The sequence below is a fragment of the Lissotriton helveticus genome, chromosome 9 (assembly GCF_964261635.1).
Source record: "Lissotriton helveticus chromosome 9, aLisHel1.1, whole genome shotgun sequence".
NCBI lineage: Eukaryota > Metazoa > Chordata > Amphibia > Caudata > Salamandridae > Lissotriton > Lissotriton helveticus.
In genome coordinates this window covers 123,505,393-124,658,825 of record NC_136070.1, presented here as the reverse complement: position 1 = coordinate 124,658,825, position 1,153,433 = coordinate 123,505,393, and the positions used below count along the sequence as shown (strand labels likewise).

The window sequence follows — 1,153,433 nt, the reverse complement described above, 5'->3', positions numbered from 1 at the left end:
GATGGGTCTGGGGTTTTCTGTCTCCCTATAGGGGAGGTGGTTTCAGTTTGTCACTGTATGTTTGTTAAGTACTCTTCTCTTGATTGCGACACTGTACTGAGCTTCCTGCCTCGCCTTGCTTCAAGTCACAGGTTACCCTCTATCTGTGATCGTGTTGCGCCTCTGGTCCCTCCCCCCCTGGCTTGTTGCACTCCCTGGGGCTGGTGCATGGGGTGTCACCCCTGTTCACCGGCGCGCTCTGCGCTTCAGTGCCACATATGCTAGTCCGCTGCCTGCGCGCTCTCCCCATGTTGCCCTGTTATTGGACGTCCCTGTTGTGCTGCTTACACCTGTCTGCGGAGCCCCCCACTTGTGCTGCATATCGCTGCACTTAGGACCACCTTCTCATGACTGCTGCGTCTGCTTGTGGCGCTCCCCACCTGCGTTGTGTGGCGTTACACTCTGGACCACCTCCCCATGAATGACGTCTGCTGGGCCTGGAATGTCTGTGGTCTGAATGACCACCGTAAGGCCAGACTGATCCACTCAAATTTACAGCAACACAGGATATATATACGCCTCTTACAGGAGATGCATCTGATGTCCGGATACCTCTCCAGACTCCAAGCGCGCTACTGAGGGGAATCCCACTCTTCTACCTACTCTGCTTATGCTAGGAGGGTTTCCATTATGATACTCAGGGGTCTCCCTTGGCACACCGCCCAGGCAATTATTGATCCAGAGGGCAGGTATGTTACCCTCCACGGCACTCTCTTGGCCCAGCCCGTGACAATCGCCATGGTCTATGGTCCCAACTCAGACGATCCAGACTTTTTCACTCACATTTGGCACCCCATTTATGCTTGTGGCCCTGCGGCTGTGGTCTGGGAAGGGGACTTTAATGTCACCCTATCGGCGACCCTGGATCAGTCTGGCTCCTATACGTCTCACCCAGGTGCCACCGCGGCCCTCACGTCCATCTTAACTGATAACTCTCTTTACGATGCTTGGCGCCACCTTCGGCCTGATGCCCGTGAGGGTACCTGTGTTACCGGTGCGAGGGGCTGTTGGTCGCGCATAGATTATTGTCTGACTTCCCCGGACGCCTTGACCTGGCTCACAGACGCTGCACACATGGCACGCACCTTTTCCGACCATGCGCCGGTCCAGATCCGCCTCCGTCGTCCCCACTCCCCGCAACGTGCATTCACCTGGCGTCTTCCCCCAAACGCCCTCTGGGACACAGTCTTTTGTGCGGCAATTCAAACAGCTATAACTAATTATTTTGAATTAAACACGGGATCCGTGGACTCGGCTTCGGTACTGTGGGAAGGGTTTAAGACCGTAATTTGGGGTGAATGTATTTCTAAACAGGCCGGTGTTCTCCGTTCCATCCGCACTACTCTGGCTAATCTCGAGGCGAAAATCAAGGATCTGGATGCCGCCCAGGCTGCAAGCCCCGGTCCTGAGACGTTGGCATTAATACGTCAAAAACACACTGAACTCTCACAAGAAGCTGACCGCAAACTATCCTTCTTGGGCAGGGAGGGTCGGGCTCGTCGTTTCGGTGAGGGCGACCGCCCGGGACGCACTCTTGCCAATCTCCTCCGCCCACCATGAGCTGCTTCCTATATAATGGCCCTTAGTGACAGTGGTTCGTGTAGGACTACCTCCCCGGAGGAAATTAAGTCCCGCTTCCTGGACTTCTATACACAGCTATATTCTGCCGGAACTTCTCCGCCACGGGAGGCCTCTGATCAAAATTTTGAGCCTATTGCGCTGATCTGGCTAGAGGACTATCACCGGAAATTTCTAGATGAACCATTCTCTAAGGAGGAAATACTCGCCGCCATTAGCAGCTTACCCGGGGATAAGGATCCAGGCCTGGATGGCCTGCCGGCCTCATTCTACAAAATGTATGCTGTTCTCCTAGAACCACACTTGGAGGCTATGTATAATGAGTCCTTCAACAATGGCATCTTTCCACAGTCGCTCCGTGAGGCAATGATAACTTTGCTCCTCAAACCCGACATACCTGCTTGCCTCTGCGATTCCTACCGCCCCCTTTCCCTAATTAACATTGATAACATTGATAACATTTGCTAAACTGATCGCCTCCTGTCTTCTGTTACTTATGCCCCTCATCGCTCTTCCTGACCAATCTGGTTTTATTTCCAGCAGGGCCACCTCGCACAACCTCTGTACAATTTTCTCGGTTTTACACCAAATCAATCCTAATCTTCCGGCGGTGGCTGCTCTGCTGGACGCTACAAAGGCGTTCGATACGCTCGAGTGGCCCTTTTTGTTTTACATCCTGCCTCGCATGGGCTTCAGCGAGATGTTCATCCGTTAGATCAAGCTCCTCTACACTAATCCCTCGGCACGTCTCCGTATCAATGGCCAGGTTTGCGACCCCATTAATATTGCTTGTGGCAACTGGCAGGGGTGCCTTTTATCGCCCAAGCTCTTCACCATTGCTATGGAGCCTTTGGCCGCCAGGCTCCGGCAGCACCACACCCACAGAGGAATAGGTGTTTTGGCCCAATCCCTTCTCGTCTCCATGTACACGGACGATGTAACTCTATACGTCCGTCATCCTCAGGAAAACCTCAGCCCACTGGTTCGGGAAATCATACGCTTTGGCGGACTTTCCGCCATTCAAGTGAATTGGAGCAAGTCAGTGTTGTTTTGCATTGACTGATGCCACCACGCCGTTCATGCCGGACTTCCCGTTTGTGTGGGCCACGGGCCCATACGCTATTTAGGCATCTGATTGAGTAGGGACCTGGACGAACTGTGGAGATCTAATTTTGGTTGTGCAGTTGATTGGCTGGATTCCATCTTGGAACCGGCTTCCGCTATTCCTGGCTGGCCGGATCGCAATCGCTAAGGTGGTGGTTTTGCCTAAATTTCTCTACCTGTTTTTGAATGTCCCCATCCCTCTCACCTCTCATTTCTTTCGCAAATTACGCTCCCTAATTATTTCACTCGTCTGGGCGGGTAAACAGCCAGGAGTCGCATACGACATCATCACTCTCCCCATGTCTGTCGGAGGTATGGGTGCTCCAGATTTCAAGATCTATGCCCTGTGCGCCCAGGCCAGCTTCCTGTACTTTTGGATTCACCCTACACCTTATCAACCTCACGTTTCTGTAGAGACGGATATGGCATCCCCTTGGCCCCTGTCCATGGCCTTGTTCACGCCGGCGGTGCACCCGCAGGCGGAGGTCGATACGGTCAAGACATTGCGCTGGGCCTGGTCTGGCCTACGCCGGCTCTCCAATCTCTCCTTGCTTTCAGCTAATGCTGTGCCAATAGTGAAGCACCAGCATTTTCCCCCATTTCAGCCTTCTGGCATATCTAGGCATGCAACACGTTTGGGCCTGTGGACGGTGGCGGACCTTTACCCTGGGAGCACTTTCTATTCTCCTCCTGACTCCTATGGGCTCGCTGGACACACTATTATTCTACCAGCTTCGTGCTATATGCCGGAAACTACATTCTACATTCCCTCAGCACTCGCCCACCATGCCGGCTCTGGACTTCATGGATGCATCCCTGTCCCCGCACAAATTAGTTACTAAATTATACCATCTCACTCTGTCGTTTGCCTCTATCTCTTCAGATCGGGCATGGGAGGCTTGGGGCGCTGATTTAGGTATGGACATTGCGTAGGCTGACTGGCTATATTGTTGTAACAAGACGAAGAAGCTGTCACCCAATTACCGGCTCCATCTGATACATTTTAAGTATTTACATAGGTTGTACCACACTCCTGTTCACCTCCACAGGCTCTGGCTCATTCCAAGGGATACTTGTATGCGCTGCGCTGCTCCTGCCGCGGACTTCGCACATTTAGCGTGGTCATGCCCTAAGGTCTCTAATTTCGGGCGGGAGGTGTGTTCAGCTATTTCTGACATTACTAATGCCACAGTGCATCCTGACCCTCCCATGTGCCTCCTTGGTTTCGTATAATTCTGTCCTGGTGCTTCCCGGCTCCTGATTGCGATGCTGCTGGTCCTGTCTAGGAGTAGGGTGGCCATGTGTAGGGGTCGTAGACCTGCCCCTGGAGCTGCGAGTGGCTGGAGGACGCCTCGCGGTGTCAGACTCTGTTATCGGAGTTCTGGGATTTACTGCCCGCCAAGTCTCGTCCTGTTGACATTTGGGGTCCTTTGGTGACTTATCTCCATTCCCGTTCCCACCCTAGTGGTGCTGCCTCCCCCGCGCTCCCCACCGGCCTTGCGCCCGCGGCTGCCACCTATGCTGTTCAGTGACTGCCTCCTCCCTCCCTATTGGCCGCCGCCTTTTGGCACTCCCCACTGATGTTTTTTCCGTATGTGTGTCCCCCAATGAGGGGAGGGACCCCTGGCAGTGATGCTAAGATTTCAACCTTAACGTATTCCTGTGTGTTGCAAGGTGTAATCTACTTATTTCCGACTGCATGACTTGATTTTTCCTGTGTCAATCTGAGCTGCTATGTTGCACAGTGTAATGTGTCTGACTTGAATTTCCTCAATAAAGGTTTTGAAAAAAAAAAAAGGTCATGACCACAATTCATGAAGAAATGTGCTGCAGAGGGGCTCAAACCTCCCAACAGGAAAGTGTTTCATGCTTCCATCTGCGACAGTTTCCACAATTCATTGTATGCTTCATAAACAAATTGTTTTCTTCTAGGTGATCTTGGAACCAAAATAAAATCAGCCAAATTGATGTCACCCAATAAAAGGGACAGGTGTTGTTTTACAGACGACAGTGTAGAGTGTCCCAACCATTATTGGCACAACTCACCCACCGTATGTGGTGACTGAATGGAAATGCGGGAAGCGTGGATCAGATCTGCTTAGTCTAAACCCGTTAGTCGTATTTAAAAAACGTGGTTGACATGCATTGGACCATGTCGGCCATCCCATGGGGTCAAAGTCAGAAGAATTTATGGATCCATTTTGGAACATGGCAACAAAGTCATCAATCGTGTAATTGGTGTGTTTACGCCATATAGCGTACTCAGCCAATGAGGGAATGGAGGGAATATGTAGATGTTTGGCTGCGGCTAACCCAAAGCAAGTAGTTTTCTGCACAGTGTCATTTAAGAACATAATTTGAGACAGTATAAGACATACACGATGCAAAGCTTCAGTGCCCTGCACCTGCCAGTTATGTGAAAAAAAATGTGGCCATATTGTTAATAACAGAATAAGTCTGCATAATTTACTGAATTCAAATACAAATCTTCAGTGTCAAAAGCAGCATAGTATTTTAGATCACAAAACAATGAATGAACAGCCTGCACATCCCAGTCATCTGAGTGTATGTCTGTTGAAACTACATCTCCTAATAAATACGGAATACGGAATACATATGGAATGTTCGGGAGCTCACTTGGGGTATGGATATCGTAAGCTACTTTATCCCAAATAATGCCATCAGCAACAGGGAAAGCCGAAATGTTCACATGGGCTTGATCTATTTTCATTATATGTGATGATGTATGGGGAGCTAGAACTCTGTCAACCAAGTTCACAGCAGAGCGTTCAGGCAAGTAGTGACCATTGATGAGCAGAAAAAACACAGTCACAAACCCAATCCCATGAAGAAGAATATGAGTGTAAATACCATCCAGACGTATGTCCAGGGTGGAACCAGGTATGTCTTATTGAACCAGGAGATGAAAAGACTGGTGCGTGTAGGGGGTGTTGCCACAGATGCAGATGAAGAAGAAGAGTCTGAAGAAAAGCTGTCACGGTCCATATAATGACCACTCGCCCCCAGCTGAAACAGCGGGGGCTGTGCAGCATCAGATAGTTCTTGTATGGTACTCTCAGGAATGTCAACTATAATATCAACCGGAGGAGATGCATACTCCATGTCTGCATTGGTAGAAGTAGAAGGCAAAACAGGCAAGAAATCAATTGAAGTTTCCGTTTCCCCTTCCATTACACGGGGAGTAGTCGAGGAAGCTGAAGCCATTGGGTTCAGTGAAAGGTCTCGGCCTGGAATACTTGGAGGCATACTATTCAGTATCGGCCATATGGTGTAGCTTGACATGTTCAATTGAAATGTATTGATTTTCCTTATGACCAGGCAAGGGATGCAGGATCACAGTACGGGTGCCTTTCAAGCCAAGGACTCTGACTGGTGCATGGTATGAAGGATCAAATTATTTTTTGTTCTCCACTTTTTCACGGACCAGATCTCTAACTTTTGGCAGCAAGCCATAAACAGGAATCATTACCGCTGGATCCGTGGAAGGAGGCAAATGCACCTTTGCGCTTGAATCACAAACTGTTTGTAGATCCTGTGACACAGCACAATGGTTATCTACGTCAAAGGTTGCTGCAGTCACCACAACGTCTAGACCATCAAGGTCTGGCACAAACATTGTAATGCCAAAGAGCATTTTGTATAGGGTTCGCCCAACCAGAGATCTTCTTGGGAGAATATTTAGTGCATGTTGTACTCCATAGAGATGAGTTAGCCAACCCCTGCCAGTACCTAAGACTCTCGCTGTCAAAGATTGCTTCAAGTCATGGTTCATTCCCTCCACAACTCAGGCCGGTATGGAGATGAATATTGCACCTGCACCCCCAGTGACTGCATCGCATCCCTGTAAGCCATAGAGGCAAACGCAGGAACTTGGTCAGAATGGAAGGTGCCACAGGCAAACGTCCCAACAAAGACATGCAAATCTTTAATGACCGTTCGAGCGTCAGCACTACGTTGCGGCCAAACCCAAAGGAATCTAGTGCACAAATTCACGGCAACCAAGATATGTTCAAAAGCAGTGTCAGAAGTCAAAGGACCGCAGTGATCAAGACAGATAAAACCAAACGGTTGATTTGAAATTAAAAAGTTGAGTATGCGGTGGACGGGCAACAGTAGAAAGCTTAATCTGTTGACAAATTTCACAGGAAAAATATATTTACGTGTCTGCTAATATAAACCATGCCACTAGAAACGTTGCTGTAAAAGAGACACTGTTGCTATCACTCGGGCGTGTGCAGAAGCTACGCCTTTATGAGCGGCAATGATCAAAGAAAGTCTTCGGTCCTCGTTGGGAATCAGCCGATCCCCAACGGACAGAAAAGTTGCAAATGGGGCTTGATCAGAAGAGGTGATATACATAACATGAAGGAAAACCTTGGGGAAGTTCTGTTCCCTCCTTCGTTGCAGCGATAGCCGCCAGAATATCATCCTCAATTTTTGTCATGGACCTAGTGGCTGCTGCTACTGAACATGTGGCTACTGCAGATTTGGCTGCCTCATCAGCCAGCGAATTACCAACAGTGTGTGCTCCCACGCATTGAAGGCCCAAAGTATGGATAACATGTGTATGTGTCAGATGTTCCTTAAGAGCGGCCCCTCAAACCCAAAGCGTTTTATGCTTAATTGCGCTACCTTTAGAATCACGGAAATCATTCTGCTTCCAGAAAAACAAGTTGTCATTAAAGGACTGTACACAGTAAAATAAATCACATACTATAGGCGTAGGAACCTCTAGGTCAGCAAATTCAAGAGCCAGAAGCAAAGCACGTAGGTCCGCCAATTGAGTGGTGCAATCTCAAAGTGACTGTGTGTGCACTAAAGAGGATTTAAAATCTCCATCAACAATCTGTCCTGCCACAATAGCGCAGGCCGCAGAATAAGCATGGTTAGAACCTACTGCCAGTTGTGCAGAACAGTCATTGTAAACAATACATTTGTATTGATCCAGAGGAAGTAAAGATAAAGGAGGAGGGTGTGTATGTTTATACTGCAAAATCTCCTGTGTCTGTAAAGAAGGATCAAAGATAAAATTGACATCAGCCAATGACAAAGAACTAGCCCACTGTATCCAACGGGGATGCAAGGCTTTGGAGTTTGAAACACTAGCCTTCATAACCGCTTCTAAAGCAGGTACAGGAAAGACCATAAAATGCGTTTACCTTGAGACAGAGCGCATTCCTTAAGAAACGCCATCTGCACAGCCATCAAAGTTTTTTCCGTAGAAGAGAAATGCATCTCAGTCGAAGTGTACAAATGCGATTTGTAAGTAATAGGGACCATGTCCCCCTCATTGAACGTCAAGTAGGTGAAACCTAACGTGCCTGGTACATTTCCTATTACTAAATTTGTCGAATGTCACATGTCAACAAGAAGTTGGTTGCAAGCAGATCAGACTGCAGAGATCGAAGAATTGCGGTGTGTTCCGGAAACTAACAGGAAGCTGAGTAAGTAGGTTGTACAAAGAGTAAAGAGGTTTTATACACTGGCGATAATCAGGAATATATGTCCTACCAAAATTTTAAAAACCCAGCAATGATAGCAATTTTTTGAGAGTGGATGGAGGCTGCAATTGTGCAGATTTCTCTAGTAAGTGGGAGGCAAGCCCCGACCTTCATTGTTAAGCTCATATACGAGGAAAAGGACTGCCAAAAAGGCAATGTGCGACTTGGCAAAGTTAAATTTATAACCCAAGGTAGCAAAAGACATTATGAGGTGGTCCACACGCACAAGATGCGGTATCAATTCATCATCCGTCAAATAGATATCATCGACGTATGAGAAGGCATCAAGGTCAATTTCATGCAAAATGGACACTATGCGTGCTGCAAAAGTGCTTGGATTATTCTTATATCCCATAGGTAAGCATGCATACATTTTATGATTGTCAAAGGCGCTGAACGCTGTCCAGTCACGGCTCTCAGGGCCCAAATTGTGACTGAAAAAAACATTAGATACATCAAGAGTTGTTTTATATTTTTTACGAACAAGGTTATCAACCAACGCAGAGCTGTGGATGTTCTGTACAGCAAAGGTACGAATATGACTGTTTAAATTACGGTAAACCAAAACTATGTGATACAACCCCTCCGGTTTTAATATCGGAAAAAGAGGATTATTCATGGACGAGGCACATGGTTGGATAACACCCTGGTACTCCAACTGGGTAAGAACATCACTTTTGGAAGCTTTAGCTTCACGTTTAATCAGGTATTGTGCTTGGGGCAGCAGCATAGAGCGTAATGGAATTTCATGTTCAGGGGAATCCTTATCTCAACCCACCTGAGCAAGCGCTAATGCCCACTCCGACGCGTATTCAGGTTTAGCCTCATCGAAACATAACAGAAAAAACTCGGGAGAATAACATCCTCCCCTTTAGAAGAAGCCAGTACAAATGGCGGAGGCGAGTCAACCTCCGCAACCAAAATATCATAAAAAGAAGTAAGGTTGTCCCAAAGACCGCCTTAACTGTACATTAAATATCACCTTCAATTTGAAGCCCTATCTCATATAGCCTATTGGGGGGTGCAACTTGTTTCCACTGTAATGAAAATGTCGGTTGCTTTCACCCCAGACATTGGCGGAGTGCCTCCCACACTATGGTAACCTCTGCCATGCTGTTGAGGAGTGTCACTGCCCATCTCCAGTTGAGAAGTATGGTTCTCACCGTCTGAGCCATACTTTGCAGTCAAAGCGGCTACTTTTTTCATCTGAAATGGGGCACGAAATTGAGGTGGTCCCTCTTGCTTTGGGTGTACTTCAAACTAGTGCTGTGGGTCACGTCTTGCTTGTGCAGACTCGCCTTCTCTGCGATCCTGACGTCCTCCCCCACTGAACTGTTGTTCTGACGATTCCTGAAAAGAAAGAGAAGAACAAGGATCAGGAACCTGGAACCTCCCTGGTGTTTTAATCTTAGAGCGGTCACGCAAATCATTTCTAGGTTCAGAAGCGCCTGGTGGTGGCAAACCGGCATGAGAAGTTTTTGGCTTCTGTTGTTGCTGCCGCTGATTTTTATTTCAAGCCTTCTTAGGGAAGACTGGATGACCCTCCTTGTCAGGAGGGCTCTTATTATGAACCTGAGTAAAAGGTCGTACTCCCAAACTATTGCATCCTAAAGATGTGTAGACATCCGCAATAATGATCGGCAACTGTCGCTGGTTGTCAACGTCCGCCACAGCCGATAGGCGTTGACACACTTGCAAGCTAACTGCCTCAACTTTGGCATTGGCCAGAATCATGTCAGACACAATAGGGAACATGTCACCTAATCTCATTCCCAACTCCAGGGCGGAACCAGCCCTGTGTTCATCTTGAAACTTTTTGAGAACGCTTGGTAGAACACTCATCGAAGGGGTGACAAAACACAGTGTGTACACTGCAGCAAACACCCTCCCCCAGGTGGTACAATCAGCTAAAGCGGGAATAATACCACTAGGTAAACTCATTGTAAGTATCAAGTGTTTTTCCACAGGAGTAGTATGTGGGAAACAGCTTCGAGTTGCTCACATTTTTCTGCTAACCAAAATGGAAAATCATCTCTATTTTGAGGATGTTTGCCCATCACTAAATTGATCATGATGGGACTCATAACAAGACCACCACCATGTGCAGGTGGCTGTTGAGCAGCTCCAGCCGGAGCCACTTGGATATTACGGGACATAAACTGTATGGCACTTCTGTGTATATGAATAAAAGACATATGTAATTGAAGTAACTCTGCGAGTGTAACATTAAGATAATTAGGATGTTGTGTAAAACTAGCCAACAAGGGCCAAGTGGCCCCATCGACCGATAAGGGTTCTAAACTGTTGGACTTGGCCTTTTCCCCCCAAAATTTTTCGCTTTTGACCCCCTCATCTAGATTGTCTCCCCCATGGGATTAAACCTGTATAGGCCATGAGTGGTGTGAGACCCCTTTTGAAAAATGTAATTACCTGACATAATGTGAGCACTTGTAAAATCCCCCATTTTAAAACTGCACCCCCATTTTAAAACTGCACCTGACTGAAATGTATTGCTTTTAAAATGGATGCCATGGCCATGGGTTTTGCCACTGGACTGACATAGGTCAGCAGTCTAGATAATATTACCCAGCTACCCCTAGCTTTTGGAGGGAAAGCCTGGCACCCAGGGTGCTCACCCCCTCCCCTAGAACCAGTTTAGGCTAGATGTGCCAACATTCTAGAAGGTCCTGGCACTGCCTGGGAGGAGGGTATAAATAGGGTGAAGTGTCACCAGAGAGTCAGTCAGCGCAGGGACAAAGAAGAGAGGGGACCTGCTGTGAGGTGCTACCGCCACATGGGCCTGTGAGCTGGGCCCTGCACCCCTATAAACCCCCCGCTGCTGTCCCCATGGGCCCCTGACAAGGGAGGGCCCCTACCCAGGTCCCTGACACTGTGGGAACCGGGAGTTACGCCAGCGCTGAAGGAAAGAGGTGCCCACATGAGGAGGAATGCTGTGGGCTTGAACCCCCCAGGAGGTGAGGAGTGTGCCCCTGGGGCTGGCTGTGGAACTATTCGCCCCCTCCGTGAGGTGCGCCTGTCAGACGCTGTTTGGGGAGGTTGGTGCCCCCAGGAAGCTGTGGCCCCCTTTGGAAGTGCTGGACTGGGAGGAGCGGCCCGGGGAGGATTGTGCCCCCGAGGAACTGTGCCTCACTAATCTGCCTCAGTCAACCTGCCCCTGGACTGCTGAACAAGCAGTGCGCTGTGAATAGCGCCATAGTGCTGAGAAGATTGTGAGGAGAAATAGCGCTGTGGGAAGAAAAACGCGTTGTTCTGAGGGCCTGCTGTGTTCCCCCTAGGAAGCGCTATAATCTGGAAGCGCTAATCTGCCCCAGAACTGCCGTGTGGGCGCAAGGAGCAGTGCGCTGTAAATAGCGCTATTCTCCTGAGGAGAATCATACTGGGAGGAGCCTACCCTCGCGTCATCCCGCTGTCTGCTATATAAATAATTAATTGAAAAAGGGAGCCTACCCCTTGTGCCACCGGAATCACCGCCGCAACCCGGCATCGTGAGGAGACCGTCCCCCGCTGGGCAGCGCATCGTTGCAGCGACCCCCGGTGTCAGGAGGGGGCCGCCGAGGTGGAAAGAGGGCCGCGCTAGGCCCTGAGGCCGCTGTGTCCTGCATCACGTGACGGGGGCCTGACCGCGTCATCGGCCCGCCCCCGCCATCACTGCGAGCGGATTGGCCTGCGCGGCCGTGACCTGAAGGCCGCGCAGGGATTGGTTGCCGTCCGGCAGCCCGAGAGGAGAAGCGTCCTGTAGCCCTGGGTCCCCGTGAGGAAGGGGGGAACCCAGGTGAAGCACCGGTTGTCGGGGAGAGGAGGGGGCATCGAGGCACATTGTCGGTGCCTGCCCCCTCCGCTGTGGAGATCCGCGCTTGCCCGGGTGAACAGCAGGGAGGCCCCCGAGAAGAGCGCCAGAGCTGCGCAGGCCTCCCCTGACCGGCCCCCTCTCAGACGAGGGGCCGGCATTGAAGTAAGGAAGACCCCGGGAGACTGGAGCAACGTCGCGGCTGAGGGCGAGCGGAGGGCGGGAGCCACCCTGCCTCCGCCAGTGCCAGGAGTGCGCAAGTGTTGCGACTGGCTGCCAGAGCACGGAGGGGGCCCCGAGGCACATTGCCGGTGCCTGCCCCCTCCCCTTCGAAATCTGGGGGACGCCTGCAGGACTGCAAGAGGCCGGTGAGTGGGGCCTCTATTGAACTGTTTAGGGGGGTGAATAGGGCAACGCGGCACAAGGTCGGTGCTCGGCGCCCCCCCCTGTTGGAAACTGGGATTGGGCCCTGTTGGCCCCAGATACCTCGGTGGTGGCCCGGACTGATCCCGTGTGGAACATCTGTAATGGGACTGCAAAGGCACTAGGTGAATGTGGCCTGACTTCTGAAAGGGGTCTGCTCCTGGACAAGGGAAGAGTAATTCCCTCTTAATGCTGCGGCTACTGAAAGGTGTTCCATGTGGAAAAGTGGCTGCATTTAAGGAAATTGTTTTCCATGGAAAGGAATGTTATGCCCTCATCTAATGTCCAAGGAAATGTTCTTCCTGATTAGGGAAATGAGTACCCTAGCATAAAGAAAGGTTATCTGACCCCAGGGAAATGTTGATACGCATAGCCAGGTGATATGCCTAATGAAATGCACATTTTCTTGCTTGTTGCCTAATTTTCCCTGAAGTGTTTTAGGCCTGACCTCCCACTTCTATAAGTATGCCCCGAGGAGGGTTGCCCTAGGTTGATGGTAGAGGGAGCCTACCCGTTTCTGTACAGGTGTTCCTTATCTATGAGGAGGGCCCTTACCTGATGTTAATGCTAGGCGATGTATGTTCCGCCTGATGTTTGATACACCTAGCCCGGTGACATGCCTGATGAAATGCCATAGTTACCTGTTGCCAGATGGTCCCTGAGGTTAGGCCTGGCTCTTAGGTTATTGGTTATACGTTTATAGTGAGGCCACTTTCCTATCTAATGGTTAATTGCATGTTTTTGTGCCACCGTGCAGGTGATTGTACCTTTTATTACAGGTGCTCCTATTTAAGAGGTACTATGATGCCCTGATGTTTTCTTTTACAGGGGTGGGTTGGCGTGATTGTGCATGATATATATACCTATGCTAATGTGGTATTTTGCATTTACAACCCCCTAAGGATGAGAGCCTGAGTTGGCCCCGCCAGATTGGCCCCAGGTCTAATGTTTTATTAACCATCCTTTTTCCTTATAGCTATGGACTATGGACTCAATCCCTTTTTGGTCCCATGTAAATAAACACCCTCTGAAATACTTGGCTCTGGTGCCAGTTGGCGCCGTGTTATGATGACACTGTTAATGCATTTTTGCCTTGCAGGTTGGAAACCCTACTAAACGACGTATCTTTTTCCAAATCAAATTGGTGTCCTGCCTCTTTTGTAGTGTGCCTGGTGTGTTGACTGAGGGTACTGCGTGAGTGCTTCACATGTCCTCCAAGTTTGGCCTGCCCGCTTGATGCCATGCTACCCCCTTTGAGACTTGGGCAACCCCCATTTCCAACATTTGGTGGCAGAGCGGTGGGATAGGACTTGTGTTTGCGCAGTACCACAGCGGCCACGGGTTACACTGCAAATAGAGCTTTGGATGTAATCCGAGCCTTGTTGTGGGGATTATTGTTGCTTCCTCCTGGAGAGTGTTCTGAACTGTCCCCTTGGTCCACTGAGGGTGTGTCCCGGGTGTATCTCGCCACGATGGGGTTGATTTACCAGGAAGTGGAACTGATGGAGTACACCGAACAGGAGGTGATAGACTTCCTTCTGGAGAGAGGGATACCCCCAGTAGGAAACATCAGGAGAAATTTGTTTCTCTATGAGGCCCTCAAGAGGGGAGAGCCCTTAGAGATTGATGGGGACTTGTCTGACTACCCCCCCGAAGTTTTGAAGGGTCAGTGGGTTAGAGACCAGAGAGAGTGCTCCCCATCCAGAACCCTGGGAGGTAATTGCTCCGATGAGGAGGAGGAAGAGTCTAGCAGGGCAGAGACGCCAGTAGCTGTGGAGGACACCGAAGATAGGGAGTCTCGCACTGGGTCCAGTCCCGGGGGCACTGCCCCATCCCTTTCCCTGTCCCCAGAAGAATGGGTAGATAGGAGAGAAGTAAGGGAGTATCAGCTGGCGCTGGCAAAGCTCAGGCATGCCGAGGGCTCAGCGCAGCTGAGGGTAGAAGAGCAGCGACTAGAGACTGAAAAAGTCCTAGCCCAGGAGAGGATGGCGGAGGCGGAGAGGGCCTTCGCCAGAGAGAGATCAGCTCAGGTGGGTAGGTTGTCCCCTGAGAGTGGTTTTAGGAGTCTGGATTCACCGAAGAGGGTGGGATTCAGTGGTGGCAGCAAGTGTAGGTCCAGTGCAAGGAGTCCCACTCCCGAAGCCCAGGAGACTGTGCCTAACTCCCCGGAAGAGGAGGACGGGTTAGTGTTTAGGGGCAGGGGAAAGCTGTTCCATCAGTCCTGGGGAGAGTTTGAGGAGGAGTGTTGGACTGTACTGGAGGATTGGGTGGTGAGGAGAGCAGTGGAGGATTGGGAAGGGCTGTGCCATGCCGTTATCCGGGAGCACATGCTGAGGAGTTGTTTCCCAAGACTGCGTCACCATCTGGTGCGGTGTGGGTTCTCAGACCCCAGGGAACTTGCACGGGAGGCAGACCTCTGGGTAAGTGCCAGAGCGTCTGGGAAGGCTGAGGGAAGTGATCCTGAAGGGAGTGAGACGGGGAGGTGTCCCGAGATGCCCCAGCTGTGGTCACCGGGCCTGGAGTGTTCTTTAAGAGAACCCCAGGTTGGGAGTCTAGGCTGTCCCGATGTGTCATCCAGAGGAAGGGATCCCCTCATGTCAGGAGGACCCGGAGCATCATTAATTGGAGCTCCAGTGGTTCGGGGGTCTGACCAGTCACAGGGTTTAGATCCTGGGTTGGGTGGCCAGGGACAGGGTTTGCCTGCCCTGGTGGGAGGGACCTCTGTAACCAGAGTCCCCCCGGAAGTGACTCCCAGGGGTACTACTCCAGTTAGGAGGGTGCGGGACTCTGGGAGGGGGTGCAGGGAGAGGGAGGACTCGCCCCTGTCACCAGTTCAGCCTGTGGGTTTTGACCCCAGGTTGGGGAGAGAGTTGTGTGAGGGTGTCCCCAGGCGTAGGAGATGGAGGAACCCTTGGAGGAGAAGTAGGGGGAGGAGAGCCTCGCCCCTAAGGGCTGGTCAGTCTGAGGGTGTAGACCCCAGATGGGTGGACCAGTGGCAATTTGGAGAGAGAAGAGTGGTCCAAGAGAATTACAAGCCTGAGGCTAGAGCCTCCCACTCTAGGAAGGAGAAACATCCCACTAGGGAACGCCAGTGGGGTGGTTTTGTAGGTGAAGGGAGGGTTGCGAAAGAGAACCATTGGGTTCCAGAGTGGAGGAGAGACTGCAGGTGCTCCTGTAGTTGCAGGCCTGCGTCCACCTTTTTCCGCCCCAAGCAGGGAAGCCCATCAAGGCATTGATATGTCTACCCTGGCTTTTGGCTGGGGGGGAGTCGTGTTGGACTTGGCCTTTTCCCCCAAAAAATTTTCGCTTTTGACCCCCTCATCTAGATTGTCTCCCCCATGGGATTAAACCTGTATAGGCCATGAGTGGTGTGAGACCCCTTTTGAAAAATGTAATTACCTGACATAATGTGAGCACTTGTAAAATCCCCCATTTTAAAACTGCACCCCCATTTTAAAACTGCACCTGACTGAAATGTATTGCTTTTAAAATGGATGCCATGGCCATGGGTTTTGCCACTGGACTGACATAGGTCAGCAGTCTAGATAATATTACCCAGCTACCCCTAGCTTTTGGAGGGAAAGCCTGGCACCCAGGGTGCTCACCCCCTCCCCTAGAACCAGTTTAGGCTAGATGTGCCAACATTCTAGAAGGTCCGGGCACTGCCTGGGAGGAGGGTATAAATAGGGTAAAGTGTCACCAGAGAGTCAGTCAGCGCAGGGACAAAGAAGAGAGGGGACCTGCTGTGAGGTGCTACCGCCACATGGGCCTGTGAGCTGGGCCCTGCACCCCTATAAACCCCCCGCTGCTGTCCCCATGGGCCCCTGACAAGGGAGGGCCCCTACCCAGGTCCCTGACACTGTGGGAACCGGGAGTTACGCCAGCGCTGAAGGAAAGAGGTGCCCACATGAGGAGGAATGCTGTGGGCTTGAACCCCCCAGGAGGTGAGGAGTGTGCCCCTGGGGCTGGCTGTGGAACTATTCGCCCCCTCCGTGAGGTGCGCCTGTCAGACGCTGTTTGGGGAGGTTGGTGCCCCCAGGAAGCTGTGGCCCCCTTTGGAAGTGCTGGACTGGGAGGAGCGGCCCGGGGAGGATTGTGCCCCCGAGGAACTGTGCCTCACTAATCTGCCTCAGTCAACCTGCCCCTGGACTGCTGAACAAGCAGTGCGCTGTGAATAGCGCCATAGTGCTGAGAAGATTGTGAGGAGAAATAGCACTGTGGGAAGAAAAACGCGTTGTTCTGAGGGCCTGCTGTGTTCCCCCTAGGAAGCGCTATAATCTGGAAGCGCTAATCTGCCCCAGAACTGCCGTGTGGGCGCAAGGAGCAGTGCGCTGTAAATAGCGCTATTCTCCTGAGGAGAATCATACTGGGAGGAGCCTACCCTTGCGTCATCGCGCTGTCTGCTATATAAATAATTAATTGAAAAAGGGAGCCTACCCCTTGTGCCACCGGAATCACCGCCGCAACCCGGCATCGTGAGGAGACCGTCCCCCGCTGGGCAGCGCATCGTTGCAGCGACCCCCGGTGTCAGGAGGGGGCCGCCGAGGTGGAAAGAGGGCCGCGCTAGGCCCTGAGGCCGCTGTGTCCTGCATCACGTGACGGGGGCCTGACCGCGTCACCGGCCCGCCCCCGCCATCACTGCGAGCGGATTGGCCTGCGCGGCCGTGACCTGAAGGCCGCGCAGGGATTGGTTGCCGTCCGGCAGCCCGAGAGGAGAAGCGTCCTGTAGCCCTGGGTCCCCGTGAGGAAGGGGGGAACCCAGGTGAAGCACCGGTTGTCGGGGAGAGGAGGGGGCATCGAGGCACATTGTCGGTGCCTGCCCCCTCCGCTGTGGAGATCCGCGCTTGCCCGGGTGAACAGCAGGGAGGCCCCCGAGAAGAGCGCCAGAGCTGCGCAGGCCTCCCCTGACCGGCCCCCTCTCAGACGAGGGGCCCGCATTGAAGTAAGGAAGACCCCGGGAGACTGGAGCAACGTCGCGGCTGAGGGCGAGCGGAGGGCGGGAGCCACCCTGCCTCCGCCAGTGCCAGGAGTGCGCAAGTGTTGCGACTGGCTGCCAGAGCACGGAGGGGGCCCCGAGGCACATTGCCGGTGCCTGCCCCCTCCCCTTCGAAATCTGGGGGACGCCTGCAGGACTGCAAGAGGCCGGTGAGTGGGGCCTCTATTGAACTGTGTAGGGGGGTGAATAGGGCAACGCGGCACAAGGTCGGTGCTCGGCGCCCCCCCCTGTTGGAAACTGGGATTGGGCCCTGTTGGCCCCAGATACCTCGGTGGTGGCCCGGACTGATCCCGTGTGGAACATCTGTAATGGGACTGCAAAGGCACTAGGTGAATGTGGCCTGACTTCTGAAAGGGGTCTGCTCCTGGACAAGGGAAGAGTAATTCCCTCTTAATGCTGCGGCTACTGAAAGGTGTTCCATGTGGAAAAGTGGCTGCATTTAAGGAAATTGTTTTCCATGGAAAGGAATGTTATGCCCTCATCTAATGTCCAAGGAAATGTTCTTCCTGATTAGGGAAATGAGTACCCTAGCATAAAGAAAGGTTATCTGACCCCAGGGAAATGTTGATACGCATAGCCAGGTGATATGCCTAATGAAATGCACATTTTCTTGCTTGTTGCCTAATTTTCCCTGAAGTGTTTTAGGCCTGACCTCCCACTTCTATAAGTATGCCCCGAGGAGGGTTGCCCTAGGTTGATGGTAGAGGGAGCCTACCCGTTTCTGTACAGGTGTTCCTTATCTATGAGGAGGGCCCTTACCTGATGTTAATGCTAGGCGATGTATGTTCCGCCTGATGTTTGATACACCTAGCCCGGTGACATGCCTGATGAAATGCCATAGTTACCTGTTGCCAGATGGTCCCTGAGGTTAGGCCTGGCTCTTAGGTTATTGGTTATACGTTTATAGTGAGGCCACTTTCCTATCTAATGGTTAATTGCATGTTTTTGTGCCACCGTGCAGGTGATTGTACCTTTTATTACAGGTGCTCCTATTTAAGAGGTACTATGATGCCCTGATGTTTTCTTTTACAGGGGTGGGTTGGCGTGATTGTGCATGATATATATACCTATGCTAATGTGGTATTTTGCATTTACAACCCCCTAAGGATGAGAGCCTGAGTTGGCCCCGCCAGATTGGCCCCAGGTCTAATGTTTTATTAACCATCCTTTTTCCTTATAGCTATGGACTATGGACTCAATCCCTTTTTGGTCCCATGTAAATAAACCCCCTCTGAAATACTTGGCTCTGGTGCCAGTTGGCGCCGTGTTATGATGACACTGTTAATGCATTTTTGCCTTGCAGGTTGGAAACCCTACTAAACGACGTATCTTTTTCCAACTCAAATTGGTGTCCTGCCTCTTTTGTAGTGTGCCTGGTGTGTTGACTGAGGGTACTGCGTGAGTGCTTCACATGTCCTCCAAGTTTGGCCTGCCCGCTTGATGCCATGCTACCCCCTTTGAGACTTGGGCAACCCCCATTTCCAACATAAACGGACTGCATTAAACCATATGGTATGCTCCCGAGCTGTCAACGGAACTTCGAGTAACCGATAAGGGCGATAATTATGTGGAACATTCGCTGGTGTATATTCATGAAAGAGATTACCATTCCCGTCTACTGCTGGAAATGTAACCCATGAGTAAAAGACCTCAAAGCGGTAAGTCGCATCTGCTTCGATTACAAAAATTAAGTCAGCCCCCGCATTAGGGACTCCATGTGCAGTCAGATACGCTGTAACCGCCGGGCGGTTAGGAGCCTCAATAGTGACCGGTTGTGCCATAGTAGAAAGGGGACAAAGAAATAGTGTGGATGGTAGCACAAAACCAGGTCTAACAGAGAAACAAAAACCTTTTTCAAATTCAAGCTTGAAAAACCTATAAACATATAAATATAGGAGGCTAAGCCCCCCCACCATGCACATCTCCGGAAACGGTGAGCGGGTATTGTGGCCAAGCACAAACGCTGCTCAGGAGTCTCAGGAATAAGTACCAAACCAAACGTTGGTGGCGCCATGTTGCAGCGATTCTGCACAAAAACAGAACAATGCGTAGGATTATAGGACCATAGTGTATGGGGATGAGTCCTCCCACCACCATAGTACCCATGAGCCCAGGACCAACTAGCTATAGTGTCTCACTTGCTCTCCTACTCACTCACAGAGAAGCAAATGATTAGACACCCCAGAACACAACCCTCCCAGATCTCTCAGGAATTGCAGTAGCAAGACACACGCTTTTGCTTGCACTCTTGTACTCGCCCCAATTAGATCTGACAGAGTCACAAAATAGTTCAAAATATTTATTTTAACTAACGTGCTCCAACATGCAGTATACATGCCACAACAAGCATGAAAATGCATTATACAAATGTAGTCAGAATAGCAGCTAGTCAGTCCATAAATCAGGATGGGAGATGTCATCAAAAAAAGACTGTGGAGCCTATCTTCCCTCCCCTTACTACAATCAGTATTATTATATATTAGAAGATCTCTGGGCTTTATCAGCAGACCCTATACCTCAGCCTATAGATGGTAGATCTAAATCACAGGTGCTGTTTCGCTCTTATCCCTGGAAAGGTCCCTTTCCAAGTGTCTGTTTCCTAATTCGAGTACCCCACTAAGAAGCAAAGTACGTTCTCCAAACGACAGCTGCATCGGTATGTTTTGTCCAAGGGCTAAGGCCCACATGCATCAAGCTAATTTGCGACGGGAAACATTGCAAATCGGTAAAAAATGCCGTTTCCAATCGCAAAATAGCTATTTCTGATGCATTAAGCAAATTCGCAAAAATTTGTGTTTTTCGCAATTTTAGCACTTCAAAAAATACAGAATCGGTAATACCAATTCTGTATTTTATGAAGCGCAATTAAGAATTCGCTAAATGGGATGCATCACGTCTTCGCAAATACAGAACTAGCCAAAAATCGGTATTTGCATTCCTTAAACTAGAAGAATTCAAATCAGGTGGTAAAAATTACACATAAGCAAAAACAGGTGAAAATCATCAGCAAACTACTTAAACAGTCCCAGAATGCATCACAATGACCCACAATGGCAGTGCGCTACGTCGTGGCGAGGAGGATGAGGCTGAGAGCAGCAGCACACAGGAGAAGGAGGATCCAGGAGAAAATATTTAGAGTGCGTGTCACATTGCTAGGGCGGACGGAGGACGAGATCTATGATAAATATAGGCTGAATGCTGCAGCTATCCTAGATCTAATTTCTGAGTTAGACCTTATACTGCAGCAGCAGACACGCAGGACACATGCCATACCAACCCAAGTGCAGGTCCTGTGTTCCCTGTATCTCCTAGCTTCAGGGACCTTCCAGGTAGTAATTGCAGCAGCTGGAGGGGTCTCCCAAAGTGCCCTATGGCATTTTTTTAACAGTTTCCTAAATGCCATGTTGCCGAGGATACACCACCACATCAGGTTCCCCACGACACCACAGGAATTGATGCAAACCAAATTAGATTTTTATCAGGTTGCACAGTTCCCACATGTGATTGGTTGTATTGATGGGACGCATGTACCCATATGTCCCCCTGCAGTGAACGAGTTTATCTGCTGCAACCGGAAATCTTACCATTCACTCAACATATAGGTAACATACAACTCCAAAATACTCATCTCTGACATAGTGGCAAGTTAGGCTGGCAGTGCACATGACGCCTACATCTTCCGGCACAGTGGTATACACAGACGTCTACTTGCGGGGGAGTTTGAAGAAGGATATCTTCTAGGTAAATATATGTAATGCTGTAGTTCAAACCGTTCACCATGGTGACACATAGCAGTGACTAATGTATGTTTATCTCTCACATCCTGTAGGTGATAGCGCATACCCTGTGAGGTCTCTCATACTCACCCCATACCTGAATCCTGCCACACAAAGGGAGCAATGTTACAATTATGCGCACATAGCGACGCGCAATGTGATAGAAAGGACATTTGGGGTACTAAAATCACGATTCCGCATCTTACACAAGACCGGGGGTGCACTACAGTATGGTCCGGAGAAATGCTGTAAGATTGTGGCAACGTGTGCTATGTTGCACAACATAGACACTAATAGAGGCATACCCTTGGTGGACTCTGATAGTGAGCCAGAACAGGACATACAGCCGACACAACCACCCCATACAGCAGGCGGCCCAAATGCAGCAGAGGGCAGACAAAGAAGAGCAGAAATCACGCAACATTACTTCTGAGGTGAGTAAGCACATGACAACACAATATTTGCTTGAAGGTTTAATGTGACAGTTGTGTGGTTGTGTTAATGCACACATACCATGTACAGACAATTACTTTTCATTGCCGTGGGACTGCAACTACAGTGTGAATACGCAACGCATATCTGGTTGCCTCACCAGTTTGTTTGAATGTCCAAATGTCTAACTCCTCCTGTGACGCCCTCCTGTGGCCCTTGTAGTAGGCCCAGCTACATCTGACATGGTGCCTTCTGTGCCTGCCTCACTTCTGCTACTGCGCCTCCTGCTATGTGCCACAGGCTCAAGTAGGCTGCTAAGGCTGGAGGCCTTCTCACTGTCCCCCCTCCATGCATGAGGTTCCCACTGGCTGCTGCTGTCTGTAGCCCTTCCACACCAGTGGTGACCTGGATTAGGCCCCTGGCCACATCCCCACAGTAGTGGGTCATCTCAACGTGCATGCCGACTGCACGCTTGTAAAGCTGAGATGTTGTAGTACTCAGCCTGAGGATGGTCCTGGTGTATCCGCGCATGCGCCCCATAGAATGTTGATGCCTCCTGGCATTAGAGACATGCTCAGCCTGGATGACCCTGCACATCTGTTCAATGGCTGTTGCTACACGGTCAAGTTTCTCACCCTGTGCCCTGAGCCCCTCAACAACTGCAGTTGTCTGCTCCTTCATGCAGTCACGTATACCACCCATGTGTGTGACCATTGTTCCCAGTTGCTCCTGCATAAAACGCATGTTCTTTTGTTGCAGGCGTTGGACCCTCAGCATCTTGGACTCCAGCACACTACAGGCAGCTTCACCATTGTCCCCAGCAGACCTCAGAAATGCACTTGGCCTTCGCCTGCGGAACGGACTGTGACTTTGTGGGGTTGTTCCCTCTGGTGTTGGGGGTGGTGGTGTATGGGCAGTGCCCTGTGGGTGCGCTCCTGTCTGGGTGTCCTGATCACTATCCACATCCGGCAGTGGTTGGACTCTTCTCCTTCGATGAGTGGGAACAGGTAGGGGCGAGGATGCTTGCATCTCTAGTTCCTCATTTGGTTGTTCTGTAGGTCCCTCAGAATCGTGGAAGTCTGGCATGTCACTCTCCTGTGCTGCTTCTGTGAGGGGAACAGTGCAAGATAATTTTTTTTAGAAAAATGAAAATAGTTTTTTTGCACATGTTTGTGACATTGCGCTTACAGGGGTCTAATAAATTTACTTCTGTGATATAGAAAGTCTACTGTTGTCAATGGCTTGATATACTCTGATGCAGTTGAGCTGTGCTACTCCCTCCATGCTTTGCCATTACATTTGTATGCATACAACTCCCACAATGCATTAGGGGGTTGCAAGAAAGACATGGACTGGACTCATGTCTGCTACACTACGCAGGGTCTGCATTTGTGGCAGTTTGGGTTCCATTTCTATGAAAATATGCTTGGTTGTGCTTTTACCTTGGGAGGTCCCGGCATGTCCTGAAGTGTCAATCTGCATGATCCCGACAACTGCCTCTGGCTGCAGAACGGATTCCACCAGGTCGTCCAGTGGGGTGTTGGCAGACTGAGTGGATGTTCCCCCTCCTGTTATACTTGCAGAGGCCAGCCTTTGAGCCACTCTCTTTTTTGCCCGGCTGTGAAGGTCATACCATCTCTTCTGTAGGTTGGTGATGTCACGGTGTGTTACCCCCACAGAATTGACCCTGGCTTGTATCCCAAGCCAGATCTTCCTCTTAACTAACTCTGTAACATGCAGGGATAGTTTACCAAACATCTGGTCATGTTTTTGCACAACTTCCTCAGTCAGTATTTCCAATTCCCTCTCGCTGAATTTAATCTTCCTCTTCCTGCCTTCTCCTTTTTACTGGTTTTTTGCTGTGTCCATGGTGTTTGTTTGTCTCAGCTGCAGAGAGAAGTGTTTTCCAGGCTGAGCACCAAAAGTCTTCCTCCTCCTCAGTCTCTCCCTGTGCACAGGTGTGTGGAATCTGGGAATCACTTCCTGCTTGTGATGTCATCTACATGAGACGATTGGCGCTTTCGCATTTACCGATTCTGTAATTGCGAATTCTCAAATACAGATTCGGTAAATAAGTAATCGGAAAAAACGTAGGCGATTTTTAAGGAATCGCAAATATTTACCGATTTTTTTCGTGCATTCGGTTTAACGATTCTTTAATTGCGATTCCTTATTTCTCGCTATTTCAGAATCGCTAAATCTTTTTTTGATGCAGGTGGGCCAAAGGCCGGGCAGAACAAAATAACAAGGGGGATTGTTGTTCGACCTTGCACGTCTTTGAAGAGACAAGTGGGTACTGTAGTGTCGTCCAGTTTCTTTCAACTCAAAAAAATAAGGAAAATAGCTCACTTTCTTACGCAGGCCGCTCTCACCCAGGTCATAATTGCCCTTGTCCTATCCCGACTGGATTTTTCTAACAGTCTCTACTTGGGGCTCCCAGCGGGAGAGTTAAAACGACTTCAGTTGGCCCAGAATCAGGCTGCCAGGCTTATTCTTGGACTTACAAAGTGGCAATCTATTAGACCTGGTTTGAAACAACTACACTGGTTACCTGTTGCGCAGCGAATTGCATTTAAAACCGGGTGTATTATTTTTAAAACCTTACAAAACTCAGCCCCGGAGTTTATAAAAGATTTGGTCTCTAGATACAATCCATCTTTAAATCTTCGCTCTGCTCAAAAATCTTTATTGATCGTTCCATCTTTCAAAAGGAAGCGTCTTGGTGGCAGCTGCTTTGACCATCTTGCAGCCACCTTCTGGAATTCGCTTCCCTTACAACTGAAATTGAGTGGAGACCTTCTTAGCTTCAGACATTCTCTTAAAACCTGGCTGTTCATGCAGGCCTATTGCTGAGTTGTATTTCACTTTTAATTGTTGTGTTGTGTTCCCTTCCTATAGCGCCATGAAGCCCCCTGGCGTACGTGCGCTTAACAAATATATATTAACATAACATAACATAACATAACATATTGACTCAGCCAAATCTCTTGGAATCAACCTGGTCAAGCATCTGAACATGAAGAAACATATGAGCAATGTTTGTAAGGGTGCTAATCACTTGATGAGGATACTCAGAAATATCAAACCATTCCTTCCTCAAACTGATTTCAAACAGGTGGTTCAAGCGCTTGTGTTGTTGAGACTTGACTATGGCAGCGATACGTTCTGTGGCCTCCCAAACTATAATGAAACAAAATGAACCACCTTAAAGGGGATTATTGTCTGCCTAGAGATGCAAGGCATACATAATGTTTGTTAAAATACCCCTCACACACCAAAAGGGCCCTTGGTGTCATGCTTCATCATCGGGGTCTTCCCGCCCCGCTACGGGACGGGACGGTGCGTGCTGCGACTGGCGACTACGCTGGAGCACTGATATTGTAAGTGCTATGTGAGGTGTATTCGTTGTGTTGAGAGTGAAAAAAGGATCAGGGTTGGATGAAAAAAGTGATGCTAAAAAATACCTGGCCTTATGGATTCAAAAAACGTTATTCGGTCCTAGGCTGGTATTGTTAAAAAGTGTGGTTGGAGAGATCACACTAGTAATGTGCGTATTCTCCTTTGGGTGTCAACATGTTTCGAAGCCGAGAATGCTTCTTCGTCAGGACAGAGTATGATCCCTCAGTCACTCACTATGTTGCTATCAATATGTGAAAAATATATATACAAGTGATGTTTAAAAAATACAATACCCAATTGGTACACGTATACATTTTTCTAGAGCTTTATCAGTATTTCTGAGTATAAGTTAGAAACATAGGGAGTCAGTGCTCCATGAACTTCTGGGTCGAGAGAAGACTGCTTGCTCTCACGCCAACCCGAAGTTCCATACCACAGAACTTCGGGTTGGAGAGAGAGCAAGCAGTGACTTCACAACGGTATATGATACTTTCATCGGGGTCTTCCCGCAGCGGGACGGGAAGACCCCGATGATGAAGCATGACACCAAGGGCCCTTTTGGTGTGTGAGGGGTATTTTAACAAATATTATGTATGCCTTGCATCTCTAGGCAGACAATAATCCCCTTTAAGGTGGTTCCTTTTGTTTCATTAAATTTCGTTTGGAGGATGCATCCACCACAGTACTCTTAGGAGCACTACCTCTGTACTCCCCAATCTTTGATTGTGGTTTGCCTCCCGAAATATACCTTGGCTCCACTAAGGGCATCATTGAATGCTGCAGCTAGACTGGTTAAAGGTACCAAAACAAATGTGCACATATCCCCAGTCCTAAAATCCCTTAAATGGTAGACCCTCAAAAAGTGCAAACTCTTTCCTCTTGAAACCACACATCTTTAGCAAAAAGAGAACCTGCCACCAAGCCTTCTCCGGCGCTGCCCTGAAGATCTGGAACTCTCTTCCACCGGAAGTACGCTGAATCTCCTCCATGGTTGCTTTCAAATTGGAAGCCAAAAGATTCCTAATTAACAAGTTCTTACCTTAAATGGGTTAGGATCACCTGCTCTAAGTCATGGCTCCTACAACCATTTGACCTTCATTGGATGCTACTCATCGTTTGCCCCCCTCATAGCCCACCATGTATCAGTTATTGTATTATTCTCCTGTGACCTCGTTGTCCTGTAATTATTAATGTTTGTTATTCTTTTTTGATGTCGATATTGCATTATCGCCTTCCTTCCATCGTTTTGTAAAGCGCTGTGATATCCTTCGGGATCTTGTTCGCGCTATATGAAATTTTTATAAATAACTAAAATAAATAAATAATGTTCAGTCAAAATCCCAGGATCATAATTACTGTCTCTTGTGAATATGTTGGGTTGGGTAGACAAGTGGAGGATCAGGCATACCTTTGACAAGGGCTGCACGTATCATTCAGCTGTACACAACACATCTTCTCAACTAGATTATCTACTCATACCCGGGAATCATATTTAGAGAATAATTGAAGCCACAATCCTGCCCGCGGCCTATCCAATCACTCTCCAATTACATTAACACTAGCGACCGGGCTACATAGATTCCCTTTCCGGTGGCGGCTCTCCCCATGGTACTTACAAAATCAAAATAATATGGACCATATAAATAAAGCAGTAGTGGAGTATTTCTCCCTTAACGAGAATACTGTGTCATTATCCAAGATACTTTGGAAGGCCCTGAAGCCCACTATACGTGGGGTGGAAATAAGCTACACTGCAGCGGAGCAGGAGCTCCTACAATTAGAAATGCAAATCACAACACTAAAAAGTCACTGCCACTAGCGAGAATCTTCCATAGCGTGCAGGAATCTACGGCTGGCCAAACAATAATACCAAAGTACATTAATGGAAGAAGCAAAACAAGCTTGGCTGGCAATCCAAAGCCGAATATATAAATGGGGTGATAAGTCCAGCAAGTTATTATACCGGGTATGTAAACAGACAATGACATCCACCCACCTTCCTCCTATTCAGGATGTACAGGGTATGATCATCATGGATCCAACCGACATCGCCAGTTGCTTCGAGCAATTCTACAGTGAATTATATCGACCTAGAGAGGTGATACATGTTTCATTGATTGAGAAATTCCTTGATGATATCCCACTATGCATCATCCCGGGGGATGCGCAAGACTCCCTGGATGCACCCATTGCACTGAAGGAGGTCACAGCTGCCATGTCCAAGCTACGGATGGGTAAAGCCCCCGGTCCTAATGGCAATCCTAGCAAGTTCTACAGAGCATTTATATCTCACCTGAGCCCTCATCTTGTTAATACCACCCAAGAATTAGTAGAGAAGACACAGCTCCCAGCTGACTGGCGCATGCTGAGATAGTGGTTTTCCCCAAACCAGGCAGACCTCCCGAGCAACACTCCTCATACCGCCCAACATCTCTCCTAAACACCAAAGCAAAAATTCTAGCGAATAGGCTGCTACTGTATATGCCCGATATTGTCCACCTGGACCAAGCCGGCTTTATGTCCCACCGCTCTACCCGACATAACATTCAGAGAGCACATAATGCGATCGCAGCCGAAGACCGGTTAAATAGACCTGCAGCATTACTGCTAGCGGATATTGATAAAGCCTTTGACTCCATTAGTTGGACATACTTTTTTACACTCTTGCCGCGCTACAACTTTGGCCCACAGTTTATAAAATATATCAAACTTCTATACACCGATCTGATTCCAACAATCTGAGTTGCCAATTGTACCTCGACCCCCTTTCTGGTGGAACGGGGAGCCCGGAAGGGGTACCCTCTATCCCCTCTCCTATTTGCGCTGGTCATCGAGCCGCTCGCCATATGGGTCCGGAAAGACGCACTAATTTGGGGATTTGAATGGACAATAGACATATCTGATTGCATAGCATTATATGCGGATGATATACTTTTCTTCCTCACAGATCCAAATAAAACCGGGCCCAGAATATTGCAGATTATGCGGATCTTTGGCTAATACCTGAACCCCCAAAAGTCCACAATATGGACACTACGGGGTGCACTGAGACAAGGCGGATGGGCTGAAAACCTCTGATTGGCAAAGAACGGAAAACTATATCTGGGTGTGTTCCTGTCGGAGTCTCTCCTGTTCTCGTGGGATAGGAACCTGAGTGCTGTCACCGAAAAAGTGCGATCCAACATCAAACTCTGGACGGGGATGCCACTATCCTTATATGGGAGAGCTGCTATTTTCAAAATGATATCCCTGACACAGTTGCTTTATCATCTACAGAACCACCCATTTCCAATCCAGCCCTCCTGGTTAGGCAGATTAATGCCATGTTGGGGTAGTTCCTGTGTGAGCGATGTGTATCCCTAGTGGCACACCGTTCATGTTTTCAATCTATGTACGGTTGTGGTATCGCAGCTGCAGATATGCTAGCCTATCACACACCTTCACATCTCCAGGGGATTAATGACTGGCGTTATGGACCTAGTGATGATCCAGCTTATGCAACAGAATGATGGATATTAGATGACCCAACTCGTATTTCCCATCTAAACAGCAATTCAAAACACCTCCTGTTATTACCCGCCACCAAGGTAGTTATTCTTTCTTGGCGACAATCCCTGCGACAAATGGGGTGGTGGGGTCGCATCACCCGTGAAACACCTCTATGGCATAACCAGTTATTATCCCATCCGATAGGGCTCCAGGGGTCTGCGAATGGGACTACATAGGCATTTCGACCAGTGGCAATGTCGTTCAAGGTACTGTTCTCAAATCATTCCAGGCTCTTAAAGACGAAGTCTCCCTGCATAATTTCCAGTTCTATAAATATCTGCAGTTTCGTCACAGTATTACACCCCACATTGATAAAGTCGAATCATTTCCAGAATTCAACCCATTGGAGGCTAAACTCCTAATGGGAGATTTGGGTGACCATAGATATCCAAAATATTTCAATCTCTCATTACCCAGAGCACCACTACTCTTGAGAAACTTAAAGAGGCTTGACAAACAAACATCTGCCTTCTAGATTCAGACGATTGGACCGAAGCCCTCGAGTCCCCTCGTGGAGCAGCCATATCTTTTCGATTACGACGTATTCAATTCAAATACCTACACATGGCTTACTATACACCCTATAGAATATGGAGAACAGGCCTAATAGAATCTTCAGCGTGCTTGCACTGTCGCAGTGATGAAGGATCCTTCATACTAATGGTGTGGGCATGCACAGCGTTAGATAGGTTCTGGACAGGGGTGCTGGCATGCCTATCCAAGGTACTTGGATGGTAACTATCTAGATCCCCTAGGTTGGCACTGCTACATTTCTCAGACACAATAGGTGGTAATAAATATGAGCGGCATCTCCTCTGGTTAGGCCTTACAGGATCTTGCCAGAACGTGGAAACTAGACACACCTCCTACTATTAGGGCATGGAGGAATGGAATGGACTTCTGCATGGGTTTAGAGATTCCGGTCTTCCCACAGAAACATTCATAAATTTGGCAGAGATGGGCAGATTACCGCGGACTGGTCCTACCGGCACTGGGAACTGCGACAGATATTATAGACTCTGAAATCAGGTCTTATGAAGCACAGGAAAAGCAAAAGCCTTGAATGTAGAATGAATATGTTTATAATATATATCTATCTGCTATATTTACAACTGACTTATATGATTGCATTGGATTTCTTTTGTTGGAAAGTTATGTTTGTAATACGCATTAGAAGTGAAAACGTATGTATGCATTCCCAAAATAATGATGTAAACATGATAAAAACTTTAGTGATGGAAGGCATGCAAATAAAATTTGTTATTAAAAAAAATCCCAAGAACATGCAGAATGTGAACAGAGCAATGAGTTCCCATGTGAAAGCAGGCATTTAAATGTTGCAAAAATAAAGATGTATAGTAACGTGCGCAAAAGCAGCTGGCAAGCTGCAGCGTGCTCATGCTAAGTTATTGAAAACGACAATGTCCCCACGAGCCATGTGACAACACAGAGGAATAAACATGTTCAATTCCATGTTCTAGAAGGAATTCTTTTATACGCTGAGATACAAATTGGACCCCATTGTCCGACACCATAATTTCCGGCAACCCTTCTCTCATGAACAACACTTTTAGAAATAAAATCACTACTTCTGAATTAATTTCTTCTGTAAACTTCACCTCAGGTCATCTTGAAAAGTAATCAATTACTACTATGGCATATTTGGGGAAACTTCCCAATACCCTAGCGTGTGGACTAGGGTTCGGATGTTTGTCTAAATACATATATCTAGAGGGTTAGAAATAAGAATAACGACGATCCCTGACAACATGGTTAATTAGAGAGGGAAGTTCTGGTCTTCGTGACGGATGTACGTCGTTACAACGCATGCTTTTACAACGCATGCCTTTACGACGCAACTTTTACAACGCAAGTCGTTACAACGACTTGCGTTGGGGGGCGCTGGATAGTGAATAGTTTAATTTACTATTCCAACTCCATTCCCCGTGGATAGTAGGAAAGGTGTTGGATAGTAAATTAAAACTATTCCCTATCCTAGAGCGCCCCCCAGCGCAAGTCGTTGTAATGACTTGTGTTGTAATGGTTGCGTCGTAAAGGTACTGCGTTGTTAAAGTTGCGTTGTAAACGCTGTTCCCCCTTCGTGACATGTTCACAAATATCCCCAAATCATCAATATTAATTTCGAATGTTTTTTAGGAATTGTTCATGAACAAAACCGTATTAACAACCAAGAAGGATCTACTAGACCCCTACAATGTAGAAATAGAAAATGAATCGCAACCTTAACAATATTAAAAGAAGTTTGCGAACGAATGTTTACGAGCACAATGAGAGATCTTATTTGGGAATCCAGATATCATAGTAGAATGCTCATAAACAGTAAAAATCGAAGTTCCGTCATCGGAACTCCATCTCTTCCGATTCCGAAACTCCATTTGCCAACATTCAATGGGAAAACACAGATGCGGCCGAATTACGCATTAATGAGCAGCGCGACAGCGCTTTAAGGACAGACCCACACAGCCAAACCCATCACTCGGCGGCGGTCTGAGCTGAACCACCGAGGTAATCCTGCGGTGCCTAAATCTTTGACAAAGTAAGTAATGGCATGAGTATGTATGGGGGGACATGTTGGTTGTTCTGGTACACTGCCGGTCCCCAGTGTAAGGGTGAAAAGCCTGTATGTCACTGGACCAGCAGCCCATATATTTGCCTTAGAGTGGGAAGAGCGATATTTATCCCTGATTTTTATCCGCATCGAAGCACGATGATAAAGGGTAACATCAAGTGGGGAGACTTGCCGTAATGTTATCATTTGAGAACTCCGCCAGGAGCTGATTTACTAATAAAAGAGACACTACGCTACCAATGAGAAACAAATAAAATAGGATTTAAACAATAAACTTCGAGCACAACAAAACAACATGTATGCATACCATCGGGTGAAAAAACCCACCACATTTTAACACCCCTGTTCTCTCTCTTGAAGTGTATGACTACAAGACGGCACCACCTGCCTGAACCGCATGCCCTTTGAAAAGTAATACCAGTGGGTAAGTCTTAGTGTGGCTAAGTATGATTGACACAACATGGAGGTGGTTCAGAGAGGAATGCATATAACATCAACATCAGAAACAAACCCATAAGAATGAATCTGGACCTATCATATAGTTTACTATAAATTAGAACACAAAGGTGCATAGAATTATATCACAAACCACATTAGCGAAAAATGTAATGGGATCACAAAATTACACCGATTTTAAAGAAAAACTCACAGGGAAGATTGCTGCCAGATAGCCAATCACTAATCTAAGGTATGTGTAAAACTCTACAAAATGGTCCGACATTAAGAATGTATGAGATGTAAGTAAAAAGTCAAGATGGGTGAGAGAAGTTATATTGGTTTCTCTGTCTCTCTCCTGTCATAGAAAATTCACTGAAGAAAAAACCAAGACAGGTGAGAGCATTAGGCCTCAGGAATGTGCATGGTGTGAGTGCACAATAATAAAGCAGGAATACACTAAATATAGCCCTGACGAAGGCCCCAGACCCACTTGGGCTCCCTGAGAGGGCCGAAACATGTTGGCACAGTAACAGGGGTACAACTGAATGGTTGAATTCAGTAAAACCAGCAAATTCACATTTTTTATCCATACCCCAGGTACCCTCAGAATAGCCTTTGGGTATACCTTGAGATATTTTTAAAATATCAAGCATCTGGATCCCTGCTTATCCAGTTTTGCTTTATCTAGGAACTCCCATTCGACTTATGGTTGAGTCCACCCAGGTAGTATCATCTTACCCGGGTGTGGATAGGCGCCAATAATGAAGCATGTCACGAGAAGTGAGTGAGGCGTCTACTTCAATATCTTTGGAGACCCCCCTCTTGCAGGATAGAGCAGAGGTAAAAATAATCAACAGGAGAGAAAGGGTCAATAGGCCACTCTTATACCCCTTTTGAAATACTGAATCCAAATCAAAAGAAGAGTGACTAAAAACGAAAAAACACACATAAAAAGGGAGGAGGTAAAGACATTCAATTACTGCCACCAAAGCATGAGTTCGAGAAAAAGAAGAGGAAAGAACAATAAGGTAGGTTTTGCAGACGCAGTGCAGAAAAAGAACCCTCAGGCACCAACTGAAAGTCGGTTGCCAGTTGTCTTCATTGGGTTCTTGTTTTGAATACGTGAAGTAGTATCCAACAGTGGTGAAAAGTGAGTTAAAAGGACTATGGACTACTCCCCAAAATAGAATGATTCATTTAATAAAGGGGTAGTTCCAACTCCATTAAAAACATAAGTGAAAAGCGGACATAAAAATGGTTGTATTAATTTGAACCAAAAAGTCCTATACATAAAAATACAAAGGTCGACATGTTTCTGCTATGGTGAGCCAATAGTCAGCTCAGCATTCTTCAGGACCATACAAATCCTCGCCTCGTGGGTAGCGCACGCTAAGGCGCCAAATCCACCTGGGGCGGGAAGGACATAAAGATTACAAACTTGTATGTAACCGGTGCACAGGAACTTCCTCGTGCAACCCCTCTAGTGCGTAAGGGATGAAGAATTCAAAAGTATCAGGAGCAGTTCCCTATGGGCTCGTGGCAGGGGGAAATCTTCATGCCCGGAACATTTCATTCCCAGCGACTGCCCTCCGAGGAACCTAATCTGTTCACATCCACGGCCCGTTATTATCATTTTAGTTTTCCTTTTGAGCAGTGGGGCGACGCTCCTCCACCTTAGCGCTGGAGCTGCCACTGCCAGCATGTATGTTTATTCATCCGACTAGGAGAGAGACAGGCGGTCAACTGCCAAGATGAAAGTGTTCCAGAACCAGGCTGCAGCCAAGCTCCCAAACACCATACCGGCATTCTATTAGGCCTAAATCATAGCAAGAATATAACAATAGTTTTAGATTATTTTTACTTATGTTAAGATTATTTATTTATTTATTTATTTAACTTATAAAGCGCACTACCACCAAAAAAGGCATCCTGGCGCTGTTGAGTCAACACAAAGAGGGACATGAAAATGAAGACACAGGAGACCGGACGACCGACTATGTTTTAGGAAACAGCCAAGTTTTAAGTCTTCTTCTAAAGGAACACAAGTCATTAAGTTGTCTTAGTTCCAAGGGGAGTTGATTCCAAAGCTTAGCAGCAGCGTACCCAAAGGTTCGCTCACCTGACCTGACTTTCCTAACCTCCGGCGTTACCACCAGTCTAGCCGCCGAGGAGCGGAGACATCTCGCAGGCACAAACCACTTGAACTTACGCTGCATAGACACAGGACCCACCCTGTGTAAGGCTTTAAACACTATACAGAGAGACTTTAACTGGACTCTCTGTGCAAGAGGGAGCCAGTGTAGTTCCCCCATCGCCACTGAGGAGGCAGATCTTCTAGGCCACCCCAGGGCCAGTTTGGCAGCTGTCGACTGGATCCTCTGCAGCCTTTCAAGCAGAAACTTAGGTGACTCAAGAAACAGGGCGTTACAATAATCGAGCCTGCTAAGAATGGTTCTACGGACTATCAACGCCCGAGCGTAAGATGGAAGGAGATGGAGGATCTTCCGCAGGGACCTAATGGTCACGGTTTTCCTGACCTGTGATTCAAGAGTACGTTTAGAATCGAACAAGATGCCAAGATTACGCACCAACTTTACCGGTTGAACCATGGTCGTGGTACTTGCTGGCCAAAAGTTACAAGGTAGGACACAGGGTAAGGCAGAGGGAATTCTGTCCCTCGGACAGTAAAGCACCTCTGTCTTATCTGCATTAAATTGCAGCGAGTTCTCCTTCAGCCAAGAGGTCGTATCACGCAGGCAGCCATGAAACACTTCTGTTAATATTGATTGATCTCCCTCAAGAGAGAAGATCAACTGCGTGTCATCGGCATAATTAATAATGTTAATGTTATGCTTTTTGATGACAGCAATCAGAGGTTTCATGTAGATGTTAAATAGATTAGGCATGAAGGGCCAGATGTAGGTAATCCCAGATTACCGATTCTTAAATACCGAATCATACCGATTTGGTATTTAAGAACTGGCAATCGGGATTTAGGTAATTTTACCGAATTCATTACAGAATCGGTAAAATTCGGTAATTACCGAATCGGTATTTACCAATTCGGTAATTGCCATTCCTTCCTATGGGCCTGTAGGCCCATAGGAATGAATGGCAATTACCGAATCGGTAAATACCGATTCGGTAATTGGGGGAAACATTGAAGGGTGGCAGGGTGTCACTTTGACACCCTGTTGCACCCCTCAATTGTGCATGGGTGCACATGTTGCAGACATTCAGGCATGTATGTCTGCAACATGGCACTGTTTAATAAGCAAAACAAAATGCTTTTTAAAGGGTTTTCATTATTTACCACCAACTTCTAGTTGGTGGTAAATAACGAATTCTGAAACCCTTGTAGCACTGAAAACAGTGCTACCTACATCTAAAATTACAGAATCGGTAATTTTACCAATTCGGTATTTTACCGAATCGGTAAAATTACAGAATCGGTAAAATTACCGATTCTGTAATTTTACATGCCCCTACATCTCAATATCCACATACCGGTCGGAAACGGCCGAAAATCGGTATTTTTGGCCGTTTCCGACCGGTATTTGCCTACCTACATCGGGCCCCTGACCTTTAAATATCTTTAAAAAATACTGATCCGATAAAGGAAATAAGACCGGAATGTGCGGTCTCTGCTGTGAGAATTGAGAATATTCTGATTATGTCCATCTTCAGATTTGCAAAAGAGATTCGATTTCACTGGTACTCTTCTAGTTGCATACTGTTTTGTTTTTACTGAATCCACTTTGTGTGGCTCTGACTACAAAACCGCAAAGGATGCTGGGGTTTGAAATGTGATAACGTCCTGCTTTGCTACTGAGATAGCAGTGTAGAGACAATGCAGAGAAACTTATAGTTTTGGCATAAAATCCATTTTGTCGGAATTCTCCAATCAATCAATCAATCAAGACATTTATAGAGCGCGCTACTCACCCATGAGGGTCTCAAGGCGCTGGGAGGGGGGTGCTGCTACTGCTCGAAGAGCCAGGTCTTGAGGTGTTTCCTGAAGGTGAGGTGGTCCTCGGTAAGTCGTAGGTGTTTGGGGAGGGAGTTCCAAGTCTTGGCTGCCAGGTAGGAGAACGATCTTCCTCCGGTGGTGGTTCTGCGAATTCGTGGGATGGTGGAGAGGGCGAGGCTGGTGGAGCGGAGCTGGCCGGTGGGGGTGTAGAATGAGAGTCGGTTGTTGAGGTATTCGGGGCCCATGTTGTGGAGCCCCTTGTGTGCGTGGGTGAGTAGCGTGAACGTGATCCTTTTGTTGACAGGGAGCCAGTGGAGGTTTCTCACGTGGGCGGATATGTGGCTGTGGCGAGGGATGTCGAGGATGAGTCGTGCGGAGGCAATCTGTATGCGCTGGAGGCGATTCTGAAGTTTGGCAGTAGTTCCTGCGTAAACAGCGTTCCCGTAGTCCAGTCGGCTGGTGACGAGGGCCTGGGTGACTGTTCTTCTGGTTTCGGTGGGGATCCATCGGAAGATCTTCCGGAGCAAGCGCAGGGTGTTGAAGCATGAGGATGAGACGGCGTTGACTTGCTTGGTCATCGTGAGGGAGGAGTCCAGGATGAATCCCAGGTTGCGTGCGTGGTCCGTGGTGGTCGGTGCGGTGCCCAGCGCCGTGGGCCACCAGGAGTCGTCCCATGCTGAGGGGGATTGTCTGAGGATGAGGACCTCCGTCTTGTCCGAGTTGAGCTTCAGACGGCTGTGCTTCATCGATTGCGCTACATCTTTCATGCCTTCCTGAAGGTTGGTTTTGGCGAAGGCTGGGTCTTTGGTGAGGGACAGTATCAGTTGTGTGTCGTCGGCGTAGGAGATGATGTTGATGTTGTCTTTGCGTTCGATGGTGGCGAGGGGGCTCAGGTAGACATTGAAGAGGGTTGGGCTGAGTGAGGATCCTTGGGGTACGCCGCAGATGATCTCGGTGGCCGCGGAGCGGAAGGGGGGAAGGCGGACTCTCTGGGTTCTGCCGGAGAGGAACGCGGTGATCCATTCCAGGGCCTTTCCTTGGATTCTGGTGTTGTCGAGGCGGTTTATTAGGGTGCGGTGGCAGACAATATCGAAGGCTGCTGAAAGGCCTAGGAGGATGAGAGTGGCTGTTTCTCCGTTGTCCATCAGGGTTCTGATGTCGTCTGTGGCAGCGATGAGGGCGGTCTCGGTGCTGTGGTTGGCTCGAAATCCGGACTGGGAGGGGTCGAGCGAGTTGGTTGCCTCGAGGAATGTGGTCAGCTGTTTGCTCCAGTAAAAGTAGTCAACAGGTGTACTGCACAATTTGATTAGGAGCCTCTAACCCACCTGCTATGCCTGCCACTTGATGGCTATAAACATGCCTTTAGGAAGCAGGAACCCTCAAGGGCAGGACACCCCCCTTCACCTTATGCCCTAAAGAGGCCGACCTTCAGTCCCTGATCTTGTCATTTATGTACTTTCTCATAAAGCTTTGGCATTCCGTGTTACAGGAAAGTAAGTGGGAAAAGCTAAATATCTTTGATACCATGTGTATGGCTGTTCCCACATGGCTTGTCAAAAATTGAGTATGCTTGTGGCATTTGTCTCTGCTGCTCAGAGTGTTGACAAAAGTTCAGAGTCCACAAGTAGAAGTACTTTTTGACCAAGATAGAAATGCTATAAGTTATTGGCAGTATTGTAAAGCAGTTGTAGTGTTTTCATGAAAACTATGCGCATGAATGCGACTGGCATTTTCTAAGAAGCTGTCTGCTTTCTGGGGAAGTTGTGAGCAGTTTGAGTGTGTGAAATATTAATAATTCGCCATACTTAGCAGAAAGGCTCCCCGCCCCAGTGAATGTACTGACATGGCAGATCTCATTTGGAAACCAGAGCGAAGGCAAGCACAAAACAATTTGGGGGAATTCAAGTCCATGCTTTTATGAGTTTGGAAAAAGAAATGGACAACTAGTTCAGTGAAGGGGAGAGAAAAACAGGCCAGGCCAAACCACACGTTGAAACACAGCGCTCAAAATGTACAAACTCGGCGATGCGGCTCGTCTGGCCGGGAACGAGGAATAAAGTTGAGGTCCTCATGTAAATTTATTGACCACGAACATCTTTAGTGGGGAGGAAGACTACGTTCATGCAGTGGCTTTCCAGTTTGCAAGGGCAGTGGAGGGTATGCAGAGGTCTGTTATCAGGACATGCAGAAGTCTCCAAGTACAAAATCAATACCCACCGAAGGGTGTGAGGCGCACTCAATTTAAACACTATTAATTGACTCAACCTATCTTAAACACAAGGGTGCTACACTATAATTATGTGTTGGCTCCACATGAAAGTAGTATTCAAAACATGAACAAGAATAACCTGCTCTAGTGTGCACTGTACCTATAGAACAACCCGTTCACCAATTTTAACAATGTTAATTGTTCTCAGCCACAATCATAATCCAAATCAATTGGTATGTTGCATCATATTTACTTGTTTCATCATTTCACAAATATGTTTCTTGATCATTTACAAATTCATAAATCATTTATATGTTGTTTCGTCACATATAATCATTGTCTAATGTTTATACAAATGCTATCTTAATTCTGTACATAAACGTTGTCACTTTTCTACTTTATCAGTTTTGTACAATAAATCCATGATTACTGTTGAACCATATTTAGTCTCTGGCCCAATGCATTTCGGAACGTGAGTTCCTTCCTCAGGGGCAATGTTCGCCGATACAACCAACCGGAAAATCCTCCGTGCGGGTCTATGTAAACAGGTTGATCAGGTCGCTGAATGTATGCGCTCTGCAACCGTAGTGAATGTAAACAATGGCACTTCCTATAGCTGCTCCCATCAATGTACTTCAATCCCAAGGAAGTTATGTGTGTAGTCCACTGTTCCAAGTTCCCCGTCCCTCGTCACAATACGGATGTTCTGGTCTGACTGATGGATATATTCACCTTGTAGTCCAACTACAATGCCGCTTTCAAAAGAATGGCGCTTCTGCTCTCAGCGTGTGCTGTTGTTAACGTAGACTGCTGCCTGTGCTCCGCTCTAACGAGAATACACTCCAAACGCCAATGCCTCCATAACGGCCGTTGGCATTGGCGTTTGGAGTGTATTCTCGTTAGAGCGGAGCGCAGGCAGCAGTCTACGTTAACAACAGCACACGCTGAGAACAGAAGCGCCATTCTTTTGAAAGCGGCATTGTAGTTGGACTACAAGGTGAATATATCCATCAGTCAGACCAGAACATCCGTATTGTGACGAGGGACGGGGAACTTGGAACAGTGGACTACACACATAACTTCCTTGGGATTGAAGTACATTGATGGGAGCAGCTATAGGAAGTGCCATTGTTTACATTCACTACGGTTGCAGAGCGCATACATTCAGCGACCTGATCAACCTGTTTACATAGACCCACACGGAGGATTTTCCGGTTGATTGTAGCGGCAAACATTGCCCCTGAGGAAGGAACTCACGTTCCGAAATGCATTGGGCCAGAGACTAAATATGGTTCAACAGTAATCATGGATTTATTGTACAAAACTGATAAAGTAGAAAAGTGACAACGTTTATGTACAGAATTAAGATAGCATTTGTATAAACATTAGACAATGATTATATGTGACGAAACAACATATAAATGATTTATGAATTTGTAAATGATCAAGAAACATATTTGTGAAATGATGAAACAAGTAAATATGATGCAACATACCAATTGATTTGGATTATGATTGTGGCTGAGAACAATTAACATTGTTAAAATTGGTGAATGGGTTGTTCTATAGGTACAGTGCACACTAGAGCAGGTTATTCTTGTTCATGGTTTGAAGTCTCCAAGTACCCATAGTTTACCTTTCCCTACAACCGCGTGCTCTTCACCCTTTCTCTGCCAGTGGCTGCCTGACCCCCCTACCCCACCAAGAGATAGGTGCTGTAGGAAGGCTGAATTGCGTGGGCTGCGACAGGTGTGGGGTACAGCAAGAAGACGGCAGGCTGCCCGCTCGCCACCCATGCCCACCCCATATGCCCTGTTCCTGCTCATGCTCAGCGCAGCTCAGAAGCCACGTGCGGGACACAGCAGAGGAGAAAAGAAATGCAGGGGCGTACAGGAGTGAAAAGTACTCCCACAAAGAGACACACTTTTACGGAGTCATGCACCTTAAATGTTACCCCTGCTCCAAAAACTGCACTTTAGTCCCGCCCGACTGCAAAGATCCCAGAAAACCAGCCCAGGGTGGAACACCTTGTGACTGGAGAAGTCATAGCTAGCTGCACGTGCTGCCCTATGGAAGCTGTCCCGCCAGTCACCACACCAGCTGTAGCTCAGCGGGCAAACGGGCGGGTTGGGTTGTTTGGGAGTGGGGGGGGACTGGGGACCTCACGACTCTGAACTGGCCAAAAAAGTACCAGGTCAACCCGGCCTCCCCTTCCCTGCAACAAGAGAGAGGCAGCAGCGACACCTCTCGTCCATGACTAGGCTTTGCTAACGCCGGCTCCGATATCCCGCCTGATGCACGGCCCGCCCCAGGTCTCCCCAGAGGTAAATTGCCATGTGGACATCATGGGGCGCAGGGCAGGGGCATTGCGCACCTGAACCCTGTTGCCCTACGCTCACTCCTAAGACACGATCCGCAGGCCTCTACATCCCCGATGTCCACCTCTTCACGCCAATCGTGACCAGACTGAGTGTCTGGCAGCAAAGAGGCTTGGCCTCACTTCTCCGTGTCACGGAAAAAAAGAACCCACAGCGATGATGACGCGCATACAGCTGCACCGTGGGGACCCGCCAGGTCTGCCTCTCAGAGCGGCTGCCACGCTAAAACAAGGGTGTGGACTTAGGAAACCTCCTCAGAGATGAGAAACAACAAGCATTGCAACAGTTAGTACTTTTAACTTGTCTATGGATGTTTTAAGCTATAACGCAGGAGCGCTGCTGTTCTGTTTCCCGATTTATCCCCGCCCACAACCAAGCAACTGTGCGCATGCTCACGATGTAAAGCATCGGTGCGCACTACTTTAAAAAGAAGCATTTGTAATGCAATAGAACCCACATTTATGCAAGTCCTATTACATTTTAAAAGGGAGTAGGGGCAGGCAAAAAGGCACAATCTGGAGTGGGGGGGTCGGTGGTGATGTCCTGAAAATCATGGACTGCGGGAGGGGACGGAGGGGAGCCAGGGGAACAAAGTAGTGTTTACAGTAAAGGGGCCAACAGCCATGGAAGGACACAAATGACAACATGGCCATCAGGAGGATGGACTAACAAGCCTAAAACCAATGAGAAGGCTGCATTTAGGACATAAGACAATACAAAACTTGGGCGGAGAGTGGGCAGAGCATAAACAAAGCTTCCACACTAAAGTATATACTGTATGTCTCAAGGAGACAGCACAAGCACTGCCTAGCCGAGACCTAAAAACCGCTATAGCATTTACCAAGGCAACACTAGTATTGGCTATTTATTTATTTTATTTTATTTCTTTTTTATTTAGTGCATTTTTATAAAGTGCAGACATTACCCGAAGGTGTCAGAGCGCTGTACAATAGAGCCAGTTACGTTACAAGAGAAAAGTGTTACATAATAGAATTACAAAGATAAACAGGAGACTTAAAATGAAGGGTACACAAACACAAAATCCAACACAGCACGCACGGGTGAGGAATGTACAGGAAAAAGTACAAATTTACAATGAGGCCTGAGATCGAAAGTATTAGTTCTGAAAGTGTCTTTGGAAGAGAAGAGATTTGAGGTCAACTTTGAAGATCCCGGTTATGCAAATGAATGTCATTTTTAGGTCTCGGCCTGCGTAGGCTGCGCTTGCGCAGTCTCGCCGGCGAGATCTTATGTTTTTCAGAGTGGGGCTTGAACCTGCCCCTCTTCTCCATTGGCTGGCCTCCTAAATGCCGGCCAGCCATTGGAGAAGACGGGCGTCTTTCCATTTAAGCCCCGTCTTTTGGGGATTTAGGGGTGTGTTTTTTAGGTTCTTTCTTTCCTCTTCCCATTGGCTGGAATTTTACATTCCAGCCAATGGGAAGAGGAGAGAAAGAAAAACACGCCCCGAATCCAAAAATGACGGGGCGTTTCTCCGAGGCATTTCTGCTTGACCTCGGAGAAACATGGTGGTGTGGAGTGCTCCTCTCTTGCTGTTTTTACTGTTATATATAGCGCGAACTCAACTCGAAAGTATTGGAGCTCGTTACAAGAGCCCCGTTACACAACACAATTTTGTAGGTAGGTAGATTAGGTGAATTGCTCAGAATCACAGGCTTTTGAGCCGATGAAGAAACTCGGACCCGATTCCTCAGTTCCAAAGTCTGCAACGTCAACGAGCAGCTCAGACCGGGCTGCCTCCCGGATCATCCGGGTACTGTGACAGGGGCAGGGCACGCACACAAGCACTGCGGTGCCCACAAGGCATATAGGCCGGCGCAGGGAAATGCTGCGGGGAGCAGGAAGTAAGATTCCCCTGGGACGGTGCGATCTAAACTGGACCCTGAATCGCACATCACACACAGTCTAACTCCTGTCAGCAATCATCGCGCAGAGGCAGCAGTGGGGGTTATCAGCGGGAGGTGCAATATCGGCCCCGCAGGCAATACGGATGGTGGGGCGGCCAGGAGTGGCAGAGCGCAAACAACATAGTCCCGCATCGGCAGAGACCCCGGATTGGGAGTGCCAAGCTGCATACGTTGTGAGGTACCCAGGCGAGAAGATATAGGCGGTTGGCACAAACGGGACCCTACATAATTGTAGCAATGAGCTGAGTGAGCTGAGGGCTGGACGGCCGGAGTGAGGCCTACAAAGAACATATAGATGATCGCAGGGACAGACTGTAGGAGCCGCACTGCCCACGGACCCATAACAGAGACACATAGTAAACGCCATTAACTCACGTGTGCTGGAACTGGTACTCTGGCAACAGATCACGCTACGGGCTCCTGTCCCATCGCTGGTGCCTTCCTCCACAAGGTCGCACACACTGCATCAGAGAACAACAACATGCTAGGAGGTACCACTGCAAATGAACGCCATACTGCTTCTCCCCTCTCGCCAGGTCTCTCGCTGTAGCCTACGACAGGTGTACGCTTCGCAATGGTTTTTACTGTTATATATAGCGCAAACTCAACTCGAAAGAATTGGAGCTCGTTACAAGAGCCCCGTTACACAACACAATTTTGTAGGTAGGTAATTTAGGTGAATTGCCCAGAATCACAGGCTTTTGAGCCGACGAAGAAACTTGGACCCGATTCCTCAGTTCCAAAGTCTGCAACTTAGGCCGCTACGCCACAATATCTCCCGCTCTTACATTTTCCTTTAAATAATATGCTTCGTAATTGTGTGAGCACGCACATGGCTTGATTAAGTCATCTCTGAACAGGTTATTATTTCACAAAATCCAACATACTCCCATTCAAAGATGGCCGCCGTAAAAAAAAACCTTCTGCCGTATTCAGCACGCTCATGCTTTTGTATGTTTACCAATGCGGCAAACCGAGGGCTGTTCTGACTGCCTCCAGGTTTCCGAATGGTGGCGGCTACTCGGTCACGTGAGCGCCTCGTCACGCAGGGCCCAGCCGCTGCCGCGGTCCCTGCGCTTCCGTCTGAAGCTTGGAAGGAGGAAGCACAGCCTGGACAAGATGGAGTCTGAGTCTGTGATCGAGGACAAGACTATCGAGCTGATGGTGAGTCAGTGGCTCAGACAACAGCCACCACTCAGGTCCTATGATCGCAGTTGGATGCGTCTGTCTGGAGCTGGACGTTAGTGACGCACGCTTTTGCCTAGTAGGAGGCGGGGGGCTTACAGACAAATGGCGAGCGCTCCAGCGCTTTTTAGGTTTTGCCTAGCGAAAGCTGCGCTCTGCGCAGCTTTTTCGCGCAGGCGAAATCCTGTTGAGAACTGTAGGGTGCTTTGGGTCGGCCCTCGTCATTGATTGGCTGGCTCCGTAAACGGAGCCTTGCCATTGGACGAGGGGCCTGTCCGTCAATGCCGGACCAGACACGGGGGCGTTCCTGACATTCTTTGCCTTTTGCCGACGTCACGCGACGCCGGGAACGCCCCCGAGTCTGGTCCGGCATTGCCGGCACTTCTGCGTCTCTCCTGCCCCGTGACTGGCCGGCCGGCCAATCCTAGCGCGGCCGGCCGGAAGTGCCCGCCCCCCGCAGCCCGGGGAAGAAGGAGAGGAAGACGGCAAGCACTATGGCGGCGCCCGCGGGGAGACCGGAGAAGTGCCTCTCCAACCTGCCGCTCTAGCTGATTCACAGCATCCCTCCAGCTCTCAGGCCGTGCAATCAGGCTCTCGACGCTGCCTGCCGCAGGTCACACCGCCCTCCCGACAGCCCAGCCCGCCTCAGATCGGAGTGAAGTGCAAATCAATATGGTAATTACATTCCCATGCTGAACCGCAGCCAGGCTGGTGTGGCGGGAGCTCCGAGCCTCAAGTCTTCGCTTCCAGGCGCTGCATTGCGGTTACACCTTTTCTGATCCATTCTCGGCAGGCAGCGCTTGGGGACATCTCAGAGTCCCCGGTCTCGCTTCAAGGCGCTGCATTGCATACATCCTCTCCTTACATAAGTATCTTTCGTTCCCTTTTTGTAGGGGAGGAGGTGCGAAGCCTCTCGAGGCGCTATGTTCCCGTCCTCCTGCGCTCTGAAAGTTGGTGATCTTCGCCCAGCCGAGCCCGTTTCGAGGCGCTGTATTGCCTTTTCTCCTTGCCCCCTCTTCTCATGGGCGGGTTGCGGCCGCTTCTCGAGGCACTGTGTCCCTGTCATTCTGTGCTCCGAGGGATAGTGATGTAGACACAACTGAGCCGGTTTCAAGGCGCTATGTCCCTGTCCTCCGCCTGTACTCTGAGGGTTGGTGATCTGCGCCCAGCTGAGCCGGCTTCAAGGCGCTGTGGCACCTCCGCCTCTTCTCTCGCCTCTCCCCCGTCCGCTCCACCCTCTCGGGGGTACCTCGGGGGTGGGGGGCGGGTACCCCCGAGGCCCGGAGCCCTCCCAGAGCCCTCCCGGAGCCCGCGGGGCTGGCCCGGCTCCAGGCACACCAGCGCCTCACAATCGCGGCTTGTAGCGAAGTGCCTCTCCAACCTGCCGCTCTAGCTGATTCACAGCATCCCTCCAGCTCTCAGGCCGTGCAATCAGGCTCTCGACGCTGCCTGCCGCAGGTCACACCGCCCTCCCGACAGCCCAGCCCGCCTCAGATCGGAGTGAAGTGCAAATCAATATGGTAATTACATTCCCATGCTGAACCGCAGCCAGGCTGGTGTGTAATAGGCTTCAACACATTGACAAAGCCAACAGCTCTTACATAGGCGGGACCTGGCTTTGCCAATGCTTGCTATATATTTTCAGTTTTATATAGGCTATCTCGACCGAAGGTATTGGAGCGCTTTATATGAGCAGCGGTGACATCACACGCGGTCACATCCTATTTCAGGCACAGGAGATATAGTGGTGTGCCGAGGATCACAGGATGTTGAGACGATGCGAGACTCGAACTTGTTTCTTCAGTGCCACAGTCAGCCGCTCTGGTCCTTAGGCCACGTCCTCGCGGTGTTGCCTTCCCATCCGATATTACTCTTGTGGATTGTGGGGTACGCTTCAAAGCGCTGCACGTACCCCTCCCCCCCCCCCCCCCCCCTCCTCCATGTCGTCCTGTGGATGTGGGCGACTCTGAAGCCCATGGTCCGCTTCAAGGCGCTGCACCAGGGTCTACAGACATGTCCAAGGTCAGAGTCAAGGTGACCCCGTTGAACCCGGCTCCCTGGCCGTCCTCCGCCGAAGCCTTAACCCCAGCCCTCTCCCCCCGCCCCCACCGCGTTGACAGGCCAGAGTCTGTCTTCAAGGCGCTGCATTAAGTGTATACCAACTTTGGCACTTTCTATGCAGAGGGTGGGTGTGGCGGGAGCTCCGAGCCTCAAGTCTTCGCTTCCAGGCGCTGCATTGCGGTTACACCTTTTCTGATCCATTCTCGGCAGGCAGCGCTTGGGGACATCTCAGAGTCCCCGGTCTCGCTTCAAGGCGCTGCATTGCATACATCCTCTCCTTACATAAGTATCTTTCGTTCCCTTTTTGTAGGGGAGGAGGTGCGAAGCCTCTCGAGGCGCTATGAAGATTAATAAATGTTTTATATTTTTTTACTTTCTATGTCTGTCTGTTACATGGTTACAAGACGGGGGATCTTAAATGATTTTATATCTATGTATTTTATGGTGCCTGTCCTCTCCCAGCCTGTCCTCTCCCAGCCTGTCCACTTCCAGCCTGTCCTTTCCCAGCCTGTCCTTTCCCAGCCTTTAAACTTCCAGCCTGTCCACTTCCAGCCTGCCCTCTCCCAACCTGCCCTCTCCCAACCTGCCCTCTCCCAGCCTGCCCTCTCCCAGACTGTCCCCTCCCTGCCCTCTCCCAGCCTGTCCCCTCCCTGCTCTCTCCTAGCCTGTCCTCTCCCTGCCTGTTGTCGTGTCCCGGCGGCAGCAGGCAGCAGCGTGCACTGCGTCCCCGAAGTAACAGCCCTAAAGCAAGCAAGAAGTACGCCCCCCTCCCACCAATCCCTGTTAGGTAGTGGAAACTGTCCAAACTGGGGTGCAGACAGCCCCTCTCACCTTTCGGCCTGGTACCACTGCACCAGCCGCACTACTTCCCGAACTGACCGTTCTCCACTTCAGCCCCGTCTAAATTACAATTCATGCTTGTGACCCTTTTGCCTGCTTGTGCTTGTTTTCATGACCCTGTTGCCTGCTTGTGCCTCCGTGTGCCCCTGTTGCCTGCTTGTGCCTCCGTGTGCCCCTGTTGCCTGCTTGTGCCTCAGTGTGCCCCTGTTGCCTGCTTGTGCCTCCGTGTGCCCCTGTCGCCTGCTTGTGCCTCAGTTTTCGTGCCCCTGTTGCCTGCTTGTGCCCCTGTTGCATGCTTGTGCCTCCGTGTGCCCCTGTTGCCTGCTTGTGCCTCCGTGTGCCCCTGTTGCCTGCTTGTGCCTCTGTGTGCCCCTGTTGCCTGCTTGTGCCTCTGTGTGCCCCTGTTGCCTGCTTGTGCCTCCGTGTGCCCCTGTTGCCTGCTTGTGCCTCCGTTTTCGTGCCCCTGTTGCCTGCTTGTGCCTCCGTGTGCCCCTGTTGCCTGCTTGTGCCTCCGTGTGCGCCTGTTGCCTGCTTGTGCCTCCGTGTGCCCCTATTGCCTGCTTGAACCTCCGTGTGCCCCTATTGCCTGCTTGTGCCTCCGTGTGCCCCCGTTGCCTGCTTGTGCCTCCGTGTGCCCCTGTTGCCTGCTTGTGCCTCCGTGTGCCCTTGTTGCCTGCTTGTGCCTCCGTGTGCCCCTGTTGCCTGCTTGTGCCTCCGTGTGCCCCTGTTGCCTGCTTGTGCCTCCGTGTGCCCCTGTTGCCTGCTTGTGCCTCCATGTGCCCCTGTTGCCTGCTTGTGCTGTGTGGGTGTGTGTGGAGGGCTCTGTGTGGCTGTGTGTGTGGGGGGCTCTGTGTGGCTGTGTGTGTGGGGGGCTCTGTGTGGCTGTGTGTGTGGGGGGATCTGTGTGGGTGTGTGTGTGGGGGGGGCTCTGTGTGTGTTTGTGTGTGTCATTTGCGAGAGATAAAGCTAGTGGCATTGTAAATGACAATGCCATTATTTATGTTAAAAAAACATAAATAAAAATAATGTCAAGAGCAATGCCAATAGCTCTAACTTTAACAAAGGCAAAACCATTGCATTGTAAATGCTTGTTAGGTGTATGTATCTGTGCTGTTTTTCGCACAATTATCTGCTTAGAGAATTAATGTGTATATTTCTCTACTCAAACAAAGTGCTTGAGAAATATGAAAAAAACAACTAGTCGGTCTGGAAAGTTTGCAATAACAGTCACACCCTAAAAGCAATTACTGGTGCCAGTGTGTCCTTCCCTCAAACTTGCCATGGCGGGCGGTCTCCAGCCATTCTGGCTCCATCAATCATGCTGGTGGACGTAAAGTTTGAGTAAGAGATCTAAATAATCTCCTTAGTTGAAGTCAGCCAATTCTACTATTTAAGCCCTCCCTCCTTCAAGAGCAAATCTTGGGGTGGTGAAAAACGCAGTACAAAGGCTCCCATTCCTAGGTGATCGTTTTTTGTGTGTGTGTGGGGCTCTGTGTGTGTGGGGGGGGGCTGTGTGTGTGGGGCTGTGTGTGTGTGTGTGTGTGTGAGGGGGGCTCTCTGTGTGTGGGGGGGGCTCTGTGTGTGTGGGGGGGGCTCTGTGTGTGTGTGGGGGGGGCTGTGTGTGTGTGGGGGGGGCTCTGTGTGTGGGGGGGGCTCTGTGTGTGTGTGGCTCTCTGTGTGTGTGGCTCTGTGTGTGTGTGTGGCTCTGTGTGTGTGTGTGTGTGTGTGGCTCTCTGTGTGTGTGTTGGGCTGTGTGTGTGCGTGCGTGTTGGGCTATGTGTGTGTGGGGGGGCTCTGTGTGTGTGTGTGGGGCTGTGTGTGTGTGTGTGTGTGTGTGTGGCTCTGTGTGTGTGGGGGGGCTGTGTGTGTGTGTGGGGGGGCTCTGTGTGTGAGTGTGTGGCGCTCTGTGTGTGTGTGTGGCGCTCTGTGTGTGTGGCACTCTGTGTGTGTGGAGCTCTATGTGTGTGTGGCACGCTGTGTGTGTGTGGCTCTGTCTGTGTGCTATAGATGTGGCCATTGATGAATCAGTCTGGGTGGCACATTTCTCAAAGATCTTTGAGAAAGGTCTAGTCAACATGGGTGGGCAAGTCGATATAACCCTTGTACCGCATGCGCCCTTTCATCCTATTGAAACCCTGGGGTGACCGTGCGCTTTATAAGTAAATGTTAAGATAAGATAAGATAAGAAATTACTATAGATGAGGTACTTTTGGCCGTAAATGCCAGTAAAACGGCAAGACCCCTGGCCCAGACGGGGTTCCAGTAGATCTTTTTAAATCAAATCTAGATCTCTTGGCCCCAATTTTGACTAGGGTCCTAAGGGCAGCCTGTGAGGTGGGCTTACTGGACTCATGGAGTAAATCAATTATGGTCCCCATTTTTAAAAAGGGGGACCGTCAGGAGGTATCATGTTATTATCCGATTTCACTGTTGGACTCCGTGGGTAAAGTGGCAGGCAGAGTTATTCTCGAACGGCTACAACGGTGGGCGGACGATGCCGGGATCCTCTCGGACCTCCAATTCGGTTTCGTGAAGGCCTAGGGACAGTCGAACAGGCCCTAAACCTGGCAATGATACTAGGCAAGTATGTAAGTGCGAAGGGGGGTAGGATGTATATGGTATACGTTGACCTGTCTGCAGCATTCGACTGCGTCTGTCACGCTAAACTTTGGTCCGTGCTATTGGATATGGGGGTAGATCTACCATTAGTAAACTTCCTGCGCGAACTGTATTCGAACGCCTCAGCTAGGGTAAGGTTTGGGGTAAAGAGCGAACTATCCGCACCGTTTGGAGTGGAGCGGGGAGTCAGACAATGTTGTGTTCTGGCTCCCTTTCTTTTCACGATTTACACTAACGGTCTGGAGAGGGCCATGTTGGAGGGGAGCCAGGACCTTCCGATAATAAAAAAAGTCTGATTCCCGCTCTACTGTACGCGGATGATGCGGTGATATTGGCCCGCACACCCTTAGAACTCCAGAGGGCCCTAAATAGATACTCCCAATTTATGGGGAAGCTGGATCTACGTATAAATATTTAAAAAAACATTTGTCATGGTAGCAGGTTCAGGGGAAAGGCCAAAGGATATATACCTAGGTACGGAAAAACTTGCTATTACAGCACAATATCCATACTTGGGAATAATTATTGACCAGAAACTTAACAGGAAATCAGCAATAGAGTCCAGAAAAGTCCACCTCATGAGAGCCACTATGGCCTTCGTAAATTTTTCTAAAAAATTAGGAAAGAGGCCCTCGGTAGAGCTGCTGAAGATGTACAGAGCTAAATGTCAATCAGTAGCGCTATATGGAGCGGGAGTGTGGGGGTATGCAGATACAAATAATCTTCAAGTAGCTGAGAATGTTTTCTTAAGATTTCTGTTAGCGGTACCAAAGAGCGTATCTACCCTTGCATGTCATATGGAACTGGGGATCCCTTACCTATCAGATCTAGCTAAAATATAACCACTCCTCCTCTGGCACCGAATTTGGCTGGTAGACAAAAATGAATTTACACAGCAAATCATTTTAGATTGCATGGCCTTGGACTACTCACGTAAAATAGGCTGGTTGTCATATATAGAAAGATTCTTCTATGACCTAGGATTGGAAAAATATTATCTAGAACCAATATCAATTCGGTCACTATCAAGGAAGGCACTACAGGCATTGTCCCTTACACACTTAGAAGAACTACGGATAACCAAAGAAGCGGTTAAACCTTCTGTCCAACACTGTATGGCTGTTCAAACAACATTCCTAATTCAGCCTTATCTAACCTTTGATTTTACTATGTTTGAGAGATTTCTCCTTACTAGGTTCAGGTTAAATGTTTTACATCGCCTGGTTGCCTTCCCAATAAGAAACAACAGGGACCCGGAATTATCTCTCTGTCCGTGTGATGGGATTTCTACCCAGACAACAATTCACACTCTCTTTTTTTGTAAATATTACAGTGGGTACAGAAAGATTTGGCTAAATCCGCTATTAAAAATTATGGGTATTAGAAGATGCCGTCCGGCCCTGCTATCTCTACAGTTCCTGGGTGAGGAGTGGAAAGCAAAGCATATCGCCAAGTTTCTGAAATGTATTTTTCGACATCGAATTAACCTGTAAATAGTATTGTATAGTTACATCTATTGATATAGACAATCATGTAGGTAATGAGTAAGAGGATTGCCCATTATAAGGTTCCATATATATTTTTATGACTCTGTTTTTAAATTGTATATACATCAGAATTTGTATAAGTTTTTTTTATAATGACATTGTTTTAGCGGTAACACTGTGTTTTAATGTTAAAAAGTGAAAATGAATTTATGTGCTATATTGCTTTTATGGTTTTTAAATAACAAAAACCGAATAAAGATATACTACTACTACTACTACTGTGTGTGTGTGTGGCTCTGTCTGTGTGTGTGGCTCTTTGTGTGTGTGTGTGGCGCTCCGTGTGTGTGGCGCTGTGTGTGTGTGTGTGTGTGTGTGTGTGTGTGCGTGTGTGGTGCTCTGTGTGTGTGTGTGGCGCTCTGTGTGTGTGTGTTGCGCTGTGTGTGTGTGTGTGTGTGTGTGGCTCTGTCTGTGTGTGTGGCTCTGTCTGTGTGTGGCTCTGTCTGTGTGTGTGGCTCTGTGTGTGTGTGTGTGTGGCTCTGTGTGTGGGTGCCAATGCAATAGGTCTCGCATTTGCGAGAGATTAAGCTATTGGCATTGTAAATGACAATGCCATTTATTTATGTTTTAAAAACAAAAATAATGTCATGAGCAATGCCAATAGCTCTAACTTTAACAAAGAAGAGACCATTGCATTGTAAATGCTTGTTTGAAAACTTGAGCTTGGTAAGTCGTATAGTACTCTCCGGGTTAGGTTTAAAAATGCTTAATTTCTAAGATTAACCATTTTCGTTATGCGGCTGTGCTAAACTAAAATATCACTCGTAAGAAATGGAAACGACACATGGAAGAACACTGTAAATGTCACAATTAGAGGACAGGTAAAACTTGGTAACGACGCAACGCACAAAATAACAATCCACGTATATCCTACATAATTTCTTTCCTTCTGTTCTATCTTAATATAAATAATTCTCTAAAACAGATAGCTCCTCTAAAGACGGGTATACTCATTACAGCAAGCCCTTCCGTTCCAAGATGGCCGCTACCTGGATGCACATGTACAGTAGGCTCTGTGCTCCGAATGCGCACATCGCGTGAGACTCTGTTGCATGGCGGAAGCCACGTCACGCCCAGTCCTCCATTTTCTGCGGCTGTTGAGTATTAACTGCGTCATTGAGGAAATAGGTCGCTTGCAAACCCACGTCGGGTTTCGGGGGGAAAAACGTTAGTTTCAGCTAACGCACACAGGTAAGCTAACTTAGCTCCTATTTCTTTTTTATTTAAATGTGGGTAAGGGAGCAGCGATTGCTGGCGTGAAAAGGTTTGAAACAGTACGGCGCGTTCACAAACGCGGAAAGCCGTTGGGTTGTGGCTGCTCTTATCGTTTGACGGGCGGGGTCTTGGGAAGGCAGTGCTGAGTTCGTTGTTATGATTGCGAAACAACCCTGTGAATATTAGCATTTATTTTAAGGTGAGTCTTTATGACGATGGCGCCCTAGGATACCGCGCGGCCACAATACAACCTACGGTCGGCGCCAGGAGCATGGTGCGTTGGTGAACTGATTTTTTAACTGCAAGGTCCGTTATCATGTGCGGATGTGTGTGCATGGAGGGTTCCGATATTTTCTTTATTTCGATCGGTAGGGTTGGTAGGCGATGTACCGTACTCGAGCGGGGTGCCTACTTACGATCGCTTACTGGCCTTTGATTTAATTATTTTCCCGCTTTATATTCCGATTTATGACAATTGGCTTTGAGATGGAGGTAGGGTATGGCTGCTTGTAGGTCATGCGGCGTCTTCTGTTTTTGCCCATAGAGCGCCTCTGGTCGCCATTTTGTGCCGCATACTTTCTCTAAACGTCGATGGTTGCAAGTTTAACTGAATCGAATCCCCGCTTACTTTGAGGCATCCTCGGTATTAGAATAACCGGATTATATAGAAGAATCTCCTATTTCATTTTGAATGCACCACGCTGCATTGGTTGATCTGCACAGCTCCAAGTTAAGGATTGTGGCTTCCCTGTGGTGGTCAGCACATGTACAGCGGGTACACTCCTAGCTTTACAAAGGCCATAGAGACTGCAGGTGGGTTATTAGCGCGACCGTCTAAGGCAAGGGCGCTTTTTATTTTTCGTCTATTGTGGTCTGGAATTGTGGCGTCAGACTCCAAGTTAAGGATTGTGGCTTCCCTGTGGTGGTCAGCACATGTACAGTGGTTACACTCCTAGCTTTACAAAGGCCATAGAGACTGCAGGTGGGTTATTAGCGCGACCGTCTAAGGCAAGGGCGCTTTTTATTTTTCGTCTATTGTGGTCTGGAATTGTGGCGTCAGAGAACCTCTCGGTTATCGCCTATCCGTGCTAAACGTAGTAGAACGCCGTGATGCCATAATTAAGTCGCAAGTTGCTTGACTACATCTGCACTTTGGATTTCCACAGGACCCGTATTGTCATGAGTGGATGTCGAGTTTTCATCGGTAGGCTGAATCCAGCTGCCAGAGAAAAGGACGTCGAACGCTTTTTCAAAGGCTATGGGCGAATAAGGGACATCGATTTGAAACGAGGCTTTGGTTTTGTGGTAAGTATACGAATACTAAAGGGCACCTTGCTGTTTCATTCACTGTATCGCATGTATAAATGGGTCTAGCCAGCGCTATATAAAACCTTTCAAATAAATCACAGATAACCACTATCCTTGAAGGTGAGAGGGGAGTCCATTAGGCTATTGATGCCTAGGTTGGTTGACTTGGTCGGAAAAGTATTGGTTGAGGAGCTGGAGTTTCAGGTCCTTTTTGAAGCAAGCAATCGAGGGAGTGCCTTCATATCCTGGGAACATGTGCTGAGCCTAATGCGTAACTGAGGCTCGAAACTAGCTGTTCAGCTGCCCGGCACAGTTTTAGGTTTTGCCTAATCTTTTCTATTAACTATTTTTTTATGGGGGGGGAGGGGTGCTTAACCCCTTCGACGCTCATGACGAGCTGAGCTCGTCATGAGTTACGCCTTACACATTTCCTGTAGCAGAAGTACTATTTCCATCAGATTTGGGGCACTTTTTAGGTCTTCCCTGCACGGCGCTTGCGGTGTGCTTTTTTTACCTACTCTCCATACACATCTTATTTACATAATCCTTTTCCCCCTGGCTGCATGTCTGCTCAGCGGTACAAAAGGGGGTGGTGATGGACGGAGCATCTGAACCAATCAAACACTCTCACCCAGTCAAAAGATCTGGGTTTGATCCATCGCCGTTCTTTAGCCCACTCTGCCACCCCAGTTCAGACATGGCTATATGCAAATCAGTCTGACCCTGTGCCTCATGGGAACAGTCCAGCCCGAACTGCCAAGCCATGCCTTCCTGGAGCGGAAACAAGCTTCCGAGGACCGGTTTCTGGCATTCCAGCCGTCTCAGCCCGGCTTGCTTGAATCCAGTGAGCAAGGGACTCACGTCTGAGCATACCCTGCCACACTTATGGCGGCCAAAGCAGTACAAAAGGGGGTGGTGATGGACGGAGCATCTGAACCAATCACACTCGCACCCAGTCAAAAGATCTGGGTTTGATCCATCACCGTTCTTTAGCCCACTGCCAGTCTGTTTCATTTATTACACGAGGCTTGGGACGCATTGTGCACCTCGCTTTCAGCCCTGAGCAAATACCTCCTTCCCGACCACTTTAACAGGCGAAGCAGGTTGACTGACCTCTCCTACAGATTCTTATCGACTTGAACCCAACACGAGACGCGCTGAGTCTCAAAAGTTTTCAGTGTTTGTTCCCCACCCACAATCCCTTTGCGCCTCCACTGTGCCCCACAGTTAGTTTAAATCGTCGAAGATGGCTTTGACCGGCATTGAGACGGCCAGTGTTTGTGTTAGGAAGGGGATTGGGGGTTGACTCGTTCTGCTCTACTGGAATATCGGAGCTAAGTTTGAATCCCTTCCTGCGCCAGCTAATCAGACATTCTCCCTCGCCAGAAAATTAAATAGTGAAATGGTTTTAACCTATGCTTGCTGAAATATTAACATTAAATATACACACCTATTTGATAACAACTGAGGGGCATATTAACAAGGGCTTTGTCTCCGCTTTTTTGGTTTTAAAAGCCAAAGAAGCGGAGATAAAAATATCGCCCTATCAGCAACAGGGTGCTAACATGCAAACTCGCATGTTGGCACCCTTTTTCACTACGCTTCCCTTCGCATCTCTAATGAGATGCGAAGTGGGTGTTCCAGAGCAAAATAGGACAAATGTCGCTAAGCGACATTTCTTCTATCAAGCTTCACGCTATCCCTGTTGGAGCCAAAAAAAAGCAGCGCTAACCAGGGTAAACGCTGCTTTTTTACGTCTGCTAATTTTCAGATTTAGCATTGTAATCCAATGGGGGGTGGATTACATGGCTAAGTTCACCATGGGTTTTCAACAAGGATATCCCTATCCTTGTAGTTTTATCGCTGCATTACCAGCGATGGCGGCATTTTGGGAGGTTATCTCTGGATATTTTTTTTGTCGCCTATGAGGTTTGCGTTGTTAACGCGATAACCAGGCGCGATTATTCAGCGATAGCAGGTGTTAAAAAACTTACCGCTAAGCTCCCGTAGCGTTAATTTTCCCTGTTCCTTGTAAATATGCCCCTGAGTTATTTATCAGTCTGTTTTATTTCCGCTTGTCGCTCGAAAATGGCACAATTCTTCTTCTGTTTATTTACAATGCATAATTTTAAAATTTTTAGAGTAGCCAGTTTTAAAAGCTTCCTCAAAACTTTACTCAGTCTCATTTGAACACTAACAGCAGCGTTTGTAGTCTGGAGCAGAATAATTTGTTTCATTTGGCTGTTCCTTCAAGTGATTGGTTTCACTAATTTAACAATCTACTCTTAAAATACAGGACTGCTGCAAAGCCAATATAGAATTTATCTGCGAGGAGCAAAGAAAATATTATTCTAGAATTCATGCCTCGGTTTATTTCCCCACCATCTTCCAGTAAACAGTAATGGCAGTTTAGTCAAGAATTAGATAAGTGACCAGGTCAGCCACTGTCTGGCAGGGTCGCCAATTGAGTGTAATTTTTCACCTATTGGATCCATACATTATATAAATGCCAATCTGTCACACCTGTTTACCGTGTAGCCCTTTATCTATGTATGGGTTTTATTTAATGTATTAGTGCTGTTAGTCAGACTAGACATTCTAAAAATCATTCACAAGTTAGGTGCACTTTTTCTCTGCCTATCGGACGTTTCTCTGCTGATCAGACGTATCTCATTAGAGAAACAAGGTGATGGATAGAATGCTTGAATTAATCTGTCACTAGCAATCACTGTGCCACCTGAATTTGAACTTTGCCATATGCCGCTTAACGCAGAATTGTGTTAAATCCTGTTTCCTTTGTATGTTCTGCAGAATTCAGAGCATATAAATAGAGGAAAGAATGAGAATTAAAACGCATTTCTTGTTACGCTTACTGTAAACTCTGCAGCTCTCAACACAGCCTAAGTGCCACCCTTAAAATGTTGACAACCCTAATCGCCACGCTTTACCACCAGTTACTTGCACAATGTATTGCCTTACTCAATAAACAAGTCATACCACATTTACGAAGTTTCAGTAACTTGAATGCACAACTGCTCACCAGGCTAAAACTTACAAAAGCTTATTAATCACATAGGCAAAAACTAATAAGTTTACCAATGCTTGTTTATATCATCTACCTCATCAGATACCGTGAATCAATTACATAAAAAGTAACCATTGGCAAAGCTAGGCTTCCTTTGGCATACGTGTGAACTTTGTGGTGTAGTCTCTTAGAAACCCACAAACGCAACACATTTTCATACAATGCTACTCAGAATCCACCCCTAAAACCCGGATCGATCGTGGTCTACATGTACTTAATTCTCTTAAGTACCCATTTCTTCAAACTTAACTAATTGGAATGCAATACTCTGGCTCAAATGCAGGTGCCTTGCTTTCTCTTGTAGATTATTCACCCATGCCCTGCTACCATTTGCAGAAACCAATCTTTTGAACTGGGTGGCTGTCAGTCTCCTTTTTCATCATCATCTTTTGGTCCTGCTTTAACTTGAAACCTTTCTTTCCCACCTTTTCGGTGCTTGTCGGTCTCTTCAACTTCACTTTTCCCTTGAGTGACATTCATGTTCTGTGATCAAATATATGGTACCTCATTTTGAATCGGAGACAGTTATTTAACACGCATTCTCTTTACTTGGCACGTAACATAAATGCGAGTTAAATTAAGACTGAGAACTCTTTGGTTGGTGTTTGACGCATGTTGATACTGATTTGGCTGTCTATTTCTGTTAGACCGTTGCACCGTGAAAAATTACTCGGGCGTATGTTCTTCTCATACTGCACGAATAACACGTTCTAGTTTTATGGTACACACACTGATTTCGGGTTCTCTCTAGATTGGTCACACAGCCGAGTGCACTTGTCCCATCCTCATTGTTCACACAGCTTGGTTTGTAAATCTCGTGTACTGTTGCAGTCTTGGAAAAACTAATTTCAAAACACGTGTCTACTGCCTGTGATTTGAGATAGTTCTCGGTCAAGCTTTATGGAATTCGATAAATGAAAAGGAATACAAAAAAGACTTGAGCCTTATGACACAGGTCTATTGAGCTTGTTCTACTTTAAACTTCTGAGTAAATGGTTGCTTGGGTATCGGTACTGAAAACAACACGTGCCCAACAAAAAAAGTTGGCTCCTTAGTCCTTACAGGGAATCCTGTGAGTGGAGGAAATCATAGACTTTTATACCGCAGCTGTCAGAACTCCGAAGAATATGCAGATTAAACTCCCTGCCGAGTTTGAGCAATGTAGTGCCTAGAGCTTCCAAAAGAGGTATGTTCCCAAATCTGTATCCTGACATCTTGTGCATTTCTTTTCGTCCGCATGGCCATCGGTGATTGTATCTTGTAAGATGTTTTGTTGTTCAGTACGAGCTTGGTGTTAATTTATTGTGCATGTTCACTCTTTATTGCCTTTTGGTTTGTTAGGAATTTGATGATCCTAGAGATGCAGATGATGCCGTCTATGAACTGGATGGAAAAGAACTCTGCAGTGAGAGGTAAGTGAAGTTCGATATACGGCTTACCCGTTCCGTATTTCAATGTGTTGAAAACTTAATCTGCAGGTCACCGTATAGATATGAATGCTCTTGGTGCACTCATGCCAAAATCTTTTGGAGCTTTATACAAGGACGTCTGCTAATATGCATTTTCGGCTTTGTGATTGGAGCACCAAGAAGTCGATCTGTCCAGCTGTGCTTTGTGGAGTTTAGTTCTTGCACCACTATAGCGCAGAAACTGGTTTTAGTTCAGGATTTTCATTTGACAATTACACTCGTGCATTCGGAGTCTGTTTGCTTCTCCCAATATCAAGCATTTGTAAATTTGATGGCTTGGTAACTCTGTAGTTCAGTCTACATGGCGATTGTATGGCAGCCCATGTCTTGTAGTGGAAAGATGAGGGCACTAAATTGTGCTGCCTCGCTGTATTATACCAAATAGGCTCTTTTTTGAATGCCCGTTGTAGCATGCACATTAAGGGTAGTTAAAGGCAACCAGGATGGGTTGTTGGAGTGAAGTATTTGCCTAATCTATGGATTCTCATGGTGGTCAATTTCGAAGGCTGTGGTACTCTCCTCCCACACATAACCTAAACTTTGTTTTAATTCTACTTGAATGTAGACAGTGTTCATCCACCCTTCTACCTGTGTCCGTAGGTAGTGTGCGCTCTTTGCACCCCTAGCCTTAAATGCATACTTCTCAACTGCAGATCGGCCCAAAGACATTCCACGGAGGTCGCCGACCTCATCATGTCCCTGGAACTGGACCTAGCCATTCTGACTGAAACGTGGCTGTCTGATTCCTCTACACCTATACTGGATATCCTAGTCCCTCCCAACTACTGTATCATTAGACTTGACAGGGCCATAAAGACAGGCGGTGGAATTGCCTGCATCTACAGAAGCAACCTCTCAGTCTCCAAAGTGGCCGTACCCTCTCTTACTTCCTGTGAATACCTCTGCCTCGATATCATCAGCGAAAGCAAACCGGTATGCTCACTACACATTATATACCACCCACCTGGGGACAATCTCTCCTTCGTCCAACAACTCATGGATACAATATCAGCCAACTCAGGACGGCAGCACACCCAAATTTTCCTTGGCGACTACAATCTCCACTGGAATGACAGCAGTGACACAGTGGTAAACAGCCTCAAAAGCTTTCTCAACGCACTTGATCTCAACCAAATATGCAATAACCCGACCCATAAGAGAGGTTCAACCCTTGACCTTATCATCTCCAAAGAGGGCGCTATCCAACTGGAGTCAATCCAACCTTGTGACTGGTCAGATCACTACATTGTCTCCTTCCTCATCAAGGAAAAAATCAGACTTAACTCAGTTCAACCCCCTAAGCACAAAGTGTGGAAAAGAGACTTGAAGAAACTCAATCCAAACTCCCTACCGCCTAACAGCTGCAATCGCCTACTTCCCCCTCCCGGCGTTTCAGACGTTCAACTTCTGACTGACTACTATCTCAATACTATGTCCACAATAATCAATGAGGCGGCGCCCATGCAACTGAAAAGAGTCTCGTCCAAGAAGACTTCCAACCCATGGTATGACGGTAGCCTCAATGAGGATAGACGGGCCATGCGAATGGCAGAGCGCACCTGGAGATCAGCCCCTTCTGCAGTGCACCTAAAGTCTAAAGATACAGAGAAACGCCTACTTCAGGAAAATAAAACGCTCAAAAAGAAACTTCTTCAGCCTCCAACTCGCCCAAGCTAAAAACCGTCCAAAAAAACTGTTTGAGTTAGTCAGAACACAATCCAAAGAGCAACCCCAGACACCCAGCTCCATGGGCGATACTCCTTCCTGCGAAGACTTCTCTGCCTTCTTTATCCAAAAAACTGAGAGAATAAGAAGCGATCTCCTCAATGACGCTATCCTGTACTCCAACCCCCGACACACAGCAGTGCCTCAACCAAAGAACAATGCTACTTGGTCAGCCTTTGACACCTACTCCGAAGAAGAAATTGGCAGACTGCTCAACACCTTGAAACCTTCCAATCACCTCTCTGACCCCCTTCCTGCTAACGCTGTAAAAGACTTTTCCCCTTGGCTTCTCCCACTCTGGTCAAAGATTATCAATAGCTCTCTTCAACAAGGATCCATCCCCAACGCCCTCAAAGTAGGGCAAGTCACTCCGCTACTGAAAAAACCAACAGCAGACCCACTGATCTAAACAATTACCACCCTATTACAAACATTCCCACTCTCGCTAAACTGTTGGAAAAATGCGTACAACTACAACTGACTAAACACAGATAAGTTTGATCTCCTAAACGCTCATCAGTCAGGCTTCCGAGCAGGGCACAGTACCGAAACTGCCATGACTCACATAGTGGACGATGCCCTCCAAATCCTAGACCAAAACGATACCTGCCTCCTCATCCTTCTGGATCTCTCCTCAGCATTCGATACAGTTAAACATGAGAACTTACTCGAACTGTTAAACACAAGAATGGGCATATCTGGGACTGTTCTAAAGTGGTTCACCTCATTTCTACACAACCGGACACAAAGAATCAAAAGCAACAACCTGCTGTCCTCTCCGGTACCTGTATCGCTAGGCGTCCCTCAAGGATCCTCCCTCTCCCCAACACTGTTCAACCTAGTTATGGAACCTCTCACTACGTTGCTACAAGCATCTAATGTGCACTTTCACATGTATGCCGACGACACCCAACTTTATCTCAAAATACAATCTCCCAAGGACATCATGCTTCTGAACACCACGATCAGAAACCCCCAATCCTGGCTTGCTGAGAATCACCTCAAACTCAATGCTCTGAAGACCGAGTTCCTCCTGATCTCACCTCCCGCTAAAATATCCACGGCTCAAACATGGCTTAAGCAATTAACGGCTCTAAATGTACAGCCCATCGTAGTAGACTCAGCAAAATCTTTAGGCATAACACTGGACACCAATCTCAACATGCAGCAGCACATCAGCAAGGCAACCAAAGGAGCGAACTTCCAAATCAATACCCTGAGAAAACTTAAACCCTTCCTTCCTGCCAAAGACTTCCAAACTGCAGTACAATCTATAGTCATCCCGCACATAGATTACGGTAGCACCGCCCTCTGCGAGCTCCCCCTAACTACAACGGCACCCCTAAGAGCGTCCCTTAACGCCGCAGCGAGACTCGTCACTGGCTCAAAAAAACACTCGCATATCTCCCCGGACTTTAAATCACTGAAATGGCTACCTTTTGAAGCCAGAATACAACTGAAAATCGCATGCATGACACACAAGGCTGTGCACCTGAATTCACCCGCCTATCTCACTCAAAAGCTGACAATTTCGGGTGGCTCCCGAACTACTAGAAGCACAAACAATCTTTTGCTGAAACCTCGAAGATTTCGGAAGGAAAAAACTTATAAACGCTCCTTTTCAGGAATGGCACCCAGGATCTGGAACTCACTCCCTCCGGAAACAAGGCTCATCTCCTCCGAAACAATCTTTAAGAGGGAAGTTAAAGCGATCCTCATGGCAAAATACACATGATCTATTGCTCCGTATCACTCATGAATCTGCCCTGTAAATCCTGCCCGACCCTGTTCTACTGTACCACCCGTGTTATCGAATTACTTAACTGTATACGCTCACTCTTTGTATTTTGTTATAATGTTTGATGCACCTGGTTGATTATGTATATTGTTATAATATTGACGCACCTGGTTGACTTTGCACACTTTACCCTCTCCATCTCAACGTTCCTTACTCCCCTAATACTCTCGCACCTGTGGGACTATACACCCTGCTCACACCTACCTCAACTGTGCCCACCTTTAAACTCTAAATATTCTAAACACGCTTAAGCAAGTATATGCTCCTTATTATTGCACTTTATACTATTGACGCAATTGTTTGTCTATACACTGTGTACCGACACTACCTCACCTGTGACCTACCTCATGTCCTTTGTCCCACCTATGTAACTAGCACCTTGTACCTAACTACCTCAGATATTACTCTGTATATACGCTTTATTACTTTGTATTTTTTATCCCCATGCCCTTGTAAAGCGCTCTGATATCTGCAAAGATCTTGTTCGCGCTATATAAAACTTTCAAAATAAAATAAATAAATCGGTGTGTGGGTACCCGGCATTTATGTGCTCTTGCCTTGTGCATATTGGTTTCTCTGGCTGTTTGCACCGGGAGAAGTGCTTTATTCAATTTCCTGTGCTAAGTAGCTAATGGTAATCTTCATGTTCCCAGCACAGATTATGAAACCTTTCTGTGTGTTGTCGTAGATGTTGACTAACTAGGCTCGATTACCTGTTTTCAGGTCGAGCCTAGAGTCTGCTCATGCGCTGCGAGCCATGCTGTATTGGAGTATGTACTTAAAAGCCCGGCCATATTGGTCATTGGCTTGTCATTGTCCTTCGTAAATGCTAGCTTCTGATTGGTTAATCGGCCTGTTAGCCCCTCATTAGTACAGTCTTGTCTTCATTTGTAACCTCATTTGTAGGTCTCATTAAAAATGTTAGAGGCTTTACCCACCTGTTATCGAAATCTCAGTTTGTCTTACCTTATGTGCGTATGGGCATGCGTCGCTCGTAAGGTGGTGAAATTATTTAAACAAAACCGGTTTAGCCACAATCCGAAACTCCTGGCCCACTTACCAAAGCCTTGAAGTGAAATGACATAATTAGGAGTAGACGATTGAGTTGATTTGTTTAGGCTGAGCATTGCTGAGTCCGTTATCGAAATTTTGGGACCAGTAATTAATATCGTCCTTCACCACCTAGCTACAGAAGGTGAAACTAACAAAATGATGGCTATACATACCTCCCTGCAGCAGCGAGACGCTTTACATGTGACTTTCGAATGTAGCAGCAGCTGCTCACTGGGTACCTCTTGGAGCAGCTTGCAGTACTGCATCTAGACATGCAGTGCTGGTGCCTTGCTCACTAGGGACCTCTCGGAGCAGCTTGTGGTACTGCACCGAGAAATACAATGCTGGTTCCTGGCTCACACAAGCATTTGAAATTCACTAGGTCTCACACTACTGAAATTATGAGCTATTGACGTTGCAAACTACCCGTAATCCGTAATGCAAGACCTATTGCAAATGCTTGTTTGCTTGTAGTTATCAGGGCTTTGGCATTTGTACCGACAACAGGGGTTTTGCCATTCAAAACTATTTCCGGTATTTTTTAATGTAAAAGTGAAGTATGTTTTCATAGTGGTAATTATCTGATCTGAAATGCCACCATTCTTATGTAATCACACCACCCCGTTAGAATCAGCAAATCCATTTAATTTTATTGGTTGTGTTTGGCAAAAGTAGAATTCCTAATTCTGATAGTATGTGTGCTTCTGTGACACGTGCACTCGTGTGAAGTTGTAGGAGGAAATGCCTCCCAAAAATTTTTCGGGAATGGGGGGGGGGGCATATTTACAAGCCCCTATAGGCACCAGAGCACCACTTTTCAGTGATGTCGATAGGGGCCTCTCCTTATTTACAAGGTGTTAAGCCACGTAACATGGCTTAACGCTTGTGAATAAGGCTCCCTTTCACACTGTTAAGCATGGAAGGGGAGAGCAATGGGTGTTGTGGTGGACGTTCCACAGCTACACCCATTGATTTTGACGCTGCCTCCTAGTTACAAAGGCATCGTAAATGGGAGGCAGTGCTAAAATTAAGACCAGGGAAAACTTGGTCTTTAGCAGGCGAAACGAGGAGAAATTGGTTATTTCTACTTGTTTTTGCGGTTTCCATGTGTCTGCCCTGTGCAGCACCCATAGAAACAGCATATTGCCTATGTGTGTGCACATAACACACTTAAAGAAAATGCAATTTTGCAACTTGTGTGCTGCATAAAGCAGCACACATAGAAGTTACAGAAGGGCATTTAAAGATCTTCCCCTCAACGCACACCCTAAAGTGCAAGGCTGCCTGTGTTGGCGATAGGCTGCTAAATTTAGCACCAACGCAGGGCTGCACCGTATTCTTGTAAATATGGTGCAGCTCTGCATTCGGAAGTGGCGTTCAGCCAAGGAGGCTGACGACACGCTCCGCCACTTCATTGTAATAAGCCCACCATTTTTATGGGGTTGCTTGTGGTCTTATTTGCAAATATAGCAAGATTTGTTCTTTGCACCTATAGCAAGGTGATCAAGAGTAGCGTCTATCATTGCTGGACTTACCTCTTGAAAGGCCTGCGGGAATTGGCACTCAGTCGTCACATTTTCTGAAAAACTGATGATTTGTAGAAACCAAACCCCCTTGAAGCTAGTAACTCAGGCCGGTTGCAAAGTAATCTTTAAATATATTGCTTTTCGTAAGTACATTTGGGTAAATATTGTGCCTTGGTTTTTGTAGCATATAAGGCTGGCACCTTCAAGGCTCTTGGTGCCGGGGCTGATTTTGTTGCATAGCATTCAAGTGACTCAGTGGAGGATATAGCAGAGAGGGTCACGTAACTTTAGTCCCAGAACCAGTGTAGTACACTCTGAAAATATAATGCATTACCTCTTGGGCCCACTTTAAAAAAAGTTGTAATGGTTGAGTTGGTAGCATCTCGCTTTGCGAAGTAGTAGTTTACTCCACCGGGGTCCTGTGCCATTTGAAGTCCTTCAAGCCGAGTGAAACCTTGTTTACCCTTTATTGCAGAGTTACAATTGAACATGCCAGAGCTCGCTCCAGGGGCGGTGGCGGCGGTGGCATGAGAGGTGGACGAGGAGGTGGAGGAGGAGGCGGCGGCGGCGGAAGATACAATGACCGTTTTAGCAGTAGCAGTCGTCGTCCGCGTGGTGGTGATAGGAGGTGAGTGTTGTAGCCGACTTTGACCAGGTTTATTCCACATATGGACCCGACGCCTATACTGCCTCGAGTTTTTTCCCCTGTGCATTTGCTGTTATTTAATTGTGCCTCCTCAGCGCTTCTCCTCTTCCACGTGCTACCATCCAAGTAACAGGTTATTTTCAAATGTTGATTACATGGTTTCTATCCTTTAGATCTGCTCCACCTGTAAGGACTGAAAATCGCCTTATAGTAGAAAACCTATCTTCAAGAGTGAGCTGGCAGGTTTGTTTAAGCTTGTTTATTTTAAGCTTCTTGTAAATGTAAATCCGTTAACTACAAAGATAAAATAACTTGAATTAAAATTTTAGTTTGATAACTGTCACTTAGTTTTAAATGATGGGTGGCGATTTTGAAATTTAAAAAAACGAATGTATAAAATGTTTGGGAAGGGATTTTTTTTCTGATTGTTTATTATCAATTTTAACCAAATATTAAACCCTTTATTTGCCAGCCTTTCTGTGTGTCGTTGGCCTCGTGACGAGGACTGCCTGTGGGTTATCCTAATCGCTCTGTCTTGGTCACTATTGGTTGGCCCTGTTGAATTTGCCAGTCAGCTCCTACCGTGTTATTTGGCCACTCCTAGATCGTTGATGGTCTTGACAATATCGGAGCACTTGTGAAGTGCCAGGTTGCAGCGGCCCCCTGAGAGTTGATAAAGAGGTCTGAATCTTAAGTTGAAAGCTGTTCCTTCTGTAAAGCTTCTGAATACATGTCGAAAGATACGAAATTGGGTGGTCGTTGGAATCCTGATCGCAGTAAAGTGGCCCTTGGTAACTTCTGAAGTAGAAAATGTTCGCCATCATCCGTAGTCCTCAAAAGGGGAGGGTCGTGTGAATAAAGGCCATCTTTGGGTAGTGATCAACACTTGGGTGGCGAAGAGCCAGTCGGGCATGTATCGAAACTATCTCCAAGTGCTTAATGCAGTTTGCTGCTTGACTAGCCTAGGGAAATATAAATAAGGTAAAGTAAAACATATTTTAATCTGTGAGGCACAAACTAATTAGTATTTTAGAGTCTTATTGCTTTACTTTTTAAGTTCAGTTGTGCAAAACAGTTAAATATAGATTTTTTTTTTTGTAACCGTAATTACTAAATATTAACATTTTACAAGTAGATGTTGTGCCTCAGTTTAGTTATATATCATTTATTCTATTATTGACTTAAGTAAAGCAAAAAGGGGTCTAGCCTGATAAACTTGAGTATCCTTCGTTCCTCGTATTTATTTCCAGTACCTAATTACATTTTCCTGTGCTTGCTACAATTCTTGTTAGGATCTGAAGGATTTCATGAGGCAAGCTGGTGAAGTTACCTTTGCTGATGCACACAGACCCAAGTTAAATGAAGGGTAAGCTTGCTGTTTTCACTAGCTTGTTAAATGCCTGCAATGGATCTACCACATCTGTTTTACTTGATTTGTTTTTCACACACTGTGGGATATCTCCGTACACTTGTTTCTATTGTCTAGTATTACTGTTTTGCCTTTTTATATACACAGTTCTGCCTTTAATGTCTACAGAGTTAGTTATTGATCTGTCTTTACACTCGTGGCAGAATAGCAGGAGGAAATCCATGCAAGGCATTTGAGCTGTGCCCTGTTAAGAGTTCCGTGCCTTTATTTTATACTCTGGGAATCAGTTTGACATTTGATTGCACCTTATATCGTAAACTCAAATGTTTACCAGACTAAATGAGCTCTGAACTCCTGCAGTGCCTTCATTTCGAGGTCCTCACCATTACTCTATCAACTTCTTTTTGAGCAACGTTTTTGACAATATCCCTGATAAGTGGAGGATTGTTAAAGCCTCGCCCCATCCGGCTGATCAGCAGGAGCAGTTATTATTGTCTACTATGTACACCATTTCTTGTATCGTTTAGTTAATTCTTCTCCTGGCCATACTCTTCTACCCTGAAAGTATTCATGTTCGTACTCTGTCGTACTTATTACTTAAACCAATCGTCAATTGTGTTTGTGTAAGACCTGGTCATTCATTGTTAACATGTAAAGTGCAACTGCACCTTTTGTTACTATGCGATATAGAAATCTGCTAAGTAAATAAAAATTGTTCGCATTTACCCCCAGGAAGGCTAGACCCAGAGCCCACAAGATTTCCTCTGCGTTCAGCCCCACTCTATGGGCTCTCAAATTAAGAAGCAGTGTGTTCTCTATATATAAATAGCGACAGTGTTCCACTATGTACAACTCTATTTGAAGATGTAAAGCGCTCTGATTGCTTAGGGTCTAGCCAGCGATATTTAAAACATTAATTAATCCTGTTCCCATTCAGTACTATTTCTCTGTCTACTTCCCTAGCTCTTATCCCCTCTCCCCTGAATCTCTCCCCATGCCTGCTACTCTGCCTAGCCCCCTGTCATTAGTGCCCTTTGACTAAGCAGTCCTTCTCCCCTTGTTGGGGAAAGATCCAATATTTATACTCTGGAGTCTCAGCGAACCCGCTGAGTCCACTGTGCCAAGGGAGCCACTCACAGCTGAGGTATTGCCAAAGCACTCCCTCTCTTGGGGTAGGATCCAGTATGTAGGCCTTGGAGTCTGAGACCCCTCTGAGAGAGTCCACTGCGTAAAGGGAGCCTCTCTCAACAGATAGGGAAGTGATCCACTTCCCCTGGGATCATAGCTTACTGGACTTTGGACGTTGCTTTGACTCTCCCGATTTGTGTCCCCATTGCCCTTCCCCTCCTCTTTCCATGCTGTCTCAACTTCCCCTCCTCTTTCTACCTTCCTTATCTGTCTACTTCCCCTGCTCCTACCCCCCTCCCCTGAATGTCTCTCCTTGCTTGCTTCTCCCCTTACGTATTTGTGCTATGTTGACCTTTTATTTATTTTAAAGGTTTTATATAGCGTTGGCTAGACTCTGAGGTAGCGGAGCGCTTTACAAGATTATCAGGTCATAGTTATAGGTTACATCGTTACAAAGGTTACACAGTTATTAGAGCATGGCAACACAGTTACTTGTAAGGTCGAGAAACAATAAGCACAAAATACGTAAGGGGAGTAGCAAGCAAGGTCACTAAACATACTGATATTTATTAAAAACTTCATTGACCAAATCATTGCCATTGGATGATATGACGTGGTCTATAATCTTGTTCCCATAAAGGTATGCATATTTTCGTCCCCTTCTGAAGTTATTGGTTCTAAAATTATTAAATCCTATTTATGTATACATTATTGATGGCTTCCCCATATCTATCGTGTTTAAAATGTGGGATCTTGTCACCAGAATAGTCACAGTACACACATGGCTCGCCAGCTTCAATATCACATGTAACACAATTAAAATCCCCATCCAAATTAAAACATAAGACCCTACAATTCCCTTCACAAAACGATAGAAGTCCTTTTCTAATCCGGCTGGCAAGATGGCTGCCTGGCAGGAGCTCCCGTGAAGAACTCCTGGTGCTGGGGATCCCATACTGGGCTTTATCCCTGTTAGCACACACCAGATCGCCGGAACGTGAAGCAGAAAAGTAACTGGAGCAAAAGTAATTGGATTGGCAAGTAACTTTATTGCCCATGGGGTCCTCTCACGGAGGTTGGAGCCAGAAGCTGTGGGAGCCGGCCGAGCCGCCACTGGATTCAAGCCCTCGCGCACCCACCGAGACAGTCTGACCTGATGAAGGTGGCCAGACCCTGAGGAACTGGGAGCCTGTTGAGACTGCACTCCCCATCGGGGATTGACGACTGCGGAGCCCCCGCAACCTGCCACGGGACCCGTGCCTCCAGACACCCCATCGCAGCGCAGCTGAAGCCCCGAGGAGCCTGCTGAGTCGGCTCTGAGGATTGTCCCCGCTCGCACCACGCAGCAGAGGACTCCAGACACCCCGGCTGAGGTCTCCAGACACCCCCTTCGCAGCGCAGTGGAAGCTCTGGGACCAGTAATCAACAGATCACCCCAGCAGCTCCGGGACCAAAGCGGATCGAGCACCGGACCCCCCCCCCCCCATCAAATGCAGATGCTGCCCGCTACTCGGGAACAACGGTCAACACTCGCAGCAGCGGAGCACCGCGGGATAGCTGGCACCAGGACAAACACCGGACCCCGCCTCCACACACGAGGTGAAGCAGCGACCCCCCCCCCCACCCAGAAGACGCCGGTCGCACACAGGGACGAGGCCACGACATCTCACGCCCGCTCCGCAGTAAAGGAACCCCAGCGGACTAGAGGGCTGAGAGGAGCTGGGGACGCCGGCTTGGTAATCAGATGCAGACACTGGAGAGGCACATTAGCGTGCAGCGGTCCCAGCGGACACAGACTCTAATAACAAAAGGTATTTATGTGCATTTTCCCGGTTCTCATCCCTAAAACTGTATTGCACAAAATGGCGGGGGTCTGAAAAACAAAAAAACTAAGGCTATAAATCACCTACTGTGCCCATGAGGTTCCCTTGGGATGAGAGTCTCCCTCACAGTGTGAAAACGAAACTGCTCTCCCTGCTCACAAAGCATGAAAATAAAAAGAGGACTAAGGTCTCTTTTCCCCCTATGTGGCGGCCATTTTGGTACAGTCTCTCTCTCGGATCACCATCTTGGACTAGTCATTGTTGCTGGGCTATCAATTTATTTCACTATCTGGGGTGCATCAAGAACTCACCTTTTAGGCTAAGCCCAACTACTACCACTACTGTACTCTGAACTACGGATCTGTGATCTATTGTACTCTGATGCACACCTATCTGTCATGTAACAGACCGCCTGCATCTGCATTCTGCTTTACAAGTATTATACTCATTATATATTATTTATAGGTTTACCTGTAAACATAACTATTCCCCAATTGGACTCTGCACAATCTCCCCTGTTATGCTACCGCATGTATTTTAGGTCTATAGTTTTCAGAACTATTCCTCCAATTGTACTCTGCACTACCACTTTACACAATTCTGCAACCCGCACTGCATTACCTGTATTCACTTACCTCTCTTTCATGTAATGCATCGACTGCTACCTCACATATGCTTGTCGTTTCACTAGTGTATTTTCTGCCCGCTAGTGCCATCTCTGATCCAGATAACCTGTTGTGTTTGCATGGGCATCTTGCTCCGGCATATCACTAGTGTTCACCCACCCCTGCGCTATACTGCCACCATACCAACATGGAGCTCAGCGGCAAACACACATATAAAATAAACTACCCTCCCGTGCTCACCAAAAAAGCTACTAAACGCTTTAAACACGACTTCCTTAGGTCCCACCCAGAAACACCCTTTGCCGACACCTACTTCTCATCGGTCAATGGACCCTTGAACACCGACATCATTTTCCACACCACACGCAGAGCGCAATGGAAAAAAGTGTTCCTCACCCTATTCACCGTCTCCACCACCAGGAAATCCGCACATGGCCTAACACTCTCCATCACATCGTCCCAACTCCTCCCAGGCAGAACCACCATCACTATATACAACAACGGGATTGTCTTAATTCAAGCGACAGACAGGAACCTGGAACTACTTGACAACATGTTCCCCTCTCTCAAAGAGCACCTTTCCAATCCTCGGACTTACACGCATATCACCCCCTGTCCTACCTCCCCTAACGTCACAGCTCCCACCCTTAACTCTCCTAACCCAGTTCAGCAGCAAGAAGACACGCACCTCACCTTCACACCCTGCTCCACAGTCAATCACCTGCCCGTCTCAGCTACCCCTCCCCGCCCCTCATACATAGACATAGACCTGGTCCCTCCACACACCACTTGCTTTCCCAGCCCCCCTACTAACCTTCCTACCTCCGCTCATCCTCCTGTCTCCCCCTCCACACTTTGCACTCCCGTACCTTCCCCCGCACATTTTTTCTCAGAGCACCCCTCCTCCCCCAATGGCACCCCACACAACATGACTCTCCGACTTCCGCCCCCCCCCCCCCCACACTTAGCACTCCCGCCACGCCTAGCCTGCATCCCTCCTTCAACCTCCCACCCCCCTCGCTCACTCCTCAATATCCCACCTCCTCCCCCACAACAGCCAGCCTTCACATCGCCCCCTTATTCCCTTCCCCCCCCTAGCACGGATGCGCTTCCCAATAACACCTATCCTCTCGCTAACGCCCCAACACCCTCATCAGCTCCGCCTCTCCACCCGGACTGCCCCCTGTCAACGTATTCGCCGGTTCAGCGCCAGTACCCCCCCCCCCCCCCCAACACCGCGCCCATCATCACCTTGGACATTATGTCCACCCTCCTCCAATTGAAAGAAGAATTACACTCCATTAAAGAGTTGCTCTTCACACACCCCATCAGACACCCCCCACCCCCCCATCACCACCCTTACCACACCTAACACCACGTCCCCCTCACCTCCTACTCGCCCTACCACACAACACTCCACACACCGGACCTCCATCCCCTCTCGCAATACCAACAATCGCAATAACAATTGCAATCTCATTACTACCAAGCGCAATACTCCTCCCTCTTCTACACCTAACAACACTTCCTCCACACCTCCTACTCGCCTCATCACACATCTTTCCTCACATTGGACTTCTACCCCCTCTTGCAATCGCCCCAGACGCACTACCAACACAATCTCTGACCATGACGTACACCCCCTTCTCCACTCTTACGACCCGGCTCCCCAAAAGCCACTAGCTACCAACATGTCCATCCCAACGATTATATCTAACCACCTCAGGCACCAAAAGGATAACAGAGGCGCTGTCCCCAACAACCTCACTAATGTACCCCTCGTTACGGAATCATCCTCCACCCTTTGCACCCCTAGCCTTAAATGCATACTTTTCAACTGCAGATCGGCCCAAAGACATTCCACGGAGGTCGCCGACCTCATCATGTCCCTGGAACTGGACCTAGCCATTCTGACTGAAACATGGCTGTCTGATTCCTCTACACCTATACTGGATATCCTAGTCCCTTCCAACTACTGTATCATTAGACTTGACAGGGACAAAAAGATAGGCGGTGGAATTGCCTGCATCTACAGAAGCAACCTCTCAGTCTCCAAAGTGGCCGTCTCCTCTCTTACTTCCTGTGAATACCTCTGCCTTGATATCATCAGCGAAAGCAAACCGGTATGCTCACTACACATTATATACCACCCACCTGGGGACAATCTCTCCTTCGTCCAACAACTCATGGATACAATTACAGCCAACTCAGGACGGCAGCACACCCAAATTTTCCTTGGCGACTACAATCTCCACTGGAATGACAGCAGTGACACAGTGGTAAACAGCCTCAAAAGCTTTCTCAACGCACTTGATCTCAACCAAATATGCAATAGCCCGACCCATAAGAGAGGTTCTACCCTTGACCTTATCATCTCCAAAGAGGGCGCTATTCAACTGGAGTCAATCCAACCTTGTGACTGGTCAGATCACCATATTGTCTCCTTCCTCATCAAGGAAAAAACCAGACTTAACTCAGTTCAACCCCCTAAGCACAAAGTGTGGAAAAGAGACTTGAAGAAACTCAACCCAAACTCCCTACCACCCAACAGCTGCAATCGTCTACTTCCCCCTCCCGGCGATACAGACGTTCAACTTCTGACTGACTACTATCTCAATACTATGTCCACAATAATCGATGAGGTGGCGCCCATGCAACTGAAAAGAGTCTCGTCCAAGAAGACTTCCAACCCTTGGTATGACGGAAGCCTCAATGAGGATAGACTGGCGATGCGAATGGCAGAGCGCACCTGGAGGTCAGCCCCTTCTGCAGTGCACCTAAAAAGTCTAAAGAAACAGAGAAACGCCTACTTCAGGAAAATAAAACGCTCAAAAAGACTTCTTCAGCCTCCAGCTCGCCCAAGCTAAAAACCGTCCAAGAAAACTGTTTGTTAGTCAGAACACAATCCAAAGAGCAACCCCAGACAATCAGCTCCATGGACGTTACTCCTTCCTGCGAAGACTTCTCTGCCTTCTTTATCCAAAAAACTGAGAGAATAAGAAGCGATCTCCTCAATGACGCTATCCTGTACTCCAACCCCCGACACACAGCAGTGCCTCAACCAAAGAACAATGCTACTTGGTCATCCTTTGACACTTACTCCGTAGAAGAAATTGGCAGACTGCTCAGCGCCTTGAAACCTTCCAATCACCTCTCTGACCCCCTTCCTGCTAACGCTGTAAAAGACTTTTCCCCTTGGCTTCTCCCACTCTGGTCTAAGATTATCAATAGCTCTCTTCAACAAGGATCCATCCCCAACGCCCTCAAAGTAGGGCAAGTCACACCGCTACAAAAAAAAACCAACAGCAGACCCCACTGATCTAAACAATTACCGCCCTATTACAAACATTCCCACTCTCGCTAAACTGTTGGAAAAATGCGTACAACTACAACTGACTAAACACATAGATAAGTTTGATCTCCTAAACGCTCATCAGTCAGGCTTCCGAGCAGGGCACAGTACCGAAACTGCCATGACTCACATAGTGGACGATGCCCTCCAAATCCTAGACCAAAACGATACCTGCCTCCTCATCCTTCTGGATCTCTCCTCAGCATTCGATAGTTAAACATGAGAACTTACTCGAACTGTTAAACACAAGAATGGGCATATCTGGGACTGTTCTAAAGTGGTTCACCTCATTTCTACACAACCGGACACAAAGAATCAAAAGCAACAACCTGCTGTCCTCTCCGGTACCTGTATCGCTAGGCGTCCCTCAAGGATCCTCCCTCTCCCCAACACTGTTCAACCTAGTTATGGAACCTCTCACTACGTTGCTACAGGCATCTAATGTGCACTTTCACATGTATGCCGACGACACCCAACTTTATCTCAAAATACAATCTCCCAAGGACATCATGCTGCTGAACACCATGATCAGAAACACCCAATCCTGGCTTGCTGAGAATCACCTCAAACTCAATGCTCTGAAGACCGAGTTACGGCTCAAACATGGCTTAAGCAATTAACGGCTCTAAATGTACAGCCCATCGTAGTAGACTCAGCAAAATCTTTAGGCATAACACTTGACACCAATCTCAACATGCAGCAGCACATCAGCAAGGCAACCAAAGGAGCGAACTTCCAAATCAATACCCTGAGAACTAAAACCCTTCCTTCCTGCCAAAGACTTCCAAACTGCAGTACAATCTATAGTCATCCCGCACATAGAATACGGTAGCACCGCCCTCTGCGGGCTCCCCCCAACTACAACGGCACCCCTAAGAGCGTCCCTTAACGCCGCAGCGAGACTCGTCACAGGCTCAAAAAAACACTCGCATATCTCCCCGGACTTTAAATCACTGAACTGGCTACCTTTTGAAGCCAGAATTCAACTGAAAATCGCATGCATGACACACAAGGCTGTGCACCTGAATTCACCCGCCTACCTCACTCAAAAGCTGACAATTTCGGGTGGCTCCTGAACTACTAGAAGCACAAACAATCTTTTGCTGAAACCTCGAAGATTTCGGAAGGAAAAAACTTATAAACGCTCCTTTTCAGGAATGGCACCCAGGATCTGGAACTCACTCCCTCCTGAAACCAGGCTCATCTCCTCCAACACAATCTTTAAGAAAGAAGTTAAAGCGATCCTCATGGCAAAATACACATGACCTATTATTCCGTATCACTCATGAATCTGCTCTGTAAGTCCTGCCCGACCTTGGCCTATTGTACCACCCGTATTATCGAATTACTTAATTGTATATGCTCACTCTTTGTATTTTGTTATAATGTTTGATGCACCTGGTTGATTTATGTAGATTGTTATATTGTTGACGCACCTGGCTGACTTTGCACACTTTACCCTCTCCACCTCAACGATCCTTACTTCCCTTCTACTGTCGCACCTGTGGGACTATACATCCTGCACACACCCACCTCAACTTTGCCCACCTTTAAACTCTAAATATTCTAAACACGCTTAAGCAAGTATATGCTCCTTGTTATTGCACTTTATACTATTGACGCAATTGTTTGTCTATACAGTGTACCGACACTACCACACCTGTGACCTACCTCATGTCCTTTGACCTACCTATGTAACTAGCACCTTGTACCTAACTACCTCATATATTACTTTGTATATACGCTTTATTACTTTGTATTTTTACTTTGTATTTTTACTTGTAAAGCGCTCTGATATCTGCAAAGATCTTGTTCGCGCTGTATAAAACTTTCAAAATAAAATAAATAAAATTTCGGTGCTCCTTGAATTGTCAAATAATATAAAAGTTTATGATAAAGATCTGATTTTCCTAAAAAATTAATTATAAAAACTCTTAATGTTTTGATTCAGTAAAGGTTTTCCCTACGATCAGGGGGGGGGGGCAACTGGAATTAATGTAGCCTGTTTTAGGATTCCCATTTTTAATGTTAGTGCTTATAGTACAATGGTAATCAATTCCCTCCACGATAGGGGGTTACACAACTTTCGGCCTCCCCTGATGTTCACGGGGGGGGGGGGGTTAGACAATCCTGATTTTGCTGTGTATTTGGCTGATATTTATCTCACTGTATTGGATCATTTCCCAATATATTACTAGGGTCTTCTTTGGATCCCACAATTTGAAACCCCTGTGAGCAATCTCAGTAAAGGCTGAAAGGGATGGGGTCCCTCTACTCTGTATTGGATTTAATGGTACTACCAGTACACTGTCTCCGATGGATGAGACTATTGGAGGTTTGCTCATGCTTTTATGAGGTTAACCCGGTTGTACTGGCTGTAATCAATCACATGCTTCTAAATCAAAGAGGGGCACATCTATTTTCACAGCTTAGATTATATACCATGGGTGAACCTCTTGGGGCCGCCCAGGTCTGTCTCCCAGACATCAAGCATGATTGAGTGGTCCCTGATAATTTTAGTGGGAATGGCCTGTATAAAAAGCCTAAAGGTAGCACTATGATCTTGTTGGGATTTGTATCCAGGTCAGTACCCAGAATATCCAATATTTTTTTTTTTACAGTTAAACCATTGTTAAAATTAGGACCATGCAGTCTTTCCCCCCCGGCTCCCCCTTTTCCTTCCTTGTGGGCCCTATCCAAGTAACTCCTGGCCATAATCAGATGACTTTATATAGCCCTGTCCCAAGCTCCCGCCCCCCCTTCTCAGCTTTTGGTCCACCCAATGCATAGATGAAGTCATTAATTGGGCTGTAGTTTCTGCCTGGCCCTCCCTCAGTAATGGCACTTTTCCCAGTACCACCACCACAGGGGCGGCTGCCAGTAGAAGATGCAGGATCTGGATGCCAGTCCTTTTTATGCCTCAGTCAGATTTTTCCTATTGGCGCCTGCGCTTCCTTGTCTTAACAGCATTTTTCCCTGCCCAGTAGTGGTAAAGACCTATTTTTAATTAGTAAAGCCTCTGTAATACGGAAATTTGATTTAGATTCTGATTCGAAACCATTTAACTTGTCTTCAATGTGGGCCAGTCTCAAAATAATTGGATTTAGCATGGTAAACATCAGGGTTTTCCAGCCTCTGCCATGAGGCTTCATCTTGGGGTAGGCAAGCTGTTTGGGGGGGGGGGGGGTGTATCGATATTTGAGAAATCCACAGGATTTAAGGCTTTTAGTTGTAACATCTCCCACCCACCACTTTTTTTTTTTTTTTGACTGCTTAGCAAGTTTTGCAGGTTTAAGTCTCTGCAGGCTCTCCACCCTCTTCTCTTCACGACTGGGTCAGGAATTATTTCCGGGCTTGAAGTTTTAGTCAGTCTTGATGCCCTGATGGATGGTCTTTGGGTAGTACAGATTGACTCTAACTCTGGTGCAGGGTATTGAGCCAGTGGTTATACCGGGGACTGGATCATGGGCTATTTCACTCGCTAGGTTGATGCTGGGTCCACAATCCTCAAATCTTATGGCGGCCGTATCCCCCTAGTGAAGATCTTTTATTAACTAAAGGTTCCAGTGATACACCGTTCCACCCTCACAATCTCATGTTCAAGTACAGAGGTGGCTCTAATCAAGAGTTGAATGAGAGTCCCCGTGATAGTCCCGGCTGGCTGCACACCTTTCCCCTTCCGTTTGCTCATCTTTGTATTTTATCACTGAACAGATATATATTAAACTGGGGCTCTCTGCCGTTTACAAGATTGTTCAAAAGATAATGTATAATAAGGAACCGGCCACAGTACCTTCCTTTGATGTAGACCTCGGGGGGGCAGCACAGTCTTTGACGGGCGCAGACTGGTCCGCCCTTGGCCCGGGCACGCCCGCGCAGTGTGAGCCCAGCGGCCCATTTGAGCGCCTCCTGGTGCTTGGAATCGATGTGGGTGGGGTGCCCACTGCTGGGACTTGTGGTCCCCCGGCCGGCTACCCACTCGTGACCAGGATTACCCCAGAAATGACTCGCGGGGGGGGGGGTGATTTGCAGGCACCTGTGGCAGACAGCAATTGCAGGTAAATTGAGCACCCGCGCAGCCCTTTTGAGTGCCTCCTGGTGCTTGTAATCGACGTGGGCGGCGTGCGCGCCGCTAGGACTGCTGGGACTTGTGTTCCCCCTTGCGGTGGCGGCGATTTGCAGGCACCTGTGGCAGACAATAATTACAGGTAAATGGAGCTCCCCTCAACAGTCAATCAGCCACTATTACTGCTAGAACAAGCAATAACAGGATCATGTATCACGTCAATAAAACCCAAGCAGCTCCAGGGTAGAATCTCTGCTGAGGGGGCCAAGAAAAGTGGCCCAACCCTGCCTCCTTCAGTCACTAACTGGCATGGGAGCCCGCAGCCAATTTTAAAGCGCCCCGATGATACTGGTGTCCGGGCGCACTAAAGTGCAGGGCAGGCTGGGTAATGTAGTCCCCACGTATCCGGTGGCAGGCAACAGGTAGTACAAGGCAAAGCAGGACAGTTTCTGTTGCGAATAGCCTCAGGCTTTAGGCGGAGGCTTCAAAGGGGGTGGGGGAGCGCCCGCGGTGCTCAGCCCAGAGTGAAGTGCTCCCCCCCCCCCCCCCCCCCGAAACCAGCAGAGGCTGCGTGCACCTGTACTTGCACGAGCCGACTAACTGTAGTTTGCCTGTGGCCTGCGCTGGATAAATCAGTTCAATGGCTCAACGGTTGTGTCTAACCCTGGGCGTAGTTCACGAAGTAGCGCTACGTGAAGTACACTACGTGAGCGACGCATAGCACTACATGAACTGCGTAGTACCCTGTTGGCACTGTGCAAGATACCGTTTTCAATGATTGCACAGTGCCGGATGCTTGTCCGCACTGCAATCATTGAAAACTGCATCTTGCATAGTGCGAGCTGTAGTTTTCTGCCGCTCGAGTAGATTTTTCCTCGAGCAGCAGCTTTCTCAAAGTGGACTAATAGTTTCTCATCGCGAGTGGTCGCAAGCATACTTGACCACTCGCAATGAGAAATCTGACCTCCCCGCGTTGAGAATCTCGACAGGAGGTTTATTTTCCACGCTCTCGATCGGCCACTTGATGTTGCTGATCGCGAACGCTACACGTGTTTGCGCTGTGCAATTGGCCAAGTATCACAAACTACGCGAGCGCAGCGCTTTGCCCAGGGTAGTTGTGTCTCCAAAGTAAATGGGCAAAACCAGGCAAAGCTGAGCCGCAGCCGGGTTTGGTGGCTCAGTGGACTAATGCATCTACTGCAGGGGCCTGTGTTCGACCTCATGGTCGCAGGTTCAAATCCCGGCAGATCCACTCAGCCTTTCATCCATCTGAGGTCGATAAAATGAGAACCATTGAGTTGGGTAACAACAAACCTCTGTTCAGCGCCAAGATGCCCGGAACGTGTGCTTTACAAATACACGTTATATTATGTTGGTCCCCTAACAAGGGGCTCGTTGATAAGCTGTGCTGGCCGTTAACGGAGCTGGGGCAGGCACAGTTAATTTAGATGCAGTGGTTTTTTCGGGCGTCTCTTGCTCGCTCGTTGCAGTCGGCGAGAAACAAAACGTGGAATCAGGAATACTCACTCCAACTTTACTCAATGTTTTCATTTGGACACCACAAGGGGAAAATTGCAATGTTAGTCTTTCAATGGAAGCGCGGAACTTCTGTTTACAAAAATTAATGTTCTCATATAGTGCAACTGGGGTTTATGTAAAGCGCTCCGATACCCGTTTTCGGGTCCAATTCGCGATCTATAAAGCTTTGGGGAAAAAGAAAAGGTAAATCAACATCTCGGTGAAGCAGCCGCATTTCTCTGTGTTTCTAGGATCACCTCTTACATTAATGTGTGGTTTGACGACCGGTCCCCTATCTAGCCAGACCTTAAAAAATGGTGGGCTACAACTAGTCTGCCCTGGTCAGCTCATCCTGCTTAATTAAAGATCCTAATTTACATCAGTCTGTCTACACCAGGGTCATGGAGACCGAACTCGCTGCCACTGTTGGAATGGTGATGAGGGGTAATCTCTGGATGGCTTTAACTTACTCATTCATAATATTGTTGTAGAAGGTGGTAATCGGGTAGTCAGCTGTATGTTGCATGTATGTAAGTTATGCCATTTTTTGCTTGTAAAGATAATTTGAAACTTTTATTTCTAGGGTTGTTGAGTTTGCATCTTACAGTGACTTGAAAAATGCAATTGAGAAGCTGTCTGGGAAAGAAATAAATGGAAGAAAGATCAAATTGATTGAAGGAAACAAAAGGAACAGGTGCGTTCGCTAATTGATGATTTTGTTTTACCATAGTTGAATAATTACAATGATCAAGAAGTCCATCCAGATGTTCCTTAAGCCAGCACTTTATGGAATTATATACAGTTGTATGGCCAATTGTCATTCACATCAGCACAAACATTCCAACAGTGATCTTGCTGGTGTTACATCACTGGATGATTCGAAAATATTCTGCACAGCTGCATGCAACTCGTTTTGTAGGCAGGTCAGTGCATAGAGGTTCTGGTCTTGCTCCTGATTGAGGTACTCCCTTATCACTTTCCTTGATTTTACATAGTATTGCTGTCAAATGTTCAGTGCTCGAGTTGTGGAATTGGTTTTAACTAAAATATATAAGTATTGCCTCCAGCTTGCAAAATTATTTTGAAAGCTTAAAAGTGCTTCAGCTACGATTTCAGGGGAAACACCCATGATTTATTATGATTAAGGCTCCCGGTTTAATTGGATATCCACATAGCTTTTGTCCTGGCAGTCATGTCTGACAGTATATAGAATCATTCAAAAAGCAACCCAATATCCTTTCTATCCACTTTGAAACTAAATGTTTTCTGTCTGTATTTATCTGCACAATTTGAGTAAAAACCGCTTTAATTATGATTACAAGCCAATGCCCAGTGCCGAACGTGTGCCGCTCCGGTAGCCTTTACCCAGTTAGGAGTTTTGTATTTAGTTGTGAAAAATTGTTCGGCTATTATAGGTTTGTAAAATTTTCCGATAAATGTGTGGTTGGAGGAGAATGGCACTCCTAGGTTATCAAGTGTCATACATGTAGTGTGAGGTTTGTGTACCTGGATGCACAAAAGTATGATTTTGGTATAGAAACACGCCATTCATTCTTAAGGGCGATTTTAAATGTGTTAGTTATGTAAGTTTGTGTATGTGTGACCTAAAAAAGAATGTCCTCAACTCTGCAATTTTAATCTGCTCCTAAATGTATGTACTTCATAGATCTGTTTTACTGACTAATTTTAGGGGCTATCCTAGTCGGGCGTTTACAGGGAAAGTTACTGCTTCCTCTGTAACGGACTACTTGTTGCTTTCATCTGGGTTTTTAGGAAAAACTAATTTGGAGCACCTTAACACTGTAGGCTGTGGCCTGAAACCTTTGTGGTGTTCCCAATTCAGCAGTGGCTTGAATGCTGTGTTGAATAAAAAATTGGCCATATGTTCTCTCTGCATAATCGCAAACATATCCACAAATACGTTCCAACCTGGGTACCCATAAAGGGGGCTGACGGTAATATGTCCTGATCTTATGTTTTCACAGCAAGTTTAGAATCCAGCATTCATGCAAGCTACTCTGTGGTTCTTATGTTGCTTTAGGCCTAGATGAAATGGAGTAGACTAGACGAAGACTAAAGTTGTTAAAGATCAAAGGATGCGCCTGAGATGCTAGGCGCCGCAGCAGCGCTCTGTTTTGCATTTTAAAAATTGTTGACGTACTGAATTGTCTCTGTTTTTAAAACTAAAACTTCGTTATTTTCAATTTGTGCAAAGCCTACCTGTGTGAAACCTTTCTCGCTCTCTATCAGGTCGCCGCCCCGGTCCACCACGGCTTGTGCCGCTTGCGTGGAGGGCGTCCTCGACCTTTGGCCCGGCCCCCGAGGGCGTAACACTTCCGCCAGAGGCGGGACCGGTGCCTTTTTAGGCAGACCCACAATCTCCCGCGGGTAGCGGGTCGCCAAAGGCGAGCCCGTCTGCGCCCGTCCGTCGCTAGTCGCCCAGATCCCTGGCCCTAGGTTTCCGAATGGCCCCATATGCCCGTGAGGAGCTGATTCCCATTGGGAGACAAGCCGTTTGCACGGCTCGTCGGTGGCACCCGGCCTCTCCCTGTGCACCATGTAATCAATGCGGCCTTAAGACCACAGAATACAGTCTGCTACCAGTGTTAGCTGCCTCAGGGTCCCAGACCTCTACAAATTTAAATGTAGTGAGTCTAAACTATAGATCACTAGTAAAGCACCATGAAGATATTTGGGAGTTCATCTCGGATCATTCCCTCGACCTTCTATTTTTGACTGAAACCTGGCTAAATGATGACACTCTGGCCATCTCTGCCCTGGCTCTCCCCCCAGGTTATCTGTTATGCTCACAGAATAGACCCGAGGGTAGAGGGGGTGGCATAGCAGTGATTTTTAGAAGTGATTACTCTTGTACCCTTAGTGCTATAAGCATTACTAGTTGTGAAAGTGCGATATTTAGGATTCGGATCTCCGACACTTTTACCCTCACGGGGCTTCTGATATATCGCCCCCCAGGGTCAGCTGGCGCTTTTCAGGAGTCACTGATTTCGACCATTTCTGTACTGGCCCTACAATCGGCAAACTTCAGTATATTGGCCGACCTTAACCTTCATCTTGAGTGCTGCGATTCTCCGACCATACTGAAGTTTTTAGGAGATTTGGAGGCCTGCCAGCTTAATCAGCTAGTCATCGGGCCGTCGCATCAGGCTGGCCACTTATTAGATCCGGTGTTCTCAAACATCCAGGAAATCTGTTTCCCTCCCTAGTCCTCTCAGTTGGACGGATCACTTTCCAGTTCATATCTCAATTAAGATTCCTATTGGTTCTAGGGAAAAGCCTCCCCCCCAGGTTATGGAAGCGCCCCTGGAATAAACTGGACAACATCAAGTTTGAAGACAGACTTAAAACCACCCGTCCTATTTGGTCTACCAACGTGGAGGAGGCCGATATAGCTTACAGGAAGTGGTTAAAAGACTCACTTGATCACTTAATCCCGATGATCTGGTCAAGGCCTAAACGTGTGCCGTGCCATCGTGGTACTCCGAGGTGCTAGCAATGAAAAAAACGCAATGCAAGCTCCTGGAGCGCCTCTGGAGGCGATCTTATGACCACCTGGCAAAAATTAATTTTAGAACAGCTACAAAAGCTTATCATAAACTTATAAAAACCTCTAAAGCCAAATACTATACTGATCTTATTAATTCCAGCACTAATCGCCCCAAAACCATTTTCTCTTTAGTAAAAGACCTGACTAAGGCCCGAGAAGGTTCTAGCAACTTGATGGTGTCTGATCCACACTGTGAAGAGCTAGCATGTTTCTTTAATAACCAAGTCAAAGGAATCTACAACTCCTTGAACCGGAATGAATCTAATGTGAACTCTAGTTGCATCACATGTCCTAACGATCCCATCTACTCACTGCAATTCTTTCCATCTATTGAGCAGAGAGAGATGGAACTCCTGACGAAAAAGGTGAAGTCTGGTTCCCCGGAAGATCCCGTTAAACCTGAACTGTTCAGAACTTTTCAGGATACCATCTTGCGGGAGGGGCAAGCTTTAATTAATAACTCGCTTCAGTCAGCCGTCATTCCTATATCTTGGAAACATGCTGAAGTTGTTCCTCTTCTAAAAAAAAAACCTCTGGATCCTGCCAGATCAGATAGCTTTAGGCCTATCTCCCTGCTCCCTTATCTTACTAAGGTGATGGAGGCCCATGTGAACTCTATCTTGAACTCCTATTTGGAGTCAAATGGTATCCTGGATGAGTCAAAACGGATTCCGTGCTAACCATAGCACGGAGTCTGCTCTACTGGCCTTTACGGAACATCTGAGGGAGGTGCAAGACCAGGGTGAAACATCCGCCCTGGTCTTGCGGGATCAGAGTGCGGCCTTTGACACGGTCTCCCACAGGATCCTGCTCGAGAGACTGTGGGAGATCGGAGTCAGGGAGCGTGCCCTGGACTGGTTTGCGTCATTTCTATCAGATCGCTCATTCCAGGTACACGCCCCGCCGTACTCATCCAGCAGGCACCCCCTGGAATGTGGGGTCCCGCAGGGCTCTGCGCTCAGCGCCACATTGTTCAATGTGTACGTCCGCCCCCTGGCCAGTTTTGCCCGGGAACGCAAAATTAAACTAATATCATATGCGGACGATACACAACTCCTCTTTACCTTTTCTAAAAACACTGTGGCTGACCAGACTAAATTCCAGGAAGATATTACTGCTATCGCAAACTGGTTATCGCAAAACCATCTTCAGTTAAATTCTTCTAAACCTGAGATACTCCTCTTAGACAAGGAATCACAGAAATGGGATAAACACTGGTGGCCCCCAACACTAGGACCTACCCCCACCCCTAAGGAGACTGTTAAAAACTTGTGCGTGATGCGGGACAACACACTCTCGATGGAAACTCTGGCCAAGAGTGGCTGGTACCTGTTTTGGCCGCTTACGCTCTCTTAAGCCCATTCTGTGTTTCTTTGAGCCACATACTCGGCAGATCATAATCCAGGCTCTAGTCTTATCCCACCTAGACTACTGTAACGCTCTTTTTCTTGGGTCTAATCTGACAGTGATTAATAGGTTACAGAGAACCCAGAATGCTGCTGCTTGCATTCTGTGTGCACTTCCAAAAACCTGTCATACCTCCCATTTCCGTCGTCTTCACTGGTTGCCGATCAAGCAACGCATCCAGTTTAAAACCCTATGTTTAACACACAAAATCATGCACGGTGTAGGCCCCCAGATTTTGCAGGAACTATGTTCCCTCTACGTCCCTACGCGCGCCCTCCGTTCAGCGGACCTGTTTCTTGCCCGTACAATCAAGTTTCGAAGGATAAGAGCTGGTGGCCGTTCCATTAGGTGTCTGACTCTGGAACTCTATCCCGTTAGGAGTCCGGTCTACCTCTAGCCATTTGCTATTTCGCAAACAGATTAAAACTTGGTTGTTTTCTTTGATCTAACTTTTCTTTGCTGCTGTGCTGTAGTGCTCTCTGGTATGTTCACAAGCGCTGGGACGCCCCGTCGCTGGGGTAGCCATGCGCTATAGAAGCAGATTTAACATAACATAACTTGCCAAGATATTACTACTAGCACTTGTATTTGATTTGCTAGATATATGCTGCTGTGGTACGCTGTTTGACCCTGTTTTTAGTTATAACCTCTGTAACAGCTGGTAAAATGTCGTCTTAAATGCAGTGATTTAACTTTTTTTTTGTTTTTGTTTTTTTAGCAGGTCCCGGAGCAGATCTCGTTCACGCAGCAGAACCTCATCCAGATCTCGAAGCAGGTCTCGCTCCAGGAGCCGTAAATCTTACTCCAGGTCACGAAGCAGAAGCCGAAGCAACCGCAGTAATCGTAGTAACCACAGCAACCGGAGTAATCGAAGCAAATCTCGTTCTGCAAGCAGGTCTCCTGCACAAGATGCACTGCCAACAAGATCTATGAGTAGGTCCAAGTCCCCTGCATCAGAAGGTCGTCCACCATCCCGATCCCCTTCTGTTGAACGCCAGAGATCTAGATCAAGATCTGTTGAGAGTGGAAAATGAACTATGATTTTTTTTTTTTAAGTAACATACTTCAATGTAAAAGTGTGTATTGGGAGGGTGGGGGGGATTTGGGGTTTGGCTGGCTGTTTTAGATGTCGTCCTCCAATCATTATGTATTAAATGTTTTTGATAAGCATTTTCTGGTAATTTTTGCGTTTGCACCTCTGCTAAATGTAGTCGCTGTTCACCTGTTCAATGTAGAAAAACAGCATTGAACTTAACATGAAACCTTTTCTGATCCATGCTTCTACAGTCAGTTTCGGCATTAAATGTGCAACAGCACAATTTGTCCTTGACATAACCTCTTTAAGGCTTGGAGAATTTTTGTCTATCAAGATACTGGATTTTGGAATCTACATGCAAGTGTTTTAAGTTGGTCCGTGTAAATTCTTTCTCAGTTTACGGAAAATGTTTTATTGCTGACTCTAGCTATGCTTTACAGCAGTCTGTCGTGAAGCTGTTTTTAAATGATGTTCCGATGGAGCAGTACCTCTTAAGAGTTGATCTTCAACCATACTGATTACTCAAGTATGTTTTTATTGAAAGTGTTTTGTCTATTTAGCTTGAGTGGGGGGGGCTATAGTGTCGTAAGAAAAACCAGCGCTGTGGTGGGCTTGTCTTAAGTTTGTTGAATGTAGTTATTGTCTGGGCTTGACCATGAGATGTGTACCATGGTCTTGTCTTCTTAACAAGCTTCAACTCGAGTGCTTAGCATAGAATTTTGAACTTGGTTCTCACAAAAAGCATGGTTTTAGAAAGACACACAGATGCCGCAAAAGAAATTTGAAGGTGCATTTGAAAGTACATAAAGTAAAAGGATTTCTCCGTCCACCAGAGTAAGTCCTCCCCGGGTATGTACGTCTACATCTGTCTCCTCTGCCACTGTATCAATATTGCAGGCCAGCAAGAGGCAATCAGCTGCGGGAAAGTTATTGACTAGAGACTAACTCTGATACCTACTTCACTGCACAGGTAAGTGTTCAATTCTGCACAACACTGCTAGGTGCCTTGTAGTTCATGTTATTGCTGTAAATCCCTCCAGTCAAATCCCACATTTCTGGACTAAGTCCTGCTTTAAAAAAAAAAAGGGTAATTTATGATTTGAAACTAAGGCCCAGCCGGACTCATTCTCAATTGAATATTGGCCCTCTACCAAATTATCTCCGTCGGTAGAGGGGATTGTGGGCCGTTATCTTGAAGGTGCATAGTAATTTCATATTGTGATTATGCAAATATCAACATTTTTCACGTTACCAATTCAATGTGTCCGCGCCTGTTCTCAAGTCTGCAATGTCTGCTTAACCAAGTGGTAAGATAACATTTGTTGGGTTCGTTCACATCATTGCTTTCAAAAAGTTAATTCACGCGAAGTTTACTTGCACAGTTCAAGGTCTCTTATGACCAAAATGTGGCAGATATCAGCTGCGCTCTATAGCCTCCTTTGAGCAGAATGTGGCCTCAGCTTGTGGAGTCCGTAACTGCACAACTGGTACACCTTAACTTTAAGCGCTTTGACAAGTCTTCATTTGTTGGTGCCAAGAAAGTAATCGTTTGCAGGGAGTCTTTATTATATTGTCTCCAAACTTTGGTAGCAACACTTCTTACTCCTCCCCTTCTCCCCAAAAAACCTTCAAATCTTTTCTAGATATACATCGGATGTAATGAGCTTGTGAAAGGGATTGTGGTTTGAGGATTAATTGCATGAGGGTTAGGATAGCTTTAAGATGTATAGGGGTGTGACAGTGCTCTGATGTAGATGGGTTAATAAGTAGAACAGCACTACACGGATCTTGGGTAGGGGTGTCCAGTTTAGGGAATAAGCTATGACAGTTGGAAATGTGTTCAGTGCAACCATTCTTTTTGGCCTATGGATATGTATATAGAAAAGGTATTCACATTAACACTAGTTGGTTTCGGTGAAAGGCTTCAGTTCTGCTCCCCGCCAAAATCTGGTTCAAGCATGTGTGCCTCATCATTTCACCCACAGTGTTTTTTGTTTGGTCTGTTCTAAAGGCAGCGTTGGCAGTCTGTTTTCCCAAAAAGTATGCAGAAATTCATACATAGGGGTTGTCGTGACTTTGTCAGGTTCAGATACATCAATCTTCGCCTTCCACAAATACCCATTTTTAGGTCTTGCCTGCACATGCGCGCTGCATAGGAGGGGACCTCTTGTAATCCACTGGCTTTTTGGGCCAAAAACGTGCACGCATTGCTTCCAATGCCAACGCGTGCACATTTGGCGATTCCCTTTTTTTGTTTCCTGAAGCAGGCTGCAGAGTGAGTCACGGACAGTTCTTGCAAGTGTGCACCAGGCTCCCTCAAAGCTTCCTCCCCCTCACTCAGCCTGTGCTCCAACACTTGCATTACTAATTTACCCCTGGTGTGAGCATAAGGAGCGGGTTTGCGTTAATTCCGGGGGGATTTGAATTTTATTTTTGTTTTGGCAGTAGATGGCACAATCCCCTTGAAGTGCCCAACTCCCCTCCCCCCCCCCCCCCCCCCTTAAACACTTCGCACTTAACAAGGCAACACCAGCCTCACCTAAAATTACAGGAACAGGTCTGTTTCTGGCCAGTCCCGGTTTCTCTGGCCGCTTGGAAACCCCCTCTTTACCGCGTTCTCACCGCACTCCCAGTTCAGCACATCTAACTCTCCCTTAGTCCACAGAGCAGCCGGTTTGAATGGGGCGCTGCTTTTTCACAGAATATGCGTGCACTTTGCCCCGGAATACGACTTGACGGCAAGAGTGTAAAAAACAAAAAACTCCATAGGCAGTGTGAACGCAAAATAAAACAAGCCTGTAAAACTGGTCTTTGTTACTTTCCAGCACTTGTTCATTGGGCTGCAAGCACTTCTCTAAAACATGAGCCTAAACGTCTGGCTGTTGCATGTGGGCACTGACCAGGCTGATAAGTGATGGCAATAAAGAAGGCCTGTGCGCATTCCTCAGCCTTCACTGATTGTAAAAGGATAAGCAAATGATATGCTTGCTCTCCCCATTACTTTTGAAAAATGTTCCATGTGTTAAGATGTCTGAAATGACTGCAAAGGAGCTCTAAAATCTGTTTTCCAGAGTAGCACTAATGTTATTTGTTAACAAAATAAATACATACACATTTGTGCAACACCAAATCCGATTTCTAAGAAAGTAGCGTTCCGAAATCCAGACAAGAGCCCCATTATTCTCTTGAACCCTCTTTCTGACACATCTGAAACACCATCCATAGCACATTGGGCCACACAGTCACTGCACCTCATTCTGAATCCTACACCTGCATACGTAATATGCATATGCAAGTCATTCATACACTAGTTCTATTAAGCAGCGTCAGAAGTCTATTAAAAATATGGGTTGAGTCACGGGTGCCCCTGCTTGGTAGTGTCTCTGGGCGGGCAACTGCTGACCGCTTTCATGCTTCCAACATGCCCGTGTTCATATCTCAATTCTACAGACGTGTAGCCAGAAGTTGCGCCAGAGAACACCGGCATCTTGCAAGGTATTGCTTTGTTTGTTTTGGCTTGTACATAGTAGTGTTTTAATTCAGTAACTCCTCGGTCCCTGATTCACTTTCCTGAACTTTTGTGATCCGCTACTTCAGAACCGCTGTTTATCCAGTGGCTGCAATCAATACTGTCTTTTCCAAGGCAAGGTGAGGGGCCGCAGAACCATCTATGCCACTAATACTAATCCCAGAATGCATCAGGATAACTAAAAGCCCAGTAATAGACCAACATATTCCCTCTGCATGTAGCAGCTGGTTGCTCAACGGCATGTCATTTGTGCCCCCTCACCTATAGGCTTTGGTGTCGAAGTGTCCCCATCTTAAATGACAAACGGGAAACAAATGATTTCTTATGAGGTTGAACCTGAAATGATGCCCATGGGTGAATGGGTTAGGTTGTACTACAGTGGAATAACGAAGGGGCATCTTGGTGTACAGTAGCTGGAGGTTTGGCTGAACTGTTGTAGTATGGCACAGAATAGTTAGTTTTAATAGCTGGTGCTGTTTATTATAGCCTCTTTGTGGCACAGCAGCATCTTAGATTAAAGCTCCTACGGTTGGGCCACTGGGATTGTGCGACTGCTGATTTTTTTGCATAATTGATTTGCCAGGCAATCCGTCATCTGCATAATCTACAGTTTTTAACAAAAAAAGTTTCTAGCTCAAACGGGTCAAAAAATGCAGCGACACGTGTTGCTGTGCAGTGGAAGGCCCTTTGCAAAGCTGGACTTCTCACCTTTCTGTTGCTTATTTCTACATCTGGGTGATAAACTGTTACTAATGAGGTGCAACCAATGCCCAGACAGTGTTACTTGTACTGGGTGGAGAGATTTGGGGGCGATAGTACTAAAATTAGTAGATTTAGATACTGTACCAGTAAGTCACCAAATAGACTAATTCTTTTTTTTTATACTAGCGCAATTTGTGGAGAAACTATTGGATCCGTTCACATCACCATATACTTCTTGTCTCTGGCTATTTTTTGTTGTAGTAGAAGGCCCTATTGGTCCCAGTGTGCTATGTGTTGTTGGAGTGGATGATCATGTGCGTGGCGATAATGGCAAACACATGGTCCCAAAGGTGAGACCTATTGGCTATGCCAATGCTTGTTTCATAAGTAGTTGATGGTAAAGTAGACTTGTGCACAAGCTATCCCATTTACCTGTTAATGTCATGCTATTCAGATACGTTACATTTCTTCAGTTTACATTTACTACACTTGACTTCATCTGTACCCTCCTTTCCTCTGTTGCTATCCTGTTCCTGGGTTGAAGAGAAACAGCCCTAGGAGTTAGTTGTCCCCTTTGGGTTTTCCAGTGTCTCTGCTCTTGTCTAATCCGTTCAGTGCCTTGTAGTCACAGACTGGATTATCTTCTGTCTTGCCAGGCTTTGTCTCCTTCCCTACTACCAGGCAGTTTCTGGAGAAAATAGAAAAACTTGAAAGCAGCACAGGAGCGTCCTGGGCAGGGGGTTTAAATTTGTATGTCCCTGGGAACAGACCATACTTAACAGTTGTAGGTGATCTATGCTGTTGGTATGCAGGTGTTAGGATCTGCTGTAGGCACGGAACTGGAGTGTAAATTTATCCACAGAAGAGGTGGTATTGTAATTGCATTTTTATAGCGCTTACTACCCCAGACGAGGCGTCTAAGTGCTTTTTCAGCAGGTAGCACGCTACTCCGGGACCCATAGAGGATTAGTGTTAAATTAGAATAGTGAAACATGCAAGCACATTTTAAGTGGTGGATAGGTTAGTCAGTTATTTAAATTTGGAAGGATAGAGGAGGAGAAAAAAAGTTTGTATTTATCTAGTATTATGGGTATCTTTCATAGATTCACATGCCTGAATCATTCCCAGTCGTCGGGGTGGGAGTCCCTGGTATATAAAAAGAGTAATGACATAAAGACACATACATAGCAATAGGCCGGAGGCCTCATTAGTAACATATCCATGTCCTTTCATAAAAAGAGCCAAGAGCCAATCTGATATCACCACCCTCTAGAACCTTCCTGGAAGGAGCCCTAGTCCCTCAGATTTTCTACAGCACGTCGTGCTGATGGAGTCTCCTCTGAGCTCTGCTCAGTTTCTTTGTATTTCTGGATTTTTTCCACATTTGTTTCAGAATTATCATTCTGTGAAGGATCTTCCATTTAGCCATGGCTGATACTCCAAAAATGGGACTCTTCAGACCTTTTGCCAAAAAGAGGCTTCATGTGGATGACAGGCATGAGGGCTGCCTTTACTGTCTATACCCTGACCATTCAGCAAAGGATTGTAAAGTCTGCCGCACTTTTTCAGCCAAAACTCTCAAGGATAGAGAGGGCTGCCTGCTGATATGGCTTCAGAGACTCAAGGACAAGGATCAAGCAGTCTTTTCAGGTGAGAGTGAGTGTTCCATTAGGAGTATACACTCTTCTCCCAAAAGGCCTAGAACGTCATCCCCAGGACCATCTTTGCAACCACCTCAAAAGAAGACGCCCAAGTCTTCAGAGGTTCGTTCTAAGGCTGTTGCTGTGAAGGTTTCGCCACAAGATCCTGCCTTCAAGAAACCTTTGGTGACATCTTCAGCTCTGCCTGTGACAATGTCGACAGCCACTATCTCCACATCGATGGCGTCATCTTTAACATCAACGTCGACGACTACTACATTCTCGTCGACGGGTAGGTCTGTTCCATCTCTAATTGTTATTAAAAAGTCGTCGACGGCGCCACCGTCAAGTGCCTCATCGTCGACTAAGTCTAAACCGTCTTCGTCGACATACACGCCATTGACAACGAAAGCCAAATTGTCGACGAAATCGTCATCGGCGATAAAGGCCCCATCGTCGACGACAAGTTATTCGTTAAGAGACCGGCGACACCTGCGTCCGGAGTTGACCTCTCTGAGCAGGGTCCAGCCATTTCTCCCCCCCTGCTCATCTTCTGGATAATGAGGACTCTGATGGCTCTATGTTCCAACAAGCCCATCTGACCTACGCGTAAAACTTCACGAAAGCTCAGATTATGAGGAACAAGGACAGGATGATTTGGAGTACCAGGAGGAATTCCAACCTCCTCCGCTTCCTCTACAGCCTATGGTGTGTCTCCCAGCATCCATAGTGACCGATCTGCAGTTTCTCATTGCGGACTACAAACCGAGGTTTCCGTCCACTGCTCCGCCTCTGCCAGTGGTGACACTGCCAGTAGTGACACCGCCACCTAGGCCTACTCCTTTAGTCCTTCAACCAGATCCGGCTCCCTCGCGTCCTCTGCCATCCTCTGAGGAAGACTAAGAAGAGGAGCAACAACGAGAGGAAGGGGAGCTCCAGGACACACAAGACGAATGGGATGACTGTGATTTCAGGTCCAGCATCCCCTGTACAGGCACAAGCGGATTCACCCCCGGAAGACATTGGGGGATTCCACAACATCCTAGAGAGAGCAGTGTTGCGCTTCAAACTCAAAGTAACGGCAACACCACAGGATTGCTTCCTTTATGATTTTAAGGAACCATTCCAAAAGGCTGTATGGTCCATTCCCATCATTGATAACATCTGGGAACAAGGGGAGAAAATAATGCAAAACCCTTCATCTCTGGTTCCAGTGCTGCCCAGACTGGACAAAAAATATAAAGCTCCTGACACAGCCCCAGCTTGCCTTATTGGCCATCCAAAGCCACACTCTGTGATTACCCAGGCAGCACAGCGCAGGTCAAAAAATCCATCGGCTGCATTGGCTGCGCCGCCAGATAAGGAGGGTCGAAAGCTAGACAACATAGGGAAGAGGTTTTCGTCCATGTCGGCTTTAACGGTGCGTGCAGCAAACTCTTAAGCACTGTTGGGTCGGTACAACCGTCAAATGTGGGCAGATACCGCTCCATACTTGTATTCGCTTCCAGACGAGCAGAAAGAAGAGAGAAGAAGATTCTCCTTGAAGGCGAGCTTTCCGCTTCAGAGATGATTGATGTGGCGATGGATATTGCATCCACGGGGTTCCGGCAGCTGGCAGGTGCTGCAGTCCTGAGGCGCCAAGGTTGGCTTAAGGCAACATCTTTCCGGCCTGAGGTTCAGACCAAGGTATTGGACATGCCGTATGATGGTCAGCTTCTTTTTGGACAACACATTGATGAGATGCTACAGGGTATCAAAAAGATACTGATACTGCAAAAGCTCTAGGTACTCCAATATAAAAATCCTTCCTTTCGGGGCTCCAGATGAAGAGGTCAGTCTTCTAGAGGCGCCTATCAGGGGTACAAATCCACGTACGGCTCAAATCAGCAATGCAAACCCCAGTACCAGCAGAGACCGCAGCAAAACCAGTCGTCCTACAACCAGTCTTCCTTTCGCGGACGAGGGGGAAAGGACGCAGGCAGAAGGCAATGACTTCTCTCTGCCACAGGTCTCCAGTTTCTCTCCACCTTGCAAAGTTGGCGGGAGAATTTCGTCCTTCACAATTGGCAACAAATTACAACGGATCGGTGGGTCCTCCAACTTGTTCAATTCGGACACTCTCTGGTGTTTGTGGAAACTCCCCCTCAAAAGTCGCCAATCCTGCACAAAAATCTGCAACTGGAACTCTCCCTCGTGCTCAAAAAAGGAGCGATAGAAAGTGTCCCCCGAAATCAGAAAGGCAAGGGATTCTACTCCTGTTTCTTTCTAATTCGAAAGAAGGAGAAAAAATGGAGACCTATATTGGACTTGAGACCTCAACCAATACCTCAAAAAACAGTCATTCCCTATGGTGTCCATCCAGGAGGTGCTGCAACTCAATGCAAACGACTCTATGGTGTCTTTAGACCTTCAAGACGCATATTTTCATATACCAATCCACAGGAACCACAAACAATTTCTCAGGTTCGAGGTGACGGGCAAGCACTACCAGTTTCGGGTATTGCCTTTTGGCCTAAAGTTGGCACCACGCATTTTTACCAAATGTCTATCTCCAGTAGCAGCGTACCTCTGCCAACATCACCAGGTCTTCCCGTACTTAGACGACTGGCTCTTCAAGGCACCTACTTTCGCAGGCGTGACCAAGTCCTCCAACGCCTGTCTTCAACGGTCTGGGACTTACTCTCAACAAAGAGAAAGCCGTCCCAGTGTCTCACTTTCCCCGGAGCTGTCCTAGATCCTACTCTGAGAAAGGCTTTCCCTTCACAAGAATGTCAAGTGAAACTAAGGACCTTGGCCCCCCGGATTCAATCCAAAAAGTCCATCACGGTGCGCCTGTACAAGTCCTTGTTAGGGATGATGTCCTCGGACATCCTGTTGGTTCCACACTGCCGCCTTCGCATGCCTCCACTTCAGGAGGTGCTATCGGCTCAGTGGATTCAATGCAGGTGATCCTTCGACGTCATCCGGATAACTCCTACCATTGTCCAGGCTCTGAACTGGTGGCTTCATCCACAAAATCTACGGCAGGGCCTTTCGTTCATACTTCCAGTCGCACTATCTAAACAAACAAGGGGGAACTCGCTCTCTGTCGTTGTCTCAAGAATCTCAAAGAATTTGGAAATTGCTTCTTCAGCACAACATTTCCCTTTGGGTGGAGTACGTCCCAGGGACGGACAATGTCCTGGCGGACTCTCTGAGCAGGCAATGTTCTGTGTGCCACGAGTGGGAGCTGGATCATCAACTTCTCAGCTCTGTGTTCACCCGATGGGGCAGGCCTCACCTGGATCTGTTTGCGACACAGCACAACGCAAAATGCCAACATTACGCAAGCTGGCATCCCCAGAAGGGATCACTGGGGAATGCATTTTCGATCGGATGGTGCAACATCTTTGTGTACGCATTTCCCCTGATTCCCAGGGTCCTCCGGAAACTGAAAGCGGAGCATTGCACCCTGATCTTAATAACACCAGCGTGGCCATGCCAACACTGGTTTACAGAGCTTCATCTCCTGTCGCTGGAACCGCCAATTCTATTCAAGCCTTGCCCGACTCTCCTTACAATGAAACAGGGGCAAGTCCAGCATCCGGATCCAGCATCTCTCAGATTGTCGGCTTGGCTCCTGAGTTCAGAGAGATTCAAAACCTAGAAATTCCTCAAAATGCAGGGCAGTCTTAGCCCGGGCTCGGGCTGACCGTACCAACAAGACATCTTCTCTAAAGTGGAAAAGGTTCTGTGTATGGTGTAAAGCAAACAAGATACCCCCTTTTTCATCAACACCTGCACAAATTCTACCTTACCTGCTCCATTTGGCGCACTCAGGATTGGCCCATGCTTCTATTAAAGTCCACCTGGCGCCCCTATCTCGCTTCAGGCGTTCGTCATTTGGTACTTCCATCTGGTCCGATAGACTGGTTAAGCAATTTTTAAAGGGCCTGTTCAGAACATTCCCTCCGGTGAGAGCTTTACCACCCACCTGGCAACTAAACATTGTACTTGCTCAATTGATTAAGCATCCCTTTGAGCCAATACACAGCCGACATCAAATACCTGTCTTGGAAAACCGCTCTCTTGCTAGCGCTCACATCAGCAAGGCGTGTAAGTGAGCTGCAAGCCTTCTCTATTCAGGATCCTTTCTTGCAATTCAAACAGGACAGAGTTATCCTACGGACCAACCCTAAATTCATCCCAAAGGTTCCGTCTAATTTTCACCTGAATGAACCTATAGTCTTGCGGACTTTCTTCCCAAATCCACTTTCCGCAGCAGAGAGGTCTCTCCACTCTTTAGACCTCAAACGTTGTCTGAAGTTCTACATTCACAGAACAGTTTCGGAAATCCAATCAGCTTTTTGTCGCCTTCAGCAGGCCCAGAAAGGGTCTTCCTTTGACTAAGCAGAGCATTTCTCGTTTCTCTGCAGCCTTTCTGACATCAACAGGCCGGTCATCCTCTGCATTCTAAAGTTAGAGCTCATTCAACCAGAGCTGTCTCCACTTCAATGGTGCTCTTTGCAGGAGTGCTCATTATCGACATATGCAGAGCGGCGACATGGAAGACACCACACACGTTCACCAGGCACTACTGCTTGGATTCTGAACTTATGAAAGATGCAGCAGTGGGACAAGCTGTGCTCCGTCATCTATTTCACTAGAGGTGAGCCTTCTTTCTTCATCCCACCTTCCTACGGTCTACTTGCACATTTCTCTATTATATTGGTTTTGGTTCATCGTTATATTTCACAAATGGTATTCTTATATTGTGCGATTTTACATGTTGTACCATACGAAATGTGCTGGTGATTGCTTGCTACTCTGATTGAGGCATGTGTATCTATGAAAGATACCCATAATACTGGATAAGAAATGCGTTACTTACCTGTAACTGCAGTTATCCAGTATTGGTATCTTTCATAGATTCACATGCAACCCACCCACCTCCCCTGGAAGGGCTCACCTTGGTTCTCTCAGTAAGTACTACTTAGCACGGTGCTTATGAAAATCTGAGGGACTAGGGCTCCTTCCAGGAAGGTTTTAGAGGGTGGTGATATCTGATTGGCTCTTGGCCAAAGTTTGGTCCTTTTTACAAAAGGACATGGATATGTTACTAATGAGAGGCCTCTGGCCTATTGCTATGTATATGTCTTTGACATTACTCTTTTTATATACCGGGGACTCCCACCCCGACGACGGGGGAATGATTCAGGCATGTGGATCTATGGAAGATACCAATGCTGGATAACTGCAGTTACAGGTAACGCATTTCTTATATAGCGCTTGTTACCCCCTGATGGTGTGTTGAAACATGCTATTCAGGAAGCCCATAAAGCAGTGGTTCCCAAACTGTGCACCCCGGTGCGCCGTAATGAGGTGCCAGGGGTGCCGCGGCACGATGTGTGAAATCTCAGCCGCAGTGTGGGTGGAGTTAGTAATGCCACCTTAATCATCCTGCAACATGTTTGGCCCAAAAGTGAGGTGCGTACGTTCGCGCTTATGTGCTTTCAGAGGCTTAATCTCTGCCATTCCTTGAGAGGCTGGGGCCAGTGTGTGTGTGTCAGTCATCTGGGGAGGGTAGTGACATGCGTGTGTGAAAGGAGGGGATGTGTGTGAGACTGTAGCTACAGGCTGATGGACCCAAGTGTGTATGCACGTGAGTGTGAGGAGGGAGGTCTTTCTCTTGTGTGTTCGTGTGTATGGCAGCATGAGTGTTAAAAGGGAAAAGGTGGTGACAGGGCCAGCTCTAGGGCGGTGCGATCGGTGCCATAGCACCGGGCGCTGACTTGGGGTGGGTGCATTATTTTTACAAGTATCTTATCATTTTGAAAGCACCTGCTTCAGCCTTCTTGGCCTTGAGCATCAATTAAAATGTCAAGTTAAAGCTGGTGTTTAATGTCTTCCTGGAAGAAGACCGGAGGTGTGTCTAATGGAAGTTTTTAACTCCTCCTAAGGAAGCGCAGAGCGTTAAAATGCCTGCTGCTAAAAACGTGTACTATGCAGATAAAAAACTGCATATAATGTAAAGAGGTCAGGGGGGTTACTGCTTCAAATAAACACAAAAGAGAGTAAGGGAGTCTGTTCACAGAATGTGTGAACGGGGAGTACTCCTAGTCCCCAAAACTAACTATCATTAAACATAAGAGGAGTATCACCTGGAAAAGCTCGAGGAGCGATCTGGGTGGGACGATGGGATGAGAAGCAAGTCCTTCCTGGATTATAATAAACCCCTCACTCACCAACCTGGTGGGTTACTGCTTCTGCAAGAGAGCTCCTTTTGTTACTTGTCATTTATAAAGCAGCCGCTGCAGCTCCTGCGTTCTGGCACACGTACACTAGCATCCAGGTGAGGCATGCACACACGATCAAAGAGCGTGTGTACACACTTAAGCGCTGAATGGCGGTGCGTGCACACAGGAAAGTGCACACACTTCAGAGCGAATCTTGAAAGTGTGCACAAAGGCAGGCACTTCTGAGCAGAGAGCGTCCACCCGCGAGCAAAGAGCATGCAAACATAGGTAACGTGCACACCCTTGAGATTGCGTACACACACAGGATACACACCTTCCAAAGAGAGAGCATGTGAAGTGTGCACATACCGCTGTTAGCATGCCTAGACAGGCGAGGCGAATGCATGCAGGTGCTCATTGACTGTGTACACCAGTAAATAAATGGTGGGGAGCCACGGCCAACTGCCGATTAGGTCATGGGAGCCACAGGTCAAAAAAGTTTGGGAACCACTGCCATAAAGGATTAGTGGTGAATTAATATGGTGAAATATGAAAGTAATTTCAGTGGTGGATATTAGTCAGTTATTTGGAGTAAGAAGGATAGCGGAGGGATAAAAAGGGGAAGAAAGGTTTGCATTCATATAGCACTTGTTACCCCTTATAGATGTTGAAGTGCTTTTCTGGCGAATAGCACGCCACTCCGGAACTCATAAAGAATTAGTGTTGAAAATTAGTATGGTAAAATATGAAGTAAATTTGAGTAGTGGATATGTTATTCGGGTAGAGAAGGGTAGGTGGCGGGATAGTGAAGGGAAAGAGGTTTGTATTTGTATAGCGCTTGCTACCCCTGATGGGGTTGTGAAGCGCAAGTAGCATGCTACTCTGGAACCCATCAGGATTAGTGTTGAATTAGTATGGTAAAACATGAAAGTAATTTTAGTGGTGGATATGTTAGTTATTTGAATTGAGAAGGTTTGGGGAGGGGTAGATAAGAGGGAAGAGTTTAGAAAAGTTTGTATTGGGGGATCAGTATAGTAAAATAGGTGTAAGATGATGCAAGGAGGGGTAGAGTAGGAGAGTGTCTATAAAGGGTTATTTTGGGGATCATAGTAGTGGTATGGGGTTTAATGAGAGTGGATGTAGAGGATATATTTTCAGCAAACTTGGCTGAGAAATAGGGAAGTGCATTGGAAATGCTAAATTAGAAGAAAGTGATAAATATATAGATCCATAAGTACATTGAAAGTATATTTTATTTTATATTTAGGACGTTTTATATAGCGCTAGCCTGACCGTAAGGTATCGGAGCGCTTCACAGCAAGTACAGAGCAGTGCATAAGAAGGACATAGAGCAGTAAGCAATATACTCGGGGTACAAATTGTAAGAGAGGATAGTGACGAGTTAAAAATATAGAGTCTTGATAACCACCTCAACGAGAGCAGCAGTGACGTTTAGAACTCCGAGCTACTCCTATCTGTTTGATAGGGAGCGGTCGAGGAAAAGGATTTTGAGCTGGCTTTTGAATTTGGGAAAGGAAGGAATAGTTCTAATGTTGGGGGGGGGGGGGGGGGTGGAGTTCCAAATTTGGGCACATTACCGGCAAAGGATCTGGCCGCAGTTTTTTGTTTTCGTGCTTTTAGCCGGATAAGGAGTATTAGAGCTTCTGAGAGTCCTGTTCTGTCCCGCTTTTCTGAGTTTGGACGCCAGATATTCAGGTTTGCCTGTGTGAAGGGCTTTGTGAGTGAGGCAAGCTGTTCTAAAGTTCGCCCTTATCTCAATTGGTAGCCAATTGAGTTCTTTTAGTGCCGCAGAGATGTGATCAAATTTCTTTATTCCAGTGACCATTCTGGCGGCCGCGTTGAGGGTTGTTTTCAGAGGAGCAAGGTGAGTTTTGGCTATTCCCGAGAGGATAGCATTTCCATAGTCCAATCGGGATAGCACCAATTCTTGGGTGGCTTGTTTGAGGTCTTTGGGTGGAATGTACGGTTTAATTTTGTTTAGTAGTTTCAAGTTAAGGAAAGCACTCTTTGCCGAGATCTTAATGTGTTTGTTCAGGTCGAGTTTTTGTTCAGGTCGAGTTTGGTATCTAGTGTGATGCCTAGTGATTTAACAGTCAGCCAAGGTGAGGTTTCCATTGAGCGCATCGATATCTTTTAACCATTCAGCCATTTGTGGATTCTCTTCTTTGTTCGAGATGAGGAGTAGTTCTGTTTTGTCCGGGTTCAGCTTTAAATGGTTGCTTGATAGCCAACGTTGCACTTCCTTTAGTGTTTCATTGAGTATATAGATGCATAAAGAAGATATGTATATTTGGCAGCATTTCTGGTGCTGGCCAGTCTCGAACATGCTTAAACAGTCAACTGCCTTTGTCCTCTCTGCCCTTAACCGGCTCAAACAGGCAACTGGCCTTGTCCTCTCCACCCTGAACAGGCTCAAAAAGGCAACTGCCCTTGTTCTCTCTGCCCTTAGCATCGATACATGGGCTGAGACGCCCTAAGCCTGGCCTTTTATAGCCCTAGTAATCAGGTGTTCCTGTCAGCCAATGGGAGCCCTAACACTATCCAATCACAACACTAGCCCTAAAAAGCTAGAACCAATAGGAGACAGGACCTTGCAGCCAATCTTAGCCCTAGTCCAAGCACCCAATCAGTTCAAAAACCCTCATCTCTATTTACAATAGAGGACCTAGCCCTACCAGTAGTCCGACCCCAAGTCCAAGCAACCAATGGCACAGGAAGCCCTTGTCCCTACTTCCAATAGAAACCCTAACTCTACTCTTAGCCCCACAACCAGTCCACTAACCAACACACCAGAAGCCCTCGTTGCTACTTCCAATTAAAAGTCTAACCCTAGCCCCACCCTAGTCTCAACAACCAATAACACTGGAAACCTTAGTCCCTACTTACAATGGAAATCCTAACCCTACATTGACTGAATCACAGACCCAGAAACCAATCAGAACACTCAAATACCCAACCAATGAGGACACTAACCCAATAGAAACATCAGATACAATCATCAATTAGTGTACACCTGTACCAAACAATATCAGACCATATAAGGTCCCACGACCTCAGACAAGGTTTGCTGGCCAGGGAGTTGGAAGCTGCTTTTCCTGTTCAGAATCTCCTAGGAGACAGACAGGCTCAATCCACACTTTGGACTTCTGCTGGTAAAGGCCTCACTAACTTGAAATCGAACAATGCTGTTTGAATAAAACTTTACTCCCTCTACTGGCCAAAAAACGATGTGCACAGTCCCTAGTAAACACAGTTTAAACAGCTCACAGAAGCACCCTCTGATGTAGAATATCCCTGTTGCTGGGTGGAGGCAGGGGGGGAATTGTTTCACTGGCTTGTGAACACAAAATGGTGGCGCCCTGTTTTAACATACAGGTCTTAGCACAGAGCAAAGGAGAAATTTGGAGGGAAAACAAAGTAATCCGCAATGAGGGGAAAAACTACAGAGTTTGGACTGCAAATCCCACAATTCATCACATTAAATGGAAGCAATCGTGGGCAGGAAAAAACACAAGTTTAAAACAAAACGGGTGCTAAAATATCCAATCACAGGCAGGTTAAAACTACAATTTTTAAACTGGAACAACCACAAATCACGGAAAGGGAAACTCGTTTTTTTTTAAACTTTTGTTTTGGGGAAGAGACTGCACTAGTCTGGCTCCTTACCACTTCCTGGACTCTGCTCACTGCAATCTGGGGCACAAGGAGGCTGCAACAAGATGGAGAAGAGATATGTCAGTCTTAGTTGCGCGGGAAAAGCTCAGCAAATTGTGAGCAAGTGGCACAGTCATAGTACTGTCATATATATATGGAGTATATAAGATGCGTGCAGCGAGCAGGCCAGATCCACCTACTCCCACAGTCTGGCTAGAGGGGGCCGAGATGGGTGCAGCCTGCTGTGCTTTGACAGCTGTTTTCAACCTCTTCAACTTGGAGGCCACAGATCTTCTACCCCCAGGGCCAGATTGCATCAACAATGCCTGTCAGAACAATAAAGCTTTCTAACGGCTGACGACCATTCATAATTAAGATTTTTTTAAATTTGTTGTTTGATCCTGGACATACCTAGCTCCTTCAAGTTGTGGAGAGAGTTTATGGGGATCTCTGCATTACAACAGGTGATGTTTGCTCACTATTAACTTCTACAGCCCCGTCAGTACAGGAGTCACTTCACAATCCGGCAGAAAGCATTAAAATATGGCTAGAATCTGCTAGTGATAGTATAGCTCCTTTTAAAAAATCCTTGATCATGAGCCCCATGATGCCCAGCGTTGGTTCTCCGACAACTTAAAATCAAAGAAACTTGCTCTAAGGTAAGCAGACGCCACGATTCCTCAGATAAGATTATATTTAAAAAGAATATAAATACGCTATTCTTCAAACTAAGGCGATTACTTCTCCATGAAAATCTTAAATTCGGCAAATAAGTCCAAGGATATTTTCACTATAGTAGACAAGCTTGCCAAACCAGATAGAGTCATGGCAAAACCTGTCTTCTCATAATCATTATGTGACTCTCTCAACTCCTATTTCATTGAGAAAATTGCCACTATTAAGGCAAGCATCCCTACCCATACCTCTTCCACATTTTTTCCGCTTATATGCAAAAACCCACTTCTACTTGATCAAATTCCTCTGATCTCAAGGGAGGTATTTGTAGGTGAGTAGGGTCTGCTTTCCTATGGTCACCCCACTTTTTGCTTCACTGGTTTTCGACTGAGATGTGGCTGTGGGCCTACTAATCAGACCCACAGCCCTGCTGTTCTCTCTCTAAATTCACACCATGTACTTTAGGTACATCACCAACTGGGAATTGGGTCACTCTTATGAGTCCCTGTACAGTGTACCATAGGTACCCAGGGCATAGGTGCACCCAAGGCCTACAGCATATCTTTTGCCCCCCCCCTGGCTGGCCATCCAAACTGACAAAACTTGTTGATCACTCAGCTGGGGCAAGGTCGTGTAATCACCCCTTGCTTAGATATAGTATACCTATGTCTAAACTTATATCTAGAGACATATGCACCTATGTCACTCCTATGGCAGGCCTTAACAATCCTGGAGGCAGAGTGCTTGGTTTTATGTGAGATGGTGCTCTAGCATGAGCTGAGCCTGTCTGCAGCTTTCGGAACCATGTCCTTATAGCTTTTCTAGGATATTGCCATACCATATACTCTTAAGTGCATTATGAACCTCGCGGTTAAATGCTAACTCTGGTTTGGCTTTATCCAAACATGTCGTGTAAGGTGTCATACGCTTTGGAATACTACTACAGTTCTGGCGACGGGGGTAGCATTCCACCCTTCTAGAGGGAGAAGACATGTTACTTCCATTAATCCCGGTTAAAGTTAACCAGAGCCTCAGCATCACAAGATGGATGCTGCTGCCACAGACACAAGTCTTACCTCCTGCTGCTGGGAGTCCTTCCAGCGAGGGAGGCTTGGACAATAGGTTTCCTGTCACAGGGAGGTGCTAGCACCACCCCAGACAGGCTATAGTGTATTGGGGCAGGGAGGGCTGAATGAAATGAGACACTGCCTGGGGCACACAAGGTGTCCCATGCTTAGTTCAGTTCAAACCGGTGCTGGGGCACTCCAGCCCCAGCGTGAAACTGGACAAAGGGAAAGGGGTGTAACCACCCCCTTCCTGGGTCCCACCCATAGGAGGGACCTAGCAGGTAATCCAGCCCCTAAGTTTGGTATATAGGTAGGAGCTGAGTCCCAAGACTTTAGATTTATCCTGACTGAAACTCTGATATGAAACTCTGGACCTTCGACATCCTACTCGATGTAGAAGACTGAAGAATCTCCCTTGTGGTCAAGGAGTGACCACCCTGCACAAGCAGGCACCATCAAGCGATCAACGGTTTGCTTTGTCGATGCTCCTGCCGGAGCCCGAGCACAGAGCCTGACAAGACCCGGACTTCCAGACATCCAACAGCCCGATCCACAGCCACAGCAAAGCTGAGACCCGTGGAGGCGACGAGAGACGTAGGACCGGTCATCTTGGAAAGCCAGCGAATTGCTTTCCGTGCAACTTCTGAGGCACCCTCGAAGTTGTGCATTGGGGATTGAGAAGCCCCAGGTCCGAGCACCAACTGCACCGAAGATCAGCACTCCACAAGTTCTGCGTGGGGCCCTTCTGCATTTTCCTGCTCGACGCATCTGTCCGGTCACTTGCCCGTTGGCCTCTGTGACGACCAACCTTTGAATTTCCAACGCTGGTCTGGTTGCTCCAGACTGGCCCTTGCTCCCCTGAAAAGGAACAGCCCATCAGACCTTGCTGGTCTGATTAAGAAGCCATCTTCCTTTTCTGCGTGGGTTGCCTTTGCCAAGGCTTGTTGATTCCAATCCGGAAGCCGACAGCGAGATCCTTCGTGGGACAGTCCATATCCAGCTCCTGGTCATCGTCGACACCTCCTGGTCCACGTGGCTGCAGAGACCAGCTTCACGACATCACCTGATCGCATCCCGACATCGCCTGGTTCCTTCCTAGTTCCATCCTGGTCACTGGCTAGTGACCCAGACTCTGTCCCCTCTGCTTTCAGGTACTCTTCATCCTCCATCCGCCCTTGGATCCACCCGGACACTTCTCTCCTGGTCGCCTGCAGCATCTTTCTCCAAGGCTCCATAGGAATCAGCGACGAAACCCGACACACTTTGACACCTATGCACCCGCTTCCTGTGGGTGAGGTAACGCGAGTATTTCGGTACTCCTGTGGGTATTGACTATCCTAGTAGCTTTTCCCTAGTCCATCCGGAAGTGTCCTAAAAGAACTAGTTTCCATTTCTTTCGTTCCCATTCTAACTCTATGGTAACTTGTGTGCGTGTAAAGACACTGCACGCGCATCCCGTGGGCCTCCTGCTCTCTATCCATTGGTAGGACAGAGTAGCCCCAGCGATTCTCCAGGCCCTAGGCCTTTCCTTTGTTTGTGACGTGGTTCTTATACCACTATTTTAGTATATGGTTTGAAGTGCCCCTAGGGCATTACTGTATTTTGTGCAACTTCAGAGGATTGTGTTAGAAATAAATACATATATATTTTGATATACAACCTGTGTGGTGTCCTTTCAGTTGGTATTATGGGGATTGCATATGGTAAAACAGCTGGCTTCACATGCCCTCTTGAGTTTAGCCTAAGACTGCTTTGTCCATGCTACCACTAGGATAGCTGGTCTATAAGGTTGACTTTACAACCATCACCATAAGGGTTGTTTGGTCTGATACAAGGTGCCCACTAGAATAGTGGACATCACATATCAGGCCAACTTCTCACAGTATTCTTTGATTTGCTTAAAAAGGTTGGTTTTGGTTCCCCTACTGACAGCTGTGCCCCTCATATATTACGGGAAGCATTTCTAACTTGTCCGGACCCCCTTTTTCACTCCGGAACAATTCTCTCAAGTTGGGTATAGTCTCTAATACATTTAAAAGTGCGGAAATTGTTCCAATCAATAAAGAAACCTAGCTCTGACCCTCTGGTCCTCAGCAACTATTGTCCCATCTCCTTGCTGCCCTACTTAGGTAAAATCTTAGAGGCTCATGTGGCAAACTGCCTCAGCTCCTTCGTCGAACATCTCACTTTCTTGACTCTCATCAGGCAGGTTTTAGACCTGCACAGACAGGGCTTGTACCTGATTCATCTTGCGTACATGAAGGCTCTCACCGATAGACCTTGAATGCCATCCATTAAAACAATGGGGTTGACCCAATGAGTCAAAGGACCTGGGTAGCAGTTTATATAAAAACAAAGTGGTCCCTGACACAACTACCAATTCTCACTTAATGTAAATCTTATTTTTTGGGGTAAACAGATACAAAACTGTAAAAAGGAGATGTATTATTTACAGAAAACAATATTAATGAAACAAGCCCAACACAAACAATAAAAAAGGCCAATTATACTTGATCTGTCTTTGTATAATAACCAAGTTATTTACATGTTAATAAAATAGAAGAAAGGAAAAACTGCAGGCTGCAGTGAAAAAAGGGGGGTGCTCAAGTGAATTGAAAAGAGAAATAGCTCAAGAGACAAAGTTAAGATAATTATGTACAACTAAACAAACAATTTTTCAGTTGGACAACCAAAAGAAGCCTACCCATACATTAATATACAATTAGTTCAATCAAATGAAGGGGAGGGGACAGGGACAATGACAAAATAATGGTGTAGGCCTCAGAATGATGGGGGCGTAATAGTCGACGTTTCGACCCTGGCGCAAAAAAGGGGGGAGTTCACAACCTCTGCTGCGGGTCTTCTTCAGGACTGGGGTCACGGGAAAGGGGGGCGGGGGACCTAAAAAGGAATTGGATTGAGTTAGATTGACCAATCATATGAAGGGATTCCTAATTAATTAAATAAGATTTGTGTTGGGTACATTACCACTGGTAACGTGTAGGGGTCACGTCAATGCAACTGGACGGGCCACCTGAAAAAGACAGAAAAACGAACTAAGTGCCCATCTCCAAAAGGCACAGTAATCAGGTGTCTGTCTAGCCTAATAACAATTAATTGATTAGACCGAGACTCACCTATCGATGATTTATAGGTGAAATTCCAAAGTTAAATGGATAATAAGAAGTACAATTATGTAAGAATTCCAAATGTCCAGATATGTCGTTCTATATGAGAAAAACAGAGAAAACAAAGGGGGTGCCACGGACCACAAATTATTATCTTGGCACACATCCAAAGTTCACTCAGCCAGGTAAACGGGGTAAAAGCCAAAAGAGAAACTCACCCCCGTTTTCATCCACGGGTGACTTAGTAAAGAGTCACTCACTCACGGGTAGTTATAAAAAGTCCAATATCCGACCAGAGAGGGGCCCAATGTGTAAAAGGGTTCCTGTATCGGAAAAAAGAGGCCGGAGTCAAAGATACTGTAGTCAGGAATTCTAATTGTACTTAAGGCGAGAGAAACGTCAGGAGACATTCTACGCCTGTAATTACCTGGATTTAATTATTCCTTCGGGTGATAATTCAAAAGGCCACCAAAATGAATGGGATTCAGAGGACGGCAGATCCGAACAGCGTCTTGTCGAGGTTTCAAATCTAGGGGGCGTGTCCGAAGGTACACGCAACGTGAAGGTCACATGGGATGGTGCCCTTCCCACAACATATGAATAGAGAACTACCGGGTAAAAACAAAGGGAGGACTAGTAGCTTGGTGTTACCCAGAGGATACTGATACATTCAAGATGAATTCCAAAGGCTTTTATTATTCGTCTTAGTATTGTTGAATCGGGATAAAAAAGGGAACTTATTCGCTTAGTATTCCCAGATGAAAAATAAGGATAACAGATGCTTGTACATTCAAATTAAATTCTATAATTGTTTGTCAGAATATTATAAATTAAAAACAATTTGAGAAAAGGAAACAATTATTCACACATCTGTTGTTGGCGAGGGGGAAGAAACAACGAGGGCCTCTACCGACAAGAAATCTACCATAATTAATTTGTCATCTGAGTGGATTTGCTTGTGCATATACCACATGATTAATTTGTTCCTATTACAAATTTTTTGTGAACATATAATGGTAAGGTTGTACTGTACAAACCCTTATCTTGACAAACTACATAACACACATTATTTACACAATATGTCACTACATGCCTAAGTGTCTGTATCTATGTCCAGGATACAGAACATAACAGATACTCGATTAGACTAATACAATTATACAAACATATATATCCTAAAGTCACAGACAATACCAATAATACATGAAAAAACAAACCAAAAATGGAGAAATATATAACGTCATAGCTCTATCAACTGTGAGTACATCATCGTTATATCAATTGTAAACAACCAGTATGCCTGACTGATACCCTATAGAGACAAACAGTAAGCCTGACTAATACTATATAGAGACAAAGCTTCATCCATTGGGGATTGAGGCCATTTGTCTCATGACTTCCTCCTGCTCGTTCAGGCCCCTATTCACGGTATCAAAGAGGTGCCTCCACCTGCATTCTCGAGTACTGATGACATTAGCAAAATTACCTCCCCGGGGATTCTGTACTACTTTTTCAATTATCCGCCATGTAAGACTCTCAGGGTGGTGGTTAAATTTAACAAAATGATCCACCAAGGGTGCTCCTTGTACCTTACATCGTAACCTGCTACAATGCTGCAGAATACGACATTTCGCCTTCTGTGTTGTTCGGTCCTTCTTGGGCCGAACAACAACCCTTATTGACTCAACGCTAAATGAGAAAGTCAATAAACTAGAGAGACTAGAAAAAAAGTTGATCAGAACCAGATTGCATGGACACGCACCCACCCAATATCTACAAGCAAATGTCATCCCAGTAGGTTTGCAGGTTCTTAATGAACCTGCAATCTTTGTAGATAACCCCAAATTTAAGGGCAAATTCAGCTTCATCTCCAATAACTGTTCAAGACATCGGATAGTGCTTGGGGTGGAGACTGCTTTGGAGGAGGTAGAACGCTTGATTAAAGAAATAGGCGAACTGAGGAAGGAGGTTACTGAAGACTCAGCTTTGCATAATGCAAAGGAAGCTCTAGAGAGACTGGAGAGGACTTTGAAGGAATTTGATATCTTTACCCAATCTACAAAATTGGACAAGTTGTCTAAGGATATTAAATTCTTTGATAAAAAAACTGTCTATCCCTATCTAACAGAGGGTTACTATAACCAAGAATCACAGGGAAGATATACAACCAGGGGGAGGGAAGGATACAGGAGGGATAATACCTTCTCAAACTCCTCTGTAAGTAGTGGTTCTCAATCTGAACAACCAACTACCAGTGCGGCTGCCCAGCAGGATTGCCAATCCGATTTTTTAGAGCAAGACCCATGGTTTGAACAGCGTGGCAGGGGCCGTCCCTGGGGACGACCCCGGGGACGAGGGACAAATTACTTGGAATCAGGGCAGAGGCCGATCGAATTGGAACCAAGGGAGGGACCGATCAGGGAAACAAGTCCAGTTCCAGCAGGAGTCGCATGGTGAAATTCGAACTCGCAAACAACATTACAGGTGGTAGAACCTCCCAGTATAGGTAATGTAGTCAGTCCTTTGATTAATCTCTCTAATTATGTTTTGACTGTAGATGAACAAAAGATTCTGGAGAAGGGACTATCTTTTTTCCCTACAAATTTGCCTAATAGTTTCAACTTAAAATTGGAACTTCACCAATTTTTTCGGAAGGTGCGTTTGAAACATTATTTTACCAAAATACCAGATCAACCTGTATTTACCAATACTGGTTTAAGACCACCCTCCACTTTCACACCCCCTTCCCAATTGATGTCACATAAAGTGCTGGCTTTTGAGCAAATTGTGATGGGGGACATCAATAAACTACTCACAGACAGGAAATATGTAAAATATAATGTCTCCAGACAAGAACGCACAGCCCTAGAAAATCTGAAGATGAATCAGGACATAGCGATTAAGCCTGCCGATAAAGGCGGGGCTATTGTGATTCAGAACAGGGATGCCTATAAAAAAGAAATTCTTAACCAATGGTCAGTTGAGGGAAACTATAGGAAATTACCCTCTGATCCCACTAAGGATATTGCACTCACTATTAGAACTGTGACGGATAATGCCTTCCGAGAGGGCGTTATAACAAAACATGAATGCGAGTACTTAAATAACATCTACCCCCGTCTGCCGACCATTTATACTTTACCTAAAGTACACAAAAGGCTGAAAGATCCACCGGGGAGATCAATTATTTCGGGATGTGGTTCGATTCTCGAACCACTCTGCAAGTTTGTTGACATCTTTATTAAGCCCATAGCAGAGAACACCGCGTGCTACCTCAGAGACACCATGCAGGTGATAAAATTGGTGGATGAGAAAATGTTTGATCCCACACAGGAATTATTGGTGAAGATGGATATTACGTCATTGTACAGTGTACACTAACATTCCGCAACATGCTGCAATTGAGGTGATAAGAAAGGTACTGGATGAGAGAGCCAGACCACAGAGTCCCCACAAACTTTATAATTGACCTTTTGGAAATTGCGATGACACGCAATTTCTTTATTTTTGAAGGAGAATATTTTGAACAGACACATGGCGTAGCCATGGGGGCGAGCTTTGCCCCAAATTTGGCAATTATTTATATGGACCGGTATGAACATGATTTGGTCCTTTGTGAGAACAATCCATACAGAGATAGTATTACCTTATGGCGTCGCTACATTGACGACGTGCTTCTCATATGGAAAGGTCCAAATGAAGATCTGATGGCCTTCCACATGTGACTGAATGGGAGAGATAAGAACATCCAATTCACCATGGAACATAGTAATCAATCCATACACTTTCTGGACATCACTATTAAGGAAGAGAAAGGCAGCTTGCATACCAGCATGTTTAGAAAATCTACAGAGAAGAATACCCTCTTGAGCTATTCAAGTCATCATCCGCGCAACCTCAGGGACAATCTCCCATATGGTCAGTTCCTGAGGTTGCCTAGGAATTGTAGTCGCAAGATAGACTACTTTTCTGAATCCTCTATCCTAATGACAAGATTGATGGAAAGGGGTTACCCTAGGAGTTTGGTAAGGAAGGCACAAAAAAGAGCATGGTTCTGCCATAGGGAGGTGCTTTTAGAACCCAAGATAAGGAATTAGAATGAGGAGAGAAGGTTAACATGTGTAACAACCTTCAACACAAAAAGTACCGAAATTAAGAAAATCCTCAATAATCATTGGTACCTGGTGGCAGAGGATACTGGACTGCCGGACCCTCCAATGCATGTCTTCCGTAAGGGTAGGAGTGTGAGAGATTATGTGGTACACTCCTTGTTGAAAAAGGAAAATGTGGAAACACAGACAGTGCTATGGAACATCCTGCCGCTGGTGGGCCACTATAAATGCGGATCCTGTAAGGCATGCTCTATGGCCGTAGAGACTAAGGAATGTACATACAATAATTACACCCACACGATGCAAACCCATACCAACTGTAACACCATGGGGGTCATATATGCCATCCTTTGCCCCTGTGGGTTCATGTATATAGAACAAACAACACAGAAGGTGAAATGTCGTATTCTGCAGCATTGTAGCAGGTTACGATGTAAGGTACAAGGAGCACCCTTGGTGGATCATTTTGTTAAATTTAACCACCACCCTGAGAGTCTTAAATGGTGGATAATTGAAAAAGTAGTACAGAATCCCTGGGGAGGTAATTTTGCTAATGTCATCAGTACTCGAGAATGCCGGTGGATGCACCTCTTTGATAATTTTTTTTTTTAAATTTGTTTTTATTGCAGGTAATAAAGTTGGCACATTAGTGGCACCTGATACGTAGGAAAAACCAGGAGGACGTCAATAGAATCAGCTCTATACACGGCCATTCAGCCCACAACCCGGGGGTCGGGCGGCGTGTGCCAGCAGTCCACAGGGGAGCAATTCTCCATTCCAGTAAAGTGCAACAGGTGAAATGAGTATATCTCGTCCGCTTTTCTAAACAACCCAACAAAACAAAACATCCCCTCCCCAGTCCCCAATCAGATTCATCCCCCCAGAGGAGGTAATTGCTAGATGCAGTCGTACAGTAGTCTAATGCCTTCGGAAACCGAGAGCGCTCCCACTCCTCTTTCCCCCTCCCCCCACCCCCTCGTCATCAGCAGCGTATCGTGTGGTCAACCAGTTCGTGAGAAGAGACTCAGTTCTCTCTCGGGGGACCAACCCACCCATGATCTGTTATTGAGGCCCGGGTCCCTCTCCAACTGTATCATCAGAGTCAGTATGTGTGTCATGGTCGCGCAGGGCCTGCACCAACGCCTCCCATGCCTGCGCCGCTTCTAGAGCCCTCTCATCCCTTCGCCGCTGCACCTGTTGGTATCTCAACGTACTTTCACTTCCCGCCCACTTGAGAAGTTCATTACGCCATTTATCACCTGTAGGACCAACTCGCGCCTTCCAGTGTCTGGTGATTTCCCGTTTGGCAAGGAGCAACCCTAAATCTATAAACTTATTTGTAATCTTGTGTTTAGGGGTATGCGGAAACCAGTGTAGGATCCCCACAGCTGCATCTATCTGTATCGACCGACCTGTCACTTCAGTCAGTGTCTCTCCCACAAACGACCAGTAAGCAGTCAGCATAGGGCAGGACCACAGCATGTGTATGAGGTCCGCTCCGTCCGCCCTGCATCTAGGGCATGCCGCGGTCTCTAGGTTGAAGTATTTCTGCAACTTCTCCGGTGTCAGATAGGCTCGATGTAAAATGTAGAAGTGGACCAGTTGGAACCGGGCATTACGCGTGCCCCTCCAGGCCTGTCGCAACAGCTGGGCCCACGCGGTCTCCGGGATGTCTTTTCCTATGTCCAATTCCCACCGGGCCCTAAGATCCGACAAGGGGGTCAGTCTGTCCTCTATCATTCTAGAATATAAGCAGGAAACAGCTTTAACCGTTCCTGCAGACATCATGACGTATTGGCACGCCTCCGACACCTGCGGTTCCCCCTGACCCATCCTCCAATGCGCCTGGAGCGCCCTCGTGACCGCCGCATGGAGCAAAAAATTGCCTCTAGGGACATCATAGCTGTCCAGTAGCTCCTGGAAGGGCAACAACGTCCCGTCCTCGTAGAGGTCACCTACGGTCTGTAGACCTAGCTCCTCCCATTCACCTAATCGTGACCAGTCGCCACCATGGGGTAACGCCGTGAGCATTCCCATCGGGATCTCCGGGGCATAAGGTCTCAGTTTTCCCAGTCTACGATGCGTCCTGTTCCAACACGAGCGTATGGTGCGTTCCTCCTGAGTGAGGTCTCGCAGATCAATCCTCTGCTGGAGTGCAATATACGATAGGACATGTCTGGGCATGCCAGTGCCCCGCACCTCTTCCGGTCCCCGAAACTCACGCGCCACCTCCTGGGTATAGACCTGCAACTGAGCAGCTAAGTAGTACGTCTCAAAGTCGGGCGCCGCCAATCCCCCCTCCCCCCTAGGTCTCTGCAAGGTTCTTAGTGCCACTCATCGGCGGCCTGAGCCCCATAAGAACGCTACTATCATGGACTCCAGACCCTGGAAGCTAGCCCTCGGGATCCGGATTGGCAGCGTTCTGAAATAGTATAGCAGGCGAGGGAGTGCCACCATCTTCAGTAGCGCAATTCTTCCCGCCACCGACAAGGGCAGGGTGGACCAAAAGGCCGTGCTACCTCGAAGCGCTCGGATGCCTCTGGATATGTTGCCCTCAAGTATGTCAGCAGGACGATGGTAAACGCGCACCCCCAGGTATTGAAAGCAAACCGGCTCCCATCTGATCTCTCTATGAATGTCCGGTTCGGGACTATCGCTGCGGACCGGGAACAGGCAGGTCTTAGCCCAATTTACTCGAAGCCCCGACACCGATCCAAAAGTCGTGAGCACTGGATCAGCGCCAGCCAGGGCCGCCCCAGCATCTTCTAGGAAAAGCAACAAGTCATCCGCGTAGAGGGATATGTACTGGTGGCCCGTCGGAGACTGTAATCCCCTGTAGTGGGCCCCAGTGCGGATCGATATAGCCAGCGGCTCAACCGCCAGGGCAAATAGTAATGGGGAGAGCGAGCAGCCCTGTCTCGTGCCCCGCTCAACGGGGTAACGCCGATAAATCAGTGGGCCCGCCTTCACCCTAGCCACCGCTGACGAGTATAACACCGCAGTCCACCTTAGGAACCCCTCACCTAGACCAAACCTCTCCAGCACTCTGTGGAGGTAAACTCATTCCAAGCTGTCGAAGGCTTTCTCCAAATCGATCGAGAGAATCATAGGATCAGGAGCATAGGCATGATCCCCCTCCAACAGTCGGAACAAACGTCGAATGTTCATCGAAGTATTACGTCCGGGGATGAAGCCCGCCTGGTCCGCATGCACTAGTGAGCGCATGTGGTCCATCAGTCGTGTGGCCAATACGCTGCTCAAGATCTTATAGTCGACCGTGAGCATGGAGAGCGGCCTATAAGACGCCAGCTCTACGCCCTCACGGTCAGGCTTGAGTAGAGGTATCACCAGGGCCTCTCGCATCGAGCCCGGCAATCGCCCCAAAGTCTTCGCCTCCTTATATACCTGTAGGAGTTTGGGGGCCAGGAGCTCAACGTATACCGCATAAAACTCCACTGGGATCCCATCCAGGCCCGGTGTTTTGTTTCGCGCCATGTTTTTTATGGCGTGTTTGATCTCTCCAATCTCCACGTCTCGTCCCAGGGTCTCCGCCCGTTCCGGATCCAGAGCGGGGATCGGCAGATCGCTAAGGAAGGTGTCCGTCTGGGTAGTGTCCGGGGTTAAGCGACTACGATAGAGCTGCTCATAGTAATTCCAGAAGCAGTGAAGGATTTCGGGTTGAGTATAGACCTTATTGCCTTCCGCAGTGCGCATGGCCACAATCGGCGATGTTCGTCTCGTCGGGTTGGCAAGCCAAGCTAGTAGCTTACTCGATTTGTCGCCTTCAGCCAGTGATCTAGTCAGGTAAGTTTTATGGTCATAGCTCCGTAGTCGTTCAACTTCTACGGCCACAGCCTCCTTAGCCGCTAGGGTCTGTTGTTGGAGCTCCGGGCGGCCCGGGCGGGCCAGTTCCAGGTCGTGGAGGACTCGACTCGCTTTTGCCAGGTCCTCCAGAATTATGCGGCGCACTCCAACCTTCTGCGTTATACAATAACCTCGAACGACCACTTTAAAGGCGTCCCACTCTGTGGCTCTCTCAGCGGTCGTGCCCTCATTCGTCTCAAAGTATCCCGCAATCTTGTCCTCCAGGTCACTACGGAACACCTGGTCGTCCAGCAATTCTGGGCGTAACTTCCAGGTCGGCACACAGGAGGCGCCACGAAGCCACCGGAGATCGACCAGTAATGGATTATGGTCGGATATGGTCCTCGTCAGGTACTCAGAGCGTATGACCGAAGAAGCCACCTCCCCCGACCCCAATAGGCCATCTAGTCGCACATGAAGCTCATGCATGCCGGAGAAGTGGGAGTAGTCTCGGACAAGCGGGTGCTGCGCTCGCCAGACATCCGTCTGTCCCCATTTAGTCTGCCAGTCCATCCTGCCTCTGGCCACCCTGTGCGTCGGGGAGTCCGGGAGGGGAGGGTGGGACCTATCCAGATGAACGTCAAACACCGAGTTGAAATCGCCCCCTAATAGGACGGGCCCTGAAAGGTAGCGGGCTAAGGAACCCGACAACTCTGTCATAAAGGCGAGCTGGTCCGTGTTAGGCGCATAAATGCAGCAAATGCTCACATCTCGACCCCCCAGTCTCCCCGCTATAGCTACAAATCTTCCCCCTGGATCTATAGTATGAGTATGGACCTGAAAGGGCACCCCCGCCTTTATCCATATCAGCGCACCCCTCGCATAAGCCGAGTACGTGGTGTTGTAGACCTGGCCGCGCCATCTACGCTGTAGCGCTAGCCCCTCTGATTTAGTGAGATGTGTCTCCTGCAGCAGCGCAATCTGTATTCCTCTACGCACTAGATAAGCGTGAACCTTATGTCTCCTGGCCATGGTGTGCAGACCCCGCACATTCCAAGTGATGCATTTTAGAGTTGAGAGATCAGCCATTATCCCAAGTCGTGCGCTTCAGTCCCTCTAGGTACATTACAGGCACGGGCAAATACCCAGCCAACTGCTTACCAATGACGATTCCCCCATCCAACAACAATAAATCAACTTTTAAACAAACAACCCTCAGCCTCCCCCCCAGAACAGGTTCCAAATAGTACCATCCAGTTCCCATCCAAACTGTACCACCAAATAATCTCTCCCCAACTAACCTGGCGGTAGCCACCGCAGGTGTGCCTTAAGGGCAATGCGGGGGACCGAGTGACAGTGTGGGGCCACCTCACTGCAAGCCACCTTGCAGTCGAGTCAGAAGCCACCAGAGGCTATATAGGGAAACCCCACTACCCTCCCCACAGGCGATAAATTAGCAGGTCTCCATACAAGTCATGTCTCCCTCATGTAGGCATTCGCCCATCCACCCAGCCCCCACAATCAGAACCGGCTCACCCAATTGTGTCATTGTTCATCAAGGAGGTCCCCCGCAGTTTCCGGAGTGACCACTGGGAGCTTCACGCTATCAGTCTCCGAGCCCTCCGAGTCCGAGCGGCCTCCGCTTTCTCCAGGCTCCGACTGAGCCGTCTCGTGATCCTCCTGAGGGCCCGACATGGAAGAGACCATTTCCAGTGCTCCACGCCTCTCCGCCGCTGTCTCCACCGTAGAGGGCCGAGCAGTTCCACCTCTGCGGTGTCTAAATCTCTTAGGCCTCCGCCGCAGGACGCCCTCCAGTGTTGGTTGAGAAGTGGTCCCAAACCCGTCCCCGCCAGCTCTATACAGTTCAAGCCAACTGCACACCTCGTCCGGGGTGTCAAAGAACTTGGTGGAATCGTCTATTATAACGCGGAGTCGGGCCGGAAAGAGCAGAGAATACTGGATACCCTCAGCACGCAGTTCTCTTTTTACCGCCAAGAAGGTGGACCGTCGTCTCTGCGTCTCATAAGTGTAATCCGGGAAAATGTTCACACGGCTATTTTCAACCTGATAGGGTCCTCCCCTCCTAGCCGCCTGCAGCAGTAAGTCTCTGTCGCGGAAATGGAGCAACCGCGCCACCACCGGCCGAGGGGGACGACCTTGCAACGGCGGTTTGGCCGGCACTCTGTGTGCTCGTTCCAAGGTGTAAAAGGGCGACAGCCCCTCCGGGGTCACCGTCGTCCGCAGCCAATCTTCTAAGAACGCCACCATGTCCTCTCCCTCAATTTTCTCCGGAAGGCCCACTATCCGAATGTTATTTCTCCTGTTGCGTCCTTCCGCCTCCTCCGCACGTTTCTCTAGGGCTTCTATCCTGGACAGGGCATCTTTCATCGTGGCGTCTAATGTTTTCTGCGCCGGCTCCAGTCGCCGCACTGAACCCTCTACGTCCTTCACTCTTTCCGAGAGTTTGCCGTGGTCGGCCCTGAGCAGGCCCAAGCCTGTCGCAACTTGAGCTATATCTTCACGGAGGGCTGATCTGGTCTCAGTGATTGCCTGCAGTATCCTGTCCAGTTGCTCCTGAATCGGTGGGTTACCTGTTCCCTCCAGGTGCTGGCGCTCTTCGTTTTCCGGCGGCTCTACATCAGAAGCGGTCTGGGCACCCCCCTTAGCACCCCTCGTCTTCCCCATGTTGTTCGGAGTCCACTGGAGGATCGCCGCAGAGACGGGGGGTAGGCAATCCGGCCCAGTTCCGCTGCCAGGAACCTCAAAGCGTCCTTCCGCGGCTAACAGCCGGCTCCCAGGTGCGTAGGCCGCTAGGCGGCGGTCAAGGCTGGCGTCCGGGGTAAAAGGGCAGTGCGCAATAGGGACCCTCAAGTTCTTCCCACAACGCCAACCCTCAGAGCGGCTGTTCGCCCCCCAGCCGTGACGGTAATGAGGACAAGGGAGGCTCCTCACTGACGTCGATAGATCTCAAGGAGCCACTCGATCAATAGCCACTCCAGTGCTCCAGTCCACAAAACGGCCGCTCGAGCAGCAGGCACAGCGTCACGTCGGGTGTGGCGGCGGCAGCAGCTCTGCGCCAGTGTCCAGTCCCGCGGCGCGGGGTAAAAGTGAGGATGAAAGGCTGCCCCGGTCCCCTCCGTGGTGTGCTGAGCGAGCCCCCCCCTCCGCCTCTATTCATGGCCGCTCCATGGCGCCTTCAATACCCAGAGCAGGGATCCAGAATCTGGGGCCGCTCCCCTCACGGCCGCGCACCAGGTCTCCCGGCCAGTCAAAGCACCACAGTGCAGTGCCCCGGCTCCCCGGTCAACGCACGCACTGCGGGAGGCAGCAAGGGCGGTCTTCAGCTCCCTCCGCTCCACCGGATCCGTCCGCCGCGAGGGTCGGCCCGGGTGATAGAACCCGCACCTCAGGACTCCGCCGCCGCTCCTTGCATGGGCGCGGGTGGGCCGATCCGCCCCTCCCCCCACTCAGCTCCTCCGCGGCGTCGCACGGCAGCGCCGCAGGGCTCACCGCGTCTGTCGCCGGGTCTCCGCAATCTCCACCAGGGGCAAAGCACAGAATGTCCCCGTGGTACGGGAGGATCAGCTGTGTCTCCGGGGCTGCAGAACCCCCGACTCCTCCGGGTCTCCGTCCGTCCTCAATGGAAGCAGAGCCGAGCAGGCGCCATCTTAGCCTACACCGCTCGGTCCCTCTCCTCCGACGTATCGCCTCCCCAGAAGCCGCCGCCGACCGCAACCACGTCCGGGAGGCTCACTGGACACGGGGGAGTCCTGTGTGGGGTCGGGGTTCCCCAAAATGCCCTCAGTTGCAGGATAAATGCTGACTCGACTGCGGAGCCGAGCTTCTAGGCGACCTCCGCCATCAGCGCCCAAGCCACGCCCCCCGTGGATGCACCTCTTTGATACCGTGAATAGGGGCCTGAACGAGCAGGAGGAAGTCATGAGACAAATGGCCTCAATCCCCTTTGTCTCTATATAGTATTAGTCAAGCTTACTGTTTGTCTCTATAGGGTATCAGTCAGGCATACTTGTTTACAATTGATATAACGATGATGTACTCACAGTTGATAGAGCTATGACGTTATATATATCTTAATTTTTGGTTTGTTTTTTCATGTATTATTTGTATTGTCTGTGAATTTAGGATATATATGTTTGTATAATTGTATTAGTCTAATCGAGTATCTGTTATGATCTGTATCCTGGACATAGGTACAGACACTTAGGCATGTAGTGACATATTGTGTAAATAATGTGTTTATGTAGTTCGTCAAGATAAGGGTTTGTACAGTACAACCGTACCATTATATGTTCACAAAAATTTTGTAATATGAACCAATTAATCATGTGGTATATGCACAAGCAAATCCACTCAGATAACAAATTAATTATGGTAGATTTCTTGTCGGTAGAGGCCCTAGTTGTTTCTTCCCCCTCGCCAACAACAGATGTGTGAATAATTGTTTCCTTTTCTCAAATTGTTTTTAATTTATAATATTCAGACAAACAATTATAGAATTTAATTTGAATGTACAAGCATCTGTTATCCTTATTTTTCATCTGGGAATACTAAGCGAATAAGTTCCCTTTTTTATCCCGATTCAACAATACTAAGACAAATAATAAAAGCCTTTGGAATTCATCTTGAATGTATCAGTATCCTCTGGGTAACACCAAGCTACTAGTCCTCCCTTTGTTTTTACCCGGTAGTTCTCTATTCATATGTTGTGGGAAGGGCACCATCCCATGTGACCTTCACGTTGCGTGTACCTTCGGACACGCCCCCTAGTTTTGAAACCTCGACAAGACGCTGTTCGGATCTGCCGTCCTCTGAATCCCATTCATTTTGGTGGCCTTTTGAATTATCACCCGAAGGAATAATTAAATCCAGGTAATTACAGGCGTAGAATGTCTCCTGACGTTTCTCTCCCCTTAAGTACAATTAGAATTCCTGACTACAGTATCTTTGACTCCGGCCTCTTTTTTCCGATACAGGACCCCTTTTACACATTGGGCCCCTCTCTGGTCGGATATTGGACTTTTTATAACTACCCGTGAGTGAGTGACTCTTCACTAAGTCACCCGTGGATGAAAACGGGGGTGAGTTTCTCTTTTGGCTTTTACCCCGTTTACCTGGCTGAGTGAAATTTGGATGTGTGCCAAGATAATAATTTGTTGTCCGTGGCACCCCCTTTGTTTTCTCTCTTTTTTTCTCATATAGAACAACATATCTGGACATTTGGAATTCTTACATAATTGTACTTCCTATTATCCATTTAACTTTGGAATTTCACCTATAAATCATCGATAGGTGAGTCTCGGTCTAATTAATTAATTGTCATTAGGCTAGACAGACACCTGATTACTGTGCCTTTTGGAGATGGGCACTTAGTTAGTTTTTCTGTCTTTTTCAGGTGGCCCATCCAGTTGCATTGACGTGACCCCTACACGTTACCAGTGGTAATGTATCCAACACAAATCTTATTTAATTAATTAGGAATCCCTTCACATGATTGGTCAATCTAACTCAATCCAATTAGTTTTTAGGTCCCCTGCCCCCCCTTTCCCGTGACCCCAGTCCTGAAGAAGACCCGCAGCAGAGGTTGTGAACTCCCCCCTTTTTTGCGCCAGGGTCGAAACGCCGACTATTACGCCCCCATCATTCTGAGGCCATCACCATTATTTTGTCATTGTCCCTGTCTCCTCCCCTTCATATGATTGAACTAATTGTATATTAATGTATGGGTAGGCTTCTTTTGGTTGTCCAACTGAAAAATTGTTTGTTTAGTTGTACATAACTATCTTAACTTTGTCTCTTGAGCTATTTCTCTTTTCAATTCACTTGAGCACCCCCCTTTTTTCACTGCAGCCTGCAGTTTTTCCTTTCTTCTATTTTATTAACATGTAAATAAATTGGTTATTATACAAAGAGAGATCAAGTATAATTGGCCTTTTGTATTGTTTGTGTTGGGCTTGTTTCATTAATATTGTTTTCTGTAAATAATACATCTCCTTTTTACAGTTTTGTATCTGTTTACCCCAAAAAATAAGATTTACATTAAGTGAGAATTGGAAGTTGTGTCAGGGACCACTTTGTTTTTATATAGAATGCCATCCAGGCAAAGTCCTTGTGGTTGGTCGGGTGTGTGGAGGCAGCGTTCTCCCACATGTGGTCTGGTGTGGCAGAAGGGAGGTGCCAATCAGTTTGATTAGGCCCCTTGCGTAGGGTGATCTATGGAGTCTACCGGTTCTGGGGTCGGCCATTAGACTAAACCCCATTACTAACATTTCCATTTCTTTATAGAGCTATGGGTTATCCCAGTTGTAGGGGATGGCACTCACCCACTCTGCCCATCTGAGGCGCCTCCTGGTGTGGCGCTAGCTACGCTTAAACTTGAATTATTTTAATGGTACTGTTGTGTTGATTTTTAAACTGCTGCATTAACCCTGACTTACCGGGTATCTCTTGCTGCACTTCATACTTGCTCTATTTCCCCGCCATCTAATTTCGGTCGCAGCCCCGGTCCACCATGGCTTGTGCCGGTTGAATGGAGGGCATAATTCGACCAATTACTTGACCCCCATCCGCAGGTGACGTACTTCCTCAAATCTCTATTTCTTCAGCATGCCGGCTCAGACGCACAGCGGGTACGCCGAAGGCGCATCTAAGGCAAGATTCTGTGCCTGTACGTCACCAGGAACCCTGGCCCCTACAGATACACACCTATTCTAGGGAGCGCCTGCTTGCCTTATTAGGCAAATTGCTCTGTGGTAACCACAATCTGCACCCAGACACCCCACAAATTCAGTGCAATAAGTGCGGGTTCAGAGCTAAGGTGGTTTCCGAGTCCCCCCTTGGGGCCCCCAGCTCCACACATATTAATATCTTTAGTTTGAACTGCAGGTCTCTAGTAAAACATCATATAGAAATATTCGATCTCCAGGACTCCACACTGGATATAATCTTCCTAATGGCTAACCAATGACTCCGTGGCAATTCCTGCTCTGGCCCTCCCCTCAGGTTACTCTTTGCTTGCACACAATTGGATCCTGTGGCAGGGGAGGAGGCCTAGCAATGATATTTAAATTGGTCTTTTCCTGCACTTTCTCATCCCAAGACATCCCTGACTGTGAATGTGCACTGTTTAAAATCTGTCTATCACATAATTTTACTTTCACTGGGCTGCTTATTTACTGTCCTCCAGGGCCTTTCAGGAAGCCCTAGCTCTCCTCACGTCTACCTTGGCCCTAGAGGCAGCCAATTTTAGTGTCATGGATGACCTTAATTTACATCTGGAATGCCTGGACTCCCAGGAGATTACTAACATTTTCAACATAACATCAGAAAGCTGGCATGGTTTTCTTTGGTCCTCTGGGTGCTCTTCACGCAGTAGCACACTAAGATACCCCTCAGGATGGTGGCGATGTCTGGCACTCCCTTGTAGGGTGTGAACATAACGTCCCTCTTCACGGTGTACATCTTGGAGTTCCGAATGAAGTAGATCATTCTTGTGGGGGCGTTTGCCATTCAAAGCGGCACTGGTCACATTTTAGCGACATAATGGAGCACTAGTAGGGTCTTGTTCCGTAGGGCCAAAGACTTCATTTTGACCGTCTGCTTCCAGAGGCTTCTGAGTCCCAACTTCTGCTTGGTCTTTCTTCCTTATGCCAGTGTCTCATACCATGTCTTCTCTGCCGGACAATACTCAAAGTATCTTCAGAAAGTCCAGCTTGATGGGGAATGGCAGTGGAACTCTACACAAGTGCTCATCCACGCAGAAGACAGACGTCCATGTAGAGGGAGCATGTCACTTCCCCCATATTGGTACTGACACACTTCTGATGTTCCTGTTCTGTCTGATGTGTTCAGTGAGGGGCTCGATGACATAAATGAACAGAAGAGGTGAGAGTGAATAGCCCTGCCTAACACCCGATAGGATTAAAAAGAAGTTCTCAGTCAGTCATAAGCTTTTATTCGATATGCAAGATATCTTATAAACACATTACAATACAATCAATACAATGTACAAAAAATCATTGCCGCAAGAAGTCAGTATAAAAGTATTAAAAGAGATAAGAGGATGTGAAAGACCATTAATAAATTAACTAAAAAGAGAATTAAACAGCTACTGACAATCTCTTACATCGAATAAGCCAAAACTGTTTTAAAAATTTAGCTATTCCGCACACAATAGGAGGGGAAGTGTCCGTGCTTAGGATACGCAAGGCTACTAAATGACTGCGTGTGCCCATATTCCGGCAGAGTGGTTTCAGCCAGAAACTCCTAGGCCTTGCGTAATCCGGGCATTCAAACAAAACATGCACAATGGACTCAACCTTACTCGGGCAAGATGCACAGTTGGGAGAAGTACGGGCCACAAGAGACCATTTCGATACCAAAGCACCTAGCGGGAGGGAACCAACTCTGAATTTAAAATAAAGTGCTCGGTCAAAGGGGAGAGTAATCAAGTCCAGGTAGGGTTCAAAGGCCACAGTGTCTTTAATTTGTAGAAAGGCGGCAGTGGACCTGCAGTGGTTAGAGGTTGTAATTAGACGCTCCGCAGTCCATTTCCAATAAAGCGCCTTAACAACTTCTTTTGGAGGGGCTGAACGAGATGACCAGCAATCTCCTAGGCCGATGTTCTCCAAAAGCTTTTTGGTGTCACTTAACCATCTTATCTTAGCCCAACCCTCCTGGCTCATTATATCTCCCAGGGCATCAGCATAGGGTTTTAATTCTTCGCTACTCCAAATCCTTGTCCACAACAGGAGCGGGCGAAGCTGGGCCTGGTCTTTGATGTTTTTACATCCCATGTCCATCCTCACTGGTATTGATGGTGTGCTCAATGGAACAGAGATGAAAGATTTTAGAAGCTTGCTCTCTGCTGTCACTAGGGCATCCAGTCGGCAGTGGCCCCACAATTCTGCCCCATACAAGGCTGATGTCGCTACTTTGGCCTTGTAGATGTCGAGTACTGGGGTAAGTGATCTCCTGGTTGAGGCCCTGTATTCCCTCATGAGAGCTCCTCCTACTCTCCTACGATTTAGGACCATTTTATCAAAAGAAGTTGGTTTTCCATCCCTTAACCAACGCCATGCTTGAGATAGCTCTATACGTTGTGGTCACCATGTCGTAGAAGTTTCCCAGTCTCAGTGATTTGAGTGTCTGGCCCATGAGCTCATGGGATATGTGGTAGAATGCCTTTTCCAGGCTTACCAAAACAGTCTGAAAATGTCATCTCTTGTTGTACTCTATTGTGTCCCGGACAAGGGCAAAACTGTCTGCAACTTGCTGACCCGTTATTCCACAGGATTGGTCAAAGTGAACGGTCTCTGCCATCACCTTCTTTATTCACTTGACTATTACCTTCACTAGGATTTTGTAGTCCACATTTTTGGAGCGAGATTTGCCTCCAGCTCTGGAAGTCCTCTTTTTCTCCCTTCTGCTTGTACCAAAGCGCAAACATGCCTTCACGCAGGGAATGCGGTCTACTGCCTTTGCTAACCATTTCTTTGTAGAGGTCCAGCAAGTCTGTCCAGATCATGTCCCACAGTTCAACATAAAGTTCCACTGGAAAACCATAATTTCCAGGTGTCTTGTCTCTTGGAGGTCTTGGCAGCCAAGTGCAGCTCTTCCAGGGTGAAGGTTTCGTTCAGGCCACCTCTCTTCTGTACCCAGTATCTTTGAGATGCCCTCCAGGAAACTAACTGGGATCTGTGTCTGTTGAATAAAGCTCGCCTTAAACGTCAGTCACGATTCTCATGACCTGCTCTTGCAGTGTTGTTCCTATAGTACCCTTCATGCAGGACCTGCGCTGTTTTTGGATAACCTATACTGTGGGTATGGTGGCAGACTGACTCTGTACACCCCCGCTGAGTATGTTAGCCTATTTTTGCATTAGCTAGCTCACAGTGCCACTAGAATCTCCTTTTATCAGAGAGATTCGTTTTTGGCAACCTCGGAACGCAAAAAAACCCTGATTCCTTTAACTTGTGGAAACTATATACTACTTTTTACCCAGTCACTTGTGTGTGCTCGTTTTCTCTCAGAGATACACGGAAGAAACAGTTGAGTGTGTTTACAATAAGAATTTATTGTACCATTGTTCTTCTAGTGTAAAATATATGCGCTGCTACAACTGTTACACAGTAGCCGAGATATAAGATCAGCAGTACAGTGAATAAAAAGGAATAGTATAGTTCTACCATTTTGCAATAGTCATGAACAGATACATGAATATAAAAATCTTTTAGAAAAGATAGTGCGTACTCCTACGATGCCTGTCTAGATGTACCTAAGTGTACCTAGCATGTGAGTAGGTGCGAAAGAGCCAAGAATCCAGCTAGGATTTAGTCTAACCCCATTACCTGAAATAGAGTGTGGGACTTATTCCTGGACTCGAATTGGACACCCCGCAAGGGATAGTCGGACCACTGTCAGCTGGAGCGATTGCATGTCGGAGTCGCAGCGTCTCTGGTCAGTGTGTCGGCATGAAGTCTCGCTCCCTCCTCCTTACTGATAGCAAGAGGTGCTGTATTTATACAGTCCATGTGCGTATGTTAGCTATTGTTTAGTGTTGCAAAGTCATCCTGTGCCCTGGGCACCCCCCAACTTTTTACTGACTTGAACTGGTGGTAATTGACTCTGACTGACCCTGGGCTATGTTTAACCAGGCCCATTGCCAGTGCCAAGCTAAAAGGAACACATTAGAATACAGTTAAGACACCCAACATACACTAGGGTACACTCTGGTATGGTGGGGTACCCCTGAAATTGGCATGACCTACCCCATAAGCCCCTAGTATGTAATAGGGCAGGGGATTGAAACTACCTAGAAGTCTCCAGTATCCTGGGGCATGGCAGTTTAGAGGCCAGCAGATTTTCTGCACTAGCATGTGTGCATTGCTGAAGCCTGAGGTCAGTTTAAAAGCATCCCTGGTGGCCAGGACAGCTTTTAAACCTTAAATTGTACCCAAACTCGACTTTGGGGGTAGGGGCCCCTAAATATGAAAAACCTATCATGTTTTTGCATATTAGGGACCACCAGGGTCACCTCTAGGTATCCCAGGGGTGGGGGTCAGTTATCTATAAGGAGCGCCTTTATGAGTTTGTATATGCCTGGGTAAAGTGAAATTTTACATTTCACTCCCCACATTGTGTTAAAGAGCTGCTCAAATTCGACTTTGATGCTAGAAGAATTGGGTAAGGATAATCTGCATGATTTCTGCAGATTCAGAAACCCTGTAGTCTCCCCTAGGTGCGCAGGGGGTGGGGGTCCTGTAGAAATTGGGGAAATACTTATAAAATATGGTTTTATAAGCCCTGGTGCTACAAAAGTGGCCCCAGTCATTTTCCCCATTGCAAACCCCATGGCCCATTGGTTAATATGGAAGGAAGTTATTGATTAATAAATATTGATAGGAGAGGATAGCCGGACCATTCAAAGACTTCCCAGAATGGTAGTAGTAAATCCAACAATATTATATTGTTGAATTTCTCCTAAAGTGTACATACAAGAAGTTATAAGACTTTCTTGTTTGTAAGTCCAAATTCAGCCTTCCAGTGGACTATGCTCTTCAAAGGTAGAGGGGAGGCCTGGGTTTCAGTCCACTCGGACAGTCTTGACCCAGAGTCAGGGCTAGGCTTAAGGAAGGTATGTGCAGATGGTAGCGGGAGAGTCCATGGAAATAAGCAAACCCAGGGGGTGTGTTTAGTCAGTTCATACCTCCTTGCTGGAAAATCAGCCATTATGGATTTGGAAGAATGATGCACTCTGGGACAAACTAATGTCACACTCTACAGGATGTGGTCATAACTATGAGGACTTGCCCTGCTCTCATTGATCAGCAGTGACCTGGTGCTAGACCCAGATCATTTTGAATAAGTATCTGAGAGGGGCAGAGCCCTCCAGATCTGCTGCTTGAAACTGAATGAAGCAAGAAGTGCCCTGCTGGAAAGTTTTGCTGTGCAAGGAACTCTAAGACCTGACCTATGAAGACTGCACCATCTGAAACTACAGCCCTGTGGATTACCTTGCTGCCAAAGGACTAAGAGTGGACTCCCTGCAAGCTACAGGTTAACAGAGCTCACCTGGACAGCCCCACAAAGAATTCAAAGCCTGGAGTACCAGTGGATATGTAAGGGTTTTGTTCAAGTGGATTGCTGAATTGAAGTTTCACACTTTCAAGGACCCTCTTGGAGTTTCCAGAACCTTGGATTGTGTGTTGGATACTATGGGACCCGCAAGCAGAATGCCAGGAAGGTGTTCTAACTGGAAGAAGGCGGCCCACTACAGTGGTGAGAATTCTTCAGAACAATTTATAAAGGTGTGTCCCTGACAGAGAAAATGAAATGACTTAAAGGAGCGCTGTTGGTTTCTAAGCACTAGAAAGTGACTGATCTTTAAAAATTCATATCTCTAGTTCCCTACAGTGGATTATTTTTGTTTTGGTGTCATTTAAAAGATAAAAATATTACCTATGATTAAAAATTGGTGTTGGATTTTTATTTTGTGTTGTGTCTTGATTATTTACTGAAACTGTGTTTTTGAATGCTTTACATACCTGTCTTTGAAGTTAAGCCTGTCTGCTCGCAGCCACGTTACCAAGGGTTGAGCAAAGGAATAATTTTCTAAGACCTATGCTGAGTCCTATCATGTGTTGGTGGCCTTATTTCCAGTGGCAGACCTACATTTGCCCCTACCAATAACCCACTTTCCAACATTTAGTATGAGGATGACGTTGGGGATTAAACCTTGTGTGTGGATAGGAGAGGTGAAGTATACCCCCGGGTATCGTTCTCATAAATTTTTCATATGCACTAAGGGTGACGTCTTAGCAATATCGATTGAGAAGAACCCTCCCTCAGTATGGAAGTAGGTGAAAGGTTTAGTCCATAAAAGGCGTCCGTCCTTATAAGGTGTTCATTCCCTATAAGGCCGTACCTCCTTATTAGGAGTTATGACCTTATAAGGCTTGTTCATATGAAATGAAGGGGAGATGATGTAGGGAAGGTGTACAATGTTCCCTGGACCTATATTAGGGTACCAAAATGAAATATAACCCCCACTCCACGTAATACTCCACAAAAATAATACACAATTTGAGAAACACATTCTATCAATGAGTCGTTTACAATGCTTCTAAAAACTTAAAATCATTTAAAAAGTTTTAAAAAATTAAACAAAAAATGTTCTCTTGAAATGTTTTTTGTTGTTTTAAGTTCCACAAATCACAGTTCTAAATGATTTCACAAGCGTACTTAGATGGCCATGCTTTCTGAAAGTGTCAATTTGAAAAAAGTTATTTTTATGAAATAGGGGAAAGATAAAGTTCTGAATTCGTTCCCAGCACACGGTGAGCCAGATTTAGATCAAATGTCCTGGCTGGGAGACATTACATTATCGCTGCCTGCTGCCACAGGGGACAAACACTGCAGGACCTCGCGTAGCACGTCAAGGGTGCATAGATGAAACTCCTCGCTGCCAACAGCTGGTGTGGAGGCAGCTGGTGCTGAATTCGATACCTTGGTGCCAATGCTGGAGCTGAAATTCAATTCAGTTGAAAAGGGTACCTGCGGACCCACAAGGAATGCATTTGTCAAGATGGGAATATGCTGAGGACAGTCAAGCATGAGACTGCAGTGGTTCCAGCCTGGAGTCTAAGTCTGCTTTGCATCTCCATTAGTGGTGTCAGACAGATGTCCAACTCTCATTCTCCTCCGCAGAACAGGCATCGAAAGACCGGTACGATACAATCCTCAAAGTCTTGTCTGAAGGATAAGAACCAAGAAGCACTTAGTCCTCGTAGGCGAGGTGCTCCCAGATGCTGTATCCTGCGCTTGCGGTAAAATCTCTCCAGGAGAACCTTTGCAATCTCGCTGGCTGATGGTCCGTCCGGTGCACAGACATAATATCGACTCCAAAATATCGTTTGGACAGAATATCGAGTTTTAAATATCGTTTGGAGAAAATATCGACAGGACAGAATATCGACAGCCAAAATATCGTTTTTAAGGTAAGTGAAGTAATATCGACTGTAAATAATATCGAAAGTAAAAAATATCGTTTTTTATATAATATGTAATTATTTATAGTGTTTTTATGTTATAATATGTGTGAAAAGTGTCATTTTATGTTATAATTATTTTTAATTAATGATTTTTTTAAAATTATTCTGTAATTTTATTCTGTAGCGGGTTGTGGGTTTATAGGGGAATAGGGTGGGAAGTAATTTAATTATAATTAATTAAATATGTAAATTTATTAATTGGTAGTAATAATTAATTAATTGGTAATTAAATATTATATGTTAATTATTTAAAATTGAATTGGTAATTAATTTAATTAAATTTATTAATTGCTAATTATGTAAATTAAAATAATGTATTTCCTGTAGCGGGTTGTGTGTTTATAGGGGAATAGGGTGGGAAGTAATTTAATTATTATTTATTAAATATGTAAATGTATTAATTGGTAGTAATATTTAATTAATTGGTAATTAAATAATATTTGTTAATTAATTGAAATGTAATTGGTAATTAATTTAATTTAATTGATTAATTGCTAATTATGTTAAATTAAAGGGGTATTTTTAGGGTTCAGGGTCAGTTTTTAGTTTTTGGGTAAAGGGGTATTTTTAGGGTTCAGGGTCAGTTTTTAGTTTTTGGGTAAAGGGGTATTTTTAGGGTTCAGGGTCAGTTTTTAGTTTTTGGGTAAAGGGGTATTTTTAGGGTTCAGGTTCAGTTTTTAGTTTTTGGGTAAAGGGGTATTTTTAGGGTTCAGGGTCAGTTTTTAGTTTTTGGGTAAAGGGGTATTTTTAGGGTTCAGGGTCAGTTTTTAGTTTTTGGGTAAAGGGGTATTTTTAGGGTTCAGGGTCAGTTTTGGGTTTTTGGGTAAAGGGGTATTTTTAGGGTTCAGGGTCAGTTTTTAGTTTTTGGGTAAAGGGGTATTTTTAGGGTTCAGGGTCAGTTTTGGGTTTTTGGGTAAAGGGTTTTTTTAGGGTTCAGGGTCAGTTTTGGGGTACAGGGGTACAGTGTAAAAATAAAGTAAAATTAAATTTACATTAATTTAATTTAATGAAATTAAATTAAATTATATTTAAATAATTTTAAATAATTTAAATTAAAAAAAATTATTATATACTTACCAATACTTACGTTGTAATGGTAGTGCGTTGTAAAAGTTGCGTTGTAACGTCATATATCCACTGTTGCACTCTTTGCAGTGGGAATAGTAATTTTTACTCTTTTGTATTTGTACGTTAATAATATTGGCTATTATTTAATTAAATTTTGTTACTATATATATATATATGTTTTAAGAAATATGATAAAAAAAATATTATTTTTTACTTTCATTAATTATTTAATTATTAAAAGTTATTTTAAGTATTGTTAATTATATTTTAGTAATTATTTTTTTTATATTAATGTAATTAAACATTGTTTTTATTAAAGTCGATATTTTTTACAACTATATTTTTGTTAACGATATTTTGTACTCGATATTTTTGTACTTACCTGTTTGTACATACAAACTCGATATTTTGGTTGTAGATATTTTTTCGTCGATATTTTGGGTAGTCGATATTTTGGTAGTCGATATTATTTCAGTGATCCGGTCCGTCCATTACACAGCAGGTAGACGATAATCAGAATTCCCGCTACAGCAAGCAGGATCAGAGGTAGACCCCCGAAAATGCTTCCAAATATGGAGTGTATAAAGTTAGGAATTACTCCGAGGATTGGTTGAAAGGTGCTAAGGAATCCTGACCCTAGGGTCTTAAATAGTTGTATAATGCCACTCGTATCTGACATATTAATGATACGACCCACCGTTCTATGAAATGTCAGGGGCAGTTAGTACGTATTAGCGCCTGTATCTCTGTTGAAATCCTTGCAACTTGAAGTTCAAAGGTTTCTCGAGCTGATATTCACTGCACAGTCTGCTGTAAAAGCATGGCTTTCATTCTGCTCAAAACATCTGTATAAAAGAAACATTCAGTGAAGTCCATAGCAGCGCCTCCCTGACTGTATTTGTCAGAGGAAACAATACTGCATACAGCAAGTAACCCTGGTATTCAGGGTAACCAGATATGCAATGTCCGGGAGCATCCCACAACAACCTTGATCGTTCAGCAGCAAGTAACTCTCATTCAAACGTAACTCAAACGCTGGCGTGCTCACGGTAGCTGGAGTTCCTTTCATGTTGCAAAACAGATTCGCAATTGAAACATTCGAGGCTCCGTACAAAACGATATCTTGGCACATGAGAGAACCTCTTAAAGCATTCTTGCAGTTTGTACCACTAAGAAACACTTCTCGATCCCCATTCCGGCATCAAAATTCTATATGGTAAATTTTCAGTGCTGATGTTGGTGCAACCATATAATAAAATGAGGCTGGATCTGTTGTGTTAAACCCTGAAAAGTATGCAAACTTCTGTGCAAACGCTTGTGAACTAATTATTGGTGGTGTTGCGCAATGTTCCCACTGATGGCACTCAAACCCATTCCTAGCTGAAATGGATTTGTGCAGGAAATGATGACCATAATGTTGGTAACAGTACAATTTGTCATAGTCTGATGAACCCTCTAACATTTCTTTATTAGAAAATGCAGCAGTTTTCTCTAAATCAGACATGTTATTTACTGTTTCAGTGTCCCAATCATCAGAAGAGGTAATGCAATCACTTAATGAGATTTTTTTTTTTTTTTTTTTTTTTTGGTTAAAAAACTTTTATTGAGCAATCAGATAAAAAGTACAAAGATGGGCCTACAACCACACGGGCTGGCCGCTAAGTCGCAAAGCACGACACATGAGGTAAACAGTCATTTCCGTGGCCAGGACGAAATCATAGAGTAAACATTGCTCCAGACATAGGACAGGACATAATAATTTTCTATATTAAACATTAAAATAACGAACACTAAACAAGGCGAATGCAGCAATCAAGTCAGCCCGGATGTCAGAGGGGAGGGCCACTAATCAGGAAAACATAGGTGAATCAATGAGATTCGGCAAGGCCGGGGGAGGGGGGAAGCAGGGAGGACAGGAAAATCCTAAAACAGAATGAGAAATTTCGGGAACGTCAGCCTAGGGAGACAGGGTAATATCGGAGGTGGCAACCAAGGGAGGGGTACAAATTTCTCCACGATATGCATTCCATTGACCCCAAATTTTCGTCCACGCCCTGGGTCTGCCCCTAGCCACATAGACGGTCTTCTCACGGAACATGGACCAGTCCATGTTATCCTCCCACACCGAAACGTCTGGAGGTCGGGATGCGCCCCAAAGTTGCGCAATGTCACGCTTCGCGACCATGTAACCCAAGGTCGCCCATCTAGTCTGGGCCACAGAGCAATCGGAGGGTTCCCACACGTTCAGCAGGCATCGTCGGGCCTCAGGCCGCAGGGCAACACCGGTCACAACAGTCATTATCGCAAGGACATCCACCCAGTAGGCTGCCACCACAGGGCACTCCCATAGTATATGCATAAAGGTAGCGCTCATCCCACACCCACGCTTACATAAGCCATCCGGGGAAAAACCCATTGCAACCAGACGCAGACCAGTCACATACACCCGGTGGAGGATCTTAAGCTGCACCAAACGAAGACGGGCGGGAATGGCGACTTCTTTCGGAGAGGAGAGTGCCGACTGCCAATCCTCGTCATCTAATTCCAATCCGTCACCGACCCACATCTCTCTGAGCCGGACCAACAAATCAGCGCGAGTATGAATCAATTTTTTGTAAATAAGGGAGATAGTGCTGTCGGGCAGGTGTCCATCTAGTATACGATCTTCAAGGGGGGAGGACTCGGGCAGGGCCACATCAGGAGTCAGAACTGAGGACAGGGCATGCCGGATCTGCAGATACCGGAAAAACTCTCTATCACTCAAGTCGTATTCTGCCTGAAGGGCCTGGAACGACTTCACGCAACCATTCACACAAACATCACCCACTTTACAAATCCCAATCATATCCCAGCGGTCAAAGCCCTTAGTAGACCAGAGACACCCCAAACGTTCAGAAGCATAAAGCGGAGTCGCCAGCGTCAGTCGATTCTCCCATCCCAAACTCACACTCGCGGCGCGCCACACGTTGACTGCGGTCCTGGACGGGCCCGTAAGATGGCGCCCGGCCGATCTAGAATAAAGCGCTCTATTAAAGTCCCCTCCCGGCAGCTGGAACCTATCCATCTCAAAGGCCGGGTCGCGACCCGGCGAATACATCGTGTGGTTAATGGCAGATAGCTGGGCAGCCCAGTAATATCTCTTGATATCGGGGAGCGCCATGCCCCCGTCGTACCAAGGGATGGAAAGTTTCGCAAGGGCTATACGTGGACGCCCGTCCCAAATCAGTTGTCTTTGCAGACTCTCGATCTCTCGGAAATAGGTAGTGGGAATGTCGTCATAAGAATTTTGAAGTGCGTAGAGGAACCGCGGCAAGGACATCATTTTAAAAAGGGCTGCCCTACCCAAAGGAGATAGGGGCAGCTTACGCCAACGGGCCACATTCAGTCGCAGTCTAAGAAGCGGGGGAGGAGGTTACGCTCAAACCGGAGTGAGGGGTCCAGGGTAATAAAAATCCCCAAATACTTGAAGCCAGACTGAACCACCTGGATAGGAAATCTGTCCGGCAAAGGGGGCAAAATACCCGAGAGAACATACACACAGGACTTAGCCCAATTAATAACAAGGCCCGAGTTGGCACCGAACGAAGTAAGAACATCAAACAAGACATTTAAAGATTTACGCGGAGAGGTAAGATATAGAAGAATATCGTCCGCGTAAAGAGAGACACGGTCCTCAAAGTCCGGTGACCAACGGATCCCTTTGCGTCAAGGCTCCCATCGAAGCCACGCAGCCAACGGTTCCAAGGCAAGCGCGAAAAGCAATGGAGACAAGGGGCAGCCCTGACGGGTCCCCCTACCAAGGCAGAAGGGGACAGAAACTTTACCGTTCACCACTACTTGTGCTAAGGGTTCAACGTACAACAACTTCACCCAACCAATAAACTCAGGTCCAAAACCAAATTTTTCGAGAGCAGCCCAAAGATAGGGCCACTCTACAGTGTCAAAGGCCATCGAGGCGTCCAACGAGGCCAAAATGGGCGGCTCCGTCAGAAGCCCCGCCCTCGCAACAGCACCGTGGAGACGACGTAAGTTGAGAGCCGTGTTACGATGTGGGATAAATCCGGACTGATCCGGATGAACCAAGCCACTAATGACCGTCAGTAGGCGGGTCGCCAGGAGCTTAGCCAGGACCTTAGGCTCAACATTTAACAGGGAAATGGGCCTATAAGACGAACAAAGGTCCCGCGGTTTCCCGTCCTTGGGAATTACGACTATTGTAGCCAGACGCTGGTCATATGGGAGAATACCCCGTTCCCGGGACTCCAAAAACATAGCACGAAGATAGGGCGCTACCCTGTCAGGGCGTAGCTTGTACAGCTCAATCGGTAACCCGTTCGGGCCTAAAGCCTTGCCCGAACGGAGCGAGCGAATGGCAGTCGCTATCTCATCCGTAGTAAAAGGGGACTCCAACGAGACACGGTCAAGATCGGAAACACTGGGCAAAGCTATATCGCGCAACAAAAGGCGAGAGTCAGCCACATCCCTTCCAGACACAGGGGTATAAACCACACGAAAATACTCCGCAAAACATTCAACAATTCCAACCGGGTCCGTCACTGCCACACCACTCGACGACTGAATCACAGGCACTACACGATTCGCCCTTTCTTTCTTATCCAACCACGCCAACAATTTACCCGCTTTATCCCCCACATCATACAGACGACCCTGCTGTTCGCGGAACATCAGTTTAGCCGCATCCGTGACCAAGGACTTATAAGCAAATTGTTTCAGACCCAAGGCGTGGAGTTTATCCGAGGTGACATCCGACTCCAAGTCGGCCTCCCTTTCCGCAATCTCTCTCTCAAGGTCCACCACCTCCCGATTCCCAGCCTTCTTGGATTCAGCAATAAGGAAAGGGCCTGCCCACGAATCACTGTCTTAAAGGCCTCCCACAGGGATACCGCAGAGGAAACGGACCCTTCGTTGTCTAAGAAATAGGCATCCAAAGACTTAGTCAAAAGGTTGCGGGTCTCAGGGGAGGTAAGGTACCAAGGGTTAATAGGAGCCACTCGGCCCGCCGCCTCCACCCCAATCTCAAAACAAAGCCAGAGCGGAGAATGATCGGAGATGCCCCGGGGGAGGTGTCTAATTTCACGCACCGCTGGCGTTTGCGCCGCGGGTATCAGGAAATAATCCAGTCTAGACAGACTCCCATGGGCCCCCGAATGGAAAGTGTATTGAAGCTGGGTAGGATGCAGAAGCCTCCAGCAATCCACCAAGCCAAACGTGTCCAAAAACCCACCCAGCCACTGATGGGCCGAAGGAGTATCCCTAGGGGGGTAACGATCGTGGTGACCGGAGATCACAGAATTAAAGTCACCTGCAATAAAAAGAGTACTATCAGGGAGGTTCAACAACACACGGCCCAAATCGGAAAAGGTAGAAGTCTGTAGGCCGGGGGGCACAGAAACAGTAAACAAGGAGAGGGTACGACCCTCATAACGACCCACCAGGACAGCATAACGCCCCCGATCATCAAGGATCACGTCATCAATAGCTAGGGGGAGGGAAGCCCGAACAAGGATACCCACCCCCCTGGAACCCGTGGTAAACCCCGAATGTGCGACAAGACGATATCCCCACCTATTCATCGCACGACAAGTATTGCCCACTAAATGAGTCTCTTGTAGAAAAACAATATCTGGAGATAAACGGCGTAGACATTTTAGCACCACACTCCGCTTAATACGATCTCCCAGACCATTAACATTCCACGAAACAAACCTCAACCCGCTACCCCCCATCCCACACAGCAACGCCGAAACCCCTCCGCAATGAGCATGACATAAAAAACATCAGAAACAAGATAGAGTCGCCTTGAGAACATAACACACAAACATTGAACGTCTCAACCACCCACCCCCCAACAATCAAACTAACACCCCCCACCCTGCACCCCTGCAAAACGCTAAAAAGCCACCCCAACATGCAGTGTGCCTGTCGCCCAAGAACCCCTATTCTACAAAAAGACCCCGGAGGAGGAAAGGCTCCGGCCCACCCGCCACCCCGAGCAAGACAGGTAATGAGGAGAACACATAAACAGTAGAGGTACTGAGGCATAGAATCCCTGAAAAGTTTACTCTATACGAGGGCCCTGGTGTAGACAAATTGTTCAGCTCTCCACACCACCCGGTGGGCGTTGGACTCAGTCGCAGGAGGTCGGTCAGGCAGAGAGTCCTGCCAGTCATTCACAGAATCAGGCCGATCAAAGAAGAAGGTTCGGTCATTGTACTCGACACGCAGCCTGGTCGGAAAAAGCATAGCGTAGCGTAACCCCATGTCTCGGAGACGTTTCTTGACACCACGGAAGCCCATACGCTGTTTCTGGACCTGTTGAGAAAAGTCCGGATAAAAGTTCACCGTGGCGTTCTCAAAGGCCACCGGGCCCTTCACACGTGATGCTTGCAGGATAGCGTCCCGATCCCTATAATGGAAGAGTTTCGCAACAATAGGCCTCGGCGGGGCACCTGGCTTACCCTGGCCCCCCGGAACACGATGGGCACGCTCCACTGCGAAAAATTTACTCAGACCAGACGGAGAGAGGTGGTTCTGGATCAAATCCTCAACAAGGAGATCAACAGAGTGAGGTTCTGGATTCTCCGGAACTCCGGCCACGCGCACATTACAGCGACGTGCCCTGTTCTCAAAGTCCTCCAAGCGCCGGGTCATGAAATCGTTCACCCTACGGAGGTTGCCAATCTCCGTCTGTATCTCCGAGACGTCTGCCGTGAGGCTGGATGACTTAAGATCCAATGACTTCACCTTCTCATTGGTTTTCGACAGGTCGGCTCGAATCAAGTTCACATCAATGGCCACGGTGTCGATTTTGTGGTCCAAAGCTTCATATTGTCGGCCTATCGTCTCCTTCATGGCAGAAATGGCGCCCATGATGTCTTGCAAGGACGGCTCAGTTGACGCGTCCACAATGTGGTCAGCAGTACTCGATCCGGGCAGGGCGGCTCCGGGGGACCCCTTCGAATGGGTGTAGCGGTCCATAACGTTAGACTGGACCGGGCCCCCGCGCAGGGGCGTCTTGGTCTTCCGAGTCTCTCGGTCCCCTCTGCCTGCCATGCCAGAACTGCGTCACCAGGAGATTCACCAGGCTCGATGGAATAGCCACAGGAAAGTAGGGCTACGGGATCAAAGAGCCGCTACTAGGGTACCACTAGTATAGGGCCAGCAGACAGGAGAATCTACCAGCCAAAGGCCAGACCGCCGTCTCGTGTCCTGGATCCAGCCCAGGCCAGGCTCCCCTGCCAGACGTCTCAGTCTGAGGCAGAAATGAAACCGAAACTTAAGAGGGGGACCCTCAAGTCGAATCCCCCTGCCGTTGTTGTTCAACTCCAAGACGGCCACAGAGCCTCACCCAGTCCCGGGCGCACCTCGAGGGCGGAGCCCGAAAGTTCGAATCACCGTAACTTCGGCACCCCGGGTCCAAATCAAATTCCAAAAGTTCCAGGGCAATCAGCTCAGCGTCCTCTACACGAATCCTTGTAAAGAGTCAGGATATGTTCAGGATATCATGCCGGGAGTGGCGGGGGTCCGGGGAGCGCTGTGCTCACGTGGCCATCACGGATGCCCGCCAAGCTCCTCATCTCTTAATGAGATTTTAAATACATAGTTAATTTTTAAAAGTACGGTCAGGACGAATGTGTTAAAATCAACCTTGTCCCATACTATACCATCCGGTATAGGAACTGCTGTAATGTTCACTGATGACAAGTCTCTTTGTTCAGGATGTGATGATGTATGTAGCTTCTGTAGTAGGGGATCTCTGTGTATAGTCATAATCTAGTGAATAGTCCCGCCCATGTGCGAGGACCCCGACAATCAAAAATAATCTCTTAAATTGTCAGAAAATTGCAGAACTGCAAAGACACTTAAGAGAAAATTTAAAGACAAATAATGCAGCCTATATTCACAGGCTACACTGCCCAGTACTTCAACTAGAAAATTCCACCAAAAATCCACAAACAGCAAAGCCTGTCTAGATTTCCCTTGCTTTAACAGCAAACTCCCTCAGAAATGATAGAGAGGAAGGCATGGACAGACAAGCCCCATAGGCTGCCATTATGTGGCTTAAATAGGATACTGTGCCTTTAAGAGAACTTTCCAGAACTTCTCCCAGTATCCCAGAATGCATAGCAGGTCCCTCTCACTTTCAGTTCTTTTTTCCGGCTCCTGCTTACAGGACCCTGTGCATTGAGCTCTCCCTTTTTCAAGGGTTTCTTGGAATTTTTTGCACTTTTTGGATTTAAAAGTGTTCTCATTTGATTCTTGGTGTTTCCTTTTCACTTCTGTGTGTTTGTTCAGGCTTTTAGGGATCTAAAATGCCTGCTTTATTCGACAATTGCCCAGCATGTGGAAGGAAGAAGGCCAAGACTGATCCACACGACGTCTGCATTCTTTGCCTCCCTGATGAACATGTCCCTGAGGATTGTGACATCTGCCAGACCTTTTCTACAAGGACCCTGAGGGAAAGGCAGAAGATTAGGCTCCAAGGCCTGGAAGAGAGGCGACTGCAGGCTGCAGGTGGGTCTGGACAGGCTGGGAAGGCTCCCTCTGCCCCTGCTGAGGCCTCTGGGGGGCTCCCCAGAGGCAGGAAGACCAGCAAAAGGTCCCGGTCTCCGTCGACGTCGATAGCTTCGACGACAACGTCGAGAGGGATGACGACGGTGTGTTCCCCTTCTCCCCGGGGCTCCGGGTCGAGACGGCGTGGAAGATCGACGTCGAGAGGCCTGGCTAGGCCGCCGTCGATGTCACCGTCGTCGTCGAAGTCGAGGCATTGCCGTCGACGAAGGCACCGGCGCTCGCCATCGAAGCGACACCGCCGGTCGCCGTCGACCAGTTCGACGTCGAGGGGATCCTCGGCGTCGAGGACCGTGAGGAAACGGTCATCGAGGAGAAAGAGTCGACGCTCGCCGTCGAGGTCTGACCGCTCGTCGTCGAGGGGGCGGCGATCGGCGTCGAGGAAGAAACACTCGACGTCGAGGAGGCGGCGTTCGACGCCTGAGTCGAGGGATCGCCGTTCCACGCCTGAAAAACGTCGCTCGACGTCGAGCAGGAAGAGATCAGCGTCACCGAGGATCTCAACCTCCTCTAAGAGGCGCAGGAGGGATTCTGGCGCCAACAGTCACGCTGGATCTGGTGAAGGACGTCGGAGACGTCGCTCACGCTCTGGAGGGTCTGGATCACAGGCCCCTCCCTCGAAGAAGTCGTCGGGCACGGTATACTCGGTGGTATATACACCGCCAAGGCCTATGACCCCTCCTCCTCTACCGAAGGAGGCTCCTCCGGCTAATCCGCCGCTCCCCTCCCTGCCTCCGCCGCCTCCTGCGGGGCAGCCTCCACCGCCGGTCCCTCCTCATAGGCCACCGAGGTCGGTGTCGCTGCCTCTGCTTCCGACACCTCCTAAGGGTACGCCTACCCCAAAGCCCCAGGATAGGCCACGGAAGACGCCTCCACGGAAACCGGTGGAGCGCCCATGTGCTGGGAGGTCGCGCTCCCGCTCCAGGAGAAGGGAACGTTCGCGTCACAGGTCTTCCACACGATCTAGACGGCACCACAGGAGACACAGGTCTCGTTCACGGACCCGGTCGTCTGGGACCAGGGACTACTCCCCGACCTTGTCAGATTCGCCGGACACGAGGGTTTCACCGGTCGACGATCTGGTGTCCTTCCAGGACGTGCTGTTACGGGGTGCGGCGAAATTGGGCATTACCTTGACGGTGCCGCTCCAAAGACTTCGGTCATCTTCGAGACGCTCCATCAGAAGCATTTGTCTCGGCCGTTACTACCACTGGTGCCGGGCCTGGAAGAACCGGCCCTTGATCTTTTCCTCACTCCAGCGGTGACTAAGGCGGCACCTTCTAGACTGCAGAAGAAGTACCGGGCTCCGGACTCGGACCCGGCCTTTCTAAGGCTGGAGCCCCCTCCAGACTCGGTGATTGTGACGGCGGTGCGCAAACAGCATGCCACCACGCCTTCCTCCACAGTTCCGCCAGATAAGGAATCTAGGTGGTTGGATTCATCTGGGAGAAGAGTTTGTGGGACCTCGGCGACCTCAATGAAGGCAGCTAGTGCCACTGCCTTGTTGGGTCGGTATGACAGAGCCCTCTGGGAATCCCTTCAACAATTCGTGGAGCTCCTTCCGCGGGACAAGCGGGAAGACTTCCAAGAGGTGCTTATCGAAGGAATGTTGGTGGCGAATCAAGTCATCAGCGCCGCAGCCGACTCTTCTCTTCTGGCGGCGCATGGTTTCTGCCACGGAATAACCCAGCGACGACATGCATGGCTCCGCCTTACGTCTCTGAAACCGGACGTTCAGCAGAGGGTTGCCAATCTACCATTCTCTGGCGAAACCCTGTTCGGGAAGCACGCTGATGATGAAATGGCCCGCATGAAGGCGGAAGCTGAAACGCTCACAGCGGTGGGTTTGGAGAAGCCCAAGGAGACCAAGAAGACGTACCGTCCGTTCCAACGCCGGTTCGGTGGTCAAGGCAGAGGGCATGGCCAGTCTTCTGGACAGCAGCAGCAACAACAACAGCAGCAGTTCAGAAGACCATTCCAGAAACGCCAGAGGGGCAGAGGCGGCCATCAGTCGGCACCAACGACTAAGGGCCAGGCCGGGTCTAGGCCCTGAGCGCTTACTTCCCCGACAACTGTTACCCGCTCCGGTGGGGGGAAGCATTCAATCTTTTCTGGCAGAGTGGAGAAAAATTACTCAGGACAAGTGGGTGCTGAATATTGTTTGCAATGGATACAGTCTTCGGTTCACCAGCCCTCCTCCATCGATTCCTCCGGTCGGCTCGCAGTATCAGCTGCGCGAGCTCCAGGCGGAGGCCGATATCCTGTTAAGGAAAAGGGCGATCAAAGTCGTACCTCTGTCTCAAAGGGGAAGAGGTCTGTACTCCCGGTTCTTTCTGGTTCGAAAAAAGGACAAGAACGAGTTCAGGCCCATTCTGGATTTGCGACAAGCAAACAAGTGGATTCGCAGAGAAAAGTTTTGCATGCTGTCGTTGCATCAGATTTATCCTCAGCTGCAACGGGGAGACTGGCTGTGTGCCATAGACCTCCAGGATGCTTACTTCCATGTGCCCATTGCACACAAATACAGGAAGTTCCTGCGGTTCCAAGTCGGCGCCAATCACTATCAATACACAGTACTGCCATTCGGACTGAAGTCTGCGCCGAGAACATTCTCAAAGTGCATGGCGGTGGTAGCAGCACACCTAAGGAAGAACAAGGTGTTTGTCTACCCGTACCTGGACGACTGGTTGATCAAGGCCTCCTCCTTCACGGAAGCGCAAGCACACTTCCAGAAGACGTGCGTTCTCTTGAACAAGCTGGGGTTGCACATCAACATGTCCAAGTCGGTTCCGACTCCAGTCCAGTGCATTCAGTACTTGGGAGCCTCCATCGATACGCTGTCAGCAAGCGTGTCTCCTTCGGAGGAGAGATGATTATCACTGCTTCGGAAGGCTCGGGCTCTCATGGCCGCTCCATCCACGACGGTGAGGACGGTGTCTTCTCTACTGGGATCGATGGCCTCCTGTATCTTCCTGACGCCACATGCACGGCTGCACATGAGACCGTTGCAAGAGTGCTTGGAGGATCAGTGGGATCAGAGGAGCGGATCTTGGGACGACAAGATACGTCTATCTGTGCATGCGCTTCAGTCTCTGAAGTGGTGGTGTTCAGCGGAGAATCTCCTCAGAGGGGTTCCATTCCACAAGGACATTCCCACTCAGGTTATCGTGACGGATGCTTCTCTCCAGGGCTGGGGAGCGCATTCCGGAGACCTACAGATTCAAGGGACGTGGTCCCCGACGGAGTCCACGTACCACATCAATTTCCTGGAACTCAGAGCTGTTCACTTGGCACTGAAGGCCTTTCACCCGTCCTTCCAGACCGACTCTCTACTTGTGCAAATGGACAATACGACCACAATGTATTACCTCAACAAGCAGGGAGGATCGAGGTCACGCACCCTGTCGCAGGAGGCGCAGGCGATCTGGCGCTGGCTTCTGGCTCGAGGACTGACGATAACGGCTACCCATCTGCCAGGTGTGCAGAATGTTCAGGCAGACGCACTGAGCAGACTGATTCAGGAAAACCACGAATGGGTCATAAACGACGAAGTACTAGGAGAAGTCTTCGCAAGGTGGGGGACTCCAGACGTAGATCTGTTCGCCACCGCCGAAAACAGCAAATGCCGAGGCTTCGCCTCCAGGTACTACCAGCCGGGGACGCTGGGGAACGCGTTATGGATCGACTGGTCGAACAGCTTTCTGTACGCTTTTCCACCCATTCCCCTGATTCCGACGGTTCTCATCAAGCTGTCCCAGTCCAGGGCGCGGATGATACTGATTGCCCCGGAATGGCCCAGACAGTGGTGGTTCACGGACCTGCTTCACCGGTCTCTCCTTCCTCACATTTGGCTGCCGTGCAGGCCGGACCTTCTCACGAAGTTCGGGGGGCTGATGTTGCACCCCAACCTCTCGTCTTTGAGTTTGGCAGCATGGCTCCTGAGTTAGTGCAATATGGTCATCTGAATCTCCCTGCAGATTGTATGGACATACTGAAGGAGTCTAAGAGACCTTCCAATAGGACTTCATATGCTTACAAGTGGAAGAGATTTTGTATCTGGTGCAGGTCTAAGAACTATGATCCGACGACTTGTAAGGAAGATGTCATCCTTCCTTATCTTCTACAGTTGGCGCAGTCAGGCCTTAATGTCCATTCTATTAAGGTTCATCTTGCTGCTTTGACTGCCTACAGGAAATGCCCTTCGCAGACTTCCTTCTTCCAGATCCCTGTGATCAAAGATTTTTTGGAAGGCTTGAAGAAAGTGTTCCCTCCTGTCAGGCTTCCTTCGCCTTCATGGGAATTGAATGTGGTGCTGTCCAGGTTGATGAAGGAGCCTTTTGAACCTATTCATAAGGCTTCGTTGCAGCACCTGTCCTGGAAGGCGGCGTTCCTCGTGGCCATTACATCGGCCCGCAGGGTGAGTGAAATTCAGGCGTTGTGTTGCCAAGAACCTTATACTGTTTTTCATGCTGCTAAGGTTGTTATGCGTACTCACCCTAAATTTCTTCCCAAGGTTATTTCTGATTTTCATGTCAACCAGACCATAACTTTGCCTACGTTTTTTCAGAATCCTTCATCTCCAGCGGAAAGGTCGTTACATTCCCTGGATGTTAGGAGGGTGTTGAAATTTTATCTGGATAAAACCAAAGATATTCGTAGGTCTGACCAATTGTTTATCAAATATGGATCTGTCAGGACGGGTCTTGCGACCTCTAAGCAGTCTATCTCTAGGTGGATTGTGTCCTGCATACAGTTATGTTACCAGAAGGCTAATAAGACCTTAGGTGGTAAACCTATGGCTCATTCCACCAGGGGCAAAGCTGCCACGACAGCTTTGCTCCGTAATGTTCCGATTGCAGAAATCTGCAAGGCGGCCACTTGGAAGTCGGTTCATACCTTTGCTAAGCATTACTGCCTGGACACTGATGCCAGGGCAGACGCTCAGGTTGGGCAGGTTTCGCTGCGAAATCTGTTCGCACAATAGTGGCATTAATTCTCTTTTCTCCACCGCCGCTTTGGTGTGGGGATGGGCTTGCAATTCTATTCACTAGATTATGACTATACACAGAGATCCCCTACTACAGAAGGAGTAGTTTCTGTCCTGTAACTCCAGTTCTGTAGTAGGGGTATCTCTGTTATAGTCATAAGCGCCCTCCCGCCTCCCCGGTGGAGAGAGATGTTCAGTTGAGGAATGCGACAGGTCTGGCGTGTTACGCCTTCAAAAAGAACTGAAAGTGAGAGGGACCTGCTATGCATTCTGGGATACTGGGAGAAGTTCTGGAAAGTTCTCTTAAAGGCATAGTATCCTATTTAAGCCACATAATGGCAGCCTATGGGGCTTGTCTGTCCATGCCTTCCTCTCTATCATTTCTGAGGGTGTTTGCTGTTAAAGCAAGGGAAATCTGGACAGGCTTTGCTGTTTTGGGATTTTTGGTGGAATTTTCTAGTTGAAGTACTGGACAGTGTAGCCTGTGAATATAGGCTGCATTATTTGTCTTTAAATTTTCTCTTAAGTGTCTTTGCAGTTCTGCAATTTTCTGACAACTTAAGAGATTATTTTTGATTGCCGGGGTCCTCGCACATGGGCGGGACTATTCACTAGATTATGACTATAACAGAGATACCCCTACTACAGAACTGGAGTTACAGGACAGAAACTACTCCTTCTGTAGGATGTTGATGTTGACCTTTTGGGCTGTGGAACTTTGTTGAAGATAGTGTCCATTGATAAGCATATTAAAAGTCAATTCTAAGCCTAGCCAGAAAAGAAAAAACAATATCCCAGAAATTACCCAGAGTTCAATCCAAGGTGATACCAGGTATGTCTTTTGAAGATAGAGAAGAAAGTTCTTTGCTTGTTGCTTGAATGGTGTTTTGGCTGACGTCGTTTCTGGCTCGCTTGGATCCAGAGAAAACGTATCAAAGTTAATGAAGTAGCTAGAAGCAGTTCGATCAATTGCTGGAATTTCATCAGGATTAGTTGTAATGTTATTTTCCTCTCCACAAGGCATGTTGATGTAGATATCTGTATAAGGTCTAATTGCAACTTGTGAATTATTCAGATTTTCATTTTGAATTTGAATGTCTGGTTCAAGTGGAACAAGTTCCATAGCATTGTTGCTTAGTCCTTCATTCCTTATAGGTGGCTCTTCAAATGTGATTAGTCTTTCTGTTTGAACTTCTTGGATTGTAGCTAGAGATGGGCGTCTGCTACAGCGGAGTCCACTAGGCCTACTGTTTAGTATTGGCCACATAGTGTGGTTTCATTAAGTCGATTGAGACAAATCTTTTCTCCATTTTTCTGGCGAGAGCAGTACAGTTTTTGTTCCTTGTACTGCAAGGACTGGTATAGGTTTTCTGTATGAAGGTCCAAATTCCTTTTTGTCTGCAATTTTCTCTCTGACCAGATCCCTGACTTTTGGGATCCAGACAGGTCTTTCCATGACTACCTTGACTTTCTCAGTGGTGGTCTGCATTAGATGGACATTGCTTTGTTTTGTCCTGGATTCATTTAGATCCTGTAAAACAGCCAAACGATCATGGATATGAAATGGTTTTTCATCCGCCACTGCGCCTTCACAATCAAGTTCAGATACCCACATTTGTGTCCCAAAGAAGACCTCATATGGTGTGACACCCCCTAGAGAGTTTCTTGGCTGATTGTTTAACGTCCGCTGTATCCCATAAAGGTGTGTGACCCAACTACTGCCCTTGCCTAATACCATAGCTGTTAAAGATCGCTTTAAGTCCCATATTTTTCTCTCCACAACCGAATTTCCCTTGGGGTGGAACAGAGTTGAGAACTGCAATACGATGCCCAGGCCTTCCATGGCCTCTTTGTCAGCCAGAAAGCTGAACGCAGGGCCGCGGTCAGAATGTAACATGTTAACTGCGTATGTGCCAATAAAGACTCGCAGATCTTTTATAACAGTTCGAGCGTCCGCCGATTGCTGAGGCCATACCCATAGGAATCTTGAGAATTAACCCACTGCAACCATGATATATTTGTAAGCCCGTCCGTTTGTAAGGTCTAAGTACATACATTCGAGAGGTTTGTCTGATTTTAATAATGGCGTCTGTGTCAGGTGTGCAATGGTGGAGCCTTTCATCTGCTGGCAGATGTTGCATTTCAAGACACAGTCTTTAGTTTACTTAGTTAACCCTGGCCGGCTGTCAGTATTTTTTCTTTTAAAATGAAATGCATTTCTGCATTTGTGTACATGTGTGATTTGTAAGCGATTGGTACAGTTTCTCCTTCATTGAAGGTCAAATAAGTGTACCCGCAATTATTCGGATCACCAAGTGGCGTACGTTTTCGTATGTTTATAAGTGTTTGGTAGCAATCATGTCTTCCTGGAGTAAACAAAGAATATTAGTGTGTTCTTGTGTCCAATTTCTGGCTGAAAAGTCAGGTTTTATTAAGTCATAGAAAAGCTTTACCCTTTGTGCCTAATCTAAAATGTATGTCCTGCCGAAATGTAGGAATCCAAGTATTGATTGCAATAATTTTAATGATTTTGGAGGCTGGAGCAGCGCACTCATTTCTAAAAAGTTAGCTGCCAGACTTTTGCCTTCACTTGACAGCTCATATCCGAAAAATAAGATATTGAGGTGGGCTATTTTTGAAAGTTGAATTTGTAGCCCTCTGTGGCAAATCCCATAATAATGGTGCTTACCCTGGTCAAGTGCCTCTCTAAGTCGTCGTCCGTTAGATAAATATCATCCACTTAGGACTACGCTTCTTCATCAAATTTTTTGAAGTTACTTGCTGTAAATACGGATAGTCAGCTGATGTATGCAATTTCGTTGTTTTTATACAGACTCGAAGAGGAAGATTGATTTCCCCTCTTTGAAAGCTCACTAACTGTAAGTAACTAAACTGATTGGTGTTAGGGTTCTATGTATAAATGAGGGACATATGAATATGAGTATATATACCTACGCAATTCCATCTTGTGTTTAGGGTCAATTATATAAAGAGGCAGAAGGTAAGATAAAGTTTATTTAAGTCGTATAATGACTAAACAGTAAATGAGACATGAGCAATAGTAATGGATGGCTCATTCATTTTTTGTCCCATGTAGGAATTGATAAGTCACACTGTTGTAAGTATCTTGTTGTATGTGTTGCACATTGTCACTGGAGGTGTGGGTGCATGTCATTTTGGGGCATGACCACACGGGGTACATGTAAATATAGGTGTAAATGTAGTTTTTTAATTCTTTGGCACAATAATTGAGACACCAGTTAATTAATCATTTTGGTGTGGGCAGACGATCCAAATTATGTTCTCGAGAGTATGTATATACTGAATTCTGATTGGATGTATATTGTTTCATGATAGGTTCATGGTGCAACACGTGTCCTGATGATGGTCTCGATGAATTGTATTATATGAGACCGAAACATCGACGATACGACACTTCTTTGTATATAAAATCACTGAATTTGAATTTGTATATAGTTGTTGAATGATGTATATATGGTAGATATGTAAATACTATCCATATTCTGTACAAAAAGTGTCATTAAGTACTGTACATTGCAAAGAACTGAGTAACAGTACATCTTTTGTGTTGCCGTATATGGAATGACATATGATTTACACGTATGCAAACGAAATAGAATATGACATAATACAATAAAATAACTAATGAATTGTATATATGTCCCTCGAGTACTTTAAAATTGATGTTCACTGCTGTGACAAAAAATTTGAAAAATTGTATAAATATTATTGAATGACTCCTTCAGGAACATTTTTCCATTGTGTTATTGATTATACCCAGTTCCTTGGGAATATTGGGTTACCCTATTAATTTTTGAATTTATGCGCAGACGCTGTCTGCAAGGGCCCTTATCTAAAAAGTGGTTTGTGTAATTTATGTTGGTTGATCAGTCCGCCATTGTATAAATCTGTAAATTTGTAGATAGGTGCAATTTTTCACTGGGTGTGGTTATATATAACTGTAGTTTATCTTACCAAATGTCTGAACTTGAAACATTAACGTATACTGATGATTACATTGCAAGAATAGCTGCAGGCCCCTCATTACTGGGACAACAATCAGGAAGTACAGGGCTAAGTACCCAACAGACCACATTAAGAAACAACTTAGAAAGACTACATAAGAAGCTTATTAGAACTGAACTGCACGCAAAGTTTCTCACAGACTGCTTCATTAACAACATTATCCCTGTAGGACTACAGGTACGGAATATCCCAGTGATTTTTGTAGAGGACGATGATTTCAAAATAGGCTTTAGTTTTGTTTCCAATAAATGCTCTAGGAGTTGGATGGTCCTGAGTATTGAGACCGCCCAAAAACACATAGATAGATTGAAAAGAGAAATCGCTGAATTAGAAAAACAGGTACTTGAAGATAGTACTGCCACTGATAATCAGGAGTTTTTGAAAAAACTAGAAACCACAATTGCAGATTTTCAAAGGACCAACATAATAAAAAAGACAGAGAAGTTACAGAAGGATATAAAGAACTATGCCAGAGATCGGACATATCCATATCTAAAGAAAGATTTTTTCGCTCCCAATCAAACTAATTGGGCACCAAAACAAATTAACTTCTCTGACACAGGGTCTTCCAGTTCCGATGAGAATACTGACAGAGGGAATGCCTCTAACTATAGATCCGGTAGAGGCCAGAATCCCTCAACTTTTTTAGGGAGAGGCCGGACCCCACAGAGAGGTCGGGGACCGAACACCCGGAGGGGATGGTACAGGAATCAATATACCCCTGGCTTCCGCCAGACCAGGAACAGCTATTACGAGTGGTAGATAACTCTGCTGTGGTTACCTTACCTACATTGACCAATGATTTTGTGCCAACAAATATTAACAACACCAATTTAGAAGTGGTACCCATTTTCAATTTATCGACCCACATATTGAGCAAAAAAGAGATAGATGTGTTGAGCCATAGTTTGTCATTTGTTCCAACCAGTAGAAACGACCGGTTCAATACACAAGTTGAAATGTTTAAACTATTTAGAACAATAAGATTAAAACATTTTTTTAACAACACTCCTCCACAAACACAAACTGTTACTGGATTATGTTGTCCTTGGACGTTTTATCCGGCAACTAATTTGATGCCTAAAGAACTGATCACTTTTGAAAACGTAGTCCTAACTGAACTAGATCAAATGTTTGACAAAAGGAAATATGTCAAATATAATTTCACAAAGGAAGAACATGAGACCCTTAAGAACCTTGCAGCCGGGATGAAATCATTATAAAACCGGCTGACAAGGGTGGCAGTATTATTGTGCAGGACAAAACTGACTATGACGCAGAAGCATTAAGACAGTTACAAAATCCTTTACACTATAAAAAAACTATTACGGGACCCCACAGATAACATCAGAACACGTATCCTGGGTTTCACAAGGGAAGGTCTAGATGGAGGGTGGCTAAGCCAAAAAGAATATGATTACCTCAATAAAAAAGATTACTCCATTCCAGCCTTTTACACTTTACCTAAAGTGCATAAAGATGACAAGAAACCACCCGGAAGACCTATTGTGGCTGGGTGCCAATCTATATTACAACCATTGGCTGAATATGTTGATCACTTCATAAAATCAGAAGTACCACTAACTAAATCCTATACTAGGGACAGCACAAGTGTTATTAATCGTCTTGAAGGCCAAACATATAACAACCAAACACATTTCATAGTCACTATGGACATTGAAAGTCTATATTCAAATATACCGCAAGAAGAGGCCTTGAATGTCATCAAAAGTGTGTTGGAGGATAGATCACGTCCACACCAAGTTCCGACAGACTTTATAATCGAATGCACCAAGATTGCACTTAATGAAAATTATTTCATTTTCAATGGTGATTTCTTTGGTCAAATTAAGGGCGTGTCAATGGGGGCAATTTTTGCCCCGGATGTAGCTAATCTGTATGTAGCCGCATTTGAAGATGAAGTCATTTATAAAAACAATCCCTTTGAACATCACATCAAGGAATACTTAAGATATATCGACGATGTATGTTTAATTTGGGAAGGGCCATTACAAAGGTTAAAGGACTTTTATGAGTGGTTAAATGGACAAAATACCAATCTACAATTTACCATCGAATATGATAGGGAATGCATACATTTCCTAGACCTCAAAATATGGAAGGATGAAGGTAAACTTTCAACCAGTCTTTTCACTAAACCCACAGCACGCAATACGCTTCTAAAATACACAAGCCACCACCCACGTAATTTGCGTGATAACCTCCCCTTTGGGCAGTTTTTACGGATTAAACGAAACTGCACAAGACGGGAAGATTATTTCAAAGAGGCAAAGGTATTACAAACCAAACTATCCATGAGAGGCTACCCATTCAGACTAGTGAAACGCTCGATGAAGCGAGCGTGGTACTATGACAGGAAAGCTTTGTTGGAACCTAGGGTAAAACAAAATCCTATGGATGACCCAATCACATGTATCACTACATTTGGATCAGAATCTAATCTGATCAAAAAAATAGTGACAAAAAACTGGCACTTAATCCAAAAAGTTGAACCTCATCTCTCGCTACCGAGATTTGTTTTTAAAAGAGGACGCAATCTGAGGGACCACCTTGTAAAGGCGTACAAAGAACCAACTACAAGCACAATTCAAAGCATTTGGGGCCTAGCGTCCATAGTGGGGCATTACCCCTGTGGATCTTGTGTAGCATGTGAAACTACGTGTATAACAAAGTTTTGTTGTATAAATGGAAGAAATTGGACTATGAAGCATCATACGAACTGCTTAACCAAGAATGTTATATATTGTATTAAATGCCCATGCTCCTTGTACTATATAGGAAAAACTACCCAAGAGGTTCAGAAACGGATTATGCAACACCAATCAAGAATAAGATGCAAGATTGAAACAGCACCTTTGGTGGAACATTATCTGAAAAAACAACATTCCCCCTGTCAGATGCAATGGTTTGTCCTAGAAGCTGTAAAACAATCGAAAAGAAGACGTGATGTGGACCGTCTGCTCACAGAAAAGGAAAATAGGTGGATTTGGTCTGCCAATACTGTTGCCAAGGGATTATGGGCCCGATGTAGGTAATTCATATTTACCGACTCTTAAATACCGAATTTTACCGATTCGGTATTTAAGAGTCGGTAAATATGAAGGGGGGAGATGTAGGTATTACAGATTCTGTAAATACCGAATCATTAAGATTCGGTATTTACCGATTCTGTAATTACAGATTCGGTATTTCCCATTGATTCCTATGGGCTTTGAAGCCCATAGGAATCATTTTGGGGCATGACCACACGGGGTACATGTAAATATAGGTGTAAATATAGGTTTTTAATTCTTTGGCACAATAATTGAGACACCAGTTAATTAATCATTTTGGTGTGGGCAGACAATCCAAATTATGTTCTCGAGAGTATGTATATACTGAATTCTGATTGGATGTATATTGTTTCATGATAGGTTCATGGTGCAACACGTGTCCTGATGATGGTCTCGATGAATTGTATTATATGAGACAGAAACGTCGACGATACGACACTTCTTTGTATATAAAATCACTGAATTTGAATTTGTATATAGTTGTTGAATGATGTATATATGGTAGATATGTAAATACTATCCATATTCTGTACAAAAAGTGTCATTAAGTACTGTACATTGCAAAGACCTGAGTAACAGTACATCTTTTGTGTTGCCGTATATGGAATGACATATGATTTACACGTATGCAAACGAAATAGAATATGACATAATACAATAAAATAACTAATGAATTGTATATATGTCCCTCGAGTACTTTAAAATTGATGTTCACTGCTGTGACAAAAAATTTGAAAAATTTTATAAATATTATTGAATGACTCCTTCAGGAAAATTTTTCCATTGTGTTATTGTAAATACACCAGGGCTATTCGTATACCCTTGGGCTAGTCGACAAAATTGTTGTTGGGACCCTAACACACTGAATGCGGTCAGATACCTGCTAAAGTTTGGCAGAAAAATCCATTTGCAATATATTGTGTGGTTTTGTATTTTTTGCGCATAATGTTATACATTAATGCGGCACTATGTGCATTTTGGACAGCAAATGTCTTTGTGGTTGAGTTTAAATGTCTGTAATCTAAAACTAGACGATATGTATTGTTGGGTTTAGAGACGGGAAACAAAAGATTGCTCATTGGAGAGGTACATTTTTCAATGATCTACTGGCATTCAAGTTGATCTAAGATTTCCCTGACCTGTTTTTTAGCTTCTTGCTTTATTCGATAATGCCTCTGAGCACTAGGTGAGACTTTTAACAGGATCACATGGTAGGTTGAGTTCTCATCCTACCCAGCGTGATTTTTATACAATGCTGGAGCTTGAGCTACTCCCCACTCCTGTGCAGATGTATGTTGAAGGTGAACGGGAACGCAGTTGGAAAATGCAGGAAAAATTATACTTTCTCCCCTGGGGCACTCCATTATGAATGCAGGCGGCCAATCTTGTGCTGCTAACAGGATGTCATAACCAGATGATAAGTTCTTCCAAAAAAGACCTTATACTTTCCTGGGCTTCTCCCTCTCCAACCGGAGTGTTATTTCATATAACTTATGTGGGACGCTCACCCTGGTGTGTCTGGTGTTTCCACCGTGATGTAATCATTCAAGTACGCTGTCTCCAGAAATTCCTTCAGGTTCTGGTGAGCTATTGTTACTTCTGCCGCACTGTCTAGCATCGTCAAAGCCCATTCCCCGTTCAGAAGTTGAGCACTCAGAATTCTGGGCATGTCTGATTTTCAGACCAGCAACTTTCTTTTTCTTAAATTGAGGTTTTGAGTTTTGCTTATCTTTTTTTTTTTAGAAGTAAATATGAGCGAGCTGCTTGTCTCTGGACTGTGTGCTCTCCTCTCTATTTTCTGACTGTCCTTCTCTTTTGGAGCTTTTCTTCGAGCCCTGAAAGGATCGAGAGGAACGTGTATCAGTATCCTGATACCTGTCAGGTTTCCTAATATTATCCTTATTCCTAAGGTTGTACTTCTTTTCAGAGTGCTCCTGTTGAGGAGACCTACCTCGGGACTGAGATCTCTTGTCTTTAGAGTTTTCTTTTTTATTATCCCACTTCCTTTTAGAAGAAGTAGGTGTCTGCTTAGAATTTTCCTTTTCGGGACTGCCCTGTAGTTGAGGTTTTAAAGCTCTTCCCCCTAAACTATCCCTGCCTAATTCTGCATACGCAGTTTCAATCATTTTGGGTAGTTCATTCTCCTGAATTAATGGAGAGAACTCCCTTAGGCGTTGTGGATTGCCACTGATGCTGCTTCCCCTTTAATGTTAGCTAGTATTATGGCTGATACCTGATTGTAGTTACTTAATAACTTCATCCCTACGTTTAGGGCAGGTTCTGCTCCGTACTCATTTTGTATTTGTCTTAATACATCTGGTATCACCGCTAATGAAGGAATATCATGTGTTCTTGTATATATGGCAGCAAAGACTGTACCCCAAGAGGTGCAATCCTCTAACTGTGGTGTAATCCCCATGGGCAAGCAGATTGTTAACATTCTGTGTTTTTCAATTGGTGTTGTATTTGGGAATACTGCTTCTAACTGGGTTATTTTGTGAGCTACCCAGAAAGGAATTTGTTCACGTTTTGTGGGCACTTTGCCCATTACTGCATGTAAGGTTTGTGGAGTCATTTTAGTACCTGTGCTCTGTGTAGGAGTTGCAATAGGTGTAATTACTATAGGTTGGACCGCTAGTGTCCTCAAGACGAAGTGTGTCATGCTTCTGTACCGTTTTATCAACTCTTTGAGTTGAACAAGCAGTTCATCACGTGGCATTGTTTCAATGTCAGGATGTGGTGCATAGGTCGCTAATATCGGCCATGTTGCTCCTGGTCTTCCTAAAGGACCATGCCTTGCTCTTGTTGTAACATGGGGTAGGGCGTCATTAAACCAGAAAACATTTTCCTGATAGGTAAGAGGAATCTCAATCTCCGCAAACGGAGTGTAGACCGCTGGAACATCTTCACGTGTGTAATAATGAAACGTGTCTGTTACGGCATTCGATGCTGGGAATATAACCCTTGAGTAGAATACCTCTGTTTGGAAATCTTCATGTGCCTCTATCACAAATATCACTACACCTCCTCTGGGTGGTAACCCATTTTTGAGTAGTTTAACTATCAGAGTATGTCTTACATTAGATGCAATCTGTATTGCATTGACATCGTATTCTTCAGACTGATTAAGTGCCTGGTTTATTGGGTTTAAGGCTCTTCCTTCATTAGACATCGTGTTTAAGACACGGAATAACTGTCCAAGAAATTTTAAGATAAGGTTTTATGCACAATTTGGGAAAAGTCATTTAAGCTTGATTAACCAACAGCCAATAAATAGGATATCTCGCCTACTCACCTGTGGCGGAGTTTTGTGCCCACCCACTCCAGACGTCTCTGGTTTTTGTAAGTAGGGGTCTTTGAGAATAAGCATGACTGAGCTACTCAGATTCTACTGTTAATTAAGTACCAAATGTTGGTGGCGCCATGTAGTGTAGTTCCTATAGTACCCTTCATGCAGGACCTGCGCTGTGTTTGGATAACATATACTGTGGGTCTGGTGGCAGACTGACTCTGCACACCCCGCTGAGTATGTTAGCCTATTTTTACTTTAGCTAGCTCACAGTGCCACTAGAATCTCCTTTTATCAGAGAGATTAGTTTTTGGCAACCTCAGAACACAACAAACCCTGATTCCTCTGACTCGTTGAAACAATATACTACTTTTCAGCCTGTCACTCATGCGGGCTCATTTTCTCTCAGAGAGATACACGGAAGACACAGTCGAGCGTGTTTACAATAAGAATTTATTGTACCGTTGTTCTTCTAGTTAAAATATATGCGCTGCTACAACTGTTACACAGTAGCAGAGATATAAGATCAGCAGTACAGTGAATAAAAAGGAATAGAATGACTGACTGACTGACGAGGGTACTTGTAAAGCGCACTTATGCCGAGGCGTCTTGGCGCTGGGTAGAGAAATCTGAGAGTGCACTGACTTTAGCATTGTATAAAGAGCCTGGTCTTGATAGCTTTCCTAAAAATGGTACGTGAGGGCTGTAGTCGAAGCGAGATGGGGAGAGCATTCCATAACTTAGCTGCCAAAAAAGAGAAGCATTCCCCACTCCCCAAGTAACCCGCTTCGTCTGGAGAGGAAGAACCAACCCAGTGTCCAGAGATCTTAGGCAGCGCAATGGAATATATCGGGGGAATAATCGCTGTATATCTTCCACCGGCCTCCATAGAGTGGTTTGTGCACTAGGCAAAGGGCTTTAAAATCCACCCGTCGCCTCACTGGAAGCCAGTGTAGTTGTTTAATGCTGGCCGAGGTGGAGTGATGCTTAGGTAGACCATACAAAACTCTAGCTGCCGCATTTTGAAGTGACGGAAGTTTATTCAGCTGTTTCACTCCAGCACCCAAATAAAGGGCATTACAATAGTCTATCCTTGATAGAATAAGGGTGCCGACCACCGTTTTCCTAAGGGAAAATAGGATAAAAGGAAGTATTTTACACAATATCTTAAGTGTAAAAAAACAGGCAGAGACCACTTGGTTAATCTGGGGAGCACAAGTAAGATCTTAATCAATGAGAAAACCGAGGTTTCTGGCTTTACCTACCGGCGATGGATAAATGCCGGCTTCAGGGGGCCACCAGCAGTGGCTCCAGAAAGAAGGTTTTTTTGCCAAATTCCAGGATCTCGTTTTTTTCGGTGTTTAGTTTTAAGAAACGTACATTCGTCCAAGACATCACAGAGGAAAGACAATCACGGAATCTTTCGGCTGACATACTGTCATTTTGAGTGACTGACACTATCAGTTGTGTGTCGTCAGCGTAGGACACAAGCGACAGACTGTGACTTTTAATTAATCTTGCCAATGGTGTTACATTGATGTTGAACAGGGTGGGTGAAAGTGCCGAGCCCTGAGGGACTCCACCCGGAAGGATGAACTGTTCTGATCTCAATTCACCCCAGTATATTATTTGTTCTCCGGAGTCGAGGAAGGAAGAGAGAAGGGCCTTACCGCTGACTCCCACGGACTGCAGCCTATTAATTAACACTGTATGGTTTACAGTGTCAAACACTACCGTGAGGTCTAGCAGTATTAGGGCCGTCCTACCACCCTCATCCAGTACCCTTCTGATCGCCTCTGTTGCCATGATCAGAGCGGATTCAGTAGAATGCCGAGCTCTGAAACCATGCTGGGTGGAATCAAGTATGTCATTTTCTTCAAGATAGGCAGTCAGTATCATGTTGATGACTTTCTCTAGAACCTTAGGGGGTAGTGGTAAACAGGAGATGGGATGGTAGTTTTTAGCCTCCAAAGGTTCAAGTGAAGGCTCTTTTTAAATGGGCCTTATGCAGGCCATTTTCCATACTGCTGGAAAAATACCTGTTCTAATAACTAGATTAAGTAGAGGGGTCAGCGATGCGCCAACCTCATCTGTGGCTAGATGTAAAATGTGTGGGGGGCAGGGGTCGAGTAGGGATCCTGACTTGGTTAGAGAGAGTATATCAACCACTTGCTTCTCGTCCAGACTAGTGAATTGAGTTAGACTACCATGGCCGCGATGTGTTTCCCATATCTGTGATAGATTCATACTATTAGCCTCCACAGAGTTCAAAAGCTCCTCATAGACTATTGTGACCTTTGTCTGGAAAATAAACGCAAGGTTATCGACGAAAGCTTTGTCAGTGGTGAAGACAGTGGGGCATATTATCAAGGACGGGCGATACATTATCGCCGTTTTTATCGGCAGGAAACTGCCGATAAAACGGCGATAATGGGCTTGATAATATGCTCTATAGAATTCCTATCGAATCCCATGTTAGATGTCTTCACATCTAACATGGGCTTCGATAGGAATTCTATAGAGCATATTATCAAGCCCATCATCGCCGTTTTATCGGCAGTTTCCTGCCGATAAAAGCGGCGATAATGTATCGCCCGTCCTTGATAATATGCCCCAGTGTCTTTTGGACTGCGAGACAGAGCTGTAACTGTTTTAAACAGTTCTTTGAGGGAGTTTGTGGCCTCTAGAATTTTAGATGTAAAATAGACTGTTTTAGCTGAAATTATGGCTTACTTGTATTCTTTTAGTGCAGAGGCGAATTCGGTCTTATGTTCTGAACTATATGAGGATCGCCAAATGCGTTCCTTAAGCCGGCATTTTATTTTTATAGTTTTTAACTCTGCTGAGTACCAAGGAGTGGATACCAGTCTTTTCTTTGCCGTCTTAGTAACCTCCGGAGCCAGTGGCTGGATTGCCTGGGTTATCCAGTTATTTAATCCTTAGCGGCCTGATTAGGGTCGGCCCTGCAGGTTAGATTCACTTTCAGGGCCGAAATTAGCTCTTGTTGAGAAACTTTCTTCCAGGCACGCACTTTGCTCAGAGGGGGTCGAATCCTACGACCCACTTTATTGTTGGAAATGTTAATGATAACATTAACAGTGTAGTGATCTGACCAAAGTAGGGACAACGCACTGATCACTTTAATATGGGTACTATTAGTAATGCCATCCAAAGTATGGCCTGCCTGATGTGTAGGTTCTAGCACAATTTGCTGCATTCTAAAACTGACCATGGTAAATATTAAATTCGAGGTATCCAAATTATTCGTAACCTCAAGATGAAAATTTAAATCCCCAGTAACGTGAAGGAGTCCTTATTAAAACAAGACTCCATGTGGGTTTGTAAGGTGGTAATAAAAGATGACCTTGGACCAGGAGGTCTGTAAACTAGGATTCCTTGGAAGCATTCTACATTGTTTAATTTTATACTTAAAAATATGGCCTCTGCATCCAATAGTGGCTCTGGTGACATTCTCACCTTATAACAGGCTTGATAAATTAGGGCGATCCCTCCCCCCTTTTTTCCTGTCCTGTCCATATTAGTAACAAAGTAATCAGGGGGCACAACACAGTTCCAGTCGGGATTGCCCGTGTCATTTGCCCACGTTTCCGTCAAGAAAATCAGATCTGGGTTCAGTTCTACCATTTTGCAATAGTCATGAACAGATACATGAATATAAAATGCATTTATAAAAGATAGTGTGTACTCCTACATTGCCTGTCTAGATGTACCTAAGTGTACCTAGCATGTGAGTAGGTGCAAAAGAGCCTAAGCCTAAGAGCCAGGAATCCCGCCAGGATTTAGCTGAACCCCATTGCCTGAAATAGTGAGAGTGTGGGACTTTGTACTGGACTCGAATTGGACCCCCCCGCAAGGGATAGTCAGACCACTGTCAGCTGGAGCTATTGCATGTCAGAGCCGCAGCGTCTCTGGTCAGTGTGTCGGCGTGAAGTCTTGGTCCCTTCTCCTTAATGATAGCAAGAGGTGCTGTATTTTTACAGTCCATGTGCGTGTGTTATCTATTGTTTAGTATGAGGATGACGTTGGGGATTAAACCTTGTGCGTGGATAGGAGAGGTGAAGTATACCCCCGGGTATCGTTTTCATAAATTTTTCATATGCGCTAAAGATGACGTCTTAGCAATATCGATTGGGAAGAACCCTCCCTCAGCATGGAAGTAGGTAAAAGGTTTAGTCCATAAAAGGCATCAGTGCTTATAAGGTGTTCTGTCCCCATAAGGCAGTATGACCTTATTAGGAGGTATGACCTTATAAGGCTCGTTCATATGAAATGAAGGAGAGATGATGTAGGGAAGGTGTATGATGTTCCCTGGACCTATATTAGGGTACCGATATGAAATATAACACTCTTCACCACTTTAAAGGTTGCCCTGTGAGTCCTGGCGCTCTACCAGCAGTGTGTGGGCTGAGTGAAGTTTTATGAAGGTAGAACATTTGAAATGCTTGCATTTCCTAAGGACTGAACGCCTATGTATAATAGGGTTTCATCATCTATTTCCAAAACGTATTGTAAATTACAATGCTGTTTCCTCACTATGAGCCAACTTTGGTATATTTATCTTACAGAAAATTAGCACAAGTCATCAGGGTAGAGAGAATATGCATGCATATTTCTAGGTTTAAGCCACACATGCCTCAGGTTTGTGACTGCCATTTCAACCAGTTGTATCTGGCTTGAGAGACTTAGGAGATGTGTTTTGATTCTCGGGTCAGCTTAACATCCTGTGATTCTGGGCAAATAAATTAATCTCCCCATGCATACCCAATTTTCTTTTTTTATAATAAATCATGTAATGCGCTCCAATACTTTTGGGTTGAGTTTGCACTATAAAAAACGTGCTGTATTTCTTTTCTAAATGTGGGGCTGATGGTTTGCCTTTTGAAAGAATTTATGTAAAATGCAGACCATGACGGTCACTGTGATTAATGTCAATTCTTTCAAAAGGCCCACAATAAGCCCTGCAGCCTTGCTGCATTAAGAAAATAAATGGAGCAAGTCCAGCACTGCCAAGTACCATGCATCAGATGTTAGACTAACGTATTTTAGTGTGGTGTTCCGTATCACTGCACTGAAATGCAAAGTCACACATTATATTGCAGCCTCTGCTATCAAGCCGAGCGCTGTTATAATGTACTACAGTGAGTGAAAGCCGTGGAAGCGCTCCACTCCTGGCCGCCTAAGATGCTCTGAGCTTTAGAAGTTACTCTGCTACAATGTAGCTATGCACAGAATTGCATGGTAAAGCCATGCACTGCTTGTCGCAGTACACTGTGGCGTGTTACGCTCTGAAATCTAGTATATTTTAACCTGCATGGGGAGAGGTTGTGTAGTGAGAGCTACTTCTGGTCCGTGAAAATTGTCGTGAGCTACTAAACCCAAAGCAACTCGCGCATTTGTCCGAGAGACCCCCCACGCCAAATCTAATAGCTAAAAAGTGGGCAACATTTGCAAATTAGGTTTTAAACTGTAATGCAAAGACATTTTGAATAGTAGGAGGTGTTTTTCAAGGTATGAAGACTAGTCTATTTGTGCTTGCAGCACGCAATGTTTGGCAATATCAGAAAAATTAACAATAAAAACCAGCCCACCAGCCAATTAAATCAGTCCACAAATAGCCAAAAAACCACAGACAAGCATTGGCACAGCCCACCCGCCAAAAAGATCGGCCCACAAACAGCCCAAAAAACAACCAAATAGGGGGAGGTGTACAGGCATCTAAAAATGTGTAATTTTTTTTCTTACCAGTACCAACCACCAGTGCCGGCGGGGCCAGCGGCAATGCTGCCATTCCAGAGGGGGCAGGAGATGCAGCACCTGCAGGAGCCCCAAGGGGGGAGCTAGCAGCAGTGGTAGGCGGTGGTAAGTTATATTCATTACTTATTGGCATTACTACTAGATGGAAGGGAAACACTTCACTCACTGTACTGTGAGACTTATTAATTAAGTATGAACTTGAAGTTGTACTGAACAATATACAATGGTTGAAGAAGACACCCTTTACTTAGCATTACCAATGCATTAGCAATAGCATTACCAGCGTGAGTTGAGTAACCAATGGCCTCTTCTATCTGACTCCAACTCAGCTGTGAAAGTTTTATGGAGAAAACTAAAAGTCAGATCAGATGACCTTGATGGATGTGTTGACCAAAAAGTGAAAGAAGGGTGGAAGGAGGTAGGACGGGCGAGATGTAATACGACTAGCAGAGAAGGATACTTTGGAAGCAGCATGCAGGTGGCTGATAGGAATCAGATGCGTGGGTTGTTGAAGGATGGTTGGAAGGTGAAAGAAGATGCTTGTCTGGGTGGGCGACACAGTATGGGTGGATACTGGATAGCAAGAATCATCAGCTGTGTGTGTGTCAAACTCAAAGCCAAGGCAAGGAAGGAAGGAGTGGACGCATGGGTGGTTGTTGGTGAAACCACTTAAGGTTTGTTAAGCGATATATAAAAAAAGAATGATAGACATTTACTTTTAATGGATGAATGCCTGGATATATTCATCATAGACAGCATAGGTGGAGACTGTCACTGGATGCAGAGTCTTACTTTGAAGAGAATGTAAAAGAAACTGTGCCAGAGTAGCAAAGCAGAGGGTAATATATAAAAGTAGTATTTTCAGAATACAGTTGACTCAGTAGTTTGCAAGCACATCATATATATATTATCAAGCGTCTTCCTCTGACTCCGAGGATCACTTCCTACTTATGTTAATTTATTTTCGATTGTGTCAGCCAGCCTGCAAAGGGTAGCTTATCTGTTGGTTACACAATCAATGAACGAAGTACCTCATGCAGTAGCGACAGGCGTGCTGGCGGGCGGTGATGTGGGGTGGGGAAGGGGCAGGGTGGGGGTAATAAACTATGGATTATGAATGCAGTGCGCGCAACACAATTTGTTTTATTTATTTATACGTTTACTTACCAGTAATTGGCCGCAATCCATAGTTTGCTACCCCCCACCCTGCACCTCCCCACGTCACCACCCGCAAGCACTCCCACCACTGACCGCTACTGGACTGATATGTCGTCGTTCCATATTTAAGCAATGATCATTGGATCAGATATATAATATTAATCTGCCTTTTTGTAGTAAACAGGGCACAGTGAAAGTGAAATTGAGCAATTGCCCTTCATGTAACAGGGAGAGTATGGCCAGTGCCATCCATAATCGAAAAATACGAGCTTCTCCACCTGCAGACAGTAGTAAATAAAAGTAATGGGAGTCTGCGTATTGACTTGTATGTTGGTCTTGGACGCAAGCTTAGCTGACTGAGCTGGCATGCCGGCTACAACAAGGTTATACAATTTAGCTAAACTAGAGATAAGAAAAAGACCGGGGTTCTGTGTACTGGAGTCCATAGTACTAGGGTAGGCTGTCCGGAATTTGTTTTAAAGCGACTGTACCCGAGAAAGCCCTACCGGATGAAAATCAGCTGACCTGGTATAAACCGAGTGTCACTGATTTTCATAGTTGTTGCGCCTTTTGGCCACTTGGTGGAGCCAAAGCATTCCATTGGCCTGCCTGTGGTGGCCTGGCGCCGAGGTGTCTGGGGAAAACACTGCGTCTGCACATGGGGAGCCGAGGTGTGAATGGCCCAAGGGCCAGATCAACACCAGGCCCCCTGCCTGCCTCAAGTGGGAGGGAGAGGAGCTGTTGTGCTCTGCAGTCTGTCTTACTGCGGCCGCAACTGAGCACTTCACAGCACTTTAAAAAGACCATTACTTAACGAGTAGATACATTGTTTTCTTTCTAAAGCTAATAAAATGTGCAGGGAATGATGACGTGCCCAGCCGGGTCATGGTTGAAGGACTTTTCATTTGCAGAAGACACTACTATCCAGCCCGTCAGCCGAAGTACCGTCATACCCGGCCGAACCCATAAACAGAAGAAATCATGACATGCAAACACAAAATGGTGAGCAGAACCAAAACTTAGCAAAAGCGATGAGTAAATGGCTGATGTTAAATCCTCCACTGGCTCCAGCTCGAGATACTGCAATTTAAAGAAGTAAGTGAGAGAGCGGTGCTGCAATGCAGCCACCCACCGTGTGCTTGTGATTAATTAATTCCATGAGACAGCACGCGATCGGCAGCTGCCACAGTCAGTGGGTGCCGGTCGTGTACAAAACTCACTGTAACTCAGAAGTTTTGTAGTGTCCTGGCATGGCTGCATGTTCCACTGTTGCTAATTTATTTAGCATATATTTACCATGTTTGAAACTATGCTTTTGTCTGCCTAATTGGGATGAAAGGTGAAGTGGGCCTTTTTCAATTACAAACGTAGGAGTGAAAAAAGAAATGCGTTGATGGTATGGCAATGATGTTGAAAACCTTCACTATGTAAATAAGCTTAATTTTACTCTCTGCCACTGTGAATTTACACACAGTAGCGCAACTAGAGCCAAATTTCGGGGTCGGGGGGCAGGCTTTGAGGGGGCTAAGAATTTTTTTCGGGTGGGGGGTGAGGAGGGGGACGGCTGATTCTTCCAGAAATAGGCAGAGTGGAGTTGCAGGGGCTCTAAGAAGGGGTGAGAAACAACAATGCCTTATTAAGAAGCAAATGGTCTTTTAAAGACCTGTGAAGTACTGTGTGTGTGCCAGGGAAGCTGTCTCACCCTGGCTGCCACACACGACTGTAAGACTTTCCCTAATCACTAGGTTTCCCATGCCCAGGGGTAGCTCAGTGAGAAGACCTGTACCTTCCGACCCATCCCCGAGCACCCTTCCTGTGTTCCACGCCCCTGCAGTTCTGCTTCGCAGGCGCAGAACAGATCAGGCTGCACTCAGGTCTCTGGGTTGCCTGTCACAGGTCTAGAATTGCCAGCAGCTGCACTGGAAGCCTCCTGGCCGTTTGCCTTCTGCTAAAAAATATAATAACTGGAGAAGCAGAGAGGGTTGAGTCTGAGGGTATGTGTCTGCCGAGGAGTGCCAACTGATGTCTGCACAATGCTCACCTGTCATCCTGCTACTGCCTCCTGCAACCCCCACAGGGCTATGAAAGTTTAATTTTTTATTTTAATGCATGCAGCATGCTTTTCAAAAGAATCGGTATTCTGTGATCTGGTGACCTTGGATTTGTCTCTCAGAATCTGGGAAAGAGCTCAGTGTGAGGGCAATTTCCACCGGCTCGAAGGAGAAGAGTCTGAAACTCAGAATGCCTACTGCTTTTTTAAATGTAGAGCAGAAAGCAAACATATAAAGGATTACTTGTCACATCTGAACCATTACTGCTCACCATTCCCTGGCAACCTCAATGTGCAGAAGCATTTAGTTTATCCTAGCATGCGTGTACTAGTTTAGCAAGCACAGTGGAACCTGTGGGGCACATAAAGACGGGGACCCTCAGCAATGATGGAGCATGTCTTGACTCACATTTGGGGGCCCACTGACACTACTTATCACTGTACTCAGAAGGTGCAGGGAGCTCGCCAGCTTCCAGGGAACAGTACAGTAATTCACAGCAGAGCACATCAGTGTTCCATTTCTTAACTAAGATCTTCTCTCTAATTCAACTGAGCTGTCTAGCGCATGTCTGGCTATATTTACTTGCTGCAATAGCCAAGTCAAGTGCCTCACATTTTCATTTCCCCTTCCATTTCTGCTTTTGGCCATCTCTCTCTCTCCTCCAATCTCACTGATACCCCTTCTTTTTGATCTATTTCACTCTCTCCTCCTTTTGTTTACCTACTCCCCTCTCTCCCCTCTCCCTACTCCCGTTGTCTCCCTCCTTCTCTGTCTCTCCTCCTTCAGTCTTTTTCTCTTCTTCCTTCTCTTTTTCCTTCTCATCCCTTTACCCCCTTGATGATACAATGCAATAAAATACTCTCTGAGCAGGAGAGGGATAGCGACTCTGGAACACAGACTGTAACTTCCAACTTGCTGAGTGACCAATTAAAGCTTTCATTTAATACAAGCATTTGTAATGCAATAGGTCTCGCATTTACGTGAGTTTAAGCTATTGACATTGCAACTAACAATTCCTTGTATTTTTGTGTTCGTTTTTAAAACATAAATAAAAGGCTTTGTCATTTACAACACAAATAGCTTAAACTTGCATAAATGCGAGACCTATTGCATTGCAAATGCTGTTTAAATCTGAGCTGGGGCTCAAAGGACAATGTAAAGTATTTCATGACTGTATTAAGCTTCTGAAATGTAGAGCAGTATTCAATTTCCGAAGAAAAATGGAAAAAGCAATAAAAGCAAAGTGTTCCATAAACACCGGTAAAACACTATTTCAGTTATTTTTTTGGGCGCGAAAATGAGTAAACACTGAAAAGCACTGTTTTTTTTTGAGGTATTGAAATCACTGGAAAACACTGAAAAAACACCCCCAGAATTTCCCAAGAATAGAAACTGAAAACAGGAAAGCCTATACTAGGGCAAGTATAATGCCTGAAAAAAACTCCAACAAATGTTAGAGGTCGAGGAAGCAGGAGGATAGATACTTACCACAAATATTATGTACTGTGCTTGCTAGTGCTACTGTGCCACTATGTGTTGAATTCATTTTGTGTTACTGTTTTGCTAAGAGTATTGGTTACAATTCTGTTTCTTTCTTTATAGATCCTCCTTCCCATGAAAAACCAATGCGGAAGGGCATGGCGCGGAAACTGGAGGCCATCTGCGAAGAATACCACCGGCTGGTGGCTCAGGTAGAGAAGGAGGAGGCGGCAGCAGCTGCAGCCTCTTCCAATGCCCCGGGCCCCAGCCAGTCCACGCCTCCAGTGGTACGGCGCCGCAGTCAGGCAGCCGCCCACCGCCCCACATTTTCAACGACTGCTGCCCCCCACCATGGATGTAAATGCAAGTGCAGGGCATTTCGTCGCCAAATTCTCCTCCGGGTGGCACAGCTTGAGGAGCAGTTAGAGGAGCGAGTGAAGATCATGGTGGACTAACACCTGAAAGCCTGCCCAATGTAGAAGGACCCCGTTAAATTACCTCTTTTTTATTACTTTTGTTGGTGGGTGAGAATTGGGTGTTGGGTTTTCTGAGTTTCTGGACATTGTTTGGACTTTTTTTGAGTTGGGGTTAGAGAGAGGGGTTGGTCAGGTGTGGGATAGTTTATTTTTGTTAGGGAAATACATTTTATTTATTTATACTTACACATACAATGTTAATGTTTTGTGGGAGGGTTACTGTTTTATGAATGTATTTACGTCACATGGTTTCCTTGCTGCTGCAGGGCAGCAGCCAGTGTTGGATTTAAATAGTCTGCCAATTTTGTAACACGCAAACAGATAGATGCAATACCCCTCACTGAGTTATATTTGTCCTACTAGTGCTGTCAGTCGCTCCTCCTAGTCCATTATACCTCCCAGCAAACTTATCTTACCTGTGATTGATGATGATTAAGTTCGGCACAGCAATGGCTGCATGGTTTCCCAAGAGAATGGAGAAAATGCCATGGTTGTGGTGGTAGTAGTAGACACTGGCACTAGCATTTGCAAAAAAAAAAAAAAGAGACAGTCACTTGCCTGAGAGACACTGTGGGAGTAGTAGAACGAAGTAAAGTACTGTACAGAAGAAGACTGCCAAACAAACAATATTGCAACTGCTAAAGTAAAATAAAACATAATGGTGGCGGGGACAGCCTAGTATAAGAAGTTAAGAAGTTAAACTGTAGTTGTGTCGAACGAGTGACTTAACACAATCGTAATTCGTAAACTTTACTGCTGTGTGGTAGGATATTGAATTTGATAATGAATCCAATCAATGCCAGCAATTCATTATGATGTATTAGGTGGGTCCCTTTGGAAAAATTGGCTTGTACATAGACTGAGCATGGGTGGGCAAGCAGAAGAAGATCCTCGCCCTGCCTTGAAATTGAATTAGTGTTGCTTTCACCACATCTTCCCCAGCAAGCGTGTGATCAATTGTTGGTGTACATTTAATGTAGTCACATCACACCTCAATATAAATCACACAGCACGGGGGAAGAGGGTTAGGGTTTGATGAATGGATGGGAAGGGGCGTTTGGGGAAAGGTTTGACAAAGAAAAACAGTACGCATGGACACAACAAAAGTAAAACACAATCTTTGAAGACGACGATGATCCACTATCCAATAAATCTATAAAGGGAGAAAAAGGAAATGCATGCATGATGAAGATAACTTGATGGTTAATGAGTAGTACTTACTAACTAACTACTACTACACAATTAGACAGTACAGGGCAGCAGTATTATATGAAATTTGCCTTGCCTGTATGCCCTCAGAGAGACCCAAATTACCGGCTGTACCGGGCTTAAAGCTAGCAAAGAAAATTAAAAAATAGTTGGAGGGATCAATTAGCAAACAAACAACAATACAACAACACACAGTCGTAATGATTTAAGAGAAAAAAGGAATCAAATTATTTAAAAGACGAATGATGAATATGATACTAAAGTTACTGTATTATCAAGGTCCAATTGTGGAGTTGTATCTCATCATTCATCATGGTCCTCCCTTCCATGGACACTCTGCACATCATTCTTGGCTGCCACTGGCTCGATGATGCGGATTGGTAAGGTAAGTGTGAGTTGTTGCTCCCAGTATAATAGCACTCGGTAAAGGGTGGCCTGTAAGTGTAGATGGAAAAACAAAAGGGGTATTGAAAAATAAATGAATTTAAAAAAAGCATCAATTACGGTGTGGTTCAAGAAGACAAGACTCTTGAGCGAGAAAACTTTCAGACTGAAGCGGCTTGGATACATCGTGTCTACTCTAGCATTTACACAGCATTAAGCTACAACAACAATAGGACAGGAGCCAGCACAGAACAGGCCCACGGCTCCGTGCCGTGACCCAACCTCCATTTACCTTAAATTTTAACAGAGCCAGACAAAAGGCATATACAGCAACCTAGCATTTTCCAAATCAAGTGACTAAATCAATGTGCCACTGTCAGTCATACCACTATTCGACTCCACCACTACACGGACATGTAGCCTAGGTCTGCTGTGGTTCTTGTTGAATTGTTGTGTTTACCTTTTATGCCAGTTCACGAAACACAGTTATTCCATCAATCATCTCCGATCCAACTGACTGACTGCGTGCAAAGATAGTATTGTCATCATCATCATGGTATGGCACGTGTACGTGTTGTCAAACACCCTCTCAGTCTGTTGTGAGTGACTCCGATTAAGTAAGTCCAGACTGCACCTGCAATAGTAGGAGTACCATGTGGTTATTAAACAACAAGGAAACATTGACTGTCACTTGAGTCACTTTTACTTTGTAGATTAACTTGTATAGTTCGACTTCATGCACATTCGTTCAGAGTCAGCACGCATCCAATGCAATGCATGGCATCATTCATTAATCATACCTGTCTTGCTCTTCTCTTTGGCTGTCAGATTAGCTGCCGAGCCTTCTGACAGTGATGACGAGTTTACTTTTGGATGCCTGCTCAAGTTCTGATAGTGAAGAGTTGTAGATACCTGCAAACAGAGGCGGTAGCCTTAGGACAGTGATGAGTTTCGGCTTGGAAACAAAACAGAAGATGGCTATAGTCACGTATGTTTCACTTCTTATGGAGGGACTGTTAGAGGCAATATTTATTGTACTATTCTCCATCTCGATCCAATGTCTGGCTTGATGGAAATGTATTTAGGGTGAGTTAGGAAGATGGAGCAGGACTCTGAGGAGTGGAGTGGTCAGTTAAATGCACAGACATGCAACTCCAATAGGTAAATAAAAATAGTAGATGGTGATGATGGATTTGTTGTGATTTGATTTGAACCAGAAAGACAGATACACACACAAATAAAGGAAGGAAGAAATTAACAATTTGAAAGCCTAGTTGTCAGGGAAGAGGAGCACGTCCTCAAACTCTGGTGGTTCAGACAGAAGTAGGTCATGTAACCAACTACTTATGTCTTCGGAGTCGCTCTCCTCTTCCTGCTGTGTTTCACGTATTTTGTACTCCGGTGGTATGAAGTGCTGATTCATTTTTATCATGGATCACCTCTCCACAATTTTGGGCGAGATACTGGTCCTTTTCACAGATACAATGGCACCAGCAGCACTGAAAACACGCTCAGAAGAGACACTTGCGACAGGACAAGCCAGATACTTTATCGCCAGCCTGCTGAGCACTGGCCATTGGCTTCTTTTCCCATACCAATACACTAATGGGCTTTGCTCCACAAAGTCCTCTGTTGTGTCATCCAGATAGGCCTGGACCATCCGCTCAATGTTCAGGGGTGCTCTGATTTGCTTGGCCTCTTTTGACTTTGCATCAGCAATAGACTTACCCATCCTTTTCCGTAGAAACCAATCAGTTACCATTTGGTCTGAATCAGTGGATGGGGAGCTCAATCGGGGCTCAGGAGGAGAGTCGGAAGCTAGGGTAAGTAGGATTGGAGAATCCCAGGAAAGTTACAGTAGAACTAGAAACCAAATTTGCGACCCCCAAAGAGGGGTGACCATTACCACCTCCGCTCATTGTCTCCTGACCTGTGCCTTCGCTCTTGTGATCATTGCAAAGGGCGGGAAAGCGTACCCCTTTTCCTGACTCCAGCTGTGGAGTAAGGTATCCGTGGCTACCGCCAACGGGTCCGGTCTCCAACTGAAGAAATGTGGGGGTTGGTGGTCCAATCTCGAGGCAAACATGTCCACCAAAAGGCACCCCAGCGGTCGTTCAACGTCGCAAAGACCTTTGGGTCGAGCTTCCAGAAGCTGGAGTCTCTGAAGTTGCAGGATTGGAAATCCGCGACTTGAATCTCCAGACCGGGTAGGTACTCCGCTGTGACTGACATTTGGTGGTTCAGACAGTATTGCAAAAAGTTGGTGGCCAAGTCCGAGAGGGCCTTGGATCTCGTGCCCCCCAAATGGTTGATATAACAGACCGCCGAGATGTTGTCCATCTTTAGGAGGACGGAGGACTGAATGAAGTCTCTCCGGACGGCGAAGGAGCCTGCCAGGAGTTCTAAACAGTTGATATGTAGTCTTTCTTCTTCTAGAGACCACAATCCTCCTCGAGAAAACTCGCCGCATCTGGCCCCGAGCCCACTTTACTGGTGTCTGATTCTCTCACCAAGTCTGGGGCCGACCAGAAGATCGTCCGGCTGTTCCAGGCTTGCATGTGCTCCAACCACCATTGGATCTCCTCTCAGGCCTCCTCGGATAAAACTACTTTGTAGGAGTAAGGACAACCTCTGCGTAAATGTGCAGGTTTGAGGCATTGTGGTGCTCTATAATGGAGAGGGCCTGGGAAAATGGCCTGGATCGAGGCAGAGAGGAGATTCGGGCACCTGATGTCTTGTGAGGGAATGCCTCAATTTGCGTCGAATTTTTGAGACCTTTCTGGCCGGAAGACTGAGAGTGGAGGAAGTGGAGTCTATTACAAAGCCCAGAAATGTAAGGGTCTGGGTAGATGTGAGAATTGAATTTGTCTTGTTCACTACAAATCCCAAGCCCTGAAGAAGATCCACCGCTGCTCGAAGGTAGCACAGAAGCTGTTGAGGGCATGTGTCCATCAGGAGCAGATCGTCCAAGTACACAATCATTTGTATACCTCGAGCCCTCAGGAACTCCACTGCTGGTCTGAGGACCAAGGAGCCGAAGATAAACCGAAAGGAAGAGTGGAAAATTCGTAAGTTTGATGCCGCCAGATGAACGGAGGAACCGCCAGTGGGGAGCTTAAAACGGAATAACCAGGTAGACATCTTTTAGATCCAGCCGTACCATCCAGTCCAAAGGATGCAGGACCATCCCTGAGGAGGTGAATCCCTTCCATTTTGAAGTGGCGGTAGACCAGCCACTCGTTGAATTTGCTGAGATTGATTACTGGCTGTTTGCCCCCATCTGTTTTGTCTACCAAAAAGTTTTGCTGCACAACCCTCGAGGGTGACGGGTTGTGGGGGCGATAGCACCTTTGGCCAGAAGGGATCCAACTTCCGAGTCCACCAGGGGAAGCTTCTTGTTGAGAGAACTGAATGGGGCGGGGTCTGCCCTCTTAAAAGTGTTCACCTACATAATCTATGTGGAACCCTGGAACTGTCTAAAGCACCCATGAGTCCTCTGCGATGGAAGTCCAGTCCCTGAAAAAATTTCCCAGGCTCCCCCCCTACCATTAAGCTTAAAGAAGGGAGAACACTCACCGGGACTGGTGGAGGAAGCTGCTGCTCGATATCCTCCGCACTTGCCATGGCAGCCTCTTGTGGGATAGAAGTTCCCGAATCCTGGTATTGACCCTGTCTGGAGACTTGTCCCCTTTGGGGAAGTTGGTTGGAATGGTGGCAGGTTTGACCAGCCCGGCGGAAAACCCAAGGAAATACTTTTTTAATGGATGACTGAGCTTTATCAATGGAGGTACAGCTGTTGACAAATGCACCTATCTCCTTGACAAAGGGCTCTCCAAAGAGCCCTCTTTATGCCTCTGAATCAGCGAGGCTCCTAGAAGGGGGTCTACCTTAATGAGGAGGGAGCGGTGTGACGTTCCATAGAGAGGGCACAGTTGGCATTGGTCAAAAATACAATGGCCCTTTGCGCCCACCCCGAGAGGGAATCTGGTGAAATCAGGGTTTACATTCCCTGGTATTGCGAGTCTGTGCCGGGTTGTCGCGCTGACCGCCGACTGCAAGGCTGTGAGGAACGATGCTGAAGGACACGGAAAGCAATGTCTCGTGCCCCATGGCTTCCAGCTGTTAGCTCCCGGCTCCCAACTCTGCCTGAGGGGCTGTGCTGCGTCTGGGATTCACAGCGGTTGGCAGACAGAGAGCACACGGAGGCCTGACGACCCCCTGATTGGGACTGGCGTGTGGAGGAACTGTCCCAGGAGAGGTATTGTGTGCAAGGCTACGACGGTGCGACACGCGAACAAAGAGACGAGTGGTGAGGACTCCTTCGGCAGCAACAGGGTGCAGCAGAGAGAAACCTGAGCCCACGGCTGCACGGCTACATGGATGCACGGGAGGTGAGCGCGGCCGCTCCGAAACTGGGCTAGCTCAGATACTGGGCTTGCCCGGCTTCTTTTGAATGCTTAGAAGGAGCGTGCAAACATCGCCCGGACAGAAGGGCGCGCAATTTGCAGGCCGCAGGGGAGCTTGCGCCTGCTACAAGCCTGGTGTTCGAGCGACAGGAGGGTCCCGCTGGAGAGGCGTCAAGAGCGCCCTGAATGCCCTGAGTGCCCTGGGTGCTACGCGGAGCAGGTGCTGCGAGCACACAGCGAAGCTGCTGCACAGTGGGTTGTTGTGCAGGGACAAGTACTGGCACATTGGTAGACGCCTCCCAGGGGGGCAGGGACAGTCTCCCTAGGTGGAAGCACTGACTGAACTCTGATTCCTGCCTTGTAGGGGGGAACACCCGCCCTGCCTGAGTGTGAAGAGAGTGTGAAGGGAGCAATCCAGTAACAGTGGCATCTGGTCTGGAAGGTGCAGGTATTGAGAGCAGATCAGAGAGCAGCAACCAGTAGCAGCAGCAGCAACCGACAGCGAGCAGGCAGCTAATAGGGAGCAGCCAGCAGCCGCAGGAGTAGGGAAAAGGAAAGAGAGCGCAGTCACCTTTATGGTTGACTGCGAAGTGTGAGCCCAGTGAGTGTGCGGAGTGGGCCAGCTAGGCTGGGTGCGGCTTGCAGCTCAGCAGCGAGCCCTGCTCTCATCCTTATTCCTCCTGCAACCCAGCCTGTTTGCACCACTCGTGTCTCCTACACTGCCTACACGGACAATTTCGAAGGCCTAAGATGGAGCATTTGGCTTTCTGTAATTTACCTGGACACAGCTATGGATGCTATCAGGGACGCAGAGGGGCATGGCCCCACAAAAGAAAAAGAAGCAGAGAGTTACGCACGAGACATTGACTGTAGATACAGATCGGATACTTGACCTGTCGCCAAACATATCTGGAAGCACTACAGTCAACACCCTCCATCCGCTCTCACAGGAAGCTGGATCCTTTGGCTATAAATCATCTGGTATACAACCAAAAATAACGTCCAAGTTTGCCTTTCTGAAAGACGCAGGGTCAGACGTCTTCTCTAGCAATATGAGAATCAAGGGCTTAACTGTTCCTTTGAGCCCCACTGTGACCATCTGCAAGGGCAGCCCTGGCGGGAACATCGAGTTTGGCAAGTTGCAAAACAACACAGTCACATACACCAACAATCTTGAGGAGCCAGACACATCCCACGGAAGAGGAGACCCTAACACTACCACGTTGGGCAGTTTTGGGGTCCCACCTGCTGCCCCGGTGAAAGGGTGTATTAAAACCATGACCACATCAATTCCCCCAGAGATAATCAACAACTTCGCAGCCACTTTCGCAGCCATTCCCCAGCTCAGACCTCATGCCTGAGCTCACTGATTCACCAATAAAGCTCAGTATACAGGGCCGTATCAGTGTTATAACTGAAGGGAGAGTGGAAATTTCTGCAAACACACAGTACCGCAAGCGCATTCATCACAATGCGGGGACAGTGGGAGAGAGCTCGCCCAGTGCTCACCCCAGGGGCAGGGCCGGATTATGCCTGTGCCATATGTGGAGGATGCTTGCGTCTTGGAGAGAGATCTCTCCTTTTTACACTCAAAAGAATGGGAAAACATGCTTTCATCATATGGTAAAGACGTTCCCAATCACCTTACGCCCTCACCGGTCCCTAATGGGGGGAAGGAGGAGGAATTCAAACAAGAAGCGGCATGGGCCACAGCTTTGGACATTTTACAAAGGTCAGCCGATGCCATAACATACCAAGCCAATAAAATGGATATACAAATCAGCCTTTTGAACACATTGGCGGTGTACGTCGTTCACATAGACGACAAAATCACAAATTTAAAATAACTTGATTAGACGGGCTCAAGAGGATTCCGCCCCCCGCCCCCCCCCCGCGACATGGCTGTGACTGCTCACCAATAATTAGTAAACTAAGTACGCTCCCAGAGATGATGGCAAAGCTGGTGGTGGACTTAAAAGAAATTACAATTGCAAAGCCTTTTCCCTCAAGTGAAAGAGATGGTGCTACAAGCCCTGCTAACAACGTCAAGGTGGCGGCAAACCCAGGGACAAGGGTGGCTGAGGCCAGGGACATGTCAGCTCCCCCGGAAACACCAGACACAAGCAGCGAAATGACCGACCAACAAAAATCCCCAGCTGCTGGTAAAGTGGCGTCCATTTTACCACCTCTATTAGATCAGGACACGAGGATTTTAACTGCAAGGGGAAAAGGCAAAGAAAGCGAAAGGGCCGTAATAGGATCAGCCATATCATGCATGACTCAAGACTTTACCCACTGTTTAACACCCACACGAGCAGCCTCAAATGGACATAACGATTCAAAAAGAACAGATGGGTATCTAAGGAATCAGAGAACCCAATAACCTCCTCTGGCAACACCAAAAAGCAGCAGGTTGGCTCTCCATCCATTAAGGAGGAGAAGGCTGCCGCCAGGGTAGACACTGAGCCCACAGGAAAAAGGGGAAAACCAGGGCAAACTGTTAACAACCAACTGGCACTCCCGGACCCCAAGTCTTTGCCTTGGGCAGAGACCCTAAAGCGCACCAGGCATACAGACTTTTCAGGCAGCACCAAATCACGTAACCAGGCCCAAGCCAGCAGCCGGCATAAAGAACACGGGTAATTTCATTACACCCAATCAGGTCAAGGGCAGCGAGGCGCAAATCGGCCGTGGTGCAACCCAAAAGAGCCCTAGAGTACTGAACAGGTTGACTACTCCACCAGTTCAAAAGGCAACTAAGGATGCAGCCCCCGGACCTTCCGCAGGAGCCATCTCTATGTACTGTATGCTGGGGTCAGAATCACTGCCCGGGCCTCCTGAGGTTCTCTCTGGGCAGGGACCTTCTTATAGGGAACTGAGACAAAGAAACCTCACTAACTGCGATCCAGAGACCACTTACACTGCAACCAATTATGAAAGTCTTCAGACCATAAGGCCATCTCATGAATCTACAACTTTCACTCTATTCTATCCAGAGTACAAGTCTAAAGGCAGCTGTGACATACTAAATCTCGGGAACATCATGAAACTGATAGAAGCCATAGGCCTGTGAAATGAAGTCACATCACAAGAAATTACTTCCATAGAATGTATTGCACCAGGCCAGGGTCAAACAAACAAACTTACCAAGGTCACCTGGCGCTCTGCGGAGGCATCAAACAAAATCTTGAGGCACATGGAAACCTTTAAGCAGTGGGGTATCTCCATAATCCCTGGCAGGGGACCAGGCTATCCACATGTTCTCAGAACATCTGGGCCACGGAGCGCCCATGCGCAGGACCAAAACAGGTCTATTCGGTCCTGAGGAGTGCCCGGGGTAAAACCCCCTCCTCTAACTAAAAAAAAAGCACACGAGGGTCAGCACACACAAAACACTGGACTGGAACAGGCCTGCACATGGTCATGGTTGGCGGGGTCACTAAATTCAACCAGACTGCTACGTTGACAAAATAACAGTCAAAAGGCTCAAGAAGATAGCCCATTAAGGATTTGCTCTTGGAATATAAACGGGCTAGCAAACAAACTGGAGGACGAGGCCACAATCTCCTACCTACGGTAATTTGAGATTATTCTGTTACAAGAGACATGGCTAGTGGAGCCGCAGCACTTGGATGGGTTTAAAATGCACCATACGCCAGCAATGAAAATGAAATCCCTGGGATGAGGTAGCGGATGTCTAGCCATCTACATATCAGCCAATAGCGCAATTACCTCATTGGATCTTGTAAGTTCCTCCCAAGCTCTCCAGTCAGTGGGAATCACACTCAGAACCCACAAAGGTCAGTCCATGACCGTAATTTTATTGAACGCGTATATCCGTCCTAACTCAGCGTCCAGGCTAACCCTTACTGACGAGGTGACAGCAACAGTATTAGAAATGAGATCTGGGATCTCAAATGCAGACATCATACTATCTGAGAACTTTAACATATGGCTGATGTACGACTTACAAAAGAATAAGAAAACTAAATCACAGGAAAGCGACTGGGCCATCCCACCGCAGGATTGTCCCGGATGGTGCAATGAGGACCCAAAAGGCCGCGCCCTCCAAGGCAACTTGGAGCATCTCGGCCTCAGAGCCCTCAACGGGCGTTTCTTTCCCGACAAGCCGTCTGGTCTCTCATTTCTATCAAAAACTAGCACATCTCTGATCAATTACTCTTTTGTCAGCCTTTCCCTTTTGAATCATGCCCCTGGCTTTGAGTTTGGCAATAGATTAGAAAGTGGACACAGCCCTCAAGAACTACTACTCAGCATTAGGCTGGTGCATTATGTTCAGGCAGTGGCACAAGCTTTTGAAAGCTTTACGATCAACTTAAAACGTATCAAGTGTTCAGTTAATAATTTCCAGCTCGTAGCAACTGAGGCAAAACCCATGATAGAGAACACCAGCAGGATAACTGAAGACCCAATTGCAATCTGGACACGCTTCACAAGGAATTTGATAGCCAGGCATGCAAAACCGACAAAGTATACAAAAGCAACTGGGTCCAAACAGCTGACCCCCTGGGACCCTGTGATACGATCGGCTAACCGCAGCATGAACCGTCTATGGCGGGAACTCAAAAGGAAGCCAATGGACCCATTAATAATAACTAAACTGAGAGATTCCCGAAGTCACTTGAAGGCCGTTAAAAGGGAACATCGAAGAGCTCATTTTAATTCCTTTTGAGCCAAACTATACCATAATATAAAGTCAAACAACCCTGCGAAGTTTTGGCGCACCATAAATAGCTTAGGGGGCAGTGTCCCCAAAGTTGCCTCGTCAAACATACTGGAATCTGAGTTGTATCTCTTCCTGTATAGTCATTTTAACGAGCCACAAGACTATATCCTTAATCAGTTGATTATTTAAGCGTTCATAAGAGGAGGATTAGCCCACCGCGGTGCCTTGTTGCACCACCTCTTCACTCCCTTTTTTGATATTTTTGAGTTATATCCTTAATCAGGCTACTGGTACAGAGGGCAGCAAAGCTACGGAGGCTCAACCTTGGATGGAGGATAACTCACTAGAGCGTTTCCACAAAGCACAAATAACAGAAAAGCAAATTGATAGTTACAACCGACTTAACAGCATAGAGTACAGTACAGTCCTGGAGGATCAAATCCAAAAGCAGATCACAAAGGGACGGAAAGATGGGGCCCCAGGACCAGGAGGCATCCCTCCAGCTCTGTTTAAGGAGGATCAGGCTTTCTGGGCTTCTAAACTAGCTCCACTCTACTCTACAATCCTAGAAAGGAACATCATTCCATCCTCATGGCAAGGATCGATCCTCGTCCCAATTTTCAAAGGAGGAGACAAAAAATATCCAGGAAACTATTGGTTGGTTGCCCTAATCGACAACGAAGCGAAGTATTTCGCAGGGATATTGCTCAACTCACTTCGGGCATGGGCCGAAGTGTGCTCAATAATCCCACCAAACCAAACTGGATTTACAAGCAATACCGGCTCTATGGTCAATCTTATGACACTTTCTTGTTTAATTGACCAGGCAGAGACTAGCACCAGACCGTTTTACATGGGGCTTATCGACTACAAATCTGCGTTTGACAAGGTCAACAGGTCAAAGCTGTGGCAGAAGCTCTCTTCACTGAATATTCCAAACCGATTACTGAGAGCTTTGCAGCATTTGCATCAAGACACATGAGTCAGGATCCAGATTGGAGATGGCTCCAGACTGTCACAATCAATTTCTACAACGCAAGGCCACATGCAAGGGTGCGTATTGGCCCCCACACTTTTTAACTTATTTTTATCAGATCTCCTGGAAGCCCTGAACGCAGTCAACTCACACGCACCCAAACTAGGTTGTCTCCATTTGTCAAATTTATTATATGCTGACAATGTGGTCCTCTTAAGCCACACAAAGATAGGTCTAAAAAGGCTCCTGGATGCAACTGCCACATACTCAAATAAGAATGGGCTTCAGATAAATAAGAAAACCAAAATCCTGGGAAGACCCAAGAAGCTGTCATGGGTTTTAAACTCGGAAAGTATTGAAGAAACCAATTGCTACAAGTATTTAGGAGTCTTCTTCAATAATAAAGGAAGATATAAAATCCAATTGGGATGTAAGCCAAAACGAGTTCAAGAGGCTAGCAAAAATTAGTGTGAAAAGGCTCTCCTCAGCTGAATACAGGGCAAGCCTTGCAGCTAGAAGCCATGGTTGGATGACCCTCAAGACATATGATCAGCTAAAATCTCAGAGCTATTTAACTTTCTCCTTCAGTGCACGCACCAAGCTCCGCTTTTTTAAAATTGAGAATGGGGGTGCTCCAATTGACTTGCCATCTTCCCAAATGAAAAAGAGACCGTGCCCTAGAATCATGTGGCTTTGCTGCCATCATAAGGAGGACTTAATGCATGTACGGTGCCTGTGTCCTAACCTCTTGATGGAAAGAAGGGCTCTTCTATGGAGGGGCTGGAACGATATGGAGGTTAGATTGTGCAGAGCTGCAGTATTGGCCTGTTTTGATCCCCCGAATACCAACCTACATTGCGTACCGCTACTTGGCCTACTGAGAGATGGGGTCAGTATAAAGCACCGTTGTTATCCGGGGAATTACAAGCTGCGTACCAAGCTCCCAATCCAGCAGGGGTAACCCCCATCAAGAAACAAAGAAAGTCATTTTGGAAAGACTGGGATGTGATCATGAGTATTATAGGACCCGCTTTCGGAAGGAGAAGTGGGGCACTGGAGATAATCCCTGAGCTCTTTTCAATCGAATCCGAGATTTGGGAAACCAGTGGCTTCAGCCTCATTCTTCCTCAATGGAGGAGGTCACAGAGCAAATATTTCTAGAATACCTAGAGGCCCTACATGGTTGAAACAGCATCCCGGACAGACAACTCAATCTGCAATCGAATTAGCCTGTACCTATCATAGATCACCCAACTTCAAAGTGCAAACAGGGAGATAACCTGTTCTTTTCCCTAAACCTACCCCCAAAACCCCAGCAGAGGGAGGGGAAAAATGACCCTTCTCTACCTCTAGACCGGCCCCTAAACCTTTCCCGAGGTCTGTCCAACCCGCTCACATGGGACCCCAATGCTTTAGGTGTGCAGAATGGGGACACATACCGCGCAATTGCCCTTTGAACGATGATAGTTTGGAACCTACGGAGGTGGGTTGGTCCCGAGGTAGGGTGTTAGTCACTGGAGCTCCTAGACAGAGGTACAAGAAGGCCATCAGACTAAACCAGAGTTCTTCAATCTGTGGGGCGCGCCCCCCTGGGGGGGCGCGACACCATCCCAGGGGGGGCGCGCATTCCACACCAAGATCTTCCCTTTGTTTGTTAACTGTCTGGCGTCCACGTTTTCACCCAGAGCTCCGGTAACAGAGGATTGGAGAGGGGAAGGAGAGGGGAGGGAAATAGAAAAGGCACGAGGTGCCCGTGCTTTTCTGATGTAAAGGGCTGAGTTAACTGTCCCAGGAGTGGGTTAATTCTTAGAGCTGGAGTGCTTCAGCTGCAGTAGGAGGCAGGGAGTCTCCTGCTAAAAACGAAAGCAAGGAAACAGACAGTCCTGTTCCTTTGCATTTGATTTCATAGCACAGGAGAGTCCTTGCCTCCCAGTGCAGCTGAAATTACCGTATATCTGTTCCTGGCTTTCATTTTTAGAAGAGAACACACACATCCTGCCTCCCACTGAAGCAAGCATTTCAACTCTACAAGTTTAACCCCGTCCTGGGAGGGTTAAATCTTAGCAAAAGGAGACAAAGTTTCTTTTAAATTCACACAGGGCTTCAAGTTGCAAAAGAAAAATGCCAGCCAGCCATGTGTTGTTTAAACAGCCTGCAACTTCATTGTCCTCACACTAAATATGCTTATAAACAAGTATATATTCATTAGTAATGTGACTTTTCTGTCTTTGTTCCATTTTATTATTAGTCATGGATCATTCAAACAGCCCTAGAACACTCTTAACAGTGCTTCTATTTATATTTGCTGTTCAAGGTATGCACACACAAGTCCTGACAGTACAGCTTTTGGTGACCTCAAAATAAGGACCTGGCAACGCTAATCATAAAATTGGAAGTTAGTTGTAAGATCAGCACATTTATTTCCTCCACCTTGATCCCTGGTTAATGCCATAATAGCAATAGTTTAACATATCTGAAACCCTGCACTGCTCCCAATAGCATTCTGAGTTACTGCAAGTGTCTGGGAATGCACCATCCATTCAGACAACTCGCTCCTCATTGTCGCCCTTCACTTTCATGCTCACCCTGCACTCACATCGATTGCAATGCCCTCACACTCATCCTGACGCACTCACACCATTCACCCACTTACCCTGGACTCACAGTGATCACTCTGCACTCACAATGCACTTGCGCTGTTCACCCTGCAGTCACACAAGCACACTACTCACCCTGCACTCATGTGACACTTCACTCACCTGTCCCTCCCACTGCCCAATCTGCAATCTCACTCAAATAAGACCATCACTAACCATACATTCATTCGTCCCACTCTGCACTTACATCTGCACCCAAATTCATGTCACCTCACTCACCCTGCAGTCACTCCTCTTACCCTACTCTCACACTGTTGCAGGGCTCACCCTGCACTCACATGGTATTCCTGCCACCACCCACACAGCGCAGAGGGTTAATGTGCCTGCTACAAAGAATGTGTACCATGCAGATCAAAGAACTGAGTGTGAGTAAACAAGGAGTACTGCTATAAAAAAGAAATGTTTGCCAGAAAGGTGCTGTAGAGAGATGAGGGGCATTGTTGGTGAGTGGTAGTGAGGAAATTCATGGAGGAGGAAAAAATGGGGGAGGGGGCGCCAAAACAGACCATTCCACTGTGTGCGACCAGTGCTAGGGCCAATCCTGGTTCGGAGTGTTCGCCCCCACCCGAAGTTTGGGTCTAGTTGCGCCTCTGTACACATGTATGGGCATGTCGTGCCCCATCAAGGTTTTCTTCCTAAATTACAAAAGGACACATTTACAGGCACTGCAATGCAGCCTTTCAGGGGCTTCTTGATAGAGGCAGCTCTGTTTTTGCCCTGATGGCTTGGAATAATTCCTAAACAGATTCTTGTAAATACCGTTTTGTTTAATTTCTTTTTAATGTGATTGATGTGAGAGTTCTATTACTATATACAGAGAAATGTTTTTGTTTTATGCACACATTTTATCATGGAAAATTGTGTTTTGAGCTGTGTAATAAGCCACGGTCATTTCACCACACCCACTCACAAACCTGCAATTTACTAAACAATCTTATAGTGTTGAACATTGGTTGCCGGATATGGCCCGTGATATGCGTGTGGCGGTCGATTATGTAGTGGACCAGATTCCCGATATTTCCGTCAGGTGATGGGGGGGCCCAGCATCTAAACAAATTCAGCTGGGGGGGCTCAACCTACAAAAGTTTGAAGACCTCTGGACTAAACGGTCTGCCTGTCGAGGCTCTGCTCGATATAGGATGTCACCATACTGTGTTGACCAAGGAACTGGTTCCGTTAACCGCTGTATGTGAAGGGGAGACAGTGCTAGTCTCCTGTGTCCTTGGGGATGTTAGATCATATACCTTAGTGGAAGTGTTGATTGAAATAGACGGATATCCTCAAGTTAGAAAGGTGGGGGTAGTCCCTGAGCTCCCAGAAAACATTCTCCTAGGTACCGATTTACCTAATTGTCATGAGTACTTGACTGAGGTGTCGAAACAAGAGATGTACATGTATGCTTGTCAATCTATTTCCTGATGTTTGCTCTCTTCCCCAGAAAAATGGAAATACTCCATCCCAGAGCTTCCGCACGGCCCAGAAAGATGACAGCACCCTTATGAATGACTGGAATCAAGTGCAGGAAGTCGAGCCAGATAAGGTAGGATCCTATTTTTTCATAAAAAAAGGACTGTTGTATAGAGCAAGTGGAGGGCCGGGTAGTAAGACAGAACAGTTACTAGTACCGATAGCTTTCAGAGAACAGGCATTACGGTTAGCCCACAACCAAGCGGATGGGGGTCACTATGGACAGGAACTGACATTGAAGTACCTATTGGAAAGGTTCTATTGGCCAGGGGTGTATCAAGAGACCACCAGGTTCTGTGCCACTTGTCCCAAATGTCAGTTGGTCAACCCCTCACAAGATAAAAAGGTACCCCTACAACCCCTACCAATTATTGATGTTCCATTTCAATGGGTAGGAATGGATCTCGTAGGACCATTACTACCATCAGCCCGGGGGCATCAATACATATTGATCTTAGTGGACTATGCTACCCGATGCCCCAAGGCTATACCCCTCACTAGTATGACCACAGTAGCAGTAGCCCAGGCAATGGTGTCTTTTTTCTCTAGGGTAGGTTTTCCGTTGGAACTCCTGACTGACCAGGTAACTCCTTTCATGGCTAAACTTATGAAGGAGATCTGTAAACTTCTAAGAGTCCACCAAATTCGGACGGCCATGTACCACCCCTTGACGGACGGTCTGGTGGAAAGGTACAATAAGACCATTAAAACTATTCTAAAGATATTGATAGGAGAGAAAGGGAAGGATTGGCACCGGAAATTGCCTCTGGTACTATTTGCCATTCGAACACATGAGCAAAAATCCACAGGGTTCTGTCCTTTTGAGCTCCTGTTTGGAAGGAAACCCCGTACCCTGTTGAAATTGGCCGCTGAACAATGGACAGAAGAGGAAGATGTGGGGAAACCGCTCCTAGGATACATGCAGACACTAATAGAGACGTTAGCTACCCTATGGGACAATGTCCACCAGAATATGGACAAAGCCCAAGCCAGACAGAAAGAGCAGTATGACCATACTAGTCACATGAGAGAACTGATTGTTGGGAAAAAGGTTCTAATACTTCTCCTCTCCTCCGACAAGAAGTTGTTGGCCACATGGCAAGGGCCATATATGATTACTCAAAAAGTGACACCTGTCTCTTATCGCGTCGTGATCCCTCACACTAATAAAATAGGGCAAACCTATCATATCAATCTTCTTAAGAAATGGGAAGAGCTCAACTCTCCCTCAACTAGCCAGGATATCGTCCAAACGGTAAATCATGTAACTCTTCATAAAACATTGGACATACCTATGGACCTAGGGGGGGGGAGGGAACAACCCCAGATGGGATCCAAGCTCTCCCTAAAACAGCAGCAACAATTGAAGCAACTGTTAGAGCAGTACCCGGGTCTAAGTTCAGGCAGTCCCGGACGGACTTCCTTAGAAGCTCATGTCATTGTTACCCCACCAGGAAAGGTGGTGAATGTGAAACCCTATCGAACACCAGAGGCTAGAAGAGAGTCGGTAGAACAGGAAATAGAGGAGATGCTCAAGGCATGAATAATTGAACCCTCCAAGAGCAATTGGCGCACTCCCATTGTGTTTGTGCCCAAGCCGGACAGGAGTCTCCAGTTTTGCATAGAATTCTGACAGGTGAATGCCCACTCCAAATTTGACAATTACCCTATGCCCCGAATGGACGAACTGATACAAAGACTAGGGGAGGCTCAGGTCATGTCCACGATTGACCTAACCAAAGGTTACTGGCAGATTCCGCTGACGCGGTCAGAACAAAAAAAGACAGCATTTTCAACACCATCTGGGTTGTACCATTTCAAGGTGATGCCATTTGGTCTCCATGGAGCTCCAGCTACTTTTCAAAGACTTATGGACACCCTACTAAGGGCACACCAAAAGTATGCGGTAGCCTATTTGGATGATATTGTGGTGTATAGCCTGGACTGGGAGACACACTTGGAACATCTTAAGAACCTTTTTGATACATTGGCACAAGCAGGGCTGACCATGAATCCAAAGAAAACCACACTAGGCACACACCAGATAAACTATCTGGGGTACACCATAAGTGGAGGGATCATTAAACCACAACACAATACGTTAGAGGCTATCCAAAACATTCCTCGACCTACCACTAGGAAAGAGGTGCAAGCCTTTCTGAGATTGGTGGGGTATTACCGGAGATTTATCCCTCAATTGTCGGAGGTGGCCAGCCCTCTCACCGATTTACTGAGGCACAAACCCACTAGAGCCAAGATAGACTGGGGTGTTCCACAAGAGGAGAGTTTCGGTGCACTGAAGACTTTGCTATGTCATGCCCCAGTTCTGACCTGTCCAACTTACAGAAAGTCGTTTGTGTTACAAACCGATGCCTCTGATAGAGGGTTAGGAGCAGTACTATCCAAACCCGATTCCCAGGGTTTGCTTAGGCCAGTGTTGTTCTTGAGCCGAAAGCTGTTTCCCAGAGAAACAAGGTATGCTACTATGGAAAAAGGATGCCTCGCCATAAAGTGATGCTATGGAGTCATTACAGTATTACTTACTAGCGCGCCCCTTCTTTCTGTTGACGGATCATGTTCCATTGAATTGGCTAGCCACCCATAAGGACACCTAAAGTATTATAACGGTTTTTAGCCTTACGGCCTTTTTCCTTTCAGACTCTACACATGCCAGAAAAGTTGCAAGGAAACGTTGACTACCTCTCCCGATTCCCTGCATCAGAATGGCCCGATTGTCCATCCCGGGAAGAGAGGCAATGTGATATGGACTGTGGCGAGACCGGAGCAGCCAAGAAGTGCAAGATGGCACCCGGGTGAATACCAGTCAACATGGAGGTGAGTGGTACAGAAAAACCCGGCGCAGGAGAGAGGACGTCACGGAGAGAAGACGCAGAGGTAAAAGATAGCTGGCAGAGAGGAACGGGGTACGCCGTTGACCACGAGGAGCAAGAGGAGGAACGGCACGAGGGAGGAAACACAGCATGAGGTGACGGATTCAGGGAAGGAGACCGGAGTACAGTGGGAACCTGAGGACGACAGACCAGTACTGAGGGGGGAGAATTCCCCAACAAACACTGCACATGTATCTGGCCATCCCCAGAGGAGACAGGACGCCGCGATACCCAACGCTACGGTCCTAGAGGACCGTAGCCCCAGGTAATTGTCTTTTCATGGAAAGTTGGAGGCGGTTGGCAAAGAAGGGCTTAAAGGGCATCTGGCACAAGTAATGCACCTGAAATTCCTGAGTTGCAACCCCCTCACAGGATACCACTTTCTTTACTCCTTACTTTTTCCCTCCCTGTCACTATTGCCAGGGTTTGAGACCCGGACCATGGCGCCTGCCTAGAATTGGGAAACTACAAGTCCCAGGAGTCCCGGTGAAATGGGGGCGGAACCTACATATTGGGACAGAACCCGGAAGTCGGGTTGTATCGGATTCGTTTAGCGTGTTTGGACTAACGGTGCGGCTGCCCGTTAGTTGATACTTCTCCGTGGTGCTTCGCTGGCTCAGGCGCGAAGACACGGACTCCAGTGTGTTCGACCCGGCTGGGTCGGGAGCTTTGCCATCTCGGAGGGGAAGCGTCGGTGACGCGGTCACCTTGTTTGAGTGGTTGTGGTGCTTCGCACAGAAGGAGCTGCGCGAAGACACAACCATCTTTGGATCAGTGTTCCCAGGAAGGAGGGAGTGTGTCGGCTGACACACTCTGCGGCGCTGTGGTGCTTCGCTGTCTGAAACGCGAAGACACAGACGCTGGAACTTGCTCTCCCTTTGCAGGTTTGAAGAGGGAAGCCTTTTGCGAGCAACGCTCCGAGGGATGGAAGAGACGCCTGCTACTGTCAACGTGGGAGCCCAATGATTCTGTTGACTCCATTGAAGGTTGGCGGTAGGATTTGCGGCTATCTGGCCATTAGACCCTCCTTGTTTACTGTTCCTTCCTTTATTTATTGTTTTTCTATTTCACCATTTGATTTGGGCTCTGGTGCAACTGTGAATTCCCGCTTTTACTTCTGTGACGGAACAGAAGTAGGGAATAGGTCAACCATTGGTATCATTGCTGACAATACCGGTGAAGGGCGAGGCCTGTCATGCTCATTAGTGTCATCGGGGTGTGAGGCTCTGGTACGTACACAAAAGGGAGGCGGAAAGGATAGTGACTTATAGCGGAGAGCAGGAAGGGAATAACCTGTGCTTGTATCATTGTAGGTATATCTCAGGGAGTTACACACGGGAAGAGCGTCAGGTGACCGCGTTGGTTGTTCCACACCGGTAATCCTAACAAGGTACGCTTACGACCTCAATGAGACGTCTATGTAGTGAGGTGCCATAGAGTGGTGGTAACAGGTTCTTCCTTTGTTTTTCAGGTTGATACCCCTCGGGCCGCACCATCCCAGCCTTATACATTTTTCCCTCGCCAGACCACCTCTAAGCTTTGGGTACAGATTGGAACAAAGCTTGGGGAGGTCTGGAGGTGGACCCTTTGAGCATCACCCGGATCCCAAAGAGCGGGGCGATACCTGACAACTATCTCACGGTGACCCAGGAATGTTGGTGATGGGGAGCACCATAGCCAGTTATAAAATACAGTCAGAACAGTGACGGTGTTGTTGTTACTGTTTGCCTTTTGGAGATGCCGGACCTGGTTGGGAATACTGGAGGACTACTGGCCTGAGGAAGAAGGCCTTCCAAGGGACGACTGAGTTGCAGAATCTCGTTAACCCTCATTTTGTTGGCATTGATTGTTGTGAACACAGACTGTCAGACTGTTGGTTTTGTAATAAAGCATTACACTGTAACCTCCCAAGACCACGTGTAGTATAGTCCTCTAACCTCAATAAAGGCTCTACATTCAGGGATCCCTATCCGCTAGGAGGGGAAACCATCACAAAGCATTGTCAATGTAAAAAACTAAATATGTTTCAAAATAAGACAGACCCACAACTTCACTTATGTAAAGGGCCAAAATCCTTACCATGATCCTTTGTAACTTCAACAGAACTGCCAGCACATACCACTATTACACTGCACTGATACATACACTCACAACTCACCCTCTACACAATCTGTACACTACTAGCACCTGTTAACTACTACACTCACAAACACACACACATTTACTCATACACACTCACCCTCACCTTCACACTCACCCACACATCCATCTCCACTACCACCCATCACAATGCCCCCAAAGAAGAATCCAAAGTTCACAGAGAAGGAGTTGGAAGTCATGGTAGATGAAATTCTCAAAGTAGAGCCACGGTTATTTGGGAACTTAGTCCAACAGACCCCCCTGTCAAGACGTGCAAGAGGATTGTCAACAAGGTGAATGCTCAAAATATCAGGAACAGGTACTATGATTTGCGAAGGAGGGTCGAGAAGCTGATTGGCAAAGACCATGTCCTGAGCCAGGGTACTGGTGGTGGCCCTCCTGCAACACATGTGCACGTAATTTCCTGGGAGGAGAAGGTGCTGGCCATCCTTCCACCGGAGAGTGTCTATGGAATATCAGGAGTACCAGAGCCTGGTGAGTACATACTCAAATAGCCAATATTGTCAGCAAATACACAGCCACAGATATCACTGTCAATGATACAGTGATTCAAATTGTTGTTAGCAAAGCCATAACAATATGAATCAAATGAGCATATGATGCGTATGCCAATTTGACAAACAAAATACTTGCAATCTCAGAATAATTGTAACTATTTCATGACATGTACCAACTTACAAAACAACACAGCAAGGCTTTGTGCTCAAAACAGCTGCCACCAATGTCAGCCATCTTGCAAGCACTGTGTCACTCACTCACAGGAAGCTGAGTCACAGGAAGTAAGGTTGGGATTGCTGGGAAGGTGGGTGTGGCTAAAATCATGATGGGAGTCGTAGTCACAGCTAACACTCCTCCCACATGACCCAACAAGCCTACCTTGAACTATGCTTATCTCACAGGGAGTGTAATAGTACTGGCATGATGGCTGACACTGGGGTCTGGTGAGGGGAGCACAAGGCCCTGATGGGAGTTGTGTGCTAAACAAACAACAGGCACCACTGTCAGACATCTTGACAGTATATTTCCATTCACTGTGAGGAAAGCATAATACTAGGTGGTTAATTTGTGCTATGTGGGAGGAGGAATATTAGCAGTGACTGCAAATACCATCATGCCCTTCCCTACACCCACCTTCTCAGCCAGAACAAATAGAACACTTGTGACTAGGCAGTCCCTGAGAGTGAAAGGAAATGTACTGGCAAGATGGATGACACTGATGGGAGTTGTGTGCTAAACAAACACCAGGCATCACTGTCAGACATCTTGAATGTAAAGTTGTACTCACTGTCATGGAAGCATGGGTCGTGGTGCCCCATTTGGTCTGGGTGGGAGAGTGGTAGCCCTGACAATATCTACCAGCAGGCCCTGTTCCACACACCCTTCCCACCAACACCAACCAGCACACCTGAGACTATGCTGTCCCTGAGAGTGAATGAAAATGTACTGGCAAGATGGCTGACACTGGGCTCTGGCGTGGGGAGTACAATGCCCTGATGGGAGTTGTGTGCTAAACAAACACGAGGCACCACTGTCAGACATCTTGAATGTAAAGTTTAAGTCACTGTCATGGAGGCATGGTTCATGGTGGCCCATTTGGTCTGGGTGGGAGGAGTACTGGTAGCCCTGACTATATCTAAGAGCAGGCCCTGTCCCACACACCCCTCCTATCAACACCAAATAGCACACTTGGGACTATGCTGTCCCTGAGAGTGAATGAAAATGTACTGGCAAGATGGCTGACACTGGGCTTTGGTGTGGGGAGCACAAGACCCTGATGGGAGCTGTGTGCTAAACGAACACCAGACACCAATGTCAGACATCTTGAATGTAAAGTTTTACTGACTGTCATGGAAGCATGGTTCATGGTGGCTCATTTGTTCTGGGTGGGAGGAGCACTGGTCGCCCTGACTATATCTACCAGCAGGTCCTGTCCCACACACCCCTCCCACCTGGGACTATGCTGTCCCTGAGAATGAATGAAAATGTACTGGCAAGATGGCTGACACTGGACTCTGGTGTGGGAGCACAAGGCCCTGATGGGGGGGGGTGTGCTAAACAAACACCAGGCACCACTGTCAAACATCTTGAAGGTAAAGTTGTACTCACTGTCATGGAAGCATGGTTCATGGTGGCCCATTTGGTATGGGTGGGAGGAGTAGTGATAGCCCTGACTATATCTACCAGCCGGCCCTGTCCCACACACCCTCCCCAACAACACCAAACAGCACACCTGAGTCTATGCTGTCCCTGAGCGTGAATGAAAATGTACTGGCAAGATGGCTGACACTGGGCTCTGGTGTGGGGAGCACAAGGCCCTGATGGGAGTTGTGTGCTAAACAAACATCAGGCACCACTGTCAGACATCTTGAATGTAAAGTTTTACTCGCTGTCATGGAAGCATGGTGGCCCATTTGGTCTGGGTGGGAGGAGTAGTGGTAGCCCTGACTATATCTACCAGCAGGCCCTGTCCCACACACCCTTCCCACCAACACCAGACATCACACCTGGGACTATGCTGTCCCTGAGAGTGAAAGGAAATGTACTGGCAAGATGGCTGACACAGGGGCCTTATGTATGATTTGGCCACAAGTCACATCCAGGCCTTGGTTTTCTCACACCAGTTCCCATTCTCAGCCATCTTCACAGTACATTTCCACTCTCTGTCAGGGAATGCTTAGTCCCAGGAGTGATCCCTTGGCTGGCTGTTAATGTGTGTGGAGGACAGGACATGGTGTGAGTTGCAGTCATAGCACACATCACTACCCACACCCAAAGCAACCTCTTCATCAGTGACAATGGCTACCTGCCTTGTGCCTGACAATGTTGCATGGTGTCATGTGCACAAGGCATTGTTGGGAGTAGCATTCAACTCCTACATCATGCAGCGGTGTCAGCATCCTTGCCACTAAACTCCCCTCACTGTCATTGATCCTTTGTCTATGAGGAGTAAGCTGGGCTGGGTGGAAGGAGGGATACAAGTTCCAGCAGCATAACACACGCACACAAACCTCTGTACCTCACAGCTCTGAGCCAGAAAAAGCAAGAAAGCAGCCTTGATTAACTCATCTGTCCATGGAGGACAAGGACAATATACATGATGTGATCATGCACAAAGCAAAGCAGTAACATTATTTGCTACTGACAGCTATTCACATGTGTGCAATTAGATGAGAACTAGTAACTCATTCATCAAAATACTATAAACAACATGCTCACATACATTCCGGACTGTGAAGGTGTAGGTAGCCACACCAATGTGACTGCAAACGACATGCACACATGTACAAATCTTGCAACACATTGTAAGAGGAAGAGTACGTATGTCATTCTAAAAGCACAGATGTGGGAAATACCAACCCACCTGTGTCATGCACAGGGTGTCACTTGACAATCAATGTCTATGTACAGCCTAAAAAACAATACATGACCATTTATGCACAGATGTGGTCATGCTCAGCAAAATACCTCTTATTAAAATTACAATGTTCTCTGAAAACATAGGCCTGTGTCTGTAACGATAGAGGACTATCTAATGTACATGCACTCATCATAATGTACAATAGCAAATGTAATGTGTATGATACGATGACTTGTGCAAACACACAACAAACATTGTGTCTCTCATCTACCCACAGGGCCTGCCGGGGACACTGCAGGAACAGAACAGGAATACCAGTCCCAGACTCTGGTTGACCCTGAGCTCTCCATCGTTGACCTCTCTCACCCCTCATCGGATGACGATGACCTCCCTGGCCCCTCCGGTGTGGGTCACCATGCAGCACCAGCAGTGTAACATCAGCACCCCCTCTGACCACTCTTGCAACATCTGTCAATACCCAGATGACCACTGCCCACACGGACACACCAAGGCAACAAAACACAGAGAGCACAGCAACACAGGGCACTCAGGAGTTGGCAGACAACAACACCACTGTCAACTATGAGGGAGGCTCAGTATTGTCTGTGTCTGCAACAGGTCCTGCTCGTGTGGGTAGGAGTGGTGGGGCGGGGCGTGGGGAGAGGTCCTGTCATGCAGCTGTTGCTGCTGATCAAGCTGACCCACAGATGGCACGCACTCTCAATGCATATCAAGAATGTACCGGAGACTTTGGCCAGGTAGTTGGAATCCTCAAGGACATTCGACAACAGCAGGCTGCCCATTGTGCCAAACTGGACCAACGCATGGCAAGAATGGAGTCAAACATGCCTAAAATGTCATTTTTGCAACAAGAGACATTCATTGGAACATTGATATATCGTCCTCCTGGCTCCAGAAATAGCATTTTGACCAATGTTTATCCACTATTTGAGTTAAGCCTTCAATTCAAACACAGTTCAAACAGCTACACTCCTTTCAACAACCAAATCAGGATCCCCTGACAATCCCTGTCCCCCCAGGATCCTTCAGAGCATTAGTCATATTATTAGCTCATTGCTAACTAACATGTTTAATTTGATGCTACTACAAGGGCATTTTCCATTTCAGTGGAAATAGGCCTGTATACTACTCCTCCTTAAAAAAACGAATTTGGACATAACTAATCCTGCGAATTACCGTCCTATCGAAAGGCTTCCACTTCCCGCCAAAATCATAGAGAAACTGTTAAATACTGAACTCTCTACTTTTATCACAGATAACAACATCTTAGACCAAAGTCAGTTTGGTTTTAGAACGGGTCATAGTACCGAGACGGCTCCTATAAAAACTACAGAGGAAATCCTTAAGGCATTAGAAGGTGGAGGATCGGCTGCCCTCGTTCTGCTCGACTTGTCCGTGGACCATATTCTTTTGGTTGAATGCCTAAAAACAATAGGGAAAGGAGGAAAAGCCCTTTCCCTCCTGACTTCATTCCTTTCGGATCGAACTCAAACAGTGCAACTGGACAAATTTAAGTCAGCGCCTTTTACACTGCCTTGCGGGTGCCACAAGGTCCTCGCTAAGCCTGACGCTTTTTAATATTTATGTCTCTGAATTGACTCCCCTTATCAGAAGTTTCACTTTAGTACCTACTTCCTACGCTAATGATACACAGCTGGTTATCTCGGCAATTGAAAAGGATATCAATTATTTGACCAAACTTCATGACTGTGTAGTCACCCTGAGCAACTGGATGGGTAGGCATTGCCTGAAACTGAACTCAAACAAAACTGAGGTAGTGCTGTTTAGTAACGTCTCACCTCAGAGGTCGCCACTTTGTTGGCCGACACCCTAGGCCCTCCTCCCACACCAGTAGCCAAGGCAAAGAATCTGGGGGTTATTATAGATGAAAAACTAAATCTTAAGTCCCAAGTCTCCAAGGTAGTGTCCTCTTATTTTCTTACTATTAGAATTTTACGCAAGATACTACCTTTTATTCCCTTAAATACCAGAAAAATTGTACTGACCTCCTTGGTTTTATCCAAATTGCATTATTGTAACGGTTGTATCTGAATTTACAATCCAATTTACTCAGAAGGTTGCAGGCAGTACAAAATGCAGCGGCTAGACTTGTCCTGGATATCCCCAAATACCAGTCTATCAGAGCAGGGATTCAAGAATTACATTGGCTACCAGTAGGTCAGCGAGTCAAATTCAAGGCTCTTTGTATTACTCATAAGGCCCTGCACAAAGAAGGACCACAATTTCTTTGTGACCTTCTTAGTTGGTATTCTCCAAATAGACAGCTTCGTTCTGCTAATGCCCACCTGATGTCCACCCCCAGAGTTAAAGGGACAAATTGGGGGGAAGGAATTTTAGCTACAATACAATAAAGGAATGGAACTCCCTTCCGCTCTCCCTTAGGAGGACTTCCTCCCTACTTGAGATCAGGAAACTGCTCAAGACATGGCTTTTTAGAAATTAGCGTTGACTGACTTAGCATGGTAGACCGTGAGCGCCTAGACACCTGCGGGTATATTGCGCACTACAAATTGTTATAACATAAAATTGATCACCTGACTGCGGTGCACAGGGATATACTGACCTTCCTCCACCAGATTGCTAACAACATGACCCCACCTCCATGTGTGCCCACTACATATGTTGCTTCTACATCAGCAAATGCCACAGGGAGGGATGAGGACTCTGGCGATATGCATCAATAGAAGAGGTGGAGATTTGGATGTTAAAAGAAAGAAGCGAGAGCAGTGGTTCATGTGTTATCTGGGAACCATCGATAAGGGACTGAGGGACAGATGTAGGTCGCCCAATACCGGTCGGTAACGGACGAAATTACTAAATTTCGCCCGTTACCGACCGCTATTTGGCTTTTGAGATGTAGGTGGCATGATGCCTGGATTCAGTAATTTAAGGAATCTGTAAATTACTGAATTCTTAACATACGATTCGGTAAATTACCGAATCCGTAATGTAGGGAGCACTCAAGTTAGTGCATTCCTGAGTTAAGGATTCGTTATTTACCACCAACAACAAGTTGGTGGTAAATATCGAAAACCTTTGAAAAAGCAATTATTTTGCTCTTACAACAGTGCAATGTGGCAGACATACATGCCCTAAGGGCATGTATGTGTGCCAGATGTGCACCCATGCACTATTCAGGGGTGCAACAGGGTGTCAATGTGACACCCTGCCACCCTTGAAAATGTTTCCCCTATTACCGATTCGGTATTTACCGAATCGGTAATACTGAATGGCTTCCCATTCATTCCTATGGGCCTCCAGGCCCATAGGAATAAATAGGAATTACCGAATTGGTAAATAACGATTCTTAATTACCGAATCCTACCGATTCGGTAAAATGTACCAAATAATCATCTACATCCCATTTGCCTATTCTTAAATACCGAATCGGTAAAATTCGGTATTTAAGAATAGGTAAATTGTGATTACCTACATATGGCCCTGAATTCCTGTGAGGAATGGATTAAATTCATCACAGAATAATTCCCTTTTATATTCGAGGTAACCTGTATAAAGCACAGGGGACAGCCTATGTATATCGCTAACTGTAATGAAGAGGCTTAGGTATAATAAATAAGCGCACTGTAAGAGAGTGTTTATCCCCGAATAAAGTTAATCTGTTGTAGAGAGTGCTGGGGATGGATATGAATTCAACCACTTGCATGACGAGTTAAGCCCGTAAATCTTCCTTATACTAAGTTAGTGTACCTTGATTTGTAGGCTTAGGCGATGTTCTTGGAAGGTATTGCTATTTAGAAACTTCTGTGATATGAGGTGCTTTAGATACAACGAAAACACGGGGACATAATACAATTTTGTTGCTGCACGTTGAGCTTCTGGGTCATCAGAGGCAGACAAGGTTTACACAAGGAAGCCGCAGTTTGCACTTCCGGGGCGGCTGGAGCAGAGACAGTCACCCCGGTACCTTACAGGGATCCAGTTTCGACTAATAATCAAATGAAGGAGGTCCAGGTGGAACCTGGGAGTGATTAATTATCAATCTAGAGTCAGCAACAGGTATTTAAAATTGGTGTTTCCCGTCAGTCTGCTCTATCTGCAAACAAGAGGGCAGGTCCACAGGTTCCATGAATAAGCCAGTGTGAGGTAAGAATGTGATTAGCAATAGGAAAGACATGTAGCATTTGGTAATTGAGATGTGTCCGTTAGCGAGCGGGTTAACTTCCTCGTTTTTTAGGTCTCGCTAGACGAAAGCAAAAGCGAAGCTTTTGCTGTCTATGCGAGACAACTAATGTAATCACTTTTAGGGGAATGTGGACAGCAGACTGTCACGAGCTTCTCCTGCCGGAGATTTGACCTCGTGAGCGCGCACGCCCAGCCCGGTGCCGTGCACGTCCCCTGCCACAGACACACACATGCACACGCAGGCAGGAAGGCCCACACACACACACACAGACGCACCGCGCACCGTGCCCCCCCCCCGCCGCATACATAGAAGCGCCCCCGGCCGCTGCATACATGAGGCCTCACGCCCCTCCTCTCTATTCGGGACTCACCGGGTCGGCTGGCGCTCGGCGGCGGGCCGGTCTCTCCTGCTCCAGCGGGGGCTCCCTCTTCTGCGCGGGGGCTCCCTCTTCTGCACGGGCCCCCCCCCCCCCGCCATGGCTGGCACGGCATCTCCGGTCTCCCTCACGACTCGGGAGACCGGAGGACAACAGGCAAAGCTTCCGCGATGCAGTCGGAGCGGACCCACCTCTTCCCGGCCCCGCCCACAACCAGGCGGCGGGCCGGACATCTGCTTCCGGTGTTTTCCTACGGGCTGCGGCGGTGATTGTTTTTTTGTTTTTAATGAGACTGGTGAGCCTGTTAAAGCGGTCTCATGATCATGACCAAATCTAATTCTGTATGTTTGTGTGTGATTACTACATTTTCAAATAAATCAGATTAATGAAATCCGGAAGTGATAAAGAAAATGCAATTCGTTGGAACGGTACTCTGTAGGTTATGTTCTAATATTAGATATTTTTGCATTGCAGAGTTTTATAATTCAAGGTGCCTTTTTATTAACTTGTTTTCGTGTGCAGCGCCGTCCCCACGCTCGTAATGGCCGCTCGGACAGCCTCTCCTTGCTTCATCCCCACACCCCTCGCCTCGTATCACACCTCCGCTCAGGGAGCCTCTTCTCACTTCAGCCCCCACCTCTGAGTACATGTAACTTGTTTTTAAAGTTTCCTCCCCACGTACTCGCGTGTTTGTTTTTTTGCAAATATAAACAAGCAGCTGTCTTTGTTTCATTAAAGTGAAAGCGCGATGGAGCCCTGTGGTTGTACTGCTTAGTCTGGTCGCCGTGTGCTTTCAAGACCACTCATTGAAAGCCCTTTGGTAAATGCGTGCACAGACAGTGCTCTCGCCTATAGATTACAGGGCTAAATACCCGGGCAGCGCTTCCACCAGCCTTTAAATTACATGTCTGCCGGGCAGCGCTGCAGGTCCAGACTGTGAGCTTCCAGAGGTTACTGCCTTTAGCGCAGAGTTCCCCACAACGCAAAACCAACATCCGGGCTCGTCCCTCACACAAAATAAACCTAGCGTGCTGGTGATCAAAAACTATGACGTGATCATTAATAAAAGAGCCATTTAAATCTAAGAAGAAGCTGTTGAGGTTTTCTTTTCATTTAAGGCCAGCATGACAGTAACCATGTAGTTTTAGACACTAGGTCAACATCCTTCCCATGTGTTAAGTTTTTTACTAAGATCTTACAGTATTTCAGAAACACGTGTCACGCTAGCTGGTTGTGTCCGCCCCAGCTGTTCTCCGGGACCCAGCCGCCACCAAGTTTCCTCCCTTAACCGAGGCCATGGCTGACCTTCCTCCCATCTCTGCTGCCAAGTATAAGCTTCCTCCCACTCCGAGCCGTACAACCCGCAACTCTGCTCCCTTCCAGAGCTGGGACCCACGACTCTGCTGCCTGCGGGCCCTAGCCCCACTGAACATCCCACCAAACCCAGGACCCGCTTCCAAGCAGCTCTTGGGCCCATTAGACTCCCGAGCTCGCCTCTCTCCGGCAGCAGTGCAAAAGCCAAGCATGCCGTCTTGGCATAATTTTTTCCTGCTGCTGTCCAGAGATCTAGAAAATGGCCGGCCTGCGCGATATAGAAAATGACCTGCCTGCGCTCGTGTGACGGGAAGGAAAGGAATTCAGGGGGGGGGGGGGGGGTCAGTAACCCCAGATACCGCTTCCAAAGGAAAGGGTACCCCATCAAACCTCCCTCTAAAATCGACTCCATGGGCCCCCACCAAGAAACAGAAAACATACGTCATGGGTGAGTAACAAGACCAGTTCATTAGTTTGCTTTTCCGGTTTTTCTTTGCTTTTTTACATTTATTTTTTGGGGTGATTGCTTGTTTGACTATTGAGATGGGCATAGTTTTAATATAGCTGGAATTGGATTGGAAAGCAATAGAACTGCTCCTTGTACTCCTGTTTTCTCAGGCTCGGCATGAGTAAACAGATGCCTCCGTTTTCCACGAGAAAAGAACCCGTAAAACGATGGGTAAGTGAGTGTTTATTTGACAGGTTCAGTGATAACGAGTCGACAATGGTCTTCGAAGGGTGTAGTCTGATGCATGCCCTGGACGCTCCATTATCTGGAGAGCTGGTAGCCTTACGTTAACTGAGACCATCAGACAATGTAGACATGAAGGAGGCAAACACTATGCAAGGGGTGCAAACAGACAACAGACACATGCATGTGATGAACGTGTTGATTCTGGGTGCACGGCAATCATTTGCAATCATTTGCAAAGGTCTCGCTTTTGAAAGATGTTAAGCTATTAGCATTGTAGATGACAATGCCTTTTGTTTTAAAAACCAAAACATAAATGAAAGGCATTGTAATTTACAATGCCAATAGCTCAAACTTGCGTAAATGCGAGACCTATTGCATTGCAAATGCTTGTGTTTTTTTGTGATTATTTTTGGACAGACAGCAAGACGTAACAAGCATTGGCATAGCCAATAGGTCTCGCCTTTGGGACCTTATAAGGGGCAGATTTACAAGCCCCTTGCGCATCTTTTACGCAACAGTTGCGTCACTTTTGTGACACAGCGGCAGCGCAAAAGATGCGATATGGTGCGGGGTATTTACAACGTGACGCATCTGGGAGATGCGTCACATTGTAAAGCCCTGCGCCAGAAGGAGGCATTCCTGCGCAGGGAGGGGCGTTCCGGCACAGGAACGCCTTCTAAAAGTGGCTCAGATTTTTATAGGTGGGAAACAAAGCCAAAGAAAATGATAAATTCTATTGGTTTGAGATCAGTATAATATCCAAAAAGGTAAAAACACTCCGATACACAAAGGATTCTTTCACTCAGAGATGTTGTCACCAAGGCTTTATATACTTCTACTCAAAAGGGGCATCGACGCGTTTCGTTGGGCACAGTATTTAGAAGCCAACACCTTCTTCGGGATAATATTGATAGAGTCCTACACATATATAAATCATCTTATTTCAAGGCGGCTCGCAGTCTCACGTTTGATCAGGTTTAAAAGTTTAACGCCATCAGCATGGCTGTCTTTAAAATTGGTGCTGTCTGAGTCTCTTATTCTTAAAAACCGCTCTTATATCCAACGGTGCTGTAATCAGATCTTCCTGATCTTTAAATCGCGGATCAGCTGTGTTTATTCAATTTAGCATAAATACGGGTGAGAGGTCACTCCGCATGGCTTCGAATTACCGTGTAATCACAATCTCGACTGGCAGTGGTCTGATAATGGTTATTGGTTACGCTCCGTCACGGTACACGTCGGGTGGAAAATCACTCCGCGTGATATCGGGTTACCTTCTAGTCCCAATTTAAACTGCCAGCGGTCTGAAAATAGTCTGGACTCAGCTCCGTCCCAGCCAACTTCTGTGCCTTCCTGTGGCACTAAGGCGGCCGCCCTGTTGGAGGGTCCCCTACGGGGCCCCCGAGCAGCCTTGGCATAGTGCCTATACCGGCAACATTCATCCGTTCTCATACAGCAACATACATAAATAAACCACACGACACCTTCTTAGTGGAGAAATTTGCTGCAGGTTTATTTGCATAACCAATATGCCAACATGGTGGGTTATCTTACGGGCGATCCCAGGGCAGGCCAGCCCCTATGCTGCCTGCCCGCCTGATGAGCCAAATTGCACCGTGGCCGTCGCCAATCGGTGATCACCAATCATTGGGAGGGGCTACCCCTCCCATCAGTGGACCGCCAGTCCACTCCCTTGCTCACGCCCCCAAAAGGTGGGCGGAGCGTTCCAGGCAGCACCCGGTTGCTCAGACCCACAACTGCCCATAGGACTAATGGGGAACCGTAGTTCTTCCAGGGGACACGCTAAGACATCCCTGGGTATCCTTGGCTTACAACCCTTGTTGTGCTGCTGCAGTTTAGTACCCTTCTGTACCTTGCAGACTCTGGATCGCCCTGTAACTCCTCCACAACTCTGGGGGTGGCCACCGACACAACCAGGGACCCCCACCAAGGTAGACATCTTTCCTACATCCTGCTGATTCCCGGACCTCTCCCAGGACCAGCAAAAACAAGTCCAAACCCATATTGGACCGGAGGCCATCATGCCCCTCCTGGAAAGGTGCCTCCCTCCTTTTTCAACTCCCTGTGGACTTGGGCCTGATCAAACCCAAACCCCTCTGTTCAGGGATGGATGCATAACTTACACCCGAGGGAATTAATTTCTTGCAGCAGGACCCTCCTACCCTGGAAAGTCAAATCATTGCCTCCCAGCTGTCTGGCTCCAGTGGTGAGAGGGAAGACACCCCCCCCCTGCCCCAGCCGCTGCTTCTGCAGAAGTTGTTCCAGTATCTGCACCATTAAACCACCCCTCCCAGGGAGGCTTACGGCCGGCTGTACCCTTAAATGCCTTGGGATTCCCATCGCCCCACCTGCCAACATATCCTGCTAAGTCTGCCTCGGAGGGGGACCCAGTATCCGTGGTGCCCGCCTCGCCCAGCCCTTCATGTGTCTGCGTCCAGGATGGCCTAAAACAATTAGTTTGGTGTTGGTTCAATGTTTTTTTGGTTTTTTTTGTAAAACCTTTATTTAGTCGATCAAAGCATTACAGGCGCAGGCCTACAACCACTGGGGCTGGCCGCAAAATCAGAAAATATAAACAGAAGCATTATATATGTTCGCGTTTCAAAGGATAATCACGGTGCAGTCATAACACATGGTTGCAGGCACCACGAAGGACAAGGATAGTAAAGGTTTCATTTTTATATAGTTTCGATGAAGATGGTGTGGCTATACCATCGAAGGCATCACCCTACACGACAAGCAAGAAGAGACGGGAGGGGCGTAGCCCTCCACTCAATCGGGAATCGGTGACGAGCAATACGGTCTAAAACACACTACGCCTGCCGAAGTCAGGCCAGGAGAAAAGGTCAGACAATAGCAAGCAGTGTAACGATAAGGACCATCCAAAAAACCCACCCTTCCGAGACAGGAAAATAGAGGCAAGTGCTGATGCCCAACATAGAAAAGGATGAAAGAAGGAGATACTGCCGACCCTACTAAGAAAGGAAGAGAGAAAGGGACCATAGAACAAAACAAACTAAAATAACAAAACCCCCCCAACTCCCTCCACCCTACATCACCGTACTGGCTATGGCCTACCCCACTAACAGCGTGCCTGTCGCCCCAGAAGTACCCCAAAGAAAGAAATAAAAGATACAGAAAGAGAGGAGAACGATAAAACACACTCCCAGTCTCCTTAACCCCCCGCCACCAGCGACCTCCCCAGAACATACTATCCACTACTCCCCTCCCTTCCTCCCTCCTCCCCATCCCTTCTCCCTCCCTCCCTCCCTCCCCTCCTCTGAACATGGTAACCTGTAGTGGTACGTAAAGCAGTGACAATCACGGGCAATCAAATCAACAAAGCCATAAGCATGCAGCATTCCATTTCCTAAAAGCCCTATTTGCAACTCAGGATAATGACCGTATCATATCGGTACCAGGATGAGAGAGGTCCCTTTTATAAAGGTTTACGGAGAGAGCAGGATCTATTGCCGTACAGCCAAATAGCACCAATGCAAGGGGTTATAATTGATCAGGATCTTCACAGTTAGGGCTAATAGAGGCAGGGCGTTGGTGCCAGCGCATATTAATCAGGATAGATAATAGACAGAACAGTTCGCCCGCCCATACAGAATGTGCCCGCTATAACTTAAAACTTTAGAGAAACGTCCACCCTTGCAATTCGAACCATGAGAACGCACGGTGAGTGGCCTAGGGAAGAATAGCGGGGAAGCCAAGAGAAACAAGAGAAAAAGGAGAGGAAGCGAATCATCGCCCAACCAAAGTAAAGAAAAACCCCAAAAGAGGGAAAAGAAGAAAACGGAGGAGGACACCAGGACAGACCCCCAGCCCACACCTACCCCCCTCCCCCACCACAAAGGATACCCACCCCATGCAAAAAGCCGAGGGCAATACAATGAATGTAATCAGAGTGGGTTCAGTCTTCGCCAGCCCCCCGCTAGCGCAACAGTGAAATAGATGAAAAGTCCCGCACCAGCCTCACACAAAAAACAGCACTACGATGTTGAACCCAGGCCCGCCCGGACCAAAGTATTGACGCAGCCCAGTCCCTCCGCCACAGGAGTGAATGAGTCATAACACCAGACTGGGACAAGGATGTCATCTTGGAATGTGGTAATATACGATAATGTCGTTTGAAGGACGTCTTCATCAACGTGCTCAGGGGCCACCAGGGATCGCAAGTGGTGGCGCTCACACTTTACCACCAATCCAAAACAAAGTACAAATACGCCGTAGCGCCACCGCTGCCCGTAGCTGTAGATCGGTTGATGGTTGAAACAAAGCAACGCTCCCGGGAGTAGTACCTCCGTAAGATCTTCCGTCTCCGCTGCAGGCGCAGAACACCGCGCAACATTGCTGTCCCCCTATCGGGCATGGGCACACAAGGTGCCTCCATCTGGCCCCGAAAACACACGGTCCCGGGGTTACTCATGAGCCGTCTGTCAATAAGCCCCATGTCCCACTGCTGCTAGAGGGCCATCCATCAGGCTGAAACTGTGTCAACGAGACGACCCTCTCACACGTCGGTATTCAGGGCCCCCCCCACGGTCGCATCCGATGTTGTAGAGAGGAATACAAGGCCGCAATGGCCGCCATGATGTTTCCCAACCGCAATTCCATTGTCTCTCACCCATCAACACCAGTCCCAGCAGCAAATAGAGCTTCATCATGCCAGGCAGAACCACGCCGGTTGTCAGATCGCATCGTTGTCGTGGCCCCCGCAGAGTAATTAGGATCAAGTCGGAGATCCTTCCAGGCACCACTGCGTGCAAGGCGGTCCCACCACGGAGGTCACTCCACTCGGTGAGACGTGACCCGAGGCCGCCCATCGGGTAGCTGGCAAATAATCCCACCGGGGGGGCTCTGGGAGACACCCACCTCCGTCAGGATTAACACAGTTGGCACAGGGCAGACCATCACGGAGCCATCAACGGGGGGGGAGGGGCATTCCTTCGAGCGTCCACAAAAAGCGGCGGATCAAACATCACCATCGCTGCAGTACTGTGGGAGGATCGCCATCAAAATCGGAAAACTCCGAGTCCCCATCTCGCCAGACCGGTACTTCCGCCACACACCCTGCCGTTGTTGTTGAGGCCGAGGCCGGGCACCTCAGCACCCTAGACCCCGGCTTCATGTCGGGGGCGGGCCGCGATCTTCAAGACGGCACATCTCCGGCCAGGAAGCCGTCAGAGCCCTCGGACGCACATGGATCTCTGCCGCTTTATCTCGGCCGTGCGGGAGCATAGTTGGGGCGCCGGCTAGGAAGCTGGGTATGGTGGTGGGAGACGGAGGCCGACGGAGCCGGGAGCCCGTGCGGCCATCTTGGTCCACGACCTGGCTCCTCCTCTGGTGTTGGTTCAATGTTAACATTGCCTGGCTGAAGAGAAATACCATTGACGCCACTGCTGACAAGGAGTGCCAATGCGGGTGGAAGTAAGAGTTAACAAGCCTGCCTTACTTCCTCTCACCCAGTAACTGTGTATTTCACTTGTCGGAGTATGTCCATCGCATTCAGCCAGTCACCACCCTAGGTGACGCCTTGTCCTCCCAAACTTCTGCTAGTATACCAGGCAGCAGACAGGACAGTGTGACCCGGAGGGGAACCATATGTCTAAATACCTGCCTTTTTTTTTTAATACTGTGAATGCAAGTGCATTTTAATACTCTGTAGCCCATTTGTGCTTAACCCAGGGGTTTCCCCAATCTTATGGCCCATAGCACACTGGTTGGATGACCATCTCCACCCTGCATGGCTGCCAGCCCAGGCTAAAGGGCGGGAGATTTAGCACATGTTTATCGTTATTCAACTCAATGGTACTCATTTTATGAACCTCAGAAGGCTGAAACGCTAAGTGGACCTACCAGGATCTGAATCTGTGACCAGCGCTCGAACCCAAGCCCCGTTTAGTTCTGACGTTCCACATGCCTGTGAACTTGTATCCCAGGGCAGACTTCAGACACTATAACACATACTTGGACCTGCCTGAGCTAGAAACACACATCTAAAAGGCCTGCCAACTGGCTAACCACCAACATTGTAGTCCAAATGTTCGCTGACAACTCCCAAGGTAGATTTGCTTACCTGAATCAACTGTGAACATGGCAATAATATAATCAATATAACCTTAACTATGACTGGCAAAAGTGCTCTGGTAGTGTCCGTATAAGTGCTCCATCCCCTCCATATCAGCACTAACAAGGCAACCCGCACTCTCTTGGAAATGGCACACCCACGCCTCAGCTGACAGAAAGTGCCTATTCGTGTGCAGCCCACGACCTTACGTTTATACTGACGGTATACCCGGATTATGCTGAAACTTCGCTGGTTCTACCGCTGAGTGCCCGTTGCACCATCACAGGTATGTCTTTGTTTAATCAGTTTCTGGCTGCAATGTTTGATGACATTACTAGCTCCAATCCCAGGCGAAATAAAAGGAAGCTTTACTGCTACCCCTTTGAGCCGCTGCTGGTGCTAATGATGGTACAAATAGCACTGGTAAACTAGATGCTGTACTATCGCATTAGAGGGCCATTGCAGCACTTATTAAACTCCATTGCTAACCTACTCACAGTATGGCAGAGACCAGAGAGGCTGTAAATTTAAAGCCCATTAAGATGATCGTTTGATAAGCCCAACAGGGAGTGATCCTGAGAAAAGAGGTAGGGACCACCACCACCATACCCGCATGTGAATCAGTCCAGGATTACTTTGCCATGTGCAGTAGTGCAGCCACAATTCGCCGGCATCTAACCTGTGCAGTGTCCTGTTCTGTGCACTCCCCCCTCGCCCCCCCATGCTTCTCCTGGGCACCTCTGCCTGATGTGAGTGACCTAGGTACATGGTCTCCTTGCATGGTGGCCTAACAGGTGGGAATATCTCCCTTGGCATGCCATCCCTTTAGCACCCCATTTAAAGCGTTATGCCTGTCGCTTAAATAGTCTCCATCATGTGCAATATTCGGGAAGGTTGCCACCTAGAAAACCCACCCCGGAATCCGGGGGTCATGCAGTCGCTCCTTAGCCTGAAATTACCCATGTTCACATATGGATGAAGTCAAAGGACCCATCCCTCAGCGCATGCTTGCAACCTGTCCCCCGCATCACCCTAGTACCGGTGCACACCCTGGTTATACTGAGGGACGATCCCATTAACTGGCTACAGGTTGACCTCTCCTCCGGATTGTTGATACAACTGTGATGAAGCAATGTTGCTGCATGATCTAGTACCCTAGGGGAATTGTCTTTTGTGCCTCCCCAAGTCAGTCCTCTGCCTGTTTGACTCTGTTCAAATTCTTGCAGTACTACTTGCTGATTGGGATGATCGTTAGGTAGGGGGTGATCCTGTGAAAAGAGGTAGGGACCAGCACTACCACCCCAGCAAGTGAATCGGTCCAGGTTTACTTTGCCATGACCCCTCCTATGTCCTTAGGAATCACCATGAACAACCTGAACGTAGTGGCTATGTGGCAGGCACCTGGTGGTACCTGCCAGTCCTTTCCCCTTTATCTCCTTGCCGCATAGCAGCACTCACTGCTGCGGGTGTCTTGTTGCAAACCACTACTCGCCACTCTTGACCAGTAATGTTTAAAATTGCTGAAGATATTGTGGTTACCCTAGAGTGGAAATCTGTAGACCGTTTGTACGGGAAAGCAACGCCTGACCAAGCACTTAGATTGCAGGACACACAATTGAGGTAATGCAAAATAGAAGACTCTCTTTCAAATATAACATACATAAAATAAAATTAAAGGCACGGTTTGAAAGACCCTATCTCCTGTTGTACGGTCTCAAGGCCAGATGTACAATGTGAGTGGGATACAATGATGCCAACTGTTTGATATCCCCATTTTGGTAGTAAGATAGCCAGCTGAGTCCTAAGAGGGACCCTGGGGCAGCTTGGCGCAGTGCTTCTGGGAAGGGTACAATCTGTTACACCCGGCTCTGAGGGAGCGGGCGACAAATAATGTACAGGAGCAATACAGAAAATAGGCCTAGGTACCTTCAAAATGACAAGATGTATAGATTGATAAAGTATATTCCTCTTCGTACCAGTCACCCCCCTCTGGCTGGCACCTGTGCCCTCTGTACGCTAAAAGGTACCTAGTCGAGACACCAGGGGGCCCCATGATTCTAGCCTGGACGATGAGACTATCATGTCTTAGGGTTAAAACGTAAGCTGGAAACTTTTCCTGGCATTGCGTGCCACCCCCTTCAGGCTCTTCGTCCTGTATCTACCACATGGTTTACTTGCAGATCCACTCCGAGAATAGCGAGGAGTGGAGGGCGGGAAAAACCAGATACCACAATGTTAGACGGCATGATTAGCCTGCACCTATTCAAATATGCCACCTGCAGGTATAGAATTATTCTCAGGTGCCACCCTGCGGCCTGAGTATTCAGACCTGCACAGTTTCTCTGTCTTGATCATTGGGTTAAAACATTATACTGAATGAATCGCAATTCATGCCGCACGGTTCACCTTCCCCTGTCATTCCATCCATATATATGTAAAACCGCCCATAACCATGCGCCTACAGCAAGCCAGGGCCCTTGCGGTGGTTGCATGTTGCAGGACTTAAAACGCATCCTATTTACCTCACTGAAGGACAACAACCCTTAGGTAGAACCTCACACAAACCCCAACCCACACGACTGAGTTCATAGTCATGCCAAATGGGAATGAATACTATTTACCCGTGCTTGGTCTGCTGACAATAGGTGCCTGATATTTCATATGAGCTTGCCAGCCTACCAATGCAGAACATTACCATTGGCCCCATATGCACTGTCTTCACCAAAGCTGAAATATGCCAGGGTGGCGTGTAAATAAACCTTGAGGTAGGCTAGAGGAATGTCTGCCCCTTTGTTCACCCAGAAAACTGGATCCCCTTGTCTTATGTGCGGCATTACAAGTACCCAAGTGTTATGCACAATAAGGCGACTACCTACCGTGCTGCAATCTGCCCAAATGAGTTTATAAAGCTATCAGTATTAGAACCCCACGGCAGCATGTAAGTTGCTGCTAGGCAAATGTTGTGGCTTTGCCTATGGGTCAAGATTTGATCCACCCTGGGTATATTCAGGTGGAGGGATTTAAGAACTGGCTGATTTAAACAACACTACTAGCTAAACTTAGTAACGTTAACACTCCCCTCAATGCCCTTCCTGGGGGGATACATTCACATAGCATGCTAGTATCTTATGCTTGAGTTAATTTGCAACTTGTAAATATGTGACATCCACGGGTATATGTGTCAAACTATTGAGCTTACTATCATTTATATGTGTAATAGAGCATTCGTGCGTGTATCTTAAATGTACCCCTGTACTCTGAAGTCTATGTAACGTAACTGGCCCTTTTTTTGAAAAGCGCACTGACACCTTTGGGTACATTTTTTTTTTCCGCCCATAAATACGATTGCTGCACTGACTCACTTTTGAATACTCTGTGGCAGACACCAGAGAAAAGTATGCTCTGCCTGTGCGCCGCTGCGCAGGGTCAGCCAGCCACAGGACAGCTCGGTCAAAAGACACCCAGCATGAAGCTGAAAACCAAACCCAGAGACTGCCCAGTGGGAGGGGGAAGGTTTTGTACCCCTGTCCCCCTCCCACTGCCGGAAGTGACGCGGCCTGCAGACCCTTTGGTCTCTCGCCCAGGGAACCTGGGCAGCCAACTTCTGTGCCTTCCTGTGGCACTAAGGCTGTTGGAGGGTCCCCTACGGGGCCCCCCGAGCAGCCTTGGCAAAACCACAGGTTCTGAATTGCTGAATACAGAAACGTATCTGTCACTTTTTAGGTCTGGCCTTGACACAATTACAGCTGTACCACCAGACTATAGTAAGAAAAGAAAAGCAGAAGAGGGGTTTTGGGTCAACCCTCCTAATCCACAGATCTGTTTGCAGTGGTGGCCGGTATATTCAACTTACAAGAGGTGAGGGGAACGGAGAGGGACACACACAAGGAGACACACACACCCACATCAAACAGCCAATAAAAACACTTACCTGCTGCAGCTGTTGAAAATGACTGGGAAGTTGTTATACCTTTAAGACGAAGGGGGGGGCGTGGCTAAGGCGCAGATGGCGGAGGTCGCCTGAGCGCCCGGCTCCGCGATCGAGCCGCTTTTATCCTGCTTTAACGGCTCCAGGGGCTCCCCGAACCTATACCGGGGGTCGGAGCAGGAGCGCTCCGCGGAGAGCCACGACCGGAGTGCTGCGGCGCCGAGTGAGGTGCAGAATCGGAGCCTCAACGAGCGGTCGTGGAGCGAGCGGCGCCGAATCCATCATGGCGCCCGCTCTGTCCCGGAGGTCGTAGAGCGCCCGGCGGCCCTCGTGGGTCGCGGATCCGGGGAATACCTGCTCGCCACCCCCTATCCCTGGCGGGGCTCACCGGGAGCCGGCCGCCTGGATTTCCAGCGGCCCGAGTGCTCTGTGGGCATTGCTGGCTGCGGTGGTCGACCGGCGGGTCCCCCTGGGGCACTGCGAGACGGCGGAGCTGGGGAAACCCTCCTACGCCCCCGCCGGGACTGGGATTCTGCTGACTGCAGCTCCATGACCGTTGAGGACCTACGGACCGGACCAGCCCTGAGGAGTGGGGAGAGAGAACGTGATGGGCTCGGGCTGGTCACCGGGAGCGCGTGCACCGGCAAGGCGGAGAAGAAGACCTGCGCTCTAAGATGGCAGCGGAGGCAGCTTGTGACGGAGGTGGCAATTAGCGGCGACGGGCCCAGTGAAGAACCCGTCTTCCCTCCACGGCTGCGTATTACCTCGACGAGGGCGAGGTCCTGACCCTTGCGAGGCAGGTCGGGCCGAAGACGGCTACGCAAACGGGCACTGAGAGCCCTGACCCACGTGGCCATAGTGGAGGCTTCAGCCTTGGCGTGCCTTGAGGTTGATTGCTGCTGAGCCCCTTGCCCTGACTGCCGAGATCCGACCGGGATGCCCACTGATTGCTGGACCTGAGCCAGGGACCGGCTGTGTTGTTCCTGGCCGACGGGTAGGCGCTGACTGGGGACTCGCACCGGGGCTGGCCCAAGGTCGAGGACCGGCAGGGAGCCATCCGAGAGCTGGACGAAGCCATCCCTTGAGATACCAGACTGTCTTGTGGCTGGTGCTTGGGACAGTCATGGGTAAACCGAGGGGCGCTAAGGGGAACGCGCAGGCCACCTCCGACACGGAACTACCGGACAAGGGTGACCAGCTGGACCCGGAGATGCCCACTGACCCGAGTCTTAAGCGGCAATTGGACAATATCTTGGCAGCCATAACAGACACGAGGTCAGCACTCCAGCGGGACATTGCCCAGGTGGTGACGGGCTTGGGCTTACTCAGGGCTGACCATGGCAAGCTCTCAGACAGGGTCAAGGAAGTAGAGGACTCGGTTGGAGCCCTGGAACTGGCGCAAAAGACATTGGCTGTCGTCATGAAGGATGCACTGACAAGAATAGACACCCTGGAGAGGAGGGCGGAGGAGGCAGAGGGGCGCAACAGAAGGAAGAACATCCGCGTGGTGGGCCTGCCCGAAAAAGTTGAACATGGCGACATGGTGTCCTAACTAGAAAACTGGCTCAAGACGGTGGTGGCGCCCGGGGGGCTTTCCTCCTTCTACACTCTGGAGCGGGCGCACAGAGTTCCATCCCGACCGCCTCAGCAGGGACGACCACCACGCCCAGTGGTGGCGAGATTGTTGCATTTCCGCGATAGGGACTTGCTCCTCAACAACGCCAGGAAAAACGGGCCATACCTGATGGATAATAGCAAAGTGAATATTTTTCCGTACTACACCTATGAGACTCAACGCCAGCGGACCTCCTTCTTGGCAATTAAACGCGAACTGCGTAACGAGGGTCTTCAATATTCATTGCTCTTCCCGGCGAGGCTCCGCATCATCCTTGATGGCAAGACAAATTCTTTGACACCCCTGATGAGGCGTGCAGCTGGCTGGAGCTCTATAGGGCTGGCAAAGATGGTCCTTCTTTCCAAACTGCTTCAGAGGTTGGACTGCAACGGAGATCTAAGAGGGTCCGCAACCGTCGCAGTGGTTTTGGCCGCCCTTCCACTGTGGTGACTACGGCAGAACGACGTGGAGTGCTCGAGATGTTGTCCAGCATTTCGGGTTCCCAGGGAGACCCAATGACCGCGGCGCCAGGAGAACTGTGTTGTATGGAATTACACAACCCCTGCTGAGACTGTTGAATAACTGGTTGTTTCATGGGTTGGGGTTAAGCCCAGGGCCTGTATCAGTAACTTATGGCTCGATCGCCACTAGGTGGCCTGCGTGCGGGAGGGCCCTCCTGTCGGTGCTCGGCCCCTTCCTTTGCCCCTAAGGCATACCTGCGGTGGCTACCGTCAGGTTAGTTTTCTAGTTTTGAAACACGGTTTGGATGGGAACTGGGGGGCAATCTCTGGGTCCTATTCTGGGGGATGGGGGCATGTCATGGTTGGGGGTTCAATTGTTTTGGTTACAGGGGAGGGACGCCATCGGTGCAGAGCGATTATTGTATCTTCTCCGGTCCGAGGGAAACGGGGGGGGGGGACACACAGGAACACAGTGGAACAATGGATGAACTATCCAACCTGAAATGCATTACTTGGAATGTACGCGGGCTGCACACTATGTCCAGACGTCACAAAGTACACGCTTACCTGAGGCGCAGGGGGGTTCAGATTGCGCTGCTTCAGGAAACGCACCTCACGAAGGCGGAGGGTTTAGCCCTGCAGCGTAGATGGAGGGGACAGATCTATAACACCACATATTCGGCTTATGCTAGGGGAGCGCTGATTTGGGTACGGGCCGGGGTTCCCCTGCAGGTGACGAAACACACGATTGACCCAGAGGGGAGGTTTGTCGCTATTGCGGGTAAATTAGGGGGGAGAGAGCTGAACATTTGCAGTGTCTATGCGCCCAACGTGGACCAGCTGGCCTTCTTCGCAATGCTTTCGGGATCGCTGGCCCACTACATGACGGGCCCGCTCCTGCTTGGGGGCGACTTCAATTCGGTGGTGGATGTGGATCTTGATAGATCTCATCCCCCCCTGGTGACTTCGCCTACACACCGAGTGGCTAAGGGTAGGTTGGACTGGCAGACTAAATGGGGACTGACAGACATATGGCGCGCCCACCACCCACACACCCGGGACTACTCTCATTTCTCTGGACTGCACGAGTTACATATGCGACTGGACGCTCTGCTGGGGTCGGTGGACGTGATGTCCGCGGCTGTAAGATCGGAGTACTTAACAAGGACTATCTCCGACCACAAACCTCTGCTGGCCGACCTTAGGTGGCTCCCGGGCGCACCATGCGTCCCAACGTGGAGGCTGAGACCCGAGATATTGGAAGATCAGGTGTTTCGGACTGAACTGGAGGACAGGATTGCTACCTACTTAGAGGAAAACGAGGGTTCGGCTAAGGCCAGGGCCACCGAATGGGATGCTTTCAAGGTGGTTGTAAGGGGCTACTGCATAGCTAAGAAAGTGGGGGTGCGCCGGGTCCTGTTAGAGGACCTAGACACAGCGGACCGGACCCTTCGAGAGCTGGAGCTAAGACGCCCCAGCAGACCGGAACTCGGGGAGCAGGTGGCGGCCGCGAGAGAGGCGGTAGCAGTGGAGGTTGAAAGGCTGCGTAGTTTTGATTACAAGGCCTTCCTCACTAGATCGCTAGCGGAGGGTGACAAATCGGGGGCGCTCTTGGCCTGGCTATCTAACCCTACAAGGCGTACCTCTCCCACGGTGGCCATGCGCGATGCAGCGGGAGTGGAGGTCTACACCCAGCCGGAGATCCTGGACTGCCTCACGAACTACTACGAGGTGTTGTACCAGAGTAGGGCGGACGAGATTGCTGACCCCATTGGCACCTTCCTGCAGGATTTGCCTATCCCTATCCTGGAGCCCGAGCACGCCAAGGCGTTGGGGAGGGAGGTGGAGCTGGGGGAGATCCGCAGCGCCATCAAGCGGATGGCACGCAACAAAACCCCGGGTCTCGACGGACTCCCAGTTGAGTTTTATGCCACCTACATGGACCTCCTCGCCCCGCGCTTGCTGCTGATCTACAAAGAGGCGAAACACCTGGGACGCCTCCCGGGATCGATGCGGGAAGCCCTAGTGGTACCCCTGCCCAAACCGGGTAGGGAGACTAATGACCCGGCGTCCTATAGGCCGCTGTCAATGCTCACGGTAGATTATAAAATACTGAGTAGCATCCTGGCGTCGAGGTTGTTGGGCCACATGGGCTCCTTGGTACACGACGACCAGGCGGGGTTTATCCCCAAGCATAACACCACCATGAACATCCGCCGTCTGCTTCGCCTGCTTGAGGATGACCATGACGAGGCCTCCCAGCCCATGATTCTATCGATAGACCTGGAGAAGGCTTTTGATAGCCTAGAATGGAACTACCTCCGTGGAGTGCTTGGTGCGTTCGGATTGGGGGAAGGTTTCTTGAGCTGGACCGCGGTGCTTTATGGCTCGGCGGTGGCGAGAGTGAAATTGAGCCCGCTGATATCCCGGCAATACTCGGTAGAGCGCGGCACGAGACAGGGTTATTCACTGTCTCCTCTGTTGTTCGCACTGGCAGTGGAGCCCCTGGCGATATCGTTTCGCACCGGTGCCCACTACGGAGGGCTGCGCACCGCGATGGGGCAGCAGTTCATTTCCCTCTATGCGGATGACCTGCTGTTATTTCTGGAAGATGCTGGGGAGGCACTGACCGCCGCCGATACAGTACTCACGTCTTTTGGTGCGTTGTCGGGCCTGAGGGTGAACTGGTCGAAAACGTGCTTGTTCCCGGTTCGTAACGGAGTACCCCGGCCTGACAAAACTAGGGAGATTCGATGGGCGCCCAGCTGCTTTAAATACTTGGGAGTCCATATTTACCACTCCACCGCCGATGTCCTAGAGGGCAACATATATCGTTGCATCCGGGCATTGAAGGGCAGCATGTCATTCTGGGCTACTCTGCCGCTGTCGGTGGCGGGACGAATAGCGCTGCTCAAGATGGTGGCGCTTCCCCGACTTCTTTATTATTTCAGAACGTTGCCGATATGGATTCCACCGGCTGAATTCAGGCACTTGAAATCACTCATGGTTACTTTCCTTTGGGGGTCGGGCCGCCGCAGGGTGGCGCTTCAGACCCTTATGAGACCAAAGGCGGAGGGGGGGCTGGCGGTCCCAGATTTTGAGACGTATTACTTAGCTGCCCAACTACAGGTTTACACACAGGAGGTGGCGAGGGAATTCCGAGGACCGGAGGAGAGAAGAGGCCTGGGTGTCCCCCGGCACGTCCTCTCTTATATTGCGCTGCGGCAGAAGATAGCAGTGAGGGACCTCACGCAGGAGGAACGCGCCATTAGACTGTGTTGGAATCGTGCTCAGCGCAAGCTGGGAATAGGCCACCCATACGCCCCCGAGATCCCACTGGGAATGCTTACCGCGCTCCCCCACGGAGGCGACTGGTCCCAGTTGCATACCTGGGAGGAGGCGGGTATTCAGGTCGTGGGGGACCTATATGAGGATGGAACACTCCTGCCCTTCCAGACACTATTGGATCGCTTTGACATCTCCAGAGGGGACTTCCTATTACACCCGGCGGTCACGAGAGCGCTGCAAACACACTGGCGGACCGGACTTGAGGAACCTCCGATGTCCTTGACATTAAGCATGGGCGTAAAATCCGTTCCGCTCGCGGATTTTGCAGATTTTTGACAAATTCGCGAATTTGCCGAAAATCCGCAAATCCGCACGCAGCGGATTTTTTTGCTTGGTGATACAATATTGCGGCGCGCGGCGTGGCGCGCGGCGTTCACTTTCCGTCATTCAGCGTTTGCCGAGTTGTTTTTCTCGATAATTTGCAAGTGCTGCGCCATTTTGGATCTTGCTGCGGAATCCCGCGGGAGTTTGGCGCCCGCGAATACGTAATCGCGGCTTGCCCCCACCTTGCACAGCACGCATCGCGAGAGTTCGCAATTGCAAACATATAGGTGCGGCAGGCAGGAACAATCTCGCACTCGCGAAATAGAGATTTTGCAATTCTGCACAAGAAATCCACCAGCAAACAGCATAAACCTTCAGAAAATGATGATTTTTATCAGAATCACTCCTCAGGTTGACATTTGCCTGCACTTTTTTTTGCAAGGAGTCCATTATTTGGGGGGGGGGTGGGGGAAGGAAGTGCCCCACAGTCTCCAGCTTCCTGTTCCTGTCCAGCAGGCTCCTCCCAGTGCTTTCTTCATGTGCTGGTCACTTTCATTTGGACCTTGACCTGGAAGGATTACTTTTTGTGGGTGCTGCTGGATATTTGGATTTGAGGCCTTTTAGACTTTCTTTGGATCACATTTGGATTAGAAATCAACTTTCACAAGTAAGTTTGTTTGGGGCATTACAGTTGCTGCAACTACAATTTGGAACTTTTTCAGAACATTAAATAAAATATATTGTGGGTAGCCACAGTATCCAGTAGGACCAGGGTTGGTTATGGGTGCATGATACAACTGTTTTGTTGAATTTAAACATCATTGAGGCCATGGATGAGCTGGGATTGTGCTCATTTTTGTGGTTTTTGTCGATTTTTGGGGGCTGCTGTTGGGGCTTTTGCCCAGGGGTAGTGGTGCATGGACTGAGTCTGCCTGTGGGGTCTCACTCTCTTTAATGTAAACATCCTGGATGGCATTGGATTGTGGTGATTTTTGTGTGTTTTTCGTTTTTTTTTGGGTGTACTGTTGATGTGGACTGGCCATGTGGGTGGTGGTGGTGGCCATCTTGAGTGCTGGTACAGGCAACATGTGCTTGGGGTTCAAGGGGCCATTTTGAAGAGAGGCAGTGTCTGAGGCCTGCACCCATTTTGCCTAGCTTTCATCCATTATGCCCAAGGGTAGTGAGTGGTGCATGGGCCTAGTCTTTCTGTGGGGTGTCTTCTTGAATTTAAACACCATTGAGGCCATGGATGGGCTGGGATTGTGCAGAATTTTGTGTGTTTTTTGTCGTTTTTTTTGGGCTGCTGGTGGGGCCTTTTGCCCAGGGGTAGTGAGTGGTGCATGGGCCTAGTCTTTCTGTGGGGTGTCTTCTTAAATTTAAACACCATTGAGGCCATGGATGGGCTGGGATTGTGCAGGATTTTGTGTTTTTTGTCGTTTTTTTTGGGCTGCTGGTTGGGCCTTTTGCCCAGGGGTAGTGAGTGGTGCATGGGCCTAGTCTTTCTGTGGGGTGTCTTCTTGAATTTAAACACCATTGAGGCCATGGATGGGCTGGGATTGTGCAGAATTTTGTGTTTTTTGTCGTTTTTTTGGGGCTGCTGGTGGGGCCTTTTGCCCAGGGGTAGTGAGTGGTGCATGGGCTTAGTCTTTCTGTGGGGTGTCTTCTTGATTTTAAACACCATTGAGGCCATGGATGGGCTGGGATTGTGCTGAATTTTGTGGTTTTTGTCGATTTTCTGGGGGCTGCTGGTGGGGCCTTTTGCCCAGGGGTAGTGGTGCATGGACTGAGTCTGCCTGTGGGGTCTCACTCTCTTTAATGTAAACATCCTGGATGGCATTGGATTGTAGTGATTTTTGTGTGTTTTTCTTTTTTTTTTTGGGTGTACTGTTGATGTGGACTGGCCATGTGGGTGGTGGTGGTGGCCATCTTGAGTGCTGGTACAGGCAACATGTGCTTGGGGTTCAAGGGGCCATTTTGAAGAGAGGCAGTGTCTGAGGCCTGCACCCATTTTGCCTAGCTTTCATCCATTATGCCCAGGGGTAGTGAGTGGTGCATGGGCCTAGTCTTTCTGTGGGGTGTCTTCTTGAATTTAAACACCATTGAGGCCATGGATGGGCTGGGATTGTGCAGAATTTTGTGTGTTTTTTGTCGTTTTTTGGGGGCTGCTGGTGGGGCCTTTTGCCCAGGGGTAGTGAGTGGTGCATGGGCCTAGTCTTTCTGTGGGGTGTCTTCTTGATTTTAAACCCCATTGAGGCCATGGATGGGCTGGGATTGTGCTGAATTTTGTGGTTTTTGTCGATTTTTTGGGGGCTGCGGGTGGGGCCTTTTGCCCAGGGGTAGTGGTGCATGGACTGAGTCTGCCTGTGGGGTCTCACTCTCTTTAATGTAAACATCCTGGATGGCATTGGATTGTGGTGATTTTTGTGTGTTTTTCGTTTTTTCTTTGGGGTGTACTGTTGATGTGGACTGGCCATGTGGGTGGTGGTGGTGGCCATCTTGAGTGCTGGTACAGGCAACATGTGCTTGGGGTCCAAGGGGCCATTTTGAAGAGAGGCAGTGTCTGAGGCCTGCACCCATTTTGCCTAGCTTTCATCCATTATGCCCAGGGGTAGTGAGTGGTGCATGGGCCTAGTCTTTCTGTGGGGTGTCTTCTTGAATTTAAACACCATTGAGGCCATGGATGGGCTGGGATTGTGCAGAATTTTGTGTGTTTTTTGTCGTTTCTTTGGGGCTGCTGGTGGGGCCTTTTGCCCAGGGGTAGTGAGTGGTGCATGGGCCTAGTCTTTCTATGGGGTGTCTTCTTGAATTTAAACACCATTGAGGCCATGGATGGGCTGGGATTGTGCAGAATTTTGTGGTTTTTGTCGATTTCTTTGGGGCTGCTGGTGGGGCCTTTTGCCCAGGGGTAGTGGTGCATGGACTGAGTCTGCCTGTGGGGTCTCACTCTCTTTAATGTAAACATCCTGGATGGCATTGGATTGTGGTGATTTTTGTGTGTTTTTCGTATTTTTGAATTTACTGTTAATGTGGACTGGCCATGTGGGTGGTGGTGGTGGCCATCTTGAGTGCTGGTACAGGCAACATGTGCTTGGAGTTCAAGGGGCCATTTTGAAGAGAGGCAGTGTCTGAGGCCTGCACCCATTTTGCCTAGCTTTCATCCATTATGCCCAGGGGTAGTGAGTGGTGCATGGGCCTAGTCTTTCTGTGGGGTGTCTTCTTGAATTTAAACACCATTGAGGCCATGGAAGGGCTGGGATTGTGCAGAATTTTGTGTGTTTTTGTCGTGTTTTTGGGGCTGCTGGTGGGGCCTTTTGCCCAGGGGTAGTGAGTGGTGCATGGGTCTAGTCTTTCTGTGGGGTGTCTTCTTGATTTTAAACACCATTGAGGCCATGGATGGGCTGGGATTGTGCTGAATTTTGTGGTTTTTGTCGATTTTTGGGGGGATGCTGGTGGGGCCTTTTGCCCAGGGGTAGTGGTGGATGGACTGAGTCTGCCTGTGGGGTCTCACTCTCTTTAATGTAAACATCCTGGATGGCATTTGATTGTGGTGATTTTTGTGTGTTTTTCGTTTTTTTTTTTTGGGGTGTACTGTTGATGTGGACTGGCCATGTGGGTGGTGGTGGTGGCCATCTTGAGTGCTGGTACAGGCAACATGTGCTTGGGGTTCAAGGGGCCATTTTGAAGAGAGGCAGTGTCTGGGGCCTGCACCCATTTTGCCTAGCTTTCATCCATTATGCCCAGGGGTAGTGAGTGGTGCATGGGCCTAGTCTTTCTGTAGGGTGTCTTCTTGAATTTAAACACCATTGAGGCCATGGATGGGCTGGGATTGTGCAGAATTTTGTGTGTTTTTTGTCGTTCCTTTGGGGCTGCTGGTGGGGCCTTTTGCCCAGGGGTAGTGAGTGGTGCATGGGCCTAGTCTTTCTGTGGGGTGTCTTCTTGAATTTAAACACCATTGAGGCCATGGATGGGCTGGGATTGTGCAGAATTTTGTGGTTTTTGTCGATTTTTTAGGGGCTGCTGGTGGGGCCTTTTGCCCAGGGGTAGTGGTGCATGGACTGAGTCTGCCTGTGGGGTCTCACTCTCTTTAATGTAAACCTCCTGGATGGCATTTGATTGTGGTGATTTTTGTGTGTTTTTCGTTTTTTTTTTGGGGGGTGTACTGTTGATGTGGACTGGCCATGTGGGTGGTGGTGGTGGCCATCTTGAGTGCTGGTACAGGCAACATGTGCTTGGGGTTCAAGGGGCCATTTTGAAGAGAGGCAGTGTCTGAGGCCTGCACCCATTTTGCCTAGCTTTCATGTTATGTTATGTTATGTTATGTTACTTTATTTCTTTTATAGCGCACGGCTACTCCAGGGAGCATCCCGGCGCTTTGGCAAAGAATAACAGCATAAAACGGCAGCCACACAACAGAAAAAGCAGAGAATGAAAAGGGTCTATTTCATAAAAAGCCATGTTTTCAGGTCCTTTCTAAAAGCAAGAAGACAGGGAGCCTGTCTCAAGGACAGTGGTAGGTCGTTCCAAACTTTAGGTGTTAAATAGCGGAAAGACCGACCTCCCAATCGTGCGCGACAAATTACAGGAACAGTCATCATAGACAGACCAGATGACCTGAGAGTCCTGCTCGGTGCATACCGGGAAAGACGCTTCCCAATATACTTGGGGCCAATACCATGAAGGGCCTTAAAGGCCACAGTCAGGCATTTGAAGATAATTCGCTTGGAGATGGGTAGCCAATGTAGGGTGTTCAGTAAAGCAGTGGCACCAGCTCTCCTCGGGAGTCCAAAGATGGTACGGGCTGCCGAATTCTGGACAACTTGCAAACGGGTCATGAGATATTTCGGTAGACCCAAAAGAGAGCGTTTGCGTAGTCCAGTCGTGAACCGATCAATGCCTGAACAACTGTTTTCCTGTGGTTAAGTGATAGTAGAGGAAGAAATTTCCTCAACATCCGTAAAATGCCGAAGCATTTCCCAACAAGAGACAGGATGTGAGGTCCAAAGGATAGTTCACAATCTACTATCACTCCCAAATTCTTGGCCTTAAAAGAGACCTTATCAGGGGGAAACATATCTTGTGGCCACCAAGATTTCCAATCGGGTTCAGGGGCGCAACCGAAAAAGAGAAGCTCTGACTTGTCTGAGTTGCATTTTAAGCCATGACATCTAAAGCACTCAAACACCGCCCCAAGGCAATCCCTGATCTGTATGCCTTTGAAAGACCCACCCCTATCACATGTGAACAGGAGTTGGGTGTCATCAGCATATGACACGATCTGGGCACCAAATGATTCCGCGACTTCCGCCAGAGGGGCCATAAAGATGTTAAACAGCATAGGGCTGAGAATGGAGCCCTACGGGACTCCCACCTCTAGCGGAGCCATATCAGCGGAAAAGGGAGGCGCCCAGATCGTTTGTCGGCGGTCGGCCAGAAAAGATTTTAGCCAATTCCACACCGTTCCGCGAAGGCCACACTCCCAGAGTCTTGCAAGGAGGACCTCATGAGGAACGGTGTCGAAAGCCGCCGACAAGTCAAGCATGACTAACACGGCCTTTCCCCCAGAGTCGAGTACTTCCCTGATGGCATCGGTGACCTCAAGCAGGGCCGACTCCGTGCTAAAATTAGCGCGGAAGCCGGACTGCGAGGCGTGCAACAGGTCGTTTCCTTCGATGAAACTGGAAATTGTCCTGTGCACGTATCGCTCGGCCACTTTCGCCAGAGCAGGGAGAAGGGAGATTGGCCTGTAATTGGCATGGATGAGGGGGTCCAAGGTGGGTTTCTTGAGCAAAGGTAGAATCATGGCACGCTTCCATGCCAGCGGCACCACCCCTGTCGACAAGGATGTATTCAGCAGGGGGTTCACCAAGATGTTAATGGCGGATGCCACTTTCCCCAAATATTTAGCCGGACATGGATCTAAAGGAGAGCCGGATTTCAAGCCTGACAAAAGCTCCAAGGATGTACTAAGATCCATGTTAGGGAATTCGGAGAGGAAAGGACCATGACCTTCCACAGAGCATGGTGGCGCTAGATGGCTCAAGTCCGATTGAGCGCTGGAGAGAGAGGCCTGGATATCGGTGATCTTACTAACAAAAAAGATGGCTAGTTGTTGTATCCAAGAGTCCGTGTGAGTGTGTTTAGGGGTACAGACAACAGGAGAAGTAAAATCCAGAACCACTATGCCCAGGGGTAGTGAGTGGTGCATGGGCCTAGTCTTTCTGTGGGGTGTCTTCTTGAATTTAAACACCATTGAGGCCATGGATGGGCTGGGATTGTGCAGAATTTTGTGGTTTTTGTCGATTGTTTTGGGGCTGCTGGTGGGGCCTTTTGCCCAGGGGTAGTGGTGCATGGACTGAGTCTGCCTGTGGGGTCTCACTCTCTTTAATGTAAAATCCTGGATGGCATTGGATTGTGGTGATTTTTGTGTGTTTTTCGTTTTTTTTTGGGGTGTACTGTTGATGTGGACTGGCCATGTGGGTGGTGGTGGTGGCCATCTTGAGTGCTGGTACAGGCAACATGTGCTTGGGGTTCAAGGGGCCATTTTGAAGAGAGGCAGTGTCTGAGGCCTGCACCCATTTTGCCTAGCTTTCATCCATTATGCCCAGGGGTAGTGAGTGGTGCATGGGCCTAGTCTTTCTGTGGGGTGTCTTCTTTAATTTAAACACCATTGAGGCCATGGATGGGCTGGGATTGTGCAGAATTTTGTGTGTTTTTTCGACTTTTTGGGGTGTATAACTGATGTTCCTCTGTCTTCCATTGCTTGTAGGTGCACAAGAGAACCACCAGTGCCAGGAAGAAGTCCTGCTGCGGTGTGTGCAGCACAACGTCACGTGTGGCCACAGACAACTCTGCAACTTGTGCAACTGCGGCCTGCTGTTCAGAGTGACATCTGAAGAAGATGGCCCCAAAAATAAATTCCCCGTAGCTCCTCTAGCAAGAAAGATGCCAGAAAGGAGCAGAAGAAGCAAGTTACCAAGCAGACTGGTGTGCCGCCCGCCACATTTTTTGGGAATAAAAAAAAAAGTACGCCTGCAGCAGCAGCAGGATCTGCTGGGGACCAAGCTGGGAGCAGCACCCCCGCTCCATTGGGCTCAGTGCCACCACCACCACGCCAACTTAGGTCCAAGCCCTTGAGTGCTGCAGAGGCCGCCAGTATAGTTGTTCAATCACCATCGACCAGTGATGTTGGCTCATCGCAAGAAAGTAGCAGCAATGTCCCTCAATCAACACAGGTTGTTGTAACTCATCTGACGAGTGTTGAACAACCACAGCCGCAACAACAATCACATGTGCAAGTACAAGCCCAAGTACATGTGGAAGGAGTGGCGGCGCAAGGAGAGGAGCAAGCAGAGGTGCATGGAGGGGCACAACAAGTGGCCACAATAGTTGTTCCTCCAGAAGTAGGGGCACATCTGGAAATCGACAATCAAGCCGAGGTATCATTCGAGGAAGCCACTCCTCCTGATGATCATTCATTGTCTTCCACATCCCGAGCAAGGAAAAGATCAAGGGTGTTGGTGTCTACATCTTCTTCAAGCCCACCTCCTTCTGATGATATGGATCTTACTTGGGAACCAGCACCACTGCCGTCTGAGAGTGAGGTTGAGGAGGCACACCATGATCTGACAAAGGTAGCTAAGCGTAAAAGGAAGGTCGTCGAAACTCTCATAGTTATGGAGTGTGATGACACTCAACAAGAAGTGGCGTATACTCCTGCTGCTGAAGACTCTCACGGCGACGACGCAGTCATCATCACTAACGTCACTGAAGCCCCAGCGGGCATGCAGCAAACAGACATTTTGGCCCTAGCCCGACAAGCTGCTGAGCGTGATGATGAAGTCGACGAGGAGGCAATGGGAACACCACAATCATTGATGTTAACTAGTACACCACAACCTACCGCTTCCATATTTCTTACTCGCCCGAAGGGACCTCCATCCACCTCGACCTCAATTAGTGGTGGTGAAAGTGCACAACGTAGTAAAGTTCAGCAATACACATCCTCCACTTCATCTGGCATTAGCACCACGACCACCACCAGTATCGCCTCCTCCGGCCCCCACAGACATTTGAAGTCCGCAGTTTGGGCCTTCTTTAGTGTTTGCCCAAAAAGGGAAAACATAGCCATTTGTAGCATTTGTAAGCTTGCAGTTAGTCGTGGTAAGCTTGGTACCAACTATGGGACTGGAGGCCAGAGAGGTCATCTTAAGAGACAGCACACTGTCCAATGGTTGGCGCACCTAAAGGAGATCAAGGAAGCCCGAATTGCAAGTCGAGAAAACGTTGATGTTCCATCTGATGATGACGAGGAGGAAGAAGTGTCACACACTTCACTTACACCCAGTACCCCTGTCAGCACACCCCCTGTGAGCCACACTAAGAGTGTGGGACAGAGTGAGACACCAATGCGAAAAAGTTCATCAGCGAGCGTAACTGGGTCGAAGAAGTCATCATCATCATCCCGTAAAATGGTCCAGGGCAACATTAAAACAATGTGGTTTTCAGACGCGCCATATGACCGCAACCACCCAATGGTGCGTCTGTATAACACTAAGCTGGCTAAAATGCAAGTGCTGGATCTTCTCCCTTTTTCTTTTGTAGAAGGGGTTGGTTTTCTAGAATTAGTGGCAGCGCTCTGCCCTAAATGGAAGGTTCCTAGCCGGTACTATTTTGCCCGAGTTGCGGTTCCAGCACTACATGAAGATGTGCTGGAGGTGATTGGGGCAGCTTTGCAGAAGAGTGATGTTCACACTATACATCTGACAACAGACATGTGGACCAGTGGCGCAGGCACTGATTACATGTGCATCACTGCACACTGGGTCTCTTTTTCAGGGGTTAAAGCAAAGCTAAACACAGGTGCTGACCTGGACCAAGTTTTTAAAGCTGCTCGGAAACATGCAACACTAGCCATGTTTGGCTTGGAGAAACGTCATACAGCACAAAACATTTTGAATGAGTTCAACACAAAGGTCTTTCACTGGCTGTCTCCAAAAAAACGCGGCATTGGTTATGTTTCCACGGATAATGGCGCCAATGTAGTTAAGGCCATGGAACTGGGTGACTATTTCAGAGTGCCGTGTTTGGCGCACTGTATAAACCTAGTTGTTAAAAAATTCTTGGATAAAGACAGTCCAGCATGCCAGTTAGTGGTCACCTGCCGAAAAATGTGCAACCATTTCAGCCATTCTTTTAAGGCCCGGAAGCATCTGAGGCGCCTGCTACATGAACGTCAAATGCCAGTGAAAGCACTCATCCAGGAGGTGCCAACACGTTGGAACTCAACCTTCTACATGCTTGAGCGTCTGTATGAGCAGTTTACGGTACTCGATCAGTATTTCTTAACACTGGGTACAGCTGTGAAGGAGGACCTGAGGTTAAATGCGGCGGAATGGGAGCTAGTTAAAAGCCTGACAGACATGCTTCGTCCTTTTGAGGTCTTCACGCGTGCAGTCAGCAGGGAGGACTGTAATTTTGGAAAAGCTATCCCATTGTTGCGCATGCTGGAGCACAAACTGAAGGCGGTGTCTTCAAAGTTTCAAAAAGATGAAGAAAAGCGAGAAGCTTTTGTTTTGGCGGAGAAATTATTAGAGCGCCTACTTGGCGATGAACGTTTTCAAAACATCCACTCAGAACAGCATTACATTTGTGCTACTATTCTGCATCCACGCTACAAAAAGGCGCTGGCAGGCTGTGCATTATTTCCTTTTAGTGATGAAGATGTTACAAAGTACAAATGTTGGCTAGCCTTGTCAGCCATCGGGTTTGAAAGAGAACTGAAGCAAATTGAAGGAAAAGGCAGTACATCAGCATCAGCAGGCCATCCCCAGTCAAAAGACTCCACTTCTGCACCTGTGGCTGTGGCAGAAGTGACCTCTCAGCCGTTAAAGACACCGGCAACTGCATCATCTGCACCAGACACAACAGAAATATCGGGTGATGAAGAGGATTGGCTAGCTGAGATTGGTTATGGTTCTCAAAAGGTCCGAGAAAAATTCAGCAAAGTGGAGGAACCGTGGAGAACTTTGAGTCGATGGTGCAGGACTATCTGAATGACTCAACAGAGGTCTATGTTAATGCTGACCCATTGGCGTATTGGCATGGGAAAAAAGAATTGTGGCCAGAGATCACCCGCCTGGCTATACATTACTTGTCTTTCCCACTCGCAAGCGTGTCTTCTGAACGTGTTTTCAGTGCTGCTGGTGGCATTGTAACTTGCAAACGGACCCGCCTCTCGCCCAAAAATGTGGAGATATTGACAATGATCAAGATGAATGAGCACCTCATACCACCAGATTTCAAAGTACCAGATTGCACGACGGAAGAAGACGAGGAGGACAGCAACTTAGATGAGGGAATTTCTTCTGTGTTAGGTGACACTGACCTACTCCTGTCTGAATTTGCAGAGTATGAGGACGAACTCTTCTTCCCTGACACCGAGCCCTGAAAATGAGCCAATGAATTCAGAAATTTTCTTTTTCGTACTTATTCACTTTTATTCCTGTGTTTCTGTCTTTCTTTGTTTTGCACAAGTTAATATAATTTAAACTTTAATCACCTGTACTTTTGCTTTTTGGCTGTTTGGGGGTCTTCTACTTGTTTTCTCCTGGGTTGACGGCTCTGGGGCCATTGCTGGGAAGGTCTAATACCGGATAAAACTGGTTTAAACAACATCCATGAGGAAAAATGTTTTGCATTTTCTGACTTTTCGCTCAATGTAGCATTTTCGGGGGCCTGTTTGGGGGGCTTCCTGGTGTTTGTGGGTGGGTTTCGGGGTCTGGGAGCACTACTGGGTATGGATAGTTTAGATAGCAAGAGGTTTGAAGGAAATCCATGGAGGCAGAGGGGAGTTAGGGCCTAGCTGCAGAGCGCGCGCTGAGTGATTTTGCAAATTTTCAGAAAAGTGACTAAGTCCACATTTTTGTACTTTTGCTTTTTGGCTGTTTGGGGGTCTTCAACTTGTTTTCGCCTGGGTTGACGGCTCAGGGGCCATTGCTGGGAAGGTCTAATACCGGATAAAACTGGTTTAAACAACATCCATGAGGAAAAAGGTTTTGCATTTTCTGACTTTTCGCTCAATGTAGCGTTTTCGGGGGCCTGTTTGGGGGGCTTCCTGGTGTTTGTGGGTGGGTTTCGGGGTCTGGGAGCACTACTGGGTATGGATAGTTTAGATAGCAAGAGGTTTGAAGGAAATCCATGGAGGCAGAGGGGAGTTAGGGCCTAGCTTCAGAGCGCGCGCTGAGTGATTTTGCAAATTTTCAGAAAAGTGACTAAGTCCACATTTTTGTACTTTGGCTTTTTGGCTTTTTGGGGGTCTTCTACTTGTTTTCGCCTGGGTTGACGGCTCTGGGGCCATTGCTGGGAAGGTCTAATACCGGATAAAACTGGTTTAAACAACATCCATGAGGAAAAAGGTTTTGCATTTTCTGACTTTTCGCTCAATGTAGCGTTTTCGGGGGCCTGTTTGGGGGGCTTCCTGGTGTTTGTGGGTGGGTTTCGGGGTCTGGGAGCACTACTGGGTATGGATAGTTTAGATAGCAAGAGGTTTGAAGGAAATCCATGGAGGCAGAGGGGAGTTAGGGCCTAGCTGCAGAGCGCGCGCTGAGTGATTTTGCAAATTTTCAGAAAAGTGACTAAGTCCACATTTTTGTACTTTTGCTTTTTGGCTGTTTGGGGGTCTTCTACTTGTTTTCGCCTGGGTTGACGGCTCTGGGGCCATTGCTGGGAAGGTCTAATACCGGATAAAACTGGTTTAAACAACATCCATGAGGAAAAAGGTTTTGGCACTTTTTGTAACTTAGGGTTCGTTAGGGTTAGCCCAAGCAGCAGGATTGCATGTGTTTCGGGGTGTTCTTGATTTTTGCAACTGAGTTCTGGGGTTTTAGAGCACTCGTGGGAATGTGTAATTTTTGTTGCAAGTGATTTGAAGAAAATCCATGGTGGGAAAGGGGGGATCACTTACTCTGTGAGAGGCACTTAGTGTTGAAAACATTTAGCCATTTACACTTAAAGGAAGAAAATGACACAGACTTAAGTTTCAGGAAAACAAACTTACTGTTAAACCACCACCCACCAGACTCAAAAGCAGTAAAAAACAGGTATGCTCAGATAACGTTTCAAAAAGTGGAGAAGTGTGGCTCACTGGTTAGAGGAGGCAGACCTGGAAGCAGAGGTCAGCCAGGGACCAGGGTTCAATTCCCGGCTCGGTGGGGTCTTGAGTCCTAAAATGTCCATGGACTCGACAATTCTCACTCCGGTGCCTACTTGATTCACGGGTTCACACTCTGCAACTCTGGGCAATAGCTTGCTTAATCTCCACAACGGCCCCTCGCGGTGGGATGCCTGGCTTTCACCTTGTGGATACCCTGCTGGGGTTATCTCACAGGGGAATAACAGGACGGGTTCCCTAAGCAAGCGCTTAGAAACCGCTCGGTGATTTGCGCTATATAAATTCCTGTACATTTACATTTACATTTACAAAGTATATTTGTATAGCCCTAACAAAATAATCTCCCTCAAGACCCTCCCTAACCCCAACGATTGTCTTTCAAAAGTCCCAAAAAGAACCCAACTCCCAAATCCCACCCCCCAAAGGTCTCTAAAAAAGGGGCAAGGGACACTACGGCAGGATGCTGTTCACTGTAGCGGCCAGGGCATCATACTCCTTGCGGAGGGTGGCATGGTCGAAGCGGAGGCCCTCCACCAAGTTCTTATAGGTTAAGACCTCCTGCTCCAGGTAGGACACTCTGAGGGATAAGCGGCGCTGGCGTGCCTTGCAACTCCTGTGGGGGGCAGCTGATGTCTTTGCTGCTCGGCGGTGGCGGTTGGCTTTGGTAGCCCGGCTCCGTACTGCTGGAGCACTGCGCTGGCTGGCAGCCCGTGTGGGCCCGGAGGAGGATGCAGCTGTCGCAGTAGATGTACTAGTAGACTGCGTGTCCTCCTCCTCCAGGGCCAGCAGCCGCCGATATTCTGCAACAGTGGCATCCAGCCTCTGTTGCCGGGCCATTCGAGCCTGCTCCTTCCTTGATGGTTTGTTGGATTTGGAAGGAGCAACTATATAAAGAAAGAAAGACATAGTCTGTAACCAATGCTCTTAAGATTAACACAAAATGATTGAGCAGAAAGTTGTGTCACAGTACAAGTAGCAACTTGAAAGCACAGTACATAACTATTGAGGCCAGTATCTATCTAACCTCCCACTTCTTCATCCTTGGCTTGCTCTAACATTAGTGTGAGTTTAAGGAACAAATTTTACGAGCACTATGGACTTCCATTACAGTCGACTATGACAGTAGTACACCAGTCTTATTCTTCTTCGTCTCTCTTGTTTATGAAAATTGGTACGTTATCTTCTGCAAGCCGGCATAATGCCAGCACAGTGAACTTGCACCCGAGAAAAACAGACGCACACCATGATGAGTGAGACAGACTTGCGTTACTGTACCGGTACAGTACACGCAGGTGGTGAAGCTCATATTTTTCCATTACAGGTGGCACTGAGAATACTCTGTTAAAAGGGCTACTGCTTAATTAATTTAACTTTCACCCTACAGTGCAAATGAGTACTAGAGAAGGAAAAAGAAGAAACTAAATAATCTGATTATCTATCACTTCACATGTGATGTATTTGATTACATATGGGATGACTTTAGGTGCTTTGCTTTTTTGAGTGAACAGTGATACACCCACACATGAATGACGTACTACTACTAAACTAAAATTATTAAGAGAGGTAGAGAGGGTCCACCGTAATAACCGGATATATGCTGTGCTTGCAGTTGCATACAAACTACTGCTACTATTCATGGTAGTATTTGGACAAAATTACAACTTCTTTTCCTTGCCTTTCCTACACTGGAACGGACGTGCGGGTGCGGTGTTACATGCTCTTCAAAGTAACACTTAGTTCAGGGGTCTCCAAACCGGTCCTGGAGGGCCGGATCCATGCCAGATTTTTTGGATATCCCCATTGAGATACATGTAGTTATTTTAAAAATCTGGCAAGTATCCGGCCCTCCAGAACCGGTTTGGAGACCCCTGACTTAGTTCATCCAGTGACCGTCTACTCTCTCTAGATACACATATGCTATCTAAGAGTCAGATAGTACCATGATCCAGGCATCCATCCATTCAAAGTATATGCACACATACAGTTTCTGTTTCACCCACCAAGGCTGTTCTCCTTTCACCCATTCTTGCTTCATCATTCACCCAGCCATGCACCATACCATATTCTTCTCAGCCACCTTGGGGACCAAGCAAACACATATCATTCTTCTTTGCCAGTCATCATTAAATTTCTCGTCCTTCCACACTTACTTACACCCTTCTTTCCCTTTTCGTTTTTTTATGTGCACACTAACAAAAGAATCTCTGTGACAAAAGCAGTAACCACAGACATATGCACATAAAATACTGCTTTTCGTTCATCCCATCCATCAAGTTCATCTCAGATCTGATTGGGATTCTTCTCGCCAAAAACTTCACAGCTAAGTCGAAGTACATTTAGAGGAGGCTACTACCTGGTTGATACACCCGTGCAGAAAGCACACTCTGCAGTCTTCAATCTCAATAAGTAAGGAATATTTGGCTTACCTCTGCCGGCCACCACGGTGTGAACCCTCACAGGCACATTGGTGTCGTCCGGCACTTGGACCGCCTCCTCCCCAGAAATGTCCTCCGAGTCCTCCTCATCCACCACCTCCGCGCTGGCCCCGCCACCAGATGTTCCAACTACAAAGTACATTTAAGAATGTTAGAATACACCACTCACTACTATATAATATTTGGTCTAGGAATAAAGAAATGTGAAAAAAACAGAAAACAATGTAATAATTTGTGACTGTCTAATCTAAAGTAAAAATTTTCCTTTTTCCAGGGAAGGCTCAGTGCATAGAGCTATTGCTGACTAGAATGGGAGTCCAATGGAATTGCCAAATGTGCAATCTTAGTTAGCTACACAGACAGACTGAGAATAATCTAGTAATACCACAGGGAGTCATAGTCGAGGCAGGATAAGAATTTAGATACAGTCTAGAAGAAGATCAAAGACGATTTATAAAAAATCGAATGAGGAACGCTAGGAAAAAATAGGTACTCTATATTAAAATGAAAACTTACTGGGGCCACTGCCCTCGCCTGGCCAATCCTGGCCTTCTACAGCAGCAGCCTCCTCCAATGCCCTCTTGCCCCTGGGGGAGCTGATGTACAACATGAAAGAAAGAAAGACCAGAAAACATGGATGATATTTGTCAACCAAATCAAACATTTCAAAAGAACAATAACAAAATATTTTGGCGAAATAGCAAATAGACAACTATTGCACGGGATATATTGACCGATCTCATGTGGTCTACTACGTTATTAGTATTGCTTGATTTGCGGACCGTCAACTTGGAAAGTTCTTATGTAACTCACTAAACAAACTACTAAAAAGGTTCGCCTAGGCCTGGCAGGCAGCAGTCCGCAGCACGCGAAGTGACAGACAAAGTCCATCGTGATTGCAGATCAGTGAATACTCAAACTATCAATCCACCACCACTATTTCTTCTTATCGCTATGTGTACAAAGGAAGGACTGGACTTGAGTCTGTAGGGGCTGACTTAGAAGCCCCTTGCTGCTCTTTTGCTCCATTGTTGCCTGACTTTTGTGACGCAGCGGCAGAACAAAAGAGGCGCCATGGTGCGGCGTATATTAACAACGTGACGCATATGGGAGATGCATCACGTTGTAAAGCCCTGCGCCATCAGGGGGCGTTCCGGCGCAAGTTTATTGCTCTTGGTAAAAAACAAACATTTGCAATATAATAACACACAGAGCGGGAGAAAACAGAGTAGTGATGAAATAGCTAGAAATAGCTACTACTACTCACCAAGCCCGGGGATCTCTACGCCGAGCACGTCCAGCAAGTCGCGTTCCCGGTCCATGAGATCCGTCCAGCGGTGGGTGGCCTGGTTATAGGTGCGCCGGACCCCAGAGTGTTCAAACATGGCCCGGCACACCTTCTCCCACCGCTTCCGGCGCTCCCGGATCCCGTAGCCGGTAGCGATCTTGCCGCCTCCCATGATGGTCTTGGGGAGGCGGCGCTGGACGTGAAAGACTAGTGCGGCCACCTCCTCCGCACTAAAAATCTCCCGAGCTATAACTGTCTCCCCCCTCAAACGCCCGCACGGGAGCCGGGCACGGGGTGCGGGACCCTTCCCCTTCGCGGGCTTCTTCCCGGCTCCCTTTGCCATGGTCTGGGCAGAAAGGAAGCAAAATAATAAAGAAAAAATAGAACAGGGAAGAAGAAAAGAAAAGCGTTTAAAAAAGTAGTTTAAAATTAACAAAAAGTAGCAGAAAACACAAAAATATAGAGCTAGAAAAATAGAGGGATAGATAATAAGTAAAATAGATAAAAAAAACTTCAAACAAGCAAAGGATGGCAGAGATTCAGAGAGGATACAGAGAGCATGCCCAGAACCATAGCAATGAATGAGAAACAAGATGGCCGCGCCCGTTCACGACCGCGTGGGTAAGTTCGCGCGAGATTTTCCTCACGATCACACGCGAAATTGTACTAGCGAGCCGCACACTTTGCGAGATTACACATAGCGCCCGGAAACGGAATTACGTCACGCAAACAAGATGGCCGCGCCCATGTACGACCGCTAGGGTAACTTCGCAAACGTTGCGCTACAAGCGGCTTGCGAACACGCAAAAAATCACGCAAACAAACACGCCGCAAAAAAAACAAATCGTGTATTCGCACGAATTCGCGGCTTCCGAAATCGATCTCGCACGGATTCGCGCCCCGTAAATCGTTCGAAATTGCAGAAAAACGATTTTTGCAAAACTGAAAGCACTCAGCAGGTGCAAAAGTTCAATCTTAACATTAGTAACCATTCACTCTATTGCTTCCTGAGGGGCCCCTCCAGAGTTCAGTTGCCTATTTGCAACTATTCTATGACCCTGCTCTGACCCTCACAGCAGGCTCATAGAATATCTACAAGTAGGCCATAAAGGTCCTGTGAAAAAAAATTGCACTGCAACAGAAAGCAAATTACAGATAAGGAAGGAAGCAGGTGCCAGCCAGACTGGAAGTTTAAAAATCAGTGACACATTAATCAACCCCAAATTAATTCATGGCAGTTGAAGCAGGGCAGGTGTGCTTGCTTTTTTTCACCCCCATAATCTACAGTGATAAACCAACCAGAGGGTGGCAGTGATGTACCAGAGGGTGGCATGGGTGTACCAGAGGGTGGCAGTGGTGAAACAGAGGGTGCTGTGAACCTGTGATGATGAACCAGACGTGGAAACAACATAGTCGCGGCCGCTGTGAGCCGACAAGTAAGTTCGCAATTGCGAACTGGTACTCAAACCTCACGAACTGGCAGAAACCCTTGCGAACACAAAAAAACACAAAAATCCGCAAATTCGCGAGAGTTCGCGGATTTTGCGGATTGCGAATCCGTAAATACGCAAGTTCGCGTACGCCAGATTCGCAAAATCCGCCCATACCTACTTGACATGCCAATACGTGATGATGGCAGCCGGAACGGTTAAAGCCGTAACGTGCTTATATACTAGGATGACCCAGGAGCAGATAGCTCCACTGGAGGCGCTTCGGGTCAAATGGGAGACGGACATAGGGAAACCTATCCCGGAGACCACGTGGGCCCAGTTGTTGCGCCGGGCCTGGAAAAGCTTGCGGAACGCTAGGTTCCAATTGGTTCACTTTTACATTCTGCACCGTGCATATCTCACCCCGGAGAAAATACGAATGTACTTTGCCTCGGACACTGCGGCTTGCCCGAGGTGTCGGACTATCGGAGCGGACCTGGCCCACATGTTATGGTTTTGCTCTGCTTTGTCTTCTTACTGGACGATGGTTGGGGATACCCTTAAAGAGGTAACGGGGCGTTCCCTCCAGTTTGACATTGCAGTGACACTTCTGCACTGGTTCCCGCATACCCCTAAGACGCGGGTAACCAGCAAGTTTATAGACATGGGACTTATCCTGGCAAAACGGGAAATAACGCGGCGCTGGAAGGCACGAGCTGGTCCGACGGGCGCTAAGTGGTTCACTGAATTCCTTAAGTGGGCGGAGGGGGAGAGCACCCTGCGATACCAACTGGCGAGGCGGCAACAGAATGAAAAAGCGCTGGAAGCTGCGCAGGCATGGGAAACATTGGTACAAGCCCTGTGAGATCACAATTCCCCTAGTGCCACGGACAGCGACACCGCTGAACTGCCTGTGTCCCTGTAATGCGATAGACTTATCATACACTCCTACATACTCCAGTTAGTTTCCTCTTACACGCTCACAGTTGAACTGCTGCTGCACTGATGGCGGGGGGAAGGGGGGTCTGATGTGCAGACTACACATATTGATTATACCACGAACAGTTGATCCTATGTCTATGTTGTCCTGCCTTCGACTTGCTGGGTGGGCCGTGCTGCATTAGGGGAGGGAGGGGTGGGGGGCCGCTTTATTGGGTTGTTACTTCTTAGGTTTTTCTTATTCACAACAAAAGTAAAAGCGGGACTGCGCCACAGGGCATAGACTATCCGCATCGGGCTTCTGTTGGACCAACATGCATACGTTGTATCTAAATTGCCGCCCGACCTCCGGGTTGTGGGCTAAATGGCCGTGTAACAGTTCCGCAATAAAAATACTTTACAAAAAAAAAAATACCTTTAAGACGAAGTGTTGTAGCAACTCTAACTTTATGTGCACCATGCAGTGCAACATGTTTTAAACTGACCTGGAATTCATAGCAGAATGGAAGCAAGGCTATCCCACTGTATGACCTCTTTGGTATTCACGAGGCACAAAAAGAAAAATATTTCTTATTAATTTGCCTTTAATACCCCTGGGGTTTGGTAATTGGGTTCACCTCCAAATCTGGAAATTATTTTGTGGACAGAGCAGTTGCTTATGCTCACATATAATGATCTGTCTGGAAAGAAATTACCCCGGATGACGAACATGCCCGCCTTGCGTCCCCGAAGAAGAAAGCGAGGCGCCCTGCGAAGCTGCAGAGTTGTTTTTGAAAAGCTTTTGTTTGATGGCACGATAAAAGGCACACAGGCAGGGGAGCAAGAGTAAAGTGGAGATTCAGTGAGTGTGTAACCGTGTTTGGAGACAGCGTCCACCGTGGTGAGACGCTCGCGAGTGGAGTTGGGGATCACCACATCAGCTCAGAGGTGAGACGCCGGCTTCTGGGGGGCGCAGACGATGCGAAGGACCCACAGTTGTACGGGTCAGTCTGAGCTCCTATGCCTGGACATCGCCGGTGCTACTTCAGCTTCACTGCTGCCATGAAGGTGATGAGTGGGGGAAGGAAGGGGAGGAGGGAGGGGTTAGTGAGAGCAGAAAGCAAGGGGGTGGAGGAGCATGATTCACGCACTGGAAGGCCTAATGAGCCTTAACAGAGAGGCAGATGGCGGCTGCGCACGTAACCACAAGCTTGAGGCCAGCAAAAGCCTTTGGTGGCACTTTGAAAATCCACTTACTAAATGTCTTGCAGATCAGCGCATGCGCTGGCTCAGGCGAGACCTAAATAGGAACGAGATTTTGTATAAAACAGTTGGCTGCCATTCCTGTCTTGATGATGTATATGTCCCTGAAGTGTTAGCTAATTATAGAATACATTCTCAGGAGGTAAGGAAAGCATGTTCTTTGTAGTATATATAAACTTCTTTTTGCTCGGTCTATAATAATTCTAAATGTGACAGGGTACTTTGTTTATACTTCTCTTTATCAGGATCAGTTACCACGAAGGGAGCTGTATAACTAGTGGTTTGACCCTTCGAGTTCAATTATAAATTCCTCCTCCCATATTTTTAAAGAAATGACATTGTGTTGACGACCGAGTCGACTGAGAATATTTTGAGCAAAGAGAAGGTATGACGTGCTATCTTGCGATTTAGTTGCTATAAAAACTCCTTCTGCTAATACTTGAGGAGGCTCATACAGTTGTTCCTTTTGCAGATTTGATCTAACGCCGTCTGAAGACTGATAGTCTCAGTTAAATAATGAGAATTGTGAAGGAAAGATGTAAAACAAAGTGCTTCAGGTAATTAGTATATGAGAATGTCTGAACACTCATACTCTCCATTACTATTTACACATGAGATCACATTCAGAGTTGATAGGATCCTCCTAAAAGCTTAAGAATCAAACAAAACAAAATTCTTTATAGGCAACAAGGTATGGAATGTTTTGTATGTTTGGGTATATGATGTTTTTTTTCACTCTTTTCTTCTATTCCTTTTCTATTATTCTTTTTTGTTCGTGTACGATTTTAGCTATTTAGAATTGACCCTGCTGCTATCTAGCAAGCTGCTTGACATACAAGATCCGCATAACAATTCTATATAGAGAATATACTTTTCTCTCTCTAGATTTATTGTGACTTTTGGGCATGTAGACCAAGAGCATTAGCTATATTGTAGATGTGATATGTAAGTCTATCCATAAATGATTCACATTGAGGGGATTGCAACAATGTATTGGAGACGATATTGCCCGTGAAATTAGGTGTGTTGTGTTTTTAGGTACACAAACTGTATCTTAATTTAGCATGTATACTAAAATGTGTTTGTTTTACACACAGGATCTATTTGTGGTGCAACTATATAAGTGCATCATAAAGAGAGCTTTTATTAGTTTGTCTTAATAAAGATGGGATATAAACAGTAACACCATCAAAACGCGTCAACGCAATATTCACACAATTCATGAAGGCCACTGGATCTGTAGATACTATAAGAATTTGTCTTTCATCAGATTCCAGGAAAAACGTGTTTAAAATGAATGTGTATAATTTAATGACAAAATGTACTGTCTGTTTGTCTCTCTCTTTAATTTGTTTATGTATTTGTTCTCCTTACTGTGTAAGGATTTCTTGTGTGCATAAAGTGCTTTGGATTTACTCTGTTGCACCAATTTTAACAATTTTTTATTTGCATTAAATACATTGCTACTTTTATATAAATATATCTTCTTTTCACTAAATTTGGAATATTCTTAGCTTTTATCCTCTTCTTTTGGATATGTGGGCATTATGAAAATGTCTACCTGAGTTTCTGGTTGAATGGTGAGTTGGTTGCTGTGTTTTTGCGTCTATCTTAGTAAGTAGGTACCAAGGGGAAACCCTTCTTTTTACTCTGGCGGAGAGTCCCCTGCACTGCCGCAGTCTGTACCCGAGGGTCCCTCCGAAAAACGTAAGAGGGGTCATCCGAAGAGAGACAAATGAGAGGCAGATGGCTATGCATCCCCTCCAAGAAGTGACAACCTGCTCCTGATGTCCTCCATTGCGTGCAAAGCGTTCACTTTGTTGACTGTCACTGAACTCTCCCACATGGGATGGAGGGTCTAAGTTGGATCAATCACTCAAATGACTGTGGACTTGGCTCTGAAAATTTCATCTACTACCACTACCAACTCCTATGTGAACTTTGGACTTAAAACATTTGTACAGCACTATCTCTTTCTTGTAAAATCACACACATGCACTGTACTAAATTAATATTCACACAATACTTGCTTCTGTCGTGAATGAAACACTGTTTGTCGGATACAAATGATGATCAAAAAACAAGGAATGACAATGTCATTGGATGCAAAACAAGTACAGGAATGTATCCTATATCTTGTGAGTAAATGTAGCGTGACACATGAGAGATACACACAAGGTCATCGTAACACCCTTAGTGCATGGCATAGATCCTCATTGCCTCCACTGTTGTAAAATGAAACACCATTTCAATGCATAAATACTAATCCTTGTCAGATAAACTAAACATCAGGGCATATATACAGTATTTAAATGAATGTTGGATGTGTGGAAACAGACCAGGCACACCTCCATGTGGAGCACAGGTTTATTCCACAGGCACAACCTGTTGCATTCACACCAAATGCAATCAAATCACACTGTGACAATAAGCACAAATTAACCAAGATTTTGAATAATTTCTGAAGTGAGTTTGTGGCACAGATTCCTGATCACAGGAAAACTTGATATCTGTAACTGCATTGTGGGTCTGGGAGGTCACATGTCTCCATACAACAGCCAAAGGACTCTCTGAAGGAGAGAAATAGAACAGTCTTGAATTCACTCATTATTTCCATACTTCTCCAAGACACATAATTAAAAATTTTAAAATGTGAACACTAGCTAGGAGTTATGTCACCACTGTACTGGTGACCATGCTAACTTAATAGACACTAAACGACTCCAAGGATCATGTTAAGTAGCATACACTCTCACATAAACAAACATATTGTACAACAGACACATATCATGCTAAGAAAGTGCTTTGTCATCTCATTTCATACTTACACTCATGAGAAAAAGTTGTTGATGAGCTGTCTCCCACATCCTCCTCCTCCTCATCACTGGCAACATGTCCCAGTCCTGGATCCTCCCCTGCTGGAGGCTGCTGGTCTCTGTCATCTTGTATTCTCACTGCCAGGTTGTGGAGCATGCAACACACAACGATGATCTTACACACCTTCGATGGTGCTTATTAGAGGGCTCCTGGCCAAATGTTCGTTCAACCACTCGCCTGGTCTGCCCATGTGCCCATTGAAACGAACCTCAGCAGGGGTGAAAGGGTTCCGGAGTGGTTTCAGCAACTACAGCATGTTGGGGTATCCAGAGTCTCCTAAATTGAACACCGAAAATACTTTAGTTGTATGAGAACTGGGTACAACCTGACATTCAAGCACCACACAACATAAACAGACAACATTACCCACCAACAAGCCAGGCACGCTCATTTCGCAGCTCCGACATTATATGTGGGATCCCACTATTTCTCATTTTGTAGGCATTGTGTGCTGATCCCAGGAAATGCGTGCAGACATGTGACATCATCATGTCAGGCAGAAATACCACCAGGGCATTTATGGAGTGGTAATGCTTCAGATTCCTGTATGTTTGTTCATTGGCTTGCAGTGGGATCAACGCCACATGTATACCATCAATGGAGCAACTGACATGTGGCATTTGGCCCAAAGTATAAAAGTCACCATTGATGTCTGCAAACTGTCCTGGTGTTGGGAACATGATGTAAATGTTCAGAAAATATAAGAATGCCTCACACACATCACAATACATATGGCTAAACATTGTCTGGGACATCCCACCAGCAGCAGCCACAGTATAGTGGAAGGATCCAGTGGCAATGAAATGTAGGGCCGCCATCACCTTCACCTTGGGGGTCAGCACAAAGATATATGTGCGTCCAGGTTGCAAATGTGGGGCCAACTCGTCTGCCAACTCCACAATGAGTGGTCTGGTGAAGTAATATCATCTGATGCTATCCCGTTCTTCCATGGTCTGGAGGTCGGGGAAGGGTCTGTGGACAGCTGGTCTCCTGCGGTACCTATGTTACAAGTGAAAACATATTTGAGGACACTTTCCAATGTAGTAAGGAACATGAAATTACACACATACAACATTAAATTAAGACACAATAAAGTCAGATGCGTAAGGTTGAGGCTAGACACAGAGCACAGCTATATGACCCTTACCAGACATGTCGTATTAATATGGTTTGGCACCAATTACAGTGCTGTACTGTGACTACTCACTGGTGTCTGTCACTGTCCATGTGATCAAACATCACATACCCAACACACACTGAACAAAGTATCTTAGATAGGTTTGTCACAACTATCACTAGATACAGACAGCGTGTCACCATGCACACCACTGTCACAGTGTGGACCCGGTCATGATGTCATGTCTGACAAACATGTACTATCATATACATCAAACTTTTAGAATGTGTGGCACATTTATATTTGACAAGCATCCATGTATGCCTGTGACACAAAGACACAACAGCAACTCACATGGCAAATACAAGCTGATGTGTCTGATAAATATCATTTTCAAAGTTAACAATGAAGTGTCTGCGTTGTACAAGACTCAGACACTGTTGATTTACTAACAATAACTTCCCACAATGCACTTTCTAACACACAGTCCAGCATCGCAGTGATTATGTGTGGGCATAACCTGTGTTAACACAATCATCCCCTTAGACTGTGTCCAAGACTAAGTGGGTGATCTGTGAAGTGGTCACTCACTGTTGTGATTTGCCTCACAAACAATGTTTTGTGTGCCCATCAAGTTTGGCTCATCATGGGAGTGTGAGCTATCAAGTACTATGTTCGATATGACATGTTAATCAATGTACCCACATATGTAATGCAGAAAAACATCAATATTTGATATACTGTCTGCCCTGCCGACCAATTAGTGTAGGGCATGTGAGCCTCACTGGAAACGTGTGGTTGCATCCTTCGGTGTAATGCTTTACTGTAATGCTGAACGATGGGGGTGAGTATTGAATGGATGCGTGAGCCGTATCCGATCTGAACCGGACGCACCCTTTGGCTGTTTACTGTAATTTTGAATAACGCTGGTGAGTATTCAATGGACACATGAGCAGCATCCGTACTGAGCCGGATGCATCCTTTGGCTGTTGGCCGTCATCGTGAACGTCGCAGGTGAGTATTCAAAGGACGCCTTAGCCGCATCCAACCTGAGCCGGACGCACACATCGGCTGTTGGTCGTCATGGTGAATGCCGCAGGTGAGTATTCAAAGGATGCGTTAGCCACATCTGAACCGAGCTAGACACACACATTGGCTGTTGGTCACCATGGTGACAGATGCACGTTTTGCTTTGTCTACGAATCTTGTGCAATCGGAATCGGTTAACTTACAACACCAATGTATCAAACTCAATAGTGTTCGGATGCATACATTTTGAACAGCATGGTAGGCGTGTCCGATGCGTGCAATTTATGGATTGGACAAATTCAGATAATTCAAACGGCTCGGACATATTGCTTCAGATGCATGGAACAGAGTCAGCCTCTGCTGCACAGATATAAGTCTGTCTGTTCCCAAGAGACTTCACTTTCCTGCACTACATGTAACTTTTCTGCACTTCAACATCTCTCTGCTGCTGTCTCTGCATCCACTGGGAGCTACCATGGCCCGTACTGTGGAGAGGTCACAGCTTTCACAGAAGAGGAGAACCAGGCCCTGCTGGACACCCTCCTTCCACAGTACAGGCAGCTGATAGGCAAACCAGAGGAGCAGGTAAGTGGTGATTACACTGCCTTGTTATAGGCCATGTGTAAAAACATGCACTACTAGCATTGGGATCCCCAAGGGCAAGCATGCAAACATATTTAATGTAAGTCTTACAGTGTGTAGATTTTGGTTCTGGGCAGGTACAGTGATGTAGAAGTGTGTGTCCTGGGTTTGACTTTTCTGCACTGTTCTCATGTTCTTGAGGGAGAATTGCACACAGGACAACTGCCCATGATGACACTTGCCTACCCCTCAGACATCTGCCTGTCTGACCATGGCCTATATGTACAAGTGTGTGATGCATAAGCATATAGCATATGGAGTAATGGTGTGTCACCATGTCATCCTTACAGGTCGACGCCCATCAGAAGGCTGAAATATGGCAAACCATCATCCGGGCAGTAAGATCCATGGAGGTATTCAGACACTGTGTCTGCCACTGCCAGAAGAGGTAGCAGGACCTCCGTGGCTGGACACAGACGATTGCAAGGGTCCAGCTGAAGCTGTCACCTCCTCGCAAAAGGGGTGGACAACGGACCCTGACCCCCCCAAATGCTCCAAATACTGACGGTGGTCTTCCCTGACCTGGATGGGCAGTTGAAAGCCAGACAGCTGAAAGGTGAGTATGTGCCATGTTGCTGAACTATGTTTAACATGCATGTTGCACTCCCTAGGCCTGATACCCTTCTCACAGGTGATCTGGCTGCTAAGACAACACTTCTGTGGCAAAATGTAACTATGCCCCATTAACATCTGATGCCCAGGTGTGTCCCTTTCTGTGACATGTGTGTCAGTTAGGTCCTGTGTATTGGCTGTAGTCCAATGTGCATGTGATCAGCACTATATACAACATGTGCATGGAGTTGACCATCATGAGTGATGTAATTGTCTGACATGTGTCAGCACATTGACAGATTTATGACCTGTACTCAGTGTGGTACATACATATATGTGCAAAATGGTGCTATTGGTGCACACAGGTGTGCATAAACAATGCTATACATCCGTGCTGCAGGTGAAACCAATGTGTATGCCTCAGACAAATCGTATTGAAAAGTGGTCAAAATGCATTGTCCCATATATAGTGCTCTGTGTAATCACATGTATCACATGGACCAAGAACAGGCATGACAACTCAGGCCATCCGACACACTGACACATCAGATTTTTGTATGTCAGGCAACACTCACCATTGTAATGTGAAAATCCATGTGTCAGACTCGGTGACTGTGAGTACATGTGCCAAACTTTTGAAAGACACAGGCGGTCAAAATAGAAAACATGTCCATAAATCGAATGTATGGCTTTTGGCTCAGATACACAAGACAAGACATGTGGGTATCATCCCTTGACTGTGCATACTGGTGGCTTGAACATCTATGTGTATGCCGCATTACTTTGTTCTTGAGAGCTGTAAAGTGTTCATGTAGACAGAAATTTTAATTCACACACTCCGATGGCTAAGTAGAACAACGTAAGCTTGTCAAAGGGATACAATTGTGTCTAGCACGTAGGAGACATGTATACTTGACACATACAGATGTGGCTTGAAGCAGTAAATACAGGAATGTGACACGGTGCTGACTGTAAACTTTAGATGTACCGGTCCTGTACGAAGAGTCCGTACAGACTGTCAGCCAGACAGGCCAGTGGCATAGTGTGGCCCATGAATGTTTGAGAGGATGCAGTATTTGTACTTGGCAGTTTTCATGCATGAAGACCATTAGAGCTTTGACTTTGAGCTAGTTGCCCATCATGATGACTGGGGATGAAAGTATGTTTAACATTTCAAATTTCAAATGTGTGCATTCCATTTGCTGTGTTAGTTACAGACTCCCTTGCAGGAGATGAGACAGGTATGTAGTGACACATGACCCTCAGGAGCATTACAGATCAGACCACCTGCCAAATAGTGTCGTAGTTGACATGGTTTTTGTGGTATTTGACATATATCTGACCGATGTCTCACATGCCAACATGTGTCTGGGAACCACAGTTTACTGGCAGACTGACACGTGCAATGTTCACTTGTGTGTAATGATTCAAAACCTGCTGTGAAAATGATGCATATGCTTGTTCTGAAATCTGTTGTGATGATACTCATGTGTCAAGTCTATGCAGATAACTGATGTGAATCTCTTTCTCATCCTTAGAAAGGGGGTTGGGAGCACACTGCCTCACAGTCCCAGCACTGTTCGCCCCTTTGTATCCTGGTAAATGCAGTACACAGCTCAAACTTACTTCACAATTAGCTGGAGTTTTCAACAAAGTTGGTGCAGACATTGCTGTATATCTCTAAGACACGTGTTTCTGGGTTGAGCCCATCTTCAGTAGAGAGCAGCAGTATTAGAGACCAAAGAAAAATCATCTGGGATTGCTGGAAATGCTTACATATGTCTGGGATGCCCTGCACTCCTATATGTTCTCTCTTGTTGTGTATATTCTTTTAAGCTAAATTAGTGCTGTACTCAGGTGCTGTCTCTCAAACTGACTGGCTCCTGTCAGTTAAAACACTATGTGAACAAACAAACCCTATTTGGAGAGACGCACTGTTCACTCGCCCCGTAGGTGCCACTTCTATACTATTTTATATCCCAAATATATTCCAAAACATATACAAAAACGTGTATCATACATTCGAATCTGTGTGTAAAGCAAAAAGTCTTTTTCAAAAAACAATCCACAACGCCACTCTGTTCCACGTAAAGACGTGTCAGTGTCCTTCTTTTAATCCATCTTCTGTAGCTTTGTACAAAATGTCCTTAAATCCACTTGTGAATTCATTACATCATGATTCCACTTGATTTTGGCATGTATCCCTTGTTTCCCAATGCATTTCGGTATGTCTACCTTCTTCAGGGGAATACTAGAATAAACCAATATAAAGCTACTTGTAGGTTTTGCTATGTATTCAATGGGAATTCGGTAAACCACAACCGCGATTGCTTAAAGTTAATTGTCATGCACATTAAAAATTGAATCAAATGGTACAAAAGGGTGCTTCATAACATGCTTCCACAACCAATGGTTCAAACACTACGTGAGTACCCGCGTGCTACCTTAACCCTATCTGTGAATGTGTGAACTGTCCGCTCGTCCCTGACTGACCAGTATCTTGCGTGCTGGGACCTGCCTGCATCGTGGTTTGTGTGCTGTTTCCACTTCCTGATTAATAAAGTTGATTAACGCTGAAAAAAGAAAACAGCCTCTAAAAAACCCGCGTCTAAAGTGTTATGCCCGTGATCGTTACTTGTGCCACCGTAGTTCTCATACCTTAATCAGATGTGTGTCCCCTTGCCAACAGTCTCACTATTACGAACTGTCGTTCTACTCCCTGGACGCCGACTTGTGTATAACTGCCGTGTGTGAGCCGGTAAATGCTACTCAGAGTCGGACATCACCTGTAAACAGGAATGACGGACTGCCATCCTCGTTATGGGGAAGCGATCCGCCATCTTGGCTTCGTCTTTTGTACTATGTATACGCGTAAAAACCTCAAATAAACCTCAAGTAAAATGACACCCACTGTCATTGCTTAACGAATCTGTGTGAGAGCATAACCTGAGTGTGATCCCAAACCGTAAATAGACAAATAAATTATCCCTATGTGCCAGTGGTTGTGACCCTTCCTTACTGCGCCTATTGTTGTGTCAGCTGTGCACCAACCTGATCATTAGCATATCCGATTCGATTCATGTTTTAACGTTATGACGGACAACATACAAATTCTAGTTGCATAATGTACAGTATATTCAATATGTACAGTATCAAAAAAAATTATCATAAAAAACATAACATTTCCAATTTGTCATTCAGCCCACAAGGTTCCAATGTATTCAAATGGCGTATCCAGTGTATTTCTCTCTGAGACAATTGTCGGTTGACATCTGCATGATCCTTTTCATCAAGTTTCTCTAAGACGGTGAACCGTATTTGGGGAATGGAATGCTGCCTGTCTTTCCAATGAGCTGCTAAATTGGACTTGAGGTTGTTGTTTCGAATCAAACTCTTATGTTCCGTAATACGGACTTTAACCTTTCTTGAGGTCTTGCCCACGTACACTAATCCGCAGGGACATTTGATAGCATACACTACCATGTGAGAGTTGCAATCTGATGTGTGCCTTAGCTTAATGTGTTTGCCTGTCTGGGGGTGTGTAAACACATCCCTTACAATGACGTTACCACAGTGGCTACAATTATGATCATTCCCTTATATTGTGATTGATCTCGACTGCCACTACCCCACTTAAAGATCTCTTTGAGGTTTTTTGACCTAGTGTGCGCAAACAAGGGTTTGCCTGAAAAAACCTGATGAAAGAGGGAGGTGCTTGTTATCAAACACTCTACAGCAGATAGAGCCATCAAGAAGAGCATTTTTTCAGGCAAACCCACGAGCTTTGGAGATGCGCCTGTTTACTTGTGAGTGGTACTGTGACCTGAGAGGAACTTTGCAGCATTTCCAGCAACCCCACATGTCTGCACCAACTTTGGTGCAAAACTCCAGCTAATTTTGAAATAAGTTTGAACTGTGTACTGCATTTACCAGGATGCAAACGGGTGAATTGTGCTGGGACTGTGGGGCAGTGTGCTCCCAACCCCCTTTCTGTTTAAAAGGCTCCCTTGAGCCAGCAAGCTGACGAGCTTTGGAGATGCACCTGTGTGCCTGTGAGTGGTACTGTGACTGAGAGGAACTTGGCAGCATTTCCAGCAACCCCAGATGATTTTTCTTTGCTCTCTAATACTGCTGCTCTCTACTGAAAATGGGCTCAACCCAGAAACACGTGTCTAGAGATATAAAGCAATGTAACTTTGGTGAAAAACTCCAGCTAATTTTGAAGTAAGTTTGAACTGTGTACTGCATTTACCAGGATGCAAAGGGGTGAACTGTGTTGGGACTGTGAGGCAGTGTGCTCCCAACCCCCTTTCTCTTTCTCATCCTTATTCACAGCATCATCAACGGCTACTGGAGGAGAAACGTTCCACTGACCAAGGGAAAGCGGCTAGCCAGACTGGGTCTACTGAGGAGGAGGAGGAGGAGGGACCCAGTGGCACATAGGGTGATGGGAGTACCACTGAGGGCAGGTCAGAAACATCTACATATGCCGAGGACCAATTAAGCTCCAGTGATGACTCTCTTGTGGTGGTGGGTTTTACCATATCAGAGCCCACATCAGAGTCTGCCCCCACCACCACCACCATCTCCATCCTCACAGCTGCTCCCATTCCAAGTGTCTTTGGTCCCTCCTGTGTTAGGGAGCATGTCTCCTTTGGGCAAGGCACTGTAGCCCCTGCATCTGTCACCCCTGCTGCCCTGAGTGTGGATGCTGTGGATTTGCTAAACCAGATCAATGTGGGGCAGACATCCATGCTGAGTGTCCTCCATGCACATACCAGTCTTTTGACACAATTGGCGTCATACATGGAGGGCATCTCATCAGACATGTCTGGCCTACAGCGATCAAATCAGGCCATGGCATCCTCACTGATGGCAGCAGTGTCCCTCCTGCAGCAGTCTCTCACCCCTCCTTCCTCTGCCCCATCCACAGTCCCCACTACCCTACCTGACCCAAGCACACTCACACAGGCACATGTGCACACACCAACAGACACAAGCAGCACACAACCACCCGAAATAAAGTCTAAACACACACGCACACACACTCAGGGAACTGACATCACACACACAGGGGAGAGGGCCCAAAAAGTCACACACCCATCAACAACCACTGCGCATTCCTCAGCTACCTCTCCCTCCAAACCCCTACCCTTGACTCTCCTGCAACCCCCTCTTCCCAGCGTGTCTACCACAGTGACCTTGGCCTCTTCCCCTCTGATCCATCAGACCACACTAGTAAGAGGAAGAGAAAATCACCCAGCACAGAGAGGAGATCCACCTCTGAACGCACACCCTCCCCTAAGAGTAAGAACACAAAGCCACCCACCCGTACATCCCCCAGATCAAAGAAGTCGAAAACCCCACCATCATCCCACACTTCCCCCACAAAATCCAATTCCTACCGGTCCCAGGCCCTCTCCCAAAGATCACACCTCAGACCCCATCCCAGTTTTCCCCACCCTCTGTTACACCATCCCCAAGAAGCTCAGGCCCTCCCTCTCTACCACAAGCACTTCCCCTCCAACAGCACCACCCCTTCAGTCTGTTCCAGTCAACTGCAGTGGAGCACCCACCCCCTCAATCTGACCAGTCCACTTCAGTGGAGCACCCGCCCCCTCAATCTAACCAGTCCACTGCAGTGTGCCCCCCACCTCAATCTGGACAGTCCACTGCATTGGAGCCCCACACAACACAAGATCCCATCACTCCCAAAACCCAAACCAGTGCCCCCTAGTCCTGTCCCTGTGGTGCCTGGCATTCCCCCAAAGATGCCTCTCCAAGGGGAGATGTCCCCTTGTGGTTGCAGAGCAGGCAAGCGATGGAGGATTTATAGGCATGACCCCCTCTAATACTCTCAATGATGGACTGGCCATTGGCCTTATTGTTATTTATGTATGTTTCCATTTCATCACAATGCAGAATAAAGCAGGTTTTGTTATTTGTACAGATGCTTTGTGTAGACAACAAATTTGTAATAAGCCAACTGTCATTGATGTGCAAATCTTGCTGTGGGTATACAATGATATAGTGATGTGATGGACTGCATGTGGTCCATGGCATATGTGTCCTATTACAGTTGTATCTGAGTCATCATTGTCTACATTTGCAGTTTGTCATCATCCACAACATTTTGGCCCATGATGGTGACATGTTTTTACCAACCTACCATCTTTGGCTTACACTTTTGCACATAGGTCGTGCTGACATTTGTAGACATTGTACAAGTCTTTCAAAGTGCAACCGTCTAGGATGGCCATGCAGTATAGCACTGTGATGTGCAACAAGTCATCTGCCTCATCAGTACAACTGGGTACACATGAAGTTTGACTACGCGCAGATGACTTTGGACACACCTTATGACATTTTAGACCCCTGCCAAGAACAAACTTACCACAGCTTAACTTCCACTGTAGGGAAATCGCCGCATGGCAGTGTGTTCATCTGTGACATATCCTGAGCCCATGGTGTCTGTGAGGTGAGCAGCAATCTCTGTCTTCAAACCCCCTTTCCTACAAAGACTCTAGTCCCTGCAGAGTTCCTGTTTGAGAAGCTTTACGTGGGCTGACTAGTCCAATGCTTTATCAACCTATTGCAGTTGTGGCAGCCTGTTTGGTCAGGCTACATCATGTTGATAAAGTGTTTTGTCTGTGTGTGCTTTGACTTCATGTATTCACCCACACCCCTCATGTAATTGGGTGTTGTGATTTGAGCCTGAGCAATGATGTTATCCTTTTCAGCTATGCATGATGTTATACCTGGTCACACAAAGCTGTAATAGAGATGCAGGGATATATGTGGTTTGTCTGTGTGTGACATGTGTTGAGCAGAATGGGGTGCTGCTGCACAGGTGTGTAGTGTGTCCATCTGTCATTCAGACACCACTTGAGCCTGTGTCACTTCTATGCTCTTCATTGACACACGGGGGAGTGATAGGACATTTATTTGTGCAGCCTAGCTACATGTGCGTTTAGAAAGGTTGATGTTGCATGTGCTGAGCTGACACACACAAGTGTAGAGTCAATGGAGACTGATGTCTCTTAGGTATGCATGGAGCGTAGACGCATATGTGATGGCAGCAGAACTATTTGAGATGGTGTCAGGAGGTGTGGTGTATGACTTCAGTTCATTGGTTTTTGATGTGTTGTGATTATGGAGTGTGCACATTGTCCCTATGTGAGGGCTTGTCATGCGGGGGTGTGATTCTGAAAATGTAATCTAGATTTAGTGCCTCTATCCTAAACAAGGTGTGGTACAACTGTGTGTATGTGATGGGGAAATATCCTACCAGAGAATGTTGTATTCTGGCATGTGATGAAAGATATGGTCTGTTGCACTAAAGTACAATTTGTAATGGGGCAGTTCTGGATGAGTGAAGTTTGTTTATACTGTGCATGAGTCTATGTGGGTATTGGTTATGGAAGTAATATGTAGATGTGACAGGACTACATTAAGACAAGATGTGACTTATCATATGTGTCGGAGTGTATTTGTGAATGTGAAGGTATGTACACCAGTGATGTGATAATTTGTGATGGATGGTGAAATGTGAGGTGTTATCCCGTTGTAGTATGTTGAGTTTGAATATGTGTGTGCATATTTCCTTAAGTGACAATCCTTTGGACTTGTGCTTTTTTGTTGAAATATGCAGTGATTTGAAAATGACAGAGTACACAGACATTGCACTATGTATGTGTCTTGTTGTGAGATGCGGTGATGTGTGGAGTATGCTTGTCTGGGTGTGCTGTGATGCTGCACAGTGTGGCATGAGTGCAGTCCAAGTCATCACTCAGTGTGTGGATGGTAATGAGAGTGGTCCATCTGACATGTAATGTATGTCATCTGCTGATGAGGAAATGTGTACTCTACATTGTGTGCATAGCATGTATCTGAGAGATGTTGTACATGGTTATGGAGAGTGGTGCTGCAAGTGTAGGTGTGGATGTGATTAGTGACACACACATGTGTTTGTTTGTAAAAAAGGAACTGTAGCAAAGCAGATTATATCATAAACGCCATTTCCTATAAGGTGAATATCTATATCGACATGAAGTACACAAGAACATGAAAAAACAACTAATCGCTAACTGGTTATTATAAAAATACATTATGTTTATTTGTTTTTTCTCATTTTATCTGCATTTTGAATGTATTTGATATCATTTTTAACTCAATATTGTCAACAGGCACATAAAAAAGAACTATACAAAAGGAAAACAGAAACAAAATCAAATGACTAGTTGGTTTAAAGGGCTATTGAAGTTGGCAATGCGGTGGGTTGTAACACTACGCGCGTTTCGGCCACTGCCTTCATCAGGAGCCCGTCATTTGCAACAAAACAAAAAAGGGGAGAAACACTGGAAAAAGTATAAAGAAATATATCAAAATTACAGTTGTGTACATTATTTTTATACAGTATATATAGTTGCAATTAAAAACACCTTTAGGCATGGTCATATTTTTACATCAACAGTACAACAGATATAGGTTTATCATCTAGAACAGCAGCTAAACACTATATAGTGCATTATCAATTAATAATTATTTAAAGAATTAGACATGCACGGTTTTCTTATTATTTTCAAAAAAGTCAATATGAGAATTCATTGATAGAAACCTAGCAAGAAATACTTCTGTTGTCAACACATCGATCACAATTTTCTTATTATCATTTACCATAGATTTCAAATTTAGTTCACGTTACATGTTTATACATCGGAAAAAATGAAGATATTACTGACGGTTATATATACATGGACTGATCTAAACCACATTTAAGAAACTTCATTGGCATGAACCTAACAAAATCTAATGTTATCCTCAAATCAGCGAGTGAACTCATAGGAAAATACAAATAAGATAGAGATAAAAATGAGAGCAAGTGAGAAAAAGCAATTGTGAAGGTAACTAAAACCCTATCGTATGGTTGTCAGATTATTTTAAACCATTTAACAAAGGAAATGGAAGGATTATACATTTACTTACTATTTTATTGATCCCAATAATAATGGGTCTGTAACGAATCAAAGAATGTAATAATCCGATGTAATGGGCTTCTACTTCATAGAAGATTTATTTGATTTCTGTTTCGTGTCTAAAAGTAAATCAAATCCTAATTAGCGACTATTCTCATTGTGCGTTCAATAAATTGGCGCTATTAATTATATATAAAATAGTATACCGATGTAGTTTTCCGCGGCAAACATCAAGACCTCTAATTTCAAGTTCGAAGAATAGGTTATTCAGACTGTTCCCTTGTCCATTTGATTTTTAGTTTGAGAAAGATTATTTCCTAAGTGGACGTAGATAAAAATTATCAATACGAGTGATGTCACTTTTAACAGTAATAAACAAATAGACACAAAAAGGAAAAAAGAGAAAACGGGGTGTGAACATATACCTGATATAAATAGGGGCTGAATATCGATGTCTATCGTGATGTTATTCTCATAGTTAAGACGTATTAGAAAACGATGTCTATCCGGCTGCGATATTTCCTGAGAGTGTGAAGATAATTTTGAATATCTAAATAGATGACATATAAAGGGAGGGAAGGAGGAAAGACCGATATTGGTAATTTTGTTTAAATGTGTACCTGATAGATCTACATTACATAAAGAACCGTTAGATAATGATTACCTTATTTTAAGAGATTACCATTCTTCAAGGTAACTCCATCAGGGAAATGTTTAAAAGACGCCGTAATGTATCAACGCCATTGTTTAAATCACGAAGATCTACATAATAAACAAATAATGAAGAGGAGATTTAAAAATCGGGAGTTATTATAATCAAGTGCATCAGGGAGTTATTCTTAGGCAACTTACCAAGGATAGAAAAACGCAATTCAATGTAGCCGGGATTCTATATTCGACGAGCTGCCATCCGCGTTCAAGAAGAATGAGGGGTAATACTAAAAAACCCCGCTATGTATATATGTAGTTTCATATGGTAATTAAAACCCGATGTGAATAATCAAAGGGACGATTTAGTCGCCTAGCTAATGATGTATTACGGCTGAGTATTATGAGCCTGATGAATGTCGGCATAGAAAGAGGATTGTTAAAAAACCTCTCGGTTCCTGTGTGCAGATTTCCATAATATTTTTCTTTTTTAGAAAAAACAAGGAGTTTAAGGAATACTCGAATAAAATAAAGAGCTCAATATTTAAAATTTACCGTATTGGCTGCGACAGGGAAATGTTAAATTCAATGAAGGAGCTGAATCGAGAAGTCTCCCAAATATAGAAAAAGGACTACATAATGACGCCATATTGCGTGTAGAGCAGATGTTAATTGCCATGTTAAGAGGGGATTGCGGTCTTTATGTGAGATTCAATGAATATATTTAGATTGAATCTCACTAAGATGGCAAAGTTCAAAGAAATCCAATGATGATTTCATACGAATCAGATAATAATAGATGGATTATCTATTATTAGTTTTACAGTACATGTGTGAGATTCGCATATCAGGTTAAGAGGGCCCAAATATTTCTCAGAGTCAGAGGAGCGACTTCAATTTGTCACCATATTATGTGTAGATCAATTGTCAACCGCCATTTTAGGGGACCTACTATGACAATATGTAAAAAAGTTTTTTTTAAAAATGGGTACATTCAGACTAGATTTCACTGAAAAGGCACAGTTCACAGCGATTTGATATTCATTCAATATGGATCAAATAATGCCAGTTGGAATATCACTTATCGGTTTTAGCATTAGAATTGCGAAATCCACACTTTATAGATGAAAATAAGGAAGATATTAAATAATTGCCTGTTCCCATGGGTTATCTAAATTTAACCCATTTGTTACTGTACCCAAGATAAAAATCCAATAGACTTCTCGTTTTTTATGGATTTTGTCTGGGCAGAGTCCTTCTCTAGTTTGTATGTTTTCTAAAACAAACCACTGTAGGTCTTCAGGTGAATGTTCATTTTCAACAAAATGAGATACCATAGGAGCACTAATTTTCTTAGTCCGTACTGCTGACTTATGTTCTGTAATTCGTTTGCCAATCGCACGTGATGTTTCACCCACATATCACTTATTACAGGGGCAGGTAAGTAGATATACCACATTTTGTGTCTTACAATTGGTCATAGTTGTGGACCTAATTTTTACATTGTTGAATGTTAATTCACTGCCTTCTTTCGCTTGTGGGCATGTTCTGCAGTTACCACATTTAAAATTCCCAACTACAGGATTGTCTCCTGTAATGCTTCTTTGTACCAATTTTTTTGGGGCTGGCATTCTGGATCTTACTACCATGTCTTTTATGTTTGTATTTCTTTTATAAGCGAAGAGTGGTTTAGGAAGTCTTTCTTGTTCAGGTCTATTGATATTAAGTAAATGCCAGTTAGAGTATATAATCTGGCGCACTTTATCATTCAAGAGTGAATGTCTAGTCACAAATACTAAATGATCGTCCTTTTTTGATTGATTGCCTTGAAGCAAGTGTTGGCGATCAAAGAATCTAGCCCGTTTAAATGATTCGCGGACAAGTCTATGGGGATAACCGCGTTCTTCAAACTTCTCTTTCATGGATATTGCTCGCTCGTCAAAATCTTTCAGCTTCGTGCAATTACGTCGTAATCTCAAGAATTGACTAAACGGAATACTGTTTTTCTGGTTTGACGGATGAAAGCTTTGATAGTGAAGTAATGTATTACGGGCAGTAGGTTTAACATATAAATCCGTGAATAGATGACCCTGATCATGTTTAATTTTAATGTCAAGAAATTCCATTTCTTTATTGCTGATGTGGGATGTAAATTTAAGATTGCTGTCACATGCATTAAGCCAAGATATAACTTCGTTTAGCATGTCTTCATTATCCTCCCAAATGAAAATCACATCATCAATGTAACGTGACCAATAAAAAATAGATTCAAAAAAGGGAGCTATCTCATTGAAGATATGACTATGTTCGAAATGTGCAACATAAATGTTAGCAATGGTGGGCACACAGGAAGCGCCCATGCTCACACCTCTGGTTTGCCTGTAGAGCATCCCTTTGAACTCAAAGATGTTATCTTCTAGAACTATCCTGAGACAGTCTAGAATAAAGTTGGCATTACAGTTAATCTCAAAAGTGTCCATAAACCATTGGGTTGCAATGATGGCACCATCATATGGAATGTTTGTATAAAGGCTTTCGACGTCTAGCGTCACTAGCCATTGTCTGTTTTGTTGAAAAGGCGTACCCTCAAGTTGGGTTATAATATGACCAGTATCTTTTACATAACCTGCTATGGCAGATATATGTGGCCTTAGAACTGCGTCTAGATATTTTGATATAGGCTCTGTTACACTGCTTATGGTAGTCACAATAGGACGGAAGGGAGGATCTATCTCGTTTTTGTGAACCTTCGGGAGGCCATACATACTTGCCATTCTAGGTTTATCGATGCTCATATAGTCGAATTCGTTGTTACAGATATCTCCATTACTTAAAGCTTTGGAGGTCAATTTAAATATTTTCTGTTTGATTTTAGCAGTTGGATCTTTAGTGATTTTTGTATAAAAAGTAGTATCGCTTAACATCTCCTTAATTTTTTCTACGTACATTGAAGTATCTAAAATCGCTATTCCCCCTCCTTTGTCGCAACCTTTGATGGTAGTTACTGTAGATTCTTTTAATTCTTTTAAAGCTACATGTTTACGTGTAGCGAACGCATTCTTTAGTAGGGGTCCCCTGTTTTCCAAAAAGTGACACACATGTGTTTGTACATCTTGGGTTGTAATGGTATGTGTACTGTGCTGGAGGTCATGGGGCAGACATGTTTCAACATCTAGATGCACCACAGGTGGAATATGATGTACTTGTGTGTTTGTCAGTTATGAGAGATGGACATGTAGTGTGACGTGTGTTGGAGGGATCATTCTTGCATGTTTTGATTTAATGCACAACTTGTGTATATGTGTGTGCAGGGAGAATACCCATAGTTAATCTGTGTGTGCTGAAGCTTGATGTATGCCAAAGTATGTTAATGTATGTTTTTTGTGATGATCACCGTCAATACATTGATATTTGCAGTACCTATGTGCATCACAGGAGGCGTAGTCTCCACCCAGACTTGTCTTGTGTGAGTCTTGTGTGGGCATAAGTGCTAAGTAGCACTTTGTAGTCAGTGGTGAACAATGACTGTTCATCAATGTCCTGTGATGGTGGCCTTAGATGGAGGTGGTGTTTGCTTCTAATGTTAAGTGATGATAAGTGAACATTGACTGTCAGCACATTGCTCAGAGGGCTATTGTCCCCTCTAGTGTATATGCACTTATGTGTGTTGATATGCCACCTGTGCTCCAAATAGGCCAGATAGGCATCCCCGCACTTCCCAGTAGACACACATAGGTAATCAAGTCTTTTGGACTTTGAGTGGCCAAGGTGTTGGTGCACCATGAGAGTGGAGTCATTATGATGACATCCCTGGTTGTGTTGAGACAAGAGCGTGCACAGTGAGCAAACTCACATGTGAAACATAAAAATTTCACACAGTTCCATTTGTGTTAGCATCATCAGCGTGTTTTCAATCTGTCCTCTGGTTTGGCAAGTGTGGGCCTTGTATGTGTCAAAGACTGCTCATAATCAGCACCTTCTACCCTGCCCTGTAGACTGGTGGCAGCATGTCTTATTTGTAGGTCTCCTTGATGGATTTCAGGATTCTGAGACAATGTATAAGTACCAAATGTGTCTGATGCATATTCCATTCTGCACATGTACTCCATCCTCAACGGATGTTCACATTTCGCATGTGTTATATCTAGCTATATGTATTGAGTTTGTGATACACAGAACCCCCTCCCCCCCCCCCACCGCCCCTGGCGTTGTCACCAGTGCAGGAAGATTAACATACACATTTTCTTGTGCATTGGAGCCTATTAACACAGTTGTTGTATACTCTATCTGCTGAAGCAGGTGTCTTCCAGGTCTTATGCAGCACTGACTTGGCATTGGCAATTGAGCATTAGTGATGAGCTGCACATGATGCAGCTTTTGTAGCTGGATGCAGAGTTGATGTGATAGACATGCAAACAAGTTGACAGTGTAAATGGTCTGATCTTGAGTTGTGTGCAAAGACCCTATGCCACATATGGTGACTGTCTCATACATTGGTGTTGGTCCATGCTTTTCTACACAGCAAGTAGGAATGTGGTCTACACATTTAGCGTTGACAGCTGGGACACAACCACTACATGTTTATTGTAGTGGCATGCTCATAATTCTATTTTGTGTGTCTGTGGACTTGTGTGGTGTCATGGGCAGACTCCTCTGAGCTTCAGTCTACACCAACCCATCACAATGTCATCCTTCTGTGAGTGTGTGTACTCCTGTTGCCCTGCATGGTTTGAGTATGTGTTGTGGTGGACAGATGCTGTGACTTTGTGTCCCTAACATATGTGTGTCTGGCACCTCTTCTTCTACCATCAAATGTGTGTGTCCTAGTATGTGACGTGCTGGGTGTACATACCTGATACAGAGATTGCATCATTGGTCATACACAACAGTACATGGACCCATGGTTGTATTGTGATCACAATGATGTGTGGTCAATAATGGATTGATCGTCATACAGCCAGTGATCCACACTGTCATGGGAGTCTGTACAATGTCATCTGTCAAGGGAGATTTTGATGAGGCACTGTACTACTGATCAAGGTGGGTGGTGTTTTAACCCCCCAAATGTGCTCCTGCCATGGCCCCTACCTACAAGGTGGCCTAAAATCACCTGCCATGCCCTAGGAGTTATCTTTGGATATGTGAGATGACAGTGGTTCGTGCAAGGCACGTGACACAGTGTGCATGAGTGTGTGTGCTCAAAAGTATGGCCCCTGTCACAAATGCATTCGGATGAGCTAGGGTGCTTCCGCTAGCTGTACCGAGTGAGTGAAATTAAGACAACTCACGCGCGATGCGTGGGAATTAGCATAGCGCAATACGGAAGACTACAATACCCATGGAGCTTAGCGCGAGCCGCGCTAGGAACACAGGTGGAATCAATAAGGAAGGCACAAACAATCTCAGGGGCTATAAGTAGGCAGGGACGCTAGAAGCGCTGCCGATAATTGCTTTGCAGTACCGAGGGTCCACAGTGGAGTGTTCTTTGATTCAGCCAAAGTCCCGGAGGAGAGAGCATTCGTCCGGAGGTTCCGGAACCGGCTTCTGTTTTCTTGCTCCGTCGTGATCAGGTAACAAGGCAGAAAGGTATTCTCCTCTGTTGGAAGAAACGCACGTTTGCGTATTCGTGCAGAGGAGGAGTGCGCACGTAGAGGCGCTTAGGCTGTTTTTCTCTCTGTTGGAAGAGACCGGACGGTCTCATGCAGAGAGGTTTAAACGCCTGTATTCTCCTCTGTTGGAGGAGTCGCCTATTTCCGGCGTACTCGTGCAGAGGAGGAGTGCGCACATAGCGGCGCTGGGGAGGTGATACTCTCTGTTGGAGGAGACGGACGGTCTAGTGCAGAGAGGAAAACACCCCTCATACCTAGCCTAGTGATATCCAGTCATTTTTTGTTCTATGGTGCTTTACTTACAAATCAGTGTGCTAAGGCTTATCAGTATCACTGAACCTTTTTCTGAGTTTGACATTGTTTTCTATCTTGGGGTGAACATTGCTGGGAGTCCTGCGTATTAAGGATTCCGTCTTTCATTTAGAGACAACGTGCGTTAACCGGATGGTAATGGACACAAGTCTCTTTTGGGGATTATGTACAGACAGAGCTTATTCCAGAGATATTGAACTCATGTGCGTGAATCTATCTCCTGTACAAGTTGTCTGGTTATTAGTTGGAAGAGACCATGCATACAAACAGGTAATAGGCTAGATCTATTGAATATCAAGGTCAGATAGAGTAGGCGGCAGACACAAGGGTTGATCTTTTGTTGTTTACTTTTGTCTCCTTTGCAGGGCACACCCCAGAAGTCCCCGCCCTGGTTCCTGTTTTTTCCCCCGCTCAATCGCGCCCAAAAGTCCGTGCTAGTTGCAAACCGGACTTGGGTCGATTAAGAGGTGGGCCCCCATATAGCATCACACAACCCTGAGGGAAGGAGACCGGAAGGCTACGACAGCCCCCATCCTCATTTTGCATCACAGCGGCTCAGCAGACCACAATGCTGTGGCCTTGAGGGTACTGCTGAAGACAGTCGATTTCTTGATGTGTTTTTTGGTGTTCCACCAAGCTTGTTCCACATGTGACTCTGCTTCACCCGCTCATCAAACAATGCCTGATTGCCCTCATTCACTATCCAAGCCCTATATGGAATACTTCCTGATTGTACTCAACACGCATCTGTCTCAGTGGAGTTCAGCCTGCCATCGTGTGTGTTGGCCCAGGCTAGAAACACTTCCACACTCACATACATGTTGTGTTTGTTCTGCAGTGTGTGGCTGGTTGGTTGTCTTTGTGCATCTTCCCATGTGTATTTCAAGAGTCTTTGGAGGGCATTGGGTGGATGTTGTGTTTTGTTTCTTTCTCTACTGTCCCAGGGCGTCCTACATCTTCACTCTGGAACATTCCTTATGTTTTGCATTTAACCTTGCTGCCACAGTGTGGGACTGGATATCATCAAAACTGGACTTTTTGATTGAATCCTTTGTATTTGCCGCTGCTCGTACCAAAAATGTGTGTTGATGCATTTTGGATGGTCACTTGTTACATTGTCCAATTGAACATTGCTGGCAGTGTTAGCCCCAAAAGCACTTATTGGCTGCACATGGCTGAGGGTATGTAACACCCACAACAATGTTTGCCTCAACTGTTCTGTTGTTGTTTGGCTTACAACCACAACTTGATCACTACATTGCTGGTGGGTTTTGACCTCAATAAACATAATTGCTTGACCATGCTGAGGGCTTGAGCCCCACATTCACCTTTTTGTCACTACATTGATGGGGGTTATACCCCCAAACCCCTATATGCTTGACAATGCAGGGGCTTGAGTCTCACATTCACCTTTTTGTCACTACATTGATGGGGTGTTATCCCCCCAAATACCTATATGCTTGACAATGCTGGGGGCTTGGGCCTCACATTCACCTTTTTGTCACTACATTGATGGGGGGGGGGGTTATCACACCCAAACCCCTATATGCTTGACAATGTTGGGGGCTTGAGCCCCACATTCACCTTTTTGTCACTACATTGATGGGGGTTATACCCCCAAACCCCTATATGCTTGACAATGCAGGGGCTTGAGTCTCACATTCACCTTTTTGTCACTACATTGATGGGGGGGGGGGTTATCCACCCAAACCCCTATATGCCTGACAATGCTGGGGGTTTCAGCCCCCATTCACCTTTTTGTCACTACAGTGATGGGTGGGGGTTGTCCAGCATATCACTTTATGTGTCAAATTTGCAGGCAGTTTGCACACAAAACACAAATTCGGCATGACAACACTGGGTGAGTGTTAGTCATCCACCCCCTTTGGGGTGGCCAATGGTGGGAGTGATAGACATCCACCCCCCTATGGGGTGGACACTGGGTGAGTGTTAGGCATCCAGGCCCCTATGGGGTGGCCAATGGTGGGAGTGATTGACATCCACCCATCCACCCCCCTATGATTTGATTTTGATTTTAGAATTTATATAGCGCTCGAGTGCCCAAAGGTGTCTTGTCGCTGAGGCGGATTGAAGATGTGAGTCCTTGACAGAGGTAATTACTAATTATTGGTGTGAAAACAGCCAGGTTTTAATTTGCTTCCGAAAACTCAGGAAGTGAGAACATTGTTTAATGGGTAATGGTAGTGCGTTCCAAAGTGTGGCTACCTTCAGAGAGAAACTTCGGCCACCCCAAGCCATGAGTTTTGCTCTGGGGGTGGATATTAACCTCGCTTCTGAGGATCTGAGCTTTCTGCTTGCAGAGTACCAGGCTAACTTACCACGAAAATAGCTGGGTCCAGAGTTATGCAGTGCCTTAAAAGTTTGCATAATGTCTTAAACTCTAGACGTTTTGCCATAGGTAGCCATTGTAAGTTAATTAACGTTTGAGCTGCCGACTTATGTTTCGGAATTCCAGCAAGAAGTCTGGCTGCCGCGCTTTGTAATGTCTGTAATTTCTGTAGAGACTCCTTGCCGATACCAATAAACAGTGCATTTCCATAGTCCAGCTTGGTCAAGATAAGGGAGGTGACAACCAATCTTAGAAGTTCCTTTGGGATGAAAGATCTGATTTTCTTTATCAGTTTTAGTGTGTAAAATGCTGACGAAGATAGAGCTTTTACTTGATAATCAAAGTGGAGCTTAACGTCAAAGATGACTCCCAAGTTTCTTCCTTTTTGAGATCATGTAGGCAAGGCTCACATTTTCTGGGGCAACCAGGTAGGTTACCAGACTGATCTATTGTTTCCGAAAAGTAGCACCTCTGTTTTGCCAGAGATTTCATCCAGCGATCAACTTGCATCATACAAGAGCTGAACCTATGGCCCGCCTCTTTAGAGTCTTTGGGGATAGACACCACAATTTGTGTGTCATCAACGTAAGACACTACGAAAACCCCAAGGATGTTATCAATTTAACCAGGGGGCAACGTGCAAGTTGAAAAAGGTGGGGCTTAATGAGGATCCCTGCTGCACCCCACATTGCAAACTAAATTGCTCAGATGAACAGTTGCCTAATGCCACATGGTTTCTTCTGTTTTGTTAAGAAGTATTTCAGTAGGGTCAAGGCAACTCCTCTAATTCCCATATCTCTTAGACGGTTAATCAAAATTGTGTGATTAATCGTGTCAAATGCCACAGAGAGATCAAGTAATATCAGGATGGCTTGATCACCTTTGTCCAAGGCCCATCTGATCTCTTCAGAGGCGGCAAGCAAGGCAGTTTCTGTACTATGCGCCTTTCTAAAACAGTATTGTGAAGGATCCAGCAGATTATTATTATCAATACAGGCCATCAGCTCTATGTTTAGTGCCTTTTCAAGTATTTTGGCTGGGAAGGGAAGTCTGGAGATGGGTCTATAACTACTGGGTTCCAGGGGGTCCATGTCACTTTTTTTTTCAGTATGGTGAGAATAGATGCCATCTTCCAATCAGTAGGAATGCGTCCTGTGTTAAGCACTTTGATAAGGATTTGCGTGATTTGTTCCTCGAACATCTTAGGAGCTAAATGTATGATGTATCCGAGATGTGGAGAAGTGTGGCTCACTGGTTAGAGGAGGCAGACCTGGAAGCAGAGGTCAGCCCGGGACCAGGGTTCAATTCCCGGTTCGGCGGGGTCTTGAGTCCTAAAATGTCCATGGACTCGACAATTCTCGTTTCGGTGCCTACTCAATTCACGGGTTCACACTCTGCGACTCTGGGCAATAGCTTGCTTAATCTCCACAACGGCCCCTCGCGGTGGGATGCCTGGCTTTCACCTTGCGGATACCCTGCCGGGGTTATCTCACAGGGGAATACCAGGACGGGTTCCCTAAGCAAGCGCTTAGAAACCGCTCGGTGATTTGCGCTATATAAATTCCTGTACATTTACATTTACATTTACAGGGGTTTAGTGGGGATCCTGATTTACAGGCTATAATAAGTTTCATAACCTGCTCTTTGTCAAGGGGGGAGAACCTATCGAGAATTGTGGGAGAGTTATTCACAGGGGCAGCAGGTACTTCCTTATGGTTTCGAATGAAGGAATCGGAAACCTCTGTGACTTTATCTTGAAAGAAGCTGGCGAGGGTGTCACAAAGTTTTATTCGGCGTAGTGGCCAGTTTTGAATTTTCAGCCAACAGAATCTTTTCTGTGAAGTATTTGGTTTTCTCCCTGTGTATCAGAGATTTATATTCAGCAATGGCTTTTTATAGGTCACTCTGTCTCCAGAATTATATTTGGATCCCCAATTTCGCTCCAGACTCCTACAAGTTTGTTTCTGTGATCTTAAGGTGTCCGAGAACCAAGGTTCAGACAGGGTGCTGTGCGGTGTTTCTGCTTTTTTCTGGTGCTAGGAGGTCCATGGCCTCCTTTATCCAAATCGTGTATTTACGGGCAGCTATCTCCACATCGTCATCCACTATATTCATTGTGGGACGCGTGTCTAACAGGGTTCTATTGAGGTCATGTGACTTTATATTGCTCCATGATCTAAACTTGAGGATCCCTAATGCTGCCAATCTGGCCACTTTGTGTGACTGGGGGGGCTAAGAGGAAAGAATATAGCCTTATGATCAGACCATTCTAGGGGAAGAATATCTGTAACTACTAAGGAGGGACAATTAGAGAAAATCCTGTCCAGTATATGGCCCGCTGAGTGGGTGGGTGCTTTCATTCTTTGGTCAAGGCCTGGGGTCTCCATGAGTTTTGACAGATAGTATCCCGGTCGTTATCATTTTGTAGGTGAAAATTGAAGTCACCTAATACTAAATAATCCAAGTTGGTGACACAGTGCTCGATTAAGATGTTCACATTAGCGAGAAATGTTTCTCTAGGACCCAGTGGTGATATAAAAGTATACCATTAAGTGAGTAGTTTTTTGTTAGTTCAAGTTGAAAAAATATATTTTCACAGTTTGCAGCATTTGTTCCTGCAGTGTACTTTATATTGATTCAGTCTTTGATAATGATAGATAGTCCACCTCCTCTCTTTAGTTTCCTGTCCACATGCATCATTTTATAACCAGAGAGTATAGCTTCAATCAGGTCACGGCCAGAGGCTTCGTGTGCCCATGTTTCAGTGATAAATATAATATCAGTATTATAGGCATCAACATGGAGTGCCAATTCATGTCTGTTCTTAACAAGAGATCTTGAATTTATTGAAGAACATTTAAAAGACTTATTATTGCGCAAGTTATCTTGTTTTTCAGCTTACTCAATCTTATAATACCTGATAGAAGTCTTATTAAGGGATAACGTGCAGATAGGAGTCTTAGTAAGGGATAACTTGCAGCCAAGGCAAGTCGAGAGATTCAGGTCCTGATCCGGTTCTAGTAGGGAACAATTTTGGTGTTTACCTATTGACCCATATGCCCGAAGTTCATCATTAGAATAGGATATAGGGGGTATTGTACCTGGAATGAAAAGGGCAGGGGTACTGCCCTCTGCACGACATGGGTACGGATGGGCGCAGACGGGCACGCTCGGATTAGCATTGCATTAGGTAGTTTTCCCCCCGGAAACGGGGTGGACAATGGTGGGAGTGATAGGCATCCACCCCCTATTGGCATTTAGATTGCTGGTAGTGTTAGGCATCCACCTCCCTATGGGGTGGACAATGATGGGAGTGAAAGGCATCCACCTCCCTAAGAGGTGCACACAGGTGGGAGTGGTAGGCATCCACCCCCTATTGGCATTTAGATTGCTGGTAGTGTAGGCATCCACCACCTATGGGTTGGACAAGGGTGGGAGTGATAGGCATCCACCCCCCCTATGGGGTGGACAATGCTGGGAGTGATGGGCATCCACCCCCTATGGGATGGACACTCGACGAGTGTTAGGTATCCACCCCCCTATGGGGTGGCCAATGCTGGGAGTCATAGACATTCAGCCCCCTATGGGGTGGGCGCCTGGTGAGTGGAGGGAGTGATAGACATCCACCCCCCTATGGAGTGGACACTGGGTGAGTGTTAGGCATCCACCCCCCTATGGGGTGGCCAATGGTTGGAGTGATAGACATCCACCCCCCTATGGGGTGGCTAATGGTGGGAGTGATAGGCATCCACCCCCCTATTGGGTGGACACTGGGTGAGTGTTAGGCAACCACCCCCCTATGGGGTGGACAATGGTGGGAATGATAGGCATCCAACTCCCTATGGAGTGTACAATGTTGGGAGTAATAGGCATCCACCCCCCTGTGGGGTGGACACTGGGTGATTGTTAGGCATCCACCCCCCTATAGGGAGGACAATGGTGGGAGTGCTAGGCATCCACCTCCCTATGGGGTGTACAATGGTGGGAGTGATAGGCATCCACCACCCAATGGGGTTGACAATGCTAGAAGTGTTTGCCATTCACCATCCTCCTTGCCTCCTGTCATGTTCCCCGGGATGCGTTGCATCTCCTTGCAGCGACAGCCGTATCTGCAGCGAATTCCCGAGTCACGGACGGACAGGGAACTACAGCAACCAGCATGCCTAGCGCGAGTCGCGCACGCAAGGAAAGGCGTACTTAAGAAGCAGAGGACGACGGGAAAGCCGTCGGATATTCTGATCCTTGCCGGCTGTTGGAGTCGTCTTGCTGATACTTGGCGTTCTTGGACATATTACCCCCGAGATCGGAGAGGAAGCGGACCCGCTGAGCAAGCTTCAAGGGCTCACGTCAGGTAGGCGAGCAGCGGCTCGTTTTGTGTTTAACTCATTGGAGTCTGGGTGGTAGCGTTGGTTTCTACGCTCCCTCGGACAGAATCAGGCACATCGACGCCCACCAAGGGAGGTGTTTTCCGCGTCGCTGTGTGGGGCTTCCTTAACGTGCAAGACTCCTCGGTAGAGCGTTCGGCTGGGCGTTCCCGAGTGTGAGCCTACGCAGAGCGTAGACGCGGTGACACATTGGGAATAACACTGCTTTGCGGTACTAGCCATATCTTTCATTTCTCGGACGGCATTTTCGGCCGTCTCTTAGCACGGGGTCCTCTGTTGGCTCAACACCGGGATCGGTGTTGTTGCAGAGGACGGTTGGACTTTGGCCCTCCTCAGACCAGGGCCACGACTGATGGGTACCGTATACTTTCTATTCGTTTAGTGAGACTTACCATCGCACTACATTCTTTTTACTTTTGCTTGTATGTTGTTGTGTGCATTAAACAGACACATACTGGCATAACAAACGCTGTGTTGTACAAGTGGTTTTGTTGCTTGTTCCACGATCCTGAGAACTAGGGAGATCACAAAATATCCGACCCTAACACACCGATCTTCTCCCGGTCGGGGACAGAGGCACATGGCTGCCTTGGAAGACGTACTGGCTGCTCTGGCCGCCGTCCAAGTGGAGCTAGCGGCTTTGAGGCAAGAAACGGCGGATTTGAGGGCCAGGTTTGACGCAACCCAGCGGAATCCTTTTGATGCCGGTGGCCCGGTAATTCCCCCTGCTCCAGCTGTTGTGGTCGAGATGCCAGTGGCCGTTCCTCTGGCCACGCCTGAACGGTACAGCGGAGATCCGAATACGGTGCAGGTTTTCATGACCCAAGTGGCATTGCACCTGTCGTGCAAACCCAAATCGTTCCCCACAAGCCAGGCCAGGGTGGCTTTCCTCATTTCTTACCTTGCGGGAAACGCAGCTCAATGGGCGGTGCCCCTGGTGAGCCGGGATGACCCCATTCTGTGTGATTGGGGGGCGTTTCGTGAAGAGTTCCTGAAGGTCTTCGATAGAAGGGCGGATACGTACACCGCCGACAGGGAACTGCTTGAACTACATCAGGGCAACAACGACGTTGTGCAGTATCTGAACTCCTTTCGTCGTTTGGTGGCGGAAACCAAATGGCCCATCTCAAAACAGATAGCTGTGTTCCATCAGGGACTGAGCGAGGAACTCAAAGATGTCGTTGCCCAGATCGATCCACAGCCCAAGACGTGCGAAGGTCTCATCGCTTTGGTCCTGCGCTTGGACCATCGTTTGGGTGAACGCAAAGGAGACCCCAAGAAGAAAGGGAAGCCTACGCCTTTACCAGGGTCGCTCGGCAACCCGGACAACCCCGCAGCCACCAAGGCGGAACCCATGGATATCGGCGCCATACGGGCCAGCCTCACTGCCACGGAAAAAGAGACACGCCGCAAACAAGGCCTCTGCTTGTATTGTGGCAAGAAGGGACATTACGTCCGGGAATGCCCGGCTAAACCTAGAAACAGCTGCTTCAGGACCAATAAACCGGTAAGCGCAGCTGTTGATGTCCAGGCGGAAAACTAAAGACTCCCGGAGTAGCGAAGGGGCCTCTCGGAGTCGTTGTAGCATCCCTTCTTTGTTGAGTCTTACTCTATCGAAACCCCAGCACCTCTATATCAAGGTCCAAGTATCAGTGGAAAACAGGTGGATATCCGTAGAAGCCATGGTCGATTCTGGGGCCACTGGCCTGTTCATGGACGAAGACGAGGCTAGGCGGTTGGGTATAGCCCTCATACCCAAAGAGATGCCCGAGGAGGTCTATGCTGTGGATGGGAGACGCCTTATCACCGGCCCCATCGGGCACCACACGGGGGTACTACCTGTGAAATACGGGGAGGATCATGAAGAGGGCATAGTCTTCAGTATCATCCGAGCGCCACAGAATGGGATCATACTGGGTCTGCCATGGCTCACAAAGCACAACCCGACCGTGGATTGGGCGACGCACCAAATCCGGATGTCATCACCGTACTGTCACCAACACTGTGGGGTACGGTCGGGGTCCACCTCCGGTCCGGAAACGGGACTTACAGTAGCCACAGCGGCTGAAAAGGCTGTCACGTTACCCAGAGCTTACCAAGCCTTCAAGGACGTTTTCGACGAAGCGAGGGCCGAGGTTCTTCCCCCGCATCGACTCTACGATTGCCAGATCGACTTGGTTCCGGGGGCCAGCGTTCCCAGCGGCCGGCTGTACGCTTTGACGGAGCCGGAGAACGTCCATCTGCGTTCCTATCTGGACAAGCTCTTGGGGTTGGGGTTCATCAGGCCCTCTAAGTCCCCAGCTGCTTCCCCCCTTTTTTTTATCCCGAAGGCCAACGGGGAGTTGAGGGTCTGTGTGGACTTCAGGGCATTGAATGCTATCACGGTAAAAAATCAGTACCCTCTGCCGCTTATCAACGTTCTATTGGAACAGGTGAAGAAGGCCCGGGTATACACAAAGCTCGACCTCAAAGGGGCATACCATCTGGTGCGTATGCGCAACGGCGACGAGTGGAAAACGGCGTTTAAGACCAGATACGGCCTCTTCGAGTACCTCGTCATGCCGTTCGGGCTTTGTAACGCCCCTGCGGCCTTCCAGTACTTCCTGAATGAGGTGTTCCGGGACATCATGGACGAGTACGTGGTGGTGTACATTGATGATATCCTCATCTATTCCAACACTGAGGAGGAACATGTACATCACGTGGCCACCGTGCTCCAGAGGCTCAGAGACAAACTGCTGTTTTGCAAACTCAGCAAATGCGACTTTCACGTCACCTCGGTGGAGTTCCTGGGGGTAATGTTGAGCCCTAAAGGTCAGGAGATGGCAGAGCGCAAGGTCAGGGCCATGGAGGAATGGCCGACGCCTCGGGGAGTGAAGGACTTGCAGTGCTTCATCGGGTTTGCCAACTTCTACCGCCGCTTCATCGACGGGTTTTCCGGATTGGTGGCCCCGATTACCCAGCTGCTGCGAAAGTCGCAACCTTTCGTGTGGAATGCGGACGCACAGGGCGCCTTTGTAGCGTTGAAAAAGGCGTTCGTTTCAGCACCTATCCTGGCGCATCCAAACCCGGAGTTACCATACGTAGTGGAGGTGGATGCCTCTGAGGTCGCGGTGGGGGCCATCCTGTCGCAACGACACCTCAGCACTGGAGTACTGCATCCCGTGGCGTTCATGTCCAGAAAGCTGAACCCCGCTGAGCGCAACTACCACATAGCGGAGAAGGAGTTGTTGGCCATTAAGGACGCGTTCACCGAGTGGAGGCACTGGTTGATGGGGGCCAGAAATGAAGTTGCGGTATACACGGACCACCGCAATCTGCAGTTCATGACGGCTGCGAAACACCTGTCGCCCCGGCAGATGCGGTGGATGCTCTTCTTTTCTGGTTTTCGCTTTCACATCACATACAGGCCCGGCACGGAAAATAGGAAGGCGGACGCACTTACCCGTCATTCTTTAGAACAGGCACCACCACCTGCGCCGGTCCACTCCATCATTTCTCCAGACGCTGTGCTTGGGACTATACAGCCAGACACATTCCTAAGGGGGATCCAGAGGGGGATACAGACCTTTGCCTGGAGGAGGTGGCTCATGAGTCACAAGGAATGGCAGGTGAAAGAAGGGGTGCCGGTGCACGGACACCGCTTGTTGGTTCCCACCCCCCGGCTTCGGAAACAAGCCTTCGTTTGGTGCCACACGTCGCCCAGCGTGGGTCATCTGGGGTTCGAGAAGACTGTGTCAAGCCTGGGGAGACACTTCTGGTGGCCGTCCTTGCGTGCGGATGTCCGGCGATGGGGGGATGAGTGTTCTGTCTGTGCAGCCGCGAAATCGGACCATCGGCGCCCACAAGGCCTGCTGCAACCTCTCCCAACACCCTGCAGACCGTGGGAGAGCATATCCCTGGACTTCGTGGTGGGGTTGCCCAAGGATCAGGGCTGCACGGCGATCCTGGTTGTCGTAGACTATCTCACGAAGATGGGCCACTTCATCGCCTGCAAACAATTTCTCTCGGCGGGCCAACTCGCCTTGCTCCTTCTGAGAAATGTGGTACGGTTACACGGGCTGCCCTCCCTGATCGTGTCCGACAGGGGTTCACAGTTTACAGCCCAGTTCTGGAGGAAGTGGTACTCGGCGTTGCATGTCACAGCCGCCTTATCAACCAGCTATCATCCACAGACGGATGGGCAGACGGAACGCCTCAACCAGTCGCTAAAGCAGTATTTACGATGCTTCGTGGACCAGGGGACCGAGGAGTGGGTGGATCACCTGTGGTTGGCGGAGATTGCCTACAACAACGCCACTCATAGCTCTACCAAGGCGTCCCCTTTTTACACCAACTATGGTTATCACCCAAGGTTTTTGCCATTCGTTCATCCTGTCAAGGACCTTCGGGTGCCGGAAGCCGCTAGGAGGGTGGCACACATCAAGGAAACTCTGGTACGGTCGCGGGCTTGCCTGGAGCCGGCCAAGGCGGCATACAAAACGGCGGCCGACAAGAAGAGGCGGCCTGGTCCTGTGTACACGGTTGGTGATTATGTCTGGGTGTCCACCAAGAATCTGCGGTTCCGCAAACACAGTGTGTTTCGTCCCCGATACATAGGTCCGTATCGCATCGTGAAGTGCATCGGCCCTGTGAACGTGCGTCTGTGTTTGCCAAGCCACCTGAGGGTACATCCGGTATTCCACGTGTCACTTTTGAAACCCTCCGCTCGGGGCGGCCGTGTGCCACCGGTGCCGGTGTTGGTGGATGCTGACGTTGAATATGAGGTTGCGGGGATCCTGGATTCCAAGTGACGGGGTGGCAGGTTGTGGTATCTGGTATCCTGGAAGGGATACGGTCCGGAGGAGCAGTCATGGGAACCCGCGTCTGGTGTTCACGCCCCTCGGCTAGTGGCTGCGTTCCACAAGAAATACCCTACCTGCGCGGGCCCAGGACGGAGGGGCTGATGGAGGGGGGATGTACTGTCATGTTCCCCGGGATGCGTTGCATCTCCTTGCAGCGACAGCCGTATCTGCAGCGAATTCCCGCGTCACGGACGGACAGGGAACTACATCAACCAGCATGCCTAGCGCGAGTCGCGCACGCAAGGAAAGGCGTACTTAAGAAGCAGAGGACGACGGGAAAGCCGTCGGATATTCTGATCCTTGCCGGCCATTGGAGTCATCTTGCTGATACTTGGCGTTCTTGGACATATTACCCCCGAGATCGGAGAGGAAGTGGACCCGCTGAGCAAGCTTCAAGTGCTCACGTCAGGTAGGCGAGCGGCGGCTCGTTTTGTGTTTAACTCATTGGAGTCTGGGTGGTAGCGTTGGTTTCTACGCTCCTCGGACAGAATCAGGCACAGCGACGCCCACCAAGGGAGGTGTTTTCCGCGTCGCTGTGTGGGGCTTCCTTAACGTGCAAGACTCCTCGGTAGAGCGCTCGGCTGGGCGTTCCCGAGTGTGAGCCTACGCAGAGCGTAGACGCGGTGACACATTGGGAATAACACTGCTTTGCGGTACTAGCCATATCTTTCATTTCTCGGACGGCATTTTCGGCCGTCTCTTAGCACGGGGTCCTCTGTTGGCTCAACACCGGGATCGGTGTTGTTGCAGAGGACGGTTGGACTTTGGCCCTCCTCAGACCAGGGCCACGACTGATGGGTACCGTATACTTTCTATTTGTTTAGCAAGACTTACCATCGCACTACATTCTTTTTACTTTTGCTTGTATGTTGTTGTGTGCATTAAACAGACACATACTGGCATAACAAACGCTGTGTTGTACAAGTGGTTTTGTTGCTTGTTCCTCGATCCTGAGAACTAGGGAGATCACACCTCCACATTGCTGCAAGAATTCCCCCCACTCAATGTTGACAGTGGGTTGTCACAAGCTGTGTATTCTGTTGCCTTTTGTGGTTTTAGTGACGTTTTTGTGTGTGGTAGGTGTCTGACTTACCCTCTGTGACGAACGCGTCGGTTACGGTTGTTGAATTGACCGTAGGCGTACAGTATAGGGACGACATGCACGAATGGATACATGGCTGCTTCATCTCATACACAGGGATCGTGTTGTGGCCTGAATCGGAGCTGAAATACGGCTCTTCAGGGTGCTCTCTAGTGCTGGAGGTGGCGACCTGTTCGGCATGTAGGAAGTCCACATCGTACTTGGCCGGTCATAACTGCTTGGGAAATGCCTCCAGACGACTCCATTCAGCGTTTACAGAGCCTGCTCATACGGAAAATGGTGCTGGAATCAGAGCTTACGAGTCATTTGTGAATTGGAGACATTTGCGCATTATACTTCGTCGTTTGGATGGACCGGCTCCCAGAACGAGTCGGTCGGTAAGTAAGGCTACAGACGGCTCTCGGAGGGCCTTCCGTACAAGATCGGATTCAGACCCTCAGTAGAGGTGCATTACTAGAATTTAGGCAGAAATATACAGTACTGAAGCCCTGATTAATGAAACCGTATCAACATCCTTTTTCCTAATATTAGTGCCAGACCGCAATTTGCAAGTGACTCAAACAGCACTAGAGTGTGGAGACATGATTCGGAGGCATTCGCTGAAAAGAGTTGAAACAAACATAAAATATCTGCGGGTATCACAGAAATAGTAAAAACGCTTAGAAATCCCTGGAACCATTGACAGTTTTGACTCAATAGGAAATCATCTAATTGATCATAACTTGTGCACAATTACAAATATTCTGTAACATCATAGACACAACACAGCTCTTGACCAAACTGGTAGGAATAAAGCTCATCCACCTCATCCACCACTCCCCTTAAAAACACCCATGACTCCCTCACTCCTCCTCCCTTCGCATACCCCTCCTGAACCTCTCCCCGCTATCCTACCGCTTGAAAATAACGCCTCGTGGCATAACTTCCACTCAGTCTCTGAACTGGAAGTCTTCAACATCCTAGCCAAACTCAAACTGTTCTCCCACACTAAAGACCCTCTCCTTTCTGCACTTGTCCAAGATCTCAAACACGTCATTGTCCCTCACTTGACCAACATTAATAACGCCTCACCCTCTCAACAGGGAATGTCCCCATCTCCCTCCAACTCGGACAAATCACTCCCATCCCCAAAAATCCCAAGGCGGACCCCAATTACCCTAACAATCTCCGCCCTATCTCCAACCTCCCCCTCCTCTCCAAAGCCCTGGAAAAGTGTGCCCTACTTCAACTGGACAAACACATTGACACATTCAACCTACTAGACCCCCTTCAATCTGGCTTCCGCAAAGGTTGCAGCACTGAAACTGCACTGCTCAACGTAGTCGATGATATTCACTTAGCCCTGGATGAGGGCGAAGCCTGCCTACTCATCCTTCTTGACCTCACCGCTGCATTTGACACAGTTTACCACCCAAACTTACTCAATACACTAAAAAATCGCTTCGGCCTCAATGGCACTGTCCTGAACTGTCCTGAACTGGTTCACCTTTTACTTCCAACATAGAACCCAACAAATTAAAATTCAAAACTGCCTCTCTAGCACAACCTCTGTCTCCCTAGGTGTCCCTCAAGGACCATCCTCTCTCCTGCCCTTTTCAACCTTTTTATGGAACCCCTTACCCTTATACTTAAACAGGCAAAAATCAACTATCATCTGTATGCTGACGACACCCAACTGTACTATAAAATAAAATCCCAGGCGATATCCTGCACCTTAACACTGCATTAACCAAGATCCAAACCTGGTTCCACTGCAACCATCTTAAACTCGACCCTAACAAAACTGAGATCATCCTCTTCTCTCCCAAAAACAACCCTCTCCCCATTCAAACATGGACCGCTGACCTTAATGCCCTTAACTGCTCTCTCTACCTCGCCAAATCTGTCAAATCACTCGGCATCACAGTCAACAATAAACTCACACTTAACTCCCATGTAAAGAACTCCGCAAAAAGCGCACTCTTCACACTCCGGCATCTCAAAAAAATCAAACCTTTTATTCCAGCGGAAGATTTCAAATTAATTATCAAATCTCTTGTCCTATCCAAAATCGACTACGGAAATGTTCTTCTCTCTGGTACTCCAAAAATCCACTTTCCCCCATCAAATCCATCCTCAACCTCGCTGCCAGACTAACAACAAACTGTAAACGCTTTGACCACATCTCCCCTGCCCTCAAGACCCTTAAATGGCTTCCCATCGAAGGCAGATCCTCTTATAAAATTGCCTGTATTACACACAAAGCCCTCTATCAGAAGACTCCAACCTACCTCTCATCTAAACTCAAAAAAGCTGGCTGTGCCCGAACGCTGAGAAGCACCAATACTCCCCTTCTCAAAAAAAACACTTCGAAATCCCGCTCCTTCTCTGGCAAGGCGCCATCCATAGGGAACGCCCACCCCAAAGAACTTCGATGCAACCCCTCCTATGCCAGCTTCAAAAGAAACCTTAAAATTCACTTTCTCACTAAATTCTGGGGAAATTAAATCCCTGATCCCCTTTCTGACTACTTTCCCTCCCCCCTCCTTAAGCAACTTCGCCAACCCCCCACACTCACCTACCCCCCTCTTGACACCCCTATCACCCTCCCCCCCTCATTATACCCCCACACACCCTTCTATTCCCACTGAATCCCCCTTGGCATACTGTAACATTTCTATTTATAACAACACTTTGGTTCTTTCAATGGGTTTCCTGTTTATCCCATATGTATTTTTTCCACCATGTACCACAAACTGTTTCCTTTTTATTTTGTCTGATCTCCTGTATAATCTGTTTTGTTCAGTTCTATGATTGTTTTTCTTGTTTATTTCCATTACTGATGTAAAGCGCTCTGATACCCTCGGGTGGAGCTAGCGCTATATAAAACCTTCAAAATAAAAATAAATAAATAACCCTAACACCACAGTACTTATTGAAGTACAAAACTCTTCTAACTTTGCACCCGGCAGCACACAGGATGCCGGGTCAACAACCCCCTTTTTACTTGACTTTTTCTAACCTACATCTGAAGAACTTGGTAATTTTCGCTCAGGGAATACTTACTAATATAACAAGAACTTGGCACAAGACTCTCAAAATATGAAAAAGACATCACAATTAAGTGAGGCTACGTCACCCAACTGCCTTAGCAATTGAATGAGGCAGTCTGCTGAATGGTCTCAGCACAGACCTTTCATACCATTTATTATGCCCTAGGCACACATTTTCTCTTTGAAGTACATTATTGTTGGTCACTCCCAGGACGTGCACACAAAGCACTGTATGATGACAAACCCACTTTTCAGTTTGTCCAGCCCAAAATTAATTATCAAACAAACCCATAATAAACATTCTTCTTTAGACAAGCTGGACAAGACCCATAATGAAAAGGCCCGCAGCCCACATCATAAATAGACCATAAAGAAGGAACAGAAACAGATAGGAGCCAGATAAAGGGGTGTGTGCGTGTACAATAAACATTGCAATGTCCTGCTCTTTGATCTCTATCTGACCAGCTGCCTAACAAGGAACTGGCTCAACGAGGTCAGCCTCGGGCAAGGGAGTCAGCTTTCGCCAGGTCATGCAGGAGTCAGCACAAACCCATGCTAAGGTTATGTCCTTAAATACTTGTTCTGCCACAGTGAGGGCCTACTGTAAGGGCAATCCACAAAATGGCTGCCGTTGACAAAATGGAAGCCAAGGGTACCAGGACGAAAATGACGATTTCGAGGTGAAATCGTTACTGGAATATGACGAAAATGCTTGTACATAGTGTACTAGCCATTCTCTGTCTTTTGATACCAAAATCGTCATGCTACGACAAAGTTTATTACACGAGTCCAGAATTTTCAGTACCACAGACGCTCCTTTTGCCCTTACATAGGCAATAACCTATACTCACGCTAGTCTGAGTCCAGGTCTATATTTATCAAATCATCAAGATGTTGCTGAAGCATAATCCTATTACTTAGCGACTCTCTCCGGACAGGTCTCCTTACACATGCAGTAGCACAAAGGCCATATATGGCAGGACCAAATAGGGAATGCCTCTATCTGTAGTATGTGGTACAAGACCACACACCCAACAATTAGTGATGTTCACTACTAACTGGTGTCGATGCAGAAACTGTACAACAAGAATTATCAGTAAACTCTGACCCCCTAACTAGTCCATGTTCAGGTAAAATCTGGAAAGTATGCAAAGAAGTAGAAGTAGGAAGAGACATAGGTTGGGAGGTGGGTACAGATGTGAATTGGGCAGCAAAAACAATCCCACCCATAAAAGACAATGCCATGTTTAAAAAAACACTAGAAAACACGTCATTAAGAACATATAGACAAAGTATTGACCGCTATTACAAATGAATCATAATTTTCCACAACCCTAAGCAAAAGGTAAATCCTAAAATTATCTAGTAACATTTTAGGTCTTCCTATGCCTTTCTGTAATTCATTATATGTTCAAGTGAAACAGTGGTGACCCTCATTAATGCTCTGAGGTGAAAAGGGGATACTCTTTCACAGAAAATGGACTTTATTCTGCTTTTACTAAACAGAATACTACTTTAAAATAATGCCAGCAGAACAATAAAATCATTCTCCTAACACGTAGTCTATACAATCACACGGAAACCTCTTGTGAAACCAACTATGCCCAGAGTCTGTTCAAAAAGCCTCTCTGGCAGACTTCTATTGTCCAATCAAGTCTGCTCCCGTTGTTGCAAGGGCCTTTGGATTCAGGCCTCCCATGCTCTTGATGTTCAGTATCTGTTGGAGTGCCCTCCTGGCAAACACTCATAGCTCATTCACAAAGTCTCAATGTCTCAAGGCAGTGCACCGTATCTCTCCTCTGCGGCAGACACTACAGATATTGTGCGCTCATTGGTCAATGGGCACAGATCATCTCGTGCACACCCGGGACCATTCTCAGACTCCAACACTCATCATTCAGTGTCAGAGGACGCTCAGGCCACTCTTTCATGGGCACCAGAATGGAGTGCCTTTTTCCACTCTTGGATCCTTCGGTGCACTGCACTACTGTTGAAGCAAAGGAAAAAGGGGTGCGTGGCCAAAACTCAGGCCAAGGGGCTCAAGGGACTGCACACTGTCAGCGGTTAACCAGCACATAACAGGCGCTCTTTTGCACTGAAATCCAAAGGGACTGCACACTGTCAGAGGTTAACCAGCACATAACAGGCGCTCTTTTGTACTGAAATCTCAAGGGACTGTGGCAAAACCAGCTCCTTCTTCTTTTCTGATGTTGAACGCCTTCTGATGAAGCAAGTGCGATGCTTTAAACAGTTCACTGTACAACAAGAGGACTGCAAACAGGTGGCCTGTGATCTTCAAAGGGGTGGCCACAGCCATGGGACAAATCTGCGTTTAAATACACTGTCATTCAAAGGCAATACAAAAACAAAGGCAATAGGCAAAACAGTGCCTCTAGTCTCTTCAATTGGGTTTCCGTGTGAGAGCATATCTTTCATCATCATAGCGACATGGGAATTCTATCTGAATGGATGTCCTCACACATAGTGGCATGTCTAATGGGGCAAACACATTTTATCTCAATGATACACATAGTGTTCCTAAATTCCTCATCTAGAACATCTCAAAAGCGGGATCACATACATGTTATCATAATAATTGTCCATCAGGTGGGACTATGCAATGCAAAAGCTAAGGATCAAGATGTGAGAACAAAAGACAAGAACTAGAGAGTCCTGGTATTTCCATTATTTAAAATACATCTGTCCATTAAAATTAAAGCAGCAGAAAAAGGAACTAAAAACCAAATTAGAATAGGCATTGAATTTGTCATATTAAAAAAACGTAATGTGTCTCCTATTAAGGTGGAAAGCTTATCTTACAATAGTATTGAGTCAGTTAATCAGTCCTAACAGTCCTAACAGTTAGACTGGAAAAACATTAGAATAGGCCTAAAGAAAATTCTTAGAAACCAGTCTAGTTATGCAACAGGGAATTATACATAAAATGGGGGTCCATGGTACATTACTACAATCTGAAAGTGCGAACCTGAACAATACACTAATAATAAATCAAAGTTGACTGGTGAAAGGAATATGGAAAAGAGAATAGGACACAGCTAAAATCCCCAATAACTAGGCCTGATGATAGGTGATAGTCAGGCATGTGACAAAAAATGAAACCTGGTTTCTTTTATGGTCCAGAGCCATAGGAAGGCCACTTAGGAAGCAGAATAAAACTGACTAATGTGATATAGAAATTAGGTCACCATGTACAAGAGTCAGAAATCTATAATTTATCCTTACGTCCAATCAGGATATATAATTTTAGGGCTGCCTGTTCCTTACAGAAAAGGGGCAGTATCGTGACTACAAATGACACAATTTGCTGTTTATTTTTCTTCAATACTTATAGCCAAATTTGACATACACTGGTGAAGTGTTGTCTGTCTGGTTCACAATATGTAAAGAAATCATATCTGTGAATTTTAGTATCAGCGAAAGTTTTACCCAACTGTTGACAGCGACACGTATCGTTATACATGTCCCTCACAACAACACAGGTGAATTTGTAATAATTTCTTAAGCGGCAACATACAACATAAAACATGCAAAAACGCACAAAACGGACATCAAGCCATCAGATATACTCGCTGTAAAACGATAGCATATATAAATGAGCGGTGACGCATAATACCGTGTAAGGATACCCTCCTGTTTGACAGTAGATCACCAATAGTGGGTATCTGCTGTCAAATACAACTTTCGGACACACAGAACTGGCAAGAACAATTCATGATAGAACAAAATACACAAACATAACAACAACATGAACATTTCTTTCCAAAGTAGTTACGCAAAAACACATCTTCGTCTAACCAACCAAACTCACGTGTCTTGTCTGCTTTAAATCACCCAGAACAATCCATGAATGGTCTGTAGGCAGAAGCAACAAAAAAAACATACACAACACACAAGAGAGACATTTCTGACAACAAGCGAATTTCAATTATAACTTTTAATCAGAAGACAAAACATGATACACATTAAGAAACACAAAAATAAATGTCCATTACTTAACTGTTACCATCTTGTCAGTCACCTTGCAACATGAAGCCCTTTTGACTTTTCCAAAGGTAAAATCCTTTCCCTGACACCTAAAATTAGCCTTGTGCCACAATCTCCATGATAAAAAAAAAACTTCTTAATTGGCAAATCGTTCTTTCTTATTCATGTAGGCTTCAAAATTTTAGTAAAAGGCTGCATCCTATTTTTTTGTCTAAGATGTAATGCAACACTTCGTTTTCTGTCAAAATAATAATAAAATATTTTTTAGAGCAGAAATACAAATGTCATGATGTTGGGACTTTTAAAGAAACCTTTCAAGAAACCTTTTTTATATTTCCCTTTGGAATTAAGTCTTTAACTTTAAACCAGAAATTCCACCTTTCAGAGACCTGTTTAGCAATGTTATTCTGCATTTCACAGAGACAAGGCTCGAATTTTAAAGGTCACAATGCCAACATGACAGAGACAGAAGGCCTACTACATTTACTGTGAGGGGTTCACACATACCAGTTTTTAGAACAAATGCTTGCTACCACCCTATACAATGGTACTCATTTTAAACACCTAACGTCTAAATGGGCCCCGCTAAAGTTAGAACCTTTAATCCTGATATTAAACACAAAGTTCTGCACCGGGCACATTGGCTCACCGAGCTATGAAAAACAACCTCAATAACAACCCGCAAGTTTGTATTATACTCAAATGTATGCATTTACTGAAGCCAGAGACACTTTCACTATGGTAAATGACAAGAATCTGTTAAAAACCCATTTACCTCAATTTCGACTTTTATCTTTGGGGCACTTAAAAATAAATAGCCTATAATTGTTTTACATATTAATCATCCTCAGGATGTTCTTTACACGTTACAGATATTTGACATTAGTCATATCTCATGTAAATCCTTGGAAAAATGAGTTTTTTACGCCTGCGCCAAGTGAAAACCAACATACAAATTACCTAATTACACTCTAACACATAACTTAAATCAAATTTTAATACTAGGAGGTCATAGTATGAGTATTAAGCTTTATTAAATATCAAAAAACGATTTTAAAAAGCATTTATTTTTTTCTCAAATAATTTTTCCATAATTAATAATTTTTCGTTCAATGAAACCAATTATCTGTTTTTATGATAACTCCACATATAAAGGTAAGCTGCATCCCTTGCCTATCATTTTTAGATGCATTCATTTATGCGCCTACGCACAAAAGGCCTAACTTAAAACATGACATTTTTCGCGCCATTTTTAAAGGGCAATCAGTATTTTCAACAGAACCAAACCGTATTTGGAATGTCTTCCAGTGATACAAAGTGGTGAACCTTATTTTTGTAACCCTCTAAAACACTATTCTGAAATGAAAAAGGCCAACTGTGATTAACTAACAGCTAAGTCCTGGGCTAAATAAACATTCCAATGCTATTTATGGCCTTCGAAAAACAACATCTGCTGCCTTAAGGCAGGAAAGGCTGAAACCTGAAAGAGTGCTGAAACCTGAGCACGCTTTCAGTTTTACTGAAAACAGACATTTCAAGTTTTTAAAAACGCGTGTGCAAAGATGCATTTAAATCTAGCAAAAATTCACTTTTAGCTGAAGTGTTTGCTTTTTAAAAAAACGCTACAAATTCATTTGCTACCAAAGGCACAATTATTTTTGAGGCCCTTCATATTCCTAGTGAATGTGAATTTTAACTTATCTATTTTAAGCATTTAACAGTTTGCACATATGCGTTTTTGCTTAGTCTGTAAATTAAATAGCAACACAGCGATTTTTAGCATGTGACATAGAAAATTGCTGGAGTGTTATTTAATTTCTACTTAATATTAATTAATCTGACATTTTACTTAACAGACTGAAAACATCAAGAAACCTACAAACACATTGAGCTTATTGCAGACATAAAGAGAAAAGATTTAAACACTCAGGACACACAATACAGCGCTGTAAGCTATTACTGAAGTTACAGTAATGAGAAAAACCACATAATGAAATTAAATGAAAAATTCCACTTATATAGCGCATAACTACCCGGAGGCCTCGCAGCGTTAGTGACTGATTACTGTGTCCGGCTGCAGGTCAGAGTTAGTACGCTTTTGAGAACAGGTAGGTTTTTAAGTCTCTTCTAAATGACATCAGGTTGTCATTTTGTCTGAGGGGTAGAGGCAAGGAATTCCATGCCTTCGCCGCTGAACAAGTGAATGAGCGGCCACCCCAACGGGCTTTCTTGATTTTTGCCGTAGTTGCCAGATGCAGAGAGGCCGAACGAAGGGTTCTAGGCAGCACATAAGGCAATACTAGGGGGTACAGCACTGCCGGGCCAGTTTGATGAAAAGATTTGTGCAGAATGCACATGGCCTTGAACAGTGTTCTGGCAGCCACTGGGAGCCAATGAACCTCTTTTAGGGCAGTTCTCGCTGACTGCCAACGAGGGATGTTAAACAGTAAGCGCGCGGCACAGTTTTGGGTGACTTGGAGTTTTTTTGTCACTGTTGCCGGAGCCCCTAGATATAAAACGTTTCCATAATCCAGGCGAGAGAGTATCAGGGCCTGTACCATGACCCTTCTCGCCTGGAATGGAAGTAAGGGGAGCACTTTCCTGAGCATTTTCATTAGCCCCACGCATACAGAGGCTGTTTTAGTGGCTTGAACCGAGAAATCCAGTGCTCTATCCAGCCAGATTCCTAAGCTCTTTATCTGGTCCTTTGGGGGAGGCGGAGTACCGAGACACGAAGGCCAGTTCAACGGCAGGGAGGTGGGAGAGGGGTTGCCTAGTAACATGATCTCGGTCTTCTCCCCGTTGAGTTTGAGATGGGAGAGTTGCATCCACTCAGCAACAGCCTCCAGACAAGGGGCCAGGGTGTTAGACGAACCCTCCTTGTGGTCCAAAGAGACCACAAGTTGGGTATCGTCAGCGTAGGTGACAATCCGCACACCGAAAGGGAGGACTATCTTCTCTAGAGGCTGCATATAAACATTAAATAATGTGGGGCTCAGGGAGGAGCCCTGAGGAACCCCACAGCTGAGTGGATGCTTAGATGATACCACCTCGCCTTCAAATACCTGGAAAAAGCGTTCCTCTAAAAAAGAGGTCAGCCACTTCAGGGCCGCGCCCGACACCCCCATGCCCTTCAAACGATGTAGTAGTGTGGCATGGTTAACAGTGTCGAACGCGGCACTGAGGTCCAACAGTATGATAGCAGTTTTTCCACCTTGGTCCATTATTACTCTGGCAGCCTCTGTGACCGCCAGGAGGGCGGTCTCAGTGCCGTGCTGAGGACGGAACCCTGTTTGGGAGACCTGTAGAAGTTTATTGGACTCCAAGTAGTCCCCTAAAATTTTGTTGATATGTCTCTCCAACAACTTACTCATCCACGGAAGCAGCGAGATAGGGCGGAAATTGGATAGATTGTTGGAATCCAAGTTCGGCTTTTTCAGCAAAGCCCTAACGAGCGCACACTTCCACGTACAAGGGACAGAGTTGGAGGTAATGGAGGTGTTCAGAACCTCCAGCATAGACGGGCGAATGGCGTCCATTGCTTTCACTAGGGTCTGGGGCGGGGCTGGGTCATTAGGAGATCCTGAGGTGACCTTCTGGACCAAAGTGTCTAAAGCATTAGTATCCAGGAGTGGAAACATGACCAGAGAGCATGGTACATGCGAGTCTGAGTCTGAAACAGAAGGGGAGAATATGCCATCGCCATTTATCGCAAGTTGGGAGTAGATGGCCTGAATCTTCTGAGAGAAGAAGGTGGCAAGATCCTCACAGCGGGCCTGTAAACCCTCTGATGGTGGTCTTTCAGAGGTAGGGGATATCAAAGATTTTGCAATTTTAAAAATTTCCCTCGGGGAGTTGGCTGCCAAACTAATTTTGGTTTCATAAAACTCAGCTTGGGCAAGTTTTATCTGGCTCTTATAGTGCCTAATTGCTGATCTGTACTCTGAACTCTTGAGTTGAGAGCGGTCTTTCCTCCATGCTCTCTCTGCTTTCCGGCAGGCTTGTTTTAACAGCCTAAGGGCGGGAGAGTACCATGGAGCGACTTTGGATCTTTTTATTGTTTGCAAAGAACACTTCGGGAGGACTAAATCAAGTGTAGTAGAAATCCAGTTGTGGAAGTTGAGGACTGCTAGATCAGGATTCGACGTTTTCCGGGGCGGCTGTTCGGAGAGTGCCTGTTCCCAAGTAGGAAGCGGAAGAGCATTCCATTTCCTACCCCAATGTCTGTCGTGAATTTGACCAGTAATAGGAGTGTTAATAGACCATGTGAGGGGGACTAAAAAATGGTCTGACCAAGGCAGTGCACCGGCGTTTCCACTGAAAGCTTATCTAAGTTGCTAAAAATATGATCCAAGAGATGACCCCTATTGTGTGTCGCCTGAAACCCCTTTTGAGTCAGGTCAATAGCCTGAAGGTTTAAGCGAAGGTTGTTAGCAGCGGCATCAAGAGGATCATCTAAATGCAAATTTAGGTCACCTAACAAAGTGAAGTTGGCCGAGGTAAGCACAGAATTAGCGACCAAGTCCGTAATATCGGAAATGAAGTCGCCGGGAGAGCCCGGTGGTCGATAGGCCAAGATTCCAGAGAAGGTACTTGTGGGGGAAAAATATAAAGAAAAGTATAAACTTTCACATGTTAAAGAGTTTAAGGAGGTAACACGACAGCTATAAATGTCCTTATAAATAATAGCCAGTCCCCCACCCCTGCCTAACTGGCGATCAAGGCGTTTAATTGTATAGCCTTGGGGAATGGCCCAAACTACAGTAGGATCATTTTGGAGCTGCAGCCAAGTCTCAGTTAAGAACAGGGCATCTGGATTGTATTCCTCAATCAGTAGTGCCAGTTCTAAATGGTGTTTAGGGAGTGAGCGACAATTAAGAAGCAACATTTTTATAGTATGTGAAGACTGATGTTTACTAGCTTGTTTGCCTATTGTCGGAGAGGGTAGGCTCAAATTACAGGATTTGCAGCCTATTTTAGTGGGGTAAGGAGGGACTAAATGCCTGCAACAGTGAATAGAGCTGGGTCGTAGAGCGTACAACATTGAAACACACATTGAACCCACAAATCGACACTCAGGACGAAAATAAAGCCATTTATAAATACTAGCTGTGAGTCATATTTACAAGAAGCACGTTGCAATAGGGTTCCAAAAGACTGCAAAAAACATAGCCCAACAGACTGCTGTATGTGCACGAAGCCACAATACACTTAATTCACTAGCTTTGGCTGGCAGAACACCAAACATCGTTCTGCATATCTCCATTCAATAAAACTGCGCAGAACAAAGGATCCTTGCTTTGTATTATGTCATATTTTAATTCCCTGGGGATACAAAATCACCAAGGAAGAAATATGTTTTTAAATCTAAACCTATTTAGATATCCCTTTAGGGGAAGCCGGCTAATCAATACGTATACAAAGTTGGCCAACACAAATCTCCAAATTTGCTAAGATCAGGCATCTTATAGCTCACTAATCTAGCTTCAAACTTCAAGGGGCTATCTCTATCGATACACTCGTAAATTTACAAGACCCTCGGTTTTTGAAAATTGCAATATTCAAATAAAAACTAAGGACAAATCAAACTAAGAACCAATCAAAATCAAAGAATCAAAAAACAAAGGACTGGGAGCGACCCACTTATACTTAACTCTTACTTTTACTAATCAAAATATTATCCAGATTCTATCTGTCAAGTTCTACATGACCTTATGGTCTTTTTAAGAATACTCACGCCAAAAAGGTTATCAGTCAGGAGTGACATCATGTGGAGGATCAAAAATCAGAAGATCAGAAATATACTGGGCTGCAGAATCAAAGAATCTCCAGAATCCCCGTGCACAGAGTACCTTCTTAGTAGAATCTTGCTCTGTCCTCAGTTCATTTCAGTCTCCTGGCATGATCACTCCCACAGAAAGTCACTTCTCTGATGATTCCCGCGTTAGGGCGCCAACTGAAGAACTTGGTAATTTTCGCTCAGGGAATACTTACTAATATAACAAGAACTTGGCACAAGACTCTGAAAATATGAAAAAGACATCTTTATTAAACACAATTAAGTGAGGCTACGTCACCCAACTGCCGTAGCAATTGTTTGAGGCAGTCTGCTGAATGGTCTCAGCACAGACCTTTTATACCATTTATTATGCCCTAGGCACACATTTTCTCTTTGAAGTACATTATTGTTGGTCACTCCCAGGACGTGCACACAAAGCACTGTATGATGACAAACCCACTTTTCAGTTTGTCCAGCCCAAAATTAATCATCAAACAAACCCATAATAAACATTCTTCTTTAGACAAGTTGGACAAGACCCATAATGAAAAGGCCCGCAGCCCACATCATAAATAGACCATAAAGAAGGAACAGAAACAGATAGGAGCAAGATAAAGGGGTGTGTGCGTGTACAATAAACATTGCAATGTCCTGCTCTTTGATCTCTATCTGACCAGCTGCCTAACAAGGAACTGGCTCAACGAGGTCAGCCTCGGGCAAGGGAGTCAGCTTTCGCCAGGTCATGCAGGAGTCAGCACAAACCCATGCTAAGGTTATGTCCTTAAATACTTGTTCTGCCACAGTGAGGGCCTACTGTAAGGGCAATCCACAAAATGGCTGCCGTTGACAAAATGGAAGCCAAGGGTACCAGGACGAAAATGACGATTTCGAGGTGAAATCGTTACTGGAATATGACGAAAATGCTTGTACATAGTGTACTAGCCATTCTCGGTCTTTTGATACCAAAATCGTCATGCTACGACAAAGTTTATTACACGAGTCCAGAATTTTCAGTACCACACATCACAGAAGGGCCATATGATATCCTAAATCGAGACCATATGCTTAGGAATTTACATCACTTCAAAGATCTGGAGAATATAGGCCCAAGTGATCTATTGAGCATTCGCTTTATGCTAGATAATCAATCTCAGTAGGAATTCATTAGAGCAAGTTGTGCAATGGAAGACCAGTGTTTAAACGTTTTAAGTAAAAGTTAAATTTTATTGCACATATGTATAATTTTAAAACTAGTGGGAACCATGAAATATCCTAACTTTTTAACAAATGATTCAACAAATAGCCTTAGTCAAAAAAGAAAGTGAGTTCTAACCCCCATGTTGGCTTTCAAGGGCCGCGATACTCCAAATTCTAATGAAGTTAACAACTTAACTTCCACTTTTTTAAACATCCCCCAAAGTGTAAGGCTAGAAAATTCACCAGGAGGTTTAGGAAAAGCATCATCTCTGATTCTATACTCCTGATAAAATAAGCAGCGACCAGTTGATAACATGGTATGCTTGAATGTGTGCTCCTGGAACAATGCAGGCTTGGACCTGCATTTAAAGGAAACCAAAGGCAACCTAAGTAGATTTCTTAATTCTTATCATGTCATTTGCCTAGAAGGGACGTGGAAACCTTAGGATATTGTGTTATAAAGCTGTATCAACTTGATTATCTCAGCCATAATAGGTCATAAAGAAAGGTCAAGCAGCAGTCTGCTTGACCTTGTGTGTTCAGAATAATTTTATTGAGTTTTCAAAAAGTGACATAAATAAACTATACAAAAAGATATGAAATAGCAATAAAATCTAAGTGATCGAGAAAGACAAATTATGAATAAGGTATAATAGATCAATAAATTACAATAGAAGAATAATCAATCAAAGGGAAAATAAAATCATGGAAAGGAGGATGGAGGGGGGAAGGAGGGGACATATTATATCACGTTACATGGCACGTAGAGTTACTATTAACATAACAATAATGGTTATAAACAAATTATGAAGAATAAACAGAATAACAGTGAAAACAATACTCATAACAGTAAATATGAATCTATAGGAGACCAAAAGGATTGATAAGAAAGCAGATCAACTCCTTGTATTGATAATTGAGCACCTCTTCTTGTAAAGATGATCCATGACCACCAAGCATGAAGAGAAAGAGAAGTAGCGTCTTTTCAACAAAAAGTGATTGATTTTAAAGCAGCTGAAATTAAGAAATTAAACAACTTTGCTTCAGAGTCAGTAAGAGAATGTGCAAGTACAATTGATTTACAAATTAACAACTTATAAGAAAGAACATCATTAATAGGTAATATTTTCAATATCACAACCCAAACTTCAGACCAAAATTTCGAAACTATAGGGCAATCATATAACATGTGACGCAATGACCCAGGATGTAAATTACAATGCCAACAAATATCAGATGGAAGTAATTTAGCATTATGCAAACGTAGTGGCGTCCATAAGGAATTAAACAAAATATATGCATTTGTTTGATAAAGGGACACCGGTAACCAACCAGAAATGCTATTGAGCCAAACAACCTTCCAAGAGTCATCAGACATGGAAATTGAAAGTTCATTCTTCCAGAATGTTGAAATTATATTAATATTGGTACCAATTGAAGTAGCAAATTTTTTATACAGAATAGAAACAGCCTTTGAGGACATAGAAACAGCATGAAGATAAATCATCAAATCAGTTGTAATCGTAGAAGGAACACCATGTGGAAAAGAATCTAAAATCGAGTTACATAGAAATTGATATTTTACCAAATCAGAATCAGGTAATTTGAATTTCAATTGTAGGCGATCAAAGGGAATAAAGGCATCATCACAGAACACATCTTTAAGATAGAATATGCCTGCCTTAATCCATGAAGTCCAGAAATTCATATTTCTATTCAATTTAATAAGAGCACTATGCCATAGTGATAAATCCACCGTAGAACTTAAGGGCAAAGCAAAATTTGAATCTAAATCATTAAGGATCAATCTTGAAGATTGGATTATGGAGGAGCGATGTACAATAGTGGATTTATGAGACATTGTTAATAAGGAGGGCAATGGGAAAGGAGACACAAGAGATTTTTCTATATCAAACCAAATGGGAGGCTTAACTACAGGGGCAGCATTAAACCATAAGGAACTCTGTTTAAGTATGAAAGCTTTATGATAAAGATAAAAATCAGGAAGACCAAATCCTGCATGACATTTAGGCACTTTCAATTTTTTGTATGCAATTCGAGGAGGCTTGTTGTTCCAGAGAAATTTGGATAGCAATTTATCAATGTCTTTATAAAATTTAAACGGAAATTGAGTGCGGATCATAGCAAGGGAGTAAAATATTTTAGGGGCAACTTTCATTTTTATAGATTCCATTCTCCCCCACCAGGTAAGATGAAGGGAAAACCGTCTAGAAATGTTATTTTTAATATATTCCAATATAAAATTACTATTTAGTTGTAACGTTGATGTTAAGGACGATGAAAATAAAATACCTAGGTATTTCAGCTTGCTTTTTTGCCAAATAATATCTGTTACAGGTAACATATCAGAGGTACAAAGAACATTTAAAGGGAAAAATTCTGTTTTACTAATATTAAGTTTGTATCCTGAAACAGCAGAGTATTTGGTAATAATGTCTAATATGGACGGGACAGAAGAAATTGGATTACTAATAAACAATAACACATCATCCGCATAAGCTAAAGTTTTAATAGTAACATCTTTAATTGTAATACCTTGGATATCATCACACTGCCGTATATAATTAAGAAAAGGTTCAATTCCCAAGAGAAATAAAAGTGGAGAAAGGGGACAACCCTGTCGAGTACCTCTGAAAAGGGAAAATTGAGGAGAGATTTGTCCATTGATAAATAACCGAGCAGTGGGAGCATAATATAAGGCAGAAATCATACGTATGTATGTATGTATTGTATGTATGTATTGGTGCTCTTATATAGTGCAATGACTGTCACCCATCGGGTATCCTGGCGCTTAGACTTAGATGACACATCACAGTATACAGACGGTTGCAAAGCCTACAGGAGGGATTTTAACAGGTTCTGGGAAACAAAAATGTTTTCAAAGCCTTCTTAAAGGAAATAAGATCATCTATGCGGCGTAAGCCAAGAGGTATAGAATTCCACAATTTTGCCGCAGTGAATCTAAAGGAACGGCCTCCTAACCGAATCCTTAGAATCTTGGGAACTGTCACCATACATGCTGAGGCCGAACGAAGAGATTTGGCAGGTACGTACCAGGAAAACAGGTTCTGCAAGGAGGAGGGGCCCTGTCCATGAAGGGCTTTATGTACCAGACAGAGGGCTTTAAACTCAATCCTCTGAGGGTTTGGAAGCCAATGGAGCTCCCTAAGCGATTTTGTAGAAGAGTCAAACCGACTACGTGAGAGAGCCAGCTTGGCGGCGAGATTTTGCACTCGTTGCAGTTTTGCCACCAAGGTCTTTGGAGCCCCCAGAAGTAGTGAGTTGCAGTAGTCAAGCCTACTTAGAATGATACTTCTCACTACTTCTGGCCTAGACTGTGCCGGGAGCATCGGTAATATTTTCCGCAGCATTCGCAGAAGGACCATACAAGTGGCCACTGTTTTATTTACCGACCCATCCAGCTACATGCTGGAATCAAACATCACCCCCAAATCTCTGACTGATTGTGCCGGCATACCAGTATCCCGAAAAGTTGGAGGCCAGAAATTCGATGGCAAAGGCCTAGGGGAGAGGTCCGTAGAACAGTGCAACACCTCCGTTTTAGAACCGTTAAATTGCAAAGAATTACGGCTCAACCAGGTCGCCGTCATGGACATGCACTGGTGGAAAGTTTCTTGCGACACTGCCTCCTTGCCCTCATACCCGAAGACAAGTTGGGTGTCGTCCGCATAATTGGTGACTGCTATGCCATAAGATTTTATCAGCTGAATCAGGGGGCGGAGGTAGAGGTTAAATAGGATCGGGCTGATGGCCGATCCCTGAGGCACGTCTTGCCCCACCTTTCTGATGTTAGATTTAAAGGGCGGCAGGGCAACCATTTGATGACGGTTATCGAGATAGGATACCAGCCAATCCAGCGCCAGTCCCGAAACCCCTATTTCCTCCAATCTCCTAATCAGGATCGTGTGGCTGACCGCGTCGAACGCGGCCGACATGTCGAGTAGTACTAAAAAAGCCGCTCGACCTTGGTCGGCACGCGTCCGCAGGTCGTCTAGCACTGTCACCAATGCAGACTCCGTCCCATGTGCAGGTCTAAAGCCAAACTGGGCCACGTCCAGACATGCGTTGCTCTCCATAAAACTGGAAAGATGTTTAGTCACCAGTTTCTCCAAGATTTTAATTGGTAATGGGAGCAACGAAATAGGTCTATAGTTTGCTGGACAGGTAGGGTCCAGCGTGTCTTTTTTTAGGAGAGGGGATACCACTGCCAACTTCCAGCAATCCGGGACCTGTGCCAACTCAAGGGACTGACAACAGATGGAGAAGAGCGGCGGAAAGAGCTCTTCCCGAAAGAGTTTCCAGAATTTGGGTGGAAGAGGATCTAACGGCGAGCCCGAAGATACCCCCTCTGCCAGTGCACAAAAATCTTCAAAGGACGGTGAAGGGAAGGTGTTCAATTGCGCAGATCTGGCATTGATCACAGGGACAGCCATGGAGGTGGAGTAGTCCAAGGTGTGGGCAATAGAATCTTGCGATGAGGCAAGGTTGTTCAAGATCGTTGTGATCTTATCCTCAAAGGCCGAAGACAGTGCATCACATAGGGTTTGGGTGGCGGGAATGTTCTTGACAGTACTAGCGGGAGATGCCAAATCTTTTACGATTTTAAATAAGGTCTGGGACTTGTTCTCCGCCGCTAGGAGTGATTCCTCTAGGAAGCTAGCCTTGGCCTGCTTAATCTGGACTTTATAGGTTGCCAGGGCCTGTTTAAAAAGAGCTCGGTCAGACTCAAGGTATAACTTTCTCCACTTCCGCTCAGCCCGTTTACAATGGTGCTTGAGCTGGTGGAGTTTGTCTGTGAACCATGGCATTGCCTGTTTTGTTCTGCCTCTAGTTTTTCGGAGGGGAGCCAGTGAATTCAAAGACATTAGAATTCGTTGACTGAGAGTTTCATAACTAGCCGTCACGTTATCGCCCAACCTAATGCCCTCTGGAAGCAAGATGGGGCATGGAGAGAGTTTCAGTTGCTTCGACCATTGTCTGCCCACCTTAGTGGCTCCTGATTTACATTTCTTCATAGCTGGGATGGGGGATAAAAGATGGAAATGCACAAGTGCATGATCCGTCTAGCACTCAGGAAGGATGTTTTGAATGGCCACTTGGTCAGCGTCAGCAAAGATAAGGTCAAGAGCATGGCCCTTTATATGTGTCTGCGAAAGTACCAACTGCTGTAGCTGGATGTTACCGTTGGCCTGAACCAGCTCTTTAAAGGCAGAGTCGGTCGGGCCATCTGGCCATAAGTTAAAATCACCCAGCACTATTATCCTCGTATGCGAGTTAGAAAACTCGTAGATGACATCAATAAGTTCCCTTACAGTTGATAGGGTACTGGCCGGAGGTCTATAGCACAATAGGCCTGAATAAAGTATGCCCCCCTGATCATTAATAGCGAAACCCATAAGTTCACAGCCTGGAATAGTCTTAGTGTCGAGCAAGGAGAGATCTAAAGTCTCTCTGAAAATCATCCCCACTCCTCCTCCTCTGGACCCAACCCGAGGGTTATGTCGGATCTTATAGCCCGGAGGACACGCTAACCCCAACTCCACTAGACAGTGAGTGGTAGTCCAGGTCTCTGTCATAAAGAGTACGTCTAACTCCTGAGAGTCGATGAGCAGCGTGATTTCTTCAGCATGTTTACTGAGAGATCTAACATTTAGAAGTCCGCATGACAGAGTCAGACATTCTGCTAGTGGCGTACTGCTGGTGACGGGGAGCCTTATCTGCAGTAGATCTTTAGGGATCTGCGCAAGAATGGATAAGAGCAAAACGGCATTGAAAAGAGGTCCCGCCGGCGCCCGACGCGTCCAGTGCGCGAACGGGCTTACCTCTGGCGCAGCTCCGGCGCGCACCCTCTGCGCGTCATCGCTGCGCTCTGACTGCCTGTCCATCTTTTATAACCCTAAACGTGGGAGGAGTGTGAGGGGAGCAACTAGTCCCCCAGCAAAAGATGGCGCCCGTGAATCGGCAGCCCCAAATGCCCTCTCCAAGATGGCGGCCAGAAACGCCGCGAAGCTCCCAGTATCGGTCCCTAGCTGCCCCGAATCCTGCAAATGCAGGGTGAGCCCGACTTTTAAGGTGCAGGTGAGAAACTAGTGCTACGCTATTGCCCCAATTAACTAAGTATACAGCACAAGCCCGGTAAAAGTACACAAGTACACGGCACAGTCAAATAATATACGGCGCAATTAATAACAGGAAAATAAACGGTATGACGATAACAGATTTAAAAACAAGCAACAGCCAGCACGCTGCGAACAGCAAGTCTACCTGCTAGCAGCAGCTCCTGGAGATTAAATAAACTCCTACGAGCTCTTTCAGACGTGGGAGGAGTGTGAGGGGAGCAACTAGTCCCCCAGCAAAAGATGGCGCCCGTGAATCGGCAGCCCCAAATGCCCTCTCCAAGATGGCGGCCAGAAACGCCGCGAAGCTCCCAGTATCGGTCCCTAGCTGCCCTGAATCCTGCAAATGCAGGGTGAGCCCGACTTTTAAGGTGCAGGTGAGAAACTAGTGCTATGCTATTGCCCCAATTAACTAAGTATACAGCACAAGCCCTGTAAAAGTACACAAGTACACGGCACAGTCAAATAATATACGGCGCAATTAATAACAGGAAAATAAACGGTATGACGATTACAGATTTAAAAACAAGCAACAGCCAGCACGCTGCGAACAGCAAGTCTACCACATACATACATACATACATACATACATACATAAATCATACGAATAAAAAAGGGACCGAAATTAAATGACAATAGAGTTGTAAATAAAAATTGCCAATGAAGTTTATCAAAGGCTTTTTCTGCATCTAAAGCCATAACTCCTGCAGGGTCAAGAAGGGTAGGACTCTGTTCAATAACATGTAGTAGGGTTCTCGTGCTATTAGCAGAGTATCTATTTTTCATAAAGCCTGACTGATCTGGGTGAACAATAGAATGAAGTACAGGAGCTAATCTGGAGGCAAGGATTTTGGCATACAATTTACAGTCTTGATTTATTAAGGATATAGGACGATAATTAGAGACTAAGGTAGGATCTTTGTCAGGCTTGGGGAGTACATCAATTACAGCATCAGCAAAAGAGCCTGAAATGGTTCCAGAAGAGCCAAAATATGAAAAAAGTTTAAATAAATGAGGTAAAAGTTGAGGTTGAAATTCTTTATAAAATTCAGCTGGAATACCATCAGGACCTGGAGATTTATTTTTTGGAAGTGATTTGATGGCTGTCAGGATTTCATCATTAGTAATGGGTAAATATAAACCAAGTCTATCTGAAGGAGAAATTTGGGGTAAATCACAAGTATTTAAAAAGGCATCAATTAATGAATCATCACAAGGTTTGTTGTAGAAATTGGAATACAAATTTAGAAATTCTTTGACAATATCATTATGGGACAGTGCAATCTTGCCTTGAGGACCATGAATTGAGGTAATCTGTGTTTTATCCCTTTTAATGCGCAAGTAATTTGCAAGGAGTTTCCCAGATCTGTTGGTGTTAAAAAACGAAATCGAGCGTTTGATTTAGCGAGCTGAACCCCAGCTCTTTTACTGAGTATAGCATTAAATACATATCGAAGTTTTTGTAGTTAAAGTTTGTATTGGGGATCATTGGAAGTAATAAATAATCACTCAAATGTTGCTATTTGTTTCTCTAGATGTTTAATATTAGAGTTGAACAGCTTATTCTCATGAGTCATAATAGAGATCGTAGTACCTCTAATATACGCGTCCCATCTATTAACTATAGAAGTAGAGTCTTCCGGATTAAACAGAAAGTAGTCCTGAATAGCTTGCAATAATTTAGGATTATGATGTTCATTGAGGACAATACCAGTATTCATACGCCATCTAGTTTGTTTAGTAAAGGTAGAGGAAACATTTAAAACAAAAGAAATTAAAGCGTGATCTGATATATCAATAGTACCAATGACTGGGGTAGTTGCAGATTGGATAAGAGATGGGGAAATTAAAAAATAATCAATCTTAGAATGGGAATTATGAGGGTTGGAAAAAAAGGTAAAACATTTTTCAGTATGGAAGTGGAGTCGCCAAATATCAGCTAATTTGGTGATGTGAAGAAAGGATTTAAACGCATGAAACACTTTAGGAGGACTAAATCTAGTAGCAGATAACCTATCTAACAACGGGTCTGCAATAACATTAAAATAACCCCCAACAATCAAAGGAACGTTACCCAATGTTAAAACTTCAGTAGTGATAGTAGACAAAAAAGTGGGATCATCCGCCGTAGGACCATAAATATTGAGCAAAAATAAGGTAGAATCATGAATTTTAATTTTAGCTATTAAATATCTACCTTCAGAATCTGAAATTTTACTTAAAACTTGACAATGTAATCTCTTTGCAAAGAAAATAGCAACCCCATTTTTCTTTCCCATAGCAGGAGAAGATACAATAGAGTCAACCCACTTGTTATTCATATACTGTAATATCTTATCATCAACATGAGTTTCCTGAACAAAACAAATATCAGCTTTGCAACTACCTAGGTAATCCAGAATTTTTGTGCGTTTAACTGGGTGTCGCAAACCTTTCACATAAGAGAAATAACTTTAATATTGTGAATAGTAGCCATAATAAATAAGAAGCAAGGAAAAAGAAGGAACTGAAACAAGAAGAGATGAGAAAAAGCATAATCGGAATATAGATGAAAACAGCAACTCTATAATTAAGAATTGTATAGGAAAAAAGAAAAGAGGGAAAAAAGAACAAACAAGAAACATAAATAGAGACATAGAGACGCACACCCGTTCCACAAGTATGGCCAGAACCGTTGAAGCCCACAACTACAAGATTAAGCAAATATGTGTCAAGTAATTTCATATTTGAAGGAGTCAAGTGTTAGGATCGTGAGTATCCACTGAAGGTGGAGCTTGTTGGTCAAGAAATTGCCTCAGATCTTCAGGACGTTGAAAGGATTTTGAAAAATTATCTTTCCAAATGCGCATCGTAGAAGGATCATAAAGTCCATATTTGAAGCCAAGGCTCCTGAGCTGTGGACGACAAGCAGAGAACTCCTTGCGTATAGCAACCGTCTCTTTAGCAAAGTCCTGGTGAATAAAAATTTTGTTACCATTCACCAATAGTGAAGGAATTTCTCTTGCAGCTTTCCTTATTAGAACAAGATGGGGATGACGCAGTACTTTGAATATCATTTGCCTGGGCTTAGTGAGTCGAGGGTTACGATGTGAGGGGATTCTATGGGCCTTATCCACTTCGAATTTTTCTGGAAACTTGATATTCAAAAGACCAGGAAGCAGAGATTCCAAATATAATCGACAGTTAGAACCCACAATGTCTTCAGGCAAATTAGAAATACGAAGGTTGTACTGCCTATTACGATTTTCCATAGCCAATAGCTGAGCATGCATAGGAAGTATTTTGGCCACTAAAGGTGTGAAAGCGTCCACTTTGTTTTTATTATCCTGAATTTTTTTGGAGTTGTCAGAAATTTTCATTGACAGAGAGGCCATATCTTTACGGACGTTTTTAACTTCTGAGGCAATAGTGTCAGTATTAAGACGCAATGCTTGAATTTCCTCCAAAATTAATGCAAGAGAAGGTTCAGATGACTCCACCACTTTAGACTTAACTGGAGGAGGAGAAACTTGCTGTCTTCTCTTATTATTAACTGGATTTTTAGTTTCCATTTTGAGGTAAAAACAAATTCACATTTGGACCTAAATAATACACAAATGTGGAAAATAGCGCACAAATGTGAAATAAATTAGAAGGTTATTGAAGAAAACACTTAAAATCTCTTCAACACTTCTGGTGCAGCAGCTAGGTTGGACTGTGGGCGTGGCTAGGCCCAAGCAAGGCCCTTTCCTAAAGAACACTCCTCCCCCTAAGCACTCAAAGCCGGTAGTACCTTTGGAAGAGGCTGGGAGCAGGAACCAAGGAGCAGGAAAGAAGACTTCCTCCGATCAAAACTGCCCAGAAATCGTCATACTGGTAGGCAATATAATCATTATGCAAGCGCTCGCATTTGCGGTGCGTTCCTGACACAAAATTAGTTGTTTTAAAGAAAATGGGCCGGTAGATTTACGGAGCTCCGACGGCGGCGGCCATCTTGATTGACGCGCTTGCGCGTTCCATCGTCTATGTATATTATTAAAGCCTTATGTGGGTATACATAGCTGCAGTATTATTTTTAGATCTAAAAATCTAATTGCAGTATGAGTTAAGCTGAACACTAATTTTCATATCTCCTTAATTAGTGTTTACATTGCTCCCGCACAGGTAAAAGACAGGAAAGAAGTTATTGTAGCATTACGCCAAATTGAAACCTTAATCAATTCAACTAAATACGTAACATTGTTATTAACTGGCGATTTTAATAATGTCTTATTGCAATCTGCAGATGACTAAAGAGGGAGAATTCCACTGACTAGATCACTGTAGTTCCTGAAGCAATATCCGTCAAGACGAAGAAGAACTGGTCAGGTAGATTGATCCGCTCTATCTCTGTGATCTGGGTCTTAGACAACCGAATGGGAAATATGTAAAAGATCATCCAGCACACACAACCTTTATGGCGAGACGGCAAATATTATTGTTGATCACACTTTTTTTCATTTGATAGATTTCAGTATAATAAAGGTGTATTAAATTATTACCAAATATGACATGCTTGCACTGGACAGTAAGCTACACAGTGACTTCTTAATGGTAAGAGGAGGGAAAAGGATTGTGTGGCGTTTTACCTTGAATATTCAGCTACAGCATACTAGGTTAACCAGATGTATTATTTTCAGCACCTACCATACCACCAAAAGGTATAAACTTAAATATAGACAATCATCACCTGAATATTCCGGAGCCGCTTCAAGGAGTACCACCCAAGCCAGATCCCAGGAATCTGGAAGAAAACGCTGACGAAGAACATGCACCGGTCATCCAACCTTCTAAGTGTCAATTTTGCACCACATAAGCATGAAAATTTCTTCCTGTGCGAAAAATTTGCAAGAGATCACAATAGACAAATAGGTTGTTGATCTAATAAATATGGTTTACACATTAGAATTCATGGCGAAACTACCAAGAACATCTTCTTCTTCACAAATTACAAAACCAGATTCTCTCATTGATATACAAAGAAGTAATATAAACGTCTCAAAATCCCAACAAAATTCGGGGTTTTATGCTTGACGAGATACAATTCAGAGGAATGGAGACCAATATTAGATTTGTGACAGCTCAATGTTTTTCTAAACAAAACAAAAGTTCAAGATGGTCTCATTACGTGACATTCTTCATCTCCTAAACTATTCAGAATTTATGACCAGCCTAGAATTACAAATTGCATATTTTCACATCACTATCCACATCAAACATTGAAAATACTGTTGTTTTTGGTGGCCGATTGCCATTACCAAGTCTAGGTATTACCATTCGGACTGAAGCCAGGCCAAAGGATATTTCTAAATTGCATTCCGCGAGTAGTAGCTCATTCCGCGCCGGGACACTCCTTGGACTAGCTGTGCTCAATATAAATAGCCTATCATATAATATCATTTTATTTAAGGAAACATGGTCATCACTCGTTTCATTATTTGAATGATTAGAGGATATAAAGTCTAACAGGAGATTAAGTCACAAATTAAACTCAAGCGTGTCTCAACCTATTGAACAGATTGGGCCTCACAGTCAATACACAGAGATCTTCAACCACTCCACAAACCAAAATCCAGTTTTAAGGAGCAATTAAGCGAAAAGTGTTTCCTTCCCAAGAGAAACTGCAAAAATTACAGAATTTTGCAATTCGGATTCGATCGAAGAAATGGATTACAGCACGCCAATTAAAGCACCTCCTATGTATGATTTCCAATTGTATCCTGATCCCATTTTAGTGACTACAAATGAGATTGCTGCAAGAGACCATGAACTGCCAATGGACTCAAATAGAGAGATAATTAAAAGACAAAATCAGAACAACAACACAAATAAAGGAGGTCATACTAAGGTGGACAAACAGGGTCAACACAGCTTGCAAATCTGACAATGGCAACAGAGGCATCCATGGACGGATGGGGAAGCTCATCCGCAGAAAATAGCTGTCAATGGCAGACGCACTAGGGAAGAACTTCAGCTGGAACACTGACATAATATCGACTACAAAAATATAGGCATTTAAAATATCGACTACAAAATATCGAAGTTCTATCTACAAACAGGTAAGTACAAACATATCGAATCAAAAATATCATTTAAAAATATGTACTTTGTAAAAATATCGAATTATTTAAAATTAATGTAAAATTAAAAAAAATAACTAAAATATACTTAAAAATACTTAAATAACCTTAAAATGATTAAATAATTCATTTAAGTTATAAAAAAAGAATACAATTTTATTTGTTAAAACATATATATATATTAACATAATATTATTAAAAAATATACAATATTATTACCGTAGCTTAGCAAGAGTGTTAAAATTACTATTCCCACTCCAATGAGTGCAACAGTAGGGAAAGCGTTGGATAGCGTAGCGGTAAAAATTACTATTCCGACTCCAAAGAGTTCAACAGTAGGGAAAGCGTTGGATAGTGTAGGGGTAAAAATTACTATTCCTACTCCAAAGAGTGCAACAGTAGGGAAAGCGTTGGATAGCGTAGGGGTAAAAATGACTATTCCCACTCCAGTGAGTGCAACAACAGGGAAAGCGTTGGATAGCGTAGGGGTAAAAATTACTATTCCCACTCCAGTGAGTGCAACAGTAGGGAAAGCGTTGGATAGCGTAGGGGTAAAAATTACTATTCCCACTCCAGTGGGTGCAACAGTAGGGAAAGCGTTGGATAGCGTAGGGGTAAAAATTACTATTCCCACTCCAAAGAGTGCAACAGTAGGGAAAGCGTTGGATAGCGTAGGGGTAAAAATTACTATTCCCACTCCAAAGAGTGCAACAGTAGGGAAAGCGTTGGATAGCGTAGGGGTTAAAATTACTATTCCCACTCCAAAGAGTGCAACAGTAGGGAAAGCGTTGGATAGCGTAGGGGTAAAAATTACTATTCCCACTCCAGAGAGTGCAACAGTAGGGAAAGTAAATACTTCATATATAATAAAAAAATATATAAATACATATCTATAAAATAATAATTAAAAGTAATTACCAATTTAATATAATATATTAATTAATCAATTAAAATTACAAATTAAAATTAATTATTACAATTAGTTACCTATTACTACAAATTAACAATTAATTAATTAACAATTAAAAATTAATTAACAATTAATTCAAATTAAATACAATTAAATAAATTGAATTATTTAATTAATTATAAATACATTACTTCCCACCCTATTCCCCTATAAACCCACAACCCGCTACAGAAAATAAATTAGTCAAATTAACATAATTAGCAATTAATTCAATTAAATAAAATTAATTGGCAATTAAAATGTAATTAATTACCCATAAAAAATTTATTATAAATAAATACCAATAAATAATTTTACATATTTAATTAATTATAAATAAATTACTTCCCACCCAATTCCCCTATAAACCCACAACCTGCTACAGAAAATAAATTAGTCAAATTAACATTTTTTTTTTTTTTTTAAATATATTTTTATTGCAGAGTTATAAACAACAGGTAAAGGAAACAGCCAGTGCACTTGCGGGCCCCCCCGTCCAATAACAGTTCACGGTTGTACACAGCCATTCAGCCCGCATCCCGGAGGCCGGGCGGCACATCAGTTCGCTCTGGAGGAGCACAGCATAGTGTACGTCCCATTGGGACCCCGGCGGAAGGTCGATTTACGTATCTGCGTTTACCCCCCCACCCGCAACAACATTCCCGTCAGCCATCCCCATGGTATCAACGTAGTTGCCCCCATCGGGGCCTGCCCAAGGCTATATGGGCCTTCGTACCAGGCCGTCCCACCCAATCAGGCCTCCCGCCACTCAATACCCCCTGTCCCAGTAGTTCCAGGCCCCCACCAGCAACCCTTCAATGGCTTCCGGCCCCCCCCAAACCCCTCTACAACTAATCCCCCCAACGCCCCCCCCCCCTTGGCAACTGCAAAGGTGTGCGCATCGCTCCACCGAATTGGATGGTTCCACTACAGTGCTGAATGACATACTGCTGTGTTCGCCCTGCGGTGTCCAGCGGCTTAGTTCTCGCCGTCCACATCCACAACCAAAGCATCACGCAGAGCCTGTACCACTAACTCCCACGCACGGGCCGCATCCAGAGCCTTCTCATTCCCCAACTTCACCGCTTGCTTCATCCGGAGCACGCTCTCGCAGTCAGACCATCTCAGCAACTCATTCTTCCATCTACGCAGTGAGGGACCCCCCCTGGCCTTCCAGTGCCACGATATTTCCCTTTGAGCCAATATCAGACCCAGATCTATGAATTTACTGGTCACCTTGGTATGCTTAGTATGCGGGAACCAGAGCAAGAGACACGTCGCCATGTCGAAGTCTACCTCCCTGTCAGTCACTTCATTCAGGAGTTCCCCTACCTCAGCCCAATAAGTTCCCAGTTGTGGACACCCCCAAAACAAGTGGTCCATGTCCGCCCCAAGGGACGAGCACCGGGGGCAACAGGCATCCGGCACCCGAAAGTGCCGCTGTAGTTTCTCCGGAGTTAGATAGGCCCTATGGAGCACATAAAAATGAACCTGCTGAAAGCGCGCGTTCCTGGTGCCCTTCCACGTGCGTCGCAGGATATGGCCCCATGCCGTATCCGGTATGGGCCGGCCAATGCTCCCCTCCCATTTAGCTTTGAGCCCATGGAGTGGTTCCAGCCCGTCGTGCAGCATCCTATTATGGAGGCACGTCACAGCTTTGAAGGTACCAGCCGCCATCACCACATATTGGCACGCCATAGTCGTCGCAGGTTCCAGGAGCCCCTCCTTCCAGTGCTTTTGCATGGCAGACACTACAGCCGCGTGTAGCAGGAAGCCCCCTTCAGGCAGTCCGAACTGGTCCCGGAGCACGTTGAACGGCGCCAACGCCCCATCTATATACAAGTCACCCACCACCTGTAGCCCCGCGGCCTCCCACTCCAGCAACGGGGACCAATCCCCTCCGTGCGGCAGAGCTGTCAACATCCCAATCGGGATCTCCGGGGCATAAGGCCGCGAGGCCCTCGCCCTCCGGAGGCTCCTCTGCCAGCACAGCCGAAGCGTTCGCTCCTCCATGGTGAGGGCCCGTAATTCGAGCCGTTGCTGCATAATAATGTACGACAGCACATGGCGCCATATCCCCCGACCCCGGTCCTCCTCCGGCCCCCGGAACACCCTGGCCACGTTCTGCGTAAGGACCTGCAACTGCGCCGCTAAATAATACAGCTCAAGGTCGGGTACGGCCATGCCCCCCTCCAGCTTGGGGCGAAGTAGCGTGCTCAAGGCTATCCTGCGTCGGCCATGCCCCCATAGAAAGCCAATAATCATTGACCGCAGTTCCCTAAACACCCCCTGGGGAATCCAGACAGGTAGCGTTCGGAAATAATAAAGGAAGCGGGGGAGCGCCACCATTTTCAACAATGCTATCCTGCCCAGGACTGTCAGCGGGAGGGTCGACCAGAAAGACAAGCTGCCCCGTAGTGACCGGACACAACGGCCAATGTTACCCTCCAACAGGTCAGCAGCCGAGTGGTAAATGCGGACACCCAAGTAGGTGATGCAAGAGGGTTCCCACGCCACACCCAGGTCGCTACTAGGGGCTGGAGATCCCGCTCTCAGTGGAAACACGCAGGTCTTTGCCCAATTGACCTTAAGGCCTGACAATCGGCCGAACTCGGACAGCAGAACCATCGCTCCAACCAGTGCCCCCGAAGTGTCAGCTAGGTACAGGAGCAGGTCATCCGCATAGAGCGAGATGTGATGCCACCGCCCGTCACTCACTATTCCCGCATATCGATCGCCTGACCTCGCATGGACCGCTAAGGGTTCCATCGCCAGGGCAAACAACAGAGGGGAGAGAGAGCACCCCTGTCGTGTTCCCCTGCCAACCGGATACGCGGCAGACACCAAGCCGCCCAATCGAACTCTCGCCGTCGCCGAATTATACAAGACTCTCGTCCACCTCCGAAAGCCATCGCCCATGCCAAACCGCTCCAGCACTCCATCCAAGAAAGGCCATTCCAGACTATCGAAGGCCTTCTCAATATCCACGGACAGAACCGCCGGCGATCCCTCCCCATCCAAGATGGCGTCCATTATTCCCACCAGGCGGCGGATATTCATCGCCGTGCTCCTTGTGGGTATAAACCCGGCCTGATCCCTGTGCACCAGGCCCGTCATGTGCGGGGCCAGTCTAGTAGCTAGGATGCGACTCAGGATCTTATAGTCCACCGTCAGCATGGACAGCGGGCGATAAGACCTCACGTCCGTGGCATCCCGGCCAGGCTTGAGGAGTGGCACTATCAAGGCCTCCCGCATGGAGGCAGGCAATGCCCCCTTCTCGAAGGCCTCCGCATACACCACCAGCAGCCTGGGCGCCAGAGCGTCTACATATTGCTGGTAGAACTCGATTGGGAGTCCGTCCACCCCGGGCGTCTTGTTACGGGCCATATGTTTGATAGCCACTCGAATTTCCGTTAGCGTGATCGGGCTACCCAGGTCCCCCGCGTCGTCGCCGTCCAAGACCGGGAGCGGCCTCTCCCCCAGGTATTCCACGATGTCCTGAACCCCCACTCCCAGCTGACTCCGGTACAATTCCTCATAGTAACCCCGAAAGCGGTCCAATACAGCTGCCTGGGAGTACACCATCCCTCCCTGCGCGTCAATAATGCTGAGGACCGGGCAACCCCTAAGTTCCGGGTTAGCTAATCTGGCCAAGAGGGTACCCACCTTGTCCCTCTCTGCGTGTGCCCTGACAATGTACTGCCTATAATCATAGCAGCGCAAACGTTCCGTCTCCGCGGCTACCGCTTCCTTCGCTTCCAATAACTGGGCCCGTATACCCGGCCTAGTTGGCCTGCGGCGCTCCAGGTCCCTCAAAGTGTCTTCCGCTTTCATTAAATCATTCAGCACAGACATTCGAGCATTCGAGAACCTGCCCAAGCACACCCCTCTCACCACCACTTTCAGTGCATCCCATTCAACAGACCTGCTCGTCGCTGTTCCTTCATTCACACCGAAATAACTATCAATGCCCTGCCGGACCGCATCGGCGAACACAGAATCCTCTAGCGTCTCCGGCCGAAGCCGCCATGTTGGTATTACGGAGCGCTCCCTCTGCCATTGAATATGTACCAACAGGGGGTTATGATCGGATATCGTCCTAGCAAGGTACTCAGCATGGGTAATCAATGGGGCAAGGGAGCTCCCGCAAAGCACCGAATCAATCCTGACATGTAAATCATGTAGAGCGGAATAAAAGGAGTAATCCCTGGTTCCCCTGTGCCTCTCCCTCCAGACATCTAGCAACCCCCACCGGTCTTGCCAGTCCTTCCTGTGCGCGGCCAGCCTGCGCACAGGAGAGTCTACTAAGGGGGGATGGGACCTATCCAGAGCCACATCCGTAATCGAATTGAAGTCCCCCCCTAGTACTATCGGACCCGCCAGGAAAGAGGCCAAGGACCCCGAGAGGTTATCAAAGTATCGGCTTTGGTCCGTGTTCGGTGCATAAACACAACATAAAACCACATCCTGTCCGTATAATCTCCCCTCCACCGCTACAAACCTGCCATCCGGATCCATTACCTGATTCAACACCTGAAAGGGTATCCCCGCCCTCACCCAGATCAAGACCCCCCTGGCATACGCTGAATAAGTGGTGCCAAAAACCTGGCCCCGCCATCTTTTCTGCAAGGCAGCGCACTCTTTTTTGGTGAGGTGAGTCTCCTGGAGCATAGCTATCTGAACCCCCCTGCGTACCAGGTATGCATGTACTTTGTGACGTTTCACCATAGTCCGCAGCCCCCGGACATTCCACGTTAGGCATTTCAAATTAGGTAATGTCCCCATACCAAGTCCGTACAATCCGAATTAAACTCCAACGGTCCATGACCCCCCCAATGCAGTTGCCCCCCCCCCCAAACAACCCCAAAACTGAAACATACCCCAAACCCCACTCCCCAGGACAGAGCACACGAACCCAATGGCCGCCCCCATCCAAACCTTGATCCAACTTCCCGCACACTTATCCTGTGGTCTCCACCACAGTCGACCTTAAGGGCCTAGGGGGGGTGAGTCGCCGCCGACCCCAGCTAGCGGAGCCCGCGTCCCGCCCTTCATCCCCTCCAATACACTCAGCTCCCCCACCCGGCGACCCGCCCTCCAGCAACAGGATATCACCCTACCATGAAGTCCCGATCTAGGCCAAAGTCTATCTTAGCCGCAGAAAATTTCATCCGAGGTCTGTGGGGTCACTGTCGGCCCCTTCTGGCTCTCTGCTTCCGAAAGATCCTCTCCTGTTCTGCTGCCTTCTCCTCCCGAGTCCGTTTCGGCCCTTTCACTGTTCTGTGTTGACCCTGTAATGGCCGCCGTCGCCGCGAGTGCATCCCTCTTCTCCGCCGCCATTTGAGCCTCCCGCTTCTCCCGCTGGCGCCTGTTACGGGACCTGATTCGTTGTGACTGCCGCACCCGGGTCTGCTTGGGTTGGTCTCGCCTACTTTGGTGCGGTCTGTCCGTCCCTGCTCTGTACGACTCAAGCCATTGCCAAGCTTCATCCGGAGTCTGGAAAAAGTGTGTGGTGCCATCCATGATAATCCGCAGCTTGGCCGGGTAAAGCAAGGAGTACTGAATGCCTTCCTCCCTGAGCTCCTTCTTCACAGCAAGGAACGATGCCCGGGCCTTCTGGACCGCCTGCGTATAGTCCGGAAAGATCGTCACTTTGCTGTTCTCCACCCCATAAGGGCCCGACAACCTGGCCCGCTGGATGAGGAGGTCCCGGTCTTTGTAGTGGAGGAGCCGCACCACCATTGGTCGGGGGGGGCGGCCAAGTCCCAGCGGGCGAGCGGGCACCCGGTGAGCTCGCTCCAGAGTGAAAAATGGAGTAAGCCCCTCCGGCGCCACCACAGTGCGGAACCAGTTCTCCATGTAGGCCACCGCATCTTCCCCCTCAATCCGTTCCGGCAGGCCCACGACCCGCACGTTGTTCCGCCTATTGCGGCCTTCGGCATCCTCCGCCCTCCGCTCTAGAGTGTCCAGTCGGGCCAAAATGTCTGTAATCCTGCGCTCCGCGGTCACCACCGAGGGCTTCAGGTCCAGCAACAGTTGGTCATGCTCCTTGACCCGATCCGCCAGCTTTGCGTGGTCCGCGCGTAGCAGCCCCAGGCCCGTGGCCACCTGGGCAATGTCGTTGTGCAACGCCTCCTTGGTGGAGGTGATCGCCTCAAGGATGGCATCCAAGCGCCGGTTCAGCCGCTGTTCCTGGTCAAGCTCCGGGGAGGGACTCTCACTCAGCCGGGCCGATGTCGCCGAGTCCCCCTCATGGCTCCCGGGCATCGGCCCTCCGGTCGCCGCCATGTTAGGGTGCTGCGTCACAAGTCCGGCCACCCGTACTGTGGGCGCTCTCGTGGGTCCGTGCTGATTACCGGGCACCGGGCAATGCAATGCCACCGCCAATGGCCTCAAAAACAATGACCAGTCGGATGAGCCCCGGTCCGTCACCCCCACCGGACCCGTGGGGGGAGGATGAGTCGTGGGACGGCGGCCGACGAGAACCCCCGATCTCCTGGGTGAGTCGGGCAGCGTCCCCCGGTCTCAGGACGTCGCGCCGCCAATCCCAGTGCTGCGAGCAGCCGGGTGCAGGGTCCTTCTCTGCTTGGCGACAGCCGGACTCAGGGCCGAAGCTCGGGACCGTCCGACCACCTCGCCACCATTTTCTTCACACCCCGGGCTACACCTCGGCCGCCTCTTCCTCGATCTCCTCGGGGCCAGCAGTCCCCCAGCGATTCACCGATTACGGCCAGCAGTCCCCTCACCCTTCAGAGGGCAGGAACGTCGTCTCCGGGTCGCCTAGGGTCCCGAAAAACAGGAGAATTAGCGGGATTCCGCGCGGAGCAGCGAGCTCACGCCGCCATCCCGATCGGCGTCCAAGCCACGCCCCCATTAGTCAAATTAACATAATTAGCAATTAATCAATTAAATAAAATTAATTGCCAATTAAAATTTAATTAATTACCAAATATAAATTAATTAATCATTAATAAAAAATTAATACCAATAAATATATTTACATATTTAATTAATTATAATTAAATTACTTCCCACCCTATTCCCCTATAAACCCACAACCCGCTACAGAATTAAATTGCGCAAAAATTAAAAAACCAAAATTCAGTAATTAAAATAAATTATAACATAAATACACACATTTCACACATATAATAACATAAAAAAACACTATAAAAAATTCGATAATATTAAAAATTCGATAATTTTAATAACCTATATTATATACTTCGATATTTTAACTTTCTATATTTTTAACTTTCGATATTACATTACTTACCTTAAAAACGATATTTTTGATGTCTATATTCTGTCCATTCGATATTTTGTCCATTCTATATTTTAAACTCGATATTATGTCCATTCGATATTTTTTACTCAATATTTTGACTGTTTACCCTTCAGCTACATATAAATCTCCTAGACCTTCGAAGCGTTCAATTGAGTCTCCAATTATTTCTTCTGAGAATGAAAGCATTGTCAGTGTTATTCCCCACAAACAACACTGCAACAATGTTTTATATAAACAAACTGAGAAGTACTAGATCAGAATGCCAGTCGAAAGAAGCTCAGACTGTCTGGAAGTAAACCATTTAGCACAAGATATCCTTATCTGTGGAAAACCTACCAGGACAAGACAAGGACTGGGCGGACACCCTCAGCTGCAGCGTACAGGAATATCACAAGTGGGAATTGTATCATTTCAAGGTTTTCAAAATCATCTGTAGGATCTGGGGCAAACCAAACATCAATCTTTTTGTAACAAACAAAGATAAAAAAATGGCAATTCCACACAGGCCGTTTGCCTTCCTCCTATCCGCCATCTGGTGGAGCAATCCCTTGCCATCGGTTTAGTTCCACCTAGTTGGAAGGCTGCCTGTGTCATGCCCATCATAAAGAAGCCTGGATTGGATCCGTTGAAGCCGGAGAGTTATCGACCCATCTCCCTCCTTCCCTGGGTGGCAAAGATTACAGAGGCCCATGTGAATAACATCTTAACAAACCATCTGGCATCTGCACATCTACTAGATCCTACACAGAATGGTTTTAGACCTGGACATAGTACAGAGACGGCACTTCTATTCATGGTTGAACACCTCCGCTCTGTACTAGATGCAGGTCAAACGGCGGCACTGGTCCTCTTGGACCTTAGTGCCGCCTTTGACACTGTATCTCACACCATTCTTATTCGAAGGCTTAGTGAGGCAGGTATTTCAGGCAGGGCGTTGGATTGGTTTCAATCGTTCCTTTCGGAACGATCCTTTCAGGTTGTAGTGCCACCGTTCAGATCCAAGCCCCACGCTATCACTCAAGGAGTCCCGCAAGGTTCGGCGTTGAGCCCCACTCTCTTCAACCTCTACGTTCAACCTTTGGCGGAGGTCGGGAAGAGTTGGGGTCTCACTATGGTATCATACGCCGATGATACCCAGTTGGCGGTGGCTCTTAATGGGGACTCTGACCAACTGGCATCGAACTTTGCGGATGGTTTGAGGGCCGTTGCTAGTTGGCTTACGGCCAACTGTTTACAACTCAACGCCCTCAAAACTGAGGTGATGGTGCTGGGGAAACATCCTGATCTGTGAGGTGCTAGCTGGTGGCCTAAGGAGCTGGGACCTCCTCCAAAACCTGTCTCTGAACTAAAAAATCTTGGCGTCTGGTTGGATTCCAAACTAACCTTCTCGTTCCACACTAAGAAGGTGGCATCCATGTGCTTCGGCATTCTGCGTGGCTTGAGGCCTATCCTCAAATTTTTTGATGCCCCCACCCGCCAGATGGTGATCCAAGCTAGCGTACTATCGAGGCTCGATTACGCGAGCTCACTGTTCTTGGGCGCCAACCAGGCGGAAGTCCTGCGACTTCAACGGGTGCAGAATGCGGCAGCTAGGGCCCTGGTGGGCCTGCCGCGCTTCTGCTCAGCCCGTAGCACAATCTTCAATCTGCACTGGCTGCCAGTAATCAGGCGCATAGAGTTCAAGGCCCTCTGCTTTGCGTTCAAAATTCTTAAATCTGACACCCCTATCATTCTTCAGCACCTTTTGTCTTTGTACACCCCTTTGCGCAGCCTTCGTTCTGCCGGCCAAAATTTGGCACTTGTCCCCCGTTTTCAAAAATGTAGATTGGGTGGCCGATCGTTTACGGTCTTAGCCTCTAAACTATGGAACGCACTTCCTGCCTACATTCGCTCTTTGGATGACCTTTTTGCTTTTAGAAAAGCTGTCAAAACTCATTTCTTTCCTTTGTCTTATTAATCACTCCTTACTTTTTCTGTGTTGTTAGTTATGTTCCCTTTTCCAGATATAGCGCCGGGACGCCCCTTAGCTGGGGCAGCTGTGCGCTTAAAAAATCCAAATAACATAACATAACATAACATAACATATGTCACCATGGTAGTGGCTGAACAGCGCAATATAGCTCTAATTGAATGTCTATATTTAATACTTCTCTCCTATCGTCCTTGTGAGGAACCACTGTGTTTGTAACACCATGGTAGTGGACAGCACCCTGTCAATAGCATGCTCGGTGATATTTGTTTTCCACCTCTTCCTCTGATACCACTTGTGCTGAGAAAGATAAGAGACACTTGATGAATAATCCTGAATACACCGGCAAGCTCAAGACAATTATACATGGAATTTCCACTCTTGGAAGCCCCAAAGATACCAATGATGCCACTGCAGGACCTTCCGACCAAAGCTGCCGGTCAGATTCAACATCCAAATCCAGCATTTCTGAAGTTGCATGTTTATCTCCTAAACACTATAAGTTTCCCAAACTAAACATTCCAGAGAACTGCAGGCAAAGTTTAGCACTAAAACCTACTGTAGTAAATGGAAAAGATTCTGGCTGTGGTGCAAATCAAAAGAATTGCATCTATTATCAGCAGTGCCAAATGAAATCCTTACCTATCTACTTACTCTAACCAAATCAGGACCAGCTCACATATCTATTAACGTTCATGTAGCAGCTATGTCCCATTTTAGGAGAGAACTAGATAAACCATTGTGATATACCAATAAACAAATGAAGGAATTAATGAAAGGACTGTTCAGGGCTTTCCCTCCTGTAAGAAAACCGCCAATACTTGGCAACTCGATACAGTCTTGTCTCAGCTTATGGGACTACCATTTGAACTTATCCCACAAGGCTGAACTCAACTTTCTCTCATGGTCAGAAGTGCTACTTTTAGCATTGCTCTTAGCACAGAGCACGGAGAGTCAGTGAAGTACAGGCTTTTTCATTTAAGAACCCTGTATCCAATTTAGAAACGACAGGGTGACATTGGGAACTAACTTTGAATTTAAACCAAAGGTACCATCAGATTTTTATTTTAAATGTACCAATTATCCTAAAGATAGGGGTCCATAAAAATTTAAGTAAAAAGCCCTCACAGGGCATTATGGGGCTATCCTTCTCTGGAGCAGTGAATAATGACTAAGCAGCTCCTGCTGCTCAATTATTACGCATTTTTTTAAATTATATTTTTGGGTGCCAATGGGCCCACATGGGGCACCCTCAGCAATATTTTTAATTTGGGAGTTATGGGGGAGCCCCAAGGCTCCTGTGGCTCCTGTCAGTTCCCTAGCCACCTCCTTGGCAGTAGCCCCAGTGCCCACCCACGGCACCCCCAATGCTACTTTTATTGGGGGCTACAGGGGGAACCCGAAGACACCACTAGGCTCCTGCCAGCTCCCTGGCCAGCACCCTATTGAGTGCTGGCAGGAGCTGGCTCCATTACTTTGCTTTCGTCTTGGCCGCTTTTTTCACTGCTCCTCCCTGGGCTACAGCAAAGTTATGTTCCCAGCCGCAGAGAGTGTGGGCATGGTATGCCCGCAATCTTGCAGGCAGGGAACTGTAATGTCCCAGGGTTTGGGATCACCAGGAAACTGCTGGACCAGGCTCTGGGGGATTACGTTCCCGGAGTTTTTTTGACATATGACCACCAGGGATAGGCCCCCGGGGCTGCTCTGAGACTTCAGAAGGGGGTTGCATTCCCCCTCCCTTTTTATTTTACATATTTCCCCAGGGTCTCTCAGAAGCTTGGGGAGGTGGCCACACACTCCCTCCCCAAATAATACAAATGCAAAATGCCCACAGGCCCTGGCCCATGCCACATTTTTGTTTTTTTATGAAAGGCAAGAGGCTGCCATTTTTTTTATCAGAGCTGTGTATCCTAGATCCTCTGCTGATCCGCTGCATCGCTAAAAAGAATCCTGTCTGTTTTCTCTACCCTGTCCCCCAATAGTTTCTTTTTTACTTTTATCTAGGATAGGGACTGAGTTCCTGAGTCCTAAGATGGCTGCTGCAAGTCTTTGTTGCTGTGGTGGAAGCCAATCAGATGTTATCTTGAGAACTGTCGACTCCGGTTATACTCCGCTGATACTCCATGATGTGAAAGATATAAAGGCTTTGAGGCTTAATTTCTCAAAAACTATTAGACGGATTTACACCAAATCACAAAAAGGATCAAGATGCAGAATTCCGCAAAATTTGGTGTTATTGCATTCAGCCATTTTGCCTATAGCTGTGTCTTCTGTTCCAATGGAAAACGTTATAGGCAAAATATGTTTTGGGATCCCCCCTCTTTCCCGACACATGCTTGACAGATAACCCTGACTCTTTCCAGGAAGCAGTTGAAATGGGTGATACTTTTTTTTTAGAAAGTTTGTAAAGATTCGTCAAACAGTGCCATTGTTATTAGCAAACCAAAAAGTACTTTTCCTATGGAAACGTGTCCCTAACTATAACAACCCAGTGGCGACTGGCACTGATTAATATATATAGATATGTATATATATATACACCCACGTATATATATATATATATATATATATATATATATATTATTGTCCAGGTTACCCCTATGTGGCCGACACACCCGGGACTGCTCCTCATCACAATCAGGTTAGCAGGCAAACTCCCCGTACTTCCAGCCGACGCGTTTCGGATTGTGAAACCCTTCTTCATAGGCAATTCGGAAATGACAGCAGGCAAACCATACACTGGTGTAATCCTTCTTTTATTTCAATCAGGCATGTTAATCACCCCCAAAGCATTCTGGGACCAGTAGTACGTAATCTGCTTCACAAATGCGTGCCGTCAGGATTTTCCTTTTCCTCATTTATACAATAATTGGGGGATATAGTCCTGCATAAAACAATCAAGAGGGCGTCTCCCGTTCCACTCAAACTGTCCTCTGTCTTGACAGCAAGCGAACCCGTAATGCTGCGGCGGTGGGATTCCCCGCAAACAAGCCACGAAGGAAACACCACACCGTGCGCCAATTCATCCAAATACACTAGAAATAAGTGGCCTTTTTTTGCATTCACATACTTCCCAATCAGGAGGGCAAGGTTCAGGGCCTGCTCTACAGTCCCAAGACCCTCCTGATGTTGTTGGTATTTGCCCACTCCTGGAGACGTTCCAGCAGCAGACGTCCCGCTACCTTACCCAGAGAGTCCAGGAGGGAAATGGGTCGGTAGCAAACCGGATCATTCCGGTCGCCCTTTTTGAAGATGGGAAGGAGGATGGATGTAGACCAGGAGTCGATAAGGCCCAAAGTTGTTATCGCGGTCAAAACCTGGGTGAGGAGTGGAGACCAAAGCTCGATGTAATGAGTGAAAATATCCACCGGCACCCCATCTGGACCGGGGGCCTTGCCCGGTTTCGACATTTTTAGGGCCCTGATCACCTCTCTGTGTTCAAACCGGATGTTTAGTGGGAAGGTCTTTAGATCCGTTGTAGAGACGGTGGAAGAGCTTTTCTCAATTGAATTAGTTAGGCATTCTCCGAAAATTCTTGAAAAGTGGGAAACCCATTCTTCTGTAGTTATTGCAACGTCGAGATGTTGAGTAGACGACGAGTTTGACAAGAAAGGAGATTTTACCACACGCCAGAAGTGTCCACTATCCCTTGATCGACAGCTGAGGTGAAGTTGTGACCACAGATTAGCTTTGATATCTTTAGTACGTTTTACCCTTTCGGCCTTATAGAGTTTTCTTAGTTTTGCTATCTCTAGGGAGTCCCTTGGTGTAGTCTGGAGAGCTGCATTGAGATTTGAAAGTGCTTTCCGACACCCGGGATTAAACCAGCCCTCGGCCGATGGTTTCCGGGCGGTGGTGCGCATTAGTTCCTCTTTTATTGTTCCCAGAATCCTGTCAAAACTAGCCAGCACTGTTTGGGGAGATGAGCAGGGGTCTAGGCAGTCGTTAACAGAGCAGATGGCTTTTTTAAGGACTTTCTCTGTTACTGCATCAGGGTCTATTTTAGCCCATTTCACTGAGAACCCGTTCAATTTGTCCATTCTTAATGATTCCTGCGTTAACAGGCTTCTGACATTTGTGTGGAGTGATACTGTTTGTAGTTGTATTATAATTCGATTAGGGTAGTGATCACTGGAATTGTCTGTACCTGTGGAAAAATTTGCCAATTGGCCCTTTAAGTTCTGAGTGCAAAGAATAAAATCGATTGTACTAGACAAACCCCTACCATGAAATGTTGTGGAGAAGTCAACTTGAGGGTGAACCAACTGATTTGCATAGTCTAGCTCTAGCGTGAAAAGGCTCTCGTTCAGAGAATTCCCATTAGAGGTATTTACGAAATGGGCCAGAGGGCAATCCATCTCATCATTCAGTCCACAATTCCCATTTCTGTAATTAGAGCAAAGTGGAATATTGAAGTCGCCTCCCCATATGATGTAGAGAGGGAGAGACGATGATTTATTCAGCTGTGACTTTAGACAGAAGGTAATTTCATTTATTATCTGCTCAAAATCAGTGGGTGCAAGATTTTTATATAAGTTCACCAAAAGGAAAACAAATCTATTATCAACATGGATACATAAGATTTGGTAGCAAACTTCTTCTTTTAAGGTGGTAATTATTGTAAGGGGAAGGATGTTAGTTACGTAAACAGTTAGACCACCCTTAGGTCTTCCAAACAAACCCTGTGTTGCTGGAATGAAGAAAGTTTTATAGCCCACGAGATGGACGGGGACCGTTAGCCAAGTCTCCCGGAGACAGAGGATGTGCTTCTGATTAATCATATCCGCCCACGATTGTAAATTGATCTTGGTACGAAGACCAGCAATATTCCAATATAGGACGGATAGGGACATCTCGTTAGATGAATGGGAGTCACGTAGTTGATTCTGTGAAAAGACTATAGTTGCATTGTCGGTCATAGTTGGTTGGAGAGGGCAAGTCCGAGTCTCTGTATGTAGAGGAGACTTGGAACCCACAATCAAGGGGGGCATTTGGCCAGGAAAGATTTCAAAGTCCTCCACAACAGGACCTGCGGGGACAGCAGGACGAGATAAAGATAATGGGGATTGAGCACTGGTAGGAGTCGAGGGTGACAAATTTGTGTTTATCGGTAAGTTCGCCGAGGCTTTCATTATAGTCGAGGGAGGGGTAAGTGTCCTCCGAGGCTGAAACATGCACTGTGGAATGGCTGGCAGTCAATCGACCATTTCCAAACAGTCATACCTGTTTCTTGTTGGTAGACCTTGCCATCCCGCCAGAGAAACCTGTTCTCTATTGGGAAACCAGGGCCGGGATGGCCATTCTCTGCTGATATTTCTCTGGGTAAGCCAGGGACCCTCATAGTCCCATGGCCTCTCCAGTGGATGCTCCCAATTTAGAGCCAGTGGATTTTGGTTGTTATATTGGTTGTTATATTTCGGGGGATAGAAGAAGGAAAGACGATAAGCATCAATCCCCCCGCTCTTGGCTAGGACTGGCCATGAGCAGATATGATCGACAGTAGCCGGGTCTTCACAATTAACTATAATACAATCTCCCTGTATGCTCTTAGGTTCTGTGCCTATCCACGATACTCTAAGCACAGTGGATATTCTGCTAGTGTATGCAGATTGTGTTGGCCTGTTAATGTTAAGCCACTGTAGAACCTTATTTTGAAGGGACCAAGAAGGTTCCTTTGTCGTTTCCGGGAGCTCCGGGACCCCCGTGAGAATGACGGTGAAGGGGGACGCTTCTCGTGGAAGGTGAATCGGGCGTCTAGACTTAAACCCCCTTTTCCCGTCACCTGGTACGTTTAACATGGGATGCCGGGGAATTAAAGGTGGAATTGGTCTCTGAGATTGTGGCTGGACGGAACCGTTATCAGCAGTCGGCTGAGTTGAAACAAATTGAGGGGGAGCTGGCTGGTTTGGAATGATAGTCGTGGTCATATCTATTAATCCGCTTCCAGATGTAGGAGTAGGGGGAACAGGGATATGGGGCTTCTTGGCGTTTGATTGCGTGGTTTGAGGTGTTGGCGCATTTGAAGCTTTGGATTCACAGACGTTTTTTAGGCCGCCTTGAACGATGCAGCTTCTGGAAATTCCCTTACTAGCCCCTATATTCGATTGAATCATGCTATGATGACTAGATGATTTTTGGGTCAATTTTGCGAGTTTTTTTTCAATAGCCATTATGCTACGTTCTAGGGGTTGAAGATGGTATTTTAGGATTTCCCTAAAGCTTGCCAAGAGCTGGGTGTTTGTGCTACATAGACCGCAAGGCTCCCCTGCGTTAGCTGTAGCTGGAAAAGTTAAATTTACAGGTTGATCTGTTAAGTTGATAGATTGAGTGGGCAGAGCATTTGGAAAACCCTGCATGTTTGGAGAATTAGGTATTTCTTTATTAGTAGGAGTAACCTTGGTTTTCCTTGATTTGTCTTTTCTCTTATCTTTTTTCTGCTTAGGGACAGCTCCCTCCTTTACCCCCATATGCTGAAAACCTGTACTTGGTTCCTGGGACTGTAATAACTGGAGGTCAGGAGTGTTTTCTAGATTACCTAGGGTGTCTGAGTTTAATGAGAAATTCGAGACAGAAAGATCAATAGATCTCGGAATTGAATGGATCTCTGCCAAGACAGTTGGCTGTAGTTGCAATGATTGTATTGATACTGGTGATTGTATTAGCACAGGTATATCTGTTGGTAGTTTGAGCGGAGATTGGGCTAAGGCTATGGGGCCCAGTGACGACCTTCTGGCGATAGCGAGGTCGTGTGAAACCCTTCGCTCGAGAAGGGATATGCTTTGATTGATGACTTCGTTAGTCCGTGTAATGAAGCGGTCAATAGGGCCAGTAGGTAAAGCGTTGGCCATAGCTGTCTTACTTCTAGTCTCCCGGGTCATGATGGATGGATCTAGGACTCTTCGTGGAGGGGTACGTTAGATCTACCGGCAGCAGCAACAGTTGACTGAATGGAGGTACCTGGTCCGTCGAGGTGTATCTAGCTTAAAGACAGGAACCATGGGGGGTGGCCCAGCCCAGTCTAGCTCGGTCTAGAACGGGCTAAAACGGGCCCACCCTTGGCCCGGGCTTCGCCCGGCGTCCCGCGAGACGGGTCTGATGCGGTTTAAATGCGCCGCCTGGCGCTCCCAGGTGACACGGACCCCAGCAAGGGATTCTGGGGGATGTAGTTTGCCCCTCGCCGGTCTCCTCTCGGCGGCCCCGCTCTAGCTGGATTCAGAGCAGTCGGGCAGCGGGAGACAGGCGGGCGGGTCCGTGGAGGCAGACAAGGGTCCAGAGAGATCCGTAATACGCTCAAGGCGAGTTTTAACACCGGCAGCAAGGGCAGCAGAAGTTCCCCCACTCGATGGGTCTGATGCGGTTTAAATGCGCCGCCTGGCGCTCCCAGGTGACAGGGACCCCAGCAAGGGCTTCTGGGGGAGTTTTAACACCGGCAGCAAGGGCAAGCAGAAGTTGACGGCACACATTTGTGAAGCAGATTACGTACAACTGGTCCCAGAATGCTTTGGGGGTGATTACCATGCCTGATCGAAATAAAAGAAGGATTACACCAGTGTATGGTTTGCTTGCTGTCATTTCCGAATTGCCTATGAAGAAGGGTTTCACAATCCGAAACGCGTCGGCTGGAAGTACGGGGAGTTTGCCTGCTAACCTGATTGCGATGAGGAGCAGTCCCGGGTGTGTCGGCCACATAGGGGTAACCTGGACAATAATATATATATGTAATGGAGTATGGGACTATCGATGAGGAGTAAATTATGGCACTAAGCCTGTAAATGAATCACCTTAATAGTGACATTATATATTCAACTATTTGATAAATAATGCACCAAATGTCGGCATAACCAATATTTAGGTTAGATGGAATTTTTCCATACGTAGAACCGACTTTTATATAAACCCCTCGAATGGTTGTCCTATCCCCGTTTAACATCTTTGAGAAAGAATAAGATATTGAAAATGACTAATTGAATGTCCTAAATGAAAACATGAATTTAACTGCAATGTATATATACAAAAAGGTTTCTTTTGATGTCATAATGTTTTGACAAACTACATCTCCCAAGATGCTTCATTATGAGCTGATGGGTAGTGATAGTATAAAAGATGAAAAGAGAAAATGGACCAGTGGCAAACACTGTGATCAAGACCTGCGGTCGAAACGCGTAGGTGGATGGGGCTCCTTGAGTCTCTTGAATAAAACCCATACATAAGCAATTGGACGAGTTCAGACATTTATTTCTACTTGGTGAAGGATTATTTGTGGGGATACGTTCATCCCTGCTGTCTGGCACCGACCGTTTGAAAGTGTGCGCCTTCTGACGAACGAATTGGTGGTAAATATATATATATATATATATATATATGTATTACCTACTGGCGATAGCCAGTAGGTATATATAGTTAGGACCTAGCTACCAAAGGAAATCCGCAACATTCTATTGGAAATAACTTTGGTGCCGGTTGAGGAATTTGCGTGTAATTTTTCAATATTTTGGCCAGCTCCGCTGCGCTCCTTCCCTGAAAGTTTCGGGGAGATTCGTGAAGTGGGGGCTGAGAAAAAAGGGGGGTCCCAAAACGTGTTTTCCCCATGTTAATTTCCATAGGACGTTCTGACAAGGCTACAGCCCGAAGCGCTGAACGGAATTGCACCAAACTTGGCAAAATTGTAGGGACTGGTACGCAGAAGTGCCTTTGCTATATTTGGTGAAAATTGCTCCAGTGGTTTTTATGAAAATTAACTTCAAAAACACATATATATCTGGGCGGAGCCTAACCACACATCTCATCGTGAGATCTGATTGGCTGTCAGCACTTCATCCAAGAAGTGTTGGCAGCCATCTTGGGACCAATATACATGATAGCACCTCATTAAAAAGCATTGTAGTTAATAGAGGGTTTTAGGACTTTAGTTACATTATAAATCATTTGTTGATGGTACCATACTCATTTTAGGAATTGTGGTGTGTTCTAAGGTGATTTTACCATGTGAAAAAGCCTTCTGCTGGGATATCATGAATGATGTTTGAAAGAAAACTATTATCTCATGCTTTTCCCACAGTGGTTTGGAAGGGGATCTATAAGCTAAACTGAAAGCATATTTTCTGTAAATTCACATTATCTTTCTCAGTCATGTGAGAATGAAGTCTGACATTCTCAGTAAAACATGTACATCCAACAAGGACAGAGACTGTCAGTTGATTCCTTTGTGTTCTACTGCAGCCTCCTAGAGTGTTCTAAAGAACAACTAGAGCGCTAACAGTCCTACTTATTACAAAGGTATGGCACACCTGTAGCCATCTTGATTGGAATAAAGTGGTGACTCTTAAAACATTTAATTTAAAAAGGAACAAAATGAGGGGGTATATTTTGCCATAGAAAGTATGATTAGTGCTGCAGAAAGAAAAATTAGGGCACATTTTGAGTGACTTCCCAAATCCTCTTTTTTTCATTAAAGAATTCTGACATGCAGTCTCCCAAGATGGCCACCAGAGACAAAAGAGCCCAAATGTAGCCCAAATATCACCCAGATGTAGCCCAAGTATAGCCCAATGACAGAATGTCCCAGAGTGTTCTAAAGAACAACTAGAGCGCTAATAGTCTTACTTATGACAAAAGTATGGCACACCAGAAGCCATCTTGATTGGAATGAAGTGGTAAGTCTGAAAACATTTAATTTAAAAAGAAACAAAATGAGGGGGTTCATTTTGCCATAGAAAGTATGATTAGCAGCAGACTTCCCTGGTGAGCAGTAGCTTTACTACAGTGATCTAATGAGCAACTAGAGTGCTAACATTCAGAATTTATGGCAAATGTGTGACACATCTGAATGCCTTCTTGATGGAACCAAAGTAAACAAGCATTGAAAATGCAATAGATCTCGCCCTCGTTTAAGTTAAAGCCATTCTGTTTGTAATGAGGTGGCTTTTTAGCTTTTGCTTTTATTAGTGTTTTTAAAACTTTCATGTAAATAACATGCATATGTATGCATATATGTATATGTATGCATGCATTTATATTTGTATTTATATAGATATGCAGATTATATATGTTTATATATGTATGTATATATATCAGCCTCTGACCCGTATGGTACCGTGGAATATTGCAAACCCCAAACGCAGTGAGCAATCACCACCCCGTGAGACATTGACTCTTAATAAATAGTACATACTTTCAAGAGCTGCAATGCACAACACGGAGGACATTTCAGTGGAAAGAGAATTAGCGGCAAATGTCATGTTTAGGTCGAGCACAGAAAGACCACAAAGGGCTGAAAACATAGGGGCCACACCAGCTGTGAGCAGTAACCTAAAAATACTGTTTCAGAGACTTGAAAGGTTATTGGAAAGAGAGGTGCGGAAATGGTGGGAGGCCACCTCCCTTCAACGCTATATTGAATGCGATAGAATCCCCAGGGGGCTCCGCATATATACAATCCCGTCTTATGAGAATCCAGATCCCAATCTCCTAAAAGACTGAGCTGAGTACACAGCGGATTCTGCTAAAGGAATGGTTCGGTTACTAATAAAATACACCTGGAGTGACCGGGAAAAATGCCTGAAAGAAATAGCAGACCTGGAGGAGATTATCGCAAAAGAAAAAGACACAAAAATGTGCGACGACCTAAGAGGCGCAATGACAAAAAGAATTAAAGATTATGAGATGGGAATCAGAAAACGAAAGCAGAACAAATTCCAAAGAGATGAGCAAGATTATCTCACAGGCAGAATATTGACTTTTGCTAAAAAATTTGATGCAACGCGAAAAAGACTGGCGCAAGGAAATGGAGGTACCCGCAATGTTGACACTGAGGAATCGGAGGTTGAGCTCTCTGATGGAGAACAGGCTACAGCTCCAGTATCAAAGGGGAAGGCGCCAGAAAAACCTTTTTTCGACGAATACCAGGTCATAAAGGAGACTCGCCAAAGACCACAACAAACGAATCATCCACCCCAACCAAACCAAAGAGGAAGACGAGGCGGGGCAAGAGGGGCAAGAGGAGGTACACAGATAAATACCTCACCGAGAGTAACATGGAGTGCATCGAGTCGCTGGAGGCGAGAATAACAAAGGAGGATAATAATGTGATAAATCTGTTAAAAAGAACACTTACAGATTCTGAAATACATGACTCAAAAAAGGATTGAGCTTTTGCCCCACAAGCGAGTTTGACCTGGTAAATACAAAAATCGATCTATTCAGATACACACAAAAACTCAAATTCAAAAAAATCTTTTCGCTACATCCAACAAACGCGTTTATGGGAACGCGTCCGGTTGATACCACGGAGCAACCGGCAGAGGAAGACACAAACACTTTGGCGGAAATACTGCTGACCCCGACACAAGATATCCAAGAAGGAGGTTCACAGACAAACCAAGCAAACGGTGTATCTGTTTCAATTCATCAAATCAGAGAACCTAGCAATTTGAAAAATAAATCGAAAAAACTGCCTAATGCTGCTCACGACACAATAGACGTTTTCAATGAAGCTGTGTTGATGGATCTGGAGAGAATGGCAAAAGTAAAAATGGATATGAAAACATCGAATATCTCAAGGAGGGAATGGGAGGCGATCAAGTCTCTAAAAAACGACAAAACAATCGAAATAAAACCCTCCGACAAGGGTGGGAATATAGTGATCATCAGCAAAGAAGATTATGAACAAGAAGCACTAAAACAATTAAAAGACACTGAGTGCAACATGACTATAAAAAGAGCGGAGTATGTCAACAGTATAACTGAGTACCATTTAATGTTGGGGAAATGGAAAAATGATGGCATGCTCAACATGGAAGAATTCTTGTTTTTGAAATGCGATGCACCTATATTACCCACCTTTTACCACCTCCCCAAGATCCACAAAAATGCAAAAAGACCACCAGGGCGTCCGATCGTATCTTCGATTGGAAGCCTTTTAGAGAATACATCTCGCTTCATTGATTATTTCCTTGCTCCTATTGTCAAAGACCTACCCTCATACGTGAGAGACACGCAAGACTTTCTCCGTATGATGGATAACATATCTTGGGAGCCCGACATGCTTCTAATTACGCTGGACGTAGTAAATTTATATACATGTATAAAACATGAACATAGTCTAGCAGCTACTAAATGGTTCCTGGACAGAAAGCCAGAGAAATATCGGACACATAGTAGCATGATTTTAAGCATGATGCGTTTCTGTTTGTTTAACAACATGTTTCTTTTTGCAGGCCAAATGTACAAACAAATTAGGGGTACTTCCATGGGCTCGTGCTTCTCCCCTAGCTACGCGAATTTATTCGTCGGCTGGTGGGAGAAGCACGAGGCATGGGGAGGGACCAATGAAGCTTGGAGTGACAATTTATTATTATGGACTAGGTATATAGATGACCTTTTTATAGTGTGGCGGGGGGATCAAACCTCGGCTGAGGCATACATAGCGGCTCTAAATGACAATCAGTGGAACTTAAGATTTACCAGCACAATAAGCACCACAAGTGTATTCTATTTAGACTTGGAGGTTTTTGTAAACAACAGAACCCTCCATACACGCCTCTATAGAAAGCCCACAGCGGGCAATGCCGTGCTGCATGCGGCGAGCTACCACCCTAGGAGCCTTATAAAAAATGTCCCATATGGAGAACTCTTACGTTTAAAAAGGAACTGCTCGGCAGATGAAGACTTTTTAAGAGTAAAAACTGAAGCAGGTGAGAGGTTCAAGAACAGGGGATATTCGACCAACCTGTTTAATCAAGCAGTCAAAAAGGCTTCTATTGTAAATAGGAGGGATCTCCTGGTAGCTAAAGAAAAACCGAAAGATGATGACCAAGTAAGAATGATCACAACTTTTAACAACAAATCTGGTGATCTAGTCCGTAGCTTTCAAAAGAACTGGCACATCTTAACTACTGGCAACGTTTTAAGAAAACAATTGACAGACAGGCCTTTAATAACTTATCGCCTCTGTCAATCGTTGTCAGATCATCTAGTCCGCAGTCACTTTTCGTCCAAGCCCCAACCTACATCTTTAACTAAAACAAAGGGGTTCTTTCCCTGTTTAAGGTGTAAGGCCTGTAAAAATAGTAAAAAAGTTTTAGAGTTCCCAGGAAGAACAGGGGAAGACAGACCAAATAGAAAAATAAAACACCTCCTCAACTGCAATTCTGATTACACTATTTACTGTCTGGAGTGCCCATGTAAGAAAAGATACATTGGGAGCACTATTAATGCTACAAAGCTGAGGATCCTAGAACACATGAGAGCGATCACGAATAAGGATAAAAACTACCCGGTTGCTCGCCATTTTGCTGCATGCCATCAGAGCAATAGAGATTTCCTCAGCTTTTATTGCATGGACCAAATATCCAGAGCAGAACGAGGAGGGGACAGAGAGAAGTCACTCCGAATCTTGGAGTCGAAATACATCATTGACCTTAAGACCATGACACCTTGGGGTCTTAATAATGATGAGGAGATATGGGTCCATTAATAAAGAAACACTTGGGATCATGTGTTTTTGGTGTGGTCTGTGTTGTAAACATATCTAACATTCTTAAGAAACGAAAACAGAAATTGTTAGTCTCCCAATCTGTATGTCCGAAGCTGTGCTGCAGCTCTTTAGCATTTCTAATAAATAATAAGCTCTGCCCATACAGGGCTAGATAGAAAAATAAATCAAAAGAGTCGGTAAAAGAACAGTTGACGTTGGGGATTCACCCCTAGATGTAACACTACTATACCGAACAGATGAATATAAGTGTTAAATTGGTCACTGTAAAAAATGAAGTTCCGACTTGAAAAACGATAGTATGTACATAAATGATAAATGTGTGTTGTTAACAAGGAGTTTTAAATTATGCACTTTAAGCACTTTATTAAACTGCCATTTAAAGGTATGAGGAATGTATGTGGACATATGCACTCCAAGATGGCCACCGCCTTTTTAATGTATGAACCTTCTTTTAGGTTGATGAATTAATGTAGGTCAGGTGGGCTTTAAAATGGCACCTATTCACAAACACTAACTGACACTGACGAAGCTTTTATAGCAAAACGCGTCTGTCTGGGGTGAGGGGGTTTGCCATAAAAATTATTCTAACATCGGAATTCCTGCGTGCTTGCCGTTTTTCTGACGACACAAAGTCAGATTGTGTTCCAATATATATATATACACATACATAAATGCATATGCATATATATGCATATATATATATGTGTATATGTGTGCGTGTAGAGAGAGGTAGAGCGGTAGAGGTAGAGAGGTAGAGGTAGAGAGGTAGAGACTAGTAGAGAAAGAAGTAGAGAGAGGTAGAGAGGTAGAGAGAAGAGAGTGAGTAATAGAGTAGAGAGTGAGTAGTAGAGAGTAGTAGAGAGCAGTAGAGAGAGTAGCAGAGAGTGAGTAGTAGAGAGTAGTAGAGTGAATAGTAGAGTGAGTAGTAGAGAGTAGTAGAGAGTGCGTAGTAGAGAGTGAGTAGTAGAGAGTAGTAGAGAGTAAGTAGTAGAGTGAGTAGTAGAGAGCAGTAGAGAGTAAGTAGTAGAGAGTAGTAAAGAGTGAGTAGTAGAGAGTAGTAGAGAGTGAGTAGCAGAGAGAGAATAGTAGAGAGTAGTAGAGAGTGAGTAGTAGAGTGAGTAGTAGAGAGAGAGTAGTAGAGAGAGAGTAGTAGAGAGTGAGTAGTAGAGAGTAGTAGAGAGTGAGAAGTAGAGAGTGAGTAGTAGAGAGTAGTATATAGTGAGTAGTAGAGAGAAAGTAGTATAGAGTAAGTCGTAGAGAGTAGAGAGTAGTAGAGAGTGAGTAGTAGAGAGTAGTAGATAGTGAGTAGTAGGGAGTGAGTAGTAGAGAGAGAGTAGTAGAGAGTAGTAGAGTAGTAGAGAATGAGTAGTAGAGATTGAGTATTAGAGAGTAGTGGAGTAGTAGAGAGTAAGTAGTAGAGAGTAGTGGAGAATATTCCAAAGTTTGGCACAGCACCACTTGCACAATAAGTCCAATCAAATCATATCACTTAGAGTCCTTATTGAAGCGCTGAATCGTGGTTTATATTCAAATGCTTTTATTTTCCTTAAGTTTATGTACCACAGCCAGCTGACGCGTTTCGTTCTGTACAACAGAACTTCTTCAGGGCGTTCTTATTTCCTTCAAGTTATGTCGGTATCCTGTTGTCATATAACTAGATATTTCTTCCAAATGTTAGACGAGACGTAAGTACATTCTTATTCAAAGTGACTAGGTATCAATTTTACCGACACAATTCGGGCAGACTTGAGTAATTTATAGCATCCTCAAAGTCAGTCTTTCAAAAATTCCAAAGTATAGGACATGATAATCCAAATCCAAATGTTTCTCAAGAAAAGTCATTTTCTTTTTTTTTTTTTTTTTTTTTTGAAAACCTTTATTGTACAGAGAGAGCTCACAAATACGGGCCTACAACCCACCGGGCTGGCCACCACAGAGCCGAATGTCAGGAGCAATGCACAGAGTATCACAGTATACAAAGGCAAAGAAACAGGAGAAATAACAAGCATCTTAGAGCAGTCACAGGAGAAAAGAATTAGAAAGGTAGTTTTCTTATTTTTAAAGGACGGGTTAGGGAGTTCAGGAGTATGGCGGGCCGAGAAACAAACCAGAGGGGTGGGGCCGCGGCGGGCAGCAACACAACGATCGTAAAAAACAGGAGAAACAAATACGAAATAGGCATACCAATAAGCACCGGTCAAAACAACGAACATGAGGAAAGGCCACTGCACACATCGTCCAATGCCCGCCCACCGCAGCCACCACCCGACCCACCGAACAGCACAGAAAAGGACCCAAATACAAAAACAATACGAAACGTACCCCCAATAAAAGAAGAGAACCCCACATAAGGGGGGGGGGGAAGGGAAAGGGGAAGAAGGAAAAGGAAGGGACTCTTACCCAAACACCCGCCCCCGGGCGACGAAACAGGAAAACAATAACCCGGTACAAAATAGACATTAAAAATAAAGAAAACACACGCAGCAAATCACAATCATCGTGATACCGGAAAAATACCCCAGAAAGACACCAGGGGGACAGACGACGAGACAGAGCCCCGAAAGAGGGGATACACAAGGGCCATAGAACCAAAAAGGGAGAAAAAAGGAGGAAAAAGACCCCCCAAAAACAGCAACAGACCCCCCCCACCCACCCCACAAGCCCACCCTACACCCCTGCAGAAGGCTACGGCCAACCCCCCAGCAGCGTGTCTGTCGCCCTAAATAGAACCCGAAATATAGAAGAAAGAAACAAGGTAGAAACAAAGGCAAAAGAGAAGGGCCAGGGAAAGGAGGGAACATTACACACGGGAGAGGGCGAAAAAACAGTATTATCTGCAACCATCCCACCACCTGTGAAAAGGGGAGAGGCAGAGCCCACGGGAAGTTAACGATATCAGGATAAGTTTCAGGAGTCCCACGAAGTTACGCAACATCACAACAGCACATGTCGGTCATAGATCAAAAACAAGACTACCGCATATAATAAGTCATTTCAGCCCTGTCCGCTTTTGTCCAAGGTTGTAATCATCCAAACAAACAAAGTCCAAACAACGAGGGACACAGGGTTCAGGAGTAAATCCAGCGGCAGTCCTGAGAAGAAACGTGAAAGAAAATACGGAGGATACAAAAAAGTTACGGTACAACCTTCGCACCGCAGGCACCGTTCTAAGGACAGGTCCAACGAGGCAAGCCCAGCTGGGTCGGCACAGGCGCCCCGGCCGGGGAGCCGACGCGATGAGAAACAGAAAGGATCATCGAGGCCTGGACAGGATGCAAACGGACCGCAGACCAGCGGCCGAGGCAACAAAGCAGGACGACGAAGGGCGTCGGAGAGTCTCCAACCCAAGGATGCGGTCTCCGCCGGAGGCACAGAGACCAGGAGCACACCAGCCGTACCCTGCAACGAGGAAGCCAAATCCGACGACGGGGGCCCGTATAATTCGAAAAGTGGGTCCGCCTCCACAGGGGAAACAGGCGCAGCCACGGAAGTCCGCCAGGAGTATAGTGCATCCAGGACAACTTGAAGTGCAGGAAACCCTTCACAAGATTCGACATCCGGGCCGTGTGGCGGGCCCCCAGTGCTCGCCCAGGCCCGGCAGAGACTCCCAGGGTCGGCCGCCATCTTAGGAGCCCAGCAAGCCCTCGGTCGTCGGGGGCCCCGGCCGGAGCAACACCAAAGCAAAAGGAGGTCAGCCAAACTGCGGCAGGGCGCCCCAAGGCAGGAAGGAGACCCACCAGAAGAAGGATGTTCGTCGGCCCCCTCGTGCTGCCGGCCCCGTTCTCCGAGCCCGGGCGGAAAATCCAAAATGGCCGGGCCGGGGAACAAAGGGGGGACCAAGCCGGATAAATGAGGAGGCTCTCCCGCAGGAGGCAGCGTCCGCACCCCAAGGCCCAGGCCAGTCGGGTCCGCCAACGGGCACAGCCGGCCTATTCGCACATCAGCCTCCGCAACCAGATCCACAGCGCCAGCAAGGGCCGACCATCGCGCTCCGTCACGTCCCGTCGCTGCAAGGAGGTCCAGGCCAGTCCGCCCCGAAGGCTCCGAGCGGGACCACCGCACAGGATCGACAGCACCCAGGATCACCGGAGCAACGGGTAAGTGTCCGCAAAGTGTCCGCAATACCGAAACACAGCAAGGAGGGCTTCCCGGGGCAGGAGAAATACAGGATAGTCGAAGAAAACAGGCGGTTGAACGGAGCCGAGCTAAAACGCGGCCATCTCGGTCGCGAGCTAGGCTCCTCCCCCCAAGAAAAGTCATTTTCAATCGTTCGGAATGTGGGCGTTTGGGCAGATATGACCCAGGGACCCCCAGTATGCAAGGGAATTAGTCCCCCCTCTGCAAACGCGCCAGTGGCCTGCGTTGCAGAGAGGTGTGAAAAGGCATAGCCTCATTACACCTCTGTGCAATGCAGCCCCCTGGTGCATACTGGAGGTTCCAGGTGGGCTAGTTGGCCCCCAGGGACCCCGAGTATGCAAGGGGAATTAGTTCCCCCTCTTCAAACATGCTCGGGGGCTGCGTTGCAGAGAGGTGTAAAAAAGGGTGTGGCCTCATTACACCTCTCTGCAATGCAGCCCCCTGGCGCATACTGGAGCCTCTTGGTGGGCTAGGTGGCCCCTAGGGATCCCCAGTATGCAAGGGGAATTAGTTCCCCCTCTGCAAACCCGCCAGGGGGTTGCGTTGCAGAGAGGTGTAACAAGGGGCATAGCCTCATTACATCTCTGCAATGCAGCCCCCTGGCGCATACTGGAGGTTCAAGGTGGGCTAGTTGGCCCCCAGGGGCCCTCAGTATGCAAGGGGAATTAGTTCTGCCTCAAACATGCACGGGGGCTGCGTTGCAGAGAGGTGTAAAAAGGGGCGTGGCTTCATTACACCTCTCTGCAATGCAGTCCCCTGGCGCATACTGGAGATTCCTGGTGGGCTTTCAGGTCTTATATAGTTAGGAATTAGCATTAAAAAAAACTTTGAAATTCACTGACAAAAACATAGGTTTCAGGCCTTATATAGTTAGGAATTAGCATTTACAAAACCTTGCAAATTCACTGAAAAAACCATAGGTTTCAGGCCTTATATAGTTAGGAATTAGCATTTAAAAAACCTTTGAAATTCACTGAAAAACGATAGGTTTCAGGCCTTATATAGTTAGGAATTAGCATTTAAAAAACCTTTAAAATTCACTAAAAAACTATAAGTTTTAGGGGTGTTATAGTTAGCTGGACATTTCACTCATACAAAACCATTGAAATTGCTCCTATATAGTTAGTTGTACTAACTATATTTAGCACACCCGCAATCCACTGCTGATGATGTCACATATTACATCATTCATGACATGGTCACCATATTGATAGACAGGTTCTTCTATTTCCCATCTAATTTACATCCATTGGGTTGTAAAGTGCTGAAATCAAGTCTCAATTCGAATTGTTGCATTCTCAACTCTATATCTCCTCATTCATTTTTATGATTTCATCCAGGTCTATGAATTTAAAGAGGATAATGAAACTTTCATGGATTCCTTGAAAATGTTTTGATATGGGATAATGTGGATTCTTGTTTTTTATAGCAATTATATGTTCAAATATTAATTTCTTTAATTTACATTTTATGTTCCCAATGTAGTACTTGCCACTTGACGACATATGAAAAACACACCAGGAGAGACAAGGGACTAAGACTTCTCTGGTTCCCTTGTTATCAATTTAAACTCACACAACAGAGAAGTGCTAGTGATGGAGCAAGGATTTGTACGTAAAGCGACTTGCTTGTATTAAAGAACCTCGAATAACCATAATGAACTAAATCAACCTGTTTGTCTTACTAATTGCCCTTTATTCTGACATTTGGGGTGTCCCAGTGATGCTTGCTTATGTGTTTACTCATCCAAATACGCTTGCCACTAAAATGGCTGCTGCTACGCGGGAATTTCTGTTGCGCATGCGTCAGTCATACCCATGTGATGTGACGTACTCGCAGTTCTGGTGGGAATCCTTTGCACTTGCGCATTAGCAATAAGATGGCTGCTTTGTGTTCTCACATGCCCGAAGCTTGCACTGCAGCTATCGCTATGCTGTCTGTCTGCATTAATAACTAAGGCTATAGTTATTATGAAGTAATGGGAGTAATATAGGGATCCCTGGTATACAGCGTAATCATTTATTTCTGTGTTCTAAATTGTTTTCCTTTACTTTTCATGTATCGAATCTTTTGGGCCTGGGAGGTGCTTACTACTCCATCTTAGAAGTCCCTACTGCGCAAGTCACCCTGGCAGAGGGAAGAAAGCCTTGTAACAGTGGAACCCAGCAAGCTGGCAGCCACAGCCAAGATGCTCCTGGGAACCGACCTGTGACCCAGCAAGACGAAGCTGAACTGTACTGCATTTGTAACAATTGTATATGAATATGGTATTCTCCATTGTTATGTGTAAAGCGTGTCATGGGAACCCCAAATTCAATAGGCGGTCCCAAAAGATGTAAATTAGGGGCTAGAGAAAGTCAAATCCTAGTTGGTGTGATGACCTGTCCTTCCTCTGGACCAATCAAAATTGGGGATTCTTACACTTGTAACATTTGGGGGGTGGTACACGGACCCGAAAACAGTATAACTAGCCTAGGTTTAGCTAGAGAAATTGTCCGACTTGTCCGAATAGCTGACCTGTCACTGACCCAACGCACTCAATAGCTGATCGAGAAACAGAGGTGCTGCGGAGCACTCTGTCAGACTGACTCACAGACCCATTCGGGGTTTTGAGAACCTTAAGTGCTGGCGAAGCATTTTGCTGGGGAAGTCGATAACCCAATCGGGGTTCTGACTGATAGCTGCAGAGAGGGTGTAGCGCAGGCGTTGCTACCGAACTGCGGGTGCTGGTATTACCTTGGTGGTCCTGTCCTGATCCTGATCTGGTTCTCCTGTCCTGGGTTTCCATTCTGCACCTGCTGGCCTACTGGCGACTGTCCTTTCTTGGGGTTTCTACTGTCTTTAACTGATCCGTGGCCAGGGTTGGTCTCCACACCGTTCTAGGTAAATATAAATCTGTGAGGGAAACACAATTTGCGTCCTTTCTCCTTTAATCCTTTGCTGAAATCTTGCTAAATTCGTAATTGCATATGCTCCTTTTCTTACCCTTTCCCTTGCTCATAATTTCTGAAATCGTGAAAGTGCATTTTTTAGCATGTTCCATTTTTCCCCTACCTATAGGTTGAATATTAAAGTACTGTCTCTGAAATAATAGATGTTCCTTCTCTTTACCTTACCTTTACTGAAACAGAGAAGTCATTCTGAATTATTAGTGTGTTCCCTTTTCTTATCCATCTTGTAGGAAACCATAAACTGTGACAATTTAGTATGCTCCTTATGTTCCCGTCCTTTAGAACCACTTCCCTAAATTAAACTTCTATGTGTTCATTATAGAATGTTCCCTGTTCTTAACTTTCCTTTTAGACTTCCTAATGGTTTGCCTTATTTTATTCCTGCATGGCTATTCTATTTTTAGGATCTTGGTTATTGATAGTTTATTTGCTGTAAATCTTTTACTTTCGCATATTGAAGAGAACTAGATAAAGGTTTTCAAAACTTCTCGATTCTGTGGTTATTATAAAGAGTGCAAATATAATAAATGTCATTGTGATATGGTGAACTGCTTATCTTTTACAGCTAGCTCCCTGATCCATGGTGATCATTAGGTACCCGTAACGTGGATTGGTAAGTCGGGTACATTAGAAATAAATAGGAATGAACTGGGTTACTGGTAGTAGAGTGTAAGGTTACCCGATTAATAAATATGGTGAATTGAAATTTATGGGCCCAAGTGTGCATATGGTAAAATTGTTGGTCGGGTGACCTGCGCGCTCTATCAGTAATTTTCTGGTAGCAGAGGAAATGGTTAGGGACTAGTTAAAGGTAGGTCGGACTAGTTAAGATAGGTAAATAGGTAAACTGCTGCTAACTGTGAAACGTTTTGCGGCTAAACGTATTGATTGATCAAATGAAAAATTGTGTTTATTTTTTAAATCGCTTTTAATGTTATGAAATGTTTTAAATTTGTTTTGAAATGCTGCTATATTGATATATGTACTAATACACTCGTTAGTGATTGTTACATGTTTGTCTGGAATCCCCGGGGGCAGAATAGCGGGTGGTGAGGAGAATCCACGTCGCAGTGAGGCCACTTACCTGAGGAAAATTGGTGCAGGTTAGGTAGAACTGGAAGCACTAATTAGGGTTTCTGTATAAATGTATGAATAAAAGATAGCAAAGAGTTCGCTGGCAAAACTTCTATTGTGATATCACCTAGTAAGGGTCACACGGAAGGAGTAGCAGGTTCGTCTGAGCTTGCTTGATAGCAAAGGGGTTCACTGGTGAAACTTTTGGCTTAGTATATTTCCCAAAGTGGATGCGTCGAAGGAGTAGCAGGTTCACCAATGCTTGTGTGAAGAGTAGGCAGAAGGGATCTACTCGCAGTATTTGAAAAGTAAATAGAAGAAGTTTACTTGCAGTGAAACAAATCTGTTCTTTCTAGACACTCGAGTACAGTGGCGAATGTGTTTGCGTTGTGAATTAAACAGATCACTTGCACTTTAAAGAGTAGAAATCGGAGTTTTCCTTACCTTGCGAAGGAGGGAGTCAGTTGCGGAGCTGCGCTGACGTCACTCAGTGCCACGCTGGTATTGGCCGAGACAGCGGGCGTGTAGCTGAGACAGCATTGTAAAGCACAGGAGCGTGAGAACTCGTTTACGAGAAACGCCGCGCACCCATTGGTTGAGATTGTTTGAAATCGCGCATTTAATTGGTTGCAGGAAAATAAGAGACGCGCTAGTATTTGACGTGGTTTTGTAAACAAATTTGCGGAAAAGTATATGTGGCATCAAACCCATCCAGAAATTCGACCTGACCCAAGATATCAAGGTTTTGGGAGAGTGGAAAGGTCGTAGATATAACATTATGTACGGGAGCAAGAGAAAAATGACCTTAGTAGACAAAGTAAAAAATTATTTCAAGAAAGACAAACCTATCAAAACTAGAGAAGGAGTTATTATTCCACCACCTAATACTCCCGCATCATTTATGATGTTTGACAGAGGCTACCATGCTTGCGTGTCGTTAGAAAATCGGGTGGAATATACTAAAGATGACAGAGTTTTGGCGTTTCCGTTAGATGGTACATTTAATAGCAGGATTCTGTTCAATTTAAGAACCCGAATGAATGATTTACATCCCAGACCCAGACTAACGCAATATGAAGCCTTAGAAGAATGGAAAATAGAGGCCTTTGAGCGAGACAGACCCAGAATGGACAAAGGGTTAGCAAAATTTTACCCGAAAGTACAAAAAGAGACCCGAGAAAAAAGAATGAAAGAATGGAGACAGAACATGATGGTAGAAGGACTGTACCCTGTAATAACAGTAGAGGAGCCCATGGGAGGGAAAAGGACAGAGAAGACCAAGCACTTAATGGCCAGTGGGGATTCAGATGATGATTATCTGGAGGAATTGTTAATGAAGAATCCACCACCTTATAATGAAGGATCAAGACCCAAAAGTGCAAGAGATACATGCCTGAGACCTCCTTATCAGGAGGAATCAAGACCCTTAAGTACGGGAAACCCATTTCTGAAACCTAATTATGGAGATGGACCAAGTATGACACATCCAACTGCCCCGAGTTTCAGTCCTCCATTAGTTCCACAAATAGTACACGAAACCACCCTGGAAAAAGTACTGCAGGATAGAGAACGAGAGGCTCTAGTTAAACAAAGAACAGAATTAAATCAGAAAATCTCCCAACTGAATACCAGTCCTGAAGCTTTGACAATTCCAGTAACTAATGGACCAGTTGTTCCTTTGTACGGGGATAAGCAAAATGGTCCGAAAACTCCAATTATAACCCCATCTGTAGTACAGCCAAGAAAAGAGCCCTTGATAGTAGATGATCAGGCAAGTGAATGTGAATCTGTGATTTCCTTGCTGGATTTACCGATGAGGGAACCAGAAGGAAGTTCACAGAGAAAGAACACTCCTTTTAATTCAAGAGAGGTTCAAATTGAGTCATCTTCGGGTACTAGAAGTGCCACTGTAGTGACTCCTGAAGAAATCGAAAGATGGAGCAGAGAATTAGAGAAACCAAATCCTCACCAAAACAATTAGATATATACAAACTGAGAATAGAATTGGAAGAACTGATGGCTGGGAATGTGGGTTTGGACAGACTGAACTCCCTGACTGAGGAAGAATTGCTATTTATTTGCAAAAGTATCACCCGTAATACCCGAGTGTTCCATGAGAAATTAATGGACACTGCGGCTAGTATGGGAATAGATATTGGTAAATCTAAAGTGTTGCAAAATCCATACAGAGCAGAATTCTCAGACAAAGATTTGGAAAACATGACCGTGTCAGGAAAAAAGGTGCAGATCAGAGAATTGTTAAACCTGTTACAAAAATGGGGAGAATTAGAAAAATAGAAAGCCAGGTGGCAAAGAAAAAAGAGGAAATTAGATCCAAAGAAATGGCTTCTGAGTATGTCTTAAAAGAAGCAGACAAGGCAGAAAAATTATATCCCATGCGAGAAGTGCCAGGTGGAGGGTACGTACATGTTCCATGGTCCAGACAGGATATTGTGTCCTTTACAAATGACTTCCCAAAATTACGAGAAAAACCTGTAGAATGGTACAGACAGGTTGAGAGATTTGTGAAAGTTCAGAAATGCCTCCTGAAAGATCTAGATGGTTTCTTTGACATTGTAGTTCCCATAGATTTGTGGACAGAATGTAAAATTGCTGTTGATTGGCCTAGTGAGGAATTCCCGAGGGACCCGAAAACAGGGGCTGCTTCTGGGGATGTCATGAAGAAATAAAACCAGGTAATGTTGCATCTAAAAGGAAAGGTGCCTGCAAAAGAAAATGATTGGACCAGAATAGATAGAACTATCCAGAATAGAGACGAAACTGTGCATTCATACTATGAGTGACTGTTACAGGTGTTCAAGACGTACAGTGGTCTGGATAACATTGAGATGAAAGACATGACCCACTTCATTTATCGATTTGTGCTAGGGTTAAGGCCTGAGATTTCACAGTGGATCAAAGACAATAAAATTTACTGGCAGTCGAAACCAATTGATGAAGTCCTAAAGTATGCCAAATATTGCGAGGATGAGCTGGCAGATAAATTAAAAGAGTTAAAGGAAAAGGTCATGTGGGCACAGGTAAAACTAGCAGAGCACCAGGATCAGCAGTTAAGTAAAATGACTAATAATCACAATCAAGGCCCCGGGGGTGGGGTAAAGCCCAGAGCAAAAATGAGTAGAGAAGAGGCAAAGAAGAAGTTCCCCTGCCACGAGTGCGGGAAGATTGGACACTGGAGAGACAAGTGTAAGGCTGTGCAGAATGGTAATGTGCAAATTAATGATTTAAATCTGCAAGCGCAGAATTAAACTCCACGGAAGACACAGCAGCAGGTAAAACAAAATCAGTTGCCTTGTGCACCTAGGCCAAATTACAGGAGCAAAGCACAACAGAGTGAAAACACTGATGGTTGGGAAGGAAGGGAGGATAGAAATGCAGCAACTTCACAATTTCTGTTAAATTTCACATTTCTCTGTGACGACACCTACTGACGGTGCCTGAGGGGGGAGGACAAGGAGTGCGTGCTTGGCGCCTCCTTGCCAGTGGACCAGTCAGGGCCATACATTGAAGGAAAGGTTGAAGGAAATGACGTCACCTTTCTGTTGGACACTGGTGCTACCCGTTCTACTGTGAGAACAGCAGATGTCCCAAACCTACCCCTCTCGGGAGAAGCGATCCAAGTAGTGGGTGTTTCCAATCAGCTAATTAGTACCCCAGTTACAGAACCCATGGAAATTAAAATTGGTAATTTTAAAGAAATGCATAGATTTGTTGTGTGTGATTCCAGTCCTGTAAACCTTCTAGGACGAGATTTGTTGTGTAAAAGGAACTGTACTATCTTTGGCACACCAAATGGCATCGAAATTCAGACCCCAGACGAAGACGGAATATACAAATTAATGTTAGCAAGACCTGACTCAGAAATTAAAAGACTGACAATACAAGACTTACCAGAAGAGCTCCAAGAGACAGTGAAACCGGAAGTATGGGATTTTACTGGAAAAGAAGTAGGATTAATGGCAAATGTTGACCCAATTAAAATAGCCATAAAAGAAGATGCAGTCTACCCAAATACTAAACAGTATAAAATGAGTGCAGAAGTAAAAGCAGGAGTTGCCATTGAAATAAAATGATTGCTGGAAGCAGGAATTTTGCAAGAAGTGTTGAGCAGTCCTTGTAACTCCCCGATAATTGGCATAAAGAAACTTAGTGGTAAGTACAGGGTAGTACAGGACCTGCGAAAGGTTAACAAAATTGTGGTTCCTTGTTGTCCTGTTGTGCCAAACCCTGCAGTGATTCTATACCAAATTCCATGGAATGCTTGATGGTTCACTGTCATTGACTTATGTCATGCATTCTTTTCGATTCCATTGCATCCAGATCGCAAATTTCTTTTCTCATTTGAATTCGACAGTCATGTCTTCGTCTGGAATCGTGTCCCTCAAGGGTACACAGAAAGCCCTTCGATTTTTAATCAGATCCTAAAAAAGTGCCTTGAAACCCTAGTACTCCCGGGAAAATCAGTCCTGGTGCAATATATAGACGACCTCTTGGTGGCGTCTAAGAGCAGAACAGACTGTGTTACTGATACCATTGCCTTGCTGAACCATTTAGGTGAAGGTGGACATAAAGTATCACCAGAAAAGCTGCAATTCTGTACCACATCTGTAAAATATCTGGGACACCAGATAGAGAGAGGTATCAGAAAAGTTACCACAGAAAGAATTAGAATAATTCGAAACATGGAATTGCCAAATACCCAGAAAGAAATCAGAATGTTCCTTGGAGTTGTAGGACACTGTAGGCCAGAGGTCTTCAAACTTTTGGATGCCGAGACCCCCCTGTCAACATTTTCAAGCGTAAGGACCCCCTCCTGACAAAAATTTCTAAACGTCTAGGTTATGAGGATGGTGAGGACCAAATTATGCGACAGGCTTGACTAAATTGTGTGAGTAGAAAATGTAAATAATGTTCTGTGATGCTGCATATTTTGTGGTAGCATTGCTTTATTATTTAGAATTTTTTTAAACACAGTAATACTGAGGAAAGATTTCACCCCACCAGTACCAGTTTATAAACAAAATACAGCAATTAACATCAGAAAGATGTCTAGTCAACCTCTGTGAAGGGCCTCCCAATCCGCAGGAATACGCGCTGCCACATTAGAAGCTCACCTGGCCATGGCCGGGAGCAGCAAGGGTGCATTCAAACCGTGGCGGTCTTGTGCAGAGTTAAGCAGTTTACCCATGCCCCTTTCCTCTTACCCCCTTCCTTCCACTTCCTTCCATCCCTCTCTTCTCTCCTCTCCAGGCCCCGGATCCCTCTCTCACATTGCAGGCAGATGGTTATTAGCCCCAGGACACCTTTTGGTAACAGTAGCGCACTACAATGTAAATAATAAGCAGAAGCAGGGTATCCACTAGACCCGAAATTCGGGGGGGGGGGTTAACACTCCCAGCCAGGGCTTGTCCAAGCACTGTTAGCATACGGTGCAACAGTCTTTCCACCTTCTCCATGAATTCCCTCACTACCACTCACCAACAATACACCTCATCTCTCTATAGCACCTGTCTGACAAACATTTCATTTTTTTATAGCGCTACTCATAGTTTACTCACACTCAGTTCTGTGATGTGCATGGTACATCTTCTTTGTACCAGGCACTTTAACCTTCTGCACTGTGTGGGTGACAAGAGTGCCCATGTGACTGCACGGTGAGCAATGCAACAGTGTGAGAGTAGGGTAAAAGGAGTGACTGCAGGGTGAGTGAGGTGACCATATGAATTTGGGTTCGGCGGTAAGTGCAGAGTGGGACAAATTAGTGCATGGTTAGTGATGGCCTTGTTTGAGTTAGCTACAGATTGAGCAGTAAGGGGGGACAGGTGAGTGAAGTGTCACATGAGTGCAGGGTAAGAAGTGTGCTCGTGTGACTGCAGGGTGAGGTACAGAGTGAACAATGCAAGCGAATTTTTAGTGCAGTGATCACTGTGAGAGCAGGGTGAGCGGGTGAATGATGTGAGTGCATGGTGATCAGTGTGAGTGCAGGGTGAGCGAGTAAATGATGAGAGTGCATGGCGATCAGTGTGAGTGCATTGTGATCAGTGTGAGAGCATTATGATCACTGTGAGTGCAGGGTGAGCGGGTGAATGGTGTGAGCGCATGGCGATTGGTGTGAGTGCAGGGTGAGCGAGTGAATGATGTGAGTACATGGCGATCAGTGTGAGTGCATTGTGATCAGTGTGAGTGTATTGTGATCGCTGGGAGTGCAGGGTGAACGTGAAAGTGAAGGCGAGAATGGAAGTGAGTAGTCTGAAAGCAGGGTGCATTCCCAGAAACTTGAAGCGTAGGGTTTCAGATATAAGTTAAACTATTGCTATAATGGCATTAATCAGGGTTCGAGGGTGGAGGAAATAAAGAATGTGCTGATCCTGCAACAAACTTCCAGTCTAATGATTAGGGTTACCAGCTCATTATTTTGATAGCCCAGAAATAAACAGTCACCTACAGCTGTATTTTTTGCACTTATCTGTGAATACTTAGAACAGCAAATATAAATAGAAAGCACTTTTAATTGTGTTCTAGGGATGCCTCAATGATCCATGACTAATAATTAAAGAGAATAAAGACAGAAAAGTCACATAACTAATTAATACATACTTTTTTATTTATAACTCAATTTAGTGTCAAGAGCAGGTCTCTGCAGGATCTTTAAACAACACATAGCAGGCATGTTTCTTTTGGCAACCCAACTTTATATTTCTTTTCATTAAATGCATTCTCACACTACAGCAGTAAGTGTAAAAATACAATTGTAAGGAATAGGCAGAGTGGGGGCCCAGGGGGATCACATTTAATCAGTGTCTGCCGTCTTAAAAGCGATCATGATATAACTTAATTCCCAATGCAGGTGAGGCACTTTTCAGCTCTCAGATAACAGCGGTCGCCGCACAGCTGGAGTCAATGTGTGCCACTCATTTACTAACACTTCGCCCCCACGCACGCAGGCTGTGGATGGCTCCAATGCAGGATTCAATCAACAAGCATTAGTGGTACATAAACAGACTGTGATATCACTTCCTGAGTTTCCACTCATAGATCATGTGCACTTTTGTTTCACCCCAAACTCGATCTTCATTTAAAATGCAAAAATACATTCAGTCATTTCTTCTTTAAAAAAACTATCCCCCGAAATCGCATTTCTTTGTCTGCTCTTAGCCATCCCCTCACCACCACTTCCTGCTGGTCAATTTAACTCCATCTCCCCTAAAGCATAGTTTAATGTGAGCGTGTTTAGCTTTGGTGCCTCGCTATGCCTTCCCCACCCATCACTGCTTGTAAGGTGGCTGTTCTGTGTTTAAAAACAGAAAGGCGCTGCTCTTCAAATGCTTCAGCAGGTCTTTAAAGACCATTAGCATATTTACATGCCTTTGTTAACTGATTACCAAAGCTTAGTTTTTTTTTATGGTTCCAGTACCCCCTGGGCCCTGGAACCATAAAAAAACTAAGCTTTGGTAATCAGTTAACAAAGGCATGTAAATATGCTAATGGTCTTTAAAGACCTGTGAAAAACTCGGGATGGAGATAAGACTCCAGACACTGCCCAGCCGAGGCCCCAGGAGCGCGAGCTGCACTGCAGCAGCCTGGGCTGAGACACAGGATGGGGGAGGAGGGGGGCTGAAGAGCCCTGAAGGCCAGGGCAGAAGTGACACTGTGAAGGCGCGACCCCCTTTGCATCGCTCCACGGCCCCCCTGGGGGTTGCGCCCCACAGTTTGAAGACCCCTGCTGTAGGCAGTGGATTGTGGGATTTGCAGTCCTAGCGAGACCATTGATAAAAATGACAAAGAAAGGAGCAAAAGATCCTGTGGAATGGGATGACGAAAGCATGACTGCCTTTGTAAAACTGAGAGAGTGTCTGTGTACTACTCCTGCATTAGGAATGCCTGACTATTCAAAAGATTTTGCACTGTTCTGTGACACACAAGATAATTGTGCTCTTTCAGTCCTGACCCAAATTCATGGTTTGACTCGACGTCCAGTGGCATACTTTTCTTCCACATTGGACCCAGTAGCAGCTGGATTACCTGGATGCTTGAAAGCTGTAGCTGCAACATGCACGAGTCTTGAACAGAGTGAGTCCATCGTGATGGGACATCCAGTAACTGTATATGTTCCACATTCTGTTGTAATTTTGCTGACGAGAACAAAGACCCAGTACCTCACACCTAGTCGGCTGACTAAGTATGAGAGAATCCTTGTAGGTGCAGGAAACGTGATAATTGCTAGATGTAACATTCTGAATCCAGCTACCTTACTGCCTAGCTCATTCGCAGCAGAAGTGAGGGAGGAAATTGAACATGATTGCATTGATTTGACCGAGTTTAGTACAAAACCACGCCAGACATAAAAGAAAATCCTTTAATTAATGAAGACTACGAGCTGTTTGTGGACGGCTCATGCATGAGACATGAGGAAGGTGGCCTAAGTGCTGCCTATTCCGTGTGTACTCTAGGTGGTCCAGTGGAAGCATCCTATTTACATGGAGTCAAGTCTGCACAAATAGCTGAATTGGTGGCATTGACAAAAGCCTGCAAATTTGGGAGGAACTCGAGGGTAACCATATATACTGATAGCCAATTTGGTTATGGGGTTGTGCATGACTTTGGCCAGCTATGGATGCAAAGGGAGTTCCTGACTTCTTCAGGCACCCCTATCAGAAATGGAAAATATGTACAGGATCTACTGGAATCAATCCAGTTGCCAAAAGAATTAGCTGTGGTCAAGTGTGCTGCTCACAAATCTGGCGATGACAAAGTGACAGCAGGTAATCGATATGCTGACCAGTTAGCCCAACATTGTGCAAGATACCGAATAGCAATCAATATAAAGGTTGGGGGAAACGGAAACAGCTGCCAACTTTTGATGCTAGAGGGAGTGAATACATGGGAGGAAGTGAGAGACTTGCAGGAAGCAGCAGAGCCACAGGAAAAACAAAGATGGAGAAACTTTGGTTGTCGAAGGAGAAATAAAGATGGTGTCATTGTTTACCTTGATGATATGCCTGTGTTGCCAGACTGTATGCTTGCTCCTATGGCTAGGTTGATACATGGAGACACACATTTTAGGCAGGGACGCAATGATTCGTATGTTCCGCCAGACATGGTTCAATTCGAGTTTCAGAAACGTAGCAGAGGCACTCTGCCAGAGGTGTTTTATCTGTCAACAATTTAACCCTGGAAAGAAAACTGTAGTGTTACCAGGGAACATTGGGAAGGCAGAGGGCTCTTTTATTAGACTACAACTTGACTTTATTCAGTTGCCCCCTTGTCGAGGAATGAAATACCTACTTGTCATTGTCTGCCTGTTTTCAAAATGAGTGGAAGCTTACCCTGCACGTAGAAATGACAGCATCACAGTAGCCAAATTATTACTCAGGGAACTAATACCTAGGTACGGATTCCCAGTCACAATTGAATCAGACAGAGGAAGTCATTTCCAGAATGAAATAATAAAACAAATCTGTGAAGCATTCAAAATCATGCAAAAACTGCACTGTGCATATCGCCCAGAGGCTTCTGGAGTGGTTGAACAACTGAATGGCACAATTAAAGCAAGATTGGGAAAGATGTGTGAATACACTCAATTGGAATGGCCAGATGCGCTGCCTCTTGTGTTGATGGGACTCAGAAGTATTCCAGACCGGAACACGGGCTTGAGTCCCCACGACATTCTAATGGGAAGAGAAATGAGGCAAGCATGGGTGCCAGGATACAAACTGGTAAGCATATCTGATGATTTGGTGCTAGAATACTGTAAAGAGCTGGCTGACCAAGTGCGTTCTATCTCTCACCAGGTTGGGGGAGACGCCGTCCCCAGGCCAGCGACTCCAGCACATGACCTGAATCCAGGTGACTGGGTCGTAATAAATAAACATACTCGGAAAGGTTGTCTTGAACCAAGGTGGGGAAAGCCACGACAGGTGATCCTGGTAACCACCACAGCTGTGAAGTGTGCAGGAGTACCTCGCTGGATCCATGCTAGCCATACGAAGAAAGTGACTGAACCTGACCAAACTGAGGCTGAAGGTTGTGCAGCTGAGGGGTCCCAAGATATTGGTCCTGAAGTAGCTGAAGAAGAACAACCGAGCTCCAGTCAAGATGATTGGGTCCCAATAATTGACCTAACTATCGACCCTATACGAACAAGAAGACAGATCTATTTAGATAGACAGTGGGATAGTGAGGACGAGACAGGTATAGAAGAAGGTACTCAGATCATCAAAATCCACGTCAAATCTGATTCTGAGGAGGTCCAGCAGGGAAAGAACAGGTAATTGAAACTCCACCAAGACCACCTGCACCAGAAGAGGGACAGATAGAAACTAGGGCGGAAGTTCAAGCGGAAGAAAATCAAGAGTTCGAAGAGCTTGAACAGGAACAGATAGGACTAGACAATTGTGTTCAGGAAGAAGAAATCGAAACAGATAAAAGCCAAACTCAGCATACACCTGAACAAGGACAGTTTAGGGACCGGGCAGAAGAAACAGATGAAAGACCTGGACCTAGTCAGTTAGGGAGAAATACTGAAGACGAACTTGATCCCAATGTGCCACAACTGAACGAAAACAAGAAAGTGTTTGAAGAAGGCCAAGACACAGTGCCAGTTAAAAGACTCAGAAAAGGTGACTCAGTACCTAGATTTGTGAAAAGGCTGAGATTGCGACTAAAGAAAATAAACAAAGAGTCTGAACAAGTAAATGAGGTCTAGAGTCAAACTGACCCAGTGGTGACAAAGCCAAAGAGAAGAAGTGCTCGTATCAAGAAACTGAACAGCAAGTACCCGAGTCCTGAGTGGACTTACTTTGTGTTGGAAGAATTTGAGAATTTGGAAATAAGTGACGAATGTGATGAAGAATTGATTTCTGACCAGACCAGTGAAGAAGCGAAACCAACCTGAAAGTTACCTCGAGTAAGCAAGCTGTGCAAAGTTACAAAGAGGGGTTGAAGCTTCTTTAAGCCAATATGTCTGATTCTTCTGTGAATGGGAGACCGAGACGAGGTTGTCTAAAAACATGCTGCCAAGTATGTTTATCAAAGTGCAGCAATAGTACTAATACTTTGGATAGGACTAACAAAAGCTATTCCTTCTATGATGAGTAAAAACCCAAGTCTGTACCCGAATAATAATATACCTGACGACACTGTAGAAACACATACTAGAAATACACCACAAAGAGTAGACGCACTAGACAAACCACTTCGCCTGAAACAAACAACGTTAGATTTAGAAACACCAGATGAGGAAGGATTACACTTTAACAAAATTAAGAACAAAACTCATTTAAATGTTTTCGCGAACCTGTTAGTGCATTATGTAGAAGCTATGGAAATAGATGATCGTTATGTCTGCATGAAGCTACCCACTTCAGTAGCAGAAGGTGTGACTAACCACCACTTACCCTTAACCTATGGAATTTCCTGTAGCATTCTAACTAGTTTGTTTTATAGAAGAGGACCTTTACAGTATTATTATTCAAATCTTGATGTGACATTTTCTGAACTTCCTGTGAGGAGAAACCTGAACCCTGTACATACAACTAGAGATGTAGCTAAATACATGAGTGATTATTTCTAACAGTAGGTAAAATAAACATAGATGACGCACACAAGAATAACTTGACCTTTTCATTACACGATAAGGAGAAAGAGTTTCTAAATATGGTAGAGAAAAGAAGAGAACGTTTCCAAAAGAAAGCAAAAGACAAAAATCTGAAAATTCCTAAATGGGCTGAAAGCATAGGGAGCACCTCAAATGGTGGAGCTAACGCTGCCATGTTGCTGGATTTCGAAAAGAAGGGGAAACTTTGTCTTCACAGAGAAAGAACTAGTTATTATAACAATATATTCATTGGTTCCAGTGAATGCGAGCATAATTATAAGGTAATTGGGGGTTGGGGTTTCAAAGATGGGTCAGAGCCTGTGTTTCCTGGAATTTATTTTATATGTGGGAACAAGGCTTATTTCAAACTGCCCGACCATTGGTACGGAAGCTGTTATTTTGGTATCGTCTTCCCAAAGATATACCATGTGGGGAAAGTCACTGGAAGCACTGAAAAGACTAATGAATTAGTACGTAGTAAACGAGAGAGTGTTGGTGAAATAGTAGGTGACATATTTAGTGCATTGATACCTGCAGTGGGAGTGACTCTGAATACACACACAATTTGCAAATTGTCAACAGTAGTGGATCGGTTATCGACTGACACTGCTGGAGGTTTCCTGATGGTCAATACCGAAATGGTTGCGATCAGATCAATGGTTTTACAAAACAGACTTGCTCTTGATGCGTTATTGGCAAAAGAGGGCGGAGTCTGCCGAATGTTGAAAGCGCAACATTGTTGCACTTACATACCTGACAAAAGTGTGGAAATCAAAGAGTATGTAAGGAACATTACAAATTTGGAAAAAGAGCTCAAACCACTTGAGGTTGACAGTGCATGGAAGAGACTTACTGATGGTCTCTCTGCTGTAGGTCATTGGTTTTCTAACCTAGGGAAAAGTCTTTTGAGTAAAGTGCTGATGCCAATTGCGGGAATAAGTTTAGCAGTATTCATCATAATAATCTGTTGTAAATGTCGAAAACACCAAAAGAAATACACTGTGAACAAGAGAGGAGTGAAACGAAATGTGGATGAACTTGAATTAGAAGAATTAAATAATCAGATTTATAAAAGAGTGAAAAATTCTCACCCTGATAAAGAGACTAAGGAAAAGCTGAACCGAATGTTTGAAGAGATTGAACTGGGGAAAATGTGGAAGTTGGCATCTGGTTCTATTAATTTGTGATGATATAAAATATCATCAAAGAGGGTATTGATGGAGCAAGGATTCGCACGTAAAGCGACTTGCTTGTATTCAAGAACCTCAAATAACCATAATGAACTAAATCAACCTGTTTGTCTTACTAATTTCCCTTTATGCTGACATTTGGGGTGTCCCAGTGATGCTTGCTTATGTGTTTACTCATCCTAATACGCTTGCCACTAAAATGGCTGCTGCTACGCGGGAATTTCTTCTGCGCATGCGTCGGTCATACCCATGTGATGTGACGTACTCGCAGTTCTGGTGGGAATCCTTTGCACTTGCGCATTAGCAATAAGATGGCTGCTTTGTGTTCTCACATGCCCGAAGCTTGCACTGCAGCTTTCGCTATGCTGTCTGTCTGCATTAATAACTAAGGCTATAGATATTATGAAGTAATGGGAGTAATATAGGGATCCCTGGTATACAGCGTAATCATTTATTACTGTGTTCTAAATTGTTTTCCTTTACTTTTCATGTATCAAATCTTTTGACCCTGGGAGGTGCTTACTACTCCATCTTAGAAGTCCCTACTGCGCAAGTCACCCTGGCAGAGGGATGAAAGCCTTGTAACAGTGGAACCCAGACAGCTGGCAGCCACAGCCAAGATGCTCCTGGGAACCGACCTGTGACCCAGCAAGACGAAGCTGAACTGTACTGCATTTGTAACAATTGTATATGAATATTGTATTCTCCATTGTTATGTGTAAAGCGTGTCATGGGAACCCCAAATTCAATAGGCGGTCCCAAAAGATGTAAATTAGGGGCCAGAGAAAGTCAAATCCTAGTTGGTGTGATGACCTGTCCTTCCTCTGGACCAATCAGAATTGGGGATTCTTACACTTCCAACATTTGGGGGGTGGTACACTGTCCCGAAAACAGTATAACTAGGCTGTCCGGATTTCGGTTTAAACCGACTCTGCTCGAAACTACACTATCGAATGAAAATCAGCTGACACCGTTTAAACCGAGTGTCACTGATTTTCATTGCTGTTGCACCACTTGGCCACATGATGGAGCTACAGCGTTGCAGACCGAACTGCAATTTAAGCCCGAGAAGGAAAGCAACTCGGACCGTGCATCACCCCCAATAAATTTGGGGGCACACATTGGTTGGCAAGGTTTGCGGGTGTGGCCAGGTCCCATTTAGAATACTGGTCGGAGTTTGTCTGGCCCCACACACCTCGCTATTACACTTCAGGCAACCACGACGTTGAGACAACGACCAGACAACGACCGCCGGTGTTCCAAGGCCTCGTTACCGTCCAAGGTAAATCTGCTGCCCTCTGTGCTAGTGCAATCCTCCACATCTCTAGCGAGGATAATGTTTCATTGTGGGCTGTGTTTTCCTCAGGGGCACCCAGGTGTAAGGAGGGGGATTGTTTAGAGTACTCAAGGGACACTATGGGCCAGATGTAGGTGGCCAATTACCGGTCGGTAGCGGCCGAATTCGGCCGTTACCGACTGGTAATTGGATTTTGAGATGTAGGAGCATGCTTTACAGAATCGGTATTTTACCGAATCTGTATTTACAGATTCGGTAAAATTACCGAATCGGTAAATACAGACTCGGTAAAAATACAGAGTCTGTAAAAGCACATGTAGGTAGCACATCTTTGAGTGCCGCAGGCCTTTCAGATTCGGTATTTTAACACCCAATCCAATTGGGTGTTAAAATACTGAATTCAGGTGTGCATGCACATGTGTGCATGCACACCTAGCCATGTGACAGACAGACATGCCCTTGGGGCATGTCTGTGTGCCACATGGCGCACATGCCTATTTTTGGGGTGCCAGAGGGTGTCAAAGTGACACCCCCTGCACCCTTGCAAAAATCGGTATTTACTGATTCTGTAATTACAGAATCGGTATTGCCCATTGATTCCTATGGGCTTCAAGGCCCATAGGAATCAATGGTCAATACCGATTCGGTATTTACAGATTCGGTAAATACCGAATCTTAACAATTCGGTATTTACAGAATCTGAAATACCTACATCTCCCCCCTTCATATTTACCGACTCTTAAATACCGAATCGATAACATTCGGTATTTAAGAGTCGGTAAATATGAATTACCTACATCTGGCCCCTGATCTTTTATTCTTTCCAATTTTCTATTTAAGCTTACTACCAGGGACGAAAGTTTGTTGCATGTGTGTGCTTATATTTTTCTAAATGTGCATGATGTGACCCGTGAGCAGGGAAGGGCCAGAGGAACACCAGGCCTCCTGCTTGCCTAACGTGAGGGAGGGCACCGGGGAGAAAAACGGCATGTGCAAGTTTATTGCATGTATGTGCTTAAATATTTCTAAATGTGTGTGCTTACATTTTTCTAAATGTGCGTGATGCGGCCCGTTAGCAGGGTACGGCCAGAGCAACACCAGGCCCCCTGCCTGCCTAACGTGAGGGTGGGCACCGGGGAGAGCAGTGGCACATGCACGTTTTTTGTTTGTGTGTGCTTATTCTAAATGTGCGTGATGCGGCCCGTGAGCAGGGAAGGGCAAGAGCAACAACATTCCTGCTCCGTGGTTGAATTGTAAATGAGGTGTTGTTGTTGTTGCTAGTAGGCAGGACATTAATAAAGGATTGTGCAGAACTTGTTGTTTCTGTCCCTCATTGCAACACATTGCAACACAAGTGCTCTCTTCTCTGTTTGCACAGCAGTCACCTGACCATGAAAATGTTGTCTTTCTCATTATTTTCTCAACAGTACGCAACTGGTTTCTACGGTTTTTTTTTTTAATTAATCTAGTTTGCGCAGAACAACATGCTCCGCAGAATAAAGACGGCAGAAGATTATGTGCTGGAAAACAAAGATTTCATGGTTGAAGAAGTGCGCGGGCAGAAGATGTTAATTTGCAGGTTTTGCAGAGTGACTGTCCCAATAGTAACTGGGAAGACTGCAAGCCGAATTGCTGAACACCTTATCACCAAGACCCACTTGAAATTGAAAGAGCCACCGAATAGCGACAGCCTATGCCAGATGTCTCTTGCTGAGACAATGACACGCTTCAAAAGAAAACGGGAGGAAGAAAAGGATGTGGCACATGAATTTGTACGTGCCCTGGTGCAACCTGGAACCAGCTTACACCAAGCCGATGGACCGATTGGGAATCTGTTCCACAAGCGTGCACGAGCATGCAAAACATTACCGAAAGCAACGCAAATGTATGAGAAATACCTACCAGAGGTGTTCCTTGCAGATATAGAACATATTTCAGAGCTACTCCAAGGTGATGTAAAGATCTCTGTTACCATTGATGAAACCCCAGAGAAGCGCGGTGACCCAGCAGTGGCAGTGCTCATTACATTTTGTGATGCAAAAAATGGATGGTACAGACGTACCATCATGGCAGATCTAGATGTACTGGAAACATGCAACGCAGTGTCACTTGGAATGCTGCTGCAGAGAGTTCTTACCAAGTTCAACAAAGATAGGAGTTATATTGTTTGTATTTGCAGCGATTCAGCTACGTATATGAAAAAGTTATGTGATGACCTGTCAAAAGCAATACCTGAGCTGGAGTGTTTCCCTGTAAGAGATCCTTGCCACTTGCTAGATGGTATGCTGAAAGCATCTTTACAATCTTCTGAGCTAATGAAGAATGCTATTGATTTTGTAGTCCATTCAGGTGCACTGTTCCGTTATGCGCGGGAACTAAAACGCAAATATTTCTCATTTTGTGTTTTGTGTGGCAGCAAAGAAAGAGTCATCCCAACGGTGTCATTTAGTCGGTGGTTCTCAGTCCTAGAGGCTGTGAATGCAATATTATCAATGTGGCGACCGCTTACTGAATTTTTGCTTAGTGATGATGCAAAAGGCAAGAAATGTGAGGATCTTCGGGTGCATATTGATAGTGATGTCAAAAAAAGTACACTGTACTGCATTCTTAGATTTTTACAGGAGAATATGACTGCTGTAGTGGACATAATCAAAAAACTAGAGTCAGAAAACACCCTTGTCTACCAAGTGTTCAGCATCATTGGTGTAGATGTCAAACATCTCCTTGAGAGTAGGCTGGGCGACACTTTTAGTGACGTTGGCACTGCAACATGTTCCCTGTTAGAATGCTTGCCACTTGGTAAGCAGAGAAGTGTTGAGGACCAATTCAGGAAATTTATATTTTACAATGCATGAGAAATGGCTAGCTATGATGCACAGAAATGTCCCTTCACCAACCATGGCGTTTGAAGTCAATGAAGCCTCACTTTGGTACTCTGCACAGGTGATAGATCCCTTCCGTAAAGGGGAATTTTCTCCAGACTTCGAAAAGTACAGCTTCATTTTTGACCGTTTCGATACCTCTGAGGGCATATGCACCCAGTTTAACGCATATGTTGCAGAACCCGGCCCAGAGAATGTCAACCTTGAGGTGCACCAGTATTGGCATGGAAAGCTACGTCAGTGGCCAGAGTTGGCAAATTGTGTACTGGCTGTTTTGGCGTTGCCAGTCTCAAGTGCCAATGTCGAGAGGGCCTTTTCACAAATAAAAGTGTACATGGGGAGGAAAGAGAGAGCGCGAATGACCAAAGAATCACTGAAGAAATATTGTATGGTGTACTACAGTAAATTTGACTTGTAAAAATGTATTGGACCTCATATACACTGTACGTACACTGTCTATATACCATGCATCAATGAAGAAAGGAAGCAATAATAAAAGCAAAGCGTTCCATAAACACCGGTAAAACACTGTTTCAGTTGTTTTTTATGGCGCGAAAATGAGTAACCACTGAAAAGCACTGTTTTTTTAATTATTTAAATCACTGGAAAACACTGAAAAAACACCACCAGAATTTATCAAAAATAGAAACTGAAAACAGGAAAGCCTAAGTATAACTAGCCTAGGTTTAGCTAGAGAAATTGTCCGACTTGTCCGAATAGCTGACCTGTCACTGACCCAACGCACTTAATAGCTGATCGAGAAACAGAGGTGCTGCGGAGCACTCTGTCAGACTGACTCACAGACCCATTCGGGGTTTTGAGAACCTTAAGTGCTGGCGAAGCACTTTGCTGGGGAAGTCGATAACCCAATCGGGGTTCTGACTGATAGCTGCAGAGAGGGTGTAGCGCAGGCGTTGCTACCGAACTGCGGGTGCTGGTCTTACCTTGGTGGTCCTGTCCTGATCCTGATCTGGTTTTCCTGTCCTGGGTTTCCATTCTGCACCTGCTGGCCTACTGGCGACTGTCCTTTCTTGGGGTTTCTACTGTCCTTAACTGACCCGTGGCCAGGGTTGGTCTCCACACCGTTCTAGGTAAGTATAAATCTGTGAGGGAAACACAATTTGCGTCCTTTCTCCTTTAATCCTTTGCTGAAATCTTGCTAAATTCGTAATTGCATATGTTCCTTTTCTTACCCTTTTCCTTGCTGATAATTTCTGAAATCGTGAAAGTGTATTTATTAGCATGTTCCATTTTTCCCCTACCTATAGGTTGAATATTAAAGTACCGTCTCTGAAATAATAGATGTTCTTTCTCTTTACCTTACCTTTACTGAAACAGAGAAGTCATTCTGAATTATTAGTGTGTTCCCTTTTCTTAGCCATCCTGTAGAAAACCATAAACTGTGACAATTTAGTATGCTCCTTATGTTCCGTCCTTTAGAACCACTTCCCTAAATAAAACTTCTATGTGTTCATTATAGAATGTTCCCTGTTCTTACCTTCCCTTTAGACTTCTAAATGGTTGGCTTTATTTTATTCCTGCATGGCTATACTATTTTTATGATCTTGGTTATTGATAGTTTATTTGCTGTAAATCTTTTACTTTCGCATATTGAAGAGAACTAGATAAAGGTTTTCAAAACTTCTCGAGTCTGTGGTTATTATAAAGAGTGCAAATATAATAAATGTCATTGTGATATGGTGAACTGCTTATCTTTTACAGCTAGCTCCCTGATCCATGGTGATCATTAGGTACCCGTAACGTGGATTGGTAAGTCGGGTACATTGGAAATAAATAGGAATGAACTGGGTTACTGGTAGTAGAGTGTAAAGTTACCCGATTAATAAATATGGGGAATTGAAATTTATGGGCCCAAGTGTGCATATGGTAAAATTGTTGGTCGGGTGACCTGCGCGCTCTATCACTAGTACATAAGACACAAAATTAGTCCTAGTTCTAAGACAAAAAGAATCCATGTAACATTGCATCTAAACCCACGTCAGTTCAGTGTTTATCTGATCTTATAGCAACTTAGGGGGAGACAACACGTGTCTTAATACTGCCCTCACACACTTTGCAGTGTCATGCTTCATCATTGGGCCGCATCATACACCCAGGTGCAGACCAACACACTGGAGCGCAAGTTTTTTTATAGATGAAGATTAGTGGTCACCAGACCTAGTGTTACCATCTGTCTTCTATTTTTTATTTTTCTGTTATACTCTGTTCTAGGTTCTTATAAAAAACGCTACAACCATGGTGAATGCTATTCCTCGTCGATGTCCTTTGCTCACTTGTAAGCTCGAGGAACACAAAATATTTTTTATGTATAAAAACACCAACACACGCATATATCCAGAGAGTTGTGAGATGGGAGGTCATGTGACTAGGAAGTAGGTCCTAGATAATGGCGTCCCGCATCGGTTAGTCCAACGGCGGAGGACGACTGGTGGGGGCAGAACCTCTGGTGCTGCTCGTGACTAGTAAGTACTGAGGGCGGAACAGGGGAACTATTGAATACCCGAGTGGAGTGCATGTAGATTCGCCACTTGACAGTAGCAAATACTATTGGGAAAATTACACTCTGCGAGTTTTACAACAGTGTTTTGCCTTGGGGTGAATACTAAACTATACGAGAGGCACAGAGGGCTATCTTTTTACACCCTACGCACGCGGGCCCATAGGAAGAGAGGACAGTGGCTCCAGAAATATATGCGTGTTGGTGTTTATATACATAAAAAATATTTTGTGTTCCTCGAGCTTACAAGTGAGCAAAGAACATCGACGAGGAATAGCTCCCGTAATAAGAAAGGAGCATTCACCATGGTTGTAGCGTTTTTTATATGAACCTAGAACAGAAAAATAAAAAATAGAAGACATATGGTAACACTAGGTCTGGTGAGAAATAGCTAGCAACATTGCTGATTATGAAACAGAATGAGTGTATTTGTCTCCTCTACAGTGTGATGGTGAGAGCACATCCCCGGGTTCAGAGAATTCTATATGAACTCGTGTAAGTACATTCGGCAAACTTTGGACATTATGCGAGACTGGGTGCTAATTAGAATGTGAGAGTGTGGCGCTCTTCAGGATACAGGACAAATGGCCACATGATAGTCTAAGTGTGGGCATTTTTTAATATGGCTGTTTTAATCGCTTGTTTGAAATAGGGAGATGTCAGACACGTGTGAAACTGCTGAGAAAAGAAAAGATACACAGAGAGGGGGAACTTGTTTAAAATGATGTTCCCTGTTTTATGTGTGTTCTATTTACATACTTTCTCTTTCCTAGGAAGTGGTTCTCTCACAGAAATCCTGGAGAGACCCCAGTGTAAGAAAAAATTACCTACAGACCACAAGGTAATATAAACCCAATTAGGGTAAGGATTACAACGAAGGGAGCAACACCCCGATGAAAGCCAGTGCCACCCATGTGGGGGCTTAGAGTTGGCAGAAACATGTTGGTATCTGCAGTGGGGATATATTTTGACCGTCACTTTCCTTTTATACCCTTTTCCTTAGAGATTTTAATCCTTCCAGGGGCCCACAGCCAGAATAAAAATATATATGGTGACCCTTAGGTTGCTTTAAACTTAAAATCACTGCACTATATTGGTCCCGCTACAGAGGGGATGCAAAAATCCCCCCCTCTGGTCTTCTTGTTTGTCTAGTACGTCACGTTATTTTTTTCGTGTTGTATGTGTTTTATCACACTTTCTTACTTCCTTTAATCTCACCACTAATCTTCATCTATAAAAAAACTTGCGCTCCATCCAGTGTGTTGGTCTGCACCTGGGTGTATGATGCCGCCCAATGATGAAGCATGACACTGCAAAGTGTGTGAGGGCAATATTAAGACATGTGTTGTCTCCCCCTAAGTTGCTATAAGATCAGATAAACACTGTACTGACGTGGGTTTAGATGCAATGTTACATGGATTCTTTTTGTCTTAGAAGTAGGACTAATTTTTTGTCTTATATACTAGCACTTGAAGACATATGACATAAGTTACATATGTGCTGCCACATGTAATTCTTTTCTGTATCCAAAATATATTTCCTTTTATTTCTAAACTTTTCTTTCATTTTCCATGTTTCCATGCTTTACAATTTTCCACATATTGTAAAGCCTGCCCTATAATCATTTAATCAATTAATTTTAATCTTTTATGTCCACAGAGGCTTTTCACCAATGCCTCTGATCGATTTTGCTCTGGTATCTGTGATTAATGGATTTGGTTCCAAAAATGTTGTTAATGTCTTGTCACTTATTAGTATCTGCCAATAATGTTGTAGTTTTTCCGATATCATAGTGACTTGTGTTAAGTTTTGTTATAAATCTAACAATCTTTTTCATTTTATGTTTTTCTTACTGAATTAGAATTTAGTAGGTCTGATTGAGTGTTTAGTCTCTGCACGATTTACAACATTCTTTATTGGTTTTGATATACTCCCTCTTTGTCTGACTATTTGAACACAGCGTTTTTTGTGTTTCTGGTATTCCTCTTTGTATGAAGTCTTTCTTTTTAGCCTTTGTAGTTCCCCCTAGGGAATGTTCCTCTTGAGAGATTGTTGATGAACATTTTCAGCATGAAGCAACATGCTTGTAGGTGTAGATGTTCTATATACTGTTTGAATGTCTCCTTTGTCAGTGTACACTTCTGTATCTAAGACTATATCTCTTGATCTATTGATCTTTTTAGTGAAATAGAGAGTCAAATCATTGGTGTTTGGAATTTTGTGATTTCCTTTAAAATCATGTTCACTTCAATCCCAAACGATAAATAAGCCATCTATTAATCTTAGTCTTAAAACAACTTTCACTATTGAGTCATTACTTTGGTGAAAATTTTAACAGAGCTCCATGAGGACACACCAATAACAAAGGGCTGAGCACTATTTCTTCTGATAACTTTTTAGGAAATAAATCTATAAATAGATATATAAATGTATATCTATCTATCTCCTACGTCTCTATCTATGTTTATTAACTGAAAGAACTAAAGGTTACAGGGACACTATAGTTAGAAAATGGAATTAAAAAACCTTGGAAATTCACTGAAAACACCAAAGGTTACAGAGACGTTAAAGGTAGGCTCCAGTGTCACTCGTACAAAACCAGAGAAATTCTGCTGTTATAGTTAGTGAGCTAACTATAACTCGCAGCCCCGCAATGCACTGCTTATGACCTCACATATTACATCACTCATGACATGGTCAGTGACATCACTGATGACATCGCTGGGGGTGCCGCTCGAGGCTGGAGACGCTGACAGCCTGTCACAAGCCCTTGGAGTTTGCCGGTTTTGGAAATACTTTGGGACTACGGCGTGAGGTGTGAGGACATCGGACATCGCTCGGGCATGTAGCGGGACTGCGAGGACCAGGGGGCCAAGTTTCAGTTCATTGGCCGCACCTGGGTTCTCTTCTCGCTCCGCCCCCTTTGCCCCACCCCCACCCAATCTCTCACCCTTTAAAAGGGATAACAGCTACGCGCACGCGGGATGCACGCGGGTCCAAGCTCGGGGCTAAGCCCGGGCAAAGGGCGGGCCGTTTGAGGCCGTTAGAGGACGATAGAGACCGGACCGGGCCTCCCCTCTAACGCCTTACCTCCTAGGTCGCCTTCACCGCCCTGCCTGGACGCCCAGAAGTGGGGGACCAAACACAATGGCTACAAGAGATACCAGAAGCAAGGCTGCTTCCATGGCTTCAGGTACCTTGGATAATTTCCTCGCCAAGGCAAATACAGTAGTTAATAAGGGACTTATTGTGTTGGAAAAGCAAATTGCGGAGGGTATAGAAAATTCGCATCTGCCTCCACCGGGGTCACCATCTAATGTCAGGTCATCACTGCTTCTTGATGCCACGCACTTATCAATCATGGATAGTATTGACCAAACCATAGAGTCCGTCCTACAGCAGTTAAGGACACCATCCAACTCTCACAGGGACAGAGACTCATTACGTATTATTGATGAGGTGGAACCCTCCCTCACTGCTGAACCAGTACCAACTAGGGCTCTGGGGGATGGTCCTACATCAACTGAATACATGGGCCACAGAGAGGACGCTGCCCTGAAAAGAAAAAGATCAAGGAAGTCCAAAGGCGCCAAAAGGGCCAAAGTTGATTCCATCATGAATACAACTGAAGATAGCCTGAATGCCCCTAGAACATCTGTCCTTGGGAACGACATGGAAACGGCGAGCACTCCACCTCCCACTCCGATTCCCCCGCACACTGGTCCTTTTATTTTTGGTAGGGCCATTCCTAAAACCACAGAGCACATTATCTGCACACTCGCCGGTATCCTCAAAAACCTTTTGGATCCTCTCTCCCTTAAATTAGACTCCATAGAGGCTAGACTTATAGCTATAGAAAGACTAAGTGGAAGTGGTGTCGGTCAGCTAGGGCCTAGAGTAAGCATACATGGAGCCCATGGGGATAATGCCGGGACTTCTCACCCCCCTATAGTTACAACCACAGTGGCCCCTATTCCACCAATAGCTCCCTCTGGGGAGCACACTAGCATAGCCACGGTGCCACAGCCTGCCCCTGTACCCCTTCCCAGGCAACTGCCTCCGGTACCAACTGTAAGGAGGTCGAAGCTACCCGCTCCGGCCAGCTTACCTGGCGAGGAGAGACCGTCAAATGGTATAGCTGACTGCTCAAACCGGTTAGTTAGTTCAAATAACCAGCGGAAAGCAGTTAACTTGCCTCCGGAGGCCGCACCCTATACTGTGATTCTGATGGGGGCACCAGAGCTTTCTAGCGACGTAGTAGAATCTTATGATTCCCTACGTAATAAGGTCATCAGTTGGTTAAATATTCAAAGGCCCTTGCCACCTAATCTTAAGGGTGAGGTTTTTATGGTTAGAAGGGTTCCATGGGTTGGGTACACCGCCAAGAAATGTGTAGGGGACTGCATAATTGTAAGTTTTAAGAGTCCCCAGGTTGCTACCTACATCTGTAATTGGCTTGGGGGTGCAGGAAATACTTCCATAGAATTGGTTCCCCTCTCATACTTCTACCCCAATGTACGTGATTTGACTATGAGAAGGGATGATGGCTGGACAAGGGTGGGCTTTGCTGTTGATGGGTCAAGATATAGGCCCACTCTCAATGTTTTTCCTGCTTGTGGGACATATGCACACCCCAACAGATTCAGCTGCCTCGATCAGGTCGATTGACTCCAAAAGGGTATCGCTAGTGAATCTGCAGGCGTCCTTGATGATATCATTCGAGAAATTGATGCATCCCCCCGGGAAAGCTTAATTGCTACTGGCTCCCAGGGCCGAGTAAATAACTTACCCTGTAGTCCACCTGGTCATGGTCTAACACTCGTAGTTCCGCCTGGTTCCAACTTAACACCTACTGCCTTACCCACCTTGGAAACATCACTGCAAGGGCCCGCAGTTCCATTACTGGATAGTGAACCAGAGAAAACCGGGGGGTTGGGCCCAAAACCTTCAGCTAAAACCCTGAAGGTCCTCTCTTGGAATGTAGCGGGTATTGTTAATAAACAACACACAAATGACTGGGATTCCCTAGTAGGCAGTAGTGATATCTGTCTTTTCCAAGAGACGTGGCCAGGGAACCTCTGTGTAGAGTAGGGTATGCAGTCTTTGAAATTCAAGCCAGGTGGAGTGGTAAAGGGAGGCCCTCAGGCCGTTTGGCGGTTTGGGTAGCCAGTCACATTGGGTGTAATGCGGAGAATGTACCGACGTTCTCGCAAGACATCCAGTGTGTTCTACTCAAGTGGCCTAATGCGGTAAATTTGGCAATTATTAATGTATATTCCCGCCCAGTCAATGTGGCCATGGAGTCACTTACACTAGAAGATCTTTCGTCATTCCTGGGCCAACTTCCCACTGACTGTAAGATAGTGATGGGCAGAGATTTTATTTGTCACTTTAAACCACTGGAAGGTTTAAAGGAGGGTGCCCTTACTGCTGAAGATGACTTTTGGGGTGTTCCCTCATGTCAATCCCCCCACCATAAATCTTGGTCCCCTCTCGCAGTGCAAATTATGTCCCTAACACTAAACTTTGCAATAAGGGCCTGTAATGGACGCACTCCTTCTGACACCCCTTCATCGTGCACCTTCAATAGGAAGGACCATGAATCAAGGTTGGACTACATTTTTGTGGACATTGGTCTGTGGTCCAAGGTCCAGGATTTTAGGGTAATTGTAAGAACAGATAGTAACCACAACGCACTTTTATTAGATATGGTGCATCCTGTACCTGAGGTTGGGTCACTACCCGTTAATCCCAGTGAAGATTTAGGGAATTTGGTTCTCAGCTCTAATAGACGTAGGGTAAAATGGGGGAAACTGGCAAATTCAGAAGAGAGCTTAACTAAAATCTATGAACTAGCACTCCCTAAGCTAAAAGAACTGGATGTACTAATTAATCAGCCTAGACCACCAGACTTCAATCAGAAAGTAGCTTAAATCCATGTAGACCTAGTGGGAGCTCTAGGTGAGGTTTTTTACCCAGTGGTAGTCCCACGGAAGAAAAAGATTCGAACTTCAACCTGGTACAATTCTTCCTGTAAAAAGGTCAAGACAGAGCTAATAGCTACAATAAAAGCAGGTTCTGACAAGGGTAAGGTCGCCGAGCTTAGGCGGAAATATAGGGAAGCCATGGCAAAGGCAAGGTCGGAATGGGATTGGAACAGATGGCAGGACCTCTCCCTAGCGCTAGAAGTAAGGGATTCCAGAAAATTTTGGTCTTTGGTAAACACAGCCACAGGAGAACCTAAAGCTGCAGTGGAGCCAAACATTGCATCTTCTGTCTGGGAAGACCACTTTGGCAAATTATATCAAGATACCTTCGAATTTGCCAATGATGTAGACCCCGATGTTATATCCGATCCTGTAGCCGAATTACAATTTACCCTCGGCGAGGTGGTCAGTGCAATAGAGAGATTGGCGAAGGGGAAGGCCCCGGGACTAGACAGATTGCCCGGCGACCTCTTTAGACACCATCCAGAGATATGGGGCCCGTACCTCCTCCTTCTGTTCAATTGAATTGCGGGAGGTATGGAGATCCCCTGTACTTGGCTGGGGGCGGAGATAGTGCCTATTTTTAAAAAGGGCTCCCATCCAACTACAGGCCGATCAGCCTCATAGATGTCCCCCAAAAACTATTTTCCCGCCTCCTCCTGGACCACCTTCTAGATTGGATGGAGGAAAATGAAATTCTGAATCCCCTCCAGGCTGGCTTCAGAAAAAACACGTCCACCATGGATCAGATTTTCCGCCTCGTTCTCCTCTATTGGAAAACTGTGAGGATCGAGGGGGGAGGCTGTACATGGTGTTCATGGACCTGAGGTCAGCCTTTGACCTTGTCCCCCGAAAAAAATTGTGGGAAGTCCTTAAGGAGCTGGGTGTCCCTACCCATCTACTTAATGCCATAGTTAGGCTCCATGCCAGTAATTTTGCACAGGTTAGGTGTGGGAGGGATGGAGCGTTGTCATCTAGGTTCCCAGTTCTTAGAGGGGTAAGACAGGGTTGCGTCTTGGCACCAACCCTGTTTTGCCTCTTCGTTAACAGTGTCATATCTCATCTTGACAATGTTAGGGACAATGACGCTCCCTTCTTGGCAGGCAGGAGGGTACCGGCTATCATGTTCGCCGATGATACCCTCCTGCTTTCCAAATCCCCGATGGGGATCCAGCGGATTTTGGATGGATTTGATCTTTTCTGTAGACAACATGGTCTTGAGATCAATACAGAAAAGACCAAATTCATGATATTCAATCCCTCCCCCAAAACTAGACCTAACCCATCCTTGGGCCCGGCAAGATTGGAAAGGGTCAAAACCTTTCAGTATTTGGGTGTAACCCTACATGAGAACCTATCTTGGGACCCCCAAATAGCAAGATCCCGGCTAAAGCTGTCCCAACTGTCGGGTGCAATTTTGAAGGTTGCAAATACTTCAACTTTTAAACCCATCAGCCCGGCATTAGAAATGTATAAAACCCAAGCTAAAGCGGCCGCTTCCTATGGAAGTGAGCTATGGGGGCATAAAGCAGGGACAGAACTTCTGAGTGTAGAAAATACTTTTCTTAGACGTCTCCTAGCCCTCCCCCGTGGCTCACCCCTGCTCCCCTTGAGATTAGACGTGGGTCTCCCCTCCATAGTTGATGATCTGGAATTAAAGCCTTTAAGATTCTGGCACAGGCTTTGGACCATAAGTGAGCTTACTCAGTATAGGCAAGATCTCATTCATGTAATGAACTTGAACAAGCGTGACAGAATTCCTTGGTTGGTCTTCATTAAGAAAGAACTGTATCGCCTGAGACTCCCGGAGTTATGGGAGGTTCCTGAACATGGCTGCCAAAGGGTTTCCCGTAAAAGACTGGTGGAAATATGCAAGGAAAAAAGTTTATCCTCTCTGGTAACTGCACCGAATAATGGCACTTTAACAGACCGATTTCTGGACTCCAAAAATTCATACCAATTTGAAGGTTTTATGGACACCATTTTCCCCATTTTAGCACGAAAATTGTTCATCCAATGGAGATTAGGTACTCTGCCCATTAAAACTTTTACCTGCAAATGGACTAAGAGGGACGATAAAATCTGTCCAGGGTGCAACAATCATGATGAGGAGGAAATTCATGTTCTGTTCTTTTGCCCAGCCTACAATAGACCAAGGAACTATTGGCTTGTGCCACTATGTAGGAACTTGGGCATAAGGAGCCATCTGCATTCTTACAGAATATTGAAAACTAGTACTCTGCCCCACATAGTCTTCGCAGTTGCCAAATACATAATGACCATGTCGCAGATAAGGAATAAACTATTAAAAGACTGAAATTGATATGAACTGTAATGCTACCCCTGTTATGAATAGATTCCCAAGGAAATGATTTTTATGAAATGTTTTATTAATGTTTTTTAATGTTGATTGTTTTTATTGTATCTTTTATGGTCTTAAAGACCGAAATAAAGAATTTTTGGATTGGATTGGATTGGACATCGCTGATGACATCATCTGATGACTAGGAGTGCTTTTAAAATGTTTGAGTGTTAAATTACATATCAAGTTGTATTGGTGAATGAGTGGGTGTATGAGTGCCTGATTGGATTACTCAGTGGTAGCGTGACTAACTGTATAAGTGAGTCATTAGGTGTCTCAGTGAATGTATGGGTGAGTGACTGGTTGTTTGAATGTCTGTATCTGTCTGTCAGTTGGTGTCTACGTGGCTGTATGGGTGTGTGAATGGGTACATAATTTTCTGTATGGGTAAGTGTTTAGTTGTCTGAGTACCTCTAAGGGTGTCTTAGGGCCTGTGTGGGTGGATGATGAGTGAGTGGGTGATGAGTGAGTGGGTGAGTCAGTGGCTGTATGAGTTAGTGAGTATGTGTGTGTGTGGCTGTATGGGTGCTTGTATGTGTGCATGGCTGTGTCAGTGAGTGAGTGCATGTGTCATTGGTATGTGGGTGAAAAACTGGGTATGTGAAAGGCAGTATAGGTGGATGATGGGGTATGGGTGAGTGAGTGAATGTAGGAGTAGCTGTATGAGTGAGTGTGTGCTTGTGTCAGTGACTGTACAGGTGAGTGAATGCGCATTAGTATCTGTATGAGTAAGTAGGTGAGTGTGTGTGTAACTATATGGGTGAGTAAGCGGCATGTGAGATTGACTGTACAGGTGAGTGAGTAGGTGTGTGGGTACCTCTATGGGTGATTGCCTCAGTGTGTGAGTGGCAGTATTGGTGTACAAGTGGATTTGTCAGTGGTGTATTAGTGAGTGAGTGAGTGGGTGTAGGAGTGGCTGTATGGGTGAGTGAATTGGTGTGTGTGTTGATCTATGAATCAGTGAGTGGCTGTGTAAGTACTAGTATGTGTGTTAGTGGGTTTGAGAATGGTAGTCTGGTAGTTGGAGTGGGTGTATGAAAGGTTATATGGGGAGTGAGTGGCTGCATTAGAGATTCTGTGGATGATGTAATCAGTGATATCATTTGAGATGTCATCAGCGATGTCATCAGTGATGTCACTGACCATGACATGAGTGGTGTAATATGTGAGGTCATAAGCAGTGCATTGCGGGGCGTGACTTATAGTTAGCTTACTAACTATAATGGATGAATTTCTCTGGTTTTGTACAAGTGACACCTGAGACTAGCTATAATGTCTCTGTAACCTTTGTTTTTTTCAGTGAATTTCTACGTTTTTTTATTCCCATTCCTAACTATAACATCCATTTAACCTTCGTTTTTTTCAGTGAATTTCTATGTTTTTTTACCCAGTAGTCACGTTTGCAGAGTGTTGGAGAAAGGGGGCTGAGTCTCTGACCATCTCTCAGAAATTCCTCTGTGTACGACTTACAGGAGGTACCAGGAGGGCTTCTTTGCCCCCAGGTCCTTCAGGAGTAAAATGGACTTCATTCCCCAACCAGTAGTGCACCACAAGCCGCGTTTGCAGACTACACCTCCTATTAACTCCAGTAAGTCCTACACATGGGTTTTCTGAGAGGTGTTCGTGGCCACTCTCCTTTTCTCCACCACTCTCTAATCACGCCTCCTAGTGCACTACTAGTTGGGAGAAGAAGTACCCTTGGCTGTTGAGGGTCCTTGAGGGTCAACTACCCCTTCTGTCACCTCCAGTAAGACCCACACAGTTGGATTGCTGAGAAGTTGTCAGAGCCCACGCCCCCTTTTTCCTATAATGACGTTGTGGTGGCGATAGGGGCTGCGCCTTATGTACAAGGCAGCGTTAAGCCACTTAACGCGGCTTAACACTGCCTTGTACATAAGGCCCCCTTTCACGCTATGGTTAGTAACATGCTATTGTTTGTTTATGTGTAGGAAGGTGTCTCTTCCTATACATAAAAAACTTTTTTTTAATTGCCATTTTGTCACTTTTATGTGTGCTGCGTAAAGCAGCACGCATGAAAGTGACAGAATGGCATTTCTAGGATTGTTTATGTGCAGGGAGTGACACCTTCCTACACATAAACAATCCTCCCCTGCATCCAGACACCCTTGCACTCTGGTGCAAGGGTGCTTGCGTTGGTGTTAAGTTGCTACACTTAGCGCCATTGCAGGGGAAACGCAAGGCTGCACCACATTCTTGTAAATATGGTTCAGTCTTGCATTTCAGAAGTGGAGGAGAGAGGCGTTAAGCCAGGAAGGCTAAAGCCTCTCTCCTCCAATTCCTTGTACATTTCCCCAAAGTCTCAAATAATTAATGTGATGTGTGGTCTAGAAGTACGTTAGTATTTTTAACAAGAGGTGGACAACATTGGTCACACATGAGACAGCACTTTCTTGATTTCAAACCAAGTTATAGAAGAAATAATCGTGGTACAGTTTGAAATGGTTTTAGGAATTTTTAGGGAGATCTTTTACTTTCAGGGCGACTAGAAATCCCCATTCCTGCACCAGTTGTGAGGCAAACTTTTTACTGCTGCCCAAACCACAAACTATGTGACTCTTAGAGTATATCCATTCGTATTCCTTCCCTATGTATATAGAGATCACTCTAATCACTAGTATATGCAGTAGACCTTTGTACTCTCTACCATTCCTATGTGACTCTTAGAGTATATCCATTCGTATCTCTTCCTTGAATGACTTTACTATTTGTACATTTGCAATTTTTCTTTCTGGTTATATCTCTTCTTTGTGTGACTTTATATCTTGTACATTTGCAATCTTTTCTGTTTGTATCTTTTATGTAACGCATGTAATCCTTAGTCCCTATGTTTTGCAACTGGTACTTATGTAAAGCGCTCTGACACCTTCGGGTAAAGTTCGCGCTATATAAAATCGCATTAAATAAAAAATTTTAAAAACGCCAGGCCTCTGGATCAACCCTAACTTTAAACTCTACAAGAAACGTCTGGGCCGGCTAACGCGCATTCCTGCGTCTATTTTTAGTTAAACAGATGGAGGGAAGAGAAAGCAAATTTCACAACTTAATGTAATCACAGCCTCGCGCTCAATTAACCAACCACAGCCGCTAAGAATGGGGCCCTGTGCAACCGGAGGGCACTCATTAAAGCTTCTGTGTAAATAATTAATCGTGACTGACAATTTGTAAACAGTGTGCATGAATAGGGCGTGCAGGTGTGGGGCGACAAGGACATCGCGTGGAGTTTTTCACACAAATTTCATTGCCTTTACCGATGACCTGTTCCCTCAAATGTGATTAATGCTGACGTAAGGAAAATATTGCAAGTGTTAGGGGCTCGGCCCGTGTTAATAGGCCAGCGGGGGGAACAAGGGGACGCACAGAAGGCCTGAAAGGAGAGGGGTCCTTTGAAAAGTGAAGCTTGTTAATTGGGGTGATTATCCTGGCAAAGAGTGAATTCAATTAGGGCTGCCTTTTCTGTGTCATCGTGCAGGCTGCGGGCGATGTTTTGTGAACATGAAGCATTTGGGTGCAACAATGTACCATTTCCCCCAAATCTGAGCCTCAGACCTGCCAGTTTGCATTTGTTCGGAAGAGAGACTGGTGGAGCCCTGGCAGACCGGGTCATTCTTTGCATTTTAATTTCGTAATTAAACTGCATAGTTGCAGTCCGTGTTCTTGGATAATGTTTTGACAGTGTTTACACATATCCTTTAATTACGTTCAGGCTCGCTGCTGGTCAGTGCGTTCACAATTTTTGTAAAGTATTGGGCTTTTCTGGGAAAATGGACATCTGGTTGGAAAAGCCAGCTCCTAAATGTGACCATTGTTTGCAAGGTGCAAGCAGCGGCCCCATAACCCCCTCCCCCCCACTTTTGCATCTTGAGGCCGGGGTTGGAGGGGGAGCTGAGACCTGGCTAGAACCGGTGGCCATAGGACAATAATGCGCTCAGACCACTCAGGCTATAGGCACTTTCCAGTATAGTGTGAAACTTAATGAGAATACATAGTATATTTGGGATTCTGCAATCCCTGTGTAAAACCCAGTTTCTAATTTATAATCAGTGCCTTGCCTATTATGAAGAAATGAGGTAACCGCTCAACAGTAATACAGTATTACAGTTGAGTTCTGACATCACAACACCTGCTGCCAGGAGCCAGGGGAAAAGCAGGTCAGGTCATGGGACGTAAGTAAAGCACCTGTTTAAAGCACAAAAATGAATTGTGCTTTTCTTTTGCTCTGTTTTCTTAGCTGTGCAGTGACAAGCAGAAAAGATATATCTAGGACATGTTCATTTTTTGCACTCCTTAGGTAATTATACGTACAGTTTAAGTTAGAATCTTTCTGCATGTTTCTGCACATTCCAAGATACTGCGACATTAAAAAAAAATCATACTTGTATTAAAATTATTCTAATATCTTTTTGCAACAAATATCTAACCTCTTTTTGATGTGTTTAATTTTATACTAGAGATTCTATTTTTATTCTTCATGTTTACAAACATGCTCTCTCATTCTTATGAAAGAGCTTCACACCAAGGATTTAAGTGGTTTTAGGAAATGGTGATGGTGTGACCATGTATATAAGGAATAAAGTACCCCTGCTGTACATAATAAGGATATTGCAAGCCACCTCGAGGCTCCATAACCTTATAAAGGTCATGGAACTCCTTGGTGACTTGCAATATACTTTTTGAGCTGCCATGTGTGGACATAAGAACCCACTTTAAAATCAGCTGAATGCGTCTTACCTTTCATGCCTCATGCTGAGGAGACTTCAATAGAGCCGGTAACATGCTTTGCGAGTTCATTCTGATAGAGACTACTAAATGCAGATTCCTCATCTTAGAATATTCCCTTGGCCTCAAATTTCATCTGGAAAATTCAAAGCAGTACTCCAGTGTGCCGGCATCTCTACATTTATGTGGAACTTGTGTGTAATTTGTTTGGGGAAATATAAATAAAACGTTTGACCAATATACCAGCGACACACAAATTTACTTGAACATTTAATCTGCTCCAGGCATCCGATGCTTCAAACGCTGTCTGCAAACCTATGTGCCCAGCACCTACCTAATGAACAACTACACCAGGACAGAATTTCTACTAGTTGCCAAGAAAAACAAGCACTAGTCCAAAACTGGTTCAATGACATTTGTATACCTTAACGCTAGATCCCTCTATAAGCATGCCATCGATATCTGGTACCACCTGAATGAAAAGAAACCCGATTTTAATTTTTATAACCGAAACTTGGCTGAATTATACAAATTCTCCACATCTAGCCACTGCACTGCCCAGCAATTACAACATTATTAAACAAGATAGAGTCAGAAGCAGGGGAGGGGGAGTTGCTATCATATTCAAAGACTATTTGACCTGTCTCCCGGTGCAAGCAACCTCTCACAATGAACACCAAATTCTCCCCTTCCAATTACTTCATGACGGCCTCATTATCTTAGCAGGAGTAGCAATTTATAACCCCCAGGTCACCAAGTCGACCTCAGCACTAAGTTGTTTACGCAAACTCTTCCAACCTGCCTAAAACATAAAAACGACTTGATAATTGGAGATTTTAACATACACTATGAGAAAAAAGACAATCTAGCTGCCTCTCAATTAGAAAGCGACATGCAGATTCTCAATCTTAAACAGTGGATAGAAGGACCTACCCATATAGCTGGTCATACACTTGACCTACTCTTTTCCAACATTGAAGCTACAGACATTCAAGAGATCAAGCCACTACTCTGGACAGATCATTCGCTCATAGTTTTCACGCTGGGTCTACCTGCTAAACCAACTAAGCCCAGGGAAATCTATCACACATCAAATCGAGCCTGGAGGTTAGTCACTGAATCCACATTCGCAACACACTTCTCAGGCGCTAATATAGGGATCCCAGTTGACACCACAGTATGTTTAGAAGCAGTCAATCTTGAAACTGAGATTTACCGAACTTTGGGTAAACTGGCCCCCACTCGGAAAACTCGGAAATGGCCCCACACGGAGAAATGGTATACCCCACAACTTAAAAGTCTTAAGAGGCAATGCCAGAAACTTGAACACCAATAGAGGCTATCTAAAAATGAAGCAAACAAACTAAGATATAAGTCCGAGCTTAGATCTTACAATCTCACTATAAAAACCACAAAAAAACATACTACTCCCTGCGCATCAATAAGAGCTGCAATTCAGCTAAAGAACTTTTTAGAATTGTTAAAGAACTCAGCAAGCCGCCTAGCATGTCCCAAAGCGTATCTCCCTCCGTAGAGGCCTGCGATTGAATTAGCGCATTCTTCACAGAAAAAATAAGAAAGATCTACACCACTTTCAGTTCCCATAGTAAAACTAATACGATAAATAAGGCTCTCCTAACCCCCCATCCGGAAGCCACATCAGTTATGGGCAACTTTACACCACTCACAGACAACGAGGTCCTGAAGGCAATGAGCACAGTGAAATCTGAATCCCCGTTAGACCCTTGCCCCCACTTCATTTTTGCACAGATCGCCCCACTGATTACCCAGCTTTTCAACAACTCCTTAAGAACTGCCACTTTTCCCGATGTATGGAAACATGCCTCAGTGATCCCCCTCCTAAAGAAAGCAGGAACGGATGTCCTCAATCCTGAAAACTATCGTCCCATCTCCCAGCTCCCCTACCTTTCCACGGTCTTGGAGAAATTGGTAAATGGACAGTTGTCCAAGTACTTGGAAACACATAATCTTCTTGATCCATCTCAGACAGGATTCAGAGCAAACAACAGTACAGAGGCAACACTGCTGGAAGTATCGCACAGTGTCCGATTACGCACTGACCAAGGAGGGGCAGTTGCTCTGATACTGTTGGACCTGTCGGCAGCGATCGACACGGTCTCTCATGCCAGCCTGATGGATATCCTCTACGAAAAAGGAATCTACTCCAATGCACTGAGCTGGCTACATTCATTCTTAAGCAACCGACCGCAATCAGTGCATCTCGGTCAATTTCAATCTAAACCCAGCCCCATCGGCTGCGGTGTCCCGCAGGGGGCTTCACTAAGCCCCACCCTATTCAATGTCTATATTTCATCACTGGCTAAAATTGGTAGGAAGTGGGGCATTGGCATCTGCTCTTACGCGGATGACACACAACTGATGGTGGCTGATATTATTAAATCATAGCTGCACAACTGTCTCTCTGAGATGGCCCAATGGATGCACACACACTGCTTAAAGTTGAATGCAGGAAAATCCGAAATTTTATTGTTCGTTGGAGCCAAACGAGTGTGGTATGCTACCTGGTGGCCACCCATTCTAGGCAATGCACCAACTCCAAAACAACATGCCAAAAACCTGGGCATCATTATCGATGACGCCCTGACTATGAAGGAACACGTGCGGTCCCTCTGTGGCAAAAGTTTTACTATCTTGAAACTTCTGGCCAGACTTTTTCCCTGGATACCATTAGACTGAAGGCGATCTGTTACGCAAGCTCTGCTGGTTAGTCTGTTGGACTATGGGAATGCACTATTTGTAGGCATGAATGAGCACCTATTTACACGACTACAGTTGCTGCAGAATGCGGCTGCAAAACTTGTCTGCATTAAGGGGAAGTTTGACTCTGCCTCAATGTGTTTGAAGAAACTGCACTGGCTGCCGATGCGCCAAAGAGCAGTATTCAAACTACTTAGCCACACTCATAAAGCTCTTTACAAAACAGGCCCTAGAATACTTCAGGAGAAGATTGAATTCTATGTTCCTACAAGGAGTCTGCGGTCGCTTCAACTAGCCTTTGCTAGAACAAGGACAGGAGGACGATCATTCTCCTACTTAGCAGCCAAGAGGTGGAATGAGCTCCCCCAAGACCTACGACTCACCTCTAACTATATCTAGTTCCGAAAAAAATTAAAAGCACACCTATTCCCTAAGTTTTAAACTTCAGCCCTGCAGACTCACCAGAAAATTTAGTTATCAGCGCCTTGATATCCCTCGGGATGAGTGTTGCGCTCTACAAATAACATAAAATAAATAAATAAAATTTGACATTAAATGTATTTGAACTCAACTTGAAGGCACCTGTTATGTTCTTTTGTGCTATTTAACAGCAGCCAGTTGAGAACAAAGAAAAAACAAGAGTAGTGAAAAGGGGTACTTTTTCCCATGTATATTAACTTGTATCAACTCACCACCATTCATCTAAATAACTTTTCCAACTTGTGATTTCTCATCTAACTATCTGATTCTTGTTAATACTTTCCATGTACAATAATGGTTGTGACATATGATTTATAAGATATATGATACATACATATGATATATACTATACGAGAAAATATGTTGTTCATGCCTGCGATTCAGCTTTTGTTTTTCTATTTTTCCACTGATATCTATATCCAACATCAACAACTTTTAATAAAAATCTTTTTGAACTTAAAATACGTTCAGCCCACTAATATAGTATAGACTAGGTCTCAAGAGGTCCCAGTCTTTTTATTTATCTCTTATGAACGCGCCTGACCTGGTGCGTGTGACGTTAGCTCGTCACCACTGTGTAATAGGCAGGTGGTCCACTACAGGGTTGCTAATAGGCAGTACTTTGTAATATGAAACTGTTGTTTATGGCTCCTTTTGACTTTCAAATGAAACTCATAAATACAACCTCTTACAGTGGACGAAATGGAGTGATGGTGGGAGGGAGGAAGGAATGGAGATAAGGATGGATGGAAAGGAAGAGGGGTAGAGAGTTAAGTGGGGAGAGGTGGGGAGAGGGTGGTTGGATGAAGGGAGGTATGAATAGATGCGCAGATGGACTGATAGAGATAGTAGGAAGTGAAAAATGTATGGATACACGGATGAATAGGTGAATGAATGGTTGGTTGGATTGAGACAAGGATGGATAGGTGCTGAGAACTTTGGGTGGCTGGACAGAAAAGAATAAGTTAAGCGATGGACTTAACGAAGGAAGGAAATATGATGAATGGATGGATGACAGATGAATGAGAGAGAATGATGAATATACTGATGTATCATGAGAAAAGTATGCATGGATGAAAAAAGGATGGAATGATGAATATACTGATGTATCATAAGAAAAGTATGCATGGATGAAAAAAGGATGGGAGGAAGGAAACATACATGGAAGGACAGGAGAAGGATGGGTGGATGGGAAAAAGATGGATGAATGCATAATGAAGTAAGAAGTTTGAACGGATGAATTGAGGTACAGAAATTATGGAAAAAAGGAAAGAAAGCAAGATGCAAGAAAGACGGCAATAGGGATGAATGAAGGAAGGAAGGACAACAGAAGAGTGGGGAGAAAGAAATAAGGAAACTTCATAATTTCGAAATTCCCTCAGGGGAGAAATGCCCCGAGTGACTGCTGTGCTTGCTTGCCTCATTTTCAATCAGCGCTAGTTTTGTTGTGGTGCAAAGTGGCAGGCAATGTATGCGTCTATCTATCACCTTAGGTGTAAGCAATTGTCGGACAGAAGTAAGCTTGTGTATTACTTTGGTGCGGAGAGTAGGTGTTTTCAAATATGAACTATGGTGGCAGAGCGGCATCTTAAACCACACTACCACATGGGTTCCTCTGGATCTTCCCTGTACCACCATATCAGGATTTTTGGGGAGCTGCTTCATTAACATGGGGCCAATATCATCAAAATGCTGATGGCAGACACTCTGGGAGGCATCATCCAAGTCACAAAACAAGCTTCTTTTACGGTCATCAAGCAGACTGAGAAAAAAAGGTTACATGTTTGTTGAGATTAAAATTAATTGAGCAGCAATATGTCGCTGATCTGATTACTTAGGGGTCTTATCGAAGACCTAAATGCTAAGCTGTGGTCTGTGTGCTACATTTATCAAGCCATCCTCTAGGATTATCCGATGCCTCCAAGGGTCCTATTGGTTCTCTCTTACTGAACTGCAACTTCTATAATGTCCTAATGGTTAAATGAAAATTCCGCGATGAATAAAACACAAAATGGTGACAAAGTAATGTTAGACCTAAATGTGAATTATGTATATGTTAGTGTTTAGGCATACAAACAAAGAGTATAGGGGTAGGAGGTACAGAAAATGGAGTGTTGCACAGACACACAGAGCAAAGTGTCTGTGCAGATCTTTCCGTAACCGTTTGCATATGTTACTTGTGATTCTGGGCGATGGGAAAACAACCACCCACGTGGCACAACTGTAATATCAGCCTAGCAAGTGCCATTGAAAATTGTTCTGGAACCAGGTTGGACATCATTTGCAACATATGCATTGACGTAGGCAATTATATGAATTTTCTAGCGCTGTCCTTGCTGCAGGGATAGAGTTTCCTCCAGAAATATGCTGATCTTGCCTACTATGGGTAATTTATTTATTTATTTTGCTTGAAAAGTTTTATATAGCGCAAATGTGACTCTCGTGGGTATCAGAGCGCTTTTCAAGCGAACGGAAGGAATAAACATAGGGCCAGATGTATCAAGCATTTTCCCATTCGCAAATTGGCCGATTCAAAGAATTGGCCCATTTGCGAACGGGAAATAGCCTTTTGGGATGTATCATCCCAAAAGGCATGCGATACATAGGGAATCGCAATTTTTGCGATTACCTATTTTGTGAATGCATTTAGAGAATCACAATGCAGGAAGCGCTTTTCAAATTGTGACCCTGCTTTAAGGAATCGCAATTTACTACCAACTACAAGTTGGTGGTAAATTGTAAATACTTAGAAAAATGCACATTTTTGCATTTTTCTAAGTGCCATGTGGCGCACATACATACCCTCAGGGCATGTATATGCGCCACATGTGCACACATGCACATTTAAGGGGTGCAACAGAGTGTCCTTTTGGCACCCTTGCAATTTGCGAGTACCTATTGGTTACTCGCAAATTGCGCATGCAATTCCCATTCATCCCTATTGGCCTCTAGGCCCTTAGAAATGAATGGGATGCCATTTCTTATTTGCAACTCGCAATTTACGAGTCGCAAATAAGGAATGTGTAGGATTCGCAATTTTATTTGCGAACCGCACATACATTACATTTTGCGAGTCCCTAATAGCGAATTGGTAAAATTCACTATTAGGGACTCGCAAAATACAATGTTAATACATCTGGCCCATAGGCTATAGACCTACAAGTCCAGGGAAGATAATAGAGGGTGAGGTCACAAACTCAGAGATGAGACAGTATCATAAAACTAGGTTCACCGTGTTTAATTTAATGTATACATGTTTGCATTGTCTAGTGAATATATATATCTAACTACTTAAAGGAGTGCTCTGCAACTAAACAGCTTATCTAGTTGAATCAACCATTCAGATAGTACAGTATGGATTCTGTATAGTTATTACACAAGTCTGATGGTATACTCGTCAGTGACATAAAATCTAGAACATTAACATGAAGGTTTCTAACATTCGGCAACATGTCATAGGCATGTAAGATGACCTCATAGCAGCCCATGGCCATTTATGCCTTATCCAGAACCCCCTCTCTCATTAGCATTGCTAGGGTCTCTGCAGCACTAATGCAAACAGTAGTGAGAAAGTGTCAGCACCCTGCCTGTTGCCTCTGTGCATAAACAAAGGTTGAGAAACTGCACACCTAATTTAAGCTATTCCTACTCGACCCTCCTGTGAGATCAACATTCACATCACAAAGTCAGGCCAAAGTTCGTATACATTCAGGAGTGCCATAATGGAGGGCGAACCACAGAATGAAAGAAATTTTCACACCTAAACTCTGTACTGCAAGGTCCTATGGGTCCCACTGCATTTAACAATTATTGAATTGTGGTCACCATTGATACATGCCTTACCAACTCACCCTAATGGAATGCCCTTTCACGCCCCTTATTAGGGCTGGGTTACTAACTAACTTCTACTACTAACCCATTTTTGCGATTCAGAAAAAAATACTTCCGAATTGCAAAATTGTGTTAGTTTATAGGAACTAGGAATTTTGCAGCCTCAAACACTGAAACACTGAGGATATGCTAATTGCATGATTTCTAACAACAAAATCCCTTAGTACTTCTAGTCCACCCTCTTTAGACAGATTCCCTTGAAGAAATAAACCTTAATATTGCCACTCTGATAAAATATCAAATGTTGTAACACTCTTGTTGTTTGTTTATTTGATATTTATTTAGTTACAGTATGCAGTCTGGCACTAAAGGCCATCATGGCTATAGGACATTACATATACACAACAATGGTAGTAACGAAGAGACCATTCAACAGAACAAATATGTTTTAGACCTTTTTCGGTAGAATGAGTTATCAGAAATGAATCCCTTTTACACTCCTTGACTTAAACATAATATCTGGCATATTCAGTAATCAATCAAGTTATGTTTTCTATCTTTGCTGTGTTGTGGGCACACAGGTATATGTTGGTAATTCCTAAAATTTAACGCCTATTCCTCATATTTTGTGCCCATCACTTGAATATGATTCCCATCTTTGACACGCGGTTGCAATCCCTGGGTCATGACTGGCTTCACTTGAATCTTACGGGCATCCGTGGCATATGCCCGGGTTAGCACCTGGAGACGATAATATTTGGAAGAAGTAGGAGAAAAAGAACTGCAGCAAGAAGAAAGAAAAACTTGTTACAACCTCAAACTCTTGCCAACGTCCAGGGAGGCTTATGGGAGACTTCTACTACAAATACTGCATTCTAATTGCAAGGTTCTGCTTTGCAAAAATACTGATGTTTACCTGTCATGGCCTCGCTTCCTGTTCCAGGTCCCACAGTTCTTCCACTTTGGATGCTGATCTATGCTGCACAATCTGGCAAATTAAGTGCTACTCTTTAACCTACCAAGAAAGAAATGAAAACAAGAGGTTAGTAAGAATTCAGTTCATGCACAAAAGGTAGAATCATAGCAGTATATAAGGCTGGACAAAAAGAAAGAAAAGACATAGAGGCATATTATCAAGAATCGACGTTAAAATTATCGCCCCTTTAGTGGCAGAAAACTGCCGCTAAAGCGGCGATAATGGGCTTGATAATAGGCCCTTGAGAATTCCAATAGAACCCCTTGTTCTGGTGTCAACATGGGCTTTTATTGGAATTCTCAAGGGCATATTATCAAGCCCATTATCACCGCTTTAGCAGCAGTTTTCTGCCGCTAAAGCGCAGGGGTGTAACACAGGCCCCCGCAGCCCACGCGGTGCGGGGGGGCCCGAAGCTCCAGGGGGCCCCCTCAGCACTGCACTCTGTCCGGAGAGCTCCTAATTGAGCCTGGAGGGGCCCCCTCTACATACCTTGCAGGGAGGCCCCCTCAATTTTCGTTACGCCAGTGCTAAAGCGGCGATAATTTTAACGCAGTGCTTGATAATATGCCTCATAGAACGGTACATGCAAGCCTATAGACTCAAGCAAGCAAGGAAAGACTCAAGCAAGCAAGGAAATACACCAACCTGGAGAATTAAGCAGCAGAAGGCAGTCCAGTAAGGACTCTAAAATGGTGATGCCTAACCCAGGGCATCTTAGTGGACATCAATCGAGACTTAAACAATAGAGAGGGATTTAAACCTTCACTCCATATCGTTTGATGAGGGCTTCTTTTGTAGTAGTGAAGTGTTGTTGCTGTGTATGCTAGTAAATACACTACAGGAGCTGGAGATCGTTACTGTTCCCCTCACAAGTAATTCATTGGAAGCCATGACTTTACGAGGGTTGTGTAAATATTGCACTAGAAAAGTCACATCTTGTGATAGATATGATAATGTTTCCCCCACAAGTTGGAGTCAAATCTAGATCATTCAAACCAGGTCATGTGTCTCTCTATTTCCCTGCATCCTTCTTATAGTTCTGATCAAACAAGTAGTTGCACATTGCAACATGTTGGGCGGTTGGGGAGAAATTAGCTGAATTTCTGCATAGGCGTCTAACACAATAGTTGCCCTCACTACTTTGGCATCATGGCTATCCAATCATTATCCATGGCATGTGGTGAGCATCCCTGCCATAGTGTGGGCACCCTTGCCATCTAGTGGATTTATCTGACATCCATGCGGGGAACATGTAGTGGGCATACCAGATATGTTTAGTTCACTATTACATATGTAAAATGTAAATTGATACTTGTATAGCGCACTACTCACCCGCAAGGGTCTCAAGGCACGTGTACGAATACCGCTGTGGAACTCATCCTGGCTTTCCCTGTGAGGTGTCCACTCCTGGGCACCCCCAAGGTGGAGGCCAGGCATCCTTAGCGTTGTGCGGGCCATTGTGGAGATTAAGCAAGCTATTGCCCAGAGTTGCAGAGTGGGACTCCATGACTGGAATAGGCACTGAGGTGAGAATTATCAGGTCTGTGGAATTTTGAGACCAAGACCCGCCGAGGCAGAGAATTGAACCCTGGTCCCGGGCTAGACCTCTGCATCAGGGTCTGCCGCTCTAACCATTGAGCCACACTTCTCAACATATGGTTACTATCCCTGGCATATTTTGATGATTACAGGCATCTGATGAACATTCTGGCAGGGGTGGACACTCCTAAAATGGGATTGGAATCCCTGAGATTAGATTACCATCTGTGCCATTTGGTGACAATCACTAGAGTTGGAAATTATTATCTTTTGCGTGGTATTCCCCTAGATTTTTGTCTCCTTTTGCTGAATCCGTTTTTGTTGGCTTTGTGATTCTACACACTTTACCCATGCTAACCAGTAGTAAAGTGATTGTGCCGTCTCTTTTAAATATGGTACAATTGGCATACATCTAATTGGCACACTTAATTTACTTGTGAGTCCCTAGTATATGGTACTACCTGTACCCAGGTCTGGTAGATTTAATGCTACTAGTGGCCTGCAGCACTCATCGTGCTACCCACTACAGTAACTCAATCAATCACTCAGGGATTTATATAGCACGGCTACTCATCCGTAAGGGTTTCAAGGTGTTGAGGTGGGGGGGAGGCTGCTGTTCCATCTGGGCGTGGAGGTTCAGTCAGTAAGCCAGGTCTTGAAATCCTTCCTAAATTGGGTCAGAAGGGGCGATTGCCTGAGGTGGAGGGGCAGGGTGTTCCAGGTCTTGGCGGCGAGATAGGAGAAAGCTCTTCCTCCAGTTCTGGTCTCATGGATCCATGAGATGGGGGCCAGGCCAAGTTGGGTGGAGCGAAGCTGTCTGGCGGGTGCGTGGAAAGAGAGGCTGTGGTTCAGATATGCTGGTCCAATGTCGTGGAGAGCATTGTAGGCATGTGTGAGGATCTTGAAGGTGATCTGTGCTGTTTGACTGCAGCGTTTTGTATGCTCTGAAGTTTCCAGAGCTGTTTCTGGGTGTTGCCAGCATAGAGTGCGTTGCCGTAGTCCAGTCTGCTGGGTCTGAAGTTTTTGAGGTCTGTTGGGTCGGCAAATGGCTTCTTCAGCAGGGGCTTAATTTGTGCGTGTTTCCATTCGTCGGGAAAGGTGTCAGTTTTGAAAGAGCAGTTGATAGTCTGGCGAAGCTCCTTGGTGAGAGCGGTGGCTGCTCTATGGAAGATGTGATGCAGGGAAGTGTCCGATGGGACTCTGGAGTGGATGCTCTTTCTTGAGTATGTCTTCTGTGGTAAGCGGGATACAGTTAAGCATCGTCTGTTGGGGTACAGCGTGGTTGCGTGCAGTGGTGACGGGTGTTGAGGCAGAGTCTTGGATGTTGAAGCTGCCTGATCTTGAGTTGGAAAAAGGTCCCGCGTTTGATGCCGAGGTCTTGGGAGGGTGGGAAGTCTGTGGTCTCGCTGTTGGTGCCTGGCGAACTCCTTGATGATGGCAAAGAGTTCCTTGCTGTTGTGTGCGTTGGTGTTGACTCTGTCTTGGAGGGCCATTTTCTTTGTGGTTTTGAGAAGGTGATGGTGTGCGTTGATGGCAGTTTTGAAGGCTGCGTGGGTTTCTGGGTTTTTGTTGTTCCTCCATCTCTTCTAAACTTGTCTTCAGGTGCATCTGGACTCGTGGATGGTGGGAGTGAACCAACTGGCTTTCTTGGAGTGTTACTTGCTTGGGGTTCTCTTGAGGGGGGCCAGAGTGTCAGTTACGTTGGAGATCCATTGGTGGAGGTTACATGCTGAGGTGTTGGCATCTGTCGATGTCTGCAGTGTGGTAGTGCTGAGGAAGGTGGTGAGGTGTTCATCGGTGGCCTTGTCCCAGCTGCGATGGGGGAGGCGGTGAGGGCAGTGGTGGACGGTGGGGGTGGCGAAGGTGAAGTGCACGCAAAGGTGGATGGTCCAGAGGAGTTCGGTGGTGTGGCTGTAGGCAATTTTCTTGCTGGGGGTGAAGATGGGGTCGAGCGTGTGTCCGGCTGTGTGGGTCGGGCAATGACTAGCTGCTTGAGTCCAATGTTGGCGAGGTTGACCAGCAGGGACGTAGTGTTCTGTCCACTGGGGTTGTCCAGGTGGAAGTTGAGGTTGCCAAGTAGGATATAGTTGGTGGGTGCGAGAGCATGATGTGGTCTACGATGGTGTAGGTGAAGGGTGGGCAGGGTCCGAGTGGCCTGTAGACAAGGGTTCCACAGAGGGTGGTGTTAGTTGGCCTGGATCTGGAAATGGAGGCCACCATTAAGTAGTGCTGCTGGGGGCTGGACAGCTGGGAGGTGGGAAACGTGGAAGCGGAAAGGGTAACTGGGTGGGGCAGGGCCATGGGGGAACGCAGCAGCAGGGGCGAGGGCGGTGGAAGAAAAAAGAGACGGAAACAAAAAAAAGCAGAATAAAGGCAGAAAAGCAGAAAACTGAAAAAGAGAGTAGAGGGGCAGCTTAGCAGCAAAGTAGTGATGCTTTATGTCTAGACCCCCAGGAATGAAGCACAGGCAGGAGCCCGCAGGTGGAGGTGTACGTCTAACTCCTGACCATGGGGTCAGCAGCAGCAACAGGTGCAGCATACCAGGAGGAGCTGCACCGTGAAAGGAGCAAGTGTTCTAGAAGGTCAATGTGTTGTAATGACACGCGTTGTAACACGTGTGTTGTAAACTATGTTTCCCCTGGTTTACACTATTAAACTTAATAAGCATTAAATTCAGTTTTGGGACAGCTAGAAAATATTTAAAGAACTTGTTTTAATAGTTATTTAAAATTCTATTTAATGGTAAAGTCAGATTTTACATTACAGTTTTGGAAAAGACACTTTTAAAAAGTTGTGTTTTTCCTGCCTACAACCAAAAGGCCTTTCTGCCAACTGTCACCTACCTACTGATGGCTCCCCATTGGTGAGATGTGTATTGCTCTCAGACAGAGAACAGAGAGCCCTGGTGTGAGGAATAATTTTCCGTCCTTGACAGAATGGCCTGGGAGGCTGTGTCCTTTGAGAATGTTGAAGAGGACAGCCTTGCACTAATCATCATTTAACTTCTACTAGATCCTCCACTACTCAATACTTGGGAGACAATACTAAGAAACAAATAATTGTCATATAACACAAGATAATGGGGGCTAGAGAATTATATTGGCAAGCTGACCAAAGTTTTAAATGCAATAATAGACCACCTAACTACTCTTCTCACAAGCCTAACTTTTAACCCGCAACGATCCACAGGGAACCAAAGTGGGTCAATCCCTTCACTAGTTGACATTTCAACTCATACATTGCAGCTCAGAAGGCAAATGTAATCCCACTTTGTTGGCTCCACTTGGGCCACATTTCACAGTATCAGAGCTACAGGAGCTGTTACTTTGGCTTCCTTAACTAGTGGGGGCTTAGGGTTGAGAATTATTGCACAAGACTTTCCCCCATCATCCCGTATGAGAACCCTCTCCCCAAGGGAATGTACTCAAATTATCCATCTAGCGTGCATGCACTTGGTAGTTACGTCCCTAAATCGAATTCTAGGACAATTAAGAATAACTCTCGGCAGAGTGTTATATACATGGTCAATGTCCCACGACTTTCAGGTGGAACTATAGAAACCAGGGAATCCTTGACCAATAAGGTCATTCACTGGTTTAGCAAAACCAGTGGCTGTCTATCAATCATTACGGACAACATAATAGACCCCCGTGTTATTCTCACAAAATAACTGCACATGATTACATAGGCATGAGGCATGTGAGCCATGAATTTGTCAATGGGCTAATTGCTCTGGAACATAGGTTTAGGCTAAACAACAGTTCAAATATAAGACAAAATGGTTAACCCTTTGCAATTTCTGACAAGAGCTTAAAACCCAAAGCAAAGCGGGGCTGGTTCTCTTTCTTGTGACTCCTTTGGCAATGTTGACCGTTCTTTTATCCTTTCAGAAGCAATTGACTACCAAGCAACTATAACATTAGCATGGAACCTCGGCCAAGGGAACCATCAGGCGCACTTTACAAAATACAATCAGCATGTCCCTATGGGGTATGCATGGGCACTGATGGAAAGGACATTGGGTTTTCAGTCATTCTAGCAATAGTTAAAGAAGAGATAGCACACCTCTGCACCCTCACTGAATTCCTGCCAGAGTCAGGTCCTTTAGTAGATCCCCCCAGAAAGCTCTTATCCTGAAACGTAGCCGGGAATAAAGCCAACTTAAATGATCGCGAATAGGGCACATTCGTTGATCAACAGCATATTGTGCTACTTCAGGAGAAATGGGCTACCGACTCAGTGTTCAAGCATAGGTAGCGCTCCTTTTTAGGTCTCGCCTACACAGTGCGCATGCGCTGCATAGGAAAAAGACCTTTAGGAATCGATTCTGTTTTGCAGGCAAAAACGTGCACGCATTGCATTGCTTTGAATGGCAACGCATGCACGTTTGGCGTTTCCCTTGCGGGAGAAAGCTTTTAAACCATCTGTTTGTAATTAACAGATGGCTCCTGCTCGCTCCTGCAAGGGAAACAGGCGCAGACCCCCTCCTCTCTCCCCTCCCCCGCTACCTCCTCCTCTCCTCATCTTTTTTTTCTACTATTAGCGCGAGGCTCGCACGTTTGTTTAAAGGGCCTCTGTCATGTTTCTAGTGGAACTTTCCCCAGCTTACAATTTGCTCACACTTCCACGGAAGGCGCTTGATAGAAACAAGAGGGAGCTTGACCCAGCAATCCCCGACCAAGATCCCGTGGTAGGCTGACACAATGAAGCGCTTACTTACTGCGACGAGAAACCTGGCTACCCCCTCGTACACCTGAATCTTTCAGCAAACAACTCCGTGCATCCTTGTTAATTGTTGTGGTAATCGCATAAACCATTCATTTCTTGTCAAGCACAGCAACAAAGTGCTGGGTGATGCCACTTGCCTCTCCTCACAGTCTCATCCAATTCGGAAGCACTCCATGCAAACACAGCAGGTAGCGAGGGGGATGTCCTAGACTCTAGGACCTAGAGCATGCCTATGAGCGGAGAGTGGGATTCAATCAGCAGAACAGGACACTAGGTCCCTGTCACTTCCCATTGCTGAAAGTGGGGAAGCAGAGGTCACACACAGCTGTTTCGGGGATTTACTTTTATACAGGTGAGGGTGGGAAGTCTGTGGTCTCGCTGTTGGTGCCTGGCGAACTCCTTGATGATGGCAAAGAGTTCCTTGCTGTTGTGTGCGTTGGTGTTGACTCTGTCTTGGAGGGCCATTTTCTTTGTGGTTTTGAGAAGGTGATGGTGTGCGTTGATGGCAGTTTTGAAGGCTGCGTGGGTTTCTGGGTTTTTGTTGTTCCTCCATCTCTTCTAAACTTGTCTTCAGGTGCATCTGGACTCGTGGATGGTGGGAGTGAACCAACTGGCTTTCTTGGAGTGTTACTTGCTTGGGGTTCTCTTGAGGGGGGCCAGAGTGTCAGTTACGTTGGAGATCCATTGGTGGAGGTTACATGCTGAGGTGTTGGCATCTGTCGATGTCTGCAGTGTGGTAGTGCTGAGGAAGGTGGTGAGGTGTTCATCGGTGGCCTTGTCCCAGCTGCGATGGGGGAGGCGGTGAGGGCAGTGGTGGACGGTGGGGGTGGCGAAGGTGAAGTGCACGCAAAGGTGGATGGTCCAGAGGAGTTCGGTGGTGTGGCTGTAGGCAATTTTCTTGCTGGGGGTGAAGATGGGGTCGAGCGTGTGTCTGGCTGTGTGGGTCGGGCAATGACTAGCTGCTTGAGTCCAATGTTGGCGAGGTTGACCAGCAGGGACGTAGTGTTCTGTCCACTGGGGTTGTCCAGGTGGAAGTTGAGGTTGCCAAGTAGGATATAGTTGGTGGGTGCGAGAGCATGATGTGGTCTACGATGGTGTAGGTGAAGGGTGGGCAGGGTCCGAGTGGCCTGTAGACAAGGGTTCCACAGAGGGTGGTGTTAGTTGGCCTGGATCTGGAAATGGAGGCCACCATTAAGTAGTGCTGCTGGGGGCTGGACAGCTGGGAGGTGGGAAACGTGGAAGCGGAAAGGGTAACTGGGTGGGGCAGGGCCATGGGGGAACGCAGCAGCAGGGGCGAGGGCGGTGGAAGAAAAAAGAGACGGAAACAAAAAAAAGCAGAATAAAGGCAGAAAAGCAGAAAACTGAAAAAGAGAGTAGAGGGGCAGCTTAGCAGCAAAGTAGTGATGCTTTATGTCTAGACCCCCAGGAATGAAGCACAGGCAGGAGCCCGCAGGTGGAGGTGTACGTCTAACTCCTGACCATGGGGTCAGCAGCAGCAACAGGTGCAGCATACCAGGAGGAGCTGCACCGTGAAAGGAGCAAGTGTTCTAGAAGGTCAATGTGTTGTAATGACACGCGTTGTAACACGTGTGTTGTAAACTATGTTTCCCCTGGTTTACACTATTAAACTTAATAAGCATTAAATTCAGTTTTGGGACAGCTAGAAAATATTTAAAGAACTTGTTTTAATAGTTATTTAAAATTCTATTTAATGGTAAAGTCAGATTTTACATTACAGTTTTGGAAAAGACACTTTTAAAAAGTTGTGTTTTTCCTGCCTACAACCAAAAGGCCTTTCTGCCAACTGTCACCTACCTACTGATGGCTCCCCATTGGTGAGATGTGTATTGCTCTCAGACAGAGAACAGAGAGCCCTGGTGTGAGGAATAATTTTCCGTCCTTGACAGAATGGCCTGGGAGGCTGTGTCCTTTGAGAATGTTGAAGAGGACAGCCTTGCACTAATCATCATTTAACTTCTACTAGATCCTCCACTACTCAATACTTGGGAGACAATACTAAGAAACAAATAATTGTCATATAACACAAGATAATGGGGGCTAGAGAATTATATTGGCAAGCTGACCAAAGTTTTAAATGCAATAATAGACCACCTAACTACTCTTCTCACAAGCCTAACTTTTAACCCGCAACGATCCACAGGGAACCAAAGTGGGTCAATCCCTTCACTAGTTGACATTTCAACTCATACATTGCAGCTCAGAAGGCAAATGTAATCCCACTTTGTTGGCTCCACTTGGGCCACATTTCACAGTATCAGAGCTACAGGAGCTGTTACTTTGGCTTCCTTAACTAGTGGGGGCTTAGGGTTGAGAATTATTGCACAAGACTTTCCCCCATCATCCCGTATGAGAACCCTCTCCCCAAGGGAATGTACTCAAATTATCCATCTAGCGTGCATGCACTTGGTAGTTACGTCCCTAAATCGAATTCTAGGACAGTTAAGAATAACTCTCGGCAGAGTGTTATATACATGGTCAATGTCCCACGACTTTCAGGTGGAACTATAGAAACCAGGGAATCCTTGACCAATAAGGTCATTCACTGGCTTAGCAAAACCAGTGGCTGTCTATCAATCATTACGGACAACATAATAGACCCCCGTGTTATTCTCACAAAATAACTGCACATGATTACATAGGCATGAGGCATGTGAGCCATGAATTTGTCAATGGGCTAATTGCTCTGGAACATAGGTTTAGGCTAAACAACAGTTCAAATATAAGACAAAATGGTTAACCCTTTGCAATTTCTGACAAGAGCTTAAAACCCAAAGCAAAGCGGGGCTGGTTCTCTTTCTTGTGACTCCTTTGGCAATGTTGACCGTTCTTTTATCCTTTCAGAAGCAATTGACTACCAAGCAACTATAACATTAGCATGGAACCTCGGCCAAGGGAACCATCAGGCGCACTTTACAAAATACAATCAGCATGTCCCTATGGGGTATGCATGGGCACTGATGGAAAGGACATTGGGTTTTCAGTCATTCTAGCAATAGTTAAAGAAGAGATAGCACACCTCTGCACCCTCACTGAATTCCTGCCAGAGTCAGGTCCTTTAGTAGATCCCCCCAGAAAGCTCTTATCCTGAAACGTAGCCGGGAATAAAGCCAACTTAAATGATCGCGAATAGGGCACATTCGTTGATCAACAGCATATTGTGCTACTTCAGGAGAAATGGGCTACCGACTCAGTGTTCAAGCATAGGTAGCGCTCCTTTTTAGGTCTCGCCTACACAGTGCGCATGCGCTGCATAGGAAAAAGACCTTTAGGAATCGATTCTGTTTTGCAGGCAAAAACGTGCACGCATTGCATTGCTTTGAATGGCAACGCATGCACGTTTGGCGTTTCCCTTGCGGGAGAAAGCTTTTAAACCATCTGTTTGTAATTAACAGATGGCTCCTGCTCGCTCCTGCAAGGGAAACAGGCGCAGACCCCCTCCTCTCTCCCCTCCCCCGCTACCTCCTCCTCTCCTCATCTTTTTTTTCTACTATTAGCGCGAGGCTCGCACGTTTGTTTAAAGGGCCTCTGTCATGTTTCTAGTGGAACTTTCCCCAGCTTACAATTTGCTCACACTTCCACGGAAGGCGCTTGATAGAAACAAGAGGGAGCTTGACCCAGCAATCCCCGACCAAGATCCCGTGGTAGGCTGACACAATGAAGCGCTTACTTACTGCGACGAGAAACCTGGCTACCCCCTCGTACACCTGAATCTTTCAGCAAACAACTCCGTGCATCCTTGTTAATTGTTGTGGTAATCGCATAAACCATTCATTTCTTGTCAAGCACAGCAACAAAGTGCTGGGTGATGCCACTTGCCTCTCCTCACAGTCTCATCCAATTCGGAAGCACTCCATGCAAACACAGCAGGTAGCGAGGGGGATGTCCTAGACTCTAGGACCTAGAGCATGCCTATGAGCGGAGAGTGGGATTCAATCAGCAGAACAGGACACTAGGTCCCTGTCACTTCCCATTGCTGAAAGTGGGGAAGCAGAGGTCACACACAGCTGTTTCGGGGATTTACTTTTATACAGGTGAGGATTGTATAGCCCCTCCCCCATTATATTTCACAAACGATATCTTCCTTTGGATCCCTTTTTTCGAATTGCAGGGTCCTATCTCAACAGTACTCATCTTTTCATTAGTAGGTAAAGCGAATATTCTATTTACATAAAACACTCTCCGAGCTAAAGGGAGAGGTGTGGCGCCGCGGCCAGGGCGACTGATGCTGGAATCTGGGGATCAGGGTTCGATCCCCGGCTCCGGCGGCAGGTTAGCCCAGCACCATGTGACTCTGGGCAATAGCTTGCTTAATCTTCCCGACGGCCCCCAGCGCCTAGAGACCCTTACGGGTGATTGTGCGCTTTACAAATGTGGATTATTATTATTATAAAGTGTTATGTCACATCTTGGAGACATCTCTGGCATTTTTTCATTAACTCATTTAATTTACAGGGCCTCTCCGGACGTCACCTTTTACAGAATGTTGGGATTCCAGTAATTGTCTACACTTTATTGAGCCCAATCTTGCTCATATCACCCCCAATACGGAGGCCGGTTCAAGCTGCTCTGAAAGGAAGTCCATATTACAAAAAGCAGTGGACCCTAGTAGTTTGTGTGATCAGGGTAAGAATAGACACAAACTGGAATAGTATTTGTGTCCTTTGTCCAGCCGGACAGGAATTTATTTGGCGAAAGGAAGTCCTGCTCAGCATTGTAGGCCTGCTATATTTCAGGCCGGCCCGTTGGAGTCCCTTACATGGAAGAAGTTGAGCTGCCTTACACTTTTCACCACGTCTGAGTGCAGCCCCTGATATCGTTGTTATAGAGGACAACACACACTGGATCCTCTTTGAAACTAACGAGCTTTTTTTCTCTTCATTTACTACTTAAGCAGCAGTTGTCCAGTGACTTGCTTTTTGACCCGATCTGAAACTCTTTGTTTTTGTTAGGTCCCGGCATTGGCAGATCGTCTGGTGTTAATACAACGCTCCAGTGAGTTTGTGCCCATCCCGTTACCATTGACCTGTACACTAATGCGCAGTTTTAGCTTTCGACAGGCTCTATATTATATGTAATTTCCTTAGTGTAGGTTCTGCCAGCTGTTTCCGAAAAGACACTTGATGGTCAGCTTTGAATCATTCTTTGGTGAGTTCATGTTCCTGTCCCTAGAGACACGCCGGGCGGCACCTATCTTATTCAATGTAATTCTGTTTTCCAAAGCTGGATGTTGTGAAGGTGAGACTATTTTCGACCTATCCAGGTTTGGTTTCGGGCTATTCATTTATGTATTCCCTCCATGCCTGTGGCTCCTCCATACCCATCTTTTCCAGTGTTAAAAACCTCGCAGCCAGCATGGTATTTTAATCTACATTGCCTAGGTGAAGGTGTATGGGAAATCGCACAACGCCAACGGTGCAGACTTTCTTTTTCTTTTTCATTCTGCTCACTCGAGCTTGTTAAGTGGGCACACACACTTTTTGTTCTGTAGCCTGGCTGCCTTTCAAGAGACTATGTCTGAAGTATTAGTGATGTATTCACCATTGCAAAGGTTAACTACCTGCCTTGTTTCCTTTCATGTGCCGTCTCTGCCTGCTTTCTCTGAACTTTATCTTTAAAGTGTCCCATTCTCTTGCATGGTTGGATAACCCGATCCACACCCAATAACATTCATTTTTAGGTTTCGCCTAGGCAGCGCGCATGCACAGCATAGGAAAAAGACATTTCGAAATCAACGAGAAACCTGGCTGCCCCCTAGTACAACTGAATCTTTCGGCAAACACCTCTGTGCAGCCATGTAAATTGTGGTGTTAATCGCATGCACCATTCATTTCTTGTCAAGCACAGCAACAAACAAAGTGCTGGGTGATGCCACTTGCCTCTCTTCACAGTCTAATCTGATCCTGAACCACTCCATGCAAATACAGCAGGTAGCCTAGGGGGATGTCCTAGATTCTAGGACAGAGAGCGTGCCTACGAACAGAGAGTGGGATTCAATCACCAGGACAGGACAGTAGACTTACAGGTCCCTGTCTCCACCCATGGCTGAAAGTGGGGAAGCAGCGGTCACACACAGCTGTTTCCGAAATTTACTTTTATACAGGTGAGGATTGTATAGCCCCTCCCCCATTATATTTCACAAATTATATCTTCCTTTGGGTCCCTTTTTTCGAATTGCAGGGGCCTATCTCAACGGTACTCAATCATCTTTTCATTAGTAGGTAATGCAAATATTCTGTAGATATAAAACACCATCCTACCTGAAGTGTTACGTCACATCTTGGAGCCATCTCTGGCATTTTTTCATTAACTCATTTAATTTACAGGGCTTCTCCGATTGTCACCTTTTATAGAATGTTGGGATACCAGTAATTATCTACACTTTATTGAGCCCAATTTTAGCTTATTTCACCTCCAATATGGTGGCCTATTCAAGCTGCTCTGAAAGGAAGTCGTGCTCAGCATTGTAGGCCTGCTATATTTCAGGCCTGCCCGTTGGAGTCCCTTATGTGGAAGAAGCCGCGCTGCCTTACACTTTTCACCACATTGGAGGGCAGCCCCACAGCTGCTGCTGATATCGTTGTGATAGAGGACAACCCACACTGGATCCTCTTTGCAACTATGAGCTTTTTTTCTCTTCATTTACTACTTAAGCACCAGTTGTCCAGTGACTTGCTTTTTGACCCGATCTGAACCTCTTTATTTTTGTTAGGCCCCGGCATTGGCAGATCGTCTGGTGTTAATACACCGCAACGCTCCAGTGAGTTTGTGCCCATCCCTTTACCCTTGACCTGTAAACTAATGCGCAGTTTTAGCGTTCGACAGGCTCTATATTATATGTAATTTCCTTGGTGTAGGTTCTGCCAGCTGTTTCCAAAAAGGCACTTGATGGTCAGCTTTGAATCATTCTTTGGTGAGTTCATGTTCCTGTCCCTAGAGACACGCCGGGCGGCACCTATCTTATTCAATGTAATTCTGTTTTCCAAAGCTGGATGTTGTGAAGGTGAGACTATTTTTGACCTATCCAGGTTTGGTTTCGGGCTATTCATTTATGTATTCCCTCCATGCCTGTGGCTCCTCCATACCCATCTTTCCCAGTGTTAAAAACATCACATCCAGCATGGTATTTTAATCTACATTGCCTAGGTGAAGGTGTATGGGAAATCGCACAACGCCAACGGTGCTGACTTTCTTTTTCATTCTGCTCACTCGAGCTTGTTAAGTGGGCACACACACTTTTTGTTCTGTAGCCTGGCTGCCTTTCAAGAGACTATGTCTGAAGTATTAGTGATATATTCACCGTTGCAAAGGTTAACTACCTGCCTTGTTTCCTTTGATGTGCCATCCCTGCCTGCTTTCTCTGAACTTTATCTTTAAAGTGTCCCATTCTCTTGCATGGTTGGATAACCCGATCCACACCCAATAACATTCATTTTTAGGTCTCGCCTAGGCAGCGCGCATGTGCTGCATAGGAAAAAGACCTTTAGAAATCAACGAGAAACCTGGCTGCCCCCTCGTACACCTGAATCTTTCAGCAAACACCTCCATGCAGCCATGTAAATTGTTGTGTTAATCGCATACACCATTCATTTCTTGTCAAGCGCAGCAACAAACAAAGTGCTGGGTGATGCCACTTGCCTCTCCTCACAGTCTAATCTGATTCGGAAGCACTCCATGCAAATACAGCAGGTAGCGATGGGGATGTCCTAGACTCTAGGACCTAGAGCGTGCCTACGAGCGGATCATGTCGGATCTGTACGCCAACCTTAAAAATAGAAGTCCCAGAAAAAGATTCAAAGTTAGGTGTGACCCTTTTTGCCTGACACTTGCTCTTCTTTGCTTTCAACAAAGCCACATGGAATTCCTGAATTTGGCTAGACAAATTATCAATATTTAAATTGCTATTGTTAACACCAATACAGACATTGTTATCAGCCTGGACTAGGTTTAATATTGAGTCATCTGTTGCAGTAATAGAAATTATTGTAGAATCTTTAATCATTCTAGAGGGAGGGCTCAATGCAAGAACAATCCTCGGTTTGAATGGATTTAACCAGATTCGGTGTTTTTTACATAGTTAACATTCTTGGAAAAGATGTAAGCGTTTCTACAGAGTGTTCTTGAGTTGCTTTGTGAATAGTTCGACCATTAAGGTCAAAATGTTTTGGATCAACATCACCATGGTTGATATCAGTTTACAGCTATTTCAGATTGATGCACATTTACATTGGACATGGCAGGTGAACTTACATTCATATGGATTTGGGGGTGGCATAGTTTATCAAAGTATGAATATTGCTATGATTAAAAACAGTAGAAACAAGAATTAGCATAGCCAATATGTCTCGCCTTTGAGACCTTATAAGTGTTGAGCCATGCAACGGTTGATGTTGTTGCACCAAGGATATTGTGCTGCATAACTAAATACTTATGAGGTCTGAAAAGCGAGACCTATTGGCTATGCCAATGCTTGTTTAACAATGCTATTCCATTGAAGGCAGGAAGAGCTTCAGGAGGCTTGTTAATTTGGTGAAAAATGAAATTGTTCAATAGGGTAACATTATTACAGAGTTACAGTAAAGATTTGCTGGGTTTTGTTGTTTCTACCAGTGGTTATACCAAATTCAGACATATTGTAATCTGGTATATATCTACGAGATATCTGTATGTGTTAGTGAGTGTCTTGTAATAAATACATCTTTTTTATAAATACACTGTGTGTTTCTTTTTCTTTTTCTCTTAATCTATACCAATAAGAGTATGCTCTGGTAAAGCAAGCTGCTTTACACTCCTTCTGGACTAAGCCTGAAGGCTGCTCTTCACCGTTTCCACTTAGAGAGCTTTCTAGGGTTGTCTAAGACCACTAAAATCACAATAAGGGTTGTCTGGATAAATGCAGGGTACCCAACTTATCTAAGTGTGCACCATATACTAAGTCAGCTTCTCACAATGAGAGATGGTTTTCAGGAGCTGCTTTCCTAATAATGACCAGATGATTGTGAGGAGGCACTACGGAAATCATGTGATGAGTGTTAGACATGCTACCTTTCCTGTAGGATGGGATTTGATAAGCCTTATCAATCTCAAAAGGTTCCAGAAATTTGAGTTTCAAAATTTGCAGTTGGAGAATTTGAGCGGCAGTCCTAGCCTTCAACATTTTCCGACATTTGTTCAATTTTAATTTGATTGTCTTTGATTTTAACTTCATTGCCAGAAGCTTTTATAGAGGGGCTTGCTATGTCTTGCTGAATGTGTTTGATATCCAGACTGATAACATCTGTGTTATTATGACGTGCTTGAATTTCTTCTAAGAGTTTACAGGCAGGGGAGATGTCATCTGCTTTCTTTTAATAGGAGCTCTATAAGAGTGCATATTGTCAGTAGACATGGCTGACTCACTGATGAATAATAATCCTAGGGTAACGTTTGGAAATTGTGCTTATCCCTAATGGAAATCACTAATATCAATGAGCACAGATAAACAGGCAAGAGCAAAAAATTGAAAACAAAAGCAAACCATTTCTGATGAAACTGTTTGCCTGTTGCTTTTTAAGAAAGTAGAGCGGGTGAGCCTGTACTTGTCTACACCCTTTCCTGAGAGATGATGCCGCCTCCCTGACTTGATTCAACAGTGGAGATAGCAGGCAGTACCAGAATATAAGCCCTGGATGTTATGGGACACAAATCATTCCCAAAAACATACAGGGAGCTGAACTGGGAAACCATCTCACACAGTTCATTAAGAATCCCTAGTTTGGCTTAATTTCAATTCCCTCCTCGCCTTTAGAGGTTCGTCGAAGGGGCTTGTGAGCAGGAGCAACAGCGCCTCATCCATCTTGCACTTTATGCACTGTTGGGACTGTGCTCTGGGTTTAAGGAACTGTTTTAGGTCAATGAAACACAGATTACCTACAAACTAGATCATCGGCCCCTAATTCAGTGATTTGGTTAAAAGATTTCCCTACTGTCCTGCAATAGTGGATAAACCACAATTTTAAAAACACGTTCGCAAGACAAACCTCTTGGGGAACAATTGTGGCGCTTCTTGGAACACAATGTAACCTTTGGATCTGAGCCCTTCCTACATCTGCCATTAATGAAATGGGGCAACCCAAAGGATACGGACCTGGGTATATAGCGATAAAAATAAACAGTGGTCCAGAACCTATTTCTTTATGATCTGATCCAATCAGTAAATATTCATGAAGTTATTTGTTCATGAGCGTTCCTATAGAATCTGCTCCAACACATATGTACTGAGTTACTTCAAAGAAAAGAAATCCCACTACAACAACAATGCATCAAAAAAGGAGTATAATATTTAATTCATTGTCTCTGGTCAAATAATTGACAATCCACAAGGTTTCTCATTAATTTAGAATTAGAGGTTGCCCAAACGAGCGTGCAAAAAGAGAGTGATCAGAACGTGTACAGTGAATAAAGAAAGGAAAAAGAAATTCAAAGTGATAATAACAAAATATTCACATTAATATTATACAATCACGGTTTCACAGTTTTTCCGTATCAAAGCTACCTGGCCACACAAGATAATATTTAATAACCCCTGATGTCAGAATAATATAGGCAAGGACATCTATGTCAAATGTGTGCACTTTTTATATTGCAAAATGGGTCCAAGGTAGGTGTAATAGCGTCGACGTTTCGACTCGACTTAAGGTCAACCGGTGAGTTAGACCTGGACCGTGCGAGTCTTCATCAGGACAAACATTAGCAGGGCAACCAAGGGTTGTTTGTAGATGACCCTACAAAAGATAGAAGGGAATTACCCTGTTGTAGTGGTATATTACAAGCCAAATATTTAAAAGCCCAATTGGGCAGTGTGCTTACCCTAGGGCGAAAGGCAAACAAGGTATATCTCCTCAATAAGCCGAGTAGAATTCACTCCTGCATAACATAACAATGCAGAATATGGACAACTTTCTCTATTGACCCATGTGCTAATCACCCTCACGTGGGTATGTCCATATATTTTTACCTTTTCAAAGATGATTGAATCATCCACCGAGATTACGCCCTAACATCCTAAAATGAAGTTACCTCAAATCAGCCGTGTCTAGGAATCGACTCAAGCTCCTGTCCCAACCGATCAGGAAGCTGTATATAAAAACGGGATTCCCATTAGAATTTAATAATTAAAACTTACAATTCTTAGAGCAGTCAGCGTTACATGGGCACCACACAATGTCCGTTTACCTCTACTCAGTCGTTACTTGATTCAAACCAACACTCCTGTCCCAAATCGATCAGGAAGCTGTATAAAGAAGAAGCAGAGCTTCATTAAAAACTTGCTCATGGAATCCAGCGCCTACAGACTACACGGAAGAACTCTATAACCTTCGTAATCGAAAGGAGTTGCTTACCGTGCTGCCGTAGTTGCAGGCTTCTAAGTACCCGAGCTGCGATGAGTTCTAAAAGTTTTCGCGTTTAACAGAGCATAGCACCTGACCCGTGTGCTTTGACCCTATTTACTCAATGATCAAAATAAACGAGGGACTATCCAAGAGAACGGATATTAGATAAATGGTCAGTCATTCCATATTTCAATCTCCAGTTGGTAATTTGACTGGGGCACCATACGTGAAAAACAGATTATATCCTGCGCCCCCAATCGTACAAACATCGGATTTCAAATACCGACAGTGATTATGGTATAACGGGAGCCATTTTGGATTGGGAAAACCTCCGTGTGTAACACCTAATGTACACAAGGTGTCCAGGAGGAAGGGCCAATATATCATAGGGCACTGACCCGTTTTAATAGGGTCGTCAATGTATTTTACCAGGACATGGAAATCATATTCATAAGGAAGAGCATTTTGAAAAAACCTAGAACCTGGTAAAGTCGAACCTTATAAGTATGTTCATATTTAAAACAGAAGGGCCATTGTCACCATGCATCGATATAAACATAGATAGCTCCCTGTGAGGTGAGGAATGCCACATAGCAACAAAATTGAACAACAGTACATATATTATTATGATACACATGTCAAGAAATCATAACTTATACCGATATCATGAAACAGATAAGAATGTTCTAATTATTGTTTATACCCCCAATAATGACACTTGTTTGTTAATTTCCTCCAATTCATTCAATCCAGTATTCACTGCGTCCAAAGAGTATATCCATTTACATTCCCTTCTGTTTAGGATATTATGCAGGTCACCCCCTCGCGGGTTGGCTGATACTTTCTCGATGACCCACCACTTCAAGCTATTTTCAGAGTGTTCAAACCTGGAAAAATGGTCCACCAATGGTGCTCCCGTAGTTCTGCAGCGTATACGACTCATCTGTTGCAGAATCCGGCATTTCACCTTCTGTATGGTCTGCCTTATATACATCAAGCCACATGGGGATAAGATGGCATATATTGCCCCTGAAGTGTTACAATTACTGTGGTCATTCAGGTTGTATGTTTGGTTGTTATGGCTGAATGTGGTGCATTCTGTTGTCAATGGACAGGTCTTACACATGCCACATTTCGTATGTCCTACTACCGCAGGAAGACCCCAAAGTGTCGTTTGATTCAATGTCTTCCTCGTTGGTAGTAAGGATTTTACCAAATGCTCCCGGATGTTTCTGCCCTTACGGAATGCATGTAAGGGAGGTGCAATCCCCCCTAATTCTTCACTGATTAAATGCCAGTGTCGATTAATGCATTTCTTTATGGCATCACTTTTTGTGTTAAATGTCGTAACACATACCAATCTATCCTCAGCTGTTTTAGATTTCACATTTAACAGACGTTCTCGATGATTATGCCATGCACGTTTACGTGCCTTTTTTAGTAATCGCAATGGGTAGCCTCGTTCACTTAGCCTAGCTATCAAAAGTGAGGATTCCTCAAAGTAATCTTCTTTTTTGAAACAATTCCTCCATACCCTCAGGAATTGCCCAAAGGGCAGGTTGTCCCTGAGGTTACGGGGGTGGTGACTCGTATATCTGAGAAGTGTATTTCTCTCACTGCTTTTTCTGTACAAACTTGTGTACAAAAAACCTGCTTCTGTCTTGATTTGTATATCCAAAAAATTGATTGAGGTTTTATCAGAGTCTAACGTGAATTGAATATCGTTCGAGCAACTGTTGAGCCATTCATGAAATTCCGTTAGTCCCATTTGGTTGCCTTCCCATATAAGGAGGACGTCGTCAATATACCTTACCCATAATAAAATGTTGTTCCGATATGGGTTGTACTGGTTCAGGATGTATGTGCTCTCATATTCACTCATATAGATGATAGCTAAATTGGGGGCAAAGCTTGCCCCCATAGCCACGCCCTTGGTTTGGATGTAATATTTACCCTGAAACATAAAAAAGTTTTTAGACATGGCAATTGAGAGTAATTGAATGATGAACTCAGTAGGGACTCTATGTGGGGCAACTCTTTTATTAAGGACATTTTCTATGCATTCTAGAGCCGCTTGCTGGGGGATGTTCGTATACAATGCTGTAATGTCCATCGTGGCTAGTAAGCAATTATTACAGTCATATGGACGTCCTTCAACCAACTGAATAGTATGCATCGTATCCCTTACGTATGTGGGTGTAGAGGTGGCGATTGGTTTTCAAAACACATCCACATACTTGCACAATGGTTCCAACAATGAACCGCATCCTGATATAATGGGCCTCCCAGGAGGGGCCTCCAGGTTTTTATGCACCTTTGGGAGGGTGTAAATTGTTGGCATTCGTGGATACTTATTGTTAAGGAACTGATGCTCAAGTTTAGTAATTACCCCTTCTTCCAGTGCTTTTTTCGTCAGTTTAGAGATAGACTCACTTATCTCCTTGGTGGGATCTTTCTTTAGTGGGATGTAATTGCCTTCTACCGCCAATTGGGAAAGTATTTCAGTTTTGCATTTATCAAGGCTTTGAACTGCTATAGCCCCGCCCTTATCGGCGGGCTTTATAACGATGTCACTGTTATTCTTCAAGGAGTGTAAGGCAACCTTCTCCTGTCGACTTATCGCAGCTCGGGTACTTAGAAGCCTGCAACTACGGCAGCACGGTAAGCAACTCCTTTCGATTACGAAGGTTATAGAGTACTTCCGTGTAGTCTGTAGGCGCTGGATTCCGTGAGCAAGTTTTTAATGAAGCTCTGCTTCTTCTTTATACAGCTTCCTGATCGATTTGGGACAGGAGCGTTGGTTTGAATCAAGTAACGACTGAGTAGAGGTAAACGGACATTGTGTGGTGCCCATGTAACGCTGACTGCTCTAAGAATTGTACGTTTTAATTATTAAATTCTAATGGGAATCCCGTTTTTATATACAGATTCCTGATCGGTTGGGACAGGAGCTTGGGTCGTTTCCTAGACACGGCTGATTTGAGGTAACTTCAGCTTAGGATGTTTGAACGTAATCTCGGTGGATGATTCAATCATCTTTGAAAAGGTAAAAATATTATGGACATACCCAAGGGAGGGTGATTAGCACATGGGTCAATAGAGAAATTTGTCCATATTCTGCATTATTATGTTTTGCAGGAGTGAATTCCACTCGGCTCATTGAGGAGATATACCTTGTTTGCCTTTCGCCCTAGGGTAAGCACACTGCCCAATTGGACTTTTAATTATTTGGCTTGTAATATACCACTACAACAGGGTAATTCCCTTCTATCTTTTGTAGGGTCATCTACAACCCTTGGTTGCCCTGCTAATGTTTGTCCTGATGAAGACTCGCACGGTCCAGGTCTAACTCACCGGTTGACCTTAAGTCGAGTCGAAACGTCGACGCTATTACTCCTACCTTGGACCCATTTTGCAATATAAAAAGTGCACACATTTGACATAGATGTCCTTGCCTATATTATTCTGACATCAGGGGTTATTAAATATTATCTTGTGTGGCCAGGTAGCTTTGATACGGAAAAACTGTGAAACCGTGATTGTATAATATTAATGTGAATATTTTGTTATTATCACTTTGAATTTCTTTTTCCTCTCTTTATTCACTGTACACGTTCTGATCACTCTCTTTTTGCACGCTCGTTTGGGCAACCTCTAATTCTAAATTAATGAGAAACCTTGTGGATTGTCAATTATTTGACCCGAGACAATGAATTAAATATTGTACTCCTTTTTTGATGGATTTCTTTTCTTTGAAGTAACTCGGTACATATGCGTGTTGGAGCAGATTCAATAGGAACGCTCATGAACAAATAACTTCATGAATATTTACTGATTGGATCAGATCATAAAGAAATATTTTTATTCCTACATCTGCAGCCCAAAAAGCTAAGGTGCTTGGAGTCACGACATTGATTCCATCTCGATTGGGCTACAGTAACAGCTTGTTTGTGGGTCATCATGGATATTTGTTGCACAAACTGCAGTATATTGAGAAGCTAGTTATGCAGTCTACATGCAAGTTGCACAAATTTGATCACATTTGGCAGGCATGGTGCTTATGCCACTGGTTACCAGGCAAGCAAAAAGTATAAATGGAAGGTATTGGCATTGCTCGTAGTATCTTCTCTAAAGATTATCTGGTACTCTGTACTCTCAACCACCACCTGTGATCTTCACAACTCCTACTAAACAACGCGCCTTGTGTGAAGAAAGCGTGCCTTGGTAGTTGCTCCTTTTGTCACTTGACACATGAATTCTAAACCACCCTTCCCTTGAGTTTCAAGCTTTTCGACAAACATTTGCCCTTTTTATTTTTCTAAATCTAAGTTTTTTTTTCCTTTATCTTCTGCAATTTTAGCTGCCTATTTAGGACCAAGAAATCACTGTGGTGTCAGTGCACTCTATAAGCAATATCATGATGATGACGATGATGATGATCGGGAATATTATCATCATGATAAGAATTAACCTCTCCTCACAGGGCTTCCAGCCTAGATAGCCGGGGAAATACCAGAAAGGTTAATATAGTCTCTCCCAGTTTATCTAGGAGAGGCAGCACATTGTATTGTATTGTATACAGTATTTGTAGAGAGCAGCTATCAACGGGTATCTTGGCGCCAGGCGGGCAACGAGAGTCAAATTTTGGGGGGGCTGAAAAATATTTCAATATGGTCTTTTAAAGACCTGTTAAGTACTCGGGTGCGGCTGCAATTAGATGGTCGCCAGCCCGCAAAGCTGTGTCAGCCCGGGCTGACACACACGACGAGGGGGGGCTGAAGCCCCGTGAGCCCAATTATTATTATTATTATTATTGGGTTTTATAAAGCGCGTAGTCACCCGTAAGTATCCCAGCACTAAGATCCGATCTGACCAGAGGGAGGCTCAGGAGGATGGGGGGGGGGAGATCAGGGGAACAAGTGTGTCTTGAGGCGTTTCCTAAAACGGAGGTAGTCAGGTTCCATCCTAAGGTCCCGGGGGAGGGAGTTCCATAGACGGCCCGTATTGACGGAAAAACGCCGTCCGCCCGTACGCACTTTCTTCACTCTAGGGATAGTGACTAGGTTTTCATGGTCCGAACGAAGGGCTCTCAAGGCTTTATAGGGCCTGATGAATTTTTTTAGAATAGGGGGTCCTTTGTCCTGTAAGATTTTATGTGACAGGCAAAGAGCCTTGAAAGTCACTCTCTCTCTCACTGGGAGCCAGTGGAGCTGCCTCAAGGCTGGTTTAGCGGAGGATCTCGCCGGGGTATTGGTGAGAATCCTTGCTGCAGTGTTCTGGATTCTCTGCAGTTTGTTAAAAGTTGCCTCGGGAGCGCCAAGATAAATGGCGTTACTAAAATCCAGCCTTGATATAATAAGGCCTTGGATTATTAATTTCTGGGAGATGGGAGGGAGCAGGGGCAGAATCTTTCTGACAGCTTTAAGGAGCCCAAAGCAGGTCCCGGCGATTTTTGTGGCTTGTGTTGCGAAGGTCAGATCGTTTTCAATCCATATTCCCAGACTTTTAACCTCAGACTTGGGAGTAGGGGGTACGCCTAAAACCGGGGGCCAGATGTTCTGCGGGAGAGAGAGCCCTTTCTGGCCAAGGAGGAGAATGTTCGTCTTTGAACCGTTAAGTTTCAAAGATGACCTATTCATCCAGCCTTGAATTTCTACCAGACAGTTGTAAAGGTCTGATGGTTCCTGGTTCGGGTGAGATAGGGACACCACTAGTTGTGTATCATCAGCATAGCTGATGATTCTCACCCCGAACGGTGTAACAACCTCCTCCAAAGGGGACATGTAGATATTAAATAATGTCGGGCTTAATGATGAGCCCTGGGGCACACCACATTGGAGGAGGGTTTCGGGGGAGCGGGCGTCATTCTCCCAGACCTGAAAGGAACGGTGGTCGAGGAATGATTTGAACCAGTTCAGAACCATGCCCTCAACACCGATGTTCTTAAGTCGCTCGATCAGCACCTGATGGTTGACAGTATCAAAGGCCGCGCTGAGGTGTTGCACATCTGCTTGGGCTGTAGTACATGAATCCTCATCAGGCAGTGGAGGGAGAAAGCAGGCGTAAACTAACTGGGCAAATCCAAAGCTGTCAAGCTCTGGGAAACAGCCATGTTTTGATCTTCTTCCTGAACTGTAGAAGATCATGTAGCTGTCTAAATTCCAAAGGGAGGCTGTTCCAGAGCTTGGCTGCGGCCGAGCTGACCGCTCTGCCTCCTAACTTAGCCCTTCGAATTTTCGGGACTTTCACCAAACTGGCGGTGGCAGAGCGGAGACACCTTGTTTGAGTGTAACATTGTGAAGGTCTCTTGAAGAAGTATGGGTCCCAGGCCATGAAGAGCCTTAAAGACGAAACACAGAGACTTAAACTGGACCCTCTGCATTATGCTGCATCTGCAAGGGCCAGTGAACCTGACGAGCGCCGTGGTTTCATCAGTGCCAATTTGGCCGCCTCGGTTTGAACTCTTTGGAGGCGCTCAATCAAGAATTTAGGGGCCTTTAACAGTAGAGCATTACAGTAGTCAAGTCTACTTAGGATGATACCACCAACAACCAATGCTCTGGTCGTCTTTGGCAGCAACGGGAGGATCTTCCTTAGTGCTTTTCTTCAGGGAGAAACAATTCCCCACCATCTTATTTACATGTATTTCCATGGTTAAATTCGCATAAAGCATCACTCCCAGAGTATGTACTGCGTTAGCCGGAACCAGAGTAGACGTGGTTGGAGAAGGCCAGAAATTGTCCAGAAAAAGGGGAGGGACCTTCCCCACGGTGCAGTATAAGACTTCAGTCTTATCTGAATTAAATTGAAGTGAGTTAGTTCTTAACCAGTGGGCAGTATCCTGCATGCAGTCATGAAAAGTTGCCAAAGAAATCGACTGATTTCCCTCTAAGGAGAAGAAGAGTTGGGTGTCGTCGGCATAATTTACCACTTTCACACCATGTGCCTTCATAATTCCAATCAAGGGTCTCATATAGATATTAAAAAGAATAGGGCTTATCGCCGAGCCCTGAGGAACGCCATGGTGGATGTTGGAAAACTTAGACTGATGCGGAGGAAGGGAGACCGCCTGACATGTGTCAAAAAGATAAGAGCGAAACCACTCTAGGGCCGTCCCTGACACACCAACGTCTTCCAGCCTGGTCAGCAGGATACCGTATCGAAAGCAGCAGACAGGTTGAGCAAAAAGAGAATACCCGATTGTCCCCTGTCTGCCCGCAGTCGAAGGTGGTTGAACACGGTCACTAGGGCAGTCTCAGTTCCATGGCCAGGTCGAAAGCCGAACTGAACGTCATACAATCTGGAGTTAGATTCCAGGAACTGAGACAAAGTATTGCTGACCAGTCGTTCGATGATTTTAATCGGGTAAGGTAAGAGAGATTGGCCTATAGTTCCCAGTGCAGGTCGGGTCAAGTGTTATTTTTTTCAAAAGTGGAGTAACCACCACCCGTTTCCAGCATGCTGGTACTGAACCAGAGGTTAAAGAGCTTTTACAGATCTAGCGCAGAGTAGGAAAAAGGTCAAGGCCCAGCTCCTTCCAAATTTTGTGAGGGAGAGGGTCTAAAGGGGACCACGAAGATACAGTCACACACACACACACACATGCCCTTGGGTCACAACTCTACACTATTAGCGCTTGCCAATTTCCTTAACCTTTCTCTGAACAATGTCTTTGCCTTTCAAACTTTTCCTAATTTCTCCCACAGAATCATTGGTTGATGTCCTCTCTCCTGGTTTCTGAATGTCACCCACATAATGGTTTGACCAATCACTGCCCCTGAGGGCTAGTAAAAGACATGTACATATGTGGTGTCTGTTCATTCCTTCGGTTGCTACTAGGCTGCACCTGGATGGACTCCTCAGATCATTTACTATGTCAGGTCGTATATTGGCTGCTCCTTCACCTCTCCTGCATACCTTCCTCAGAACTTAGACCATGGGTGTTTGTATAATGGCCGTTGTTATGGGTTGCTCTCTGCCACGGTTGGGTGGACTTCTCCTCAGCCAAACATAATTGTAAGTTTGTGCTATTCATATAATGCGAACCTAGCTGAAAGGTAGCGGAGCGACTTCTCAAAGACAAAGTCAACAAGTGATATGGGGTAGCTGGATTGTGAACTCTTACTGCATCATGACCTAAAGTAGTTCTGCGTGAAATTTTAATTACGCTGGAGTATTCGGAGTAATTTCAGTAATTACGCATTACTCCAGTGATGTGAAATTACCAAAATTATGCAATTACTCCACGTTGAGTAATTAATTCAGAGTAATTTGGGAGGGAAATCCTACCGCAGGAGCACAGGAACAATGAACTAAGAGAGAGTGAGGGGCTGCTGGCGACTGCTGTTCGTGTCCTGTAGCATTTAGTGCTATTTTCTCAGCAAAAAAATGCATCCTCTGGCCCATTTTGGACGCAAGGGTGCAGAAAAAAGAGCTACATTATGGATTATGCTTCTCACGTAATTATGCATAATTACTTGTTTTGCAGTAATTATGCTAGCGAGAATTACACCAGTTGCCCCAACCCTAATGTAAAGTTCTTTAAAGAGCAGGGTTGTGGAAATCCTGATGAGCACAGGGATGCTGTGCCAGATACTCAGGTTGCTTAAATGTGCACGGTCTGTTCCCTAGTTTTTAGGTCTTGCCTTTGAGACAGCTGTAGCTCGTTAGACTAGTGTCTTTCCCAAAAATACCTTCATAACATACATACAAACATATATAGGCTTTTTATACAGTGGATTTCATCCATTGCCTATCACATTTACCCACAATAGAGTGCCGCATTGGGCAATGAGTCAACCCACGTTATTCATTGGCACACTACACTTTGAGTGACTGCACAAACCTTCTGCGCATTAGTTACTTTCCATTCCGTTGCAAAAGTGGTTCAAACTATGAATTTTTTCTTTTATTTATTATTTTTTATTAGCTTTAAATATCAGCATTTTTAAAAAGTTTTTAAAGTTTATGCTAAAAGGTGTTTAACTAACAGTGGGCCAGATGTATGGGTATCTGGTCGCAAAATACTGGTTGCATATTGCAACCAGTAAATTTTTTTTATAAGAATGCAACTATGTCCTCATAGGTCTGTTTACATAAAACCTCCCACAGACAGCCCAGAAGGACGTCTGGAGTACCGACGGGCAGAGCGGGGCTCCCTGCTACCTGCGCTGATGCCGGGTGAGGCGCTACTCTCCTGAATAATAGTCCAGGAGAGCAGAAAGGTGATATTGTTTTCACTTTATTTACTTGTAAAATTCCACTACAAGCAGTAGAATGAATAGGTCCTGAAGAAGCAGTAGGTGACCTCTGGGCCCAAGGTAAACACTGCAGAAACATGTCGACCAAAAGAACTGTCAAGGTAGTTATTTGTTGATGCTACCTTTATTCCACTGTTTTTAATATTGGGAAGGGAAGGTCTTTATTAAATTGTTTTCCGTCCTTTACCCTATTTTAATGGCACCACCACCGTTTATATCTAAATTTGTTTAATTTCACAATTTTTGCACTGCTTGTGAGCAACCCCTGTTACCTACTCCTCGACTAAGTCAATCATTGGGGTACAAAAAACACGACTAGAGCACTATTGTGCGTGCTCGCACACTGAGCGACTTCCAGTGAGCCTTAAGATGTTTGTCCCAAATGATGAAGGGCGGTACAGGTCGGTTGCCTGATGGGAACACTATCAGTAGGTCTGAGAGTGCCCAGTGAACGACTCCTGTCAACAATTCTTTCACACCCTGTATTCATTTGTCTTGGAGACATTGACCTAATGCCACTCTGTTGTTGGTAGAAGTTAAGATTGAGGGTTGTAGCATTTTAGGTCGGTAAAATTCCCTCAGACCCCCCTGTTGTATGTACTGTTTACATAAAAGACAGAATTGTAGTGGGTCGCAATCCAACCTGCCTCATGAATATTAATGAGATAGGTCATAAATTGTGACTCTATGATTGGAGGCCATCACAGGTATGGTGGCCTGCTGTGGCAGGCAGACCGCCATTGTCTTTCAATAAAGTGAACATTTTATTTTAAATGCAGCTTATTTTCTTTAAATGAAACGGGACTGAGTTTAAAAAGAAAAGTTCACTTTTTTGGTTTCTTTAAGAGTTGGCAGTAGTACTGTGGACCACTGCCTAGTCTTCCAAATATTATTATTTTACATTCACAAAGCGGAAGGGACCTCAAAGGAACCCTTCCCTTTTGCGACTACCTTACCATATCCTTTGAAATAACAGTAAAATATCAATGTTTTGAGACCGGATTTCAGTCACAAAACATTGATACATTAGATACTGATTTACTGTTTGGAAGGGATACCTACAACATGCCCCTACCAGATACTGAATCCGTATCCATGTGCAATCCTGTTTTATGAGTAGGAAAAACGTTTCTTACTCCTAAAAAGGGTTTAGTACCTATGAAAAAGCATTTAACTGGCTGCAAATGCAGAATTGGAGTGTCTGTGACCAGGGCCGGACTGGCCGTAGCGGGCACAAGGAGTTTCTCCGGTGGGCCGCCAGGGTGGGGGACGGTTTTCAGCCCCTAGGGGGGCATTTTTGTTACGGGGGGTTGGCAATATAGGCCCCTTGTAACAAAATCAGCTGAAACTGGCCCTAGCAAACAGCTCGGCTGCAACCCCACAGGGGAGGCGGGCGAGCAGTTTGCCAGGGCCGGTTTCTGTTCCCAGTCCGGCCTTTTGGTGACTGTTAAAATGCTTAGGACCTGATTGCGATTTTGGCGTCCGCCTGCCGGATTATGAGTTCTAATCCTAGCGGGCAGTCCTGCAGCAGCAGTCCCACGGTGGTGCCTTCCTATGGCTCATAGGAGACCCTCAGTAAGGCACCGCTGTAGGAGCTCCGCAGCCCGTTCCTGCACGGACAGAAATGCACATTATTTTGCATTTCTGTTTGTGCAGGAACAGGGGGTGCAAAAATACAGAGGGGCACAACATGTGCCCTCCTGCATGCACCCTTGTGAACAGAGGCAACTGAGGGCCCTGTAGGGCCCCCTTGGTTTCCTCACCGCCACCTCACCGCAATGAAAAGGGTCGTAGTGAGGAAACTTATAAATGGTTGTCGGTGCCGTAGCAGCCCCACCAGCATATCACAGCTTCACACCGCTAAGCCACAACTGCAGGATCAGGGATCCCCGGCGGTTGCGGCAGTCCCACCGGCCATAGTTGTAGTGCGACGAGTTGACCGCCAGTCTGGCTGCCCAGGGAACGCCACCACGAGTACGGCAGTCCCATGGACCACCAAACTCGTAAGTACATCTGGCCCATTGTAAATATGTAGCTGCCTGAAATTTGAGTGCTTGGTTAGTTGGTAATTTATTCTTCTCTCCCAGGGCTCGAGTCGGGGTACCACACGGGTGGACGGCGTCCCCCCACTTATTTTACCAGGAGCTCGATAACTCGAGCAAATGGAGCCACACTTTCACTCTTTGGCCTCTCTGGGGCGAGATCGTAGCTCATTCAGAACGCTGCTCACGCACTGGCTTCTCTGATGCAATCGCATCTAAGGGGTGAGTGAGGGGAGGCAATGAGTCTGATGGTACAAGCCACCTTTCGTGATGTCACTTCCTGTTGTGACGTCAGCGTCCCCCCACTTCTTTTTTCAGGACTTATGCCCTGTTCTCTCCTTCAGTGATGTATAACTGAATGCTTCAGAAGGAAAACAGCTGTCAGTGAATGTTCTTTAAGTGTAGAATTTTTACCGCAAGCATAAGGCGCCCACGTTTAGGTGATGCCATATTTCGCTTTTTATTTATGTTGCATATGATTATAATAATGTTATTTTAAAGAAAAAATGAACTATAGCATTAGCTTGCCAAAGCCAGACATTTACTTGAAAAATACTTTTTTGCACTTCTTCGTCTCCAGTTTGATGGTGTTCTGGTTGCAGGTGTTCTGAAAGCCACCGGAGATGGTGAGCTCGCCAGCCAGGTAGGTAGATGGCTTCGAAGATGATGCAGCTGTTTTTGAACATGTTGTGGGTCAGCAAAGGGAGGGGGCATTGAAGTTCTCAAACCAATCAGGAGGCTGGTAGGACTCTACAAAGGACCTTCTCGGCTGGTTGTATAACGCCCAGTCCGTGGCATCCGCTGCTCCTCTGCCATTGTTCAGTGGGCTTCGGAGACCATATACAATGCCGGGCTACACACTGGCCACTCCTTTGTTGCGACAGGAGGCCTCCTCAGAGCAAGGACAAAGGTTGGGTCATTCACACCCATTCATGTGGGCTGCTCCCTGCCACACGGGTGGTCTTCACAGGAATACACTGGCTGGTTGCATAAAGGGTGTCCCCTCGCCACCCCACCGTGCACCCATCAGAACATACACTATGGCTAGTGCTTTAACAGGCTGACGCTTAAGCTTTCTACCTCTCACTCCTTTTCGCTTCAAATTCACAAATACTCTCCACGACAAAAGACAAGAGCACAACTCTGGTGCTGTAGTATGGCTAAAGGCATGAATGACTACAGTACTCGTTGTGCAAGCCAATGAGAGAGACCTCCTTTCCTTCATAGCACGGCAACAAGGTAGCCCGTAAATGCGCTTGGTGCCTCAGATATCAAGCGCGAGGTGAATGCAATACAAAACAGTTTACTTCTTTTTACCGGATTTCCTCTTTAACTGTAAACAAGGCATCATAGAAAATACGTTTTCTGATGTACATTTAGCGATCGTGAGACTCGGCTGCGAACTGTAATTAACAAGGCTGCACAGCGCAGTGATGGCCGGCAGGTGGCAGCCAAGCACATGTCATCCAGCACTGGTCCCGTCCGGAGGAGGAGGACGTGTAATCAGTTCTGCTTCAATTTCCCGATTGTTCACTCACTCTTCGCCCACCCCTTTGGCTGTGCCAGGTTGGCTTTTAATAAGTGCCCAATGGAAGTGCTGAGGCATTTAACGTGCCGCTACTGGCCAGGGGAGACCTGAGAGCGCACTCTCAGGTCGAGGGACGGACGGCACTTTAGCACCTTGACTCCTCTCGTGCCGGAATTTACTCCCAGCTCGTTATCTACTTTCCCAAACTCAGCACAAGGCGAAGATGTGGCGGGGGCAGCGGCGTGTCTTTGTCGCTTTCCACTTCTCCCTGGTACTGCTGATGCACTGCCCGCAGGCGCAGAACCACAAAGCCATCGGACCCCGGGTCAGTACAAAAACGTGCATGCACTTCCGCTCGTGTTACCTTTTTATCATTGGCCGGTTGGGCATGTTTCGGTAGACAATGCTACCTCTGCTAATAATGTAACATCAACTTGTGTTTTTTATTAGTGTCTCATAATTGCAATCCCGTCGCCTCTATGCGCTATAAAATCTGTTGTTACTATTACTCAATACTGTAAATTAACCATTTCTTTTCTATCGTGTCAAAGAAAAAACAGCGTGATGTTGTATGTAATTGGATTAAAGTGATATGTATGTATTAGTATTCTCCGCCGGCATGTAGGTGTGCATTTTTAAAATTTTGGCTTCTCTAGTTTTGAACTGAAGGGTCTGTTACTCAATTTGTTAATTTTTGTTGCATCTAACAACTTGTTCGTGGATAGTTGAGGCTTTCCAAATGTGAATCATTTACTTATGTAAATCCCACTTTCAATTTATATGATAGACATCATGTTTGTATATCATTATGAGAAACTTTTTGTTTGCCTGTTTCACTAGTGATTGTGTGTTCCTGGTTGAATGTTGTCTTCTTTGGGCACCTTACTCCTTACATTACAACTTTACAAGTCAGTGTCACCCGTGCTAAAGAACACAGGCTGTAGAACAGTTCTTCCTGTGGGTTGATGTTTTAAACTTTTGCCACAGTCTCAGATTTTATGGAAACACCCTGCCACTTTTGCAATCCCTGCTATGCCATCAGCTGTGCAATCTTTAGGTAGCATGCATGCCCACCTTTCAAATAGGTTTTTATCTTCCTTTGCTAAAAGGTAGTGGACTGAACTGGGTCAATGCAGGTGCAAGTCTCTCTTTCTCTCTTTTTACACGCTTTCTCTTTCTCTGTCTTTCTCCTTCCCTCTCCCTGAAGTGAGTTTTGAATGGTGTCAAAATAACAAAATAGGTTTGTGTACAAATTGTGCAATTTGAAAATTTAAATAATTAATTGAATCAGGACCTGCGTACAATTCTTCAATAGATACAATTTATGGCCTCTGCAACATCATAAGGACTATTTTTGTTGGATTTTGGTAATTTGGATTATTGCCAGGGGAGGGGGTGGCTGGAGCGATTGTTAGTTTGAGCACCACACTCACAAATTCATCATTAGGGGGTGCTCGCAAACATACCTATGGTTTAAACAATAAGAAATTGGACACCTACACATAGTGGTCAACACTTCAGGAATACATGTGCAAATTGGATGTGAATTAATCCTTACTATCCCCTAATTTTAGGATCTTTCCTCCTGGAAACATATTTCCCAGTTGGAGAAAAAAAAGTAAATTGAGGCACAGTTGCACCCTACTCATTAATATAAATCAGCAAATTTATCACCAGCGAACAGTCTGCAGATTTACGTAGAGTGTATAGCCTTTGGACTTCTGTAAATTTCCAAAAAGACAGCAATCCTATAAGTAAACGTACAACTCTTAAAGTTACTACTTCCTTTGAGAATCTGATCCATAGGCCATTGGGTCTTTATAGCAAAGTTTTTACAATATTTTTAGCCTATTTTACAGAATAAGAAAACCCTTATTAACTTGTCTTTTTTGTTTTCTGAGCTGTCTCCCTTTATCATGACAATAAAGGCATCCTCCTCATTCTCGTACAGGGTTGTGTAAAACGGGTCATTAAAATGTTTTCTATAAAGCGTACAATCTAACACTACTAGTCAGAGCAATGCAAGCCAGCATTACAGAAGATTACAATCAAAATCAGCTTAGTTTTGAAAAATGGAAGCTTGTAACTAATGAAGAAGTAAGAAACAGAAAAAGTAAGATTGACTGGACTACATCTTCTCTGGTTGGCTCTCGTGGTTCCTTTTTTGAACCTCTGATTTTACAGCCTTGTGGCCATTCTCAATGCTTCTGGTTCAGACAGTCCTACGTCCCTATAAGATAACATTTGCTTGACTTATTGCCCATTTGGTTTCCGAGACTGGGACTTGGTCTCACATCTCTCCTTGGGGTGTGCAACGATGCTCCAAGTATGTGCCCACTCCAGGGATCCTTTCGATCATTCTCTCAACTTTTCCATTTACGCCTGAAATACTCTATCTACTATCAATTTGACTTCCCTACTTAGAGGAGTAGATGACACGATTTACCCCCACTCGAATGACAGGGGCACAACATAAGTAAAAGACATATGATTGTGATGTACTACGAGTCTTGCTTTTAAGTGATGTTCGCTCTGTTTACTTGTGATCACCACATCCAATAAAGCATAAAGGATTGTAGCAGTTGGTAACTTTACCTCATGCTAGGAGATGCCAAGGAAGACAGCCTTGGTAATTCACCAGGGATTCGATCAACACATCACACATGGACACCTACCTTTGGTGTAACATATTGAACTACCCTACCACCAAAGCGACACTCCTCGAGATATGCTAATGTTTTTCTTAGCTACAGTCCTATTCACACTAAGGACATGGTGCCACCTTGTGTCATCATCCAACTACCAGTAATATGAGCATCTACAGACAAATTTATTCTTGATGCCAATAGAAAAATAAGCTTTGTTAATGCTGTTTACAGACAGTCACGACAAACATATGTGTTAAGAGAACATTATGCAGGATAACTTCAATTATGAGGCATAATGCAATAAAAAAGTTTGGTAGTTTTATTTCGCAATTGTCATTTTAACACATTTCAATACCGTCTGGACAAAATGTTCACCTCATTACTACTAGTTAAAAACCCGATTATAGTAAGTAAGCAGCAAGTAAAAGGTGGCCAGTTACCCTTTGAACAGGATCTATCACAGTGCAGCACCACATGTGGCACTAACTTTTGAGTCGTTTGAGCTACTTACATTTTGTTGTTGAAATCTGCAAAGTATTCAGCGGATAGTGATTTAGGTGACAAGTATACTACATCTATTGCTGCAGTGCTACAGCATTAGGTACCTCCAGTGACCCTGAATATTGGTGAGAAGGTAGTGAAGGCTAATACTACATGGTTAACCAACCAGGTTGAAAGCAAATAGTATTGCATCTATTAGATTGGAATAAGGCAACAGAGAGTAAGTAGCTGGCTTCTGGCAGGTAAAGAAACATCTTCCATTGGAAATCCCATTTTATTGGTGAGTACAACATATTTGCCAGTTATGTTATTTGCACCCTCAGAGTGCGGCCTGATAAGCGGGTGCCAGTTATCTGCACCCGCTTGTTAGGCTTTACTCTCCTGTGAGGTGTCTCAGGTCCTCTAACACCTTGTTGGCTCAAATTCCTAGAGTTAAGAAGGTCCGCGTTTGGGATCCTCCTTCAGTTTCTTGGCACCCAAGTTAAGGAATTCTCTTCCTCTCTGTTTTAGGCAGTCTGAGACAGAGACTTTATTCCGGAAACATCTGAAAACATGGCTTTTTAAGATAGGCTGTTGTTTCTGTTTAGTTTTCTGTAAACCTTTCTAAGGAGTTTCATAGTTTGCAGCGCTGGGACAGTTCTTTGAAGTAACTATTGCACTTTAAAAGTTCCACTATTATTATTTGGGGCCCCACCCTGTAACTTCTGAAAGTTTTGACCAAGCTGCAGATAGGTCAACATGGGCCAAAGATGTTAAGGATGCTAAACTAGGATTTCCCATGCAGTGAGGTGTCAACGTTAAGTGCGTAGGCGATTCACACTTTCTAAAAGTTCTAACATTTGTTCTCCTAATTAGTTCCCAGTTTTGCCTTTATTATTAGAGGACTCGTTCAGGAATGATATTTGGCCGCATTTCTTTGGAATCTGTTTTTAATAATGTTTCTCCGGTGCTGCGGTGAATACTCGGTGAAATTGATGTTTGAAATTAAGTTATAAACATAAAGATGGCACATGCTGAACATACTATATCCACTTACCCAATTCAACACCACATACACACGCTATACTTCACTCCATATACACTATAAATACACCAACTGCACACTACTCTGATCTACTACATTGTTCTCCCTGTACACATTGCTCTCTACAGAATACTTCTATGCCCCTACTGTACATTGTAGATCCTGCACCAATTCTATAGACTATAGTCATTGTAAGCAATGCACTGCGTTAAGTTCCCTCTAGACTATGTGCAGGACACAATGCATCCACATACACTCCGATACATTGTAAACACTGCTAGTTATGAACTTTATGCATTGCATTGTTTGCACCACATCCGGGTCACATATTGCAACATTATAGTGTACACATGCACTATACATTTCATAGTGTCCCCTCTATGCACACTAGTCCCCCTAGCACATGATTCATACACGAAAGACAGTGCACTGGTGTGACACTATAATATAATTTCTCCTAGTTACACCTCTCTCATGTGCACCATTTTGCTGCAAACTCAGGTAGGCAATTAGGGTTTGCGTAAAATCCATGGGCGGATGCACAGGAAGGTCCATGCTACACCCCTGTAACATGTCCCTGATGCAAAGTCATGCAAGGTAATGTTTTCCACTGCTTTGCATTTCTTTTTTCTACTAAGTAACACTAATCAGGCTATATGTGCCGTAGTAAATCCAGAAACAAATTTTTCATTTGGGGCTGCGTCTAAAAAGTGAGGCAACCCAAACACAAAATGTTAGTACAAAAAGGGGGTGGGGTCGCACACTACTCACACACCGGCGGTGTCCCTGCTGATGAGGGGTAAATACCCCGAAACACGTGTCCAGGGATGGCGAAGATAGCGAAGATAGCAGAGAATCGAAAGAAGATGCATCGCGGAACACGAACTACACTTACCACAGTCCTTAGGGGCGATCCTGCTGGTGTGTGAGTAGTGCGCGACCCCACCCCCATTTGTATTGTTGAAGCTCCCTCGAGCAGTTGGCTGACGAGCCTGGGACCCCGCACCTGCGCGCCTGAGTGGTACTAAACCTGGCAATATTTGGCAGCCACCGGCAACCCCAGAACACGGCCTAATCCCTGCTGATGAGAGGTAAATACCCCGAAACACGTGTCCAGGGATGGCGAAGATAGCGAAGATAGCAGAGAATCGAAAGAAGATGCATCGCGGAACACGAACTACACTTACCACAGTCCTTAGGGGCGATCCCGCTGGTGTGTGAGTAGTGTGCGACCCCACCCCCATTTGTAATGTTGAAGCTCCCTCGAGCAGTTGGCTGACGAGCCTGGGACCCCACACCTGCGCGCCTGAGTGGTACTAAACCTTGCAATATTTGGCAGCCACCGGCAACCCCAGAACACGGCCTAATCCCTGCTGATGAGTGGTAAATACCCCGAAACACGTGTCCAGGGATGGCGAAGATAGCGAAGATAGCAGAGAATCGAAAGAAGATGCATCGCGGAACACAAACTACACTTACCACAGTCCTTAGGGGCGATCCCGCTGGTGTGTGAGTAGTGTGCGACCCCACCCCCATTTGTAACAAAATGTTAGTAAATCTGGACTTTTGTATCGTAAACATTTTCTCATTGGTGTTCATAACAGAAAACCTGCTTTTTTGTAAATGATATGTAGGATACAATAGTCATGTCACACTATAATTCTGTATACCTAATCAACCTGCACTAAGTACATTGCATCATATATTACCAAGAAAACCATTTGGAGAGACAAAGCCGAATGATTATCGATATAGTGCTATAGAATCGGCATCTCAGACTGGATGTCAATGCTGTTTACAATGAATATTGAGGGCCAAGAAGGGACTTGTGATTGGAGGGACCCTTCCCTAATTGCAGTGGAGGGAAGGTGTGAAAGCCCAGGGAGTGACTGAAAGGCCTACTGCTTGAATATGTTTGATGCAGAAATGCAGTGAGATGGCCAACATGAATGGGATGTGTTAGCTGTTAGCTGTAGTGTATATTTAGCTGTAGTTTGTGTTGGTTAAGGATGTGTTTTATGCAACAAAATGAGCTTGCCAAAGGGCCGTGGTTTAAAGCATGGGGAAGGTGTGATAGTAAAGGCACAAAAAGTATTGTGTTTAGCTGGAAATCGTTCATTAAGGGCAGTATTAGCTACCACCTGGAAACTGTTTAAGCAGTGTGACGTCAGAAACACGTGGAGAAAATACATTATTTCCTATGGCTTAAAAAGAAGCAGAAGCGGTTTAAATTATTGTCAAATACTATCTAGAAATTATCCACATGACATGTACTGTCCTTCATTCATGTAATGTGAAGGCCTGCTTGGTCATATGGCGTCACTAGTGGATGGTGTTGTAGTATCAACACTCAATATGGTGTCACGCATTAGAATCAGGACCTACAAAAGAATAGCAAAGGTTGAAGAGAGGACAAGCATTGGCAAAGCCAGGAGAACTGATTTTCATGTGTTAGCGGCTGCAAATGCCTGCAGGCGTCAGTACATTCTTGTCTTGTGCATTCATGATATGCCTCTGTGCAGCTTCTTCTTCCTCTGCCTCTTGAGTCTGTGCCCTGCGTTTTTTTATTTCTCACTCTTCCTGTTCTGCTGTTTTAATTTCTCAAGCTTGGGGTACATTTTCCAAGTAGTACCACAAGTTGGATAATCAAAAAGTGGTCCTCACAGAGGCACCTCATTGATGGCTTACTTGAAGCAGTGTCAAAAAGTAGAGAATTCGGGTAAATTCACAGCACAATGGCAATATTTTATTCCAGTCCCTATAAGAAGTGATAAATGAATGTGGCAATGATATGACAACATAGTGATGAAAAGGAAAACGTCGATACATCCTGACACAGTCAACGAATGGCTCAGACAACTCATGCATCTGGGCTGCTCAATATGTGAATGACACTAAAGTCAGTGGCTGGGGGTGGCTGACCTTTTGTCCTTCTCTTCAAAATATCTGAGAGACCTCAAAAGCATCAACCAAGTCAATGTCTGTGATTGTTTGTGTACTTACTACACACGTGTCACTAACTCGCAGGACAAGTACAGTTCGACCAGGAGCAATGCACTCTTGCTTTACAGCCAGGAGAGTTACGGCATGAGTGGCAGGAGTGAATAAAGTAATTAATAATTATTTTTTTTATTGCAAAATTACTTAAATCATTGCAAATTGCGTCACAGTATCACAGAATAGCAAATAAAACAGGTCTCACGCCTTTTGTAAACAGGAATTTTTGCCCTAAAATATGTGATTTAAAATTAGGGGTGGGTGGAATTTGCAGAGTTGCGTTACGCAAAGCTCTGCAAAATGGTTAAAAATCTCTGCAAGCATACAAATGTTCCGCGCACACGCGGAATTGCATGTTCTGCCCGTTCGCGATGCTATTTTCCTGTTCGCGAACACTGTTTGCATGCTTGGGGAGAAATATCTCGCGAACACACATTTTGAAAGCGCGAACAAGCAAAAATTTCCACGAAGCTGCATAATTTTTGCTAATTTCGCGTACTCCGCGGAACGAGAAATTACCCAAATTACCCAAATTCCGCGAGCAGAACGGAATTTACCACCCAGGCCTACTTAAAATTACAATTAAAAATTGGCCACGGCCTTTTTATAATCAATGACTGTGAGCAGAGAGTCTACTTGATACATCACGATGTGTCCTAGGCCCCCCATGCTCCAACTTCTGGGGGGAGTGCCAGGAGTGTCAGTTTTCATTTCCATACAGAACAGGCGCAGCATAGGTGAACGCAGTGCAATATTCCCTCACAGGGCTCCCTCAGACTCAGAGAATCCAGTGCAAGCCAGAGGCTGCTGCAGGCAAGCCTCAGACAAGGTAAACAGCCATTACAACAAGGCTGTTACCACGCTAGTTGTTGCATGGGTAACAACGAATGCAATGTAACAATGACTACCATTGCGAAGAAAAACCATAATGTTGCAAGCGCTTTAAAAACGCATGCAATGTAATGGTTATCCACATTGTTGTGAGAAAACTGGGCTGTTTCGTTTCTTCACAACGACGTGCACCGCCCCTCTGTCGACGCTGGGGCCAGGAGAGAGGAACCATGAGGAGAGAGAGGTAAGGGGGATTGTGCTTGAAGTGGGGGTTACTTTTTAAGGGTTTAGGGTAGTGTCGAAGTAGTGTTGTAATGTTTATGTAGTGTAGGATTGTGTTTTAGGATTTAGTGTTATGGTGTTTTTATAGTGTAGGGTAGTGTTTTAGGGTAGTGTTGTGGTGTTTGCGTAGGGTAGTGTTTTAGGGGTTAGGGTAGTGTAGGGGGGTCGTGCAGGGTAGTGTTAGAGTGTAGGGACAGGACTGGGGGAAGCGGGAGGGTCGTGCTGGGTGTAGAGTGTTAAGGTTTATGGTAGTGTTGTGGTGTTTGTGTAGTGTAGGGTAGTGGTTTAGGACTTAGGACTTAGGGTAGTATCGGAGGTCTGCAGGGTTGTGTTTGAGTGTAGGAACGAACTGGGGGTAGTTGGAGGGTCATGCGGGGGTAGTATTTTAGGGTTTAGGGTAGTGTTCTGTTTGTGTAGTGTAGGGTAGTGTTTTAGGGTTTAGGTTAGTGTTGGGGGTTGGGCAGGGTAGTGTTAGAGTGTAGGGACCAAACTGGGGGTAGGGGGAGAGTTGTGCAGGTGGTAGAGTTTTAGAGCTTAGGGTAGTGTTGTGTTGTTTGTGTAGTGTAGGGTAGTGGTTTAGGAATTAGTGTAGTGTTGGGGGGTTGTGCAGGGTATTGTAGTGTTATTGTAGGGAGAGGACTGGGGGTTGGGGAGGCTCGTGCAGTGGAACTACATTAGGGATTAGGGTAGGGTAGGTTGGAGTCACTTACCTTGCAAACGTTTACCATGAGTATACCTTTACCATGCATGCCTTTGGCATTAAAATGGCATGCGTGGTAAAGGTATAGTCGTGGTAAAATTTTGCTTTGTAATGGTACTCGTTGTAATTGACATCGCGTAGTGATACCTGCTTTGTAAAGGCATGCGTGGTATTTCTATGCAATGTAACGAGTGCTATTCCTCAGACAGCAGCAGCATGTGTTCTTCACTGGGGCTTGAAGCCTCACATTGGCAGAAGCCAGGCTTCTCTCACACCGACTAAACTGACCAGGACCCTCTACCCTGCCCAAAGACTCGGATAGAAGACTGTGCCATGCACCACAAGATTTCCTCAAAGCATTACCATGTACTGCTGCACTGTGTAAATGCAATATTTAATAAGCATTGAGGGCCATATTCATGGCCAAGTCACACAGTGCAGCAAATCAGTTCACCTTGCTGCGCTGCACTGCCTAACACGGAAAGGGCAGCAGGCGCATTTAAGTAAATACAGCGCATTCCTGCCTTATCGCCTGCGCTGGTGCCCTTTTGGCTACCTAGCGCTAACGCAGGCACCTTTGCGCTATGGTGCAAGGGTGCCTGCTTTGTAAAGAGGATTGTTTTTTTGTGGAGGAATACGCACCTTCCTGTACAAAAACAATCCTGTGAGGGGTTGTCCTCTTTCTACTTGTGCTGCAGAATGCAGCACACGTAGAAAGAGGAAAAACGAGGAGAAATAAACAAATTTCTCCTCGTTACGGCTCCCCTGGGGAGGCGTCGGTTTTTGGCGCATTCCCAGGTCTACCACTTCTGGTAAATCTGGGCATGCGTCAAAATCCATGGATGTTGTTTGGGAACGCCCACGCAACACCCATGCAAACACCACCCTGGAACAGAGTTATGCAACGCAGCAATTTGTGCTGCGTTGTATTACTCGAGAGTCATTAAGCCACTCAGGGCAACGCAAGGTGGTCTTGGTGTCTTCATAAATCTCATTTTTAATTTGCGTCACTCTTGCACCATGCTGCGTGATGCAAGAGTGACGCAAAGGGGCTTGTAAATATGCACCTGATTTGTAAATGTAAAGACATTAACATTTAATAAAAGTGAAAACTAGTCCACAAATGTTATTTGGGAATCAAGTGTCAGTTTTATGACCAAGCCACGCAGTGCAGCGCTGCAAGTGACCTTGCTAAACTGCACTGCATGACACGGAAAGGGCAAGAATGCGCTGTATTCATGGCAATTCAGCGCATTCCTGCCTTTTCCCCTGCGCTGGTTCCCTTTTGGCTGCTTAACGCCAACACAGGCACCCTTGCATTATGGTGCAAAAGTGCCTGCGTTGTAAGGAGGATTTTTTGTGTGCAGGAAAGGGCAGTGTAGTATCTCCAAACCCAATATGAACAGAAGCAGTGAAAGTAGTTGAAAGGTATAAGTAGAACTTTAATTCTACAGGTGAAATAAAACATGCAGCTCCAGTAAAGATACATCAAGAATGCCCCAAGCTGCACCAGTTCCTGTTGCCCAGCACCCAAACATTCCTATTACACATATAACATTCTAATTAAAGGAACATGCCATTACTACACATCCTCCTTCTTAACAAAAGAAACAAAAAAAAAACCAACATAAAAAAACAACATAAAAATCATTAACAAACTATAATGAATTCATAATACTCTGAACCCAACAATTTACACACTAAAATTAATTTAGTAAATTCCGCATCTTCCTAAGTGAACAGAACAGAACATGTGAACTCACCCACAACCATCCCCCTTTTCCAAAATGCAGGGAAAAGAAAAAAATTCAAATCATCAATAAACATGTCACCCACATTTGATTATTAATAATCAAATCTCAATGTTCCGAACACAGTTAACTTGAATATCATTATCATCAGACTCAGAACCAGATGAATTATCTTCATATTGAATATAATTAACTTTTTTCTTTGAAAATTTCTTATTTTTCCGGTTGCAAACCCTTGAGAAATGACCCACCAATCCGCACTCTAAACACTTTGCATGTTTAGCAGGGCACCTCTCAAAAGAAGCGGCATGTGAGTAACTTCCACACCTAAAACACACCACATCACTGAATTTCTCCCTTTCACTACCCTCAGTAAATTTCTTCCTTTCACCACCCTCCCATTCCTTCCTATCACAAAAATCACTATTTCCACCCTTCAATTTATCATTATACCCTGCTTTCTTCTCAACTACCTTGGCTACTACTTCCCCCTCCACCTTGTTATCCTGTGACAAAGTGACTTTTGCACATCGGTCAGACAGTTCTGCCTTTTTAACCAAAGCCACTATTTCTTTAAGACACTTGTCTCCCTCTACCCATAGTTTATCCTGTAATACCTTATTCTTAGTATACATCACTACCTGGTCACGTATAAAGTCATCATGTAACTGAGCAAACTCACATTTCCTTGCCAACTTTTTCAAAGCCGAAACAAATTCCTCTACTGTCTCATTTTTCCCTTGCTTCCTATGGAAAAATGCATGCCTAGTCACAGCAATTGATACTGAGGGAGAGAAATGATCATCCAAATCCATCAAAGCACATTCAAAAACATCAGAGTTACCTTCCACACTTTTGTGTGAGTGCATATCCTGAAAAATACGCAAACCCTCCGGACCAAGCGAATATAACAACATCCTCTTCTTTCTTTCCGGCGAGAATGTACCATTTACGTCCTCTAAATTCGCTATATAGTTAAAAAAATAAGCCTTCCAATCCAACCAAGCAATCAACGGTTCTCCAGGAATAGCTAGAAATTCTTTGGGGGAATTGATTTGTAAATTTGTAGTTAAAGGTACCCCCAACGAACCCTTGTCCCCAGTACCTGAACTCCCGGCTACCACAGACATACTCAAAAATTCAGAAAAGATTAAAAACACATTCAAATCAAACACTTAACTAACCACTACGTGAAAGATAAGTTAATGAATACAACCACTTCGTGAATGATGAACCAGCAAATATAACCACTTCGTGAATGAAAAGTTAGTAAATAACTAATACCTCTAGAAATTAAAACATCTCATGAAATTAAGACACTCAAATAACCACCCCGTGAATGATGAATTAGTAAATAACCAACCCCTCAAGAACCTTCAAAACCTCATTAAACCTCTGCTGCATGCATACTCCAAGAAATCTCTACTGTATGTATGATTTGACAATCAAAATACACTTCGTGAAAAAAATCACAGCAATTTACAGGCATGAACGTAAATACCACTGACACACAGTGTGCGCGTCATCAGCAACAAAGTAAAACGATTCTTCTCCAAATGCTTTCAATGTCGCTTTACTCCAAACAAAATCCTCCCAGCTCTTTTCTTTTTTTTTTTTTTTAACTTCAATAGCCTCGAATGCCGAACAAAGCTCCGTTTACTGCAAGGTTCAAAGTCGTGACTTCAACGTCATGAAAGAAAAACGAAGAAAATGCTTCTCAGCTTGTTCCTACGAGGTTACTATGGAAACAATCAACAAAGAAGATGGCCGCCGAGCGTGACCAGCAGCGTGAAGACGTGATGACGCTACCCAAAATGCAACGCTCCTTCCACTATGACGTGTAGAAGTTCACCAAAGAGGAATTATGGACACGCTGCTCCCCCCGATGACAAGAACACTCCAACGCTCCAGAGAAGAATCATGAGTACGCTGCACTGCCTCGTGAGAATGCTCCGTTGCCAACCGTTGGTAAATTCGTAATTTGAAATTAAACACCACGTAATCGCTTGGCAAAAAATAACATAATCCAAACAGCGATTAAATCGGCAATCCCTCGGCAAAGGACAACACCAACTTCCTCTTTGTGTTGAAAAATTGTGGCATATTAAAGGAGTAAAACACACTCCTTTTCCCAGAGAAACGTCGAAATCAGCGTCGCTCTCCGGTCCCCAGATGAAATTTCCTTTCTCAGTGAAAATCGAAATCACAGCTGGCTTTCCTGGACAAAGTCTGGGAATCGAAATCACAGCTGGCTTTCCTGGACAAATTCAAACCTCCGTTTACTTAGGTGCTTCTGTACTTTCCAACCGGTTCTCTTCTTCTTTTTTTTTTTTTTTTTTTTAAAACCATCCATGTCGCCAAAATTGTAGTATCTCCAAACCCAATATGAACAGAAGCAGTGAAAGTAGTTGAAAGGTATAAGTAGAACTTTAATTCTACAGGTGAAATAAAACATGCAGCTCCAGTAAAGATACATCAAGAATGCCCCAAGCTGCACCAGTTCCTGTTGCCCAGCACCCAAACATTCCTATTACACATATAACATTCTAATTAAAGGAACATGCCATTATTACAGGCAGCTTCCTGCACAAAAACAATCCCCTGACGTTGTGTGGTGCAAGCGCGACGCAAACAGCTTCATAAATAGGGCCTCCTAGTTCTTGGAAGTGGCTTTGCTGTTGTTTTATTTTTACTTGTAGATTTAATTGTGGCATCTTCCCTCAAAAGATATAAGCAATAAAAGACTTGGTCTTCTAAGCTTGAAAGTAAAGTGCAGTGCACAGTATCGATTTTTGTTAAGTAGTAAGATTATCTGGGAAGTGTTAAAAAGGGCAGCCTATTATTTAAGCCATGACATCAGCAACAAAAGCTACGATTTTGCGAGATGTTGGACGGATATTTGCTACAAATGTAAGAAGCCAAATGCGCTTGGGATTTTACTAGCCACGACACTGCCACACTTGGCCATGCATTTCCATGCGTCCAAATGTTCCCCACGGCAGCCTGACTTCATTTCTGTCATTTTTTTCCTGACGTTTAGGGGCGCTACTCCCTGCTGACTTTACTTCCCATCTGAAACTGCACAGGACCGTGGTGTGCTAAGCCTCACCTTCATGCTTAATGCACATATATTTGTATATTTAAATTTTTTTAAAGGTAGTCGACGATTCCTGCTTCTCGACACTTTCATGCTGTATGTACCCGAAAATCCACATTTTTGTAACCTCTCTTCAGAGTCGGCCTTGTATAGAAAAAAAGGCCTGGGCAGCAAAAGTGCCCCCCCCCCACTAGTGAAATAGATAGATAAAAAAGTGGACATGTTTGTAAATTGAGACCGTTTTGACCTTGTAAAGACGCGCTGTATAATTGTTTTGAGAGGTATGGAAGCCTTCACGGATTTGAGCTTGCTGCAGGCAATGTTTATTTTAACATCGGGGAAATCGACAGTAAAAACCGGCCCAGGAGACCTTAAGACAGGCCAAAAAAACAGCCATAAAACCGTCCCACACACACAAACCTGTCAGACCAGTCCATCTGGCACTGCATGATTGCCCCGCACACACAGACCTGTCAGACCAGCCCATCGGGCACTGCCTGGTTGTCCTGCACACACAGACCTGTCAGACCAGCCCATCGGGCACTGCCTGGTTGCCCTTTAGTCCAGTCCGCACACACAGACCTGTCAGACCTGCCCATCGGGCACTGCCTGGTTGCCCTTTAGTCCAGTCCGCACACACAGACCTGTCAGACCTGCCCATCGGGCACTGCCTGGTTGCCCGGTAGGCCACTTCGACCTTGCACATGAATTAAAGGTTTTGCAAAACAATACAAAATACTCCATAGTATTGTGCTGCGTGTATTCATCCTACCTGGGAGGCAACAACTCTCAGCTGTGATATCTTTTTTACCTGCAATTTATGTCCTCGAGCCCTCCACCCCCGTGGTGCCAAAGTGAACACAAGCAAAACCGAAATATTAGCATTATCCACCAGGAGACTATTTAACAGAAGAACGTGTAGGACTCACCTTTTTATTCCTATTGTCCATCGTTGTAAGGAAATGGATAAACGTGATTTCAGGGAGTTAAGACATTACATAAAGGAGTTACCACCACACCCAAGCTGTAATCTTGTTCTAAGTAAAATACTACTACACTCTAAGAGCGCAAAGTGAAAATAAAACTTCTGCAGCACACAGTGACTATAAATGATGGTGGCCATCAGATCGCCTCTGTCTAGACACTTGTTTATGTTAATTTAATACTCATGGGTTGCTTTTACCACAGACTAGAACAGGAGCAGGAAAAAGCATCAGATCCTGGAAGCCGACAGCACCACAACATATGCAAAGACTGTGGTGCACATCAGAGCCCACCCTGCTTGCAACCAGGCCTCATCCCTGCGCGTGCTTCCAGGATTGCGGTGCATCGCTGTCTGTGGGTGGGACAGTTATTAAGCATGAAGTATGTTAATTAACGGAAAAACAAAAACTGAGAAACCACATTGGAAGAAACCAAGTCATGGAAAACCAATTTTAAGGAAAGACCATTTTAAGGAACTTACAAATAAGTCGGTGGTGCTGAGGGTTGTTTGGGTTCAGGTATGGGTAGCATGTAAAGATGTCGAGGTTTTCTTAAGTTTTATGGATGGGTAGGGTTTAGGGCTGGTGATTTTTATTTTAAGGTTCAGTGATGGGTAGAGTTTTGGGGTGCAGAAGGGTTTTTAGTTCAGGAATGAGTGGAGTTTAGGATGGGATGGGGTTTTAAGATTTCAAGTATAGGTGGAGGTTATATGTAGAAAGGTTTTTTAGGATTCAGAAATAGGGGAGTTTAGGAGAGGTGAGGTGTTTTAGGAGTCATGTTTTCTGAGGTGGCAAGGTTTTTTTTAGGGTTCAGGGATGAGTGGAGTTTAACGGCGGTGCTGGGTTTTAAGGGATGAGAGATGGGTGGGGTATAGGTGTAAAGAAGGGGTTTTAAGGGGTCAGGAATTGGTGGAGTTTAGGGGCAGTGAGGGGATTTTCAGGTAAGAGATGGGTAGAGTTTAGGATTAAAAAAGGGCTTTTAGGGTTCGGGGAGTGGTTTAGTTTAGGAGTCAGGAATGGGTGGAGTATATGTAACCCGGTATTTGTAAAGCGTGAACTAATCACCCCTAAGGGTCTCAAGGTGCTGGGGCTCGTCAGGGAGATTAAGTGAGCTATTGCCACAGAGTCACATAGTGCTGGGCTGAGCTGCCACAGGCGTCAGGTATCGAACTATGTGCACCGTGCTCGGAGTCAGCCGCCCTGGCCACTACGCCACACCTCTCTTTATGCATGGGGAGGTATTTTGGAGGGGCAAAGATGGATGGGAGTTTAGAGGTGATGAGGGTTCAGCGAATTAAAACCATATAAAGTAATTGTGAGACTATGTAAAATATATCAACCTAAAATAATATCCCTTGACATAAAGGATTGAAATAAATATCTTCGACAAAAAATGTTTCTTAAAGTAAGACGACAGCCATTTCATTTACACCTTGAAAAATAAGTATGCAGAAGCCAATTTCGAAAAAATGAAACATTCTATGAATTGGTATTTATGAAATGCTAAATGCCATTCATCCTGACAATTTCCATTAAACCATTTAGATGAAATCGTTTTTCAGTAATGGTATTGCATTAAATTGTTTGTTAAATGAAATCACATGCAAACATAAAGCATCATGCACGTTAGAATCAAACAAAAAACCAACCCACGTTGCTAAAATGAACACTTTGCTAAAAGGAATATCATTTTTATTGACTCTTATATGGCTGGCTCCCTTGCCATGTATAGAGTGTAGCTTAATGTGAAATATGCATCCAGTGTTATTCCAGCGAGTCCTGCGGGCCCCACAGGCCTGTGGGTGATTTTTTTCATTTTGTGGATCAGATGATCTGACCCCAAGACGACCACTCAAAATATTGTTAGATAGAAAAGTTTTTTGCTGATCTTAGGGCGGCCATCTTGATGTCAGCCTGTTCTGGTCTGCAAAGGGAAAACAGATAGGGTGGTGGTCTAAAGAATAGGACTAAAATACTAATCCTGACAAAATAATTTATGAAAATGCCTGTTGCAGAGGTAAAAAAGGATTACAAATGATTCCTTTGTATAAGCAATGCCTCTATGAGATAAAAATTGAATATGGCAAAAACTTTGATGCTTCAGCATGCTTTCAGATGTAAAGTAGTTGTTTGTTCTTTGCAATAGAAGCACTTCTTCAGAGGTGGAATATTACACGACTCAGCCACTAGCATGACATCAGAGAGTGCTTAACTTTGCCAGGCATTTCCTCAAAAGACATTTTATCTTCAGGATCTAATTCCACATTGAACAGTACTCTATACATCTAAAAGCACATCCACTAGTGCCAGTTTCCTCCACTCATCATGCGCAACATCTCAGAAATATTCGGCAGTGGCTGTCTATCCACCCATATGTTCTTGTTCAGCTCCTGCAAGTCAATGTATAAATGAATCTTCCCACTATCTTTCAGAGCCACCACTACCGGAGATAACCATTCTGATGACTCAATTGGTTCTATGATTCCATCTTCCCTTCCAAAATATGTAGTAGTTTACACATACACAGGTGTAAATTATAATCTTCTTTATTCAGAAAGATACAGCAACCTCCAGCCAGCTCAGAGCTCTATTAACTGCCAACCACCAGAATTCTACCTCCTGTACATTCCACATCACATCATCATTCCTACACATAGATTCAGTCACATGCATAATTCCAGCCACATCTGAAGGTGTGAGGCTTTATTTTGAGTGTTTGGGGATACTCTGCTCTAGGCTTTATTGTGATTCTCACTGGTTTATCATTCTTGATCAGACCAATATCATTGTATGTAATACACAAGACTTCCTCTTTCATCTAATCTCTTAAATCTGGAGATATGTCTTCTCTTGTTAGCACTGGGAATAACCCAACAGCTGCTTCTCGTGATTTTAATTTGAAGTCTACATCCTCATCCTCATCATGTATCTGAAGTTAAACACAATCTGGTGTGCAATAGATTCTAACAATTTAACTCGCTGAGCAAATTCCTGCCCAGCAGATTAACTGGACTTTTGTCACATATTACAAATTGATGGTTTTCTTCGAGGGGCCCTATTTTTACCTGGACTTCAGCTGAAATAGGGTTCATACTTTGCTTGTTGCAGATGCCTTCAACTTGGACTTGTTTTCTCGAGAGGGATTGGTTTGGGACCACTATCATCCTTAAATTCTGTCTGTAATCATAAAACACCCAGTTCTCTAGGGGTTGACAGCTTTTCTTGAATTTGTGACTCTGGAAATACCTCGGCACCAATAAAAGGCACATTTATTGGGGCGGGGGGTGGTTCCCCCTGTATGGAGTCATGCCCCTGAATCTAATGGCATACCAGTATCAGTTGTACTAGGGGTTGCGGTGACATAAAATGCATCTGTTGTGGTAATGGAAACAGTCGTATTAGTGGCTCTTAACAGGGGATCTGGAGTGGCAAAGGGTAATCTCCCTCTGGGAAACTCGGATCAACAGGCGTGCTCTCACTTCCACCCACGTTTGTTCCACCAACCTATAACTCCCATTAGGGTTTTTGGTTTCCTGCAGCCTGATGAACAACATTGTATGAAGGTGGTCTGGAAGTTAGCAAATCATCCAAAAATTCATGGTCTGAATCACTGTTGATCCTATTCCCTTTCTTTTCATCCCCACTTCCCTCTTGTGATTTCTTTCCTTCTGTCGATCCCTTTATTATCATTGGAAACATCCTTAGGACCTCAATCTCATTCTCTCTCCACCCTCCTGCTCTGCATCCCACTTTGCTTCCATCCAACTGCAACCCTTATTTCTTGCTTGGGTTTTATATTTTTCCTTCTCTTTCGAATGTACAGCAAATTCCCTTGCATTCAAGGCTTCCTATTCAGCAGGCCTTGATGGGGGCTTTATTTTGTATAACTCTCACCTTAGGTTCTCAATTGTTTGTAAATTGAATATGCCATGTGAGGGAAATTGCAAGCACCCTTCAATTGCCAAGATCTTAATCCTCCGTTTGATCCAAATACAAGTGTGTAAACCAACCTTGGTAGTCATACAGTGTGCAGGTGTGCCCTCCGGAGGAGCCTCCTCACCTCACAAACAGGTATTCTTACATAATTTTTCCACCATCAGCCTTATTTTCCTAAAGAATTTCATCTTTGCTCCTTACTCAACCCAATATAGAACTTGGAAACTTGAAATTAAAATAACTGGCAAATCACAGTGCAATACTCAACATTAGAAACATCAAATCCTAGTGCAACACCACTGAAATGACAACTCACAACGCGGCACACAGTGATGCAATGACCAGTTCCAGTGCGGCACTCACACTAAACCAATCCCAGGGTGACACCTACTGACTCGCAGCACCTTTAAGCAGCTCCATTTCAATCAGCTTCTCATAAGCAAAATATCAAAATAAAAAAAAGAACCAACAACCGATCTATGGTATAGGAAGTAGCTCTCTCCTGGTACTAAGAAACATGCAAAGCTAGTCCCCAACCAACAGGAACTCACTTATTTTTAATATGTCCCTATCTTGGTGTGGCTAATAGTGCCTTACCGTCCAACACCTCAACCTTAACAGATAAGTAAAAACATCTTAATATAAGTCTGTAAATATCCAGAGATCTTGAAATAGGACAGTTCTGATTACCGAAATCTAACTTTTTGCAGCAAGTATCTGCGAAAATTACTTCAATTCTCAACTTCAACACAGTGCCAACCAGGACCCAATTTGACATCACAGCACAAAGCACAACAAATAGGCCGATATCCCTCCTGCCCCCCTTCTGTAAGGTGTTGGAAAAACATGTAAACTCAGTCATCTCAGGCTCCCTGGAAAGCAACAATTTGCTGCAAGCCAGTCTATCAGGTTTTAGAGCTAGCTGTAGCACAGAAGCAGCACTGCTAGAGATCACGGATCACATTAAAGAAAAGTTGAATCAGATGGAAGGGCCATCCTGTTTATGTTGGATCTCTCGGCAGCCTTCAATACTTTTCCTCATGCTGGATTACTGAAGCGGCTCCAGAATATTGGAATTAGTGGTACTGCCCTAAAGTGGCTTACCTCTTTTTTGGAGGATAGAACTCAGCAAGTTTGGACCCCTCCCTATACTGCCGCTATTTAGACTCTGAATGTGGGCGTCCATCAGGACTCAGCTCTGAGCCCTACACTTTTTAATGTTTATTTAACCCCAAAGGCAGCTTTGGCCGAATCTTGTGGGGCAAAACCATATGCGGACGACACTCAGCTTTTCTTCTCTTGTGAAAAACTTGCAGACTTTGAGGGTGAGAAGATCAGAATTTGCCTCTCTAAGGTGTTTAATTGTTTGGCAATTAATCAATTTAAATGTAATCCTAATAAATCGGAGATTATCTTTTTTGGTACTCCACCTTCTGAGGACTGCGGTCTTGTCGGCCCTAAGACATGCCTCCCCCAACCTCTTCTCAAAATACAGTAAAAAACCTGGGCATCCACATTGACAACTCTTTATTAATGAGACATCAAATCCAAGTGGTAGTAGGCACCTGTTTTTGGCTACTACGAACTTTAAGGACATTTCTACCTCTTTTGTCTACTGCCAATAGGAAAACAATGGTCCAGGCCTTAATTACCTCTAGGTTCGATTACGGAAATGTACTATACTTGGGTTTTAAAAAATAAATCCCTTTGGGAATTTCTGCATTCAACACACCACTGTTTATTTGTTACTCAACTCACATAACCCAAATATCAGTTTATCAATACTCACTCACCCAATAGGAGCTTCATGTATTGGCAAATTAATCAAATGTAGAAAATGTTTATTTATTTGTACGTTCCAAGTTCATTATAACACTTAAAAACAAATAAAACACAGCAAGATACAGACTCTAAAGTTAAAAAACAAAAGTGAGTGACAATTTGAGCAATCAATATTCATGTACAGATTAAAAACTTTGTGGGACTAAATCTCACACACAAAATTGTCCCCAAGGGGGCAAATTATCTTTAAAAGTGACCAAGAAGCAACGCGTTTCGGTGGTCTCACAGGTCCAACCAACTTCTTCAGGCTTTAAAAGTGACAATAATCACATCACAGCACTTTGAATATCTTAATCAGGGCTTGTGATACACATACAGGGAGAAAATCTCCCGATCTCCAAACTTCCTGGGTAATTTCCTTTGGAGGTTTCAGATTCCCATAAATGGTTTGAATGGTTTAGGGAAAAGAATACCGCCGTTGGAATCTACAAATTCTCTGCCAGTTATAAGATCCGGCTTCAGGTTGATTGTTTCTTAGAATACAATGTCCAACCTCAAATTTATAAAGGGAGCACTCAATAGGTCTATCGTCTTTTCGTTTATCTCACAAACAACCGGGATTAAAGAATCTCCGCGTCAGTAAGTATATCCTTTTCGTGTTTATACTTGGGTTTGCCTGAATATCTTTTGAACCACCTACAGGTGGTTAAAAATGCAGCAGCAAGATTAGACCTTAATCTGAACCCCAGGACTCATATGTAATAATAATAATAATAGTAATCCACATTTGTAAAGCGCACAATCACCCGTAAGGGTCTCTAGGCGCTGGGGGCCGTCGGGAAGATTAAGCAAGCTATTGCCCAGAGTCACATGGTGCTGGGCTAACCTGCCGCCGGAGCCGGGGATCGAACCCTGATCCCCAGATTCCAGCGTCAGTCGCCCTGGCCGCGACGCCACACCTCTCCCACCATATGTCCCCGTATCTGAGGGCTCTCTACTGGTTGCCAGTGAGAAAGAGGATAAAAATCAAGACTCTGTTCCTGACATATAAAGCCCTGCAAGGCAATGGTGCCAGCTACACCAGGAAGAGAATACTTCACTCCCCCCCCTAGAACTTTGAGGTCTTCATTCAACCATCTGGCTTCCATACCTATTATCCACCTGGTCAAAACTAGGTCTTTCATGTTTCTGGTTGCCCAAACTTGAAACCAACTTCCTGTGGCCCTCAGAGCTACTGTGGAATTGTCCATGTTCAGGAAGCAATTAAAACACATGGCTATTCTGCAACTAAGTGTGCTTTGGGTGATATTGGAGAGTTACCTGTTAGCGCCGGGACACTGTGCTGAGTAGTCGTTTGCTTCATAGATGCCCATTCATTCATTCATCCAAATTATTAAAAACTACAAACACAGCAGCTCTTGACAACTCAAAATCAAAAACGCGAAACCCCATATACACTAACACTCCTAGGATACTGCAACTGCTTTCAGGAATGCTGGAAAGCTGTCAACAATGTGAATGGGATTATGGAAAATTGGGAACCCAGATTCGTTCGGAGCAAACTTTGAATTTGGGGAAGAATTTTAAATCTTCTAAGCCTCAGGGGAAACATCCTCTGCTACCAATTTGGTTGTAGTGCTTTTCTCTGTGCACATTCGGAGCCCCTTAAACTTTATCTGATGAATCGAAATCCAGAACTGAGGCTAGGCATCAAATCAATAGATTTAAATAACATGAAGCACATTAGGCTCCACAAGGAAGACAGAGAGTGGTTACGTTTCCAAACCATACAAGTTTATTAAAGGCTTATAAGGATTATAAAAATCATCAAATTAGTATCAATCATTAATCAATAGATGAATGCATCAATCAGTATGAAGTGCAAATGAATGAAAGTCATATAACCAAGAGGTATATTATTATAAAGTTTTCTTAAAGGAATACTTAAGAAATCAGTTCTCCCACAAAGAGAGAAGCCTATGCTACTCGATTGGACTAAAGCATATCTTCAATATGGATGTATGACGTTACAACGCATACTTTTACCACGCATACCTTTACAACGTGGTTTTTACATCGCATACCATTACAACGCATAGCACTTTTGGGTGTTGGATAGTGAATAGTTTAATTTACTATTCCAACTCCAGTCCCCGTGGACACTAGGGAAGGTTATTGGATAGTAAATTAACCTATTCCCTATCCTAGAGCGCCCCCAACGCAATGCGTTGTAATAGTTTGCGTTGTAATGACCGCGTTGTAATGGTAGTGCGTTGTAAAAGTTTCGTTGTAAAGGTTGTTTACCCTTCAATATGGCTGACCTGAGGTATACTCTGCGCCAGCTTAAATCACAGAAAACCTAACAATAGATACACCTACATAAAGTTCCCATAAAATGCTCCAAGCATGGTACAGCAGACATAGATATTCTCAGTTCATTATTTTCTAAAGATCGCCCACAATAAGGTTTCTATAAACATCCTTCAAATGTAGTTATCCGCAAAATAATGAGATACATTGGGCAGACAGCCTGTACTCTACAGGTGTACTTGTTAAAATGAATTCAACAGTTATTACGTAAAATTCACAGAATTTACTTGAGCAAAAAAAGGACTCATTGCATTTGTAAGTGTGGAGTCAGCTTCTCCTAAAAATCAAGCAATACACATGATATGAAATAGGATTACAACTAGACACCAGTCATTTTGAAAAACACCCAAACATTAGCTGTTTAAACATGAATAATACACTGTTAATACATTTGCTTGTACCAATGTAAAATGTGTTATAAATGCAAAAACATTTAATATGAAAAAGAACCCCATCACAGGTAAACACTCAATACTAGACAAGGGTTGTTGATTCTCTGGTTCAGAAAGTATTCTTTACCTTCAAGACATATCTGATGTGTGATACAATAACATTAATATTGTAGAAATCAGTTGGGCACCCTTTTTGGTACCATTTCTGGTGGGGTCATTGAGTTTTCCGAATCCCCATGGAATTTGAAGGCCCTCCTCATTTCCAGTCGGGGATGATGCAAGCTCAGATGTTTCATTTGAAAACTGGTCTTGTAAAAGTGTAAGTAGCTTATTAAATTGGGAATCACTTGTACTATTTCATGTATAATGAGGGATGTTTCACTCCCATTCATCAATGCAATGCCTGCCTTATCAGAAAGGATAGATAAATAACACTGTTTTATTTGACACAGGTTATGAAATATGAGGCAAAACCTTTCCCATTTCAAGATGTGTAGTTTCAATGACTGTCACCTGATCTGAGTAGTTGCCAAGACTTTTTGTTTTCTTAGGGACAATTATAATGGGGTTATTTCTAAACCTTCGATTCTCACATTTTTCTGTGTTGTCGAGATTTAAGGGGCAGAACTTTAATGTGCATGCATTTTCCAATTACATTTGAGAGGACTTTGTAATGAGAGAAACGTTTTTGTCCCACTATCAGTTGAATTACATATATTTGTTTGAGAATTTTCCTGTTGGGGTGCTTATTTAATGTCATGTTTCTGTTATCTCAAGAATTTTGGGGGTTCCCACAATCTATTGTGAAGGTCAGAACCAACAGTGTTCCACACATGTGGTTCGTTTATAATGAGATCACTCTGGTAATGAGCAAAGTTCTTCACTTAACCCCTCCCATGCTGATGACGAGCTCAGCTCATCATCAGCCAGGGTGCTCGTGTGCTGATGACGAGCGTCATGGCCGTTAGAACGCTCACACGCAGGGCTAATTCCCCTGCTGTGCTGAGCGTTCTAAGGAATGGGTGTGGCCGTGACAAGCTCAGCTCGTCATCAGCACACGAGCACTGTGACTGATGATGAGCTGAGCTCATCATCAGCACAGGGGCGCTGTGCGCGCCCCCCGCCCCCCAGCACAGCGGGGGAATTACCCCCGCAGAGAAGGGGTTAAATACTTGGAGTACTTTTGGAGGGTTTATTATTGTGGATGATTCTTCGCCCCCTCCTATTCTGGGCGCTCCTTCATTATGATTGATTTTGGTTGAGCTGAGGGAGTTCCCATAAGGAGTGCAAGGACTCTAGTCAGCAGTGCATTTGGCTCAATGTATTTAAAGGTTATTTATCTTTTGGACGTTGTGCTGTCCCACATAGCACATTTAAGATTTGATAGACCTTTGTCAGAGACAGATTTGTCAATAACTATTGGGTGTTGATGCTTCATTCCTGTCAGGCCTTTAAGAAAGGGTTTTTATTTAATTTTTTATTCACTTGTTGAGAATCATTTTCGTGCTCTTCCTCTCACAATTCACTGGGTAGTTCTCATTGATCTTACCCCTCCTATTTTGGGGGAGCAGATCCCACTTTTCAGGAGAAGACTTATTGACAGTGGCATTATCCTTTGGTACAGCCACTTTGTTCCAAAGGTGAACTTGGCTCATAAAACCAGAAAATGAATCTTCCGCATCACTTCACTTTCTGAGTGAGAGCCAGAGTGCTTGCTGGGATTATTGTTCATTATTTTTCTTAACATTTTCAGGAGGAGATTTCTCCCACACTCTCTGAACAAAGAATATTAAGTTTACATCTTTATTCACAATGACCTTCTCTGGGTTTTATTTCTGCATCGTTTTCCTGCTTGTTCAGAGACTTTCACCTCTTTGAGGTGAAGAATCACTTTTGGGGGAAATGGAGGAACATGGGAGATATTTTGAGGTGCTGAGTTAGGCGTCTACGAAACTGTATGCCTTTGAACACATACTCCTTCTGTTTTTTCAGGCCACCCACCCTTTCCTTGAGGTTATCCCTCTGTATTTATTTTGGGACTTCTGTTTTGATCTTACCTGGGAGTATTCTGGTGCTGTGGTGCCCCCTCTATCATGAGAGGTCTAGAAGAGTCTTGCAGATTTTCTGGTGGCTGCACAAGTTTTTCCCTTTAGTTGCTCCCACTGCAAATATTGTGCAGTCATCCTAGTGGGCGGAATGTGTCTGAACCCCAGAGATATCTTCTATGTTTGCAAGCTCAAACTGTCCCTAGCTGCAGAGTTTGCAGTCTGGTAATGTATCAGATTTGATTTACATTTTGATGCTAGAAGGAGTTTTGCTGTTTCGACTCTTCTGTTTTGACAGCTGTGGTGCAGTTTGTTGGCACTCCGTTTCTGCAGCATGTTGGCCCATGGCACCGTTTGTCTGCAGATGATGCTTCAAAAGATGTTTACATTGGATTTGTTGGAGGTTTTTAATAGACCTGGATAAAATGTTGTTGATGTTGGTGTAATCTTGATTAATTTGTGGCATGTCCCGTTACACCTGTTAGGCAAAATGCTGAGATTACGTCATTAACCAGTGTCGGATAATTGAGTTGTTTGGAGAAAACATAGCACAAAATGCCTGCTCGGAATTCTGCATAATAATGCGTAATTATGAAAACGTTTTTCGCCATTTCGTGTCATTTCTGCTAAGGAATTATGCAAATTTCACTCCGGGCATTATTTATTTTACGGATTATGTTCCTCTATTTCAAAGAGTGACATTGCCTAGTCTGCTAACTCATTTTAAAATGTTCCTAATTGAATCCAGATGTTGGTCTTCAAGGCTGGAGATACTACCACATAGCTATAACAAACCTAAATAGATACATTTAACTACATGAATATTAAAGACATAGAGGGATAGTCACATAGATAATACAGCATAACAAACAGCGTGAAGATCATCTTTAAGCCGTTGTAGGTGCTAAGTGATAGACTAGGGCCCCCCAGATCTTAAGGCCCAATCTCCGTTTCTGTGGCCCTTTAATGGTGTATAAACTAGATTCCAGTTTCCAGGTAGCATATTATCTTCCTCTCCACATTTCGAAGGTGGGGGTTTCCTTCTGCTGCCAAAGTGATGCTATGCATAATCGTGCCACAGCTACAGCTATAAATACCAAATTTCTAAATGTGTACATCTCCTGGGTGGACATAACAGCTTCCAGAACTCCCAAGCGCATAACTGGTGGTGTAATCATAATCTGTGCCCCTGTAACTTCCGTCAAGAAGGGCTGCATCCTGTTTATCAGGTGTCTCAGCTCTGGACATGCGAAGAACATATGAACACTGTCAGCCTGATCCATCCCACAGCGAGTGCATTTGCCCTCATTTATACCACCCCATTGTGCAATTCTTGCGGGAGTATGGTATAAATTAAACATAGTTTTATATTGTTGCGTTTTGACGCTGGAGGAAATCAAAAGTTTATCAGCCAATGCAATAGAATCTTGTAAAATATTCCCTCCCTGAGACAGTCTGGTGTTCCATTTTGAATTCTGTATCTACAAATCATCATTTTGTAATTCAGTAAGAGTTTGATATAAAATACCAATCTTTCCATGCCTCTTGACTACTTCTAACATATTAATTTTCTGAGCCAGGCACGCAACATCCCCTCTTTTAAGCAGATAGTCCCCGATCTGCAGGTATTTAAAAAAGTCGGTTTTAGGAAGCTCAAATTCAAACATCAGCGAAGAATAGGCCCTAACACCGCTGCTATCCACTCAATCTCCCAAAGTCTGAATACCCTTTCTTCTCCATATGGCCATAATGGCATCGGAGAAGATAGAGGGAAGCAATGCTGAAGTGTAGGTGGGCGTGTAAAAATTAAACCGATCAATCTGCAAGCGTCTCCGAATCTGAAGCCATGCCTTATGTGCAATTTGAACCACCTTGAAACTGTTTTTTTTATAATAGCAGGGCTCAAGAATTTGAAAGAAGCTCCTCACTGCTTTGGGGCCCAATAGCATTTGAAAAATATGCGAGGATTCATCTAACTTAACCTCTCCTTCCCCAACCCATAAGATTTGTTGAAGTAGACATGCCCAATAATAAAACTGGAAGTTAGCGACTGCCCAGCCCCCTTGAGATCGTGGAAGGGTCATCTACTTCATAGCTTGCGAAAGCCTGCCTGGATAGATATTTTGAAAGGCAAATCAATATTGCTCTAGGTCTCGGAGTAGAGTGGTTAGGTCCAGAATAGTTGCTCTGCCGAAATGGGAACCGATGGGCACGTTGAACCTCTATGTCCCATGTCCACTGTGTTAGTTCCGGCAAAGCGTCTGCAAAAAGTTCCACCACAAACTTCGTCGATCACAGCCTTCAACACCTTTAGGCACACCAAGAATTCTTAAATTATTACGGTGGAGACGGTTTTCCATATCCTCGAGCTTCAAGCAATATCACTCTGCTGCGTCACCAATGCATCTGTGGCCGCTTTCTGTACAGTTATCTTATCCTCAAGTGTGGAGATCGTGTTCTCTGCTTCAAAGATCCTTTCTGCGAATTCTTAACAGGACTTGGTTACTCGCTGGAGTGAATTCTGAAACTTTTGACAGGCACCTGGTGTTTTTTGATTCTCGGCCCAGCGTTCATCTCTATGCGACATAATTGTTTTGTATTTATTTATTTATTTAAACACTTGTTAAGCGCAACGAAGGCCCGTGGGCATCTCAGCGCTAAGTATTTGCTGAAATCTGCCTTAGAGAAGGATGTAATTATTGATCAAATAGCCACGTTTTAAGATGCTTTCGGAAAGACCCCAGAGAGGGGCTGCTCTTTATAGATAGTGGCAAAGTATTCCAGAGCTTGGGTGCTGAAACGAGAAATCTTCTGTCGCCCCATGAAACCAGTTTGGTACGGGGTATTTCCAGCTGGAGGAGGTCAGAAGACCTCAGGGATCTGGTGGGCCGATAAGGAACGAGTTGTTGCGTAAGAAAGGCTGGTCCCTTGTTATGCAACGCCTTATAGACAATACACAAAGCTTTGAATTTAGATCTGTTCCTGATGGTAAGCCAGTGCAGTTCTCTGATGGTTCCAGAGACTGATTGAAACTTGGGGATATCACCCAGCAGTCTGGCAGCCGCATTTTGGATGGTTTGCAGCTTATTGAGAACTTTTTCTTGGGAGTTCAAAAATAGGGCATTACAATAGTCCAAGGTGGACAGGACCAAGGACGCAATCAGGGTTTTACCAGCTGAGACAGGAAGGAAGGGGCGAATTTTTTTTAATGATTCGTAGCTTGTAAAAAGCAGAGGAGGCAATCTGATTTGCATGGGGGAAAAACGTGAGACGGTCGTAGATAACGGCCAACGAGATATCACCTGAATGTTCTGCCGAGTTCCGCTGTTCTTGTCTCAGTGTACCCCCCTGAACATGTGCCTATTCCCTGATTAGTTAGGTTCAGCTGCTCCTGGCCAGGAGAAATAACTGGTTCCACAGGTGCTCCAGGTATGGATGATAATATATTTTTCCATACTGTCCCTGATACGATTTCCAGGGGTCTCCTATTCCTGATGAGTTTTCACTCCACCTACTGTTTGGAGAGCCTGAGGGGCCGTCAGACATCTGCATTGACTCATCCCCCGATGAGTTTGAATGGTCATACAGAGAGAAAAAGTGGTTGCCTATATCTGTCTCCTACAGCTCTACAGCGTTATTCCCATCCACTATCTGTGGTTTGCCCCCAGGCATTTTAATAGCCTCTATCTCTGACCTAGTGAGACCAAGGTCTAGAGATGCAGCCCCCAATGTTGTCTTTGTCTGAATCTAAGATTCTTGCCCCCCCAGCCCATCCGTCCCTAAGGTAAAATGTGGAGGATCGCACAGGGTATTTTCCTGCACCCCCCAGGTCATTGCAGTCTCCACACTGAGTCCCGAGACCCCTAGACTCCCAGAGCTCACCTCATCAGGACATGTAGAGAGAGCAGCCTTCTCCATCAAGCCTCCATCCTGTCCAGTGTTCTTTCCCTTCCTCGCAGCCAGGAAAATAGGTGGGGTAGTTCTTTTTTCTGGACCCATCGGACCCTGAAGTGCTGCCGCTATCCATGAGCGCTCCACGTCGTTGCTTGGCCTGGGCAGTTTCTGTGGCTTTGAATGGGGCAGTGCATTCTCCTGCAACGCATGTCTTTCCCCCTCTAGTGTTCCTTAGCGGCATCCTTAGCCAAGCTGCTCCACACCGGCTCCCGGCCAAGAGCCGATAAGCTCCTCGAGGGAGACTCTACACCAGTTGGGCACACGGGTCCGCAGATCGAGGACCACACACCGCTGACCTATACACAATGAGTAGGTCCCACAGCATTTCTCACTGTCTATTTAGTTTTTTAAGCATTTTTCCATAAGCCTCGCTGCCGTTCTTTCGTATGGGAGGTGAGGAGGTGATCGGTTACTGTGCTCACTCTGCCAGCATAGCGGCTGCCATCTTGCCTACCAAGCCTTTTCTAAATACAAACTGTGTATTTAGGAAAATGCTATTAAGTCGATGGTAACCATGTGCAAAGTCTGAAAAATGCACATAAATGCATTTTTTAAAGTGCCATGAAGCGCACACATAGCCCTAGTGCATGTGTGCACTTTACATGTGCAAATTATTTTGGGGTGCTTCAAGGGGACCTTAGGCCCCCAGGCACCCTTGACTTTGCATTATCTAATTTGCAATTACCAATTAGGTAATCCCAAATTAGCTAATGCAAAACCATTCACTCCTATGTGCCTTTAGGCCCATAGGAATGAATGGAGTAGTATTACCTTATAGCGATTACCTATTTGCCGAATCACTATTTTTGTAATATGAAGGAATCGCCAAATATTTGGCGTTTCCTTACATACATAGCATTTTGTAATTACCAAATAGCAATTAGGCAAAAAATGCTATTAGGTAGTTGCAAAATGCTTTATTGATACATGTGGCTCATAGATTTTATTTTCTACACCTAGAGTCCTCACAGTATAATTGAGATGTGTAGTGACCATCTGCAGTTATTTGTAAAGGTCTATCTTGTACTTCTGTTGCTTGTTTATTGGAAAGTAATATGGAATCACATTTTTTCGCAAACACTTATTGGTTCTCTATGAGCTTGTTTCATTTAGTAGATGTCAATTGCTGCATCCATTGCATTTTTAAAATACAATATAAGTATGGACTATTACTCAGACATTTCGTCCATGTCTGATTGCTGTACTTTTCGAATTATCCTTTTGACTGCCAATGTTGGATTTCAGCAAATTGCTGTTTTAATACAACATTCAAAGTTTTCTTAAAACAGAAGGGATTACATGCCTCAAAAGGCTGTAAGGCTATGTCTAATTTCATCAACTGCACTGGTTCCTGACATGTTTTGTACTCTTTGGTTTGGGCTCCATTAATACATACCATATGCCTGTCATCCATATTCGTCTGTAGCCCAAAGGTATGGTATTTTACACTACATCCAAAGTTAAAAAGAACACTTTTCCACATAGCCCTCCTAAAATTTCTTTAGGTGATAAGAAATGGTTTGTAAATTATCTATTGTTTGAAAGGGCATACAGTTTGTATGATAACACTTTCATTAAATGTAAGATTTGAAAATGCTTTAGGCTCTTTGCAAAGTGCTTGCATTTCTTGTCGGTATGTTATTTTCTTTAATTAAGGGTAGCAGTATTCGAACAGTGTTTTAATTACATTTAAACTGCATTTACCGTCTGTTGATACAATTTAGTATTACTCTTTTGTTCCATTTGTACTGTTAGCTGTGTGCCTTAGACGTGTGAGCAATAGAAGGTTCTTCAACCAGATATACAGATATCTCTATTTATTTTTTTCATGAAGCATTTTTGTCTTTCTTTCGATTTTTTTTTATTTGTAATGGTTTGTGAGTTTGTTTGTAATAGTAGTCTATACGTTTCAGCATTCCTCAGTGTCATGTTTTCTTCCCAACAAATCATGTAAAATGTCTTCTTCAATATAGAGCATGATTAAGGGTGCCACTTTTAATTGCGATTCTTACACTAACTCCGTTACTGTTCATGCCACATGCATGTGTGCTACCTGTCTCAGAGAAAATTACCAACTATTTTTTGCTGATTTGCTAGTCTGGAAAGGCCAAGAGCTGGTTAGTTAAAAGGAATTAGTGTAAATTTCTCAGTACTTTTTTGTGACAATGCCGCTATTTCTCCGATTGCTTTAATAGTAGTTTAGAAATAATTGTAGATAGCTCTTCAATACTTTTTAAGTTAGCTCTTCATGTGTATGCCGTTTTAAGTTTTATTTCAAAAGGGAAAAAATACTGGATTTCACTGTTATTAATCATTTTTCTACTGGCAAGAGTTTAGCAATATAAAACCCGTAAAATACCAGCCTGGTAGCAGTATATTCACAAGCTGGAGTTTGGTGGCTAACAGTGCACGCTCACAATTTTCCACTGGTAAATATTGGCAGGTCACACTTGCAGTGGCTGGAAAATGCTGAGACATGCACATTTAGATGAGGTAAGCATACTTTGATTTTGGTGCATGCCCCATTTTCAACTTGTAAACGGAGTGATGTATCAATCCGATAAATAATGAACCCCATGGGGTTGGTATTTATAGGAATCCAGAAAATCGATCCCATATAGGGTGCACTTATGATCAGGAATTTTTCGTGGGCTTTCTGGAACACTCAATGGAGCACACTAGTATTATTTTTCTTTTTTCCTCTATGACATTCTACTCAGCTCTATCTCCGTACACTCCACTGTCCAACTCTATACTCCACTTTATGCCTGTACACTCAATTGTACTACACTCTATTCCACAATACAACACTTTTCTATACAACACAGCACTCCGCTTTACTGTACAAGATGCCACTCCAATTGAAAACATTTTAGTACCTACGCAACACCACTCCACCCCATACCACTCTGCTCTACAAAATACCAATACACTCTATTGTACTTTACACCACACAACGTTACACCATCCACTCAACTCAACTCTATTCCACTGTCTGATACTTTACCTCACTCTGTTACTATACAACAAATCACTCTACGCAACTCCAACGTTTGACACACTAGAGTACTCTATGCAAATCCACTCTAGAATACTCCACTACGTTGTATGCCACTCTCCAACACTTTACTCCTGTTTCTACCCCTACACTCCACTGTACTAAACTGTATGCCACTGTACAATACTCTACGCCACTTTATGGCCCTCTACGATACTCTAGTCCGCTATACAGCACTGTGCGCAACTCTTTGTATGCCACTTCATCCCACTTTGCTCCACTTTACTCTATACCACTCTATGCCATTCTACTCTATAACACTGTACTCCAATCCACTCTACCACGCTCTACAACACTGTACTGTACTGTATTTCATTCCACTCTACAAACCTCAGCTAGACTGTATGCCACTCTACTCTAGCCCTGATCACTTTCCAATACTGTACAACATGCCACTATACTCTATTGCTATTTATGATACTTTACTCAACAACACAGTGCATGGTAAAGTGGCGAGTTGTAGTTAGTGTTGTCTGTTTAGCAAGCTGAAAAGTGTGTGTAACGGGGTCGCTACTTATAATAATTTGAAGGTGGTGGATAAATCATAAATGAAAGTTATGTCTTTAGAAGTTTTATCGTTTTAAAGTTTGTATAGTTTAAGCTTGGTTTGTATAGGGAAACAAGTTCACCCAACTATAGCTAAGCTTTATCCTTTGTTTTTTTCGTTGAAAATTCGCACACACACACACACACACATATATAGTGATGTCATGAGTGATGTCATTGACCATGTCATGAGTGATGTAATATGTGACGTCATCAGCAGTGCATTGCGGGCGTGCGATTTATAGTTAGCTGAACTAACTATAACGTGGGAATTTCTAGGGTTTTGCACGAGTGAAATGTCCAGCTAACTCTAACTCCCCTGAAACCTAAGTTTTTTTCAGTGAATTTATAAGGTTTTTTAAATGCTAATTCCTAACTATAACGTGTCTGAAACCTATGGTTTTTTCAGTGAATTTCAAAGGTTTTTTAAATGCTAATTCCTAACTATAACGTCCCTGAAACCTATGGTTTTTTCAGTGAATTTGTAAGGTTTTTTAAATGCTAGTTTCTAACTATGCCTACAGAGGTAGGACATGTGAAGAAAGAAGAACAAAACACACAGAAAGAAACAAAAGAAATGCAGAAAGAAGCAACAGAAGTCCTCAACGACGAAGAAAAGTGCAGGAAGAAGCAAGACGTGCAGAAAGAACCAACAAAGGAGCGGAAAGAGGCCTTGTTCCAAAAGCATCCTGTGCCCACAACTTTTTCAGACTGGTACTGGTGTTAACTGACTCTGACTAACTAGACCTAGAGCCAGTGGTATGCTAAAAGACACTTAGAATACAGTGAAAACACCTACATACACTAGGGAACACTATGCTTTGGGGTACCCCTGTGATTGGCATGACCTCTCCTGTAAGCCCCTAGTATATAAAAGGGCAGGAGGATTAAAACTACCTCTTAAAACGCGCCACAGGGCGCGTTTGCACACTGGTGAAGGGAGGGGGGTCCTGAGGTGACATGTGTGCAAACACGCCCTGTGGCCGTTTTAAGTTGAGAGATTAAGCCCCCTTGGGGTCCCTAGGGTCAAACTAGCCCACTAGGTACCTCCAGTAAGCGACGTTGCAGAGAGGTGTAAAAAGGGGCACAGCCTGGACCACCTCTCTGCAAAGCAGCGCAGTGGCACTTACTGGAAGTACCTGGTGGGCTAGTTGGCTTCCAAGGGCCCTCAGGATTGAAGGGGAATTATTTCCCCAACTTAAAACGCAAGACAGGGCGTGTTTGCACACGTCACCTCAGGCCTGGTCCCCTCCCTTCACAACCGTGTAAACACGCCCTGTGGCCGTTTTAAGTTAGGGGAATAAGTCCCCTTGAATCCTGAGTATCGCTAGGGTCCAACTAGCCCACTAGGTACCTCCAGTAAGCGCCACAGAGCTGTGTTGCAGGGCGGTGTAAAAAGGGGCATGGCCTGGACCACCTCTCTGCAACGCAGCGCAGTGGCGCTTACTGGAAGCACCTGGTGGGCTAGTTGGCCCCCAGGGGCCGTCAGGATTGAAGAGGAATGAATTCCCCAACTTAAAACGCGCCATAAGGCGTGTTTCCACACGTCACCTCAGGCCCCGCCCCCTCCCTTCATTACTGTGCAAACGTACCCCGTGGCGCGTTTTAAGTTGGGTGATTAAGTCCCCTTGAATCCTCAGGGTCCCTGGGGTGCAACTAGCCCACCAGGTACCTCCTTTAAACGCCACAGAGCTGCGTTGCAGAGAGGTGTAAAAAGGAGCGTGCCCTCTGAACACCTCTCTGCAACGCAGCTCCCTGGCACATACTGGAGGTTCCTGGTGGGCTAGCTGGCCCCCATGGACCCCCAGTATTCAAGGGGAATTAGTTCCCCATTTGCAGATGCGCCAGGGGGCGCGTTTGCAGAGTGCTGCAGGGAGGGGGCTGGGCCGCCGGCGCGATGCCGGTCTTTTTGATTTTTTTATATTTTTATGAAATGGGGGTTGTGTGGCCCCCTCCTTTTCCTATTTTCTTGGCCCTGGGGACCCCATCCCCCAGGACCTGATCCATTTTTTTCTTTTTTTAATTTGGAGTGGGGCTGCCTTGCCCCCCTCCTCAGGCCATTTATGGCCCCAAGGACCCCATCCCCCGGGGCCGGCCTTTGTTTTTTTAATAAATTTATGAGGAGGGGGCCGCGTGGCTCCCCTACGGGCCACTAAGAGCCCCAGGGACCCCATGCCCTGGGGCCGACCCTATCCGTTGGGGACTGTGTGGTGGTCCCCAATGCCCCCACGGTCCCGCCAGCATTGCTTTTCCATATGGGGAGCTGCTGCGAGGCTCTCGCCCTGCCATAGCAAACTGCATTGTCCTGGGGGTGGGCACCACGGGACATGGCAGGAGCCGGCCCTAGGGGGTGGCGGTCCCCAGGGCCATTACAGGCTCCAGGAGGGGGGCCCCCCTCCCAACATTTGCAAAGCCCCGGGGGCTTGGGGGTCCGTCACGGACCCCGCCAATTTAAATAATTAGAGCCCCGGGGATGTGGCGGTCCCCGGGGCGTGTGGGGGGGATTCGAGCTCCCCCACACAGGTAGTTTTTTTAAACAAGCCCCGGGGCGGCAGTCGCCGGGGTTGCGGAGGGGGGCCATGTGCCCCACCAATATTTTATATAAGCCCCGGGGGGGTGGTGGTCCCTGGGGCCTGGGGGGGTCTTTGAGCCTCCCCACCTATTTATTAAACAAGTCCTAGGGGGTGGCGGTCCCCGGTACGGGAGCCCGTGCTTTGTTTTTTTTCCCGCGTCCGGATCCGTCGCACCTTTCGCCGTTTAAAAAATAAATACATCTTTTTTGGGCCCTGGGGGTCCTTGTGGGACCCCCTAAGCAGGCCTAAGGGGTCAGGGTGTTTCTACCCTGCCCCCTTTTCTTTTTTTTGGCATTTGTTTTCCTGATTTCTTGTGCCTCAGTTCTACCGAGGCACAAGATGGCTGCCAACACTTCCTGATTTGGAGTGTTGACAGCCAATTAGCCAATTAGCATGAAGCTCGTGATCAGGAGGGTGCGCTGATCCTCCGTGGCCATAGATATCGAAACTTTTTTAATTTTGATTTTCTCAGCATCTACTGAACGGAATTGCACCATTTAACAAAAAGGGATCTTTCTGAACCAAGGGCTACCTTTTTGCCAAATTTGGTGTAATTCCGTTCAGCAGTTCGGGCTGTAGCCGTGTCTAACCTCCGAAATCCAGCAAATAGTTCTCTCAGGAATGAAGAGAATACACCGAGCCCCAATTTGTTGTTTTTAGCGCGTATTTATTTCATAAAGGATGCGGCAAACAACTCCCGACGCGTTTCGAAACCCGTAGGTTTCTTGGTCACGGGTCAGATTGGAGTTGGTCACATGATATATGCAAATCACATTCAACATAATCAAAAAAGGACTACAGCTGCTATACTTTCTTTAAGCAAACTGACCACCATTTTAGAACGGGTTAATGACAGAGGAAAAGCAATGACAAATTGGGGCTCGGTGTATTCTCTTCATTCCTGAGAGAACTATTTGCTGGATATATATATATATATATATATATATATATATATATATATATATATATGTCCAACCATTGCTCCCCACGCAGCCCCGAGGAGCATTTAAACGGCACACCCAAAACTGAAGAAATCTCCTTTAATCCGATTTGCAGCCAGGGTTTCACATATACAGCCCAACGCGTTTCAACTTTACGTCTTGATCACGGGCATTACATAATCACGACTGCTGAGAATCCCACAGGTAAGTTCAATTAACATTGTCTCAAATAGCACAATGCATCCTGGTCTCAGTAGTCACCTCCATTGGTCATTTCTTTTCGTGAATCCTGTTTGGATGCAAAAAACAAAAAACAATCACAGAGTTCAGTTTTGTCCCGCCCTGAGCATGAATTTTGAAGCTCAGCCGGGCCCTCTATGTCTGTGTAGAGGTGATGCCGCTTCTGCCGGCACTGGGCTGTGCCGTGTAATATGTCCAACCATTGCTCCCCACGCAGCCCCGAGGAGCATTTAAGCGGCACACCCAAAACTGAAGAAATCTCCTTTAATCCGATTTGCAGCCAGAGTTTCACATATACAGCCCAACGCGTTTCAACTTTACGTCTTCATCACGGGCATTACATAATCACGACTGCTGAGAATCCCACAGGTAAGTTCAATTAACATTGTCTCAAATAGCACAATGCATCCTGGTCTCAGTAGTCACCTCCATTGGTCATTTCTTTTCGTGAATCCTGTTTGGATGCAAAAAACAAAAAACAATCACAGAGTTCAGTTTTGTCCCGCCCTGAGCATGAATTTTGAAGCTCAGCCGGGCCGGGCCCTCAGCGTTGGGCTGTATATGTGAAACCCTGGCTGCAAATCGGATTAAAGGAGATTTCTTCAGTTTTGGGTGTGCCGCTTAAATGCTCCTCGGGGCTGCGTGGGGAGCAATGGTTGGACATATATATATATATATATATATATATATATATATATATATATATATATATATATATATATATATATATATATATATATATATATTAACGCTCCAAAATCCTTCCCACTCCTGGAAAAAGAATACGACAGCACTCGAGGATGAAGGTTACAAACACGCTAGATTTTTATTAGCGGAGGGGTGCACACAGACGCGTTTCGGCGGTCTGCCTTCGTCAGTGTGTGATGCACTGTGTTCGTTTCCGACATTGATTTAAACAAAACATAATCACTCCCACTTCCAGTCAGGCATGGACATAAACAAGGGGACTTACACCTCGCAAGAGACAAATGCGGCCATCTTGTAGTGTGTGATATATATAAAACACAAAGTAGCAAATTGCGTGGTAAAGCCCACAAATGGGCAATCGCATTATTCCATGCGTGGCGTATCAAAATAAAACATCATGAAATAGACATGAACCATACAGCCGTGGATCGGCTAATGTCCCCATATACAATACATAGTCCAAATCACCTGTACACCACAAAAGAAGAAATAAATCACTTCCTAACCAACAGCCAAATAATGGGCGTAGCTAAAAAGGGGGGGGGTGGAAAGTGGGATATATATGGAGTGAGATGCGTCGCATGCAACAACAGAAAGACATGTACAATTATTCACAACTTATAGATCATGTTTCATATGGAGATTATAAGATGAGTCCATAATGGAACATATGTGATTAAAGTGCATCTTATATACAGTGGAAAGCTGGATATGTGGGAGACTCCTATGTAGTACCCATGCGTTATTCCCAATCAAATTTCAATTCATTCGATCTGGATCACACACTATTTACAATATTTCTTAGATTCGTAGTAAGAAAATGTACAAGAAAAAAGGTACTGTAAGTCAAATAACAATATGAAGAGTCTCTCACACAATTAATATATACATGACAGAAAATCAGATAAAAGTTTCAGAGCTATTATATACATTGGTATACAATTATTCCATATACGATGATGTTGAAAAGTTCTAATTACAGTTTACTGAGATGGACTATCATCTTGGAATTATTTATACCAAATGTTGTTCTCTACTCATTTCCCTAGATGGAAAGCCATCTCCTCCCCACTGTTGAGACCTTTGGGATGTTTCGTGCACAGATCTATAATATATCGGGACTCAAGTCTCCTTAATCTGCGTAAGCGGTCACCTCCACGTATGTTCGGGGGTACAGTATCGAGGCCGAAATACTGAAGCTTATTCCGGTCTCGATTGTGGGCCTCCGCAAAGTGACGAGCCACCGGATAGGTCTGATCTATTTTGTCGATGGCTCGCATATGCTCTAATATTCTGAGCTTGATCTCCTTAATCGTGCTCCCAATATAGCGTAAGCCACAGGGGCACTGTAAGCAATAGACGGCATATTGTGTGCTGCAGGTAATGAATTTATTTATGTACATTTTCCTGCCAGTTTCTGTTATTACGTAAGAGAGGACACGTTTACTGCCTGCGCACGCTTTGCAGCGGCCGCAGGGGTAAAAACCTCGTTGCTCCCTTAAAGTGTTAGTTTTCAGGGGCACTTTGTCTAGATGACTGTGCACTAGTATGTCGCCTAGTGATCTGGCTTTGCTGAAGGTTAGGAGTGGCTGAGTTGGAAGATCTTCTTTAAGCACACTATCGGTTAAGAGAATATGCCAATTCTTCCGTAGCATTGCTCTGAAGCTCTCCGCTCCTGTTGAATAGGGAGTTATAACTCTGAACTTGCCCTTCTTGTCACCTGGTAAGCCTCTTCGATTGACCTGTTCAGGATTACTAGTCAGAAGGGACTGTCTCTCTAGTCTCCTGACTCTCTTGAGAGTGTTGTTAAGTATTTTCTCGCCATACCCCCTAGCTCTAAATCGGGATATGCATTCCGAAGCAGCCGCTTCGAAATCAGAGGGGTTTGGAACAGTTCCTGCGAAGTCTCAGTAGTTCCCCGTAGGGGATACTGTTGATTAGTTTGGGTGGATGGCTGCTGCTGGCATGCAGTGTGGAGTTGCCAGCATTTTGTTTTCTGAAGAGGTTAGTGTGGAGGTGTCCGTCTTCTACATATATTTTAAGGTCCAGATAGTCCGCTGCCACCGGACTCACTGTTCCCGAAAAATGTAGATTAATTTGGTTATATATATATATAGTCAGTCGCCAGTAGGTAGTTATAGTTAGTACCTAGTTTCCATAGGAAAAGTATTTTTTGTTTTGCTAATAACTTTAGTACCGTTTGAACCGTTTGATGAATCGTCACAACATATTCTAAACTCATTTGCCAGTCACTTATGCTGCTATCTTGAAAGTTTTGGGGTGATTCATAAACTGAGAACTGAGAAAATGGGGGGGTCCCAAAAGCATTTTCCCCATAATAGGTACTTTAGACATGACTACAGCGTGAACTGCTGGATGGAATTAGACCAAATGCTAATTGGAGGCCCCTCCCCCTTTCTCCACCACTTTGAAATGCACCACCAGGCACACTACTTGTTAGGGGATGAAGTCCCCTTGAATACTGAGGTAATTGGGGGCCAAGAACCCCTCCTGTTACCTTCACTGAGTCCCAAACAGCGGGATTGCTGAGAGCTTGTTGGAGGCCCCACCCCCCTTTCTCCACCACTCTGCAAACGCACCTCCCCGTGCACTACTGGTTAGGGGATGAAGTTCCCTTGGATGCTGAAGGTCCTTGGGAGCCAATAATCCCTCCTGTTACCTCCAGTAAGATTGCTGGGAGCTCATTGGAAGCCCCTCGCCCTTTACCACCACTCTGAAACACGCATCCTGGCATACTACTGGTTGGGAGTTGAAGTCCCCTTGGATGCTGAGGGTCCCTGGGGCAAGAACTCCTCCTGTTACCACCAGTATGTCCCACACAGCGGGATTGCTGAGATTTTGTCAGATGCCCGTCCCCCTTTGTCCAACACGCTGCAAATATGCCTGCTAGGGCACTACTGGTTGGGGGCTGAGTTCCCATTGGATGCTCAGGATTGTTGGGGGCTAAGAACCTCTCCTGTTACCACCAGTAAGTTCCACACAGCGGGATTGCTGAGAGCTCATAGGCCCCACCCCCTTTCTCCAGCACTCTTAAAACGCACCTTCAGGCGCACTACTGGTTGGGGTATGAAATCCCCTTGAATGCTGAAGATCGTTGGGTCCGAGAACCCCTCCTGTAAGTCCCACACAGCAGGATTGCAGAGAGCTCATTGGAGACCATGCCGTCTTTATCAACCTACTGTACAGACCCATATAGCCACTCACACACCCACTCCCAGACCCTTAAAGCCACTCACAAACCTACCCGCACAACTACTAACATTCCTACTCCGACCCATATAACCACTCACACACCCACTCACAAACCCATGCAGCCACTCGAAGTCACTCACACACCCACATACCTACTGACACACGCACTCAGACACCCTCATAACCACTCACACACCCAGTCACAGACTCATACAGCCACTCACAAACCCACTCACCGATCTATACAGTCCTCACACACCCACTCTAAATGTTAGAGGTTACAGTTAGGAAATAATATTTGAAAAAACTATGAAATTCACTAAAAAACAAAGGTTACAGGGACGTTATAGTTGGGAAATAGAATTTAAAAAACCTTAGAAATTCACTCGAAAAACCAAGGGTTACAGGGGCATTATAATTAGGCTTAGATTTCACTCATGCAGAACCATTGAAATTCAGCAGTTAAAGTTACCTGAGCTAACTATAACATACGCCCCCACAATGCTCTGCTTATGACCTTACATATTACAGCACTCATGACATTGTCAGTGACATCACTGATAACTTCACTGATGACATCTCAAATGACATCGCTGATGACATCTTCCACAGAGCTACTCACACACCAACACCACAAATTATACATCTACTCAAACACCTATACAACCACTCATACACCCACTCACTAACCCATAAAGCCACTCACACACGCACTCATTCACCCATATAGTCACTCACACATACAGTCACTCACACAGCCACTCACCATACACCTACTCACATAGCGACTCACTCACTCATACAGTCACTCATACATCCACTCACTCATCCATACAGCTACTCACACACCCACCTATTCACCCATATACCCACTCACACACCCAGTCACTCACCCACATAGCCTCTTAACAGAGCCACTCACTCACCCATACACCAAATCACATAGACACACACTCTCCAGTACAGTCACTCAGACTACTCAAACAGCCACTCAGTCACCCATACTGTGATTTATACACACTCACCCACACAGTCACTCACATACTCACATAGTAGCCAATACATCCACTCACTTATCAACTCACAGACCCATATAACCACTCATACAACCACTCACTCACCCATACATCCACTCATATACCCACTCACCTATACAGAGACTCACCCACCCATCCTTGACGCCACTCACACAGCCACTCACTCACCCATACAGCCACTAACACAGCCACTCACTCACCCATACAGCCACTCACACACCCACTCACTCACTAATACATTCAGTCACAAAGCCACTCCCACACACATCCAGTTACTCACACACCCACTTATTCACTCATACAGGTACTCACACACCCACTTATTCACCTCTCACATAATATATGTCAGAAATAATATTACTCAGTAGTAGTACACAAAGTATAGTAATTTAACTGTTGTAGTGCCTTAGTACATATGTTTAACACTCACAAACATTTAGAAAACACTCCCAAACAGTGGATGATGTCATCAGCGATGTTACTGGCCATGTCATGAGTGGCCTAATATGTGAGGTCATAAGCAGTGCATTGCGGAGGCGTAAGTTGTAGTTAGCTCAGGTAGCTTTTTCTGCTGAATTTCAATGGTCTTGTACTAGTAAAAGCTGAGCCTAACTATAACGTCCTTGTAACCTTTGTTTTTTGAAGTGAATATATATATATATATATATATATGTATACATATATAATTAGTCTATGAAAGTATGTTATTAGTGGCAAAGGATGCAAGTCTTTCGCAAGTATTAATGTGCGCCACCCTTCCATGTTACTGGGAACCAGGTACCTCATTGTAGCGCTTAACTCTGTCAGGGGAGCGAAGCAGAGCAGTCCAAGTCATTCTAAGTGGTGTGGACTAGTACCCCAGCTCACTGGTGTGCAAAAACGTTCAGTGCTTTTTCTTATAAAAGGGAAACAAACTTTATGACGCACACACTACTGAATGCTTCACATTAATTTACAATATGTGCATGTACCACTGCACCTCTAGCAGCCCCCCCAAATGCTCACTAAAATATTGGTGGTGCCCTTGCCATTTCTGGACCACAACAAAAAAAGTTTGCATATTTTGAAGCCATGGCATGGGCTTGTAGGACAGTGCAGCCATGCTGTGGATATTATATGACATAATAATCTACAAGGTGACCCAGTAATCCCCATAACCTGGGCTAATCAGCAGTATAAACAAATGTTCAGTCAGAATTGTTTTGAAAGTTAGAAATATCTGCTAATACAAATCAACTAAAGGCTAGAAGAATCCATATATTTGTGATAAATCACTTAAACGAAATTGGTGCAGCAAAGTCCCAAACAAAATAATTTTTGGACATATAATGGTGGTAATTCTCCCTCCTGGGTGAATCATATATATTGTTTGCAATAGTTACCTTCACTATGTAAACAACATTGAAGATGCTCCATAAATTGTTCAAATTGATGCAGTCCTCACACATGGTGCAAACAGTGTAGCTTGTTTAATTATATACATGTGGTAAATTGACTAAGGCTGGCTAAACGAGTCTTACTTTTTTCAATAGGCAAAACAATCAAAATAAAGGTTTCTGCCCAGTTTTGATCATAAGGTCCAGGCATGTGGCATGTAAGTATAATGCCAACATTCTGACCTATCGATATGTCTTAAATAATACCATCTATAACGGTCATCATCAAGACCGGCATGCAGACACCCTGCATAGTAGAAGAAACATAGTAACAAGGAGTAAGATCCATATATTGTGTGCTGTCGTATTGTGTAATTCAATGAATGTATAAACACAGGCTCACCTAAAAAATGTGGTGGGTAACAGTATGTATACCTAAGTTTCATCAAAGTGGGACGAAAATATGAATTGCATGAGTCATGAGTGATGTCATGAGTGATGTCATTTAACATTTCATGAGTGATGTAATATGTGAGGTCTTAAGCAGTGCATGGCAGAGGTGCAAGTTATAGCTCAGTAAACAATACCTGGTCAATTTCAGTGTTTTTTGTTTTTTAACACATTACTTTTTGTATTTTTTTCAACACCTAACTATGACGTCACTTTAACCTGTAATTTTAGTTAATTACTAGTGTTTTCTTCTTAACCTAAGCTACAATTTTATTACCTTACCTAACTATAACATCAGTTTTTTTCTGTGATAACTATAACATCACTTTGACCTTTGTTTTTTTCAGTGTGTTTTTTTTTTAACGTTAGTTACCCAACTTCCTCACTGCGCACAGAGCTGGCCTTGTGCAGCGGGAGTCAACCAATTTGCCTGCCCCCAACCCCATGGTCAGCCAAGCCCCACAATGCCTTCTGGCATGCGGTTTCCTGCAGATCCTGCGCCAAAACCCACATAGGTGACCAACACCCCACAGCACACGTGATACAGCAGGACTCTGCCACCTTCACTTATTAAAGCATACACAGTTCTGCAGTACCATATTGGTTCTGCTTGTATGGTGGACCCCTTGGAAGTCCCTCAGTGCCCCACAGGACGGCCACTCTGAGTTTCGCAGGAGTACTAAGGTGCCTGCAGCACGAAAAAACTATATCATTTATTTTGCACCAGGGCAGTCCACCTGGGTCCTCCCTACCCCCAGAAGTGCCTGCAGGGCAGGGCTGTTCGGCCTCCCCAGCTTGGGACCATGTAACAGACCACGCCACACACAGAGCTCTGATTTGCAAGTCTTTATTCTTCAGCATGCAACTGTTAACTGAACACATTGCTTCACAAACTTTATTAACAACTCCCAGATACACCCATCAGTTTACTTAACACTTGTAAGGAGGCTGTCAATGGCAACTAGAGTCTTCATGCGCATAAACAGAGGACACAACAGCTCGCCTTTGTTAAATAAATATATTCACATTACAATTCCTTGATTAATCAAGGTGCTTGCACCAGCCTTCCAGATCTACTTGTACGAGATAGAGGAGGGGCGCTGTCATCTGGCATTTCCGGATAAGAGTTGGATGCTTGACTCAGGCACTTAAGTGGATTTGCCTCAGTCGTGAGGTCTGAAGCTGACGAACATCGAGGCAAAGGCTTAAAGTGTGACAAGTCCCTGGTAATGGACTTTCCAGGTCATTTGGCAGTGACCATATGTTCTTTGCTCTCAACAGCTCTCAGCAGTTCAGCATCAAATGGAGTGTCCGTTATGCGTGTCTGCTTTTGCTTAACAAGAACTTTGTCTCCTTTCTCGAAAACCGTGTCTCAAATGTGTCGGCGCTTGTCGGCTTAGGCCGTTATTTTGCATTTGCGAGAGGTGTCAGTGATACAAATCTTATCAGGGTCTTTTGACCAGCTTGTGGTCTATTGAGGTATCTTCGTTCAAAGAACTCTCCCAAATAGCAAGGTGGCAGGACTTTCTGCTGTCCTGGAATGTGAAATGGAACGGTAGGCATGAAGGGATGGGGGCAAAGCAGACTTGAGGTGAATGCCTCCCAGTGCAGCACTTATAACAACCCTTTTCAAAGTACTCATAAATTGTTCAACAGCGTCATTTGTCTGTGGCCAGAGAGGTGTACTTTTCTGATGTTTGATGTTCAAACGATTATGAAATTCTTTGAACTCTCTGCTACTGAAGGGTGGACCGTTGTCAGATTTGAGAATGGAGGGAACATCCCATGTTGTGAAAATGTCATCCAGCCTTTTGATGACTTACTCATGTGTAGTTGATGATAAGAGACGCCTATGACCCGTGCAGGCATACCCCTCGCCCAGCTCGTGGTGGATAACGTCTGGATATCCCTAGGGTCACGTGGAAAACCCTGGGGCAGAAGGGCGGATAATGAAATCAGTAGTACCAGGTCAGATTCAGGTTTCCCATATGGAATATGCGCATCTGGATGGTACCTGAAGTGGCAAAACGGGTTTGTGCCACAAGATAATACAATCTAAAGTCCGGGTCACAGTATCGCAGCGTATCCTGGGTCGTTTGCCCCCCCAAGCAAGCCGAATCAGATGCTTTCGGAGGATCTTGAAAAAACTGTCTGTAAGCAGGATGGGGATATTGTGAAACCTGCATATACATTTTGGGAGAACTATCATCTTCATAAGTGCAATTCTGCCGGACATTGAGAGTGGAAGTTTCAACCAGTGTTCTATCTGCATTTCAAGGTTATGTATAGCTAAACCGTAATTCATTTGCAACATTTGGTCCGCCTCTCTGTGTATTTGTATACCCAAGTACCTGACTAAGTCGCGAAACCATGTCCACGGAAATTCGCACTCCCACTCGACCGTGTCCGTTGTCAAGGGGAACAGAACATACTTATTCCAGTTGATGCCCAACCCCGAAAAGCCACCAAAACAAAGGACTTCCCTGATCAGTGGTTCCAGATTTGTCTGAGGGCAACAGACATATAAAACAATGTCATCGGCATAGAGTGACAAGAGGAGGGGGCCTGTATTAAACTGGATCCCTCTGTGGAGATGCTTCTCTTGAAAGTGGCTAACCAGGGGATCTAATGCCAGAATGAAAAGTAGCGGAGAGAGCGGGCAACCTTGTCTGGTGCCATGTGTAAGAATAAAGGGGGGGTTATGGTACCATTCATGTGGAGCCTGACAGTGGGAGAGGCTTACAGTAATGCTGTGAGGTCTATGAAGCCCCTGGGGATGCCTAGTTTTCTCATTACAGCCCAAATAAAAGGCCATTCCAGCTTATCAAATGCCTTTTCGGCGTCCAACAGGACTGCCACAGCTGGGAGCTCAGGTGTAATCCTATGTATAACTGCAAACAATTTTTGTAAATTCAGCGCAGTGGACTTGTGGGGAACAAAACCGGATTGTACTGGCGATATGATGCGATCCAAGAGCAACACGAGCCTCAACGCTATCATTTTGGCGAGGATCTTATAGTCCAAGTTTAACAGTGACATCGGCCTATAAGAACCGCAGCGCAATGGATCTTTTCCCGGCTTGGACAATAATACAATTACAGCTTTGCACAAAGTTGGCGGTAATAACTTGTTCTCCAGGGCTTTGTTGTATACCTCAAGGAGATAAGGTGCTAATATATCTTTATAATGCCTGTGAAGCCATCCAAGCCGGGCGCTGTGGTGCTGTTAAGGGCATCTATGGCACAGATAATTTCCTCTTTAGAGAATGGCTCGGCCAGAAACTTTTGCATATAATCCTCGAGCCAAACCATAGCAATCTCATCTAAATAGGCCCTGCAGTCGTCTTCGTCTCGCTGCGTGCGCGTAATGTATAAAGATGTGTAATAATGAAAAAACTTGTTTCTGATTTCAGGCGTCTGTATGGAGTCTCCCGTCATCTGACTGACTAGAAGCAATGAAAGTCTTCCCCACACAGCTGAGCCAACGTGCGACCCGGTCTGTCCCCTTTTCCATATCGTCTGGCAGTGGCATATTTGCCCAGGAAATTTATTTCACTCTCTTCCGTCTCCTAAAATTCAGCTAGCAACAGCAAGCGATTGGCCAGCTTAGTCGGGTCAGAATTTACAAGCAGTCTAATATTTTCAACCGGTCCTCTAAGCGAGTCAGTTTGCTGCTCAAGGACTTCAAAATCCCAGAGTGCTTTGCAATACATTCCCCCCTTATAAAAGCCTTAAATGCCTCCCAAACAGTTGCCCATGTGTCAACAAGCCTGCATTTAGATCAAAAGAAGTTATTATGGACTCTCGGATGTCCTCTGAAAATACTGCATCATTTACGGCCTGTCCCAGGATCCGCCATTGTCGCTCAGCACCCTCTGGTCTGGGGAGTGGTCAGAATAGGTTCTGGGCAGGTGGGTCATGGTGCGAAATCAAGGAAACATGGTGCTGAACATAAGCCAGAAACCCAGGCGTGTCCAAGTATCATGGGGGGGCTGAGTAGTGCGTGTAAGTTGAGTCATCAGGGTTGCGCATTAGCGATACGTCGACGAGACCAAGGGTGTTGCAGATGTCTCTAAGTACTCTGGTGGCATGGGGTTTCGTGGCAGGGGAAGGCGCAATGCTGTCCAGGGCAGGTTGCAAAAGCAGGTTAAAATCTCCCCCTAAGCAAACATATTCAGTACCCAAGGGGATCAGTAGGGTATGCATCGAGTGAAAAAAATCAGGATTGTCCACATTCGGCGCGTAAATGCACATCCAAACAATGCTGTATCCCATCAACTTCCCAGTCACCAATGTGTATCGACTCGCCCAATCTACTGTTACTTTATACAATTGGAAAGGTAGACGTTTATGTATAAGTTTGGCAGTTCCCCTAGAGTACGTGCTGTAGTTTGCAAAATAACAGTGCGCTCCCCAGTTACAGGCGAATGTAGTAGGAGATGAGGGGGACAAATGTGTTTCCCGCAAAAAGACCATATCAGCTTTATGGCTCTGCAAGTAATTCAAAACCCCTTTACATTTCCTAGCGTTGTTCAGACCCCGCACATTCCATGTAACAAAATTGACATCTGAAATATTGGAGAGCCTACCCGCCATCAACACAAGTGGGGATGACCATGAATGGGGTAGATGCGTGCACATGCGCTTGTGGAACCTCATAGCAAAACGAAGCAGTCATGAACAAATAATACCATAGCTCTAAAGAATACCCTACCCCCCACCCAACCACCCATTCCCTCAATTGGACATAAGGGGAACACCGCAATCCCATAATGGTATCAAGCAAACTTCAATTTTACCGAATGGAAACATCACAAGAATGTGCAACTGTACAGGGGGAGAGGCAATGCCTCGTCTTATCCCCGGAGACCTAAGAAACATGTTTTGCAAACAATTATATTAGGGCCAGAACCCAGAGTCCACAATCATAAACTATCTTAAGCATAAGAGAACTGGAAAAAGAACATAGAGCAAAATACACAGTGATACAATGTCTCGCCATAAAAAGGTCTCTCAGCTTGCAGAAAACAACTCCATGCTGTAACCAGAGTTCGGTAGCTGTGGCGATCGTTCTGGCGTGGGCGACTTTCTCAGCAAGCCAGCGTTGGAGCGGAGTCGAAGAAATTCCTGGGCTTCAGCTGAAGTGTCGAAGATCTTGGATCTGACATCGACGTCCACCTTCAGACGCTCTGGATACAGCATTCCATACCTTAGGCCGGCTTTTCGTAACGCTGCCTTAACAATTACAAATGTCCGATGGGCCTCTTGAACCACCACCGTGAAGTCCGGGTACAAAGAAATGGAGGAGCCTTGCCAGTTCAGTGATCCACACTCCCGAGCTAATTACAAAAGCTGTATCCCTATCTCTAAAGTTCAGGAGTCGCGCAAGGATGGGACGAGGCGGGTAACCAGGATTGAGGCGCGGACCGAGAGTTCTATGCGCCCTCTTGACAATGAAAGACGTAGTGAAGGACTCCTGAATGAACAAGTCCATTAGAAGGCCCTCAACGAACCCATCTAGCCGACCCTTGTTTGTAGACTCAGGCATGCCTATGATGCGGACATTGTTGTACCTACTGCGGGCTTCAAGGTCCTCATTCTTCATGGCCACGTTCTTTAGTAAGTCTTCCATCCGCTCCAGATGTTTCCTTGTTTGGGCCGCACCATCCTCCATACCAGATACCCTACCCTCCACCATGTCCAGTCTTTTATTGTGCTGGTCCAGTCGGGCCCTCAATGTATTTAGGCGCTTGTCGAGAGTGTCGAAACGTGAATCCAAGGCTCGGAAGCCCGCCTCAAGTTCTGTTATTAGTGCCTCATTTCCCTGCGCGACCTCCTGAGGCGGGGGCGGTCTGGTCATCACCCTAAGCCATCGTAGTTCACGTTGGGTCCGCACCCCCACCTGTCTTCTCAAAGGTGAGCCTTCGCTGTTTCAGGTCCCCCTTGCCCATGGCCTAGGAGTGGGGCCACCTGAAAGAATGGGACAATGAACAGACGCCAAACAAACGGGATAGCAGTGTCCACCCTATCAAGCAGTCAGTTGGTAGTATCAGCAAGGAAGATGGCCCTCTAGAGCGTCTCCAGTTGGCCGCAGACGCAATGGTCGGCAAGGTCACTCACCAACGCAGTTTAATGCATCCAGGTAGCGGAGCTAATTAGTCCCAGATCACCGCTGCTTAGGCCTCGTGGGAGAAGGGGAGGCCAATACGTGTTCCTGCCACCCCAATACTGTAAACAGACCCACCTCTACTGCAGAGCCATTCAGTGTGTCCAGATTGCGAAGGGCCTCAGTGCACCAACGAGGGGGAGGACAAGGTGCCCAACTGCAGAAAGAGGGACCCAAAAAACGATGCCCAGCGATAGCGTTCTGCACAGGGGGCTGCAGGACGTCAGCATGGAGCCAGCATGGGGGCCGGAGCTCCTCTGAGTTGAAATATGCGCGTGGGCTTACTCACTGCCATTCAGGGAGCCCGTGCCAGTCACAAGCCTCAGGAGGGGGTTTAGAGCAGCAAGTGAGGCTCTGCGGTTCCAGTTGGGGCCCGCAGTCCTCCGAGTCGGCACGGTGAAGCGTGCGCCGGCATGAGGAGCAAAAGCAGCCTCCGCCCCCTATGGCACGCCGGCCGCAATCGAGGGCCAGGCTCGGCCACAAGACACAGGCCCCAGCACGCACGTCGTCAGCGGAGTGGCCCGGCTCACCAGGCTGCAAAACAAGGACACCGCAGCATTCTGGTCAGTGCATTGGGTGTGGTTATAGTTATGCCTCACCGCAGGACAGTATGCAGGCTCCCGGATGGTCATAGTCTCCGGGAGTTTGGCGGAGCTCCGAGACTACGTGGCCATCTTGACCTGCGGTACGGCCATGCCCGCAATTCAGGTATACTTGAAAGGGAGAGAGCAGGACAATTCTTGTGGATTCCTTGTATGGTTGCTGAAGGATCCTGCTTTTGTCCTACCAGACCTCTGCCTCTGAGTTTGTTGTGGGTACAGTGCCAGCCACAGACTGGATTTTACTGTTAAATGTGAGAGGACACTAGGAATACCATAGTACACTTCCCACACACATCCCCGGACCCTCAAAGCCAAGTTACACATTGCATTTTGGGCCTATTTGCAGTAAGTCAGATAGGAACTACTGCAAATGTAGGTTGGTCATGTTCTACTCCATTGGGTAGAGAGGGGCCAGGAGTCACCCACTAGCTAGCGCCAGGCATAAATGCGGCATCTGTAAGCACTCTCTTTAGAACACTTTCTAGACCTGTGGATCTATAAAGGACTGCACCTGCTATTTGTAACCTGAGAGGAGACCATCTCAGCTAACCAGTGGTAACTGGACATTGCTGTTGGTCTCTACCTGATACCCTGAGGGTTTCTAATTGCCCTACCCGAGGTCTCAGTGGCTTTAGAAGTGTACTTCTGTGGTGGATGGGAATTTAAAATACTTAGGGGCTGATTCATATCTTGGCAGTCTGTTTTTTCCATTGCAGTAGTAATGGAGTATATATACCACCAAGATAAAGGTCTGCCTGCCCAATTTTGATGCTGGCAGACCTTACGTTTGGCTACATTCGTAACTATTCCATCACCTCCATAGCCAAACTTCTCCAAGGGACGTCAGAGAAATGGCTACTGTCCATCACCGCCAGGGAAACCCTGGTGGTAAGGGACAGTAAAATGTTAATAATGTCTCCCATGGCAAGGAGGGCATTTATTTTTTTCTTTTCCAGTTTCTGGGTTTGCTTTTTGAAAATAACAAAAGAAACAGTTTTGAAAACAGTTTGGTGCAGGGCTGTGCCCTGCTGGCATTGCCCTGCACCAAACAGCAAAATGCATTGGGAGGAAATGCCATGACGGCTGTTCCTACCAGTTCATTATAAATGGCTGCCTGCTTGGTGGTCATTTAGAAATGTGGCGGCAGTCCCTCCACCAGGGGAACAGAGTAATTTACTCAGTCCCCCTGGCAGAACGTGGGGCCGTCTGCCCATATATAAATCAACCCCTAAGTAAGAAGGTAACATTATTGACCAGAGCGAATCTGGTTGGTTTGTCCACACCCAATCGTTGTCGGCCTCAGATTGCACCCTGGTTCCATTACCACTTTGTGCATTTTAGAGATATTTCTACTCAAACTTTAAAAAATACTATCTCTGGTTCCCTTCATTGTATGTTTGTCATTTTGGTGTCATTTTTTTAATTACATTTTGGTATTTTCATTGTTTTGCATTTCAACTTTATGACTGTTTGGTACTGCATAAAAAGATTACATATTGCCTAAGTTAAGCCTGTTTGCTCTGTGTTATAGCTACCAGGAGGTCGAGCTCAGGTTAATTTAGAGACTTTAAGAGTACACCCTGACAAGAAGTGTGCTCATTTCTTGGAGTGAGCAGTCACCAACCCCCAAAAATGATCAAATTTCTTAAAGATAATATCACGGGTCTTCATTTTGTTTTAATGTGGTGTCTTAGAGAACTCCATTCCTGATTTCTATTCTCATAGTCTCTGGAGAAAATCTCCTTAGCTCGCTCATTAGCCTAGGGCCTTTGCTAATTTATATTTACTGATTACAATTTTTTCTTTTGCTTTTTACAGCTAATTTATAATCGCCCATGTTTTACTAAAATGAACAACAGCTGAGTTTTAACATCCTCTTGTTCTTCGTTTGAAGATTCTATATTTTTCATTCATCATCTCAGGCTTTTTCATCCGCACTCATTATAACTCTCAATCCTCTTCTCACAGTAATCACTTCAAGACTCACTTCACTCTGATCTCACCACTCACCACGCCTTGTGAGACAAACCAATTCTGTGCTTTTCTGCCAGAGTAGTTCAATCAATTTCTGGCAGCTGCCTGTGTTCCGTTTTGGAATTACGTGTTGCCATTAGACAAAGCTCTGTTGCTAAAATGCGGAGCCCATCACGTGCACTGCTGGGTTTCTGCCAGCTTCTTGTGCTCTGTTGGGGTCTCCTTGCTGTAAGTCAATAAACAACCATTCGAAGCTGAATTGCTTATTCAAAAGCTTTTTTTTCCAGCACCATTCATTTGTGCTGCTTCCTTTCATTCCACGGGGTATACTTACTTACATTCCAAGGGTATAGTGCCACCAGAATGTCACTTTTACCGATGTTCTGGTGGCGCTATGCCCTTCTCCATATTTACAAAGTGGTGGTAAGCCACTTTGAGTAGCTTAATGCCGTCTTGTAAATATGGTCCCTGTACATTCATCACTTTGTGTGCAAGGGCTGTGCAATGGGTCTTGTTGTGGGCGTTCCACCCCAACACTCATTGGATTTTGACGCTGTCCCAGATATAGAAAGTTCTGTAAATCCGAGGCAGCGGCAAAAACTAACGACTAGCAAAAACAGGTGTTAGATTGGCCCTACGAGAAAAATACTTTTATTTCTCCTCGTTTTTGCATTTTCTATGTGGTCTACATTCTGCAGCACACTAAGAAGTAGCAAATCGCCATTATTTATTGTTTATGTGCAGGAAGAGACACCGTCCGGCACATAAACAATCATCTCAGCAACGCAGGCACCCTTGAACTATGGCGCAAGGGTGTCTGTGTTGGTGCTATTTTTAGCGCTAGGAAGAACACAGGAGTGCACCATATTCTTGTGAATACGGCGCATCCCTGCGTTTTGAAAATAACGGAGAGCGGCGCTTCAAAATTTGCCGCCTCTCAGCGCTCTGTCATTTCCTTAGAAATATACCCCCTTGAATTTTTATCATGCATCTCCATGTCATCAATTCATTGCAAGCGCTAGATATTGAATGACCTATTTCATCATTGCAACATCAAATTAAATTCTATCTCGAGATTTCGTTCCACCTGTTTGCAACAAAGATATGATACTGACTTAATATGATACACTATTGAATTGGCTAATTTGGAGATCAAATGAAATGAGATATATTAAGGACTACATATACCCCAATCCATCTGTAGCAAAGGTTTGGGAGAAAGCCAACAGTCAGTCAATCACAGGTCTTATAGAGCGCACAGCCGCTCCAAAGAGTGTCCCGGCACTCTGGATTATTAAGAACGAGGAGACAGTTAAGGTTTCACAGAAAGCCAAGTTTGATGTTTTTTTCTGAAGGATGACTCTGAGTGATCGGAGCTCAAATGGAATCCTGTTCCATGCATGAGCAGCTAAAATAGAGAAGAAGCGACTGCCTCTTCTGGTCTGCCTTATTCCTAGGACTATGCAAAGGAGGCCGCAGCTGACCGCAGTGTTTTGCTAGGTATACTAGGTGTTCTCTGGCTATCAGATATTGATGCCCAGTCGAAAAGAAGATCCTAAGCCTGCAACAGGGCTTTTAAAAGAATACACTTTTTCACCGGAAATCAGTGCAAAGAACCTAAAAAAATGTGAAACCAATTTCCAAAAAGGGAGTTTTAGAATGAGACGAGCAGCAGCATTCTGAGCTGTCTCATGTCTGTTTATCAAATATTCCGGTAATCCCAAATAAAGAACATTGTCATAATCCAGCCTGAAGGGGATAACTGCATGGGTAACCCTTATCCTAGTGGGAATAGGAAGAAACTGCAAGAATTTCTTCAGAGAGCGCAGAAGACCAAAATAGGTTCCTACACCTGCGGACACCTGTTGGACAAAAGACTTCTGATTATCACATTGTACCACTGAGGGGTAAGGAGGAGAAAGAGCTCTTGCCGGTCAACAGCTGGGCCACCAGTTGGACTGAAAAGCACCAAATAAGAGGACCTCACTTTTGTCCATATTGCACATCAGCTGATTCCAGTGTAGCCAGTCCAAAACAGCAGAGAGGCAGCCTTAACAGGGCCTTCATCCGCATGCACCCCTTCCCTAAAGGAAAAGAGAAGCTGAGTATCATCAGTGTAGGATATAACTTTAGGACCAAAGGATTCCACCAAGGCTGCCAAGGGAGCTAATCCAGTCTAATGCTGTCCCTCCTACTCCAAAAGCATGTAGGCGCTGTAGAAGCATGGTATGTAGTATGTATCAAACGCCACAGAAAGATCTAATAATATCAGTGCCATCTTCCCACCCTGGCCCAGAAAGTTTGATAGTATTGGACACTTCGATAAGGGCAGTTTCTGTGCTAAACCTAGGGAAAAAACCAAATTGACTGTTGTTCAGCAAATTATTAGTCGCCTAATTTTTTGAACCGAGGTGGCTCCTCTCCTAAAGCGGTGGAGCGTCGCCCCACTGCTTTCATCAGTGGTAAAAAAGGAAAAAATTAAATGCTAATAACTGGTTGTTATTATCATTTTATTTGTTCCTGCTGCAGCTTGGCAGGGGGGGTCTGCTCTGCTCTCGGAGCAGGGGAGGAGTAGTGGCACCCTCCTAAGTGTGCAGTGACTGTTTGGCCGGCCCTATTGGGCTGGCCAAACACTCATGCGCACTTTGTATGTTGGGCATGCAGGCTGCATTACAGCCTGCACCCAGGCCCTCATTCCCTGGCTGAGCGCTGAACCACGGCGATCAGACCAATCACTTTTTACAATTACAATTACAAGTATACTACATTTACATTTACATTTACATCACAACACTGATTGGTCAGGGGAGCCAGGGTGCTTACCAATCACAACGCTGCATTGCAGTGTTTCGATTGGTCAGAGGAGCCTGGGTGTGCTTCCTGGTGCCTGCCGAGCAGAGGGACAACAACGAGAGACGACGAGGAGCAACGAGGGACGACGAGGAGCGGCGAGGAGGTAAGCTAAGCTTTATTTTTTTTCTATACTTTACCCCCTTCCTCTTCCTCGCCCACTCTCTCTGCCCTGCCACCCCCGACCCGTGCCAGCCGACACTGGCTTTGAAAGCTGTGTGTTGATTCATTTCTCCAGATTCTTAGCAAATGCTGTAAGCAGAGATATGGGCCTACAATTCGGCAGGATTAGCAGTGTGTTTCTTAAGGAGATGGCCCAGCATTTTATATTTCCAGTCTGCTAGAAGTGTGGCTATAGCTAAATAAACATTTAATACGTTGTTAAAAATGGGATTCCCCACCCCACCTTCTTAATAAGTAGATTTGTAGGACAAGGATCACCAGGGAACCAGACTTCAATCCACAAATAGCAGCCTATTAGGGTGCATTTTTAAAGGATTAATGCTTCATAACAAAAAAGAGATTAAAGGCTCTATGGATGAAACTGAGAAGATTTTTAATGGAATCAGGAAAATATTACACATCCCATAATCTAGAAGGATAAAGGCAGTAAAGGATTTCTATCTCTATAATGGAAAGGGACTTAGTATTCATGATGAAGCCTTTGATGGACCGACTGGTTAGGTGTTAGTCGCTTTGCTGCTTATTATAGTTTTATTCTCAATGAAGAGTAACTGGAAAAGCAACTTTGCATTGGATGCCGCTCATGTGTTTTGAGCCGGAAGTCAAATCTATGTAAAGATCAATACAGGGTTGTTTACTCTATGAGCGTGCAAGTGCATGTGCAAGTGCAAGTGTCTGTACTTCTGTTGATATCCGTGACTGTGTTCCATTATATCTGTTGGTTTGTGTGTGGGGGTTTTGATTTTTATTCCCTGTTTGCATAAATGTCTGTGATTCTGTTGCTGTTGGAGAATCAGCAGCTGTATATTTTTCAGCCTGTATTTAGTCCCAGATTTACTTTCAGTTGACACAGCACAGCAGAGCAATTTGCTGCGCTGCATAGCATGAATGGGAGGGGAGAGCTGAACCGTGCCATATTTACGAAATCTGTACTGTTCATCTCTCTCTCTTAGGACTGGTGCACTTGAGGCTGCTTAGCGCCAAGGCAGGCACACTTGCACCATGGTGCATGGGTGGTTGCATTGTGGGAAGGATGGTGTTGTGTAGCAAGGGATAATTTCTTGCACAAAATCTATCCAATTCTTCTTTGTATGTGTGCTGTGGAATGCAGCACACATGCAAAGAGGAAGTAACAAAGAGAAATAAAGATATTTATCCTTGTGCCAACCTCAAGTAGACACATCATTTTAGCACAAATTCCATAGCAAATGTGTCTGTACTTCTGTTGGTTAACGTGTATGTGTTCCGATATATTTGTTGGATTGTGTGTTTGGGAGATTTGATCTTTATTCCCATGTGTGCATGTATGTCTGTGTGTCTGCTGATGTTTGAGAATCGGTGCCTGTATATTTTTTAGCCTGTGTTTAGGGCAGATTTACTAACAATCCACACACCACAGTAAATTCTGTGCTGTATTGGGTGAAAGAGAGGAGAGGCACTGTTCAACTCTCTCACTGCTCTGGTGCACATGAGGCTGCCTAGCACCAATGCAGGCACCCTTGCCACATGGTGGAATGGTGACTGCATTGTGGGCAGTATAGGTTTTGTGCAGGATGGGATAACTTCGTGCACAAAAACTACCAGATTCCTCTTTGTATGTGTACTGTAAAAGGCAGCGCACATGCAAAGAAGGAGAAATAAAGATATTCCTACTTGTTGTGCCAGCCTCGGGTAGACGCACTATTATGGCACAAACTCATATTTACAGACTATAGTAAATCTGGGTTGGTGTCAAAATATATGGCAGGCTGCATAGGGATACCCATGTCCCACCCATGTAACGCATTGCTGATGCAAAGTAACACAAGCAAAGCTACACTTATTGGACTTTGTCTGGCTTTTGAAAATGTTAAATACATTTTGCATCATGCATACAGGAATCGGTAGTGGTGTATCCAAAATTGGAAAAAACCGCACATACACTAATAATAGCCTATTAAAAAATAATGTTGGAAAAGTCAATACAATCTTTTAAATGTCAAAGACGGAGTGCTGCATAGACCACTATCCCCCACTACCAAGAGGGATCAAAATTGTCAAAACAAAAGATTGACAAATGTACAACTAGACAAAAGAGGTCAGAGAGAGCACAATCCTAAAGTACATGTCCATATGAGACTAATAGGTTGTATAGTAATAACAGTATTAGATTCGAATATAATCTGCAGCTTGTAGTGTAGGACAGAACAGATCAGTAGATAAAGTTCATGTTTATATCATCTTTTTCTTTATTAGGAGATCCATAAAAGTTTTTTTCCAATTGATAAAAAGACAGCCGACACGTGTTTCGTCCGTACTCACAATAAGTACTCAGACTTTTTCAAGGCTAAGGCTGGATTATACGACGCATGTATCATCAAATCATACGATTGTGGCCATGACCATAAGGCTCCAAAGTGAATAACAAGAGTCCAAAATATCCGAATGAGTCAAGCGCAGTGAGATAACGAGGTAGGTGTCAAGGTGAGGTTGTCACTACGAACTCAAAGTGAATAACAAGAGTCCAAAGTATCCGTATGAGTCAAGCGCAGTGAAATAACGAGGTAGGTGGCAAGGTGAGGTTGTCAATACGGACTCAGCACAAGCTAAACATTTCCCTCATTCGAATAGAAAGTTAACATAAAAGAGCATAATTCATGTTCCAAGTAAGCAATGGTCAATAAACTTCAAGAATCGTTTTGACGGCCCAATCCTGAGTCGCAATGGCGTGTAATAGGTGAACTGTTACACAAGCGTACTATAGAGTCGCCTCGGTTGTATGTGAGGCGTAAAAGATGTATCTGGCACCACCTGATACTGGCACCCTGCAAGAGCTCTTGCAGGGTGCCAGTATCAGGTGGTGCCAGATACATCTTTTTCGCCTTACATACAACCGGAAAAAAACTTTTATGTATCTCTTAATAAAGAAAAAGATGATATAAACATGAACTTTATCTACTGATCTGTTCTGTCCTACACTACAAGCTGCAGATTATATTCGGATATAATACTGTTATGACTATAAAACCTTTTAGTCTCATATGGACATGTACTTTAGGATTGTGCTCTCTCTGACCTCTTTTGTCTAGTTGTACATTTTGCATCATGGCTGTGCTAAAAAAGTGTGCACCCGCAATGCAAATATTTAATAAATCTGGGCCCAAGTCCTTTTGTGCTGCTGTAGGTGCAACTACACCGATTCAGACCAGCTACCAAAGTCATATTGTACCCAAAAGGGCACTGATAAAGATGACCATCATATTTCTATTCTGTGGACTGCGCAATCTATTCAGCCAGACTCCACTCAGGTGCTGTGGAAGATACAGGTCAGAAACATGTGTATCTGTCCATCGTCTCTTTGTGCCATACAGGTACTGATAGTAAATGAAGGTGATACTTTCAAGGTCTCCTGTTTCACTATGTCTTCTCCCTCTTCCCCTATCAGCTTAAGATCCTTGTCATGTCAACAGGCTGTTTAAAAGATTGAATAATTGTGTTGGTTAATTGTTGTCTTTTGTTGATTTTGTTTGAAGTTTGCCATCACTTCTGCTTGAGAAAATGTATGTGATCATTGCATTACGCGTGCAGTGTCAACCGTTGAACTTGCTGGCTGTGTATCTTGAGATGTGTGAATTGCATCTGACATGGTGTGGGCTTTACTCGCGCCTACCTCATATGTGTGTTCTATATAATGTTTACAATAATTGATTTATGTGTCTACACTTGGTATTTATTTAGTTAGCTGATTTTTTAAAACAGTAGCTTTAGACATTGGAGATAAGGGCGACTCCTCTATTGCAGAGTTTGGGGTATATCCTTCCTGTCATTGAGTGTGCTAGCGTTGATCTGTGGTCCCCTTAGGCCACTACCGGTCAGCTGAATGTCTTTGGGCATAATGGTGACCCTCTTGGCATAGATGGTGCACAGGTTGGTGTCTTTAAAGAGCCCAACGAGGTAGGCCTTACTGTCCTCTTGCAGGATCATGACTGCATAGCTCTGGAAGCGCAGCTCAGTCTTGGAGTACTAGATCAGTCTTGAAGTATTGTGCGATCTCCCGCACCAAGCACTGGAAGGGCAGTTTGCAGATGAGCAGCTCAGAAGACTTCTGGTAGAGGTGGATCTCGCGGAGAGCGACATCCCAGGCCAGTAGCAGTGAGGCTTTTGACTCCACCGGTGACAGAATCGGTCTTGTGGGCAGCCTTGGTAGGCAGCTGTATTGGGAGATAATTTCCTCTGGTGACTTGCGGGCGATCTGATTGGTGCGGGCCTTAGCAAGAGTGTGAGTTGTCTCTGTACATCATAGAAGATAGAATCCATGGAGGAGGGAGAAAGAGGTGATTCGAAGCCTATTCTGCTGCACTCCACCTGCCAGTTCTAGATAATGTCTGTACTAAGATGGGTGGATTTTACCTTTGGGCCCACCAGTGCAAGGACTAGATACAATTCAACTGTGAGAGGTGTGGTGCAGGTGGAGAGGTGTGGTGCAGCGGCCAGGGCAGCTGACTTCGGAGCACAGGGTTCACGGTTCGATCCCCGGCTCCAGTGACAGCTCAGCTCAGCACCATGTGACTCTGGGCAATAGCTCACTTAATTTCCACTACGGCCCCCAGCGCCTTGAGACCCGTAAGGGTGAGTTGTTCGCGCTTTACAAATATGGATTTTACATTTTGTGTGTTCTAGATAATGTTTGCATCATCAAATGATGTGTATAGTGTCACACAATTGTTTGCAGGGTTTCCATTGGTCCTGCCAATGCATGTGTTTCCCACATTGACCTTGTATCTGGTTGTTTGTGGTTTTATTGTTCTTTGGGTGTTCTTCTTTACTTGTTTGCTAATTCTGATAATGCGTATGCACATTGTTGTGCTTGTGTTTTTATATCAATGTCATACCTACCAACTTACAAATTAATGTCACTGTGTGAGGAGGGGGGGAGGGCCTTCGAGGGTCGGGGCCTCGTGGGGAGAGCTACCCAAGAGGTGCTCTGCCCTTCACCAAGCCCCCCATGTCTCTCCCCGAAAAATATAAACAAAGGGTCATTGAGGCTGTTGCCGATGTCATGGGGTGTTTTCACACCTCCTAATGGACATCGGCTGGTTAGTGCCTCTGAAATGGAGCTTAAAATCCACTGTTTACAGTGGTTTTCAGCTCATTTTCCCTGCCACCATATGGTTTCGGCTACTCATCGGGTGATCGTGTAAAGGTAGCCGGACTTGTGAGACACACGGGGGCCGTGTGAGTTGGCAGGTCTGTGTTGTCCTCTGACTGTGATCGTTCAACTTTTTGCTTCCTGTGAGCATGTTGTGATATTTACCCAGCTGCCACGTGTGCACTGGATATATTTTGCCTTATATTTCTAAAGCGACATAAACACATTTTCACCAAAGCAAGAAAGAGCATTGAACAATGAAAAGGTTGTCCTGCGAATAACATTTGGTGTAGTTTACGTCTTTAGAAACTATCCTGTGTCAAAACCTATGTCATTGCTAAAGTGACATGTTTTTGGAACCAGCTTTTGATGCCTTCAAGCAATCTAATGTTGTACACTCGAAGACTGTCTACTGAACGCTATATCCCTCATGTTTGGTGTAGATTTTTCTAAGCAATACATTGTTTTTAAGGGTGCAAAAATAGTATTTCCCTTGAAGTGATGTGCTATATGTACGGTTATATATAAAAATATTAAATATGAAGGGAATGCACAGTGTCTTAGTCAAAAAACTCCAATGCAACAACTTGAAACACTAAACCAGGTACTATCATACAATGACATAGGGAGCATATTGCAATGTACCATGATTTCTCTTGGACCACACAAGGGGTAGATTTACTCATATTTGGCTCAACGTAGCAAGAAGACTTGCTGCGTTGCGTCCAATGGAGAGGACAGGAATGCACCATATTTACTAAGTTATTTCGCATACCTGCTCTTCCTCTGTGCTAGGGCACTTGAAGTTGCAAAGCGCCAATGCAGGCACCCTTGCACAGTGGCGGCTCCTCCGCTAAGGTGGAGGAGCGTCGCCTCACTACTCCTTGTGTTGCTCCAGCCAGGTTGGGCGGGGCTGGATTGCCGCCGAGGGAGCAGGAGTGGTTTGCACTCCCTCCCTAAGTGCGCATGACAGCTTGACCAGCCCTCTAGGGCTGGCCACACCACCATTCGCACCTTGGTATGTTTTCCATTGGGCTGTGATGCACATCCCGTGGTGATCATGCCAAGCCTCCTCAGACACTGCCTGAGCGGCCAAACAGGTTGCTCAGACAGCGTCGTGATTGGCTGGGAGAGCCCGGAAGCCTGGGTGCTTCCGCTGCTGCCAGCAGACGGTGGAGAGGCATGCGGCCGGAGAGGCGTGCAGCGGCGGCAGAGAAGGTACGTTTGTTATTGGGTTTTTTTTACCCACCACTCCGGACCCCACCTCCGCACCACCACCCCGACCATGGTTCAAGGGTGCCTCCATTGCAATCAGGACACAAGGTGCCTCTGGATGACTTTGTAAATCTCATCTAAGGGCTTGCGTTGCCCTTGTGTCAGCTTGCGTGAAGCAAGGGCAACGCAAGCTCCTGATAAATCTGGCTCCAGATTTCAGCTTTGGTCACTCCGACCTTCTGTCTGTGTTGTTTGTGATTTCATTTTTGTTCTTTGTATTTTCTTCTTTATAAATCTGCAAACTCTGATGAACTGATAAAATTCACGAGGGTGCAAGGGGAGCTAACAATAACTGCCAACTCCAGTGATTTTTCAGGGCTGTTTCTTAATAAAGTGTCACTTAAGCTGTACTTTTCTTGGAATTTCTGAGGTCTTTTTGAACATATGCCAACATCTTATGAGTATAATAAACCCTGTCAACATTAATGCCTGATCCGACCAACCCTCCGAACTTCACTGCTGTTATTCTCATAACTTTTTTTGTTAAAGCAATGATTATAAGAAAATCATGTGTTATGCACTTGGAACTAAGACGACCCCTCCCAGCCGTTTTCTTCATCATGCTGACTACTCCAATCAACCAACTACTGGTCTTTGGTTTTATAAAGGTTTAAGAAAGGGTATATATTCCTGGTGTAACAATAAGTAACTTAATGGTTCCCAAAAGTCTTTCTGAAGGGCCCTAGGAAGCGTATATTAGCATAAGACTCCATTAGCTCATTACAGTACACTATGGGTACTCACAAAGATGTTCCCAGGGACCACAAAGTATGGTCTCCGGTGTGCCTGAGGGCCGCATTAATACCAGCAGGAGAAAAGTGGGTCTGTCTCTAGAGTGGGCATGGGGGTGGAGGCAAGGTTAACGTTGGGGAAGCGAAGCATGTCAATGGTGTAGTCAGTGTGTCATGGAACTGTTTGGGGTTTTTATTCCATGCTGCCTTCTAAATTAAGCCCCATGTCTCTAGAAAAGTCATAGATGTGACGGTACTGTGTTATGCTATATTGGAATAGCTATCTGTCTGCCGCAGTTAGGGTCAGCCGTATCTACTTGCTACCACTACCTTGGGAGAGTCAAGTAACTAGTACAAGAGGTCATTATTTATTAGAATGAAATAAAAATTCACAATGTGAAACCAGCAAACCTAAAATCAAGCCCGTCTTCCCCACCTGGCCAAATTGTGTGATCATTGGCAATTGTTTTATTTCACTTTGCCTCCTGTTTACTCATTAGCACACGTAAGAGCACCTTGAAATACATGCGTTCAGGATATGCACTGTACAAAAAAACCCTAGTGTTCGATTTAAGAAACTATAATGTTGTCCATGTATAATATATTGGCATTGTTGTAGGGTAGGAGTAGGCATGAATTTTTCTTTGTTCATTTTTTAAACTATCACTTTAAAAAAAAGTACTTCTCAATACACTGATATAATCTGATGTACTAAGGTGAAAAAATCTGCATGTTAATGAAATACACTTGTTTTGCCCTTTGAATAGAATTTATCATATTTTTCAACATTTGTTGCAAGATATCTTAAATAATGAATGTGTTTCTGAAGTTATGGGCTGCAGTATAACTTTATTTGCTCCTTTTCTTTTTCTTCAGTTAGTTTGTAAATAAAAGCTTCCACGTTTATTTAATATAGTGATGAATGTTAGTTCTCTCTCTCTCTCTCGTAAAATGCAGCTCAGTGTGGTCGTTCAGCAGGGGGCTGCATTAGAAGGCCAGGAGGTCCGCATGCGGCCTCCGGGCCGTACCTTGAGTATCACTGCAATACAGCATAACACAAAACCTAATTGCCTGCCAAGGAGTCCTGGCACCCATCCAGACTTTGAACTAGTCATTTCCGCAAACCTACGTACCTTCTTAGGCATTTCCCCAGTGTCTCACAAAAGGGAAAGCCTAAGCGACAGCATGAAAGTGACCCCCACCATCCATAGACAAGGAGGTACATTTTCTTCTTCCAATATTTTAGCACCAGTTGTCACCACTGCCATGCTGTGTGAATTAAAGGGGGGAGGGGAGCTTGGGAGAGCTTGGGGATCGAATAATTACAAAAAAATAAAGCTTGGCTGATGCTGCTTCTGCTGTCTTGCACTTCCGAGCTCCTCTGAATCCTGGTCCCAGTGGCCCCTGGGACAGCATCAGAGACTCCCTCTACAATCCCCGCGCTGCTCTCATGCTGCATGAGAACAGCATGGGGATTGGCCTGAGCAGGCTTGTTTAAATCGCTTAGGCACAGGGAATCTGGGCTGTTTCTCCAACCCGGCTGAGTAATACAACTGGGTTGGAGAAACCTAACTGTGCATGTCTATTTGGCCAGCCAAACATACATGCAGAGTTAGCGGGGCACCTATCGATCCGCCCCCTGCCATGGTCTGGCCCAGCCTATCCTCACACATGCTAGCTCAGCCAGTAAATGAAAAATAATATCATTTTATTTTTCAGCTGCTGGCTGCGCCAGTGGGGCGACGCTCAGGAACCACCACTGGTTGAAATTTAACTAAGGCAATGACCTTTATCACACCCTGTAATCAGCAGGTGTGATAAACATTGCACCACTTATATTTGATATCTCTGTTTAAATATGTGTTGGTGTAGGGATCTCAATATAATGGGCCACTTGTAATCAGGCCCAAAGTGGTTTCCAAAACCGATGGATGTAACTCCCTCTTTGCATCAACTAGATCACATAGTTGCAAATATGAGTATGTATCTTATTTGCTTTCAAATGTAACCTATGGGACTATTTTACTCTATCTGCTGTGAGCAGATCCAAGTTAAAGAGTGCATTGGTATGTCGACATATCTGCAGAATTTGAGCATCATATCATCCAAAAATTCAGGTGCATCAATATTAGGGCCATACATTTTCACTAATACCAGCGGTTAAATAGGGAAGCACTCCACTTCCATCGACCTTTTCGGCTGGCCTTCCGGAGACATTTCCACATATATAAATCTGTCGCTAGACATAACAGCTGGAGAAAATCTAACCCTCTATTGACCTGGCCCCTGCCGTGCATCTCCGAGGTATAAAGATAAATAGGATTAACACACCCATATTACTAAACAGTGCATACTTTAACTGCAGCGACACCCTGAGAACTGACTATATGGGAGAACTAGTGCTTGCCTTGGAAAAAAAGGAATAAGGTAGGCGTGCTGCAGACATTACTCAATTACAACACAAAGCCTAACTAGAGATGATAAACCTGGTTTTGAGCATTTACTTACAACCCTGATGAAGCCCATTTAGGACGAAACTCGTTGGCTGGGCTGAATTCATGTTTACATCTACAAAAAGAATAGAAATAAATCAAGATTTTTTTCATCAAGATTCCTTGACTCCTGTGTATTACTAATGTACACTCCCGTACTTATGGGTTGGGTAATTTATATATTTGGTCTATATTAATTATGATGTCTGGGCATCATCAATGATGAAAATATGAAGTTTCTAAAAAAGATTAATGATATTAACAATGATAACACATGTGTAGATAAGAGACACTCCTGTCTTGTATGTGCTAAGTAGTTTTTGGTAGCGATTTGTTGGCGGTAGAATCAAAACAGTTGAGTGTCTCGGTCTAACTAATGAACTAATATGGATAAATACTAGTGCGACTGTCCTATAGCCCTACTGCCTTTCTTTGTCTTATAAATTGCGTAAAGAACTTGTACTGTAACCCTTCAATCAGTGCAAATGGCTCAGCTTGGACCATGCCACAGAAAAGCCTGCCACAGAACCGTCCATACCCCAAGCCCGACGATCAGTCTCATAGCAATCAAACTTTCTCTTTGACCTCTGCGGACCACAACTGAGTTGTTAAGGCACTGCAGAGAATACGAATTGAGGGAGCCCAGGGACCAAACAGGCTCCCGGCTCTTTATTCAAGGAAGACTATGATTTCTGGGCATCTTTGCTCTCTCCATTATACCAACACTGCTTCACAACTGCTACCATGCCTGACTCTTGAGGCTAATCGAGCCTACACCCAATTTTCTGAAAAAGGCGTAAAATCAGATCCTGCTAACTACAGAATGATTGCCTTTGTTAGACATCGAGGCTAAAGCATACAGTAGTTACATACTACAGGACTTGGAAAGCTGGGTCAGGGACGAGGACAAATCAAAACGCACTGGATGCCCTCAATATCTATAACATCGAAAACAAATTGGTTGCGAATTGCACCAAAACAGAGGTTGTCACTTTCGGTTGTTATCTAAATAGGAATAAATTGCAATGAACACTAGGTAATTTAACAAGTGACACAAAATACAACTATTTAGGCATCTGGTTCAGTGCCAGTGGTAAGCCATAGCTTCACGTCACTCGAATGGAAGAGAAAGGAAAAAGGTGACTTACGCTTTATGTAAGCTCAATTCAAATCTGCACAGCCTGACCACAGAGTCATCCAGAGAGTAATAAGAGCTAAACTTCTTCCAACCATCAGCTGTGGTCATCTAGCACCTCTTTGGCATTCCCTCTCTTGGTCGAAACTGCTCAATACAGCGAGAGTTTGGCCTTTGCAAACAGTCCCTCGAGAATATGGCAGCCTTTATCCAGTACCATCATAAAGTCCACATCTCATCTGCACCTACAATGAAAGAGGTCCTGAAAGAAATATTTGGATCCGGAAAGAATTCATGGACAGAATTCCTTTCAGTTTCAAGTGACAAATTGAACCTGACCTGGGAAAGCTGGGAAGACAGCCCAATCCCAGCATAATTTCTGAAAACTGTATTGAACAAGCAAGTTAGGCTGCTCTCCAGGCACGAAGACATTATAAATATACAAGAGTCCAAATCTAATATTAAGATGATTATAAAATCATACAATCCAGCCATATCTGAAGAGTGCACTAAAGAAGGTAACACTCATTCTCTATGCGAGACTAATGGCCCTGCCAATCAAAGAGCTCCATGCAAGATGGAAACTATGCATTGCATCACGTCCATGCAGACTTTGTCATTTAAGGGAAGAAACACTGGAACATCTAATATGTATCCGCCCAGCTCTACTGAATGTACGCCGCACTTAATTAAGACAAGTCTTACTAGCACACAGGGTGTGCACATCTATTGAATCCAAAGAGCTGCTCTAATGCCTTGAGACTCTGGTAGATCTAACAAAATTTGGGAAATGTATGACGGCAACTAAGTTACTGCTGAAAAGCCTTCGAGCAGTAGCTGTAGTGGCACAGCCTGAACACCAACCGCACAATAGCAGTTATATCATTCCACATTATGCACCGTGCAGACGTTTGTGCCCTCGCTACTCTGGAATCTGTAATACTGTTTCACCATCCAGACCATCAGCACTTTTTTTCTGGGGCGCGTCCCCACAGGTAGCTCATGGGTGTAGGCAGGGCCATCTTACCAGTATTATAGGCCCCCGGGCAAAGCAGTGCACTGGGCTCTGTCTACAGAACCATTCACAGGAAAAAAAAATGTTTAACGGAAAATTTGTGTTAAATTCTGGTCTGCATGGTCCCCTATGCTCATGGGGCCCCTGTACAACTGCCGAGCGTGCCCATGCGTTAAGACAGCACTGGGTATAGGAAGTGCACTGAAATGACTAAAAAAACAGTGGATGTGGCGGTGACACAAAGACCAACATATGAATGGGACCAGCACTTTAACTACCGTTTGGAGATGGTGCAAAAGTCTTTTTGAATTGCATCCAACAGGGTGTTAGGACTGCCTTGGGCATGTGGATTTTTGTGCAGAAGATTAAGCACGCATAGAATGACTTATTTGCACCTATTTGCACAACAGGAAAATGCATCTAGTACTGAATGGCTTCTCTTTTCATATTGTTTTTTAGCGCATTTACTGCATAAATGCTGATTAATTTGTTAAACGCCTAAATCAGAAGATTAAGCGCGCATAGAATTACCTATTTGCACAATATGAACATGCTGCTAGTACTGAATGGTTTTTCTTTTTAAATTATTCCAGCGCTTTTACTGCCAGAAGGCTGATTAATTTGTTAGACGCCTATGACTTTTAAATGGGGCTTAATTATGTTGACTACACCAATATATGCTCATTGTCCGTGTCTGAATTACTTTGTAACAAATTTCATTAAATGAGCAAATAAACGTATTACTTACTTACTCGACATCCAATCTTGTGTGCCTTGTATTCATTTCCTCATGGTGAAGTTTGCAATTTGTCATATAAAGTTCAATAGTCCCGTGGAATATACAAAGTATATTGAGAAACATCCATTTGTAGAAGGCATAGCTCTCCCTCCTGCTCCTCTTGCGCTTCTTTCAGTTTTTTTGGGGCGGCTTCGACAGCGCTTTCTTGGAGCCCTTCTTCAGGGCGACGCAGATTGGCTAGTTCAGGCATGGCGCACGCGCTTGCTGTGGAGTCCAGAGAAATGTTGACCTCACATAGAAGCAAGCTAATGAAGAATGCATGAGTGGTGATATAGGGTTTCTTGAAGCAGGGCTACATCAGTTTCGTCGCGATCAAGATAGGAAAGCACTTGTCTTGCCATACGGTCATTATCACCACGTATATTGCAACAAATTATTCTCGAGGCAGCCAATGGACATCCTATAGAATATGCACCTATACAGATTAAATATATACCAGCAACGAAAAATGGTGGATTTGCTTTGTTTGATCAGCACATCCTAAACATCATATTTCCCTTGTCAAGATTTCATATGGTATAAGTTTAGTACACTTTATGGGAGTGTTCGTCCGGTATCGTGCTCATCCACCTTGTAGCACCAATCCACGATATCCTGCTCACTCACGGTGAGACAGAGTATCATATACACATTACAACAGAGATACCAGTGCACATCCCTTCTTGTTACTATTATCCAATTGGCAACCAGCCACGACAGTTCAATATTTTCACTCTCCTCGTTGTCCTCAAACAAACAAGTACAATGTTCATTAATGTTCAGTTTCCATTTATTATTGATTTCTTTCTTTTGCCACACCGTCACAGCCACAGATTCTATGCTTTCTGTTCCTTCCTCATCATTAATGCTCAACAGTAAGTGGGTGTCTCTAATATCTTTGATTGACGGATTCGTGCTGTACATAGATACATTTGCTCCCCCACACTGTCTGTTAGGTTTATCAACAAAGAATTTATGCAATTTGATATTTCTGATGAGTTTAAAACAACTGATGTGAAAAGACGTAAAATCCGGTACATTACTTGGACAGAAACCCAATCCTTTGCTCAATATTTTTATTTCTGGTTGTGTCAACACATGGTCCGAAAGGTTTACAATATCAATTTTATTGCAGATTTCAGCACACTCATTTACATTTTTTGATTTCGTGTCACTGATCTTGTTGCAACACCCACCCTTCCTTTTTGATCCTGTTCTCTTGATCCCCCACCTTGTCCTTTTGTGTTTGTATCTTTCTTGAACGTTTCCTTGTTTCCCTGTCTGAAACGCTGTAGCTCTAAAAAAAAAAGGGATCTAATACAGGGCCCTGTGCCCCTCCTTCTATGCCTGCTGACTCGTTGCTAGTCACGCTACTTATGCTAGAGATATCAGACATACTGCTAGTCCCCGCTGTTTGTGAGGTAATGTCTGAGCCATTCTTATTGCTATTTGGGGGTTTTATGTTGTCAAATTTTCTTGCGAAAGTGTAGACCCTTCCGCATTTATAATCACGTTCATCACGTTTGATCTTTTGGGATTTTTTGTCTCTTAGATATATTTGATGTTTCTGAAGTTGATCTCTTAGAATGGCCCAGTTCTTATCTGCCACTTCAGGTAAACCCATATCTTTAATCTCTTTTTCCAAGTTAGCAATCTCCAGCAATACTTTTTCTCTCTTTAGATCTGCATCTCTGATAAGGATGTCCATCATACCCATTGAGGAATGCAACAGTAGTTTCTCCCATTCCTTTAAATGTCCCCTATCCAAATCCTCAAAGGAGGGAAAGATCAACACTCGTAGTCCTCTTGATTAAATATATACACTACAACCTTGTAAGCACTCAGGTCTCTCCCTACAACATAGAGTCTCGTAGCGACGGATAGACATGAAGTCAAACTGGTCCTAAATCCCTGCTGAATGTCCCCACCCACTCCACCTTAACTTCAGATGTTAGCGAATACCCCATAAAATCCACTCATTAGGGTGCCAAGTATCGCATGTACGCCCAGGACAATACATCACCCATTATTACTGTAATGAAGATAGACCCACCAAGCCCAATAATGTGCTGCATTGATCGTGCAACGCTAGTGGCAGGAGACAGGACTGCTAGAGCTAGATCTTGACTCTCACCTGGGCGGTAGATATAGATCAATAAATATCTCTGCTGAAGACATGCACCTTTCGGTTATGTGTGACTCTCTGTTTTGCGGGGTATAACAATGAGTGTTTAAAAGATTTCCTATGGGACTGGGAGTGCGGTAAGGAGAGTGTTCTGTTTGTTGCCTGCGGAGGGACTGTGCAAGACACCAGCAAAAAGAGGAGAGAGCACCAGGCACCCAGTGGTTGATCCCTTGCCCCAGATCCTCCTTTGATTCCAGAACTATGTTTTATCAAAGTCACTCTGAGTCTCCTGGCACCTCATAACCACAACCATCAGAGAGGCTCTCATTGACTTCAAAGTACTCCTGGAGCTGGAACCTTTGCTGTTGGGTTTCAGAGTGTGCATACCCCTGTTGGTTAGTCCTATGGCTAGAGCAGCAGCTTAGTAAAAGTAGGAGAACATTCCTGGAACACAAGTTATTAAATGTAATGCTTCATTGACATGGTAATAGTTGAGAATGCAAGGTGTTTTTGTACAGTGTAATGAATGCTAATATCTTTGGGTACTACGCCCATTAGCTTAACGTATTACTTATTGGTAGTGTTCCCAGTGATATCAGTGATGTTGCAATGGTAAAGTATAACATGTTACTCTTTACGTATGTGGTATAAAGTTTTATTGACATGGTAATGGTTGACAATGCAAGGGGTTGTTTTACAGTATAATGAATGCTATTGACTTTAGGTACTACTAACTCAATGGTCTTTAGTGGGGAACTATTTCATGTATTACATATTGGTACTGTTCCTATTGGTTTCAGTGATGTTGCAACGGTGAAGTATAACATGGTACTGCTTTTACAGCATGGTGACACCCTGACAAAGCCTATGGGCCTCCCTTATTGGTAATGACACCCCCATATTGTGTCTAGTGCCAGTGGGTGATATTGTGATTAATGGATTCAGGGCTCACTAGGTGTGTATGATGGTGTCATCAAAGGTATAGCCATCTATCTAATTGTACATATTTGCAATTAAATGCATAGTGTTTAGTAGTGTGAAACCTACTTTTTCTTTTCAAAAGGAAAAAGCACTGAGTGGACATTCATTTATTAAGAGTTATTGTTGCATACCATCTATCTGGGTTTTAGATCACACTACCTCCTCTGAGTAGGTCTTGGAATTCTCTGCTTCACTACCCTGAGAGATCCTAGTGCTACCATTGGGGTTCGTAGTTCCCAGGAAAAAGAAACTTGCAGACTTATTACTTGGTAGGGACTAACATCTTTCTCAACTAATAACACAATGTCTTACAGAAGTCTAAACGAATTTTCTGTGTATCAGAGTTGTTACAGGTCTAATAAGGAACATACTTTGTAGTTAAATCAAATGTATCAACTTCAAATAAGGACTGATATACCCTCTATTCTGCCCATTTGTATAATGTATTAATCAAGCATATGTTCATAAAAAATGCCTAGAGATTAATTTTCAATTGGATGGCAATACGAAGTCCTCCTGTTGTAGAGCCTAAATCAGAGGGGGATGGTAAGGTAAAGGTAAATCCTGTGTTGGAGGGCTTTTTGAGGGTGGAATTATCTTCATTGCAGTTCTGTGGCCATGGTAACTCCTTAGGTAGAGAATCCTCAGATAGATATGGCAGATCTACCTCTTCTACCACACTAGCAGTGGAAATCCATAATATTTTGAGTTCTCTCCAAAGGATTTAACCCCTTTGCTGCGGGCCTAATTACCCTGCTGTGCGGGGGGAGGGGGGCTGCGCGCGGCGCCGCCGTGCTTGTGACGAGCTCAGCTCGTCACGCTGCACTGTGGCGCTGTGCATGACCACGCCTGTTTTCGAACGTTCAGCACAGCAGGGAAATTATTCCTGCGTGCGAACGTAGCGGCGGTTATGACGAGCTCAGCTCGTCATGAGCACGGAAAGTGCTAAAGAATTACCAACCAAAGTTCACTCCCACCAACATTTATTTTTCAGTTTCGGGGTACATTGTCTCTGCTTGCAACTCCAGTCTCTCTCACATGCAGGGTTTCTCAGCATGTACTCACATGGTGATTTGTCAAAGTGCTAACATGGTGGCATATTAGCTTTTACAGATGGGCACTGAACAGCTCCCATCTTTGGTGTACCTTGGAAGAGCAATGACAGAAACAGAGGTATCTCTCTGGGTAAAATGGCCACCAAATACTGAATTTTAAACTGAATGGCTAAGATTTTGGGGCAGATTTTATTTTACCATATTTCTCTTAATCAGGCCCTTTGTTTGATAAAATTCGTATGTTAAAGGACAGTTGTTCTGAACTCAATAAATGTATATGTTACAGTGAGAGAAAAAATCTAGACGCCACTTGAGTCCACTTCACAAAACCTTTTCTTTAAGTAGTTGTGTTTTACTCTAATATTTAAATTACTTCTGAATTTCCATTCCTGGTTCAGAAAGGATTTATGAGTGAGTAGTTATGTCCTAGTGATAGAGCGCGCGAGGCCACCCGACCAATAGTTTTCGCCGTTTCCGGCTTCAGGGCCCATATACTTTCAAATCACCATATACATCAATCGGGTGACTTCACGAGCTCTACCAAGTTGATGTGTGTGTGTTCCCTGCTAATAATTTTCAGTGCACCCGACTTACCATCCACCGATGCGGGTACCTAATGACCACAATGAATCAGGGAGCTAGCTGTAAAAGAAAGGCAGCAAAATGCAAACCCAAACAATAACATTCAAATACTGTTTAAATGACCACGGACAACTGGAAGTTTTAAAATGTTTATCTAAATTCAATATTTTCTTGCATGAGGTACAGTAAAATAAGGCAATCAATAACCAAGATAACGTAAATTATATAGGCATAAAGAAATAATGACAGGGTAATCATTCAAATGTAATATGAAAAGCAGATGGAAAATACTATAAAATCTCAGAAATGTTTAAGCATGGACATTTTATGCATGAATAACTATGGGAGGGCCTATAAAGAGTAACACGCTTCACTTAAGGTGAATGGGCCTTTGAACAATCTAGGCAATGAAGTTCTAGACCATATCATAAAATTACAGACTGCAATGCAAAATATAATTTCTAACCAGTGAGAAGACATAGGAACAAAACCTTATGGAAAAATATGTAATTGACTTTCAATAGTTGCGGAAAGGCATGGAAAATATAACATATGCAATGATGAACTTTATTAAAGCAAAAGTCAGAAATTTAGAAGGTGCAAGATTTAAAGAGTTTTCAGAGCAATATTTACCTAGAAAGGTGTGAAAACCAAACCCTGGCCACGGGTCAGTTAAGGACAGGAAACCCTCAAGGAAGGATACCCCTCAAAGGACAGCAGGTGCAGAATGGACACCCAGGACAGGACAGGATACCCTCGGAATAGGAATCAGGACAGGACCCTCAGGACAGGACAGCAAACCCTCAGGACAGGACCCTCTTCAGGACAGGACCCTCTTCAGGACAGGACCCTCTTCAGGACAGGACCGGAACCCACAGTTCGGAAGCAACGCCTGCGCTCCACCCGCTCTGCAGCTATCGATCAAGACCCCGATTGGGTCAGCGAACTCCCAGCTAAGTGCTTGCCAGCACTTTAAGGCTCAGTAGAACCTCAGTCTATGGTCAAATTCGGACAGAGTGCTTCGCAGCGCTCTGTATCTTCAGTCACCTATTGAGTGCGTTGGGTCAGTGACAGGTCAGCTAAACCAGACAAGTCGGACGGTTCACTAGGTGAACCCAGGGTAGATATACAGTTTGGGGTCAGTGTACCACCCCCCAATGTTGCAAAGTGTCAGAATCCTTCAATTTGGATTGGTCCTAAGGTAGGATTTGGGTAGCACACCAATCACGACATAGAGATTCAAGCCTACATTTGCATAATAGGGTACCGCCTAACTAGATTGGGGTTCTCATGAGAACTGGTGCAGAAATACAATGGCAACTTTAACATTGTTGCTCTGTGAGCACATGTGATTGGTTCAGCCGAGTTTTCGGGTCGTTCTCAGGAGCATCTTGCTCATCACTGCCAACTGGCCGAGTTCCATCATTCAAGGTCTGTCTCTGGCTTGGCAGGTCGCGCAGGCGCAGAAGGACCTCCAAAATGGTTCTCGGCACAGACAAACCCCATTCCCCGCGGTACATAAAAAGTAAGCGAAAAACAAATTAATACATAATAATGTCATTATGAAAATACATCACAGGGTTTGTACTTTTGACTCATCATCAAGAAATAAAACTATTGCATTAAAATGTTAGCTACATTGACACAGTCACAAGAGCAGTGGCACGAGCAGTACCACATGATAAGCACAGCTATGAATTACGCATGCGCATAACTTTCCCTCCACTTCTGCAGACGCGTCAGGACACGTGAGTGTGGCTGACGCATGCGCAGTAACTAAATACAAGCGGCGGCCATTTTAGGTGACTTTGGTAAATTATTTTAGTAAAACACATGTGCAAGCTTCACTATCTATGTTCAAACTTAACATAAACGTTAGTAAAACATACGTTTGTTACCTTATTACACATAAACGAGGTTCTTGACTTCGGCAAGCCGCAAAATATGCGAAGCTTTGCTTCATCAATCCCCTCTTTGATGATATTTACTATCATCACAAATTGTAATGGAACCAGATGCCAACTTTCTTTCACACTTTATAAAGTTCTATTTCTTCCAGCAACCGTTCTAACTTTTCTCTCTCAGTTTTAGCAGGGTGAGAAGTCTTCACCTTTTTGTATATCTGATCATTCACTTCTTCTAATTCAATCTCATCCACACTTCGTTTCACTCCTCTTGCATTTACCTCGTGCTTTTTGGTGCGCTTGCGGCATTTACAGCATAAGAAAATGGAAAGTATAATAAGACCTATAATACCAATTGGCATCAGAATTTTGAACAATAAGCTTTTACCTATGCTAGCAAGCCAATGACCTACATTTGAGAGACCATCTACCAGTCTCTTCCAGGCACTATCAACCTCGAGTGGTTTGAGTTCCTTTGCCAAATTAGTAATGTTTTTCACATATCTTTTGATCTGTACACTTTTATCCGGAATATAAGTGCAACAATGTTGCGCCTTCAACATCCGGCAGACTCCGCCCTCTTTTGCTAATAAGGTGTCAAGAGCAAGTCGATTCTGCAGAACCATTGATCTGATCGCAACCATTTCAGTATTGACCAGCAGAAATCCATGAGCTGTTTCAGTAGACAGCACATCTACTATAGTAGACAATTTGCAAATTCTGTGAGTGTTCAGAACCACTCCCACTCCAGGTATCAGTGCACTGAAAATACTACCCATAATTTCACCTATACTTTCTCTTTTACTACGCACTAAGCCATTAGTATCTTCATTGCTTCCAGCTTTCCCATTCACATGGTATATTTTCGGGAAGACAATGCCAAAGTAGCAGCTTCCATACCAGTGATCCGGCAATTTGAAATAAGCCTTGTCCCCACAAATATAATAAATTCCAGGAAACACAGGCTCTGACCCATTTTTGAAACCCCAACCTCCAATTACCTTGTAATTATGTTCGCATTCACTGGAACCAATGAAAACATTATTATAATAGCTAGTCTTCTCGCGGTGAAGACATAGCTTGCCTTTCTTTTCAAAATCCAGCAACAGAGCAGGACCCGCTCCACCAGATGAGGTGCCTTCCATGTTCTCTGCCCACTTTGGCTTTTTCTGACTTTCGTCATTAGCCTTCTTCTGAATTTTAATTCTTCTTTTCTCTGCCATGTTCAGGAACATCTTTTCCTGCTCACGCAAAGAACAAGTCAAGTTATCTCTGTGTGCGTCTGCTATGTCAATGTTACCTATAGTCAGAAAGTAGTCTCCCATATATCTTATGGTGTCACTTTTGGTATGTACAGGATTCAAGTTCCCACGTATAGGAAGTTCAGAAAAGATCACGTCATTGTTAGAGTAATAATACTGTAACGGTCCCCTTTTGTAAAATAAACTAGCTAAAATGCTACAGGAGATTCCATATGTCAATGGCAGGTGATGGTATGTCACGCCTTCAGCCACAGAAGTAGGTAGCTTCATGCAGACATAGCAATCTTCAATTTCCATAGTCTCTACATAGTGTATTAATAAGTTTGCGAAAACATTTAAGTGTGTCTTGTTCTTAACTCCATGATAATGTAGTCCTCCCTCATCTGATGCTTCTAAGTTCTGTTTTGTTTGTCTCAGAGCTCTTTCATGTCGTGCTACACTCTGTGTTGTTAGCTCCTCATTGTCAGTATTTACAACTTCAGTAGGGACAATGTTAGTATCTTTACTTACAGCAAAGGGAATGAAAATTGTTAATCCTATCCAGATAACTATCAGTACTACTACACTACATATACACACCTTGCAACACGTCTTAAAACGGCTGCAACTAGGTCTACCATTCACTGTTGAATCAGACATTTTGGCTCAGAAGGAGTTTCTCGAACCCCTCTTTTTGGCTTCACACAACTAGCTTACTTTGTGCAAATTCACGGTGGTTCGTCTTCTTCTTCAGCTGAGTACTCAGGGACGGGCTCTCCGTCGCTCACGTCAGTTATATCAAGATCTTCAAGTTCTTCCAAAACCAGTGTCCATTCAGGAGACTTGTACTTTTTGTTTTGTCTTTTTATTCGTTCACTCCTTCTTTTGGAAGAGTCTTCTTCTTGCTCTGCTATCCGAGCACTTCTTCTTGCTTCTGCACGTTTTTCTTCCACTGTCTTTATCCTTAGTCTCAATCTTTTTACAAACCTAGGCTCAAGGTTGTTTCTTTTCTTTAGTCTCTTAGTCGGTACTTGGACTTCACTTTCTTCTCTTATTCTCTTGTTCTCTTTATCTTGTGGTAATTCTTCTCCACTTTCTTCTCCTACTTCCCCTATCTGGCTAGTTCCAGGGCTAGCATCAAATTCTTCTGCCTGGTTGCTAATCTGGCCTTGTTCAGGAATATTTTGTTTTTGGCTTTCGATTGTCTCTGTTTCTGTTTCTGTTTCTGTTTCCTGAACCCGTTCTTTTAACCCTCTCTGATCCTGTTCAAGCACTTCGATCTCTTGATTTTCTTCTGCTCGAACTATCACTCTATTTCTAGTCTCTCCCTTATCTGCATCAGGTGTTAGCGGTGGTGTATCGAACACCTGCTCTGTCCCTGTCTGACCTTCTCCTTCCTCAGTTTTGATGTGAATCTCAAGCGGCTGAGGTTCTTCGCCTGTGCCTTGCTTTTCCTGACTAGTCCACTCTCTACCTTCACTAAGTCGTTCTCTTGTTCTGATAGGATCTTCGGTCAGATCAATCATCGGTATCCATTCTTCTGGCCATATGCTTGGCAGCTCGTCTTCAGCTACTCCTGGCTCAGTTTCCTGGACCTCTTCAGCAGGCTGGATTCTTGGCAGTTCGTAGTCAACTACTCCTGGGCCAACGTCTGCTGTTCCTGCAACCTGACTGGTGCTGGGCTGCTCGTTGTCAGCTGCTTCTGGACCGGCTCCTGCAGGGTCCTCTGCTGGTTGCCCTTCTTCTGCAAATTCTTTGTCTGGTAATACCTTCTGGGTGTGTCCAGCGTGGATCCACTGGGGAACACCTGCGACCTTCACTGCAGTTGTTGTTACCAGGATTACTTGGCGTTTCTTTCCCCACCTTGGTGCCAGACAATTAGATCGAGTGTGCTTCTTTATTTTGACCCAGTCTCCTGGAACCAAGTTGTGGAGAGGAGTCGTTGGATTGAGGATGCCGTCGTCTCCAATCTGGCGAGAGATAGAACGCACTTGGTCACCCAATCTTCTGCAGTATTCAAGCACCAAATCATCAGTAATACTCAACAGTTTGCTTCCTGGCACCCATGCTTGTCTCATCACTCTTCCCATAATGATTTCATGGGGACTTAGGCCTGTCTTGCGGTCAGGAACACTTCTCAGTCCCATTAGGACCAGAGGCAGGGCCTTCACCCAGGTCATGCCAGTAGCATCTGTCAGCTTTGCTAGTCTGTTTTTTATAGTTCCATTTACTTGTTCCACTATTCCAGAAGCCTCTGGGTGGTATGCACAATGGATTTTCTGCCTTATTCCAAAGGCCTTACAGAGTTCAGCCAGTATGTCATTCTGGAAATGTCCACCCTTATCTGATTCAATAATGAATGGCACCCCGAATCTAGGTATCAGTTCTTTTAGTAAACACTTCGCTACTGTCAGTGCGTCACTTTGGGAAGTAGGGTAAGCTTCTACCCATTTTGAAAATATGCAAACAATGACAAGGACATATCGCTTCCCTTCACAACGGGGCATGGTGATGAAATCAATCTGTATCCTTACGAAGGGACCCCCTGATCTCCCAATTTTGCTCAGTTCAACCATTGTCCTCTTGCCTGGGTTCATCTGTTGACATGACAGGCACCTCTGGCAGAGGGACTCTGCTACCTTCCTGAACTTCTTACTGTACCAAGTCTGTTGAAATACCAGAATCATGGCATCCCTACCGATGTGTGATCCTTCATGTATTAATCTTGCCATTGTGCCAAGCAAGTGTCGGGGTAACACAGGCATACCAGTTGGGCCCAAAATCACACCATCCACACGTCTCGGTCTACACCCATCCTCCTTCCATTTCTCTCTTTCTTGCCAAGGAGCCGATTCCTGCCACTCTCTCACTTCATCCCACGTAGGCACTTCTTCAAACACCTGAAGCTGGCAGCTGGTTCCTGGCCCCCCTCGTTTTGGATTTACAATATACCGATCTTTGGCACACCATTGGGCCACTCGATCAGCATAATCGTTTCCCAGTGATACTTTGTCCATGCTCCTTTTATGAGCAGCACATTTTACCACTGCCAGTTCTTTGGGCAACTGGATGGCCTCTAAAAGGTCATGAACAACCTTTGCATTCCGAATGGGAGTACCTGAGGAAGTCATGAATTCCCTCTGCAGCCACAATTGGCCAAAGTCATGCACAACTCCATAACAGTACTGACTGTCAGTATACACTGTTATGCGTAAGTCCTTCCCAATTTTGCAAGCTTTTATCATAGCTATCAATTCAGCTACTTGTGCAGACTTGATGTTATATAGGTAACCTGCTTCTTCAATTTTTGTGAAAGAGACTACTGCGTAAGCAGCACTCAGGCCTCCTAGTTCATGTCTTAGACAGGAACCATCCACAAATAGTTCTTTATCATGTTCAGGCAATGGCGTTTCTTTTATGTCTGGGCGTGGTTTAGTACTGAACTCTGTCAGGTCAATACAATCATGTTCATCATCATCCCCACCTTCTATTTCCAAGGGGTCGGGGAGTAAAGTGGCAGGGTTCAGAATACCGCACCTAACAATGCTTACATTTGCTGCACCCACAAGAATCCTCTCGTATTTAGTCAGCCGACTAGGGGTGAGATACTGTGTTTTAGTTCTGGTCAATAGAATTACCACTCCATGTGAAACATACACGGTCACAGGATGTCCCATGACAATGGACTCACTCTGTTCCAAACTTGCACAGGTAGCAGCTACTGCTTTCAGACAGCCTGGTAACCCAGCAGCTACTGGGTCCAAAGTGGCAGAGAAATAGGCCACAGGCCTTCTGGTCGTGCCATGTTCTTGAGTCAGGACTGACAATGCGCAATTATCGCGAGTGTCACAGAATAGGGCAAACTCTTTGGAATAATCTGGCATTCCCAACGCAGGGGCTGTACACAGACAGTTTTTCAGTCTTGTGAAAGCCATTAGGCTTTCATCGTCCCACTCTACAACATCTGGCATTCCTCTCGTGGTCATTTTTATCAAGGGCCTGGCTAAGGCTGCAAATCCCAGAATCCACTGCCTGCAGTACCCTAATACACCCAGGAACATTCTGACATCTTTTTGAGTACAGGGCAACTGCATCTTTTGAATTATTCTCACTCTTTCTGATGTGACTTTTCTGACACCCTTTTCTATTTGGTGTCCCAGATATTTCACTGATTTCGCACAGAACTGTAGTTTGTCAGGGGCCACTTTATGCCCTTTCTCACACAGATGATTTAAGAGGGCAATGGTGTCAACTACACAGTCCCTATGACTTTTAGACGCCAGTAGAAGGTCGTCTATGTATTGCACTAACACAGAGTTCCCAGGTAAGATCAAAGTCTCTAGACATTTTTTCAAGATCTGATTAAAGATAGAGGGGCTCTCTGTATACCCTTGAGGGACCCGTTCCAACAATACACGTGACCTTCGAAGGCAAATGAGAAAAGAAATTTGCTGTCGGGGTGCAGGGGTATCGAAAAGAATGCATGACATAAATCAATCACAGTGAACCATTCAGCATCCCAAGGAATCTGGTACAATATCACTGCAGGGTTCGGGACAATAGGGCAGCAAGGAACTACAATTTTGTTAACCTTTCTCAGGTCCTGCACTACCCTATACTTGCCACTAGGCTTTTTGATGCCCATAATCGGTGAGTTGCATGGGCTGCTCATCACTTCCTGTATGATGTCTCCTTCTAATAATTTTTGTATTTCCAGAGTGACACCTGCTTTCACTTCAGCATTCATTCGGTAGGGCCTAGTGTTAGGATATACTGCATTGTCCTTGATGGCTATCTGTATGGGGTCCACATCTTTCATCAAACCCACATCTTTTCCAGTGAAATCCCACACCTCTGGTTTTACGGCTTCCTGGAGTTCTTGGGGCAAGTCCTGCAGGGTCAATCTTTTAATTTCTGAGTCAGGTCTAAGTAACAATAATTTATAAATGCCATCTTCATCTGGGGTCTGTATCTCAACACCTTTTGGTGTGCAAAAGATGGTACAGTTCATTTTGCACAGCAAATCACGACCCAGTAGATTCACTGGACTGGTGTCACAGACGACAAATCTATGCATCTGTTTAAAATTTCCAATTGAAATCTCCATTGGTTCGGTAACAGGAGTACTAATCAATTGATTAGATACACCCACTACTTGGATATTTTCTCCCGAGAGGGGTAGGTTTGGAACGTCCACTGTTCTTACAGTAGAACGGGTAGCGCCAGTGTCCAACAGAAAAGTGACATCATTTCCGTCAACCTTTCCTTCAATATATGGTCCAGACTGGTCTACCGGCAAGGAAGCGCCAAGTACGCACTCCTCGTCCTCCCCTCTCAGGCCCCTTCAGTCCTGATCATTACAAAGGAAGGTATCATTTAGCAGATACTGCGAAGTTGCTGTATTTCTGTTCTCCCCGCTTTCCCAAACCTCTATCTCTTCATCTTCTGCCTGTCTTCCCCTGTATACCTGCTTGGGTGCTCGAGGCACCTGAACTGTTTTTACCTGGGGTTGAGTCTTTCTTGGTCTTTCTTTCTGCGTCTGTGGAGTTAAATCAGGAGTTTTTTCATTAATATCTACTAATTGGGGACACTCGTTTCGCCAGTGTCCAATTTCGCCGCACTGATGGCAGGGAAATTTCTTCATAGCCTCTTCCCTGCTAAATTTGGGCCGGGGCTTTCCTCCACCCCCTCCCCCAGGACTTTTGTTCTCAGCATTCTTAACCATGTTACTCAATTGTTTTTCCTGCTGTTCTGCGAGCTTCACCTGAGCCCACATCACCTTTTCCTTAAGGGCCTTTTTCTTTTCTGCCATCTCGTCCTCGCAGTACTTAGCGTACCGCAGGACCTCATCCATTTTCTTAGTATGCCAACAGATTTTATTATCTTTTATCCACTGACAAATTTCAGGTCTTAAACCATTTACAAACCTGTAAATAAAGTGCGTCATGTCCTTCAAATCGATGTTATCAATACCACTGTATGTTTTAAATACCTGCAATAACCTCTCATAGAAGGAGTGCACTGTCTCGTCCCTTTCCTGTGTTGTTCTATCTATTTTTGTCCAATCAGTTTCTTTTGCGGGCACCTTTTCTTTCAAATGCTGAATTACCTGCTCATATTTTCGCATGACATCCTTTGATGGCTCCCCAGTTTCCTTGTTTCTGGGGTACTCCTCACTGGGCCAGTCTATGGCTATTTTACACTGGGTCCATAAATCTACTGGAACCACAATGTCGAAAAACCCATCCAGGTCTTTCCACAGACATTTCTGTACCTTCACGAACCTCTCCACCTGCCTGTACCAGTCAACTGGTTTCTCTCGTAATTTTGGAAAATCGTTCGTGAAGGACACAATATCCTGCCTAGACCAGGGGACATGCACATATTTCCCTCCTGGAACTTCGCGCATGGGGCATAACTGCTCAGGTTTTTCTACCTCCCTTAAAGCAAACTCAGGAGTCACTTGTCGGGAGCGAACCTCTTCCCTCTTTTTCGCCCACCTGCTTCTCCATCTTTCCACATCTCCCCATTTCTGCAGTACCCCCATTAATTCTTTAATCTGCAACTTCTTCCCTGCCACATTCAGGTGTTCTATATCTTTGTCTGAGAAGTCTGCTCTGTACGGTTTCTGTAAGGGCTTGGATTTTGAGATATCTACCCCCATACTAACTGCTGTTTCGGTCAGTTTTTCGTGGAGCACTCTGGTGTTCCTTGTAAAGCTTTTACATATGAACGACAATTCTTCTTCAGAGTAGGTATTCAATCGATCCAACCCCACATTTCCTGCCATTAATTCTTCTATTTCGACCCTCAGCTTGTAGAGGTCTAAAGGTTTTGTTTGCGGAGTCTGCTTCTCTAATTCACGACTCCAACTCTCAATTTCATCCGGAGTTACCAGAGAGACATTCCTAGTACCTGTTGCTGTCTCTAATTTAATTTCTTTTGTATTAAAAGGGTTATGCCTCTGCTGTATTCCCTTTCCAGTCTGTTTGTTTGGCAATTCCAAGAACGCAACTTCAGACTCACACTCACTGGACTGATCATCTATGATGATCGGTTCCTGTCTCGGGGTTGCCATGACTGGGTTCATAACTGGAGTAATCGGATTTCCCTGACCATTTCCGTATAACGGGACCACCGGTCCAATAGTTACTGGAATAGTCAATGCCTCAGGACTGGTATTTAACTGGGAAATTTTCTGAATTATTTCTGTCCTTTGTCTAGCTAGAGCCTCTTGCTCCTTTTCCACTAGTACCCTTCTTAAAGTTGTGTCATGTAATATCTGTGGGGTCAATGGAGGAGTAAAACTCGGGGCAGTAGGATGCGTTTCACTTGGTCCTCCCCCATAATTTGGTTTCGGAAATAAAGTTCCAGTATTAAAGGACCTGCGCTCTTCCCCATATGGAGGTTGAACAAAAGGCAGTCCTGAATTCGATGGTTTCTCTTCGCTTTCATACAAGGGTCTGGGAAAAAAGATTTTCGTACGTGAATATTTTTCTTCCTGGCTCGCGGGCACTTTGGGATATATATCCCTTGTTTCCGTCGGTTCGGGTTTTTCAGGATAGGGCAATACTTGACCACCCCCTCCCAGTCCCAGGGACCTGTCTTCTTCCTTTAGGAAGGGGCGTCGGGGAACATCTCCTACACTGGAAGGTCGGGTTCCCTCATTGTAAGGTGGCGGACTTCTGGTACAGATGTCATCTATTAGTTCATCATCTGATTCCCCCAGGACCCCCCAATGCTTACATTTTTCAGTACTTTTCTCACCCGCTCCAATGTTATGACATGCCGGCATCATGGGAAACAGACCCTCAACAATCATGCTCTGCCTCCACTGTTTCATCCTTTTATCCCTGGACTCCTGTTTCTGCCTGGGGTACCACTTGGTCAAACCCTTGTCCATTCGGGGTCTTTCTCTTTCAAAAGCCTCAATCTCCCATTCCTCTAATGCCTCATACTGCGTTAGTCTCGGTCTGGGATGCAATTCGTTCATCCGAGTCCTTAAATTAAATAGGATCCTACCATTGAAGGTACCATCTAACGGAAAAGCCAATACTCCGTCATCTTTTGTGTATTTCACCCAATTCTCCAACCACACACAGGTATTGTACCCTCGGTCAAACATCATGAATGAGGCAGGAGTATTAGGTGGTGGGACAAGAACACCTTCCCTAGATTTAATCGGTTTGTCCGTTTTAAAATAATTTTTCACCTTACTTATAAGGGACATTTTTCTCTTTGTTCCGTACATAATATCGTATCTATTAGTCTTCCACTGATCCCTTTCAAACCCTAGGTGCCTTGGATCAGGTCGAGTTCCTGTAGTCTGCGAGTGCCACATACGACTTCTGCGCTAAACTTTGTTTACAAACTACCTCCAATCAGAACGCGCTTCAGAAATTCGTGCAACCAATGGGTGCGCGACACTAAATAAGCTCCGCCAATGGGTGCGCGGCCCCTTCGTGAGACAGTTCCCACGCTCCGGCGCTCACCCCTCCTTTACAATTCCGGCTCCGCTACCCGCCCGCTGCTTCTACCAATCCCAGCGCGGCACAGAGTGACGTCAGAGGCGCTTCGCGACTGACTCCCTCCCTTCACAAGGTAACGGAAACTTTCTTTCTTTTAAAGTGCTCAGTGCTTGGTTATTTTACGACAAATACACATTCGCCACAGTGCTCAAGTGTCTAGACAGAGAAAGAATTGTTTTACTGCAAGTAAACTACTTCCATTTACTTTTCACTCGCTGCGGGCAGATCTCTTCCGCCTACCCTTCACTCTAGCATCGGTGAACCTGTTATTCCCCTAAACTCATCCACTTCTTTCCGGGATATATTCCGAGTTTAAGGTTTCTCAGCGGACCCCTCTGCTTTCACGCTAGCTCCGAGGAACCTGCTACTCTTCCGATGTGACCCTTACTAGGTTACGCCACTATGGGAATTTTGCCAATGAACCCCGTTACTGTCATTTATTCACACATGTATTCAGAAAACCCTAGTTAGTGCTTCCCGGTTATCCTAACCTGCACCTAACTTTCCTCGAACCTGTGACCTCAGGACAATGGATTCTATTCACCACTTGCCCTTTCAATTCCCCGGGGAGTTCGGACAACACGAAACGATACGGTTTACAAATGCATGGATTAGTACATATAGCAATATAAGAACAAGAATAAAAACAATGCAAAAATTCATGAGTTTCAGCAGCGTATTCACAAGAGAATGATCAGGTCTCTTAGAACAGCCGCTCTTCTAGCAGCATCAATATAATAGCAGCTTCCGACTCAACTAGTCCAACTAATCCCTGCCTTACTCTCAACTAGTCCCTAACCATCCTCTAGCTACCAGAAAACTGATAGAGCGCGCGAGGCCACCCGACCAATAGTTTTCGCTGTTTCCGGCTTCAGGGCCCATATACTTTCAAATCACCATATACATCAATCGGGTGACTTCACGAGCTCTACCAAGTTGATGTGTGTGTGTTCCCTGCTAATAATTTTCAGTGCACCCGACTTACCATCCACCGATGCGGGTACCTAATGACCACAATGAATCAGGGAGCTAGCTGTAAAAGAAAGGCAGCAAAATGCAAACCCAAACAATAACATTCAAATACTGTTTAAATGACCACGGACAACTGGAAGTTTTAAAATGTTTATCTAAATTCAATATTTTCTTGCATGAGGTACAGTAAAATAAGGCAATCAATAACCAAGATAACGTAAATTATATAGGCATAAAGAAATAATGACAGGGTAATCATTCAAATGTAATATGAAAAGCAGATGGAAAATACTATAAAATCTCAGAAATGTTTAAGCATGGACATTTTATGCATGAATAACTATGGGAGGGCCTATAAAGAGTAACACGCTTCACTTAAGGTGAATGGGCCTTTGAACAATCTAGGCAATGAAGTTCTAGACCATATCATAAAATTACAGACTGCAATGCAAAATATAATTTCTAACCAGTGAGAAGACATAGGAACAAAACCTTATGGAAAAATATGTAATTGACTTTCAATAGTTGCGGAAAGGCATGGAAAATATAACATATGCAATGATGAACTTTATTAAAGCAAAAGTCAGAAATTTAGAAGGTGCAAGATTTAAAGAGTTTTCAGAGCAATATTTACCTAGAAAGGTGTGAAAACCAAACCCTGGCCACGGGTCAGTTAAGGACAGGAAACCCTCAAGGAAGGATACCCCTCAAAGGACAGCAGGTGCAGAATGGACACCCAGGACAGGACAGGATACCCTCGGAATAGGAATCAGGACAGGACCCTCAGGACAGGACAGCAAACCCTCAGGACAGGACCCTCTTCAGGACAGGACCCTCTTCAGGACAGGACCCTCTTCAGGACAGGACCGGAACCCACAGTTCGGAAGCAACGCCTGCGCTCCACCCGCTCTGCAGCTATCGATCAAGACCCCGATTGGGTCAGCGAACTCCCAGCTAAGTGCTTGCCAGCACTTTAAGGCTCAGTAGAACCTCAGTCTATGGTCAAATTCGGACAGAGTGCTTCGCAGCGCTCTGTATCTTCAGTCACCTATTGAGTGCGTTGGGTCAGTGACAGGTCAGCTAAACCAGACAAGTCGGACGGTTCACTAGGTGAACCCAGGGTAGATATACAGTTTGGGGTCAGTGTACCACCCCCCAATGTTGCAAAGTGTCAGAATCCTTCAATTTGGATTGGTCCTAAGGTAGGATTTGGGTAGCACACCAATCACGACATAGAGATTCAAGCCTACATTTGCATAATAGGGTACCGCCTAACTAGATTGGGGTTCTCATGAGAACTGGTGCAGAAATACAATGGCAACTTTAACATTGTTGCTCTGTGAGCACATGTGATTGGTTCAGCCGAGTTTTCGGGTCGTTCTCAGGAGCATCTTGCTCATCACTGCCAACTGGCCGAGTTCCATCATTCAAGGTCTGTCTCTGGCTTGGCAGGTCGCGCAGGCGCAGAAGGACCTCCAAAATGGTTCTCGGCACAGACAAACCCCATTCCCCGCGGTACATAAAAAGTAAGCGAAAAACAAATTAATACATAATAATGTCATTATGAAAATACATCACAGGGTTTGTACTTTTGACTCATCATCAAGAAATAAAACTATTGCATTAAAATGTTAGCTACATTGACACAGTCACAAGAGCAGTGGCACGAGCAGTACCACATGATAAGCACAGCTATGAATTACGCATGCGCATAACTTTCCCTCCACTTCTGCAGACGCGTCAGGACACGTGAGTGTGGCTGACGCATGCGCAGTAACTAAATACAAGCGGCGGCCATTTTAGGTGACTTGGGTAAATTATTTTAGTAAAACACATGTGCAAGCTTCACTATCTATGTTCAAACTTAACATAAACGTTAGTAAAACATACGTTTGTTACCTTATTACACATAAACGAGGTTCTTGACTTCGGCAAGCCGCAAAATATGCGAAGCTTTGCTTCATCACTAGCACATACTTTGCCCCAATTTACTTAATTTCCAGGGGTAATACCAGGATAAATAACTTTTTTTTGTAAATTTTACACCTAGAAATGTATGAGTAGTCACACCTAAGACCTTAGTAAAACATACTTCACATAGCTTAGCGAATCAACCCTGGATAGTCCGGTTTTCTTTGTGTTAAGGAAGGCCTCGGTGAATCAGTCGTTTAAGTAACAAAGTTTCACACCCTGAAATTGATGTGTAAGTAATATCGAGGTAAATTCTATAGCAGTTCACATCAACAATAGGAGCACAACATATCTACTCACAGCAAAAAAAATCTTTGTTAATTAGGCCCTTTCTGTGTATGCCTGGTCCTCCTAGATTGAGAGAAAGTGAAGGCCCAATTATGAAATCGCTCGGAGTTGCCTCCGACCGACATCATTGCGAAATCGGGACCTACCGCAGAATTAAGATGTGACCTCACAATCTGCGGTCACATACTCCCATTTCCCTATGGGAGCTTGTGTTCACCCGTGAACGCCTACATTGTAATTAGGCAGTCGGAATTGAAACCGACGACCTATGGTCTGAGGCTTACCGACCAAGATCGTAATAGGCCCCTCAGAATTAACTTATTATCTCTGCAAAGTTTGTATACCATTTTAACTGCTATTGTATGGCGCTTAAAAAACTTTCAATTTACTTGTGGTAATATTCAAAATATATTTTCTTTTCTTGTTTTTCCAGTTTTTAATAGGTGACCGTGAGAGAGACCACCAGTGCAATCCTCACTGCTCCAGATCTCAGTTGAAACCAGTTTGTGCCTCCGATGGCCGGACTTACGAATCAATATGTGACTATCAGCATGCCAAGTGCAGGGATGCAAGCCTCAGTGTGATTCATCGTGGCAGCTGCAAAGGTAGGGATCATGCTGGATTTGCCTTCTGCAACACAAGGTGAATTCAAACATAATAGACTGTTGTAACACGTATAGTGCACTGGGTACATGTTACGAGATCTAGTTCAACTACATAGACCTATAATATATCGATGACCACTATATCGTCAAGGTAAATTTAAAGTGTGTTTACCATTACCCCAATTTTACACCTGCCTCAACTTTTTTTATTTAAATATTTATTTAAAACTAGTTTTGTTAATTTTGTAATATAATTGAAACACTTATTGTACATGTTGAGGATATTGATGAAAGGTATTTTAGGCCAAAACTTCAAAAGAAACCCCTAAGTCTTTTATATCCTCAGAGGAATTCTCCTCCTTCTTCACTGACAAAATCTCAGCCCTTGGAAACGAACTCAAACCCATCACATACCCTCAAACACCTCTTGACCCGCTTTCTCCAGCCTCATTGCCCTTTCAGGCTTCACCCAAAAACCATGCTCACTGGACTGGCTTCAAGCTCTACGACGACGACTCAGTGCCCAAAATCCTATCTTCCCTAAAACCCAATAACCATTTTAATGACCCGCTCCCTTCCAAATGCCTAGCTGTCATCGCCCAATCCATTATTCCCAGCTGGTCTACAATAATTAACGCCTCTCTCAAGTCCTTCCCATTCTGAAAAAGCCTTTGCTGGATCCAGCCTCCCCTGACTATTTCAGACCCGTCTCCAACACCCCCCTCTTAGCCAATTTGATGGAGAAAGGTGTGCAGCAGCAGTTAAGTCAACACATCAACAAGTTCCACCTACTCGATGACTTCCAATCCAGATTCAGACCAGGGCACAGTACTGAAACCACTATGCTCCCCATCGTTGATGACACTCCAAGCTCTCGACTAAGGCAAAACCTGTCTCACCATCCTCCTAGAGACCTATCCTCGGCCTTCGACGCGGTCAACCATGTAAAATTCCTCCAACCCCTCCAACTCAGGATGGGCTTGGATGGCAGTGTTCTAGATGGTTAAGATCCTTCCTCCAAAACCGGTCCCAGAGATTCCTCGTCAACGCCAATCTATCAGCACCATCGACAGTCACGGTTGGAGTCCCTCAAGGTTCAACACTGTCCCCAACCCTCTTCAATCTTTACCTGGAACCGCTTACCGATGTTCTACGCACTGCTAATATCTCCTATCATATGTATGCTGATGACACTCATATCTACATCAAAACCTCATCTCTCGAAGAGATCCTCTCCCTGAATGATGCTTTGGAACACACCGTACAATGGCTCGCATCCAGTCAACTCAACGCAAAGAAAACTGAATTTCTCCTTAGGGGCGACACCGCCGGTGTGTGAGTAGTATGCGACCCCACCCCCATTTGTAACTTTAAAGCTCCCGTGAGCAGTGGGCTGACGAGCCTGGGATCCCGCACCTACGCGCCTGAGTGGTACTATACCTGGCAGATATTGGCAGCCATCGGCAACCACAGTACCAGGCCTATCCCTGCTGACGAGGGGTGATACCCCGAAACACGTGTCCAGGGATGGCGAAGACAGCGAAGATAGCAGAAGATCGAAAGATGATGCATCGCGAACACTTTACTACATTGACCAGAGTGCTTAGGGGCGACACCGCCAGTGTGTGAGTAGTGTGCGACCCCACCCCCATTTGTAACTTTAAAGCTCCCGTGAGCAGTGGGCTGACGAGCCTGGGATCCCGCACCTACGCGCCTGAGTGGTACTATACCTGGCAGATATTGGCAGCCATCGGCAACCCCAGTACACGGCCTATCCCTGCTGACGAGGGGTGATACCCCGAAACACGTGTCCAGGGATGGCGAAGACAGCGAAGATAGCAGAAGATCGAAAGATGATGCATCGCAAACACTTTACTACATTGACCAGAGTCCTTAGGGGCGACACCGCCGGTGTGTGAGTAGTGTGCGACCCCACCCCCATTTGTAACTTGAAAGCTCCCGTGAGCAGTGGGCTGACGAGCCTGGGATCCCGCACCTACGCGCCTGAGTGGTACTATACCTGGCAGATATTGGCAGCCATCGGCAACCCCAGTACACGGCCTATCCCTGCTGACGAGGGGTGATACCCCAAAACACGTGTCCAGGGATGGCGAAGACAGCGAAGATAGCAGAAGATCGAAAGATGATGCATCGCGAACACTTTACTACATTGACCAGAGTCCTTAGGGGCGACACCGCCGGTGTGTGAGTAGTGTGCGACCCCACCCCCATTTGTAACCATTTTAATGACCCGCTCCCTTCCAACTGCCTAGCTGTCATCGCCCAATCCATTATTCCCAGCTGGTCTACAATAATTAACGCCTCTCTCAAGTCCTTCCCATTCTGAAAAAGCCTTTGCTGGATCCAGCCTCCCCTGACTATTTCAGACCCGTCTCCAACAACCCCCTCTTAGCCAAAGTGATGGAGAAAGGTGTGCAGCAGCAGTTAAGTAAACACATCACAACTTCCACCTACTCGATAACTTCCAATCAGGATTCAGACCAGGTCACAGTACTGAAACCACTATGCTCCCCATCGTTGATGACTCACTCCAAGCTCTCGACTAAGGCAAAACCTGTCTCACCATCCTCCCAGAGACCTATCCTCGGCCTTCGACGCGGTCAACCATGTAAAATTCCTCCAACCCCTCAAACTCAGGATGGGCTTGGATGGCACTGTTCTAGATGGTTAAGATCCTTCCGCCAAAACCGGTCCCAGAGATTCCTCGTCAACGCCAACCTATCGGCACCATCGACAGTCACGGTTGGAGTCCCTCAAGGTTCAACACTGTCGCCAACCCTCTTCAATCTTTACCTGGAACCGCTTACCGATGTTCTACGCACTGCTAATATCTCCTATCATATGTATGCTGATGACACTCATATCTACATCAAAACCTCATCTCTCGAAGAGATCCTCTCCCTGAATGATGCTTTGGAACACACCGTACAATGGCTCGCATCCAATCAACTCAACGCAAAGAAAACTGAATTTCTCCTGATTGGCCCCCCCAATACCATCCTTGAGATTAAATCACGGATTAAGGCTATCACAGCCTTGATTGCCCACCGACCATCGTGGATTCAGCCAAATCCCTGAGAATCACTCTTGACAGTAACCTGAACATGCGGGTCCATATCAACTCATTGGCCAAATCAGCCAGATTCCACCCGAGCTACCTTAGGAAATTGAAACCCTTCCTCGACGCTCCCGACCTAAAGATGTCAGTCGAGGCACTTGTCATTTCTAGGCTGGAGTATGGCTGTTCTACCCTCTCAGGTCTACCTAAGGTCTCCCTGGCTCCTCTAAAAGCTTGCCTCAATGCGGCCGCCAGACTACTCACTTGCACGAGGAAATTCGACCATATTTCCCGCACTTGAAAGCTCTCAACTAGCTTCCTGAGGAGGCAAGAATACAGCTCAAAGTTGCATGCATCACGCACAAAGCCTTATATTCTAACGCTCCTGCATATCTGAGGCAGAAGCTTGTGATCTCCGGAGGAATCAGAAACTCCCGATCTGCCAGAGACCTGCTGCTCCAACCCGCACGCTTTCTAGAAAAAAAAACTTACAACCGAGCTTTCTCCGGGGCTGATCCTAGAATATGGAACTCTCTCCCTCCTGACATCAGAAGAATCCCCTCTCTGTCTCGCTTCAAAAAGGATGCCAAAACTTTCCTTATGCGCAAATTCCTCGCTTAAACTGGCCACTACCACCACTACAGTCCTGATCTACGCCCATCTACTGCCTCCTTTTGGATTATCTACCTCATCCCTTCAGAAACGTGGGACCTTGTCACCAACATTATTTAATGCAACCTATAAATATGTTATCTCTTGAGTACTAGGTTATTTAATCTGTAAATACGTGCCCTTTCTCCCTAATGTATCCTGCACCCTACCCTCCTTCATTCATTCCGTAACTGGATGATGCAATGCCTATTTTGTACATTCCTATGTTTCTCTGTAAAGCGCTCTGATACCCTAACAGGTCAAGTTTGCGCTCTATAAAACACATAAATGAATAGAATACATAGTATAAGTGCAGTAGTAGTCTCTTCCATACTTTTACATTCCTTTGTGAATTGCCTCAAACATCTACAGTCTGACTATTGAGAGAGCATTCATATACAGTTAGTACAAATAGAAATGAATTTTTGCACCTTTTTCTATTAAGGTGTTGGAAATTTTGGGGTGGATTCACAAAAGCATACTACAGTACTTCTGTAATACTACTTTCCATACTCATAAATGCTTTTGTGATTTGGTGCCATCATGTTTTTCGATGTAATTACTATAAATAATTGTACTCTGATACCTAATATATAAATCCAAATAACAAACTGTTAATTAATTTTAATTAAATGAATGTTAATTTATGTTTTAGTCTTACCCTACCACAATAGTAAACCTACCCTGTAAAAATGTTAATTTACATTAATTAATTGTATCATTCTTAACTGAATTCTAAAGTTAACTGAATGAATGAGGAATGAATGAATATGCATTTTTTGTAGTGCATCATTAACCCCAGCAAAAGCTATCCAGACACTTTGTATACCCTACGCTTAAGTGGAAAACAAGACAAAGAGAAAAAACAGACATCCTTTTAATGTTTACAAACTTAGGACAAATAAGTTTGGGCTAGATGTAGGTAATTCTATTTTACCACTTCTTAAATACTGAATTTTACCGATTTGGTATTTAAGAAGTGGTAAAATAGAGGGGGGGGGGGTATGTAGGTGTTTCAGAATCGGTAAATACCGAATCGTTAAGATTCGGTATTTACCGATTCTGTAAATACCGATTCGGTAATGCCCATTGATTCCTATGGGCCTTGAAGCCCATAGGAATCAATGGGCAATCCGAATCGGTATTTACCAATTAGGTAAATACCGATTTCAGCAAGGGTGCAGGGGGTGTCACTTTGACACCCTCTAGCACCCCAAAGACGGGCATGTGTGCCATGTGGCACACAGACATGCCCTAAGGGCATGTCTGTCTGTCACATGGCTAGGTGTGCATGCACACATGTGCATGCACACCTGGATTCGGTATTTTACCACCCAATTGGATTGGGTGGTAAAATACCGAATCTGTAAGGCTTTAGGGACTCTGAAGAGTCCCACCTACATCTGGCCGTTACCGAATCGGTAAAAATACCGATTCGGTATTTTACAGACTCTGTAAATTTACTGATTCGGTAAATTTACCGAATCTGTAAAATGATGCCCCTACATCTCAAATACCCATTTAGCGGTCGGTAACGGCCGAAATCGGACGTTACCGGTCGGTAAATGGCCACCTACATCTGGCCCATAGTCTTCAGCTGTCTCTTTTTGTGTATATTTCTAAGTAACTAATCCCTGTAAAAGATTTGTTAGTGTAATAACAAACCTATGGGGATTTAAATAGAATTAAAAAAATGTAATCTTTTAAATTATTTTTACTCATAGCTTCACGCTTGTTTGTTAATTGTTTTACTTAATCTTAGTGAGAGCAACGGTCATTGAGTTATTGGTCTCTATGATGTACAAGTATCATTTGAGTATTATAATAGGTAAATACCAGACACTCCTTGTTTTTTTTTTTTTTGAAGACCTTTATTTGCATCAATAGGATAAACACGTGTGGGCCTACAACCAATCCGGCCGGCCACAAGTCAAATACGATCAAAAGTCAAAATAAACGACACCAGGCCAGTTGGCAAGCAGGCAAACATATTTAAACAATGCTAGGAATGAGATAAGCGACATTAGCGGCCCAATATCAGGATCAATGAGGTCCATTTTATAATAAGGGGACAAGGCTCATAGCAGCCTCAAAGATACGGGAAAAACCAATACAGGAAACACCCATGCCAAAACGGGAAGAGGGGGGGGGGGGAGGAGGATGTAAAAACACGAATCGATCGTAGCACAAAACAAACGCAAAATATAGTGGATAAGCATACAAGTACTACCAAAATTGCATGTCCCCCACCCAATAACACGCTAACAAAGGCAATGGGAGCGGATAGACTGTACGAACGGAACCTGTTTCTCTCCATACGAGCCTGGGAAAAAAAGGGGGGGGGGGGGAAAGGGGAGGGGAGGGGGGGAGGGGAGAGGGGGAAGGAAAGGGGGAAGAATAAGGGGGAAACAAAGGGGAGGAAACCAAGAAGGGCAAGAACGGGAGAAAGGAAAAGGGAAAAACGAAGACAAAGAAACATGAAGGGAGAAACACAATCGTGCAAGAAGGGCGCCACCCCGGGCCAGGCATCCCGCGGCTAATAGTACAGAAGAAAGTGGAGAGCTGGCGAGAAGAAGGGTACGGCAGTCGCGACGGAGCTTTGAAACCGATGAAAGTAGCATAGCAACAGACCCCAACCCACTCATGCCAGAGAAGCGAGGACAGAAGCGGCACCGCTATAAAGGGATAGAAAAGGGCCATAGAACCAAAAAGAAAACATCTGAAAGGCCCCGCCCACCCGTCCCACCCCGCACCCCTGCAGAAGGCTACGGCCTACCCTCCAAACAGCGTGCCTGTCGCCCTAATCCGAAACCCGAAATATAGTAAAGAAGAAAGTGAATAAGGAGACAAAAAGAGGAGGAGAGGGAATATGAAACAAAAAAAAAATTAAAATGTGAGGGAGGAGCCAGAGGATATGAACAAACACATTCGGCCACGACCCTCCCCGGACCAACAAATGAATAAGTATCAAGTCAGTACTACACCTTCACATACAGCAGAAACCCACAGGGAGGGGGAGGAGGGGGAAAGTTTAACGTTTCACAATGTCGGGATTACAAGCATCAGTGCAACGGGCAGGTAAACCAGCAAACTGTCATGTTGTGCAACTTACCCCCAACCCTTCCTAACCACGAAACCAACCCAATAAAGGATAACATGGAGCGGACCACCCAGCACAGAATAATCATAATGTTGACCAAAGTTACGGCAGTGATGTAGGTCAGGGAGAGCCACCGAGCGGAGGGAATACAAAAAGTCAAGAAAGCAAATCAATTGTAGCAGCAACGACAAGGCAGGCAAAAGCAGTCCGGAGTCCAGGTGTGCAGTTCGACAGTACAAAGGCACCCCTCCAGGACAATAGTTCGAATCCATCGAAGCGGGAGCAAACAGCGGCCCACCATAATTCCCAGCTGTCCGGGAAGGAGCAGATCTCCGCGTCCTGTGGAAGTCCTCAAAGTCGAGGCGGTGAGAAGGCAGAGGTTCAAAAGCCACCGGCCCATCAAGCGGCCGAAGAACAACAGCAGCAACTCCCTGCGCAGCCAAAGGGGGCGAAGCAATGGAGGCATCAGGACGATAGGGGTGCATGAAAGAGCGGCGACCCAAAATGGCGGCGGGCCGCATGGGGTCGGCAGAAGCACCGGGGGCCAAGACAGCGTACAAGGACATCAAGGCATCCAGGACATCTCCGGGCGTGGGCGCTCGAGTATATGCCCAGGCCTCCGCGCAATCCGGCCAGCAAGGAGCGTCGGTGCAGAGCGGAGCATCCCCCACGTTGTTGGTAGCCATCTTGTGAGTTTCGCCGCCCCACACTCCACCGTGGGCCCCCTAACAATTCCCCAATGTAGGACTTTACAGACCTCCGGGGGCTCCCAACAACGGCCTCACCGGCACAATACGGGCAGGCGCTCGATGGGGGGGGGCCCCCTCCGAACAGTGGCAGGCCCCACAGGCGAGAGCCAAGCACGGGGTCCAGGGCCGCCAGACAGGACAAAGGCGAAGGGACCCCTTCACACAGTCAGCCCCCAACACATCTCGGCCCCCTCCAGTCGCACGATCCAGAAATCGGGGCCGGTTCAGGATCGCCGGGACTTACACACAACGGTTCCCACCAGTGGCTCACTCTCGCGGCCGGGGCCAGCAATCTCTGCACTGCCGGTCGGATCCCACAGGCGGGGTCCCGGTCTCAAGCGCCCGGAGGCCCCAATCTCACCGAGGGCACAGCTGCGGACCCACTGCACGCAGGAGCCTCCGGACCAGACGGTGAGTAAGAGTGGGTCTTTAAATTCCAAAATCTGCAGTGAAGTGTCGTCGCAGTACAGGATATAGTACAGGATAGTCGAGGTTAGCCGGAGGGCCGACGGAGCCGAGTTAAAAGGCGGCCATTATGCTCTCGAGCTAGGCTCCTCCCCCAGACACTCCTTGTTGTTGTGGTACAGACAGTTTTCTTAGGTGAGCAGACATCTTTTGTTAATCATAACACAACCGTCTAGTTCAGCTTCAAACAGTTTTCTTAGGTGAGCAGACATCTTTTGTTAATCATAACACAAAAGTCTAGTTCTGCTTCAGATTATGAGTACATTGTGAGATAGTTCATTGTCTTTACGTGCCTATTGGAGAGATCTGTGCTGAAATGTATGGTACAGGTTCAAAAATAGAAGCACACAAGAACATGGGGTTTGGGACTATACACAGTTGCACCTATCCTTTAGTGTTTTCTTTATTTCAGACTTTAGGTGCAGTGGACTGGAGATTCAGAACCCCTAAACCTCCTAAGACAAACATGTCTTATTCTCAAAAGCAAATATCAATTAGTCCAGCACTCTTTACAGTAATTGCAATCTATGTAACAATAAACATTTCTGTTATAAACATATTGTATTCAGTACAAATGATGGATCTTCAGTGGAGTTGTTGTTTGCGATGTATTCTTTATTTATTTCATCATGATTTTCTTCAATAAAAACAGACCATAGCCGTAGCCAACGCGTTTCGTCCTACAAGGACTTCTTCAGGGCAAAGAGTATATAGTTCCTATAATTCAACTAGTAAAAAGTAACCATGATTTCACTTGCTCACTGCTTAACTTGGTTAAGGTTGACTCATGGTTGTCATGAAAACCATCTAGCTGGATGCTGATTTGAATGTCTAAAACCTCTTAAATTACCTGAAAAACATCAGCTTAAATTATATGACAAATCTTAAACCCCTGTAATTCAACAAGTAACCTGACGTTGTGTTCCAACATAAGGTACTTTATGCTTTTAGTGGTACACTATTGTCACTGCCTGAATCTATTTGGCTTTTTTTCACCTATATGGGGATAGACCGCTTGTGCTTCACTTTGATTAACCCCATTCATATACCTATTCACCCTTACATCTACTGTTTGCCCTTCTTTTTCCATTTACTACTTTGAGTCTTTGAGCTGGTTTGCCTCAATTCTCTTATGGCCCGCTACTTCTTCTCAGTGCAGTGAGTTGTGGACTCGTAATGTCTACTTTCTGTTTCTGTTTTGTTATACTAAAAAACAGACATGATATGCGCATCCTTCTCCATCAAGATGCTCACCTTGATATATTTTTCTGTTAAACCTTTTATCTTGACTTCAAATAGGAGATTGGTATTTATGTTTCCGAACTCCTCAGTAGAAAAGGGGCAAATTAAGCAAATCTCTCACACATAGCAAGTTAGGCTATGATAGTTCTTTAACCAGTTTTAGCATTTAGACTGGCACAGCACTGCCCTGAAGCATAGCTATTTTTTAATTATTTTAATTCTTGCTGACATTGGCCTGTAGATATCTTTGTCAGTAATATTTCATTGTGCCAGATTTCATCATTGAACTGTTATCAGTAATCAGTAATATATATTTCCCTGGGGAAGGGGAGGGAACTCTCAATGTTGTTTGGCTTGGTTAATCACCATGGAACACTGTGAATACCTAGCCATTGACATGGCTTTACTATTAGCTTTAAGATGATTCTATATGTGGTAATAAACATTCTATTAGGATTTAAAAGCATTGTTCATTGAAAGTATTTGTGACCTATATTGCACCACCTACAAACTGAATTTTACTCATCCATACTTCACTACATCATTTGAGTCATGGCCACATTGCCTACCTAAATACAACAGCTTGTGCTAGCTGTTTACTACATACTTGCAATAAAGAAACCCATTAATCTATATAGTCAAAATGATTCCCTGATATTTAAAAGTACTGGCCTTACCCAATTGTATTCCATTAATACATTCTTGGAATGGCCATTACATGTGTCTTAGATAAAGTAGGTTTTAAGTTAAGGTTTTCCATAAATAACATGTAGGAAAATTAATATTCTTGCATGATCACACAAATATTTGTTTGACTAATGCTGCTGTTATTTTGACTAACCAGGCCCCAGTGCATGTGCTCTGAACCCTAAAACATGTTGAAATTAGCTGTACTCCTAATTGTCATATTTAACTTAAATATAAGTCCATAGTATATGGTGCAAAATGTAGTCTGTCACAATCAGATGTAGCTCACACCTAGACCTTCCCCATCTTTTGTCTTTTCTGGGGAGCAGGGTTCCAATTCCAGTAGGAGAGGGGCAGCACGCTGAACTGATTTGAGTGGTTCCAGAGGAGGGGCTGCTCATTTCTCTGGCCTCACCTCTAGGGTGGGCACAGTAGCTCTGCACAGGGGAAGAAGGGTTTTGCCCAGCGGTGGCCAGTTCAGGTAGGAGTGGTGTGCTGGGGGGAAGTCGACAGATGACGGAATAGGGAAAATAAAATAAATAAATAAATAAAAAACACTTACCTTGGGCTCGCCGCATTAGCGAGTCGGCGATGCAGCGGGCGCAAGAAGAGTGGTTTTATTTTCTTTTTTTCGTTTATTTTCCCTATTCCGTCGCTTGTTGACTACCCCCGCTCCCTGCCCCTGACCACCGCTCTTCCCTGTACCAGCCACGCCTGGTTTTGCCATGTAGGCTATAGGTAGAGAGGGGCACTGTGGGATTGTTTGCAGTAGGGCACACAGGAACTGCAGCAAATGTGGGTAGGGTACTCCCACCCAGTGGCTAGTGTAGGGCATACATATTGAAGCTCTAGGCACCCTATTCAGAACACTAATGGAAGACAGATGAAGGACTGCACCGGCTGTTGAGTCTTGTAAGGAGAACCATAAGGGCTGGTCCTGCTTTCACTTGTATCCTGGAAAAAGAAGTAGATTCCAAGTTTCAGTTGGCAGTCCTGTTAAGTTACAGGGGCACGAAAAAGTGACAAGAAGCCCACTTTTGTGGAACAGCCCAGCTGAGCATTTTCAACTAGACCTCACTGGACCCTGCTGCTGGCTTCCTTTGGAATGAGTCATGACCCCCTACTGCTGTTCCTGAAGTCCTGGAGCCTTTGGCTAGTGTCAGAGTGTAAAACTCCTGCCTACACCTAGAGAATAGGTCTTAGAAACCTTTTGCTAACTTCTTGTCTAGAAAACTGTTAAAGGACCCTGACCAACCTGCTAGTCGATCCACCAAGGGTACATCGCCGAAGGTCCTGACTTCGCAGCAGCAGCAAATCTAATTCAGCTGGACCAATGCCTACTGGCATCCCACAACCCTTTTTTGCTACAGCCTGCCACCTTTGCCCCACTGGGAAAAACACAACTTACAGAAGGTAGACAGTTTCATTGGGCCCGATGCTGAGCAGCATCCAATGGAGTCGATGACTTCTGTGCAGGAGCTTAACGACTTTTACCGCTTGGAGCGGGATTGTGTTGTGTCGTCGATCTTTTAACTGTTTTGGTACTTCCAAAGGCTTACACATTTTCTCAAGTTATGCCTGTCTGCTTTTTATCATAGCTACCAGGGGCTATGGTCAGGTTTAGATTACTGAAACCTTTACTGGAGCTAACAAGAATAGTGGCATTCTTACTCGTGGTGGACTAATAACCACCCCAACTAATAATTTACTTCCGCAGCGTTAAACCAACAAGGCTAATGCTGTGCTCCGTCACTTCTTTTGTAAATATGCCCCCATGTTTCCATTTACACAATCAACAACCACCCCAACTAATAATCTACTTCCCCACATGACACATACTTCTCCAACAGTCTTCATAGGCCAATAGCAGTATACGCTTAAATCACAGCATCATACACATATAGAAAGACAGATGTGTCCGCATCACCCACTTTGGGAGCATCCTGGTTAGTGGAATTAAAAAAACTATCTAGGCCATTGGTATACAAAACAAATAGGAGTGGGGTAATTGCACAATCCTGCCTCACCACCATGGAGACTCCAAGGGAACTAAAATATTGTCTGATGGGCCCAAATCTGACTTTGGATGCCCAAATCAAAATGCAAGCTGCAAAGAAAGTTAATAATGTCAACCTCATTATCTATTGTACCCAAAATGCACCAAATTTTGAGGCATATTTACAATCCCCTATTGCCACAGGAACGTCAATTTTAGTGACGTTCCCTTGGCGATATGGACTTTGCCTTATTTACAGAACAGTGTTAAGCCACTTAACGTGGCTTAATGCTGCCTTGTAAATGAGGCACCCTTTCATTCTATACTTAGTGTGAAAGGGGTGGCAATAGGTGTTGTGGTGGGCGTTCCACTGCAACACCCATTGATTTTGACGCTGTCCCATATTTAGAAGGGTGGCATAAATATGGGGCAGCGCCAAAATTAAGACCAGGGAAATCCTGGTATTACCCTGGCGAAACGAGGAGAAATGCTTTATTTCTCCTCACTTTTGCTGTTTCTATGTGTACTGCATTATAAAGCAGACAGTGAAACAGCAAAACGCCATTGGTTGTTTATGTGCAAGAAGGTGTCCCAAAAATGACGAGTTGCAACTTCTTTCCATGTGCGCCGCACAAAGCAGCACATATAGGAGTTCCAAAATGCCATTTCATATTGTTTATGTGCAGGAAGGGACACCTTCCTGCACATAAACAATCCTTCCCCTCAATGCAGGCACCCTTGCACTATTGTGCAAGGGTGCCAGCGTTGGCTCTAGGCTCTTAATTTCGTGCCAGTATAGGGAGAAATGAAGGGCTGCACCGTATTCTTGTAAATACGGTGCAGCCCTGCGGTTCAAAGTGGCAGAGCGCAGCGTTAAACCAACAAGGCTAATGCCGTGCTCCATCACTTCTTTTGTAAATATGCCCCCATGTTTCCATTTACACAATCAGAGGCAGTACTGAAGTCCATGAAGGCTAGATGGATACAACCCTTTATTGCCACAATGTATTTTATTTATCAAATGTTTAAGGTTTATGCACTGCTCTCCTGTGTCAAGCATCCTCCTAAATTCCATACTGGGCTTCCCTAAGAAGATTAATGGAAATAACATGAGTATTATTCTACCTGCCACCTTAACTAGAGAATCTGTAAGTGAAACTGGACAATTGATTGCTGCCATCACCCTTATTAAAAATTGGAATAATGATTGATGCAGACCAAGATGTAGGCACAAAAGTATTACTTGCTACTTTCAATACATTGCTTACAATGTGGCCCAGAGATCTAATTCATGATTGAATAGATCAAGAGGAATCCTGGGTGGTCCTGAGGCCATCCCGGAGGGGCATGCTTCGTAGGCTTCCACCACATCATCCAACATAAAAACCAAACTCTTGTCAAACAACATAATATAGGAACCATAAGTCAGAGTAGACAAGTTATTATATATATATATATATATATATATATATATATATATATATATATATATATATATATACACATATCTCTCAGCAAAATCGTTTCAATAAAGAAACACGCCGCACACTACTCCATAGGTTAAATTCTTGGGTTTATTTTCTGTAGGATCCCCACCTACGCGTTTCGGACAACAATCTGTCCCTGGTCACGGTACAAACATTAGTCCATCATCACTTTCCACCTTTTATACCTGTAGTCACCACTTGGCAATTAAGGTGCATTGTGGGCACAGTAGTTTTATGGATTGGTTTCATTCCAAATCATGCACCGCAAAGGCCGGATCCCAGCATTTTCACGATCGATTTATATAAATATGTGCGCAAATTGAAACTTAAAAAATTCTTTTCAAAAAACAAACGTGCAGAACCAACAACCACAGCTAGTGAACAAGCTCACAATAATGAATTTGGAATAATGGCAGTAGCGGATGCAAACAGCTTACAAACAGCTTATGAGCTAGCGCACCAAATGGATCCAACGGAATTGACTAACACTCAAATACTCTCCCAAATGGGTCATGAAATTGGAATACGTCCTAAAACTACTCTGCAGAGCAAATCGAAATTCTGTCCTGTATTGCATCCAGGCAATCGCATAGATGTCTTTCATGATCTAGTTGTGGCAGAACTTGAAACTATGAATAACCTCACCAACACCAAAAAGGAAAACGTTACAAAAAAGGAACGCATAGCTCTAAAAAATCTCCAGTCGAATGTCCTGATAGAAATCAAACCAGCGGACAAGGGAGGTAATATCGTGATACAGAATAAAAGAGACTATGTGGAAGAAGCTAATCGCCAATTAAACAATGTAAATAACTACGAAGTCTTACGGGAGAATCCAACGGCAATCATGATGTATAAACTGCATTCATGCATACAAACATGGCAAGAAAATGGCCTCCTAAGCATGGAAGAAAAAAAGTTTTTAACAACTGCACATCCAATAATGCCTACAATATATTTTCTCCCGAAAATACATAAGACTTCAGTCAAACCACCTGCCCGACCAATAATATCAAGCTGTGGCTCATTGTGTGAAAATGTATCTTCATATGTGGACTACTTTCTGGCACCCCTTGTTCCAACTCTAAGTTCCTACATTAAAGACACTGGGGACTTCCTGAGAATCATCATGGGAGTGAACTGGCAACCTGATTACTGGCTAGCAACAATAGATGTTGTCTCGTTATATACTTCTATCCAGCGGGACATCGGACTGACAGCAACCAAGTACTTTCTGGGTCAAAGACCAATATCAGAATTACGGCATACCAACATGGTAATTGATATGATGACCTTTTGCCTAGACAATAACGTTTTCACCTTTGACAAAAAAGTATACAGACAAACCTGCGGATGTGCCATGGGTGTTTCCTTCTCTCCAAGCTATGCGAACCTTACTATGGGTTGGTGGGAGAAACACATAGCTTGGGGAGAAGAAAATGAGCCATATACCACGGACGTGGTCATATGGCTAAGATTTATAGACGATCTGTTCCTCCTTTGGAAGGGGACCAAACAGAAACTGGTGGAATACATTGCAATCCTCAATGAGAATGAAGTTGGACTACAGTTTACGTCAAACATACAGAAAGAAGAAATAGAATTTCTTGATACCAAAGTCTATGTCAGAAATAATAGACTGGAAACAACTGTATTCAGAAAAGCAACCTCTACAAATAGTGTGTTACATGGAAGCAGCTTCCATCCCACCTCATTAAAAAAGAGCATCCCTTATGGGGAATTTATTAGAATGAAAAGGAATTGCTCGGAAGAAACCGAAATGGAGAACAAATTTAAAGAGACAAAAGATCGATTCTCCAAGCGTGGATATAAACATGCTGACATAATCAAAGGAGAACAAAAAGCAAGAGCCAAGACCAGAGCAGAAACACTAATAACAAAACAGAGTCCAATTGAACAGAATGAAGGAAATGATCAACCGCGATTAGTACTAACATACTCCAAGGAAAGCTACAACATCAAGCGAGTCCTGCAAAAATACTGGAATGTGTTAAAAAAAGACAATGATATAGGCAGCCTAATCGGCGATAATCCACTTGTAACATATCGCAAAGCTCCATCAATCCGTGATACTCTAGTTAACAGCCACTTCAAACAAACAAGAACTCAAAGTTGGTTGGAAAAGAGACAATTGGGTTTCAGTAAATGCATGACATGCAAAGCCTGTAAGATTGGCCGAAATTTGAAATCACTCACTGATCCCAGGGGCAGGACTTTTGACATCCGGAACAAAATCACTTGTGACTCACAATTTGTAGTATATCTAATTCAATGTTTCTGTGGAAAAAAGTATATTGGCTCGACAATTTGCCCTTTAAAGAAGAGAATTCTTGAACATACAAGAGCAATCCAGAACAATGACCAAACCTACGCAACAGCTAAACACCTGAACTCACATCCAGGGAAAACCTGGAAAGACATGAAGTATTCAGGAATAGCGTTGGTTGGCGAGAATGAGAGAGGTGGTGATAGAGTAACCAACTTGAGAAGGCTTGAGTCAAAGCTAATAATCAGATTCAAAACAAGAAGCCCTTGGGGTCTCAACGCCGATGAGGAACTCTATGTACATTTATAAGTTTGATGCCTGTATCAATACTTTGTTCGACTAAATAAGCACTATAGTCCATAATTCTCGTAGGACATGAAGAAATGAAATATTGTAGTAACAAAGAAGTTTCTGTGTTTATCAAGCCTAGCAACTTGTATTCAATGTGTGTGACAAGTAGTAAATAGATTTTGATTTTAATTATTCATGCATCGTAATTACTGTTGATCTACAGCATGGAGCGACTCAATGTATACTCACAGGCACTTAGCCCTCATTGATAATAAGGACACTCAGTCCACTACTAATATTAAAAATATAGATGAAATTGGCGCTTTAAGATGTGAGCATACTTAGCCACATCATCAACAGTCCGTAAGGACTGCACCCAGCGTCATGGTCTTTCATCATTTAATTCAACTAATTGAGCATTATTTGTGTCGTGAAAATGCTGGGATCCGGCCTTTGCGGTGCATGATTTGGAATGAAACCAATCCATAAAACTACTGTGCCCACAATGCACCTTAATTGCCAAGTGGTGACTACAGGTATAAAAGGTGGAAAGTGATGATGGACTAATGTTTGTACCGTGACCAGGGACAGATTGTTGTCCGAAACGCGTAGGTGGGGATCCTACAGAAAATAAACCCAAGAATTTAACCTATGGAGTAGTGTGCGGCGTGTTTCTTTATTGAAACGATTTTGCTGAGAGGTATTTTGCGAGGGTGTCCTGAACCTCGCCGCCGGCACCAGCTACAGAGCTCCTCTCACTATTGGGACATTTGCTTATACATATATACACATATATATATATATATATATATATATATATATATATATATATATATATATATATATATATATATATATATATATATATATATATATATATGAGTAAAATAGGGTACCAAATTACAGGAAGATGGACCATCCTCAAACACAGAGCTATTAACAACTCGCCAGAATAAACACTGTTCTTTGGAAATGCTGGCAGTGTGAAGGTAATCCCAGGCCTTGGCTTGAGTTTCAGCCTTTCTACAGCGATTGATTGCTTTAAACGTGTCTAAGAATCTTGACTGCTTCTGTTATTCATGGAGCTCTTTTTAGCGCCAGATGTGAGTCAGGCGAAGCCCTCGAATAAGCTGTTGTACAGATCGTTCTGGGCGTCCATAAATGATTAACACAGACAGAAATAGTGTGAAAAGCATCCAAAATACTGCCACTACTTTTTGGCTGTTCTTGGTAGTGCGCAATCTTAGGAAATGTACCACTTACAATTGAATGACTTCAACAGCCAATTTAATATGTCTCCCTTGATCCACCTCATTAACTGGAGATAAATGTGTCGCAGAAACCAGAGGGCTGTAGAATAATATGGTTATTGTCACTTAGAGGATGGGCTTTGAATTGACGACTAATTATGTAATATTTTTATATTATAAAATCCAAAAATATAAGTTATGGTATTCCAGCAAACCCTGGCCTCAAAGGTGGGAATGACGCCAGGTTAGAAAAATGTAGTGAGGCATTACATAAATTGTTAGAAGCTAAAAGTTCCAACAACATGGCGCCTTGCATAGATTTTGTCAAGTCAAATCCGCTAGATCGCCTACCATTGTCCTCAAAAGCCAGTAATGTCCAAATTGAGGTTGCAATCATGGGCAGAAATCCAATTATCTGGTAACAAACAAATAGAACACATAAGACTAGTTAGTGTATTGTCCAGGATATAAATATTAATTGTCTGAATTGCTGCAACTGTCATTGTAGAAATTAAATAGAAATAACAGACCATACTTATCAGAAGTCAAAGAGAAAACTTGAAAGTTGCCCCGACCAATATGATAAAACATTTGAATGGTAAGATAAAGATTAATAAGCAGTCTTCTGTGCTCTACCATAAGTACAAGGAGAGGCAGTAATGTCCTAAGAAAAGTAGTCATTTAGAAAATCATTATCCTTTGACCACATTAGCTGTAAAATAATAATGTCAAATGAGTTCATGGATTGGAGCTAATCAGGGGTTTCTAGCTTGGAGTCAATCCTAGCCACATTCCATGAAACAAGTTGTGACTTATCTGAACTTTTAACCTCTAACTCATGGCCATCCTCTGTGGAACTCTTTTGTTCCATAACTATACAATTAGAAACACCTGGTGACAAACTGGGTGCAAAAGAGTGCAAGACTGAATTCATAAAGGAACATCAGTCACTCATTAGTATCCATCAAACGACTGGCAAATCTGTTCTGAGTTGTCACATGAAACTTACTCTAGCAACTGACTTTCTCTTTAGAGAAGTGTTTCGAGGGTTGTAGCATCTTGGGTTTATAAAAGGAAGCAAGAGGCACTGCACATATGCCAGAATCTGGGGCAAACTCTGGGGCAGATTTACAAGTCCCTTGCGCCTCCTTCCTCCGCCATTGCGTCACTTTTTTTGACCCGACAGCGGCCTAAATAATGCGGCCAATTTACAACATGAGTATCTAGGGAGATGCTTCACGTTGTAAAGCCCTGTGTCACATTATACCTGCGCAAGGTATAATGTATGCAAGCTAGGCGTCCCCTCGCAAAAAGCCATGTACAACTGACGCAGTGAAATTTACAACATTTCACTGCGTCATTCTACGCCTTCACTGCGTCAAAATCCCTATGCCTGCTCAGACCAGGCGTAAGGAATGACGCAGGGCTTTTTGTATGAGACTCACCTATCTGTTGTGGCGCATTGCTGGAGTTGCGTCACTTTCATGAGCAACTCCAGCAATGCGTCACTTTTGTGCGAACAGATGCGTCAGTATTTCTGACGCATTATTAAGAAACTACAGGGGCAGTCCAATAACCCTGAACCAGGGACAGACAATCGATAAACCCAACAAAGGTTCAGGTAGAGAGGTCACAAAGATTTTGCAACTATTTGTATAAAATTACAAAAAATAAAGAAAAAAGAGAAAAAGGAAAAGGGAGAGAGAAGCCTATAAAATCGTATTTTCAAAATAAATTAGTACCAATTTCAAAACAACATTGTAATTTATTACATATTAGAAGAAATATTTAAAAGAACAGTTACGCTCAAGACAGAAGGTTCGCATACAAAAACCAAACATATCATAAACCAAATCAGTGGCTTAACAAAAGAACATTACATATAAACAGAAACAGCACAAACAAAAATAGTGTGCCCTTCAAACAAATTATGGCCACAAAAGGCGTTGACACTATTTTTGTTTGTGCTGTTTCTGTTTATATGTAATGTTCTTTTGTTAAGCCACTGCTTTGGTTTATGATATGTTTGTTTTTTGTATGCCAACCTATATATATATATATATATGTATACCAGAGTTCAATCCAGGAGACAAATTTGGTAATGACTAAGCTACTTGACAAGAAAATCCCAAAGGTCTACAGAACATTACTTATTAACTCACCTGCCACTTTCACAGAACCCAGAGCTGCCTGAGTAACTCTTGTTGGCCCTCTCGAGGAAGATGATTGGCAAGCATCACTGATGTCTCCTCATAAGATATTAGTCTCAAAACCTTTCAGAGGTGCTGGGACCACAGACTGTCTGATAGCCCTATTGCATATGCGGGATCAAATGTCTCTACATATGTTAAGATTTTCATTGCTCCTGGTTTAGTAATAGCCAAAAGAGATGTTGTACATCTTTGGATGGCTTTAGAGGCACTGAGTCTTGCAAAGTGGTCATCAGGATAGACCATTGTAGAGTATGGAAAGCGCCTATTTACACAATCCCAAAGGATGCCCTAAGTAGAACCAGAAAACTTGGTGACCTGGATGCAACAAAATAAGGTCTCCTAACATTCAACCCAAATGAAATTTGTGTTCTCTTACTTGAAAGTTTTATGGGTTTGTAACCACTATTCATTGTTGTACTTCATGAAAATGTATAAAATGTTTTATGAAAAAAAAAGAGTAAAGCCTATAAAATTACGCATATACACTAATGTCAAAATACCAGCTGCCTATTCAAGGAGTGGTTCTTCAAAATAGAGAGGGTGTCAAAGGTAGCAGTGAGGTGCTGGCAAACTCTGATGAAGGCCTGGTGATGCTGGTAATAGTAATACTCATAAGAAATGTGAGAAAAATGCTGTTAAACCTTGTAAGCCTTGAGCATCATGCTATATTTGTGGTACTGTTCGTCAGGTGATCTGGACAGAGGTGTGCCAGAAAGCTTTTTATACCCTTAAGGAGGCCATGTGCACATCACCCATTCTCAAGGCCCCTGACTTCTCCCAAGAATTATTTGTACAAATAGATGCCTCAGAGCATGTGGGGCTGTGCTCTCACATCTTAATGGAGAGGGCCTGGATCAGCTTGTAGCCTTACTGGCTACTTCCCAGAGAACAGAGGTGGAGCACGATAGAAAGGGAAGACTTTGCTGTGGTCTGGGCACTGATGAAGCTGAAAAAAAAACAACAAGTGATGGACTGAATGTGGATCAATGTCACACACTCCCCCAGTCAAAAGATCTGGGCCCAAATCCATCGTTTTTTTGCACTCCACACCACCCTGGGTCAGATAATGGCTTTATGCAAATCAGCTCTGACCCTGTTGCCCCATGGGAACAGTCCAGTCCGAACTACAACAGCCATATCTTTCCCAGACCGGAATCAAGCATTCGAGGACCGGACCGGTTTCGAGGTAACACCTCTCTTCAGCCCGGCTAGCTTGACTCCAAGTGGTGTTGAGTGCCTGGGACCCACGTCTGGGCATCCCCAGCGCACTTAGGGCGGCAATTGCAAAAAACAACAAGTGATGGACTGAATGTGGATCAATGTCACACACTCCCCCAGTCAAAAGATCTGGGCCCAAATCCATCGTTTTTTTGCACTCCACACCACCCTGGGTCAGATAATGGCTTTATGCAAATCAGCTCTGACCCTGTTGCCCCATGGGAACAGTCCAGTCCGAACTACAACAGCCATATCTTTCCCAGACCGGAATCAAGCATCCGAGGACCGGACCGGTTTCGAGGTAACACCTCTCTTCAGCCCGGCTAGCTTGACTCCAAGTGGTGTGGAGTGCCTGGGACCCACGTCTGGGCATCCCCAGCGCACTTAGGGCGGCAATTGCAAAAAACAACAAGTGATGGACTGAATGTGGATCAATGTCACACACTCCCCCAGTCAAAAGATCTGGGCCCAAATCCATCGTTTTTTTGCACTCCACACCACCCTGGGTCAGATAATGGCTTTATGCAAATCAGCTCTGACCCTGTTGCCCCATGGGAACAGTCCAGTCCGAACTACAACAGCCATATCTTTCCCAGACCGGAATCAAGCATCCGAGGACCGGACCGGTTTCGAGGTAACACCTCTCTTCAGCCCGGCTAGCTTGACTCCAAGTGGTGTGGAGTGCCTGGGACCCACGTCTGGGCATCCCCAGCGCACTTAGGGCGGCAATTGCAAAAAACAACAAGTGATGGACTGAATGTGGATCAATGTCACACACTCCCCCAGTCAAAAGATCTGGGCCCAAATCCATCGTTTTTTTGCACTCCACACCACCCTGGGTCAGATAATGGCTTTATGCAAATCAGCTCTGACCCTGTTGCCCCATGGGAACAGTCCAGTCCGAACTACAACAGCCATATCTTTCCCAGACCGGAATCAAGCATCCGAGGACCGGACCGGTTTCGAGGTAACACCTCTCTTCAGCCCGGCTAGCTTGACTCCAAGTGGTGTGGAGTGCCTGGGACCCACGTCTGGGCATCCCCAGCGCACTTAGGGCGGCAATTGCAAAAAACAACAAGTGATGGACTGAATGTGGATCAATGTCACACACTCCCCCAGTCAAAAGATCTGGGCCCAAATCCATCGTTTTTTTGCACTCCACACCACCCTGGGTCAGATAATGGCTTTATGCAAATCAGCTCTGACCCTGTTGCCCCATGGGAACAGTCCAGTCCGAACTACAACAGCCATATCTTTCCCAGACCGGAATCAAGCATCCGAGGACCGGACCGGTTTCGAGGTAACACCTCTCTTCAGCCCGGCTAGCTTGACTCCAAGTGGTGTGGAGTGCCTGGGACCCACGTCTGGGCATCCCCAGCGCACTTAGGGCGGCAATTGCAAAAAACAACAAGTGATGGACTGAATGTGGATCAATGTCACACACTCCCCCAGTCAAAAGATCTGGGCCCAAATCCATCGTTTTTTTGCACTCCACACCACCCTGGGTCAGATAATGGCTTTATGCAAATCAGCTCTGACCCTGTTGCCCCATGGGAACAGTCCAGTCCGAACTACAACAGCCATATCTTTCCCAGACCGGAATCAAGCATCCGAGGACCGGACCGGTTTCGAGGTAACACCTCTCTTCAGCCTGATGAAGCTGAAACCATACATGTTTGGTACTCACTTCCAGGTTCAGACAGACCACAGATGGCCAAATGCAGATGAGGGTTGAGCATCCCAAATCCTTTATGGTGGGAAGACTGACCTGGAACAGACCACACCAATGATGATGGTTCTTCCTCCTTAGTGAAGATAACTCCCCACTTCCAGCTGCAGGAGGACACGTTTTAAACCTTGCATCCTTGGCATGGTTTCTCCTGACTTTTTGCCTTCAGACCTCCTGTTTTTTCTGACTTTGTTTTTGCTGACTTTAGGACTCTGGGTCTCTGCTAACCAGTGTTAAAGTGCATGTTCTCTGCTTTGAACATGGTAACATTGTCTTATCCACAATCAACATAGTTAACTTATTTGTAAGTCCCTAGTAAAGCACACTACATGTGCTCAGGGCTACTAGTAGACCTGCAGCACTGATTAACTTAAGTAGCCCTTTTAAACATGTCTCAGGCCTGCCATTGCAGAACCTGTGTGTGCAGTTTTAAATTGCCATGTCAACTTGGCAAGTTAATCCTCTTGCCAGGCACAATACTTCCTTTTTAATACATATGTCACCCCTAAGGTAGGCCATGGACAGCCTAAGTGCACAGTACAGTGCACTTAAAGAGTAGGACATGTACTTTCAAGTTTTACATGTCCTAGTAGTAAAAACCCTTAAATTCATTTTTTACTACTGCAAGGCCTATCTCTCCCATAGGTGAACATTGAGATTACCTTATTAGATCTTATGAGTGTAATTTCCAATTGGGAAGACATGGGAACCCCACATTTGAGGTCTCTGCAATCACAAAGTAAAATTCCAACTCATGGTGAAGTTAGAATTTGAATTTTCACATTTAGAATGTTGGCATTTTCTTACTTTACTCATACGAAGCTCACTCAGTTGAGAGAGCACCTCTGCGCACAACATTAAAGACCAAAAGGTCTAGTGTTTTTAAACGTAAATATAAGGACGTTGATTCAGTGTGAAGTATTCATCAGCTTTCACATTTTATTCATGATTTTGAAAGTGAGAATCAAGGAAATAATCCAAACGAATATCATTCCAACAGTCAGTCTATTCCAGACAGATAATCACGCATCCCGATGCATTTCGGGCCAAGCCCTTCTTCAGGGGAATACTCTATGAAAACAATCCAAAGGAAAACGGTTCAGTTTGGTGTAAAAATAAACTATGCTCGGTTACATGCATCGTGCACAGTGTGAAAAAATATGTATACGGTCATGCAACGAAACTAATACAGCCAAAATGGTTGTTTGTCCAAGTGAATAAAGATAACAAAACAAATGCTCAGTAATGGTGCAGACAGTCGTCGCTTCAAACAGTCGACGCTGTTACATCGCGAGGTGAGAAGAAACGGTAGTGAAAAGCCCTCTCAGCTGTGCGAGCTCCTGTTCTAATTTATTTTCTTACTTTAGCCATTAGGTGCTTTCTGCCTGTCTCTGACTACACGTCTGCGGCGGGTGACAGCTGGGGGGCTTTGTGCATTTCTTCTGAACAGCCACACACACAGGGAGCCCATCGGCCATCCACATCCTGCTGGGCCATCCTGGGCAGTATGGGAGGGAGGAGCTGACATTTAGGCTGCATACCCCTGTGTAGTGAGTCTGGAGCAAGTGCAGGAAGAGCAGGGACCCTGTGCAGTTTAATGGCATTTCTTTGAAGTCTTTCCCACTTCAAAGGCACTACTGGGTATATGTAATGGACCTCTGACACCACCGACTCAGTACTTTTCTGGACCTGTGAATACTCTGCCAGGGAGAAGGACTGTTGTGCTGCTGAAAGGACTGCCACCATGCTAGACTGCTACTTTGCTGGACTCCTGCTCTGCTATGCTGCCCTGCTGCCTACTGCCCTTATGCCTGGGAGTGAGAAGGACTGGACCTGCATCTCTCCAACCCAGAACAAAGTGACTTAAAGGGCTGCTTGCCTCCTGTTCTGAAGTCTCAGGGACATCAAAGGCTTCTAACCATCCACTTACAGCACCTGGACTTTGCCATCTGAGAGTCCTGCCCTACCAAGTGGTGCCAATCCAGTCCTGGACCTTTGGAAGTGGGTATAAAGTGCTGCTTCAGTGAAAATCCATTATTTACAACAAGGGGTGGTGATGGACAGAGTCTCTGAATTAAGCAGAGTACTCTCACCCAGTCAAGAGATCAGGGCTAGATCCAACACCGTTTTTTAGCTCATTGCACCATCCATTTTCAACAAGGGGTGGTGAAAATCCACACATAGTTGTCGTTGCCTGACTTGGAACCGGTGCAACTCCCTCAACGCAGACGTATCGCTGTGTGGATCGAAGACTTTGCATCGCCGGCTCACGGTGTATCGCCTCCAATTCCCGATGTATCCGTGATTTGCTTAGCTCTACGATAACACATCATCTACACCTTCTGGTTCGACAATGACACATTTCCGACTTGCCCAACTCAAAACCGACGCATCTAAAGGGATCGACGATGACGCATCAGCTCCTCTGCTCCACGCATTGGGCCCTCGCCGCCGACACCATAAGGTACTTTGCAGCTGGACCAGGCTGGTCCCTGTATCCGACCCACGATCCATCGTGGTTGGCCTGAACATTTGGATTCAACCCGGTCTAGCGCGACCAGATAGCCATAGTTGGCCCTTTATGCTTTTAAGCACTACATTTAAGTTGATTCTTTAAAAATGTATACCTCCGGTTATACTTATTGTATTTTTGTTGTTTTGGTCTTATTTTGTTCATTAAATGACGCTCTATTTTTCAAACCAGGTATGGTATCGTTGTGTGTTGGATTCTCACTGTTTTACTGTTTGAAGCGTTGAACAAATACTCAACATATTGCCTCTTAAGTTAAGCCAGACTGCTCTGTGCCAAGCTACCAGACCGTGAGCACAGGTTAATTTAGGGTGTGTATCTGACTTTCCCTTATTTTTTTTAATTATATTTTATTAAACTTTTGTATAGCGCGAACATGACCCAAGCGGGTATCAGAGTGTTTTACAAACGGGTTATGGAAGACATAGGATGATAGCTGTAGGAGAAAAGAAAATCAATATACAACAGGAACAAGAAAAGCAATATACAACAGGAACAAAATGCCATAATGGCAGGCAACCCGGGCTGTAGCAAATGTCAGGTAGTAGCTAAAACAGCTAAACAAGATCGGAGGCAGGAGGAGAAAAAAATAAAAACTTCTAGTTCAGCGCATTGTTCATTAGGAGAGCCTTAACTTCCCTTTTGAAGGCAAACGTATAGGGAATCAGTCTTGTTTTCACAGGTAAGGAGTTCCAGATTCTCAGGGCAATGCCAGAGAATGTACGATTGTAGATTTTCAGTTTTTTTTTTATTTCTTCGGCTTAAGCAGCAGTGTGCTGGTGCTCCTTGAGGGCCGGTTGCAGCCGGAGAGTACAAGCTTATTTTTCAGGTACAGTGGGGTATTGAAGTGTAGGGCTCTATGGGTCATACATGCAATTTTTAAGTGGATCCTTTCCTCAAATGGAAGCCAGTTGAGCGATTTCAGGTCTGGAGAGATGTGGTTGGTTTTCTTGGAACCAGTGATGAGTCTGGTCGCGGCAATGTCTGGTCTCAGCGTCATTCTACAAACTGCGAATGATAAAAAAGATTCTACCATTTTGCCCTTTGACTGCGGGCAAAACCTTGGTCAGTACACTAGTCATGTCCACCATTGACTACTGCAACGGTCTTCTTCTGAATGCCCAAAACAAGGTCATTCACAAACTACAATCATTTCAGAATGCAGCTGCCAGAATGCTGTCAGAAACCCCCAAATACAAGCCTAGCTCTCATGTCATTCAGGAGTATCACTGGCTCCTGGTGAAAAACCGTATAAAGTTCAAAGCTTTGTGTATTGCGTACAGGGCTTCCCGTAACACTGGGCCTCAGTTTCTCATTAAGGAGCAAGCCACTTACATCCCGACTCGGTCCCTTCGTTCCTCCACTGTATTCCTGCTCAGGGTTCCACGTACCAGAACAGCCTCAGGGGGCGACAAGCTCTTCATTGTTTCCACCGCAAAACTTTGGAACTCTCTGCCCTTAAAGATCAGATCCTGCCAGTCTCTACTTACTTTCAGGAAAATGATAAGAACCTGGTTGTTTAACCAATAAGTCCCTCTGCTCTTTGGTCCAAGTCCGTTGTCCTTAGTGCCGAGACACCCACGGGTATTCGAGCGCTTTATAAATCTCATAAACATAAACATTCACTGAAGTTCTGAGGGGGGTTAAACTGAGTTTTGGCAGTCCACATAGAGTAGCACTGTCGTATTCTAGTCTAGAGATTACTAGTGCTTGCACCGCTGATTTGAAGTCATCTTGGGGAAGGTAGGGTTTGAGTTTTCTTAGGATGCTCAGTTGGAAGTTTGCTCCTGTGGTAGATGCTCTGATATGATCTTGCATGTTAAGGTTCTTATCTAGCACCACTCCCAGTGATTTTGTGGAGTCAATGATGTGTGGTGTGCAGTTTAGAGCGGTGAGGTTACTTAAGATATTTCACAACAGTGAAACCCTTACTTAGATTGTGGCTCCTGCTTAGACAGGGTGCATACCTCTGCCAACCAGAAACCCAATTTTTTTACATTGGTATTCAGCAGTGAGGATTGGACTTGTGCTTGTGCAGTGCCATGCAGCGACTTGGTGTACACTACTTTTCCACATCTAAGACCAATTTGAGTTAGTCAGCCAAATCATTTTATTCTATCCTTGTTCTTAAAGATCATAAAAGCTTTAAATATACAAACAGAAAACATTCATCATTATACAAATATAATAATTAAATAGCCTATTAAAAACTGTTCATTAAAATCAGATACAAATGTATAATTCATTCCAAGTTAGTATGAAATCTCCTAGTGTTTCAAGAAAGACATAGAAAAGATGCAACACAATATCAAAGTGATCAGACAGCATTTGTAAAAATAACATCCCTGGGTGACATTGCCTAAAATTGAATTTGCATATAATTGGCAGTATAAGTCTTGTGATGCACGGAGTAAAATTTACAAAAGAAAAAAATATGCAAGTTAGTTTGTGTAGAAACACCATCACATGGGCAAGGCGGGAGCTCTTGTAAAGAAAAGATTCCAGCAGGATGGGCCAACATGCAGGGGATAAAATGTAAACAGAACCTAAGTGGTATAAATCTGTGATGTTGGTTTATCACGGATCGTAAGTATGAGGCGGCCCATTTGTCGGTGATCGGTCCCTCTAAATAGGATCTTACCGTATATTTTGGGCTGTTAATTTTATATCTTTCTTTTGCCATTAAATTGAGAAATCGAGTTTTAATCTCCTTTTTCAAGATGGATAAACATTTACTTGGCGTTTCGAAAATGTGTGCTAAACCTAGGGAAGTTAGACTGTTTTTAACATGCATGATCCAAGGGAACATGTACTTGTTCCAGAGAGAGGGACAGTCTTCAATAAACTAATGTGTAAGGTTAACAGATTCCCTTCTCCAGATGGAGTGCCATAAAAGAATTGGGACAATTAGAGTAAATTCTCCCTGATTCACCTTTTTGCTTTTTCAAAATTCATTTTTTACTCTGTGGCCCCTACCTACAAAGATGGAGTTTGAGCTGACCAACCTGGAGAGCTACACTGTGGCCTAGCTCAAGGTGTTTTGTCAGGACAAGGGTGTAGTGATGAAGTCCGTAGCCAAGATGTAGTTTCATGTAGATTTATTAAGTTCGGTTACAAGTAGATGAGTTGTAAAGATGCAGCCCCACAGGAGCTGTCTGCCTGCTGTTCAGCCCATACTTCAACTGTCACACTCAAGCATCCAGACAACCAACATGCCATTCAAGACCATCACACCAACATTTCCATGCATCACATTCACACTGGCTGAGCAGCTAAGGAGAAAGTAATCAAATAAATATAATACAGATTACTACATATCCTCCTTTCTTCTACAACACAAAATATAGAAACCGCAAATAAGAAAAGGTTCACACAAGGGGAACCTAAGCAATAGAAATGAACAACAGTAGAGGAAAGGCAAGAGCAAAGTAAACCCAAACGTGAAAGGATAATAGTATAGAAACCCAGGAAAACCTCTATGAGTATGAGAGAAAATACACAGGAGATATGCAAAATGAAGGACAAAAGAAATGGAAAGAAAATTCAGAGAAAATATGCAATAGATGTTCAAGAAGTTAATGTAAGAACAATAAGCAATGTAGAGGAGCTGCATAGAAAATATACATAATATATCACCCATCCATCATCCTCCTACACTTTTTTTTAAAGAAACAGTAGAAATGCGTGAAGGACAACCGAACTTACTTTCCCCAAAATACAGGTAAATAAATGGACCAGAAACATGAAACATCTACACCCAACATCAACCAAAGCAAAATTAAAGGTAGGGGAAAGAAAGAAAAAGAAACGTTGAACGCTAACCATACAGCCCAAGAGGCCTGGGGGCAGACAACCACAAGTGTGGCACAGGGTGAAAATGATAAACATTACAACAAAATGTGCAGCACAGGATGATTTAGACACCGTTAGCAAGCAAATGTAAGCAAGTACCACAGTGTGAACAAAATCAAAGGCACACATTGGACTAAAACCCATTAGAACCCAACATGGGGTTAGAAACGTAAACAGAGCAACAGAAAACATGGAACTTGTACCCATTAGCAATAGAAAACATGGAACTGATACCCATTAGAACCCCTAGATGGTGGTTAGAGCAGGAACAAAACAATTGAATACATGGGACTCGTTTCCATTAGAACCCCTATGTGGGGGTTAGAGCGTGAACAAAACAATTGAATACATGGGACGCATACCCATTAGAACCCCTATGTGGAGGTTAAAACTGTATAAGAGGGAAGACCCCACAAAAGTACCCTCCTGTAAAGGAAAAGACTAAAGTGTTGACTGGGCATAAAACCGACAAACTGAGAAAACAGTTTTGAACTAAAACTCACAAACAGTGCGACTGGGACTAAACCCCATCAACTGTGAGAACAACGTTAAATGGGGCTAAGACCCAAAACCCATCAACTAGTGTTGAATGGGACTAAAACCCAACACTAATCCCAAGAACATGTAAATACTGTCAGTATAACGTCAGACAGACATTCCCATGGCAGTCTGCCTGCTGCTCAGCCCATACTCCAACTGTCACGCTCAACCTTTCTATTCAAGACCATCACACCAACATTCCATGCATCACGTTCACTCTGATTGAACATCTAGGAAGAAAGTAACCAATAAATATAATACAGATTACTACAAAGGGGTTGCCTGGTAAGAGGAGCACTAAAAAAGCAAAGCTACAAAAGCCTTGAGAGCATGGAAAGAGACTTACCTGATCCCAGCAGATGAGGAGGAAGAGCTGGATGATGAGGAGGAGCAAGATGATGAGGAGGAATTGGACCAGCAGCACAGGAGGGTCTTGGACTGCGAGCTGTTGAGGAGGGAGTAACATACTCCAGGATTGGATATCCCTCCCAGCGAAGGGAGCAGTGTGTCTTCCAGTGGCCTGTCCCCAGAAAAGCTGGAGGACAGGCATAAAGAAAGGATGCTCAGGTTGGAGCTGGCCAAGTTAAAAGTGGGTCAGGAGAAAGTCTTAGAGCAGAAGAAATTGGCTATTGAAGAAAAGAAATTAAGGTCGGCTCATGGGCATTAAGGCCAGGCAGGCTGAGTCCAGCAGTGATGGTGGCAGCGTTTCGTTAGTGCCCTCTGACAGGGGGGTCCACATTCCCAAAGGTCTAATGCCTGACTTTGTGGCAGGAGATGACTTAGACACATGATTTGAAGCTTATGAAACTGGGCATCCTCTGTCAGAAAGACAGCTGTTCCTTCATCTCTAGTTGTAAACAGGGCAATCAAGAGGAATTTATCAGAGCATTTACTGTTTTTTATGAGATACCCTATTACTGCCCACCTTTAAATGAAGCACCGAAATGTGAAAATGTGACTTTAAAATTTGATTTGATGTTAAAATTCGGTATTTGCAAATGTCATGTAAAAGTTCATTTCTGCCATTCCTGACTCCTTACATATGGACTTATCTGCACTTGTAAGTTCAAATTATGAGTACAGATGCTTTGAGATCAGTCCTTCTATCTGGGAAAGTAAAATATCATAGCATGTGCTGGCCTTCCAAAGTAATTTAGGTTAACCCTTTTCCAATGTGAGAAAAGTAGGTGCATCCACTCTTAACCACAGGTTAGCACCAATACTATTCAAGCCCACATATCCCCTCCCTGAGTCCTGAGTACCCACCATCACCCAGTGGTCCCAGTGGAGCAAGCAAGGTTAATCAAATATAATACAAGGAATTGCACTGGATGCAAATTCCTAGCCTGGGTAGATGTTCCTCAGAGAAGGGTCACTGCAACAAAGTGTTTCAATTGTTGCCTTTTACTCAGTGATATTACTTTAGGCTACACTCACATCTTATCTTTGTAGAATGTCCTCATTTTATCATGTAGTCTTCTGGGACGAATGCCCCTGATTTTGCCAAGGTTGAGAGCTTGAGTAAATTTAAATTGATTAAAACATGACAGATGTGGCCCTTCTTGCCACTCTTGTTTTCCTGGTGGCCTGTGAGCAAGAGAGTTGCTTTCAGACCAGGAATGGGCTTCCATGACCCAATCATGAAAGACCACATGCCTCCATTTTAATTGCAGACTTATGTAATGATTGTTAGGCTGAACATTTTAGACAGGGCTGATTTTGGTTTCCAGTCTGGCGCTTGCTGAAGAGGAAGGACAAAGCTATGCATATGGTTATGGATTTGGCCGAAATAAAGACGCCTGGGCACCACTAATGGTGAAGGATAAAATAGAGGGCCATGTTTATCAGCACCAGTGCAAAGTCACCAAAAGTGATGCAAACTGGCACCAAGTGTTGATCTGGGATCTATTTTACAGCGCAAAACTTATTTTGTGCTGGAAGGTTGCCTAAAAGTAGCACAAAGTTGAGCCGTGTGTTAGTTTTTGCTTCTTTGCATCAAGGTGGTGTCCCATGAGTGGGAAATTAGTGTTTCCATGTAACCACCCATGGTTTATTTACACAAAGCCATAGCTAACAACATTTGTAGACAAGGCTTTGCGACAAAAAATACGCCTTCTTGAAGTAGGCACAAAGAAACAGAAAGGTTTTCTCCAAAAGTTTCAAATGTTACATGTCTGCTGTATTGTACAACCACACATACAATGTTTTAAATTAAATCTAAACATAGTATTTTATACTGGAAAGATGACCTTCCAGTACAAAACCTACGTTACACTCACACAAACTCTATGTGCATGGCCCTAGCTACCCAGTAAATGCACCAGCACTTGGGAAGAGAGCAGCAGCACCATATCTTGGCAGATATGGAATGGACCTGCTTTCTCCTTTTCACACAATACCGTGCAGCAACTTGCTGCTCTGTATTATACAATAAAAGTATATGTGTCCCAAAGTTTCACTTCCACCTTATCACTTTTACAGCTAATTGCGATTTTTGTAGACAAGCTTAGATGCAACCATTTAGAGTTTTGTTATGAGTGTTAACATAGGTCTCTGAGTGCCTATGTGGGTCTGTGGGTGGATTTGTTAGTGCCTATGTGATTCTGTGAGTGGGTGTGAGAGCGCCTGAAGGGGCCTATACATATGTGTATGAGTTTCTTAGTGCATCTGTGAGTGGGTGTATAAGTGTCTAGGTCTGTGAATGGGTGTGCGAGTGGTTTTGTGGGTATGTGAGTTTCTGTGTGGCCCCGTGGGTCTATGAGTAGGTGGGTGTAAGAGTGCCTGCATGGGTCTGTGGGTGGGTGTGTCAATGCCTACATAGGTCTGTGAATGGGTGTGTGTGCCAATTTGGTCTGTTAGTGGGTGTGCGTGTGTGTGTGGGTGAGTGAGTATCTGTGAGTAGATGTATGAGTTCCTGTGGGGATCTGTAAGTGTGTGTTTGAGTGCCTCTGTGAGTATGTGAGTTTCTGAGTGAGTAGATGTGTGGATCTGTGAGTGGGTGTGTGATTGTCTGTGTGGGCTTGTGAGTGTGTATCTGTGTGGGTCTGTAAGTATCTGTGTGGTCTGTGAGTGTGTGTGTGCCTGTGTGGGTTTGTGAGTGGGTGTCTGTAAAGGTTTATGAGTGGGTGAGTCTGTTAGTGGGTTTGTGAGTGCCTACATGGGTAAGTGAGTGGGTCTGTGAGTGCCTGCATGGATCTACGAGTGGTTCTCTGAGTTCCTGTGTGGGTCTGTTAGTAGATGTATGCGTGCCTGTGTGGCTCTCGCAGTGGGTCCGTGATTGCCTGTGTGATTCTGGGAGTGGGTGTGTGAGTGAGTCTCTGTGTGGGTGTGTGAGTGTATAAGTGTCTGAGTTGGTCTATAAGTGTCTGTGTGGGCCTGTGAGGGGGTATATGAGTGTATGAGTGAGTCTGTGAGTGAGTGTATAAGTATCTGTCTGGATCTGTGAATGGATGTGTGAGCGGTTTTGTGGGTGTGTGAGTTTCTGTGTGGGTCTGTGAGTGGGTATGAAAGGGCCAGCATAAAACTGTGAGCGGATGTGTCAGTGCCTAAATGGATATTTGAGTGGGTGTGTGAGTGAAACATGTATATGTGAGTGGGTCTGTGAGTCACTGCATGGGTTTGTGAGTGGTTGTGTCTGTGCCTGGATACTTCTGTAAATGCCTATGTGGGTCTGTGAGAGGGTGTGTGAGTGCTTGAGTGGGTCTGTGAGTGCCTGCATGGGTCTATGAGTGGGTGTGTCAATACCTGCGTATGTCTGTGAGTGGAAGGGTGAGTGCCTATGTGAGTCTGTGAGTGCCTGCCTGGCTCTGTGAGTGGGTGGGTGAATGTCTGTGTAGGTCTGTGAGTGGGTGCCTGACTGCCTAAGCGGGTCTCTAAATGGGTGTGAGAGTACCTGTGTAGGTGTCTGAGTGGGTCTGAAAGTATTTTTTTTCCTCAAAGTGTGTCTAGATTCTCAGATCCCTAGCGTCGCTGAGCCTCACTGGGGATCTGCGGCTTCCCAAAGTGTGGATAAAAAACAATATAACTCAATTTTATACTGGAAATAGGTCCCAGAGACACCCCTCTAAAAAACCCATGGGGTCAGTGTACCTCTACCCTGAGCCCCTTTAATCGTTTTGCAGATAGAATGTAAGACCCCAGGACTGTTCCTCGATACTTATTATGGTGGCCACAACCTCCCAGTCAGGTTGTGGTCAGCCAATCACGGTGTTGCTGGTGGCGTGTGACTTGGCGGATCCACTGTGGGAGATCTACATCCCTAGATATACAATTTTGTTTTTCCTTTAATAACACCGAAAACATTGAATGGATATTCACCAAATCAGTAAAAGTGCTCTTTCTGGACCAAGAGCTACCTCTCTGTCAAATTTGGTGTAATTTCGTTCAGTAGTTCAGGCTGTGGTCGTGTTCAAAATCCCTATTCAAATTGCATGGGAAACACACATATTTTGACACCCACCTCCCCCCTTTTCCTCACTTCCTCGGTCCCCATTTGACGGATCACTTGAAAACCTTCCAGGCAGAATTAGACAAACCATGCCACTTTTTTTGGAAAAGTTAATGAAGCTTCATCTAACAGCACCAAAGTTATTAGCAAGCCAAAAAACACTTTTCCTATTGAAACTACGTCTTAGCTATACCTACTGGCAACCACCAGTAGGTAATATATATATATGAGTCCCAACAGGACTTTTCCTCTTGCAATATATCATTTAATTTGTCAGAAAAGACATCTTCTAAATATACGGCTGTGGGACTGGCAGCATTAGACCCGGGCATAGAAGGAACTTACTAGTACAGAAAATGTTTTAATTTCCTAGTCTGCCATACAAACAACAGTAGCCCAATACAGAGGATTAGATAAGGGGTCCCCTATGTGAAACACAAATATAGTGACCAAAGGAAGCAAAGCCCTATATAGTCCTCTATCTGCTCCCACCACAATCCGAGTACCTGTAAGCTTTGCGTTCATAGGTACTTATTGTCAGAAGGGTTGGGGGCCATGTATGGGTTCCCACTCCTTCTTGGAGGGATTGCCCACATCGAGGGGACATGGTCAACTTGTGGTAGATGTGCAGTGGGAAGGATGCCTTTTTGAGTGAAAAGGAGGATTCAGGGGTCCACTTGCCACTACATCTGGTAGTCTTTCTGCTGGGTGATGTCAATGAGCAAAATGTACGTACTTTAAATCCACTGACAAGCAAACTTTCACGAGGCACACATGATAGCACAGTTCTGGAAACCCCTGGATCTGCCTTTTCCGCAAGTGTGGTGGTCCACACTCTCCACAGTGTTTGTCTTAGAAAATTAGCCAGCTGCTGTTAAGACCCTTGCAAACATTTAAATCTAACTACTTCTAACCTTAACATCTTATTGACTGGACAAAGACAATCCTCTGGTACATTGATATACTTTATGTATGTATACTTACCCTTGTTTCCCCTTACTGTATTGGCAAATGTTTTGTTTTGCATGGTTTCACAAACTGTGTACATGTTGTTGACAATACATAAAACTGGTGAAGAAACAGTTGCCATTCGCCCTTTACTATCTATATGTGCCTATTGGGGTAAAAGTGGTATGCACTTTCTTCGAAAAGGTGCATTTAAGAACTTGACAGGTCAGTCCCATTTATTTTACTGTTATTTTGAATGATCCTCCCGAACAGTTGTCTTGCTTGTTCGTGAATGTATCATGGGACTATCCTTGTTTTCAAATACTCACAAGGCAAATAGCAACCGTTCTGGTGCTAGTTCAAGAATAGGCCAATCAAGTAAGTTGGCCAGCAGACAGTTGATTAACACGGTATGACTTGGATCATGTGTAGTCTTTGGGCATGCTTAGCACATTCCAAGATGTACTTGGCTGTACAACACCTGTATCAAAATAACAAAGTCAATACCAACATTTTCTGTTTTGGGGCAGGACAATTCTAAATGTGTGCAGTTTATTTGATATCAACCCTATTCGAGTTATGGGACTAACATGTATTTTGGTGGAGGAAAATTGGGAAGGATAAATCATGAGAAAATCCTGGTTATCAAAGATTTTATACCTGGATCACTGATGGTGCTCCTAGGACTTGAAGTTGCAACCACATTTTTAAAAGAATTTATTAACTCTGTTGTGTTCCCTGAAATTATTGCAGTCACACCCAGACGATTTACATAAGACCTGAAAGCAAACTGCAAGCTTTCCAGAGATACTGGAGTCTAGTCTTTCATCAATCCTCTACCAAGTAGTCCATCTGTCTTGCCTTTCCCCACTTCAGTTATCACTATCTTTTATACCTTTTGCATATATAATGGTCTTTGGCGAGAGGAGGAGTTGCTTTTGCTCAGCCCCTGCATTTGCTACACAGGAGAGTTACCAATGCATCCATTCACATTTTAGGAAGCACATAAAGGCTGATGCCAGTGTATCCTAACTTCACATCTACATACCTTGAAGATATATATACCACGTAGATCCTTATATGTGAAGATCGATATAGAAAATCTAGACTTACCTGGAGATTTTTTTTATTTAGTACCACTGATATTCTGACTTCAATATTTAGTATGCACACCAATGCATTCAATACACAGTTACCATGTTAATATACAGCATGCCCTATGTTATATGCAACATTATGCGAACACATAGACGACCCTCATTATGAGTGATGGAATTCCACCCAGAGCAATATGAGTGTTCAAGTGTCTTCGGCCCAGAATTATCAGGTATGCAAGCTAATGGCAAGGGCACGAAGACACTAGACATTCCGTTAAGCTGCATGAGCTGAAGCGGCAGGCTGGAGCATAGCCTAGTTCCTTCCCGATCCCAAAGTCCATCACTGTAGTATTGATGACTATTGTGTCAGTTGAACCCTATTATTAATTTCTGGCAGATGTGGCCCCTCCTGGCCTCAACCTAATTCTCTTTTCAGCCCTCAAACGGTGTCTCAGTCTCTCATTGCCAAATGTTTGGGCACATCATTTCTACATTAAGAGGAGTTTCTTCACAATAATTTTGGGGATTTGATAGAGTTGTAGTGTGCATTGTTAAGTTACTGAAAGTGACAGCAGTGTGGCATTTTTCAATTGCAGACGCTGGTCAAAGTAAATGTCAACTGGAAAGAGCACAGGCCTTGGAGCAAGCAAAAAAGCCACAGGAGGCGGTCTTTATCCCGGAATGCAACGAGAATGGCTCCTTCACTCAAGTAAGTTCTATGTCTATTGGAAAAACGTATTTCTGACTTTAAAACTGAAAAAGAGAAAGGCAATTTTAACAATGATGGAAATATTTTGAACTAAGTGGCAGAGCTTATTATGATCACATTGTGCAAGGTCTTCAACAAGATCTCCTGCTTTTACATAACCTGGCCTGCAGAGATAACATGATTTACTAGTCAACAAATCATTCTGCTTTGAGGTATTTGATAAAATTGATATATCTGACCAGATTTCTCCCCGACTGGAAACATGCTGAACAGGATTGTTTTGCCCAAAAAATTGTTGAGAATGTTTCAAATTAGGTAAAATCCAGAATGCAACTGGACTGTGCTGAAATCTTGAAAAAACGTTCACATCTCTAATGCAAAGGAATTAACTAATTTGGATTCAAAACTGATGTAAAGGTAATCTGTATCTGGAAAGGAACAATAACCAGTAGTTCTAGATTACTTTTGTGCTGGTGAAATTAAACATCTGAAATCTATCAATTTTGTAAACTAATATGACATTTTCCAATCTATGATTCAAATTCAGTGGCTGACGTGAGTGATACAGGCTGCAGCAATTTAGGATATTGAATTACTAGTGACTGCTAAGATGAATTACCTGTAATTTAGAGCGTTCCTGTGGTGGCACTATGCAGTCTGTGTTTTCCAGGCAGGAATCGAGGTAAATGCCTTAGGCAGCTCTTATACTAGTGGCTTGTCTTCCAGTGTGTTCAGGCACCTGGACTGATTGGAGGTTAAGCAAGTAAATAACTCAGCCTATTTTATTGTATAACAAAATCATTCATAAAATAGCGACATTAAGACAAAAACCAACTAAAACTGCCTGGGTCAGAATACAGATCTTAAAAAGGATTACTTACAGCCAACATTAACACAATAAGTTAAATCATGCCATTTCGGATGTGTCACATGCTATCCTAACTCTTTCAATTGCGATTACAACCAAGCTGATAAAGTTCTGGATCCCTTAAAAGTTGTCATAAAACGTGTTCTGAAGATGAAGTAAAGTTGAGTCATAGACATATTATAGGTCTGATACACAAAGGTAAACTTACACTTTTGTGTAAGTTTACGATTTTTTGCAATTCTCAAAGTACATTTACAAGTAGTATCTTTACAACTGCGTTGGCTTTGTAGTCATGCTGGAGACTCCGCGCATAAAGATACTACTCGTAAAGTTGCTTTGTGAATTGCAAAAAATCGTGAATTTACACAAAAGTGTAAGTTTATCTTTGTAAATAAGGCCCTCAATGTTTTACAGATTCTTCAACAGCGCTATATAAGCAACACAACCTATTCCTTTTAGCAACAGTGTCCAGGCGCTGTCAGACAGATTAAAATATAAAATAATCTTATATGTAAAAATTCTATTTTTATTCTAGAAACAAGGGAATAAATTTACAATATTTTGCCGTAGGACAGCGCCGCAAGCCTTCTAGCTGCGCCGCCATACGTCAAAAGAAAAGGGCAGGAATGTACTGTATAAAAAAGATGTACAAACTGCAGCTGAGCGCCAACACAGGCACCCTTGCAAGATGGTGCAAGGGTGTCTGTGTTGTTGGCATGATTCTTTTTGTGCGGGAAGGGATACCTTTCTGCACAAAAGCAATCAAAGGTGGCGTTTACCGCGTTCTACTTGTGCTGCATTCTGCAGCACACGTGGAAAGAGGAAAAAATTAGGAGAAATGTTAACATTTCTACTAGTTATACCTGCTTTGGGAAGGCGTTAGTTTTGGCATTCTCCCATATTTACGCTATGTAATAAATCTGGGGCAGTATCAAAAACCATGGATGTTGCATGGGAATGCCCACAGCAACACCCATGGAGCGCCCCTTCAACGGAGAATAAGGCATTGCCGTGCTCTGTATTTACAAGGTCATAAAAATCCTCGCAGGGTGGCTTTGCGTGACCTTGTAAATATGGACCAGCACACTGCGACACTGGAGCATCACAAAAAAGTCGCTCCAGCAGCGTAAAAGTGCCACAGGGGCATTGTAAATATGCCCCTAAGATTTGAATCAGGGAAAGGCTGCCTCTTAACAGAATATGAACACTGAGCCTAATGAGCATGTTATATCCTAGAGAGATAATCAAAAATGGGTTAAAGGATAGTTAGTTTTAGAGGCAATAAAGTCATAAGGGACCCTGAATTCTGCATTTGATATTCTGTAGGAATCCTACATGTATGGTTTGCCAATAAAGAGTGAGAACTGTGTTTCCCAAGAAAACATTATTTGTAAATCAAAGCTTTCTAGTGATCCAGATCAGCGATAGCACTCAGGCAAACATTGAAAAGTGTCTACAAAATTAAGGTTGATGGATAGAACCATGTGAATGTTCTGGTGGATGGGAGGCTGCATGAGATAGTTAGGCGTTTTCTTGTGCATCTCTGCTGTAAAATCTGGAGAGCACTGTATAGAAGTGAGGAATTCTCATAGGTTCACCAGATGAGGACCCCACCTGAGGAAATGATCTATGATGCAGTTTCTGAAACAGCAGTCCCGACCTTCTTTATGGCCATTAGTGTGCCTACAACAGGATTGTAAGCTTTGGCATCACGCATTTCATTGTGCCTCCCTAGCATTTTTGGTCCTGAAGTTATTACACATCTATACTAATATAATAAAGAGAGAGCCCAAACCTTTGAGGAGGGTAATCTCAGGAACCACAGCACCAATCACAACACCCAATACAGCGTTGGAAAGGGCAGTTGCAGCAGAAGGACATAGGCTATGCAGACGCCCACCATATACATTTAAAAGGTAAAAGAACCGTGCCAGCAAAGTAGTCCCTTGTGGGCGTGTCTGCGTTGTGCTGTGGGCATGACAAACGCTGGGGGTGTGTGGTACGTTCCGCCCTTCATGCCATATCTCATATCGTGTGCTGTGGGCGTGTGCTGGGTGCGTGGGTGTGTGCGGGCGCGGGATTATGGAAAAAAAAAGCGAGAGTTGTGCCCAATATTTCATTGTTTTTTCTTCCCAGGTTCTGTACATTCCAGCTCCGGGTGTCCACCCTGCTCCCTTTAAATACCCCTGCACCCCATAATCATAACCCACCCTTACTCCTTAAAATACCCCAACACCCTTAAACACTAACCCATCTTAACCCTATAAATATACCCTGTACCCCAAAACCCAAACCTATCCCTAAACCCTAAAAATACCCCTGTACCCCAAACCTAGCCCTGAACCCTATAAATACCCCTGTACCTCAAAACACAAACCTACCCCTGAACCCTAAAAATACCCCTGTACCCCAAAACCCAAACCTAGCCCTGAACCCTAAAAATGCCCCTGTACCCCAAAACCCAAACCTACCCCTGTACCCCAAAACCCAAACCTACCCATGAACCCTTAAAATACCCCTGTACCCCAAAACCCAAACCTAGCCCTGAACCATAAAAATAACTCTGTACCCCAAAACCCAAACCTACCCCTGAACCCTAAAATACCCCTGTACCCCAAAACCCAAACCTAGCCCTAAACCCTAAAATTACCCCTATACCCCAAAACCCAAACCTAGCCCTGAACACTTAAAATACCCCTGTACCCCAAAACCCAAACCTACCCCTGAACCCTAAAAATGCACCTATACCCCAAAACCCAAACCTAGCCCTGAACCCTAAAAATACCCCTGTACCCCAAAACCCATATCTATCCCTAAACCCTAAAACTACCCCTGTAGCCCATAACCTAAAACTATATCTGAACCCTTAAAATACCCAAACACCCCAAAACATATACCTCAGTACCCCAAAACATATACCCCTATACCCATACTTACCTTATCCAAACATAAAAAAACATGCTTTTACCATTCATGCATTTACAATGAATTTTGTTGTAAATGTATGCGTGGTAAAGCATATAAAATGTAATGCCATGCGTTATAATGGCATTGCGGAGTCATGATACTTTCGTAATGAAAGTATGCGGAGTGCTGGTATGCGGAAAGAAAGTTGCGCAATAATGGGTGTTTAGCCTCCCCGGTAAGTACATTGGTGGCACGGCGGCCCACATCTCCAGCAATATACTCATATTTTTTCACCACCGATTTGAAAAATGCACAGGTCTCTCTCATTGATGGCCAGCACCGACATACACTTTTAGACACACCTCCCACCACAAGTTCTAGAATTGCGAACTTTAGAGCTGGGGAGCTACGTTCGAATCTCGGCATCAGCTCAACATCCTGTGATTCCAGGCAAATCGCTTTGTCTCCCCGTGCCTACCACAAATGAATGTGTTCTTCTGTAATGTAAATTGTGCTCATGCCATGTTGTCGAATTCGCGCTATATAATATTGCAAGGAAAAATAAAGTAGGGAAACTCAAGTTCACACACTAGTGAACGCGCACTCTTAAGTGTATCAGCAGTGCACTGTGAATCGGAGCGTTTCACAGGCCTGTCACAGATAAGAAATGCTATCAAAACGAAATCCTACAAAACAATATACTACTGGCCGGCAGCAATTCATACCCGGACAACGTCGGGACGGGCTGCTAGTAGCCAATAAAATACATGCTTATGAAATGAACTGTGGTTCTAAGTTTAGTGTGGCAGAAATAAAGTGTTAAAATTAAATTATAAAAAGATGGATGGTGGGAAATAGTCATAGATCACAAGTCCAGCTTAACAATAAAATCACTTGAACAGAAACTGGGGGGCTTATTTACAAGAAACTGACGCATCGCTGCGTTGAAGCAGCGATGTGCTAGTTTCCTTGCGCCTGCCAGAGAACCCTTGCACCACCTTTGATGTGCTGTATTTAAAATACAGCGCACCATGGCACAAGGATTGACAAATGAGTCAGAAATTCTGACGTATCTGTTGCCGCAAAACCAATGCATTGCTGGAGTTGTTTCAAAAGCCTGAAGCAACTCCAGTAATGCATGGGGGGCCTATTCTTAATGCACTGCAGCACTCCTTACGCCTGCTCCAAGCAGGTTTTGATGCAGTGGTGTCTTAGAAGTGGCGCCTTTACCAAAGGAGTAATGTGTCAATTTAGGAGGAGATCTTTAGTTCTCTCTTGAAGCTCACGAAGGAGGGGTGAGTTCTGATACGTACTGGGATAGAGTTCCATATTTTAGGTGCATTCCCTGAAAAAGAGCAAGGGAGGTCTTTTTGTTGTTTTGGGGAGGATGAGGAGCAGTGTGTTGGAGCTTCTTAGATTTCTTGTTTGGCCTGCTTTTGTGAGTTTAGATGCGAGTTAGTCTGGTTTACCAGTGTGTGTAGAGCTTTATAGGTGAGACAGGCAGTTTTGAAGCAGCAGCATGCTTCGATTGGTAGCCGCTTTAGGTTTTTGAGGGTGAGATGTGATTGTATCTCTTTCTTCTGGTGACCATCCTTGCTGCTGCATTTAGAGTGGTTCCCAGGGGTGCTAGGTGCACCTTTGGAGTGCTTGTAAGGGTGGCATTCCTGTATTCAAGTCTGGATAAAACTAGGCCTTGTATAGGAGTTTTTAGGTCATTTGGTGGAATGAAGGGCTTAATTTTGTTGAGGGGTTTGAGGTTATAGAAAGTGCTTTTTGCTGTGGATCTTATGTGGGTCCGCATGATCAAACTAGAGTCCAGGGTGATACCCAGAGAGTTAGCCAGAGCGTCCAGGTTGTTTGGCCATTCTTGGACCTGTGGTGATTGGGCGTTGTTTGACAGCACAAAAATCTTCATCTTTTCTTGGTTGAGTTGGAGGTGGTTGTGCGGTAGCCAGTTTTGAACTCTTATGAGCGTGGCATTAAGCCGGTGTATGTCATTTAATGAGTATATTTCCATTTAAAGCTGGGTATTGTCTGCACAGAGGTGGTTGGCAATTTTAGGTTGCCTAAGTATTGCGGTGTGGGCCTCCATGTATATGTTGAAGAGTATTGGTGAGAGGAGTGAGCCTTGAGGGACATTTTGTTAGATGGTGGAAATGCCAAATATCGAGTTGGAAGCGGTTATGCAGAAACGAGGTGAACCACTGTAGGACTGTCCCTTCTGCTCTGAATCATCGTTATAGGGAGTCAAATAGTAGTTTATGGTTGACCGCCTCAAAGGCTGCTGCTGGGTCTAGGAGGATGAGCAGGAAGCATTTGTTAGTTTCCAGGGAGTTATAAATGTCATCTGTTATATTCAGTATAGCTGTTTCTGTGCCACAACCGTTTCCTGCCCGAATGGTGTGAGTCGCAGAGATTATTGGTGTTGAGTATACGGGTGAGTTGAGAGAGAACACATTTCTAGAGAATTGATGCTGGGAAGTTTGGATATGGGCCTTTAATTGTTGAGGTCCTCCGGGTCTGCACCTGTTTTTTGAAGTGGGATGATTTGCTCATGTTTGAGGCAGTCAGATATAATCCCATTGCTTACGGAGCTGTTTGTTATTTTGCTCTATAGCCTCTTCGCTGCTGCTGACGTCCAACGGACGTCGCGTGCACTACCTCGGTAGTGCTGCGCACGTCCGTTGGACGTCGCGGCCCCGCCCGCACAATAAAACGTTCCGCACTAGCACGGAACATTCAGCGCAGGCAAGTGGATAGAGGGGTCAAGGTGTGGTTGTGGCTTTTTGCTAGGGAGGCTGTAGTGGTAGGAGGGCTTGGAATAAGCTATCCCCTTGGAGATGGTCTCCTTCGTGAGAGGGTCGACTGTTTTCCTATTCTTAAATACCGAGGAGGGCCTTGGGTGTGACCGGTATGCACACGGAGAGAGGCAACGGTTTTGGGGATCGAGGAGTATATTATGTAATGGGTGATCTCTGTTGTGAGCGAAGAGTTGTTGGTGTAAGTCCAAGAGAGGCAATCCAGGGAGACTTTGATCTTCATTATTTTGTCATTGAAGAATTTGGCAAAGTTGTCACAGCATTCTTTTGAGGCAGGGGGACTTTCTTTGGTTGAATAGGAGGTTTGTTTTTTGATGATGTTAAAGAGCTCTTTGGGGCGGTTTCTTGATTTATCTAGGGCATTGTGAAAGAAGGATAGTTTTTTCTTTTAGGATGTGATTTTTGTATGACCTGCGTTCTCTGCTGAGCTGGCATAGGTAGGTTGCAGTTGGGTGAGCTCTCCATTATCTTTCAGTAGCTCTTACTTTTCTTCTTTCCGCGTTGAGGTCTTTGTTGAACCAGGATTTTGAGAGAGTGTCTCTGATCGTTTTTAGTTTTAGGGGTACTACCTGGCACAGAGCCATTTTCATTGTCGATTTGTAGTGAGGTAAGCTCATCTGTTGTGAGATTGTCAGTAAGAGAGCGGAGTAGAGATGAATTTTCTTTTTTCATGTTAGTTAGGGGGATCCGATTGAGGTTTCTATATGATTGAAGAGTTTTTCTGGATTGATTAGGAGATGTTTTTGCTAGGTTGATGTAGAACAGAATGATGTGGTGATCTAACCAGTCAATTGGAAGTATGTTGTTTATACTTATTGCTTCATTATGAGCTATGGTTCTCTTTTACTTTCTTCCGGACTCTCACCTCTCCCCCCCCCCTTTTTATATACCAGCCTTTTTACTTTCTCCATATCCACTTCTTTTCCCTCCCCCATTTCCTACCCTTACCCAACTCCTCCTAAAATCTCTATCCATCGATACTACCTTCTCCCCCTCAATTTGTTCTCATCCACTTATTTTAATATAATTATTCATCACCTGCTGACCCACCCAGAATTTTTTTTGTTCCCCCCTTGTACTCTATATTGAGCTTTACCTGCGTTACTTGTTACCGTGTAAATAGCTTTCCTTGATTGCCTCTATAAATGTATATAGCTCTTTGACCATTTGTTTAATAAATATGTTTCAGTCTTGCCTGTCTGAGTTTTATGTTATTGAACAACTGTTTTTTTCCTGTACTGTTTCTGCTTATGCAAAGCGCACTGAGACCCCTGGGTCCAGCCACCGCTATATAAAACCTTTCAAATAAATAAAATAAATAAAAGAGCTATAATGGCATCTAAGGTTGAATCTCTTTTGTGGGTTTACCCCTTGCAGTGTTGGGTGAGATCTTTGCTGAGGAGTTCATTTAGGGATTGGATTAGTGAGTTCTCTTCATTGTTCTAGTGGAGGTAGAAGTCACCATGGATGATGTTGTGGGCGTTAGTGCGAGAGCACTGCGTTATCAGGTCTGACGGATGCTCACTGATGGAGAGCGTGTTTCCTGGTGGGTGGTAGAGTAGGTGATATTTTGTCACTTTACAGTCTTTAAGCATTATGGTTGTGCTGAGGTATTCAAATGTGGGATAGGAGTGGGAATTCGTTTCTGTCATAGCGATGCTGTTCTTGTGGATAATGGCTAGGCCACCACCGTGACTGTCCTCCCTGTCATTCTTATTGATGGAGAAGCCTGGTGAGACTAGAAGGTCAACGATCAGAAAAGAGGATTCAATAAGCCAAGTTTCTGTGTAATGTCTATGTTGTTGTCTAAGATGGCTTCAGCCAGCTCTGTTGCATGCTTGGTTGCTGACCTACACTTTATGAGCTTGCAGTTTGTAATGTTGTGGCTAGTGTGTATCTAGGAAGGGGGTGCAATAAGTATTTCGTTGAGCTGTGACGGTGGTCTGGCAGCACCAGGTGTGTTAATGGCTTTGCCAATTTCGCTGATCACCTGGATGTTGGAGGTGGGGTGGTTCAGAGTTGGTGCAGAGTCATAGGTTTAACAAGCATTGGCAAAACGAACAGGTCTGGCCTATTTTGGCTACCCGCTGAGCTATTGGATTTGCCTATGCTTGTGGATGCATGGGTGGCCATGTTAGAATGATTTTGTCCATATTTTATTATTAGTTGACTGTTCCAAGATGTCTGACATGTTCAAAGCGACAAGTCTTCCACCATGGAATACTAAATCATTGATAAATGATGGCAAACCCTATTCAAAGATGGGCACCTGTGTGTGCATATCCGGTCATCTTTGATGTTTTTGCCACATTTTATCATTGCTTTACCTTTTCAAGATGCAAACATGTTTGAAACAACACACTGGACATCTCGGAACTGTGCCACAAACAACATAGTGTGCCAAAGCCAGGCTTACCTATGTAACCTGCCAATATAGCCAGCACGTTGCTCTCAAGATGTCGGCAGTCTTGAAGTGGTAAACTAGTAATATTAGTGTGCAAACCATTTGAAAGTGGCTACCTGTAGAATCAATTCATGTATACAATGCCTGGGCAGCAGCCAGTACCAGTGTGTGAGGGGCTGCTGATTCCTCAAAAAACTATTTTTTTTTAAACTTTGGAGAATAAATGAACAGCACTACAAAAATGGGAAATAAAAAATAGGGCATACATAGGAGTCACAGAAAACGAAAAAAGAGAGGTTGCACACAGACACGACACAACTGCTCTGTGTGCATTCTTTAGCAAATTAAATGCAGACCTTTTGGCTTTATCAATGCTTGGTTGAGTATTATGTACAGCTAGTTCTGAGAGTTACTTAGACAATCGCTATGGTCATCCGTGGTGATTTGCAGGTCAGAAATTGAAATTCTGCACATTCAACTCAGCCGTATAGTCTACCAGTTGGTGAACTGATTACCACAAAATTGGTCAAAATAACACTTTTTAATTATTGCATCTCTTAGAAATGCCGGAATGGCAATATGAAGCACTGCAGAAAAATGCTATTATTGTGTATGCACATTAGTGCCAACAGACCTTCTTGAGAATGTGTGAGTGTGAGAATGATTGAGAGGGCACCTGTGTTTTGAACTCATTCTCCATGGGTTTACCATTGGGTCGCGGTTATCCCGAAGTTCAAAGGCAGGACAAACTGGGTATTATCTTACACTCCCATTGCAAGGATAAGCTTTTATGTGTCTCTATGTATGTGGGTGTACTATTATGAATAAACCTGAGACAGCATTGGGCCTGTGTCATAGTAAATCAGTGTGCATGAACAAATGTGCAATGAAGTTAGAGTGAGTTTGAGTGATCACTAGGGTGTAGTACTGAGCAGACACCGATTGTGTTAACTTAAAGTGGGTTTAGTGAGGTGCTCTAATGATTAAAGAACTGAGTGCAAATGAGGAGGTGCGAGATTAATTGTCGATTAGTGTGCATTTTGGAAGCTATAAGCATGTAACTTAAAGAGAGCGTGAGCTTGTCTGAGTCACTGTGCTTGTGTTTTCTGTTTTGGCCCTTGTCAGCACCAGACACTGCAATAAAAAACTCACAGACGCTAATTTACTGGGGTCGAGCCCTATACACACCACACACCCCAGCTTGGCTGTTGGTGAATAAGACCTGGCTCAGAGTTATAAACTATACTCGAAGAAGGAATGCTGTAGCAGAATTACAGGGAGTGGGGCTTTACAGATGACAGCCTAGCCATATACCATGGTCTTTGGTAGATGTCAAAATGTTGTTGTACAAAGGCAGATGGCAGCCCCCTCAAAACCCAAATCAGATGTTTCTGCATTCCAGCAGGAGGTCACGGGCAGAGGTCAGCGCTTTACTGCTACTGATTAGAAGCAAGCGCTTGAATATGTAAACCTCTGAGTCTGACCCTGTGAGGGACAAACAGAGTGCAACTATTTGTTACCGCGGTGGGTGAGATGTCTCTTCCAGGGCCGGACTGGCCATAGCGGGCATCGGGCGTTTCCCCAGGAGGCTGGAAGGGAAGGGTGAGAACTGGGGGCCGGTTTTGCAGATTGGGAAGCCAAGGCCTGACGGCACCACAGGCGAACTGCAGGAAAGAGGATCCCAGGTGCTGCTCATGGGACCGTGATTTTACTGTGTGTGTGAGGAGAATGATGGAATGTCCAGGTCCCACTAATTAATTATTACATTTGTATCTTGAACAAGATCCGACAGTGAGTTTGGCTCATGCACAGCATCTTGCGGGACACTGGTACTCATATGCCAGTCCTGCTTTTACGGGCGCCGAAATAGACTGAAGTTATAAGTTCTAAAGCTGCACTTCTTCCTGGAATTGGAATGAAAATATCCCGCTCTGGAAATGAAATGTCTTTATTTAAATACATACATTTTTATTTTGAAAAATAACCAGACGTGTGCCCTGGCACTGAAGGAACCTATTTTGGGTGTGGTTATGCTCCTTGTAAAAGGGCAAAACGCTATCACTCAAAATGAGGATAGCCAGTGGCTGAAGTGAGCGGAAGCATTGCCCCATGCCGTAGTGGGTGGAATAAACAAGCATTTGTAATGCAGTAGGTCTCGCATTATTGAAAGTTTGAGCTATTGGCGTTGCATTATTATTTGCAAAGCCAATAGCTCAAACTTTCAGTAAATTAAGCCCTATTGCATTGCAAATGCTTGTTTTAAATAGTGACTTATTTATAAGTTCACAAAAAGCACCTCGTAGGGTTTTATGGATATTTTACAAGTTTGAGCACATGGTGCCTAGTCCATTTGACAAGAAATTAAGCCATAAAGCGTTGTTGCCACAAATCTTGTAAACAAAGAATATTAGTTCACATTAAAGTGAGAACCAAGGATTTTTATATAGTGTTAAAATGTGGCTGGCTTTTTCCTATTAAAAGATCTTATCCTACTTATAAAAGTTAGTAAAGTCGCGACCGTAAATGGTCTGTAAACAGTGTAAATTAGCCTACATTACCATATATTAAACTAACCCTGAAACCGAAAAGTTGTTTGAAACATTTAAATATAGGCGCCGAGTGCTTTCTTTTTTAAAAAACTGCGTTTTCAAACATGATTACTATCCAATGAACAACCACATGCATTAGCATCCATGTGCATAACGTTAAAGCATAGCATTTGCATTTAGAAATTGGTACAAATGTTAAAAATTTTTAAAGCAAATTGAACACAGTTGTGTATTTTCGGGGTTATATAGTAAAAAAACACAAACTGCACAATCAAAAACTAACAAAAAGCCCAGTTGTGAAGCATCCCTACAATGTAAATTGTGAGTAAACTGGTATGTTTGTATATTTTAGCAATGTATACTTTGGATTCTTTATACTAAGTAACTTTTAAAAAACAAGACTGTGTTTAAAATACAAATTTGAACGTGAAACCTTTCTTGCAAAAGTTAAATCCCAGGCGGCGAAAAACAATGCCTTGACGCACTTGCCGCAACACTAAATACAACAGTGTATTAACACCATGCTCATCGACCAATTTAGTGGCAAGTAAAATAGAAAGCAGCTGCATTCCAAGTTGGCTGACCGCGACCTCCACTTGTCTGGTGACCAGCCGTCTGAGCTCTCTCGGGCCATATCAGAGTCAGCTGCGCTGCAGCGAGGGGTCTCTGGGCCAGTCGCCGCCCAGACCATGGTACCATGAAGTGCAGCGCTTTGTTCAACCAGTGCACCACCACTTACTTTCGCTTTCTCCAGCAGAGCAATGAGGTTGGAAAGTAACGAGCGGAGAAGTGAAGCTACAGTCAGGGTAGGAGAGAGTTTTATGGAGGGTCTGAGGCAATCTCTAAAGACCAGCCTGGATACTATGCCCCAATTTACAATAGTTATATACCTGAAATATCCATGGGTCTACACAACTATTCTATACACAGCAAAATCGGCAAAAAAACACACCACTGAGACACCGCCGCAACTAATAAGAAAGAAGTAAAAAGGGTGGAAAAATATTAACTACTTTTCCGGATTCCCATCACTCACCAAGATGCTTCATCATCTGGGTCTCCTCTTTGTGGTCACACTAGTGAACCTAAGGGCTACAACCCTATCATAGTGAAGGGGATCCCGGGGATGTTTTAATATGACACCTAACAGATGAGAGTAGCAGAGTGTATGGGAACTGAGTGCATTGCATAGGTGAAGAGTAAAAAATAAAATTGAATTATGAGAGACCACAACTTTATTATTGTCTCTCACAATTCAAATTAAAAACAGTGCAAGAAAGACAGTCTTAGCAAATAACTGTCTTGAAAAATTTTGGGTAAAGTGGTCAACATGTTTCAGCACAGACAGCGTTCTGTCTAGTGCTTTCGTCAGGACCCACCTAGTAATGCTACTGCAAAATGTGAAACCAAAGTGAAAACTAATTATATTCAACAATAGTACAGATTAAATGGTTGGCAATGATGCAACCAAATCACCTCTTTGAAGGTGTTGTACACTTCTTCCTTAGCAATCACCGATTATATTAATGGCGTCTTGACATTGCAAGGACGCTGCCTCACCTCACCTGGCAACTGCTCAGGACAAAAGGGAGGCACCGCTCTCTCCGTCGGTACCTCGGGGCGGTCAGCTGAGCCGTCGGGGAGAGAAGAGAGGCCGGGGAGGGGTTGGAACTAATGGAGCGGGAGGTTAAAACAAACCTAATCCCCTTTAAAACAAAGCCCAAATCAAAACGAATATCCTACCCAAAAAAAGCCCAACGAATATTCTACCAAAAAGAAGCCCAACTGACTGTGGACATGAAAAGTGCAAAAAGGCTAAATAAATACAATAATCGGAGGGGGAGGCATGGCGTGGGAGGCAGCACTAACACAACTGTGGCATTAAGAGGAGGTGGGAGGGAGGAATGCTATACATTTAACATGTAAACAGTTATGGAGCCGAAGATGAACACAGGCAAACAGTAAAGAACCAGGAAACCAAGAAAAAAATAGTCCACCAATAAACACATAAAGAACCATGGCGGAATCAGACAGTACTTGTTGCATGGGAGGAAAATAAGGGAAAAAGGAGGGACAAAGAGGCAGGACTGACTACTAGCAAGCAAAGATTTTTAAAGGACACTAAAACATACAAATCAAAAGCAGGGGGATGGCTTCATGCCGACAAGAGAAGTTACAACTGGTCTTGAGTGCTCAACCTAAAAAGTGAGTGATACGACAACAGACCAATGGCTGAAGAAGGCTGGCTGAAAGCCCCTTTAAGTAAATATTTAATACATAAAATTTTAGTAAAACCAAAAGGTCTTGGCTCACGCCAGACCTAAAAAAAATGAAGGGGTGTGGCCTTCATCCCCTAGCTATCAGTGGGGGAGAAAAAGGCGCACTCTGAGATTCAATATTATTCTAAATGAATACCTTTTGCACAAGGGTGCTGCACTACGAATGTGTGTTGGCACCACACACTAATAAAACTATAAGGCTAACAGGGATAAACCCCGGTTGTAGGGTGTACTGTTCCCGTTGAACGAATTGTTCTTATGCTTGATTAATTAATCACTTGGTGCTTAGTTGGTGCATAGTTATCACGTAGGCCAATGCATTTCGGGACTTATGTGTCCCTTCCTCAGGGGAAGTGTTGTTAATGGTATCAATGTGCACGGTGGCGATAAACTTAGCCAGGGAAATCCAGACTTGCAGTTCAAGTTAAGGTTCACACACTCACACGCCTGAAGATACGAAACTGGAGGAAGGTCTTGCGGCTGGACCTGGAGTAACAAGATGCCCAGTTGGGAGGTGAACGCTATGATCTTCTGGAAAAAATGAAAAAATCAGAGAAGCTATTCAGTCGCGGGTTCCGACTGGAGAACTGAAAGTCAGCAGATGGCACCATCTAAGACGGAAATTACAATGCCAGTATTAAATGGACTGTATATAACAATGTATTATTTTCTTCAAAAACTTGTTTTTGGCAAGGCAACTATTGTTGTTACATGGTCACGTAAATAAATGTAGACCAACACATGAATTGTATTTATGATTTAATGTATAATAACATTTGTATGTAATTAGAAAATGTTGGCTTAGTTCTTTTCTTTTTGAGCTCCAAGGGCCAGATGTATGAAGCTCAAATGCGTTCGCAAACGCCGAAATTCGCAGAATTTCGGCATTTGCAAACTCATTTGAGCAAAATGGTATGTATGTAGCAAATTTCAGTGCAAAATAAGGAATCACAAATTTGCGATTCCTTATTTTGCGATTGCATTTAAGGAATCTCAAAACTTGCGATTCCTTAAATGCAATGTATGAAGCAAAAAAAATTTGCTAATTGTCCCTAAGGAATCGCAAATTACCACCAACTTCAAGTTGGTGGTAATTTGCGAATTTCTTGAAAAATGCCCATTTTTGCATTTTTCAAAGTGCCATGTGATGCACATACATGCCCTTAGGGCATGTATGTGCACCACATGTGCACCCATGCTTATTTCACGGGTGCAGCAGGGTGTCCTTTGGACACCCCTGCACCCTTGAAATTATTCTCAATTTGCGAATCGCAAATTGAGAATAATTTCACATTCATTCCTATGGCCCTCCTGGCCCATAGAAATGAATGGGAAATTATTCCTTAATTGCGATTAGCAATTTGCTAATTTCAATTAAGGAATTTTAAGAAATCGCTAAAAAATAGCGAATTTCTACATACATACCATTTTGCAATTCTCAAATAGCGATTCCTTAAAAATCGCTATTTGAGAATCGCAAAAGTGTATCTTGATACATCTGGCCCCAAGTGATTAATTAATCAAGCATAAGAACAATTCGTTCAACAGGAACAAAACTTAAATAGAAGTGAGGGGAAACGGCCATGGAGCCTCTTTAGGCCCCAGAGACCCCCATCCCTCGGGCCAGCTCAATTACTCTGTCCCAGGGATCCCACGTCGTTTTTAAATCTCCCGCTAGGCAGATCAACCATGGCTTCCCTGTCTACCGCAGCACGGGTAGGGAAGGCCTGTCTTGTCCCAGCCAGGGGCAGATTTCTTTATAGAGAAAATCGCTACTATTAAAAAGAATATTCAAGATCTCCCGGGTGAGGAATCTATTGAAGATATTCATTTTAACTCAGTCACGCTAGACACTTTCCCTCCCATTGATGAGAAAACCCTGTCAGAACTTCTTTCGCGCGTTAAATCAGGCTCGCCCTCTGATAGCTGCCCCCCCCACATCTTAAAGGAAGTGTGCCTAGCCATTCCATTGGCAATTCTTCCTCTTTTGAATGAATCACTCAATCAGGGCAAAGTCCCGGATGGGTTTAAAAATGCTACTCTGATTCCATTACTGAAGAAACCAGGAGCTGATCCCCTAAGTTTGGTTAATTATAGACCTATTTCCCTCCTCCCTTTTTTTTCTAAACTTCTGGAGGCACATGTCTCTAGATGTTTATCTAATTTTGTTGAAAGCTCTGAATACTTGGAACCAAATCAAGCGGGATTCCGCCCATGTCACTCAACAGAAACTGTCATCTTGGCTGTCCAGGACACACTAAGATCTAATGCTGACAAAGGCATCCATCAGGCTCTGGTGCTCCTTGATTTGTCGGCCGCGTTCGACACGGTTGACCATAACATCCTGATCAACCGTGTCGAGCAGGCCGGCCTCAGGGGCCCCGCCCTGAACTGGATTGCCTCTTTTATTACAAATCGAACACAGTCAGTGCGCTTGGGATCTTTTACAGCCCCCACAATGTCATCGACCTGTGGCGTTCCCCAAGGTTCATCGCTTTCCCCTTTATCATTTAACCTTTACCTTCGTCCACTGATTTATTCTTTGAATTTTTTTTAAATAACCCTATATAATTATGCTGATGATCTTCAGCTAATTATTCCTTTAAATTCCCCAAACTCTGCTGCCGAATGCTCAGCCGTAATGTCGCATATACAGAAATGGATGACCTCAAACCATCTTAAACTGAACCCAGGCAAGACAGAATTGATCTTGCCTGGGGAAAGTGGACTGAGCTGGGGGAAACTGTGCTGGCCAACAGACATGGGAATCCCTCCTATAAAGACCCAATCGGTTAAGAGCTTGGGGATAACACTCAATGAGGACCTGTCCCTCAAAGGACAGGTGGGAACGGTGGTCTCCTCTAGCTTCTACCAACTTAGGAAGATCAGGAAAATTGCCCATCTCCTAACTCACTCTGCACTCATTCAAGTGGTGATTGCCCTTGTCCTCTCCCGGTTAGATTTTTCAAACAGCCTCTATTTGGGTCTTCCGATGGGCCTATTAAAACGTCTACAGTTGGTCCAAAACCAGGCGGCAAGACTGATTTGGAAACAACCAAAGTGGCAATCAATTAGAGCTGGGTTGGAAAAACTACACTGGTTGCCAGTGGCTCAGCGAATTGCCTTTAAAACAGGGTGCATCACTTTTAGGGCGCTTCCTGATAGTGGCCCTAGATTCATTAGGCAATCTGTTACTCATTACACACCCTCGCGTAATCTACGCTCTAAACATCTAATTCTTGCAAATGTCTCCACGTTAAAAAAAAACGCCAGGGTGGCAGCTGTTTTCACCATCTGGCTGCCTCCTTTTGGAATACCCTTCCCCTTTCGATTAGACAGAGCAATGACTTATTGGCATTTCGAAAATCTTTAAAAACGTGGCTGTTCCAACAGGCTTATGCTTAAGAGTGGTGTTGGCTGTCTTGATCCTATAGCGCCAAGAAACCCAAGGGTGTATGTGCGCTCAAGAAATTGTTATTAACATAACATTTAAACATGCTCCTGCTGGGTGGGAGCAGAATTTTGTTTCCCTGCCCACACTCCTGCATATATAGCTGCTTCCTCCAGGTGGGAGCAATAACCGCTCCTGCTCCATGTGGGAAGCCGGCTGGGGTTGCAAAGGCCCTGGAGTTCCTCCTTTATATCCCAACTTGTGGTCTTTGGGTACCCCAGGAAGGCAGTGGGGCAGCCACCTCTGGCCTCAGGGATTCGGTCCCCGGGGCTGGAGAAGACTCGGGTAGGGGAGGGCCACATGCCCCCCTTTATAATGTTGTTTAGCCCCAGGGGATGGGGTCCCCGGGGCCTAATAAGGACCAGGTCCATGCGACCCCGTCCCGTTTTAAAGTGAATTTGACCCTCATGGTTGGGGTCTTTGGGGCCTAATAAGGATTGGGAAAGGGGCTGCATCTCCCCTCTCCTTTTTATGACATTTGGCCCTGGATCAGGGGGTCCCCAGGGCCTAATAAGGCTCAGGGAGAGGGGCTGATCCTACCCCTATACTTTTATTAGTGTTTGGCCCTGATAGATAGAATCCCTGGGCCACTTAATGCCTGAGGAGGGGGGGCGCCTGCCTCCCTCTCTTTAATAATGAAATTCTGCCACAGGGAATGGGTTTCCTGGGGCCTAATAAAGCTCAGGGAGGGGCTGTACGCTGCGTGGGGTTGACTGCCTGCAGGGGTTGGACCCAGGACTTGGGCCCTGGGATCCCCGCTACCACTATTGACTCGTCGAGGGGGGCTGTACATCACTTGTGGTTGGCTGCCTGCGGTTGGGGGGCTAGCAGCAGGGCCTGGCCTGCCGCCAAACCCCCCTGGAACACACTCTTGGTTGGTAAAATAAAGAAATGCAAGCTATTAACCATCTTGCAATGGATTGTTTTGAAGTATCCAACCCCTGTTTATTGTGACCATAATTAACATATAGTTTTGTTCATCCAATCTCTTTGGTGTTGTCAAAATAAAACTGTAGGACCCTTCTAAAATCCAGTGAGTGGAGAGCCCTTTCTACTGGTGTAGACAGATTAGGAAGAAAGTCGACAAAGTAAAGGTCTCATTTTATGGAAATTAGACACCACTTTGGTTAAGAGCAAAGGATGTGTTCTTAAAATAGCTTTATTGGAAGGAAAAACAGTAAATTATTCTAACGGTGATAATGCCTGGAACACACTGACTCTTCTAGCTGAAGTCACAACAATTAAAAAGGCAGTTTTCCAGGAAAGATGCTACGATGTTGCTTGTTGCTCTAAGAATTGCCTCAAATGGAGAGCTCATCACCTTTGAAAGTACGAGGTTAAGGTCCCATGGTGGAGTTGGAATTTTTAGATGTGGATAAACTTTGTAAGTCCTTTGAGGAAGCCTTCAATGTCTGTAAATGTAAACAAGCATTTACAATGCAATGGTCTCGGCATTATTAAAGGTAGAGCTATTGGCATTGCTCAAGGTTTTTTTTTTTTCTATCATAAATAAATGGCATTGTCATTTACATTGCCAATAGCTTAATCCTTAAATAAATGGCACTATCATTTACAATGCCAATAGCTTAATCGCTCTCAAATGCATGACCTATTGCATTTACACCCACACAGAGCCACACACACAAAGCCACCACACACACATACAGAGCCACCCACAAAGAGCCACACTCACACAGACAGAGCCACCAACGACGTCTCTCACCTCTCAATGACTGAGCTAAGTAGCGGAGCCAGTTCCTTCAAATCAAACGCGGCGTACGAGGCAGAAAGTAGGGGGCGCACGGTTACCTCCCAGCCGGGCTCAACAGCTCCCTCCGCCGCCATCTCTTACACTTCTCAGACCGCTCTGCAGTGCCGGAAGTGACGTCCCTGATATAGCGTTGGACGTCAGACGCAGTGCGTGTCACCAGTTTGCTGGCGCTCACTTGCTGGAGGTTAGTGCTGTCAATGGACTTTAACCTTTAGGGTTGAGGTTACAAGACTAAATAAGTGTGCTGCAAAGTCTGCTGCGGAACATCACGCAGTTCCCAGTACTGCAGCGCTGCCATCTGGTTGATGGAAATGACGGCCTGCTAAGATAATCAATGTGGCATCCGCAGACTGCGACTCTGAATCGCAAGCAGGGCCTGAGACGACAAACTCTGGACCTCACTGGTGGACATCGATAGGTCAGGGTAAAGCGCTATAGATTTTTTTAAAGTACGAAAGGGGTGAGCTGCCTGTATCTACATGGTTTGTCATTCTAAACAAAAGGTCTTTCTTGAACGTGCTCTCCGTGCAGCTTAGAAGCTATGCGTCTGTCTCCCAACAGTTTGAGTAATCTGCAGGGGCTGTGGAGGAAACAACGTGCAGTTCTTCGAAATCGGTCAATCCCCATCCGTTCAAAGCTGCATGTGGTCTGAGTGATTGAAACAGGGACAATCTACTTCACAGCATAACTTCCGTATTTATTTGGTTCTGATCTTTCTTAAACTCTACCATTCCAAGATGGCCTCCGCCTTTCTACAGTAGGTTATTAAGCAACAACGAAGGACTAAAGGAACCATCAACTGCTGAGTCATGTTAGCTCTGGGGCTTAAAAAGCGGCACGAGGAATTTGAGACAAGCTTTTAGTTCTACAAAACAATACACAGACGTGGTGGGAGTAGAAAGTAGTTCTCAAAATTGTTTTACGCGCTCTGTACTTTGTTGGCCAACCCGGCGTTCTTCACTAAGATTTAGAGGGGGGAGAGGAAGAAACGGGCGCAAGACCATTTAGTCGGCCCTTGCTGGGATAGCGCCCTGGGCAGAAATACATTTGGTGCCCTTCCTGCAGCTGGTGAATAAAATAGGGTAGCAGGTGGTCCCTTTTGTGTATACTGGTCATTCACACATCAAAACAGTAGTTCAACCACCCCCTCACCACAAACTAATCGGTACCTCCCCCAAATATACTGATTCACTCTTGCATAGCCGGAGTATGCTAATGCTGAGTTGATGGTGTGAATGGAAGTGATGGTGTGTGTAGGGAGGGGTGAGAGGGAGATGGGAGATGGGAGAGGAAGAATGGGGGGTGCAAAACGGCACCTGCAGCAATTAAAAAAAAATAAAAAACTCAAAACAGTTTAGACTGAATAATGGGAGTCAAGTCAGAGGGGTGCTGACTAATGCAGACAGTTAAGTACGCCCTTCTGAATTGTGGCTCCCTGGGCCAGGCTCCAGCTCGCCTATCACAAAAGCCGACCCTTCTCCATGGAGTGGAAGACACTACACCTGTAAATATTTATTCTTTGTCATGGCAAAGCCCCGCACTGATCGAAACGTCAACCACACACACGGTCCTCGGGTAAATGAAAAGTTCGCACAATAGGTGTGCGCGCTCTCAGCTTATACGTCTTTTGGTTGTTGGAGTCCCTTGTCCAGTTTATTCTCGCATTTTCTTTATTCAAGTGCACAGAATTCAAATTATGAAAATCACAGTGAACAGAAGTTTTTGGAAAACGTCACTTTTCTTTTGTAACGTATTGTTTGCTACCTCTTGCATTTTGTTTGCTTTTGATACTCGCACAAGTGCCACCAGTGTAACTTTGTCTGTGTTTGCGCGTTATCCCCCAGCGCTCCGCTGCCATTTTGTTTGTTGTTGTGCTCATAGTGAACCCGCCCCGCCTCCCAGCTGAGCCGCCCTCCCACAGACTACTTCCAGCGCTCCATTACCTCTAAGCGCTGTGACTCGCTCTTAGCTCCCGAGCCGAGTGGTCGCTCCCCAGTGTCTGGTATCGTTGTGCAGCGCTTCCTCGTTATTATTGCCTGCAATCTGCCTCGCTTGCCGCTTTTTGCTCTGCCTCATTTAAATTCGCCGCTTTAGCTCTGTTTTCATTTTCATTATTATCTGCCAGTGTAACTTTGTCTGTGTTTGCGCGTTATCCCCCAGCGCTCCGCTGCCATTTTGTTTGTTGTTGTGCTCATAGTGAACCCGCCCCGCCTCCCAGCTGAGCCGCCCTCGCCCCTCCCCCTCCACTATCCATATATGACAGCTGTGCCCGCGCGCAGCGTTTACGCGCAGCGTTCACGCCCCAGTCGCGCCGAAGGTGCGCCAAAGGTAAGCCCGTCTACGCCCGTCCGCGCCTGGACCGCGCCCAGTGCCAGACCCCCTGGTCCTCGTAAAGTCCATCCCTCCCGCATTACTTACAATGCCACCACCCTCCTAGCCCTCAACCCCGGCCGCTCCCTCAACTGCGCCCAAGCCGCTCCTGGACACACCCATGGACCCTTTTCCTGCTACTCCTGCAAGTTCGACGGCACCAAGAACAACTCCTCATCTACGAACTCCCTACAGATATCCGATCCCAACCACCTACAATGTATCCTGCTCAACACCCGCTCGGTCCACAGACACGCCATTGACCTCTGGAATCTACTCGACACCATTTCTCCGGACGTCGCCTTCCTAACAGAAACATGGATGAATGCCTCTTCAGCCCCAGACATCACCATTGCCATCCCGGAAGGCTATAAGATCATTCGCACGGATCGTACCGGCCACACAGGAGGAGGCATCGCTATCGTCCATAAGAAATCCATCCGCATCTCAACCAGCTCAGACGTCAATCTCGCCAACTCTGAACACCTTCACTTCCAGATCCACATCGACCCCAAGACCACACTCAGAGGCACCCTCCTTTACAGGCCACCAGGACCCCGCGCTCAATTTAGTGAAGACATCACCGACTTTATCACTCCACACGCGCTCCCCTCCGAGGACTACATCCTTCTGGGAGACCTCAGCTTTCACCTTGAAAAGAACAACGACCGCAACACCACCACCCTTTTGGACAACCTCGCAAACCTCGGACTTAAACAACTTGTCACTACCCCCACCCACATCGCAGGTCACACACTCGACCCTATCTTCACCTCCAGCAAGCATGTTTCCTTCAGCCACACCACAGCTCTCCTTTGGACTGACCACAGCTGCGTTCACTTCACCTACAACAAGCCCACATCCAACAACCACCCCCAACCCACTCTGCAAAGAAACTGGAACAAAATCACCATCGACCAGATCTCCTCATCGCTTCTTCAAAATCCCCCCGCCCACTCCTCTAACCCAGACCAAGCAGCCACCAACCTCACCCAATGGTTATCCAACAGCGCCGACATCCTAGCACCACTGAAAAAACGACAAATCAAACTAGGCAGCAAGAAGGCCTCCTGGTTCAACGATGACCTTAAGAAATCCAAGAAACTCTGTCGCTCCCTCGAGAAGGCCTGGAAAAAAGACCCAACCACCAGCACCAAGGACGCCTTCAAAAACGCCACCCGCACACACCACCAACTAATCCGAAATGCCAAGAAAACAGCCTTCAAGGACCGTCTTGATAACAACGCCCACAACAGCAAGGAATTATTCAACATCGTCAAGGAATTTACCAACCCCTCAGCCAACTCCAACGACATCACCCCCTCTCAAGCCCTCTGCGACTCCCTAGCCTCATTCTTCCACAACAAAATTGCAGACATCCACAACAGCTTCGACAACCAACCCGGAGACCAACCCACGCAATCCCCTGCAGGACCCCCACCCCCCCTGAACATCCTCAATGACTGGAAACCAATCTCCACTGAGGACACCATCCGTCTGATGAACTCTATCCACTCAGGATCCCCCACTGACCCTTGCCCTCACCACATCTTTAACAAAGCAGACTCCATTATTGCACCGCACCTCCGAGACGTCATCAACTGCTCCCTCAACTCCGCAACCTTCCCGGAAAGCTGGAAACATGCCGAACTCAGCGCCCTCCTGAAGAAACCCACAGCTGACCCCACCGAACTCAAAAACTATCGCCCTATCTCACTCCTTCCTTTCCCGGCCAAAGTCATCGAGAAAGCTGTCAACAACCAGCTCGCCGCATTCCTCGAAACCAACAAATCCCTCGACTCCTCACAGTCTGGCTTCCGGGCCAAGCACAGCAACGAAACAGCCCTCATCGCAGCAACAGACGACATTCGAACTCTACTGGACAATGGAGACACAGTCGCCCTCATCCTCCTCGACCTCTCCGCAGCCTTTGACACAGTCTGCCATAGCACCCTTCTACAGCGCCTCAAAAACATAGGAATCCAAGGAAAAGCACTGGAATGGATCACCTCGTTCCTCTCCGGAAGAACCCAGAGAGTCCGCCTTCCACCATTCAAGTCAGAGGCTACTGAAGTCATCTGTGGCGTACCTCAAGGGTCCTCACTCAGTCCCACCCTCTTCAACGTGTACATGAGCCCCCTCGCGGCCATCGCACGCCAACATAACCTCAACATCATCTCCTACGCCGACGACACTCAACTGATCCTATCACTCACCAGAGACCCTAACACGGCCAAAACCAACCTACACGAAGGAATGAAAGAAGTAGCCGAATGGATGAAGCACAGCCGTCTGAAACTGAACTCAGACAAAACAGAAGTCCTCATCTTAGGTACCTCCCCCTCCGCCTGGGACGATTCTTGGTGGCCAGAGGCCCTTGGAAAAGCACCCATCCCGACGGACCACGCACGGAACCTGGGCGTCATCCTGGATTCCGCACTCTCGATGAACAGACAAGTCAACGCCGTTTCTTCATCTTGCTTCAACATTCTTCGCATGCTCAAAAAAACATTTCGCTGGATCCCTACCGAAACTAGAAAAACAGTCACCCACGCTCTGGTCACGAGCCGACTGGACTACGGAAACACCCTCTACGCCGGCACCACCGCAAAACTCCAGAAAAAACTACAACGCATCCAGAACGCCTCAGCCAGGCTCATATTAGACATCCCGCGTAAAGAACACATCTCTGATCACCTGAAAAACCTCCACTGGCTCCCCGTCAACAAGAGGATCACTTTCCGGCTCCTAACCCACGCACACAAAGCACTCTACGAAATAGGACCCGAATGCCTCAACACACGACTATCCTTCTACACCCCCTCCCGCCAGCTACGATCCTCCAACCAAGCCCTTGCCACTGTACCTCGCATCAACAAAACCACCATGGGAGGTAGATCCTTCTCCTACCTAGCAGCTAAAACTTGGAACTCACTTCCCACTCACCTCCGCCTTACCCAGAACCACCTAGCATTCAGAAAGCAACTCAAAACATGGATATTCGACAAGTAACTCCCCACCCTTCTTCAAGCGCCTTGAGACCCTCGGGGTATGTAGCGCGCTATACAAATCTTTTGACTTGACTTGACTTGACCATTGCCTACGTTTGTTCTTCCCACACAGCACCCCCTCACCTCACCCCACACAGCACCCCCTCACCTCACACAGCACCCCCTCATCCCACACAGCACCCCCTCACCTCACACAGCACCCCACACAGCACTCCCTCACCCCACACAGCACCCCCTCACTTCACACAGCACCCCTCCCCCAGCCCTCCAAACATCGCACGGCATGGAATTCAAGCACCTCTTACCTGTGCGGGTCATGAACTTCCACAGAAAACTGCTTCTTCCAGAAGTAGAGGTTTTCCACGAGGTCAGCCGGTCCTCAGACGTTCCCCCCCCCGTGGGACTCCACTTCCTGGCGCTGATGTGCGCTGGTCCTTGACGGCCCCAGTTCGGAGCGCTCAGCGGGAGGGAGCGCTGACCTTAATACGGCTTGGAGCAGCACAATGGGCGGGCGGCCCCCGCTCTGAAGCCAGTATGTGCCGAGCACAGGGGGCGGGCAGGGCTCTCGGGGGGGCACACACAGACAAGCCCCAATGACCCCATAAGCCCTAGACTGACCCTACCACACCAAAGGCTCGCCCCAACACCTCTCTACTGCCCATCACGCGTTCCTGCGGCAGGAGGTGTGTGCGAGGAGTTTCACTGCTAGGCGTCTGCCGAGAGAGCGCCCACGTTAGCCAGTCCTTGTCAGAGGGCTCGTAGTGGGGCAGAAACAAAAACGAGACCATTCCGCTGGGTTTCCCTGGGCCAATAGCGTATGATCCAATCTTTGTAAACATACTAATCATGAACTTATTAAACCTGTCAATGTTTCTTTAATAGTTGGTGGAAAATTAAACTTCATAAGAGATCTTTGATATTAGAGTGCCGCCTACACTATGGAACACAGAACAGCTTGTAAACAGCCCCTTTATATTTCACTGAATGTGCTGCCCCCGGCACGCGCCTGTTGTAATAGGCAGTGCTCTGTTCGTGTTTTTGCCTGGCGCACCTGCGTGAATGTGCGCTTTGGGGCAAATAAGGACAGTGGTCCTATCTACGGATCATTCAGCACATTCCTAGACAAAAAGACTCTTCTCTCCGACGGTTTCTAGACATTCTGATTTCAAGGCTAGCGCTGGTTTTGAGCTGAGATGACACGGCGACTCCTCCTGCATCAATAAATGGAAGAAACTCAGGGCTTTAAGTGGGATGAAAAAACTGGGGGGTCTTTCAATGTAATTAAGGGCGTGGCTTAAAATCACGTAAGCTAAAAGTTTGTGCTTAGCATAGTGTGCCGCCCGATTGGTATTTTTTTGTTTCTGTCGTTACATCCAGATATATGATACAAGTAACATCATAACGACAACAAGTCAGGATTATTGACTTTGTCAATGGTTGTTAGTTGCATAAGATAAATAAGCAGCAACGGTGGCTTGTATATAATATTGAAAAAGCTTCCACATAAAGCCCTGGTGACACCTCGACAATGTTGCTGCTCCTTCGTTCCGAAAAGAGAAGAGAAATCCAGAGAGAAAAGTACTCTCTTTAAAGGATTTCCCTTCCCCTATAACGCTCGAAAAAAAAGCGGACCTCCTGTGCCACGGCACAAAACAGAGCCCGATAGAGACCCGTTTCGCTGCCTCCTTAAAAAACTGCCGGTGCTCAGACCCGGTGAGACCTGGCCCACTTAAAGCCCGGCAGAAACCGAAGGACTGTGGCGAGACGGTAAAAACAGCCTCTGATGCTTGGTGTGCTGCTCGCCCCTTGCAACATGAACGTCGTCCCTCATTCGTCTCCTCTGCCCACCCAAGAAACAAGGACACGCATCGCCGCTCGGAGGCGCCAAGATACACGGTCCTAGGAAGACAGATGCCGCATCTAACCCCCTTTAGAAGCCACTGGGGGCCCTATTATGCAGCCCCGGGGCAACAGTGCTGCCTTTAGTTTTCAAGAGAAAGCGGCGCTGTGCCGTTCTGGGAATGTTTCCCACGTCGGATTCGCCCCTTCCTGCCAGTGCTTTAACAACACGGGGCTGGCAGAATCCAGCCCTGGCGGAACGCTTCTGTGGAAGCACTCCGAATAATAATAATAATAATAATAAATAATAATGCTCCCTTGGTGGAGGAGAGCGCGCGGCACTCGAGCAGGCGCCCGTGGCTGGTTTTGGGAGGGAGAACAGAGTCCACAACAATCCAATACCACAATAGCAGCAGCAGCACCACTGGCGGCAGGCAGACACCGTCTATAGTGCAATGAATCCATTGCATGTCCCGGTGAAGTCCATGGACCAATTTCATGGAGCGCTTGCATCCGCCTCCTGCCCCTGGTACACGGCTGCGGCGCCCGGTCCGAGAGGCTGCTGCTTTATCCCTGGAATGAATGGGTTCATTGTATTAAACTGCATGTCGGTCTGCTTGCAGTCAAGGTGTACTGGGAAAGGCAGCGCTAGGCGCAGCAGCGAGCATGGCTCCGCTCTCAGCGCTCTGCTGCCATCCCATCCTCCGTGAATGTTGCTGCGTCCGGGGCATCGCGCCTGTCTGAAGTGTAGTCGTCGTTCGGGTGTAGCTACGCACAAAGGAGAGATGATATGGGGAAAGTTAAAAATGAAAAGGGTGCTTGCTGCGCTATGGCCGATAAACGGAGAGAAAGGGGCAAGGGGGGTGGGGGCGGTAAAGGCAAGTCAGAGGCAAGAAACAACCGCACAAATAGGGGGGGCAGGAAAAACGGCACAAACGGGGCAGGGGCACGAAGAACGGCACAAACAGGGGAGCAGAGGCTTACCTCATGTCCTGGTAGACGCTGCTCGACCAGCAAAATGGCGGCCGCAAGCTTCCGACCATTTTCGGATTCGGGGGCGTGTATTTGGTGTTCTGAGTGACGGGTGACGTCACAGCGCGAGAGAACACCAAAAACACGCCCCCGAATCCGAAAGAGACGGAGCTTGTTTCGAGGGACGCCTCTCTCCTCCAATGGCTGGCCTCTGTTTAGGAAGCCAGCCAATGGAGGAGAGATGAAGGACAGAGGCGGGTTCAAGCCCCGTACTCAGAATCATTAAATCTCCGACCGGAAGCTGGCAAGCCAGCATTTCCGGTCCTCGACCTAAAAAAGAAACTTGTTGCAGTGATATTCTATATGTATTATTGCAGCCAGGTGGACTTTTATAGAAGAGATTTGTAACTTGAATTTGGCTAGATACAACAGTTAACCCCTTCACCACGGCGTGGATTCTGCTGCGGCGCGGGGGGGCTAGGGGGAGGGTGCTGCGCTTCAGTGCTCATGACGGCAACACGCCGTCATGAGTCAGGGTGGCATGTACTTATGATGGCGTGGTGCCGTCATGATTCCGCCCACTCAGTAATTCCCCCGCACAGGAATTAGTGCTGCGTGGGCGGAGCGGCAGAGGCATGACGGCTCAACGCCGTCATGAGCACACGGCTACAGTAACTCATGACTCCGTGGAGCCGTCATGAGCACGCAAGGGGTTAAGGAAGGAGAACTTCTTCGTGGCATGAAATCGTATCAAACCCCTTATCATCAAACCAAATGCAGAATTGCTTGAATTTTAGCGCATAACATGGTCTTGTCAATGATCTTGACAAAGATTGTTTCTTTAAGTATGTCTGTGCATCCCTGAAGAAGATTTAGATGTCTGCACTGCCTGACTTCAGGAGTCATGCATCTAATGACTGCAAACTCTAGTGCTGGATGTCACCTTAAAGGCTGGCCAGTAGATTTGCAAGGCACTCTCTTGTGTTGTACGCGTGACAGATCCAGAAGATAAGTACGTCTTGATCATGAATTTTGTGCAGTCTGACAATCACTAAATGAATGAGTGGAATTGGAGGGAAAGTGGTGGTGACCATTGTTCAAAAGATAATTAACTATTGGGTTCTGTTCAAGTGCCCTGAATGTGAAGTCTTGGCATTTCTGGTTTAGTGCTATGACGTATAAATCTAACGTACTGATGAGAGTGCGTAGATTCCGCCCCAAGTGCAGAGATTCCACCACGATTGCAAAGAATCCGCCATGAGTGCGGAGACTCTGCACTCGTAACTTTACTACATGTAAGTACTTTCGTGAATCAGGCCCTATATTTTACAGTTCTAATAAAGGACATTGTTGGATTAGTTGTCCCTTTGTGGTACTAGGAGATACTGTGAGTATACCTCCTTGTTTTATTGTTGTGATTGAACCTTTTCTATCGCTCTTTTTGACCAATAGGAGTTGAGATTCCTCTTTTAATTTAAAGAGTTGGTAATTCTATGTTGATTTTGGTAGAACAGGCAGCGGAAAGCCTTGAAGGGATGAAGTAGACTGTTCATATAATTTTCAATACCCACCTGTCTGTAATGTTATACTTCCATTCTTCGAAGAAGACTTCACTGCCTCCCTTACTTATTTATTTTATGTATAACGTTTTTACAAGAGTTGGTAACTGGAGAGGGGTTGTTGAAGCATCATTGACAGTTGCCTGAGCAATTCCTTCACTTGGAATGTAAGGGTTTCAGAGGTGTTTTGTATCTCTGTTGTTATTGTTGCTTCTAGTTTGATGTTTGTACTCTCTTCTGGAAAAAACAACATTTGGGTCTGTATTTTATAAAAAAAAGTTATTTTGTTCTTCCAGGCCAACCAACTTCACGGTCTCTGCTTCATTTTTCCTACCTCTCTATCCTCTCTATGTTGACCAAAGACTTGTGCCAGAGAAAGGGAGGTTGGCTATTTTGTGTTGTACCTCAGGATTTAAAGAGGATAGCTTAAACTACAAAGTTCTCCACTAGTAAATGCCGTAGAAAAAATATGTGGCATAGAGTACTGCTGAGGCCTAATCACATGATTGGCTACTAAGGAACCTTCATTATTCACCTCCAAGAAATGTTGCTGATGGTGTTTTGGTAAGTTATCCACAAAGGACTTCATTCCATCTCACATCTTCAGGTGATATCTCCTGAGTAGTGCTGCTTAAGTTGAGTTGGCACTGTCACACATATATTTTTTTAGCTTTTTTTGGATTTTGGTTTTGGATCTGCCCTCAGCAAGTCCGGGGCATATTTACAATGGAAGTGGCAGAGTGAGGCATTAGCCTTCCTGGCTTAATGCCTCACTCCTCCTCTTCAGAAATGCAGGGCTGCGCCATATTTACAAGAATATGGTGCAGCCCTGCATTTCCCCTTGCACTGGCGCTACACTAGCACCAACGCAGGCACCCTTGCACCATAGTGCAAGAGTGCCTGCGTGCAGGGGAAAATTGTTTTATGTGCTGGAAGGCCCCCCTTCCTGCACATAAACAATCTTTAAATGCTGTTTTGTAACTTCTATGTGTACTGCTTAATGCAAACACATAGAAATTTCAAAACAGCATTTTTATAAAATGATTGTTTATGTGCAGGATGGGTGACCTTCCTGTACATAAACAATCATTGGCCTTTTGATGTCGAGGAGAAATGAAATATTTCACCTCGTTGCACCAGTGTAAGACCAGGTATTCCCTGGATTTAATTCTGGCGCTGCCTCCTATTTATGCCTCCATTGTAAATAGGGGGCAGCGTCACAATCAATGGGTGTTGCGGTGAAACGCCCATATCAACACACATTGCACTCCCCTTTCACGCTAAGCATAGCGTGAAAAGGGGCCTTATTTACAAGGCTGCGCTACGCAACGTTAAGTGGCTTAACGCTGCCTTGTAAATAAGGCAAAGCCCCTATCGCCACAGGAACATTGTAAAAAGTGACGTTCCTGTGGCGATAGGGACTTGTAAATCAGCCCCTCAGGGTCTTGTTGTAGCCGTCTACATTTTTTTTGGAGACCTGATGTTTTGGCACTTGAGAAAGTGACATAGTCATTTCCTCTTCAACGACCATGGTGATGTGGTCAACGGCTTACAGCCTTTTTCAACGGTGTATGTGTCTTTGTAAATAGCGGTCTATGCCTTTTTGACGTCGCTGTTGATGAATGATGCTGACGCTTTATGACATCAGCCTTGACTACTCTGTATGTCGTTGATGGGTGGATGTCGAACCTTCATTAGATGTGCTTATGCGCTGTCTGTCTCAACAGCAATGTTGGTAATCTCAACTTCAATCTTCGGTGCTGTCAAGAGGGATGTCCTCTATTTCTGCCATTTGATTTTCTTTCTTTGGACCTACCTCTGTGGTGGTCTTTTCCAATTGGTGGGATCGAGACAGGTTATAAGACAGATTGTGGGACTTATCTCTTTAGACTGCTTTTCTTTCTTCTTCCTCAGTCCTCATGTCTTCCAGTATGCCTCTTAACCTTTAAAAGCCTTTCCTTTTTTTGAAGTTCTTTTAGACATATTTGTGTAAATTGCACTTTCCGAAACAGATTGAGAGACAGACAGACAGACATATATAAATATACCACCCACACCTTGTGGGCATCAGTAATACCCTTTTTTCTTCTATATGAGGGACACTTTCAGAGGAAAGATGGCATTATGACAAATTGCGAAACAATGGTTCACTCAAGAGTAACTGTTTAAAGATGTCAAACGAAGCATGTAAAATTATTTTACTGTCAGGAAAAATTCAGATATTTGAGGTAAAAAAAAAACCTCAGCTGGTGAGCTTAGATCGTTCTCTCATGAGTCAGAAAAAAGAACTCGGTTAGAGAAGCAGCTGGCAGTTACATTTTTTCTGGAAGGGGTGCCCCCCAAGCTCCTAAGGGACAGGTTCCGTTTTAGGTCGCGCCTAGCTTCAGCGCGAATGTGCTGCGTGCTCTGCATGACTGCTGTAGTAGAGTATGGGAGAGAAGCCATATCCACTCTCCACCCATATTTTTCTTTGGCTTGTGTCATTGTCTTTCCTAAATGTTGCCTTCGTAATTCCTTAATAGGCTTGTTAATTCCTCCTTAGTATGGCTTTGTCTTCATTTGTACCCTCCCATTGCGACAGGCCCTTTTACTTCGGTTCTTACACGGGACCTGTTATTTAGTCTGTAAGCACTATTTACTTTATTTAGTTTCTCTTAGTGTAGGCTGGACATGCAGTGCTTCAGCTGAAACCGCTTGTGTTCTTTTAAGCAGCAGGGCCTCCCCTGTAACACAGGCGCCTGCTTTCAATAACTTTAACCTGGCATTATCTTGTGTCTGTTTCAACCGCCCCCCTCCCCCAAGTAAAATTGATTTAGAAATCATTAGCAAATTAAGTCATGTGAATTCAAGGTAGCACATAATTCTGTGCTAATGGGCTGAGCTGACAACAGTACATCTGTGTTACATGTCATCTGTACTAAAGCCCACTGACGCATTGTTCTCAAAAGCCTGTTTTATTAACACCACCACCACCAATACCACCACCACCAATACCACCACATTCAGCAATACCACCACCAACACCACCAATACCACTACCACCACCAACAATACCACCACCACCAATATCACCACCACCAATACCAACACCACCACCAATACCACCACCAATACCAGTACCACCGCCAATACCACCACCGCCAATACCACCACCACCAATACCACCACCACCAATACCACCAATACCCCCAACACCAATGCCACCACTAATACCACCACCACCACTAATATCACCACCACTTCTAATACCACCACCAATACCACCACCATCACCACCAATACCACCACCACCAATATCACCAATAACTACCACCACTCCTACCACTACCAATACCACCACCACCACCACCACCAATACCACCACCACCACCACCACCAATACCACCACCACCAATACCACCACCACCAGTATCACCAATAATACCACAAATACCACACCAACAATACCACCATCACCAATTCCACAAATTCCACCACCACCAATACCAGCACCACCAATACCACCACCACCATCAATAAAACCACCACCACCAATACCACCACCAATACCACACCCACCACTACCAATACCACAACCACCACCACAAATACCACCATCACCTCGACCACCACCTCCAATACAACCACCACCACCAATACAAGCCACCACCACCAACAATACCACCACAGCCAATACCACCACCACCAATACCATCACCACCAATACCACCACCACCAATACCACCACCAATACCAGCACCACTAATACCACCACCAATACCACCACCACTCGTGACACCACCAACAATACCACCACCAGTAACAATACAATTACGACCACCAATACTACCACCACTACCCCACCACCACCAATACCAGTACCACCACCAATACCAGTACCAGTACCACCACCTCCAATACCACCACCACCAATACCCACCAATACCACCACCATTAATATCATCACCTCCACCTCCCCCAATACCACCACCTGTCCCACCACCACCAATACCACCACCCCCCAATACCACCACCACCAATAACACTACCACCAATATCACCACCACCCCCACCACCAATACAACCACCAATACCACCTCCACCAAAACCACCACCACCAGTACCAATACCAATACGACCACCACTACCAATACCACCACCAACACCACTACCAGTACCACCAATACCATCACCACCAATACCGCCACCACCAATACCCCACCACTAATACCACCACCAATACCGATACCACCACCACCAATACCAATACCACCAATATCAGTATCAGTACCACCACCTCCACCAATGCCACCACCACACCAATACCACCAGTACCACTACCAATACCAGCACCACAAATACCACCACCACCAATACCACCACCATCAATACCAATACCACCACCTCAGCGCCTCTCGCTTACTAGTAATTGCAGGGGCACTGTATGAGGCCAGAGCTGCAGCTGAGACCATCCCTCCCTCCCTCCATGTTTGCCATAAAGCACAGCCTCCCCTGCACCAGGAGGTGAAGCTAGGGCCCTACTGCAGCTGGAGTGTTTTTTATTAGGCCAAAGATAGCAATGACATTACACAATGCCACACTGCACACTCAAATCACGGAGAGGGCAGGAAATAGCCCTGCCCTCCCGCTCTTCCTCCTGAGCAGCGACATTGTAATCTCTGAGCGAAAGGTGTTGGAGTGCTTTGTTAGTGTTTATAGTAAAGAACAAAAGGAGTAAAGCCCATAGACCAGGTTGAGATCTGGGTAAGGAAGTGTAGAACAACAACAATGTCTCAACCAGTATTATTGAGAAAGCTTAGTTAACAAGTATGTGCAAGACATTACAATGAAAAGAATTAGGGAGACTCAAAGTTCGTTTTAAAATGTGCTCAAGGCATCATATATTTGGAAAAGAAAACAATAATTGTAAAGATAATTGGGGACAGTTGTATTAGCACTGTTAGCAAAGATTGTAGAGACAACCCAAAAACTTTGTTCATGCAAGTGCTCGTGACACTCTAAGGTGAACGGCGCAGGTGACAAGTGAGAAAAACAGCGGGGCGCAACGTGAAAATGTGACTGATATGTACATGAATATAAAGTTCATGAAAGATTATTTACAATGATTAATCATGTTTTTTGGAGACATTTTGAATATACCATATTTTAGCACCATAACTGCTTCGAACGTTCCGCGCAAGTGTGGAACGTTCTATTAACCCGGAAGAGCCTCATCGGCCAACGGACGTGCGCAGCACTACGGAGGTAGTGCTCGCGACAGCCGTTGGCCGACACCCTCAGCAAACGGGTTAAAAAGGAGCCGCAAATTGTGCTGGTATGTGGATGGCGTTTCGATTCTAGTCATTTAGGATCATTAGGACCGGGTAGCCGTTTGAAGGTGCTGTACAAGGGAGGAAAGGGAACAATGAGATGGGCGGTGGGGGCACACGAAAAGGCATCAGGGGCGCGGGGGATGCAGGGTAGTGAGGCATACCTGAAGGAAGGTAGATTCACAGGATGCAGGAGGGGCTGCGAAGCATCCGGAGAGACAGAGCGGGAGGAAGAGCCTTCTCCTACATTGTGGTCAAGACCTGGAACGAACTCCCCTCAGCATCAGACGAACCCCCACATTGCAAGCATTCAGGAAGAGCCTCAAGACCTGGCTTTTCGGATGACTCAGAGCTGCCCGACCCTCCCCCCCTGCACTTTGAGACCCTCCCGGGAGAGTAGGGCACTTCACAAATCCTTGATGGATGGATGATGGAAGGATGGTAATGGATTCATAAAGAAGTTGTCCTTCTTAAACAGCACCCCCTTTGGAATTAATTGAGATTTGTCTCTGGGGTGCAGACAGTTTCCCAGGGAACCACTGATGGTTTTCCAGATGCCTTCATTGAATGTTTGTTATGTTGCCCAGTTCACACCCTGTAGATTTCCTTTCACCCCATGCAGTGCAAATATACCAACTTACCATCTGGAGTGGGTAAAAAGGAAAGGTATTGCATGATTCTCTCCTAAACCTACTTGGAAAGAATCCACATTAGAACAAGACAAAGCTGCCAGAGACAAGAAGTGTTTTTTTTTTATTATTTCCTTCTTATCAACATATTTACAAGACACCAGGGCTAGGTAATTAGTGGCTTTTATTAGAAACCAGAGAAATGCAGAGCTTAAGCAGAATAATGGTAGCAAATAGCATAGTTACAGGTCCAATAGACAATATACAGAATGTGACTATGTTGAAAATAATAAGCCCTCATTTGAAGGGTGGGAGGTGTAATGATTTCTGATATGTGTGGTAACTCCTGTTAACTCACCCCCTGGAATTATGAGTTTTGTAAATTTGATCACACCTGGTTCATAATAGACCAATTATAGTAAACATCTCCTGTTAAATTTAGCCAGGTTCAACCTTCTGGAATTTAAAGGGAGAAAAAGATCCAGAAAATACAGAGACATGCAGAGTTTGGTGTGCAAACACCAAAATCCACATGTAATGCCCGATCTGATTGAAAAAACCTGCACAAAGTGATATAGTACGAGCTTTATTCGATATAAAATATCATAAAAGCATTTACAATAAAAGATCCACTAAAACCATACAAGAGATAAAAAATAGATCATGCTTCATACTACAGATTGCATAACATTTAAAATTCATGTATAAAAACAAGGCAGGGGATACATAGGGATAGTTCATTTTACATGCAGAATGGTGGTATGTCAGGACCATAAGGGCTAATATACTAGACCTTTATCGCTCAAAACCTTAAACTATTTTGCCTAATGGCCAGACATATAAGAATTATTGGAACATTGCGCTGCTTTTTCCACAATCTTCTTCCGTAGCAACCAAGCACACCCCAGAAACGTGGCTACTCCGCATATCATAGGCAGTGAAGATGTATCGGTTCTTAGAATGCGGAGTGCCGCGCGATGGTTCATTGGGCCTAACATTTTGCATACCGGATTGAGCCATTTGGCTCTGGCCAACCTGGACGCCGGGCAGGCAAAAAGAAGGTGAGCAATGGACTCATTGTGGTAACCGCAGCCTGGACAGGGCACAGATGGTGAACTTGAGCCCCTCCAGGAAGCTGTCACACAATTAATAGGAAGAGTCCCTAATCTCAATTTAATATACAGGACCCTATCCCTAGGGACCTGTATAAAGTCTAGGTATGGTTCCAAACTACAGGTAGTTTTGTGTTCAAAGAACCCCTCAGTTAGTTTCCCTACTGTGGGGTTCAAAATCTCGTGTGTCTGGACACAATCCCAGTATGCTCGCTTCAAGACCTGCTTTGAAAGAGGGACCTGTGTAACCCAAGCCTCTTCAAAGTGATATTGATTGCACCCAGTAAATAATGTACCCCACAGTATCATTATTTATTAGGTGCAAAAAATACATTGCCCATATTATCGAGCCACTCATAATGAGGCCATAACATTGTATTTACAACAATTTCACTTCCTTCTGAGTCTCTGTTCAAAATAATTCACATCTAAAAGGTTTGCGATCCTGAGAGATGGAATATATCATCACATCTATTTGGTAAGGGTGCCTGCAGTATGCCGTAGCCGACTGGTATTTTAATAACCATTAAATACTTTTAAGATTCGGCCTATGTAATAATAGGTCAGTTCTTAAAATTCCGAATTCTAGTGGTCGGAATCCAATCTACCTTATACATTTTAATGAAGTACTGTAGCAAATTCTAAATCACCATGATTGAAGGCCATTAAAGGAATGGTGGCCTGCTTGAGTCATCAGACCGCCATGCCTGTGTTTGCTTTTTATTGAAGTTGACTTTTTTTTAAAAATGCTGCCTGTTTTCCTTATGGAAGCGGGACTGTGTTTAAAAAGAAAAGTATTTTTTTATAAGTTCCCTTTTGCAAATAGGTTACCACCTCCTCTGAGGTTTCGGTAAAAAATTAATTTTTAGAGACCAGATTTCAGTAGCAAAACATTAATACACTAAATACCAATTCGGTATTTGAAAGGAACGCCTACAACACACCCATTCCAGATACTGAATTTGTATCCATTTGAAATCCCATTTTAGGAGATGGACAAACCTTTCAGACTCCAAAAATGGGATTAGTACATAAGAAAAAGCATTTTAACAGTTGCAAACACCTAATTTGAGCTTTTACGAATGGTTAAATGCTTAGTACATCTGCCATCTATGTTTCCTAGGTTTAAATAATTAGATTTCCCATGTACCATTGTGGTACATTACGACACAAGATTGCATTTGCTAGCATCTCTTTCGGTAGAATGTATGAAGTCAGAGGGCTACTTGATAGTGAATCTGTAGAGTTTTATGGTGAATTGAGGGGGCTGACTCAGTAATAGATGATGTATCTAGAATTTTAAGGTTGATCCCTCTTTTTCTCAGCTCATACAGTTGGCATCATATAAGAATGCATAATGGAGGAGAAAGTTTATAATTACGCTCCGAGTGTTAAGACAGCTCTAAGAATTTTTAGGTTTCGCCCTGGCCGTAGCAACTGCTTAGCAGTTGCTCCGCCCAGGGCGAAATCTTATGTCCTACATATGGGGCTTTGGTCCCGCCTGTGTCTTCCATTGGCTAGCTCCATAAATGGAGGCTAGCCATTGGAAGAGATTGGCTGTCAATCACGCTTTCCCCGTGAAAACGCGATTCGGGGGCGTTTCCGTGTGTTTTTTAAGTCCCGCCCTCTCCTCTTCCCATTGGCTGGAATTTTACCTTCCAGCCAATGGGAAGGGGAGAGCACGAAAAACACGCCCCCGAATCTGCCGGCCGGGACACCCCCGTGACGTCATTCCCCGGATCGCGCTGTGATTGGCTGCCGGCCCGGGACCTGACTTGTTTTTAATATGGTGTTTAATTGAATGGTTTTAATTAGCTACCATAAATACATCTGAACTTGTTTTTTTGTGAGGTCCGATTTCTTAACAAAAGGGTCTCCATAGTATATTTTCTCAGGCATGAATAAAGGACCCTGATAATGACCCACTATTGTATGTAATTTAGTTGAGTGCACCTGAAGCGCATACCTTTTTCTGAAGTAAGACTTGATGCATACCTTGCCAGGGCAGGAGCCCCCCCCCCGCGCTGTCGTGTGCTGCGTTGGTGGTAAGCATCATTGCAATGCTGATGCTTGCATCCTCATGCAGGCTACTCCAAGCCAAAGCCAGTCCGCACCGCGGGGGGAAAACCAACCCGAACAGGTGTGCTCTACGTGAACCGGTTGGAAGAAGCCATTCTCTCCAAGGTAACCAATCTTGTTTGGGAGGGGTGAGGTGGGGTGGGGTGGGGTGGGGTGGGGGTGTCAAAAGTGCTATTTTGTCACAATAACATTTTAGCATCGTACCTTTTTGCTACTTTTTTTTTTTTTAAGAAACTGGTGAAGTAGCACAAGAGAACATGGCTCGGCTGCTTTTGATCGACGTGTTACTAAATGCGTCCTCGTGTTTCCTTGGCAGCTGCACGGAGCGCGTCATCGTCGCCCACTCGGTATCTGTGCCTGGGCGGGCTCCGTCGTCGCCTCTCCTTGGCCTTCTGCACTAGAAACCATCTCCCGTAGATGCCGTTTGTGATCTGGGCTCAGGAAGGCATTCGCCATCCTAGGAATGGCTGTTACTTGCCCATTGGCTACCCTGCTTTCCTCTTAAACTTGCAACAGATTATCCAATATACAGCTGACCCAACTGATGGGGACCGAAAAGGCTTTATTTATTTTACATTTTTCTATATTTTAAATCCTCCTGAGCTTACCGAACAGCAATATCAGTAAGGAACCAATCACCATAGAAGGTTGCCAGCCACAATTTGGCGAGATGCATTGTGGTAAATGCAGTGCCTGACACTCCAGTAGAAAGCCTTTAGTACTTAGTCGTGCATTCGGGCTAATTGTGAGCGGGTATGTCCGGCAGTGTGCTTCCCTCCTCCCTTCATCAAGACCTGTAGTTCAGAGTGGTTACCCACCGGCCTCAGCTGTGTTGTGGGCTAGTGAAGGAATATCCCAGCCAGCGCGTAGGTCGCAGGTGGCTTTGAAGATGCTGGCCAGGGCTAGAGCTCGATGCCGGAGCCAAGGGAGACCTCGGGGTGGGTGGGAGAGGGGGTGGAGCTAACAGAGGCCTCGTGGGTGGGTTTTAGTTAGTTACCCACGGCTCTTGCTGCAGTGCCCGCATGGTGCTGACGTTCGTGCTGTCGTGCGTGTTTCAAAGTGAGGTATAGTCAAGATGGCTCCCGGGATTACGTCACCTAAAGTCCCGAATGAAACTTGGTATGTAGACCGCTCCCATTAAGAAAACCGATTTTAATGAGCCGGTTCTGACTCTCTTACCTGCTCTTTAGATATAACTTGTTTTAAAAACTTACAGGCTCCAAGCACTCGGATGTAATGTCACACAGTGCTTGGAGCCTGGAAGCGCTATATGAAACCCCTGAACAAACGCACACCGCGGGGTGTTATGGAAGGTGTTTGTGGTGATGTCCAGTCCGTTTCTTGGCTCCCGAGTCTGATTTCCGTGAGTGTTTCTGATGTTTGTCTGGTGCACCGGAGCCTGTCCACCTGTCCTACCCCGGTGCACGCAGCCTTGCTTGACAGGGGCCTCTTCTAGGCTGTGCTCTGCCGCCAGCGCCTCGCCCCTGCAGGCTCTTTCTGCCCACATACCGCTGCTTATCCACCCCTGTTCACTCGTGTGCTTCGGAGGTCACATTTACTCTTTGATAACGGGATTAAACAAACTGCTCGTTATTGATTTGTGCACCTGTCTGTGTGTGAAGCAGTCCCTGGAGTGGGTCCATTATGTTTAGCCTGCTTCAACACTGGCTGTAGCACCTCTGCGCTCACTCACCACTGCACGGAAAGTAACACATGCTTATTTTTTATTATTCAATGCTTAAATGACATGTCCGCCCCAAGTGGGCTCAAGTGAGTATCAGGTGCATGCTGGTAAATGAAGTCCAGTTTTAATATCCAAGTGGATCCGCTGCAGAATGAGCGGAAGCAGCAGAGCGTTTACAGATTTTGCAACGATATGGCTGGCTGGGACGCAAACAACGCCACTGGAGTAATATGTGAAATTTGTACATGTTTTAGCAGCAAATGCACTTGGATCTTAATACTGGACTTCACTTCCCAGCATGCACCTGATACTCACTTGAGCCCACTTGGGGGCGGGCATGGTATTTAAGCACATTGATTGGAGTGCGGTGAAGACTCTCTGCTGCTTGACATTGTTGGCGAGTGATCGGGGGCGGGGGAGCCCGAAACTAGTTTGGCCTGACTGTTTTTGGCCATTAGCTGTTGGTTGCAGTTTAATAAAGGATGGAAACTGCCGCTGTGTCCATTTGCTGCTTTAGGACCCGGCTACCGTTCTAACTTGCTGCGAGTATACTTTAAATCCGTGATACTCAATGTACGGCCCATGGGGCCGCTTGCGTCCAACTTGACCTTTACATGCGGCCCCTCCTTGTAAACAGCAGCAGTGTGGGGGGGGGGGCTCGCAGTGTGTGTGGGGGGCTCGCAGTGTGTGGGGCTCGCAGTGTGTGGGGGGGCTCGCAGTGTGTGGGGGGGGCTCGCAGTGTGTGTGAGGGGGCTCGCAGGTTGTGTGGGGGGGCTCGCAGTGTGTGTGGGGGGGGCTCGCAGTGTGTCGGGGGGCTCGCAGTGTGTGGGGGGCTCTGTGTGGGTGTGTGTGGGGGGCTCTGTGTGGGTGTGTGTGGGGGGCTCTGTGTGGGTGGCTCTGTGTGGGTGTGTGTGTGTGTGGGGCTCTGTGTGTGTGGGGGGGCTCTGTGTGGGAGGCTCTCTGTGGGTGTGTGTGTGGCATTTCCGAGAGATTAAGCTATTGGCATTGTGAATGACAATGCCATTTATTTATCTGTTTTCGAAAACAACACATAAATAAAAATGTTGTCATTTACAATGCCAATAGCTCTAACTTTTACAAAGGCGAAACCGTTGCATTGTAAATGCTTGTTTTCAAATGTAACTAGTTTTACGTTTGCAGCTTAAAGAAGCCAGGGGCGCAGAGGGAGTGGTACAATTTCAACAACTGACTGTGATTAAGAATCAGAATCCAATAAATTGATAATATTATATTGATAAATAGTAATCAGGTAGTCTCAGATTGTAGATTGTCTCTACTTTGTTCAGAGTTTAATGTACCCAGATGTGTACACAAAATTAACTTGTGGGGGTTTAACTGGGGGTAGTAGGTGTCAATTTTGAGGCAAAGTTGGAATTACAATTAAACAACACTGCTGGGAAATGAGCTCTGTTGGAGTTATCGTCTCTCGATCGCCGCCATATTTTTTAGAAGACTAGATTGTGTTCTTATCTGCATCTATAATAATAGATCTGGAGGGACAGAAAATTAATTATGTTGCCTCCGGATTAAGTGTCTTAATAGAAGAGGGTGCAATTGTATTTTGCTGAGGATCAGCAGATAATGGGTAAGCTGGTATCTTTCTCTTTTTAGGTCTGGTGTTAGCTTAGACATTTATATTTTACTGAAATTATATGAATACTATACCTAAAAGGGCTTTTAGCCAGTTATCTTCATCAATTGGTCTGTTGTTGTGCCATTCACATTTTGCTTCCTTCCACTACAGCATACAATTCAATTCAAATTTTTATTCGATCTTAAAAAAGCATAATATTATTAAAGTACATACATTTTCATTGGGTAAAAATGGTTCAATAAAAGAAATAATCCCAAACAATATATCGTACTGGCTATTGCATCCATATATACATCATCTTTGGCACCAAGTTAAAACAATTGATAAAGATAAAATTAAGTAGGCATTCCCATCAGCTAGTTACAGGTCCACTTGTCTCCTTATGAACACTACAGCTTACATACAGCATGAGGCCACTGGCTAACTTAAATAAAAACTTGGTATTTCTAAAGCGTGAACTAATCACCCTTAAGGGTCTTAAGGTGCTGGAGGCCATTGGTGAGATTAAGTGTGCCCAGAGTCACATGATGCTGAGCTGATCTGCCTCCGGTGCTGGGGATCAAACCGCGAGCCCTGCGCACCAGAGTCAGCTGCCCTGGCTGCTGTGCCACACCTCTCCCAACTGCACTTTGAGTGACTTCAGTTTGCTCTTTCACAAGGAGCACATCAACATACAAGATAAGTTCCCTTTAGTGGCAGTGTTTTTGGTTTTACAATTTTTGTTCTTTTAGTGTTGCCTTTGTGTTTAGACTCTGATGTGATTCATGTTGTGTTTCATGTGAGGTCATGGCACATTACAGCCTTTTATGTTTCTGTCTCCTACTAATGGTTTTGTAAATTCCTTTTGGAGTGACCTTTGTTTATCTGATTGCTGCTGTTTTACACCGTATCAGATTGAGTTCATTTGACACTGGTCTTCTTGAAGTTGTCATCTTTTAGCATGTGCGCAATAAAGTGTACCACAATCCTTGTAAGGGTGAACCAAAAAAGTCACAAAATTAACCTGTGCTTAACCTTCTGATAGCATGGTACAATGAGGTCAGGCGTAACTTAGAGGCAAAGTGTAAAGTATTCATGGGCCACACAAACAGAAAAATCTTAAACCAATAAAAAAAATACAGTACATTTTAATAAATAACATAAGACCAGAATGACAAAAGTCCTATGAGTAGAACTAGATACATGCAGTTTCAAAGTTTTAGGTTGATCTAGCAACTAAAATATCAGAGCGTAAAACGAGTTCATTTGGTGGTGCTAGACTGGGGGCATGACATAAGCTCAGCCGACCGCGTTGGAGTGTGGGCCAGATACAGGGACCAGGTTAGTCCCACTGAAAAAATTACTTTCTGAAAGTCCAGCGCGAAGAGTTCAGTTCGAGGTGGAGGAAGCCACGTGGAACATGGGGATTGCGCAGATGGCCACAGCTGTAATGCGAAGAGATGGTCAGGCATCGCAGAAGATCATTGCTGGAGGTTTGCATTGGCAGTCACCGTGGGCTGTCATTGCTGTAGTGCGAAGTGCAGAGCTCGCGTTGCTGGCCGTAGTCAGTGGTTGCTTTGGAGTGAAGTCAGGTACAATGGTACTTTGTATTGCTGGCCGTCTTAGGTGATAGAGTCTCTGAATGAGCGGGCCTGTTCGTGTTCACGAAGCGTCCAAAACTTTAGGATTTTTCCTTGTCTTGTAGAGGAGTGCCCTTTGATGCCAGCCAAGGGTCGAGGATCTGGAGAGGCACCTCTTGGGGATTTGGGACTCACTCTAGCAAGGGCCAGCAGGGCTCATGTGGGTTCGGTTGCAGGTCCAGAGCAGCAGATCAGCTGGGCTGTTGCAGGGAGGCCTGTGGAGCGTGTTGTGTCCCTGTACCAAAGAACAGGAGTTCAGCAAACTGACCTTTGTAGTCACTCAGGTAGGCAGGTCCAGTCTTCCTTCTCAAAGATCAGGGCAGGCCTCAAGCAGCAGGGCAGTCCTCTGGTAGCAGTAGGGCACCCATCTGGGGAACAAGGCAGGCCTCAGCAGCAGAGCAGTCCTCTAGGTAACAAGGCACTCCTTCTTCTGTAATGTCCACAGGCCCAGGAGTGTACTGAAGTGGTGTTCTGAGGGCCCAGTATTTATATGTGGTACCAGCCTTTCAAGTGGGGGAACATCCTGGGGTACCCCCACATCTGGTCCCGGCATGTTCTTCCCTATCTCTGCCAAGGCTCCAAGAAGTAAGGGGTGACAAAAGGCTGGTGCCAGGTTCCTTTGTGTGTGCTGGAGACAAGTCCTTTGAAGTGTAAGTGTGGGATCCAATCCCCTTTTGTTTCACTGTCTGGCAGGAATACACAACTGAGTCATTCACAGTCATGTGACCCAGGACACTGTCAGCAGGCATCAAATGGTTAGGGTAGGAAAATGCCAACTTTCTGAAAGTGGCATTTTCAGAACTGTGACTTTAAATATGACTTTACAATTGAAGACGATTTTGAATTACGATTCATTTGAATCCAAACATAATATTTCAACTTAAGAAAGGAACCTGTGCACACATTTATACTAATTGATTCAATGATCAAAATTCTCAAAGAGCACATATAATACAGTTCAGGCGGTGAAAAAGTAATGCTTGATCTCGTCTGTTTATTAGTCAGGTAGATGATATACTTTGTACAGACAGCCAGCCGACACGTGTTTCGTTGTAAAAAACAATGTTCAACAACTCTTCAGGGCTAGGAAATACAATAAGTAAACTCAAGAAGGGCAAAGTAACACAATGTCCACAAATTTCTAAAGGTAAGCAATCTTAAAAACCACCCAGAAATCTGGAGTAGCCACAAAATATCTCATGTCACCAATGGCTACCCCTTAGGAAACTCAAGACACGCAACACCCAGTATGTGTGGAGACCGACAAATCCAAATATCACTGACGAAAAAAACAACACAAGCGGAAACCCATATATAGTGACCTTGAAATAATACACATTCATTGGTGATATTCTCAACTTTAGTGCATATAATGTTTCTGTTTAGTAATCATTCGAAAAGTAGCAGTGCACTGTACCTTAGACCAGAATACACCCAACCACCAAAAGAAAATTCATGATCAGAAATTTATTTGAGACAATACCTCTATGGCTGGATTCTCAAAACTGATATGGGCTAATAGAGAAAAGAGAGAAAACCAAGAAGAACAACATAAAAAGAAGAAAAGAGAAGAGGAAAAAAAGAGAGAAAGTCGTATTTTAATTTCAACACATTAGTACGATAACCAGCAAATTCCTCCATCATGGGTCAAATTATTTAGGGAACTACACTTACCCTTCCTCCGGTGATAATTCAAACCGGCGGGGTAACCAAATGGATTTCAAGCGTAGGGAATGTAGTGGGTAAATAAACCAGCTATATCACGCAGTAAGCACCGTGAAACAAGGAGATACACCAACAAAAAATCAATATACTTGTCAATATCAGAACACCCTAAATGCTAATACTATCAAGTGAAAAGACCCTTCCTTATTACATAACGTCTTTGTAATCTGAAAAGGTACGAACGAATCAGATAGAGAATATATTCATAAACATCTAAGTATCTGTATTGCCATTCATCCAGAGGTACAATACCAAAAAGAATAAGGTACCCAAAGTAGTTGGCTCCAAACAACTCAATATCGCATTGGTTCCTATAGCGTTCCTTAAAAAAGGATGGTAGTCCAACCTCTGAAATCATTAAAGCTAACCCCATCCAAAGTATCTAGGACTATTGGTAAAAAGTACAAGATTGTAAAAACCGGAGCTTACCTATATGGCGGTAGTGTAAAAATAGGGCTCCGAGTATTCAAAACCCATAGGATGATGTGCAAGATAAGTTGCTCCGACCTAATTAATAATATAAAGAGAAATGGCATTGCCAAACGCCCCCACTATATAACCAAGATACAATTGTCCACAGCATCATTTCTGAGACTAAGAAAAGATAAAACAAATGACTTATGTGGAATCACGTAATTAATGCAGCAGTCGGACCCCGGTTGAATCCCAGTATAGCACGGGTACGTGCCTTCCTGAACGAACTGTCATGGGGGGGTTAAAGTGAAAAATCCGTTTACAGCTAAGTTTGACAAACCCACACTCACCCACATTGCAACCCATCCCCTAAAAAATTATTTTTTTAAACTATAGAGCCTTCCAAGTGCAAGCCAAGTAACTCGTACCTATTGTCAAAAAGCAGCCTTCCCCTCGGCGTCCTCCTCGCAGAATAGCGTGCGCTCGAGAGTGAACCAGGAAGTGATTAAATAGACAGGTTGCTGAGCAACAATAAAGCGTAACGGTCGGCAACGTAGAAAAATAGAAATAAAAGAAATCAGCCGCATATTCAATTATTGGTACAATCTCCCTCCTGTTAAATGGAAAGACCAAAAGTCGAAGCTTAATCGGGTTACCCTTAAGTCGCTAGACCGAGTATACTAAAATATGTGGATAGAAAGAAAGGGGAAAAATAATAATTCCCACTAAAGTAGATTAATATTAAATGCAAAGTTGTTGCCCAAAAAGGGCTGGAGTCATCTCTCGTCACCACAGTGCTGAACGTTAGTGCTTGAAGGTATATATTAAAATGTCATTAACCGACATAGAAATATTAACAGGTAGTATTAAGCCAATTGTGAATAGAGACAGTCAAGCTGCAAATTTTGAAAGAGAGAAAAGACAGATAGATAGAAAGTACAGTCAGTAACTAATATTTCAATGTGTACAGAGCAGTACCTTGTAGTCAAATAAGTATATTAGGCGCTATATAGTTCAAAATTTACAAATTAAAATTAATTATTACAATAGAATGCATGTACAGGGAGTTTACACCATATACTCCCATTGTCAAGTAAAATCCATAATAAGTGAAAAAAAGTGAAACAAAGTATCACTATACTTTAAATATTATTGTTCTTATTCAGAACTACTGTGTTAGTAATGACCAGAGTTTACAACAGTTACTTCGGTCAAAGATAAACATTATGTTCTAATAGTCCTGAATCATGATAGCTAATATAATTGGATCAAGAGCAGAACATCAGCAAGGTTAAACTCCCAGAAAAAATTGCATCTCAGAATAACAATTTAACCCCCGTTCCACCGTATGTAACCTCATGATCCAACTAGCTTCCCTTCTCCTGAGGTGAAGTTCTCTATTACCACCCCTGAGACTAAGGGGGATGTGTTCAATTCCAAAAAAGCAAAATTCTTTGCGTGGGCTTTGAGCTGAGCAGGATGCCGCATGTATTGCCACTGGATATCTTGCATCCTGCTGTGCAAGTGCTCTAACATGTTCCCCTATTCTCTCTTTCAGGGTCCTGATCGTACTCCCAACATATTGTTTGCCGCATTTACACTCGATTATATAGATTGCAAATCTGGTTAAACAATTGATGTTGGTTTTAATGTCATATACTTTTCCATCACATCCTATAAACCTTTTGGTTCTGTGTTTAGCCCATCTACACATTCCACAGAAACCACATTTATAAAAGCCATTATTGGGTGAGGTTAGCCAGTTGTCGGTCCTTATAACCCTAGGCAATGTAGGGCTAAGTCTATTGCGGAGGGTACGACCCCTCCTGAAAGTAATTTGTGGCTGTTTAGTAATGTGGCTCACTAAAGTATTGTCCGCCAATAGGATGTTCCAATGTCTCTTCAGACTTCTGCGTAAAATGTGACTCAGTCCGTTAAAATCAGTAATGATACGTGTGGACTGGTTCAAGGTTTCTGTTTTGCTTTTTGGTCTCAGAGTATCCACTCTTTTGACCTTTTTTATCCTCTTTTCAGCTTTATCCAGATATGTGGCTGGATAACCCCTGTCTAGGAATCTGTATTTCATATTTTTAACACACTTTTCAAATTCCATATCCTCGCTGCAATTGCGTCGGGCCCTCATGTACTCGCCATAAGGTATGGAACTGATCTGATGTCTAGGATGTGATGATTCAGCATGCAAAATAGAATGACATGCAGTGTCTTTGCGAAACAAACGGCTCTTCAATGTGTCCCCTTCTATGTATATTTCGATGTCAAGGAAATTAATTTTTGTATGGCTGTATTCCATGGTGAACTTCATGCCAAAATTGTTCTTATTGATATAGTTATAGAACAATTCCAATTCTGTTATTTCACTTGATAGTATTAGTATTTAGGGTGTTCTGATATTGACAAGTATATTGATTTTTTGTTGGTGTATCTCCTTGTTTCACGGTGCTGACTGCGTGATATAGCTGGTTTATTTACCTACTGCATTTCCTACGCTTGAAATCCATTTGGTTACCCCGCCGGTTTGAATTATCACCGGAGGAAGGGTAAGCGTAGTTCCCTAAATAATTTGACCCATGATGGAGGAATTTGCTGGTTATCGTACTAATGTGTTGAAATTAAAATATGACTTTCTCTCTTTTTTTCCTCTTCTCTTTTCTTCTTTTTTTCGTTGTTCTTCTTGGTTTTCTCTCTTTTCTCTATTAGCCCATATCAGTTTTGAGAATCCAGCCATAGAGGTATTGTCTCAAATACATTTCTGATCATGAATTTTCTTTTGGTGGTTGGGTGTATTCTGGTCTAAGGTACAGTGCACTGCTACTTTTCGAATGATTACTTAACAGAAACATTATATGCACTAAAGTTGAGAATATCACCAATGAATGTGTATTATTTCAAAGTCACTATATATGGGTTTCCGCTTGTGTTGTTTTTTTCGTCAGTGATATTTGGATTTGTTGGTCTCCACACATACTGGGTGTTGCGTGTCTTGAGTTTCCTAAGGGGTAGCCATTGTTGATATGAGATATTTTGTGGCTACTCCAGATTTCCGGGTGGTTTTTAAGATTGCTTACCTTTAGAAATTTGTGGACATTGTGTTACTTTGCCCTTCTTGAGTTTACTTTTTGTATTTCCTAGCCCTGAAGAGTTGTTGAACATTGTTTTTTACAACGAAACGGCTGGCTGTCTGTACAAAGTATATCATCTACCTGACTAATAACAGACGAGATCAAGCATTACTTCTTCACCGCCTGGACTGTATTATATGTGCTCTTTGAGAATTGTGATCATTGAATCAATTAGTATAAATGTGTGCACAGGTTCCTTTCTTATTACGAATTGTGTAGTGTTGCTATACAGATTAAGGGGTTTGTGAGGGTGTCCCCTTCCTGTTGCACCATCTGATTACGCTGCATCAATTAGATATTACGGTAATACTGCTTGTGCGCCATTCTTCCTGAACACTAAAACCCGTCCCTGGCTACTTATACTATTTCAACTTGTTCCCAATTAAAAGTTAACACTTATTAAATTTAACAAGGCAGCCTAGTGTTATCCAATGGGAGAGATAGGCCTCATAGTAATGAAAAATGAATCAATGAGTTTTTCACTACCAGGACATGTAAAACAAACCCATGTATTCTAGTTTTTAAATACAATGCACCCTGCCCTGTGTGCCTTTAGGGCCTACCTTAGTGGTGACTTATATGAATTAGAAGGAAGGTTTAGGCTTGGCAAATGGTCGGAATGGCAGTTTAAAACTGCACTACAGGTTGCAGTGACTGGCCCAAGATATGTTTTAGGTTTAAAGTATTTTATTCAGCACAACATACTAGGACAAACACACAACCCAAAAGCGTCATAATAAGGCGGACAAAGTTCCATCTCCAGCGAAGAATTGGCAGGTGTAGATCGCATGGGCTAGTCCATCACGGTGATACATGGTGTGCGCCCTCGTAGCATGAAATGACATGTTATAGCAAACCCCCCCAAAAGCCCCAACATCCCAACTCCCCGTACCCAGCCCCCTCCTACCCCCCCCCCCCACCCCCCGTCCAGTGCACATCCCCTAGCCAAAGTGTACATCAAAGTTACATCCTACAGGGAAAATGAGCCCCTCAACAATTCACTGGGCAGGCGCTACCGGGCTCGTGAGCCGCAAGAGGCGGAGGTACTTGGGACAGGTAAGCTCCTTAAATTCCGTGAGCAATAAGGAATGAAATGGTTGCCAAAGTTCATGAAATTGCTCTATATCACCCGCCACTGTGAGTGATAATTTCTCCATGCCCAATACATGCCATAGCCTATGGAGCCAACCTGCGATGGAGGGTGTCATGGCGTTGTGCCAGTGTATCAGGATGTTTTGGACTGCCGACCCCAGTGCTATAGCTATCTGCCTGCCTCTACGGGATCTGAGGGGGTACATCAGTCCATTCGGGAGCCCCAGCAGGGTGTAAGCGGGAAAGCGCAGTAATTCAATGCCAAAATGAGAGTCAATTTCATCTAGCACTTCCTTCCAATAAGGGTCCAGTAATGGGCAGTCCCATAGAATGTGTGTGAGTGTACCCCGGTGTCCGCACCCTCGCCAACATGTATCCTCCTTGCTGCGATCAAACTCGTGAACCCGCTCTGGCGTGTAGTACCAATAGGTGGAGATCTTGGTGAATGTGTCAGTGAGACCCATATGGTACGCCGAGTGCCTCGCTCTATAAGATATGTGCTCCCAGTCCTTAGGGCTCAGTGTCCTTCCCAGCTCCCGTTCCCAGCGTTCTCTCCCGGGGTGATAAAGGTGCATCGAGGGCGGTTGCAGTAGTTTATAGAGATCCGTGATCAATTTTGAGTCCGACGTCCGTGACATCAACCACTTTTCGTATGGAAGGAAAAACCTGTCGGCCGTCCCTCTCACCTGCGGCTGAAGGGCCCAATGGCGAGCTTGCATATAGCGGTGTCTCTCGGTCTCCGGGAGTGAGAACTCCTGGCGAAACTGTGGGAAGGGGACGACCCCTTCAGGACCATACAAGTGACACAGGGCACTACACCCCGCTTGTCTCCAACTTGCGAACGCTCCCCTCTCCATTCCCGGGGTAAAATCTGGATTGTCCACCAACAGGGTGAGCGGCGACGGGAACGGCCATACGTAATGTTAGTGGCATCCCACACCCGTAGGGGCGTGATAAAGGAGGCGTATAAGTTCTTAGGCCGGTGAGATCGGTGCAGAAATGGGATTTCTTGCAAGGGTCTCCCCGCCACCGCCTGGTCCCGGAAGAGCCAGTGTTTATCGGACTCCCACCTACTCCACTCCACAAGGTAACGCAACTGCGCTGCTTGGAAGTACTTTCGGAAGTCAGGTATTCCCAAAACTCCCGCCTCAGAGGCCAGTAGAGAGAGGGCTCTGCGCATTCTGGGCTTCTTCCCCTGCCAGACAAAGCGCAAGACGTCCGCCTGTAGTTGCGGAATCCACCCGACCGGCGGTTGGAGCGGTAGGGCCCGAAACAAGTAAAGCACCTGGGGCAGGACCGTCATTTTGATGGCGGCTATCCTGCCCAGCCAGGAGAAGGTGCCGCGGTTCCACCGGCACAATTCCTCCCTAACCTTGGCACCCAGGGCCAAGTAGTTGGCCGACACCATAGCCGGTAGAGTGGGAGCAATCTGGATCCCCAGATAGGGTAGTGCCCCTGATGACCAAAGCATGGGGAACCGGTGTTGCAAATAAGTCCGAGTAGTCGGTTCGAGGGAAATATCTAAAGCCACCGACTTTCCCATGTTCATCTTGAACCCCGCGACTGCGCCAAAGGAGTCCAGCTCCTCTATGCAGGCCGGCAGAGCCGTCCGGGGCTTGTCAATCAAGAAGATGACATCGTCAGCATAAAGGCTTATAGCATGCGTGAAACCCCCCATCTTTACTCCCGTCACAGCCTGATTATCGCGTACTCGCTGGGCGAACGGCTCCATGTAGAGAGCGAAGAGCAGGGGCGAGAGTGGGCATCCCTGCCTAGTACCTCGTTCGATGTCAAAGGCCTCAGAGGTATACCCATTAACGCGAACCACTGCGGTCGGCCGCTTGTAGCAGTTAAAAATCATGGAGCGGAACTTATCGCCTATGCCCGCCTTCACCAGAACTCGTTCCAGATAAGGCCAGTGCACCCGGTCAAACGCCTTTTCCGCGTCAACCGCCAGCATCATTCGTTCTCCCGGTATCCGGGAGGCCTTCTCCAGCAGGTGGACAATCCGTTTCGTATTGTCAACCGTCTGCCTCCCCGGGACAAAACCAGCCTGGTCAGGATCCACGAGACCGGGCAAGTGAGGGGCCAATCGTGCGGCCAGGATCCCCGTGTACAACTTCAAATCAATATTCAGAAGAGATATCGGCCGGTAAGAACCACAATGCCTCGGGTCCTTCCCAGGCTTAGGGATGACTGTGACCAAAGCCCGTAGAAGATCAGGCGGAACGGCACCCGGTTCCGCAAATGAGTTGAAGAGGCGAGTAAGGACAGGGGCCAGTGTCATGCAAAACGTTTTGTAGTAGAGCGCGGTGTAGCCATCCGGACCTGGCGCTTTGCCATGCTTAAGCCTGGCAATGGCAGAGATCACCTCCTCTATCCTGATGTCTCGATCTAAGTATTCCGCTTGCAGGGGCGCCAGGGAGGGCAGGGTGACCGAATCCAAGTAGGCTGACATGGCCGTTGTATCCGGTGGCTCACAAGTATAAAGATCCACGTAAAACCTGCAGAAGACGGCTGCAATGTGAGCGTCCTCCGTCTCCACCGCCCCCGCCGGGTCAGAGATCTCCTTCACTAGTTGGCTCTGGCGTGTTACCCGGAGCCTGTTAGCCAGCAATTTGCCACAACGGTCCCCCCCTGTGTAAAAGGTATGGCGCAGCCGGAGTGCAGCATACTCCGCCCTATCCAGGTCCAGGGCTGCCAGGAGCTTTCTCGCTTCGTTGAGCTGCCGCCAAATCCTGGGGGCTCCTGTCCTACGATGTATCTGCTCAAGCTCGCGAACCCTATCCGTGAGTTCATCCCTCTTGGCCTGTCGTTCCTTATTGTCGGCAGAGGAGATCGCCAGAAATTCTCCTCGGAGGACCGCTTTCAGGTCCGCCCACTGCGTGGCCCGGCTAGTGTCGGAGTTGTCATTATGGGCCAGATATTCCCGGATCCCGCCCTTGACGCGGACCACCACCTCCTTCCTATGCAACAATGTGTCGCGGAGGCGCCATGTCCTGGGAGGGAGGACCGTTGGAGGCAAACACAACGTGGCCTCGACCGGGGCATGATCTGATAGAGATAGCACCCCCAGCGCCTGCACCGAAGACGTGACCAAAAGGTGGTCTAGCCTCGCGTACGTCTTATGTGCGTGGGAATAGTATGAATAGTCCCTGTCAGTAGGGTGCAGACGTCGCCAGAGATCAAGGAGGTCCACTTCTGCTAACAGAGCCTTACAGTCGGCGGAGAATTCCCCGACCTGCGGGGAGCGCTGCGCCGGCCTGTCCATTGTGGAATCAAAGACCATGTTAAAATCTCCACCGAGGATGATATGTCTGTCCTGCGAGGCAGTAATGTCCTCGACCGCTGACTGCAGGAAACGATCCTGCCGTTCATTAGGGCTATACAGGGACCCGATCGTAAAAGTAAGGCCCCCAATCTTGAACCGGTATGCCAACAGTCTACCTTTCTGTTCTGCAAACTTGTGGAGGATTTCCCCCTTGAAGTGTCTGGCCACCAGTATCACCACCCCGGCCGTTTTAGTGGTGCAAGAGGAAAAGAACTGTGACGGGAATTTATGAGAGCGCAGCTTATGTGTGTCCTGTGGCAGTAGATGTGTCTCCTGGAGTAGACATATGTCCGCTCGGGTATTCTCCAGGAGAGAAAGCACTGCCCGTCGCTTGACAGGGTTGTTCAAACCCCGGACATTCAGGGTCACGACCTTGCAATTGTCAGGGGGCATACGAAAGGATGTGATGGAAGGCATGAGGACCCCGCACTCGTAGGGCGGAGTCTGCAAGGGTCCTGCACTCTGCCAGCGGCAGCAGAGCAAAGAATAAAGTGTAGGTGTGTGTGCAGCATCCCCATCTGGGTAAACTAAGATGTATGCAGAATGCCAGAATGCCTAGGAACCGTACCGTGCACTGGACGACCCCCCCCACCCACCCCAACCCCCAGGTCCCCCTCCCCTCCCAATCCTACCCAACTCCCCGTCCCCCCCGCCCTTCCGCCCTCTGCCCCAACTCCCCAACTGTCCCCAGCCCCGACCCGCAAATGGAGCTGTCCCAACTTCCCCACCCTTGCCCTCATGGTTCCCCAAACGACCCCAAGAACCCATTGTCCCAGTCCGGTCCTCAGCGGACAAGCCTGTGGAAAGTCACAAAAGTGGACGTCCGGCCACTACGCACCCACCCGCCTCCCCCCTCCCCCAGACCCCCAAACCTGCATTACAGTTGGAGCGATGTCGATCTCCCCCCGGAGGTCTTTCAAGCCGTTAACGCAACGTCACTGGCCGCAGTGTCTCTGGCCACTCCTCACACTGCGCTGTCCATGTCCGCTCGGATAGTAGGCGAGTCCGGTCGTGTCGAGGAAGTTGAAGACCGCCGATCAGGGACCGGCTGCCAGGCGTCTCTAGTGATGCGTCGACGGCGCGGGGTGGGTGCCCCGTCGTCCGTCGCAGTGATTCCCAGCACTCCGCAAGTATCCTGAAGGGAACGTAGCTGATGCAAAGTCCCATTCCAACGGAAGATGAGGCGGAAGGGATGGCCCCACGAATACTGAGTGCCATGTTCCCGTAGGAAGTCAGTTGCTATTTTGAAGGCCTTGCGTTTCTGCAATGTAGTCGCCGATAGATCCTGATAAAGAGCCACCCGATGACCCCTAAATTCCAGGGATGGCCGCTTCCGTGCCTCGCGGAGGATCCTTTCCTTCAGAGGATAGTCCGGCAGGAAGGCTAGGATATCGGGAGGAGGCGCCGACGACCGGCGCTGTAGGCCCACTCTATGTGCTCTGTCGATCCGGATGGCGAAGTCCGCCGATTCTCCCAACACCTCTCTGAACAGATCCCTCAGGTATCCAGCCACGTCCTCCCCCTCCTCTCTGGAAGGAACTCTCCGGACCCGGATGTTGTTTCTCCGGGACCGGTTCTCAAGGTCCTCGGCATGGGCCTGAAGGTCAAGATGCTGGTCCCGCAGCCGTACCACCTCCTGCTGCAACAGTGTGATCTCCTCGTCCCTGGCATGGCCAGCCTCCTCCACGGTGTTCACCCTCTCACCGAGGCCATCGACCTCCCTCCTTATTTCTCGAACTTCTCCAGCCACCTCCTGCTTCAAAGTCTGAAAATCCTCCCGCAGAGAGCTGAAAAGGGACTCCAGGAAGGATCTGGTGACCGGTGGCTCCCCTCCGCTCGCCCCCTGGGAGCTGCTCGGCTGGCCCGGAGATTGCTGCCCCCGATCCTGCCTCACCGTGCTCCTGCTCAACATGTCCGGCAGAGTACGCTCTCCCCTTTTAGTCCCCTTGTTGTTGGCCATTCTGCACGTGGGAGCGCACTCTTGGGTGGTCCGTGACTCCGCTGGACAATGCGATCACTCGCCCCACATCTAAGGCACCAACAGACCGGTCTGTACCACTCCCCGGGACACCCAGCCACGTGTTCAGCGGCCTTCTCCCCACCAAGTTCCGGCCGTGTCCTTTGCTGGGTGAAGAGCCGCAGGGTCCGCCGGCACGTGGAGCACAAGAAATGTCAGCCTCAGCACGGGACAGCCCCCGGTCCCGGAGCACTCCCTCCACTACGATGCTCTCCCCTCCATCTGGCGCGATCCCCAGGAGGCTCCTTGGTGGCTCAAGCCGAGCGCGATCAGTGTGTTCCTACCTCTGGTGGCGATCGCGAAAGGGGGGGCGATCCCCGCCCCACTTCCCCAGCCAAACTCCGGAATTGCAGGCCGCAGCCGCGACGTCGCGTAAGTTTCCACGCCGGTAGGCGTCTAGGTTCACAGTTGCCCAACCGGGCCGCACACTCCTCCGCCCGGGCCACGGACGATCAAGGGGGCAGAGCTGCAATCCCCTCTCGGCTCCACCAGCAGCCTCCGACGGTCGAGGGCGTCTCCAAGCCTCCCCGGCCTCCCGGGCACCCACTGAACAGGGCACACGTCTACAATACTTCCCTCCCTGCGATGAAGGTCGCCTCTGAATCAGGCCCCACTTCCCGGGACCCGCCAGATCTCCAGGCCAGGCCCGAGCAATCCACCTCCACACTCGGCACAGTCACGCAGGGGGGCCAGTGCGGTCTTCACTGCGTATGTGACCCGCTTCCGCACCCCCCCTAAGTCCTGGAAAGCACTCGCCAGGCAGGCCGCTCTAAATTAGGGCTCCCTCCCGGCCCAATGACGTGGGACGCCAACACGGCGGGCAGGATCAAGTCCAGTGGAAAGGTGCAGAATGCGACTGTCCGTGTGAGCTCAGAAGGTTTGTCCGCTCCAAACCTTCCTCGGGGCGAGGCCAGGGGCACAGGCCGCAGCCGCGGCGTCGCGTGATTCCGCCCTTTCAGCGGCGGCTCAGTATGCAGCTTACTCCCGAAGGCCTTCTCCTCCCCGCCGGGGTCACTCGCTCCCACCGGGATGTAAGTCGACTCCTCCCCAGCACCTCCAGTGGAGCGAGGCAGATCGGGGGTTCCTCCCAGTGCCGCCTGGGTCCGGCGCGCGGGCCGCGAACCCGGCCCAACGTAACGCCCGGTCCCGGGCCCGCACCCCTTGCACCTCCGTTTCCAGGGATCAGCCGGTCGGGCCCCTCGGGGACATCCGCGGGGTCGGGGACGTGCTACTCCCGCCTCCGGGCAAGCGCCACAGCTTTAGGACACCCACTAGGCTCAGCCACCGCCGCGGGCAAGCTTGACTCCACCTCCGGCCCGTGTCCAAGGCCGCCTCCGCACTCGACACTGCTCCCGAAGCTCTCCAATCGCGGCCCCAAGCTTCCGTATCTCTCGAGACGGAGACACAGGGGTCCCCCTCACCCTCCGCTGCCGATTGGTAGCAACGTGGGGGGAGATCAGCGAAGTTTCAGCGGCTTAGGGGCCCAGGCTCGGAGGAGATCGCGGTGAATGCGACCACTCACTCCGCCATCTTGGCCACGCCCCCGAGATATGTTTTAAAGTGCTAATTTTGTGGGTGGCACAGTGAGTGCTGCAGGCAGACTACTAGCATTTAATTTACTGGCCCTGCCTGGATACATGCGGTACCAATTTACTAGCGACTTACAAGTAAATGAAATATGTCAATTGGGTGTATTCCAATGTTACCGTATTTAAGGGAGGGAGCACAAGCACGTTAGCACTGGTTGACAGTGATAAAGTGAACACAGTACTAAAGCAAACAAAAACTAATTCAGCAAACAAGAGGGGTGAAGGCAAATAGGTTGGGGAAGATCAAAGCCCGGATGTCAGATCTAACAGATGATATTTATATTTAGGGCTTCCTGTTTTCCGTTTTTACTGATTGTTACATATTAATACAGAGAGAAAACATTGTGTTTCCTGTCTGTATTTATTTTTGAAAGCAGAACATTACAGATAACTTAGCTTCTTTTGAGTGTCCCTCCATGCTGAGATTAACGACTTTAAGGCCAATAGCTGTACGTATTGGCAGCATGCCCAATAGCTTTACATATTGGTAGCATGGGTAGTTACAAAGCTATATGAGATTTGCTTAAATTAATGCATGTATTTGTGCAATTATGCTATTTTTTCATGTGGGATTTTTATTTTACCATTTTGGGCTGACATCAATGTATGTGTGCATTTCTATCTGTTAAATACAAGCAGAAATACGGGTTATCAGCTCAACTGCTCACAAAACAAAACAAAAAATAAATATGGATAAATACCAATAAGATAGCCAAAATCTAAATATGGATAAATGCTGACAGAAATGTAAAAAAAAAAAAAATACCATAAAAGGGGGGGGGGGCCCTATTTATATTTTCTAAACTAATGAACCAATTTAGTCTGTATGTCCTGCTTGAATGGTTATCTAGTTCTAATTTGTGTTAGTGGTCTTGTATGTCGTGCTTATACATACCTTTAACTATTACATTACCAATGTAAGCTGTGGCATTTATTTTAGTTATGTATGTATGTATGTATGTTTGTATGTATCTATGTATCTATCTATCTATCTGTCTGTCTGTCTGTCTATCTATCTATCTATCTATCTATCTGTCTATCTGTCTATCTGTCTATCTGTCTATCTGTCTATCTGTCTGTCTGTCTGTCTGTCTGTCTGTCTATCTGTCTATCTATCTATCTATCTATCTATCTATCTATCTATCTATCTATCTATCTATCTATCTATCTATCTATTTCTGTCTGTCTGTCTGTCTGTCTGTCTCTCTGTCTGTCTCTCTGTCTGGCTGTCTACATGTCTATTTATCTACCTGCCTATCTATCTACCTAGCTATTTATCATTCTAGCTATCTATCTTAATCTATGCAAATTTCTTTATGTATGCAAATCTATCTGTCTGTCTGTCTGTCAACATGTCTATCTACCTGCTATCTATCTACCTAGCTATTTATCTATCTAGCTATCTATCTTCATCTATGAAACTTTCTCTATGTATGCAAATCTATCTGTCTGTCTGTCTGTCTGTCTTTCTCTATCGATCAATCTTTGCAACACTGGCTATCTATTAATACAACCCCTTCTTTATATCTGTGTTTGCAAGCCTCTCTATTTATCTATCTTTTCAACCTTCTCTATGTGTTTTTGAACAAGAATTAGCAAAAGTGTAGCAAAAAAATAAGCACTGGCAAAAGCATAGAGCTAGCAGCCAATGACAGACCAATTTTTTTTTTTTAGGTCTGGTGTTAACCATAAAATTTTTATTATACAGAAAATCATGCATAAAAGTTACTTATAGGGGTTGTTAGTGGGCCATTACTCGTTTGTTATGAATTCACCTTTTCTTCCACCAACTCGTGCATCAGGGATCAATGGGTAAGCCAACTTCAGTTATTGGCTACGTTCAATAGGAGTTATGGCATGCTCCCCTTTCACAAGATGCACATACACACACAATGTAGTCCCCTTCAGTGACAGGCACTATGGGCCAGATGTAGGAGCCCAAATACCGGTCGGTAACGGCCGAATTTGGCCGTTACCGACCGGTATTAGGGTTTCCTGATGTAGGGGGCCTATATTTTACCGATTCTGTAAATTTACCGAATCGGTAAATTTACAGAATCAGTAAAATACTGAATCGGTATATTTACCGATTCGGTAAATCCATATGTAGATGACACTCCTGAGAGTGCCACAGGCCCTTAAGAGTCGGTATTTTACCATACAATCCTATTGTGTGGTAAAATACCGAATTCAGGTGTGCATGCACATCTGTGCATGCACACTGTGCAATGTGACACACAGACATGCCCTTAGGGCATGTATGGGTGCCACATGTCACACATGCCTGTACTTGGGGTGCTAGAGGGTGTCAAAGTGACACCCCCTGCACCCTTGCGGGATTCGGTATTTACCGATTCAGTAAATACCGAATCGGTATTGGCCATTGATTCCTATGGGCTTCAAGGCCCATAGGAATCAATGGGCAATACCGAATCGGTATTTACCGATTCGGTAAATACCAAATGTTACCGATTCGGTAATTACAAATGAAAATTTACCTACATCTCCCACCTTCTAATTTACCGATTCATAAATACAGAATCGGTAAAATTCGGTATTTATGAATCGGTAAATTAGAATTACCTACATCTGGCCCTATGTATGCTTTTTTGAGACCAAAAATATATTTTTACAATTTAGCCAAATTCCTTGTTAGATTGAAGTGGCTTGGCTGCTTCTCTAACAACATTTTGCACAAACCCCAAGGGAACAAAATAACAATTGTGAAAGCCTAAAGGCTGGCGTTCAGCGGCAGACCTACTTGCCTTGCCAGTGCTTGTTTGTAATGTGTATATTCTTAAATTTTCTCTACTTCCGTGTCCCACAGAAGCAGACAAGAGTGTGACAATGGGCTAGTTTTAACTTAGTCATTTTTATTTTGTGTGTTTTTTAACAATTTTGACCCAGAATTGATAATGGCTGAGGCACATTGGATGATGGGGGATCACCTTACCATAAGAACCTCCTTACTACAGGTTTCTTAAACGAATACGAGAAGCTAAACTTTTTCCAATCTTTGAAAATGGGTAGAAAGTCAGATGATAAAGATATATTCAAGTCACCCATGTCTTTTCCGGTGCATGTACCTTTTTGCATTTGCAATATAGGTAATCTCAATTTTTTGTGATTACCTAAATTACGAATGCATTTAGATTCCCTATTTGAGATGCATGTAGCATTTCCTAAATGAGACTGTGCATTTAGGGAAAGCTAATTACCATCAACTTCAAGTTGATGGTAATATGTGCATGCATTGAAAAATGCACAGGAAATGCATTTTTCTATGTAGCGCAAACATGCCCTTAGGGCATGTGTGTGCTACACATGTGCATACTTACCTTTTTGGGGAGGTGCCTGAGGGTGGCCTTAGGCCCCCAGGCACCCTTAGATTTGCATTTGAAAATTGCGATTACCAATTTGGTAATCACAAATTGGTGAAGCATTTCCATTCATTCCTATGGGCCTACAGGCCCATAGGAATGAATAGGAATGCATTCCATAACAGCGATTCGCAAATTGCAAATCACTATTAGGAAATGTTAATGATTTTCAAGATTATTTACTAATCCTTCATACATAGGCATTTGTGATTACCAAATTGCGAATCCTTAAAATTCGCTATTTGTTAATCGCAAATGATTACCTTGATGCCTGTGCCCCTTAGCTCGTCGTTAGTAATTTGATTGGATTGTAGTTGTTGAACTTTAGGAACTTGGGAGAAGATAATTTTGAAGTCAAAGTCGAAAATTAAGAAAAGTTATCAGGGAGGGTATAATCAAAGTTGATGTGCAAGTTTTTCACAGTTTTATCATTTAGTGAGTAATCTCTGCCTATTGTTTTGCACGCCGGTGAATGTCATCATCATATATGCCAGACACCTGCCGCAGGCAGTTGGGAGTGGCCAGGAGTTACAGAGTTCGTACAGGAATGATTAAGTCTGAGTCTGAAAAAGTGAGTAATCAAGTTTTGCTGGGTGAATAATTTCAATCGAGGTAGAGATTTTTGACTGAGCCACGAATACAGTCCTCTCAAGGGTTTGATATCTGCTAAGGTGGTTTTTAACATATCACTGTGTGACAGGTATTTATCCATTAGGGGACTCACCCATATGGATGTTAAAACTAGAAGATATTTCTCACAGCGAATTAACAACCCAGGTCCGGCCGTTACAAGAGAGATGTATGTACAATCAGCTAGTGTAGTGTAGTTCCTATTATCCCAATAGGCTCTGCGCATTGGAATAATATCTTCAATAGTATAGACGTAGGACAGAGGTTAACTAGGTCTTCTACTGTCGATATTAGACTTAAAGTTTAATGTTTGCCAGCTAGCTCAGAGTTCACTAGAAGCTTTCTCGAATAGACAAGGAGGAGTTTAACCTCCCTGGATAGACAAGAAGGGATTTAGTTTCTGACAACCATAGAACATGACAACTTTGCTCTCCCCTAATCAAGAGTGTATCTCTAGAGTCGTGTGAAAACAAAAGACAACTTATTTTACTCAGTCAGTTCAGTGCATTCTTAGTTTCACCAGATTGTAGAGAAAAGGAAGAGACGGGCGTGTTCAATAAAAAGATGTTATTTATTGATCAGTCTCTTTTCTCATACAAGAGAAATGAATCGCTATTATTGCAATACTTATAGTTAAGTAAAGTGCATACAGTAATAACAGAATTATAAAATAATACTGTAAAAGCATTGATATGGTTTCTTAGCCATATGATACTTAAAATGGATAAAATAGATACATACATATATACATTGACTAATCGTACTCAACTGGTGCTTCTAACTACGCCTACCCCAATGTACCTGACCTAAGCCTAATACGTGGGCGGGAGTAGATAAGTAGCAGTTTAAGTGAAGTTTGTTTTGCCAAGAGTCTGCTTCAAGAATTCTCTACAAAGGGTTATTCAGTTCAGTACCTGGGATTTAGAAGGCTGGAGGGTTGGTATCTCTATCTCAGGGCTTGATATTCCAGCTGCCTGCGAGGGCGGCTTGGAAGCGCCGGAGCTGGATTTCTCGGCAGGAGAAAAGGCAGCGTCTCTCTCTCAGCGCGTCAAAAAGGAGGGGCAGCGTCTGTGGGCTTCGCGGTCAGCTGGGCTCCTCGGTAAGTCTCGCTGCTCCAATCTTGTCACCACCTCGTGTGTTTGCTTAAGGCAATGTCGGTATTATTTATACCTGAAAGGTGCCAAGATTGACGTAAGGATGGACATAAATACGTCAATAAGGATGTCATACGAACTGATCGTTCGCACATTCTTTACTGAAGTTCTCGGTTAAATCAAAACAATGGCTGTGGGGATTTCCCAGGTCGTGGTAGGTTTGATTTGTTTTGAGAACACCGTATGCCTATTAGGGGGCTGGAGAAATAGTGCTTGCCTAATGACATGGCATGCGCTATGACCTAATCAGATAACGGGCTTCTGTGCCGTTGTTTGGCTAATCAGATAACGGGTTTCTGTGCAGTTGAATGGCTGCTAGTTAATTATTAACCAGACAAGGGTCAGAAATAGGGGGATCGATACAGTACCCATAGTAAATACATCACACCCACTCCACGTAATCTATGTCCATATTTACAAATCTAGGCATAGTAAACAAAACTAGTAGTGCATGTGTATACTGAACCACCCCAAAATACAATCAAATGCATTCTGAAAATTGGAAATGCGAAATACACGAAAAGATGAGTATAGTTACTATATGCACTTCAAGCAGTATAATAATGCTAAATGTAATACGCATATTTTGAAATCAGCATGAACGAAATGCGGAAATTACACATGAAATGGCTCTTAATACAGAAGAAAAGGTCGAGACCATCTCATCACAAAAATCATAATACTTGCGAACATGCTAGAGGGTAGCTAATGTCTCTAGAGTAGCTAAAAATAGAAACGTTGTTCTCTAAGAATAGTTTTACTTTAAGCAGAAGATAAGTGTCCCAAAAAATCGTAAATATTTTTGGAAATGGAAGGGGAAAAAAAAAAATGTCTCGCTCTCAGTAAAAACTGGTGAGAAAATTTCTTATTGCTTTATTTTCAAAGTTGAAGGCCAAATTCAGGGTGTATGGAACGCCGTGTGCTAGTTTGTTCAAAGTCATTCTTTCTGCTCTGGTGAAAACATCATATTGTTGAGACTTTCGAAAAAACTGTCAACTGCTTCTTGCGAAAGTTCCACTAACTCGGAAAAATTTTGTAACATGCATTCATGAGCATGATTGCCTTCATTGATGTTTCGATCAGCATAGCTGACAGAAGGTCGTACCTGATCGATGCTGCTTTCATCTTGTACTTCACAACTCTTCAATCGTAGTGGTGAAGTCTCCACGAATGCCGTCATCAGGATTGGTAGCCGCTGGGGACAGCACAATGCATGAGCCGTTACCGGACCCAACAAAGTCTCTGCGTCCATTGGCACATCCGATTGTAGTGTCAGACAGGTGTCCAACACGCATTCTTCGCCGCATAGCAAGCACCTTAATACAGGCATAACACAACTTTGCCACATCGGTCTAAATGAAAGAAACCAAGTCATGTTTAAATCTCGTAGCCGTGCTAGTCCAAGGACTTTAGTTATGCGGTCCCGGTAGCCAATAGCTCGGATTGTTTCTTCCATTATCGCTGGTGTCTTGTCTGTGACGTGGTTTGCCATAGCGAAGTAACAGGATCAAAAATAGGATGCCTGCCACTAGTCCCAAAAGGAGAGGAAGTCCGCCAAAGATGGAATGGACAAAATCAGGAAAAATACCTAGGATGGCTTTGAATGGGGTTAAAGCTCCCGAAAACACTGTCTTAAATACACTCGCGATTCCACTTGTATCAGAAATATTTAAGATTTCGCTCAGTATTTCTGCGAAATGTATGGGGGAATTGGTTGATAACAGTGAATGAATCTCAGCAGTTGTCCTTGCAACTTGGAGATCATACGTTTCTTTTGATGACGTTAACATGGTTGGCGTCTGTAGGAGCACTGTCTTCATTCTGCTTAAAGTATCAATTCGAATAGAAGAAATTTTCAAACTGGGCCATAACCTTGCCTCCCTGTCTCGGGCATCGTTTGGGAACAATACTCGTTCACAGCACATGACCTTCGTAGTCACGGTTATGAGATAAGGTTTTCCGGGCAGCAGACTGCAACATCTGCGATCTACAATTAGAATGTAACTCCCGTTCGAGAGTCTCCTAAAGAATGGTTCTATTTATGTTGCAGGTGTGCCTAGCTGGTGACATGAAAGGTTATTTGAAGTCCCTTCACATGCTCCATGCAAACTAATACCCTGACACAGAAGTGTACCGCTTAGTGACCTTTCACAATTATTGCCACTAAGGAACACACTTTGTCCTTTATTACTAACACATGCATATGTATAGGGCAAGTTCCATGTTGACTTAATGTATCCTTTACCCAACCTTTCATACTGGCCTGCCTGTATATATTTTTGGCAGTATTGAAACTGGAAAGTTGTTATCGGAATATTTATTATCCCATGTATTATCCATTCAATGACAGGTCGTTCTGACATTGTCAATGGTAATCTCTTAAGTTTTTCAATGCTCAGAATTGTATAGTCAGCACCCTTCTGTGCCAAACTGATTTGTTTATCAGTAAGGTTAAAGATATTAAATAGTGACGTTGTGTTGATTAAACGCCGAGGCACAGAGCCTGAACGCAGATTTTGTAACGTCCAGCCAAGTTGTACAATAGAACGCAATTGGGACTGACCGTGTTGTAACATCAGTAAGTCTTGCGATATTATATCGATTGCTGAAGACACAATACTGTCCAGTGAATATATTCTGGAGGACAGAGTCATTAACCCATTGTCCACAACAGAAAGTGATTTTTCCAAATGAATACGGTCAATTTCCCGTATTTTTTATGCTGTCTCAATTTGAGTTACTTTCCAGGCTTCATTGTAAGCTGCATATATAGAGGCCGCTATGAAACGTTTTTGACGCTGTTTGCGTGGTCCCATAATGAAATCACGCAAGTCAGCACCCTTTTGAAGTAAAGTTAGGTGTTGCTTAATTTCTGCCAGTGTGGATGTTTGTAGCCATTGAAGGCAGAGCTTGCCCACACTGTAAGTAGTTACTATCCCTGGATGTTGTCTTTGGGAATATCTAGGGTCTGACCTGGTCAATTTGAACCCCTGTATTTTGTTCAGGAATCTGTCTTGACAGTTATTTGTGTCTGTGGGCCAGATCAACCATTGTTTCCAATCAGGATGTGTTCTGTTTTGGTTTAAAATATGGTTCACGTCTATCTCAACATCTATAGAGCTATTACTGTTCGTTGTTGGCTTTGGAATAGACGGTTTGTTTAAGTCTTTGATTTTGGCTAAGCCAAGACAGGTAGTTTGTTGAATAGTATCGTTCAAAAATATAATTTGTTCTGGGATCATGCAGGCTCTGAACAATGATTCTATACCTTGTACTTGCCAATCTTTTGTACCCCAAACAGTTTTTGCTTGAATGTTATTGTTCCAGAAATCAAAACCAAATGTATTCATTTGCTCAAAAAATGAATCTGAATATATCAATTTCGTGTTTGTAAGCATGGTCTTCATACCTGTCTTATTCGACAATTTGAAATAAAATGTTTCTGCATTACTTGTGTTAAACCCTGAAAAATATGCATATTTATCATAAAATGTTTTAGAACTACCCTTTGGAGGAGTAGCACAATGTTCCCATTGGTTATAATTTAAAACATTTCTAGGTTGTGCAGATTTATGGAGATAATGGTTACCATAGTGGTTGTAGCAGAACATTTGATCATAATTAGACGAACCCTGCAAATAATCATGTTCTGTAAATTTAGCAGACATTACTAGGTCAGACATCATATCATTTATACTTTCAAAGTCCCAATCATCAGCGAATGTGCTTGGTTTTACAAAGTCACTTAACGAGATCTTAAATTGATGTGGATACTTCAGGATTTCAACCGGGCCATAGATTACATAATCAGTATTGTCCCATGCTACACCGCCTGGTATAGGATTGGCTGTGAAGTTCACTGAAGAAAGTTCTCTTTTCTTGACGTGTGAAGATGTGTGTGGTTTAAGGACCAAGTTGATTTTCTGGCTTGCTGTGTCCATTTTAGCATATTTTCCCTCAATGAAATGTCCCAAGCATAGTACCATGATGAGCCAAAGTATGAGGATAAATGCACCTAATGTCACCCAGATTTCAATCCATGGAGAAGTCAGATAGGTTCCCTTTAGTTGATGAAAAAGTTCCTTTGCTTTGTATTTAAAAGTTTTTGTTGATGGCTGTACTTCTGGTTCACTTGGATCTTCTGAAACATCATCGAAGTTGATGAAGTAGCCGGATGCCGTTCTGTCAATTGTTCCAATTGCTTCTGGATTACTTTGTGTTTTTGGATTTTGCTTTATTTCATTAGCAAAGTCTGTAGTTACATCATCGTAGGTTGTTGTTCCTTGATGAAAAGTTTTTATTTGGGTTTTAAGAGGTTCAAGTTCCATTGCTTTGTTGCATAGTCCTTGTTGTTTCACTGTAGATTTTCCAAATGTGATCAGTCTTTCAGTTTGAACCTCTGTGGATGTAGCAAACTTTGGTGTTCTGCTACTTCTTGGGAGTCCACTTGGCCTACTATTTGTAATCGGCCACATGATTGTGGTTTAACCAGGTCGATGGATATGACTCGGTTCTCCTTTTTACCAGCAAGGGGCGGTAGTACTACTGATCTTGTCCCGTTGATAGACAAGACAGGAACTGCTTTTCTGTAAGAAGGCCCAAATTCCTTCTTTACCGCGATCTTCTCTCTGACCAGATCCCCGACTTTTGGAATCCAGACAGGCCTTGCTGGGACAGGTGGTTTTTCTTCAGTGGTTGCTGGCTGCTGTTTCAACTTTATGTTGCTCAGGTCTTTTCTTGTTTCATTTAAGTCCTGTAAAATAGCCCAGCGATCTTTGATATCAAAGCATTTTTCTTTAACCACTGAAGTCTGACTATCTAAGTCCTGGATTAACATTCTAGTCCCAAACAATAGTTCGTACGGACTGAGTCCTTTCAGAGAATTTCTTGGCAGGTTATTTAGACTACATTGGACACTTATTAAATGTTTGACCCACCCAGCTCCTGAACCTAATATCTTTGCTGTTATAGATTGCTTTATGCCTTGGTTTTTTCTTTACACCATCCCGTTTCCCTCAGGAAGGAAGTGAGAAGAGTCCCGCAATGCAATGTTCATTCTGGCCAGGCACCCCCCATAAGCTGTTTTAGAGCTAAAGGAAAGATTTTGGTCAGAACGTAACATGCTTCTAGCGTATATGCCATTCTAGACTCGCAAATCTTTGTATAACAGTTCCGACGTCAGCCGAAAGTTGGGGTCTACATTATAAGTGAAGATAGTCTCTACATGTTAATACGACGCATTATTCATACTGTGTTTTTATTATTTTTTTTGTTGATTTGATACATTCTGGAGTGAAACGCCATGGTAGTAAACCGTTTCTCTCGCCACTGCGATCTCTGTTGCAGTCTGGGCAGTTTTTTACAAAAATGTGATGATGCAGGCTCATGCCTGGCCACCAGTACACTGATTGTAATTCTTCCAGAGAATCTTTTAGCTTAAGGTGTCTGAGACCCTCACCCATATGTGCGTCTGCTATTAACAAGCCTCTCCTGTCCGTGTTTGGAATTACTCTATCCCCCACTCCAGGGATTCGAGCAAAAGGGACTGAGTTTGCATCGATTATGTATGTATAATTGAGTGGGTAATTGATCGGTAGCGCTGAGCAGTCGCCTTTTGATGACGTTTTCACTGCCAGCACAGTTTCTCCATCAATGTATTTTACTGTACGCTTTTTTGTAGCTACGGAAGCCGATTTAGTTGCTACCGCTGTGGCTGTCTCAGCCAATGAATTCCCTGCAACGTGAACGCCATCACGCTGATGACTCAGTGAATGTATCACGTGAGTTTTTGGTAGTTCTTTCTGTAAAAGAACTACTTGTTCCCAAAGAACTTTTTGCTTTATTGTTGCACCTGTGTCATCTTTGTAACCGTTTTGAATCCATTTCTGTAAATCGTTATTGTATGATTTGACGCAGTAATACGAATCGCACACTATAAGTGTCGGGAATTCGCGATTGGCATTATCTAGCGCCATTTTTAACGCTAATATTTCAGTTTGTTGTTCTGAATTATTATCTACTGAGTGTGTTTTTGTAAGTAGAGGTCTTAATTTACCTCCGCGCCACACTTCTTTTACAATTTCGCATGTGGCGTTGTAAGCCAGCTCTCCCCAAACTGAGGGTTGAGCATGACCGTCTGTATATATTACACAGGCGTACTGTCGTAAAGGCAGAATGTCGATTGGCAGAGGGTATTCTCTCTCATATTCTAGATATTTTAATTCTTTCATTTCCGGGTCAAAATAGTATTTTACTTTGTCTGTAGCAACAGAATTTACCCATTGTATCCGTTCTGGATTCAGTGCCGTTGTCGGTAAATTACATGGTGTTGTTAATGCCTCAAAAGCTGATTCTGCTGTTCTGACTGTAACCTGTCTACCGTCGGCTTGGTATTTTTCTTTTGCTACAGCTGTTTGAACCGCATGAACAATGTTTTCCTTAATGCTGAACCTTTTTTCAGCTTCTGTGTACAAATGTGATTTGTATGCAAGTGGTACCTTCTCTCCCTCATTAGAGGTCAGGTATGTGAATCCGCATCTTCCTGGGATGACTCGAATCACAAGGTTGCGTGTGTTGTCACGTGTTTGTAATTTTGTTTTAACTAACATATCTGTTTGTAAAGATCTCAAAATTTCTGTGTGTTTTTGAGTCCAATTGATTCTTTTAAAATCTGGTTTTATAAGATCATAGAGAGGTTTAACTCTCTCTGCATAATTTATAATGTAAGTTCTTCCGAAATTCAGGAAACCTAGAATTGATTGTAAGTTTTTTAGTGTTCTAGGTGCTTGGATTACAGCACATTTCTCTAGGAAATTGTCAGCCAGGCTTTTGCCTTCACTTGATAGTTCATATCCTAAAAACAGGACAGTTAGATGGGCAATTCTTGACTTTTTAAAGTTGAATTTGTAACCCTCTGCTGCGAACCCAAGTATTATGGTGTTCACTCTCTTCAAGTGAGTATCCAAGTCATCATCTGTTAGATAGATGTCATCGACATAAGATAATGCCTCATCATCATATATTTGTAGTAACTCTGTTACTCTTGCTGAGAATAATCCTGGGCTGTTTTTAAACCCCTGGGGCAAACAACAGAAATTTTTTTGCGCGCCATTTATTGAGAACGCGGTCAAATATCTGCTCTCTGGTGCTATATTTTGACAGAAGAATCCATTAGAGATGTCTAATGTTGTTTTGTATTTTTTGCGCACTATGTTATTCATTAGTGCAGCACTATGCGAGTTTTGTACTGCAAAGGTTTTGCAACATGAGTTAAGGTGTCTGTAGTCCAAAACAAGACGATATGAATTGTCTGGTTTGGAGACAGGAAACAAAGGATTATTCATTTGTGAGGTGCAAGTTTCAATCACCCCCTGGTATTCAAGTTGATCTAGGATCTCTTTTACCCGTTTTTTTGCTTCTTGCTTAATTGGGTACTGCCTCTGAGCAGTAGGTTGTGATTTTAACTGGATTTTGTGAGGAGGAGAGTCCTCATCCCATCCCACATGGTTTTTATATAATGCAGGAGCTTGGGCTACTGCCCACTTTCTTGCAAGTGTATATTTTTTATGAATTGGAATATGATTTGAGAAGGCAGGCATAATTATTTCTTCGCCATGAGGGCACTCCCTGACAAACTCTGGTGGCCAGTCTCTTTCAGCTAGAAGGATGTCATAGCCCTTGGAGAGATTATCCCAAAAGAGACCCCTTATTTTCCTAGTCTTATCCCCCTCTATACGCAATGTTATTTCATATATTTTATGAGGTTTGCTAACCCTGGTATCTGCAGTTTCCACCTGAATGTATTCATTCGTGTCCACTGTCTCCAGATGATTCATAAGGATCTTGCGAGCTATGCTCACTTCTGCTGCGCTGTCTAGCATTGTCTGAGCCCATTCTCCGTTTTTCAGCTGTGTCCTCAGTATTCTCGGCATGGTTGATTACTTTAATACTGGCTACCTTCTTTTTTGGAAACTGTAATTTTTTATTTTGATGAGCAGGTTCCTTGTCTTTGGACTTGACGTGCTCTTCCCTGTGTTCTGATCGTCCTCTTCTTTCCGATTTCTGCAAGGAAGTCTGAAAAGATTGAGAGGGACGTGTATCAATATCTTGATATCTATCAGGTTTCTTCAGATTATCCCTATTTCTACGGTTGTATTTTTTCTCAGAGGGCTCCCTTTGGGGAGACTTGTGTCCTTGGTCCGGAGATCTTCCTCTCCGCCGAGGAGACCTTCCTCTGGACTGGAATCTTTTTTCTTTAGGAGTGGATTGTTTATTTCCATCCCAGCTCTTTTTTTGAGTGTTTAGATTATTTTTAATAAATACTTTTTCTTGTTTTTCAATAAGTTGGGGTTTCACCAGTTTTCCACCCAAACTATCTCTTCCTAGTTCTTCATAGGATTTTTCTATGATTCTGGCAATTTCAAATGGTTGGTCTGCTATATCTGTCTCTTTCAACCTCTTGCGGATCGCCACATTTGCTGCTTCTCCCTTTATATTTGCTAATAATATTGCCGAGACTTGCTTGAAGTCTTTTAGTAATTTCATACCAAGAGTTAAGGCAGGTTCTGGACCGTATTCATCTTGAATTTGTTTTAGCACATCTGGTATTACTGACATGGATGGAACACCATGTGTTTTTGTGTAAATGGAAGCAAAGACTGTACCCCAAGTGTCACAGTTCTCCACATGTGGTGCGATTCCCATTGGAAGACAGATAGTCAGAATCCTGTGTTTCTCAACCGGGGTGGTATCTGGAAATACCGCCTCTATTTGAGTGATTTTTTGTGCTAACCAGAATGGAATTTGTTCCCGTTTTGCGGGTACTTTACCTAGACAGGACTGTATGTTCTGTGGTGTAATTTTATTTGTGTTCCCCTGGTGAGGGGTCAGCTGTGGAATTTTAATAGCTGGTTGGACTGTTGAAGTCCGCATTACATATTGGACTAATTGTCTATGTATTTTAATTAATTGTTTTAGCTGTGCTAAAAGTTCTGGTGCAGACATTTCTTCAATGTCTGGATGTGGTGTGTATCCGGCTAGGACCGGCCACGTTGCTCCTGGTCTACCTAGTGGACCGAGCCTGGTGATGTGATTATTATGTTTTAGGGCGCCATTAATCCAGAGCAGGTGCTCTTGGTATTTGAGTGGTATTTCCACCTCCTCGAAAGGAGTGTACTCATTAGGAGGTTCCTCTATTTTGTAATAGTGGAAGTCCTTTGTTACAGCGTTTGCTGCTGGAAAGTTTATCCATGAATAGAATACCTCTGTCTGCCGATATTCGTGTGCCTCAATTACGAATATAGCCTGTTTATGTTGGGCAGTTGGCCCAACTAACCGTGCACTGTTCACTTGGTGCTGCGCACCTAAACTGATTTCATTTTTTCAACAAATAATAAACCTCTTTTAATCTCTCATTTTTCTTTTTATTTACTCCTTTATATATATCTCTTTCTCATGTGTATCAATAACCACTTAATTGTTGCAGTTATTCACATTGCATAAATTTTCAAAAATGACAGTCAAAATAACATTAACATTGATATTCATGTAATAATTACAGTGCCATTAGATATACAATTTGAAAAAAGGCCCAATGCATTTCGGCACTACCAGTGTGCCTTCATCAGGGGCGAACCTGTAACAAATAAACAAAATAACCATGTGATTGTGATTAATAGGTGCCCATGAAGATGTGTTGAAATGTGTACTCTGAATGTTCTCATACCTTGTTGCGTTGTACTTATTGCTCTAACCTGTGTAAACAAAATGTAATATATTTGTTGAGCTCACCATGCGTATTACCAACTATTGGTGCCTACTATCAAAACAACCATTCCAATATGAATGTAATCAATCAGCGTACCGCTAGTATTGTTGCTTCAAACAAAACTCCCTAAGTGATAAACGAGAAACGTAATGAATGTCCTGCTTACTTTTACTCATAAAATTACTGTCATATCAAAACACTTTTAAGAAATACGCATACCTGATTATCCAGCACTATTTCTTTCTGTAAAATAAACAAACCGCAAATCCAATATTACACACTCTGACCTTGTGAGCCGCAAAACTCGATATGCCTTCTTTAATAATGCGCTCCCGCCTACCTTTTCACTCCAACTGTCACGCTATTCTCTCTGCAAAGTTAACAAAGATAAAAACCACCTTCATTATCTCACATAATTACCACTTGTCCTCTCAAAAAATGTACCCTATAATGCTCGATCCAAGCTTACCTAGATTGCAGCGCTTCCGCTCCGTATTGCAACCTGCATAAACTCCCGTTACGGTTACAACCATTACCGCCGATGTCCCTATAACAAACAATACTCCCGCGCTTCAGCTAAAGATCACCGCCACTGAAAACGGACTATTCTACCCTACTCCGCGATTTTTCAAGCGCCATCTTGGAACAGTGTTCACCGCCTCAATTTTCATCCACCACATTAAAAACTAACCTGAAACGCGCGTTCGACTCTGTGCTTTAGTGTTTAGTGTGATGTAAAAGTGATGAATAAATGCCCCGTTATTGTGTGATGTTTAAGCATATCATTGAATGCGAAAAAAATAAAGATTTAATGATAAATTGTGAAACCTTGTTACAGCATACTCTAAATTTTATTTTGAATGTAATACAATAACATATCTATTTTCTCAGTCAATGATTCCTGAATGATCACAGTATTGCGCTACTGATAAAAAAACATTTTTCATCTACTGCTCACCCTATACTTTGTTGTTAACTGCGTTTTTAAATCCACTGTTCTAAATATGTGAACCTGAATGGTTGTTATATTCTCCATGTGGATGTGTCTTTTTGATGAGTACTTGGTGTCACTGTTATATGTTTGTTTCGGGTCATTGTAACTCAGTATCTAATTGTACTGCCCATCGTTGGATTCTTGGAGTTGTGCTCATAGGTAACATGATAAGTCATATTTATCATTGAGGCCAATTGGAATTAGTGTTTGAAGATATTTGATCCAGAATAATTCTCTCTGCAATAGTCTTTGTTGATTGTTGATTCCTTGCTTTATTTGTAATTGTTCTATCACATAAAATCGTAGTTGGGAGATGGTATGCGAATTATCCTTCCAGTGTACTGCTAATGGTGATGTCATGTTCTGGTTGCGAATCCTGCTCTTATGTTCTGTAATTCGAACCTTGATCTTGCGTTCCGTCTTGCCTATGTAAAGTTTCCCACAAGGGCATTTTATGCCATATACTACATTTGTTGTGTTGCAATCACTGTTATGTCTCAAGTTTATGACTTTTCCTGTGGTGGGATGAGTGATGGTGTTGCCTCTTATTACATTATTGCAATTTGTACAGTTCATACATTTACTCATTCCTTTGTATGTTGCCGTTAATGGTCTTATTGTTTTCTGCTTCAATCTCTCACGCAAATTTTGCCCTCTGGTATATGCATGCATCGGTAATTCTCTAAATATACCATGGAAGTCTGGTTCACTCATTAAAAGTTCCCACCTGGTGTTGATTATCCTTTTAATTTCTTTAGATTGGGTAGTGTATTTTGTCACAAACACTATTTTTTCTTCAGAGGTTCTCACTTTGGGTTTCAATAGACTTGTTCTTTCTAATGCCATCACTTTCTCCATATTCTCCTCAAGTTCCTTATGAGGATATCCTCTAGCTTCATATTTGGTGGCATGTTGCTGGATGGTGTTTATGCATGTTTGGTTGTCTGAACATATTCTTCTGATTCTTGTGAATTGAGATATTGGAAGATTTTTAATGAGACTCCTAGGATGGAAGCTGGTGTATTCCAGGGCATTGTTTTTGTCTGTGGGTTTTGTGTACAGTTGAGTTGAAAAGCCTGATGCTTGTTTGACTATTCTGACGTCCAAAAAATCTATTGTCTGTGTCTCTATCTTGTGTGTGAATTTAATCCTTGCATTAACTGTATTCAACTCCTGAATTAATGTTTCCAAATGTTCCTTGGTGCTGTCCCAAATCAAAAAAATATCGTCAATAAAACGACAATACATTTTCACATGTTTCCAATCTGCTCTGCTCATGATGTTTTCTGCTTCAAATTGGGAAATAAATATATTGGCGTAAGCTGGTGCTCCTGCGAATCCCATCGACGTCCCAGTCAACTGGGCATAGTGATGTTCTTTCCACACAAAATAACTGTTATGTAAACAAAATTTTAACAATTGTAACAAAAACACCTTGTGTGTTGCCAATTCTCCCATTTTCAAAAGAGCCCATTCAGTAGATTCTAGCCCCGCTTCATGGGGGATCGACGTGTAAAGAGCCACTACGTCTATAGTACACAAAATCCATTCTGATTGAAAGCCCTGTTCTGTCCATGTTAATTTGTTTAGAAAATCCGTTGTATCACGTATGTATGAACCCCAGTTTTGTACAAATTGTTGTAAAAAGTGATCTAGAAACCTGCCGAGGGGATGAAATAATGACCCACACCCCGACACGATTGGTCTAAACGGTGGATTAGTGAGGTGTTTATGCACTTTGGGAATCATATATAACCTCGGTGTCCTCGGGTACTTGGTAGTTAAGTATGCTCTCACTCTCTGATCGATCCATTGGTTGTTTTCTGCTGTTTGCAAAATCTCATCTAGCAGTTTCTGTAATTTGAGGATAGGATCAGATGTCAAACGTAAGTATGTCCCTTGATCTGAGACGTGCTGATCTACTTTGGATTCATAAAATTGTGTGTCCATCACCACAAGGGCTCCCCCTTTGTCTGCTGGTTGAATCATTATTTCCCTATTAGTAGATAAGTTCTGCAAAGTGATACGTTCTTTTTTTGTCATATTGCTGTACTTAGGTCTGTTGTAATCCAGTTTTTGCAGGTCCTTTTTAACCATTACTTCAAAAGTATCTAACATCTTATGCGTAATGGGAGGTTGAAACACACTTTTAGGTTTGAACTTCTCGATTCCTCCAGTTATAGTTGTATCGTTCGGTTCAAGTGTCTCCACTACATTGGTGAAATAGTGTCGTAGCCTAAGTGTCCTCATGAATCTAAAAAAGGCTCCCTCCGTTTCCATTTCGTTGGTCTGTGTGGTAGGTCCCTTTGGGGAGACTTGTGTCCTTGGTCCGGAGATCTTCCTCTCCGCCGAGGAGACCTTCCTCTGGACTGGAATCTTTTTTCTTTAGGAGTGGATTGTTTATTTCCATCCCAGCTCTTTTTTTGAGTGTTTAGATTATTTTTAATAAATACTTTTTCAGGTTTTTCAATAAGTTGGGGTTTCACCGGTTTTCCACCCAAACTATCTCTTCCTAGTTCTTCATAGGATTTTTCTATGATTCTGGCAATTTCAAATGGTTGGTCTGCTATATCTGTCTCTTTCAACCTCTGGCGGATCGCCACATTTGCTGCTTCTCCCTTTATATTTGCTAATAATATTGCCGAGACTTGCTTGAAGTCTTTTAGTAATTTCATACCAAGAGTTAAGGCAGGTTCTGGACCGTATTCATCTTGAATTTGTTTTAGCACATCTGGTATTACTGACATGGATGGAACACCATGTGTTTTTGTGTAAATGGAAGCAAAGACTGTACCCCAAGTGTCACAGTTCTCCACATGTGGTGCAATTCCCATTGGAAGACAGATAGTCAGAATCCTGTGTTTCTTAACCGGGGTGGTATCTGGAAATACCGCCTCTATTTGAGTGATTTTTTGTGCTAACCAGAATGGAATTTGTTCCCGTTTTGCGGGTACTTTACCTAGACAGGACTGTATGTTCTGTGGTGTAATTTTATTTGTGTTCCCCTGGTGAGGGGTCAGCTGTGGAATTTTGATAGCTGGTTGGACTGTTGAAGTCCGCATTACATATTGGACTAATTGTCTATGTATTTTAATTAATTGTTTTAGCTGTGCTAAAAGTTCTGGTGCAGACATTTCTTCAATGTCTGGATGTGGTGTGTATCCGGCTAGGACCGGCCACGTTGCTCCTGGTCTACCTAGTGGACCGAGCCTGGTGATGTGATTATTATGTTTTAGGGCGCCATTAATCCAGACCAGGTGCTCTTGGTATTTGAGTGGTATTTCCACCTCCTCGAAAGGAGTGTACTCATTAGGAGGTTCCTCTATTTTGTAATAGTGGAAGTCCTTTGTTACAGCGTTTGCTGCTGGAAAGTTTATCCATGAATAGAATACCTCTGTCTGCCGATATTCGTGTGCCTCAATTACGAATATGACTGTACCACCTCTCGGTGTCAGCCCATTTTCTATAAGTTTTAAAGTTATAGATTTCCTTATGTTGACCGGGATGAGTATTGCCTCCGGGTCTTGCTGTAGGAGACTATTGTCAGCCGCTAGGAGTTGAGCTGCTATTCTAGCTGTCTCCCTTTCTTCTTCATTTTCTGACATTCTACTGTCAAGAAGATTTTGTTTATTTGCAGATCAGGTTTCTATGGAAACAAAGATTAGATGCACAATATTTTGGAACAGTGTATCCTTCAACGTTGAATAAACCAAGAACCATACATAGGAGTCTCCTCCTACTAAGTTTGGCGGATTTAACCTTTCACCCACTCCAGACGTCTTTGGAGTATTATGGGGTAAAAGGGGTCTGTGTGAAAAAGCACGACTGAGTTACTCTAATGTCTTACGTTAGATTTATCGCCTATCCAAACCGTTGGGCGCCATGTAGTGTAGTTCCTATTATCCCAATAGGCTCTGCGCATTGGAATAATATCTTCAATAGTATAGACGTAGGACAGAGGTTAACTAGGTCTTCTACTGTCGATATTAGACTTAAAGTTTAATGTTTGCCAGCTAGCTCAGAGTTCACTAGAAGCTTTCTCGAATAGACAAGGAGGAGTTTAACCTCCCTGGATAGACAAGAAGGGATTTAGTTTCTGACAACCATAGAACATGACAACTTTGCTCTCCCCTAATCAAGAGTGTATCTCTAGAGTCATGTGAAAACAAAAGACAACTTATTTTACTCAGTCAGTTCAGTGCATTCTTAGTTTCACCAGATTGTAGAGAAAAGGAAGAGACGGGCGTGTTCAATAAAAAGATGTTATTTATTGATCAGTCTCTTTTCTCATACAAGAGAAATGAATCGCTATTATTGCAATACTTATAGTTAAGTAAAGTGCATACAGTAATAACAGAATTATAAAATAATACTGTAAAAGCATTGATATGGTTTCTTAGCCATATGATACTTAAAATGGATAAAATAGATACATACATATATACATTGACTAATCGTACTCAACTGGTGCTTCTAACTACGCCTACCCCAATGTACCTGACCTAAGCCTAATACGTGGGCGGGAGTAGATAAGTAGCAGTTTAAGTTAAGTTTGTTTTGCCAAGAGTCTGCTTCAAGAATTCTCTACAAAGGGTTATTCAGTTCAGTACCTGGGATTTAGAAGGCTGGAGGGTTGGTATCTCTATCTCAGGGCTTGATATTCCAGCTGCCTGCGAGGGCGGCTTGGAAGCACCGGAGCTGGATTTCTCGGCAGGAGAAAAGGCAGCGTCTCTCTCTCAGCGCGTCAGAAAGGAGGGGCAGCGTCTGTGGGCTTCGCGGTCAGCTGGGCTCCTCGGCAAGTCTCGCTGCTCCAATCTTGTCACCACCTCGTGTGTTTGCTTAAGGCAATGTCGGTATTATTTATACCTGAAGGGTGCCGAGATTGACGTAAGGATGGACATAAATACGTCAATAAGGATGTCATACGAACTGATCGTTCGCACATTCTTTACTGAAGTTCTCGGTTAAATCAAAACAATGGCTGTGGGGATTTCCCAGGTCGTGGTAGGTTTGATTTGTTTTGAGAACACCGTATGCCTATTAGGGGGCTAGAGAAATAGTGCTTGCCTAATGAGATGGCATGCGCTATGACCTAATCAGATAACGGGCTTCTGTGCCGTTGTTTGGCTAATCAGATAACGGGTTTCTGTGCAGTTGAATGGCTGCTAGTTAATTATTAACCAGACAAGGGTCAGAAATAGGGGGATCGATACAGTACCCATAGTAAATACATCACACTAGAATTAATCAACACTTAATGCAGGTACCTTCACTCAGTCAGGAAGGATTAAGCAATATAAAAGGGGAGCAAAAATAAGAATTAGTTCACTGAAGTCCCCAGCCAAATTACAGAACTCTTAGATGAAGCCACTTGATGAAGACCTTACAGAACAGCAACGTTTGCATTCCAAAATCTGTAAGCATTACTCACCTCTCCTGTATTTGATGCCTCCTCCTTTGGAAGGGGCCTCCTTGTCTCCTCTGTGCCTTACAGACTTCCAGCTGTCTGCCACATGGACTGAGAGAACTCTTCTTACCCTACCTGGCTTCTCCCAACAAGGAACAAAAGTCCATTCCTGTTCAACTTTCCTTGGAGCAGAGACCGAAACATGGTTCCACCCTTTTCTGGTTTTTGGTCTGCAAACTGTATTCTGACAAAAGACCTACAAAAATCAAGCAGCAGACTTTGCCTTCTTGGGGAGCCTTCCTCCCCTGTCTGTCCAGCAACAGCTGAATCCCTTTTGACCATTGTATTGCCATTTATGTCAGGATCGGAAGCATCAAAGAGTATTCTAAACATTAAAGCATACCATCCTTCAAATTGGGCCTAGCTTCCTGCTGCTTACCCTAGTTTTCGGTATTTACTAGGTTGTACTGGTTTGGAATTTTAAAGGTGCTTTATTGCGACTGCTTCTGTTCCCCTTTCTTTATCTTGCTAGCGTCTGCTCACTCTGTGTTGTGGGACACACGGACAGAGAGACAGACAGACAGACAGACAGAGAGACAGACAGACAGACACAGACACACACACACACACACACACACACACGCACACACACGCACACACACACACACACACACACACACACACACACACACTTGTAGCCCCCCTATGCAGCAACACACACACACACACACACTTGTAGCCCCCCTATGCAGCAACGCAACCTTGCTCCTGTGTTTAGCAAATGAACAGTTTGGTGATATAATTAGGTCTCATTCAGACCTCACAGAATGACATGCATATACAAAAGTATCTGGAAAATGAGAAAGGCCTCACAATGAGTGCCTAGCACAGACCCCTTTCCTTTTGCATGAATAGCATTAAACTGTGGAATAATCTTAAGAAGGCTAGAGGGACCGGGAAGACTAGTGAGGCTCACAGGTGTACCTGCTAAAGCCCAAGTTCTAGGGTGCTAAAGGCGTGTGCTGTCATAAAATGTTGTGCTTACCTTTATTGCAGTTTGCTTGGCTTAAGCCTTCTAAATCTCTTTCTCTGCCAGATAGCCATAGTGATAAAGCACATAGGAGTGGAATCACAAATTTAAAATCCTCTTAGGCAGAAGTGGAAGGATTGATATCTCCACCACACATCAAAGGGATACAGAATGTCAGTAGTCGACACCAGCCAACACTACACTCCCACCTCAGGCGTCACAAGATCATCCATCATCTTCTGTGTATTCGATCCAAAATATACTGTTCTCTGTTTTGAAATTGTTTGAAAGACAAGTTGACACCAAAGATCATACACTAAACCGAACTATATTTTGAAAAGGCTTTTGGTCTCTTGCAGTAATAGAAGGGAAGCACACAAATGCTCCAGAGGAGTGCCTAGCTGAATTGGTATCAAGTACCAGGGAACACAGAGTTATCCGAATAAAATGGCCTGAAAATCTAGAGACCATATGATACCACTGAAGATACTAATCTTATGTTAACTTAAATGATTCTGTCTCAGAAGTTATACATGAGGCACAGAGATGTCTTTGTTCTCTAATCCTCCTTAGTACCTCTCATCGGAATAAAGAGGGGGAAATGGAGCTAAAAATATAGCCAAATATTTAAGAATGCCTCCCACAGAGGAGGAAAAACAAAAAGGAGAAAGAGGATTTGAGATAAAAGAAAAGGCCTACCCATAAGGGTCCTCGAACAGCTCCAGTGTTGAGTTGATGTCACCAACTCCATCAGTAATATATACTAATCGAACTACCATCAAGTCCCCGTTCCAGAGGAGAAGGAACAAGAAATGAGGTTAGGTCTAAAGGCTCTTCCCTATTTTCCCGATGAAATGGAGATGTTATCGCCTGCATGGCATCCATCATCGCGCAGTGACGGAGCTGATAAATATCCTCATCAAATCCTTGAACAGGCCTCAAACTCTCTCCTGTATTTAATTTGGTTACTCTCCCAGGCGATGACTTTGCTTCACATTCATTATTTTACTTAGGGTTTTTCGCAAGAGCTGCTAACCACCCCAAATAGTAATCCTGGAGCACTAATTCTAGCAAGCTCTTTGTGGTCTCACATGATGTATAATACAGATGACCAAGCCTTAATAAAGAGGAAGCCTGAGGTCTGGAGTGAAGTGCCTTAGGTGTCTGACGAGAGGGTTGAATCTTAATCAGTCTCTACCCATAGACCAACAGGTCTAGCTAACTGCCTGAGTGAATAGGTGTGTCTTTATGGAATTCCTGAATTTGAAGTAGTAGTCAATTTTTAAGTCTGCGTTGGTTGGGTAAGGAGTTCTATAGGGCAGAGTCCTGGTGACAAAGTGACCAAACTCCATAGCTCTTATATTTTAATTGTAGGAGCAACAATAGGCCATGGTTTGATTACCTGAGATTTTTGACAGGCTGACAAGACATAAATAATTTGGAGATATATTTCAGACTACAATCATGCAGACCATTGTGAGCAATGCAGAGAGTTTGAAAGGCAGCCCTTTCAGTCACCAGGAGCTAGTGAATGTATCAAAGAGCTAGTGTATTGATGTCATGTCTCCTCATACCCTGGCCCATGCATGCTGCCTGATTCTGTATTCATTGCAAGTTAGCAAGAGATGCATTTGGGAGACCTTTGAAGAGGCTTTCACAGTAGTCAAGTTGGGGCACAGTGACAGCCAGAATCAGTGTGAATTTCTGTGAAATTTGTAGGAATTGCATAATCTCTTTAAGTTATCATAGGTGGAAAATGCTGAACCAAACACAGCCCCTAATACATACACTTCTATGAGACAGACAGGAGCAAAACAACAGGTATCTCCTCAATCATACTTGGGCCGTTCCCCAACCCAACACCCTGTAACCATTCACCCACTTACAGCCCCTCTCAAAACACAGCAGTATGCCATTGCACCATGCTCTGCCTGAATCGGAAGATAAATACCCTGACCCACAGACTGAAGCTGACGGAGGGGCAAAGGCACACCGCGCATGCCACCCTAACAATGAAAGCCTTATACTCTCCTATCGGATACACATCTTCACCACAGAAAAGAACTTAAGCCATAGTAGACTGCATAGAGTCAGAACTAACAGAGCAGTACCCCAGGCACACATCTGTCAAACACCCTCACAAAAGATTAGACCTAATTCCAGCATTAGTAGTTACAAAGCTTACACATACAAAACAGGTCACCAGACTAAAACCTATGATGAGACAATACCAGGGAATGTACCTAACATAATTTACGACTCTACCTCACTCTGGCACAACTGCCTTAATTTACCAGCTGCGGCTCCACCGCTATGGTGAAGAAGCGTCGCTCCCCCTGCCAGCAACCAAAAAATAAAAATAAAACGATAATGAACCTAAGTTTATTATCGTTTTATTTTTCTCAGTAGCGTCACCTAGGGGGTGGTGCCATGGGAGTGACAGGCAGAGGGGGAGTGGTAGATGTACTGGTTGTCACTGCGCATGATGGTTTGCTGGCTGCCTCAGGGCGGCCAAGCCGCCATGCGCACTGAAGCTCCTTCCAACCCCTGCTGCGTTGGAGAGAGCAGGCACAGGCTCCCAGTCTACCTGGGAGCGCAAATCCACAGTGCTCAGGCCAATCCTGATGCTGCTTTCATGCAGTTTCAGGATTGGCCCAGGGGATTCTGGAAGCCTGTGCCTGCAGTGCACAGAGATGGAGCCAGAGAGGAGCAGCGGAGCCTCAAACAGATAAGTTCTTTTATTATTATAATTTATGGGGTTGTTCGTCCCCGCTCCACCCTCTCCATCCGCCCAGCCACTTTGCCCAGACACCAGCCGCTACTGCAATCTACTAACACACTAGATCGACCGCCTCAACAAGGACCTAAAAATCATGATAGCCAATCTGAATGAAGCCTTAATAACTATAAAAGAGATCAAGCTTAGAACACACCACAGGTTACCCCACGCATGCTAAGAATGCTACAGGACAAGGAGTCAAACCAAAACATTGGGTTAGAGAAACCTGGTCCATAAACATGCATGAATTAACCTCCCTCTGCCAGAGAATCCTTTCACCCCCCAGGGGCACTACAAAGGGTCCAAGATCAAAAAGAACACTACAATATCAAAATGTCAGACATTATTGAGAAAGTAGCATTTGCTTCATCTCAAATGACAAAGAAACAAACCATTGCACACCCGGTTCAACCAACACCTAAACTGGGAGAGGAGGAGACTCAGACTGCCTGGGTGATTATGGAGACAAGAACCCTCCATTTCACATCTAAAACAGCCAAGGAAAATAAGAAGCACACACAAAAAGGTCATATAGAATGTCACAACATCTTCCTTCAGGTCCCAACTAGAGAGTGCGCAAAACAGTCATGGTGAACTCTTTCATATTATCAAATAGGAAACAGGACCAAACAACTCTTCTGTAATCTCTAACAGATCCACTGAGAAATGTGAAGCCTTCTTCACTATCCCTAAGGAGAATTTAATGGAAATTATAAAATCAGTTGTGCCCAGAGCTGAAACAATATCTGAGTACCACATCAACTCACATCACTCACTAAAAGATTCTGTAACAATCGACAAAACTCAAACCTACATAACATAACAAATGTATTTGTAAAGCGCACGTTCACCACTACGGGTATCTTGGCACTGAATAACAGATGTATGTTGTGACCCCACTCAATGGTACTCATTTTATCGACCTCATATGGATGAAAGGCTGAGTGAACCCGCCGGGATTTGAACCTGTGACCATGAGGTCGAACACAGGCCCCTGCAGTAGATGCATTAGTCCACTGAGCCACCAGATCCGGCATACATCCACCCCATACAACCAAAAATGAGGCTACAAGAAGCGAATTAAGAACCCTGAATGTGTATGAGATATGTAAGGTCATAGAATCTATAAAACCAGCAACACACTTCAATGATCCAATTCCCTCTACAATCATAAAGGTATCAATCATCTATTCGCAACCATCTGGATGAAAATCGTAAATACATCATTAACTTAAGGAACTATTCCAGAGTGTCTAGTGTGGGACATCCCTTTCCCTGTGAAAATGCTGAAAAAATGTGCACACAACCAACTACGCCAGTACATTGAACAGTTCAATCTCCTGTAAATATTCCAATCTGGTTTCAAACCAGGCCAAAGCACAGAATTGGCCATAGTAAACCTTACAGGCGATACACGTAACACTCTTGACCGCAGTGACTCCTGCCTTCTTATGCTACTAGACTTGTCAACACTGTTCGACCGCCTGTTAGAGTTGCTTAAACACAGAATGGGTCTATCTGACAACATTTTCATTTGGCTCACCTCATTACAAAATTACCAGCAACAAATCAACTAAGTAATTCAATCTTTAACGCATCACCAATCAGAATTGGAGCCCTGTGAGGATCAACCATCTCCCCCACACTCTTCAAACTATATAAAGAACAACTGATGGAGTTTCTTAAAGAGCATACCTGCCATACCACATGCATACAGATGACACTCAACTAGACTCACAGAAAGATATTATTTGACTTAATGACACATTGGTGAAAACACAATCATGGCTGACAAGAAACCACCTCAGACTAAATCCTCTGAAAACTGAATTTCTATTCTTCTGCTCTCCCCACAGTTCCCTCCCTATACATGACGTGTTCGAACACCATGATGCCTTCAATGGTAAATCCTTCACCGTTGAATCAGTGGAATCCCTTGGGATCACCTTGACAAGATCCTTAACATGCAAACACATAAACTCATACACACACAGTACATTTCTCTAACTCAACCTCCTGAAGAAGGTGAAACCTTTCATCCCACCACCAGACTTCAAGACCACAGTTCAATCACTAGTAATATCCAAACTGGATAAGTGTGTGATTTTAATCGGTTTACCAAAATCTAGCATTACTCCAATAGAAGTAATACTTGAAGCCGCAGCGAGCTTGGTAACCGCAACAAGGTGTTTCAACCACATCGCCCCTCTCTAAAATCCCTTCAATGGTTCCCTCTAAAAGCTAGGATTTAGTTGAAGATAGCTTTTATGACCCACACAAAGTTGCACCATGATGAACCTAGATTCCTAAAAAATGAAGTTAAGATCTCAGGAGGCAGCGAAGTGCTTATTCCCTCCTGCGGAAACCCCCAAGATTCACAAAAAAGAAAACCTTTTTCAGAGAATATGAAGTATTTCCCATCAAAGGTTCAGTCGAACCCATTGAAAAGTACTTTAAAAAATGAGGTCAACAGAATCCTCAAACTAGGGGGCCAATTCACAGAACTAATCTGAGACAAAATCCTAAACTTACTACTTTTGTTATTCACAGAAGGCGTTTAGTAATAGTAAAGTTAGGATTTTGCCTTAAGTTAGAATTTTGTCTTAAGTTAAACTTTAGTTTGTCTTAAGTTTTGGTCTTACGACAAAATCCTAAATTAAGACAAAACCCTAACTTTACTACTACTAAATGCCTTCTGTGAATACCAAAAGTAGAAAGTTTAGGATTTTGTCTCAGATTAGTTCTGTGAATCAGCTCCTAGATTTCTAATTTAATGATTTTGAGTTTGCCAAAACCTGGCATTACCCACAGAGTTGCTAACATTACACCACAAACACCAGGAAGGCGTTCCTTTGGGCACTGAACATTTTTATCGGGTGCCCTGTGATAAATGCTAGCGAATGCTGTTTGACATGTAACGGGATGTTTTTAACCCAACCTTTTTCAGGTGCTTTATGTCGTTATGTTATGATGACTATAGATCATGTAACATGTTTTGTGTTGTTTTCTGTATGAATATTTTCTGGTATTACGATGTTTTACCATTAAGCTTGCCATATAGCTATTAAGCTGGATTTACAACAGTCACGTTATGATCAGGTTACCTCCTAGGTGTTGTTTAATATATAGATACCCTCATACAAAAGACTTAATAAGGAGCTGCTAAACATTTTGGTTGCCAAAGCAGCTCTAGCACAGAATGAAACGATGGACTGCCTCATGATAATGGGGACTTAAGTTAAACGATTCAAAACGAATAATTGATGTGACAAGAAGAAGACAGACTGGAATATTTCTGGAGCGGTGTTTCCCCATAAATACACAGCAGACCAGGGGGTGTACTGTTGCTGGAGAAGTTGAGAGAAATGAAGTTAATGCACTCTGGAGCCTCTGAGCCTAAAATCCTAGCTCATAGAATACTCGAAATGGTTGGCCCAGTCAACAAGTATCGCTTTGCAATTAACGGTGGAGTAAATTACAGATGTCTTTAGCTCTGAATGGCTGTTTTGAATGGTACCATGAGTATTTTTTAGAGCCTCCACACTTGTAAACGCACTATTGAAATGCAGTTTTGTGAATTTAAAGACAAACGTAAACATATCCAAAAGTGTAAGTTTACCTTTGTGAATCAGGCCCTAAGAGTCTCACTTCCAAAGATCTTTACCACTTTTTAGTCTCTTAAAGGTGTGTTATTGGATCGGGTGAGACGAAAATGCAAGTTTCTGGCAGATAGGGTGGTGAGAGTGGCTTTGAAGGTAACTATGAACTCTCCCACAGTATGCTTTGCACATATGCAGAGTGTTTACATTGCATTCCAGATTCCAACATTTCATTGTGGTGCTTTCAGAACTAGCTTGTTATGGTCCTGCTAGCAAAATGGAATGCACATTCTGGCTGGTTTGGTATCCTTTGCATGCTAGAAACTGTTTTTTTTGGGAAGCCTCTTATAGTCTATATAAGGTGTTTATTTGTGTGCATTTGTTTTGTTTGAGAATGATTTCTGTTTTACTGTAACAACGTTTTTGGAAACTTGATTCAAAGAAAACATGGAAATTGATCCAATTCCTTGCAATGAAGCAAAATACCATACCACTCTAGCAAAGCCAAACGGGAACTTGGCAAGCGAGCACACCAATGCTATGTGGAAAGAAGCATAACTGAGAAGGAATATTTTCCTAAAAAGCAGGGAGCAAGTGAAGAAAACAACCATAGTGCATACTAAAGAAGAAATCATATTTAAACAAAGATAAACAGCAAACCAAATTAAATAAGGACCTAGGTAGAATATTAAAATCCGGCAATAAAGGAAAAATAATAAAGCAGGAATACCATGTAGAAATGGACACCAATTCTGAGAACAAATATATTCTGGGGAGAACCATAGGTCAATCTGGGCGGATTATGTAGATTAACGAGTCTGTGCTCCTTTTAGGATGAGCCAGCCAAAAGAGCCACAAAGTAACCCAGCCTTTTCAGATGCTGAAAACGTTCTGGAAATAAAACTGATGTTACAGCAGTGATAATCCAGTGCAATTAAGGCATCTGTCTGTGATATGCCGGTGGAACAATATGATTTGCTATGTGTGCAGGGCAGGGAGGTTCAGTATCTCAAAGGGTAAACAAACAACCAACCTTGAAGTAGGTGTCCTGATATTCACCCCATCATGCCGGGAGACACATAGCAGCTCAATTCCCCACTACGGCAGCCTCGACCTCAATTACCTTGCCAGTATCATCAATTGTTGGCATGACTGCAAGGATAACTGGCAAACCTAGGCAACATCGGGATGTCTAACGCCCCTTATGACTTTTTTTCGTAGTGCACTTTCCTCACAGTATGCCTATTTTTTACTCCATTGTACCATTGGAAGCTACTAGGGCCATTTGCGCTGTTTCAGCTCATATCTGTCTATTTTTTCGCTAGAATGAACATCAGGTTAAAGGGATCTATTTGATACTTTATTAGCGTTGGTCCTCTGGAAAAGACCCAGCAGACATGCCTCTGCAGTGTTCAGAATAACCCTATCTTTAGCATTCTTTTATTTTTTAGAAAATATATTTTTATTGATTTTACAACATAGGTCATAACAATGCACAGTAGTTGTACAGTGAATTCACATATGTGACACCAGACAGGAAAGGTATTAAAGGCTCGCATGGCAATCCCCATTGAGGCCATAAAAGTCCCACCATCATCCCCATATCTTCACACACCTCCCTGGACGGAGTAGATGGGCTCTTTGACCTTAGCACACCAGTCTATCATGGAACGCCATTCTATATAGTTAGCAATGTGGGGGACATCCGGCGGCAAGCGATGTCACGGTTAGCCACGAAAATGCAAATACCCACCAATGTATGCTCGCCCCTGGTCCTCCAACATCCTCCAAAATACCCAGCAAGGACACATAGGGACAACAGTCAATGGGTCTCCCCAGACCCTCAGAGAGAGTTGTAAGGATGGCGGGCCAGTATTTAGAAATGATTGCACCGGTCCACTCCATATGGAAGAAGTTGCCATCTTTGGCTGCACACAGAGGGCAGGCAGGCATAGGGAGAGCTCCCATCCTCCTTGCCGTCTTGAGGTGTAATATGCAATGTGAAGGATTTTGAGCTGAATGAGGCGTAAGCGAGAGGGGATGGCCAATTCCCTCAGGCCATCCTGGCGTCTCTCCAATCACTATCATCAAGACCGCCAATCCAGCGCTGTCACTTGGCTTGTAGAGCCCCAAAGTTCCCCATTAGAGAGTGGTATATTTGCAAAATGCAGACCTTCCAGAGGACTGCACTCTGGCATCTCACGCAGCTGCGGATGGTGTTCTGCCAGCGAGTGATGAAGCTGCAAATACCAGTAGAATTAGGTATTATTTAGAATAAATTCCTCCATGAGGTCCCAAAAGGACTTCATATGGGAGCCCCTTCAGACATCTCCCAGGTGAGAGATGCCAATGAGGTTCTAGTGAATGTAAGGTGGAGACTAGGGACATCCAGCAGCCCAGCCACAAGAGGTTTGCTTGCATCAACCGCCGCTCTCACACAATCTGACAGAGGACCTGTCGGCAGCACAGAAGAGTGGTCCTCGTGGTCTCAGGCAAAGAACAAGAAGGCCGGGTAAGTATTGCAGGATACGCGGGCATCCTAAAAGCAAGAGTTCCAGATGAATTGGAGGTTCATTGGGATCTCCTAACAGTCAGTCATTGATCGTAAGGAGCTGCATGGTCCAATAGTAAGCCGAACATCAGACATCCTCATGCCACCGTCGTCAGGTGACTGAACCCAATTCAAGAGCGCTATTCCTTGAGTCCAAGTAAGCTCGGACTCCAGAGCAATGGCCACTCGTAAATAAAGAAAGCTTAATCTATGGACGGAAATGCAGTCTTGCCAAACAGCTACCTCCCGGCCCTCTTGAACAAGGAGTGATTTACTCCAATTAACCACCAGTACGGAGGCATCACCATAGCAAAAAAAGTATCTGAAGGGCCTGGGTCCTCTGATGTGAGGCTGACAGAGGAAGAGAAGAACATCATCGGCATACAATGCAATACGGTCTTCCAGAAAGTCCAGTCCCTGGGACTTGTGCATCTCAGCACACCCAGACTGCCAGTGGTTCAATAGCCAGAGCAAACAATAACGGGGAGAACGGCAGTCCTGCCTGGTGCCCCTGCGGACCTCAAAGGGAGAGGATACAACACCATTAACTCTAACTTGTGCCTGAGGATGAGCATAGAGCACCTTAACAAAGGATTGGAAATGTCGTCCAGATCCCAAAAAGGAGAGAACCTGGCCAGAAATTCCCAATCTAAGGAATCAAATGCTTTCTCAAACTCCAGGAGGATAAGAGTGTCTGGATCAACTAAACATCATCAGTGCTCTAAAGCAATGTGTACCCAACGGATGAAATGTCTAGTGCCTCTGTGAGACATGAAGCCACACTGGACTGGGTGCATAAGGGAAGGCAACAATGGCAGGAGTGAGTTGGCAAGAATCTTAGCAAAGATTTACATTTCTGCATTGATAAAAGAAATGGAACGGTATAATAAATAAAAATGCCTCAGAGGGTTTGCCCGTCATCTGGAGGACAACAATTGTAGAGAGGTCGAAGTCTGCGGGCAAGCGGCAATTCTCCACAACCTCCAAGTAGAAGTTGAGAAGGTGGGGAGACAGAAGCCATAGAAAATTCGTATAATATTTGTAGGAATGTGCCCTTATGACATGGCCACCCCCACCTTTTGCCTGGTAAATTATGTGATTTAGACTGAAAGTGTGCTGGGTTCCTGCTAACCAGGTCCCCAAAACTGTACAATTGTTCTGACAATTGCCAAAACCTTTAGCACCCTCTGTAAGTCCCAAGTAAATGGTACCTAAGGCCAGAGGTACGAAAGAGGGCCCATAAGGGCTGCAGCACAAATTGTGCCATCCTAAGACACTCCTTCACCAAGCACATACAAGAATGCCATTGTAGGCTGCATGCCTTGGTGCAGACAAAAGTGGAAACACAACATGTCACACAGCCCTGTGTGCCATGTCCCCTACCACTACATGAAACATTTGTAAGTCACCCGTACAGAATGCCTACAGCCACAAGGCAGGATGCTGAATATTACATGGAAGAACATACCTGCATGAGCAGATATGCCCTTGAGCTGGTCAGTCCTATTACTGCTAGTACAAGTGGACAGAAAAGCCATTTTAAAACTTGTGCTGGACTCTGATAAAAATGAGTTCCCTAGCTACATGATGGCTTCACTGAAAATAGGGATGCTTGGTATCAAACATCTCAAATTGGTAAACCCACACTGATGCCAGTGTTAGATTTACCAATACTTGCCCCTAGAGAGCACTTTAGAGGGGCTCCCTGAAAACCCAACAGCCTCTGGTATACTTGCGATTGGGTGAGAACCTTTGCTCTCAGGAGACCCAGAACAAAAGTCTGTCCAGGGAGAGGGTGTAACTCCCCCACCCACGGGATGGCCTGCTGATTAGCCTCTTTGGGCCGGTGAGCTTCAAAGAAGCTGCCACCTTTAGAATGCGAATCTGGCTCCCATCACATAATAGAATGCTACCTCCCCTGTCCACAGCCCACTTGGCACCAGGACAGGTGGAAAAATTAGCTAGTCAGGTAGGCGTGCCACCTCCGTGCTGGTACCACCCGTAAGGTAGGCTACTGTGAGACAATTTTTCAGAAGTAGCCATCTTAGTGTTAGCATACTTTGGAATTAGGGACAAAGTTATGCTAACTTCCCACAGAAAGTGGTCATGTAGGAGGTGTAGTGAGCCAAAGGTCAGTAGCCCATTGGCTACTACCCTACTCTCCCCTAAGGCCCCTAAGTTCAGAATTTAGGGGAGCCCATGGCACCAGAGAAGCAGATCCTGTCTACCTAAGAAGAGCGAGAACATAGAAGAGTCGCAAAAGCGGAGAGGAGAGAAAAAGCTGCTGACCTGGGACCAACCCTGCCAGTCTGTCCGCATCCCTCCTCGAAAACAGTGCCAAAGTTGACTTGTCTTGCAGCTGTCACGCCAGAATCTTGGAAGGACTGCCTGCCTTCAATAAAGACCAAGATCTTCCGTGAACAGTGGACCTGTTGCCGCTGCACCATGCAGGAACTCCAAAAGCAAAGACTCTGAGGCCTCTAGAACCGCCAAAACCTGACACATGAAGCCACCACTGCATCCGTCACCTCTAGCCTGAGTTGAAGTGGGCCACCAGTGTCGACAAGGTCCCCCAGGCCTCCAGAGCTCGATTCCATCGTGGTTTAACTCCTTGTGGACTCCCTGTCATTGACTGCAGCCTTTGTGGGTTGGAAATATCACCACTAAAGAAAGATCTTTATCAAAAAGGACATAGCCTTGAGAAAGTCGCGGAACGATTTTCCATTGTAAGCGACGAAACACATGTTGGCTGTCTGAAGCAAGACCAAAAGAATAAAGTAAGAAAATAAGAATTGAAATAACTTGTGTATAATTTGTGCTTACATTGTGCACTTAGCGAATTGTTGATACACCTATGACGTGTGCCGAGGATTTCTTTGTATATTTTGTTGGGGATGTTGGTGGTTCTCCTCACCTTACAGCACCATCTTCCAAATAAGTGGTTTTATGTACAAATACATGTGTTATTCTCCTGAGTGGCGCCAATATACCTAAGCATTATACCACTGTTCATTAGTCCTCCAAATCTGGGCTGCATTATTTACAAGATAAACTGATCCTTCTTCAGTGAAAGCTCTCAGATACTCACCCAAATGTCTGCTTCTCCAGGAAGCCTTTTGATGACTGGGTGTAGGGTGCTATTGGTCCTAAATATTTTACCAAGATCCTTGTTTCCAGAAAGTGCTCACCAAAACTTTGCGCTCGTCTTAAAACTAATTGTTTTTCTCTATAATCTTAGAGCCAGAAGTTGACTCAAGCAAGCAATCGGCAGTGCATGTTATTTGGATAATGTGCAATAACAAATAGTTGTTCTATCCTTTCTATACCTTCTATATAACAGATCTTAGGCCCTGCATTGGGATATGTCAAGGTGCAGGCGGTGCTCAAACTTCCAGGGGTGGGTTGGGAATTTCTTAAAGTGCAAAGGCTCAGGGGGAAGCATAAAAGCAAGACAATAGGAAACCTGCATAGTTGAAATGAAGATCAGCTGCCCTTGTTTGAGCCACAGGAAGGACTGAGGCTCCGGTGTTGAAGGAGACACAGTCATACTTCAGATGTTGTCAATTCCGGCCCTTTTTTGGCACTCTGGCAAGACTTTGTACCCCAAGGCCCAGCTCGTGAAAACTTTTGACTCGCCTAATCTGCTGTTTATTGCTATCTCAGGAACAATCTGGAGGGATAGTATCCATGTAAAACAACTATCAGATGTTACAAATCCATCACCCGGTGCAACAATAGCAAAATACCAAAGAACGCTGTACTTTGTCATTTCAATCAGTGCGGCTCTTTTGTTGGGCAGGGGCCCTGGCTGTTTTCCAAAGTGCTGTTCCTCAGAACACATCTGCAGAACATAACTCTGCTGCTACTTGCAAACCAGTACACTATTTACTTTGGACTGCACCTAAGCCTGTGAAAATAATTTTATTTTTGCTTGCTTTATCCCCAAAAGAAATCTTTTTGGAGGCATGTTTATTGGTGGTACTGAAAGAGCCAGACATAAGATTGTTGGCTTTATCTGTCATCAGAATGCTAATTAGTTGTCAAAAGATGATAACTGAACTCAACTTAACATGGCTATTGTATTCAGTCTAGTCAGTTTCTTTTGACTTTGCCAACTTTGCAGCGGGCTTGTGTAATAGTACATTCTCTGCTCGCCTGTATTTGTTGTGATAAGTGAAGCCCCCAGGAAAAAAACAACAGTAATATCCAAACTCCAATCATGTAGATTGCAGTTCACCCTGGAAGTGTTTCATATCTACAGCTTCTTGTTTTTCTTGGTAAAGGTGGTTAGTCCATTGAGTTGCCTCGCAACAGGAGGAGTGTTAAACAACAATGCAAAGGAATTTCAAAATCACCTGGTACATGCATTGGGGAGTAGCACGTGTGAAAGCAAATTAACGCTGGATGCTCCTTGGGTCTGCATTGGTGACTCCCATCTACCATCATTTAATGTACAGATTTAAGGCAACCACTATATAGACCATGATTAATACTCATACATAAACGATAGTGATCAGAAAGAACCAAAGACAACAAATAATTTATCAAAAGTACAAGAATCCACATTTATTAAGCTTTTAAACATTAAGACAAAATGTAATAATCATTCATCCACTTTCCACTTTCATATCCATCATACAGGCTCACAAACATACTGAAGACAAATTAAAAACATTGTTGGTAACATATTGTTTAAAACTGATAAATTAACACAATATATAAAGAGCAATGTCAATTAAAAATTGAGTGGCACAAATTCAAATGACTGGTGGATTTTCCATCTACCGTCATGCCATGATCTGTTGAATTGATTGAGTCCCCGCAATGGAAAGCAGCTTGCAATTCTCACAGCTTCAGAGGTCTCACAGTCTCACAGTATGTAATAACAGTGGCTTAACATTAGCCCTGCAACCCCTTCGGTGGCGCTGTGCATGGGCGACGGGCCTCAGGCCTGAGAGCTCCTGACTGGGTCCTGGGCCCCATCATATACTTTGCTTTTGCATGGGGCCCCCCCCTCAAGTTTCATTATGCCACTGAGTAATATCATTGGTAAATGTTGTGGTGGTGGTAATAATGGTGGTTGGTGATAATGATAATGGTGGTTGTAAATGGTAGTGGAGGTAATGGTTGTGGTAATGTTGGTGATGGTAATGGTAGTGGTTGTAATGGGTTGAGGTGGTGGTGGTGGTAATGCTGGTGGGGGGATTGGTGATAGTAGGAATGGCGGTAGAAGTAGCAATGGGGATGGTAATAGTAATGGTGGTGTAAATACTGGTGGCAGTGGTGCTTAGAATGGTATGGTCATTATGGTGGTGTTAACAATTAACTGAAACATTGTCACGTTCTCAAAAGGTAATTCCTGCATTGGCACTGTGTAACCTTTTGCTAAACCTTACCATGCAGGGTGGCTGCCAGGTGCAAAGCATTGACAAAAATGAGTGGTCCTGCTGTGTGGGAAGGGCAGAGCAGAAGATGAAACCACAATAAGCCATTGTAACAAGAACAGACTAGAGAAGGAGCCAGGATTGCTTGGAGCAGCAGTAAAGAACTGACATAAAGGGCATGTAGAGTAGGAGTCAGGATGACTGTGAGCAGCAGTGAAGTGCTCTCAGTGGTGGCGAGGTAAAGCATAAGTGCATAGATTGACACACATTCTTTAGGCTGTCAGTGATGGTCCGTTTTGAAGCAGACAGTAAGCAGGCAAAATGCTCAGGGTGTAGTTTAGGCAATAATGTTAGTGGGGTGTGACAAATGTAAATATCAAGGACTCCCTGTAAAATTGATTTTCCAATTCATAGGACAGGGCAATAATGCAACAGAGTATATATATTCCTAGGCAAAAGACAATGTAGCTAGTATTGATTTAATCACATACTGAAACACCACAATTAATAAAGAATTTCCAGTGTATAGACCATGCATAACATATATATCACATTTTTATTTATTATTTTCAATAAAACGAACTATAGCAATTTAAAATCAATTTTAAAAAGAGACGTCAAAAGGAGTTGACGCCCTTATTTCTAAAAAGTGTGTTACTATATCAACATATATCTCATTTTACAAAATATCTTGATACATTGGTATATATAGCATACAATAAAAAGAAGACAAAAGTTGTGGCAGATTTCCCGTCAAGCAGCGTGGTGTACCCAACTAAAATAGTTCAGGATGGGGCTGTTGACTGGGTTAATGGACAGTTTTAGAAACATTATTTTTTATTTATTTATTTAGAAAAGTAGGGTTAGTCAGCATAGGGCCACATTGAGATAGTCTCGACCTATTGGTCTGCTCCAGTCTAGTTCCTTCACACAGCAATGTAGTTGTGGGAGGCCAAGGACAGCAGGCCTGATACCATCTCAGGCCTAACATGAGCATACCAGGCTTGGGGAGGGCAGTGAGAGCCGGCCTAGAAGTAGTCCAGTCAGTATTACAGATCTTCAAAAAAGATGGGGACACGTACTGGATGTACACAGTCAAGGTTACCTGCTTAGAACCCATTCCCAGATACACATCTTGGGCACCAACAGACCAGTTAACCATTGCAAGTATGCCTACTGCTTCTAAGACTATCCAAGGGCATTTGCAAGTTTCCTTACCTCACATAATAGGTGCAGCATACCGACAGTGGTGTAAACGGATGTATGACGTTACAACGCAGGCTATTACAACGCCTGCCTTTACAACGTGGTTTTTACATCGCAATCCATTACAACGCATAGTGCTTTTGGGTGTTGGATAGTGAATAGTTTAATTTACTATTCCAACTCCAGTCCCCGTGGACACTAGGGAAGGTTATTGGATAGTAAATTAACCTATTCCCTATCCTAGAGCGCCCCACAGCGCAATGCGTTGTAATGGTTTGGGTTGTAATGACCGCGTTGTAATGGTAGTGCGTTGTAAAAGTTTTGTTGTAAAGGTTGTTTACCGGTGTTAACAGGTACAGCTGGGCATAAACAGTGCATGTTTCCCTCCTTCACAGAACAAGTAGACCACATCAGCTTGAGTGCAAGCTTCACACTCCCACATAAAAGGTATATCAGAATGTCTACAGTTTTAGTGTCCAATCCTCACAAAATCGGTACAGCAGCAGAAGTGCAAGCATCTGCCTCACAAAACAGGTACAGTCCACCATCATCAGTGTAATCTGCTCTCACAGAACGGATACAACTGGGCATCAGCAGTGCAGGCTTCTCTTTCTCAGGAACAGGTGTAGCATGACAACAGCAGTAGAAGCACTGCCAGATAGGTTCTAGCACTACATCATCAAAAGAATCTTCCAATATATAACAGACCTCAACAGTGCAAACACCCTGATCTATTTGATGTGTACGCTTCAGTGAGGTTGTGTGGATTGGTAAGTGTACAGATGGCTGAGTGGGTAAACGGTTAAATGTGGGTGGGTAAGTCGAAGGTGAATGCTGTATCGATATGTATGTGGATGGAGGAGTCGGTGGTAGGATGGTGGAGTGGATTTGTGGCCAGCTGGGGGAGTCAGAAGTTTGATGGCTTATGCATTTATATTTGGATGACTTGAATTTGTGTGGATGGATAGACGAATCAGTAGATGTCTGTGGATGAAGAATGGGCGTTAAAAGATGATGTCTGTACATTGATGGGTATCTGTGCAAAGGTGAGCGAGGATCAGTTTGTGTGTTTATGGGTGGATAAGCAGTGACTTTGGGTATAAGGTGTATGTGTATGTCTATTGTGTGTGGGTGGATGTATGTATGGATAGATCATGCAGATGAATCCATGCACCTTGATGCTTCTGCACTTGGAGCTCCTCTCCTTGGCACAGGGTGAGCTGTAAACTAAAGGGTGTATGACCTTGCAGGGCACTTACATCTGCTTGCTTTGCAACAAAGCACAATGAATCACTGCAATAGGACAGAACCTCCATCTAATTCCATTGTGAATCCTGATACTACAAAATGACTGTGGCGCTGACTTGTGCACTTTTGTTGGAGTGTTAGAAGATTATGAAAGCGACGAATATGATGTCTTTCATATGACGCTGTGATCCTGGAACTGCTGGTTGAAAGAGACATTACATAAAAAAATAATGACTGAAATACTAGAAATTAGTCATCTCAGAATGAGGTATAACATGCAGTCGCAAAGAAATAAAGGGGGGAAATGAACATTCCAAGATGTGGCCTATCTCAGAATGAGGTAAACATGAGGCAACACCAAAAGGGGTGACATGCACATTAATGTGGTGGCACTGGTAACAAAGGGGGTGTCATTGGCATTCCAAGAAGTAAGCCATCTCAGGATGAGGAACAACATACGGTAGCACTGATAACAAAGGGTGTGACATAGATTCTAGGAAGTCAGCAGTCTCCGAATGAGGTACAACATGTGGCAGCACTGGTAATAAAGGGTGTGACATACACATTCCGAGAAGTGAGCCATCTCAGAATGAGGTAGATCATGTGGTATCACTGGTAACAAAGGGGGTGACATGCACATTCCATGAAGTGAGCTGTCTTGGAATGAGGTATAACGTGTTACAGCACTGGTAACAAAGGGGGTGACATGCACATTCCAAGAAGTGAACCATCTCTGATTAAGGTATAACATGTAGTAGCACTGAAATAAAGTGGCAGCATGCAGACTCTAAGAAGTGAGTTATCTCAGAATGAGGTACAACATGCATTAGCCCTAGTAACAAGTGGGTGGCATGCACATTGTAACAAGTGAGCCATCTCAGAATGAGGTACAACATATTATAGCATAGGTAATAAAGGGGGTGACATGCATGTTCTAAGAACTGAGCCATCTCTGAATGAGGGATAACATCTAGTGACACTGAAAACAAAGGGGTTAACATGCACATTCAAGGAAGTGAGCCATCTCAGAATGAGGTGTAACATGCAGTTCCTCTAAAGATAACGGATACAACATGCATATTCGGATATGTGAGCCATCTTAGGATTTAGGTATAACGTGTAGTGGTGGCATTGAAAATAAAGGGGTTGACATGCACATTCCAAGCGAGCCATCTAATAAATTATAGCATAGTACTGAAAATAAAGGAATTGACATGCACATTCCAAGAAGTGAGCCATTTCAGAATGAGGTATAACATACAGTTGTACTGAAAATAAAGGGGTGACATGCACATTCTAAGAAGTGAGCCATCACAGATACAGGAATAGCATGCAATGACACTGAAATAAGGTGGTTGGCATGCACATTCCAAAATTGTGTACACACAACTGTGGCTCCAACCAGGGTGTTAACCAAGTGCCCAGTTATCAGAACTCATTTACAGTGCTTGCACGAAAAGCTACAAGAACTGAATGGCCGTATGCTAAGGAACTGTGAATACCCATGCATGTTTGCACTGCGATTCTGAGCATACTGCAGCATAGTGCACAGAATTAAAGACCAAACTTTAAATACCGGAGCATTGTGTCCCAGCACCCGAGCTCCACAGCCAAGGACTGACAGGGTGTGACTGACAGGGTGTGGAGTGAGTGACAGGACAGGCCTGCTGTACCAGTTACGACAGACATCAAGACCTGACTGGCACTGCCAGGACATGCATGACCCAACTTTGGAAATATTTGGTGGGTGCACCTTCACCCCCAGACACCCACCCCCAAGCTACACCCCTGCAAAAACCATCCCTGACACTGTCTGAAAAGTCAAATGACCAAAGGCTGTCCTGTGGGACAGAACTCATTGTCATTTGATGGATTTTAGAGCCCCGGGATAGGCATATTTTGGGGCCCTCTGTTCGGAATAAATTTGAATTTAATTACCATGTTACTGCTAAATCAAGCACTCATGACCCCTAACAACTTTTCAGAAATAGGGTTGAAATATGTGATCCAGGGGCCTCAGATATCCTTAAGATGTCATTGGGAAATTAGAGACAGAAGAAGTAGGCAGTGTGAGGTTGTAATATAGGAATAGAGGTGAATAGATAGTGTACTTTCCCAGCATTGCACTTGGACGGTGGGGGCCCTGGGTAACTGCCCATTCGGCCTATGGCATGAAACGTCTCTCCAGTGCCTAAGTGGGGGCTGACCCAGTCTCCCCCCTCTGTATTATGACCTGTTGAGCTGACCTAAAGTGTAAATAACTCTCCAGTACGTCAATGATAAAGAAGCCTAACCCAAAACTCCTTTCTGTATGCAGCATTACTAAGAATATTGTGTTTTAATCTCCAAGGTTATAATAGGGTTATAAAGGGTTAAAGCTGCCTCTAGGCCAGGCCAAAAAAAGAGTCCTGATTCATGAAGGTGTCATTTTGGCTTCATACAGCCTTGTAATGTAAGGTAATGAACGGTGGATTTTTATTTTATTTTTATTTATTTTTTTTTTAAAACCTTTATTGTACGCCGAAGAGTTACAGCTACGGGCCCACAACCAATCTGGCCGGCCTCGAAATCAAGTCATGGCGCGTAGAACAACGATAAGAAACTCACCAGTCCCCAAAGACAAAAACAGCAACATTTTATATCACACGTAAGGGGGAATCGATCACTGAGTGCAGGAGAAAAGAAGGTTCATTTTCTAAATAATAAGATAAGAAGGATCAAAGACCAGGCGGTTCATCAAAAAAAACACAGAATAGGCAGTGTACACAGCAGGATGTTGACATAGCAAAGGAGTCACAATCGGGATAGCGACACAAAATTACAGCGATCAGGATAAAAGTACAGACAGTCAAAGGTCGTACCCAGCATTACCCACCACATACATATAGAACAACCTCAAGAATAAGAACGTGGACACCTGAAAGAAAAACAACAAATGGCGTAACACCCAGTCTCCATACTGACCCAAGATAAGGAGGAAAAAGAAGGAAGAGCCAGAAAAAGGAAAAAGAAGAAAAAGGCCCATAGAAACCGAAACGGACAAAACAAAAAAAAAAAACCATCCCCCCACCCTGCACGCATGTGGAGGCTACGGCCTACCCCCCCCCGACAGTGTGCCTGTCGCCCAAAAAACAAGAACCCGAAATATAGAGAGAGAAAAGGAAAGGGAAGAAAGGAAAAAAAGGGATATTTATAACCAACTGGAGGAGGGCCAATCACGCATGCAGGCTCCCGGTCTCCCCGGCCATGTATATATCGTCTACCTCAAATGCCACAGTAACAACAGTAATCGAGCGATAGGATATGAAAAGGGGAGAATCACTATGCACCGTGCCAAGAAGAATAGAACAGGAGGAAGCAGGCGGAGGAGGAAAAGGGATAAACTTACGGGCTACCGCCCGCCCACTCTTCGAGTCAAGTCCCATAAAATAGTACAGAATAAAAAAGCAAATCAGCCATTATTACGCCCGTCCCATATAGTCACCAGTCGATCATGCCCCGGAGCTCAAGACAACATTCTCAGCCTTGTCCGTTACGGTCCGTTGTAACAAAGGAATCCAACCGGCCGGCCGCCATTTTAGGTGAAGTGGGTGATCGAAATAGCCACAGTGGCGCAGTGCGCTGCTCAGAAAAGCCCAACAGGGACAGAGATGAAGAAGTCACAGTGAAGCGTGGGGGTTCGACGTGGAGCAATAGCCCCCCAGAGTCCACGGTCCAGGTCGATTGCAACGATCTCAGGAGAGAGGGGAGGGTCGCCCCCACAATACAAAATGGAGTGGCCAGGCGCTTTGTCCCAAGCCGATCTTCAAGCCACGATGTATGTCCACCATCACTCAACTCGGTTCCAACAACGATGAGCAGCTCCATGGCTGGCTCAGGTTCACAATCACCAGACAGTCTCACATCCACCAGGGTAGCCAGTTCTCCGAGTTCGGGCGCCGGGTGTGGCGCAGTGGCCCGCAGTCGAAAGTCATCACGTATGGCGAGGCACACAATGGCATCCAGTCGGCTCCCCAAGACCTGGGCGCCACAGTCCAGGGCAGTGCGCACCCCACCCAGGGCAGCCAGCACTTCAGGAATCCCTGGCGGCGCCCCACAAGCGTAGTCACCGGTAGTCCTCCGCATCTGAGGCTCCCCGTACCCCCACCGGCCATCACAATGCCTCTCGCCGGAACAAGGTCGGGCCGGGAACACGGGGATAGCGGTCTCCATAATGTCGGGATCGGTGATGTGGACGCGGCCCCAGCGGTCGCACGGGCCCGCACGCACAAGCTAGTGCCCCCAGTACCGGGTATAGAGTCCACGATGTTCCAGACGTCGCCCACCGTCTCCCAAGGAAGATCAGGAAAATGCCCGGGCGGGTGAAAAGCGGAGAAAACGATACATTGGATTCTCCAGGGCCACAATGTATCACAGGCAGACACCGCCGCCGGGTGGGATGGAAGACCGCAACAATGGACTATCAGGTCGGCAGACTTCCTTCGGCCGGCCGGCTCCTCCCCATCTTGAGTGGCCGGTGGTATTGCATCAGGGGCAGGTCGTCACCAACACTTGAAGCCCCGGTCTCGTGGGTAGGAGGGCCTCAGATCAGGCGGAGACGGTCCGTCGCCAATACCGCCGGCAAAGATCACGAAGACACGCCAACGAAGGCAGCACAATGTCTCCCGCATGAAATCACGCTTCGAAGCCAGGATAGTGGACAGGAGAGACGTGTAAGGCAAGAGGGTCGGCGGAGCCGAGAGCCTAAGCGGCCATCATGGTTGCAGGCTAGGCTCCTCCTGAAACGGTGGATTTTTAAAGCCCTGCTTGTCAACCCTGAGGGTATCTAGGCGCTGAACCTCTGTCTCTAAGTTGAAGGCCATTTAAATAGTGTATGCTCTGGATAACGGTTGCAAGACGGCTGGCCAAAGAGAAATGCGCACTTTAAAGTGTCCAGACCATCACTCATCTCTGCTGCTGCCCATCAGCAGCGGCTCTGCCCCCGTCCCGACATTCGGCTCGGGACGGGGATTTGCAGAGTCAATGAAAAATAAAATGGTAATAATGTCTATTACCATTTTATTTTTCCTCTGAAGCATTTTAGCTAGTGGGGCGGCGATATTGTGCCTTAACGGAGGAGGTGCCCCTGTGGATATTTTCATCATAATTGTGATGGTACTGCTCTAAAAGAAATAATTACATGGTTTACTTACCTGTTTGTTTATTAATCCAACGTCACCACCTTCCCATGCTCGGTCTGTATAATAACTAAGGGAAGTGATATAAATATTACACTGACGTTTTTCCTATTAGTTTGCGCTGGTGGTACAACAAGCAAAACACCGATGCACAAAGGCATAGCTAATTAATGTGTAAATTATTAAAGCAAATGTGCAATGCAGGAAGACACCACAAAATGCTAACACAATAGTGACTGCTAAACCACTTTGCAGTTCGATATTATTATCTTAAAAAAGGCAAAGTTTGCGAAAGAATACAAAAAAAGCAGACACAGGTGCCAACTTTGTATCAATTCCATCAAAGTCCAAAAAAGTGGAAACTATGAAATGAGATGCACAATGCTGTCCAATATTGCAAAATGGCTGCATTTCACCTGGTAGTAAGACGTGGGTTCTTACTGGCTGTAGAAAACAAGCACAGGAGAACACAAGAGAAGGTTTATAGGCAAAGATTCACTTTACAGCAGCAGAATGGTGAAGAATCAATGTGTTGGCAATGCAGGCATCTCACAAAAGTGCTCTCTGTCTCATTCAGCCGATTTCTATGGGTTATGCTTATGAACATAAAAGGACATATACACTTCCCAACAGCGTTAGAGGCAGTGAAGCAAGAATATCACAACATACCACACTTCCACAATGTAATTAGAGATATAGACATCACGTGTTGACTTGGCCACCATCGACAAGACATCACATACCCCCACAGCAGCATGGGACAACGCTCCTTGATTGAACAGGTGATTTGTGATCCGAGTTACGTCATCACTGACATTGTGGCCAAGTACAGAGGCAGCACAGAGGATGCCTCCAAGTTCATGACAGTGCAATTCACCAACAGATATAGAATGGTGCACATGGATGGATGGTCTACTGGTGAGGCTGCAAGGAGGCATGGACGAAAGTATCAGTACAATATAACTGCACAGATCAAAGCAATGAAATCCACATCTACAGGAATATTGGTAGCAGAGCAGTAGTGGTAACTGTAATAGAGCAGATGTTTGCACTTCTGAGAGTAATATTAGGTGTCTCCAGAAGCCAGGAATGGCATTAGGGTCAGATCCAATAATATGTGTAGGGTCATTATCTCTTGTGCTGTGTTGCACTACATAGCAATGCATAGGAGAAATTATTGAGTGTGAGATGAAGGAGGAGGGGGAAGAAGACTATTATCAAGTGGCACATGTGCATAAGTGCTGTGGTGCCATAGGATGATGTGTCAGACGAATTAAAGTCATCCCAACTAATATTTACTGCAGTTATAGACCAGTGTTTTTACACACCCGATTGATGATGTTTAAAAGATACATGTTTATTTATAATGTTCTATGTAGCGCGGACTAGATCCAAAGGATATCAGAGCGCTTTACAGTTATAGGGAAAGGTAACAATCGAAACATGAGTCAAACATGGGGAGTATAATAATCATTAAATCAAATAGTTTACATATAACAACTCAATTATAAGCCCTGAGTGGACGAGGAGTGGGCTATATGATGAAGCGGACTTTATGTTTTAACCCCAACAGAAGTAGTGAGAAAAGAAACAAAAGCTGCCTCACAGAACGTGGGCACTGCAAGTCACATGAGGAAATGAGCACATCAACAAATGAAAGCATGAGTCAATCATCCTTCGTTTCCTTCGGTGGGTAAATGATAGATGTATCCATGAAAGAATGGCCATGTTCTGCCTCTGGTTTCAGGACAGTGTCCCTCTGGACTTACGAACGATGGTGGCAAGTTTTTTTTCTGTGCACTATTTGAGCACAGGTAGTTTCTCCACTTCCTGGGGTGTGACCACCTGGATCCTAGCCCATATCATTTTGTGTTGCTCTGTAGAACCATTAATGCAGACTTTCTGAAAGGTTTGTTGTTGTTTTTTGTGACCTGCTCCACCATGTTCTTTTTTACTTCAGCAAGTCTCTATTTGCGCCTTCTGCCTGCATCTGTACTGTCACTGGCTCCCCTGGAGCTGTTTCACCAAAGACAACTGGAGAATGGTCCTAGATTAACACTCTCCGATTTCCCTGAGCTTTCCCCTTAGTCCCCAAGAATGATGTAATGTTATCGGCGCTCATTACGCGACTTCCCTAAAAAGCTTTCTTTTTTTGTTTTTTAGCAAATCGCTATGATGTGAATCCATTAAGGCTTTAGAAATGTTTAGCGATTCCCTACATTGTGACATTTGTGAATCCCTAAAATTCACAATGCTTGTGATTGGTTTCACCTGCACATCGCTTGTGCTGTGCCTATGAAATCTATTGTATTTAATATATCTAAAAGGGTGCTCTTATCAGTCCCCGTAGCCGAGGGTCAGTGTCCAACCACTTTTGTGTGGAACTTTTTTTATGCATTTCAAGAAATCTTCTTGTGGTATCCGTCACAGCTACATTCTTATTATTTCATCACACATAACTCCGCCTCCAGCCTTTTATGACTCAGTCTCACTTGGATTCAAGGCAAAAGCGTGATTTTTTTGTACCAAGAACTCCACGGGTGCTGGACTGTGGGCACACTGTGGTGTTCTTGGTCCGCAGCATGAGCAGCCCCCTGAGGGCTCATTTGATCTATTTTTTAATGCTTTAATATGCGCAGCGCTTGTTTGGCTTGACATCAGTTTTAATCCGGCTCTTCTTTTTGCCGCCTTTACAGCAGAAAAGGAAACATAATTAGAGAAAACAGGCAAAGAACAGAGAAGAACATTGTGTAATTTCGCCCATTCTATGAAACGATCAAATGGTATTGTCTCTGCATAGCCAAATCTTACTGCATCTTTTCCCACAAAAAAATCACTCTCCTTTATAGAAACGTAAGAAGTAATACGTCAAACAGATTTTTAAATGCTACCAGGTCTACTTTATGCAATGACGCTCTATTGTGAAATGGCTGTTACATGTTTGCTTTGTCTGGTCAAAGAGACTCACCATCTTTCAGTTTCGTTGCACAATGTGGAGTGACGTGGAGAGCCAGCAGGAGGACGGGCTTGGCGATCCAGTGCCTGGTCTGTCAACTGTGTATTCGGTGCATCTCTTGCCTGTTATTCCCCAGTCGGTCTTTGTGACTGGCTCGAGCACTTGCCATGGCGGCTCAGAAGATCAACCAGGCCTTGGCTCAAATCTCCAAAGCAGAGAAATGGTAGCTTGATTATTAATGCACTTTTAAAAATTGACCTTTTGCTAAATTGTTAACTCCTGATTGCTGTTGGCACATTTGATGTGGACTGTCTTAGAACCTGTGGCGTGTTGGATAATTTTTTGCAGCCCCCAATCCCCTCCATTATCCCTTGTGATCTTTTTACCTGTATTATTAGGCTAATGCGTACTCGGTGATGGATGTATTTACAAGATGCTTCCGTGTGTTTCCATTTTCTACAAAGATTTACATTTTCTGTAATTTTGTTAGGTAGTGATTTCAGGCATGGGTAGCTTCTGCTTTATCTTCGAAGTTCAGTCATTTTGCATGTTTTTCCACATGTGTAAAGTCCACTCTGTGTTTTCTTATAGTCACACCTTTCTTTTCAGGGAAAAGTGAGAATTACGTTACTGCTTTGAAGGGCAGTATATTCAGAAGATGTGCAAGCTTGCATTAGCTAAACACGTTGTCATTTCACTTGCCTCGTTATTGATTGTTTGGTGTATCATTCCATTTCCTGTGGAGTGCTTGCATTGTATTGTATTAGGGAAAAATATACATTTCAAAAGTACACCGAATTATCCATACGTTTATTTTCTAATCTCATACATGCACCTTACACAGAAAGCAATACTTTTATTGCTTGCTTTTTCACTGCTGCATGTTTTTTAAGGTTTCGCTTGCACAGTATATTGGCTTTCTCAATAAACACGCCATAACACTTTTATGGAGTTTCTGTAATTTACATTGCACAACTTCTGATCAAGCTACACCTTACAACAACAAAAAATATTAATCAAATAGGCAAAACCGAATGCATTTACCAGTGCTTGCTTTTGGAATGTTTCGTTTCTTCAGGTCCCTGATGCTGTATTGAATCCCATTGCTGGTTGCAGAACAGGCATTGTGGAAATAGGATGTTTAACTTAAGACTATTTTTCACGAAAACTATTGCACCAGGGCTTAAAAAGGAGGGAAACATTGTGTAACAAATGCAAACATATATCAGACAAACATTGCTTATGAATTATTTGTTTCTCGTGAAATACAGTTTCAGGGCAAAAAGCCTGAGTCGTGAATACACTTTATAAAGAAGCCGATCTTGCAACAATTACACGGCTTTCGTAATACGAAACGGAGCAAATTGATTTTGCCATGAACCTACCTTCTCATTTCCCTTTTTAAAAAGTATTCCATTCCTTAACAAGTAAACACGGTGAAAACGGAACACATTCTGCTTTTTCAATCTCTTGCTGTGTTGAAAAACTCTACCTATACGGTTGAATGCATGGAACCCGGTTTGATTTCCTAATATATACATCCAAAACAAAAAAGAAAAAAAGCTTCAACTCCATTTCTTGCGCTAGTGCACACTCTATGTACATTTTTTGCTCTTTTGCACACCCTATTTAATTTCACTGGAGGTGTATAATGTTAGCACTTTGTGCCCAAAGGTCATCGATTAAGTTAAGTGTACGACTAGAGTCCATATGTGATTCCTTGTTTTGACTTTACTGTTGTTTGTTTACTTAGGCTTGTAAGGGAGCACATACCTGTCTTGTATTTTGCACACAGTACATGGTACAGGATATACATGCAGGCTCAAGTGCTGCATCAAACATCCACGGCTGCTATGCGGTGATAATCAAGTAGATGGACGTAAATGTGTGTTTTACACTTGACCATGTACATTGTATGTGGTACAGAATATTTACATGCGTGCGTGGTGTGCACATATGACATTGTGCTTCGATTTAGTCTGGAAAATAGACCCATTCCCATCAAAACAGAGGGTAATTGATAGTGCATGACATCACTTCCTGTACCAGAGTGAAACCATCAAGGCTGATTCATGCCACATGTTTTTTTCGCACTGCTTCCGTCTCTACGCATTAAAGGAGGAGCAGCTGAGTTGTACAGAGCTGGTTGGCGGCATTATACAAAATTAATAAATGAGTGCATTATGCGTGGTCTGGGAACACTCAGTCATTCTTGTGTCTTTTCGTAGGGGTCTGGGTACCCTGCCAAGCAAGCATGACTTCTGGCTGGAGTGAGCTGCTAAGGTGACCAGGGGCTGGGCCTCATTAAGACTGGGTGAAGGAAGCTCCAAACATGTGCACTTTCTGTACCATCCCAACAGGGGCGTAGCTCCAGGAGGGTGTTTGGGGTGTTACACCCCCCACTAAAAAATAAATGTATTCTGTAGTAAATAGTTGGGTACAAGTGCTTTCAGTCCGGTAATGTGAAGTGTCTGTCGGATTCCACCTGAGACTTTTACAGTCTTGCATTGACAAAAACACACACACACTCTCTGCCATGTTTTGATTGTATTGTGTACCCCTAACAATCACACTCCACTCTCTTTCCACAGCCCCTTAAGCCCCCCTCAAGTCTGGCTTCTCGAATAATGTTTATTAACAATTTGTCCCAGAATGATTGTTGGGAAATCTGAAGCTCACCCCCCCCCCATCATACCAACCAACCTAACCCTCTGTATCCCCCAACCTCACCCACCACCTTCTTCCAAGCAACCTGATCCATTTACTGTTAGAGCCAAAGCAAGGGTGCAGATGAAAACGTAAGGCCTGATTCACAAAGGTAAACATACACATTTGTGTAAGTTTACGCTTTTTTAGTATTCACAAAACTGCATTTTAATAGTAAGCCAATGAGTGTGGAGACCAGACTCCGCAGTCGAATCGAAGAACTCCACACATAAAAAGATAGGCCTATCCTACTTTTGTATGTGCAGAGTTTTTTGCTCCCACTGAGGAGTCTCTGTTCTCATAAACGTACTATTTAAATGCAGTTTTGTGAATACTGAAAAACTGTAATCTTAGACAAGTGTGTAAATTTAACTTTGTGAATTAGGCCGCAAATCTCTTTTAATCTACAAAGGACAATATGTCGCCTGGTCCGATGAAAGGTGGATACAGTTTCCAGAAACGTATTGTAATAAAGAAAGGTATTTCCCTGCAGTCTGCCCAGGGGGTACTTCTCCGCTAAGGCGAAGGAGAATCGCCCCTCTGGTTTTTAGCATTGCAAAAAAGGAAAAATAAAATCATAATAACACACTGTTATTATCATTTTATTTTTCTGTGCTAAGGCAGTTCGGCGGTGCGTGGCGGGGCTGGTCTGCTCTGCACCTGAGCAAGGGGAGGAGTGGTTGGGGCACTTTCTAAGTGTGCATAACGGTTTGGCCGGCTGTCTTGGGCCAGCCAAACAGTCATGCGCCCTTAGCATGTTCTCCACTGGGCTGTAAGACATAGCCTGGGTGTTGAAAATGCACAGGCTCCCACTCCCCGTCTGAGCACCGAACCACGGCCCTCAGACCAATCACAATGCTGCTCACATCAGCGTTTTTATTGGCTTAGGGGAGTCTGGGTGACTGTGAACTTCTGGTCAACACAGAAGCAGAGGACGGAGGAGAGGCGGCTGCCGGCCAACAGGTAAGTCATCTTTTCTTTTTTGTTTAAAACCTACCCGCCCAACTACTACTGCCTGGGAGCAGCCACCACTGAGTCTGCCACTCTCGCTTCATAAAATAACCTTACAATTTCCATTCATATTTCCAAAAATGCAGTTCTGCCAATTTCAGGGCTGGTTCACAAGCATTTAGAAGTATAAGAAGTAATACTACAGGAGTACTCTCACATACCTTTGTGAATCGGCTCGAAACGGCCTTGTTAGTAAAGGTGGTGCAAACAGGACGCAGTCCTTTATATTTGTACTCTCTGTATAAGAAAAAACCCTGATGTCACTGATGTTGTGGCCAAAAAAGTTGTGATGGGGCCAGATTGTCTCAACAAAGGATCCCTGATTATTGTATTGATCGACTGAAAATGGTGCCAAACGTCACATGTAGAGGATTAGGAGTGAAATAGTTCTCAAATGTGTTAGTGAGGATCCTATTTATTCAGATTGTCAGGAAGGATATAACAAAACCAGTGTGATGAGGTTGCCTATGGAGCTGCTATCATGTTTCACGTGGGGTGGGAGGCACAAGCCACTATTGCTTCTTGGGTGTCATTTGATGCAGGCTTTGGAGCCTAAAAATGATTTCTCTTCTTTTTTGAGGATGTCGTGATGTGTGGGTCAGGACAACTTGACTTTAAGGGTTAGCCAGTTTCTGTTAGCCAGTATGAAATAGCAGTCATGCTCAGCACAACCTGCAGAGATGGCACAAAACATTGATCTCTTTGCCTTCATGGAATTTTGTGGTAGGATGCCCCTGGGATCAGGATGCTTCTATACACTCAAGGTTATCTGATAGTGGAGAGATTTGATACTCTCTAACACACTCAAAAGGAGGGCAAAATTCACTAATCGTTACAATGGGACAGCAGCACCGGATGTATGTCAGTACAACGCGATCTTTTAGATCGCGGTACTTGACATCGCAGATTTTACAACGCAAGTCGTTACAACGACTTGCGTTGGTGGGCGCGGATTTAGGAATTTTTTAATTTTTATATTCCAACACCAGTCCCCGTAACAGTAGGGAAGGTGTTGGACTATAAAATTAAAACATTCCTTATCCTACAGCGCCATCCAGCGCAAGTCGTAGTAACGACTTGCGTTGTAATAGCTGCGGGGAAAAGGTTGTGCGGTGTAAACACCGCGTTGTAAACGACGTTTCCCGCAGCACCAAGGAGGAAAATAGTGTGATACCAACAAAGCAAAAGTTCAAATGAACCTACATTAAAATGGCATTCTGCAAGAATGTATGCATTTTCCTCATTTTACATACTGCATAATAATGAGTCCATCTTTGTTTCCAATCCACAGGTCCAGTGCCATACCTACACAGGCTACTGCTGGTGTGTGAATCAAGATGGGAAACCGATCAGTGGCACGTCTGCGCAGAACAAAACACCTGTATGTTCAGGTACTGTGGCACTACACGTTTTTTCTATTGCTGTTGAAAAGACCAATAGACATCAAAACGATGAATACATGCAAATATAGGATATATATTTATATACACATATTACGGTCGCTGGAGGGATGTATAGTTAGGACCTAGTTTGCATAGAAAAAAAGTTTTTTGTTTTGCTAATTACTTTGGCGCCGTTTGACGAATCTTAATGAATTTTTCAAAATTAGTTTGCCAATCACTGTAGCTGCAGAATGTTTGGGGTGTTTCTTTAAGCAAGGGCCGATAAAAAGGGGGGGTCCACACAAACGTGTTTTCCCCATGCAATTTCCAATAGGGATTTTAGAAACAACTACAGCCTGAACCCCTCAACGGAATTACACCAAATTTTGCAGAAAGCTGGATCTTGGTTCAGAAAGAGTGCTTTTTGTAATTTGTAAAGTTCTAGACCGAAACATGTTGACTCGACCACTACGTGTCGTGGACCAGTGACCCATCCACTAAACACAGCTTTGTTTTTAGACTTATCCCTATCCTACTATTTCCCCCCCCCCCCCCAATAAAGATTCACCTAAAGGCTAGGAGATAATTTTAATACACTCATGACTGTCAACATCCAGACAGTCTCCCTCCTGGTGGAGGTTTTGATGTCACTTGTAGAACGGGACACTCAAGTGACAAGACCCGACGATGACTCTATCCACCGAACCACACTTAGCGGAGATTACATACAACACAGTCTGTGAATGTGTGGTTGAGGGTCTCAGAGACAAAACGTTCTGAGACTCTTGTACTGAGACTTATGTGGTTCATTCCCCCCCCTTTCTGATAGATAACCAGTACCTCTTGGAAGCTGAATGAACCTCTGTTTCTTCCTCCCTCCACTTTTTTGATCTGTACTATCCATATTCTTATTCATATTATCCCATTGCCATTTCTTTAAAAAAAAATGTTTTTATTGGTTTTGCAGCACAATAACAGGGGGACTGAGACAACTACTATATAAATGAAACCTGGCATCTCAAGAGCATAGCCATTCGAGGAGTCTAACCCTCTTCCCACCCCATGTCCAATTTCATGTAAGGTTAAATAGGGCAGCAGCTTTGTACCATAAACCAGCACCTTCACCACACATATAATAAACTCCTTCATTCTATTGTGAATACTCTCCCTCCACTCCCTCCACCCAATTACCTCATGCGATGGGTTCTGAACTACCCGTCCCCCAATGCTTGAGGTGTCTGTCGCCCCTGTCCATTGAACTTTAACTAACTGCTAACAGTAGCAAAATAATCTGCAATCCCTCTAATGGGAGCTTTGTGTGTTGGGTCTACATATGTCCCTACCTTGTGGCTCCAGGCCTCCAGCCTATAAATCTTGTTCATGTCTCTGTTGCGGGTATGCTTATTCACTCCAGGCCTGTCATGCCTCTGCCATCCCTCCTGTAGGCGATGGCATGTACATTTGCCCTTGTCTCATGGTGTCCAGATTCAGCAACAACGGTGATTACCCTCCACCTCCACAGGCACCCCAAGCTGTCATTTTGTCACCGGGCGCCAACACTCCAGCCAGTACCAGACCTTCAATGGGGATGTGAAGAACCAAGACTTCTGACAGAACTTTCAGTTTTGCCGGGAAGAACATCCTATACCGAAGATTGCTCTTTATGAGTTCCATTTTCGCTTTATCGAATGAGCGATGCTGTGCATGCACTTCCTCTATATAGTCAGAGATGATCAAGATATCTTGATTTTCTAGTCTAATCATGCCTTGCTGTCTCACTGCTTTCAACAATATATCACAATCACTGTTGTTGAGTAGTTTCACAAGCATCAGTTGTGGCAGCATCCCTGGCCTGGGTGGAACCCCAGGCACCCAGTGGGCTCTCTCTACCACAAACTGTGCTGTTAGCTGTTGAGGTTGTAAGAATGTCGTTATCAGGTCTTTCACAAATTGTTCAGCATTGCCCCCTTCCAGTTTCTCTGAGATGCCCACCTGGCCGACGTTATTTCTCTGTGATCTCCCTTCTGCATCTTCATCTCTAGCCTGTAGGGGAGTTGTGACCTACAGGAGGCGCATCACTTCAGTCTGTAAGTGCTTGATGGCCCCTGTGTGTTCTTTCAGATTAGTTTCTGAAGATCCCACTCTAGCCAAGTGATTTTTTTAGGTCGGTGTGCAGTAGGTTAAGTTTGAGAGTGACTGCTGTCTGTCTCACCGGTGCTCCCTACAGCCCAAAGGGGCGGCTCTGTGGGACTGACATCGGAGCACTGAATCTGGTGCAATGTACTGGGACTGATCTTGGGGGTACAGCAATGGTCTGGGGCATGGGCAGCACTGGCCCACGGCCTGGAAAAATATGTGTTCTGTGCACAGGCACAGGATGCTGACCAGGAGGTAATCCCATCCTACGGCCGACCTAGAGCATTCCATGAGAGAGATACTGCAAGCTGTGCATGACACGAAGAACAGAAAATTTAAAAGGGCCCACTGCACTCTGTCCCTCCTTCATGACAACTGCAGAGTGCCCCAGGGGTGTTACCATGAGGCGGCATTGACTTGTATCTCACCTCAGGGCATCTCAGGACCCAGTCCCATTCCACCAGGTGGGGGGAGTACCTGCAAGGGTCACAGACAGACTTGGCCTTTTCAGCCGGTCGATAGCTTGTGAGGTCCTGCTTCACCAACCTCAAGCAGTAATGCTCCGGATCGCCCGTTGGCCAGGGCCTCACTCTTGGTCCTGACCAAGCCTACTCTATGTATCTGCCGCACTGTCAGGTGGATCTTCCTGGGTGAAGCGACACTCCGCTGGTCGGCAGCAGGCCGCATGAAGTAGCCTCAAGGCTAGGAGCTCTCCGCAGCTCTCTTCTGCAATGCCTGGTCTGCTTTCCAGCCAAGGGGAGATGATGTCAGCTTTGTGCTTCTCAGGGCAGTTCGGCCGCCACCCAGGTCACTACGGTCTGTTCAGTGACAGTCATCAGCAGCTCACTCCAAAGCAGCTCTACACACCAGAGACGCTGCACCAGCCGTCTCTCACACTGCTGCTGCCACTAGCATGCCCTTTAGGGTGGAATTCATTAGGATTTCAGAGGTTCTTTTCCTGCCTTCAGCTGGAGCTCTCTTCTGGATCTGCACTTGACCACGCCTCCCACCTCCCCACCCCCTATTGCTATTTCTTCATTAAAAACAACCTATGTGGAGATATCAATATGCTTACAGTCTACCACAGGGAACATCTAATTTCCGACAAGAATCTTCTTTTGCCTAAAATATTCAGTGTCTAACCAGGGATTGGCTGGCTTCCTGAGAAAACCTTTGCAGGCGTTGTTCTTAAATTCTGGAGACCTTGTGCTAAATGATACCCAGGCATCAAAATTTCCACTGGGCATTTATTTCCAACACCAAGCAATCACATTTTAATTAACTTACCATCTTACTGCATATCTTTAAACACCCTGTGCCCTTCTATCGACCACTCCCTCTTTATAACCGCCCTAGTCACAACTGCTTCTACATCATTGATTACTGGATCAATGATAACTTTAAGTAGGATATTGTTTGCTCCATTTTCTAAAATGATAATATTATTTATTACAAGACCAGTCCCTTAAATGCACCGAAATGTATTCTATAAGTGAGTTTCCTCATTGGGAAAAGTAAGTTAAAGGTGCTGTAATGTCATTGCTAACTTACATGTAACACTACTAAAAGCACTTTTTTCTTCTTCATGGTGATCATTGACTATTGTACTGTATGCTGTGTTTGGGCCTGCCTGAATACTTGATTGGTAAGCTGCAGGTGGTCTAAAGTTAAGCAGCCCTACTCTTCTCAGCCTTGCACTGAGAACTCATGTATCCCGTTATCTTAGCCCTCTTAGCCAACCTCCTTCTGACCAAAATCCCTAGGATTCAGCAGTCCAGAACAGGGAATAGGTAATTTTCATTCTTAGGACTTTCAACATGGAACAAACTCCCTTTGGAATTATGGAGCATTTCAGCTACCTCCCAGTTTTGGAAGAAACTGAAAACATGGCATTGTAAGTCGGATTAGTGGTTATCTCTTTCAGACAGCGATCACCAAAGGTGCATAGCCCCTAGACACTCTTTGGAGTAACAGAGTGCTATAGAACGCCCTTTATATTACATTTACATTACATACACAGTTCGGGCGTCCTGATGCTGTACAAACATCAAGATTTAGGAGTTTTAAGCTGGAAGATGGATCACTTTAGATAGAAAATAAGTGGGTTTTTATTTACTGTTTTCAGTAAGTCCTATGGGAGAAAATCAGAACAAGATGAAAAGTAAGCTGGTTCCAGACATTTCAAAAGATGAGAAGTAAGTTTGTTCAATAGTTTCAGTGATACTACTCACAAAGCATCCTCCAAGTCATTATTTCCTGTTGGGAGGTATGCAAATCAAGTTAGCAGATGCCAAACCTCTTAAGGGTGAGGAATTGTACCTTCTGGATTTAACCAGGTTCTGTGGCTAGGGTAGTCTAATAATATGGCAGGGGAAGCAGGTGGAGCTAACAGAGGGATATGAGGGGAGGAAGACCTGAGAACAAAAGTCTATAGAATGCTTGTAATTTTGTTTTGGAACATAGTGTACAGGTGATCACAAAGAGCTTTTGATACCTCACAAGAAGAATTACCTCCTGCTGGGGCACTAAGAATTTTAGGCATAATAAAAAGTTCCTTTTTTTGTTAAGGGAAGCCCTATACAGTTGCCATACTCAATTTTGTTTGTAGTGTATTTGCTCTTTTTATGTTCTCTTAATGCTTTTAAGTAGGACAATTTAACTTGTTGGAGTTATTACAATCTCCACCCACATTCAAGATACTTACAATGTTTGTTGGCTTTCATACATTTCGGAATGAACCTGGGCACCATGAGGCAAGTTCACAGCTGTTTGGTGCGCTTCAGCGGAACTGAAGTGTCAAGTGTGGCTATGATCCATTTATTAAAAGCAGGCGCATTTCTGTTCAGGTCAGTGGAGTGATAACGCTACTTTTTCTGCTAAAAATGTGGGCCTCTGTCTACTTAGGTGAGGACCTCTGTTGTTGCAGGCCATAGTTTGAGAATGCATGTTAAGTAGAGAAAGTTGAAATGCCTACTTATCCTTCAGGTTAGAGGTGTAGAGTTGCAGTTTGCCATACTTTTTATTGGTGCAAAAGGCAGATTGAGAGTGTGACCTTTATCATGTCTGGGGTTGAGAGTTAATTGCTCCAAATTAAAATTAGTGAATCCTTCAATGAGCATATTAACCTTTTGGTGAATGGTAGGGTCAGCATTGAGATTAAAGTCTCCAAGGGAGAGCGTATAGGATGAAGGAATGTTGGGCTTGGGGCTGAGGTGCCGGTACACACAAAGGACTTTTATAGTAAAGTTTGGAAATAGTTTTAGTGCCACACAAAGACATTCACCCTCTTTGAAGAGTGGAAGAGTGGGAAATCTGGAATATTTGCCTGTAAGGTGTCTTTAAATGGGAATACAAGAACACATCCTTTATTGGACCCCGACATCACGAATTCAGTGGTTGAAATACATTCATTTCTGGTATAAAACCTTATTTGAAATTGATGTTCTTTTAGACCCTGAACTGGCAGTAGCAATCCCCAAAAAGGAAATCAAACAAACATTTATCAATTTCAAAAAGAATGAGCGAGATAAGGTGAATGGAAAGTTAGCCACCGTGAGGTTTTATAAGGAACTGAACTTATCTCCGGGGCTTCAAACCTACCTTGCGAATGTGTCTCGTCCTTCCCATCAATTCGTGTTAACCCGAGTTAGATTGGGTATTGTACACCACCTTGTTGCTTTTCCAAATCAGAAAATTAGATCAGAAATGCCCTGCCCGTGCCACAACACCTCACGTCAGAGCTGCTGTCATGTTTTACTTTTCTGTAAATTTTATCACTTTTTAAGGGTAAAGTATCTTAAACCCATCTTCCTAAAACATAATATCAGATCTACAAAGAGTGCTCTAGTACTATTATCTTCTCTAGAGAATGCGGATATTTGTTTTTTTGTTGCTACCTTTATCCTGAAATGTACAGATGCCAGGAAGAGCATTGTGTTGCTATAATTTTACATATTCCTGTCTGTACATCAACCTTTCAGTTTTTGTTGTATTTTGCCCTCAGTATGTACAGTCTGGTCGTTTATATAACTATTTTACCCGTGTCATCCCGAGCCATATTAGATATTTAGGTTCAATGTACAGCTGCCAGGAAAAGCACTCGGTGTGATAAATATATCTATTCCTGTCTGTACTTACATGACCTTTTTTAAAAAACTTTTTAGCCATGTTTTAAATTTTTAATACATACTGTTGTCCAGTGCATGTCAACATAGGTTCCCTTATGTGTTAACCCTGAGTACATTTTGAGTCATTTTTAGAATTGTTACTATACATGCAATGAATTGTTTTTAGTTGTTTTGCTTGTATGATTTGTATTTTTCAAATCGAATAAAAGCTTATGACTTGACTTGACCCCGAGATCATATCTGATCTATTTCTATTGCCCATGGATAAAGCCACTAAGATATCTTGATTTGAGAATTTGTGTAAGTTTCAGTAATGCAAGTCAATGTTGGTTATCAATAAAGTAATTGTTAATTCAGTACAATGTTTTACTTAGGGTCTCACATTTATAATAAAAAGTTCAATGATTGTTGGTGCATATTATTATTTGGTTGCACAGTCAATACTTTAGGGTATGATGCTTGAGTTTTGGAAGGGGGTGGCAATATGAAGATGCACAGAGTTTGGAAGGGCGCTCTAGAGTGTACGGAGGCTGGCACGCAATCCCCCGAGTTTCTAAGTTAGGGTTGTAAGAGCTTACTCTATTTTTAGTATAGTAATGTGCCTGGTGTCTAACTAGTGAGTGGACAGGTACAGACAGGCTTCCCGTTAGACCATGAGGGGCAGGCTGCTGAGCATGTTCTCTACGTGTCTGAGTCATCAGCCAAGTTAAGTAGGGCTTTAAAAAATAAAGGTGTGGGGTCTGTTCCTGATGTGCACTTAAATAAAATAAAATAAATACCTTAAGCAAAAAGAAAGAAACATCAACCTGGCATGCTGTAAATATGGAGAAATAAAATTCATAACAGATTAAAACATGCAGATTAGTGTCTGAGCAATACATTAAACAAGAATTAAACCTAAAACAAGAAATTAAATTCCTCTATCAATAACATTTAGGGAATCCCACAGTCCTAATACACATCTTTTTCTCACTTATTGATTGACCATTGATAAACACGTTTAATTGAAATTCCCCCATACCAAAATAATTAATTCTCTATCTATATTCACAAAGTAGCCACTAAGTAAATGTCTCAATAGATCTTAAAACCTCATATGACATTATCAACCAAAAGAATATTCTAGAACACCTACTGTTGGTGATTGTTAGACATTTAGGTCTGGACCAATAACTTTTTAATTCTCTACAGAAGATGGTTCTTCAAATATTTCTATTCCTGTACTGAGAGTGAACACTAACAAACTATATAAAGAGACTGGGTATGTTTTAATTTTAGTTATTTGCTTCTATGATGTCATGTTTGTACTTTGAAGTGCTGCAGGAGTGGCACTAACGGATGTTAATGCATACATTTACTAGTATCAGGTTTTGTAATGACATTTTAATGTTACCTACAACAGTGCCTCTCTGGATAATGTGATCCATGAAAATTGATCATGGATGGTAGAGGCCCTAATATCAACAAGCAAACCCCACCCATAAGTAACAACAAGAACTCAAGCAGAGATTTATCTTATTAGATCCAGCATGACATTATGAATTATCAATTACATATGTATTATTAGTTTCATGGAATGAAGTGGTGGCTTATAAATTCTCTCAGAAGGATGGGATCAAAAGTTTCATACAGACATATGATATAATATATATACAACAAACCTGGATCAAAGAGTAAATATAATTATTGGTGGGTAAAACCCATGATCAAAATCTGCGATAAAGGACACCTATCAGACACTTTTAGATCTCACAGTAATTTCCGTTAACATTAAATCAGATTACATTCCAGTATTAGACATTCAATTTAAGGCGAGAGAAGCCAAATTAAACACAACATTATGAAACCTATTCATTCCTCCTGATAAACAGTAACAATTGACAACTAAAAAAATATTTTTGAGCTATATTAATTACCATTTAATGCAAAATCCAAACACAAAGTTTTTTTATTGATGGGTGATTTTAGTGATAAACTTGATCCTTCAAAATCAGTATTTGCTGTTACTGAGTAATTTAGAGACTTATGGGGCATTCCTGATATGACCTCCACTGTAGCAATTACAAGAACGGTGACCGTGTCTGATCCAAACTGATTGCATTGAGAATAAGGAATCTAAATGGAAGGATCAATCCAGATGTTCCAGCAACAGCTGTTCACTTCTCAGGGAATAGAGGAAGTCTACTAGATTACACTTTGGTAACTCTGTTCATTTACCAACCGCTCAGCTCATATAAAATAATTGACTGCACAGAGAGTGATCATCTACATGATATTGTTGTCAACAGAGATATTAACTCCCCATTTTCAGAACATTGGGGGAATAAGAAGGAATCACACTGCAAAACAGCTCAGTTAAACACAACCTACAGTAAATGGCAATGGTGAGTGGAAACTAAGGCAAGCCAGTGCATTATGTGTCGAATTATCTCACCAGAAACTCCAATTAGTGAAATTTTATCATCTTTGACGGAATGAATTGCCTATAAATATGCTCAACCTCTCTAATCACTCTAGAATATCTGCAAGAAAAATAAGGCCCCTCTTTCAATCATGTACAAACAGTCTGGATTTAAAAGCTAGTGATCTGAGGGCCTTGACAAGGAGCACTAAGCAACTGTTGAGAAAAATTTACACATATTAAGAAAAGGGGGAATTAATAAAGGCATAATTTGTTAAAAAATAATATATATATAAATATACACACAAACAACGTCAACAACAAGATGTTGGGAGGCAAAGATACATTTTTACTCCAAACAACAGTGGGAAGAATAAAACTAGGTGGGTGAAGACAAATGATGAAAAATAATTGGCTATTAAAAGCAAGATGGAACCATACACCAGAAAACCACGAGTTCAATGCAATTCATGCTGAAGACCGTGTCTCAAATATAAGCAAGCTGCACTTTGAACATAATGGAATATTGTTTCAATTAACAACTAAGTCATACAAGTTACAGAGGAATCTTTTATTTAGAACTTGAAAGTTCTTCATTCGTCAGGAGCCCCTGGGCCAAATGGCATTCCTGTAAATATTTTCAAGTCAGATCTTGTCCTCTGGCCCCACCCACTTACAATGCTTTACTAAACCTTCCTTGAATTGCAAACACCTCCAGACTCATGGGAAAGACCTAGCCTTCACATATTTGCCTACTTACTAAGTTACAGTTTAACATTTGATAGGGTCATTAGAGATATGTTGACGGAGAAGCTGGAAAATTAGGGCATTCCTTATACCCGCTTTAGGGCCATTCAGCACTTAGGCTGGAAGAGCTTGTCTTGGATTAAATTTGGGGAAGGCACCAGGTTGACCAAACAAATATTCATGAATTGCAGGCTTAAGCTAGGGTATTTTCAGGCTTCTTTTTTGTTCAATCTGTATATTGCTGTATATTGCGGCATCTGTTAATATTATAGTAATTTTCAACTGGGTGTCCAGCACATATCCAGCTTCAATACACAGACAATAGAGTTATCCTGGATGCAACTCTAATAGAACTGTACTGTTTCTTGAATGTATTGATTATATAATCAAACAAGCAATCTGGTGGTATATCAGTGAAACTATGTTTTTTTTACCTATGGTAGAAAATGCCTCCTTAGCTAGGAAATGGGTGATAAAACGCTAGAGTAAGATGATTCCAACCCGTATCTGGGGGCATAACACTATAGAAGGTCTGAACAGAAAACCCAAAGCCAAAACTCTGACCAAGAAACAAAAAGGACCCAAAAACCGTAAACCAGGCGAAAAATTAACAGCATGCCTAGAAACGTATTGCCAACTTTCTACAATATTTACTGGGGAAGCTATACGTTAATCTGGTAAGCCCCATGCCACCTCTCTTCTAACTGTGCCGTGCTCTCCACAAAATTGATACCCATAGTGATTTAGGGAGCCTTTACTTTGTGCAGTTAATCAAATGAAATAATGGAGAAGGTAATGGTTAAAGTTCTCAGGCATATTTTCTTTTTTCCAAAGTCCAGCTCTCCTGCAGAAATAATATTAGAGTTTGTTCTGTTGAACATGGCTCATATTGTTATTATGTAGTTTGTTAATTGTTGTCATAGACTCTGGGGAGTTAGAGAGGGATCATTAAAATCTGTATTTTGGAATGAGTTAAAAAAAACTTAAGGAGAAAATTAGTCACAAAATACTTAACCACTTGGATGCTAAGGTGTTTTATGGCTTTGCATGTAATTTCCATTGAAGTCAATGGAAACTCCATGACGAGCTGGGCTCGTCATGAGCGTCGAAGGGGTTAAATACAAACTTTCCCAATACGAATGTGGGGATAGGGTAGGGAAGCTCTTAGCTTACAAAGTTGCTGATGATCGCGCAACAACATTAATTAAATCCATAAAGGGCCCCAATGATATCTTGCTCACTCAGCCAACCCAAATATTGGGACAATTTGATTCATTCTATGAAAATTTGTATACCCCAGAGCATAAGGGTACGGAGGAACAGATACAAACCTATATTAATAAGAATCTGCCGGTAGGAGAATATTTAGACCAGGAATGTATTGATTAATTGGAGGAGGAGGTCACGATTACACAACTGCGTCTTGCTGTCACCTCGCTTCCATCCAATAAGGCGGCAGGTGAGGATACACTCCCTATAGAGCTATATAAAATTTGCGCGGAGGAATTTTTACCATTTCTGTGCTCTGTAATTAATTCAATCGGTACTACAGGGAAGGTTCCGGATTCTTGGAAGACAGCCAAAATAATGTTTTTTTTAAAAAAACAATTACCAACGGATTGCGGGACTTACAGACCTATATCTTTGATAAATGCCGACGCTAAAGCTTATTCTAAACTTTTAGCAATGCGAATAGCCCCTCTTATGCCACAACTAGTAAATGATCAACAACATGGCTTTGTCGCCGGGAGGGATACTACTACCCATGTTAACATGGCTATCACTGCCTTCGACGTGGCTGCAACTAATCGCACCCCACTCGGTATGGTACTTTTAGACGCAGAGAAGGCGTTCGACCGAGTGGGGTGGGATTATTTGTGGGCAGGCCTGAAACAATTTGGCCTTGGAGGGCGTTTTTTGAGAAGCATACAGGCATTATATTAGGATCCTAATGCTAAAATCAGCTATGCTGGGGCACTTTCACCAACTTTTTAAATTTCACGGGGGACACGGCAGGGATGCCTGCTTTCTCCCCTGCTTTTTGCTCTTTCCATGGAGCCATTTATTAACGTCTTGCAAGCCCAGGTTAAGATTGAACCTATTCAGCATGAACACAAAATTCTTAAAATTACAGCATATGCGAACGATTTAGCCATTTATACCACCAATGTGGTGGACGCATTAGTAGGGATAACGGAAGAAGCCATCAACTTTGGGGCCATTTCCTGCTATAAATTAAACATAAATAAAACGAAAGTTATTATGAATTATCAGGCTAATCTCTCAGTCCAAGGACTTTGCCAGTCCGCAGTATATTTAGGGGTAAAAATCTCTTCTAAGATTATCAAAATAAATGCTTTAAATTATGATCCCTTATTAAAAGAAGTAGCAAATCTTTTGAAAAAATTGCATAAGATCCCGCTTAATCTACTAGGCCGAATGAACTTGATTAAGATGAATATCTTGCCGAAATTTTTATATTTTTTTCATTCTATTCCTCTTCGCGTTACAAGAAGCCTCGAAGGTCGATGTCAGTATTAAAACTTCCACTTGAAAAAGGGGGCTTGAACTTTCCTGACTTCAGAGCTTATTTTTTTGCTTTTTTTTTAGGCCGGCTCCGAAGCCTGTTCACTGTTAACAACCAATATTTTTTTCACCAATTTATGCTCGGTAGCAATTCAAAACAAGACCGCTAGGGATGTAGTACGTATATGGAATTTGATGCTCACTAACTGTGAAACTTCATTCTTTCACAATGAGCTGCCACTCTGGGATAATCCAGGCCTTCCCACTATTTTTAGCGATAAAATTGGGCGCGACTGGGCTAATTATGGTATTGAGATACTAGGAGACTTATATGGTACAGATGGCTTTCTATCGTTCGCAACATTGAAACTTCTATACAATTTACCTGAAACGATGCGATATAATACATTCAAATTAGCGACTATCTAATACGTAAAATGAATTTGAAATAAATAAGTAGTTCAGACTTGTTTTTACTCTGCGAACCGAAAGTCATTAATTAGCTCGGGATACAAGCGTCTCAGTCAAAACCGGCTGGACGAAGGCCCTAGACTTGCGTTAAAATGGGCTACTAGCCTAGGAATTAATGTGACAGCTCAGAATATCTCAGCGGCCATAGCTAATATTAATAAAGTTGTTCACTCTTCTAGTCTGAAACTTCAGTCTTACAGGACGATTAGTCATCTCTATTACACCCCACTAAAATTTTCTAAATGGCCAAAACATAATCTAGGCAGCGATCCTACTAAATGCCCAAAATGCGGTCTGGTGGCAGCAGACCTCATACATATGATCTATTCGTGTTCTTCACTAACTAAGTACTGGTCGGAAATAGAAAATATTTTACTTCAAAACCAACTGATTAATTCTCCATTATCAGCAGCTTCTGTACTATTGGCTATTTACACTACTAGTTTGACTAATAAAGATCTGTTAAATATTCTCTTGGCCTGTGCCAGACTGGTGATAGCGAGGGCTTGGATCTCTCAGAACCCTCCTCATACGATTGAGTGGTGGACTCTTGTTAATGAAATTTATACTATGGAAGGTGCACTTGCCAGGAACAGAGGAGCAAAAGCAACTGCGAAGTTTGTTAAGATTTGGGGCAATTTTTTGTAAAGCATGTACTAATACAGATTATGGATGCTTTGTGCTGATGATGTTATCACTGACCTATTTGGGTAAGGAACTTTCTTTGTTTTCTTTATTCCTTCTTTAGTTTTTCTTTTTGTTATACTGATCTGTACCTGTATTAATTCGAATTTGACTTCTTTTTCTTTTTGTATATAGAAAGTGTCAATCCCCTTGTTTTGCTTGTCAATAAAAAAGCTTTACAAAAAAAAAAAACTTCAGGCCAATCATCAATTTGATTAAAAGAAATCCAGACATCATTTTAACACAACTACATATGGCTGTAGTCTTGGTTAACAAACTTGGACATATTGATTTCAAAAACAGAGGTAAAGAAAAAAGCAAGCTATTTACTTTTAAGGGAAATATAGAAAAGGTATTAAAGGGCATACGTTCTGTTAGGCTCTTACACCAAGTTACAGTTGCAGGACTTTTTACAGATTCATTTATAAACAAGTATACAGACAACATTAATGGGGTTTCATTTTCAGCCACTTTCTAATGCCTATGGAAGTGCATGATGAGGCAATGATGCAAAATTCCCTGTTGGGGCTGAAGATTCTGTGGGCACGAATTGGAATCTATATTGCACGTAAATTGCTGGATTTTATCGTACTCAAAGAATGAAAAAACTTGTGGTGACCCATTTTCCAACATTTGTATGTAGGAACTGAAAAGCAAGCAATGAAGCAGTGTAGTGAGCAAGGGGGATGGACAGTTTACTGGCTGCTTACTTAAATTAATTGATCTAGCCCTTCAGATGTTGGTGACATCAGTAGTTGTCCATCTTGGTGTTCACTGTAAAACTAGAAGAAAACAAAGTCAGAATGAACGGAGCCAGAGTATCTAAGGAGAAATATTACTGGCTTTGGGTAGTAGAATATTTGTAAAAAACCTTGTGCCCCAACCAGGAGAGTTATGTACCACTATACTCGGTACCTCATCAAGATCAGATCATCTGTTCTGTTTCACTTTATATATTCCAAGACAGTAAGATGTAAACCTCCTACACATCTCACTTGTTCTGAACAGTAGCACACCTGGATAGTCCTACAGACCCACTTCTTAACCATCTTCCTCCATCACAAGAACTTATCAGTTGCCCTCGATGTATTTGTCCACACAGCTTGCTTTGTTACTATTCCAGTATACCGCTGTAATCCCACCATGGATTACAGTTGTTCAGGTCTCTTTCCTACTTTTGAATTATTGCACTTTTGCCCTTAATACTTTGTAAATGTCCCTGCAACAACATGTAAGATACTCTCCTTGTAACTATGTGAAGTGCGTCATCGTTCGTTTGACCAGGATTCATGCCACATAAGGGCCTCTAATAAAAGCAGAAAACATTTATTCTCTAGACCTCTATTTATATGGTCTTCACTTTAGGTATATTCTGGTGTTAACTGTTGTATTGCCTATTTCCATTGCAGTTTATTTGTTCCATCCACTCTTTCTGGATACTGAAGAAAACAAAAAAATTGAATTCTTGAATGCATTGCTTTATTTGCCCACCATGCCTCTTCAGACAATAACCAGTCATATGCAAATCAGCCTTGGTCCTTCTGTAATAGAAGCAGACCAGCACAGATTATCTCCCTCTGAAAGAGAACACAAGCTAATCCAAACCGGGTTAGGCCTATTGGGTCTTTTCAGTAGGGAATAGCTTGAGTCCTATGAGCACAGGACCTACCTCTGGCCATAATTCTCATTCCTAGGGTATGAAATTCCGAATGAAGTAACATTTCTCATGTGTGGCAACTCATCCATGCAGCTACTTCTTACATAGAATGAGAGGATCAGGCTCCTAATTGCCTCTCCACATTAAAGTGAAGACACTAACAACATTGTTGCAAGTGCCTTGTTACATCTGAAATTGAGCGCAAACTGTGTTTGAACCCAATGTCAGATTACAAATTGGATGCGAATGACACTTGATCCCAGTGTTTTGTTCACACAGATTCTTCCTCTTTTGAAAGTGGAATACCATGCACTTTTAATGTTCACAAAGACTGCTCTTCCACATTATTTCCAATTCCGCCTGGGAAAACTCTGTACAGTGCAGTAAGACTATTCAGGGAAATGTCCAGGTTACTTAGCTGTAATCCCATTACTCTGAATTTCCAGGCATTACATATGGGGCGGCCTGACTCTCTGCAGACACCCTTAAACACTAGTTACCTTTTCCTACCCACATTACACTGTATAAGGGCACCGAGCACATCCCACATCCTGGTACAAATGCACAAGCCTAAGCCTAAAGCTGCGCATGGGAGGGACGTAGGAAGTAAGGTCTGGGATGAGGAATAGGAAATCAGAGTAATGACAGCACTGGTGAGTAATTTGAACATTAGCTCCTCATATCTCTTACCATCTTTACATTTGAGGACAAACCCAACCAAAGAAGCACTTTTGGAAACAAGAACAACACAGTAGTTGATCAATGAAATGCTACATCCATGTGAAATCCTAATGAAAGTTCTGAAACCTCATCCACAGACAGTAGACAGAACCCCATTGGAAAAAGCAGAAGGAATCTGAAAATAAATATATCAAGTCCAAATGAGAGACATGTATAGGGCATAGTCCAAGTGCCCACCAAACAGATGTCCCTGGTGGAGACTGCTTGTGCTGCCCGCAAAGAGCCATTCCTCTGGTGGAAAGTCCTTGTATGTGTTCAGGTAACTCTTACCGCGGTAGAAGGAGCCAACCCCTGCCCAACGGACCAAAGTTCACAAAGAGATTACTGCACTGAAGTAGCGAATCAGCCATGTTCAAATAAATGGGCACTGCTGCGTAAACATATAGAGTGTGAAAAGGCTCTCTCTTCCAGAGATTAGGATAGAATATCAGAAGGAACATTTTAGCTTCCCCATAAAATCTGGTTAAAATATTTAGATAAATCCTGGACCCCAACTATGTAACATCCTATCAGGAAAAGATACTAGTAAGAAACCTGGGAAACTAAAGACTTCAAATCTCCTATCTTTCTGCCAGACTTAATTGAGAAGAAAAACAAATGTAAAGGTCAGAGATATAAAGGAAACCTCCTCTAAGGGTTCAAAGAGAGCTCACAGAAGCTCAGAAAGAACTACAAGAAGGTCTCATCAATACACTGCATGGATATGTTGAAGAGAACCTTCTCGAAGTAAATATTGACAAAACTAAAGTACTGTCAATAACTAGGAATAAAAAGTCCCACTCCTGGCTCCTTGGAGCAAAGGCCATCGCGAACTGCTTTGAATACAAATGGCATTATTGTTGACAAAGGAGGCCACTTCTCAAACCACCTTGAGGCCACAAAGAGAAAAGGCATGCTGATTGCGACAACACTTAGACAACTTAAAACTAAGCTGACCGGTCCCACTCTCCTACCATTGCTTCGCGTTGCCCAAGTTAAAATACTGTCATCCATTACCTATGGCAGCGAAGCATTAAGAGGCACAGATGCGATATTGCTGGACACAATCATTTCAAAAGCGTACAGACTCCTCCTAAATCTGCCACCTTATACCTCACAAGCCCAGATCCGGTTAGAATTTGGACTAACGAAACAACTGCTAGCAAGGAGAGGATGGTACATTAAGTGTTGGCACAAAATAAAGAATTTGCCGGAGAACACACTGAACCACCAGCTCTGGCAAGACTTGCGCAGCTGCCCCAAAATGCAGGGGGAAAAGTACTTAGAGGAGTCCCTGGCTATTACAGGACTAAGGGCCATATGTATCAAGATACCCATTTGCGATTCCCAAAAAGCGATTTTTAAGAAATCACTATTTGAGAATCTCAAATGGGTATGTATGTACAAAATCGCATTTTTTTTGCGATTACTTAAAATTCCTTAATTGCGATTAGAAAATTGCGAATCGCAATTAAGGAATACTTTCCCATTCATTTCTATGGGCCAGGAGGCCCAAAGGAATGAATGGGAAGTTATTCTCAATTTGCGATTCGCAATTTGCTAATCGCAAATTGAGAATAATTTCAAGGGTGCGCTGTTGCACCCCTGAAATATGCATGGGTGCACATGTGGCACTTTGAAAAATGCAAAAATGTGCATTTTTCAAGGTATTCACAACTTACCACCAACTAGAAGTTGGTGGTAATTTGCGATTCCTTAAGGGCATTTTGCAATTTTCTTTTTACATACATTGCATTTAAGGAATCGCAAAATTTGCGATTCCTTAAATGCAATTGTAAAATAAGGAATCGCAAATTTTGCGATTCCTTATTTTACACCAGATTTTGCTTAATACATACCATTTAGCAAATTTCGGCCTTTGCAAATGCGAATTTGCTTGATAACTATGGCCCTAAAAGAACAATGGGAAACCTTACTACCGCACGCACAATTTAAGCATGTAGTAAATAAGAGCATAAAGAGACTCTCTTTCATAGAGGACAAAGCCACCTTTGCCCATAGGTGTCACGCCTGGATGATTCTGAGCACATATAAATCACCCTGGTTACAGGCTTACTTTGGATTGGGGTATTGCAGGAAATCAAAAGAAGCCTTCCTAAAACACTGGCTAGGAATCTTACCAGCCATACCCCATCTACAACCATGGCTGAGAAGGAACTGTGGGACAACATGCAGGTTATGCGGCGCAGGGAAAGAAGATATCGAACATTTGCTATGCTCCTGCTCGAAGTTAAAAGAGGAAAGAGTAGCTCTCCTAAAAACAACTTTTAACGAACACAGAATACGTACACGGAGACAAGCAGTCCTCGCATGCTTCGATCCAAGACTTCCGTTACTAAATGGAAAGTTGGTAAAATTCTTGAAATTAGTGGTGCTCAAACTAACAAACCAAGATGTCGGTGGCTCAGACAAAAAACAATGAATCATGGACACTCCTCAAACCTTCATTTTATAAGTACTGTATTTTCTAACAATTAAGATCTCTCTTTTAAGATTTTTACTGATGAAATGCGCATTCAAGTGTATTTTTGTAATGGTTTTAATTAGTTAGAAACAATACATTTTTACTTACTTACTTACTTACAAGAAGGTCCCAGGGAGAAAAATTCTCTCTACTTGGAGGCCAGACTAGCGTAAACCATGGAGAAAGATGGAACGCAAAGAGCGTAAACCACCTGAAGGCTTTCCAAAACCTCTATTGGCTGCCCACTGAGCTTTGAAGGTGGAATGAGACAAACTCCAGGCACGTATCGAAGGATTAAGACTGGATCACATTCCCAACTAACCCTTTCCCTTTAAACCATGCACATTTCTGAAAAGTGGCCCAATGGTGATTATAAGTTTTCATAATAGACAACTTCCTGGAAGACTGAACAGCTGAGGTCAAAAACATATTCTGTAGTTCTAGAGTTTCAACCTCTATACCAACAAGCATATTCTCAGAAGGGATGACTACAACAAGGAAGGAGAGAGTGAAGAGGGGAAGTACATATGGGTAGAATCCTCTCTGGAGCCGAGCACTGCGGCAAAAATCCAGCTGAGGAGACTTCGGTGCCAGGATGGTACAATAAGAATAATCCTCTCATGGCACCTCAATTGAGTGGCTAGCATCTTGGATATGACTGGTAAGGGAGAGAAGGCATGTAGGAGACCTCTGGCAAGATTGGAGCATTCTTCCCCAGGCATGTTCCTCCACAAATCATGAACACTGGGTGAATAGCCTTGATCTTGGTGGTGAAGAAATCTGCCTCAGAACAGCCGAATACTTTGCTTTTTTTTTTTAGAAATGCTATCTGAGCTAGACAAACCTGATAAGAAGTTGGGAACACTCACATTGTCCACCCCTGAAGTGAACAGTTAACAAAGTAAATATGCATTTTAGCTTTAATTATGGAAATTGATTTTAAAACCGATAATGTATCTCTAGTATAACGCTTTATGGTTATGATAACTAAATAAAGTTTTTCTTGAACTGAACTGAACTGAACAATTAAAAGTAGTTTAATTATACTCTGATAAAAAATAATGTTACATTATAAATTTCAAAAATCTGTCAAAATATTTAAAAAAAATCAAATAATAATTATGAATTAGTTATAGATTTTTTTAGTTTTAAATTACATTTATTTATGTTATCTAGCTTTGTAGAAGGTGCTATCAACCAGTAGGGAATCCTGGTATTCTTTATATTTTACACTATTTTAAATAATGTAATTTGGTTTAACATTATTTCCTATAGAGTTTTATTTCAAGTCCCTGTGTCCAATATTTTCTTTAGGGGGTGTTGCAATGTAGGTGGGTGACCATTTATGGTGCTGGACTTACTACTGTTTCCTTTTGGCAGTAATAGCTAACATTTGTAAATTTGGCTCCACCCCCTTTTTCACGTTGTGGATACGTGTAAGTCTCCAATTTTGATTAACTTTACACTCAGATTCTGTGAATAGACAAAAGCATTAAAATTACTGAAACGTCTACGAGTAACTAACATAACAGTATTTCCTTAAGCAGTTTTATAACCAGGTTATATTATGCCAATCAGGATGAAGCCATTAACCGGCTGCCAACCTTCATAGCACCAAAGCTCCCTTCCTTTGTAGCATGCTCCTAGCCTGTCATCACTGGAAGCGGTACTCTTAATGGTGACATACTTTTTCTCTACATATTAACGTAGTAATTTTGATGTTTTTCTACCTCTCGTAGATTGAAAGAAAACACTCAATAAATATTTACAAAACTAATTTCCAGTGTTCAAAGCTCAAGTAACTCACCTTTAGTCATAGGTAACCAACTTTAGGGACTGCTAGCACATGGGAAGAAAGCAGAGGATGGCTTCTGTCTGGCCCTAATTTGTAACAACACTTTTGTTGGGACTTTGCTCATTTCTCCCTAATAAGTCATCGTGTCCTTGTGTACTTCACTTTATTGTTCACAAATCAGATGAAGTACACAGACAGTTTTCAGCAAGGTATCAGAAAGATACTTTTTTAATAGGAACTGCACTTCTAACCTATGCACTTATTGCCGATTAATAAAGACCTTATTAGGATGTTCCTGGTGCTTCCAAGGGGTTGGTAACAAGAACTATGGTCCTCATTGGTATTGAAAGGTCTGGGGTAACCCCATATACCTGTTTTTCAGCCAGAGTTTGGGGCCTTGCACCTGCTTTCAGCAGTCTCCGGATGACACTCCATGAAGAAATGAGGACTTACCTGTGGAACTGAACTGGAATTGCTAACTCTCTAGGTAATTCTTCATTTCTAAGCGTATATTAAGGCCCTCGTTACCAGTGGTAGCTAAAATGATAAGTATCGTACAGATGAAATCGGACTATGTGAGGGTCAGAATTTATCATGTGCGATAATTATTGCCCATTATAAGATCTTTGGGGTATAAATGCGGATTTTACTACCGACTACACCAAAAAATGCATGCAGGGATTTAGCCAATTCTACATGTATGGGTCTGAGCACACATACTGGGCCTGGTTAGCAGAGTCCTAAGGGAACAGAGTCAAAACCCCAGAATCTTCAATCCAAAATAAATGGGGCTGATCCTGGAAAAAAAGGCATTTTCCTACAGATAGCATTCAAATTAAAAAAGACCCTGAAAAACCCCTGGCATCTGTGGTGTGTGTATACATATATACACAATGTACTGCCTCTAGTTCAGGATTTCCTATTCATGGATCAGATCATTTATTTATTTGATGTGTTTTCTTAGATCCATTCATGTTGTGTTGCAGGTACTGCAGAACATTTTCTTTAAAACAAATAATTGTATGTACTGAACGTTGCTACCTCTGGGATAGAAGTACGTTATCTAGTTTGGGTTATTGCAGGCAGTATACACATTGTGATAACATAATTGTGGCTTCTGAATTAGAGGAGACATTTTCTGTTATTCTGAGTGGCTTAGTAGTGCTTACCACCAGTTTGTGGTCAGTGTCAAGTGGACTTAGTTGTGATTTTAATGCTTATTGGAAAAGTTCAGTTTACAGTAGTTTCTACAAAGGTTGACAGGTTTTCCATTTATGGTCCAGAACATTATTCGCTGACCTCATGTCTGCAGCAAATTCATTTCACAGAGGATTTAAGTAAGGTATTACATAAATAAGACACACATTGCTATTCAGATGTCATATTAAATCATGATAATAGCTTTACAAACCACACCAGTCTCAATGGATCTTTGCCTCTATGATGTTCATGAGATACAGATGGAGTCAGTGAAGGTACCAGTGACTCTGAGCGACAGATACAAGTACTACTCTATGAAAATAACATTTGTGGTGCAAAAGGACTGAAAGGAGCGGGAAATGCACATTACACTTGTCTAGTCAAAAGTGTGCTAATGGCAATTTTGCTAGGGAGTTTTCATCATTTTTAATTCGATGTTTGCTAAGGTATTCTATCTGAATAGCATATGTTATATATCATGCTACAAAAATATCACAGTCAAAATATAAACAACCTCATTATCATGAATATAAGCATAAATCGATAAGTATATATTTGCTATTCTTCCCTCCACATATATCTACCTTCATGATACATATATCTTTAAACTATATAGAGGTGAAGTTAGAAATAGTAAATCTATACTTGACTATATATACTTACCTTTACAATATTGATGTAGTTGATATTTGTTGGTATTGTAGTTGTTAAACACCAGCCTTAGTGCAGTCTTCCCTTAAACATTTTGCTTTCCCCTCTCTTATTTTTTTGCTGATCTCGTTTTTGCTGGTCTTAGGACTCGGCGCGCTTTGCCAATGCTAACAAGTGCTAAAGTGCATCTGCTCTCGCCGTAAAATTAGATAATATTGGCTTATCCACAATTGGCGTATTTAGTGTACTTGTAAGTCCCTTGTAAGTCCCTAATAAAGAGGTACTGCATCTGCTCAGGGCCTGTAAATTAATTGCTACTAGTGGGCCTGCAGCACTGACTGTGCAACACACTTAAGCACTCCTTTAAATATGCCTCACTTCTGCCATTGCAGCCTTGGTGCAGTTTCAAACTGCCATTTCGACCTGACAAAATAAACCTTTTGCTAGGCACAAACCTTTCTTTTTAATACATATGTCATCCCTAGGGTAGGCCCTAGACAGCCCAGAAGGCAGGGTGCAATGTATTTAAAACATTGGACATGTACGTTTAATTTTTGCATGTCATGGTAGTGAAAACAATTAAATTCATTTTTCTTTACTGTAAGGCCTACCTCTCCCATAGGATAACAGTGGAGTTACCCTATTACATTTAATAAGCTGTAACTTCCAAATGGGAACAGGTAACCATTTCATCTTTGGTGTCCTTGGAATTGTAATGAAAAATCCTCTTTTATGGTGAAGTCAGGTATTGAATTTCAATTCTGAAACTGGCACTTTTGGAAAGTTGTCATTTTCCTTCCTTAGCCATTTAGTGCCTACAGTCGATCTCTGGGTCACACATCTGGGTGTAGTTGACAGTTGGGGTTTGTGTATTCATCCTAGATAGCTACACACAATAAGGGGCTTAGTTGTGCCTGGACTGGCCATAACTGGCAGGATGGGACGGCGGAGCAGGGCACAGCTCTTCTTACACTTGAAGAGGCTGTGTCCTTACTTCACAGAAAGGTCTGCAAACCAGGGAAGGCAGGAAGCCTGAGGACTTTAAAGGAAAGCCTCTACAAGCTACTCCCACTTCAAAAGAAGGCCCAGGTTTAAATACTTGACCTCAGACATCAACCCTTCAGTACACTTTTGGACGTGTGGATACTCTACTAGGAAGAAGAGCTGCTGTGCTGCTGAAAGAACTTCAACTATGCTGGACGGCTGCTCTATAGGACTGCTGCCCTGCTGTGCTGGACTGTTGCCTGCTGCCCTCTTGCCTCAGTGAGGAGGACTGGACCTGCAGCTGTTGAACCCAGTACCCCGGATTGACTCCAAGGGCTTTTTGGCCAGCCTCCTGACAAGAGCCTCAGGGACAGAACGCTCCAACAACCTGGAACCCAGTACCTGGACTCTGCCATCTATGAGTCCTAGCCTTCCTGGTGCTGCCACCTCAGTCCTGGACACTTGGAGGTGAGCCGGAAGATGCTCTGCCACCCATATCTATGGACCCCACAGAATGGGCACATCCCCTCTGCTGCACAGCGCAATCCTGAGCAGAACGAACGCATCGCCTCTCCACCAGGTTTCACACAGCCCACATCGGAACTGCCCTGCCCCCAAATCGCAAATCTGTAGTCAACAACAGCCTTGATGATGACGCAGGTTCTCGAATCGCAGCCTCGCAGCTTCTCAGAACCAATGTATTGCCTCATCCGGTGCCGACGACTTGTGATGCATCCTCGACACTGGACTGCACATCTCAAGCCTTTGTAGACAGGATCCTCGACACAGGACCTTGCCTCGCAGCTCCTCCATACCGAAGCATTGCCTTGGCTGCGTAAAGCTTCCTCGAGACAGGACCTCGCAATGCTCAACAACTAGGATTTAAGGTACTCTTGTTCAGCGACCTAACTGGGTCCCCAAAGCTGGCTAGCGCTCCATCGTGGTTGCCCTGAATTTGTGACTTTGTCCCTGTCTGGCGCTACTAGATATCTACATCCACAGTTGGTGCTTATATGCTTTTGGTGCTATTAACACTTACATCTTTAAAATTGCATAGCTCCTGTTTTGTGGTTTTGGTCTTTTTTTATTTATGAAATATTCATCTATTCGTCTAAACCTGATGTGGGATCCTTTTGTGATGTGTTTTTTTATTACAGTTTGAAGTGTTGCACAAATACTTTACGCATTGCCTCTAAGTTAAGCCGGACTGCTCTGTGCTAAGCTATAGGGGTTGAGCACAGGTTAATTTAGGGTTTGCTTGTGACTTCCCCCTTAAAAGGGTTATGGTTACTGCTTGAATGGGGTTTCACCCCCTCAAACAGTAGCCCAATTTCTTACAGTAGTCAGTATCATAAAGGAAATTGAAAGCTCCGAAAGGCTAGTGCCTATCATACTGGTACAAAAGGAAAAGAGATGTTTGATAAGGTGTGTAGACCTCCTCAATTTGGTGTGCTGGTAACCTTTTATGATATTATGTTTTGAGGTGTGCATAGATACAATGGTATCTGTGATTGCACTGTGTTGTTAAACAACATGTCAGGATCGGTGTTCTCAAAGGTTCTTGGCTATATGTTTTTAGGTTTAGTTTAGGTGTCATGATATTGAAATTTAAGTGGATAAACATATGGCCTTAACAGTCAATCAGAGCAGGAATATAAAATTCTATGTTCTGATTTTTGATGATCTTTGCTAAGATGTTTTCAGCCATGCTGATGTGACTTGTGCAGAACTAAGTGTCACCCTTTTTTTAGGAAATTTATGATGTTATTGAAAGGCAGGTTCCAACTATTTTCCTGGTGAAGACCGAAATAGCTGAAACATATCCGCACTATGGAACACTAAGTTAGGCTGTCATTCGGTTGCTGTATTGGACAAAGGTTTTATTTCCCACAGGTGGTAGCTGTTGCATTTTGGTATGCCTGATTTTTTTTATTTCTAGTCCTAACACTGTATAAGGGTTTGAAAACATGGGTTTTGTTTGGAAATCATAATATATTTTGTCATATATTTCAGTTCTCATTCAAGTTACAGATTTGAGTAGTCTGGAGATAGCAGAAAGTACCTAATGCTTTGCAAGACAGTGTTCAGCAACATTTCTGTTACAATGAGACGTTCTAGGTTGCTACTGGGATGGTTGTTAACATTTGCTGATTCTTATTTATCATGTATACAGTTGAGGAAGTAAGTGGTTCCAAGTGCTATAAGGTTTTTGATAACATGTTTTTTGTGTTGAAGTTATGATTAGTTAACATGTTGTTTTGTACCAGATTTCTATAGAGCAGCTAGGGAGCATAGGAGTGGTTTACATAAATTCTGAGAGTAGGGAATGGTTCTAAATCTCATGCATAAGTACCAATGGGGGAAAAAGTCCCAAGTTGTTCAAGATTAAGCAGGGGCGTAGGGATGTTATCTGTTGAGGTTGGAATGCTTCTTAAAGAGATGTGTTTGAACTCATTTCTGAAAGGTGGATGTGAAGGGGTAAGTTTTGTGTGGACGGATTGTTTCAGAATCAGGGAGGGTGCATAGCTTAAGTAGACTTGGCTGGGGAAGACTCTTGTTTTTGGCTGGAATTGCCATAAAGTGGGCAATTATTTTTAATTGATCATGAATTGCGCGCCGGTCCTCATTATTAATATTGAGGTTTACTCTTTAAGAATATAAAATGTGTGGGATATAGCCATTTAATGTATTACTGATGCTTGAGTAACCCCTTGTACAATGCTACCACCTTTAAAGTATTAGTATAGTGACATTTATTAAGAGCCTTCTACCAAATACTGACCGTAGAATAATTGTCAATTCATGAAAATCTATTCTTAAATTGAATTTCCTAATCCCTCACTGGATTTTCTGCCCCCAGACCTTTATTGGGACTTGGATTTAAGGCTTAGATTCATTGACCTTTTGTGTGGCTATTTGTCCTCATGGACCTTCTACATTGCTACTTCTACTCCCAGCAAAGGGGCAGATTTACAATTACTGGCGCATCCCTGCATATCAGTAGTGATGCGCCAGTAATTGGGCGCCCCAGCTCCGCCACCCTGGATGCGCCGCATTTACAATGTGTCGAACCATGGGGCAAAATCGGCACAGATGCGTGACGCATCTGTGCGGTAAAAGGGGCGCATTGCCTGAGTTGCGTTGCAAGCGCGATGCAGCTCCAGCAATGCTCTGGGGGGGCTCTATCTCCACAATGCTGCGTAAATCCTTACGCCTGCTTCAAGAAGGCTCGTGGTTTTGACGCAGCATGGGCCCAAAAGTGACTGAGTGAAATCTTGTAGATTTCACTCAGCCACTTTTGGGAGGCGTTCCTGTGCCGGAACACCTCCCCCCCACCCCCCTGCGATGGAACGCCTCCTTCTGGCGCAGAGCTTTACAACGTGACGCATCTGGGAGCTGCGTCACGTTGTAAATACCCCGCACCATGGCGCATCTTTTGCGCTGCCGCTGCATCACAAAAGTGACACAACGGCGGCATAAAAGAGGCGCAAGGTGCTTGTAAATCTGCCCCTTGGTGTTATGGAGACATGCAGCCCTTGCTATACAATTTGCCCTATGCTGTTGTTAAGTAGGAGTTCTGCTATGTCCTCGTGAGACAAATTATTTACATATATAGTCTACACTCTAAGAGCCCTCACAAAAGGATCAGAGATTAGAAGAAGCTTTTGTTTGCCCTATGCGTGTCTGGTACATGGGGCAAAGCAAAATGCTTGCAAAGGTTCGCTCTTGTCATACCGCCTACTGTTACTTGCATTATATTATCATTAACAATCCTAATCATGCCTCTTCCGCGTTCCACGTAATTGCTATGAGGTGGCATTCAGTTGCACAGTCACACATCCTTCATGCTCTATCGAAAATATAAAGTGCCCAGATCGTTTGAAGGTTCAATCCTTTGCCCCTTGAGTGTTGTTATGCTCAGCAGTGAATAGGTGCTTCTGTTCACCCTCATCACAGCTTAACCAAAATAATTTTTAGACCTTTAAAGTCCTCATTATGTGCAGTCAGAAAAATTATACTTTAACACCAAACTCAGTATTACAGATACCAATGCAGAATTCCCATTCTTTTGCTCCACCAGCAAATATTTTGCAGCTTGAGTGGGGAATAACTTGAAATTTGGTATTACCACACTCACTACCACATAGAGTTCCATAATTCTGGGCCCATTTCTGGACACCTAACCTCCTGCTTTAAGCAGGCAGATATGTTGGAATATCACGCCACTTTTAAAATAATTTCAGCTGGAAACAGGAGTTTTGGTCAAAACAGGAACTCCTTGTCACTCATAACGAGGTCCTTAATGGTGCAAAAACATTTTCATTTGCTTTGAGAACATTTATTTTGCTAGCAGTGTATGCTTAACATTAGCTGAAGGGTGTTTTGTGCCGTTATTTTTCTAGGGACTCGGACATGGCCAAAAACAAGCATTGGCAACTCCAATAAGTATATCCTTGATAAGCAGGTGTGATCGTTAATTTTTTAAATTATTTTTATTGCAAGTCTATGCCACCAAGATAAAAATAAAAAAAGGAACTCATGCTGCCTAAACATGGACTTCTTATACTATAACTACTTTGAGATAAAAACTGCAATAATCTCATGTCATTTTAATAGAAGAAAACGGGGTGCTCCATAGTGGGTGGGTGTACAGGTTAATAATACAGGTTCTTACACTTTCACTGGATAGCCCCTCCAAGTTGTTTGCAGCCTTACTGCCTCTAAAATGTGCTGTGTTGTATACCTGTTCATGATGGCTAGCTCCTATTTGATGAGAAAATGTTTGCAATATTTTGTTTTCTGTTTTCCATGTAGGCCCTGTAGTAGAGAAGCCTTCTGGCCAGGGTAACTCGGGCAGGAAAGGTAAGATCTGTTATTCTTATTTAACTTGCGTTTACTTGGCATTCACATCCAGCTAATTATTTAAAAAATGTGCTGAATGATCTGGTGATGATACTCCACAAAAGCTATCATTTCTCTACAAAGAAACATATTCGAAAATATAGATTAGATATAGTACTTAAAGCAAAAATGATGGCGGCTGGTGAATAGGCATATTGTTTATTTGTCATGCTGCTGGGGCACATAGGTCTTAAGATATGATGGAGAGTGCTTTTGGAGTTTGCTTCCATAATGCCGGTCTTATATTGACCTCCCTACACTGTCCCTTTCTTCTCTGGATTTGCTTATGCTGCATTTGCTTCAGACGTCAATGAATGTTAGGGTTCTGTATTTGTTATTTTCAGTGTATCATACTTTGTATTTACAGCACACAGGCCCTTCTAAGAAAGAACAACTGGATCAATGCACAAAAGCATTTATCAGTATGGGAACTGGTACTATAGAAGTACTCTTTCATGTACTCTTGCATGCCTTCGTGAATGGGCTGGAAATCTCTGCTGGAGCAGGAATCAATTTAAATAAAACAGTTTAACATCTCTATCTCACACCAAAACAGGGTAGTTCCTCACTCTCTTACTCGTGAGAGCTTCCCCTCACTTCCCGGCGACTGACCTTTGCTTTCATCTATAAGAAGGTCATGAGCTTTACATCACAACATCAGCAATCACAATACTACTTCTAAATCAGTCAATAGAGTTTTTATACGTTTTTCAGGGTCATATTTTCATTAGAAGGTTTAGTAAGATTTTTTTCTCTTTTTTATTTAATTTGTCAAAAGGCATCAATCAAATTACAGAATTGATAGTAAAAATATACTGATAAGAACAAGTCTTCAAATAAGCAATACAGAGCATTTCATAAGGATGGGGTGAAAAGTGGGTGTTAGCAGAAATCCATTAAGAGTTCAAGTTCAAGAGCAGGAGTGAGCATGAAGGTCAAATTCAATCAATCAATATCAGCTGACTTTCCCATAAAGAGAGGTTCACAAAAGCAAAATAATCATGCAGTAGCCACTGCAATCAGGAAACAGGTTAGGCAGGGTTGCAAATCAGCATTCAGCCATCAGCATAAAGCTATTAGCAGTGACCTTCAATGCGGGCAAGTAGTGAAGATAATTGCATAAAGCGTCTAGGTAGTGGGTTCTAGAAAGAGTTGCGTCAAACAGCATGAGAAATGGCATGGAGTGGGGCTGATAATGGTAACCTACTCTGGGAACACATATTAATATAAACAGCTGAAAGCAATGTTGCAAATCGTTCTGTATCTTCTCCTTCCTTCCAACCAATGGACATTCGAGTCTTCTTAAGAACCGTCTCATTCCATTCTTTCTCACGTTCCTTCTCGCTAGGCTTACAAAGAATTACCTTGACATATGAAACACATCCTACAATTATGCTTACATTTGAGGCCTTTCGATTCTTTGACCTCCGTTCCCATGGATATGAGAACATTCTAACTTTCTAATTAAATAAATTGCATGTTAGGCTATGCAATACACTTGTGTGAAAATGAAACATTTTCAAAAATGAATATTACTCAGCTCCTTATTTATTCATTATAAATTGGAAAAGAAATAGAATAAACTATTAAGATTCTTTATTCATGCATTGCATTTAATTTGTGAAATAATATGAAGTTATTCTATTCTATTCTTACAAAACATTTCAGAAACGTTATTATTAATCAAGTAAATTCTTTAACGCAATGTGGCGTGAAGCTTTCAAAAAACAAAAACATCTCAGCACATCCAGTTTTGCTGCTAACATAATGAAGCTTGGTTTAACATTATGAGGCCTTGCACTAATAGATATAACTAGGTACTACAAATTTGCACATTTTAATGTTGTGTAAGTTAAAAATTATTTTGATTGTTAACATTGCTACACCTCTTTAATAAAATGGCTCATCAATCCCCATCTGATGGTTATTTTAACCATCACCTTTCACATGCAACGTCCATTTAGAGGGCACTTTCACCATCAGTTAACTCTTGTTTCTTTCTTTTCAAACATTTGAATTTCAATGATTTTCTATATTCATTATTTAGATGGTCATTTAATGCTAATTCTTTTGCTCATTTCTTTGCTCTTTCGGTTGGTAATGCAATACCTACAGCCTTGGAATAATGCAAATAGGGTAAGTAAACAAAGTCCTATAATTAGTTTGGGCAGAAAGGTAGCTTTCAAGATTCCTACTCCTGCAGTTGCAAACCAGTTTCCAATTGTGCGTATTCCCTGTCCAAAGTTTTCTAAAATACTAGGTGTCTCTAACTCTTCTAATTCTGGTTTCAGGTCCGAAATGTTCCTTGCAAATATTTGAATTTTCTTACTTTCATCAGGTATGTAAGAATAACAATGCTGAGTTGTCAGCATCTAGCAGACTCCGCCTTTTTCTGCAAGTAAAATGACTAATGCTAAATGATTTTGCAAAACCATAGATCTAATTGCTACAAGATCAGTGTTTACAACTAATAAAGTTCCAGAAGTGCTAGTTGCCAGTTTGTCAACAACTGTTGACAGTTTTCTAATCTTTTCATAATTAAGTATGACTTCTACAGGTGGAATGATTGCTCCAAAAATGTATCCTACTAACTGGTTTCCATTTCTGTAGTATCAGTCTGTCTGAGTGCAGGTTTCATTATCAATGCATCTATATTATATACATTCTTCTTCTTTGGAAACAATATAGCTAAGTAGCAAATACTCTCCTAATCAGCAGGTAACTGGAAACAAGGTTCTTGTCCGCAAACAAAGTAAAATCCGAATGGAATTGCCTTTTCGTCCCCCTGTAAACTTTGCCATGTACCTCCCATTAATTCAAATGTATTTTCCCAGCTACTAATTCCCACATGTGTTCTTGTGTGTGTTCTTATTTTGTAAATGCAGATTTTCCCTTTTTGTCTTCTGTCTAACTTCAGCTTTAGGTAAACTATTTCCTTTTTAAAGTCATCCTCCTCCTTCTTCCAAACATTTTTCAAAACATCATTTTCTCTATCCTTACTATGTGTATTGTTAATGTTTCTTTCTTCTAATGCCATTGTAAAGACTTTTTCTACGGGTCTCACTAAGCAGGTTGGGTTATGTTGATAAGCCTTCACACTATCTATAGGTATAGACGGTCTAAAATAATACCAAGCTGAGTCCATTTCTTTTGCTTGTGTATGTAAATTCATGCTCTGTTGTAATGATACTCTAGATAGTATTAAATCATAATGTGAGTAAAAATATTCAAAGAGTTCTTGTCTATATACAAATAAAAGCAAAATATTACACGTGATTACATATGACAATGGAATGTGATGATATGTGACTTCTTCAGCTACAGATGACGGTAAGTGGGTGCAGACATAACAATCTTTTGCGTCCATAGCTTGAGTGTATTCCTGTACTAACCTAAAATAAACATTTGTATTGGAATCATCCTTTTTGTATCTGGCAAATGATGCTTTCAATTGCTCTTCATCTGTTTTGTACGTGTAAACATGGTAGTGACATTTGCATACCTAATGTATTTCTTGGGTGTTAAAGAAAACTCAACTAACACTATAATAATCATTAGTATTTATATTACGAAAATTACCACATAATGATTTTACATTTATTTCCAAGGCAAAACATTTTTTGTCTGTGATCAGATTGTTTCAGGCAAAATATACAGCAGCTCAAGAGTTCAATTCAGAGATTTCTCCAAATATGCTCCTTGCAAAGTTTTTCTTTAAGCAGTCTCTTTTACAAAGTCGTTTATTCATAAATGATTGTTTAGACAATCCCTAATTCTACATTGTGTTCTTCTAAAATGTTATCCCTTCTCTTCTACTGCAACCTTAGACCCAGGGAATCTTCTTAAAACGGAAGGAAATAAATATTGCGTTTCAGTATTTCTGCACATTTCAAGCAGTTGTCTTTTTCATTCATTCAGTTATTCTCCAAAGGTCTTTTGTCAAACAGCTTTATCCCACAATGTCTTTAGTGTTATGGCATGGAGGTTCAAGCAGCTAAGTTTTCTCATCACACAATTCATCCACTGACACATTTAGTACCTTGTTCACGTAGTATGACCATTCAGGTATAGAATACCTTCGACAAGGCACTTTTGCTCTTATTAACCTCCCCAGCCTCTATTAATCCTCCTCTGTGTCACTTCAACTGCTTAACTCTGTCTCCTCAGTGATGGTCGGTGGGATTTGATCAACTGACACACTTGTTCTCAATCTCCTCCTCCTCTGTGTCACTTCAACTGCTTAACTCTGTCTCCTCAGTGATGGTCGGTGGGATTTGATCAACTGACACACTTGTTCTCAATCTCCTTTGATGCTTTCTTCATGGCAATTGAACTTTACAAGTGACTCGTCTTGCTTCAGTGTTTGTTTCTTCACCTGGATCCTCTATTCATACCGATGCTGTCTCAGTAGTTCCTACAAGTTGAGGTTTAGTCTCTTCTTCTTCATCAGAGACTTCAATGCCACTTTGTGACATGACAGACACCTGATTCTGTGCAACACTCTGCAGCACTTCACCCTACTCTTCTCCTTGGTGTTGTTGTGATCAAGGTATCACTGCTGTTTGCACAGCTACCAGAGTTTCAGATTTCTATGTGTGACATTTTGATAATTTTGGTGTACTTATGTGACATTTTAATGACTATGAGTGACACTTTTCTGCAAGCAAAATCAAACAAACAATGAATACCTGCCCAACTGGACAAATATGCTTCTGTAAAAGTAAAGTAAATTAGGAAGAAGATTAGTGACTTTACAACTTTGTGCAGACTTTAGTGATTGCAATGCAGAGGTGCTCAGCAGCTGTAACTTTACTTACAGCTCAACGCCCATCACAACAAAGCTATTAAAGTAAAATCTACACCAGGCAAACCTGTTGGCATACAGACTGCATTACATTTTCAGAGCAAATACAGGAGTTTGCAGGGCTCCCCTGTACACCTCCTTCCTGGCACTACGAGGATAGTGAGTTTGCGCCATAGTGGTCACCTCCAATTAGGGCGATAAGATGTAGACGCTATTGAAGGTTTCTACTTTATATACTAAAAAGTACTAAAGTTAGGCAGGACTACTCACACTACACTAGTGATATTTTGCATCAGCATTGCCAATTGCAGATAGATGGCAACTGTGCACCCTTTGCACTGCGTATCAAGTACAAGTGCAACATTTGCACAAACTGAACAGTGCAGACATTTATTTTGCACTGATAGCCATTCTTCTTGGACTGGTGCAGCAGATAAAATCTGGTGTTTGTATATGGCTCTTGTAGAAGAGCACAAAAGCAAGGCAACAGTTTGTCAATTAAATGCATACATTTGAAATCAATTAAAAACTGAGACCAGATTACATTGATGGCATCAGTACAGAGTGAAGAGTGTCCTCCACTGTCTTCATCACAACATATGCTAGTAGCCAGACTGCACAAAGTGAGCAAAGATAGTGATCAAGTGACAATAATAGGAAGTGTTGAGTGCAGCAACTGAATGATGATGCGCTCCTGCAAAAGTAAATTAAATTTGATGAGTCAGTGACACTTACCCCAACAATACATAGTCGAACTCACTGCCTCATTCCTTGCACGTAACACTCATGACTGGTGGCAGCACATTGCTGGCACAAAGGGTGACTTCCATTGGGTGCGATGCCCCCCAGCTCTCCTCTGCAAAAGTCAACCACCCTGGCACTTAGCAGGGTCAGCGGGAACCGTTCATTCATCACCGATCATCCGGGTAGAGCTCGCCCGTAGTCCAGGAGGAGAGGACAGACTCCACTTGTTCAGCTTAATTTATGGCTCGGCTGCATTGGGTTATAACAGAAGTGCAGGGTGGCCAGGCTGTTGACGCACCTGGCACCACTCCGCTGCGGCTGTGATCCTGGGGGTCTGTGGCCAGGCCCGCAACCTATAAGTGCTTGTGTCACACTATCCAGGCTGTTTCAGATGGTGCGGTTCAGATTGGGCAACTGATCATAAGTGACTCATGATGGGTGTTGGGTGGAACAGAACACATTGTAGCTAGCAGAGCCCAAAGAGAGCTCAGCCAACCCCCACGCTTAGCTTGTTGCAAGCAGTGCGGATGCGTGCTGTCAGTTTAGATCTTTGCTCAATGTGGTGCTAATTAGAAGCGCTCCGGCTGCTTGCTGAGAAGTCACAATATATGCGTGAAAGTGCATTTCAGTGTGATGCGTATCACCACACTGAAATGCGTTCATCTAACTCCTGATGTTTGGTACTTGGCAGGACTGTCTTTGCTGAGGCTCAGCTTGTGATGGTGCAGTCATCAGTGCTCTTCCTTCAGGTTCACAGAACACGGTTTTTTCATACATATTTCTCACTCTCCTGGTCTGAGATGCATGTTACCCAGTTTGGAACTCCAGCACATTTGACAGCAGTATTAGTGACAAAGATATTCTGAAAGGGGCCTTTCAATCTAGTTTCCAAGCAAGTCTTACAAATGTGCTTCTTGATCATGACGCAAACCAAAGGTTTGAGGTCATGGCACTGTTTTTGTTATGGATCTTGTGTGGTAGCTGCAGAGAGAGAGAGAACATACCAAATCTGCCAATCTCTTGCAGTAATCGAATATCATATCATCTATGATTCTCACAAGTGCATATTCAGATACAGCAGGCAGTCTCATAGCACATTCCATGAGAATTTCATGAGCGATAAACCAGTTCTTCTATCTGGAATACTTTGAATACTCGTCAGCACCACAGGCAAAGCATCAGGCCATTTCAGTGATGTTAAAGCACAAACTTTGGCCCCAATTGAAACTTAATGGTGACATTTAGCTGCTTGACAATACCATAAGCTTCAGGTCGATAGCTACAGTGCAGTTTTCTTCAATTTGAAGTGCTGTACAGATCATTCTCAGGACTTCGTTGCTAATGTGGGTACTTCGATCTGATTCCAAAGGAACTGGCATATCTTATCTGGAGATCAATTATCATAAAAGCTTTGCTACAGTAAGACTGTCATTTCATCTGGTTGGGTAGGATTCTATCTATCTTGAGAAGATGCACACTATGACCAGGACATCTCAGCCCGTTGCAAATAGATATCTCAATAAAATATATCTGCATCCTATTGATATGTGACTCAGTGTAACAGGAGTTCTCTTTCCTACATCCATTTGTTGACATGTCCTACAACTATGACATAGTAGTTCAGCAAGCATCCTAAATCTGGGATTGAACCAATTGTGTCTGAATAATCAGGTCATGCAATCCCTTCCTTAAGATATGTATCTATGGAAGTGTTGTGACATTTGAAACAACAAGGTATCAGGTAACACTGATCTACTATCAGCTGACATCCAAATGTCATTTGCATTTTTCTCACATCCTGCTCTGATCCAACCAAGCTGTTCTGCTTCTGAAACATTTCCCTGTGCTCTTTTTAATTCTCCCCATGTGTCAACAATTAACATCAACATAGAATAGACAGTGTCCTCTTCATCTTCACATGCTAAAGTTCCATTTAATGTGCATGCCAATACTGTGCTACTTCGTCAGCATATCTGTTACTGACAGTAATGTAACCACTGCCAATCGGTGTGCTGTACATTTAACAACAGCAATCTCATCAGGTAATTGGAGGGCTTCCAAAAGGTTTCTTACATGCTCCCCATTCCTGATAGGTGTTCCAGGTGAGGTCATGAAACCTCTTTGTGACCACAACTGCCCAAAATCATGGACAGCGCCAAAGCCATATTATCTTTAAATATAGTCACCTGTAATTGGGCTGTCAGCATGCAAGCTCCTGTAAGGGCAATTAATTCTGCAACTTGTGCGAAGTAATACCTCGAAGCCATGAAGCTTCCACAATGTCATTGATGGTGAAGACAGCGTAAACTGCTCTCAGGATACCATCATTGTTTCTCCAGCATGAGCCATCAACAAATAATACATAATCAGGCCCATTCAGGGGTTCAACTTTAATGTTGGGTCTTGGCTTTGTGCCTAACTCCATGACATCTAGGCAATCATGTTCAACTTCATTACAAACATCATCATTTACTGGCAGCAAATTTGATGGATTCAGAATCTGGCAATGCTGCAAGGTAACATATTCAGCTGCCAGAATCCGTTGTTCATACTTTGTAAGTCGTTTATGGATCATTTATTGGGTCTTTGTTCAGGTCAGCAATATTTCTACTGAGTGTGGGACTATAACACTTAAAGGGTGTCGCATCACTATACTCTCACTCCTTTCAAGACTAACACCCACTGCAGTGACAGCTTTAAAGCAGCCAAGCAGTCCTGCGGCTACAGGGTCAAGGGTTGTGGAAAAGTAAGCCACAGGTTGTCGAGCATCTCCATGCATCTGTGTAGGCGCTGAGAGAGTGCGGCCATCCCTCTCACTGCAAAATAATGTGAACTCTTTACTGTAATCTGACATTCCTTGTGCTGAGTCATGAAAGAGAATTTCCCTCAGCTCTAGGAAAGCTTTTAAGCATTCGTTGTCCCAAGGAAGTGGATCAGGCATATCTTTGAGTGTCAGCCTCAGTAAAGTTTTAGCCACTGAGGAAAAGTTTGGTATTCACTCAGTACAGTAGCCAACCATTCCTTCTCTTTGTGTTCCAGGTGGATTCATTGGAAGTACTGCTTCTACTCTCTGGTGCCACCTTTTTTGTTCCTTTCTCAGTGTTGTGTCCTAGAAACTTAACTTCCTTCTGACAGTACTGCAACTTCCCTGGAGACACCTTGTGTCCATTTTCAGTTAGATGATTTAACAGTGAAATACTATCCTACTTACAGGCTTGTCGTGTTCTGATGCCACAAGTAGGTCATCGATATAGTACTGACTTGCAGGGCATTTGCAATGACTCCAGATTCTTTCTCAAGATCTGGTTAAAGATGGAAGGACTCTCTGTATACCCGTGTGGAACTCTGCACCATGCCAGAACTCTCTGCTGAAAAATGAAGGAAAATAAGTACTGGCTGTCCCCATGTAATGGCACTGAGAATAAAGCCTGGCAAAGATCAAGGACAGTAAACCATTCTGCAGTGCATGGAATCTGGAAAAGTATAGTGGCTGGATAAGGTACCATGGGACAGCATGGGATAACAATATTATTGATTTTCTGAAGTTCCTGCACTTTTGTGCATTTTGCACTGGGCTTCTGTAAACTCATGATCGGAGAGTTGTATGGAATTCCAACCGATTTTCTCAAAATCCCCTTACTTAATTTGTTTTCAATTACTAGTGTTATTCTTGCAACTGTCCCTGGTGCCAAATTGTATGGTGGTTTTTGGAAATGGCACTTTCTGCAGGGTCACTCCCATGCTCTTTGCCTTCCTCCTCCCCTTTTTCTGATTTTGTTTTTGTTGGCTTTAGGATTCTCCATCGCGGTAGGCATGAACTCATGACTTTGCCCCAGTCCAGCGTGGCCTGATAACCCTCATAGACGCTTATTGCTTCTAAGTGGTATTTCACTTTTATTCTTTAAAAATTCATATCTTGACTTCTACTTTTTGGATTTTTGTTGTTTCGATCTTGTTTTATTTATAAATTCATATTCTAGTTTTATAAATTGGTGTGGTCTTTTTGTTGTTTTCAGTTTGTGATTGTTTGAAGTGTTGGACAAATACTTTAGACATTGCCTCTTAAGTTAAGCCTGCCTGCTGTGTGCCAAGCTACCAGAGGGTGAGCACAGACTAATTAAGGTGTGTTGTAACTAATGTTTTTTTAATTTATTTTTTAATCTTTTTATTATTAATTCAAATTAAACCTTACCGACAGCATACATACAATGCACTCCTCAAGAAAGCAGCGAAAGATCACAGTTTCTTATCAACATACACTTGTTTTTACCCCCCTTGTCCAGTTATGGCACATCATATCCTCAACATATTTGTACTCCTTTCATTATTTCTATTTGTATTATCCAAATGTAGGATATCAGTGTATCTAGTATTTTTCTTTGGGCTTTCAGATCTCTCATTCCACTTCTTGACTTACGATGTATATGTGAGTTTGTATGTTTAAAGATGAAAGCAGTGGAGTCGTGGCCAACAACATGGCTGGGTAGCAGCGTTCTTCGCGAGCTCCGCTTGCCCGACCAAATCCTGGCATTCATCCTGATCCTCAACACCTAAAAATCCCACTGGCAACGATTGGAAGAGGCACTGCGGCAGTGGAGTGCATATAGCATGAAAAGCGGGCGCTCAACACCATAAACTTTGGCGCGACCCAGCTCAAAATGGTTACTTCCCGGAGCGGCCCACTTAGACTAACTGGACTTGCTGTCCGTCTGCTCTGAGAGCTGAGGGCGGGCTGCACTGCAGGCGCAGGAGTGGAGACGGCTCCTTGGTGGCGATGGTTCCCCCCGCTGATATCGAGATTAGAAACGGTGGGTACGCTCCGTGAATAGTGAGGAACGGGCAGCTGAGTGTCCTTTGCTGGCGGTGGTGTTGCTCCCTGCCTGCAGACACTGCAGCGAGCTGTTGCCCCGAATGAACGCTGGATCCCAATACAGTGAAGCTCTGTGGGCGGAGTGGGTGGACTGAGCCAATCTCACTTGCGGTGGTGTTGCTCCATACCATCGGACACCGCAGCTGGCTGTGGCCCTGAATGACCGCCGGCCCCTGGTGCAGTGGAGCGCTGAGGGCAGAGGGGGCGGACTGCGAGTATTTAGCTGGCAGTGGTGTTGCTCCCCACCTTCCAACACTGGGGCTGACTGTGGCTCTGAAGGAACACCGGCTCCCGGTGGAGCAGTCTGAGGCGACGAGCGGGCCCCCCATGCCTCCTCCTGCGTGGAGGGGAGTAGCGGTAGCAGTGGGGACGGCGAGCATCAGCCTGTCCCGAGGCAAAACGGCCTGGAAGACGTCCTTTGAAGCAATACTGGTGAGCTTGAGAGACTGTCCCCGAGAGATCGGGGTTTAAGTTCCATGCTGCAGGATTCACCCAAACGGCCCAGAGGAGTGGCTAACCGAGACTGCCACACCCACGAGGATCTTACTAGCACTTGTATGGGGTGTTATGGGGGGTGGTGGGAGAGCTGATTGGTTTCAGTGGCCCAGGTGAATGATTCTAGAGGTGGATCTCCACGGGAAGGGGATTGCTGCACTGTGGCCCCATTTTGTGGATTCTTCAAAGGACATCAGGCACACAGGACTGGGGGTCATCCCCATGCCCCTCCTGTGACTTTACAGGGACACCGTATAAGAGATACAGTGCCACAGAGACTTTAACAACCCAGTTCCTGTCCATGGTGCGTCCCGGGGAATGACCTACACAAGGTCCAGTAGGCCTGAGCCCGGAACTGGCTTCTCCTCCCCTCTGCGAGTCTCTCTATCCACTAAGTGGACATCACAGTAAGAAGCAGAGGGGTGGTTCGAAACGTGGACCTTGGTGCCCCCGCGGAAGCACAGACATGGCGAAGGGGACGCGGATATTGCTGCAATGGTCTGTTTGATCAAGTGGACGCTGCCTAAGCTGCACTACGAGCCCTGATATTCCACAGGGTGTAAGTTCCCAATAGGTCATCAACAGTGCGCAAGGGGCCACGACTGAGAAAGACAATCCATGGTTATAATTTAGCAAACAACTCTACAGGATGACAAGAGACAAGGAGCCTAAATCATCGCAGCAGGGAAAACCGGACCGGTTCGCCAAGCTGCTCCCTGCGTCGGCAGGGGTGGAGGGTGGTCATGCTCCCACTCCGGATAACGCGGCCATACTGCAGGTGATTCATGTATCAAGGGTAAGATGGCGGAGATATGCTCGAAGGTCACATTACTACGCCATAATCAACTAAACGTTTCTGAGAGAGTCATTGAGGCGGAACAAAGTATTTCGGAATTTGAAGATGCCTCCCATTCCACGCGGAAAGATGTGACTGACAGGGTCGATGATGCTGAAAATAGGGCCCGTAGGAACAACCTTAGATTTATTGGTTTTCCAGAAGTGGAACAAACCGATCCCGACAAGTTTCTCCTAACATTTCTAAAGGAAGCCTTTCCAGATACACAATTCTCGCCCTGTTTTGTCATACAGCGAGCACATCAGATGCCAAATTTCCACCCCCCCGCTGGGGGCCCCCCCTCGGCCCTTGATAACTCGTTTCTTGAACTTTCAAGATTGGGATCTAATATTTCGGGAACTGAGGAAGAAGGGGACATTAAATATGAAAATACGAGAGTATGGTATTCCCAGACTATTCCTGTGATGTAAGAAAACAGCTACAAACTTTTGATCCTGTCAAGGAGAAACTTAGGGCACTTGGGATTGAATATATGCTATTGTTTCTAGCTAAACTTAAAGTCATCTTTCAGGGCTCTACACTGTTTTTCCAGACCCCGGATGAGGCATGGTTGTGGGTCGAGGAGCGGCCCTTGCTGTGACGCAGATAGACCCAAACTCCTAGGCTGTATATCGAAAAGAGGCTGGGTTCCAGCCAAGAAAGACCTAAAGAAAAGCATCGGAGATGAGGGTTGAAAGTCCGTAGTACGGCGGGGGGCACACCGGGGAGGGCTTTGAGTTGAGGCCCAGAGAAAACAAGTCACAAATGTCAGACTGGGATGATGACATCATCCAGGGTCGCATGACATAGACCCTTTGGAGGTCGAGTGAGAATGTCAACACGGACGTATCCGAAAGGGAAGAGTCAGCGGATGCGGATAGTGAACATCCACTGCTCAAGAGCATACAGTGCCTGGAAGTGCCAGACCTAATTCTGCCTGAAACAAGTGCGCCACAACTGCAGCCGCCCAGCAATGAGGAAGAGAAGTGAGAGGCAGGGGCCTGGCAGACATTGTAGAATTTTGGGAAGCACAATTTGTGTTATTCTTATATCATTGTGTAGTTCATTAAATTGGGGAGGAAGGGTGGGTGGGTTACCGACCTCTTGGTGGATTACCCGTGCCAGAGTTGTCATGTTGACGAGTGGGGGCTGGTGTGGGTACCTGAAGAGCGTAGGGTGGGGGCTTGTTGGACACTTTCAAGAGTTGTGAGTTATGCTTACTGCAAGGGAGGGTTCTGTTTCTTTCAGTTTGACCATTTGAATATCGAGATTGAGATGGGAACAAGAGATGTGAGCACTGCTCCGAGGGAGGGCGAGACTTGTGAGCACTTACTAACTGTCTGGCAATGGCTGAGGGCAGATATACAGTAATGACATGGAATGTCAATGGGTTAAGGAAACAAAATTAAACGAGGGTTAGTATCCAATTATCTTAAAAGACTTTAACCTGATATTCTATTATTGCAGGAGACACATCTGATGGGCTCAGGGTATACAGACATAATATCGATTCAAAAATATAGAATGGCACAACTATCGAAGTAAAAATATAGAATGGACAAAATATCGAATGGACAAAATATAGTGGTGAAAAATATTGTTTTGAAGGTAAGTAATTAAATATCGATTTTTAAAATATAGAAAGTTAAAATATCGAAGTATATAATATAGTAATTAAGATATTTCGAATTTTTAATAATATCAAATTTTTTTAAGTGTATTTTTATATGTTATGTAATTTTGTGTAATTTAATTCTGTAGCGGGTTGTGGGTTTATAGGGGAATAGGGTGGGAAGTAATGTAATTGTAATTAATTAAATGTGTTAATTTATTTATTGGTATTTATTTTGAATTAATTATTAATTATTAATTAATTATTATTAATTGTTAATTAATTGTTAATTGTTAATGAATTTTTCCTAATTGATTAATTAATAATTATGTTAATTTTATTAATTTATTTTCCGTAGCGGGTTGTGGGTTTATAGGGGAATAGGGTGGGAAGTAATATAATTGTAATTAATTAAATGTGTTAATTTATTTATTGGTATTCTTTTAGAATTAATTATTAATTAATTTTTAATTGCTAATTAATTAATTTTTAATTGCTAATTAATTTATATTAATTGGTTAATTGATAATAATGTTAATTAAATTTATTTATTTTCTGTAGCGGGTTGTGGATTTATAGGGGAATAGGGTGGGAAGTCATTTTATTGTAACTAATTATGTTAATTTATTTATTGGTATTTATTTTTAATTAATTGTTAATTCTTAATTTGTAATTAATACATTCTTAATTGGTAATTAATTTTTAATTGGTAATTAATTTAAATAAATTGATTAATTGATAATTATGTTAATTTTAATAATTTATTTTCCGTAGTGGGTTGTGTGTTTATTGGGGAATAGGGTGGGAAGTAATTTAATTGTAATTAAATGAGTAATTTTTATTTATTTATTGGTATTGATTTTTAATTTATTGTTTAATTAATTAATTGGTAAATAATTTGTATTAATAGGAAATTAATTTTAATAACTAATATTTATTTGTATTTTTATTTGATTAATTATTACATAATTTTAAATTTGTAATTTAGTTTAATTAATTTTTTATTAGTATTGATATTTAATTTATTTGTATTAATATATTAAATGTTTACTTTCCCTACTGTTAAACTCACTAGAGTGGGAATAGTAATTTTTACCCCTACGCTATCCAATGCTTTCCCTACTGTTGCACTCTCTGGAGTGGGAATAGTAATTTTTACCCCTACGCTATCCAATGCTTTCCCTACTGTTGCACCCTCTGGAGTGGGTATAGTAATTTTTACCCCTACGCTATCCAACGCTTTCCCTACTGTTGCACCCTCTGGAGTGGGAATAGTAATTTTTACCCCTACGCTATCCAACGCTTTCCCTACTGTTGCACCCGCTGGAGTGGGAGTAGTAATTTTTACCCCTATGCTATCCAACGCTTTGCCTTCTGTTGCACTCTCTGGAGTGGGTGTAGTAATTGTTACCCCTATGCTATCCAACGCTTTCCCTACTGTTGCACTCACTGGAGTGGGAGTAGTAATTTTTACCCCTACGCTATCCAACGTTTACCCTACTGTTGCAGTTGCTGGAGTGGTAATAGTAAATTTTAACCTCTTGCTATGCTACAATAAAAATATTGTATATTTTTAATTAATATTATGTTAACATATATATGTGTTAAAAAATCTAATTGTATTTTTTAACTTAAATTAATTATTTAATAATTTTTAAGTTGTTTTACTATTTTTAAGTATGTTTTAATTAATTATAGTTATTATTTCATTAATTTTAAATTACTTTAAGATATTTAAATAAATTCGATATTTTGACTAAGTATATATATTTTTTCGATATTTTTGATTCAATATTTTTGTACTTACCTGTTTGTAGATAGGACTTCCATATTTTGTCTTTCTATATTTTTACTTCGATATTTTTTTCTTCTATATTTTTTCAGTGATCCGGGCTCACATTGTTCCTTCCTGGGAAGAGGGCAATATATTACCTTGGCACATGCGGGTTTCACCAAGGGTTCCAGGGGAGTAGCAATTCTCATTTAAAAAATCACCCCCCTTTCATGTTAGGCAACAATGGGTGGATCCAGATGGGACGTATGTTGCCTTCCAGGGTATTTGGAATCGTAAGAAGTTCCTCCTTATTAGTGCTTATGCTTCCTCATGATTACAGCAACGTACACTCGATAAACTGACGGAGCTCCTGCTGCATTCCGGACCCTCCACACAAATTATAGGTTGGGACTTTAATGATGTGCTTGACCACTTCTTAGATCACACTCAACTGCGGCCGGGACTGCATGGACATACACCATTAGCATAATTCCGGGATGTCCTTGGGCTGACTGGCATATGGCGCCGATATCACCCAACCACACGTGCCTATTCTTATTTCTCGGTGGCTCACAGGGTGTTTTCGAGACTTGACTATCTCTTTGTTCCAGCTGGGGAGATTGGGCATGTGGACAGGATGGAATACTTAGCTAGAGGCATCTCGGCCCATTCACCGCGCCTATTAATGCTGGGGGGAGGGCTGGCACCCGGGCAGTGAACTGGAGACTGAGCTCATATGCTCTGAAAGACAAAAGAGTGGCTAAGGAGCTCAGGGTGGATTTGGAGCTCTATTTTAAGGAAAATGATGGATCAGTGCAGTCTGCAGTTACTTTATGGGAAGCATTTAAAACGGTGCTCAGAGACAGGGCACAAAATATGCTTGCACATAAAAAGAGACGAGAAATTCAAGAGATAGAGGCCCTATAACTTAAGCTGTTGGTCGAGTCTTGAAGGAGAGGGAACCTCCACATTGAATAGTGAAACCCTTCACCAAATTGAACTAAGGAAGAGGGAGTACCAAGCGCTAGTCACTCATGAGATACAGGCCCAACAATTAGCAGTCCAACACCGGCTATATGAGACGAGCGATAGGGCGGGGAAACTACTTGGATAGCTGGGCAAGAAGGAATTAGAATTGTGATGGGTAATGACCATACAAGAATGAGGCCATAACCACACCACACCCGAGGACATAGTGGGGGCCTTTGCCCTTTATTACACTGAGCTATATGAAACAAAAATGTTATCCCCTATTCTTGCACTATGCCTCTTGACGGTTATTGCCCCCTGAAACATAGAGACCAATCTGGGTTGATGCCGAAACGAGCAACGCGCTTTAACTTAAGGCGCCTGGCTAATTGGATGTATATGGTTCAGAGTCGAGATAGCCCCCATTTGCTCCTTTCATTAGACGCCGAGAAGACGTTCGACACCATAGATTGGCCCTTTATAAGATGCACTTTGGAAAAGTTTGGATTCGGTCCAATATTTCGGAAATGGTTAGCACTCTTATATAACGCCCCCGAGGCTGCAGTCCGGGTAAATGGAGTTACCTCACCGACCTGGCCAATTCAAAGAGGCTTGTGTTGTACGTGCCTCCCAGAGGTTGGGTGGTTTCATTGACGAGTCCGAATTTTTTAAAGGAAGAACACATATCTTTATATGCAGATGATGCTCTATGGTTTGCAAAAAACGTACTGTAAAATTCCGGAGACCTTGTTTACAGCTCTCAACAGCGAACTACGCCTGCTTCTTTGGGATGGGGCCCATGCACAAATGGCACTGAAAATACACCAGCTGAACCTGTACAATTGGGCTTTGGCCTTACCGGACATTAGAGCATACTACAGAGCGGCCCATCTCATTGTAATTAATTACTGGAACCACGCTCTTGAGGACCACCCCACCTATATACTGGAAAGACTGCAATTCCAGAAAAGTACGCAATTGCACTATATATATGGAGGTAAAGGTAGCAGTTGGCTCCTACCAGCTACCCTAAGAGTGCTAGAGGCCTGGAAATGGTGCTGAGAGCAAATGAGATGGGACATAAAACCTACCAGGGAAACCCCTTTATGGGAAGGAACAAGATTAGTTGAACTTGGGAAGCTGAGAGGCTTTAAGCAGTGGGATCTAATTGGGATCTCTAAAATAGGGGATGTCTTACAAAAAGGTGCATTGGCTCCGTTCACAACAACCCAAGCTACCTATCAGGTCCATGCCACCCAATGCTATGCTTATCTCAGACTGAAACATGCCTGGCAAGCCGAGGGACTAGACGCGGAGGCATTGCCGGAATATGCCCCATTGGAAGGCAGGTTCATACAGGAAGAGATTCCTGCTTAAGCCATCTTGTTGGCCTATAAAACACTAATTATCAACATGCCTGATAAACTGGGCCAACTTAGAGCTAAATGGAAACTTACCACTGGTCCAATGGAAGATATAGATTGGGAGGCAGCCCTTATGCATCCGCGTGAAGTGGCGATTAAATTAAGATTGCGTCTTATTTGATACAAAATGCTCAACAGGACTTACTTCGACAGGGCAAGGCTCCATACCATGGGGAGAGCTGACAAACTGAACTGTCTTATATGCCACACAAAACGCGGTACATTCATACACACCCTATGGGAGTGCAACAGAATACAAACATACTGGGGTAAGGTAGTGAAGGAACTGAACAACATATTGGGAGCACAACTGGAGCTGGAAGCTCGATTTCTTCTATTGGGGTTGGGGATCCCCATGGACGTGGATCTGCCACGTCACAAACTTATGTTAGCTAACTTGGGGCTGGTGGTAGCCAAAAGGGACATAGCTTATTACTGGGGGGCCCTCCAACTCCCCACACTTAAGGAATGGAGGACATGTTTAGATCTCTATATGGTTGCGGAACGAGTGACGTACAAAACTAGGGGTTTTCCCCGAAAATTCCAAAAGATATGGGTACCATGGATAACATATTATGGTTTGGAAATGGGGGAAGAGGGTGAGGGAGTGGAAGTACGACTGGGAGAACTGGGAACAGAGCCTTGAAAGTTGTGATGCCTGACCCATCGTCGATAACTGTAGATAACTTCGATGCAATCTCGAAATCTAGAGTCTAACCTCTTGCTCTCACTGGAAGTGAGCGCTGCTAGATCGTTTGTTCTATACCAAATGTCACTGCTCACCACTCAATTTGTATTGTGTATTCATGATTTCTCTGACTGTATGTTTATATTGCAAACAATAAATAAAAACATTTGTAATTTTTTTTTAAAAAAGATGAAAGCAGTGTCGTCAGATTGGCCACCCGATTCCTCCTCTTGATCTTCTCCTGACCCGTTACTTCGTTAATATGGAGTGGTCAGTAGGAATGTTTTCAGTGGTTCCCAGATGTCTTTGGGCCTGTAAGTGGGTAGTGGTAGCTCTGCATATATGAGTGACTGTTCTTGACAGAATATAAGATCCTTAATCCATTCTTTAAATGTTGGTGCTATTCCCCTTCCCCATCTGCAGGCAACCCTGCGCTTTGCTATTAATAACCCCAACTCTGTGTACTTCCTACATGGCGCTTCGACCTCTCCTGTGTATCCCAATAATGCTATAACTGGTAATGTGCGCTGGGGGGATCATACGTGCCATTGCATTGAATACCTGGTGCCAGTACATATTCATTACTAGACATTCCCATGCTAGATATAGAAAATCTGCAGCTTCTTTCCCGCATCGTTTGCAAATGTCACTACCTCGTAGTTTAAATTGACACATCTTGGCCGGAGTGTAGTATAAATGATGCAGGAAGTTGTAATGTATCATGAGGAGCCAAATATTAGCTGTAATGTTTCCTGTCCGCTCGCAGCATTATTCCCACTGTTTATCCGTTATGGTTACCCCAGTTCAGTCTCCCAGTGTGTACGTGATCTCACTTGTTGTGTCTTACGTGATGTCTGCGTGTTGCGGTAGATAAGGTACATGTTATGGTGGGACAGGTTGCAACATCTTGTGCAATGGGGGCATGACTTGCGTCTCTTGCGGAAACGTTGGGGTAGCCGCCTTCACACTTTGCCTAAATCGGACGTACATGAATAGGGGTGGGTGTGCTCCCTCTGAAAATTTGCTCCCTCGTCCGGAATTTGAAACTTTCATACAGGTCCACCCATTGTTGGACCTTTATTTTCTTCAGCATATGCCTACATGCTAGTTCATAGGTGACTTTTAGGTCCGCGTGATATAGTAGGGCAGCCGGGGCGAGTATAGTATAGGTACATCCAACTTTTCGGCTAGTTTTTGCCATGCCAGTACACTGTATGCCACTGTGGTGGGGTCAGCATTCCTGACTTTGAAGTATGTTGCAATGGTTCCCATTGCGGTATCGGCTCCTTGTATCCTGATTCCACTGCAAGTTGTGGCATATATGGGGGGATGAAACCAGTATGTAGCAAAGTGTGCCAGCGCACTGAAATAATACAGTCCCAAATAGGGTACTTCGAACCCCCCTTGGGTGAAAGGGAGAGTCAGTATTTCCCATTTTATCCTAGGTTGTTTGCCGCCCATATCAAACGGATCAGCTGTGTTTTCACGGCTACAAAGAATGTTCTGCCCAGGTTATATGGGATGTTAAGAAACAGATACAGTATTTTAGGAGGCACCACCATTATAATTAAGGAAGTCCTCCCCGCTATAGATAGGGGCATTGCTATCCAGCGTGTGATAGAGTCAGTCAGGGTTGCCGATGTTGTCCCATAGTTGGTGCAAAGTAACTCAGTCTTATCTCTGGTGATCTTAATACCTAGGTATTTCACTTCCAAAGTACACCATTATAGTGGGAAGTCTAGTGGGAAGGGAGTGGTTACGTCCATAAGAGGGAATATGTGAGATTTACCCTAGTTGATGTGTATTCCGGAATGTTGTCCAAATACAATAAATTCACGCAGTATGGTGTTTAAGTTTTCCTGTGGGTCCCTGAGATATAATGGGACATCATCTGCATAGAGAGATATTAATATGTGCCTAGTGGGGTATCTGAGGGCTCGTGCTTTATGATGCTGTCTCGATTTTGCTGCTAAGGGCTAAATTGCTAGGACAAATATTAGCGGGGATAGGGACATCCTTGCTTCGTGCCGCGGGTTATCAGAAAGGATAGAGAGCGTGTTCCATGGCAATACAGCAATTCAATCCATTAATAAAATCCTGGGGCATTCCCATATGTTTTAGTATTCCCAGGAGGTAATCCCATTCCACCGAGTCGAATGCTTTTGATGCATCTAAAAATACTGCTGCTGCTGCTAAATCTTTGTCTATATCATGCATAATGGAAAAACAAGTGCAGAGGTTGTGGGATGTTGAATACCTCTGAATATATCCTGTTTGATCTGGCAGTATTAGTACCCCCATTAATAGATTGTCTGTTGGCTCAGACTTTAGTTAAGATTTTAGTATCACAGTTGATCAGCGAGAGGGGTCGGTATGACTCCCACTGGTCTGTTGGTTTGTCAGGCTTACGTGGAGAGGCAATTGCTGCATCCCTCATGGATAAGGGCAAAACTCCACCCTCGCCAGCATCTTCAAATACTTGTTTTAATATGGAGAAAATACTTTTTGTAAAATTTGATCAGGAGGCCATCCATTCCTGTGGCTTGCCCTGACTTAATCTGCATAATAGCAGCCCGGATCTCGTCCTCCTCCAGTTCTGCCAAGAATTCCCTCGATGCTTTACCCAGCCACCCTAGTGCAATATTTTCTAAATATGTAGAGAGTTCAAGGGGTCGTGTTCTTTGTGTGGTCTATAGAGCTGCATAATGTGCTGAGAAGCTTGTGAGAGATCTGGAGTGTCTCTGTCCTTCGCCATAACTTTGGGCTCTATAATATTTACTCTTGAACTTACATTCTCTTTCTGCTAAATTCCTATATTCAGTAATTTTGTATCGGAGTATAGCCTGGCTGTTCCCTTTAGTTGCAAATGCTACCCCTTGCTTTAGATGTCCTCCTCTAATTTTTTTTATGATTTCGGAATTTCTTTTAAGATGCCATTCCCTTTTGATATGCACAGCCCCCTCATTGTGACTTTAAATGCGTCCCATACCGTAGCCATGTGTGTTACTGATCCTATGTTGTGCTGTAATAAGTCTTTAATTTCCTGTCCTATTTCCACTGTGAATGCAGTATCTAACAATGTAGTTGGATTGAGCCTCCAATTCCTGTATTGTGTCTCATTCACCAATTTGATCGGGGAGTGGTATGACTATGTTCGGGCAAGGTGATCCACTCGATCTATCCAGTGCCCTATGCCTTTGAAAATCACCCAATAGTCCAGTCTAGACCACGTTGAGTGTGTTGTATGGCGTTTTAGATTCTGAATGAATTTTCACGATTCATGCCCTTTTATGGGTACAATTCTCGTTACCCTTATATAGGCATAAGAAATCAAGCTCTTATTTAGGCATAGCCCATGCTGCCCAAATACAGGCATGGCTACTTCCATCCATTCACCAAACGTCACAACGGTTTCTTGGAAAACCAGCTTAAGCCGTTAGGGACTTCCCCTTGCTTGAATATTGATTTCTCCAAGAACTCAGTTTTACAATGAACATCTATTCCTTTAGGGGTTCATTCATGACGTTAATATGCCCGACTTTACGTCAAACATGGCATTTCTAGACACCTTCAAAGTATAAATATACCTTCACTTGCTATAGCAAGGCACTGTGGTTCGGAGCAGTTCAAAGACCTACTTGCCCGACACAGCTCGCTACATCAAGTGCCAAAGGAAGCCCACTCTCCAGCTGACGCACTGATCAGGATGCTGCCCTTCTCCTGCCGAGAAATCCAGCTCCAGGGTTTCCCAACACCCCGCAAAGGGAGTCAGAAACAGAGACAGAGATACCAGACCTCCTTCATTCTAAAGGTATGGAGCTGATTAGAACCTAGAAAAACCTTTGGTAGATTCTTGGCAAAAACTAAACCTATGCAAAAGACCATACTTACGTCTTCCCAGGTACTTGACCTAGGTTAGGTACATTGGGGTATGCGTATTTTAGAAGCACCAGTTGAGTATTTTAGTCTATGTTATTTCTGTGTGTATTTTTATAAGGCTTAGAAACCATACAGTACTATTACAGTATTATTCTATAATACTATTCTCGCTGTACGCATTATACTTTGCATTCTGTCTAACGATTGTAGCAGTTCACCTCTGTTGCATGAGAAAAAAGACTGTTCAATAAACCTTTTATTCAAAACACCTGTCTCACTATTTCTCTGCAACGCTGTAGAAACGAAGCATGCATGATTGACTGAGTAAAATAGTTATCTATTGTTTCCACGACTCTGAGAGATATATTCTTATTCTTGTGGAAACAAAGTTGTCATGTTTTATGCGGTTGTCAGAAACTAATCCCTTCTTGTTTATTCAAGAAAGTTTCTAGTGACCTCTGAGCTAGCTGGCACTCACTATTAAGTTTAGTATATTCGATAGAGACCTATTGACTTAAGTCCTTTGTCAAATCCATAGGATATATTATTCCAATGCGCAGAGCCTATTGGGAATATAGGAACTACACTACAAGTGGACTGATAAGTAACGTTTGCCCTCTTTAATGGCAGGAGGAAGATGTCTCCAGGCATCCAAGAGGTGATTATCTGGGATAATGCCCAGCATCTGGTTTTGGGCTGCAGTGTAATGGTGGAGTAGTTGGTGTGATCTGTCTAGTGCGCGTACCAAAGTAGTGTTGAATTCTCCCCCCCCCCCCCCAAAGCACATAGGTAGAGCCAATGCTTAACACTTTTCCTCATATCGTGGCATCAGCATTGGAGCCATAGTATTTAACAATAGTGATCGTACAGGAGTATAATCTTCCCCATAGGAATTTATACTGACCTGCAGAGACCCACCAACCACAAATGGGGTATTTTTTTAAATTAGAATTGTGGTACCTCTAGCACACGTGGAGCAGGAAGCAAAACATTGGTACATCGCTCCTCTCACTCCGAAAGTGGGGGTGGCCAAAGGACTTAAGTGGGTCTCCTGTAATAGCGCCACTTGGACCTGATGTCTGTCAAGATATGCGAGAATATGCCTGCATTTACATGGGTTATTCAGCCCATGAACATTCCTGGTTAAGAGGTGTATTTTCTGTGGATTTTGTCAAGTCGCCATTTTCGTATCAGGATATATCCTTTCATGACATGTCTTGCACCATTATGTGTATGTTTCTGTGTTTGTAGTATACTATAGTCCCTGCATGTTATTGCATGTCGCTGCCGTTCCCTTCCCAACCCCCCCCCCACCCACAGTGGCAACCCAATTTTGTCAGAGTCATAGTGCCCTCCCATCATGAACTCTGAAAACTTTTAGAACACAAAAAAAACAATGGATGAAAATCCTTAATCTATCACCAATAAATACACTAAAAGGGTTCTCCTTTTGGGGTGTATCCAAGGGGCCCACAGTTGACCGCCTCCCCAGTAGCTCCCAGTAGGTGAGACCCGCTGGTAGGAGAGGGGGAGGCAGGTGCCCGGGCCACTCGTTACTCACAGTTCCAAGATTTCTTCTTTACTGTGGGAGCAAGGTGCTATGCCCCTGAGTCCCGATAGCCAAGATTGTTCAGTCTATGCTGTCAAAAGTTCTGCTGCAGCGCTTTCCTGCCTCAGGGAAACGTTCGGCCATTCATATCTTGTGCTGTAGAACAAAAGGGAAGAGCGATGGACATTCTTACAAAATCGTCCACTGATATTTCTTTGTTAGTCATGTATTGACATGAGCAATGGCGTCTGGGCGACCGGATGAGTTGAACTCGGCTTGGACGTGCTTTGGTGGTTACGTTTCAGGGAGTCCTCCGCTTTTTGTGGGTTAGTGAAGAACTGTTGTTTTCCTTGGTGGGTGACACTGAGGCATGCATGATACAACATGGCATAGTCTATCTGTGCTTGCTGTAACTTCATGTTGACAGACACATTTTTTCCTGGTGTCCTGCACTGCTGTGGTAAAGTCAGGGTAGAATGTAGGCGTGACACCCTTGTATTCTATTTTCTTCTTTTCCTTGGCTAGCCGAAGAACAGTATCTCTGTCTCGGTAACAGACGAGTCTGGCAATGATGGGCCTAGGCGGTGCACTAGCAATGATAGGCCTAGGTGGTGCACCTGGAGGGGGTCGTGGTCACAGCAATTGGTGAGCCCTCCCGATAGCCAGCTGTGGAGAAAAAGACTCAGTGCCAAACACCGCTAAGAGCATGAGTTTAATGTATTCTTCCATACGCCCATATTCATACTCTCAGGTATTCCTAGTATGTGAATATTATTGTGCCTTGACCGCGCCTCTAATTCTTCATTTGTGGCTGCAGTTATATTCAGCAGGCGTTCCATTTGTTGCAATTGTTCCTTCCTACCTTCCTTGGGGGTCTTGCGGGCCTCAAAGGGCAGTTTAGATTCCTTCCCTTTGGTTCTGTCCATTGTCATCATGTCGACTTCCATGTGTTGCGTGAGCTACGTTTTGGGTACATGGGCTGCTGCTTATTAGTTAAGCGCTCCTGTACAGTTGGGGGGGGGACCTCATCCAGTGCGGAGCTCCAGCCAAGGGCGAGGCATGTATTGTTACTGTGTTGATGTGGTCAATTGCTCATGCCGGGGCGCCCCATAATATGTGTATTTGCACTCTGTCCAGTCGCCGCCACAGGTCAGACAGCATCAAGCGGGTTGGTGTCCTATTGATGCAATTTGGGCCCCTCCTATGTATTGCAGGTCACACTTATGTTGCTTGTGGAGAAAAATCTTTAATTCTTCACTATTTGGGCAATAGTGGTCTCAATTTGCCCCCAAGCGGCAGCCCCACACCTTCAGAAAGAGGGTGCTATCTTTAGTATCAACCCCCCCTTAAGCATGGGTGATGAACCCCCCATCCGTTTTTAGTCTGCTACGCCGTAGTCTCACGCTGGGCTGTAGGTCTTAGCTAGGGCCTCTTTCTTCAGCGGTACTGCAACTGCACTGCTGTCGCCACCAGCACGTAGCCGGGTGCACTATCCACCATGTTTCTAACCAATCGTTCTGCTATTCTTTATCTTTTCAAGCTAGGCGGAAAACAAGCACGTCCGCATCCGGCCTCCACTATCAGGTTATGGCCCATGTGTGACTGTTCTGTGCGTATATCCGCCTCACCTCTCTACTTCCATCCCCGTCAGGTGAGTGTCAGGACCATCTTTGTCTTCAACGAGCGCGTGGTCGTCTCGGTTGTTTCCTTGGCCCCAGTGCCGCTACTGATTTGGTATGGTCGTCCACCACCTGTAGCCTCATACATCGATAACTCGGGTTCTGGACGCTCGGACAGCTCTCTCGTCCCGGGATGTATGACATTACAACGCATGCTTTTACATCGCATGCTTTTACAACGCGGTTTTTACAACGCATACCATTACAACGCATAGTGCTTTTAGGTGCTGGATAGTGAATTGTTTAATTTACTATTCCAACTCCAGTCTCCGTGGATAGTAGGGAAGGTGTTGGATAGTACATTAAACCTATTCCCTATCCTAGAGCGCCCCCCAGCGAAATGCGTTGTAATGGTTTGCATTGTAAAAGTTGCGTTGTAAAGGCACTGCGTGGTAAAAGTTGCGTTGTAAAGGTTGTTTACCCTCGTCCCGTGTCATGCAGTGCGAGGTCGCGGCCCACCTCTGGTACCGCACCTCTGACTCGATTTGTGCTCAGCCCTGTCATGCCCTCCTCTTCCGCTCCGCCCCACCGCCGGCCCTAACTGCTTTCTGGGATAATTGCCGTCTCCCTCTTCGTTATGGGCAGTCACTGCTCTCACCGGCGTGCCCCTGTTATAAGCATTTATGTATTTTATGGCCTCCCTTATGTGGGGCCAACTTGCATGTGCGCCCCCATGTTGTGACTAATGTTGACTAGGGTGCATACCTCTGCCAACCAGAAACCCGATTTCTATAAATGGTGTTCTCGGATATACTGCATTCGGCGTTAGCATAACTTGGACTGTTTCTACACCTCTGATTAGTCCAATATCTTTTCCTGTGAAATCTCATACTTCAGGGTTCACTATTTCATGTTAATCAGGAGGAAATTCTTTAGTGGTTCTCACTGGGAACAACTGTATAGCTGAATCTTGTTGAGCCATTTTCAACTTAACGTCCTCATCACGGGACTGAAACTTGACTCCATCTGGCATACAGTAAATTGTGCAATTTAACTTACACAATGAAGCTCTCCTTAACAGATTTACTAGACTAGTGTCACAAACAACAAATTGATAACTTTCCTCAAATGAGCCTATTTTTATAGGTACTTTTTCTGAAACTGTTTTTTTTAAATTGTTTATTTGATACTCCTACAACTTGGATTTTCTTCCCGGGCGGGGTGGTCTGGGACTTTCACTGTTCTAACAGTGGATCTGGTATGACACCATCAAAAATGACACGGGTGGCAATTCACCTCACCTTCATGAATGGGCCACTCTGGTCTACCTCTAAGGTTGTGCATAGCACGCAAGCGGCCTACATCCCCAGGCACCGTCAGCCAAAAATGTCATTGTCAAATACAGGTTCAAATTAAATGTTAGGCTTCCCATATTTTGTGGGATCATCTGGGCCTGTGGAACTCGCATCATTGGAACTTGCTCCTGCATTGGCATCTGTATCACCTGAAATGGCATGTTTTGCATTTACATTTGGTTTTCTCCCTGCATTTTCATATTTCTGTTTATTCTTTCAGGATTAAGTCTGCACTTCCTCTTCCAATTCCTGACCTTATTATAATAATGATAAGGAGTCACCTTCTTTAAAGTTGCAACAACCATACTGGAATTCGGATCAATCAAAACACCTCTACCTCTTCCCTCTGAAACACAAAATCCTCCTTGAGCACCTTGGACTACGGCTTGCATACCAACTCCTTGCATACCACCTTGATTTCCTGCAAAAGACTGGTTCTGAACCCCTCTTTGAGAAAACTTAATCTGGGCCAACATGGACTTCTCCTTAAGCTTCTTCTTCTTTATTTCCTTCTCATCACTGCAATACTTCATGCACCTCAGTATCTCTTCACATGACTTAATCTGCCAACAGATCAAACTTTGTTGTATATGCGTACTGATCTCTGGTCTTAATCCAATGGGGGCGTGGCTTGAGAGCCGATGTAGGCGGCAGCGGATTCCGGAGCTCCTCCGCGGCCGCCCTCTCCCGTAACTATCCTGGCCATCACTCAGGGTCCCCGACCCCAGAAAATATGTTCCTAATACCCGTGCCCTTGCTGAACGGGGGGGGGGCACGGAGAAATACGCCCAGGGATCGTCGTAACGGCAACAGAGGAGGCCCCCGCGGCTACCGGACCGGAGGCTCCCAAAATGGCGGCTGAGGTCGCGAGTGGAGCCGCCTGACCAGGGCTTCCCCCAACGAGCGGCACGGCTGTTGGCACTCAGTAAGGGGAGCGGAAGGTGAGAAATCCCCGGTGCTGCCCCCAGAACGAGCGGGGAGTTTGCAGAAAGACCCCGTGCGACCCGGTGGGATGGCTATTGGAGTCCTGCCTGACCCCAAGATGGCGGCGCCCTCGTGGTGCTAGGACAGTGCCTGAAGTGCGGTCACCTGAGGAGTACAAGGCCTAGCAGAGCGGCAACAGTCAGGCTGGGACTAAGACTGGAAGAGCTTTGCTCATGCTGCAGGGCAGAGGGTGTGGGCGATTCAGGAACTCTCGCAGGGGGCATGAGAACGCGGGTCCCGCTCTACGCCGGCCCGATAAATGGATCCTTGACCGTAGGCAGTAAAACCCCCACACCGGCACGCTAAGGGGGCAAGGAAGTGAAAGGTGCCGCTCCCTCCGCACGACTTGTGAGAACTTCTGGCTGAGGGGCGCGCCCGGGCACTGGAGTCGTGGGGGCTGACACCTCACAGGGGCATTGGACTGAGAGTGGAGAGTTTCCCGCCTACTACTGAAACTGCGTGCAGAGGGCCCCGGACCGCGGAGATTCGCTGCGGGGTGAGTGGAGACCGTGAGGCCGGCGCCGGTGCGCCCCCAACAGGCGAGGTGCTTGGGGAGAAGACCAGTGCGCAGCCACTAAGGGTTACTTGAGGGGCTGTCCATCCCCATGATGGCGTCGGCCTGATGGTACCGGGGTGTCATATGCGGACACACTAACTGCGGCCTATCAAACCCCAAGAGGCTGCAGACCGCTGACTGAGACTGTGACACCGTGCGCCCTGCTGGTGTGGAGGGGGGAGAGGTGTCCTGATCCTGGAGTTGGTGGCGCGAACGGGAAGCCAGGCCGCTGGATCGTGAAGTGGCACTCCGACCCGCAGGAGTTCTCTACTCGGGCCCCTCTGCAGTGCTCGGCCGCCGAGGAGAGGTGGGGGAGTTGTGGAGTGTCGAGCGGTGAGTGGCCGCCGCCTTACATCTACAAGCCTGGTGGGACCGCGACTGGAGGACGAAGATTGGCGTACCCAGGGGTGAATCCTGCGGCGGAGACTTGGGCCGGCCATAACGCGGACTAACGCAGGGCCTCATTACAGAGGGTCGCCGCTCGCAAGTGCCCCACGCTTGATGGGTAACCCTGTTTGAATTGTGCTGCCTACCGCCAGTGTCCATCTGGTCCTCGAGGTGGGTGTCGCGCCTATCCGCTGGTACACGCACTCAAGATGGTCAGAGGGAACAGAAGGAAGGGCTTTGAAGCGCTACGGCTTGATGATCCGGGGCACACCATGGAAGACGAGGATGCAGCGCCTGGCCCTGGAGGCTCGGCGCAAACACGGGACCCCTCCCTGAGTGACATTATGCAAGCTATTGTGGCCTCGAGAGAGGCACTGGAGAAAAGAATGGACACCATAGGCTCTGACTTATCTCTCCTGAAAGATGACCACAGGAAGCTGAAGGAACGGATGGCGACCACAGAGACAACCATGAAGGACATGATGCACTGAAGAAATCGCTGACTGAAGTGGCGCAGAGAGTCCGTGTGTTGGAGCTCCGGGCTGAGGACAGTAAAGGGCGTTCGACGCAACAACCTCTGTATAGTTGGTATTCGGAGCGAGAAGAGGGCCCAGATGCTGTGCATTTTATGGAACCTGGCTACGGGCGGACGTGGCCCCAGAAGGTCTTTACGCATTTTATGCCCTGGAACGGGCCCACAGGGTTCCAACACGCCTGCCTAGGCCTGGGGCCCAACCGCGCCCGATGGTGGTACGTCTCCTTTACTACCGGGACCGAGACCATATTCTACAGAAAGCCAGGGAGCTGCAGAATCTGCGAATCGGCAACAGTAAAGATATGATCTTCCCGGATTTCACAAGGGACATTCAGCGGCAAAGGGCCTCCTTCCTAGCGGTTAAACGGAAATTACAGGCGCTACACCTGCCTTATGCAATGCTGTTCCCAGCCCGATTGAGAGTTACTGCTGAGGGAACCACGCATTTCTTCCTCACGCCGCAAGCGGCCTGGGACTGAATAGAGGCCAGAGGGGAATCTGGCGAAGACGCCTTGGCCACAGCCTCACCTCGACGACGCTCCCCCATCTTGTCACCGATGCAGCGACCCAGCTCCCCTGCAGGCTGGCAGCAAGAACGAAACAAGGTGGTGTTGGCGGTGGCGGCCATCAGCCAGGGAGACGTCAGCCGCTCCAGCAATATATCGGAGCGCTCAAGGAGTGGCGATTTGAGTCCTGGGTCCAGCAGTGCTCATGAGTTATCTGAGGCGGACTTGCCGGTAGTCACACCACAAACAGCAGATGGAGTGTTTGGCTGATGGGATTATAAGGACATTCCGGCAGCCGCTGTAAGGTACTGGGGTTGTGTGATGGGCCTTGGACATCGATCATACAGATTGGGGGCAGTTTGTTGTAGATGATCTGTAATGCTAACTTGGGGGGGGGGACCTGATGCATGGAGATGGACTCTTGGGAGGGGGGGGGGGATTTCCAGACCTCTTAGATCGACGTTCCGAATAGCCTGACCTGATTTAGACGCTATGCGTACTGCTTTTTTGGTTTGGATGGGGATACCATGTTGGATGTCTGTCCTGGGGAGGGGGAGTTGGGAAGGTTTTGACTGCTTTGTTTATGGGGTATGTTTCAAGGGGCCTGGGCGTGTCGGGGAAGACTTTGGTGTGGAACATCGAGTAGTAAGTTGTCTGCAATGGGACCCGCATTAGGCTACAAATGTCTCACGTGGAATGTTAGGGGTATGCACACCATACATAGACGGCTCAAGATTCACTCTTATTTAATAAGAAGAGGTATTCATATCGCCTTCCTACAAGAGACGCATCTCTTGGCAAAGGAAGGGAAAGCTCTCCAACGAATATGGAGGGGACAAGTTTACCACACAGTATTCTCAGCCTATGCTAGGGGAGTACTAATATGGGTACGGGCGGGGGCTCCATTCCAGTGTATGACGTAGCTAGTTGACCCAGAGGGTAGGTATGTAGTGGTGCGGGGGAAACTAGATGGTAGAGATCTAACGATGGGATGTTTGTATGGCCCAAATGTAGAGCAGCCCACTTTCTTTTCCTCGTTGTCCCGTAAGCTGGCTTCCGTCCTGGTGGGCCCATTGCTCCTTGGAGGAGATTTTAACTGTGTCACTGATATTGCCCTAGACCGTTCACCCCCCCCTGCCGAATGCACCAGCGGGCAAACTGGGGATTGCGCTGGCAACGACAATGGGGATTGATTGACACCTAGAGAGCTCAGCATCCATCAGATAGGGACTATTTCTTTTTATCTGCCCTCCACGAATTACATGTCCGTATCGATGCATTCTTGTGCTCACCCGACGTGCATGGAGAGATATGCACTAGCGAGTATCTCACTCGCACGGTCTCTGACCATAACCCGCTGTTGGTCCAGTTGAAGTGGTCACAACGCCACCCGAGAATCCCCACTTGGAGACTGCGCCCAGAGGCGCTTGAGGATCAGGTCTTCAGGAACACGATAGCCTTGAGTATAAAAACCTACTTTCAAATTAATGAGGGGTCCGCGGGATCGGAAATGTTGGCATAGATACCTGCGATGGGGGGGGATACAGGTCCCTTATGCGCCTGAGATCCCATTAAAAATGTGTAGGGCACTTCCGCACGGAGGCGCCTGGTGAAGTTTGGAGGCCTGGGAACAGCAGGGGCTGACGTCCATAGGGGACTTGTATAAAGACGGCTCGTTGATGCCATTTGACCTGCTTAGAGAACGATTTGACCTACCTAGGGGTGACTTTCTGGTATATGCGGCGTTAACGGCGGCGATACGTAAGCATTGGAAATTGGGCATGGCTGAGCCTCCGACGGCCATGGGCTGTCAATATGTTGTTTCGGCCGCGGGGACCGTCAAAGCGGTCATGTGCCTTTCACATCCTTCACAGGGCGTACCTGACCCCAGCCAGCTTACATAAATATTTCCCAACCCATCCAGCAGCGTGTCCACGCTGTCCGGCAGAGGTGGCGGATTTCTGACACATGTTATGGTCCTATCCAGCACTTAGCTCCTTTTGGCAGGGGGTGGTAGAACTCTTACGTGAGATTACAGAAGGGGACTTACATACTTCAATGGCACACTGCGTCCTACATTGGTTTCCACACACCTCGAAGAACAAAATTACTAGCAAATTCCTTGACCTGGGGTTGATCCTAGCGAAGCGTGCTATAACCTCCCAGTGGAAGGCGGCTAAGGGACCCAATGTAGAGAAATGGAAAGCTGAGTTCTGTAAGTGGGCCCGCTGTGAAGGGGAAGTCCAGTTGCAAACGGCACTTAGGACAGGCAATGAACCAGCATGATAAAGCGCGAGGGCCTGGGAAAGGTTGGTCCTGGAACTCACGCTTCCGGAGGCTGAGGAGGAAGAGTCCCCCGTACATAGCCCTGTGTCTCACTCGACTTAGTACAGGCTGCAATCCGATGAGAGGCTACATTCTAGACTGCTGCCCCTCTCTCGTGACAAATGATGACACTGTCTGCCTGCTGCCGGTGGTCCGATCCTGGCTGGACATGGCGGAGGTTAGCCCCAGCCCACACTAGGAGTACACCGACACGCCTGGGAGGGTGGGGGGGTTAGAGGGTTTGTGATGTATGATCTTTGGGTTTTTTGGTTTGATTGTTGGAGAGGGAGGGGGGAGTTTGAGGGAGGTAGTGGGGGGGGGATGGTAGGACGGGGGTTCGAGTTTGGTGGGTGGGGGGATGGTAGGGGTTAGAATCTGCCGACTGTCAGATTTCACGGGACAATCACCTGGACATTGGAAAACTGCCTGTATACATCTTTGGACAACGGGAGACGCCAATGTATGACTACTTTGGCTTAGGCTGGGGTTTATGTGGGGATTGTATGCCTGATGCTTTTCCACTATGTCGTCTTTTTTGTGTATGCAAAACAATAAAAATTGTGTTAAAAAAAAAAAAAATCTCTGGTCGTAATCCAATAACAAACTCTGATACAAGGAATCCCATATCACTATCATCGGGATATTCTCTCCAACTGTGTTGTTGAAACATAGTAATCATGCACCAACGTCTTTGGTTCTTGTGAAGTTCTCTTAATTTTCACCCAATCAGGATCTTTTGGAGGTATCTTGTCTTTCAAGAAGGTAATCGCTGCGATGGTCTTTTAGTCTGTACTGTACTCGATTCAACAAGAGCAGTAGCCACTGTAACATGTGTAGTTACATCATTGTTAGTGCTAGTGATAGTGTTCACATAAGGTGGAGGATGCGCGGCTAATATTTCTACCAAAATATAATTTCCTCATTCACTTTTGGTCTCTACCTTTATTTCCCTTTCCCCTTTTCTTGTGTCTTGGTCTTTTTCGATTTCTCAGATGTTTCAGTGGCATAAGCTGGACACAGTCTAGTTCCCTCAACTATTGCTTTCCTCCATCTCTGCTGTGCTTCTTTATACCATTGAGTGTCTGCATAATTACACAGTGACCTTTTAGTCTTATTCTGGTATTTCTTCCTTTCTTTATCTCGAGCTTCTTTCTCCCACATATTCAAAGCTTCGTATTGTTTGGGTCTATGAGGTGGATTCATTTTGTATAGCCTGTCCTACAATTTTTCAATAATCCTAAACTGAAAAGTACCCTACTTAGGAAAACTCAATGAATACTCTTTCTCAGTAATCTTGCACCATTGGCGAAGTCATAAACATGTCTGTAATCTCAATTCATTTGCCAGGTAATGTACAGGTGTACCCGCAGGAGGCACCTCTTCACCTTTCCATACTGGAATTTTAACATCATCTCTCACAAAATGTTTAAATTCTTTTAGGGATTTCATGATTTTTGCAATAATCAGTTCAAACAAATGCAGTTCAGTCCAGTGTTTTGATTCTGTTCATAAACATCAAATATTCTTCTCCAATCCTGCAACAATTTCTATTCTTGAAGATCTTTAGCTTCACCCTTTTGTGCAATCAGGTTCTACCAACATCAATCAGTATTAGTACAATCACAACAGTTTATTATTTGTGCCTATCTCAATTTGTGTAATCAACAGTACCTAGCACCCTACATCACAAACCTTTTGCAGACAAGAAAACCAAAAACCATTAAGTGTCTTACACAATTTTAAATCTCTTATTAAGTGTCTTCTACACTTATCTCAATATCTGTCTATCCCAGCATCTTAGGTTACGGCGAACCTGATAACTCTTCAACTTCTTAACAAAACTATAAACATGTAAATTCATCAAAAACCTTTAATTCTCATACTTTTCAATAACACAATAATCACACACAGAATCACACTATTATTACTCAAATTTTCAAAACAGCAACTGCCTTCGAAAATCACACCTTGTCAATCCTCAAGTTCTTGGCATTGGGCTTTGGAACTTGGGCATTACTTTAATACGGACAATTATGTACATCTCCTCTTCTCAAGACCCTAACCGTCACTCCGTTACCAGTTTTTGCTGGAGCGGGATTCAATTTAATCAATTTAAATAAATCTGTTTACCATACCAGTCTCAAATCAAAACAGGGTAAATCCCCACTCTCTTACTCCTATGAGTTTCATCTCGCTTCTCTGTGTCAGACGTTTGCTGTTGTGTATAAGAAGGCCAGGAGCTATACATCACAAACTCAACCATCATAATACCACTTCTAAGTTCTCAATGAAGAGAGTTTTTAACTAGATTTTAAGGGTTTTATTTTCAGTAAGAGGTTTAGTAAGATTTTTTTCTCTTTTTATTTAATTAGTCACAAAGGCATCAATCAAATTACAAAATTGATTGTAAAAGTATTGGTTAGAACAAGTTCTCAAATAAACAATTCAGCGCATTTAATAAAGGAACGCAATCCCTATTCTAAAGAATGGAGCGAAGAATGTGTGTTAGCAAGAACCCATTAGGCTCAAGAGTGAGCATGAAGTTCAAATTTAATCAATCTGTATCAGCTGAACGTCCCATATAGAGAGGGTCACAAAAGCAATATAAACATGCAGCAGCAGTAGCAACTGCAATCAGCAAACAGGTCAGATAAGGTTGCAAATCAGCATTCAGCCATCAGCATTAAGCCGTTAGCATTCAACTTCAATGCAGGCTAGTGAGGACAAAAGCAGAAAGCGTGTAGGTCAGTGGGTCTTACCCTTTTGACTTCTGTGGATCCCCACTTAATCATTACTGGAACCCGGGGACCTCCCACTGAGTCAATACTAAAAGACGGGGAACCCGGCCTAAGCATTGGCGATTATTTGAACTACAAAACAATACACAAAAAATGCAGGATAAGCATTCAAACAAATACAGAAATTATGACACATTTTATTTAATTCGCAAACACAAATTAAAAAACTTTTTTTTAAATTTTTAATAAAAAGCTTGGTGTTTTTCTAAATTCAATTGAGGCCCCTCATCATCCAAACTATATTCTGTTTGATGCACCTGCACTGCTCCCACATATCAATCTGAGGATACTAATTTAATTTGTAGCCGCGAGAATCAAATTCCTTCACATTTACAGCACTTTTTAAAATGTTCAGTTGTACATTTAGCTTCTTTATTTATATACAATTTATTAATCTGTTAATATTATTTAATTTTCGAAGTAATCCTGGACCCCCTGTGGAGGCGTTCTGGATTTCCAGGTGTCCCTGGACCACAGGTTGGGAACCACTTGTCTAGGTAGTGGGGTCTAGAAAGAGTCGAATAAAACTGCATAAGAAATGGCATGGAGTGGGACTGATGGTAGCTGAAAGCAATTTTGCAGATTGTTCTGTATCTTCTTCACCTTCCTTCCGGCCAATGGGCTGTCGAGATCTTTCGATTCTTAGAACTCGTATTCCATGGATATGAGCATTTTCTAACCTACTAATGAAAACAATTGTATTTTAGGCTAAAAAATAGACTTATGCGAAACATTTGCAGGAGTGAATATTACCCAGCATCACATTTCTTCATTATAAATCGGAAAAGAAATAGGTTAAACTATTAACATTCTCTATTCATGTATTGTATTTAATGTGTGAAATATTATGAAGTCTTTATATTTAATGATAAAGTGTTTCTAACAAAACATTTCAAAAACGTTATTATTAATTTAGTAAATTCTTCAAGGCAAAGTGGTGTGAAGCTTTAACAAAAAAGTCATAGTAAGGGCAACTGTAAAGCATTTTGTGCACATCTCAGCTCATTCAGTTTTGCTGCTAAAATAATGAAGCTTGCTTTAACATTTTGAGACCTTTCGCATTTTACTGTCGTGCCAGTTCAAAATTATTTTGCACGTTAACATCGCATTCATCTTTTTAACTAAATTCATTTTACATTTTAATAAAATGCGTTATCACCTTCAACCTACATATTAATACAATTTCAAAGAGGGCACAGTTCATTCTATTTAAACTAATTATATATGAATATTCCCATTGTATTCCAATTTTAGATGTTCTGGGGCTAATTCATGAAGGTAAAGTACACATACTAGGTAAGACTACATAAAGGAGGACTAAAGGAGTACCACTTTACATTCTCCATTATATATGAATAAGCCACCTTATGTGTATAAATTTGTGTCAATTTAGATAGAATAGAAAAGCCATGGTCAGTGAATTCATGTTAAAATTCAGATTGTGCTGCACAAAAGTACTATTTTTTAAAGTTAGACAAACAGGAGTAAAATCAGTGTAAAGTAAACTCATCTATTAAATGACAGGCAGGCGTAGATCATTTACAACAACCCATTAGGACTCTTTAAGTCTGCTGAGGAAACTCTTTACCCCTCAATCCATAAGCCCATGCATTTCAAAGGCAGCCAGGGTCCAAAAAGGAAAGGAAATAAGCAAGGGCAGTGGAGGCCAGGTGATGGTGTATTAGTGGTTAGTGTTCCTGCTACAAGGACCGGTCTTTAACAGGAATGCCTTTAGTTGCAATTATAAATTACTGAGTCCGCCTTTCTCCATTTTGATGTTAGAATATGAAGCATCATTTGATGGGTTACAAATGCCTATTGTTTACATGTCTAAATAGCTTCAGGATTTGGAAAAAGTCAGTGGTTAATCAACAGGTGGTCATTAACACTAGCCCTAGACTAGCAAACTAAGGATGAGTCCTGCAGAAGATGACCGCCAGCGCAATAAAGAGTGATGTGAAAAGAGACTATTGATGATGCGTGGGACATCGTTTTTTGACTTTGTTGAGTTTTATCATTTCCCCTACTGATTTGCATACTTCTGCTCCATCCTGGTTCCTTTGAAGGTGGGTGTGGAAACGCCATCTTGTCTCGACTTAGCAACGTGTCACTTTTTCTGCTGACGTCTATCCTGCCAGTCGCTCAATCATGTACAGGTGTAAATGAAACAATGTAACCCCTGTTTTATGAGCTTTTTATGGGCTTTATTGCATTTCTGCATTAATTTTACATTGTGATTTACACCTTTCAGTGCTCAGTCAATTAGATAAACTATTAGGAAGCAGAAGATATGCAACTACATGTAAAGAACTCTTTTACTTTGACATTCCTATGTTTCAATTAGTGATTATTTTCAGTCTGAGTTTTTTTTTACTTCAGTTCCTTGGCTATGAAATTCTCTGGCTGGCTCCATTAGTATTTCACTAGACAATCTATTCTTATCTTTTGTCTGGTCTTAAACACTAATCTTTTTAAACTGTTATGACCTTCTCTGACTAAAATAGTATTCCCTCAGTTATTGTCTTGCTGCTTTTATCCCGTTGTCCTATCTAATTTTTAAATAGTGTTTTTCTTCTTCTTCCTCAAGCCTTTTCGAATCTAAGGATGTTCTCTGTCACTTTTAGGTCTGGTGCTAGCCACGACCATTTGGTTTACTTACTTACTGGGGCTTTCAGACAGCCCTCTTCATCCATTGGTCTGTTGGCATGTCATTCACCTTTGTCTTCCACTCACTACAGCACACAGCATGAGTCAGTTAGTGAGCCTCTCCAGCCATAGGATAACGGCCCTGTGAGTGACGGCATATTGCTCTTTTACAAGGAACTCATCCTCACACAAAGTAGTTCCCTTTAGTGGCAGGGCAATTGTGGTAAAGTGCCCTCTTCGAGACTAACACTATTCTTGATTTGATCAATGTTCTTATTATTTTATATAGGCGATGGCTAGTCAGCACTCCCAACAAAAAGGTTTGATAAAACCATGAAAAAATGAAAAAAGGCACTACGAAGCCTAAAGGCTGGCAGTCAGCGGCAGACCTATTATTTTTCCAATGCCTGTTCATGATGCATTAAAGGTGGTTGTTTTTATGTTTCTGTATATCACTCACACTCCTTCGACAATAGACAGTGTTTTTATTTCTCTTCATGTTCCTTGTTGACTTTGTCCAAATTATTCCATCATGTTGCTAAACCTTTTTCTCAAAGTCTTCCTCGCAAATATCTCATAAAAACGATTAAACATAAATATGTAAAGTGTTTGCCTTTTTTTGCTCTTGGAGAGCAGTTTGAAAATCGACTGTGTTTAGCATCATTTCGTGTAATCTGTTTACTTTTGAATTCTAAGTTGAGTTGTGCCTGTTGCGTATCTTTTCAAATCCGTGGCCTCACATGTTACTGACATTTTCAATTTCCAAATTTATTTTTGGAATGTAAGTGTTACTTCTGTTTTTCGTCTCATAAGCCTATGTTTTGTGGTGGAGCCACAAACCCATGTCTCTTTCCAATGCGTATTCTCTGGTAGACCAAATGAGTCGTCGTGGAATTTAAGTTGTTAGTTGTAATTCATAGTTATTGCAATGTTGTGGTTGTACCCTTTTATGCATTCAAGGAAAGGAGCCTTTCGAGTGAAAGATAATGCCATAATGACACGAAAAGTCTTACTTTAGTAGATCCAAAAAGTGATAGACACCAGAACAAATTAGGTTTACAGAATACAGCCTTCATGTCTTGAATAAATTGTCTCTGTAATGAAAACACCAAACAAAGCAATGTTGAATGCAAGAATCATTAGGCAAATTAAAAGAATTCAAAGGCAGTTTGTGGTGGGACTTTGCCTTTTACGCTAGTTGTGATGTACCCTCACAGCTTGCGTACCATTTTTGGGTTTGGCTTTGCCCTTGAAAGCTATATCAGCTCATTTTCAAACAAGTCTGACTCCACTCCAGAACCAGCGGTCTGGACTAGACTTCTAAGTAAGGACAAGGAAAAGTGTCATACTGAATACGAGTTCATCTGGTGGAAGGGAACCTCCAGGCATCTGAATAGATAAACAGTGGCTCGACATAGGAATGCCAAATTTGCCTAAATGTGAAGAGAGCTCAGGTGTCAAAATCTACTCATGTGCAGTTAGTGGTGACATAAGATATGTGTAAACTGCAAAGTAACTGTTTGGCAACTGGTGAGTAGACCAAAAGGACCAGGTGCCCAACATCTTGATGACTGCAGACCATCCATGCCCTCTGCCTACCATGATCTCCTTTACACTTACTACCAAGATTACCTGCCTTGTAGGTAGATCTTTTGCATTATACCGTTTACAAAATTGTCTGTTCTCGTCTTCATCCGGGAGAAATAACAACTTCTACTGAACGTCAATTTATCCAACTTTTTCAACTTTCTGCTCTCAGACTTCAAAATAATACCTGGTTTTCTAATTATTAAAAAACTATTGATTATGTTAATATATATATATATATATATAATGCCTGGCCACAAATCAAAGACAGAAACCCCTGGTTCTCTGATTCCCTCAACCTGGAGAGGAGATTCCTAGGACAAGCTGAAAGAATTGGGGAATGCCAAGAACAGACCCCGCAAGCTCTTTGAACTGGTCAAACACCAATCTAATAAACTGGCTAAATCTCAGAAAGAATCCCCTAATTCTCTAATATCCTCTGAGGAATTCTCCTCTTTCTTTACTGATAAAACCATGGCACTAGAAATGTAACTCAATACCGCTGCTTACTCTCAACCCCTTCCTGACCTCCCCCCCTTTTCTGCACTACCCTCACAGGCCTCACCTAAAAACCAAGCTCTCTGGACCGACTTCGAATACTATGACGAAGACTCCATCTCCAAAATTCTCTCTACTTTGAACCCCAATAACCACTTCAATGACTCTCTACCATCTAACTGCCTCGCAGCTGCCACCCAAGCCATTATTCCCTGCCGGACTACAATAATCAAGCCCTCACTTCAGCAGGGCTCGATCCCGGACCCCTTGAAAGCCGGCCAAGTCCTTCCTATCTTAAAAAAGCCATCACTGGACCTCTCCTCCCTGACAATTTCAGCGCTATCTCCAATATCCCTCTGTTAGCTAAAGTGTTAGAGAAGTGTGTCCAACAGCAACTAACTCAGCACATCAATAACTTCCACCTACTGGATCATTTTCAATCTGGTTTCAGACCGGGGCACAGCACAGAAACTACTATGCTCCCCATCGTGGATGATGCCCTCCAAGCCCTTGACCAAGGCAAAACCTGCCTTCTAATACTCCTTGATCTATCCTCCGCCTTTGATACGGTCAACCATGAAAAGCTACTCAAACGTCTTAATCTCAGGATGGGGCTTGATGGCGTTGTCCTAGAATGGTTTAGGTCCTTCCTCCACAACCGATCTCAGAGATTCCTCATTAACGGCAACCGTCTCAGCTCCCACCCCAGTCACAGTTGGAGTCCCCCAATGTTCAACCTTATCACCCACCCTCTTTAATCTTTACTTAGAGCCACTCACTGAAGTTCTTTGTACCGCCAACATCTCCTACCACATGCACGCGGCCGACACCCAAATATACATCAATATTACATCACTTGAGGAGATCATCACCCTGAACGAGACCCTGAAACTAACTGTCCAATGGCTACCCGCTAACCAACTGAAACTTAATGCAAAGAAAACTGAATTTTTCCTGATCTCCCCCTCAAAAGCCAACCCGGAGATCGAGACATGGATCAAAGCCATCACAGCCTTAAACTGCCCGCCGACCATTGTGGACTCTGCCAAATCCTTGGCATACTCCTCGACAGTAACTTGAACATGCGTGACCACATTAACTCAATGGCTAAATTAGCAAGATTCCACCTGAGGTACCTGTGGAAGCTGAAACCCTTCATCGATGCTCCAGGCTTAAAAATGGCAGTCCAAGCACTGGTCATCTTGAGACTGGAATATGGGTGTTCCACCCTCACGGGTTTACCCAAAATTTCTCTGGCTCCTCTAAAAGCCTGCCTCAATGCGGCCGCGAGATTACTCACAGACACTAGAAAATTTGACCACATCTCTCCACATATGAAAGCACTAAACTGGCTCCCTATGGAGGCTAGAATACAGCTAAAAATTGCATGCATTACTCACAAGGCCCTCTACACAAACACCCCTGCCTATCTGGCACAGAAACTGGTGATGTCTGGAGGAACTAGGAACTCCCGGTCCAATAGAAACCTCCTGCTTCAACCTGCCCGCTTTCAGAAAAAAAGAACCTACAATAGGGCATTCTCCGGAGCAGCACCAACAATATGGAACTCTCTCCCGCCTGACATCCGAAAAACCCCTTCTTTATCACGCTTCAAGAAGGAGACCAAAACTTTCCACATGGGTAAATTCCTAGGCTAATGGCATGCTCGCATCTACCACAATGTGTCTGTCGAATCCATAACTATTGCTTCTTCCGCAGATTACCAACTCATCCTGATAAGTAATTGTGGGGCTTCTGTTCTGTTTTTACTGATCCCATCATAACCGTATCCATTAATTTGTGCCCCCTTTATCTCTATGCTCCTCTGCTACCCTACCCCTCCCCAAACTTTGTGTATTTCTGTACTTGAGACTGTTTTGCTTTGTTTACCGTGTAACTGTGTAAAGCGCTCTGATACCCTCACGGGTCAAGTTTGCACTCTAAAAAACAATTAAATAAATAAATAAAAATAAAATAAAACACAAAAATGTACGCCTAGTCAAAGAGAAGATAGGAGAATGTCTATGCATATGTGAAAAATTCATTTTTTTAGGACAAGAACCCTCACCCACCCGAAGGTGGTATGCTTTATCATTGGGCTCCCACCTCACGCCAGGAACAGGATTATCTTGTGCGCGCTACAACCGTCCAAAGTAGAGGAGCTGAAGTGTTTTCCTTTTAGATGAAAGCCAGCTATGGGCGAGAGGCAGAGTGCTATATATTAAATGTGTAGTGGGTTAAAACTATCTCATGGTAGGCTGAATATAATTTTTATTCTGGTGTCTCCAATGTATAGAGATAACACAAGTGAGGGGGAGTTTGAAAATAATATACCCCTATCCAATCAACATGTTTCTGCGCTATATTTGACCCGATTAAGGGTTCAGGGGCATTCGTCAAGACCAGTAATTACAGTCACTCTTTGATGTGCGGAGAAAACAAACATATACAAACTAATATGGGATAGTGGTGGTAAGCCAACTGATACAGAAGTTGACCCACAATCTCCTGTTTGTGAGGGTACATTGTAGTACCACCTTGTAAGGAAACAAAAGTAGGACAACATTAAAACATTCAAACACATACATAGACCAACATTAAGCCTAATTCCAGTCAATGTGAACAAACAGGGGTGAAAGTGCCCAGCACCAGTGTGAGTACCAGTGGTGGTGGAGTATATAAGAGAGGAAGGGATCTTACACTATCTAATGGGATATTCAGCTCAATATCAAGCCTTAGATAGGCCAACTAGATCGCGATGGTACATATAGTGGGCAACAAAACAAAGAAAAAGTATCATCAATGATTAATAGTTGCGTTAGCAAAACGTACAAATTATACGTCTAGAGATTTCGCTACACAATCAAATAAGCGTAAACATACAACGCTTGTTATCGGTTTGTTCTATGCACTGCCTTTTTGTCACATGATACATTCTCAAGTTAAAGCCAAGTCAGAGCGGCAGGGTGATAGAGGACAAAGAAGGAAAAGAAATGACATGTGTCAAGGCCTGTAGCTGAAAAATCTCACATGGTGTGCCCGGCAAGAGCAGTAAAACACGAACGGGTATGGTGCATTTAAGGATCCGCGTTGGTGCGCAAGGAGGAGTGATAGCTCCATATGGCCAGAGATACGTGTGGGACACTGGAGATTATGGGTAATGTAGTTTTAGTGTCTGCTATGGGAAGATCATGCCTAAAGCATGTCGATTATGTACAGAAAGACATACATAAGACTGTGGATAAAGGAAATGATATTGATTCAAGTGTTGTGACAAGGTAAAAATGACTGTGTACATTGCGGGTTTATTCAAACATAAAAGAAGTCTCAATAAAGGGCATTCTGGGATATGAAGTCCTACTGAGCGAGCGCCCAACCAATAAAAAATGGAGAGCACTTGGAACAAGGGGATATTGTACCAATAGCCCTCATAACCCTTATGTTCACAGTAAACCTAGACAAATGATGTTGATTATGATGTTTTTGGGGCCAAATTAGGTCATTTTAGTGCAGTCCACGGGATATCATCATTTAATCCTTGTGAATGACTTTTGAGTCTAAAAATCCAACACTATTCAATATTCAAGTATAATAAAATCAAAGAATCTTTATTTCTCTATCATTTCTATAGCATATAAAGTACATATTATATATATATATATATATATATATATATATATATATATATATATATATATATATATAATACTGTTAATACAAATAAAAACAAAGCTAAAACATATCTAAAATTAAAACCATCCTTCATGAAAAATACAGCTCGGATAACATTACTCTGCCACAGTAAAAATCATTATGACACTAATTCATAAACCAGCACAGTTTTATATGTCAGGTTGTAATCTCCTGCCCTTCACGGAGGACTATAAAAATGATGCCAGGGAATAACTTACAAAATTATCTGTTAACTGCTAAATAAAATACACAACTACCCGGCATTGTCTAAAATGATATATACGCTGAATTTGTTTCTGTGTACATGATAAAATCTACAAAAGAATATGATAATTAAAATTGTTTGCTGTGACAACCTATCACAAGGACATAATGGTAAATCTCCTGCAAAGTGGAAACCTCTCTGATAGCCCAACATCAGCAGAATGTAATTTAATCGGAACCTCATTAAGATGAAACGATGCTGGAGGTTCGATACCATGGCTAGGTAAGAATACAAATCCTGTGTAATAGGAGGAGTCATTAACATGACCTCAGAGTGGGCTTCGTACAGTTAGCCTCCATTCTCTCTCCCCACCTTTGATAAGAACATGTCCTTAATCCTCAACTTTGATATTCGCAAGCAACTTTGTGGGTTCTCATATAGCTGCTATAAGCCCAGTGACCTCAATGAGCATTTAACATTTGTGTGCAAGATCCAATTTCTGACAATCCCTAATGATACTCTGATTCAGAATTACAGTGTCCCTTTTCCAAATCTAATGCCACAATAAAATGGGTGCTAGACGGACTCCAGCTCTATTCGTTCTGGAAATGAAAAGCATCCAGGCTGCCCATGTGTGTGGTTTTGTGGGATTTCTCAATGACAGTCTATTTAATATCATCATCAGTGTGTTGTGACGTCAGATAGTGTCTGGTCCTTTTGGTATTGGACTTCTTACACCTCACAGAACTGCGATGTTCCACCATCCAAATCATTATTTTGGAAATAGCCATCCCTACATATTGGAGTTTGCAGGTATAGGTGAATAGGTATATCACCTCATTGGTGTTGCAATTCGTGTGATCGTAGAGTAGTTTTAAGTCCCAGACCAATCTGAGTCTGTGTTTGCGTAACGTGACAAACAGAGCATGATCTAAATGAGAAATGTCCCTTAATGCGAGGTAGTGTGCATATAGTCTCCTGGTTAGCTCTCTGAGTCACCTGAGGTCTCATATGGACCAATGGTTTCTTAATGTTCCTGCTCCGTTTCAGGGCAAATATTGGCTTTTCGAGGTGTGTGTCACATATATTCAAGATGTGCCAGTTCTTGCTGGCAGCTTACTCAGATTACTAAAGGTGCCCACACACACGTCTGTTGGAGGTTCGTTTGGGTAGTACCTCTAGGAGTGAATCCCTGTTAATGTGTCTTGGCCTGGGCAGTAAATTCTGTTCCACTCACGGAATTTGGGTAATTTTGCGTTCCCCGGAGAACGCGTAACTGACAAAATTCAGCGATCTGTGGCTTCGCAGAATTTTTTGCTTGTTCGCGCTTTCAAAATGCGTGTTCGCAAGATATTTCTCCCCGAGCACGCAAACCACGTTCGCGAACAGGAAAAAAACATCTTTAACGGGCCGAACAAGCAATTCCGCGGGTTCGCTGAACTTTTGCGTGCTCACGGAGATTTTTTACTGTTTCGCAGAGCTTTGAGTAGTGCGCCCATGCAAATTCTGCCCACCCCTAAATGTGTCTAGCCCTCTTGGCTGCTCTTTCAGTTAGTGTCTTAGGGTAATGTCTCTGTGTCAAGCAGTTATGTTTCTTGAACTTCTCAAACTCTGTGCAGTTTCTCCTTATTCTTAAGAATTGTCCTCATTGTCTGCCGTTATAACCATATGCTTTTATGTTCACCCGGTCCACTATAACACAGTGAATATGGTTCCCATTTTTAATTGCCATGCTTTAAACAAGATGCACTGATAAATGTTATTTCATGGTATAAAAGTCTCATTCATTCTTCTCCAATTTACTTACACTGTGTTCGCATGAGCACCACAATGGACCTACTAAAGAACCCTATGTGCAGCAACACACCCACTTCTCTCTTCTTTGTGCTCTCTGGTAGTTGCACGACTCTTAAAGTGCAACAAGGTAACAGATATCTATTTCCTATTATATCAGACTCACTTGTACCTCTCAGTTATGTATGATACTTGTTCTTATACAGCCATGAAAAAGTAATAGTGACGAAAAATGTGTCACCTGTATAGGTTGCTCTTCGGAAATCTACTGATTTTCTGCAACTTATTTCATCACATAACTTCAGGAGAACATCTTTCTTCTGCATTTATGATATGTGTGTACACTTGTAACATATGCACTACAAATTGCACTGTTTATTGTCATCAGCAGACTGACTATCATATACTTATTTAATGTCACACAGAATAAATTACCATCTTTTCCCTTAAACAATAATTTAAAGTGTATTTCTTTGTGTACTACACAGACACAGATTGTGCTGTATGTTCCCAATTGATCCGATACAGAAGTAGGGAGAGCCACATAACTTGTGCTGTATGTAGAGATACATAGATCTGATCAGATGTTGTTGAAGGTAATTTTAGTAGAACGTTGATGTACATCAAAGGTTTAGCCTTGTTTTGGAGGTCGCTGCCACTCTCAGTTATGGGTAGGACAACATTATATAAGATGGTGATCTTACTGAGACACCTGTACCTTTTTACGAACCTACTGGTCTGGCTTCCACTAAAGATATTTAAGTAAATATATGCTATTTTGCTTTACTTCATCTGGAGCACAGAAAGGCATATCAAGGCACTGCATAAGCCTCAGCTCTGCACATCCAAGGTGAATTTGGAGTTCCAGATTATGAGCTCTTTGTATAGATGTGCAACTAAAATGGAATGCAAAATAGTTCTCAGACACATGATTGGACTTCTGCAAGATTATTAACTGTGGGAGACCTTTACAGGGAAGATCTCCTAAAGCGCTTTATTGAACTAACTCAGAATGATTGTATACACTAGGTGCAGTTCCTGATGTATGATACTTTTGTCAGGGGGTAAGCAGGTTGTGGGGCACGAGAGGAGCAGAGACTCCCAAACATGGAATTTTACACTCATTGCTCACACCAGGATCCACAAGGAGAGCAGTGACACAAGTCTCAAGTGGCTCTAAACAAGCTTGATTGGACTGTCCTGAAAGTGAAATAGTCCAGAAACGTTGGTTATAACTTTGAAGATGCAGACTGGTCTTTGATTCTTAACTACACATTGAAGGTCTCTAGAAATGCCAGATTCAAGTACCTGCTATTTAACATCTTACATAGGACATACCTCACACTGAATCAGGTAAGCAATATATTATCTTTACGAAAAGCAGCTTTTCCTGGTGTGGAGATATGGTAGCAGGTTTTTATCACATCATGGATATATGTGACAAGCACACAGTATTTGGAAGAAGTCTTAGAAATACTGACGGACGTGACAGGAAGAAACCTGTTGTTTAGTCCTAAAGTCCTGTCCCTCAAAATAGAAAGTTAACAGTAAATTTATAGTTGCATTGCTGTTATAACTATCACTTGAAAATGCCTAAAGTGCATAATATTGCCAAATGGAGGAGAGAGGTGGTGAAATGGACAGGCCTGGAAAGCACAGTACTGCACATAGAAAGGAGAAGGGGACTCAGGGAGGGCTCATTAGTCCAGTCCTGTTACATATTAATGGAACTAGAAGGCCAGCTAATGGGCAATAATTGATGGAAATATCTAACAATGGAGATAGGGCTGATCCCCACCAAAGTCCCATGGTCGGTGTCGAGAGTGGCAATGACATCCCTACATTCAAAGCCTCATCATTAGTAATAACGTCTACTTGACTAGTCCTGAATGAACTAAACGATTCCTCACAGATCCATATCCCTTGACAAGCACTCAGCTTTGTAACAGTTACAAAAAAGCATCAAGCAGGCAGGTTGGGAAAGACATGCACCTACTTCCAAGGGCTTAGTCACTCACATACGCATGCATATAACAAAATGTGCTGAGTTGTCTCTGTTATGTTTGTTACATGGCAGTTGCTCTTCTTGTTGCCTAACATCAAGCAAGACACAGTAATTTTTGCAAAAACAGATTGTCTAAAAGGTCTAGTAACATAATGTAACAGATGTATCAGAAGGTTAAGATGCAGAATGCAACATGATATTAAGTATTTCCAAACAAAAAAAGGGGGGGAGCACACTGCCTCACATCTCAGGACTCAATTTGGCCCAATGCATCATGGTAAATGCAGTGCATGATAACACTTACTTCAGTCTTTAGTTTTTCACCCTTGTTGGTGCAGCCAGTGCTGTGTATCTCAGTGTGCCCCCACCCTCCTTCTGTTTGAAAAGGGTCCTCTAAGCTACTCAGCTCACAAGCTTTTATTGATGCACCTACGCCCTGTGAGTGGAACAGAAACCTGAAAAGACTTTGGGCAGCATTTCCAGCACCCCCAAAACGACTTCGTGCTCTCTACTGATGCAGGAATCCAGAAAAACATCTAGAGTTACACAGCACAAGCTGCACCAACAAGGGTTCAATATTAAAGACTGCTACTGACGTGTTACCATGCACTACATTTACAATGATGCAGTGGGGCAAATTGAGTGCTGGGATGTGAGGCAATGTGGTACCACACTCCATATGATTATGTAATGTTATAAAACAAATTTGTAACAATGATACAGAACAGTAAAACAAACTAAAAAAACAAAGGGCCCGATTCACAGAACTAACTTAAGACAAAATCCTAAACTTGCTACCATTTTGGAATTCACAGAAGGCACCTACTGATTTCGGTATGCACAGAAGTTAGGAGTCCTAACTTTAGGACTCCTAAATGCCTTCTGTGAATACCGAAAGTCTTAGAGTTAGGATTTTTCTCAGTTTAGGAGTAGTAAAGTTAGGACTCCTAACTTTAGGACTCCTAAAGACCTTCTGTGACTACCGAAAGTCTTAAAGTTAGGATTTTTCTCAGTTTAGGAGTCCTAAAGTTCTCCTAAACTGAGAAAAATCCTAACTTTAAGACTTTCAGTATTCACAGAAGGCATTTAGGAGTCCTAACTTTACTACTCCTAAACTGAGAAAAATCCTAACTTTAAGACTTTTGGTATTCACAGAAGGCATTCAGGAGTCCTAAAGTTAGGACTCCTAACTTCTGTGAATACCGAAATGAGTAAGTGCCTTCTGTGAATACCAAAATGAGTAAGTGCCTTCTGTGAATACCTAAATGGTAGTAAGTTTAGGTTTTTGTCTTAAGTTAGTTCTGTGAATCGGGCCCCCAGTGCCTAATTTACCAACTGGTGGTATGTACTCTGTCCGTCAGGGTGGCCGAGCACATTAAATCTGTCACCCTCCTGGACCGAGATCACTGCCAGCCCAGTGGTGATCTCAGTATCTTCTGAGGAACCGCTATCAGAACAGTTCCTCTGAAGGTACCAAAAGCTTGATAGACAGCCACTGTCACTTCACAAACCTTTTTGTTTTTCAAAAACAAAATCCCATAGTGGAAATTTGTTTCTGAAATACAAATAACTAATGACCCCCTCCACCACTCACCCAGGGAGCTTTTTCCTAGGAGTGGGGACATTATTTTTATCTTTCTATTCAACACTGCTATGTTTTCTCAGTCGAGGACAGACAGAAAAACAAGACATCATACCAAAATAGGGTGGTTTCACTAATGCCCTTAATCTGACAGCCAGCACCCAATGGGGGCACTGCCGCCAGAAAGTTGATGGTTTGCCTGACTTACAATTAAATCAAGAGTTTTATGGACAAGATAATCTATCACCTTTGTGACGGAGTACCCTATCCGCTAAACTCTAAATCGGACCCTAAAAGTTTTGTTTCTCTCTACTAAATTGTTTTGTGAAACATTTATTTCTTAACTGCAGTATTGTTTTTGGTATTGCTGTTCATGTGCCACATGCAATTTTTCTGATGGGATCTTTGCTACTTGTAGGAAAAAATCTTGAGAGTGGCCCTTCAATTAAAGGGAACTGGGCAGAACCCGAAAACAGGAGCTAGTTCGCGCTTGGACTCCTGTATCCAAATCCTACCACATAAATCTCAATACCACGAATAATTCACACACACTCTTGCTCAAACACACAAAAGCGATAATATACCAAGAGGTCATAAGGATAAAAAAGGAAAAATATAAAGGAAAACAATTTTAATATTAAAATGGAATGGAAGATCATCACTAAGATAGTGTGATTAAAAAAATATATATTCTCTGATTTATTCACAAATGTCCTTGAAAAAATATTCCGTAATACATATTATATTCCATGTGTTGTGAACCAGTATTGAATGCACGAAGACCCAGAAATGCGGGTGCAAAATGAAGATTTTACAAAAACATAGTTAAAAAATACAAAATAAGGTTGTTGGATGGGTGCAGAGGCGGCTCTAGGCTCATGGCGGCCCTGGGGAGGGAGCGTAGGTAGGGGGCCCGGAAGAGGGGGTCCGGGCAGGGCGGAGCGTAGAGGCCAGTGAAGAGGGGGGGGGTCAGGGTGTTTGGAAGTGGAACAGAGCCGGAGGCCGCCAAATCCTGCCAGGGGCCGCCACGCAAATATGTTTCCATCCTCAGAGGATTATTATATTAAGGATATATATTGGGGTGGAGGCCCCTGGGGTTTGGTGGCCCTGTGCAGGTGCACAGCTTGCACATGCCTAAGGCCGCCCCTGATGGGTTATAACGTATGCAACTACAAAGCCCGAAACAGCAAGTGCACTTTTCTGCTTGAAAATGTAAGAGACCCATCTGAAGTGCAGGAGTATATAACCCATATGTAGTTTTTAATGTGGTTACATACGTTATGCTTGGAGTTCATAAAATGAGAAATGTAATGTCTCAGAGGCTTTAGGTACTAAGTATGTACTGCTGCTTTTCCAATCTCTTCTGTGCGATTTCACCTTCAGAAATTAGCGAAGTGCATCATGTTCGTTGAAGAATACAGAAAACTATGCAAAATGTTTACCTGAAACATACTGGACCAAGAATGCAGACCAGTATTGGTCTAGATCGACGTACAGTCTTGCCTAAAAGGAACAATCTAACATAAGGCATTGATGTAAAAACGATGACATCAGATAATATACTTTGCTGATGATGAATTCTATTAAGGCTGCAGGGTGTGATAAAAAGCATATTTAATTGTATTTATATTCTAATGCAAGAGTGTGAATAATCGGTTACTTATGAAGAGTCACTGGGTAGGGCATGTTTCCCTTGACATTCATAAGGGCCTAAACACCATGCCAGGACAGGTCTTGCAGGTCTTCCGGTGTCCAAGGGGGTTTAAGCTCATTAACATGCCAAGATCTCAGAATATGGGCTTAACACTCCAATTCTAGGACTCTGCCTCATGGTGGGGTGTAGATTTCCTCCTTTTCATAAACATATGAAGGGTGTAACTTCACTGGTCTCACATGTCCTGTAATTTATGTAGTCTCATACTTAATTTTGGACTGACTGGTCACTGGTCAGTTTTTGTGTATAATCAGAATGAATAATTTTTTTCTTTTATAAAGCTGGTAGCGTAAAATTCGCTTTGCCTTCAATCCTTGTGGTTATCTTATAATAGTATTGTGTATTTTATGTATTGCTCATTTATTAGTATTCAGATTTGTTATTTTGTATAAATTGTCATTCGTAATAACCTTATTTATGATGTATTGTAGGAATGTTTTGCCCGAATAATATGCTTTTATGGTGGTTTTTACTTGCACCGAATAAAGCTGAATTTGAATTTAATTGACCTAAAAGGTCCTAAAATAATAATTAAAAACAAAATTATATATATCATTGTTATCTGCTTTCAACCATCAGATGTTAAATGTTATCAAGGTTATATCTACATATTGTGCCTACCTGCTTGTACATTTGTCTTATATCATTGTGCGCTTGTTTTTGTCTTTTCATCTCCCACTTTTCTTTAAATTTGTTCTTGGCCGGGCCATGCACAAATCCCAACCATTCAACAGTTCCGTAGAGTAGATAGCATTTACCTAAATAATGGTAGTTTCTTTTCGGTTCTTTTTAACCCTCAATTCAGATGACGGTTTGAAGTCAACGCCAACAATGGAGACGCCACCCATTTTCGATGGAGACGGTAAGCACGTTTTGTTCATATTCCAACCAGCTTTCTAAAGTTAGTATTATAATGTGTGGCAAAAAGTAAACTGCTGACACTGTAGAAATGGCCATCAAACGACAACAGAGCCATGTTGGAAAGGCAGCAGGTGGAATAAGGATGTATGTTTGCACCCATCCCCATAGTTTTGAGTCATATAACTTTGGCATTTTCTGCTTCTCAGGGCGTGTAGCATTGCATGAAATTGGTGGGCCCATTGCCACCTCACTTGGTTGAGACACTGCTTCTGGGCATCTCTGAGCCGACTGTTACATTACACTTAGTCTCCATAGAATAGCAGTGTTTTCTGATGTGCCATTGTCAGCACTTGGAGGTGTTTTTGTTCACTTTGTTGTTTCTGGGCTAATATATTGTATATTCCCCATTGTGGGGCACTGAAGTGCTTCCCTACATGGGCAGCAAGGTACACCTTGTAGGGAGTCTAGTTGGGTATTGTCTTTTTTATTATCCCTAGTAGGACATTTATCCATGACATGCGAGAGGACCACCGAGGTGCGGTTATTGTGCTATAGGACACAGCACTTAGCAGTGTGAGAAACAGATGCACAGTTTATGCTTTTCAGTAAACTGATTTGGGCAGCTCTTCAGGACCCTTTATGGTCTATCTAATGATTATAGTCTACTTAGCTGGTTACTGCACTGGGTTGCCTGGGTTGTCTTTAAAGTTGATGGTCCTGAGCAGGTATGGTTTGAGAGAGTAGTGGTGGGAAGGACTATCTTACTATCATCCCCATATCTGAATGTCATTGTGAGATGTAAAGAAGCATTCTTAGTAAGTAGCTAGTTGGGATCTGCAGTGGTGGACTAGAATAAAATCCTCTGATTGGGCAGCAGCATGTATTGAATCTGGGTGCGCCAAAGTAAAGGTTGCTAATGTCTTTAAAACTACTGAACGGATGTACACCAAACCATACCACACCATAATTCCATTCAGGCGTTATTCCTATAGCAGAGAGCAAAGATTACTGTGGGAGGAATAAGGGAAAGTGCTTATTTATGACACCATTTTAAGTGCAGATTTAATACATATTAATGCAATTTAATGCAGATTCATTAAAGAGCACCAACATTATTAGCACTTGAAATTGTTTCTGCCCTCACTGTTAACTGTATCCTCCCCCGATGGATCTGCATGAAACTTGCCGTACCCACAGAAAAATACATTTACAAAATTTCTACCAGATGTTTTGTGGATTCTTCAAATCATACCATAATTATTAACAAATGAACACTTATTGAACCACTTTTAAATGTGTCCCAGTTAATGAATCTTCATAAATGTAAAACAACCAAGAGTAAGCTAAACATGCTAATGGTCAGCCAGGTTTCAAGCAAATTCATTAGGCAGCCCTAAAGTTAGGGCCAAATCACAAAAAACACCTTACCAACTGTCTAGACCTCTCCAAAATGTAACCCCGTCATAACCAGACCGAACATCCCTTAGACCCCAATCTCTCAAAAACTACAGCACAGATTGGTTGACATTGTAACACCAGTCATGCTCCCCTTAGGGAGGAATAAGGGGAGAGAATACAAAATCAAATAGGGATACGAAAGCCATTTCAAGATTACTATCAGGGTCTGTACACGCAAACTGATAAAAATCAAAGTAAAATTGAAGGGTATTTAGAACAGTCTATTAGTCCCTGACTATCTGTGGAAGACCAAGATAGCTTGGCAAAAACTCCAGAATGGGTCGAAATGTTGTTATCAACTAATAGCCTACCCCTTGGGAAAGCAGCAGGGCTGGACGGGATCCCCGTCGAATTTTATGCTAAATTCCATAAACCACTGAAGGGGATCTTAACAACTTTAATAACGCATATCTTCACGGGGGGGCAGCCACCAGGTTCTTGGGCCAGGGCAAAAATTGTAGTGTTCCCGAAAAAAAACAAAGACCCCGCACAACTTGGATCCTATTGCCCTATCAGCCTAATTAATTGCGATTCTAAAATATACTCGAAATTGCTGGCAACCAGACTTGCACAACATATACATAAAATTACTTCTCCACGCCAACACGGCTTCATCCCGGGTCGATCGACTACTGATCATATCCAGAGGGTCATTACACTCTTCGACATCACGGAAGTGGCAGGAGACCCTATGGCCCTGATACTTTTAGATGCCGAGAAGACTTTCGATAGGGTCTCCTGGCAGTATCTGGGGACTGCAATGTCGAAATGCGCTATCAGTGACAGATTCATTAAGGCCACCCGTATGCTATACACAAATCCAGAAGCGGTAGTCGCAATAAACGGAGAGATGTCCGGGCCATTAGAGTTACCAGAGGGACAAATGCTCTCCGTTAATGTTCGCGGTTTTCATTAATCCCTTCATTATCAGACTGGAATCCAACCGGGCGATACCTCCAATCAAAACTATTAATGGCAACACTAAGACGCTAGCTTATGCGGACGACATAACAATAGTTACAGGAGATCCCAGCTTAGCAGTGAAAGCAATGGAAAAAGATGCCAAACAATTTGGGGAGGTCTCAGGATACAAACTTAACCAGGGAAAAACCCAGATAGTTGTTAATAACAAGATCACATACCAGGATGACCGGGTAGTTACGAACGCCATGTATCTTGGAGTGAACATAACATCAGACCTACACAATTTGGTCAAAACTAACCTGGAACTTCTCATAAACCAAACAAGTAAAAACCTCTGGAGAATTCATAATCTCCATCTGACCTTAGTGGGACGATGCAACGTCATAAAAATGGTATATCGCCCCTAATTTTTATATTTCTTTAGGACCATTTGTTTAGATTTTACCTCACAAATATTCAAGGACATAGATACCCTATTCTCTCAGTTTATATGGAATTACAAAAAAACGCGTAGGGCACTCAAATACATTACACTCCCAAAAGAAAGAGGTGGCCTCGCACTACCGAATTTCAAAGTATATTGGTAAGCCACGATAATGCAGTATAGCAAAATATTACTTATCCAAGCAATCTCGTAGAACACGAGGGTGCGATCCCAACACCACAGGGATTAATCTTAGGTAATGAAGCCAAAGAACACCTCTGGCGATTAACCTACAATTGCTACTACAAAAAAGTACGATTTAAAACCCTGAGGGGTATATACTCAGCATGGAACAATGGTCGGAATCTTTTGGGCATCAGGAGATTCTCCTACTACACAACTAACCTCCCAGAAATATTTAGGGACACATGCATGATAAGGTGGCAAAGGGCAGGGATTACCCATACGGCAACTTTTACTCCAATACAGGATTCAAAACATTCGAAGAACTAAAGTCAGAATTCGGACTAAACCAATCAGACTTTTTCAAATTTTTATAAATTAGAGACTTCTTAATGAAGAACGGGGGAGGGCCAGTCAAATTTGGAAAAATTCACTTAATTAATACAATAAGCCTCACTCCCACTATAAAGATTGGCGGTATATACAATAACCTCATGTCCGCACAACCAGATGATATTGAAAAAATGTATAGCAAACTGGGCCGAAAAATTAGATGTGGTAGGAGATACCTGTGAGAAATCACTAAAGGCATCTCAACTTTGGCTAATGTCGGCCAACCTCCAAGCCCAATATTATAAAACTTTTTTTCTGCTATATTATACTCCGAACAAGATCCCCAAATGGGGGTCGGGTAGAGGTACGGAATGCCCTCGCTGTAAGCAGTATGAGGCAGACATTGTACACATATTTGCTACATGTGTCACACTGGGTACAGTACGTAGGGAAATCTCCACCTTCCTTTCTAAAATTTTTAATATACAAATTGAAATCACAACGGCAGAATTATTACTCAGTCTAGATGGAGACAAGCGACCAAATGAAATTTAAGGGCTCATATTTATTGCTATGGCAGTATTCAGAATATGCCTGGCCACCGCATGGCTAGACCACAACCCCCCTGCTTTTCAACAGTGGCGGGCTAGACTCTTGGCCACATATATCTTAGAAAAGGCAATATATTGGAGGAAAGGTAGAAAGAGACAAAAGATGGGGCTGAAAATCTGGGACCCACTGACACGTTGGATATAGAATTCGGCTGGATAATTATATAATCCAACTCGTTTGCAATCGTATTAAGGAAATGCATATTATGTTTGACAGAATTTGGGTACAAAAAATGTCGTATATCATCTACCGTGTTCTTTTCTTTTTTTTCTTCTTTGTGTTATGTATATATTCAAGCTTGGTGGGGGAGAGGGGTGGAGGTCATATTTATTAGCTTAAATTCCTTCACATGGGATTTTTATGTAAAAAAAAGGAGGGATTAAATTGAAAAATGCCTCAAAGATTTATAAAAAAAAAAAAAGTAACACCAGTCATGCTGGTTACCCCACTTCTCCCATAATGCCAAGCCTTCTTCAATACTCATGCCTGTGGCAAAATGGCACATCACCACAACAGATGTGACTATTGACATGATACTGTTAGAGAGTCCATGTTGAGTGGGAGTGATGAACTCCGGAATATCTGGAATAGCACCAGAAAGCAGGTACCACAGTTATGTTACCATATATCTGAAGTAACAATTTAGTTAAAGGTAAATACATCTGTTAGTTACAGGTACAAACAGCCACTCTTTCAATTAACCCCTCCCACGCTTATGACGGAACCGCTCCGTCACGCCATTCGGGTGGGCTGTGCTGGTGATGGAGCGGTTCCGTCATGGCCCACTCGCCGCACCTGCACGGCGCTGATTTCGCGCCTGCGCGGCGCGTTCTATTGAGCGGGCGGGCCATGATAAGCGTCGGAGTGCCGCGCAGCCCCCCCGCCCCTTAGCCCTGCGGCGGAATTGCCACCGCAGTGAAAGGGTTAAAGTTCACTGTGCCGCGCTACACCTACCTGCTCCATCAGAGAAGGTTGCAGAAAGCTCCTAAGTATATTTTATTATTAAATGTCATTCTAGATAGCAGAGTCCCTATCACGGTAATACTAGTTTCAGAAGCCATCAGTGTTGACGATATACAATTTGCTCATCTTTGGGTCAGTTGGAAAAGCTCTTTCAAGTGAGTTGATGGTGAAGTGAAGGGCTCTGAGGCAACAGACATGAGAAAGAATGATTGGAAAAACTAATGGTGGATTTATTAAGATCTGCTCTGGAAGTTTTTCATCGATGTCAAAGCATCAAAAACTGGTTCAGGGCCCACACGGCGAATTGGACACAAACCACTGGTTTTCATCAGTGCCGAACCTCAAGGGCTACTCCTGACACTGATCGGGACCTTACTTCCTGTTCCCATAACGGGTAATGTTCATAGAGCAGCACTAAAATGCCGAGCAGTCTTTAATCCACAACTCTCTATGTGCAGAACACAACTCGATCTGGCAAAGGGAACCTTAAGGACCCATAGAATAGGGTACAGTCTGTACCTCAACCCGCTCTCAGGAGGCACCACTAAATGGTAAGGTGCAGTGTGACTTCAGCCTCACTTTGGATTGAGTACAGAAACCCCTGGATCCCGAGATGGTCCTTGGAATCTTAGTGACCTCTTCCAGGTCTCCTAGGAAACTCTAATTGTGCATACTGCCCAGGGGCGGCTCCTCCACTAGGGCGGAGGAATGTCACCCCACTGCTTTCCCCAGTATACGAAGCAGAAACATAAAATGGTAATAACTTTCCGTTATTACCATTTTATTTTTGTTGTGGGTGGGCGTGGCTGCTTTACGAGCAGCCAGGGTAGGAGAGGAGTGGTGTGCCCACTACTGAGGGCGCAATGACTGTTTGGTTGGCCCTCTGGGGCCACCCAAACCTGTCATGCGCACTCTGCCCTTTCTCCATGCAGGCTTCAATGCAGCCTGCATGGAGAACGTGACCTCCCCGTAAGCCCCTGGCTGAGCGGCTTCCCCACCAATCACAACGCTGCCACTGCAGTGTTGTAATTGTCTATGGAGAGGGAGCCTGGCTGCCAACTTCCTGTTCCTGCCAGAGGCAAGAGAGCGGGAGCCGAGAAGAAGTGGGACCCGGTCGGCAGAAAGGTAACCTCCCTGCGCCTACCCCTGTGAACCACGCCAGCCACGACTGATAGTGGACAAGGGCTTCTTTTGGCTCAATCATCCAAAGCTGTAATATGACACATGCACAATTCAGGCATTCCTTCTATTACCTTTTTGTTTGTTACAGTGGAGGTATACCTCACTGACGAGGCCTGGGAGGCCAAAACCAATCTGGAGTTGCTTGTTTAGCCATCTGGAGAGGGCATGGACTGACAGTTCAGCTGAAATGTTCCGACCGAGCAGGACCACGATTGATTTTCTTACGGCTGGTTTCTGTCAAGAGTGACATAGTGGGTAAGGACTGGACTGGAATGTGGCTCCAAGCGTTCACCTGTGGCTGAGATTAATTCAAACATTACTTCCATCTCTTATTCCATATTGTTTGTTGCAGGAGCACAAACAAAAGCATCACCTCATTTGCATGCCAAAATACCAATCTCCAAATTAAGGAATACATCCTTTCCATGGGCAGGCATGATCTCAGTATCTGTGCAATAGAATCAACGGCATTTGCACAAACTGCACTGTTGTGCTTACTGTTAGAAATTGGGTTTCTGGTTGGCAGAGGTATGCACCCTGTCGAAGCCGGAACCACAATCTTAGTCTGCGTAAGTCACAAACACACAATAAATTAACCTGTGCTCACACCCTGGTAGATTGGCACAGAGCAGTGAGGTTTAACTTAAGAGGCAATGTGTAAAGTATTCGTGCAACACTTAGGTCAGTAAAACAGCAAAGATTCCATAATATTCCATAATCCATACCAGGGTACAAAATTTAGCTTAATTAAATGAACAAAACAAGACCAAAATGACAAAAAATCCAGTAAGTAGAACCAGAGATATGAATTTCTAAGGAATATCTTGAGCTATAGTGCTTAGAAACATAAAACGCTAACAAGGGCCATTTGGTCACACTTGACCGGGTCAAATCTGAAAAGTTAGGCTGACCACGATGGAGTGTGAGTCGGATACAGGAACCACCCAGGCCCCAATGAAACTGTACCTTCATGGTGGTAGCGTTAACACTGTACACACAGGCTTTGCAATGGAAGTCCGGAGACATGTTTTATAGGGCTAATAAAGTGGGTGGCACAATCAGTGCTGCAGGCCCACTGCAAGCATTTAATTTCACGCCCTGGGCACATGTAGTACACTTTACTAGGAACTTATTAGTAAATTAAAGATGCCAGTTGTGGCTAAGCCAATGTTACCCTGTTTTAGGGAAAGAGCACCTGTACTTTAGCACTGGTCAGCAATGGTAAAGTGCCCAGAATCCTAAAGCCATCAAAAGTGAAGTCAGGAAAACAGGAGGTCAGAAAGCAGTTTAACACTTACATAATAAGAAGTGAAGACAGTAAATGTCTATTTTTTTAAAAGTGAAAGATGGAACTGTTTGTTGCAAGCTCAAGTTGTTTCTTTTTATTACATAAATGGCAAAGGCAGTGGAAGGTCAGTTTTGAAAAAAATATCCATTATTATATATTTTTTTCAATAAAGGCATGGCTAAAGAGAACACAATATTCTGCAACTACTTTGTTGGTCTAAAGTCGATATAAAATAACAGACACCTTAAATGAAAAATAAATACAATCATTTTAATCAGTGGGAAATGCATTATATAACGTTATGAAGGCTTTTGCTAGTTAGTGTGATCACTACAGATGTGTATGTGTTTACCCAGAAAGCCACAGATCAGAATCTGGTTGATGCAGTGGAGATTAGTAAAGTGTATTTTTAGTACTACAAGGTCCCAGTCAGTGACAGAAAGCACTCTGAATGTGAGTCATTATTTAAATTTTCATTACACACTGTACAAGATATGCTGCCGAAAAGATTCAGGTTTAGGATACAAAAAAGTGCTTTCACAATGTAAATTTAAGTAATATACAATCTGACTGTCCATACTGCAAATACTCTGTATGTGTTGCACGCACTCCACAGCTCAGCTGTTAACACCTTTACAATATCCCTCAGTAAGAATAAATCTTTGTCATCACAAGCTTCAAGTAACTCCATCAATTAAAGTGGCTTCCAAGCAGCGTTTACATTTACAGATTCCCAATTGCACACAATTACATTTCTTTCAGGCAGCAGGCATTCTGTTTAACTGTCTGTCCCTCCCTTGGCTTCACAGCACAGGAGACTCCCTTCCTTCAGTTTCAGCCAAGGCATCTCAATTGGCGGGATTAACTGTCCTGGGATAGTTGTCTTTTAACAAAAGGTAGGGAAACTGTTTTGTATAATTAAAAAAATATGGGAATGTAGTGTCCTACAGATGCTGCAAAAGCTGGGATGGCCTATTTTTTTCATCTGGGCATTTTGGAGGCCGGTTTTGAAAGCTGAGGCCTGCTCATGGTGCCTCTGACAATTTCCCCCGCTTCCCAAGAATGGATAAAGTACCCCCTGCTGTACATTATAAGGTTATTACAAGTGTCAGAGGAGTTACATAACCATATAGAGGAATGAGTCAGAAGGCCAAGTTCCTTTATAAGCTTATAGAACTCCTGCCTTTAACCTTGGCTGCGGAAACAGGCATTGTGACGTCAGAGCTCGACTGTAATAACCTTATAATATTCGAGTTCTGACGTCTTTTCAAAAAATATATATAATCGGTGACTTGGTGCGTCATATGTCGCTGATTATAAAGAGATTAGTGACTGGAGTTTATACTTATAAAGAAATTAGAGACTGCCGTCTATACAGGATTACAGAATTCCGTGTATTACATTTATATGATACTTCCCAGGCCTCTTGTGAGGCCTGAAAAGGTTAGAGACCAAAATGGGGCAGATGGAGGAGTAAGAAAATTTGATGTGACCTGGCAAAATGAAAGAAGCAAAAAGGAGGTCGCTGTCCAGCTCTTAACAGCGGGAGCAGTGAGGTATGTCGAAGGAGATGGTTTCAGGGGACCACCTTGAAAAAAAAACACTGTTAAGAGCCACGGAGAATGGGAGCGTGATAGTGATACCTCTTACTGTGAGAGGAAAATAAAGGTGAAATGTGCAAAAGATCCGTGTTGGGCCCATGCACACAAGTCAAGTTTCCCAGCTCCATGCATGATGTAGTGCTCCATTCCAGGTTTTTTAAAATCTGAATTCTGGGACTTGCTGTCTTGTTGTATAATACAATGAACAAGACTACATGTCCCACTATGAAAGAAAAAAAACGCTGACTGGAGCAGCACATCACACATGGACCTGGGAAACTTGGTCGGGCTGCCCATGTGACAGACAGGCTCTGACTTTGAGTCATGGCGCGCAGTGTGGCAAATCTACCTAGATCTAATAATGCTAGAAATTCCCTCTAATGGGCGATCAGCACTGCCGACATGCGCCCAAACGAATTGATCTTATGCAAAACCGAACTCCAAAAAACCCCTCGGTAATTCTAGCTCTTGCCGCGTGTACCTGCATCCCATTAACCTTGCCAAAGCGGAAATCCCAGTTTCACGGTAAGATTGGACCCTCCAGATCTACTTTTCTTCATGCTCTGCACTTTATTCCAGTCCTCAAACTATTTGTTTCAGATTGGTAGTTAAGAGGGAGCATTTACACCACACAGGAAGACAACATACAAAAAGCACAGCTTTTATTGTATAGACTGCCTTAGTTTTCAATGTATAACTCGCTGCTGCTGCCTCAGGGCAAGTCTGGGTGCATACAAAGTCCAAACAATTAACAAGTACTTCATACCAAGCAAACACACAAATGCCATGTTAACCGCAAAAAAATACAGCATGCAAACAATGAAAGAAAGCAAAAGAAAATAACATCTCTATTTCTGAGCCATGTGGATGTAATTAACGAGATATATATTTAAGAAAAAATACAAGCCGCCTGATTTTCTAGAATTCAAATCCAGATGTTGCTTTGTGCAAAAGAGACTGCAACCACGTATGATACGAAGTTACAAGGCAGTTACATAAGTAAGCACATATTCACTTGGGTTTTGTACAGCGAAGGACAGGAACTCACTTGTTACTTACTTAAGTAAATGACATATCTTCTCTGACCCCAGTGTCGGAGACATTTTAATTTACCAATTCCCCTGTCAAGCTATGCAGACCTCCAGATTTCAACACGAGCAGTCGGCCTGCTTTACAGAAGTCACAAATATGTGATAGGGCACAACATTGCCTTACCAAACAACGCCAGGTCTACAGGCATTTATTTATTAGAGAGAGAGAGAACGACAGAATGAGGCCAGATTATGAGGCGCCCAAGACATGTCAAATGACACATTGAATTAACATCCAAATATTCGTGTACAGCATAATACAATGATACATGAATATCCAGAGCATGACACAAATAATTATTTCTACACTATTATTAACTTCTTTGGATAATATTTTCAGTATTTGTTTCATATTCTGGAAATGAAAAGGAGGTGATCTTGCATCCTTCCTCGGATCAGGTGCATCACTGTGGTATCAATAAACTGAGGCTCTCATTGAAAGTTTGGTGCAAATAGCTACAGATGTGGAGGCTGGTGCCCCTGCCCGCCAGCCATAGCTAGTCCACCAAATTAGGATTCCCGCAGTCTTGTTTTCTTTCCCAAAACAGCTCCTGCCTTCTTGGCAAACGGTACTGCACCAAAAAGAGAGAAATGGTGACTGGTTCGAGACAGTGGCCCTGTAGGCACTGCCTGCTTTTGAACAAAGAAAAACCATATGTAACTGTTGCACTAGTAGTTTTCTCCAACTGCAACCCCTCAACCCCTGACTCGGGGGATGCAAGGCATCTGCAAATGTTTGGCATACATCTGAGTCCTTAGTGGCTAACAAACTCAAAGAGCTGTACATGTCCATTGCCAACAAACTCAAAGAGACGTACATGTCCATTGCCAACAAGCTCAATGAGCAGTACATTTCCATTGTCAACAAACTCAAAAGAGCTATACATGTCCATTGCCAACAAACTCAAAAGAGCCATACATGTCCATTGCTAACAAACTCAAATAGCAGTACATGTCCATTGCCAACAAACTCAAAGAGACGTACATGTCCATTGCCAACAAGCTCAATGAGCAGTACATGTCCATTGTCAACAAACTCAAAAGAGCCATACATGTCCATTGCCAACAAACTCAGAGTGGTACATGTCCATTGCTAACAAACTCAAAGAGACATGTACATGTCCATTGCCAACAAACACAAAGAAGCATGTACATGCCCATTGCCAACAGAAACTTAAAGACACATGTACATGTGCATTGCCAACAAACTCAAACAGACGTGCATGTTCATTGCCAACAAACTCAAAAAAACGTACATGTCCATTGCCAACAAACTCAGAGAGACATGTACATGTCCATTGCCAACAAACTCAAAGAAACATGTACATACCCGTTGCCATCTAACTCAAAGAGCAGTACATGTCCATTACCAACAAACACAAAGAAACATGTGCATGTCCATTGTCAACAAACTCAGAGATATGTACATATCCATTGCCAACAAACATAACGAGACATGTACAAGTTCATTGCCAACAAACTCAAAGAAACATGTACATGTCCATTGCCAACAAACACAAAAAAACATGTACATGTCCATTGCTAACAAGCCATGTCCATTGCCAACAAACACAAAGAGACATGTACATGTCCATTGGCACGTGCACTGTCTTTTGAAGACTTAGCTACATTCTGGCCACTCCTGCCTCGGTGCCATTCTCAGTCCTGGTCAGTTCCCATACACAGGCCTCACAGCTAGACATCTAATGCAATGCATGATGGGGCTACTATAATGAACTTCAATGACCATCAAAGGCCAAATGCATTTAGGAGTATCACTGTCACCAGCCAGCAATGTTCTCAAACAGTAAAGAGCATCACTAGCTCTAGTCAGTAATTAGCATCAAGAGTGGCCCCAGGCTGGGTAATTCAATAGCTCCAGTACAATGATGAACCTCAGTGACCCCAAGCAGTGATGAACTTCAACGACCCAAACCTCAATAGCCACAGTCTGTAAGGATCAATAATGATCCCAAACAGCAATGATCATGAGTAGGCTCTAGGCAATAATAAACGTAAATGGCCTCATGAGGGTATGAATCTCAATCTCAATGGCCCCAGGGAGTAAGGAACATAAATGGCCGAAAATAGTGATAACCCCTATTGAGCTCAGGCAGTACTGATAATCAGTAACCTCAGGTAGTAATTTATAACAATTGTCCCACGTATTAATGAGCCCCTTATGGGCAAGAGTAGCACAACTCAGCGGCAGATAAGAATTGCTCCATGTATATCAGAAGAGAAGGCCTTTAACGTTTGATTTGCATATGGCCATGTCTGAACTGGGGTGGCAGAGTGGGCTAAAGAATGGTGATGGATTAAACCCAGATCAGTTGACTGGGGGTGAGTGCTTGTATTGTCAACGCTCTGTCCATCATTTCCTTTGTTTGTTTTTTTAAAGGAAATGATGGACGGAGCGTTGACAATACAAGCACTCACCCCCAGTCAACTGATCTGGGTTTAATCCATCACCATTCTTTATCCCACTCTGCCACCCCAGTTCAGACATGGCCATATGCAAATCAGTCTGACCCTGTGCCTCATGGGAACAGTCCAGCCCGAACTGCCAAGCCATGCCTTCCCTGGACTGGAAACAAGCTACCGAGGACCGGTTTCTGGCATTTCAGCCTTCTTCAGCCCGGCTTCCTGACCTCAGGGCATCCCCCACGCTGCTCGGCTCACCAGCTGAAGCACGTCTCTGCCCCGGCGCCACAGGCTCGCTCCTGACCTCGGCGCCCCTCGCTGCTGCTCGTTCCCTCTCTCCCTGCTGTTGCCCTTATTTCGTACTTGTCGTAATTGTACTTCTTTTATTCGCTGTTAACCGTTCTGTGCCTCGTTAGTTTTGTAGTGTTGCCCTCCTTCTGTGCTTGTAATTATTTTTCTCTTAATTTCTGTCCAATTGATTGTGCCCCTGGTGTGCCCTCCCGCTTCCCGCCGCTGCTCCTTCGCGGCCCCGCCCCTTTTCTTTTCTGTTAACCCCATTGGCCGCCCCGCCTCCCAGCTGCTCCTCCCTCCCACTTCGCCTCATGTGGAGCCCACGCGTACGCGCAATGTTCACGCGCAGCGGGCGAGCTGATTGTGAAGGCGCGCCAAAGGCAAGGCCGTCTACGCCCGTCCGCGCCTGGACCGCGCCGAGCGCCAGGACCCCTGGTCCTCGACGATGCCAGCGCACCGGACGGACCTACGACGCCACCACCCTCTACGCACTCAACGCCGGCCGAAACGCCGCCTGCTACCAAGCTACCCCGAGGCGCACACATGGACCCTTCACCTGCCAAACCTGCAGATTCACCTGCCTCCGAACCTGCACCGCACCCGCCAAGCCGAGCACCAGCAACAACCACCTCAAGTGCATCTTGCTCAACACCCGCTCCGTCCACAGGCACGCCGTGGAACTCTGGAACCTCCTCGACACAACCTCACCAGACGTCGCCTTCCTCACGAAAACCTGGATGAACGCCTCCTCAGCCCCCGACATCGCCATAGCCATCCCGGAGGGCTACAAGATCACCTGGAGGGACCGCGTCAACCAAACCGGAGAAGCCATCGTCCACAGAAACACCATCCGCATCACGACCAACTCCGACGACACCCTCAACGCCGCCGAACACCTTCACTTCCAGATCCACACCGACCCCAAGACCACCCTCAGAGGAACTCTCATCTACAGACCCCCGGGACCACGCACCCAATTCAGCGAAGCTATCGAAGACTTCATCAGCCCGCATGCCCTCACCTCCTCAGACTACATCCTTCTAGGGGACCTCAACTTCCACCTGGAGAACGACAAGGACTGCAACACCGCCGCCCTGCTGGACAACCTCGCCAACCTCGGACTCAAGCAACTGGTGAACACCCCCACCCACTACGCCGGCCACACGCTTGACCCCGTCTTCTCCTCCAGCAAGCACATCTTCTTCAGCCACTCCACCGGACTACACTGGACAGACCACAGCTGCGTCCACTTCAACTTCAGGAGAACCCCGACTCACCACCACCCGCAACACGTTCCCCGCAGAAGCTGGAGCAAGATCACCGCCGACCAGCTCACCACCTCCCTCAGCCAGAACCCTCCTACCAACACAACGGACCCCAACGAAGCAGCCCGCAACCTCACACTGTGGCTCACCGACTGCGCCGACGAACTCGCACCACTGAAGAACCCTCCCAGCAGACCCGGCAGCAGGAAAGCCTTGTGGTTTACCACTGACCTCAAAAACTCCAAGAAAACCTGCCGCACCCTCGAGAAAACCTGGCACCACGACCAGACAACAGAACACATGACCGCCCTCAAGAACGCCACCCACAAACACCACCAGCTGATCCGCACCACCAAGAAGACAGCATTCAAAGAAAGACTGGACAACAACACCCACAACAGCAAGGAGCTCTTCAGCATCGTCAAAGAGCTCTCAAATCCCAGCGCCTGCAACACCGACATCACCCCCTCGCAAGACCTCTGCGACTCTCTCGCCTCGTTCTTCCACCGCAAGATCGCCGACATTCACAACAGCTTCGGCGCACAAACCACGCACCCAACCGCCGAACCAGCGCCCCAACCACCACCCTCTGCAACTGGACCCCGGTCAGCACCGAAGACACCACCCGCACGATGAACACCATCCACTCCGGCTCCCCTACCGACCTATGCCCACACCACATCTTCAACAAAGCCGACTCCATCATCGCACCCCAACTCCGGAACATCATCTACAGCTCCTTCGCATCCGCCACCTTCCCGGAGAGCTGGAAACACACCGAGCTGAGCGCCCTCCTCAAGAAACCCACCGCGGACCCCACGGACCTGAAGAACTTCCGCCCCATCTCGCTCCTTCCCTTTCCAGCCAAAGTCATCGAGAAGACCGTCAACAGACAACTCTCCGCCTTCCTCGAGACCAACGGATCCCTCGACCCCTTACAGTCCGGCTTCCGAGCAAACCACAGCACCGAGACCGCCCTCATCGCAGCCACCGACGACATCAGGTCCCTGCTCGACAACGGGGAAACGGCTGCCCTCATTGTCCTGGACCTCTCAGCAGCCTTCGACACCGTCTGCCACCGCACCCTGATACAGCGCCTCAGCAACACCGGAATCCAAGGAGCGGCCCTGGAGTGGATCATCTCATTCCTCGCCGGAAGAACCCAGAGAGTCCGCCTCCCCCCGTTCCGATCCGCCGCCACCGAAGTCATCTGCGGCGTCCCGCAAGGATCCTCACTCAGCCCAACCCTCTTCAACGTCTACATGAGCCCTCTCGCAGCCATCGCCCGCCGACACAACCTCAACATCATCTCCTATGCCGACGACACCCAGATGATCCTCTCCCTCACCAACGACCCCAACACCGCCAAAGCCAACCTCCAGGAAGGAATGAGAGACGTTGCAGAATGGATGAAGATCAGCCGTCTGAAACTGAACTCAGACAAGACGGAAGTCCTCATCCTCGGAGCATCTCCCTCCGCGTGGGACGACTCCTGGTGGCCCCCTGCCCTGGGCAGCACACCCAAACCAACGGACCACGCACGCAACCTGGGCTTCATCCTGGACTCCTCCCTCACGATGACCAAGCAAGTGAACGCAGTCTCATCATCCTGCTTCAACACCCTGCGCATGCTCCGAAAGATCTTCCGATGGATCCCCACAGAAACCAGGAAGACGGTCACCCAGGCCTTCGTCACCAGCCGTCTGGACTACGGGAACACCCTCTACGCTGGAACCACAGCCAAACTCCAGAAAAGACTCCAGCGCATTCAGAACGCCTCAGCACGACTCATCCTGGACATCCCTCGCCGCAGCCACATCTCTCACCACCTGAAAGACCTGCACTGGCTCCCCGTCAACAAGAGGATCGCGTTCAGAATCCTCACCCATGCACACAAGTCTCTCCACGACACGGGCCCGAAGTACCTCAACAGACACCTCACATTCTACACACCCACCCGCCAGCTCCGATCCGCCAGCCTCGCCCTCGCCTCCGTCCCACGAATTCGGAAATCCACCGTCGGAGGAAGATCCTTCTCCTACCTGGCAGCCAAGACTTGGAACTCCCGCCCTACTCACCTACGGCTGACCCTGGATCACCTCTCCTTCAGGAAACAACTCAAGACCGGGCTGTTCGAGCAATAGCTACTCCGCCCTCCCCCTCTCAGCGCCTTGAGACCCTTCGAACTCTGGACGCCTGAACTTACTTGTGAGGAACTGCACCTGGGACGCTGCTGCCTCCTGGACGGGAGCCCCTTCGCCACGTCTTGCCGCACCCGCTTCGCGGGTGCCGCTGCACGGTGTGCAATACCGCCTTGGGTCATCGCTTTGCTGACTTGCTGAATTGTTTGGGGAGAGAGGTGTGAGGGAATCAGGGGTGGAGCGCTGCAGGGACTCGCATTCCCAGGAGTCCCTGCTTGACCTGCGTCATCTGGTCTGCGCCCCCTGACTGCCCCGCCTCCTGGACGGCAAACACGTTAAAATCAATCTGTCTCCCAGGCACTGGCGGGAACTTCGAACTCTGGACGCCTGAACTTACTTGTGAGGAACTGCACCTGGGACGCTGCTGCCTCCTGGACGGGAGCCCCTTCGCCACGTCTTGCCGCACCCGCTTCGCGGGTGCCGCTGCGCGGTGTGCAATACCGCCTGGGGTCATCGCTTTGCTGACTTGCTGAATTGTTTGGGGAGAGAGGTGTGAGGGAATCAGGGGTGGAGCGCTGCAGGGACTCGCATTCCCAGGAGTCCCTGCTTGACCTGCGTCATCTGGTCTGCGCCCCCTGACTGCCCCGCCTCTTGGTCGCTTTATTCCATCTATATTATAAGTCCATCCCCACGCTGCACGGGAGCGCCGGGCAAAGCCCGGGCCAAGGGCGGGCCCGTTGTAGCCCGTTAGAGACCGTTTGTGACCGGACCGGGCCCCCCCTCTTGGTTTGTGTACTTATTTTTTATAAAGACTACCCGTTTGTGTGTTTTACCTCACCTTCTGGTATTAGTCGATTATCGTTGAATACACTTCGCCACACACCATGTCTACAAGGGGTAGTAGAAGTAAGACTGCGGCGGAAAGAGAGCAGATAATTGGCCCCTTAGATAGTTTCATAACTAGAGCAAATGATGTCATAGATCAAGGCATTATTCTCTTTGAACGTAGAGTATCCCAAGATCTACAGCAAGCGAGATGTTCATCTATGGGACTCCTTGCTCTAGCTGGAACCCCAATACAAACCCAGGACTGCGGGCCCTTAAATGATGACAGGATAGAAACATGTAGTATGCCAAATATAGTGGACCTGTCTGCTTCTGAAGTCCTATCTGTTTCCCAACTAAGTCTGGCGCTAGAAAAGACCCCTGACTTAGTCATTAACCACACACCAGATGATGTAATGAATAGAGAGTTAAGGGGTAGGAGGGAGGGTGCCGTACAGAAGCAAAAGAAACAAGTAAAGATCCCAAAGGTTAAGGAGAAGAGTGCACCAAGGAATAAACCAAGTAAAGCTAAAGATTCTCATCTAAAAGATAGGAATAGTAAACCAAATATTGATGAGACAAACGAGGATTCTGACTCAGGGAATATTGAGATTCAGACCACAGGGGGGGATATACACAATTACTGTGAAGCAACTAGTAATTTGTTAGTAAAGATAAGGGAACTTTTTAAATTACATCTCGCCCCAATAGAGACCAGACTTTTAAAAATAGAGAAACAACTGGCTGGGCTTACTGTCCCGCTCAAAAATATCTCTATTAAAGCCCCAAACATACCCAACCCCGTGGTCATTCCACTAGATGGGAGAAAATCTAGAAGTATTAACACAGTAGACCCGGGGGCTAAGAAGACGATGGCACAAGTGCTGAATACAACTATAACATCAAAGATACCAGCAGCCCAAGTTAATAGAAATCCAGTCAAACCGATAAATGATTCTGCACCTCCCCAACACACGAAACAAATAGAAAGCCAAACTAGGACAACTCTAATGCCCACTGACAAGGACAAGGACCAGAAGAGGGGAGAAAAAGAGAACAGACGCACAGTCCATCTTCCCCCAGAAGCAAGCCCGCTTGTAGTAGTTATGACTGGGGTCCCAGAGGTAGCAGACCACATAACTGAAACAAGCTGGTCCCTAAAAAATAAAGTACATTATTGGCTGAATGCTAACAGTCCCCTTCCCCCACACTGTACAAGTAGGATTCTGACAGTGCGTAGAGTACCCTGGATAGGGAAAGAGCGTAAAAGTATCCAGGGTGACTGTGTCATAATTAATTTTGAGGATGCCCGTACCGTAGACCACATATGTTTCTGGGACACACAGGCCTCTTACAAGAATATAGAAACGAAACAACTCTCCTTCTTCTATCCCTCTAGGAGCCGTGCCTGGCCAGGTCACGACATGAATTGGAGTAGATCGGGCTATCAAGAATGGGATGAAGGATGGGGAAGCTGGGGAGGGAACTTGGGAAACTGGGGAGGGAACAGGGGAAGAGATATAGGTTTTACGGACAATTTCATAGGGGTACCTACTTCCAACAGATATAGCTGTTTAGAGATGGTTGATTGACTGATACCAACTATCAATCCTAATAAAAATGAGAAATCCCCTAGAAAGTATGAAATTGGAAACAATCAGTCGGTCAACAGCCGCCAGCCGTCCAAACTGAAACTGACCCCAAAAGGAGTAAATGGAACATTATCCCCCATTGAGGGATTCCCCTCATTTACAGGGACAAAAAACAACAGAGGGGAGACGATGATAGCATTAACTGTAGCACCAAGTGCAAGTAGTGGCGAGGGCATAGATAGTCCGCCATATGCTAGGAAACGCTTGAGTGAGTGGTCTGTAATTGTAACCGATGAATGTATCAGGAAAGGACTCCCTATTACATCAGTTAAATCTGATCTTGCGATCCTTAGTTGGAATGTGGCAGGACTCGAACCAAGACTACAAGACCCAGATTGGTTAAAGATCCTTTTAGATAAAGACATAATCATGTTCCAGGAAACATGGGCCACCGCCAATCTGCATATTGAGGGCTTTCACTGTAACAGTATAACCGCAGTCAAACCGGACTTTGGTAGACCGATGGGTGGATTACCAATCGGTATCAGGATTAGTGTAGGTGGTAATATTAAGGTAATACCTACTAAAAGCCCAAATATCCAGATTATTGAATATACAAGAAAAGTTCCCTTTTACATAATCAATTTTTATAATAATGATTTTTATTCCATCCCAAATAAAAATTTGATTGATTTGTCTAAAACCCTGAATGACATAACTGAAATCCCAGAAACTAGCATATGTAAAAGGATTATCCTGGCTGGGGATTTCAATGCAATTTTTTTTAATTTTGATCAACCAGGGCTAGACTCTCGAAATGATCGAGCTGCCAAAAGGGGACAAGAATTGGACTTGCTTGTCCGTGAACATATGTTAACTAACATTATGGACGTAAGTCCTACCCTTAATAATAATTATGTCCCTACTTTTAGAGGCAGAGATTACTCTACAACCATAGATTATATTTTTATGTCACCTGAATTTATCGACAGCCTTGTGGTGGCCAAGGTCGTCGAGACTGCATTTGGGGATCACAATGCCCTGGCTGCCAACATCAGACTAGGGTCTGCAACAGTATTCAAAACCACTGCGGGGGCCAGGGACATAACCCCCGTCACAAATAATCTAAGACTGAAATGGAGAGGGGTAGATAGCGGAAATATAACTAATCAGCTCATAACTAAACATCAAAACTTAATAGATTCCTGCACATTATCTGATGGGAATCACCAAAGGGTGACATCAGATTTTACTAACTTGTGCACAGTGATTAAAACACTTTTAACCGTTCCCAATCGCAAAATCAAAACAGACCCTAAGTGGTTCGACAAAAACGGACCCTAAGTGGTTCGACAAAAACTGCTCAGCTGCAAACAGGGCCCTACGTAAGGCACTGAATGCTAAGCCGAGATGTCAAATTGAAGTTAGGGAGGCAAGAAAGAAGTATAAACTAGCAACAGGAAAAAGTAAGGCAATTATTTTGTCAGAACGCTGGGAGGAGCTATCAGATTCCGCATCTGGGAAAACAGGCACTACTTTTTGGGCCGCAGTAAAAAATATGCGCAACATGGGCGCACAAATGTCAGTAATAAGCTGTACCATTTCCAGCCGTCAGTGGGAAGATCATTTTTCTAAAGTGTATGCAACACCACCAAACGCTAGTAACACCTTTGCACTAGGTGATTTACGCCCTTTAGAGATTAGCCTAGGAGAGGTTATCGCGGGCATTAAACAAAGCCTGGGTAATAAAGCCCCTGGGCCAGATGGCTTACCAATAGACATTATTAAATGGAAACCTGAACTTTGGGCACCCATATTGAAAAATGTATTTAACAGCTTACCTTTAGCGCCAATACCCGATACATGGTCCACAAGCATTATAGTGCCCATATTTAAAAAAGGAGAAAGAACAGATCCAATAAATTATAGACCCATCTCGCTCCTGGATAATACACTTAAAATCCTAGGGCGAGTACTGTATAATAGAATTAATGAATGAGCAGATGAATCAAGGATCATAGACTCCTGCCAGATGGGGTTTAGGAGCGGGGTTGGAACAACCGAGCAGTGCCTAAATTTACATTTAGTAATTGGCAAGTATACTATCGCTCGGTCAGCACCAATCTACCTAGCATTCATGGACTTAACGTCCGCATTCGACCTGGTGAATAGGTCCAAACTGTGGTTAATTCTCCTGGAATATGGCTTAAACGAATCCTCGTACACTTTCTTGCATATTTGCACACTGACACAAGGGCACAAGTAAGGATTGGGATGGGGGGGGGGAAGTGTCAGAGTCCATAAAGGTTGAACGAGGAGTTAGACAGGGGTGCGTTTTAGCACCCCTGCTATTTATTATTTATATAAATGGATTAAACAAATCCCTAAAATTAGCAACTAGTGATGTCCCAAAAATAAAGGGGGGATTGTTACCGACTCTGCTCTACGCAGATGATGCGGTGCTCATGGGTCTTACTCCGAACGCTTTACGCAGTTTGGTAAAAGATTTTGCTCAATATATGGAAAAACTTGATCTTAAAGTAAATTTTAAAAAGTCTTTTATTATGTCTTGTGGCCCGGGGAAGAGACAACTAAGTGTCATTGCGGTGGGTTCTGATAAACTTTATTCTACCAACACTTTTCCCTACTTAGGAATGGTTTTTGCTGCGAGCGGCTCGTGGGGTGGACATTTGGTCCACGCCACGAGCAAGTTCTCAAAATCCATTAACTCTATTCTTAGCCTTCCTCGGCCTAAGAAAGTAGATGCCACAAAAGCAATTTTAATTTTTTTTTAAATCACAATGTGTGCCAGTAGCCACCTATGGGGCAGAGATCTGGGGTTTGGGCAAAACACTGTGGAGTGGAGAAGTGTGGCTCACTGGTTAGAGGTGGCAGACCCGTAAGCAGAGAACGGCCCGGGACCAGGGTTCGATTCCCGACGCGGCAGGGTCGTGGACCAGGGTCAGCGGACTCGATAATTCTCGCCTCGGTGCCTACTCTAGTCAGAAACCACACTCGGCAACTCTGGGCATCAGCTTGCCACATCTTCACAACGGCCCCCCAGACCGCCGGGGATGCTTGGTCGCACCTTAGAGATACCCATCAGGGACCATCTCTCAGGGTGAGCCAGGACGGGTTCCCCAGCGGTCGAAGCGTGGAGATACTCCTCCGGGAGTCGATTCCTAGCGCTATATAAACCCGCAATTAAATTAAATTAAATTAAATTAAAACACTGAGCATTCAGATTGAGGAAAATCGTTTCTGTAGGAAAATTCTCGGAGCACCTATTTCCTCTTCAGAATACATCTGCCACTGCGAACTGAATTTTCACTATATATCGGATTATATTGCCTCTAGACCGGCAGTGTTTTGGCTCGCTATTTGGAAGAACAACTTGGCCGGCCTAACCCATGACATTATAAGAGACTGCCTTAATTGTCAAAAAGGGATGCTGATCCCCTGGCTTTCTGGAGTTTTAAAAAATTGAGCAGCGTAGGCAAAGGATATCTTTTCCTTGACCCAGGGAAAATTGAGCTGGAAGATAAAAATATTTTAAAATTTGCACTGTATGCACTTTATAGAGAGGAAAGACTGGCAAGGGAACTAACAAAACCAACAATTAAGGCCTATGTGAATAAAGATCTGTATACACAACCAATCCCATTGTATCTCACGCTGCCAATGACAAGTTGGGAAAGATCTTTACTCTTTCGCCTTAGGGCAGGCTCAGTTAGATTTTTATTATGCTTCCCATTGGGCTACTCATCCCTAAAATCTTGAAATAATTTGTGCCCATGTGATGATATGAGTTTGTAAACTGAAATACACTTTTTCTTCTTTTGTAAATTTTATCAAAAATATTTTAAATGGTTTTTAGCACCGTATTTTAAAAAATGTAGACCACTTTCTCTGGAGGAATCAAATTTGATGATGTTAACTTTGAATAATGAAGCGCTGATATTTCGTACTAGCACCTTTCTAAGGGTTATTACTCATGTTCGGAAAACAATGGAGTACCCTTAGTAAATTGTGGATTTTACAAATAATTGACTGTATTTAATAATATGCTGTGTTTTGTAACTATGGTAATCTGATTTGGGATTGTTTTTTAAATGCTTTTATGAATTTGCAAAAATTCGAATAAAGACTTTGAATTGAATTGATTGAGACCCTTACGGGTGAGTAGCGCGCTATACAAATTCTTGTGATTGATTGATTGATTGAACGTTTGACAAGCCATTCTGTCTGTGCTCTGACCAGTTCTGTTTTTCAATTAACTATAGACAGCATGTGCTCTGTAGGCCTCCTTCAAAAATAAACACATGACATTACAAAGAAAAAGAGCGAACTTCTTGCTACAATTATTTTTATAGAGACTTCTAGCCACAGAGTCCTCACCTTTTGAATGCTCCCCAGGCATCAAACTGGATATGGAAACTTTTCAGGAGTACTTCTGCACACTGGTAGGTGGAGCAGTGTGGTTACACACCAACACCATTCTGCTCTGGAGATGATGTGCCGAGCCTATATAGGCGGTACAAAAGGGGGTGGTGATGGACAGAGCATCAGAACCAATCAAACACTCACACCCAGTCAAAAGATATGGGTTTGATCCATCACTGTTCTTTAGCCCACTCTGCCACCCCAGTTCAGACATGGCTATATGCAAATCAGTCTGACCCTGTGCCTCATGGGAACAGTCCAGCCCGAACTGCCAAGCAATGCCTTCCCTGGACCGGAAACAAGCTTCCGGGGACCGGTTTCTGGCATTCCAGCCGTCTTCAGCCCGGCTTGCTTGAATCCAGTGGCAAAGTGAGCAAGGGACTCACGTCTGAGCATACCCTGCCACACTTATGGCGGCCAAAGCGGTACAAAAGGGGGTGGTGATGGACGGAGCATCAGAACCAATCAAACACTCACACCCAGTCAAAAGATCTGGGTTTGATCCATCACCGTTCTTTAGCCCACTCTGCCACCCCAGTTCAGACATGGCTATATGCAAATCAGTCTGACCCTGTGCCTCATGGGAACAGTCCAGCCCGAACTGCCAAGCCATGCCTTCCCTGGACCGGAAACAAGCTTCCGGTTTCTGGCATTCCTGTGCGTTGTCAGTTCCTTTCTTTCTGTGCTTCCAGACATGTTTCTGGAGCTTCCTATCCTCTCTCAGAGACACTTTACCCCAATATTTTTTCCAAATTTCTATAGTGTGCAAGGGATGTCTACCCCTAAGACGACAGGTTTCAACCCCTATAGGCACTGTCGCAAGCAAATGTCAGTGACAGATCCCCATAAGGCGTGTCTGTGGTGTCTGGGATTGTGAAAAAAACTCCAGGGCCTGCAGTGACTGTGCGTCGAAGAACCTGAACTCCACCCGGGACCATGGGGCAAAACTTTACATCACCAAGCATTAATAAACTCCTTGCTGAGACCACTCTAAGTTGTGGTCCAAGTACAAAGTTTAGTCCCAGTCCCATCCCCGCTCCAGGAGTTGTTAAAGCTGTTTTGAAGGCTGGTCTTCTTCACCATCCGAATCATCTGGTTAGTCTAAAAAGAAATATAAAAAATCAAAGCGGGAATCAGCCCCCTCTTGCCAATTGCATTTGCCTGAACAGATGCTGGGGCCCAGCCCTTGATCTAGTTCTTGCTCCTGGAGTTTGCCGACTTCGGAGCCAATCCCACAAATGGTTCTGGCACAACCAGAGTTTCCAGGGCTATCCACCACCCCGCAAACCTGCTCCTTGCCTACTCCCTCTGGTGTGCCAACTGGCCCCAGGTAGCCGAGAGACCCTCCACCTGGAGTAACACCTGCAGGTTTGGCCTCTGTGCAACCTGGACCCTCCGATAACGTTATGACACCTCTGGTCCCAGTCTGGACCCCACCTCTGGCACCACACTTCACATTGGCCCCTGACACCTCAAAGCATATACCGACTCTATCAACACTAGATGAGGAGCTTTCCATTATACTATCACACTATGTAATTGCGCCAGTCTGATCTTACTGAACACAACACTCAATGACATTGTTGAGGTGCCACTTCCTCACCTTGCTCAACAGCCACGACAAGGAAGACAATACACTCTCCATTCACTTTTTGGCAATGACTCAGACAATGATTATGATGCCAGTGATGAGTTAGCTCAGACTTATCACGATGCAAATTGGTATGATGACTTGCAGGAGGCTATCAGTCACAAAACCACCCCTAAAAAAGGACTTCTCTCACCCCTGAACGTGTTTGCTTCCTATACCACATTAATGCGTAGAGCAGCTGAAGTATTTGACCTTCAGCTCCTCACCTTGGCAGTAAAGCCTAACGTTTTGACAACTTCTCCAGCTGGGACAAACATCTTCTGAGATCCTCCTGCTAGTTACTCAAGCCTTAACAGACACCTTGTTGGGGGCACGGGCCAAACCTTGCTGTGGTCCACCGACCAACTGTCAAATTGCTCAACGCCATCACCCTGCCAGAGTCAACCCTCTTTTCTACCTTACACCCCTCCCTTGAAAGTTTTGTGGTGCAATCCCAACACATTCCTGACTAGTATCCCAGGCAAAGAGTTAAAACGTGTTGAAACCTATGGCAAACAAGTATTTTCATCTACCAGCTGGGCATTCAGACCAGTGAACGCCAAGTGCCTCCGGGGTGCAATACCTATGCCCTTTGAGACTCGGTGGCTCAAGTCTTCCCAGGTGTCCCCAAAGATTTCTGACCTGTCCTAACCCAAGCCATTTTGGATGGCCGGGATGTGGCCAAATTCACAATTAGTTATGGCCTTGACACCACTGATTCCATCGGACTGGTGGAAGTGCCTGGACCACCAATGAATTTTCTTGAACCACCTTGCAAGATCTTGCATGCCTTTCAGCAGATACCATTCCTGCCTGAGTTCTTAGGAAGATCAGGAATACATGGGTCCAAGTCGCTCTAGTGGCTCTGGATTGGGCAGGGAGAGTATTGTATCCAGTATTGTCATAGCAACAGGACAGAGTTCTGCACCCAGGTCTTCCTAATCTCCACTTCCATTCATGGAGATTGAGCGGCCACAGCTGAAGACCTTTGACCTTCCTCCGGTTGTGGTTGATGTCATCTTGGCAGCCAGGAGTCCCTGCCTTAGATATTTGTCAGGCAGCTATGTGGGCGTCCCACCATACTTTCACGAAGCACTGTCTAGACCATGGGTACTCACAAACTTTCTCTCAGGGGCCAAATTTACAGTGTGGTTTGTGGCCGAGGGCCGCAATGTTGGGGGCGGGGTCAGTGAAAGAGGGGGGCGGGGCTAGAGCAAAAAAAAAACGGTGACCATAAGGTTGAACACAGGCCCCTGCAGCGGACGTCTTCGTCCACTGAGCCACCAGACCCAGCATACACACATCTCTCTCTCTCTCTCTCTCGCTCTCTCTCGCTCTCTCCCTTCCTCCCTCTCTTTCTCTACCACCCTTCCTCTCTCTCTCCCTCCCTCTCTCCCTCCCTCTCTCCATCCCTCCCTCGCTTTCTCTCTCCCTCCCTCTCTCTCTCCCTGTCTCCCTCCCTACCTCTCTCCCTGTCTCCCTCACTCTCTCTCTCTCTCCCTCACTCTCTCTGTCTCCCTCCCTCCCTCTGTCTCCCTCCCTCCCTCTCTCTCCCTCCCTCCCTCTGTCTCCCTCACTCTCTGTCTCCCTCCCTCCCTCTGTCTCCCTCACTCTCTCTGTCTCCCTCACTCTCTCTCTCTCCCTCACTCTCTCTCTCTCCCTCACTCTCTGTCTCCCTCACTCTCTCTGTCTCCCTCACTCTCTCTGTCTCCCTCACTCTCTCTGTCTCCCTCACTCTCTCTGTCTCCCTCACTCTCTCTGTCTCCCTCACTCTCTGTCTCCCTCTCTCCCTCCCCCTCCCCTGACTCTCCCTCTCTCTCCCTTCCCTGACTCTCCTTCTCTGTCCCTCCCCTGACTCTCCCTCCCTCGCCCTCCCCTGACTCTCCCTCTCTCTCCCTCCCCTGACTCTCCCTCCCCTCACTCTCTCCCTCCCCTCACTCTCTCCCTCCCCTGACTCTCTCCCTCCCCTGACTCTCCCACTCTCTCCCTCCCCTCACTCTCTCCCTCCCCTGACTCTCCCACTCTCTCCCTCCCCTGACTCTCTCCCTCCCCTGACTCTCTCCCTCCCCCGCCCTCCCCTGACTCTCCCTCCCCTGACTCTCCTTCTCTCTCCCTCCCCTGACTCTCTCCCTCCCCTGACTCTCCCTCTCTCGCCCTCCCCTGACTCTCCCTCTCTCTCTCTCCCCTGACTCTCCCACCCCTCACTCTCTCCCACCCCTCACTCTCTCCCTCCCCTGACTCTCTCCCTCCCCTGACTCTCCCTCGCCCTCCCCTGACTCTCCCGCTCTCCTCTGACTCTCTCCCTCCCCTGACTCTCTCCCTCCCCTGACTCTCCCTCCCTCGCCCTCCCCTGACTCTCCCTCCCCTGACTCTCCCTCTCTCTCCCTCCCCTGACTCTCCCTCTCTCTCCCTCCCCTGACTCTCTCCCTCCCCTGACTCTCCCTCTCTTTAATGTCTTGTGAGTGAGCATAGAAGACAAGTCTGTTAAGGCAGATTCATGTGCATAGCATTCTTCATACAGCACCCCGTGATTATCACACATCTAAACATACTATATAACTCGATTCTCTGCTTTATATTTCTAATCCCTGACTACCTCACTTGATGCAATTTTGGGTGAATCCTTAGTAGCACCTTATGTGGAGACAGTTTCTCATCTCTTCGCCCTGTTCGTTTAGCTTTCAAATGCTATTCAGCCCTTTCCTATTCCCGAGAAAGGTGACGATTCTTGAGTTTGCCTGTCTTTGGAGTTCTCCCAGGGACATAATCAATACAATTACGTGGCCTGCCACTGGCAGACATTTCATTATCACATTTGAAAGTTGAGCAATGAAAGAAAAGAATGTGTAGGATGGTTGAATACGCAACTCTGACAGTCCGTCTAAAAAAGCCAACCCTACAGTCAGCTCAACATTTCAGAACAAAAGCGCCAACATTTGCCTTTGTGCCGCGCTAGCCCTAAACAAGCATTGAAATACTTATGGCGGCAGTGCAGAAAGATGACGCGTTTGAAGGTGGACTATTTGATTTCATACAGGAAACGGTTACTGTTTGCAAATTAAGAATATTATTGGGCGGCACTTTCAGTGTATAAACCTTATTTTACCCGCTGCTTCCATTTTCTGTATTCAGGCTGTTTCATTCAGCAGGGGCTTGCATCATTTTACCACCGGAGCACTTCACAGGTCATTGAAAGACCATTACCGTGTTAATGGGGCTTTGTTCTGTTTCACCTCTTCTGAGGCCCCTGCAGCTCCACTCTATGGCTCGAATCTCCCGGCCCCCATAGAGCAGAGCCTCTCTGAGACCGGGCTGCTGCAACCAGTGGCGTTTACTGACACTCTTGATAACATTTTTTTTTTTTTTAATGGTACATGTCTGCAAGCTCCGCGGGCCGCCAAGGAAGGCTTGCTGGGCCGCCACAGGCCCGCGGGCCGTACTATGAGTACCCCTGGTCTAGACAGTCAGGTCCACATTTGGTTCTACAGAATTTTCTGGTTTGAGTCCATTCACAGCCCATATCCAATTCAGTATTGCTTTGGTATCTATTAAACAGATGAGGAATCAGAGGCTAGAAGTCTCTATCAGAAGAACAAATTACTTACCTTTGGTAATGTTCTTTCTGGTAGAGATTCTATCTAGCCACAGATTCCTCACTGATCTTCCCATATTCGCTGTTCAGTGATTGGACCCTGGTCATTAATAAAATGCCAAGTCTAGCAATCTTCAAACTGGTTGGCCAATTTGCTTTTGGGGCTTTGCGTCAGGGCTGGTGACAGTCCCAAAAGCAACTACTTCAGTGCGCAGGAGTGGCACCTGTATAGGCTTCACACTTCATTTCCAGAGGGGAACGGTGTTGGTGTGAAGCCACGTGATGACACCTACCGGCACTCAGAGGTACTGCCGAAACATTTCTGGATCCATCTGAAGCCTGGGAAAGATTTAAAAGGAGGCGAATCTGCAGCTAGATAGTCTCTGCCCTAACGAGTGCTACCAAAGGTGAGCAGCTTGTTTGATTGCTCCTTCAATAAAATGCTGGGAAAGAGGAATATCTCTATATGTTAAAGCTACAATCAACCAAAGGCTGATGAATATGGGCTGATCAATATGTGACAGACACAACAACCAGTGGTTGGGAGGGGGCTGAACGTTCCCACTCTGTGCATACTGAAATATTTTGTCATGTATGGCACAAGCACTGTTAAGGCACATCTAAACACGATAACCTAGGAATGTTTTTGCAAGTCAAATTTGGTTTCTGAACCCCATCAACAATGCCGTGTATACAGAAGCCCCCACAGACCATGGTTTTCTTTTCTCTTTTTCCTGCCTTGATGGGACAGGGATCCCCTGACAGGGTTGCACATGCTTTGGCTTTGCTTACTGTTACTTCTCCTGTTCTGTCAGGCTGCAGTGCATTATAAACACAGAGGCCCACATGCATCAAGCATTTTTGCAGTCGCAGACGGTGCGATTCCTTAAAATCGGCCGTTTGCGAATGCAAAAGTGCTTGTTGGGATGCATCATGCCATTTTAGAAGTCGCATCTTTTTTACGATTTCTAAAATTGCGTTAGCATTTAAGAAATCGCAATTGTGCGATTTCTTAAATGCTATGCATCATTAAAGAAAAATATGCGTTTATTTAAATTGGAAGTGCAATTTACCACGAAGTTCAACTTCGTGGTAAATTGCGAAATTGATTCAAAATGCACAAAAATGCATTTTTTAAACTGTAAAGTTACACACACACGTCCTTAGGACATGTGTGTATGTAACTTATGCTGAAAAGTACATTTCAGGGGTGCATGGGGGGGTCCTTTGGACCCCCCCCTGCACCCATGAAATTTTCTAAGTGCCACTCGCAATTTCCATTGACTCCTATGGGCCTTTTGGCCCATAGGAATCAATGGGAATTGCGAAAATTAAGTTAAGAAATCGGTATTTCTTTGGGATTCGGTAAAAAATGCGATTTTTACCGAATCCCACAAGAATACCGAAAATATTGATGCATATCATTTTGCATTTCTTAATTTGCGATTCCTTATTTTTCGCAAATTAAGAAATGCAAAAAGACACAATGATGCATGTGGGCCACTATTCTGTCACCCTTTAGTGTTTATTTCGCTTGTGCCTTTACCACAAAGTCGAAGGACAGGCTTTAAATTAGAAGCTGAAAGAGCACTTATGCTATAGACATATTAAAAGCTCTCCCCTGCAGGGTTTAAAAAAATATAAATAAAATGCCATTCGGGTGTTTGCCCTCCCCGGCAAGTCTACGTTAAAATATGGAAATGCCTCTCTGCTTCACTGCAAATTCATGGCACGGACTCACAAAATGTTTGCCAAGTTCTGCGCACTCGGAAAAAGCTAGGCATTTGGCCAACTACCGATGGGCCACTGCCCGGTGGGGTAATGCACTGGGATACTCTGTCAATAGAACATAATAAAAGTACACTTGGGATGCCTAGTCTGGGGAACGATGAATAATACTGTGGTTTCTTTACACTTGTGACCACGCTGGTAGAGAGGACGTTTGTTTCAGTTTCGAAGTGTGTTATAAGCACTTAGAATCGAATGCTTTTACTGTGGTTGTTGTAGGCGTGGGGTTTGAGGACAGGAAGCAGTTAACATCTTAGGGTTCTTTTATCACAAAGTTGGGACAACTTTTTCCAGTTATTTAAGAGCAAAATTGCTTAAAACAAGATACTTGAGTAGAGCTATAAAACAAGACCTATCCGTGAGTAAAGCTGTTTAACAAGAAACAGATTTAAAGAGAACACCTTGCAACAAGCCATAGAGCCTAGTGACTCTCCTAAACCCTTCTTACCCCAGTAAGAACCAGTTGTGATTTTCAATGTCCATCCATCGTCGCCACTAATAGTGCCGACTTTTACTCTCCTGTCTAAAAGTTGTATTCTTTAACGTCGCCCCCTGTAACTATTCCTTAAACATTTTGAATTTCTTCCATCCTTCAAATCCTCCAAAGGTCCCCTGCAGTGCCCCACACTCCCCAAGCTTGTTCGACCACTTCATGGCAATCCGACAATTCCCCACACCACCCCCTCCACACTCTAGCTTTTCTTCATTTTGCCACCCCGGAATAACAGGGAGTAGTTGTTTTCCTGCCCCACCCTGAACCTTTACACTCCCTCTTTGTTCATCCACAGAATGTCTCCCCATGTGCAAACCATTATTTCCCTCATTTCAAAAAGATTTCAGGGATTGAACACTGACACTGTATTTTGAGAACGCTTCTAGATTGTCAGAGGAAAGGGTACCTCACCATAGGGGCTTGTGTGGCACCATGCATAACATAATATACGGAAAAGGTGTCAAGTGTCTCCTTCAGAGGGTCAGCATAAGGAGGCAAATTCTATAAAGGGGAAGAAACTCGTCTGGCAATCTTGTAAAGCTTGATTAAAGTTGAAGATAGCACTGGAGAAACCAGTAAACCATCAAACACCTCCTGGCATCGGCAAGGAAAAAAAAGAAAGCAAGTCTATGCCGTGATCTCAGAAGAAAATTGATTGAACATGTTTGAAACAAAAATAAGGGCCAAAATAGTAGCATGGAGTGGAGATCACGCGGGAAAATCAGGGACTGAAATTGGTTTCAGCATATCTTTCTTTCATAACGCATCATTTATGTATGCCTCACAGGTAGCGACTCTGCAGCATTGTGGATTGGGGACTCAAACATCGTCCAGTAAACAGACCTTCATCCTAGAAAGAGCTAGTTACAAGGTTTGGTCCTGCCTGTTTCCAAGATCTCAAGGCATTTGTTGGACTATGAAAATCTGACTGAAAACCTTTTATCCTTTGGTCCTCGGCCCATTCACCAGCACCACTAGTGTTTCATTACCCATGTAAAGTCACCTTTTTGTTTGTTAGGACATTCCTCCATAGCCTTCCATCAGCAGAATAAAACTCCATAAACAAAGTCTTGTCCCACTGCTCAGTGTATCATCTGTCATCTCCAAACAGGCTAAACCCTTATGCACCAGCCTCATCAGAAAACATTACACCTGTCAATTCTTTCCCTTATCCAAAGACCACATACTTACGGCATTAAAATTCTTCATACAGGCTACCCACACCCATACATCTGCCCTTACCCCTACCTTCAACCAAACTCTATGATGTGGAAAAGCTGCACCTACAGTGGAAAAATCTAGACTCCAACAAAACACCCAGCCAGCCCTCATCATACAGAATGAAAAATTAAAATGGCAACAAAACATGTACTTCCCTCAGTTCTAATTTCTTTGCAGGCACCCCTCTTCAATCAAAACAAACATGGTTTCAACGTTGTCCCCTTGCAACCTGGTTCCATCCTCAAAGTATCGAGTATATGTCCAGAAATGTCAACCTGGTCCTTGAGTCTTTTCAGATACCATTGGCACCCCAAAAACCCCCATAAAAGTCTGAAAATGCCTAAATGCCTGTTTCCCAGCTACTCTGCATGTTTACAATTCATACCATCCTAATTGCATAATCCACCGACACATAGTGAACACAGTGGCGTAACAGTGCGAGGGGCCTGAGCTCCATGGAGACCCCCTCAGCACAGTACCCTTGCCTGAGCGCTCCTGAGTAGGTCCGCAGGGGGGCCCTCATGTACTTTGCAGGGGGGCGCTCTCACGTATCGTTACACCACTGAGTGAACGAAAGTCAGCTACTCTGAAATTAAATCGTTGACAGACCCACTCTCCAGCTATGATACTTGAGGGATCATCCTACAGCTTTTCCAAGCGCTCTTTGGGAAGTAGATCGAACTGTGAAACGATCAAAACCTATACAGGCCAGCTGTCGAAAGAGCCAACTGCTCTGCACTCAGTAAGTTCTTTACACAGCTTGTCCCTCACTACTTGGTGTTTCTGCTTTTCAGATTTCAAATTACTCACACACCTTCTCTGCCTGCGCCTATTGTAACTTGACTTGAAACTCTCGTAGACGTCTGTCTCCAATACCTTGGCATTCATCCGGGCCATCCAAAAACACAAATTCTCTATAATCATTGGACTAGATGCTTTTCCCCACACATTTGTACACTCATTTTCCTCTCTCTGCTTGCCCCTGCCCAAAACACTGAGTACTCTGGGGTTTGCTCCCTCACTTACCACACTCATGCTTGAACTTGTAGAAGCCCAGTGCATATTACCTCAACGAGCGCACAGGTTTTCCCAAAACTGATCCCTGCTTTCTACATAAAGGGTGGTGCATCCCTGAATGGGGTGATACTGTACTAGCAGCCCAATTGCAGTGTGCAGGCGGACACCAGCCTGGTTGGCAACATCTACTGCTACCACAGCTTACTATCCAGTTTGATCCACTGAAAATTCTGATGCTCAGTTAACTTTGTCATAAACTCCTCACAATATTGCACCTGAAGTGAGGTCATCATGGTTTAACTTTTTAGGAAAGCGAATATTGGAAGTTAAGCCATTGAACTTGATGGCCAAATAATGGAACCAATTGCACCTTCATTGAAAGAATTAGACTGATCACTTTGCATATGGAAACGCCCCCTGTACTTATGTGTGTTATATTCTACATTAATACTTTTCATGTGCTTGATTCTGACTGATTGGGATTCATCTCCAAGAGGCTACCTTGACAACAAATGTTTGTGCTTAATAAGATAAACATTAACATTAATTAGTCAAATAAAACACAATGTCAAATGATATGAAATACCTTGTTGTAACCTATCATGTACAATGAATATCTCTACTGGTCCTTTGACTCTCCATAGGTCCATGAATTATATATTATTACCTATAATGTGCATTCAATTTTCACAATTGATCCCTATTGACAATTATATTTCTCATTTAGTCAGTTATGTAAATTGACAAATAAATCTAGGCTGACAAAAACTCCATGATTTTACTTCTCAGTGCTTTGAATGTGTGCTGTAAGTACTAGAGTGAAGGCTGCCTTTGTGTGCAGGTTACATCCCTTGATATTTAAGACACACAAAAGGGGGACAAGGAGATTACATTCTGTACCTTATGTTCATTTATTTTTTTATATGTCCGAAAACAATTTGGATTACTTTCAATGTGTTTGGTAAGTGTCATTGCTGTCTATGAGACCAATTAAAGCTCTTTACATATTGAATTATGTAGAATTTGTATATCAGTGTTCAAATGTAATAAACCAAATCACAACAAGCACAACCCCAAGAGTTGTGTAAGGTGTCCCATATTTAAATGAGCGTGATATAAGCGTGAGCCCTTTGTACACCAGGGAACAAACAGAACCTTAAAGTTTCCTATATTTGTATCCAGAGGTGTAGTCCAATCTAGTCTTAAATCATATAAACATTCGCTACTGATATTGCCTTTGATCTGTAAATCATAAGTTTGAATCTGGTAAATGCAACACAACCTTTCAAAGCATTGTGTAATAGTGACCACGATACTTTTTGAATCTGGTAAGTGCAACACAACCTTTCAAAGCATTGTGTAATAGTGACCACTATACTTTGCAGTGCTTAAAAAATACAAAATTGAAGTTTGAAGGGCTATATAAAAAATATATTAATATTATTATCATTATTACTGTTGTATCATTAATTTTCATGAAAATATATATCACTCATTTAAAACTTGAAGAGGCAGACAAAATGAAGTCATAATATATGCCTTATTGGAAGTCGGAAAAGTTGGGCAAAGAGACGTAGTGAAACATTTAGATCGCCAGTAGATTTCCTAAAATTGTATGTTCTTAGATGATGAGGAGTATTACAGATAATAATTTTATCTCAGTTGTGTAAATGCTTTGTGATTAATATTTAGTTCATTTTATCCCTTCTTCTACTTAGAGATTACAGCTCCTACTCTTTGGATCAAGCATCTAGTTATTAAAGACTCTAAATTGAATGCATCCAGCATGAGAAACTCAGGTATGTATTTGCATTCAATAAACGTGATGAATCTCTTTAAAAAATGGTTAAGAGAGAATAGCTGGTTTGGTGTAGGTTAGTGAACTTTACCTTTCCCAACGATGCATTAGGGACATTTTGGACTGGATTACAGCCTTTTCTACCTAAGAAATGCATTTTTTCATAAACTTGATTTGCTGCTTTAATGGCTTGATTAATAGTATACTTGCCATGAGTCACACTGGCATTACATATTGTGCAAATAGTATCACAATCTGCTAGGATACTGAATAAACACTACTGCTCATCGCTAATTGAGGTATTTGTATTTTTAAGTTTCCCATAAGTATCACCTGCAGTTTTGTCTGGAAAAAAGGTCAAATTTCAAACTGTTCAGAAAAGATTCATCAAATTAATGGATTAACAACCAATATTTTCGGCTATCGGATAAAAGATAACAAAAGGTGGATAATAACCCTTAGGAACACTTTTACACACCATATGAGAACAGGTACAGACTCCTGATCCATTCTATTGTCAACAAACTGATAGAAGTGTGTAGGAATAAACATATTTTGTACAGCATGCCTTCATATTTGTTGCAATAACTGTTTTTGCTGGCTGTAGAACTCTGTGTACTTTACCCCTGCTAACCAGTGGTAAAGTGCATGACTCCTCCTTTCAACATAATGAAATCAATATACTCCTAATTGGTATATTTAACTTACATATGGGGCCCTATTATATGGCACAAAATGTACCCAAGGTCTGTATGTTAAGTGGCACTAGTGGACTGCAGAACCTATTGTGTCATCCACTACAGTGACAATATAAAACACGGGTTCAAGTCTACATTAGTAGACTGACTGTAGTTTAAACACTGCAATTTGACTGGTCAAAAGAAACCCTTTTGATATGTCAAAACCTCCCTTTTAAATATCAATAAGACACTCCTGTGTAGGCCTTGTAGTGCTCAAGGCAGGGTGCATGGTATTCAACAGTAGGACATGTAGAAATGTAATGGTAAGATGCCATTACAGTGACTACAGCTCAAAAGTTATTTTTCACCAAAAATTCTATTCAATGGTGAAGTGGGAGTTTTGATAAATATTAAGGAGAATTATATTTTAGGTTAACGTTTCCCTGCCTTAAGTTCCTGGAGTCTAATATGCATTTGCGCTTCCACTTCTGCCAGCCAGTAATTAGTATTTGTATCTGCGAAAGGTGCTAAGTGCAATAGGCTGACATGAATTGACAAAGGTGACTTCTTTGAACCTCCCAAAATATGCAGGGTGATGGCTGTAACCATCCTTTTTTACATTACTGGGTCATGGGCTGCTTGACATGTTTCCTGGATGTTTACAAATAACAATGGGGATTTATTTATTTATTTATTATTACAATTTGTAAAGCGCATACGTATGCCCGTAGGCGTCTTGCACTTGAAAGGAATGGAAACAAGATGCCAAAACAATTCCTGTGTATCCACTGTCTGGTTGATGAAGGGCCTGCTTTGTCCCATCAGACTACTTTCTGGGTTTTTACAAATTAACAATGGGGGTGCACTTGAAAGGATGGGAAACAGGATGCCAGAACAGATCTTTTATATCTACTGTCTAGTTGCTGGAAAACTCAGATTTGTTTCCTGCCAAACGTCTGCCTCTTGGCTTATTGGGGGAAACATGGCTTCCTCAAACTGGATTTTAGTGTTGTATGCAGGAGCACACTAGAATTACCATAGTATACTTCCCACACACCTCCAGCCATCAGAGCCTAGGTTTAGTGTGGCCAAAGACACACACCATCTTAAAAATGCCCAAAGAGGGTAGGGGTGGCCCAGGAATCTTGACCACATTGGTTATGGCATACCCAGGATTAATTCCAGGCATAAATGTGGCATCCAGAGTCACAAACATTAGAATACTCCTGAACCTGAGGGAGATGGAGGAGGACAGAACCTGCTGTCGGAGACCTGAGAAAAACCCTAAAGGATAGGATCTTTCTCTTACACCCAGGACATAAAGTGGACTCCAAGGGTCATAAGGCTGATCTCCTGCACAAGCTACAGGGATGAAACACGCTACAAGAGTCCTTTCTTACAACCACCCAGCTGATCAGTGGTAACCGGACCTGGTAAGGACCCTGCTGTTTTGGTTAGGTCGTACCCAGGATTCATTACCACCCAGTAGCTCATGCCAGGAATAAATGTGGCATCCAGAGTTACACACAGAACATGCCTAAACCTGAGGGAGATGGAGGACTGAACCTGCTGTCTGTGACCTGAGAAAAACCCTAAAGAACAGGATCTTTCTCTAACACCAGGACAAAAAAGTGGACTCCAAGGGTCATAAGGCTGACCTCCTGTACAAGCTACAGGGATAAAACAAGCTACAAGAGTCCTTTCTTATAACTACCCAGCTGATCAGTGGTTGCTGGACCTGGAAGGAACCCTGCTGTTTGGCATCCGCTTGACACCCTTTGAGTCTCTGAGTGCCTCCCCTGAGATACGGGGGGCTTTACAAGTGCAATCCTGTGGTGAATCGGGACTTAAAGGACGCAAGTGAGAAGGTAAAATCTTTGACTAGAACGAACCGGGTTGGTGTATCTGAACCCTGCTCCATTGTGGCCACCCTGTTAGAAAGTGGGTGGTTGTTTGGCGAGGGTAGAAACCACAATACTAGTCAGTCTAAGATGCAGGCAACCCCTAAATTAACCTGTGGTCACCTTCTGGTACTTTGGAACAAAGTGGTCAGGCTTAACTTAGAGTCAATGTGTAAAGTATTTGTGCAACACTTCAAATAAAAGGCAGTCAAAACACCCCACAAAAAGATTCCATACCAGGTTAGAAAACCAGAACTTTAAAAAAAAAAAAAAAAAACCAAAATAGCAAAAATCTAATAAGTAGAACTCGAGATCTTAATTTTTAAAGAATAAACTGTAAAATAACACTTAGAAGCAATAAGCGCTTATGTGGGATATCTAGTCATGCCAAACCGGGACAAAGTCAAAAGTTCAGGCCGACCACTATGGAGCGCGGGTCGGATACAAGGACCCAGGGAGGCCCGCACAACAAAAGTAACTTGATCCTGGCAGCTGCAAAATAGAAGATGCTGCCCGCAGCCGAAGCAATGTGTCGGTCCCGATGCACGCAGTGAGGGCGATGCGCCAGTCCTCATCCCAGGAGGGAGGGTGATGTGCTGGTCCTGATCCACACATCAGTAACGATGCGTCGGCTCTGATGAGCAAAGAGATTCAGTGCGGAGATTCTGCATCTTCAATGGAGATGCAGAGACCTTGTGCAGAGGTGGTTCCGAAGGTGATATGTCGGAATCCATCCACACAATAGGGGCAATGCGCCACCACTGGACATGCAACAGGAGTGATGTGCTTGTTCTGATACACGCAACTGCGCCTATGCCCGGGTTCAACAGAGGATGCGTGGGTTTTGCTGAAGCAAACACCACTTCCTAGGGTGCAAGACTGTGGTGGCACCACTTGGCAGGGCAGACTCACAGATGGCAGAGTCCAGGTGCAGAAGCAGGTAGGGTGGAAGTCATTTATGTCCCCCAAGACGTCAGATTAGGAGGCCAGGCAGCTAACCCTTTGCAGTCACTCTGAAGTCAAGTGATGCAGGTCCAGTGCTTCTCACCCAGGCAGGGGAACAGCAGACAGCAGTGCAGCACAGCAAGGTAGGAACCCAGCAAAGCAGCAGTCCAGCACAGAGTCTTCACAGGTCCAGAAGTGTACTGAGTTGGTGGTGTCAAAGGTCCAGTACTTATACCCAGTTATGCCTGTGAAGTGGGGGAGACTTCAAAGATATGCCTTTAAAGTGCACAGGGGTCCTCCCTTCCAGCCCTGACTCCAGACTCACTACGGGGGTGAATGCAGCTCTTTGTATGGGGACAGTATACAGCTTTGTTAGTGAGGTTGGATCCAGCTCCTCCTTCTCATCCTCAAAGGAATGACCATTAAGTTACAGCTAAGCTCCCATTGTGTGTGGCTGTGTTAGGGGAATACACAAAGCCACCCTTCCCAGACTTGTACATGAGACAGGCAGCTGGCACCAAATAGGTAAAGTAAGAAATGGCAACTTTCTAAAAGTTATAATGCAAAAATAAGTACCTTGCCTAGATCAATTTGAACAATCAAATGTTACCATATGATCAATATTTTAATTTGCATGATTACATTGATTTATCAACACTTGTTGTTCATCATCGTATTCGTTGTTTTTTCATCTGAAAAAGGATTTCCACATATCATGCACATCGGAACAAAACATAATTAGACACTGCTAGTGCACATTAGACCCATGTGATTGAAAGTTCCACAGAACCATAACCATTTTGAGAAAACATTTAGAAATTCAATAAAATTGCTTCATTCCAGTTCAGTTCATTAGGCCAAATAGTGGGGAGTGAATGTCCCAGAAATAATTGTCCATACTCGGTTATTACACTAAAGCCCAGGGGTTGAAAGTCTTTTCCAATATGGAGAGACCCGACTTTTCAAGGGTTGACTCCTCGTACATGTAACTTAATTCAAATACCTAATGTGACGTTTTGACCTGTTTCAACCTTCTCGATTTTAGGGTCTCCCCAGAACGTTGAACTGGGAGAAGCTGCAGGAGAAATAAAACATAGAAAAGCAAGTGAGTTATAAAAACCTGTGGTTGGTGGGAGACAAAAAATATGTGTACGCCATGCTTCTAATACCAGTTCACCTTTATTTGACTTTTGTTAGTTATTTTCTTTTGAGATTTTTATCTTCCCTGTTTATTGTTGGTACTTAGGAGACCCTACAATTTGAGAGGGTCGAAATGCGTCGACAACTTCACACTAGGGAATTGAATAAATTTACATGTACAAGGAGTCAACCCTTGAAAAGTTGGGTCTCTCCCTTTAGATCAGAAATGTATCTTCCATGGTTGTAGATAACATTACGGCTCTACAGGATAAAATTAGGAGTAATTTTGTGGAATGGTACAAATTACAATTCTCTGTATATGAAGTGTACAGACAACTAAGATGATGACATTGCATTGGTTCTACTAAATGTTTGGAATGCTGCCCTTTCAGAACCCACACACCTTGCTACTCAAACTTGACAAGACTGTGAAACGATATTTACAAAGCACTTGATGGCCACATCTCAATTAATCAATCAATTAGGGTTTAGTAGAGTGTGACTAGTCACCCATAAGGGCCTCAAGGCGCTGCGGGAGGGGAGGGGAGGTGGGTCTGCTGTTCAGTTGAAAAGCCAGGTCTCGAGGTCCTTTCTGAATTGAGACAGAGGTGGTGATTGCCTGAGATGCAGAAGAAGGGAGTTCCAGGTCCTTGCAGCGAGGTAGAAGAAGGATCTTTCTCCAGCGGTGGTCCAGTCAACCCGTGGCATGGTGGCCAGGGCCTAATGAGCGGAGCTGAGATGTCTGGGGTGGTGTGGAAGGAGAGGCGGTGGTTGAAGTATGTGGGTCCGGCGTTGTGGAGGGCTTTGTAGGCATGCCTGAGGAGCTTGTGGGGATCCTTTTGTTGACCGGGAGCCACTACAGCTCTCTCAGGTGGTCAATGATGTGGCAGCGACGAGGGATGTTCTGGATGAGTCTGGTGGAGACGTTTTAGATGTTTTGCAGCTTTGTTTGGACTTTTTTCGTGGTGCCGGTGTAGAGTGCGTTGCTGTGGTCGAGTCTGCTGCTGATGAGTGTGAGGGTGACTGTTTTCGTTGTCTCGGTAGAGATCCACTTGAAGATCTTTCAGAGGAGGCAGAGTGCGTGGAAGCAGGAGGACGGGACAGTGTTGATCTGGTCGTTCATTGAGAGCAAGGAGTTCAGGCTTATGCTGAGGTTTCGTGTGTGGTCTGTGGGTTTGGGGGTTCCAAGCGCTGCGGGCCACCAGGAGTCGTCCCAGGCGGAGGGGTTGGAGCCCAGGATGAGGACATCTGGAAAATTCAGGCTATATGCTGCTCAGGAGCGTAGCCTGGTCGATAAGAGTGGGGGGGTGAGCTTCAAATTTCCCAACAATCATGTTGGGATATCATGTTAAAACACATTACACGTGAAGCAGGACATGGGGAGGGCTTAAGAGGCAGTGAAAAGAGAGAGGAGAGTGGACTGATACGTGCACTTAAAACACACATTTTTTCAAACTAATCAACATTTTTTAAGGCCTTTAAAACTGAGAAAAGAAAGAGTGTGTTTGTCAGTGTGGATCTGTAAAAATCCCAGGTAAAATCCGACACTACACCATACCCTACTGAAACTACTTGTATCAATTTACAACAGAATTTTGAGGAGGGTGGGAGAGGGCAAGTCCAGAATTCTTTCTGGCTGATTCTTTCTGGCTGAATTTATGAACCCTTAGGCCACAAAAAGTGATGGGTGAAATGCTTGAAATAATCTTAGCCATTTAGGATGTCAATCCAGTCCATCCATTTTTTAGCTTGAGATTATAGACAAGGACTGTTCATATGTAAATCAGTCTTGGTCCTTTACCAGACTGGATGGTCCATTTCAAGCTGTCAGACCAGGTCCCCTCTGAATGGGAACACAAGAAACCAGAATCCAGTTTCCACCTTATTGGACTTCATTAGTGATGTGCAGTTTGAGTCTTATAGCACACTCAGCTCGGCATTGATTTCTGGGCATGCCCCTATGATTTAAGGAGACTCACTAATAGTAATTTCTTAGTGCGACTGGTATGCCAATCATTGGAGTTTTGCCCACTGATCCATAATACTAATTATGCACTTCACTAATGCGTCCCAAAATTGCTGAAAATGGCCTGGTGAACCTTGCATTCATATTCAGAGGAGATCTGAACTGGCAGTATGGGCTTGACTGTTTCTAATGAAACACGAATAAGTCCGATTTGCTAATGGCTTGTCCCTGTGTGGAGTAGGACTGTGGGTTCAAATAATCATAGACTGGAATGTGGTACAAAGTAAAAAGCAATGATGACAGGGATTAGGTCAAGCAATCCACATATCACGCTTTTGTATTTCACAGCTAAATCAAGTTCCAAAACAGAAATTGAAAAAAGGGCATTTCCTGCCACTTAATTGAATACATTTCATTACTTGGTCAGTCACAACTCCTTCCACCAACCACCCAGATACCTCTGCTCCGTAGGACTCCTACTAGCACACATCTCATGCATACAAAGAACCAGATCAGGAAGACATGCATTCTCTTAAATAGCTCTTAAAGTGTGAAACATCTTCCCACTCCACATCAGTACCTTCTTCTCTCTTCTTGAATTCCACAAGAAGCTGATGGCCTGGCTTTTTAATTAACCCACCAACCATAGGCGGGGCTAGGCTCACAGCTGGGAAACACCAGGATACCCTTTTGGGTGATGGTGCGATTTACAAATACACATAACATAATGGACAAAATCAATACTGTATCAATATATCCACATCAGTGCATAATTTGTAAATAAATAAGTGCCAGGGCTCTGGTCAGGAGGTAACTGAAGCTTGCACCACTCATTGCTCCTGGCAGCGCTGTTAATGACCTTACCAACACAATTACCAACACTCACACTACTACAAGTGTGACAATTCAGACTAGTTCAGGCCCCAAAAGCTATAGGAACGGCTTGAGTGGCAAGTAATAGTAATTTTTATTTATATAAAATTACTAATCACCTGTTGGTAGACAGTCACAAGCGCTGGTGTTGAAAATTAAGTGCCGGTGCTGGAAACCATATTAAGCACATGATGTTGAGAACATTAAAAACAGGTTCCAAATCGTGAAATGATAGATACCTAAGCGAGTTGCCAAGCACCAGCACTAAAGCTTGCCAACTGGTTGTAGTTCAACTCAGCTCTACCTCAAGCCATGGGAATTAAAAATCATGCCCATCCTTAACTTTGTCTGGAATGGAAAACATGGAATAAAGTCTCGAGGTCACAGGAATCTAAGGTAAGAGACCTACAAGTTGTAATGGAAGTACATGTGGTTGTTAAATAGTCAACTTGGCTGTGAATCAACTTCTTTCTGAAGGCTGTTGGATGCAATTTGTTGCACATATTCTCATTCATTGATCCATGTATATCCATGTATATGCTGTCATAGGGGCTAACAACTCTCCAATTGTATTCAACAATCAAAATGCATTTTAATCTTGATGAGAAAGGGTTAATTATTCTGGCCAGTTTGTTGAGGGTGATATATCACCACAGTATGACTGATATTGCTTCTCCACAGCGTCATGGCATTGTGGTTTAATCCAGGCCACATAACACAGCAGTTCAGTATACAGAGGTCTGCATCAGACGGATGTATGACGTTACAACGCATGGTTTTACCACGCATGCTGTTACAACGCGGTTTTTACAACGCAAACCTTTACAACGCATATCGATTTGGGGTGCTGGATAGTGAATAGTTTAATTTACTATTCCAACTCCAGTCCCCGTGGACACTAGGGAAGGTGTTGGATAGTAAATTAAATCTATCCCCTATCCTAGAGCGCCCCCCAGCGCAATGCGTTGTAATGGTTTTCGTTGTAAAACCTGCGTTGTAAAAGCACTGCGTTGTAAAAGTTTCGTTGTAAAGGATGTTTCCCGCATCAGACAACACTTGCACATTAATAGTGTGCTTCATTTTATGGTTGCAGCACACGTGTTCCTGTGTATGTGAGGCCATCAGGTGTACATGAGTGCAGTGAATTGTCCAAAGGATCTTAGGAAATCCTGTTGTAGAATAGATGTTTGTTTTTCTGGCATTGGCTGTGTCAGTGTCCATGGGCAACTGTATGTGTTGACCACTCATTCGCTGGTGGGGCATCCCTAAGTTGGGCTTGGGGGTATCCATAATGATGAGAATATGTTTTGTATGGTGCCCATGTACTGCCTGATATCCACAGAATCTCAATGTTATGGATTCCAGCTTTACTCTGTCAATCCTTCCTCTTATCCTGCATTGGTACATAATTCGAGGACATTGATTGGGGCCTGGTTTCCATTCTCATGCTGCGTGTTTTATTGTAACAGAACCAAGATGTGGCATTCCATGATATAGTGGCCTAGGTGTGCTGCATCCATTGTGGTGTACTGCAGAATGGAGGTGTGGGCTGCTGCAACCAGCCTGTTAGAGCTTCACCAGCCCATGGTTGTTTAATAGGTATGTCTGTGTGTAGGTGTGTGTACTTTTATTTTTCATCTCAAATAGTGTATGTACTGTGTGTTTTTGCATTATTGTGTCAGTGCTAGTTATTTTGTATTGTTTTACAGCTTTTCTTTCATTCCCTTCACTTTCAGTAATTTTACAGCCCGCTTTTGACTGAAGGTATTTCAAGATGGGATTTTCCAATGTTTTCCAATTACCTCTCATAATAGTTGTTATTTACCACGTTATTTTTTGCATGTATATACAGGAAAATAGTGCACATGGATAAAAGACGTGGAGAATTTAGCACATGTGATAAATATCACGTGGTTTTAAACTTGTGATCAGACGAGTCGGTAAATTCAAGCGCTATTTACCCTGGAATATGGTAATTGCCACAAAATAACTCATAATCAGGACCATTGTCTTTTCTACTTTTTGTGCTGACTCTTACTGTTGCTCTTTCTAAAAAAAACGTCTGTCCTGCTACTGTGTCAACAAGGAGTAGTTTAAGTGAGAACTTAAGGGAAATGATGGCATAGAGTTTACCGGGCCTGTGCAACTTTACACCAACATTTCTATATTATGTAGGTGGTGTTTATGTCCTTGTGTGTTTGCACTTACCTTTGTATTATTCGTTCAGAGCACTGTCTGTCAGTAAAAGGTCGTTTTACAAATTGGGCAAAATTACACATGGGAAGTTTTCTAAACAGACGATTACAAGGTGGGAATTGAAGATTTAACCTTTCTTAGATAGTTTTTCAGGAAAAAGGTATATAATATTAGAAACGATTGAAACAAACGCATCTCCAACAGGAGAGGTTTTTAACACTCAAGGTACATACAGCACCTTTGAAAGCTGAAAACTGCAGTGAGATGTAGTGTAGGAATGAGATATACCAAGTATGCCTTGAGTTACTTAACAAGTTAGCATGCATGAGGTCTGAGGAGCAGTGAGCCCACTAGGGCAATGCTTTTCCTAGAAATTCAAGTCATGAAGCCATAATAAGTAATTTGAGACCTGTTAATTCTCTCTGTGAAAAGGTGCAAAGTAGACGAGAGGGGGGAAAGATTTATATTAGGAGAATATTTTTACGTAACCATAGGTGCTAAAACCACATGTGGCTGTAAAAATAAATTAGGTTGCAGAAGCCGTGTCATAATTCATTGGAATGGAATTCAGTTTCACTCCATTTCCAACCTAGAGCCAACAAAGAGAATGTGAAAACAAATGAGCTAAGGAGTCATAACTGCAGCCGCGCAGCCAGCAGAGAGAGAGAGAGAAAATGTCCACACTTATAGAAGCTGTAAGTAAAAAAAAAAGATGTTCTAAATACAAGTACTGGGTTATGCAATTTGAACGTGGGATACTTTTCTAGCTTGTTTATATAAATACATAACTGTTGAGACATAATACACATAGTACATCTACATATTCTAAACGAATCAAGAAAACGAACTAAAAAGGTACATCTAAAATGCAGTAGTCCTACAGAGATAGAAAAAAATTAGCAGAAGAAATCGCAAAGCCTTTGCAAGAATAGTGCTACTTTGCAGTGAGGTACAGACCAATGCTGCGGATGGGCTCATCATGGGGCATATCAATAACAGCCAGCGATAATTATCGCTAAGCGCACTTAGCACAAGCATCATTATCGCCGTCTATCGCTGGTTTATATCGCAGAGATATCGTGTTATCATCAACGCTTATCTCCAATGCGATATAAATTCAAGCGATGGCGGTGAAATCCAGCGATAATTGCACAGCGATAGGCAAAACCTTGTTAATAGGGCTGGGTGGTCTAGTCAGTCTAAAAGCAGGCGTATTCAAACCTGCGAGAGGCGCGGTTAGCGCTACTTTTTTCTTCGCTATGCAGGTTAGCGTGCAGCTAGATGATTGGAGAAATGTCTGTTAGCGACATTTCCCATGTTATTTTAGTCAGTTACGCCCACTTTGCATGTCATTAACGTTGCAAAGCTGGGCGTTGAGGAAACGCGGGCAGAGTCATAGGCACACACGCTAGCGTGTCATTGCTGATAGTGCGATAACAATATCGCCGCTTTTCGCTCGAAAACGGACGTTAAAGTGGCGATATGTTTATTGCGGGGCCTTGATGATATGCCCCTTTATTCTCAGCCCTCAGGGAAAGGTCACAGTTTTTAAAGGAAGCCATAGTAATCTGATTGGTTTACCTGTCTACCAATCAAAGAGACCCCTGTGCTAGGGTCATTGTAAGTCGCTACAGTCAGCGAATCAGAATAGTCGAGTGTAGGAAGGTGGATACCTGACTATGGTTACCCCAGATTTTTTGCCTTGTGTTTAGCTGGTTTTCGACTTAGCTGGCCTGGGATCCTGCTAATCAGGGCCCCAGGCTATCTGCTCTCTCTTTAAAATGGACTCCATGTACCCTAGGTGCATAACTAAATTGGATTGGGTCACCTTATCAGCCCCTGTACAGTGCACTATAGGTGCCCAGGGCATAGGTGCATCCAAGGCCTACCAGGGGCTGCAGCATATCTTTTGCCACCCCTGGCTGGCCATCCAAACAGACACAACTGGCTGATCACTCAGCTGGGGCAAGGTCGTGTAATCACCCCTTGCTTAGATATAGTATACCTATGTCTAAACCTATATCTGGACACATATGCACCTATAAGTCACTCCTATGGCAGGCCTTTACAATCCTGGAGGCAGAGTGCTTGGTTTTATGTGAGATGGTGCTCTAGCATGAGCTGAGCCTGTCTGCAGTGTTCGGAACCATTTCCTTACTGCTGTTCCAGTGATACTGCCATACCATATACTCTTAAGTGCATTATAATCCTCGCGGTTAATGCTAACGTTGGTTTGGCATTATCAAAACATGTCGTGTTTGGTGTCATACACTTTGGAATACTACCCCCTCGCCAGTTCTGGCGACGGGGGTAGCATTCCACCCTTCTAGAGGGAGAAGACATGTTACTTTACTTAAAACAAAGTTAATCATAACCAGAGCCTCAGCATCACAAAATGGATGCTGCTGCCCCGACACAAGTCTGACCTCCTGCTGCTGACCGAAACTTGGCAGGGGAGGCCTGGACAAAGGGTTTCCTGTCACAGGGAGGTGCTACACTACCCCAGACAGGAGATAGTGGATTGGAGCAGGGAGGGTTGAAAGAAACTAGACACTGCCTGGGGCACACAAGGTGTCCCATGCAAAATCCAGTCAAACCGGTTCTGGGGCACTCCAGCCCCAGCTCTGGCGCGAAACTGGACAAAGGAAAAGAGGTGTAACCACCCCCTTCCTGGGTCCCACCCATAGGAGGGACCTAGCAGGTAATCCAGCCCCTTGATTTGGAATAAAGGTAGGAGCAACAGCAAGTATCCCTAACGATTGGAAATTGGCAGCTGTCAAGCCACTCCAAAAAAAGGCCCTAGTCGATCCTACTACCCTTTCCAACCTACGTCCGATCTCCTTGTTACCCATTCTATTCAAGCTGACTGAAAAGTTTGTCAACAGTCAACTGACTAACTTCTTGGAGAAGAACAACGTTCTCCACCCTAATCAGTCAGGATTTCGGTCAGAACATTCTAACGAATCAGCCTTACTATACACCGCTGAAACCTTAAGAGCAGCAATGGACCAAGGAAAACAGGCCGTCCTTATCCCACTTGACCTGTCGGCAGCCTTTGATACCGTGTCCCACAACATCTTACTGGACCGGTTGGCTGCCGCAGGGGTGGGAGGACAGGTGTTGGCTTGGTGTAGGAACTTCCTCACTGACAGACGCCAAATAACAGTGCTAGGCCCATATCAATCTGAGGCTAAAAACGTCAGCTCAGGGGTGCCACAGGGCTCCAGTTTGAGCCCTGTCCTTTTCAATCTATATATGGCACCTCTGATGAATCTGATCGCGTCATTCAGGATGAGTTCTATTTCATACGCTGACGACACCCAACTGATTTTGGTGTTGGACAGGGAACGGCCAGGCGCCGAGGAAGATCTTAGGGACTGTCTTGCAGCAACATTTAAATGGATGAACAACAACCATTTAAAGTGCAACGCCGGTAAAACGGAAATTTTACCTATAGGGACCAATAATCCTTTCTCCCCTATAGCATGCTGGCCATTAGATGCTGAAGTCCCACCCAACACAATTGCATCTGCCCGGAATTTAGGCATAACATTTGACAACCATTTATCCTTCAAACCCCAGGCTGTAGCAGTGGCAGGCATGTGCTTCCAAATCATTAAAGCACTTAGGAAGTTCTTTGATTTTCTCCCTCTTTCGACGAGGAAAACAGTCGCAGTAGCCTTAATAAATTCTAGGCTGGACTACTGCAATGGACTCTATGTTGGAGCAAACAAAATCGTTCTCCACAAATTGCAGATGAAATGCGACAGCCCGCCTCGTACTGCGTTTGCCCCGTAGATCGTCAGCTTCAGCAGCCCTAAACACTCTACATTGGCTGCCAATAGGGAAGAGAATTTTATTTAAACTTCTCCTAATCACCTTCAGGGCATTCCACCAACGTGGCCCAACCTACCTACGAAAGGGGTTTAAAAGATACTACCCAGCGCGCTGTCTGAGATCCGCAAGCCATAATTTACTTACTACTCCTCGTTTCAAACTGGCCACAAAGGGTGGCAAATCCATCTTTGTGCTGGGCACTAAGGCCTGGAACAAACTTCCCCTCCCCTTGCGGTCCTTCTCCCAAGAAGCTTCCTTCAGGAAGGCATTGAAAACCTGGATCTTCTCTCTGCCTGACGCTTTGTGTAGGACCCTAGTGTAGTGGATGTGTAGAAATTAGGACATCTTTTCCCTATCCAACTCCTCCATCTGGGTTGTGTAAGCGCCAAGATACTCCTTGGAGTGATAGTAGCGCGGTAGAAATGTCCATTACATTACATTACATTACAGCTGTGCTGATGCACATCAGATTATTCTGACTGAAACTTATGAAACGAAACTCTGGACCCTTCGACATCCCACTCGACGTGGAAGACTGAAGAATCTCCCTTGTGGTCAAGGAGTGATCACCCTGTGCAAACAGGCACCATCCAGCACATCACCGTTTGCTTTGTTGCAGTTCCCGCCGGAACTCGAGCGACAGAGATCGACAAGACCCAGCGTTCCTGCCTTCCAACAGCCCGATCCACAGTCCCTGCAAAGCTGAGACCCGTGGAGGCGACCTGAAGCGTGGGGCCGGCCATCTTGGAAAAACTGCAAAGTGCTGACCGTGCAGCATCCGAGGCTCCCTCTAAGCTGTGCATTGGAGTTTGAGAAGCTCCAGCCCCGAGCAGCTTTTGCACCGAAGCTCACCCCTCCACACTCATCGAGTGCTGCGTGGGGCCCTTTTGCATTTTCCTGCTCGACGCGTTGGTCCGGTCACTTGCCCGTTGGCTAGTGGCCCCAGTACCGACGAACCTTTGAATTTGCTCTGCTAGTCTGGTTGCTCCAGACTGGCCCTCGCTCGCCTGAAAAGGAGTACCCGCTCTGACCTTGCTGGTCCGAGTAAGAAGCGATCTTCGAATCCTGCGTGGGTTGCATTTGCCAAGGCCTGTTGACTCTGATCCGGAAGCCGACACCGCCGACAGCGAGAGCCTTCGTGGGACAGCTCGTGATTCACTCCAGGACATCCTCGGTGCCCCAGAGTCCACGTGGCAGCGGAGACAAGCTTCACGACAACCACCTGATTGCGCCCGACATTGCTTGGTTACTTCCTGGTTCCTTCCTGGTCACTGGCTAGTGACCCAGACTCTGTCCCCTCTGCTTTCAGGTACTCTACATCTTCGATCCACCCTTGGATCCAACCGGACTCTTCTCTACTATCCGCCTGCAGCATCTTCATCTCCAGGCACCCTAGATCTACACGACGAGACCCGACACGCTTTTGCACCTGTGCACCCGCTTCCTGTGGGTGAGGTAACTCTTGAACGCCGGTGCTCCTGTAGTGGTTTACACCTCTAGTGTCTAAATCTAAAGTTTTGTCCTTCTAGTCCAGTCGGAAGACCCTTAAAACTGTAACTCGATAACTTTTACGCATCATTGACTTTGTATTGGTGCATGCGTGTGCTTTTAGCGCTACACCCGATTCCCGCAGGCTACTCCCGTCCTAACTGCTGTTATTCCAGTGTAGTCCCAGCGACTCCCAAGGCCCTAGGCCTTACCACTGATCGAATAGTGATACTTATACCACTTTTTTGATATATGGTTTGAGTGGCCACCGGCCTCATCCATAATTGTGCAACTTTCATATGTTATACTGTGCTTTTGTTTAAACGCTTGTGCTTCTATACTTATAAAGAGTACAGGGGATTATTCTGAGAATAAATACATATATTTTTATAATATATAACTTGTGTGGTGTCCTTTCATTTGATATTACAGGATTGCATATGATAAAACAGCTGGCATCACATGCCCTCTTGAGTTAAGCCTTTAGGCTGCTTAGTCCATGCTACCTCTAGGATAGCTTGTCTTTAAGGTTGACTTACAACCACCACCATAAGGGATTCTTTGGACTGATACAAGGTGCCCCCAGAATTGGAGACATCATACATCAGGCCAACTTCTCACATTGAGGGTAACCTGTCTTCCTGGATCATCTTTTATGGAGGCACAATTAGGCCAAACATAGATGTTTTTCGATGTTCAGGCTGGAAACCTGGCCTTTCTTTGAGGCACGCTGTGGAGTACATGTTGATAGAATTTAAAGGGGCAGGCCAGTGAATAATATATCGTACAATATATATTGAATTAAAAATATTGTGGGTGACAAATATTGTAGTCCGAATAAGTGATGTGAAGAATATTGTGGGACTTAATTCATAAGGTAAAGGTATTGTGTTTTCTATTTGTTTTTTATAAATCTTTTTATTGAACAAGTTGAAATAACACTGCACAAATCACATATCCCAATGAAGGTAAATACATCATTTGTTCATGAGGATCCCTCGAAGCAAACATTTTAATGATAAGATTTTAATTATGTTAGTATTATGTGTTACTAGTATTGTAATAATATTTGTGTTTTAATTTGTTGTAGTATATTTTGTAATTTTTTTACATGAAATGCAATTTTTTCAAATGTAATTACAAATTCTTAATTTAGTAGTGGGTTGTTGTGTTTGTAGGGGCTTAGGTTAGGAATTTGTTTAATATGTAAATTAATATTATTTTTAATTTATCAACATTTTCTATTTAATTGATAATTAATTTTCAAATTATTAAATTGTTATAATTATTTGTTTTTTTAATTGATTGTTAATTGGTTGATTAATCTATTTTGTGATTGTTTATTGATTAATTGTATCAGTATTAAATGTGTTATAGATTTTTTATGCAATATTAATAATGTATCATTATATATATATATGTGTGTGTGTGTGTGTGTGTGTGTGTGTGTGTGTCTATATAGCAAATTTAGAGTGTCGCTGGTGTTGAGAGTGCTCTATACTGGAGCTGCTTTCCACCTAAACCTGAGAACTACCCAGAGTTCTCTGATTCTTCTTTTGCATAATTTATGCATCACTCTGTGCCTGAAAGGGTTTTGTTTTGACTTATACTGGGTGCTCCCTTTTCTCTGGACAAAGTTATACCTCTATGAAGAGCTCTAATGAGAGCGAAACACGTTTCAGATGTTGCTTTAATTCATATCAGATTGGCTTGGATGGCATTTTACCAATCCAAAGCTGTAATACTGTGCCTGGAGTGGTAAAAGGCTTTGTCCAATTTTACTTCTCAGCATGAATAGCACTGTGCTAATCCTATGCTTAAAGATTTTGCTGTAGCAATGGCAAAAGACTTTGGGCCATATGTATCAAGGCCAAATGGGTTCGCAAATGCCGAAATTCACAGAATTTCGGCGTTTGCGAACCCATTTCCGCTAAATGGTATGTATGAAACAATTTGGATGCAAAATAAGGAATCACAAAATTTGCCATTCCTTATTTTGCAATTGCATTTAAGGAATCTCAAATTTTGCGATTCCTTAAATGCAATGTATCATGGAAAAATAAATTCCAAAATGCCCATAAGAAATTGCAAATTCTTTTAAAAAAGCATTTTTTCTAAAAATCCAAAGGGGCCATGTGACGCTCATACATGCCCTTAGGGCATGTATGTGCGCCATATGCCCACACATGTCATTTTCAGGGGTGCAGCAGGGTGTTCTTGAGACACCCCTGCACCCTTGAAAATATCCTCAATTTGCGATTAGCAAATTGCGAATCGCAAATTGAGAATAATTTCACATTCATTCCTATGGGCCTCCTGGCCCATGGAAATGAATGGGAAATTATTCCTTAATTACGATTAGCAATTTGCAAATCGCAATTAAGGAATTTTAAGGAATCTCTAAAAAAAGCGAATTTCTTCATACATACCATTTTGCGATTTCTAAATAGCGATTCCTTAAAAAATCTCTATTTAGGAATCGCAAAAGGGTATGTTGATACATATGGCCCTTTGTCCCTTTCTATCTCGGCGTGGAAGTCACTGTGCTAATCCTATGCTTAAAGACTTTGATAGAAAAGCAGACATTTGAGGTGAGCAAATTTAGAGTGTCGCTGGTGTTGAAAATGCTCCATATTGGAGCTGCTTTCCACCTAAACTTGAAAACTACGCAGAGTTCTCTCCTTCTTCTTTTGCATAATTTATGCATCACTCTATGCCTGAAAGGATTTTGTTTTGATATATATATTTATATATATGCTTATACATACATACGTACATATCTAGATAGATAGACGTGTTTTATTACTTTAAATTCTTTGTGTTCTTTTTTTCAGTAAGGTGGGAAGCATTTTTAAAAAAAAATATTTGTAATTTTTTTTAATTTGTGATTTTTTAATGAAGTTTAGTTTTATTTGTTTCATATTTAATGATTATGTTTATTATTTGTAAGGTTTTTTTTAAATGTGGTCTATATTAAAAAAAATACTTTAGTAATCTAGAAGGAATGAGAGTACTAAATCTGAGCTCTCCAAAGTCCAGCGCTTTCCCTACTGTTGCTCAGATTGGAGAAGGAATAGTAAATCTGACCCCCTAAAATTTGAATGGTGATTGTAAATCCTACACCTCTAAATGGCAACACTTTCTCTACTGTTTAAAAGGCTGGAGCGTAAATCTTACCCCTCCAAGGTCCACAACTTTCTTTAAAGGTGCTAAGATTTGAGTGGGATTGATGAATCTGACCCCTCCTAGGCCCTACACTTTCCATACTTTTGCTTATATTGGAGTGAGAAGAAGTAAATCTGACCCTTGCAAGGTCCACATTTTTCCCTACTATTATTTACATAGGAGTGGTAATATTTATTTGGAAGTCTTCTTTTTAAAAAAAAATGTTTGCAATTATTTTTACTATTAAATATAAAAAATGCATTTCATATTCAATGTTTTGTTTATTTTTTAGTTTTTTATATTCTTTTCTGTATATTAGTGTTATATATAGATGCTTATTTTATTATTATTGTTAAGCATTTATTGTAATAAATGTTTATTAACTTTTTTAAATAAATGTATTTTTTTAAGTGTATGTTTTTATGTTTCTATTTTTTTAAATTGAGTTATTTCTTTTATATTGTCTTATTATTATGATTTTTTTTATTATGGAAGTTCAACTAAATATAATGCTATATCAATATATTTACCTGTTTTTGATGATATTCTGTTCCACAATGTTTTTGTCTCAGTACTAAACATGATATTTTGTTTCCTGATTTTTTTTCACATTTTTTGTGTATTGCAATTTTTTGGGTGTCCATATTGTGTCATACAACCATCAAAATATGTCTCAGAACCAAAGTAGACATCTAATGAAGACACATTTTGGAATACATTTGTTAGTGATGCATGCCTGTATACATGCCAACATTTAGAAACAGAGTTATCAAAAAAGGGGGTGGTCGATTACAAAACAGTTATACATTCCATTATTCAATTATAAAGGTACACACACCAGTTAAGTATCACTTGAACTGAATTTAATTCAGCTTTCTGCAGTCTCACACATATTATATTTCATATTCATACAATATATGGCAATTACGTACAGTTCTTTAATCAGTGCTCGGTGATTGTCAGAGAAGAAGGGAGGTTTTAGTAGGATTGGGTGTGATTGGAAAAGAATAAGGGACAAAGAAAAGGAATTGTGTCCTGTAAACAATTCTGTCTTATGCAGATAACATTTCTAGTCCATGACAGATCAAAGTTGTTCCCTAGAGACACACTATGCACGGGGGCCCAGTATGGCAAATTTCAATAAGGCGTGTATGTGTTGATGGTGTTGTCGACGTTTCGACCCCCAATGTAAGGGCGGGTAAATCCTCAGTTTGGGGTCTTCTTCAGGACGTTTAAAAACAGTGACATGGAGCACCTAGGAAGACAGAGATGTGTATCACTCGAAAGAATTACTTAATAGTTTGGAAAACACTTAGTGTCCCACAAGCACGGTGTACCTACATGTACAGGCGTTTGGGTGGCGTCCCTTCTGAATTGAGACTTGCGCCTGTCGGGTTATTCTATAGGGGAAATAAATTTGTATTAGGAAGGATTAGCAGGCAGGTCAGAGTCAGAGTAGAACAGCCCCCGGCTGACACAGGGTGAGGGAGGTGAAAACAACTTACTAGGTTCTTCAGTTTATAAAGACCAAAGTCAAGGATAAGACTCATAGCATGGGTAGATAAGTCAGCCGGCCCGTTTCTTTCAGGGTTGCGATACCCATTGATTTTAGATGACGTCGAATTCGGAGTAGGTCTGGAATACAGAGTGTTTCTGTTTTTTCAGATGGTGTAAGACTTCTACACCCTTGATTGAATCACCCGGTGGATCTAGGACGCCTGCCAGTCTACTCTAATGAAACAATCGGATGGTTGTTCAAGTAAGTTTGGGACCTCCCCATGCTAGGAGTCTTATCCTTTGTCTGTGTTTTTTTTAAAAAACTCCTCCACATGAATAGAAAGACAGGGAAACTTTTTTTATCAACAGATTCTAACACCCCGTCATCTGGGACGCCCATCATTGACTTTGGTCTTTATAAACTGAAGAACCTAGTAAGTTGTTTTCACCTCCCTCACCCTGTGTCAGCCGGGGGCTGTTCTACTCTGACCTGCCTGCTAATCCTTCCTAATACAAATTTATTTCCCCTATAGAATAACCCGACAGGCGCAAGTCTCAATTCAGAAGGGACGCCACCCAAACGCCTGTACATGTAGGTACACCGTGCTTGTGGGACACTAAGTGTTTTCCAAACTATTAAGTAATTCTTTCGAGTGATACACATCTCTGTCTTCCTAGGTGCTCCATGTCACTGTTTTTAAACGTCCTGAAGAATACCCCAAACTGAGGATTTACCCGCCCTTACATTGGGGGTCGAAACGTCGACAACACCATCAACACATACACGCCTTATTGAAATTTGCCATACTGGGCCCCCGTGCATAGTGTGTCTCTAGGGAACAACTTTGATCTGTCATGGACTAGAAATGTTATCTGCATAAGACAGAATTGTTTACAGGACACAATTCCTTTTCTTTGTCCCTTATTCTTTTCCAATCACACCCTATCCTACTAAAACCTCCCTTCTTCTCTGACAATCACCGAGCACTGATTAAAGAACTGTACGTAATTGCCATATATTGTATGAATATGAAATATAATATGTGTGAGACTGCAGAAAGCTGAATTAAATTCAGTTCAAGTGATACTTAACTGGTGTGTGTACCTTTATAATTGAATAATGGAATGTATAACTGTTTTGTAATCGACCACCCCCACCCCCTTTTTTGATAACTCTGTACTGACCCAGGTCGATGAGGTAAGGGTTTACCCCATTATTACCTACCACAACATTTAGAAACAGGAAACCATGAGATTTTGAAAATCAGGGGAACTTATTTTCTCAAAAAATAAAAATGGGTGGAGAATGGACCACTTGTAACTATGTTTCCAGGATTTTTTTATCTTAATAAAAAAACCCTCATACACGCACGTAGTCGGAAGGCGGTATATCTTGGTTCTCCGCCAATTACAATGCGTTGGTGCATCATCATTGGGTCTTTTTTTGTTGTATGCTTACTTCTAGCCAGAGGTAACCACTGGATACGTAGTAGTGTCCAGATATAGGGGCCCATTAGGATGGCGGGCGGATCGCCTCTGCCAGGCTGGCGGTATCCACCGCCGGCCTGGCGGGGGCGATCCGCCCGCCATCCTTGCTCTGAAAACCCCCGCCATATTAGGATGGCGGGTGGTGGCCGCGGCGGACGGTAAGACCGTCCGCCGCTTTTCCGCCCCGGTCGCAAGGCGACCGGGCGGAAAAGGTATAATATGGTGGCGGTGTCTATGAGACACCGCCAGCCATATTATGATGGGCCAATGTGAATGCCTTTCCGTGGCGGCAATGCCGCCACAGAAAGGCATGCGGAAAATCCCTGCGGGGGCCCATTGCGGGCCCCCAGGGACTCCGGGGTGTGGGGGGTGCACAGTACCCCCCCGCATTTCAATGTGCAACATGGCAGGCACCGCGCGGTGCCTGTCATGTTGTGCTTTGAAATGCACGACGAACATTTTTACCATTACGGCAGGCGGCGCTTTCAGCACTGCCCGCCGCAATGGTAAAAATACAGGATGCGCCCGCCACTGTGGCGGGCGCATCCTAATGCCACCATGGGGACCCCCGCCCTTATGGCGGGCAGCCCCTTTTTCCGATTGGATGGCGGGCGGACAAAGTCCGCCCGTCATCCTAATGAGGGTCATAGTATCTACAAGTGCTCAAAAAAAGAAATGTGAATTAAAAATTCTTGTTCATCTCAAAGCAAATTGGTTTATTAAAAAAGGATGATTCAAGATTAATAAAAACTCTGATGTGTAGGTATGGATCGAGTTACTAGATCCTCTATACTGCTAATTAATATCAGGCCAACATGTTTCAGCCCCACTGTGCCCAGCCGCGTCTATGGGGCTTTCTTCAGGAACAAATCAAAAGGTAAGTACTCACACAATTTGTGCAGTTACTGTCAGTGGTTCTTGTATTCCACTAATAAAAAAGTCCAATCGTGCCTGTAATTGAGAAGAGACACAAAAGACAGAGACAAATACAACAAACATCAACAATTACATTTAAATGTTCTCGCTATATTTTAGCTTAAATTCACGAGGTTGCCATTAGCCCTCTTCATTTTTCAAACATCATATGGTAGTATCAACATTGGAAGGTGCGCTGAGGTTTTCTTAAAAAGTGTCGATTTTTGTCTGCATCAATCCCCGGAAGTTCTAAATTAAGGGGATAGAAATTGTATCTTTCACTATTTATCCAAAGCGCTTTTTGCAGTTGTGGTTATGTGCATGCTTTTTGCGAAGTTTATATATATATATATATATATATATATATATATATATATATATATAGAGAGAGAGAGAGAGAGAGAGGGGTGAGGGAACGAGAGAGAGTGTGCATGTGTGTTTATAGAGGAGTCAGTGAATGATTAAGTGCTTGAATCAAAGGATGAATGAGTGAGTAGAAGAACGAAGGGTGGCTCACTGAGTATGATTGAATAGGTGGATGGATGGATGAATTAATGTTTGACTGGGGAGAGTGGGTGGATAGATGGGAGAATGGATAAATGGGTGCATTGTAAGTATGGCTGAGTGAGAGTATGAGTAGGTTAGCATCTAATCTTACATTATGGGTCTAAAAAACAGAAATGTGAAAAGATTTGCACCATGCATTAGGCATATAATCTATTTAAGCAGTCTGGTCAAATACACTGTTTATTTGATTGTCCTGTTAGTCCCTATACCTGGATCGTTAAATTTAAGTGTTACAAATAAATGCATACATAATAAATACCATATTATTGCTCAAAAATGGCTACTCTGTCTTGGCAACATTCATAGGAGGACGATATTGTAATCTTATCTATATTTCATTGCTTATCATTCGCTTGGCTGGAGTGCAATAAGCAGGCAAAGGCAGTGTAGGGACCAAAGTGCAGTAGAAGTGTGAGGAGTGTAGGAGCTGTGCAAGGAACCCTAAATCCTAGACAGACCTCACTGCATCTGGTAAAGTGCACATCCAGAAGCAGAGCACAAGGGCATGGAGTAGTAAACTAACAGCGTAGAAGCAGTTCAGGAATTCCAGGATCAGCTCTACATTGATGAAAATGTAGCACCATATAAAGATGGAATCCTTTCAGCAAGGTACTGTTTGCTAAAGCCTACACTGTAAACTACCCGTGAAACGAGATAGAGGGCCTGATTAAGAGTTTGGTGGTCCTGCTGTAGTACCGCCACCGATGCACTGCCAGGAGGACCACCAAGCCCATGGTGCACCTGCCTGCCAGATTTGAATCCGGGACAGACGGGCAGTGCTGCTGTGGTCTCACTGTGGCAGCTGTGTTAGGCTCGTAGGAGAGCCTTAACAGCAGACCGCCGCCATGAGAGTGCCTGCAGCACTTTCCTGCATGGTGTAGCATGCACCATACCGTGCATGCCACACTGTGCAGGAACAAGGGTGCAATTCCAGGGGGGCGCAATAGGTGCCCACCTGCATGCACCTCCAGGCCCAGAATCAGCAACCTGCATCTTCTCCACCCTTTTCATGGTGGGCTCACCGCCATGAAATGGGCGGTGGATATGCAAGTCGAAATATGCTTGGCGGTGTCACATCGGCACCGCCAGCGTTTTCCTACCCCTTTCCTCACTGCCACCACCGTGTCCCGGTGGTGGTCCTGTGGCACTCGAAATATGGTGGGTGGACCTGCTGGGGTGGCGGTGGTCAGACCTCAACCATGAGTACGGCAGTCCTCATAATAAGCCCCAGAGTATTTACAAAACAGTTCTCTATGATACATTTATTCCGCTACTCGTGGGGAGCTTGTCTTCAATAATGCTCTATACGAAGAAAGCCCTGCTCCTCCCAGCACTTCCTATCAGGGCCGGATTGGCTGTTGCGGGCACTGGCGTTTCCCCAGTGGGTTACCAGGATGGGGCCGGTTTTATACCCCTGAAGGGCTATTTTTGTTATTGGAGGCCCGTTTTTCAGCATATCTGCCACCTGTAACAAAAGCATCTGCAGTGTTTTCCACGCGCACCCCCTACAACCACCCCTGCGGCCGTCCAACTCAATTGCTAGGGCCGATTCAACTTCCCAGTCCAGTCCTGCTTCCTATCCAATGAATGAAACAGGAAAAGGTGTTGAGTGTTGTGGAATAGCTAGGTCCTTCAGGGTCCTAGTGTCCTCCACCTCACAACATCTCTCATTCCTTAGAGAAATACTACACATCTCAGAAATGACATCTCCCTTCTTCCTAAAGCAGATTAACATAATGGGCCCGATTCACAGAACTAACTTAAGACACAATCCTAAACTTACTACCATTTTGGTATTCACAGAAGGCACTTACTCATTTTGGTATTCACAGAAGGCACTTACTCATCAATGAGTAAGTGCCTTCTGTGAATAACAAAATGAGTAAGTTACTCAAAATTAGTAAGTTATTCAAAATGAGTAAGTTACTCATTTTGGTATTCACAGAAGGCACTTACTCATCAATGAGTAAGTGCCTTCTGTAAATACCAAAATGAGTATGTGATTTCTGTGAATACTAAAATGAGTGAGTACCTTCTTTGAATACCAAAATGGTAGTAAGTTTAGGATTTTGTCTTAAGTTATTTCTGTGAATCAGGCCCAATATTCTTGCCTATCTTAAGAACAAATTCCTTCGGTACCTTTCCATGCATCTTGTCCTGTGACCTTGGAGTTAATTGAGTCAGTTGAGCTGATTCTGTCATTGGTGAAGGCGTGGTGGACTTGTGAAGTTCCAGCTGACATGGTGCATTGAGATCAGTGATTGCGATGAGTCATTGACATGTGATGTGCTGTTATCAGATCACTGGAGAGTTTGATGTTCTATTTGATAGTTATCCGAAGGGATGTTATCGTGACCTTGGTTTGATGCTGTAGGAATGTTTTCTTGACCTTGTTTTTATTGGTTGTGTTGGTCCCTGTGATTGTAATGAGAAGATACCTGCTTCTGACTTGTCTTCAGGTGGCGAGTCTGTTGATTCAACGCAGCATGATAAAGTGTTTGTTTGGTCTTTTGGTGATCTTCTGGCTGTCACACCTCGATTATACATAAGTGCACTTCCATCCAGTGCAGTGTTTGAAGCTGGTGATCTGGCAGACAGTCTCACCTTCATTCTCACCCCGATTTAACAACTGTTGTTGATGTAAGTGATGGGTGTCCTTTGCCTTATCTCTTTGGAATGTGTGCGACTTGTCTACATTTCTCTTGTGAAATTGGCTGCTGCCTCTCAGTCATCCTCCCTTTGTGGTTTCATTCTCAGAAGTGTTTGTGCTATGATCTCTGAAGTGTGGTTGCATTAATGGATATTATGCAACTTCTGTTTTCCTACGCCCTCTGAAGCCAGCTACTGTCTGTACCTTTTTCATGGAATGTACCACTGCTTAACACCTCCGCGATTTGTCAGTGGAACTGGATGCCCTAAGTGGTACATGGCTCCTTGGTGTTGCCATAGCTCAATGGGACCAATCTGTGGATAACCAGATCTCTGGCTCACTCTCTAATCCTGGTGTGTGCATTGGACAATAACACTCTGTATGCCATGTTTTCAACTCTTATTTCTCATTGTCCAGTTTTTGCTCTCTTGGACATTACTTTGTTCTCGCTCCCCTTGGCTTCTCTTTAAGTCTCATAAGCCTTCATTGATGGTGAAGGATACAGCTGCTATTTCTTACTGTCCCTTCTTGCATTGGGGTGTATTGCTTTTTTAGGTCGAGCCTGGGCAGCACATGCGCTGCTCTGAAAGGCATGCTGTATTTGAGTATGGAGTTGAAGCTCCGTCCATTCTCCGCCCATATTTTTCATTGGCTTGTGTGATTGTCCTTTGTAAATGCTGGCTTCTGATTCGTTAATAGGCTTGTTAGTCCCTCCTTAGTACCGCCTTGTCTTCATTTGTAACCTTCCATAAGGACTGGTCCTTTTACTTCTGTTGTTACATGGTATGTCTTATTTAGTCTGTAAGCACTATTTTCTTTAATGAGTTTCTCCTACTGCAGGCACGACATGCTTGTCTTCATTTGTAACCTCCCATGAGGACTGCCCCTTTACTTCTGTTGTTATATGGTATGTCTTATTTAGTCTATAAGCACTATTTTATTTAGTGAATTTCTCCTGCTGCAAGTACAACATGCTTTCCTGCCATGCGCGCTTTCACTTTCCAAGCAGCTCGAGACAATTACGGCCGCTTCTTTGAAGTTAAATAGGTCAAGAGTTTCAGCTATTGGCATTGTAAATGACAATGCCTTTTCTGTATGTGTTAATTATCAAAAAGGATAAATAAAAGGCATTGTCATTTACAATGCCAGTAGCTTAAACTCTCACAAATGCGAGACCTATTGCATTGCAAATGCTTGTCTTTGGCTAGTTCACTGGCTTTGGCAATGTCAATGATTTCCTTAAAGAATGAGGCTTTTTGTTAAGCTTGCACTGTGTAGAAGGTGACGAGCAGCCCTCAATGACCCTCTGCCAAATTGCGTTGTTGTTCATAAATGTATCAAAGGGGCAATGATTTATCAGGTTTCCTAGCCTTGCAATAAAAGCTGCTAGGGTTTCACTGTGGAGGACAACATTACAATTAAAATTACAGCTCCATGACATCAGTTGATCAAAAGGCCTAAACAATGGTACATGCCTGGAGGGTAGGGATGTGGTCGTAAGGGACAGTTGGGACATGTAGCTTTTCTTATTTGCGAGGTGTCGTCATGCAAGGATGGGCACATATGAGCTTAGAGGTAAGAGCAATGATCCCAAGAGAATTGTAGAAGTAGGTTGGGTAGGACAGACCTTTTCGGTAACTAAGCCTGGTACATAGACCAAGGGCTCATCAACTAGACTTTACTGGGACTTTCTAGTTAAGATGACACATCCACAATGTGTATTCTAACAACTATATATGGACCAATATGATGTCATGCTAATGATGGTATTCGTTAACCATTGATTTTTGATGTAGCTCGTGATTGGTGGGATTCAGAACCCGTTGCAGTAATTTCTATTCCTCATGGGCTGTTTTAACTCACGTGACGTCCTTTGGAACAGTATAATATATGAACTCCTGGGACATGCTGAATGCCTAGAGCTCCCCAATGTGATTTTTATTAAATGCTTCATATGAATACCAGTCTTTGGACAGTTACTTACGAATGGATGTTGATTTATTTTTCGCCATTCAAATCTGGTGTGCTGTTATCAGTAGACTGGAGGTTCTCTAAGTCTGATGCTTTTTGGTAGTTGTCTAAAGTGGTCTTGACTTTGATTTAAATTATGACTGTGTTGAGGGACTGTAATGAGAAGCTCTTTGCTTTGTGTCTGGAGGTGGAGATTCAGTCGATTCAAGAGAACATTATCAAGTGTTTGTTGGGTCTTTGGGTGGGCTTCTGGCTGTCACACTTCGATTACACTTATGCACTCTTTCATCCAGTCTGGTGCTTGGAGTTGGTGGGTTTCACTCAGATCTAACAGTTTCACATTCTTTCACACTCTGATTAAACAGTTGTAGAATTGATGTCATTGATGGCTGTCCTTTGCTTATCTCGTCTCATCTGCAGGGCTAGTCTACATTTCTCTCGTGCCATTGGCCGTTAACTGCCACTCCCGCTCCCTTTGTGGTTTGGTTCCTTGACATAATGCGCTCTGATGTCCAGAATGTGATTGCATTAATTAGTTTTCTGCAGCTTCTCATTCCTTTGCCCACCAAGCCACGTACCACTTTTATGGAATGTGCCACTGCTTGACCCTCAGAAGTGTCAGTGAGGCTAAATACCCTATGGGGCATGCAGTTCCTCTTTGTTTCTGCAGCTCAATGGGACCAGTCTGTTGATGACCAGATCTCTGCCTTGCTCTCAAATCCTAGGGTGTGCATAGGACAATAACAGTCTGTGTCATGATTTCAACTGCAGTATCTCTCTGTGCACAAGTCTTTGCTCGCTTGGGAACCAAGGCCTGGATGTACAAAGCCATTTAGCATTTCTTAACGGTCCAAATCGCTATTTCAACCAGGTAAGAAATGCTAAATGTGGTACAAAAGTGGGTGGTGATGGACGGAGCATCTGAACCAATCAAACACTCACACCCAGTCAACAGATCTGGGTTTAATCTATCACCGTTCTTTAGCCCACTCTGCCACCCCAGTTCAGATATGGCCATATGCAAATCAGTCTGACCCTGTGCCTTATGGTAACAGTCCAGCTCGAACTGCCAAGCCATGCCTTCCCTGGACCGGAAACAAGCTTCCTAGGACCGGTTTCTGGCATTTCAGCCGTCTTCAGCCAGGCTTGCTTGAATCCAGTGGCAAAGTGAGCAAGGGACTCACGTCTGAGCATACCCTTCCAACTTATGGCTAACAAAGCGGTACAAAAGGGGGTGGTGATGGACAGAGCATCTGAACCAATCAAACACTCACACCTAGTCAACAGATCTGGGTTTAATCCATCACCGTTCTTTAGCCCACTCTGCCACCCCAGTTCAGACATGGCCATATGCAAATCAGTCTGACCCTGTGCCTCATGGGAACAGTCCAGCCCGAACTGCCAAGCCATGCCTTCCCTGGACCGGAAAAAAGCTTCCTAGGACCGGTTTCTGGCATTTCAGCTGTCTTCAGCCAGGCTTGCTTGGGTCCAGTGGCAAAGTGAGCAAGCGACTCACGTCTGAGCATACCCTGCCAACTTATGGCAAACAAAGCGGTACAAAAGGGGGTGGTGATGGACGGAGCATCTGAACCAATCAAACACTCACACCCAGTCAACAGATCTGGGTTTATTCCATCACCGTTCTTTAGCCCACTCTGCCACCCCAGTTCAGACATGGCCATATGCAAATCAGTCTGACCCTGTGCCACCTGGGAAAAGTCCAGCCCGAACTGCCAAGTCATGCCTTCCCTGGACCGGAAACAAGCTTCCTAGGACCGGTTTCTGGCATTTCAGCCGTCTTCAGCCAGGCTTGCTTGAATCCAGCGGCAAAGTGAGCAAGGGACTCACGTCTGAGCATACCCTGCCAACTTATGGCAAACAAAGCGGTACAAAAGGGGGTGGTGATGGACGGAGCATCTGAACCAATCAAACACTCACACCCAGTCAACAGATCTGGGTTTAATCCATCACTGTAAAGAAATGCTAAATGGCCTTTTCAGATGTACAGAGGGCCAACACCAGTCGCAATTTGCGATTTCCACCTGGTAGAAATTGATCATTTGTGACCGCAGTTTAAAAATCGCAAATAGGGATTACCTATTTAGATTCCTAAAAACATGTACAAATTATTTCCCAAAAGCGAGTCAGGCATTTAGGTAATGCTATTACCATTGACTTAAAGTCAAGGGTAACCATGAGCAAAATTAAAAAATGCATTTAAAAATGCATTTTTTAATGGAAATGAAGTTCACATATGCCCCCTAGGGCATATGTGCACTTACATGTGCACTAGGAAATTCGGGATGCCTCCACGGGTGCCTTAAGCCCAGAGGCACTCTTGGCTTTGCATTTCTTAAACTGCGATTTAGGAAATCGCAATTTAGGAAATGTAAACCATTTTGTATTTTGCACATAGGCAAGAATGCAATGGCATTTCCTATTTGCAATTCCCTAACAGCGATTCCCACTTTGTAGGCAGGGTCTGTTCTAGGATTTGCAGGGCCCCGGACCAAAAGGGAATGTGCGAGACCCCTCTAATTTACATAAGTGACACAGCACAGGAAGCTGCTTTGTGCAGACTCCTCCTGGGCCGAAGCTCCTCCTCCCAGCCTCCTACAAGCACCTCTTTTACAGCTCCTATCCATGCCTGGCACCGGCCCTGTTTGTAGACAATCGCAAATGTAATACATATCCTTTTACATTTCTTAAATAGAGATTCCTAGGGAGTCACTATTTAAGAAATGCAAACGGGAAGCTTTGTACATCTTAGCCTTTAGTTTGCTCTTACGCCCTTCGCTTCTCTCTCAGTCCCTTCTGTATTCCTTGGTGGTGCAAGCGACATTTCCTTTAATGAGTGTGGATTTTTGTTAAGCTTGCATTTTGTAGTTTGTGACAAGCAGCCTTCAATGATCATCGGACGAATTGTCTCCCCGTTCGTGAATGTATTAAAGGTGTCATTTTGTACCAGATTTTCTGGTGTTGCCATTAAAGCTGCTAGGGAAACACAAAGATCCTGAGAGGCAGAGCTGAACGTGTAACATTCTTGGTCTATATTTTGCTTTCGGTGAAAGTTTGCACATAGTGCCTCTTTGACTTTCCTGTGTGTCGGTCTTCTTTGTGGAGAATATTTGGATTGGGAGCTGCCAGTCGTCCCATACTAGCCTGATCTACAGCTTCAATTTTGTTTATTTCGCGATTTGCCTGCTACTTTGAGAAACAAATGTAGTCACTCCAACCACTTCTTCCACCTGACCCCAACCACCTCTTCACCATGGTGCCCAGACTTCTTGTATCAATTTTTCTCACTGGGGCTGGTATGTCAAGGTGAGGATTCGAACTCTCTGAGCCTTTGGCATTGGGTATGATTTCAAGGTGAAGCACTTGCTCAACTCAACATGTGGTTGCACAGATTCTTTTTTGGCGTGGGATTGCTTCTCTTTCGAGTGGGCTACATTTGATTGTTGTGTTATCTACAATGTTGGATGACGGTTTTGCAGGTTTTGTGTTTGTATGTTTCCTAGTTGCAATGTCTATTTATGAATCTGGGCCACGACCGTGGGGTCTCTCGGCTGCAACAGATGTCACTACCATTCCATTCAATGATAATCAATTTACCAATCTCAAAAGTGACTTGGTGCTGTTGGGCTTCAAACATGTGGTTTCTCAATGTCAAGTATCTATTTCAGGCTCTCTGACTAGACTTCGTTATTTAAATCCATCTTTAGTGGCCCTTTACTTTACTGTTTGTTTTGCAGTTGTTTATTTACACTTACTTCAAAGCTATTTGTCTTTGATTTCATTCAGGATCTTTGCAAAATGGTTATTCGCCCAGCCGTGTAGTTGTCTACCGTGCGTTTGGATAGTTGCCAAATTCTTCCTTTGCACTTGAAGTCAGCAAATTATTCGAGTGAGAAAAGCATCTGCTCTGTAACGCCCTCTGTTCAGCTCAGTTGTACCTAATTCATTCCATACACGTAAAACTCTTCTAGATTTTTTTTACCAAGCTTGCTTTGCTTAACCTTTCTCCTGCTTGGAATAAGTACTACATCAAAGAGAGTTAAATAAGGAACTTGATTTGGTCTCACTCTGTTTTGTACATCACCCTCGTATTTTTCCGAATGATGTAATTATCTTGTTGGCATACAAAGACAGTCATGTGTATTTCTTTTCCTAAATTTTATATATAATTCAGTTACCCGATGCTTGTTTTGTCAGGATTATTATTATTATTAAGACATTTATTAAGCGCACAGCTACCCCCAACGGGGGTGTCCCGGCGCTGAGGAATGCAGAACAAGGGGTGAGGAAATTTATTGACCCGAAAATAAAAAAGTTTTCAGTTTGCCCCTGAATTGAGACTCGATGTCAATGAGCCGAAGGCTGATGGGTAGGGAGTTCCAGAGTTTTGACACTACCACTGCAAATGCTCTGCCGCCCTTTCTTACTAAGCGGAATCTAGGGGTGAGCAGAAGGCGAAGATGGTTAGACCTGAGATTAAGGGAAGATTGGACTGGTTTTAGTCTATGTCTCAGGTATTTTGGGCCTTTTCCGTTGAGTGCCCTGAAGGCTAGGACCAGGGCCTTAAATTTGACACGGGCCGTAATCGGGAGCCAGTGCAATTTCCTTAAATGGGGGGAGATCAAGTGTCGATAGGGGACTTTGCAGATCAGCCTAGCAGCGGCGTTCTGCACAATCTGCAGCCTGTGGAAGAGGTACGCCGGTAGCCCCACATACAGGCAGTTCGCATAATCCAGATGCGAGGTGATCAGGGCATGTGTCACTGTCTTCAGTGCTTCAGTGGGGAGGAAGGGGAAATTTTTTTTTATCATATGGAGTTTCCCGAAACATGCAGAGGTAACTTTCTGGATCTGTGTTTTAAAAGATAAATCATTATCAAACTGGACTCCAAGATTGCGGGCCACTTTTACGGGAGAGGGTGGGGGGTTGAGTTCCTTAGGCCACCAAGCGGCGGGCGAAGGGAACAGTTTGATTAAAGAACAACACCTCCGTTTTATCCGTATTAAGTTTTAGCGTGTTAGAGGTCATCCAGGCCACAATATTGGAGAGACAGGTTTTAAAATTTTCAGAGCCAGAAAGCGAGTTATCTCTAAGGGAGACAATGAGCTGCGTATCGTCAGCGTAAGATATCACTCTGACCCCCAGAGACTCAATCACCTTGGCCAGGGGTGCGACGTAAATGTTAAAGAAAAGGGGGCTGAGGGCAGATCCTTGGGGCACCCCACAGCCAAGAGGTTTCCTGTCCTTAGACCAGAAAGGTCGGCACCAGACTTGTTGTGTGCGATCTGTAAGAAAGGAGGAAATCCAGGCCAGAGGGGAGCCCCCGATTCCCATCTCTCGGAGTCTGCTCAGGAGGATGGCGTGGGAGACCGTGTCAAAGGCTGCGGACAGGTCGAGGAGCACAAGCATGGCTACCTCTCCCCTGTCCACAGTCTCCCGCACGGTCTCCGCCACCTCCAAAAGGGCCGTCTCCGTGCTATAACCGGTCCTAAAGCCGGATTGTGAGTCATGTAACAGGCCATTGCTTTCAACAAAGTCCGAAAGTTGTTCTTGCACAATTTTTTCCAAAATTTTGGCCGGTTTAGGTAGTAGAGATATCGGACGGTAGTTGCTGAGCACAGCAGGGTCTGCATCAGGTTTTTTTAAAAGAGGAATAAGAATTGCCTGCTTCCAGGTCTCCGGAAACTGGCCTGAGACAAGAGAGGAATTCCATATCGATAGGAGGGGCTGTACAATCGCAGGAGCGACTGTAGAAAAGACTTGAGCAGGCATGGGGTCTAAGGGTGAGCCAGATTTGCATAGTTGAAGTTTATTCATTGCTGTGTCAAAGGTAATAGGTTTGAACGCCCCAAGCCTCGTGACCTTGGGCGTAAGATCACTGGGGGGTAGGCCCGCTGTGTCTGGGTTATTTACTATATTAAATGAAGCATAGATGAGGGCAATTTTCTCATGAAAGTAATTAGACAGTTTGTCGCAGAGTTCTTGGCAGGGTTCTGTTTTGTGCAGAAGGGCTGCGGGATTGGTGAAGTCTTTCACAACTTGAAAAAGTACCTTGGCCGAGTTGTCTGCAGATTTGATTTTGTCGGCAAAATAGTCCCTCATAGTTGTTTGTTTGAGTTTGTGAAAATATTTCAGTGCCCCTCTGTACATTATTTTAGCGGCTGGGTCATAGGAACGACGCCAAAGGCGTTCAAGTCTTTTGCATTTACTTTTTTCTTCCCTCAACAGCTGGGAGAACCAGGGGGCAGACGGTTTAGTTCTGGCTGAGGAGAGGACAGTGAGGGGGGCGATGTTTTCAATGGCCGCAGTCAAAAATTGATTCAGATTGGCAACATCCTCATTAATGTTCGTAGAGGGATGCCAATTAAGTTTGGCTAAGGCAGGTTCGAACTCCTCCAAAGTAACTTTAAACCACTTTCTTCCCGTCCTCTCCATCCTACAGACCGTGGTTGCCATAGGTGGAAAACTAAGGTTAAAAGGAATAATACAGTGGTCCGACCAGGTCACGGGGAGAGGGGTCAGTGTGGAGAGACAAGGAAGATTCGAAAAGATAAGGTCCAGCGTGTGACCGGCCATATGTGTAGGACCCACGACTTTCTGGCAGAGATTGATACCCTCCATGGTTTCTATCAGGGAGCACGCCTTTGCGCAATTGCTGTCATCGGCATGTACATTAAAATCCCCCAGGACAGTGAAGTGAGGGTGTTTTAAAGAGAGGTCAGCTAAGATCGTAAGTAGATCTGAAATATGAGTAGGAGGGGTGCTGGGAGGGTTATAGATAAGTACCCCAGCACAGATCAAGCGAGCTTCCTCCGAGATACTAAAGTACATTGCTTCTATGGGTCCCAGATTGTCTAATTTTCTTGAAGCTATTTTCCAATGGGATCTAAGAATAATAGCTATTCCACCCCCTGCTTTAGGTCCAGATATATTCAGTCCAACAAATTGAAAGTCAGGAGGGACTGCAAGGGCAATATCCGGGTGTGAAACGTCTTTAGTCCACGTTTCGGTGAGGAACATCAGGTCCCAGGCATTAGTTGAAAAGGAAAGCCAAATGTCGCTAGCATGTTTAGATAAGGAGCGGCAATTGATTAAACAGGACTTTACAACCCGCGGCGGGGGAGTGGGAGAGCAACTCTCTCTGGCGTCCCTATAAGTAAAACGTGGAGCTGCGCGGAGGGAGAATTGACAGTTTGAGCAAGTATACCGTTGCTTGGCTAGCGCAGGGTTATACCTTATGTGGTTATCGGCTAAAAGGGGTCTGAGGGCTAGAAGGCTTTCTCTGGACCAACTGCGGCGTTCTGCCAGATCAACTTGGGCATAGTGGCCGGCGCTGGGCGCGGTACAGGCGCGGACGGGCGCAGATATAATTTACTTTAAAATTGGCACCTGAATCCATGCTGTATCATGCTTTATTGTTTTTTAACATGGACATGGACCCATTCCAAAATGGTCACCACACTTTTACAACACTTCTAGGCCTAGGCATTGGAGTTTGTATATTTTTCTAACATGACCTCCACATTTTATTTTTTACTTCCTCAAAATGGCTGCAAGCGCGTTGGCTTCAGGAGCTATGTATCAGCAGCTCCTGCCACTCACTCACAAGATGGGTGTCGCTCTTTCTGAGCTCGCACACACGAAGCAGCTCTTTGAATTTGAATTTAAAATATTTATATAGCGCTACATACACCGTGCGGTTTCTTGGCGCTCGTGGAAACAGATTTAGCAGCAGGAACAAGGAACCAGTGAGGGGAAAAAAAAAAAAAAATTAAAATCAGATTACATTAGGAAAAGCCTGGGTGAACAAAAAAGTCTTGAGATCTTTTCGGAAGAGGGAATATTGTCTGGCCAGACGTAAGTGATCGGGAAGGGAGTTCCAAAAGGATGGTGCCAAGAATGAAAAGCTGGCTCCGCCCCATTTCTTACGTCTGTAGCGAGGTACATAGAGAAGAGATTGGGTGGATGAGCGGAGCTCACGGGCAGGAGTATACTCTTTTAGCAAAGAAGAAATGAAGACAGGGGCCGTGCCCTGGCGCGCCTGGAAAACCATACAGCCAGTTTTAAAAAGGGATCGCTCCCTAACAGGTAGCCAATGTAGTGCCTTCAGTAAGGGGGTGGAGTGATGGGAGCGGGAAAGGCCATACACCAATCTGGCCGCCTGGTTTTGAACCAGCTGGAGCTTCCGCAGACTATACGCCGGAATACCGTTGTATAGAGCGTTGGCGTAGTCCAGCCGGGAGATCACCAGAGCGGACATGATTAGTTTAAGTGCAAGTGGAGAGAAGAAACGAGAGACAGAGCGGATAGTTCGAAGAACAAGAAAGCAAGAAAAAACAACAGAGTTGATTTGTGAATGAAGATTGAGTTGGTTGTTGATTTTAATACCCAAGGTTTTAACTGAGGAAGAAGAAGTGGGAGGGGGTCCTAGAGCAGAAGGCCAGAATAAAGAGTTCCAGGGACTGGAGGAACCACCCGTAAGGACCAGTTCTGTTTTATCAGGGTTCAACTTCAGATGGTTGTGGTCCATCCAGTCCCTGATGAAAATCATGGTAGTCTGAAAGTTAGAAATAGAGTGGGCAGAAGAAGAGAGAGAAAAGATAAGCTGGAGGTCATCCGCATAATTATAGACGGTGACCTCCAGTTGTTGAAGTGCAAAGATCAGAGGGTAGATATAAAGATCAAACAGAAGAGGGGATAGAGAAGAACCCTGGGGAACACCACATGTGACCTTGAGTTGGGTGGCTGAAAAGTCCCCCAGCCGAACTTTCAACAGAAGTCACTACACACTCAATTATCCAGAGGTGCACAAGTCGTTGCCTGGTGCAGACAGGTACTGCTCTCAGACATTGCCATCCTCAGTGTTAGCAATCTAGTCTGCGCCTGCCTGCAGTTCTCTTTGCACCATAGGACTGCAATACAGGTTGATCTGGGGTATGTTTTTCACTTTGTGATCTCCCCCACAACACACATTTATAACTCTAGTGCTTCTCTTGTGGTTCTACCACTTACATGCTGTATCAGGCATCTGACCTGCTCACCTCCACAGATGATGCCAAAGTCGCTCAATAGCCATTACCGAGGACACTCTGTACCTTGAGTTGGTCATCAGCAGAAATTGTGCGTCACCCAACAAATGTGGATTTGTTTCTTCCGTTCACCTCCAAGTGTAAGGTGCCTGATAGCTTGTGCACAGAAGTAATTGACTCGGACTATTGTACTAACTATTCTTTGTTGTTATCCTTTCTGGTACATTAGTTCCTCTACTTGTGTGGGGGAGGGTATCTACATGCACGCTGTGCCAATGCTGCTCTATCCCTTGAATGTCCTGCTTTTCCCTGTACTTCCTGTCCGGTTCATGGGACCTGTTGTGAGTCCATGGTCTTGGAAGGATGAAGCCCTTCAGGGTTCTGGTGCCCTCCTTATCACAAGACATCCGCAAGCGTTCCACAGTTTTGTTCTGAGATTATATATATATATATATATATATATATATATATATATATATATATATATATATATATATATATATAATCAACACATTCAATCCGGCGTAATCCCTCCTTCGATATCGGAAAGAAACGGCACAGGAGCCGTGGCCTCTGTTCTTGGTGCAGTTTATTCAAACACAACGTCCTACGCGTTTCGAAGTAAGTCTACTCCTTCATCACGTGATGAAGGAGTAGACTTACTCCGAAACGCGTAGGACGTTGTGTTTGAATAAACGGCACCAAGAGCAGAGGCCACGGCTCCTGTGTCGTTTCTTTCCGATATCGAAGGAGGGATTACGCCGGATTGAATGTGTTGGTGTTAAAGGGGGTGGCTACCCCTGACGTGTGCCCGCCGAAATAGAGGCTTGGGAACAGCCACAACTTTGTGTTCATATATATATATAGATATATATATATATCCTCGGGAAAAATGCTAAAGCTCTCTCTAACTTAATTTAAATAATAATATTCAGACTCCTATTAGGAGAGACAAAGACGAAGAGAAAGTAGGGTTAGATGTGGATGACGAACAACAGCTTCGATTAGAGTAGAACACAGAGCAAAAGCTCGCGGGTGGCTTATTTGTAGCTTCAGATCCTTATTTTACCTCAATTTTTGCTACTTATTGGGTATAATATTATATTCATATTATGTCATTGTGACCTCATTATCACTAGGAGTTTGTTGGAAAAATGAAAGTGGTCATACTTTTAGGTTGGTGTACCTCTTCTAATACCAGCTCTTAGAATTGTTAGTACATTCAGGAGTTGCGGAAGGTGTTGGCGGAACAATGTCACAAACCTCCAGACATAATGTTGTATGCTAGAACAGCAAAACACACAAGATGATGGACGGAATGTTGCACAATGGCAAAACATCCACCCCCAGTCACAGATCTGGGTTTAATCCACCGTTATTTTGCTCACCAAGCCACCCCAGCTCAGACATGGCCATGTGCAAATCAGTCTTGACCCTGTGCCTCATGGGAACAGTCCAGCCTGAAATGCCAACCCATGTCTTTCCTGGACCGGAATCAAGCATCCTAGGACCGGTTTCCGGCTATCAGCCGTCTTCAGCCAGGATAGCTTGACTCCAGTGGCTTAGTGAGCAAGGGACCCATACCCTTCCCACATAGGGTGAACAGCAAAACACACAAGATGATGGACGGATTGCTAGAACACCCCCTTCCACTACATCACCTTCTACTGCATTGTGTGACATTACAAAGTCTCAGGAGGGTGGGCACGTTGCATCCCCTCTTTTTGTGAATTGTATATAATTTTTAATTGTATAAAGCTTGCCTTTAAGTATTTTTTGTACCAATCTTTCACCTTGTAATGTTAGGCGATGTTCCACTTTGTAGCAAGCCCTAGTGCTCAGGCAGTCTAGGTCTAGTGAACACATTTGTTCACTATGCTGCCTACAATAGCAGCCCTGTGTCAAACTGCTGGACATTTGGTCATGCGGGAAGCATGCTGTCTGGAGCACCGCCGAGGGTTCACGCTGCATGCTCACGTGACGTGCGGAAACCTGTCTGAATTCATTTCATATTTGTTTACTTTACAAAAACACGTTTTCTTCGGGGTATTAACGAGGTAATGTTAACATTGCTCGCCATCGCTGTCAGCTCCTCTTGTTACACGAGGCTGGCTCATTCTGGCTCCAGCGTTGCTCCTTGTTTAACAAAGATCTGCCATTGTGCTGCTCTCCCCCTTTCCCACCCCACAAGTACATTTTTCTTGGTGTAATAAAACACTGACGAGCAGCCCGTCCCCTGTTACACTTTATGTATGAGCTATACACTTTGTCCACAAATAGCAAGCTGTATGACTTTATTTATAACGTAAAAATATTATATTTATTTAATTTCTCCTGAATGGTGAATAGACAGCAAGATAATTTGTGATAAAAACATGATAAAGGCGTTGGAAACAGTCCAAGTTTGTTCTATGGAGTTCAATCAACTGAACCATAATTGACACACAGGAAACTCAAGCATGCCTATTACTAAACGGGAGTAGAACAAGCTTGGACAACCAGCTTCTGATTATGTCCCAAAACAATGGGTGTTAACTTCCCAAAATGCCATGTTGGCGGAAGTAACAGTGCATCCCATTGGACCTTAATACCATCACAGGAAATGACGTAAAATGGCCCTTAAAGCTGATTGTTTCCCAAGAAGTCATGTTACATCACCCTAACATCACAGCAACGTACATTGCTGAAGTTCAGTAATGATTGCATGATTCGTATAATAGTGCCTATTTTAAATACCACCTATACTATGGTAGTGTGTTGCGTTTAAACTGCTTTGTATAGCGCATTAATCACCCAAGAGGGTATCCAGGTGCTTATGGTGTCGACTTGATCATTGAAAGTTCTGGGGATAATACTTGCTATGAATTGTAATGAGTGAGCAAAGTGAGCCAAACTTCTTCGATAAAGTTTCTGACCCTCAGAAAAAAATTGTAAAGAATAGGGTAAAGCAGAGCATTTTAAAGCACAATTTTAACGTAAATTTGCTAAAATAACATATGCGCTGAAAGAGCACTCATTAAATATTCAAATCATTTCATGGTGTGCCGACTCAATAAAATCTGGCGCTCCCCTGAAGTTTCCCTTATTCTTTTCAAAATGTGATATAGCTTCCCTGCAATGTCAATAAATATCTCTATTGTGCCAAGGCCAGCCCTTTGAAATGGGTGTCCCCATATTCCATGGATTTCCTCATTAAAAAAAATTACTTAAAAAAAGACTCCAGTGCTAGAATTTTGTACTTTATGCTGTCATATACAATAGTTGACCCATGTATCAGAACTTTCCTCAGTATTTCAGTGCCAGCATTTGGATATGGTTGCCACCCTCCCAAATGCTAGGTGTTCACCTTTATGCCAAGAATTGTGTCCATTGTGCAAGAACCAGAATTTCGCCGCTGGTGTCCACATGCCAAGAATTTGCTAAAGTATGACATTATTTCCCATGGGGCCCCTATATGCCCTGACTTACCTCGTGTGCCAGTACCATTAGTACAATGTATGTCAATAATCAACCTCAGTGTGCCAGTATTTTGTCACAGGTATCTCTTATGTTAAGGATTGCTGCAAGCATGCTAGAGCCAGTATTTTGCCCTTGGTGTCTCTATAAGAGGATCATTATGTACAGAGTGCCAGGCCCAATTCGCAAACTCACAAGCTTTACATCACATTTTGGTTCACACTCACACCCCCTAACACTCATTCTTAGTCACTCTCACTCATGCACAGTCATTCTTGATCGCTTTCATTCTTACTCACTCATACTTATCAACAGAGGCCCTAGCTTTACTAACTCTTTGCACCGGGTTTGCATTATTTTTTTTAAACAAACCCGGAGCAGTGTGTTATGGTAGGATTTACTATTGAAACCAAATAAGGATTTGGATTGGATAGGATCCTAAAATAACACAAAGTTGTGCTATGCGCTGCTTTGCGTTACTTTGCTTCAAGAGGGCATTCTATGAGTGGTGTATGAGCAATCTTGTGCAACTACCCATGGATTTTAATGCAAATCCCTATTTTACAAACATTGGTAGACAGGAATTTGCACCAAAACACCTCCTCGAGTTTTCATTTGTCCTTGTTTTTCCAACTTTGCATGTATACTGCGTTGTACAGGGGAAACATCCTTTACAACGCAACTTTTATCACGCAGTGCCTTCATGACGCAACTTTTACAACGCAAACCATTACAACGAATTGCGCTGGGGTGCGCTCTAGGATAGGGAATAGGTTTAATTTACTATCCAACACCTTCCCTACTATCCACGGGGACTGGAGTTGGAATAGTAAATTAAACTATTCACTATCCAGCGCCCCAAAGCACTATGCGTTGTAAAGGCATGCGTTGTAAAAACAGCGTTGTAAAGACATGCGATGTAAAAGCATGCGTTGTAATGTCATACATCCGTTGTACAGCAAACATGGAAAGTGGAAAAAGCCTTCAAGCATCGTTTTTGTACTAGAATGAACCCCTTCCGGGACAAAACCTATGCTTCAGGGAGCACACAAACCCTTGCAATAAGGCATAAGGGTGTGTGTGTTGGGGCATGGCTGCCAAACGTGCACCAGCACACTTGGAGGGGAAAATACACCATATCTCAGTAGATATGGCACATTTTTCCCTCCCCCTGTGACTTAAAGCAGTGCATCGACTTTGTTGCAGAGTTGCCTCAAGTCTGTCAATGAATAGTAAATAAGGGGCCTCAATCTCACTACCTAGCAGTTGGTGACTCCTACTCACACACAGATGCTTACACATAGAGAAACACACATACACACTCTCTAACACAAGCTTGCACACAACATACATTTAAAACCATTTTTACTTACTACAGCTGCTACCAAAAGTCCTGTTCCAGTCAAGTGTGTTCCATTATTTAGTACACTAATAATGAATACAAGAATATTATTCACTAATATTATAATGACAAACGGGCAGAAAATAAAGAATGCAGAGCCAGCCCTGTGTTCTTTGCACCCATGTTGCCATCTCTATGGTCAGGGGTCACAAAGGCAGTGCCAGGGGCTGCAAGGGGCAAGCCAGGGGTTGCAGCTGCGACCCCTGGCAACTCCTAAATGATATTAATGCCCCAAATCAGTGTGGCACAGCTTTTAAATAGAATAAACATGTTAACAGGGTAGGTTCAGTGAAGAGTATAATTGTAGTGCGAAGAGCGAGAGATTAAAGGAGGGGTAGGAAGGATAAGTGGAAGATAAAAAAGGGAGCTCCAAACAAAAAAGTAATGATAAAAGAGGAAAATATTGAAAAAGTAAAGAAGGAACGAACGAAAAAAATGAAAGAAAGAGGGGGATTAGAGAGAGAGAGAGAAAGAACCAGGATCAGTAAAGAAGAGAAAATGACCTTAGAAATAAAACAGGAACAGAAAGCATGTTCACTGCATACAGAGATGAAAGAGGGTGAGAGAAAGAGTGATTGAGTCAGAAATTAAATCTGTACGTAAAATAATGGAATATGAAAAATGAAATGAACTCAGAAAGAGTCATGAAAAGTAAAGGAGAAAGGAGTGACAGGATAAGAAAAGGCAGAGCACAGTGGGAGGCAAAAAAGGATGAAAGACACAAAATAGAGAAAAAATAGAATACAGAAAGAGAATCTCGTTTGGAAAACAAAGGGACACAACTGTATAAGAGGAGAAGACATGAGAATGGTTCTAGTGAAGAAATAATCTGGAAATAGAGATCATAGTCTTGAGGAAAGCTGTGGCTGACCCTTAGTTCTCACGTGGCCTTGGTGGAAAGACCCTCAAAGCTAAACTAGAGGTCCCTAGGGGTACTCATGGCTCACATTTGGTAACTTGACTTGAGCAAAGGGGTAAGGAAGGGCTACTGGGCCTCAGCAGTTGGGGATGTGGTCATTTTCCTCTGAATCCCTGGGGTCCACCCTAACATGGCTCTACAAACTGTGCCAAGTACAACACTTTCAGCACTTAACTCTGTGGTAGCGATGGCAAACGATCACAGGCTTCTCCGGGAGGTAGTGTGTGATTGAGTGCTCGAGCTCAGAACTCAACAATCACAGGGCAGCGCAATCACTGACTGTGCAACCAAGTGCTCTATTTTTTAGTTTTTTAAATGAAAAGAGCTTTATTTTACACCAAAACTAAATATCAGTAATAGTGAGGCAGGCACACTTTACTGAACTAGGCACTGGGCTAAAGTCTCCTCAGTCTGCTACCCTATTCCGCTTCCCCTGAACCCCCGCACCACCCTCGCACCTGGTCTAGGCAGTTCCCCATTTGTGCTAGAAACTGTATGATCAAAGACTCAGGAGCAGATGAACGGCTATACTGATACAACAGGCTGTGTCAACATGATAGTGGAGCAGGACTTACCGTCCCTCCCTCATTACTGTGTCAACTGTAAACAGACCCTTCCCACAGTATTATGGCTCCCCTCATTACCCCCCCCCCCCCCGGCCCAGCTTCTTTCGAGAGAGGAAAAAACCCCAGTCTTTATCAAATGTATGTTACTCAATGCAAGATTTCTTGTAAAACATAGCACTGAACTGGCAGAGCTCATTCAGGACACCGAGGTTCAGATTGCTTTTATAACCGAGTCCTGGACAGATGCAGCATCAGGCCCAGACATCGTCACTGCCACACCCCCGGATTATCTCTGCCACACGTTGAACAGAGATAGGAAGAAAGGCGGAGGGCTGGCCATTATACATCATAAATCTCTAAGAGGGATAGTGAAGCCAGGGCTAACTAATCTAGATGAAGCGCTGGTTTTCAACTTCATCCTCTCCGACCATCAAACCCTTAGAGGCTGCCTACTCTACAGGCCGCCCGGGGCTAAAGCACCCTTCCTCTCAGCCCTAAGTAGTTTGCTGGAAGAAGCTATCTGTGCCAACTCCTTCACGCTTCTGGGGGATTTTAATTTTCACCTAGAGAACGGCTCCGATCCAGACATGCAGGATCTCCTGGAACTGTTACATGGGGTGGAACTAAAACAATTGGTCAGCGGCCCAACTCATAAGGCAGGGCATACCCTGGACGGGATCTTTTCAAATCACCCTAGCCTTGAGGTAACAACCGTTCAGCCGGTCTCCTGGTCGGACCACGCGGCATTCCATTTCAACATCACCATAGCCCCCCTACAAGACCTAACAAAGCCAAAAAAAAACCTAAGAGGATTAGAAAATGGAGAAACATAGATGGCAAGACACTGGAGGGTCTTCTGAAATCCTCTTTAATGCCTATCTCAGGCAATGTGGAGGAAGCAGCTACAGAGTATACGAACTGGCTAGACGCCGTGTGCGTGCAACTCGCACCCCCAACCATCTACCATTCCACTCGCACTAGCCCCTCTGCCCCATGGTTCTCAGAACAAATTAGGAACCACACAATCCTCTGCAAAAAATTAGAAAGAGTATGGCGGAAAAATTATAGGGAAGAAGATAAAAAACTGCTCAATGCAGAGTTGAGAGCCTACAAGGAAATGATCCGCCAGGCTAAATGTGAGTTCTTCTCTAAACGTATCAAAGAAGCCAACAACTCGTCTAAGGAATTATTCAACTCAATTTCCTCCTTGGTTGCTCCTAAATCAGTTGACATCCCACCCAGCCGCCAACTTTGTGAAGACCTTGCCAACTTCTTTTTGAGCAAGGTAGAGAAGATCTTTTATCCCCTGGACAGCCAAATCATGACTAACGCCTCAGACTACTCTACTGTTACTCCTTCAGAGACTAATACGGAACATAATACATTAGAAAATGTTGCCCCTATTAGTGAGGAGGAGGTATTAAGCCAGCTTATGAGGATAAAATCAGGCTCCCCTCATGACCCCTGCCCTGCCGCTATTGCCAAACTAGCCCCCGCCACCATTGCTTCGGGTCTCACCCCTCTGTTCAATGTCATGCTGGACAGAGGAGAATTTCCCCTGTGCTGGAAACAAGCCTCTATCTTGCCCCTTTTGAAAAAGCCCAACTTAAACATAGCCAACCTGAACAACTTCCGTCCGATCGCCAGACTACCCCTCCCAGCTAAAATCATGGAGGGCATTCTAAACAAACAGCTTAGCACCTTCCCGGGAGTAGGAGATAAGCTGAACCCCTCTCAACACGGATTCAGGGCGGGACATAGCACAGAATCAGCGTTGACTAAATCAGCCGAAGACATTCGAAGGGTGCTGGATGCGGGTGGGCAGAGCTGCCCTGATCCTGCTGGATCTATCAGCGGCCTTCGATACGGTCCACCACACATTATTGGTGGACCGATTGAGGGCCAGCGGGATTCAAGGAAAGGCACTTGACATCTTGAAAGCCTTCCTCTCCGATAGGACTCAGTCGGTGGCCCTCGGGGATTTCGAGTGCGAGCCATTTAAACTCCCATGCGGAGTCCCACAGGGCTCATCCCTGAGTCCGACCCTTTTTAATGTCTATGTTTCCACCATGGCGCCAGTGATCAAATCCTTCGGATTTGATCTTACTTCCTACGCTGACGACACACAGATTGTGGTGTCGCTGCGTCCGGGAGGACTGGACAGCACTGCAGACCGGTTTAGATGCTGCATGCGGGAGGTGAGCAATTGGATGGCAGGGAACTGCCTCAGGCTCAACTCTACTAAAACAGAAGTGCTGCTGTTTGGAGCAAGAGACAATTTCTGGTCCCCGCGCTGGTGGCCGGAGGAAATGGGGCCTCCTCCCACTCCGGTGGCAAAGGTAAAAAATCTGGGAGTTTTGATGGATGACTCCTTGTCATTTAGGCCACAAATCAATGCTCTGTCCTCTTCCACTCATTATGTTCTCAAAACTATCCGGAAAGTTCTGCCATTTTTGCCAGTAGAACACAAGAAGACAGTAGTGACCGGGCTTGTTTTGTCACGGTTAGATTACTGCAATGCGCTACTACTGAATGCCCAGCAGGGACTTTTAGATAAACTTCAAATCCTGCAGAATGCAGCCGCACGTTTGATTACGGGCACCCCCAAGTTTGCCTCAGTTTCTCAGGACCTAGTAAAACTCCATTGGTTGCCAGTCCGTAAGAGAATCATGTTTAAATCACTCTGCATGATATTCAAGGCGTTGCACGGCATGGGCCCCCAATGCATGTTCCCTCTTTTCCAGTGGTACAAGCCAGTACGTACTCTAAGATCAGCCGAGCAGGGGCTAGCCGTAGTCCCAAGAGTAAGGAAAGCCCGCTGGGGAGGTAGAAGTCTATCCCTAGGAGCCGCCAAGGCGTGGAACGCGTTGCCCCCCAGCCTCAGACAGATTCCTGATCTCCTTAAATTTAGGAAAGCACTCAAAACCCTGCTCTTTACCCGCTAAACACCTCCATCCATACCCGCTAGTGATCATTCAGCGCCAGGACACCTCTGGGTAACAGCGCGCTATAAAAATTTCACAAATAAATAAATAAACCTTCTCTGATATGCTAGATGCACACGTTACGATCGTTCCAATTTAGTTTCTTGCTTCTCTCCATGGTGCTTGTCTGGGATGCATATGGCTTAGGCCAGCAGGTATCCAGCAATAGTGTGAAGTCCCTCTCCTGCTTCTGGAAGATAATGCATGCTTCAGGTTAGATGCGGCCTCCTTCTGAGAAATGAGGTCATGGTTCAGGACACAAATGGGAACCGGTGTCAGGGGCTCTCATGGCTCTAGATCCATGTAACCTGTATACTTGGTGGCCCCACAAGGCTGAACTCTTCACAGCTACACTCCTACCCTCTTCTGGTTGTTAAGCTTTCACTTGGACCTACTTCAGGGATCTAGGTTTTGGAATAGCGGTGCAAGGTAGTCACATCAGTCACTAGGTCACAGCGGCAAGATATGATCACTGTCACACTGCCACTAGATGAGCCACAGTTGCACTTCTTTGCGGCCACAGCGGTACAAGTCCAGACGCTGTTCCAGTCCTTGGCAGAGCAGTACTGAGCAGCTGTGATTCCGCAGTCCTGCCTCGAACGGCAGTCAGGAGAGTCTGATGGCCACCGATACCTGGTGAATACAGATTGCTCTCTTCCATCCACTGGCAGACCTGACCAGCACCAGGGTCTCACTGCTCTGCCTCCTCTTGGACAATGACACCTCCAGGCTCTTCCTGAACAGTTACACCTCCTGGAGAGTTGGCAGGCTGCTTCCCTCTTTCAGGGCAGATGAAAAGCTTCTTCCAGCAAGGCAATTTATTTATTTATTTTATTTATTTATTTATGTCAACGGTTTATATAGCACTACTGGATTCGAGAGTATCAGAGCGCTTTACGAGGCAGGTGAAAAACAAACAATGAAATAGACTAAAATTTAAGCGAGAACGAGTTACAAAATGATAGTGTAGCCAGCATGTCTAAAGGGGCAGAGAGAGTAGAGATAGAGATTAAGATGGAAATGGATAATGAAAGTTAGGAGAGAGGGGGGTGAAGAGAGGCCCCCTCACCCCTAGGAAACGGGCTCTCAGGCAGACACCAGCCCTAGTTGCACAGCAGTCCTCCAAGTATTCTGCAGAGCACTCACTCACACAAAGCGGACAGGAGATGTGAATCCACTTTCTACACTTTCAGAACCAATTAAGGGTGTTTCTCCCTTTAAGTGTCCTCTCCAGGATGCTGTCCAGACACAGCCTATGTTTAGAGTGATGTTCCTCACAGTAGGGTAGACTCCATGGTGGAGCATCCACATTAGAGGGAGAGAGAGATGTGAGCTTGACTGTCACCAGTCACACTGTTGAGTAATCAAAGGTAAGACAAAAGTCTAGCTTAACTGAAGGGGTCCCTTTCATCTTGAACAACAAAGATTGCAGTTCAGGCCTCCCTGACTCTGGTTCATTCATACACACAATGCCTGCACCACACAGTCCACATACAAACAATGTGCAGAGCATACACTCATGATGTTAAGGCTGAGGACAGGGCAAGCATACAGAAGCACAACTTTCCACGAGTGAGTCAAAAGGGCTCCACTTCAGTGACCCAGATAAGAAGGACTAGCTCCCACCACCACTTTGGGTGATAAACTATGACAGGGACAATAATCCCCTGTCAATGAAATGAGGCCACTCAGTGAACCCTTCCAGGTCCAGGGCTGGTCCAGGACCTCATCAAGGTACAGACAAGAGAGCCTCAGCAATTGGAGACACATACAAAGTTACTCCGTGAGGTGGGAAAGAAGCCTTTTAGCAGTGCACTCAGCAAAAGCATCACCTTTAGATGCCCTATAGTGAGCAGACTGGAGAGCAGCACACATAAGAAAAGCAAGTTTGAGGAGCATCTTGAGGGCATCAACCAAGTCTTTCACATAGGACATATTTTGTAGTTGTCCCTGCTGAAAAAAGGAACCTCATTTGTATCCAAAGAAGCCCAACCTTGAATACGAATTTGATTTACTCAAGATGGTTACATGTCTGAGTGGCTAGATTAAAAGTGAGTGTAATGACAATCGATTTATTAAAGCAGCATCATTAACCCCTCCCATGCTCATGACCAGCTGAGCTCGTCATGAGCCACGGCGCTCCGGTGCTCATGACGAGCTCAGCTCGTCATAGCCCGTGGAACGCTCTGGTGCGGGGAGAATTCCCCTGCTGTGCAGAGCGTTCCATGGGAGCCGGTGCACCTGTGACGAGCTCAGCTCGTCATGAGCACAGGAGCGCCGTGGCTCATGACGACCTGAGCTCGTCATGAGCATGGGGGCGCTGTGCGCGCCCTCCTCCCCCCAGCACAGCAGGGGAATTACCCCCGCAGCGAAGGGGTTAATGTGTCTCTAGCAGCAGTTAAAGCAGCATCATTAATACGTCTCTAGCAGCAATTAAAGCAGAGTCATGAATGCGTCTCTAGCAGAAATTAAAGCAGCATCATTAATGTGTCTCAGCAGTAATTAAAGCAGCATCATTAATGCATCTCTAGCAGCAATTAAAAGCAGCAATTAAAGCAGCATTATTAATGCGTCTCTAGCAGCTATTAAAACAGCATTATTAATGCATATCTAGCAGCAAATAAAACAGCATCATTAATATGACTTTAGCCGCTCTATTAAAGCAGCATCATTAATGTGTCTCTACCAGCAAATAAAGCAGCTTCATTAATGCGTCTCAAGCATCTATTATAGCAGCATCATTAATGCATCTCTGCAGCAATTAAAGCAGCATCATTAATGCGTCTCTAGCAGCTATTAAAGCAGCATCATTGATGCATCTCTAGCAGCAATTAAAGCAGCATCATCAATATGTCTTTAACCGCTATTAAAGCAGCATCATTAATGCATCTCTGCAGCAATTAAAGCAGCATCATTAATGTGTCTGTAGCAGAAATTAAAGCAGCATCATTAATGTGTCTCAGCAGTAATTAAAGCAGCATCATTAATGCATCTTTAGCAGCAATTAAAAGTAGCAATTAAAGCAGCATTATTAATGCGTCTCTAGCAGCTATTAAAGCAGCATCATTAATGCATCTCTAGCAGCAATTAAAGCAGCATCATTAATGTGTCCCTAGCAGCGATTAAAGCAGCATCATTAATGTGTCTCAAGCATCTATTATAGCACCATCATTAATGCATCTCTGCAGCAATTAAAGCAGCATCATTAATGGTCTCTGCAGCAATTGAAGCAGCATCATTAAAACGTCTCTAGCAACTATTAAAGCAGCATCTTTGATGCATCTCTAGCAGCAAATAAAGCAGCATCATTAAAATGTCTTTAGCCGCTATTAAAGCAGCATCATTGATGCCTCTCCGCAGCAATTAAAGCAGCATCTTTAATGCGTCTCTGCAGCAATTAAAACAGCATAATTAATGAGTCTGTAGCAGCAATTAAAGTAGTATCATTAATACGTCTCTAGTCACTATTAAAGCAGCATCATTATTGCATCTCTGCAGCTATTAAAGCAGCATCATTAATGCATATCTAGCAGCAATTAAAGCAGCATCAATAATACATCTCTGCAGCAATTAAAGCAGCATCTTTAATGCGTCTCTACAGCAATTAAAGCAACATCTTTAATTCGTCTCTGCAGCAATTAAAGTAGCATCATTAATGCATCTCTAGCAGCAATTAAAGCAGCATCATTAATATGTCTTTAGCCGCTATTAAAGCAGCATCATTAATGTGTCTCTAGCAGCAGTTAAAGCAACGTCATGAATGCGTCACTAGCAGCAATTTAAGCAGCATCATTAATGTGTCTCAGCAGTAATTAAAGCAGCATCATTAATGCATCTCTAGCAGCAATTAAAAGCAGCAATGAAAGCAGCATGATGAATGCGTCTCTAGCAGCTATTAAAGCAGCATCATTAATGCATCTCTACCAGCACTTAAAGCAGCATCATTAATATGTCTTTAGCCGCTATTAAAGCAGCATCATTAATGTGTCTCTAGCAGCAGTTAAAGCAACGTCATGAATGCGTCTCAAGCAGCTATTATAGCACCATCCTTAATGCATCTCTGCAGCAATTAAAGCAGCATCATTAATGCATCTCTGCAGCAATTAAATCAGCATCATTAATGCGTCTCTAGCAGCTATTAAAGCAGCATCATTGATGCATCTCTAGCAGCAATTAAAGTAGCATCATTAATATGTATTTAGCCGCTATTATAGCACCATCATTAATGCATCTCTGCAGCAATTAAAGCAGCATCATTAATGCGTCTCTCTAGCAATTAAAGTAGCAACATTAATGAGAATCTAGCAGCAATTAAAGAAGCATCATTAATACATCTCAGCTGCATTTAAAGCAGGATCATTATTGCATCTCTGCAGCAGTTAAAGCAGCATCTTTAATGCATCTCTGCAGCAACTAAAGCAGCATCTTTAATGCGTCACTGCAGCAATTAAAGTAGCATCATTAATGTGTCTGTAGCAGCAATAAAAGCATCATTAATGCATCTCGCAGCAATTAAAGCAGCATCATTAATGCATCTCTAGCAGCTATTAAAGCAGCATCATTGATGCATCTCTAGCAGCAATTAAAGCAGCATCATGAATGCATCTCTGCAGCAATTAAAAGCAGCAATTAAAGCAGCACCTTTAATGCATCTCTGCAGCAATTAAAGCAGCATCTTTAATTCGTCTCTGCAGAATTAAAGTAGCATCATTAATGCATCTCTAGCAACAATTAAAGCAGCATCATTAATATGTCTTCAGCCGCTATTAAAGCAGCATCATTAATGTGTCTCTAGCAGCAGTTAAAGCAACGTCATGACTGCGTCACTAGCAGCAATTAAATCAGCATCATTAATGCGCCTAAAGCAGAAATTAAAGCAGCATTATTAATGTGTCTCAGCAGTAATTAAAGCAGCATCATTAATGCATCTCTAGCAGCAATTAAAAGCAGCAATGAAAGCAGCATGATTAATGCATCTCTGTAGCAATTAAAGTAGCAACATTAATGAGTCTCTAGCAGCAATTAAAGATGCATCATTAATACATCTCAGCTGCATTTAAAGCAGCATCATTACTGTATCTCTGCAGCAGTTAAAGCAGCATCTTTAATGCATCTCTGCAGCAATTAAAGCAGCATCTTTAATGCGTCTCTGCAGCAATTAAAGTAGCATCATTAATGTGTCTGTAGCAGCAATTAAAGTAGCATCATTATTGCATCTCTGCAGCAATTAAAGCAGCATCTTTAATGTGTCACTGCAGCAATTAAAATATCATCATTAATGAGTCTCTAGCAGCAATTAAAGTAGTATCATTAATACGTCTCTAGTCACTATTAAAGCAGCATCATTAATGCATATCTAGCAGCAATTAAAGCAGCGTCATTAATGCATCTCTGCAGCAAGTAAAGCAGCATCTTTAATGCGTCTCTACAGCAATTAAAGCAACATCTTTAATTCGCCTCTGCAGCAATTAGAGTAGCATCATTAATGCATCCCTAGCAGCAATTAAAGCAGCATCATTAATATGTCTTTAGCCGCAATTAAAGCAGAATCATTAATGTGTCTTTAACCGCTATTAAAGCAGCATCATTAATGTGTATCTAGCAGCAATTAAAACAGCATCATTAATGCATCTCAAGCAGCTATTATAGCACCATCCTTAATGCATATCTGCAGCAATTAAAGCAGCATCATTAATGCATCTCTGCAGCAATTAAAGCAGCATCATTAATGCATCTCTAGCAGCTATTAAAGCAGCATCATTGATGCATCTCTAGCAGCAATTAAAGCAGCATCATTAATATGTATTTAGCCGCCATTATAGCACCATCATTAATGCATCCCTGCAGCAATAAAGCAGCATCCTTAATGCATCTCTGTAGCAATTAAGGTAGCAACATTAATGAGTCTCTAGCAGCAATTAAAGAAGCATCATTAATACATCTCAGCTGCATTTAAAGCAGCATCATTACTGCATCTCTGCAGCAGTTAAAGCAGCACCTTTAATGCATCTCTGCAGCAATTAAAGCAGCATCTTTAATGCGTCTCTGCAGCAATTAAAGTAGCATCATTAATGTGTCTGTAGCAGCAATTAAAGTAGCATCATTAATGCATCTCAGCAGCAATGAAAGCAGCATCTTTAATGTGTCTCTATAGCAATTAAAGTAGCATCATTAATGTGTCTGTAGCAGCAATTAAAGCATCATTAATGCATCTCGCAGCAATTAAAGCAGCATCATTAATGCATCTCTAGCAGCAATTAAAGCCGCATCAACACATCGCTAGCCGCTATCAAAGCAGCATCATTAATGCATCTCAGCTGCAATTAAAGCAGCATCATGAATGCATCTCTGCAGCAATTAAAGCAGCATCTTTAATGCGTCTCTGCAACAATTAAATCAGCATTGTTAAGTGGTCTCTGCAGCAATCAAAGTAGCATCATTAATTTGTCTCTGCAGCAATTAAAGTAGCATCATTAATGCATCTCTAGCAGCAATTAAAGCAGCATCATTAATACGTCTTTAGCCGCTATTAAAGCAGCATCATTAATGTGTCCCTAGCAGCAGTTAAAGCAACATCATTAATATGTCTCTTGCAGCAGTTAAAGCAACGTCATGAATGCGTCACTGGCAGCAATTAAAGCAGCATCATTAATGCGTCTAAAGCAGAAATTAAAGCAGCATTATTAATGTGTCTCAGCAGTAATTAAAGCAGCATCATTAATGCATCTCTAGCAGCAATTAAAAGCAGCAATGAAAGCAGCATGATGAATGCGTCTCTAGCAGCTATTAAAGCAGCATCATGAATGCATCTCTGCAGCAATTAAAGCAGCATCTTTAATGCGTCTCTGCAACAATTAAATCAGCATTGTTAATTGGTCTCTGCAGCAATCAAAGTAGCATCATTAATTTGTCTCTGCAGCAATTAAAGTAGCATCATTAATGCATCTCTAGCAGCAATTAAAGCAGCATCATTAATAAGTCTTTAGCCGCTATTAAAGCAGCATCATTAATGTGTCTCTAGCAGCAGTTAAAGCAACGTCATGAATGCGTCACTAGCAGCAATTTATGCAGCATCATTAATGCATCTCTACCAGCACTTAAAGCAGCATCATTAATATGTCTTTAGCCGCTATTAAAGCAGCATAATTAATGTCTCTAGCAGCAATTAAAGCAGCATCATTAATGCGTCTCAAGCAGCTATTATAGCACCATCCTTAATGCATCTCTGCAGCAATTAAAGCAGCATCATTAATGCATCTCTGCAGCAATTAAATCAGCATCATTAATGCGTCTCTAGCAGCTATTAAAGCAGCATCATTGATGCATCTCTAGCAGCAATTAAAGCAGCATCATTAATATGTATTTAGCCGCTATTATAGCACCATCATTAATGCATCTCTGCAGCAATTAAAGCAGCATCATTAATGCGTCTCTGTAGCAATTAAAGTAGCAACATTAATGAGTCTCTAGCAGCAATTAAAGAAGCATCATTAATACATCTCAGCTGCATTTAAAGCAGCATCATTATTGCATCTCTGCAGCAGTTAAAGCAGCATCTTTAATGCATCTCTGCAGCAATTAAAGCAGCATCTTTAATGCGTCTCTGCAGCAATTAAAGTAGCATCATTAATGTGTCTGTAGCAGCAATTAAAGTAGCATCATTAATGCATCTCAGCAGCAATTAAAGTAGCATCTTTAATGTGTCTCTGTAGCAATTAAAGTAGCATCATTAATGTGTCTGTAGCAGCAATAAAAGCATCATTAATGCATCTCGCAGCAATTAAAGCAGCATCATTAATGCATCTCTAGCAGCAATTAAAGCAGCATCAATACATCTCTAGCCGCTATTAAAGCAGCATCATTAATGCATCTCAGCAGCAATTAAAGCAGCATCGTGAATGCATCTCTGCAGCAATTAAAAGCAGCAATTAAAGCAGCACCTTTAATGCATCTCTGCAGCAATTAAAGCAGCATCTTTAATTCGTCTCTGCAGAATTAAAGTAGCATCATTAATGCATCTCTAGCAACAATTAAAGCAGCATCATTAATATGTCTTCAGCCGCTATTAAAGCAGCATCATTAATGTGTCTCTAGCAGCAGTTAAAGCAACGTCATGAATGCGTCACTAGCAGCAATTAAAGCAGCATCATTAATGCGCCTAAAGCAGAAATTAAAGCAGCATTATTACTGTGTCTCAGCAGTAATTAAAGCAGCATCATTAATGCATATTTAGCAGCAATTAAAAGCAGCAATGAAAGCAGCATGATTAATGCATCTCTGTAGCAATTAAAGTAGCAACATTAATGAGTCTCTAGCAGCAATTAAAGATGCATCATTAATACATCACAGCTGCATTTAAAGCAGCATCATTACTGTATCCCTGCAGCAGTTAAAGCAGCATCTTTAATGCATCTCTGCAGCAATTAAAGCAGCATTTTAATGCGTCTTTGCAGCAATTAAAGTAGCATCATTAATGTGTCTGTAGCAGCAATTAAAGTAGCATCATTATTGCATCTCTGCAGCAATTAAAGCAGCATCTTTAATGTGTCACTGCAGCAATTAAAATATCATCATTAATGAGTCTCTAGCAGCAATTAAAGTAGTATCATTAATACGTCTCTAGTCACTATTAAAGCAGCATCATTAATGCATATCTAGCAGCAATTAAAGCAGCATCATTAATGCATCTCTGCAGCAAGTAAAGCAGCATCTTTAATGCGTCTCTACAGCAATTAAAGCAACATCTTTAATTCGCCTCTGCAGCAATTAGAGTAGCATCATTAATGCATCCCTAGCAGCAATTAAAGCAGCATCATTAATATGTCTTTAGCCGCAATTAAAGCAGAATCATTAATGTGTCTCATTAATATGTCTTTAGCCGCAATTAAAGCAGAATCATTAATGTGTCTTTAGCCGCTATTAAAGCAGCATCATTAATGTGTATCTAGCAGCAATTAAAACAGCATCATTAATGCATCTCAAGCAGCTATTATAGCACCATCCTTAATGCACCTCTGCAGCAATTAATGCAGCATCATTAATGCATCTCTGCAGCAATTAAAGCAGCATCATTAATGCATCTCTAGCAGCTATTAAAGCAGCATCATTGATGCATCTCTAGCAGCAATTAAAGCAGCATCATTAATATGTATTTAGCCGCCATTATAGCACCATCATTAATGCATCCCTGCAGCAATAAAGCAGCATCCTTAATGGATCTCTGTAGCAATTAAGGTAGCAACATTAATGAGTCTCTAGCAGCAATTAAAGAAGCATCATTAATACATCTCAGCTGCATTTAAAGCAGCATCAGTACTGCATCTCTGCAGCAGTTAAAGCAGCACCTTTAATGCATCTCTGCAGCAATTAAAGCAGCATCTTTAATGCGTCTCTGCAGCAATTAAAGTAGCATCATTAATGTGTCTGTAGCAGCAATTAAAGTAGCATCATTAATGCATCTCAGCAGCAATTAAAGCAGCATCTTTAATGTGTCTCTATAGCAATTAAAGTAGCATCATTAATGTGTCTGTAGCGGCAATTAAAGCATCATTAATGCATCTCGCAGCAATTAAAGCAGCATCATTAATGCATCTCTAGCAGCAATTAAAGCCGCATCAACACATCTCTAGCCGCTATCAAAGCAGCATCATTAAAGCATCTCAGCTGCAATTAAAGCAGCATCTTTAATGCGTCTCTGCAACAATTAAATCAGCATTGTTAATTGGTCTCTGCAGCAATCAAAGTAGCATCATTAATTTGTCTCTGCAGCAATTAAAGTAGCATCATTAATGCATCTCTAGCAGCAATTAAAGCAAGGCATCCTCGACGCCAAGACCCTGTTTTATTCTAACAGGATACTGGCAGCAGAATCCCAAACTAAAGAGATCTTTGCTACGGTACACGAGCTTGCCTCATCTAATAGAGTCACGGCCTCGATCCCCCCTTCCCAATCGCTCTGCGACTCACTCAACGATTTTTTCGTTGACAAGGTTGCAAAGATCAAGGCCAACATCCCCCTCCCTTCCCCTACCTTCACCAATCCCTCCCCACCTGCTGTCACTTCCAAACTTACTTCCATTCCCCCCCTCACCGAGGTCACGCTTCTTCCCCTGCTTCACAAGATAAAGTCAGGCTCCCCCCTAGACTTTGCCCCGGCTCATATTTTGAGAGAAATCTTCCTAAACTGCCCTACCCCCCCCCTCACTCTCCTGAATGATTCACTCAGCAATGGTGTGGTCCCCACCGCTCACAAATTCGCGGCTGTTATCCCCATCCTTAAAAAGCCCGGTGCCGACCCTTCATCACCCTCTAATTACCGTCCTATCTCCCTTCTGCCCTACTTGGGCAAGGTTCTAGAAACCCATGTCACCAGCACCCTGAGCACCTACGTGGAAGCCAATCACTGCCTCTCCCCTCGGCAGGCGGGTTTTCGCCCCCTCCATTCTACGGAGAAGGTGGTGACCTCAGTGATGGACTGCCTACGCGAGGGCATTGACACCAACCTTCCGCAGGCCCTCATTCTTTTAGACCTGTCCGCCGCTTTTGACACGGTGGACCACTCCATCCTCCTTACCCGTGTCAGGGCGGCGGGCATAGAGGGCCTGGCCCTCGCCTGGCTTGAGTCCTTCCTGAGTGATAGGGCTCAGGCGGTCCACCTAGCTGGTTTCACTGCTGCCCCTCGTGGGGTTGTATGTGGAGTCCCCCAAGGTTCCTCACTTTCTCCCCTTTTGTTTAATTTATACATCTACCCCCTTATTTTTTTGTTACAGCAGCTGGAGGTCACGGTGTTTAACTACGCCGATGACCTCCAGCTTATCTTTAACCTTTCCCATTCTTCCTCCTCATCCCTGAACGTCCAATCCATCATGTTGTTCATTCAGGATTGGATGAACTGCAACCACCTCAAACTCAATCCGGACAAAACGGAACTAGTCCTAACCGGAGGTGGTTGCAGTCCCTGGTCTTCCTCTCACTGGCCTCCCTCACTTGGTGTCCCTCCGATTCCGGTTCCCAAGGTCAAAACCCTTGGTATTTTTTTGAACTCCTCACTTTCTGTTCACTCCCAGGTCAACTCAGTTGTTTCTTCCAGTTTTTTTTCCCTTAGAACCATTAGGAAGATCTCTCGCTTCTTCTCTCCGCCCGCTCTAAAGATCATAGTGATGGCTATGGTGCTTTCGCGCCTTGATTACGGCAACATCATCTACAACGGCGCCCCAGCCTATGCCATTCGCCGTCTGCAGCTAGTGCAGAATCAGGCTGCCCGCCTGATTCATGGCCTGCCTAAATTCCATCGCGTCACTCCTTTATTGCAGGCCCTGCACTGGCTGCCGGTGAAAGAACGAGCCTTGTTTAAGCTTGGCTGCACCACCTTTCAGGCCAGAATGGGCACCGCTCCGAAGTTCATCTGCTCCGCCATCATGCCCTACACGCCGGGCAGAGAGCTTCGTTCCTCTCATCAGGCCTTGTTAACCATCCCTCGTTTCAGAAAGAAAAAGGCAGGCGGAACAAAATTCGCAGTTCTCGCTCCTGCGTTCTGGAACTCCCTCCCGACGGAACTCCGCGGGACACCCTCCTACACTGAGTTCCGGAAAGGTCTAAAAACCCTGCTCTTTTCTCGAGCTTACAATGCATAGTCTTCCCTCTGCTCCTGTTGGCCCTCCTACTATTCAAAAGCGCCAAGAAACCGCGTGGTAAAAGTGCGCTATAGAAATATTTTTAAATTCAAATTCAAATTCATTAATAAGTCTGTAGCCGCTATTAAAGCAGCATCATTAATGTGTCCCTAGCAGCAGTTAAAGCAACATCATTAATATGTCTCTAGCAGCAGTTAAAGCAACGTCATGAATGCGTCACTAGCAGCAATTAAAGCAGCATCATTAATGCGTCTAAAGCAGAAATTAAAGCAGCATTATTAATGTGTCTCAGCAGTAATTAAAGCAGCATCATTAATGCATCTCTAGCAGCAATTAAAAGCAGCAATAAAAGCAGCATCATTACTGCATCTCTGCAGCAGTTAAAGCAGCATCTTTAATGCATCTCTGCAGCAATTAAAGCAGCATCATAAATGTGTCTGTAGCAGCAATTAAAGTAGCATCATTAATGTGTCTGTAGCAGCAATTAAAGTAGCATCATTAATTAACATCGCGGCTGACTGCGGCGCCCATAGGACAGACCTTTGGACTACCGCCCTCCCTCAGGCATGTGGGTCTTGCGGGCTGTCATTAGGAGCGCTGGAGGATGTGAGGGTCATGGGACATTCTAGACCCAAGCCACTGATTAGTAGAGGTCTCAGAGCTGGCCTTCTGAACTGTAGATCTCTAGCCAAGCATGCAGATGACATCTGGCTGCTACTGGAAGGTCATGAGTGGGATGCTCTTTTTCTAACAGAAACTTGGCTCAACGAGGACAATATGACCGCCATCGCGCTGGCAGTACCCTCAGGGTATAAGATATGTTTCTCTAAACGGACAGGCGTTAGAAGAGGTGGTGGTGTGGCGGTTATTTTTAAAGAGCAGCTTACACTAACATCCTCCGCCCCTACCCTGATTCAGGGATTGGAGGGGCTACACTTCTGCTTTCAGGTGGGACCTCATCTATCCCTAGCGGGATTAGTTATATACCGCCCTCCTGGTGGGGAGAATCCCAACCTGACAACTCTGATGGATATTATCGTTCAGAGCTCCCTCCTTTACCCTCAATTCCTCGTTGTCGGGGATTTTAACATCCATATGGATAAGGAGGACTGCGTCCCTGCAGAGATATTGAGGTCCACATTAAATGCAGCCAATCTGAGACTTATCAACGATGGCCCCACGCACAGAGTGGGCCATACGCTTGATTTAATTTTTTCTAATATTAACAATGTGGTGGCTGAGGCGCCATTACCGCTAGTCTGGTCAGACCATTCACTTATCCCATTTAAACTAAATTTAGCGGCTGACAGACCCACGACAAGTAAGTTCTCCTTTGTGAAGAGACAATGGAAGAAGCTAATCCCTGCTGCCATGGGCCCAGTGCTGGCACAGAATATACCTATTCATACTTCGAATGTCAACACAGATGCACAGCTGTTTAACGACTGGATCGGGAATATGGTGTCATCCATTGCACCGGCAACACACGCAATATCCAAGCGGGATTCTCCTTCTGCTCCCTGCTTCTCACAGGACCTCAGAGCAGAGAAGGCAGCGTGTAAAAGGCTGGAGAGGCTTTGGAGGGCAAACTACGGGCCCCTAGAAAAAGCCCGATATAAGGAAGCATCCAAAAAACTGCAGAAGGCCGTTAGAAAGGCAAAAAAACTGTTCTATGCAGAATCGATTCAGCAGGCAGAACACTCGGGTAAAGAAATCTTTAAGGTGGTACAGTCCTTCTTTAAACCCAGGTGTATTGAGAGGGAAATTCCCCCGTCGACCACTCTGTGCGATAGCATTTCAGATTTCTTTGACTATAAAATTATGCAAGTCTATGAGTCCTTCGGACCGGAGAAGAAAACAGTGAAATCGGACCGGGCTGTTAAAGTGGGGGTTGGTGATACCTTGGCACAATTCCAGCCGATAGCTTTGAGCGTGGTTATGCAGGAACTAAGCCGCTGTAAGTCAGGGTCGCCTGACGACCCCTGTCCATCTAAACTCTGGAGCACGATAGCTGATTTTGTGGCTCCCACAATACAGCAGATTTGGAATATGTCCATCTCCTCCGGGGTGTTTCCGAAGTTATGGAAACATGCCTCTCTCCTGCCGCTAAAGAAAAAAACAAATGGGGATCCCAAGGATCTTAGCAATCTTCGTCCGATCTCTCTGCTGGCAGCGGCGGGTAAAATGCTGGAGAAAATAATCCAGCGCCAGCTAAGTAAATTCACAGAAGAAAACAGGATACTGCATGAGACGCAATCAGGCTTTAGGCCCGGCTTCAGCACTGAGACTGCACTAATTGAGGTGGCAGAGTCAGTGAGGTGGACGATGGATTCAGGAGACTCAGCGATGCTGGTGCTCCTGGATCTGTCGGCCGCTTTTGATGCGGTCGACCATGCTAGACTGCTGATGCGACTAGCTGAGATAGGCATCCAGGACCAGGCACTGGGTTGGATACAGTCGTATCTGACTCAGAGAACACAGAAGGTGGCGCTGGGGACCGTTTATTCAACACCTAAGGTTCTCAGCTGTGGCGTCCCTCAGGGGTCGGCACTCAGCCCACTATTATTTAACATATACCTGGCTCCACTTTTTACGTTGATTGCCAATTGGGGGGTCAAGGCAATCTCATATGCCGACGACACCCAATTGGTGTTTCCGTATTCGGAGGTGTCGGAGGCGTCCTTTTCGAGTTTCAAGGGCTGTCTCCAAGATGTGGCATGCTGGATGAACACAAACAAATTAAAACTTAATGCAAACAAGACAGAAGTGATCTTTTTTGGCAAAGACCCCCCGCCACCCTCAGAACTTAGGTGGCCGGCAGAGATGGGACAGGCCCCTTCGCCTAGCCAAACGGCAAAAAATTTGGGGGTGCGGTGGGATGATAGTTTGTCCTTTGCCTCGCACATCCAGCAAGTAGTTGGTTGCTGTCTGAGTAAGTTGAGGAATCTTCGCAAGATTTTGCGACTCCTACCAGAGGACTGCCGAAAAACAGTAATCCATGCCACAGTGACATCTAGGCTGGATTACGCAAACGGCCTCTATCTGGGCTTACCTAAGTACCTAATTCAGCGGCTGCAACTGGTCCAAAATGCGGCTGTGAGGCTGCTAATGCGAATCCCTTTCAAGCATTCGGTCTCTCCGCACCTTCTTTCACTTCATTGGCTACCAGTAGCCAGCAGAATCAAATTTAAGGCACTTACGTTGGCCTTTAGTGCTCTGTATGGCACCTGCCCAAATTATCTGAAAACTCGACTGCCGAGATATACTCAGTCCTGCTCTCTTCGCTCCAACGGCCGCGTTCAGCTTGTAGTTCCACGAGCAAAAAGGGCCCGGTTGGGAGGACGAACTTTTTTGGCCAATGTGGCGGCACTCTGGAACATCCTGCCCCCAGCGTTTCAGCAGGCCCCCTCCGAGCTATGCTTTAAGCAGATGATGAAGACCTGGCTTTTCACCCAACCTCGCTAGGGGCTAATACTCTGGCCCTTATGGTCTAACATGTTCTTTTAGCGCCGGGAAACCTCCTTGTGAGGTAGCTGTTCGCGCTCTACAAAATGCTGTATTATTATCTCAGCAGCAATTAAAGCAGCACCTTTAATGTGTCTCTGTAGAAATTAAAGAAGCATCATTAATGTGTCTGTAGCAGCAATTAAAGCATCATTAATGCATCTCGCAGCAATTAAAGCAGCATCATTAATGCATCTCTAGCAGCAATTAAAGCAGCATCAATACATCTCTAGCCGCTATTAAAGCAGCATCATTAATGCATATCAGCAGCAATTAAAGCAGCATCATGAATGCATCTCTGCAGCAATTAAAAGCAGCAATTAAAGCAGCACCTTTAATGCGTCTCTGCAGCAATAAAAGCAGCATCTTTAATTCGTCTCTGCAGCGATTAAAGTAGCATCATTAATGCATCTCTAGCAGCAATTAAAGCAGCATCATTAATATGTCTTCAGCCGCTATCAAAGCAGCATCATTAATGTGTCTCTAGCAGCAGTTAAAGCAACGTCATGAATGCGTCACTAGCAGCAATTAAAGCAGCATCATTAATGCGTCTAAAGCAGAAATTAAAGCAGCATTATTAATGTGTCTCAGCAGTAATTAAAGCAGCATCATTAATGCATCTCTAGAAGCAATTAAAAGCAGCAATGAAAGCAGCATGATTAATGTGTCTCTAGCAGCTATTAAAGCAGCATCATTAATGCATCTCTTTCAGCAATTAAAGAGGCATCATTAATATGTCTTTAGCCGCTATTAAAGCAGCATCATTAATGTGTCTCTAGCAGCAATTAAAGCAGCATCATTAATGCGTCTCAAGCAGCTATTATTGCACCATCCTTAATGCATCTCTGCAGCAATTAAAGCAGCATCATTAATGCATCTCTGCAGCAATTAAAGCAACATCATTAATGCGTCTCTATCAGCTATTAAAGCAGCATCATTGATGCATCTCTAGCAGCAATTAAAGCAGCATCATTAATATGTATTTAGCCGCTATTATAGCACCATCATTAATGCATCTCTGCAGCAATTAAAGCAGCATCATTAATGCGTCTCTGTAGCAATTAAAGTAGCAACATTAATGAGTGTCTAGCAGCAATTTAAGAAGCATCATTAATACATCTCAGCTGCATTTAAAGCAGCATCATTACTGCATCTCTGCAGCAGTCAAAGCAGCATCTTTAATGCATCTCTGCAGCAATTAAAGCAGCATCTTTAATGCGTCTCTGCATTAATTAAAGTAGCATCATTAATGTGTCTGTAGCAGCAATTAAAGTAGCATCATTATTGCATCTCTGCAGCAATTAAAGCAGCATCTTTAATGCGTCTCTGCAGCAATTAAAATAGCATAATTAATGAGTCTGTAGCAGCAATTAAAGTAGTATCATTAATACGCCTCTAGTCACTATTAAAGCAGCATCAATAATGCATCTCTGCAGCTATTAAAGCAGCATCATTAATGCATATCTAGCAGCAATTAAAGCAGCATCATTAATGCATCATTGCAGCAATTAAAGCATTATCTTTAATGCGTCTCTACAGCAATTAAAGCAACATCTTTAATTTGTCTCTGCAGTAATTAAAGTAGCATCATTAATGCATCTCTAGCAGCAATTAAAGCAGCATCATTAATGTCTTTAGCCGCTATTAAAGCAGCATCATTAATGTGTCTCTAGCAGCAGTTAAAGCAACGTCATGAATGCGACACTAGCAGCAAATAAAGCAGCATCATTAATGCGTCTAAAGCAGAAATTAAAGCAGCATTATTAATGTGTCTCAGCAGTAATTAAAGCAGCATCATTAATGCATCTCTAGCAGCAATTAAAAGCAGCAATGAAAGCAGCATGATAAATGCATCTCTAGCAGCTATTAAAGCAGCATAATTAATGCATCTCTAGCAGCAATTAAAGCAGCATCATTAATATGTCTTTAGCCGCTATTAAAGCAGCATCATTAATGTCTCTAGCAGCAATTAAAGCAGCATCATTAATGCGTCTCAAGCAACTATTATAGCACCATCCGTAATGCATCTCTGCAGCAATTAAAGCAGCATCATTAATGCATCTCTGCAGCAATTAAAGCAGCATCATTAATGCGTCTAAAGCAGAAATTAAAGGAGCATTATTAATGTGTCTCAGCAGTAATTAAAGCAGCATCATTAATGCATCTCTAGCAGCAATTAAAAGCAGCATGATTAATGCGTCTCTAGCAACTATTAAAGCAGCATCATTAATGCATCTCTTTCAGCAATTAAAGAGGCATCATTAATATGTCTTTAGCCGCTATTAAAGCAGCATCATTAATGTGTCTCTAGCAGCAATTAAAGCAGCATCATTAATGCGTCTCAAGCAGCTATTATTGCACCATCCTTAATGCATCTCTGCAGCAATTAAAGCAGCATCATTAATGCATCTCTGCAGCAATTAAAGCAGCATCATTAATGCGTCTCTAGCAGCTATTAAAGCAGCATCATTGATGCATCTCTAGCAGCAATTAAAGCAGCATCATTAATATGTATTTAACCGCTAATATAGCACCATCATTAATGCATCTCTGCAGCAATTAAAGCAGCATCATTAATGTGTCTCTGTAGCAATTAAAGTAACAACATTAATGAGTCTCTAGCAGCAATTAAAGAAGCATCATTAATACATCTCAGCTGCATTTAAAGCAGCATCATTATTGCATCTCTGCAGCAGTTAAAGCAGCATCTTTTTTTTTTTTTTTTTTTAAACCTTTATTGATATCAAAAGAAGACAAATAGAGGCCCACAACCATGCCGGCCGGCCGCAGTGTACAAAACAGTCAGGAGTCATCAGGCAAATAGTACATAATCAATCAACACAAAGCAGAGGCCGTATAATCGCAATAGGGAAAAAGAAGTACAGAAACTAAAGGGCTAAAACACAGGAGTAAAGAAGGCTTAATTTTACAATAAGGGGAGAGGACATATGACAGGCACAATTGCAATACGGAGGCATCCGATATCCCGTAATCAACCTCAACATTAAGAAGGGGGCGTGGGGCAAAACATCAGGGGGACAACACAATGCATTCAAGAAATCAGGATATGTGAGATACAGTCAACCCCTGAGCGGTATCCTCGTAACACGCCCGCCACCCGGGACACTACCAAGCCAGAACAGTGGGATCGGAAGACAATGCATGAAAACCCGCCCGTCACAGTACTCTCTGGGACGCAGGAAGGGATAAAGGGAAGGGGGACTAGGTAGGGAGGGGGGAAGAGGAAGGGAAAGGAAAATGGAGGAAAAAAAAAAAATAATAATAATAAAAGGGAATAGGGAAATATGAAAAAAGAAAGGTAAAAGACACGCCGACACGGCGCCCCATGGTGAGAGGACAGGAGACAAAAGGATGAACGGTCCAAGTGGGGCATGGCAATCGGATGAAAAGACAGCCAAAATGTAGCAGGAGGAGTAACGACGCCATACCCCCACCCGAAACACACCATAGGAGGTCGGGACAGACGCGGCCTCACGAAAAAGATATACAAAAGGGCCATAGAACCAGAAGACAAACAAAAAATAGAACCCAACCCACCCGTCCCACCCTGCACCCCTGTAGAAGGCTACGGCCTACCCTTCAAACAGCGTGCCTGTCGCCCTAAACCAGAACCCGAAATATAGCAAGAAGAAAGAATGAAAAACGAGACAAAAAGACCACAAAAGCGGAGAAAGAAAACAGGAGGGAGGAGCAGAAGAGCTATAATACAAACGATAGGCCAGAGCCCTCCGCCCAACCGGACAAGTACAATCAAAAAACAGACCAGGATGTCACCCCATCACGCGCCACCAAATATTAGGAGAAGGGGACCTCCCACCCCTCTACAATCAGAGACAAGTGTGCAACGAAATCGCATACCGGGAATCAAGCAGAAGTCGTACATTTCACCCCCAACCCTTCCGAGCGACAAACCCCACCCACCACATGGCAATGTACAACCACATACTAAAGACGAAATCAGCAGATAATCGAGTGGAATGGAGACTAGCATAGCTACGTGGGGAGTAGATAGATCGACATGTGAGCAATAGTTCAAACTGAAAGTATCGATGCATCAACAATCGAAGCACGAGCCATGAGAAACAGGAGTTCAGTTGCGCCACTGGAGCGGGCGAGGTGGTCCCATTTTTAAACTCAGGCAAAGTCATCGAAGCAGGCACAGGAGGAAGTCCACCCATAAATCCAGGCAACAATGTCGAACAGGGTCGCAGTACAGCATCCGAGTCCCCGGGGTCCGAACCTTGAAAAGCAGGGCGCCCCAAAGTCACCAGCACATTACACGATCTTCGATCAGCGGTGGAGACACTCAGGTCAATCGAGGGGGGTGAGGCAATGGAGGCATCGAAACAAGAGGGCGACAAGAAGAAACGGCCGCCCAAAATGGCGGCGGATCGTGGCGGACCCACCGAGACGCCCAGGGCCAGGGAAGCGTACAGGGATCTGAGGGCTTCCAGGATATCTCCGACTGTCGGCTCAAGCCCACCAGATCCGATCCCCACACAATCAGGCAACTCGGGCCCGCCGCCACAAGGTGACTCTCGATCCAGAGGGCCAGCCGCCATTTCGTGATCAGCCCAATCGCCGCCCACGAGGACCCCCGGAAATAACAGTTCTCAAATGTAGGACTTTACAAGCGCCGGGGGTCCCAGCAAGGGCGGCCTCGATGCCAAAAGGATGTCTGCCCAAAACGGGTCTCCGCCCGCACCAGCACCGGTGCCCCAAACAAGCGGAGTCCGGGCCTCGAGGACCAGGGCCGCCGGACAAAGCAGCGGCGGGGGGAGACCCCCTCTCAGAATCAGGTCCCGGGGCTTCTCACCCACGTCTGCCACGCGACCAGCAGGACAGGTCCGGGTCAGGATCGCCGGGATCTTCGCACATCGGCTCACAACACTGGTTCTCGCTCTCGGCCGGGGCCGAGAGCCGTCGGATCCCACCGGCCAGGTCCCGGTCCAAGTCTCGCAGAGGCCCCGATCTCTCGGAGGCCGGAACTCCGGAGCCACTGCACGTCAAGACCCCGGGGTCAGATGGTAAGTACAAACAAGCCGTAATGTTTCCAATTCCCCAAAAGTGTGCCGTCCCGGGACAGGATAAAAGACAGGATAGGCAGTCAGGATGGAGGGCTGCGGGAGCCGAGCTAAAAGGCCACCATCACGGCCGCGAGCTAGGCTCCTCCCCCTAAAGCAGCATCTTTAATGCATCTCTGCAGCAATTAAAGCAGCATCTTTAATGCGTCTCTGCAGCAATTAAAGTAGCATCATTAATGTGTCTGTAGCAGCAATTAAAGTAGCATCATTAATGCATCTCAGCAGCAATTAAAGCAGCATCTTTAATGTGTCTCTGTAGCAATTAAAGTAGCATCATCAATGTGTTTGTAGCAGCAATTAAAGCCTCCTTATGTTATGTTATAAAGGGCTCTTCTATAGCGCACGGCTACTCCGTGGAGTGTCCCGGCGCTTTGGCAAAGAGAGGTAAAAGAAAAGTACACAACACAACGCCCTCCGCAGGCCGGCACAGAGTTACTGGGAGAAGAGGTCTTCAATTCCTTTCTAAAAACTAGCAGACTGGTGGCTGTTCTCAGGGAAAAGGGGAGCTCGTTCCAGCAACGAGGTGCCAGGTACCGGAAGGAGCGACCTCCAGTACGAGCGCGTCTAATAATGGGAACAGCGGCTTTGGCCTGCAGAGCGGACCTTAGAGTCCTCCTGGGGGCATAGAAGGCCATCCGCTTCCCAAGGTAACTTGGGCCAATCGAGTGAAGAGCTTTGAAGGCCAGAGTCAAGATCTTAAAAGTGACTCTCTTGGTGACCGGAAGCCAGTGAAGTCTCTCGAGAAGCTCCGAGGCTCGAGCCCTTCGCTGTAGTCCAAAGATGGCTCTAGCAGCCGAGTTCTGCACGACCTGCAGGCGTGCCATCAAATAATTAGGAAGGCCCAGATAGAGGGCGTTCGCGTAATCGAGACGCGAGCCTATCAAGGCCTGAACAGTGATTTTTTTGTGCTGAAGGGATAGTAGGGGAAGAAACTTCCGCAACATTTTCAGAATGCCGAAGCACTTCCCTGTCAGCCCTATGATCTGGGATCTAAAAGAAAGATCAACATCACACAGGACGCCCAGATTTTTAGCTTTTAACGAGGCAGCATCGGGCGGAGACATATCACAAGGCCACCATGTCTTCCAGCCGGGATCCGGTGGACATCCGAAGAAAAGCAGCTCCGACTTGTCTGAGTTACACTTCAGACTATGCCTCTGAAACCAATCAAACACGGCTTCCAGACATTCCCGGATCCGGCCGCTGTTAAAATCCTCACCCTTGTTACACATGAAAAGGAGCTGGGTGTCATCAGCATAGGATATGACCTGGGCACCAAAAGATTCCGCCACCGCCGCCAGAGGGGCCATATAGATATTGAAAAGGGTGGGGCTCAGGATGGACCCCTGAGGAACCCCCACCTCCAGTGGCGGCATTTCGGCGGAAAACGGAGGTGCCCAGACCACTTGTCGGCGGTTGGTCAGAAATGACTTAAACCATTTCCACACCGTCCCACGGAAACCGATCTCCCAGAGTCTTAACAGGAGACCATCGTGGGGCACGGTGTCGAAAGCCGCCGACAAATCCAACATGACCAAGATAGCTTTACCCCCACCGTCCAAAGTCTCTCGGATGGCATCGGTAATCTCAAGAAGAGCTGTCTCCGTGCTAAAATTCGCACGGAAACCCGATTGAGAGTCGTGCAGGATATTGTTACTCTCTATAAAGCTGGAAATAGAGAGGTGCACATGCTTCTCAATCACCTTAGCCAGAGAGGGAAGGAGGGAGATTGGTCTATAATTCGCGTGAACAAGGGGATCTAAAGATGTTTTTTTCAGCAGCGGAAGAATCAGGGCGTGCTTCCAGGCCGTGGGGACCTCTCCCGATGTCAGGGAGGCATTGAGCAGTGGGTTGAGCAAGATGTTAACTGCCGACGCCACTCTCCCAAGACATTTGGCAGGGCAAGGATCAAGCGGCGAACCCGATTGAAGCCGAGACAGGAAATCGAGAGAGGAGGCAAGAGAGATGGAAGGGAAAGCCGATAGCAAAGGGCCTTTCTCCTTTATAGACGGTAACGTAGGTGTCCAATGACAGACAGCTGGACTAAGGCCCGCACCAGGAAAAGAGCCTTGAATAGATTTAATTTTATTAATAAAAAACTCACTGAGTTGGCTAATCCAGACTTCTGTATGAGAGTGGATAGGTGTACTCGAGGGAGGAGAGAAACTCTTGTACAATTCTAAAAATGTCTTTACTCATGCTTTCTGCTGCGTCAATTCTGTGCTCCAGATAGACTTGTTTTGCATCCAGAATATGCTTGTGATAGTCAAATTATCTCCCTGTATTTAATTTTATCTTCCGGGTCATACATGCGCCTCCAGACTCTTTCTGCCCTCTTGCAGTCTTGGCGCATCTTACCTAGGAGAGGAGTGAACCAGGGGGCCTAAACATGTTTACCCACAGAGTTGGCTGGCTTACCAGGGGCTAGCTCCTCAAATCTAGTTGTGAGCCACTTCTGGACCAATTCAATGTCTTGCTCCAGGTCGCCTGATAGCGGGCAGGGATGTTGGCCAAGAGCATCAGAAAGCATTTCTGCCGTAACTCGATGGAAAGGCCGAGACACCCTTCTAATATCTTTCGCCCCTCTTGTACAAGGCGTAGCTACAGCGGAAATGCAAAATTTGATTAAAAAGTGGTCAGACCACAGAACTTAATGCATCTCGCAGCAATTAAAGCAGCATCATTAATGCATCTCTAGCAGCAATTAAAGCAGCATCAATACATCTCTAGCCGCTATTAAAGCAGCATCATTAATGCATATCAGCAGCAATTAAAGCAGCATCATGAATGCATCTCTGCAGCAATTAAAAGCAGCAATTAAAGCAGCACCTTTAATGCGTCTCTGCAGGAATAAAAGCAGCATCTTTAATTCGTCTCTGCAGCGATTAAAGTAGCATCATTAATGCATCTCTAGCAGCAATTAAAGCAGCATCATTAATATGTCTTCAGCCGCTATTAAAGCAGCATCATTAATGTGTCTCTAGCAGCAGTTAAAGCAACGTCATGAATGCGTCACTAGCAGCAATTAAAGCAGCATCATTAATGCGTCTAAAGCAGAAATTATAGCAGCATTATTAATGTGTCTCAGCAGAAATTAAAGCAGCATCATTAATGCATCTCTAGCAGCAATTAAATGCAGCAATGAAAGCAGCATGATTAATGTGTCTCTAGCAGCTATTAAAGCAGCATCATTAATGCATCTCTAGCAGCAATTAAAGCAGCATCATTAATATGTCTTTAGCCGCTATTAAAGCAGCATCATTAATGTTTCTCTAGCAGCAATTAAAGCAGCATCATTAACGCGTCTCAAGCAGCTATTATAGCACCATCCTTAATGCATCTCTGCAGCAATTAAAGCAGCATCATTAATGCATCTCTGCAGCAATTAAAGCAACATCATTAATGCGTCTCTATCAGCTATTAAAGCAGCATCATTGATGCATCTCTAGCAGCAATTAAAGCAGCATCATTAATATGTATTTAGCCGCTATTATAGCACCATCATTAATGCATCTCTGCAGCAATTAAAGCAGCATCATTAATGCGTCTCTGTAGCAATTAAAGTAGCAACATTAATGAGTGTCTAGCAGCAATTTAAGAAGCATCATTAATACATCTCAGCTGCATTTAAAGCAGCATCATTACTGCATCTCTGCAGCAGTCAAAGCAGCATCTTTAATGCATCTCTGCAGCAATTAAAGCAGCATCTTTAATGCGTCTCTGCATTAATTAAAGTAGCATCATTAATGCATCTCTGCAGCAATTAAAGCAGCATCTTTAATGCGTCTCTGCAGCAATTAAAATAGCATAATTAATGAGTCTGTAGCAGCAATTAAAGTAGTATCATTAATACGCCTCTAGTCACTATTAAAGCAGCATCAATAATGCATCTCTGCAGCTATTAAAGCAGCATCATTAATGCATATCTAGCAGCAATTAAAGCAGCATCATTAATGCATCATTGCAGCAATTAAAGCATTATCTTTAATGCGTCTCTACAGCAATTAAAGCAACATCTTTAATTTGTCTCTGCAGTAATTAAAGTAGCATCATTAATGCATCTCTAGCAGCAATTAAAGCAGCATCATTAATGTCTTTAGCCGCTATTAAAGCAGCATCATTAATGTGTCTCTAGCAGCAGTTAAAGCAACGTCATGAATGCGTCACTAGCAGCAATTAAAGCAGCATCATTAATGCGTCTAAAGCAGAAATTAAAGCCGCATTATTAATGTGTCTCAGCAGTAATTAAAGCAGCATCATTAATGCATCTCTAGCAGCAATTAAAAGCAGCAGTGAAAGCAGCATGATTAATGCGTCTCTAGCAGCTATTAAAGCAGCATCATTAATGTCTCTAGCAGCAATTAAAGCAGCATCATTAATGCGTCTCAAGCAGCTATTATAGCACCATCATTAATGCATCTCTGCAGCAATTAAAGCAGCATCATTAATGCATCTCTGCAGCAATTAAAGCAGCATCATTAATGCGTCTCTAGCAGCTATTAAAGCAGCATCATTAATATGTCTTTAGCAGCTATTAATGCAGCATCATTAATGTCTCTAGCAGCAATTAAAGCAGCATCATTAATGCGTCTCAAGCAGCTATTATAGCACCATCATTAATGCATCTCTGCAGCAATTAAAGCAGCATCATTAATGCATCTCTGCAGCAATTAAAGCAGCATCATTAATGCGTCTCTAGCAGCTATTAAAGCAGCATCATTGATGCATCTCTAGCAGCAATTAAAGCAGCATCATTAATATGTATTTAGCCGCTATTATAGCACCATCATTAATGCATCTCTGCACCAATTAAAGCAGCTTCATTAATGCGTCTCTGTAGCAATTAAAGTAGCAACATTAATGAGTCTCTAGCAGCAATTAAAGAAGCATCATTAATACATCTCAGCTGCATTTAAATCAGCATCATTATTGCATCTCTGCAGCAGTTAAAGCAGCATCTTTAATGCATCTCTGCAGCAATTAAAGAAGCATCTTTAATGCGTCTCTGCAGCAATTAAAGTAGCATCATTAATGTGTCTGTAGCAGCAATTAAAGTAGCATCATTAATGCATCTCAGCAGCAATTAAAGCAGCATCTTTAATGTGTCTCTGTAGCAATTAAAGTAGCATCATTAATGTGTCTGTAGCAGCAATTAAAGCATCATTAATGCATCTCACAGCAATTAAAGCAGCATCATTAATGCATCTCTAGCAGCAATTAAAGCAGCATCAATACATCTCTAGCCGCTATTAAAGCAGCATCATTAATGCATCTCAGCAGCAATTAAAGCAGCATCATGAATGCATCTCTGCAGCAATTAAAAGCAGCAATTAAAGCAGCACCTTTAATGCGTCTCTGCAGCAATTAAAGCAGCATCTTTAATTCGTCTCTGCAGCAATTAAAGTAGCATCATTAATGCATCTCTAGCAGCAATTAAAGCAGCATCATTAATATGTCTTCAGCCGCTATTAAAGCAGCATCATTAATGTGTCTCTAGCAGCAGTTAAAGCAACGTCATGAATGCGTCTCTAGTAGCTTTTAAAGCAGCATCATTAATGCATCTCTAGCAGCAATTAAAGCAGCATCATTAATGTGTCTCTAGCAGCAATTAAAGTAGCAGCATTAATGTGTCTCAAGCAGCTATTATAGCACCATCCTCAATGCATCTCTGCAGCAATTAAAGCAGCATCATTATTGCATCTCTGCAGCAATTAAAGCAACATCATTAATGCGTCTCTAGCAGCTATTAAAGCAGCATCATTGATGCATCTCTAGCAGCAATTAAAGCAGCATCGTTAATATGTATTTAGCCGCTATTATAGCACCATCATTAATGGATCTCTCCAGCAATTAAAGCAGCATCATTAATGCGTCTCTGTAGCAATTAAAGTAGCAACATTAATGAGTCTCTAGCAGCAATTAAAGAAGCATCATTAATACATCTCAGCTGCATTTAAAGCAGCATCATTACTGCATCTCTGCAGCAGATAAAGCAGCATCTTTAATGCATCCCTGCAGCAATTAAAGCACCATCTTCAATGCGTCTCTGCAGCAATTAAAGTAGCATCATTAATGTGTCTGTAGCAGCAATTAAAGTAGCATCATTATTGCATCTCTGCAGCAATTAAAGCAGCATCTTTAATGCGTCTCTGAAGCAATAAAAATAGCATCATTAATGAGTCTCTAGCAGTAATTAAAGTAGTATCATTAATACATCTCTAGTCACTATTAAAGCAGCATCATTATTGCATCTCTGCAGCTATTAAAGCAGCATCATTAATGCATATCTAGCAGCAATTAAAGCAGCATCATTAATGCATCTCAGCAGCAATTAAAGCAGCATCTTTAATGCGTCTCTACAGCAATTAAAGCAACATCTTTAATTTGTCTTTAGCCGCTATTAAAGCAGCAGCATTAATGTGTATCTAGCAGCAATTAAAGCAGCATCATTAATGCATCTCAAGCAGCTATTATAGCACCATCCTTAATGCATCTCTGCAGCAATTAAAGCAGCATCAGTAATGCATCTCAGCAGCAATTAAAGCAGCATCATTAATGCATCTCTAGCAGCTATTAAAGCAGCATCATTGATGCATCTCTAGCAGCAATTAAAGCAGCATCATTAATATGTATTTAGCCGCCATTAAAGCATCATCATTAATGCGTCTCTGTAGCAATTAAAGTAGCAACATTAATGAGTCTCTAGCAGCAATTAAAGAAGCATCATTAATACATCTCAGCTGCATTTAAAGCAGCATCATTACTGCATCTCTGCAGCAGTTAAAGCAGCATCTTTAATGCATCTCTGCAGCTATTAAAGCAGCATCTTTAATGCGTTTCTGCAGGTATTAAAGTAGCATCATTAATGTGTCTGTAGCAGCAATTAAAGTAGCATCATTAATGCATCTCAGCAGCAATTAAAGCAGCATCTTTAATGTGTCTCTATAGTAATTAAAGTAGTATCATTAATGTGTCTGTAGCAGCAATTAAAGCATCATTAATGCATCTTGCAGCAATTAAAGCAGCATCATTAATGCATCTCTAGCAGCAATTAAAGCAGCATCAACACATCTCTAGCGGCTATCAAAGCAGCATCATTAATGCATCTCAGCAGCAATTAAAGCAGCATCATGAATGCATCTCTGCAGCAATTAAAAGCAGCAATTAAAGCAGCATCTTTAATGCGTCTCTGCAACAATTAAATCAGCATTGTTAATTGGTCTCTGCAGCAATTAAAGTAGCATCATTAATTTGTCTCTGCAGCAATTAAAGTAGCATCATTAATGCATCTCTAGCAGCAATTAAAGCAGCATCATTAATAAGTCTTTAGCCGCTATTAAAGCAGCATCATTAATGTGTCTCTAGCAGCAGTTAAAGCAACATCATTAATATGTCTCTAGCAGCAGTTAAAGCAACGTCATTAATGCGTCTATAGCAGAGATTAAAGCAGCATCATTAATGTGTCTCAGCAGTAATTAAAGCAGCATCATTAATGCATCTCTAGCAGCATTTAAAAGCAGAAATTATAGCAGCATTATTAATGCGTCTTTAGCCGCTATTAAAGCAGCATCATTAATGTGTCTCTGGCAGCAATTACAGCATCTTCATTAATGCGTCTCAAGCAGCTATTATATCACCATCATTAATGCATCCCTGCAGCAGTTAAAGCAGCATCATTAATGCATCTCTGCAGCAAATAAAGCATCATGAATGCGTCTCTGCAGCCATTAAAGCAGTATCATTAATGCGTCTCTAGCAGCAATTAAAGCTGCATCATTAATACATCTCTAGCCGCTATTAAAGCAGCATCATTAATGCACCCTGCAGCAATTAAAGCATCATTAATGCATCTCGCAGCAATTAAAGCAGCATCATTAAGGCATCTCTAGCAGCAATTAAAGCAGCATCATTAATACATCTCTAGCCGCTATTAAAGCGGCATCATTAATGCATCTCAGCAGCAATTAAAGCAGCATCATGAATGCATCTCTGCAGCAATTAAAAGCAGCAATTAAAGCAGCATCTTTAATGGGTCACTGCAACAATTAAAGCAGCATCTTTAATTTGTCTCTGCAGCAATTAAAGTAGCATCATTAATGCATCTCTAGCAGCAATTAAAGCAGCATCATTACTGCGTCTCAAGCAGCTATTATAGCACCATCATTAATGCATCTCTGCAGCAATTAAAGCAGCATCATTAATGCGTCTCTTTAGCAATTAAAGCAGCATCTTTAATGCATCTCTGCAGCAATTAAAGCAGCATCATTAATGCGTCTCTGTAGCAATTAAAGTAGCAACATTAATGAGTCTCTAGCAACAATTAAAGAAGCATCTTTAATACATCTCAGCTGCATTTAAAGCAGCATCATTACTGCATCTCTGCAGCAGTTAAAGCTGCTTCTTTAATGCATCTCTGCAGCTATTAAAGCAGCATCTTTAATGCGTTTCTGCAGCAATTAAAGTAGCATCATTAATGTGTCTGTAGCAGCAATTAAAGTAGCATCATTAATGCATCTCAGCAGCAATTAAAGCAGCATCTTTAATGTGTCTCTATAGCAATTAAAGTAGCATCATTAATGTGTCTGTAGCAGCAATTAAAGCATCATTAATACATCTCGCAGCAATTAAAGCAGCATCATTAATGCATCTCTAGCAGCAATTAAAGCAGCATCATTAATACATCTCTAGCCGCTATTAAAGCAGAATCATTAATGCATCTCAGCAGCAATTAAAGCAGCATCATGAATGCATCTCTGCAGCAATTAAAAGCAGCAATTAAAGCAGCATCTTTAATGGGTCACTGCAACAATTAAAGCAGCATCTTTAATTTGTCTCTGCAGCAATTAAAGTAGCATCATTAATGCATCTCTAGCAGCAATTAAAGCAGCATCATTAATGCGTCTCAAGCAGCTATTATAGCACCATCATTAATGCATCTCTGCAGCAATTAAAGCAGCATCATTAATGCATCTCTTCAGCAATTAAAGCAGCATCATTGATGCATCTCTAGCAGCAATTAAAGCAGCATCATTAATGTCTTTAGCCGCTATTATAGCACCATCATTAATGCATCTCTGCAGCAATTAAAGCAGCATCATTAATGCGTCTCTGTAGCAATTAAAGTAGCACCATTAATGAGTCTCTAGCAGCAATTAAAGAAGCATCATTAATACATCTCAGCTGCATTTAAAGCAGCATCATTACTGCATCTCTGCAGCAGTTAAAGCAGCATCTTCAATGCATCTCTGCAGCAATTAAAGCAGCATCTTTAATGCGTCTCTGCAGCAATTAAAGTAGCATCAGTAATGTGTCTGTAGCAGCAATTAAAGTAGCATCATTAATGCATCTCTGCAGCAATTAAAGCAGCATCTTTAATGCGTCCCTAGCATCAATTAAAGTAGCATCATTAAAACGTCTCTAGTCACTATTAAAGCAGCATCATTAATGCATCCCTGCAGCTATTAAAGCAGCATCATTAATGCATATCTAGCAGCAATTAAAGCAGCATAATTAATGCATCTCTGCAGCAATTAAAGCAGCATCTTTAATATGTCTCTACAGCAATTAAAGCAACATCTTTAATTCGTCTCTGCAGCAACATTAATGCATCTCTAGCAGCAATTAAAGCAGCATCATTAATATGTCTTTAGCCGCTATTAAAGCATCATCATTAATTTGTCTTTAGCCGCTATTAAAGCAGCATCATTAATGTGTATCTAGCAGCAAATAAAGCAGCATAATTAATACGTCTCTAGTATCAATTAAAGCAACGTCATGAATGCATCTCTGCAGCAATTAAAGCAGCATTATTAATGCATCCTAATATGCAAGTCTGGTTGATGCTCTCTGCCACTATTTTAGTGACCTTTATCCGTTTATTAAAGATGATAGCTACTTCCCCTCCCCAGGCAGTTCCTTGTCTATTTTGCCAGAAAGCATCAAAGTTCCCTGGAAGGGCGGCGATGATGTCTGGGACTGAGGTATCAACTAACCAGGTTTCGGTGAGAGCTAAGATGTCTAGCTCTCCATCCTGGAGGAAGGAAAAAACGTCCAGGTGGTGCTTCTGTAGAGATCGCGTATTTAGGACTGCCACTTTCAGACCAGGTGGATTGCTAGACGTAGTGCTAGTAGTGGGGGGTGGGTCCGGAATTTTGAAGTGGTTACACCTCAGCAGGTTTTCAGTTCTCAGTTTGTCTACCATTCTTTCACTGAGGCCGACACTGCCTGCAGCAAGAGTGTGCAGGTCTGCCTTGGAGTAAGTCTGGATTTGACCAGGGGTTCTGGCCCCAGGCCCCGGTCAGCCGCGGACGGGCGCAGATGGGCTTGCCTATGTGTGCGCGTCCGCTGCGCCTGGAGGCAGGCATCAGCTTTTTTTTGGGAAGGCGAGCAGCCAGACCCCTGATCTCCGCCGTGTTGAGCCAGAAGTATGCTAATCACACTTCCTGTATGCGTCCGTTCCCTCCACAACAAACAGAATCTTCCGCGGTGGACCGGAGAACACGCAGGTCAGCAATGTGCCAGGTAAGGAAGTGAGGTAATGGCAGTGGTTAAAAAGGATATCAATCCAAATCCAGACGGTGTCTAAGTGCGCTAAAACAACAACAACGTGCACGATTTAAAACACAGATAAGCTATAACACAGCTTCTCAGGACCCCTTCACCAGGCGCCCCGCAGGATATGTTACTAACCACACTGGTAGTCTGACACTTAAATGCCTCTAGCGCGTCCGCTGCACGTTGAGGCAGGCATCGGCTTTTTATGGGGAAGGTGAGCAGCTAGACCGCTGACCTTTGCCGTGTTGAGCCGGATGTATGCTAATCACACTTCCTGTATGCGTCCGTTCCCTCCAAAACAAACGGAATCTTCCGCAGTGGACCGGGGAACACGGCAGTCAGCAATGTGGCAGGTAAGGAAGTGAGGTAATAGTAGTAGTTAACCCCTCCGCTGTGCCGAACATTCCGCGCTGGTGCGGACGTTCTATTGCGCAGCGGGGCCGGAACGTTCAGCGGACGTGCGCAGCACTACCGAGGTAGTGCACGCAACGTCCGCTGAACGTGCGCCGCACGGAAGGGGTTAAAAAGGATGTCAATCCAAATCCAGAGGGTGTCTAAACACGCTAAAATCAACAACGTATGCGATTTAAAACACAGATAAGCTATAACACAGCTTCTCAGAGCCCTTCACCAGGCCCCCCAAAGGATGTGTTACTAACCGCACTGGTAGTTTGACACTTAAATGCCTCTAGCTCGTCCGCAAGCCACTCATCACAAACTTTTACGCTCACCAGTCACCACTGAAAAAAGGTAGAAAAACGAATGTGGATGCCGAGGTTGCTAAGTGTGCCCAATAACTCACTGTATAGAGTACTGCATTGGGGGGAACATATCAAGTGCTTAGTAGGGTGACCACCTGACATGGAGGCAATTTCTCGGCAGCACTGTCAATATTTTGCAAAAAGGGTCAAAATTCAGGATAAAAATCAAGGCCTAAACATCTGTCGAGAAAGTAATACCCCACTATTTTATCAGCGCATTTATGTAATATATTTTTGCAAAAAGGGTCAAAATTCAGGATAAAAATCAAGGCCTAAACATCTGTCGAGAAAGTAATACCCCACTATTTTATCAGCGCATTTATGTAATATATTTTTGCAAAAAGGGTCAAAATTCAGGATAAAAATCAAGGCCTAAACATCTGTCGAGAAAGTAATACCCCACTATTTTATCAGCGCATTTATTCAATATATTTTTATTCTGTGCCATTTATTTAGCTCTGTATGTGATTGCCTCTAGGTACAATGTATATAGTAAATTGAACTCCTTGAGCATAGCTTCAAGGGCATCAAGCCTATTAGTATCTAGCCAATCTTTCTTTGAGAAAAAGTACAAGTGCCCTCTTGATTATGTTTCTAAATATATTTTAAAATCCAAGGCAAAACTTTTTTAGAAAAATTAAGGTAAATGACCACTTCGACTTCTGCTGGTTAAGACAGGTTGACCTAAAACTCCTGGCTCACCTCAGCCTTCATTAGACTTCAAACCTAAAAAGAAAAATAAGCAACACATAGCGCACATCCAACTATTTGTAAAATGGCACTGGTACTCCATGATCGTCATACCAGGGATGTGCCTACCAGTGAGTTACCATGTGCAGCACAGCGCAAAATTACCTACTGTGTAGTGCACACCCACCAGCGGCATAGTGCACCACTACACATAGAACAGTGCATCCCCACCCTCAGAACAGGCCATCGTCACCCGCAGCAAGGTGCACCATCACCCCCTGCGCAGTGTTTATGAGTGCTCTGGTGGAAACAGTTAAGTCGAGACCAGGACAAGGTTGGTTGTATAGTATTTAGTCTGCATCTCATTTCATCCCACTGGACACAGAGTCAAGCTGCAAGTATGCAGCTGTGCTCCACCCGACAAGCGTCAGAATATTTAGCCTGCATTGTCTACTCCGCAGATGGTCACATTTCGTGCATTTGCAGATATAACAAGCGAGAAAGAAAAACAAGCAGTGACAAAGCCAATAGGTCGAGTGCAGATCTACAAGCTGTGCCAATGCTTGTTGTCATTCACACTTCCTTATAACTTATTTTTTAATTTTATTTTTACTTTACTGTTTTAATATGGCCATCAAAACGGAAAAGAATAAAAGACAAAATGGTGGCTGGTGCTCAACGTATGCCCACAAATAGTCCTGTTGGAATGTTGTTTTTTGCATAACCTCCCCAAATGATAAGCCACTGCCGTGATTGGTATCTCAGCTGACTGCTGCACCCAACTCCAGGAACCTCTATTTGACCTCATGGTCATAGGTTGAAAGCTCAGCAGGTCCACTCGACATTTCATCCTTCCGAACAAGTTATGTTATGGTACTTTATGTTGCACGGGCTAGTTTGGGGGGAAGTGAATGGAAAATAAAATTAGGTACAGCTGCTATTACAACCCCATTTGCCCCTTATCAGAAAGTGCACCATCCTGGTGCAGTAGCTTTGGCTACCGTGGATTTGCAGGGCTCTCTCTGGACTCCAGGCACGTGCCTTTGGGCCTCTGACACCTGCTGCACCACTGGTTTCACTGGTTCTTAATTACGTCTGTGAAGCTGAGGTCTCACCCGCTGGAGGCACCGCAAGGGAACGACTGGGACCTGCAGAATCACCGAAGCGCCTCGGCCTGTGTCCCCCGCTGTCCGATCCGACCCAGATGACATTGATAAACTGCAGAGAAAGCACTCCCGTTCCTTATAATCACTGCTTGTGGCAGCACTTATAAACTACTTGGGTATGTCATGTTCTCTTTTTAGGGGTCTGGCATTAGTCAAGGCCTTTTGGTATCACTTAAATTATATGTATGATAAAATTACTTAAAGGCATTTGCCAGCCCTCTCCATCCATCTGATTTGTCGCGTTGTTTACAGTTTTCTTCCTCCCACTATGACGTGGTGCAGTGGTCAGCCCACGTCAGCCATTGGCTTACTTCAATTTGAGTGACAGTATTCCCTGTCAGGAGGAGCACATTCACACTCAAAGAAGTTCCCTTCTGTGCCACACACAGACAATGCCAACATGTTTTAAAGACCAAAAATACTTGCTTGTAGCTGTTTTTTTTTTTTTAGATTGGTGAGAACCAGGCACATTTTCCAACAATAACATTTTACAAAAACTATGGTAAATCAAGCAGTGGCAAAACCAAAAGTCGCAGTCACAGTCAACGCCAGACTAATTGGTTTCGCCATTTTTTTTCTTTTTGTAAATGGTAATTAACGCTGTCATACCGAGGGAGATGTTTGTCACATAAGTGGTCAGAAGATAAGGACGTGAAAGGTGCAGTTTCACTAATTATCTGCGGTTAGAGAATTTAAGCCTAGACGTTTAAGTTCCAAATGCACAAGAAAATATTTTATCTCAGTCGTTGCGTCACACCAGATAGAAGCATTTTACTTAGGTTGTCATGATGAGCTGGATTTTCAGGATTAAAGCGAATCACTGTCGTAGTGGAGAAAGGAGTAGATGCAAGAAGTGTGCCCAGGCAAGCGTGATTGATATCAATGAAGGAACGCAGTAAAAACTCACGAATCGCACAATAAAACTGTGCTTGAGAAGAGCGATGTTAACTCTGATTATTGCTTCCAATTCAAGCATTTTTAGCCCCTGTATTTTACCTGTACTTTGTGCTCTGTGGCATATGCGATGCCATACTAAACAGTCGCGTTTTACTTTTTGAACCGAAGAAGATGCAACAGTGACATCGTGTGGTTATTTATGAGAACACATGCGCTAGTTTGTGGGCTTGATTCAAATATAAATTATTCTCTTATTCTAATTTATTAGTATAATCCTTAGGGCTCTTCAGACATCGTTGACATAACGTAGACATTTGTGACATAGGCAGGTCCACTAAAATAGAATAAGAGAATCACTTTGTTTTTACCTAATATGAATGTAATAACCTGAATATTACTTTGAAACTAAGATACATACATTGGTGTCGACTAGCCCATGCCCTTATTCACTGTTCTAAATTCTTCTGTGGGGTTTCAGGGCTGTGTGTTTTGTATTGGCCTCTCCCTCCTAAACCCTAAATTGCTCAATCCCACCCATTTTTAGTAATTACTCCTAATTTCCCACCATTCAACCTGGTTTACCTAAAAAAGTATACTTACCTGTGTGGAGACCACCACCGTAGCAGAGAAGCCTATTCACAAAAGTTAGGAAAGGCAGTTGGTTTGTGAATTGTGTTTGTGGTAACACTGTAGTACTACTTTACATACTATAAAATGCAATTTGTCAATTGGGTCCCTTAACCAAAGGAAACCAAGCACAAATAAGTTCAAATAAAGCCACACCCAGCTAGATGGCGGCACAGGGGAGTTAGGAACATAAAGAATAGGGCTCGGGCAGATTACATGCCAGAGCCGAGGCCGCGAGGAGAAAGATGGGATGTGTTGTCTGTGCGTGTATGAGTTGGGGCTGAATCCTGACGCTGAGGGGCAGATTTACAAGCCCCTTGCTTCACTTTTGCACCGTCGTTACGTCACTTTTGTGATGCAGTGGCGGCGTAAAAGTTGCTGCCCAGTTACAATGTGACGCCTCTAGGGAGATGCGTCACGTTGTAAAGCCCTGCGTGACATTATACATGCGTCAGGTATAATGTATGCAGGGTAGGCGTTCCCACGCAGGAAAGCCTCGTAAAAGTGACGCAGTGAAATCTACAAGATTTCACTGCGTGACTTTTAAGATGCCACTGCGTCAAAACCTTACGCCTCCTTGAAGCAGGCGTAAGGAGTGATGTAGTGTATTGGGAATAGGCCGCAACATGCATTGATGGAGTTGCGTCATGCTTGTGACACAAGTCCAGCAATGCCTGACTTTTCCGTCAACAGATGCGTCAGAATTTCTGTAAATATGGTGCATCCATGGTGACGCAAGGGTTTTGCATTGTGGCGCAGGGAAAGTGACGCATCTCTCCAGATGCGTCACTTTGTTGTAAATCTGCCCCAGAGTGTTCTGCACTGCAGCCAGTCTGTGTTTTATGCTATGTTTGGATTTAATAGAGAGCAACGAGTACCGCACAGAGCATCCTTCTCCATCGAACTAGCAGTCAGCAAAAAAGCATGAAAGCAAATGTAAAAAAGGGTTCTACATTTTTTTCTGAAAATGGTGGGGTTGGTGATGGAGCAAAAACATACAGGAAGAGAGTTCCAATGCTTGCTGGCCAGATAATAAAATGTACATCTGTCAAGGCGACCTCGTTTATCAGGTTGAACACATAGTTGTCCAGAAGGGGATGAGCTTAAAGTCTTTGCCATAATCATGTCATGAAGCCATGAGCTCTTTGACTACTCTTTTTAAAATGAATCGAGGCAAAGAAATACGCTTTCTACAAATCTTGAGCTGAGAGAAGAAGATTAAATAAAATTGATTAGTTTGTTTGGAGAAGAGAAGATGGCGTTCCACAATAAAACCGAGGTTTCCAGCTGATTTATTGGCTACCAGCACGAGACCCAATTCCGAGTACTGATAGAAGATTTTGCAAAGATTAGAGCTTCAGTTTGTTGCATTTCAATTTGAGACAATTAGTTTAATTTTAAGTTTATTGAATTACTGCATAGTTACTTAAAGTCATTGCAATAAAATACGTATTCAGAATAACAATTTGTTAATAAATAAGACTTTTAAAAATACGTGTCCCACGTCTTTCTCAATATCGCCTGGTTAGTAGGCTGCACTGTTTCCTAATTAAATAAACTACAAAGTATAGATACAGAATGTGCAGCCTAAGTTATATTAGATTGTTTTTATGAGGGAAAGTGGTTTGTCTGAAGTCCCTAAGTGGCAAGATGACTCAGCAAGCCTGAAGGAGTTGTGCTGTGAAGCAATCTTTTCTCAACCTTCAGCAAGAACTCAACAAAGCACCAGTTCAGCTGGATTTCCCTTGGGTCAAAGCAGGCCAGCTCCGCCTGCCCTCTTTGGCGAATTTCCCTTTGGTTGAAAGCCCTGGTCAGTAGCTGGCTCCTTTCACCCTGTACTGTTTTACAGGAGCAGACTAGATGTAGGAGGTCCTCCTTCCCGGACCCACACAAACGGAGGGCATCGGGAAGACTTCCATGTAACCAGGGTGGTAGGTGGTCCTTTACAGGTAATATCCCCAGCCGATATCTTGAAAACTGAAACTTAATGGTGGCTGGGTACCGAGTGGTATTTTTGGGAAGCAAAAGTTTTGTAGTTGTTGAGTGTCAAATCCCTGCGCTTTGTTTGATAGCGTGGTCTGTGAGGCCTATGAGGTCGAGTGAATCTTGCAAGTAAGCTCTCGCCGGCGACGTGTCACGGTCCTGTAACTCTTTCCATAACCTGTGGTTCAATGTGCTTGGTTCTGCTTTCCAAATCTTGTTCCAGCATATTAAATATGCACCTCGCCTGCTACACCACTCCTAGTCTTCAGACCACCACTTCTGGTCATCAGACCGAATCCCAAGCTAATCTGTGCCATTGAAGTGCAAAGTGGCAGCCAAAAAATTATTTTATAAGCACAAACCATTAAAGTGTCTAAGGTACTCGCGTCCCGGTCTCTTAGTGATTCCCTCCCATAGGAGATCGTCGGCAGGAGTTTTCCTCGCACTACTTCGAGAAGGGGTATCAAGGAAGGCCCTGACAGTTTTTTCTTTAGACTTTTAAGCTTTACAGCCAACTCCAGCCCTTTCCTTTGAATAGCCTTCATCAGGGCCGTAAAAGTGCCCTTCTTGTCAATGATGACCCAGAGGTATTTGTACTCATCTGTGCTTTCAACCTTGGTTTCACCCCAAAAACATGCCTGTGTTTGTGTTTTCTTAATATTGTATACCATGTTTTTTGTTTTTCCAGGGTTGATCCTCAGGCCATTGCCAGGGAGTAGGTCTTTGTGTTTTCTAGCAGCCATTGCAACCCCACCGGGTGTGCCTGACCAATACCACATCGTCGGCATAGAGAATGCTGCATATCACCTTGTCAACTAAAATCCGGTTATTCCATGCTCCATCAGGTGAGCCAAAAAGAGATTTAGTGAAATCAGTGCCAGGACGCATCCCTATTTTAGGCCGCAGGTGGTTGGAATTTTCCTGGAGTGGTGCATTCCTTCACCTATCTTGACCCACTCTCATGTGTAACAATGGAGAATGATGAGCATGTTCAGCAGGCTTTGTGGTATTTTCCAGCTGACTAACTTGTGCCACATTGTCCCCGGTCGACGCTGGTGTAAGCTGAAGTCCTCATATATTACAAAATGTGTGGAGTCTTCCTCTTCTGCTAGCCTCATTAGTTCTTGCACATATAGATGCTGATAAATACGATGTCAAATGCTGCATTTTCAATTGAAAAGGTGCATTTCATTGCACTCATTCATGAGGATTTAATATCCAAGGCTGTTGCGTAGGCTATGTAGTTGGGGAAATATAGTTTGCTGCGCCGCCCTCAAGATGTCCATATTTTTTCCATTTCACAGCTGGGGTTGAGAAGTTCCAATAGCCTTTAATGTGAATAGGGTCAGCCAACAAGGTCTCCTGCAGGAGGATGATGTGGAAAGACCTCAAATAGTTGTGTATATCTGGGTTGCTTAGCTTTGTTTCAAAGCCGTTTATATTCCAGGAACACATGCGAAGTAAATTGGTGTTGGCTCCGTCTTGTGTCTCCTGGACCATACATGGTCACGCTGTTGTTGGGGATTATTTGATTGTTCTCCCTATATCCCTTGCAGCCTCATTAGGCAGTTCGAAAGTGGTTTGCCCTATTTCCTCGTGGTTCCTGTGTGCTGAAATTTCTCTCGCGCGGAAGTAGTTTTCTTTTGCCACTAGTCTGGCCCATTATGTGCACTTGGGGAAGAAGGGGGTGAGGGATATCCTGGATCATAGCATGGTATTACCTTAATTCCCCATCTTTTGAGGGTAGGCCCTTCTGTGAGGATTATTTTTGCAATACCAATTGTGGTCCATGTGATCTTGGTTGCTTTCCCACCTGGTGCTTCTTCAGAGCATTCAAGCTGGATTGCCACCAGGTCCTTTGAGCTCATATTCGGTAGCATTGGAAATTCTGTTAATAGCCAAAGAATGTTGCCCCTGTTTAAGACACCATGACTTCTTCTGGAGACGTATTTCAGGATAAAAATTAACGCTGTAGTGTTATCCCGGTGATCTTCTGCAGTTATCTGAAGAATGTCATGTTCTGGTTCTTGGAGCAAAGTAGAAGTAGTTTCTTGTGAAATTTCACGAGTCACATCTAATTTGCAGTCAATCCCGGCAATGTAGACTGCCAAAGTGTTCAGAAGTGAGAGCTTGATGTCCATCTTATTCAACTGGTACTGTAGGTCTTCTGAAGATAGCAGTACCATAGTCAGGAGGGACATTATTCGTTATTCGCAAGAGCTTGTTGTTCCCCACTTATCTTAAGTTTTATACCATCAGCGCTATGTTGAAAGCTTGGTTGATGAGGGGTCCGAGGTGGTTTCTCAGGGTCCTGTGAATAGGTTGCTAGTATTTCATCCCATTCTGGCATTTTTAGGCGCTAGAGGGCCTTGCTATCATTCTCTTCAGTTTCCTCTTGGGCTTTGGGAGGGACTGTGGCTGAGGTTCTTATGCCGCCCAGTAGGGAGTTGGAGTTTGGAGTGCTGTTGAAATTTCCTCCGCTGGTGGTAGCTACTGGACTACCCTTAAAGACCATGTTAAAGACCATGTTTGACCAGGAAGGACTTGTTTTCTGCTGCTTGCCTGAATGCAGGGAAGACTCCCGTTATGCTCTCTGTGGCAGTTGTGTGGGCTGCCGAAGTTTGACTCTCCCTTCCTTGTGGAGGAGGGGGTTCAACAGCCATATCTATTTCCTGCCTCTCACATCAATATTTTGCAAACACTTTGCAAATGCACTTGGCAATTGGACGGTTGGTCGGAAGTCACAACCAGGGGAAGGAGACCCGAGTCTGTTCCGTGTTGATTACCCGAAGCAGAAGAGGGAGAGGATATTAAAGGGGCTTGTAGTCCAGAAAGGTTTTCATTGCTTCAAAAGAGAACAGTACTGACTTCCTTTAAACATTTAATTTAGTTTACATTTTTGACTGGTTTGGGCAGACCGCGTGCTTAGTGTCAGGAAATGCACAATTTCCCAATATCCCTTGATTGCCTGTTATTTCTGCTTGATATAGGAGGTCTGTCAGAGGGCTGTGGTTTGAATGGAGTTTGAGCTTGGTATTGGATCTCTCATTTCGGTGTATTGGCGGGGGAGCTGTTGAGTCTATTGTCTCTGCCTTGTTTCCTCTTTTTGGTGGCTGGTAGAGTCTTCCCCTTGACCTTTCCAGACGTAATGCTTAGACTTTGTATCTGCCTGTATCCTGGAATCAGAGGCCCTAAACCTAGTACCCAGTGGCTAGCTGTTCAGTGGATGCAGGGCCTGCTTTCTCCAAGTCAGCAACCTTTAGTTGGACCCACTGTGTCAGTGCAGGGGGCAAGAGTGTGACCACTTTTCCAGGACTTTTCGTATATAGGTCAGAGACATCATTTATATTTATGGCACTGTTGGGTTTCTTGAGATCTTGTCCACGAAACAAGTGAGAGAGATACCTGGTAGCTGAGGGTAGAAGCAGCTGAAGGCACACTTAGGGTGCACTACAGAATCCAAAAACCAAACAGCACACATTCTGAGCTGAATCCCTGAAGTGAATTATTTGAACACAAATTTGAATATCAAGGATAAGTAATGCGTTGAACATGTATTTTCACAGAATATTTTTATGAGCAGTTTCTGCTCTGTGAATGCCAACCAAATCTTAAAATCCAGGATATTGTGCTCTCTAGCCACGCCTTAACTCTTGTGTAGTGACCCAACCTCTAGTGTAGCCGCTCCTGAATGTACTTTCACCCTGCCCTTCAGTGACATTTTACCTTTCACTGACAAATTGTGGTACTTGCATCGGCATTCACAGTCCAAGCCCCTGAGCAATGAAAGGAAAACGCACATGTCCCCCGCCTTTAACCAGCACGTGTTACACCATGTATGTGCGCTACCCATGGGTGTTGTGAGAGTCAAAGGGGCATGAACAGAGTGGCCGTAGGGAGGGAGGAGGAAATCTTAGATAAGAGGATGCTGGTGGGATTCAGAAGGAGAGGAGGACATTGAAAGGACCAAATGGGAGAGAAGAAAGAGGCAGTAAATTAGGAAACAAGTGGGACTGCTGTAGGGGAGTGGAGCATGTCCCTGCAGCATAGGCAGGGTCGTCCACCACAACAGTGAGCTCGGGCGGTGCAGGGGGCTCTACTGCAGCTAGAAGCAGAGACTAGACTCAAGGGACAATAAGTGAAACAGTAGCGCTGCAAGTGCATGGCCTTGTACTGCAGAAGTGAAAGTTAGAGAGAGAGGAAAAAGAGCAGTGCCTTCATCTCCTGTCGGTAAAAGGAAAACCAATATCAGCTGAAGTGGTTGAAGCCCTTTGGGTTATGTGATGCTGTGGGAAACAAGAGAGCTACACTGCACAACTCTGTCTGTGCATCCCTGTCTGTGCCTCCCCGGCTTCAGATGGAAGGTCAGAAATACTGCTGCTGCCCATTCGTAAAATGTAAGTCGAGCTCCTGCTTTTTGTGCTTGGTGCTCAGCTCATTCGCTCTGAGGTTCTGTAAATCAAGCCTTATTATACAGTCAGCGGAGGGCGTGGGCGGAGCCTTGCATCGGGTCTCCCCTTTATTTATTGTTAATTAACAAAAAAGGTGAATCAAAGTAAACAAAACACAAACACTTACCAACACAGCGCTCAAAGTAAACAAGAGGGTTTTGCGGCTGTGAAGAAAGATGAAACGGGACACAAACGTTGCGCACGCAGTAAACAAAACAGGAACACATCATTACAATCCATGGGCAGAGGCAAACAAAAACTTGAGAGCACTGAAAAATGTGGGGTCTGACTGCACTATGTGTTGAATTTTCCTGGGATCTGGGCATAGCCTAATGTGCATGATAGAAACACGAGACCCTTAGCGATGTGGGATAACAAACAGAACTGTCGACTTAGGGTCTGGGGAACCGGGTTCGGGTCACAGGATGGGCTCTACAAAAAATATGCCAATGGTAACAAATACATTTAAACTCATAATAAATATAATTAAACAATGGTTGAAAATGTACAAGTACATGATTCGTGAACAAACTATGCAGGAACAAAAGAAAACAAGCAGGAGGGAGAAGTGCATAGAACAGGCACCCTCAGAACGTGTCTGATGAGATGCAAATGACATGTGTGTTTGTTATTTCGAAAGCCAATGCGGGAGAGTAAAGTGCACGGAACAGGCGCCTCTCGAAAGCATCTGGGGGGGTCCATGGTGGGGAAGTGCATAGCTGTTAAGTCTGCAACACCAGCTGTGACGAAAAATTCATTAACAAAAGAGTGAACAGAAAATGTAAATAAAACATACAGAGTAAGTTCAAATGTAACGGGTGCAGTCCTCATGGGCGGTTATAACAGTAGAAAAGGAAGGACTAAAGAGGGACTACTAAATAAATTAACCAAACAAAAAGAAGCATTGCCAAAAGACAGTAAAAGGAGCCAATTAGAAACACGGGCAGAAGATGGGTGTAGCTTAAAGCCCATATTCTAAATACAGAATGTCTTGAAGAGACAGCGCAAGCGCTGCTTAGGCAAGACCTAAAAAGTGCTGCACCGCCCACAAAATTAACAAAAGAGATGGCAACGGCTGCTATCGCAGACATCTGTGTGTCTCAACGGGACAGTATGCTTGCTCACCATGAAAATAGATCATCACCGACGTGCAACAACTCATTGGAGGGCTTTAGCAACATTGTGGACGACTACCAGGACCAGAATGCCCTAGTAACATTCCCATTGGGGAGGCTCACTCAAGGCCCATAAATCCCTTAAAATGCAAACTTCCTGCTGGTCACTGACAAGGATTGTACCCGTGATCAAAGTCGTAAGACCAAAATGCGTAGGGGAGGCACACACTTTGGTGTTCTTTAGAGCAATAATAATAAGAATCTAACTTGTTGAGAGTGCTAAATGAAAAGTTGCGGGATTTATACAATGGTAAATATTTAGCTAAATTAGTGCTTTTATATTTAAGGGTAAATAATTACGATAATCAAATGTGTTTATATGGTGCTTTATGAAAAACTCTTCCATATCTATGAATATGTTTGTCACGTGTTATTGCACACTTGCACTTTATATATTTGGAGGCACTCTTCATGTGCGTCATGTGATCAAGGCCTTTGGAAGGCCGAAACGTGTCGAGGCGTTGTTGCAGGGTGTAAAATAAAATCCTTTGCACAGATCAATGGGTCTACCTTCGTCTGTGAGTAAAAAAAAAAAAAAAAAATAATATATATATATATATATATATATATATATATATATGTGTGTGAGCAAAGCCTTTGAGCTTTAGCAGTGCACTCGATGCTGCTCCAAGCTTTCCAGCATTAGTTGCCTCGCTGAGCTTGCCTTCCTCGAAGCCTTTCGATGTTTAGCCAGTTCCGACGCGTTTCGAGGCTGGAACGCCTCGTATTCATGGATTGCTGCACAGGGGAATGACAAGACAGCGCTCTTTTTTCAATTTCATTTATTGAATGTGACCTCCCTAAGTGGGCGCGGCACATTGGACACGCAGTGCATACTGGTACTTTAAGTCCTGAAGAGCGCTGAATAATGTTGACCTTGAGTAGGCTCAGTCCCCTGGGATACATTCAGCTAATTAGTTTGTCTTAAGTAGGTGAAAGAGTCCGGTTTTGCAAGCTTTTTCGCCAATGGGATAGCATGCCTCACGGAAAGGAAGGTTCCCTTCCGAGGCCATTTCCATTCCGACTGATTCAGCCTTCCTCGAAATTGGTGCTGCTTCTCACGGCCAAGGCAGCCGTGTGGTAATTGTGTGAGCAAAGCCTTTGAGCTTTAGAAGTGCACTCGATGCTGCCCCAAGCTTTCCAGCATTAGTTGCCTCGCTGAGCTTGCCTTCCTCGAAGCCTTTCGATGTTTAGCCAGTTCCGACGCGTTTCGAGGCTGGAACGCCTCGTATTCATGGATTGCTGTACAGGGGAATGACAAGACAGCGCTCTTTTTTCAATTTCATTTATTGAATGTGACCTCCCTAAGTGGGCGCGGCACATTGGACACGCAGTGCATGCTGGTACTTTAAGTCCTGAAGAGCGCTGAATAATGTTGACCTTGAGTAGGCTCAGTCCCCTGGGATACATTCAGCTAATTAGTTTGCCTTAAGTAGGTGAAAGAGTCCGGTTTTGCAAGCTTTTTCGCCCATGGGATAGCATGCCTCACGGAAAGGAAGGTATATATATCTATATATTAGGCTCACTATCCGTCAACTCCCCTTCACTCACAGCCGGGTGCTGTAGCAGCGGGTGACGGAACCCGCGGGTCACGCTGAGACCAAAGCTCCTTGCACAAAGAAGTACATAGCACTCACGGGGACAGGTCCAATAGATTTATTGGGCAAACACTCTCACAGACGCGTTTCGGCAACCGCCTTTTTCAATTAGAGCCCGGCGCCACCATCAGGCAGTGTTTAAATACATCCAATCACTGTCACAATTGGGCCCTGGATGGGCAAATATAATCAGTAAAGCACAAAATATCATAATCAACAATACAGTACAATTTAGCCCTGAATGGGCATACATACGGAAATGTTAAAGCGCCCTATAATATACAACATACAGTATTAGGAAGAGTCAATTCCAAAAGGAAATCATAAATAGACTGTTAACTCCTCTCCAGCATTGAGGCCACCTGTTTTTTTGGTCTGGTTCTCGATGATATGGCGAGATTCGAACCTTCTTAGCTGGAGCAACCTGTTCCCTCCCCTTATATCTGCAGGCACCTGATCCATGCAGTAAAAGCCAAGGAGTTCTCTGTTGCTTTGGTGAAACACCCCAAAGTGTCTCGCCACTGGGTAGGTGGGATCCCTGTTTTGTTTAGCCCTCAGGTGTTCCAAGATCCTAATCTTGGTAGGATGAGTTGTGCTTCCTTTTTTTTAAATTAAAAAAAAAAAAAAACATTTTATTTTTCAGAACCAGATAAAACAGGTACAAACAAAAAAAAAAGTACTCGAAATACGATAATATTGTACAATAAACAATTACTTCCATGTTTGATTTGTTTTCATTCTCATATTGAGAGGAAGAGTGAAATAAAAGTGAAGAAAACAATAAAAAAAGAAGAAAAAAAGAAAAGAAATGAAAAGAAAAAGGGCAATGAATAGACATATAAAACGACATATTAGAGTAAGTCATGATCATACTATCACACTATGCTAAGCCTCTTCCTCCAATTAGTGATGGGTTGCCAGATCGCCATACCACGCATAGCAGATCTTAGCCCTCTGGTGGCATAGATGGCACTTTCCTGATTGAAGACCCCGAGAAGACGTGCTAACCACATTTGAAAACTCGGTGGATCTGAGTCTTTCCACCGTGCTGCTAGTATTACCCTGAGTACTGCCGAGCTTATAAAAAGCATGTCCTCTTCTTCCCTGCTCAGGTTTAGTGTATTATCAGTGCCTAGCAGATACAGAGTTGGGGAGTTGGGTATTTTATGGCCAAACACTTCTTCCCAGAATTCACAGATCATTTTTTTAATAAGTGTTAATTGGTCGCGTTCACAGAACATGTGAATAAGCGTTGCAGGGCCTTTAAGACATCTGGGGCAGTGATCGTTCTCTCTTTTGCCCCAGGCATATAATTTGGCCGGAGTATAGTATAGATTATAGATAGTTTTATAGGTCTGGGCTTTTAAACTAGCTGACATACGTAATCGTGATGATAGGCAGAGACTCATGTCAATATCTACATTCGGATTGTCAAGTCTGTCTGCCCACGCAGTTTCTGTATGTTCTAGATCATCTTGTACCTTATCCAGTAGTTGACCATAGATTGTACCTATTCTTGCTGTTCTTTTAGCGATGGTATCGATAATTTCAATTTTCTCAGAGTTGATATTAGGGTTCTTATGTTTGAGCATAGTATGAATCTGCAAATATTTAAAGTAGTGCCCATTTGGAAGATGAAATTTTTGTTGTAGATCTGTAAAGGTATAAGCCTCATTCGCACCCAGAAGGTCACCAACTGAGGTAATTCCTACAGAATGCCATTTCTTTGCGATAACATCACTCCCTAGTTCGGGAAGAAGGTTAGAATGCCATAGGGGAGAATACCTATTAAGCTTTGGGATGTGCATATACTTCGTAATCCTTAACCAGATTGTCCAGGCACTCGTGATAACTTTGAATTTATTTTTCTTGTAATAGCTTCTCTCTACTTGTCTCAGAAAAAGACCTTTAGCTTTTTCCCCTAGGGATAGCTCGTATATAGATGGAATAGGTGCATCCTCCATGGTCTCTGAGCTAGGATTCTCATAAAGAAGGGGGGCCATCTGTTGGAGAAATGAAGCCCAGAGATATAGCAGAATGTTTGGAACTGCTAGTCCACCTTTGTTCTGTGGTAGTGACAAAAGCTTCAAGGATCTTCTGGTTTTGCCCTGTTGCCACATAAATTTGGACATAAGAGAGTCTAGAATTTTGAGAACCTTTTCTTCAGGCATCAATGGAATAGCCCGAAAAAGATAAAGCACCCTTGGCAAGATATTCATTTTTAAAAAGTTTCCTCTACCAATTATTGACAGCTGTAAACTATTAACCCGATCTAGGTCTTTCTTTACAGTGTTTAGTAATGGCTCATAATTGAGTTGAGAGATTTGTGTAACATCGGGGCTTATGCTAACACCTAGGTATATAGCATTATTAGTTTTCCTGTGATCATTACAAATAATGTTATCCGTACATAGGATGATTGTTTTTTCTTTATTCAGAGAATATCCAGAGCAGCGTCCATAGGCTTGCGTTACTGCCTCTATTTCTGATATTGCCACAGAAGGATTAGGCGTTAGTACCGCAATATCATCGGCATAGGCCAATACTTTGGTTTCAAATTTGTTAACAACTATAGGTGTGATTAGTGGATTCTCTAAAAGTTTCAAAATTAAAGGGTTTATATACAGGGCAAATAATATTGGAGAGCATGGACAGCCTTGGCTTTTGCCTCTGGATACTCTAATTATACTTGATTCAGAGCCCATTATTTGTAATTTTGCTATTGGTTTAGAATACATAGCCATTATAGACTTGACAAATTTGGGGCCGAAATTATACTGCGTCAGGGCAGCCCATAAAAAATTCCAGGACACCCGGTCAAAGGCCTTCTCGGCATCCAGAAGGATCATTGACATCTGGCCTCCTGTTGCAGACATTACATCAAACAGGGAGATTGCTCTCCGAGTATGGTCGGTCGTACCTTTGCCGGGAATAAACCCGTGCTGCCATGAGGAGACCAGATGTTCGACGACCCGTCCGAGCCGGATGGCCATTATTTTAGCGTATAATTTGGAGTCAGAATTGATTAGGGAAATTGGGCGATATGATGATAATTGATCCTGAGGTTTGCCCTTTTTTGGAAAGATAATTATATTTGTTTCTCTCCATGAGGTGGGTGGGATACCACTCCATTGGATCCCTAAAAATAGATCATATAATAGTGGGCCCAGGGTGTGACTGAGAATTTTATATAGTTCCAGAGGTATTTTATCGGGGCCTACCGCCTTCCCAGAAGCCAGTGAAGACAAAGCAAGCTGGACTTCTAAGGGTAATTTCTTTCTCAAGCTCTTCTCTGGTATTATCCTCTAAAGTCTTGTTTACCTCTGGTTGCTCAAGGAGATTTTTCAAGAACAAGTCTGCGTCTGACCTGCTGGTTCTGTTATCATCCTGGTAGAGGGTCTGATAATATTGTTGAAATGCACCAATTATTTCTGGTGTTTGTGTGAATGTCTGCCCTTGTGATTGTATCTTTGTGATGGCATTATGGGACATTTGCTGGCGTGTATGTAGTGCGAGATGTTTGCCAACTTTCTCCCCGTTCTCGTACACTTCTTTCCGGTGTACTTTATATGTCTCAGCAGCTTTCTGAGTCAAACCAGAGTTAAGCTCTGTTTTTAACACTAGCAGGCGGTGCATAGCTAGTTTCCCATTTTCGCCTTGAGCTATTTGTGCCATGTGCTCTTCCTCGGCTCTGGTCAGGCTCTGGTCAGATCAGCCAATTGTTGTTGATATCCCATATTGTTTTGCTTCCGTATTCTAGCTTGATAGCTCATAGTTTCGCCTCTTAGAGCCGCTTTAAAGCTATCCCATACAACAACCCTAGAGGCACTATATCTGTTTATATCAAAAAACTCTTGGGCCCAGCTAGTAATGTGAGTAATATAATCTTTGTTGGCTAACAGCTTCCTATCAAATGTCCAGATTCTGCGTTCCCTCTTAATGGATTTAAGTTTAATAGTGAGAGTTAGAGCATTATGGTCCGAGATAATTTTAGATTCCTTTGAAATTGTAGCATTGTCAGCCAAATCACTAGAAGCAAATAGATAGTCAATCCTGACATATTTGCTATGGGGGAAGGAATAATAAGTGTAGCCAGGGTCCGGATAGTTTTTTAGGTCCCATACATCGCTTAACCCAAAGCTATCACAAAGTCTACTAAGAGCTTTAAAAACTCGTGGCTTACGGCCAATATAGTGAGGGTGTGTATGACTACTGAATCGAGGGCCTAACGATATGTTTAGATCGCCACATAATATAAGTGGGCCCTGTATAGGTGCTAGCTCGAGCTCAAGTGTCTCAAATATAGTCGGATCATCCTGATTAGATCCGTAAATAGAGCAGATAGTGATACCAATGCCCAGTTTGATAATTACCCATCTGCCAAGAGTGTCTACTATTTTATGGGTGGCCTGTCCCAGAAAAGTTTTAGCAAGCACTGCTACCCCCCTAATATTGGAGGTTTGTGTGGTACATGCTAATAAATTATATCCTCTGATTTTGAGGAGGTGTCTTTTCAGCCAGGGCAGGTGTGTCTCTTGGAGGCAGATGATATCTGCTGGGTTTCGGTAAATTATCTCTCCCAGCCGTTGGCGTTTATCACTATCTAAGAGTCCTGAAACATTCCAAGTTCGTATAGTTAACTTCCCCATGGTCCTATGTTTAGCGAGCCATAATCTGCCAATGCCCTCAACTCATATTGATAGTGTGTTTGATCTGACTTGGTTTCGATTGCCCTATTCCATGAGAGTAATATTGATAGAAAATAAAAAGTAAGACTTGGATTGACTCTGGTTCTATTTTTTAAATTTCTTTTAAATGCTCCCCCCTCCCCCACTTTTCCCCCCCCAGCCTCCCCTCCCCTCCCCCTATCCCCCCCTCTCCCTGCGAGACGTCCTGGGTCATAGGGCGCCCAGGTGTGGCCGTCGGCAGGGACTGATGAGTTGTGCTTCCAATGTAACGCAAGCCACACGGACATACCAGACAGTACACCGTGTGGCTTGTGTTACAGTTCATTAAACTAGTGATCTTCTTGGGCTCTTTCATCCCAGGTACTTGGTAACTGGTTACTTTTTTACTATTCCTGCAAGCTTTACATTTAAGGCAGGGATAGAAACCTGTCAATTTACCAAAGGGCGAGGATTTTTCTTCTTTTCTACAGTGGCTACGCACAATACTAGAACCCAATGACCTGGCTCTCCTAAAAGTTATTAATGGAGATTTAGGTAAATCATTTCCGATAATCGGATCAGATTTGAGTATGTGCCAATTCTTCACACACTTCTTTCTGATTTCATGGGCATCACTAGAATAGTTTGTAATCAGTCTCATACTATTCTTATCGGCCATTTGCTTTTTGGATACCACTGTGCTGGTTTTTGAAATTAGTTCTGATCTCAACTTCTTATCAACTTTCAGCTTTCCTTCATGTAATTTGTTTCGTTATTATATCCTCTCACTTGAAACCTCATTATACTTTCCCTGGCCGCTCTCTCATAGTCCTCCTGTCGTGTACAATTCCTTTTTATTCTAAGTAGCTCTCCATAGGGTATACTAGATATGGTTTTCCCTGGGTGGCAACTACTGGCAAGCAGCACAGAGTTCCCAGCTGTGGGTTTTCTGTGTAATGCAGTGCAGATCTTCACTTCAGCTGCGAACACCCTAAGGTCCAGAAAATTAACTGTCTCAGTGCTAATTTCACCAGTAAATCTGAGATTAAGATTGTTCTTATTTAGTACATCGACATATGCATTGGCACATTCTTTCGTCCCTCGATAGACGATAAACAACTCGTCTATGTACCTGTTCCAGGATATCACTCGCTCTGTCCAAACGGCATTCTCTACCGTCCAGGCCACCTGCTCCTCCCACCAGCCAACGAAAAGATTTGTGTAGCTGGGGGCGATGCAGGTGCCCATCGCGGTGCCACACAACTGTTTGTAAAATTGATCCTGGAACAAGAATATATTGTTACTTAAGCAAAAAGTTATAAACTCAAGTAACATTTCATTATGTGCCGTAAGGTTGATGGGCCTTTTCTCCAGGTACCATTTTATTGCTTCTACCCCTTGGAGATGATCAATACTTGTATAAAGGCTCGAGATGTTGAGTGTCATCATTACCAAGTCATTAGTCCAGTTTAGTTCATCAATTTTGAGAGAAAGTTTAACATTTTCACAAAATCGTATAGAAAGTAGTCCACAAACCTTGACATGTGCTCCGTCAGGCTTCCCACAGACGAAACAATCGGATGTCCGGGTGGACTTGTAGGATGCTTATGCAGCTTAGGCAAATGGTAGAAAGTCGGTACCGTCGGATGCTTACATTCCAGGAAGGCAAACTCCTCCTTGCTGAGCATCCCTTTGTGATACCATTTATTGAGTAGGGAGCGATAAGCGTGAACACTGTCATCAAATGTCTTTCTGGTCACCCTTATATAGTTCTTTTGATATATAAATATATATACACACACACACACACACACATATACATACACACATACAACCACTGGAGTGCAGTTGCGCCATTTGGTGGACCAGGAAGCGAAGTACGAGGTACAAGGCGCCTTGCACCACCGCACGGATATTTTTGGCGCTAGCAACGACGTTGTCGACAGCCATACAGTGTGTTAGAAAACAGGCCATCTGACCGATCCCTGTGTTATGTGCCATTGCTTCCAGCGGTGGGACGAGGGGTTTGACTGAGGTAACCAGTGCGACATTGACTTTACACAATTGGGAGATGAAGGAAAACCCTATTGTTTGTTGGCGCACCTCGATAAATGCCTATGTATGGAACAATATGAAATGCCAGATTTTACGTAGTGTGCTTTCATACAGGGAAAAGTTCTGAATAACGAACTGATGGGGCGAAGCCATTGGCCCCAAGTCAACCAATCCCCTTCCTCCTATCAGACAAGGCAACCAATGACGATCTAGGATGCAAAATAAAAGCACGGATATGCCAGTGCCGTTTTTTAATACAAAACAAGCAGGAAGAAGGCCCATCACCGAAACGCGTCCTCGCAGATTAAAATAAAGTTACCTGAGTGGACCCCATGAGTGCAGCGTTTTCTTTGAAACAGGAGCGTGCATATATATACACACACACACACATACACACACACACACGAAAAAAACAAAGGCTAAAGTGACGTTCTAGTTTAGGTGAAAATGTCAGTTTAAATATAATGTTTTAAACTTCAAAAAGCAAGGAAATTCAACAGCTATAGCTATTTCAAGTAACTATATCTGAGTTGTTGTCAATGATGTCAGTTCATTTGTCATCAGTAATGCTATCAATGATGTCACAGAACATGTGAGGTCATAAGCGGTGCTTGGTGAGGGTGCGAGTTATAGTTACTTGAAATAATTGGAACTTTGTACTGGAACTACTGAATTTCAGTGTATTTTCTTCTGTTTTAAGCTTAAAATGTTAAGCTAAAACTGACATTCTCACAATTTAAGAACTTCCCAGTGTCAGGCTATTTGGCCTATTACTTTGAGTTAGATTTGCTTTAGTACTGTCAACCAATATAAACTCTGCGGTAGAGTGGGAACTCCTCTCTGAACTTCCTCAATATATATAGTGTCAGGCTATATGTGATTGTTAACAGCACAAATAAATGGATCCGTAGACCACCATTTTAACATAAAGGAATCTCCTTCCATCTTTGTCATCATCTTTTTTCAGAAAAGATTTACTCCTGTGATCAGGAAAGGCAAAGAGCCTTGGACGAGACAAAGGAGACACCGAGGGAAGGTACCGTCATCCCAGAATGTGGTCAAGGAGGTCTCTACAAACCTGTGCAATGTCACCAATCCACGGGGTATTGTTGGTGTGTCCATGTAGACACAGGACGCCCTGTGCCTGGAACCTCAACTCGGTAAGAATTATTTTGTTGCTCTTGTATGATAACTCAAACTTTCTTCTTCTGTTATGCCTTTTTCACAGAAGTTTCCCTCAACGTCACATGCCGTCACTACAAAAGAGTCAAAGTCAAAAGTCGAAATTTCTTTATTCGGTTATTTCTAGCACCATAAAAGAGTACATCAGTTAAAACACAATAAAAAACATAACTCATCACTGTGTATAGTTAAAACAAGAAAAGAAACAATTCATGATGATTTTACAAAAGAGAAGTCAATGGGTAAAGTGCTCACGTGCCAAAGTGCATACGGGTCAAATTAGTAAAAGCTTAATAAAATCCATGTTACGTGAGCAACTTACTAGAGAAAAACATGAAAAGGGGTGTTCCCTAAATATCAGAAAAGGATCTAATCGCACATTCAGATAGCCCACACAACCACAAAAAAAGAATTTATTTATTCAGAGAAAACTTTTTTATTTTTGGTTTTTTATATATACACTGTTTTCATAGAAAATTAATCTCATTAAGGCAGTAGAGTAATATCTGTAAGGCTTTTTTTGGATCATATACAAAAATACAATATAAAAACTAGGACTCGCAGAAGTAATTCAAAAAGAGGGCTCAAGATCCATTCACTCATACACTCAAACACACCTTTTGTACAGTCAGATTCATACACAAACATTCACATACGTATCATCACACACAAAAGCGCCGACGCGCGTTTCGGACAAGTGCCATTAAAGGCTTCCTTCATCAGGGCGCACTTGGAATGGAAACAAAGCAGACGCAATGAAGGACGTCTGACAAAAGGTGCTGGAAGGCGGTCCTAGTAGCATCAAGGGCTGGAGGTTGGTATTCTAGGGGCCCTCAAAGGCGGAACCACTGGGCAAATTCACAGAATTAATAGGTAATTGGCTACCAGAAAATATAAAGAGAGTCCAGTGGGTGCATGTGTTCAATAGCCAGTCGAAATCCCGAGCATCACACTTTAAGGGGCCTGTAGAGAGTCCAAACACGTTTCATGGAGGGAGCTTGGCTACCAATACGGGTCAGAAGGGCAGAAAAGACCATCCATGTCTCTTTATGAGGGTTCCAAACAGAGCCTGATAAAGCCTCTCCAAATGGGTGAAAAATATTATCAGAAGGACCAGGAATCGATATTTGGGTGACCTTAGTGGTGAGGTCGAGTCAATTCCATAATAGACGCGAGGGCAGCGTCGATGTGCACAAGCTTTAGGCAGAGTTATAAAATGCAAAGGCAGAGAGCCTGAAAACGACCCGTAGGTCCGAACTAGATGGGGACCACGATGGAGGCAGCGGCAGAACAAGTCCTTCCCCCTGCGACGGAAAGATGCACAAAAGGGTCAAAGTCAAAAGTCGAAATTTCTTTATTCGGTTATTTCTAGCACCATAAAAGAGTACATCAGTTAAAACACAATAAAAAACATAACTCATCACTGTGTATAGTTAAAACAAGAAAATAAACAATTCATGATGATTTTACAAAAGAGAAGTCAATGGGTAAAGTGCTCACGTGGCAAAGTGCATACGGGTCAAATTAGTAAAAGCTTAATAAAATCCATGTTACGTGAGCAACTTACAACATATATCACTCCTGTTCAACTTATCAAAAAGTGACCATAAATTAATAGACATCACTTAAGCTCATTACCACACAATTAATAACCTAGAATAGAAAAATGCATTATACATAAAAGTGTTGTTCACTTCAAAAGAACACAACCCGCGAAGACAGCCTATATTCAAATCGAGTCTGTAGTCGTGCTCAGAAGGACAAACGTTACAAACAGCAGTCCTTCTATACCTGGCCTGGGATCAAGTAGTCCAGGACACCATTCCACAAGCCAGGAGGTCTTAGCATGCCATTTTGCTGCTTCCCACAAATATGGCACAAAATTAGCCCATTTAGAACTGATTACAAGCTCAGGACTAAGTTATAATTCCAGTGAAAACAGGAGTTTTGCACAGCCTTCAGAATTACAAGTGTATGCTAATTATCACACCTCCCAGTTTTCCCTTTATAGGGCCCAACTATGGGTACCTCAGAGTGGTAAAGGGAAATTATCACACAAGAGAAAATCTGAGATCCATGAATTCGAAATTTATCGGGTGCAATCAATTTCATCCATCATGAACTTTGAACAGAAAATGGGACATAACTTGCAGATTTTGTTGCTTAGTTAACTAAAATCCGTCTTCCCCACTATTTATGTCACATTACGGTAGGTTTGACCTGCAGATATGTAATAGGAGATGTGAAATTTATTGAACGTGCTGTTTACGCTGAGGAACAGGCTCCCTCAGGAGCTGAGTCAAATGGAGGATCTCCTCCCTTTCAGAAAGAGATTAAAAAATTGGCTCTTTCCTAGTTCGTACCTGGTCCCTTTTGCGTCACCCGGAACACTGGTCTGATTATACAGTGTTGACTCAGCGCCAGGATGCCTGTTAGGTGATAGAGCACTCTATAAGTATTATAAATAAATAAATAAACATTGCACCACCTATAATTGCGATCTCTGAATAATCAAGTGTTTTCACAGGGATTGTTGTTTTCTGGAGTATTCTTAATCAAACCTATAGATTTCAGCAGATCACACAAAACATTTGGAATTTGGAGTGGTAAATACAGATTCTGTATTTTATGCTTTATTTTCACTTCTAAAAACCACACCCGATAAAAACTACAACCTGGAATGATGGTATTTTCTAGTTAAGGTAAATACTCCACCCCATTCCACACAACTTATAATCAGAGTCCCAGTCTGGTCTACTCTATGTTTTCCATCCCCCCTCCCCCCATCAAAATTTGAAGCTGGTGGAGCAAGAAGCAGGACTGGATTTAGTAAAGCGTAAAGATGCATCAGACAGCAGTACCCGCTGAGGTTTCTGCCAGCATGGAGGTTTCCCTCCCCCCAAAAATCCCTCCTAAACGTGGCCAGCAGGACTACCGACTGCAAGTAGTCCTGCCTACCACCAGCAAGAGGGGCTGCTACTTGCATAATGAATACTTCAATTAAAATACTTCTTGCTTACTATCATCATCAGTTGTTCAGAAAGTGAAGGTTATCCTATGCACTTTTGGTATGCACTTTCTTTGGATGCTTATCATAGGAGCTCATTAACTTTGGGGACCTAATGCAGTCAGGTTTGTGGTATATGTACAATATAGGGTATTGAACTCACTAAAGTGTTGTCAAATTGGTACAGAAAATGACTGCACACTTGTTCTCACTTGTCCCTTTTGATATATAACAATTTCTATTAATGCCCCAATAGTCTCTCTTTACTTTTCAATGCTCAAACAGTATACACATTTAGCCTCTCCTTTCTTTACTCTGGACTTTGTGCTACTGAAACTATCCATACCTCTAGTAGTAAAAGATGGTTCTTGTGTATGTTTTGATATAAACTAAGACCTTTACCACTAGTAAGACACGCTAAAATTATGTCATGGCTTACAGCATTAATTTCTCACAGTCCAATTACAATTTTTTTTTCTCCTACAATTGTTTAGATTTGCAGCCAGTTTTACCATAGGTGGATTTATCACTCGGTAAATCTGGATACAAATACGCATTCAAAAATATCATATGCAGAAAACCCATTTCCCTGCTATTAGAATATATACAGGGAAACCAGAAAGCAATGAGAAATACTAGCTGAAACATTTGCCTAATCGGCGAGGTGGTTACCACTGTAAAATACAAATTTAAATTTCAGAACAAATATCACTCGATTGTGTGCCATATGTAAGACTATTGTTCAATACATAAAGCCCTTTGGCTCCCTTTTCAGACAATCAATTTTTCAGCATTTCATCTGTATGCTGACGACACCCAGCTGTATTTAAAAACTTTGTCTCTGGAGGACATAGCCAATCTGGCAAAAACAATGAAGGTCATGAAATCCTTGATGACACTTCACAATCTTCCAATGAACTGCCAGCAAGCTGCATTCTTTCTACTTTCCATGACACAAAACAACACCCCAGTCTGAGCTTTGCTTGATACCTCCAGTTTACTAAACTGCATGATGCCTTAAGTTGGGCAAGGTCATTGAAGACCTGGATACATCATCATTTGTTTTTATGTCAGCTGATGGTGCGCTTGTTATCGGAGAGTTCCTTGGTACGCCATGGTGCTGGGAATTTTGGTTTGGGGGATTGAGTTTTCAGTACGTTTTTGAGAGCTATGTGGTTATTTCAGTGTTGTGTTGTAGATGTTGAGGAGTGTGTTGATATCTGATGCGGTGTGGGCGATTGGTAAAAGTTGAACCTTTGAGGGTACGGTGCCAAGAGTATTTGTGGATGATGGCTAGTCCGTCTCATACCTTTTGGGTACAGTCTATGCTTTGGATAGTGGAGGCTACAGGAATGAGGACTTATAGGATGTGGGTGAGAAAGATGGATCTTTGATAAATAATGTATCTAGGTTGTGATCATTGATGGTTTTGCCCTAAGTTGGCAGGCTATGCCCAGACGTGGGTCTCCTGCTCACTTTGCCACTGGATTCAAGATAGCCTGGCTGATGAGGGCTGTGAGCCTGAAACCGGTCCCAGGATGCTTGTTTCCGGTCCAGGGAAGACATGTCTTGGCAGTTCGGGCTGGACTGTTCCCATGAGGCACAGGGTCAGACTGATTTGCATATAGCCATGTTTGAACTGGGGTGGCGGAGTGAGCTAAAAAATGATGATGGATTAAACCCAGATCAGTTGACTGGGGGTGAGTGCTTGCGATGTTCAGCACTCTGTCCATCATCCCTTTGGTTTTGCTTTGTTCGCCCTAATTTGGCAGGGTATGCCCAGACGTGGGTCCCTTGCTCACTTTGCCACTGGAATTTCTTTATTATGCATGATTAATTAAAACCGTTGCATACATTAAAACTTATTTTAAAACATCTGATCATATATACTTGAAAATACTGTTATATGGTCCACATCTTTAATTTCAATTACTCATTAAAAAAAGGACAAAGTTGAGATGGAAGAGGGCGAATGTCACTGTTATTTGACTTCTCCAAAGTGCCATTTTTGGCCTTTTACCAGTGGGGCGCATGTTGTTGCAAAAAGGGTCATGGCCGGTGTAGGGAGAATCCTCAATGTCATTGCCTTGACTCTTGTTTTCTATCGTCAGCTTGCGACATTTCGTTAAGAGGAACCTCTACGGAGAGTTTGTAATTTAATTCACCGTGGAAAGCCTTTTTTACCACTTTTTACTATTTTAAGTGTAACGAAAATAGATAGAGATTTTTAGGACGTTGGCTCCGTTAGTGACTCTTCGTCCTGTTGTTCTATTTACTGGGTTTGTCCGTTTGGCAAAGCTTCTGTTGTTGAGTATTCCAAGGGCAACATACGTAAATTTTCCAGACGCTTAGCTGTTATGTCGAAAAACTTTGTTAGTCGACAATTTAGCTGCACTCTCTGTGGGTTGAAACTCAGCAGAGCCGCTTGTCTACGAGTCCTAACTCCATATTGGTTGAACACAGGTTTGCCACTGGACTCAAGATAGCCTGGCTGATGAGGGCTGTGACCCTGAAACCGTCCCAGGATGCTTGTTTCCGGTCCAGGGAAGACCTGGCTTGGCAGTTCGGCTGGACTGTTCCCATGAGGCACAGGGTCAGACTGATTTGCATTTAGCCATGTCTGAACTGGGGTGGCGGAGTAAGCTAAAGAATGATGATGGATTAAACCCAGATCAGTTGACTGGGGGTGAGTGCTTGCAATGTTCAACACTCGGTCCATCATCCCCCTTCGTTTTGCCATGGTTTTAGCTTTGTCAGGAATACATATGACCACAGAATGTGCATTGTTGATAATGAGTTTGATAGCATGTGCTCTTGGTGGAGAGTGTTTCATAGCGAGTGTAATGTGGATGAGGTTGTTGGGTTTAACTGTGCACGAATAGTGCCTCTATTTGCACGTTTTTTGTGTGATTGTCAGTTTGTGGGCTGGCGCAGTGTGTGTGAGGTTCATGTTGCTGATTGCTTTTCTGAGGAAGGAGCGAAAGATCTGTTTTAGGCACTTCCTGGAGCAAACAGGCCCAGCTGACCACCTTTCCAATAATCACTGACAAATGTGCCCTTTTATGCATACTTGAAATCAACATTAGTTATTTAAGTAGAGAAATCTACTGCACCATCTTATAAATGGATTGAAATCTGGTTCAGTTGGACAGATGGCATTGGCATCTGTTCCCTGACATTTATAAATGGAAATCCATCTTAGTTTTTCTGTTGGAAATCTAAACTACCCATTCGCTTCATGGGAATTTGTTGGCTACAAATGCAGGATTTTCCATTATTTCCCAACTCTTAATCAAGCCCTAAGTAATGTATGCATATTTCAATTCCTGGTATCAAGAACAATTCATGTCTGCAACAAATGGGAATCTTGAATCTTGAATCCAGCACATTACTCTGTAGCTACCTGGCCACTGCTATTCGCTAAGCTCAGTGTGTCATCATTTTAGGAGTAAATCTATTGGCATAGCTAAGCTTTCAACTCATCCAAGACGGATGTCCTGCACAAGCATATGTGATGATCGAAAGGAGCACCCTACATTCCAGGAGCTCACTGGAATTCTCTACTCTACTCTGGTCAGGCAATTTAGTCACTCCACTACACGAGAAATCCAAAATAAATGTGCTAGTGCCATATTGACAGGAGTGTTAAGACTACATCTAGGATCAATACCTCCTGGAGTCTTTCAATTACAGGTCTCTGAAACAAGAGTTTAAAAATTATCACATGTGGAGGATGTGATACACATCAAGACAGACAATGAGCAATGTCAGATGTTTTGATAACTACTTCACTCCCAATCAGACCTATGGCACAAATTAGGATGATTTATACATTCTAAAAATGTTTCACACAATCCAAGCACTTTCTGTCTAGTGTACGGTAAATGGGCAGGTTCTAGCTCCTTTTCTGCAGTAAGCCTATGGAGATTACATGAATTGTGGCATGGACACCTTACGTAGAATTAAACTGTTCATTGATACTGTAAAAAGGCTAAAGTATAGAAGAGCATGGAACTAATTTATCTCATAATTGCAACACTTGTATGGCGTTAAGTGCCTGAAAAGCCTATTAATAGGTGCACATTATCAAATGAAGGAAAGAAGCATATTTAGCCAGGACTAGTAGACACATGCAGTTATTTCTTAACTGTTTTTGAGCCCAAAGACTTGCAACTTCATCTGCAGTGGCAGGCCCTGTCTCTATTTGTTCTCTGCCGGCTAGGCACAATATGGACATATTGTGCCTGAGCCTAGGATGTAAGGTGGGTGTTATTGATAAAATGAAGATGTCTTTAGAAGTGACTCCAGTTCCAGTTCAAAAATCTTTATTTCGATCATTAAGACCATAAAAGTATGTATGCAATACAATCAAAATCCTGACCATATAAAATTAAAAAGCACATCCATCGATCATGTAAAAGTCAATGTGCATCATCTTTACGTGCCAAGGAAATTTAGCTGCACTGGCCTATAGGGAGGGCAAGTAGGCTCAGAAAAGTGCAAGTGCATTAATGACTAGAAGAGAAAAGCATAACCTGGGTCCAATAAGGAACAGATTGATTGCAGGGACCAAACAGTACACAGCAGAGAACATGAAATCTATAGATCCGGTAAAATCAATACAGATAAAAGTATACATACAAAAGATACACATATAGTGTCCAAGTTAAAAATAATCATTTTCATGAATAAAAGTCTAAAACAATAAAAAGATTAGAAATAGTTTTTCTCTCTTCTTTATTTAAGGAGTACAAACAGTCTATGCATTAACAACTGGTGAAGTTATTTTTTTTTACAAGAGCCCAGCGCCAGTGCCACATTGAATTTAAAAATCTGGAGACAGCAAAGACAATGGTCTTGGAGGTATCAAACTTCAGAATTCTAAGTGCCTTCTGGCAGGGCACAAACCCTACGTTCCCGCACAACTGTATAAGCCAACACTGTTTTGCAGATTTATAGCCTAGACAGAAAAATAAAACGTGCAGCTCTGACTCCTCCTGATGGTTACAGGCTGGACACCCATGTTGGGCAGTTCCAGACCATTTGCAAGGGAAGGCCCGCAGTGAAAGGGTACTAAATCGAAACTGGGGATATAGTTTTCTTGCTGGGAAAGGTTGAATATCATCCAGGAAGGGTTCTAATTTATACTCATCTTTTACAGTAAGGGATTCAGCTGTCAGATGGCCTGGATCCCGATTTCTATGAATGGCTGCCAATTTATATGTTCGATAAATTCTCACCAGTTCAGCACGTGAGACTGCAGAACACTTTTCTTCAGGGTTACTCCAGAGGTTTGGTTTGCCTATCCTACTGCACTCTTCCCTTAAGAGTGCAAACCAGGCAATTTTTTCTACCCCTGGGAGACCCAGTAACTATTTTGTTTCTTTCTGATATTCTGCCAGTTCCGGGGTCACCTACAATGTACACCAGACAGTTAGGGGTCTTAGGCGAATCTCATCTCCAAACGGACTTATACCTAAATCTAGCCGTAGGGGGGTTAACGGGGTGCTGGAAGGGAGACCCAAAATCTGTCTCAAGAAGCTGTTCTCAACTTTGCTTACGTAACTGCAAGAACAATGTCCCCAGAGTTCAGCCCCATACATTGTGGCACCCCTAGCATGTGCCTTGTACATTTCAATAATAGGCTCATTAGGTTTATAGGAGGAATCCCTCAATAATTTAGCAATCCCACCGGTAGTCTGTGCTAACTTGAGCTTGGCTTTGGCAATTTGTGGCCCCCACTCCATATTTTCTGTAAGGGTGACACCCAAATGGTCAAATACAGAAACCCTTTCCAGGACAGTGTCATCTAAATGGGGATTAGGACGTGTTTTCTTGGCTGGGTTGAAGACCATAAACTTGGTCTTCAAGTTATTTATCTCCAGCCCCCTATTATTGCAGAAGATGACAAAGCTGTCCAGTATCCTCTGTATTCCCATCGGTGACTTGGACATTAAGAAGGTGTCATCCGCAAACATCAATGCTGGAACCTTTGAGTTTGCTAACTTTGGGGCATCATTATCCTTAACCTCAGTGATTTGGGCAATCAGTGCATTGACAAAGAGACAGAACAGGGTTGGTGCAAGCACACAACCCTGCCTCACTCCTCTGGGAGTCATGGGGTTAGTTATCCACCTTTCCCACATCTTACTTGGGCGTAGTTGGCATCATGCAGCTTGATAAGCATGCTTTGGAGGTAGGAAGGGATCCCCATATCTCTTATTCCCCTCCCATAGTTTGTCTCTGGGCACCAGGTCAAAAGCCGTTTTCAAGTCCACAAAAATTAGGTAGAGGCTACCAGCCTCCATTGTCACTGTTTTCCAAAATATAAGTTGGAGTCTGTATATTTGTTCAATGGTGGATGTGTTCTTTCTGAATCCGGCTTGGTATGGGCTTAAAATGTCATTATCTTCCATCCACCCCTGAATGCGGTCTAGAAGTACCCGTGCAAACAGTTTTTGTGTGACATCGATCAAACTGATCGGTCTGTAGTTTGCAGGGAGTAGTGGAGAACACTTTTTAAAAACTGGGACAATTTCTGCCCCAGCCCAAGTGTCGGGGATCGGCATACCATTCATTATAGCATTAAATAGTACCCACAGATAGGGGCCCAATATTATTGGTTCTTCTCGAAAAAGATCCCCTGGGAGCCTATCTAATCCCTGTGCTTTGCCTGCGGGAAGGTTCTTAATTGCATTTGATACTTCAAGAAGGGTGATCCCAACAACAATTCCATCAGTGTACCTTGGTGAGGAAGTAGTTACCTCAGCAACCTGGTCGGTGTCTGCACACGAGACCCTTTGGGTGGCAGTGTGGCTGTCATTGTGGGGGCCAGATTCTAGCTTCATTGTGTATAGCGCCTGAAAATGGTCTGCCCAATTTTCTGCTGGTGTATTCGGCTCAATTGCTGGATTACCGTCCCTACTACCTGTTCTGACTATGGCCCAGAATTCTTTCATATCTCTATTCAGTAGGGCGGTTTTTTGTCCTCCCATTTATTCAATTCGCAGGACTGCTTTGCTTGGCAAATAGCCTCTTTGTATAGAGCCCGCTTATATTTTGTTAATACCTTGTTTTTGCTTTGATGGCTGCCACCAGGGCCCGTTTCACCTTTCGGCAGTTATCATTAAATCACAACTGAGTAGCCGATTTTCTTCTCGTAGGGCGCATTTTCGGGTAGAATATATCGCCCAGTTTGGATGCCAAGCTTTCATGGAGGTCGCTGACTTGATTGATAGGGGCTAAGTTGTCCCATTCAGCAGGAACAACGCTAAGTTCTTGCAGGACTGGGAGTACAACTGCATAGAGTGCCCTCAACTTCTCAGGTGATTGCTTTATTACCCCCCACTGTATTCCTCTTCTGTTATTGGTAAATGTTGGCCTGTTCTCGGAGGGGAGACTACTAGCCAGGGCAATACCCGAGTCTGGCACCTTCAGTACCAGTGCCAAGGCGTTATGGTTACTATTGTGCCGCAGTACAACGGCAAAATCAAGAACCCTAGGCCATGATCTAGTCTCCACTAGAATGTAGTCCAAGAGAGAAGCGTGGCCGATTCTATTAAATGTTAGTTTCCCTTGCATATCTGAGATTGTGCGGTCATTACACGCTCTTAGGGAGTGTGTTAGCAGAATGGCATTAATTTGGAGTGTCAAGGGGGACCAGGCCTTGATCGGCTAAATTTGCGGGTCAGGGATTTACCATTGGGAGTCCTCTTTGTTAGAGATTGGATCGAGAATGCCAGGGAGGTACTAGAATTGACAGTTAAAATCACCCCCAACAATCAAACTCTTGACGGGGGGAACGGTAGGAATAAAGGAGTTTAGTACATCAAGGGTTGGCGATTCCTTACTCAAACTTACAGGTCGGGAATAGACATTAATATCAATCAATCAATCACACATATTTGTAGAGCGCGCTACTCACCCGCTAGGGTCTCAAGGCGCTGGGAGGAGGGGGAGCCACTATTGCTTGAACAGCCAGGTCTTGAGTTGTTTCCTGAAGGAGAGATGGTCCTGGGTCAGCCGTAGGTGGGTGGGGAGGGAGTTCCATGTCTTGGCCGCCAAGTAGGAGAAGGATCTTCTTCCAGCGGTGGCTCAGCGAATTCGTGGGACGGTGGCGAGGGCGAGGCTGGCGGATCGGAGCTGGCGGGTGGGTGTGTAGAATGTGAGGCGGCTGTTGAGGTATTTGGGGCCCATGTCGTGGAGAGCCTTGTGGGTGAGGAGTCTGAACGTGATCCTCTCGCTGACGGGGAGCCAGTGCAGGTCTCTCAGATGGGAAGAGATGTGTCTGTGACGGGGGATGTCCAGGATGAGTCGTGCAGAAGCGTTCTGTATGCGCTGGAGTCTTTTCTGGAGTTTGGCTGTGGTTCCAGCGTAGAGGGTGTTCCCGTAGTCCAGCCGGCTGGTGACGAGGGCCTGGGTGACCGTCTTCCTGGTTTCGGTGGGGATCCACCGGAAGATCTTTCGGAGCATGCGCAGGGTGTTGAAACACGATGATGAGAAGGCGTTGACTTGCTTGGTCATCAGGAGGGAGGAGTCCAGGATGAAGCCCAGGTTGCGTGCATGGTCCGTGGGCTTGGGGGTGATGCCAAGTGCAGAGGGCCACCAGGAGTCGTCCCAGGCAGAGGGGGATGGACCCAGGATGAGGACTTCCATCTTGTCTGAGTTCAGTTTCAGACGGCTGCGCTTTATCCATTCCGTGACGTCTCTCATTCCTTCCTGGAGGCTGGCTCTGGCGGTGGCGGGGTCGTTGGTGAGGAAGAGGATCAGCTGGGTGTCGTCAGCATAGGAGATGATGTTTAGGTTGTGTTGGCGTGCGATGGCTGCGAGGGGGCTCATGTAGGCATTGAAGAGGGTGGGGCTGAACGAGGATCCTTGAGGAACGCCGCAGAGGACTTCGGTGGCCTCGGATCGGAAGGGGGGGAGGCAGACTCTCTGGGTTCTTCCGGAGAGGAACGAGATGATCCACTCCAGGGCCGTCCCTTGGATTCCGGTGTTGCTGAGGTGCTGTATTAGTGTGCGGTGGCATACGGTGTCGAAGGCTGCCGAGAGGTCCAGGAGGATGAGGGCAGCTGTTTCCCTGTTGTCGAGCAGGGACCTGATGTCGTCGGTAGCTGCGATGAGGGCGGTCACGGTGCTGTGGTTTGCTCGGAAACCGGACTGCGAGGGGTCGAGGGATCCGTTTGTCTCGAGGAAGGCGGAGAGTTGTTTGTTGACGGTCTTCTCGATGACTTTGGCAGGAAAAGGGAGGAGCGATATGGGGCGGAAGTTCTTGAGGTCCGTGGGGTCCGCGGTGGGATTCTTTAGGAGGGCGCAGAGCAAGCTTCAGCTTAGTTGGAAAGCTAAGCATTACACATTGAGGCCAGCAATGTTCCAGGACAGGATCTTCAACTTACTACCTGTATATAGCATTTCTCTGGGCGCATCAGGGCGGTGTGCGTCAGGGCTGGAAGTACCATCTGGTTGAATCCAGATGGAGTCATCAGATGTTACGATGGGTGGGTTTGCCCTAAGAGTAATACTATTGGGAGAAGCAGAAGGATTGAAAAGTATGGGTCCAGGGAGATCTCTTGGACCCTCAGGCCCCTTGATTGCCTGCAAGGTGGCTACGGCTCAAGCCTTCGTTTCTGGCCCTACCCCTGGGTAGGAGGGCTGGCTTGGGTCCCAATGTCCAGGCTCCACTCATCCTCTATGGGGCATCGGAATGTTCTTGCCTTGGCCCAGCCCCACTTTCCCTAGTTGTCAGTCCACTTCTTCCAGAGCCCCATATCTGTTGGTTATAGGCAGATTATAGAATAGAGGTCAGGTGAGAGGGTACCTGTAGCCAGCGTTCTGATGTTCTATAGACTGCGAGTCATAATCTGAGATTGCATCTCCCCTACCGGAGTTGTGGCAGTGGAAATAGAAATGGTCAAGCGGGAGGGCTCTCACCTCTGTGTGAGGCTCTAGGAGGCTAAGTTTCTGGGTTAGTAGCCTGCGTACAGTCTGGGGATTTTCAAAATGAATGACCACACAATCCCCTTGGATTGTTTTTTTGCTGAATCTCACCCATGCAACAGTCCGGACAATTAGAATTTCCCCAGCCCTTTCATAGGGAAACTGCCCATGCCTTGCTAGCCAAAACCTACTTTTGTTCCTCAAGTCTAGTTGTGACTCCCTCTGGGTATTATGAAGTACTGGTATCCCTGCCAAGATGATCACATAGGGGTTGAGGCTGGTGGAAGGTTTATAATTGGGTGGGTGACTGCTTCTAACATACCCACTGAGCACTCTTCCCTCCCCGACTCTTTTCTACTTGTGCTAGGCCCTGATACACTATTAATACTTTGATGGATACTCCGCATGGTATGGGTTGTAGCATCATTCCCAGCCTCACAATGAGGTTTCCTCATAGTTAAATTAACTGTCCGATCTTGCACCCGTTGTACGCCAAAGCACTGGAGGGTGCTACTGGTGTCTTGGCTAGTGATCGTGTGGATAATGAGGTTTTGAGTCATGGGTGTCACTTGATTGTCTAGGAGAGCCTGACTGGCAAGATCTATCTGGCAACTGGAATCACCCCCTACCAGTACAGTTTGTATTGTATTAGCAAGGGAGTGTGTTTGCCTTGGATCCCCCATGGTTGTCAGGTTATCTATTTGTTCAGCTAAAGAGGCAACTTCTTCCTTTACAAAAACTCTGAATTGGGTCAGCAGGGCTGCCAGTAGGGTCTAAGCCCAGGATGGATAATTTGAGTCTATACCGGTGTTTACAGTGGATTCTGTTATCGGATTTGGCTTGGACGTATGTTCTAGATTTGCCTCGGGCCCTCCTTTCGCTTTCTTGCTTTTAGCCCCCCCCCCACTTGCTTGCTTACGTTCCCCATTCTTGCGAATAGCTACATAAGCATCCCCCTTTCGGGTTACAATTGTCGGTGCATTTGCAGGTTGCGGTGGGGACGGGAGAACATTTCCAAGAGATGAGGGGGCTGCGGAGGTAATATTAAGAGTAGGCGAAACTATTAGCGGAAGGGAAAGATCTGGAGTTATTGACAGATGCCTTTCAGTATGTTCTATTTCTGTTGTGACAGCGCCTATAGCCCTTTGTAGCATTCTGTAAATAGAAGTTGGGAGGGGCGGGGAGGAAGGGTTAACTTGGGCCCAGGTCTGTGTAGTAACACAAGTATGTTTCCCCATTGTTCAACTTAGGAAGAAACCACAATAAAACCACCCTTTATGCAAGTCAAACAGTCCAATGGGCAATAGACAAGCACACAAGCCTATAAGCAATATAATTAATAGATGGCCCAGGAAGATTCGATAGGCCCGTAAGTAAAGGTAACCATTAGTCCACACCCCTTAAGATGACAGTAGGTAGGGTCGAGCAACCACAATCATGCAACAATTGATGTTATGATGGTAAGAGGGGCACCAAGGAGGACCCAGACTACTTGCAGTGGGAAAATGCTTGTCGAACTGGTCCTGCGCTGAAAAATGGGGTACGGCACTGCCATATACTCCGGAGCATATGTTCTTCCTCAAGCACAGTTCTTAAAGCTCCACTACAGGATGACCAATTAACAGCGTCTGCAGGATATTTTTTTTTTTTTTTTTGTGAAAACCTTTATTTACCTTATACATATTACACAGCGTCTGCCTACAACCACTGCGGGCCGGCCGCTATGACAATCAACAACATTCCAGGTCGTCTAACTATGCGGAAAAGCTAAAAATAAGAGCGCTACGGTGTATTAGCAGCAGACATAAGAAGAATAACGTAGGTTTCATTTTATAAGTTTAAAGAGGTGTCATACATTCAGACCAGACAAACGAAAGGGCGAGCCATACGACATAGTATCAACTAAAAGAGCAGCAATAGTTAGGATTTGTGCGTTGAACATTGTAGGCAGGATACATAAACACTATACTTCATTCCGCGCCAGTCAGTGCCCACCCAGTCAATATATCACCGCAGGATTTATTTGCAAACTTAGCCACTATATAGCAGGACGTGAGAGGGCACATTCTTACAGCAGGAAGAAAGGATCCAGTGTCATACAATAAAGCGAGTTTTACGTGAAACAAGCCATGTAGGAGGATACGGGCCCTCTAAGAAGTATAATCGGGAAGTGAAACAGGATATGCGAGCATTCAATGGCCGTGTATTGATATCAGCGCCGTACACACAAAATCCAATAAACAGTGCAAACAACATAAGCACAGAGTGCTAAATCCTACCCAAAAGGAACACCACCCGACCCCCCGTCTGATCTAAAATATACGAAAAAAAGGAAAAAAGAAAAAGAAATAAAAGAAATATAAAAGGAGAAACACAATCGTGCAAGATGGGCGCCACCCCGGGCCAGGCATCCCGCGGCTAATGATACAGAAGAAAGTAGAGAGCTGGCGAGAAGAAGGGTATGGCAGTCGCGGCGGAGCATCGAAACAGATAAAAGTGGCATAGCGACAGACCCCAACCCACTCATGCCAGAGAAGCGAGGACAGAAGCGGCACCGCTATAAAGGGATAGAAGAGGGCCATAGAACCAAAAAAGAAACATCTGAAAGACCCCGTCCACCCGTCCCACCCCGCACCCCTGCAGAAGGCTACGGCCTACCCTCCAAACAGCGTGCCTGTCGCCCTAATCCGAAACCCGAAATATAGTAAGAAAGAAAGTAGAATAAGGAGACGAAAAGAAGGAGGAAAGGGAATATGAACAAAAATAAGATGTGAGGGAGGAGCCAGAGGATATGAACAAACACACTCGGCTACGACCCTCCCCCGACCAGCAAATGAATAAATATCAATTCAATGCTACACCTTCACATACAGCAAAAACCCGCAGGGGGGGAGAGGGGGGGAAATTTTAACGTTTCACAATGTCGAGAGTACAAGCATCAGTGCAACGGACAGGTAAACCAGCAGTCTATCAGTGTCTTGCAACTTACCCCCAGCCCTTCCTAATCACGAACCCAACCCAATAAAGGATAACATGGAGCTGACCACCCAGCACAGAATAATCGTAATGTTGACCAGGGTTACGGCAGTGATGTAGAGTAGGGAGAGCCACCACACTAATGGAATACAAAAAGTCAATGAAGCAAGTCAATTTTAGCAGCAACGACAGGGCAAGCAAAGGCAAGCCGGAGTACAGTTTCGCAGTTCGACAATGCAAAGGTACCCCACCAGGACAAAAGCTCGAATCCATCGAAGCGGGAGCAAACAGCGGCCCACCATAGTTCCCAATTGTCTGGGAAGGAGCAGATCTCCGCGTCGTGTGCAAGTCCTCGAAGTCCGGGCGGTGAGAAAGCGGAGTTTCAAAAGCCACCGGCCCATCAAGCGGCCGAAGAACAGCGACAGCAACTCCTGGCGCAGCCGAAGGGGGCAAAGCAATGGAGGCATCAGGACGATAGGGGTGCATGAAAGAGCGACGACCCAAAATGGCGGCGGGCCGCATGGGGTCGGTAGAAGCACCGGGGGCCAAGACAGCGTACAGGGACATCAAGGCGTCCAGGACATCTCCGAGCGTGGGCGCTCGAGCACACGCCCAGGCCTCCGCGCAATCCGGCCAGCAAGGTTCGTCGGTGCAGAGCGGATCACCCCCCACACTGTTGGTAGCCATCTTGTGAGGTTCGCCGCCCCGCACTCCACCGTGGGCCCCCAAACAGTTCCCAAATGTAGGACTTTACAGACCTACGGAGGTGCCCAACAATGGCCTCACCGGCACAGAACGGGCCGGCGCTCAATGGGGGGGGGGCCCCCTCCGAACAGTGGCGGGCCCCACAAGCGAGAGCCAGGTGCGGGGTCCAGGGCTGCCGGACAGAACAAAGGCGAAGGGACCCCTTCACACAGTCAGCCCCGGACACATCTCGTCCCCCTCCAGCCGCACGGTCCACAAATCGGGGCCGGTTCAGGATCGCCGGGGCATACACACAACGGCTCCCACCAGTGGCTCACTCTCACGGCCGGGGCCGGCAATCTCAGCACCGCCGGTCGGGTCCCACAGGCGAGGTCCCGGTCTCGAGCGCCCGGAGGCCCCAATCCACCGAGGGCACAGCTGCGGACCCACAGCACGCAGGAGCCTCCGGACCAGACGGTGAGTAAGAGTGGGTCGTTAAGTTCCAAAATCTGTAGTGAAGTATCGTCGCAGTACAGGATATATTGCAGGATATTCGAGGTTGGCCGGAGGGCCGACGGAGCCGAGCTAAAAGGCGGCCATTACGCTCTCGAGCTGTCTGCAGGATATTTAATGGTAGGCAAACTGGATAGCCTCAGTGCAACAAAAGATGTGTTACCATTGATCTATGTCGACGGTTGGACTCAAGGGGGTGGCCCTGCCCTGCCTCTTCCTGGCAATGACGGGCCCGTCTCGGCCCGGTCCGAGCCCGGGCACGCCTGCGCGCATCCTGCGCTGCGTGACCGCCGCACTGGTTTTGAAGTCCCTCCAGGGACTAGGGGCAAAGTGCAGGTGCAAGTTTGGCCCAGGGGCCAGGTAGAATGCTGCAGGCGTCCGTTTGCGGTCTCCCACGCTGCGTGACCGCCACGCTGGTTTTGAAGTCCCTCCAAAGACTAGGTACAAAGTGTAGGTGCAAGTTTGGGCCAGGGTCCAGGTAGAATGCTTCATGCATCCGTTTGCAGTCTCCTGCTCTGTGTGACCGCCGCGCTGGTTTTGAAGTCCCTCCAGGGACTAGGGGCAAAGTGCAGGTGCAATTTTGGGCCAGGGGTCGGGTAGAATGCTGCAGGCGTCCTTTTGTCGTCTCCCTCCCTGTGGGACCACCACGCTGGTTTTGAAGTCCCTCCAGGGACTAGGGGCAAAGTGCAGGTGCCAGTTTGGGCCAGGGGCTGGGTAGAATGCTGCATGCATCCATTTGCTTAAGAAGCAATCAACATGGCCATTTTTATTCTTTTAGCCAACTTGTGAGACACTGGATAATTTTTTCCTGTTAGTTATGAATGGTTGCAGCATTCTGAATCTGGGCATTTTGGGTCTGCCTTTCAGTCCCTCAATGTGTGTGCTCTAACCCCTAAACATGAGCTAAATTGGCTAAACCTTATTGACTTACTTAAGTTTTCAGTGAGATCACAGTGAGTTGGCACAAGAAAAAGCATCAGTGGCATAAAACGTAACAGGTCAACTGTAGCATAGACTTAAACTATCACCATGTGAGACTGGAAAATAAGGTTCCTTCCTACCATTGTGGTCGAACTGGCTTCAGCCTAAAACACGTGCCAAATAAACCATTTTGGCATGTAGAAAAACCTACTTTTACACATGGCTAAATCATCTCTAAGTTGGCCTTACAGTCCACAAGGCTGGGTGCTAAGCACATAAAAAAACAGAGTGTCATGCTAAATATTATAATATATCCCGGCAGTGACTGGTTATTTAGGTGGACCAGCTTCATGTATCTCATTCCTATCAAGAAGTCTGTTTGTGACAAAAAAGTAATTTTACAGAAGTTAGGTTATGAAAAATCTCAGACATCATTTCAAAGTGTACTTTTATTATTTATCAAAACATAAGGTTCAAAGGTGAGGTTAGATTGTTGCTAGATGTAGCGTTCGTTCTGTCGGGTGGCAACACAACTGATTTGCAAACTCTAATACATGCAATAGAAGAAACCAACCAACCTCTGACAAAAAACAAACCAGGTTCTTACAATTAATGGAAAGAAAGCCTGTGTATAATTTGTTGTGCTTTTATATTTATCAAATTTCATTCAAAGCAATTCACAAATGACTGTCAATATATTAATAACAAGTGCAAAAAGTGACAATAGTGAATAGTGATCACGTGACAAGAACAGTATATACAATAAAAAGAATTTCAATATGAACAATCTATACAAATATGTACAGGTTTTAATTGCATAAAGGCCAACAGTTCCTTTAATTTTGACAGAATCCTAATTGTTTCCATCGATGTACTAGGGTTCTGAAATTTTCAAGGCCTAGGTGGAAATGGCGACGTTTCGACCCTTAAAGCGCCAATCTTTGTGGTCGCGGCGGGTCTTTCTCAAGACAAGTATGCAGGGCACAACAGTCTGCAAATGAGTCAAAGGAAAGATGTGTCATAGGAGGTTGACTATTGGACTAATTAAATTTGCCCAATAGTATGGGTGGTTAATTTACTCACCCTGAGATCCAAGTGCGTGTAAGTCACCTGGACCGGGTTGGCACAAAGTCCTTCAATCTGTGGAAGAAAAGGGGAGGAGGAAATTTGTCAATCTCAGATACTGAGTATTACTCAAAGGAAATTCAGTTTTCAACAAGTCGCTTAAAGTTATCACTTCACATGACCCCACGTGTTTTTCGCGGAATTAGGCACATATGAAAACTGGAATGCCTAATATCCAATGCGGGGAGTGATAGTGAAATACCCGATACTGGGTTTCACAGTAAAATGAATGAATGAATGAATGAAAGGCATTTTTATACCGCGCAAAACTTAGCCCCAAGGGACATCAAGGCGCACTACAGACAGACATAGAAATCCAAACTCCAGATGACAGGACCAGGAGGCCAGCGGGAGAGCAAGAGCCTAATATGCCTGAGAGAAAAGCCAGGTCTTTAGTAATCTTTTAAATATTGCTAAGGATGATTGACTGGTAAGCTCAAGGGGGAGGAGGTTCCACAGTTTGGGTGCCAAGGTGGAAAAAGCTCTACCTCCCCATCTAACCTTAGTAAACCTAGGAACCACCAGCCTGTTCTTCGAAGATGAACGAAGAGTTCTGATAGGGGTGTAGGCACACAAAAGAGATCCAATGCCTTCAGATCCTGAGCCATGGATAGCACCATGGGCCAAACAGAGAATTTTGTAAGAAATCCTAGATGGAATTGGAAGCCAATGAAGATCCCTTCTGGGCATTGTTGCAGATGCTCTCCTATGGAGACTTAACACCAATCTGGCTGCCGCATTTTGTACCATTTGGAGGCGATGAATGGAACCTTTATTGATGCCACCATAAAGGGCATTACAATAATCTAGCCTCGATAGTACTAAGCCAGCTGTTGCTTGTTTCCGGGCTGCCAAGGATAGGTAAGGAGCAATTTTCTTTAAATTTCTAATGGTGCCACAACAAGTTGACACTGTCCTATTTACCTGGGGGTCGAAAGAAAGGGTAGGATCAATTTGTACTCCAAGATTCTTAGCAATAGGAGTGGGGGTCGGACAATCTCCTAGCGACGAAGACCATTACTTCGTTTTTTTCGCCGTTTAATTAAAAAAAAATTACACGTCATCCATTTGGAGACTGCCTCCATACAGGTTCTAAACTTGGAGGCAATCTCACAGACTGGCTGGGTGATGGATACCAAGATCTGTGTGTCATCAGCATACGATAACACATCCAGGCCAAATGATCTTACCACCTGTGCAAGTGGGGTAACATAGATGTTAAATAAAAGAGGGCTCAACGAGGAGCCCTGAGGAACCTCACATTGCACCTTTTGGGGATCGGAGAGGAAGTTGCCCATTTTTACTCTCTGCTCCCTGTGATGGAGAAAGGAGGAGAGCAGACTAAGGGCAGAGCCTCCTAATCCGATGTCCTTGAGCCTGGAGATCAGTATTGACGGGGACAAGGTGTCAAAAGCTGCTGTGAGATCTAATAACACAAGCAGCGAAGGATGTCCCCTGTCAACCTCAGATCAAATTTTGTTTGTCACAGCAGTGAGAGCAGACTCAGTGCTGTGAGGTGATCGAAAGCCGTGCTGAGAACTGTCAAGCATGTTGGAATTTTCAATAAAAGTAGACGGATTTTGATTTATATAAGATTCCAGAATCTTAGCTGGGGCCGGGAGTAAGGAAATAGGACGGTAATTCTTCAGAATCCCTGAGTCTAGGGAGGGTTTTTTAAGCATAGGCCTAACTGCGGCGATTTTCCACGAGAAGGGAAAAATACCCTCTCGGATCGCCAAGTTCATGACTTCCAATAAAGGGGGAAGCACCTACCTTCTGCAAGTTTTTAGGATTTTTAGTGGACAGGGGTCAAGAGGCGAGCAGGACTTTGTGGCATCCAGTAAAAGATTAAGATCTTCTAAAGACAGAGGGGGAAAACATGTGAGCGATGGTTTGGGCAAAACATCAGTCTTTCCATTTATATCAAGAGTTGAGGAAGAAGATCCTAGTGCCTCAACATTTAGCTCTTTATTTCTAATTTCAAGCGCACTGTAGATCTCAACAATTTTATCATGGAAGAAACTAGCTAAGTTATTACAAAGTTCCTGGGTTTCAATAGTGGGGTCAGCCTGTCTGGGTGCCGAGAGAGTGTCAATTATGTTAAAAAGGTCTCTAGGGGATTTTAAGGATGTAGTCAAGTTAGTAAAATAATGACTTTTTTCTTCCCTTATCGCCTTCTTGTAGTCTCTAAGAAGGGATTTATGCAGGGCTTTCACCCGTGGATCAGGATGAGCAGTCCAGACCTTTCTTGTTGCCGACATTTCTGACGCAAAGTTTTTAGGCGGTCTGAAAACCAGGGTTGAGAGAGGCTCTTACGGGCTGAGTAGTGACGTTTGGCCGGGGCAAGAGAATCTATGGCAGTAGCTAGGGCAATGGAAAGATCAAAAGCAGCCCTATTTGGATCCTCCAGGGAAGGACACCTAAGACCATTTATAAAAGGTGAAAGAGTGTTATCATTTATAGTTTTATAATTCCTTCTTATGGACCAGACATCAGTTTTTGGTTTATTGCCTGGGTTGGGATTTACTTTAAAATGGAAGGGGACTGACAAATGGTGGGACCAAGAGAGAGGAATAGGGATACCAGTCCTAAGTCTAGCATCATTAGAAAAGATGCCATCCAGCGTATGGGAGGCCAGGTGTGTGGGGCCGTTCACCAATTGGTCAAGTCCACAGGCAGCTAAGCCCTCTACAAGTGCTTGCATATCCTTTGAATCTGTGGCCTCCAAATGAAAGTTAAAATCACCCAGAATAGTAAAATAGGGTCTATCAACATAGGGCTCAATAAGTTTAAAAATTTCGTGAAGAAAAGTCGTTTTGGGGCCAGGGGGTCTATAGCAGAGGATTCCAGAGAAAGAATCAGAAGGCGAGAAGTTAATGGAGAAATATAGTGCCTCAAAGGTGTCTGAGGGCAAAGAGAGATGCTTGGTACAACAAGTGAAGATGTCTCTAAACAGGATTCCCAGCCCCCCCCCCCCTCCCCTCTCCTCCCTGCACCTTGTCCTATCAAGTCTGGACAGGGAATAGCCATCGGGAACTGCTTCAACAAAATCTGGGCCAGAGGTTTCAGAGCCCCAGGTTTCTGTGATAAAAACCCAGGGTGGTTTATTTTGAGAAACCAAATCATTAAATGCAACATTGTTACGCACAAGTGACCTAGCATTTAACAGCAGGCCTGCCTCGCTAAGGAGATTGAGAGCAGGCGGCTGATTTCCAATAGTGACAGGATTTTTATTTTACAGTGGTGTTTTTAGACATAGTGGAGTGACAACCCCTCTATAGAACCCGTCCATGATGCACTATTGGGGTGGACCATGTCGTTACTACAGTGTGGCGACTTGTTGAAAACTGAATTTCCTTTGAGTCATACTCAGTATCTGAGATTGACATATTTCCTCCTCCCCTTTTCTTCCACAGATTGAAGGACTTTGTGCCAACCCGGTCCAGGTGACTTACACGCACTTGGATCTCAGGGTGAGTAAATTAACCAACCATACTATTGGGCAAATTTAATTAGTCCAATAGTCAACCTCCTCTGACACATCTTTCCTTTGACTCATTTGCAGACTGTCGTGCCCTGCATACTTGTCTTGAGAAAGACCCGCCGCGACCACAAAGATTGGCGCTTTAAGGGTCGAAACGTCGACATTTCCACCTAGGCCTTGAAAATTTCAGAACCCTAGTACATCGATGGAAACGATTAAGATTCTGTAAAAATTAAAGCAACTGTTGGCCTTTATGCAATTAAAACCTGTACATATTTGTATAGATTGTTCATATTGAAATTCTTTTTATTGTATATACTGTTCTTGTCACGTGATCACTATTCACTATTGTCACTTTTTGCACTTGTTATTAATATATTGACAGTCATTTGTGAATTGTTTGAATGAAATTTGATAAATATAAAAGCACAACAAATTATACACAGGCTTTCTTTCCATTAATTGTAAGAACCTGGTTTGTTTTTTGTCAGAGGTTGGTTGGTTTCTTCTATTGCATGTATTAGAGTTTGCAAATCAGTTGTGTTGCCACCCGACAGAACCATTGTATAATTAACCATTAACTACCCAGGTTCTGAGGGACACAGGGTTAACCCCGTTTTTTCATAAAAAAAGATGTAGCGTTAGGGCAACTTTTTAAAACCATGGTTTTTACTGCCGGTAAGCCTGGCAGCAGTAAATCATCCAGTTCTCCCGATTTATCTTCCCTGAAGTGGCAGGAAATTTAGACAGTCGATTTACCAGAGAGGTGCTCGGACCTTCCTCTCAACTGAGTCTTGGTGCGGGTTCCGAGACTGATGCCGCGACCGCCGCAATGCCGGACTACGACTGTAACTGCAACAAATGATGGGCGGAATGCTGAATGATTCAAACATTCTCACCCAGTCAAGAGATATGGATTAAATCCATTGTTCTTTTGCCCACTATGCCGCCCCAGTTTGGAACCAGCCATATGCAAATCAGTCTTGACCCTGTGCCTCATGGAAACAGTCCAGGCTGAACTGCCAAGCTTCCCTGGACCGGAAACAAGCATCCTGGGACCGGTTTCAGGTTATGTCACCCTCATCAAATAGAAGAAAAAAGCAACCACAGAAAAGTGTATCCATTTTAGTTTTAGGGTATATATAGACATTTTGTTTTCATCTGTTTCGATTTGGGAGGAAAAGATACTGTAATTTGTATCGGAAATTGTTAGATTTCCAAATTGCTGTATTTCTTCTTCTGCAGCACCATTTCCTGTTGACTCCGCGCAGAGTACAATTGGAAGCCGGTGAGATGCCACTTATTTTTGCTACTTCTATTCCACTATTGAGTGTCTATTTGAAGAATAAGGACAATAAAAGCTAACTGAAGTGGTTAGTCTGTTGATTGCCAAATGCAATGCACCTTATGTTTTTCACTTAACCCATGATAAAAAACAAAACCAGCTGCAGTAGTCTTGTCGGTCCAAAACAGCTATGTAACCCTCTATTGGATTGACTGACATAGGTAAGTTGTAAGAACTCCCACATAATTTTAGCATCCCTGCATGGTGAGCTTGTTTAGGTTTGTGTTTCCCAAATATCACCTTGAATTGCAACATGAGCATGTAATCGTTTGAGAGACACGGACTCTGATTGCATATTACCATCTTTGGTTAAGTAAGATAGCCGAAATGCAACTTTATCCTGGTTAGTACACAACGCGGAATCTCTACACAGCCATATAATCAAACATTTGGATGTGTGACACTTGTATTAAAGACCTAGAAACAAGGCTATTCTAAAATACTGGAAAACACAGAGCTTATACAAGGAAATGGATATGCAAGTTTTCTCCACCCTGACATATGGTCACCCTTATTCACTTTCACCACAATTCTGTTTACAAGCTGAGTTTTAAAGGACACTGGTCCACTGCACAAATAGACTATCCAAGAAATGGGGAAATGACCACTGAATTCTTCCTTAAGAGGAGTGTGTCAAGGCTGCATCCTGGCCCGTTCCTTTTCATCATCTATATAAATGACCTGAGCGCCAACTCGATTTCGACTTCTGTAGACCCTCCCATGATTGCGCACACCCAAGTGCACGCTTTGTTATACGCTGCGTAGTCCTAATGGCACATACTCCAACCACCCTATGGGCGCTTGTGACTGCTCTGTATCCTTTATAATTACACAACAATGGGGTGACCCAATAGCCTGTGGGACCTGGGTAGGATTTGGTACAAAGTATTGTGGTCACAACCGGAACAATTTAAAATGCAATACTTATATGTACCCAATCTTAATAATACCAGTTTAGCATCGGTTGATATAAATTCTTTATAGAGACAAATTCATGAAACACATTAGTCAAATTCATGAAACACATTAAGTCATGTGAAGCAGTTGCTCCAAAGTGAGTAGAGAGAGCGAACAGAAGTGCTGGTGGGTAGATCATAAGGGAAAATATTAACGTGAAATTATATACAGTGCATATGTGCAATTTTAGTATGACCTGTCTAGGATACAATTCTCGTTACATCTTACGCGGATGACACCCACCTACTGTTCACCCTTTAGTGAGGTGTCAGTTTCCACGTTTGACCCGCTAAAAGATTGTCTTAAGCAAATCGCCGCCTGGTTGAACTGCAATTTTCTAACACTTAATGCGGATAAGACCAAGGTCTTGTTTTTTCAAACAACCCTCCCCCCTCCTAATGTATGGTGGCCTCCTGAGCTGGGTATTGCTCCCACACCTAAGGATTCGGTTAAAAACATAGGTGCGAGATGGGACAAAGATGTGTCTCTCCCGGCGCATGTCCGCACAATCTCATCAGCCCGTTTTGGCAAAATTTAAATGAATAGGAAATTCATCCACTATCTGCCTAATGCAAACCGCAAAACCATGGTCCATGCTTTGACAACCTCTCACCTTGATTATGTGAATGGTATATACATGGGTCTGCCGCTCGGTCTGATCCGTAGACTCCAGATCATTCAAAACCCCGCAGCCCGCTTAATCTGCCATGTCCCGCTTCAACACCACATCTCCCCTTATCTTTGACAACTTCACTGGCTGCCAATAGCCAAATTGATCGAATTCAAGGCCCTGACATTCTGGGCAGATAAAGGGAGAGGCCCTGCCTATCTAAGGAGAAGACTCCGACCTTATCAACAATCCAGATCTCTAAGATCTAACGATAAACACTTTCTTGTCACCCCGCGGTGTGCAAAAGCCAGAATGGGAGGCAGATCATTTGAGGTGGGTACCACCAAATGTTGGAACAACCTACCCCCCCCATTTACGCATATTACAGTCTGAACAGGAGTTCCACAAGTCTTTGAAAACCTGGCTCTTTAGTAGGAACGACTAACTTCTGCGTGACTCCTTTCCCTGCCACCTGTCTGCCATATCGCCGGGACACCCCGTTGGGGGTAGCTGCGCGCTTAACAAATGCCTTTATTATTATCATTTACTATTATTATTTGGTTAGCCACCGTAAGGAGTTATAACATATACATTCAGTATTATCAACGAGGTCGAAAATAAACACACTTCAGGTCAGTAGGAGAAATTGTTGACATTTCGACCCCTAAAGGGTGGGGAGGCAATGAAATCTTGCATTGGGGTCTTCATCAGTACAGGAAGGGAGCAACCTGTGTCCCACCAAATTAAAGCGTGTGGGCGAATCAAAGGGAAATGGACCTCCTCATGGCATCAAGATGCAACAGGATAAAAATCTCCCCTATTGAGGTATGGAATTAGAATCCGGGGCATTGGGGTAATGAATCCGCAAAATTTTCTGTCTCGCTGATTTGTGGCGATGACAACATTTTTATTCCAAATGGATCAGGAATTGGGTCCCATTCTTCTTTGAGACGCAACCGGAGCGTCTCACACCAACCTCTTGTTGAACAACGAGAGGTTAATGTGTGTAACAAACAGTACCCTATTCAGAACACTTCTGGACCTGTGGAAGACAGAAGAAGGACTGTACCGGCTGTTGTGAGGAAAACCCTAAGGCTGGTTCTGCTCCCACTTGTACCCAGGACAAAGAAGTGGACTCCAAGGGTCAGCTGGCTGACCTCCTGTTAAGCCATAAGGACACAAAAAGCTGCAAGAAGCCCACATTTGCCTGGTGTTGGAAGGTACCCCTGCCAAACTGCAAAAGTTGGGACAATTTGCAACATTTGCTGGTTTGTTCCACTGAAAGAGATCTGTCTTCCAGAAACATTTGTAAGTCTGAACCCATGAACATCACCGAGAGTGACACCAAGCTGAAGCCGATCGACATCAAGACCTTCCTGGGCAGAGACGCCAGACTTCGCCCGCTCACAGCTTTGACACCTTTGTAAAAGACCACACAGGGACCCGCGTACTTCAGCAACCCACTTTCATCAAATTCAGACCTGGATCCAGCCTACAGCTTGTCCCGCCGCCGCCAACAACCATCTTTTCTCCAGAAAAGTTTCTAAGTCAGAAAGTAAAATTTCCACTGATACAAACCTGGTCTCTGTATCTGACTGGTAAGCCATTGCAGTCTGCCTTATCATTTGACTTTGACCTGATCTAGCTTAATTGTGCCTGAGGTTGACGCTTTGCACTTTTTGGCGCTATTTGCTTTTAAAACTTAAAGAAAATATATCTCTGCTTTCCCTTATTGGATTTTTGTTGTCTTGGTGTCATTTTTCCACAAAAATATCTTCTATGACTATATTATTACAAAATTGGAGCAAGATTCTTGCTATGTTGTGTTTTCAACTTTTTAATTGTTTTGGTACTTCTAAATGCTTTACACCTTTTTCTTAAGTTAAACTTGTCTGCTCTGTGCCGTATCTACCAGAGATAAGCTCAGGTTGAAATTATTTAAAGCTTTACAGAACTGAACATAGTGACATTATTGCTTGTGATGGACTACTATCCACCCCAACTAATAATCCACTTTCTCATAAGCATTTTTGTTGGAAAAATACAAGTTACTTACCTGTACACTGTGGTTCTCCAGTTCTTTTATATATTCACATGCTTGAAGCTTACCTGTCGTCATGATGGGAGTCCCACAGCAACAGTAAAAATAGCAATACTGAAACATTAGCATAGACCTCAATAGGAAAAGAAACAACAATTGTATTAAACATTCAACATCATTTTATAACATCTAAAGCTCAGCCAATCAGAGTAGCGACTTCAGAATACCTTTCCCCTACAGGGCCACCATACCTCTGGGTCGCACACATAGGTAAATTCATCATTAGTTTTATTGGTTTAACCAATCATCCGTTTCTCTGGGACAAACAAAATTCCCTACGCGTTTCGGTCATGCAGAGACCTTGCTCACGTAGAGGTATACAATGGTGAACCTAATCGGGGAGGAATGAAGGATAGCATGTGAATCTATAAAGGATATCAATACTGGAGAATGTCAGTGTACAGGTATGCAACTTGTTTTTTCTCCAGTATTATATCCTTTATAGATTCACACGATTGAATCCGACCAGTAAGCAGTATCCCAAAATCAATAAAAGGATGGCATTTGGAGGCGAAGTATCCCACCATGACATTAAATAAAACGCATGTAAGGCAAATATAAGATACATAAAATAAGGTATATAAAATGCAAAAATAAAAACAGCAAAGAGAATTACAAAGAAAAGAGGCTAGAAGCCGCATACCTTATGCAAAGAGGCGTCATAGTGCAGCTTGCCCAACTGCTAGATCCGCTTTTCTTCCAACCATCAAGGCAGTAATGCTTCGTGAATGTGTGAGCGTTCGCCCACGTTACACCCCTGGAGATGTCAGGTAGCGATGCTTCTACACACAAAGCTGAAGACGTAGTAACCTTTCTTGTTGAGTGAGCCTGTGTCTTTGCAGGCAGTGGACAACCAGCTTGTTCGTGGCAGAAAAGTATCCCAACGAGCAATACTAGCCCATGTCAAGGCTTGTCCTTTTCTAGGTGCAGAGACCTCTGACCTCCCAGTCAGGGTAACTGTTCTCCCCTTGTGCAGCTACATCGTTGAGGCACTGCCCCCTGCACCTTCTGGTGTCCCAAGTAGGTGTTTGAGGCCCTCCTCCACACTCTACTCCTGCTTGCGCCTCATCCCAGGTGGTCCAGTGGAAGAGCCTGCTCTTCTGCTGGTCCGCTCTGTCAGCCCTTTTCTGTCTTTTTCTGTTTGCTCTTTATTCTATCTTTTTCTATTTTTCTTTTTTCTGTTTTTATCTTTTGCCTATTTTTGCTGTTTCCTCAGTTTTTTCCTTTTTTTGCCTTCTTCTCACCACTGCTTCCCCCAGCCCCTCCCGTGTGTTCCCGCCTCCCAGCTGCTCTCCTTCACCCTGACCCCTACTTAATAGCGGCCACTGGCACGCCAAAGACAAGCCGATCTGCGCCCGTGCGCGACCAGACTGCGACAGGCACCCAGGATCCTCGATCCACGACCCCTCGCCGCTATAACCACAGCACTCTCCACACGCTGAACCCTGGACGCAACAAAAACTACCAGCTCTTGATGCCGAGCAACTCCCAAGGCCTGTTCTCCTGCCGACACTGCCACCTCACATTCACCGATCTCCGGACCCAAACAGCCACACCAACCCACCAGCGTACACAAACCCCTGATCTGCATCTTCTTCAACATGCACTCCCTGCACAGACACTCAGTAGAAGTTTGGGACCTCCTCAACACACACTTGCCTGATGTCGCCTTCCTGACAGAGACCTGGACCAACACCAGCTCTGCTCCCAACATCACAACCGCCATCCTCGATGGATACAAGATCCCGAGGAAGGACCGCCTGGATGAGGCCTCGCCTTCGTCCACAAAAGCTCCCTCAGACTGACAACCTGATACCCAGAAGTTGCCTCGCCTCCCATGGAACACATCCACTTCCAGATCCAGCCCAACCCCAGAATGACACTCCACGGGACACTCGCCTACAGACCGCGTGGACCCCGCTCCCCGTTCAGCAATGCCATTGCAAACTACATCGCTCCCCTCGCCCTCGCCTCCACAGACTACATTCTGCTCAGAGACCTGAACTTCCACCTAGACAACCTCAGCGATCCCAACACCACTGCCCTCTTATAGAACCTCGGCAACACTGGACTGAAGCAACTCATTTCCCCCCACCCACACTGCAGGATACACTCCCGACCCCATCTTTGCCGGTGGAAACAACATTTGCTTCAGTCACACAACACAGTCTCTCTGGATAGACCACCACTGCGTCCATTTCTCCTTCTCAAAACCCACCGTACACAAGCTCAGGCCACGCCTCTCAAGCAGAAACTGGAGCAAAATTACAGAAGAACACCTCACCTCCGCCCTCAGCTGCACTCCTATCTCTACCATGACAGACGCCAACACAGCAGCTAACGAACTTCACCAATGGATTGCCAACTGCGCCACCACTCTTGCCCCCTCCTGAACTCCGCCAAACGACACAACACGAAAGGAACTCTTCACCATCATACAAGAATTCACCAGACTCCACAGCGAAACTACTGATGTCCCTTCCTTCTAAGACCTCTGCAACAAACTCAGCTCCTTCTTCCACCACAAGATCAGTACACTCTATGACAACTTTGACGACCAAGATCATGGCAGCGACCCTCCACCCTCCACCAGCGATGCCGCCCAACCGACCCTCCTCACCTGGACCCCTGTCACCACAGAAGACACTGCACAGACTATGAAAAGCATCCACTCTAGAGCACCCACTGACCCCTGCCCACCGCACATCTTCCACAGGGCTGCCACCGATATCGCATCAGAACTACCATGGACAATCAACTGCGCCCTCGAAGCAGCCACGTTCCCTGATGACTGTAAACACGCTGAAGTCAAACCCCTCCTCAAGAAGCCCTGCGCAGACCTGACTGACCTCAAGAACTAGAGGCCCATTTATCAATCAATCAATCAAGAAATGTATAGAGCGCGCTACTCACCCGTGGGGGTCTCAAGGCGCTGGGGGGAGAGTGGAGGGGGGCCGTGCTGCTACTGCTCGAACAGCCAGGTCTTGAGGTGTCTCCTGAAGGTGATGTGGTCCTGGGTCAGACGTAGGTGGGTGGGTGGGAGTTCCATGTCTTGGCGGCCAGGTAGGAGAACGATCTTCCTCTGGTGGTGGTTCTGCGGATCCGTGGAATGGCGGCGAGGGTGGCGGAGCGGAGCTGGCGGGTTGGAGTGTACAACGTGAAGCGTCTGTTAAGGTATTCAGTTCCGGCGTTGTGGAGTGCTTTGAATGCATGGGTGAGGAGCCTGAACGTGATTCTTTTGTTGACGGGGAGCCAGTGCAGGTCTCTCAGGTGGGCGGTTATCTGGCTGTGTCGGGGGATGTCCAGGATGAGGCTTGCGGATGCGTTCTGTATGCACTGGAGTCTGTTCTGAAGCTTTGCTGTGGTTCCTGCATATAGTGCGTTTACGTAGTCCAACCGGCTGGCGACGAGGGCCTGGGTGACCGTCCTTCTCGTTTTGGTGGGGATCCACCTGAAGATCTTTCGAAGCATGCGCAGGGTGTTGAAGCATGAGGACGAGATGGCGTTGACTTGTTTGGACATGGTGAGCGAGGAGTCCGAGATGAATCTTAGGTTGCGTGCGTGGTCCGTGGGTGTCGGTGGGGAGCCCCGCGCGGTGGGCCACCAGGAGTCATTCCAGGCAGATTGTGATATTTCCAGGATGAGTATCTCTGTTTTGTGTGAGTTTAGCTTTAGGCGGCTGTATTTCATCCATTCCGCGACGTCTTTCATTCCTTCCTGGAGGTTGATTCTGGCAGTGGCTGGGTCTTTGGTGAGGGAGAGGATCAGCTGGGTGTCATCGGCGTAGGTGATGATGTTGAGGTTGTGTTTGCGTACGATGGCGGCGAGGGGGCTCATGTAGACATTGAAGAGGGTCGGGCTGAGAGAGGAGCCTTGGGGTACGCCGCAGATGATTTAGGTTGCCGCGGACCGGAAGGGAGGGATGCGGACTCTCTGGGTTCTGTCGGAGTGAAATGAGGTGATTCATTCCTGGGCCTTTCCTTGGATCCCTGCATCTCCTTATCTCCCCTTCTCAGCCATAGTCACCAAGAAAGTCATCAACACCCAGCTAACGCACTTCATAGAAACCAACAACATCCTTGACTCCATCAATCCGGATCCCGCAGCACCACAGCACAGAGACCGCCCTCATAGCCACCACTGACAACATCCGCACCCTCCTTGATCAAGGCCACACTGCAGCCCTCATACTACTAGACCTCTCAGCAACGTTCAACACCGTCTCCCAGCGCACACTAGCTGCCAGACTCCACGACGCCGGTATCTCTTCTCTCAGGCAGAACACAAACACTAAGACGCCTGCACTTCCTCTCCGAACCCACAGAGATCAGTACCCCATGGATTCTCCCTAAGCCCCAAGCTCTTCAACATCTACATGGCCCCCACTGACAGAAAACATGGACTCAACATAGTATATTACGCCGACGACACCCAGCTTATCCTCTCCCTCAGCAAGGAACCCAACATCACCTGGCACAGTTTCCAAGAAGGAATGAAGTACGTTGCATCCTGGATGAGCAGCAGCTGCCTGAATCTCAACACTGAGAAAACAGAAGTCCTCATCCTCGGGTCCACCTCCTCTGCATGGGACAACACCTGGTGGCCCCCGCCCTCGGAAATACCAACCCACCCACCCCTACGGACCATGTCCGCAACCTCTGCATCATACTCAACTTCTCACTCACCATGAACCGCCAGATCAAGACTGTGCCCTCCACATTCTTCAACACCCTCTGTATACTCCACAAAACCTTCAAATGTATCCCCCCCAACTCCAGGAAGACCATCACCCACGCACTCATCACCAGCAGACTGGACTATGGATATGTGCTCTAAGCCGGAATCAGAAAAACGCTCCTTCACAAACTCCAGACCGTCCAGAATGCTGCAGCCAGACTCGTCCTCAGCATCCCACAACAGGACCACATCACCCAGAACCTCTGCGACCTCCATTGGCTCCCCTTCAAAAAAAGAATAGCCTTCAAACGGCTCACACACGCCTACAAAGCCCTCCATAACACCAGACCCCAATACCTCAACAAAAGAATATCCTTCCATGCCTCCCCCGCATCCACAGGGCCAAAACGAGTGGCAGATCCTTCTCCTACATTGTGGCCCAGACCTGAAACAAACTCCCCCTCATCAGCATCAGAGGAACCCAACCCTGCACCTATTCAGAACAGACCTCAAAACCTGCGTCTTCGAATAATCAAGGAGCTGCCTGCTTCCCCCTCCCCTCTCATTCAGCGCCTTGAGTCCCTCACAGGTGAGTAGTGCGCTTTATAAACCTGTGATTGATTGATTGGTTAATTCATTGAGAGAAAAACACCAGTAATTGAGACGATTTGCAAAAAGACTTCGTTCTTTGCAGATAAAACTTCAAACAGTATTTAATATCAAGTAAATGCAAAGCTTTTGCCGCTGCTGAGGATGGATTGGGAAAGAATGTAGGTGGAACTATAGGTTCATTGAGGTGATAAAATTAAGGCACTTTAGGTATGAATGAAGGATTAGTGTGCAGGATTACTTTGTCTGGTAGGAACTGAAGATATGGCTCTTTTATGGTAAATGCCTGGATTTCACTGATACGTCTAGCTGACGTGATGGGCAAGAGAAAGGTCACCTTCCAAGAAAGGAACTTCAGCTCGCATTTATGGACAGGCTCAAAAGGAAAAACAGAACATTATTTAGCTGCCAAAGTACTGAGGAGGTTTAACGGGTGGGTAAGACCTAAAAAGCCCTTTAATAAACTCTTTGATAAGCCTTTTGGATCACAATGATGATTGATGTCGACGTCCCCTGTACCTAGAAAAAGAAGTGAGGTGGAATTTTATGGAAGAATGTTAAAGTCCTGCTTTGGCTAGATGTAGAAGATAAGGCAACACCTGCTCAGGTGTGGCAGGAAAAGGATGATATGACCTAGTAGAACACTAGGCACAAGATCTCTTCCATTTAGCCATGTAACACTTGAGTGAGAAAGGGGCTTGAGTCTTCTGCAGTACTGACCTGCATTCCTCGGATACGTTCAAATTTCCCAAATTTAGCATATTGAGGAGCCAAGCCAAAAAGAGCAGAGTGTAAATTTGAGGATGAACTACTTGGCCCTGGTTCATGTGGAGAAGATACACCTTTGGTGGAAAGTGAATGAATGATAGCACACTCTTATAGGCGATACAGCTCCGTGTACCAGATTTGTCTCACCCATCCCGGGGGATGAGGATAAGCTCTCGCTTCATCTTTTGGAGAACTCGAGGGATGAGAGGAAACGAGGGAAGACGTAGGCAAACTTCCCTGCCCATGAAAAATAAAAGGCATCTCCCCAAGAATCTGGCTGAGGATCTCTGCAGGTGAAAAAAGTGTACTTTTTGTTGAGGGACATATTAAACGACCTTCGACCCTGTCACCAGGCAGGTCGCTCCCCTCACCGCCACGCAGCCCCCTGTCTGACCAGAGAGACTTCCTGTCATACGACATGCGGTAAGAAATCTGAGGTATGGTGGCCCTGTACGGGAAGGTTATTCTGATGGTTCTAATCTCATTTGCTGATCTTTGGATGTTATAAAATGATGTTGAATGGTTAATAAAATTGTTGTTTCTTTTCCTATGGAGTTCTAAGCTAATGTTTTAAGACTGTTATTTTTTACTGTTACTGTGGGACTCCCACCATGATGACAATGAAGATTCAAGCATGTGAATCTATAAAATATACAATACTGGAGAAAAATAGTACAACATACTTTAATACCGCTCAAAATAATGTCTTTCATCCGACTCCTATGATGGAGTTAATTTGCACAATTAAGCACTTTTGTCAGTACCACTACAAACAGCAACTAATGATAGTTTGACGCATTTAGCAACATTTTTTAATAAAAATTAACAATTATGAATATTTGACAAAAACCTTTTGAGAATTTTGGGATCTTTGCTTCTTACGTGGTTTTGGCAAATACGATGTACTTAATGTAGTACTCTTTCTCATGAAATAATAATTCCCAATGTCCACTATGAGAAACTGCTCGATCCATCATATGATGGAAGAATGTGATCACTATTAGACAACTGAACATCAAGTTTTCAGGCTTTCGAGTTTTTTAAACTAATAAATGGCTACTGTTATCACTTACTTCATAAATACATACTGAAAATGTTAATTTCCGTATGTAACAGATTTGTTTAGTTCATTTCAGTGCAATTTGGTTTGCTCTATAACTATGTATTATGAATTTTACATAAATTAGGATAAGTATTTATGAAATTAAGTTGTTTATAATTTGACCTTAGAAATTCCAGATTTTTGCTATAAGTGCATTGTGTGCTTTTTCTTTGTTGTTTAATTCAAATATCTGGATACTTTTTTCAACTTGGTCACCGATTTCTCCTTTTCATTATAATATCTCTATGCCAGCACAGATAGTATTTATTTACTTTGGTTGTATTATCATTTGAGGCTATATTTTTTACATAGTTAAAAAGCACATACAACTTTAGCTGTCTCGGATTTCAAAGAGATCTTCTTTTAGCTGAGTGGTCAGTAACTCAGTAACCATCTATTCAGGTAAGATTGTTGGCAACTTCAGGGCGATTCAAAAGATCACCATCAACTTTAAACACCTTGGGACTGATTCACAAAGGTAAACTTACACTTTCATGTAAGCTTATATTTTTCTATTAACTAACTATGAGTTAATAGTAAGTTTAGGACTGTGGAGACTAGACAGTTGGAGCAGAGCACTCCACAAATAAAAAGATAGGACAAATAAAAAGATAGGACTGTCCTATCTTTTTATGAGAAGAGCTCCCCGCACCGGCCGTGGAGTCTAAGCAGTGGAAAACTTACTATTAACTCGTAGCTTGTGAATACCCAAAAAACATAAACTTACACAAAAGTTCAAGTTTACCTTCATGATTCAGGTTCATGCAGTCTGACACTTAACACTGCCTTTCAATGTCACACATATTTCAATCCACTGCAACACATAGAAAAATATAAGCAGCCTGATGGAATGCACTCAAAATATAAGTCAAATTGCCAGCCCTTGCCCAAATAGCAACGCATAAGTAAACACAGCATATAATTTTTTTTATATATAATGTAAACATAAATAGATGTCCAATCAAAGGTTCAACAAAGTGATAAGTGGTAGATCCCTCTCAGTAGTTGCGTATACGTTTTGGAGCAGTCTGTGGAGTTACCGAAAAGCAAAATATAAAGGCATTTAGGAAAAAACTAAAACCAAATATTTAATAGGCTAGGTACATGAGAGGGTTGATTCTGTGTTGGGGCAAGTGCTTGGATCACATATTTTTGTATCAGTTGTATAGAAGCGCTGAAAAAAGTTATGTAAAAATATGTCATGTTTATTCCACTAAAAACATTTCTTTCAAGTGCCGTAGGGAACTTTATGGTTTAACAATTCCTTTGCCTCTAGAAACAGTATTACTGTGCATACCCAAAATTGAAAACATGGTAAGGGTTCAGTTAATACATCACTTTCTATTTTCAGAGACCTGAATCACACATACTTCAAAATAGCATTGTGCACAACATGTTAAATTGCATCAGATAGTATTGCAAGAGGAGCCTACACTGGACAGTTGATGGTGTGAAAGAGAGTTGTCTGTGACTCTGGATAACAAGAGTGAAAAACTAGCATTGGCAAAGCCAAAAGGTCGTTCCTGTGACTCCTATTGACTTTTCCCAATGTTTGTTTTTGTACTAGATGGCTCATGTGTCTGTACATGCAGCAGCAGCTGCCGAGTTGGAATGATTTTTTCTTCAAGCCAAAGAAAAACCCATTTCTAGATGGCAGCAGTGTACAAGTGCACACAGGTGACATAGTCGTTATGATATGTATTTTCTTATGCTTTAAGAAAGGAAGCTGAAATGTAGTATGAAGAACTGTATAAAAAAGTTATTAAAAGAATATTCCACATAAGTAGTTTACTATTCAGTTGCTAGGAATAGATGTGAAAGTCACTGGGAAAAGAGGAAAAACTGTCAAAAGTTTTTTTTGTAACATTTTAATTAATTTTTTTGACATTACAATTCTCAAAGAATTGTTTATAGCGTGTACATTTCACCATAGTAGCGAAAACAAATAATGAACTATTCTACCCACCACACCCTCCTTACAGACTCAGCCGTGCATTGTTATTCATGCTTGGCGGCCAGCACCACATTTGTACATGATAACACAATTACATTCCATATCCTTTGTATTTTATAATGAGCGTACATCATCCCTCGTCTTGCCCACCATATTTTTATAAGTGACACCAATAAGTATGTATGGGTCCTTCTATTATGCATGCACATCTGTAGCTATAAATTCTTCCAGCATCGCGTTCCATTCCAGTGAAATGGGTTTCTTACGCAATCCCCTATGTTCCCCCCCCCGCTTAAGTTCAGCACCCTCTGCCCTACCCCATCTAACCATTTCATTATACTAATCTAATACCGATGGTGATTTGGCAGTCTTCCATCTCCTAGTAATATTTCTCTTAGCTAATATCAGAGCCAGATTTGCGAATTTGCAGACAGGGCTTCCCTTCTTTCCTTTTGGACCTAATCCTAATAGGAAATACTCCAATGATACACTGTTCCTTACCGGGCAACACTATTCACTATTCTGTGTACTGATGACCAGTAATGGGTTAATCTTGGGCAATCCCATAACATATGTAGTACAGCTGCATTTGAGGAGTGGCATCGGGGGCAAGTATCCGGCGTGTCTGGAAACATTAAGTTTAATTTGTGCAGGTTCAAGTAGGCACAGTGGACAATCATGAGCTGTATGAATTTAAATGTTGGGTTTCTGGATACATTTCTTGGGTATTCCAATAGTGTTCCCCATTCTTTATCATTGAGTACACAGCCTACGTCTGTGTTCCATTTGTCACAAGTGGTCTGGAGTGACACTACAGTGTGTGTTCGAATCCCTCGGTACAACCATTTTGTCAAGTGACTTCTGTTGCCCATCAAGTATTGCATGTGAGTTAACTTGTGTGTTGGAGGTTCTGTTCCCTCTGTGGCCGAGGCAGATCAGATATTTTGAGCGATATTTGCCTGGAGCTGAAATAATATGTTCGGCACCCTGGTGCTCTCACGAATGTGTCGTGGTTCATCAATGTACCATCCGTAAAAACATGCCCACTGTGTTCACACCTGTCTCCACCCAAACAGATATATGCCGAAGTGTTACCGCCCCCGACGGTAAGGGGAGTCCCATTAGGGGGATATTATGAGCATAAGGGGTCAGTGTCTTTGTGTAACGTGTTGCCTTTTTCCAATACAACAATGCAATTCTTAACAGTGGTGGCACTGTCGGAGAAATTTTGCTGTTTGGTAGCAAAAGTGTATGTAGTTCCCCCCGCTCTCAAGCATAGCAAGTCATGGCGATTTCTTGTAAATTGCGGCCAATACGCCAACCACTGCAATTGGCTGAAAGTTCAAAAAAGACATTTTAGACAAGTCAGAACAAAAACTGTCCAGTTTCATGAAACCCAGGGTTAGCATGGGCATGAAATGTGAAAGCTCAGTTTCAATAAATCCTGCTCTCTTGTGAAATGAGTGGTGAAAGTGATCTCTGGCAATACATGTATTACTTTGCAAACAACAATATGCCTGGTATACTCTGATGCAGCGGTGCCATTTAACATTTCCTATTACTTTAATCTATGAAATTGTTATTATTTTGCTGATTCTAGTGTAATATGTAGTTCTAAGAATACATTAACATCTCATATAAGTCACAGCCAGAGTTTCCAGGAGGCTTTAGTTAATATATTTGATACTTTATCAAGACCTATCTTTTTCCTTATTGTCTTTCCCTAGCTATGAGACACCAGTTTGTGAAAGTGATGCAAGATGGAAAAGCTCAGATACAGATGATCCCTTTAGGGAAAGGGAGTTACCAGGTGAGAAACATATAGTTTGTATGAATTGTTAGATGAACAGCATGGATAGATTAAAAGCAGACACTGATACCTTATTTATGATGGAATGACTATAAAATAAAGATCTCTAGGATCTGGAGATTAGTTATCTATTGATCTTGGTGGATGAAGCAGGGCTGAAAGGAATTGTGGTTGTTGCCTGGGAGGAGTTTGCAATTAGCCAGTATGTTTACATCATTTGCACATTGGTTGTGAAAAAGGGCACAGAAGTCAATGTATCCTTTGGCTTTAACCATCTTAGATCAAAGAAAGCCAACTGTACTAGCGATCAATTATGATAATCCATTATGTATTGTGTTAGTTCCATGATGAAAGTTTGTAGTCCTATTACTCTGTATCCTTAGAGAGAAAGAGAAAGTGAAAGTGAAAACAAGCACAATCTTGTTGGTCACAACACAGTTTAGTAGGAAACCCTGCTTCACCCCTGGTAGATGTTGTACAGGCAGTAACCATTGTTCAGGGAAACTGGTGTTAGGTTTAAGCACTAAAGTTAAGAACACAATACATTAAAACACTCAAACCAATTTAGAAAAATGTAGAAAATGCAATACACAATATCACCCAACATTCTTAAACAGATTAAGGGGTGGAGAGGAGTGGGTTTATCAAGTTTTATGGCACAAATGTCAAACGATTCCCATAGGAACAATGAAGGTGTAAACGTCACTGTCGGACTATGTGTATTACTGAAAAACGACCAGAACGGGCAGCTCTTGTGGTAAAAATGAAACAAAAGTAATTACCAGCAAAGAAGTCTACCTCACATCAGCCAGAAGGTCAGGTGCAGAATCAGTAATTTTCCACACTTGTTCTTTCCAACAATTTCAGTGTTTCTGACAGTGGTCTGTGAGATTTCATTCAAACCTCCAAGGGAGAGGCACATTTCTCTGCCTCTGCATCTTTCTACAGCTACGAATCACAATCTCTTGGAAATGCTGGTAATGCAACTCCTGCTTCCAAGAGATGAGGGCCGGCTCCTAGGGTCAAGGTCTATCTCCTGTCAGGACTTACACAGTGTCCAGTTCACAACGGGGAAGCTGGACTGCATTTTGTGTTACCTGAAACAGTAAACAGAAGGCTAACCGGGTGACCCTTGAAGAGCAGTTCCAAGCCTTGGGTCCAAGTAGAGATCATGAATTCTTTGTGCTTGTTTTAAGAGTACTTGAGACACAATTCTTCCTTTCTTCAGATGTTCTTCTAGGTCCCGAAGTGCTCCAAGGAGTTTGTAATAAGGTGTTGTTTAGATCCTGTGCATGGAGAATTCCCTATGACCAGGCTTGGCAGAATTCTCACTTAAACTGAACCCACTTTTTCACTACTTCCTGACTGCAGAGTCCTTCATCCAAAATGCTGTCAGGCTTCCCTCTAGGATCCACTCTTGTGCAAACACCCCCTACCCCAATATGTAAATAGCTTATAGACATGCTGTTGCCAGAAACAAACGGATGCCTGAACAACTCCTAAATAACTCAGCCAAGCTAAGTGATCATTTTGCTGTATAATAGTCTTCCTGGTTATCTTTGAAGTAGCTGTCTTTTCTTCTATCGGCCCAACACTTTTTACATCATTTGAATGCTATTTACACAAGCATTAGAGGTAAGACAGACACCAAAACTGGTTTGATTAGGTTGTCTTGGCTTTTGAAGTGGCTATATTGTCATTTATTGGATGCCACTTTGTATGTTATTGGAATTCTATGTACAACCATTACAGGACAGGCAGACATAAGAGCTGGTTTAAGTCTGGTTGTTTTTCAGGCAACACAAAGTACACTTTTTAAAAATGACTTTTCCACTACAGCCATCAGAATTCTGCTTTAACCATTGAATTAGATTTTCGATAAAAAGTGAAAAATAACTTTCAAGCAAGTTTCCATTATTTTCTCTGGCCAAATTATGAAAATAGGGTATTATTCACACTTTGGGGATTTTAGGGCAAAATGTTCCTTTTCCCGCAAATGGCAGCTGCTCTTAACTGTTCACTGTAGGCACATACTTTTCTTTAATATTTAGGATATCTGGCTATTATTCATTAAGCTCACCCACTTGTAGGCTTATTTGGCATACTTGGGGGTGACATAAAAATGGATGGAAGTAGTTTTCCTGCATGGCAGGGCACTTTTCCCTGCCAGGTGTTGCTTCATGGGTTTTAAAACTGCAGCCAGCAAGTACACTAAGGTGCTCTGTGGCTTCATACATTTTAGTCATACATGTGGGTGGTATAACTATACACTGCTACCTATATCTGATGTTTAACTTCCATGTCACTTGTGTATTTCTTTCTCCAGCTATGATGGCCTTACTGGAAAGTGAAATAAGCAAATTAGGCATAACCAAGTTTAACCTTATGCTTTCAGCGGTAAAGCACATGCACAGTGAGACTGAAAAAACAACTTCACACTGCTCGGCGTGCTAACACCAACTAGTACCTGAAAATAAACAGCCCATAAATATGCCAAGACTCAAGAGAGACCACTGAGAAAAGCTGAATGAGCAACAACCTTGTTTTGTTGTTCAGTATCCTTGAGACTAGCCACAGTGCTGCATTGGGAGGAGGTAGGTTCCTACAATGTGAATTCTGCTCATATGATCCTATCTCCCAGACCATAACTCTCGTGTATGTTTACCTTAAGCTGCTATCTATAGAGTCCCTATCAAGTGCAACTCCATTTCCCTTGGATTTCTTTGATGAATACATCCATTACTTCTTCAGTGATCGGTGGGGTAGGAGGTTCTGTGCCAGATAAATATGGGGCTAACGTGGAGTTAGCAGAGAATTGTTCACTTTCTAAATGTGGCATTTCTAAAATAGCAATTTTAAATCCAACTTTACCAGTAAAGAGTATTTATCATTGCCATTCCAAAGATATACAGCATGATGCAGCTATTCCTTTCCAATCAGGAATTATAGCTTAAAAGTGTACTAAGTAATATCCAATGTTAACCCTTGAGAGGGGTAGGCCTCACAGTAGTGAAAAATGAGTTTGTGTGCCTGTCACAACCAGGATATGCAAAACTTAACAGTACATGTCCAACCTTTTACTAACACAGCACCCTGCCCTATAGGCTACCGAGGGCCTACCTTAGGGTGACTTATGTGTAATAAAAATGGCGTTTAAGGCTTGCCAAGCAGTTTTACATTCCAAGTCGAAAAATACAGTGACCTGCACACACAGGCCCTGCAATGGCAGGCCTGAGACTGGTTTGAAAGGCTGCTTGTGTGGGTTGCACAATCAGTGCTGGAGGCCCACAAGTAGCATCTAGGTTACAGGCTCTAGGTATATGGCATACCACTTTACAAGGGACTTATAAGTAAACAAAATATGCCAACTGTGTATAAACCAATGTTCATGTTTAGGGGAGAAGCACATGCAGAAATAAAGCCTTTTTAATATCTGAAGCTCCTATTTAAAATATGTTTAGTGAAAAAGGGGCTTTGCGTCATTTAAAAAAAAGAATGCTCTAAAGTGGCTATGCACTAAATGATGTCACAGTGCACCTCAACCCAAGAAGGCATCATCAAACAGAGGAACATTCTAGAATAGTCATTGCTGGGGACCATTAGCGAAACAGGATTCCTTTTCACAAGATGGACCCTTTAAGCTTGAGGAGAATGCTCTTGACCTGAGATCAACGGCCCAATTATTGGGCCCAATGGTCTCAACAACACAGACAAACATTAATTTAAATTGTGGCCATCACCTGTGTCATGGTTCAGGTCCAGTTACCCAAAAGGATATGGGCTGAAAATTGACCCAAGAAAAGTAGAGTGTTCATCCTGACAGATTTGGAGTCCTTAACAGCTAACTTATTTCAAGTCTGTTTTAAAAAGAAAAGTTACGCCTTATTTGTTTCCAAAGACGTCTTCCAAGTAGTAGTCTCTATTGCCATCTTATAAATTAAATGCACATCAAGTTAAAAAAAACATGGCATTACATTAAAGAGGCACAGACACAGCATAATGAATTTAATATTCTAGCTCACCTAAAACATGACATCACAGTAAAGGAACACTGATATGATTTTACGCATACCATGATAAAAAAAATGTCATAATTTAAATGTTACTAATTCATTTTCATTCACAAAGCCATATTAACACACAAACACAAAAAGTGAAATATGCACTTGTACACTGGGGTCAGTTATAGAGAGCACCAATGTAAATATTTCTGCTCTTAGAATTTTTAAACACAATCATTCAAAATATCTTAGCACACTGTAGGGACTGCTCCTCGTAGCGCCATGGTCCTCAAACAGACAGTGTCTGCCTGGTTTGTCAGTGTTTACCAAAGAGGTGAAGAACAGTACGACCCTTTTAGTGGGCAGGCACACAGACACAGACGTACACTCAGACAGACACATGCACACTCTCACATGCATCTAAATAGAAAATCCTACACAGGAGAAAGAATTGGAGGAACACGCACAAATCCCAATAAAGTAAGAGATGAGTATTTAAATTCAAAGTGATCCTCTTATAGGAGGTGCCAGGTAAGTATTGAAAATGCTATAGGCTACCTGCCCCCACCTTCCCGAAGGAAAGAAACAGACAGACTTTATTACTATCTATGATTCTATCCAAGACTGCGCCAATAGACCTGCCACTGTTCCTACCTCCTAATTTACTAGCATTTGCCTTGTTCATTGAGACAAGATGAAGTTCCACTGTAAGGTCTCCTAAGTAAAATAATTTTATATATTTTCCATTCCTTTTGCTCTCCTATATATATATATATATCCCATTTTAGATATGGCATGCTGTTGAAAAACCACATTTCCTCATAGGTATCACACCAGAAATGCTTCACTTTGCCATACTGACTAATGCAGGTGATCCATCTGCTGCTAACTTCTTTTGCCACAATAATTGCTTTTTATGTACCTCAATTCAATGTAACCTAAGGGTTTTGGATATGTGGATATTCACTGAATCGCTAAAGCAGCTGATTCAAAATAACTTTTTCGGTCTCGGCTAGACAGCGTTGTCTCGAAGAAATATGTTGTGTTTCATCTGTGGGCTTCAGCCCACCCACAGGCTTCCCATTTGCTCTCCATCATCTGTCTCACATTCTTTATCACCATTTGTTAATGGCATGCATGGTCATGCCTCTTATTTTTATTTTATTTATTTTAATGCATTTTTATAAAGCGCGGACTTTACCCGAAGGTGTCAGAGCACTGTACAACAGAACCAGTTACGTTACATGAGAGAACTGTTGCAGGAATAGAACAAACAAAAATAGCATGCCATCGAGTCGTAGTAACGAAGGCAAAAGGCACACAATCTCAAGCACAGTATGAACAGACTATACAAGCAAAAGTAAGAATAAATATGACAAATTTTACAATGCCTAAAGAACTTCCTGGCGACCAATAGCAGGCCATAGAATCAAAACAACGCAGGCAAAAGGAACACAATTTCAAACGCAGCAAGCACAGGATGTACAAACAAAAATAAAAATATATGTGACAAATTTACAATGACTAAAGAACTTCCTGGCGGAGTCTGAGAAGGAGGGAATTAGTTCTGAAAGTGTCTTTGGAATAAAAGAGATTTGAGGTCCGCTTTGAAGACCTGGATGGAGGTGATGGCACGAAGCGAAGGAGGAAGAGCGTTCCAGATTCTCACCGCATTACCTGAGAACGATTGTGCCAACAATTTTTCTCTTTTGAAGGAGGGGTTTCAAGAAGGAACTTTTCCGCATTCCGAGAAGGTCTTGAGCCTCCAGACAGTTTGAGTTTATTCGCCAGATAGCGAGGGGAGGAAGAGTGCAAAGCTTTGTGGGTGATGCACGCTGTTTTGTAGATAGCTCTAGCCTCGATGGGAAGCCAGGGACAGGATAGGAGTGATGTGGTCACTTCGTTTGGACCCTGAAATGAAGCGAGCTGCTGAGTGGAGGACAGATTTGAGGGGGGAGAGGTGAGATTTGGGAAGGCCAGTCAGAAGAGAATTACCATAGTCAAGTCTAGAGAGAACTAGCGATTGGACAAGGGTTTTTAGGTCATTCTCGGGAAAGAACCGACGAATCCCCCATAAAAGTCGCAGCTGATAACGTGCGCTCTTGGCCATGGAGTTGATGTGTGAGATTAGGTTGAGTCTTTTGTCAAGTATGACACCTAAGGATTTAGCGCAGTCCACAATGATGGGTTTACTGTTGAGTAGATTTGATTGATCCATCCAGCCTTGAACAGGAGGCGGAGAGAGAGAGCTAGATATGAGGAGGAATTCCGTTTTGGAGGGATTGAGAATGAGTTGGTGAACTAGCATCCAGTTGTGAATAGTGTTGAGAGTAGAGCTGAGTAGTGAGAGATCATGAGGGGAAGACACCTTGAGGTAGATTTGGGTGTCATCCGCATAGAGATGGTAGAGGATTCCAGATTTGCTACGGCAGCACTCTCTTTGAGTGACAGTGCATTAGTGCGCATGTTCATTTTTGGGCTATTTCATTTTCATGGTCAGCTCGAACATGCCCACTGAGCCTTCCCCTTAAGAGACCGAGGGTTGCTTCATGCGCAGCCCTCGGTCCTCAATGGGCAGGGAGGACACCTGCCCTCAGCCAATCCTGGCGATGCTGAGAGGGGTTGGCAGCCGGCAGCCACTCACAGAGAACTTTGGAAGGCGCCAACGCACCGGATCCCGGCACAGGAGCAGACAGCAGAGGCGGCGTGGACCCGCCCGCCCACCCGGTCAGGTAAGTAAAGTTGAATTTTCACATTATTTTTAAACCCCCCCTGCGACCCCCAGTGCAACCCCCCCCTCCCAGTGAGTATTGCGAGCCACGAGCGGTGTTTCTTGTGGATTATGTATCATGTACACAGAGCAAGGCGGCGGCGTATGGAGAACTTAAGTCAACAAGCATTTACAATGCAACGGTTTCGCCTTTGACAAAGTTAGAGCTATTGGCATTGTAAATGACATATTGTTTATTTATGTGTTGGTTTTGAAAACAGATAAATAAATGGCATTGTCATTTACAATGTCAATAGCTCAATCTTTCGCAAACTTCTGACAAGATAGGTCAAATCTGGTTTGGCAGGGTATAAGCCAACTGTTATGTTATGTTAGTAACATGTTACTGACTAGGTAATACATTTGATATATATGACTTCAATTGATGTCCTGATGCCTATATGTCTAGACATTTAACTATCTCTCTGTTTCCTTCTCCTCTTTCTTTTATATGTGTGATCTACATGCCTTATTGTTCCCAGGGGTCCACGTTTAGCAGCCTGTGCCAGCTACGGAGGCCGGCATTTATTTGTGACTCAGAGTTCAACTGTAATAAGTTGCTATAAGAGGCCACTCATGGTATTACAAGTAGCATAACATCAGAAAGCGACACGCTGCTTAAGTAAATGGTACGGTATCTCCAGGCATTCGCATAGAACCCATAATAAAAGATATGAGATAGTAGGAATATAGCGAGTGTTGTTAGCCGGGCCGCCTCTAGGCGCTGGAGGGAATTTTGGAAGCCAGACTCGCACCACATAAGAATGTGCTGACCTGAGTGTTTCGGAAATTAAAGCGCTTCCCGCAGTGCCTGCAGCTTGTATAGGGACAGGGTATGCCCATTCAGTGGTAGGCTTCCCTGCTGAGGGCACCTCTTACAGTGGTGTTTTCTTTTCTGTGAATGCGCCGGGACTTTAGCAGTGAGGTCTCTAGCTCTATTCATGGGTACCACTTAAATCCACCTCAGCCACTTTTGTCGCTCTCTCTCATAGGATCACGGACCCACCTCAGCCTCCTTCCGTGGCTCTCACACTCTCTCCCAGACGGAGCTTCTAACAGACTTAATAACAGCCCGCTGGCTTTCCCCACAGTAAAGGAGCTGCTCCTGGTAGCACTGAGGTGGCGTAAGGGCCAGAGCTGCCGCATTTTGAACTGGGGAAATGAAATAACAGCATTTGTAAAGCGCACAGCTACCTCCGGAGAGGTGCCCTGGCGCTGGGGGCCCACGGGAAGATTGAGCGAGCTATTGCCCAGAGTCTCACTGGGCTAACCTGTCGTGGGTAGCGGACCCTGAACCCCATGGTCCGGAGTCAGGCACCCTGGCAGCTGCGCCACACCTCTACCACCAGGCTCGAGTCTCGGCGTCCGCTCAACATCCTGTGTTCTGGGCAAATCACTTAATCTCCCCGTACCTACTAAAAAGGTACGTGTCCTTATGTAATGTAACTGGTGCTCGTGTAAAGCGATCCGATACTTTTGGGTGGAGTTCGCGCTATATAAAACTCCAACAAATGAAAGCTCTGTAAGTTAAAGCACCCTATGTTCTAAAATTGAACTTGCTTGCGCAACTTTTCACATCACACACTGTTTACATTATCGGCAGTGGGCGTGAGATGGTGTAAACAGGCAGAGAAAACAAGGGCATAATATCAGCTGTTGCACTGCCAGCACAATCTATGTTGGGCATTAGTTGGTATCAGCCTGCAGCCACGCTCTGCACTTTTCATGGCCCCTAGAGTGTACAATATATAGGGCCTGTGCAATAATGAGTAAACAACACCAACTCCTCTCCACCCCCCCCCTTCCAGAAAGATGCCACGGAGGGGTTATCCGTTAGCAAAACAGATGCATTTCACCCAAAAACCCGTGCCCTCGCTCTCTCGCCCCACACATGGCATCGAGACAACTATGGCACGTGATGGGTTTAGCTACAGTCTAGATTTCCTACAACCGCATCCCAGAAATTTCGGAGCAAGCTAGCATACCGCGTGACGCCTTCATAAGTGCATTACAGATTCAAATCCCTTTCAAGAAGCAGGGCACACAAGAGGCTGACAGCTCTTAACTGAAAGGGAAAGGCTTCGCCTGCAGTATTTCCCAGGTAGCCTTTCCAGTAGAGGTTCATGAAACTACATTTCCATCTTGAAATATTTATGAGTTCTCAGAGATTACTCCATGAAAGAAATAGGCCAGGAAGCAGGAACACAAAAGAGAAACACATTGATGTTTAAACAACTAAAAGCAAGTGTAAGGGGTGGCGCAACCCACATATCAGCACAGAAGATGAGGAATGAGAAACAGGCTCTGGAGAAAACATGGTTTATTTTCCCTTTACCTTACAGATTCTGGACTCGGATGTCGCTTATCTGTCCAATCAGCTCCTCCAGCTGGAACCAGTCCTGTTCGTGCCCGGCCATGGTGGCTATCCAGGGTGAAATGATAAATGCTGGAAACACACACCAAACGGTTCAAAGAGAGCGTGGTGGCGGAGGGGTCCTATTCCTGTGCCGGGGGGAGGAGGGCGGAGGGCAGCAGCTTCCCAGCTCAGGGAGCAGAGCGGGAGGGGGACGGCCAGGGGGTGGGGTGGGGGGGGGGTAGGGGCAACACCACACGTCAAAGAGAACCAGTGGGGGGCGGCACTATGCTGACCAGGATCACACCTGGTGTGCCCGAGGAGCTGGGATGAGTTATGGGTAATCCTGCCCAGGATCACACGTGGGCCCGTCGAGGACCTGGTGGGGGGTTTCGGCCAGTCTGTCCGAGATCACACGGTGTCCGTGAGAAGCGGGGGGAGAGATGCCGGTGGGTAGTGGAGTCCCAGCGATAAAGGTGCTGAGACTCCAGCTGGGGGGTGTGGGCCAATTGATACTGCCCTGGATCACACTGTGTGCCAGGGAGGCGCTGGAACTCCAGCGGGGAGTTAAAGCGGTGAGTACTGCCCTGGATCACACCGTGTGCCAGGGAGGCGCTGGGACTCAGGCAGACGACCGTGGATCACACTGTGTGCCAGGGAGGCGCTGGGACTCCAGCGGGGAGTTAAAGCGGTGAGTACAAGGTGGTGGCATTTTCTCGTCGTTTATGGCAACACAAACCAGCCCAAATACTCTACCCAATAGTGCATTATAACTTTTGGAATGCCTTACAGTGAGATAACCATAGTCATTATTTCTGATATTGTTGCTGGTGGGAGTGGTAAAAGAAGCCTCATAGGCTAGCGAGCGTCACAGCATTTTAGTAGTAGTCTAGGGGCGGGAGGAGAGGAGACAGGCGGGAGAGGGTTGCAGTAGAAGAAGGGGAGGCTGACCACTGATTCGGGATAATAGCTAAGATCAGGGAACAGAAATGACGTGAGAGTCAGATAACGTGTGCCAAGTAGCTCGTACACAGCGCTCTTTAATTAGGAAACTCCCACTTTCCCTATCAGATTTGTTACTAATTATCATCCTCCTGTAAGCCGGTTTTGAAGCGATACGAAGGACCTTTTGCGAGGCATGTAGCGCTTTCTAACGCCCAAACTAATGAATGCATCCTAGGGTCACAGGAGTTTTGTAGGTGTTCCCATATATTGAAATGTATAGAGGGGACAAAGTGAATAGAAACCAGAAAGAAAAACTTGGGGGCGGAGACCCATGCAGTGCGAAGTGGAGCAGAAGGAAGAAGGGTCGTAAAGGTGGTGTTGAGATAGAGCCGAGGAGAGGAATGAGCTGGAGGTTCGCAGGGAAAGATGTCAAAAATGAAAAAGAAAAAACGAGAGTACCACATATTCAAAACCGATCTCAGGAATGGGACAATGAAGTGCAGGATCCTGTAGATGCGATCCTTATTTATTCAAAGCTACAGCTTTACACCCTCCTCGCACAAACCAGGAATGCTGCTGCCAGGGTCGGGCTCCAGGAATGCGGCTCCGGCTCTCAGAACTGGGGCGGCGGCGACGTCCTTTGTTCACAATGAGACTTGCAGGCCACTGATGATAAGCATTGTCACCAGCAGGGAGTTTCGCGTCGGACGCCTTTCCTTTGAAATGTTAGAACAAGTCTGGTCCCGGCCGGCAGCCAATCACAGCGCGGCCGGGGGAATGACGTCAAGGGGGTGTCCCGGGCCGGCAGGCAATCACAGCGCGGCCTGGGACACACGGCAACAAGGGGCGGGACTTAGAAAAAGAGTCAGAAACGCCCACGATTCGCGTTCTGACGGGGAAAGAGTGATGGACAACCATGTCTTCCAATGGCTAGCCTCCATTTATGGAGCTAGCCAATGGAAGAAGGGGCGGTTTCAAGTCCCCACTACTGAGATAACATTAGATTTCGCCCTGGGCGGAGCACTGCTTTGCAGTGCTACGGCCAGGGCGAAACCTAAAAATAAATTATAATGAATGTCACCCAGTAGGGAAGCCGCCTCCGGCCACTGTCTGAGTGAGGGCTGAGGCCAGGGGTGAAAACAATGGCACGCAGGCCGCAGGCGCCTCCAGGATGGAAACACTTAGATGAGATCAGTTTACTTGCATTACTGTCCACACTGTATTTTATTTTGCGCCGGCTGTTCTAATCAATTGCCGAAACGGGTGGCGTTCCTTCCCACTCTATTAACACTAACGCTCTTTGAAGTGCAGTCAGAGTGACTGACCCTGCACTTCAAAGAGTGTTAGCAGTGTTAAGAGCGAGAACTTCAACGCAGAGACTGGTGCAGTCTGGCCCCAGGGGCAGTACTGTCTGGCCCTGGCCCAATGCTGGCACGTGGCATCCAGTTGGTGTGTTCATTTTATGCTGTCTATTTACTGGGCTACTTTCACTGCCATCCCCACGACCGGCCGTGCTATCACTCGGATTCACCAACCTTGTTGCCCTCCTGCTGTTGGGATTTGGGAGCTTGCCTGCCTTCTGCGTCGCACCGCCATAAATAAAACCGATCGGGAATGTATGTTATCACCCGAGTGTAACCTAACCACAGGTCACCTAATAATAACGCAAGTACTTTGTTGTACATGTTTTGTTGGCACATGTAGCGTGCTACGTGTCTCCGTGTCTGTGAATTATGTGCTAAGCGAATTGCACTTTACTTGTTTAGCCTTTGCACAAGTTCAGTTGCCCTAAGCTTCCTCCGAAAGTGAGTTGTAAATGTGTCCGCAGCAGCTTTGATTAACTGTTTTCACAGTTGTCTCCCAGTTAAGATGTCAATCCCTGATTTATTCTGGAGCTGTGTGCCAAATTGTTTAAAGTCTTTCAAAAAAAGAAATGATCACCCCCTCATTACAGAAATTACAGGAACATAAGAAGGCTGTGTTTGTGGGGTGGGTGGGGCACACTAATCCTTCCAAAGGAATGGTTGGTAGCTGATGGGTTTTTCCTGTGTGCGCGTACAAAGTTCCTGTTTAACTTGCATACAAAGCTTCGTTATTGTTAATTATAAAAAGTTAGATCTCACCACAACACCAGGTCAAAATTACATATTAAAAAAACAATAACTCGCGCAACACTAGTCATCTTTCCTTGGCCCACAGAATACGGTTGTTCTGTGAACAAAAAATAATGCTGACTTTCCTTTGCCAATCAGAAGTTGTAAAAGGGCAGCGTGTTGTTGTTTCCATGTTTAGGGAAGACCACAATCAGCTGGGGGTAATGAGAAGGTGACAAGTGTTCAGAGATAAAAATACCAGAAGTCAAGGGTCGACAACCCAAAGGGCATTCTGAGTAAACATGTCAAAAAGTCTGAGAGATGGCAATTGCTTTATTAACCTTCTTGCTTCTCAAATTTGCTTGAAAATGCTCCATTTAACCACTCTTTTTTCAAAGTGTTCAGGTTCGCTCGCTTGCCACGGTGCTCGCCCACAAAGTTTACGCCCCACCACTTTCAAATGTCACCAGTCACCAATGCTTGTAAACATCCATTGCTCCCGTTTTTATGACCATTTTAGGACCAACTTTTTAAATTTCTTTTTCAGCACTCTAGACAGTGCTTGTGCTTTTACAAGTTCTGTCTCCTCCCACCCACCCTAATGTCCCATCCACACATCACCCCCTCCCCATCTCTGATTTTCCAATCCTTGCTGCATTTAGTTCCCCCCACCTCCTCCATTCTGTCTCTCCTTGATCCCTTGCATCTCCTCGTGCTTGCCCCATCCAAAATTCACCCTCTCCCCTGACCCAATCACTGTTTTAAACCCCATTGTAGTCTGTTTTGTTCTAGTGAGTGGTGATGTTCTGCCTTTTAAAGTCCTGTTAGTGTACAGCTGACGTACTGATTAGACCATTTGTGCACGGCTGCTATTACTTGGCACACATGTGGCATTATCACAGGGCATGTCAGTGCTTCTAAAGTACCTGTGTCTTCTTCTGTAATTGCTTAGCCACATTTCTCCGGTGTGAAATGATTGAACAGTTTACGTTTCACCTTGTTGCATCTCATTACATTGGGTGGGACTCTATTTCTTCAAAGTTCTCCAGTCGGGACACTTTCTTACTTTTTCCGCATTCACTGGTGAAGTGTTTCCGTGCGCCATTGATGCTTAGCGTGAAATCTCATCAAAGGAGCCAAGCGGTGTCTTGATGACATCAAGATCTGCCTGCTCCTCTGTGTCCATGATAAAAGTAGCCTTTTAATGTGGTTGCCAATGCAATGTGTTTCCTAATGTTCACTATTGAAAACTAGCCTAACACTGTGATTATTTCTGTTTTTTGTGCAGTTTATTTATAGCACCAACATCACCCAAAAATATAGGAGAGTTTTACATTAGCACCAGTTCCTTTACACAAGGACACATTCATTTTTGTAGGCACAAGGAGAATAAATGATTTGCCCAGAATCAAGGACATTAGGCCGATGTCGAAACTCAAACCCGGGTTCCCAGCTCCATAGTCCGCAGCTGTGGCCCTTACACCACATCCTCTACCAAGAGGATGCCACATCGTCTCCCTAGCCTCGGCCTCAGTTCCACATTTTGTGATTATAGCCAAATTACTTAGTCTCCCTTAGGCAGCCCACATTTGTTGTTGGTTACCCATCCATCACTGCTTCCCCAGATGAAATCCAAGGCACAGATCCCCTCCTCCGCTGACCCTGCTTTTCACATTTATTTTTGCGCAGTTTTATATAGCTCATAAATCGCTTGAGGAAGGATCACTTGTCCTGCATAACCTGGGTATACAGGAGACGTTTGTGTTAGTCCCAAGATAAAAAAACTCTCATGCACGTGTGAGATGGATCGAAGTAGCGGTATATCTTGGTTCTCCGCCATTCATACACGTGACTGCATAATCATTGGGTTAGTTGTTATGCAACCTCCACCCAGAGGTATATACCCTTGGTTAAAAGCAGTAGTGAGCAGTGATAAGTGGTAGGTGAAAAAGTCTAAAACACTCGGACAGCCAGACTTGTATTTTATTATTACTGGATTCAAGCAAATTGTCTGAAAATATTTAGATGTGCATAAATTGAATTTCAAGGGTTCATATGCACTCAATTTTCGTGATAAGAGAGGTCAACATGTTTCAGCCCTTGGTTGCCAGTTCGGTCATGTGGGCTTTCTTCAGGACCGTGTGAAGTGTGTTAAAATACCATCTATAAGAATTACTTATTATGGTAGGAGGTGTTGCAAAGTGACATATTAGTCCTTTACTTCGGAGAGGTCTTGTAGTACCTGTAAAAATAAAACATTTAACTAAGGGGAGGGGGAATATGGATATGGGACTATGATAACGCTTGGGTTACCACAATGTTTATATCGCAACTGGAAAATGGCAATACTTTATTGAGCACACATCCCTTCGGCAAACGTCACCCACTCATATCTGGTTTCAATCTATGGTGGTCAAATTATGTTGTCTGTTATTGGCAAATTTTCCCTGCTCATTTTACACCATGTGCTGTTAATCGAGATTGGAAAAATGGCTTTTCATTCATGAGGTGTTTAAACACCAACATTCACGGTGCTGTTATCTTAATTTTTAGTCCGACATGTATTCGAATATTCTAAATTACTTTGGCTGTCGTAGAGTCCATGCTTAATGGTTACCGCTAATTGGAGATGGCGTGCGGATATTTTTCAGCATTTGGACTGATTATATCATTCACTCTTTTGCGTGATTGAGTTCTCATGTGAATACATTGACCTCATTCGCATTCATCAACTTTACGTTTGCTCTTTATTTAAATACGTGCACTCGAGTATGCATCTACTATCTTTGGCACAATTCCACTCCGGCCGTGTGTTAATAAGAGTGCCGATGACCGGCACAACACTTGATGTTGAAAATTGACGGTAAGCAGTCATTACTAGAGATCTGTGAAAAGACATATTACTGGGCGTCTATAATCGCACATTATGACCACATACCTCAATAGCGATTGCTTGATGCTTCAACGGGTGTCAGGGGGTCAGGGAGCCTACTGTAGGTGACAATAATACACAAATCATTGTAAATAGTATTGTACGTTACGGTTATGCTGCACTCTGTGGTATTGCTTTCTGGCTACCTGCGGCTTAGCCCTCCGGCACAACTTGTGCTGACGCTGCCTCCTTGGACCCGGATGTAAGCATGCTTTCCGGGTCGCGTTTTTATGCCAATGTTTTCATTGCGGAAAGAGGAAGAAAGACTACTGTTTGTTTATTTATTGTGTGGAGACAGATTTTTCCAGATTGTATTTTTGAATTCAATAAATTAAACGTGTTGAACAACATTCGATCTTCTTTATTCTTAGCAGGAATTCTGATTTTTGATTTTTAATTGTAACATTAAATGAAGGGATGTCTGATGGATGTTCTTCCTTTGTCTCATCAGTGAGTGTAGGTTGTTTGATGACGGTATTCGCCTATAGGAGGTAAAAAGAGGGCTAAAGGCTATATTGGCCAAAAACCCATGGTCTTACTCTGGCATATGGCTTGTTGGTATCCATGGCTTTAATGAATTGTGTAGGTGGCATACTTCTTTAGCTGTTCATGATGATAGGTCAAGACTATTTATTCAAGCTTACCCACAGGATGTTATCGTTCAATCCTATTTGGTCTGTCTTCAATCTGTGTACCCATCTTTGTTCTTTTTCAAACAGGGTACGTTCCGCATTATGATCTTTGTGCAGCAGTGTCTCCATAACAATCCATTTAAGATCATCCACTGTGTGGCCCACCTCAAGAAAGTGAGTCGACATTTTTGTAGTGATCTTTTTGCACTTTACATTGCTGCGATGCTCGCAGATTCTCTGTTTGACCTTTCTGCAGTTCATGCCTATGTAGTGCATGTTACATGGGCAGGTTATCATGTAAATTACATGACTGGTATTACAGTTAGTATGGCTTCTGATGGTCCATTTTAGGTTAGGTAGAAGTTGTATCTCTTTTGTTGTTTTAGTTAATTTGCAAACTGAGCATGTGCCATAAGGAAAATGTCCTGTCACTGGTGGATGGTGCCACAGACCGGCATTTTGTTTTTGTTTTACTGGTGGGGGTCTAGTGTGGACAAGTATATCTTTCAGATTACGAGTCCTTCTGTTTGCGAATCTAGGTTTAGGCCATGTGATTGATGCAGACGTCAAGATTCGCCAGTTTTTGTTTACGATTTTCTTTATGTTATTTGATGCAGCGCTATAGGTGGTCACACACGTCATCAAATCTTCCTCAGGGGGTCTCGTCGTAGTCTCCAAAAGTCTTTCTCTATTCTGGTTCCTGGCTCTTTGTTTGCATTTATTGATCACCTTTTTTGGGTAGTTTTGGTCTATCAGTTTTTTACACAGTTCATTGGCCTGAGTTTTATATTCATCTGTTTTGCTGCAATTCCTTCGCAGTCTTAAAAACTGGCTGTAGGGGAGATTCTCCCTCAGTGGGCGAGGGGGAAAGCTGTTGAAGGACAATAAGTTATTTTTAGCAGTGGGTTTGAAGAATGTTCTAGTCTGTAAGGTATTGTCCTCCACATAGATGGTGATATCTAGAAAATCAAGGCTCTGTTTGCTGGCAGTGTATGTAAAATTCAGCCATTCGTCCTTGGTGTTGATCCATGTGGTGAAATTCACCAGACTCTCCAAATCTCCTTCCCATATGAGGAGAATGTCGTCTACGTAGCGTTTCCAGAAATATATTTGATGTTGGAAAGGGTTGTTGGTGTTGTTAACATAGGTCTCTTCGAAGCTACTGACGTATAGACCTGCCACTCTCAGGGAAAATGTACTACCCATAGATGTTCTGTGACACTGTTTATATAGGGTGTCATTGTACTGAAAGAAATGTTCGGTGAGTGCAAGTCTGCAACACTCAAGGACAAAATGTCTTGAGGTCTTGTGGTTCCAGTTCATATTAAAGATCAGTGTCTCTAGTGTATCCAGAGTTTTTTGTTGTGGCAAACTGGTATAAAGACTCTCTACATCTAATCCCACCAGGATCATATTTTGCTCTGAGTAGACCACTTGTCGTAGATGGTTGAGAAGGTCTCTCGTGTCTCTCAGGTAGGTTGGAGTTTGCTGTGTCAATGGTTTCAGATATTGGTCAGCAAACTGCGAGAGAGGTTCTAGGACTGACCCAATGCCAGAGACAATGGGTCTTCCTGGTGGTGCAGTTCGTGCTTTATGAGTCTTAGGCTGTCACGCCTGCCATTTTTCGGATCGGTCTTCGCAGGTAAACAAAGATGGACGCCAGAGAATGCGCATGTGCGAAAGGGTCAGGCAGGAAATAAAGGCCTGACTTCCCTTCAAACCAGCGCTTCGCGTTCTAGTGCACTGCGAGACGTTCGCCGCGTCACTTCCGTTTAGCCTCTAACCCCATTGCTACTGTGAGGTCCTGTTCGTATCCTGTCCGACGTTCTGCTCCGTTATCGGGGAAATATTACAAGGTTCTAGAATCCCTCGCTCTTTCCTGGGGATACGCTGTGTTTGCAGAAGCGAGTTGCTCAGCTCGCATTGGAGAGGTATTATTTCCTCTCCCTTAGTCGGAGTCCTCTGATTGTAAGCGGACTTAGTATTTTCCTGTGTTCCCCCCTGGTGCCGGCTATCTTCTGCTCCTTTGCTCCTCGGGAGGCAGACCTGCTTCTCCCGGTTCCGCCCGTCGGCCAAACTAATCATTCCGTCGGCCGGCCGGACTTGGGCAGGGCAGCGTAGCGGCCCTCATGGGGCATTGTGGTAGTGGTGGTCCGCTCGGGTTATTTTCTTTTATTTATTCCCATGATTATTTCCCCCTTATACTTCTTCTTTGGACTTGCACCGATTGGAAGACTGGCATCCATCACAGGCAGAACCTCAGATTATTACGGTAAAGCGCTGGTAGCGCACCTTTTCTTAGTATACTACTTACAGTTCCTCAGGTAGAGAGGTGGAATTAAGAATGGTATCCTTCTATATCCAGATGTTATGACCTGGAACAACCCACTCATAAACCTACGTACTGCAGTTCAGATTTCTGGAACCGGATAGAGAGCTTTCCAAAGAGGTATATCTGACTCCTCTTTTTGAGCACACGCTATACACAGTAATTAGGCTAAGAGGGCCTTATTTGTATATACATTACAGTTCTAGGATTTATCTGAAGAAGAGGTCCATTCCTTCAAGTACATATCTTGTTGGCAGTGATAGAGTACGGGGATTCCCGAAAACACGTAATTGGTAAACCCTTCTATAGTTACCTTCAGGATATTAATATATATGATTCATGCACTGTTTTGACCCTCTTCTTTTTAGGTCTCGCCCTGGAATTAGCATCCAAAGGATGCTTCCAGGGACGGAGACGTATAGTCACCTGTCTCGAGGGAAGGACGGACGAGAAGGTGCACGAGCGCAGTCCAGGCTGGATTGCTGTGCGCGAACGCGCACGTTCCGTCCTGCACTTCCCTCCCATACTCTCAGCCAAACAGCCTAACACGCATGCATGCACACAGACACAGTCACACACACACACACGCGCACACGCACTTACTTACACACACACACACGCAGGCACCCAGACGCAGGCAGACACATACAGGCAACCCCCTCTCCCCTCCCCTCTCTTACCTAACCGGGCTTGGCACGCAGATTTAACATCCCCTCCCCTCTCTTACCTAACCGGGCTTGGCACGCAGATTTAACATCGTGGACGCGCATGCCCCGTCTCCCGGCGCCGTGCACTTCTCCTGTCTGTCCCACATTCACACAGCGCCTCTCTGATTCACGCACGCAGCCCCCCCTGAACACACACACAAACACGCACATACCATACCCGCCCCCCCAACTAAGCCCCACTCACCCATCGACGTCCTCAGTCGCCCCTCCTGACTTCTGCAGCCACCGCGCGACAGCCGTGACGCTCCCGAACTTCCGGTTTCGGGACGTGCACGCTCACGGCTTTTTTTTTTTTTTTTTAATGTGTTGAATGTTCGGGGTGTTTAGTTGTACGAAGTCACCCTGTCTTCGCTGGGTTCTTGTTGACCACAGCTACTTATGGTTGTACAGTATGATGTCAAATGGTGGCTTCGTCGGATTTGCCGCCACCCAGCGCGAGCTGTGCGAAGTTCTCTGCCGGGGGCAATAAAATTTGTTTTTTGAATCCAGGAAGCTCTGCTTTCCTTTACTCACCCGACCCACCCCTCCTTTCCCAGGGTCTGCGTGACCGCAAAGCTCACACCACAGGGGGGCTTCTGAGAAGACAGTAGTGGCTCCAAGGGAGGTGGAATGAGGCTTCGAGGAGGGGTAAAAGGCCCCTTGGATGGGGGCTCCAGGGAATGCCCAGGGCTAGCCCAGGTACAGGGGGGGCAGAGGAGACTCCACCGGAGGGGGAGGGGGGGCTTCAGAGGGGTCAATGGGGCATCTAGGGACCAAGGCTGGTGCCAGGGAGGGAAAGAAGGGATTCGTGTGGTGGGCAGGCAAGGGGGCCCCCAGGAAGGGATCAGGGGCAGTCTGGGGGGACGTCCTCAGGGGGAGAGCAGGTCCTTGAGGGGGGAGGGAGGCAGACCCCTAAAGGTCACGATCTTTAAGGTGTCACGGCCTGCAAGCACAGAGGCCACATGCTGGATAACGGGGCGATGCTTTCATCCGCTGCCACCAGAGTTTATTTCCACTTTTGTTGGGCACAGGGTCCCCGGGTCAGATCGAACGGAAATATATGATTTAAATACGCGCTGGGTGAGGATCAGAGCAGCCGCTGAATTAAATATATGTATGTATGTGCGCCTGTGTGGTTTGTGACATAGATATGTCATGTTAGCATGTGTGTCGGGCATGTCTACCATGTGTGCGGCCTCATGGTGCTGTAGAGCCTGGGCGCCCTCTCTGTACCAGGCTGGAGTTTCCACCAAGAGGCCGTGTTTGTTATTGAATATGTGATCTGTTTCATAGCTGTCCGTATTGGTTACTGCGTGAAATAACGCGTCTGATCCTGCTGGGGTCTTCGGAAGTGTGCCAGGGGCGTGGACCCGGTGCCAAGGACTGGGCATGTGCCCCTCGTGGGTGGCAGGTCAGGTCTGGGCACCCGCAGCTCCTGCGCGCTGATGCGCGCGAGGTCTGTACATATCTGTGCACCAGGGCACGGCGCCCCGCGTAACTGAGGGAGGGGCGATACACAGGGTTGCACTTTACCGATCGGACACCGTCACCCCAGGCCCCTGGGAGGAGGCACAGGGGGTCACTGGCCCCAAAGAAAGTCCGGCCAAGGTGTGCACTCCAAGCAGTACGCGTGTGCGTCTGTCGAAAGCCGCTGTGCACATGGTCGGTTTTATCTTCGAGCACTTTGAAAAGTTAAATTTGCAAAAAACATATTCAACATTTTTATTTTTGTGCGAAATAGTTATAAGTGTCACATTTTAGATACACTTTAACCGTGGAGGCGACCAGGGGGGCACGGAGACTGGCAGCTTGGCTTCTACGGTATTGTGAATGTATATAGCGCTTAGAAGCGCTGTGTGAACAGGTAGGCGCTTCTCCGTGGAGCCCGGGGTTCAATGTATATAGCGCTTAGAAGCGCTCTGTGAACAGGTAGGCGCTTCTCCGTGGAGCCCGGGGTTCGTCTGGCAGTGTCCTACGCTCCTGTCTGTACATTTAGCTCGGGTTACTCGTGTACATGTGTGTTTGTGTGCACACTGGCGTGTCTGGGTGTGCGGCGCTTTGTGAACGCCGCACTCCCCCGCTTGTGTGCACATATAAACACTGTCGCCAGTGCACATACAACATATGCATATATCATACATGGAGCCTGGCACCCCCAGGCTGCTTCCAGGGATCGCTGAAGGCTGGCGCTGTGCTGTCCCCGGCTGCCCCGACACGGGCTGGCGCTGTGCTGCTCTGGCACGAGCTGGCGCTGTGCTGCACTGTGCTGCCCTGGCACGGGCTGGCGCTGTGCTGCCCCGGGCTATCGTGGCACGGCTGGCACTGGGCTGTCATGGCACGGGCTGGCACTGTGCTGCCCAGGGCTGTCGTGGCTTGGCTGGCGCTGTGCTGCCCCAGGCTGCCCAGGCACGGGCTGGCACTGTGCTGCACTAGGTTGCCCCGGCACGGGCTGGCGCTGTGCTGCCCCGGGCTATCGTGGCACAGGCTGGCACTGTGCTGCCCCGGCACGGGCTGGCACTCTGCTGTCCTGGCACAGGCTGGCACTGGGCTGCCCTGGCACGGCTCCAGAGAGTCTTCTGAAATCTCGCAGGGCGCGTTCCTCGGAGGGTGGGCGCATTCTTCGGCGGTGTTTGAAAGGGAGGGTTTCAGCGTGTACTGGGGGCCCCTGCGGGGGCGGGCAACTACACAGGAATCCCAGGGACTTGGCTTCAGTGAAGGGGCTTTCCTGCGCGAGGGCTGTGGTGCCAGCCGAGATCAGTGATTGGCTGTGTCTGTGCAGTGGTGCCATGCGAGCCCACCCTTGCCCGTGACTGGCACACACTGCGGGGCCCCATGCTGTGATGCCAGATTCGACCCCTAACCCTGCCCGTGCCTGGCACACACTGCGGGGCCCCATGCTGTGGTGCCAGCTTAGACCCCTAACCCTGCCCATACCTGACACTGAGTGACCTCACTCTGTGGTGCCAGCAGGGCTCACTCACTAACCCTGTGCCCATGCTCGGGCACTGCGGGGCCTCAGGCTGTGGCATCTGTAGGAACAGCTAAAAATGGGAGAGCCTTACGGCTAGGGCGCTCGACCTCGGACCTGGGAATCTGGGTTCGAGTCTCGGTAACGACGCCAAAAACCTCCTGTGATTCTGGGCAAATCACTTAATCTCCCCGTGCCTAAAATGAATGCGTGTCCTCATGTAACGTAACTGGTGCTATGTAAAGCGCTCTGATACCTGATTCAGTTCGGGTCTAGCTCGCGCTATATAAAAGTCTGCAACAAAAAAAATGTGCGAACAAAACCTAAACTTTCCCAGGCTGTGGCACCAACAGGAGGGGGGGGTGGCGGGGGGGGGGTCCAGATCCTAGCCACGTTTGTGCACAAGCATCATGTCCTCGCGCTGTGGTGCCAGGAGAGCGAGCCCCGTGCCCCTGTGTCAGGGCACACAGGGGAAGAGCTGTTTTTATCTCATAGTGCGGGGGTGAGCAAAAGAACAGTAAACTATCCCTGGGCCCCCTCAAGCTGTGGTACCACCAGAGGGGCAGTAAACTCTCAGCTTGGGTACAGACTGCAGCTGATCAAGCTGTGGTGCCACCAGAGGTAGATTAAACTCTCTGTATGGGTACAGGCCGCAGCTCCTCGTGCTGTGGTACCACCAGAGGGACAGTACTCACTCAGCATGGGCACAGACTGCAGCTCCTCGTGCAGGGGTGCCACAGAGGTAGATTAAACTCTCAGCATGGGCACAGACTGCAGCTCCTCGTGCAGGGGTGCCACAGAGGTAGATTAAACTCTCAGCATGGGCACAGACTGCAGCTGATCAAGCTGTGGTGCCAGGAGAGGTTGATTAAACTCTCTGTATGGGTACAGGCCGCAGCTCCTCGTGCTGTGGTACCACCAGAGGGACAGTACTCACTCAGCATGGGCACAGACTGCAGCTCCTCGTGCAGGGGTGCCACAGAGGTAGATTAAACTCTCAGCATGGGCACAGACTGCAGCTCCTCGTGCAGGGGTGCCACAGAGGTAGATTAAACTCTCAGCATGGGCACAGACTGCAGCTGATCAAGCTGTGGTGCCACCAGAGGTAGATTAAACTCTCTGTATGGGTACAGGCCGCAGCTCCTCGTGCTGTGGTACCACCAGAGGGACAGTACTCACTCAGCATGGGCACAGACTGCAGCTCCTCGTGCAGGGGTGCCACAGAGGTAGATTAAACTCTCAGCATGGGCACAGACTGCAGCTGATCAAGCTGTGGTGCCAGGAGAGGTTGATTAAACTCTCTGTATGGGTACAGGCCGCAGCTCCTCGTGCTGTTGTACCACCAGAGAGACAGTACTCACTCAGCATGGGCAAAGACTGCACAGAGTGAGGCTTCTCCTGCTGTGGCATGAGTGCTTTAAGTGTAAATATAGATCAGGCATTCACTATCCATAGTGCCTGTTTGCTATTCAGAAGTGCCAGTACTCTCAAGTTAAATGTATTGGACCAGGGCTGAGAGTGCAGGTACTCATCCCTTAACGTGAAAAAAGTGCCAGAACTTACTACAGTCATTTCTTTGAATCCAACCTACGGTGGACCTTACCCTGAAGACTTCTTTTCTTTCCTTCTTCAAATCGGGTAGGTCCTCCATTTTTTTTTTTTTGCAGAGATTTATATAGCGCGAACTTGACCCAAATCGGGCATCAGAGCGCTTTACATAGCACCAGTTATATTACCGGATGACACACTTTCATTTTTGTTAGGGACGGGGAGATTAAGTGATTTTCCCAGAATCACAGGAGGTTTAGCGTCATTACTGAGACTCAAACCCAGTTTCCCAGGTCGGAGGTCGAGCGCTCTAGCCATTAGGCCAACTCCTCTCCCCCAGTTCACTTACCATGCTGTTCCTTTCCCTATATCAAACACACCAATTTAAATCAACACATTTTTAGGTCGAGCTGGTAAACTGCATCCAAAGGATGCAGGTGTCCAGCTGGAGACCTAATGTTGTCTGTCTCAGGGGGACAAGCTTGAAAGCGGCCGGATTTAGGTGCGCGAACGCGCACGTTCCGTCCCGCGCCTTGCACTTCCCTCCCATACTCCCAGCAAGTCAGCCTAACACGCATGCATGCACACAGACACACACACACACACGCGCGCACACGCACTTACTTACACACACAGACGCAGGCACCCAGACGCAGGCAGACACATACAGGCAACCCCCTCTCCCCTCCCCTCTCTTACCTAACCGGGCTTGGCACGCAGATTTAACATCGTGGACGCGCATGCCCCGTCTCCCGGCGCCGTGCACTTTTCCTGTCTGTCCCACATTCACACAGCGCCTCTCTGATGCACGCAGCCCCCCCCTGAACACACACACAAACACGCACATACACACACCCGCCCCCCCAACTAAGCCCCACTCACCCATCGACGTCCTCAGTCGCCCCTCCTGACTTCTGCAGCCACCGCGCGACAGCCGTGATGCTCCCGAACTTCCGGTTTCGGGACGTGCACGCTCACGGCTTGTTTATTTTTTTTTTATGTGTTGAATGTTCGGGGTGTTTAGTTGTACGAAGTCACCCTGTCTTCGCTGGGTTCTTGTTGACCACAGCTACTTATGGTTGTACAGTATGATGTCAAATGGTGGCTTCGTCGGATTTGCCTCCACCCAGCGCGAGCTGTGCGAAGTTCTCTGCCGGGGGGCAATAAAATGTGTTTTTTGAATCCAGGAAGCTCTGCTTTCCTTTACTCACCCGACCCACCCCTCCTTTCCCAAGGTCTGCGTGACCGCAAAGCTCACACCACAGGCGAAATGACCGTGTTCTTACATATTATAAACCGATTTTCACGTGAGGGGTCTCATAACTAACGAAAAAAAGAAAATAACTAGTAAGACAAGCCAGATTGATATCCCTAGTTTATACGTGCCCGTGGTAGGTAATGAGCGCAATTACCAGGTATTTTTTTAATCATATGTGGCAAATGTGGATGAAGCAGAACGAAAGCATATTGTGCAGCCAACCCCAAGCGAGTGGAAGTAGAGGTAAGACTTCCAGTCTGGAATTACTTGACCTTCTCCACGCCTCCCTGACTCTGTTTGAAGTTAGTCATACACAAAGAAATGATGAATCACCCTCGCTCACAAAGATGTTGGGCCTGCTCAAAAAGTAGCAAGTTAAAGCATTTCAAGAACCCTGTTCGGGCTCAAATCACATTGGTTTTTTTTTGGCTCCCTTTGAATATTTTTCCCAGACCAGAAGCAAAATGATCCTCTGCTACTCCCTCAAATACCCCCTCTCGCAAGTCCCCCCAGACCTCCCTCCCAGGCCTTTCTTTTCCAGAGTGGACAAATCTAGCCAGGCAAAGTGGCACTTTACAGCTCCCCACCCTTCTGTAAATGGAACCGGATCTGGTTCTTGTAGTGATTTATTTAGTGCATCACTGCTGGAGCCCCCTAGCCTGTCGCCTACTATTGCCGTACGATAGAAATCACACACAACCCAACACACTCAACCCCACACACACAACCCCCACACACACAACCCCCACACACACAACCCCACACACACAACCCCACACACACAACCCCCACACACACAACCCCCACACACACAACCCCCACACACACAACCCCACATACACACAACCCCACACCCACACAACCCCACACACAACCCCCCACACACAACCCCACATACACACAAATCCCCACACAAATCCCCACACACAACCCCACACACAAACACCCAGACCCCCCCACACACACAACCCCACACTAACCCCCCCACACCCACACAACCCCCCACACTCACCCCCCCACACACACACACACCACCCCCACACCCCCCCACACTCACCCCCCACACACACACAACCCCCCACACACACACCCCCTGCACACCCCCCCCACACTCACCCACCCACACACAACCCCCACACACACAACCCCACACAAAGTCCACACACAACCAGACACACCCCCCACACACCCCAAACACACATCCCCCGCCACACACACCCACACACACAACACCCCACACACAACACCCCACACACAACACCCCACACACCCAACGCCCCACACACACACCGCCACACACACCCACCGCCACACACACCCACACACACTGCCACACACACACACAACCCCCCACACACAACCCCACACACACACCCCACACATACAACCCCACACACAACACCCCCACACACAACCACACACACACCCCCCTACACACACAAAACCACACACAACCATACACACACAACTCCCCACACTCACAACCATACACACACAACCCCACACACAACCCCCCACACACACAACCACACACACAACCCCAAACACACAACCCACACACACAACCCCCCCCACACACACACTCCTACCGCCCTCACTCTATCGCCCTCACTTTATTGCCCTCACTCTATCTATCGCCCTCACTCTATCTATCGCCCTCACTCTATCTATCGCCCTCACTCTATCAATCGCCCTCACTCTATCAATCGCCCTCACTCTATCGCCCTCACTCTATCTATCTATGTTCTACCTGCACCTCAATGCTCTTGCTTCCTGACATTGCTGTCTCTGGTCCACTCGGGTGTGTCAATAAAGTCATCCAAGAGCTCTTCGCTGATGCTCCACCCTGGGAGCGGGGAGAGAGAGGGGTGAAGCGACCTATAAGGTACAGACCAAGAGGCTTATTTTGAGTTTGGCGGACAACATACACCTTAACAAGCATTTACAATGCAATAGGTCTCGCATTATTAAAGTTGGAGCAATTGGCATTGTAAATGACAATGTCTTTTATTCATTGTTTTTAAAACCTGCAATCGGTGCATAAACACGCACTTTGAACGTATATTCCTTGCTTACAATGAGCAAAGCTGGCAGTAAAAGAGACTTACAGCCTTGCTTCTCATAAGCATGAACTATAAGTGCAAAGTGCTTGTTTACGCAACGGTCTAAATGAAGAAAAGGCATTGTCATTTACAATGCCAATAGCTCAAACTTTAATAATGCAAGACCTATTGCATTGTAAATGCTTGTTTGTAGTTCCTGTTTCAAGCCGATTGGAAGAGTCTGCCTGTGAAGTCCTGTTTTTTCCCCTTACTTCCCTTGTTTTGTTCCCTCCTTTCCCTCCCGATCACCATTGCGTTCTAGGGTTTGATAGACGCAAGAGGTGTAGGGGGGAAGGGTTGGGCCTGGCGACGGTTCCTGGCGCTCCTGCGGAAACAGCTCGAGGATCCTTACATAGGCAGAGAATAGAAGTATGGTATTCTTGGTGTTCTAGTCTCTAAATATGCAGCCTTTTTTTGGAAATCCAATTATTGGTTCTGCTTCTTCTACCATGAGAGCGATTGTTCTTTGTAATCTGGGTGTGGGATCCGTTGTTATAATCTGATAGAATTTCTGGTCTGACAGGAGATCCATACATTGATTATGATATCCTTCTTTACTCAGAAAGACTATCCCTCCAACTTTGTCAGCCGGTTTTATGACAATTCCTTCATCATTTTTCAGTTCATTCAATGCTTGTTGTTCAGCTTTAGTTACATTTTGAAAAGGTTTAATTGGCCTGTCATTTAAGTCATCCGGCTCTTTCATGATGGCTTGTTCGAAAGTTAGAATTTCAACCGGTACTTGTGAATTCATGGGGCAAAATTTAGATTTGTTTCGTAGACAGGTGTCTCCATCTTCAGTAGGAGTTTCTTGATTTTTGAAGAAAGCTTTGAGTTTTAACTTCCGACAGAATTCCGCAAGTTCGCATTTCATTCTGAAGATATCAAGGTTTGGAGTGGCAACGTATCCCAAGCCTTTGTTCAGAATTTTCTCTTGACTCTGAGTCAATGCCTTGTCTGTGAGGTTCACGACGAGGGTATTGTACTTGGTCCTGCTTTCGCTTTGGTTACACTCCTGGTTTGAACTTGTCGTGTTTGGTCTGACCAAGTTACACCTCTCCGTCTCGACCTCGGGGTCACAGGGCCGCTCCCTAAAAAAGGAAGTCGTTGTTGGTAGTTCTGGCTTTCTTGATGTTGCATTTGGGGATTCATTGGTGGAGGTCCCTGGAAATATGGGTTCATCCAGCCTTGGAATTGGGGGGTTGAATGGTGGAAAGCCCATTTGGTAATGTGGTGTCTGCCACATGTTACGTCCTCGACGGTTACCTCTTCTATTTTGGTTTCTCCCTTTTCCGTACGTAGGGTATTCGTCTCCGCTTGAGTCTGAACCATCTGCTGATGATCCACTGTTGGATCCGTAGTTGGAAGCATTGTCATTTGTCTTATAATCTTTACTGCTATACGGGTGAATGCGTTTGAGGGAGAATCTTTTCAATTCTTTTGCCAATTTCTGCCATTTGGTTTGTGTAAGATATTCCTGTGTACCGCTCATTTCTTTGTTTATCTCTTCTAGTTTTTTATTGTAGACAGATATATGTACATGTTGTTCAGTTTAGTTTCTATAACCTGGATCTTTATGGTTAATTCATCTGTAAGTCTGGTGGCTGTTTTTATAATAAGGACCAGATAATCTCTGGTACACTTCCAGGAGATGGCTGACCAGTCTTTTCTAAATGCTAAGTCTTTCAGAAAAATGGGGGGTGTGTTGGTTACCCAGAGTCCTCTCGGGCTGCATTGACCCTGAGGTACTCAGTCATGATGATTCCATGGACTGCTGTTCTTACTTGTTCTTTTTTCATTTCGGTTAGTTCGTCCCATTCATTGGTGTTAGCTAGGGTTTGAGTGAGGTCATTGTCCAAAAGGAGCGGCGGTCGGGCAAGTATTGCGTCGATTTCCTCAGTCGAGTAACTCAGGCCGAGGTTTTCTGCCATAGTTATCTTCTTTGGGATCGATGATAGATTTCTGAATTTGTTCTACCAGTGTAGTTTCTCTTCAGAGCTCCCACAGCTGCACGCTGCTAATCATTATTTAATCAGTTCAGGAGGGAGAAAGAAAATGAGATCCATCCAGTTTCCGGTATATCTATTGTCATAAATCACTTGAGGAAGGATCACTTGTCCTGCATAACCTGGGTATACAGGAGACGTTTGTGTTAGTCCCAAGATAAAAAATCCTCATGCACGTGTGAGATGGATCGAAGTAGCGGTATATCTTGGTTCTCCGCTATAGCACCAACACCACCTAAATGTGTTGAATCACTTTACATTAGCACCAGTAACTTTTTTGTGCATTTTTATTTTGCGCGAACATCACCCGAAGGTATTGTAGCTCTTTACATTAACACCAGTTACGTTTCATGAGGACACTGTAAACTTAGGCAAATTACTTAATCTCCACGTGGCAACCCGCATTTCCTGTTGGTTGCCAGTCAACCTCCTGCCAGTCAATGCTTTTGCATGCTGAACTCCGGTTGCACAGATCCCCTCTTTCGCCAGATCCCCTCCTCTCCCCACTCTGCTTTTCACATTTGTTTTTTAAGCAGTAAGCACCAGTTACTTTTTTGTGCAGTGTTATTAAGCACCAACACCACCTGAAGGTAGTAGAGTGCTTTACATTAGCACCAGTTACTTTTTTGTTGTCCAGTTTTATATAGTACTAATACCACCAAAGGTATCGGACCGCATGACATTAGCACCAGTTACTTTACACAAGGACACATTCATGTTTGTAGGCAGGGTGAGATTAGGTGATTTGCCCTAAATCAAAGATATTAAGCCGACGCCGAAACTCCAACTCAATTTACCAGCCCCATAGTCGGCAGCTCTGGCTCTTGCGCCACATTCTCTATCAAAAGATGCCAAACCATCTCCCTAGCCTCAGCCTCACAACAAGCATTGGCAAAGTCAGTAGGGTTTGCCTGTGTGAAATCTATTGTTTGTAGGTCTCGGCTGGACAGCACATATGCTGCTCGGCTAGACAGCGACAGCGCATGCGCTGTCTCGAAGAGACGTGTTGTGTTCTATCTGTGGACTTACTGCCCATCTCCTAGATGGAATGGCATGGGGAGCAAAAACACAATGGATTTAGGCCCAGATCTCTGTTCTGGGGTGAATGTATGACATTGTTCTGCATTCTGTCCATTAATTGTTCTTTTTGCATTTGTCACCCCGAGTGGGACGGATATGCCCAGGCATGGGTTCTGTGCTCTCCATGCCACTGTAGTCAAGCTATCCTGGCTGATGAGGGATGCTCGTTTCCAGTCCAGGGAGGACACATACCACTAAAATGCATGCACGTGTACATAAACCAATGCGATTCTTAAACATGAAAAACATGAACAGCACCTGTTTATTTTTTTTTGCATGATCCAATGGTATTGGAGCGCTCGCTCCATGCTCTGTCTTGCCATTGCGCAAACATGAGCCAATGGTATTGGAGCGCTTTAAGTGCTCACCAGTTACATTCCACAACAACACATTCTTTTTTGTTGCTGATCCTGCTTCAATTAAGGTATTTTCCCCTTTCAGTGTTGCTTTCTCCCACCCTTTCCCATTGTTACTTAACCATCTCCCCACCCCCTACTGCTTCCCTGCTTGACCCATTCGCCCTGCGCTGTTTTTTGCCAAAACTTTTCACCTTACACCACATTTGTGCACAACACCAGCTCCACTGTAATCAGGCGTCGTAGAACAACCGGGAGGCACTCGGCCGCCCGGTTGGGATCCCAATGATGAAGCATGACACCAACTAGGTTGGTGTGTGAGGGGTCTTTTAAGAATACCTAATGGGTCCATGTTCTTACTATTCACAGTGATTTAATTGCATACACATAGTGGGTCCGTCCACATTGTTTAAGTCTCATAGAGTAGAATGGCACAGACTGAAGTGGCGCATGGTAGAGTGGCATAGAGTGAAATGGAGTAGTGTAAAGTAGAATGGCATACCACTGAGTGGAGTGGCATAGACTGGCGTTTCACAGAGTGGCGAAGAGTGACAAGGATTTGTTTGGTATTGAGTGGAGTGGCATGAAGCGGTGCAGAGTAGAATGGCAGGGTGGGGTGACAGAGTGGAGTAGAGTGATGTGGAGTACAGTGGCATACATTTGAGTTGATTGGAGAGGCATAGAGTGAAGTGGTGTGGAGTGGCATGGAGTGGAGTGACGTAGAGTGGAGAAAGTGGAGTGCAGTGGCGTAGAGAAGCATTGTGTGTAGTGGCATAGAGTATAATGTAGTAGAGGGGGTGGAGTGGAGTGGAGCAGAGTGGCATGGAGTAGAGGGAAGTGAAGGAGTCGAGTGACAGAGTAGAGTGGCATGGAGTGGCGTACATAAGTGGATTAGAGTGACGTAGCATAGAGGGGAGTGGCATAGAGTAGAGTGGCATTGTGTGGAGTGGCGTAGAGTAAAATGGAGTGACATGGCATGACGTGTTAACCTTTTCTACAAACAAATCCAAGAAGTTTAACTGGCAAGTGGTTGGTCTACAAAGACTGTGGTATCCTACTGACAGGCAAGACACAACTGTCGGATGTGCATCAGACTTTGCCCAAGCCCAGTCCACAATCCAGAACTATAAATGAGTAATTCAGAATGATACTTTGAATAGACAATGTAATAAGATTGTTTATTTAATGTTGATGCCTTTTTCAAACTTGAGTTGGATGACATAGAATAATGATAAAGATGCAAGAGAAATAATTAGGCTTATCTGCAACAAGAAAGAAGACACTCAAAGGTATTGAAAGAGATCCCAAGTGAACAAGGAACAAACTTGCTCAGAATTCCTTAGCCCATATATCTAGCAATTATTCTCCCTTTAAGGCGATGAGCAGATTGGCCAGACATTCTAGTAATCCTTGTAAAATGATCTACAGGTATATTTAATGATCAGTCTGGGCCTTAGGTCTTAACATTTAAAGAAGCTGATGAAGTGCCCATTTCATTAGATGAGGGAACAAATCCAGGTTGCTTAGTAAAACAATCACTTGTTAGCCAAACTTTAAACAATGACTTGTTTGGGGAAGAGAATTGGATAATTAAATCTTTGCTTTCAGTGCCCAGGAGATATTTCAAATCAATCCCAAAATAGATCAAATCTGGATACTGCCATCCCATGTAAATCCTTTGCTCTGGGATTGTTATCAGCAACACAGCATCAAAAGGCAACAAGCATTTGCCTATAATGGCCTAAAAATAATTTCTTAAATACTATGTCTAACGTCTGCAAGAAACCTTGTGCACTGGCTCAATATTTGTTCCAAATTACAAAGGGTGTCTTAGTGGGAGATCATCAATACTTGGTTCGAACCATTTGGGTCATAGAAGAACATCTTCTCCTACCAACTCTAATACAATCAAGACAATGGAAGTTTGTTTTAAGGATTAACATGTTGAGGGCAATAAATTAGTATTGTTCAGTATATATTTATCTCCAGAATTAGCTCAACATACTGATAGTGTTCAAAAGATTATTGATGACCTTCCTTCTCATTGATAAATATCCTATTTGTGTTCTGTTGGTCACTGGCCATTTTAAGGCTCACATCCTTAGAGAAGTGAAGAGTTCATTATCCACATATGAGCAAGACAAATTACAGACCCAGCCAATCAAAAGACTTCAAGAGACAAAAGACAATTTATCAATTTTTGAGGAGAGGATATCAAGCGCTGGTGAGCAAATTTCTTCATGATCATGGAGAACAGTAAACCCAGGTATCACATGGGTATAGTACTGTACTCCACTACACAGTCATTTATTTCTCCAACTATAGACTTTGTACACTTCAAATCTCTTTTAGGACTGAAAGTGATCACCAACCATGACTAGATCCTTTAAAGTGTGGTGGATTTCTATATATAAGATATATATGCTCTGAAAAGGATAGGTAAGTTGGCCAACAGAAGATTGTGATGGGATGCTAACCTGTGCACTAGATTTATTTGAAGTAATGAAAAATTCAAGATTGAAGACAATTATGAGCCTTGATCTGGTTTACACTATTTTGTTTCATTTCATTATTCCATTTGATTTGTTGGAATGGTATACTCGCTAAAGCTCTCGTATTAATGAGCTAAGTACACCTATTAGATCATCAATAATTTGATACAACATAGTACAGCTAGTTATTAAACTATTTATGTTTCGTTAATCAGGTCAAACAAGTATCATCCGAATGCATTACTATAGACAAGTTATTCACTAGACTCTTATTAGAAAAATTGGAAGAGTAGGTCCAGGAGAAACAGTAAATATATTTCATCCAGGTTGCCTTTAACCATAAGTGCTCAACTATTAATAAAATCAGGACTGTTTTGGTAATATTTCTAAAATCCAGAGTGTTAACATCCAAACTATTTGTCTGCTTTAGAGACTAAAGTTTCACCTTTGACAAAATAAATCAGGGGAGGGCATCGTGCATACTCCAAAGTGGGTTACTGATCCATGTATTTTGTAATTGATAATATATTTATTTGAACAAATCTGGGTAAGTATTGCATTAGTCAATGTACCCTGCCCCTTAAGATGGGTATAACAACCAACCACAGGCCTAATGTACATGATGATTTGGTTTTGCTCGCTCCTACTGATCGGACTCCAGCAACAGCATAATAAGCCTTACATTTACCACAAAGAAAATTCCTTACCTATAAACTAACCCAAACAAAGATCATGGGCCCGATTCACAAAAGTAAAATGAGACGAAAGTCAAATTTTATGACTTTCAGTATCCACAAAGGACATTTACTACTTGTAAATGCCATTTGTGAATACTGAAAGTCGTAAAGTTAGACTTTCGTCTGATTTTACCTTTGTGAATCTGGCCCCAGGCCTTTACATAATGCTGATCAAATTCCTTTACTATATTAATAGGACGAAGCTACAAGTAGTAAAATATTATTCTTACTAGAGTCTCTGCATTAAGCCTTGACTATCTTGAAATAATTGTTTTCCATTCTCCAACAACATCAAATGGTAGCTTTAGGGGGCCTCGGAAGATTCAAGAGCTGCTTTGGCACATTTTAATTCCTCCTGTTCTGCTGCATGTGGGACACCCACTCCAGGAAGGCGAGTAGATGCACAATGAAGGACTATTATTTTGTACCACACAGAATTCTTTTCACCAATATACAGACACATTTGATCTGGGAAAAAAGATCCCAGTGGTCAATGCACTGAGTTCGTTTTTTAACTTGGATACAGAATCTTCTTTTGATGAGAATATATATTCCTCATCAAGGCACAGTACTTCACGTTTGCCAAAGCACAGCAACCACTTTTTAAGATGGCATAGTCTTCCTGATAATAAAGGCACACAGCACTTTTCTCCAGAAAATAGAGCTTCCTTTTAAATAAATATACATCACCGTCACAGAGCAGGGTAGAGGGAAGCACATAGTCCCCGGTCAGTATGTGCCATTCTAGGGAAAAATAATCTGCATATGGTTTTGCCATCAAGAATTAGATGACAACTTGCACATTGACCCTGTGGTTGACAAACTGGGTTGGAGACCAGAAATAGATATTTTGGGAGTTTTAAGTACGTTGAGTTATCTTATAGGTATAAATTGGGAATATTTCAAAGTTTCCATATGGGAAGCATCATATTATTTACCGAGTATTCTTACTGTTAACAGAGAGCAATTATGTTCAACCCACATTGTCTCTTTTTGGTTCCAGGGTGTTCAGAAGGGAAGAAAATCGAGTTCATCACAAGTTTACTGGATGCACTCACAACGGACATGGTGCATTCAATTAACTCTGCAGTGCCTGCAGGTGGTGAGAGGTAAGTCAATGACTGCATTCTGAAGAGGCAAAAGCCGATCAACTAAAATGTTGAAACGCAAGCTAAAACTAGTGTTGCAAGGAAATGACTAATTGAACAAAAAGTGAAATGGTACCCAGACCATGCCTATTGAGCAGGCGACCAGCACTAGACTGAAAGAAGGGTTAGAGGTGACATTATTACAAAACCCCCATACTCTATCAAGGGCCCCCACTTGTGCTGCAAAATCCATTTATAGATTTTAAAGCAATGGGAAAAAGTGCTGAGCAGCAAAGTGTTTTTTCCTTGTTCTAAAATGGCATCAATAAAAGCTGTGCTTCGTAGAGATCACCCTCTTCACAGCTTTAAAGAACAGGCTGACTTGGGAGAACTTTTTTTCCCCACAGTTATAACTTTCTAAGTGAGAGTTGTTTTTTTCTATTTTACTTGCATTTTTTGGTTAAAACAGGTGTGAAACCCAAGTGTGAACTGGAAAGCTTTACAATTCTGGAAAATAGTGAAAATTCGGAATACTGCTAGGGTTCATTTTCACACAACGCTCATGGTTTTCCTAAAGAAACTAATTGTTGAAATCAAAAAGTAATGAAAATAAGTAGGAAAAAAATAAAAGAAGATGACCATGTCCCATTTTACCACAGTAAATACCATTGCATACATCAAACTCTTCTGGTCGTAAGGATATGCAGGGATTATCAGTTGTCAATAACATGTGATGCTCAGAAGTAACAACTGAGCTACAACGTATAATTTTTCAGTGTGTAATGACCATGCATCATTTGTTATAGCAAAATCTGATTAGTGAAAAGTGGGTGTAAAGGAAACCTATACATTTTTTAAATGTGCTGAAGTTAAGGAGTTTAGGAATACTGATGTTTGTAAAACTCTGAACTTGGGATTACCCAAATATGTTATTCAGAGGACATTTTGGCACATATGCTCTGGCTAATATTTGGAACCAAAAATGCTTTCAAGCTCAGTTCTAAATAACAAATGTTGTACTATCCTGTTTCCAAATTTCTTCCAATAAAAACAGTACCCCACTTGTGAGGCTACGCCTGTCATCCGCAACAGGGAAGGCCTCAAAACGTGATAAATAAAATATCAAGATTTTGCCTTTCAAATTTACCTGTATAAGAATGCTGCTAGCTGCAGAATTGAGACTGGGCTCCACTGGCATCCAGAAAAACCTACCAGAGCCAGACATTCCTGAGAACTACACACCCAAGGGAGACAAGGGAGATGTGATGGGCACAGATTTCACTACATTTTGTTACCCACAATGCTTAGCAAAACGTCACAATTTAGCTAAAAAAACTTACAATTTGTCCTCACATTTCTGTGATGAAGTTATAGAATTTACAGGGTTTCACAAAATTCCGACTATGTAATGTTCCCACACTTTTTTTCTGAAAAAAACTGGTGCACCACATGTGTGGGTGGAGTTAATATATCAGTCAGGGACCGGCCAAAACTATGACCATGCGATATTCTGAACAGGCACAAACATGTAACTTGTACACTGTCATGCAAAAAATACATTCAAATTGGTTGGTTTACCACAAGTGGTATTGGGTCTAAAATATGAACCATGAACATCAAGTGAGCATAATGAGTTGGAAACGTTTCTCAAAGTAAGAAAGTGGATAAAACAACAACCACTCCACTATTGCAATAGCTGGCGGAGTCCGAAATAAACTAGACGCCCATTCACAAAAAAGTAAAGACTGCAGCACTAAATAGACAAAAACCAAAGCTGACTGGGTTTAAAAAATATTGATGAACTATGACATATCTCACATGAAGGAAAGGGAAGCAGGAACGGCTGCTGTTTTGTTTCATCTCCAAACAAAAAAGGACAACACTCGCACATAAAACGAAAGTAAATGAAAATATCTCTTCATCGCTAGGGTCAGTTTTATTATGGAAATATTTCAGATGTTTATAACTTTGACCAGATGGGGACATTTGAATCCTGGTTGGAATACTGGGGAATACTGGTTGGAATACTGTAGAATAGCATTTATGTGTTAATCCTCCCAAGTCTTTTAGGTGTTCCAGCATTAAATCCGAAACTAGTGATCCTTAGGGGGACAGAAAGACATATTTCTTTTCTACAGAAGTCTTTTTGAGGAGACAGGCCCCGAGCTCTCTGCAAATAAGGAAATAATTATAGACTATCCAGCACCTATACATCATAAATATTTGTTAGAGATTAGCAACTCCTCATACTGAAATTGTGGAATAGCTCTATAAATATACATGTCACTATTCCCCAGTGCACAAATCAAAATCTAATCAGTGACCCACCTGTTACTTTAACAGACATCTAAAATGTTGACATTAAAAAAACGAAAACAAAAGCGGGGATACCCACTATGTGAAGACATCTGTCATGATTGCATTTACTAATCTTCCCTGCCAACACAATGCATTACCCAGAGTAGAAGATAGGGTGTGTAGATATTTTTAGACCTCCCTGGGGTCTATATCATGCTGATATGTTTCCGAGGGCAATTGAAATTTAAAAAAATGCACATGATGACCGATGGGAGCTAGGACCACGCTGGGGCTAGATGGTGCTTGTTCCACCACCGAAAACTAATTGGTGGTGGCCCACTGGGGATTCATGCACGGGAATGCAATCTCCGAGTGATCACCACAGTAGGAATCCACAATAGTGAAGCACTAAGGGACAAGAACACCACTTACTTCTCCTGCGATGCCTCTTTCGGTTGTCGCTCTGTCCCGCAGCAGCTGACCATGAAGAAACAGATCAGCTTTCAGGGACAATGGCTGCCTGGACGAGATGAGTTTGGCACAAGCCAGTTCAGGGATTTAAGTTTCATGGTGAATCTGAGCAGCTTGTTCTATTTGTGTCATAGCACTGGCAGATGATACCTTTAAAGATTTGCAGTCATTCAGAAAAACGTTCACACTGCAATAAAATACAATTCCAATTTGACCTTTTGAGTCGAAATCTTTAAATTGGGGGGGAAGGGTCACAGTGATATCTTAATAAATAACTCCAATTATTGATTATATTACCGGCTGCACCTTTAAAGTGCAATACCAATCAAATATAACCAGTTGAAATCCCTCTTTTATTTATTAAACTCGATTCTAAATTGTGGCTAAAGGAACAAGTCAATTTATTGCCCACGTACAGCTGTGTACAGCAGGATAACCCCTTAGCCTTAAGGTGTTAGTTTGAACGATTTCTTGCAGTGTGTGCAAGGTCAGAGGATACTTCTTTGCAGCATGTTTTAAACATTGTGACATTGGACAGGTTCAAAAACACAAAATAACAAACCATTGGTGCAAAATTATCTGGGATCACATTTTTGGATTCACAGAGAAAGACTGAGTAAAATGGGAAGGTGGAATGAAATGAGTAAGGAAGAAAGAGATAGTATAGAAATTATCAGGGATTATAGAGAAGGGGCAGAAAAAACATGAGGTGCCCAAATACTTTTTTAGTAAATATCCAAAAAGATAAGTTCGATATTATTGAGCATAGGTATGTCAGGGACAGAGAGCGTTGCTTCAATATCTTCTGAAAAGGAAGGACTGAAGTCCTTTCCAGAAAGCCTGGATGTTAAGAGCGATTCTTAGTTTGGTCAGGCGTTCCATAAAGCTAAAGCGAGTGAAGAACCTGAGATGGTGTCTGAGAGCTAGCACTTATCTCAATTTCATGAATTTGAGTGAGATAGTCCTTACTACTGGAGTATCTAGAGTCCCCAGAGTTTGTCAGTAGGTCAGATTGGTAGCTCGGTTTCCCTAAGAGGAGGGTTTTAAACATGAGGCAACAAAGCTTGAACTGGATACCATCTTCTAATGGGAGCAAATAGAGATCCATTACAATCTGTTTTTAGGAGTGACACATCATAGGATGGTATGCCCATTAGGATGGCATTACCAGTGTTGATTCTGGAAGTAATGAGTGCATATGCAGCAGATTTCTTTTTTTTTCTTCAAAGTTTTTTATAACACAAATACCCGAAATCAGGTAGCGGAGCGCTTTACATGAGCACCTGTTGCGCTACATGAGGACACATTCATTTTTGTTAGGCATGGGGAGATTAGGCGATTTGCCAAGAATCACAGGATGTTGAGCATCCTGGCCAAGGTTCGAACCTGGTTCCCCAGATATGAGGTCCTAGCTGTTAGGCTACATCCTCTCCCCTAGCTGATTAGAAGGGAGAAGATTATTTTCAGTTGGTGGCTTGAGCAATTTTGTTCATGTGGGGAACTAAAGAGAGAACTCTCAATGAAGAATCCTAGAGGTTTAACAGTTGAGGGGGAGAAGGCAAGTTGCCGAATTCCTTGCGCTTGCTGATGATGTCTGGTCGATCCCTTTGTACGATTTGCAAAATATACATAAAAAACGGTGTCTAGGGTTTAATTCCAGGCAATGTTCAGTCATCCATGCAAATATGACGTTCATGACTCTGTAGGGTGTAGGTTGGTCTACCAATCAATGAGGAGAGTTAAAAAAAAAGGTATGGGTTATCTCTATATTGGAGTAATTTAGTGCCCTAGACTTCCAGTAAGAGCCTAAGAGTTGAAGATACAAGTTGAAAAGAATGTAAGATAAGACCAAGTCTTGCAGCCTTGCAGTACCCCACAGGAAACCTGATCAACCCTGGAAGTGAAATTACCTAACTTTACTAAATGCAAGAGACCAGGAAAGGAAGAATCTGAACCAATTGAGAATTGAGCACTTGAGGCCCATTCTGCATTCAAGAACTTTGAAGATGGCGTGGTCAACAATGTTGAATGCAGCAGATACATCTAAAAAGACAAGGAGGCAGGTATTTTTTAACTTGACACAAGACCATGTCACAGTCCTTTTCAGCATCTGATGCAATGGCCACAAATGTTAAATCCAAAATCCCATCATGATTAACAATATAACCAGAAAGACTGTGTGACTCATTTAGAATGTAGAAAGAACTACCTATCGTCCTATTTCTGTCTGAAAATCTTGGAATAATACTGTGGAGGAAATTCAGCCGTAGGATTCTTATCTGTATTTAGAATTTGTTCCTGGAATTGTAGGATTTTAAGTTTCTTCAAAACCTAATATAAGGCCTTCCTTTTCCTTTTTTTTAAGACTCTTAGTTGTTTGGTATATGGTTTGCAGTCTAGGTTCAACAGTGATACTGGCCTGCAACTGCAAGGTTTAAGTCGGCCACCTTTTCTAAACACTTGCCCTCAACCAAAACCGATCAATATGGGAATGTGATTAAGGGAGAAAAAAATTGAAGGTGAATTCCTGCTTTTTTGAGTCAGGTAACTCTAGAGATCTTTCTGGCTGGGAAAAGTACCCACTGACAATGTTACAACTGCCCAATGGATGAGGAAATGAAGAAACAGGCAGTATGACTAGCACAGTACCCAAAGAAGGGCCTCACCAAATTATAATCACAAGAACAAAGTGATCATATAACCACGAAGAAGTGCCCAAAAAGAGTGTGCCACCAGACCAGATGTGATTTGATCATAAAGCAGTAAGAGTGCCACATGAATACAGACACCGAGTATACAGGAAAAACCAGTAGAAGTTACCACAATCTCCCCAGAAGCCTAGAAATACATAAGCTAACATTATAATAATCAACGAGTCAAACAACCCCGCCTGCATATTACCCATAACCCCCTACAGTTAATCCAAGTTGAAAGTACAGTTAACAGCTAAGTAAACATTTTGGTAGTTCTTAGACCTATTCATACAGGAAGGATAAGCGCCGTAAGTCACAACAAAACATGCGACAACATGAACAGTAGCGCATGCAGACACGATCCTTGTATTAGGCACAAGATGCTCTAAACAAACTATTGCATACATAAAGAACTGATGTAGACATGTATAATATGTATGTAACAAATGTGATGCAAAAATCCGAGCGGAATAAATGTATGAAAAGTATGAAAACGTTGGTGAAAACATGTAAAAAAAAATAAGAGTGCCACATGAATAAAGTGGGCGGCCAACCTGTTCCTCTGATGAACCAACATTAATGTCCTTCCTCCCACCACCACTTTCCTAGTTTAAAATATCACAATTGGTGTTTGGAGAAGGGAGACTGCACCCTGTGCTTTATAACACTACCTTTGAGGACAAATATTAGTCAAAATCAAATACTGAGACTTCCTTTTAAGGCTCCAGGCTTCTCGGGCTATTTGTATATACCAGTAATTGGGTAGATAAATAATAAAATTTAGCCTACTGTTAATAATTCGTTTTTCAAATTTGAACATTTTGTTCCCGGATCTATATTGCTTCCAATAATAAAGTTTTAAGTTGTTAAAAGTAAAACTTAGAAGTTTATGGCAATGTTACTGAAGAAGACGCTCCTGCTACAGTGCATTAGGTTGACTATAAAGAGAAATGGAAACAACGTACGCTCTGGGGGAAAATGTTGCTCTTTGTGCACATGAGCAAAATAAGGCGACCATTCATGTACAGGGACAGTAAATTTACGGAAGGCTGGTTATTAATTTTTACTGCTCACAGGTACAGCCTGCCAAGTGCTAATCCATACTCCTATTAACCGAAAGTTGTGATAGAAGGAAGCTCAAAAATGTTATAAGACAGAATCTGGCTTCTGATCTTGTTCAGTAAAGAATGAAAATCTGAGGTTTTGAAACTGAAAATGAGGGTGAAAGATAGTCACAAGAAATTTCTCACACCATTTACAGAAAAAGCAAGACTATATTCTTGACAGAATATGAAATGCTAATGTTTTTCATACATCTGCAAATTAATATGCATTGACAATCAATAAATATTGTTACTCCGAATGTTTTTATAATTCATTTTTTATAATTGCCATGCATTAAACAATTAATGCAATTCATTGTTTTTATTATCTGTATTTTACTGTCTAAATTTTGTGACTAGGAAAACAGATTAGAATGTTAAGTAATGGTGTCAGATGCTAGGCACTGGTTTTATTTGCATCCTGCTTTTCTTGGTAGAGTTTCAGAACCCGACCCCAGTCACACGCTTGAAGAGCGGGTGGTCCACTGGTACTTCATACAACTGGACAGCAACCACAGTAACGACATTAACAAGCGAGAAATGAAACCCTTCAAGCGTTACGTAAAAAGGAAAGCTAAGCCTAAGAAATGCGGCCGACGCTTTACTGACTTCTGTGATCTGAACAAAGACAAAGCAATCTCACTGCAGGAGCTGAAAGGATGCTTAGGAGTAAGCAAGTACACAGGTGAGCCCCCTTCCTTCATATGCACACTAAGTGGGCTGACATTCCAAGGTGGGTGGGAACATCGAGGCAGGAGTCCCTGCTCCCAAAATTACTGATACCATTGGTCTTCTTAACCTACTGATGATGTGTTGTTGCAATAGTTGTACTTTGGTAATGCTTCAGTATTTTTTGTTACAGCCTGGGGGTGTCCTAAGAAATATACCGCAGGGATTTCATCCGCTTTTAACTCCTGGAAAGTCAAAGGTGGGGATGTAGTGGGATGTGGGCCTGTCAGAGCAGCAGATCATACAATCGCATCCTTTCATTCGCCCAAAGACAATGCATGTTTTCTGCCGCTTGTACTTGATTGAAGTGTGTGGGTTTCTGATGTGCGCAATGAAAGTAAACAATAAAACCTGCATTTTAAGGGGATCCTATTAAACAAACAAAATCTTGAAATATAAAATGCGTAAAGATATTTTAACATTATTTTAAAAAGGTATTCACTGTCTGGAAGACTCAATGGATACCGATAAATATAGTCACAATTGACAATATGTGCAACCAACGTTTTGTCTCCCGAAGAAAAACCTCACAACACAAAATACAAAACTACCAGAGTTAATAAGAGATCATTCGAACATTTCCAAGCAAAACAGTTTAAAATTGTGCTAATAGTCTGAAAAAAGTAGCCAGAATTTCAATTTTCTCCTTAAATGTGAATCAGAATTTGCTGAATTATTTTCAAGAATATACACAGCTATTTAAAAACTTTCAGAAATCTTCTTAAGCTTTTTCTGAATTTCACAAATTGCCACAGGCTTATAACTAGAATTTATGGGCAGGGAAATAGGGTTCAAATGTTTCCTAGTATACTGAATATTGGTTTGGCAAAAAGACAAAATATTGTGAGAAAATGTTGGTATTTTAGAGCAATCTATACCAAGAGCCTCACTAAAGCATAATGTATCCTGCTTGGCACCTAACGCACATATGGGTGATAAAGGGCATCCTCCAAACATTGACAGCCCAGCTTTCGGTTCTCTAGCCTAATTTATAGATGGATGAACTGCTTTCTCCCTGCCACTGGGGCACCTGCCGGCTCCTGCGTCAGAAACAACCTCGGAGTAGATCAGCTGTCGGCATCTGAAGACCAACATGCCCTCAGAAACAACGCCCTTAACGCCTCAGGCTCTGACAGTGTTGTTTCCTGATCGGGACCACAAGGCTGTCCCAGGAAGGAAAAGCACCCTATAGCCCCCAGTAAATCGGAGACAACTCCTAAGGTGTCACAGACATTGGGGCCGATTCACACAACTAACTTAAGACAAAATCCTAAACTGACTACTTTTGGTATTCACAGAAGTTAGGATTTTGGCTTAAGTTTGTCTTAAAACAAACTCAAGACAGACTTAAGACAGATTTAAGACAAACTTAAGACAGACTTAAGACAAACTTAAGACAGACTTAAGACAGACTTAAGACAGACTTAAGACAGACTTAAGACAGACTTAAGACAAACTTAAGACAAACTTAAGACAAACAACTAACTTAAGTCTGTCTTAAGTCTGTCTTAAGTCTGTCTTAAGTTTGTCTTAAGTTTGTCTTAAGACAAAATTCTAACTTCTGAGAATACCAAAAGTAGTAAGTTTAGGATTTTGTCTTAAGTTAGTTCTGTGAATCGGGCCCATTGGTTTTATTTATTTTTTAAACCTAATTTATGGACTTATGTTTAAAAATATGTTTTTTAAAACATGTTTACCAGTCCATCATATCTGCATCATGCACTTTCATGAAAAGCCCCAATGTGAGCAGGGACTGCTTAATGGCGTGGATGGGTTATGGTAACTGCGGATTGGCACCCCGATGCCAAAGTCGAAAACACCTAAGTGAGGAAACAAATTAAATACTAATACCTTACAAGGAAAGATAAAAAAAAGATGAGATTTAGCTTCATTGTTCACATTTCAGAGGACAGCTAGTTTTCATAGATTCTAGTTTCTACCTCAGACTAACCTAGTGTGAGACACGAGCATAACCCCCATAGATGTGCTAAATAACAAATTACACAGCCCCAGATGTGCTGCTTAACTTTGTTCTAGTTTGGTTCTACTACTATGCCACAACTCCACTGTAGTAATAGGCACACATAGATAGCTCCTTGTGGGTATTTTCATACAATAATGCACTGATTAAAATATTGAAAGGCACAGGTATAATCCTAGGGTTGTGTGAGAGAGACCGATATCTTGTGTGACTCTAGCATACCCTTCTGGGATTAGCTGCAGCATATACTCAATTGTTATTTAAATTGAACCGAGCTGTGAGGGGTCAAACGATGGTAGATATGTGACTTGCAAACTCGTCCACTCTAGCGTTCTAGGGAACAACTATAGCTCTAGAGCTGTACACACGACTAGAACATTGTCTTATGAAACGCCTGTGTCTTCTTCTGAGTTGTACGGGGCCCACTCTAGTGTTTGAGGGCATAGCTAGGGCTCTAGTGTCTGCTCAAAGAGAGGCGCCTGGGATTTATGATTATGAAGCACCATACCCTAATGATAGTGGTAAACGCACAGCCGTTTGGGGGTTCTGATATTGTCAAAGCCACGGTCAACCAAACAGTAGATGCACAGATAAAATGCTCAAAACAATACATCTGGCTCCAAAAGTGTTAGGTGACCACACAATCAGTGGGGCCACATGTGTTAAATGAATTATGGAGGCAATACATTGGGAAAGGATGTAGCCTTGCAGTTAGAGCGGTGGACCTGGCAGCTGGGGAACCGGGTTCGAGACCCGGCAACGACGCACAACATCCTGTGATTCTGGGCAAATCACTTAATCTGCCTGTGCCTAACAAAAATGAATGTGTCCGCCTGTAACGAAACTGGTGCTATGTAAAGCGCTCTGATACCCGATGTCTCGGGTCTAGTTTGCGCTATATAAAACTCTTTTCAAATACATGCCCTCTTTCATATATGTAGGGAGAGATGATACCATATGCATGCTCATCATGATCTCCTTATAGGTGGATACTTACTGGTAACTTCATAAAATTACTAATCTGGACCATTATATAATAATGGTGGATGAGAAGGTGGTAACTGAAGGTTTGACTGCAATCAGAAAACATTGATCATTACAACCATTACCTATAAGTGCTTTGTTGTCTGCTCTTTCTAGTAGTTAAGGATCCTAAAGAATAGGTTGAATGTCCCTGACTCATCTACACATGCCAAGTTACCACTACTTTTCAAGAAAAATGATGTACTTTAGAATAAGATTTTTTTTTTCTAAACGTTAGTTGGTAGGAAGGTTCACATAGCAAATATGTGGATTACTAAACACATCTCAGATTAAGATATTGTCTCCTCATGCAAGTTCTGGTTACATTTCAATTAAAACTGTAAATTCCATTTTTTTGTGCAGTGTCAAACAGTTTGTGATTATATAATTAATTTAGGTTATGGTGCAGCTTTCATATCTTTATATTTTCTTTTATTTTGTGTGACAATGTTTTCATAATACTACGTTGTAGATCAAGTTTACAATGTAATGGTATTTCTATGAAACAATTTTAATAATGTAAATCTGGTATTTCGATGTTTAAACTGATACTCAGCCAGCACATCCAATAGCAAAATCAAACAATGTTTTACAGAAAGGTGAATCCAACCATACTGGGATGTTTCGTGGACAATCACGACCCGGATATACTGGGCCTTCTAGGAGCATGGAATGATCTGTTCACTTAGACCAGCACCCCCAGAAGAGTCAACATCATGCCTATTCCAGGCGACATCCTTCTATGTATCATTAGGCCTATATGATGAAAGGCATGAATATATTCGGTTGTGCTGGATGTTGAACAGGGCCATTTTGGGAGGAAGTTAAATTGTCTATCTGTGAGACCGGTCAGCCTTAGGGTGGTCTTCCCCCGAACCTTTTGCTTAGTCCTCAATTTTTGCTGATCATGTTTTTTTGTCTTTAGGACTCTGTGCACTTTGCCACTGGTAATCAGTGCTAAAGTGTGTGTCTCTCCTTTAAACATGGCAACATTGACTTGCACCCACTTGGCACATTTAATTGTACCTGAAGCCTGTAAATAAAATGCTGCTAGTGGGCCTGCAGCGCTGATTGCACCACCCACCTAAGTAGCCTTTAGACATGTCTGTTGGGAATTAGGACTCTAGTTGGCAGAGGTATGCACCCTGTCCAAGTAGGGACCACACTCCTGATCAGGGTAAGCTAGATACACACTAAAAGATAACCTGTACTCACCCTCTGGTAGCGTGGCACGGAGCAGTCAGGCTTATCTAAAGAGGCAAAGTGTAAAGTATTTGTGAACTAGACACCCAGAAACACTATGAAAACACCACAAAAAGACTCCGCACAGGTTTCGAAAAATATATTTTAATGAGAAAATGAAAACCAAAATGACACAAATCTAATAACTACAACCGGAGCTATGAAATTTGTAAAGAATAACCCAAAAATAGTGCTTAGAAGACTAGAGTGCTAAAAGGTTACTTGAGGTAGCACTAGACCGTGGTAAATCCAAAGTTCAGGCTGACTGCGATAGAGGGCAGGCCGCCTACAGGACTCAGACAGGTCCCGCTGACAAATTACTTTAGATGGAGCAAATGTCAAAGACTTGATGCAAGGAGAAGGAGTCACTCAGTCGGTCCCGTGGATGGAGGCGAAGTGTCGGCGCTAATGCGCGCAAACGATGAATGCTTTGGTGTCTAATCCCTTTATGATGCAGGTGCTGCGTCGTCGTCGAGCCACGCTGTCCATCATTGTCGAGCAGCGCAGCCGTTGCGGCAATGTCTTGATTGCCTTCTTCGTCGTTCCGAATGGCGCAAAGTCATCACTGCGTCAATTTTTATGGTTCTGGACAGCAGAAATCACCTTTCAAGGGATGGCAGAGTCCCAATGCTGTTGAAGAGTTCAAGGAAGTTCTTGATGGCCTCAGACCTCAGAACAGGGGGCAAGTCAGAAAGCCCTTGCAGTCACTCTGGGTTCAAGTGGGATGGGTCCAGTCCTTGCCCTGAGCAGGGCAGCTCAGCAAAGCAGAAAGCAGTTTCGTCAGAGGAGCAGTCAGGCAAAGTGGCAATTCTTGTAGCACAGCAGTCTTTCCTACTCTTCACAGGTACAGTACTGTACTGTCTTGGGAAGGTCAGAGCCCCAATACTTATACCCAAATGTGCCATTGAAGTGGGGGCGACTTCAAAGCAGGTCCTTGAAGTGCACAAGTCCCCTTTCATCCCAGCCCAGTCTGCCAGGCGACCTGTGGAGAGTAATCAGCCTTTTGTGTGGGAAACACAACATTGTCTAATCAGGTGAGTTAGCTCCCCGTCTCCCTTCCTGCCCAGGAAGAGCCTCCGAATTCAGATGAGTTCTCTGTCACACCCAACCTTCCTATGTTTGTGGCTATCCAGAGGGAATGCACAAAGTGCAGCTGTCACCCATCCAAGATGTGTATTGGAGACAGGCCACAAGCCACACAGAGCAGTAAGAGCAGAGAAATGTCCACTTTCTAAAATTGGCAATTCTAAAACAGGAATGTTAAATCCATCTTTAACAGAAAAGAGGATTTATCATTACCATTCCAAAGATATGAAACATGATGCAGCTACTCATTTCAAATTAGGAATTACAGCTTTAAATTGTTTTAGGAATTCACAATGCTAGCCTATGACAGGAGTAGTCCTCACAGTTGTGAAAAATTAATTTAGCTGTTTGTCACTACCAGGACACATAAAACTTAAAAGTACATGTCCTACCTTTTACTTACACAGCACACTGCTCTTAGGGTTACCTAGGGCCTACCTTAGGGGTGACGTATAATAAAAGAGGCGTTTAAGGCTTGGCAAGTGGCTTTGAATGCCAAGGCGAAGTGGCAATAAACTGCACACACCGGCCTTGCGATGGCAGGCCTGAGATAGTTTTGAAAGGCTACATGTGTGGGTGGCACAACCAGTGCTGCAGGCCCACTAGTAGCATTTAGATTACAGGCCCTGGGTATACAGTACTCCATTTTACAAGGTGCTTATCATAAACTAAATATGCCATTGATGTATACACCAATGTCACCATGTTTAGGGTAAAGCACATGAACTTTAGCACTGGTCAGCAGTGGTAAAGTGATCAGAGTTGTAAGACCAAAAAAATATATACAGCAAAAAGTGGAGGTAAGCAGGAAAAACGTTTGGGGGAAGAGCAACCTAAGAATGAGGAGTCTAACAATAACCTTATGCCAGGCCTACACCTTCCTTTTTAAAACATATGTCACCTCTAGGGTAGGCCCTAAACAGCCCAAAGGGAAGTATGCAGGTATAAATAATTGACCATCCGACCCAACTCTTCAGTACACCTCTGGACCTGCAAAAAGGACTGCTACTTTGCTGCCCTGCAACCTGAGTAAAAAGGACTGGACCCAGGATCACCAGAGTGACTCCAAGGGGCAATTGGCTTGCCTCCTGATCAAAGCCTCAGGAAGACAAAAAGCTCTGACCACCTTAAAGCAAGCATCTGTCTGTCTGCTGTGAGTCCTACTCCACAAGTGTTGCCAGCCCAGTCCTATACCCTTGGAAGTAGGCCTGAAGGGGCTCAGTCGGTCAAACACATTGCAACGCATCCCCACATAGGAACTGCCGCAGGGTGACGCATCCTAAACTCATCGTAACTCTTCTGAACTGCATTGCAGCCTGCAGCCCTTCCGAACCGCCACTGTGCGAAGCATCCTTGACGTGGGACCTTGCAACGCTCCATAAAGCAGGATTTAAGGCACTTTGTTCAGCAGGCCTAACTTGGTGCCTGTATCAGCCCTGCGCTTCACAGCGGTTGGCCTAAAATTGTGACTTTGCCCTCGTCCAGCGCGACAAGATAACCTCATTTGGGGTTTTGTCCTTCTAAGCACTATTTCCACTTGAAACGTTCAACTGGCATATCTCTGCTTCTACTAATTGTATTTTTGTAGTTTTGGCCTCAAATAATCTATTAAAGCGTACTCAATATTTCAAAATTGGGATTTTTCTTGTATTTTCACTTTATTACTGTTTGTGTGCTGCATAAACATTTTACACACTGCCTCTAAGTTAAGCCTGACTGCTTTTGTGCCAAGCTACCAGAGGGTTAAGCAGGCGTCACTTTCGGGTTTTCTTGTATTTCACACTGACAGAGAGTATGGTTGCTGCTTGAGTAGGGTTTCACCACCCTCAACCTAACCCATTTTCTTACTGTCGACGATCAGGGGAGCGGCCCTGAGCATTCAGCCACTTCCTGAGACATAGTGCCTCCTAGCACAGGAACCACAGCCCTACGCCTCTGTTGTAGTACCACAAAACAGTTGTGTTGTCTGTAAGACCATGAACCCATTTGCCTTTCCTTTATGAACAGGAGGAACACCTTTAATGGCAAGCAAATTGCAGGTTGATGTGGAGGTAAATCTCCACCAGAGACTAGAGTCTCATCATCTCCACCCCTCCAAACCAGATGATCCCCTCCCCAACCCAGCATCAATGCATACATCACGATTTGGTAGTTTGGGGTGGGGTAAGGAGCTTCGTCTGCCACCAGTCCAATTGTAGTCAAGTAGCCAGAACTGAAGGTCTTTCACAGTTTCCTCTCACAACTAGACGGAATTTGATCGGCTCCCTAGGTGCTGAGCCCACTAGGACTTCAGATCCCATTGCAGAGCCCACATGCTGTGGCCCACAAGCAGGATACAAGAGGCCAAGAAGACTGAGAGCTACTCTCAAGGAGATCAAGTTCAAGGGTTGAAACATCGTCCTCATAGCTCTAATGTCCTGGACTAGTTGAAGTGGAGGAAAAGCTGGGAAGAGAACCGTATCTAGGACAGGTTTGATGAAGGGGAGTCATTCTGAAGGAGTCAGGTGTGACTTCAGCACATTGACTGAAAAACCCAACAATGTCAGCAGATCAGCCATCGTCTGGAGGAGGTTTATGACTGAGGTGAGCTCTTCTTCAGTAGCCAGTCGTTGAGGTATGGGAAAACTAGTACTTCCAACGTTTGTAGATGGGATGCAACCACTACTCTTAACTTCGTAAATACCTGAGGTACACTGGTAAGGCCAAAGAGGAGCACACTCAGTTTCAGTTGAAAGTGCTGTTGGCCTACCTATAACATCAGGTCATGTCTCTGGAATTGCAGGATAAGGGAGGGGGTGAAAATGGGTGTCCTGCAAATCCAACACCACCATCCAGTCTCCTGAATCAAGGGCAAACAGAACTAGGGCCAGGGTGCGCATCCTGAACATGTTCTTTTGGAGGGAAAAGTTCAGAGGGCAGAGGTCAAGGCTGGGAGGAACACCTCCGTCCTTCTTCTGCACCAGGAAATAACAGAAGTAACAGCCAGTTAAGGATCTCTGATGCTGGCACCCTCTCTTATAACTCCCTTGGCCAAGAGAGCCTGAACCTGTCCTCAGAGTATGGGAAGGTTGTCCTTTTGAAGGAGTGGTAGTGTGGGTGGCATATTTGGGGGATGTGACAGGAAGGGAGTAAATGTATTTGACAATTTTGAGTACCCATTGGTCGGATGTGATGCTTGTCTACCTGGGCAATAGAAGGTGATGAAGCCTCCCACTGGGCAGAAGGGGAATTTAAGCTGTTTTGTCATAGCTGTGGGAGGAGGGTCTGAATAGCCTGTTTCCCCTGGGGTCTAGGTTTGTTGGACAGCACTAGAGATGTCAGTGGAGCAAATTCAAACTGGCGCCTAAGTACGGACTGTCCTAGCCAGACAATTGGTAGTGTCTTGACCTGAGCATATAGAGCACATTGCTACTTCCTGACCATCTCAAATGAGAGCTTATAGGGTTGACCAAATTTCATTCAGGGATAACAGGCAAAATGTCTGCCAGGCTATCGCATAATACATTCCATGAGGCAGCAGGTGTTGACTGACCGAAGAGCAAGGTTGTAAAAGGAAACGTGTTTAGAGAATGTTTTCATGCACTTGGATCCTCATTCTGGCAGGGAGGTTGGAAATGTATTCAGCTCAATTCTACTCATGAACGCTTACACACAAGGCTTTCCACAGTGGGAAGCTGCAATAGGAATTCCAGATTCCTAGGGGCAGGCCTACATCCGCTTGCTACCTGCCTGTTGACTGGGGGCAAGGTCATGGTTTTGCTCAGGTGTCCATCAGCACATCAAAAAGAGCCTCATTAAAGGGGAGAAGTCTATCTTGGGTTAAGCACCTCAGTAAGAATAATTGTTTCGAATTCTGTTGTGGTTAAAGTCAGGTTCAATAACTCTGCCGCTCTCCTGATCACAGTTGTGAAGGAGGCAGATTTCTCTATTGCCATTGCAGGATAAGGGGAGGGAAGACTAATATGTGGAGAAGCATCCAGACCACTGGACTCTTGTAATTCATGAAAAAGGTTTTCATCATCATAAATGTCATCATGTGGGTTATTGTCATCAAATTGGGATGCTTTGGGGTTCAAATAGGAGTAAAGGTGCATTGTTTTCGACCTCATGGGAGGTTGAAGATGAGTCTTGGAGTCCAGCAAAACTATTGACTCCACTTCCAGCCTTGGTGCCATCACTGCTGGTGTCACTGCTTCGAAGGAGCCACCAGATGTTGTGCTGGGGCCAGAGAGGATGGATCTGAGCTCGGGGAAAGAGTCCACCTCAGGTCGAATGTCACAGTCTGAATCAGGGACGGATACGCTGGTGGTTATTCAAACGGAGACCACCTCGAATCCTTAGTACCTGAAGTGGCCCCAGAGGGATTTAGAGTAGCACCAAAGATGAGACCCATGGCCAGTCTCTGCTCCTAGAGCAGTTGTGGCATTGCCAATGGCCCAGGAAAATCAGGGCACATTGGAACCAAGGTCGGAATTGGTTTATGTTAGACCTTTCAGCATTAGGGTGGTCTTCCCTCGACTTTTTCCCTTCCTCCTCCATTTTTCTTAGCTCCTTTTTGCTGTCCTTAGGATTCTGAGCTGCTAACCAGTGCTAAAGTGCATGTGCACTCCTCTAAACATGGTATCATTGGCTCATACCGAATCGGCATACTTAATTTATTAATAAGTGCCTATTAAAGTGATACTATAAGTGCCCCAGGCCTGTAAACTAAATGCTACTAGTGGGGTTGCAGCACTGATTGTGAGACCCACTTAAGTAGCCTAGTAAACAGGTCTTAGGCCAGCCATTGTAGAGCCTGTGTGTGCAGTTTAAACTGCCATTTGCACCTGACAAAATGCCAGTTTGACAGGCCCAAGCCTTCCTATTTGATACATATAAGTCAGCCCTACAGTAGGCCCTGGACAGCTCAGAAGGCAGCGTACAATGTATTTAACAAGCAGAACATGTGGGGGCGTGGCTTAGCGGGCGATGATGGCGGTTGCAGCTTCTTAGAGCTCCCGCCAGCCCGATCCTTATCCGACCTATTATCCTGGCCCCCGGACCCGAAACTGCAGACCGCTTGTGGGGCAAGTGTAGCGGGTGATACCGGGAGTCCTCCGGTTCGAGAAGCGGCGCTCCTGGACCGTGCAGTACGGCTGCGTCGCCAGCGGCGGCCTGCGGCCTAGTCCCGACCAGCAAAGCCGGGGCCTCGATTTTGGCGCCTACCGGCCGGAGGGCCGGTAAGAGGGCCGGCCGCGCTGCATTTTCACCTGGTCCTGGAGCCTCCTTGGGACGACGGAGCAGCAGACAGGCCCCCGGTTGTCTCGCCTGGTGCAGCGGAGGTGATTTGCGCACGGAGGACGCCTGGGGGGAGCGGAGGCCTACTTTGAGTCCGTGCAACCGGGGCCTCGAGTTTGGCGCTTGACTCCGGCCGCGACTGCAGTGCGGCGGGGGCTGCGGAGCTGAGACCCCTGGTGTGTGGCCTTATCTGGACAACTGGGCATAACGCTGCTGGGCCTCCTCTGGCAGCGGACTGGTGTGTAGTCGGACAGACCAGCGGGGATTGTGCCCGTGCCTGGCGCAGCCCTGAGGCGGACTATAAACAGTGAGTGACTTCCCCTGGGGGCCCTCATACCGATGTGTAAGCTGCTGAGCGTGGGAGGACGGCTACTGGAGTGAGGGGGCCCGCAGCACCCAGCGAAATTGTGCTGAGCGGCCAGAAGCAGGCTGGCCACGCAACTGCGGGGTGGGGGCAGACCGGGGGCCTGATTGAGACTGGCCTGAGGCACGGGCTCTAACTTCGTCCAGGAGCCAACCCGGTAACCTGTGGTGGCGGCGAGAGGGACATCTATACCCAGGGGCAGAAGAGGCGCTGGGTTGGCCTACGTTGAACATTACTGGAGGTGCGTGGTGCCTGCGCTAGTACAAACGCGCATAACATAGAACCCCCACGGTTGACTGCCACCATGACCAGGGGCGGCGGCGGTTCCTCCAAACAGGGGACCATCGATAAATTCACGGGGCCCAGTGGGGGGCCCGGGTCATATGGAGGAGGACATGGAGCAGGGCCGGACAATGCGGCGCTAATGGCAGCAATCACCCAGTCCAGGGACATGCTGGACGCCAAAATAGGGGCAGTGGGTGCGGATGTGACCTTGCTGCGTCAGGACCTGCGGAACGCTGTGGCACGAATTACAGAAACGGAATCCAGAATTTCGGTGGTGGAAGACGACGTCGGGACCCTGAAGCGGAAAATGGCGGCGATGGAAAACATTCAACGGGGCCTTGCGCTCCGTGTGGAAGATGCTGAAGGGCGCGCGCGCAGGAACAATCTTCGCTTCGTTGGTTTTTCAGAGAGATGTGAGAAGGGGAACATGGAACTGTTTCTATCCCAGTGGCTGGAGAGCTGGCTACCCCCGGGGGTCCTATCCACTTGCTTTGTCATTGAGCGTGCTCATCGGGCTCTGACGCAGAGGCCACCGGAGGGTGAGCGGCCCAGGCCAGTGATCGCTAGACTTCTGAATTACCACGATCGGGACGCAATCCTGCGGGACGCAAGAACAAGGGACTCTATCTCATTCGAGAATCGGAAGATCATGATCTTTCCCGAATACACCCGGCTAGTGCAGCAACAGCGACATTCCTTTATAGCCGCCAAGGCGAAACTGCGAGGCCTGAAAATCCAGTACTCCCTGCTGTATCCAGCCCGCCTGCGGGTGGTCTTCCAGTCGCGGACACACTTCTTCGATACCCCGGAGGACGTCTTTAAATGGACAGACGAAACGGTGAGGGTCAGGCCACATGCCCAACCGGGACTGAACCCAGGCCACTCGAGAGGATTGTCGCAGGAACGGGGGGACCAGCCTCCCCGGAGCAGCAGGAACCGGAGGTCCACATCGCGGAAGCGTTCCGCTTCCGTCAGTGGGACACAAGATAGTGTAACTGTGGACTCTGATCACTCTGGAAAAGACCATTGAGGGCCTGGGGAGAACTGTGCTTATTTGCTGATGCCACGGGCTCCGGCTGAGGGGAGTCGCATGGCTGGGTCCTTTCGTTTGGATGCATAAACGCTGCATACATTGCTAGTTCTAAATGGTGCCTTGTGCATGTGCGGGATTGCGGGATGGGGTTCGGGTGGCTACTCTATAGGGGCTGCCAGCCTCCTACTAGAGTGGGAGTTGACTGGGGGGGGGGTGTTTCTATAGCTTTCGGGGGGTGTTGGGATCCATTGGTATGGTTCGCCTTGGGTCCTCTGTTTTGGGCCCGAGGTTGCCCATGCCGCAACAGGTACTTCAGAGTTCTATGAGGTATAGGGGTGGGGGGCATGGGGTGGGGGGGGGTTGTTGTGGGGGGGACCGGGGGTAGGGGTGGGGGACTGCACGTGAGTATTTTTTCTGATTTCTTGATGTTGGTGCTGAGTGCATGGGTGTGGCGCAGGGGACCTGCTTGGTTAGTCCCACTCGAATATGGCTGCTGTACATCCAGGGCTCCCCGGTGAGTCTATGCGTGTGGTCACCTGGAATGTCAGGGGGATGCTCGATAAGATTAAACGAGGGGCGATTTTGAAATGGGGGAAGAGGGAGGCTGCAGATGTGCTATTGTTGCAAGAAACGCACATGATGGGGTCGAAGGTGCTTAGTCTGCAGAGGTTTGGCTACCACCAAGTCTTTCACGCCGGGTTTTCTAGGGGGTCTAGAGGAGTTGCTGTCCTAGTACATCGCAGGCTGGCCTACGTTCATGAGAGACAGTGGGCAGATCCACAGGGTCGCTACATTTTTATCAAAGGGATGGTGGGTACTGAACCTGTGGTTTTTGGGAGTGTCTACGCCCCTCCTCCTTTGCAGTGGTCTTTGTCTGAGAAGCTGTTTACGGTATGGGAGGACATCCTGGAGTCTTTGGCTGTGGTGGGGGGCGATTGGAATGAAGTAATGGATGTAAGTATGGACCGTCGGCGATTACAGGGGTTGCTGCCGGCTGCCCCCCCCACCCGGTTGAATGCAATGGTGGAGGTGATGGGCTGGGTGGATGTGTGGCGACATATGCATCCCAAGGTCAACGAGTACACGTATGTTTCTGCAGTGCATGGCTCCTTCTCGAGACTGGATTATGTGTTTGTACCCAGTGTGTGGCTGAACAGAGTGCGGGAAGCATGGATCTTGCCGAGAGGGCTGTCTGACCATTCCCCGGTGGTAGTCAGGGTCGAGCTGCTTAAGAAACGACAACCGTTCCGGTGGAGGATGTCCCCGTGGCATCTTCAGCAGCCCGATTATATCCAGCATCTACGGGGTGCGATTGCCCATTACTGGCAAGACAACCTAGTGGACGACATAGACGCAGTCGTAGTTTGGGAGGCAATGAAGCCCACCATACGGGGTATAGACATCGCGTGGTGTGCGGCGGCCCGTCGACGACGCCGGGAGACTATCGCTGCGGCAGCTACACTGGTGGAAACCTTGGAACTGCGGTGCCGGGGAGGGGGTGATGGGATTGCGGTAAGGTTGCTCCTGCAGGCACAACAGTCCTATGCATCCTTGTTGCTCGATGAGGCTAGACAGGCGTGGCTGGCCACACAGAGTAGAATATATCAGTGGGGGGATAAGTCCTGTACAATGCTCCATAGGTTATGTCAACGTACTCTCCAACCACTCACGCTGCCGGGTCTCACCGCTGGAGACGGAGTGGCGATTACTGACCCAGCTGAGCTGGCAGCGAGTTTTGACCACTACTTTACGGAGCAATATGCTCCGCGGGATTGTTTATCGGCGGCTGAGGTCGCTAAGTTTATTGATGACTTACCTCCGAGGGCGGTCTCGGATGAGACCAAGACAGCGCTGGACCTTCCCCTTTCGGCAGAGGAACTGGGTGACGCACTGGGACAGCTCAACACCGGGAAGGCGCCTGGGCCAAGTGGCTTCCCGAGTGAATTCTATAGGAAATTTCAGCTCCAACTGGGGTCCCACTACCGGAGTGCATTGGAGGCGGCGCGAACACGGGGTAGGTTGCCATCTGATTGGCGTCATGCCGAAGTAGTGGTCTTTCAGAAGCCGGGCAGACCCCCAGACAGACATGACTCTTATCGCCCGATATCCCTGCTCAACATAGAGGCTAAAATACTGGCTAAGGCACTGGCGAACCGCCTACTCCCATATGTAACAGACCTGGTCCACCTGGACCAGGCCGGATTCATGCCGCATAGGGCGACGCGGCACAACATTTGACGGGCACAGGCAGCGGTCGATGCCATGGGGGCCACCGGGGAACGTGCGGCTCTGCTACTAGCGGATATAGATGAGGCTTTTGATTCGGTTAGGTGGACGTACCTGTTTGCGCTCCTGCCTTGTCTTAATCTAGGCCCGGTGTTTATTTCCTACATCAAACTACTATATACCGATATCACAGCGTCGGTGCGGGTCTCCGGGGCGGTCTCAGGAAGGTTTCCGATTGGCCGTGGGACCCGGCAGGGGTGTCCACTCTCCCCATATTTATTTGCACTAGCTATGGAGCCTCTGGCCTCTTGGGTGCGCATTGATGCGCAGATGCGGGGCTTTGAGTGGAGTGGGAATCTCACTGATAGAATTGCATTATATGCCGATGACGTCCTCTTCTTTCTTACTGATTTACACAGGTCGGGTCCCCGAGTCTTGGAAATTATGCGTATTTTCGGGGAGGTATCGGGCCTCTGTCTAAACCCGCGTAAGTCAACTTTGTGGGTGTTGGGTGGCGGGATGGTAGCGGAGCCTTGGGCGTCCGCGTTGCAGGTTGCAGCCGGGGGTTTGAAATACCTGGGGGTGTTCCTCTCAGAATCCGTAGATATTGCCTGGGAACGTAACATGGTACCAGTGTGGGAGAAGGTCCAGACGGACGTGAAAACGTGGTCCCGGATGCCCCTAAATATTTTTGGTAGGTCCGCGATCTTCAAAATGGTTGCGCTCCCGCACCTTTTATACCAGCTGCAAAGCTACCCACACATAATTAACCCCCAGTGGTTTTGGCAGGTCAACTCCGTTTTGGGCCGCTTCCTGTGGGCTGGGGGTGCCGCCAGAGTGGCGCTGCGGACATGCTTCCTGTCCACGTATTGTGGTGGTTTAGCCACGTCGGACCTGTTGTCCTATTATCAGGCCTCCCAATTACTGGTACTCAACGAATGGTGGTATGGGGACAGAGGAGACCCAGCATATGCCCTGGAGCGCTTGCTGATGGGGGATAACACACTCCATACGAACCTGTACTCGGCTAGGCTGCGGCGGACCCTGCCGTGTGCCACGCGAGTAGTCTTTGCTGTGTGGCGCCAGGCGCTGCGTCGCATGGGCTGGTGGGGTAGATTGACGGCGGAGACTCCGTTGTGGAAGAACGGGCGACTCCCCGCACTGGCCTCGTTGGCGGGGTTTGATGGCTGGGACGCCATTGGGATCTCGTCATTGGGTCATGTGCTGACCGGGGTCACCCTTAAATCGTTCCAAGAGCTCAGTACTGAGTTTCATATGCCCAAGACCCAATTCTTTCGGTACCTACAGTTTCGCCACGCACTGGCGCCTAGCATCGCCAATATGGAGTCGCTCCCGGAATTTAGCCCAGTTGAAGCGAAGGTCTTCATGGGAGACCTTGGTGATAAGAAGGTATCCCGAATTTATCAAACGCTGGTCACTCACTGCTCCACCACCCTACTGCCCCTTAAGGAGGCCTGGGAGGAAGATGTTGGTCCCCTGGATGAGGATGACTGGAGGGAAGCCCTGGAGTCCCCACGAGGGGCTGCCGTTGCGATACGACTTAGGCTAATCCAATTCAAGTATTTACACAGGGCTTATTATACCCGAGAGCGGCTGTGGAAGGCGGGACTGATTGGGTCTCCGGAATGTCTGCGCTGTGGAGCTGCAACAGGTACGCTGCTGCACACTGTGTGGTCGTGTGCCGGGCTGATCAGATTCTGGAGGGGTGTTTGGAGTTGCTTGTCAGAGGTATTGGGGTGGGACCTTCCCCGCACCCCTCGACTAGGGTTGCTCCATGTATTGGAGGGTGTAGGTGGAAATATATACAAACGTCATCTGTTGTTGCTGGGACTTGTTGTTGCCAAAAGGGACCTGGCCCGAGCATGGAAGGGAGAGCGAGCCCCCCCCCTGTGTGCATGGAAGGCTGGACTGGACTACTTTATGGGACTGGAACGCCCGGTATTTGAAGCAAGAGGATGCCCCCGTAAGCATTTTAAGATCTGGAAGCGGTGGGCGGACTATAGGGGGTTGATACTGGAACCCCCAGTAGGGCAAGAGGAGGAAATACAGGTGGAAGATGCCTCACAGGCCTAGGAAGTGCGTCATACCTAGCACATTATGACCAAGTATTGAATGTTTTTTATACTCACGTGCATGGGGTTAGGGAGGGATAAGGGGTGGGTAGAAGGGTAGTTGGGCGGTTGGGGTTGGTGGGTGGAGGTGGGGGGGGGAGTTCTTGTCTTTCCTCTTCTTATTGATTGGACCTCGCACTAATGATGAAAAGTGTCATGATGCTTGGTGGTGACCTCCTGACTGTGGAGAGCCACGTGTCTGGTTTTGCTTAATCACTCAATAAAACTTGTTGTGAAAAAAAAAAAGCAGAACATGTACTTTTAAGTTTTACTTGTCCTGGTAGTGAAAATCTCTTAAATTCGTTGTTCACTACTGCAAGGCCTATGTCTCCCACAGGATGAAATTGGGATCTTGATTGTGTACTCGTTGTTGTTTCACAGTGTTGACCTCTAATGTAATGTGTGTATTTACGCTTTTGCCTCTGTGTACAGCGCTCTGATACCCGCAAGAGTCTTGTCCGCGCTTTTTAAAACTTTTCAAATAAAATAAAATAACCTTATTAAGTTTTTTAAGTGTAATTTCCAAATGGGAAGATATAACTGGTTCCAGTTCGGTGTCTCTGGAATCCTAATTTAAAATCCTAACTTATGGTGAAGTTTGATTTTAAACTACAGTTCTGAAAATGCCACTTTTAGAAAGTTATCAAACAAGAGAGGTTTGGCCCATTGACAGGAACCAGGTATGGCCACAATACAATATATATACAAAGGAACCTGGATACCCACTTTTCAATTTATCAACAACCACACTATATTCTTTTGATGGTTAGGCTATTTTAATCAGCCTTTCAATTTTTATTTTAAATATTTTCTCTGAATAGGATAAACACTCCAATACTCGGAAGGACACACAATTTTTAAACAATACAAAACATTAATTCAACATATAAACAAACATTTCGGCCAAACTTAATTAGACTTCAAAAATACACAAATCATAATAACAATTGCTTCAAATTTCAGTTTAACAAAAAGCAGTCTAATTAAGTTTGGCCAAAATGTTTGTTTATATGTTGAATTAATGTTTTGTATTGTTTAAAAATTGTGTGTCCTTCCGAGTATTGGAGTGTTTATCCTATTCAGAGAAAATATTTAAAATAAAAATTGAAAGGCGGATTAAAATAGCCTAACCATCAAAAGAATATAGTGTGGTTGTTGATAAATTGAAAAGTGGGTATCCAGGTTCCTTTGTATATAACTTTTAGAAAGTTGGCATTTTCTTGCCATAACCATTTGGTACCTGCAGTTGGGCTTTGTGAATTCCTCCTAGACAGCCACACACAAATGGGAGCTTAGGTGTGACTGAGTAGGCCGCCACTGGCAGGATGTGAGGTAGGAGCTGGTCCCAGCCTCACACCTGAATAGATTATGCCCTGACCACACACAAAGGAGGTGCATACCCCCTGTAGTCAGTCCGGTGCAGGGGAAGGCTGGGCATCTCTGCTCGTCAAAGGCATGCATATAGAACATCTCCCCACTTCAAAGTATAACTGTGTATAAAAAGAAGGACCCCAGACACCACCACTTCAGTACACTTCTGGACCTGTGGGTACTCTGCAATGAAGGACTGTTGTGCTGCTGAAAGGACTGGCACTCTGCTGGACTGCTGTTCTGAAGGACCTGCTGCCCTGCTGTGCTGACCTGCTGGTCTCTTGCCTGGATAACAAGTTCTGGACCTGCATCTCTTGAACCCAGAGTGACTCCAATGGCTAGTTTGCTGGCCTCTTGATATGAAGCCCCCATGACATAACAGAGTTCCAACCACCTTGCAACTGAACTCTGCCATCTGTCAGTCTACCCTGGCAAGTAGTACCACTCCAGTCCTGGACCTTTGCAAGTGGGCTTAAGGTGCTTGCCAGTGGAGGGGGTGCTAGAGAGTCCAGCTGCAAGATGGCCACCAGTCTGTGAGACTCTGCTGAACAGAATACTTGATTTATCTGCTCTTGAAGGCAGCTTTGGTGGCCGTGAGACAGTGGAGGTGACCCCCTCAGATACTGGGAATCCAACTATGCCCGTGGGTGTCATTGCGGCTGGTGCGGTCTACTGCCTGGGCTGAACAAGATGGCAAGAGGACACAGAGATGGGTATTATTGATGGCGGAGCCACTGCAGGTCGGGCTGCTAAAAGCTAGCTGGGGGTGACTGAGTGGACGGAGCCTCCCCCTCCTACCTGAAGCGGCCCGCCCCCTTGTGAGGGGGTTGCAGGGGCCATGCGAGAGAGCTGCTGAGTTTGGCCTGAGTGGGTGGCGCTGGTTGGCTGCCCTGAAGCTTACCTGGAGACCTGCCTACCTGACTGGCCGCGAAGCTGAGGTGATGTCTGCAGTGCCCCCGGGCCCTGAAGATCAACGTTGAACAGAGTGGTTACACCACATATACGTGTTTGCACCAAATATATGTAAATGTATGTGCTCATTGGGTTGCATAAACCCAAGGACCAGTGCTGGAATTATACATTGATCTTTGCGATGGAGACCTTGGTTGAAAGAACAATATACATTAAATATCTATACATCGTTTGTTACATATTTGAAATAACTTGTTACAGAATCGTTGCTTCTGAAAAACTATAGTCAACAATAATATGCACTCTAACCTCTGTGCATAGTGCCTAAATTCATTTACCCTCAGTAAAATCTTTGTTCCTTTTCTAAATGGAAGCAATTGCTCAGTTCATACATAAATGTCATGATAGCTCATATCAATAAAGTTTTAATTCTTTATTAAGGGAATGCCATTACTAAATGCCTCTCATTGGGGATTTCTCTACCCTATGTTCTAGGACTCTCTCATAAGTAACACGATAGATCATATCGGTCATTTAGCCCAATTGGAGTCATTGTTTGTAGAGTTCTGATCCAAAATAACTCTTGTTGCAGTAATCTTTGTTTGTTGTCAACCCCTTGTTGTATTTCAACCTTCTCTATCACAAAAAAACGTATATGTATGAACTGAGCAATTGCTTCCATTTAGAAAAGGAACAAAGATTTTACTGAGGGTAAATGAATTTAGGCACTATGCACAGAGGTTAGAGTGCATATTATTGTTGACTATAGTTTTTCAGAAGCAACGATTCTGTAACAAGTTATTTCAAATATGTAACAAACGATGTATAGATATTTAATGTATATTGTTCTTTCAACCAAGGTCTCCATCGCAAAGATCAATGTATAATTCCAGCACTGGTCCTTGGGTTTATGCAACCCAATGAGCACATACATTTACCTATATTTGGTGCAAACACGTATAATATTGAGTAACACCATTTATCGTAGTAACACGTAGGAATATAACATAATCACCCATGAACTAATCTTGATATCGGAGAGTTAGTCTTAATATACACAACGCAAATCCAAGGTGGAGTACAAATAGGTATCGTCATTAAAACCATCAAGACCGTGTTCGTCGGTCATTTGTATCTCCCTAACATGACCAATCATATGAAACGTTTTTTCTCAAAAATTGGCAAGACAATTTAGTTTACGAGATCTATTTAATATAATTTCCAGTCAACATAGGTAGGTATCGGCACAGGTAGCTAAACCCATGAGGGGCACACCAATGTAAGATGGCGCCCATCAAACTTAAACCAGTCCGTTTTTTATGATCATGCCGACCCACGAGTACTTGTATAGAGGACGATAAGGAAGATAGCGTTCCGGGATTTTTCGGCGTCCAAGTTTATAGACGGCAGCGGTTTCAACATTAGGTACGTTTAATGAGTAATGCGGCATGAAAAAATGATTTTGACACTACTTAATCGATATTGCGGAGTATCACAGCTTAAATATACGCACTATCGTTTTTTTGCAGAAAGCACCAGTAAGACTGACCGTAAGGTAGGAGTACACGCCAGGTAACCGGCATTAACATCGTCCACCTACAGACCTAAGCATTAATGCAATTTTGTATTGCTTTCTCATCGTATAGGTTTTCGCATAAATTGCCATCCCTCTAAGGTAGGCTTAGTTATTTTCTTTTTGTATTACCCGTATGGCAACCTTATCAGTAGACATGAAGCACTAAATACTATGCATTCACCACTTTCATTGCAGAATTGGTCTTGACACACAGCTTCCTTGGGTAAGAGAAGTAAACGATAATACTTTCACGTCATTTAGGAACCCATAAGAATATAAATAACAATTAGATATTCTTCCATCTCATAGGGTTTCAACGAAGAAATCACTAATGAAAAGGTATGCATCATAACAACGAGAAAACTGATAAACCAAGAGCTACTGTGGGCACACGCATTAATGTACATATTATTATTATTCTTGTTTTGTAGTTTTTGCCCCTGAGGAAGGTACTCAGTACCGAAATGCATCGGGCGTGTGAAATATCAATGCTGATTACTATTTGGAAAATGTAACACTGTATATAATGCTATGTATAACTGTAAATGAAAATGCAATTTACACTGTTGATATGACTTCGAAAAAGTAATGGTTCATGAAGTATAAAATGAATTACGGTCAAAACTAAGAATATTAAAAAAGAGTGAACTTTGATGATATTGTGAATTGATATATCAAACTGAGCAGGTGTAGGAAAACACCGAGTGAAAAGTGCATGATTGGACTAACCTATAGGCTAGTCAAAACCACTAACTAAAATGGATGCCACAAACAAAATGGCTTCAGCTTATGCTAACTGTCATTTCTGCGATTTCCACACAACTGTAGTCCACAGCTTTCCAAACTTTTCATGATGGTGACACACTTTCTAGACATGCATAATTTTGCGACACGGTTAAGAAGTGTAGCAAGCAAGCTTGGGCAAATGGTGCATTTTCAAGCAAATTTTATCCGATGACAGGCAGTGCACAGTGGGTCCTGACCATGCCCCTCTTCCTCATGCTAGACTGTTGGCACATATTCGTGCTATCTTTCTGTTGGCATGCAGGGGCACATTTAATTGCCCTCTTCCTGCTGCTAGGCGGTGAACACTTTCACTTGCCTCTCTGTTCGCAGCCAGTGGGTCCTTCACAGGCCACTCTTCCTAGTGCTACACTGTGGTTCATATGGGTGCCATCTTCTATTCTAGGAAAGTTGTACATGTGCATGCCCCTTTTTCTTTTCGGAGGCCATGGGCACATATACAAGCCATTTTCTGCTCCCCAGCGATGCCACATACACAGCGTGTTTTGCTCTGCTCTCTGACGGAGGCACATACATGCCTCTCTATCTCTGTGCGGACTTTGTCACATTCACCCGCCCCTCTGTCTGCTGCTGGACAGTGCCACATACACATGCGTTTTTGTCAGACCGCGCGCACGTGCACAAACCCCCTTCCGTTCGAACGACCTGTCCTCGGGGTCTCCACAAGCCTTCCTGCTGTAACGTACTGAGCTCTGATCACATCTCATGACTACTGCGCTTGTCGCGTGAGGCGCGGTGACCGGCGCGCTCCCTGCTCGCGCTCCTCGCACGGGGCCTTACTGCTGCTGGGAGGGGGCCGGGAGGTGCCGTGGCCAGGGGACTAACAGAGAGAAACACTGTCACAGCCGGTAGGGGTAAGGGCAGCAGGAAGGACTGGGTGTGCTGCAGCCTGTGCGCGCAGAGAACAGCCACCCAACAGGGAATACATTCAATATTATTACCTCCTTTATCAGCTAGATCTGAGCTTTTCTAGGTGCTGCAAAATAATACATCCAACTGAGTGCCTACACTGCTCTCTCTGTGTTTAAATGACGGGCAGCGCAGACTCAGTATCTCCCGAGATCCATAAGAAATTGCATCTGTATAAAGCATTTTTTAAAGGCTTGTCATACCAAAGAGGTAACCTTGGCTTAGGGTTAACTTGGCTGAGCCTTGAGCCTGCCTTCTGGCAGAGGCGGCGAGTTTTGTGCGGGTAAATCACGCTCAGGCGGGCACACACACTGCACATGCACAGCCATCGTGCGACACACCCACACATGGCAGGCGACACAGTACTGTGTCCCGACACAGAGTTTGGAAAGCTCTGATTGTAGTCCATTACGTCTCAATTAATCGTAATCAACAGGAACAAAGAAAACAGTTCAAGCATTGCTGACTGCGATAGATCTGAGGGGTTCGCCCCACTCCTTCACTCCATATGTTAAGGCATGAATTACTACATGTACTAATTCCTGCTCCTTCAAACTCCATATCAAGAAAAAGCAGACCATTACTGCATAGCTTCCTGATAAAAAGCAAAGCCTTGGTTCCATCTCCGGAGTTCTAGGGAACAGTTCATGCCCTTAAATGCCTTCTAGACAACACCCAAGTCTACCTTAAAGTGATATCCCATACTGCAGCCCAGCTAATGAAATGAAATTACCACATCTGGCACATATTGGTAGAACCATGCAGGCTCGATCTACCAGTAACATGTATTATGTTCTGGCCAATGTACAAGGAAGTCAAAACCAAGAAACTGGAACATTTAGACTGGCTATTTATGGACCTTTTTGTACCACTGGAAGCAAAGGTGTGTCCCAGACCAGAGGTTCAGAAAAATGTGGCCAGAGAAAACCAACAAATAAGCTTTCTCTGTCACTGGGCCCAGACTTTGGAGTGATCTCCCTTTTCTCTATCTTGTAATTTAGAAAAAAGAACATGGAATAGTTTCAGCACTTCCTAAAATCTGCATGAAAGCGGTCAGATGCACACTACTACACTCTGATCCTATTGCTCCCATCCTTCCTCCAATTTAATGTACTCCACGTCATCCAACTGCAGTATACTACAGCATTCATGCTTTCTGAACTGTGTTAATTACTTGCTGTTTGTTTCCCTGTAAAGTGGACTCCACTGCTTTTTAGAGACAAAGCGATTCTATGTAGAAAAAACAAATAAAATAAAATAATGGTTAATGAACACCTACATTGTCTTGAAAACAATGTTAGAATTATTTGGGAGAAGTAGCGAAAACTAATGATAAAATAATATGATACCACCATTTAAGCAATTCAATTATTTATGTTTCTTTTGTTTCTTGTAGGTAGCAATCCTGGCAGATTATCAAAAGGAAAGAGACATGGACCTAATCCATTAAGTAAGCACTTCTGTTTTGTAAACCTTCATCTGTTTCTATTGTTTTATTGTCGATAGGATTGCATAGGTCTTTTTGATGAGCCATGAAATCATAAACATCGGGAATGCTGATAATAAAATGCAGCCAAAAGAAAAGAAACTTAGACATTTGCCCAGAGAAATCTCATGTAATATGCCACATGAAACGAAAACTAATCTGTCTGCATGTTTGCTGTAAATCCCCCTGTAACTGAAATCAATAGTTAATGTGTACCAGAAAGCAAAAAATGTCATAAACATGGTTAACATTTAGGCGGTTCTCAAAAGGTTTGTCATTGTCGTTCTTGGAAACCAGTCTGACTACTAACAAACTTTGGACCAAGTTATGGGTGGAAATGTACATCACTTCGGGAAATAAGACACACACACACACGCACACACAAAAATGTTTCATTCAAGTACTGGTTTGGTCTTGAACAAAATATCAAGATGTATAATCACGTTGTGAATCCAATCAAGGCTATTTATGTAACATTTGAGTTGATTGTAAATATCACAGAATAAAAATGTTCTCGCCTTTGTGGTGACATCATAAATCTCAGTCCAGATTATCTTTCATTGTTGTATTTGAGTGTATTTGAGAGCATTTTTTTTTAATGTTATGATGCACTGAAGTAACACAAATGCCTTAATCTGATAATTTTTAAGAATGTTGGTTGAAATTTCATTTGTAACTCCATTGTGTTCTTTTAAAGATATGGCTTAACAGTGCAGCCGTCTGCCAGTGTTTGTCTCGATTCTTAAAACAATATGAAACTTTGCACTTCTGAAGTATAAACAACTTCCCATATGCTGTATGTAGGTTGTTTAGTGTATCATTTCAGCTTCAGAGAGCGTATTCATTCAGTGCACGAGGTTCATTGTTTTCTGCATATGGCAGGTAGTAATTGATAAACAGAATCTATATTGAAAATAAGGCTCTCCTCTGAACAAGATACATTTTACATTATAGGAAAATGCTGGCGATATGTATGACGTAAAAAATAAGTATACAAATGCCCTAAAATTACATGTCATCTGTTAATTATAGAGAAAATTATTTTTTGGCTTAAAACAACTAAAATTATTACAATTATTTCCAAGCTTGCATCCTCGTTTAGATTGGATGTGCCATTGCCTCCTTCTTCTATTTCGCTGGTTCAATGTCCATTGTGGGCCCTCTTCTGTGTCACTGGTTGTATGTGCCATTTTTGTACTTCTTAAATATAGTACCTATAGAGAAATAATGAATCGTGTTTCAGCAATATAAACACTGCCTCAAATTTAATATTTTCAAAACTATATATCACCATAACTGCGCAATAATATTATAAAACATGGGATTCTGTAATCCCTGTATGAATGGCAATAACTAATGTCGTTATAATCTACAACTTTGTCACACACCCAGTCGCTGATTTACAAAAAAGACGTAAGAAGTCAACTATTATAAGTTATTGCAGTCGAGTTCTGATGTTCTAATTGAAGCAGCTGTTTATAGCAATGATACGAAACATTGCTTTTCTTTCTTCTGCTATACTGTATTAGCTTGCAATGATAACCAGATAGAATAGATTTATTTTTGCACCCCTTATATACGTAAAAGTTATACTCTTTCTGCATGTTTCTATACACAAAGCTAGTGCAGCTTTTTTGGGGGAAACTGACTTGTAATTGTAACTGGACAAATATCCAACAGGTCTTTGATGTGTTTAATTTTGCACTAGAAGTTTTATTTTTATTCTTCATGTTTGCAAACTTGCTCGCTCTTTCATATGAAAGAGCTACGCCCCAAGGTTTCAATTGGTTTGTGGGTAAGAAGATGGTTTGACCATGTATTAAATGGGATGAAGCACCCCTTGGCGTACATGATAAAGATATTTCAATTGATCGTTGAGTTCCATAACCTTATAAAGGAACTTGGCCTTCAGCCATGTTCCTTTATGTGGTAATGGAAACGTTCAGTGACTTGCAATATACTTATAATGTATGGCAGGGTGTACTTTTTCCCTTATATGCTGCTCATATCACACCACATCTGAAGGAGCTCCACTTGCTCCCCATACACAAATGAGCACAATTCAAATTCCTCACCCCAACTTTTCAACCACCACATAACAGTGGCCCATTATGCATCAATGATCGCATCTGCTTTCTCAAACATTCCAGACACCTCTGCTGATACAGAGTCCTACTTCCACACATATGGAAAACCATATGGGTCAAGCCTTCTCCTACATTGCTTCTGAAGTGTAGAAAGACCTGCCACAACACATAAAAGCCTCCTCCTCACTTCTTTAATTTTACCAGAAGCTGAAGACAATGGTATTTTGAGTAGTCCCACTAGGTCCTAGGTTTGACTAGGCTCACACCTGCTCAACATTGGCTACCCTCCCGGGTTTTACAAATCTGCATAACATAACAAGTTGGGGCAGGAGAGAAGTAGTGGTAAAAAGGCAGACAGGAGTCCCGAGTTCTACTCCACATGAAAAGCATCTCAGATAGAGAGCTGTCTTATACACTTCAGCGAACAACAATGCTGATATTGTGCATTCTCTGCAGTGGCAAAAAGATCAAGCCATTATTGGAAGACTCCCTGCACCATCTCTGGATGTAACTGTCATTTGTGGTACTGTGGGTGTCAGAGTTCATCTGCCTGGGCATTTAAAGATCCTTCAAGGTAGTGCGCCACTAGGAAAATCCAGTGGCAGTCCAGCCCCTTCCAGGGACATGGCAAATCTTAACACAGTGCCCCACACCGTGCAGACCTAACCTGTGCTGTTGGCATTGGATTTGATAATTAGGTCCGGGTGGGCTCCGAAGATTGCCCACTTGCTCCAGGCTTCTATGTGTGTGAGCCACCACCATATCTCCTCTTGGACTTCATCCGACAGGAGAACCCACTGTGAGTAGGTGAGTCCCTGCCGCAGGCTTTTAGGCGCTGCAGGGCCTGGTAATGCAGGGGACCCGGGAACACGGCTTGTATTGAGGAGGATAGGAGCCCCACTATCCGAATGATTTGCTGAAGGGTGGTGGATGGTTTGGCCGCCGTCCTCCGCAGCAGATATTTGATCTTATTACCTTCTGCGAAGGAAACCTCAAGGTAGCCAAACTAAGTCCACCATGAACTCCAGGAATACAATGTATTTTGTGGAGGACAGTATGGACTTTGTCCCATTATACTGAAGCCCAGTGATTCCAGAAGACTGACGGTTGTCTGTAACTGCTCAGGAGGATGTCTTCTAGATACACAATGAGTCGCATGCCCCCGGCACTGATTTTATGAACATGGTGAAACACCAAGGTACAGAAGACAACCGAAATGGAAAGGTCGTGAACTCAAAGATCTGAAGACGCCACCGGAACTGAAGAAAGCGACAATGGGGCGGGTAGATGGGGAGTGGGGCGCGCCATCCAGAAGTGGATATGGACCATTTAGAAGTGGTGAAAGACCAGACACTTGTTGAACTCTGAGATTGATGATCGTATGCTGCCCCCATCCCTTTTCTCGACCAAGAAGAGGTTGCAGAGGAAACTAGAGTGGTGGGGCGACGTCAACGCAATAGCTCCTTTGGAGAGCAGGCCCGTCACTTCCACGTCTACCAGCACGGTCCCTTATTCAGAGAAGGAAAACGGGAGGGGTGGAACCCACTGGGAGGGTGAGCCGTAAAACTCTATTCGAAAACCCTGAATCGTGTGAAGGATCCAAGAGTCTGAAGTGACTGCTCCCCATTAGTGAGTAAAGTCCCCAGTCTGCCCCAAGGCTTTCTTAGGAATAAGGCTGTACTTTGAGCGGAACTTTAGTTATTACCTTCTCTTTGAGCGCCTCTGGAGCCTCGATGGCAGGAGTAGCCTCTAGAGGGATAGAAGCTGCCGAATCTGGCGGGGTCCTGCCATTGTCCTTTTCTGGGACCATAACCTCTTGCAGGGACTTGGGACTGGGGTCGGCCAGCTGAGCACCCCCTGCCGCGACCAGCCAGAGTGAAAATCCGAGGTATAACAGTCCTCTTAATGGTTGCTTGTACTTGACGTGCGAATTAAAGGTGGCCACACACTTGGCAAATTACCCAATAAAGGGGTTGCTGAAGAATCCCCCTTGTGCAATTGGCCCTGCTTCCGTGGTGGCCAATTTGCCCAACTTCAAATCTATTTTGATCTATTTGGAAGAGCAAAGACCTGCTCCTCTTAGTAGAGATACCCAAAAAGCCAATTGCCAGCTGGATCCACCCAATAACACTTCTGGGAAGATGAGGGAGCCGGACACCTTGGCGTCCTTCACCATGTCAAGGATCCTGCGGCAAAGAGATAGAGGAGCTTATCCCTACAGGACTGCCAGGATTGGTCTACCTTTTTATTTAGTGCCCCTAATGTACATGGCCAGGAAGGTGGCCATACGGGCGTTGATTTCAGGTGTTATCACCACTTTTCCGTCCCGGGACGGAAAAGGTCTTGAACATCTATCTGCCATATGCAGAAGCCTCTGCTCTGTAGACGCCACCACCTCTGAGACCACTTTCTGAATGGAGGTGTCAATAACATCACAGAAGTTATCAATGGGGAGGTTGGAGATACTCTCCTCCTCCAGGTATGAATTCTCATTCTCGCTCATCATGGTGGGGCAAAAAAATTATTGGGGTCTCCTAAAGTATTAGAGCAGCCCACAGGGCTAGTCTGGGCGTCAATGCCCAAGTACAACACTCACCCACAAGATCTCAAGGGTCGAAGCGTAATTAATACAGACACAGTAAAAATAAAAGCCTTGATCTGTGCCCCACAAGGAAAACAGAGCGCTGGGCTTCCATTACAGCTGAGGCTTTATTAATAGAAATGCTACCTTGGAAAGAAATGTAGACCAGAGGCACTTATCTCAGGCTGCTAGAGCAGCAAAGAAAGAGGAGGCAGCAGAGTCGACGACCGGGAACTATGAAGAGATACCCTGGCTCCTGATAGGTTGGACAGATGTTTGTCTTTTTTCCCCCAGTGATTCATGGGAAATTAAGTTTGTTGTTCTGGCATGGCTGCTGTTATAATTAAGTGAAGAAAGTACTGCATAATCCTTGCCTCTGGTCCTGACATTGAATCGGATGTACAGCTTTCAGGAAGATAGCCTTTGGTACAATTGCTCAGGTTGCTAAGGAAAACACTATTACTTCTGCGCCAAATGCAGTCCATCTTGTTGAAAATTTCCAAGCATGTCAAAGTTGGCGATTTTACCAGCTGTTCCTGGTAGACTCTGGGTTGAAATTGCTTATTAACCCCTCAATGGTAGGAAATGTGAAGGATAAAATAGAGGATTCATTTTTAAAATAATTTAGGGAAAACCACTCTTCATGTTGTATAGTACTCTTTTAAGGATTTCACTTGGGGTACATTTACAGAAATTACAATATGTAAGGTGTGTGAGGGCAAAAGCATTATATAGTGGAAGGAATGCAGAATTAGAGTTCTGGACAATGGACTGGTAGAATCCACTCCTTAGTTAAACAAATGGAGACCATCACGCTGAACAGGTGTAGGTTGAATACAGGCGGGAAGAACAGCGGCGTTTTCTTCATTGGGGCATGGGGGTGTCACCTCCCTGTTTGTATTATTGCCCCTAAATGGCTGTCGGGCCCCATATTAAATACTTACTTAACTTTACTGAGTGAATTAGTTTTGATTACATTTTTGTTTTTTACTCGCGTGTGCATAGAATGTCTCGGGCAGAGTTTCCTTTTATTACAGGATGGTGAGGTGGGCAATCATGATTGGAGGTGTGGAACTGGGAGCTTGATGATTGACAGGCTCCTTGGGGTGAAATGTGCATGTCAAGTTGGACAGGTGCCTTGCTCTGAACAGCCCGACATGCACACTTAAACCCTCGCCTACCGCTGCGGAGCCTAGGGGATCACTGCCATAGCCCCCAAGTCTCCTAAGCAGCATTAGCACAGCCTAACCCAGCTAATCATTGTGCTGCTCTAATGCTGTTTCCTCACATAAACAGCAAGGGAGCAGCATTTCTATTGGCTCAGGAGATGTGGAGTGTGAGTGAGGGCTGCGCTGGTGTTCAGAAGCTCCATGCATGCCTTGAGGCAAAGTCACGGCAAGTGTTGTTCTCTCTGAGACGGACCAGATGGTGAGTGAGTCACTTGTGTCGTGTAAGGTGTGCTTCGACTCATTAAATAACATTTGTATTTGTTAGACCTAGCTTATCTTAGCGTGATTTCCCCTGACTTTTTGCCTCTGCCTCCTTTGCAATTTAGATGCCTTGGGTACTTTGCCACTGCTGATCACTGTCAAAGTACAGGTGTTCCCTATGTAAAATGTAATGGTGATTGGTTAGCCATGATTGGTATGTTTGCCTTACTAGAAAAATCCCTAGTGATGTACACCTTGTGTGCCAGGGCTAGTGATGCAGAGGCACGCGGAGAAGGGAATTCAGGCCTGCAGTGAAGGGCCTGCATGCAGAATGCCACATTAGCATTATTGTCCTGACAAGAGCAAAAAAACGATGGATTTAGGCCTAGATCTCTGTACTGGGGTGAATGTATGACATTGTTCTGCATTCTGTCCATCAATTGCTCTTTTTGCACTTATCACCCCGAGTGGGACAGGTCTGCTCAGACGAGTTTTCTGTGCTCTCCATGCCACTGGAATCAAGCTATCCTGACTGATGAGGGCTGAAAGCCCGAAACCGGTCCTAGGATGCTTGTTTCCAGTCCAGGGAGGACCTGGCCTGGCAGTTTGGGTTGGACTGTTCCCATTGGGCGCAGGGTCAAAACTGATTTGCATATGGCTGGGTCCAAACTAGAATGGCATGGTGAGCAAAAAAACTATGGATTTAGGCCCAGATGTCTGTACTGGGGTGAATGTATGACATTGTTCTGCATTCAGTCCATCAATTGTTCTTTTTGCATTTGTCACCCCGAGAGGGACGGGTATGCTCAGACGAGTTTTCTGTGCTCTCCATGCCACTGGAGTCAAGCTATCCTGGCTTATGAGGGCTGAAAGCCCGAAACCGGTCCTAGGATGCTTGTTTCCAGTCCAGGGAGGACCTGGCCTGGCAGTTCGGGTTGGACTGTTCCCATTGAGCGCAGGGTCAAGACTGATTTGCATATGGCTGGGTCCAAACTGGAATGGCATGGTGAGCAAATAAACGATGGATTTAGGCCCAGATCTCTGTACTGGGGTGAATGTATGACATTGTTCTGCGTTCTGTCCATCAATTGTTCTTTTTGCATTTGTCACCCCGAGCGGGACGGGTATGCTCAGACGTGAGTCCAGTGCTCTCCATGCCACTGGAGTCAAGCTATCCTGGCTGTTGAGGGCTGAAAGCCCGAAACCGGTCCTAGGATGCTTGTTTGCAGTCCAGAGAGGACCTGGCCTGGCAGTTCGGGCTGAACTGTTCACATTGAGCGCAGGGTCAAGACTAATTTGCATATGGCTGAGTCCAAACTGGAATGGCATGGTGAGCAAAAAAAACGATGGATTTAGGCACAGATCTCTGTACTGGGGTGAATGTATGACATTGTTCTGCATTCTGTCCATCAATTGTTCTTTTTGCAAGTGCAACCACTTGGCAGGAAAGACTTTCCCTTTTACATACACATTGGGCACCCATGTGGTAGGTCCCGGGTAATCCCTGGGTGGGTGAAGTTTAGGTAAAAGGCAGGACATAAACTAAGGTGTGTTACGTTCTGACGGTAAAAAACACTCCATTTTGTTTTTCACTGCTGAAAGGCCATACTGCCCATAGGACAGAATGGGGAGGCTGGGTGTTGTGTTTCTTAGCCTAGTTTCCTGTCAGTTTATAATGGAGAGGTGAAGTTTAGTATGTATGAACTCACAGTGTCATAACACATCTTTCTGTGAAGGTGGTTTTGTCACTCTGTGTTCAGAAACCACTCTTCAAGAAAGTGGTTAAGTTTTGTGCTCTAAGCATTTCTGTGTGTCTCTGCTGAAATGTGGATTGTCTGTCTGGACAGTGACTTAAAGGTGAGAGGAGCTGGGAGAGGTCTTGACCCAGGGAGGGGTTGAAATGGCACCAGGCTGTCCTGCATGTGGAGAGTCGGGGGAGGAGAAGCCAGAGAGGTGAAAAGGCCTGGGCTTGTGCTATAAACCAATTGACCCATCTCCTGCTGAGTGATTAAGGATCCAGACCCCCAGTATCAAAGGGAGAGAGGTGACACTGGGAGGGAGACATCCAGAACTGATTTAGGGTGGGGTCAGGGACCCCTGAGCACACACGAACTTCAAAGACATTAAGGGGTTTCACTATGAGAGCTGAAACCCCTGAACGTTGGAATGAAACAGATATGGATTGAGACTGAAAAGGCTTGGACCTATTCTGTGGTCAAGAGGAACCTCTGCTAAAGAAGGAGCAACTGAAGAGACTGCTGTGGAGAGACCAATCCGTACTTCGTCATCTGGAGCTGGTCTGCAGTTTGCTGTTCTAACTAAGGGAGAGGCTGTTGGGACTATGATTGGAGGCGCTGGGTCCCCCTGCTTGTAGAAGAATGTGCTTTGTGCTGTGTCGTTTAACCCCAAGGGCCAGAGGTGACCTGGCTCCCTGTTTGGAAATACAGGATCATAAAAGTTTCTGGAGAAGTCCCAAGCAATGCAGTGTGCCCGTGCTTTTGCAGCTTGAGTCCCTCAGAAGTTATACCTTGTGATTGTGGGCACACAGCAGTATGCTGTGTCTCTGACGCGCTGGGTGCATGTCGTGGTGCAGGCCAGGGCGTTGGTGAGGAGCGCCTGGACATTGTGTGCACTGAAAGAAGAAGTGAGTCTCAGACGAGCAGAGTGCATATCGTGGTGCTGACCAGGGCGTTGGTGAGGAGCACCTGGTCATAGTGTGCACCAGGAGAAGAGGTGAGGCTTGGACGCGCAGAGAGCGTGTCGTGGTGCAGCCAGGGCGTTGGTGAAGAGCGCCTGGGCATTGTGTTCACCGATAGAAGAAGTGAGTCTCGGACGCGCAGAGTGTGTGTCGGGGAGCAGCCAGGGCATTGGTGAAGAGCGCCTGGACATCTTGTGCACCAGGAGAGGAGGTGGGAATCGGAAGCGCAGAGTGCGTGTCGAGGTGCAGCCAAGGCATTGGTGAAGAGCGTCTGGACATCGGGTGCACCGGGAGAAGAGGAGAGTCTTGGACGCGCAGTGTGCGTGTCGAGGTGCAACTTGAGGTACTGGTGAGGAGTGCCTGGGTAGGGTGTGTACCGAATTGAAGTAAAGTCTCTGCAGTGTTCCCGGAGACCGCCGGGAGGAGGGCCAAGTCATTGGGCCCTCGGAGTAGATCAGCAGAGGCCCGGACCGGCAGCCCTGGAGGAGCTGAGCCGCCGGCCCAAGCTCGCTTCACCACTTGACGAAGTTCTGGATCAAGGCCCAAGTTGCTGATGTCGGAGAGGAGAGTGGGATCACACCCCCCAGGTAACTTGGATCACCACCCGGGGTGGGTGTGGGCCCGGAGGGACACACTCGCGGCCTTTCGCTTCTTTCAGCTGCACGAGTCTGTTGCTTCGGCTTGGATCCCGGCCCGTGCTGATCAAGGATCACAAAGCTATAATATTTACTGTACAGGATAACTGGCAACAAACACTATTAACTAGCACCCACACCGCGGTCACTTATCAAGATGGGGCCAAAATCAACATCTCAAACCTACAGGCCCTACTATGCGCAACAAAACCAAGTTTAGACTCTAATACTGGGGTTAATAGAAAAACCACCTGGGTTAAAACAGTGGTAGAAGCAGCAGCCCCCAAAAAGAGCTTCATGGGCAAAAGGACAAAAACTCCTGAGCCTTGGTTCACAGAATAACTTATAGAACAGAAAAACGTGTGCAGAAGGCCTGAAAGAAAGTGGAGAGCTAATTATGATCAGGAGAGAAAATTTAATATACATATACACTGTCAGAATATAAAAAAATAATTATCGAGGAAAAAAGCAAATATTTCACAAAGAAAATTTTGGAGGCCAAGAACTCCAGCAGAGAGCTGTTTGATACAGTGAAAAAACTAGCCAACCTACCAGCGAATTCCCAGAAGATGAAGTGTCCGGAATTCTGTAACACTCTAGGACAATTTTTCATTAATAAAGTGGAGACAGTGTACAAAACCTTTTCAGATAGCAATCACTCCTCTGCTGAGAGAATTAAGCCAGGGCAGATACACAAGCACCTGGCACGGGTTTCTCCTTTTCCTCGCCCACGGTGGAACAGATTACCCGACTGGTAAAGACTACCAAATCAGGAGCCAAGTCTGACCCTTGCCCTCCTAAAGTCTTTCATCTGTTCCCAGAATTATTCAGTGAGAAAATTAGAGCAGTGTTCTCTGAAATAATACGACCAGCTCTGTTCCCAGAGGCTTGGAAGACAGCCTCAGTCCGGCCTCTATTAAAGAAATCTAATCTTGACCCTGATGAACCCAGAAACTAACAGCCAATCTCCAGGATTCCTTTCCCGTCTAAGGTGCTGGACAAACTACTCAACAGACAGATTACAACTTTTATCTCCGCCGGAGACCTCCTGGACTATTCACAATATGGGTTTAGAGAGGGCCACGGAACAGAGACTGCTTTTGTTATGGCAGCAGAGGAACTCAGAAGAACAATGGATGCAGGAAGGAAGGAAGGATGCCTTGATTTTGTTAGATCTGTCGGCGGCCTTCGACACTGTCAACCATGGGATTTTAATTTGTAGACTAGCAGATTGATGCTGTGGTGGCGATGAGTGATGTTGTGGTGGCGACGAGTGTTGCTGTGGCGTTCAGTGATGCTGTGGTAGCGCATAGTGATGTTGTGGTGCCCCTGAGTGATGCTGTGGTGGTGGTGAGTGATGCTGTGGAGTTGCGATAGATGGAGTGAGGGCGATAGATAGATAGATAGATAGAGTGAGGGCGATAGATAGAGTGAGGGCGATAGATAGATTGATAGAGTGAGGGCGATAGAGTGAGGGCGATAGATAGATAGATAGTGTAATTATGTGGCGTGTAATTATGTGGCACTGAGTGGTATTTGGAGTGTTTTTTGTGTTAAGTGCAGTGTAAAGATGTAGCATATAATTATGTGGCACTGAGTGGTATTTGGAGTGTATGTTTCATTGAGTGCAGTGTAATTATGTGGCGTGTAAATATGTGGCACTGAGGGGTATTTGGAGTATATGTTGCGTTGAGCGCAGTGTAATTATGTAGCATATTATGTGGCACTGAGTGGTATAATGAGGAGTGTATGTTGTATTCAGTAGAGTGTAATTGTGTGGTGTGTAATTATGTGGCACTGAGTGGTCTTGTGTGGAGTGTGTGTTGTATTCAGTAGAGTGTAATTATGTGGTGTGTAATTATGTGGCACTGAGTGGTATTTGGAGTGTATGTTTCATTGAGCGCAGTGTAATTATGTAGCATATAATTATGTGGCACTGAGTGGTATTGTGTGGAGTGTATGTTGTATTCAGTAGAGTGTAATTATGTGGCGTGTAATTATGTGACAGAGTGGTATTGTTTGGAGTGTATGTTGCATTGAGTGCAGTGTAATTATGTAGCATATAATTATGTGGCACTGACTGGTATGGTGTGGAGTGTGTGTTTCATTCAGTAGAGTGTAATTATGTGGTGTTTAATTATGTGGCACTGAGTGGTATTTGGAGTCTATGTTGCATTGAGTGCAGTGTAATTATGTGGTGTGTAATTATGTGGCACTGAGTGGTATTTTGAGTGTATGTTGCATTGAGTGCAGTGTAATATGTGGCACTGAGTTGTATTTGGAGTGTATGTTGCATGAGTGCAGTGTAATTATGTGGCGTGTAATTATGTGACACTGAGTGGTATTTGGAGTGTATGTTGCATTGAGTGCAGTGTAATTATGTGGCGTGTAATTATGTGCAACAGTCGGATACGTGCACAAGTGTTGTACTGCGTGCTGTACTGCGTCCTCTTATTGATTTCAAGCCTCGGTCGCGATACCCCACACTGAGGCGGAATGCGGATAGAAACAGCACATTGTCTCAGAGACCTGGAACAGATGCAGCTCGAAACCAGTTCCTAAAAAGACAAAATAAAGAGCAGCCATGTTGGGAAAGCTGCTCGACTGATTTGACGCCCATTCAACCACAAGACCGGGATGCTAATCCTGGCTTTGCCACGCGACACATTGTTAAAGTATGAGGAGGGGATGGGGAAGCTCCACAGAGGGCTGTGCGGAGGCGGGGGGAGAGAAACGGAACGGAGGGTGCAGGTGTAGGAAAAACAAGAGATCATGACGGCACTGCAGACTCACGGAGTCAAAGGGGCCGCGAGGCCAATTTCCATTTCACGGCCGCGCGTCAGTGAAAGTGATCGCGTACACGTCAGGCGCGCGGTTGTGCGCGTGATAGTGCGCTGATCGCCGGCAAAGGAGCATTTCCCAGAGCACCTTCTAGAATCTCGGCCAGTCCAGCGCATGCGCTGGATCAGGCCGTGACCTAAAAAGTCAATCACGATACAAAATTGAGTACAATTGGAAACAAGCCTGAAAACAATGTTTTTCAAAATAATATAAAAAATAACAGAGGTCTGGGCATTGCAACCGGAAGCAGGCTTGCAAGCAAATAGGATGAAACAACAACAAAGGGAAAAGCCACAAGAAGCAAAACAGTCCCCACACCATAAGACTTTCGGCGTAGTAGCTCCCCTTCTTAATTTACTTACGAAAGAGGAGAGCAGCATTTTGAAAAGGTTGCAGAAAAAAGGCTGACACCAGCAGCCAGGCTCAGATTTTCCTCATGTTCCATGCTGCTTGCTATATATACAGCACGCACACTGAAAAAAAGGCCACTAGAGTGGATGCCTGCTTTTGCCCTGAGGAGACCATAGTCTGCACGCTCGATCGGAGCAAAGGAATGGTCAAAAGAATGCTAAAATATAAAGCGCGGCGTCCCTGAAGCAGGCGCAGCACTCAGCTTTTGTCAATGTTCACTCCCTAGTTTTACAGGACTGCTTGTGGACTGTAAATTAGTTGCTCAAGAACTCTGATGGAAGCGTAAGGCACACCTATGCAGCCAATAGAAAAACACAGATGCCAAAATATTCCTCAGCCTAAACCAACGGGTGAATGACAATATCAGCAAGCAAATGGCTGATGGTACGAAAGCAAAGAAGTCCCTAGCTTAGAGAGATGGACCCCAACCCCCTTAAGGTGTAGAATACAATATGTTCACCATGAATAGTGCAAGCACAAAACACAGAAACCTACAAAAAAAAGGGGGACCTAGGATAAAAATAACACACGAATTCAGCTGCCACAGTGGAATTCAGTGTGTCCTCATTCCATGATTCCTGGTCCTCGGTCCTCAACAAATTTCTCCTCTGGCAACAGATTAGAGGCATTCTTTACAGACATATGAGGAGTAAATTCCGGAAGACTGTACTTTGAGACCCTAATAAGGTACAGTTTGTGCTGTATATAAATGCATTGAGACAAGTCAGTATGTCAGTTCTGACATACTTGACTCACCAAACTTGACATGTACAAGTACTGATTGGGAAGCCTGAAGTGAAAAAAAACCAACAATGAATGTATTTAACCACTTCCGTGCGGCGCCGATTCCGCCCCTGTGCTGGACATTCCAGAACAGGGTGCGGTCATGACGGAACCATTCCGTCATCAGCACAGCTCAACCGTGACTAATGACGGAATGGTTCCGTCACAAGCATCGAAGGGGTTAATGCCACTTAACCATTTATGAAGGTAGAAAGGCAACATTTTTTTTAAACACAGGCGGTATTGGTGGACGCCAGGATTCAACAAGCAACACTTTTAATGTGTGTGCTGCACTTAAAATGCACTTTAAAATACACAGCTTGATTAAAGGCCACCTACACATGACAAATCAGATCAAAAGATGCAAATTCATAATGCAAAAATAAGTCACACACGCGAAGCAAAAACTTCCAGGTACAGACACCACGCAAATAACCTGAAGAATGTGGTCCTTTGAACTACTCAATGTGCCTTGTAAACAGCGTGATGCAGCAACGGACTAAACCTGTGCATTGTTTAGAACTAACGAGCAGAAGTGAATCTGCAAACCCTTCCCTCCTCACATGTCATAACGAGAGTGAAATTATGCAGTCAACTGAAGCATGCTTTATTTATATAAACGATGTTGACGCACAGGCCGTATCTAGTCAACAGTGTGGCCGGTACACTTGGAGTAGCACATAAGTTAAGTGAAAATAAGTTCTTGCTGATGACGTCAGCAATTAAATACCTTGAAACCTTGCCAGTCTCGGCTGAAGTGCCCCAGGCAGTTTTATGGTATTTCAAGGTGCTCCATGGTGTCCGAGAGACTGTTGTTAACACAGACTTTAAAGGCATCCGTTTTACATTCGTATCAGGGTTTACAAACTACGCGTTTCCAGTATAGCGACTGCACTCGTAATGGGAGGCCATGGTGCCGGTAAGAGCGATCACGGGGGAATGCACACATAAATGATAAAGTGACTTACCTGTCTGTAGGACTGATCATAGGATTACAGTTTGTCGTATGGAGCACACAGGCTGCAAACATTTATCTGTGCTGTGTGTTCTTTAGGCTTAGAGTCAGACTGCTCATATTAAAAAAGCCACTACTACAGCATCAAAACATGTTCGGAAAGCAACCATCGTCCCCAGGTCACTCACAACCATCGCCTTGAACTTAGAGCACTACGATCCTGCCAACTCCACACATACAGGAGTTTATTCCGAGAACCGAAAACTTCTAAGATGGAGTGATGCTATTAGCACAACGATTATGGAGAGTGAGAGCAACTAACCACAGCTGACAGCTCTGAAAATAACGAACGCGAGTGGTGCGCACAGGCGTCACCGCAAGTGCTCCCAAAGCAGAGACCAGCTTGCTAGAACGCGCGTGTGACGTGAAAAAGCGATGTGCACGTCGCACGCGCCTGTGCGCCTTCTAGCAAGCTGGTCACCGCTTTAGGAGCACTTCCAGAAGCCCTACTAAATGCTCTCTGAACAGCGCATGCGCGCTGACTCCAGCGAGACCTAAAAACTGAAGTGCGGAAGGATCACTTGCCTAGATGGAGACAGTTGAGCGCTTATGAGACCAGTTTTAGAACCAGTTACAGCGCGGACTTGATTTGAATAGGACCGATATTTTATCTTTCTGTTGTTGCTTTCTCATATTTGCTTGAAAATGCATCTTTTGCATACTATTTTTATTTTAAGTTTTCTCGGGTTAGATCCCCCAAAACCCCCCTTATGCAAGTCGGGCTCACTTGCTACATAAGCTCACCACAGAGCACTCATCCCCAACCTTTACACCCCCCATCACTTTCAAATGTCAAAAGCCACCACTGGTGAAGAAACGAGAAGTCTGCAAGCTGCAACATAGATCACGGAGTACAACAAACAAGGGGGGGGGCTGTTGAAGACAGTGGAAGACTATGACAGTCAAAACAAGCAACTTTATTCAGAGAGTAAAGCACCCAGAGCCCCTTGCTTGGTTGTCAGCAAGAACAGATGTGGATTCTGCTTTCTTAAAATATTTTGTGCTGGTGCACAAGAAATAACTATTTCCCGATAAAGACGACATTAATTCCTCGCTAGATACGCTTAGATATTCCATACGTTTCTTGGCTCAATAGGAGGAATTAAAGTGCTCAATTTCCTGTGAAAAATAATACATGTGTCGGGGAAATAAAAGAGGGGCAAAGCCTCTGCTCTGGATGACCTGCCAGCCAAAGTATAGGAGGAGCTGGCGAACAGGTACTGTTCAATGACATTCCGGCTGGGAAAAAGGCCAGATTTGTGGCAAGAGGCAGTTATCTTCGTTGTAAAAGCAAAGGACCCAAATATTGTGACTCCTATAACCTCATCTCGCTGTTAAATTGTGATGTAGAGGTTGTTTCAGGGGTTTTAGTCACAACTCAGAATTTGTATTGTAAGGTCTATAGCAATGGAATAGTACTTCATTTTGATGAGTACTTCCTGTATCCATCGGATCTGCAAAGCATGATACCAAGATTCCCAGTCAGGGTTACGCAGCAACCACAGCACCGAGACCGCCCTCATCACCGCCACCGACATCAGGACCCTGCTGGACAACAGCGAGACCACAGCACTAATCCTCCTAGATCTCTCCGCCGCCTTCATCACGGTCTGCCACCACACACTAAGCGCACGCCTCCACGCCGCAGGGATCCAAGACAAGGCGCTGGAATGGACCACCTCCTTCCTCTCCGGAAGAACCCAGAGCGTCCGCCTCCCCATTCCGGTCCAAAGCCTCCGAGATCATCTGCGGCGTACCGCAGGGATCCTCCTTCAGCCTGACACTGTTCAACATTTACATGGCCTGCTTGCACACGTCGCCCAACAGCACGACATCAACATAATTTCCTACGCCGACTACACTCAACTGATCCTCTCCATCACCAAGGGCCCCATCACCGCCAAAGCCAACCTCCACGAAGGAATGAGGCTGTCGCCGACTGGATGAAGACCAGCCAGACAAGACCGAGGTCCTCATCCTCGGCTCCAACCCTTCAGCCTGGGACCACTCCTGGTGGCCGACGGCTCTGGAAGCAGCCCCGACACCCCCTGACCACGTACGCAACCTGGGAATCATCCTCGACTCAACGCTCTCCATGACAAAGCAGGTCAACGCCATCTCCTCCTCCTGCTTCAAAACTCTCCGCATGCTCCGCAAGATCTACAGATGGATCCCGACAGATACAAGAAAAACAATCACCCAGGCCCTCGTCAGCAGCAGACTCGACTACGGAAACACCCTCTACGCGGGAGCCCCGACCAAGCTCATCAAACGACTATAATGCATCTAAAACACCTCGGCACAACTGATCCTTGACGTACCACGCCACGGCCACATCACCCCCCACCTGAGGGACCTGCACTGGCTCCCCGTCAGCAAGACGATATCCTTCAAGCTCCTTATCCACGTACACAAGTCACTCCACAAGACCGGCCCAGCCTACCTCAACAGATGGCTCTCCTTCTACATCCCCAACCGCCAGCTACGATCCGCCGACCTCTCACTCTCCACCGTCCCGCGCATCCGAAGAACGACCACTGGCGGGAGATCCTTCTCCCACCTCGCCGCCAAGACATGGAACACCCTCCCACTGAGCCTACGACAGACCCAAGACCTGCTGACCTTCAGGAGGATGCTCAAGACCTGGCTGTTCGATCAGTATCAGCCCCTCCCCCCGCCCGCCCCAGCACCTTGAGACCCTCGCTGGTATGTAGTGCGCTCTACAAATGACTGATTGATTGATTGATTGAGATACGATTTGAAATTAATTTGTCATGATGTGCGGTTATGCTGCTAAGAAACTCAAGTCTGATTTTATGGTACGGAGCTCTGATGAAATATTTCAACTTTGAACACAGTTAAGATAATTGGGGGTACTTATTAAGGCAGGCAGGCCCCTTGAAGTTAAAGTCTCATTATTTGGACAAAGTTACACAGAAGGTCTAGATCGTATCAAACATGTGGAAGTACTCTCCACTTACTACGACTGGCAACATATTATGGTTAAAATTCATTTGATTGCTTTTAGAATATAAACAAACTCTCACCCATATCCAACGGCTGGTGGGGTAGAACATAGGGAAAGGGGAAGGGAGGGAAGGAGTTCAAGTAACAGATGGCATTTAGACAGGAGGAGGGGTATGGGAGAAGAGGTAAAGGTTCAGTTTCCAGGGTGCTTCTTGTCGCAGACATTTCAGGGGATCCAGCTATGAGGTGTTACATGCGGGCAGCTCCAGGGATCTGCGAGTGGAGTTCAGTCCTGTGGGGTCGCCGACACTTGTTAATCGGAGCACACATAGATATTCTGGACAGGTGAGTTTGCTGAACTCTTGCGCAGGAACCAGACACATGGAACCCAGTTTTTGTCTAAGAGTGGGACTTTGTCATCAATCACAGCAGTCAATTTCTCCATGCCCAATAGACCCCAAAGTTTATACAGGCTGTCTGTGTGGGTTTTGTCTGTTTCCACTTGGCAAGGATAACATGTTTGGCCACGCATTGTGCCAAGATAATGCCAGTGCCTTTGTTGGAGCGCAGGTCAGGCATAGGTCAGGGCATTAGGAAGTCCAAGCAAGACATAGCTGGGCAGATTGGAGTCATTAGTTTGATATATCTCATTAATGTCCATCAACATTTCTTCCCAGTATATTTTAAGCTTAGGACAGTGCCACAGTAGGTGGGACCCATTACAAAACAATCAGGAAACCTGGTAGACAGTAGGACCTGGGTGGGAATTGGTAAAGAACACAGTTTGTCCCAACGGAAATTATTCAAGTCATGTATTACAAAACACCTTAATTAGTTTCAAGATTATTTATATGGAATGTCAAATGATCACTTTAAATGATGTGATACAGTTGCTCCAGAGGGAGTGGTAAGAGTGCTCATGAGTAGAAAGGAAGAAATTAAAAATCACAAATGAAATAATGTATTCAGTGTAAACAAATACTTCAAACGAAGCCTGGCTGGAGATGCTTATTATGATTAGAGTTTCCACAAGTTATTGGATACAGCATGTAAATTCTGTGTTATCTAGATGCTGAAGAAATTCTCCGTCCAGGTAGATAGAGTTGGAAATGTCGACGTTTTGATCCGTAAAAAGTGGGAGGGCCAATTAAACCTTGTGGGGGACTGGGGAAGGGGTCTTTATCAGGACAGTAAGGGAGCATCCTTAAACACACCGTTGTTTAAAGTGTGGGGGAGACTTGGAATTGGGCTAATAGCTCCAATCTGGAGAAAAAAGGGGACCTCCTCATGGTCCAGGAAGATGAAATGCCATAAGGATTTTTAAATCCAAAATGGGATGAAAAGCGCTAGGCAATAATAACTTTGTACTTTAAGTCCAAAATCCGACTCAATCGGTTGAATTATTCTTCGTTGAGAAAATTACAGCCAGAGCGTCTTGCATCTCTGTGAGTCAGCATTCCTGTGTGGCCACATCCCCGCCAGCAACCTTCATCCCCCTGCGGTCACCACCAGACCAATCTAGCCTGGTGTAGTAGCTATAATGTACTACCTTAAGCATAGTCTCTGTGGCTGCAGCACTATGGGAGGAAGAGCAGGCTATGCTCAAGATGACGGTTGATTCCCTGGGGGTGAAGGAGTGTTCCAGTTCAGATTCCCATCTCCTCTGTGCAGGAGGCTTGGAAGGCTCCAGGTGAGTATTCAGAAAGGCATATCTGTCTGAAAGGATACCCTTATTGTTATGGCGAATGGTGAGCTACTGCTCAAATGGGGTAAGGTGCCGTGCAGCATGAGGGTGAATCAAGGGGTGAGTGATCCAGCAGTGTAATGCCAGTGTTCATCTCCAGGTATACCATAACTGGCCCGAATTCGGGAAAAGCCATTAGGTCTGAATGGTCAAAGAGGTCGCCCAACACGTTTGCAATTCACCTCTTGCCATCGGAGAAATGCTGGGCAAAGCGGGGTTGCCTACGATAGGGGTGTATGGGGAAATAAGTGTGGACAGCTTCTGGGGGAGCTTGACCCTGTCCCTCGTGCACAAGGTTGATTGGGTGATGCGCGAAATGTAGACCTCTAGAGAGCGGTGTTTCTTTTTCAGGCAAAGGATTTTCCAGATGTGGATCCCTGCTATTATTTGATCGATGAAGGACCAGTGTTTTTCGATAAGGGGGTCTGTTCCTTAACACCATGTAATGTAGTAGGGCTGCCATGTAATAGTGATTTAGGTGGGGGATCCCCAATCCTCTGTCCACTAATGACAGATAGGTTCTTGTCTTGGCCATAAGGGGCTTCTTGCATCACATATGTAAGTTTCTAACAGGTTCTGTAGCTTCCCTAGGACCCGTGAGGGCTACTGGAGAAGAATGGTCTGCATTACGTAGAGGATCTTGGAGAGGAGGGTCATTTTAATAGCACCTATTCAGCCTAGTCATGAAATGTTCCCTCCCTTCCACGCCTGCAAGTCGGTTCAGGTGGTTGCCAGTAGATCATTGTAGTTGCGCTTTGCTGTTTTACCTGTGGTGGGTCAGATTTCTAATCCGAGGTAGCCGTGCAGCATGAGGACGAATCAAGGGGTGAGTGATCCAGCAGTGTAATGCCAGTTTTCGTCTCCAGGGATACCATAACTGGCCCAAATTCCGGAAAAGCCATTAGTTCTGAATGGTAAAAGAGGTCGCCCAACACGTTTGCAATTCGCTTTTTGCCATCTGAGAAATGCTGGGCAAAGCAGGGTTGCCTACGATAGGGGTGTATGGGGAAATGTGTGTGGACAGCTTCTGGGGGAGCTTGACCCTGTCCCTCGTGCACAAGGTGGCTTGGGTGATGCGCGAAATGTAGACCGCTAGAGAGCGGTGTTTCTTTTTCAGGCAAGGGATTTTCCAGATGTGGATCCCTGCTATTATTTGATCGATGAAGCACCAGTGTTTTTCGGTAAGGGGGTCTGTTCCTTAACACCATGTAATGTAGTTGGGCTGCCTGGTAATAGTGATTTAGGTGGGGGATCCCCAATCCTCTGTCCACTAATGACAAATAGATTCTTGTCTTGGTCATAAGGGGCTTCTAGCATCACATATGTAAGTTTCTAACAGGTTCTGTAGCTTCCCTAGGACCCGTGAGGGCTACTGGAGAAGAATGGTCTGCATTACGTAGAGGATCTTGGAGAGGAGGGTCATTTTAATAGCACCTATTCAGCCTAGTCATGAAATGTTCCCTCCCTTCCACGCCTGCAAGTCGGTTCAGGTGGTTGCCAGCAGATCATTGTAGTTGCGCTTTGCTGTTTTACCTGTGGTGGGTCAGATTTCTAACCCGAGGTAGAGCATTCAGTGGGGTGCTGATGGGAAGGGAAAGAAGCATTCCAAACAGATTCTGTCACTCTGGGGGACAGTGAGGTTCAGGATTTGGGACATTTGTAAATTGACTTTACAGCCAGATACCCTGCCAAAGGCCTCCTACTCTTGTATATGGGCAGGGAGGGAGGTGTGTGGGTGGGTCAGGGCTAGGATAACATCATCCACGTAGAGCGCTATATTATGCTCTTGATGGCTAAAGGAATTGCCTGTGAGTTGCTCATTCATACCTATTCTTACTGCCCTGGGTACTATATACAGGGCAACCAGGAGTGGGGACTTGGGACGACGTAGCGTGAGCAGCGGCCATCTTGTATTCGCGCGTCCCCCAGCGCAAACAGTTGGGTGCCGGAGCGGTGCACAGTCAGCACGCTCGGCGCTCTGTGTGCCCTGTAAAGTTATATATTAAATAACGTATTTACCCTCACCAAGGTGTCTGTCTTCAATTAAGCCACATCTTTACAATGGCGACGAGGGAGTAAGAAGAAAAAACGAAAGATAAAACGAGTCTGAGACGGGGACCCACAGGGAACAGTGGGAACTAGGAAGAAACACGAACCCTGGCCATCTCTCCTCCCCACTACGAGAGGACAGAGAGACCTACCCGTCGGACAGCACCTCCGGAGAGAGGAGAGACACACAGAGCTTGGCAGAGGTGGCTGCACCCTGCTCCAACAAGCGTTGGTAGTCGGAAAGGTACGAGGGATACCATCCAGGCTCGCCAAAAATACTAGAAGGACTGCAGGGTGGCACAGGAAACCTGTCCCGTAAGAAAATCCGGCTGGGTAGTAGCACTGGCGGATCCAGGGGACGCAGAGAGTGGTGAACAGGGAGACACCCAGCTCCAACCAGGTGAAGGGGAGGAAAACAGCGCGCCAGGCAGCCCCAAAACCCAGAGCGTCACGCCGCAAAGGCGGGAAACCATGTGCGCTCAATCGTCCTCAGCGACGGCGCAGATTCCCTTCCTGCCAAAACCAGGAGAGCCCCTAATGAAGTGGGAGGACTGGAAGGAATACATCACAAATTACATTGAAGTCCTGGAGGATGAAAACGAAGAAGCCTTCACGAGCGTCCGGAAAAGAAGAATCTTACTACACAACTTGGGCCCGGAGGAACCTGGTACCCAAGCAGAGACAATCAAGTGACGACGATGTATATGCACATGCCCTGGAAGAGCTCGATGAACATTACCGACCAGTGGTTTGTGTATCGATAGGCCGATACAATTTCCAACAGCGGAAGCAAGAGCAGGGCGAATCTATCGATGAGTATGTAGCGGCCCTGAGAAAGTTGGCGTCCACGTGTCAATTTGGCAGACTCCATAATGACTTCATCAAAGTCCAAATAGTAATGCATACGACAATGAAATCAGTACAGGACAAGCTGTGGTCCAGTGGGGACACCACGTTGAAGGAGGCGATTGCGATGGTGAAGAAGGCTGAACTAGCACGGAGATGCGCAGATGCGGCGAAAAGAGAAATGGTGGCAAAGCATATGGTCAACAGAATAGAGGACGAAGAGCAAAAAGGCGGGAGCAGGAGCACGGGATTGACCTACAAAGGAACTAACAAATGGCAAGGAAAGCCAGGACCGCCGGGAAAGCAGATTAAAGGAAGTAAGACCTCGTGCTACTGGTGCGGCAGTTGGGCCCATGAGGCGAATGACAAAAGATGCCCGGCCTTCCGGGCTAAGTGCATGTTCTGCGGAGTAATGGGACATTACGAAAAGGTTTGTCGGAGGAAAATGGCCTGCAACACGGTGAAATTCGTCGACTGAGACCAGGAAGAAGGGGAAGGCAGAAGCCAAGAGGAAGAGGACGAAGTACTATGCATTGAGGAACAGGTCTTGAGCGTAGGTGCCAGGAGATCGAACAAACCCGTGCTGGACATGATGATAGGTGGAGTGATGATAAGCATCGTGGCGGACTCAGGATCACCGTACACGTTAGTACAAAGAGCAGTGTGGACGGAAAAATTCTTACCCCATTTAGGCCCACACCTGAAACCACCGGACATCAGACCAGTCACGTACCTGGGAAACCGCATCCCCATAGCTGGATTTCAACCCCTAACGTTCGAATTCTGAGGACGCAGTGCGGATTGCAAACTTTATGTGACGGAGAAAGGCCCATCGGTGTTGGGCTGGATGGACCAAGGAGACCTGGGCATCAAGCTGGACCCCGGCGGTGCAGTACAGGTACTACTGACGGAACCTGAAACATGGCCAGACATGGAGAAGTGGAAAAGAGACTTCCCCAAGGTATTCGGGGGAAGAGTGGGAAAATTGGAGAAGTTTTCGCACAAGATTATCCTCAAGAGGGATGCCACGCCAGTGTCAAATAAAGTGAGGAATGTACCGATAGCAGTGAGGGAGGCGGTACAGCAAGAGCTGCACGATTTGGAAAGAAATGGCATAATTGAACCTATCACATGTGCGGAGTGGCTTGCCACCTTGGTGGTGGTGATGAAACCAAAAGGCAAGGTCCGGCTTTGCGTGGACCTGCGCGAACTTAGCAAAAACATCGTTGTGGAAAAGTTCCCGCTACCCCGCATAGAGGAAATGCTGGCGAAGACCAAAGGAAAGAAATGGTACTCAACCATCGACTTGACATCGGCGTACCATCAGATAGCGTTACATCCAGAGAGTAGGAGCTTGACCTCGTGCATCACCCCGTTCGGGTGTTACCAATTCTGCAGGATGCCCTTCGGGCTAGCGTCGGCAGCGGCAGTCTTTCAATAGCTGATGCACCGTCTCTTCAAGGAATTGGAAGGGGTCCAATACTTCCAAGACGACATTCTGGTCATGGGAGCTGACCAACGAGACCACGACGCCAAGTTGACCAAGGTACTAAGGGTACTGGAAGACAAGGGACTGACTGCAGAGTGGGAGAAATGCCACCTAGGCATGGCATCCGTCACCTACCTAGGGCACGAAATAGGTGAACGAGGGATCACACGAAGAAGGAGAATGTAAGAGCGATCTGTGATGCCCCACCGCCAGCCAGCAAGGAGGAGGTCAGGTCCTTCCTGGGCATGGCTGAGTATTATAGCAAATTCATACAGCATTTCGCTTCAAAAACCCATCACACGCGGATGCTCACAAGAGAAAAGATGGCATTTGCATTGACAGAGGAAACCCAGAGGGAGTTTGAAGGCATCAAGGAAGATGTGACCCATGCCATACCCCTCCGAGGGTACGATCCACAGGGGCGGACAGTGGTAACAACAGACGCCAGCGACAAAGGACTCGGCGCGGTCCTTATGCAAGACAGAGGAGGTGGAGTGATGGAGACACTCATTTTTGCATCCAGGGCCCTGACAGACACTGAGAAGAAGTTCAGTGTTATTGAAAAAGAAATGTTAGCGGTGGTTTGGGCCTTCGGAAGATTTCGCCAGTTCCTATGGGTCACAAGGTTCCAGCTGAGAACAGACCACAAGCCATTTGTGTGGGTCCTCACGTCCAGTGGGCACGCGAGTGCCACCCCGAGAATAGCGAAAATGACTCTTAAACTACTGGAGTATAGTTATGATGTGGAATACATCCCAGGCAGTGGAAACAAAGTCGCTGACTACTTGAGCAGGGCAGCAGCTATGGAGTCAGCGGAAGAAGAGAAGGAAGAAGGGGACGAAATGGTGGCACTGATGGAGGACCCGGAGAAAGTAATAAGCAACCATGAATGGAAGGAGGCTTACCAGGAAGACAAGATTATCCAAGAGGTGAAAGGATACATCACCGCTGGATGGCCAGAAAAGAGACATCTCAACGAAGAGATGAGGAAGTACTTTGAAGTGAGAGAGGAGCTCTCACTTGGTGACAAGGGAATTTTTATGTACCGAGGGGACAAAGTGGTACCCCCAGAAGGACTCATCCCCAGACTACTAGCCATACTACATGAAGGCCATTTAGGAATTGGGAAGACCAAATTGAGAGCCAAACAGGGTTACTGGTGGCCAGGCATGGACACACCAATCCGAACGACATGTAAGGGAATGTTACCAATGCCAACAAGCTGATAAGAGCATGACACCATTGAGGCAGTCCATAGGAAAATTCGACACACAGAGGAATCCATGGGAAGATCTCTCCATCGATATTCTGGGGCCCATCCTGGACAATCAAGGGACACCGAAATACATATGTGTCCTGGTGGACAAATACTCGAAGTGGCCCGAGGTACACGTCAATGAAGAAATGGACACGGATACCATACTGAAGTTCCTCACCAACATCTTCCTCCGAGAAGGCATCCCCAAATGTGTGTTAAGTGACAATGGCCCGCAATTCACGTCAGACAAATGGCTAAAATACATGGAAAGAAATGGAATCTGCTCCAAACACACGTCCATATAACATCCTGCAGGAAATGGATAAGTAGAACGGTTCAACAGAGTTCTAATGGGCTCCATCCAAGCAGCCATCATGATGGGGAAGGACTGGGAAAAGGAAATGTTACACATGATATGGGCGTATCGTATCACCCCCACAGGAACAGGGTACAGTCCCTTCCAAATTCTTAGAGGTAGAGACCCATTTACGAAGGACAATTTGGTGTGGAAAGACAAGACGGTTACCAGCAAGTGGTCCCCAGCTGTGGTGCAAGCAAATTTAGAAAGGGCCCAGAGAATATATTCGGAGCACTACAACAAGAGAAGGAATGTAAAAGACACGCAGTTGGAGGAAGGAGAATGGGTAAGAGTCAAACTGGCTACACTCCAACGCAAGGGGGATAGTAAGTACAGCAGACCGCTCCAAGTCAAAGAGGTATTTGGCAGAGCAGCAAGGTTGAGCGACGGGAACGTGTGGTCTCAGGATCGCATGGCTCGATGCAACAAGATAGTGCAATGGCCCCCGGAGAGGCGAGAACATGAAGTAACGGATCAGAGCACATCAGAGAATGAAACAGGTAATCATGAAGGAGAGTTGGAAAGCACGGAACCAGGGTTGGAACAAGAAGGTGGAGAAACCCCACATGCAAGCATGACAAGGCGAGAAGGGAGAGAGCCAGTGGACGGTGAGAGATCATATGCCCACAAAGGTAAAGAGGCGGAGTCCCCGGCCAAGGAGGAGAAGGAGGCAACATCCACTCCGGTAAGGTGCACCAGAGGTGGGCGATTGGTGGTGAGACCCTCCAGGTTCCGGGACTATGATATGAGTGATGGACGCTGAAGCTGCCACAGACTAAGTTCATTTGTTGGATAAAAAAGGGGAGATATGTAGTGTTGCCGCTCTAGTGTTCACGCTACGTAACGACGTAGCGTGAGCAGCGGCCATCTTGTATTCGCGCGTCCCCCAGCGCGAACAGTCGGGTGCCGGAGCGGTGCACAGTCAGCACGCTCGGCGCTCTGTGTGCCCTGTAAAGTTATATATTAAATAACGTATTTACCCTCACCATGGTGTCTGTCTTCAATTAAGCCACATCTTTACAGAGCCCAGAGCAAGATGGACGCACTATAGCGCTGCTCTGCTGATCGAGACCATAATCCGCCAATTATCCTGCGATACTGGCACCATCAACGGCTATACTTAAGAGTTTTCGGTCTTGCATGGCAAACAATCACCTCCAGACTGCTGACATTGTTCTTATATGCTTTTAATGGCGTTTCTGAAGCAAGACCTCACCTGGTGTAAAATGGCGGCCCTGGAGGGTGTGGGCCGCTCAAATCGCCTGCTGTGCCTTTCTCCTGCCCTGGTACTGCCGCCTGAGCCTCGGACGTCTGACTGAGGATCCCGGCATGTATGTCAGCTGCTTGACCGGAGGCGCAATGGGAGTGACAGGATCGGGAGCCCGCTTGCACCCCCGGCAGACGAACAGCCGCCATTTCTGGATCCGCTGGGCCGTGGTGAGACGAACGAGCTGTGCCCCCCAGCCTGCTGCGGCTGCCTCTGTATAACGGCCCGCTTCACATCGCGACCGCCGCCTGCCCCTAGCCGCTGATCTGCTGCCCCCCCATGCGGCCTGGAATTCTCTAGCATCTGGGGCCTCTTTAACGTTGCGGCCTCTAATTACGCGACGTGCCGCACTTGTGGTTTTCGGCGCTGCCTGCCTGGCTTGAGGCGGACTGCTGCATGGTGCACCCTGCAGGCTCTCGGATTGGCTGCCAGGGAAATGGTGATAGGAGCGGAGGGAGAGCAGCTCAAGTAGGTGTCAATTTGTGATTTCTGCTGTTAGCATCCCCTATATCTGCATTGTGATCACCCAGACTCTGCACGCTTCATGATTGTGGCTTGGCTTTCAGACTGGGGGATCGGTGGGTAGTTGAGCAGGTTGCCAGTAGTACCTCTTCCTGCTTTTAGGCCACCAACTCTATTAGCACTGGGATTGTCTGGTGGACTGCCTCATTTCCTGGATTCTGCTGCACCAGCGCACCTCAGGCCTCCAAGTTGTACTGGCCGGTCGCAGCCTGGGAACTGCGCCATTGTGACCACTTGGGTGCGGGTGTGCGGAGACCATTCACTGTGACCACTATATAACTACTAAATCTGCTATACTATGAGCTGCCCACCTCACTGCGAGACTATTGTGAAAGTGCTATTCTAGGGTTGCTGCGGGGCTACCACCTTCCTCACCTTGCTGGGTAGACGGGTGATCGCGTATCGGTACATGTCTACCGCGTCTCCGATACAGGGCTGCGCTTGTTTGAACTGTTGGCTGCACGACTCTGAGGATTTTGCTTGTGATCGAATTTTCGCCAGTGGGAATACCGTTGACGATGGCCTACATATGTCCTTATAGACTCTCTCTGTAGTTACGCTACTGGAGGTGGGTTGCCTGCAGGTGCTATATCTTCAGCAAGGTCTTGGTCTCATGGTCTTCTGTTTCTATATAGGAACCTCTCCCTTCGATTGTGAATAACTGCTTTGGACCGTAATTACAATTCGAGGCCAAAAAGCACACAAAAACCCAAACGCTTTGGATACAGACCCAGAACTGAAGCAGGATCAAATATGAAGCTTGAGCGACTGATGTTGAGCATGCAACAGAGTTTGCAATAGATCGACGTGAAGATTAATCACCTTAATTTGCGCATGGATACTATGGCGGCAAAGATAGATAAACATGGCACGCAGATTGCGGAGGCTGGGCAGCGCATCTCCACCACGGAGGATCGCATGGAGGCTGTCAGCACATCCTGTGCCAGTATGAAGAAGCTGCTGGAGGCGATCCGGGCAAAGAATGGAGATATCGAAGCCCGTTCCCGCAGGAACAATCTTTGCATAACAGGCATTTCAGATTCCACCAACACTGGGCCCAGGGAATTCTATGTCAAAACTTTGCTAGTGTCTCTTCTGGGCGGGAAACATTTCTCCAAAGAACATATAGTAGAAAGGGCTCACCGTTCTTTAGCTGCTCGCCCTGTGCCAGTGGCGCCACCTCATTCCATTATAGCCAGACTGCTGAATTATCGTGATCGGGACACGGTGCTCTGTTTGGCCAGGGAGAAGGGCACTCTGAATTATCACGGACTGAAGGTGGAGCTATTTCCTGATTTCACCATAGCTGTGCAGCAGGCATGCCGTGAATTTCAAACTGTTAAAAAGAAATTGCAAGCTCTACATATCCAATATGCGATGCTATGCCCTGCCCGCCTACGGATCCAACATGCAGGGAAGGCGCGCATTTTAACGACACCCAAAGACGCACTTCAATATATCCGGTGGATTGAGCGGCAGGAGTCCATGAGAGAGAGGGGTGCGGACTCTGACTCTGAGGGCTGATCATGTGAGAATTATGCTATTTGCTGTATGCCGCTGTCATGTTGCTTACGATTTACTGTGATATTTCATGGGTTATATTTGGTTATATTTGACATAATATGTGCATGTTGGTATATGTCTGATCGTTTTTGCACCACCTAACACGCTCTGAATGTTCTATGTTAGCGGTAAAATGCTTCAGCTCCTGATATTGTTTGTTACCCACTCTAAAATGCTGTCTTGCTGTTGGCGCTATGCACCAGGGATTGTCCAATTTTATTGTACTAATGGGTGGTTAGCCTGCCTCTTTTCGTCTCGATCCACTCTGTTCATCGGGGGAGCCGATGGTCACTAGCGACTCACACTATGGGAATTCCCCACAATGTTTGTTTTACTGTTCGAGCACCCTTGGGTGCCTTTGTAGTGTTGATTTATGTATTTTCTTATTTTATGTTTAATTACTTCAGGATGCAAATATTTACTTGCTGTCTTGTTCTGAAGGGGGGTATTCACAGCATGGTTCCATTGCACAGTGGGTGGGGGGGATTGTTGGGGAACTCTACTTCCTCAAATTAACGTTGGCTACGTCATATTGGCAGAATTTGGCTTGCACTACATTCACTTCTAGGAAACAACACAGGTATACTCATCAGCATCAAAAGACATGGCTGAGCCCAAAATGAACACAATATCGTGGTTGAGTTGGAATGTCAGAGGGCTTAACAATACTAAAAAAGTGTGGCAGGTGGTCTCGTACCTAGATCGTCACCATGTCCAGATCGCCCTGTTGCAGGAGACCCATCTCACCAAGTGGGTGGTTTCATCCATAGCTACCATGTGGGCGGGCGGGCGGCTAGCGGCATCCTATTCCTCCTATGCATGGGGTTGTAGTGGGGCTGAGCCTTGCATTCATACAGTGTTAAGTTAGCATGAGCTTATTAGAATTTTAAACGCCATTTTACCTTTTGCTTTCTTTTGCTCACGGCACACACATTAGCTATTGTTTAGAGTTAGACTGAGTGTTTTGCTTCACATGAGAATAACTTGTTTTTCTACATTGCTAGACTTGCTTCGTAAGCTTAGTCTGTACAGTGAGTGCCGAGGCCTTCAAGGTTATATCAACACTTGCTGTTGTTCGAACTGATCAGCGCACGTTCTAGACATAACATATATGCAGCTGTGAACAGCTCAGATATTGGCGCCTTTAATAATACACTGTGTAGGCATGATTGAACACACTTGGAGAACATTCATATGCTGAGAGCTTGTGCAGAACTCAATGTGATTCACTCCTGCTAATCTCTGAGGTATGGGATCGCCTATGCAAGCCTAAGAGACCTTCTTTAGTTACAAAATAACCTACTAGCAAGGGAGGGTGAAATATAGGTATATATTTAACCTGTTTACATTTAGCATTATAACATGCTTTCTCCCTTTGTATTTTATGGAACAGTAATTATGCTCACAATCTTATTTCTTATCATATGTCTGCTTGTATTAGCTAAGATGCTGCACCTGAGATCACGGTGTTAAATTAAACATTTTAAACTTGCTCGTGGCTCCCTTTACTCCCTGTTCTGGACTGGTATGAGAGTATAATGAAAGAGTGCTCACGTTTCCCACCTTACCTGAGGTATCCTAAGTCGCATGTTCTGGGATGTCTAATCATTGGTTACTTTGCTATAGGACTAAGAGCTAATGAGACACTGATGCTAGTCTGGTAGGGAATTTTGGCCTGTTTTGGCTGGATTTACCCCGCATCCTTGTGCGGGGGCAGTCCCCGTTGCCGAGTTGAGGCCCCTATATACCTCCGCAATTGGGGTTAGTAGGGCCTTTGTTCAATATATTACCCGCAATTTCCAGGGCGGGGCTCCTGGTGTTGCGGCGCTCCCAACTGGACCGAGCGGGATGAAGCTTAGTCCCGTCATGGTAAATGCGGTTATGGGCAAGCGTCCCCAGGATAAGGATGATGTACCTTTCTGGCTTGCAGAGAAATTTGACCAGCTGGAAGCAGTTTTTCCTAAATCGAGCCCTGTAGAAAAACAGAGGATTCTTACAATTAGTTTGCCCAAGGACTTGGTACCGGAGGCCGGTGACTGCGAGTCATGGGGTAGAATCTTTGCGGCAGTGTACACGAGGTGCTTCGGCACTCAGTCAATGGCTGTCCTGCCGATGGTCATTAAACATGTTCAAGATGAACACGAACCTGAGGCTGCGGTTGAATTGGGAATGAGACTCGTAGGCTCATTTGACGTAGTTTCCGATCTCGTCCTTTCTAATATCAAGGGAGATGCGGTTAACTTCCAAGTGTCTAATGGCTTGCGCGAGGTCCCCGATGCCGATAAACCCCGTCAGTTACAGAGAACTATTACGGCGGCTTATAAGACCATAGGCCGTAATAGTTTAGGTGTCAAGCCCTTTTCTACCAAAGATAAAAAACAAACTCAGGGTTCAAAGTCTGAGAAAGATCAACCCAAAGCTTCAAAGCAAAATTGGAACAAAAACAAAAAACAGAGAAAACAACAACAAACAGAAGTCCCGTCCCGCGTCACCAGTGTCTGCGTCTACTGAGCGTTCTTATGACTGGCGCGACCGCAGTACGATTAAGTCGCCTGATCGTTTTCAGGTTCCTGATCAATGTTCTCCTCGTTCTTTGCAGGACACATCGGCCTCATCGTCCGGTAGTGGAGGCGGCGGCAGAGGCAGGGGTGGCCAGCAGAGTTGCGACCAGCCCCGCCCGAAAGACCGAAAAGGCAAGCAGGACGATTCTTCACAGAAAAGACCCCAGTTTAAGAAAAAAAGTTGCCGCTTTAACAGCGAGATATGCCACAGATAGTGGGAACGCAGCTTCGGAATCAGACGTGGGCGCTGATGCTGTTGGACCGCGGCGCGGACATTACCATTGTGCGAGAGGCCCTGCGTCCACTACTGAAGGTGACAGCGACTGACAAATTCGTTGTTGTTGAGACAGCTGATACTAGAGTAGCTCCCCCTGATATGCTTTTTGAAATTGACCTTTTAATTGAAGGTGACATACAACGTACCATAAAAGGGGTATTTTGGGAAAATCTTACAACTACGTATGAAATTTTGTTAGCGGAGGCTGATTGACCCCCACCTATTGTTCTCGCAGCTCCGAGAGGGGAGGAGGTAATCCTCCCTAGTTTCGCGCACACTGTTCAAAGGAGCATGCGCTGAATTTTGCAGAAGAGTGGGGTAAGGCCCTTGCGCCTACTTTACTCACTGTGGTTGGGATAAATTCTCCCCCCAATATGAGATCCCCCTGCGGTCTATGCCACAGCCTCAACCTCAATATCCCATGCGGCATGAAGCAAAGGCTTTGGTCACAGAAATCCTTGAACAATTGGAATATAAAGATGTAATTGAAACTTGTGTGTCTCCGATGAATAGCCCTCTTTTTACTGTGACCAAGCCTGACGGTTCTGACCATTTGGTATAGGATTACCAGCATCTAAACTCGCATTGCCGTACCTCTGCAGTACAGAATACCCACGGCTCTGCCCTGTTGGATGGTCTGGTGTGTAAAAGGTTTAAAACGACACTTGACATATCCAATGTTTTTTTTGCCCACAATCTTTTAGAGTTAAGTAGTCAATGGACCGCTTTCACCAGTGGTGGCACACAGAAAAAATTCCAACGTTTAGCAATGGGCTATAAGAATAGTCCAGGTGTGTTTGCTGCCTGTATAGTTTCTCTTTTAGAGAGAATCGACCCAGATGCGTGTTCGTATGTGGATGACATTTAGCTCACAGACGACGAGATATGGGCGCATCTGTATCGCGTTGACCGCATAATTTGCAACTTTGTGGACTTCGGTTACAAATGTAACTTTGCAAAATCTCACATTGCAGAGTACACAGTGTTGTTCCTGGGCTATAAGCTCAACAATGAAGGTCGAGGATTGGTTTCTCACTTTTTGGAGAAATACGCACAACTGCGCGCTCCTACAACACTGAAATAATTGCAATCTTTGCTGGGATTTTTGAATTTCGGGCGTACTTATATTCCCAAATATGCCTAGCGTATCAAGCCATTACATGCTTTGATACAACCGACTTTTACCAAATCGTTCTGGCTGCCTGAACATTCGGCCATCTTGCAATCCTTGCAGGCTGATCTTCTAGAATCTAAATTCTTGCTGACTCGTGATAACCACACCAACCTAGTGATAAGAATCGTCCCTGGGTCGGTGGGTTTCACATACCTTACTTTTAACGAAGGTGACACAGTACCTATCGCTCACAAGTCACACTTGTACACTTCGGCTGAAATGCGGTTTTCGACTGTGGAACAAATGTTGACAGCAGTGCAAATGGCGATTCTGAAGGAACGCGCACTGTCGCAGGGGAAACGCATGTTGGTTGTTACCCAGTATCCTGCCTTGGAGGCAGTGACGAAAGCCAGTGTACCTTAATCTAAAGCTTTGCACCCATGGTGGATACAATGGGCAACATCATTGACGTCTCCGGATGTCACGTTCATTTTTTACGCCTCCTTACGGTCACAGGAGTTCTTGCAGTATGAATTTGTTCATCCTGCCCCGTTGACTATGCGCCCTTTGGAGGATTTCCATTGTAGAATTTAGACTGATGGTTCAGCGCAAGTTGCGCATGGGTCTAAGCATGCATACGTCTTAGCTTGTGTGATTGTGGTCGGTACCATGGTGAATGGGGAATTCAAGTCCGATTTCGTACATACACAGACATTAGGGGCTGTACCGCCCAGTTAGCAGAGCTCCGTGCTCTGATGCTTGCGTTGGAGGACGCAGACCCTGGTGTGACAACTCTTATTGTGAGTGACTCTTACTACTGTGTTCAGTCTTACAATGACAATCTGTTCTTTTGGACTCAGAACGACTATCGTGACTCCAAAGGTAGCACAATAAAACATAAAATGATCTGGGTTCGAGTGGCTGAACTTAAAGAGCAACTGCCACTCGTGTATGTAATTCATACTCTTGGTAATCAGTGTGTGGGAGTTCAAGCTTTTGGCAATAGTTTGGCCGATGAGCCCGCAAAAACAGCATTTTCAACATATTTGGTTGCAGCAGTTACACGTTCCAAAAGTAAGATTGATGATGACATCTTGGCAGCAATTGCCGGTACTGGGAAGGGAAGTAAATATCCTACTGGATTTCCTTCAAAGTATTCTTATCATTTAAGTCCTGATAAAGTTTCTTATGTGAAAATACCAGACGTTGGTGACAGATTGATTCCCAACGCGGACTGCAGGTCAGCGCTGATTACAGCTGCCCACGAGGGTGTTGCGTCCGCGCATGCGGGCATTTCGGCCTCTGTATCTCAGCTACAACAACGTTTTTGGTGGCGGGGACTGTATAAACAGACGCGTGATTATGTCCTTCAATATGACATTTGCCAGCAGATCAAGCCTTCGACTGCTACGCGTCCGCCCCAGACACAGTTGTACATTTCCAATAAACCACTTGGGTGTGTTTATTTGGATCACTGCGGTCCTTTTCCTTGAGATACTGTGTATAAGTACATCTTAGTTGCAGTTGATTCTTGCACGCGCTTTGTATGGGTGTGCTGATTCACGAACTGTCATAAGAGATTTGCGTGTCTTTGTGGGAATTTTTGCGTGTGGCACCTTCCATTCGGACCAGGGTCCAGCGTTCAACTCTAAGGCGTACAAGGATGCTATGAGTTCATTGGGGGTCCAAGTCAAATTTTCATCTCCATACCGACCTGAGGATAATAGTGATGTGGAGCGGTTGAACCGTGACTTAAAGCAATCATTGACAGCTAGGGTTATAGGTACCAGTCGGAACTAGCTAGCCCATCTCAATGGCGTACAGCGTGCACCTAATAATCTCCGTAGAAGGTCTCTGGGTGGCGGGCCCCATACGAGATGCTCTTTGGTATCAAAATGTTTGTCCCAGACCTTGAAGGTCTAGACCCGGCGCCGGCAGCTGCCCCTTTTGACGTAGAGCAACATTGTAATGTTTAACAGACTCTACCAGAGACAATCTTGCAAAGGAACACTTGCCCTCCACAACTGATGCTGCGATAGCAGACTCCGGTAGTTGGCTGGCTACCCCGAGTTGGAGAACTGGTCCGAGAGAAGATCGAGAACAAGAAAGAATTTGGTCCCTCATATTGAGCTCCAGTTCCTGTACTTGGCGTGCAGGGCACAAGAACAGTCGTTTTACCACCACTTCCAGGTCGTAAGGAAAAAAGGTACATCTCCATTGACAATGTCAAATTACACAGAGTGGCCGATTCTTCTTAGTATGACACCTGCGGTCTCCTGTCCATCGATACTGAGAAATTCTGGTTTGGCTCCGGCTATTAACAACAGGCCTGATGTTGCCTTCGAGAGGCCTGCAATTTCGAGTCCTTTATTGAATACCTCACCTGATGCTCATCTTGATGATACTGAGTATACTTACCCAACAGACTTATCGATGCCCGATTTGCAAACCTGTTTGGCCACTGAGTCCAGATTTTCATTTGACACTAACTCTACCAAATCGAAGTCCCCTTCAAAACGTTCTGTTTTTGCAACATGGTTTAAAAAAAAAATTTGATTCCTCCTTGGACTTACATTTGGTTGGTGCTTTTTTCAATTTTTTTGTTTGTCAATTGGATTTGTGGTGTATTTTTTCCGTCTTGTGAATGGACATTACGTTGAAGAGAGGACTGCTATTCGACATATTAAGGGAACATTGGCACCCCATTCCTCATCACACAGATTGAAGAGGGACCTGAGTTTTGTAAATATTACTGCTTGGCCCGCCTTAGATGGGATTGTCTTGGGATGCTGTTAAATTTCAAATTCATGGTCCCACTGAGGTTGTAAATGTCCCAAATGTACTAAGAGTTTCTATGGGGATGTGATTAAACAAAATATATGCTCTGATGATTGGGATGTTCAAGCCGTAGAGGCTTTGTTTTCAGATTTGAAATATTATGCTGCTTTTGATGCTGAGGATTTATATTTAGATTCGGCTAATTATGGTGATTTGTTCTGTTATCAACACTATGGCAATCACTACCTGCATAAGGCAAACACTAGGAGGAGTATGGTTAATTATACGCAATGGGAACATTGCCCCGCTCCTGTGGAAGGCAGCTCAAATTTTCTTTTAAAGAGATTCACTTACTTTACTGATTTCAATCAGTCAAATCCTAATGCATTTTATTTTAAGATGACCAAAGAGTCCTCTTCCAAAGTTAGACTTACCCACACAAAATTGTTATATTCCAAGTCCTTTCTTGACCAATTGGCTATTGGGGGCTATGAACTGTGGAAAGATACTATTGATCCTAAATCTGTTTGGGGTTCTAAAAGTTGGCAAGTGCAAGGCACTGAGGCTTTGCACCGTGCATGTCTCATCCCAAGCCATATGTTGTTTTTAAATTCGACTATTTCACAAACCACCCGCTTTGGATTGGCTACTACTAAAAAATTAAATGCTCCTTCTTTTCCAGAATTGGAAGAGTACCCCGGTTGGGATAATAATACCAGTAGTTCTATCAGAGATTTACAGACCCTGTTGCTGAATTCTACTTTTAACATATCCAATTTGGATCCTAAGAGTTGGTTGTTGTGGCACAGAAGGGCAGATTCCTGCCAACATCGTTTTCTGGGTTTGGCCCCTGGCTACACACAGGTTAGGGTGGATCCCCGTTTTGAGAGCGACCATTCTGTAACTACCTATTCCGTAGGCAAGCTGTGTCAGAATTGGCTCAAACACTCCACTTTAATGTCAATTAAGATTCATTTGTCTAAATTGACTGACGATGTTGATCTGAATGACTTTGTCAAAGGCCCTGCTTCCGGCATATCCAAAAGGTGGATATATGCTATTTACAACGAAGTTTGGAAGCTGTCCCAAATTGAGGCTGCTTCCCGCTTAAGAGCTATACATTAAGCAAATTTAGAAAAAGTGCTCGTAGTTGTAGATAACAGCATTAACACGCTTTCTTTCGCATTTACACATTAGATAATATTGTTTTGTCTGTTGTTGATATTGTGCAAGAAGATGTCTCTGTTTTGTACCATGGCCAAAATCAATTGCGTTCCATTATGCAGTTTGCATGGACATTACAAACATTGAAGGCAGAGAAGGTGCCTTGGGACTACATGAACACGTCCTCATTGTTTGCCCCTTTTAATTTGACTGACAAACAGCAGTGTATATCTATGAACGATGCAACTGTTTCTATGTTACATATTGAAAAGTTAGAACCTTTGCCGTTTTCTGCGGCTGAGACAAATTCCGCTGTGTGGCTTATCCATGGGTTAATAACATTACCTTTTCTTTTGTTCAAATTCAAAGCTTGCATGAAGTATTATGCAATTGGCAGGTATGAACCTCTGGGCACCACTTATCTCCATGAAGCTTGGTCACTACCATTTACCTATAGGTGTCTGAGGGAGGGAAAACGGGTTTATTTGAATGGTGAAGATTGCACAACAACACCTGATCACTTGTTCGTGTGTAGGAATATCCAATTGCATGGCTCGTGTAATCAGAATGCACCTAATTTGGCTTGTGTCTTAAAAGGTACACCGACGCCTGCTACCACACCCACATTCACATTACTAGCGAACGGTAGTTATTTACTTTTAAATAATGAAGATTGTTGTGGGATGCTGGCTGGAATACCTTACATCGTTACGGTCTCCCAACGTGTAGTTTGTTGTAAAAACGTAATGTTTCCTTCTCCACATGGGAAGCTGGATGTTTCCATCTGGCCATCGATTCCGACCTTGAAAGCAGAGTTCAACAAGATGAGTCGAATAAGAGCTCTTTTGTCCCAGAAAGAAGTCGCCGTTACATCTGCCCGTGAAACATTTGTCCTTCACGTGGCAAACACCCGCACAGAAGTGCATGCCTTATTAAATACGGATCTGCCCCTGCATTTCGGGGAGTTGATTCACACTATCTTTAATGCTTCCTCTACCCCAGGGCTGGCTCACTTTTTTAAAGTGGTTAGTAGTGGCCTTGTGACTTCTTTCCAAACTATATTCGGTGTGTTCCCAGTATTTTTTCATTCGATTTTCTCCAGCCTCTTTGGTGGATTTCCCTTGATGCTCGCTCTGGTTGCCGGAGTGCTTCTACTACTTTGTTTATTTCAGAATGGATGCACATCCTGTGCCACGAGATGATTTGCCCCAGCTGTTGCTGCTCCGCAACCGAATGCTTGATTTCTATGGAGCGCTGCCTCTGGCTACATTGAGTGCAGTTTATGGATTATCGTTTCGATTTTCCTTTTTCACCTGCGTCCAGTCTGTCTTTTCTTGCCTGAGCTGCGATTTCGAATGGGCTCTGGATTTGTGTCTCTGCCTTACCGTGTCTCCTTATGCAGATTTTGATCAACTGACGAGCCCCTAGTTGCTCATGAATTGCTTTGTTCTGGCAGTGGGATTATGGCCTTTGCAGCGATGCATGGAGTCCTGGGACGTTGGAATATTTTTGCAGCTGCGCATGAATTCTTGGCACGCAGTTATATTGAAGTAAATCCCAGTTGTCCTCTGATGGTACTTGAGGCTCCGGTTCTTGAGGAACATGTATGTTCATTCCCGTTACTAAATTGGATGGCTGAAATGTTTTCAGATGAGAACAATGACTTCCTGTTGGAGGCTGTTGCAACGTACTGTGCATATACACTACTGAAGTGAGGTGCATTTCATACTCTCTTATTCACGACTGAAGTCACATGTTGGACATCAGATATTTTTTACTTTTTTTTTTAGGCCTATTCGCTTTACTGTGCCCGAAAGTAATTTCTAATTTGGAGTTTTTTCAAAATTCGGAGTTTGATCCCGTTTTTCCATTAAGGCGAATTTGAACTTGATTATATCTCTCGAACTTGAACTCTGCGTTCCTGCTTTGCCCACATTTCTTATCCGTGCTCCGATCAAGGGAGGATGTAGCGGGGCTGAGCCTTGCATTCATACGGTGTTAAGTTAGCATTAGCTTATTAGAAGTTCAAACGCCATTTTACCTTTTGCTTTCTTTTGCACACGGCACACACGTTAGCTATTGTTTAGAGTTAGACTGAGTGTTTTGCTTCACATGAGAATAACTTGTTTTTCAACATTGCTAGACTTGCTTGGTAAGCTTAGTCTGTACAGTGAGTGCCTAGGCCTTCAAGATGATATCAACACTGTTGCTGTTGTTCGAACTGATCAGCGCATGTTCTAGACATAACATATATGCAGCTGTGAACAGCTCAGATACTGGCACCTTTAATAATACACTGTGTAGGCATGAATGAACACATTTGGAGAACATTCGTATGCTGAGAGCTTGTGCAGAACTCGATGTGATTCACTACTGCTAATCTCTGTGGTATGGGGTCGCCTATGCAAGCCTAAGAGACCTTCAGTTATAAAATCACATACTAGCAAGGGAGGGTGAAATATAGGTATATATTTAACCTGTTTCCATTTAGCATTATAACATGCTTTCTCCCTTTGTATTTTATGGAATAGTAACTATGCTGACAATCTTATTTCTTATCATACGTCTGCTTGTATTAGCTAAGATGCTGCACCTGAGATCACGGCGTTAAAATACACATTTTAAACTTGCTCGTGTCTCCCTTTACTCCCTTTTCTGGACTGGTATGAGAGTATAACGAAAGAGTGCACATGTTTCCCACCTTACCTGAGGTATCCTAAGTCGCATGTTCTGGGTTGGCTAATCATTGGTTACTTTGCTATAGGACGAAGAGCTAATGAGACACTGATGCTAGTCTGGTAGGGAATTTTGGGTACTAAGGTGAGTTTTTGGCACACCCTAATTCACTGAGATCCTGAGTCTCTGTGCACAGTTCTGTGTTTGAGCAGAATCCCTGTAACAGAGTGTTCTGATTCTCATAAAGAAGGGCATTCCTTTTGTACCCACCCACGTAGAGGAAGATGAGGGGGGCGATACATAATAGTGCAGGGAACACTCTATGGTACGCAGTTGATTATCGTCAATTTGTATGGTCCGAAAGTTGACGACCCTGCCTTTTATGATACACTTTGGGGCACGCTCTACAAATTAACCTCCTCAACCCTTATTTGTGGGGGTGATTTTACTGTGGTTTTAGACCCTATATTGGATAGAGTATCTACGGTCGACCCTTCCCTCAAGAAGGCTACTGAGTCGGTGCGCAATGGTATGGTGACGCTGGGGCTTATAGATATTTGGTGACTGCAACACCCAAGCTCCCAGGAAGGTACATGCCACTCTTATGCGAATCAAGCTTGGTCCCGTATAGACTACTGGCTGGGTACGCAAGACGTCTGTACATGGATTGGACAGATTAAACATCTACCTCGATCGTTATCAGACCATACCTCAGTGTTCCTCAGTATGGCACTACCATCTTACCTCCCCTCCCAATTTCAATGGACCAGGTCTTTTGTGAAGGCATTTGTGAAGCCATCTCTGACTATTTCTCACACAACACTGGGTCTGTTCAAACTGTGGAGACTCTCTGGGAAGCTTTTAAAGTGACCATTTGGGGGGCATGCATAGGTTTTCAGGCCGGAGTACTGAAATCATTGGGCGGCACTATGACTACACTTGAGCGAGACATGAACGCAGATACGATGCTACAGCAGATCCTGCTACATTGGCGCTCATCAAGGCTAAGGTCACAGAATATAATGATGTGGCTGATCAGGAAATCAGACATATGTCTCACCGGAGCAATGCACGATACTATGGTGAAGGTGGTAGGCTGGCCAGAGCACTGGCCAGCCGCATAATTGAACCCCACCATAAAACTTGTCTAATCGAAGTAGTCACTGCAGGCGACACCACGCATTACGACACACCCCATATACTCCAAACCATTGCATGCTCATCGTCCAACTGCTAACCAGACAGAACTTGCGCAATATCTTGACGATGTTGCGCTGGTATGGCTCTTGCGAGGACAGCAAGAGTTCTTAATGGATTCTCTTAATCTAGACTAAATACTGGAAGCTATTATCGCGCTGTCTAATGGGAAGTCGACTGGTACCGATGGATTGCCAGCAGAATATAAAGAGCACATAGATCTGCTAGCCCCTTGCCTCCTCCAGTTATACAAGGAATCATACGAGACTCAGTGCTTGCCGCCAACCTTGCGCGAGGCACTGGTGATCACATTATTAAAACCTGAGAAACCACCCGATTGGTGTGATTCTTATCAACCTTTATCCTTAATAAACAGATGTTAAAATTTTAGCGAAGGTATTGGCGAATAGATTGAAATTACACCTCCCCGTTATAGCTCTCCCTGATCAGTCCGGGTTCGTTCCCACCCGCTCTACATCTCATAATTTACGAACGCTCTTTGCTGTAATGCATGTGCTTGAACCTACCCTGCCGGCTGTAGCAGTGCTTTTAGATGCTGCAAAAGCTTTTGATTCAATTTCCTGGCCATATATGCTAGCCATTCTGCACCGCATGGGTGTGCCCTTTATTTTCACCAACTGGATCAAACTGCTGTATGCCAACCTGTGGCACGCTAGAGTGTGAACCTAGAGAATCTCTAGGGTCATCCCTTGTTGGGCACACTTTGCCATTATCTTTCTAAAAAGAAAAGATTTCCATTCTTTTGATTTATTGTTCATCAGCGAAAAAATTTTTATTGATTGTTGACGTATTTTATTGGTTTTCCATGATCTTTTTACTTCTTGACACGTTTAAAGTACAGGCAATGTCATTCAGTTTTATCGTATCCAATGCATTTCGGGCATTATGAGGTCATGCCCTTCATCAGGGAAATAGACACAAAAACTGAAGCATTTTTCCTTCGAAAGCGTCCTAAGATAAGAAAACTTTTCATCCAAAAAATCTCACTTCCGGGGACACAGGATGTACCTTCTTCCGCGTAAGAATTAATGGGCAACTATCGAAGGCTTTTTGTATACAATGCGGCACACGGCAAGGTTATCCATTATCGCCCTTGTTCTTTGCACTCATGCTCAAGCCACTGGCTTGTATTCTGAGGCAACGATATGCACAGACGGCATTATGATTTTTTCAACCCCCTTCAGCCGTCTCCATGTATGCGGACGACATGGTGTTGTACATGCGGGATCCTGCTCTGCACCTTGCTCATCTCATTAGGGAATATATCCGGTTTGAGTGGTTCTACGGTCTGGGAATCAATTGGTCCAAATCGGTCATTCTGCCCCTCACGGATAATACACACCAATTCGACCTGGACTTTCCTTTAACTTGGTGCACTGACACTGTAAAATACTTAGGAATATGGCTACACAGGGATCCGCAAACTGTTGTACAATCTAACTATGGCACAGCTATAACGTGTCTTGATGGACAGGTCAGCCATTGGATCAAATTACCCTTGTCCTTCGCAGCTCGTATAACATTAATGAAGATGGTAATCCTTCCACGCTTTCTGTATTTATTTTTAAATATTCTAGTACATTTAACACATTTTGTTTGATATGCTCCATTCCCTCTTGATCACATTGGCGTGGGGAGGTAAAAAACCTTGACTCAAATGGGAAACACTTACACTTCCTTATGAGCAGGGGGGGTTCACGGCACCTGACTTTCATCTCTATTACCTCTGTGCGCAGGCCCATTACACCTATTACTGGCAGCAGGACCCAGCTGATATTCCCCATGTAGCGGTTGAGGCAGGCGCGGTACATCCTTTACCACTTAAAGCCATGTTAGTCAACAAGCATACGGTATTCGAGAAAGGAGAATTCGACACTGCAGACTACGTCCAGAGCCTGGCAAAAGTTGGGAAAAAGGGCTCAGAAATAACCCTTGTATGCACCCACCATGCCGTTATTATACCACTCTGAACTCTCTGTTACGGGAGAAACTGGTACACTAAGGACCCTTCATGAAATGCGTTGATAACAATGGAGGATGCATCTCCTGGAGGTCAATTTATAACGTCAGCAACTATCACTGCAGGGGGCAGACCTGCGCCTACCACTAAGCTATGGTTGCAAGACTTGGCATACTGTAGAGGTCAGCTTATATGTAATGCTGAGGAATTGCCTGCAACGTCGAAACCTCGTGATATTTGGGGCCCACTCACTGCTTATTTATTTACGGTAACTGATGTCTGATGTTCGATCTTTCTCCGAGATGGCTTTGTCATGCACTACCACACAATACACTTTAAATTACTGCCTTGTCTATGTATGTATGTAGTACTGAATTGCGAAATGTTCTGTCATGCCTAATGAGTTGTATAATATGTATATGCCTTGCCAACACTTTGATCGTTATGATTATTCCTTGCTTTTTCACTTTTGAAAATGTACAAATAAAATAATAAAAAAATTAAAATAAAACAAAAGTGCTCTGAGGCGTGCTAACCTGACCCCTGTGCCAGTGGTCTTTCCCCTAAAGCAAGTAAAGTCTAATTGAAACCCAATTGGCATGGACTTCAGCATCCCCGCAAGTCCCTTGTAAATGGTACCCCTGATTCCTAGGGCACGGGTATTAAAGAGGTTCCCTAAGGGCTGCAGCATGTCTTATGCCGCCATAAGGGACCCCTACAAACTGCATGCAGACTGCTGTTGCAGACTGCATGTCATGGTGCAAACCATGAGCCAAAACACAACATTGCACATTCACTGTGTGTCATGCCAAAGTCACTGCATGTAATATAAGTAAATCATCCCTACAGCAGGTCTAGTAGCCCTAAGACAGGGCGCCTTAGGGATACAAGACCTGCACTTTACATGTAAGGACATAGCTGCATGAGTAGATATGCCCCTGTACCGTCTAGTTCAATTACTTGATGGTACAAGTGAACATGGAATCCATCGTAAGTAGATGTACTGGTCATTACGAATTCCCAAGCTACATGATGGCTTCACTGAAAATATTGGTGTTTGGTATCAAACACCTTGTCTTAATAAATCTATACTGATGCCAGGATTAGATTGATTGTAACATGCACCAAAGGGCACCTTAGAGATGCCCCCTAAAACCTTACTAGTCTTCTAGTGAGCTGGCTGAATGGATCCTTCCAGCCTGCCATCACAGACGTGTTTCCGACACCCCTACAGGTGAGAGCCTAAGGACTCACGAGTTAAGGAACAAAGCCTGCTCTGGCAGGAGGTGTTATCCCCTCCTTCAACAGGATGGCTAGTGTATCTGCAAACCAAGGACAGAGGCTCCAAAGCCTATGCTACCTTTGATATGCGACCCGGCTTACCCGAGACCTGCGAATGCCAACCCCCTTCCCCGAGGCCCATCTGGCACCACGACAGGCAGGACATTAGCTATGCAAGGAGGTGTGTTGCACCTCCATGCTAGTCACATCCCTACGGTGAGCTGCCTGAAGTGAACACAAAAATTAGGATTTCACCATCTTGGTTGTGGTGAAATTGGGAACTCTGGGACAGGGTTTTGCCCACTTTCAACAGGAAGTGGTCATATAGGGGGTGTAGTGACCCCAAGAGTAAGACGCCCATTAGCTACTACCCTTCGCTCCCCTTAATTCAGTATTTAGGTGCCCCCCCTGACACCAGGAACTCAGATTCCCCGGACAATAAAGATGAAGGACCAAGAAGAGCCACAGAAGCAAGAACTGTGGCCTACAGGGGGATGTTGGCGCCAAACCCTGCCTGCTGCTCCTGTCTTAACAACCTGACTCGTCCTGCAGTTGTGCTTACTCCAAAAGCCTTGGAGGGCCTACAGCACTTCACCAAGTCGTCAACTTCACCCATTGAACCTGCAGGCACCAACTGCAACGTCCAGTACATTGTTCTCCAGACCACCGGGTCCACCAACACAGCAGCCACCCAGGAGGAGGTCGCCATGCTCCAGGAGGTCAGATCCGTCTCCCCACCACGTGTGAAGGCGCCAAGACCAACCAGATCCACCCTGCAACAATATCTGGGGTACTGGGTTCCTTGCAGCAGCCAAAGCTTGTTTGGCGTCCAATCCAGACTCCAATGCCGAAACCACTGACCAGCCAATGAGGGAAGTCAGCTTTGCAGAGACCAACACAGAGAGTGGCCCAGCAGTCCTGTTTTGCCCCCCCTCAGCTTGTCTAACTGAGAACTGTGAGTGTTTTTGATGCACAGGCCTAGTCAACAAAAACCCTCTGCAGCTGAGCTCCAGGGGTCCACGACAACTGATTGTGCCCCCCTGCTTTCAGGACCCTCACAAACTGAGCCCCCCATTGGGAGCTCCTGGTCTTGTGCCCAAGTTCCCCCTCTGCAGCCTGTTTCTAGGGGCCTCCATCCCTCTTTGCCTACGATGTCGCGAGCCAGCACCTGGACAATTCAAGGCAGGTAAATTTGAACTGCTGATGGTACTTAGGACCTTGGCCCCCTAGCACCTTAAGTACTAAAGGGGACCCCTAGAATACGATTCCAAGTACCTGTATGCAGTATATGTTTCTTTCTAGGAAAGCATTATCGTGTAAAAGTTACATTTTAAAAATTGATATCTCGAAAATCACCTACCCAGTTATGAAGTTATTGGTGTTAAAATATATATAAAATACCTGTTATTTTTCTAAATTGGTCTTGAGTTTCTACTTGAGTGTGTGTCTCTTTATTGACTCTCTGTGTACAACAAATACTTAACACGACCCTCTTATAAGCCTAAACTGCTCGCCCACACTATTACAAAAGAGAGCATTTGGGATTATTCATTTAAGCCCTGTAAACTAATAAGGGTAGTTTTCACTTTCTACACCGTGTACCTCTTTTTGGTACAGTACACAGAAAGCAAGCTTCCTACAATAAGGCTATAGGGTGATAGGTTGCGCAGATGGTGGGATCTTTCCTGGTTTGGGGATCACAGAAATGACTGCCGTTTTCATAGTGGCAGTAAGTGTACATGTGTAACTAAATGGGTTGTAGAGCCGGGTGAGGATAGGTGCCAGTTGGGTGGCGAACAGCTTGTAGAAAGTGGGTGTAAAGTCATCTTGCCCTGGTGCTTTTCCTGGCTGGAGTTTAGCAATGACCGCAGTGACTTTGCCCTCTCTTTGTCTTTCTCTAGAAGGAGGGCGTCTCATTCTGACAGACACTCAGTAGGCGCTTTAGAGAGATAGGTCACAGCTTACAGGTCACTTAATGTCTCTGCAAAATATATGTCTGCATAGAAGAATTCAAACGCCTGTGCTATAGCCGCATCTGTGTACAGTATCTGTCCCAAGGGTTAGCATATATCCTGAATCCTGCTTCTGTGCACTTGGGCTCTCAACAAGTGCACCAGTAGCCTACCCGCTTTGTTGCCACCTCTGCTTGGTGTGGGGAAGGGCATACTTATCAAAGTCTAGGGCTTTAAGTTGCTTCCTGGCTAGGTTGATTTGCCTTTTCACCTTGTGGGAGCCAGATGTTTTGTGAGAGTTCTCTAGGTCTTTCGCCTGTGTTTCTAGGCCATACGTTTCTCTCTCCTAGAACGACTGAGCCTCACAGATGTGGCGATCTGTGTGCCTCAGGTACAGCTTTCACAGTGTCTCTCAACAGTGCGATGGATGTGGTTGGGTTATCATTTGTGCTTAGGAAAGTGGCAGTCATTTCCCTGAGCTCTTTGACTGTAGAGGTGTACGTTAGTAGTTTGAATTCAAGCGCCATGTCGGATGTCCTGCAAACCATCTGGGATGATCAGGCCAACTGTTAGACCTGGCACCATTGGTGTGGGTCTCCCTTCCATTTTTGCTGTTGCCTCATGTAATTTTGCTGGTGTTAGATGTTTTGGGCACTGTGCCACTGCTGTCCAGTGCCACAGTGCAAGTGCTCCCTACAGTAAATTGATATGTTAATCAGTGGTTCCATGTTTGGCTATTTGGTTTACTTGTCAGCCCCTGGTCTAGTGCACTGAGTGTGCTCAGGGCGTGTAAATCCAAATGCTGCTGGTGGGCCTGCAGCACTGGTTGTGCCACCCACAGAAGCATCCTTGTAAAATGTGCCTACAGTCTGCCATTGCAGAGCCGGCATGCCGTCTGGTACTGTCATGCTAACTGGGCAAGTGCACCCACTTGCCAGTCCCTAAACCTTCCCTTTGCTTCATATCAGTCACCCCTATGGTAGGCCCAAGGGCAGGGTGCATTGTAAGTATGATGGTAGGACAAGCCCTGATGTTGGTGGCATGTCCTAATAGTGAATTACATCCATTTTCGTTTTTCACTATTGCAAGGCTACCTGTTCTCCATAGGCCAGACTGGGCTGTCTCAGAGAATATGGTAGAAATTCGAGTTTAGTATGCCTGAACTCAGAATGATAAAATACATCTTTTAGTGAAGTTGGTTTTAACATTCTGTGTTTGCAAATACCACGTTTAAAAATTAGGTATTTGTTTGTCTAACTATCCAAAGCCTGCCTCTGCTAGGTTGTGTATTCCTTTGTCTGGTTTTGTGAGTGACAAGGCTGGGGGATTCCAAGAGACAGGATGAGTCAGCCAAGTGGTGAATAGAGAGATCTGCATCTAGATGGGAGGGAGGAGTTGCACCTGAACCTTGAATAGGGCTGTGCCTGCCTTCCACAATGCTGGCTCCACCTCCTGTGGGGAGTCTGATGTTTCTGCCCTGCACTGTGAAAGGAAAGGAGAAGTCTGGTAAACAGAACGCTTTAGAACTGGTTTGGACTGGGCAAAGCCCCTCTCTCCTCAGAGAACAAAGGATTTTGGGGTATAAATATTGGGACCCTGATCCCAAGAAATTAGATCACTTTGGGCTACAAGAAGAAACCTTTACTGAGGAGAGGAACATGAAGAAACTGAGGAGAGACTATTCCCAAGTTGAAGTGCTGCTTGGGGGATTTACCTGCAGTGGTTGCCTTACTGCCAAAGGAAGGAGAAAGGAGATTTGTGTACTTTGCTTTCAACTTGTGAAGGATCTCCAAGGGCTTTGGAAAAGAGCTTGCCTCCTGCTGAAGTCTCAGGGACAACAGACTTCACCCCCCAGCTCCCCAGAGTTCTTTGGAAGTGCCTGCTGCTGCTTTTGACCTTCTGAGGGACTGCGTGTCGCAAGGAGCTGGAAGCGCAACTCATCGTGAGAAGCGGGCCGCAACGAAGAGGAAACGTGTCGCTGTCGCTGCTGCTGCCCTCTCAACTCCGGAGGGTGTTGACGCTGTAGCTGTCGCATTGCACCGCGAGAAGAGTCTCGCAACGAGGTCGGAGTGTGCCGCCGTCGCTGTGCCTACCGTCACAACTCCGAAGGAGGGTGTCGCCGCTGGAACTGTCGCACTGCACCGCATCGAAGAAAAAGCACCTTGCATCCCGAGAAGCGTGCCGCCGTCAGAGCTGCTGCCGTCGCATTGTGGATGTCGCCGCTGTATTTGTCGCATTGTGCGGAACCTTCACGCATCGTGGGAGAAGAGTGTCGCAAGTGGAGCTGCTGTCGTCGCATCGCGAACAGGGGTGTCGCCGCTGCAGTCTACGCATCTAACCGAGAACTGCTCGCATCCCCGGAGGAGCGTGCAGCATCTGGAAGATCTTCACGTCTTTATTTCTTTGGATTTGAACTTTGCCGCATTTCCCTCACTGCGACAGCGCTTGTCGTGGAAGCGCAACGCAACCTAAGGGCCATTGACGCAATGTGTCGCATCTTAAGAACTGAACTTAACTAAGCTAAATCTACCATCTTAAAGTAACAGTACGGTGTATTTTTGTTGTTTATGGTCTTGTGGTAACTCTATATAAAGTATACTGATTTTTTATATAAAACCCTTGTGTGGTGTCCATTTGTAGTGTTGTCACTGGGTTACTGTATGTGGTCACAAATGCTTTACACACTGCCTCTGAGATAAGCCTGTCTGCTCGTGCCATGCTACCAAGGGGGTGAGCAGGGGTTATTTTAGGAGTGTAATCCCCTTATCCTGACTAGAGGCAAGGGTCCCTATTTGTCACAAGTACCTACCTGTGCCAACTAGAGACACCCAAATCTAACATTGGTGGTCAGCGGTGAGGATTCTGGACTTGCATTTGTGACTCATGTACAGTGACTGGTGAACACTACCTAGTGAGGGCAGACCATAACACAACCACATACTTTTTGCTAGATTCCTTTTTGGATTTTTGTTTTCTATTTTTGAAAGATGCCTGATTCAGTTATCATGGGAGATACAGAATCCGTAGCCTCTATTGATTGTGAATGGGAAGAAAAGAAGCTAGAGAGCTACAAAGTAAAACAGCTTAAGTACTTCTGCAAAAAGTTCAATGTTTCCACCTCTGGTTTCAGAGTGAAGGAAGAGTTCTACAAGGCGCTGAGGGCCTGGGTAAAAGCAAGGAAAACTCCTGAGATTGAGGAGGATGACCTGGCAGTTGTGCAACAGGAAGGGCCATTGGGCTCAGGACGAAGGAAGGTACCTTCCCCCGCAGGTAGCATTGGGTCTGGCAAAAGTCTGTCTCCAGAGGAGTTGGAGGACAGAGAGAAATCAAGAAGGCATGAAATGGAGATGACCAAGTTCAAGGTGAATAGGCAACTGGAAATAGAAAATAGGAGGTTAGATGTAGAGGAAAAGAAAATACAGTTTGAGCATGAAAAAGTTTTGAGGGAATTGGAGTTTAAAACCAAAAGTTTGAAGGTTACTTCCTCTGGTGGCAGCGTACCGCCAGTACATGTAGAAAGTAGAGTGTATATTCCCAAAGATGTGGTAAAGAGTTTTACAAAAATGATGATATTGGTCAGCGGTTCAGAGCCTATGGAGGTAGCCATGTCTTCCCACCGGGTCCCTGAGAGAGATTGGGGAGCAGGGTTGTGGGGAACGTTCCTTAGTGAGGGGCAGAACACACTGTTAGACTTGCCTTCTGAAGTCCACAATTCATACAGCCACATGAAAGATGCATTGATGTCTAGATATGGTTTAACACCTGAACTCCATAGACAGAGGTTCAGGAAATCCAAAAAGTTCGAAAACAGTACTTGGATTGAATATGTCACTTTCTTTTGCAGAGCAATGGATGGTTGGGTGAAGGGCAGCAAGGTTAATGATTTTCAAGGTCTCTTTGATTTGATTGCATGGGAGCACTTGTCTGATAATTGTTTTCCAGAGCTGCGCCAGTATCTGATAGATAGCAAGCTGTCTAACCCTAGGAAGCTTGCTGAGGAGGCGGACCGCTGGGTGAGCACCCGGGTCAACAAGGGTCAAGAGGGAGACTCAGCCAAAGGTGGGCAGGGTCCCCAGCACAAGAGTGGGGGGACAAGGGTAAACAGAAGGAGTTCCGTAAAGGCCCAAAAGTAATCCCCAAGGGAACCAAGGGAAAGGTTTCCAGCTTCCCCCTGAGAAGAAGCAAGGGGACCGACATGTAGTCCTGTTCCCCAGGGGCCCCTTAAGTCTTACAAGTGTGGCGAACTGGGTCATAAGGCGAATGATACCAGGTGCCGCCTGTTTGGTAAACCAGCACCCACTGGTGCTCCACCCTTGCAGCTGGCTAGTGTAGCCTTGGGGGAGGAGATTGATGTCCAAGGTGGGTGGGGTCCCGCACAGATGACCCTTGTCTCTTTAGGAGACTCGGAGATGGTCTGAGAAGCTCAGCTGCCCAGGAGCACTAAGAAATATGGGCAGTGAGTGACCATCAATGGCCAAAGGGCAGAGGCTCTTAGAGATACAGGAGCCAGTGTGACAGCTGACAGGTGTCACCTGGTGTCTCAAGAGCAGGTTGTCCCGCTGCATTTTGCCGAGCTGTTGCCGCCGACAACACAGAGAGCCTTTGTCCGATGGCTCAGGTTCCCTTTGAGTGGGAGGGTGGGGGGTCTCTGGTACTCTTCAGGTAGTTGTGAGGCCCGCCATGCTGTTGTTGTTGGGAAACGATTTCGAGAGCTCCCCTTGGGAAAAGGTGGAGATAACAACTCACTTGAAGATGGTTGGACTGTCTGACTGGGCGTGTGTGACCACCCGGTCAATGTCAGCCAGTAGGGGTTCTCAAGATGACCTGGAGCCTGCGAGGGAGGCCCAGGAGCCTGCCTTAGAGAGAAGTGGCGAGGCGTGGGAAACTGGCCCCCGAAGTTCCCACGGCCCGGGAGGAGGTAGGCCCTGAGGGGGATGCCCTGGAGCCTACTGGGGAGCAAGTAGCTGAACTGGGTGAGCTGCCTGAGCTAACCTATTGGCAGCAAGAAGGAGGCCCCTCCTGGGAATAATTCTACAAGGAACAGGAAGATTGCCCTTCTCTTGAGGGCTTGCGGCAACAGGCTGCAAGCCAGGCAGCTGGTGATCAGTCAGGATCACATTGGATTTACTGGGAGAATGGTCTCCTCTATAGTGAGCCTAAGGTTGCTGAACCTGGGTCAGCCCGTGTGCTGGTGGTAGTCCTGAAGTTCAGAGCCTTCCTACTGGGGCTGGCTCATGATGTGCCGTTAGCAGGACATTTGGGGCAGAACAAGACCTTTGAGAGGCTTGTTACCCACTTTCATTGGCCCCAAATGTGAAAGAGTTGAGACACTCATTGCAGAACTTCTCAGACTTGCCAGGCAAGTGGAAAGAGTCGGAGGAAGCACAAGGCTCCTCTACAGCCATTCCCTGTGGCCAGTACCCCCTTTGAGCGGGTGGGGATTGACATTGTGGGGCCCCTGGACCCCAAGACAGCCATGGGCAACAGGTTCATCCTGGTCTTGGTGGACCATGCCACCCGGTACCCGGAAGCCATACCTCGGAGGACAGTGATGGCCCCCGTGGTGGGATGAGCACTGATGGGAATTTTCTCCTGAGTGGGATTCCCTCGCGAGGTAGTGTCTGACCGGGGCACCAACTTCATTTACAAGTATATGAAGTCCCTGTGGCAGGAGTGCGGTGTATCTTACACGTTCACCACTCCTTACCATCCCCAAGGAAATGGGTTGGTTGAAAGGTTCAACTGGACCCTAAAGGGCATGATAATGGGTCTTAAGGAACTCATGAGGCGTAAGTGCCTACTCTTTGCATACCAGGAGGTGCCACATAAATCTCTATGGTTCAGTCCCTTTGAGCTTCTCTATGGACACCCGGTCAGAGGACCTCTGAGTCTGGTCAAAGAAGGCTGGGAGCAATCTCCCAGGAAACCTCCCCAGGATGTATATAGCTACATGCTGCCTTCAGGAACCAGACTAGGCATTTCAGGCAACTCGCTGAGGCGAATCTGGAAGCCAGTCAGGAGGAGTTCCTACCTGTGCCAACTAGAGACCCCCAAATCTACCAACCAAGACCGGGGAGTAGTCAGAGTGCCGAAGCCCCAGTCTTGAGCCAAGTAAATGCAGAGGCGAGGAAATAAAAAGTTGTGCATAGGTTTGATGGGTATTTCAAATGTGGTAACTGTAAAGCAACCTCCATGACAAGGGAAACCAAACGCTTTACACATAATAACTATACACATACACAGTTAAAGACCACACCAACTATAATGGTATGGGTGTGGTATATGCCATAACATGCCCGTGTGATTTCATGTATATTGGGCAATCTACGCAAAAGGTAAAAACACGTATATCACAACACTGTAGTAGAATTAGATGCAAAGTCCAGGGGGTACCCCTGGTGGAACACTTCACCATCTTTGAACATCAGGCCAAAAGTTGGAAGTGGTGAGTCATAGAGAAGGTCAGTATGAACCCCAAGGGTCGGTGTTTTGCTAATATTCTTAACCTAAGAGAATATATACATATTTTTGATACTATGGCACAGGGATTAAATGAATATGAAGAAATCGCATGACAGGTCGACACACTCAGCAATGGCTGACAGTTTTATATTCTTCAATATGACTTTGCTTGTGTGTCTGAACTCTAACTGTTGTTTTACGCAAGAAGATATTCATACATGTAATGACCTATCTGTAATAAATGCTCATAACAATTATTTTTGTTAATATGTATATATGTTAGCTAATAACATGTATCATACACCTTTGCCCACATGCATCAAACTGAATTGCATTCGCAAACGGTGCGAATCGCAAAATTCGGCCGTTTGCGAATGCAATTCATTGATTTGGGATGTATTTACCTTTTTTGCTTTTTTCGCATATTTAAGAAATCGCAATTTATTTCTTAAATTGCGATTGCATTTAAGAAATCGCAATTTTGCGATTTCTTAAATGCAATGAATGATTTTTTTTAAGTTAAAAAATCGCAAATAGGAAGTGGTAAATTAACATGAAGTTAAACTTCATGCTAATTTGCGAAAACTTTCAAAAAGGCACAAAAGTGCACTTTTGAAAGTTTCATTTTACACACACACATGTCCTTGGGGCATGTGTGTGTGTAAAACGTATTTAAAGGTACATTTCAGGGGTGCAAGGGGGGGGGTCCCATGGACCCCCCCAGGGGTGTGGAATTTAATAAAATATCTACTTGTCCATGGGGCAGGTTGCTTCATAAATCTACTTGTCCTGTAACAAAATCCACTTGCCCACTTGGTGCCATGTACTGCAGCAACAAATTATGGCCACAATCTCATTATATAAAAGAGTTCTGATATAGCCTCCTTGATTATGCCAGGGCTCACACCATAGTAGTGTTTGAATACTTGCAATCCCCTTATGTTGCCACGTTTCTGCAGATCTACATACTGGGGCTGAAGGTAGTGATAAGCAATAGTTCCAGGGTCAGAGTGCCCTTTTGAGTCGGTGCAAACCTACTAACTTGCATGTTTTAAGGGTATCAAAAACTCTTTTCTAATATATTCCCATACATAGAAATTTTGGAAATTTACTCCTGACAATGGTAGATGTAAACCTACTTCCAGGGTTAGGAAAAAAGTGGTTGGAGGGAAAGTGAACTTGCAAACATTTCGCATGAGCAAATCTACACATGCTTATTTGCCCATACAAAAATGCAGTTCACAAATATTTTCTAGGAGTACTATTTATTGTCCTACTTCTGTAAACTCTTGGGAATTCATGAAAGCCGCATAACTACCCTTAATGCAAGGACATGTACCTTGGGTGCACTTTTGAGATTTTATTTAATAATTGGGCCCCTAATATGGTCTGGCGTTGACCGTGACCTTTTGTATTTCTTAAAATTCTGTTTCGGCTTGCTTCACTGTGAGTTGACAGCATTCCATTCTTTCACAAGGAGCATATCGACACACAAAGTATTTTTGTTCATTGCCAGGTACTACTGTGGCAGTGTGTGCTTTTTGAGACCAAAAAACTATTTTTGCTTTTGCCAATGTTTGTTATAATGGTGAGGGCCTAGCAGCTCACACCCCAATAAGGTTCTACAAATACCATGCATAAACAAGTGACACATTGACATAACTAAAAAGCTGATCACTAATTTCAGACCCACTGGCTTTGCCAATGCTTGTTTTTCCCCCTATAATCATATTGAAACTGGTTACACTGATCTTCCATTATGAATATTTTTAGAAAACACTAGCATGCATCAACACGGTACTAAATGATGATGCAAAGAAAGGGTACCTGAAACTTTACAGTAGTTTAGCTAAATGTTTTTTTTCCTGCTTTCATTTTTTTTATGAACATTGTATTTTGAAAGCAAAGAATCAATATTGATTTAAGGCTTTTGCAAATATTTTCATCAAATCAGAGACCATTCCGGGAGCATTATACATAGCTTCATTTTGCTAAACTTTGAAAACGGGTGCAAACATTTTTGTACTGGAACCACTGTCAGCAGTGTAGTCAGCGTTTACAACATTTAATTAGAGCACTCACCCTAATAATAAAGGCTTTCAATTAATGAACCATAAATACAAGTTTGAACAGTAGTAACAGATGGGCAAAAATATTACCTTAACTGCAGATAGTCTCCTTCCCTGATCCATAATGTGGTACTGCAAACTGGTAGCCAAAGGGTTTGTGCTGCAGGGGGATGGGCCTACTTGTCCCAAGGACAAAATAAACATTAAAACGTGTAGCCCTTGACTCCAAACAACATGTCCTGGGCGTCGGGCTATAGTAATTCCACACCCCTGCCCCCCCCCCTGCACTCTTGAAATTGCATTCTCATTTTGCGATTCTTTAATTGCGAATCGCAAAATGAGAATGCCTTCACATTCATTCCTATGGGCCTCTAGGCCCATAGGAATCAATGAAAAGGGATTCCTTAATTGCGATTTGCAAATTGTGAATCGCAATTAAGGAAAATTAAAAAATCGCAAAAATAATTGCGATTTCTTAATGCATAGCCGTTTGCGAATTCTTAATTGCGATTCCTTAATTTTCGCAATTAAGAAAATCGCAAACGGGAAGATTGATGCATGTGGCCGCTTATGTTGTCTACAAGTAATATGTCTACAGCATGTTATTGTAAATATTTTTTCATTTGTCTTTATTGTATTGTGTTTTGTTTTGTGGCTGGTATTTTTAACACATCCCCCTGTTTTTGTAATATGCAGTATTTATGTCCATAAGTTACTTGTGACAATTAGTGCTGGATCGTACACTATGTTGACATTTTGTCAAATAGATTTTACTAAAACATGCTGGGCATGGTAAAACTCCAAGGAGTCTGTTTTCCGTAGTGGTTTACTATCTCGATTCCATGGCACTACCTTCTGTGACTCGATCGAGTATACGTGACGGCCATGATGTGACTAGGCTGCCACACGTCGCTTTCTTTCCAAGTGCATGCGATGCGTGCATGCAGAGGTTTATATCGTCTGACATCCCCGTGCACTCGTCAGTCTCAGACAGATACCGTCCTGACAAGCGCTCTTCTGTGACTGACGCACAGTCAGCTAGTAAGTTCCATCTCTTTTCTTCAGCACAAGCAAAGAGTGAAAGTGTGTTCCTCCCTAGCAGGGAGGGATGCTGTGTTGGATACAGTAAGATACATTTTTTTCTGTATTCTGGATTCATTTGTCTGGCCCCCGTGGGTATTATACACACAAACCCTGATGTTAATATAATGTATGCTGATCTTCACATTGTAAGGAGCAATTAAGTGACCCAAATTACTCCGCACCACTGCGGTGATAAGTTTACTTTGTACTCACCTTTTGATTAGTTTGCTGCATTTAATGCATGCAACTAGTAAATGAACTACCTACAGATCTCTATAGCTGTATATTTATGTTGCAGACGACCCATTATTGTGAGCCGTGGACTGACCCGGTCTTCCATTGTGGGCGCTACTTATGGTCAGTAGACCAAATAATTTTTCTGGTTTTAATAAAAGCCTGTCCCCAGGGAGAGTACCTCTAATTGAATATTTCACTTTATTTAGGTTGTTATATATATATATATATATATATATCTATATATATATATCTATATATAGGTATATATATCCCATTGTCCTGAGGAAGACCCGCATGCAGAGGTCTGAATTTATCCTCTACACCTAAGTTGGGTCGAAACGTTGACACCACTTGTTCTATGGCCTGGATTATGTTGTATTAGTCCCCCCTTTGTTTGTTTTGGATGGGTCATTTCGGGTAGACTAGCATCATCTCTCGAAGTGGAAGAATAAGGGAAAGCTGTTGGGAAGACAGGCCCATGGACGCTGGTTTATTTTTCTTAATATTACTCTAACCAGTGTCGATTAAGAAAAATTATGAAATTGTCTCCTTATACTTCTTCTCTGAAATTTCATTTTTCTTATTCACCTTGCACACAAGCACTTTTTCTTTGCATACCCTTTTTAGAGCAACTGTTGATTAATATATATAATTGGCATTTATATGCATTGCCTATTAGCTATTTCTCAAAGTAAGTGAATATAAAAGAGGTTTTCCATTAAAACTATGTATCTGTGTCTTTCGCGCTGGTGTGTGGAGAAGAATATTTCTCTCTCTTGTATAACAATTATTTTGTTTAAGCCACTCAGGGACTGCCCCATAATATTTGGGGGTCACAGCCTTCTTGGTCCATCCAGGAAGGACCGTCAGGACCATCTTGTGTCTTTATTAAGTTTGATGGGTGGCAGAGAATAAGGTGTAATCCCTGGTAGTGGGGTTGCAAGTGCACCATAAATCACCGAGATATGCCTCCTGGAGCCAATTTAGGACCTCAGGAGTAAAGGCACCTGTCTGTCCCGTTCATTGTGCCGAGTGGTCAGCAAGGGTGTCTAGGACTAAATTGTAGTCCCCACCTGTCAGTACAAACATATCTGGAGTGTTCAGTATCTGCCCCAAAGCACTGAGATTTCAATGTGTGTGATCTGTTTGTAATTTGCTTTTACCATGTGCTTTTGTGTTTTTTTTTACTGAATAAAGATTGTGTGAGAGCATGGGTGTGAACGTGAGAGTAGTGAATGGGTGCCTGTGTGCATGTGTGAGTGCATGGGTGTATGTAAATGCGTGCCCACCCCCCCAGGCAAAATTACTATCCGCAACTGCATTTGAACATTTGTTCCAGCCGCCACTGCATTTGAACATTTGTTCATGAAGCAGATATGAGCTGGCTGATCTTCGGTTTCTATTTGGAGTGCAATGGTAAGCCAGTTTATTCAAGAAGCCTAGGGTTTTGTTCCAGAAGGCTTTGTGGATAGTGAATATAGTTTTAAATTCCATCCTCGATTTTCCTGGGAGCCAGAAAATGCTTTCAGAACATGTTTCATTTCTTATTTATTCGGCATTAACTAAGTGCTTGATTGGTAGCCTTTGCTGTCTACCTTTGAGTATTTTAGATAAGTCTGCACAGACTAAGTTATAGTGGTCCACTTGTCCCATCACTGAAGCACAACTCAGCTTGACTTAACCTCTGTTTTTGGATGATAAGGAGGATGCTTTTCATGAGTAAGGAGAATTGTTGACTAACATCCTTGACAACAGAGCTGAAATAGTGATCTATAATTACATACCTTGAAAATATATTCAAGGTATCTAATGTGGAGTTAACAATGGAAAGTAAATACTTAGTCTCACATTCTGAAAGCTTTAGAGATGGGTTAGCATTACTTTTTCAACGTTAACCCAACGCTAAACCCATTTTGAGATTCACAATCCAACACGCATATTTGCGTTGGTTTGTACAGAAAAGCAACGCAAAGCAGCACAAAATGCTGCTTTGCATTGCGTTGTGTTAAGAGGGTTTTACATGAATGGTACACGGGCGTTCCCATGCAACCACCCATGCTTTTTGACGCAAAACCCAACTCACTAACATTAGTGGAAAGAGTTTAGCACCAAAATGTAATGCTCCTGAAAAGCAGGCGTTAAACAGAGAAATGTTTACATTTCTCAGTGCCATTCTGACTTTGCATGCGTGCTGCACATTGCAGCACACATACAAAGTAGGAAATGCATTTGCACATGTCTAGGCATAGTATTTTGTACAGGAATGGGTATTCTTCATCTGACTTCTAAGTATACCAAGGCTAAGAGGGTTGTAGTCCATCTGGCCTTCATGGACCTCAGCTCAGTCTTTAACCCCTCCCCTGCTGGTGACGGAACCACTCAGTCATCAGCTGCGGTCGCGCTGTGCTGATGACGGAGCGGTTCCGTCACGGCCCGCTCGGCGCGGATTCCGCGCCTGCGCTGAGTGTTCCATTGAGCGGGCGGGACCATGACGGAACCGCTCCGTCATGAGCACAGCGAAACCGCGGCTGGTGACGGAGCAGTTCCGTCACCAGCATGCGCCCGCCCCGCCCCCTTAGCACTGCGGCGGAATAGCCGCCGCAGTGAAGGGTTTAATAGAGTTAAACACTCCAAGCTGTGGTCCTTGATGGCTCAGATGGACATAGAGCCCGCCCTAGTAAATTGTTTGCATGATTTGCACAGGGACCTATTGGCTTCGATCAGATATTGCCCCAATGGCGAATGCACACCACACTTCAAACTAAAGCCAGGGTTGCATGCTTGCGCCAATTTGTATTTTTTTTTTATATTAATCAATTAGAATCAGTTCTCAAAGCACTCTAGAGTGAATACTTTCAACATGCTCATTATCACCTTGTATTGGGTACTTCATTAGCACCTTTAATTACATTGCTTATTATCATCTTTAATTGCTGTTCTTGGTGTTCCTTGGGAGTGTAGATGACCGCTAGGGTAAAAGTGTGAGTGTGCAGGTTGAGTCATAACGAAAGGAGCCCCGCTGTCTGCTCTGCTTGCGTTTGGAGTACGTGACCATAAAAGGAGGATCGCTACCCCTGCCTTCTTCCCCGAGCCTGAGAAGTACTGGCAATCAAGCCAGCGAAGTTTTAGCCACTTCCAATCAAATTTAAGGATATGTATTTCTTGCACCTGGCAGACATTGCACTGGGAATCTCGAAGCATGGATAGGAGCACCAGTCTTTTGCCAGGGCATTGAAGCCTCGCAAGTTTAGATTCAGTATTTTAATCATGGTGTTAAGGTGTGGGTGTGTGCCTAGTGAAGGGGCTGAGAGGGATGTATGTGCATGACCCTTGGCCAGTTTTGCATCTGTCCACCTCTGAAGGTGCGTGACAGCGTAATAACTTGTCCTTGAGGCACGCAGTGAGTGAGGGTTGGACGCCCTGTTCTCCCGATGATCATTCAAAACAGAGGAGGTAGGCAGATGCGTATGTCAGGACGCAGTATAACTGTTCAGGTCAAGAAGAGGGTGTCGGGACACCCGCTGTGCCTATGGTTTGAGGCTGGTGGGGGTGGGTTCGCCTTGAGTGAGCGCTGATTAACCGCATGCGCGCTAGCGGTTTTCCCGCTGCGCGCTGCGATTTCAAAAAACCCGCGTTACGTGACGAGCTCAGCTCGTCATCAGCGTAGCGCAGGTTACGCCCATGACAAGCTCAGCTCGTCATCAGCCCCGAAGGGGTTAAGGACAGGTAATGATGTGGCCAATTAGGTTCTCGGAACATCGTTAGACACATTGGAAAGACTATCTAGATTGAAATATTTTCAGATAGTTTCATAGACATCTTACATACAAGTTATGACTGAGCCATCAGGAGCTGACAGCTTGAGGCAGAATTTAGACTCCCAATTAGCTCAATGGAATAAGTGAATAGAAATAGCTTTTTAGGCGAGTCAACGGAGGAAAGGAGTAGTCCTGTGGAGCAAGTGTGGATCTGTTGCATTACAACACTGGATATTAAACTAAAAGTACAATAATAAGAAAGTACTCCCTCTCAAGATTCTGTGGTTCTACATATTAAGAAATATGTGCCCTTTTTTTTTTAGCGCTCAGCGAGTACTAACAACAGATAAATCAAATTTTAAGTACCACTCACATTTCCCACTGTCATTATTTATTAAACAAAAACAATCAGCCAGCTGTCAGAAACGTTCTCTACATTCACCAGGAAAGAAGATGGATGCTGTCAAACCAGTGCGGATGATTACTTGATCGTAGAAAAGTGCTTCCAACTCTAAATAAATATGAACTTTGTCACTATGGTCTGGAGCATTCAGGCGTCTGGTAACACATGCATACCTCAAAAAATATCTGTGCCCATCTCTGAGAAAGAATTGTTACTGCTCATCAGTCTGTGACAAAATATGAAATCCATCATTTCACAGTGAAAAGGATAATTTATAAATGGAGAAACTTCAATACAGTTGCCAGTCCCCCCAGCGGGGTATTTCTCAGCAAATTCACCCCAACATCAGACGGTATAATGCCCCATGAGATTGAAAAGAACCTAAAAGCTACCCGTGTCTGTAGTCCTCTTAACGTGGCAAACACTAGAGTTCATGATTCTAAAACTAATAAAAGACTGAACAAGTACGGCATTTGTGGAAGGGTAGTCAGGAGAAAACACATTCTGTACAAAAAAGAACATTGCTGATCAGCTTAGGTTTGGAAAACCACACCTGAATAAACCACTAAACTTCTGGAACAATTTCCACTGTACTGATGTGCCAAAATGGAGTCAATTGCAGTAATGCACAACAAAATGTTTGGTGAAAACTAATTTGCAGCCACAGAACCTAGACTCCTCACAATGATTAAGTTATCCTTCAATTCCTTTCTCCATCAGTGCATTCTAGAAGTAAATGTGAGACCATCTGTCCCACAACAAAAGCTTCCCTGAAGGTGGTTCAAACAACAGGAAAATTATCCAAAACACTCCAGTAAATTTGCACCTCAATAGGTTAAATACAAAATGAGTAAGGATAATGGACCGGCCAAGTCAAATCTTCAGATCTCAGCCTCACTGAGATGCTTAGGCAGGACTCAAAGGGTACTGTACATAAATGAATGCCTTCAAACATCACTGAGCTGAAGCAGGTTTGTAAGCATGAGTGGGCCAGAATTCTTCCACAATGATGACAGACTGTAGAAGTCTTGCAGGAAATATTTACTCTACGTTATTTCTGCTAAAATGGGTTACAGTTGCTACTGAATCACAGGGTGCACTTTTTCACAGAGGTCTAATTAATGTCGGCTGATGTTTTTGTTAAATAATAAACAGGTAACTTGCCCTTGCAACGCCATTTCTAGTAGAGACTATCTAACAGAAGATTCCTCACCTTATGAATCAACAAAGGCACTAGAATGGATCCGGAAACTTTACAGAAATTCCTTTGCATGTCAACAGTTGGTGTTGCGTGGCTCCGCGCTGAATTAGTCCACTACATATGACGTGGGGCTCGTATATATATAAATATACATGTATATATATTTTTTTTCAAACTTCTTGCGCTGCCAGTTTCTTTCTGATCACCGTCCATGCCATCGGAAGCGTAGCCACTTAAATCAGATGGTGCATTGTGCAGATGTTTTAGATTGGTATTTTATTAATGGAATGTATTAGTCCATTCCTCAGAACGGGGAGGAGGAAGGGCGGTGAGGAATCTGCAGTTAGAGTCTCTACCGCAAAAGGTTTTGTTACCAAAAGTAACTTGATCTCTGATAGAGACTTCTAACTGCAGAGTCCTCCCCTTTGTGAACAGATACCAGAGCAGTACACCTACCCTGGAGGTGCGTTTGTGAAATGGCTAAGACAAGGAATTCCTGCAGGGCAGATTGGGCAAAGTGCCTACCGCCATACCGGATGTCCAGGCTTGGTAACGGTATGGAGGGACAGCCATATAGCAGCCTGTCAAATGTCTACGACTGGCACACCCCAAGCCAACACTGAGTTAGCAGCCATTTTCTCTGGTGGAATGAGCGCACAAGTCTTCTGCGTTTTGTTATTTGGCAAGCCTGTAGCTGATCTTAATTCATTACACAGGCAATCAGTAGATGGTTCTAATTTGCATCACTATGTCTTTCGTAGCACCAGAGAAACCAATGAAAAGTAGGCGATCCAGTCGATAATCTCTGGTCCGATCACAAAGAAGTGGAAAGCCCTTTTTGGGTCCAGGCAATTAAGCCATTGTTCCTCCTTGGAGGGATAAGTGTATGTGTAGAAGGGAGGAGAGGGATTGCCGTATGTGTAAGGGCCTAACTCACTCAGACAGAAATGCTGCTTGCATCCGGAGGTCCAGTTTGTCTGGGAAGAATGATGTATGTTGTGATACCACAGACAATTCCTGGAGTTGTTCACTTGCCTGGCTGATGTTATAGCGATGAGGAAAGCCATCTTGATGGTAGGAAGGCAGAGGACACTGCTCATGGGTTCCTAGGGAATGTACATCAGGTAGAGGACCAAATTAGGGTCCCACTGTGGCATCACAAACGGAGTTGGCAGAAATTTATAAACAAGACTTTTAAAAAAACGCACACAGGAGACTTGAAGAGGGAAGCCTTGTGAGGCCAACGTAAGAAAGTTGAAAGGGTCGAGAGATAACTTAACTGTTGCCACACCACAGAAGGCCATTCTGGGCTACTGACAAATAAAATAGGAAAACATTCAACAACTATGCACTCAAGGGTTGAAAGTTTTGTCAAGAACAGATTTGGCAATGGATGGCAGACCGTTAGGATGACACTAATCACTTGAGGGGAAAGATCGAAAGGCTTGAACTGTTCCTCTCAATTTCCACGCATGGAGGTGTAGGTTGTACAGGTTCGGGTGCAATACTCAGCCTTGCTGCTGCGATAGGACGTCCTACTGAAGGGGCAGCCAGATCTCAGGACGTGCTCATGGTCCAAAGTTCCAGGTACCACTTTTCTCGCACAGTTTAGCACCACTAGGATGACTTGAGTCAGGATCTCCTAGAGTACCCTGGGCAGGAGAGATAGGGCCAGAAAGGTGTACATGAACACAAACCCCAGTGCTGGCAGAAAACATCTTCGAGAGAGGACTGCCTTGAGAACTCCACTGCACAAACATTTGGGCACTGTGCTTTCTCTGCAGTGGCGAATAGATTGAACCAAAGTTCTCTCCCTTGCTGGAAGGCGCCCTCTCCCACCTCCAAATATAACTGCCATTTGTGATCCGCTAGACACCGGTGGCGGAGTTAATCTGCCCTGATGTTTGAAGATCCTCTTAGGTGTTGAATTATCAATGAGATGCCTGGAGCATTCATCCACTTCCTGAGGTCATAGCTTTCTGGCACAGGACCCACGACCCCACTCAGTGAGTGTCGTGTGGTCCTTGAGAACATGCATACATGTACCTAGTTTGGCCATGCCTTGGTCACAGCTATCTATGGGCATCAGAGGCCTACTGCACACAGTATTCAGCAATGTAGAGTGTGGGTGGGTTACAGGTCGGTAACCCACTCCTGCACACCTTTGGTTGTGTGCAGTGAGGTATGCCGCTGGCCCAATTGCGGTCAAAAACCCACTACTGAAGATCATTTGCAGTCACATGGATGTAGTCTGATGGACTGCCGTGGTGCTGAACCGGCAGACTTCAGATCCCATTGCAGAGCCTGCATGTGCCACCTGGTGTGGTCCACAAGCAGGATGCTGAAGGTCAAGAGGCCCAGAAGCCTCAGAACCGCTCTCACTGGTAAAGTGTGGCGGGCATGTTAACAAGATAGGACAGAAAGGGTAAGGAGTAGCTATACTCTACGATCTGGCGCACCCATTAGATCAACATGATGCTCCGCCATCCAGTGAGATGAAAGGTGACCGTACCTCCAAACGGGTGAGTGGGTGCTGCCAAGAACAAATTGAAGCAGAACTAAACTAAACATAACGTCTTGCAGGCCGCCTTCACCCCAAAAAGTCATCAAACAGCATGTCCGTTTGAGAATGCTAGACATCTGAAGAGAAGCCTGTGGAGAGAGTTCAGCCATGGCACCGAAGCACCATGCTGGTAATGACGGCACTACCCAATTGGTTGTGTTCAAGCCAGAACAGAGTATATATTTTGCAGCATTTTATCCACATGGATCAGACATTTTATGGTATTTCTAACATCCTTGGGGACAAGTCATCTACCATTCTAACTTACAAGGTGTGCGAATACCATCCCAGGAGATACGAGGTGTTAGCTGATTGCAGGGCAAGACTGGCACTGGAAAGAATGCCTTTCATGAAATTTTCAATCGATTTGGATTTCCAGTGGAGTGGAGTGGTGGGAATAGAGTTGAGGTTCTGTTTGCTGGATAATGCCTGGACCACCAAGCTTACCTGGATGGGATATTGTATTAGGAATTCTGGCCCACAACAGCAGTTCTGTGCTCTACTGCCACCTGTCTGTTGACCGTTGAGCAATATTCTGGTTTCTCCCGGGTGCACACAAGAAATCTTCTAGGCCTTGTTGCAAGGAAGCAGTGGTTCATGAGTGGGAGCTGCTGGGCTAAAAAAACTCTGTCAACATGCTGGTCTTTACCTCTTGCATTAGTAAGTTAAGCTCAAGATCTTAGGTGGCTCTCTTGATGCCTGTTGCAAAGGAGGCGGACACTTCAGTGGCCATAGGTTTAACTTGATGCCAGGGGAAGTACCCAACCCACTGCCATATTGCAGGTCCATAAAAAAAATCTGCATTAATATAAATGCTCTTCACCATTCTGATCATAGAACAGTTGATCTGCATCAGAAAAATGTAATTAACACATTGGAAATCAAGCTTCCAAATCCGATACTGTCGGATCTGGGTCAGGGGTTGGTGACGTTGGCTTCGATGCTGTAGCCTGCAGAGTCAGTCTTGGAGCCAGTCGTTACACCATGGCTGGAGTCAGTGGAATTGTGCTTGATAGAGAGTCTGACCTCGGGTGGAAGATGAGTGGCCCGGTCAGGGATGAATCCATCTACAAGCCTCCATAAGGATGCCACCTCGAATACTTGGCGCTCAAAGGCACTCCAAAGGGATCGAGTCGGGTACCAAAGTTCATTGCTGTGGCCTCTTTCACATGATGCATCTCGTCTGCTGTGGCGGTCTGATAAAAGTGTACTAGATCGGGCAGAAGCACTTGTGCAGTCTGCTCAGTGGAGTCCTAGAGGTACCCAGGGCATAGCACAACTCCAAGTGTTGAGTGGTGGGAATGACAGAGAACAATGCATTGGTTATTGAATGTTTTTTGTGCTTCTTTGACATACTTGAACTCTTTGATATCAATGTGTAGTGGTCTCTGGATCGGTTCTGGGAGTAGGAATGCAACCACCCTTGAACTCGACCGGGTCATGACCAATTTTGGGACTTCTTCTGGAGTTCGGCCATGGCGAGCTTGGCGGAGCAGTCTTGAATGGCCTTACAGTTCACTTCAGCACAACTCAAGCATGACTATGTCATACCCAGCCCCCAGGCAGTACAGCCAGATTTCCTGTGTCTGTCGCTGACATCTTTCTTTGACAATCACGACATGGTTTAAACCCTATAGTTTTGAGACCCATATCTGCATACCCCAAGAACCTAACAGAAAAAACATGTTTTCCTGAGGGCCAAGAGTCGGCACCGCTCCGGATCTATATCGGAAGCTACAGATAGAGAGGAACTGACAGAGCACCCAGGTGACGTTTATACAGAGGTCACAAAACAACATCCAGAACACACCAATCTAACCTGGAGCCACACAATGCCACCTGTTAACAAGCGAGGGAATTGCTTTAAAGCTTCCAGATCGAGTCTGGTACCTGGGTGAAATTCACAAGGTGAGGAATCTGCAGCTAGAGGTCTCTATCTGAAGAAGTTTGCATGCCATTTTTCACATGACAATCAGTTGCTAGGACATGGTTAGGACTAGATGATAGTCTGATTATCTCTTACTAAGCAAATCCATAGAATCTTGAGAGTGCTTTCTTTTTTCACACCAGTGTATCTATGAATATGCTTTCCAAAATTGTTTCGCAGGCCACGCTTAGGAAGAATAATTTTTTACGCTCCACAGGCAACATTGGATATCTGAGAAGCTCTCCAAGTTCCAGCAAGGTAGAATGGTTTTCTGTACCAAGCACGACCTTCCCGGAGCTGATGATGTACACTTGTTTATTTCTTGCTCAGTCCTTTATGGTTTTTGGCAGAAGTTGACTATGTTTATGTGCAGTATTCTTGGTCAGAACATCAAGGTAAGCAAATTCCTGGTGGCATTTAGCATGTTAGATGAAGTAAAAAATACAATGTCCCTTAATCAAGAACCTCTAATATTTAATCTTGTCCTGCTGGCAAGGCATGAGATTTGCAGAAACTGCAATTCAATGGATCCTCCTGTTTGCTTGAAGGGTAATAAGTGATGAAAGACTTCTATTGAATGGAATAAAAACGGTTGGTTTCTGTAGCCAAACTCTTTGGGATTGTCAACCTACCTTAGAACATCAAGCATATGAAAACGAGTTACTTACCCGTAACTACGGTTATCCAGTATTGGTATCTTTCATAGATTCACATGCCTGAATCATTCCCCGTCGTCGAGGCGGGAGTCCCACGGTAAATAATATATATAATAGCAGTGCCTAAAATTTCTTGTAGTAGGCTGGAAAAGCCCAAAGGCCTAACTAGGCCTCAAAACTTAGCAGCCTATCTACATCATTATGTAAAAAGACCTGAAATAGTAGCCTCAGCCAATCAGCTGTCCTCACCCTCTAGAACCTTCCCAGCCCAGGCAGTTCTCCTCAGATTTTCCCAGCACAAGTGAGAATTAGTATCCATAGAAAGAACTGCCCTACCGGGGAGGAGGGTGGGTGCATGTGAATCTATGAAAGATACCAATACTGGATAACCGTAGTTACAGGTAAGTAACTCGTTTTCTTATCCAGTATTAGGGTATCTTTTATAGATTCACATGCCTGAATCAGAATAGCAAGCAGTAACATCATGTCTGTCGATAGAGGAAGGTGGGAGACAAAGAAAAAACATATATCTATCCCCACTCAACCAGGAAGGTAATAGAGTACAAAACCTGTTTAACATAACATATGCATCAAAACCTTCAAAATATGACTGATAGGACAGCATTATAAATATGTAAACTTTAAAGCAGTATAAGAAAGACTATAAGCTATTCAACCTTAGTGAACAAGATGCTGCAACACTGCATCACCAACAGCTGTGTCATCCTGAACCGCCGACTGCAGACAGTAATGTTCGGTAAAAGTGTGGACACTTTTCCAAGTAGCAGCTCGGCAAATGTTCTCCAGCGTCACTCCAGCGAAAAGGGCCGTAGATGTCGACACTGTTCTTGTGGAATGAGCTTTGACCTTCCTTGATAAAGGTCTGTTGGCCTTGTCATGACAGAAGGTAATTGTAGAAGACAACCACCTGGCAATAGTTGCTTTTGTGACAGCTTGACCGAAGGTGGTTCTTCCATAGGCAACAAAAAGTTGTGTAGATTTACGGATGTCTTTTGTTTTCTGCAGATAAAATTTCAAACACCTTTTCACATCCAGAGAATGTAAAACCCTCTCTGCAGGAGTTTTTGGATCCGGGAAAAAGGTTCTGAGTTTGACCGGTTGATTAATGTGGAATTGAGTTGGCACTTTAGGAATGAATTTTGGATTGGTCCTAAGCGTAACAAAGTCCTTAGAGAATTGCAGAAAAGGGTGAGTAATAGTGAATGCCTGTATTTCACTCACTCTGCGAGCAGAAGTAAGAGCCAACAGGATTGCAACTTTCCAAGTCAAAAACTTCAGTTCTGCTTTATGGATTGGTTGAAAAGGCCTTTTCAGAAGTTGGGAAAGAACAACATTAAGATCCCACTCCGGAGGAGGAGGACGAACTGGAGGGAAAGCCCGGAATAGTCCTTTAAGGAATTGTTTGATCAAAGAGGATGAACATAAGGATGGTTTGTTGGAATTCTTCCTGAATCTGGAAATTGCTGCCAGATGCACTTTAATAGAAGAAAAGGCTAGACCGGACTTAGCCAATGACAGTAGGTATGGAAGGATGGCTTCAGGAGGAGCCTGAAGTGGATGAACCTCATTATCTCCACACCATGAACAGAACCTCTTCCACTTGAAACGATATGTTTTGATGGTGCTTTGCGCACGTGCTTGTGACAATATCTCCCTGCAGTCCGAGGAGATGTTTAGGTCTTTGAACTCTAGGAAGTCAGGAGCCAAGCGTGCAAGTGCAGCGATTGAGGATCTGGATGATGGATTTGACCTCCCTCTCTTGTCAGCATTGACACTGTCGGTCTGAGCCGAAACGGAGGTTGTTGAGATAGTAGGAGAAGCTCCTGAAACCAAAATTGCCTTGGCCAACGTGGAGCAATGAGGATGAGGGTGCAGTGTTCCCTCTTCATCTTTTGCAGCACCCTGGGAATGAGCGGAATCGGAGGATAAGCGTACGCAAACATTCCGGTCCATCTCATCAGGAGGGCGTTTCCTCTTGACCCCCGTCCTGGGAATCTGCTGGCATAAAACAGGCACTTGCTGTTCTGCTGTGTGGCAAACAAATCCAGCGCGGCTTCCCCCAAAGCCGAACATTTTTCTCTACTTGATGTTGTTCGAGTTCCCACTCGTGACAGCCCACAAACGTTCTGCTGAGACTGTCTGCTAGAGAGTTGCGAACCCCTTGTACATGCTCTGCCCTGAGGGATATGCCGTGACTTAGGGCCCATTCCCACATCTCCTGAGCTTGCAGTGACAGGGTAAGAGATTTCGTTCCTCCCTGTTTGTTTATGTAGAACATGCTGGTGGTATTGTCCGTACGCACCAGCACGGACGAATTCACAATCCTTGGTAGAAAAGCTTGTAGGGAAAGAAAAATGGCCCTTAGTTCCAAGATGTTGATGTGCATCTGTTGGTACTGATGAGACCATCTTCCCTGGATCCGAAGGTCCTGAAGGTGACCTCCCCAACCTTCCATGGACGCATCCGTAGTCAGGGTAAACTCCGGAATCTCTTGGAGAAAGGTGAGTCCCGGCGACAAGTTGTGTGCCTTTGACCACCAGAGAAGAGCCTGTTTCATTTTGACAGTGACTTTGATGCGGTCGCCGAATGATCCCTCGACCTGCTTCCACTGACGAAGTAACTCTTCCTGCAACGGTCTCATTCTGAGCCTTGCCATAGGAATGAGGTTGATCGCAGATGAACACATCCCCAGAAGGGAAGCATATATCCGAACTGAAAGTGACTTTTTTGCGGATATCTGTTTTGCTAGTTTTACGAGCTTGTTTTGTCGCTCCTGTGTCAGGTATGCCTTGCACTGGCATGTGTCCAAGACTGCACCCAGAAGAGTCAATTGTTGACGAGGTTGGAGCTGAGATTTCTTTGAATTGAGGGTCAGTCCTAGATTCGAGAAAAGTGAAAGCGTTCTGCTGACCGCTTCCATTGCCGATTTTCTGGTTGGACCTTTTAACAGCCAGTCGTCGAGGTATGGGAACACCTGCATTCCCAGGGACCTCAACATTGCAGCCACTGGAGCCAGGCATTTGGTGAATATTCTGGGGGCCGATTTGAGGCCGAACGGGAGCACTTTGAACTGGAAATGGACGCCGGCCACTTGAAACCTTAGGAATTTGCGGTGGTTCGGGTGAATAGGGATGTGGAAATATGCGTCTTGCATATCCAGAGAAGCCAGAAAGTCCCCTTCGTTGAGACAATTCAGAATGTCCTTCAACGTCACCATGCGGAAACTCTGTTTCTTTAGATATTTGTTGAGTTTGCGCAGATCCAATATCGGACGCCACTCTTCCGAATTTTTCTCCACGAGGAAGAAGCGAGAATAAAACCCCATCCCTTTTTGAGAAGGAGGGACTCGTTCTATCGCATTCTTGCGTTGCATCTTTAAGGCTTCTTTGAAGAGTAAGCGCAGACGAGGGGGAGGGGGACCCCTGGGCGGCGTTGTTGGAGGCTTCTGCAAAAACTCCAAAGTCTGTCCCTTGCTGACCAAATCCAGGACCCACTGATCTGAAGTTATCTTCCGCCATTGGTGGTAAAAGGCGGAAATCTTGGCGCCCACGGGAAGGGAAAGGTGAGTGGCTGACATCCGGCAAAGCTCATTGGCGCTTGTTAGAATCTCGCCCTTGATTGCCTGAGCGTCGTTTCCCTCCTTGCCGAGAGAAAGAACCAGAGGCAGGCTGCCTGTAAGAAGATTGGTAATAGGGCTTGTTGTAGTTGGATTGATACTGTCGATTTTGTTGGTTGGAATAATTGCCTCTTGATGAGTAACCACGGCCTCTTGCTCCTCTAAAGGACCCCCTCTTGTATTGCAGGGTTCCCAGAGATTTAGCTGTATCGGTATCAGTTTTAATAGCCAATAAAGCGTCATCAATGTGCTTCCCAAACAATGACTCACCATCGAATGACATGTCCAAGATTTTGGTTTGGACCTCAGGTCTGAAAGTGGTTGCCTTGAGCCAACCTTGACGTCTAAGCACAATTGCTCCAGCCAATTGTCTAAAGTTGGTATTAGAAATGTCCAGGGCGCAATCAATAATTTCTGATGCCGCCCTTTCGCCTTCTTGCACAATTCTGCGCACCTCCATCTGTTGATCCTCCGGGATCAATTCAAGATATTCCGTGAGCTCAGACCACATTTGTCTATCATAACGAGCCAGGATAGCTAATGAATTAGCAGCCTTAATGGATGCTGCTGCATTTGCTGAAAACTTCTTTCCAATTGCATCAAGCCTTCTTCCCTCTTTGTCAGGTGGCGTTGAAATGGGAGCAGAAGGATTTTTGGACTTCTGCTGCGCAGCCTGAGAAATGACCGAATCCGGTCGAGGATGACCGATTAAACAAGCAGGAGTATCAGATGGTGCTCGATACTTTTTGTCTATCCTTGGCAAGACTGCCGGAATGGAAGCTGGAGTTTTCATTATGTTGAGGCCTTCCTTCCATATATAATCAATAATAGGTATGGCCCTGACCACTCTCCGATATCCCTCTTTAAAGTCATGTAAAAAGCAGTCCGACTGCTCAACTGTGACAACTAACTCAAATCGATTAGCAGCTCTCTGCATAATATTGTGGAAACCTCCAATATCTTCAGGTGGAGAGTCTGAAGGACGGGGAGGAGGTGGAGAAGGCGTAGGGATGATATAATCCTCCCAAGGATCCACCGGAGTGTTATCCGGTAGCTCTCCCTCTTCCCTGCTGTCTTCACCATCATTGGAAGAACTGTCTACAACTTGAGGAAGTGGAGCAGTATGTTGTTGTGGCGACAATGGAGCTCTTGGCGACGGAGGTCTTGGCACAGTAACTGGAACAGGTGACCCAGCAGGCGCACCTTCATTGGATGGAAATCTCTGGCGATAATCTGCCAACATAGCCTGCAAATCCTGTATTAAGGAAGTTGGTAAATGTGTCGTGTCCTCAGACCGAGGAGGTCTAGTATGAGGGGACTGATATGGTGTTGAATAAACGTCATGCATATATTGTTCTTGAACTTCCTCTTCATCATCCTCCTGATATTTAATATTTAATTGAGAAGGGTGACGGGCAATCCCAAATGGACCATCATCCTCTTTCCCTTCATCCGACTCTTCTTGCATGTATGTCTCCAAAATGTGCGATGGCAAAAGTGGAGAAATATGGGAATAATCCTGCCTTTTATACGTTTTCATTTGAAAATGAGTGAATTGTATCTTTGCTGAAGGGGAACCATGCATTCGATGAGCAGAAGACCCGGTAAACGGATTCTCCGTCGACGGTCCTGTCAATGTAAAAGATCTTGCCGTCGACGAGGCTGTCAATGGTATCGTCGTCGACGAGTCCTTCGTAGTCGGGACCGTCGATAATGTCTTCGTCGACGAGACCTTCGTCGTCGGAACCGTCGATGATGTCGTCGACGGGTCCCTCGTCGTCGGGACCGTCGATGGTATCTTCGTCGACGAGTCCTTCGTCGTCGGGACCGTCGATGGTGTCTTCGCCGACGAGGCCTTCGTCGTCGGGACCGTCGATGGTGTCTTCGTCGACGAGGCCTTCGTCGACAGGTTCGACGTTGGAGTGTTCGTCGACGAGTTCTTCGTCGACGAGACCGTCGATGATGTCTTCGTGGACGACGAGGCCGTCGATGGTGGCTTCGACGACGAGTCCTTTGGCGTCAATGGTTTCGTCGACGACGGCCTTGTGGTCGTCGACGGAGCAGTAGATTTAGTCGACGGGGCCTTCGTTGAGAAGGATTTCGACGACGGTAACTTGGATTTAGACAGCAATGGTGGTACAGACATCAAAGGTGACGTAATAGCTGAAGTGGTAACCATAGAAGTAGAAGAGGAGGTAGAAGTCCAAGTAGTAGTAGGTACAGACACCAGAGAGATAGTCTTAGCCTGGGTTGTACTCACAGTTGAAGAAGCCGGTGCACTCTTAGAGGGTTCTGAAGCTTTCTGAGAGGTTTTTAACTTTTTCTGTCTCTCAGGAGAAGCATTCTCTGTGGATCTAGCTCTCTTGCTAGAAGTAGAGGCTTTGTCCTCATCATCTGTGGATGAAGACTTCAACCACAAAAGAACCCTTGCCTCCCTATCCCTGATGGTTTTCTGAGGGAAGGTACGGCAAATTCGACAGTCCTTCACCACACGTGAAGGGTGCAGGCAATATATACAGTCCGAGTGCTTGTCATCTACATGGACTCTCTTCTTGAAGCAGGTCCCACAAGGTTTGAAAAGAGCTTTCTTTTCCGACATTTTAAGGTTTGAAGATCAAAAAACTGAGTAGGCACTCAGGGAGACTCCCTTACACACGAAGTGCGGTGAAAATCTGAGGAGAACTGCCTGGGCTGGGAAGGTTCTAGAGGGTGAGGACAGCTGATTGGCTGAGGCTACTATTTCAGGTCTTTTTACATAATGATGTAGATAGGCTGCTAAGTTTTGAGGCCAAGTTAGGCCTTTTCCAGCCTACTACAAGAAATTTTAGGCACTGCTATTATATATATTATTTACCGTGGGACTCCCGCCTCGACGACGGGGAATGATTCAGGCATGTGAATCTATGAAAGATACCCTAATACTGGATAAAAGGATATCTCTGACGGAGACAAAGGAATCTAAATAAAATAGTCAAGGCACATAACTGATAAAGTAATTTCGTATGCCTCAGGTCTCTCATTTGGCTAGATACTGTACAACTCTCCTAACATCTAGAGTGTGTAGGGTAATCTAGACGGTGATCAATGTTTCTGGAAGAAAGTATGCTAGGATATTATTTGATTTACATAGAAATCCTAAATAATTTTATATAGAAAAGTCAGGTGTGTTTTCATCACTGTCTTCTTTTTAGCAACTCTACAAATTTCATGAGAATACAGGGCCTGTAAATTATTATCCTAATAGGCCTGAGTGACTGCCACCAAAAGTGTTGCTTTTCAAGACACGTTTTGTAAAGAGGCCCTGTCTACAGATTCAAAGGGTGGACCTGAAAGATCTAAAATGACTGTTCTCAACTCGTAAGCAGACTGAGTCTTGATTGTACAAACTATCATTTTAATAGTCTCTTCCCCCCCCAAAAAATATTTAACCACAGGGAGTCAAAGGTTCCCAAAAGACTCTTAGAGCACATCGAAATGGCTGCTACATGTACTTTAATTGAGGAGAATTGCAGCCCTTATTTAGCCAGAAAGAGCAGGTAAGGAAGGACAGTGTTTTTGGCACTGCGTAGTGTCATAATTCTTTTGTATGCATCAGACGAATTTTTTTTATCGTCTTGAAGGAGTAAAATGTACAGTAGAGAGGTCCCTTGCACAATATCCTGCAGACTTGTGGCAGATTTAAATATCCATATTGAACATATTTGGGGGATAGGAGGCCAAGCTAACTGCTGGGTACAGAGTCTGTCTACCTATAAAGTAGGTGCAGTCCTCGCATACCTTTCTTTAGAGAGCACTACAAATGTACAGAACCATTAAGACTGGCATGGTGACTTTAGAGCAATTAAGATCATCCGACTTTAGGGTACATCTATTTAATAAGAATGCCAGGATCAGTGGAATTGTTTATGGTTAGGCATTTGTAAAGCGCAAGCTTGTCGAAGCATCATGTCATAGTGTTAAAGCAATGCAATGCAACAAAAGCCAGACGAGAGACTGAGGAGTGACTTCTGATAAACATCAGAGTGCATGATTACCATGGTTTTCAAAATAATTCTGCATTTGATAGGTAACCAGTGTGGCTGTTACAATACAGGGGAAATGTGAGAGTATTTGAAAAATGTGAACCGAGAGGCTGTTTTTTGTACAAGTTGAGGTTGGTACAGGTGAGTTTTGTAAGTGACACTAAAAAGCATTACTGTATTGCAATAAAGGATTGAAATAAAGGTGTTGATCATGGTCACATGAGGCTGTTTATCGATTAAGTGTAATACAGTCCTTTACATTTTAAGACACCAAAACAAGATTTGGCCACTTCAAACACCTGAAACTTCAATGATTATTGAGACCAATGGGAATGCCCAGATTACAAGGCTAACATGCCAGTTTTAGTGCCAACAGTAGCAGGTCATATTAGAGAGATAAAACTGAGAAGCTGGGGAAAGTTAAAATTAGTTCAGTTTTTGAAGAGTTTAGTTTCAGAAGCAGTCTCTCATCAATGAATGAACCATGGCAGAGGTCACGAAGGATCTGCGGGACTAGACAATACTTATGTGTCTTATACATACATGTAGAAACATGCTCCAAAGCAAACTTCTCAAAGTGAGCATTATATGCGCACAAGAATTGGCAGGCAACAAAATGGGACCTTGAGGGACACCACAACTAAGGGCCCTAGGGGGGCCCGACACAGGAGAAGGGCTACCATCTATTGAGAAAAGTTCCAGAAATGCTATGTTCGCAAGTCCAGCCATAAGGATGGATTGGTCGATGGTACAGAAGGTGACAAAGATAGAGAAAGTTCCATAACCACTTGACCAACAGAGAATTGTATTCCCTTGTGTTCCTTGTGGTAGACTCTGGATGCAGATTTCAGGTATTTACTGTTTTCTTACTAGCAAGCAGAACTATTTGCAGGAAGAACCAGATGCAGAAGTCACTGTGTGGAACCTTGATGTTAGATACCATTCATGGATATCTTGAAATGTACTGCAGAGAGCATGCACTTTCACAAAGTTCACTCCTCCTGTAGATTTCTGGATTACAGAATGCTGTCCTTCCATGCTTTTACTATACTTCCACCCAACTTGTTCAACTAGCACATCAATAAGTGCATACATCCGTGGTGACCACCTTGAACAGATTTACTTACGTTTTAAGAAAATCAATTTAAAGGCAGCCATGTTTGAATGAGGTTTTAAGCTTGAAGAAAATCCATTCAAAGATGGCCACTGCTGTTGCACATGCATCCATCAGGAGGGGGGGGGGGCAGGCATTAGCAAAGATAGCAGGCCTTAAAAGCTTTACACAAGCTCGGTTGATAACAAGGTGATGGCAATCTTAGTGGCATAGGCATGATTATTGTTTGTCTTTTCTGATTCTTGTACTGAAATTATATAATCCAACATTTGACTCCTCTTAGTGTCAAGGTTCCTATGGGAGATTTAATTTTTTACTCACGTTTATTCATATAGGATTCATGTTTCCTGATGTTTGCCATCTGTGAGTATGAATCTTCTTGTGACGTCTAGTGAGTTTCATTTTTTCCATTGTAAATATATATACATTTTTTTTTTTTACGTGCCCTAAGGTCTCTTGACACTGCCTGATGAGCTCTGACGTTTCAGATTAGATTACTGCAGAAACAACCATATTGTAAGGGCGTTTCTGAACACCAGGGGCCTCATTTATGAGGCCATGCGTCACTTTTTGTGACGCACCAACAGCGTAAAAAATGTGCCTTGTTGCACCATATTTACAAAGTGACGCATCTAGGTAGATGCGTCACTTTGTAAACCCCTGCGCTACATTATACCTACGCCAGGTATAATGTATGCATGGGGGCGTTCTGACGCAAGAAAGGGTCATAGAAGTGACGCAGTGAAATCTATGTGACACAAATGTGTCAATTTCTTACGCCTGCCTCACAGCAGGCGTAAGACTGACGCAGGCCTTTTCAAATGGGGCTTTCCCCATGTGAAAGGACACATTGCTGGAGTTGCGTCACTTTTGTGGCACACTCCAGCAATGTGTCACTTTTGCGCCATACAGATACGTCAGAAATTCTGACGTATCTGTAACTCCTTGCACCATAATGCGTCATACTGTAAATATGACGCATCATTGCTGTCGCAAGGAGGGCGCAGTGAAAAGTGACGCATCGCTGTTTTCATGCAGCGATGCATCACTTTTCATAAATGAGGCCCCAGGTTTTTTCAGAAAATGCAGAAAGGGCGCCAACATGATTGAAGCCAATTCTATATAAGCATGACCCTTTTCCTTATTCCATTTCAAATGAACAATATAAAGATGTGTGTCACTAAGTTTTAATGACCAGTAAATACTAGACAAAAACCCTTACTAAGAGAAATTGTGGAAAAGTGGCTAGCATTTGTAGATTTTGGTGGATGGTGGCCTTCTATTTGCTGTCCAATTTGTCAGGTGATCATGGCGCCCATCTCCTTGTCAGGCTCTATTTGGTCCATGCTCTTTACAGATTGAATTTTCTGTGCAATTGTACTGTGGGCTAAGCATGGTGTAAGTTTTTTTAATCCTTAACCCCTCCCATTCTGGTGACGGAACCGCTCCGTCACCTGCCTCGGACGCGCTGTGCTGATGACGGAGCGGTTCCGTCACGGCCTCCTCGGCGCGCCGCTGATTCCGCGCCTGCGCTGGACGTTCTGTTGAGCGGGCCGTGCCGTGACGCTCCGTCATCAGCACAGCGCGCCCGAGGCTCGTGACGGAGCAGTACGTCACGAGCATGGGAGCGCCGCGCGGCCCCCCCTACCCCTAGTGCTGCGGCGGAATTGCCGCCGCAGCGAAGGAGTTAAATTTAATGCACGACTAATGTATTCATTAGTGTGTGAAATTGAGGTTATCTATGGTACATTTATTTATAATATGTATGTATAAATAGGTCTCTGGTTGAAGGGGATGGAAGTCCTTTTCAAGCAACCGCCACATTCCTTTTCACGGTGAACCACAAACAGTCACTAAATTAATCTGTGCTTAACCCTATGGTAGATTGTCAAAAAAGCAGTCAGGCTTAACTTAGAGGCAATATGTAAATTATTTATGCACAACACAAACACAAACAGTAATAAAGTGAGAACACAACACAAGACAAATCCCACACCAATTTAGAAAAATAGAGTAGGATTTAATAAGTTATTAGATATCAAAAAGACAAAAATCTAATCAGTAGAATTGGAGATATCCAATTTCAGAAGTTTATGGTAAGTATAGCGCCTAGCAGCACAAAGCGCCAACTGTAGTCATCTGATCATGCTGCACCGGGACAAAGTCAAAATCTCAGGTCAACTGCAATGGAGTGCTGGCTGGATACAGGAACCAGTTTAGTCTCACTGAGGATTCTACCATATGTCCTTGAAGAGAAGTATTCCATCCCGCTATGTTGGTTCCAATGAGGAGTTGCTGGGCTGTGATGCAAGGTCCTGTGTCTAGTTGCGCTGCACTGTGTCAGTTACTATGAGCCCACCAATACAAGGACCAGCTTAGTCCTACTGTGGATTGTACCATATGTCCTTGTTGCGGGGCTTTGCTTCGTCCTGCGTCGGTTCCGGTGAGGCAAGGTGCTGCGTCGATTTGTGCTGAGTTGCGTAAGTTACGATGAAGAGCTGCTAGGCTGCGATGCGATGTTCTGCGCTGAGTTGCATCAATCTATGTTGGGCCCGATGAAGCTGTCGATCAGGGACTGCGTTGCGAGGTCCTGTGTCGAATTACATCGCTCTGCGTTGGTTCTGAGGGAAGATACAGTTGGGCCAGGAGTACACTCTGATGTCAGCCAAGGGACCAGTTTCTCAGGGGCACCACTTGGTGTTTTGGACTCACTCCATCAGGTGCCAGCAGAAGGGCATAGGCTGTTTAGTCTTGGCAGTTGATCAGATGTTAGACAGGTCTCCTGAGCTTTTTATGTTCCTGTAGCTCAGAACAGGAGGTCAGTCACCTAGACCTTGCAGCCAATCTGGTAGATCTGGGTTCAAGAAGCAGGCCCAGTCTTCCTTCTTGTAGCAGGGCTGCCCTTCCAGCAGTATAGCTGTCCTTCCAGCACCAGGGCCGCAGAGCAGTACCTGGAGCTAGCTTTGAAATGGGAGAAGCTTCTGGAGATTTCCCGCAACAGAGGAATTTGGAATTTCCTGCCTCCCTGCCCTGGTCCAAGTTTGTCTACAGTCACAATAGGCTATAGTGAAGTTCTTTGTGTGTGAGTTAGGGCAGTTTCTTTGAAGTGCAAGTGCGACAGGTGACAGCTGCGTCCCCTCATCAAGTCAGGATGGCCCATCCTGTCAACATCCAGGCCCTCTAATGTGATAGTGTCTGGGAGAAATGCACAAAGCCAATTAAAAACTACATTTAGTCATTTGACCCAGGATAAAGGCACCGAATGGTTAGAAGAAAATGTCAATGCATTTCCAACTTTACCATTACAGAGCATTGTAAATTAAAATTCCTCAGAAACCAAACATGGCATTTCTACCTGCTCCCACACCAATGGTATCACTTATTAAATATAATAAGGTATCCCTATTTTAACCAATGGGGAGGCAGGCCATGCAATAGTGAAACCTAATTTGAGAGTTCTTCACCATGTTGACATATAAAACTTAAAAGTAGTAAATGTCCAACTTTTAAATACAACGCACCCTGCCATATGGGCTGTCAAGGGCCTACCCTAGGGGTGACATGTATCAAAAAGGAAGGTTTAAGCATGCCAGACAGTTTATTTTACCAGGTAGAAATGGCAGTTTAAAACTGCACACATAGGCTGCAATAGCAGGCTGCCACATGTTTTACAGGGCTACTTGAGTGGGAGCAAAAAGTACAAATGATGGACAGAATGCTGAACAATGTCATACATTCATCCCAGTACAGAGATCTGGGTCTAAATCCATAATTTATTTTGCTCCCCATGCCATTACAGTTTAGTCCCAGCCATATGCAAATCAGTCTTGATCCTGTTCCCCATGGGAACAGTTCAACCCAAACTTCCAGGCCAGGTCCTCCCTGGACTGGAAACAAGCATCCTAGGACTGGTTTCAGGGTATTACCCCCATCAGCCAGGCTAGCTTGACTCCATGACTCCAGTTACCCAGAAACCAGTCCCAGGATGCTTGTTTCAGGTCCAGAGAAGACGTGGCTTGGCAGTTAGGGCTGGACTGTTCCGAAAAGGAACAGGGTCAAGACTGATTAGCATATGGATGGGTCTGAACTGGGGTGGCGAAATGGGCTAAAAAATGATGATGGATTCAACCCAGATCTGTGACGGGGGGAGGGGATAGGGGGGTGAGTGTTTGAAAATTTTCAGCGCTCCGTCCATCATCTCCTTGTGTTTGCGGGTATGCCCAGACGTGGGTCCCTTGCTCACTTTGCCACTGGATTCAAGCTAGACTGACTCATGAGGGGTGTAACATAATATTCACTGTTTAGATTTAGAAACCTTTGGTGAGTGTGAAGGTTAAGAACCATTAATATTCAATTTAAATTTTGTTCTTATGTAAGTGTAATTAGGTTACTGTGTGTTGCAAACACTGTATTAGAAAAACTGATGGATGCTCTGAATATCTGAGTAATAATTGTATTCTGCTGTATATGTTCATTTATGGTTCATTAATCTATCATTGGAGACACAGTAAGTTCAGTTTAACCCCTCCCATGCTCGTGACGGAACCGTTCCGTCACGAGCCTCGGGTGGGCTGTGCTGGTGACGGAACGGTTCCGTCACGGCCCCGCCGCCGCCGCGCGGCGCTGATTTCGCCGCGGCGCGTTCTATTGAGCGGGCGGGGCCGTGATGGAACCGTTCCGTCACAAGCACAGCTCACCCGCGTGCCGTGACGGAGCGGTTCCGTCACGAGCACGTGACCGCCGCCCCGCCCCCTTAGCGCTGCGGCGGAATAGCCGCCGCAGCGAAGGGGTCAATGGATTTTAGATTTCCGTGTGTTGTTTTGAAAATGCCACAATTTTAAACTTTAAACTAAGACTACCAATACTGAAAATGATTTCTGTTTTTAGTGAAGGGAGAATTAATAGAAAAAGGTCAACCTGTGTAATGTTAAATAAATGCAATATAATGATTTCCTTTTTGTTAAGATACAGCTTTGAACAGTTGAGTGTACGTTTATACATACGTGTGAATGTAGAAGAGTATATTTAAAGCTGGATAATACTTTTAAAACCAAGCAGGATGTCAGCAGGCTTGCCTAGTCAGAAACCATTGTAATCTTTTTAATTATGGCCAGCAAGAATGAAGGTTTCCTGGGTTAGGCCATATATTTTCTGAATTGCATCAATCCCTCAATGAATGCTCATACCGCCACAACTACACACAGATATCTATGTAACGGTAGAGACAGTTGCCGCATATTTTGAATTTGAGTTAAAGAAAAGCTAATATACATATGTTTGAATGTTCTACATATGCGACAAGTAAACACTAGGATGTTGTACATACTACAAATAGGATTTTGGCCCACAGATAAGCAATATGCTGGTGGGTGGCGGCCATTTCAAGAACGGAATGGTATGCAGACAGTGGGAGTGTTTGGTAAGTAAAAGATATGCATCTTACACAACTGTTTGAAGGGTGGATTGAACATGGAAGTGTGTTTCTAAGAGGTTTGCTGTTGTAAGATGAAGTCAAATCCTGTAAATCCTGTTAGTGAAGCCTGTTGTATTCAGCGAGTGATGCCCATGCACAATGCTGCACAGATGTGTATTATTACAAGGTGTTGGGTAGGGGATTCTGGTTTATCTGAGCAGTGGTGCATAGGAGGGAGACTCCTAATGCGGGTTTGTGAGGCCCAAACTAGTGGAGCATTTCGCTTCTGCATGGATGTTCATGTATCAGGGTGTCTTACAAATTCATGTACAGTACTAAAAGAATGAGGCTCATGTGAGCAAGTCTGAATTCCCCATGGATATACATTCCTGTGACAGGACAGTGAGTCAGGGGAATGGATATGCAAAATGTCTAAATATACAAATCTGTGAGCGATACAGAGTGATAGGTAGTGTGGGAATATTGCAGAAGTACATTTAGTGTAAATAAATGAGTCAACAATGTGTTAAATTCTGAGGGCAATATAAATGTAGAAACAAACCAATGTTGGTCAGATGAGTATTTATTGTATATGCAGATAGGAATGGCCGTGTATATTGTAAGTGTTGAAGAATGTTTTCATATTTGCACCTGTTTTCCAGATCCTATATAGGTTCAGTCTGCTTTCCTATAAGGCTTCGAGCAATAAATATTGCTGCAATACAACTTTCGTAGTTTTGCACATACCCAAATTATAGTAAATCCAGACCTCGATTACATTTTTTTTTTTAAAAACAGATGGATGTTTTTCACATTTTTCAAGGGCTCTTGTAGCCCTGAAGGCTTGAAGTGCAAGCTAAATGGGATAGATTTATTGCTGGCAGTTTGGACTACACGTTCTAACAAATGCAGGGGCTATATTTATACTACAAACGTGATTGTACAACAACTTTGAATAATACATTTTAAATCTAGAAAACCTTGGCCTATGTCTGCACACATTCACACATCCCAACACAAGCACAGTTCTAAAGGCTATACCAAATGCAATGCACTATGATTGAAAACTGCCAAAAACAATTACCAAAAGTTCATTCATAGGCTGAATGTTCAACACTATAAATCTTACAGTGTGGTTGACCCAATTGCTATCCATGCTGAGCTTAAAATGTTACAAAGCCTTTTGCAAATGTCCAGCAAATCTTTAACAAAGGACTGAGGATGTATTTTACTATTCCATTAAAGCTTTTGATTGGTATAGTGTCATTCAAGTCATCGTCACATAAGCAAACTGGACTTTGTCTTGCTCTAACTACAACTTGTTTGATAACCACCAGCAAAAATCGAAGTTCACAATATAAAGATGTTATGTAAGTTATTTTAAGTATGAAAAGTAATTATTTGTATTTACCACGGTCAGACCTGCCAGCCTTAGGGTGACCTACACCAAAACTTTTTACCTTCCTCCTCCATTTTTTGCTGATGCCGTTTTTGCTGGCCTTAACACTCTGCGCACTTTGCCACCGCTGAAGTGGATATACTCACTTTTTTTTTTTTTTTGGTCTAGACACGCATATGTGTGGTGTACATGGGAATAAAATGTGTAGCGCGCTGCGTTGGGATGCATTGTTCTCCAGAGGTCTAAGAAGTCCCTATCCTGTAGCCAGGTTCTGCCCGCCTGCGAAAGCGCGCCAGTGTCACCATAACGGTGTCCAGATCTATCTTTATTCGTGTCCATGACGAGATGGAGGTCCCCCCCAATGAGCATGTGGGAGTGAGGTGACTGCAGCGCCTCTGAGAGTGCAGTGAGCAAGAAGGGTTCCTGACCCGCATTGGGAGAGTAGATGGAGCCTATCGTGAATGTGCTTGTGCCTATCAGAAAGGTGTGGGCCAAGAGGCGTCCCTTGATTTCCCCTGTTTTTGCTCCCACCCGGCCCTTGAAGCGTCGGGACACAAGAATAGCTACCCCAGCTTTTTTGGACGGGAGAGAGGAGAAGTATTGCTGTGGAAAGGCTAGGGAGCGCAGCCTGTGCCAGTCTTTAGCTAGGAGGTGGGTTTCTTGCAACAAGCATATGTCAGCCTCTGAGTTTTCCAGGTAGGAGATGACCGCTCTCCGTTTGATCGGGTTGTTGAGGCCCTTTACATTGAGAGACAGTATCTTGAGTGTATCAGCCATCCCGTGAGGGTATGGAAGCAATTGAGCCTATTAGCATAGGATGCTGTAGCGTATTAAAGATTATAGGTAATACTTGAACCCTGTAGAAATCCCATGGCATACTGGTCCCCTCCCCCGTTCCCCATCCCCCCCCTACCCTCAACACAATCCCTCCCCACAACTCCCATCTCCAACCAACCCAGATGGCCACCCTAACCCCAACAGAGTGGACTTCCCCAACACCCCCAGAGTCCCTGTCCCCCCCACGCAGACCCCCCTCCCCCTCCCAGAGCAACCCCCCCAACTAGAACAGTTCAAAGTCTCGGGCCTATTTGTGTAGGACACAGGTCCGGAGAGAGTCAATAGAAAGGGTACCATGGTTGCAGCCGAGTTGGCGGCTCCCCGGCCTGTAACCCCAGTAAAGCATAGTGTGAAGAATAGAGCACCCCCAAGATGCTATTGTCTTACAGATCAGGTGCTGTGTTGTCCGCCACTTCTTGCACAGCCGCCTCACGTTCCTGAGCAACTGTCGCCGGGTCTGGTTTCGGGATGGGTCTCGGGGGTCGTCTCCGACGTACCGTTTGCCAGCCGTCGCCCGTGCGTCGGGACGGGTCATCCTGCGATCTATTTGGAGAAGTGTCTCTAGAGCCAGAACCCTTCGGCATGTCAATTCCCAGCAGAGTACAAGTATCGCGGAGCGATCTGAGCTGATGAAGGGAGCCGTTCCATTTAAAGATCAGGCGGAACGGGTGACCCCAGGAATAGGGTATTCCATTGTCCCTCAGGAAGTTCGTCACGATGCGGAAGGATTTGCGTTTCGGTAGGGTGATGGTGGAAAGGTCTTGGAAAAGAGCCACAGGTTTGTCCCGAAAGCTGATGGGTTGTGCCCTCCTGGCTTCCCGAAGGATGCGTTCTTTCAGTGGAAAATCTGGGAGGAAGGCTAGGATGTCCGGCAGAGGTGCAGGTGCTCTGCGTGCCATGCCAACTCTGTGAGCTCTGTCGATCCGAATTGCGAAATCGCGAGGTTCGCCCAGGATTTCCCGGAATAGGTCCTGCAGGTATTCGACCAGATTGTCCTTCTCCGCTTTCAACGGGACTCCACGGACCCGTAAGTTGTTCCGCCTGGAGCGGTTCTCCAGATCTTCCGAGTGCGATTGTAAGTCCACCTGCTGGTCTCGAAGTCGAAGTATCTCCTGTTGTAACCTTTCCACCTCCATACTGCGGGACTGGTCCGCTTCCTCCAATGAGGCTACACGCTCGCCCAGGCCGTCCATGTCACGGCGGAGCTCCCGCTGCTCCCCAGCCAGGTCCTGCTTCAAGGTCTGAAAGTCCTCCCTCAGGGTCTTGAAGAGGGAGGCAAGGAAGGCTTTAGTGATGGGGGCGGTGTTGTCGTCCGGTGCCTGGGGGCTCGCCGGGGGCTTCGGGGACGCCGGCGTCTGAGTTTTATCTCAGCACGGGTCGGGGCTGACCCTCGCTGAAGCAGGGAAGGTCCGTGGCTTCTGATCCGGCGCTCTGCCCCAGGGGACGCAGGTGCGGTGTCTCGTCGGCTGGGGGGCAGGCCGTGGCGGGTCGCTCACTGGTCGTGGGGCGCGTTTCTCCCGCCGCGCCGCTGTCTGTGGGGAGGCCTGGGCGGGTCGCGGGCAGCGGGCGCCTTACTTGTGTTGTGCGGCAGCTCCGGTGGACGGGGTCCCGCCCGCCGCTCGGGTAGGCCCACGCCAGGGCCTAAATTAGCAGGAGGCCTTCTGGCGGTGCTTGCGGTATCCGGGAGCAAAACCACTCTGCGTTCACCGGCCGCTCGCCGCCGGCTGCAAGGCACGCCCCACCTCGCTCTGCGGTGCGCGCCTCCGGTGTGCAGTCCGTAGTGTAGGCCGTCGCTGTGTCGTGGAGCTCCAGCGAGTAGCGTCAGTCCCTCGCCGCCATTACGCCTCGCCCGCCGGCAGCTGAAGAGGCGGGTTGCAGGCGAACTCCGTCTTGGAGGGACTCGGTTGGAGGCTCTCCGTGGAGGTGAGGCGCTCAGGGGGGAGATTCGAGCAGTTTTAAGGGGGTGTCTGCTAGGAATATCGTGCTATGGGGCACAGGGCCGGGGAGCCTCACGGAGCACGTCTTCTCAGGCCGCCATCTTGGCCACGCCCCCGTACTCACTTTTTAAAACATTTTAACATTGGATTACCCCCAAATGGCATATTTCATTTACTACTCCCTAGTCCCTACTATTCCCTAGTAAAGTGGTACTAAATATACCCACGGCCGGTAAATTAAATGCTGCATCACTCAATGTGTCACCCACTTTAAACATGTCTAAGGCCTACCATTGCAGCCTGTGTTTGCAGTTTTAAACTTTCATGTTGTCCTGGCAAAAGAAACCCATTACCAGACCCAAACCTTCCTTTTTAACACATAGAAGTCACCCATAGTGTAAGCCCTGGATAGCTCAGATAGCAGGGTACAGTGTATTTAAAAGGTAGGACATGTAATTTTAAGTTTTATATTGTCCTGGTACTGAAAAACTCCTATATTAGTGTTTTACTACTGCAAGGCTTATCTCCTCCATAGGATAACATTGGAGTTACCACGAAAAAGTTGTTCCAACACTGGCCCTAATCTTCAAATACTGGTATACATCCAACTGTCAATCTAACCTTGGTGACAGATATACGTCAATCAAATTTTATTATATAGTTTTTTTATTTTCAATTTGTTCATTATTTTATGTTATTCATTATTCTTTAATTTGTAAAAAACATTTCATCACACATTAATTTTTTATAAACATTTTCAAAATACATAACAAATACAAAAGATAATAAATATATACAGAAAAATACAAAATACTACAAAAAGGTACCACCTGATCACATACACACAGTCTCAAAGTACTACCACATTCACACCCATACTTCATTCAAACCACACCATCAAGGGAAAAAGGAAGAACGGAGTCTTAGTTAGCAGAATCTTCACGCCAACTTGAAGGTCTCAAAAGCCAGCATGAGACCCCGCACCAGGTCGACGCGCGTTTCGGCGGCTCAGGGCCACCCTCCTCAGGACCTCTTTCGTACAATCTAATCCAAGATGTCAGGGGACAGTTAAAAACAATTTGATGTTCCTAATCCGTGAATCATATTTCCATGAAAGACCACCAACTTAATGGATTCGTCGTAAAAAATAATTTTTGAGACACCACATCTAAAGGCAGCGGGAGGCCAGATCTTAGCGTTGATTAGATTCTTTATGAAAGTGCATATCTGGTCTTCCACAAGGCAGTACAGCTTTTGGCCAAACATCAGCTTGCGTTCTTTTATTCCAGATTCGAGATAATGCTCCAAATTGAGTTAGCTAGGTAGGGACAGAAATCGCCCGCTACACCCGTCGTGAATCAAAAAATTGTCCGTCGTAAAGATAACCGCTCTCCTCTGCCTAGTGTTAGCTTGGTAGGGACAAAAATCGCCTGCTAGGCCCGTCGGGAATCAAAAAGTCGTCCGCCGTACAGATAACCGCTCTCCTCTGCCTAGTGTCATCGTTGCCCATTGGAGTTACCTTATTGCATTTAATAAGTTATAATTCCCAAATGGGGACAGATATAATATGTGGTGTCTTTGGAATTGCAATGAAAAATACTCTATTATGGTAATGTCGTATTTTAAATTTAAATCTTAAAAATGCCACAATACTTGAACAATGGCTGTGATAAATCAAGTTGCCCCGTTAGAAAAACAAGGTCAAGCAATTACATTTTCTTGGCTCATGTATATACTTCACAGTCAGCTCAATCATATTTTCAATATTATGAACTTTCATTATGTCATGAAAAAGTCCACTTCTCAGCTTTTTCATAACTCAAAAGTGCTACACAAAACTGAACATACACAATGCAACACAAAAAAAATTAATTTGTACATCAAAACAACAATCGTCAAACTGAATAGTGATTCCTTATACAGTTACACACATTCATCAACATTTTTTTCACTAAACTGTTCAAAACCAGTCCAAAAATTCACAACCAAAGGTGCTTATCACAATTGTTCACAGTAACGTGACCCTCTTTGACTTTTGTAAAGTAGGCATTTTCTTATCAAAGATAATTAGTATGTCTAACCTGACCCTGTGTCACATGACACAGGGTATAGCTGAAAGTTGGACTTTGTGTCCGACCTCCACATAAAGGGCTGCATCCCCACTGTAGTTAGTCTGGAGCCTGGACAGAGAAGGCAGGATGCACAGGGACTTCAGACACTCTAAAAGTTTCTCCTGCCTTCCAGAGGAAGGGCACTAGGTATGTCGAACGGACCCCAGACACCACATCTTCTGTACACTTCTTGACCTGTGGATACTCTGCCAGGAAGGACTGCCACTCTGAAGGAACTGCTGTTATGCTTTGCTGACATGCTGCCCGCTTGTCTAGGTCAGAAGGACTGAACCAGCATCTGTTGAACCCAGGACCCCAAAAAAACTCCAAGGGCTAGTTGGCTGGCCTTCTGACTACAGCCTTTGGAACAGAAGGCTCCAACAGTTTTGAACCTAGCACATGGGCTCTATATGTGAGTCCTAGCCAGCAAGTAGTGCCACCCCAGTCCTGGAAGCTTGGAAGTTGGCTTAATGGTGCTCAGCCAGTCCATCTGTAGACCTCACAACACAGCTCTGCTGCTCTTCAGAACAGATGTATTTCTTAGTCTGCCCACAGCATCCTCAGCACAGTACCTCACATGGCTCCGCAACCATGACTTATGTACTGTGTTCAGTGGGCCTTCCCTGTAGCAGGCCAGCGCTCTATTAGGGGCAGCCAGATATCCACAGTTGCCACTTTGTGCATTTTGGCACTATCTTCACTGATTTTTTTTTAAAATGATTTATTTATTGCATTTCCCAGCAGACATACAAGCGGAAGGAAAGAACAATGTCAAGACATTGCACTAACATACTGGGAGAAGACTGTAAGAGTCATATCATACAATCACCTGTTGGTTATACATTAACCCAGAATTTAGTATATGACACATATTGTAATGCGTATCCATAAGTTAGCATTGATTTCTAATTGATCAAACATAATACATCATACCCTTAGAGATTATGCCTACCAATGCATGTATTCAAGAGCAATGTAAGGGTCTAGACCTGCCCCTTTCCCATCTCGTCTTATACGACAGCTCCGTCTTCAGTGTGTGTACGACCATACATAACATTAATCAGTATTTTCTTTTAGGTACTCCAATAGTGGCTCCCAAAAGTCTCTAGGGCGGGATGATTACAGCATGAGATGACCAGCCACAGTTTGGTTGTGCGCTCCGCTTCCCCTTGCAGCGCTGCAGCGAGGCCCAGGCAGCACCCAACAAACGCAGCACCAGGCGATACTAGCGCATTCCGACCGCCAATAGATCAGATCGCAGCCGCGTCACCGCCGGTCCCGGCAGACTGCACGCATCAGGTAGGGAAGGACGCATGCACAGGTCTCCCTCCATACTCCGTATGCGTGGAACAGGCCCACAGCGTGTCTCAAAAAGCACAGCACCAGATGCGCATTTATTTAAGTGCCCAGAAATAGTCCGACCTCCTCCTCCTTAATAAACCAGCTGGCGGTCACAATACACAATATTTAGGGGCACCACAGCAGGCAAGATGCTCCACACAGCAAGTTCTCCCAGCATAGCCTCAGCGTCAATGTTCTACGCCTCACCTTGTTCCGGCCCTATGCCGGTACAGCAGCTCACTCCTTTGTGCTTGAGTCACTCATCAATTTTGGTATTTCAACTTGCCTCGCGTGGATGCATGGCTGAGGCCTCAGTAGTTCTACTCCGACCTCAGACAGTCCTGCCCGGCCAGCAGCCACTCACCAGCCTCAGCACTGCCAGTATCGTGCGGCACCCCCTCTCTGCAACCAGCGGGGCCGCCCACCGTAACAAGGCAGCACAGGCAGGAGCAGACTGCCAAGCGTGGGCGGACGAATCCTTCGGCCCAGCGGTCTCTGGGCGGTGCAGGCTTCTGACCTCCGGCCGCCCACAGGAGTGCGTTGGGCAGTCTGATGGGGTGTCAGGTGACGAGTGGCGGGTTAACAGGCACCGCCACTTGCCACTAGCTGCGCGTCAGCAGGCTATCTCAGCCGCCGCTCACCTCCCCCAGCTCTGTCGACAAGGTACGCCTCCCTCAGCTTTCCTTCAGGGGGTCATGCGCTGCCGGTTATATCCCACTGTGAAATATTCAATTGTTAGATATTTTTATTGCCTCTTAATGCAGGATCATGTCGGATGTTGCTCCCAGGCTAACAGAGCCTCCCTATGGTGCAGCCATCTTGTCCACCGGCCCTCTAGCGCCCTCATGTGCATCTTCACTGAAATCTTTAAACCTTCATATCTCCGGTTCTACCAATTGGATTTTTGTCTTTTTGGTCTTGTTTTATTCATCAAGTACTCTTGTTTTTCTAAACTGGTGTGATATCCTTTGATGGTGTGTTTTCATTGTGGTACTGTTTGAAGTGTTTCACAAATACTTTACACATTGCCTCCAAGTTAAGCCTGACCGCTGTGTGACAAACTACCTGAGTGTGAGGACAAATTAATTTAGAATTGGCTTGAGACTTCACCCTGACAATGAATGTGGTTTCTGCTCGAGTAGGGTCTCACCCCACCCCCCCAACCAGTAACCCAAAGTGTACATGTTCGTGCCTCCTTAGAGTCCTCCATCTAGTCCATGATAGTGTCTCCATTTACCCCATACTCTGCGGAACTTCTTCGGGCACCCTCTTGCTTTGTATGTGACCCTTGCGGCCGCCATATAGAGGTCCATACCCCTCCTCCATTCCCCTAGCTGTGGTATATCTGGCGCCCCCCATTTCCTAGCTATGTCCCTCTTGGCCACTACCAGGGCTAATACTAGGTATATCAGCAGTGGTCGGGCTAAGTCTACATCATTGGTCATTCCCAGGAGTATGAGCTTCGGGTCTAACAGAATGTCTGTCCCCAGTACCTCACCTAATTCGGCAGTGACCTCTCCCCAGTAAGTTTGAATGTGGGGGCAGGACCAGATTATGTGTAAGAAATCCCCGCTGTCATGTCTGCAGCGCAGGCAGCAGGGGTCGGGCACTCTCCCCATTTTATAGAGCCGCGCTCTATCGAAGTAAGCCCTATGCAAGACCTTAAACTGTATTAGGCGGAGACGTGATTTAATTGCCACCTCCCTGGGGTGCATCAGTACCACACCCCAGTCCACATCATCCATGTCCCCTACTTCTTGTTCCCATGTGGCCCGGAGGCCTTCCAGTCTGTTTGGCCTATTATTCATAATAGTTTTATATGTTAGGGATACGGCCTTTTCAGGGATCCTTTCCTGCCGCAGGCGGCTTCCAGAGGAGCGTATTTGGGGAGCGCCTCTTGTAATGCCCCCTCTGCCCGCCATGCGTGCCTCAATTGCATGTATTTAAAAAACTGGGAGCGGTGGAGCCCAAATTCTTTCTGCAGTGAGGGAAATGACTTTAGTGTCCCGTTTTTGGTCACATCTCCTAAAGTAGAGATGCCTATGACGTCCCATCCCTGAAACCCACTTAACTTGCAGAGTTCCTTCAGCCAGGAGCAGTCCCATAGCAGCGTCTGCTCCGTTGGTCTGTGATCCCTCTTGATGGCTTTCGTCGCCCTTTTCCACGCCCCCAGTGTGATTATAGTAGCCGGCAATAGGCTGGCCTGTCCCTTCCCTCCGTAAATGTAGTGGAGACGTGTGCGTGCCCATAACGAGCCTTTCCAGTGCATAGGTGGGGTGTGCGGCAGGTGCATGTATCCATTCATTAATGGGGGCCAGGTGTTCCGCCCAGTAGTAGGCTTCTAGATCCGGAAGCGAAACACCCCCCCATCATATTGGTGTCTCTGTAGGGTCGGCGGCGCTACTCTAGGGTGCTTTCCCAGCCACAGGTAGGACCTCAGCTCTGCATGAATGTCTCGGAAGACCTTATTTTTCACAGGGAAGTATTCATTTTGGAATGCGTATAAAAATCTCTGAAGCGAGATCATTTTGAACATAGCTGCCCGTCCGAGAATCGTCAGGGGGAGCGATTGCAATCTGCTAGCGTCAGTTTTGAAATTACATATGACACAGTTGATGTTTTGTTCGTAGGAAATGTCACCGTCTGTCGTGATGAATATCCCTAGGTACAGAAACCCCTCTCCAGTTGTCTGTAGTCTCTCCGGCAGTTGGGGCCATTCGTTCCGTCCTCGGGGGTCATAGAGTGTCGACTTGTGCCAATTGATCTGGTACCCAGACTTGGCGCCGTAGCGGTCCAGCTCATCAAACAGTGCCGGTATTGTGGTTTTTGGTTGTGTAACGTAAAGAAGAACATCGTCTGCGTACAGGGACAGTTTCTCTTCCTGTACCTCTGCCTGCCCCACCCGTAATCCCTACATTCTGTCTAACCGCGCAGGCCATCACCTCAATGGATAAGGCAAACAGCAGGGGCGACAGGGAGCATCCCTGTCGGGTTCCCCGTTGTATAGGGAAAGCCTTCGACAGTGCCCCATTAACCCCAACTCTAGCACTAGGGCAGGTATACCGTAAACTAATTTAGTGTCTGTACTTGGGTCCAAACCCCATGTGTTCTAGTACTCCCTCCAAAAGGGCCAGTGGACAGCATCGAACGCCTTTTCTGCGTCTAGGGACAGGAACCAATGAGGCTCCGTCCTGCTTCCCACCTCTCGGAGCCAATTATGCGTCCTCCGTAGATTATACCTAGTTGCCCTCTCCGGGATGAACCCAGTTTGGTCCATATGGATCAGCCCCGGTATGAACCGCCTCAGGCGGAGAGCCAGAATTGTTGCATATAGCTTCGCTTCCACATTTAGAAGGGAAATGGGGCAGTAGGACGAGCAGTCCTCCGCCGACTTCCCCGGCTTGTGGATTGGGACAATTGTGGCCTGTCTGAGGTCCAGTGGGAACTGTCCCTCCTCAGCGTCCCGGAAGAGGCCCAGTAGGTGGCGAGTCAGAAGATCAGCCATTTTTTTAAAGAACTCCGCAGGAAAGCCGTTTGGGCCTGGAGCCTTTCCCGTACGGAGTTTGGTCAGTGCCTCCCTAACTTCCTCCTCAGTGATATCAGACTCTAGGTCCGTTCGGTCAGCCCCCTCAAGTTTCGGGAGGTCGATGGCTGCCCTACATTGCAGCACATCCCCTGTGGACCCTAAGTCACGTGCTTCGTAGAAGGTTTTATAGCATTCAGCAAATGCGTCAGCTATCTTGGCATCCGTACAGGCCCAGTCACCATGACCATCCCTTACTTTTTCCACCCATCTATCATCCCTCTCTTTCCTGCTTAGCCACGCCAAAAGCCTTCCAGATTTATCTCCTATATCGTAGATACGGTGCAGAGTCGCCAACGCCTGTGTCCTGGCCTCCTCCGTCACCAATTGCCTATACTGGGCTTGCACATCAGCGAGGCGTTGAAGCTTTCCTGGGTCCCTGGTAAGCAGGTGTTCATTTTCCAGCGCCAGTATCTGTGCCTCCAGAGCCTGGGTCTCAGCTTGGCCTTTTTTCCTATCTTCTGCCAGGCTACACTGCGCCCTATCTCGGAGTACCACTTTAAGTGCCTCCCAGAGAACTACCTTAGAGTCCACCAAATCTATATTTTCTGCCATGTATACCCTCACGTCGGCTCGCAGTCCCTTCAGGATTTCCACGTTTTGTAGGTCCCAGGCCGACAGTCTAAGTACTTTGGGTCCGTCCCTTCTTTTCCTGCCTATCTCTAGTAACAAAGGTGAGTGGTCAGACACCCCCCGGACACAGTACTCTGCCAAATCTGATACCTGCAATGCCTGCCGCGCCATGAAAATATAGTCCAGGCGGGAGTATACTTTGTGCGCTCCGGAGAAGAAAGAAAATGTTTCGGCGTCCGGATGGAGCCATCGCCATACATCAAGGAGACCGAGTGCAGTCATAGATTTGGCTAGCGGCGTCATGGTCCGGGGTCTGTTGCGATCACCTGTTCTATCTACCATAGGGTTTATTACGTCATTGAAATCTCCTCCGAGAATTTGAATCGTGTCTGATGTGTTAAGGATAATATCCGATACTCCCTGTAGCGTACCTGCTTGCAGTTTGGGTGGGGCGTAGGCTGAGATAAACGTGTATTCTCTCCTTCCCCCACATCCCGCGTACTCCCACGTATATGCCCTGTTGATCAGTCCATAGCTGTGCCACCCTCATAGGTGGATGTTTTTTAATCAGGATTGCCACCCCTCTGGAGCCAGAGGTAAACCCTGCGGGAGCCAGGACTCTATATTGCCCCCTTGCCAGAAAGGCACATTTAGTGCCCTGCAGGTGCGTTTCCTGAAGGAGTACTACGTCCGCCCCGGACCTTTTCACATAGTTGTTGACCAGGCCCCGTTTGATCTTACAGCCTAGGCCCTTTACATTCCAGGTCAGCACCTTAAAGCCCTCCTTATGCACAATTTCTCTTTCCGGGTCACCCATAAGCATATTTTTGGAAAGCGATCGGATGACATCTTGTGGTGAGACTTGTTGTGTGATGTGCGTGTGCGCCTGACATGACATGCTAAAGAACATCTGGTGACATCTTACGTCTCGTGGTGGGATTTGCTGTGTTGAGCGTGTGCGTGCTTGACAAGACATGTTAAAGAACAAACTCCCCCCCCCCTTCCTCTTCGTATGAGATGATTCTGACATAGCCGGAGCATCTCCCGTACCCCCTTCATCCCCATACCCCCCTCCCACCCCCCAACTCCCCCAAACTGGTAACACCCGCAACTGCCCCCCCATCCCCCTCCCTACCACCCCCCCTTCAGTCTCAGCTTCCGCAGAGCCAAGACTACTGGCGGGAAGGGTCTGTCCCCCACCCTTGGATCCCCCCACTGAATCTACGATTGCACCTTACAGAGCGGGCAAGTTATCCTCCCCTGCTCGATCAACCTGCAAAAATAAAGTGCATATCATGGAAATAAACAGTAAACAATAAGTAAAGGGGTGTTTGTAACTTGCGTGCCCCCTTAACGATGAGCTGCTGTTTCAGATATCAGTCCTGTCCCTCGTCAGGAATGAGAGTCCTGTGTCCCAGTGTCCAGATCTTCTGTTAGGCCGGTTGCCTCCTGCTCCAGCTCTCAGATTGCGGTCACTAGGGGATTTAAGGATTGTTCTACCGCCTCCTCCCCTTCCGATGTTCGGCCACCTGCGTCGTCTTCTTCCTCCGAGCCATTGTGGCTGGCCAGGCAGCTGAACCTGGACCCCGACGTCACTGCTTCCCCTGCTGAAGTTGCCGAATTTTGTCTTCTCCGTCCCGACGTGCTGGGACCAGGATATGGAGTTATTTGCGTGCGTCTTCTGGTCTGCGGTTTCTTGACTCTTTGGGTCTTAGGGGGGGCTTCGTCGTAGGTTGGCGGTCGCCATCACGTCCCTGATCCTTCGACCTTCCTCCTCCGCCCCTTGGAGTATCGGACGTTCCTCCAGCCACTGCCAGGCCTCCTCCGGGCGGTTGAAAAAGTGTGTCCAGCCCTCAAAAATTACTTTCAATTTTGCTGGAAAGAGCAGCATGTACGTCATGTGTAGATCTCTCAATTTCGCTTTTACAGTATCGTAGGAGCGTCTTTGTTTCTGTACCTCCTGGCTGTAGTCTGGGAAGATCATAATGTTCGTGTTGTCTAGCCGTAATTCGCCATTTCTTTCTGGCTTCTCTCAGTATTAGATCCCTGTCCGCAAAATTGAGAAAACGTGCGATGATTGGTCGTGGCCGTGCTCCCTTCGGTGGTTACGCCAGCAGTGCCCTATCAATGACGAAACAGTTCGAGAATTGAGCCTGTGGGAACGTTGTCGTTAGCCAGGAGTATGAATAGGCCGCCGCGTTTGTCCCTTCGATGCCTTCTCTAAAACCCACGAAGCGTAGGTTGTTGCGTCTCGCCCTGTTTTCCGCATCTTCCACCTTCCATAGTAGTTGCCGGTGTGATGCTTGAAGTGCCGCCATGTCCTTTCGGAGGGTGGTGAGGGAATCTTCCACCTCGCCGATCCGTTTCTCTGCCGTCGTCACTCTTTCTGTCAGATTCTGAAAATCCTGGTGCAGCAGTAGCACCTCTGAGCCTACCTCGCCGATCTGGACCTCCAGAGCTGCCCTCGAGTCCTGTATATCCGTCCTAGATGCTTGTATCACCTCCAGCAGCATTGCGGTATCAGAGTGCGTGGCAGAGGCCACCTGGATCGCCTCCTTCTGTGGACGGGCCGTGGCATAGTTATCCATGGTCTCCTGCCGTGCAGGTTTAGCCACTGGATCCCGTTTCCCCATCTCGCCCTCCTTGCGTTCACCCCTTACTGAATGGGTCTCTCTCGTACCTCTCCTCGCCTGTCAGGCTTTCGCGGGGGAGAGAGGATGGAGGGAGGGGGAGGATTGCGATGGTTGTCGTGGATCACGTTTGTGAGGGTGGTGACCTGTGACGGGGTCACACTACAGTTCTGTTCTCCAGTCGGGGGACCTTCTGCCTGTTTTGTAATGGGGTCCCACTTGCGCTGCTTTCCTGCTTGTGTTCCGGCAACTGAGGGTGTTCTTCTAGCTGGTGCGGTGGGTATGAAGTTGCTGGTCTCCCCTCGGTTGCACTTCACTGCCCCCCTTGAGTGTTGGGGTCACCGTGGTGCATGGGCACTCTGCAAGGCTCGCTGACTCTTGTAGCGCCGACGGTCCGTGCCCCATAGTGGCGTTGTTTCCCCGCCCTTCCTGAGTGTCTGTTCGGGGGGTTCCTAGGCAGCCTGCAGTGCAGCGAGGGTCCGGCCTTACTCTATATGTCCCCTGTGTCGCATCCTCTGTGTCTGGCCTTTCGCTTCAGGGCCTGTGCGGCATGCTTGGGGGGGGGGGGGGGGGCTGGAGCCTGGAGGTCGCGATCATCGCTGTGCATTAGCCCATATATTCATGTGCGTTGGTAACTATGGGGACTTGCGCGGTATATCGCTGCCATAGGTGTGCCCTCTGCCAGATTGCCTCACTCGGTTTGTGTACTCCCAGCTGGACTTCTTGGTGGCTATGCTCAGGGCGTGGTACAGGTGTTGCTGTCCGAGTTGGGGTGCACTTTTACGCCCGTTCACGGCCGTCTGCTGGTGTCCTGCCTCCCTCAGTCCAGCCGATGCTTTCTCCAGTTCCCCGAGGCACGGCCCTCTCCACGAGCCCCCCTCAGGCCTGCGTCGCCTCCGCCAGCCTCAGCTCCTGGAGCGCCTCACCTTCCACTCAGTTGGCTCCGGCGCGGTCAAGCATGTTCCGCCGGGCGCCTTCGCTTCTCTGCTCCCTTCCGTCTGCGGGACGCGTCTAGGGCTACGGCGGGGTGTACACCACGGCTTCTCTGCGGCCTGGCACCTGGCTCGAGCAAGCTCCTGGACCGGATTTAGGCGCCTCCCAGGGGCCCGCTTCCGCAGGCCGATCCCAGCGTCCGTGGGGCCATTCTACCGGGGCATTTCTCGTCACAGCCGCTGTCTTCCTTCCCGCGAGCCTTTGCTCGTTGCAGGCACCGTCTGCTGCGGATTCCGGGACCAGGGCACTACTGTTCTCGGCCCGTCGGAATGTAGTCGGCCGCCATCTTGGTAAAGGGATTCCGTGCGGCCGACTCTTCTGAGGCTAATTCCTCTAAGTCAACAAAAAAACCAGTTGCACACTAAATTACAAGAGTACAGAAGATGGATGTCTCAATGGACAATTAAAAGTTCAAGTTTCCGCCGTTGAAAAAAGGACAACCAGTAGTTCGGCTCCTCTTTAATTGTGTTTGAATGGCCAGCCGACACGTGTTTCGTCGCAAAGGAATACAATAATTCCGCGACTCCTCAGGGCTGGGGAGGATACAAAATAACAAGATGGAGTGCATGGTAACATTATACTGTACACAACGATTGTTTTGGTGACTTCATTTTGTGCAATTGCTAGTGCTAGGTGAGAGTGAATGTTGTGACAATGAGCAACAAGGATATAGTGGGTGAACACAACACCGTACCCTCATTCCATTGTAGATGTGGACAGGTGGGGACGCAAGCAGGATTGTGATTCTGCGGTGGATGCGTATGTGACATGGTTTAATATTGGTTCTTGATGGTAAAACCGTTGTGTTTAAGTGACGCAAGAGGGAAAAAAAGGTGAGAATTTAAGTGCAAACGTGTATAGTTGAAAAATCCTTATTTTAAAGGGGCATAAAAATCAAGATTTCGAAGCATACGAAGGGAAATTCTCTATGAGTGACATTTGTTCAATCTAAACTTTTTCCTTGAGTATACCAAAAGGCGTGCGTCCTACCTGAAGTTAATGGGTGGTAAACCGCAGGTCTGTAGAATTACCAAAAAAGGAAAGAAAGAGGGGAAAGGAGGTAAAACTAGGGGGTCTGGACGAAGAAAGTGAGAATCTGAGACCCGACTAAAAATCGTGTCCGACATTCAGTGTTTACGCATGGCTAGTAAATACTATGAAGGGACCTCACCGCTTTGCCGGTGATAATTCCGACCCGGCCCCGCTCGAGACCAGGTTAAATGGGTCCAAGTTGTCGTCGATATTGGTCCAGTGTCGTTCCCGCCCAATGGGAACAGGGAGATGCTAAAAGAAGGGGATTGAAAGTCAAAATTCAGGGGACTGAAATCAGTTGAGGACTTCATGTGTACAGTGCCAAATCGCCCACAATTCAAAAAGGTTTGTTAGCATCTCACCTTCAAAACCAGGTATTGGTGCGGTCAGTTGACTTCTTTAATGAATTCTTTTAAATGGTGTAGGCGTCCACTAATAGATCACAGGGAGTGTAGAGGCTCCGCGACATTAGATTCCCTGGATAAGTAGGTAGGTTGATCAAAGGAGAATATAAGAAAAAGGGAAAAGAAAGGACAAGAGCGTCAAGTTAGATGCTCTCGTTGGTCATAATAATACATTTGTGTTTGTATTAGATCGTTGACTCGATCATGACCCTTATAACTCTCTACTTGGTGAGGATAGCTGAACGGTTCTACTATACGATTTATATTACTTAAGTCTAGGTTAGAGCCCAAATACATATTGTTTCATTAAATAATCTCTTACCCGCGATACGGGGAAAGCAGACAGGACGAGTACTCCTGTAGATTGGTTCCGGGTGCGGACACGTGTTCATTGACCCGGAAATGGCTAAATAGCCTGAGAAGGTCCCGGATTGATGTGACTAGAACGTCAATCATGCCGGTATTGTGTATAATTTCCCTAACCATTATGGCGGTGTCGTCGTAAAGGTATAGATAGCGGGGAAATTATAAAGTCAGAAGAAAAAAGGAAAACTTGTCATGGGGAAGTGAAAAGTTACATGCACGAACAGTTAGTTCCTGTGTTGTGCGTGGTGCACATACCATGCAGAGAGCAAAAACGGTCATGCATCATATCTGCAATTTTAAAGCCATGTCGATTACCATATCAATTCGATTAGCAGATCGTGCCTAAAATTACATTCTCATTCAAATGACAATCCTTTACAAAACTTCTGGATCTTTTGATGTGAGTTGGTAAAAATTCAGCAGTACATTTCTTAGTGATGGCATTTCAATAACAAAGTGATTGGTCACATTATGTACATTGTGTGGATGTTCAACCATTATACGGTACTATAGTTGTTACAATAACATTACCTCGTGAAGGTCATTCTTACGAGATTACTCCAAGTGGTTGTTAAAACATTTCCTCACGTGTGTCTCATTGAGGGTGCATTTTAAAGTAGGGAAGAAAATTCGGTTACAGTTTTAGAATACATTCGTTGACTGAAGAGTTGTTAATTCACAAAAACAGAGGATGACAAATGTTAATGCATATCTAACCTGAACAGAGATATATGTGTGTAGTTGCATGGTTTATACTACAGAGGTAGATGACGGGAAACGTATTGTGTTAGTCCCCTAAGAAGTATTGCATCTCCTGGTCAAAATTTAAACCATGTTCCACCGTGCGAAGGCGGAGGATCCACATCGCTTCCAGGCGTCTTAGTTTCAATTCTCTATTCCCACCCCGTATCCCCGGTGGTACAGTATCAATCCCAAAAAAGGAAATCCGTTTGTCCATACTTTGGTCATAGCATGCAGCTGCATGCAAAGCTACCGGATACTTGGGGTCCTGTTTGTGGATGGCTCTTATGTGCTCGGCTATTCTTTCCTTGAGAGGGCGGATGGTACTGCCCACATAGAATTTCTTACATACACACTCAATAATATACACTACAAAGCATGTAGTACAATTGATATTAGTTCTGATAACATATCTTTCTCCTTTAGTGTCATGGAATTCGAATGTTTTATGTTTAGCCCACCGGCACATGGAACAAAACCCACATTTAAAGAAACCTGTGTTGCGTGCCGTTAGCCAGGTATTGGTCATAGTGCCTCGGGGAATGGTGGGACTAAGTCTATTTTTTAGGGTCCTGCCCCTTCTGAAAGTGATCTGTGGATATTCTCCTATATATTCTTGAATGCTTTTGTCTGCTCTGAGAATGTTCCAGTGTTTAGTAAAACTCCTACGGAGTGATTGGTGCTGGCTATTGAAGTCAGTGATCATTCTGATTACTATAGAATTAGTTTTGGTGTTTGTTTCTTCATGAGTGTGTCTACTCTTTTGATTTTCTTAACCCTGTCGGTTGCTCTGGTTAGTAAAGTTTCTGGGTAGCCTCTTTTTTTTTTAAACGTACCTGCATTTCCCTCAGATTTTCATTAAAGTCTTTGTCATCACTGCAGTTTCTACGAGCTCTTAAAAATTCACCAAATGGGATGGTGCTGATCTGGTGGGGTGGATGGGCGCTGCTAGCGTGTAGGATCGCATTGCAGGCAGTACTCTTTCTAAAGAGTCTGCTATGTAGTTTGTTGTTAGAAACATAGATTTCCAAGTCCAGGAATTCTACTCTGTCTAAGCTGGAATTAATGGTGAAACTCATATCCCAGGTGTTATGGTTCAAGTGTTCGTGAAAATCCATCAAGTGTTCCTGTGTACCAGACCAAATTAAGAAACAATCGTCTATGTATCTTCCCCAAAATACTATGGAGTCTACAAATGTCGCACCTTTTGTGCCCCAAATTAGGTCCTTTTCAAGTGCACCCATAAACAAATTGGCGAAGGAAGGGGAAAATTTAGAACCCATGGCGACACCTTTTGTTTGCCTGTACCATGAGTTGTTGAACATGAAAACATTGTTCTTCAAAATGAGTTCCATCATGGAAACCAGCATGTTTGTATGTTGCTACATGGTGGCTGGTAGAGTCTGTAAAGTCTTTGTTACTACTTCCAATCCTAGATCTGGTTTGATGCTAGTATACAGTGCTACCACATCCATGGTTACTAGAATGTTGCCTGATTGCCACTGTAGATCAGAAAGTATACTCAATATGTGTTTCGTGTCTTGTATAAATGATGGTAAATTACGTACCAGGGGCCCTAGGAATAGATCTACGTACTCTGCCAGTCTCTCTGTTGGTCCGCCTATGCCCGATATAATGGGCCTTCCAGGAGGGAAAGGGAGGTGTTTGTGCACCTTGGGCAAGGTGTAGAGCCACGGGTAAGATGGTTTAAATACTTTCAGATAAAGATATTCATCTTCGTTAATTAGGCCATCTTCTTTCCAAGTTATCAGGAATCTGTTAATAGTAGTAGTGAGAGATGCTATGGGGTTGTGGTCCAGGCACTCATAGCATGTAGTGTCTTGTAGTTGACCTAAAATTTCATCTTGGTAATCTTTTTTGTTCATGATCACCACATTACCCCCCTTATCTGCCTCTCTGATGATGTCATGATCTTTGATAAGGGTGTTTAGTGCGGCCCGTTCCCCTGTTGTCAAATTGTCTTTATATCTAAAAGTTTGTAGGTCTCTTTTGTTGTCTAATTTTTGTATGTCCTCCATAACTCGTTTATGGAAATTGTCAATACAGTTACCCCCCGGTAAGGTGGGGATCCATTTGGATTTAGACTTCAGCCCACTTACGATACTGAAGTCCGACTCAATGTTGAGTTCCTCTAGTAACCTTTCCATATCATATGGAGTTTGTTCTTGATCAGTCAAAGAGAAAAGAAATTGGTACTTACCTATAATGCAAGTTCTCTAGGCATCAACATAATACTCCCACTAAATGCAGGATCTCTTAACACTCTTAAAAAAACAGGGGACTCTCCAAATAAAACAAAAAATATTTGAAAGCCAGCAAGTGCTTTAACGTTTTTATTTTTTAAAACCAAATATATATATTTTTTAAACATGTTTTATTAGCATTACAAAATTACATTGACAGAGTATGCTTGGACATAGTACACTGTATTGTTATACTCTCCATTAGCATATAGTACCGCGATATTCAGTCTCTGCTTAGTCCAGTTTTCTGGCAACAGCGGGATGTCGCTTCGAGTGATTGGCATATAAACTGGGGTACAAAACCGGGGTTGTTCCTGAATTTCTGGGTACTGTTGTCTAGTGATGGATCGGGGCATTGTATACACAGTAGTCGATGCAATTATATCCCACAAGGGGAGAATGGGGGAAAACGAAGCCTTTTTTAAAACCAAATATATAAGAAACATATTAAAAACGTATTTTGAAGTCAAAGTGGGTCTAAAACAATAGCTGCCTACATTTAGAGCGATATTTTTCATAGTCTCACAGCGTCGCAGAGAAATGCGCCCATGTACCTCCACAATTCTAGTATGTAGGAAAGTGAAGTTGGTCCCTCACTTCAATTTGGTGGTCTGAGGATATATGATTTACAACTACATTCCAGTTTCCATTCATGTGACTGCACCTTGTAGACGAAAGGACTGTTAATTAAATTAACAACAAACCTCTTCCTAAAGATCTGGTTGTACAAGTAAGAAACGCTTTTATCTCCAGCAAGGGATGTTCATTAATATTCATAAACTATGAAGAGATAGCAAGCTCATCCCTATCTAAAAGGTGGTGGAAAAGCCATTAGGATGTATACGACAGAAATGAGGTAAAAACCGCAAGAGCATCTGAGATGGATGAAACATACAGCAGCTAAAACACTTTGTTGAATGTTACAGTTTTACAGAAATGTAATAACTATTGGAAAACAGTTGTGTAGCATTTATTATGTGTGAAGCACAGATTGTGTTTAGCAAACAGTGCCCGCTTCTGAGAACAATGTACCTCATGCATAGCAACGGATGCACTTGCTAGGATGCAGAAGGATACACCCAATGATCAACAGCATGACAGAGAGCAATAATACTCAGGGCTGGTCCAAAAAATATTCGACGAAGTTTCAGAGCAATGGCAGGAGTGGTTAGACTCAAATCGCACTCTATGAATATTACACAATACAATGATTGCAGATACTACTTTTTATTATCAATATGACTCCACTGCATTTTGTCTAGATCAAGGGACTGATCACGATCTTGGCAGACAAGGTTATTCCTTCACAAACGTGACAGACATGCCGTCCGCCAAATTACAATTCCATTATATCCTATGGAACTAGTAATTTGGCAGACAGGATATCCGTCACATTTGTGATGGAGTATCCCATCCACCAAAATCGTAATCAGGCCCTAAGTCACTTACCAGGAGCACATTGACATTATGACTGGCTAGTGTCCTCTATGCACACTCGTTGGTAGTGTCTACCACATCACTCCTGCTTTTCCCACTCTTCATTTCATGAAGCACTGTCTTTCCTCTTGGGTATTGTGTCCAACATCACTGCTGTTTTACACACCGTTTTCACATCATGAAGCACTATCTATCCTCTTGGGTAGTGTCTACCACATCACTGCTGCTTTACACACCGTCTTCACTTCATGAAGCAATATCTATCCTATTGGGTAGTGTCTACCACATCACTGCTGCTTTACACGCCATCTTCACTTCATGAAGAATTATCTATACTCTTGGGTAGTGTCTACCACATCACTGCTGCTTTACACGCCATCTTCACTTCATGAAGAATTATCTATACTCTCGGGTAGTGTCTACCACATCACTGCTGCTTTACACGCCGTCTTCACTTCATGAAGCACTATCTGTCCTCTTGGGTAGTGTCTACCACATCACTGCTGCTTTACACGCTGTCTTCACTTCATGAAGCACTATCTGTCCTCTTGGGTAGTGTCTACCACATCACTGCTGCTTTACACGCCATCTTCACTTCATGAAGCAATATCTGTCCTCTTGGGTAGTGTCTACCACATCACTGCTGCTTTACACGCAGTCTTCACTTCATGAAGCAATATCTGTCCTCTTGGGTAGTGTCTACCACATCACTGCTGCTTTACACGCCATATTCACTTCATGAAGAATTATCTATCCTCTTGGGTAGTGTCTACCACATCACTGCTGCTTTACACGCCGTCTTCACTTCATGAAGCAACATCTGTCCTCTTGGGTAGTGTCTACCACATCACTGCTGCTTTACACGCCATCTTCACTTCATGAAGAATTATCTATCCTCTTGGGTAGTGTCTACCACATCACTGCTGCTTTACACGCCGTCTTCACTTCATGAAGCAACATCTGTCCTCTTGGGTAGTGTCTACCACATCACTGCTGCTATACATGCCGTCTTCACTTCATGACACACTATCCTCTTGGGTAGTGTCTACCACATCACTGCTGCTTTTCACACAGTCCACACTTCATGTAGAATTGTCAATTATAATAAGCACGTCCTGCAGTATTCATAAAGAGGTATTCTTCTAAATGTGTCACTAGTGGAGGCTACTCCATCTGTAAAGAATTATTTAAAAATAATAATAATGTAATTTTAAGTCAACTGAAAATACTTTTCCCCCCATTTTTAGCATCCACACACTTGTAATTCACTGTATTCCTTTTTTTGTGCAGTTGAAGGACAGCTTGTCTAGAGGATCCTAAACATCCGGCGAGAGTGAATGAAATGACAGATTTTCTGTATTCTACAAGAAGCCAGAACAACAACTCTGATGTCAGAAGAAACGCCCACCACAATTTTTGCACTTTTGTAATATTTTTTTGCATTTTATCAAATGATATATTATGAAGAGCCAAGAAATAAAATTAAAACTGTTTTATAGAATCAGCTACCGATGTGTTAATGTTCTATGTAATGCATACATAAATAATTTCTGTACTTAAATTGCATGTTTCTTCAGCACCAGCAGTATAATTGCTTTGTCTTGTCCTTTATTTTAACAAGTGATTAGAATTTTCAATGATTCTCTCTCTTGTGGCAGCTGTAACTTTAAAAAATAATATTTCTTTAAATTAAGAAATAAGGGTCTAACTTATACATTTATCGTGTTACCATGCAATGCCCTGGAGTTGTAAAGGCGTATGTCGGGTTTCCATGTCTACTTTTGTTCAAAGTACAATGACACTAAACAGATGGGTATTTAATATATGATCATAAACCCAAATGAAAATGGATACAAGTAAAAAATTATTTCTTCAGTGGAAAATATATCGGTATTCTACAAAAATATAGATACAGTACTAGACGTTTAATTTTAGATACATTTTCTAAGTAGTAGAAAGATTACAGAAGTATGAAGAGGCGTACATACTCAGCAGCAACTTACGATGGAAAGAGGCTTTCTGTACACCCTCGAGTACTCTATCTCAATGATCATAAGTCAAGAGGTTCCACGGCTTTGGCAGAGATGGATTAATCGCCTTTGGTGATGCGGAAACGTGTGTTTATAAATTCTGCTCAAGTAACAATATGCTTTAAAATGACCTACTCGGCTAAAGCACATTGCCCAAACCTCTACATAAAAATGCTCACCTAATCACCTGACATTTGAGGCAGTGCCTGCTGGTCATGTTTTAAAGTGGTGGATGCAAACATTGCCCCAAGTGCCAGTAAACTAGTGATTAATGCTTCCCGTCTTGTAAGAGAGTTTGGTTGGGTGTTTCTCTCAGTGAGAAAGTCAAAGCGTGCTTTCTAAAACATATTTTTCACTGTAAGTTTACTAGCACATGGAAACATCCCATTACTTTTATGGTGAGCCAATAAAGCCCAAAGCACACCATAAATTGACCCAATCTTTAAAAAAATTGTCATTGTTACCCCTCCCCATATATTACGAATTACCTTCAGTATGCTACTACCAGCAATTTTTCATGGGCGCATGGTACATGCCAGTGATGCTCCCTTATGCAAAGAATTATGTACCATAGGCAAGTACAAGAATGTTACCAGTGAGGATGCCTTATGACATGGCTATGTCAAAAGTTCTCAAAATGTCAGCATTTTCTCAAGGTGTAATTCCCACCTCCAGTATACTATAGGTAACCTCTGTGAAGCCCCATATACCAATAACAATCTCCAGTATGCCACAGCCTGTAATTTCCTCAGTGATTCCATATGCCAATAATTACCCCTATATGCCAGAAGCGTGCATTTTACCACAGGAGCCCTCTTTATGCCAAGAATTACCTCCAATATTGCCATAATGTTGCCACGGGTGCCCCCATTAACCCAACAATAATCTTAAATAGATTAGGAATGCCATAACACACAAGAATACATTACATGATGCTAATATGCCTCATTCAGTACAGTTTCAGCCTTTTTGAATGCAGAATACATTCTGGACCAGACCGAAGCAGATATTTTGCAACAGAACTGTACACTGAACCAAGCCAATAGAAAAACAAGCATTTACAATGCAATGGTTTCGCCTTTGGAAAAGTTAGAGCTATTGGCATTGTAAATGACAAAATTTGTATTTATGTGTTGGTCTTGAAAACAGATAAATAAATGGCATTGCCATTTACATTGCCATGTTAGGGCTTGTTAGGGGTATAGTCGAGATTTATTTGAAGCAAATTGCTACCTGCACTGAGCCTGCTTCTAAACTCCCCCAATATTTTCATATAATAGGAGAAAGACATAAGACTATGAACTTTCCTTTTGGTTGGTGGCTGTAGGTGGTTATTGGACAGTATCTACAGTGGATACTGACGTGTGCAATTACTTTTTCGGGTTTTAAGACTATTTCATCCATTTGTAGAACAGTAACTCATTTTGTAAACTTCTCTCCCAAAAGTGGAAATATGGAGCAGTCGAGGCTTACTCCAAGAGGTGGCAAAGAGTATGGAACTCAATTACAGTATGGCAGAGTATTCACAAGAAATATGCTCAATCCGGATGAGTTATAGCTTTTAAAATGACCTAATTTACAGGAGTTGAGTTGTGGAATGAATCCACAAAAATGCGTTCCGACTCGTTCCCCTGCTCCCAAACTAACGTCTTCTGATGTTTCCACGTGTGCCAAGTGCCCTGAAACGAAAAAAGGAAAAATGGACCATGCTATTGTGCTTCAACCCCAGCAAAATGGAGGGCTCGTCCATCACTGCTGGGGGGAACTAACATTATTATTGCTAGCAGGCAAAACAGAAAATAATGGGGAAGAAGAGGAACCGGATGGACAACAGGACAAGTTTTAAAATTCCCTGCAAAAAGGATATTTTCAGTTTTTGGGGCACAACAGCTGCGATAGCCACGCCTTCTTGGGAGACAGTCTCAGCTAATACTAGAGCAGAGGAGAGTTGTCCTATACCGGGCATCCAGTAGGTTTTTAGACTGTAAAATACGAGACATTGCTTGTATCCAATGCAGATTTGACATTTATACTAATTTTTGTGCTGGGTTTTTACATGCCCACAGTAACAAAAACACACAAACACGTCTCCGTCTAAAAATTAGGTTAGTTTGTATACTTTTGGGTTTTAAGTCCCCCTCCCCCCCAACAAATGGCACTCCTCTCTTTCCGTTGCCTCTTCAACCCCTCTCGTGTCCTCCTTCTAATAAAGTAGTTCAATAAGCTATTCCACCAAAATTGATGGTAAACCTGAAGTTTACATTTCCTCCCTCTTACGGACTAACTTCCGCCCCTGCCCCTACTCACTCACCTAGACTGGAGCAGTCGATGCCTCGGTCCTGGGTCTCCCCCGCCCCCTTATACACGCTGAAGAGCCAGGAGCCCTGGAGGTCCTGGAAGCTGCAGTTAGCCGGGGTGTCGGCCAGGGAGAGCCCCGGCACCGAGAGGAGCAGCAGCGGCAGGAGGCAGTGCAGGGCCATGGGGGTGCAGTGCGGTACCCGCAGAGAGAGTCTGACCTGACCGACGCTGAATAGGTGCCGAGGAAGTAACTTGGCTGCAACTGCGGGTCCCGAGTTTTGGGCGAGATAAAGTTTTTTAATTCCGGACGGTCACATGGCCCAGTTCGGTAAAGTCAGGCGATGCGGTCACATACCGAGAATGAGTGTTCTTGCACACGCATGCGCTCTCGCGCCTTCCTCAATGATGCGCGTGCACTGTGCGTCAGTGACCGCAGGCAGGTGCTTTTTTATTTTTAATTTTATGCGTTTTTATATAGCGCGGACTTTACCCGAAGGTGTCAGAGCGCTTCACAATAGGAACAGTAGTGAAACATAAGGATACAATTACAAGTCAGGTTGTTACAAGAGCAAACGTTACGTTACACGAGGCAATAGTGACATCTGTGCATGTATCAAGAGCAAACAGAATACAAGAGGTAGCAAACGATACGTTACAAGAGGAAACAAGCAAAAAACACAGAACAAGTTAGGTCCCGGGCCGGCAGCCAATCACAGCGCGGCCCGGGAATGACGTCAGGGGGGTGTCCCGGGCCGGCCAGCCAATCACAGCGCGGCCCGGGGATGACGTCAGGGGGGTGTCCCGGGCCGGCAGCCAATGACAGCGCGGCCCGGGACAAAGGGGCGGGGCTTAAAAAAAGCACCAGAAATGCCCCCGAATCGCGTTTTCAAGAGAAAGCGCGATTGACAGCCTCTGTCTCCCAATGGCTAGCCTCCATTTATGGAGCTAGCCAATGAGAGGCAGAGGCGGTGCCGACATCCATACTGAAGACAAAAGTTTTCGATCTGGGAGGGGCACTTCGTGCCCTCACCAGGTCGAAACCTAAAAACAAGTTGGCGTGCCTACAATTCTTATTATGAACTGGCACCTTAAAAAACCTCTCAATTTCAGGATCAACGTTAGAAAGACAACAGCACTTTAATTAGAAGCCAAAAGTGTCTGCTCTAAACAGGACCACCAATTCAACCAAAATAAAGAAGTGATCCTCCTTTCTATAATTCACTCACATGTTTTAAGCAAATTCCTATGTACTGCACTATATTATTAGAATCTAATAAATATTGGCACTCCTAACCTCTTTAACGCTATAAATCCATGCATGCGCAGGAGAGCCTGACCCACCACATTGGAATGTAGGAGTACAAAGGCAAAACAAGTATTCTCGCATTAATTAGGCCATTTAGAAGCATCCCTGGGTCAGTGGGCCCCTTCCCTACTTATGAACTAATAACCTAAGCGCCTTGAGACACTTTTGGGTGAGTAGTTGCGCTTACCAAACCCTTGATTGATTGATTGAATATACAATGGCCTGAGGCAGACTTACAAGCTTTACACACACACACACACACGCACACATACACATATACTCACTCTCATCCACTCTTTTGAACTCACCTACACTACAATACACTCCTCACTCACATTCCCTTGATCTTTCTCACTCATACTAACTAGTTCTAGCGTCCCCTTGCTCATTCTTACTCACTCTGCCTGAGTAACACTCTTCGCACTCCCTTTCATTCAATGATTCTCACACAAACACAAAATGAACCAATGCACATGCAATTCACTGGGGATACAAGCTGGTGGATCAGAGGAGTGCTGCTCGCTTCTTGAGTACCTCTGATCTGGCCAGTGGCTAATGGCATTTAGTACCAAGGAGAAGACTACATTCTCCACATCAGAGAGTTTGTGACAGTTTAGGCTCATATCTTTTCGGGATAGAGAATGCTCCAGACACTATTCCAACAGTGTCGTCAAAGTAGGACAAAAGGAACTCTGCCATTTATAGCAGTTTAGGGGAGTCCACCCAAGAGACCTAAAGCAAGTGTTGGCTTGGACACAGAGCATGCAACTATCTTGGGTATCTAGTGTTCAACAGAAAGATTCGCTTGCTGACAGCCAGTTTGTGTTTCAGTGTGAGGTTCCCACCACCCAAAGTCGGGTGAAAGCCCTTGTTGGACTCACTGGCTATTACACGAACTCTGTGGACAACTCTGGGTCTATAGATGCACATTTAAACGTTCTGAATGAGTCTAGGAAAGTGCTTTTGACTATCATATGGAAGAGGGCCTTTGAGGGCCTGAAGGCAACACCATATGCATGCTCCTGTGTTGAGGGCCCCAGACTATGTCAGCCCTTTTTTGTACAGATTCACACCTCAGATAAGGGAGTTGGAGGATTACTGGCTCAACCCGATGACAAGAGTAGAAGGTGTCCAGTAAAATTCATCACTTACAGATTGTATCTTAGGGAACAGAGAGGGATACCATACAAAAGAAAAATGCTTTGAGATAGTATGGGTCTGGCCACACTTGTTTGGAGCCAAATTGTTGGTCCAGACACGTCACAAACTACTTAAGTGTTGATGGCAATGAAAGGTGACGGTGCCAAGTTAATAAGATGATCTATCTTGTTACAAGACCATTAGTTCACTGTAGAATACAAAGCCGGAAAAAAACATAGGGAAACAGATGGACTTACCAGTCGGTTTTGACGATTGGATGACTAGACTTTTCCAGTGGTGGAGTAAGGTTCCTAGTAGTCTGATCTAGAAAGGAAGTCTGTTGCAACGGAAATGTGCTATACATGGTATACGGGTATGTACCCCTGCTCTGAGTGCCCGACTACACATGACACTGGTACCTGACCTAGTGTGGCTGCAGGGCCAACATCAAATTTAGCATGTGTGCAGAGACCTAGACCTGGTAGCGTAAGGTCCAGAACCTGGAGGGGCACATTAAGCACGTCCCTATGAATTCTATGGGTCTACTGTCCATGGCCTGTATTGATCACATGAAGAGGTGGAGGCAGTGTGAGGTGTTTTGTTATTTAGTCGTCTTGACCAAATCTTGTTTCTGAGCAAGAGGGGAGTGCGGTATACGGACACCACTAGTTTTAAGTTTAACTTTAGAGTGAGCTCAGATCTTTGCACTGGCATCCCGTTTGTGTGTTGTTTGCATGTAGATGCTGTGAAAGTGTAGCACATGTGTAGTAGTAAGAATCTTTGAATGGACAAAATCATAGCACTGGGACCCGTGGAATCCATTTGAAATTATCTTGATTTAGAAAGATGAAGAAAGGATACAGCTTCTTCAGACAGCGGATGTGTAATGCGAGCATTCCTGTGAGTAGAGATACAGACACTGAAGTAAGGGAAGGTAGACACAGGGCTTCCCTTAGAAATTCAATGAGGTCCTTGTTAGCAGAATGCTGCTGATTAACTCTTCATGAGCACTGCCATTTGGTAGTTGGCGGGGTTAGTTGTGGTCACACGTTTCTTTGTTAAAGGTAAAGGCACTTCTAAGCAGGGCCCTGCCCTTTTGTGGCTTTTTCCCAAGGAAGGTTGATGGTATCCACGTGCAGAGTTCTTACACCTCATGGTATCCTTGCTTTGGATACTCCTGCCTGAAGCCACCATCATTGCTATCTGCAGTATAAAGTCATCACCTTGCACAAAGTCTATGTCGGAGCTACAGTCCAAAAATTACATTTGAAAGGTAACCAAGCCAAACTGTTCCCAGAGTCTCTGGCTGTGGATACACATTCCCGGTCTTCAAAATTTCATAAGAGTGCGCTCCCAACCACCCCACTTTATTCAAGTTCTTCTTGACCCAGGAAGGATGTGTGGCATACAGTACTTGCAGGACTGCTGTCTGACCAGGCATAATGTCAGCATGACAGCCATTCGTCCAGAGATGAAGGGATATCACCTGAGGTTTGCAAGTTGCTGGAGAAGCGCCGGGCCTGGCTAGAAGCATGTTGTATGCTTTGTTGTTGCTACCTGCCTTTTTCCTATAAGGTGCAGTTTGCACCGGCCTGAAGACCGCAACTGCCAAGATGAACACTCACCTGCACAGGCTACAATTACAAAGACAAGTGCCCAGCTGCACTAGCCCAGGAGTTGCATGTGCCTAAGACAATGCACCCATTGAGAGAGCTTTTGGAGTTAGTACGAGCCGTGGCTGAACTAAGACAGTGTGCCCGATTCATGCAAAGGAGAGACCTGTTGCTAAAATGCAAAACTTTGCCAGTACGAACTCTGTGGGGATACAGACTACTAAACTGAAATACAAACTATCTACTGGGGCATTCATGAGTGATCTGCACCTGTGTCTAATCAATCACTACAACGGTATCTCTACCCAAGTTACCATAGACGTTGTTAAACGATGGTGGCCAAGAAAGTGTAGCATTTCACTAGAAGTCATATGTGAGGTTGCAACCATGTTACTGCACTATCCTAGGGGTATGTTGCATTAAGTTTTCTTGTGAGCATAAAGTACTTTTTTTTAACTTAAGATAAGCACTGGGCTGGACAATGTTACTGTGCATGTGGTATGACCATAGGTGTAGAATTCGGATTACCCAGCACCAGGAGATATTGTTTGGAGTGAAGGACCACACATTATTAGGTTTATTTTGCTCACCCTGCGAGTAGGCCCAACCATGTGCAGTACAAACTCTTTGACTGCCAGTTTACCATACCACAATATGAACCTATAAAAGAGAATGGTCTGTTATTGATGTAAGGTTTGTAAGTATATGCATAAATTGTTCAAACCTTTATATACAAATCAATAAAGTAAAGCTTTTACTACTAAGGGAGGCGTTCTAAAGAACTGCATTGAGCTGTTATGTTATAAAGACTTGTAACGCTCATGGCTACCCCAAAAGGGCTTCCCAGCGCTACCTTCTTCTACCGTGACAACCCAGATCAACAAGCATTTGCAATGCAATAGGTCTTGCATTAGGAAAGTTTGAGCTATTGGTATTGTAAATGACAAATATTTTATTTATGTGTTGGTTTTGAAAATAGCAAAATTAATAGCTTTGTCATTTACAATGCCAATAGTTTTAACTTTCGCAAACGTGACACCTATAGCATTTGTAATGCTATATGTGTTGTATTTACATGACTTAGATGTATTAATATTACAAATAACAATGGCTTTTATTTTTTTTAATGATTAATACTTAAATAAAAGGTATTGTAATTTATAATGGCAATAGCCTAAGCCTTTGTAAATAACTTTTGGGAAGATTATGTTCATTGTATTTTATTGTGATGAAAATCCAAGAACAGCAGTGAAATATTAACATCTTTTTGTGACATTTGTAATAAAGCTTGAAACATTGAGAGAACATATTCGAACCAGCTGTTGTTGAATGGTTGCACAGAGTGATGCTGTGGCCTTCAGTGGTGCTGAGTGATGCTGTGGCCTTCAGTGGTGCTGAGTGATGCTGTGGCCTTCAGTGGTGCTGAGTGATGCAGTGGCCTTCAGTGGTGCTGAGTGATGCTGCGGCCTTCAGTGGTGCTGAGTGATGCTGCGGCCTTCAGTGGTGCTGAGTGATGCTGTGGCGTTGAGTGATGCTGTGGCATTGAGGGGTGCTGTGGCATTGAGGGGTGCTGTGGCATTGAGGGGTGCTGTGGTATTCTGTGGCGTTGAGTGGTGCTGTGGCGTTGAGTGGTGCTGTGGCGGTGAGTGGTGCTGTGGCGGTGAGTGGTGCTGTGGCGGTGAGTGGTGCTGTGGCGGTGAGTGGTGCTGTGGCGGTGAGTGGCGGTGAGTGGCGGTGAGTGGTGCTGTGGCGGTGAGGGGTGCTGTGGCGTTGAGGGGTGCTGTGGCGTTGAGGGGTGCTGTGGCGTTGAGGGGTGCTGTGGCGTTGAGGGGTGCTGTGGCATTCAGTGGTGCTGAGTGATGCTGTAGCGTTGAGTGATGCTGTGGCATTGAGTGGGGCTGTGGCATTGGGTGGGGCTGTGGCATTGGGTGGTGTTGTGGCATTGGGTGGTGTTGTGGCATTGGGTGGTGTTGTGGCATTGGGTGGTGTTGTGGCATTGGGTGGTGTTGTGGCATTGGGTGGTGTTGTGGCATTGGGTGGTGTTGTGGCATTGTGTGGTGTTGTGGCATTGTGTGGTGTTGTGGCATTGGGTGGTGGTGTGGCACTGTGTGGTGCTGTGGCACTGAGTGGTGCTGTGGCACTGAGTGGTGCTGTGGCACTGAGTGGTGCTGTGGCACTGAGGGGTGCTGTGGCGTTGAGGGGTGCTGTGGCGTTGAGGGGTGCTGTGGCGTTGAGGGGTGCAGTGGCGTTGAGTGATGCTGTGGCGGTGAGTGGTGCTGTGGCGGTGAGTGGTGCTGAGTGATGCTGTGGCGTTGAGTGATGCTGTGGCGTTGAGTAATGCTGTGGCGTTGAGTAATGCTGTGGCGTTGAGTGATGCTGTGCGCGGAGGGGTGCTGTGGCGTTGAGGGGTGCTGTGGCGTTGAGGGGTGCTGTGGCGTTGAGGGGTGCTGTGGCGTTGAGGGGTGCTGTGGCGTTGAGGGGTGCTGTGGCGTTGAGTAATGCTGTGGCGTTGAGTAATGCTGTGGCGTTGAGTAATGCTGTGGCGTTGAGTAATGCTGTGGCGTTGAGTAATGCTGTGGCGTTGAGTAATGCTGTGGCGTTGAGTAATGCTGTGGCGTTGAGTAATGCTGTGGCGTTGAGGGGTGCTTTAGCATTGAGTGGTGCTGTGGCGTTGAGGGGTGCTGTGGCGTTGAGGGGTGCTGTGGCGTTGAGGGGTGCTGTGGCATTCAGTGGTGCCGAGTGATTCTGTGGCGCTAAGCGATCTGTGGCGTTGAGTGATGCTGCGGCGTTGAGTGGTTCTGTGGCGTTGAGTGGTGCTGTGGCGCTGAGTGGTGCTGTGGCGCTGAGTGGTGCTGTGGCGCTGAGGCGTTGAGGGATGCTGTGGCGTTGAGGGATGCTGTGGCGTTGAGGGATGCTGTGGCGTTGAGGGGCGCTGTGGCGTTGAGGGGCGCTGTGGCGTTGAGGGGGGCGCTGTGGCGTTGAGGGGGGCGCTGTGGCGTTGAGGGGGGCGCTGTGGCGTTGAGGGGGGCGCTGTGGCATTGAGGGGGGGGCACTGTGGCGTTGAGGGGGGGCGCTGTGGCGTTGAGGGGGGGGCGCTGTGGCGTTGAGGGGGGGGCGCTGTGGCGTTGAGGGGGGGCGCTGTGGCGTTGAGGGGGGGCGCTGTGGCATTGAGGGGCGCTGTGGCATTGAGGGGTGCTGTGGCGTCGAGTGGTGCTGTGGCATTTAGTGGTACTGAGTGATGCGTGCAGCAGTGTGAGTCGTGCGGCAACATTAAAATGCTTCAGGGCATACCTAGTGTATAAACAAACTCTCGGCTTCGGTACTAATCTTGTTCTTGAAAAAAGGAATGTTTAAAGGGCACCGAAGACAATGTGCGGCGGAGGCAATACTCAGCCTTGTTTTAGATACGAACGGCTGTGCATTCCAAGCGCCCAGGGAGGCCATGAAAGGAATGCACCAACTCACGCGTTCCTGTGGTTTGGTAATAATAAAAAGGCATGCGTGTACTTGGCTTTTTCCCTGCAAACCTGCGCCTTAGTAGGAGAAATCACTGAGAAGTGGTTCAGTATTTTATAGGAATTTTGAACATTTTGGCTTTTGGAAAACCAATCTGGGCATTAGCCAGTTTCCCATTTGGGGACAATCATGACTTTTAATAAAAGTGAGTTGCTCAGAGGTTTGGTGGGCATGTACAGGCAGCCACTGTCATTCAAGGCCGGGGTGGGGCATAAGTCAAGGCAGGTGAGGGAGGGTTTACGGGGGGAGGGGAGGGGAGAGATTTCACTTTTTTGGATTTCACAATGAAAAGAAAACATTTAACCTTGGCAGGCAGTTGTTGCTCCAAGGAGCTATCACGTAACTTGCTACGAATTGCACAGTGTATAATCAACTCAAGGAACTGTCCCCTGGCATGCTTCCACTGATTTAGAACACGCATGTATGTTGCCTTCAGTAGATGAAAGCAAGTTCGCGTTAATAGGAGCTTGTAGTCAATCATAGTATGTGTAGCCCACACTGCCTTCTCAGTGTTCCGTGATGTCAGTGGAACACTTCTGGGGAAGGTGAGAGGTACAGGGGAGCAGAGAAGATGATCAACTACAACTTGTTTTATAATCAATGTAATGTTAATAATTAAAATTACATGGAACGCCATTTAAATGCTGCCATACAATACAAGGATATGGATACAAGATCTTTACCAGACTCGAATGACCATTTCTGCCCAGTGCTCGTTTCAGGGACAGTGTTTCAAACTGTTTTTGCGTGGATGCAAGAACTTTTAATTTGGTCTACCCTCGCTGATTTGATATTCCATTTACTATTCTTGTGTTGCAAATAATATACAGCCTATGCATTGGTCATTGGTCAGCTAGGATGGATGAACTAGACTGCTATATGATTTAAAGAACGTTACCATTACATAATGATAGTAACGAGAAATAGAACCATGCACTCTGCGACTTTGCTGCAATCGGAAATAAACTGATTTTCACTTGCATGGAATGTTTAAACACTGCTCCCCTTGAACGTGTTTAGGCTTAGACAGTGTATGGAAAAGTATGAGATTGTTTGTGTATGCTTCCTACATCGGATATATTCAGGCCAGGATACAGCTTGGTCACGCTCATTAGCACGTCATGAGATGACGAATGCTGCATGGTATCCTAACATCTTCTTGTTTGAACCTGTCCTAGAAATTCCTGTCTTGTCTGCCTAGGGCACCTTAAGTAATATCAATAGGCCTTACAGTGCACGTTAAATGAGGAAAACGGTGTCGAGGGCGTTCCTTACACCAAAAAGGCTGAACACAAGTTGGCAGAACTAGAAAGGGACATGTATACAAAAATATAAAATCAATTCCTATTGACCACACACAGTAGTCTAGTCGCATTGCAGACGGTCTTATTAAATCATTTGAAAGGTGTGTTCTGAAGGATCCAGCATACTCTATCTAAAATACTTATGGAGCACTTGCCACCGAAAGAGTTACATCTGCAGTGTTTTGCAAAGCGCTATATGTTGTCAAGTCGAGGTAATGAATGCATCATTTTTCAGATAAACTGGGAAAAGACGTTTCTTTACAAGGTTGAGGCAGATGAAATAGAGTCCTACCACAGAGTAGAGAAAACCCCATAAACGCTGATCTTTTCGGGATTTCCCTCAACTGACATTGAATGGGAACAAGGACAAGGTTGTACTCACTTGGACGGTAAATTCCCTGGAAGTAAAATCAAGTTGTACCTCCAACCCTCAATCGCTATGTTACAGAAAGGCAACACTCAACTCTAATCAAAACTCCATAACAAAAAGTGTAAACTGTGGAAAACGAGTTACACCCAATTGATTTGATTTCTGCCATCCCTGAAGATTACGACTCATTTTCTCACAGCACACAAACTGCATTGTCACTGAATAATTCTAGCCAGGCAGCCGATTAGTCAGTACTGAAAAGTTAATGAACAACCACCACCAACAAAGTGGACACACAATGTCAACAGATATATTCTTTCGTAGCAGGTCTCTGTGGGCTAAAACATTTCTTTAAAAGAATTCAGACTTTACTACGAATTGACGGAATTAAAGTTAATGGCCCCAAATCAATGACTTTGCTCAAAACACTTCCGTATGTCTGGATTTTGACACAAAATCTTAAACTATTTAGACTTTCAGAGGGTTGTCTGCGAACGCACATTGCATGTATGAGCTATTCTGTTTATGGCTCTAGAATGAATGGCTCTTTATCTTCATTATTAATTATTGATGCACAAACAGGGCGATTAAAAAGTACATGTTACATAAAAATATGTCCAAGATACTTTTTTTTCTTTAAACCAATATCGAAACGTGAATATGACCAGATTCGCTGTTCGCTGAATGTACACGCCTAACTTTAAACAAGAGGTGCTAATGCTACTCGCTATGCAAAGCGGAAGTCAGGCAGCCTTCGTTGGGACGTGGGCAGGGCCTACAAAGAAACAGGGAGGAACTGCCGGGAGAACGTCCTGGAACCCTGCACGCTGAATGCTGGCTGCCGAGGGACACGCGGAAAGAGCCCGGTGAGTGGTGGTGGGGGGACGGGGGGGGTGGGTGGGGGGCCGGAGGGGTGTGTACACGCGTGTGTCTGTGTGTGTTCGAGTGTGCGTGTGTCTGTGCGTGCGTGTGTCTGTGTGCACGTGTGTCTGTTTAAGGGGGGGTGCGTGTGTGTATGCAGTGTGTGTGCATGCGTGTGGCTGTGTATGTGTGCATGCGTGAGTGTGGCTGTGTGTGTGTGTTCGCGCACCTCAGGGAATCTGAGGCAGGAGATGGGCACAGCACCAGCCTGGACGTGCGCGTCCACAGACACCAATCGCCGCGCGTGCCCGACCCCAGTCTCCAGCTCGACCTAAAAACGGAGCCTAGGCTGAAAACAGCCAAGTCTTCAAGTATTCTCTAAAGCAGAGCTTAAACTGCAAGTTCAGTTTGCATTCCTACCCGTGGTGCCAGTATAAAAATATGTTTAACTCATGGAACTAAGGGTGTGTTGCTGCAGGGACGTCAGAGTTGAATGAGGAATAAAGTTGCGATCTTACCAGTGTGTTGGGGAGCGTGAGCGATGGGTCTAAATGGGTGCCATAATAGAGTTGTGCTAAAAGCTCAAAGAGCTTTACGCATCAAAACAATACAAACAGATAAAACTGGAGATAAACGCGATGCGTGTGAAGAAAACCCATGTAAAAAACACACACAAAACAAAAAATCAGAATAAGGAAGACTCAGAGTGAAAAATAAGTTTGAAGAAAATACATAATAAAAATACATGTACAGGAAATGCAGAATTAAAAATGTGTTTAACCACTTGGCTGCTAAGGGGTGTGCATGTAGGTCCATTGACTTTCCATTGAAATCAATGGGCCCTACATGACGAGTTACCCTTGTCATTAGCACTGAAGGGGTTAAAGAGAATACAGAGCAAAATTAGTACTAAGAGTTCCTCAAAGGTAACAGCTTAAGTCCAAGCGCTCATTCAAATCTTTGGGGGTTGATGAGATCAAGTTTTTTCATCCAATATACCTACTTCTGGACTAAGCGTTTCTTGTTGTCCATGTCCTTCCTGATAGGAACGGTCCCTACTACTAGAAATCTCAGTTGGCTCACATTGTGATTGTGGGCATTGAAATGAAGAGCAATGGTGAATCCTTCATTCCTGGTACAAATGTTACTTTTATGCTCAGTTAGTCTGGTTTTGATTTTGCATTCTGTTTTACCAATACAAGCACGCCCGCACAAGCATTTCAAGAGATAAACATTTTTGGAATCACCTGTAGTTGATCATGGTTTCTTGAACTAGATGCATGATCGTAGTGCCTTTTATGATATTAGTGCAACTGTCGCAAATAAGACCCTGTCTGGTTCCTTTAATAAGCTAAAAGAGGTGGTGCGTTGAATATCCCTTTGAAGTTATTTTCGGTATGTAACATAGGCCAGTACTTCAATATGATACTTTTAATTCTTGGGCTCCTAGTAGAGCATTTAGATACAAAAACATGTTTTTGGTTTCACTGCAGGGTTTGTTGGATGTTAAGAATTGGATTAACTGTTTTCTATCAACTTTTTCGATCATTTTCTACATGACCTTATTAGGGTTCCCTTGATGTTTGAATTTGTTCAGTCATTTCTCTGCCAGTACTATATTAGTTGACATTGGAAGCAATGCATTTTATTCTCAACAATTGGGAGTAAGGAAGAGTGTCTTTTCAAAGCATATTGGTGGAAACTGCTGAAGTGCAGTAAATTAACGTCTGCCTTTACAAATAAATTGGCTACCACAGATCGACCTTTTACTGTGACATCAACATCCAAGAATGTAATGTTACTTTCAATAATGCTGTTAGTAAAGCTAATCCTTTCGTCGATGGTATTGAGCTTTTTTTATGGCCGAGATCAAGCTTCTTTTCTGGCCCTTCCATCTGAGAAGTATATAGTTGATATATCTCCAGTATGTTACTAAGTTATCTTGCCTCTCTCTATTATTAATGAAGTTATCAAGTTCAAATCGGTGCATGAAAAGATTAGCATAGCATGGGGCGGCACAATTTCCCATAGAAGTTCATGTTAACTATAAGTAGTGCTCATTGTTTCAGGTGAAGTAACTGATATAAGGTGAAGTGTAACACATCAAGTAAGAAGACATTCGGATCTTTATCCATTTGTGTTAATCATAAACGATTCAACAGCTTGAAGACCCAGGTTGCGAGGAATGGAGGCGTACAAGGTTCTAACATCTATAGTGCATAAGATGGTGTCCGACACTTCCCCAAATTGGATGATCCTAATCTTGTTCAAGAAATTAGTATTACCTTTTAGGTAAGTAGACATGCTTTGAACCATTGGCTGTAGGTAACGGTCCAGATATTTCCCAAAAGGTTCATGTATGGAATTTGTTTTGTAGAGACAATGGGTTGAAAAGCGGTTTGCTGAGGTTCTCATGTATCTTCGGTAACATGTATATGTTTGAAGTTTGCAGATTCCTTTGTACGAGATATGATCTGTCATCTTCTGTGATGGTGCCAAGGGACAAAGGCCCTGTTAAGGATAGTCAGCAGCATTTTCAAGAACTCCTGTGTGGGATTTGAGTTCAACTTCAAGTATGTGGTGGTATCCTGGACATGGTCATTGGCACTCTTGGTAAAAATAGCTATCCAAGATGACTGAAAGGGCCACCCTTGTCCGCTTTGCAACACGTTATCGCTGTATTGTTGGCGATTTGTTTGATGGTTCCTTTTGACTTAATTTGAGATCCTCGGGTTCCTAAATTTGAAAATGTTCTGGAATTCTTTCTAGACAATGACTTCAAACGAATCAAGGATTTTGCGACTTATTGAGCCAAAAAGATGCTTTAATTTCATAAACCCATCAGTTCCTTCCTCTTTCTGTGGCCGTTCTTCAAAGAAATGTCGTAGCCGTAAGTTTCTCATAAACTTAAACAAGCTTATCTGTTGTTCTTACTCGCTTGAATGATGTGTAGGAACAAAAGATGTACCATTCTGTAAGTTCGTGATTTGAGTCATCGTAAGTTTGACATCTTAAAATGTTGATAATTAAGTTTCCTGACTCCTGCTTGACTTTGCAATTGTTTGTTCCTTTTTCTTTACTCCTGTGTCTCCTTTGGGTTCCCCAGTGACATCTGAGCCTCACTCTACAAAAGAAGCAGCAGCAGCATCAGAGGTAGATGGGGCAATTGTGGTGGAACAGCATCGACAGCTATGCACTTGTGGTTCATTCATTCATTCTTCCCGGCTTCGTCCGTACCATTATTTTACCCTTCTGATTTCACCTTCCAGATTCTCAAAATCCAGCACCGTCCAAGCACTCGTTTTTTATTTTTTTTCATTCTTACTCCATTTAAGCATGCCACTTGCTGAGCAGGCACGCTGTATAACACTGTTGTCATGTACTCGTGTTGAACTCTGTACCAGGTAATTTTCTGGCCTTGTGATTCACACTGATGGCGGCTGTGATTTACCCCAGCACAGAGAATCTTTCTTATCTCCTTCTTAATTCTGAGTACCAGGTGTTTTTCTTCTTTATTGTTACATATTGTACTTTGCATGGTTGTTTCGCCCATTTCAAATCATTCTGTTATTTGGAAGTTCTGATTATTTCATAGGTTATACTCCCTTGAAGAAGGGCTAGGCCCACAATGCATCAGGATTATTTAATCCATGGTATTTGTGACAAACCTAGTGTGATGACAACACTATGTGTCATAAGAAGAATTCTTGTCAATAAATGAAGATATACTCATGGTGTCAAGTTTAAGTGATCGCATAGTTATGAGTTGATGAAGAATCACCAGAAAAATAGGAGCATTTGGACAAATCAGGATAAAACTGCTCAGTGGAGTGCACCTTGGGGATGTTACTCCCTCCCAGGAGAACGCATCTATTCCACTATTGTGCAAAGCCCTAGGTCAGAGGGTGGTACCCGCGTCCACCCAATCAATAGTGTGAACGTGGGATCATTTTCTATTACACCTCCAAGTATACCATCTAGGAGCTTGATGGTCTTTTCATTAGTAACGTTTACATTTGTCAAAAACTATCATTTATTCTTACACAAACATAAGGTAAAGGCTGCATGTGGTGGCAAGTATAGAGTGGTTACCTAACCCATTGATCTAGGCCAGAAGTCTCCAAACTTTTCTGCAATAAGAACTCATTCTGTTCAATCAAAATCCATCTGAGCTACTATTATTAGAGATATAGTAGGAACCACATCAGATAAGATTACTTTAGTGGCCACCATTTGCAAGATTAGAAGCAGCAATCAACTCTGTGCATCAGGCATGATTGTCATCAGTATTGTATAAAATGCTTTGTCAATGTGGAATGGCTTTACATGGTTAATATGTAACAGCCATAGCTGCAATACCCCTAGCACCAAGTTAATAATAGTAATTGTCTCCGCAACACCATTTGATTTGTAACACTCTAATATCAGCTTTAAACATATTTTGCAATTGTAACTGCTTTTCTCCAAACATCAGCATATGAATCCAAATACATGCTTCTCAATTTTGCAATATATAAATATTATCAACCAAGAAAAAGATTCTGATTAAGTTCACTGGGCTGCACACAGGCGAGCTACTTACATGTAGTTGGAGAAGTACCAGTAGCTCATGAGCTACTCTTTGGAGAAGCCGGAGAAGTCTCATCTAGGCATATTGAGCACACAAGTGTATCAGTGATATCTATGATTGCCAGGTATAGTTTCCAAGTACTGGAAGGCTTCATGTGGTAACATCTTCTGGGCTCACTGAAGGTAGGTGAGTGTCCACAACACACAACAGTTGTCTGTGGGGTGGGAGTGGTGTCAGAGACGTACTCCTTTGACTCTCAGAGCCCATCCTGGCTCTGTGAGTTGATACAAAATGTGGCTGACACTTCAAACAAACAAGGTTGGGCTTGACCCACTGGCCCATTTTATAAATGTAGGTTGATCCAGAATGTGAATACCACTACAAAATAAATGGCTCCAGGAGACTGAATTAAAAGCCTTTTATGGTTTATAAGCATGAGTGTAAAATCCTTTCCGTTCACGGATTTTGCGGATTTTCGCAAATTCGCAATCCGCGAACTCTCGCGAACTTGCCGAAAATTCGTAAAATCCGTGCGAAGCGGATTTTTTGCTTGGTCGCACTTGCCAACTAGAATACTATACAATTTTGCAGGAAACACTTGCGAACACGTAGATGCGGCGGGCAGCGACAATCTCGCAATTGCGAGATTGCAAAATTTGCAATTTCGCACAAGAAATCCACCAGCAGGCAGCATAAACCTTGAAAATTATGATTTTTATCAGAATAACTCCTCAGGTTGACATTTGCCTGCACTTTTTCTTTGCAAGGAGTCCATTTGGGGGGGGGGGGGAAGGAAGGAAGTGCCCCACAGTCTCTAACTTCCTGTTCCTGTCCAGCAGGCTCCTCCAAGTGCTTTCTTCATGTGCTGGTCACTTTGATTTGGATCTTGACCTGGAAGGATTACTTTTTGTGGATGCTGCTGGATATTTGGATTTTTGCAAAACTAAAAGCACTCAGCAGGTGCAAAAGTTCAATCTTATCATTAGTAACCATTCCCTGTAGTGCTTCCTGAGGGGCCCCTTCAGAGTTCAGTTGCCTACTTGCAACTATTCTATGACCCTGCTCTGACCCTCACAGCAGGCTCAGAGAATAGCTACAAGCAGGCCACAAAGGTCCTGTGAAAAAAAATAAGTTATTGCAGTTGAGTTCTGATGTCACAATGGCTGTTGCCAGAGCCAACAGCCGAGATGAAACACAGGCAACGGAGCATCTTTTAAAAGCAACGAAAATGAAACCTTGCTTTTCTGTCTTCTATTTTTATAGTTTACAGTAACCAGCAGAAAGAATATGCTTATTTTTTGCAATTCTTAGATAATTATAGGAAATTTGTAATCTTTCTGCATGTGCTACACATTTGGAGCAACTACAGTGTTTCTTTTTTTTTTTTTTAAACTGACTTGTATTAAATTGTTTCTAATATCTTTTTGCAACAAACATCTAACTGGTTTTTGAAGTGTTGAATTTTGCATGAGAGATTCTATTTCTATTATTCGTGTTTGCAAACATGCTCACTCGTTTATATGAAAGAGCTACGCATCAAGGTTTTAAGTGGTTTGTGGGAAAGGTGATGGTGTGAAATGTATTATATGGGATAAAGGATGTTCTGAGATCCATAAGCTTGTAAAGGAACTCAGTCTTCTGTTTCAGTTCTGTATATGGTTATGGAAGTCCTTGGTGACTTGCAATATCCTTATAATGTACGGCAAGGATCACTTTAACCCTTATTTTATGTATTATTTTTCTTGATGGCAAGATGCTGGTAAACAACTAAACTGTCTCTAACGGACAGTGGCCAGCACTAGCCCCCCCAGTCCGTGTCACCCCAGGTGCGTATTTCACCAGGCTAACCTAAATAATTCAGCCTTTCCCACTGAAGCTACACCTAAGACCCATCCAGTATTGAGGGCCCACTATTTCGTATTATGTGTAAAAGAGAGTTTGGACTCCCAGTGCAGCAGTCATTTGCTACAATTCAAGCCCAAACTACCTATAACAAAGCATTATTAGGCTGGCTAACTATGCTTGCTCCCTTGGCAAATATGCATAAGTGGTCCACAAATTGATCGAATATCTCCATTTGGACTTCCTTTTCATTACAGAATCCTGGCTTAAAGAATGGTGCAACCCGGATACCGCCTTAGCTCTTCCATCCGGATATACTTAGGCAAGATAGAGATTTAACATGCAGAGATGTCCTGGCCATTATTTTCCAAGATATATTGCAATGCTGCACCTTCGACCTTAATTCTCTGAAGCAACCAGAAAGCCGAGAATTCAGTTTTGAGATCAGCCTCATGCAATCTTTTGCAGGATAATCTATCGTCCTCCAGCCCCCGGACTCGCGCCTAGGGCACGCCCAAGACAAGCCAGTCTGCACCAGTTCGTGCCTGGACCGCGCCCAGCACCAGAACCCCTGGTCACCGCACCCGCCACACGGAATGCTGCCACTACGATGCCAGCATTCTGCATGCCCTCAACCCCAGAGGGACCCACACCTGCCACAAGGCCACCCAGAAACGCACACACGGCCCCTTCACCTGCCGGAACTGCAGCAACGCCAGCCTCAGAACCGACAAACCACCGGCCAAACAAGACCCCAACCACCTCCGATGCATCCTACTGAATACTCGCTCCACACGCAAACACGCCGTTGAGCTCTGGAACCTGCTCAACTCAACATCCCTGGACGTCAACTTTCTGACAGACGTGGATGAACGACTCCTCCGCACCCGACATCGCCATAGCCATCCCAGACGGCTACAAGATCACCCGTAGAGACCGCACCAACGGAGTCGGAGGAGGATTCGCTAACGTCCACAAGAACAGCATCAGAGTCTCGACTAGCACCGACAACAGTCGCAGCACTGACGAACACATGCATTTCCAGATCCACACAGAACCCTCAGAGGCACCCTCGTCTACCGATCACCCGGACCACGCCCCCAGTTCAGCGATTCCATCACTGACTTCAACCGCATGCACGCCCTGACTTCCACCGACTACATCCTCCTCGGAGACCTGAACTTTCACCTTGAGAACAACAGCAACACCACAACCCTGACCGATAACCTCATCCTGAGGCAACTCGTCACCACGCCCACCCACTCCGCCGGCCACACGTTCAACCCCATCTTCTCCTCAAGCCCGCACCTCTCCTTCAACCACACCACCGAACACCTCTGGACCAACCACCGCTGCATCCACTTCACCTTCCAGAAACCCACCACACACCTCCGCACCCAACAGATCCCCCGCCGCTGCTGGAGCAAAATCACAGAAGATCAACTTCATGCAAACCTCACTCTCAGCCCACCCACCGAACTCTCCAACACCGACGACGCTGCCCTCAGCCTCAGACGCTGGATCGAGGATTGCTCCAACACCCTTGACACCATCCGCAACCACCACCACCACCTCATCAAGGCTGCCAAGAGGACCTCCTTCAAAGACCGGCTCGACAACAACGCACACAACAGCAAGGAGCTTTTCAACATCGTGAAGGAACTCTCCAACCCCAGCTCCAACACCAACGACATCCCGCCGTCACAAGCCCTGTGCGACTCCCTCGCCACTTTCTACCACCGAAAGATAGCAGACATCCACGACAGCTTCAACACCCAGATCCCCTCAACCTACAGCAACACAACGGACTCTCTCCACACCATCGACTACGACCCCCTGCTAGCCTAAGCATCGATGACACCATCAAGACCATGAGCACAATCCACTCCGGCTCTCCGTCAGACCCACTCCCGCACCACGTCTTCAACAAAGCAAGCAGCTCCATCGCACCCCACCTGCGCAATGTCATCAACCTCTCCCTCGAGACCGCGACCTTCCCAGAAAGCTGGAAACACACCGAGATCAACACTCTTCTCAAAAACCCAAGGCAGAACAAAGACCTCAAGAACTTCCAGCCCATCTCCCTGCTCCCGTTCCCGGCCAAGGTCATCGAGAAGATCATCAACAAACAGCTAACCCAATACCTCGAAGAAAACAGAATCCTGGACAGTCAGGGTTCCTCAGCAACCACACCACTGAGACCGCACTCATCGCCGCCACCGGCAACATCAGGACCCTGCTGGACAACGGTGAGACCGCAGCACTCATCCTCCTAGACCTCTCCGCCGCCTTCGACACCGTCTGCCACCGCACACTACGTGCACGACTCCATGCCGCAGGGATCCGAGAAAAGGCTCTGGAATGGACACATCCTTCCTCTCAGGCAGAACCCAGAGCGTCCGCCTCCCCCATTCCGATCCGAAGCCTCAGAGATAATCTGCGGCGTGCCCCAGGGCTCCTCTCTCAGCCCGACACTGTTCAACATCTACATGACCCGCTTACCCACGTCGCCCGACAGCACGACCTCAACATAATCTCCTACGCCGACGACACCTAGCTGATCCTCTCTCTCACCAAGGACCCCACTACCGCCAAAGCCAACCTCCACGAAGGAAGGAGGGCCGTCGCCGACTGGATGAGGGCCAGCCGCCTGAAGCTGAACTCGGACAAGACGGAGGTCCTCATCCTCGGCTCCAACCCTTCAGCCTGGGACGACTCCTGGTGGCCGACAACACTAGGGACAGCCCGACACCCTTAGACTACGCACGCAACCTGGGAATCATCCTCGACTCAACGCTCACAATGACCAAGCAAGTCAACGTCGTCTCCTCCTCCTGCTTTAACACCCTCCGCAAAATTTACAAATGGATCCCAACGGACACAAGAAAGACAGTCACCCAAGCCCTCGTCAACAGCAGACTCGACTACCGAGACGCCCTCTATGCGGTAGACCCGACCAAGTTCAAACAACTACAACGCATCCAAAACGCCTCGGCACAACTGATCCTCGACATACCACGCCACAGCACCCCCACCTGAGAAACCTGCACTGGATCCCCGTCCACAAAAGAATATCCTTCAAGCTCCTCATCCACGCACATAAGGCACTCCACAAGACTGGCCCTGCCTACCTCAACAGTCGACTCTCCTTCTACATCCCCAACCGCCAGCTACGATCCGTGGACCTCACACTTGCCACCGTTCCGCGCTTCTGAAGAACTACCACCGGCGGGAGATCCTTCTCCCACCTCGCCGCCAAAACATAGAACACCCTACCGCTGAGCCTACGACAGACCCAAGACAAGCTGACCTTCAGGAGAACACTTAAGACCTGGCTCTTCGATCAGTAGCAGCCCCCCCTCTCCCCAGCGCCTTGAGACCCTCAAGGGTATGTAGTGCGCTTTACAAATGTTTGATTGATTGAACCCTAGCCTCCCAGGGAGAAGCAGTGTCTCCTCTTCTACTTAAATTTGCTAATTTTATCGTTCTTGGAGACTTCGCAATAATCCTGCCATATCTAATCTTATGGACATCCTAAATATTTGCTGCCTTAATCAGTAATTAACTTCTCTCATGCACACCACAGGACACATCTTGGATGGGGTTTGCTCCAACAACCCCAACCTGGTAGTAGAAGCCCTGAGTCTTGGTCAGATCAATACCTGATCCCTCCTTAGAATTCTGATTAACCCAGACAACTCTCCTCTGTCCACTACTACTACAACAGGCCCTCACACTCTACGCAATGGGGTACGAGGATGCTGGACCCCAACTTAACCTCATGTCTTTCCACCTGTTCTCCGACTCCCACAGGGAACTTAGCTGTAGACCTCACTTTCATTTAACAACTGGATTACCAAAGCTGCCAATAAACTAGCCCCCCATAACCTCTGCGAAGAGGCACAAATCCCACCCTTCGGCTCCATGGTTCTCCCCAACTGTAGAAGAGCAAAGGTGGCTTTGTTAACAATTAGAATGCAAATGGAGACAAGCATATAACCTAGGAATTGAGGCAATACAGTCGCCGAGCTTGAGCTCACCAAAGAAGCTCCGGGGCTGGGGATCACTCTTATGTGAATACACCTATTTATGCCCCCCATCCACCCTGCTACACGACATATCCTCATTAAGAAACTCATCTGTAATGCAACGATCTGTCTTACACCCCTGCAAAGAAGAGAACTTGGCAAGAAACCTACCTGAATTAATTTCTGCGACGACGTTGCTCCCCAGGGACTGCCTCGGACTTGAGTGCAGAGCAGAGCCTCCCAAGTCTATGCTGAAGCAGAGTCCCGACGCAGTAGCTGCTGGGTAAATCTCTTACCTGTCTCTCACCGCACCCAAGCGCCCACTGCTGCGGTGATGATCTTCTGGCAAATTAAGGAGCACACCCCACCTCCCCTCTCCCAGCTGCTGAGATCCTGGAGGTGCTGCTGGCCCAAAGGTCCGATCGCCCTGCAGCATTGCTTTGTCCCACAGCACTGTGTGGAGCAGAGTGCTCGGGCCACTGTGGTGCTGTTTTAGGAGCCCTAAAGGAACTGGAAATGTCGGGTGCCAGAAGCCCGCGGAGGCCTGTGGCGCAACGGAAGACCGTGAGGATGGGGTTAAACCAGTGGTATACCCCAATGCTACATCGCTAGTCAGCCCGAGCAGTGGGAAACAGCAATTCATTGGGTGAGCCGCCAACGTTTGGGCTCTCCCTCCCCCTCCCGGGAGGAATGACAAGAGTGCAGCCTTCGTAGGAGAGGAGCGCTAGGCTGCAGACCCACATAGCTCAAGGTATGAAATTGGTCTGATAGATTACAAAACGGCCGGCTGCAGCATTACACGAAGCGTGGAGGATCCCAGCCGGTGCGGTGAGAAGCTATGGGACGCACGTGGGGGCAGATGCCTGATTCCAACATGGCAGCTGTTTGAACCAAAGGGGCTCATAGAGGCTTAGTGTGTTCACTCTGGTCGATGGAGGCATCTGGGGACACCGCAGAACGGACACCTGTGCATCTGCGCGCCTGACTTTAACATGGCCACTGCACCCGGGGCATGAAACAACCACATGCACACTGAAACCTACCTAGAGTCGCCGACCTCCATTTAACCATCTGAGGGCGCCCTCTTCCACGATCACTTGCTCCTCTCCCAGCATTTGGTGACCATTTTGGTGTGGCTTTTTTTTTTTTTTTTTTACACATATATATGCCACACATGGGCCTATATATATGCCACACAGTTTGAGATGGTTACTTCCTTATGGTGCGAGCTGGAGGATGAGGCGGACGACGTTTCCCAGTAACACCTGGACCGTCGCCTTCTATGGAACTTTGACGATGCCCCATGGACGGATACGGGAAACGGTTTGTACTTACCGCGAAGCCCGAGTACCCTTGGCCGTGGCGGAGCTGTGTGGCTGTAGATACACATTCTCTGAATTGACTGTAAAGCAGTATCCTTCGTAAGTGGTGACTAGCAAGAAGAACAAAGTTCTTATAACTGGCTGGCAGGCTCAGATATAGACACAGTAATGCTTGGTAAAAGCATATGGTGTTGACCCAGGTGCCGCTTTGCAGATGTTGGGTAGCAAAATATTCTCTAAGAAAGCCATGGCTGCTTCTTACTTATGAGAAGAGCGCGAGGAACTGCAAAGAGTATGAGTGTAAAGGTTCAAAGGGTGGCCTTAAAATTACACAGGTAATTCCACAGGAGATATTAGAGGAGGGATGACACTCTTAAAACCTTCCATGAAGACTTGATCACTGGGATTCTTAAGGCAGAAGAATGTTCACTGTTTTGCATATAAGTAGGTACATCAGTGAAGGCGTAGTGATGTGTATGAAAAACCTGACTTTTGCAGATGTAAAACATAGCTGACAATGTCCTGGACATTAGCCTTTAGAGGTTCCAGATGTTAGGACATGCAGTAGTAGACAAATCTTTTCCACTTTGCTGTGTAGCATTTCCATATAGCCAATCTCTAGGAGCTAAGGTGTCAGACTGCTAAGTTGAGCTGTGGACTCTGAGAAAAGATCTGGCCTTAGCAACAGCTGCTCATGGGAGCTGATGGGCCTTTCTAGAAGCATGGACTATCTGGGCTGTCTGGCCCAAGTGGAAGCCACCAGGATTAGTGTCAGGGATGTACATCTCATTTTCCTTACCACCAAAAGGGAGGTGTGGGAGAGGAGGAAAGAAAGGCAAAGATCCCGGACAAGTTAATCTATAGTGCATTGCCAATGAACTGTGGATACCAGGAGGCTAGGCTTAGGCATTTTGCATTTTTTGGGGGGTGGTGAATAGGTCGGGTTGCCTAACACTGGAAGTATGTGTGTACGACTTCAAAGGAATTCCCAAATGTGGACTTGTTGATTCCTCCTGATGATCTGGTTTGCAAAGCCATTGTCCTCCCCAGAAGATGTTCTGCTAGGAGCTGCATGTCACGGCAGATTGCCCAATTCCAAATCCCTGGTGCTAGCTCTGAGGCCTGTGTACCGCCCTGTTTCTGTAAGTAGTATATGGCCGTCATATAAAGAATACCTTCCTTCAAATTACATGGAAGGCGACTTTGAGAGCTTATCACATGGCCCACAGTTCTAGGTATTTGATATAGTGGTACTTGTATTGAGGCTTTGAGATGTTGTTGGTATATGCACTGGGCTGGGGAGGCTTGGAGTGCCCTGGGTTCTATGTTTTCCCTGCGTGGGACTCAAAATGTGTTCTAAACTAGTGTTCGAATAGCAGTTGCTGTCAGGACGTCAGTGTTGTATGAGGAATAAAGTTGTGATCCTACCAGTGTGTTGTGGGCCTCCTTTTAACTTTCTTTCAGTGGGAACAATTTTCCAACTCCGACATCCTATTGAGTCGCTGAGTCCAACACCCAGTGTACTTTTCATGCCTTCATTCAGAACTGCCTTCTTGAGCCTGGTTTGATGCCCGAGTTTTTGATCAGATATTAAGTGATCCTGCAGGTTCTTGCGCAACCATTGGGTCGTTCCCATGTTTGGGACCTTAAAGGAAGATTCTGGCTCACCAGCCATTGAAACACGTGCATGCACCGTTACTGTGTCTGTGTAAGCCGCACCGTCTCCTGAAACGGCGTTTGTCTGGCGGCCATGTTAGGGACTTGGGAAGCATCCCAAAGTGTGTCGTATTTTCTAGAGAAATACACACACACTACACAACAAAGTGACAGCCATTTTAATTTGGGGGAGATAGCATGTATTTCAATGAGCTACATGTGAGGAAGCCTGCATGAATTTTTATGACAGGCACATCTGTATTTTCCATGTAATTTAAAAGCATATAGTGTTATACACGGGCCTATACTGCATTGGTGATAGGCATACCTTTCATGCACAGTTGGCACACTTAATGCAAGGGAATGCATCAATAATCGGTGACAGGCACACCTTTATACACAGCTAATACTTCTTTTTGAACTCCACTTGTGCATGAATTTCGAGTCTGCTTAGAACTTGAGTTATCATTTTACATGTGGAGTGGCAGCAACTCAATGATAAGTTCTCGGAGAAGCACACCTCTAATATAGCTCTTTGGATAGCTTTTTATATATCTTCTCGGTTGATTATTCTGTTTTTTATTTACACGCGTGCTGTGGAGGTGGCACGTCTGTCCTCAATCCGTGCCTTGACTATAACCTTCCAATCTTGAGTGGTCTAGCCACTCAACCTCTACGCACTGTTGCTGTACGTGAATGATTCACATTATCAATCTTTTGAAACGAATTTTGTTCAAAGACACTCTTTACTATTTTACCTATTAATAATAATATAATAATAATAATAATAATAATAATAATAATAATAATAATAATATAATAATAATAATATCCACATTTGTAAAGCGCACAATCACCCGTTAGGGTCTCTAGGCGCTGGGGGCCGTCGGGAAGATTAAGCAAGCTATTGCCCAGAGTCACATGGTGCTGGGCTAATCTGCCGCAGGTGCCGGGGATCGAACCGTGATCCCCAGATTCCGGAGTCAGTCGCCCTGGCCGCGGCGCCACACCTCTTCCCTTATTCAATCATAAACAAAAATGTTCTTGAACTTTTGTAATTGTTAATTTGATTAAAGTCATCAGACAATGCATTTATAACATTTCTTTTTGAAAACACACATAAATTGAACTATTTTCCATAGCATAAAGTTTTTACAAGACGTGACAAGCTGATGATTGTAGCCCGATGCATTTCGAGTCTCGAAAGACTCTTCCTCAGGGGTCTGAAACTAAATATGAACATACTGTAAGTTTAGCTTTCCAGATACACAATCTTCTGTATGTAACAAGCACAAAAATTAAAATTAAAACGTGCATATTCCTCCACCTCACCTCGTGGTGCAAAACGCAAACTCAACTATACTCACATCGTGAAAGCCAGATGGTACACCACCTATCAAAGATACCGATTTGAACAATACTGTCAATAACTTCAACTGATTAAATGATGAAACCCTATTTCAAATACATTGATATGTGGCACCTTCTTACCTCGGTAAGTCTTTTCTGTGTGTTCAAACCTCTCTCTACCTTCAACAAACGGCAACCTTCTTTACACCTAAAACACGGAGCACACTAATTGCTCTCATATTCTGTTGAAACCCCTCTGAATTTATTTCGAACACAGTTTCCCAAAAATACCTTCAACGTCACTACTCGTCAGCGTTCTCTCAATGCGGTGCCAGTCGCCACACTGGTCTCGTAAACGAACCTCTGTCAAATACTCGTCATCGAGTCAGGCTTCTTCCGTGCACTTCCGTCACCAACATCAAAAACGGACTGCGCCGTGATTTTCCCGGAGCGCCATCTTAGCTTAGTCAAAACACCTCGGTTACGTCAAACGAACACCTGAGAGGCTAACTACTTGCCAGAACTCTCCAGTTTCTCAATTCTACGGGTTCCTAGTTATCATGCTTACCAGTGAGAATAAAATGAAAATTAAAAGTGATGGTGGTAAAATGAAAAATAAAAAATAAAAGAATATTAAATAAATCGTAATAATAATAACAACAATGAAAGTATAATGCAGAAATATTTACAATCTGTACATGATATTTAACAATCAGAAGACTTCTGATGCATCTACCTATGGGTGCACCCCTTGGGTTATATTTATAGAAAACATGAATAGTCTATTTTTTCATTGAGCCCTTGTGGCTCCTGGGTCCCTAGCTTTTTCATCCAAAATATTTCTCTTTGTAGGAGGGATCTGGTAAGATCCTCACCTTCCCGTGGGTTCATCTTTTCCAAGACTGAAAACTTCAATTGGGATATATTGTGCTTATTGTCAAACCGGTGTTTTACAAGATTACTCTTCATGTTGTTGTTTCTAATGGTACTTTTGTGTTCTGATATACGGAGTTTTAGTTTCCTCTCAGTTTTTCCTACATAGATTTTTACGCATGGACATTTGATGTAGTAAATTAGATTATTGGAGTTGCAATCACACGTATAAAAAAAGTGATATTAGTTTGCCTGATTGCGGATGATGTATGGTAGCTCCAGTGATGACATTATTACAATGTACACAATTCATGCAACGTTTCATGCCTTTAGCTGTTTGTTCTTGTTGTGTAGATGATGACTGTAGTAATTCTTTCAGGTTTTTTGACCTAGTATAAGCAAAAATTGGTTTTTGCGTGAAAATCCCTTCAAAATCCGGTTCATGTTGTAGGAGTTCCCAATGTCGTAAAATGATGTTTTTTATTTTAACAGAACTTGTGGAAAATTTCGACACAAAAACTTGTCTACCCTGAGACTTTTTGGGCTTTTGTCTCAATAAGTTCTCTCTGTCATAAGTTTTATTTCGATCCTTTGTTTTCTCTAAAACCGTTTGGGGATATCCTCTTTCCATGTACTTGGAGTGTTGTATTGTCAGATGTTTTTCCAAGTCATCAGGTTCTGAACAAATTCGTTTGATTCTCATATATTGAGACATGGGTAGGTTATCCTTTAAGTTTTTCGGGTGAAAACTCTGGTACAAAAGTGCATTGTTTACATCAGTTTCTTTTCGAAATACCTCTGTTTTCATTCGGCCATCTTCTAGTTTGATTATTACATCCAGAAAGGAAATTTCTTGATCACTAATGACATGAGTAAACTTGATTTGTTCTATGTGGGTATTTAAGAGTTCGATTTTATTCTCAAGCATTTCTCTGCTACCTGTCCATAGTACAAATATGTCGTCAATAAATCTTTGATATATAATGCTTTTGCTTTGCCAATCTTCATCTGCATAAATAAAATCAGATTCAAACTTGGCCATAAATGTGTTTGCATATGCCGGAGCCCCAGCAAATCCCATTGACGTTCCACTTTGTTGCAGGAAAAAGTCAGTGTCCCATTGAAAATAACTATGATACAGGCAAAAGTGTAGTAGTTCCAAAATGAATGTTTTTTCTGCACCAATAACCGCTTGTTTCAACAATGCCCATTCTACTGCTTCCAGTCCAGATTGGTGGGAAATAGATGTATATAATGATTTGACATCTATTGTACAGAGTAGTGAATTTCTGGTGATAGGAAATTCTTTGAGTTTATGAAGAAAATGGTTCGTGTCCTTGATATAAGAAGGCCATTCTTGCACGAACTTTTGTAAAAAAGTGTCAATATAATGACCCAATGGCTCGAAAATGGTACCACACCCAGTTACAATGGGTCTCATAGGTGGATTGTATTTGTCCTTGTGAACCTTGGGGAGCATATATAGGCGTGGACGCCTAGGATGTTGGACAGTCAGGTATTGCTTAGTTGCTATAGAGATCTATCCAAGTTCAAAGACTTGATCTAGTATTGTCTTGAGTGTGACTACCAGGTCATGAGTAGGATCTTCTTTTAGTTTCAAATAAGTGAGTTCATCAGACACATGTTCTTGGACTTTATTCAGGTAGAATTCTTTGTCCATAACAATGATTCCTCCCCTTTTGTCAGCTTTTTGAATGAATATATTTTCATTTTTTTGTAGATTTTTCAATGTGTTTCTATCATAGTCTGATAAGTTTTTAGTGTTAGAACGCTGAAAACTCAGCTTTTCCAAGTCATTGCGAATAGATTTTTCAAATACATCCAAGATCTTGTGTGAAACAGGAGATTGGAATTTAGATTTTGGTTTAAACTCCAAAAATTCCGCCGGTTCTTGTTCGGGTTGTTTAGGAAGCACATTTGTGAAAAAATGTCTTAATCTCAGAACCCTCATGAATTTGAAAAGTGATACCTCCGTTTCCAGAATGTTTGTGTCATAAGTAGGGACAAAACCTAATCCTCTGTTTAAAACTCTTAACTCATCAGATGTTAAATCCGTTTTGGATATATTTATGATTAGGTTTGTCTGCTGCTCCGTGTTTTTGCTCCTTCTTTTACCTCTCCTGGTTTTGTTTTGGTTTTTCCAGGCGGTTGGTTTAGATCCCCGACCTGGGGAAAAGAAGACTTTGAGGTTCCAGAAGCTGAGACAATTTCCGTTGTATCTACTGATCCAGATGTTCCCGGTATCTGTGTTTGTGCTGGTGGTCGATTAGCACTGAGATCTGTGTCTGAAACGAGGCTTTCCTCGGATGTAGTTGGTGCTTTCTTTTTGGTATACACTCTTCTCTGGGCATATACCTCGGCCCAGGTATAAACTTCATTGAGCTTGTAATCAAGCGTGTCCCTCTTGAATTTCCTTAGTTTTCCTTCTTGGATTTCTTTTGAATGTTTATCCAGAGTGGTGTTTATATCACTCAAAACTTTCTCCCAATCCTTGTCCATTCTAAGCTCCAAATTTAGCTTAATTTCATCAATTTCATTCGTCAATTCAGCAATGACTCTTGCCAGTTCTTCTATTAACAATAAAATCAAATCCAATGAACATTTATTCAGGATACACTGCCATTTCTCCATAAATTCTTTGTTCATGTGAAATCTATATAACATCGGTTTAATCGACATTCTTAACCCACGTGGAATTCTTTTAACATTATGATATTGCACCAGAGTTGATGCGTGAAGTCTCTGACTTACTTGGCGCTTTGCCAAAAATTCTAATTGTTTTAACTGTTGTCCGATTGTATTACCTTGTACATCAGAAGATGGTATTTCTTGGACTAAAGAATAATTGTCTGCTGCTTGTTCTGCTGTGAATGCTAAGGTTTTCGCCCTATTGTCCGTCAGGCTTGAGATCTGTTCATACGACATGATTGTTTGTGTGCGGGTGCTCCACTCCTTGGGACAATGTGACAAAATGATAAGTTCTCGGAGAAGCACACCTCTAATATAGCTCTTTGGATAGCTTTTTATATATCTTCTCGGTTGATTATTCTGTTTTTTATTTACACGCGTGCTGTGGAGGTGGCACGTCTGTCCTCAATCCGTGCCTTGACTATAACCTTCCTATCTTGAGTGGTCTAGCCACTCAACCTCTACGCACTGTTGCTGTACGTGAATGATTCACATTATCAATCTTTTGAAACGAATTTTGTTCAAAGACACTCTTTACTATTTTACTTATTCAATCATAAACAAAAATTTTCTTGAACTTTTGTAATTGTTAATTTGATTAAAGTCATCAGACAATGCATTTATAACATTTCTTTTTGAAAACACACATAAATTGAACTATTTTCCATAGCATAAAGTTTTTACAAGACGTGACAAGCTGATGATTGTAGCCCGATGCATTTCGAGTCTCGAAAGACTCTTCCTCAGGGGCCTGAAACTAAATATGAACATACTGTAAGTTTAGCTTTCCAGATACGCAATCTTCTGTATGTAACAAGCACAAAAATTAAAATTAAAACGTGCATATTCCTCCACCTCACCTCGTGGTGCAAAACACAAACTCAACTAGGTAGAGAGAGGTTTGAACACACAGAAAAGACTTACCGAGGTAAGAAGGTGCCACATATCAGTGTATTTGAAATAGGGTTTCATCATTTATTCAGTTGAAGTCATTGACAGTATTGTTCAAATTGGTATCTTTGATAGGTGGTGTACCATCTGGCTTTCACGATGTGAGTATAGTTGAGTTTGTGTTTTGCACCACGAGGTGAGGTGGAGGAATATGCACGTTTTAATTTTAACTTTTGTGCTTGTTACATACAGAAGATTGCGTATCTGGAAAGCTAAACTTACAGTATGTTCATATTTAGTTTCAGGCCCCTGAGGAAGAGTCTTTCGAGACTCGAAATGCATCGGGCTACAATCATCAGCTTGTCACGTCTTGTAAAAACTTTATGCTATGGAAAATAGTTCAATTTATGTGTGTTTTCAAAAAGAAATGTTATAAATGCATTGTCTGATGACTTTAATTAAATTAACAATTACAAAAGTTCAAGAAAAATTTTGTTTATGATTGAATAAGTAAAATAGTAAAGAGTGTCTTTGAACAAAATTCGTTTCAAAAGATTGATAATGTGAATCATTCACGTACAGCAACAGTGCGTAGAGGTTGAGTGGCTAGACCACTCAAGATTGGAAAGTGGCAGCAACTCACCCACGTACGGTCACCTCATGGAAAGATTATTAGCGCCAGCGCCTTTACTTCAGGTGCCAGGCATTCCTCCACTAAACTGGCAAAAGTGGAACCAGATGTTCGCAGTATATGGTGATACCTTCACATTGAAAAAGAAAAAAGCGCTTTAGATATACATCTTAGGTCTTGAGGAAAAGGGCATACTGAAAACATTACCTTTGGAGGTTGTTATTGTCACAGCAACTGGAGAAGATGGAGAATCTGCTATGGTGGTTGACTAATACGCGTCCATCATCAAGACTTTGAAAAAAAGGTTTAATCCCAGGAAAAATATATAGTATTAGAACACCTTAAGTTACTTAAACGTTCTCAAATTTCAGGGGAATCTAACAAAGGCTTTGTAGCTGCCGATGGAACTCTTGCTGCGATATGCAACCATAGAGAATTCAAAGATGAGATCATCCTAGATTAGCTGATTGAACCAACTAGCAACATAAAAGTTCAAGAGAAGCTTTCATCTACTCAGGACCCAAATGTAGAGAAAGCCTATACTCTGGCCAGAAGCACTTAGCACTCACAATTGTGCCTGTATGAGATGAATCGGAGAGTTAAGCCTAGTGAAGTAAAATTGCTCAATTGAAAAACCCAGTAAACAAACCACAACGGGAGCTAATGCCAGTACTTTGCATAGGTATGAAACCCTACATGCCAAATCATCTAAGGGTGACAAAACAGGAGATTGCTTGTTACCGCTGTGGCAGCAAGTCTCTCCTTGGTAATGCCAAATTCTGCTCTGCGGTGCACCAAACCTATTTCAAATATGGTAAGAAAGGACACTTTGCGCGTGTTTGTAGAGCAGGCTCTAGTCAGAAGACTACTGCTTCGCAGACTGTCAAAAACACTGAAGTAGATTTTATTGACTCGGATTAGAACAATAATGTAGTCCTTATGTTAGCTTCCTCAAGCCAGGAAGAAAGTGGAGTAGTAGAAAGATCAGCCTTAGGTTGTGGCAGAAGCAAAATCCCCCATCACACATTATCACTGAATAAGAGGGACGTTAATTGCACAGAAGATTCTGGTTCCCATTCACACTGATGAACATGAAGGATTTTGGTGGGTTGGGAGAGGGAGGGGATGTGCAACTACATCAATTTCTTATTATGATTTTTGCATATGGGGGTAAGAGAGTAGATGATTTGGGAAAATTTGAGGCCAATTTGGAGTTTGATGGGAAATCTGCGGTGGGACCTGTGTAAATAGTCATGGATGGTTCAAATTTGTTAGGTTGGGATGAACAAGGGGAACTTTGAATTGTGTTTGACCCCATTCATCCAGATATGAAAATATCTACACAAGGAGTGAGGTTTGTGTTGCACAATGTGTGGGAAACCTTTCTCGTTTAAGGGCTGACAATTGGATCAGAGAATATCAGGAGGTCTTTAGTGAGGAATCAGGTAAGCTCAAGGGTGTACCAAATCATGTAGTCCTTAAGGACAATGAACGGTGACTCACAAAGTATGCAAAGTCCCGCAAGCATTGCTGGACGAACTAAAATTGGAATTAAATAAATTGTGTTCCATAGGAGTAATAGAGCCCATTGAGACGTCTGAAGGGTTGGCCCCCACAGTTCTTGCATGTAAAGCAGACAAGTCTTTAAGGCTTTGTGTAGATTTGATAGATCAGTGCCGTGCTGATACAAAAAAGGGGCAATGGGAATGAAAAAAATCATTGCTTTCATTTGCAGGATGCTAAGGCGAGCTGAATGCACTTATTCAACAATAGAGAAATACGTTTTGGCTTTTCGGTGGGGAGTACAACACTTCAAAAAGTTCTTGTGGGGTAATGAATTCATTCTAAAGACAGATCACAACTCCTTAGTGGATCTGTTTTCCACCAGAGGGGGTAGAAGAGCTACCTAGCGTATTGCTAAATGGCGATACAGATTACAGGAATTCGGTTTCAAGTTAGAATATGTGGTAGGGTCCACAAATTGTGTGGCTGACTGTCTAGAGTGCCACTGGAGGGAAATTATGAACAATATAAAATGATGGATGAGCTGGAGATGATATGTTGTGTGAACTCAATTGAGGACACTATGGAGGGCGCTTTATCTGAGCAAGAGTGGTTGGAGGCTGCAGCAAATGACAAAGAGCTTCAGGATGTGTCACATTTTTATGCACAAGTTGTTGGCCCATCAACAAAGATTCCCTGGAAGTATTGGTTCCCAACAAGAAAGTGGGGGGAGGAATTATCCGTTCTTGGAGGCAATGTGCGAAGGGCTGGGCTATTGATCATTTTGGGGGACTCACGGGGGAAGGTCCTGGATTGGGCCCATGAAGGTTACCTTGAAATCAGTGCTGTTAAGCATAGAGTAAGGGAGGATTTTTGGTGGTAAAAGAGTGGAATAAACTATTGAGCATTGTGTCCATGAGTCTTGCATGTATGTTCATTATTGATGAGTCGCAAGTGGCATGCCCTTCTGCTTTCAACCTTGCAATAGTGAAAAACACGCGATGGTCTAAAGCTGCATTTGATGGGTCTGGACCTTTTGGAGTTTCGAAGTGAAGTTTGTGGACAGCAAAATTCCAGAGATGGTTATTAAATTCTTCAAGGACTTGTTCTTGATAGAGGGATTCCCTGAAGAATGAAGTGACTGACAAAGCCACTCAACTGGTATCTATGGAAATAAAGGGCTAGAGCATATTTTAACTCCCATGTACCATCCCAGCAGTAATGGTATTGTTAATAGCGTGAACCGTGTCATCAAAAATCAACTACAGCTTGTACTTATCAGTGGGTTGCATTGCATTGTAAGGAAGAGATTGATATTTAATGCAATTTTATATAGCGTAAACTTTACCCGACGGTGTCAGAGCGCTTTACAAAAGCTTTAAATTCACGTACTAATGGTAGTAAGTACATAGATCTACTACAGATATTAGTTTCATATATATATATATATATATATATATATATATATATATATATATATATATATATATATATATATATATATATATATATTTCACAAGCAAACGTCCCTTAGTTAGGAGGAGCGGCCATTCAGCTGGTGCAGGCGACGAGTCAAGGACGAGACTCGTAATTAATTCTCAAGCAATTGAAAAAAGACACCGCACTCCTCTCGGATGATTAAAGCAGTTTAATCCAGCTCAGAAAAAACTTCCTTCACCTACGCGTTTCGAACAGTAAATGTTCTTGATCAAGAACATTTACTGTTCGAAACGCGTAGGTGAAGGAAGTTTTTTCGGAGCTGGATTAAACCGCTTTAATCATCCGAGAAGAGTGCGGTGTCTTTTTTCAATTGCTTGAGAATATATGTTCCAGGTGGGGTGAATTGCCCAAAGGCTTGAAGACGCACACAGCACAGCAGTATGATTGTTGAAAAGCCTTTATTTCTTCAGAAGGCTTGAGTGGTAAACACTTGTTCCTTGTTTGTGGGGGTGCTGTCTTCTTGGCGGGTATGAATCGTTACAAGCACCACAAGTACCGCAATGCATTGGACTGCCACTCATCTACGAGGCCCACCAGAGGGCGTGTAATTGTGTCAAAATCAATTGAAATTAAGAAAAATTAAGTGCTCGTATTGCTGCAAACCTCCTTTGATACCCTGTGAACAAGGAGCCAGGGGAGCTTCGAAACGCGTCAGGGAAATGGATCCAAAATGACACCAGAGAGCAGACGCCGGTCGCTTCTGAAGAAATAAAGGATTTTCAACAATCATACTGCTGTGCTGTGGGCGTCTTCAAGCCTTTGGGCAATTCCCCCCACCTGGAACTATATATATATATATATATATATATATATATATATATATATATATATATATATATACACATATACACATATATATACACATATACACATATATATATATACACACACACACACTCACATATACACACACACAGTCAGGCCTTCAGGTGCTGTTGCACTCACGGCGGTGATCTTGGGTCTGGAGAGATACCCGAGGTGGAGATGGCCATGGGGTAGAAGGCGGTGAGCTGAGGCAGCATGCTGGATCCCCGGCCTGAACTCAAGCTGTCCTGGGCTCCATCTGTGGGAAGAGGGAGGACGCTCCGGGCAGGCAGATCTGTGCCACGAAGTCAGGTCTCACGCCTGGCTCAAGCACCCACAGTGAGGCCCCGGCAGGCCCAGCGCCAACAGTGGATTCAGGCCTCGGGCAGCCGGTCGGGCCAGGCTTGCTCTGCCGAATGTCCGGACAGCAGGCAATCTGGGCTTGCATGTCCACCGGCACTCTTCAAAGCTTCCAGGTCCTCCGCAGGAGCCTCTGCAACAGGGAGTCTACCGATGGGTGATGCCACGTACGTTACACGGTCCCGATGGGTGACGCCACGTACGTTGCACAGAATTGATGGAACCGTGCCTGGTAATCAAGGCCCTGCTAGGCCCACTAAGCTTCCCTCATTCTCCGGCCCCAGGGTGATCAGGCCTGGAAGCCTCGCTCGGCGCAGCATCTCGAATGCAGACAATCTGTGCGTCAGCAAGGACGTATGCACTCGCCTGCTCCTTTTGGGACTCCTGCGTGTGCTATCACGGCAAGGAGCACACCTCAGCTTCGGCCCCTCCACGCTGCAGATAAGATTCCCACGCCAGCCAGCGGAATAAAGGTGCCCCAATAGCGTCCATGAATGCAGGGTAATGGCTGCAGGAGCACAGGATGGTGACGGATTTCACTGCGCGGAGGCCAGAGTTCAGGTCTACACGTCGGCTTTGGCCTCCATCTTGCTACAAGGCATAACATGTGATGGGCATATGGACAAACCCCTCATCACTGACAGGCAGGATTGCTGGAACGAAATTAAACAAGAAATGGATGTCTAGGAAAACTGGATGCTGTAAAAAGGTCAGTAGTGGTGGATGTGAGAACTGCAGTACAGAGTAAATATAGCACTGTGGGTGAACAACACAGGACCCTTGCGGTTCAGGTTGGGGATTAGGTGAGGCACAAGAGACCTGGCTTTATTCACAAGGAGTTATGTTTTTCTGCACCAATCCGTGTAAAAGAGGTGAAAGAACATGTGGTAGTGTTAGATAATGGTAAAACATGGAATACACGTTTTGTCTCAGCGGTGTCAGAATCCAAGAAGCCGAGAACGTAGGCAGCAAAATGGAATTTCAATTTGACTCAGTGGTGCCAAAATCCAAAGAGGAGGATGTAGGTACCAAAAAGGGGTCTAAATCTAACCCTGTTCAGTGCAACAACCAGTTTGACAAAAGAATTTCTGGTAAGGTCAGCTTGAGCCCCGTGAAGTTTAAGGATTATGACATGCATTAGCCTTTATCTTTATAAATGATGTCCCCATGTACCTTGAATTTAGATCGTTGTTTAACTTTTACTCATTATGGTTTTTGTTTCTCCATTTTCATGAAGGAATAGGGCTGTGTTGGAATATGCGACTGGCTGGGAAGGCTTGGAATGCGAGGTGGGGAACGTGTCATGTATTCTAGGTTTTCCTTGCGTGGAACTCTGGGCATGTTCTAATAGCAGTTGCTGTCAGGACATTGGAGTTGGATGAGGAATAAAGTTGAGATCCTACCAGTGTGTTGTGGATCTCCTTTTAACTTCTTTTCAGAGGTACATCCCAGCTTGTAAGGGAGGTTTCTGTACTAATAGTCATACGTGGAAGAGGGTCTGAGAGTAGAAAGTAGTGAGTGCTGGCCCTTACTAACACTTGATCTTCCCAGTTACTCTCAGACTGTGACCATTGCCTCACAAGGCACTCTTACGGATGCCCAAAATGGAGCCTACTGTATGATGGAGAAGCACAAGGTCATCACTCTTACGACATACATGGTTCAACCTGACAGCGGACAACTGGGCTGAAAAAGAGAGCGCAATCTCCGTTGGTTGGGCTAGGCAATGTTGCCTGCTGCTGCTCTTGATCAGCTATCCATCTAGGTAGGAAAAGGCAAGAGTGGCCCCCCCCTTTTTTTTTTTTAAAACAGTTTTTTATTGACAGATTGCACATATATTGCAGCACTCCGCACACCAAAGTCAACTGCACAGTAAATATAAAGCATAAAAAAATTGGCAATCTATACATCATTTTGGATGCAAATGGTTCATCAAACATAAGAACTCCCCCCCCCACCCCCGGTTACCCCCTCCCCACAACTCCCTCCACCCCGGATCCCGTCTACCCCGAACGCAAGACATCGTCTCACAGGTCCTCCAATGCAGACTATCGTCCAGTATAATATGTATACCCTCCATATGGCTTTCTTATCCCATCTCCTGATCCGGTTCCCGGTTTACGGGTGGTTCCAGCCAAAGACCCTATACTCCGCCCATCTTTTCCATATCTTGTGGTGCTTTCGTGGGCAACCTCGAGCTATGAAAATCGGTGCTCCAACCCCATACAGTAATCCAGGCCCTTCTTCCATACCAGGACTGAGGGAGGCCGGGGTTCTTTCCATGCCTTGGCCACATCCCGTTTGGCCAGAGTAAGGCCCAGTAGTAGACGATGCCTTTTGTATATATTGCCCTCCACCCCGTCCAGTACATGTAGTAATCCTAAACGCGGCGTGCGTGGTAGCTCCCATCCCAGGACCTCCGTCAGGCAATCCCACACCCCTCTCCAAAACCTTGCCAACGAAACACAGCTCCACACCGTATGCATCAGTTTCCCTTCCTCCCTGCCACACCGGAGACAATCTGGGGAAGCGATAAGGCCTGCCCGCCACAACCTCTCCCTCGTAAAGTAGACTCTATGCAGATATTTAAATTGGATTAGTCGTAACCACATTGCTATGGCAGCATCCCTGGGAGCCGCCAGCGCCTCACGCCAGTCCTCTTCCTCAAGTGCCTCTATATCCCTCTCCCACGATTCCCGGAGCCTCGATAGTGTAGTGGAGCAGTGTATGACTAGTGTGCGGTAAATACGGGAAATCTTTTTGTCCTGTAAATCCCCCATAAAGACTTTGGCTTCCAGGGGGCTAAACTCCGGCAGAGAATCAAGACCCTCAAGGCTCAGTGCGAGGGCATGGCGGAATTGCAAATACCTAAAAAACTGAGACCGGTGCAAATCGTATTCCTCACATAGGTCTTGGAAGGACTTAAGCGTTGTGCCTGATATTACATCCCCCAAGGACGATATACCAATATCGCCCCAGCCCCTAAAACTCTGGAGGTGCACCAGGGCAGGCAGGCGGCCATTGTAACACAACAGGGTCTCCTGCGTCAGCCTGCCCCACCATCCCATGCGACGCAAGGCCTGCCTCCAAATTTGAAAAACGACCTGAGTGGCCGGCGGCAGCCCCCTTCGCAACTGCGCCGCGTAAAGGACCATATGCAAAGTATTGGAGCCCATGAGGTGTTGCTCCAGGGCATAAGCTGGGTCTCCCCTATCTCCATACCACCACTCATTCAGTACCAAGAGATGAGGCCTGATAATATGAAAGGATATCGGAGGTTGCCAAACCCCCATCGTAAGTGGACAGAAAACAGGTGCGTAGTGCCACCCGCACCGCACCCCCGGCCCATAGAAACTGCCCCAGTGCCGAGTTCACGTGCCGAAACCACTGGGTGGAGATCGGGCATGGGTGATTTTGCAGCTGGTAGAGTTTTCAGGGAAGGGCCACCATTTTGAAGATGGCCGACCTGCCGTAAATAGTAAGGGGCATTCGGGACCACGTCCGCATCTCTGCCCGAACCCTGTCCCATACCGGGACTAAGTTGCGCTACCAGGATATCGCAAGACTCGCTGAAATGAACACCCCCAAGTAGTTCGCGTCCCATGGCATGATCACGATGTTTTGGTGACCTGCCTGAAATTACTATTAACTGTCCCCCTGAGTTATAAATGGTCTCATTTTTAACCTGCAAACTTAAAAATTGTGTTTTTAAACCTGCGGCGTGTTTTAAATGACTGTTACACTTTAGCGCTGTGTTCATACAGCTTCTTGCTCTGTTTGCCTTCCTGCCTGTGCCCCATTCCACCACGGGTTTTCCCGCTTGTGTGGAGGGCACGCCGGCAGAGATTGGGTCCCACCTCCCATTGGCTGCTCTCAGTGAGGTGGGACGCGAGAGCTGACCTTTCAAAACCGGGCGATCTTGAAGCCTCGGTTAGTTCGCGTCCCAGGGCATGATTATGATGTTTTGGTGACCTGCCTGAAATTACTATTAACTGTCCCCCTGAGTTATAAATTGTCTCATTTTTAACCTGCAAACTTAAAAATTGTGTTTTTAAACCTGCAGCATGTTTTAAATGACTGTTGCACTTTAGCGCTGTGTTCATACAGCTTCTCGCTCGGTTTGCCTTCCTGCCTGTGCCCCGTTCCACCACGGGTTTTCCCGCTTGTGTGGAGGGCACGCCGGCAGAGATTGGGTCCCACCTCCCATTGGCTGCTCTCAGTCAAGTGGGACGCGAGAGCTGACCTTTCAAAACCGGGCGATCTTGTAGCATCGGTTAGTTCGCGTCCCAGGGCATGATTACGATGTTTTGGTGACCTGCCTAAAATTACTATTAACTGTCCCCCTGAGTTATAAATTGTCTCATTTTTAACCTGCAAACTTAAAAATTGTGTTTTTAAACCTGCGGCGTGTTTTAAATGACTGTTGCACTTTAGCGCTGTGTTCATACAGCTTCTCGCTCTGTTTGCCTTCCTGCCTGTGCCCCGTTCCACCACAGGTTTTTCCGCTTGTGTGGAGGGCACGCCGGCAGAGATTGGGTCCCCGCTCCCATTGGCTGCTCTCAGTCAGGTGGGACGCGAGATACGTGACCGGCGTATCTAAATAGGATGTCCCTAACCGCGCACAGCGAATGCGCACAGCGAGTTTGCGCCGAAGTTTGGCCAAAGTCAAGCCCGTCTGCGCCCCAGGACGGGCTGTACAGAGAGGAGACATCGATCGGCAGCCAGGTAACATGGTCTTATGCCTATTCGGATATAATTGCTCTCAAGTCTCTTTCCCTACCCTGTCACCATACCTTTCCCCAGAAGCTTTTCTTGGCTCTCCATTAAGCTGCTGCTATATCTGTAACATTGAGTCCCCTCCCTCTTATCCCCCTAAAGGGCAGTCACAGGATAATACCCCCGCCATGCCCACCTTATATACCGAAAGGGGCTCTCTCATCAATGCCAGGTCATTGATTAAAAATAACATTGCGTTTCATGACTTCGTCACAGCCAGGAACCCTTCATGGGTTTTTATTACCGAAACTTGGGCGTCTGATTCGTCTGGTCCCGATCTCCAGTACGCTATCCGTGAGGGCTATGCGTTACATAGACTGGACAGATTAGGACGCAGGGGTGGAGGGATGGCGATTCTTTATAAAGTTTCATCTGTTTGTCGCATTAAAACTCTCTCTGCGCCATCAGACCTCTTTCAGGCAATACACTTTTCTATATCCTCCTCTCCCTCAGTGTCCTTCACCGGTCTCCTCATCTACAGAACCCCCGGCCCCAGATCCTGCTTTGGCCTCAATCTATTTTAAATCTTAGAGCCTTATTTTGGCAAACCCCACCATACAGTTCTGGGGGATTTAAACTTTCACTTAGACTATCTTTGTTCTAAAGATACTCTCTCCTTGGTGGACCCCCTGGCTGCTTGTGGCCTTCTTCAGTTGGTAAATAGTCCTACCCACCTGGCTGGCCATATTCTTGACGGGGTTTTCTCGAACGACCCCAGACTTTCTGTGGGCTCCCCTATTCCCCTGGTCTGGTCAGAACATCTGGCAGTTCCTTTGGAACTTAAATCCCTTCCTTCCTCCTCTCCACAACATGGTTCTAATAATAAGGAACTTAAACGGAATTATAGGGGTATCACAAATGAATCTCTTGCCCCCTCATAGCGCAGACTTCTATCCCCTTCTTGAAGGATGCCAGTGATGCTGCACTGGAGATCGCCAACTCTATCTCCAGAGCAGTAGACCTTTTAGCCCCTGCCTCACTACGCTACTCAGCTAGGCGGAAACCTTCTGCTCCCTGGTTTACGGAGCCCCTTAGACTTCTGAGGCAGGGTTGTAGGAGGCAGGAGAGGCAATGGCGGAAAACGTGGAACCCCACTGATAGGGAAACACATAAGATTCTGCTTGGAGAGTACAAGACTAGGGTCATTAAAGAAAAGCAGGACTACTTCTCCAGGCTCACGGCGTCCCTCACCTCCTCTAGGGAACTATTCAAGATCGTTGACTCTGTGTTCTCTTCAAATTCCCGACCCCATCATAGGTTCCCAAGAGCTGTGCGACAAGATCGCTCAGTTTTTTCATACTAAAATCGCTGACATCTCTCTTACTCTGGAAGCACAGAGAGATCTAATCTGTTCCCACCCTTCCCCGACTCAACCTGTTTTAGAATGCTGGGCCAAAGATCCCTCCAAGATCCTGACCAACTTCCGGGAGTTAGCACTTACTTTTTAATTGTGTATAATCTGTTTTTACTGCTAATTCCACGATACTACTCGAGCAAGCAGCAGACCGCCCAGCCGATTTAGGGCTGACGCGGCACACTGCTGCCAGGGCAACGCCGCCTTCCTCAAGCTGCGGACACGCCCACACGCGCTGACCACACCCCCTCCCCATGTCAATTTTGGCTCGATAAATTATGTGCTGTAACCGGAAGCGCAGCGGACGAGCGCAGCGGGCGCGACGACGAATGCGCGCATAAGGCAATCTCGTCTGCGCTCGTCCACCCCCCCTGCTGCTCCAGTCTCACGTCCACTTACCAACACGGTGAGACTTAAATATACCACTGCCGAATTACTTGAACTCAGGCATATAGCAGTTCTACCCCATGTTCCTCCACATCTAGGGTACTCCAACCCCATCCTAGGCCCAGTCCCATGTCCTACTTGCGTAAAAGCAACCGCAAAACCCTCTATAGTTGACCCTCTATTGGTTCAAGCAGCGCTATTAAATGCCAGATCCCTTCCAAAACACAAACTAGAAATCGCCGACTTGATTGACACGCATAAACTGGATCTCCTATTCATCACAGAGACTTGGGGTGATGAAGCCTCCGGACCAGACTTTAGAGCAGCAACTCCCACTAACTACAATGTATGCAGATTAGATAGGCCAAAAAAGAAAGGTGGTGGTATTGCTATAATCTATAAAGACCACTTCAAACTTACGACGAAACAATTTATTTGCCCTGAATATGAGTCTCATTTTTACACTAGGCCTTTCGGCCAAATCATCCTTCAAGGGCATGCTAATTTATCACCCACCTGGGTCAAGATCCAAGTTCCTAGCCAATATAGGCAACTTAATTGAAGCAGCTGCAGACTCCCCACACTTCACCATACTAGGTGACTTTAACTTTCACCTAGAAGCCCTCAACAACCATGACACAACGCAGCTACTCACAGACCTAGCAGCTGCTGGCCTGCTGCAATTGATAACTTCTCCAACGCACCAGGCAGGCCACACATTAGATGGTCTATTCACTAACAGTCCCCTTGTAACTATTACCCAAATCATTCCCCTCATCTGGACAGACCATGCAGCGATCTGTTTCACTGTTGGTATTAACTCTACCAAACCTACTCTCACTGCCCCCTTTCAATCTTCCTACAGAGATTGGAAAAACATCGATTTAGTTCAGTTGGCAGAGATGATGCAGGAAAATCATATTCCCTATGAACAAGATCCCGTTATAGCGTCTTCCAATTATCTGATCAACTTAGACATGGCCTGTAAAATACTAGCCCCAATAAAAACATCCCATCGGAACAGGAAAATACCATCAGCCCCATGGTTTACTGAAGCCCTTCGGACTCAGAGACAATATTGAAGGAACCTTGAAAGGCAGTGGCGCCGCAATTACAGCCATGCAGACAAAACGACCTATAAAAATGCCCTTTCCATCTACAAAAGACTGATAGTTGCCGAAAAAAGCCTCTACTATACTTCTCAAATCGATCAGGCAAAAAACTCGGCAGGAGAACTATTTCGGGTGGTCACTAAGTTGTCCAATCCCCCTGCCCCGCGCCTAGAAGGCTCTCAGTCTTTAGCGGACGCTCTGGCCAGTTTCTTTGAGGAAAAGGTTAATTCCATTTTCACTACCTTTTCGCATTCCTCCCTTTCACCCTCCCCTGCGTCACTTTCTATTAATACTTCGCCCGTCTTCTCATCTTTCCATACCATTGACCAGGACCACATTCGACGCCTGGTGACCAGCATTAAATCCGGATCCCCCCTTGACCCATGTCCCCCTGCCATCCTCAACCTCATCCCAGAAGCTATCTCTCCCGCGTTGTCTACCATCTGCAATGCCATGTTTTCAACAGGCATATACCCTTCAGTCTGGAAGGTGGCTATCATTAAGCTACTTCTAAAAAAGCCAACTCTGGACCCTCTCCTCCCCGCCAGTTACAGACCCATCGCCTGTCTCCCTTTCCCAGCCAAGATTTTCGAAAAAACTATGAACATCCAACTTTCGAAATTCATCAACAACAATCAACTTGACGATACTCAGTTTGGCTTCAGACAGGGGCATGGGACGGAAACAGCACTGCTAAAGGCCGCAGATGAAATTAGAGCAACAATGGATATGGGAGGTCCTAATACTTCTGGACCTTTCCGCAGCATTTGACACGGTCGATCATGTCACTCTGATCGACCGTGTCTCAGCTCTGGGAATAAGAGGCAAGGCTAAAGATCTGATTGCCTCATTCCTAGACAATCGCTCTCAGACTGTCAGGATGGGCAACTACACCTCCCAGACCTTCTCCCTCCCATGCGGTGTTCCACAGGGCTCCTCGCTAAGTCCGATGCTTTTTAATATCTATGTATCGGACTTAGCGAGGTTGATAAAATCTTATGGAATTGCCCTTACAATGTACGCCGATGATACTCAACTAGTGTTATCTGTGCACAACAATGGAGCATCCGTCGCAGCCAACTTTCAAGAGGGAATGAAGGCGATAAGCTCCTGGATGTCATCAAATTGCCTCAAACTTAACTCTGATAAAACGGAGGTGATGACATTCGGGAGCCTGCAGCCAGCCTGGTCCCCTCAATGGCGGCCTCCTCAGCTGGGACCTCCCCCCCAACCGGTGGTCAAGGTCCGCAACCTGGGAGTCACTTTTGACAATAAGCTGACTTTCCTCCATCACGCCAACACTGTTGTTTCATCTGCCTTCTACACCCTAAAAAAAATAAAAAAACTACTTCCTTACCTACCACAGTCGGCGGGCAAAACACTTATCAGCACCTTAGTGTTTTCAAGAACCGACTACTGCAACTCCCTTCTCCTGAATGCTCAGGAAAAGGTTCTCAATAAACTCCAGTCAGTGCAAAATGCTGCGGCCAGAACTTTACTATCCATCCCTAAATTTACCTCAACCTCCCCTTACATTAAAGAACTACACTGGCTCCCAATTAGGAGCTGAATCAAATTTAAGGCTCTGTGCATAGCCTACAAAACCCTGAACAATGCAGGACCACAGTTTCTAAAGGAAGCCCTCCGCCCATTGGAACAACGCAGGACCCTACGATCTTCCTCAGCCTACTTGTTAAATGTCCCTCGGACAAGAAAGGCCAGCTGGGGAGATAGATGTTTCACTACCGCCACGGCCAAATTATGGAACACTCTTCCACTCCACATCAAAACTGCCCCCACGCTTCTCAAATTCAGAAAGAGCCTCAAAACATGGCTGTTCTCCTCCTCCTAACTTCTCCGTCATATCATAAGTGAGTTCTGTAACAATAGCGCCGAGACACCCGTATGGGTATTTGCGCGCTTTAAAAATCGCTAAAATAAAATAAATAAATAAATAAACTTCCCGCTCCTCACCCTCGATCAATTAGACGCTCTATTAAACAGGACAAAATCAGGTTCGCCACTAGACCCCTGCCCCCTGAAGGTCCTGAAGGATTGTAGGGAAACCCTGTTGCCCCCTCTTTTGGAGGTGATGAATCAGGCTTATACTCAGGGCCTATTCCCAGCACCCTGGAAAAGGGCCATAGTTAAGCCATTACTTAAAAAGCCTACGCTGGATCCAGAGACTCTTAAAAACTTTCGACCGATTTCTTTATTGCCTGCTCCAGCTAAAATGCTAGAATCACATCTCAATCAGCACCGGACTGCTTTCCTTGATGCCTCTGGGTTCTTGGACCAGTCCCAGCATGGCTTCCGAAAATTCCACAGCACCGAGTCGGCACTCACGGTAGTGATAGACAATATTCGATCAAAGAACGACCTGTCGTAATTTGCAGCAACTGAATTAGCATTTAGCTCAGCTACACGAACTTTTCATCGTTAACTTGACCAAATGAGCGGGGGCCATTTTGTATTCCCTGGCTTCCATTTTGTATGAACATGCGGCCTCGTGGTCAGCGTGCCCTTTCGTCCTTTCTCCATGCCAATGACCATTTACCTTGCCCAGCAAGAGGCTATTTTTACACTGGTCAAGTCCACGCATGCGTACTCGAACATTTGGATTAATGAGCGGTCACCTCTCAGGAATGTTCTCCAAACTGACCAGTGGTACTAAAACTCCTCCCACATGTTGGCTGTGTTCCAAAAAAAGCCCTTATATGTACCTAAACTGTGAAGAGTATACCGCCTACCTTTTTATTACTGTTAAAATTGTATAAAAGTGGTCGCACACCGATGTTCGGGGTGATACTTCTTGCATTGCCGAAGGGTGCTGTAGGAATGTACCACCACCCCATGGGGTCTTAATAAACTTGTCTTTTGCATTTTCCAGTTTCCGTGCCAACTTCTATTCTATGGTGTTCGAGAGTTTTTGCGCAGAGTATGTAGATCTGACGAAACCCAATACCACAAATTGGCGACCACGAAGGGACTCATCGGCGACTCGGATGCCCGAAGGAGAGGTCGCGACGAAGGATTGGAAACTCGCCATGGACGCGTACGCTGCCACTGAGTGACCAGAGTCTTGGCATCCGCTGTGTTTTTTCCTTTCCTTCTGACTCGACCTTCCAGGTGGCGCCGGTCCTCGACTGAGATCCTGATCGGTTGGGTTGTCGTGCAGTGCCAGTTTGGCTGATTCGATTACGGAACTTGGCAGTTGGAACCTGGACGTTTGGAAATATTTGGTAAGCCTGTGATTGGTAAGGTAGTCTATTGACGCTTACTGTGGCTCTTTGAATTTGTTTGAGTTAGCTAACGTTTGGACCTATGAGTTGAGTTATATGTGGAGTGCACCTCACAGACAGGCACGTAGAGATATTTCTCGGACTTTGAATTTGTTTGAACGGCACACCGTGTGTAAAGCATATTCAAGTGCCATTTAATGTAATATCGCGTTTTCGTGATATTTTGACATGCCTCTTCTAAGCACACTTCGAGGAATGTGCTGTTTGGAAATGGTACCACTTATCGATTAAATGAATCTCAGCCGGCTCCCCCAGAGGGAACTCCTAATCGCGAAATGTACATAAAATTTGGCCTCCCCCCCCATTATGTATAGTACATTATGGCATAAATATACAAAAACTGATCGTGAATTGCAATGGCCACTACATGGGTCGTTTGATCTGCGAAAGGTTCAGTATGTGGAGCAATGTTTGTTTCAGCGCAGGTCTAGAAAGGATATGTTTGATTGTGTGCGTATGTGGGAGAAAGCGGTGCGTGAACGAATGAAGCGTGAATAAGCCTTGGCGGACAAAGAGCAGCGAAAGGCTGCTCGTGATAAAGCTTTACAGTTACAGGAAAAAGAATTGCAGGAACAGACAGAGAGGGAGATTCGGGAACGTAATTTGCAAGTTAATGGTCAGTTTCCTATTCAACGTCCTCTTTATCCTGTCCTTACTAACGAATCAGATGATTTTTCATTATTAGACCGTTACCCGCCTCCGTATGTTCCGCCTACGGCCCCGAATGAGGCCTCGAGTGAAGAAGATCAGGATAATCAGCGTACCAGGTTAACTGCGGAGCGAACCACGGAATTACGCTCGGTTGCTCGTAAACTCAATACAAATTCTATAACTGTTTCAGAGGCTAATGGTCTTATGAGTACGTGGTCCGATAAGGAACAATTGTATTTTCTAGATCATTTTGCAGATGAAGTTGTTGAACGGTTTAGGAAGCATTCTCTTGAGTTGGAACCTAAAGTTATATCAGTTGGTCGTGAGAATTTCCGTAAAGGCCTTTTTGTTCTTGCAGATGTGGATGAGTTCTTCCAGCGTTTGGTTCAACTACGGGATGAGGCGACACGGCTGCGAGCGGCGAAAAAGTCATCGGGTTCGCCAGCATATGGATCAACGGAAGTATCCAACGAGTGCCCTATCTTTGACACAGATAAGAGCGTTGCAGTTAATGTTATGCCTATGCGAGAAGCTGCGCCTTTGTATGTCCCTCCTAAAGGGCAAGGCACAGATGACGATAAGAGGTCTAAAGATGCGAAGGGTTATTTTGTATATAATTGGGTTTATAATCCATGGAATAGAACGGACGTTATGGCGCTTAAAAATGCTTTACCTGACCCCCGTAAAAACCCAGCAGTTTTTTATGAGGGTGTGGAAGGTGCTATTTCTTCGTGTGTCATGACATTAGTTGATATTGACCTTTTCTTTGGGTTGATATTGCCTCCTGATATGTGGAGGGCGATTCGTAAGTTTGATGATCGAGCGATTCTAGGTGCCGATTGGAAGGAATTAGTCCGAGCTGATTTAGATAGAGAACCTGCGTGCAAGCCGTGTCAATTGATTTTAGATCTTCCGGCGGCTATTTTGAATAAATTAAAAACGCTTGTTCCTCCTAAGAAAATTGACTGGACGATACTGGCATCTTGCAAACAGAAGCCGGATGAATCGGTCTCTGATTTCTTTTCACGTTTTGAGGAAGCATTCCATGATTACAGTGAATGAATGAAAAGCGTTTTATATTGCGCTACTTAGCCCAATGGGCGTCAAGGCGCCTAATCCAAATACCTGTCTCATGCCCGGTGAGAGCTTACTAATAGGCCTCTTTAAAATACCAAGTTTTTAAAGCTTTTTAAAGAGGGACAACGACAGTTGCGCCTTAATCTCCGCAGGCAGGGAGTTCCACAATCGAGGAGCCACATTAACAAATGCCCTTCCTCCCCATCTGACCTTCCTGATACGAGGGATGCACAGAAGATTCATGTGGGAGGAACGAAGATTCCTGCTGGGAATATAACATGTTAGCAAGGAGCCTAAGGCATCCGAGGGGCCCGACAATAAGGCTCCGAAAACCAGACATAGTATTTTAAACGAAATTCTAAACTGGATCGGAAGCCAATTGAGGTCCTTTCTTGGCTAGCATGGCAGAAGAAGAGAAAGGAATGTCCAGAACAAATCTGGCAGCCGCGTTCTGCACACTCTGCAGGCGTTAGATAAGGGCCTTGTTGATATTTGCATAGAGAGCGTTGCAATAATCTAGCCGGGAAGAGACCAGCGCAACCACGGTCTGTTTCCGAGCCTGAGAAGACAGGTAGTGAGCGATTCTTCTAAGAATCCTAATAACTTCCCAACATGTGGGCACAGTTCTATTTACCTGGATGTTCATAGACAACGAGGTGTCCATAAAAACACCAAGGTTCCTGGCAGAATGCACAGGAGTAGGACAGGCTCCCAATGAAGGGGGCCACCACTCGCTTAACCACACATCCCGGTTCTGGCCGAAGATCAGCACCTCGGTTTTATCACCGTTTAGCTTTAATGAATTTTTAATCATCCATTCAGAAACTGCTTGCATGCAGTTCCTGAAGCTGAATGCAACGGTGCCGACCGAATGAGCCAAGGACACCATGATCTGAGTATCATCTGCGTATGATACCACCTCCATCCCCTGCGCTTTTACTAACCTAGCAAGTGGGGCCACATACATGTTAAACAGGGTCGGGCTTAACGCCGACCCTTGCGGCACCCCACATTGCACTGGTTTGGCAGGGGAGAGGAACTCTCCAAGCTTGACCCTCTGTTCTCTTAGAGCTAGAAACGAGGACAGAAGGCCAAGCACAGGGCCCTGTACCCCTATCTCCCTCAGACGAGCTGTTAGAGTCGAGGGAGACAGGGTATCAAATGCAGCCGTCAGATCAAGTAGGACCAACAATGTGGTCTGTCCTTGGTCCACCTTAGCTCGAATGTTATTCATCACCACCGTAAGTGCTGACTCAGTACTGTGGAGTTTCCTGAACCCATGTTGAGACTGGTCCAGGAACCCAGAGGAGTCAAGGAAGGTGTTAAGATGTAGATTGAGGTGGGATTCCAACATTTTAGCCGGGGCTGGCAACAAGGAAATGGGTCTAAAGTTTGAGTGTTTTCGGGTCCAGGGTGGGTTTTTTAAGTAGGGGCTTAACTATCGCCTTTTTCCAGGCTAGCGGGAAGATTCCCTGAAGGATCGCACCATTCATCACCTCCAATAATGGAGGTAGCAAGGTGGCCCTACACTCCTTCAAAACTTTCAACGGACAGGGATCCAGCAGAGAACCAGATTTAGTTTTATTCAATAGAGAATCCAGATCCTCAATCTTAAGAGATGGAAAGACTAAGAGTCTTGAGTGGATCTCTAGTCCAGGAATCTAGGCTAGTGTGGAATGGGCTAGGGCTAACAACTAACGTCCTTCTTTGTGCTTCTAGCGTCACATAAATATCGCGATTTTGGTATGAAAAAAGTCTGAGATCCTGTCGCAGAGCTCCTGCGAGCCCACGACCGGGTCAGGCTCTTGCAAGGAGCACAGGGAGTCAACGATCTTAAAGAGCTCCCTTGATGAAGTGAGGGACGTCGTCCGCCTAGTAAAATATTCCTGCTTTTCCTTAATAATCCTAGCCTTATACCCTGCCAGCATCCGCTTAAAGGAATCTCTGTCAGAGGGCTCCCAGGTTTTACGCCATTTTCTCTCCTGCCTCCTACAGCTCTGTCTCAGAAGCCTCAGGGACTCTGTGAACCAAGGGGCAGTGGGTTTAGCCCTTGCTGAGTAGCGAAGAGATGCAGGGGCTATCGCATCCACTGCTCTAGAGATGGAATTGTGAAGTTCCTGTGCAGCAGCACAGGCATCCCTAGAAGCCAGGAGGGCAACAGATCCTATTAAAGGGGAAAGGGCCTTATTTGAGATGTTCCCGTAGCATCTCTTGAGAATTTTCTTGAAGGGGACCAAAGTAAACCGTGGTTCATAGAGAGATGTCAGTTCTAGGGGTACAGCGAAATGGTCTGACCAAACCAAAGGTACTGGGGGACCCGCAGAAAGCCTCGGGTCATTAGAAAACACCCCGTCCAAAATGTGGCCAGCCAGATGAGAAGGACTGTTCACCAACTGAAACAGGCCACATGTGGTAAGTGGGTCCATCAGGGACAGGGTATCTTTCAAACTCATGTCATCTAGGTGGAAATTTAGATCCCCTAGAATGGTAAAATGAGGTTTACCGAAATAGAGTTCCAAAATTCTAAATAGATCGTGGCTAAAATTAGATCTAGGGCCAGGAGATCTATAAATAAGAAGACCCGTAAAGGATATCGAAGGGGAGGAGGAGATAACGAAATGCAAAGCCTGGAAGGAATCAGAGGATTCGGAGAGAACCTGTATACTGCAGACCGCAGAAGTTTTATAGAGGATCGCTAAGCCTCCCCCTCTGCGTCTCAATCTGTCCGATCTCTGAAGCGCATAGCCTTCCGGGATCGCATTTAAGAGATCAGGGCCCGATGACTCCATAGCCCAGGTTTCAGTCACGAACACCCAGGAAGGGTCCCTAGCCACAACAAAATCATGGAAGGCTATATTATTCCTAATTAAAGATCAGGCATTAATCAAGAAACCCCTTTCTGAGGATAAGTAATCTCTATTAGGAGCAGGAACCTGTTCGTTTCCAACGGGCGAAACCAAAGGGGTGTCGCAGTAACAGATAGGACAGATGGAAGTGCTCAATAGATCCTCAGGGGTAGACCCAAAATGACAAGGTAAAAAGAAAGGCTTCAAAGCCCTCATCTCCCCAAAGGAATAGGCGTAAAGTACCTGATATGTTGATGTAGGCAAAGCATCCACCGTAAACAGCCCGTCCTGCAGCCCGTCCTCAGCGCGGACGGGCGCAGACGGGCAGAACTCAGGCATAACTCCGGCAGAAATCCGGCGATTCCGCTGCGCATTGGCCTGACCTCTTTAAGTAGGCGACTAGCGTCCTTGTGACGACTAGACCGTCACAGCGTCAGATTGGCGCCGCCGGACGTGCCTCTACCCTCCCAATATGGCCGCCAAGGGGCCACAACGCCGGGAACACCGGGGAAAAGGACCCGCCAAACAGCGGTGCATCCAACAATTAAAATGCAGGTGAGTGGGCAGCTTTTTTTTTTTAAAAACAATTTGAAGTCAAATACTCCTTAAACTAAATTTATACAAGTAAAGCAAAAAACAAGCGTATTAAAAGCCTATAGCAAGGCAAACAAGCGCGAAATGCAGCACAGCGCATTCAGGACGTTGGAAGCAACAGGCAAGCAGTGGGCAATCATTAACAGAGAATACAGGCAGGCATTTGTTCGTTGATAAGTATGTGGCTAATCTCCTACCGGAGATTGCAAAACGTTTAAAAACTAGTGAAAGTTCATGGACTACAGCGACCCCTGCTTCTTTATTAACTATGGCTCAGTACTACGAACGACAGGAATTGGAGGCTAAAGAAAGTAGTGATAAGAAAGCGAAGGATTTAAAGACGAAGGTGATGTTGGCTCAGGTTTATGCGACACAGTCGAGAGGGAACGATAGGGGTAGACGAGGATCGTATGGTACGTCTTCTACTCGTACTGATATTTCTGAGGATCAGTGTGCATACTGTAAACAGTTTGGACATTGGGCTTCAGGTTGTCCGGTGCTTCGTGAACAGCGTACTCAGCGAGGACGAGGGAGTGGAAGGTCACGGAATAGTTGTGCAGGACCGAGAGGTGGAGCGAATGATCGTGGTAGGTTTGAGGCAAGGGGCCATGGTCAGACTGATTATAATACTTTTGATCGACGGAATCAGTATCAGATAGCTGAAGGAGAGTTTACCGAGTCTCAGGATAATAATTATGCATAGGATTGCGTAGGATGCGGTGTGGAATCAGTTGAAGTACCAGTCGATCAAAGGGGTCCATATATATCAGCACATGTTTTGGGTTCTACTGATCAGTTTCTGGTCGATACAGGAGCTACTCGTAGCGCTCTGTCCAAACGCTTGGTTCCAAGGGCTCCCCTGTCTGGCGAAACAATTACTTCAATAGGGTTCGATGGAACACCTTCTCTTAGCCCATTGTCTCGACCCCTTACATTTCACATCGACAAATTTACTGCCCCATGTCCGTTTTTGTTATCTCCAAACACACCAGATAATATTGTGGGACTCGATATGCTAAAACATTTTCAAGCAACCATACATTGTGCCCCTGAAGGGGTGCGGGTTATTATAAATGAGAACTATCCGGAGGTTGAGAGATCGTGCCTCATGCAGGAGGCCGATGCGTTTGCCTCTCTCCCAAGTACCTTATGGGCCACTTCTGATACCGATGTGGGTCAAATGACTATTCTTCCTGTGCGTATTACTGCGAAGGAAGGAGTGTCTTTGCCCCGTGTACCCCAATACAAGATCTCCAGAGAAGGTGAAGTGGCTTTGACACACATTGTGAATGACTTGATTATGGCAGGGGTGGTGGAGGAAGTTCCCTATAATGTTTGCAACAGCCCGATTCTTCCGATCCTAAAGAAAGACACAGACACTAAGATTTATTGTTTCATTATTGATTTGAGGGAAATTAATAAGATAGTTGTACCGCAGTATCCGGTGGTGTCTGACATTACCACCTTACTCACTTTGATTCCACCCACAGCCACTACCTTCACGGTAATCGACTTGAAAAATGCTTTCTTTTCGATTCCCATTCACCCTGATAGTCTATTTTTGTTCGGCTTCACATTAAATAACAAATCATATAGATTATGTCGAGTTCCTCAAGGTTACACAGAAAGCCCTAGTATTTACAGTCAGGCTTTGAAAAGACAGCTTGATTCTTTCGACTTAGTCTGGGGTGGTTCTTATTCAATATGTTGACGATTTTTTGCTTGCAGCAGATACGCAGGAGCAATGTGAGGAGAGTACTCTCTCCCTACTTTCTTTTCTTGCTAAAAATCATCACAAGGTTTCGAGGAAGAAGTTGCAATATTGTAGACCAAAGGTGACCTACCTCGGTCATCTTTTGTCTAAGGAGGGATGTGCATTGACATCAGACCGAATTCAAGCAATTTTAGATACGCCAGTCCCTTGCACTCAGAAAGATGTTCGTGCCTTCATAGGTTTGACGTCCTTTTGTAGGCAATGGATACTAGGATTTCCGCACATTGTAAAACCCTTGTTAGCGTTGTTGTCCAAAATTACACCAATTCCCCTTGAATGGACAGATGAATGTCAGAATGCTTTTGAACAATTGAGACAAGCACTTTGTTCTGCACCAGTGTTAGGGACACCGGATTATACAAAGATTTTTACATTGTATGTACATGAGAAGGATGGGTGCGCATTATCAGTCTTAGTGCAGACACACGGAGATAAAGAGAGACCTTGCGCATACTTTTCAGCAGTACTCGATCCTGTGGCTCGAGGATTGCCTGGATGTTTTCGAGCAGTTGCAGCAACGGCAGTAGCCATACGACAGAGTGAGGGAATAGTTCTGTCACACAAATTGTTGGTGTTAGTTCCCCATGCGGTAGATGCTTTATTGAACCAAACGAAAACACAGCATCTAACCAGTGCCCGTTTAACAGGATACGAGCTAACACTGTTGGCTCCACATATTACACTGAAGAGGTGTGCCACTTTGAATCGTGCTACTTTATTGCCCTATCCTGTTACTGAGACCCAGAAGGAAGAACATCATGATTGTGTTTTCCTGACTGAAGAACAAACAAAGGGTCATATCGATTTACAGGATACACCACTTCCAGATGTAGATGGGGAACTGTGGGTTGATGGATCGTGTTTAAAGTTGCCAGATGGTACGACTTCCGCAGCCTATGCGATCACGACACTTAAGACGGTGGTAGAAACGGCACGAATACCACAAAAATCGTCCCAAGCAGCTGAATTGATAGCCTTAACGAAAGCATGCGAGTTAAGTGCTGGATTATGTGTAAATATCTACACTGATAGCCGTTATGCTTTTGGAGTAGTGCACGATTTTGGCCTACTCTGGAAGGAACGAGGGTTTCTGACCTCGCATGGAGTACACATCATGCATGGAGAGTTGGTACGTGATCTCCTGAATGCACTGCTATGTCCAAAGAAAGTAGCGATAATCAAATGCAGTGCACATAAGAAGGTGACCAACAAAATAGGACAAGGAAACGCTTTTGCAGATCGCATAGCGAGAGAGACTGCCATGTTACAAAACACCTCTCCTATGTATGTGGTGAGATCACAAGCTGAGCGATGGCATGATGCTAGAGAGGAAATATTAGACATACAGAAATCAGCATCTGAGGCAGAACTTGCGACTTGGGCAACAGAGGGAGTGTTGGATGATGAGGGTTGCTGGTGTAGTAAAGACATGGAGAGATGGAAATTGCCTGCCGCTTACTTGCAAGCAATGGTTCAAATGACACATGGGCTGGCACATGTTGGAGCTCTTGCAATTACTAAATTGCTTACTCGAGTTTGGGAGCATCCTGAGATTGCCAGCACGGCTAAAAAAGTAGTGCAGACCTGTCTGATATGCTTACAATACAATCCTGCTAAAGGGACTTATACTCCTAAAGGAGGGTTTGTTCCACCTACTGCACCATTCGAAGTACTGCAAATGGATTACATCCAGCTTGAGCGCTGTAATAACCTCAAATATGTCCTAGTGGTGGTGTGTGCTTTCAGTAAATGGATTGAGGCCTACCCCACGAAGGATAATACGGCATTGACAACAGCTAAGGTGTTACTCAAAGAGTACTTCCCACGCTATGGTGTTTGTAAATTTTTGTGGAATGATAATGGTCCTCATTTCGTTGGGAAAGTAGTGGAGTATGTCCTGAAAGGATTGGGGATTAAGCTGCAATTTCACGCTGTATTCCACCCGCAGTCAGCAGGTCTAGTAGAAAGATACAATGCAACTTTGAAGTTGAAGCTAGCAAAGATCGTGGCATCCACGTCTTTGAAATGGCCCGGACGCTTTGCCTTTGGCATTACTGTCTATTAGATCAGTGCCACATTCCCGATCTGGCCTCACACCCTATGAAGTGGTGTTCGGAAGGCCCATGAATATTTGGGGAGTTCCAAAGCCTCGTTTGATACATGATGTGCCTTGTATAATGATGAACGATTATTTGGCACGATTAACAAATGATTTACTTTCCATTCATCAACAGGTTCGAGAAGAGCTCCCCGAAAATTCCATTGGAGAGGCTCACGATCTTCGTCCTGGGGACCACGTGATGGTCCGCGCGTTCGAGAGAACCAGCAGTTTGGAGCCGAGGTGGCGTGGCCCTGAACAGGTGTTGCTGGCAACTCGGACGGCTGTGCGAGTCACGAACAAGAAGCGGCGGATACATTCAACTCACTGCCGTCGTGTTTCTCCGGACCTGGTGAACCCTGCGGTGCTGTCTGATTATCGAGACATCTTGGATGCAGAGAAGAGCCCAGCTGTTATGCCTCGTGAGTCGGAGGGTGCCTTCCCGGACCACACTGCTTGTGGTAAAGCGAAATATAATCTACGGTCAAGAAAATAAATTTTTTTTGGTACAAGACTGGTTGAGTAACCGTTCCGAGGTTTGTGAAAACGGAAGCCTGGAATATCAAGGGGTGGGGGGGGGTTTGGGGGGGGGGGGAATCAGTTCTGGCTAGTGTAGCGACACCCGTCTTGAATCTCGGAGAAGAAACCAGCGGCAGCCTCGGTTCTCAGCACTCAATTTTTATTTTTTTTAGTTTGGTTTTTGAAACTTTGTTCTTTGTACTATGGCACCTACGACACTGAGAAACAGAAGAATTTTGGGTGTAGTTCTTTTTGTTACAACTATAGTGGTAATAGCAGTAATAGCTTGGACTATAGAACGATTGCTTCCTGCACAATATTTACTGCCAACCACTCCAATTCCATCTGAACATTTCCATTTTACTCTGCCTTATCATGAAGAGAGACATAGACAGACTTATATGAATAATAGCTTCATACAAATTCGGCATCATACCCACAACATGACGAACACTTCAAATTGTTGGGTATGTGGAATGTTGCCTGGACATCAAAAGAGAGGAGGAACTCCGCTTATTCCTCTTCCGTTCTCACATAATGGTTCTTGTAATGCTTGGTACACTCTTCTTTTTACCCTAAGATGGCCAACAAAAGGTGGACTACTTTTTCGATTGAATAAAGTCTGTTACAATGATGGAGATGGTTATCCACAGGCAGAAGGAACAAAATTTGAGTGGGAAGAATATCGACCGGACAATGTATCTACACCTTGTGTTTTCACCAATCAAACACTTATAAAAATGTCTAGTCTACATGTGATTACGGTTATTGACACTAAAGCTGACCTTTGTGTAAGAAATAAGGGAACAATTCCGGTGGGGAAAAGCGAATGTAACACTACCCTCACATTTGACACAACGAGTGGTATTGCGTTTGTAGCCTCACAAAATACTTATTTTATCTGTGGTAATAAAGGATATCATCGTCTTCCCCTTGGATGGTTAGGAACTTGCTATATATCTTTTGTACTACCCCCTGTATTTATTGCTCCGCCTATGTATCATAATGATTTTGTATTGTATCATGATTTCATATTAAATAGGGTTAAGAGAACAATAGAGATTGAAGATGTGGACCAAACTGACACCTCCTTACAACAATATGTAGATTTAAATTTAGGGCTGTTCTCCTTTGTTGGTGCTCCCTTAAACAGCAGGAAAATACGACGGCTAACACGTGTTGTGGAAGCTGTTGCTAATGAAACTGCCTCTGCTCTAGGGAACTTAACTGAGGAGCTCCAGATTACGAGAATTGTAACGCTTCAGAACCGAATGGTTCTGGATGTAGTATTGGCTGATCGTGGGGGTGCATGCCGCATTGTCGGAAGTAGTTGTTGTGATGTGGAAAAGTAAATTTTGCCATGTTATATGTGCCTACGTGTTCCCCATCTTATGCTATATGTGCATGATAGATATGCATGTATTCCCCTCTGATCGATTAAAGATGCAATTACAGTTGTGTCCATCTCTAGTATGCCAGTTTCCAGTCTTCGTGAAAACAACGAATATCGGGCCTATGTAAACCTGCGTTGCCACATTTTACAGTGTGCACGTTAATTCATTGAATTGTCCCCGTTTCTAGGCCTCAAAAGGGCCCGGACTCAGATTCAGCTCCTGTCTCCTGAACCCTCTCCGAGGAGCGATACAGCCCCCACCTGTATCCCTGACCCTTAGCTTACTTCTTGCCACGCAGTGCCCGGCCCGGCCTGGCTCTGCCTCCCAGTCTGCCAAGAATATGTTATGTTTCTAGTTATCAGTTCAGCCCTCCTTCTCTGCATTCCTAAGCTACTGAATCGCATCAATAGTTTCCGTCATAGTCTAGCCTTTACGTCTCCATGCAAGAGAAATACTGTATTAATATTCATAGAATATTCCTCGCACACACAATACATATAGAATTATGCACGCACCAGTCTTAGTGTCCATTAGCCTTTGCCCTGATAACTTTTGGATTCTATCAACATGTACTCTAAACACCAGATACTAGATATGCCTTGGGTACGTGTCGCTCTGACACTCCAGACTTTAGTCTCCTCTTCTAGCGCAGAAGTCATAGCCCCCAGTTCTCCCTGGTAACACGTCATTGCCCATTTGCGCGCACCACTAGGTTAGAGGTCCCAGCTGCTTAGGTAGCCCCCTCCATGTTTCCGCCCCGTTTATGACATATTCTGTTACGTTTACATCACATGTCTATGTGTACGCCCTGTACACGCTTTCTTGTCACTTCATTTTGTCCTTATCTTTCGCGACTGTTACGAGTCACGCCTACTGCTACGCCTACTGTATTGAATGTAATGCAATTGTTTTGATATATATACTGTGAACTGTTACTAAAAGTTGTCCAAGCTCCCTTATGCTCCCAGATCCTGCCCCCGGCAGCTGCCATCCTATTCCCGTACAGGCTGTCCTGTTCCTGTCCTTTATGCCTGATTAAAGCCTGTAAACTCCAGCTACCTCGAATCTTGACTCTTATTTATTGAGCTACCTGTTTATTGATTATTCCGAAAAATAGATCCGGTATTAAATTATTTATATACCACATAATGGCGCCCGAATAGGGACTTGCCCTTTCCCCACGCGCCGGAGAAGCTACGCAGGCCCCCTGATCCTCTGCAGCCGTGACGGAACCATACCGTGCACGTGCAGATATTTCTGCTTCAAGTATCCCTCAGGCCCACAGAGGAGACGGAGGTTGCGGTCCAGCGTCCAGACGAGGCGGTGAGGAACGCGGCGAGTCCCGACCAGAGCCCAAGCCGAGAGTCCAAGGTCCGAGGTATCCAGAGGCCCACCTGTAACTGAAGTCCGAAGTTCGTCCGTCCGTCGTCGTAGCAGTCCAGTCCAGTCCGAGGCCTTCCGTTCTTGCTGCCCGGTGAGTACCGTTGCTGGGGTAGTATCTAGACAGGGTCAATTAATTGTCTCTGGTCCGTGGGTTTGGGTACGCAGATCCAACACGAAGTGTTCACTTAGGTGGACGCGGGTCCTGACGTGTCTCTTTATGGGACCGGTAAGTTTCGTACTGTTTTAGCAGTGCATCTAGTCATTCTATTAAGTTTCTGTTCCAGTAAGTTCTGTTCTCGAGAAAATTCATGTATTCTGTCCGAACTGTTATTTTAAATGTTATTTCATGTGTTTTCAATGTCGTGGTATGAGTGATTCGTTTTTCAGTTATTATTGTGTTCATCGTGTATTGTATTGTGTCCAGACTCCAGCCTAAGTTATGCCTCTGTTCTCGAAATCACGTCAGCTAAAAACTAGAAAAGGTCTGCTTGAGGAAGCAGTTCCTGTCCCGCCTAGGGACAGTCCAGGTCATTTTATGTATCATAAGCATGGCATAAGTGCCATATTATATCTAGACTTATGGGTGGAGTACACCAAGGAATTAGAAGAGAAATATAGATGGCCCGTGTCAGGTACATGGGATGCCGAGTGCATCATGCGAGTAGAAGAAGCATTATGGAAAAAGAAAGCCAGACAGTCCCAGAAAGATGCCATCGAGTTATGGCGCAAAGAATCTCATAGAAGAACCGAAAAAGAAATCAGAAAGACAGCATTAAGTAGAGAATCCTCAGAGAGAACCCAAGAAAGGGAATTAATCGAAGTAGGTGAACGAGTCAAAGCCGAACAGTCCGACAGACAGAGAAATGCCCTTATTAAGGGTATGTATCCTCTTCTTGCCGAGGGCTTGCCGAAAGCAACCCCGGAAGCACCATGTAATTTTCCACCGCCATTAGTTCCGATTAAGCTACGTCACAAACCGACCGCAGCTGATATTTTTCTCTCGTCCTATTTGGACGACACAGTCCCAGAATATGCAAATCCTGTTCCGCCAGCTCCCGTAAATAATGTAATTCCTGTTCCTCCAGCCACCGGGGCACCCGTTGCAGCACCTGTTACGGTACCCCCGGTCCAGCCAACAGTACAAGTACCCGCTGCATCAGTCACTCTGCCAGCCCGTACGGTACCAGTTGACGATTCTAGTTTAGGAGCCGCGGGGGGGGGGGGGGGGGGAGTCCTCCTTGTACCCCGCCGCAACACAGACGTGTGACATTACTCGAGCTACATGCCCGAGCGTTACAGCGTTCGCCCAAACATCAGTCAGTTGCAGATATCAAGCGAGCTCTTACCGAATGCCGTTATGATCCAGTTCCAGGCGATGATGATATGGTCCTGTATTCATTGCGTGTAAGACGGGTGACCGAATATTTGGACACCCTACCGAATATGAAAGAATATCTAGACAGAATATATCGTTTCATCCGTACAGGAGTAGATCCAGAAAGTATTGGCGAAGCCATGTCTCAAAGAAAAGTCGAGATCCAGCTCATGCTATTAAAGTTTCTAATTAATTGTTTAATAAGGGAACAAGATTATCCAACTAAAGATTCGACCGAAATGAAAGTCCTGACAAGATGGCGTGATCATATAGCCGAGGGAAGACACAAGACACAGAACTGTATAGACAGTATGTATAGGAAGATCCGTAGGGAAATGATAAAGTTACACGAGAAACGAAAAGCAGCACAAGTAAGTGAGAAAGAAGACAACTCTTCTACTGAAGAGGTAGACGACGAGAATCCCACCAGAATAGCGTATGTAGGTAGTACTAGACTTCCCGACCGACATTCACGCCTAGATCACAAGAAAGTTTTTCCTCTTCCAGCACCAGAACAAGGTTCTCTTGAGCAAGTATTTCAAGCTACCGATCACATTCTGAAATCACGAATCGGTTACAGTGAACTTAGTACCATGCATGAACAAGAACTAGCCCGATCAGCAGTCCGATGGATTACTGATTCTACCACTTTTCCAGACGAAATAGTGGCACAAATGTTTCTGAAACTGCCCCCAGCCGAGCAGCGACTGGTGGGTATGTATATGATCCAGCACCTCATCACACTGTATGAGGGTCAACATTCTGATCCAGGTCCGTTACATGATGTTCTGAACGAGTTACTCCAATATAAATGGAGAGGTTTAGGTACTGATTTAATTAGTGTCATTCTAGAACAGCGCCACAAATATAGAACGTTTTTGAATCCGCATTTTGTTCATGTCTCACCTCCAGAAAGTAAACCATTTTACATAGATAGACAGCATCCGTTACGAGAAGTACACCCAGTTAGGACAGCGGGTGGTGAAATGCAACGAGTATTTGTTTACACCCCTATCACCAAGATGGAACTCCTAGAAATGAAGAAATTAATTCCCTGTCACGACAAAGATCCAGCAGGGTTCCATCGAGAATTAAAAGACATGCTCCGTATGGGAGAATACACGTATCCAGATATCATTAAAATCAAAAAGGTCCTGTTGCCCGCAGGGGTATATGAAAAACTCAAGGAAAAAGAATGGGAGGTGGGAGAGAAAAAGATTGATTGGACAGCTCTAGAAGCTGAAGATAAAATACGAGTACCAGGTACTGGTCTTGGGGACAAATGTAAAGAATTGCCCGAGTTATTGATACAAGTTTTGCCAAGGTTACTAGCCACGAAAAAGGAAGATTGGGATGCAATCTCAGCATGTAAACAGAAACAGGATGAAGACACTAGTGATTTTTATTCTAGATTTGAAAAATGTTTTATTATTAACAGTGGTTTGAAGACAAGTAGCGAGTCGTACCCTCATCTTTTTGTTACTAAATTAGTCGAGAATTCAAGTCCACAAGTTAAGAATCGAGTTTTGAAAGTCGAAAGTACCTGGCAAGCTAATACCCCGTCACAAATGCTCCAGATGCTCCAGTATCACCAGAACAGAATCAGGGAAGAGCAAGAACATGAAAGGAGACGTATGAAAGATACGAAAATGAAAGTATTAGTTGCACAATCTGTTCCACAAGACAGTCAGAAGAGGGGTCCGAATCAAGCCAGTCATCCTGCAGCTCCCGTTAAAGGGACTTGCAATTACTGTAAACAGCCAGGTCATTTTATAAACGAGTGTGCAGTTCTGAAACACAACATAGCTACTGGTAAGACTAAAGAAAGACCACGTCCGCCTAGACAAGAACAAGTTTCACAGACTTCACCGTCATCACAGAATGCACAACAGCCAGTTCCAGCACCGCAGCCAATCGCTGCAACACAGCATGTTACACAGCAGATGTACCAGTATGCCCAGTCAGAGTATCCAGAGTATCAACAGTATTCATGAAACAGCCTAGAGAGGGAGGTAGGCTTGCCTCTCATCGAGATACCTGTAGATCAAGAGGGTCCCTATGTACACAGTCAAGTATTAGGGAAAGACAGAAAGTTTCTGATTGATACAGGGGCAAGTAGGACTACTATCAGTCATGACGAGGTTCCAGGGGCTCCGCTCTCAGGCTCTAAAAATGTTTCCCTTGGATTTTCAGGAAAGCCAATTGTTAATGAAATTTCAAAGCCAGTTTCCCTAGAAGTTGGTCCATTGTCCCGAACTACTGATTTGTTACTCACGAAATCATGTCCAGAAAATTTGTTAGGCATTAAAACGTTAAAAGAATTAGGTGCAGTAATTTGTTGCTCCCCAGAAGGAGTTCGATTGTTCTTACGTGACTTTAAAGGTCACTATGTATTACGTGATTTTGATCCAAGATTACTGAATGTTCCACAGCATTTATGGGCGCAAGGTCCAACTGATGTAGGATGTATGCACATCACACCCCATCGTGTGACTCTCAAACAAGGAATAGTCTTGCCACGAATCAGACAGTACAGATTGCCACCTGAGGCTGTAGCAGCCTTATCCAAAATTATTGACGAGCTTATTGTTCAAGGAGTGGTTGTAGAAACTGACTCCAATGTATGTAATTCTCCTATCATTCCAGTCATGAAACGTACTGATCCAAATGCACCTTCAGTATATCGATTAGTGATTGACCTTCGAGAGCTTAATAAATGTATCATTCCCCAGTATCCAGTAGTCCCAGATATTTCATCCCTATTGACAGCCATTGATTCTGAAGCTACATTTTTCACTGTTATCGACCTCAAGAATGAATTTTTCAGTGTCCCCATTCATCCAGACAGCCAGTGCCTTTTCGTTTTTTGTTTAAATGGAAGGAGCTATAAATTCACACGAGCTCCTCAAGGTTTCACAGAAAGTCCTAGTATTTACAGTCAAGCACTTAAGAGACAACTAGACAATATTCACATGCCAACTGACACTGCCCTGCTCCAGTATGTCGATGATCTACTGATCACAGCCCGTTCTGAACGTGACTGCGAGCGTGCGTCACTTACAGTTCTGTATTTCCTGGCCGAGCAGGGGCACAAGGTGTCCCCTTCGAAGCTTCAATTCTGTGTCCAGCAAGTGATCTACTTAGGCCACTTGCTGTCCAAGTGGGGGAGGCAGTTGACACCAGATCGTATCCAGTTAATAGCGAGTCTTCCACAGCCCAAGACACAGAAGGAGGTACGAGCTTTTATCGGCCTCACTTCTTATTGCAGACAATGGATTCCTCAGTATGCATTTCTAGCCAAGCCACTGATACAGTTAACGACACAGGAGGCAGCCGTATCGACTGTCCTCCCTTGGACCCAGGAACATACACTTGTATTCAATGAATTAAAGAAAGCCTTATGCCAAGCACCTGTTCTAGCAACACCGAACTACAGTAAGCCTTTTACACTCTTTGTCACAGAACGTGATGGTACTGCATTATCTGTTCTCACACAAGATCAAGCAGGACAGTACAAGCCCTGTGCTTATTTTTCGAGCACATTAGATCCAGTAGCCCAGGCTCTGCCTGCGTGCCTCAAGTCAGTTGCAGCCACAGCTCTAGCAATCAGACAAAGTGATTCCATAGTACTAGGACATTCTCTGACAGTACAAGTTCCACACTCCATGGAAGTTCTTTTAAACCGAACACAGACTCAGCACTTGACAATTGCACGCTTAACAGGTTATGAACTGACACTGTTCCAACCACACATAGAAATCAGACGCTGCAACATTCTAAATCCTGCTACACTGTTACCGTCAGTTACTTCATATCCTGCCACACATGACTGTGTGGAAGTTGTTAACACTATGACTAAGCCAAGACAAGACCTGACAGACATTGCATTACCTAATCCTGACCTGACACTTTATGTGGATGGTTCATGTATGAGAACTAGTACAGGAGAACTAGTAGCCGCGTATGCAGTGACTACTGAAACTGAAGTTATAGAAACACACCGTATTGACACCCTGTCTGCTCAAGCAGCAGAGCTAGTAGCTCTGACCCAAGCCTGCATACGTGCTAAGAACCTGAAAGTAAACATATATACAGATTCACGTTACGCATTCGGAGTCGTACATGACTTTGGAGTGCTCTGGCAGGAGAGAGGTTTCATGACTTCTCATGGAACCAAGATTCAGCATGGTCTCCTCATTCAAGCTCTGTTAGATGCAATACATTTACCGACAGCTATCGCTATCATGAAGTGCAAAGCACATACGAAAGTTACTGACATTATTTCCCAAGGTAACGATCTAGCAGATCGAACAGCTAAGCTTACAGCTCAGACTCTAGACATTCCAGTTAACACAACACAGACATTCAATCCAGATCAGACTACTTGTATGACAGTTAAGGACCCTACACAAGATGTCATAGACATACAGTTACATGCTACTCCCGAGGAAATCAAGAAATGGTCCGAACAAGGAGGGGTCCAGACAGATCAAGGATGGTTGACGAAGGGAAAAGCCACATGGTTTCTCCCCGACTCTATGGTTCAAGTCATTATTAATACCGCACATAGTCCAGCACATCTAGGAGAAAAAGCTATGTTAGACAGTATTCAGAACCTTTGGTTCAACAAGCACTTACGAGCTGCAGCCAAGCAGAAAGTCCGTACCTGTATGATATGTTGTCAGTTCAATCCAGGTAAAAGTGTCCCGGTGGAACAAGGTGGATTCCAACCTCCTGACCACCCTTTTGAAGTCCTCCAGATGGATTATATTCAGATGGAGCGATGTCGAGGTTTCAAGTATGTCCTCGTAGTTGTATGCGCTTTGTCCAGGTGGACAGAAGCATATCCAGTTCCAGATTACACAGCAGCGACCACTGCCAGGCAGTTGGTCCGTGAATTCTTTCCCCGCTATGGACTCCCTAGGGTCGTGTATTCTGATAACGGCCAGCCATTCTCATCTGAGCTTATGAAACATGTTTCCCTTCTGTTAGGGTACCAGTGGAAGTTCCATTGTGTGCGCCATCCTGAAGCAGCCGGTCTCGTAGAGAGACATAATCAGACCCTGAAAATTCGCATTGCCAAAATATGTAAAGAGAAAGGTGTAGACTGGCTAGTTGCCCTGCCAGTTGCTCTATTCTACATGAGGATGGTTGCACATTCCAGATCAGGTCTGTCCCCGTATGAGGTCGTATTCGGCCGCCCCCCAAACATGTGGGGTACACCTAGACCCCGCAGTATTACAGATGTTTCCAGTAATATGCTGACAGATTACCTAGCTTCCTTGATGTCTGCCCTACACTCTTGTCGTTCACAGGTTGCCGCCGCATTTCCAGACAACACCGAGGTGAAACCGCATGAAGTCATTCCAGGCAACCTCGTGTTGGTGCGGAATTTTGATCGTTCAAGTCCGCTGGAGCCCCGCTGGAAGGAGCCTCGGATGGTCTTATTAACTACAAGGACAGCAGTGAAGTTGGAGGGCAGGAAAGGATGGGTCCACCTGTCCCACGTCAAAAAATTCCATGGACTTCGTGAAAAATCTTTTGCCAAGGACTGCCAAATTTCTAAAGACTGCCTAAAAACAGACTCTGAACTTGATTCTGAACTTAAAGTTCCTCTGTTAGAGAAAACTCCGCAACAGGAGTATAAGCTAAAACTCCGGTCTAGTAAAATAAGTCAGCCAGTTTAATTGTCTAAGTCCCTCTCGGGTGAAACGGTTAGACAGGTCCCTGACATGTATGAGATAGACCCCCATAGTGAGAGAGTTAGTCAAAACTCTATATGATGTATTGTTTTTCTAAGTTTTATATTGTTTTTAAGTTTAATGGTTACCTGCACCAGTTATGCATTACATTTATGTTTTCCAAGTTCACATGTAAATAAGTTTTCTAATGCTACAGTAGAGCACACATTTAGTGATCTGCCTCCTCACGAGCTATCCTATCGTCTTGCTATGCGAAATAATACATTTATCAGAATGTTACACTATTCACACCAGACCAGCAATGCTACTAATTGTTGGGTGTGTGGTCGACTCCCCCCTTTCCAGACACCGAAGGGAGTTCTGCCACTCTTTCCTTATCCATTTTCACATAATGGTTCGTGTGGAGCATGGTCCACTTTAACGTCATCCTCAAATGATATGTCCCTTCTGAATAGAACATGTTTCCCAGACAAGCAAGGTCTCTCCCATAGAACAGGGTTAGATCTAGAAAATGAAGTACATGATTTAGGTAATTATTCTTAGAATTTTATGGTCCTGAATGTTCAGTCTGATACTACTCCAGATTTACCTGCTATTTCAGTACTACCAGTCAAAGGCGAATTATGTGTCAGAAAGAATGGTTCCGCACATGTAGGACATAGTGATTGTACTACTATTGTCGAGTATAGTGACAGTGGGAAATCTATTTTCAAAGCCTCACGTCATTCCTATTTTGTTTGTGGTCAGACCGCATATGTACGCCTGCCCCTCGATTGGGATGGAACATGTTACATTGCCTTCCTACTGCCACCAGTTTTTCTAGCCCCATCCGATTATCCCAGAAACACACATCTAGTACACGTCAGACATAGAAGGGAGATTGAGTCCCCAATTGTCGATCAAACTGAAACTACTCTAGAACAGTATCAAGATTTTAATAAAGGTTTCTTCTTCTTTATAGGCCCTGTCCAGAATAGTAAGTTAATACGTAGACTAACCAGAACCCTTGAAGCAGTAGTGAATGAGACTACTTCTGCTCTAGGTAACTTAACCGAAGAACAATCTGTTATGAGATTTGTCGTGCTCCAAAATCGTCTCGTTCTTGACGTCATACTGGCCGATAGACGAGGAGCATGTAGAGTCATCGGATCTAGTTGCTGCATTTTCATTCCTAATAACGCGCCGTCTGTTTATTCAGCTATAACCAGACTTCATAAAATTGCCCATCAGTTACACCAGAATCCAGGCACCTGGACATGGTCCGGTTGGCTCTGGAGTATCATATCTGCTTGGGGATGGAAAGTATTGTCATTCCTAGGTATTGCAGTAATGATCATATTCAGTTGCTGCCTCTGTATACAATGTGGCCCTGCGATTTGCGGCATGTGTGCTACCTCTTGTATTCCTAGTCCTAAATCCCGTTCCAAGACAATTCGAGACGAGCAAATGATGCTATATGAAATGATAGATGGTATCATGAATATAGATGTTTCCTGATGGAAACGTAGGGCACAAGGAGGGAATGTGGAAAAGTAAATTTTGCCATGTTATATGTGCCTACGTGTTCCCCATCTTATGCTATATGTGCATGATAGATATGCATGTATTCCCCTCTGATCGATTAAAGACGCAATTACAGTTGTGTCCATCTCTAGTATGCCAGTTTCCAGTCTTCGTGAAAACAACGAATATCGGGCCTATGTAAACCTGCGTTGCCACATTTTACAGTGTGCACGTTAATTCATTGAATTGTCCCCGTTTCTAGGCCTCAAAAGGGCCCGGACTCAGATTCAGCGCCTGTCTCCTGAACCCTCTCCGAGGAGCGATACAGCCCCCACCTGTATCCCTGACCCTTAGCTTACTTCTTGCCACGCAGTGCCCGGCCCGGCCTGGCTCTGCCTCCCAGTCTGCCAAGAATATGTTATGTTTCTAGTTATCAGTTCAGCCCTCCTTCTCTGCATTCCTAAGCTACTGAATCGCATCAATAGTTTCCGTCATAGTCTAGCCTTTACGTCTCCATGCAAGAGAAATACTGTATTAATATTCATAGAATATTCCTCGCACACACAATACATATAGAATTATGCACGCACCAGTCTTAGTGTCCATTAGCCTTTGCCCTGATAACTTTTGGATTCTATCAACATGTACTCTAAACGCCTTGGGTACGTGTCGCTCTGACACTCCAGACTTTAGTCTCCTCTTCTAGCGCAGAAGTCATAGCCCCCAGTTCTCCCTGGTAACACGTCATTGCCCATTTGCGCGCACCACTAGGTTAGAGGTCCCAGCTGCTTAGGTAGCCCCCTCCATGTTTCCGCCCCGTTTATGACATATTCTGTTACGTTTACATCACATGTCTATGTGTACGCCCTGTACACGCCTTCTTGTCACTTCATTTTGTCCTTATCTTTCGCGACTGTTACGAGTCACGCCTACTGCTACGCCTACTGTATTGAATGTAATGCAATTGTTTTGATATATATACTGTGAACTGTTACTAAAAGTTGTCCAAGCTCCCTTATGCTCCCAGATCCTGCCCCTGGCAGCTGCCATCCTATTCCCGTACAGGCTGTCCTGTTCCTGTCCTTTATGCCTGATTAAAGCCTGTAAACTCCAGCTACCTCGAATCTTGACTCTTATTTATTGAGCTACCTGTTTATTGATTATTCCGAAAAATAGATCCGGTATTAAATTATTTATATACCACAGTGTTTATGTTCCTGATAATTCGCCTTCTGTGTATGATGCCATTTCCAAATTGCACAAAATTGCTGCTGAAATCCACCCCGAAAATGGTACATGGACATTTTCAAATTGGTTCTGGACTTTGCTTAGTACCTGGGGTTGGAAATTACTGACTATCCTATGTATGATTATTGGAATACTCTTGTTCTTTTGTCTATGTATCCAATGTGGTCCTACCCTATGCTCTGTATGTATTACGGCCTGTATCCCATCCAAACGAGCTATTGCCAAAAATGAGCAAATGGTTAATACAGAAGTGATGAAGATAATGATGATTAATATTGATGACGAGTATCCTGATTACTTCCATTATGAGGTAGCTTCAGCTAAATGCTAAAAGGGCCGTCTGTCGTAATTTGGCAGCAACTGAATTAGCATTTAGCTCAGCTACACAAACTTTTCATCGTTAACTTGACCAAATGAGAGGGGGCCATTTTGTATTCCCTGGCTTCCATTTTGTATGAACATGCGGCCTTGTGGTCAGCGTGCCCTTTCGTCCTTCCTCCATGCCAATGACCATTTACCTTGCCCAGCAACAGGCTATTTTTAGCACTGGTCAAGCCCACGCATGCGTACTCGAACATTTGGATTAATGAGCGGTCACCTCTCAGGAATGTTCTCCAAACTGACCAGTGGTACTAAAACTCCTCCCACATGTTGGCTGTGTTCCAAAAAAAGCCCTTATATGTACCTAAACTGTGAAAAGAGTATACCGCCTACCTTTTTATTACTGTTAAAATTGTATAAAAGAGGTCGCACACCGATGTTCGGGGTGATACTTCTTGCATTGCCGAAGGGTGCTGTAGGAATGTACCACCACCCCATGGGGTCTTAATAAACTTGTCTTTTGCATTTTCCAGTTTCCGTGCCAACTTCTATTCTATGGTGTTCGAGAGTTTTTGCGCAGAGTATATAGATGTGACGAAACCCAATACCACAGCCCGGGGCCAGACCACTCAAATGGTCCTACTTGACCTGACCGCAGCCTTTGATACCCTGTCTCCCTCGAAGTTAACAGCTCGTCTGAGGGAAATAGGGGTGAAGTCTAGAGTCTTCTGTCCTCTTTCTTCAATCAGAGAGAATAGAGGGTCAAGCTGGGAGAGTTCCTCTCCCCTGCTAAGCCTGTGCAATGTGGAGTTCCACAGGGGTCGGCCTTGAGTCCGACATTTACGTGGCCCCTCTTGCCAGGCTAGTAAGATCACAGGGGATGGAGGTGGTGTCATACGCCGATGACACCCAGATTATGGTGTCCCTGTCCCACTCGGTGAGTACCTCCGCGCTCAGCTTCAGGAACTGCATGTAGGCAGTCTCCGAATGGATGATCTCAAACGCCCTGAAGCTGAACAGAGAGAAAACCGAGGACTTGATCTTCGGTAAAGATCAAGGCATTTGGTCCAATGACTGGTGGCCTTTATCTCTTGGAGCCTGTCCCGTGCCGTCAAACTCCACCCGTAATCTTGGCGTGATCATCGAAACGTCGCTGGCCATGACACAACAGGTCAATAGAACCGTGTCCACTTGTTGGGGAGTTATTAGGGTTCTTAGGAAAATCGCCCATTATCTCTCCCCTCAAGCCCGCAAACAGACCGTGGTTGCCTTAGTGGCATCACGGCTGGATTATTGCAACACACTATATGCAGACACCAATAAAGGCCTTATCCAACGCCTCCAGACCATCCAGAACGCGGCTGCTAGATTTGTCCTGGATGTCCCTAACACTGCCTCTGCCACTCTTGCTAGGAAGAGCCTTCACTGGCTCCCGATGCAGTAAAGAATTTCTTTTAAAATCCTATGCCTGGTTTTCAGTGCTTTATCTGGCGGTTGCTCTGAAGCCATAAGCTCTCTCCTGAGTCCTTATACCCCAGTAGATGCCTACGTTCTGCTAGTAAGAGCCTTCTATCCGTCCCTCGGACAAACAGGGTCAGATGGGGCGGAAGGGCCTTCTCATCTGTGGCCCCTAAATTGTGGAACGCCCTTCCTTCTGAGATTAAAACCCAACCCTCTTTGGCCCTCTTCAAGAAAGCCCTAAAGACATGGTGCTTCACTAAGGCCTACCAGTAAGCATGCTCTCTGACCTTACACTCTATTTGGTTAGGCGCCTTGACGCCCGCTGGGCTAAGTAGCGCTATATAAATTTGGCTTCATTCATTCATTCATTCATATTTGATTCCCCCCACCGCTACCTGCATTGTGGACGCCCAGTCTCCGCCATCCGAGCTCCCGCCCAGTACCCACAGGGTCGACTTACGAGGGTTCAGATATAACCCAGAGGTCTCGCCGAATATCTGCATTATTTCGAGGAGGCGCGGTCCCGACCTGTCAAGTTGTATGAGAAAAAACAGGATGTCGTCGGCATAAAGCGCGATCTTATCAGTCGGGCCCCGTTCCCACACAAAACTGTGAAGCTGCGCGTCCAGTCGCACCCAAGCCGCCAGAGGTTCCATGGCCAGGGCAAACAGATACGGCGAGAGGGGGCATCCCTGACGGGTGCCACCCCTGATGGAGAATTTGGAAGATAAGGCTCCTGCAACCCTGACAGATGCCGTCAGATCTGTATATAAAAGTTTTAAATAGGATAAGAAGTGTGGCCCCAGGTTGAGTCGAGGCAAAAGCGCAAATAGATAGACCCAGCTCGGCGAATCAAAGGCTGTCTATATCCGCCAAAAGGAGCGCCGCCTGGACCCCAGTTCCCTGTATTGCTGCCACTGCTACATGAGCCCTTCGTATATTGTGCCTAGTCGCCCTATCCGGCATGAACCCGGCCTGGTCTGGATGTACTAACCCTGTAATATGGGGCAGGAGACGATTGGCCAAAGCTTTAGCCAAAATCTAGCTTCAACATTGAGGAGGGATATGGGGGCAGTATGAAGCATGTTGCTCCGGAGGCCTGCCCGGTTTCTGAAAGATCACTACCTCGGCATGGCGCCAATTGCTGGGAGGCTACCCCTCTCCCTCGCCTCCTCCAGTGCGGTTCTATGGTGTGTACCTAACTGCAGGTGATACTGCTTATAGAATTCACTAGGGAACCCGTTGGGCCCGGGTGCCTTCCCAGTGTTAAGTTCCCCCAGGGCCGGTCACAGCTCCTCTGCAGTTAAAGGAAGTTCCAAACGATCGCGCACTTCATCTGCCACAGCCCGCGGCGGCAAGTTCGCAATAAACTTGTGTATCATATCCGCCGGTATGCACTCACGAGCGGCATATTGAGTCTCGTAGTACGCCACGAAACTCTCGGCTAATATTTTAGGATCTGTAGTTGGATCCCCTGCTTCGTCTAGGAGCCCCGACAGGGTCTGCGTCTGGAAAGCGTTTTGGCAGAGACCGTGGAGCATCGCCAACCATATTTGCAGCGCCTAGTCCAGCAGTATCGATGCATAGGATTGCTGTGCTAGGAGAAGCTGCCCCACCGCCTGATTGTCCCCACCTACACTGCTCCTGTGCTCCAGGATCTCTATCTCTGCCGCGGCTCTGACCAAGGCCTCCGTACGCTTCCGGTGTGCCGCCGCACACCATGCAATGTCTACTCCCCGCAACGTGGGCTTCATGGCCTCCCACAGTGTCCCGGACTCAGAGACCGATCCAGCATTATCCTCCCAATAGTGTGCTATGGCGTCCCGTATGTGCTTCTGGTATTCCTCATTCTGTAGGTGCCATGTGGAGAGATGCCAGCGAAATGGCTGCCGCCCCCTGTCTAGGGCAAAATCAACTGCGACTGGGGAATGATCCGAGAGCCCCCTAGGCATCACATTCGCCCTATTACTGAGCGAGGTACAAAGATATCCAGTCTGGAAAAGGATTTATGGACCGCTGACAGATAGGTGTACTCCCGCCCATGTGTATGCAAATAACGCCATGTGTCCACCCAGTCCAAGCTCCGCACCAAATCTCCCAGTTTTGTGGCCCCACCAGCTATCTGACCTCCACCAGGCCGGCACCTATCTACCTGCATATCCATGACATCGTTCCATCGCCCCCCCCCCCACTGCTGGTGACTCGGGGATATCAGCCCAAACTGTGAACAACTTTTCTACCAACGACCATTGCAACGGGGCGGGGCATACACACTACCCAGCACTAGGGTCTCCTTCCCTACCATACCCCTGATAAATATGTACCTACCCTGTGGATCAACCCATTGGGCGGAGCGCACATAGGAGAGCCTTTGGTGAACCGAAATGGCCACCCCCCGGGATCCTCTGACAAAGCCGGCATGGTACACCTGTAGATAACCAAAGCACTGCAAGCAAAGTGTTTTGTTACCTAGTAGGTGGGTTTCCTGCAACAGGAGGACATCAGCACGTTCTCTTTTTGCCTGGTGCAGAAGCGCACCCCTTTTAACTTTGTCTAGCATACCCCGCACATTCCAACTCAGGACCGTAAGAGATGCTCTGGGGCCTAACGCCCTAGACCCTGCTTCCGCCATTCAAAACCATGAAGGGAAGTGGCCCAATAACAGGACACGGAGGTATAAGCAATAAGACCATGGAGACTCTTTGACAGTTGTGCGAGCAAACCCTCTCAAACCTTCCCTGTAACATACTAAACTCCCCCCCCCCCCGACCACCAACCCCCCCCCCCCCCAATACCTCAAAAACACTGAAGTACCTGTCGTGGGGGAAGACAGCTCTTGACCCCAAACGGGAGCCCGGAGATCGGTCACACCAATGGATCCCCGTCAACCTACCCATAAGCCCAAACTTTCCCCTAATTAGCCCTGAGCAATGTGGGAATAGGTCCCGCCTCATGCTCTTTCCCCCCCCACCCCACATCCAATAGTGGCAGCGTGTCCCATACATTACATACATCACCGGCCCCCCAATGAGGGCACACCACGGTGGTACCCGAGGCAAACCGGGCATAACTGATCACAGTGGCATCTAATATTCCCCTAACCATACTCTGTGTTCAAGGATCCACTATCTGGGGATCAGTTGCGCCTCCCGTAACCTCTGCGGCTTCCCCGGAGTCCGTCCGTCTTCCGGATCTGGAACGCCAGTTCCTACTCCCTCCCGGCCCCGAAGTCCTGCATGAGCGGGCCTCCGTCTGCGGGGAGCCTGAGTCGAGGCCCGGCGGGGTATGTACTCTTACTTTCAACGTCTCATCAGTCCATTGAAAGACCTCTTCAGGAGTGTCGAAAAATTGAGTGCGAGATTGAAATACCACCCGCAGCCGAGCAGGATAGAGCAGCGCATAAGGGAGCCGGAGATCCCGGAGTCTCGCCTTTGTTGCTGTAAATTATTGTCTCTGCTGCTGCACAAGTCTTGTATAGTCCGGAAATACAAGGATCCGTTGATTTTCGTACATGAACGGCTCCTTCGCCCGCGCCTGCTGTAGTATAACATCTCGATCATGATAGTTCAGTAGTTTAGCAATCACAGGCCGAGGACGGGACCCAACCGGCAGCTTCTGGACCAATGCTCTGTGCGCCCGCTCTATCACGAAGCATCTCGATAGGGAGTCCGGGGGGAGCCAGTTCTCCAACCATTGGGCCAAGAATTTTTCCATGCCGCCCTTCTCACAACCCTCCGGCAGGCCCACAAAGCGTAAGTTGTTCCGCCGGGCCCATCCTTCTGCATCCTCAGCCCCGAGCGCCAGGTTTTTCTGGATACCTTCCATGTTCGCCACCTCACGTTTCAGGGCCGCCATGTCGTCCTCCACCCCGGAGATCCTGGTTTCAGCCTCCGTGATGCGGGCCACAGCATTACGCAAGTCTTGTCTCAGGAGGGTAACATCTGCTCCCACTGCCCCTATTTTCGCATCCAACATGTCTCTAGACTGAGCTATGGCTGCCATCAGCGCTGCATTATCGGGTCCTTGGTTGCGCTGGTCCCCCGCCGCCCCGGCTCCTCCACCTGGCCCTGTGAATTTGTCCATGGCCCATGTTTAGAGGTGGTACTACCACCACCTCCTCTCGTCATCATGGACAGCGGGTCAAGGCCTCCCCGGTGTGCGCAACCCCATCAACCACCAGTGCCTCTATTCCAAGCAGAAGCAGACCTCCTCGCAGCAGCTTGCCGGCACACAGCTATCAGGGCGGCCGCACCACTTCACCCTCCAAGGTGTTGTATCTTGTGTTCCAGTCCTGCGAGGCCTCCAGTGGGTCTCCTACAATCGCTCTGCCGCAGCGGGGATCCCCCCTAGTTGTTGCGTCCAGCCCCCCAGGAGAATTCGCGGCCTTCCTCAGCTCCACCAGCCGGTCTTGATTGCGTCAATCCACAGCACCCCTCACCTGGAATATGTCTCCAGGAGTGGCCCCCTGTCCAATGTGAAGCGCCCCCTCTGGGTCGTCGAATCAGGGTGGGGAGGCCCCCCGTGAAGGCCCAGGTTGGCCATGGGTCATGGGGCTCACCACCCTTCCACAGGGGGGGAGTGGGGGGGGGGGGAATTTGTTAGTGAGTTCTGGACCTCCCCCCCAGCCGTCCCCGGTCACCGCTGCGGCCCGAGCTGACCGCCGATGTAGCAGCCCCCCGCTCCTCCAAACCGGCTGCCTGCCAGGTCCCAACTCCAGCCACTGCCAAATAGGAGTCAAATTGTGGTTTGCTGGGCCCACCACACACCGTGAGAGGGGCTCCCCGCCCACTCTTCGGCACCACCGCGGTCAGAGTTAACCGCCGGAGCAGCTGAGGACCCGGCTTCACAGTGTTGGCCAGGCCGAGCCACTGCGTCTTCCCCAAGGCCGGCTCTGCAGCTCACAGCTCCCGCCACTCCCGGGCTGCCAGCGGGGCCCGGACCCGATCCAAGAGGTCGGAAGAGCAGGGGGACTCTACAGGGACCAGTGCCACTCGTCTCTCACCGCCCGCACTGGTCCGTCTCCGCCGCCGGGGTCCACCAAACTCTAGGTCCCCGGCAGCGCCTCGTGGCGTAGGCCCCACAGCACCGGATCGCGTTCTCCGGCCCCGCTTGTATTCCGCCGGCCGGGACCACACACAGGACCTGCGGCTGACTTCCACAGTCGTTCCGCGCCTCCGGGACACAGCGGGGCTGAGGGGAATCAGGATAAATCAGCGGATTTATTATCAGCGGGACGGAGCTCTCTTAGACTGCGTCTGCCATGTTGGCACTCTTGGCCACGCCCCCAGTGCCCCCATTTTGTATATGGGCGGCCACTACTCCTAGGCATTTGAACACCCTTGGAGCCATGGTGACCCCAAGAGGGAGTACTTTGAATTAGTTCTGATGTCCATTTACCACAAAGCAGATGTACTGGCGATGTACTGGCAGCGAGGATGGGGGTGGCAGTAGGTGTTGAGTGCCATCATGCAGTTGCCTTGTCTGCGCAGGGGGATTATACCCAGCGGGGTGATCATGTGGAAATGTTCAGACAGGATGTATTTTAGAGGCCCGAGGCTCAGGATGGGCCTGAGGTAGCCATGCGTTTTTGGAAAAAAGGAAGCAAAGAGTAGACACCTTTTGTAGATAGTGTGGAGACATGCTTCTCGATAGTTACTTTCTGGAGGAATGTGTGTACTTCTTCCTTGAGAATGCAGAGATTTCCTTTGCTGGGGACATGTGTGCATAGGAGCGAGGATGGGAGGGGTGTGAGAAGTTCTAGGCAGTAGCACTGGTCTGAAGTGATTTCCACCCAGCCAGAGAGAAAATCCTGAATTCCCCACCCGAAAGGTGACTTGTGATCAAGGGTGAAGGATGGAGGGGGCCTTGGGGAGTGTGAGCTACTGTTTAGAGGTGGGAGCTCTTTTACCAGAGTCACTTCTGTCCTTTCTCTTGTTTCCTCTGTATGCACCCTTGCTGGATACCATGTCAGCCTGCTGGTGGAATGTGTGATACTGTCTCTGGTAGAACTGTGGTTGGTGTGGTGATGTAGCCTTGACTCCTCCTCAGGAGTGTTGCTTGTAAAAGGAACCTCTCGAGACAGTGTACAGGGCACCCATGGACTTTGTAATCTGCGTGATTCTTTATCTTTTCCAGCATCTTGGTAAGCAGGGTACCCAAGAGATACTACCCATCGAACTAGAGGTTGTAAAGCTGCTGCTGGACTCCAGATCGGAACCTGGAGAATCTAGGCATGTTGTCTAAGGAGGATTCTGTTGTTGATGCCCAGGAGTGTGTGCCTGAAGTGTTGAGTGCAAAACAAACTTTGGGGTTGGAGATAGCCTTGCCCTCCGACACCATATCACCCTCTCCCTGTACTCCTCTAGGTGCTTGACAAGTCCTTACATCCCCTCCCACTGTGATCTGCCATACCTGTAGAGGAGTCAAACAGAGTTGGCTAGCGCCAGTATGAGGCTTCTCCTACTGCTATCCTCTTACTCGCAGTGTCAAATCTCTTTCAGTTGTCATCATTTGTGTCTTGGGGGGGTGGCTTCCGGGCAGTGTGCATCACCAGGGAATTGAGGAAACCTGATGAAGATAGGCCTTATATTTTCTCTTCACCCTGGGCGTTACTAGCTGTTAGAAATTGGGGTTTCTAGTTGGCAGAGGTAGGTATCTTTGTCCAAATAGAGACCCTGGCTTCTAGTCAGGAGAAGGGTGATACACATTTTAGATAACCCCCTGGGTAGCTTGGCACAAGCAGACGGGCTTATCCCAAAGGCAATGTGTAAAGTATTTGAACTCAAAACACACACTAATACAGTGTTAACCTCACAAATGGACACCACATCAGTTTAGAAAAATAAAGTATCTTTATTGAAACTCAGTAAGACTAAAACAAACATCCAACATCGTAAAATACGACGGTAGAACATTTATTTCCAAAATAAGGATGTAGAAAACTTATAGCTCCACCTGGGGCTATTACGACGTAGTGACAGCAATAAATCCAAAGTACGGCGCCGACCACGAGGTGCACAGTGTCAGACACAGAATCACACGGACCCCCAAATAAATAGTACCTTTGGATAACGAAGACTAGGACAATGCACATCGTCATGGAGGTGAGGAGTCGGTGCAGTGGTCAAGACTGGCTCCATGGCTGCCATGGGGGGAGGCGAGGAGTTGTGTCAACAAGAAGGCAACGTGTTGAATCCAGGACAGGAGAAGTCGGTTGCGTCAGCTGGGAGGCGTAAGGCGCTGGTGAGGAGATGTGATGTCGGTGAGTTTGTGGAGTCACCCTCAGCGGTTATGGGCACCGTGATAACAGGATGCAGGCACTAGCAGTGACGGAGTAGGTGCAAGCACTGGCATCAGGAATGCCGATAACTTCAGGAGTCAGCAGGCGTTGGAGCTGCGGTGCAGGCCAGGTGGTGCATCGTGCACTTCACAAACAGTGCCCCTGGCCTTGGTGTGGGTTGCGGTGTCAATCTGGCGTCAGATTGCTTTTCTTGCTTCTCACAAGTTGCTTACAGCTTCCAACAGCAGGAACAATCTCCAGAGGCCAAAACTGGAATAGGCACCTCCTGGCAGGTCAGAACTCTCAGCAATAGAGTGCAGGGGAGCTGGGGTGTAGTATTTGTGTCCCAGAGACTTCAGAACAGGAGGCCAGCACACACAAGCATTTGGAGATTCTTCTTCAAGCAGGTTCACAGCAAAGTTCCAGTTTTTGAATTTTCCTTGGCAGAAGCAGCAACTGCAGTCCAACCCTACAAAGGAGAATGGGCAGTACTCCTCCTCACAGTTCTCCAGCTCCTCTCCTTGGCAAAGGTTCCTCTCAAGTCCAGAAGTGATCTTAAGTTCTGGGGTTTAAGGTCCACTACTTATACCCCATTTTGTCTTTGTTCTTCTTTGTGCAAGGGTCTCTTGAGCCCAGTCCAAACCAGATCTGCCCTCACTGACGCAGAATGTTTAAACAAGAAAATGCCTACTTCCTAAAAGTGCATTTTTAAACACACAATTTAAAAACCATCTTTACTAAAAGATGTTATTAAATTCTGAGTTCAGAGAGCCTAAACGTTATTCTTCCATCTTGTCCCAATGGAAAGTTATACTTGTAAGAATTTACAAAGTACCTCCCATGCCATCCTATGGGACAGATTGCCTTTCAATAGTGAAAAACTAAATTGGCAGTATTTCACTATCAGAACATGTCACACACACCAGTACATGTCCAACCTTTCACATACACTGCAGCCTGCCTATGGGGGTACCTTGGGCCTACCTGAAGGGTGTCTGACATGTAAGAAACCCGAAGGTTGTCTGACATGTAAGAAACCCGAAGGTTGTCTGACATGTAAGAAAATGGAAGTTTAGGGCCTGGTATGTGGGTGCACTTGCCAGGTAGACATGGTAATTCAAAACTGCGTGCAGACACTGTAGTTTTACATTTACATGGCTACTCATGTGGATGGCAGAACCAGTACAGCAGGCCCTATTCGTAGTATTTGATTTGCAGGCCCTGGCACAGTCAGTGCACTTTACTAGGGGCTTACCAGCAAATCATATGTGTCAATCATTGATAACCAATCATGATAATAATTTACATAGAGAGCATATGCACTTTAGCACTGATCAGCAGCGGTAAAGTGCCTGGTGTCCTAAAGCCAACAAAAACAGGTCAGGAAAAAATAGGAGGAAGAAACAGAAAGTTTAAGGATAACCCTGCAAAAAGGCCATGTCAAACACTAGCCTTTACTGGCTTCTTGGAAGTTTTCTGAGGCAGATTTGATCAGGCCTTTCAGCAAGGGCAAAAACTGGAAACTGCGTTCAGATTTGGAAAGAATCGCCAATACAACGCTTCTTCCTCGTAAACAATGTGCCTCTCAACCTTGTGTGTGGCAGGGCCTCTGAATAACCTCATGATAGGATGGTTATAATTCCAGGGGTCATTCATGGGCCCAGTCTCTGAATGCCAGTTGTTAGGGGTGATGTGGGGAGTCTGGATCAGAAAAGGTGAGTGGGGACCCCCGTCCCCCAGGTCACTCTAGTGGAGGCAGGGGATTCGGTACATGTGAGTGTTGTGCTGAAATTTGTTTCCAGGGTGGAGGAGGGGTAGAATGTATAAAAGAGCTTGGCCGGAAAAATTTTAAGAAACAATTAACTCTAAACCCTCTTGGTCTTGGCTGGAAAAAAAACAATTTAACAGAGTTGGAGTCCATGCACATCTTGTGACTGGAAAGAAGTCTCTGATGAAAAACAACTTGCAAATGCCCAAGTCCAACACTAGATCTCAGGATTATGCAAATCATGTGAATCTGTAGCCACACATGCAACGATCAAATCATTCTTAAACAGAAAATTGACAAGTGAGTGAAATTAGTCACATGTCACAATACTTGCATAAAGGGTTTGCAGTCATTAAAATTCTAGAGTTGGCAATACAAGTGTGCAGTGTCTGCTATGAAATAGCTTTGGCAAAGCCAAAACTTCTTACGTTTCAAATGCATAATCTAACTCTTTGGATTTGCAAATACGTTTCGCTGATGCAGTTCTAAAGTACTTGGTTGCCAATGTGGGGCAGCATTGGCAAAAACAAGCAACAGTGTGACGCTATTGAAGTTTGCATGCGTCACCATGAATGTGCACATATACATAATGACGCTGCAGCCATTTCTTTCTCTTTTTTTAACATTTCATTTGCTGTTCCAAGTTTGCAGACCACAATTGGAGAGTTTTTTTTAAAAACATGCACAAATGGGCATTAAAGAAAAAGGAGTGACTATCAAATTGCAGCGGTCAGTCCCGAAAAATAATTTTAAGAAAAACAGTGAACAGTGGGTGAGCAAGGAAGGAGCAGGAAGGGGGAGCAGTAAACACTGGAGTGGAGTATAATATGGGGTGTGGGGGGAGCTAGGGAGAGGAAGTTAATACATAAAACATCTAAAGTCAGGTTGGAAGCGGGTGGCAAGTAAATGAATGAGCTGATGGTGGTGGAGCATGTGATGTGCGAATATCACACAAAGTACGGTGGGTGGAAGGGGGAGAGCAAGAAAGCACATGCACTCCCATGAGTTCTGAAATAGAAATAAAAAAGTAGTTCCCTGAATATAAGCAGTGGAATGAATCAGGTCATCCAATCAATAGGATGATAAGGAAGCTTTGTGAGGCGCAAACACAAGATGAGGAAGCTAAGTAACTGAACAGGAAGCAAGCAAATGAGATTGACAAGAAGGCCAATCAATGGGTAAGCAATGGGCTGACCCAAAGCCCACTGAAGGTATCAGTATTGCCCATAATAGGTCAACAACCGGCAGTTTAAGGCAGTCTGTAGGTGAGACCTAAAAATTTCCTGAGTCAACTTTTCGGAGACACATTCCTTGACACCACACTGAGCTGACGAACAGATGCTGATTATAGTAACCTTTTCATAATAAATATACTATATGGGTTTAACTCATTAAGATACCTAAATCTATGCATGGTATGATGCATGGTGCACACCTAGTATGGGCATCAAGCATATTTTTTCTTAATTCACAAAAGCATGGTAATAACAATTTTGTACGGCAATGGTTCACTGAAATAGTTGGACAGACCTAACATATCATGTGAACTTAAAACACAGCAATGTAAAGATGCCATCTGTTTTTTTTCTGAAATCCTAATACAGAAACCAGGGGCAACTCGTGCATAACCAAGAGATGTAATATAAGCCTCCCCTTGACCTTGTGCTGTTTCCTGATTTCTTAATCCTCAGAATCCAGAAAAGGGGGAAAAACACTTTGTGTCAAAGGTTTACGTCTATTGCTATCATCCACAAACAGAATTTTCCAAAGCAATTAATTCACCAATAACAGAGTGGTAAATAAAAACAATGCCCATTGTGACAAATCATTGCAAGATTAAGCCGGTGTGAAATAGTAAAAGCATTAAACAAATACAAACTTGTCATGACACTTAGCTGTTTAACAGTGCAAAATATCAATACCCAGCAACTTTAATTTCAAATTGTGCCCCGTAGGAAGCCACTGGAGAGCTGAGAAGCATAGTTGAAGAGGGTTGAACCAAACTATACACGGGAGTGTGGTGAAGAGAAATGGAGAAGTCGGAGTTGCAAAAGAACCTAGACAGACACCCACAGGAAAACTCAAAAACTGCACAGAGGAGTGGTGGGAATTCTGCAAGCCCGACCACCTGTGTCTACTATATAAGCCCTGGGAAGAAGAGCTGGTGAGCAGACAGCCCAAGAGAAATCAAGCGAGGACTCGTGACTCTTTTATTTCCTGTTAAGAAACCCGGGTCGTAGGAACAGAGAGGGAAGGAACATATGCCCCTTGAGTAATAAAGGGAGTAACTGTTACCTTCTTTCTTTACCAGGGAGTAGATTTCTAAAACTACCTTGAGCTTGGTGGATGGAATGCTCCATGAACACTTTAATGTTTTTTTAAGAGACCATCTCTCTATGAAAATAAATATTTAGGAGATGAGAGTAGAGTAATTTATTGAAAAACATTCAGGTTTTTACTAAAATTACAAGCAGCCTTATAGAGTCTGGCACACGGGATACTTTATTACAAACATGGCATTAAAAATATGGTTACCGGTTGGGTGGGGGGGGAGGGGTGAAACCCTACTCCAGCAGGAAACACAACCCTTGTCCGAGAAATAGGTTGACTTACTAAGCACCCTTCAAGCGGTAGACAAACCTTGTGAAATTACAGAGAACACTCAAACCAAATTTGAGAAAATCTGTGAACTATTATATAAATCTCAAAGAAAGAGCAATAATATGGCGATGCCGTTAGCATATAGACAAAATCGACCCAATAGGAATCAGAAATACTTAACGGAAGAAGAAATCCTATCCCTACTACGGGAATATGAACCTATAGCAGTAGAAAGGAAGAAATTAAAACCGTACCGTTAGATGCCAACAGAATATCTAGACTGAATAAGAGGAAACCTAACCTTTCCAATCTTCAACAAGTCCAGCTAATCACCGACTCGCAAAATCGGAACACAAGCATAACCGGGAAAACACTAAAATGCCTACTGCTCAACTGTCGGTCAGCAGCTAAACATGCTTCTGACATAGCTGATCTCATCATTAACCAGGAAATAGACATAACAATCCTTACAGAAACATGGCTATCAGAATCCTCGTCCCCAGTCATGGATCTACTGGTGCCCTCGCATTATAATATTGCGAGACTGCTACAAAAAAAACAGGAGGTGGCAACCTGTATGCCCTTTATCACCCACCAGGTAATAATAATATGACCTTCATAGACCATCTAATGGAGATCATCACGGCTAACTCTAACACTGAAATAAATAACATATCTAGGAGATTTTAATCTGCATTGGAACGACAACAACGACAAACAGGCCAACACTCTTAAAGACTTTTTATCGGAACTAAACCTCTCACAAGCATGCACACAACCAACTCTCTCGAAAGGAGCTACGTTGGACTGGGTAATTTAAAAAAAAGATAATACGTCACTCCTCTCAATAGAGCCATGTGACTGGTCAGATCACCATGCCATAACCTTCCAGATACCCACATGGAGGAACATAAAGACCACACAACCTATGTAAAGCACAAGATGGATGCGAGATACCAGAGATGCAAATATGGAACTACTAATTGAAAGATGCGAGAAAGACCTAAATCTACCTCACAACTTGCAGAATGTGAATGATCTAACTAATCACTACACTACTACAGTAACAAAAATAGTCAATGCCACCATGCCACTAAAACTGAAAAGAGTTACAGAGAAGGTTAAAAACCCTTGGTTCAAGAGGAGCTACGCTAGCAACCAAGTTGGCCGCTTAGGCTCCCGGCTCCGCCGACCTCCGTCCACCGCCAGATGATCCTGCTACTATCCTGAATTTACACCCTCCCTCCGGGCGTGTGAACTGCTGTGCTGTACTCTGGAGCAATCCCGGGACTTTTACCAGCTTGGTGGACGGAGTTATGTCGAGTTTCAGTTTGGGGCCTACACCGGCTTGTGAGCCGGGGACTCGAGTGCTGGCCCAGCCGGGTTCCAGTTGAATAACATCGGCCATGGGTGATCGACAGGGTCCGGTCCTTGGACGTGGAGAACTTTCTAAGCCTGATTTTGACGGCGGTTGTTGCTCTGGCCTAAAAATAGACGGAGGGTTGACGAGGCACGATTGTGGCTGTGGGTGGAGGTCCCTGACCCGGAGGACCGGTTTGCCGCCGCCGCTGGGTCGGGGTCTTCGCTCGCGGTAGCGGTGCGTGGATTCTGGCCTTTGTACGCCCTGAGTCTCCCTCCGTGGCAGTCCGTCCCAATTTTGCCGGTTTCCCCGGGGAAGTTTGGTGCCTCTGGGGGACGCGAATATGGTCGACTCGGAACGAAATGTTGTGGGATGGACTGATTCTGTACCGTCGATGCGGACTGTATTGGCAGCTATCGGGGCACTACATTCCCATGTGGAGTCCATTGTCCAGAAAATGATCGCAGTCACATATAGACATGGGCATGAGGGACAGGACCCTAATCCTTTGCAATATCCTGATCGGTCTATACCACCCACGGAGGTCCTTGTAACAGCGGTGGGCCCCGTGCCACGAGGGGTGTCGGAGCTTCATGGCAATGTGATGGCCGACGACCGTTTACTCGGTGCTCTCTACGGATTGCCAAGCCCTCCATCATTGCCTACTGTGTGTGGATTACTTGGTGCTTCCTTTCCGGATACTCTTGGTGGGAACTGTCTACGGGATGAAACAGTGTTTTTTCCCCTCTACGACACCTTCATTACGATCGCAGAGACGACGACGCTGGGAGCTCATCGCGGTGAGGGACATCGTTGATGTCGATGGAGTTACCAGTGATTCTGAAACTTTGCTTAGCCTCGGAAGGAACTTTACTGAACTGTTTCGGCAGTTTGACTATCCTGCAGAGGCAACAGTCCGTCAGGAAGGGACTTGCACGTCTGATCGGAAGGGTCAAGGATGAGACTGATTGTTGGGGCTTGGCACCGAGGACTGGCTGAATTGGGATTCGCTACAATTGTATTTACGGGAGGCCGGGTGGTGTTCACGGTTTCCCCTGTTTTATATCACTTCTAATAGAGTTGTGGGTTTTATCCTGGGGGATTCATGGTTCTGGCGAGGAGGAGGGGTGACCGGGGGCCCGTACTGAGGTGTCCTCCTTCACTTTTTCTACTTTTAGAACCTAGTTAGATGGGGCGACAGGCACACTGCTAGTTGGGGACAGGCGCAAGCCATATGCAGGGGTGCAGGGTGGGGGCAGGGGTCTTCGTCTTGTTAGTGTTTGTAGTTTTTTATGTTTGAAATCCTTTAGAATCCTGATATAGGTGGTCTTATTGAGGCACGAATTTGTGTTTTGGGTGGATGGGCTCTGGTGGGGTTATTATTTGCATAAATTAGCCAACTGGTGCGTCATCCGTTATTGTATTCGGGATGCAGCTGTAGTCTTGTAACCCTTTTACTGCTGCGCCCCCCCTCCCTTCTACTCTGGACTGCCGCTCAATGTTTATCCTGTTTCCAGGGGAGGTGGGGTTGGTGGTTGGCATTTGTTTGATTATCCTGAATGTCGTGCGGCCACACACCTGATGTAGCTTGTGAGTAGGCTTTATTGATAGCTCTCCATCCATTTTGTCCTGTATATATATTTCTCATCCTTTCATTCCGCGATGTAAGTCACCTGTTATTGGTTTTTCTTTGTTTATTCAATAAAAAGAAATAAAAAAAATAAAAAACCTTGGCTCAATGGGTCATTGAATGAAGACAGGCGACAATTGAGACTTGCGGAAAGAAAATGGAGACAACACCCATCATCCCCTGAACTGAAATCCCTCAGAAAAATCAGAAATTAATACAACAAAAAGATCCTTAACTCCAAGAAGGAATTTATTAGATCTGAATTGGACAACTCCAAAAACAGACCACAGAAACTATTTGAGATCATAAAATAACAATCAAATAAGCTGGCCAAATCTGCCCAAGAAGTCACAAAACTACTGAACAGATTCCAAGAAAGGATGGGAATATCTGGCAAGGTGCTGAGTTGGCTTGAATCCTTCCTACAGAATAGAACCCAAAGATTCCTGGTCAACCAAACTGTCCCCTTCATGCCCCAACGCAATTGGAGTTCCTCAAGGATCTACATTATCTCCGTCACTGTTTAACCTGTATATCGATCCCTTAACAGAGATTCTCCGAAATTCCAAAATATCCTACGACATGTACGCGGATGACACGCAGATATACATTAAGATCACATCCCTGGAAGACATCAACGTAGTGAACGAGGCCCTAAAAATGACGCTAAAATGGTTAACTATCAATCATCTGAAGGTAAACGCACATAAAACAGAATTCTTACTAATCTCACCACAAAAGAAGCACTCAGAAGTGAAGGAATGGTCCAAATTGATCACGGCATTAAACTGCACCCCCACCCTAGTTGACTCCGTGAAATCACTAGGAATCACACTGACATGAAAGCCCACATCAAAGCAATGGCAAAAAAGCCCCCGTTTTCATCTGAACTACTTAAGAAAAATGAAACCATTTTAACTGAGCCGGATCTAAAACAAGCAGTGCAATCACTGATCATTTCGAGGATTGAATATGGAAGTACAATATTGGCAGGGCTACCAAAAATGTCCACGACACCATTAAAAGCATGCCTGAATGCAGCAGCAAGAATTATCACAGGAACGAGGAAATTCAACCATATCTCCCACCACCTGAAAGCTTTAACCTGGCTACCTTACGAAGCCAGAATTCAGCTAAAGATGGCGTGTATTGTTGTAAACGTATCTAGGACCCTATTTAAATATTCCCGATTCATGCCCATATGTGGTTATAACAAATCATATCCTTATAAAGGCATAAGAATCATATCCATATTTAGTCATAGCCAATGCAGTCCAAATACGGCAAGGCTACTCCCATAGACTCCTAGAAAGTACAACGCGTTTTTTAAACAAACCAAGCCTCCAGCAGCCTGGGAATTCCCCCTGCGTTTGTTTTGATTTGTACAAGAACTCCTGGAGTCCAGAAAGAACTGTAAGTTCTTAGTGACGTCTAATGTCCAACCTTACGTCAAACTCGGCACCTTCCAGGTATAAATATACCAACATTTGCCTTAAGCAAACACACGGTGGTTTGTGAACTGGCTATCTACTTACCCGAAGCCCAGCTGTAACGAGAGCCGAAGGAAGCTGACCCTCCCATTGACGCACTGAGAGAGACGCTGTCTTTTCACTGCCGAGAAATCCAGCTCCAGTGTTTCCAGTCACTCTTGCGGGTTGCTGGGAGATCGAGTCCTGAGAGAGAGATACAAGACCTCCTTCATTCTATAAACCAAGCTACGGAGCTGATTAGATCCTTAGAGAATTCTCAATTCAGATTCTTGGCAAAAACTAACTTAACTTAAACTGCAGCTCACTTACTCCTTCCCACGTACTAGGCTTAGGTTAGGTACACCGGGGTAGGCGTATGTTAGAAGCACCAGTTGAGTACGTTTAATCAATGATTTTATGTATGTATATATTTTATCCATTTTAAGTATCATATGGCTCAGAAACCATATCAATGCTTTAACAGTATTATTTCATTATACTACTTTTACTGTACGCACTTTACTTCATGACAAGTATTGCAATTGTGGCAATTCACTTCTCTTGCATGAGAAAGAGGACTGCTCAATAAATAACAACTTTTATTGAAAACGCCCATCTCTATTTTTCTGCACTCCTGGTTAAACTAAGCTGTCTATTGTTTTCACACGACTCTGGAGATATACTCCTTATTCTGGGGGGAGCAACGTTGTCATGTTTATGCGGTTGTCAGAAACTAATCCCTTCTTGTCTATTCAGGAAAGTTAACTCCTTCCTGTTCACTAGAGAAAGTTTCTAGTGACCTCTGAGCTAGCTGGCATTCATAATTAAGTCTAACATATTCAATAGAGAACTAGTCGACCTCAGTGCTACGTCTAAACTATCGTTTATGTTATTCCAATGCGCAGAGCCTATTGGGAATATAGGAACTACACTACATGGCGCCCAACGTTTGGTAAGGCGATAATCTAACGCAAGATACTAGAGTAACTCAGTCGTGCTTTTCACACAGACCCCTTTTCCCGTAAAAACTCCAATAGACGTCTGGAGTGGGTAAAGGGTTAATATCCGCCGGAACTTTGTAGGAAGAGATTCCTATGTATTAGTTTTTGGTTTAGTCAACGTTGAAGGATACAGTGTTCCAAAATATTGTGCACCTAATCTTTGTTTCCTTGAAACTTGCTCTGCAACAAAAAACTTTGTCAGTAAAATGGGGGAAAGTGAAGATGAAAGGGAGAGAGCTAGAATAGCAGCTCAACTTCTAGCGGATGACACAAGTCTCCAAAATTAAGACCCGAATGCTATAATCATTCCGGTAAATGTAAGAAAAACTATAACTATTTAACTTATAGAAAATGGACTATCATCAAGAGGTGGTACAGTCATATTTCTGGTAGAGGCCCATGAATATCGGCAGACAGAGGTATTCTATTCATGGATACTATTTCCTGAAGCAAATCCGATAACACACGATTTCCACTATTACAAAATAGAGGAATCTCCAGAGGAATATGCCCCTTTCGAGGACGTTGAAATTCCACTAACATACCAAGAGAGCACCTGCTCTGGTTTAATGGCACCCTAAAACATCAAAATCACATCACCAGGCTCGGTCCACTAGGTAGACCAGGAGCCACATGGCCGGTTCTAGCCAGCTACACACCACATCCTGTCATTGAAAAAATGTCAGACCGAGAACTTTTAGCTCAGCTAAAACAACTAATTAAAATACATAGACAATTGGTCCAATATGTCATGCGGACTTCAACAGTCCAACCAGCAATAAGAATTCCACAACACACCCCTCACCAGGGGAACACAAATAAAATCACACCACAGAATATACAATCAGCCATTGGCAAAATACCCGCAAAACGGGAACAAATTCCATTCTGGTTAGCTAAAAAAATCACTCAAATAGAGGCAGTATTTCCTGATACTACACCTCATTACAAACACAGAATTCTGACTATCTGTCTTCCAATGGGGATCGCACCACATGTGGAGGACTGTGACACTTGGGGCACAGTCTTTGCTTCAATATACACAAAAACACATGGTGTTCCGTCTATGGCGGTTATACCAGACGTATTAAGAGATTCAAAATGAATACGGTCCAGAACCTGCTTTAACTCTAGGTATGAAATTAATGAAAGACTTTAGGCAGGTCTCGGCTATATTATTAGCCAACATAAAAGGAGAAGCAGCATCTGTGGCGATCCGCCAGAAATTGAAAGAAACAGGTATAACAGAACAACCTTTTGAACTTGTCAGAATCATAGAAAAATCCTATGAAGAACTAGGTAGAGATAGTTTGGGTGGGAAACCACTAAAACCCCAAGGTAACACGGAGCACCTCGTCCAAGGGGACAAACAAGAGGTGGAATGGTGGTGACTCACTGATTCAGTTTCCTCACCTCCTTCCCTTCAGGACGAACAGGGCCCTTGGCAGAGCTTGTCGGAAGAGAATGCAAGCGGCGCCTTCAACTGGCCGCAGGACTCAGAGGGAGACCCACCATGACGTCAGCTTCACAGGATTGGTGAAAAACACGGAACCTCCACAATCAGCGTGTGACGTCACCGAAGGAGGAGAGACACGGAGACCGGGAGAGGACGCGAGAGGAGGACAGCGTTATCTAGGAGTACTAGACGAGCTAGGCGGAGTAGTAGACGAGCTAGGCGGAGAAGCAGACGAGCCAGGAGGCCAACGATTTCGTGCTGCGCCCTGCCACACTCCCGAGGGAGGAGTGTGGCTGAGACAGGTACGGGAGAAGGTTTCGAGCTGGGTGAGGAGGAGGAGTGCGGTGCCGCGATAGAGCAGGGTACACTCTCCTGATATCTTCCCAGTTACCCGTTTCCCTGGTCTTTCCCCTCCCTCCTTACACGGTTCTCCCCACGATTCCCTCACGAAAACGCTTAGCCAAGCACGAGTCAGCGGTGTCCCTTCACTAACCTGGTTCCCCACGGGATAATAACAGTACGAGGACGTTAAACTAAAACGGTCCTGTTGTTTTGTGTTTCCTTACGGTTGCCACGAGAGAGGGAGGCTTCCACCACCTAAACTACACCAGAAGGCCCGTACAGGAAAAAACACCGAGCCACGAAAAAAAGGGAACACCAGCTGAGTCATCACGGATCCAGCAGAATTTGCCAAAGAAAGACTGACGTTTCGTCATAAAAAGTTGTACATGAAAATAAAACCAGCGTTACCTAAACGGCGTTTGCAGCCTCTTCCTGATCCCCCAGTTATCCCTTTACACCCAACTGAAAATCCTGAAAAAACCTTTATTAAAAATAATCTCAACACTCCAAAAAAGAGGTGGGAGGGTAATAAACAAACCACTCCCAGAGAAAACCAGTTTCAGTCCAGAGGAAAGTCTCCTCAAGGAAGAGACAGATCTCCAGAAAGAGGAGGCAAGTCTCCCCACAGGGAGCCCTCTGAAAAAAGATACAACCTTAGAAATAGGGACAATTTGAGAAAACCTGACAGATATCAAGCTATTGATACACGTCCCTCTTGATCTTTTCAGACTTCCTCACAGAAATCGGAAAGAAGAGGACGGTCAGAACACAAAGAAGAGCACGTCAAGTCCAAAGACAAGGAACCTGCTCATCAAAGTAAAAAATTACAATATCCAAAAAAGAAGGTAGCTAGTATTAAAATAAAACATGCCGAGGATTCTGAGGACACAACTGAAAAACGGAGAATGGGCCCAGACAATGCTAGACAGCGCAGCAGAAGTGACCATAGCTCGCAAGATCCTGATGAATTTTCTGGAGACAGTGGACACGAATGAATACATTCAGGTGGAAACTGCAGATACCAGAGTTAGCGTGCCCCATAAATTATATGAAATAACATTACGTATAGAGGGGGACAAGACTAGGAAAATAAGGGGTCTCCTTGGGATAACCTTTCGAAAGGCTATGATATCCTTTTAGCAGAAAAAGACTGGCCACCAGAGTTTGTCACGGAGTGCCCACATGGCGAAGAAATGATTATGCCTGCCTTCTCAAATCACATTCCAATTCATAAAAAATACACATTTGCAAGAAAATGGGCAGTAACCCAAGCCGCTGCATTATATAAAAATCACGTAGGATGGGATGAGGATTCTCCTCACCACAAAATCCAGTTAAAAAAATCAACCAACTGCACAAAGGCATTACCCAGTTAAGCAAGAAGCTAAAAAACAAGTCAGGGAGATCTTAGATCAACTTGAATATCAGGGGGTAATTGAAACATGCACCTCACAAATGAACAATCCTTTGTTTCCTGTCTCCAAGCCAGACGATTCATATCGTCTTGTTTTGGACTACAGACACAAACTCCTGCTGCAAAACATTGCAGTACAAAACTCACACAGTGCAGCACTAATGAATAACATTGTGCGCAAAAAATATAAAACTACATTAGACATTTCAAATGGTTTCTTTTGTCAAAACATAGCACCTGAAAGCAGGTATTTGACCGCTTTCTCAACAATGGGGGCGCAAAAACAATTTTGCCGTCTCCCACAGGGATTCAAGAATAGCCCAGGATTATTCTCATCAAGGGTAACAGAGTTACTACAAATATATGATGATGAGGCATTATCTTATGTCAATGACATCTATCTTACAGACGATGACCTGGAGACACACTTGAAAAGAGTGAACACCATAATACTTGGGTTCGCAGCTGAAGGGTACAAATTCAACTTTAAAAAGTCACGAATTGCTCATATAACTGTCCTGTTTTTAGGATATGAATTATCAAGTGAAGGCAAAAGCCTAGCGGACAATTTCTTAGAGAAGTGTGCTGTACTCCAAGCTCCAAAAACGCTGAAGAACTTACAATCAATACTAGGTTTCCTGAATTTCGGAAGAACATACATTCTAAATTATGCAGAAAGGGTTCAACTTCTATTCGTATTAATAAAACCTGATTTCAAAACAATTAATTGGACTCAGAAACACAGAAATTTTAAGATCATTACAAACAGACATGTTAACTAAAACAAAACTGCAAACACGAGTAAACGTACGCAACCTTGTAATCAGAGTCATCCCAGGAAGATGCGGATTCACATACCTGACCTCCAATGAGGGAGAAACTGTACCAATAGCTTATAAATCACACTTGTACACACAAACTGAAATGAAATTCAGTTCTACTGAAAAAATTCTGACTGCGGTTCAAACTGCTGTAGCAAAAGAAAGAGCCCTCGCACAAGGTAAACATATAATAATCGTTACACCGGTACCTGCCCTAGAAGCAGTAACAAGATCAAGCATTCCAAATGCTAAAGCTTTACATCCGAGATGGATACAATGGGTTAATTCTCTTGCTGCATCAGACGTAGTATACGAATTTGATCCTAATTTAAAAACACAAGAATTTCTCCAATACGAATATGAATGTCCTCTGCTGACCGAAATCCTGCCTCTCGAACATTACGGCTGTATAATATATACAGATGGTTCAGCACAACCCGCAGTTGGGGGTAAACAAGCATATAGTGCTGTGTGCACGATTGTTAAAGGTCGTTGGCACGAAGGAAAATTCAGACCACTGGTCACTAAAACTCAATCTCTAGGAGATTGTACAGCTCAGCGAGTTGATGTACAGGCTTTTAAGATGGCGCTTGAAAATACCGATCGCGAATTCCCCACACTAATAGTGTGTGATTCATATTATTGCGTCCAGTCTTACAACGAATACTTGCAGAACTGGGTTCAAAACGGTTTCAAAGATGCAAAAGGTGGCACAATCAAGCAAAAAATGCTTTGGGAACAAGTAGTTCTTTTACAGAAAGAACTACAAAAGACTCACGGGATACATAAACTGAGTCATCAACGTGATGGCGTTCACGTTGCGGGGAAATCATTGGCTAACAGAGCCACAGCGGCAGCGGTCAAACCGGCTTCCGTAGCTACAAAAAAGCGTACTAAAAAACAAATAGACGCCTCAATGAAAGGCAACTATGCGGCGTTACCTCTAAATTATCCACTCGGAAATAAATACACAATTGATGCGAACTCCGTTCCTATTGCTCAAATCCCTGGAGTGGGGGGATAGAGTAATTCCAAATACGAACCGGAGAGCCTACTTGTTTCAAGAAGCACACATGGGAATGGGTCTGAGGCACCAAGAGATCTTGAAATCTCTAATAGAATTACAATCAAAATACTGGTGGCCGGGGATGAGCGTGCAAATTTATAACTTTGCAATGAATTGTCAAAACTGCAATAGAGATCGCAGTTGTGAACCGGACCAGACAATTGCCAGGACACCTTTATTGGAAAGCATTAGGCTATCTATACGCAGAAATCCAGATGGAGAAATGCGATCCCATAATTATTAAGACAAGATTCATTTAGATGTGGCCCCAGCGCTCGGCTGACGCCAGAACTGCTATAAAAGATTTGTGAGTCTTTATCGGCACATACGCAATTGGCATGCTACATTCTGACCAGGGTCCTGCGTTTAGCTCTCGAGCTTACAAGGAGGCCAGGGCCAGCATGGGCATTGCATTGCAGTACTCTAATCCATTCCATCCCGAGGGAAATGCGGTAGTGGAGAGAAAAAAACGTGACAAAGGAATCTATAACGGCGAGGGTATTAGGTTCGGGTGACGGGTGGGTCAAACATCTAACAAGTGTCCAACGTAGTCTTAATAATCTGCCAAGAAATTCTCTAGGAGGTATCACTCCGTACGAACTTTTGTTTGGTACTAGAATGATCATCCAGATCTAGATTGTCACACTTCAGTGGTGAAACAAAAAACCTTTGATATCAAAGATCGTTTGGCTGTTTTACAGGACTTAAATGAAACAAGAAGAAGTCCAAGTAACAAAGCTAAAGCTAACGACCACTGAAGAAAAACCACCTGTCCCAGCAAGACCTGTCTGGATTCCAAAGATTGGGGATCTGGTCAGAGAAAAGATCGCGGTGAAGAAGGAATTTGGGCCTTCTTACAGAAAAGCAGTACCTGTCTTAGCTGTCAGCGGAACAAGATCAGTAGTACTACCGCCCGTTGCTGGTAAAAAGGAGAACAGAGTTGTATCAATCGACCTGGTAAAACCACAATCATGTGGCCAATAATAAGTAGTAGGCCCAGTGGACTCCCAAGAAATAGCAGAAGACCAAATCTTGCTACAATACAAGAGGTTCAAACTGAGAGACTAATCACATTTGATAAACCTGCAGTGAATAAAAAAGGACTACGCAACAAAGCCATGGAACTTGTGCCTCTTGAAACCCAAATTGCAATAGTTCGTCAAGAAACACCTGTCTACAACGATGTAGCCTCAGACTATACTAACGTAACAAAGAAAGATCCAAAGACAAATAAAAATCCGGAAGCAATTCCAACAATTGACAGAACTGCATCTGACTACTTCATCAATTTCGATGACTTTTCTGATGATCCAAGCGAACATGAAGAAACGCCAGCAACAAAAACTTTCAAAGAAAAAATGACTGAACTATTTCATCAACTCAAAGAAACATATCTGATTTCACCATGGATTGAATTATGGATTGTGTTAGGTGTATTTTTCCTCCTTCTGTGGCTCATCTTGGTTATAAGTTTGGGTAGATGTATTGATGTAAAATATAGTACAATGGACACAGCAAGTCAGAACATCAACTTGGTCCTAAAGCCTCACAGATCCTCTCACATCGAAAAAAGAGAACTATCATCAGTGAACATCACAGCCAATCCTATACCGAGTGGTGTAGCATGGGACACAACGGATTACGAAATCTATGGCCCGATTGAAGCTCTTGAAATATCCACATCAATTCAAGGTTTCCTTAAGTGACTTTGTGACACCAAGTACTTTCTCTGATGATTGGGACTTTGAAAATATTAATAATATGATGTCAGATTTACAAATGTCAGCAAAATTCACAGAACATGATTATTTGCAGGGTTCATCAAACTATGAAGAAATGTACTGTTATAATCATTATGGTCATCACTATTTGCATAAATCTGCTAATCCTAGAAATGTTTTTACTTATAACCAATGGGAACATTGTCCAACACCGCCAAAAGGCAGTTAGAAAACATTTCATGAGAAATTCACATACTTTTCAGTGACCCAGAAACGTTTTATTTCAAAATGTTAAGACAGGATTGAAAAATATGTTGACAAATACTAAATTGATTTATTCAGAAAATTTTTATGAAAAAATGTCTACATTTGGTTTTGAATTTTGGAAAAACAATATTGAGACAAAAACCATCTGGGGTACAAAAGACTGGCAGGTACAAGGTCTAGAATCATTATTTAGGGCCTGCATGATCCCAGAACAGATAATATTCCTGAATGACACCATTCAACAAACAACCTGTCTTGGCTTGGCCAAGATAAGACTTAAACAAACCGTCTATTCCAAAGCCCATACCTGATAGTAATAGCACTACAGATGTGGAGATAGACGAATCCCACATTTTACACCAAAACAGAACAAATCCTGATTGGAGAAAATGGTTGATCTGGCCCACAGACACTAATAACTGTCAAGATAGATTCCTGAACAAAATTCAAACAGAACAGGCCAGACCCAAGATATTCTTAGAGACAACATCCAGGGATAGTTACAACATATAGTGTAGGAAAACTATGCCTTGAGTGGCTACAGAAATCCACACTGCCTGAAATTAAGCAACACTTAACTTTACTTAAAGAAGGTACTGACTTGCGAGATTTCATATTGGGACCTCGCAAACAGCGTCAGAAACGTTTCATATACCCCGGTATATGCGCTGCTTACAACGAAGCTTGGAAAGTGACACAAATTGAAACTGATGAAAAAATACGAGAAATTGATCGTATTAATTTGGAAAAATCACTTTCTGTAGGGGACAATGGGTTAACGACTCTGTCCTCCAGAATTTATTCACTGGACAGCATTGTATCATCTGCTATTGATATAATAGAGCAAGACTTGCTAATATTACAACTTGGCCAGTGCCAATTGCGTTCTATTGTATAGCTAGGCTGGACGTTGCAAAACCTGCGTTCAGGCTACGTGCCATGGCGTCTAATCAACATAACATCATTATTTTCTATCTTTAACCTTACTGATAAACAAATCAGTTTGGCACAAAAAGGAGCAGACTATACGATTCTGAGCATTGAAAAACTTGAGAGATTACCATTGACAATGTTAGAGAGACCTTTCATTGAATGGATAATACATGGAACAATTACAATTCCGATAACAACTTTTCAGTTTCAATATTGCCAAAAGTATATACCAGCAGGCCTGTATGAAAGGGTGGGTAAAGGATACATCAAGACAACCTGGAAATTACCTTATACACATAAATGTTATAATGAAGGGAAAAAAGAGGTATTCCTTAGTGGCAACAACTGTAAAAATTCACTAAGCGGTACACTTCTGTGTCAAGGTATTAACTTGCATGGAGCCTGCGAAGGTTCATCAAATAACCTTTCATGTCACCTGCACGGCACCGCTGCAACACAGATAGAGCCTTTTTTCAGACAGCTTTCCAACGGCAGCTATGTTATAATAAGTGACCACAGCTGTTGTGGCATGGTGCCAGGATTAGCCTATCTCGTGAGCGTTCCTTCCAGGGTCCTTTGCTGTATGCAAGTATTGTATCCAAACAGCAAACCAGACAAGGAGGCAGCAATATCTCTTCTATTCGAATTGATACTTTAAGCAGAATGAAGTCTATTCTTTTACAGACAACTGTGCCTTTAACCTCGTCCCAAGAGACGCATGATCTGCAAGTTGCAAGGACAGCGGCAGAGATACATACCCTATTATCAACAAATTGCCCCGTGCATTTCGTAGAAATGTTAAGAAAAATCTTAAACATGTCAGATACCAGTGGCATCGCACATGTATTTAAGACAATTTTTTCGGGACTGTTAGCACCGTTTCAAACAGTTCTGGGCATCTTCCCGAATTTTGTGCATTCTGTATTCGGCGGCCTGCCTCTTCTTTTGGGACTCGTAGCAGGAATTTTATTTTTGTTCCTTCTGCTCCGATATGGCAAGCCAAGCCACAGACAAAACTCAGGCTACAATGGAAGAAACGATCCTGGCTATACGATACCGAGAACGGATCACTAAAATCCTCGGCTTTGCCCGGCTAAGAGATCTGAGTACTACCTGGTTTCTTTTATTCAGACCAATCTGGCAAGATTGCATCTTACCTGTGCTTCGATGTCTGCTATGTGGAGAAGAATGCGTGTTGGACGTTTGTCTTACACTACCATCAGCAGTACCTATGGATATCGATACTTTGCTTGGTTCAGTAACGGCTCATGCAACGTGTTGTCCCCAGCGGCTACCTATTCTGATGACGGCATTCGTTGAGACTTCACCATTACCATTAGGTGGCGGTGAAGTACGAGATGAAAGCAGCACCACACAGGTACAACCTTCTGTGAGCATTGCTGATCCAGACATCGATGATGGCAATGATTCTCACATATGCACTATTTCAGCTTTTTCGAACTTGGTCGAACTTTCACCTACTGTTGTAGACCAATTTTTCGCAAGCCTGTCTGATTTGATGTTCTCTCCTAACAACGAGAATAACTTTTGAAACAACGAGCACACAGCGTTCCCTGAGCTCTGAATTCGGCCTTCAGTTTTTGATAAACAACACTACTGAAAACAATTGGAACTATTTTTTCCCCTGAAAGCGAAATTATTTTTCCATTCCCAAAATATTTACTTTTTTTTGGGCACATGGTACTCTGCTTAAAGTAGAACTATTCTTAGAGAACAGAACTTCTATTTTTAGAAACTCTAAAGACAATATTTTAACTTGGCCTCTAGCACATGTACAGTATTGGATAAATATGTGATGAAATGGTCTCGACCTTCTTTTCTGTATTAAAAGCCATTTCATAAATGTAATTTTCGCAAATCATTGCGCCAACGTACCATATATGCATTTTCTGAATGATACCACTGCTTGAAAAAAGTACAGTATGAATACTCATTTTCGTGTATATACCATATACCATTTCAAATGCAATTTATGTATTTTGGGGTGGGTTGGAAAACACATGAATCGTTATATGTTTAGTATTGCTTAGTATTTAGTAATGATGGACATTATACGTGGAGTCGGTGTTGTAAACGTATCTAGGACCCTATTTAAATATTCCTGATTCATGCCCTTATGTGGTTATAACAAATCATATCCTTATAACGGCATAAGAATCATATCCATTTTTAGTCATAGCCAATGCAGTACAAATACGGCAAGGCTACTCCCATAGACTCCTAGAAAGTACAACGCGTTCTTTAAACAAACCAAGCCTCCAGCAGCCCGGGGATTCCCCCTGCTTTTGTTTTGATTTGTCCAATAACTCCTGGAGTCCAGAAAGAACTAAGTTCTTAGTGACGTCTTATGTCCAACCTTACGTCAAACTCGGCACCTTCCAGGTATAAATATACCAACATTTGCCTTAAGCAAACACACGGTGGTTTGGAGCAGATCGGCTATCTACTTACCCGAAGCCCAACTGTAACGAGAGCCGAAGGAAGCCGACCCTCCCATTGACGCACTGAGAGAGACGTTGTCTTTTCTCCTGCCGAGAAATCCAGCTCCAGTGTTTCCAGTCACCTTTGCAGGTTGCTGGGAGATCAAGTCCTGGGAGAGAGATACAAGACCTCCTTCATTCTATAAACCAAGGTACGAAGCGGATTAGATCCTTGGAGAATTCTGGATTCAGATTCTTGGCAAAAACTAACTTAACTTAAACTGCAGCTCACTTACTCCTTCCCACGTACTAGGCTTAGGTTAGGTACACCGGGGTAGGCGTATCTTAGAAGCACCAGTTGAGTACGTTTAGTCAATGATTTTATGTATGTATATATTTTATCCATTTTAAGTATCATATGGCTCCGAAACCATATCAATGCTTTCACAGTATTATTTCATAATACTACTTTTACTGTACGCACTATACTTCATGACAAGTATTGCAAGTGTGGCAATTCACTTCTCTTGCACGAGAAAGAGGACTGCTAAATAAATAACAAATTTTTTGAAAACGCCCGTCTCTCTATTTTTCTGCACTCCTGGTGAAACTAAGCATGCACGATTGACTGAGTGAAATAGCTGTCTATTGTTTTCACACGACTATGGAGATATACTCCTTATTCTGGGGGGAGCAAAGTGGTCATGTTTATGCGGTTGTCAGAAACTAATCCCTTCTTGTCTATTCAGGAAAGTTAACACCTTCCGGTTCACTCGAGAAAGTTTCTAGTGACCTCTGAGCTAGCTGGCATTCATAATTAAGTCTAACGTATTCAATAGAGACCTAGTCGACCTCAGTCCTACATCTAAACTATCGTTTGTTATTCCAATGCGCAGAGCCTATTGGGAATATAGGAACTACACTACAGTATCATCCACAAAGCGCTTCATTACAATACACCCTGATACCTTGCCCAAAAAATTTAAATATCTGGAGGAAGTATACCAACCAGGAGTGCCAAGGAACTGGTACTGAGACCGCCGGTCTTCAGAAAGAAAAAAACCTATGATAGAGCATTCTCAGGAGCGGCCCATAGAATCTGGAACTCACTTCCTCCGAATATCAGAAAAATTCCAAACTCAGCAATTTTTAAGAGGGAAACCAAGATATTTCTAATGAGTAAGTTCCTTCCATAGCCATTATTTCTAGGCACGAACTCTTCATCTCAGAGACGTCCAAGATATCCAATTGACTGGAGAATATAGAAGACACAGGAAAAGATACTTAAAAACAATCATATACAGGAAGACTTAGTACTCCACTTATAACTATTACCTAACCTACCTCAGGACATTTTTTATTCTATATAACCTTGTAATCCTCGTCAACCCTTTATGGTAGTATGCTGAACTAAAATTGTCTAATGTAATCTCGTTCATGTAATGTGAAGCGCTCTGATACCCAAGGGTCTTGTCAGCACTATAGAAAAATGTTTAATAAATAAATAAGTTAACTTGTGCTCAACACTTGGGTAGCTTGGCATAAAGCAGTGAGACTCAAATCTGAGGTAATGTGTAAAGTATTTGTGCAACACTCCAAACAGTAACACAGTGAAAATACACCACAAAAGGATCCCACACCAGATTAGAAACATACAGTAGTTTGTAATAAATGAAAAACAAGACCAAAACAACCAAAGTCCAATCAGTATAACTGAAGATATGCAGGTTTAAAGGGGTCAGTGAAAATAGCATCAAAAAGCACAAAACGCCACATGTGGATATGGATTAGTTACTTACCTGTAATCCTAGTTCTCTTCCAGGGGTATCCTCATCAAAGTCATAAGCATTAGAATATTCCCGCCCATGCGCGGGACCCCGGAAACAATATATTATATGTGCTCCACATATATATAGACATATATATATAAATATATATATATAAAAATAAGCAATTGCAGCCAAATAAAACAATAGAGCTGGAATATGCCGTGAAGAATTTCCACCATACAGTGTATTTTGCATTAGAAACATGAGAAACAACACCAATGCTTGTTTAGAACCTGTTTTAATGCTTAGAAAACAGTAGAAATTCTCATAACACACTGTAAGCATATACAGCTCCCAGGCTGCATTGCAAATTCCCAGTCTAAAAAGACTGAAAAGCTAACCTGTAGCTGAATGTACTAAAACTGACGCTGTGCCTTTAAGGCACCTCTGCCCCTAGCTTCCCATCATGCCTCAGGGGTTACAGTTAGGTCAGTTGTTCTTTTCGGAGACTGAAAACCAAACCATGGTAATAACAGGTTAAAAACCATCTCCTATGTATTAAACAAAGTCCTTTGCCCGGGGAGGCGGGAGGGTTGCTTATGACTTTGATGAGGATACCCCTGGAAGAGAACTAGGATTACAGGTAAGTAACTAATCCTTCTCTTCCAGGGGATCCTCATCAATAGTCATAAGCATTAGAATAGAGTAGCGAGCCTCACCTCATCCCTGCGGGCAAAGGAATCAACAGATAACATTCATATCCGTAGGCCCAAAAATAGGCCTTATTCTACCCAAATAGATTTCTCAAGGAGGCTTGCCCTACTTGAGAATCCGCTCTGGAATCAGACTCTAGGCAATAATGCCTTGTAAAGGTATGGACTGATTTCCATGTCGCAGCCTTGCATATTTCTGACATAGGAATGTCATGCAAAAAAGCTATTGTGGTTGCTTTCCCTCTAGTGGAATGAGCTTTGGGTGATTGCAACAAAGGTTTGCCAGCCAGCTGGTATGCTAGTTTGATACAAGAGACAATCCATCTGGAGATGGATCTTTTGGCTGCTGCAAACCCGGTCCTCATAGCACCATAATTGACAAAGAGTTGGTCTGTCTTTCTGGTGTCCTTCGTTCTTTCTAGGTAAAACTTTAGCACCCGTTTAAGATCTAACGAGTGCAACGACCTCTCAGCTGGGGTCGATGGGTTAGGAAAGAATGAAGGAAGGGTAATCGTTTGATTTATATGAAAATCCGATACCACCTTCGGAAGAAAAGATGGGTGAGCCCTCATTACTACTCTGTTGTGGTGAAACACAGTGTAAGGTTCCTTGGTGCAGAGTGCTTGTATCTCGCTAACCCTGCGCGCAGAGGTTATTGCCACCAAGAAGGCCGCCTTCCAAGTGAGATGCTGCAAGGAGGCCTTGTGTATAGGCTCAAACGGTGTAGACATCAGTCTGGAGAGAACCAGGTCCAACTCCCAGGGAGGAGAAGGATTTCTCACAGGGGGATAGACCTTCTGTAATCCCTGAAGGAAATCTTTCACCACTGGGACTTGAAAAAACGATGTTTGTGTAGGAGATTTTCTGTACGCTACTATGGCGGATAGATGATACCTAATAGAAGCGTATTTCAACCCTGATGTCGCTAAGTATAGGAGGTATGGAAGGACTACCTCTTCTTGTCCTTTGGTGGGATCAAAACCATGGTCCTTACACCAAATGAAAAATCTTTTCCACTTGAACGCATAAGACGCCCTTGTGGAAGGTCTCTTTGCCTCTCTTAAAATATTCATACATTCTGGAGGCAGATTTAAGTGTCCATATTGCAAGACCTCAGGAGCCATGCAGTCAGGTTCAGCGACGGGAGGTTGGGATGCAGGATCCTCCCGTTCATCTTGCTCAGCAGATCTGGCCTGCACGGCAGACGTCTGTGTGGACACCGCGACAAATGTAACAGGTCTGGATACCACCATTGCCGCGGCCAATCCGGAGCAATTAGGATCATGTCCATGCTCGATCTGATGAGCTTGGCCACCACCTTCGGAATCAGTGCCAGAGGGGGAAAAGCATAAGCGAACATTCCTGTCCACTCCAGCAGGAGAGCGTTCCCTTGCGTCCCTGGCCGGTGGAACCTGGACGCGAAGGCGTGGCATTTGGCGTTTTCGTCGTCCGCAAATAAGTCTATGTCTGGACGACCCCAGCAACGGAAAAGTTCCTCGACTACTTCGTCGTTTAGCACCCAGTCTGGCTGATCTTCGAAGTGCCTGCTGAGTGCGTCCGCTTTTGTGTTTAGCTCGCCTGGAAGGTGTACTGCCACCACCGACAATCCACGAGCCAGAAGCCAGTGCCAGATTGTCTGGGCCTCTAGAGACAGAGGGCGAGATCGAGTTCCTCCCTGCTTGTTCAGATAGAACATAGTTGTAGTGTTGTCCGTCTGAACCAGGATTTTGTCCGTTGTTATTGCTGGAAAGAACGCTTTGAGCGCCAGATGAACTGCTCGAAGCTCCAGCATGTTGATGTGGTATGTCTGAAGTTTGGTCGACCAGCGACCCTGAATCTGAAGATGACCCATGTGCGCACCCCAGCCTTCTAGAGATGCGTCCGTTACCACAGACATCGAAGGAAGAGGTTGCTGAAAAGGGACTCCCTGCAGGACATTCCGAGGGCGAGTCCACCACTGTATTGAGGTCAGTGCTGCTTGAGACAGGATGATTCGATCCTCCCAATCTCCAGACGCTTGGTCCCACTGATCCTCCACCGACTCTTGTAGAGGCCGCATCCTCAACCTGGCGTTCGGTATTAGGAAGATGCAGGACGCCATGGAGCCCAATAGAGACGCTACTTCTCGCACCTTTGGACGAGGAAACTGAAGTAACTTTTTGTATTTTTGCCCCATGGAAGACAGTCTCTCCTGCGAAGGAAACGCTCTTCCTAACTTTGTGTCTAGAACTGCTCCCAGATAGTGGATAGTTTGCGTGGGCTGCAGGACCGATTTTTCTATGTTCACGTGGAGGCCGAGCCTGTGTAGCTGTTGGAGACACAGGTGACAGTCTTTGGTGGCTTGACGAGGGGACGGACTCTTCAGGAGCCAGTCGTCTAGATATGGGTACACAAAGAGACCTTTTTTGTGTAGACACGCCGCTACCACTGCCATGCACTTGGTGAAGACCCTTGGTGCGGATTTGAGTCCGAAAGGAAGCACTTTGAACTGGTAATGCTTGGTCCCTACCAGGAACCTCAAGTACTTTCGATGACCTGGTGTAATAGGAATGTGGAAGTACGCGTCTTGTAAATCCACCGAACACATCCAATCTCCGATTTGTAGATGAGGACATATTTGGTGGAGTGCCAACATGCGAAACTTCTCTTTGACCACCACTTTGTTGAGGAGTCGAAGATCCAAAATCGGTCTGAATTTGCCTTTTTGATCTTTTTTGGGGACAAGGAAATATCTTGAGTACACTCCTTTCCCCCTTTGGGATAGGGGTACCTCTTCGATTGCGTTTTTCTGTAAGAGGACGCTCACTTCCCTTTTGAGGAGCTCTAGTTGGTACGAGCGAGACTTTTTTGGAGGAATCGGTTGTGGTTTCTTCCGGAAACGTAGCGCATATCCATTGCGCAGTATATTCAGCACCCACCGATCTTTTGTGATGCTGACCCACTCTGCCAGGTGTTGTGCAGCACTTCCTCCCACTGGAGTGGGTAACGGCGCCAGAGGAAGCAACTGCTGAGGCCTTGCCTCCTCTAGGCGTGGTAGAGGACTGATGATGTCCGCCTCTGCCTCTGCTCGACCTTCCTCCTCTGTATTGCGGCTTTCCTTGTGGCTTGTTTTGAGACCATTGAGGGGTTTGAACCCTCTGTTGGCCTCCCCGGTTCTTGTTGGTCTTGAAGCGTCGTTTGAACGGCCCTTTCTGTTTTTCCAGACCAACTGCCTTCACTGTGTCTAACTCAGTTTTCAAACGGGTCATTTCCTGATCAGCATGCTCCCCGAAGAGTGAAGATCCGGAAAAAGGTAGATTGAGGATGCGCTGCTGGGCATCTGGTTTGAGTCCAGTTAAACGTAGCCAAGAGGATCTCCTCGCACATATCCCATGTGAGTAGGCATGTCCTGCTAGAAGGGCGTTATCCGCTGATGAACTAATCATTTGGTTTGCCACCAAACAGCCCTCCGTCATCGTCTCCTCAAAGTCCTTCTGGTCCTCCTTGGGCAATTTCCCTTTGAATCGTTCCATGGAGTCCCATAGGGCTCTATCGTACCTTCCCAGAAGGGCTGATGCACTAGAGACTTTCAGGGATGAAGCTGCTGTGCTGCATACCTTGCGACCCCAAGAATCTTGCGTCTTGCTGTCTTTGTCAGGAGGAACTGACGAAGGAGCGACTGTGTGATTCTTCCTAGCTGAGGCTACTATAACTGAGTCCGCCGCAGGCTCTCCTTTAACAAAGATAGGATCTGAGTCGGCCGGCCTATATTTCTTCTGAATACGTGCCGGTACTGCCCTGATCGCTGCTGGCGTGAGGAAAACCTCTTTGATTGGGTCCATTATCCCTGGAACCAATGGGAGCAAAGGCCGTGTATATGATTTGTGATGAAGAGTCTCAAAAATCACAGTAGTGGACACCTCTGGAATAGCCATCTCTATATTAAGTTTGTGAGCACCCCTTTGCAAGACGTCCAGATACGTGCTGACGTCGTCAAGCGGGGAAGCTCTTGAGCGAGGACTGTCTGCCAGCGTTGGAGAGTAATCCCCTTTAGAAGATCTAGATGAAGAAGAGGAGGATGATGGAGTTCTTCTTCTCCTGTGGTGAGAATTCCCCTTCCTCACTGGTGTCCTAGGTCGTTCCTCCCTTCGAGGAGAACGTCTCGATCTCTCAGTCCGTACCTCCTTTCTCGGTGTTCGAGAAATGGGTTGTTCCCTTCTTGGCGATCGGGAGACCCTGGGGGTATGCGATCTGTCCGCTCTTCTCTCTCGTGAGCGTGATCGGTGAATGGCAGGACTCTGTCCATCTGCCTCTTCTGCCAGCTGCTGAAGAGGGGACCTGTGGACCGGACTCAAGTACCTTTGTAGACTCTCCGTTGCTCCAGAATCCTTCCATTTACTCAACGGACCATACCATCTTGGCGAGAGTCTTGCCTGTGTGATGTACCGCCGCTGGGGACTCTTTTGCACAGGACTCCTACTCCTAGAAGAGGACCTCGTTGAACCAGAGGCACTTAAGGAGGAATGGAGCGAAGCAGATTGTGTCACTAGGACTGTTGAAGGCACTGAAGGAGATCTCCGTCTCACCGGTGTTGGAGGACGCCTCAAAAGCCTTTCCCTCGACGTCGAACGCCTCTGCGGAGTCGACGGAGTGATCACCTTCGACGTTGAATGCTTCGACGTTGACCTGTGGCCCCTCGACGTCGATCGGCGATGACGAGCCGACGACGGAGTCTTCTCCCTCGACGTCGAACGGCGTCGTTCTGCTGTCGACGGAGGTCTCGACGTCGAACGGCGTTGCCCTGACGTCGACGGAGGTCTCGACGTCGAACGGCGTTGCCCTGCCGTCGACGGAGGTCTCGACGTCGACCGACCTTGGTCTGTCGGCGACGGAGAAGTCAATCGACGTTGTCCTGTCGTCGACGATGTCCTCGACGTTGACCTGACATGCGACGTCGAGCGCCGACGTGCCGTCGATGACGATCCCTTCCTCGACGGCGAGCGTCCGAGGGGGTTCCTACTCCTCGACGCCGAGCGCCTCCGTGGAGACGTCGGCGGAGGTGTCACACTCTTAGAAGCCTGTCGACGTTGAGACGACGGCGGGTGTGATCTGTGCCTCGACGCCGATCGTCGCCTGATTGACGACGGCGGAGGTGATTTAAATCTTGACGCCGATCTTCTCGTCGACGGCGATCTCGTGGCTTCTCTCGATGCCGATCGTCGCCTAGTTGACGACGGCGGATCTTTCTTCGTCGTCGGTGAACTCCTCGACGACGACTCCCTCATCGACGCCGGTCCCGACGTCGACTGAGCTTTTTCTCTCGAACTGTCCATCAGATGCCGTTTTTTCAGCGCCGAGCCCGGCGCTGAGGTTGATGGACGCTCTGACTTGCCTTTGGAGGGAGTTCTGGGTCTCTTTGAACTCTTCCTCTCTGTAGATCTTCCTCTCATGGATCTCTGGGCCAGACCAAAGAGCCTGTTCCTCTCTCTGTCTTTAAGAGTCCTGTCAGACAGATTTTTACAATGTGAACAGTCTTTAGTATCATGATCCTCTGGCAAACTTAAAATACAGACCTAATGAGAGTCTGTTCTTGCCTTCTTGTGGCCACAAGCAGGGCAATCATCAAATAATGAGGGCATCCTGACAGGAAAACCTCACAAAAAATCGACTGCTAAGCAGCTATTTACTTGACCCTGATGTTTAAAGTCAAAGTAAATCAAAAAATTGTTCTATAGAAGATTTTCTGACTGAAAAAGGCAGAAAAGTGTGGAGCTGTGTATCCAGGGTCCTTCCTGAAGGAGCCGGAAAGAACAACTGACCTAACTGTAACCCCTGAGGCATGATGGGAAGCTAGGGGCAGAGGTGCCTTAAAGGCACAGCGTCAGTTTTAGTACATTCAGCTACAGGTTAGCTTTTCAGTCTTTTTAGACTGGGAATTTGCAATGCAGCCTGGGAGCTGTATATGCTTACAGTGTGTTATGACAATTTCTACTGTTTTCTAAGCATTAAAACAGTTTCTAAACAAGCATTGGTGTTGTTTCTCATGTTTCTAATGCAAAATACACTGTATGGTGGAAATTCTTCACGGCATATTCCAGCTCTATTGTTTTATTTGGCTGCAATTGCTTATTTTTATATATATATATTTATATATATATGTCTATATATATGTGGAGCACATATAATATATTGTTTCCGGGGTCCCACGCATGGGCGGGAATATTCTAATGCTTATGACTATTGATGAGGATCCCCTGGAAGAGAACTGGATGCACCGGACCAGGACAAAGTCACAAGTTCAGACTGACCGCGATGGAGCACAGGCTGGCTACAAGGATCTCAGACCGGCCCGCTGAACAAGAGTAACTTAAATCCTGGTTGCTGAGCGTACCAGCACTGAGGATGCATTGTACAGCCAAGGAGATGCGTCAGTTCTGTTGTGCTGCAAAGGTGTGATGTGAGGTCTTGCGTTGTCGTTGAGAATCCAGTCTACGATGGCTTGTAATGCAAAGTCCGGTGTTGAGAGGATGTGTCAATTCCGAGGAGCTGTGATAGTATGATGCAAGAACCTGTGTCATCATCAAGGCTGCCGCCGCCGAGAGATTTCCGGAGTAAGGGCATGCGTCAGGAAAGCGTCAGAGGAGGCGGTTCTGATGTAGGCTGCAAGGTCGAAGCAGAGTCCTTGAACTAGAAGAAACCTCGCAGCAGAAGGTTGCACCGTAGAGGAGATGCATCAGTCTGCTGGATCAACCGATGCTCTGGCACAGCACTTTCAGGCAAACTTTCAGAATTCCATGACAGTGTTGGCACCACTTGACTGGGTAGGACTCACAGATGACAGAGTCCAGATGCAGAGTTCAAGGTTATTGGAGCCTACTGTCCCTGAGGCTGTAGTCAGGGGGGCAGCCAGTAGCACATGGAGTCACTCTGGAGTCCTGGATTCAACAGATGCAGTCCTTATCACCCAGGCAAGAGGGTGGCAGTACAGCAAAGCAGGGCAGCAGTGTTTCACAGCAGCAGTGGCAGTCCTTTCAGCAGCAAAGCAGTCCTTCTTCCTGGCAGAGTACTGACCGGTCCAGACAAGTACTGAAGAGTTGGTGTCTGAGGTCTAATACTTTTACCCAGTTCTGCCTTTGAACTGGGAGAAGCTTCTAGAGGTTTCCCTTTGAAATTACTAGGCATCTTCCCTTCCCTTCCCTATCCTGGCTCCAGATTAGCTACAGGGGATATGCATCGGAGGCAGGACACAGCCTATTCAAGTGCAAGTAGGGCTATGTCTAGCCCTGCCCTCCCAATCTGCCAGTGATGGCCTATCCAGGCACACACAAGCCCACTAGAATATGTGGCTGTCAAGGAGGAATGCACATAGCTCAACTGTAAGTTACACCCACTCATGTGACCCCAGAGACAGGTTGCAGGCACTAAATGGCTAACGCAAGAAAATGCCAACTTTCTAAAAGGTACACACAACGGAAAATATTGGCTGTAATTATTCAAACTGATTCTTTCGAAAATTGGTCAAGTAACTATATTTCCTTGGCCCGTATATTTATTTCACAGTTAGCTCAGCAATTATGTTTTTAAACACAATATCAGTTTTCATTTGTCATGAAAAAATGATTCTCTTTTTTTTTTTAAAAATCCCAAATATAACGTACTCCACAGGGTAAAGCAGTTCAGTCATGATACCGGATATCACTAAACAAAAACATGACAAATAAATGTGAATGTGTGCATGAAGAAACTGAATAACCACCTAGTTGGTGGTTTCATGTACATTAAACTTTTTTAGCAACTTGAATAATGTGAATAGAACCAGAAAAAAC

The 1,153,433-nt window shown here is 45.0% G+C and overlaps 2 protein-coding genes across 10 annotated transcripts; both read left to right on the top strand.

Annotated features, from left to right (window-relative positions):
• Nucleotides 1–51,439: 51,439 nt before the first annotated feature.
• SRSF5 (serine and arginine rich splicing factor 5) lies at nt 51,440–84,402 on the top strand. 4 transcript variants are annotated; one of them, XM_078659606.1, is made up of 8 exons: nt 51,440–51,576; nt 52,767–52,905; nt 57,335–57,405; nt 64,040–64,192; nt 64,384–64,453; nt 65,503–65,576; nt 78,676–78,786; nt 83,789–84,402. In XM_078659606.1, exons 2-8 carry the CDS (start codon nt 52,780–52,782, stop codon nt 84,099–84,101), a joined length of 918 nt encoding a protein of 305 aa, XP_078515732.1. In that variant the 5' UTR covers nt 51,440–51,576; nt 52,767–52,779; the 3' UTR covers nt 84,102–84,402. The 4 variants fall into 4 exon arrangements, with proteins under 4 accessions (XP_078515732.1, XP_078515729.1, XP_078515731.1 ...); XM_078659603.1 differs by having other exon boundaries at nt 83,786–84,402; XM_078659605.1 differs by lacking the exon at nt 51,440–51,576 and adding an exon at nt 51,778–51,799 and having other exon boundaries at nt 83,786–84,402.
• A 307,936-nt stretch (nt 84,403–392,338) lies between these two features.
• SMOC1 (SPARC related modular calcium binding 1) lies at nt 392,339–1,044,127 on the top strand. Of its 6 annotated transcripts, none has more exons than XM_078659597.1 (15): nt 392,339–392,698; nt 480,217–480,388; nt 516,843–516,955; nt 625,379–625,478; nt 652,869–652,916; nt 704,160–704,249; nt 738,748–738,828; nt 743,399–743,458; nt 836,314–836,506; nt 875,025–875,107; nt 909,420–909,525; nt 916,507–916,754; nt 940,416–940,469; nt 1,005,951–1,006,128; nt 1,043,514–1,044,127. In XM_078659597.1, the coding sequence occupies exons 1-14, from the start codon at nt 392,597–392,599 to the stop codon at nt 1,006,088–1,006,090; spliced, it is 1,590 nt and encodes a 529-aa protein (XP_078515723.1). In that variant the 5' UTR covers nt 392,339–392,596; the 3' UTR covers nt 1,006,091–1,006,128; nt 1,043,514–1,044,127. The 6 variants fall into 6 exon arrangements, with proteins under 6 accessions (XP_078515723.1, XP_078515724.1, XP_078515726.1 ...); XM_078659598.1 differs by having other exon boundaries at nt 704,193–704,249; nt 1,043,514–1,043,727; XM_078659600.1 differs by lacking the exon at nt 743,399–743,458 and having other exon boundaries at nt 704,193–704,249; nt 1,043,514–1,043,727.
• Nucleotides 1,044,128–1,153,433: the final 109,306 nt, after the last annotated feature.

Excerpts from the sequence above, each read along its gene's own strand:
- SRSF5 (XM_078659603.1), top strand. The coding sequence starts at position 52,780 with ATGAGTGGATGTCGAGTTTTCATCGGTAGGCTGAATCCAGCTGCCAGA. Across the intron at positions 52,906-57,334 it reads AACGAGGCTTTGGTTTTGTG|GAATTTGATGATCCTAGAGA; the intron begins GTAAGTATACGA and ends TTGGTTTGTTAG. Across the intron at positions 64,193-64,383 it reads CCGCGTGGTGGTGATAGGAG|ATCTGCTCCACCTGTAAGGA; the intron begins GTGAGTGTTGTA and ends TCTATCCTTTAG.
- SMOC1 (XM_078659597.1), top strand. The coding sequence starts at position 392,597 with ATGTGGCGGGGGCAGCGGCGTGTCTTTGTCGCTTTCCACTTCTCCCTG. Across the intron at positions 836,507-875,024 it reads GTGCCTGGAACCTCAACTCG|CTATGAGACACCAGTTTGTG; the intron begins GTAAGAATTATT and ends GTCTTTCCCTAG. Across the intron at positions 909,526-916,506 it reads GTGCCTGCAGGTGGTGAGAG|AGTTTCAGAACCCGACCCCA; the intron begins GTAAGTCAATGA and ends TTTTCTTGGTAG.